Raw genomic sequence first — 936,552 nt, 5'->3', positions numbered from 1 at the left:
TCTCAAACTCTTCCCTCACTCCTGGGGATTTTTTTTTTTTTTTTAAGTTATGTCTTTAAACAAAATAGGGAAAAACAAAAACAGGAGCTTTAACTTCTTTGAGCATGGTACAGATAGTTCACATTTAAAAACCTATAAGTTGAGACAAAACACATATTGCCCCGACATTTTGGGGCAATTAAACAAATAGTGGATTGAAGATTCAATTATTAATATTTAAATCAAACAATTATGAATGCCTACACACACACACACACATCTAATATTAAAAGAGGTGCTGGAGGGAGTTCCCGTTGTGGCGCAGTGGTTAATGAATCTGACTAGGAACCATGAGGTTCCAGGTTGGATCCCTGGCCTTGCTCAGTGGGTTAAGGATCCGGTGTTGCCGTGAGCTGTGGTGTAGATCGCAGACACGGCTCGGATCCCACGTTGCTGTGGCTCTGGCGTAGGCCGGCGGCTACAGCTCTGATTGGACCCCTAGCCTGGGAACCTCCATATGCCGTGGGAGCGGCCCTAGAAAAGGCAAAAAGACAAAAAAAAAAAAAAAGAGAATAAAGTTTTGACTCACACAACCTGCTCTACCTATAGCTCCAACCCCTTCCACCACCATTCTTCCCTCTCACCCATTAAGCTCCCCCTATTCATTCCTCCAGTCATACTGTACTCTTTCCCATCTTAAGACTTTTACAACTCTCTGTTCTTACTCCACCTCTTCACATAGCTAATTCAACCCCATCCTTTAGTCCTCTCTGAAATACTGCTATCACCCTAAGGGGTCTTCTCACCTCTTCTCTCCTTCACTCTGCTTTCCTTCACAGAACTAAATCCAAATCTTTTATTACCTTGTTTACTTTCTAACTTGCTTATTGTATGTTTTTCCCATTAGAATGTCATCTTTTATTTTTTAATTTTTTTAGGGCCATACCTGGGGCATATGGAAGTTCCCAGGCTAGGGGTGGAATCTGAGCTGCAGCTGCAAGCCTACTCCACAGCCACAGTCACGTGGGATCCAAGCCACGTCTGTGACCTGCACCACAGCTCATGGCAACGCTGGTACCCACTGAGTGATGCCAGGAATCAAACCTGCATCCTCATGGATACTGGTCAGGTTCGTAACCCACTGAGCCACAACGGGAACTCCTAGAATGTAATCCTCATGGCAGAGATTTTTTTTTGGCCATCCCGTGGCACATGAAGTTTCTGAGCCAGGGATCAGATCCCAGCCACGGTTGTGATCTGTGCCACAGCTTTGGCAATGCTGGATCCTTTAACCCACTCTGCAAGGCCAGGGATCAAACCTCCTTCCTGGCACTGCAGAAACACTGCTGATCCTGTTGCCCCACAGCAGGAACTCCAGAGATTCTTATTTATGACTATTGCCTCAAAGTTAGATCAATGCCTACCTTATAGTAGCCATTTGGGGAATACTTATTGAATGACTATCCAGAGAGCAAGAAATTCTGTATACCTGATGCTCTGTAACTGGAAGGGGGGGCCTTGATAAGGATTTTGGAACTTACCTTATAGGCCAGACATTTTTCTAATTCAATGTTTAACTATTCATAAATTTTTTTTTTTAGGGCTGCACCCAGGGCATATGGAAGTTTCCAGACTAAGGGTTGAATTGGAGCTGTAGCTGCTGACCTACACCACAGCCACAGCAACCCAGAATACAAGCCATGTCTGTGACCTACATCACAGCTCATGGCAACGCTGGATCCTTAACCCACTGAGCGAGGCCAGGGATCTAACCTGCATCCTCATGGTAACTAGTCAGGTTTGTTACTGCTGAGCCACAACAGGAACTCCATATTCATAATTTTTAATATTTGCAAATGTCTCCTATTTTTATTTGTATTTTTCCTTAGACTGGTGTTTTAAATAAATTTAAATTTTATTTATTTATTTATTCATTTATTGCCACACCTATGGCATACAAAAGTTCCCGGACCAGAGATCCAACCTGCACCACAGAGGTGGATCCTTAACCCGCTAAGCCACAAGGGAACTTCAAATTAACACTAAATTCAAATATCACTGCCATAAGTGGAAAACATTTTTATTACAAATTCATATAAAAACATAACTTATAAAAATGAAACATGTTTGCCCACCTGCCACCTAAAATCATCCCAGGTAATAATACCAAGGGTTCACATATAAAACTTTGGAAAATTCTGCTAAAGGTAAAGATAGCTAAGTGATGGTTTAAGCAAGGGAATGGTGCAGCCACTAATATTTTAGAAGGAAATCTGATACTAATGTGGAGGATGTTAAGAATGAAGGTAGAAGGGGAGTTCCCTGTGACCTAGTGGTTAGGATTCAGTTCTTTCAGCACTGTGGCTAGGTTCATTTCCTGTTCTGGGAAATGAGATCACGTCAAGCCACTTCATGCCAAAAAAAAAAAAAATGGAGTTCCCACTGTGACACATCAGGATCAGTGGTGTCTCTGGAGAGGTGAGATGCAGGTTCAGTCCAGGGTCTGGCACAGTGGATTAAGGATCCAGCATTGTCACAGCTGTGGTGTAGGTTACAACTGTGTCCCAGACATAATCCCAGGCCCAGGAACTCCATATGCTGTGAGGCATCCAAGAAAAAAAAGAATGAAGGTAGAGACTAGATAGGAAGCTGTTGCAGTTGTCCATCCCAGAGATGATAAAGGACTGAACTAGTACAGTGGAAATGGACAAAACAGTTTAGAAAGTTTATATAAGAGGTACACTCAACAGTAAGTGACTGCTTGGATGACGGTGGGAAGAAATTGAGGATGAATCTGAGGTTCTAGCTTAGATGCTGAGTAGATAATTTCAAAACAGATCTAGGGAGTCAAAGAGGAGCATGTATGGAGAAATGGGTTTTATTTTAGTTAATGTAAGTAAAGAGCTTGTGTCATTTAGGTGGTGATGTCCAATATGTGGAAATATACATGTAAAAGCTCAAAACAGGCTGGGGTGGAAGAAATAGGTTTGAGAATCATGTGTTATGATAGAGTTTAAGCCATCATAGTGGGTGAGATTGCCAGCGGAAATGGGTAGAGCTTGAGTAGAAAGGGCCAAGGAGAAAATTAAGGTTCCCTAAATGTCTGGAGAAGGAGAGGCAGAATGCCCTCCCCCAGAAGTACAATTTTACTTCTACCACCCCAAAAAATACTAAGAAAAGCTCTTTTTTAGTATATATGTAAGAGAAAGGATCATTTTATTTATTTAATTTTGGCCCCTGCAGCATGTGGAAGTTCCTGGGCCAAGGACTGAACCCTCACCACAGCAGCAACCTGAGCCACAGCAGTGGCAACACTGGATCCATGCTGAGCCATCAGGGAACTCCAGAAAGGTCATTTTAGAGCTCCTCTGATACACGGGTCTCAAAAAAGAATCACTCTGGCTCACTAGACAAAAATTATTTTTAATTGTATAAAATTATACATATAAAATACAGAGTACTAAAAAGGTAAGTTAAATGTTAACATTGTTGTCAAAAGTGGACAGAGCAGGGAACAATTTTTCTCACGATGTTTGAGATCTTAATGGATAGTATTTGAGAAAAATAATCCAGGAGGTGCAAAGACAAGTTCTTTCTATAACTCATACTCCTTAACACTTCCAAGAGAAAAGAGCACAGGAGAAATGAGGGTTTATGATTGCTGGATTATAAATACCAATAAAAATTGAATAGACGTACCTATTATTTATTGTAGGAGCCTCTGTTGTGACCCTACATGCGCTTCATGGAATATAGAGATGAGGCTTGGAGAATGCAAGGAAATCCCTTTCAAGGACTAATACAATTATTGCTAGATTCCTTACCTCTGATCTCATACATACTGGTCACTAGGATGATTTCAAAAGCAAGAAAGCTGACTTTCATCTTTTTCCTATCTGATGCAAAAGAGCAAATCATAGCCTGTTTCTATTTCTAAAAGAAAAGTGTATAATTGTTAAATGGAAGGTGTAATTGCAGGAACATTAAATTTCCCAAACTCAGCTTAAGAGGTACACTGAGCTGTAATATAGTATAAAGGAGATTATAGAAACAAAGAGAAAATATGTCTTAGATCAACAAAAATTGTCCCAAAAGGGAATGCTTCAGCTGTACTCCAAATCATTCTCTCCTATTTCACCGAGGAAAAAGGTGGGGAAAGAGAACAGTATTAAAAACACATGAAGCTGATCACAGATTCTCTTTACCCTCCTGTAGTCACTCAAGATTCCAATTAGGAAATGCCAAAATGCCAGAGTCTTGTCCAGTTTTCCTGATTAAAACTCATGCTCTAATAATCGATGTGGAGGAAGAGGAAAGAAAAGAGAGAAAATAAATGTGAATCTAAGGTAGTAAACAGCAGCAACTTTGTGGGAGTAGGAGGAGCTTGGCCCTCACCAAATTGGACAGATAGTGTTTCCAAAGAGCAAAATGATGGGAGGAGAAAAAGGACGGGAATATGTATTGCTTTCTGCCAATCTTTGTAAGCAGGAAGATCTGTATACAGGGATTAACTAAGCTAGAAGTGGCGGGGGTGGGGGGAAAGGAGTTAAAAGAGAATACTGAAAGATAAGCAACTTCGACCCTTGACCCCTTCAGCAGACTACATCTGGAAAGCTGGACTACTGGTATGGTATGGTATTTATGCCCCAGAAACAACACAGATGATGAACCCACACAGATTGTGTTTATAATTCCTCTCTTGTTCCTGGGAAGTTTTTCAGTAACGATTTAAAAAAAATAAGAAACCAGATCTCCACTTTCTTCCAAATAATAAAGTAAGGAAGCCTCAAAATGAAGTACCATTTTGAGGCAGAGGAGGCATAAGGTAGGGGAGCAGAGCGGGGAGGTCTAGGTGAGGAAAGATCTAGTTATTAGAAGAACAACTCAGCACCAGGTAGGCCCCGCTCAAGAGAGACCAAAGCCAGAGTCTTCATTTTCATGGCCTGTTGGGTCCAAGAGAAAGCAAGAATGAGGATGAGGGTGGGGCACGCCATCCTTATTCAAGCTCCCTATTATTTTAAAAGAAGGAGACATGAACACTTAGTCAATTGTTTTGTGCTATTGAAATGACTACACAGAGTTATTGGGAATGTAAAAGTCAATGTAGCTCCAAAGACAGTTTGCTCTTCTTATAAAGTAGTGTGGAGAGGTTTCAAAAGCAACTACATCCAAAAACTACAAGTAAGAAAAGGGATCTCTCAGCAAATAAGAATCCAGGTGTAGAATTTATACACACACATATATATATGTATATATATATTTTTTAAGTATAAAATTGAGAAAGTATATACAGAAATCACACTAAGTCTTAGAAAGGATGTATTAAAAAAAGGGCTTGGAGAAGATGGAGAATATGCAGGTGGATGCTTAGCAGTTGGAAGAATGCATATTGCCCAACTGCCCAGCAGCCAGCATGAGAATATCTTTCTTCTCCTTGTGGAAGCGCAGCTCCTTGCCTGCCAGCCGGGCTTCATCCAGTTCCCGCTCAGTAGAAGCCAGCTCTCTAGACAGTGCTCCTGGCACACTCTGTTCCCGGCTCACCCAGTCCAACGCCATTTGGTGGCGAATATCATCATCTAGGGCTCGGTGTGAATAATGAGCCAACACTTCCTAGAAGGGGGAGAAGAAGGTGAAAATCATGGACAAAGTAAAGGTTCATACCACACTGACCTACTGGGATGAGGAATTCTCAGCCCTTGGGTCCTAATGAAAGTCAGTGCTGGAGTCCTCTGAGGAGATTCTTAAAGGAAACTTCCCGGTAGGAGAAGCAAGGCAGGTAAAAGAATCATAGTTAAGATTTAAATAGAAAAGATTATAGGAATGAAGAGGGCAATTTCAATATGCCCAAACGTATAGCCTTGATTATTTCTCTTTTTTTCCTGACTTTTTTTTTTCTACTTTTTTTGTTTTTTGTTTTTTAGGGCCACATCTGTGGCATATGGAAATTCCCAGGCTAGGGGGCTTACTGGAGCTGCAGCTGCCAGCTACAGCCACAGCAAGGCTGGATCCTTAACCCACTGAGCGAGGCCAGGGATCAAACCTGCATCCTCATGGTTACTAGTAGGGTTTGTTACCACTGAGCCACAATGTGAACTCCTACATTTTTTAAAATTAAAGTATAGTTGATTTACAATATTATGCCAATTTCTGCTGTACAGGAAAAAGACACATTCCTTTTCTTATATCATCTTCCATCATGGTCTTTCCCAAGAGATTGGATATAGTTCCCTGTGCTACACAGGACCTCATTGCTTGTCCATTCTAAACATAATAGCTTACATCTATCAACCTCAAACTCCCAGTCCATCCTACTCCCTCCCTCCTCCCCTTTGGCAACCAAAAATCTGTTCTGTATGTCTGAGAGTCTGTTTCTGTTTTTTAAATAGGTTCGTTTGTGCCATATTTTAGATTCCACATATAAGTGATATCATATGGTATTTGTTTTTCTCTTTCTGACTTACTTCACTGAGTGTAATAATCTCTCGTTGTATCCATGTTGCTGCAAATGGCATTACTTTGTTCTTTTTATGGCTGAGTAGTATTCCATTGTGTATATATACCACATCTTCTTAATCCACTAAATATAGAACCACCATATGATTCAGAAATCCCACACTTTTTTTTTTTAATGGCCACACCCATGGCATATACAAGTTCCTGGCCAGGGACTGAATCCAAGCCACAATTGCAGCAATGCTGGACACTTTAATCCACTGTGCTGAGCCAGGGAACAAACCCGAGCTTTCACAGCAACCTGAGCCACTGCAGTTGAACTCTTAACCCACTGTGCCACAGTGGGAACCCCTAGGCCTGCTTATTTCTAACATATCAGGCATCTCAAAATAGTCCTGCCAGATTCCCTTCAGCCATAGGAACTTACCTGCCGAGAGCACTGCCTTTCCCTCATGGCCTTAAGGCTGCCATTCCAGTGCAGCAGTTGAAAAACTGTCATTAGCTCCTGAAGGAAGAAAATATGAAGTGCCAGGACAGTGGTTTTATATTGGGAGGTTGTATCAGAATTAAATGAGGAAATGTTCAAAAATGTATTTGTGGAAGCATCTCATACCAACTCTGATATGTCCTTGGGAGAAGGAAGATATTAATAATTTTTTTTTTTTTTTTTTTTGCTTTTTAGGACCACACCTACGCATATGGAGGTTCCCAGGCTAGGGGTCTAATTGGAGCTACAGCTGCCAGCCTACACCACAGCTCACAGCAACACCAGATCCTTAACCCAATGAGTGAGGCCAGGGAATGAAGCTGCAGCCTCATGGTTCCTAGTTGGATTCGTTTCCACTGCACCACGATGGGAACTCCACTGAAAAATATTCCGATAACCTTCTCTCCCTTCCTTTCCCATTGAGGATCAGTGAGTTAGGGGTTAGTAGGAGGTGTGTGTGTATGTGTGTGTGTGTGTGCGCGAGCACATACTACATATATAGTATAATAAATATAAACAGTATATATACTATGTCTGTGTGTATCTATATAAACAGTATATATACTATGTCCATGTGTAAAATCTAACCCATTTTATTAGAGCCAGGGAAGTAGGTGGAATAGTATAGTACCTGGAACTCCAACATTGACTTGCCCTTGTTGGATTCCAACATGAATCGGAAGGCGCCAATCCCTGTATTTGGATTGTCAGCTTCCTCCCTGTTGCCCTGGTAACAGAGGAAAGGAAAAGACAAATTGATTTTCAATCAGGATTAGTACCTCGAGCAGCACTGTCCAAGAAAAATATAATGCAAACCACATAAATTTAGTTGCCATATCACAGTAAAAATAAATAATAAATATTAATTTTAATAGCATATTTATTTAACCTAACATGTTCAAAATATCACTTCAATTGTAATTAGTATAAAAATTATTAATGAAACATCTTTTTTCTTGTACTGTTTTCAAAATCTGGCATCTCTTTCATGCTTACATGCTTACAGTACATCTCAATTCACACTAGCCATATTTCAAGTGCTTTATAGGTATATGTGGCTAGTGGCTATTCTGCTGGTCAGCACAGTCCTAGAGGGACTCCAAACTCATTTTAACTTGGGTGATAGACAAAGGTCAATTTGATTTTCCCTATTTTACAAAGGGGGAATACCAAGACATAGAGAAGAGTACTGATTCAGCCAAAAGTGTTCAGCATGCAGGACTGAACTAGCCTAGAGGACAACTGGCAAATCCCACAACAGGAACTCCAGTAAATGCATTTTAAAGGGAAACAGTAAAAGTCACAAGAATGGCAAATTCTGGGTGGCAATTTGGCCTCCTGGACATTTTCCTCGTGTGTCTTCTACTGGTAACGTGACTCTGCAGGGGTAGAACTAAGATACACTGTCTAACCTGCAAGCCTGGTGAGTGCAAAAAACAATAGGGTATAGAAGTTAAGAGCATGGACAGGAGCTCTTGCTAGTCTTGTGACCTGATGAAGTCATTTAACCTCTCTGTCCCTCAGTTTCCTTATCTGTAAATGAGAACAATCCTGGATCTATCTTATAGGATTGTTTTAAGAGTTAGAGATTTTTTAAAATATCAGTTTAAAAGGGGGGAGCTCCTGCTGTGGCACAACGGGATTGGTGGCATCTCAGGAGCACTGGGTTGCAGGTTTGATCCCTGGCCCTGGCACAGTGTGTTAAAGATCTGGCATTGCCACACCTAGGTTGTGATTGTGGCTTGGATCTGATCCCTGGCCCCAGAACTCCATATGCCAAGGGGTGGCCAAAAGTGAAAATTAATTAATTAATTTTTAAAAAGGATAAATGTAGTCTGACAACTCCAATCACATAATGTGGGTGCATTATTGTATTGGACCTGGTGTCCATTTACGCAATCTAAATCCATTCTGGTATTGGCTCTGTTTAGGTGCTATTTGGTGGTGGTTTCACATTATTGGAGATACTTTTAGATGCTGGAGCTTTCTGGGGCTTCCAAAATAAGGGCATCTCCCTGTTTACTGGTGACCCTTTTGTCAAACTGATCTAGAATAATAAGGCCAGGAGACTACCTAGAACAGAGGGATCCAGCTTTCTCCTCCTGCTTCCTGAGGGGTTTCTTGCTCTTTCCAGCTAGTTCTATAACCACTCCCCCACCACTTCCCCAAATAAGAATTTATTCTGCTCTCTTTGAGCAAGGGTACACTGGGTAGAGGTCAGAAGCTAATCAAGTTATATTCAAAACCAGTTTACTGTGGGGCACTTTATCATGGGGTTTTAGTGTATATGTATCACATCTGAAATAATGCCAAGCATGTAGTAAGCATACCATAAGTGCTAGTTTATTAATATTAATTTGTTTCCACTGTGTCAGATTAACACAAAGTCAGAACTACTCAGAGTCGGCCCACTTCATTTTGCGGCTCATGAGAAACAATCAAGCCACGTGTAGTTGATTTTTGTGGTGAAGCAAAGATCACAAAATTTGGATTTAGAAGTGAAAAGCTAGAGAGAGGAAGAGAAAAAAGGTGGCAATTTTCATTATTAGGATTTCGGGCTCTGAAGCAAGCAACTGTTTTCATTTTTGTCTTTACTTGTTCAATGTTATACCTTACTCAATAACTCCAAAGTTTTCCATGATACAACACACAGAAAATAATGATCCTATCTGTATAGCCAAGTGGGTTTACAGAGAAAACTGCAGGGCTGAGGAGTCCATCTGCCCCAGGCTTCACTTAGTTCCCGAGAGTTGAGAGGTCAACAACACACACATCTGTAACCTATTTGGAGTACACCAGAGTGGCATGGTCCCCACTGGCAAGTTCCACCCCATAACACTTCCACACCTGAGAAGGTTATAAATGAACTCCATTTATTCAATAAACATTAATCACAGAATACTTGATTAGTGGTAGGAACATGAGGATACAATTGGAAAGGAATTAGAGTTAATTTTAATTTAACCTACTTATTTTACAAATGAGGAAACTCAGACCCACAGAGGCTGGGTGATTTGTCAAAAGACATAGTATGTATAGTGTCAGATTCAGCACTTTTTTTCTTCTTTTTTTGGCCACATTTCCCTCATTTATTAAGTCAATGTGAAGCGAGCTTTTTCTATTACTTGCATCCAAAGGCATCTAAACAGAGAACATGTGCTAAGTGTTGGAATATATTCTCTTTTATCCAATAACAGGTATAATTGTTATCCTATTTTTCAGGTGAGGAAACTGAGACAGTTTAAGTAACTTGTTCAGTCACATGACAAGTAGAACCATAATTTCAAAATAATGAGTTCAGAGCCCATGCTCACAACCACTGCTTTCTATTATCCAAACTAATGTTTTGTTTTATAATACATTAGGTGACTTAAGAGTGAAAAATGTACTTTCTTAACTTTAATTGATTTGATTAATATAAAAATGGTTTTATTCCCTGCAGATACTCTTGACTGGGGCTAAGTAAGAGTAATAGGAGAAAAACAGATGGATCCTAGGCAACAGAACGATTATGATTCAAAATGTTCAACAGTGGAGTTCCCAGTCGTGGCGCAGTGGTTGACGAATTCGACTAGGAACCATAAGGTTGAGGGTTCGATCCATGCCCTTGCTCAGTGGGTTAAGGATCCGGTGTTGCCGTGAGCTGTGGTGTAGGTCGCAGACGCGGCTCAGATCCCGCGTTGCTGCGGCTCTGGCGTAGGCCGGCGACTACAGCTCCGATTCGACCCCTAGCCTGGGAAGCTCCGTGAGCGGCCCGAGAAATGGCAAAAAGACCAAAAAAAAAAAAAAAAAAAAAAAAAAAGTTCAACAGTAACCTACAAACCAGATAATGGAAGTTTAATATATATAATTGTATTTTTTTTTTTTTTTGGTCTTTCTGCCTTTTCTAGGGCCTCTCTCCGCAGAATATGGAGGTTCCCAGGCTAGGGGTCCAATTGGAGCTGTAGCCACTGACCTACACCACAGCCACAGCAACGCCAGATCTGAGCTGCATCTGCGACCTACAACCACAGCTCACGGCAACGCCGGATCCTTAACCCACTGAGCAAGGGCAGGGATTGAACCCGCAACCTCATGGTTCCTAGTCAGATTCATTAACCACTGCACCACCGCGGGAACTCCTGTAATTGTATTTTAAATGCAAAGAAAACAGAAACAGAAAATTGGTCTGACTTTATTTCCCTATCAATGGTCTTGTGCAGAGGAAGGAAGAAGACAGTGCTAAGTCTTAAAATGTACCTCTAAACTAGAAAAATCTATATGTGGACTTGGGTTCCAGTCTTGGCTCAGCCATTTACAAGCTATATTACTTTAGACGAAACTTCACTTCTTTGTTCTTAGTTTCCTTATTGTAAAATAAGGGTAATAACAGTAGTTAGATCCCATAGGATATTTGTGAAGATCAAATGAGTTAAAATACATATAAATCCCCTAGAATAGCCCCTGGCACAAAATAAATACTCAATTAGGATTAGCTTAGGTTATTATCATCATCATTATCATTTGGAAGAACAGATGTTCTTCTTAAAGAGAGTAAATAAATTATGCTCCCAATCCTGGAAATGTAAAAAGACAAGACACTGTATTATACAGTGTTCTTTACTAATAAGATAAATAATGGAGGCAGGAAACAAGTACAAATAAAAACAGTCATATAAAACAAACAAACAAAAAGAGCAGTGAAAAAAGAAGGGAATAAGGTCTTAAACCAAAATTGGGAAAAGTGAAATTCAAACTCAATTTTTATTTTGTGTGTTCCTCTAATGTTCCATAAATCTTTTTTAAAATTTTTTATTGGAATATAGTTGACTAAAGTTCCAAAAATCTTGAAATAAAGGTTTCTAGATACCAAAGAGACACAATGAAAGGGAAAAAATAACAAAAACATAAACACACACGTAGAATCAGAGACTGAGACGTGTGGAGCGTGTAACACAAAAGACTGACAGAAAAAATAAACAGAAAGAACAGACATTTAGGCAGGAAAGAAAACCAAGAATTCATGCTCTGTTTCCTGGTAATATACAAGACTTCCCAACCAGCCAGTTCTCCTATCCCCCACCCTCCTTCCTTCCAACTGCAAGTAACTTACATTGAAAGATGCCAGGGCCTCAGAGACACTCTTCTCAATGAACTCATCGGTGATTCTTCGGGAAGGATGTTCATTAAACACAGAGTTCATTAAAGCAATCTTTGCAGCACTCCTCCGGGCTTCGGCTTTTGTGGGGCAAAACTAGGCAGGGTAGAGAGAGAAAATATGTGTATATGTGCATCTGTGAGAGAGGAAGGAAAAATAGGAGGGAAACACTTGGAATAGAAGACACTGGGATGCTCTTTGGAGAAATCAATTTGTCCAACACACCTCCAAAATTTTTATTGTAAAATGGCCGGGGCATTTGGAAACATACATTTGATGCAACACCCTGAAGTGATTAAGGATCGAGAGACAGCTGTAGCTCATACCAAATTGAATGCCAAATAAAGAAGACTGCTGAAGTCAGCATATAATCACTGGATATGAAAAGTGCCCCATTGTAAACTGTCAACAGAATTATTTACTCAAAAGCCAGATTCTGGCCAGTCTGTTATAAATCTATATCTTGTTCTCTTACTCTGATGACAGGCAAGATTTTTTTCATCCCTCTAGATAACCTAAGATTAAAACAAAGCTATGTCTAGGCTGCTTCTGAGGAGGAAACCTCTAGTCTCTACAAGAAGCACCCATCAGGGAGTCTTGGACTTTCCTCTTAGTTATGTGGAGACAGTTTCCCCAATAATGCAGTGACCTAGGGAGCATCCCTGAGCAGAGTCTAAGGTCTCAGGAAGGATTTTATAGCCTTTTTTTTTTTCTCCCCAGCAGAAGCAAAGAGAAGAGAGGTGGGGAAAGGAAAGCTGACCCTCAGAAAACAAGAAATAAAAAATTACTTCATGTTTTTACATTGTATCCAACATAGGTATCATTCAACAAGCCTGATTTTCCCAGACGTCTTAAATCACTCAACTTCAGATCCCTAACCACCTTTCTAATTCATCTTCACTGGCTGCCTCAAAGGTCTCTGTGCCCTTTGTCATTTATGATTACAATTAGAGAAAAAGAAGAAAGCAATGCGATAGTGTAAAAAGTAGACCTGGATATGCTTGCTACTTAACCATCCTTAATATCAGTAATTCCCAGTTTCCTTTGGCTGACAGGTCTCTCTGAGACAGCACATGGAGTTTGGTACATTAACCCTAAGCCTTCTTCCTTCTTTAGTTTCTTGATACTTCTCTGCTATTTATTAGCCTGCTGCCCGCTCTACTGTACAGTGCTATTTTTTGAAAAGTCATCTGTGAAGAAAACCACCAGGAGAAATTTCACCTGCCAAAATGTATGTAAAAGATATAAGCTAAAAGGGGCCAAGAGAGAAAATTCTACTCTTCCAGGAAATAACAGAAATCAAATTACTAGTCCAATTTGGGGCATCACCATAAGATTATCAAATCCTTGCCCAACAGTATGTTAGGGTGGGAGAAGGAAGGAAAGATATTATTATTATTATTTGGTTTTGAGGGCCACATGCACCGCATATGGAGGTTCCCAGGCTACGAATCTAATCGGAGCTACAGCTGCCAGCCAAAGCCACAGCCACAGCCACAGCCACACCAGATCCCAGCTGCGTCTGCGACATACACCACAGCTCACGGCAATGCCAGATCCTTAACCCACTGAGAGAAGCCAGGGATCGAACCCGCAACCTCACAGTTCCTAGTCAGATTCATTTCCACTGTGCCATGATGGGAAGTGCAAAGGAAAGATGTTGTTTTTTAGAAGAAAAATATAAACATTAACCATCTTGGGCATGTATTTATTTCTTTGAAATGGCTGGGGTTCTAAGGGAAATTTAGTCACTTGGTTTGAAATGAAGCTTCCTTAGGACTGTTTCTGTTTGAGGCAGGAACTGCACTGCAATGGCACTCATTCACGTAATAGATTCATTAAGGGCCTGTTCTGTGCTGGGCACTGAGTTTAGTGGTAGAGATTTAAAACCGAACAGGAAGGAAGACAGACACTATCTCTGCTTCTATGGAACACAGATCACTAGGAGAGATAAACAATCAATTACAGTATGTTCTGATAAGTGATATGATATGGGAATTTCAAGGTGCTATGGAAGCACATAGTAGGGAGCATAACTTTGTCTAAGGATTATAAAAGCCATGTGGAAAACAGAACAAGTGTTTAGTCTCTTCTCTCAATTCCTATTCAGGTTCTAAGTTGATATTTCAGGAGGCTACTTTCCTGAGTGCAGTGTGAAAGATCCACCTTTGATAATATTCACACGGGTCAAATTTCTCATTACTGTATGATAGCATCAGCTCTTTTCATCATCATATATTACAGGTCTTTCATGTAACTCTAGAATGCTAGTACTAGAAATGCTGGTTAGAAATAAATAATCTAATCTATCTCCTTCATGCTATAGATAGGGAAACTGAGGCCCAGAGAAATTTCTCAACTTGCCCTGCTGGCGTAGTCAAGGGAATGAGAATTGGACCTCCTAACTCATAAGTACTATTTCTGCCATGCAGAGTCCCTCTCCTTCGAACTCTGAGAGAACTCATACATTGCTTTCCTTAGTAATAGCCTATGAAAAAGTACTGGGGCAAAGAATACTATTCTCTGTCCTCAGAAAGAGACAGCAGGAAGTGGAAAAGCCAGATCAGAACATGAGTTAGGTGCTAATAGTCTGCTTTTCTTTCAGCCTAGCAAAATTCAAACCCACTCTGAATTTGAGCATGGTTAAAAGAAAAGCATGCTGCTGAGGTTCTTTTCTGGTTAAATAAGCCTCAGATTCTTATCAGAATGATTTGCCCAGAATTGGTCCAAGTCCTCATATATGTGACTTTAGAAATGTAATGGCCAAAGGGATAAAGTCATTACTAGCACCTAAGCATTATCTTTGCTACTGCTGCCTCACAACTCTTACCTGGAAACTCCCAAAGCAACTTCCCCCAGGCAAGGTGACATAGCAGACATAGGGCGGACTGTTGGAGGGAACCATCTCATAAACCACTAGAGCCCCATTCTTCAAGTCAGCCCCACGGGACTGTTTCATCTGCCAGAATTCCTGAAGTGCCTCCACCACATTCACTACAAAAAGAGAAGTAGATAAGTTCAGCAATGAGAACACCTCCAGGTGGTGCTCTGCGTCAATACAATATCTGTAACCAGTACTTACATTAAGAGTCTATCTCACCGAGCTCCCTACCGATCACCGTTTAAAAGCATTTAAATTAATAAGCCTAGGCCATGATTAAGTTCATTTGCATAGGAAGACTGGAGTATGCCTACCCTCCTCCCCCACCTCTCTAATTCACTCTTTTTTAATAGTTGATTTACAATGTTCCGTCCATTTCTGCTATAAAGTACCCAGTTATACATATATATATACATTCTTTTTCTTACATTATCCTCCATCATGTTCCATCACAAATGATTAAATATAGCTCTCTGTGCTATACAGCAGGATCTCATTGCTTACCCACTCCAAAAGCTATAGTTTGTATTTACTAACCCCAAACTCCCAGCAGTTCACATTTTGATTATTCCTAGACACCAAAGGAGAATAACTTAAACATCAGAGGCCAGGGTTTCCAAGGTCAGCCTACCATTATCAGCGCCTGATGACGTGCAAGCAGATTTTTCCACAATTGGTCAGCTGGCCTAGAATAGTAATAACCACCATGCTCATAAGTGCTAACATTTGCTTAACACTTATTGTATGTCACACATTTTCTGTGACTGCTTTACCCATTGAATCACAACAATCTTATGAGGCAGGTACTTTTATTATCCCCATTTTACAGATGAAGGACATGAAGTAAAGAGAGGTTAAATAACTTGCTCAAGGAAATAACAGCTAGAAAGCTGCAGATCAAGAATTCAAACCCAGGAAGTCTTGGTGCCAGAGTCAATGTTCTTAACCTTTATTGGGGAGGAAGTAAGAGAAAGGAGAGCCTTCAGATCATGTTCAAGGTCTGACACCTGTAGCAGCGAGGGAAGGCGGGAAGTTTAGATGAGAATCTCAGACTGCAGCACAGTTCCAAGAAAGGTTTGGCCAGGCCAGTGGGAAGACCTCAAGCCAAAGGAATCTCACATCTCACTAGGATGTGCCTGAGTTAGTACGCTTGCTGTGTTCAGCCATAGACTGGGAGCAGCCCACAGGATCTGTGGCCTCAGTGCAGATGTGGTGATGCACTTAGAGGAAGGCTGCCAGTCAATTCTGCTCCCTGCAGCAGGCAACATGAACAGTCATTGTTATGGCGGCCACACACACATTAAGCAAAAATTTTAGCACTTAATACGTGCATAGCTCTATTCTAGGTGTTAGAGATGCAAAGATAATTAATATCCATTCCCTGCTAAGAAGGTGTTCAAAATCTACTGGCCAATAACAACTTACATTACCTGCTCTGCAACTGAAGCAACAACTCCAGGTACCAGCCAGAGTTTGAAAAGCAGCATAAGCTCTTTACTAATACCCTGTATTTAACTGACTTTTTAAAATGTTCATTCTTCCATTAAAAGGCAGCCTGAAAAGGAAACTCTCTCTTTCCCACCCTTAGTTTTAGCAGGGGCTCTTCAAAGGTCACTGCTGCCCATAAAAGCTTAGCCACCTTTGTTCTTTTCATTGAGGTCTTTTCAGCCCCAGTTCCCTCTTTGAGAAAACTTAGCACAATGTGCTGGGTGACAGCTCTCCTGACAGGCACACAACAGGGAGAATATTGAAATAAAGAGGAAGGGGAGGAGACTGTTATAATGGAGAAGGTCCTATTAAGAAGCATATGTCCTTTCTATACCCAGTTAAATCCCTTTTGACACAGAGTACAGGACTATTTATTTGTTTACTTATTTTTATGGCCGCACCGCACAGCATTTGGAAGTTCCCAGTCCAGGGTTGAATCCATGCCTCCGTAGCCGCCCATGTTGCTGCAGTCAGATTCTTGACCCACAGCACCACAGCAGATACTTCCCAGGACTACTTTTTAATGATTACTCAAAGCCAAATGAAATTGGAAGTCTTATTTCAAATATATGAGCATGGAATGAGCAATGGGCAAAATGATCAGGAAAAAAGCAATTAATTTTGATCTGAACTTGAAAATGCTCATTCATATCTAGAGCTGAAAGGGACTTTTGAGATCATCTAGTCCAACTCAGGCTAAGGAAGGGTGGATGACTTGGTTGAGGTCACACAACTGTGGCAGAATTAGGGCATGACTGTAGATATTCTGATACCAATGTTCTGTCCAATGTGGAATCTTAACCCAGGGTCCAAGGTCCAGTCTATGGCTGAGCTTCACAGAGGTTCACAAGCCCCCTAAAACTCTGAGTAAAATTGTGTGTGTGTGTGCACACACATATGAGTATTTATGTGTGTGTGTGTGTGTGTGTGTGTGGAGGATGCTCATGGTTCTTATCAGGTTTTCAGTGAGGAACCATGGATATCATAAGGATGGTGCAAGGTCAGTGAGGTAAGAGGCTAGCTATTACTGAGACATACACATCTGACAGTGACAATAGGTTTTTGGAAGTCACTGATGGGTACTGGGCTGAAAGGGACAAGAAAGACCAAGATAGGAATATTTAAGTGCTTGTACCATAATGTTGAACAAAAACAAGAAAAAGAAAACTTTTGTTTTTTTCCCTTAGGAGATAAAAGGCAAGAGAGATGGATTCTCTATCCACCAAAATAAAAATGTTAAAACAACACATGAAACTATAATAAAAATTTTACAAAATAAATACAATTTTGTAGTAGAGCAGCACCGATAAATAGATAATAAATAAAAACGAAATTGAGAGGTAAGTGAGAAGGTTCTCCCCGATCACAGAGGATGCTAGGAATAGTTTGGCTTGGCTTAATTCACATTATTATGAAGATAGGGAAGCTGGGTAATGATATTTCAACTGACATTTCCTATTTCAGTTTGTATAAGGCACCCCTGAATAGTCCATAGTGTACAGACTCTGGAAGGGAGAGAAGGATGGTAAAGTGACAATGACTTTGGGAGAGGACTATGGTGGGCTGAATAATGTCCCCTGCCAAGATGTTTATGTCCTAATCCCTGAAACCTATGAATCTTAACCTATGTGGCAAAGACTCTGCAGACGTGATTAGGTTATGGATCTTGAGATGGGGAAAATTATTGTGGATTATCTGGGTGGGCCCTAAATGCAATCACAGGTGTCCTTAGGGAAGGAGACTTGATGAAATACAGAAGAGGGAGTAGGCAGCATAAACATGGAGGCAGAGACTTGAGTGATGCAGTCACAGGCCAAGGAATGCTGGCAGCCACCTAAAGCTGGAAGAGGCAAGGAAACAGTCTCCCTGGGAGCCTCTGGAGGGAGCACAGAGCTGCCGTGATACCTTGACTTCAGCCCAGTGATGGTGATTTTGGACTTCTAGCATCCAGAACTGTGAGAGAACAAATTTCTATTGTTTTAACCACCAAGTTTGTGATAATTTGTTAGAGCACCCACGGGGAACTAACACAGGGTCTAATCCAACATTCCAAAAATTGGAAATATTCAGACCTATCATTTTAACTCTATGGCCACTTACAACAAAGAAGCTATCTGTTATTCCAAGTAAAAGGAACAACTAAACAGAAAATACCACACGATTCATTTGTTCACCCTAGTAGCTGGGCAGAATTCCAATCATGCAACCGTATTATGATATAAAGGGAAAACAATGATTTTTTTAAAAGATAGGTTTGAAGAGGACAACGCAGAAGTTAAAGAGCAAAGAAAGTGACTTGGTCATTCAGGCAATTGTGCCAATTTAGAGATTGCCAACTGTCAACTATTAGAAGAAGGGGTCTACTACTCAACATTCTGTAATAACCTATATGGGAAAAGAATCTGTATATGTATACGTATAACTGAATCGCTTTGCTGCACATCTGTACAACATTGTGTGTAAATCAAGTATACTCCAATATAAAATAAAAATTAAATTAAATGGAAAAAATTATTTTCCATTAAAAAAAGAAAGGGTCCATATGCCATGTGGAAAAAAGGGGGCAAATGAAACGGCAATGCTAACAATACCCATCAAATGTACAGTTTTCAAAGCATTTCCATAAGCATAATAAAAGCATAATAACTATGTACTGCAAGCTTTATATTCATTATCTCTTTGAAGCCATACAAAACTATTAAGATGGGTATTATAAAACCCATTTTACAAAAAGTGACCAAGTTAAGGAAGAGGCCACAGTGGCAGAACCAGGATTTAGAACCAATGTTTGTTTGCCTCCAAAAACCTACCCTCTCTCTGTTGTATCATCTTGTATTATTGCACCATTCATCCCCTCATATGCTCTATCAACTAGACTGTCAACTCCATGAAGATAGGGACTGAGCATTTGTCTTGTTCACCACTGCGTCTGGTGATCAATAAATATTTGTTAAATGAATGAATGGAACAGATGAGGCCTAGAGAGATTAAGCAATTTATCTAAGATCACACAGCCACTATTTGATAGGGCCAGGTTCTCTGATTCCAAATCCTATGCACTATTAACTGATTAAGATCCTCTAGCATACTGAGCTTTGTGTGTATCTTGGACAGGGACTGGGGGGGTGGGGGACAGCTATGGGACAAACAAGTGAAATAACAGAAGAATTAAAAAAAAAAAAAAAAAAAAAAAACCTGTAGGAGTTTCCATAGTGGCACAGCGGAAACAAATCTGACTAGGAACCATGAGGTTGCGGATTTGATCCCTGGCCTCGCTCAGTGAATTAAAGATCTAGCGTTGCCATGAGGTATGGTATAGGTCACAGACACGGCCCGGATCTGGTGTTGCTGTGGCTGTGGTGTAGGCCAGAAGCAATAGCTCTGATTAGACCCCTAGCTTGGGAACCTCCATATGCCGCAGATGCGGCCCTAAAGAGACAAAAAGACAAAACAAACAAACAAACAAAAAAAAAACTCTGCTGATATCCTACATAAGTGAAGGTAAAGCTGAAGACCATGCCTGGAAAAGGTGAATTTGGAGTAGTTAGGAAGAAGATGAAGGACGTGAATTGAAGATGATGTGGTAAAGCATTGCTGGATTGGGGAACAGTGTGGGCAAAGACGAAAGCAAATTATATTCAGGGGACTAAAGCCAGCCCCCAAATACCATGCCATCAGTCCCAAGGGCACAGGCCAATGGCAGCTTTGCCTATTAATTGAAGCAGAATAAGTGATTCCATGTGGTGAAGGACTTCTGAGCCAAATCGGCAGAGATTCTGCTTGCCTGAAGCTGAACTATCTGCCAAACTTTCCCAAAGTACTGGCTGGAGACCCAGACTGGAAATGAGAAACTCAAGAATAATGAGAAAGACTGTGGTGGGAGGTAGGGAGGTTGGAGAAAAGAATTGCTGAAGAGTCTGAATCCTGACTGATTGCTCTTTGTCAGTACGATCCCCTTGTTCCCTTATCCTTTCTAAGGAAATGAAAAAGCTTTTAGAGAATGCCCAGTTTAGACCAGAGCCTACCCAGGTAACACAGACAAGAAAAAGGATACACTCCTCTACAATTTTAATAAACACCTGTAAGTTTCTAAGAAGGGTTCAGATTCAGGGTGAGCATGCCTATGCCCAGAGGCAAAGACCTTCCCTTGGTTTCCATTTAAAAGAGATCTGAAGCAAAAGGACAATAGCTAGTGGCAATTCCATTACATAGCTCTGTTAAATCAGGAATTAAATTAGAAAAACAATTATATTTCCTCGTGATGAATTTCAGGATCATATGCATGTGTATTCCCAGCACCTAGCAGAGAGCCTGCCCCATGGTAGGAGTTCAAAATGTTGAAGAACAAAGAGAAATTGATAGTAAATGTATCATTAGGTATATATAACAAAATGGATCTGTTTTCATAGGAATCACTCTTGAGTTTACACCGTTAGGATTTAACAGTGGGAAGAAACGAGACATATTCTCCCCAAAGAAATATTAATAAATTTGAGAGAATACTTACCATTTTTAAAGTACCCATTATGTGTTAGGTGTTTTAGTCCGCATCATAATCATTGGGGAAGCTGAAGTTTAGTGAGGTTAAGTCACTTACACAGAGACATAGCTGGAAAGTGACAGAGATTTAATCTGGGATCTAATCCAGATTTGCCTGACTTCAAAGCCTGTGTGTGCTCTTTTCACTGCACTTTCTCAGGGGGGAAAAAGTCATTTTTATCTATAAAAAAGCCCCATAACCATCCTCTGCATTATTGTGAAGCCAGAAAGTTAAAGATATAGTCACTTCCAGGTCAGGCAGGACCTGGCCAAGCAAAGAGAAGTGATGTCTTGGAAATTCCAGACCTGAATTCTGTAGCCCATACTCTTTAGTATATATTCCTTGTTACACTATAAGCCTGGAACTCAAACTTAGGAAATTCTGCACCAGTTAAGCAAAAACAACAAAGAACAAAGTCCTCACATTCCCCTTTTCAGAAACTCTGGAAATAAGGCATCTTTAAGATGAAGATTTCTAATGGAAATAAGGTTTCTGCCTGGCTCCTTTCCACTGAATTTAACATTAGAGCGCCAAGGCCTGGGATTTATCCTCAGCTCCTGGGCAAGGGCCAGGGAAACAGAGCCAGACAGACAGAGAGGCCGGAGTTGTAAGGGTCCATATTAAAAAAGACACCAAAGTGAGGTTCTAAGTCACAGGAAGCTGGTGTGGAATCAGTGGGATGGGTCCAGATTTAAATGCACAATTTTAAGTGACTTGCGAAAACACTGCCTAATTCCCCCAGCAAATCTGAAGTTGCACTGGAAATCTCAGAGTGACATTAAGTAAGAAAAGAATTTAAAAGTCAAGGTTAAGGAGATGGAGTAAATTAGCAGGGAACCCAGGAATTGCTCAGACCACAGAAGAAAGACTGAGAGGATACAGATGAGAACTATCTTGGATCTGAGATAAAGGATAGGATCCCACACAAAGGGGACTAGTCACTAAAGGCAGAGAGATAAATGTTAAGGCATTAAGCTACAGGAGGAATTCCATTTCTAAAGGAGAAAAGGTCAGGAAGAAAGAGAGGGTTACATCTGCCAGAAGGGGTCCCTGGAGACTATAGTAGTAACTCAATAAAGGGGGGGGGGGGGGCTTAAACGTGTGTATGAATGTCTACGTCTGTGCGTGTGCGTGTGTGTAGCCCAGAAGGAAACTCCCCAAAAGGAAATGCATGTGAGGGCTCTGCGCCAGGAAAAGCGATCCAGAGGACTGTGGGAGCCAGGCTCCCTTACAGAGGGTGTCCCGCAGGAGGCCAGACCCGCAGACTCACCTCGGCCATAGCCTTGCGTATGCTTGGCGAAGCTCCTCACAACGGCCTCCACGGCCTCCCGCAGCACCGCTGGGCTGCCGGCGGCGCCGGGGGGCATCGGCAGCCCAGCAGCCCCCGACAGGAGCAGAGGCGGCGGAGGCGGCGCGGGGGGCGGCGGGGCCGGCGGGGGGCCTGCTGGGGGTGTGGCGGTGGCAGCTGCGGCCCCAGTCACTCCTGGCCGAAGTGCTCTCAGAGTGCCCCTCCCGCTAGTGCCCACTCCGGGCTGCAGCCGCTGCGCTCGTAAGGTCTCCATCCCCGCCGCCAGTGGAGTAGCGGCCCGGTGCCTGCCAGCCTGGCGAGCTAACGGTCCCAACCACCCCAGCCAGCGAGCGCCCAGGGACTGAAGGAGGTGCCGGAGCCCAGCAGTCAGTCAAGCGGGGGCGGGGACGAGCCAGGTCCTATGCCAATTACCGGAGAGGGGGCGGGAGCTGGCTGGAGGCAGCTTCATCATAGGCAAATTATTGAGGAGGGCGGAGGTTCTGAGGAACCAATTGCAAAGAGAAAAGGCAATATCCTCTATAAGGGAGAAGCTTATCTTGGGCGGGTCTTTCGGGGTCCTGCAGGGAGTACTAGAAAGCAGGCCAGACTCCTGGGGCGAGGCTTGAGAAAAAGAAGAAAAAAAAAAAAAAAAAGGCCTAGATTCAAGGCTGGGAAGAACTGTGGACAGAATGAGAGGATTCTTAGACTTTGTCTGATGTAGATGAGGAAACTGGCTCAGAGAAGTGATGTGAATTGTCTAAGATCACATGCACATGCAATTGGTGGTGGAGCTAAGGCAAGGAAAGATACTGACGTTTAACGAGCACATAATTACTATATGTCAGACACTGTGCAGTGTACTTTGGTGCATTTTCTTAGCTAATAACCACGAAATCACTAACTAGATTTTAATATTTATTTATTTATTTGCTTTTTAGAGCTGCACCCGGGGCATATAGAGGTTCCCATGCGAGGGGAGGTCTAATCAGAGCTGTAACCGCCAGCCTACACCACAGCCACAGCAACGTGGAATCCAAGCCGCATCTGCCGCCTATACCACAGCTCATGGGCAATGTCAGATCCTTAACCCACTGAGCGAGGCCAGGGATCGAACTTGCGACCTCGTGGATGCTACTCAGATTCGTTAACCACTGAGCCAGGACGGGAACTCCCCCAAACTAGATTTTATTATTTTATGGATAAAGGAACTGATAGAGAGGCTAAATTGTCCAAAACTAAATAGGATGGCAAAGGCTGGATTCAGACGTAGGTCTTCTGATCCCCAATATTTTTATCTTTTTGCTATACCACATCATTGGGTAATTTTCTAATTTCACCTATTCTGAGGGAGGGAGTAAGAAAGAGTAGAATGGGTTGTTCCTTCACCTCTCACTAGAGCAAGGAGGAGTTAGAATGTAGGAAGAAAGCCAGCAAGCTCAAAGTTCCAGAAGGCAGATTAAGACAGGTATGTTTGTTCATAGAACCTATCAGGCTGGGTTCCCCCAATTACTCTTACACACACACAAACACACCCTTTGTCAGTTGACTGTTATACCATTTTTACATAGGTGAGGTCTCTCTCTCTCTTACTCGCTCCTCTCCTTTTCCTTCCCCACCCCCATCTCTATCCTACAGTGGCTCACAAATCAAGGATGGGTAAACAAAAGCCAGATATAGAAGAAAATTGATGAAATGCTCCTGGTAAGATGAAAGTTAGACATGCCCCCACCCAAGGAAAAAACTGAGTGGTCAAAAAATAGGAAGCTTGAAAGAGGGATAATCTATTGGGATATATCTGCTGATGGTGGAGGAAGGGGGTTCTTTGTAGGAATCTTGTTTGAATTTTTTTTTTTTTTTTACTTTTTTAACTTTTCAGGGCCACCTCCATGGCATATGGAAGTTCCCAGGCTAGGGGTCGAATTGGAGCTGTAGCTGCTGGCCTACACCACAGCCACAACAACGCTGGATCGAGCCGCATCTGCGACCTTTACCAGAGATCAGGACAACACTGGATCCTTAACCCACTGAGTGATGCCAGGGATCAAACCTGTGTCCTCATGGATACTAGTCAGGTTCATTACGTCTGAGCCACTATGGGAACTCCCCTTTGTAGGAATCTTAAGTTAAAGAATTTGAGGATGGACATGGGGAGAAATGAAATGAAAAAACCTACAGGATGCTTTAAAATCTTCAGGACACAGGACACTTACCTTTATTCTACAACCACAGTTGGTATCCTAGAAAGAAGGTGGCTGGAACCTTGAAGTATCCCCTAGATCATTATAGCTGTGGTTAGTATCACCCTCCCTCCCTATTCCTTATTCCCCGCACCTTCCACTCCAGAAGTGACAAAACAGAGGCTTCTGAACACATTTATTTGAGACGTCAAGTGGAGAGAGGAGTGATTTAGAGTTACTCCCCACTTCTACCTGTGGGGGTGTTCATAAGCTCAGACAGACAAAAGAGCAGCTTAGAGCCCATGACCCACCCCCTGGGAAAATGAGACAACCTGTTGTGTTGGTTGGGGGAACGGGGTGGGAAAAAAAAGCAGGAAGTTGAGAAGTAAAGCTGAGAGCTGGAAGAGCAGCAGCAGAAGTGAGGCTGGGGATTGCTGCAGGAAACCCCCAAGGAGAGTGAAGAAGATATCCTGAAAAGTGGTTAGGGAGGGAAGCAGGGTGTGAACAAGGAGTCAGGCCTGGAGAGAGAAGCAAGACCGGCAGAACGGGGGAGGGATATTCAGGAAGAAGGTAGAGTGTCCAATATCATGAGTGGGGCTGTGTTGCAGGGCATACATGGAAAGCAAGGGTTTTTTTGCAGGAGGGCAGAAAGATTGGAAGCTACTCATATGTAGGGGCTCCCTACTGCTTCTGAACAAATGCAGGTGAGTTTGGGACTCTTTGGAGGGCCTTAGCACAAGTGGCCCTGTGTGTGTCGTGCCTGTGGGTACACAAGTAATTCCCGTGTGCATGTGAAGTGACCAGGGCGTGAATGTATGTGTCTACATGCCCAGTAAATAGAATAGTACTTACCCTTCCCTGCAAATACAAGTACTGTGCTTGTGGACACGTCTACCCATGTGTTCGTGCACCGTGCCCATGAGCACACGCAAGAGACCCCTATGGCCGTGGTGTGTGTGTGAGCTGGTTCTCCCACCCTTCCCATCAAGGTCCTGATCCCCACCCTCCTTGTCTCCTCTCACTCTTCTCAGCGCCCAGGCTCTCCTGGCCCGCCTAGACTCTGGAAGCCCCCTAGCAGGCGGATCTGCTCAGTCTGCATGGAGTGGCGCCTCACCAACTTGCGCTTGGTCCTGGGAGAGCCTGGCGCCCCCGCCTGGGGAGGGGCGGGTAGCGAGGGCGCCCGACCTCCGGCTTGAGGGCGAATGTCGGGGATGGGGGGGTGAGGGCTGACATTGAGCGGGGGCAGGAAACCAGGCCTTGTTTGCGAGATGTGGTCCAGGAGCAACGTCCCCGAGCCCCTCCGCTCCAGCAGCCCCGGACTCCGCCTCCGCCCGCTCAGTGGAGATACGGCCCCTGGCAGACTCTCCTGGGACTGGCGCGGCGAGGAAACCGAGCCGGCTAGAGGGAGGGTCAGCGGGGAGGCGCTGTATCGGCGGCGCTCCAGGGACGGGCGGCTGCACTCGGGCGAGTCGGGACAAAGATTTCCGGAGGTATCGAGCTCCACCGGCTCCATGCGGCTCAGTTTCTGCCTCAGCCCTGAAGGGGGGCCGGACTCGTGAGCTTCTGGCGCAGTGTTTCGGCGAGAGAGAGGACCCCCACCAGTCACTTTCTCCGCCCACGGGGGCGGGTCCTCTGGGCCTTCAGTGCTGTGACGTCTGGAAAGACGCGGTCGACCTGTCAGGGTCAGGCCGTTGAATTCGGCGGTCAGGCGCTCGATCCCCGGCCTCCCCTCGGCTGGCGGGACTGGTTGAGGAGGGGCCACTAGGCCCCAGGGCTCCGAATTGAGCCTTTTGAGTGGTTTTGGAGGATGACGTGGTGGTTTGGGGAGTGGCTCAGAAGGGGAGGGGTCATCGGGGGGCTTAGGGAGAGGGAATTCAAACACGTCCCGCTTCTCCTCTTCTTCCTGGGCACGAGGGGACAACAACCCCCGTGCTCCTCCTCCTGCAGTCTGCAGTTGGATTTCCGAAGGCGACGTGCAGATCCCCGGGCTAGGAGGAGCGGGAGCCGGGTCCTCCACCCCCGGGGACGGTGGGGAATTGAGATACTGTCGGGTCTTCTTGGTGCCTGAAGGCGAGGTGTCGGTGGTGATGATGATGACCTCTGTGCCCTTGGCCTTACAGGCGTCCAGCAGCGTGGCAAGGGTTTCGCGATCCCCGCGGTCCAGGGCATGGACAAGCGCCGAGGCGCCAGCGTGATCTCGAACTGAGGGGTCTGCGCCGTGGGCAAGGAGCAGAGAGGCCACCGCGGCGCCCCCACCGCCGGCACAAGCGTGCATGAGCGCGGTGCGCCCTAGGCGATCTGCGATGTTGGGGTCCGCGCCTTGCTCCAGAAGGTAGCGTACCATGCGCGCCTTGTTCTGGGGGTCGTCGTAGCGGGCCCGACAGGCCGCCATTAGCGCAGTCTCCCCTTGGGCATCACCCTCATTCACATAGGCGCCCCCCTCCAGAAGCAAACGGGCCAATCGTAGCTTACCCTGACCCACGGCCCGAAGAAGAGCGTGGCCCTCGGTATGCAGCATAGCTGCCGCTGGGGCGAAAGCACCGATGGAGCCGGGACTGGGACCTGCCGAGGATAGCTAAGGGCGTGTGGGTGATGGCTGGCAGAGGCCTGAGGGCTCAGTGGCGAAGCCAATCCCTGCAAAAAAGAGAAAGATCTTATTGACTGATTCAGGCAGGGAAACTGAGGCACGGGTTGAAGGACCGGCATGGGGCGGGGGAGAGCTCCACGTCATGGCACACAGTCCTTCTAACTCATGCCTTTGAGCCACCCCCATCCCCCCAGCGCATGCCTGAGGAGGTGGGAAGGGTGCACCCGCATTGAAGGATGAGCGCGCGTGCAAATGCGTACGTGCACGCGCAGGGATATCCGCACCCCCACCCTCACCCCACGGCTTATCAGACCTTTCCAGCATCCCCCTTTTCTTATCCGCACTTGGAATCCCCCTTTCTAGGATGCTGAACGCCACCCACCCACACACATGCACCCATACATTCACACACACAGTCCCATTCCTAACCTCTTTTAGGTTGCCACAGCCCCATAAATTGAATGGGGGGAGGGAGGCAGCTTGCGTTTGGGACCTAAAACGGGTAGGGGGAGAAGTGGGGGGTTCTTTTGCCCCTGCTATGTTCCCCATCACTCCTTGCTCTTTCCCCTCCCAGGCAGTTCACCCAAATAGATACCTGTATGTCCGCAGAATCTCCACCGGGCCAAGACTGAGGCCAGGGCCACGGGGCAGCTGGGGTGGCGGAGCTTGGTTCCAGGGGTCCCACATGGCGTGGTGGTGGTGGGGGGTGGACCCGGATTCCCTTGGTGTCAGTATCTGCGCCCGGGCACAGAAGCCTGGTCCCTCCTCCCAGTGCGCCCCGGGCACAGCGCCGGCTCCGGAGGAGAGAAGCTGGGGGGGGGGGGGGGGCGGAGCTCTGCCTCGCTATTTATATCCCAGTCTCTGCGGGTGGGGGCGTCGGGCACCAAACCGTTACCCCACCCAGGCACATATAAACCCTCAAAAGCTAGAGGCTCCAATCCTGACTTCCCCTGCTTAGATGACCTCCCCTCAGCCACAACAAACCTAAGTGTTCCTTGGGAGTCTCCTCCGCGACCTAGACTGGGGACCATCCCAATTCTTCGTTGAGCTTCAGCAGATCCCTATTCTCGGAGGTTGGTGTATTGATGTGCGCCTGTGCACCAGACCTGATCTGCCACACAAGGCACATGGCACACTGTGCAGAAAGGTAGAGAGAGGCGATGGGGGTCCACAGCCAGAGTCCTTACTGTGCTGAGAGAGGCAAGAGCTCTGGCTGCCTTCTCCTAGTTTAAATGTCAGGGGGAACTGGAGTCAGACACAGAGATAGATCTTCATTCCACCTCCCAAAAATGGAACATGGAGCACAGATAAACTTGGACCTCAGCTCCCTGTACAGACCTTAGATAAGTATGAGGAGGCTGGGTGTTTGGGGTCATTTTTAGATATGGCGAGGGGCATCCTCAGGTGCCTCCTCATATTCTTGGAGGGATTGGGGGAGAAGAGAAATAGAAAAGGGGCAGAGAAGAGTGAACCTTGTAACACATCCTCTCTCATTGCATCTCTTTACTCTCAGTCTTTCTTAGACTCATTATTTTTCCATCTTACTTGAAGGTCTCTGAGTCGCTTCTTAAAGTCTTCTTTCTCCCTGTCTGTAGCAGTCCTTTTCTCACACTGTCTGTCTCTGCCTTCTCCTCACCACCTGCCCTGTCTCCATGGTTACCACAGCTTCCATCTGCATATTTTAGGAATGAGTTTGTGTCCAGCTGGAAGGCATCAGGGGGAGTGGGGAGGGGTTGAAGAAAAAATCCTAAGGGTTTGATTAACTCACATGAAATAATTCAGAGGCTGGAGGCCACTAGATACAAGATACTGAAAACAATGTTCCTGGAGAAGGGGGAAAGAGAGATATTTGCAGGAAAGCTACCCATTTTTACTAGCTACCATTTATTGGACACCAGCTATGTGCCAAGTACTTTATATACATTACCTCCAAACCTCACGACAACACTATAAGGTAGGAATTAACTTCTTGCTATGGATGAAGAAACTGAAACAGCAAATTTAAGCAAATTCAGCAAAGCCTCAGAGCTCTGTTTCGGGTCAATTCCAAAGACCAGGTGCTTGACAGTCCACCTACAGCTTTCCTACTCCACAGGCTTCTCTCCCAGGGCTATTTTCTCTGACATCTAGGTTATTATTCTTGACTAGATTCTATCTCCACTCTGAACTCTCTCTGTTTCTGGGGGTGGGTGTGTGTGTAAGTGGGGCTCCTCCTCCCACTGTGCCCCATTTTACCAGAGGAGCTGGAAGGCAGTGGGAAATGCAGGAAACACTAGGCACCTGCCCAGCTTCCTCAGCTCTGATTATCTGATTCCTAATCCTTTCCTCCCTAAACCCTCTTTGCATCTTCTCACAGACATGGCAGCAACTTAAAGAATTTTTTTTTTTTTTATAAAGAAAAGACGTATTCATTGGTGGTACTGGAGAGAAGCAGTGCAGGACTGAAGGGAAGGCTGGAGTAATGGAGGAGTGGCCAAATGTGAAGACAGAGTCACCGAAGGACTGATCCTAAGGAGCAGGTTTCATAGAAGTTCATTTCTGTGGAAGCTCCCTCAACAGAGTGCTTTGGTGAGATCCGAGTGTCGGGTTCCCTCTGTGCACTCCCGCTAGCCGAGGGGTTCTCCATCTGAAATAAGGTCTGAAATGACTGACCCCAAGGTGATTCTTCCAGCGCGTGGAGAACTCACCCAAGCCTGAGTTCCAGCTAACTCCCTCCCTCCTTCCCCTCCGAGGCTTCAAGTGGGCGGGCCTCCCTCCCCGGCTTCTCCTAGATTGGTCAGGAGAACCCACCAATGGGGAGCTCTGGGAGGCGGACCTAGAACGCCACCAGATTGAGGAAGACAAGCAAATTTCAAGTTGGCTGCGGCGTGGGCTCCGTGGGGGAGGGGCAGCAGGTAAGGCTTCGACTTGGTGGCTCTGACCTGGTTCGGTCTCACACCTCCCAAACGAGTTCACTAGGTCAAGCTGCTAGATAGATAGACAACGTTTTCCGGCAGCCTGTTGGATCAGCCCCCTTCTAGTTCCCTACCCTTTTCCTCTGGGCTCCCATTACTAGGTTGATTGTATACCAGAGAACCATAGTTTTCTTTTGCGCAAAGGGGAGGTATATTAAAGCAGAAAGTGAAAGACTTGCTCTGGCGCCTCTCTTTGCCCTGGTATCAGGCTTTCCCTGAGTCTATGAATATTATTCCCCTAAGAGCCTGACAAACTCCTGTTATCTGTCAAGACTCTGATGAAATATTACTTCCTACCTGTAGCTTTCCTGGACTACCTTTTTTTTGTAGAATTAATTGTTCCCCAGTCTGACGACAGCATTTTATGCACACTTCTACTGGAGTACTTGTGCCCTCTTCGTTTTTAGCATTTTTGTTCTTCTTAGAATCTAAGGTTTCGGAGTTTGCGTCATGGCTTCGCAGTTATGAACCCAACTAGTATCCATGAGGAGGTGGGTACGATCCATGGCTTTGCTCAGTGGGTTAAGGATCAGGCGTTGCTGTGAGCTGTGGTGTAGGTTGCAGATGAGGCTTGTATTCCACAGTGTTGCTGTAGCTTTGGCAATAGGCCGGCAGCTGCAGCTCTGATTCAACCCTTAACCTGGGAACTTCCATATGCTGCAAGTGCAGCCCTAAAAAGCAAAAAAAAAAAAGAATATAAGTTTTTGTAGGGCAGGTTCTATACTTAATCCACAGTGCCAAATAAAACTTAATTGGATGGAACTGATTGGGGAGGAAGCATTTAAAGCCCTGAGATGATTAGGGAACAATTAATAAAAGACAATAAAATACAATACAGTATATAATTATGACCTCTTAAATTAGTGGTTCATAATAATAGCTCCCACAGTCCTGAGAAGGGAGAAAACCAAGAGGACTGGGACTGTGAGGGGAGGCTGTAGGAATCTCAAGGTCTAAAGCCTGGAACAGCCCTTAGAAATCACATTTTCTTTCATTTATTGAGCATCTAATATATGTTAGACACGATACTAGACAATGGGGATCTTAGTGAATCCTCTGCAGTAGCCATTCATCCTTCCTCTGATAAACCATATTTAGTAAATTGTTATTCAGCTTTGATTTATCTACCAAAAGAACTTCTGATCTCACTTTTTTTGGTTTTGTTTTTTTTTTTACCTATTTCTTGGGCCGCTCTCGCCGCATATGGAGGTTCCCAGGCTAGGGGTTGAATCGGAGCTGCAGCCACCGGCCTACGGCCTAGGCCAGAGCCACAGCAATGCGGGATCCGAGCCGGGTCTGCAACCTACACCAGAGCTCACGGTAACGCCGTATCGTTAACCCACTGAGCAAGGGCAGGGACCGAACCCGCAACCTCATGGTTCCTAGTCGGATTCGTTAACCACTGCGCCACGACGGGAACTCCTGATCTCACTTTGTAGTTGGTTCCATTTCTTTGGATATTTGTTCTTCAATCAATATCCAACAAGTAAAACATGAAATAGGAGTTCCCTGGTGGGTTAAGGATCCAACATTGTCACTGCTGTGGTGTGGGTTATTGTCGTGGTGCAGGTTGGATCTCTGGAACGGGAACTTCCACTTGCAGCAAGTGCAGCTGAAAGAAAGGAAAGAAAGAAAGGAAGGAAGGAAGGAAGGAAGGAAAGGAAGGAAGAAAGAAAGAAAGATACGGCTGGAGGCAATGCACTCTGCATTTCCATTACAAAGGAGGGAGGAGTTCCCATTGAGGCTCAGCAGAAACAAGCCAACTAGTATCCATGAGGATGTGGGTTCAATTGGGCATTGCTGTGAGCTGTGGTTTACATTGCAGACCTGGCTCCAATCTGCCTGGCTGTGGCATAGGCCAGCAGCTGCAGCTCTGATTCAGCCCCTAGCCTGGGAACTTCTTTATGATGCGAGTGTGGCCATTAAAAAAAAAAAAAGAGGGAAAGCTGTCTTGGTGGTAACTTTTTTTTTTTTTTTTTTTTGCGTGTGTCTACACCAGTTTCCTGGGTCATGGACTGAACTCATGCCACTCAAACCACAGCAGTGACAACTGATGGATCCTTAACCCACTGAGCCACAGGGGACCTCTATTAGCCATTCAATTTTTTTTGTTGGACCATTTATGTTATTTCAGAATTTGGGCTACCACGTATAGCTCTTTGATGAACATACCTTTACTTATATCTCTAACTATGTATCTGATGATTTCTTTAGATTTTTAAAGTGGGATTACTGGACTAAGTATATGAACTTTTTAAAATGCTATAGATTCAAATGGCCAAATTCCTCCCCCAAAAGTTTGTGTTTATAGTCCTTCCGGTGAGATACGAGTGTCCATCTCAAAAACAAAACAAAACAGAACCTCATGCCAGCCTGATTATTTTTTAAATCTTTGTCTATTTGGTAGGTAAAGAGTGGTTTTATCGGCCATTCTTTTGTTTTGCCTATTCATGTTCTTTGCACATTTATTCTATTGGGATAATTTTTTTCATTTGGATTTCCATGAGTTCTAATGTAATAAGAGTGTTAAGTCCTTGCCTTGTTTATTGCAAATGTAGCAAACTCTAAATATTAGGATGCTCCATGCCTCAGTCCCTGGAGCTCTTCTTTTCTCTGTTCACATCCACTCCTTTAGGGAATCTCACCCAGTCTCATGGTTTGCAACATTTGTATACTGACAACTCTACTAGAATATAAGATCCATTTAAAAAAGAAAAATAAACTTCATTGAGGAAGTCCCCCTGTGGTGCAACAGGATCAGTGACATCTGTGCAGCACTGGGATGCCAGTTCAGTTCCTGCCTGGCACAGTGGTTGGCTTTGCCACAGCTCATTGTAGGTTGCAGCTGTGGCTCGGATCTGATCCCTGGCTTGAGTATGCTTTGAATTAGGGGGAAACAAAAACAAAAACAAAAAACCAACTCCATGGATACAGTAGTTTTTTGGTCCATTTTGCTCACTGCTACATCCCTAGCACTTGGAACAGTACCTGCACTCAGTAAGAACTCAGTAAATATTTGTTGAATGAATTTAGATGGCTTTATTATTACTGTTATTCTCATCTTACAGATGAGAAAACAGATTTAGGGTTATTAAATAAAATCCGTGTTCTTAAGCACTATGTATACTGCCTTTCTTAACTTGGATGTAATTGTTTTTCTGTATGTTTTGTTGAAACCTGCTTTTTTTTTTGTCTTTTTTTTTTTTTTTTTTTTTTTTTTTTTGTCTTTTTGCCATTTCTTGGGCTGCTCCTACGGCATATGGAGGTTCCCAGGCTAGGTGTCCAATCGGAGCTGTAGCCGCCAGCCTATGCCACAGCCACAGCAACGTGGGATCCGAGCTGCGTCTGCAACCTACACCACAACTAACGGCAACGCCGGATCCTCAACCCACTGAGCAAGGCCAGGGATCGAACCTTCAACCTCATGGTTCCTAGTCGGATTTGTTAACCACTGAGCCATGACGGGAACTCTGACACCTGCTTCTTAGTAACTTCTACTGAATTACACTGAGTTATGCATAATTGGTAATGAGATATATAATAAATGTATGTGAGATGTTGTTTGCAGGGAAACAAGAGTGCAGTGATGAACACTAGGATTGATGTTTGTGGAGGAGCAGTTTGGGACCAGATTATGGGAAACCTTAAACATCTTCATGAATTTAGACTTGATCACAATCTTAAATAGAAGACACTCATTGTAGATTCCTGAGCTGAGTGGGATACAGGTTCCCAACCACTAGTTTAGTGCCTTATATTAAGTAAAACTTTATCTTGTTTTTACCTCACATCCTTAGCATCACCTATTTAGTATGTGGAAATGGAGTTAGACGTCTAACCTCAAAGCTCCTGGCCTTTTCTTAACTCCTCATTGCTTTGTGGTCAAAAGAGCTTCTGTCTCTACTGCTAGAACTTTATCTTTTAGGTAGAAAGACACCTAAGCCAGCCAGTTAGAGTGTCTTTTCCTTTGAAAGGGCCTGAAGACATGATGACAAATTCTTATCCCTTCACTACCTTCGCTAGTGTCCATGAGACATCCTCTCTCCCCTAATGTATTCTTTAAATCATATCACAGTTTAATCTTTTAACTAACAGCCATTTTTTTCCTCACATTTTTCATGGCAGTTGGACTTGAAACTTTCCAAATTCCTCACCCTCTCCTTCCTGCTATATACTGTTAATCTCATCTACTAATCTGTTAGTGTATTTTAAAATTTTTTTTTTTGATCTTTTGTCTTTTTTTAGGGCTGCGGTGCAGCATATGGAGGTTCCCAGGCTAGGGCTCTAATCACAGCTATAGATGCCAGCCTATGCCAGAGCCACAGCAATGCCAGATCCAAGCCGCGTCTGCGACCTACACCACAGCTCAGCGTGGGATCCTTAACCCACTGAGCAAGGCCAGGGATCAAACCTGAAACCTCATGGTTCCTAGTCAGATTCATTTCCACTGTGCTACAACAGAAACTCCTAATTTTTTAATGAATATTTTCCTCTTATTACAAAAGCAGTAACTATTCAGTATAGAAGAAAAAAAAAAAAAAAAAAAAACACCAAAAGCTCCCAAAATCTCAATCATCTCAAATTAACCAATGTTAATTGTTGGTGTATACCCTTCAAGAACAATTTTTTTTAATTATTCATATGTGTTGGTGAGTGTGTGCGTTTGACAAAATAGAGTACTTTGTACATATTTTTAAATCTTTTTTTCCCCTAACTAATCTTTTGGGGAGTGTATTTTGTTGAGCCATGTATTTCTTATTTTATTTGTTGTATATTGATTGAAGAACAAATATCCCAAAAAAGGAAAGACCTGCAAAGTGAAATCAGTTATCTTGGTAAAGAAGTTTAAATCAAAGCTGAATTTACTAAGTATGCCTTATCAGAGGAAGGATGAATGTCTAGAGTGGAGAGTTCACTATGATTCCCACTGTGTCTAGCATATAGCAGATGCTTAATAAATATTTGCTGAAATAGGAGTTCCCATGATGGCTCAGCAGAAATGAATCTGAGTTGCATCCATGAGGACGAAGTTTCGATCCCCGGCCTTGCTTAGTGGGTTAAGGATCCAGCATTGCCATGAGCTGTGGTGTAGGTCACAGGCATGATTCAGAGGCCATGTTGCTGTGGCAGTGGTATAGGCAGGCAGCTACAGCTCTGATTCGCCCCCTAGCCTGAGAACCTCCAAATGCCGTGGGTATAGCCCTAAAAAGACTAAATAAATAAATAAATAAATATTTGTTGAAATGATGAATCAGTGAATGGATACATGGATACATGATTTCTAAGGACTGTCCAAACTTTATTTATTTATTTATTTATTTTTGTCTTTTTTAGGGCCACTCCCGCAGCACATGGAAGTTCCCAGGCCAGGGGTCTAATCAGAGCTGTAGCCACCGATCTACACCAGAGCCACAGCAACGTGGGATCCAAGCCGTGTCTGTGACCTACACCACAACTCAGGGCAATGCCAGATCCTTAACCCACTGAGCAAGGCCAGGGATCGAACCTGCAACCTCATGGTTCCTAGTCGGAATCGTTAACCACTGAGCCACAATGGAAACTCCTGTTCCAAACTTTAGACCTTGTGCTTCCTAAAGCCTTTCCTTGCCATCCCGGTTCTCCTAGCTTTCTGTGGGAGTAATTATATTATGAACCACTAATATAAGAGATCATAATACTATGCTGTATTGTCTTTTATTGTTCCCTAACATGTTGTTAGTATATACTCCTAATAAGATGTGATGAAAATGATACTCTTATCTCTGTGATCTTCCTCCCCCAAGCCCACAACCCCAGTCTAATTAAGAGAAAAACAAAAATTCCAACAGACAAATATCCTATAACATTCTTGACCAACATATTCTTTAAAACTATCAGAGTAAGAAAAAACAAGAAGGACTGTGGTTCCCCTTGTGGTGCAGTGGCTTAAGAATCTAACTGCAGCGGCCCAGGTCACTGGGGAGGCTCAGGTTTGATCCCTGGCCCGGGTGCAGTGGGTTAAAGGATCCAGAATTGCTGCTCAGATAAAATCTCCGGGAACTTCTTTATGCTGTGTGTGTCCATAAAAGAAAAAAAACAAACAAGGAAGGTCTGAGAAACTATGAATTTTGCATTGCTACTTGTTTCTTCCCTTTTTTTTTTTTTTTTAGTTAATAGATTTATTTCTTAAAACCAGTTTTTTTTTGTTTTTGTTTTGTTTTTTTGTCTTTTTGCCTTCTCTAGGGCCGCTCCCGCAGCACATGGAGGTTCTCAGGCTAGGGGTTGAACCGGAGCTGCAGCCACCGGCCTACGGCCTAGGCCAGAGCCACAGCAACGCGGGATCCGAGCCGCATCTGCAACCTACACCACAGCTCATGACAATGCTGGATCCTTAACCCACTGAGCAAGGGCAGGGATCGAACCCGCAACCTCATGGTTCCTAGTCAGATTCGTTAACCACCAAGCCACAACAGGAACTCCATAAACAGTTTTAGATATATAGCAAACCTGAGGAGATAGTACCAAAAGTTACCATAGGCTCCGGCATCAGTTTCCCCTGTTATTAACATCATATATTAAAATTGTACATTTGTTACAGTTAATGAACCAATATTAATAACTTGTAACTATTTAAGGTCCATATGTAATTCAGATTTCCTTAGTTTTACCTAATGCTCGTTTTCATTTCCAAAATCCCATCCAGGATACCACATTACATTTAGTCATTATAGCCCTGTTATGTATGTATATGTATGTATACGTACAGAAATGAAATTGAAAGGATACATATGAATATATAAATAATTATTACTACGTCATGGTCATGAAATAATATATATTTTCCTTTTTCCTTTTTTTTTTGGCCATATTCGTGGCATGTAGAAGGAATCAAACCCACACCACAGCAGTGATCCAAGCTACAGCAGTGACAACACTGTATCCTTAACCCACTGGACGACCAGGGAACTCCAATAGGTGTTTTTCTTTATCCATTAATGTCTTTTCAAGTTTTCTAGACTAAATATATACTACTTCTATAATTAGAAAACAAAAGGAATGGTTTTCTTTATTTTTAATAAGGCTGCCACTAGGATAGCTCCTTGTCTTTTACAATGGAAGGGTAAAACTTCCTTATTTTTGATCACTTTGACAGTTTTGAAGATTACTGGTCAGGTATATTATAGGATGTTCATCTGTTGGAATTTGTCTGATATTTTTCTCCTGATTAGACTAGGGTTATCAGTTTGGGGGAGGAGGATCACAGAGATAAATTGCTGTTTTTATCACATTATACTAAGGGTACATAATCTTAACAACGTGATTTAATATTGTTGATGTTGACCTTGGTCATCTGACTGAAGTGATGCTTGTCCAGTTTATACACAATAAAATCACTCCTACCACCTTTCCAAAATTGTATTGGACAATATGCATAGGCTACATTTAAGGAATGGGGAATTACACTTCACCTTTTTAGGGTAGAATCTACATAATTTATTTCGAATTCTGCAAGAGAAATTTGTTTTTTCTCTCCTGTGTGTTAATTTGTTCAAATGTTTATTTATATGAGTATGGTCTCATGGATATTTATTTTATACTTTGACGTTATAATCCATTACTTTATCGCTCGAATTGTTCAGACTTTGGCCACCGAGAGCTCTTTCAGTTGACTCTTATGCCCCTCTGATAAATCCCTATCAAAGTGTGTGTTTTGTTTTTGGAAGACTTCCTTTCTTTCTGTCTAGGACTTCTTATCTCAATCCTAGAATCCAAGCCATTTCTCCAAGAAGCCCTGGTTCCTTTTATTGGAAAATGGTTTTAGAAGCCAAGATCCGAGTGCTAGGTATCTTCCCTGCTATTGGAAATAGTTCCAGTTTGAACTTCACTCGTTTCATTTTCATTTGGTGACTTTATGCCTTATCCTATGTGACAGTCTTCTCAAAAATGATAACAGGGGAGTTCCCATCGTGGCTCAGTGGTTAACAAATCCGACTAGGAACCATGAGGTTGCAGGTTCCATTTCTGGCCTCACTCAGTGGGTTAAGGATCCGGCGTTGCAGTGAGCTATGAGGTAGGCTGCAGATGTGACTCAGATCCCGAGTTGGCTGTGGCGTAGGCCAGTGGCTACAGCTCGGATTAGACCCCTAGCCTGGGAACCACCATCTGCTGCGGGTGCGGCCCTAGAAAAGACAAAAGACAAAAAAAAAAAAAAAAAAGATAACAAGAAGCAGAATTTAGTGACAGTAGCAGGAGGAACTTTCGACTCATCACAGTTGATCACAGTAGGATGGGCTGCCTTGTGGGAAAGTGGACACCCTCTCTCTTTAGGAAAATGCCACCAGAAGTTGAATGACCGACACCTTACAGAGTGGAGTACTGCACTAGGAGGGCATTTGGCCTAGAAGACTCTGTGGTCCTTCCAATTCTAAGATTCTGAATTTCTAAGTGTTGTTTAAAAAGATCAGTTTGGGAGTTGCCACTGGTACAATGGGATCGGTGTCATCGCTGGAACCCTGGGACACAGATTTGATCCCCAACCCAGCATAGTGGACTAAGGATCTGGCATTATGGTATAGGTCGCAATTGCAGCTGGGATCTGATGCCTAGCCTGGCCTGAGGGGCAGAAAAAAAAATTTTTTTTTTTGTAATGGTTCTTCTTAACCCCCATCCCCAACCAAGTGGCAATAAGACAGATGACTCATCCTTGTTCCCTCACAGTGTCTGGCACACTACCTTTTTAATGGTAGAATGCTTAATAAATAGTTTGCTGAAATGTATTGCATTGGATTGAATTGGGACCTGGTTGGGTTTGGAAAGCCAGGGTGAGAAAGAATTCAAAGATTATATCTGGATATACAGACGGTAATGAACATCAAATTAACCTAGGGTCCTGTAGGGTCTAATCACTTTCCTCTTTGTGCTACAGTTACGGCATATTGCGATTGTCTGTCCTACTGGGACCATGTCTCCTCCATGTTTATAGTTTTAGAAATGCCTTGCCTGGCACAATGCCTTCTCAAAATGTGTTGAATTAAACTGGCTTTACAGGTCTCAGGGAGAAAAAATTACGTGTTTTGTACCTCCCTGGTTCCTGTCCGATCTACTATACTTTTTTCTTTGTTTTTGTCTTTATCAGGTTTTCTCACTGGATCTCTGAATCCTCAGGCCTCCTCCACCATGGCCAGCCGGAGTGGGGGCCGGGGTCGTGGCCGGGGCCAGTTGACCTTCAACATGGAGGCTGTGGGCATTGGGAAGGGGGATGCCTTGCCCCCACCCACCCTGCAGCCTTCGCCACTCTTCCCTGTGAGTGTCTGCCCTTCTTTCCCAAGACTCCCACGTCCCTGGCCGACTGTATATGATCCTAGATTCCTCCTGGGCCATCATTAAATCATCCTCATCTTTCCCCCTCCACCCCTCAACCCGTCTCTACACTCTCAGCTTCCGTGGGATGTTCTGCAGACGAGGTAGTGTCCACCCTTATTTCTTACACTCTCAGCTCCCCAGCTTTCAAAATGCTGTGTTGCTCCCCCATTTCCCTTTGGTCCTCTGCTCAGTAGGAGCATTGGCTTGAATTGTGAGGAGAGGAGAGGCCCTCCCAGATTTTCTCCCTGATCTGACCATTGCCTCTGCCTCCTTAGCCCTTGGAGTTCCGCCCAGTGCCTCTGCCCTCAGGAGAGGAAGGGGAATATGTCCTGGCACTGAAGCAGGAGCTACGAGGGGCCATGAGGCAGCTCCCCTACTTCATCCGGCCTGCTGTCCCCAAAAGAGGTCAGTTGGAATGCTGGAATCAGGTTCCAAGTGTCTTCCATGAGTAGTGCCCTGTACATAACACCACTGAGGCCCAGAGAGGCCAGAAGAGGCACAGGAAGCTCATCGCCTAACTAGGGAGCTATAACAATTACCCCTGCGTTTGCAATGCATGGAAGTGTCCATGGTTTGTTTTGAGCCTCACAATAGTCTTGGACAGTAGGAGGTTATTATAAAACTGCCCATTTTACAGGTATAAATGTGAAGATGTATAAAAAATTTTAACACTCTGGGTATTGCAGGCACCAACCAGTCAGAAGGGGTTGAGAAGGGGTCTCTGAGAAGCCCTGCTAATTAAGATTACCCCTCTGGTTTGTGGATCTGGGAGATGTCAGGGCGACCAGGACGGACTGGAGAAGGGGGCACCCTTGGGAGGCTTGGGATAGTGGATATTTACCAGTGGGTGTGGCAGTACAGTATTTCAGTATATTGACAACTCGTGCTTTCCTACTAAAGCCCTAGTAAGTAAAGCTCAGAGTGATAAAAGACTTGCCTAAGTTAGTCCCATTGACAAAGAGTAAAGGGAAGACTGAAACCCTAGTTTCTTGCTCTAGTATGCTTTCAACTGTACCACACTACCAGTCCACATAGCCATGCCTCTGGTTAAGGGAGATAAAAACATTGTAATCTGGTGGCAGAAGGCCGGGTTAGAAGAGTGTTGAATGTCCTCGCTGAAGCTGACCTTCTGGGCTCTGGGTCTGGGGTGAGGGAGCAGACAATGTTTGAGTTATGAGAGGATTGCGCCCTCAGGAACAATCTTATTCTAGGGCTCTGAAAGGATAAAACTTTGACCCTTGACCTCTGATCCCTCAGATGTGGAACGTTACTCAGACAAGTATCAGATGTCAGGGCCAGTTGACAGTGCCATCGACTGGAACCCCGGTAGGTGATGGGGCCTTTCGCCGACTTCCCTTCTTTCAAATGTTTGAAATGCCTCAAGCCTCAAGCCACCACCGTCTTCTCCACCCTCCTCTGCCCCCACCTCCACCCTATTCAGGAGCCTCAGACGTGCTCCCAAACACTCTCAGACTCTACCTAAAACCCATGAAGTAACCCCACTGCTCGGCAGGCATCCAGGCAACTCTGAAGCAAAACTTCTTTCCTCATCCTTACCCTGATCTTATCTCTCCGTTAAAAAGAGTCATCAGGAGTTCCCGTCGTGGCTCAATGGTTAATGAACCTGAGTAGTATCCATGAGGACCCATTTTGATCCCGGCCTTGCTCAATGGGTTAAGGATCTGGTGTTGCCCTGAGTTGTGGTTACAGACGCAGTTCAAGCCCGCGTGGCGCGGCATAGGCCGGCAGCTACACCTCAGATTCGACCCCTAGCCTAGGAACCTCCATATGTCCGGGTGCGGCCCTAAAAGGACCAAAAAAAAAAAAAAAAAAAAAAAAGGAGTCCTCATTCATAGGAGACCCCCAGACAGAGTCTGCCTGACTTTTATGTTCCTGCTCTTCCTAGATTGGCGACGTCTACCCAGGGAGCTAAAGATCCGAGTGCGGAAGATACAGAAGGAACGTGAGTGTATCTGGGAAAAAGGAGGGAGAGGAGAGGTTTCCTTCATCAGGTGGAGGGCCAAGGCTGCTCTCCCAGGGCCTATCCCGTCTACCCAGTATTGTTGCTGGATGCCATGGTGGCCACATGAGGGCAGCAGAGTGACATGGTCTGTGCAAGAGGGTGTGGTAGACCAGTTAACAAGGAAGTTTACTCTCTGAAGGTTCACCTTTTGATCCTCTCACCAGGGACCACCATTCTACTTCCCAAGAGGCCCCTTAAGACCACAGAGGATAAGGAGGAAACAATACAGAAACTAGAGGTAAGGAAGCAATGCGCATTGAGATCACTTGGACCCCAGATTCATTCCTCTCCTTTGGCCCGTGTGTGCCTCGATTTTTTTCTTATGTGGCTGTGTCTGAGTTTCTCTTCCTCTTCATCCTCACACAGACCCTGGAGAAGAAGGAGGAAGAAGTGACTTCAGAGGAAGACGAAGAGAAAGAAGAAGAAGAAGAGAAAGAAGAGGAAGAGGAAGAGGAGTATGACGAAGAAGAGCATGAAGAGGTGATGGGGACCTCCTTTCACTCTCAGGGGACCCCCTCTCTTCTGCTCATGAGCTCTGAGGAATCTCAACCTTGTCCACCAGGGGTGGTCTCTTCAGAGGGCTGGAGGACCAAAGGAGATAGTGCCTCCAAAAGATAGTGCCCTCCACTTTATCTGCCCCTGGGCACTTCTCAAGAGTGAACTACAGCTTGAAGGGCCCTCTCAGCCCCAGAACGGGGATATTGAGAGGAAAGGAGACTGGTGCACAGGGACGAAGTGGAACACTGAAAATATACCTGACCTTCCTTCCTGTTTTTCTATTTCAGGAAACTGATTACATCATGTCATATTTTGACAATGGAGAGGACTTTGGGGGTGACAGTGATGACAATATGGATGAGGCTATATACTGAAGAAGGACCCTGAACAATACCTTGGACCCTCATATCTTTCTTGATTTAGGGTACAGAGAGTAACTCCTCCCTACTATTTGGTTTTGTGAATAATCAAATCATTTGATCAGAATCCAGATAACTTATTTGGTCCCTGGAGATACGAATAGAGAGTGGCAACTGATAGCTCTCTTTTCCACCTTTCCCCTCCCTCTTTCCTCTGAAACTGTATCGCCTGTGATATCTTGGGGGAAGGAAGGGCAAAGCACCAGTGTCTTGACTGTATGAAAAGGGGAAAGGAGGGTCCTTTCCTCCTGGAGTCCTTAGAGCCGAGACAGCTGTGCGCATGCCCCTACCCATTTTTTACAGTTCTTTTTGGAGGTAATTGGGGGTGGGAACAGTTAGGAGCAGTCAGACCAGTTTTATATTTTTAAGTAAAATGTTTTTATCTGTCTCTGTCCAGGGCGAGGCCCAGTGGGAGAGGGCTGGAGGAATGAAGGGGATGCCCAGTGAGCTGTTCTTCTCTCCTTACCTGTGAAGAGTCCTGTGTGACACACTGGGGGTTTCAGCCTTCCTGTTCTTTGTACCTTCTTGCCACCCCCTGTGGTGGGACACCTACTCCCAATCTAGCTCTGCCAGGGAACATTCAGGAACTCATCCTAAGGGCTGTGCAGAGTGAGTTGTAAACAGCCCACCCCCTGCAGAGCAGCTGGCTTTTGAGCTTCTGGTCCTCAAGCAATGGGGACGTGATTATCTCTGTTCACATGTGTTTACAGGGACACGGGCCCTCGCTTTCCCACACTTGACCTTGCTCTTGTCCTTGTTTACAAGGAGCGATTATAGCTATTTTTGTGGGGAGAGTCAAGAAGGCCAGGTGGGAGGAGGGAGTCGGGAGGAGGTGCTGATTCTTCTGCACACCCACTCACCCTCTTCCAGGCCCTGGAGACCCCACTTTGAAAAGTGTTTCTGTGAAGAGGGAGCCCTCTAAATATCCTTCTCTCCACTTCTGGAATCTGCTATGTGGCTGAACTGCAATTTCTCTTTTGGTCAGCCTTTCTCTCCCTTCTTTGGGGGAGGGGTGGGGGAGGGTAGGCAGTGTTGCTTTACAGGAAGTAAGGGGGGGCATGAGGAAGGCAAGGACTTAGGGACACTCAGCTCTGAGAGGTGCTTTCTCACCCACACAGTTCTCCCTTGGGTGAGGTCACTTCCCTAGGCTCTGATTGGCTTCTGAGGAAGCCCTAGATGAACTGATTGGTTCCAGCCACTTGACATGCAACAGTCACGGGCGAGCTGCGTGTCCAGAATAGGGACTGGATAAGGAAGCAGGCATAGATAGCTGAGATGCTGTCATAGCGACCTTACTAAACATGTGAAAGCCATAAAGAGAGGATGTGGGAGAATCATCAAGAAATTCCTCAACCATATTCAGACAGGCAGACTGAATTCCCTACAGCATCAAGTGATAGAGGCTGGCAACCTAATATTAGAGATTTTTGACCCCATTGCAAAGAATGAATAGGGGCTGTGGCTCCATTGAGGGAAAGCACCTTAAAAGCCTGATTTGGGTGTGGTAGTAGGTTTTAAGTTTAAAGCAGCCAAGAGAACAGAGAAGGAAACAGGAATAGAAACAGAACATTCCAGAGTGATTGAGCAATTTGTGATGATTGATGTTTCCTTTTCTAGTTCTCTGTGGTATTGTGTCCGTGGAGGGGCCAGGGGACCTGTCACTGGGGTTTCCCATAGTCACACTATAGCCTCTGATTGTGGCCAGGGAGAAATCTGCAAGAAACAAAAATAAAAGACACTGAAAAATTTCCTTTTGCCTTTCTCCCCTGTATATACACACATACCAGACCTAATCTGGTTAACTGTATCTATAGCTGTGGGGGGTGCACGGCTGGACCTGCTAAATCCCACTTAATGTCAGCATGGGAATTTAAAAGTTGGGAACAAAGAAGATTCTAGACAAGAGACAGTAGAGGAGAACTGCACACATCTTTGCTCCCCCCTCCGCATATACACACATCCTTTTCCCATGAAATAGGGGAAAGAATAAAGGTTAGAGTGGCCACTTGTAATCAGTTGCACTGCCTCAAAGACAAGGTGTCAGAAAGATCAGACCATTCCTGGACTCTTTCCCATCTGGCTTCCCGCTGCTTCTGGCAGGTGACCTTGCTGAACAAAGCCAGAGACAGGGGACCCAGCAGCTTCCCCAGATTCCAGAAGTGTTCCAGGCATGAGCTAGACTGTTTCCATTGACCCTTCCCCTACTTTCCATAGCTTTTAGGTTCTAGTGGGCAGGCTGAGGCTGAAGCCTAAGGCTCAGTAAATAGGATCCTGGCTGCTAATCCTCCAGAGGACCACCTGAGAGATTAGAGATTGAGGCTCTGTTGGCATACATTTAGAGAGGCTCCACGCCATTCTTGCTCAGCCGTGTACTGTGTGCCTGCTGGGACCTGTTATGTTGAACAGACTGCTTCCACTCCCACGGCTGTGGCCCCAGGCAGGCTAAGTTCTCAGGCAAGAATCCTATTCCCTACCCCATGTCCCCTCCAACCTTGGATAGGAAACTTGAGATTGGGGTCTGCAAATTTAAGCACAGGGACTCAAGTGGTTTGAGGAACAGCTGAGTGGAAGACCTAGATGCAACATGAAGCTAAAAGATTGGGAGGGGAGACCAATGAAAATTGGAGGGTCAAATGTTATGTGGATAGGACACCCATTGTTTGGTGAGGAGAAGGCAATTATTCTCCTCAATTCTTTTTTTTTTTTTTTGGCCATGCCTGCAGTATGTGGCCAGGGATCGAACTCACACCACAACAGTGACAACACTGGATCCTTAAACCTTTAGGCCATCAGGGAACTCCTTCCTCAATTCATTTTTATTGCTGTTTGAACTTTGAAAGTAAGGAAGGGTGGCTTATAGGCCTAGGATGGTTTAAGAACTAAGCCAAGGGGAAAAGCTGCCATTTCAACTGGGCGAAGCACTGACTCATGGTCCTGGTTATACCACTCCATAGCTTTGTGCACTTGGGAAAGTTCCGTGTCTAGCCTCCAAGCCTCACATTCCTCGTGTATGAAACAATTTGATTCGATGTCCACTAGGAATCTTTCAAGCTGATGCTGATCCATCTGCAAGAATCCAAATGGTCCTGAGAATAAAGATCAGGATGTGTCCAGCTTTTGCTGAACTCATTCCAGCCACTGGATTTCCCCACCTTGTTTTCAGCTGGGCAGGCTAAAGATACCTCAGGCATCTAGCCAGTCCTTTCCAAGAATCTGCTGCAGCCTGAGTAGCAGGAAGATCAGCAATTCCATTAACTAGCAAGGAAAGAGATACCCTTGCAGCAGAGTTCAAGGTCACAAGCAGCAAGCCAGGACTCAAATCCAGCAGACCATCAAGAAATTTCCGACTGAGGAATGGGCCTGCAGGGCAGATCGTCTCTATCTCCCCTCATGCAGCATGTCTGGCCAGAGGACAGAGAAAAGAAATGAGCTAGACAGAAATAGCTCAGCTAATCTGGCCAAACCAGTGGTAACCTTTTCTCCACTGACCTTTCCCCTACTGAGGCTCATTTTTTCCCCAAGATCATTTGGGACCGGAAAGCTGGAAATAATGAAGCTCTGGTTTCCTAGTATCATCTTAGAAAAGTCTTTGCCTATTCCCAACAGTACTTAATTTGCCCTTTTGTATTCTGAAGGGAAGGGAGGTTCCTCCTGCAACCCTAATGCGAGTCTGAGGGAAGGCAGTGATCCAACCTTAACTGCAGAACCTGAGACGCTAAGTGTGATCTCCTTGATCATCTTAGACTTTGGAGGAAGGAATCCAGGGATTTCTAAGACCCAGTCCTGACCAATGCAGGGAGGGGCTGTGCCCACCTCCCTCCCGACCTCTGACTCTGGGACGGTTCTCCATTCCCAAACCTCCCCTCCTCCTGAGAGCCTCAGCTGTGGGCCAGGGTTCCCAAAACTTGAACCCCTGCCTCTCTCCAAATCTTCCCTATCCTGTAATTCTATTTTCCTTGGTGTAAAATGGACAAGTGGCAATATCCAAATCCTGTCTGGAACATTCTCTATTACACCCAAGGCAGCATTGATAGTACTAGAACAGGAGGGAGGTTGGACCTGTCTTTGACTTACCAATAGGGGTGGGAGGAACAAACTCACCTAAGTCAGGGACACAGACCTGGGGTATATCTTATCTTGGAGAGAACAGATGAAATCCCATGTGGACAGGGAAAGAAGCCCTGGTCCTCTTCCTCCTTATGCTCTGCTATGGCCAAAGATGTAGCCATTGTGGAGCGGCATTCCCTCATCTAAGGAGGTCAAGTTTACTCTTTATCTTTTCTCAGACTAGGGGTGGGGGTGGGGTAAGAGGAAGTGAAAGGAAGATGGGCTTGGAGTTCCCATTATGGCTCTGTGGTAATGAACTCAACTAGCATCCATGAGGATGGGGTTGGATCCCAAGCCTCACTCTGTGGGTTAAGGATCTGGTGTTGCCGTGGCTGTGGTGTAGGCCAGCAGCTGCAGCTCCCATTCGACCCCTAGCCTGGGGACTTCTCTGTGCTATGGGTGTGGCCCTAAAAAGACACATACACAAAAAGATGGGCTCAGTGAGAGAAAGGACAACTGCTGACCAGTGCTTTTCTCAGCCCTCTGCTTCCTGTCTCCAAGCCTCTCTCTTGGCCCCTAGACAGTCTTTCCCCTCTGACCATACTTGGCTGCCCTTGGCCCCTGACCTCTCCCTTACTTGGCCTGCCTTCTCTTTTGAGATTTGCTTTTCATCCTGGTCCACCAGTGTAACACCTGTCCAGAGACATCAGGGATGTCTACAAACTTCCCAGGAGCTGGCTGGGCCAGGTCAGAAGTGGTGGCCAAGAGCCCGAAAGAGTGCTTACTGTTATTGTCTTTGAGATTCCTTTCCTTTTCTGACTCTCTCTCCGCGTCTTTTTTTCCATGTCTCTCTTTGCCTCATGTCTTTAGCATTGTGCTATTTAAATTAGGTTATCAGTGGGTAAAGGGATGAGGAATATTTGGAGCCACAGACTGCACGTGACACATTTTCCAGAGTGTCAGTTTTACTTCTTTTCTTTTTCTTTTTTTTTTTTTTGCATTGTACGGCCACACCCTTGTCAAATGGAAGGGGTCGAATCAGAGCTACAGCTGCCAGCCTATGCTACCGCCACAGCAACTCCAGATTGGAGCCGCATCTGCAACCTACACCACAGCTCAGGGCGATGCCGATGTTTATCTGCTGAACAAAATCAGGGATTGAACCGGCATCCTCGTGGATACTAGTCGGATTCCTTTCTGCTGTTCCATAATGGGCACTCCCAGTTTTACTTTTAATATTTGGTGGTGGGAAGTTCCCTGGTGGCCTAGTGGTTAAGGATCCAGCATTGTCCCTGCTGTGGCTTGGATCACTGCTGTGGGGTGGGTTCTATCCCTGGCCCTCAGACACGGGCAAAAGAAAAAGAAGATTTGGTGTGGGAAGACCAATTATTTTTATACTAAAGCTATATAAATATGTTATGCAGTATAAGTCAAAATTTGCACTTTTTAAACATAATACATATACTACAAAGACATTTCTGGCTTGTGACAGGCTACTTAGCACTCTTCCAGAAGCCCCAGGGGAAAATTAGTTCTCCCTAAAATTAGGGGTCCTTCAGAGGAAATATTTAAGAAGCTCTACTTAGAGCAGAGGTGACAACCTAAGATAAACCTTAACACCAGACAAGAGTCAGGGGTATAAAGGAGTGAAGCAGGTGAAAGTAATGCAGTAAGGATTGGTGAGAGCTGGCAAACATGAGTCTGCCTGACCCCTTACTTAGCTCCTGCAAGAGCCGTGAGGGAATGTGGACTCAGTATTACCACATTCTTAGGGGAAGCCAGAACAATAGATTATGGTGAAATCTGCTTTTTTTAATGTTTGCAACCAATTCAAATATTTAGGAAGAAACTGTACAAGTCTGTAATGTCTGCAAGCTGATTCCACCTGTGGACCTCAGGTTTACTGCCTCTGACCTCTACCAACATTTCTTCTCCTTTCCAAAGTTACATGAGGCCAAATCTGGGCTTCCAAGGTCTCAAACTCTGTTCCCAAGAGTTGGGGACAGTGACGTTCATGAGCATGGGACGCTCCTGTAGGACAGCTTGGAGAGGTAGAACTGAAGAGAAGCTGTGGGGTACTGATGGCAGCTTTACCTTCTCCAGAAGTGCAAAGGAGCCGTTGGTCACTGTCCAACCGCCTTTGCCCTGAACTTCAGGGATATGGAGCTAAAAACATCTTGGGGTCTGGAACAGAAAACAAAAATTCCTCTGAGTTGGAAGGTGAGACAAGCATGAGAGACCAGGAATAGAGAGAAATGGGAGACCAGGGGGCACAGGAAGGAAGCTATGAGCCTGAACAGATGGAAGAAGTCAGAATTGAGACAGGTGAACTAGAGAGGGAGGAGTCTTTAGCCGTAGAACCACATAAGGGAAACACAGTTCTCACGCCCCTGAACCCCCCCACACTCCACCCCACACTGGCCTCATAACTGAAATCCTCTGTCCATCTGTCCAAGAGGTTAAAAATATCCAAGCTAGGTTCCCAGCCAGACATTTCCAAGAACCTGTTTACTGACCATTTGATTGACTTGGAGAGGTGGTCAGCCGCTCCATCGCCCAACAAGGACAGAGGATAAAACTTGCTTGACACCCCAGGACTCAGGCCTATGGGATTCACAATTATGTCCCCGTGTTCTGCCTTCTTCTTTCTCACATCATTCCATTGCCTGGAGATTACCAACCAACTGGTAGTCAGAAACAGCCCAACCTTCCTTGTTTCTTCATTCTTTTCTCCTTACATAACAGGTCCCATAAAGACTACAGCAGGGTGGAGTTCCCGTTGTGGCTCAGTGGTTAACGAACCCGACTAGGAACCATGAGGTTGAAGGTTCGATCCCTGGCCTTGCTCAGTGGATTAAGGATCCAACGTTGCCCTGAGCTGTGGTGTAGGTCACAGATGCAGCTCGGATCTGGCATTGCTGTGGCTCTGGTATAGGTCGGTGGCTACAGCTCCGATTAGACCCCTAGACTGGGAACCTCCATATGCCGTGGGAGCGGCCCAAGAAATGGCAAAAAGACAAAAAAAAAAAAAAAAAAAATACAGCAGAGTCACACCAAAGAAAGTTCAAGACAAAGATGGGAATAGCCTGAATAGATTAAATTGAGCCTAATCAGTATGGCTCACCTCCACTGGCTTTTGTGCTACTCAGTCTAGTCTACCTCATGGAAATAAATCAACCGAGATGCAATACATTTTTTTTTTTTTCTTTTTTGGCAGGCCCATGGCATATGGAGTTTCCGGGCCAGGGATCAGATTCAAGCTGCAGTTGTTACCCATGCCAGATCCTCAGTGCATTGTGCTATGCCAGGAATGGGAATGGAACCTGGGTCCCAGCACTGCGGAGACCTCGATCCAATTGTACCAAGGCGGGAACTCCACCATAACTTTTTTTTTTTTTTTTTTTTGTCTTTTCTAGGGCCGTACCTGTGGCATATGGAGGTTCCCAGGCTAGGGGTCTAATCGGAGCAGTAGCTGCCAGCCTATGCCACAGCCACAGCAACACGGGATCCAAGCCACGTCTGCGACCTACGCCAGATCCTTAACCCACTGTGGGAAGTCAGGGATCGAACCCTCAACCTCGTGGTTCCTAGTGAGCCACTGAGCCACGACAGGAACTCCACCACCATAACTTTGAATAAGAACTCTAATAGTTCCCCAGTGGCTCAGTGGGTTAAGGATCCTTTGGTGTTGCTACTGCATCATGGGTTCCATTACTGGCCCAGAAAATCCCAAATGCCATGGGCATGGTGGAAAAAAAAAAAAAAGAGAGAGAGGGAGAGAGTATGAGGGGGCTCTATACTGTCATGGTATATTTGGCACTCTCGGTTTCTCAGTTTATTATTCCAAATACGGGGAAGATTTCCCCTGGAGTTGTACACTGAAAAGTTAAGGAAGCTCAGTTAATGAATTTCCAGAAAGTGAGACAGTTACTCCAGAGGCCTGTGACACACACTGTGAGTATGAGAGAAAATCCTAGTGCTCCCAGATCTATACCACGGGCGTGTGCAGAGGGCCTGGCCTGACCCCATAGTGGGTCACTTCTCTCCTACTACAAAATTAACTGGAAGTTGAGTCAGCATCTATGCACTGAACTCTTCTCAGACTGTTTTGTTCCCCCAACACAGGAAGGGAATCAAGAGGAGCAAAGAGAGAATGACATTACTTATGATAAGTCAGAGAGGAAGAACAATTTTGAGGACAGGCCTGGGAATGAACTAACAAAGGGTGGTGGTAATTTGCCTCCTCATTTTATTTTATTTTTGGCCATGCCTGGAGCAGATAGAAGTTCCCAGGTCAGGTTTAGAATCTGTGCCACAACAGCAACCCAGTGACAACACCGGATCCTTAACCCGCTGCACCACAAGAGAACTCAGCCTCCTCTTTTATTTTAGCTAATAAGAATGTGTTTGCTTTGTTCTAACACTTCACATATAATCTTCTGAATAGTCACAGCAATCTTCTGAAGCAGGTGCTATTATTATTTCCTATTTTACAGGTAAATAAACTGTAGCACAGAGAGGTTAAACAAGTTGCCCAAGGTCACAAAACTTGTTAAGTGGTGGAAGTGGGATTTGAATTTAGATAGCTAGGCTCCAGGGTACATGTGCTTATTACCACACTACACTATTTCTCCTTAATAGTATAGGAAGGCTGATTGCTGGATTTTTTCTAGGCTATAGACTTCCTTTTATTGGGCCTGCAGCCCTGGATCTGCAGTCATCTCTGAGACGGAGTTTTACAGCTTAGGAAATGAGGTAGATGTAGAGTCAGAAAGAGAGTGGAACAAAAGTTTCTTCTTTTCCAGTCCAGAATTATTGAGGTCAGTATGCTTGGGACAGGGGTTGGGCCATCAGAGGGTCAGTAAAATATTTTCGTTATCCATCTAATACATTTCATCACCTAGAGCTAGTCCAAGGAAAGAATACTAGGGACGGGTCTATATGCTATTGAAAGAACTGGGCAAAAGTGACTTCTTCACCCCACTTCATAACCTTCAACTTGGATGCCATCGCTTTTTGTTGATCAGGTGCTTGGTCAGGTCATGGCCTATGGCATGCAGAAGTTCCCAGGCAAGGGATTCAACCAGAGCCACAGGAGTGACCCGAGCCACACAGTGAAAATGCCGGATCCTTAACCACTAGGCCACTAGGGAACTCCTGATCAGGACTTCTCTTCACACTTTTCGCTCCCAATACCTCAACCCAATTACATCCTTATGTTTCTAGTCTGTTCAGAGTTATCAAGGTTGCCAAGGACCCTGGCTATGGATATACCTGTTCTTTTCTTGTTAATTTTACTTTGTCTAGCTCTTTTCTCTCTCTCTCTTTTCTTTCTTTCTTTTTTTTTTTTTTTTTTTTTTTTTAGGGCCACACCCATGGCATATGGAAGTTCCCAGGCTAGGAGTCCAATTGGAGCTAGAGCTGTTAGCCTACACCACAGCCACAGTAACACGGGATCTAAGCTGTCTCTGCAAACTACACCAAAACTCAGCAATGCCAGATCCTTAACCCACTGAGTGAGGCCAGGGATCGAATCTGTCCCTCATGGATGTTAGTCAGATTTGTAATCCACTGAGCCACAATGGGAACTCCTCTTCTCTCTCTTTAGATAGTTTTCTTGCTGTCTTCCCGCAGATCTTCCTCTCCAAGATTGGACCTAATGAATAAATGATACTAAGAACTGGCTCTCCTCTAATGGCTGAACATGTAAGTTATAGCTCTTTAAAAATTAAAAGGCATATGAGAAAAGTATGGGAAAGGAAGACCCAAAATATCCACCCACTTAAGTGGAGAAGAAGCTGGACCAGGACCCGAGAAAAAGTACTTAAGCAAGCCTATGTGCAGAAAATGCTCTGTGGTGAGGTACAAGTTGTGTACAGAAGGCAAAAAGAAGTCTAGTGGAGACTTTTATGCTCTGAGGGAGGGATGCATTTCCTCTGCTATAGCTGCTTCCTTCCTCAGATTTTGCTGTGCTTTTCAGTATGATAGTCATTAGTCACGTGGAGCTAATTAAATTTAAACAAAAATAAAAACACGCTTCATCAGTAAGAGTAGCCATATTTCAGAGATCACTAGTCACATGAGGAGGGTGGCTATGCTATTAGTGCAAATAGAGAACATTTCCATCATCAGAGAAAGTTCTGTTGGACAGTGCCAGATTTGAGGTATTACGGTATTAGGAGAGGGTGCATATATGATTTGGCCCTTCAAGAACCAAATCTCTATCAGACCTTGGGTGTAAGTTATCTACCCTCTCTCCGTCATCCACTTCTTATATCACATACCAGTAGCCAGGCTGTGTACACAAACAACCAGGCTTTTATGCTCCATAGTCTCTCCATCTCTTTGTCCTGCCCTCTGGCCTGCTCTTGTCCTTGCTCCACCCTTCCAGTCCCTAGAAAACAAGCTCCAGAAAAAACTTTCCATCAACTTTGACCTAGTTTCCTGGTCACAATTCGAAAGAGGAGGTGCTAAATTCTTAAACAGGTAGAAAATGGAAGAGGTAGAGGTAAGAATAAAGGTGATAGTCACCACAGCAACAGAGCTAAAGACTGACACATCAGTAAAGAAAAACAAACAGAGCCAGGAGAGAGCAAAAGTGCTACTGAGAATGAAAGATAGACACAGACAAACGAAGATTGAAATGGAAAAGAAATCTTTTCACCTCACTTTCGACTCCATTTACATTGATTTTAAGAACTTCCAGGAATCTGAGGTTTGGAATTACTATGTGGAGGTTCACAGGAACACCAGCCCCCAAATAAAGGCTAGGACTAGATTTGTCTGCAAAGGTTTAAAAGAGCCAGAAATCATAAAGTATGTTGACCTCTGCCATCTCAGGGTTTCTCATCCTAGTCACTCCTTCAGGAATAATAAAAAGTCATTTCAATTAGGGGTAGAACTGTGGAATCAATCTATTGTTATTACCCTGCAGAGAAGTAACAGGAACTGCAGAGGTATATTCCGAACGGTAAGGGTGGAGTCGAATATTCAGCAAACATTTACTGAGTTATGATCATGTGCTTGCATAGGAACTGTGTGAGGAGCAGCAGAAATAAAAACTGGTAGCAACCTTCAAATAACTTGATATTTATTACTCTAAATCCTTAAGTCCTATGTTACATCTTCTTGCATATAAACCAGGTTTATACTGGGAAGAAACTATGATGAAACCAAATCATAAAGTAGGGAATCATAACCCTTCCCTTTCAAATCCCGTCACAAACTTCATTTCCCTGTATTTCAAGAGCTCATTCAAAAAAGAAAAAAAAAAAAAAAAAAAAAGCCTCATGCACACCCAAACTGAAGGAACTTAGTAGTGACTAGCTATAGATGTAGAAAACTAGCTTAGACCACCAGAAGATCCCACTACAGTTCTTTAGTGAATTGGAAAAAAAGACAATGCAGCTAAAATGGCTTCCCTCTTCACCCCTCCAACCCCTGCCCTGACTGTATTCATTAGGGTCAACAGGAAATGTTCTCTCTACAAGGTTTACAACAATGTGAATTGCGAGTTAGGGAGAGACCTCCTTTAGGCAAATTTTCTTTTCTTTCTTTCTTTCTTTTTTTTTTGTCAAAAGGGCTGCACCCGCCGCATATGGAGGTTCCCAGGCTAGGGGTCGAATCCGAGCTGTCGCTGCCAGCCTACACCAGAGCCACAGAAACTCTGGATCCGAGCTACGTCTGTGACCTATACCACAGCTCACGGCAATGCCAGATCCTTAACCAGTGAGCAAGGCCAAGGATTGAACCCACAACCTCGTGATTCCTAGTCGGAAGGAATCTGCTGCGCCATGATGGGAACTCCCAAATTTTCTTTCTAATAAATTTCTCTAATACCATTTCACAGACAAGAAAACCAACATTTTTTTCCATTAAAAAAACTTTATTTATCTTTTTTACAAAGAATACCCCCACCTGGGGTGAAAAATATATCTGGTTAAGTACAAAATATAGTTTTTGTCATACAAAAAGATATACAATTAAAAAACAACAACAAAAAAAATGACACCACTTTTAGCCCACATACTTTCTCAGGAGAGGGTAGAGCTCAGGGCTCTGACACAGGACAGCGAACAAAGTGCTAAGGCTGAGAATGACTGACCAAGTGCTGGTGGCTGCAGTGAGAGAGGGGCTATCAACATCCCTGTCTCCTAACACTGGGGGAAGGGAGCCCTAGGGGCTTTTGTGAAAACCTGCCCTCTAGTTTCTCATGGCACCATCTGGATGCTCTAATCACAGTGTTGGGGCATTTTGATCGAGTTCTTCCTTGGCTTTGGAGATGTCACAGTAGGCAAGGCTGATAGCAGCAACCCTTCTCATATAATTAGAGTGTCAGAATTGCAGAATTCTGTACACTGGGACAAAGTCTCAAAAGTAGTGAGAAACACTTTTTTTTTTTTTTTTTTTTTTGTCATTGTGCTTACCCCAGAGACACAGTAGACCAATTTTGGCTTACATCTGAGATAGAGGGGAAAAAAATTTGACACAAACTAAAGTGCTAAGACCATCACCTCAGAATCAATTCCAAGGAGTCATGTGAGAAGAAAAACACATTTTCCCACATGAAAATGTTTGCCAACAGAAGAACACAGTGCAATAGGCTCTAAAAATGGCTTTTTAAGACCTTTGGTGGGGCATAGTTACTACTGCTTTACGCCACATTAAAGCACTTTCTAAACAAAGACAACTTTAGAGCTTCTTCCCTTTAATTCACATGGGAAGCTCACTCTAAACCAAATAAGCTCTGGAGGATTTTTCTTTTTTGTTTTCTTTTATCTATAAGTGCACAAACAAAGGGGAACAATGATTTTAAGAACATCTTTTTCCCAAAGTTTTGGCCATGATTTTTTTCCTTTTCATTCTTCTAGTTTGCTAAATTGGCTTTTCTCCACATGGCAGAGGTTCAAGATCTATTGTTATAACAGTCTGAAATCCCCTCCATAAAACCTTGGGAAGACCACACCAGGAGGCCATTTCTACCCCTTATTTAAAATGCCTCAATTCTCAAAAAAGATCTGAGAAAATGGAATAGGCCTAAATTTGTCTGTGTTTTTAAACCCATCCAGCAAAAAAACCCTTGTCACAACATCTCACTGGCTGAGGACGACTGCGCACCCTTTAAGGCCCAAGAGATTGCCTGATGATCACCTCCTACACCGGAGAGTCAGAGGCTGGGGTGGATCTGTACCCCACTGCAGAGACTGTTGAGTCTCCTAAAAAGTCAGTCCAGGAAGAGAGGTGAAAAGAAAGAAGTAGGTATAGCTGCTTCTTTCCTTCCACATGTTCACTGCACGTTGTTGTTGAGGATGCAGGGATCCACCTGGGAGGAAGAAAGAAAAGGATATTTTAGTTTGGGTAAGAACTAAGAGAACAACCCAGTTTAGTAATCCCTCCAAGTCAACTTTCCACTGAAGGCTTAGGACAAATGTAGTGGCAAAATGACAATTCTTACCTCACTGTAAGTAGGTGGTGGCATGAACTTAAACTCAGGAGCATACATAAAGATAGGGCTGTCTTGAGAGCCATCTGTGTCATCTAGCAGAGGAGTGGTGGGGCTCTCCAATCGGTGATCTTCAGGAATGATATCCATATAGCATGGAGGAGCTACAGAGACAAAGTATGGGGATAAGAAGCCTGGCCAAGAAATGCCTGACCATCACAATTTTACAAACCCAAGCAGACCAGAAGGGAAGAAAAGACATTAGGTCTGGCTCACCTTCGGGGGTATCAGGGATGTTTAGATCTACCCAACTCATCTCGGAGCTGGTTCGGCTGGCCATGCTGGACGTCCGGCTGCTGAGGCCTGACCTGCTGCCAATTACCAGCGGCAGGTCAAGAATGACCTTCTTGGAGCCAGGGACACTAACGTAGATCTAGAAAGGAACACGGGAGTTTGTTAGGCTAGAGATCTGGAGAAAACATCACTATTGTTTTGACAGATGAACAATTTCTCTCTCCAACCCTACAAACTCACCAGTAAGAAGTATTCAACTCGAAGGATGTTGCAGCCCAAGATAGAAGGCCTGATCTTCTGCACCCGAAGGCTCTTGCCACGCCATGATGCACAGGTTCCTGAGATAATGTGATTGCCTCTGACCGATGACAACTTCTGCGTCAGTACTTTGGTTTGGCCATTGGCAAGGTAAGTGTGGCGGGCTACAATGGCAGCTTTGGGCACCACAATGCGGGAACATGTATTCTCAAAATCAGCATGGATGTTAATCTCATCACCTAGCAATGGGAAAGATGAAAACTGATGCTCAGTACAATCAACGACTTTTCTTTTGTCCCTTTCTACAGCCCTCATCCCAAACCCACAGTTTCTGTTTTAGCAGTCTCCCATTTTAAGCACAGATTTTTACCTTCACAGAACCCTTTTCTGTCGATTCGAGCAGAGACAGACACCCGGCCATCAGGAATGAACATGCAGGAAACTTTCTTCTCCTTTTTAGCAGACACAGGTGCCTATGTAGAATGGAGGTGTTTTGAGAATTTCTAGAGATCCTTTCCCTGCTTTCCGTTCCTTTCCAGTACTTATTTATAGTAGGTAGCCTTCCCTCCCACCTTGATGATTTAGGACTTGATTCCCCGAGGGGCTTCACTTTTAATGCCCTAGACATTTGACTTAGCACCCCTGAGCCCAAAAAGAACAGAATCTTAGAATGACCTTACCATTAAATCAGGGGTATTGACATCCACTAGATCCATCACTTCGAAGTGTTTTTTTGTCTCTTGAGTTGGCTGGCTTGGGCGATCAAGAAAAGCCTTCACCCAGTAGTCTACACACCCATATTTTCCTTTGAAAGATGTTCCCAGAGGCCTTTATAAAGAAAAAGGAAACAACTAACTTAAAAAAATGCTCTCCAAGAACAGTGAGTGATCAAAGGAGGGGAAGATTTTTAGAGACAGATAAGTCCACAGATGCATTTAGCTGATACCTACCCCTGAGGAAGCTCAAAGCCAAACTTGTATTCATATTTGTTTCCAGGTCTCATGATCACCATCTCATTCTCCCCTGAAAAGAGAGATAAGCAAGTAACCATTAGGTTTCCTGTTACACTTAAAATGCATCTGTGCCGATAAGGAATTCTTAGGCATCACGCAAGAGTATTGCAGAACTCGTATTCTCATCCCTTTTGTTCCTAAATGACAGATTCTGATGTATTTTGTTGGGCAAAAAGTTGCAAAGCCCTGTAGTGTTGACAGGCTCAACCAGGACAGTTAAGCTACAATCATCTCAAACAAGAAGCAAGCAAAGAATAAGCAACTTATGCACAGAAATGTTTCAATAGGTAAGGCAACATCCTTCAACATCTCCAGAACACAGCACCACAAGAAATTGTACAAATCACCCTTTTGGGTGGGCAGGGATTGTAAATTAAAAAGAAACAAAAAGATAAGGAATTGACACAAAATTCAAACCACACCACCGAGCAACTTAGAATATTTAGTGTAGGCTCTATTTATTCGTATCAACTCTCTTCTAAAATCAGCTTTCGCCCTCCAGTCAACAGCTGGGTCACTTACCTGTTGGGTGGTCGTCCAGGAGAAGAGTGTCTTCATAGCGCAGGTAGTCCAAGGTCTGTTTGCACTGCTGGGATCCCTGCATCCACAGGACTTTGGCCACTCCACAAGCCAGGATCCTGACAGCTTTGATTCGAGTGACTTCACACACCTCCACTATCACCCGGCCAGCCACCTTCTCCCCACAGCCGTACACCTTTTCGGGGTCGTTAAAGACCACCTCAAAAGACTTGATCTTCTTGAACATCACCATGTTTGGGCTCGGTTGACTTGAGAGTTAGAAACGGGGCAGGGGGCAGGAGTGAAAAACAAAACCCCGAATCAAAGGGCCCTTTGCAATGAATTAAAATTATTTCACTTTTCAACTCTCTATTAAATGTTCGACAAGATGTTCCCTTGCTGGTTGTGCCAAGGTATTTCAAAAGAAAAATAAGCTCTTTCCTGTCTTTCCTCCAACAGCTGGAGGAGAGCTCCGGATCTCGGCGGGAAAGCTAACAGCGATCTGCCAGAGGAGTGGAAAGGATAGCTTGTGCTGAGAGCTATAAACTGCTCTATATAGTAGCCGGGCAGGCAGAGCCACGCGAGCGCTGGCCCGGAGGCTCGTGCAGCCCTCGTGCACAGCCCGCCCATTGGCTGCCCGCTCCATGTTTACCAGGAGCCCGACCAATCAGCGAAGTCGCAGCGGCGCGTGGACACAGTGTGCTCCTGGCGGGGAAAATGGTTGTTGTGCACTGCTGCGGCCCTGGGAGGAGGGAGCGCAGGGGCCGTGGGCGGCTTCCCGGGAGCCCAAAGGAGCGAAGCATTCGCAGACCCTAAAATTTATCCGAGGCCAGTGGCCTTGGGAGGGCGAATGAGGATGCTTCTGGGCTGGAGCGACATTTCGAGGTAAAAGGAAAATGTGCTTATGAGGGAATTTCGTGCCTAGCCATTGCCAGTGCAGTTAATTTAGAGGCGACCGTTTATTCCCGGCTCACAAATCGCAAGTCGTGTGAAAAACAATCCCCGAGCGCCAAGAATACTTTAGGATTGGGGCGGAGGGCAAGGAGTGCTGCTGTTATTATTCAGGACGAGCCCCTTTGTCTTCTTGCCCCGCATCTCTATTAAAAACACCCCCCCCCCAAAAATAAGCTGATGTGAGAAGGAAATGAGAATTTGTCACAAATTTTTACCCTCTTCTCCGCGCACACAGGGAAGCGCGCGTGTGGGACCTACCAGCCTTTTTCCTCCCTTTCCAGCCCCCAGGGCTCAGGGCTTGATGCTGGGCTGTTCCTCAGCCCCTGCGCCCCCAACTCAGTTCTCTCTGTTCTCTGGACCGGAAACAGTAAGGGCGCGGCCACATCCTGTTGCTAATGCCCTCATCTCTTCAGTCCCTAACCTGCAAAGTTGAGGGACACTTTGTTTCTGTTCTCCCAGTTACCTCATCACTTCTTTAGTAAATTGTGTTCTCTAGGCTCAGGTTACCTCTCCCTCCCTACTTCTCCAGGAAAGGGGGAAAAAAAGGATGCTTCATTCTGCGCTTTTTTTCTGAATAACTTTAACTCTTTCTTGCCTTCGTTCCCTCTCCAATTTACTAAATCAAAGGTACATCCCTAAATCTGCTGCCCACCCTCCTCACAGCCTTCAAGTTAATTAAAAGCAGTAAAGTTCTCTGGTCTGTAACCAAAGTGTCCTGTTTGAAGGAAGCATTTCCTATCTTTGAAAAGTTTTTTTTTTTTTTTCTAAGTTGTTCAGAAATTGCTAAGAAAGCAAAGAGAAGACCGAAGGTTCACTGGCACGCTATATGCTAAAGCTGGAAGAGAACCTGACTCCTCATCCTGTGTTGTCATTTGGCTTGCTGACAGGTGGGTTTTTCCCTAGCTGGCCATGAGATGCCTTAGGAGCTGACTCCCAAGCAATTTCTCAAAAATGCAATAAGAGGAGTTTCCATCGTGGCTCAGTGGTTAACAACCGGACTCGCATCCATGAGGACGTGGGTTCAATCCCTGGCCTCACTCAGTGGGCTAAGGATCTGGCGTTGCTGTGGCTGTGGTGTAGGCCAGAGGCTACAGCTCCGATTTGACCCCTAGCCTGGGAACCTCCACATGCTGTGGGTGCGGCCCTTAAAAAAAAGCCAAAAAAAAAAAAAAAATGCAATAAGAAAAACTTGTGTGTAGAGACACAGGGATTCTTCTCCCTTTTCTTTGATACCTGAGCCCCTCTCATGGTTATGTTGGGGCATCAGGAGATTATTGTTTCATTTCTTGTGCTAGAAAGAGGAAGACAATGTCCTCAAGATTGAGTTGGGTAAGTAAATAAGAAGCATTAGGATATGCAGAAATCCTACCCTCTCAGCAAAAAGAAGACTATTCATTGCTCTTAAGGATCCTTCATCTTTCCTCACACTCTCTAACTGGGTTGACACCCTAAGGCTAACAAGTTACAACTCAACCCCACTATTATTAGCTCAGAACTCAGGTATTACGAATGCTGGAAACACACACACACACACACACACACACACCCCAGGAAGGAAAGGAAACATGTTGATCCTTAGGGTATGTGGATTTGACGAGGCACCCTGTTCAAGAAAGTTAACAAATAAGGCCTGAGTTGTTTTCAATGGTCAGCAATATTGACTGATTTATCTACAGTAGGAAATGTGGGGCTCTCAGTAAAGTAATTTTAAAAATATGAATTGTGGCTTCTGTGAGAATATTTAGTTTGTTGCATGAAAGCCTACACAAATACAAAATATCAAAACCTTTACAAAGAAATACATGAACCAATATTGTTAAATAGTGTGGGATGTGTAACTACACAAATTTTGAGGGAGTGGGAGGGGAGGTGAGTGTAGTAGACCATGGTGCTGTTGACTTGGGACATCTTAGACAAAAGGGAATGCTGATATTTATTTTGGCACACCTATGAAGTACTGACTTTAAATTTAAAAATATATATTAATATCATTCTCTCTTGCTCTAAGTTCCTCTTTTGGGCTCCAGTTTCTTTCGTTCCCTTTTTGCGGAACTCTGTACAGACCACTTGTTTGCTCTGTGCTATGCCTGGGTTCCCTTAAATGCCAAAAAACTATTTCTCTTTGGCAGCAGCAGCTGCCTACAGGGCCTGTAGCCAAGGCATGTTCTGAAACGGAGTCCTCCTGGACAGACTTGTTTATGACCTTTCACCTAATATTTTCATAAAACGTGCCTTCTGATTCTTCTTTCTCAGTTCCTTCGTCAAAGGAAGAAATCTATCTTGTAAACTACTGTCCTGAAAACAGGGTACAAACACTTGTGTGGTTCAAGGAAGAAAAAGGGCAAGTCCAGTAAGGAAAAGCAAAGGACTAAGTCCAGTTTTTCAAATTAGATCATCTCTACCTGCTCCTTCCCCAACCCTCACCAATCCCAACGCCAATCAGAAACCAAGTGGTGGTGTTTGCTTTCAGGGAGGCAAGCGCCCACAGCAATTAGTTGCGGGGGGAGGGGGGGCCGGCGCTGGCTGCATTTCCCTTTTCTTTAACCTCTGGTCTGATAAACATTTAGGACGCTAAAAGACTCAAATTTCCTAATAACCTCTTTCTTTGTCCTTTTAATCACTACCATCATCTCATTCTGTAAACTTCCCTTTTACTCTTATTGTTCACCTGTTCCCTTAGGGGATTTTTGTTTGTTTGTTTGCTTTTTTCCTGCTTTTTCAGGGCCCTACCCACAGCATATGGAAGTTCCCAGACTAGGGGTTGCAGCTGCTGGCCCATGCTGTAGCAAGGCCGGATCCGAGCTTCGTCTTCGACCCACACCACAGCTCACGACAATACTGGATCCTTAACCCACTGATTGAGGCCAGGGATTGAACTCAAATCTTAATGGGTGCTAGTTGGGTTCCTTACCACTCAGCCATGACAGGAACTCTGGAAATGTTATTTCTGGGGCAAATAAAGGTTTGAAAAGGAGTGTGGAATTTGAGACCAATTTTATGTCTGCCTACAAGTTGTAGGTAAATAAGAGCTTAGAATTCAAAATGACTTTTTTGTTATTTATTGAACACCTGTAATGGACTAGGTCCTTTACATAGTTATCTCAGTAATATCTTATTTATAGGTTTCTTCTGTCACCTTGTTCCAAAAAGGATTTAAGCTTAAGTTATTTCATTCAATTCTCATAATAACTCTGTGACTCAGGGAGGATTAAGTCAGGCTCAGAGGGTTAAGTAATTTGCCTGCAGTCATAGATTTTGTAAATAGAGCCAGGTCTTATCCCCAGATTTGTCTGATCTAAAGTATGTTCTCGGGAGTTCCTCAGTGGCTCAGTGGGTTAAGGATCTGGGAGTTGTCATTGCTGTGGTGTGGGTTCGATTCCTAGCCTGAAAACTTCCACATTCGGCAAGAAAAATAAAGTATGTACTCTTTCTTATGTGTTGTCCTGCTTCTCTTAACACATGGTATCTTGTCTGATCGTCACTGCAAAGGGTCTAGAACAGGACTCATAAAATTTTAAAGTAAAAGGGAACTCTAGCAGTCTTTTTAAAAGAAGATATATTCCCTTATTTTAATTAAGTAACTTGTCTTCAGACGTACAGCTACTAGATGGTGGAGCCAAACTCAGGATTCTTAATACTTAATCTAGAGTCTTATCTCTAGTTTGCTTAGCAAGGGTTCTTGTTTTTTTGTTTGTTTGTTTTATTTTGTTTTGTTTTTGTCTTTTTGCTATTTCTTGGGCTGCTCCCGCGGCATATGGAGGTTCCCAGGCTAGGGGTCCAATCGGAGCTGTAGCCGCCGGCCTACGCCAGAGCCACAGCAACGCTGGATCCGAGCTGCATCTGCGACCTACACCACAGTTCACGGCAACCCCGGATCGTTAACCCACTGAGCAAGGCCAGGGATCGAACCTGCAACCTCATGGTTCCTAGTCGGATTCGTTAACCACTGCGCCACGATGGGAACTCCGGGTTCTTGTTTTTCAGTTTAGCTATAATTATTAAATACTTCATCCAAGCAGATTGGTGGTTTCCAGGGGTGGGAGATGGGTAAAAGGGGTGAAGGGAGTCAAAAGGTATAAACTTCCAATAGTAAAATAAATAAGTCATGGGGGTGTAATGCACAGCATGGCAGCTGCAGTTAATAATACTGTATTGCAAGAGTTCCTATCGTGGCTCAGTGGTTAATGAGCCCAACTAGTATCCATGAGGATGCAGGTTCGATCACTGGCCTCGCTCGGTGGGTTAAGGATCTGGCACTGCCATGAACTGTGATGTATACTGCAGACACAGCTCAGATCCGGCATAGGTGTGGCTATGGCGTAGGCCTGTGTCTTCAGCTCCGATTCGACCCCTAGCCTGGGAACATCCATATGCATGGGTGCAGACCTAAAAAGACAAAAAAATAAAATAATATTGTATTGTAGACTTGTGGTTGCTGGTGGTGGGGGAGTGGGTTGGACTGAGAGATTGGAGTTAGTAGATACAAATTATTACATTTAGAATGGATTAGCAATGAGATCCTATTTGTATAGCACAGGGAACTATATCCAGTCTCTTGGGATAGAACATGATGGAAGATAATATGAGAAAAATAATGTGTGTATATATATATATATGACTGGGTCAGTTTGCTGTATGGCAGAAATTGGCACAACATTGTAAATCAACTAATTTAAAAGAAGAAACAAAAATTAATAATACTGTTTTGTATATATGAAAGTTGCTGAGTGGATCTTAAAAGCTCTCATCACAAGAAAAAAATTCTGTGCCTATATACATATTATGATGGATGTTACTAGGTTTATTGTGGTGATCATTTTGCAGTATATTCAAATATCCAATCATTATGTTGACACTTGAAACTAATACAGTGTTGTATGTCAATTACATCTCAATAAACAACCCTCACCTGGAAGCCCACGTTTCATGTTTATTGGGGTCTGTCTTTCTACTATGCTGAGTAAGGAATAGAGATCTAGGAGTTGTACAACTTCAGGGAAAAATGGGGAGAGGAGGTGAAATAATTTGTTCAGAACTATTGCATACTTCTTTAAGATTTTTTTTTTTTTTTTTTTGTCTTTTTGCCTTTTCTTGGGCCGCTCCCTCGGCATATGGAGGTTCCCAGGCTAGGGGTCTAATCAGAGCTTGTAGCTGCTGGCCTACGCCAGAGCCGCAGCAACGCTGGATCCAAGCCGAGTCTGCAACCTACACCACAGCTCACAGCAACGCCGGATCGTTAACCCACTGAGCAAGGGCAGGGATCGAACCTGCAACCTCATGGTTCCTAGTCGGATTCGTTAACCACTGCGCCACAACAGGAACTCCTAAGATATTTTTAAGTTGCCTTATTATATAAACATTTTTTATTTCCCTTCTCATGCTATCACCCCACATGTTTCTTTCCTTTACTATCAAATTTCTTAAGAGAGTAACTAACACCAGCTTTCTCTGTTAATTAAACCTGTCCCCTTTGCAGTCTGCCTTCAGCTATCACTGAAATGATGGTTTTCTTAAAGATTTCCAGAGGAAACCAAGTGATTTTTTTAGGCCTTTTAAACTCCTGTATAATTTGAAAACTGCCATCCTTAAAAAAATGTAAATATTTTCATCTTGACTTTTGGACCTTATCCTTTTCTCCCGTGCTAGCAATTGCTTTTTTCTCTGCCCCCCAAAAGCTTTTCTCAAGGACTTGTCCTTGTCCCTCTCCTTTTCTTTTTTAAGCTTTGTGTTCGTTTGCCCATCTGTACACCACTTGTGGAAACCTCTAGCCTGTCTTCAGAGCTCCAGTTGGCATCTCATATTCAGCCTGTCCAGTATGAAGTTCATAATATTCCCCCTGTGCTCAAACTCAGTTCTTACTCTTGTTTCTTTTAATGGTACCATTATGTATTCCCCTGGTTATCAAGGCATAAAATCCTAGAATTGCCTTTGATTCCTTCCTCTGGCATTCCCCACATTCAATTAACTGCCAAATTCTGAAAAGACCATCTTTCCAGTGTTTCTAGAATCTTGTATTTCTTACTTCACTGCCACCACTCTGGTTCATGTCCTTGTTACTTTTGTCTAGATTATTTTAATAGCTTTTAACTGATATTTTTGCTATAGTCTATAGACCACAACTAGACGAACACAGTTGAGTTCCTGTCTGTTCCTATGATGCTTCAAAACCCATTGCTTGGAGTTCCCATTGTGGTGCAGTGGAAATGAATCCAACTAATATCCGTGAGGATGCACTGGGTCAGGGATCCAGTGTTGCCGTGAACTTTGTGTGGGTTGCAGACGCAGCTCATGATGTAGGCTGGCAGCTGTGTGGCCCTGATTCGACTCCTAGCCTGGGAACTTCCATATGCTGCAGGTTCTGCCCTAAAAAGCAAAAGCAAAAAAAAAAAAAAAAAAAAAAAAAAAAAAAAAAAAAAGTCGTTTACTGAATAAAATTCAAATGCTTCAATCTGGCATTTAAACCCTTCACAAATTGGCCTCAGTCAAACTTTCCAGTCTCATTTCCCACTACTTCCTCATAAATAAATGTATCCTACACCTCAGCCAAACCCGAGTACTCAGTGTTCCCCTAATATATCCTTCTCTGCCTTTGCTTATGCTTTTCTCTCTGCCTGGAATGCCTGACTTTCCTCCCGATCTCTGCTTTTTGAAATCCTACTCACTCTTTAATAGACAGTCAAATGACTCTTCTTCTGTAAAACCTTTCTCGATTCCCAGTCCCTTCATATCTCACCTTATATCCAAATAGGATTTTATTCTCTTGGAATATTCCATTGCACATTGTTAATATTTCTCATTTGGAAGTTACATGTGTATTTCCTGTTCTCTCCTAGGTAATGAATTCCTAGAGAGCAAGAACTATGTCTTTTTTTATTTTTGTATTCTTCATAGCATCTAGCAGAGTACATCGCACAGAGAAAGTATATTATTAAATATAAATTGAATTGGGATATATTTCTGGAATAGAATATGTTACTAATTCAGAACCGAGTATTATTTCTTATCAGCAATAAGAAACCTCAATCTCAGAGTTCCCGTTGTGGCTCAGTGGAAACAAATCTGACTAGTATTCATGAGGACATAGGTTCAATCCATGGTCTTAGTGGGTTAAGGATCTGGCATTGTTGTGAGCTGTGGTGTTGGATCTGTGTGGCTGTGGCTGTGGTGTAGGCTGGCAGCGACAGCTCGGATTCGACCCCTAGCCTGGGAACCTCCACATGCCAAGGTTGCAGCCCTAAAAATGACCAAAAAAAAGGAAAAAGAAACCTCAATCTCAGTTACTTCTGCTGTACTTTAACATAATCAATCCCTTCTCAAAGCCTGTGGCCCAATTATTTATCAGAACAAGGGTGGTGGAGCGGTGAGAGGTAATGGTTTGTTTTTCTATGAGGAAAATTTGGACTGTGTTGATGTTTATAAGCATGTGAGAGATGGGACATTTTGTGCTTAACCCAACTTCCCCTCTTCTAAGAAATTCTTACACAATTCAGTATTCCAGTTGGCTCAGCCCTGCCACCCAGTGGGTAAATTAAAATAACTGTGGAGATCATTAGTCCAAGAATCCTCTCAACCAGAAGTTTTCTTGAGACCTGAAACTTCATCCAGCCCACTCCCCTGAGTGACAAAGATGATTCTTTGATCATGAGAAGAAGGAGCAGAGGAAAGAATATGTTGTTCATGATTGAGAGGAAGAAATTACGTATTAAACAGTTTTCTGTTTTTTATCTAGACTGACATTTAACAATACTTCCTTTGTTAACAGCATTTTATAAGTGTACACAGAGCTAACCATACATGTGAATTACAAAACAATTGCACAGGAGTTCCCGTCGTGGCTCAGTGTTGACGAATCCGACTAGGAACCATGAGGTTGCGGGTTCGGTCCCTGGCCTTGCTCAGTGGGTTAGTGATCCGGCGTTGCCGTGAACTGTGGTGTAGGTTGCAGACACAGCTCGGATCCCGCGTTGCTGTGGCTGTGGCGTAGGCCCCAGGCTACAGCTCCAATAGACCCCTAGCCTGGGAACCTCCATATGCCGCGAGAGCGGCCCAAAAAGAAATAGCAAAAAAGACCAAAAAAAAAAAAAAAAAAAAAGCAATTGCACATTTTATTCTCACTAGGTAGGCAGACAGATATTGTATATAAAGGAACATTATGGTATATGGAGTTTCCACTGTGGTGCAACGAGATGGGCAGTGTCTATACAGTTTTGAGACACAGGTTCGATCCCCAGCTGGCATAGTGACTTGGTGTTGCCACAGCTGCAGCCTAGGTCTCAATTGCAGCTTGGATCTGATCCCTGGCCTGGGAATTCTATATGCCATGGGGTAGCCAAAAAAGAAAAAAAAAAAAAAAGGAATATTACAGTAAGAAAACTCAAGTAACTTGCCTAAGTTCACAAAACCAGGACAAAATTCATCTGATTTATGGTTCAAAGATCTTTCTACTAGAGCATCTCTGATCCTCTGGGGGGAAAAAGTCATCTCCTTATGAAGATTTCTCTGATTTCTACAAGCAGATTTAACTGTCATTTTCTTTGTGTACCTAGCAGCATATTGGATAAATTTCTGTATTTTATGAATATTGAGCATTTATCTATTTTTCTGTCTGTTCCTTCCCACTAAACTGAGTTCCCCAAATGTAGAAATCATGTTGTCTTATGGCCTGGCGTAGTTTAAGTACGTCAAAAATTCTAAAGAAAGGTCAGGTCAATTCATAGGATTGTTTTAGCCTGAGCAGCATGTTTAGCCCATCTCATTGCTGGAGGTTTTGGTTTCTCCTCCAGCACTAATGTATTCTCTTCAGGGTGTAGTCTTGGTCATGGTCGATGCAGGGCGGTGACCTCCACAAAGAGAAAATTAAATCATGGCAGAACACTCTCTGTTTCGGAGGCTACAGTTTCAGTAAAGGACCTTTCAATTCTTTGTTTGGGTGTGGTGGGATGGGAGGGCAGGATGAGGAGACTGATCAGTTTTTTAAAAATCCAACTTAACTAGTTCATCAGAGGTAGAAGTAGAAGAAAGGTGCCTATCAAAGACCAACCGTATCAAAGACCAATTACACAGAATTCTTTTTTTTTTTTTTTTAAGGGCCGCACCTGTGGCATATGGAAGTTCCTAGGCTAAAGGTCGAATGCCAGCTACAACTGCCCGCCTACGCCGCAGTCATAGCAACATGGGATGGGGCCAGATCTGCAACCTGCACCGCAGGTCACAGGGATGCCTGATCTCTACCCACTGAGCAGGGCCAGGGATCAAACTTGTATCCTTATGGATAATAGGTTTGTTACTGCTGAGCCACGACAGGAACTCCAATTACACAGAACTCTTGATATTAAAAATTTTGGTTCTTTGAACCAATAGCAAAAAATGATTCCAAAATATCCCTGCAGTGGAGGCAAAATTCAGTTATCCTTCCTGATTTCTCTTTCACTTTCTCAAAGCCTACCCTTCATTCATGCACAAGTTTTATCTCAGGAAACATATGTAACTTATTTCTTCCTATTAATTGTTAGGAGGATGATGAAAATTATAGTTTGGGAGTAGGCAGAAAAATTGAGGAAGGCCTTTTATTTTCTAATGTTCTGCCTTCTTTGCTTTCCTTAGTGCTGGTGCCATTTCTTGGCACTGATTTTGAGAACTGTAATTACTAGACCAAGGAAATTATGTTTCCTTGAGAAGAAATGTGGGAAGGAACTTGTCATGACGCATAGAAGGTGGGGTGAAGCAGTTAGGGAGGGGTTGGGTGCAGTTGAAAAATGGTTGAGGTGGCCACAAGAATAAGAAGTTAAGGGGAAATGCTTAGGACTGGCCAAGGTGAAACTGCCCTCTTTTAAAAATAAAAATAATGTCAGAATGCCCCAGTGGCTTAGTGGGTTAAAGATCTGGTGGTGTCACTGCTGTGACCCCAGTCACTGCTATGGTGTGGGTTTGATCCCTGGCCTGGGAACTTATGCAAAAAAAATTTAAAAAAAAATAAAAATAAGGTAACATAATGTAGCTTAAAAACGTATAATATTTAACGCTTACACAAAAAGCCAGCAGTCCTCAATTCCCTCTACTGAGGTAGTCTCTTCCAATTACTCCAGCTTTTTCATCTGATATTTACTTCCTATTTCTTTCTCTTTTCCTTTTAGGGCCGCCCCTATGACATATGGAAGTTTCCAGACTATAGGGGTTGAATCCAAGCTGTACTGCTGGCCTATGCCACAGCCACAGCAACGTTGAGTCCTTAATCCACTGAGTGGGGCCAGGGATGGAACCCTCATCCTCATAGCTAGGAGTTGGGTTTATTACCACTGAGCCACAATGGGAACTCCCTTGTTAAATTATGTTTCTTAATTTACAAATATTAGACATATCTACTTTTTTTGTTGTAATAATTGAAATTTTAAGCATCTTGCCTTGCATTATATTCCTACCTTCCCTTTCCTCCTTTCCTCATCCTCATGATGGAGGTATATCACAATTTTAGCCAAATTAGTAGTTAGTGTTTACATTATTATTACTGTATAAATAATATCAATTGTGCAGCCAAATAGTGTATTTTGATTGTTTCATGTCTTAGATCTAACACTTTTTTATTGTGAAGTTGTAATTATTTAAGCAATTTATTTAATTATGTGCCTATCTTTAATTTATTCCTGAAATGCCAATTCTGTCAAATACTTATTATTTTCTCTCAAATGGTTAACTTATCAGATAATCTTAGGAAATTAATTGTTTCCTAGAGATGTGCTGCAGCATCACCGAGCAATTCTTTTTAGTCACCAGCGCCACCTGCTGACTGTTGGTGGTGTGGAAGACAAAACCATGAGGCACAGAGTTAATGTTTTTAAACTTGAAAATGTCCTTTCTATGGTCTCTAACCTTGAGAATGACAATCTGGAGGAAGGAATATGGTCCTTGTGATAGGAGTAGAAGAGAGTGTAGAAAATAGTTAAATGTTCTCTTCCCTTTCCCTGTCATCCTCTTCTTGTCTCTGTTTTCCTAGAAGGAAAGTTTGTTCTAATTGTCCTTGTTATACTGTGGTCATTCTAAGCCTCTTCTGATTCACCAAAGGAAGAGGGAAAGGTGGGCTACCCGTTTGTTTTTTAAATTACATACTTAGCAGGTATACTATATGATTAATAAACTACATGTATTTGAAGTGAAAAATTTCACGCTTTTAACATATGTATTCCCGAGAAATCATTGACGCAATAAAGATAATGAACATATTACTCCCAAAAGCTTCCTCATGCCTCTTTGTAAACCATCCCTCCCTTCCCAAGCAACTACTGATCATTTTTTGTCACAATATATTAGTTTGCACTTTCTATAATTTTATATCAATGGAAACAAACTTCCAAAAAAGGATTCCCAAAATGTTACAAATTTATATTGTACAATTGCACAATTTAAACAGAAATAATAAATGTTTAAATAAGTTAGAAGTGTAAGCAACCAATACAGACATTAGAGTTTTAGGATAATATATATGTCTTGGGGTGTTCCTCCTTGAGTTTATTTTATATGGTACTCGTTGTGCTTCCTGGATTTGAGTGGGTGGTTCCTTCCCCATGTTAGGGAAGTTTTCAGCTATTATCTCTTGGAATATTTTTTCTGTCCTCTTCCCTCTCTCTTCTCCTTCTGGCACCCCTAAAATACGCATGTTGGTACGTTTGACATAGTCCCAGAGTTCTCTGAGACTCTCTTCATTTGTTTTCAGTCTTTTTTCTCTTTTCTGTTCTGCATCCGTAATTTCCACTAATCTGTCCTCCACCTCACTTATTTGTTCTTCTGCCTCCTGTATTCTGCTGTTAGCTGCTTCTAGTGAATTTTTTATTTCAGTTATTGTATTTTGCATCTCTTCTGGCTTAAGTTTTATATCTTGTATCTCTTTGGTCAGTGTTTCCTGTAAGTTATCCATCTTTGCCTCCAGACATTTATTTCCAATGTCTTGCATCATCAGCATCAACAGTCTAAAGTCTTGGAGTTCCTGTGATGGCTCAGTGGTTAACGAATCTGACTAGGAACCATGAGGTTGCGGGTTCAGTCCCTGGCCTAGCTCAGTGGGTTAGGGATCCGGCGTTGCCATGAGCTGTGGTGTAGGTTGCAGACGTGGCTTGGATCTGGCATTGCTGTGGCTGTGGCGTAGGCCAGCAGCCACAGCTCCAATTCAACCCCTAGCCTGGGAACCTCTATATGCTGCAGGATTGGCCCTAGAAAAGGCAAAAGGACAAAAAAGAAAAAAAAAAGGTCTTTTTCCTGGAGGCTGAGAATCTCCTCATGGCTTAGCTGATTTTCTGGGTTTTTTTCTTTCTCCCTCATCTGAGTTATAGTTCTCTGTCTTTTCATTTTTATAGGTTTTTGGTGTGGTGACCTTTTTACAGATAATAGAGTTGTAGCCTCTCTTACTTCTGGTGTCTGCCCCCCTTGTGGCTGAAGTTGGTAAGGGGGCTTGCTGTAGGCTTCCTGATGGGAGGGATTGATGCCTGCCCACTGGTAGGTGGAGCTGATTCCTATCCCTCTGGTGGGTGGGGCTTAGTCTCTGGATGGGATTAGAGGCATTTGTGTGCCTGGAGAGTCTTTAGGCAGCCATTTACTGAGGGGAGGGGCTGTGATCCCACCTGGGTTGTTGTTTGCCCTGGGGTTTCTCAGCGCTGATGGGTGGGGACAGATTTTCCCAAAATGGCCACCTCCAGAGAAAGGCATGCTGCTGAATATTCCTGAGAGCTTTGCTTCCAATGTCCTTCCCCCACAACAAGCCACATTCACCCCTGTTTTCCCAGGAGGTCCTCCAAGAACTGCAGTCAGATTTGACCCAGATTCCTATGGAGATCTTGCTTTGCCCTGGGACCCAGTGCACACAAAAGTCTGTGCGCACCTTTTAAGAACGGGTCTCTGTTTCCCCCAGTCCCATGGAGCTCCTGCACACAAGCCCCACTGGCCTTCAATGCCAGATGCTCCGGGGGTTCTTTCTCCCAGTGCCAGATCCCCACACGTGGGAGTTCGATGTGGGGCTCAGAACTCTCACTCCTGTAGGTGAGTCTCTGTGAACCAGTTAGTTTCCAGTCTGTGGGGCTTCCCACCCAGGAGGTATGAGGTTGCGTATATTAGTCGCCCCTCCTACCTCTTGATGTGTCTTCTGGAGTAGGATATCTTTTTGAAGGTTTCTGGTCCATCTGGTTGAAGATTGCTCAGCATTTAGTTGTAAATTTTGTTATTTTTAGGAGAGAAGTTGAGCTGCAGTCCTTCTATTCCGCTATCTTAATCCCCAAGGTTTAGGAAAATATAAAAACATTTCAGCAAAAGAAAATTTTTTTCATACGACAAAGTCAGTGAAAATAAAAAAGAATCTTTACCTATTTTGATTATGAAATAAAAACTGGAATTGGTTCAAAAAAACAATGTACTCTTTGTTATTTGGTTTCTTTCACTTGTATTCTTATTCTGAGATTAATCATTGTTGTGTGTATCACTAGTTTATTTCATTTTGCTGAGTGGTATTCTATTGTATGGATTTGCCACAATTGGTGTCCATTCACCAGGTGATGGACATTTAGATTGTCCCCAGTTTCCAATTTTTGTTGTTACCAACAAAACTGTTATGAACATTTGCATGAAAATGCAAGTCTGGGAGTTCCCGTCGTGGCGCAGTGGTTAACGAATCCCACTAGGAACCATGAGGTTGAGGGTTCAGTCCCTGCCTTTGCTCAGTGGGTTAACGATCCGGCGTTGCTGTGAGCTGTGGTGTAGGTTGCAGACGCAGCTCGGATCCCGCGTTGCTGTGGCTCTGGCGTAGGCTGGTGGCTACAGCTCCGATTCGACCCCTAGCCTGGGAACCTCCATATGCCGCGGGAGCGGCCCAAGAAATAGCAACAACAACAACAAAAAGACAAAAGACAAAAAAAAAAAAAAAAAAAAAAAAAAAAAAAAAAAAGAAAATGCAAGTCTGTGCAGACACGAATTATCATTTCTCTTGGATCAATACTTAGCCTATGTTTAGATTGTATGGTAAGTGAATGCTTAACTTTTAAAGAAACTGCCAAACCATTTTACAAAGTGGTTGTAGTATTTTGTATTGCCACCAGTAGCATGTGAGAGCTTCACAATTTGTCAAACTTGATATGATCAAGTCTTTTTAATTTCAGCCATTCTGGTGGGTGTAGAGTCTTTTCTCAATGTGGTTTTAATTTGATTTGCATTTCCATAATGAATAATGATGTTGAACATCTTTTCACGTGCTTATTTTGAGCTACCCACCTAAAAATACTCCATTGGTAATAGGGTTAACTTTAAGTTTGTGCAAAAGAAGCAGTGTTACATGGCAGGCGTCCTAAAAGAACCTCACTCACCAAATGGCTATGAAATTCTTCTTAACTTACTTGAAATTCCCACATCTGAGAGATAAAGCTACATACCTTTTTGAGTTAAGAGAACCAAGATGAGGAGCAGTTTCAAAAAAAGATGTTTTGAGTTAAAATGCCTAAATTATCTATAAGTGAGAACAGAAATGGATATATTTTCTCCCATTTTCTTCCATCAAAATAGATTGTTTTCTAGATTAACTATAGGTCATTTAAAAAAGTATAGAGATGTGCTTTGAGGGGATGGCAGAGTAGCTGTGGTCCTTAGAGAAGGTGGAAAGGAGGAAATAGAGGATGAAGAATTGCAAAAGCAATGTGAAATGGCAGACCAGAGAGGACATCCTGTCTGATGGGCTGTGTATGTGTCCTAGGGGAGTATGGTTGGGGGGTGAGACTGAGAGTGAATTATGCAGATTATGTCGGGGAGGGCAAACCCCAAATAATGGAATGCCTGAAGGGGAGACTGAGACCAGAAATGGGAACAACACTGAATGTTAATGTTACTTCCTTCATAGCTCCGTTCAGAATAGCACTGTTACTTTAGAACAGCCTCTATTTTCAGTTTTCTCTTCCACAAATTAGATTCCTTCCATTTTGGGTCTCCCCCGACCCCAGCTCTCCCTTATAGGTTTCATGTGACAGAAGTAAGTAGTTTTTGCAGGGGACAGCCACTGCTTGTAGCTCCCCTTCCCTGCCCAGTTCCACAAGCAAAATCTTTAATGGCTGTTTCCTTGACAGTATAGTGTAGTGGTTAAAAGTTAAGTCTCTGAGGACAACTGCCTGAGTTCAGTTTTTGGCTCTAATATTTATTAGCTGTGTGACTGTGGTCAAATTCCTTAATCTTCCTGTATCTCAGTTTCCTTATATAAAAATAGAGATAAGAATATTACCTTCCTCAAAGAGTTGTGAGGATTAAATGAATTAATACTTTAAAAGTGTTTAGAATATCGCCTGGCAGGTTTTAAGCTCTCAATGAATGTTACCTATTAACTGAATTTAAATTCCTTGGCCCAACTTTCAAGGCACCTCTTAATCTGACCTCTGCCCATCTACCTTTCTATCAAATTACTTCTTGTCTATTTCATTTGAGTTTTGCCGGTTTCCTCACTGAATCGTGAATCTATGCATAGATGGTTTCCATTGCCTGGAAGGTCCTTAATTCAAATCCCACCCAATCTTCAAAGATCACTTCAAATCCCATCTCCTCTATTACTTCTTCTCACTTACTATGTCTTGAGTTCTCATCAACCATCTTCCCACTTGAATTCATAGTCCCATAGAATTTAGTGAATAATTACACACTCCTCACTCTTTCCTGTGAATCAGTTTTGTCTCCCTAATAGCCTATAAACTTCCTGAGGGCAGAAACAATATCTGATACTTCTGAGCCCTGTTTCAGTGGAGTTGGAGTGAACACATTTCCTTTACACCATTTCAAGCATCTGTAGAGATTCAACATAGGCAACAATATGAAGAATTCATAGCTTTAATAACAGGTTAGGAGTGGGGCTGATAGTTTCCTTCCTGTCTGTGCTGTTCACCAAAGATCCAGACAACACCCACTTCATTTCTGAACCAAGAAAGCAGAACACATTTTACCCACATATATTTATTAAATAGACTCTTTTCCCTACTATTTCTTCCTCTTTCCATCTTTCAGGAGAAAATACTGTTCGATTTTGACTTTCTTTTTTTTTTTTTTTTGGTCTTTTTGTCTTTTCTAGGGCCACTTCCACAGCATATGGAGGTTCCCAGGCTAGGGGTCTAATTGGAGCTGTAGTCACCGGCCTACGCCAGAGCCACAGCAACTCAGGATCTGAGCCACATCTGCGACCTACACCACAGCTCACGGCAACGCCAGATCCCTAACCCACTGAGCTGGGCCAGGAATTGAACCCGAAACCTCATGGTTCTTAGATTCGTTAACCACTGAGCCACGACGAGAACTCCCGATTTTGACTTTCTGATGGGCAATGATTATGTCTTCCTCTTTCAGTTCTTCCCTATTAAAAATCTCAGCCCTTAAGTGTTCTACTGATCATCAAGACCCCACAACCGATAAGATTATAGGGCTGATCTCAAGAGTAGATGGACTGGAGCAATTTGCTTGCTATAAACGAGACTGTGAACATTGATGAGGAGCCCCTGCAGACATCCAGAATGCAGAAACCTTGCCTTGAACCCTTATTCTGTGATCATTTCAACCTCAGACTGTAACCTTATTTCACTCTGGATAAATGTGAGTGTTTCATGTGTCTCTTAGTCTCTCCACTGTTTCCTTCAGTAATTCTTTCTGTTCTTCCTTGCCAATCTCTCTTCCCCAAATCATTTCTAAACCAGTCATGGCCTAGTTATTGACTGCAAAGCCACAGAACAAAGAGCCCAGAAAGGAGTGGGGCTGGGAGGGATGCTGAGGAAAGAGGAACCCCGGCATCCGAGGGGAAGAGATGAAGTTTTTCCAAGTCTGGCAGGAAGGCTCGTGCATCCTCCAGAGCTGCCTGAGCTGCCACAGTAAAGTTGGGGTCACCAGAGGTGAAAACATCAAAGACACAGGAATGGAAGTACACGTCTTCAACTGGCAGCCCTTCCTTGCACAGCCGTCTGGCAGTATCAATGGTTATAGCTCCTCGACGACTGCGCTCTGAGCGAGAGAGTCGCTGACTTGGAGGGCATCCCCCAACACAGAGCTGCAGGTCCTGCTCGGCTGAGAAGGCCCTGGCCACATCCTCTGCTACTTTGATGGAGAAAGAGAGCTGCCTAGCTGTCTGCCGAATGATTATAGTTGTGCCAATATAGGCAGCTTGGATCTCCACATGGCTCCCAGGGTTAGCTGTTCGAATGGACAAACTCGAGCCCCCAGGTCGGTCACCTCCATTGATAGAGCCATCTTCAAAGGCTGCAGGAAGATTGTCCACCTCAGCCCGGTAGACCTTCTGATCGATGCATTCCTGCATGTTCTTAAATATAATGGTGAGCTATGAGGGCAAGAGGGAAACAGTTTATTTTAGGCTCAGCACATCCTACCCCCTTCCCCCAATCAGGCCTTACTACATAGTCAAGGATCTGGTCCCAGCAGAGATGCAAGGCTCATCCTGGTCCTCACTCCTGATCCCTTATTTATGTTCCAATATTGCCTCATCCCTGCTCAACCCCTCTCTCTCTCCTTTTTGGTCTCAATCTCAGAAACTCCCACAGGAGAAGGAAAACTTTCCTTTCTGTAACTCCTCAACTCAGGGAGTTACTTTCCTCTCAGCAATATTCTCTTTAGGATTTTCTGCATTAAAGTGAAATTTTGACCAAGGGAATGTGATTTACAGCAGCAAGTGTTTGGTAGGAAGGAGTGAATCAAAATGTGGGAGTAGTTGAGGATGAGAAGGAATAGGGAGCATTGCTGAGAAATAAAGAGATTGGCTTGGGAGAGGTACCCTGGGGTGACCATGGAGGATCTGAAGAAGCAGTTGAGTCCCTGACCTTCTGAGTGGTGGTGGCGTTGGCCCCCAATGCCACGGGGAAGCTGGTGGCCTGGACAAAAAGGAAGTCATTATCCAGCAAAGGCCAAGCTCCTTGGACACGGCAAGTGTGAAAGTGGTGGTGGAAGCTGCGCACGTGAGGGTCCCCAAAGGAGGCGCAATGCAAGAAGCCTGGAGGCTGACCGTGCAGCTGGGAAAACCGGCCTTCATAGTCACAGGGGTCTGGGGCTGGGGCGCCGGAGGAGCGGGCGGGGCCTGCTCCAGGAAGAGCGGGGCCGCGGGGAGGGGGAGGGGCCGTGGGGCCTTGGCGGGAGCAGTTGTGCTGAATCATCAGGTCTTCGATGCCGTGCACAGCAGAATGGAAGGCCAGGTCCCCGCGGCAGGTGCGGGCAGTGCGCCGAGTGCAGAGAGCATAAGAGCGAAGGGCTCTGCAGAGGCCACTGGAGCCCAACCCTCCACCACGGCCTCCTCCTCCACTTCCTCCTCCTCGCAGGGCTCCTGGTGAACCCCCACTTCTAAGGCTCAGGGTGGAAGATACATACTCAGCATTGCAGCGGAGGATCTTGCATTGAGAATGAGCTGAGGACAGAAGGGAGAGAGGACTTTAAGGTGGCCCCCAGATCCTGGCTATACCATAACACTCCCAAATCTCATCAAGGGATTCCAGCGTATCCAAAAACCCAACAGAGAGCCTTACCCACTCCCCAGCCCCCAGGCCCCAGGTTCCTAGTCTTGTTCTCATTCGGATTTGCTAAAAATGTGTAAGCCCTGCTAGATCTCTTCTCCCTCCGGATCAAAAGCTTTCCCAGTGCCCTTTCCCAAGTTGAGTAGAGAATAATACATACCTATCTGAGAGTGGGGCGAGTGACTGGGACTCCTCAGCCCCCATCTCTTCTCACACATGCGCACATGCCCACCCCTACATAGCAGCCTACCCTCTAGATTCCCCAAACCCTTACCTAACCCTTCCTTACCATGTCCACAGAGGAGCAGCAGGAGAGTGAGAATGCTTAGAGTTGGGGGACTGCCATGGGGGGACCAGGGACTAGGGAACTGGCCTGGATCCCCCATACCTATCCAGCCAGGTCCCCCCAGGCTCCGGTTCTTTCCAGTTGATGACCCTCCTACCTAGTGAATTTTGACCAGACGTCCTGTAAGGGGCTGAAAAAAGAAATTTGGCTGTGCAGGGGGAAAGAGAAGAGTTGAAGATTGTTCAGAATGGTGTGAAGAGAATCTGCGGAGATCAAGAAAAGTTTGAGCAGACTGGAGTTTGGGGAGAATGGGGGTCCCTGAACTAAAAATGTGGCTGTTAAGCCTCTGTGACCTGCTTTTGTGGCTACTTTCAGGTCCCTTATGCAATACTCCTAGGTGGGGGTGGAAGAAAGGTTGAATTGACTGGGGGGGGGGGCAGAGTCCACTGTATTGCCCCATTCTGAGCTACCAATCAGCAGAAATGTCAAAAAAAAAAAAAAAAAAAAAAGAGGAATCATGTGGATAGTGGGTTCCCCAATAGAATTAGGATCTGAAAAATACTTCAGAAACATACCTCTTACTTGCCCTTCCCCATCAGGATGGGATACTCTCCAGGGGTCATTCATTTCTTTTTCTCCTTTGTGTCAGAATTCTCAGCAAGAAGTTGTAAAGGTGGTATACACATCCCCTCTCTAGAATACCAGTATTCAAATGAAAAGGGAACCCATCTCTTTCATATACTCTAGAGAGCTAAAATTATATCTCTCTCTCATGGAATAATGGGATGTACACCAAGCATGCAAATCAATGTTTGTTGTGGGTCAACAGTTCTTGTATTTTTCCAAACCTTACTGAAGAATCATTCATTCCATTAATCTTTCCTTTGCAAGTTTAGAAGTTCTCAGTCTTTTGATGTGGATGGGGCTTGAGGAGGGACTAACTCTCTCTTGCCAAACTACCCTCTCCAAGGGTAAGGATATGACTGAGGGAGAGTCATGTAGGAGGGAGAGTAGGATGACTGAGACTAGAGTCATGGGGAGAAATCATTTACAACAAGGAGTAGCCCCACCCTTAGAAGCCCAACGTGAAGGGCACTACTAAGTAGGAGCAGGGTAGAAGGGTAGCAGTGACTAATCATCTGAGGTTAAATTTGGCCTTGGTGAGAAAACCACAGAATAGGAGATATGGGAACCTCCTACTAAAGAAAGAGACTTCACTAGTAGTCTTGAGGCAACCAGATGAGGAGAGAGCCAAGACTCCCAAAGGAGAGACAGAAATTTAAACTTCTAATGGCCAGAGAACAGAAAGAAATAAGACAGAAGGAGAAATGGACACTGGGGCACCTCAGTATGGAAGAGATCCTAGCTTTCAGACCAGAGACATCCAAGAAGGTGTCTTAATTTTATGAAAGTCTAACTTCACTCCAAAAGCTTATTAAAGGAATTGCAATTTCATTTTGACTTACTGTTTCCAGACGTCAAATATTAGTCTGATATCCAGTTCTCCAGCCATGACTGTCTACTGTGTCAGTCAGCTCCAGCCAGGGGATCCCCCGTCTCTTTCTCCATGTCTTCCCCAGGTCCCCAGACCGGTGGCAATCTCACTGAGGTCAGGGAACCAGAGAAGGTCTGATGTGGGGGGAAGGGAGAGTATATGGCTGGCCAGAGTACTGGACAGCTGAGCGGGGGAGGGAGGTGGCTACTGAGTTGACTGTTTTAAAAATAGCTAAGTCCAAAATTCCAGGAACATTGGTGGGGGTAGGGTGTTGGAGTTGGGGGAGTGGGGAGGGTAGGAGGATTGGAAAGAATATGGAGTATAGGGTGCCAAGTGCGGAAGGGGGGCAGAAATATGACAATCAAGTCAGATGTCCAATTTGAGCTTATATAATTCTAGTTAGTGCCTACTTCAGGCAGCCCTGAAGTATTGTTAAAAATGAGCTCTTGACCTTTAAAAATTAGAATGGACAATTGTATACATTTTGTTCATCACCTTCAAGCCTGCTATGTTAAATATGGCATTTAGTTTCTACAGAACACATCTAGGAGGTAGCTGACTTTAAATAAGGTCCATAACAGAGATAGTTCACAGCACCCCCACCCCCCATCTTTGCAGAGTAAATCAGATGGACTAAAACAGCCAGCTGTCTAGAGAAGAAATCTGAGCTCTGAGTTGTTTAGGATGAGGGTTTGTTTCAGTCTACTAGCTCAGATCCTTGCAGCTGTCTACCCTACATCCTCCATTTTCATTCCCTTATTTATACAGCAATTCCTCTTCCCCAAAATACACACAAAAATATAAGCTCCTGAGTTGCTGGGGGGAGAAGGCTAGGAAGGGCAAGAAGAAGGAATGGGGATAGAAAATTTGAAGGTTATTAATCCACAGAGGAGAGGACCTTGGAGAGATAAACTGAGAGAAAAAGAGATTCAGAAAGATATTTTTGTGGAGTAAGATAATCTGGTGACCTCTTATAAGATGTTGCAGTCAAGGAATTTAGCCATGTCATATTTTAGCAGCCATAGGCATCATCACCTCTTAGTATTTGCCAAGTGAAATTAACACAAGGGCCGACCTCAAATAGTGTCACTAATGCATCTGCATTAATTTGCTCTATACTTAATTCAGAATCTAGAGGCCCACGGAACACTCTTCTCTTTATTTTACATGTGTATCTGAAAATTTTAGTTTTTCTCTTGATGCCATGAAGCCATATCACAAGGGTTGTTTTTGGGTTTTGTTTTGGCCGTACCCATGGCATGCAGAAGTTCCCAGGCCAGGCCAGGGATCAAACCCTCACCACAGTGGTGACCTGAGCCACAGCAGTGACAACACTGGATCCTTAACCTACTGAGCCACCAGGGAACTCCACAAGGGTTTATATTACAAAAGTGTAAAATGACTCCAACCAAACTATCCAAGTGACTTTAAAACACAATAATTTGGGAGTTTCCTGGTGGCCTAGTGGTTAAGGATTCAGCATTGTCACTGTAGTCAAATAAATAAATAAATACAATAAGTTGACTATGAAATCCCAAGTGAGATTACTCTAAGGACAAAAAGAAGTGCAAAATATTTTAAAGCAGTCATGTTGGTGGTAGTGTTGGTATTGCTATTCTGAAAGCTTTGTGGGTATATCGTGGGATAAAACAAATGAGTAATTACATTCTTGTGAACCAGGATTTTAGAGGTAGCATAAAGAGGTACAGATTTATGATTGAAGTAAAAACGCTACAATTCTGAATTTAAATTGGAAGTATAACTCATAGCTATACTTTTATGTACAGTATATCCTCACAGTTTTACAGAGTACACAGGCTATATTTTATCCTCAAACATTTCCTAACTTTATCTTGAAAAGGCCTAGAAGCAATAACCCAGTAGCAATGAACACCACTAGTGTCCAAACTGAGCTATCTCAATACTATTTCAAAGACTGTTAGATTTCTATCAAAGAACTCAGAAGAAACTAGAAGAGTTCCCTCTGATCAAAGATGGGACAATTTGAGTGTGAAAAAGGATACCACCTGCAATGGATCTAAACATGTCAGATATGTTTAAATGAGTTCACAATGATACTTAAACATCCAAACTCATTTGTTATTGCTGGAGAATGCTAGGGGAACAACTCATTATTTTGAAACTGGAAAGAATCAAGTATTTATCCTAGTTTTTTCTATGGGAACTCAAGACAGGAAATTTTCTCTTTATAGAAGTTTTCTAATGAGTGAATGAAGAAGGAATGGCATGATTACAATATCAACATTTTGGAACTCCTAATGAATTACTGTATGTAGGCAATGATCAACAGCTGTTATCCATCACAAAAGGAGAGACAAACTTATCTTCCTGATCACAGGTGACTCCATGATACAATTCAATCTATGAAGTAGTCTCTCCCCCCCCAAAAAAAACCTACAAAAAATAAACAAACCTACAAAAACAAATACACACACACAGACAAAACCAAAACAAACAAACAAACAAAAAAACCCTTCAATCTGAATCTGATCAACTGCTGGTCTAGAGCTACTACTTATTTGCAAGGAATGTGACAGACATCAAATGATACCTCAGAGGTACAAATCCAGACTGTGGGGATAGTCTTCAGAACAAGGTTGAGAATCACTAATCTAAAGCAATGGAGAAGAAAAAGAACGTGCAGGCAGACAAGAAATAGTGCAGATGAGAGGAAGAGTTGAGATTGATGTTATCTGGCATTAATTATATGGGAAAATCTGATGTCATGAAGGAATTGGGGACCCATATGGATCTTAAAGCTCCAAGTAAAAGAGAATCCTAAATAATTTGGAGAGGAGATATCATCAGTTCTAATGCTGGCTTTGCTGCTGGTGTGCGGCAGTCATTTCTAAAATTTCTTCCTGGAGTTCCCGTCGTGGCTCAGTGGTTAACGAATCAGACTAGGAACCATGAGGTTGCGGGTTTCTAGCTCAGTGGGTTAAGGATCCAGCTTCGCAGTGAGCTGTGGTGTAGGTTGCCGACGCTGCTCGGATCCCAAGTTGTTGTGGCTGTGGTATAGGCTGGCGGCTACAGTTCCAATTCAACCCCTAGCCTGAGAACCTCCATGTGCTGTGGGTGCGGCCCTAAAAATAAAAATTAAAAAAAAAAAAAGTGAATTGTGGTAAAATACACATAACATAAAGTTTTCTATATTAACCACTTCTTTATATTATTGAAGTATGATTCATTTACAATGTATTAATTTCAGGTGTACAGCAAAGTGGTTCAGTTATGCATACGCATATATCTATTTTTTCAGATTCTTTTCCTTTATAGGTTATTACAAAATACTGAGTATGGTTCCCTGTGCTATACAGTAGGTCCTTTTTGTTATTTATTTTATATACAGCAGTGTTATATATTAATCCCAAACTCCTAATTTATCCCTCTCACCTCTTTTTCTCCTTTGGTTACCATAAGTTTGCAGTCTATGTATGTGTATCTTAACCATTTTTAAGGGTATAGTTCGGTAGTATTAAGCACATTCACACTTTTGTGCAACCAATCTCCAGAACTCTTTTCATCTTGCAAAACTGAGCCTCTATACACATAAATGTAAACTAGACCTTTTGAGATAACTATAGCTTTACATATAGTTGCAAGAAATAATACAACCCAGATACCTATGGTCAATTAATCTTCAACAAAGGAGGCAAGAACATAAAATGAGAAAAAGACATTCTCTCTTCAGCAGGTGGTGCTGGGGCAACTGGACAGCTGCTTGTAAATCAATGAAACTAGAACATACTCTCACACCATGCACAAAAATAAACTCAAAATGGCTTAAAGTCTTAAACATAAGACATGACACCATAAAACTCCTAGAAGAGAACGTAGGCAAAACATTCTCTAACGTAAACTGTACCAATGTTTTCTTAGACCAGTGTCTCAAGGCAATAGAATAAAAACAAAAATAAACCAATGGGACCTAATCAAACTTTGCACAGCAAAGGAAACCATAAAAGAGTGAAAAGACAACCTAAGAGATGGGAGAAAATAGTTGCAAAGGATGTAACCAACAAGTGCTAAATCTCCAAATATACAAACAGCTCATACTTCTCAACAACGAAAAGATAAACAACCAATCAAAAAATGAGCAGAAGACCTGAAGAGACATTTCTCCAAATAAGACATACGGATGGCCAGTAGGCACATGAAAAAATGCTCAACATCATTAATTATTAGAGAAATAAAAATCAAAACTACAATGAGGTACCACCTCCCATGGTCAGAACGGCCATCATTAATAAGTCTACAAATCAAAAATGCTGGAGAGGGTGTGGAGAAAGAGGTAACCCTCCTACAATGTTGGTGAGAATGTAAATTGGTACAACCACTACAGAAAACAGCATGGAGGTGACTCAGAAAACTAAATATAAAACTACCATATGGAGTTTCTCTTGGGGCTAAGCAGAAATGAATCCAACTAGGAACCATGACGTTGTGGGTTCTATCCCTGGCCTCGCTCAGTGGGTTAAGGATTTGGTGTTGCTGTGAGCTGTGGTGTAGGTTGCAGATGCAACTCAGATCCTGTGTTGCTGTGGCTATGGTGCAGGCCAGCAGCTGTAGCTTTAATTGGACCCCTAGCCCGGGAACCTCCATATGCCAAGGGTGCAGCCCTAACTCCTCCCCACAAAAAAAACACAAAAAAAACAAAAAAACCCTATCATATGATCCAGCAATCCCACTCCTGGACTCCTGGACATACTTGGACAAAACTACAATTCAAAAAGATACATGCACCCCCTATGTCCATAGCAACACATATTCACATAGCCAAGACATGGAAACAACCTGAGTGTCCATTGACAGATGAATGGATTAAGAGGATGTGGTGCATATATACAATGGAATACTACTCAGCCATTAAAAAGAACAAAATAATGCCATTTGCAGCCACATGGATGCAACTAGAGATTCTCATTACTAAGTGAAATAAGTCAGAAAGAGAAAGGTAAATGTCATATAATATCACTTATTTGTGGAATCTAAACTATAGCACAAATAAAACTATCTATAAAAGAGAAGCAGACTCATAGACATACAGAAGAGACTTGTGGTTGCCAAGGAGGAGGAGGGAGGGAGTGGGGTTATCTGGGAGTCTGGGGTTAATAGATGTAAACTATTACATTTAGAATGGATAAGCAATGAGATCATACTATATAGCACAGGGAACTATATCCAGAACTATATTAGAACATGATAGAAGATAATATGAGAAAAGATAATACATGTATATAACTGGGTCACTTTGCTGTATGGCAGAAATTGGTACAACATTGTAAATCAACTATACTTTAACAAAATTTTTTTAAAATTAAAAAAATAAGAAGTTCCCATTGTGGCTCAGTGGTTAACAAATCCAACAAGGAACCATGAGGTTGCAGGTTCAATCCCTGGCCTTGCTCAGTGCGTTAAGGATCCAGTGTTGCCACGAGCTGTGGTGTAGGTCGCAGAGGCGGCTCAGATCCCAAGTTGCTGTGGCTGTGGTGTAGGCTGGCAGCTGTAGCTCCGATTAGACCCCTAGTCTGGGAACCTCCATATGCTGCAGGTATGGCTCTAGAAAAAGGCAAAAAGACAAAAAATAAATAAATAAATAAATAAAATAAAATAAAATAAATAAACACAGACAGACCCTGAGTAGCATTTATCCACATTCCTCCAAAGGTAATACCTTGAGAAATTAATACAGTATTACAACAAATATGTTGACATTGATATGGTCAAGATACAGGATGTTTCTGACACAAGGATCCCTCATGCAGCCATACTCACTTCCTTCCCATCTCCATCTCCACTTTAACAACTGGCAACAACTAACCCATTTTTCTTTTCTACAGTTTTGATAAGAATGTTATATAAACAGACTAGAGTATGTAACCTTTGACAATTATCTTTTTTTACTCAGAAATTATTCTCTGGAGATTCATCCAAATTGTGTATGCATCCACAGTTGGTTCTTTTTTTTATTACTGAGTAGTATTCCATGCTATAGATGTACCACAGTTTGTTTAACATCCACCTGTTGAAGAACAACTGCACTGTTTCCAGGTTATGGCTTTCATTAGTAGGTCTGCTATAGACTTTTGTGCATAGCTTTTGTGTGAATACTAGTTTTTATACCTCTGGGGATAAATGTCCAGAAGTGCAAATGCGGGGGCATATGAAATTGCATATTTAAAAAATAAACTGCTTTGCAGAATGGCTGTAGCATTCTACATTCTCACAAGCAATATATGAGTGACCTGGTTTCTCTGCATTATTCTTACTAGCTTTTGAGGTTGTCATTTTTAATTTCAGCCATTCTGATGGATACGTAGTGATATCAAATTGAAGTTTTAATCTGCATTTCCCTAATGGCTAATGATGCCAAACATCTTTTCATGTGCTTATTTGCTATCTGTATATCCTCTTTGGGGAAATGGTCCTTCACGTGTTTGGACCATTTTCTCATTGGATTGTTTTTTATAATTTTGAGTTAGAGAGTCCTTATACATTCTAGATAATGGTCCTTTTTGGGTATGTGCTTCACACATATTTTCTCTGAATTAGCAGCTTGTCTTTTTATCCTCATAACAAGGTGTTTTGCAGAGCAAATATATTTAATTTTGATGAAGTCTACTTTACTGATTTTTCTTTTTATGGGTTATGCTTTTGGTGTCAAGTTTTTGTCTAGCTCTAGATCATGAAGTGTTTATTGTATTTTTTTTAACTAGACATTTTATGCTTCACATTTAAGCTGGTGATCCACTTTGAGTTAGTTTTTCTTTTTCAAAATGTGTTTTTGCTATTCTACTTCCATTGCCTTTCCATATAAGTTGTAGAATAATTTAGCATACATCTACAAAAAAATCTCACTGAATTTCCCCTTTACTAATTTTCCTTTTCTGGGGCTTTCCATTTTTTCATTTATTTCAAGCATGTTCATAATTGCTTGTTGAAATATTTTTATGATGACTGCTTTAAAATCTTTGTCAGATAATTCAACCATCTATGACATCTAGGTGTTATTGGCTTTCATTCAGTTCAAGATCTTCCTCATTCTTGGTATGATGAGTGCTTTTTTAAAATGAAAGTTTGCACATTTGGGACCCTGGATCTTATTTAAACCTTCTGTTTTAGTTGGCTTCTTCTGATGCTAATCAGGTAGAGGAAGAGGGAGCCTGGGTGCCTTGTTAACAGCCAGGCAGGTGTAGGAATCCATGTTCCCCACTGGGTCTCCATTAGCATCTGAGGAGAGGGGCTCCTCATTACTGTTGGGCAGGGGTAGGAGTTCCAGCTCGCTACCTGACCTCCACTGACACTGAGAGTTGGGAGTGGCCTTGTTGTCCACGGATGTTTGTAAAAGTGCTGATTTCTCTACCAAGTTTCTTCTGAGACCAATCCAGCATGAAAGAGGAGGAACACTTCCTTACAAGCCTACCTGGAGTGGAAGTCTAGGTACTTCCTTTGCTGGTGTAGGAAGAGGTGAGCCACAATTCTTTCTGTGGCATTTGTCTGGAGTAGAGCAGTTATTATCTCAAGGTTTTCTGTTTTGCTATGCTACCTCTTTCCTGGTCCTTTGGCCAGAGAAAGCAGGCTTTTGTTGCTGTTGCTGCTGTTTTGGTCTTGTTTGGTTTTATTTGGCTGCATCCATTGACATTTCCGTGTTGCTAGTTTCTTCAGCTCCAATTCTGGGATACACGCGGCAAAAAGGTAACAGAGAAATCGCCTCTGTGTGATTCCTTGGGTTCTGAGGCTCCTAGACGGTCTGGCTCTTTCCATCTTTCAGAGTCTATATGCAGTGTCCAGGGTTTTTAGTTGTACTAGCAGGCGGAATAGGGCAAAATACATCTGCTCAATCTTCTCTGATCCATTCTCTTTTACTCACTTGTTTATTTGATTTTCCTCTAGATTGTGAGCTCTTTAAGTATATTTTTTGTATCTTCAGTAGCTAGCCTGACACATAATCTGTAAATGTTTGAAAAAGGAAAAACAAAACAAAACAAAACAGAATATGGAATGAGGTGAATGAATTGCGCTCTCCCTCATCCATCTTTAGGTGTGTGGTGTCAGGAAGAGAAGGAAGCTTAATCCTATTCTGAATGATGTTTCTCCTGGTGCTTTGATGTTGGAAAAGATGGCTACAAGCTCCAGGAGTTAACACTACTGCCTAGTTTCTCATGTTACAGAAAATTACCGGCAGGTGGCAGAGTGAAAATGGGCTGTTGACCTGTGCATAATGAGGTTGATTTCCTTTGTGACATGGAGAAATAAAATCTGTTACCTTGTACCCACTCTGGATACAGTCCCAACATGTTGCTCTGAGGGTTAGATACTTTTTTCAACCTTAAAGTACAGGTAGCTGCCCTGTGGGGAGGGAGCTGGAGTAAAAGGAGAGGGCTTTGTTAGAATCCTTGCTGACACGTGGCAAGATTACTTGGTTTCTCTGAAAATAAATGTCTAGCGTTTTGTTACTCTTCCCCCTAATATATGACATTTAAACCCATAGGACAGTGGAGATTTGATGATTGGAGGATTAGCACTTTCTTTACACATCATTTTAACATTAAAAATTTAAAAGCAAAACAAACAACAAAAAACTTAAAAAAACACTCCATATCTTATTATTCATTTTTTCTGTCAGGCTCTGCTGATATGTACACATCAGTGATGATTCAATTTTTTAATTCCTTTATTATCAAAGGTGTTTTTTGATGTTAGATCGTGGGGGCTGCTTTTTAAAATTTCTATTTGAACTCATGTGAAGAGAATTAATCACACTGCAGTCAAGTGACCTGCAAAAAGGCCTGAGGGGAGACTTTTGATTGTTCTTTTTTGGTTTTCTTAAATTTTTATTTCGAAAAATTTCAAACCTACAGAAAAGTTGAACGAATAAAATATTGAACGTTCAATTACCTTTCACCTAGCTTCATTGTTAACATTTTGCCATATTGCTTTCTTTTCTGTCTCCAGTAACGTTAATTTGCATACATCGATGGGTATGGTTTTCAGAGTTCCTTCAATCTAGGCATGCACCCCAGTTTTCTTTTCTTTCTTCTCACTCCCTCTTCCTTCTTCATATTTAAAGTTTCTGAAGCTCCAAAACTCTGACTTCCTCTTCCTCTCCCACCATCAGTTATGCTCAGATCCTGCTGACCACCGCGCACCCATAGGCTGAGTCACTTTCACGCGACTGTAATGTTCGTTTTGGCCAACAAAAACTCCCAAGAGATGGGAGATGGGGGCGGGGAAGCTGTTATAGGACCAGGATCTCCTAGAGTTACACGACGGATGACCTTTGTATTCCTTCAGGAAATTTTCCGGGTCAGTTTGGCTAAGCCCAGTTGGAGAGCTTTACTTTTCTGCTGATCCCAATTCAGGAAATCACGGCAACTGCGTGAAGCTGAGGGTTTCCTAACTCAGTTTTTCTCTCCTTTCTCCGGACATCTGTCTCTGGTCTTGGGAACTGCGATCGTGTATACACGATCCTCACTCAGCTTTGGGATCCATGCTGAGGAGTTCTCTCAAGGGTTTCCTACTCCAAAAAACAAGTATGAGGAAGAAATATTTTCGACGAGGTCGAACTAATATGTCCTGTAAGAGGAATAAACACAACACATACTGAAATAGACTCATACATTTTCTATGGTAGGCACTTAGCAGGCGTCCCTGGTGGTCTAGTGGTTAGGATTCGGCGCTCTCACCGCCGCGGCCCGGGTTCGATTCCCGGTCAGGGAACAGCAAAGCTTTTCGTTTATTTCCAACGTAACGTAATTCTTTGGGACTTTGAGTCTGTTCCACATGGGTGACCATAGCTGAAACACAGGAAATATAGAACATAAAGAAAAAGTCAATTACAAGTCTATGATTTGCTGATAGTATTATCAAGTTTCTGAAACAGAAAATATATTACTTCTGTACATACTATTTTATTACCAGCTATTTTAAAAGTTACTAATTTCTAACACTTTCCAATATATACTTCAGCAATATATTTGCTTTCAATTTAAGTATTTAACTTTTGTAAAGATAATATATTTACATGGTTTAGGATTCAAATATGCAAAAGGGCATAACTGATAAATCTAAATTTCACGTCTGCCATCTAGTTTTCTTCAAATAAGGCAGCCAGTGTTGTTTTATAATTATACTTTAAATATAAGTAATTCTATTGCACATGACAAATAAAAATATATTGTAAATGCAAGTACGTGCACATATATGTATATATTTAAGTATGCTCCCCCACCTTACACAAATGATAGCAATCTATGTATGCTTTTCTGAGCTTTGCCTTTCTTGCTTAACATATTTTAGAAACAGTTCCAGATTAGACATGAAGGAAGAGCTTCCTCATTCTTTTTTTTAAGAAACATAGTATTCCATTGTATTGATATTCCATAATTAATTGCTTCCTTTTGATGATGTTTTGGTTATTCTAATCCTTTGCTATTACAAACAGTACTGTCATAAATAATCTACATATGTCATTTTGCACGTGTATGTAATACAAGTTCAGAATTGAAATGTTGGTTCAAAATGTATGGGCATTTCTGGATGGATAGTGCCAATATGCCTTCCTTAGAAGTCATATTAATTTACACTCCCACAAGTAATAGACAATATACATATAATTTTTTAAAAACTCATGTGAGTTTTCATTAAAATGGATTTAATCAATCATATTTCTGGACTTTTAGTTTTTTCCCTCCTAAAATTTTTGTTTTACAGTAACACTTTGATGAACATCTGTGTAAATACATCTTTGTGTATATCCTTTGTGTATATTACTTTAGGATAAATTTATAAAAGTGGAATTATCACCTCCTATCACATATTAAATGGATTAAAGAATTAAATGCAAAAACGGAAAAATTTTAAAAATTAGTGCATAACTGTCTCAGTATTGGGCTGAAGAAGACTTTTTAAAGGTAGAAATAGAGGCAAAAATCATAAAAGATAAAACTGCCGGGTTAGACTACATGAAAACAGAAAACTGCCTATCTGAAAATCCTGTAAGTAATATTAAAGGACAAGCGGCAAACTAGTATAAGTCAGTAATATACATATAATGTAAATACCCAATAGAAAAAAAAAAAATAGACAAAGTATTAGTTGTCTCAAAACTAATACAAATAATTGTAAGTTTATGAAAAATGACCAACCTCAATAATAATAGAATAAATGCAAATTAAAATGAGACTCCAAATTTTTATATTGCACTTTCCTAAAGATAAAAAGAATGATTTTTTAAAAAAGAATGATGATATCCAGCTGACTGATGTAATTTAGCAATACCCACTGAAAAATGAAAATTGGTGATATCTCTCCACACAGCAATTTGGCAATGTATATGTAAAGCTTAAAAATGTATGCATCGTTTCAATTGCAACTTTACCTTTAAGCGTTCGTACTGAGGAAAGCACTCTCAAATGCATAACCATGTGTGTACAGAGATTAACACCAGCATCAAGGCTGAAGTCTTTCCCTGGATTTCAGAGGCCCACCCCAAATGATAACAGATAAACTTGCATTGATTTTCCTTAAATTTCTGAACCAATTGTTTAAAAACTACCACAGAATTTTCAGTATAGTCATAGGAGAAAACTAAGAGAGCTTCTTTTCCTCTTCGTTCCTTTGGCTTTGTGTTGAATATTTCTCTTTAACACCAATCCCCAAGCAGGAAAGTGTCAGACCGAAACTATGAAGTAGTCATAAGAAAATAAACCAGGGTCTCCTCTCGAAAGCGTTGGTGGTATAGTGGTGAGCATAGCTGCCTTCCAAGCAGTTGACCCGGGTTCGATTCCCGGCCAACGCAGGAGTTGTTTACTCTCACTTTTCCAATTTTTTTTCCAGAAATTTTGAGCGGGCCAATAATGGGTAAACAGAGAAGAGCCTTTCATCACCAGTAAAGTCCTCAGACCCTGAGACTTAGGGGAGTCTCTACCGAGAGTGAACATCCACTTTTCTTGTAGCTGCCAAGCCCGTCTTCTGGGTTTGGTTTCTTGCTTCGCACGAGTTTATGATTGCCTTTTTCTTGCAGGGGGGGTGTCTTTAGGGAATGTCTGAAATGGAGGCTGATAGATTTGTTTTTCTGAATACTCGGAGGCGGCTTAGATCTACTAGTCAGAATAAGGAAGTCAGCCCAGGAGCCCGAAGTTACTGAGAGAGCGCAAGCGAAGTTACTTGGAGCGAGAAAAAAAAAAAAAAGGGGGGGGGACCTCAAGCCCTTTCGCAGCTCCCCACTTCGCTGCTCTGCCGGTCCCACTATTCAGAGGACAGAAACCTCAATTCCAGGGTACAAGGTAAAATGTAAGGAGGAAAATCCTCTGGAGTTAGCGGCTTAGGCGGAGCGGCTCCATTTTTTGGAGGGGAAAGAAAAGTGACAAGACGGGGGCGACTGGGAACGCAGTCCACTCTCAGACCTCAAGTCAGGACCTGGGCTTTCGCTGTCCAGCGGATGGGGTGATACTGGCGCCAGCATCACGGGATTCTGAGACCCAGACTCCAGTGTCAGGGCTTCAAGGTTGTTGGGTTGGAAACGCTTGGGCTTTTAACATATGTGGACCAAGATAACCGAGCAAAAAAAAGTCGCCGCCCCAGTTATACAATCCTGCTTCAAATGACATTAAATCTAACGGCTGTCCGCCGCCTGGCGGTTGGCGCGCCGTGATCGTATAGTGGTTAGTACTCTGCGTTGTGGCCGCAGCAACCTCGGTTCGAATCCGAGTCACGGCATGCTTTTGGTGGTGACCCCTTTTCTGTTTTTCCCCCTAAACCTTTTAAAGGTAATCCGTCTTTATTCAAAACCACATCTCAGCAATGCAGTCAACGAATAAGACGAACGATTGTTTCCACTCAGCGCACTCCGCCGCTCGCCAACCCAGACAAATCTAACCCGCCCTGGCAGGGACGCTTCAGCGCGGTATGGAGTTCTTCCGAGCTGCCGCCGAGGCCTGCTCTCACCCGAGCAGAGGAGACAGCTTTTTGCTGATGACTCCGGAACTGTGTCTCTTCCAGAGGCTGGAGAAATGAACCTTTAGGAGAGTGCAGTGAAATCTCCGTCGATCACGCACTCCTGAGGCTCTAAATTTCATCCCATTTAAACTCTCAGTGGGGTTTTTACACGTAATGAACATAGTCTTTTATGCAAGTCACACAAAATGTTAGTATTTAAAAGCAATGCCGTGCCCCAAATGAATAGCGAGTGGGACCTATTTTCCGAGTGACCCACCGCTTGGCCCCAGCCCCACTCCACCCCCTGGTGGTCAAGGTTTCGTGGGGGAAATGGTTTCCGAAGAAGAAGGAAGCAGGAGGCTTGCAGCCCAAAGTCCGGGGCACGAAAGGTCCCGTTCCCCTCCTCCTCCCCGCAGCAGTTTGCTCCTCTCATCCCCGTTCCCTCGAGCTTTTTTACCCTCTCTTCAGGATTCCTGGTCCCAGAAACAGGGTTCTCAAAGAAATTTGCTGTCCAAAAAGTCTCAAAAGGAATTTGCGGAAACGTCGAGGTTTCAGGATTCGCGATTCCCAAATCCTCAGCAAGCTTGCCTGGCACTGCGCAGTCCCATCACTCTGGAAGCCTTGAGTTTCTCTTTAGTAATAGGACTGTTGAGTTTACAAAATCCTAGAGCCGAAGAATTCCTTCAAACCATGCAGTTTATCCCCGGAAAGAAATTGTACCTCCTGTAGAAGCGATGTGTCGCGACCGCCCGGCTAGCTCAGTCGGTAGAGCATGAGACTCTTAATCTCAGGGTCGTGGGTTCGAGCCCCACGTTGGGCGGATTGTTTTGTCACCCCTGCTATTTTAATGATTCTTCTCTTAGTTACCAACTGAACCAGCCGCTTCTAAATATCCCTGTGGCCACCGTTGTTTTTAAACTTCGGTAAATTAGTCCAGAAATCACCTCTATTCGCCCCAGTTTGAGGAAAAGGAGGAATCCGGGCTACAAATTCCAACATCTCAGGTTGAGACCAGGAGGCTCTGATCCACCGCTTGCATGGAGAAGACGCCTTAAGACACAACCAAATGAAAACACTTTCATTCTCTTCTCGTTGGTGGGAAATTTTCGATGAGGTTTTGAATTGCTTTCTTAGCTGGTTAAAATGTTCTCTGTTAGATGCTAAGGAGCATGTCTTTACTTTTTAGGTTTTGAAACGTTCATCGGTCTCAAAGGGCTGTGAAATACAGCTCGTTTCGGAATGTCTCAAAACGAAAAACAGAAGAGGGCTCTGAAAAGGGAGCTCAGAAGGAACGCGGAAGAGCAAAAAGTAAGTAAGGTAGGAAAAAAGTACGAGCACGGGTGAAGGCCGGCAGCAGGCTAGTGGGGAGATTGCAGCGCAGTCTCATGGAACGGATATAGGCGGTCTCAGCTGCGCTGCGTCTAAGCGCTTTTGAGTTACTTATTGATCTACCTAAGAACTTCGTTCTGCCCTGAAAGCACGACGTTATTTGCTTTACATTTATTCCTGCCAAATCTCCCACTCACTCTTAGGATAGGCGGTATGAGTTAAGCTGGTTGTCAAGGTGAATGGAAGCCTTGTTTGGACATCGTATAGCTCAGACCGATCTTCCCCACTTCTCCCTAAGCGTCATTCACCAGCTCTACTTTTTTTAAGTTTATAAATATGCTTTAGTCGCCTTTATATGCCCCACCAACCATCTCCAAGATGATCAATACGCTAGACAATTATTCTCAAGTTGTGGTGCCAAGACAAACAGCATCGGCATCACCTGGAAACTTTTGAGAAGTGCAAATTCTCAAGCACTAGACCGGCAGACTCAGAAGCCCTGGAGGTGGGCCCAATCAACAGTCTGAGACTTAAGCTCTCCAGGTGATTTCGGTAAAAGCTCAAATTCAGGAACCACTGCGCTAGGGCAAATTTCTTTCCCATCAACCAAGGTATACCATGTTCTTGGGTAGGAGACTCAACGTCATAAAAGAGCACCACTCCTTAACTTGGTGTCTAAATTTAATATAGTTTTCATTAGAATATCAAAATGTTTTTTCTTTTTTATTCAAACTGGACAAAGTAATTCTAAAGCTTAAATGGAAATCAACTATAATAAAAAAAAAAGTTTAAATGGAAAAATAACAAGCAGTAATACTGAGGGAAATTCTTTTTTTTTTAGGGAAATTTTTTCTTCTGGCTGTGCCCATGGCATGTGGACGTTCTTGGGCCAGGGATTGGAAACACTTTTTATTTTTTTAAAGAACAAGCAGTAATACTGAGGGAAATTCTTTTTTTTTTTTTTTAAGCACAATAAGGAAAAAAAAGCACAATAAGGAAGGATTAACACTATTAAATATTAAAATGCCATAAATTATAATGATTAAAACAGTAAAATATCATATGAATAGACAACAATCAATGGGACAGCATAGAATCCAGAAATAGATGACAATACATAAAGAAATGTGATAAATTAGAAAGAAGAATTGAATCAATAAGTCTAATGTGCAGTTTTTACTACTGTAGTTGTCTGGGAAAAACTAATGGTCAATGAATGCCATACCCTTTACATAAGGGTAAGTTTCAATATGATCAAAGATTTAAATAATAATGAAAAAGAACATAAATGTACTTGTAGAAACATGAAAAATATTTTATTATCTTGGGTGTGTGTGTGTGTGGAAAAGGCTGTTTTAACTCTGACACAAACTTAGGTCCTGAGAGGAAACATTAATTGTAGAAATCAAATGGAACTTGCATAAGCAAATTCCAAAGACAAATGACAATTTGAGGAAATATTTCCAACTCACATTGTGTTTAAAATTCTCCATTTTCGGTTAATGCTTTGGTGCATCAACATCCTTCTCACAGCCCTAATTGTGAATGCACACTCACAAAGAGCTGAAACCCCTTGATAAGCAACCCCAGCCCTGGACTCTAACTCGCCCCTCCTCCCTCCTCTTCTTTCCCCCTCTCCCTCCTGCTCTCTCCTCCCTTTCCCTTCTCTTCTTTCCCATCTTGGTTTGCTTCCCCTAGACCCCACTCAGGACCCCAGTGAAGCCTTCTGGCCACAGGCTCTGGCTCTCTGCTTCCCACCTGTTCAGCTTAACACCCTTCAGGTTGGGCTCCTGTGCTGCCCTGTGGCTGTGGTGACTCCTTCTCTGGGAACTGCAAGTATAATAAACTTCTCTCTGGTTTTCTTTCCTTCCTATGGCCACACTAACTTCACCATACCATATATGACATCTACATTCTTAGAACGTATATCATGTACAAAAGGCTAATTTCCCCAATATTTACAGAACTATAAGCCAGTAAGAAAGAAACAACCCAGTAAAAACAGCAAACAGGAGTTCCCCTGTGGCACAGCCGGTTAAGGATAGGCCGTCATCACTGCAGTGGTGTGTGTTCAATCGCTGGCCCAGTAACTTCCACATGTCCCAGGTGCGGCAAAAAAAAAAAAAAAAAAAAAATATATATATATATATAAAATATCAAAAGCTATTGTCCATATGAAAAGATACTTAACATTCAACATTGTTCTTAATAAAATAATACAATCTAAAACTAAGTTGAAAAGGAGTTCTGCAACATGGATGAACTGGGAGATTATCATACTAAGTGAAACAAGTCAGAGAAAGACAAATATATGAGATCTCTCATGTGAAATTGAACAAAGATTGATACAGGAAAACTTGTTAACAAAACAGAATCAGACTCAAAGATTTTGAAACCAAACTTATGGTTACCAAAGGGAAAACGTTGTGGGGAGGGATAAAATGGGAGGTTGGAACTGAGGAAGTGACCTGTGCACACTCCTCTATGTGGAATTGATGAGTAACAAGGACCTACTGCATAACACAGAGAAATCTCCTCAATTCCCATATAGTAATGACCGTGTAGCAGTGACCTATGTGGGAAAAGAATCTGAAAAGGAACGCATATATGTGTATGTATAACTGAGTCATGTTACTCTACACCTGAAACTTTACACGATATTTATACAAACCTGAATATTTACACAAAACTGTAAATCAACTATACTCCAATAAAATTTCATTAAAAAAAAAAAAAAAAAAAGAGTTCTCATTCTCCTTCCTATCTACCCTGGCACAGTTTCTTATTGCCTTCCAGGTTCTGATGACATATGAGGCCTTCTGCTCATCTCCTCACCCCTCCCTTGGGACAGCTGCAGACTGTAAAACTATTTAGCTGCAGTCTAGAATTGGCTCCTCGATAACACGGTTTCTCACAACTTGCATGACAATCGCTGATCCCTTTTGTTTCAGTGTTATCCATTTGGATGTGTGAGATGCGGACCCAGGAGGTCCGTACCTTCAACTACCCTTCCTTTTGCTGTCTATGTAAGTAATAAACTGCCTGAATCTAAAAGTGACTTGTTAAGGAATTCTCTTGTGGTGCAGTGGGTTAAGGATGTGGTGTTGTCACTGCAGCAGCTTAGGTCACTGCTATGGTGTGCGTTTGATCCCTGGCCCAGGAATTCCACATGCTGCAGTTGTGGCCAAAAGAAAAAGAGTCACTGGGTAAAAGAGGTTTGTTAAATCTTTATGGGTTTACGGCCTGAATCACTCAGACCTTGGTTTTGCTTGATGTTAAGGGCTTGATTTATTTATGGGTTTTTTATAGCTAAACAAATTCGTAAACTTCTTATATAGTTAAATGTATTAACCTTTTCCCTTATTCTGAGTTTTATGTTATGCCTAGGGAGAATTTTCCCCATAAGATTGTAAACATTTTATTAGGGGTATTTTTGAAGGAGAAAGCTGTAATTATTCTGTTAATGAGCTGAAGAGAGAAGCAATGAGCTTCCAGATAACTCTGTGGCACATTCTCAGAGGCTCTCTGAAGCCCAAACCTGCTGAGGATTGAGAGGGTTTGCTGGCTCTAAGAGTGGAAGGTAGCCACTGAGCAGATAGTGCGGCATCGCAGGGCTAGCAACAGTGGAGATGGAGTACTAGGCCTAATTGGGCAAGGGGAGAGAGCCGTTCCTGGAACCTGGGAAAGTGAGAGGTGTAGGCAAGGCTGTAACTGTAGCAGAGTGGCACCAAACAATAGCTGTGGCCTTGGGAGGGGGGCAGAAACAGAACCTCTGTCAAACTGCAGGAAACAACCACTCTGACCTCATATTACCCCGCCCCTCTCATTCCCAACCAGCGCATCCCACTGGCTGTAGCCAACCGGAAGCCAGTGGGCAGAGGAGCCCTTTTGCACACTTCAAAAAGATTAACTTTCCTGGGCATATAATAGGGTGAATAATGGTGAGAATGTATCTGGAGGGACAAATGCAGAACACCCAGCAAATACAGTCTTTTTATTCTTGAGATTTAAAAAATATATATATAGACTATTTATTAGAGCAGTTATAGGTTTACAGAAAAATTGAACAGAAAGTAATACAGAGAGTTCTCACATATTGTCTTTCTTCCACCCACATTAGTTCCCCTATTATTAATATCTTGCATTGGAGTGGTATATTTGTTGCGATTGATGAACCAATATTAATTCATTAGTATTAATTAAAGTCTACAGATTATAGGAGGTTCGTGTTTTGTTGTACATTTCTATCATTCCTGAGATTTTTAACTGTGAAATTATCTCCTCATTAGCTGCATTTTAGTATGAAATACATTTTCCAAAAAAGTTTTGTATTTCCTGAGTTCTTTCACTTATTTGAGAATATCTCTTTTCTTGAGGTATATGCTCTGTGGACTGGAGATATGTATGTATGTTTGGTTCAATCTTTCTTTTCCTCTGATTGTTATAAACCTGAAGTTAAATTTTCCTCCAAGCATTGTTTGTCAAAACCCTATTTTCTTGTTAGAGCTTTCCAACCTCTTTAAAAGTTCTCTAACTGATATGTTTTTCATACCATAGCTAAATTCTCTTTTCCACAAAAATACTGGTAATGAGACTGGAATTTCAAAATGCAGGGGCTGAGGGTTTTTCCTTGTTTGTTTTTTGGATTAATATCTGTGAACCTCTAGCTCAGATCAGACAAGCAGACAAGGGAAGAAAGAAACAAAGAAAATCCTGTGGAACCCCTGGATCATGATGCTTTCAGAAGTTCCTAGAGGTTTTTACTTGCCCAGGCGCCCGAGGAAAAGCTGTGATTGTTCCTTAATGGCCTGGAGCACTCTTATGGTCAAGTGTGAGTTACATCAGGTAAATACATACAGCCTGGTTTGTCTGAGGTTTTTAATATGTACTTATAAAGTAGGTGACTACTTTGTAATAAAAGTAATAAAGTCATGTTAACTATATTGAAAATAACTTTTTATTTTATTGAAAATAAAATTGTTTCATTTTGTCTTTTTAGGGCCTCGCCCAAGGCATATGGAGGTTCCCAGGCTAGGGGTCCAATCAGAGCTGCAGCTGCTGGCCTACACCACAGCCACAGCAGCGTGGGATCTGGGCCGCGTTTGTGGTCTACATCACAGCTCACCGTCTACGCCAGATCCTTAAGCCACTGAGCGAGGCCAGGGATCGAACCCCATCTTCATGGATCCTAATCGGGTTAGTTAACCACTGAGCCACGAAGGGAACTCCAGAACTGTTTTTCTTTTTTTTAAATAAAATTGATTATTAAAAACAACCAGGTTGGTATATTTTTCACCTTGAGAAACTGGGAGCTCGAGTTGTGGAGTTGAGAATTTTCTCAATTTATCTTTCTACAATCCCTTGCTTTCCTGTGTACACACACGCCCTCCTGTGTACACACACGCCCTCTGGCCCAGGGGTTAAGGAGCCAGGGTTGCCAGAGCCCTGGAGAGCTGGTAGCACCCGATGGGAATCTATCCCTAAGCCCCAGAACTTCCAGATGCTGGGGGGCGCGGGGGGGGGGGGGACACAAAAACACACTGCAGAACAAATTCTCTCCCATCTTCGTGTGACTGTATCGAATGGAGGCAAGGAGGCATTTCAGACACTTGAGGAATGTCTCTTTATGCAACCACCAATTATGCCCTGAATGTGTCCCTCCCAAATTCATCTGTTGAAGCCCTAAGTCCCCAATATAATGGTTTTAGGAGGTGGACTCTTTGGGAGGTAATTAGGTTTAGATGAGTTCATAAAGGGAAATCCCCATGCTGAGATTAGCGTCCTCATAAAAACCGAAGAGATTTCCTTTCTCTACCATGGGAGGATACAGTGAGAAGGCTTTCTGCAAGCTGGGAAGACATTCACCAAGAACTGAATCTGTCAGCGCCTTGATCTCGTACCCTCCAGAACCGCGAGAGCTGGCTAACAGAGAATCTAAGTTTGCAAGCAGCTAGAAAAGACTTCGATAGAGTAAAAGCAAGCCGTCCCTGGGTGGGCTCGAACCACCAACCTTTCGGTTAACAGCCGAACGCGCTAACCGATTGCGCCACAGAGACACGGAAGCTTTAGTCTTTCAATTCATTTCCTGATCTCAGAAATTGCTTTTCAGCCTCTGCCTAGGAATCTCGGATTCTCATACTCCCTAAAGCCAGGGTGCTGGTGGGAGACACTGAAGCCAAGACTTGGTATCGTTGGGCACGTTTGGTCACTGATTGAACGTTTGGGGGTCAGCCGGGGGGACTCTGACAGCCGAACGCCAGATCCACGGCCACCCCACCTGCTTCTCCCAGCCTCAGCAGCCGCTCGGCTCCAGGTGCCCATTACAGCGTCTCCGGCTGAAGCGGTCCGCGTTACCCCTCTTAGCCCTGCTTCACCCGTAGCGCTGACGGTGAGTACCCACAGGACCCGTGGGGCGGGCGTGCGAAGGATACCAACTGGCTGTGCCCCCGCTGCGCCGCCCACGTTCTACGTCTCTAGGTGTGAACTCCAACCGGCAGGACCTGGGAATTGCCCGCGATGCAGCCGGTCCTCCAGGGCAGGGCCTGGTATCTAATAGGCACTCAAGAAATGCCCGGTGAAGGGTGCATTCTGCCACCGGGTCCTAGGACAACCAAGAAGTCTACTGTGCGCTTAAGCTTTTAGGCCTACGAGGAACGCCAGAGAGGGAAGACGGGAGAGGTTTCTCAAAGCCGGGGGTGCTTCTCCCCACCCCCACCCCGGAGCTGGCAGAGAACAGGCAAAGTTCCCGACTTTGGACACGTGCGCACTGGGACGGAACTGAGCATCCTGGGCCGCGACTCAGCCTCGTCTGGTGTCGTCCGTCCTGAGAGGAGGGGAGGGAGAGGCGAAGCTGAAGAGAAGAAAGCGAATGGGAGTCGGGGGCAGCCCAGGGAGGAGAGGGGAGAGAGCGAGCGAGCGCTCAGCACAGTGAGGAAAAAGGCCAAAAGAATACGGGAAATGCCTGTTTTCGTAAAACGACTTTGATAACCCTCTCCTGCCTCCTCTTTGTCGGCCACGTCGCAGGCCGTGACTGTGTCCTGTGGATGAGCTCGAATCCGAATGACTGATGATCTTTGAAATCCTGATTAAAGACCGCAGTGCCTTGAGTTGTCACCGGAGTCAGACCTGGGAGCAGGCGGCAAGGCGCCCGCGGCCCTGCGCAGTAGGGGACGCACAATTCCCTGCTCACCGCAGCGAGGAACCAAAAGCCACAAACCACGTGCTGGGGCAACTCCGACTCCACCCCGGCCCCGCCCGCCTGGGAGTCTGACGCTCGCCAGCCTCCCTGCTTCCCCGCGCCCCTTGGCTGGCAGAGGAATGTTGACGAACGTTACCAACCCTTTATACGGTCAGGTCGATGCGCTGTCAGAGGCACTGCAGGAGACACTGGTAAAAATTCTGACGAACAGGATGTCAGAGTAAGCTTCATATCATTATTGGAGCAGATTGGTGAATGTTGACTGTTTATAAAGTGTAGGATGATGACAACTTTAGCTTTAATTCCACATAAATAGAACTGCAAATACACAACAGCCCTGTGCAGACTATGTGCAAGCATGCACCTTGATTTTTTTCTCTCTCTCAATAATAAACTTAGCTAAATACTCCATGAATATTCGTGTTCCTTTGGGCCTCGATTTCTTATTTCCCCAACAGCCCCCGCAGAAGAGGTGGAGGATGCGCAGGGCTAAGGTACAGAAAGAGCACTTGGCTCTGCGTGAACTCGCTTGTGTCTAAAGACCTTGGAGAAAAGTCCACACGATTATCGAGGAAGTTAGAAAATTCCAGTAACAGAAAAGGAGGTGGATCCTGTAGGTCTCTGTGGGACCTCTTGGGATGAATTGAAAAAGACTTTTTTTTTTTTTTTTTTGTCTTTTTGCCATTTCTTGGGCCGCTCCCGCGGCATATGGAGTTTCCCAGGCTAGGGGTCCAATCGGAGCTGTAGCTGCCAGCCTACGCCAGAGCCACAGCAACGCGGGAAAAAGACTTATCTTGAACGTCCTTTCCATCGAAGTCTGGGGTTCGGTCTGGTGGGAAATGAGCACAAGGAGAGGCTGTTGTAAAAGCCCCAGGGGAGGATGGGGTCGTTCCTTCAGCCTGATCCCATCTCTGCGCAGCAGTTGCTACTCACTACCCCGGTAGGCCTGGTGCGTGACAGTGCCGATCCGATGAGCTCTGGCTGAGAGGAAATCCATCAACTCTCTACAAACCAGCTTCCTCATCAGCAACTCGCCGAGGTTGCCTTCGGTGGTCTTGGCGCAGACATTTTACATTCGGGCAACTGATCCCAAGCCGGTGTGGAGAAGAGAAGCTCGGCTTTTCGTCAGCTTGCTAGCTCAGTTTGTAGCGTACACGACTTCTAATTTCAAGGTCTTCAGAATCGCCCAGCGTCCCCGGCGTTTTGCCATGTTTTCTTTGGGTTGGTACCGAGTTGCCAGACTGTACTGTTCCCCCAGGTGGCCACTAGGGGGCGCAGGGTCCTTCTCCTTGGAACTTGGTCCCAGGAACCACTACTTTTTCCTCATTTTGGATAGTAAAGAATAGTGATGTCCAGTAGTTTTCATTTCCCTGAGACCAGCGGGACCCAAGATAGATCGCTCTCTATTTCTTTTTTATTTTTTATTTATTTTTTTATTTTTTTTTGCAGAGCCCACGGCATGCGGAAGTTTCCGGGCCACAGCAGTGACAACCCTGGATTCATAACCCGCTGCGCCACAACAGAACTCCAAAGTTCTCTTTACACCATCCCAACTCTGGGGTTGTCTTGGGTGGAGGAATGGGAGATTGATTGTGTAGATTCAGCCTTACCGCTCTTTTCTAACAAACTGTGGAAGCCTCACAAAGACAATTGTATTTGAAAGTAATTGATTTCTTTTGTAATTCAAAATGTCTTATTCTACACATTAAAATTCTTTAATCTGAGAAGGGTAGGCAGGTTTCCGCAGATCACCAAAAGAATTCTTGGTAGAAGAAAGGCTAAAAAAGAGAGCACGAGGAGAAAAACATTGGTGGGATCAGGCCCCAGGCTCTGTGTGCAGCCTAAACACTGGTGGGGAAGAAATGGGAAGGAAGATTCAGAGGGAAAAACGATGGGACAGGGAAGAGGAAGAGGAAAGGGGAAGAAAGAGATGGAATGAAAGGAGAAATTTATTCACTGGTTCCCAGTTATATGACAGCTTGTCTTTCTGGGCAACCTTTGTCTTTTAACGCAGCCTCTCACTCTTCTACCCATCTGATTCTGGGAATTTTAGCATTTTCTTCAAGTCTACTAACTCTACACAATCTCCTCTACCAGGACCATTTCTGGCCCCTTACAGATGGCCTCTTACTAATCCTTTCTCTTGTGGTCCTACGAGACTGTAGAGGAGGGAAAATTTCACCTCTACCCTCCTGGGGTTGGTTTCTAGCTGGGCCTGAGAATTAGATTAACATGAGGCAGAGTAACAGGAGGAAAACATTCAGATTTTCACGTGTTCACGGGAGCTTCAATAGGAAAATGAAAACCCAAAGAAGTGGTTAAGCTAAGTGTTTATATACTAGGTTGGTAATGAGAAATGATTGTGAAAAAGTAAACTGTGGGAAGACTAAAGGAAGATACAGGTTATTTTAACAAGGTCTGTTTGTGTGGATTTCTCTTGGCCTTTTCTTCTTGGCCTGTCTCTGGTGACAAGAATAATTGCACTTGCTGTTTTCTAAATGCTTTTAGCTCAAAATAATTCTTATACCAAATTAGCCTACTTTGGGGTGGCATATAGTCAAAGTGTTGAAATAACAAAGAACAAGATACGCAGCGCAGATCTCCTTGTGGTACCGTGGGATCACCATGCTGAAAGTAAACACAGCAGACTTTGTTGTAGCTGTTAATAAAGTAAAAAAAATCCTCACACCAGATCATTTGTAAATGTGGGAAAATGTTCACATCATTTAGAAATCAGTAATCCATGTGATTAGACCTTAATTTTAAAGGCACTGACAAAAATTCGAGACTTCTACCTGCAGCTATAGCATAGTATTGCCACCAGATTAGTCTTCTTGTCTTAACCATAAAAATGGACAAAATATGTGAAGCACCTGTTGTGAACACTGGGCCTGTGTCCAGCACTGTAGAGACAGCGCTGATCCTGTTGTACTACAGACGGAATTCCTGAATATTTATGGCCTTTTTTGCTTTTTAGGGCCACAGGTGCAGCATATGGAAGTTTCCAGGGTAGGGGTCGAATCAGAGCTACAGCTGCCAGCCTTCATCACAGCTCACGGCAATGCCGGATTCTTAACCCACTGAGCGAGGCCAGGGATGGAACCTGCATCCTCATGGATACTAGTCAAATTTGGTACCGCTGAGCCATAAGGGGAACTCCCTAAATTGTATTTTCTTTTTCATTGTAGTAAAGAAGACAGTTATAAATACCAGTGACATTTGCATAAAACAAGGACTGTAAGTTACCAGTATGTATTCCTTATTATGATACAAATAGTTCTATATATAACTAATGTTTTTCTCTTCTCTTTCATAGCACTACTAGCTAACATAAAATGTGCTGATAGTAGTTAACTTTTAATCTCAGTATTTAAGGTACAGAATATCAAAGGCAGAATGTGACTCAGCTAGAGGAATGAAAATCATTCAAGGCAAATATGAGATTTTACCCTCTTTTGTGGAAGAGTTGACATGTTTTCATTGTTTGGGGTAAGCATGACTTTGCTATTTTCTTTATTTGAAAGTTAAGAATGGTTTCAAAAGGAGGGGAAAAGAGGTGAGGTGTATATACATGGGTGTGAAGCCCACAGAGGCTGATTGTGGTGGATCTGTGTCAATTTTGGTTACCTGGAAGCAAATTTCCCAGAATTCCCATCCTGAAGAGTCCTGAGTTATCATGGGAAGATATTAGCTAAAATTTGGAAAGCTGAAGTGGAAGTGGCTGCCATATTCTTTTGGACCCTGGGAAGGGCAGAAGTCACCAGCTTTGTTACTGCTCACACGTGACTTATCTGCTGGTAGCCAGGCTTGCGATAATTTACAGCTCCTGCCAGATCTCTTCCTGCAGCTTCTCTGCCTTTGGGCCAGCTAAGCATCTTGTTGTGTGACAAATAGGAGTGAGGCAACAACATTCATTTTGCTGAGACTGATTCCGAATAAAAGTTTTTTGCTAAAAAAAGAAAAGCAATTGGTGAAAAATCCTACCTTTGATGTTGGGAGTTGGAGGTAGTAAGAGACAGAAGCAGGTTCATGCCTCCCCTATGTCTTCGCCAGGCCTAGTTCAGCGTTTTGCAGAAAAAAAAAATTTTTTTTTTTTTTTTTTACCTTGACCTTGTGAGTGTACCTGTCTTTAGTTGCAGCAGTTTTCCTGGGTTTTTTGTTTGTTTGTTTGTTTGTTTACCTTGATGGGCCTGCTCTCTTCACATGTGACCCCCCAGGTACTGAAACCACAGTCCTGAGCTCCCCCCTACACCCCCGGGCTCTGAGGAGAGGCCTGGGGAAGAGAGAAAACCACAAACAAAGGCCCTTAGGGCCCAAGGGTCCGTCCCGAGGTCCCCGGTGGACCTTTTCCTTGCCCGCTTGTCACCTTGGGGCCACTGTCCTTCTTCCTCCGTGGTCACAGGCAACTGGCTCTGTAAGGCTATGGACGTCTGTGCTGAGAACCTGGGGTGTTTGCAGAGGAGGAGGGTTTCCTGGCTGCCGCTTTTTCAGTTGACACAAGCGGGTAAGAACTCCACGGTCACTGGAAAGCTGGTGTCTGTGCAATGCCAGACCCTGGGCCAGGAAGGAGCGTCAAACCCTGACCCCTTTTCTAGCCTTCTTCAGAAACAAGTTTCAAATGGTGAGACACGAGCCTTTTCTTTGGCTTCACTGACTTTAATTCATCTTTTGTAAGTTCATTTTTCTGCAGAGTATGCCAAATCAAACATCTGCATCACGGTACTGGGAGGATCTTGAAAAGCTCTATTATTGAACTACGTTGCTTGCCCATCCTAACGGCGCTGACACTACAACATACTGACAGTACTCCCCGCATTCTAGACTTAAACAGAGTAGCACCCCCAGAGGAAAAATGGATCTCGCTAGTAAAAAACGTTTCCTATTGAACTTGCTCAAGTCTATGTTGATAAAACTGTATGTTCAAACAACCTACTTCAACATTCTTAAGTACATCTGAAACTTCCGTTGTAAAACAAACTGGTAAACGGGAGAAAAACAGACCAACAAAACTCACTTCTCTTCTTTTTTTGGACAGTATTCACATACTTGGAACCACAGGGTGTGTAGTTGTCATCATTCAGCAGGATGTTTTTGAGATTAATCCGTATTGTTGCCAGGTATCAAGAACTTGTTTCCTTTCATTGCTTCATTTCATCGTATTCCTTGGACTGAATACGTCACAATTATATCTGTTCACCTCTTGTTGGACATTTGAATTGTTTTCACTTGGGGGACTCTTATGAACAAAGCTGCTGTGAAGAAGTCCCTTTGGTGGGTCTATGTTTTGTAAATTCCACTCAAATTTTTTTATTCTTTCATACTGATTTATTTTGTGCATGGATGTTACATTCACAAATACAATTTTTTTTTTTTTTTTTGAATCTTACGAAAGCCTGAAGTACAAGCTTATCTTTGTTTCCTAGCTGGACATGTTTATTATAAGCCGCATACTATGCCAGGTGTATTATTAGGTTATCTCATTCTACACAACACCTTCATGAGGTACTTATCATCACTTTCACATGACACTTGCAAAATTGGCCCAGCACATTGAAGGAGCTGGTCCAAGGTCAAACAGAAGGCAAGTCCACATGGCATCAGGCCTGGAACGGAAGCTCCCCCCAAAGGTTGGCCTCCTAGCCACAGACCCAACCCAAGTCTCGGTAATAAGCTTGGTATGTCTGATGGGCCCAGAAACCAGTATCCAAGCAGGCCCTGGCCACAGTGTTGCTTAGCTTCGTTTGGTCAGAAACTCCTGGATCAGGGATCCAGAGAATACTAGTGTGGGCAATTTTGAGACTAAGGAGATTGGTTAAAGACTCTAAAAACCCGTTTTCTCATCAGTGAAGCACTGAAAGGTAACCTCAGTCTTGGTTCAGATATTCTGTATTTGAGCAAAGAAACCTCCCGCTGCTAGGGCGAGTAGGATGCACTACTATTCTTTCAATGACCCAAACATTCCATTGGCATCCTGTGCTTTTCAGTTGGTTTTCTTTGGACCTAGCCTTAAGTATGGCCCCTCCTCACCCCATTCCCACTGCCAGCACCCCCCCCTTGGATCTCAGAGGCTTGTAGAGCTGAACAGATCTGTAAGTACAGTCCCCAAGGTAGCCATGAGGGAGCGGTAGTCCTTCTGTCCATAGCCCTGCCTTTTCTGAGTGGCCCTGACTTTGGATCAGAAGGGAGAGCAAAGCAAGAAGAGAAGAACGTATCCTGGGGAAACGGGTTGCTCAGCTGCAAAGCCCACGACGGCAAACACTGGTTTCCTTCTAAACTGTAATCCAGTATGCTCAGAGAGGGGAAGAATCAAAAAACCAAAAAACTAAAATTCCTTTTTTTTTCTTCTTCGTCTTTTTGCAATTTCTTGGGCGGCTCCCGCATCATTTGGAGGTTCCCAAGCTAGGGGTCAAATCGGAGCTGTAACCGCCGGCCTACGCCAGAGCCACAACAACGCGGGATCGGAGCCGCGTCTGCAACCTACACCACAGCTCATGGCAACGCCGGATCCTTAACCCACTGAGCAAGGCCAGGGATCGAACCCGAAACCTCATGGTTCCTAGCCGGATTCGTTAAGCAGTGCGCCACGATGGGAACGCCCTAAAAGTCCTTTTGACTGAAGAAAGGGGGAAAAGAAAAAAAAAAGTTTTGTATATTCCGACTGCCATTTAAAAGAGAAGGGATGTTAAAGAAACTTTCTAATTCACCAGTCTACTGAAGCACGTCAGGTGCAAATTGGAGGCTGAAAGAAAGCTAGTTTTCCATGAAGGGAAGTCATAAGAGAAGGCTTGAGAGAAAAGATGGGAGGACAGAGGACTGGAGGCAGATATACGAAGAGACTGCTGGGAGTGGGAAAGACGAGTGGGGTGGCAGATTCTAGGGGATTTTCTAGCAATGGTTGGAAGGAGGTTGACACTCAAGAAACGAAGTCTGAAAAAAGATTAGATGGCCGGAAACCAGTAGGAGAAATGGCTAGCAGCACAGGCAGATGAAAAAGTGGACACTGGTGCCTCTCCATTTTTTGCTGTGGAAATCGCTGGATAATGCGGTTCAGACTCAGGTATCAGAGAAGTAAGCTTTGTAGTTTACGTATACTAGATCTACTGGCGTAGCAAAACAAAATGTACAGCCAGCTTTGCTCAAACGAACCCACGCGCCTACAAACAACTTGCGCGCATGACGACTTGAAAACATGCGCACAACGCGAAAACACAGTTTAAACAGAAACGAAAAAACCCACGTCTCAAGAAACCTACGGTTACTAACAGCATCATCGAAACCCAGAACAGTTTAAAACTTTAGACATCGAAAACCTAGAACAATTTAAAACTTTACAGTAGAAACGAGAAAACAGAGAAAAACTCTGGAAAAAAACTAAGCCCGAAAAGCGCCCTACGTGGTCTTTCCTTAAACAGCGTTAATCAGGGGAAAGCGCGAACGCAGTCCCCCACTACCACAAATTATGCAGTCGAGTTTCCCACATTTGGGGAAATCGCAGGGGTCAGCACATCCGGAGTGCAATGGATAAGCCTCGCCCTGGGAAAACCACCTTCGTGATCATGGTATCTCCCCTGCCAGGTAAGTATGAGTTGCAACTGCCCTCGCCCAACCACAGCCTCACACGCCTTACCCTGTACACACATGCTCACTTTCCCACCCCACCTCCCCGAGCCTTCCTGGCCCCTCCACACAGCTGATACACACAGTTTCAAGCAACAGCCCTGCATTCGCTCCCACGCCACGGGAGCTCTCTTCGTCTTTAAGCAGCAGATGACGAACCAGCAGCCCCTGCGCTGCAACATCTACATAGGACACGCCCTGTCGCGACGGCAACGGGGAATCAGCACGGCCCTCCAGCCCAGGCCCCGCCCGAGCCCGCGCCTCCCTCCTCCCACGGCCGACCAGCCCGCCAACCGGTGGGCCGCAGGCCGCTGGGGGAAGTGACGTCGCCCTCGCTCCTTCCTCCCACCCCCGCCCGCTGGGGCGGTGTCCTCGGCTGCTTCGCCGCTGTCCTGCTCCTTTTGGCAAAGAATGGCTTCCTTTGCGTGGGATAGAACATGTAGGATCACAGGGGAGACCGGTTCCTTTCAAGCCCTCTTCTTTTCGTGACGTAGTGGTGTGTGTGCGTCTACTAAAACGCATGAACCGTCACGACGGGTGGTGAACTGGATACTGACCTCTAGATAACAAAGGAGGCAGCAACATTATATACTTTTTGGCTAGAGAAACCACAAATTTTTCAGTAATTGACGGGACAAAAACCTTAGGTTTTGGGTGCTCAACTAGTGAGGAATCTAAACAGTTTCTTTTCAGGTAGTAAAGTATTATGGTTCATTTATGTAAGCTTCTCATCCTGAATTCCCTGTCTCTGGTAATAAAGGTGTCCTTCTACCACCAGATGCTGGGAGTGCACGTACCCCCCCACCCATTTATTCATTTATTTATTTAGTGTGACTTATGTAAGTTCCTGGTACAGGGGTGGAATGGCATCTGTAGCTGCCCGCCTACCCCACAAGCCACAGCCACCTCAGATCTAAGCTATGTATGCCCCAGCTCAGGGCAACGCTGGATCCTTATCTCATTGAGCAAGGCCAGGATTGAACCTGTATCCTCATGGATACTAGTAGACTTCCTTTCAGCTGAGCCACCAGGGGAACTTCCGGGGTTGGGGGGGGTGCACCTTTTATGTGATAGATATATTTCCTGCTTTTGGGGACACAGGAGGGTTGGTGTCCCTCTTTCGTTGGCCATTTCTGTTTTTTTTTTTTTTTTTTTTTTTGGTCTTTTGCCTTTTCTAGGGCCACTCCCGAGGCATATGGAGGCTCCCAGGCTAGGGGTCTATTCGGAGCTGTTGCCACCAGCCTACGCCAGAGACACAGCAACGCAGGATCCAAGCCACGTCTGCAACCTACACCACAGCTCACGGCAACGCAGGTTCCTTAACCCACTGAGCAAGGCCAGGGATCGAACCCGAAACTTCATGGTTCCTAGTCAGATTTGTTAACCACTGAGCCATGACGGGAACCCCCGTTGGCCATTTCTTAACTGTAATTCAAAGTAATCAATATGCCATTGTGGCATGTTTTGGAGTGACACCCCCCCCAGTCCCAACAATGCCCTTAAAAGACTTACCAGAGAGCTCCTTCTTCCCCTTCCCCTACTCCTGCCCTGTTAAGGGGATCAGAGTATGCCACCTCCAAAATGTGGCTTGTTTTGAGGACTCAGAAGACTCAGGAAAAATAGCCAAGACATGTTAACAACCTAAATGTCCATTGACAGAGGAGTGGATCAAGAAGATGTGCTACATATACACAATGGAATATTACTCAGCCATTAAAAGGAATGAATACCGGCATTTTTAGCAACATGGATGGGCCTAGAAATTATCATGCTAAGTGAAGTCAGCCATACAATGAGACACCAACATCAATTGCTTTCACTGACATGTGGAATCTGAAAAAAGGACAAACTGAACTTCTTTGCAGACCAGATGCTGACTCACAGACATTGAAAAACTTTTAATCTCCCGAGGAGACAGTTTGGGGGTGGGGGGATGTGCTTGGGCTGTGGGATGGAAATCCTGTGAAATTGGATTGTTATGATCACTATACAACTACAGATGTGATAAATTCATTTGAGTAATAAAATTTAAAAAAAAGGAAGACTCAGGAAAAACGTTTTTCTCTCCCTTAACTGCTAAGAGTTTACATAAAGGGTCTGTATTAGAAAAGGAGATACTACCAGAGAAACTTTGTTTTAATGGCCACACCTGGAGCATATGAGCAGTTTCCTGCCCGGGGATTGCATCAGAGATGCATCTCTGGCAAGGGCAATGCCTGATCTTTTAACCCACAGGCCAGGCCAGGGATTGAGCCAGTGTCGCCACAGAGACAAGGTGAGATCATTAATTCATTGAGCCTTATATTTTTATGAGGCCTCTGAATTGATGAAATTTGTCTCATGTTAATCTTTTTTATGCCAAATTAATTATTAGATTAGCGAGAGAACCTAGAAGTAAAAAAGTATTTTTTTCCCTTCCATTACCCTTCCTCTTCCTTTCCTCCTCATTGAAGAGGTCCTGTTACAACCAAGCGAAACCTCCACCCACCCACCCCCAAGTACAAAACTGAGCAGTTATCGATTAGGATGAATGAGTCACAGACTCAGTGTCTGAATTGTTTTACAGATACTATAATTGCCATCAGAGGTGGGGGAAAGCTAAGGGAGGAATTCCTGTTGGGGCCCTGAGGCAACTAATGAGACTAGTAGTATCTATGACAACAGGGGTTCAGTCCACCGCCAGATCACCGCTCAAAGGGTTAAGAATCTGGCTGTTGCCAAGAGCTGAGATGTGTGGAAAGTAACACAATCTCTTTTCTATCAAAGGAAATCTTTGCTACTCCATTTTGCTCTGGTTTCCGCAGAACCTTCTTCCTGCGAACCCCCTTCCCTCTTTTCCCAGTAACAATTTGTTTCAAATTAGCCAACAGAGAATGTGAGCCCTGACCTGACCATTGAAAAGGGGACAGGTACATCACCTGCCTTAGGGATAAATAGGGAAGGTCTTTGCTTCTTTACACAGGCTTTTTGAGCACCATCGCCCTTCTGCAGAAGTAAAGATACTTGTCCACATCTCCCGGTGTTCATGTGTCTCATTTTTCAACACTGACAATCAGAGCCATGTCCCCAACAGATGTAGGTTGTATCTCTACACCGAGGTCATGATTACATCTGCTCAACTCTGACACCCTCTTGTAGGAGTTCAGGGTGGAGGTTCGGAATGAGGCACTTTGTGTTGTGGGGAAAACTGGTCCAACTGGTGCTCAGATATTTTCAGAATTAGATTTTAACCCAATTATTGCGTCGTGACGGTTCATGCGTTTTAGTAGACGCACACACACCACTACGTCACGAAAAGAAGAGGGCTTGAAAGGAACCGGTCTCCCCTGTGATCCTACATGTTCTATCCCACGCAAAGGAAGCCATTCTTTGCCAAAAGGAGCAGGACAGCGGCGAAGCAGCCGAGGACACCGCCCCAGCGGGCGGGGGTGGGAGGAAGGAGCGAGGGCGACGTCACTTCCCCCAGCGGCCTGCGGCCCACCGGTTGGCGGGCTGGTCGGCCGTGGGAGGAGGGAGGCGCGGGCTCGGGCGGGGCCTGGGCTGGAGGGCCGTGCTGATTCCCCGTTGCCGTCGCGACAGGGCGTGTCCTATGTAGATGTTGCAGCGCAGGGGCTGCTGGTTCGTCATCTGCTGCTTAAAGACGAAGAGAGCTCCCGTGGCGTGGGAGCGAATGCAGGGCTGTTGCTTGAAACTGTGTGTATCAGCTGTGTGGAGGGGCCAGGAAGGCTCGGGGAGGTGGGGTGGGAAAGTGAGCATGTGTGTACAGGGTAAGGCGTGTGAGGCTGTGGTTGGGCGAGGGCAGTTGCAACTCATACTTACCTGGCAGGGGAGATACCATGATCACGAAGGTGGTTTTCCCAGGGCGAGGCTTATCCATTGCACTCCGGATGTGCTGACCCCTGCGATTTCCCCAAATGTGGGAAACTCGACTGCATAATTTGTGGTAGTGGGGGACTGCGTTCGCGCTTTCCCCTGATTAACGCTGTTTAAGGAAAGACCACGTAGGGCGCTTTTCGGGCTTAGTTTTTTTCCAGAGTTTTTCTCTGTTTTCTCGTTTCTACTGTAAAGTCTTAAATTGTTCTAGGTTTTCGATGTCTAAAGTTTTAAACTGTTCTGGGTTTCGATGATGCTGTTAGTAACCGTAGGTTTCTTGAGACGTGGGTTTTTTCGTTTCTGTTTAAACTGTGTTTTCGCGTTGTGCGCATGTTTTCAAGTCGTCATGCGCGCAAGTTGTTTGTAGGCGCGTGGGTTCGTTTGAGCAAAGCTGGCTGTACATTTTGTTTTGCTACGCCAGTAGATCTAGTATACGTAAACTACAAAGCTTACTTCTCTGATACCTGAGTCTGAACCGCATTATCCAGCGATTTCCACAGCAAAAAATGGAGAGGCACCAGTGTCCACTTTTTCATCTGCCTGTGCTGCTAGCCATTTCTCCTACTGGTTTCCGGCCATCTAATCTTTTTTCAGACTTCGTTTCTTGAGTGTCAACCTCCTTCCAACCATTGCTAGAAAATCCCCTAGAATCTGCCACCCCACTCGTCTTTCCCACTCCCAGCAGTCTCTTCGTATATCTGCCTCCAGTCCTCTGTCCTCCCATCTTTTCTCTCAAGCCTTCTCTTATGACTTCCCTTCATGGAAAACTAGCTTTCTTTCAGCCTCCAATTTGCACCTGACGTGCTTCAGTAGACTGGTGAATTAGAAAGTTTCTTTAACATCCCTTCTCTTTTAAATGGCAGTCGGAATATACAAAACTTTTTTTTTTCTTTTCCCCCTTTCTTCAGTCAAAAGGACTTTTAGGGCGTTCCCATCGTGGCGCACTGCTTAACGAATCCGGCTAGGAACCATGAGGTTTCGGGTTCGATCCCTGGCCTTGCTCAGTGGGTTAAGGATCCGGCGTTGCCATGAGCTGTGGTGTAGGTTGCAGACGCGGCTCCGATCCCGCGTTGTTGTGGCTCTGGCGTAGGCCGGCGGTTACAGCTCCGATTTGACCCCTAGCTTGGGAACCTCCAAATGATGCGGGAGCCGCCCAAGAAATTGCAAAAAGACGAAGAAGAAAAAAAAAGGAATTTTAGTTTTTTGGTTTTTTGATTCTTCCCCTCTCTGAGCATACTGGATTACAGTTTAGAAGGAAACCAGTGTTTGCCGTCGTGGGCTTTGCAGCTGAGCAACCCGTTTCCCCAGGATACGTTCTTCTCTTCTTGCTTTGCTCTCCCTTCTGATCCAAAGTCAGGGCCACTCAGAAAAGGCAGGGCTATGGACAGAAGGACTACCGCTCCCTCATGGCTACCTTGGGGACTGTACTTACAGATCTGTTCAGCTCTACAAGCCTCTGAGATCCAAGGGGGGGGGTGCTGGCAGTGGGAATGGGGTGAGGAGGGGCCATACTTAAGGCTAGGTCCAAAGAAAACCAACTGAAAAGCACAGGATGCCAATGGAATGTTTGGGTCATTGAAAGAATAGTAGTGCATCCTACTCGCCCTAGCAGCGGGAGGTTTCTTTGCTCAAATACAGAATATCTGAACCAAGACTGAGGTTACCTTTCAGTGCTTCACTGATGAGAAAACGGGTTTTTAGAGTCTTTAACCAATCTCCTTAGTCTCAAAATTGCCCACACTAGTATTCTCTGGATCCCTGATCCAGGAGTTTCTGACCAAACGAAGCTAAGCAACACTGTGGCCAGGGCCTGCTTGGATACTGGTTTCTGGGCCCATCAGACATACCAAGCTTATTACCGAGACTTGGGTTGGGTCTGTGGCTAGGAGGCCAACCTTTGGGGGGAGCTTCCGTTCCAGGCCTGATGCCATGTGGACTTGCCTTCTGTTTGACCTTGGACCAGCTCCTTCAATGTGCTGGGCCAATTTTGCAAGTGTCATGTGAAAGTGATGATAAGTACCTCATGAAGGTGTTGTGTAGAATGAGATAACCTAATAATACACCTGGCATAGTATGCGGCTTATAATAAACATGTCCAGCTAGGAAACAAAGATAAGCTTGTACTTCAGGCTTTCGTAAGATTCAAAAAAAAAAAAAAAATTGTATTTGTGAATGTAACATCCATGCACAAAATAAATCAGTATGAAAGAATAAAAAAATTTGAGTGGAATTTACAAAACATAGACCCACCAAAGGGACTTCTTCACAGCAGCTTTGTTCATAAGAGTCCCCCAAGTGAAAACAATTCAAATGTCCAACAAGAGGTGAACAGATATAATTGTGACGTATTCAGTCCAAGGAATACGATGAAATGAAGCAATGAAAGGAAACAAGTTCTTGATACCTGGCAACAATACGGATTAATCTCAAAAACATCCTGCTGAATGATGACAACTACACACCCTGTGGTTCCAAGTATGTGAATTTCTAGAACAGGCAAAACTAATCCAAAGGGACAGAAACTAGATCACTGAGGACCTGGCTCTGGCCGTGGTGGGGGATGGACAGGCAAAGGGGCACAAGAGGACATTTTTGGAGTAATGGCCATGTTCTTTTTTTCTTAAACAGGGTAATGGGGACATGTGTGTGTATTCATTTGTCAGAAGTCATCAAACTTGAAATAGATGCATTTGATTATTTTCAAATTTTACCTTAAGAAATTTGATTTTTAAAATAATGATCAGGAGTTCCTGCTGTGGCTCAGCAGTAATGAACCCAGCTAGTATCATGAGGATGAGGGTTCGATCCCTGGCCTCAATCAGTGGGTTAAGGATCCGGCATTGCCATGAACTGCACTGTAGGTCGAAGGCACTGCTCAGACCAGGCTACCAGGCGTTGCTGTGGCTGTGGCATAGGCCGGCAGCTGCAGCTCAGATTCGACCCCTAGCCTGGGGACCTCCATGTACCGCCGGTACAGCCCTAAAAAGAAAAAAAGAAAAAAGAATCCTTCCAAAGTTTAAGGCCTTAATTAAATTATCATCATCAACATCATTATTATTATGAGCCTTACAGGATTCTTCTAGAAAAGCATCGCTCTTATAATAAACAATCTCATTGAAAATGCAACACTTCCTTCATTTATTTTTGTATTTTCCCTTCCATTAAATTCATGTACGATTAAACTGAATATTTTAAAAGAAAAATGGCATCTATATGAGCTCAATTTTAGAAAAGCATACTTATGTATGTTCTTCTTTCTGTAGATATAACAAATGATTCTATTAATCTTTACCTAATGTTCACAAAAACTTTTGAATTTCAGATGTTTCAAATTTTTACGTATTTGGATTTTCTGCATCATTTGAATTTTGTATAACAAGCATCTATGCTTTTTGCAAAAATTAGAATAACTTAAAACACATTTGAAGAAAAATATGTGAAGATGTTAACAGTAGCTAAAAAGGCGGTGGTGATATGAATGGCTGCCTTTTTTCTTCTTTATGCATTTTTCAGATATTTAAATTTCAACAATGGATGACCCGGAAGTGAAAGAACAGAAGAGTTTGAAAAGAGTTTGAGAAGAGTTTGAAGAGGTATTGGGTAGGTGAGAGGAAAAGATAAAGGGGAGGAAAACCTGGTTCTGGTAGGAATTGTGTTTAAGTTGGAGATTTAAGGGGGAGCAGCTGTTGGGATAAGAAGGATGTTTGGGAGACAGGAGGGTTATGAGAATATTTAGGACAGTTTTATGCCTGGTATATGACTCCTCCTTGGTGGTTTTTGCCCCAAAGAAATAGAGATGTCAATTTCTCCCCTCCCCACCCCTGCTTTTTGGGGCCTCACCTGCTGCATATGGAAGTTCCCAGGCTAGGAGTCAAATTGGAGCTGCTGCCCTACAACACAGCCGCAACAGCGCCAGATCTGAGCTGCATCCGTGGCCCACACACCGCAGCTCACTGCAATGCTGGATCCTTAACCCACACCAGCAAGGGAAGTGATGGAACCCACAGCCTCATGGATACTAGCCGGTTCTTAACCCGATGAACAACAACAGGAACTCCCAGACTTCAATTTACTGTCAAGCACTTTTACCATGTGCGTTTCTCTTTGATTAGGAGCATATCTTGTGGAGCCAGGCTGGATTTGGTTCAAATTCCTGCTTTCAAATCCCACTCACTGACTGAGTGACTGCACAGGTTATTCAACCTCTCAGTTTTCTCATATGTAAAATGAGGACAGTTATATGACATAGGCCTGTTGACAGGGTTACATGAGTCAACTCACGTAAAACTTGTAGACTCTGAGCCCGGGCACATGGCACTTTGTATATGATCACTGAGCATAAGCTCATGTGTGAGGCCACAACCCTGGGTAAGGACTGCTTACAATGAAAACTGACTTTAAGTTCCTGATACGTTTCAGGGGCTGTGGACTCTCCTAGGGAGAGTAAAGTGATCCTCTCTGATAAGCAGTAATCCCCTGGGCTGGAAGATCTGTGAGCTGATGATCTCATCTGATCAGCTCATCAGAAGGGAAATAATGGTCCAATTCTTTCCTTCAAGAATGTCCCAATACAGAATTTATGGTTTAACAGTGGAAAACATTTCTTCACATGACACAAGAACCAGGATTTTAAGAGTGATAGACGTGAAACATTTAACTTTAAAATGAACTTTTAAATATATTTATATACTATATTATATATATTTATAACATATTTTATAGGAGTTCCCCTCGTGGGTCAGCGGTGATAGACCCAACTAGGCTCCGTGAAGACGTGAACCATCCCTGGCCTTGCTCAGTGGGTTAAGGATCTGGCATTGCCATGAACTGTGGTGTGGGTGGCAGACCTGACTTGGATCTGGCCTTGCTGTGGCTGTGGCCTAGGCCGGCAGCTGTAGCTGTGATTCGACCCCTGGCCTGGGAACCTCCATATGCCCCGTGTGTGGCCCTAAAAAGACAAATTAGTTAGATAGATAGATAGATGGATGCTAGATAGATAGATATAGAGATACCTACCTGTATCTATATCTACATCTATCTATCTATAGCTAATTAAAATATAGCTATTAAGATATAGATATAATCAAAGTTACATGTGACCCGATATGGAAAAGAGGAGTCCCCTGATCCCATCCCACATTCCTTTTTTCCAGGGATAACCACCTTCGACTCATGTAACCAACGGTTTGGCTGTGTATCTCCTTCTCTCTAAATAAATACTGTCACTCTTTCATCTCCCAGTCTCCCACTCCAGGACCTGTAGACCCGCCTGCGAAGGGACCAGAGGAGTTTGTGTGTGTTTCCCCGAGCGCCAGTCATCTCCAAGGCAGAAGCCAAGACTTCCACTCACTTGCAAATCCGCTGGACAACCCACCTCAACGCTCTCAAGCGAACCAGCAGCAAAGGAAACTTGGCAGCAGCAGATGCCAGGCCAGCGGCTTTGGGAGCTGGGGAGGAAGTGGGTTCTGCGGCGGATCAGGAAAGGGTGGGAGCGCTCCCGAAGGATTAGCTGCGGCCGCCCCAACCCAGCGACTGCTCCCGCAGTGTGCTCGCCCCCTTGCCGGCCCTTTCCCCCTTCTTTGTCATTCTCCGTTCTTTCCCTTCTCGGATCCTGTCGCCGGCCTCACACCTTTCTTTTCGCGCCTTCCAACGTGAGACCCTACGTAGACAGCTGTGTCACTGAGTCCGTTGTAACCGCCGAAAGTTCCAAAAGATAGAGAAATCGGAAGGGTGCTCCTTAGCACCTGGAAGGGACCATTTTAATTAGCTATGCAAGTCCACCACTATCCTCATCCGTATTTTTCTACCGAGCAGAAGGGGACGAACGTGTTTCCATCTGGTCACGTCCTGGGGCGTCTCCTCTGCGGAGCAGGACGAAGCGGAGACCCAGGGTCCGGACTCGAGCGGCTCCGGCGCGTCTCACCTTTGGCCCCGGAGGAGCCTGGACGGCGGCAGAGGCTGGGCACCTGGGGGCGGGGGGGAGCGGGGTGGGGGGGTCTCCTCAGATGCTGGAATCTGCTGCCGGTCCTCCTCTTCTGGCTGAGCTTGGGGCGGGGGGAGGACGAGATTTCCTGGAGTCGAGGTGCCAGTCTTAGCCTAACGGCGGCTTTCGGGTCCAGTGGAGACTGAGGAGCGAGAAATTCTGAATAAAATCAGTCCATTGATCCGGAATAGGGTCAATTAAAATTAGGAACAAAACGGGGCACCGGAAGAAAACACAGTACTTCCAATTCAGGCCTCGGAGCACCACCCAACAGTGAAGAGGCCCTCACCCAGGCTGATCGGCGACGTCACAGCCCCTCCCACCACCTTTTACTCACAGGCACAGCCGTGCAGGCGCAAGAGGCGCGGTGTGAAGCCCCCTCGCGGTGCAGGACTCAGTGGGCGCTGCCTGGGCCTTTTACCCCCCGGGACCCAGGGTGACCCGACGAGGTGGGGCCCAGGCTCGGTGGCTTGCGCCCCTTGGCGGCGGGACCCACGCCGCCAATGCCGGCGAGGGGAAGAGCCGCCCGGGCCCCCGGGCTCCATATGGCCCTCTGCCCGCCAAGTACGCGTGGACCGCGCTGCTGAGAGAGAAGCCGGGTTCCAGCACCACGATTCCTTCAAGGGTCGGGGGAACAGCGCGGGGAACGCGGCTGCGAGGCGCCCAGCACGACGGGAGCCGGAGGGACCGGCCCGGGGGAAACGCGTGCCCCGCAGAGCTTCCTTGAGGGCGGGGGAGGCTGTCCAGTCCCAAGAGGAGGACGGAGTGGGGTGCGGGAGCTGGAAGGCAAGTCCCATTTAGGGGGTTAAAAAGTCCCCCCCCGTCGGAATTAAACAGAAAGGTCCCACCGAGATTTGAACTCGGATCGCTGGATTCAGAGTCCAGAGTGCTCACCATTACACCATGGAACCTCCCCGAGAGCGGCGCCCTACGTGCGGCTAGAGACGGGTGAACACCTCTTTACTTACCATCCATCCTCCTCCCTGGTGATCCCGAGACACGTCTTCTACCCATCCGTCAAGGCTGGACTACGGTTGACCTGCGTGGCAGCTCATCCCTCGTGCTTTCTCTCTGCGCCTCTCCTTCCACCGCCTTTTCTCCTTGCACTTGCATCTCAGCAAATGAGGTAGAGTGGAAAGTGAGCTTTGGGCTTCCGGCCAGGGAAGAGCCCCTTCGGTCTCCATCATAAACCACACGTTCTGTCTCTGTTTGCCAGTTTCCTGTGCTCCAAGTACAATTTCTGCAAATAATCGTGTTACCGTCCTTTTCTTCGCCTTCCCACGTTCCCCATTGCCCGGACAGGGCAGACGATTGTCAGGGCAGGATCGTCGGGGGCTCCTGGGTCCCTTGGCCACATAGCACAGGTGGCACTCCAAAGCCACCACCACCTCCTACATGCAATACAGAAAGTGTGTCAGCCGTGGAGTGGGAGTGGGAGGCAGGGGCGCTCTCCTTTTCTCCTTCACACACCTCTGATTTATTTGGGGCCGGGGAGGAGTGGTTTTTCTTAATGAATGTGGATGATAAGATGTACGACACGAAGTGATCAACCATGTCCAACATTTCCATAGAACACTCAGACAAGCCAGACCGTAGCCAAATCTGTCGAGAGAAAGCAGAAGGACCAGAGACACCTGGAGACCCGGGCTCTGACAAGGAGCAGGGAGAGAAGCAAGTGAGGTGGGACCCTCGGTGGTCTGAAAGAATGTCCTTGAGGGAAGAAAGGGCGTTGGGTCTGGGAGCCCGAGGTGAGAGGTGGGGAGGGAGTGGTGGTGGCGTGAAGGGTATGCTCCTGAGCACAGACGAGTGGGGGCTTTCTTCTCAGGTGTGAATACATCCGGATTTTGCATCCGTGGGAATGGGAAGAAGCGCAAGAAGGAGCGGGAAGGCAAGAGAAGGCGCGAGGGAGGGGGCGGAAGCTCAAGTTCCTTTCATCCCTCTCCGCTCCTCCCTCCATCGCGCCCCCTCCCCTCGCCTCCTGCTTTGGCTCCTACTCCAGCTCTTTCCCTCCTTCCGCGCGCTGTGACGGGGCAGAAACAACGCTCCTCTCTCGGGATCCCTGCACGGGCCTCCCGGGAGGTCTCGCTGTGCTCCTCCCAAACCCGCTTTCCCCGAGGGGTTTTCGCTTCCCGCCCTTTCCGCTCCCAGAATCGATCCCCCAGAACACAGCCTGCCTCCCTCCCGGGGGCGCGCAGACGGTGCTCTGCAGGTCTTTCGGTTGCCCGCCCCCACGGGATGCTGAGCAGTCAGTGCACTAGAATGAAAGCTTTTCAGAAAGAATGTCTCACTTGGGTAGCGCTTCCTTATTTCCATTCTCAAAGGTCTTCATGGGACTAAGGGCTAAAGACGACCATGTATGAACCCGACAAGGCCGAAGAGTGTCCTGGTGCGTGCCCGGCCCTGTTTCGGGCGTGGGGACACCAGGGCAACCGTACCCTCGACCTCTGCCCTCGTGGAGGTCGCGTGATGGACACGGGAAACGAAGCGCCAGGCCGGAGGCCTCTCGGAAAGGAGGGCAAACTGTCAGCACGGGGGGGGGGGCGGGGGAGGGTGACGGACGAGGAAATGGGAAGAGCCTCCGTGGGAGCCCAGCGGGTGTTCAGCTCCCGCTGGATCCCAGCGGATTCGTGCCTGGAAGGTCCCGGCCCCGGGTGTCTCCGAGGGCGCAGGAATCTGCTTCTGGGGCGGGTGAGGGGCGAAGTGGAGTGAGACCATTCTGATGCCCTTTGCGTTTCGGGGGCACCGGGCTCCTGTGGCTGCGAAGCCGGGCAGTCGGGAGGGCAGGGGTGCGGGGGAGGCGACACGAGGGTCCTCTGGTAGGGGGAGGCCGAGAGACCTAAACAAGGGCGTCTCGGGAGCCCCGCAGTCTCCTTGACTAAAAGATCGCTGGGGCTCCCAGGGTTATTTCTCACTTTCTCATTAAACAAAAGAAAGGAAGGAAGGGAGAAAGAAAGAAAGAATGGAAGGGAGAAAGAAAGAAAGAATGGAAGGGAGAAAGAAAGAAAGGAAGGAAGGAAGAAAGGAAGAAAGAAAGAAAGAAGGAAGGAAGGAAGGAAGAAAGAAGGAAGGAAAGAGAGAGAGAGAGAGAGAGAAAGTTGGTGGCTGGCATACAGGTGTCAGGATTAACGGTTTTCCTGGATACGGCGTTACATGTTCGCGCATGCAGTGTTTCCGTAGTGTAGTGGTTATCACGTTCGCCTCACACGCGAAAGGTCCCCGGTTCGAAACCGGGCGGAAACAGTCACCTCTTTTCACGAACTTGCCATTCCTCTTGGAAAAAACCGAAAGGGGCGAAAGGGCCGGGGGCGGGGGGGGGGGTTGTCAGGCGGCTGGCACAATGGCATCTGCCAAGGGCAACAGGTTAAGACTTTCCTTGCCGCTTGAACTAGCCGTCCTTTCTCTGCTCTCAGGCACGTTGGAGCTCAGGCCGCGACCAGTTAATCCCAGGGGGCACACAAAGGGCAAGGCTGACTTCGGGGTGTTCTACTTTTAGACATCCCCTCGCCTGCTAATAACCAAGCATCTAAATCTCCTCCACACGCTGGCACATAGTATGTCTCTGAAAAACCAAGAAGTTCATCCCTGTGAAGTGCGCTTGGCTTTTTTGGTGGTGATCTATCTGCCGTGGAGGACTAGGTCCAACTTCATCCAACTCTTGAACCTTGGGCAGCCATGACGATTGTTAGCTCCTGGCAGACAATCCTTGTCTGCACATGCTTCTAGCACGAGCTTTGACTCTCCTCTCTTGGACTCCCCTGAGACGTTACAAGAAAAGTCCAGCTATGTACCAGTGACCTGTCTGTTTGTCCGTGGGGTCGTTTTACGAAATCAAAGGGAGGAAACATAATTTCTCCGGAAGTTGTAGAAGATTTCTCTTTCAGCTGTGATGGAGTGTTTGCAGCAGACCGGCTGTGACCCTGAAAGCAACTAAATAAAGTCTGGATCAAAGGAAGTATGGTTGAAATCTTCGTGGAAATACCAATACAGCGAGGACCCACAGGGTCAGCTCCAGCGAGAGAGGAGCTCGTTGGAATGACACGAACCCTCTGTCTTTCCTCTTTAGGGTGCTTGCCAGCTTTTGGCAATGAACCAGCAGTGGCGAAGCTGCGGAGAGAGCCGCTGCTGAGAGTCAGGGAAGACGGCAGCACTTTCATCTCATGTGTCAGGAGGGAAACCTAGAGAAGGAAGAGGTGGAGGAGGGGGAAGGAGGGGGAGGAAGAAGAGGAAGAGAAGCAGGCGGAGGAGAAAAAGGAAAAAGGGAGCTAGCTGTTCAAGTGCTCCCAAGAGTAGCCAAGATCCTGGAGTGGGTCGATAAGGGAGGTGGAGCCTTTGTACAGGATTTCCCCTAAAGACATTTGCGAATTAAGCCCAAACTCTCAGAAGTGGGGAGGAGAGTAAACGAGGCCAAGGTGTTCCACAGTTCTAGCCTTGTCTAGGAAATGGGAGAAGTTCTAGTTTATATCAGAGTCTTTAGCCCAGATTTTGCACACTACACAAAGGTGAAAAAATATATGTCGAAATACATGTAAAACCAAGATTTAGAACAACAATGCTCTGGCTGTGGCGTATGCCACGGATGGGGCCCTCAAAAGAAAAAAAATACTAATCTATTATATTTTGATGTTAAAAACGTAAATGTAAAAAGTATACAGTAAGACATGCTAACCGATATAAAGGTATCAGCCCTTGTAACTGTCAGCCGGGTGAATGGCTAGACCATTTCCATCAACCCAGGAAGTTTCCATCAAAACATCTCAGGGCCAACCATTCTTCTATGCTGATGCTTCAGGAAAATGAGGTCACACAGGACTATCCAATAGGTATATTAAAATAGATAAAAATTCAAAAATATTTGATGGGCATATTCGGCTGAACCTACTATTTGGGGCTCGGGGGGGCGGGGAGAGGTTGCTGCCCGCATTACTGCCTTATCTATAGATGGTTGTTTTTACCGCGGAGTACTTATTAATCAAGTATGGGGTTCGTATGTCACTACCAGCATAGGGTTTGTAATCTTGTTGATGAACGTGTGGGTTTCATCCAGTTTTTGGCCAGTATGAATGCTGTTGCCACGAACGGGTTTTGGGGAAGTCTTTATAGACTTGGGAAGTTAATAGAAGTGACAGAACCAGGTAACAAGTAGGTTTATTTTAAAATTTGGGAGGAACTGCCAATCATCAGGGAAGTGGGTTGTACTAAATTACGGTACCATCCGTATCCCACAGGGATATACACACTCAGATGGGGTGTATATCTATTTTTATCCTTATTATTACTTCTTTAAGCCTGCACGTGAGGCAATGGAGTTCCCGGGCTAGGGGAGGAATCAGAGCCGCCGCAGCAGGCCTGCACCGCAGCCACAGCAACGCCAGGGCCGAGCTGCACTCCCGACCTACACCGCAGCTGGAGGCAACAGGGGATCCCTAACCCACCGAGCGAGGCCAGGGATTGAACCCGTGTCCTCATGGATGCCGGCTGGGTTCTTAACCCCTGAGCCACAATGGGAACTCCTATTTTATTAGTAGTATTACTATTCTTCTTCTTCTTCTTCTTCTTCCTCTCCGTTTCTGGTGTTTCGTCGTGATTTTGTCCCGAATGGGGCCGAGAGGACGTGGCCACAGGCTTCTGTCAATGTCTTTAAAGCAGCCCGGGCAGGACCTGCCCAAAAGAAAGCCAAGAGACTCCCTTTGGACGAGAGGACCCCGAAGAAGTGCTGTGGCGGGCGAGCGAGAGCGCTTGCAAGGAAGGAGCGCGTGGGTCGGGTGTATCGGAGAAGAGGGGAGGGCTGAGAGCGCGGGTCTGATCCGCCTTGGGTGGATTCCAAGCATCGATCATTTCGGAGACCCCCGCAGCACTGACCGCCGGCTCCAAGAAAAGGGCCACCGACGTCGGCAAAGCCGGGAGGGACGGCGTCCACACCGATGGGCACCAGAGTCGCCTGAGGCTCAGCGCACCTAACCCCTGCCCGCCCCGCCCCGCCCCGCCCCGCTCTGCCTCGCCCCTGTGGCTCTGAAACTGGGGAGTCGGGGGATGGGGGTGCGGGCACGGGGAGCGGCGACCCCGAGGATCTTCTGTTGGAGGGAGGCGACGAGACCTGAGCAAGGGCTCCTCGGGAGCTGCAGTCTCCTTGCCTAAGAGATCACTGGGGCTCCAGGGTTGTTCTCCGCTTGAAATGTTGGCCATTAAAACAGAAATGAGTCGTAAGTTGGTGGTCAGCATACAGGTGCCAGGGCTACGGGTTTTCCTGGCGATGGCGTCAAGGCCCGCGCACGCCCCGTTTCCGTAGTGTAGTGGTTATCACGTTCGCCTCACACGCGAAAGGTCCCCGGTTCGAGACCGGGCGGGAACAGGAGACGTCTTTTTATGGAAATTTACACGCCTCTTGACAAAACCAAAAGGGGCGAAAGGCAGCTGGCACAACTGCATCTTCCGTCCGCAACAAAGCAGGACTTGTGGGACCGCCTGAAAGCCCACTCAGCCCCAGGAAGCACCCCTTCTTTCGCCGCTCCGAGTCGCACTGGAGCTCAGGTCGTAACCGGTTACTCTCAGGGGGCAAACAGAGGGCAAGGCTGACCTCGGGTTACCTTTGTTTTTGGAAAGCCCCTCGCCTCCTAACCAGAGACCTAAATCTCCTCCACACGCTGGCACATACTATGTCTCTGAACACCATGAAGGTCATATCCCTGCGAAGCACACGTGGCTTTCCCTCCCCCCAACACACCTGCCCATCTGCCGAACACGTCGATTTCCAGGACAGAACGAAAGAGACCGAACCCAGCTCTCCACCGGGGACTCGACCCAAACAACTCCACGGCTTGAGCTGGTCGCGGAGGAAAAGGACCCCGTACCTGCGCCTGTTATCAGGAGAGCCCTTGGAGTGGGTCTGGAAGATCTGGCAGGAGAGCAATCGGCTCCCGTCCCCCGCTGAGAGCCAAGTCGGCCGCCCCAGGGTCCGGAGGAGCCCGAGGGTCGGAAAGGGCTCCGCTCTTCTTGGCTCCGCTGCCCAGAAGAGCTCAGGCTAGACCAGGGTGGAGCCCAGCCGGCTGACCTCGTGGCCTGGCCTCGGAGCCCGACGCGAAGCCCAGGCCAGGAGAAGGGAAGGGCGATGCGCAGCCAGGCAAGGGCCGAGCGCCTCGCCACTTGCATTCCGCTCTGGGCCGCTGGGAAACTCCATTTCTGTTCTTGGCAGCTGCGGCACCGAATCGCTACTTTCATGCCTTTCACTGGCATCGGCGAAGAAGAGCCCCGCGCAGTTCCCTGGTGGTCTAGTGGCTAGGATTCGGCGCTTTCACCGCCGCGGCCCGGGTTCGATTCCCGGTCAGGGAAACTTCTGGACCTCGCGCTCCTTTCCGCCCAAGTGGGGGCTTCCCTCTTGCTGCAAGGTCCAGGGGCATGCCGAGCTTCGGCACTCGGTAGTCCGCACACACAGAAAGCTTTTCTTGCTGAGGAAGCCCCTCTCGCCCCTCTTATTACATTGTGTGCACCCAACCAAAGCAGACATGCAATTTACAAAGAAAAGGGAAGCCGAGTGTGTGTTTGGGACCACTGGCATGCCCCCATGCGCCAGTCCATGAGCTGCTTTGGCAGGAAGCAATCCGGAGTCGTGCAGGCAGGTCTTCCCTGGACTTCATTCAAGAGGTCACCATCGAAAACAATTCCAGTTATTGGAAGACGTTCTAAACAACTTGGACGTTTACCTGTTGGACATATGCCATAGGGTGCCTCTGGGAAACGTCCCCATCGTCCTTCTATGGTAGCTCCCACTTTGTTGAGTCAGTAGGACACCACCCCCCTTGTTAGAGCTCAGATAGATGCCTAGAAACTTTGTTGTGGGAGCAAGACTACGAAGAAAAAGGCGCCTTCCTTGAGGTGGAAAAGGGAATTCCCATGGAAACATACAAATTGGCACACCCATCGAAGGAAAACTAAAAACAGGAAGCGACGCCTCTAGCTTCTGGCAAAGGTGGAGGCACAGAAATGCCTAAATCTCACCCTCCCCCTTCTCCCTGCCCCCAAAGAACCAACAGACAAACAGACCCTAGACATGAAAAACGGGGTTTCAAGACACTGGAAATCAGGCAGCAAAGGACAGCAGTCTCTAGACGTGAGCTACGAGCCAGGGGAGCCTTGTCATTGGCCCAGCTTAGTGCTGTCCGAAAGTCTCCCGGCTGGTGTGAGGAGGGCACCTGAGGCCCCCTCCTTGCATTGTGCAGATGAAGCTGAGAGGTGGTGGAGAGCAAGGCAGCTAGAGGTCACTCGACAAAGACCCAGTGAAATGTTATGTGAGAGACAGAGAGACAGAGAGAGAGAGAGAGAGAGCTCAGACTATCCAGGGATAGGAAAGGCTCTCCCTCAAGTACTTAGCAGAGTGATGATCGGGGGTTTGTCTGATGTCAAGGAAAGAACTTTTTGAGAAGATCATGGAACAGTGCCTGGTGCTCACACGGGACAGGCAACTGTACTTGCTCCCCTCGGCCAGACTGGACCACACCTAACTCCTCGGCCTTTGGGAAGAACGCCCAGGAAGCTCTTGTCTCGGCGGTGGGACTGATCAGCCCTAGACGGACCTACCTGAAATATCATAAAGCAAGATCCAAAGAGACCAAACTGCTCACAAGGCGCTTAGCTGTACCCCAAAACAGGACTCAAGAAAATTGGTAGGAAGGCCAAAATAGCCAGTGCCCGAGAAGGGAAACTTTAACACTCCTAAGGAGGCGTGTATTCCACCGATCAAAACCGAGGCAGAACTGACTTCAGTTGTTTAGAGATGGAAACTATAACCTCCACACGATACATTCACCGGATTTAACGACCAGCAGACTAGAATTCGCCGGGGGCGGGGTGGGGGTGGGGATTAGGGACGGTGAAGCCTTGGACAGCTGGCAACACGCACAATGAAACGACAGACAAACGAATGTTTACCATGAGCACAGTGTCACTGAATGCGAGGGCGAGGTTAAAAGACCTGATACGCAGGTGCTTGATGTCCCTGAAAATACCCAAGGAGAAGCAACAAGTTTTGAAGAAACAACGTCAGAAAATTCCTGTCATAATACAGATAGTAAAGACAAAGACTGTAAACCCGTCGATCCAAGGAGACAGATGAACAAAATGAAACTGCTCAGATCCACTGAAAACGAATACAGATCTCCAAAGGGGCCAGAGGAAAAAGACCGGGTACAGACGGAGAGAAAAATTACCCGTGTGAGATTTCTCTTCAGAAGTAGTGGAGGCGAGAAGACACGGGCAAGACAGGGGAGCGACCTCCTGAGAGGACGCAAGGGCGGAAAAGCCAAGGTGGAAATCTATGACTCCTCCCCAGCCGCCCAAGTCTTTCCAAAATGAGGGGGAATGATGACATCCACAGACATACAAATGCTAAAGAAGGCCGCAGCGGCAGGGCAGACCCGTGCTACGAGAAATGTGAAAGGAGTCCTCCAGGAGGAACACCGCTGGCGCCAGATGGAAGTCTGGATGCACACAAAGGGGTGAAGGAAAACAGAGATGGCATCTGCATGCGGAAAATAGGAGATTTGCCTTACGGGACAGATGTTTCGAAAGTCGTGAGGATGGACCGTGGGGCTTGTAAGATGACAGGCGACGTGAAAAATGCACACTAACAGCAGCAATAAAGGCAGGGGAGAAGGGCGGAGACAGTTGTTAGTGGCGCTCTTTCAAGACACTCTGGGCTCCAGCGCGCTGTTCCTCAAAGAGCTTGGCTTAGGCTGCAGACACAGGGGACAGGAGGTCAGGAGGGAAGGAGCCTTTTCCGGCCTTTAGGGGAACGGGTGTGTGTGCCAGGTGGAAAGACGCGCGCGGCGTTCCCCTTTTAAAAGGGTAGGCCGAAGCGTCCCTGGGTGGGCTCGAACCACCAACCTTTCGGTTAACAGCCGAACGCGCTAACCGATTGCGCCACAGAGACTCGCCTGAGCCACCTTCCCGTCAGCCCCTCAGAGAGCAAGGCTTCGTTCGTCGCCAGGCGGAGCCGCTCCCCCTTCGCAGGACAGCGGCCGAGGCTCCAAAGCCTCGGAAAACCGGACAGGTGGAGCGCACGCCGTGCGTTGGTCCCGTGGCGAAGCCGTTTGTTGCGTGATTCCGAAGGCAGAAGGGAAGCCGACCGGCCCCGCCGCGCCCTGCGCCACACCCGCCGCCAACGCCAGCGCCCCGGAGACGTCTGCTCGGATCCCCGCGACGCCCCGGGCCCGAGTTGAGCCAGGACTCGAGGGACCTGAACGCCGGGTTTGGCCCGGTGCTGGCCCCTCGTTTGCCCCGCCTTCACCCGACCGTCTGCGCCGCGCCGCGCCGCGGGCGCGGCCCTCCCTCGGCTCGGCCGCGGTCTGTGGGGCGGGAGCCGGACCCAGGGGGTGGACAGGGTTGGTCAAAGCGAGGAAGAGCGAAGAGGCGAGAAGGAAGCCGGCGAGGCGGGAACGAGGACGAGGAGACGTTCCAGGAGGCCTGTGGAGAGGCACGCGCCCGATTTGGGAGGATGAGAATTGGCTTTTTTTTTTTTTTTTTTTTTTTTCCAGTCATGTATTAAAAAAGACTGAGGCTGAGAGGAAGAGAGGGGAAACTGGTAGGCGGACACGACGAAGTAAAGAATAGAAATCCCTGCATTCTCCAAAGCCGATGAAGCACAGCACGGATGCGCTTGACGCCAAGCACAAAGATCAAGGCCCCGTGCCGACGCAAGGCCCTGTGGCGCGCCGTGATCGTATAGTGGTTAGTACTCTGCGTTGTGGCCGCAGCAACCTCGGTTCGACTCCGAGTCACGGCACTCTGGCCAGGCGTGTTCCGTGCGCCTTCCTTCCGCTCTCGAGAGCAGAAGAAGGGGCCCTTGCCTCCCGTTTTGAGAGCAGAAGAAGGGGCCCTTGCCTCCCGTTTTCTTACACCTGCCTGGGCTGCGCCCCTTACCTGGGGTCCCCAGGGAAGTGCCTGCTCCCTCCTGCCTCCAAGTGCGGTTGGCCCGGGAGAAGAGAGGCCGACGCAATGGTGCACCAAACTCACGAGGAAAACGTGAACGCCCTGCACGTCTCACTCACCAGTACCTAGGGAGGTGCCCATTCTAAGTGAGCCTGGGGTGCAGCTCTAACTAAGGAAATGATCTTGGTCACACGCGTTTTGGTTTGGGCTTTTGCTGAAAGTCATTCCAATGTCACTGAGGCTTCTTCCCCACCCCCGCCTCCCACCTACCCACGCAAAGAGAGACCAGCTTTTAAAGAGTCTGCAATGCACGCCAAACCGATGACGGCCTCCGACGGGTTCTCCCACATCTGACCGTCAATTTTTACCCAAAAAGGACTTGGAAAGAGGTAGTCACAGAACAAAATGCACCAGTCATCAACGGGCAGCTCTTTTGCGTATTCGCATGTGTAATCATCACCAGGATCACGACGTGGACAGCGGTTATCAACCATGTATGCGTGGTACACTTTGATACAGGGATGAAAGAAACCCTTTGATACACTTTCCTCTTGCCCAGGAATGCCCATCCACCCCCTGCTACTTTAAACTATTCTGATGTCTACCCCACAGATGAGGCTTGTCCTCTCTTCCAAGTCTCATGACTGAAGAGACACTCTTACTCCTATCTCGCTATTTCCAACCAGCCGAGGTAACCACGAGGAGGGAAACCGCAGAGGTCAGCACGGCCCCCAGAGCACCTTCAAGAGCACGATCTCTCTCCTGCGGAGGAACTACCAGCACATACCCCGCAGGCCACCGTCTTTCACTCAGGGTTACCATCCTCCCCTCCACCCATACCGCACCACTCTCGGCAAAGGAATTCGACCCAAGGCCTCCCGACGCCCTGCCCCGCCCCGCCCCTCTTCCGCCCGCTCAGGCGAACACGCTCCGCCGGCCCGGCCCGCCAGACTGACCGCCTTTCAGCAGCGACTCCAGAACCACAGACTCACAGCCACTACGCTGTCTCATCTGCTGCTGCCTCTGCAGGCTTGGTCCACACCTCTGCGCTGGCTCCCTCTCCTCCTGCCTTACGGTGAGCAGAACCATTTACCCTAACGGGTCTTGTGAGCGAGTGTCCAAGGCAAAAGGGAAGGCGCGGCCAAGGGCTGGTAGAGACCACGCGCAATCAAAACAACAGCGATTGCAGAAGTAAGCTCATATGCATGGATCACCATCCATCGTTCTGGTGCTGATTTTCACACACCCCCCCTTCTGATTATGGTGCCCAGAGACGCTTTCCACTAGGGTAGTAAGATGAATTGGAAAGTCAAGTTACTCAGGGAAATGGATGCGAATGGATTGACTGAAAGAGAATATTCCATAAGCATCTTCATATTCCGCCCTGGCTCTACTGACCAATGCGTGGATATGGCAAAGGCCTGGGGGGCTGGACAGGTGGGCTGATGCTGTACCTGTCATTGAATCTGCACCTGCCGCTGCTCTGAGTGACACCCCGAGCCTGGGTCTCTGTCTCTGGGAGAGAGGCCTCCGGTCCCAGCTGCACCGCTGGGGCCAACCCTATGACCCTGTTTCCTCCTCCTGGGAAGCCCACCGGGGTCTCCCTGGATCACAAAGCTAGCTATCTGAGTGAAATGAATGAAAGTGATAAGGAAATATTCTTGATGTTTGTACTCATCAGGGAAGGATGCATTAATGCTGTAAGCAGATGTCCCCACACATCCTCCAGTACAAAGCAATGCGCACGCCAAGAACTGACACAAATGTGGAGCACTGGCATCAGTAGCAGTTGGTCTGAAATCATTCTAGAGTCCTGTTGGCAATTTCTAATAAAGCAAATCTTGTAACTACTCCATGGCCCAGCAGTTGCAGTACTTCGATGACAGCACAAGTACGCACGAAGCCTGGTACAAGATGTTGGCCAAGACACCACAAATATTCACAAGACTCCAATCAACACCACAATCAGTCCAATTACACCGTAGTTAGGAGGTGACATGCACAGCACTTTGAAGATGCTTAATGAACAAATGTGGCCCGAAACAAAAGTCAACTACCAAAAAAAAGGACACTCATTCCTTTGACTATTAAGAGCAGGCGACAAGGAACTACTGCAGCAGATGTCAGAATAGCAATTAACTACTCGGGAGAGTGTAGGCATTGCCGGCGGGGGTGGGGTGGGGCCGCAAGTGACATTTCTGGGATGATGGAAATTTTCTATGACTTGACCTTCGGTGGTGAGCACATTCACCAAAATTCGACAAACTGTGCACTTGTAAAGATTTGTGCTTTTTACACGATGTGTGAAGTATGGTCTAGTGATTTGCTGTTCCCGTAAAAATTAGTGTATGGTGAACGGAGACAAGCTGGTGTAGACCGTGACAACGAGGTGGCGTTTTATTGCAAGCCTGTTAAAACCTCTGTCTCCTTTGGCATAAAGAGCCCCACTGATATTTGAAATGTCTTTACCAGAGCAACGGCATTGACCATGCTGTTTCTTTGGGGAAGCTTGATAGAGAAGGCTCCTGGAGAGGCAAGGAACCGCCCTAAGTTTCCTTTCCACCGGCCGCCCCGCAGGTTTGCGCCCTGTGGGCTGTGTACTCCTCTTCTGGCCGCGTGGCGCTGTGAGGCCAGCGCTAAACTCAGCTCTCGGACCACTGCTCAGGGGCATAGCTGGCACTGGCACGGAAAGCAAACGGGCACAGGGAACTGTAGCTTCTCGCGTTTCCTCTTTGGACCCGAGCTCTTTCGCTCTGCAGCCACACCAACCACACCTGCTAAGCCCCTGCCCAGCGGCGCAGAAGGTCGGTGAAGGCCGGGCAAACGGGGAGCCGGCACCGAGTCAGACCTGGCTTTCAGCTTCCCTTGGGCTCCGCCCCGCCTCTGGCGTCTGCGGCGCGGCGCGTGTGGAGCAAGGCGCGGCGGGGACCCTCGGCTGCCCTTCTGCCTTCGGAGTCGCCCAGCGCACGGCTTCCTCACGGAACCAACATGCTGCGTGGACTCCACCTGTCCGGTTTTCCCAGGCTTGGGAGCCGGCGCGGCTGTCCTGCGAAAGGCGAGTGGCTGCGCCTGGCCTGGGTGCGTTTGCTCTCTGTGGGGAACCCGGAGGCGGGGTGGTGCCGGAAGGAAGGGCGGCGTGCCCGTGTCTCTGTGGCGCAATCGGTTAGCGCGTTCGGCTGTTAACCGAAAGGTTGGTGGTTCGAGCCCACCCAGGGACGGAGCCTGGCCTTTTAGAAAGTAAGTGGTTCGCGGAGGAGCTTTCCCCTCCGCACGTCCTACCCGCGCTCCTGTCTTTCTGGCCGCTGCCTCTCTCACACCTGCGCGCACCCTCACTGCTTCATGGAGGAAAGCAGGTCCTTGGGAAACCTACAACTCCCGGGAGGGAGAGTAGCTTCCTTCGACATCTTTACGCGGTCAGCTCCTTTTACCAGTGAAGTTTCTTCCACTGTTCGTTGGTACTAGTCTTTAATCCTTTACGTATACTTTTGAAATTAACTCCGTCCTACGCTTTCCTTATTACACATAGCGCTGCAGTCGTCACTCTCGCACACCAGGCTGTCGGGTAGCATCTTTGAAGAGCACTTGGAAGAAGAGCTATCGTGGCTTATGTAAGGTTTTGCATGTGAGTCCATGTTCTCACCTTTGGTGACTTATTTGATGACTTAGGACTCTCTGGCTATTTCAGCGACCGCTTTAGGCTTTAGAGCACACATGCGTAACTTACCACAGTCTGCCTTCAAGTGAAGTCATACCTGTTCACGTTTCTCCCCTGCCTGCCTTTAGGCTTTTGTTGCCATGCAGTTTACTTAGCATGTAAACCCCACAGTCCGCCCTTAAGACCTTTCTTTAAACTGTCCCATGTTTTTAAAGAGATGTAGTTGATAAGGACAAAACAGCTCATCACTTTTCCCATGCAGAGACCATGTCTCTCTGCCTCCATCCCTTTGTGAACCTCCAGAATTCCAGCTGGTGTGAGTTTCCTTCTTCTTGGAGGACTCCTTTAACATTTCTGGCAGTGTGGGTCTGCCGGCGAGGAAGTCTTTCAGCGTTTGTACGTCTGTAAATATCATCTTTCGCCGTCATTTTTCAAAGAGGTTATTGTGTGTGTGTGTGTGTGTGTGTGTGTGTGTGTGTGTGTGTGTGTGTGTGAGGAGGCATAGAATTCCATCTGGACTTTTTTTTTGCCCCTCAGTCTTCTAAAAGTGTTGCTTCACTGTCTTCTCACTGTCACTGCTTTTGATGAAAAATCTGACATAGCCTTAGTCTTGTTTTCTTAAGTTCTGTGTCTCTTCCCTCGGGCTGCTTTGAAGGTTTTGTGGTCTGGGGTTTTTTGTTTGTTTGTTTGTTTTTTGTTTTTTGTTTTTTTCCCCCACTGGATCTGGGCAGTTTAATTATAACGTGACTAGGTGTGATTTTCTTCATGTTTCTTGGGCTCAGAGCTCATTTGTTTCCTTGACTTGGTGGGTTTATGATTTTCCTGATGATTGGACTATTTCCTGTTGCCTTTCTTCAAAATTTTCTTTCTTCAAAACATTTCCCCTGGAATTTTCAGAGACTCCCAACACTCTTCTCTCGGGCCTTTTAAAGTTGCCCGCCTGCCATTTACTGATGCTGTATTGCTTTTTAAAAAATGAAATGGCGTTACAGTGGTTAACTCCACCGTAACTGATATTTTCAGGGGCTCAAGGCTTCGTGTTCCCTAAACTTTTTTTCCCCCTGCAATATCCAATATGTTTTTAATTCACAGACCTTATAGTTTTCATTCAATGTTTGATTTTGGCCATTTCCTCTATGTTTCGCATTTCTGACGAATTCTTTGGACCTATGTAACACAGTCATGATACCTGCTTAAGGTCCTCGCTGCTGATTTTTCCATCGTTTCCGTCCTGCTTCAGTTTTGTTTGATTGATTATACTCCTCCTTATGCCTCATGTATTCCTGCTTCTTTGCCGGCCTGGCATTTTTTCCTTTGGATGCTGGGCATTGTCAAAATTTCCCTTCTGCGTTCCCCTGTGGCACACAGGAGTAGGGATCCGGTGCTGTCACTGCAGCAGCTCAAATCCCTGCTGTGGCTCGGGTTCCACCCTGGCCAGAGAGCATCCCTTGTAAATGTCCAAAAGAGAGAAAGAAAGAAAGACAGAAAGGAAGGAAGGAAGGAAGGAAGGAAGGAAGGAAGGAAGGAAGGAAGAGAGAGAGAGAAAGAAATAGAAAAAAGAAAAGAAAATCTTCCCTTCTGGTACCAGCTATTTTGGTATTGCTATAAATTTTCTTGAGTTTTGTTTTGGGGTGCAGCTAAGCGAGTTGTAAACCGTTTGATCCCTTTGCAGCTTGCTTTATGAATTTTTTTTTTTTAAAGGTAGTTCCGTCTAGGTGGCTTATTCCCACTGCCGAGACAAGTGCTTCCTGAATGTCCTCCCCAATGGCGCATTACTTGTGAATAGTCCAGTCTGGTCCCGAGAGCGAATACAATTGCCTGTCCTGTCTGAGCACCACGCATTGTTCCATGATCTTTTCAAGCGTTCCTTTCCTTGGTCTCAGGCATTTTTCTCCATAAGCCTGGTCCCATCGGAACTCTGCTGAGTACTCGAAGGAGAGCCTTTCATGCTTCTGGGTTCTCTCTTCAGCTTGCTGCTCACTCTCTCTCTCCTCACTGGATCTTTGCTCTATGTTGCTCTCCACCAACACTCAGCTTCATCTCCACAATACAAGGAGCTGACCGCGGATCCCCCTCCTCAGGCCCAGCCTGGAACCGCTCTGAGAGGACTCACCTGCTTTGCTTCTCGTGTCTAGAGGTTTGCTGTCCTTTGTTGCCTGATTACCTGCATCTAGAAAGCCGGCATGATCTGCCCCTCCCCTCCCCACATTGTGGGAGCTGGCAAGAGAGGGAGGGTGTGATTTCCGGCAAGAGGGCAAGAGGGTAGACCTGATTTTTGCCACTCCGCCTTTGTCAGGAGCTGAAGGCATCTCCTTATGTGTTCCTAGTGTGATTTCGGTTGGAGGTGTGCCACTTTGTCATTCCATTTTTCAAACTCGATGAAGGAGTGTTTTCTTCACGTCCTGGCCATCACCGCAAACTTTGTATGCTTCAGAATGATACTTTAACGAGGGGCGTGGCACCCTCCTGATTCAGTCAAGCCAGAGGTACAACAAAAGTCGACTGTGCACCTTACCGGGAGACACTCTCTGGCACACGTTCAGCAACTGGACTTCCAGGATGCTTAGACAGTCTTCTAATAATTGTAATTGGTTTTGGTGGTGACCCACTCACGAGGGTCCAGACAGTACTGACCAGAGTGACTCCCAGTAGCTTCCTACTAAGCAGTTTATGGGTGCAGGGGAAGGGTGGGGACCCCCGGGGGACCCCCCCACTGGTCTCAGATATTTACTCCTCTTCCCTTTTCCTCATGAATACACGTTTGCCATCTTGGATGCGGCGCCTCATGACCGGTCACCCTCCTCTTCAAGGCCGTGTTAGCATGCTAACAACTGCCTCCATGTGATTCCTTGATGGTGTCTGGGTGTCTCTGCAAAAATTAACCCATCCGAGACAAATCGTCACAACCTACAGAATCCTGTACCTGATAATACATCTCTAGCTCCTCCATAGCACTTTCGGTCCGATCATGCGTACGTCTGTCAATGATTAGAAGTCCCTAGAACCTCGAAACTGTTGGAGATTCACCCTTACCATCCACTGGAATTTTCTTCTTGCACCCACCAGGTACACCCGAATTTACCTCTCTGTGGGTAGACTAGATAGGACTCAACCAACTCTCTCTTCTCCTTGCCCCCGCCCCCAGCCGGGAGAGGAGCCCTCCCTCTGGAACACCTATCACACATCACTGGGGGACGACGAGGGCGTCGCACCTTCCGCCTCCTGCGGGCCTGGGTGAAGATGCTGCGAAAAGAAGCTTCCCTGACCGGGAATCGAACCCGGGCCGCGGCGGTGAAAGCGCCGAATCCTAGCCACTAGACCACCAGGGAACAGGGCGGCTGCGGGGGTGGAGGGGCCTAGCGTCTCCTGGTAAACACGGCGTGATGTCAAAGATCAAATTGCTGAGGTGCGAAGGGCAAGAAAGGAGATGCTTCCCAGCGGGCCGGGACTGAGGGCAGTTGTGCGAGGCACCCGGCCCTTGCGCTCTCTTTCTGAGCCTCCGTTTCCTCAGGAGTCTGGGGCAGACTCGGCTCTCAGCAGGTGATGCTCTGACCCGACTCCAGGGGCTCTCCTGGTAAAGGCACGGGTACGGACTCCTTTTCCTCCGCGACCAGCTCGAACCGTGCAGCCTGAACATCGTCATCGACGCGTCTTTGGGTCGGACCCCCCCCCCCCCCGCCGTCCCTTCGCCGGTCCCCCGGTAGCGATTTGGGTTCGGTCTCTTTTGTTCTGTCACGCAAATGACCGCGTTCCGCATGTGCGCTGGGGGCTGGCAAAGTCCAGTGTGCTTCACGGGGATGACCTCCTTGGTTTTCAGAGACGTAGTAGGAGTCAGCACGTAGAGATTTAGGTGCCAGGTGGGAAGGCGAGGGGATCTGTAAAGATAACCCGAGGTCGGCCTTGTCCCGCGTTCTCCTTGGACTAACTGTCTGTGGCCTGGTCTCCACTGTGACCCAGAGCAGAGTAAGGAGCGCTCCTTCCCAGGTAGTAGTAACAGAATTCCTCCCAAGTGTCTTGGGGAAAGGAAAGTGCAGTTACGCAGGTTGCCGCACTCCTCAGCCCCTTTCACTTTTTTGAATGGAATGTAAATTTCGGGGGAAAGGAGGAAAAGTAAATAGATAATAAGTAAATAAAGAGGGCGTGGGCTGTTTCCGCCCGGCTTCGAACCGGGGACCTTTCGCGTGTGAGGCGAACGTGATAACCACTACACTACGGAAACCGAAACCGCGCCCTTCTCCCTCGCTGTATCTGTGAAAACCGTAGGTCTTGGCCACCGCGGTCCCAACCACCGACTTTTTCAATGCACTGAGGACTAATGCTGGGAGCTCCAGCGATCTCTCGGGGAGGCTCCCGAGAGGCCCTGGTTCTTTAGGTCTCCTCGCCTCCCGTGAAGCGAGGATCCTTCCTTCCGTCATACACCCAACGCAGGGTCTCCAGATCCGCAGCTACGGGCCTGAGTGCAGGGGTCGCCACGGCTGACTCCCCAGCTTCGGGAAGCCGCAGGAGGCGGCCAGGTGGTGGTGGGCGGGAGGTGCTGCGTTTGATCCAGGGCGACCCCGCTCCTGAACAGTGTAGACGCCGCCCCGCCGGGACAGCGGACCCGCGCCTCGGTGGCCCTTTGGGAGAAGCCGGCTGTCAGTGCTCTCCACTCTCGGGAATATGCGGCGCTTGGAATCCAGGAAACCGTAGGATGATCTCTCCCCGCCCCCCGTCCCGCCCTCCGCCGCCCCCTCCACTGCTCCGCGCCCCCTGATCCCAGTGTTCCTCTCTTGAAAGCCCTTTCAGCGCCGTGCTTCTCAGGTGTCCACCCCTGCCAAGTCGTGGGGGTGGGGTCTCCGGGTCCTGCCGCGTGGCTCATTCTATTGGACTTGCAACGTCCGATTCCTTCGCCACACTCTCGCGTTGTAGCAGGTACCAAAGCAAAGGTGATGTTTTAGGACTTTGGCTCCTTGACAATATCGAACATCAAGGCAGGCCCATCCAAGGTTTTTGGTCTGTGTTGAATTCGTAGGAAGATCAGGCCATGAGGCTCTTATGTGACCGCTAAGGTTTCAGGGCCTAGCTACCTGAAGATCCTGAAGATGCAGAACCCAGGAACGATTACAGGACTTCTCCCTCCTTGGTTCTGAGATTCTCCTCCTCCTCCTCCTCCTCCTCCTCCTCCTTTTAAATAAGGGCAGCTTAATTTCACCTATTAGAACAAACACCCTATTCCTCTGCATTTTCGTTACATAGTTTGGGGAGTGTTCAGGCCTTCTTTTTGGTTTTCTTTTTCTCTTAGAAACCTTGGACAAGAAGGAGGGGATGCAAATCTTCGTGGCTGTCTTCTCGGTTACCACGGAGCATCATGGCCAAGGGGAGGGGCTCCGGAGGCAACCTGCCCGGGGCTGAGTGCTGGCTCTCACCATCCCTGGGGTGGGACTCTGAGAAAGGTGAGCCTGGGTTTTCAGTGCCTCACTCAGTGTTCTTCTCTGCAACAAGGGGTGGTGATGTCCTTCACTATCTTACCAGGGCGGTTACATGGACACAGTAAGTTATCACACCGTAAAGCACTCAGGAACAATGCTGGTCACACAGTAGAGCTCCGGGAAAGCGGTAATTATTGTCGGGATTAAGTGTTTTGTTTCCACATCTCACTGTACCCCTGCTGACATTCAATGTTCCACAGAATAAAGTGGGAGTGTTCAGTGGTTTAGTTGATTTCATCTCCCCTCCCCCCATTAGTGACCAGCATTTGGAAAACTGGTGCATTTTGACGGTGATCGCACTGCAGCAGGGGCACTGGGTCCATCTTCATCAGATCCTTGGACCTTGGACAGGCATGAGGATTCTCTAGCTCCTGGTAGACAATCTTTCACACTTGCTTCTCGCAAGAGCTATGCATATACAGCAGACTTGTCTTAGGTGTTACAAGAAAAGTCCAAATACGCACCAGAGGATCCAGCCTTTTTGGCTGCTTTTTTTTTTTCTTTTTTAACTTTGTTTCGTTTGTAAGATCAAAGGAGGGCCATATTCTTTATCTCGAAGTTAGAGAAGATTGCCTCTTTCGGTTATGAGGGAGTGCTTGCGGGCAACCAGCATCCGCCCTGAAAACAGCTACATAAAATCTGGCTTAAAGGAATGCCGTTGGAGGTCTTTGGAGAAATACCGATGCAGCAAGGACCCACAGGGTCAGCTCTAGAGGGAGGAGAAGCTCGTTGGAATGAGCCGGATTCTCTACTTTTCCCCCTTAGGGCAATGTGCCAGTTCTCGGCAAGGCACAGACAACTGAAAAGCTGGGGCTGGGGGCAGAAGAGGCAGCTGCTGAGGGTCAGGGAACACAGCAACCCTTGAGATATTCTGGTAAATCTGGAGAGAAGAGAAGAGAAGGAGGATGAGAAAGAAGAGAAGGAGGAGAAGGAGAAGAAAAGGAAGGAGGAAGAGGAGGGGGAGGAGGAAATGGAGACACAGAAAGGCGGAGCTGTCCAAGGATTCAGACCTGAGGCGCCAAGATCCTGGAGGGGGCTGATGCGGGAGCCGGATGCTTGCTTCGGGATTTCCCCTGAAGACCTTTGCAAATTAAGCCGTGTGCACGTGTAAGAGGCTGTGAAGGCAAGCAGCTTGTGGCTGTGAGAGAGTGGAATTTTCAGCAGTATCGCGGTATCTCCTTAGTAAGGAGATCAAAACTCAAGTTCAGAATTCACCAAGAGGAGGGACCCAAGCAAGGAAACAGCTCAAGGTCTCAGGTCGGAGCCCTCCCTGCCTTCAGCATGGCAATGTGAGCAAACGAGCTCTGGACTGAGACTTCCCCTGAGGGCAAACAAAGCGCAAGTCAGCTTAGTCAAGGACTGGCTCGAGGTCTTCTGCCCCCTCCGCTGCCTGCTGCGGGAGAGGGGGAACGATCTTCAGAGAAAAATAGCGTCAGGAAACTGTCCATCATTTTTCACACAGCAGGTTGGTTCATCATACAGCCACAATAGTCTAGGATTACAAAGGAACAGGAGCCAAGGGGGTGGGATGGGGGAGGAAAACGTAGAAACGGACTCGCTGGTGACTGAGATATTGAGATCATCAGAGAGGAACTTCAAATGATAGGTTCGAGCTCTTCAGAATATGGATGCCATGAGAAATCAGAAGGAAATCAAAAAAAAAAAAAAAAAAAAAAAAAAAGAAGGAAATCAGAAATCTTGTTCACCAAGGAAAGAGAATCCATTTTAAAGAACAAGTGGAAATTCGGGGAGCTGGCGAGTCAGAGGGGGCGACTCCTGCCCTCGGGCGCTTAGTTGTGGAACTGGAAACGGCGGACGGCGGGGTCCCGACGCCTCGCTTGGAAGGAGGCGGGAAGCACTAAGCGAGGGCTTCTCAGGAGCCGCAGTCTCCTTGCTCCAGGGGATTGTTGCTGGTGCTTCCGGGTTCATTCTTCAACTGGAAAGATCGGCGGCCAGGATGGTGGTGGCAGGAGCGACCGACGCTTTTCACGGATGTGCGGGGCGCTTCCCGCGCCCGCCGGGTTTCCGTAGTGTAGTCGTTATCACGTTCGCCTCACACGCGAAAGGTCCCCGGTTCGAAACCGGGCGGAAACAGAGGCCTGCTCACCTTTCTTTTTCCCGTCGTTTCCGCCCCCACCCCCCCACCATCCAGTCCCAGTGACAAAGCTAAAAGAGGGCCGGGGGCTGAGTTGTGGCAGCGTTCGCAGCTGCATGTTCCATCCCCACGATACTGGGGAGGAGTTCCCTTACTGCCTGAAGACCAACTCAGCACTCGCAACCAGCCCTTCTTTCTCTGCTCTGAGTCACTTTGGACACGAGGCCACACGCAGTCCAACCAGGGCACCGGAGGAGGCCGGGTCTTTACATCTGGAAATGCTCTGGCCTTCTCGTCTGGCGCCTATTATCTCCTCTACACGTGGACACGTGCTACTGTCTCCGAAAACCAAGAAGTTCATCCCTGGGAAGCACACGTGGCTTTCCCTCCCCACAGCACACTTTCGGACGGAACACGTTCATGTGCGTGACAGAACAAAAGAGAGCGAGCCCAACTCCCTAAAGACACGTAGAAGAATGATTTCTGGCTCCACGGCTTGAGCTGGTCGCGGAGGAAAAGGACCCCGTACCTGTGCCTGTTATCAGGAGAGCCCTTGGAGTGGGTCTGGAAGATCTGGCAGGAGAGCAATCGGCTCCCGTCCCCCGCTGAGAGCCAAGTCGGCCGCCCCAGGGTCCGGAGGAGCCCGAGGGTCGGAAAGGGCTCCGCTCTTCTTGGCTCCGCTGCCCAGAAGAGCTCAGGCTAGACCAGGGTGGAGCCCAGCCGGCTGACCTCGTGGCCTGGCCTCGGAGCCCGACGCGAAGCCCAGGCCAGGAGAAGGGGAGGAAGATGAGCAACAGGACAAGGGGCTAGGAACCCTGGACAGACGCATGCAGCCTCCGGGTGCTGGGCATCGCCTCCTTTTGTGTTCTGCCCTCCCCAGAAATTCACCCTTTGCTGGGGCAAGGTTCAACTGGAGAGGTCAAATTTGGGGACGCGGGGGGGGGGGGGGCCGGAAGGGCGGGAATTGGGGGGGGGGTCGCAGGTGCTTGCGGCTCCCTGGTGGTCTGGTGGCTAGGATTTCGGGCGCCTTCACTGCCGCGGCCCGGGTGCGGGTGCGATTCCCGGTCAGGAAAGCGGGGGTTTTTTTGCCACCTCAGTTCTCTTCCGCAAATCTTCCTGAACACGGGGAGTTTGGTTTGCCAGGAGGCCCACATGCACAGAACCCTAGGTGACCAGCTCAGTTCGTGTGGGTCCCTATCGCTGGATGGCCTCGGGATTGGGGACATCACCCCTGCGTTGGTGACATGACCCCTGATGCGGAAACGGGGAAACGGAAGGGGGACGAGAGGCGATGCGCCCCCGGGCCACTGTTTTCTTCCTTCATCTCAGAAACCTAACGGCTCAGACTTTTTTTTTCATCCAAAGGCAGCCTGGAACTTGAGCTCCAAAAACCCATTCAGGAAACAAAAACAGAAAGCATTTGAAACGTACAGAACATTTGAGATGCTAGCATCGTCCATTCCCTACCCAATCGCACACCTAACACTTTCCCACCTTTGTTTGCTCACTTTCTCTCCCTGGGTATGAACTGGGACACCACTTGGAGGAACTTGCAGACACCTCACGTCAAGATCACTGCTCGGGCCGCCGTTGCTGCCTCCCTTTGGTGTCTCTATCAGAACCAGCTTCTGCGGGACCCGGCCTCCAAGGCCAGGGGAAGGCTTTGTCCTCACGAGAAGGCCCTTCTCGCCTCTTCGGAAACCTGGAATCCGTTCTCTTCAGGCTGAAGGTGTTGTGTTCGGCTCTCCCCAGAGCAAGGCCAGGCGGCGCCCTGTGCTTGTAGGAACACGACTAGGCTGTCATCCATCCCCCCCAACACCCGCTGCCTACCCCCCCACCCTTCCCCGCCCCCCCCCCCCCGCGCGCGCCGCCTCCCGGGCAACTGCCGGTTGCCTTGGTGGGCAGCGGGGTCTGGGGTCAGCCTGAGGGCTGGAAGCGCCTACCTCGCCTACCTCGGGAGAGAGGCTTCAGGAAACGGCAGGTGCCCCTTGGCTCTTGCTTGTCTCTCTGTGCCCTGCAGGGAGCACCGAGGGCTCCCACCTGACAGAAATGGGAAGGACCTTCCAGTCCGAGTCCAAGCAGACAGAGCATCCTGGTATGCAGTACCTTTTCTGTTATGCTTCTCTCCAAAGTGGGGTAGTCTCTTCGGCTTCTTGTTCCAGCGCCCCAGCGGATGGCATCCACTGTGGGGTTTGTTTGTTTGTTTGTTTGTTTGTTCCGCGAACTTTCTTTCTTGGTGACATGTAACACAGGAGAAGCAAACAAACAGTTTAGCTCTAGATAAATCAGTGGTCGTCAGTGATAACTCAAAGAAGAAATACACTTTTAAAGACTTCAAAAATTCTAATAATTGACACATGATGGCATAATCGTGTCATGCTGTACTTCTGAAGAGGGCCCCTTGTATGCCTCACACAGGTTGGGGAATTTCTACTGGTAGTCCAGCATTCTAGCATGTACACATCTTGGATTTATTTTCTCTTCAAAATGTTCATGACCCTGAACTGCCTAAATTTCCTCTTCTGGTTTTACTGGCCCCACAGCAAACCTTAGTGCTCATATGTAAGTTTAAACATTTTAAAATTATACATTCTAGTAAAATAAATACACTACATCATATCTTTTAACCAAACATTAAGTCTCATAATTCTTAGAATACTTAATGACTTCGCTTACAACTTTGGAGTGAACATTTTTTTAGGTACCATCCAATATATGATTCTAAGGTGCATTTCTCTATTATGATTCAGCTCAAGTTGCAATTTTAGGACCTATTGTTCTCTTTATGTTCATTGACTGATACTAAACTGGGTTAATTAATGTATAATCCTTGCCTGGAGAATTCCTAATTCAGATAGAAAGAGCAGAGCACCATCTTGCTACAAGGCTGCCAGATATTATTATGGCTTGCAGAGTGGCCACCGCTTAGCAGGTTAAGAGGAGGTGTGGGTTCCTCTACGGGATATTGGCGAACGTAGCCATCATGTCACTTGAAGAAGTATAAGATACATGGGAAGCCCCAGGAAGCAAGGAACTGTCACCGGAGACCTGCTGTATTTCTGAGACACCTGTTTATTTTAAAAAGGTATTGACTGGGGGCAGTGTAGAGTAGGAGGGACAAACAGACAGACGCAGGCACATTCTCTCAAATGAGAGAGAGAGGGAGGGAGAGAGGGAGGGAGGGAGGGAATGTCCTACCATATTCAGAACGTAAAAGCTAAAGAGCTCATTTTTGCTAATGAGATTCCACAGAACAACCAAGGGAAGGTGGAGGCAAAACCTCGAAGGATCCAGGTCTGCACAAGATGCATTAGGAGGTGCAGGACTCGGTGGTTCCAACAACAATTTGTCTCAGCTGGTGTAATTTTTGGATAATAGCCCAACACTGTCAAGGAATGATAGACAGACAGTTACAGTCATGTTAATGCACCCTAGTGGTACAGGAGGGAAACCAGTCATTGGGTTGCATGCATCCAAAGAAAACAAAAACACAGTCCAGAGAGATAAGGGAAGAGGAATGAGTGTCTGGGACTGGTGGCTTTTCTCCCCTCAAATAAACAGGCTGCTTGGCAGGATGAAATCCGGAATCATTCTGGCCAGTCTTCGCTGGAGCCAAATGAACCACATGAGCACAAGAGACAGGAAGAAAGCCACAGCTAGTCATCATAATTAAACCGCCCAACTCCACTGAAAAAGAAAACTACCTCCGTACCAGTCAGGGAGGGAAGACATGTACATACAGAAAACAAAAATAAAGATTATGTCAGCTTTCTCAGCAGAAGCAGTGCCAGTGAGAAGACAGTGGAGACAACACCTTTAAAGGACTGAGGGGGCAGGGAGGAGGAGGGAGTCAGTGTAGAATTCCGTACCTCCTCCCCAAGAAATGTCTTTCAAAACTGACATCTATGGACATACAAATGCTGAAAGAATTCATCACCAGCAGGCCCACGCTATAAGAAATGTTAAAAAAAAAAAAAAGGAAGAAAGGAAGGAAGAGAAAGAAAGAAAGAAAGAGAGAAAGAAAGAAAGGGAGAAAGAAAGAAAGAAAGAGAGAGAGAAAGAAAGAAAGAGAGAGAGAAAGAAAGAAAGAGAGAAAGAAAGGAAGAAAGAAAGAGAAAGAAAGGAAGAAAGAAAGAAAGAGAGAAAGAAAGAGAGAAAGAGAGAAAGAGGGAAAGAGAGAAAGAAAGAAAGAAAGAAAGAAAGAAAGAAAGAAAGAAAGAAAGAAAGAAAGAAAGAAAGAGAGAAAGAAAGAAAGAAAGAAAGTCCAGTGACACCAGGTGGAAATCTGGATGTTCCCAAAAGGATGACAGACAACAGAAAAGGTATCTGTATGGGAAAATACATAAGATTTTTCTTACCATTTAAATCTCTTTGGAAACATGGGATAGATCATTATTTTTTAAGTAACAGCGATGGATTGTGGTGTTTATAACATATGCAAGGTAAGATGCACGGCAACAATAGCGTAAAGACCAGCAGGAGAGAACTGTGAAGAGGCATGGCCTCACTTGAAGGCCGGCTGTGGTTACAGGTGTGTGCTCTTGAGCCTAAAACAGTCGCTAAGGGAACAAAAGAAAGGCTTGTCGCCAATAAGCCAACAATGGAGCCGAAGTGGGGTCATATACAAACCACGTAAACATTATGACAGAGCAATTGCTCTTCCAGAACTCTTCACTATAGAAGTACTTGCATAAAGGGCCAAAGATCTGTGTACGAGAAGGATGACTACAGCATGATTTGCAACCGTTACATCATAGAAGCAACTTGAAAAGTATATGGAAAGGGTTAGATAACTACTAGTAGGTGCAAGCAAATGACGGAAGCAACTCCTTTGTTACAAGGAACTCAGGGAGTAACGATGACAGTTGTGCTCTTTCGAGGATTTGCGGGTTTCCCCCGGGAGAGGATGCGCAGGGCGGAAAGAAGGGCAGAGCGTTCACTTTCCTAAAATAGGTGGCCCAAGCGTCCCTGGGTGGGCTCGAACCACCAACCTTTCGGTTAACAGCCGAACGCGCTAACCGATTGCGCCACAGAGACACTCCCCCCTGCACCTCTCCTCCTCTCCCATCCCCCTCGGAGAGCACGCACTCGTTCCACGCTAGGCGGAGCCACGCGCCTTTCGCAGGACCGCGGCCACGGCGCCAAAGCCTGGGAAAACCGGGCAGGTGGAGCCCACGCAGCGTGTTGGTCCTGCGTTGGAAGCCGTGCGTCGGGCGATCCCGAAGCAGAAGGTCAGCCGAGCGTGCCCGCCGCGCCTTGCTCCACACCCGCCGCAGACGCCAGCGCCCCGGAGACGCCCCGGGACTGAGCCGGGCGGGGCCCAGGGGAACTGAACGCCCGGTTTGGTTCGGTGACGCCCCAACCCCCGCCCCCGTTTGCCCCGCCTTCACCCGACCGTCTGCGCCGCTGGCGCCGACCTCCCTCGCCTCGGACCTCCCTCGGCTCGGCCGCGGTCTGTGAGGCGGGAGCCGGACCCAGGGGGTGGACAGGGTTGGTCAAAGCGAGGAAGAGCGAAGAGGCGAGAAGGAAGCCGGCGAGGCGGGAACGAGGACGAGGAGACTTTCCAGGAGGCCTGTGGAGAGGCACGTGCCGGACTTAGGGAGATGAGGGGTGGGCGTTGGGTTGGGTTTGCTTTGGTTTCGTTTGGTGTTATCATCCACCCGAGAGGAAGGGAGTGGAAAACGGAGGGCAGGCATGAAAGGGAGAAGACTACGAACACCTGCAGTTGTCCAGGAAACAGTGCAGTAATTGGAACGGTTTTACCTCAACATCGCTGGAGCCCGGGCGCGCGCCGTTGTAGGCACGGTGGCGCGCCGTGATCGTATAGTGGTTAGTACTCTGCGTTGTGGCCGCAGCAACCTCGGTTCGAATCCGAGTCACGGCACTCTCGTCTCGCTCCCTGTGGCGGTTGCTACCTTTTTACTCCCGCTGGAAATCCTGCACAGCCGCGGGGCGCGGCGGGGCGCGGCGGGGCGCGAGCAGCACTGCTCTCCCTGGGCCCCCCGGGTCCGCCAGGAGGTCTGGAGAAGGGACCAAAGCCCCGCAGGGCACTCCTCTGGCGACGTTCTCCACTCCGTTGTCTGAGCAGAAGGAGACTGAAGCAAGAGGTTTCTCTTCGGGGCTACTCCACAGAGGCAAGTCCCAATACAACGCTTAAATGAAAATGACTGCCATACTTTAAAAATATTCACCCGTGAACCTCCTAGACTCCTCTTAGGTTCCACCAACTGTGCGTCGAAAGTAAAATGGGCCCAACCTGGGGGCTCTACCTGGGAAAGTGCAATTAATTTTAGGGGGGGGGGTGGCAGAAAAAAAGACATTCTCATCCATAGTTGCTTTCCTTACTCTAGCGGTTATCATCTCTGCTTCACACCCGATCGAGCCTTTCCTCAAGTAAGAGCAGTTGGGAAGATTAAAAGATTATTCAGTTAGTTGCGTCCTTGAAGTGCGCGGAAATCGCGGCTAGGGAAGTTCAAGTCTTCCCAAATGCGAACACTAGGGGTTGGTTGCCTACTCACCAGTGCCCCGGACAGACCACGTGCTTGTTGTCTGTTTTGTCTACTTGGCCAGACTAGAGCCAGGACTCCACTGGCCTTGGCCGGTCATGGAGAGGACAGCGGTTCCAGAGGAGGTAACTTCGTGGGACCTATAGATCCTGAAACCTCATAGGACTTTTCTTTGATCTTTCCCTTTGACCTTTCTTCCGCCTACCCAATAAGAGGATCCACGGCCTTTCTTTCTCAGTCAGGACTGCTGCGGTGTCCCTCGTGGCCAGGACAGAAGTGGGGAAGGGGTTTCCTCTAGGTGTCCCTCCTGGCTTGGGCGTCTCGGGAGCTCAAGCTGACGCAGTGGGGAAGTCCCGGGCGGACGGGATCTCCTCTCCAGGAGCCCGCAAGCCTGCGCTAGTGGGGATGGAGGTGCGGCCCCAGGCGTCTGGCGCCACAATCAAGCCCTACTCTTTCCGGTGCACCTCCTCCGCTGGGGTGCCTGGGGAAGCTCGAATAAAGCGGCCCGGAAAGCTTCTCTGCAGGCTGAACCCCAAGAGGCGTGAAGATCCAGAAGGGGCGAGAGGAACCTCACCGAGCAGACCCGGCCTTCTTCCTGGCTGGCCCTCGTGGGCATGCTCAAAAGAGGCTGCTTAGGTAGGAGGACAGATCCAAAGAAGAGGCTTCATGGCAGAACGCCCCCCGCCCCCATCTCAAGATGAAAATCTTAAATTCTAGCGTCCAGTGAAGCAGGGGGGCCGAGTTGAATCCACGCCTGCGCCCTGATCCCGAGAGTCCCCTGCACAAGTTCAGAGACCAGGAATAGGAGCGACTGTGCACATCGCTGGTTCTCATTCGAGGGCAGTTTGGGCCCCCACCCTCACTCCCGGCCCCTTCTGTGACACTAGGCCTTGACTGGAGATATTTTTATTGTCAGGACTGAGGGAAGGGGGAACGGAAGGTTTCCCCCTGGCATCTAGCCAACAGAGGCCGGGAGTATTACCAAACAGGCTTGGATCCTCAGGTAGAGCCCTCCCCCCACAAAGAATGATCCCGACCACAATAGCGATACAGCAGAAAGGGGGCGGGTGTAGGTCAATGTCCACACCACATGCTTGAGAGAGGAGAAAACTGGAATTCCTGACTAATTGGATGTGGGGTGTGTGGAAAACTGGCGTCAGAGAGAACTCCACGTTTCTTGACCTGAGTATGGGGGAGGGTGGAGTCGGTATGGACTAAGGGGAGAAAACAGCAGGTGTAGCAGGTTGGGGGCGGGGGAGAGCTGTTATCCACCCGCACTGGGGTCTGCTGGCCCATGGCGCAGCCAAGCCGATCAATTGACACCAGGTTGTGGTGAAGGAAAGTACAGCGTTTATTCCAGGGTGCCAAGCAAGGAGAAGGGCGGCTAAGGCTCAAAAGACCCGAACTCCTGGATGGCTTTCAGGGAAGTGTCTTTGAAGACACTGTGAGGGAGAGGGTCGTCGGGTGTGTGATCGGCTCCCAGGCAGTTCTCTGACTGGTTGATGGTGAGGTAACATGGTGAAGTTTCAGGAATCCTCATCAGCGGTCTTCTGGCTCTAACCGGGGCCGGGGCCTATAGTGCTCACCTTCTGCAGTTTCCATCTGGTGTGTGTTTTGGGGGGGGGGGGTCTGGTTTCTGCTAAAAACAGTTAAGGAATATGCGTCAAACATCGTTATCTATGTCCTTCAGGGAGGAACCACAGGTCCTGTGATCCAGCTATATGAGTGATTTATTGTTTTTTGTTTTTGTTTTTTCCCAATGCAATTCTTTATTTTCTACTGTACAGCTGATTTATTGTTAAAATTGTTACCGGTTCTCCTGCCAGATTGCTGCTCTTTGTCTCTGCATGTTCTCATTCCTCTAATCATTAATTCTTGAGCCAGACTTTTGGAAGTTTCCGAAGACAGAAGCTTTTTTGTTCTTTGGTTTGTTTTTGTATTTTTGTTTTTTGGTTTTTGTTTTAAGCAGAAATGGGGAACACAAAGGGATCGGTTAACCGAGACAGCCCATCCGGGGATTGCGCGGATTTAGGCCCAGAAGGAATCCAGTTCAGGACACTGGAGCCTTGCTTGAAAGGCCGCGTCTCGGTTCCTGCAGCCCCCTGAGTCCTTTCGGACGACCGAGATGCGGGGTCCCGGTGCTCGGCTCCTTCTCACCCCGGGCGCTTCCCGTCCCGCCTCCTCCGCGCACCTCGTCGGCTCCCCGGCCCCAGCGAGCTTCTCTCCTCACGCGGCCGCCGTGCAAAGGCGCGTCGCCAGGGCAGTTCTGAGGTGCGGCCGGAGAGAGGCAAATCGCCCGGGACTGGCAGACCCGGCGTGCCTCGCGGGCGCTCGGTGCGTCACCTGCGGGCTCCTTTTTTGGAGGGGCAAGGAAGGCATTTCCTTAGGAGAGGGTTTCTGGGACGACGGGTGACACCACCCGCCCCCCCGCCCCCGTCCCCTTGCCCCTCCCGCCGGAAGGGCCAAGGCCTCCCAGAGCGAAGGGAAAAGGTCCCTCTAGATAGAAGCAAGGAGAAAAGCGTATGCCCTCCAAGTCCCTGGTGGTCTAGTGGCTAGGATTCGGCGCTTTCACCGCCGCGGCCCGGGTTCGATTCCCGGTCAGGGAACCATTTTGCGCTGCCTGGTCCTCCCGCGGGAACCTTCCTTTCATCCCCGGATGTGTGCTGTAGTGTTCAGCTCCCGCAGAAGCCGGCAGACAGTAGCGGCCACCTCTCAGGGCCTAACCTTTAGGCACAAAGCTCTCTCTCTCCGTGTCTTCTGGGACCTCCTATCTCCACGCTGTAATGTGCCATGTGCGCCTGCATTATACCTTTGCCAGACCTCTCCAGAGAGGTGGGAATGCCTGCTTGGCTGTAAAGGTCATTCCCCGCTGCCCAGGCCCCCGCCCTAACCCCGCCCCCTTCCTTCTGACACTAGCAGGTGTAACTGCTTAAAAGCTTGGCATTCTTTCCCAACTTTGTAAGGGGTCTCTCTCTGAGTGACTTGCTGCCCGCTTGGTACGGGCTTACCTGGATTATGTGTCCTTGGGGAACTTCATATTACACGTCAGTATGTCACTTTCAGGTACGATCCCTCGTCTCAAAAATGTGTAGGACTGTGCCTTCGCCTCCCAACAGGTGGTACAGTTCTCAGAGCTTCTGAGTCTCTCTCTCCCGGATTATAATCTTCGGTTTCTCTCTCTCTCTCTTCTCCCCTTCTTAACTTGACTGTTAACAGAATTTCCGTCGAAATTTGTAACAAAGCAGATGTGAAAATGCAAATTAGAAAATGTTCTTAATCAAACAAAATGGAAAACACTACATACATGCACAAGGTGCCCGCAAAGCGGTCTTTAGAGGACAATACACAGATTGAATGCAAATTATGAAAATTAGGGTTGATCGCTAGTGAGCTAAATCTCCATTTCAAAAAGTTACAAAAAGAATAACAGCAGCAACAAAAGCAGATGGGAGCAGAAATTATAGAGAAATCTCAGGAATTTGAATGTTAGATATAAATTTACAGGAGAGAAAATGTAAATGGTTGCCTCTTTGAAAAGCCTACTAAAACTGACAAAGCCCTGTTAAGAGGAAAGAAGGAAGTCATTATCACTGTACTCGTAGACATGAGGAAACAATAAATGAGTACCACAAACACATAAGGCCAACCGGTGAAAGCTTTGAGAGGAACTGAACATATTCCAGTAGTGATTTTAGGGGAATGAACCAGACTAGTTCTACAAGGATTACATTTGTTGTTGTTGTTGTTGTTGTTGTTTAATCAGAGTTTTAAAAATATTCCTGCAAAGAAAGCTCCAGGACCAACCAAAAAGTTCACTAGAAGAAATGACTCCAAAACAAACAAATTCTAAAAGAATTAAAAGATGGCACATTTCTCCTACGTATAAATAAGTTTATGTTGAAACCAACCTCCCCCAGCCCCACCCCCGAGGCAATGGAAAAACCAGAAATCACAGGCCTGTCTTATTGCTTCAATTAAAAGAATACTGAAACCAAAGGCAGTACATTTTTTTATCTTTTGCTTTTTGGTAAAGCAAGAGAGATTTATTAAGGCATCGGAGGAGGACAGGCTGAGCTCAAGATGGCACCAGCCTGACTGTGAGGAGATGCTAGGCTCACAAAGGATCTGTGGCTGGAGTTCATGGTGGAAACTTGTGGCAGGAACAATGAAGAAGGAGGAGGGGAAGATCAAGGGATGGGTGGGGGGTCGTGTCCCATGACAGAGGGCAGTTAACCCTTGCAGGCAGTTGTTTTCTGCCAGGGCATTGTTTCTTGCTGCCCAACTTGAGCCTCCACATTCTGGGAAAGGGTGTGGATATTGTGCCAGGCTACACCCATGTCCGCAGCAGGTCTCCAAGGTGAACAGCCACATTCGAGGCGGGGGAGGAGGGTTCTTTCTCCATCCTCCTAGGAACCTAAAAGGCAGTACCTTTTTTAAATTATGAAAAAGTTGGCCTTATCCTGGGAAAACTGTTGGTCATCATTAGAAAAATCAGTTACGCTAATTTACTACATTAACACGAAAGAGGGACATCATAATTACTAAACTAGAAGACGCATTTGAAAAAAGTCGCCATCGTACCTTTAAAAAACAAACCAACAAAAAACCTGTTAGCATACTAAGAGAGAAGAGAACAGCCCTAATCTGCTAAAGGGTAGCTTCCAAAATAAAAACAAAACCAAACACATGAGAACCCTTCAGCAAACCTTATATGGGGTCGATGGTAAAATGCTGACTCTGCCCCACTCTTACCAATCAGGAACCATCAGAAATGCTCCGGCCACGTAGCTTCCTTCACCTTTGTGATGGAGATTTATCCAGTGAGGAAAGGCGAGAAAAAGAAAGAAAACATATAAGAAGTGAAAAACGAATACCAAAATTATGTACATACATGAAAGATGAATTACAGGAATTAGTAAGAGAATTGAGTTTACGTGGTATATACAAACTTTTAAAAATCAGAGAAACCGGACTAAATTGAGGAGTCAAGAAATAAAGGTATTAGAAACATTTTAAGTGCTCAACAATTATGCCATACAGATCAAATCACTTACACCGAAGGCGGGCTGGGGGTGGGTGGGGGGAGGGGAGAAGGGATGAAATACGAGCCGTACGTCCACCAAAACCAGAATCATTTCAATGTGGATTAAGTACCTAAACGCAAAATGAAACCTAAAATGATTTTAGCTGGTAGTATTTACACAGCAGAGTATTTCCATGATCTCAAGCGTAAGCAAGGATTTTTAAAATAAGACAAAAAGACCGATTCTTAAGGAAGAGACGGATGAGTTTGACTACATCCATCAAGCATCTCTGTTCGTTCATCAAACCACAGAATAAAGAGTAAAGACAAGTCACAGCTGGAGCCAGTGTACCTAACAGTCAGCACTGAATCAACTGGTGCTGAAGATATTCAATCAATTCTTACAAAACCAGAAGAAAGAGACAGACCTGCAGGAAAATCGTCAAGGTCTTGGGGGCGGCGGGGGAGGGGGGGAGGTGTCGGGGGGACTCTATAAGAGAAAAATCCAAATGGCTAACCAAAGTGTAAGGGTGTCCAAATTCATTACCGATAAGACATGTTAGAAGTGAGATCCCAATGACGAGACGTTACAGATTGGCGAAAGAGAAAGAGGAGCGGTAGAGGTAGAGAGATTGGGGGGGGGGGGGAGCAAAGAATAAAAGAAAAAAAGAGGAGAAGGACGGTGGGGAGGGGAGAGGGGAACGGAAGATGGGGAGAAGGAGGCTGAGTAGGAGGTGGAGGGCTTTTGCAGGTAGAAAGGCACGAACCGGCGAGCGAGGTGGTCGCTGCAGGGCTCGCCAAATGCTGCTCCACGTAGGCGAGCACCTAACAGCCCCCCAAGGGCTCTGCAAAGTCTCGGCTTAGACGTCTTCTCCAGCTTGTCGTCTGCTCAGAACTACCTTGAGGATTTTAGTTCTCATTTTCGTCCTCCTTGCGGCCAGAACCACGAGGTAATTGGACTTGGAGTGTGCTGCAGGCAAGAAAAGAGCGGAGGAGCTGGAGCGAGAAAGGGGAGGTCGGCACCGTGCATTGGCCGGGAATCGAACCCGGGTCTCCCGCGTGGGAGGCGAGAATTCTACCACTGAACCACCAATGCCTTCCGCCGTGCTGGTCTTTGACGGCTCTCAGGGAAGAGCTCCTAGAGACACTGGAGAACGGTGGCGGGGAAATAGAGAGGTTCCAGAATGGGCCTCCACCATTGCCTTTGGAAGACAGAGCTGATTAGACTTGACAGGTGCTCGAAGCAAAGGCTTGCGAAGGCGACCTACGATCTGGCAACAGCATAAAGTGGGAGCATTCAAATGAAAATGTCAAAATATCCGTTTTGTCAGCTCACACCACAACTCTGAAAAAGGCTCTTTTCCAACCGTAGAACAGACCCCTGCAGGAAAACATCGGAAATTCATCCACATCCCTTGTTTATGACCCGCTATAGCTTCAATCGTCAACCTCACCTTCTTATCTTTGAGAGTCTGAGAAAAATCATCCAACCTGCTAAGTTAAGCATGTAAAATTCTAGTCCAGGAAAGAAGAAAGAAACAGAAGCGGAATCAGACTGGAATTAGAAGAAGGAAAGGGCCAGAATCAAAACAGAGATAATCAAGAAACACACTTTGGTCAATGGAGCCAGTTCTTTGTAACAGTTTGTTTGCTTGCTTTGTTTTGTTTTTAAACAGGAATAGTGAGTGAGTCAGTCTTGTAACCGTTATAGCAATAGTATGTATCCGCTTTATAAGGTGTTCACGGCATTTGGATGGATATGTGGTCTATCATAATTGTTAAAAGATTCATTAATACTAAGTTTGTAATCAATGCTTGATGATATGAGAGAATCTAATCTCCTAAACTGGACTCCGTGTGGTGCTGAGTTGTAGCCTTTGTGACTCTGAGACGCACATGAGGCATAGGCTATGGTATGTTTGGTTGTATAAGGAGCAGACCAATTTTTAGAAAAGTATCGATCGGTGAAGTGTTAACATATTAGTCCTCTCATGAAACTGAAATACAGAAAGATTTCTTCCCCAAGTTTTCCCTGGGAAAACTACACTGAAGAAAGGAACGTGGAGGGGTGGGGGGGAGGGCCTCCCCCACACTTTGGGAGTTAGGAATCATCATGCCGTTTTGAAAGATAGCCGCTGCAGATGTGCAATCGTGCTTCTCTTGCTGAGAAGCCAAGCTGGGTGGAGGCTGAGTCATAAACTTGAGCTCAATGAGGAAAATGGCCATCACCTTGACCTTGGAGAGCTTTGGCTCTATCTGCCCTCTGGCCAACACCCAAGGCACACACACCACGCCTGGCCAACACGCTTTCATTTTTCACGTACATCACCCAGACCTACATTCATTCCCACACCTCTTTCTAAACTAAAAACCAAACGTGCGCTTTCAACTCACAACTCCTAATTCACAAGTCAATGCTTCATACGCATCTCCGAGTCACAAATGCTAAAACCCAACACACCAGGGAGTTCCCTGTCGGTAGTAGGACCATAGAAACTTGTTTTTCCAAAAAAAAAAAAAAAAAAAAAAAAAAAGCTTCCCGACACTCCTCCTGAAGGAACCTGGGCCCAGGGCCGCCAATCGAGGCATTGGTGGTTCAGTGGTAGAATTCTCGCCTCCCACGCGGGAGACCCGGGTTCGATTCCCGGCCAATGCACGGCGTTCCCTTTTCTTCGCCAGACAGCCCTCCCTTTCCATGGTCAACTTCCTCGGGCTGTGAAGGATAATCCGCTGAGATCTATCCTTGTCCTAAGTTTTGCCGAGAAAGACCAGTAAACTAGGACCTACCTCACCGGGAAGATCAGAGGCCCTACCACCTAGCATCTTTCATCTCCACAGGAATTCCTCTCCTCAAATGTCCCCCTCCCTGGGCCGCTGACACCTCCTCCACCGCAGTTTCTGTCCTTCAGTGACTTCATTTCTTGATCCTCACTCCGTAGCGCGAAGTAGTCCAAGGACAGGATAGGAGAAAGGATAATAGTAGCAATGGTTTTAATTTCAAATATGTCAAACCGCAGAGATCCAGCAGACACAAAGGGGGCCTCAAAGACATGCTATCTTCACAGCCTCGAAGGGCTGACCCCCGCCCCAGAAATGAAGAGTGCTATTACACACACATACACACACTCTCTCACTCACACACACACTCACACACACACACACACACACACACACACACACACACATAAAACAATGCAATGACCCCTTGCTACCGTCACTTTATTATGCCTGCAGTCTTCCATTCATCAACTCTTACCTCCATTACACAACCAGATAAAAAGCCAGTCTCCTAGCAGACAGTCTCATCTACAACAATCAATCGTTCTTGATTTCCCCTACTGTCAGCGTCGATATAGGGAGGAAAATGGCAACTCCTCTTGAGTTAATTCCGGAGCAGAAGATTTAATGGTATTGGTCTCAACGGGATGGGGTGGGGTCGGCGAGATGAGGGGGTCAGCCCTTCGAGGCTGTGAAGATAGCATGTCTTTGAGGCCCCCTTTGTGTCTGCTGGATCTCTGCGGTTTGACATATTTGAAATTAAAACCATTGCTACTATTATCCTTTCTCCTATCCTGTCCTTGGACTACTTCGCGCTACGGAGTGAGGATCAAGAAATGAAGTCACTGAAGGACAGAAACTGCGGTGGAGGAGGTGTCAGCGGCCCAGGGAGGGGGACATTTGAGGAGAGGAATTCCTGTGGAGATGAAAGATGCTAGGTGGTAGGGCCTCTGATCTTCCCGGTGAGGTAGGTCCTAGTTTACTGGTCTTTCTCGGCAAAACTTAGGACAAGGATAGATCTCAGCGGATTATCCTTCACAGCCCGAGGAAGTTGACCATGGAAAGGGAGGGCTGTCTGGCGAAGAAAAGGGAACGCCGTGCATTGGCCGGGAATCGAACCCGGGTCTCCCGCGTGGGAGGCGAGAATTCTACCACTGAACCACCAATGCCTCGATTGGCGGCCCTGGGCCCAGGTTCCTTCAGGAGGAGTGTCGGGAAGCTTTTTTTTTTTTTTTTTTTTTTTTTTTGGAAAAACAAGTTTCTATGGTCCTACTACCGACAGGGAACTCCCTGGTGTGTTGGGTTTTAGCATTTGTGACTCGGAGATGCGTATGAAGCATTGACTTGTGAATTAGGAGTTGTGAGTTGAAAGCGCACGTTTGGTTTTTAGTTTAGAAAGAGGTGTGGGAATGAATGTAGGTCTGGGTGATGTACGTGAAAAATGAAAGCGTGTTGGCCAGGCGTGGTGTGTGTGCCTTGGGTGTTGGCCAGAGGGCAGATAGAGCCAAAGCTCTCCAAGGTCAAGGTGATGGCCATTTTCCTCATTGAGCTCAAGTTTATGACTCAGCCTCCACCCAGCTTGGCTTCTCAGCAAGAGAAGCACGATTGCACATCTGCAGCGGCTATCTTTCAAAACGGCATGATGATTCCTAACTCCCAAAGTGTGGGGGAGGCCCTCCCCCCCCACCCCTCCACGTTCCTTTCTTCAGTGTAGTTTTCCCAGGGAAAACTTGGGGAAGAAATCTTTCTGTATTTCAGTTTCATGAGAGGACTAATATGTTAACACTTCACCGATCGATACTTTTCTAAAAATTGGTCTGCTCCTTATACAACCAAACATACCATAGCCTATGCCTCATGTGCGTCTCAGAGTCACAAAGGCTACAACTCAGCACCACACGGAGTCCAGTTTAGGAGATTAGATTCTCTCATATCATCAAGCATTGATTACAAACTTAGTATTAATGAATCTTTTAACAATTATGATAGACCACATATCCATCCAAATGCCGTGAACACCTTATAAAGCGGATACATACTATTGCTATAACGGTTACAAGACTGACTCACTCACTATTCCTGTTTAAAAACAAAACAAAGCAAGCAAACAAACTGTTACAAAGAACTGGCTCCATTGACCAAAGTGTGTTTCTTGATTATCTCTGTTTTGATTCTGGCCCTTTCCTTCTTCTAATTCCAGTCTGATTCCGCTTCTGTTTCTTTCTTCTTTCCTGGACTAGAATTTTACATGCTTAACTTAGCAGGTTGGATGATTTTTCTCAGACTCTCAAAGATAAGAAGGTGAGGTTGACGATTGAAGCTATAGCGGGTCATAAACAAGGGATGTGGATGAATTTCCGATGTTTTCCTGCAGGGGTCTGTTCTACGGTTGGAAAAGAGCCTTTTTCAGAGTTGTGGTGTGAGCTGACAAAACGGATATTTTGACATTTTCATTTGAATGCTCCCACTTTATGCTGTTGCCAGATCGTAGGTCGCCTTCGCAAGCCTTTGCTTCGAGCACCTGTCAAGTCTAATCAGCTCTGTCTTCCAAAGGCAATGGTGGAGGCCCATTCTGGAACCTCTCTATTTCCCCGCCACCGTTCTCCAGTGTCTCTAGGAGCTCTTCCCTGAGAGCCGTCAAAGACCAGCACGGCGGAAGGCATTGGTGGTTCAGTGGTAGAATTCTCGCCTCCCACGCGGGAGACCCGGGTTCGATTCCCGGCCAATGCACGGTGCCGACCTCCCCTTTCTCGCTCCAGCTCCTCCGCTCTTTTCTTGCCTGCAGCACACTCCAAGTCCAATTACCTCGTGGTTCTGGCCGCAAGGAGGACGAAAATGAGAACTAAAATCCTCAAGGTAGTTCTGAGCAGACGACAAGCTGGAGAAGACGTCTAAGCCGAGACTTTGCAGAGCCCTTGGGGGGCTGTTAGGTGCTCGCCTACGTGGAGCAGCATTTGGCGAGCCCTGCAGCGACCACCTCGCTCGCCGGTTCGTGCCTTTCTACCTGCAAAAGCCCTCCACCTCCTACTCAGCCTCCTTCTCCCCATCTTCCGTTCCCCTCTCCCCTCCCCACCGTCCTTCTCCTCTTTTTTTCTTTTATTCTTTGCTCCCCCCCCCCCCAATCTCTCTACCTCTACCGCTCCTCTTTCTCTTTCGCCAATCTGTAACGTCTCGTCATTGGGATCTCACTTCTAACATGTCTTATCGGTAATGAATTTGGACACCCTTACACTTTGGTTAGCCATTTGGATTTTTCTCTTATAGAGTCCCCCCGACACCTCCCCCCCTCCCCCGCCGCCCCCAAGACCTTGACGATTTTCCTGCAGGTCTGTCTCTTTCTTCTGGTTTTGTAAGAATTGATTGAATATCTTCAGCACCAGTTGATTCAGTGCTGACTGTTAGGTACACTGGCTCCAGCTGTGACTTGTCTTTACTCTTTATTCTGTGGTTTGATGAACGAACAGAGATGCTTGATGGATGTAGTCAAACTCATCCGTCTCTTCCTTAAGAATCGGTCTTTTTGTCTTATTTTAAAAATCCTTGCTTACGCTTGAGATCATGGAAATACTCTGCTGTGTAAATACTACCAGCTAAAATCATTTTAGGTTTCATTTTGCGTTTAGGTACTTAATCCACATTGAAATGATTCTGGTTTTGGTGGACGTACGGCTCGTATTTCATCCCTTCTCCCCTCCCCCCACCCACCCCCAGCCCGCCTTCGGTGTAAGTGATTTGATCTGTATGGCATAATTGTTGAGCACTTAAAATGTTTCTAATACCTTTATTTCTTGACTCCTCAATTTAGTCCGGTTTCTCTGATTTTTAAAAGTTTGTATATACCACGTAAACTCAATTCTCTTACTAATTCCTGTAATTCATCTTTCATGTATGTACATAATTTTGGTATTCGTTTTTCACTTCTTATATGTTTTCTTTCTTTTTCTCGCCTTTCCTCACTGGATAAATCTCCATCACAAAGGTGAAGGAAGCTACGTGGCCGGAGCATTTCTGATGGTTCCTGATTGGTAAGAGTGGGGCAGAGTCAGCATTTTACCATCGACCCCATATAAGGTTTGCTGAAGGGTTCTCATGTGTTTGGTTTTGTTTTTATTTTGGAAGCTACCCTTTAGCAGATTAGGGCTGTTCTCTTCTCTCTTAGTATGCTAACAGGTTTTTTGTTGGTTTGTTTTTTAAAGGTACGATGGCGACTTTTTTCAAATGCGTCTTCTAGTTTAGTAATTATGATGTCCCTCTTTCGTGTTAATGTAGTAAATTAGCGTAACTGATTTTTCTAATGATGACCAACAGTTTTCCCAGGATAAGGCCAACTTTTTCATAATTTAAAAAAGGTACTGCCTTTTAGGTTCCTAGGAGGATGGAGAAAGAACCCTCCTCCCCCGCCTCGAATGTGGCTGTTCACCTTGGAGACCTGCTGCGGACATGGGTGTAGCCTGGCACAATATCCACACCCTTTCCCAGAATGTGGAGGCTCAAGTTGGGCAGCAAGAAACAATGCCCTGGCAGAAAACAACTGCCTGCAAGGGTTAACTGCCCTCTGTCATGGGACACGACCCCCCACCCATCCCTTGATCTTCCCCTCCTCCTTCTTCATTGTTCCTGCCACAAGTTTCCACCATGAACTCCAGCCACAGATCCTTTGTGAGCCTAGCATCTCCTCACAGTCAGGCTGGTGCCATCTTGAGCTCAGCCTGTCCTCCTCCGATGCCTTAATAAATCTCTCTTGCTTTACCAAAAAGCAAAAGATAAAAAAATGTACTGCCTTTGGTTTCAGTATTCTTTTAATTGAAGCAATAAGACAGGCCTGTGATTTCTGGTTTTTCCATTGCCTCGGGGGTGGGGCTGGGGGAGGTTGGTTTCAACATAAACTTATTTATACGTAGGAGAAATGTGCCATCTTTTAATTCTTTTAGAATTTGTTTGTTTTGGAGTCATTTCTTCTAGTGAACTTTTTGGTTGGTCCTGGAGCTTTCTTTGCAGGAATATTTTTAAAACTCTGATTAAACAACAACAACAACAACAACAACAAATGTAATCCTTGTAGAACTAGTCTGGTTCATTCCCCTAAAATCACTACTGGAATATGTTCAGTTCCTCTCAAAGCTTTCACCGGTTGGCCTTATGTGTTTGTGGTACTCATTTATTGTTTCCTCATGTCTACGAGTACAGTGATAATGACTTCCTTCTTTCCTCTTAACAGGGCTTTGTCAGTTTTAGTAGGCTTTTCAAAGAGGCAACCATTTACATTTTCTCTCCTGTAAATTTATATCTAACATTCAAATTCCTGAGATTTCTCTATAATTTCTGCTCCCATCTGCTTTTGTTGCTGCTGTTATTCTTTTTGTAACTTTTTGAAATGGAGATTTAGCTCACTAGCGATCAACCCTAATTTTCATAATTTGCATTCAATCTGTGTATTGTCCTCTAAAGACCGCTTTGCGGGCACCTTGTGCATGTATGTAGTGTTTTCCATTTTGTTTGATTAAGAACATTTTCTAATTTGCATTTTCACATCTGCTTTGTTACAAATTTCGACGGAAATTCTGTTAACAGTCAAGTTAAGAAGGGGAGAAGAGAGAGAGAGAGAAACCGAAGATTATAATCCGGGAGAGAGAGACTCAGAAGCTCTGAGAACTGTACCACCTGTTGGGAGGCGAAGGCACAGTCCTACACATTTTTGAGACGAGGGATCGTACCTGAAAGTGACATACTGACGTGTAATATGAAGTTCCCCAAGGACACATAATCCAGGTAAGCCCGTACCAAGCGGGCAGCAAGTCACTCAGAGAGAGACCCCTTACAAAGTTGGGAAAGAATGCCAAGCTTTTAAGCAGTTACACCTGCTAGTGTCAGAAGGAAGGGGGCGGGGTTAGGGCGGGGGCCTGGGCAGCGGGGAATGACCTTTACAGCCAAGCAGGCATTCCCACCTCTCTGGAGAGGTCTGGCAAAGGTATAATGCAGGCGCACATGGCACATTACAGCGTGGAGATAGGAGGTCCCAGAAGACACGGAGAGAGAGAGCTTTGTGCCTAAAGGTTAGGCCCTGAGAGGTGGCCGCTACTGTCTGCCGGCTTCTGCGGGAGCTGAACACTACAGCACACATCCGGGGATGAAAGGAAGGTTCCCGCGGGAGGACCAGGCAGCGCAAAATGGTTCCCTGACCGGGAATCGAACCCGGGCCGCGGCGGTGAAAGCGCCGAATCCTAGCCACTAGACCACCAGGGACTTGGAGGGCATACGCTTTTCTCCTTGCTTCTATCTAGAGGGACCTTTTCCCTTCGCTCTGGGAGGCCTTGGCCCTTCCGGCGGGAGGGGCAAGGGGACGGGGGCGGGGGGGCGGGTGGTGTCACCCGTCGTCCCAGAAACCCTCTCCTAAGGAAATGCCTTCCTTGCCCCTCCAAAAAAGGAGCCCGCAGGTGACGCACCGAGCGCCCGCGAGGCACGCCGGGTCTGCCAGTCCCGGGCGATTTGCCTCTCTCCGGCCGCACCTCAGAACTGCCCTGGCGACGCGCCTTTGCACGGCGGCCGCGTGAGGAGAGAAGCTCGCTGGGGCCGGGGAGCCGACGAGGTGCGCGGAGGAGGCGGGACGGGAAGCGCCCGGGGTGAGAAGGAGCCGAGCACCGGGACCCCGCATCTCGGTCGTCCGAAAGGACTCAGGGGGCTGCAGGAACCGAGACGCGGCCTTTCAAGCAAGGCTCCAGTGTCCTGAACTGGATTCCTTCTGGGCCTAAATCCGCGCAATCCCCGGATGGGCTGTCTCGGTTAACCGATCCCTTTGTGTTCCCCATTTCTGCTTAAAACAAAAACCAAAAAACAAAAATACAAAAACAAACCAAAGAACAAAAAAGCTTCTGTCTTCGGAAACTTCCAAAAGTCTGGCTCAAGAATTAATGATTAGAGGAATGAGAACATGCAGAGACAAAGAGCAGCAATCTGGCAGGAGAACCGGTAACAATTTTAACAATAAATCAGCTGTACAGTAGAAAATAAAGAATTGCATTGGGAAAAAACAAAAACAAAAAACAATAAATCACTCATATAGCTGGATCACAGGACCTGTGGTTCCTCCCTGAAGGACATAGATAACGATGTTTGACGCATATTCCTTAACTGTTTTTAGCAGAAACCAGACCCCCCCCCCCCAAAACACACACCAGATGGAAACTGCAGAAGGTGAGCACTATAGGCCCCGGCCCCGGTTAGAGCCAGAAGACCGCTGATGAGGATTCCTGAAACTTCACCATGTTACCTCACCATCAACCAGTCAGAGAACTGCCTGGGAGCCGATCACACACCCGACGACCCTCTCCCTCACAGTGTCTTCAAAGACACTTCCCTGAAAGCCATCCAGGAGTTCGGGTCTTTTGAGCCTTAGCCGCCCTTCTCCTTGCTTGGCACCCTGGAATAAACGCTGTACTTTCCTTCACCACAACCTGGTGTCAATTGATCGGCTTGGCTGCGCCATGGGCCAGCAGACCCCAGTGCGGGTGGATAACAGCTCTCCCCCGCCCCCAACCTGCTACACCTGCTGTTTTCTCCCCTTAGTCCATACCGACTCCACCCTCCCCCATACTCAGGTCAAGAAACGTGGAGTTCTCTCTGACGCCAGTTTTCCACACACCCCACATCCAATTAGTCAGGAATTCCAGTTTTCTCCTCTCTCAAGCATGTGGTGTGGACATTGACCTACACCCGCCCCCTTTCTGCTGTATCGCTATTGTGGTCGGGATCATTCTTTGTGGGGGGAGGGCTCTACCTGAGGATCCAAGCCTGTTTGGTAATACTCCCGGCCTCTGTTGGCTAGATGCCAGGGGGAAACCTTCCGTTCCCCCTTCCCTCAGTCCTGACAATAAAAATATCTCCAGTCAAGGCCTAGTGTCACAGAAGGGGCCGGGAGTGAGGGTGGGGGCCCAAACTGCCCTCGAATGAGAACCAGCGATGTGCACAGTCGCTCCTATTCCTGGTCTCTGAACTTGTGCAGGGGACTCTCGGGATCAGGGCGCAGGCGTGGATTCAACTCGGCCCCCCTGCTTCACTGGACGCTAGAATTTAAGATTTTCATCTTGAGATGGGGGCGGGGGGCGTTCTGCCATGAAGCCTCTTCTTTGGATCTGTCCTCCTACCTAAGCAGCCTCTTTTGAGCATGCCCACGAGGGCCAGCCAGGAAGAAGGCCGGGTCTGCTCGGTGAGGTTCCTCTCGCCCCTTCTGGATCTTCACGCCTCTTGGGGTTCAGCCTGCAGAGAAGCTTTCCGGGCCGCTTTATTCGAGCTTCCCCAGGCACCCCAGCGGAGGAGGTGCACCGGAAAGAGTAGGGCTTGATTGTGGCGCCAGACGCCTGGGGCCGCACCTCCATCCCCACTAGCGCAGGCTTGCGGGCTCCTGGAGAGGAGATCCCGTCCGCCCGGGACTTCCCCACTGCGTCAGCTTGAGCTCCCGAGACGCCCAAGCCAGGAGGGACACCTAGAGGAAACCCCTTCCCCACTTCTGTCCTGGCCACGAGGGACACCGCAGCAGTCCTGACTGAGAAAGAAAGGCCGTGGATCCTCTTATTGGGTAGGCGGAAGAAAGGTCAAAGGGAAAGATCAAAGAAAAGTCCTATGAGGTTTCAGGATCTATAGGTCCCACGAAGTTACCTCCTCTGGAACCGCTGTCCTCTCCATGACCGGCCAAGGCCAGTGGAGTCCTGGCTCTAGTCTGGCCAAGTAGACAAAACAGACAACAAGCACGTGGTCTGTCCGGGGCACTGGTGAGTAGGCAACCAACCCCTAGTGTTCGCATTTGGGAAGACTTGAACTTCCCTAGCCGCGATTTCCGCGCACTTCAAGGACGCAACTAACTGAATAATCTTTTAATCTTCCCAACTGCTCTTACTTGAGGAAAGGCTCGATCGGGTGTGAAGCAGAGATGATAACCGCTAGAGTAAGGAAAGCAACTATGGATGAGAATGTCTTTTTTTCTGCCACCCCCCCCCCCTAAAATTAATTGCACTTTCCCAGGTAGAGCCCCCAGGTTGGGCCCATTTTACTTTCGACGCACAGTTGGTGGAACCTAAGAGGAGTCTAGGAGGTTCACGGGTGAATATTTTTAAAGTATGGCAGTCATTTTCATTTAAGCGTTGTATTGGGACTTGCCTCTGTGGAGTAGCCCCGAAGAGAAACCTCTTGCTTCAGTCTCCTTCTGCTCAGACAACGGAGTGGAGAACGTCGCCAGAGGAGTGCCCTGCGGGGCTTTGGTCCCTTCTCCAGACCTCCTGGCGGACCCGGGGGGCCCAGGGAGAGCAGTGCTGCTCGCGCCCCGCCGCGCCCCGCCGCGCCCCGCGGCTGTGCAGGATTTCCAGCGGGAGTAAAAAGGTAGCAACCGCCACAGGGAGCGAGACGAGAGTGCCGTGACTCGGATTCGAACCGAGGTTGCTGCGGCCACAACGCAGAGTACTAACCACTATACGATCACGGCGCGCCACCGTGCCTACAACGGCGCGCGCCCGGGCTCCAGCGATGTTGAGGTAAAACCGTTCCAATTACTGCACTGTTTCCTGGACAACTGCAGGTGTTCGTAGTCTTCTCCCTTTCATGCCTGCCCTCCGTTTTCCACTCCCTTCCTCTCGGGTGGATGATAACACCAAACGAAACCAAAGCAAACCCAACCCAACGCCCACCCCTCATCTCCCTAAGTCCGGCACGTGCCTCTCCACAGGCCTCCTGGAAAGTCTCCTCGTCCTCGTTCCCGCCTCGCCGGCTTCCTTCTCGCCTCTTCGCTCTTCCTCGCTTTGACCAACCCTGTCCACCCCCTGGGTCCGGCTCCCGCCTCACAGACCGCGGCCGAGCCGAGGGAGGTCCGAGGCGAGGGAGGTCGGCGCCAGCGGCGCAGACGGTCGGGTGAAGGCGGGGCAAACGGGGGCGGGGGTTGGGGCGTCACCGAACCAAACCGGGCGTTCAGTTCCCCTGGGCCCCGCCCGGCTCAGTCCCGGGGCGTCTCCGGGGCGCTGGCGTCTGCGGCGGGTGTGGAGCAAGGCGCGGCGGGCACGCTCGGCTGACCTTCTGCTTCGGGATCGCCCGACGCACGGCTTCCAACGCAGGACCAACACGCTGCGTGGGCTCCACCTGCCCGGTTTTCCCAGGCTTTGGCGCCGTGGCCGCGGTCCTGCGAAAGGCGCGTGGCTCCGCCTAGCGTGGAACGAGTGCGTGCTCTCCGAGGGGGATGGGAGAGGAGGAGAGGTGCAGGGGGGAGTGTCTCTGTGGCGCAATCGGTTAGCGCGTTCGGCTGTTAACCGAAAGGTTGGTGGTTCGAGCCCACCCAGGGACGCTTGGGCCACCTATTTTAGGAAAGTGAACGCTCTGCCCTTCTTTCCGCCCTGCGCATCCTCTCCCGGGGGAAACCCGCAAATCCTCGAAAGAGCACAACTGTCATCGTTACTCCCTGAGTTCCTTGTAACAAAGGAGTTGCTTCCGTCATTTGCTTGCACCTACTAGTAGTTATCTAACCCTTTCCATATACTTTTCAAGTTGCTTCTATGATGTAACGGTTGCAAATCATGCTGTAGTCATCCTTCTCGTACACAGATCTTTGGCCCTTTATGCAAGTACTTCTATAGTGAAGAGTTCTGGAAGAGCAATTGCTCTGTCATAATGTTTACGTGGTTTGTATATGACCCCACTTCGGCTCCATTGTTGGCTTATTGGCGACAAGCCTTTCTTTTGTTCCCTTAGCGACTGTTTTAGGCTCAAGAGCACACACCTGTAACCACAGCCGGCCTTCAAGTGAGGCCATGCCTCTTCACAGTTCTCTCCTGCTGGTCTTTACGCTATTGTTGCCGTGCATCTTACCTTGCATATGTTATAAACACCACAATCCATCGCTGTTACTTAAAAAATAATGATCTATCCCATGTTTCCAAAGAGATTTAAATGGTAAGAAAAATCTTATGTATTTTCCCATACAGATACCTTTTCTGTTGTCTGTCATCCTTTTGGGAACATCCAGATTTCCACCTGGTGTCACTGGACTTTCTTTCTTTCTTTCTTTCTCTCTTTCTTTCTTTCTTTCTTTCTTTCTTTCTTTCTTTCTTTCTTTCTTTCTCTCTTTCCCTCTTTCTCTCTTTCTCTCTTTCTTTCTCTCTTTCTTTCTTTCTTCCTTTCTTTCTCTTTCTTTCTTCCTTTCTTTCTCTCTTTCTTTCTTTCTCTCTCTCTTTCTTTCTTTCTCTCTCTCTTTCTTTCTTTCTTTCTCCCTTTCTTTCTTTCTCTCTTTCTTTCTTTCTTTCTCTTCCTTCCTTTCTTCCTTTTTTTTTTTTTTAACATTTCTTATAGCGTGGGCCTGCTGGTGATGAATTCTTTCAGCATTTGTATGTCCATAGATGTCAGTTTTGAAAGACATTTCTTGGGGAGGAGGTACGGAATTCTACACTGACTCCCTCCTCCTCCCTGCCCCCTCAGTCCTTTAAAGGTGTTGTCTCCACTGTCTTCTCACTGGCACTGCTTCTGCTGAGAAAGCTGACATAATCTTTATTTTTGTTTTCTGTATGTACATGTCTTCCCTCCCTGACTGGTACGGAGGTAGTTTTCTTTTTCAGTGGAGTTGGGCGGTTTAATTATGATGACTAGCTGTGGCTTTCTTCCTGTCTCTTGTGCTCATGTGGTTCATTTGGCTCCAGCGAAGACTGGCCAGAATGATTCCGGATTTCATCCTGCCAAGCAGCCTGTTTATTTGAGGGGAGAAAAGCCACCAGTCCCAGACACTCATTCCTCTTCCCTTATCTCTCTGGACTGTGTTTTTGTTTTCTTTGGATGCATGCAACCCAATGACTGGTTTCCCTCCTGTACCACTAGGGTGCATTAACATGACTGTAACTGTCTGTCTATCATTCCTTGACAGTGTTGGGCTATTATCCAAAAATTACACCAGCTGAGACAAATTGTTGTTGGAACCACCGAGTCCTGCACCTCCTAATGCATCTTGTGCAGACCTGGATCCTTCGAGGTTTTGCCTCCACCTTCCCTTGGTTGTTCTGTGGAATCTCATTAGCAAAAATGAGCTCTTTAGCTTTTACGTTCTGAATATGGTAGGACATTCCCTCCCTCCCTCCCTCTCTCCCTCCCTCTCTCTCTCATTTGAGAGAATGTGCCTGCGTCTGTCTGTTTGTCCCTCCTACTCTACACTGCCCCCAGTCAATACCTTTTTAAAATAAACAGGTGTCTCAGAAATACAGCAGGTCTCCGGTGACAGTTCCTTGCTTCCTGGGGCTTCCCATGTATCTTATACTTCTTCAAGTGACATGATGGCTACGTTCGCCAATATCCCGTAGAGGAACCCACACCTCCTCTTAACCTGCTAAACGGTGGCCACTCTGCAAGCCATAATAATATCTGGCAGCCTTGTAGCAAGATGGTGCTCTGCTCTTTCTATCTGAATTAGGAATTCTCCAGGCAAGGATTATACATTAATTAACCCAGTTTAGTATCAGTCAATGAACATAAAGAGAACAATAGGTCCTAAAATTGCAACTTGAGCTGAATCATAATAGAGAAATGCACCTTAGAATCATATATTGGATGGTACCTAAAAAAATGTTCACTCCAAAGTTGTAAGCGAAGTCATTAAGTATTCTAAGAATTATGAGACTTAATGTTTGGTTAAAAGATATGATGTAGTGTATTTATTTTACTAGAATGTATAATTTTAAAATGTTTAAACTTACATATGAGCACTAAGGTTTGCTGTGGGGCCAGTAAAACCAGAAGAGGAAATTTAGGCAGTTCAGGGTCATGAACATTTTGAAGAGAAAATAAATCCAAGATGTGTACATGCTAGAATGCTGGACTACCAGTAGAAATTCCCCAACCTGTGTGAGGCATACAAGGGGCCCTCTTCAGAAGTACAGCATGACACGATTATGCCATCATGTGTCAATTATTAGAATTTTTGAAGTCTTTAAAAGTGTATTTCTTCTTTGAGTTATCACTGACGACCACTGATTTATCTAGAGCTAAACTGTTTGTTTGCTTCTCCTGTGTTACATGTCACCAAGAAAGAAAGTTCGCGGAACAAACAAACAAACAAACAAACAAACCCCACAGTGGATGCCATCCGCTGGGGCGCTGGAACAAGAAGCCGAAGAGACTACCCCACTTTGGAGAGAAGCATAACAGAAAAGGTACTGCATACCAGGATGCTCTGTCTGCTTGGACTCGGACTGGAAGGTCCTTCCCATTTCTGTCAGGTGGGAGCCCTCGGTGCTCCCTGCAGGGCACAGAGAGACAAGCAAGAGCCAAGGGGCACCTGCCGTTTCCTGAAGCCTCTCTCCCGAGGTAGGCGAGGTAGGCGCTTCCAGCCCTCAGGCTGACCCCAGACCCCGCTGCCCACCAAGGCAACCGGCAGTTGCCCGGGAGGCGGCGCGCGCGGGGGGGGGGGGGCGGGGAAGGGTGGGGGGGTAGGCAGCGGGTGTTGGGGGGGATGGATGACAGCCTAGTCGTGTTCCTACAAGCACAGGGCGCCGCCTGGCCTTGCTCTGGGGAGAGCCGAACACAACACCTTCAGCCTGAAGAGAACGGATTCCAGGTTTCCGAAGAGGCGAGAAGGGCCTTCTCGTGAGGACAAAGCCTTCCCCTGGCCTTGGAGGCCGGGTCCCGCAGAAGCTGGTTCTGATAGAGACACCAAAGGGAGGCAGCAACGGCGGCCCGAGCAGTGATCTTGACGTGAGGTGTCTGCAAGTTCCTCCAAGTGGTGTCCCAGTTCATACCCAGGGAGAGAAAGTGAGCAAACAAAGGTGGGAAAGTGTTAGGTGTGCGATTGGGTAGGGAATGGACGATGCTAGCATCTCAAATGTTCTGTACGTTTCAAATGCTTTCTGTTTTTGTTTCCTGAATGGGTTTTTGGAGCTCAAGTTCCAGGCTGCCTTTGGATGAAAAAAAAAGTCTGAGCCGTTAGGTTTCTGAGATGAAGGAAGAAAACAGTGGCCCGGGGGCGCATCGCCTCTCGTCCCCCTTCCGTTTCCCCGTTTCCGCATCAGGGGTCATGTCACCAACGCAGGGGTGATGTCCCCAATCCCGAGGCCATCCAGCGATAGGGACCCACACGAACTGAGCTGGTCACCTAGGGTTCTGTGCATGTGGGCCTCCTGGCAAACCAAACTCCCCGTGTTCAGGAAGATTTGCGGAAGAGAACTGAGGTGGCAAAAAAACCCCCGCTTTCCTGACCGGGAATCGCACCCGCACCCGGGCCGCGGCAGTGAAGGCGCCCGAAATCCTAGCCACCAGACCACCAGGGAGCCGCAAGCACCTGCGACCCCCCCCCCAATTCCCGCCCTTCCGGCCCCCCCCCCCCCGCGTCCCCAAATTTGACCTCTCCAGTTGAACCTTGCCCCAGCAAAGGGTGAATTTCTGGGGAGGGCAGAACACAAAAGGAGGCGATGCCCAGCACCCGGAGGCTGCATGCGTCTGTCCAGGGTTCCTAGCCCCTTGTCCTGTTGCTCATCTTCCTCCCCTTCTCCTGGCCTGGGCTTCGCGTCGGGCTCCGAGGCCAGGCCACGAGGTCAGCCGGCTGGGCTCCACCCTGGTCTAGCCTGAGCTCTTCTGGGCAGCGGAGCCAAGAAGAGCGGAGCCCTTTCCGACCCTCGGGCTCCTCCGGACCCTGGGGCGGCCGACTTGGCTCTCAGCGGGGGACGGGAGCCGATTGCTCTCCTGCCAGATCTTCCAGACCCACTCCAAGGGCTCTCCTGATAACAGGCACAGGTACGGGGTCCTTTTCCTCCGCGACCAGCTCAAGCCGTGGAGCCAGAAATCATTCTTCTACGTGTCTTTAGGGAGTTGGGCTCGCTCTCTTTTGTTCTGTCACGCACATGAACGTGTTCCGTCCGAAAGTGTGCTGTGGGGAGGGAAAGCCACGTGTGCTTCCCAGGGATGAACTTCTTGGTTTTCGGAGACAGTAGCACGTGTCCACGTGTAGAGGAGATAATAGGCGCCAGACGAGAAGGCCAGAGCATTTCCAGATGTAAAGACCCGGCCTCCTCCGGTGCCCTGGTTGGACTGCGTGTGGCCTCGTGTCCAAAGTGACTCAGAGCAGAGAAAGAAGGGCTGGTTGCGAGTGCTGAGTTGGTCTTCAGGCAGTAAGGGAACTCCTCCCCAGTATCGTGGGGATGGAACATGCAGCTGCGAACGCTGCCACAACTCAGCCCCCGGCCCTCTTTTAGCTTTGTCACTGGGACTGGATGGTGGGGGGGTGGGGGCGGAAACGACGGGAAAAAGAAAGGTGAGCAGGCCTCTGTTTCCGCCCGGTTTCGAACCGGGGACCTTTCGCGTGTGAGGCGAACGTGATAACCACTACACTACGGAAACCCGGCGGGCGCGGGAAGCGCCCCGCACATCCGTGAAAAGCGTCGGTCGCTCCTGCCACCACCATCCTGGCCGCCGATCTTTCCAGTTGAAGAATGAACCCGGAAGCACCAGCAACAATCCCCTGGAGCAAGGAGACTGCGGCTCCTGAGAAGCCCTCGCTTAGTGCTTCCCGCCTCCTTCCAAGCGAGGCGTCGGGACCCCGCCGTCCGCCGTTTCCAGTTCCACAACTAAGCGCCCGAGGGCAGGAGTCGCCCCCTCTGACTCGCCAGCTCCCCGAATTTCCACTTGTTCTTTAAAATGGATTCTCTTTCCTTGGTGAACAAGATTTCTGATTTCCTTCTTTTTTTTTTTTTTTTTTTTTTTTTTGATTTCCTTCTGATTTCTCATGGCATCCATATTCTGAAGAGCTCGAACCTATCATTTGAAGTTCCTCTCTGATGATCTCAATATCTCAGTCACCAGCGAGTCCGTTTCTACGTTTTCCTCCCCCATCCCACCCCCTTGGCTCCTGTTCCTTTGTAATCCTAGACTATTGTGGCTGTATGATGAACCAACCTGCTGTGTGAAAAATGATGGACAGTTTCCTGACGCTATTTTTCTCTGAAGATCGTTCCCCCTCTCCCGCAGCAGGCAGCGGAGGGGGCAGAAGACCTCGAGCCAGTCCTTGACTAAGCTGACTTGCGCTTTGTTTGCCCTCAGGGGAAGTCTCAGTCCAGAGCTCGTTTGCTCACATTGCCATGCTGAAGGCAGGGAGGGCTCCGACCTGAGACCTTGAGCTGTTTCCTTGCTTGGGTCCCTCCTCTTGGTGAATTCTGAACTTGAGTTTTGATCTCCTTACTAAGGAGATACCGCGATACTGCTGAAAATTCCACTCTCTCACAGCCACAAGCTGCTTGCCTTCACAGCCTCTTACACGTGCACACGGCTTAATTTGCAAAGGTCTTCAGGGGAAATCCCGAAGCAAGCATCCGGCTCCCGCATCAGCCCCCTCCAGGATCTTGGCGCCTCAGGTCTGAATCCTTGGACAGCTCCGCCTTTCTGTGTCTCCATTTCCTCCTCCCCCTCCTCTTCCTCCTTCCTTTTCTTCTCCTTCTCCTCCTTCTCTTCTTTCTCATCCTCCTTCTCTTCTCTTCTCTCCAGATTTACCAGAATATCTCAAGGGTTGCTGTGTTCCCTGACCCTCAGCAGCTGCCTCTTCTGCCCCCAGCCCCAGCTTTTCAGTTGTCTGTGCCTTGCCGAGAACTGGCACATTGCCCTAAGGGGGAAAAGTAGAGAATCCGGCTCATTCCAACGAGCTTCTCCTCCCTCTAGAGCTGACCCTGTGGGTCCTTGCTGCATCGGTATTTCTCCAAAGACCTCCAACGGCATTCCTTTAAGCCAGATTTTATGTAGCTGTTTTCAGGGCGGATGCTGGTTGCCCGCAAGCACTCCCTCATAACCGAAAGAGGCAATCTTCTCTAACTTCGAGATAAAGAATATGGCCCTCCTTTGATCTTACAAACGAAACAAAGTTAAAAAAGAAAAAAAAAAAGCAGCCAAAAAGGCTGGATCCTCTGGTGCGTATTTGGACTTTTCTTGTAACACCTAAGACAAGTCTGCTGTATATGCATAGCTCTTGCGAGAAGCAAGTGTGAAAGATTGTCTACCAGGAGCTAGAGAATCCTCATGCCTGTCCAAGGTCCAAGGATCTGATGAAGATGGACCCAGTGCCCCTGCTGCAGTGCGATCACCGTCAAAATGCACCAGTTTTCCAAATGCTGGTCACTAATGGGGGGAGGGGAGATGAAATCAACTAAACCACTGAACACTCCCACTTTATTCTGTGGAACATTGAATGTCAGCAGGGGTACAGTGAGATGTGGAAACAAAACACTTAATCCCGACAATAATTACCGCTTTCCCGGAGCTCTACTGTGTGACCAGCATTGTTCCTGAGTGCTTTACGGTGTGATAACTTACTGTGTCCATGTAACCGCCCTGGTAAGATAGTGAAGGACATCACCACCCCTTGTTGCAGAGAAGAACACTGAGTGAGGCACTGAAAACCCAGGCTCACCTTTCTCAGAGTCCCACCCCAGGGATGGTGAGAGCCAGCACTCAGCCCCGGGCAGGTTGCCTCCGGAGCCCCTCCCCTTGGCCATGATGCTCCGTGGTAACCGAGAAGACAGCCACGAAGATTTGCATCCCCTCCTTCTTGTCCAAGGTTTCTAAGAGAAAAAGAAAACCAAAAAGAAGGCCTGAACACTCCCCAAACTATGTAACGAAAATGCAGAGGAATAGGGTGTTTGTTCTAATAGGTGAAATTAAGCTGCCCTTATTTAAAAGGAGGAGGAGGAGGAGGAGGAGGAGGAGGAGAATCTCAGAACCAAGGAGGGAGAAGTCCTGTAATCGTTCCTGGGTTCTGCATCTTCAGGATCTTCAGGTAGCTAGGCCCTGAAACCTTAGCGGTCACATAAGAGCCTCATGGCCTGATCTTCCTACGAATTCAACACAGACCAAAAACCTTGGATGGGCCTGCCTTGATGTTCGATATTGTCAAGGAGCCAAAGTCCTAAAACATCACCTTTGCTTTGGTACCTGCTACAACGCGAGAGTGTGGCGAAGGAATCGGACGTTGCAAGTCCAATAGAATGAGCCACGCGGCAGGACCCGGAGACCCCACCCCCACGACTTGGCAGGGGTGGACACCTGAGAAGCACGGCGCTGAAAGGGCTTTCAAGAGAGGAACACTGGGATCAGGGGGCGCGGAGCAGTGGAGGGGGCGGCGGAGGGCGGGACGGGGGGCGGGGAGAGATCATCCTACGGTTTCCTGGATTCCAAGCGCCGCATATTCCCGAGAGTGGAGAGCACTGACAGCCGGCTTCTCCCAAAGGGCCACCGAGGCGCGGGTCCGCTGTCCCGGCGGGGCGGCGTCTACACTGTTCAGGAGCGGGGTCGCCCTGGATCAAACGCAGCACCTCCCGCCCACCACCACCTGGCCGCCTCCTGCGGCTTCCCGAAGCTGGGGAGTCAGCCGTGGCGACCCCTGCACTCAGGCCCGTAGCTGCGGATCTGGAGACCCTGCGTTGGGTGTATGACGGAAGGAAGGATCCTCGCTTCACGGGAGGCGAGGAGACCTAAAGAACCAGGGCCTCTCGGGAGCCTCCCCGAGAGATCGCTGGAGCTCCCAGCATTAGTCCTCAGTGTATTGAAAAAGTCGGTGGTCGGGACCGCGGTGGCCAAGACCTACGGTTTTCACAGATACAGCGAGGGAGAAGGGCGCGGTTTCGGTTTCCGTAGTGTAGTGGTTATCACGTTCGCCTCACACGCGAAAGGTCCCCGGTTCGAAGCCGGGCGGAAACAGCCCACGCCCTCTTTATTTACTTATTATCTATTTACTTTTCCTCCTTTCCCCCGAAATTTACATTCCATTCAAAAAAGTGAAAGGGGCTGAGGAGTGCGGCAACCTGCGTAACTGCACTTTCCTTTCCCCAAGACACTTGGGAGGAATTCTGTTACTACTACCTGGGAAGGAGCGCTCCTTACTCTGCTCTGGGTCACAGTGGAGACCAGGCCACAGACAGTTAGTCCAAGGAGAACGCGGGACAAGGCCGACCTCGGGTTATCTTTACAGATCCCCTCGCCTTCCCACCTGGCACCTAAATCTCTACGTGCTGACTCCTACTACGTCTCTGAAAACCAAGGAGGTCATCCCCGTGAAGCACACTGGACTTTGCCAGCCCCCAGCGCACATGCGGAACGCGGTCATTTGCGTGACAGAACAAAAGAGACCGAACCCAAATCGCTACCGGGGGACCGGCGAAGGGACGGCGGGGGGGGGGGGGGGTCCGACCCAAAGACGCGTCGATGACGATGTTCAGGCTGCACGGTTCGAGCTGGTCGCGGAGGAAAAGGAGTCCGTACCCGTGCCTTTACCAGGAGAGCCCCTGGAGTCGGGTCAGAGCATCACCTGCTGAGAGCCGAGTCTGCCCCAGACTCCTGAGGAAACGGAGGCTCAGAAAGAGAGCGCAAGGGCCGGGTGCCTCGCACAACTGCCCTCAGTCCCGGCCCGCTGGGAAGCATCTCCTTTCTTGCCCTTCGCACCTCAGCAATTTGATCTTTGACATCACGCCGTGTTTACCAGGAGACGCTAGGCCCCTCCACCCCCGCAGCCGCCCTGTTCCCTGGTGGTCTAGTGGCTAGGATTCGGCGCTTTCACCGCCGCGGCCCGGGTTCGATTCCCGGTCAGGGAAGCTTCTTTTCGCAGCATCTTCACCCAGGCCCGCAGGAGGCGGAAGGTGCGACGCCCTCGTCGTCCCCCAGTGATGTGTGATAGGTGTTCCAGAGGGAGGGCTCCTCTCCCGGCTGGGGGCGGGGGCAAGGAGAAGAGAGAGTTGGTTGAGTCCTATCTAGTCTACCCACAGAGAGGTAAATTCGGGTGTACCTGGTGGGTGCAAGAAGAAAATTCCAGTGGATGGTAAGGGTGAATCTCCAACAGTTTCGAGGTTCTAGGGACTTCTAATCATTGACAGACGTACGCATGATCGGACCGAAAGTGCTATGGAGGAGCTAGAGATGTATTATCAGGTACAGGATTCTGTAGGTTGTGACGATTTGTCTCGGATGGGTTAATTTTTGCAGAGACACCCAGACACCATCAAGGAATCACATGGAGGCAGTTGTTAGCATGCTAACACGGCCTTGAAGAGGAGGGTGACCGGTCATGAGGCGCCGCATCCAAGATGGCAAACGTGTATTCATGAGGAAAAGGGAAGAGGAGTAAATATCTGAGACCAGTGGGGGGGTCCCCCGGGGGTCCCCACCCTTCCCCTGCACCCATAAACTGCTTAGTAGGAAGCTACTGGGAGTCATTCTGGTCAGTACTGTCTGGACCCTCGTGAGTGGGTCACCACCAAAACCAATTACAATTATTAGAAGACTGTCTAAGCATCCTGGAAGTCCAGTTGCTGAACGTGTGCCAGAGAGTGTCTCCCGGTAAGGTGCACAGTCGACTTTTGTTGTACCTCTGGCTTGACTGAATCAGGAGGGTGCCACGCCCCTCGTTAAAGTATCATTCTGAAGCATACAAAGTTTGCGGTGATGGCCAGGACGTGAAGAAAACACTCCTTCATCGAGTTTGAAAAATGGAATGACAAAGTGGCACACCTCCAACCGAAATCACACTAGGAACACATAAGGAGATGCCTTCAGCTCCTGACAAAGGCGGAGTGGCAAAAATCAGGTCTACCCTCTTGCCCTCTTGCCGGAAATCACACCCTCCCTCTCTTGCCAGCTCCCACAATGTGGGGAGGGGAGGGGCAGATCATGCCGGCTTTCTAGATGCAGGTAATCAGGCAACAAAGGACAGCAAACCTCTAGACACGAGAAGCAAAGCAGGTGAGTCCTCTCAGAGCGGTTCCAGGCTGGGCCTGAGGAGGGGGATCCGCGGTCAGCTCCTTGTATTGTGGAGATGAAGCTGAGTGTTGGTGGAGAGCAACATAGAGCAAAGATCCAGTGAGGAGAGAGAGAGTGAGCAGCAAGCTGAAGAGAGAACCCAGAAGCATGAAAGGCTCTCCTTCGAGTACTCAGCAGAGTTCCGATGGGACCATGCTTATGGAGAAAAATGCCTGAGACCAAGGAAAGGAACGCTTGAAAAGATCATGGAACAATGCGTGGTGCTCAGACAGGACAGGCAATTGTATTCGCTCTCGGGACCAGACTGGACTATTCACAAGTAATGCGCCGTTGGGGAGGACATTCAGGAAGCACTTGTCTCGGCAGTGGGAATAAGCCACCTAGACGGAACTACCTTTAAAAAAAAAAAATTCATAAAGCAAGCTGCAAAGGGATCAAACGGTTTACAACTCGCTTAGCTGCACCCCAAAACAAAACTCAAGAAAATTTATAGCAATACCAAAATAGCTGGTACCAGAAGGGAAGATTTTCTTTTCTTTTTTCTATTTCTTTCTCTCTCTCTCTTCCTTCCTTCCTTCCTTCCTTCCTTCCTTCCTTCCTTCCTTCCTTCCTTTCTGTCTTTCTTTCTTTCTCTCTTTTGGACATTTACAAGGGATGCTCTCTGGCCAGGGTGGAACCCGAGCCACAGCAGGGATTTGAGCTGCTGCAGTGACAGCACCGGATCCCTACTCCTGTGTGCCACAGGGGAACGCAGAAGGGAAATTTTGACAATGCCCAGCATCCAAAGGAAAAAATGCCAGGCCGGCAAAGAAGCAGGAAAACATGAGGCATAAGGAGGAGTATAATCAATCAAACAAAACTGAAGCAGGACGGAAACGATGGAAAAATCAGCAGCGAGGACCTTAAGCAGGTATCATGACTGTGTTACATAGGTCCAAAGAATTCGTCAGAAATGCGAAACATAGAGGAAATGGCCAAAATCAAACATTGAATGAAAACTATAAGGTCTGTGAATTAAAAACATATTGGATATTGCAGGGGGAAAAAAAGTTTAGGGAACACGAAGCCTTGAGCCCCTGAAAATATCAGTTACGGTGGAGTTAACCACTGTAACGCCATTTCATTTTTTAAAAAGCAATATAGCATCAGTAAATGGCAGGCGGGCAACTTTAAAAGGCCCGAGAGAAGAGTGTTGGGAGTCTCTGAAAATTCCAGGGGAAATGTTTTGAAGAAAGAAAATTTTGAAGAAAGGCAACAGGAAATAGTCCAATCATCAGGAAAATCATAAACCCACCAAGTCAAGGAAACAAATGAGCTCTGAGCCCAAGAAACATGAAGAAAATCACACCTAGTCACGTTATAATTAAACTGCCCAGATCCAGTGGGGGAAAAAAACAAAAAACAAACAAACAAACAAAAAACCCCAGACCACAAAACCTCCAAAGCAGCCCGAGGGAAGAGACACAGAACTTAAGAAAACAAGACTAAGGCTATGTCAGATTTTTCATCAAAAGCAGTGACAGTGAGAAGACAGTGAAGCAACACTTTTAGAAGACTGAGGGGCAAAAAAAAAGTCCAGATGGAATTCTATGCCTCCACACACACACACACACACACACACACAATAACCTCTTTGAAAAATGACGGCGAAAGATGATATTTACAGACGTACAAACGCTGAAAGACTTCCTCGCCGGCAGACCCACACTGCCAGAAATGTTAAAGGAGTCCTCCAAGAAGAAGGAAACTCACACCAGCTGGAATTCTGGAGGTTCACAAAGGGATGGAGGCAGAGAGACATGGTCTCTGCATGGGAAAAGTGATGAGCTGTTTTGTCCTTATCAACTACATCTCTTTAAAAACATGGGACAGTTTAAAGAAAGGTCTTAAGGGCGGACTGTGGGGTTTACATGCTAAGTAAACTGCATGGCAACAAAAGCCTAAAGGCAGGCAGGGGAGAAACGTGAACAGGTATGACTTCACTTGAAGGCAGACTGTGGTAAGTTACGCATGTGTGCTCTAAAGCCTAAAGCGGTCGCTGAAATAGCCAGAGAGTCCTAAGTCATCAAATAAGTCACCAAAGGTGAGAACATGGACTCACATGCAAAACCTTACATAAGCCACGATAGCTCTTCTTCCAAGTGCTCTTCAAAGATGCTACCCGACAGCCTGGTGTGCGAGAGTGACGACTGCAGCGCTATGTGTAATAAGGAAAGCGTAGGACGGAGTTAATTTCAAAAGTATACGTAAAGGATTAAAGACTAGTACCAACGAACAGTGGAAGAAACTTCACTGGTAAAAGGAGCTGACCGCGTAAAGATGTCGAAGGAAGCTACTCTCCCTCCCGGGAGTTGTAGGTTTCCCAAGGACCTGCTTTCCTCCATGAAGCAGTGAGGGTGCGCGCAGGTGTGAGAGAGGCAGCGGCCAGAAAGACAGGAGCGCGGGTAGGACGTGCGGAGGGGAAAGCTCCTCCGCGAACCACTTACTTTCTAAAAGGCCAGGCTCCGTCCCTGGGTGGGCTCGAACCACCAACCTTTCGGTTAACAGCCGAACGCGCTAACCGATTGCGCCACAGAGACACGGGCACGCCGCCCTTCCTTCCGGCACCACCCCGCCTCCGGGTTCCCCACAGAGAGCAAACGCACCCAGGCCAGGCGCAGCCACTCGCCTTTCGCAGGACAGCCGCGCCGGCTCCCAAGCCTGGGAAAACCGGACAGGTGGAGTCCACGCAGCATGTTGGTTCCGTGAGGAAGCCGTGCGCTGGGCGACTCCGAAGGCAGAAGGGCAGCCGAGGGTCCCCGCCGCGCCTTGCTCCACACGCGCCGCGCCGCAGACGCCAGAGGCGGGGCGGAGCCCAAGGGAAGCTGAAAGCCAGGTCTGACTCGGTGCCGGCTCCCCGTTTGCCCGGCCTTCACCGACCTTCTGCGCCGCTGGGCAGGGGCTTAGCAGGTGTGGTTGGTGTGGCTGCAGAGCGAAAGAGCTCGGGTCCAAAGAGGAAACGCGAGAAGCTACAGTTCCCTGTGCCCGTTTGCTTTCCGTGCCAGTGCCAGCTATGCCCCTGAGCAGTGGTCCGAGAGCTGAGTTTAGCGCTGGCCTCACAGCGCCACGCGGCCAGAAGAGGAGTACACAGCCCACAGGGCGCAAACCTGCGGGGCGGCCGGTGGAAAGGAAACTTAGGGCGGTTCCTTGCCTCTCCAGGAGCCTTCTCTATCAAGCTTCCCCAAAGAAACAGCATGGTCAATGCCGTTGCTCTGGTAAAGACATTTCAAATATCAGTGGGGCTCTTTATGCCAAAGGAGACAGAGGTTTTAACAGGCTTGCAATAAAACGCCACCTCGTTGTCACGGTCTACACCAGCTTGTCTCCGTTCACCATACACTAATTTTTACGGGAACAGCAAATCACTAGACCATACTTCACACATCGTGTAAAAAGCACAAATCTTTACAAGTGCACAGTTTGTCGAATTTTGGTGAATGTGCTCACCACCGAAGGTCAAGTCATAGAAAATTTCCATCATCCCAGAAATGTCACTTGCGGCCCCACCCCACCCCCGCCGGCAATGCCTACACTCTCCCGAGTAGTTAATTGCTATTCTGACATCTGCTGCAGTAGTTCCTTGTCGCCTGCTCTTAATAGTCAAAGGAATGAGTGTCCTTTTTTTTGGTAGTTGACTTTTGTTTCGGGCCACATTTGTTCATTAAGCATCTTCAAAGTGCTGTGCATGTCACCTCCTAACTACGGTGTAATTGGACTGATTGTGGTGTTTATTGGAGTCTTGTGAATATTTGTGGTGTCTTGGCCAACATCTTGTACCAGGCTTCGTGCGTACTTGTGCTGTCATCGAAGTACTGCAACTGCTGGGCCATGGAGTAGTTACAAGATTTGCTTTATTAGAAATTGCCAACAGGACTCTAGAATGATTTCAGACCAACTGCTACTGATGCCAGTGCTCCACATTTGTGTCAGTTCTTGGCGTGCGCATTGCTTTGTACTGGAGGATGTGTGGGGACATCTGCTTACAGCATTAATGCATCCTTCCCTGATGAGTACAAACATCAAGAATATTTCCTTATCACTTTCATTCATTTCACTCAGATAGCTAGCTTTGTGATCCAGGGAGACCCCGGTGGGCTTCCCAGGAGGAGGAAACAGGGTCATAGGGTTGGCCCCAGCGGTGCAGCTGGGACCGGAGGCCTCTCTCCCAGAGACAGAGACCCAGGCTCGGGGTGTCACTCAGAGCAGCGGCAGGTGCAGATTCAATGACAGGTACAGCATCAGCCCACCTGTCCAGCCCCCCAGGCCTTTGCCATATCCACGCATTGGTCAGTAGAGCCAGGGCGGAATATGAAGATGCTTATGGAATATTCTCTTTCAGTCAATCCATTCGCATCCATTTCCCTGAGTAACTTGACTTTCCAATTCATCTTACTACCCTAGTGGAAAGCGTCTCTGGGCACCATAATCAGAAGGGGGGGGTGTGTGAAAATCAGCACCAGAACGATGGATGGTGATCCATGCATATGAGCTTACTTCTGCAATCGCTGTTGTTTTGATTGCGCGTGGTCTCTACCAGCCCTTGGCCGCGCCTTCCCTTTTGCCTTGGACACTCGCTCACAAGACCCGTTAGGGTAAATGGTTCTGCTCACCGTAAGGCAGGAGGAGAGGGAGCCAGCGCAGAGGTGTGGACTAAGCCTGCAGAGGCAGCAGCAGATGAGACAGCGTAGTGGCTGTGAGTCTGTGGTTCTGGAGTCGCTGCTGAAAGGCGGTCAGTCTGGCGGGCCGGGCCGGCGGAGCGTGTTCGCCTGAGCGGGCGGAAGAGGGGCGGGGCGGGGCAGGGCGTCGGGAGGCCTTGGGTCGAATTCCTTTGCCGAGAGTGGTGCGGTATGGGTGGAGGGGAGGATGGTAACCCTGAGTGAAAGACGGTGGCCTGCGGGGTATGTGCTGGTAGTTCCTCCGCAGGAGAGAGATCGTGCTCTTGAAGGTGCTCTGGGGGCCGTGCTGACCTCTGCGGTTTCCCTCCTCGTGGTTACCTCGGCTGGTTGGAAATAGCGAGATAGGAGTAAGAGTGTCTCTTCAGTCATGAGACTTGGAAGAGAGGACAAGCCTCATCTGTGGGGTAGACATCAGAATAGTTTAAAGTAGCAGGGGGTGGATGGGCATTCCTGGGCAAGGGGAAAGTGTATCAAAGGGTTTCTTTCATCCCTGTATCAAAGTGTACCACGCATACATGGTTGATAACCGCTGTCCACGTCGTGATCCTGGTGATGATTACACATGCGAATACGCAAAAGAGCTGCCCGTTGATGACTGGTGCATTTTGTTCTGTGACTACCTCTTTCCAAGTCCTTTTTGGGTAAAAATTGACGGTCAGATGTGGGAGAACCCGTCGGAGGCCGTCATCGGTTTGGCGTGCATTGCAGACTCTTTAAAAGCTGGTCTCTCTTTGCGTGGGTAGGTGGGAGGCGGGGGTGGGGAAGAAGCCTCAGTGACATTGGAATGACTTTCAGCAAAAGCCCAAACCAAAACGCGTGTGACCAAGATCATTTCCTTAGTTAGAGCTGCACCCCAGGCTCACTTAGAATGGGCACCTCCCTAGGTACTGGTGAGTGAGACGTGCAGGGCGTTCACGTTTTCCTCGTGAGTTTGGTGCACCATTGCGTCGGCCTCTCTTCTCCCGGGCCAACCGCACTTGGAGGCAGGAGGGAGCAGGCACTTCCCTGGGGACCCCAGGTAAGGGGCGCAGCCCAGGCAGGTGTAAGAAAACGGGAGGCAAGGGCCCCTTCTTCTGCTCTCAAAACGGGAGGCAAGGGCCCCTTCTTCTGCTCTCGAGAGCGGAAGGAAGGCGCACGGAACACGCCTGGCCAGAGTGCCGTGACTCGGAGTCGAACCGAGGTTGCTGCGGCCACAACGCAGAGTACTAACCACTATACGATCACGGCGCGCCACAGGGCCTTGCGTCGGCACGGGGCCTTGATCTTTGTGCTTGGCGTCAAGCGCATCCGTGCTGTGCTTCATCGGCTTTGGAGAATGCAGGGATTTCTATTCTTTACTTCGTCGTGTCCGCCTACCAGTTTCCCCTCTCTTCCTCTCAGCCTCAGTCTTTTTTAATACATGACTGGAAAAAAAAAAAAAAAAAAAAAAAGCCAATTCTCATCCTCCCAAATCGGGCGCGTGCCTCTCCACAGGCCTCCTGGAACGTCTCCTCGTCCTCGTTCCCGCCTCGCCGGCTTCCTTCTCGCCTCTTCGCTCTTCCTCGCTTTGACCAACCCTGTCCACCCCCTGGGTCCGGCTCCCGCCCCACAGACCGCGGCCGAGCCGAGGGAGGGCCGCGCCCGCGGCGCGGCGCGGCGCAGACGGTCGGGTGAAGGCGGGGCAAACGAGGGGCCAGCACCGGGCCAAACCCGGCGTTCAGGTCCCTCGAGTCCTGGCTCAACTCGGGCCCGGGGCGTCGCGGGGATCCGAGCAGACGTCTCCGGGGCGCTGGCGTTGGCGGCGGGTGTGGCGCAGGGCGCGGCGGGGCCGGTCGGCTTCCCTTCTGCCTTCGGAATCACGCAACAAACGGCTTCGCCACGGGACCAACGCACGGCGTGCGCTCCACCTGTCCGGTTTTCCGAGGCTTTGGAGCCTCGGCCGCTGTCCTGCGAAGGGGGAGCGGCTCCGCCTGGCGACGAACGAAGCCTTGCTCTCTGAGGGGCTGACGGGAAGGTGGCTCAGGCGAGTCTCTGTGGCGCAATCGGTTAGCGCGTTCGGCTGTTAACCGAAAGGTTGGTGGTTCGAGCCCACCCAGGGACGCTTCGGCCTACCCTTTTAAAAGGGGAACGCCGCGCGCGTCTTTCCACCTGGCACACACACCCGTTCCCCTAAAGGCCGGAAAAGGCTCCTTCCCTCCTGACCTCCTGTCCCCTGTGTCTGCAGCCTAAGCCAAGCTCTTTGAGGAACAGCGCGCTGGAGCCCAGAGTGTCTTGAAAGAGCGCCACTAACAACTGTCTCCGCCCTTCTCCCCTGCCTTTATTGCTGCTGTTAGTGTGCATTTTTCACGTCGCCTGTCATCTTACAAGCCCCACGGTCCATCCTCACGACTTTCGAAACATCTGTCCCGTAAGGCAAATCTCCTATTTTCCGCATGCAGATGCCATCTCTGTTTTCCTTCACCCCTTTGTGTGCATCCAGACTTCCATCTGGCGCCAGCGGTGTTCCTCCTGGAGGACTCCTTTCACATTTCTCGTAGCACGGGTCTGCCCTGCCGCTGCGGCCTTCTTTAGCATTTGTATGTCTGTGGATGTCATCATTCCCCCTCATTTTGGAAAGACTTGGGCGGCTGGGGAGGAGTCATAGATTTCCACCTTGGCTTTTCCGCCCTTGCGTCCTCTCAGGAGGTCGCTCCCCTGTCTTGCCCGTGTCTTCTCGCCTCCACTACTTCTGAAGAGAAATCTCACACGGGTAATTTTTCTCTCCGTCTGTACCCGGTCTTTTTCCTCTGGCCCCTTTGGAGATCTGTATTCGTTTTCAGTGGATCTGAGCAGTTTCATTTTGTTCATCTGTCTCCTTGGATCGACGGGTTTACAGTCTTTGTCTTTACTATCTGTATTATGACAGGAATTTTCTGACGTTGTTTCTTCAAAACTTGTTGCTTCTCCTTGGGTATTTTCAGGGACATCAAGCACCTGCGTATCAGGTCTTTTAACCTCGCCCTCGCATTCAGTGACACTGTGCTCATGGTAAACATTCGTTTGTCTGTCGTTTCATTGTGCGTGTTGCCAGCTGTCCAAGGCTTCACCGTCCCTAATCCCCACCCCCACCCCGCCCCCGGCGAATTCTAGTCTGCTGGTCGTTAAATCCGGTGAATGTATCGTGTGGAGGTTATAGTTTCCATCTCTAAACAACTGAAGTCAGTTCTGCCTCGGTTTTGATCGGTGGAATACACGCCTCCTTAGGAGTGTTAAAGTTTCCCTTCTCGGGCACTGGCTATTTTGGCCTTCCTACCAATTTTCTTGAGTCCTGTTTTGGGGTACAGCTAAGCGCCTTGTGAGCAGTTTGGTCTCTTTGGATCTTGCTTTATGATATTTCAGGTAGGTCCGTCTAGGGCTGATCAGTCCCACCGCCGAGACAAGAGCTTCCTGGGCGTTCTTCCCAAAGGCCGAGGAGTTAGGTGTGGTCCAGTCTGGCCGAGGGGAGCAAGTACAGTTGCCTGTCCCGTGTGAGCACCAGGCACTGTTCCATGATCTTCTCAAAAAGTTCTTTCCTTGACATCAGACAAACCCCCGATCATCACTCTGCTAAGTACTTGAGGGAGAGCCTTTCCTATCCCTGGATAGTCTGAGCTCTCTCTCTCTCTCTCTCTGTCTCTCTGTCTCTCACATAACATTTCACTGGGTCTTTGTCGAGTGACCTCTAGCTGCCTTGCTCTCCACCACCTCTCAGCTTCATCTGCACAATGCAAGGAGGGGGCCTCAGGTGCCCTCCTCACACCAGCCGGGAGACTTTCGGACAGCACTAAGCTGGGCCAATGACAAGGCTCCCCTGGCTCGTAGCTCACGTCTAGAGACTGCTGTCCTTTGCTGCCTGATTTCCAGTGTCTTGAAACCCCGTTTTTCATGTCTAGGGTCTGTTTGTCTGTTGGTTCTTTGGGGGCAGGGAGAAGGGGGAGGGTGAGATTTAGGCATTTCTGTGCCTCCACCTTTGCCAGAAGCTAGAGGCGTCGCTTCCTGTTTTTAGTTTTCCTTCGATGGGTGTGCCAATTTGTATGTTTCCATGGGAATTCCCTTTTCCACCTCAAGGAAGGCGCCTTTTTCTTCGTAGTCTTGCTCCCACAACAAAGTTTCTAGGCATCTATCTGAGCTCTAACAAGGGGGGTGGTGTCCTACTGACTCAACAAAGTGGGAGCTACCATAGAAGGACGATGGGGACGTTTCCCAGAGGCACCCTATGGCATATGTCCAACAGGTAAACGTCCAAGTTGTTTAGAACGTCTTCCAATAACTGGAATTGTTTTCGATGGTGACCTCTTGAATGAAGTCCAGGGAAGACCTGCCTGCACGACTCCGGATTGCTTCCTGCCAAAGCAGCTCATGGACTGGCGCATGGGGGCATGCCAGTGGTCCCAAACACACACTCGGCTTCCCTTTTCTTTGTAAATTGCATGTCTGCTTTGGTTGGGTGCACACAATGTAATAAGAGGGGCGAGAGGGGCTTCCTCAGCAAGAAAAGCTTTCTGTGTGTGCGGACTACCGAGTGCCGAAGCTCGGCATGCCCCTGGACCTTGCAGCAAGAGGGAAGCCCCCACTTGGGCGGAAAGGAGCGCGAGGTCCAGAAGTTTCCCTGACCGGGAATCGAACCCGGGCCGCGGCGGTGAAAGCGCCGAATCCTAGCCACTAGACCACCAGGGAACTGCGCGGGGCTCTTCTTCGCCGATGCCAGTGAAAGGCATGAAAGTAGCGATTCGGTGCCGCAGCTGCCAAGAACAGAAATGGAGTTTCCCAGCGGCCCAGAGCGGAATGCAAGTGGCGAGGCGCTCGGCCCTTGCCTGGCTGCGCATCGCCCTTCCCTTCTCCTGGCCTGGGCTTCGCGTCGGGCTCCGAGGCCAGGCCACGAGGTCAGCCGGCTGGGCTCCACCCTGGTCTAGCCTGAGCTCTTCTGGGCAGCGGAGCCAAGAAGAGCGGAGCCCTTTCCGACCCTCGGGCTCCTCCGGACCCTGGGGCGGCCGACTTGGCTCTCAGCGGGGGACGGGAGCCGATTGCTCTCCTGCCAGATCTTCCAGACCCACTCCAAGGGCTCTCCTGATAACAGGCGCAGGTACGGGGTCCTTTTCCTCCGCGACCAGCTCAAGCCGTGGAGTTGTTTGGGTCGAGTCCCCGGTGGAGAGCTGGGTTCGGTCTCTTTCGTTCTGTCCTGGAAATCGACGTGTTCGGCAGATGGGCAGGTGTGTTGGGGGGAGGGAAAGCCACGTGTGCTTCGCAGGGATATGACCTTCATGGTGTTCAGAGACATAGTATGTGCCAGCGTGTGGAGGAGATTTAGGTCTCTGGTTAGGAGGCGAGGGGCTTTCCAAAAACAAAGGTAACCCGAGGTCAGCCTTGCCCTCTGTTTGCCCCCTGAGAGTAACCGGTTACGACCTGAGCTCCAGTGCGACTCGGAGCGGCGAAAGAAGGGGTGCTTCCTGGGGCTGAGTGGGCTTTCAGGCGGTCCCACAAGTCCTGCTTTGTTGCGGACGGAAGATGCAGTTGTGCCAGCTGCCTTTCGCCCCTTTTGGTTTTGTCAAGAGGCGTGTAAATTTCCATAAAAAGACGTCTCCTGTTCCCGCCCGGTCTCGAACCGGGGACCTTTCGCGTGTGAGGCGAACGTGATAACCACTACACTACGGAAACGGGGCGTGCGCGGGCCTTGACGCCATCGCCAGGAAAACCCGTAGCCCTGGCACCTGTATGCTGACCACCAACTTACGACTCATTTCTGTTTTAATGGCCAACATTTCAAGCGGAGAACAACCCTGGAGCCCCAGTGATCTCTTAGGCAAGGAGACTGCAGCTCCCGAGGAGCCCTTGCTCAGGTCTCGTCGCCTCCCTCCAACAGAAGATCCTCGGGGTCGCCGCTCCCCGTGCCCGCACCCCCATCCCCCGACTCCCCAGTTTCAGAGCCACAGGGGCGAGGCAGAGCGGGGCGGGGCGGGGCGGGGCGGGCAGGGGTTAGGTGCGCTGAGCCTCAGGCGACTCTGGTGCCCATCGGTGTGGACGCCGTCCCTCCCGGCTTTGCCGACGTCGGTGGCCCTTTTCTTGGAGCCGGCGGTCAGTGCTGCGGGGGTCTCCGAAATGATCGATGCTTGGAATCCACCCAAGGCGGATCAGACCCGCGCTCTCAGCCCTCCCCTCTTCTCCGATACACCCGACCCACGCGCTCCTTCCTTGCAAGCGCTCTCGCTCGCCCGCCACAGCACTTCTTCGGGGTCCTCTCGTCCAAAGGGAGTCTCTTGGCTTTCTTTTGGGCAGGTCCTGCCCGGGCTGCTTTAAAGACATTGACAGAAGCCTGTGGCCACGTCCTCTCGGCCCCATTCGGGACAAAATCACGACGAAACACCAGAAACGGAGAGGAAGAAGAAGAAGAAGAAGAAGAATAGTAATACTACTAATAAAATAGGAGTTCCCATTGTGGCTCAGGGGTTAAGAACCCAGCCGGCATCCATGAGGACACGGGTTCAATCCCTGGCCTCGCTCGGTGGGTTAGGGATCCCCTGTTGCCTCCAGCTGCGGTGTAGGTCGGGAGTGCAGCTCGGCCCTGGCGTTGCTGTGGCTGCGGTGCAGGCCTGCTGCGGCGGCTCTGATTCCTCCCCTAGCCCGGGAACTCCATTGCCTCACGTGCAGGCTTAAAGAAGTAATAATAAGGATAAAAATAGATATACACCCCATCTGAGTGTGTATATCCCTGTGGGATACGGATGGTACCGTAATTTAGTACAACCCACTTCCCTGATGATTGGCAGTTCCTCCCAAATTTTAAAATAAACCTACTTGTTACCTGGTTCTGTCACTTCTATTAACTTCCCAAGTCTATAAAGACTTCCCCAAAACCCGTTCGTGGCAACAGCATTCATACTGGCCAAAAACTGGATGAAACCCACACGTTCATCAACAAGATTACAAACCCTATGCTGGTAGTGACATACGAACCCCATACTTGATTAATAAGTACTCCGCGGTAAAAACAACCATCTATAGATAAGGCAGTAATGCGGGCAGCAACCTCTCCCCGCCCCCCCGAGCCCCAAATAGTAGGTTCAGCCGAATATGCCCATCAAATATTTTTGAATTTTTATCTATTTTAATATACCTATTGGATAGTCCTGTGTGACCTCATTTTCCTGAAGCATCAGCATAGAAGAATGGTTGGCCCTGAGATGTTTTGATGGAAACTTCCTGGGTTGATGGAAATGGTCTAGCCATTCACCCGGCTGACAGTTACAAGGGCTGATACCTTTATATCGGTTAGCATGTCTTACTGTATACTTTTTACATTTACGTTTTTAACATCAAAATATAATAGATTAGTATTTTTTTTCTTTTGAGGGCCCCATCCGTGGCATACGCCACAGCCAGAGCATTGTTGTTCTAAATCTTGGTTTTACATGTATTTCGACATATATTTTTTCACCTTTGTGTAGTGTGCAAAATCTGGGCTAAAGACTCTGATATAAACTAGAACTTCTCCCATTTCCTAGACAAGGCTAGAACTGTGGAACACCTTGGCCTCGTTTACTCTCCTCCCCACTTCTGAGAGTTTGGGCTTAATTCGCAAATGTCTTTAGGGGAAATCCTGTACAAAGGCTCCACCTCCCTTATCGACCCACTCCAGGATCTTGGCTACTCTTGGGAGCACTTGAACAGCTAGCTCCCTTTTTCCTTTTTCTCCTCCGCCTGCTTCTCTTCCTCTTCTTCCTCCCCCTCCTTCCCCCTCCTCCACCTCTTCCTTCTCTAGGTTTCCCTCCTGACACATGAGATGAAAGTGCTGCCGTCTTCCCTGACTCTCAGCAGCGGCTCTCTCCGCAGCTTCGCCACTGCTGGTTCATTGCCAAAAGCTGGCAAGCACCCTAAAGAGGAAAGACAGAGGGTTCGTGTCATTCCAACGAGCTCCTCTCTCGCTGGAGCTGACCCTGTGGGTCCTCGCTGTATTGGTATTTCCACGAAGATTTCAACCATACTTCCTTTGATCCAGACTTTATTTAGTTGCTTTCAGGGTCACAGCCGGTCTGCTGCAAACACTCCATCACAGCTGAAAGAGAAATCTTCTACAACTTCCGGAGAAATTATGTTTCCTCCCTTTGATTTCGTAAAACGACCCCACGGACAAACAGACAGGTCACTGGTACATAGCTGGACTTTTCTTGTAACGTCTCAGGGGAGTCCAAGAGAGGAGAGTCAAAGCTCGTGCTAGAAGCATGTGCAGACAAGGATTGTCTGCCAGGAGCTAACAATCGTCATGGCTGCCCAAGGTTCAAGAGTTGGATGAAGTTGGACCTAGTCCTCCACGGCAGATAGATCACCACCAAAAAAGCCAAGCGCACTTCACAGGGATGAACTTCTTGGTTTTTCAGAGACATACTATGTGCCAGCGTGTGGAGGAGATTTAGATGCTTGGTTATTAGCAGGCGAGGGGATGTCTAAAAGTAGAACACCCCGAAGTCAGCCTTGCCCTTTGTGTGCCCCCTGGGATTAACTGGTCGCGGCCTGAGCTCCAACGTGCCTGAGAGCAGAGAAAGGACGGCTAGTTCAAGCGGCAAGGAAAGTCTTAACCTGTTGCCCTTGGCAGATGCCATTGTGCCAGCCGCCTGACAACCCCCCCCCCCGCCCCCGGCCCTTTCGCCCCTTTCGGTTTTTTCCAAGAGGAATGGCAAGTTCGTGAAAAGAGGTGACTGTTTCCGCCCGGTTTCGAACCGGGGACCTTTCGCGTGTGAGGCGAACGTGATAACCACTACACTACGGAAACACTGCATGCGCGAACATGTAACGCCGTATCCAGGAAAACCGTTAATCCTGACACCTGTATGCCAGCCACCAACTTTCTCTCTCTCTCTCTCTCTCTTTCCTTCCTTCTTTCTTCCTTCCTTCCTTCCTTCTTTCTTTCTTTCTTCCTTTCTTCCTTCCTTCCTTTCTTTCTTTCTCCCTTCCATTCTTTCTTTCTTTCTCCCTTCCATTCTTTCTTTCTTTCTCCCTTCCTTCCTTTCTTTTGTTTAATGAGAAAGTGAGAAATAACCCTGGGAGCCCCAGCGATCTTTTAGTCAAGGAGACTGCGGGGCTCCCGAGACGCCCTTGTTTAGGTCTCTCGGCCTCCCCCTACCAGAGGACCCTCGTGTCGCCTCCCCCGCACCCCTGCCCTCCCGACTGCCCGGCTTCGCAGCCACAGGAGCCCGGTGCCCCCGAAACGCAAAGGGCATCAGAATGGTCTCACTCCACTTCGCCCCTCACCCGCCCCAGAAGCAGATTCCTGCGCCCTCGGAGACACCCGGGGCCGGGACCTTCCAGGCACGAATCCGCTGGGATCCAGCGGGAGCTGAACACCCGCTGGGCTCCCACGGAGGCTCTTCCCATTTCCTCGTCCGTCACCCTCCCCCGCCCCCCCCCCCGTGCTGACAGTTTGCCCTCCTTTCCGAGAGGCCTCCGGCCTGGCGCTTCGTTTCCCGTGTCCATCACGCGACCTCCACGAGGGCAGAGGTCGAGGGTACGGTTGCCCTGGTGTCCCCACGCCCGAAACAGGGCCGGGCACGCACCAGGACACTCTTCGGCCTTGTCGGGTTCATACATGGTCGTCTTTAGCCCTTAGTCCCATGAAGACCTTTGAGAATGGAAATAAGGAAGCGCTACCCAAGTGAGACATTCTTTCTGAAAAGCTTTCATTCTAGTGCACTGACTGCTCAGCATCCCGTGGGGGCGGGCAACCGAAAGACCTGCAGAGCACCGTCTGCGCGCCCCCGGGAGGGAGGCAGGCTGTGTTCTGGGGGATCGATTCTGGGAGCGGAAAGGGCGGGAAGCGAAAACCCCTCGGGGAAAGCGGGTTTGGGAGGAGCACAGCGAGACCTCCCGGGAGGCCCGTGCAGGGATCCCGAGAGAGGAGCGTTGTTTCTGCCCCGTCACAGCGCGCGGAAGGAGGGAAAGAGCTGGAGTAGGAGCCAAAGCAGGAGGCGAGGGGAGGGGGCGCGATGGAGGGAGGAGCGGAGAGGGATGAAAGGAACTTGAGCTTCCGCCCCCTCCCTCGCGCCTTCTCTTGCCTTCCCGCTCCTTCTTGCGCTTCTTCCCATTCCCACGGATGCAAAATCCGGATGTATTCACACCTGAGAAGAAAGCCCCCACTCGTCTGTGCTCAGGAGCATACCCTTCACGCCACCACCACTCCCTCCCCACCTCTCACCTCGGGCTCCCAGACCCAACGCCCTTTCTTCCCTCAAGGACATTCTTTCAGACCACCGAGGGTCCCACCTCACTTGCTTCTCTCCCTGCTCCTTGTCAGAGCCCGGGTCTCCAGGTGTCTCTGGTCCTTCTGCTTTCTCTCGACAGATTTGGCTACGGTCTGGCTTGTCTGAGTGTTCTATGGAAATGTTGGACATGGTTGATCACTTCGTGTCGTACATCTTATCATCCACATTCATTAAGAAAAACCACTCCTCCCCGGCCCCAAATAAATCAGAGGTGTGTGAAGGAGAAAAGGAGAGCGCCCCTGCCTCCCACTCCCACTCCACGGCTGACACACTTTCTGTATTGCATGTAGGAGGTGGTGGTGGCTTTGGAGTGCCACCTGTGCTATGTGGCCAAGGGACCCAGGAGCCCCCGACGATCCTGCCCTGACAATCGTCTGCCCTGTCCGGGCAATGGGGAACGTGGGAAGGCGAAGAAAAGGACGGTAACACGATTATTTGCAGAAATTGTACTTGGAGCACAGGAAACTGGCAAACAGAGACAGAACGTGTGGTTTATGATGGAGACCGAAGGGGCTCTTCCCTGGCCGGAAGCCCAAAGCTCACTTTCCACTCTACCTCATTTGCTGAGATGCAAGTGCAAGGAGAAAAGGCGGTGGAAGGAGAGGCGCAGAGAGAAAGCACGAGGGATGAGCTGCCACGCAGGTCAACCGTAGTCCAGCCTTGACGGATGGGTAGAAGACGTGTCTCGGGATCACCAGGGAGGAGGATGGATGGTAAGTAAAGAGGTGTTCACCCGTCTCTAGCCGCACGTAGGGCGCCGCTCTCGGGGAGGTTCCATGGTGTAATGGTGAGCACTCTGGACTCTGAATCCAGCGATCCGAGTTCAAATCTCGGTGGGACCTTTCTGTTTAATTCCGACGGGGGGGGACTTTTTAACCCCCTAAATGGGACTTGCCTTCCAGCTCCCGCACCCCACTCCGTCCTCCTCTTGGGACTGGACAGCCTCCCCCGCCCTCAAGGAAGCTCTGCGGGGCACGCGTTTCCCCCGGGCCGGTCCCTCCGGCTCCCGTCGTGCTGGGCGCCTCGCAGCCGCGTTCCCCGCGCTGTTCCCCCGACCCTTGAAGGAATCGTGGTGCTGGAACCCGGCTTCTCTCTCAGCAGCGCGGTCCACGCGTACTTGGCGGGCAGAGGGCCATATGGAGCCCGGGGGCCCGGGCGGCTCTTCCCCTCGCCGGCATTGGCGGCGTGGGTCCCGCCGCCAAGGGGCGCAAGCCACCGAGCCTGGGCCCCACCTCGTCGGGTCACCCTGGGTCCCGGGGGGTAAAAGGCCCAGGCAGCGCCCACTGAGTCCTGCACCGCGAGGGGGCTTCACACCGCGCCTCTTGCGCCTGCACGGCTGTGCCTGTGAGTAAAAGGTGGTGGGAGCGGCTGTGACGTCGCCGATCAGCCTGGGTGAGGGCCTCTTCACTGTTGGGTGGTGCTCCGAGGCCTGAATTGGAAGTACTGTGTTTTCTTCCGGTGCCCCGTTTTGTTCCTAATTTTAATTGACCCTATTCCGGATCAATGGACTGATTTTATTCAGAATTTCTCGCTCCTCAGTCTCCACTGGACCCGAAAGCCGCCGTTAGGCTAAGACTGGCACCTCGACTCCAGGAAATCTCGTCCTCCCCCCGCCCCAAGCTCAGCCAGAAGAGGAGGACCGGCAGCAGATTCCAGCATCTGAGGAGACCCCCCCACCCCGCTCCCCCCCGCCCCCAGGTGCCCAGCCTCTGCCGCCGTCCAGGCTCCTCCGGGGCCAAAGGTGAGACGCGCCGGAGCCGCTCGAGTCCGGACCCTGGGTCTCCGCTTCGTCCTGCTCCGCAGAGGAGACGCCCCAGGACGTGACCAGATGGAAACACGTTCGTCCCCTTCTGCTCGGTAGAAAAATACGGATGAGGATAGTGGTGGACTTGCATAGCTAATTAAAATGGTCCCTTCCAGGTGCTAAGGAGCACCCTTCCGATTTCTCTATCTTTTGGAACTTTCGGCGGTTACAACGGACTCAGTGACACAGCTGTCTACGTAGGGTCTCACGTTGGAAGGCGCGAAAAGAAAGGTGTGAGGCCGGCGACAGGATCCGAGAAGGGAAAGAACGGAGAATGACAAAGAAGGGGGAAAGGGCCGGCAAGGGGGCGAGCACACTGCGGGAGCAGTCGCTGGGTTGGGGCGGCCGCAGCTAATCCTTCGGGAGCGCTCCCACCCTTTCCTGATCCGCCGCAGAACCCACTTCCTCCCCAGCTCCCAAAGCCGCTGGCCTGGCATCTGCTGCTGCCAAGTTTCCTTTGCTGCTGGTTCGCTTGAGAGCGTTGAGGTGGGTTGTCCAGCGGATTTGCAAGTGAGTGGAAGTCTTGGCTTCTGCCTTGGAGATGACTGGCGCTCGGGGAAACACACACAAACTCCTCTGGTCCCTTCGCAGGCGGGTCTACAGGTCCTGGAGTGGGAGACTGGGAGATGAAAGAGTGACAGTATTTATTTAGAGAGAAGGAGATACACAGCCAAACCGTTGGTTACATGTGTCGAAGGTGGTTATCCCTGGAAAAAAGGAATGTGGGATGGGATCAGGGGACTCCTCTTTTCCATATCGGGTCACATGTAACTTTGATTATATCTATATCTTAATAGCTATATTTTAATTAGCTATAGATAGATAGATGTAGATATAGATACAGGTAGGTATCTCTATATCTTTCTATCTAGCATCCATCTATCTATCTATCTAACTAATTTGTCTTTTTAGGGCCACACACGGGGCATATGGAGGTTCCCAGGCCAGGGGTCGAATCACAGCTACAGCTGCCGGCCTAGGCCACAGCCACAGCAAGGCCAGATCCAAGTCAGGTCTGCCACCCACACCACAGTTCATGGCAATGCCAGATCCTTAACCCACTGAGCAAGGCCAGGGATGGTTCACGTCTTCACGGAGCCTAGTTGGGTCTATCACCGCTGACCCACGAGGGGAACTCCTATAAAATATGTTATAAATATATATAATATAGTATATAAATATATTTAAAAGTTCATTTTAAAGTTAAATGTTTCACGTCTATCACTCTTAAAATCCTGGTTCTTGTGTCATGTGAAGAAATGTTTTCCACTGTTAAACCATAAATTCTGTATTGGGACATTCTTGAAGGAAAGAATTGGACCATTATTTCCCTTCTGATGAGCTGATCAGATGAGATCATCAGCTCACAGATCTTCCAGCCCAGGGGATTACTGCTTATCAGAGAGGATCACTTTACTCTCCCTAGGAGAGTCCACAGCCCCTGAAACGTATCAGGAACTTAAAGTCAGTTTTCATTGTAAGCAGTCCTTACCCAGGGTTGTGGCCTCACACATGAGCTTATGCTCAGTGATCATATACAAAGTGCCATGTGCCCGGGCTCAGAGTCTACAAGTTTTACGTGAGTTGACTCATGTAACCCTGTCAACAGGCCTATGTCATATAACTGTCCTCATTTTACATATGAGAAAACTGAGAGGTTGAATAACCTGTGCAGTCACTCAGTCAGTGAGTGGGATTTGAAAGCAGGAATTTGAACCAAATCCAGCCTGGCTCCACAAGATATGCTCCTAATCAAAGAGAAACGCACATGGTAAAAGTGCTTGACAGTAAATTGAAGTCTGGGAGTTCCTGTTGTTGTTCATCGGGTTAAGAACCCGGCTAGTATCCATGAGGCTGTGGGTTCCATCACTTCCCTTGCTGGTGTGGGTTAAGGATCCAGCATTGCAGTGAGCTGCGGTGTGTGGGCCACGGATGCAGCTCAGATCTGGCGCTGTTGCGGCTGTGTTGTAGGGCAGCAGCTCCAATTTGACTCCTAGCCTGGGAACTTCCATATGCAGCAGGTGAGGCCCCAAAAAGCAGGGGTGGGGAGGGGAGAAATTGACATCTCTATTTCTTTGGGGCAAAAACCACCAAGGAGGAGTCATATACCAGGCATAAAACTGTCCTAAATATTCTCATAACCCTCCTGTCTCCCAAACATCCTTCTTATCCCAACAGCTGCTCCCCCTTAAATCTCCAACTTAAACACAATTCCTACCAGAACCAGGTTTTCCTCCCCTTTATCTTTTCCTCTCACCTACCCAATACCTCTTCAAACTCTTCTCAAACTCTTTTCAAACTCTTCTGTTCTTTCACTTCCGGGTCATCCATTGTTGAAATTTAAATACCTGAAAAATGCATAAAGAAGAAAAAAGGCAGTCATTCATATCACCACCGCCTTTTTAGCTACTGTTAACATCTTCACATATTTTTCTTCAAATGTGTTTTAAGTTATTCTAATTTTTGCAAAAAGCATAGATGCTTGTTATACAAAATTCAAATGATGCAGAAAATCCAAATACGTAAAAATTTGAAACATCTGAAATTCAAAAGTTTTTGTGAACATTAGGTAAAGATTAATAGAATCATTTGTTATATCTACAGAAAGAAGAACATACATAAGTATGCTTTTCTAAAATTGAGCTCATATAGATGCCATTTTTCTTTTAAAATATTCAGTTTAATCGTACATGAATTTAATGGAAGGGAAAATACAAAAATAAATGAAGGAAGTGTTGCATTTTCAATGAGATTGTTTATTATAAGAGCGATGCTTTTCTAGAAGAATCCTGTAAGGCTCATAATAATAATGATGTTGATGATGATAATTTAATTAAGGCCTTAAACTTTGGAAGGATTCTTTTTTCTTTTTTTCTTTTTAGGGCTGTACCGGCGGCACATGGAGGTCCCCAGGCTAGGGGTCGAATCTGAGCTGCAGCTGCCGGCCTATGCCACAGCCACAGCAACGCCTGGTAGCCTGGTCTGAGCAGTGCCTTCGACCTACAGTGCAGTTCATGGCAATGCCGGATCCTTAACCCACTGATTGAGGCCAGGGATCGAACCCTCATCCTCATGATACTAGCTGGGTTCATTACTGCTGAGCCACAGCAGGAACTCCTGATCATTATTTTAAAAATCAAATTTCTTAAGGTAAAATTTGAAAATAATCAAATGCATCTATTTCAAGTTTGATGACTTCTGACAAATGAATACACACACATGTCCCCATTACCCTGTTTAAGAAAAAAAGAACATGGCCATTACTCCAAAAATGTCCTCTTGTGCCCCTTTGCCTGTCCATCCCCCACCACGGCCAGAGCCAGGTCCTCAGTGATCTAGTTTCTGTCCCTTTGGATTAGTTTTGCCTGTTCTAGAAATTCACATACTTGGAACCACAGGGTGTGTAGTTGTCATCATTCAGCAGGATGTTTTTGAGATTAATCCGTATTGTTGCCAGGTATCAAGAACTTGTTTCCTTTCATTGCTTCATTTCATCGTATTCCTTGGACTGAATACGTCACAATTATATCTGTTCACCTCTTGTTGGACATTTGAATTGTTTTCACTTGGGGGACTCTTATGAACAAAGCTGCTGTGAAGAAGTCCCTTTGGTGGGTCTATGTTTTGTAAATTCTACTCAAATTTTTTTATTCTTTCATACTGATTTATTTTGTGCATGGATGTTACATTCACAAATACAATTTTTTTTTTTTTTTTTTGAATCTTACGAAAGCCTGAAGTACAAGCTTATCTTTGTTTCCTAGCTGGACATGTTTATTATAAGCCGCATACTATGCCAGGTGTATTATTAGGTTATCTCATTCTACACAACACCTTCATGAGGTACTTATCATCACTTTCACATGACACTTGCAAAATTGGCCCAGCACATTGAAGGAGCTGGTCCAAGGTCAAACAGAAGGCAAGTCCACATGGCATCAGGCCTGGAACGGAAGCTCCCCCCAAAGGTTGGCCTCCTAGCCACAGACCCAACCCAAGTCTCGGTAATAAGCTTGGTATGTCTGATGGGCCCAGAAACCAGTATCCAAGCAGGCCCTGGCCACAGTGTTGCTTAGCTTCGTTTGGTCAGAAACTCCTGGATCAGGGATCCAGAGAATACTAGTGTGGGCAATTTTGAGACTAAGGAGATTGGTTAAAGACTCTAAAAACCCGTTTTCTCATCAGTGAAGCACTGAAAGGTAACCTCAGTCTTGGTTCAGATATTCTGTATTTGAGCAAAGAAACCTCCCGCTGCTAGGGCGAGTAGGATGCACTACTATTCTTTCAATGACCCAAACATTCCATTGGCATCCTGTGCTTTTCAGTTGGTTTTCTTTGGACCTAGCCTTAAGTATGGCCCCTCCTCACCCCATTCCCACTGCCAGCACCCCCCCTTGGATCTCAGAGGCTTGTAGAGCTGAGCTGATCTGTGAGTACAGTCCTCAAGGTAGCCATGAGGGAGCAGTAGTCCTTCTGTCCATAGCCCTGCCTTTTCTGAGTGGCCCTGAGTTTGTGGATCAGAAGGGAGAGCGAAGCAAGAAGAGAAGAACGTATCCTGGGGAAACGGGTTGCCCAGCTGCAAAGCCGACAACTATAAACACTGGTTTCCTTCTAAACTGTAATCCAATATGCTCAGAGAGGGGAAAAAAAACTAAAATTACTTTTGACTGGAAAAAAAAAAGTTTTGTAAATTCCGACTGCCATTTAAAAGAGAAGGGATGTTAAAGAAACTTCCTAATTTATCAGCCTACTGAAGCATGTCAAGTGCAAATTGGAGGCTGAAAGAAAGCTAGTTTTATATGAAGGCAAGTAATAAGGGAAGGCCTGAGAGAAAAGAGGGGGAGTGGGAGAGGAGACTGGAGCCAGAAATACGAAGCGGCTGCTGGGAGTGGGAAGAAGGAGTGGGTGGCATCTAGGGAATTTTCTGGCAATGATTGCAAGGCAGCTGACACTCAAGAAATGAAGTCCGAGAAAAGATTAGATGGCAGGAAACCAGTAGAAGGAATGGCTAGTTGCAAACTCTCACAGCACAGGCAGATGAGAAACTGGACTCTGGTGCCTCCCAATATCTTGTGTTCCCTCCTGGAAAGACCACTGGATATTCTGGTTCAGACTCAGGTCTTACCTGAGTGGCCTACGTATGCTGGATTACACAGAGTAAACACAGCAGCTTCAACATGGATGAAACAAAATGCACCAACAGGTGAGTGCAGGCATTATCGCTTCTACGCCAGGAAGGCAGTAATAAGATGCATATCCCAGCAAAGAATGAATCTTCTCAAAAAAAGGTTTTCTCCCAAAAGAATGTGGTCTCTGCTGCAGATAAATGGAAAACCTAGTACAAAGGCGATGAAAGCAACTACTAGCAGGAACTGACAAAAAGAACCACTTAGAGAAAGACCCAACGTCTGTGGGAAGTTGCTAGAAACCAGTACCAGTAGGGAATTTTATGGCTCCTACCCCTAAAAATTCTTTCAAAAATAAAGGTGAAAAACGACATTTACAGGCATCCAAATGCTGAAAGACGTATTCACCAGCTGACCCACACCACAAGAAAAGTTAAAAGAGTCCTCCAGGAAGAAAGAAACTCACACCAGAGAGAAATCTCCATGGGCACAAAGGGATGAGGTACAGATGTGTTGAGTTACAGATCTATGGTCTAAAGCCTCCAGCAGTCGTGGCAATAACAGAAGTTACTTCTAATAAGCCAGTGAAGGTGAGGGAGTGGAACCATATACAAAACCATGTAAACTCTTGTAAAACATTTGCCCTTCCAGAACTCTACAAGTAGGCATGTGGACAAGATGATGACTGCATTTCTTTGGTAACAATAAAAGTACGATTTGCAATAATAAAAGCATAGAAGTAAATTGATTTTAAAGGTACATGTAAAGGGTTTAATAAATAGCAGTACAAATAATGGAGGGCAATTCATTGTTAAAAGGAACCCAGGGGGTAAGGATGAGACGACGACTCCGCTGTTGCCAGGAATGCTGTATTTCAAGAGACCTGGTTTCCTCCAGAGGCCTTCTGTGAGGATAAGCGATGGTGTCGTGTCGGGCAAAACGGAGGAGATAACACCCCAAATTCACGCATAAGTGTTGCGCCAGGGAGAAAGCAGCCCATGCCACTTAGTTACACCTCCAAAGGCCCAAGGAAGCGTCCCTGGGTGGGCTCGAACCACCAACCTTTCGGTTAACAGCCGAACGCGCTAACCCATTGCGCCACAGAGACAGGCAGGAGGCCGCCCCCGCTTCATTCCCGTCAGAGCCACGAGTCTTTTGCCAGCTTGCGGTGCCGGCGCAAAGCATAGGAAAACGTGGGAAAGCCGTGTGTCGGGCGATTCCGAAGGCAGAAAGGCAGCTGACCTCCACACCCGCTGCAGATGCCAGCGCCTGGGAGACGCCCGCGGCCACGGCGTCCCGGGCTTGACCAAATGGGACCCCGGGGAAGCTGAATGCCCGGTGGGCTCAGGAATGGTTCTTCCAGTTCCTCGCCGCGCCTTCCCCCAACCGTCTGGCACAGGCCTCCCTCAGCTTGGCCGTGGAGGGAAAGAGGCAGGGGAGGCAGGAACAAAGCAACATTACTTCCCAGGAGGAGACCGGTGCAGAGACAAGGGCTGGATGCAGGGGAGATGAGAAATGCATCAGAATGGGGAGCGAATAACTCTGTCTTTATGCAGATTTTAACATCTACTATCTTCTCAGTAAAATACATTCTTAAACATGTGTTCATTTGTTGTAACAATGTATGGTGATTTTACCTTTTTCTGAAAATTATTTTTTAGCGCTTTTCTTTGGATGTGTTCATACGTCATGAATTCACATTTTCGGAAGTTTTTTAATGTGTTAATTTTTAAATTTTACACTTATAGCATAAAAGATTTTATATTTTGTTTACCTTTTTATGTGTATGTATAGTATATATATATACAGAACATTGTTTTCCCTGTATCAGGAGTTTCATGAAGATGTTTAAAAAAAAAAAACCCTGTGGAGTTCCCTTGTGGCTCAGCGGGTTAAGAACCCGATTAGTGTCCATGAGGATTCAGGTTCGTCCCTGGCCTCACTCTGTGGGTTAAGGATCCTGTGTTGCTGTGAGCTGCGGTGTAGTTTGCAGACGTTTTTTGGATCCCATGTTACTGTGGCCGTAGGTGGGGGCAGAAAGGAAGGAAGGAAGGAACCTTGTGATTTAGTTTGTCCCATTAGATTTTGATGTCAACCATTCCTTCTTCTTCCTTAAATTTAGCAGATAGCTTTTCTGCTAATGCTTAAATGGAGTCCTGCAGATATCTCTTAGTCCTACCATCTGACAAGAGGTGTCAGTAGAAATGCTTTTGAATTTAATCCAAAATTCATTGTTCGTTTATTAAATAGTGCCGATTCCTCCTCTACTCTTTTATTTTATTCTTTTTTTTTTTTTTTTTTTTTTTTGTCTTTTTAGGGCAGCACCCAAGGCATATGGGAGGTTCCCAGGCTAGGGGTCAAATTGGAGCCATAGCTGCTGTCCTATACCACAGCCACACTGGATCTGAGCCATGTCTGTGACTATACCACAGTTCACAGCAACGTGGGATCTTTCACCAACTGAGTGAGGCCAGGGATCGAACCTGCACCCTCATGGATTCTAGTCATGCACCACAAGGGGAACTCCTATTTTTTAAATTTTTTTATAAAGCAATGCTTCTCCAGCAAGCCTGAGTGCACTGCTGCCTTCCCCACACAAGACTTGTCTCCAGCCACTCTTTGGGTCTTTTTCCTAGAAAGCTCCCATGTACGTGGAAGAATATTGGTACACTTTTCTCCTATTGATCCACCTCATGTCGGTGCCAACCGAAAATTGGCACTTGCCCTCTATCCCTACAAGGAAGTGAAGGTTGCATCTGCTAACCTTTGACATTCTCTGATAGAAGTTCTTCAAGTTTAATGACAAGCCTACATGTTTCCCCAGGGAGGGAAAAGAAGCCACCACAACATTGGTCTTCAGAAAGAAGGTAATTAAGACACAATCTGGCCAATAATCCTTATAAAGTAACTACAATATTATACTCAGGATTTTCGTCCTATAGTATTAAAATGGTGCGGAAACAAAACAAAACAAAACAAAACAAAACTAGGGAGTTCCCATCGTGGCGCAGTGGTTGGCGAATCTGACTAGGAACCATGAGGTTGCGGGTTTGTTCCCTGCCCTTGCTCAGTGGGTTAACGATCCGGCGTTGCCGTGAGCTGTGGTGTAGGTTGCAGACTTGGCTCGGATCCTGGTTGCTGTGGCTCTGGCCTAGGCAGGGGTTATAACTCCGATTCGACCCCTAGCCTTGGAACCTCCATATGTCGCGGGAGCGGCCCAAAGAAATAGCAAAAAGACAAAAAAAAAAAAGCAAACAAACAAACAAAAAAACCACCAAAACCCTAGAGAACCAAGTCTACCTAAAAGTTTTAATTTTTTTTCTTGTGGAAATGTGACTTTCACGACAGTCCTTGTGACAATGTAAGAATCTGGGAAAATCCTTGATGTTTTCTACACTTGCAAGAAAAAAACATTACAGAACAGGCTTAAGTTTTAGAAAGAGTTGTGTCTGTGGTATCTGTACAAGGTACACAGATACTGAGAGTGGCTGCTGAGGGGGTGTCCCCATCAGTGGTTACCTTCAGAGCAGACAAGGCAGCCTTGGGTATCAGCATGGCCTAGGCAGCTGGAAGGCAGGTGCCCCCAAGATTCCATGACACTCCCACGTTCTGGTTCTGTTATTGCAACTCCACATGGTTACCTGGCACGCTGGGTCTTCCCTCTGGCACTCTTGTCAGAGCCTGACCTCTGAGCTTTGGCATCTGGTGCCTTATTTTTGTGGTTAAGGATTCTCAGTGTTGTGGAATGCTGACAAAGTCTGGCCCAAAAGTAAGTAACAAATTATATCTGCATTCTTTACACTTGTTTAAATATACTTTTTCACTGAATGAAATCTTGTTGAGGTATGATTAAATACTATACAACTCACCCAATATAATTGTCTGCTTCAATAATTTTTTTAGTAATTCACCGGGCAGTGCAATCATCGCCATAAGCCATTCACTTGTTTTTAATTCATTATTTGTTTGGGTTTCTTCTCCCCAGGTTCTGGCTCTATTTCCACCACAAGCTTCAGCATGGCTGTATCTTTCACTACTCCCTCTGGTCTGAGAACAGACATGAATATCTTGGAAACCAACAGGTACTTGCGCTCCCAGCTGGAAAAAAGCAAACAGGACTTCAGAGACCTCACAGAGAAATTCCTCGCCTCTCAAGCTACTGCTTACTCCCTGGCCAACCAGCTGCAGAAATACAGTAAGTCCTACAGGGCGGAGATCACCAAAGTGATACATGATTGCCAATCTTCCCTCTGAGAAACTAAACACCCTCCAGACTTTATTCTTCTCTCTCCTTCATCAAGATAAATCTCATCCTTACTATACTCCTAGAAAGATAGAAGTGGGTATTTTACCCTCAATTTGCAGAGGATGGAATCACAGAAGCACTTAAGGAGTATTGTTTGCAGTGATAGTATAGGAGGAATAGAGGCAAAGATCTTGGTTTGGGCACTAAACTTTCTTTGCTCTCTCAGGAACACATGTCAGATTCTACAAACATATAATATCATTGTTGGCTTAAACATCTCAGAAGTCATTTCAGACTTTTATGGAGCACCCATTTGAAAAGCACTGTGCTAGCAGCACTAGGGGAAGAAGTGGTGATAGGATACACTGCCTACCTTAAAGGAGCTTAATGCTGTTTGTACTCAACTGAACCACACATATCTGGAGATGAGAACATCAATAGCAGACACAGAGGGAAGTTCTGATGTCTGGAGAAAGACTCTTTTCCATGTAAGTTCCAAGAAGTCATTCCTCACACTCTGGTGAGACTGAGGGTATTCCCAGGAAAATCAGAGCCTCTGTAACACCTTTGCTCTCTCTCCCTGAATATGAACTTTGCAGACAACAAGCAAGTGGGCTTGGAGACAAATGGCCAAAATGAGAATGAGGCCATGTGGAGGGGACCTTCAGTCCCCATAGCAGGCCATGTTAGTGTAGGCTCTGGCCCTTCCCTCTTCATGGTCAGCTTTCACATTTGGAAATCCGCTCAACCATCCCAAACCTGTTCCCAGTTGAGGGAGTGTTGTGTCGTGAAAGAACAGAGACCACTCCAACTGAGAAGAAACAAATTAGGAGTCTTTAATACTGGCCAGGGCCACACACTGCCTATAAACGGCTTGAGTGTGAAGCCCCAAACAAAGAAACCGCATTTATAAAGGCAAATTTACATCCAGGTTGGGAGGGGTTATGCATGCATAAGTAGGGGTACAAAAGGAAAGCGGCGGTTAAATTACTTTAAACCTTAACTAGTAATAGTGTTTAGGTTAATAATAATGATTTATGGTAAGGGCTGTATTTCCTGACTTCAAGCAGGCAGCTTATGCCTGCGCCAAAGAGGTAATTAGATGGGTAACCTTGTAGCATCTGCAGTCCTCCTTATCAGCTAACTTTGTTCTTCTAAGGAAGGGGGCTGCAGCCTGGAGACTTAGGTGCTGGGTTGGGTTGATTGCTTGACACTGGCACTGTGGAATGCTAACAAGGCCCAGGCTTATGTTCTTCAGGAGGAGTGGAGCTGTAGTGACTGAGGAACATGGGAGCAAGGGTACGAGCGGGTCAGGAGTGTAAGGGAAGGATTCTTAGGGACGCAAGTTATTTGCTTTCAAATATCTGCAATTATTTTTCAATAAATCAATAGGAGATAAAATTTGCTATCCAACTTACTGACATAGACCAAAAAGTAAAAATGAAAGCCTATTTATTAAAGATGTGAAAAGATGAAATTTGGGGTATGGGAATATAAGGTTTTTTGCTTTTGTTTTTTTACATCATTCATTGTGATCATAATACAGCTTTTTTGAAGCTGGAGAAGAAGAAAGATATCACCCAACATCTTCTTGTAAAGGTATTACTGTGTAGTGATTAAGAGCCTGTACCCTGGTGCCAGACTTCCTGAGTTCGCACCCAAGTTGTATATCTTCTCTGTGCCTCAGTTTCCTCATCTGTAATGGCAATAGGAATGGTATCTGCCTCCTCAGGTAGTGGTGGTGATTACATGATAATGATTCTGGACAAACCACTAGAATAGTGCCTTGGCAAACACTATGTGTAAATCCTCCCTCCAACCTAACACAACACCTGTTAGCATTTGAGCATGTCTTTCAGACTTTTTTCATTTCATACCCATTTTTACATGATTGTAGCCAGATAAGCTTTTAAATCTTTGAGCTATTAGGGGATTACTGAAACTTTCCATATGGGGGAGAAGAACCATCAGCCCCACTGTCCTTGGAGCCTTCAGAAACACACAGGAAATTCCTACCCCATGACCCAGGGTAATATATTACTTAAGAGGCTGCAAGCATTGGTAAAGTGGCTCAAGATTTGGAGTCAGAACTCAGGGTAAATAAATTCTGACTTTCCTTTGTTGCAGTTAAGTCATCTTAAACAAGTTGTTTTATTTGCCTTGGAGCCTCTCTTTCCTCAGCTCTAAAATGGGGAGGACCCAAAAGGCCATGCAGTTGGGAGCCTGAGAAATCAGATGTGGAAATCCCTGCATAGAGCCTGGTAACGGGCTTACATCCACCCTTGGGATGTACTCTGCTTCCTCCCTTGAAGGCAGTTACCAAGCAGCATGTCCAGCTTCCCCCTGAGGCAGCATCTCTGTTTTCTCAGAATGTGAAGAGTACAAAGACCTCATTGAATCCGTGCTGGAGGAGGAAGTGCTGTTTCAGGATGGAGAGCTGGCAGAGAAGATGAGCCTGGCTGCAAGGCTTGGGTAAGGAGGTACCTGTGTGGGAAAGTGTGTGAAGTGGGGAAGCCCAAGCTGGAAGAATAAAGAGATAATTTGTACCAGGAGAAGAGCAGAAATGTAGCCGGTAGGCACAGAATTAGACAAAAGACAGCTTGTGGGCCTGTGGGAACTGGATGGGGGCCTAGTTAGCCCTCTAGATTCACCCTTAAATAATGCATGAATAAAAGGGAGACAGACGCCTGGGTTAAAAGACTAGCAACATGGCTTCTAGCTTTGTGACCTGGGGCAAATTTACTTAACTTTCCTCAGTTACCTGAGCCACCTCATTTGTAAGATGAAAATACCAACAGTCTACCTTAGAGGGTTATGAAGATTAAATGTGATTACAAGTAGTTAGAAGCATCTCATACATGCATGAACAAATATTTGCTGTAATTATTATACTTGTTCTTAGTTTTTATAGGTTTGGTAATTATCGCCTTTTAAAAAATGTTAGATCTAATTTTTATTGTATGGCACACATGTGAGGACAGGATGCTGCACATACAACTATAGATCACTTATGGAAAATAGGCTGTTTTTTTAGAAAAAGTGCAACCTTTTTAGTTACACAGTCCCGACTTGGGAAATTCACACTGGCAAGGGAGTCTTGGCCTCTAAGAATGGCTTTTTTTTCTTTTCTTTTTTAGGGTCATACCTGTGGCATATGGAGTATCCCAGGCTAGGGGTTGAATTGGAGCTGCAGCTGCTGGCCTATGCCACAGCCACAGCAACGCCAGACCAGAGCCACATCTGCAACCTATACCACAGCTCACAACAATGCAGGATCCTTAACCCACTAAGCAAGGTCAGGGATCGAACCTGTGTCCTCATGGATATTAGTCAAGTTTGTTAACCGCTGAGCCATGAAGGAAGCTCCCCCTTTTTTTCGGGGGGTGGTGCCCTAGTGCCATATGGAAGTTTCCTGGCCAGGGACTGAATCCGAGCCACAGCTGCAACCTATGCCACAGCTGCAGCATTGGATCCTTAACCCACTGCGCTGAGCCTGGGATTGAACCAGCGCCTGCCCAGAGACAAGCTGTATCATTCACCCACTGTGTCACAGTGGGAACTCCTGAGAGTGGCTTCTTGATGTGGCTGCCCCAAGTTTCCGCTGCCTTAGGCCTGGGCCTCTGTAAGACTAGACCCCTGGGGTGGTGGCATCCTAGGGAACTGGGAGGACCTCTGCTCTTGGCAGGCCTGGGGCCTGGCCTTGGCTGGCAAAGAGACATTCTTAATTTCCAACTTACTCCAAAGTGACTTTTTTTTTTTTTTTCTTTTTAGGGCTGTACCTGAGGCATATAGAAGTTCACAGGCTAGGGGTTGAATGGGAGCTGCAGCTGCTGGCCTATACCACAGCGACAGCAATGCAGGATCTGAGCCCAGTCTGTGATCTATACCATAGCTCACGGCAATGCCGGATCCTTAACCCAATAAGTGAGGCCAGGGATGGAACCCACATCCTTATGGATACTATTTGGGTTCATTACTGCTGAGCCACAATGGGAACTCCCCAAAGTGCCTTTCATAATAAAAATGGTCTTCCTCCCCAAGTTTGATTTTTTTTTCTCTAAGTATCAGACTATTAGCTGATTAAGAGTATTAGCTGGTAGGGCTATCAGGTAGATAGATAATTGAGCTGCTTTTGCCTACAAAATGAATTATTAACTTGCTGAAGATCAGCATTGCCCATCCTTAGAGGGTTTCAAATCCAAGGTAGATTGTGACATTCAAGACATCTTCTAACCCTTGGTTGAAGTGAAATCTGAGAAGCTCAAATGTGGAAAACCCACTAAAGCAGAGATACTGGATTAAAGGAAGTCTGAAGCCACTGTTTCTTCCTAGTCTGTGCCTTCACCTCCTCTGACATGTTATAGGAACTCTAAGGAATAGAGTTTGAAAGATGATCTGTAGGAGATGACTTAGTAAGGAGGAGATTCAGGCAAGAGGTGGGGTAGATGACTGTAAATGTCTAGTCTGGCATTAGAATTATGTGGTTCTAAGTATTAACTGATGGCTTACTTGTGTGTGTACACTCCATTGAGTACTGTCAGCTGGGTAATTCAGCACTGTCTCTAGACTCACAGAGCTCACATTCTAGATTGACTCTATGAGAAATAGTGTACAATAATTTAAAAACTGTGAAATCCCACATAGTGTGATGCATTTGTTACTCAGAACTTTACTTAAGTACCTCTTTACTAATTATGGCTTATCTTTCTGTCATTCAAAAGATTGCTCTTCAACTTGACCCTTTCACTGAATTTTCTTTTGATCCTTTCAATTAATATCGGACTTACCTGTCCAACACTTCTGTATTTGCCCCCCCCTTTTCTACGTAATGCTTGATGATGTGTATGATATTGAAATAGATATAGGCTGGGAGTTTGCATCGTGGCTCAGTGGTTAATGAATCCAACTAGGAACCATGAGGTTGTGGGTTCGATCCCTGGCCTCACTCAGCTGGTTAAGGATCTGGTGTTGCTGTGACCTGCGGTGTAGGTTGCAGGTATGGCTCGGATCCCGTGTTGCTGTGGCCCTGGCGAAGGCCCGTGGCTACAGCTCTGATTAGACCCCCTAGCCTGGGAATCTCCATATGCCACAGGTGTGGACCAAAAAAAAAAAAAAAAAAAAAAAAAAAGATGTAGGCTGAAGTGAGGAACTGAAGGGACTTTTTTAAAAGCAAAGTTAAATAAAAAACAAGAAACAAACCCAATGCCATTTCTTCATTCCTTCTGCCACAGGCAAGGCACACAACCTATGCAAGATTTCAGCATGGGGTCTTTCCCATGAGTAATCCAAGAGAGATCTCCGCTGAAATTCTCATAACATATAATTCATGACATTCACCTTTACATTTTATTTTTCTTTTCCACCTTAGGGAATATGATCCCCTAATTCAAGCTCAGGCCAGAGAACTGACCCACTTACGACAAAAGATACAGGAAGGGGAAAGTGTGTGTTATCTTTTCACACAGCATATAAAGAATACAGCCAAGTCTTTTGAGATTCTCCTCAGGAGCAGTGACCTTACCTACCACCAGGGACAGAAATTCTGTGAGCTACTGGCTCAAGGAAGTCACCTGGCAGAAAGACTTGCCAGCAAACTCACCATTGGTAAGTTGGCTTAAAGGCTTTGAAGACCCTTCGCTTCTCCCAAGGTCTTAGCCTCACATAAGACTCCATGTCTCCATGATTCTAAGAGTGACTTTTTAGCCAGATATCCTGCTGTTTTGTGTCAGTCTAAGCCAAAGGATAGTGATGCTATCAGCTAGAAATACCTGGGCATCCTCACCTGTGCCTGAGATGAACCCCCACAGACATTTCCCTTTTTGGAGCCTATGTTGTGGCTGGACAAACCCTTGTGGTTCTTATTATGATTGCAAGATGTGCCTCAGCAACAATCATCAGGGAACTTTGAAAAACACAAAGTATATTACTCATAGCTCCTGGAGGGTACATGGCATAACCTGGAGCCACACAGCAAGCTCACAGGTAGAGAAAGAGAGAGCACAGGCCTGAGGTTCTGCTTAGTTTGGGTTGAGGGTGGGGTGCCTAAGATTTTGTGGGTTCATTCTTTATCGGTAAACTTAAAATAAGAGTGGGAATTAAAGTGCAGGAAGGAAAAACAAGCGGTCAGACATCGATTATCTAAATCTATCAGGGATCACTAAAAAAAACTTCAGAGATAGGGCACCCTGCCTGTTGATCTACTCCTATAGCTGCCCATGTGATTCTTTGAGATCGTTGTATTTGAAATGGATGCCTCAGGAATCAATAGCTTAATATCAGGCACTAGGGTTACAGTTTTAAAGAAAGCAGACTGTCATGTGCTTATATTACACCTACTTTTCACATCATTCTGGGGACCATGATGATATCAAGACTGGTGAGGAGTGAGTACAATGGAGAATACACAGGGCTGGAGGCCACATTATTGTAACTGCCTCCATCACAGGCTTTTGGGGCAGAAGGCAGAAGCCATCTAATCATTTTTGGATTTTGTGGTTTTGTTTTTTTTGTTTGTTTTCTTTTTGGTTTTTGTTTTTGTTGCTTTTTCCGTTTTTTTGGCTGCATCCGAGGTAGAAGTTGCAGGGTTAGTGATCAAACTCACACCATAGCCGTGACCTGAGCCACAGCAGTGACAATGCCAGACCCTTAACTGGCTAAGCCACCAGGGAACTCCCCATTTTCTTTGGTTCGTTTTTAAGGATAATTGATATACAATAAAATGACCCATTGTAGTATCAGTTCTGTGAGTTTTAAAAAGATGCATACTGTGGTATAAGCACCAACCACCACAATCAAGATATGGAACAGCTCCATCTCCCCTAAAAATTCCCTATGCCTCCTTTGTAGTCAGCCATTTTCCCCAAACCTAGCAACCACTGGAACAATTTTCTGTCCCTTTAGATTATTCATCTTCAGAATGTGAGTAGTTTGCTCCTTTTATATTGCCGAGTACTAGTCCATTATAGGAGTACACCACATTTTTTGGTTTATCCATTCACCCACTGAAGGACATTTGGAATATTTCAGTGTGGAGCGATTATGACTAATAGCTGTTAAAATTCATATTACATATTTTTGTGTGAAAATACATTTTCACTTCACTTGGGTAAACATCTAAGTGTGGAATTGCTGTATCATACAGTAAGTATATGTTTAACTTATAAGAATCTGTGAAACTGTTTTCCATTGTGCCTATGCCATTTCACATTCCTCCCAGCATTGAGTCAGAGTTCTGTTCTCCAGTACCAGCTCTTGATATTTTAAAGTTGCTCATATTTTGCATTTTGTCTTTTTGGCAATTTTAATAGGTGTGTGGTGGCATATCATTGTGGTTTTAATTGGCATTTGCCTAATGACTAACACTTTTAAGGATCTTTTCATATGCCTGTTGACCATCCATATATCTTTGGTAAAGTGAGTGTTAAACTGTTTTGTCCATTTTATTTTTATTTATTTATTTATTTATTTATTCTGGATGCACCCGCAGCATATGGACGTTCTGGGGACAGGGATTAAACCTGCACCACAGTGGGTACCCGAGCCACAGCAGTGACAATGCAGGATCCTTAATCACTATGTCACCAGGAAACTCCTGGAAATTATTTCTTAGCAGGCAATCAACCCCTGCTGAGTTCAGATTGCAAGTTCTGTCCCACTTTCTATGGGCAGTAGTTACAATGCCTGTTTACTAGTGCTCAGTGCCTTTGCTGTGTTGTTTGGGTCAGTCCAGCAAAGATGTCACTTGGGTTTTGTCTGGATTAGCTAGTGGTTTATAAGGTAATTCAGTTCTTTACTCCTCTGCCATGATTCCTTGGGTGTGTTCCATACATGTTCAGTTTGGGAACGAGGGGACTTTTGACAGTTCATAGACACTCTCCAGCCTCTTCCCTCTCTGGTATTTCTTTCCAGTTCCCAAGGGTTCCTTTTCCAAGTCCCTCTCTTTGGAAAGATTGGGTTCTCTCAGTCATGTCTCCTCTACTGCTGTGCTGTAGTTCCACACAACTGGGGCATTTTAGCAGTGCGGAGGCAAGAAAATTGAGAAAAGAAAAAAAGGAGGGGACACTCTTCATACTTTTCAGACAAGAGGTCCCTTTTTGACCACAGAGGTAGATGCTTGTTTGTAGTTCAGATCTCTGTTCAGCTGCCTTGACAATACAGTTCTGCAAGTAGTCTGGTCAGTCTTTGGGTGGAGTCAGGAGAAGGAAAAAAATAAATGGAAAAGAAGGGAAGATTCTTTTCAGACTCACCAGCATGCAGAGGTCCCTTAGTCCAGTCATTTGGTTAGAAATAAGTGGTTTCTCCTGAATATTTTCTCCTAAGAGGCTGCTGCAGGTTCTGTGTGAGAACGGTAATGGGTAATGGATAATTTCACCTTGTGGTAAAAATAAAGGTTACAGCTGAAGTACAGAGGCATCTGGGCAAGTGTCCTGTAGGCTGGGAACAGGGCATTTTAAACCATTTGCCTTGACTCTGTAGCAGATGTCATGGTAATTATTCACCACACCAGCGACAGTTCAGTGCTTGTTGCTCAGCAAAGCTTGCCAGGCTACTTCTCTAAAGACACAACCTGAGCCCTCCTGGAATAATTCTCCCAGAGCGTTCTGAACATATGTGGAGTATTATGTCTCTGGTCATACAGAGATTTTTTTTTTTTTCTTTTTAAGGCTGCACCTGTGGCACATGGAAGTTCCCAGACTAGGGGTCAAATTGGAGCTGCAGCTGCCAGCCTACGCCACAGCCATAGCAACATCATGTCCAAGGTGCACCTGCCACCTTCACTGCACCTTGCGGCAAAGCTGGATCCTTAACCCACTGAGGGAGGCCAGGGCTCGAACCCGCAACCTCTAGGAGACTATGTTGGGTTCTTAAACCACTGAGCCACAATGGGAACTCCAGAGACATATTTGTAATGTATGAAGTGGGACCCGCTTGGTTCACTACTAGCTTTTTCTATTTTTGGTTCACAGAAAATCATGATGATAGGAAGGTTGACCATGGACAGGAGCCACTGGCACCCAGGTAACTCTGAATGAGCAAAGGGCTGATGATGGAATGGTGAAATCTAGAGAGGATTCCAGAAGCGAAAAACCAAGAGGCCAAAGGTCCCAGATCCAGGAAAAACCAGAAACCACTGAGTATACCTATTTCACTTGTTCACCATATAATAATGTATCCTTTTAAACAATGTAATCTGTTCTCTTTGTAGTTCTTGTGTTGGTTACCATTTTCTGGTAATTCCTCTAGTTTAGTTAACTAGAGTCAGTCTGAGCAAAGGTAACCAGCCAGAGATCCCTGTTTTCTAAAAAGCTGTATGGGTAGAAACTAAAGTGAGATGACTACCTTGTTTCTGCACAGTTGTCCTGAGGTATGTGGGCAAATATTTCATAGCCAGAAATATCCTGAAAAATAAAGCCAATGCATATCAAATGTTTAGAGTCAGAGTTCCCGTCGTGGTGCAGTGGTTAACGAATCCGACTAGGAACCATGAGGTTGCGGGTTCCATCCCTGCCCTTGGTCAGTGGGTTAAGGATCTGGCATTGCCGTGAGCTGTGGTGTAGGTTGCAGACGCAGCTCGGATCCTGCATTGCTGTGGCTCTGGCGTAGGCCGGTGGCTACAGCTCCAATTGGACCCCTAGCCTGGGAACCTCCCATATGCCGAGGGAGCGGCCAAAGAAATGGCAAAAAGACAAAAAAAAAAAAAAAAAGTTTAGAGTCAGAGAGAGGTCTAAGCTGCAAGAGCCCTAGGAGGTTACATTGCATCAGGGGCCAGTAATCAATGGACCCCTTCATGTACTAGTGCATAAAATTTGTCCACAGCATTTGAGAGCCAATATTATAGGTCTCTGTGTGTCCTGTGTATCAGAGCATATTTTAGAGAGTAGCTAAGGCCAGTTTCTCACCCACACATTATGAGGTCAGTACACTGAACACCTGCTGCTCTCTCTCCGACATCAACTCTAGGCACACTACACAACTAGTCAGAAGTGCATCGTTATGCTTTCTCTGATAGGATGGCCCCTTTGGTTTCTGGTGCCTCTTCCGTGAGCTTCAGATCAGGACCAGCTGTGAGGCTATGGTTCCTGGTTGCCTTAGTTTGATCTCCTGTCTTGCCTGCCCACCCATCCCCCTCTCCCTGCCTCACAGTATCAGCAGTTGGCTCCAGGAGGAAGAAGTGAATGAAGTCCCGGAGGACTCACTAGATGAAAGGTATCTGACTCGTTCCAGTTGCCATGACTCCCACCAGACCTCCAGCAGCAATGCTTTTGTGTGTGATGTGCAGGAAGCCAGCTCTGCTTTGGATGTGGCCAGTGAGTAAGCCCAATACAAAGAGAACAAAACTCCAACAATCAGAAGACTGAATACTAAAACTCCAGTAGCTTCTACATGCTCACTAACTCTGTCTAGGCTGATTGAGACCATCTCTGCAGTAGGCCTTAAAATTAACCTTGAAAAAGTCACTAGGGAGTTCCTGTTGTGTGGCTCAGTGGGTTAAGAACCTGACGTAGTATCTATGAGGATTCAGTTCTGATCCCTGGCCTCGCTCAGTGAGTTAAGGATCCTATGTTGCCGCAAGCTGCAGTGCAGGTCACAGGTGCAGCTCAGATAAGGCATGCTAAGGTTGTGGTGTAGGCCAGTAACTGCAGCTCCAATTCGACCCCTAGCCCATGAACTTCTATATGCTGCATGTGCGGCTGTAAAAAGAAAAATATTTTAAAAAATAAAAAAAGAAAAGAAAAGAAACAAAGAAGTGATTAGGCTACACACAGTTCTGGGACTAAGTTTTTTTTTTTTGTTTTTTTTTTTTTGTCTTTTGGTCTGTTGTTGTTGTTGTTGCTATTTCTTGGGCCGCTCCCTGGGCATATGGAGGTTCCCAGGCTAGGGGTTGAATCGGAGCTGTAGCCACCGGCCTACGCCAGAGCCACAGCAACCAGAGCCACAGCAACGCTGGATCCGAGCCGCGTCTGCAACCTACACCACAGCTCACAGCAACGCCGGATCGTTAACCCACTGAGCAAGGGCAGGGACCGAACCTGCAACCTCAAGGTTCCTAGTCGGATTCGTTAACCACTGCGCCACGACGGGAACTCCTGGGACTAAGTTTTAGGTGCAGGTCCCTGGTGGGTCAGATCATGTGAGTTGTTCCTGGCCTACACCTCACCTCTGTCTTTCTGGGCCCCTCTGGCATATATGAGCTGAGGAGCTCCGAGAAAACCAGATGCAGAGTGAAGGAATCATGGCAAACTCTCTGCTACCCTTCAACATATACAGAATCGGTCTAGCAAACCTCTCTTTCTAAAATGAAGCATGTGAGCATCCCTGAAATGTTCTTTCTAATTACAGCTCCTTAAAGGTGTCTCTTAAGCTTTTCTACCTGTCCAAGAATATCGGCCATGTTGTCCATATTTAAGGTCCAATTATCATTGTCCCTGAGTGTAAACACCAGTCTCCATCTCCCTCAGGTAGCTTGCCTCCCCATAGGGTTCCATCTTAGCACTAGAATATCAGGTGGTGTCCCTAAAGACAGGGCTCTGATCTTGACAACCTTTAGGCAACTAGCCAAGGTTCCCATTTTTGGGCAACACCAAAGTTGCTTTTGTTGTTGTTTTTCTTGTGGCATGTGGAAGTTCCCAGGCTAGGGGTTGAATCAGAGTTGCAGCTGCCAACCTACACAATGCCAGATCCCAGCAGCATCTGTGACCTACACCATATCTCACTCCAATGCTGGATCCTTAACCCATTGAGCGAGGCCAGGGATCCAAGCTTTGTAACCACTGAGCCAGAGAAGGCAAAAAAAATGGCTCTAAAAAGCAAAGCAAAACAAAACCAAAACACCTCAACTTTCATCTTCTATCTGCTACTTGACTGACTTTCCTCTGGGGACAACAGTTTAGATTGTTAGAGAACCATATGTTTTCTATTCTCTTCTAGAAAAGAGAAAGGGACTATCTTAATTTGCTCACTGTTAACTGAGTTTTTTATAGTGAGAGTAGCCACATTCAGTTTTGTCTTCTTGCCAGTGGTGGGTATAAGTACATGACTTTCCTTACTCAGTCCATTCCCTCACAAAGGCATCGTATTCCTGTTTCCTATTTCATCCTGAGGTGCAGAGGGAGGTGTCTGTCATCTTTTAAAGATGTTCAGCAATAAATCTGGTGGGGGAGGTTTTTAGTAGAGGGGAATACCTTCCTAGTCCCCAAAAGTCATCCCGAAGAGGTGCCCACTCCTTTCCCAGTGCTAGACAAGCCCTACTCAGAGGCCTTCAGTATTTTCCCACCTCATGCAACCTCCCCTAAACTTCCCATATCCCCGTGGAGGAGGTGGCCTTATGGTGTGAAGTTAGCACTGGGCCATGCTCTGTTGGAAAGCCTAAGGGATCTTAAAGGAATTTACCTGGTGTGCCCTGACAAGATGAAGTTGGCAGAAAAATGATGTGAGGCAGAATCTTCCTGAGAGGCCCCAGTCACTTCATTAGTGACAAGGATTCTCTGTCTTCTCCCTCATTCCATGTCCTGGGGGAGTAGCTGCAGTAGATGAGATCCAGGACCTGCACCAGCACTTGATGGAAACCCTTGTCACCAATGCCTGCCTTTGAGAAATAGCTGGAACATCATCTCAGCATTTCTGACCAAGGAAATGGCAGAGGAGGCCCAAGTTTGCCTGTTTCTGGAAATGTGTATTTCTAAGGACCTGTCTCCTGTGCAGGGCTTCATGGAGTTCAAGAACTTTGATATACCTCACTTCCCTTACTTATAAATGGCCCAGCTAGGAAGATAGGGAGCAGGTACTATTATTCCTAGGTGACTAAAGAGGCTCTGATACATTTGCCCCAAGGCTGAGCAATGGCACCGTCTTAGAGCTGTCTGACTTCCAAAGCCATTCTTGTGACTCCTGGCTCACCTAAATCATATTTCCAGAAATAGTTCCACACGGGGTGAGAGTGCTCCCAGATCTCTCTTTTCTTTTGCCACATCCGGCTATCAAAACAAAAGATGACGAGGAGGCCAAGACTATTACACAATCCAGAATTCTGATAGTTTTCCTTCAATCTAGAAAGGTGCTTCCTCTACAGGTTCCCAGACTCCAGGCTCCAGGAATGAGTAGCTCTGAGAAATCCACCATTTAGATACAGACTGCACCCTTTCTTCTTCCTCTTCATTTTTTTTTTTTTTTTTTTCGGCTGTGCCCACAGCATATGGAAATCCCTGGGCCATGGATTAAACCCTCACCATAGCTGTGACCTGAGCCACTGTAGTGACAACACTGGATCCTTGACCCTGCACCACAAAGCAACTCCCTGTACCCTACTCTTGAAGCCTGGATTCCAGCTCCAGATTTTTCAATTTACAGGTCACGTGGCTTTAGTTACTCCTTAACCTCTGGACACTATTTTTTCCTCATGGGCAAAGGAATTGTACTTGAATGGTATATAGGTTCTGGTACCAGTTCCAACATGGTGAGGGAGGTTTCGAATTCCACAGGTTAAGGTTAAGTTTTCGGTCCCACAGGACTGCCTCCTGCCTCTACCCCTGTCCATTTCTGCTTACAGTTGAAACAAGCCCAGGTTGTTATCTATACTACTGACTGACTGGCTAGAAATCAGAGGATCTCATGACCCTCTTTTCAGGTTTAATTAATTTGCTAGAGTAGCCCACAGAACTCAGAGAAGCATTTTATTCACTAGATTACCAGTTTATTATAAAAGGATGTAACTCAGGAAGAGCAGGTGGAAGAGAGGCAGAGGGCAAGGCATGGGGAGAGGATGTGGAGTGTCCATGCCCTCAGAGCAGCCACTCTCCCAGCATCTCTATATGTTCACCAACCCAGAAGCACTCAAAACACTTTTGGGTTTTTATGGAGACTTCATTACATTGCTATGATTGATTAAATCATTATCCATTGGTGCTTGAACTCAATCTCCAGCCCCTCTCCCCTTTCAGGAGGATGTGGGACTGGAATTTCCAACACTCTAATCACAAGGTTGAACTTCCTGGCATCCAGCACCCCTCAACCTCACCACTTTCCAAAAGTTGCCTCATTAACATAACAAAATAACCTTTGTCTCTCCATCACTCAGGACATTCCAAGGGGTTTTAGGAGCTCTATGCCAGAAACAGGCAAGAAGACCAAATATACATTTCTTATTGTAAATCACAATATCACAGAGGGTGTCTGGGTACCCTCCTGGTTTTCACATTCTTGGGCTGTTCCCTTGGACCACCCTCCTATTTAAAAGGAATACAACATGGATTTAGGAGCCAGATTTCCATGAAAATCGTCCTCTCTTTCCTAGGACAGACTGTTTCTGAATGCACATGCTTGAAGCCAGGCATATCTCTCCTGGGAAGTGCGAAAGGCCTTCATTTTTCTGGAAAAGAGTAGACTGGAGAGTAATCCTCCTGATACTGAGGAGGAGATGATGGGCTCTGGCTAGCCCACCTGGAGCAGCTTTGAGCAGGGCTATCGGTATTTTGAATGGTGGGGTCCTATGTTCCACATCACAGGACAGACGCTGTATTTCAGAGGACTTTACCAATAATCTGCTAGGACAGCTTTCTCTTTCTAGACTATAACTTACCTCCATAGTTTATCCATTGAACTGCATTCAGGTGGCACATGTCCTCTTTCCTCTCTTAGCTCTCACTCCAACTTCAGTTAGGTATTAGCAGAACCTCATGGAAGATTCTCAGTTTAGATTTTGTTTTCTGTTTCAGGTAATAACTAATGCTGGGACTTTGAAAAGTTCTTGTCTCATTTCAACAAAGCCCTCAATTGATGAAAAAGAAATGAAAGAAAGAAAAACAACATAACAGGAAAAAGCCCACCTCTGAAAGGAAGAGCAGGACTTCACAGCTACTCCAGATTTTTACTCCAAATGGATAGTTTGATTGCAGAAATCATAGCCCTTAGCCTGCAACTGTGATAATTGCCTAGGTAACCAATATCTGGATTCACGGATAAACTTGAGATGCCATAACCTTTTTCCTCCTTACTCCCATCCTGTGGATAACTGAAGCCAGCAGCAGCTGGAAGAAAATGGCAAGGACTTGGGTCAAGAATAAGTCCAAATAATATTGCTGCAGACCAATCATCAGCTCTTCAATACATGTCCCTTTTCCTTAAACAACGAGGCTTTAAAAATTCCCTGGAATAGAGTTTATTTTACAGACATTCTGTTGGCTATCATTTTTTTTTGTACAACTCAAACTTATAAAGCTTCCTTTCTTCATCTTAAAGCAGGGAACTCAAACATACATTCATGTGTCCACTACATTTATACCCCAGAGTGACAGAAACCAAGTTTGAATGCATCACTTCATTCCAAAATGAAATATTACTGAGCACCTGATATTACATAGAAAAAATCCATTGTGTCTCACCTTCTGGAAACCAAGATACTTAGGCAAAAATTTCTACCCAACAATTGGGCATTTGTAAACAAAGCAGTGGTCTTATACATGGAGTCTACTTAATGAGGGACCCAGGGAAACGAGAGCATCTCTGCCAGAGAATGACTCCGAGAGTTTGCTGTTTACTCTTATACTTTCTGTACAGGTCTAGCAAAAGTTCTATCCAAGAGTTCCCACTGTGGCGCAACAGGAACTGCAGTGTCTCTGCAGTGTCAAGTCGAAAGTTTGATCCCTGGCCACAGTGGATTAAAGGATCCCGTGTTGCCACAGCTGCAGCACAGGATGCAGCTGAGGCTCAGATCTGATCCCTTGCCAAGGAACTCCATGACCAAAAAAGAAAAAAAAAGTTCCATCCTAAGCGTCTCAGTCTAGGGCTCATGGAGAGAGATAATATACCTAGATGGAACTGGTAGCTTTCAAGTAACTCTATACTCATTTGGAAGTTTTCTTCAGAAAATAAATTCCTTCTATTTTTTGTTTTTGTCTTTTGCTATCAAATATAAAACTAGACATCTTTTTTTTTTTTTTTTTGCCTTTCTGCCTCTTCTGGGGCCGCTCCCAGGGCATATGAAGGTTCCCAGGCTAGGGGTCTAATTGGAGCTGTAGCTGCCAGCCTACACCAGAGCCACAGCACCACGGGATTGGAGCCGCATCTATGACCCACACCACATGGCAATGCTGGATTCTTAACCCACTGAGCAAAGGCAGGGATTGAACCAGCAACCTCATGGTTCCTAGTCAGATTCATTGACCACTGAGCCACAACGGGAACTCCCCAAAAAGCAGGATATCTTTTTATTTGGTTTTGGTTGTGGCTGCACCTGAGGCTTGCGGAAGTTCCTGGGCCAGGGATCGACCTGAGCCACAACAGTGACAATGCCAATCCTTAACCCCTAGACCACCAGGGAACTCCAAAAGCAAGGTATCTTATTTAGAAGCTTTGAAACATTTAAAGTAGTCTCCATCTCACCAGATTTCCATGTTAGAAGGCTGATTCATGTAAGGAGCACAAATCCTGGGTGGCAGGAAGGTGTCCTTTAGATGGGTTTGTACAGCACAGTAGTGACTTACATTTTCTTATAGGAGTGGGTGATATTGAGGATGTCACACCCTTCTGTGAGGAAGAGACCCACTGAGAGCCAATTTTTAGCTATTGCTTTTATGTTTTAAATGTCATCGATTTCTACTTTGTATTATTTTCTTCCTTCTGTTTGCTTGGGATTTTTTTTTTTTCCCTTGTTTCTTTGTGCGGGAGCTTAGGTTATTGATTTGAGCCATCTCTTTTGTAATATAACCCTTAGGGCTTTAAATTTCCCTTTCGCCACTGATTAAGCGGTTTCCCACAAGTTTTGATATGTTATATGTTCATTCGACGTTTTAAAGCTGCCAAATGCCCTAAAGCATAGCCTTTAGTACGGTACTGGCTAAAACAAAATGTATTATTAAAATATTGGAGTCGAATTGAAAAAAAAAAAAAAGATTAAGCGATAGAGGTAGAAACTAGAGGAATTTCCTTTCACTCGGAAGACAAGGAGAGATCACCTTTGATTTCCAAGAAGAGCTGAGGCAAAAGAGCTTGAGAGGAAAGAGCAGAAGAGCAGGAAGACCCGAAGCATCTGAGCGGAGAAGAGGGCGGGGAGAGATGCTCCTAAGGTTCCCTGGATTCGAAGCTCCACTTCAGACCAGAGCGCTGATCCCCGGCTCCATGAAAAAGGCCACTGAAGAGCGGGGTCTGCAGCCCACTAGGGGCGGCGTTCGCACTGATCCACGGCAAAGCGGCCTGAGGCTTGGAGACACCTAACGCCTCCACCCCTTCCCCGGTTCCTGCGGTTTCTGGGAGCTGGGAAGTCAGCGTGGGGCGGGGAAACCCTTGCACTCTGGCGCTTAGCTGTGAATCTGGAGCTCCTGCGTTGGATGCGGGATCCCAAAGTCAACCTGGGGCAGGGAGAGGGCATGGTTCTCGCTTAAGAGGAGGGGAGGAAACCTAGGTGAGAGCCTCTCTGAAGCTGTAGTCTCCTGGCTTGAGAGACTGCTGGTGCTCCTAGGTTTCAGCTTAAACGATTGGTGGCCAGAAGAATGGTGGCAGGACCTAAGGTTTTCATGGCTATATCCTTGAGCTCAATCATTTGCCTCGTTTCTGTAGCGTAGCTGTTATCACCTTAGCCTTACAAGCCAAAGGTCCCAGATTTGAAACCTGGAGGAAACAGGTTGATTTTTTCTGAGTTACATTCACATTTTAAAAACAAAAACAAAAAAGGAAGCAGATGCACACGAGGAGTTCCGTTACCACCTTAACCAGCCCTCCTTTGAGTCACATTAGAGACCAGGCCACAAACAGTTACTACTCCAAGGCAGCACAGGAGTACTTGAAGGTTACCTGTGCCTTGAAAGTACAGGTGGCACAGAAGGTGTTTCACATTACCTTTACATCCAGAAATACCCTCACCTTTTCTTCAGGCAGTTGCATCTCTTCTACACACTTACATGTAATAATAGTGTCTCTGAAAATCAAGAAGTACATCCCTTTGAAGCACACCTGTCTTTCCCACACCTCAGCACACCATGGAACACATTGATTTTCACGGCAGAACAAAAGAGACTAAACCCAACTCTGCACCTGAGGCTGGAGCCAAAGATGGGGAGATGAAGAATTCAGGCTCCACGCATTGAGCTGGTTGTGAAGGAAAAGGAACCCGTATCTGTGCCATTATCAGGAGCACCCCTGGGCAGGCTCAGAGATCAGGAAGTAGAGGAATCCCCACTCATCACCTGCTGAGAGCCAGTCAACACCTGACTCACAAGGACAACAGAGGTTCAGAAAGAGAGCATGACCTTGGCTCTGCCTCACACAGTGTATGGAACCCAGCCAGTTACCCTGTGGCCTGGCCTTAGAGCCCAAAGCTCCACTTAGGCAGGGAGTGGTGAAGGGTGATCAGCACCCAAGTGAGGTCTGGGAACCTTACACTTAGCCCTGAGCCTGGGAACCACCTCTTTTTCTGCTCTCACATCTCTGAAATCTAACCTTACTTTCACCATGATCACCTAGAGAGACCAAACTAGATCTTTAGCACACCTCCCTGGGGGTCTAGTGGCTAGGATTTGCACCAGCTGGGTTTGATTCCCTGTCAGGGAAGTTCTTTTCTTAGTATCTCCACTCACAGGTCTTCCCCTTCAATCCCAGAGATGTGTTTTGCCACAAGGTCCAGATGCAGAAGTGCCTCTGCACTGAGTCCCTAAATGCTGCTGAGGTCCTGCTTTGGGATCCATGGCGTCTCCCAGGCTGGAGGAGGTGAAGTGTGATGAACAGTCAGGGCTAGGCAGCTACTCGCCTCCATTCTCCCTTTGTCTCAGAAATTTAATATCTTGCTTTCAGAGTTTTTCATCCAAAGAGAACCTGAGCTCCAAAAACTCAATTAAAACAACAACAACAAATATTTTGAAACATACAGAACATTTGAAATGTTAACATCATATATTCTTTACCTAACTGCACACTTAACACTTTCCCACCTTTGTTTGCTCACTTTCTCTCCCTGGATATGAACTGGGACACCACTTGGAGGAACTTGCAGACACCTCACGTCAAGATCACTGCTTGGGCCGCCGTTGCTCCTTCCCTTTGGTGTCTCTATCAAAACCAGCTTCTGCAGGACGCAGCCTCCAAAGACAGGACAAGGTTTTGGCCTGGAGAGGAGGTCTTTCTTGCCCCTTCAGAAACCTGGAATCCATTCTCTTCAGGCTGTAGTGAAGCTTCAGTCCATGTTGTGTTTGGCTTTCCCCAAAGTGCAGGCCAGGTGCACCCTGTGTTTGTAGGAACATGGCTGGGCTGTGGGGTCTGGGGTCAGCCTGAGTCCTGAACTGCCTACCTCCTGAGAGAGGTCTCAGGAAAGTGCAGGTGCCCCCTTGGCTCTTACTTGTCTCTCTGTGTCCTGCAGGGAGCATCCAAGGTTCGGACCTGGCAGAAATGGGAAGGATCTTTCCTGTGGTGGGAGGATGAGGAGAGCAGGTGGGAAATGCTTCAAAGGGAGGAAGAAATTTTTCAAGAGCTTTCAAGAATTGTCTGTGTTGGCACTGTCTGGTATGTGGCTGCCCTGCGATAGCCATGCTTAGTCTTGCTTGTCCTGGCCTTGACATATTCCTGGGTCCAGAATGAGTCCAAGCAGACAGAGGCGTCCTGGTTTGCAGTATGTATTTCATTATGCTTTTCTTGCAAGTGTGGTAGTTACTGAGCTTCTAGTTCCAGGATCCCAGTGGATGGCTTGAATTTTCTTTCTTGGTGACATGTAACTCCCAGCATGGGGGATGGAGTGGGAAAATAGTTTAGTTCTAGATAAATTAGTGGTCTTTGGTGGCTGGTAAAAGAAAAAATACTTTTAAAGATTTTAAAGAATTCTAATAATTGACATATAATGGCTTGGACAGTGTGTCATGTCATACTTCAAAAGATGTCTCCTTGTATACATCACATTAGTTTAACATTTTTGGTCTAAAAGCTATTTTATGTTATCCTTTGTACTTTCTAAAAATATAGAGAATATTAGTAGCAAACAACTCTAGTTCTATGTTTTTTAAAGTCTCAGATTTATTTTCTCTTCAAAATCCTAATGACACTGAATTTTCCTATACTTTATTAATGGTCCAATAAGCAAACTTTAATTCCATAAATGTTTAAGTTTATAAAATTTAAAAATGTGTGTTGCAGTAAATTAAATATACCACATAATATATTTTAAATGGGGATTAAGTCGAATAATTCTAGAAGTCACTGTGTCAAATATTCCACCTACCATTTTTGGGTAATTTTCCTCATATTTTTATAGATTATAGAGGGGCCATATGGTAACAGGTAAAGTGTCACTATGCTGGTGAGCATGGCCATCTTTGTCACTTTTAAGAAGTGTAAAATACATGCAATTTCTGCCGTAGGAATTAAGGACCTATCAGTGGAGACTTGCTATTTTCCTGAAGCGTTATTTATTTTTTAAAAATTCGTGTGTGGGGGGGTGGGGTGGGGTGTTCTTTGTTACCTGCCTTCTAGAGAATGAATCATCCTTTTCCCATTCTTCTTTAGGTTTTCCATGTTTTTCTCACTGCTAATGTCCTGGGAAGGGGTGTGGGAGGACACAACTGGAAAAGACACAGTGCCAAGAAGTTACCCTCTTACAGTGGCCTTTATTTTTGTTTTTGATGCCTCCAGATGTGGGCTCAGCAGGGCAGGGACTTTGAGTTTGCTCACAATGCAGCATCTTCCAGAATAGGTCCTAGCAGCTAGTAAAACCCTAATATGTGCTCAGTGATTAAAGACACACTAATGAAAGGTCTGGAAAAAACAGAAAAGGAAGAGAGAAAAGTGAGAAAGACTGAGGTCAGTCTAGAGTTTGAGGGACAGATAGACAAAACACAGAGAGAAAGGAAGGGCGAGGGAAATTTTCGAGAACCATATTTAGTGTGTAAAAGCCAAAGAGCTCAATTAAACCCATGGATTCAATTTAAATCTCTTTAAAAGCATGGGGCAGGTTGAAGAAAAGCAACAACGATGGATTGTGGGGTTTATAACATATGCGAAATAAAATGCGTGACAACAACAGCACAAAGGAGAAGGGGAGAAATGTGAAGAGCTATGACTGCACTTGAAGGCAGACAGTGGTAAGTTACTGACGTGAGCTCTAAAGGGCAAAGTGATTGTTGAAATAACAATAGAAAGAGGTATAGATGGCAAGCTAACAAGCGTGAGAGAACAGGTACACATACAAAACCGGGTAAACACTGTGGTGGAGCAGTTGCTCTTCCAGAACTCCATCCCACAGGCTTGTGCCCAAGGATGATGCCTGCAGTATTATTTGTAATAGTAAAGGCATGGAACCAAATCAGTTTCAAAAGTGTATGGAAAAGGTTCAATAACTACTACTGCGAGGGAAGAAACTTCACTGCAAAACAGAGCGCAGAGGATAAGGACGAGAGGACCCTGGTTCCAAGCTACCTGTTTTCCTCCAGAGATCTGTGTGATGTTCTTGGAGCAGGTCCGCCTGCTGTGCACTAAGATTCCAAGGAGAGGACGTAGCGGAAAGTGCAGAGTAGAAACGGAAAGTGCGGGCTAGAAACGACCGCAACCGCAAGCCTCTGACGTGCTAAAACGGAGACCCGTCCCTGGGTGGGCTCGAACCACCAACCTTTCGGTTAACAGCCGAACGCGCTAACCGATTGCGCCACAGAGACGGCCGAGGTTGGTGTTCTCTCCGCCCTCTCAGATTTCATTCCCACGGAGAGCAACTGCACCTCCAGGCTAGGCAGAGCCACCCACCTGCAGCGGGATGCAGCTCTACCGGCTCCAAAGCATTGGAAAACCGGAGCAACCCGTGGGGAACCGCGCGTGAAGCAGTGCGTCGAGCCCTAGGGAAGGCAGAAGGGCACCCGAGCCTCCCCGCCGTGCCTCGATCCACAGCCTCCGCAAACGCCAGCGAGCTGGAGACGCCTCGGGCCGCGACCCTCCCGGCCTGAGCCGAGCGGAACCCACGAGAAGCTGAACGCCTGGTCTGGCTGGGGTTGGGCTCTGTGATGGCTCCCTCTTTGCCCCGCATTCCGCCGACCGTAAGCGAGGCGGGCGCTGCCCTCCCTCTGCTCAGCCGCGGGAGCGGGAAGGAAGGGTTTGGGATGATTGACCAAAAGAGGAAACAAACAGGGGCGGGAATGAAGCAGAGGAGGCAAGGACAAAGCAAAGCAAATTTCCTGGAGCCTGTGCAGCGACAAAGGCTGGATGCAGGGGAGATGAGAAATGCATCAGAATGGGGAGGGAAGACGTGAAGGAAAATCAGAAGTGCGTGCAGTTGTTAAGCGACAAAGCAGCTCAATCATTACACTGGATTTATGGCAAAGGCAGTACAACAACAACAACAACAACAACAAGAGCTGTGGGCTGTCCGTCTGGTGGCGCGCCGTGATCGTATAGTGGTTAGTACTCTGCGTTGTGGCCGCAGCAACCTCGGTTCGAATCCGAGTCACGGCACTCTTTTCTTCTTACCGCGCCGACCGAGCAAAGTCTGGAGAACGCAGGTCAAACAAATACTGCCTTAGGCTGTACCGCTTTGGACTTGCCCTACCAGTCTCCGCTTAAGAGAAAATATCTAAAGATACTAAACTATAAAGACAGAAACGTTCAAGGTCTAAATGAGCATTGTGTATAGTCGCTTTCACGAAGGAAATGGTCCAGTCACACGGGGACTGTTTAATTGGGTTTGGGGTTGTTGGTGGAAATATTTAAAATACCGCTCATGCTTTTCTACACAATGTAAAACAAACTTTAAAGAGTCACAATATATCGCAAACCCGGCATGGTCCAAGCTGTATTTTCTAATATCCAACTGCAAATTTTTATCCAAAAAGAAAATTATTAAGATGTAGTCACAGAACGAAATGCACAAATCATTAATGGGCAGCTATGCGAATACTGAAATGTGTGATCATGACCCAGATCACGGAATAGAATTTTTTTTTTTTTTAATCATCCAAGCAGGCCCCAGGATACACTTTCCAGGTAATGCCTATCCATCGCCTGCTGCTTATAAACCATCCTGACGTGTACCCCCTCAGATTAGGTTTGCCCTTTCTTCAAGTTCTTGCATGTCACTGAATATGCAACTTTCTATCTCTCTATCATCAAACAACAGGATGTTTTGATATATATGTATGCATTTGTGTTTCTCACACCTTAATCTTGGTGTTAACGACAAGCATCACACAGACATAAAACTATGTCACATATGAGGAACACTGGGGTCATTTCAAACTACAGCGTAGGGAAAGGTTCATATGAATACCTTTCTACTATGATTTGCGGATGTGAGAATAAATGTTCATTAAAGGTAAGGGAGCTGTGGGCACACACATCCACACCCACACCCACACATACACACAATTGGCAGGGAAAGCAAGTCCAGTGGCCTTCTATCCTAGAGGTTTTAGTATGGGGGAGTGGAGGGGAGCCCTGAGGCAAGTCCTAGAAAAGTGGAACTTTTACTGTCACCGAAGAGCACTAAAACGGTGATTAGAAACTAGAGTATGGCTGCCAGTCACAGGTGTGTCTAAAACACTCGCGGTTCCATAATTTCCTGTGCCAGCGGCAACAGTTGCAGAAAATTGCCTCTTCTCACTTCTGCGACTTCTCTTGAGTCCATGTAATAGCGGGACATAATGTCTGTGTAGATGCCAAGCGGCAAGGGAATCTCAGACTAATCATTTTGCTGCCTATCTTGCTAAACTTATTTTCTTTCTTTCTTTTTTAGGGGGGTGGAGGTGGGCACTCAATTTATTTCCACATTTGTCAGGTGAGTGTATGTGAGTGTGTGTGTGTGTGTGTGTGTGTGTGTGTGTGTGACAGAGAGAGAAAGAAACTTTCCTTATTTGCTTCTCTCTCTCTCTTTCACTGTTTAACGACCCTAGACTCTGAGCTATGCTAGGCACTGTGCTATCTCTTGAGAACATGTTATTTACACACGCAGCCTTGGTTTCCCAGGAAACACGAATCGTTTTCACCTGAAAATATGCCTTTGGAAGACAGTGTCAAATAAAACGTGCTTTTGTTAGAACACAATTTAAAAAATAAAAGTGGACCCATCACACCTTCAATTCAGACAGGACAGTCTTTCCAGAGGAAGACACTTCTGAACTGAGACGCGAAGGATGAGAATGAATCCGAAAAATGAAGAGGGAGTTTCGGGAGGCCGCCCACCTCACCCCAGCCCTGTAGAGAGAAGCAAGTACCTGAAAGTGAGGGAGTTCCTGACACATGAGGTACTTCACTGTTGCTGGTCCTGAGAACTGGCCAGAGATATTCTGCTGATGAGGAAGGGGGAAGGGGGAAGCAGATTACATGTCATAGATGTAAGAGGACACTTTAGGGAAGGACTTTGGGGACCCTAGGTGGTTTTAGGCAACAGGAGCATCCAGGTCCAGGCATGTCCTGCAGAGGGGTCACCCAGGATGCAGATGGGTGTGGACTAGACTGGCCGTGGGGAGACTGGCTTTCTATCTGGTTGCATTACTGGCGGAAAGTGTTGACGGATGGAACCGGACAAAACTGCCATTCGAAAAGATAATGCACCCCGATGTTCATAGCAGCACTATTCGCAATAGCCAAGACGTGGAAACAAATGAAACGTCCATCGACAGATGAATGGATTAAGAAGATGTGGTATGTACACGCGAGGGAATGCTACTCAGCCATAAAAAGAACGAAATAAGGTCATTCGCAGCAGCACGGATGGACCTAGAGATTATTACACCAAGTGCAGTAAGTCAGAAAGAGAAAGACGAATACCATGCGGTATCACTTCTATGCGGAATCTAAAATATGGCGCCGATGAACCTCTCTACAAGACAGAACCAGACTCACAGACATAGGGAACAGTCCTGTGGTTGCCGAGGGGGAGGTGTGGAGGATGGCTGGACTGGGGGGTTGGGCTTAGCAGATGCAAACTATTCCATTTAGAATGGATAGACAACTAGGTCCTACTGTATAGCACAGGGAACCATAGCCAATCTCTTGGGCTATTCCATGATGGGAGATAATATCAAGAAAGTATACTCAGGAGTTCCCGTTGTGGCACAGTGGTTAACGAATCCGACTAGGAACCATGAGGTTGCGGGCTCAATCCCTGGCCCCGCTCGGCGGGTTAAGGATAACGGCGTTGCCATGAGGTGTGGTGTAGGTCGCAGGTGTGGATCGGATCCCGAGGAGCTGTGGCTCTGGCGTAGGCCGGGCGGCTATAGCTCCCATCGGACCCCTAGCCTGGGAACCTCCATATACCACGGGAGTGGCCCTAGATAAGGCAAAAAGACCAAAAAGAAAGGAAAAAAAACAAAAACAAACAAACAAAAACACCCAACTATAATAGAAAAAATAAGAAAATTTTAAAAAATTCATAGCATATATGTACAATGGAATCACCTTTGCTGTATAGCAGAACTTAGCACAACATTATAAATAAGCTATAGCTTATTCACAATTAAAACAAAGAGTTGATGAATGGAAGCATGCAGGCTTTTAGTGGCAGGAAGCCAGGGTGCATCGGATAAACTTAAGCACTATCTGTGGGTTATACTGGACATAATACACTTCCAGGCAGGGAGGATGAAAGAGTATATCCAAAGAGGGTAGCAAGGTCTGGTTTGGGCCACAGGGTGGTTGGCGGTGAGGGTAAACACCCTAGGTAAGGGTAGAAACAGCTTTGGGTGTTGTCTTGGATTGATGGAACAGACTGATGGAAACGCTTGAGAGACAGGGCACACTACTCTTTGGGAGACCCTGCGCCTGGATCTGGTCATCACGTGTTGAGGAGGAGGGTGGTGTGTGCTGCTGACAGGAACTCTCTGGTGACGCTTAGCATTTATGACTCTGAGGCGCATATGAGGCATTGACTTGCGCATTAGGAGTTGTGAGTTGAAAGTGCAGATCTGTAGTTTAGAAAGAGGTATGGGAATCAGTGTAGATCTGGTCGATGGACATGGTAACTGAAAGCATGCTGGCCAGAGCTACTGCGTGTCTTGGGGGTTGGGCAGAGGCCAGACAGACCCAAAGATCTTCCAGGTCAAGGTGATGGCCGTGCTCCTTGTTGAGACCGAGTTTGTGAGCTCAGAAACAGCTTCTACCTAGCTGGGCTTCTCAGCAAGGGAAGCATGACTGCACTTCTGCAGCTCTTACCTTTCAAAAAGTCATATGGATTCCTAAGTCCCAAGGTGTGGGGGAGCCCCTCAGGTTCCCTCTTCAGTGCAGTTTCCCCAGAGAAGATTTGGAAGAGAAGTCTATGTTTCCATTTCATCGGAGGTCCAGTATGTTAACATTTCACCCATGAATACTTTTCAAAAAATTAGCCTGCTTCTTATACAACCAACACACCAAAGCCCGCACCTCATATGCATCTCAGAGTCACAAATGCTAAAACTCAGCACCGTACAAAGTTCAATTCTGGAAATTAGATTCTCCCATATCATCAAACATTGATTGCAAACTTAATATTATTTAATCTTTTAGTAATCATTACATGTCACATATCCATCCAAATGCTTTGAACACCTTAAAAAGCAGACACAGAGCGGTCTGTTGTCATAGTGGTCACAAGACCAACTCATTTTTCTTGTACGAAAAACAGTTAGAAAGAGCTAACTCCCTTGACCAAGGTGTGTTTCTTTACCATCTCTATTTTGATTCTGGCCCTCTTCTTCTAATTCTAGTGTGATTCTGCTTCTACTGCTTATTTCTCCCTCGGATCAGAATTTTAGACCCAGCAATTCCACTCCTGGGTATATATCCAAAACAACCAACCAACCAACCAACCAAAAAGCCACTAATTCAAAAAATACGTGCAATCCAGTGTTCATCGCAACATTATTTACAGTTGCCAAGGTGTGGAAGCAACCTAAGCATTCATCACACACACACACACCCCCACCCCCACCCCCCCCACACACAGGCAGAGGAATACTACTCAGCCGTGGAAAAAGAACAAAATGTTGCCGTTTGCATCTAGCTCATGGATCCACTCGGAGGGCAATTGTGCGGAGTGAAGTTAGTCAGCAGCGAAAGACAAATACTGTAGGATATCACTTACATGTGGAACCTAAAAAATACCACAAACGAGTGAATATAACCAAAAAAGAAGCAGACGCACAGATATGGAGAACAAACTAGTGGTTACCAGTGAGGGGGAGGGGCAACATAGAGCTGGGGGAGTAGCAGGTACAAACGATTGGGTGCAAGAGGCTTCAGGGTGTTTTGCACAACGCAGGGAACGTAGCCAAGATTTTGCATTAAGTGTAAGGAGAAAATAACCTTTACAAGTGTATATTTAAAAATCTTAAAGTTAAAATCTTTAAAAAAAAAAAAAAAAAAAGAATTTTGCTTACCTAACCAGGTGAGTGGGATTATTTTCTCGGGCTCCCTAAGGTAAGAGGTTGAGGTGACAGTTGAAGGTTTAGGTCTATCTAGGGTGGGAGACAAGCGATCTGGATAAATGTCTGATGTTTTTCTGCGGGGTTGGGGGGGGTTGTTTTACGGTTGGAAAGAGCCTGATTTTATCAGAGTTGTGGTGTGAGCAGACAAAACTGGTACTTTGATATTTTCAGTTGAATGTCCCCGCTTCGTGCTGTTGCCAGATTGCCAGTCTCCTTGGCAAGCCTTTCCTTGGAGTGCCTGGCGGTGTGTCAGACTCTGTCTTCAAAAGACAGCGCTGTAAGCCTATTTTGGAACTTGTAGTTTCGCGGCCGCGGGGCTCTAGGTCAGGGTTCCGGAGATTCTTCCCTGAGATGTGTCAGGGCGCCCAGCCAGGCGGAGCATTGGTGGTTCAATGGTAGAATTCTCGCCTCCCACGCGGGAGACCCGGGTTCGATTCCTGGCCAATGCACGACCGACGCCGGTGTCTTTTTTCCCCTCCTCGACTTACCACGCCTCCTTGTTTTGTCTGGTGCACAGTCAACTCCCAATAGTCTGTGGTTCTGGCCACCAGGAGTAGGAAAATGAGAACTAGAATCCTCAGGGCACCTCAGAGCAGAAGATACAAGGGATCAACCCGAACTGGGGCTTTGCAAGAGCCCTGCGGCGGTGGCCTGTTTGGGGGGGCGGGGGCGCGGTATATGGAGTAGCATTTGCATGGCAGCGCGGCAACCCGTCTCGCCCGCCAGTTCGTACCTTTTAACCTGCGAGGGTTTCTGGTGGGCCTGGCTCTGAGGCCGCCGTCTCTTTGAGTAACACTGTTTGTTCGGGTTTCTGGAGCCATCAGGTCAGATTCGCGCTCTGCCTCTCGGGCTAACGGTTGGGCCACGTCTCACCCGGGAGCGAACGTCAGGAGAGGAAGGTCCCCGGAAAGAGAGCGGCTGCGGGACCCACAGACACCCGAGTGTGGAAGGAGGTGGACCCAAGGAAGAGGAAGGTGTGCAGGGAAGAACCCGCGTGGACAGGAAGGGAGCTTGGAAGAGGGGGCCTGGCGCAGAGGTGACGAGAGCCGTCTGGAGTCGGCACGGGACCCAGGGTCGAAGTGGTAACGTTGCCAGCCCCCAGGGCCTCTGCGTGTTTCGTGGACCCATCGGTGTTCCGGGAAGGATCCCGTGGCCCTGGTAATGCGTGTCCACAGGTGTTATCCTGAAAATTGTGTTTTTTCAAATGGAAAACGAGCTACGGAAGCTGGGAGCCCTTTATCCGTTTTTGTTTTACACCGCTTGAAGGCTCCGAGCGCGACTAACTTTCACCCCCAAATCTGTGGCGGATTCCCCTGTTTAACGGCAGTACAAAATCAAGGATCCATGACATTTTGGAAGTTCCCCCTCGCTTTCTGTTTTATTTATTTTCAAGAGTTTCCATATTCTGAGATCGTCTTTCTACATTTGGAATCTAAAACGATGGCAATTCCTCAATTCCTCCTGTGCTTTAACGGGTAGTAACTTTTTGCCTCATCCCCTGCTCCCATTTTCTTTTTCTTCTTCCTCTTTCTTCCTCCTCTCCTCCTCCTCCTCCTACGCTCTTCTCTTCAACCTCCTCCTCCCCTCTATCGCCTCCTCCTCTTCTTCACCACGTCATCTTCTTCACCAATCTGTAAGGCTATCTCACTGGGGGTTCCCTTTTAATATTCTTTATGGAGGAAGAATTTGAGCACCAATCCATGTGTGTTAGCTACTTGGATTTTTCTCTTACATGGTGTCTCGCCCGCCCCGCCTGCCCCGCCCCAACCCTTGGTGATTTTCCTATAGGTCTGTCGGTGTCTTCTTGTCTTGTCATAATAATGCATTAAATATCCTCAGTGTCAGTTATTGTGCTGAGTGCAAGTACAGTCGCTCAGGTTGTGGCTTGTCTTTTTCACTCATTATTCTGTAGTTCGATGAACAGAGATGCATAACGCGGTCAAACGGCGCAGTCTCTTCATTAAGAACTGGTCTTTTTATCTTACTTTTAAAGTCCTTGAGATCATGGAAATGCCCTGCTACATGGTACCAGTTAAAATCATTTTAAGTTTCATTTCACGTTTAGGTGCTTAATCCACACTGAAATGATTTTGGTGATAGCGGAGGTAGGGGTCAGATTTCCTTCCCCTGTCCTCTCCTCAGTGCATGTGATTGAACTGTACCACTGTTGAATATTTATAATGCTTTTAATACTTTCGTTTCTTGAAACCTCAACTTAGTCCAGTTTCTTTGATTTAAAATTTTTTTTTGTATACCAGATAAACTCAGTTCTCCTCATAATTCTCATAATTCATCTTTCATATATGGGACTAACTGTAGTGTTTATTTTTCATCTCCACTTCTTATACTTTTCCTTTCTTTTTCTTGCCTTTCCTCACTGGGTAAGTTCTCCATCACAGTGGTGAAAAGATGTGGTCAGAGCAAAACCTGTTTTCCTGATTCCTGATAGTTCCTCATTTTTAAGGGTCAAAGAGGGAAAAGCCAGTATTTTATCATCAACTCTAATGTTTGCCGAATGTCTTTTTGGTGTGTGTTTATCTTGTCTTTCTTTGGTTTGGAAAATACCCGTTAGCAGGTTGGGGCCCTGCTCTTCCATCCTGTTTTGCGAATAATTTTTTAAAATGGTAAATCAATGGAGAAGTTTTTTCAAACACTTCTTATGTGCTGAAGTGTTTATGATTTTCCATCTTTACATTGTTACTGTGGTGAATTAGATTAATATATTTTCTAATGGCAATCGACTAACCTCCAGTAGAAGATGAAATTTGTCATGATTATAATTGCTTCATTCAGTATTTTTTAAAAAAATCACCACTGTATTCAGTAGTAAGACAGGTCTACGGTTTCCATCCTTTTTACATTGCCTTTTTAGAGATTTGGTTTCAATCTCAACTCATAAAAATAAGGTGGAGACCATGTACCATCTTTTACTTCTTTTGGAATTTGTTAGCTTAGGAGTCACGTCCTCTAATGAATTTTTTCGGTCCTGGAGCTTTCTTTGTGGAAAGATTTTTAAGTTTTGATTTTAAAAAAATGTAACGCTTGTAGGACTAATTCATTCTCCCCCCAAACCGTTATTGGAAAATACTCAGTTCCTCTAAATGTTTAAATGTGTTAACATGTATGCGTTTATGATATTCGGTTATTGCTCCCTTAGGTCTACGAGTTCAGTAGTGATGACTCCCTTCTTCTCTTTTTAACAGTTTTAGGAGTCTTTTCAAAGAGCCAATCGTTTACTTTTTCTCTTCGGTATATTTATTTCTTTAAAAAATTGTTTTTAAATTTACAGTACATTCGATTTATGATGTCGTGCCGATTTCTGCTGAACAGTGTATATTTATTTCTAATTTCCAAATCCCTGCTTTTCTGTATAGTTTCTGCTCCTATCTGCTTTTGCTGCTGTTGTTATTTCTTCTGTAACTGTATGAGATGAAGATTTAGCTCTTCAGCAGTCGGCCCTAACTTTCATGATCTACACTTAAAGCTGTGTGCTGTCCTCTGAAGACTGGTTTGGCTGCACCTTCTGCACATACATGGCATTTTCAGTTTTGTTTGATTCAGACTAGTTTCCAATTTTCCTTTTCACGTCTGCTTTGACACAATGATTGGGAGAGGTGTTTCTAAAATTTCAAACACAGGAGATTTTGTCCTTCTATTTTTACAGCTGAATTCTAGATGCTAGTTGATTCTCTTTAAATGTTATGTGTGGCTACCTCTGTGACCCTAGGGTGAATATAATTTCCTCTGAATACATTCTCCCCTGCTGGGCTCTTTGGATTTATTACCAGTTGGGGAACACCCACCAAGTTGAGGTCTTGCATTTTTCCCAGACTACCCAAGCCAGGCGTGCTTAAGCTTAAATCCACCAGAGGTCAAGTCTGTGGCCACGATTTCTCACGAACGTTTTACGCTTTCTTTTCCCTTATCCTGCTTGTGGCCCCAAGGCTGCCTTGTCCAAAATCCCAGGCATTTGAAGGGGCGGGACTAGATCAGATCACCCTTACCCCGAGAGCCTACAGCTCTGCGGTCCCAACTTAAAGTAGTGAGGACCTCCTATAAGACTTCACAAGGTAGCCTGGGACTGAAACTTGACTTCCATATTTCTTGTACTCAAGGCCCCTGGCGACAGAATAGGAAATAAGGGTGTTCCACGAGGGAACAGGATAAAACCCCAGAAGAAGAACTGGAGAGTGACGAGGAGACAGGCAGTCTACTCCAGTAAAGGTTAGATTTCGGAGATGCGGAGAGCAGGGAAAAGGTGACTCCAGTGGCCCAGGGCTGAAAGCAGGTGTACAAGCCTCCCTCCCAGTCCGTGCTCCATGGCTCATCACTCTTCACCTCTCCAGGCCTGGCGGGGGCGCTTTGGGCTCTGAGGTCAGGCCAACAAGGTAACTGGCTGGGCTCCAGCCTAGCATAGCTTTAGCGCTGTGTGAGGCAAAGCCAAGGCCCTGCTCTCTTTCTGAACCTCGGTTTCCTTGTGAGTCAGGGGCGGACTTGGCTCTCAGCAGGCCGACGAGCACATTCATCTGTCCTGATCTCTGACCTAACTCCAGGGGCTCTCCTGATGATGGCACCGGTAAGGACTCGTTTTCCTCCACGACTGGCTCTATTCGTGGAGCCTGAAAGTTTTCCCCTTCGTGCCTTTGGCTTGAGCCCCCGTTGCAAAAAGTAACGCGTTCTCTTTTGTGCGGTCACATAAATCAAATCATTCCCCCAGTGTGCCAGGATGAGGGAAAGCCAAGTGCGCCTCCCAGGGATGAGTTTTTCTGGTTTTCAGAGACGTGATGTGTGTCAGCGTGTGGAGGAGGTTTAGGCGCCGGAAGAGGTGAGAGGATTTCTGGATGTAAAGGTGAACCGAAGTGGAGTTTGTCGTTGGCCACCTTGGACTGTCTGTGTGGCCTGGTCTCCATTGTGACTCAGAGAGGAGAAGGGAGGCCTGGTTCCTAGTGAGCAGCAGGCTTTCGGGTAGTAAGGGAACTCCCCTGTGTTTGGGGGAGATAAAAATGCGGCTACACACGTTGTTGCATCCCGCTGGCCACTTTTTGGTTTTTGGAGGTGACTGCAAGTTTCAGGAAAAGAGGGCATAGGTGCCTGTTTCCGCCCGGTTTCGAACCGGGGACCTTTCGCGTGTTAGGCGAACGTGATAACCACTACACTACGGAAACCCTGCCCGTGCAAGGGGTTGGTGAAACAGCCAGGAAAACAGCTGGTCCTGCCACAGCTGGCCACAAACATTTTTGACAGAAGAAGAAAGAAAAAAAAAAAAAAAGACCTGGGAGCACGCGCGATTCCTCAGACAAGAAGGGTACCCTGGCTTAGGGTGCCTCGCTTCTCTCGAAGCGAAGACGTCCCCCGCTTCCCCCACCACACACGCTCTAGCTTCGGGATGCCGGATCCCGCATCCAACGCAGGGTCTCCAGATCCACAGCTAAGCGCCTGAGTCGCCCCCGCTGACTCCCCAGTTCCCGGAAGCCGCGAGGGGCGGGGATTGGGTGCCTCTGAGCCCCGGAGACCCCGCCGCCCAGCAGTGTGTTCGCCGCCCCTCCGTGGCCCTTTTCACGCTGCCAGCGGTCAGTCGGAAATGCGCGGTGCTTCGAATCCACTCGGGAACCCCAGGACCCTCCCTCCCTCTGCCCCCACGCGCCTGACCCGCGCGCTCCTACCTCACCAGCCCTTTCCCCCGCAGCGCTTCTCGGGCGTCGTCCTCGCCTAGTGTGAATCCACTACGTTAGTCACACTTTCACGTGTAGCAGGAACCGTAGCAAAGGCTGACGTCTCGGGTCAGATGGCTGTTCGAAAACAGCGAACGGCAACGCAGGCCGAGACGCGCTTCCCGGCCCGGGATTGGATCCGTTCGAAGCCCAGCCCAGCATAAAGAGGTGGAGGACCCAGGCCGCGGTCCACGCAGACCTCACGATGGCTCATTCCTCCCTCATTGTACTGGAGAGTCTTCCGGAAGGACAGTTTCGTTCTACCATTTACAAGGTGAAACCTCTTTTATTTGCCTGTGCACTTTTCTAGTCCACCAGGTGACGGGGTGCGAATTTTACCCGAGGACGGATAAAGAGGTTCCACGGGAAGCCGGCGTCTGGAGGGGTTTTCGCGTTCACCCCACAGCGCACGGCCAGCAGGCAGAAGGAGTTTCTTTTTGCTGAGACCCTTTAACATAATGTCTGTCTGTCTCTCGGGTTTCCTTTAGAAGTAAAGCGTAAAAAGTTTAGGGGAAGCTTGGGCCATTTTCTCCAGCAGTCGCTTGTCTGCTTTTCCCGGTGCGGCGGTCAGCCCGTTTCCTTCACGCCTCAGGTTCAGGTGCTCGACCCGGGGGCCGGCGCCAGCAGCGTGAGCACTGGCTCCGAATGCCGAACGCTGAGGCTCTGGCCTGATGTGCGTCGCCTCAAACAGCAGTCGAAGGTGCGAGCGGACTGCACCGTCGTCGCCGGCGCTGGCGCGCTGAGTCCCCAAACAGGCGGACTTAAAAACAGCTTTCGATCTGGACATTTCAGGCTCTATCTTTCACCTCCCACGCCCAGCCAGAGGGAAGGATTCACTGTCTTTCCCTCGCGCCCGGCCCGTGGCCGCCCCAGGTGGACAGGACGCGGGGGCAGTGGTCCTTTTCCCGACAGGGACCGAAGGCCGGCGGGCGCCCTAGGAACCACCAATACGCGCCCGCGCCGCCGGGTCCCGCAAACCCGCTAAGGCGGCCCCTGGAGCGTCCCTGCAGCAGCTGCAGGAGGCGCGGGGCTCCAGACCCGGTGAGAGGAGCGCGCTGAGGGGACCCGGCCCTGCCGCTGCCCTCGAGGACCGGCCCGGAAGCCGGACGGAGCCCAGGGGAAAGCGCAACGGCCGCGGGACACACCCCTCCCCCATCCGAGGTTCGGGGTGCGGGAGCCGAGCGTTACACTGAGTCCCCCTCCTTGATCGGGAGAGTCATTTGGCCAAATGCAGAGTCGCGAAAAGGAGGCGTTGTGTAGGCAAAAGCCCGCCTATTAACCGAGAAGCAAACGCGAAGTCCTAACTGGATGTGGGGTCTGAGGAAAACGCCGTGTCGGGAGACGACCCTGGGGCTGAGCGTAAGGCAGGCGGGAGCTGGCGTCCTCTAAGGCGGGAAAAGGCAGGCGCAGCAGGTCGTAGCGGCGAGACCCGGAACCCAGGTCTGGGCGCGGAGGCTTATTTGAAAGCGTCTTCCACCCAGCCGTCCCCGTTCCGGCACCCGCCGCCGTCCTTTGTGAGGCTGGGGGTCCCGGGGGTCTCACCCTGGGCGCCTCCCCACCCGCCTCTACTGTCCCGGCCCCGGCGACCTTCTCTCCTCAGGCGGCCGCCGGGCAAAGAAAAGCTCGTCTGCTAGGGCAGCTGTGAGGTGCGGCCGGGGCGAGGCAACCTGGCTGGCCTCGCAGGCGTGTCCAGTGTCACGCAGAGCTCTCAGCCTTTCGCGTGGGGCTCTGCTTGTGGAGAAGTCAGTGAGGGATCGTTTTTCGGGTACAGCGCCTTGGCAGGGTGTGCGGCCTTCGGAAGTTCACTCATAAACCAACGGCTCGCGGTTCCCTGGTGGTCTAGTGGCTAGGATTCGGCGCTTTCACCGCCGCGGCCCGGGTTCGATTCCCGGTCAGGGAAGGTTGCGTTTTTCTTTCCTTCCTTCTTCCTTTTATAACAGAGTCTCGGCACCCAGCCATCTTCACTTCAACGCCTAACGTGCCCTGTGCCCCAGGGTCCAGATGCAGCCACCTGGGCAGCCATCTGTCTCCACTCCTCCCTTCACCTCAGAAACCTAACATCTCGCTGTCAGTGTCCATCTAAAGAGAACTTGAGATCCGAATACCAATTATTCCTTTAAGAAAATTTGGAAACATACAAAAATTTGCAAGAATAGTGACATCGTATATTCATCACCTAAATGCACCAGTTAACATCACCACCACTCCCCCCCTCCCCCGGCTCTCTAATTCTCTCTCCATATACATGATTTAATACACCATTTGAGAGCAGCTTGCAGACATCCACTCATGATCGCTGGTTGGGACTTTCCTTCGTCGTGTCCCTTCAAGCCAGCTTTGGTGGGACCTGTCCCCCAAGGCCAGCGGAAGGATTCGTCCTGGTTAGGAGGTCCCTCTTACCTGGTTCTCTTCAAGCTACAAGAAGCTTCAGGCGGAGATGTACTCGGTTCTCCCTGATAGTGCAGGCCAGGCACCCCTGTGCTTATAAGAAAACGACCAGTTTGTCATCCACCCAGGACACGCTGCCCTCCGGACTCCACTTGGTTGCCTCCAACAGGCCCATTCCCTTTCAGGCCTAGTCAACTCTATGGTCTTTCTTATGGTGTCCACTTCTCCCTCCTCCTTCTCCACCCTAGCTGTGTTCCTGGGGACAGCAAGCCACCCCTCTCAACCAGCAGCAATGGCCCAACACCTCTCTAGTGCTTGGGGAGGGAGTTGGATCAAAGTTTTCCTACAAGAGGAGCGAGAACTTGCGATGGCAGAAGGCAACCCCTTGCTTTGTTGGGTCTCTTGGCAGACATGAGGGAATCGACACTTCTTGACAGGTTGTGACACATGGCCCATGGACCTGGCCAGCTTGGTCCACGGCTCCCTTACCTTTAATGGACAGTTATTCTCATATTCACAAATTACAGTAGAAAGGTATTATTATGAGCCTTTCCCTATGCTGTAGTTTGAAATGACCCCAGTGTCCCTCACATGTGACATAGTTTTACATTAGTGTAATGCTTATCATTAACACTAAAATTAAGGCGTGAGAAACACAAATGCATGCATATACATCAAAATATATTGTTGCTTGATATTAGCTAGATAGGAAATTGCATATTCACTCACATGACCTTGAAGAAAGGGCAAGCCTAATCCAAGGGGGTAGACTTCGGAATTGGATAGGCATTACCTGGAAAGTGTATCAGGGCCCCGCTTGGATGTTTAAAAAAAAAAAAAAAATTCTATTCTGTGATCTTGGTGATGATCACACATTTCAATATTCAAATAGATGTCCATTGGTGATTTGTGCTTTTTTTGTTTTCTGTGAACATACCTTAATAATTTTCTTCTGGAATAAAACTTGGCAGTTGGATGTCCGAAAATCCGTTGTAGACCATGACCGGTTTGGAGTATATTGTAAACTCTTTAAAGTCTGTTTTATTTTGTGTAAAAAAGCATGAGTGATATTTGAAACATTTCCACCCAAACCCAAAACCCTATAAAACAGTTCCCATATGACTGGACCATTTTCCTTTGTGGAAGCTACACGCAGGGCTCATTTAGAGCTTGAACCTGATCTTTAGATATTTTCTCTTAAGTGGAGACTGATGGGGCACATCCAGAGCGCTACAGCCTAGTGCACTGTTGATGTGAACTCCGTTCTCCTGACCTGACTCTCTTTGGTGTCCAGTGCTGCTCTGGTAGATAGGGTGCAAAAGGAAAAGAGCGCCCTGACTTGGATTCCAACCGAGGTTGCTGCGGCCACAACGCAGAGTACTAACTCACTATATGATCACGGGCGCGCCACCGGGCTAACTAGAGACTGATTTTGTTCTACTACTTTTGACATAAAACCATTCCAATTACTGAGCTGCTTTGTTGGACAACTGCATGTACTTCTGATTTTCCTTCACATCTTCCTTCCGTTATTCGCTCCCCATTCTGATGCATTTCTCATCTCCCCTGCATCCAGCCCTTGTCTCTGCACCGGTCTCCTCCTGGGAAGTAATGTTGCTTTGTTCCTGCCTCCCCTGCCTCTTTCCCTCCACGGCCAAGCTGAGGGAGGCCTGTGCCAGACGGTTGGGGGAAGGCGCGGCGAGGAACTGGAAGAACCATTCCTGAGCCCACCGGGCATTCAGCTTCCCTGGGGTCCCATTTGGTCAAGCCCGGGACGCCGTGGCCGCGGGCGTCTCCCAGGCGCTGGCATCTGCAGCGGGTGTGGAGGTCAGCTGCCTTTCTGCCTTCGGAATCGCCCGACACACGGCTTTCCCACGTTTTCCTATGCTTTGCGCCGGCACCGCAAGCTGGCAAAAGACTCGTGGCTCTGACGGGAATGAAGCGGGGGCGGCCTCCCGCCTGTCTCTGTGGCGCAGTGGGTTAGCGCGTTCGGCTGTTAACCGAAAGGTTGGTGGTTCGAGCCCACCCAGGGACGCTTCCTTGGGCCTTTGGAGGTGTAACTAAGTGGCATGGGCTGCTTTCTCCCTGGCGCAACACTTATGCGTGAATTTGGGGTGTTATCTCCTCCGTTTTGCCCGACACGACACCATCGCTTATCCTCACAGAAGGCCTCTGGAGGAAACCAGGTCTCTTGAAATACAGCATTCCTGGCAACAGCGGAGTCGTCGTCTCATCCTTACCCCCTGGGTTCCTTTTAACAATGAATTGCCCTCCATTATTTGTACTGCTATTTATTAAACCCTTTACATGTACCTTTAAAATCAATTTACTTCTATGCTTTTATTATTGCAAATCGTACTTTTATTGTTACCAAAGAAATGCAGTCATCATCTTGTCCACATGCCTACTTGTAGAGTTCTGGAAGGGCAAATGTTTTACAAGAGTTTACATGGTTTTGTATATGGTTCCACTCCCTCACCTTCACTGGCTTATTAGAAGTAACTTCTGTTATTGCCACGACTGCTGGAGGCTTTAGACCATAGATCTGTAACTCAACACATCTGTACCTCATCCCTTTGTGCCCATGGAGATTTCTCTCTGGTGTGAGTTTCTTTCTTCCTGGAGGACTCTTTTAACTTTTCTTGTGGTGTGGGTCAGCTGGTGAATACGTCTTTCAGCATTTGGATGCCTGTAAATGTCGTTTTTCACCTTTATTTTTGAAAGAATTTTTAGGGGTAGGAGCCATAAAATTCCCTACTGGTACTGGTTTCTAGCAACTTCCCACAGACGTTGGGTCTTTCTCTAAGTGGTTCTTTTTGTCAGTTCCTGCTAGTAGTTGCTTTCATCGCCTTTGTACTAGGTTTTCCATTTATCTGCAGCAGAGACCACATTCTTTTGGGAGAAAACCTTTTTTTGAGAAGATTCATTCTTTGCTGGGATATGCATCTTATTACTGCCTTCCTGGCGTAGAAGCGATAATGCCTGCACTCACCTGTTGGTGCATTTTGTTTCATCCATGTTGAAGCTGCTGTGTTTACTCTGTGTAATCCAGCATACGTAGGCCACTCAGGTAAGACCTGAGTCTGAACCAGAATATCCAGTGGTCTTTCCAGGAGGGAACACAAGAAATTGGGAGGCACCAGAGTCCAGTTTCTCATCTGCCTGTGCTGTGAGAGTTTGCAACTAGCCATTCCTTCTACTGGTTTCCTGCCATCTAATCTTTTCTCGGACTTCATTTCTTGAGTGTCAGCTGCCTTGCAATCATTGCCAGAAAATTCCCTAGATGCCACCCACTCCTTCTTCCCACTCCCAGCAGCCGCTTCGTATTTCTGGCTCCAGTCTCCTCTCCCACTCCCCCTCTTTTCTCTCAGGCCTTCCCTTATTACTTGCCTTCATATAAAACTAGCTTTCTTTCAGCCTCCAATTTGCACTTGACATGCTTCAGTAGGCTGATAAATTAGGAAGTTTCTTTAACATCCCTTCTCTTTTAAATGGCAGTCGGAATTTACAAAACTTTTTTTTTTTCAGTCAAAAGTAGTTTTAGTTTTTTTTCCCCTCTCTGAGCATATTGGATTACAGTTTAGAAGGAAACCAGTGTTTATAGTTGTCAGCTTTGCAGCTGGGCAACCCGTTTCCCCAGGATACGTTCTTCTCTTCTTGCTTTGCTCTCCCTTCTGATTCACAAAGTCAGGGCCACTCAGAAAAGGCAGGGCTATGGACAGAAGGACTACTGCTCCCTCATGGCTACCTTGGGGACTGTACTCACAGATCAGCTCAGTTCTACAAGCCTCTGAGATCCAAGGGGGGGTGCTGGCAGTGGGAATGGGGTGAGGAGGGGCCATACTTAAGGCTAGGTCCAAAGAAAACCAACTGAAAAGCACAGGATGCCAATGGAATGTTTGGGTCATTGAAAGAATAGTAGTGCATCCTACTCGCCCTAGCAGCGGGAGGTTTCTTTGCTCAAATACAGAATATCTGAACCAAGACTGAGGTTACCTTTCAGTGCTTCACTGATGAGAAAATGGGTTTTTAGAGTCTTTAACCAATCTCCTTAGTCTCAAAATTGCCCACACTAGTATTCTCTGGATCCCTGATCCAGGAGTTTCTGACCAAACGAAGCTAAGCAACACTGTGGCCAGGGCCTGCTTGGATACTGGTTTCTGGGCCCATCAGACATACCAAGCTTATTACCGAGACTTGGGTTGGGTCTGTGGCTAGGAGGCCAACCTTTGGGGGGAGCTTCCGTTCCAGGCCTGATGCCACGTGGACTTGCCTTCTGTTTGACCTTGGACCAGCTCCTTCAATGTGCTGGGCCAATTTTGCAAGTGTCATGTGAAAGTGATAATAAGTACCTCATGAAGGTGTTGTGTAGAATGAGATAACCTAATAATACACCTGGCATAGTATGCGGCTTATAATAAACATGTCCAGCTAGGAAACAAAGATAAGCTTGTACTTCAGGCTTTCGTAAGATTCAAAAAAAAAAAAATTGTATTTGTGAATGTAACATCCATGCACAAAATAAATCAGTATGAAAGAATAAAAAAATTTGAGTAGAATTTACAAAACATAGACCCACCAAAGGGACTTCTTCACAGCAGCTTTGTTCATAAGAGTCCCCCAAGTGAAAACAATTCAAATGTCCAACAAGAGGTGAACAGATATAATTGTGATGTATTCAGTCCAAGGAATACGACGAAATGAAGCAATGAAAGGAAACAAGTTCTTGATACCTGGCAACAATACGGATTAATCTCAAAAACATCCTGCTGAATGATGACAACTACACACCCTGTGGTTCCAAGTATGTGAATTTCTAGAACAGGCAAAACTAATCCAAAGGGACAGAAACTAGATCACTGAGGACCTGGCTCTGGCCGTGGTGGGGGATGGACAGGCAAAGGGGCACAAGAGGACATTTTTGGAGTAATGGCCATGTTCTTTTTTTCTTAAACAGGGTAATGGGGACATGTGTGTGTATTCATTTGTCAGAAGTCATCAAACTTGAAATAGATGCATTTGATTATTTTCAAATTTTACCTTAAGAAATTTGATTTTTAAAATAATGATCAGGAGTTCCTGCTGTGGCTCAGCAGTAACGAACCCAGCTAGTATCATGAGGATGAGGGTTCGATCCCTGGCCTCAATCAGTGGGTTAAGGATCCGGCATTGCCATGAACTGCACTGTAGGTCGAAGGCACTGCTCAGACCAGGCTACCAGGCGTTGCTGTGGCTGTGGCATAGGCCGGCAGCTGCAGCTCAGATTCGACCCCTAGCCTGGGGACCTCCATGTGCCGCCGGTACAGCCCTAAAAAGAAAAAAAGAAAAAAGAATCCTTCCAAAGTTTAAGGCCTTAATTAAATTATCATCATCAACATCATTATTATTATGAGCCTTACAGGATTCTTCTAGAAAAGCATCGCTCTTATAATAAACAATCTCATTGAAAATGCAACACTTCCTTCATTTATTTTTGTATTTTCCCTTCCATTAAATTCATGTACGATTAAACTGAATATTTTAAAACAAAAATGGCATCTATATGAGCTCAATTTTAGAAAAGCATACTTATGTATATTCTTCTTTCTGTAGATATAACAAATGATTCTATTAATCTTTTTCTTTACCTAGTGTTCACAAAAACTTTTGAATTTCAGATGTTTCAAATTTTTACATATTTGGATTTTCTGCATCATTTGAATTTTGTATAACAAGCATCTATGCTTTTTGCAAAAATTAGAATAACTTAAAACACATTTGAAGAAAAATATGTGAAGATGTTAACAGTAGCTAAAAAGGCGGTGGTGATATGAATGGCTGCCTTTTTTCTTCTTTATGCATTTTTCAGATATTTAAATTTCAACAATGGATGACCCGGAAGTGAAAGAACAGATGAGTTTGAAAAGAGTTTGAGAAGAGTTTGAAGAGGTGTTGGGTAGGTGAGAGGAAAAGATAAAGGGGAGGAAAACCTGGTTCTGGTAGGAATTGTGTTTAAGTTGGAGATTTAAGGGGGAGCAGCTGTTGGGATAAGAAGGATGTTTGGGAGACAGGAGGGTTATGAGAATATTTAGGACAGTTTTATGCCTGGTATATGACTCCTCCTTGGTGGTTTTTGCCCCAAAGAAATACAGATGTCAATTTCTCCCCTCCCCACCCCTGCTTTTTGGGGCCTCACCTGCTGCATATGGAAGTTCCCAGGCTAGGAGTCAAATTGGAGCTGCTGCCCTACAACACAGCCGCAACAGCGCCAGATCTGAGCTGCATCCGTGGCCCACACACCGCAGCTCACTGCAATGCTGGATCCTTAACCCACACCAGCAAGGGAAGGGATGGAACCCACAGCCTCATGGATACTAGCCGGGTTCTTAACCCGATGAACAACAACAGGAACTCCCAGACTTCAATTTACTGTCAAGCACTTTTACCATGTGCGTTTCTCTTTGATTAGGAGCATATCTTGTGGAGCCAGGCTGGATTTGGTTCAAATTCCTGCTTTCAAATCCCACTCACTGACTGAGTGACTGCACAGGTTATTCAACCTCTCAGTTTTCTCATATGTAAATGAGGACAGTTATATGACATAGGCCTGTTGACAGGGTTACATGAGTCAACTCACGTAAAACTTGTAGACTCTGAGCCCGGGCACATGGCACTTTGTATATGATCACTGAGCATAAGCTCATGTGTGAGGCCACAACCCTGGGTAAGGACTGCTTACAATGAAAACTGACTTTAAGTTCCTGATACGTTTCAGGGGCTGTGGACTCTCCTAGGGAGAGTAAAGTGATCCTCTCTGATAAGCAGTAATCCCCTGGGCTGGAAGATCTGTGAGCTGATGATCTCATCTGATCAGCTCATCAGGAGGGAAATAATGGTCCAATTCTTTCCTTCAAGAATGTCCCAATACAGAATTTATGGTTTAACAGTGGAAAACATTTCTTCACATGACACAAGAACCAGGATTTTAAGAGTGATAGACGTGAAACATTTAACTTTAAAATGAACTTTTAAATATATTTATATACTATATTATATATATTTATAACATATTTTATAGGAGTTCCCCTCGTGGGTCAGCGGTGATAGACCCAACTAGGCTCCGTGAAGACGTGAACCATCCCTGGCCTTGCTCAGTGGGTTAAGGATCTGGCATTGCCATGAACTGTGGTGTGGGTGGCAGACCTGACTTGGATCTGGCCTTGCTGTGGCTGTGGCCTAGGCCAGCAGCTGTAGCTGTGATTCGACCCCTGGCCTGGGAACCTCCATATGCCCCGTGTGTGGCCCTAAAAAGACAAATTAGTTAGATAGATAGATAGATGGATGCTAGATAGATAGATATAGAGATACCTACCTGTATCTATATCTACATCTATCTATCTATAGCTAATTAAAATATAGCTATTAAGATATAGATATAATCAAAGTTACATGTGACCCGATATGGAAAAGAGGAGTCCCCTGATCCCATCCCACATTCCTTTTTTCCAGGGATAACCACCTTCGACTCATGTAACCAACGGTTTGGCTGTGTATCTCCTTCTCTCTAAATAAATACTGTCACTCTTTCATCTCCTAGTCTGCCACTCCAGGACCTGTAGACCCGCCTGCGAAGGGACCAGAGGAGTTTGTGTGTGTTTCCCCGAGCGCCAGTCATCTCCAAGGCAGAAGCCAAGACTTCCACTCACTTGCAAATCCGCTGGACAACCCACCTCAACGCTCTCAAGCGAACCAGCAGCAAAGGAAACTTGGCAGCAGCAGATGCCAGGCCAGCGGCTTTGGGAGCTGGGGAGGAAGTGGGTTCTGCGGCGGATCAGGAAAGGGTGGGAGCGCTCCCGAAGGATTAGCTGCGGCCGCCCCAACCCAGCGACTGCTCCCGCTGTGTGCTCGCCCCCTTGCCGGCCCTTTCCCCCTTCTTTGTCATTCTCCATTCTTTCCCTTCTCGGATCCTGTCGCCGGCCTCACACCTTTCTTTTCGCGCCTTCCAACGTGAGACCCTACATAGACAGCTGTGTCACTGAGTCCGTTGTAACCGCCGAAAGTTCCAAAAGATAGAGAAATCGGAAGGGTGCTCCTTAGCACCTGGAAGGGACCATTTTAACAAGTCCACCACTATCCTCATCCGTATTTTTCTACCGAGCAGAAGGGGACGAACGTGTTTCCATCTGGTCACGTCCTGGGGCGTCTCCTCTGCGGAGCAGGACGAAGCGGAGACCCAGGGTCCGGACTCGAGCGGCTCCGGCGCGTCTCACCTTTGGCCCCGGAGGAGCCTGGACGGCGGCAGATGCTGGGCACCTGGGGACGGGGGGGGAGCGGGGGGGGTCTCCTCAGATGCTGGAATCTGCTGCCGGTCCTCCTCTTCTGGCTGAGCTTGGGGGGGGGGGGGAGGACGAGATTTCCTGGAGTCGAGGTGCCAGTCTTAGCCTAACGGCGGCTTTCGGGTCCAGTGGAGACTGAGGAGCGAGAAATTCTGAATAAAATCAGTCCATTGATCCGGAATAGGGTCAATTAAAATTAGGAACAAAACGGGGCACCGGAAGAAAACACAGTACTTCCAATTCAGGCCTCGGAGCACCACCCAACAGTGAAGAGGCCCTCACCCAGGCTGATCGGCGACGTCACAGCCGCTCCCACCACCTTTTACTCACAGGCACAGCCGTGCAGGCGCAAGAGGCGCGGTGTGAAGCCCCCTCGCGGTGCAGGACTCAGTGGGCGCTGCCTGGGCCTTTTACCCCCCGGGACCCAGGGTGACCCGACGAGGTGGGGCCCAGGCTCGGTGGCTTGCGCCCCTTGGCGGCGGGACCCACGCCGCCAATGCCGGCGAGGGGAAGAGCCGCCCGGGCCCCCGGGCTCCATATGGCCCTCTGCCCGCCAAGTACGCGTGGACCGCGCTGCTGAGAGAGAAGCCGGGTTCCAGCACCACGATTCCTTCAAGAGTCGGGGGAACAGCGCGGGGAACGCGGCTGCGAGGCGCCCAGCACGACGGGAGCCGGAGGGACCGGCCCGGGGGAAACGCGTGCCCCGCAGAGCTTCCTTGAGGGCGGGGGAGGCTGTCCAGTCCCAAGAGGAGGACGGAGTGGGAGGCGGGAGCTGGAAGGCAAGTCCCATTTAGGGGGTTAAAAAGTCTCCCCCCGTCGGAATTAAACAGAAAGGTCCCACCGAGATTTGAACTCGGATCGCTGGATTCAGAGTCCAGAGTGCTCACCATTACACCATGGAACCTCCCCGAGAGCGGCGCCCTACGTGCGGCTAGAGACGGGTGAACACCTCTTTACTTACCATCCATCCTCCTCCCTGGTGATCCCGAGACACGTCTTCTACCCACCCGTCAAGGCTGGACTACGGTTGACCTGCGTGGCAGCTCATCCCTCGTGCTTTCTCTCTGCGCCTCTCCTTCCACCGCCTTTTCTCCTTGCACTTGCATCTCAGCAAATGAGGTAGAGTGGAAAGTGAGCTTTGGGCTTCCGGCCAGGGAAGAGCCCCTTCGGTCTCCATCATAAACCACACGTTCTGTCTCTGTTTGCCAGTTTCCTGTGCTCCAAGTACAATTTCTGCAAATAATCGTGTTATCGTCCTTTTCTTCGCCTTCCCACGTTCCCCATTGCCCGGACAGGGCAGACGATTGTCAGGGCAGGATCGTCGGGGGCTCCTGGGTCCCTTGGCCACATAGCACAGGTGGCACTCCAAAGCCACCACCACCTCCTACATGCAATACAGAAAGTGTGTCAGCCGTGGAGTGGGAGTGGGAGGCAGGGGCGCTCTCCTTTTCTCCTTCACACACCTCTGATTTATTTGGGGCCGGGGAGGAGTGGTTTTTCTTAATGAATGTGGATGATAAGATGTACGACACGAAGTGCTCAACCATGTCCAACATTTCCATAGAACACTCAGACAAGCCAGACCGTAGCCAAATCTGTCGAGAGAAAGCAGAAGGACCAGAGACACCTGGAGACCCGGGCTCTGACAAGGAGCAGGGAGAGAAGCAAGTGAGGTGGGACCCTCGGTGGTCTGAAGGAATGTCCTTGAGGGAAGAAAGGGCGTTGGGTCTGGGAGCCCGAGGTGAGAGGTGGGGAGGGAGTGGTGGTGGCGTGAAGGGTATGCTCCTGAGCACAGACGAGTGGGGGCTTTCTTCTCAGGTGTGAATACATCCGGATTTTGCATCCGTGGGAATGGGAAGAAGCGCAAGAAGGAGCGGGAAGGCAAGAGAAGGCGCGAGGGAGGGGGCGGAAGCTCAAGTTCCTTTCATCCCTCTCCGCTCCTCCCTCCATCGCGCCCCCTCCCCTCGCCTCCTGCTTTGGCTCCTACTCCAGCTCTTTCCCTCCTTCCGCGCGCTGTGACGGGGCAGAAACAACGCTCCTCTCTCGGGATCCCTGCACGGGCCTCCCGGGAGGTCTCGCTGTGCTCCTCCCAAACCCGCTTTCCCCGAGGGGTTTTCGCTTCCCGCCCTTTCCGCTCCCAGAATCGATCCCCCAGAACACAGCCTGCCTCCCTCCCGGGGGCGCGCAGACGGTGCTCTGCAGGTCTTTCGGTTGCCCGCCCCCACGGGATGCTGAGCAGTCAGTGCACTAGAATGAAAGCTTTTCAGAAAGAATGTCTCACTTGGGTAGCGCTTCCTTATTTCCATTCTCAAAGGTCTTCATGGGACTAAGGGCTAAAGACGACCATGTATGAACCCGACAAGGCCGAAGAGTGTCCTGGTGCGTGCCCGGCCCTGTTTCGGGCGTGGGGACACCAGGGCAACCGTACCCTCGACCTCTGCCCTCGTGGAGGTCGCGTGATGGACACGGGAAACGAAGCGCCAGGCCGGAGGCCTCTCGGAAAGGAGGGCAAACTCTCAGCACGGGGCGGGGCGGGGGAGGGTGACAGACGAGGAAATGGGAAGAGCCTCCGTGGGAGCCCAGCGGGTGTTCAGCTCCCGCTGGATCCCAGCGGATTCGTGCCTGGAAGGTCCCGGCCCCGGGTGTCTCCGAGGGCGCAGGAATCTGCTTCTGGGGCGGGTGAGGGGCGAAGTGGAGTGAGACCATTCTGATGCCCTTTGCGTTTCGGGGGCACCGGGCTCCTGTGGCTGCGAAGCCGGGCAGTCGGGAGGGCAGGGGTGCGGGGGAGGCGACACGAGGGTCCTCTGGTAGGGGGAGGCCGAGAGACCTAAACAAGGGCGTCTCGGGAGCCCCGCAGTCTCCTTGACTAAAAGATCGCTGGGGCTCCCAGGGTTATTTCTCACTTTCTCATTAAACAAAAGAAAGGAAGGAAGGGAGAAAGAAAGAAAGAATGGAAGGGAGAAAGAAAGAAAGAATGGAAGGGAGAAAGAAAGAAAGGAAGGAAGGAAGAAAGAAAGAAGGAAGGAAGAAAGAAAGAATGGAAGGGAGAAAGAAAGAAAGAAGGAAGGAAGAAAGGAAGAAAGAAGGAAGGAAAGAGAGAGAGAGAGAGAGAGAGAGAGAGAGAGAGAAAGTTGGTGGCTGGCATACAGGTGTCAGGATTAACGGTTTTCCTGGATACGGCGTTACATGTTCGCGCATGCAGTGTTTCCGTAGTGTAGTGGTTATCACGTTCGCCTCACACGCGAAAGGTCCCCGGTTCGAAACCGGGCGGAAACAGTCACCTCTTTTCACGAACTTGCCATTCCTCTTGGAAAAAACCGAAAGGGCCGGGGGGGGGGGGGGTTGTCAGGCGGCTGGCACAATGGCATCTGCCAAGGGCAACAGGTTAAGACTTTCCTTGCCGCTTGAACTAGCCGTCCTTTCTCTGCTCTCAGGCACGTTGGAGCTCAGGCCGCGACCAGTTAATCCCAGGGGGCACACAAAGGGCAAGGCTGACTTCGGGGTGTTCTACTTTTAGACATCCCCTCGCCTGCTAATAACCAAGCATCTAAATCTCCTCCACACGCTGGCACATAGTATGTCTCTGAAAAACCAAGAAGTTCATCCCTGTGAAGTGCGCTTGGCTTTTTTGGTGGTGATCTATCTGCCGTGGAGGACTAGGTCCAACTTCATCCAACTCTTGAACCTTGGGCAGCCATGACGATTGTTAGCTCCTGGCAGACAATCCTTGTCTGCACATGCTTCTAGCACGAGCTTTGACTCTCCTCTCTTGGACTCCCCTGAGACGTTACAAGAAAAGTCCAGCTATGTACCAGTGACCTGTCTGTTTGTCCGTGGGGTCGTTTTACGAAATCAAAGGGAGGAAACATAATTTCTCCGGAAGTTGTAGAAGATTTCTCTTTCAGCTGTGATGGAGTGTTTGTAGCAGACCGGCTGTGACCCTGAAAGGATCACATTGGTAAAAGGAACCCGGGGGTAAGGATGAGACGACGACTCCGCTGTTGCCAGGAATGCTGTATTTCAAGAGACCTGGTTTCCTCCAGAGGCCTTCTGTGAGGATAAGCGATGGTGTCGTGTCGGGCAAAACGGAGGAGATAACACCCCAAATTCACGCATAAGTGTTGCGCCAGGGAGAAAGCAGCCCATGCCACTTAGTTACACCTCCAAAGGCCCAAGGAAGCGTCCCTGGGTGGGCTCGAACCACCAACCTTTCGGTTAACAGCCGAACGCGCTAACCCACTGCGCCACAGAGACAGGCGGGAGGCCGCCCCCGCTTCATTCCCGTCAGAGCCACGAGTCTTTTGCCAGCTTGCGGTGCCGGCGCAAAGCATAGGAAAACGTGGGAAAGCCGTGTGTCGGGCGATTCCGAAGGCAGAAAGGCAGCTGACCTCCACACCCGCTGCAGATGCCAGCGCCTGGGAGACGCCCGCGGCCACGGCGTCCCGGGCTTGACCAAATGGGACCCCAGGGAAGCTGAATGCCCGGTGGGCTCAGGAATGGTTCTTCCAGTTCCTCGCCGCGCCTTCCCCCAACCGTCTGGCACAGGCCTCCCTCAGCTTGGCCGTGGAGGGAAAGAGGCAGGGGAGGCAGGAACAAAGCAACATTACTTCCCAGGAGGAGACCGGTGCAGAGACAAGGGCTGGATGCAGGGGAGATGAGAAATGCATCAGAATGGGGAGCGAATAACGGAAGGAAGATGTGAAGGAAAATCAGAAGTACATGCAGTTGTCCAACAAAGCAGCTCAGTAATTGGAATGGTTTTATGTCAAAAGTAGTAGAACAAAATCAGTCTCTAGTTAGCCCGGTGGCGCGCCCGTGATCATATAGTGAGTTAGTACTCTGCGTTGTGGCCGCAGCAACCTCGGTTGGAATCCAAGTCAGGGCGCTCTTTTCCTTTTGCACCCTATCTACCAGAGCAGCACTGGACACCAAAGAGAGTCAGGTCAGGAGAACGGAGTTCACATCAACAGTGCACTAGGCTGTAGCGCTCTGGATGTGCCCCATCAGTCTCCACTTAAGAGAAAATATCTAAAGATCAGGTTCAAGCTCTAAATGAGCCCTGCGTGTAGCTTCCACAAAGGAAAATGGTCCAGTCATATGGGAACTGTTTTATAGGGTTTTGGGTTTGGGTGGAAATGTTTCAAATATCACTCATGCTTTTTTACACAAAATAAAACAGACTTTAAAGAGTTTACAATATACTCCAAACCGGTCATGGTCTACAACGGATTTTCGGACATCCAACTGCCAAGTTTTATTCCAGAAGAAAATTATTAAGGTATGTTCACAGAAAACAAAAAAAGCACAAATCACCAATGGACATCTATTTGAATATTGAAATGTGTGATCATCACCAAGATCACAGAATAGAATTTTTTTTTTTTTTTTTAAACATCCAAGCGGGGCCCTGATACACTTTCCAGGTAATGCCTATCCAATTCCGAAGTCTACCCCCTTGGATTAGGCTTGCCCTTTCTTCAAGGTCATGTGAGTGAATATGCAATTTCCTATCTAGCTAATATCAAGCAACAATATATTTTGATGTATATGCATGCATTTGTGTTTCTCACGCCTTAATTTTAGTGTTAATGATAAGCATTACACTAATGTAAAACTATGTCACATGTGAGGGACACTGGGGTCATTTCAAACTACAGCATAGGGAAAGGCTCATAATAATACCTTTCTACTGTAATTTGTGAATATGAGAATAACTGTCCATTAAAGGTAAGGGAGCCGTGGACCAAGCTGGCCAGGTCCATGGGCCATGTGTCACAACCTGTCAAGAAGTGTCGATTCCCTCATGTCTGCCAAGAGACCCAACAAAGCAAGGGGTTGCCTTCTGCCATCGCAAGTTCTCGCTCCTCTTGTAGGAAAACTTTGATCCAACTCCCTCCCCAAGCACTAGAGAGGTGTTGGGCCATTGCTGCTGGTTGAGAGGGGTGGCTTGCTGTCCCCAGGAACACAGCTAGGGTGGAGAAGGAGGAGGGAGAAGTGGACACCATAAGAAAGACCATAGAGTTGACTAGGCCTGAAAGGGAATGGGCCTGTTGGAGGCAACCAAGTGGAGTCCGGAGGGCAGCGTGTCCTGGGTGGATGACAAACTGGTCGTTTTCTTATAAGCACAGGGGTGCCTGGCCTGCACTATCAGGGAGAACCGAGTACATCTCCGCCTGAAGCTTCTTGTAGCTTGAAGAGAACCAGGTAAGAGGGACCTCCTAACCAGGACGAATCCTTCCGCTGGCCTTGGGGGACAGGTCCCACCAAAGCTGGCTTGAAGGGACACGACGAAGGAAAGTCCCAACCAGCGATCATGAGTGGATGTCTGCAAGCTGCTCTCAAATGGTGTATTAAATCATGTATATGGAGAGAGAATTAGAGAGCCGGGGGAGGGGGGGAGTGGTGGTGATGTTAACTGGTGCATTTAGGTGATGAATATACGATGTCACTATTCTTGCAAATTTTTGTATGTTTCCAAATTTTCTTAAAGGAATAATTGGTATTCGGATCTCAAGTTCTCTTTAGATGGACACTGACAGCGAGATGTTAGGTTTCTGAGGTGAAGGGAGGAGTGGAGACAGATGGCTGCCCAGGTGGCTGCATCTGGACCCTGGGGCACAGGGCACGTTAGGCGTTGAAGTGAAGATGGCTGGGTGCCGAGACTCTGTTATAAAAGGAAGAAGGAAGGAAAGAAAAACGCAACCTTCCCTGACCGGGAATCGAACCCGGGCCGCGGCGGTGAAAGCGCCGAATCCTAGCCACTAGACCACCAGGGAACCGCGAGCCGTTGGTTTATGAGTGAACTTCCGAAGGCCGCACACCCTGCCAAGGCGCTGTACCCGAAAAACGATCCCTCACTGACTTCTCCACAAGCAGAGCCCCACGCGAAAGGCTGAGAGCTCTGCGTGACACTGGACACGCCTGCGAGGCCAGCCAGGTTGCCTCGCCCCGGCCGCACCTCACAGCTGCCCTAGCAGACGAGCTTTTCTTTGCCCGGCGGCCGCCTGAGGAGAGAAGGTCGCCGGGGCCGGGACAGTAGAGGCGGGTGGGGAGGCGCCCAGGGTGAGACCCCCGGGACCCCCAGCCTCACAAAGGACGGCGGCGGGTGCCGGAACGGGGACGGCTGGGTGGAAGACGCTTTCAAATAAGCCTCCGCGCCCAGACCTGGGTTCCGGGTCTCGCCGCTACGACCTGCTGCGCCTGCCTTTTCCCGCCTTAGAGGACGCCAGCTCCCGCCTGCCTTACGCTCAGCCCCAGGGTCGTCTCCCGACACGGCGTTTTCCTCAGACCCCACATCCAGTTAGGACTTCGCGTTTGCTTCTCGGTTAATAGGCGGGCTTTTGCCTACACAACGCCTCCTTTTCGCGACTCTGCATTTGGCCAAATGACTCTCCCGATCAAGGAGGGGGACTCAGTGTAACGCTCGGCTCCCGCACCCCGAACCTCGGATGGGGGAGGGGTGTGTCCCGCGGCCGTTGCGCTTTCCCCTGGGCTCCGTCCGGCTTCCGGGCCGGTCCTCGAGGGCAGCGGCAGGGCCGGGTCCCCTCAGCGCGCTCCTCTCACCGGGTCTGGAGCCCCGCGCCTCCTGCAGCTGCTGCAGGGACGCTCCAGGGGCCGCCTTAGCGGGTTTGCGGGACCCGGCGGCGCGGGCGCGTATTGGTGGTTCCTAGGGCGCCCGCCGGCCTTCGGTCCCTGTCGGGAAAAGGACCACTGCCCCCGCGTCCTGTCCACCTGGGGCGGCCACGGGCCGGGCGCGAGGGAAAGACAGTGAATCCTTCCCTCTGGCTGGGCGTGGGAGGTGAAAGATAGAGCCTGAAATGTCCAGATCGAAAGCTGTTTTTAAGTCCGCCTGTTTGGGGACTCAGCGCGCCAGCGCCGGCGACGACGGTGCAGTCCGCTCGCACCTTCGACTGCTGTTTGAGGCGACGCACATCAGGCCAGAGCCTCAGCGTTCGGCATTCGGAGCCAGTGCTCACGCTGCTGGCGCCGGCCCCCGGGTCGAGCACCTGAACCTGAGGCGTGAAGGAAACGGGCTGACCGCCGCACCGGGAAAAGCAGACAAGCGACTGCTGGAGAAAATGGCCCAAGCTTCCCCTAAACTTTTTACGCTTTACTTCTAAAGGAAACCCGAGAGACAGACAGACATTATGTTAAAGGGTCTCAGCAAAAAGAAACTCCTTCTGCCTGCTGGCCGTGCGCTGTGGGGTGAACGCGAAAACCCCTCCAGACGCCGGCTTCCCGTGGAACCTCTTTATCCGTCCTCGGGTAAAATTCGCACCCCGTCACCTGGTGGACTAGAAAAGTGCACAGGCAAATAAAAGAGGTTTCACCTTGTAAATGGTAGAACGAAACTGTCCTTCCGGAAGACTCTCCAGTACAATGAGGGAGGAATGAGCCATCGTGAGGTCTGCGTGGACCGCGGCCTGGGTCCTCCACCTCTTTATGCTGGGCTGGGCTTCGAACGGATCCAATCCCGGGCCGGGAAGCGCGTCTCGGCCTGCGTTGCCGTTCGCTGTTTTCGAACAGCCATCTGACCCGAGACGTCAGCCTTTGCTACGGTTCCTGCTACACGTGAAAGTGTGACTAACGTAGTGGATTCACACTAGGCGAGGACGACGCCCGAGAAGCGCTGCGGGGGAAAGGGCTGGTGAGGTAGGAGCGCGCGGGTCAGGCGCGTGGGGGCAGAGGGAGGGAGGGTCCTGGGGTTCCCGAGTGGATTCGAAGCACCGCGCATTTCCGACTGACCGCTGGCAGCGTGAAAAGGGCCACGGAGGGGCGGCGAACACACTGCTGGGCGGCGGGGTCTCCGGGGCTCAGAGGCACCCAATCCCCGCCCCTCGCGGCTTCCGGGAACTGGGGAGTCAGCGGGGGCGACTCAGGCGCTTAGCTGTGGATCTGGAGACCCTGCGTTGGATGCGGGATCCGGCATCCCGAAGCTAGAGCGTGTGTGGTGGGGGAAGCGGGGGACGTCTTCGCTTCGAGAGAAGCGAGGCACCCTAAGCCAGGGTACCCTTCTTGTCTGAGGAATCGCGCGTGCTCCCAGGTCTTTTTTTTTTTTTTTCTTTCTTCTTCTGTCAAAAATGTTTGTGGCCAGCTGTGGCAGGACCAGCTGTTTTCCTGGCTGTTTCACCAACCCCTTGCACGGGCAGGGTTTCCGTAGTGTAGTGGTTATCACGTTCGCCTAACACGCGAAAGGTCCCCGGTTCGAAACCGGGCGGAAACAGGCACCTATGCCCTCTTTTCCTGAAACTTGCAGTCACCTCCAAAAACCAAAAAGTGGCCAGCGGGATGCAACAACGTGTGTAGCCGCATTTTTATCTCCCCCAAACACAGGGGAGTTCCCTTACTACCCGAAAGCCTGCTGCTCACTAGGAACCAGGCCTCCCTTCTCCTCTCTGAGTCACAATGGAGACCAGGCCACACAGACAGTCCAAGGTGGCCAACGACAAACTCCACTTCGGTTCACCTTTACATCCAGAAATCCTCTCACCTCTTCCGGCGCCTAAACCTCCTCCACACGCTGACACACATCACGTCTCTGAAAACCAGAAAAACTCATCCCTGGGAGGCGCACTTGGCTTTCCCTCATCCTGGCACACTGGGGGAATGATTTGATTTATGTGACCGCACAAAAGAGAACGCGTTACTTTTTGCAACGGGGGCTCAAGCCAAAGGCACGAAGGGGAAAACTTTCAGGCTCCACGAATAGAGCCAGTCGTGGAGGAAAACGAGTCCTTACCGGTGCCATCATCAGGAGAGCCCCTGGAGTTAGGTCAGAGATCAGGACAGATGAATGTGCTCGTCGGCCTGCTGAGAGCCAAGTCCGCCCCTGACTCACAAGGAAACCGAGGTTCAGAAAGAGAGCAGGGCCTTGGCTTTGCCTCACACAGCGCTAAAGCTATGCTAGGCTGGAGCCCAGCCAGTTACCTTGTTGGCCTGACCTCAGAGCCCAAAGCGCCCCCGCCAGGCCTGGAGAGGTGAAGAGTGATGAGCCATGGAGCACGGACTGGGAGGGAGGCTTGTACACCTGCTTTCAGCCCTGGGCCACTGGAGTCACCTTTTCCCTGCTCTCCGCATCTCCGAAATCTAACCTTTACTGGAGTAGACTGCCTGTCTCCTCGTCACTCTCCAGTTCTTCTTCTGGGGTTTTATCCTGTTCCCTCGTGGAACACCCTTATTTCCTATTCTGTCGCCAGGGGCCTTGAGTACAAGAAATATGGAAGTCAAGTTTCAGTCCCAGGCTACCTTGTGAAGTCTTATAGGAGGTCCTCACTACTTTAAGTTGGGACCGCAGAGCTGTAGGCTCTCGGGGTAAGGGTGATCTGATCTAGTCCCGCCCCTTCAAATGCCTGGGATTTTGGACAAGGCAGCCTTGGGGCCACAAGCAGGATAAGGGAAAAGAAAGCGTAAAACGTTCGTGAGAAATCGTGGCCACAGACTTGACCTCTGGTGGATTTAAGCTTAAGCACGCCTGGCTTGGGTAGTCTGGGAAAAATGCAAGACCTCAACTTGGTGGGTGTTCCCCAACTGGTAATAAATCCAAAGAGCCCAGCAGGGGAGAATGTATTCAGAGGAAATTATATTCACCCTAGGGTCACAGAGGTAGCCACACATAACATTTAAAGAGAATCAACTAGCATCTAGAATTCAGCTGTAAAAATAGAAGGACAAAATCTCCTGTGTTTGAAATTTTAGAAACACCTCTCCCAATCATTGTGTCAAAGCAGACGTGAAAAGGAAAATTGGAAACTAGTCTGAATCAAACAAAACTGAAAATGCCATGTATGTGCAGAAGGTGCAGCCAAACCAGTCTTCAGAGGACAGCACACAGCTTTAAGTGTAGATCATGAAAGTTAGGGCCGACTGCTGAAGAGCTAAATCTTCATCTCATACAGTTACAGAAGAAATAACAACAGCAGCAAAAGCAGATAGGAGCAGAAACTATACAGAAAAGCAGGGATTTGGAAATTAGAAATAAATATACACTGTTCAGCAGAAATCGGCACGACATCATAAATCGAATGTACTGTAAATTTAAAAACAATTTTTTAAAGAAATAAATATACCGAAGAGAAAAAGTAAACGATTGGCTCTTTGAAAAGACTCCTAAAACTGTTAAAAAGAGAAGAAGGGAGTCATCACTACTGAACTCGTAGACCTAAGGGAGCAATAACCGAATATCATAAACGCATACATGTTAACACATTTAAACATTTAGAGGAACTGAGTATTTTCCAATAACGGTTTGGGGGGAGAATGAATTAGTCCTACAAGCGTTACATTTTTTTAAAATCAAAACTTAAAAATCTTTCCACAAAGAAAGCTCCAGGACCGAAAAAATTCATTAGAGGACGTGACTCCTAAGCTAACAAATTCCAAAAGAAGTAAAAGATGGTACATGGTCTCCACCTTATTTTTATGAGTTGAGATTGAAACCAAATCTCTAAAAAGGCAATGTAAAAAGGATGGAAACCGTAGACCTGTCTTACTACTGAATACAGTGGTGATTTTTTTAAAAAATACTGAATGAAGCAATTATAATCATGACAAATTTCATCTTCTACTGGAGGTTAGTCGATTGCCATTAGAAAATATATTAATCTAATTCACCACAGTAACAATGTAAAGATGGAAAATCATAAACACTTCAGCACATAAGAAGTGTTTGAAAAAACTTCTCCATTGATTTACCATTTTAAAAAATTATTCGCAAAACAGGATGGAAGAGCAGGGCCCCAACCTGCTAACGGGTATTTTCCAAACCAAAGAAAGACAAGATAAACACACACCAAAAAGACATTCGGCAAACATTAGAGTTGATGATAAAATACTGGCTTTTCCCTCTTTGACCCTTAAAAATGAGGAACTATCAGGAATCAGGAAAACAGGTTTTGCTCTGACCACATCTTTTCACCACTGTGATGGAGAACTTACCCAGTGAGGAAAGGCAAGAAAAAGAAAGGAAAAGTATAAGAAGTGGAGATGAAAAATAAACACTACAGTTAGTCCCATATATGAAAGATGAATTATGAGAATTATGAGGAGAACTGAGTTTATCTGGTATACAAAAAAAAATTTTAAATCAAAGAAACTGGACTAAGTTGAGGTTTCAAGAAACGAAAGTATTAAAAGCATTATAAATATTCAACAGTGGTACAGTTCAATCACATGCACTGAGGAGAGGACAGGGGAAGGAAATCTGACCCCTACCTCCGCTATCACCAAAATCATTTCAGTGTGGATTAAGCACCTAAACGTGAAATGAAACTTAAAATGATTTTAACTGGTACCATGTAGCAGGGCATTTCCATGATCTCAAGGACTTTAAAAGTAAGATAAAAAGACCAGTTCTTAATGAAGAGACTGCGCCGTTTGACCGCGTTATGCATCTCTGTTCATCGAACTACAGAATAATGAGTGAAAAAGACAAGCCACAACCTGAGCGACTGTACTTGCACTCAGCACAATAACTGACACTGAGGATATTTAATGCATTATTATGACAAGACAAGAAGACACCGACAGACCTATAGGAAAATCACCAAGGGTTGGGGCGGGGCAGGCGGGGCGGGCGAGACACCATGTAAGAGAAAAATCCAAGTAGCTAACACACATGGATTGGTGCTCAAATTCTTCCTCCATAAAGAATATTAAAAGGGAACCCCCAGTGAGATAGCCTTACAGATTGGTGAAGAAGATGACGTGGTGAAGAAGAGGAGGAGGCGATAGAGGGGAGGAGGAGGTTGAAGAGAAGAGCGTAGGAGGAGGAGGAGGAGAGGAGGAAGAAAGAGGAAGAAGAAAAAGAAAATGGGAGCAGGGGATGAGGCAAAAAGTTACTACCCGTTAAAGCACAGGAGGAATTGAGGAATTGCCATCGTTTTAGATTCCAAATGTAGAAAGACGATCTCAGAATATGGAAACTCTTGAAAATAAATAAAACAGAAAGCGAGGGGGAACTTCCAAAATGTCATGGATCCTTGATTTTGTACTGCCGTTAAACAGGGGAATCCGCCACAGATTTGGGGGTGAAAGTTAGTCGCGCTCGGAGCCTTCAAGCGGTGTAAAACAAAAACGGATAAAGGGCTCCCAGCTTCCGTAGCTCGTTTTCCATTTGAAAAAACACAATTTTCAGGATAACACCTGTGGACACGCATTACCAGGGCCACGGGATCCTTCCCGGAACACCGATGGGTCCACGAAACACGCAGAGGCCCTGGGGGCTGGCAACGTTACCACTTCGACCCTGGGTCCCGTGCCGACTCCAGACGGCTCTCGTCACCTCTGCGCCAGGCCCCCTCTTCCAAGCTCCCTTCCTGTCCACGCGGGTTCTTCCCTGCACACCTTCCTCTTCCTTGGGTCCACCTCCTTCCACACTCGGGTGTCTGTGGGTCCCGCAGCCGCTCTCTTTCCGGGGACCTTCCTCTCCTGACGTTCGCTCCCGGGTGAGACGTGGCCCAACCGTTAGCCCGAGAGGCAGAGCGCGAATCTGACCTGATGGCTCCAGAAACCCGAACAAACAGTGTTACTCAAAGAGACGGCGGCCTCAGAGCCAGGCCCACCAGAAACCCTCGCAGGTTAAAAGGTACGAACTGGCGGGCGAGACGGGTTGCCGCGCTGCCATGCAAATGCTACTCCATATACCGCGCCCCCGCCCCCCCAAACAGGCCACCGCCGCAGGGCTCTTGCAAAGCCCCAGTTCGGGTTGATCCCTTGTATCTTCTGCTCTGAGGTGCCCTGAGGATTCTAGTTCTCATTTTCCTACTCCTGGTGGCCAGAACCACAGACTATTGGGAGTTGACTGTGCACCAGACAAAACAAGGAGGCGTGGTAAGTCGAGGAGGGGAAAAAAGACACCGGCGTCGGTCGTGCATTGGCCAGGAATCGAACCCGGGTCTCCCGCGTGGGAGGCGAGAATTCTACCATTGAACCACCAATGCTCCGCCTGGCTGGGCGCCCTGACACATCTCAGGGAAGAATCTCCGGAACCCTGACCTAGAGCCCCGCGGCCGCGAAACTACAAGTTCCAAAATAGGCTTACAGCGCTGTCTTTTGAAGACAGAGTCTGACACACCGCCAGGCACTCCAAGGAAAGGCTTGCCAAGGAGACTGGCAATCTGGCAACAGCACGAAGCGGGGACATTCAACTGAAAATATCAAAGTACCAGTTTTGTCTGCTCACACCACAACTCTGATAAAATCAGGCTCTTTCCAACCGTAAAACAACCCCCCCCAACCCCGCAGAAAAACATCAGACATTTATCCAGATCGCTTGTCTCCCACCCTAGATAGACCTAAACCTTCAACTGTCACCTCAACCTCTTACCTTAGGGAGCCCGAGAAAATAATCCCACTCACCTGGTTAGGTAAGCAAAATTCTTTTTTTTTTTTTTTTTTTAAAGATTTTAACTTTAAGATTTTTAAATATACACTTGTAAAGGTTATTTTCTCCTTACACTTAATGCAAAATCTTGGCTACGTTCCCTGCGTTGTGCAAAACACCCTGAAGCCTCTTGCACCCAATCGTTTGTACCTGCTACTCCCCCAGCTCTATGTTGCCCCTCCCCCTCACTGGTAACCACTAGTTTGTTCTCCATATCTGTGCGTCTGCTTCTTTTTTGGTTATATTCACTCGTTTGTGGTATTTTTTAGGTTCCACATGTAAGTGATATCCTACAGTATTTGTCTTTCGCTGCTGACTAACTTCACTCCGCACAATTGCCCTCCGAGTGGATCCATGAGCTAGATGCAAACGGCAACATTTTGTTCTTTTTCCACGGCTGAGTAGTATTCCTCTGCCTGTGTGTGGGGGGGGTGGGGGTGGGGGTGTGTGTGTGTGTGATGAATGCTTAGGTTGCTTCCACACCTTGGCAACTGTAAATAATGTTGCGATGAACACTGGATTGCACGTATTTTTTGAATTAGTGGCTTTTTGGTTGGTTGGTTGGTTGGTTGTTTTGGATATATACCCAGGAGTGGAATTGCTGGGTCTAAAATTCTGATCCGAGGGAGAAATAAGCAGTAGAAGCAGAATCACACTAGAATTAGAAGAAGAGGGCCAGAATCAAAATAGAGATGGTAAAGAAACACACCTTGGTCAAGGGAGTTAGCTCTTTCTAACTGTTTTTCGTACAAGAAAAATGAGTTGGTCTTGTGACCACTATGACAACAGACCGCTCTGTGTCTGCTTTTTAAGGTGTTCAAAGCATTTGGATGGATATGTGACATGTAATGATTACTAAAAGATTAAATAATATTAAGTTTGCAATCAATGTTTGATGATATGGGAGAATCTAATTTCCAGAATTGAACTTTGTACGGTGCTGAGTTTTAGCATTTGTGACTCTGAGATGCATATGAGGTGCGGGCTTTGGTGTGTTGGTTGTATAAGAAGCAGGCTAATTTTTTGAAAAGTATTCATGGGTGAAATGTTAACATACTGGACCTCCGATGAAATGGAAACATAGACTTCTCTTCCAAATCTTCTCTGGGGAAACTGCACTGAAGAGGGAACCTGAGGGGCTCCCCCACACCTTGGGACTTAGGAATCCATATGACTTTTTGAAAGGTAAGAGCTGCAGAAGTGCAGTCATGCTTCCCTTGCTGAGAAGCCCAGCTAGGTAGAAGCTGTTTCTGAGCTCACAAACTCGGTCTCAACAAGGAGCACGGCCATCACCTTGACCTGGAAGATCTTTGGGTCTGTCTGGCCTCTGCCCAACCCCCAAGACACGCAGTAGCTCTGGCCAGCATGCTTTCAGTTACCATGTCCATCGACCAGATCTACACTGATTCCCATACCTCTTTCTAAACTACAGATCTGCACTTTCAACTCACAACTCCTAATGCGCAAGTCAATGCCTCATATGCGCCTCAGAGTCATAAATGCTAAGCGTCACCAGAGAGTTCCTGTCAGCAGCACACACCACCCTCCTCCTCAACACGTGATGACCAGATCCAGGCGCAGGGTCTCCCAAAGAGTAGTGTGCCCTGTCTCTCAAGCGTTTCCATCAGTCTGTTCCATCAATCCAAGACAACACCCAAAGCTGTTTCTACCCTTACCTAGGGTGTTTACCCTCACCGCCAACCACCCTGTGGCCCAAACCAGACCTTGCTACCCTCTTTGGATATACTCTTTCATCCTCCCTGCCTGGAAGTGTATTATGTCCAGTATAACCCACAGATAGTGCTTAAGTTTATCCGATGCACCCTGGCTTCCTGCCACTAAAAGCCTGCATGCTTCCATTCATCAACTCTTTGTTTTAATTGTGAATAAGCTATAGCTTATTTATAATGTTGTGCTAAGTTCTGCTATACAGCAAAGGTGATTCCATTGTACATATATGCTATGAATTTTTTAAAATTTTCTTATTTTTTCTATTATAGTTGGGTGTTTTTGTTTGTTTGTTTTTGTTTTTTTTCCTTTCTTTTTGGTCTTTTTGCCTTATCTAGGGCCACTCCCGTGGTATATGGAGGTTCCCAGGCTAGGGGTCCGATGGGAGCTATAGCCGCCCGGCCTACGCCAGAGCCACAGCTCCTCGGGATCCGATCCACACCTGCGACCTACACCACACCTCATGGCAACGCCGTTATCCTTAACCCGCCGAGCGGGGCCAGGGATTGAGCCCGCAACCTCATGGTTCCTAGTCGGATTCGTTAACCACTGTGCCACAACGGGAACTCCTGAGTATACTTTCTTGATATTATCTCCCATCATGGAATAGCCCAAGAGATTGGCTATGGTTCCCTGTGCTATACAGTAGGACCTAGTTGTCTATCCATTCTAAATGGAATAGTTTGCATCTGCTAAGCCCAACCCCCCAGTCCAGCCATCCTCCACACCTCCCCCTCGGCAACCACAGGACTGTTCCCTATGTCTGTGAGTCTGGTTCTGTCTTGTAGAGAGGTTCATCGGCGCCATATTTTAGATTCCGCATAGAAGTGATACCGCATGGTATTCGTCTTTCTCTTTCTGACTTACTGCACTTGGTGTAATAATCTCTAGGTCCATCCGTGCTGCTGCGAATGACCTTATTTCGTTCTTTTTATGGCTGAGTAGCATTCCCTCGCGTGTACATACCACATCTTCTTAATCCATTCATCTGTCGATGGACGTTTCATTTGTTTCCACGTCTTGGCTATTGCGAATAGTGCTGCTATGAACATCGGGGTGCATTATCTTTTCGAATGGCAGTTTTGTCCGGTTCCATCCGTCAACACTTTCCGCCAGTAATGCAACCAGATAGAAAGCCAGTCTCCCCACGGCCAGTCTAGTCCACACCCATCTGCATCCTGGGTGACCCCTCTGCAGGACATGCCTGGACCTGGATGCTCCTGTTGCCTAAAACCACCTAGGGTCCCCAAAGTCCTTCCCTAAAGTGTCCTCTTACATCTATGACATGTAATCTGCTTCCCCCTTCCCCCTTCCTCATCAGCAGAATATCTCTGGCCAGTTCTCAGGACCAGCAACAGTGAAGTACCTCATGTGTCAGGAACTCCCTCACTTTCAGGTACTTGCTTCTCTCTACAGGGCTGGGGTGAGGTGGGCGGCCTCCCGAAACTCCCTCTTCATTTTTCGGATTCATTCTCATCCTTCGCGTCTCAGTTCAGAAGTGTCTTCCTCTGGAAAGACTGTCCTGTCTGAATTGAAGGTGTGATGGGTCCACTTTTATTTTTTAAATTGTGTTCTAACAAAAGCACGTTTTATTTGACACTGTCTTCCAAAGGCATATTTTCAGGTGAAAACGATTCGTGTTTCCTGGGAAACCAAGGCTGCGTGTGTAAATAACATGTTCTCAAGAGATAGCACAGTGCCTAGCATAGCTCAGAGTCTAGGGTCGTTAAACAGTGAAAGAGAGAGAGAGAAGCAAATAAGGAAAGTTTCTTTCTCTCTCTGTCACACACACACACACACACACACACACACACACACACACTCACATACACTCACCTGACAAATGTGGAAATAAATTGAGTGCCCACCTCCACCCCCCTAAAAAAGAAAGAAAGAAAATAAGTTTAGCAAGATAGGCAGCAAAATGATTAGTCTGAGATTCCCTTGCCGCTTGGCATCTACACAGACATTATGTCCCGCTATTACATGGACTCAAGAGAAGTCGCAGAAGTGAGAAGAGGCAATTTTCTGCAACTGTTGCCGCTGGCACAGGAAATTATGGAACCGCGAGTGTTTTAGACACACCTGTGACTGGCAGCCATACTCTAGTTTCTAATCACCGTTTTAGTGCTCTTCGGTGACAGTAAAAGTTCCACTTTTCTAGGACTTGCCTCAGGGCTCCCCTCCACTCCCCCATACTAAAACCTCTAGGATAGAAGGCCACTGGACTTGCTTTCCCTGCCAATTGTGTGTATGTGTGGGTGTGGGTGTGGATGTGTGTGCCCACAGCTCCCTTACCTTTAATGAACATTTATTCTCACATCCGCAAATCATAGTAGAAAGGTATGCATATGAACCTTTCCCTACGCTGTAGTTTGAAATGACTCCAGTGTTCCTCATATGTGACATAGTTTTATGTCTGTGTGATGCTTGTCGTTAACACCAAGATTAAGGTGTGAGAAACACAAATGCATACATATATATCAAAACATCCTGTTGTTTGATGATAGAGAGATAGAAAGTTGCATATTCAGTGACATGCAAGAACTTGAAGAAAGGGCAAACCTAATCTGAGGGGGTACACGTCAGGATGGTTTATAAGCAGCAGGCGATGGATAGGCATTACCTGGAAAGTGTATCCTGGGGCCTGCTTGGATGATTAAAAAAAAAAAAAATTCTATTCCGTGATCTGGGTCATGATCACACATTTCAGTATTCGCATAGCTGCCCATTAATGATTTGTGCATTTCGTTCTGTGACTACATCTTAATAATTTTCTTTTTGGATAAAAATTTGCAGTTGGATATTAGAAAATACAGCTTGGACCATGCCGGGTTTGCGATATATTGTGACTCTTTAAAGTTTGTTTTACATTGTGTAGAAAAGCATGAGCGGTATTTTAAATATTTCCACCAACAACCCCAAACCCAATTAAACAGTCCCCGTGTGACTGGACCATTTCCTTCGTGAAAGCGACTATACACAATGCTCATTTAGACCTTGAACGTTTCTGTCTTTATAGTTTAGTATCTTTAGATATTTTCTCTTAAGCGGAGACTGGTAGGGCAAGTCCAAAGCGGTACAGCCTAAGGCAGTATTTGTTTGACCTGCGTTCTCCAGACTTTGCTCGGTCGGCGCGGTAAGAAGAAAAGAGTGCCGTGACTCGGATTCGAACCGAGGTTGCTGCGGCCACAACGCAGAGTACTAACCACTATACGATCACGGCGCGCCACCAGACGGACAGCCCACAGCTCTTGTTGTTGTTGTTGTTGTTGTTGTACTGCCTTTGCCATAAATCCAGTGTAATGATTGAGCTGCTTTGTCGCTTAACAACTGCACGCACTTCTGATTTTCCTTCACGTCTTCCCTCCCCATTCTGATGCATTTCTCATCTCCCCTGCATCCAGCCTTTGTCGCTGCACAGGCTCCAGGAAATTTGCTTTGCTTTGTCCTTGCCTCCTCTGCTTCATTCCCGCCCCTGTTTGTTTCCTCTTTTGGTCAATCATCCCAAACCCTTCCTTCCCGCTCCCGCGGCTGAGCAGAGGGAGGGCAGCGCCCGCCTCGCTTACGGTCGGCGGAATGCGGGGCAAAGAGGGAGCCATCACAGAGCCCAACCCCAGCCAGACCAGGCGTTCAGCTTCTCGTGGGTTCCGCTCGGCTCAGGCCGGGAGGGTCGCGGCCCGAGGCGTCTCCAGCTCGCTGGCGTTTGCGGAGGCTGTGGATCGAGGCACGGCGGGGAGGCTCGGGTGCCCTTCTGCCTTCCCTAGGGCTCGACGCACTGCTTCACGCGCGGTTCCCCACGGGTTGCTCCGGTTTTCCAATGCTTTGGAGCCGGTAGAGCTGCATCCCGCTGCAGGTGGGTGGCTCTGCCTAGCCTGGAGGTGCAGTTGCTCTCCGTGGGAATGAAATCTGAGAGGGCGGAGAGAACACCAACCTCGGCCGTCTCTGTGGCGCAATCGGTTAGCGCGTTCGGCTGTTAACCGAAAGGTTGGTGGTTCGAGCCCACCCAGGGACGGGTCTCCGTTTTAGCACGTCAGAGGCTTGCGGTTGCGGTCGTTTCTAGCCCGCACTTTCCGTTTCTACTCTGCACTTTCCGCTACGTCCTCTCCTTGGAATCTTAGTGCACAGCAGGCGGACCTGCTCCAAGAACATCACACAGATCTCTGGAGGAAAACAGGTAGCTTGGAACCAGGGTCCTCTCGTCCTTATCCTCTGCGCTCTGTTTTGCAGTGAAGTTTCTTCCCTCGCAGTAGTAGTTATTGAACCTTTTCCATACACTTTTGAAACTGATTTGGTTCCATGCCTTTACTATTACAAATAATACTGCAGGCATCATCCTTGGGCACAAGCCTGTGGGATGGAGTTCTGGAAGAGCAACTGCTCCACCACAGTGTTTACCCGGTTTTGTATGTGTACCTGTTCTCTCACGCTTGTTAGCTTGCCATCTATACCTCTTTCTATTGTTATTTCAACAATCACTTTGCCCTTTAGAGCTCACGTCAGTAACTTACCACTGTCTGCCTTCAAGTGCAGTCATAGCTCTTCACATTTCTCCCCTTCTCCTTTGTGCTGTTGTTGTCACGCATTTTATTTCGCATATGTTATAAACCCCACAATCCATCGTTGTTGCTTTTCTTCAACCTGCCCCATGCTATTAAAAGACATTTAAGCAATAATGGTAGTAGTTATAAGAAATATTGGGTATTTTCAGAGTTTTTTGGTGGCTCAGTGGGTGAAGGACCTGGCGTTATCACTGCTGTAGTTTGTGTTCAGTTCCTGGCCTGGGAAATTTCCAATGACGCTGTGGAGCCAAAAAATAAAAAAGGGTGTGTGCTTTCCCTGCAGATGCCATTTTTGTTTTCCCTCATCAATTTGTGTACCTCCAGATTTCCACCTGGTGTGAATTTCCTTCTTTCTAGAGATTCCTTTAACATTTCTCGTAACATGGGTCTGCAGGTGAGGAAGTCTTTCAGCATTTTGTATATCTGTAAATGTCATTTTTTGCCTTTATTTTTCAAAGACTTTTCCTTTAGGAGGAGGAGGCATAGCATTTTAAGTACCACCTCACCCCACCCCCACCCCTGCACCCCTCAGTCCTTTAAAGATGTTGCTTCACTATCTTCTTATACGCTTGGCTTCTGATGAGAAGTCTGATATAATCTTAATTTTTGTTTTCTGTATGCAGCATGTCTTTTCCTCTGGCTTCTTTTTTTTAACTATTATTTTTATTTTTTCCATTATAGCTGGTTTATAGTGTTCTGTCAGTTTTCTACTGTACGGCAAGGTTACCTGGTCACACATTCATGTATACATACTTTTTTCTCATATTTTCCTCCATCATGCTCCATCACAAGTGACTAGATATAGTTCCCAGTGCTATACAGCAGGATCTCATTGCTTATCCATTCCAAAGGCAATAGTTTGCATCTAGTAACCCAAATTACTTGTCCATCCCACTCCCTCCCCTTCTCCCTTGGCAATAACAAGTCTGTTCTCCAAGTCCATGAGTTTCTTTTCTGTGGAAAGGTTCATTTGTGCTATATATCAAGTTCCAGATATAAGTGATATCATACAGTAGTTGTAGTTCTCTTTCTGACTTACTTCACTTAATATGAGAGTCTCTAGTTCCATCCATGTTCTGCAAATGGCATTATTTTGTTCTTTTTATGGCTGAGTAGTATTCCATTGTTTATATATACCACATCTTTTTAATCTAATCATCCATCATGGACATTTAGGTTGTTTCCAAGTCTTGACTATTGTGAATAGTGCTGAAATGAACATGCGGGTGCATGTGTCTTTTTCAAGGAAAGTTTTGTTTGGATACATGCCCAATCCTCTGGCTTCTTTTGAGATTCTTTCTTTTTCAATGGATTTCAGCAGTTTAATTATAATGTGGTAGGTGTGTTTTTCTTCATATTCCTTGTACTAGGGTTCATTTGATTCCTTGCATTGGTGGGTTTATAATTTTAATTATGATTGGAATGTTTCCTGTCATTATTTCTTCAAAAAATATTTTCTTCACTAGAATTTCCCCCCCAGTATTTTTAGGGTCTTTAACTATATTAGGCCTTTTAAGGTTGCCCTACCCTTCACTTATGCATACTCATCATACTCATTAAAGTTTTTCTTTGACTATGAGTTTTATTTTGTTTTTTTTTTTTTTTTTTTTTTTTTTTTTTGTCTTTTGTTGTTGTTGTTATTGTTGTTGTTGTTGCTATTTCTTGGGCCGCTCCCTCGGCATATGGAGGTTCCCAGGCTAGGGGTTGAATCGGAGCTGTAGCCACCGGCCTACACCAGAGCCACAGCAACGCGGGAGCCGAGCCGCGTCTGCAACCTACACCACAGCTCACGGCAACGCCGGATCATCAACCCACTGAGCAGGGGCAGGGACCGAACCCGAAACCTCATGGTTCCTAGTCGGATTCGTTAACCACTGCGCCATGACGGGAACTCCCATTTTGGGTATTTTTAAAATTGATTGTGGGTTTATGTTCCATAATCTTATCTCAGATGTTATATTTTTCATCTCTGACTTTTTTTTTTTTTTTTTTTTTTTTTGCTTTTTAAGGCTGCACCTGTGGCATATGGAAGTTCCCAGGCTAAGGGTCTAATTGGAGCTGCAGCTGCTGGCCTATGCCACAGCCACAGCAACATGCGATCCAAGCCACATCTGTGACTTACACCAGAGCTCATGGCATGCCAGATCTCCAACCTACTGACTGAGGTCAGGGATCAAATAGGCATCCTCATGGATTTGTTTCTGATGGGCCACAGTGGGAACTACCTCATCTCTGACATTTGATTCTGGCCTTTGGTGTATGTTCTATGTCTCTACTTAACTGTTTGACATATGTAGCACATAATAACTTTTTTTTACCCTCTCATAATTTTAAATTATATAAGCTCTGGTTCAGTTTTGATTGATGGATTATTCTCTTCCTTATGTGACATCTTCCCTGGTTCTTTGTATACTTGCCATTCTTTGATTGGATGGCAGACATTGTCAAATTTTCCTGTTTGGGAAACTGGCTATTTTGGCATTCTTATGAATCGTCTTGCAATTTATTCTGGGGAACAGTTAAGTGACTTGTAATCAGTTTAATGTCTTTGGATCTTGCCTTTATGATTTTTTTGGTAGGTCAATCTAGGACTGAGTGTTTCAACTATTCAGACAAACTTCCTGAGGGCCCTTGCCAATGGTCAATGTGTGATAAGCAGTCCAGTATGGCTGATGGGAGTAAGATTTTCTGCCCTGTGCAAGCACCAGGCATAGTTCCATGATCTTTTGCAAATTTTCTTTTCTTATACTCATGCAGTTTCTCCGCAAGTATTCCCTGAGCAGATCTTTGCTGACTGTTTGAAGGAGACATTTTCCATATGCCTGGACTCTCTCTTCCATCTCTCCCAACACTGGATCTTTGTTCTATGGACTCCAGCCACCTTTCTCTCCACAGATGCTCAAGTTTATTCACTTTCAAGGATTTGGCCTTAGTCAGAGGATAAGGTAAAATAGCTTTTAGACTGAAAATATTAAAGTAATGTGATGTATACATGGAGACATCTTTTGAAGCATGACATGACACAAATATTGCTCATGCCATTATATGCCCATTATTAGGATTCTTTAAAATCTTTAAAAGTATTTTTTCTCTTATCTACCACCAAAGACCACTAATTTTATCTGGATCTTAACTTTTTTTTTTCTTTCCCCTGGAATTACATGCCACCAAAAAAAAAAATTCAAGCTCTCTGCTGGGATTCTGGAACTAGAAGCTCAGTAACTACCCCACTTTCAAGAGAAGAGTAATGGACTATGTACTGCAAACCAGGATGCCTTTGTCTTCTTGGACTTAGACTGGACCCAGATCAAGGCCAGGACATGTCAAGACTAAATACAGTTATCACAGGGCAGCCACATTCATGACAGTGCTGACGCAGACAATTCCGGAAAGCTCTTGAGTACTTTCTTCCTCAGTTTAAAGCATTTCCCATCTGCTCTCCTCATCCTCCCACCACAGGAAAGATCATTCCCATTTCTGTCAGGTCGAAACCCTCAAGGGCTTGGAAAGACAAGCAAAAACCAATGGGGCAGCTGTACATTCCCGAAGCCTCTCTCCCCAAAGTAGGTGGATCCAGTGTTCGGGCTGACCCCAGATCCCACCTCGCACCAAGGGAAATGGTGGGACAGCTGGTGCTGGGGGGATTACAGCCTAGCTGTGTTCCTACGAGCACAGAGCTCGCCTGGCATACACTTGGGGAGAGCTGAATACAACACTGCCTGAAGCTTTGTTACTGAAGAGAACGGATTCCAGGTTCCTGAAGGGGGCAAGAAGGGCCTCCTAGTGAGGACAAAGCTTTCCCTTGGTTTTGGAGGACAAGGCCACAGAAACTGGTTTGGGGGAGAAGCCAAAGGAAAGGAGTAACAGCGGCCCAAGCAGTGACCTTGGGTTGAGATGCCTGCAAGTTCCTCCAAGTGTTGTCCCAGTTCATATATATGAGGATAAGTGTGAAAACAAGGTGGGAAAAACCACACAGTTAGGTAGAGTCTGAGGACATCCTTGAGGGGGGATGTTGCTGGGTTCTGAGCCACAACCAGAACTCCTGTTTTTTTTTTTTTTTTGTCTTTTGTTGTTGTTGCTATTTCTTGGGCCGCTCCCGCGGCATATGGAGGTTCCCAGGCTAGGGGTTGAATCGGAGCTGTAGCCACCGGCCCACGCCAGAGCCACAGCAACGCGGGATCCGAGCCGCGTCTGCAACCTACACCACAGCTCACGGCAACGCCAGATCGTTAACCCACTGAGCAAGGGCAGGGACCGAAGCCGCAACCTCATGGTTCCTAGTCGGATTCGTTAACCACTGCACCACGACGGGAACTCCAGAACTCCTGTTTTGTTGTTGTTGTTGTTGTTTCCAGGTGGGGGTGGGTGTGGGTGTGGGTGTGAGTGTGGGGGTCCTAGAAAAGGAGCTCCAGCTGCTGGCCTACACTGCAGGTCATAGCAGGATCCGAACTGCTTCGACATAAGTACAGGGTGGGATCCTTCACCCACTGAGCTGGGGGTGGGGGGGGGTGGGGGGAACTAAGGGATGGAACCTGCACCCTCATGGGTACTAGCTGGGTTTGTTACCGCTGAGCCATAGTGGGAACTCCTGTTTTTGTTCATTTAATGAGTTTTTAGAAGTCCAGTCCCAGGTTCTTGTGGATAAATACCACAAATGTGAGACAGTTTGGAGTCTCACAAGAGACTAAGTTTCTAAGATGAAGAAAAAGTGGAAGGTAGAAGCCCCAGAGATTCATCACATCTCCCCTCCCTTACCTGAAGGGCACCTGACAGTAGGAACTGCGCACAGAACATCTTCTGTGGACCTTTCTACCATCTGCCTCCAGTGAGGATTTCCAGCGATGCGATTAGAGCTTTCCCTGACTGGGAATCCAACCCAGGTCACCAAAGTAAAAGGGCAGAAACCTAGCCACTAGATCTATGCACAGCACAGCAGTGCCCCCACTCTCACCAAATTTGTCCTCTCTAGGTGAAAACTTTGACAGTAAGGGTTAGATTTCTAAAGGCAGAGCAGAAAAGGATAGATTCCCAGCAGCCCATGGCTGAGTGAGGCTGTGCAAATCTCCAAGCCCTTGCCCCGCTGCTCATCATCTTTCACCTCCCCCGGCCTGGCCTGGGTGAAGATGTGGTGTCTGAGGCCAGACCACTAGGTAACTGGCCTGGGTTTCATCCTACTCCAGCTTTAGAGCTGTGTGCAGCAGGGCCAAGGTCACGCCCTCTTTCTGAACCTCGATTTCTTTATTAATCAGGAGCAGACTTGGTTCTCAGTGAGAGAAGAGCTGAGTCTATCTACTTCCTGATCTCTAACCCAACTCCAGGGAGTCTCCTGGTAATAGCATGGGAACAGCTCCTTTTCGTCGCGACCAGCTCGACTCAAAGCCTGAAATCCTTCACCTACTCGTCTTTGGCTCCAGCACCCGGTGAAGAGTTGAATTCTGCTGAATTCTTTCTCTTTTGTTGTGTCACGCAAATCAAATCGTTCTGCAAGTGTCTGGGGAGAGGGCAAGTCAAGTGAGGTTTACAGGGAAGAATTTCTTGGTTTTCAGAAATATCATACGTGTCAGCGTGTGGAGGATATTCAGGCGCCCAGAGAAGGTGAAAGGACTTCCCGGATGTAAAGATATCTGAAGTCAGCCCTGTCTTTTGTCCCCTTGAACTGTCCGTGGCCTGATCTCCAATGCAGCTCAGGGCAGAGAAAGGAGGGCCGGTTGTCAATCCTTGAGGGCACAAAAGGAAAAACCAAAGCCCAGCACCTTATCGGTGGGTGCTTATTGTTTCCGCTCGGTTTCGAACCGAGGACCTTTCGCGTGTTAGGCGAACGTGATAACCACTACACCACGGAAACACCACAAATGCTTCTTTCTAACGGCACAGCTGAGAAAACTCTGTGTCCTATCTCAACCAGTACCCAAATATTTTAAGAGGAAAAGGATCCGGAGAGTACCTACGATTTCTCAGACGAAGAGTCTGCAGCTCCGGAGAGGCCTTGGCTTTAGGGTTCCTTGCCTCCCCCAAAGCGAGGACCGTAGGGACCCCTACAGTCTAGACAGCTTAGCTTCCGGATCCCGCATCCAACACAGGGTCAAAGACATAATGCGTGTCAGCGTGTGGAGGAGACTTAAGTTCCTGAAGAGAAGGTGAAGGGTTTTCTGGGTGTAAAAGTAACCGAAGTGGGGGTTGTGGTTTGCCACCTTGGACTGTCTGTGTGGCCTGGTCTCCAGTGTGACTGGGAGAGGAGAAAGGAGGCCTGGTTCCTAGTGAGGAGTAGGCTTTCAGGTAGTAAGGGACCTCCCCTGTGTTTTTTTTTGGGGGGGGGGAATAAAAACGCAGCTACACACGTTGCATCCCGCTGGCCACTTTTTGGTTTTTGGAGGTGATTGTAAATTTCAGGAAAAACAAAAACGCAAACCAAGAAAAGAAAAGGGAAGAAGTCCTGAATGCTGTGTTTCCGCCCGGTTTCGAACCGGGGACCTTTCGCGTGTTAGGCGAATGTGATAACCGCTACACTACGGAAACCCCTCGCGAGAGTAAGTGAGGGCTGATTGGAACATTCATGAAAAACCTTTCGTCCTTCACAACTGACGACAAACATTTTTGAAAGGAAAAGCACCTGAGAGGACAGGCGATCCCTCCGACAAGAAGAGTACCCTGGCTTGGAGTACCTAGCCTCCCTCGAAGCGAAGACCATGGGTTCCCCCCAGGTCTAGCTTCCGGGTCTCGCATCTAACACAGGGTCTCCAGATCCAAAGCTAAGCGCTAGAGTAAAGGGGTCGCCCCAGCCGACTCCTGAGTTCCCGGAAGCCTGGGTGCATCTGAGCTCCAAGAGACCCCGCCGCTCAGTGGTGTGGACGCCGCCCCTCTAAGCGGCGGAGGCAGGACGGAGCCCTGGGAAAAGAGCAACGGCCGCAGCCACCCCCTCCCCGCTCCCCGCCTGCCGCCGAGGTTCGGGGTGCAGGAGCCGAGCGTTACACTGAGTCCCCCTTCTTTATCGGGAGAGTCATTTGGCCAAATGCAGAGTCGCGAAAAGGAGGCGTTGTGTAGGCAAAAGCCCGCCTTTAACCGAGAAGCAAACACGAAGTCCTAACTGGATGTGGGGTCTGAGGAAAACGCCTTGTCGGGAGACGACGCTGGGTCTGAGCGTGAGGAAGGCGGGAAAGAGCAGGAAGAGCAGGTCTTAAGGGGAAGATCTGGCTGGAGCGTAGTCTTGTCTGAAAGCTTTTTCCGCCCAGCGGTCCCCGTTCTGGCACCCGCCGCCGTCCTTGCGACGCTGAGGATCCCAAGGGCATCTCCCCTCCCACCTCTACTGCCCCAGCCTGATGACCCCCTCTCCACAAGCGGCTGCCCTGCAAAGGCGCATGGGCAAGGGCAGCTGTGAGGTGCAGCCAGGACCAGGCAATCTGACTGGCCTCACCGCGCGTCCGCTGTCCCGTAGAGCGCTGGCGCTTTGGAGAAATCAGGGAGGGATAATTTTTTTCGGTACAATCCCTTGAAGGGCTGCGCAGCCCTCAAGGCAAGAGAGGCCATATACTCATTGAACTCTTCCTTCTGCTGCTTCAGAACAGTACGGTCACAATTCCCTGGTGGTCTAGTGGCTAGGATTCGGCGCTTTCACCGCCGCGGCCCGGGTTCGATTCCCGGCCAGGGAATTTTCAGCTTTTGCACCATTTGAGCAAGGTCCAGATGCACATCTCAGGATGATGTGCCCCAAGGTCCAGATGCACGTCTCAGGATGATGTGCCCCCAAAGTCCAGATGCAGAAGTCTTTGCATGGAATCCTTAAGCAGATGAGGTTCTGCCCCAGCATCTGAGGCATCTCCAAGGTTGAGAGATGTGAGATGTGATGCCAGCCTGAGCAGTCCCTCTCCTCCACTCCTTCCTTTATCTCTGAAACCTAATGTCTCACTTTCCCTGCCCAGCGAAAGAGAACTTGGGAAAAACTGAAACAGACATTTGCAAGAATAGTAACAAGGTATATTCTTCACCTAAATGCACCAGTTAACATTTTACATTTGCCTTCTCATTCTCTCTCCATATACACGATTTGCTACACTATTTGAGAATAATTTGCAGACATCAACTAAAATCACTGGTTGAGCTGCTGCTGCTCTTTTCCTTTGGCGTAACTCTCAGAACCAGCTTCTGTGAGACCTGTCCTCTAAGGCCAGGAGCTCCCTCTCATCTGGTTCTCTTCAGGCTCTAAGAAGCTTCAGAAGGAAATCTATTCAACTCTCCCTGATAGCGCCGGCCAGGTGACACCCTGTGCTTGTGGGAACAGGACAAGGTTGTCGTGCCTGCACCACTAGGTACCTTGGTGGCTAGTGACTCTTGAATCAGCCTGAGAGCTGTAACACCCTACCTCAGGAGAGGTCCTTCATGGAAGTGCAGCTGGCCTCTTGGCTCTTGCCTGGCTCTTTGTGCCCTGCTAGGATATCATTTTATTTATTTATTTTGGTTATAATATTACATTTTAATGTGTGCAATATTATGACTTCTGTATACAGTACAGAGTGCTCACCATCAAAGGTTTACTTTCCATCCCTTGCCATTCATTTGACTCCCTTTACTCATTTTTCCCTATCCCCTCCACTTTTCCCCTTTTCTATGAATTTCAGGCCATTCTGGGTTTTATTCTTTCCTGCAAAGATTTTACTTTTTATAGACATTGAAAAAATACATGTAAACAATTTTTAATAATTCTTTATTAATTTGATCCATTCATTTAAGGGTAATGTCTGATGCCTCCAAGTTTATACCCATGAATGCTGTTGGACAGGGCTGGAAAATATGGAGAACATTCCTCTAGACCCTCCTGGTGTCATGTCACAAGATGTCCCAACCAGAGCCAGAAGAGTGACTCTGAGTGTATAAATGACAGGTTGCAAGGGAGACATCTGGAGCTGACTGTGAAGTGCCTAGGGAGGGAGAGATAGAACTGCAATGAAGCCTGGAAGGACAGGAAACTCTTTTCACTGATTGCTCCAAACAGAAATTCTTTCCTCTCTTTATTCACACTCAGTTGGAAGTGGGAAAGGCAGAGAGAAAGACACCAAACTGGTATTCAGTTCACAGCTAGTGACCCTCTGGTTATCTGCAAAGGGACGTATACACATTAAATCTGAATTTTCCAGTGTTATTCACTCCTAAAGCTTGGAGTCTAGGGTCTTATAGATGGGACCTATAAGAAGCAAGCTTATTCAGATTGGGCCATGTGGATCTGGGCAATTTTTGTACTTTCCACCCTCTTTTTTTGATTCTGCAGCTGGGTACTGCTGTGGAAAAGAAGAGTATGAAAGTGACCAAGCTTGGGTTTTGCCCTCTGGAACCCTGAAAACCCCAGCTTGCTTCCCTGAAGGCCCTTTTCTTGTTGTAGAGCTGAGCTATGGATTCTGAGTTCTATCCATGGAAATCAAAGGTGGATACTGTCTTAGGGAATAAAAGTGATCCAGATAAGTCACATATTTGGGTAATAGATGCTTTCAAAGCTATACTTTCCTGCACCCACCAAAGTTTCAGCCCCAGCAAAATAGAAAACCCAGGAACGTCATGCACTGGGACAACACTGTGATGTGGCTGATTCACACCATGTGGGCGACACACTCAAGTGCAATGACAACAGTTGTGGGACAGGGTCTTTCTCCCTAATTGGCTGCTGCTGTGATGTTGTAGGTGCCCTGGTTACCACTTTACTAATCTTGACAAGGGAGAAGGACTATGGAAGTACTGGTCTCTAAGGGAGAGCATCTGGGTGAGTGGGGTGGGAATGTGGGCCGTTCACATAGGGAAGTGGCAGGTGGTGTCCAGCACTTGTAGTAGTAACATGAAGGTGGGATGTGGTCTTCCCTCTGCTGAAGTGGGCACCATGGGAGCCTTGGCTCTGCCACTTGCCAGGTCATAACGCCAGGGGCTGCACTGGCTAGTATAGGGAGTTACAAGAATGGGCATCACATCAGACAGCCTTGAGAATGAGAACTAGCCCTGGTCCTTATTTATAAAGTGGGGAACCGTTCTGATTCCCTCTCTGGGCTGAGTGCGAGGAGGCATGGTGTGGTGCACACCCATGTGCTTCGTAACTGTAAACCCATATGCCCTTTTGAGACTCCCTAGATGGAGACAGAACCAGGAGGTTTTGGTGCCTTTCTTACTTCTTCCTTGGTTAGCACTGCTGAGCACATATTCCAGCCTTTCCCGCAGGCGGTCACTGATAAATACAGATGCCTCCAGGCGTTGGCGCAGGTTCTGGATTTCAACAAGATTCTTTTCCAGCAGGTCAGCCCCTGTTGCATATCACAAAGACATGGGAGAGGTAGGAAATGGGGAAAGCTGATCACTCACAGGCAGGTGGGGCCCCTGCCCAGGGACTTTCTGCAAGACCCCTGCCCAAATCTATATTTCTGCCAAATTCCCCTTCTCATCTAAGTACCTAGGAAGTACCACGTAATTTTGTTTAAAGAGCTCTTGGGCTTTCAAACACAAGACAGCTCTCTGTAAGGAAACTTCACAAAGCCTCCTCCCAGACAGTGGCTGAGTACACCTGGGGGGGATGGACACTGGCCTGAGAACAAGGGTGAGAAACTGCTAAAGTCCTCTAAGTAGGACTGGCCTAACAAGGAGAAAGCATGTCTACCTCCCTTGGCAGCAATCCAGAGGGCCCTCCTCTCTCTACCTCAGACCTCTCGGACTCAATGATCCATGATGGAAAAACCTTTAACCCACAAACAGAAAGAATAAGGTAAATGCATATGAAATTAGATCAGGCTATGAATTATGAGTGATACTGAATGTTTCTCTTTGGTGAACTGACAAGAAAGAGCCTGGGGAGGTGTAATGACCTGAAGAAGGAACAAGAGAGAAGGGAACACCTTCAAGGAAGGAAAAAGATACCTAAAGGGAAGGGGAAAGAGACCAAAAATGGGCATCATCCTTCAGAATATCTTGCTTAGTGTCAGGTTTCTCTCTGAGAATTTCAACTGTTGTATTTTTACATTGTCTGCATCCCAGAAACTGAGATGCTTCAAGCCACTTCTCTCTCTACATGGCTGTATCCCTAGCCACTGGGTGTCAGGATGCCTGGCTCCAAACTCAATGGCAAAGTCTGAGAGGCAGGATTAGCTTACAGTTGTATTCAAAGTGTGTGTGTGTGTGTGTGTGTGTGTGTGTGTGTGTGTGTGCACGCATGCATGTGTACACACGCATGGGCAGAAATAGTCTCCAATCCTGCAAACAGCTCTTGACCTAAGGAAGACCTTCCCCATGGAAGCCTGAGCTTGGAATTCTAGAACAGCCTAAATCTAGGCCTAGGAAGGTTGTAGCACAGAGAAAAGGAAACACAAATATGAGGCAACTCATCCTCCCTAGAGAGTGACTCAGAATGCCCTGACTTCCTTTATTCTCCTGCCCAGGGTGAGTCCCTAGGTAAGGGAAATGAGAGAGGAACATAGAAAGGACCGGCTCTGAGCTGGACCCTCATTCTCTGGTGGACTCACAGGATACTGCTCCTTTATATTCTCACCCACTTCTGTGAGCCAGGGTCTAAGGGAGAAACAAACAAACTTCCAGCCAGGAAAGGAATATATCAATAGGCCCTATTTCACCAACTGCTCCTTTGTATTTTACCAGAGGGCTTGGAGTTGGGCAGGTACAAAGAGGAAGAGGATAGGTTCTCAGATGCATTCCTTCTCTGAAGGTTCATCTTGTCCCATGGGCTACTGCTGCCACGATGCTCAGGGTCTGGTGTCCAGTTCAGCTGTGCGGTGCCACTCCAAGGATAGAAGGGCTGGGCAGACATGGCTTCTGAATGGTTACTGGGCAATGAAGCTGAATCAGCAGGAGTGGCTACAAGGACATCTGTCCAGAAAGGAATATGAGTGAGAAACAAATGGGGAAGTCAGAAATGAAGTGTTTTAAAAATAATTATACTTGTTTGAATAGTGTCCTCCAAAAACTCATGTCTACCTGGAATCTCAGATTATGACCTTATTCGAAAATAGGGTCTTTGTAGATGTAATTAGTTAAGATGAGATGATATTGGATTTGGGTGGACCCTAAATCCAACTTGAATGATGTTCTTATAAGAAAAGGAGAGAAGACAGAGATAAAGAGACACACAGGGGAGAAGACCATGTGACAACAGAGCCAGAAACTGGAGTGAGGCATCTACAAGGCAACGAGTGCTCCCCGCAACCACCAGAAGTCAGGAAGCAGAGTTCCCATAGTGGTGCAGCGGAAACGAATCCAACTAGGAACCATGAGGTTGTGGGTTCGATCCCTGGCCTCACTCAGTGAGTTAAGGATCTGGCATTGCCGTGAGCTGTTGTGTAGGTTGCAGACATGGCTCAGATCTGGCGTTGCTGTGGCTCTGGCGCAGGCCAGAAGCTACAGCTCCAGTTAGACCCCTAGCCTGGGAAACTCCATATGCTGCGGGTGCGGCACAAGGAAAAAAAAAAAAAAAGAAAAAAGAAAATACTTAAAAAAAAAAAAAAAAGGTCAGTAAGAGGCAAAGAAAAGGGGGCATGGCCTGCTGACATCTTGTGAGCCACATGGGAAGGCCCTGCTGACATCCTGATTTCAGACTCCTAGCCTCTAGAACTGTGAAAGAACAAATTTCTGTTGTTTTAAAACATCCAGCTTGTGATACTTTATTTAAGCAGCCTTAGAAAACTAATATAGTAATAATTCATGGAAGGCAGACTAAGGTGGATATCAGCAACCCCCGGCCTATTGCTGAATATCAGCTAAAAACTCATTTCCCAAGGACTATAAATTTCCATCCAAGGTAACTGGTCTTCCTGGCCTATGATATCGAGAAGCAGTCATTAGATGTAGTGTCTGAGGGTCACAGTGCACACACAGCAGGGGTACAGGGGCCCCTCTCGTAGCTCCCTCTATAATCCCCAATGCTGGAATGATCCCAACAGTCTATGCCCCTGCCAGCAACACAGCAGCTAATCCCTCCCGAGATTGTTCTGTATTGGGGTTGTTAGTCAAGGAGGAGGAAGAGAAAGTGGCCTCCACTTCTCGCCCAACAGGCAGAAAACCCAGTCAGGGTGGCTAACTGCTGGTGGCACCCACTCTTCCTGCCTAAGCGGACTCTGGACGTCTTTTGATGCTGAGCAAGTGTCTGAGGAAGGTGAATGGTGATTTGTATTCCACCCAGAATGGCTCATGAGTCTGTAAAAATAATTCTTAAATACAGCTCAGATTGTCTGGCTCCTGTCCAAAGAATGACTGGGATATTTCTGCACAGGAGAATGTAGAATCAAAAAATATACAGTATCTTACAGCTCAATGATGCTATGAAAATATGGTCATGTCCTGTGCTGGTTCCCTTTAAGGAAAAATCCAGCTGGGTGGCAGGGCCATAATTCATAGAAGAGTTTAAGAGTCTGCCCCCTTTCTTTTTTCTTTTCTTTCTTTCTTTTTTTTTTTTTTTTTTTTTTTTTTTTTCATTTCTTGGGCCGCTCCCGTGGCATATGGAGGTTCCCAGGCTAGGGGTCCAATTGGAACTGTAGCTGCCGGCCTACGCCAGAGCCACAGCAACACAGGATCTGTGCCATGTCTGCAACCTACACCACAGCTCTTGGCAACGCTGGATCCTTAACCCACTGAGCAAGTCCAGGGCTCGAACCTGCAACCTCATGGTTCCTACTCGGATTCGTTAACTTCTGTGCCACAATGGGAACTCCTGTCTGCCCCCACAGTACTCAGGTCTCTCCCTGAGCAGGCAGGAGTGAGGTCCCATTTCCCTCAACTAAGCCAAGTTCCTCTAGGGAACTGCCTACTTAAATCAGTATCCAGTAGGTCTCTCCTTCCACAATTTACAGAAAGCCAGATGTGATTAACATCATTGTGAAAGAGAGTAAACTATGTTAAGCCTTTAGTTCAAAGCCTCACTTAAAAGTAGGAACTCAGTCGAAATGTGATTTCCAACTCCTTTCAAAGCTCCTTTATCCCCTCCTCCAGAAAATCAGCTTACTCCTAGCCAAAGGGGCTTTCGGGTCTGTCAGCAACAGCGATTAGCACTTTCTTGTCCCATTCTCCCCTGGCCACACAACACAGGGAACATGCCCCACACCACACATGGACAGGAGCAGAGAACAGTCTCCTAGGAGGGGAAGTTAGCTTCGCAGGAAAGCTGCTACATCTATCACACACCATTTCTTAATGACCCTAGAAATTTTGGCCCCCAAAGAATAGGAAGAGTAGTGATAAGTCATTGCCCCTCTGAGAGAACAATGATTTCAGATGGGAAAAAGAAGGGCTTCAGTCTCCCTCAGAAAAGATAGAGGTAGCAGAAAACAAGGCTGATGCTTTCTGGGAATGCCTCTCCAGAGGCTACATCTCAAGTGTGGCCATTCTTAACAAGTGGTGGCAGGAATTGCAGGTGAGGGGAAGGTGTGTTTGCCCTTCTCCTGCTGTCTCTCAGGGCAGTGTTGAGGTGGAAGCAAGTGCCTCTGGGGAACTGAGTTCAAGGATGCACACAAAATCCTCATCCGTCCTCTTGGAAGATGTCACATACACATCAAGGGCAGCCCATCTGTTTATAAATTCATGGGTGGAAGTGCAGTGTGCATGGGGTCTTGTCTCATTTGTAAAGGCTAGACATTTGTGCTGGGAATAGGGGCAGAAAAACTGGAATGGGGAAAACGCTCCAGAAGCCTAAAGAGAGAGGAGTGTGAAGGGGTGATGCCCTCCCTGCTTGGTCCCTGACTGCTCAGGCTGCAGTGTAGTGAGCAGTCTAAGCTTTAGAGACAACTAGAGGTAAATATTATTTCAAGGTCAGTCGTCTTCAGTAAGTTCCCTGACTTCACTGCACCTGAGTGTCCTTGAGAGGACTGCTGTCCTCATTAAAGGAGGCAACATAAGTGTAGTGGTCAATAATATAAGCATAATAGGTGCTCAATAAATGTGAATTTCCTGTCTTCCCTTGGCTGCTATACTTGTGAGGGAAACATGTTGCTTTGCTTCTCAGGGTAAAATGAGAAACAGGAATAGTACCAAGTCAAAACCCACTATGGCTTACTCATGCCTGAAAGAGTCGACTCAAAAAACGCATATATAAATTTAAAAAATCATCCAAAAAAAAAAAAAAAGAAAGAAAGAAAGCAAAAACCTATGGTATTCCCGCTTTGGCACAGTGGGTTAAGAATCCAACTGCAGCAACTCAGGTCACTGCAAAGGCATGGGTTTACTCCCTGGCCTGGCACAGTGGGTTAAAGGATCCCGTCCCTGCCCAGGGAACTTCCATATGCCACAGGGGTGGCCAGGAAAAAAAAACAAAAACAAACATATATCCAGGGACTAAGGATGGTTTCCTGGTCCCTTGGTTGCTCACACAAGAATTTGATTCATACAGTTGCTTAAAAATTCAAATAACTTTTCTCAGGAGGGAAAATAAAGAGAAAGCTTAGCAGGAGAAATCCTCCTTTTCCACCCTCACCAAGGCTACCCAAGGGCCCTCCTTGGGGAATTCTGGAGACAGGCCTGCTGCTGAGGGATTCAGCCAGTCCCAGATACTGAAGGTTTAGAGGATATTACAGATGAATTATTAGAATGATGGGTTGGATCTGTAAATCCACAAATGATAAAGAATCTTTAGTGGTGAATAGAAAATAGGAACTGTGGCTGTTTACCCAAAGGATTCCAAGATCAGAGGCCCAATGTTAATAACGTTCACATCTGTGGTCTGAAAGATGACATGACTGTGTGTGTTGCAGTGATGAGAGAGCATTTGTCTACTCACTTTCCTCACCTCATGACCCCTCCCCTCAAGTCCAACACCATGTATGTGTAAGAGGGGGTCTGGTGGCTGATGATGTGTGGGATTAGGAATGGAGAAAAGCTACCTGATAACCTTGGAGCCTGTGCTTAGCCCTGAATTCCAGGCTTGTGCTCAACCAGGTACCTCACAGTGGATTAGCCAGGTCTAGACAAATGAGTGAGCACCCAGAAACTGGAGGCTCTCTGGGTACTCACTGGCCACGTCCATTGCAGGGCGCATTTCCTGCTCATCAAGTAGTAAGGAGGTGCTGTTGAGGAAGCAATGGGCAGCAGACTGGGCATAGCTGCTGGAGCAGATCCGGGGGCAGGTCTCTACGACATCTGTCACTTTATCCATTTTGTGCATCTTTCTTAAGATACTGGTGGGTAAGATAGGCAGAAGGAAAAATGAAGGTCAAACACCATAGCTGTATTGATCTGGAGCTCACAGGAGGGGCCCCAGAAGTTAAGGAAAGTGTTTCTTTAGAGAAGAAGCCAAACAATTCCTTTCCTTTTGGCGGTAGAGGGTAGGGGGAAAGGGGAGAACAATAGTATCTAGTACCTTGGCCACCAACACCTTGAGAAAGAGAGAAGACCCATCAAGCTCTTTAAATAACACTTATGGTTCCTTCACAAGACACCTAGGGACCCATAAGAGTTCAAAACATAATCTACTAAATACTATTTACTGTGGCCCATCTGAAACCACTTTCTAAAGCAATGTTGCCTTCTGGAGTCTTGCAGTTTCTACACGTCCTTCCCTAAGTATAGTCATATAGTATAAATTTTCTTTCCAAAGAAAATTTGTAGCCATTTAACATCTCTTAGCACCTGCTGGGTCACCCTTGAAGATATTAATCTCATTCCAGTCTTTAAAGATCTACGGGAAATCAGAGGTGAGCCACAGGAGTAAAGGAGACTCCTAAGACTGGAAAGTTAGGTGAGAGCAGCTCTGTATTCTAAATTAGTGAATTCATATGAGATTGGGAACCAAAAGAATACTAAATTAAAAAATAGGAAATGAGGCCACATTGTCACTAAGGATATACAATGGTTTGATGGTATAAATCAGCTCTTTGTTTTCTTATGGGTTATGAGAGCTCCTGTTCCTTTGATCTTCTGGCCTTCGCTTCTGGATCCTTCACCAGATTATATCTTAAATAGCCCCTGAAAATCTGGAGTTACCTGAGGTTCCGCAGCATCTGTTCTCTTTGATACTTCTTACTTATACAATCATCTGAAAACCAAATTTGAAAAAGGACCAGTTGTAAGTTAGGTAGCTCTCATTTCCTGAAATACAAACAAACACTGGGTTCTCCTTCTGGGATCAGAGACACACAACTGCTTGACACTGGATACTCTGAATTTTCTCAGGAGACGCTGGCTGGGTTGAGTCTTTTTTTTTTTTTTGTCTTTTTGCCATTTCTTGGGCCACTCCCACAGCATATGGAGGCTCCCAGGCTAGGGGTCCAATCGGAGCTGTTAGCCGCCAGCCTATGCCAGGGCCACAGCAACGCGGGATCCGAGCCACGTCTGTAACCTACACCACAGCTCATGACAAGGCTGGATCCTTAACCCACTGAGCAAGACCGGGGATTGAAGCTGCAACCTCATGGTTCCTAGTCGGATTCGCTAACCACTGAGCCACAACAGGAACTCCTGGGTTGAGTCTTTAGAGAGCTTGTCTGGCTGACTTACCTGAACTCACCATGAAGATCATCATCTCTACTTGCTCTGCCCTGAGTCAGAGTAAAAAGCTGAAAATGTCTCTTTTCCCATAGAGCATGGGCTACTTGTCCAGCTGACCTCTGACCACTCCAGCCAGAGCCTCCAAGTTCTGCCACAAGGCTGGCCCCTAGTCCCAAGTCTGTGTGTCCCATCACAGCTTTCATGCAGAACCCACCCCTATTTTTGTAGAGGTGACAGACATCTCTGTCTCACCTCTGCATCTCCCATGAGGAGCTCACTATGGCAGGTCTTACCATGTGTCCTTAGGTCTTTAGGGAATATTCCATGTAACAGTTCCTGAAATAACAAATACTCCCACAAAAGGTACTAGTAAATACAGTGCCTAAACCATTCCCAAATCAGCATGATTCTCTTATCATTTTCTGGAAGTGCACTGATTAAGATTGTTTACTTGATCCTAAGAACAATCATGCACCACTTAGGGGCTGGTATCATTTGACCTAATTTTTTAGGTGAGGAAATGGATATCCAAAGAAATATTAACATGTCAGAGCTAGTAATGAACATATCCAGGCTAGAGGAAGGGTCTTCAGATGCCCAGTTTAGGGCTCTTTTTCACAACAACCAGCTGCCCCTGTTCTAGCTCTCTTTCTGCCAGTTAGTTTCAGAGAAATGCTGTCACCCCTAGTGATGCCTCCTGCTGTAGCAGCTATATTCCATGAGGGATGGAGGAGCTGGTGATCATCATGGCATCCTCAACCCTGTGCGCCTCTCCTTGTTGCTCCTCACCAACCAGTCCCCAAGGCTGGCCATGACAATCTCCATAACTTTGTCATGGCCCCAAGAAGGTGGTTACAAAACAGGACACCAGATTGAAAAGTCACTTGTGGATGGGTGTGGGCCTGTGTGAAACTAGGTCCTGGGGAGGGATTGAAGGCCCTCTCGAGCCCCAAGGCCAGCTCACCCATGCTGAATTTGCTGACGAGGCTCTCTGCTAGCTGGCTGACCTTGGCCAGCTGCTCACAGAAATGCTCCTTCATGTAGTCGTCAAACTTATTCCTGCTGAGGAGTTCCTGGAAGGTCTTCACTGTGTTCATGACATGCTGGATGAGAACGGAAGAGACAGCTCTCCCAATCCTTATCTTTTGCTGCAGATGGGTCAACTCTTGAAGCTGATCCTGGATCAAGGAATATTTCCTAAAGTGGGAAAGAAATCGTAAGGGTGGATAGGGGTGACTGATAGGTTACGGTGCTTTAGCAGAAGATGTGAATTTCACTAAACACTCCCACAGTGAATTCTAGCACATGTTTAGTGACTTGAATATGGTAAAGGGAGTAAAGGGAAGAAAACAAAATTCCTCTATGTAAAAAGATGCCTCCTAAGATCTGCACCATACTTCTGAAAATGGAACCAGGGTTTCTTCTCGAGTTCTACTTTAACATCTGTTCCATGTCCTTCTCTTCAGCTTACAATCCATTTTAACATAGTAAACAAAGTCAGTGTTAACTGAAAAGTTGAAAGGAAAATCATCATGTGAGAGAAAAGAAAACTTGTTCTAGGCAGTGGGATTCTCTTTTTGCTAGGAGGGACCTATCCGAGGCTTTTCTGTAGATAGCCAAGGCTCAACTGGCAAGACATCTTCAAGCCTTTAACCATGTATACTATGACTTCTATATTCTCCATGGTTACTACTATAGTGTTTTGCCCACAAGGGTTCAAAACAATGATCTGAAAAAAGAAGGATCTCTATAAAATGATCTGAACTAATTTAGAACCCCATGATATCCTGCCCAACATTACTATTTGTTGTAGAGAAAAGTAGAAGAGAAGGTTTTAGTTTCTCTTGTTGCTGAGGGAGGCGAAGCAGTTAGATGTAAGAGCAGGACTCAGCATGCCTGGATTCTAGCCCCAGTGCACTCTACCTTCCCACGTGGGAAGTCGATTTACTACTTTGTGCCTCAGTTTTTATGTCTGCAAAGTGAAAGCAGTAAAGCTCCTTTGCCTTTTATAGAAATAGGGTCAGGATTGAAACTTATTTTAAATGTTGGGATAAGTAGAGCAAAGCCTATAAAGCATTTGATTTATAAAAAAAGAAACCAGATTATCATTCATTACTTTGGTAATGATGAATTTATAAGACCAGCTTGACATTCCCTGCTTCTGCAGGTGTGCCAGAGCAGAACCAATGACTTCTGATTTCATCAGTTTCTCTTGGAGACCTTGGCAGTATTGTCCACATTGCGCCAGCAGGGAGCACAGGTGCTATTCGTTTTCTGAGAAGCTGAAATGTGTTTGAGGCCCAGAATTGCTAGTCTGGAACATGTAATCCAGGTGGTGGAAGGGGCCAGAATGGGGATCAGGGCAAGTCATATCCCATGTAGCGTAAAATTCCCTTTGAACTTTTTCAACCACCCTGCACTTTATTCACATTTCTGTCCAACATTTCTCATGTCGTTAGGTAGCTACTGGTTACAATACTAAGAGTTCTTTCAGTGCTGGGAGTGTTTTATTCGTCTTATGCACATAGCCAACACAGAGGAGGCTCCCAGGAAACAGTTCCTCAGTATTGGAAAAGAGAAGTACTTGCAAACCTCCACTCATCTCTCACTGTGTTCTTGTCCTAAGTGTCCTCTCAGGGAGCCTATGGATTCTCCACTGATGCAGAAAACCCTTTCCCTAAGAAGGACCCTGCCCTCACCTCTGGGGAGGTCTGAGAAATGGAAATGTCCTCAGTAATTCATCTCAATGCAAGACATCTTAGGAAGAAATGGCCTTTCCCTACACTTTTTTTTTTTTCATTTGGGCTTCCAAAACAGCCAGAGGTTTGAACAATTAGGCTGTTTCATTGAATCTATTAGTATAATTTTCTTCTCCACCAGTTTGGGTTTCTCCATGGAAGAGACAAGATCTTATGGATTCCAGATGCCTAACATGGTATCTATAGACAATGATACCATACATTCGGTCAACATTTATGAGATACTATGTATATCGCATATGTTTTTCAAAAGTAATGTAAGTACAGAAAAACATTATTATTACTGCTGCCTCAGAAGCATTAGGATTCAAGCACACTGCAAAATCTCAGAAATTCTACTTTGATTCAATATACAGATGACTTACTCCTTTGTTCCACATCTAGAGGGAACTCATGAAGCTAATTCAAAATATCTGTTATAACAACTGGCTTACAAAGGCCATAAAGCCTCTCGAGATAAACTTCAGTTTTCACAAGGAAAGGCACATTAACTAGGTCATGATTTATCTGTAAAAGGAATCTTTCTGTCTTCAGAAAGAATAAGTACCACCACAAAGTAATCCTAGCCTATGATTAGGAAACAATTTAGAAGCTTCCTCAAACATGCAGGATATTGCCAAGGCAGTGTCCCTGACTTTTCCTTGTTAGATTCTCCACTCTATGTATGAACTGATTAAAAATAACACTCAAGGAGTTCCCATCGTGGCTCAGTGGTAACAAATCCAACTAGGAAACATGAGGTTGTAGGTTCGATCCCTGGCCTTGCTCAGTGGGTTAAGGATCCATCGTTGCCATGAGCTGTGGTGTAGGTTGCAGACATGGCTCGGATCTGGTGTTGCTGTGGCTTTGGCGTAGGCCGGTGGCTACAGCTCTGATTAGATCCCTAGCCTGGGAACCTCCATATGCCGCAGGTGCGGCCCTAGAAAAGACAAAACAAAAAACAAACAAACAAAAATAACACTCAAGAAACTCTTCCTTGGGAAACAAAAAATGAGGACGGCTTTAATGAAACTAATAGGCTTTACAAAATTCTCCTGCACTGGGACTCCCCAATCATACTAAACCTTTTATTATTGTTTAGAAATGTAATAAGCTTTGAGAGTACTTATGCAAAAACATGGAGAAAAAAAAATAGACCTAGAATCTATTAACAGTTTGCAAATGGGTCCAGTAGCTAGGGCATAGCCTAATTGTTTAAAGGCAATAGCGGCAGCCTCTAAAAGTATAGCACCTCCTTGAAACTTGTTAAGGTAAGCAAATTAAATTTACAAGTTCCTCATGTTGTAGAAAATTTGCTAAACACTGAGCATACACACCATTTGTTAGCCAGCAAATGTTAAAATCACTTATGAGATTCTACTATCTCCTAATCCGAGCATTCTTCACTGCAATTCTTTAAACCTACTCTTACCTGATGGAGAGAGGCTTATAACTGTGCTGGATTGAGTTCCCCAAGTTTAACTTCTAGATTAGATTTACAACAACCCCTATGAGCCAATCCAGATTTAGTATTCTATGTTGGTGGTTCCTATGCCAAAAATTCTGGAGGGAAATATGGATATGCTCTAGCCACTCAACATGAATTATTAGAAAGAAGAGTCCCTTCTTCAGTTTAATCAGCCAACTTGCAGAACTGATTATATGTGGAATCTAAAAAAAAGATACAGTGAACTTATTTGCATAACAGAAACTGACTCACAGTCTGAAAAACTTATGGTTGCCAAAGGAGACAGGTTCTGGAGGGTAGGGATGGGCTGGAGATTTGGGGTGGAAATGTTGTAAAATGAGATTGTGATGATGGTTATATAACTATAAATATAACAACATTTATTGAATTAAAAAAATGAGGACTTAGTATCCCATACACTAGAACCTAGAGACTTGGTACTCTGGAAAAGACATCAACAAAAACAGCACCTGATCCTCAATGGAAAGGGCCCTAACAGCTTTTTTAAATTTCTCTCACAGTTAAATTATGGTATTGTGACACTTGGGTCCATGCCTCTCAATTCAGAGAGACCCCACCCTCACCCACAGCACCGGACTCTTGGGACTCTTGGACTTTAAGTCAGACTATGGCTGACTTAAAAACGAAAGACTTCCAGGAAAAAAAAAATCTTCCCTCCAAGCAGATTACAGCATAAGGTAGGCAGCTTACACCCAAGACCACAGAACATGATTCTCATTTTGAGTTTGGTGATGACTCTCTAGATATAACACAAAAGGCATGGTCCATAAAAGGAATAATTGGTAATCTGAACTTGATTAAAATTAAAAACTTTCTTTGCAAAAGATATAGTCGAGAATAAGAAGTCAAACCACACACATGGAGGAGTCCCCGTCGTGGCGCAGTGGTTAATGAATCCAACTAGAAACCATGAGGTTGCGGGTTTGGTCCCTGGCCTTGCTCAGTGGGTTAAGGATCTGGCATTTAAGGATCCGGCATTGCTGTGAGCTGTGGTGTAGGTTGCAGACGTGGCTCAGATCCCAAGTTGCTGTGGCTCTGGTGTAGGCCAGTGGCTACAGCTCAAATAGACCCCTAGCCTGGGAAACTCCATACGCCGCAGGAGCGGCCCAAGAAATGGCAAAAAGACAAAAAAAAAAAAAAAAAAAAAAAAAAAAAAAAAATCACACACATGGAGAAAATATTTGCAAAATATACATTAATAGAGGACTCTTTTCCATCTTATCCATCCAAAATACACAGACTTCTCAAAATTCAACAATAAGAAAATGAACAATCTAATTAAACGATAGGCAGAAAGACCTAAACAGACACCAAAGAAGATATACAGAGGGCATATAACATATGAAAAGATGCTTAACATCCATGTCATCATGAAATTGCCAATTAAATATCATACTAAGTGAAGTAAGACAGAGAATGACAAATATCACATGATATTACTTATATGTGGAATCCTAAAAAATGATACAAATGAATTTATTTATGAAACAGAAACAGACTCAGTTTTCAGAAAAAAACCTATGGTTACCAAAGGGGAGAGGGATGGATTGGGAGCTTGGGATGACATGTGCACACTATGGTGCATGGAAGAGATGGTCAACAGGGACCTACAGTATAGCACAGGGAACTCTACCCACTGTGATAACCTATATGGGAATAAATATGTGTATACGTTAACTGAATCACTTTTGCCATACAGCCAAAATTAACACAACATTGTAAATCAACTATACTTCAATAAATTTTTTTTAAAACACCAACAATGAGAAACCACTATGCATCAGTTAGAATGGTAAAAATCCAGAACATTGACGATGCTAAATGCTGGTAACAATGTGGAGCAACAGATACTCTCATTCATTGCTGGTGGGAGTGAAAAAAGCTATAGCCACTTTTGAAGGCAGATTGGCAGTTTCTTACAAAACTAAGCATATTCTTACCATATGAATTAGCAATCCCACTCCTCACTATTTATCCAAATGAGTTGAAAACTTGTATTCACATAAAAATCTGCAAACAATGTGTACAGCAGCTTAATTCATAATTGCCAAAACTTGGAAGCACCCAAGATGCAGCAGGTGAATGGATAAATAAACTGCGGTACATCCAGAAAATGGAATATTATTCAGTTCTTTAAAAAATGAGCGATCAAGCTATTGAAAGACATAGAGGAATCTTAAATGCTTATTACTAAGTGAAAAAAGCCAATTTGAAAAAGCTATGTAGTATGTGTATGACTGCAACTATATGACATTCTGGAAAAAGGCAAAATTATGGCAACAGTAAAAAGATCAGCGGCTGCCAAGGATTAAAAGAGAGAGGATGAATAAGTGGAGCACAGAGTATTTTTTAGGTTTAGAGAGTATTTTGTCTTCTTACTCTTTTGACTGTGTCTTTGCAAAGCAAAAGTTTTCAATTTTAATCAAGTTCAGGAGTTCCCGTCGTGGCGCAGTGGTTAACGAAATCTGGCTAGGAACCATGAGGTTGCGGGTTCCACCCTGGCCTTGCTCAGTGGGTTAAGGATCTGGCGTTTCCGTGAGCTGCGGTGTAGGTTGCAGACTCAGCTCGGATCCTGAGTTGCTATGGCCCTGGTGTAGGTGGTGGCTACAGTTCTGATTAGACCCCTAGCCTGGTAACCTCCATATGCCACAGGAGGGGCCCTAGAACAGACCAAAAAAAAAAAAATTTTTTTTTTAATCAAGTTCAGATTATCAATTATTCCTTTTGCAGATTATGCCTTTTCTGTTGTATCTAGAGAGACATCAACAAATTCAAAATCATCTAGATTGTCTGCTGCGTTATATTCTAGGAGTTTCATAATTTTGTGTTTTAACATTTAGTTTTGCTATCTATTTTGAGTTAATTTTGTGAAGGGTATAAGGCCTGTATCTAGGTTCATTTTTTTTTGAATATGGATGTCCAGTTGTCCAGCACCACTTATTGATAGGGTTGTGAACAGTCATTCTACATGATACTACAATGGGGGATGCATGTCATTACACTTTTGTCAAAAGTCATAGAATATACAACACCAAGAATGAATCCTAATGTAAACTATGGACTTTGAGTGATACTGATGTTCATAGATTATAACAAATATACCACCCTGGTGCAGGATGTTGCTGATTGGGGAGGAGGCTATGCATGTGTGGGGGCAGGGGGTATATGGAAACTCTGTACTTTGCTCTCAGTTTTGCTCTAAACTTAATATTGCTCTAAAAATAAAGTCTATCTTTTTAAAAAATAATGAGAATATATGTTTAAAAAATGTATTTGACAAAGTGGGTGTAGGCTTTGTGGATTGAGAGCCCAGGACTATAATATTATTTCTGCCAAAAGCTGCTGTGCAACTTTGATCAAGCGACTATATCTTTGGGCCTGAGTGTTCTCAATGCTAAGATAACTCTCAAGTTATTTTAGCTCTCACATTATTCTCTGGGTCAGTGAAATTTAGATGGTACATACTGACAGTGACCTAATGGAGCATGAAGCAGAATTTTAATCACCTCTACAGCTGTGCTCCAACCACTAAGCAAGTTAGTGACAAGTCTGTAACTGGTGCTTACAGGTAATTGTGTAATGGATTAACTTCATATTATTTGAATGCCTTTGCAAAGTTATAGGAAAATAGCTGTTAGAGACAGACTGACAAATCTAGCCAATAGGCCATTTTTGGGCAAATTTATAAGCTTATTTTAAAAATTGAGCTTATCATTCTGTAGTGTATACAGAAGCAGAAATATAATAGTGAACACATGAAGCTTATATAATGTTATTAACCAATATTACCTTAATTAAAAATAATTTTTTAAACTTGAGCTTATCAAAATTACCACTGTAGAAGCCATAGGCATGAACTTCAGTAGAGAATTTGGTGGGGATGGAGAAGCCTCTTACAAGTCTATCTCCTCAGGCACTGAGATGGGTCAGTTTTCACGCCTGAGGTAACAGGCAGTTCTTATGTGCTCCCATCAGTGCAGGAAAGAGACACTACTCAAATGACTGGAAGATTTCCATGAAATCTCAAGCACCCATGAAGAGCATATATTTGGTGAATATATACATTGTTAGAATAAAACCAAATAACTCTGAATAATATAAAGTAATAATAATTACTTTAATAAGAAAAATACTATAGACTTTTCTCTAAAAGATTTCCAGGAATGTCTTAAGAGAAAGTCGTACAGTTAAGGTACAGATGCAGCCCCTTAAGCTGCTATGATAGCGAAGACAATTCTAACAGTAGAAGTCTCTGAACAAAAAGTCTCTTACCCCCTGTGGAACACAGAGGAAAATCCTGCTTCCTCAGGCTGTGTCTTCTGCTCATTCACTCCCCTCTCAGCAGATCCCTTCCTCTCTAAGGGCTGATGCATCCCAGTCTTCAACTGGAGCATTTTCTCACGAAGAACCCTCTTCCTACATCCTTTAAAAGGAAAGATAGAAAAGAAATGCACCTGGGTCTCCACAATGGCTAGACTTTCCTCCAAAGCTACCTAGAGGAATCAAAACAAAAGAACGGTTTAAAGAAGTTGGATTACTAAGGATCCCCTAGGAGCATAAAAATCACAGGAGCAGAATTTATGGAGAAGTAAACAATAAAGACTACAAGAGTTCTTCCTCAGCTATCAGGACCTTGGATCACCACTGGGTTGGAGGAAAGATGCAGCAAGTAGGGGGAGATGCTACTAGGAGGAGGAAGAAGAGGGTCCAGGGAAGTTTTAGAAGAAAAAAAACCAAGCAAACAATGAAGTAAACAAATGAAAACAAATAGGATTTATTTAAACTGGGCTAAAGGATGAGTATTTTTAATTCTTACAGTTGAGATAAAGTTCCTTGGTAGTGTCCCTTTAGAAATCAGAAAGGCTTTTTATCATCTCTAAGTTTTGATAGTTACATAGGCAAAACCAAAATCTGAGATGGTAGAGTTCAAATCCCAAGTCACTGGGACATCAACTACAGTGACATGGAAGGACTCAGGGTGTCTGGTCTCAAGCTGTAACCGCAGAATTAGAATGTGGAGGGAGCTACAGAACCTGAGGAAGCCCTGCCTTGTGATGGCCTGCTGTACCCAACACAAGGCTACCTGTTTCTCCCTGCATGTCTCTATCAATAACAATCACCTGCCTTACCAGCCAGTTTTAATATCTTCCCTTTGGAGGGGATTTTGTCAGGGACTAAACTGTAGATTGAAAATTATAGTGTCTTAGTCCTTTAATCATGACTATAATGTGAATTTTTTTTCTTCTCAATGTTCCTATGTTTGTTTGCCTTTGATTTTCAGCTGTTTTACAACCATGTGCCTAGATGTGGTTCTCTTATTTTTGTCCTGTTTGGAGCTGACAGAATTTCTTGTACATTGCTAGCTCGTCAGTTATTTTTTAATTGGCCAGTACATTTTACAAAATTGTTTTCAATCCAATTTCTATCTCCTATGATGTGGGACTTCAAATACATGTATAATAGCCCTTTATAACATGATCTATACTTTCTTTTATTCGCCTCTCTGAAGTGTCCTTCTTTTTAGCTCTTTATATTTCAACTGCATATTTTATACTTATTTACTTTTCAGTGACTAATTCTTTTTCAACCATGTTCATACTGCTATTAAAGCCAATTACTGCTTTTTAAAATTATATAAGTTTATATATTTCAGTTCTAAAATTTCCATTTGATTTTTTTTTTGTTTGTTTTTTAGGGCCGCACCTGCAGCATATGGAGGGTCCCAGGCTAGGGGTCAAATTGGAACCGCAGCTGCAGGCCTACACCAGAGCCACAGCAACCATGACTCATGACCATGAATACAATGTCTGATCTGCAATTTTCTGTTCTTTGTAGGGAGACAGAGTCTCCTGGAGGGCCCCTACCCTAACTTACTAGGCTGAGTGTTGAGTTAGAGTTGCAAATTAGAGGCTAAAGAATTTATTTTTATTGTATATAAAATATGATGGGGAGTTACCGTCGTAGCGCAGTGGTTAACGAATCCGACTAGGAACCATGAGGTTGCGGGTTTGTTCCCTGCCCTTGCTCAGTGGGTTAACGATCCGGCTTTGCTGTGAGCTGTGGTGTAGGTTGCAGACGCGGCTCGGATCCCGCGTTGCTGTGGCTCTGGTGTAGGCCGGTGGCTCCAGCTCCGATTGGACCCCTAGCCTGGGAACCTCCATATGCCGAGGGAGCGGCCCAAGAAATAGCAACAACAACAACAACAACACACACACACACACACACACACACACAAAAGAAAAAAGAAAATATGATGGGGGGGTGATGTTGAGGAAAGCCTCAGGGAAGAGTAAGCCGAAATTAGAAAGTTGCTTTTAGGATCTTGCAATGATGATCAGATTTTTGTAGAATGAAAAAAAAAAGTTGGAAAAATATAATATTGACTTAGGCTTGTCATTTTTTTGTTTTGTTTTGTTTTGTTTTTAGGGCTGCACCCCCCGGGGGGGGGTATGCGGAAGTTCCCCTAGCCTTGGAATCAGAGCTGCAGCTGCAGGCCTATTCCACAGCCACAGCCATGCCAGATCCCAGCCGTGTCTGTGGCCTACACCCCAGTTTACCACAACGCTGGGTCCTTAACCCACTGAGCAAGGCCAGGGATCAAATCCAGGTCCAACACGGGTTCATTACCACTGAGCCGCAGTGGGAACTCCCTGGCCTTATTTATTTATCATCTGTTTTTTTATTATTGTAAAATTGGCATAAAGTGGGCCTCATGTTTGTGACATAACTTTTGGAATGTATATTTCCACTTAAAACTATTAAAATTAAAATATTCATCGTAAACGTCCTAAATTTATCTTAGGTTTCACCAACAGTGTACTTAAAATGGGCCTGGCTAAGGGACAAACCTGCCTGGCTGAAGTGTTGTTCTTGGTTGTGTGTCATTAACCGTAATTGCTTTCCCTAGTGTATTGGTTTTCGTATTTCCCCCACACCTGAAAGTCGTCGTTCAAAACCGATCATAAACCGTTTCCTTTGCTAAAACGTTTCAAAGTACTCTTACTCCCGAGTAAGGGCATTAAAAATAGACCTATCTGTTGTTACCTTGGAATGCATAAAAAGCCAAGAGACATTCAAGTATTACCCTGTTGAGGAGGGAGAAGGGTCTCCCGGCTAAGGTTGTCTGCTTCGGTTTCAACTGTTGATGGGAACTCAACTCACCTTTGCCAGCGCCGGGTGGATGGGGTTCCTGCGGACGCCGATTTCATGGTGCTTTTAGATTTAGAGGAAATCGTGTAGAATTTCTTCTTTTCCCTTAATCTATTTCCACCTCTCCCTGTGTCTCTCTCTTTTTTTTTTTTTTTTTTTTTTTTTGGCTCCTGACTGGACAGGACTTAGAGGAGAGACCACCCTTTTCCTACCAGTCTCTACCTGGACGTTACCGCCCGCCCGGGAGAGCGAGAGGAGCTGGGAAGACAGCGGGTGCCGGGCGACCACGCACGGGCCGCGTGCGCCTGCGCACAGCGCGCACCTGCGCCTGGCGGGCTCCGGCAAATTGACTCGACGCCGCCAGAAGCCTCTCTGCGGGTGCTGTGGGTGGTACGGGGCTTTTGACCCGGCGAGAGGGGCCCAGCCCTGCCTGAGGCCCTCGAGGACAAGCCCAGAACAGGCCGATTTTGACCCGCAGAGCCAAGAAAAGTCTCAAGGGCGGCCCGAACCCACGCTGCCAAGGTTAAAGGTCTCAAACTCTATGAAGTCCTAGCGGACAGAGATTGAGAGTCAAATCAATCTCCACCCCTTTATCCGGAGAGTCGTGAGCCAAAATCAGAGACCAAGGAAAAGATTGTGTGGATCAAAAGTGGAGTTAACTGGAGAGGAAAAACGGTTTCTTGACGGGTAAGGCTGTGGATTGTGAGAGAAAGACCAGCTTTTTTTGGCTTTCCTAAGGATGCAGTTGCCGTCATCTAAGGTAAGAAAACTGCAGGTGCAGAAGTTTGTAGGAGGAGGGCCCAGACTCTAGTTCAGAACCTCCCCCCGCCCCCCAGCTTTAACTTAATGCATTTTCCACCCGTGCTGTCTCTAGTCCTGCATCCGCCCGAGGCCTTCATGACATTGGGGCTCTCTCGCTTCCCACCTCCTGGCACATCGTCCGCTCCCCAACCTTCTCTCCAAAGGCGCCTCACCAGGGCAGTTCTGCGGTGCGGAAAGAGGCAACTCGCTTGGGACTTGCAGACCGGGGAGGCTTCGCGGGCGCTCGGAGGGTCACCTGCGGGCTCCTTTTTTGGAGAAAGCAGGGAGGGAATTTCCTTAGGAGGAGGTTTCTGGAGCAACGGGTGACCCTTCCGAAGGTCTAAAGCTGCCGAGAGTGAAGGGAAAATGTCATTCTAATTAGAAGGAAGAAGAAAGAGACCCGGCTATCAGGTCCCTGGTGGCCTAGTGGCTAGGAGTCGGCGCTTTCACTGCTGCGACCCGGGTTTGATCCCCGACTAAGGAAACAACGGTGTATTTTTTTCCTGTTTTACTGTTAGGTGTGGCATTCTTTAACTGCTGTCGTTCATTTTTTTCCATAACTGGTGGAGAAATGGAGTTAACTTTATAAAGGATACATTCCAGAAAGTGAAACTACTAGGTGAAATGTAGTGTGAATTTAAAACTCCCATATGCACTTCCCACCAATTTATAAGTACCAATTACATGCCCCAAACTATATGAGACTAAATTTTCTCCCCCACATTTAAAACCAACACTAGAAATTATCAGTTTTTTTTAGGTATAATTTTGAGCTTTATTTACCATCAACCGATCTCTTTGTAGTCAATTTCCCCATAGCCTTTTGAGTCCACAAGAGACAAACCAGAAAATGTGCCTAGTATTTCAGTAAACTTGAATTCAAGACTTTCTCTGTTCTCTTCGTTTTGGTGTTCACCTTTTTCTTCCGGGTAAGATAAATTGCACTAAAATTGTAATCCTGCCGTTTTTGCTTTCAGAGGTCACTGGTTCTAAATTTTGTGGTTATGGAGCTGTTGCTTGGATAGTTTCGTGGGTATACTTGATATTTAGGAACTTCAGAAACGTGCTACACAGGAGGATCCTTAAACCTGTCATTGAAAGTGTTGGTAGAAATAAATATATAAGCACCAAAAATAAAAGTAACAGCTTCTCAAGACCAAAGTCTGGTTGGTTTGACCACAGCAGATTTTTTTAAAAATTGAAGTATAGTTGATTTACAGTGTTGTATTAGCTTTTGGGGTACAGTACAGTGATTCAGTTATATGTATGTACACATATATTCTATTTCATACTCTTCTCCATTATGGTTTATCACAGGATATTGAATATAGTTCCCTGTGCTGTACAGTAGGACTTTGTTGTTTATTTTATATATATTAGTTTGAATCCACAGCATATGCATATTTTTTTAAAGCAAAGAGGAGTTATTTTCATAATTTTATTTAGTTTCCATTTTAATGGCCACTTTATGTTTTGATGAGGACATTTAGTGAAGGGAAATTTCTTTACTGGATCATTAATTTTTCTACATTTTTATTGCTCTAAAGGAAACAATAAAGTTATTAATGATAATGATAATAATAATAAAATTTAATAATAAAATTCCACATCTTACATTACTCACATTGATGTAGCTGGCTTATGCTGTCATGTTTTGTCCACTATATAACATTACCTGATGAGTATGTTCAAATATGTAGTCATACTGCCATTTTGTATATATTTTACAGATAGATAGGTGGATGGATACTGCAACTATTTATTTATTTTTTTAAATTTTAAATGATTTTAATTTTTTCCATTATAGTTGGTTTACAGTGTTCTGTCAGTTTTCTTCTGTACAGCAAGGTGATGCAGTAATGCAATGCAACTATTTATAATTCAAGAAAGGAAGTATATTGGGAAGGTGTTGGTAACCCTTAGATAGTGTAGCTCTGAAATTAATTTATGCCATGTTCTCACATACTTTAGAAAACTATTATATTAAAATGGCATTCCTTGCTCAGTTGTGTTGTCCATTTCCTGTCCCAGCATGAAACACAGGAGGAGTGACAATGGGAAGAAAATGGCCTTTGGATGGACTTACTTAATCTCTCTCTCTTATCATTACTTAGAATGACATGAGAAAATCAAAGGGAAATATTTATGCAGCAAAGAGAAATTCTCTGCTTTTCCTCTTCCCTAACTCTTAATACCCAGAGGGGGAGCAAACACTCCCCATTCTTTACAATACAGGACAGATATTGAGCTTTCTTTTCTAATTGCTGAGGACACAGTACATTGAAACATCATACAGAGAGGTGTGGTTATTAGTCTCCTTTCATCAAAAATTCCAACCCAACTGGTGTCAAGGAGAGCTTCCAACCTGACATCTTCATTCCATCTGCCTTCTTTCTGGCCTTCTCCTTTTGCACTATCAGATCCATGTGGAGAAGTTTGGTAAGGGTTGTTTGTGCTTAGACAGAGGAAAAACCTCTAAGACCTTGAACTGAGCCCTATATTCTCATCTAATTTATTGGAATTCACTTTGCTTCTAGTCTCTTTGTGATTAATTTTAAAATTGCAATCTTAATCCTTAATTTATTGAGCATAGTAATAACTATTACCCTGACTGACCCTCATGTTGAACAGTATAAAGGTCTTGGAATACTTTTATTCCATTTTGTCTCACTCTGCATATATGCTGTTATCATTTACTATAAACCCCAGAAAACTAGTTGTATATTTTTATGTGGCTAACGTTATATTTATCCATGTGTTTACTATTACCTTTCTTTTTTTTTTTCTGTCTGTCTTTCCATGTAGAATCATTTTTCTGGAGTTCCCGTCGTGGCGCAGTGGTTAACGAATCCGACTAGGAACAATGAGGTTGAGGGTTTGATCCCTGCCCTTGCTCAGCGGGTTAACGATCCGGCGTTGCCGTGAACTGTGGTGTAGGTTGCAGATGCGGCTCAGATCCCGCATTGCTGTGGCTCTGGCGTAGGCCGGTGGCTACAGCTCCGATGAGACCCCTAGCCTGGGAACCTCCATATACCGTGGGAGCGGCCCCAAAGAAATAGCAAAAAAAAAAAAAAAAAAAAAAAGAATCATTTTTCTTCTGCCTGAAGATGGTTATATTCCACAAGAGACATACTCTGAAGTCATGCTTCTTGCTTTTGTGTTGGTTCCTGATGAAGAACTGTTTCAGCTTTTTTTTTTTCTCCAAAAGAGTATTTTTCTTTAATTATCAAAGACAATTTTTATTAAGTATAGGAGTCTGGAGGCAGTTACTGTGTTTTAGAACATTGGAGATATTTGCTTTTGATTTTTGCTTTTCAGAAGTCAGTCAGTAGTCTAACTGCTACTGATTTTAATGTAACCTCTTTTTTCCTCTGGGCATTTTTTTTTACAATGTTTGTCTTTTTTCTGATTTTCTGCAGTTTTACTGTGATTTCTCTAATATTGATATCCCTTTATTTATCTTTTATGGAATTGGTTAGCCCTCTAGAATCTATTTGTCTTTTATGTTGTCTGGAAAAATCTGAAGCATTTCTTCTTCAAATGTTGTCTTTATCCTATTTTCTCTCTCTTGTGAGATTCTAACTAAAAAGTAAGGTATACCTTCTCAATCTATTTGCTATTTTTTAAATAAATATTTTATTTTATTTTATTTATTTTTTTGTCTTTTTGCCGTTTCTTGGACTGTTGCCATAGCATATGGAGGTGCCCAGGCTAGGGGTCGAATTGGAGCTGTAGCCGCTGGCCTATGCCAGAGCCACGGCAGCATGGGATCTGAGCCTTGATTGTGACCTACACCACAGCTCAGGGCAACGCCGGATCCTTAATCCACTGAGCAAGGCCAGGGCTCAAACCCTCAACCTCATGGTTCCTAGTTGGATTCATTAACCACTGAGCCACGACGGGAACTCCTATTTGCTATTTTTAAAATTGTGTTTAATGTTACTTGTTTTGTCTTTGTTCTACATTTTGAGTTTTTTTCTTCCCAATTTTTTACTTTACTAATTCTCTTTTTAGCTGTGATTGCTTTCCTGTTAAATTTTTCCACTGAGTTTTTTAGTTATTTTTATTTTATTTCAGAATTTCCTTTTTTTTTTTTTCTCCTTTCGAGTGAAGAAAACATTTCCAGCCAGATGGAAGGATCAATTGTTGATAGATTAGATAAATGTTGATAGATATATGAATGAATGTAAGAATCGACCATTTGGCTTAGCAAAATTTGTCATTGATGACATTGACAAGAGCAATTTCAGGGGAGTAATGAGGATAAAAGCATTTTAGTGGGTTCCAGAAGAGAGTCTGAATATGCAAAAAGTCAAAGGCCAGATCACAAATAAAAATAGAATTCTGACCCGCAATGTGCAGCAACCAGCCTAGAAAACTAACCTGTTGTCTACACTAACCATCCCAGGAAGTCAACCATGGTCTCAGCAAACAGTCCATGAAGCCAAACAAAAACACTTGTAATAGTCAGTTCCAAAATGGCTAACACTTGACTGATAACTGACAACTTCTTTAATTTTTGTTCCTGCTTCCAATTTTGGCCCAACCAGAGAAGGCCAAATATGTACCTCTAACCAATCATGTAGAACATCCTGCTTCTAGTTAGCCTGTCTAGAGCTTCCCCATGCCAATAGCCTCCAATCCAGGCATACCTGCAGCATTCCCTTTTTTCCATATGTGTTCCCAGGTTTCTGCCTGCCTTTGAGTCTCTACTAAACCCAAAGGATGATGGCCAACTCCTTTACTGTAGCAAGTTCTGTATAAATAGCCTTTGCTTGTTCTCATTTGGATGGGCTTACCATTTTAGAATTTCTATTTGACTCTCCTGTAAGTCTGTTCTCTCACTTTGTACAGTTTGCATTTAGCAGGAAAGTGTTTACAAATGAGCAAACAAAACTTCCCCTCTTGCATGACAATTTGACCTTTAATTAAACCACTAGCTCTGTTTTCCTGGAATCTTATAAGGGTGAAATATTAACTATATTACTAAAAACATTATATGATTTTAAAAAATTGATAGACTACATCTGGACATGGAAAAATAACAAGTACCTGGTGAGAATCTATACTTTGAGCTTCCTGGAGCGCAGTGACTCTTGTAACTTGCATAAATTTTGCATGCACATTGGACACTATGCTGTTGTTACCCCAAAACCGGTTTCGCCTCTTGTGGCTGTCAAGTCCAAAAGACACAACTAAGCCAAAGATTGGGAGAAAGAAGGATTTATGACTTGCAGTAAGGAGAGCACTGGAGATCTTTCCCTAAGTATCTCCCAGGATAGCAAAATTGAGGAAATTTTACGCAAAGGGTACATGCATATTCATGAAGGGGGTTGGGCAGTTGACAGAATCCAGGCTTTAGCTAATTGAAGTCAAGGGTCAAAAAGACCAATATCATCATTCCTTAGGTTCCTGCTGATTTGCTAGTAGAGCTGAGGTGAGGTGTTGGGGGAGAGGGGTAGTGAAATTCTGCAAAACAGCTCAAGAAAGTGCTCCAGGCTAGTCTTTACCATTGAAACAGAACCAAGTATCTTTACAACTGATTTATTACCTGTGCTGTTGTTACTTCTCTTGCTTGATAACCGCTTGTTCTTTTGTTCCATTAAGAACAGGCTGTTCTTAGGGAAGAACAAGGGCAAGCATTGTGGACAGGCTTAGATCACAAAATGGCTTAGGCCAAAAATGACTTCACTTGTGTCCAGAGAGCCATGCCTGGTTTTTCTTTCTCCAGGGACCCCCTACCCTACCTGCTTAGGCTGTGAAGTTTTTGCAAGCGATATTGGCTCCTGGGATGTGGAGTGTCAAAGACACGGTGGCTCCATGTGTCTTTTTCTCCTGCACCTCACTCATCAGTCTAGGAGTAAAAAGTGAGGGGCGGAGAACCAAGATAATATCTCCTGGGTGATAGTGTAGACTGCTTCAAGGATTACTTCCACAGAAGAATAATGCCTGAGGCTGCCCTGCTAGGGAGCTGTAGTTCTTATCTTTTATCTTTCTGCATAGACTGGAGCCTTGTGTGGTCAGTGAACATCTTGTGATTCTGAATGTTTAGTTGAAACTAAGAAAACTCCCCAACGGACAAAATTCTCCCAAATTTTCAAATAAAACAAAAATTTGGGAGTTCCTATCATGCCTCAGGGGTAACGAACCCAAGTAGTATCTGTGAGGATGCAGGTTCGGATCCCTTGCCCTGCTCAGTGGTTTAGGATTATTGTGGCTCAGATCCCAAGTTGCTGTGGCTATGGCATAGGCCGGCAGCTACAGCTCTGATTCGACCCCTAGCCTGAGAACTTCCTTATGCCACAGGTGCAGCCTTAAAAAAAAAAAGAAAAAAATTGGTTTATTGAGGTATAATTGACATTTAACATTATATTAGTTTCAGGTATTCAATATAATGACTCAATATTTGGCTATATTGCAAAATGATCACCACAATAAGTCTAGTTAATTGATCACGGTACATGGTTACAGATTTTTTTTTCTTGTGATGGGAACTTTTAAGATTTACTTTCTTAGCAATTTTCAAATATGTTAACAGTATAATTGATTATAGGTGCCATGCTGTGTCCCTATGACTTGTTTTATAATTGGAAGTTTGTGCCTTTTGGCTCCCTTTACCTATTTTGCCCATCTCCCCACTTTCCACCTCTGGCAGCCAAATCCTTCTATAAGCTCCTTTTTTTTTTTTTTTTTTTTTTTTCTTTTAAGATTACATATACAAGTGAGATCACAGGGTATTGTCTTTCTCTGTCTAACTTATTTCACCTAGAATAATGTCCTCAAGGTCCATCCATGTTGTTGCAAATGGCAAGATTTCCTTCTTTTTTTTTATGGCTGAATTATATTTTTCTTTATCTATTCATTTGTTGATGGACACTTAGGTTATTACCATGTCTTGGCTATTGTAAATAATGCTAAATAATGCTGCAGTAAACACAGGGGTGCATTGTCTGTTTGAGTTTAGTGTTTTCAAATTTTTCACTTGTTTCATGAACAATGTAGACATCATTACTTAACAGTCTTTATGATAACTCCAATCTTTCTAATATTTTGAAGGTCAGTTTCTGTTGCCTGATGTGTCTGCTGATTCTCATGCATGGATCTAGTTTCTTTGCATTCATTATCTTTGAATATGTGCTACACCTTGTATTTGAAAAAAACAGTTTGGAATGGTTTGAGATTTACAACAAAGATACCTGGGAGTACTACCAGCCTAGAAAAACTTTGAACCAAGTAAAAGGTGTGAAAGAGGCTCTAAAATTAACTGTATTACACAGGGGATGTTTTGTTTCTAGTTCACCTTCATCCTAAATGTATGGTCATTTGGGTCCTAGATTTTTTTTTTTTTTTCTGTCTTTTTGCCTTTTCTAGGGCCGCTCCTGCGGCATATGTAGATTCCCAGGCTAGGGGTCTAATCAGAGCTGTAGCCGCTGGCCTACGCCAGAGCCACAGCAACGTGGGATCCGAGCCTTGTCTGTGACCTACACCATAGCTCACGGCACCGCCAGATCCTTAACCCACTGAGGGGCCAGGGATCAAACCTGCAACCTCATCGTTCCTAGTCGGATTCCTTAACCACTGCGCCATGATGGGAACTCCTGGGTCCTAGCTTTTTGTAGGAATGCTTTTCAGTAGATTTCCCCAACTTGTGCAGAGCTTGGTCTTTTACTTCTTCTCCATTTCTTCATTAGCCATAGGAGGCTGTCATACCAAATTTGTAGAATCAGAAAATGCCCTTAGGGAAAAAAAAAAAAGTGGTTTCTATATTTGTTTGTTTGTTCTATGTCTCTGGGTTCTAGTTTTTTCTTTAGACAGTAAAGAGTCATCAGGTCTAAAATAATCATTACCGTAATTCGTTTAAGAATACAGTTTCTATATTTTATTCAACAGTTACTTGTTTTCAGAAGGGTTAACTTAAATTCTCTAGCCACTATTACCAGAAATGTGTCGTCAATTTTGAAATATACTGAATGCTCAAAAAATAAGGTCATGCTATGGCTCTGGCTTAAACCTAAGTTGCTAAGCCACAAGATGGCATACAAATCACATTTTGACTCTTGTCCCTTTGTCTCTTTTGACTACAAGAAGGCTGTGCTCACTCTCTGAAAAGTCAAAAGAATACAATGTTTACTGTTACTGAACCAAACTTGGGTCTGCTCACCCATGCACAGTAAAGCCAATCTGCTGACACTGGTTTGAGGTAAAGGAAAGTACAGGTTTATTGTAAGCCATCAGACAAGAAGCTGTGGATAAATGATGCTCAAAAAATCTGAACTCAGTGGGCTTCAGGAAGGCATTTTTAAAGGCAAAGTGAACGAGTGGAGTCTCAGGCTGTGTGATCACCTCAGGCACGGTTCTCTGATTGGTTGATGGTAAGGTAACAGAGCAACATCCCAGGGCTTAATATTATCAATCCTCAGGCTCCAGTAGGTCTGGGAGCTACATGCTCATGGTCATCAAGTAGTTAATTTCTTCCATTTGGTGGGGGTTTTACCATCTGTAAAACAACTCAGGAAATGTGCTTCAGATACTTTTATCTAGATACTTGAGAGAGGAAATAAAGCAGAGGAATTGAGAGAGGGTAATGTAGTATTTCTTGATGTAATGATCTATTTCTTGACTCTCACCATATCTCTACTGCAAAGGACTAATTTTTCCCTAAAGAAGACCTAGCTTTGACAGACTTTCAACCCCCTTTCCTTCCACAGGATATAGTTGGTTAATTGAGAAAAGATTTTGAGTTACAGTATAGGAGAAAGCATACCTGCAGCTAATCAATAATAATTATGTTTATGTTAAATTTTATAATTATTATGTTACTACTGCACAAAACCAGACTTGGAGCTAGTTTTTGTCTCACTGCTACATTTATTAACTTTTTGACCACCAGCAAGTTACTTGACCTCTTTTAGCTTTATTTCTCATGCACAGAATTGAGATAATAGTAAGATGTTCTCATCCAAGTAAAATGTTGGAGTGTTCTAGCCTTGTTTAGATAGATTAATCTACTTTAATTTGTTACTCTGCCTTCCCAGTAAGTTGTGGTTTCATTTCCTGCATCAGCCTAGGGGCTATTGGAGAAAGAGAAACTAAGTCGTGGTGACAAGGAACAAGTTAGACTATGAGTTAAGGGTCAGCCTTATCTATGTAGACTGTCTAAAACCCTAAGAAACAAAGTCATTGTACAGACATTTAAGGATTAAGATCACTGTATATGCTTCTTCTGATCTCCAAAAGTACAAGATTTTCATTCAAATAATTTTCTCCCACGACAAAATCTTGCTGAATCCATCAGTCCACACCTACCCATTGCTAGTAGTTCTGTGAGCTGAGAGCAAAACTGGCCTGACTCCCACCAACCTTAACCACAAAATACAGGTAACTTAATTGTCTGGACTGTGTGCTGGAGGAGCTGTAGGCAGAAGCATTAGCCGAGTCTTTAGGGTATAAGCTCCTAGCTGAAATAGTATTGTATTGTAAAATGCTCTTCAAACTGTCAGTTTTACTTTCAGCGAGGTTTCCTTACCACTGTGCCATAGGCTATTGCAAGGGAAATATTACCATCATTATTCATCATTAATCTCTCACAATATTGAGGGACAGAATTGTATCACCAATAGTAAAGGCCTTAGAAATTCTGGGCTATGTTGTCACATTAGGAAGCCAAATCCAGGCAGAGCCTCCGTGCCTGCCCACTTGCCTCTCTCACAAGCCTCTTAATAAATCTATCTTGCCTATCAAAAAAAAAAAAAAAAAAAAGCCAAATCCAGCCGTATCTAAAAATATATAATAAATTGTGATAAAATTAGATTTACTCAGGAATTTGAGTTTCTGACAGTAAAAAATCTACAAACAACAATTTTTCTTTTTCTTTTTTTTGTCTTTTTGCCTTTTCTAGGGCCGCTCCTGCGGCATATGGAGGTTCCCAGGCTAGGGGTCTAATCGGAGCTGTAGCCGCCAGCCTACGCGGGATCCGAGCCACGTCTGCAACCTTCACCACAGCTCAGGGCAACACCGGATCCTTAACCCACTGAGCAAGGCCAGGGATCAAATCCGCAACCCACTGAGCGAGGCCAGAGATCCAATCCGCAACCTCATGGTTCCTAGTCGAATTCGTTAGCCACTGCGCCAGACTGAGTGACTTTGCTAACTTGGGAATGATGGAAACTTACTGCAAAAGCAGACAGATTTATGATTATAACTAAAAAGCTTGGGAAGGAATCTCAAGGGCACACAAGAAAATTAAAGAAAGGGTGAAATGGATTGGAAATTTGGGGTTAATAGAGGCAAACTGTTGCCTTAGAAATGGATAAGCAATGAGATCCTGCTGTATAGCACTGGGAACTATATCTAGTCACTTAGATGGAGCACGATAATGTGAGAAAAGAGAATGTATACTTCTATGTGTAACTGGGTCACCTTGCTACACAGTAGAAAATTGACAGAACACTGTAAACCAGCTATAATGGAAAAAATTAAAATCATTACAATAAAAGGAAAAAAAAGAAAATTAAGGAAAGGGCTTGATGAATACATGCATGATGTCAAAAAAAAAGTGAGGTTTAGAGGAAGAGGAAATGGACAAGTTCATCCCAAATTAAAAAGACCTATAAAAGATAAATTATAACATCATCAGAAACTAACCATAAAAGTTAGATGGTATAAAGTCATAGATAGTTTTTAAGTTGATGAAATCACTTTGAGGATATAGGAACCAGAGAAAGATTTGATAGATAAGTAGAAAGAATGAATAAGAATGAAAAATCAGTTGAATTTATAATGGAAACTTGAAATTAAACCAATGGGGAACTTTTTGCAATGAATGATTGTTTAAAAAAAATCAAGTAAAGTTTATATGAATCATCTGAAAAAACACTTCCAGTGTTAGAAATATGTAAAGGTGGTACATTATAGCTATTCAAGAGATGTTACAACAGCATACAAAACATATTAAGCAAAATTGTGCTGAAGACAATTATATGCAATTATTTACCTAAAATTTAGTTGATAGATTTCAATAGTTCCTAAAACACACGGTCTTTAAAGAAGGAATTGAATAGGGAATAAAGGATTACTGACTGCTTTTTACTCATAAAGAATGCAAAAATAAAATAAATTTTTCATCATTTATCACATTAAAATTATCTTACCTTTTAAAAAATATATCAAATATTCGATCCCTGGCCCAGGAGCTTCCACATGCCACAGTGCAGCAAAAAAAAAAAAAAAAAATATATATATATATATATATATATATAATATAAAATTGTTCACAAATTATTTTGTATGTTAGAGAAGAGAAAAAAATTTTTATTTTCATTTTGTTTTATTTATTTAAAAAATTTTTTATTATAGTTGATTTACTAGAAAAAAATTTAAAGAGACAAATAAGAGTGCTATTCAATATTTAATAATAAAGTATAATGGAAAAGAGTATGAAAAAGAATTATATATATAATAATAACATATTACTATTATTATAACTGAATCACTTTGCTATACAGCTGAAATTAACACAACACTGTAAGTCAACTGTATTTCAATTAAAAAAAGAATTTGAACACTAAAAAAATAAGACTCCATCTACTTTTGAGAAAAGTGTGTTTGTGAAGTGATTTAAAAAGTATGAAGCCTGTGAGTATGATGGCATTATAAAATATCAATATATGGTAATATAAATGTCACATATGTAAATTCTAATGGCTCTTGTGAGCATCATGATATTCATTAATCATTAAATACTGAAGACTACTTTATCTGCCTTAGTTAACAAGTGTGTTCCATTATCCTAGTTCTTTTTTACATAGATCTTTTTTACGTACATCTTTGAATTTTTAAAACTACAGATGCTTATTAGAAAAAAAAAAGGTATTCCCATAGTGGCTCAGTGACAACAAACCTGACTAGTATCCATGAGAACATAGGTCTGTGATGTAGGCAGACACAGCTTGGACCCTATATTGCTGTGGTTGTGGTGTAGCTGCAGCTCTGATTTGAGGGAACTTCCATATGCTGTGGGTGCGGCCCTAAAAAGACAAAAGACAAAAAAAAAAAAAAAAAAAAAAAAAAGAAAGAAAAAAAGAAAAGTATTTCATTCTTCCAGGTCATAGATCTCTTTCCTTCCTCTTCTACAAAAATGCTCATTCCCCCATTTATTCCTGGTTAGTGAAACACATTCACTCTTTTTCAAAGCAGCAGCTCTTTTATTATAAAGCAGGAATTGTGAGAAATGAGGAAAGTACTGTTATAATCTACTGGTGGGAATGTAGAAGAAATCAAACTGTCTGGTTTTGAATCCTTCTTCTTTTTATAACCTTAAGTTACCAGTTTCCTCTTTGATTAGTTTCCTCATTTGTAAAATGGAGATAGCAATAGTGTCTTCTCATGGTTTACTGTGAGGATTAAATGAGAAAATACATACCAGGCATATTTGTCTGGCATATAAGCACTCTACAAATATATGCAATGATGATGATAATAATAGAAGATCAGAATCTATCAAGGGGTGGGGGGCAAAACTACATTTTCTTTGACTGAGCAATGCTGATTCTAGAAATGTGCTCTTTGGAAATAACAAGTTGACTGTTTTAAAGATAATTCTAAGACTTGTCATTGCTGTGCCGGTCCTAACAGTAAAATATTAGAAATAACCTGCATGAAGAGTAGTTGGTGGAATAATGTACGGTACATCCACACAATGGAAAATTTGGAGACAAAATAGTATAATAGTTATGAACACAGACTTTGTAAATTGCAATGAGCTGAGGCTTCTCCATCTCCCTCAGAACATCCTGAGTTCTTCCTAGACCTTTTTTCTTGTTTTTCATTTGTATCAGTCAGCTATTGCTCTATAATAATCTCAAAATCTCAGTGGCATAAAACAGTAGGCGTTAACTTCTCACTCAAAGTTTACAGGGAAGCTCTATTTCAGGGCCAGCTCTACCTTACAACATAGCTGGCTATCCAGAGTATGTTCTTGTGGCAGTCACAGAAGTACAAGACAGTGAGAGATAATATGTGAAGCTTCTTAAGATCTAGGTTCAGAATTAACACAATTCTATTTCTACCTATATTTCATTGGCCACTGAAAGTCACATGGATGAGGCTAAGCTAAGGGTCAGAGAAATACCCTTAGCCTTTCATGAAGCTGTGGAGATAGTGCAGATTCAGGTAAGGGTAAGAAATTGGGGCCAGTAATTCAATCTATAACATTTGACAGTATTTTTAGTCCTCTGTGGATGAGACTACTACCTAAATCTGTTTGTACTCATTAGAAGTCATCCTAGTTTCTGTTTAAGTTTGCTTTCCCTCATAATAGAGGGAAAAGTTTCTTGGTATCTTTACAGCTTTGCCTCAGGAACCATCTCACTGGTGGCGTAAAGCTTCCTATCTGTACTCCAAACTCCCTTCTTAGGGATACTTCCACTCATATATATGAGTTATTTTTCTTCTCTACAGCATTTACATTAAACATTTAATTTCTTTGGATTCAGCCAAGGTAAACATCCCAAATTCCTAATGTATTTCAGGGGATGGCTTTTGTTTTTAAAACAAAATAGAACATTAATTCTCTATGTATTCCCAGAAAAACAGAGGCTGATTTGTATAGATGAGTAACTCTTCTCATGACTCAAACAGGCTGATGTAGATAATCTGGATTCAAATGATCAAGTTTTGGAGGCATTAGCCAGGCTTCGGGCCCATTTTTTTTTTTAATGGAGATTTTTCATATTCTAGTCCCAAGAAACAGAATTGATAGAGGGAAAGTATAATTAGAATAGAACATCAATAAACGTTATCCCTTCCCTTGGATTCTGAGAGTCTCATAAACCCCAAACCCTAGAGCATGCTTTAAGAATTAGGGATGTATTTCCCAGAAAAGGAACATGATGAAAGTGGTGATAAGAGGCAATTTCCAAAGAAAACAAAAAACCAAGAGGCAATTTCCTTCCTCTTTTCTAATCTTGGCTCCAGCACCCCCAGCAGGAAACTCTTCAATGTCTTGTGTGTTACAGACTTCACTGCTCCTGTCAGCTTGTAGATAACATGTGGCTCTTAATAATTCTGCTCCTTTGCGGTAAGTTGGGTTTAGACGAGGGTAATTAGCAAGGTACAGGCTCTGGCTAGGGGGACTCAGGACTTTTTGTCTTCCTTTGGTATTCTAGGTTAGAACTCATGACTATGGATACAACTGTATCTGTGCTTCCATGGTTTCTTGGTGCTTGTGTCAAAAGAATGGGAGGGAGACTCCAAGGTAACATTAAGCCTGGAAGCAGCATGTCAAAAATAAAGCCTTATCAGTAACCCCCTGCAGACTGTTCAGTACCACTAGTGTCTGATTTTGGAAAAGGGATAGAAAGAAATTTGAGACCTAACTGGCCCCTCGGGGTCCACATTAACGCTGTCTCCTTAGTTCTCCCTTCCTTGTCATCTCCCAGTGACCAACTGATGTCTCTATTCTTTGGTCTCTTACAGTTCCAACTGGTGGGCAAATGGGTGAGTGATCTCTAACTCAGCTTCCCTTCCTCTGACACATTCCTTCTTTCAAACAGTCAGTCCCATTATCCCGAAGAAGAGAGGACAGAAAGCAGAAAGATTTATGAATTATGTAAAATCTCCTATATTCAGAGTATGATTTTGATTTTGATCAAATCCTGGTTCTTAAGTTTTATCTCTTCAGATTTTCTGAATGAGCCCTGACCTCTTGATTAAATGCCTAAATAAATGGGTGTATACTAACAGGAAATGACTACAATTGCAAAAACGGCTTTGTCGGTTTTCCCAATATCCACTTCCTCAGAGACAGTATAGTACAGAGAGTAAGAGAACCAGCTCCAGCCAACTTGCCCTAGTTTAAAACCCTGCTTCATGCTCACCAATAATGAGACCTAAATTAGTCAATTATTTCTTGGGTGCCCCAAATCTCCAACAGCCAGATAAGGATTAATAACATGAATAGAACTCTCTGCAGCAGGGCCCGGACACTTAATGGCTAGCTTTTGTAGTTTTCCACTTGCCTATTTTTCAACCTAATCTGAATACTATACATTTCTTCCTTGTGTTAGCCACAAAACTTTCCCAATTACTCAGACTCTCATTTTACTCCACTTGATCTTCTTTGTTTTTCAATCCCCACGCAGACCAGGCAAAGGCAGTGATCACCTTGCAGCCTCCGTGGGTCAGTGTGTTCCAAGAAGAAAACGTAACTTTACAATGTGAGGGACCCCATCTGCCTGGGGACAGCTCTACACAGTGGTTTCTCAATGGCACAGCCATTGAGACCTTGACCCCCAGATACAGAATTGCTGCTGCTGGTATCAATGACAGTGGTGAATACAGGTGCCAGACAGGTCTCTCAGTGCCAAGTGACCCTGTACAGCTGGAAGTCCACAAGGGTAAGTATGGTGTGGAACAGGAGGGCTAGAAATCACAAGGTCTTCCTTTGTAAAGTTTTCTTCTTTCTGAATCCCAGGTATATGTGTGTGTGTTTTGATTGATCTGCATATGGGTCTCAGCTCTATGTCTACCAGGTAAAATTAAGTCAAGGTACTCAAAACATCACATTAGGATCCTTAAATTGTGCCCCAATAACACCTCAACTAGGGCGGCTGTGAGTAGGGTATCTAGATTAAAACTTAGACCTTATGATTTTATTATTCAAAATTATTTAGTTTTGTCGAAAAAAGTTATGCCTGCACATGGTAAACAGTAATTCAGAGAAATGAACAATGAAGTCTCCCTCCTGTCCCAAACCCCAAGTCCTACAGTTACCTTCCACAAAAGTGAAACAATTAGTGTATATGAATTTGCTTTTAAAAATGGATGGGAGAATACTCTATATACTGTCTTACACCTTATTTTATCACTTAAAATACCTTGGAGGTCTCTTTATATCAATAGAGATCTACCTCTAACTTTCAAATGTCTGCTATGTGGCTATGCTGTAATTGATTTAGCCGTTCTATTAGTAAACTGCTACTGTGTTTCCATTCTTTTGCTTTTACAATCTTTATACACATAGTCTGGAGCGCCTTTCATAGTATCTCGGTGAGATAATATTCTGGACATGAAATTACTGTGAACTTTGAGCATTTTAAATTTTGATGAATAGAAGCAGAGGGAAAAAAGAAACCACCATTCACTTAACTCTGTAAGAGATTTCTGTTTATCGAGAGAGTCATACTGTTTAGGGCAAAATGTTTCATTACTCAGGACAAATCATTCAATTGAGTGAGGTAATTATTCAAAAGCAATAGGTTAAAACTTCTTTGCAATTGATTAATCAAAAGTTAATCTATGCTGGAGGCAGAATTAGATTTATGTAGACTAGGTTGCTTTTGGAGGAAATGTGTTTTAGCCAAGGAAAGTTGAAAATGTCAGAAGAGATACTAGGTGTTCTTCATGTGTTTCTTATGACTCTGAAAATCAGTTTCTAGGCTAGAGAGCTGAAGGCAGCTGACAAAACTAGAACTATTTTAACAGGAGACTGTGTAATTCAAGCAGAAGCAGAAGCGTTTCATGTTCAGATAACAAAGTATGAGCTAGGTCTGGGAAGGGGCCATTTTCTTTGCTTTTGCACAGACTTTAGAACCCCAAGCACTGGGAAAGAGAATAATGTTTTTTACACTATTTTTTACATTACATTATAATGTTATATATTTTACATTATGTTTTAATGTGAACTTCTGTTGAGGTATAACATACATATAGCAAACTTCAGTGAATTTTCAGAAAGTAAATAGCACCTGCATCAAGTAGAACATTACCAGAATCTCAGAAACTTCCTCTTGCCCATTTCTTGTCACTACCTCCACTGATTTCTAGCACCATAGGTTTTCACCTGTTTTTAAACTTCCTATGGATATAATATGGTACAGTATTTTTCATAACTTCATATGGATATGATATGGTACAGTACTTTTTTGTGTCTGGCTTCATTGTCTTATGTTGATTATGAGATTCATACATACATGTTGTAAAGTTGCAGTTCACTGGTTGTCATTACTGTATAATATTACATATTTATCCATTCTGTTGATAGACTCTTGGGTTCTTTCCATTTTGGGCCTCTTACAAATAGTACCACTGTGGATATTTTTCGATATGTACTTTGGTGCATGTATATTCGCATGTATGTTGGAATATACGCAGAAGTGGAATTGCTGGGTCACAAAATATGCATGTACTCATCTTTAGGTTTCCAAAGTGATTGTACACATATTACACTCCTGCCAGCAGAGTATAAGTTCTGGTCGCTCCTTGTTCCCATCAATATTTTCTGTATTTTTCATTTTAGCCATTCTGGTACATGTGCAGTAAGTATCACATTATGTTTTTAATTTGCACTTCCCTGATAACTAGTGATATTGAGCATTTTTCACATGTTTTAACATTATCTATTTGGGTATCCTCTTTTGTAAAGTAGCTGTCTAGATTTTTCGGTTTTTTTTTTTTTCGCCAACTAAAAAAAAATTTGTTGTCTGCCTTTCCCTTATTGACTTATAGGAGCTCTTTATATATTCTGGGTATAAGTCCTTTTTCGAGTGTTGCAAGTATTTTCCACTCTGTTGTCTTTTTGCTATCTCATGATGTTGTTTTTTTTTTTTTTCAGTGAACAAAATTCCTAATTTTACTAGAGTAAAATACATCAAGTTCTTGGGTTGGTGCTCTCTCTGTCCTATTTAAGAACATTTTGCCACAGTTAGTTAGCAGTGGAGGATCCAGTTGCAGATACACTAGCTCTCAATCAATTTGTTAAATCTGTGTGTGCTGAAACCAAGAAAAAGCAGCCATTTCCTGGATTCAGGTCCTAATTATATGGTTTGTAATGAGTGTCCCGATCATACTCTAAGGTGATGAAGGTGAGAATAGGTTTTTATTTTTTATTTTATTTTTTTGTCTTTTTAGGGCAGCACCCGTGGCATATGGAGGTTTCCAGGCTAGGGCTCTAATTGGAGCTGTTGCTGCCAGCCTAGGCCATAACCACAGCAATGCCAGATCTGAACCATGTCTGTGACCTACAGCACAGCTCACGGCAACGCCAGACCCTTAACCCACTGAGCAAGGCCAGGGATCGAACCTGCAACCTCACGGTTTCTAGTCGGATTCATTTCTGTTGAGCCACAACAGGAACTCTGAGAATAGGTTTTATGTACAAAATTAATATCTGCTAAAAGCTACGTCACAAGTTTTGAAATGTAATACTCCCATTATCATTTAAGGCTAAATATTTTTAATTTCCATTACATTTTTTCTTTCTTTTACTCATGAATTATTTAAAAGAGATTTTAGAGTGTGGCTTTTTGTTATTGATATCTAATTGGATGGCATTTGGGCAGAATTTGTGTTAAATCTGATATCAGTTCCTTGATATTTGTTGAAAATGCTTTGTCGCCTAGTATGCATTCAATTTTTATCACCATTACATGTGTGTTTGGAAAGTATGTGAATTTTCTTAAGGTACAGCATTCTATAAATCCATGAAGTCAAGTCTACTAATTGTACCATTCAAATATTTTATATCATTACTAGTATTTTTGACAGTTTCTGTGATTGGGTAGTGCAGTCTTTGAGCACTTTTTGGTTGGGAACAGGAATAAGGGAAGGAAGAGTATTCATTCTATTTAGGAGCACTATGGCAGCATCCAAGACTGTAAAAACCATGCAACATATAGCACTGGAATGTCTGCCTTCCATTCTTAGATAAACTCTGGAGGGGTAAAAACTCTACTATCTCTTCTCCTTTTTTGTTCCTTAAGAACCTCATTCTCATTTAGCCAAACCAACTGCCCTAGGAAAAAAAAAATTTAAAAGTCCTTTTTGGGTATGTGTAGAGATAAACATCAAAAGGCAGAGCCCATTTGACTTGGAGGTTGTTTTTACCAGCTACATCACTGATATGTGAGTATTCCTATCAATTTGGAAGCACATACAGACATACATCTGGATATGTCTGCCATTCTGTGTGTGTCTTGTGAGACCCCATTAACAAATTAGTCAGGAGTTGGAGTGTATTAGTTTTTTTTTTTTTTTGTCTTTTTGTCTTTTCAGGCTAGGGGTCTAATCAGAGCCACAGCAACTTGGGATCCGAGCCGCAGCTTCGACCTACACCACAGCTCATGGCAACGCCAGATCCTTAACCCACCGAGCGAGGTCAGGGATCGAATCCACAACCTCATGGTTCCTAGTCAGATTAATTTCTGCTGCACCATGACGAGGAACTCCCTGTATTAGTTTTTTTAATTGCTGCGTAACAAATCACCACAAACTTGGCGTTCCTGTCTTGGCTCAGTGGTAACGAACCCAACTGATATCAATGATTCGATCCCTGGCCCTGCTTAGGGGGTTAAGAATCTGGTGTTGCCATGAGCTGTGATGTAGGTCACAGACATGGCTCGGATCTGGCGTCTGTGGCTGTGGTATAGGCTGGCAGCTGCAGCTTCGATTCAACCCTTAGCCTGGGAACTTCCATATGCTGCAGGTGCAACCCTAAGAAGCAAATAAATAAATAAAACAAATAAAACAAATTACCACAAATTTACTGGCTTAAAACAACATACATTTATTATCTTTCCATGGATACAGCTTAGCTGGGTGCTCTGCTGAGGCTGCAGTCACGGTGTTAACTATCCTGTGTTACTTCCAGCAGCTCTTCCAAGCTCCCATGGTCACTGGCAGAATTCAGTTCCTTGTGGTTGTAGGACTGAGATCTCTGCCTTTTTTGCTGGCTGCGAGCTAAAGGCTAGTCTCATTTCCTGGAGACCCCAGCCATGTTGCCCTCACACAGGCCCTCTCACAACATGTCATCTCACTTCAAGGCCAGCAGGAGTCTCTCCGCAGTCCAGTCAGCCAAAATAGTCTCACATAATGTAATATCATGGGAGTGGCATCTCATAACCTTGTCATGCTCTGTTGGCTACAAGCAAGTCATAGGTTCCAGCCGCAGTCAAGGGGATTATACAAGATGTGACTCCTTGGGGCATCTTAGAATACATAGAGTAAGCTGTTTTTATCCTAGCCAATTTCTGAGATCTGGAAAGGAAATAAAAGAAAGGGCTGTGTACGTGGATCTGGTAAAGATTACTTTTCTTCCCAGCAAAGCTAGAGATATTTGAGGAATAGGAGATAGGTCTCAAATTCACCAGAGCTCTGAAGTTGAAATGCTAAAAAGAGAAAAAGATAAGCCCCCAGGGTCCAGCTTTGGCTTCTTTGTACCTCACCATATATACACATTTTGGGCCCACATTTTGCAGATTGGCTACTACTCCAGGTCTCGAGCAGAGTCTTTACTGAAGGGGAACCTCTGGCCTTGAGGTGTCATGGATGGAGGAATAAACTGATGTACAACATCCTTTTCTACCAAAATGGCAAAACCTTTAAGTTTTCTCCTCGGAATTCTGAATTCACCATTCTGAAAACCAACTTGAGTCACAATGGCATCTATCATTGCTCAGGCATGAGAGTGCATCGATACACATCTGCAGGAGTATCTATCACTATAAAAGGTATGGTATCCAAACAGGCATAGAGCTAGAGTTTTAAGAACCAGAGGAATCATCATAAAGTATCCCTTCAATTTACAAGTGAAGAAATGGAACTGCCTTACTGAAGGCTACACAATGACCAGTGGCTGGGCTGGGATCAGAACTGAGGTCTTCTGGGTCCCTCTCCATTGCTCTTTCCTATGTACCACGTACTCCATCCACAGCCCCAGGAGCTAATGTCAAGGCCAGGGCATAGTGAGGATCCATTTCATCAATCTTATTTTAGTTGCAAGGAATAGAGACTCACTCAAGGTAGGTAGGAGTGTTACTAGAAAATAACTCAGTGGGATCTCATAAACGCACCATAGCCAGGAAGACATTAGGAATGCGGTTCTGCCTTCCTTTTATCTCTCAGAGACCACATGGCCTCTCTGGTTCCACTTCTCTCTGAACAACGGCTAACTAAGCAGTTTCCTCTGTCTCAGTTTGCATGGGCCCTTGTGATTCTTTCAAGGCCTTTTACCCTAATACTCATAACTACTAGCACCTTTTTTGTCTGAAAAATAGTTCATTCCTATGGGAAAGAAATCATTGTCCTAGACTATCTTTTGAGGCAGAAAACACAAGTAATGAGTCACTGAATTGGCTAGTGTGGGGGTCAGTGTCCACACCTGATCAACCATTACCAAAAGGGGCATGGTCATATAATAAACAGCCTGGCTATTCAGGGATGTATGGACTGTGAGAGATGTTCTCCCCAGGAGATAGGGGCAAGCTGGCAACTGTATGTCTGTGAGGAAACCCCAAGAATGCCTCTCTCCTAGAAGTGGGGGAAATTATGTCTCATAGATGCATTCTCCAGGGCCAAGTTTCCCAAAGGGGAGGGGGTATGTCTACTGTTAAAAAACAAAACCAAAACCTTTTGACACTGAAGCAGGCCACCCTACTCCCATCAATGTTTTCTTTAGAGCTATTTCCAGCTCCAGTGCTGAGAGCATCCTTGTCATTCCCCATCCTAGAGGGGAACCTGGTCAACTTGAGCTGTGAAACAAAGTTGCTCCCACAGAGGCCTGGCTTGCAGCTTTACTTCTCCTTCTTCATGGGAAGCAAGACCCTGATGAGCAGGAACACGTCCTCTAGCTACCAGATGCTAACTGCTAAAAAAGAAGACTCTGGGTTATACTGGTGTGAGGCGGCCACAGAAGATGGAAAGGTCATCAAGCGCAGCACTGAGTTGGAGCTTCAGGTGCTTGGTGAGTGAGGACGATGGCAAATGACTGGCACATGAAGAGATGCTCCCTTTCCTCCTGGGGCCTGGGGTTGGGTCAAGGGGATTTCATAGCCAGCCAGGAAAAATCCCTGAATAGGCCCTTCCACTCTTGATTCAAATCTTTACCATTCTCGTCATAAACTTCCTTCATTTTCTTTTTCTTTCTTTTCTCCTTTCTCTGTTTACTTCCTTTTGTCCTTCCTTCTTTTCCTTCTTTATTTTCTTTGGTCTACTCTCTTTTTTTCCCTTTCTTCCTCCTTCCTTCCTGCTCTCTCCCTTTCTCTTTCCCCAATAATCTCATCAAGCACACACTGAGTTCCTCCTATCTATTGTCACAGGTATGGGGACTTTGGGGAGGGGGGCAGCTCTTAACTCAAGGAACTCACATGGTAGACTGGTGACACAGGGATTTGGGGGACTGCACATAAGTACTTGTAAGTCCAAGTGTCTACATATGGCTGAGGTGGAGGGATTGTGAGCTCCAGAACAAAGACGCTTTGGGGAAAAAACTTTGTCTTCAACCTAAATTCACTCTAAGCATTCAGTGGCATAGAAACAGGAATTATCTCTGAAACTAGGGAGTGGGTCCACTGGCAAGGCCCTGGCAGGTAAGCTTTTATGAGGAGACTGCCCCCTGTCCATGCTCCTTTCTGCTCCCCTGCCCCTAAAATTGCCAGTGTCTCCACTGGGTTCAGGCATGTAAGGTCTAGGCAACTTTCTCTTCCAAACGTGACTCAGCTGGATCCCTCTGGCCTGGAAACAGCATCTCTTCTCTGTAATTTTCTTTTGCAGGCCCCCAGCCACCAACTCCTGTCTGGTTTCATGTCGTTTTCTATCTGGCAGTAGGGTCTGTATTTTTGATGGATACTGTTTTCTATGTGATAATACAGAAGCAACTACAAAGAAAGAAAAAGTGGGATTTGGAAATCTCTTTGGACTCTGGTCACGGGAAGAAGGTAACTTCCTACCTTCCAAAGATAAATATTTAGAAGAAGAGCTGAAATGTCAGGAACAAGAAGAAGAGCTGCAAGAAAGGACACACTAAGGAGAAGCCCCAAGGGGGGGCAGCAGCAGTGGCTCTGTGGGTGCCTGTAGATCTCGACAGTCCCCGCCCCTCTTCTCTGTGGAAGAGTGGGGCGCCAGTGTCCAAAAGTTGAGAGACTAGAAGTGGGAATCCCATGGCATGTCATTCTTAAATAAAGCAAATAAATGAGGTGACTTCAATGGAGATAAAGTTGAGAATTTGGCAATCAGGGATGATTTGAAGTGAGACCTACTCTAAAGAAATTTTTTAAAACTTGGAAGTTGAGTCTAGCCTGATCATCCCATTGGGGGTAGTCTGAGCATTAATTTCTGGGGACAGGGTGGAAAGGTAAGTGTGTGCATATGTAAGAGATGAAGACAGAGGAAGGGAGAATAAGAGAGGGAGAGAGAGGATATGAGGGAGACAAGAGGGGATGGTATAGACCAAAACGGAGGAAATATAACCCACAAATGATTCTGAGCAACTGTGAGAGCAAGAGCTCACACCTCCTGGTGCTCAGGACGGTCATTGCACGGCTTCTGTCGTTCAGCACCCTGGCGCCCATACATCTTACAGGGATACAAGGGAGTAACTCATGCTGCGAAATGGGTGCATTCTCTTTGCCCTTGTATTTGAAGTTTTCTCATAACCTCTCTGCGTCCAGAGACACCAGGGGCAGAATGTAATTGCTGCTTTCCTTAAACTAAACTCAGCTCTCCAACTATGGCACTGTGAGTGGAGAGGGACAGTGATCCCATAAAGCCCCAGCTCCCACTTTCAGAGGCTTATTTTACCTTCTCATTTTCTAGATGATTTAAGATACTCTCCCTCTCGGGCTCTAGTTTAGAGACAAAATATTTTACTGCTACTCTGTAACACAGCTGAGAAAAAATTGAAATATGTGAATAAGACTTTGCTAAAGCTTAGGGGGGAAAAAGGTATAAACAAACCTAACAACATAATTCTAGATTATTTGGCTAAAAAAATGCAGCTTATCTGCCAAACAAGGATACATCCCTACCTGGCCTCTGTCCTGGCTCCATATGGCAGGACTCACCTTAATACCCCCACCCAAAGCACCTTCAAGCAACTTGGAACCTGGAGCAGATGGAAGAGCAGTGTAGCCCACGGCTTTAGTCTGTGGACAATGAAAAAGTGCTTCTCCCCTTCATCTTAAGAGAAAAGTGCAATAAGCATCATCTCAATAGAAGTATCACTCCAACATCTATATTAAAAGAAGTGATCACAGATAATAGCAGGGGTTTCACTGATTGCATGTAGTGTTCAGTCTTATAGACTGGGGACTGGAAGTGATTGCAGGGAGTCCAGAGGAAGAAGGCCCAAAGACCCTCCATAGAGGGACCATCTGCAGAAGACTCCAGCCTGAGAAACTGGGAATTGAAGCAGGAAGTGATGTCACACTCAGAGGAGAGGTTCTATTCTACCCCACTGACTGGATAGAATTTTAGAGGAAGGGCTCCCTGGGGACGGAAGGTTGGGGGCGGACATGGATGCAGACAGAGCACTTTGACCTGGATGGGGGCGGAGCTGGATGGAGCCAGTCATTGCTAAACCATCAGGATGTGCTTCCTCCTCCTTTTATGCTTCACCCTCCAGATTCTTCCACAGTTATATCTTTCTATCTTCAGTTTGCTACTTGGAGTCCAGCTTTTAACACCAGGCCACAAACTGATAACAGCCTGCGTGTAAATTTGCAGCCCTTGTTATTGTCCTAAATGTCTTGGTCTTAATTCCTAAGTCTGGAGTTGGAATGTTCTCTGACTCCCCCGCTGGCTAGGCCCTCGAGGTTCCTGAAATTCGGAGACTTAAAACTCTCCATCTAATCTAGTGATTTACAGTGTTTGTTGGTGTGACCCCTGCTGGCCTGTATGTGGTCCAGCAGTTTGGCAGGTAACCAGCCTTAGAGGGTCATTGACCAATTAGAGGCCAAGTGCCACCTCTGAAGCCTGAACAAGACTACATTATTAGTTTCCCCAACACATACCAGCTTTTCCATTTGCAGAGCAAAGAACAGCTGAAAAAAGTCAGAGATGGTTACTCACCCCAGCCTTTGGAACAGGACTCTTGGCATGACCACTGGAAAAGAGCCATTCTGTTTCTTGTGGTTTGTGTGCTGCCATGTCAGTCCCATGCCCCTCTGCATATTCCAGATGTCACCTGCAGGCAGTCCTCCAAAATGCCTTTGCTGTGTGAATTGGCATCCAGGGAAAGCCAGAAGTGCCAGTGAGCTAAAGACCCAGAACAGATCCCCAATCAATGAAGATGGATGTTAGCAGATAAATATCCCCACTTCATCACTCCTCAATGGAACTGTGGTGGGTTCCACAGTCCTCAGAGGCCCCCCTGCAATACGAAACCCCAATTCTCATAGCAGCAGTGCTGCCTTTCCTGACTTTCCTCCCTTGCTTTATTTCTCTACTGTCACTGTGCTTCCTGCAATTACCTCTCAAATAAGCTTCTTGCACCCAAATCTTAATCTCAGGGTCCTCTTTGAGGGGAACTTAAACTAAGACAGCTTGGTTGTTTTAACTAGGCCCACTCAGGGATATCAAAGACTGCTTTTTAAGTCATCTTTTGTCTGATGATTTTATGTAACTTCAGTTTTTTATGCACTAAACTCAGTCTTGTTTGGTAAAATGAGACATATGGGTGGTCATCTTTACCTAGTGAATTCCTGCTCATTCTTTAACTCTCTTCTTTCCAGCTTTTCTGAATCTTCTAGGAAAAGCTGATCTCTCCTCTTTTTTTGTCCCAGTGTCCTTTTGCTCTGCACAGTAGTATAACAACCTTTTAAAGAGATTTTGTAACCTATTATACTATGCTATAGAAGTAGATTTTCTTTTTATTCTTCATTTACTTCTAATAGCTCTTCAATATAAGCTACCACCCCATTAGTTATTTACCTAAACCTAGAACTACTGCCCTCCCCACCTCCTGCCCCAGGTGTTCTGACCTGGAGAGAGAAATAAATGAGTAGATCTTCATCTGTATGCTCCTACAAATACTTCTCCAAAACACTCCCTCAGGAAAAAGGATCAAAAATCACAACAGAAAGCAGTAGCTCAGGAAGAGTTACTTGATGCTTTCCTGGCTCTCTGAGTAGCTGGGAAGGTGGTGGAGGCTGAGTGTCCTTGGGACAGTGAGGATTTTACCAGGAGGAACAGAAATGTGAGACCCAGCAGAAGGCAAACTGGCTGTGTGAGAGCCCCACCGTTTTCCCTGGTATGTGTTCTCCCTCGCTGTGGAGTAATAAACCCAACTTGTTCAACCACAAGTGTGTTCCTGGTGATCTTTGGCTGCAGGTGCAGACAGTAAAAAAAAAAAAAAAAAAAAAAAAGTTTAAAAATGCTGACTGGGAGTTCCCGTTGTGGTGCAGCAGAAATGAACCTGACTAGTATCCATAAGGATTCGGGTTGGATCCCTGGCCTCGATCAGTGGATCAGGGATCCAGGTTGCTATGAGCTGTGATGTAGGTTGCAGATGTGGTTTGGATCCCACACTGCTGTGGCTGTGGTGTAGGCTGGCAGCTGTAGCTCCGATTCGACCCCTAGCCTGGGAACTTCATGTGCTACGGGTGCAGCCCTAAAAAAGGAAGGGGGAAAAAAAAAAGAAAAAGAAAATTCTGACCAGAAACTGTAGGGAATGTAAGAATTATGTTTAATTTTCATAAATATTAGCAGTTTCATGACCTGCCTTCCTGTGATTATGTTTGGCCCTTTTGATTAAATGTGGATGACTTCAAGCTTATATGTACAACAGCTGAGAGTGAGTCTTTTACACAAGACTGGTGTAAACTACTCTTCAATGTTTGGGGTGCAAATATGGCCACATCTCTTTTATTTCTCCAAATTAAAACAATCGGTTCAAGCCCTTAATACAAAAAATTAGCAGGGAGTACAGAATCATCCTTTTGGTCTTCTTCCCTCCCTTTGGATCATCAAAAAATCCTTGGTCATCATGTAGTTCAAGAGCATTTAAAATCCCAGTTTCCATACTGTTGCAGGGAAAGTCCTGGTATTTACCTGACAGCCACAGTTGCTATTGCTCCCTCATGCCCTGTGTGCCAATGCCTCATTCACCCAGATTCTGGCATGGATGGCAGAGTTTCATGGAAGAGACAGATAAAAAGATAACCCCATGCTCGGCCAGGGTGCTGCTCCTAGTGCCCAGTGCTTTCAGTACCTCAGTCAGTCATCCCAAGATGCATGCTGCCCCAAGAGCGCCACGTCAGAGGGGGTTCTCGCCTCAACCACTAGAGGACAGAATTATCCTGCACTCTCCCCAGGAAACTACATAGGGTAGCTGTTGGAACACTTACCTTGTATCAGCTTTTACTTACCGTTGATACAAGAAGTCTGTTTTACCAATTCCCCTTGGGAAATGCACTGAAAACCAAGTTTACGATCCAAATCATGTCCAACATATGCATTTGGGCACCACCTTGTCCACTAATAGTAACTTAATGCATGGCTACCTGTTCAAGATTTATAAACAGATGTACCTCATTAAACAAACCTAATTGGTGGTTTGCCATCCATAAGAACAAAATTGCTAATACTTAAATCTTTTGAAACTTAATATTTAAACAAAAATATCCATCACCTTAGCATCATCAGGACAAATCAAGCTCTTACATGTTTTTGACACAATGCTCTTTTCACAATAGCTGAGAACATTCATTGAACATTTAATATCACATTATTTTTAATGTTTTTGTTTTTGAATATATGGTCAAATTCTAGAAGTACAAATTTTTTTTTTTTTTTTTTTGTCTTTTGTTGTTGTTGTTGTTGCTATTTCTTGGGCCGCTCCCGCGGCATATGGAGGTTCCCAGGCTAGGGGTCGAATTGGAGCTGTAGCCACCGGCCTATGCCAGAGCCACAGCAATGTGGGATCCGAGTCGCGTCTGCAACCTACACCACAGCTCACGGCAACGCCGGATCGTTAACCCACTGAGCAAGGGCAGGGACCGAAGCCGCAACCTCATGGTTCCTAGTCGGATTCGTTAACCACTTCGCCACAACAGGAACTCCTAGAAGTACAAATTTTAACTGTACATATACAGTTAAAAATCTTCCTTCATCTCAGACTCCTAGACCTCTGTCTTAGTCTGGACTACTATAAAAGAATACCATAAGCTGGGTGGCTTGTAAAGAACAGAAATTTATTTCTCACAGATCTGGAGGCTGGAAAGACCAATATCAAGTCACCTACAGATCTGGTGTCTCAGAGGAGATCTATAGACAATTGTCTTCTCTTGGTGTCCTCACATGCAGAGGGGGTGAGAGAACCGTATGGTCTCTTTCATAAGGGCACTAATACCACTCAGGAGGGCTCCACCTTCAACACCCAATTCCCACCCCCCACCCCCACAGCCCACCTCCTAATTCCATCACTTCGGGGACTAGATGTCAGTATATGAATTGGGGGGACACAAATATTCAGTCTGGAGCATCTTCTAATGTCTTTTCTAGAAGATAATAACTGCTTTTTGCTTTCTGTCATCCCAGAGATTTTTGTTTTTATAGGCAAATAAAGAGACATCCTTCCCTCTCTCCCCTCTGTACACAGATGTTAGCATAATATACACACTATTGCGTCTTTTTCAAATCACCTGTGAGGAGCAGTATTTGCTTCAGAGCTCGGCAGGTCCCTCAAGGCTTTGTCAGCTCTTCAGTTTGATCTCTCCTGTCCAACCCTACATCCTCCCTCTTCCTTTCACAAGGGTTCATCCCTAATAACCATCTTGTATCCCAAACTCCGTCTCAGCCTCTGCTTCCAGAAAGTCCAACACGAGCATTTCGTATACCACTGCACCAATTTGTAAAGTCTTTGGGGTCTTAAACAGTGTTTGTTCAAATAACACTTCTAGGGACACATTTATTTTAACAGAAAAAAGCAAGTGGTAGCATTAAAAAATATGCACCACAGCTCCATTTTGCACAGAGGATTAAGCTTCATGTTTCTGTGAATGTTCTTGGCTTAACACCTTATCAACTTGGATTTTTTGAGCTGGTTTATGATGTAAAATGTTCTCTCTCCCTCTAGTTGTAAGGGAAAGGGGACATCTTCATTTGCTTCTGATTATACTCTTATGAATTATAAAGGCTGGCATCTTAAGGTTAGGGTTTGGAATTTCACTAGTTAACATTACAAGCAAAAGGCAAGCCTTCTCATTTTATTTGCAGAAATCAAGAAATGGGTTAATACCCTAAAGACAGCATTTTATTTTAGAGTCACGCCACTCCCTATTGTCAAACTCATGGATCGCTTCACTCAGTGACACAGGTGTCCTCCAGGAGTGTGTGGAATCACAGGCTATATAAAGACATTCTAACAGGTCTTCTGGCAATAAGAGTTTAAGGGAATCAACTCCCAATCATCAACTTCCAAATGCCCTCTCATTACACTGAAAGGCTGAAGAACACACCTGTTTAAAGCTGATTCACCTTTTCCACTTCCTCCTTCCCACTCAGTCTTCTCCCAGTTTACTAAAGAAAGGCAGAGCTCTCACTCATCTTAAATCATGATACATTGTCCCAGAAATAAAGAAAAACAAAAAACTCTGAGTGTACCAAAGAGACAAAGGAACTATAAACCAGAGGAAAGTTTGTGTCCTTCTTTATCTTATGGGTGTTAGGGACAAAGCTAGATATTAGAAATGGATATGCTGGCCCATGATGAGATGTTCTGAATCCTAATACATTATAGAGAGGACTAAATTGTAGAGAGGAGAGACAAATTTCAGGACAATTTTTATTAAAGAACTTGTCTCTTCTTTGTTCCATTATTAAAAAAAAAAAAAAAAAAAGATGCTTGGCTCTCAGGGGAAAATCCTGAGAACAAGGCAGAAAAAGAGAGATTGATAACAACTGCACATTATCTCATCTAGGGTAGCAAACTTATTCACAGCGCTATACCTGATCCATTTATCTATGAGAGGCTGTATAAGAACAGGCTAGGGTATGTTGAAGTTCGAACAATTCCAAAATCCCAACAAAAAAGTTTTGTTGTTCATGTTACCAGGAAATAAATGTTCCAGCACAGAAATGACACACAACACTCCCACAGCCAAGTCCTCCTCAGAATCAGTTACACAGCTCCACCCACAAGGTTATAAACTCTTAAAGTAGGCTAAGGAAAGAAGCTGGAAATGTATTGTGAGAGAACAGTATAAATGCTATCACAAAGAATATTTAAGATATGCAAAAAGCATGCTGGGAAGTATCAACTGACTTCAAAGAGCTGTCTTCCTGCATTTCCATCATCCTCAGTAAGGGAAAAGTGTTGCTTTCATTCACCCATGGCAGTTTCTCAGCTGAACATTCTGCCTGATTTCAAAAAAGAGACGGAAGTCCTTTTACTTCTAACAGATTAACGTTGTCAAGTAAAAGGAATGTGTCAAAGGTAAATCAGTGTTTTACATTTTCTAGAACAATTTAGAAGAGATTGTTTTATTGATTTTTACCAAAAATAGACGAGATACCGTAAATCCACATTCATATTTTTACTTGGTTGCAAATCCGCTTGCTGTCACTCATTATTTCTGTTCCTAACTGGGATGTGGTAGTAGATTGTTGTAAATCAGCTACTTACCAATAGCCATTAATACACTTTTTTAGCTCCATGCTTACCAGGCTCCTGGCTGGACAGACCATGGTGGTGGCTCTTCGACCTGAACCAGCGGAGGCGGTGTGCTCCGAGCGTATCCCGCGGAAGGCCGCTACCGCCACCCCGTGGCCACTTGTGGACATTGCTACCTTAGTTCGCCGCGGAGGCCGCCACTGTCGCCGCCGCAGTGAATCGATTCCCAGCGGCGCAGAGGTCAGGGGTGAAGTGCACGCTTTCCGCAACCTCCCCCCCACAAACCCTGTGAGAAATATTTGCGTCCCCAGAGCCGGCAGCGGCAAGAAATTAGCTCTAGTCCGGTCGGTGGCAACGGCGGCGGGCGGGTAGAGGGGAGCAAGGTGTCGCGTGTGTCCTATTGCCCTTGGTACCCAACAGAGTAGCCAACGCGTGGTCTGCCGCCCCCCATCCCAACATAATTGCTCAGGGCCAGCAGGTGTGAGAACCCGACTCCCGAGTGGGCCCAGTCGGCAGCCGCAGAAAGCAAGCCTCGCGGATTGGCCAGATGCCTCCCGGAACCGCGTAGGTGAAAAACCCCTTTGTTGGCCAGATCCTGCTCGCGGACTTGACGGTGGCGCCACCCCGCGGCCTCCTGTTGCAGTTGCAGCCTTCCTAAACCGCCGTCTGGCGCAGAGGCTGCCGGGATGCGTGGAGCACGCGGAAGTTTGCCTCCGCGGAAACCTGGACCACAGGAAGGGGAGAGGCAGTGGGCGTCCCCGCGACACTTTGGGAAATGGCTGGAGACGGCGGGGAGGGAGATGGTGGAGAATCGCGACGGCCGTCCAGTCAAGCACAGATGACTTTTCTTCTGGTGCCACCACCTTCAGAGCCAGGCAGGGGCCCCGGACGGGCAGAATCAGCAGGCCGATGGGCAGGGAGCCTACAGGCTCTTCAAGGGCTGTTTTGAAATGCACTTGGGAACTACGAGAGCTTCTTCAAGTTTCCAAGGCCTATCCTATTCCCCATGACAAGTTTCCGGAACTGAGAACAAGGCCCGAGGGGATTGATGCAGCTCAAGGAAGAATCCTGAACTAGAGATAAACTTTTGAGAATCATCATATATGTGTGGTGTTCAGAGTCATGGATTAGAGAGACAATTTAAGTGTAAAGTACAAATAAAAAACAAAAAAAAAATCTCATATCTATAATAGTATAATATAAAACTAAAAGACCCTATCTAAGAGAGCTGTATATTAAGGTTGGTAATGGAAAGCAAGATGTCAAAAAGAAAATGCCAGTCAGTTGAAAATCTGGACCTCCATGAGGTCTTATACTAGGTATGGACTTCTTTGTTAAAATGATTTGAATTTTCCTCTGATCTCTTCATATAGATTTTAGTATACAGTGCTCACTTTATTTCTAGAAAGTGTATAATTTTTATTTTGATATCTTGTTTAACCACATGCTTTTCCCCAACACTATAAATCAAGGAGAGTACTTTTAGTTATTTCATTGTATTATGATTAGTGAATATATCTTACATGGTTTCAGCTTTTTCAACTCTTGTTGAGCTTTCACTTGCTGTCCCACAAATGGTCAGTTTTTATCAGCATTGCATGTGAATTTCAATATAATGTACTCTTTCTGTTTGGGATACAAGAAGGTGTAGGTATAACAGTTGCAATTAATCTTATTAACCATGTTCTTCAAATCCTCTACATCTTAAAACATGTTTTAGTCCACTTGATCTATTCCTGAGAAAGGTATGTCTGTTAGCATAATCACCACCTATGATAGTTGACTTATTAAAAAAAAAACAACAAACTTTGGGAGTTCCCACTATGGTGCAATGAAATCAGTGGCATCCCTGTTATCCCTGCAGCATCAGGGTGCAGGTTCTATCCCTGGCCTGGCACAGTGGGTTAAAGGACTGGCCGCAAAAAAAAAAAAAAAAAAAAAAAAAAAAGGAGTTCCCATTGTGGCTCAGTGGTTAACGAATCCAACTAGGAACCATGAGGTTATGGGTTCGATCCCTGGCCTTTCTCAGTGGGTTAGGGATCCGTGTTGCCGTGAGCTGTGGTGTAGTTGCAGACTGTGGCTCTGGTGTAGGCTGGCGGCTACAGCTCCGATTAGACCCCTAGCCTGGGAACCTCCATATGCCGAGGGAGCGGCCCTAGAAAAGGCAAAAAGAAAAAAGAAAAAAAAAAAAAAAAAAAAACAAGACCTGGCCACAGCTGTGGCTCTGATCTAATCTGATCTGATCCCTGGCCCAGGAATTCCATATGCCACTGGATGGCCAAAAAAGAGAAAAAAAAAAAAAACTTTATGCACATTCACATGGGTGTATAAATGTGTGTGGATCTGTGTTAAGTGCAAAGAATTCTTGATCATTCCTTAATGGATTTCTGCTTTTTTGAATATGAAATATTTCTAGTGCTTTATACTCAGCTTTTATACATGTACATTTTGTAGATACATATATTTATAAACATACTTTTCTAACAACTTCTAAAATAATAATATCTATATCCTCTTGAAATAGCATAAATATTATTTGGCTTTTTGTATTTCTTAACATTCTGCCATCCTCTCCCTTACCCCCATGTCAATATCATCTGGAATTTGAAGAATGAAGAAGCCTAGGAAAACAAGGATATGCTCCCTTGCTGATAGTAATCCTATGGTTGATACCTATACAAGTTAATCAGTATGACTTTCTCCTACTCATTATTCTACATGTTGTAGTAGGGGTCTTAAGTAGACACGCCAAACTAGATGAAACATACATCTCCAGAGAGAAATTCAAGTTTAAGCCCCAACCCTAGGATTGGGAATTTATTATGAACACTGAACAACCTTTACCCAGGGTTATATTGATAGTGTCCAAACTCTGTTTCACACTCCCTCTGGCCGAAAGCGTTTTCCTTCAATGCACTTGAAAATGATAATCCCACTAACTAGAAATGAAGACCTACACAAAGCTCAAACATCATTGTCAGTAACAAAAACTAAAACTAATATCTTTAGGTATTTTCTCTTGCCCTGAATGTTGAAAACACCGATATCAAAAGAGTGACATGGATTTTCCTCTGCCGTCTGGTAATTTAAAATTATTGCCTGTGATCATATAAAATAACAAAAATAAACTGCTCCTTATTTCATTTCACAAAATTTCTTGGACTGAGCCCTTTCCCCATGGGCTCTGTGCTAATTCCACACAGTGTCAGAATTGCTTGATGTGGAAAACTCAAAATACTTGGTGGCCAGAAGTATTGAGGGTAGTAGAAATAACAAAAGTTTTCCTTTACCCTCTCAATGCTTCTGAGTTGGTAGGTGAGTATCCTTAAATACCCAGCAACTTACACTGTGAACCTTCTAAAATGATTTGTGGACCATGGTGGTTGCAACTTCACCTAGACCTTCACTTTGTATTGTGCTGTTCCCCATTCAGAGGGCAAAAGATTTTAAAAATCATTTTGTTAAATCCAACTCTTAGAGCTCTGCATCTCATAAATAACAGTCCCACTGCCCTCCCTCTCAAGACTCCTTCCCTCATCAATCCATTCATCCCATCAATATTTACTGAGTGCCTGCTCTATGCCAGAAACAACTCTAGATGATGCAGATAGAACAGTGAACAAAACAAAGTTCCTATCTTTATAGGACTTATTCTGAGAAGGTAGGAGGAGAATCAGACAATGTACTGGTCAGAGAGCAGTTTAAATTATTGTAATGTATTTTTAAAAACAGTGGCTCAGAGGTTCCCATTGTGGCTCAGCTGAAATAAACCTGACTAGTATCCATGAAGACATGGGTTCAATCCCTGGCCTTGATCAGTGGGTTAGGGATGCCGTGAGCTGAGCTGTAGTTAGGTTGCAGATTTGGTTCAGATCCCTTGCTACCTGGGTGTGGCATAGGCTGGCACTTGCAGCTCCATTCAACCCCTAGCCTGAACTTCCATATGCTGAGGGTGTGGCCCTAAAAAGACAAAAACCAACAAACAAAAAACAGTGGCTCAAACTTGATACAATTTCTTAATTTTTCATGTGACAGTCCAGGGCTAGTAGAGCAGTTGGGCCATCTTTATCACATGGCTTCTATTTCTGGGTCAAGAGTGGTTGCCATAGTTTCTGCCATTGCGTCTGCACCCCAGCCAGAAGAGAGGGTAAAAGGGCAAGGGCAAAACATATATACTCCTTTTTAGGGCACAAACTAGTATGTTTCATTTCCGTTCATATCTCATTGGCTCAGAACTTTGTCTTATGGCCAAACTCAGATGCAAGAAAAATTGGTCAATTAGCCTTTAATGGAGAAGCCATGCACCCAGTAAGCAGGGAGTTAAAATAAGCAGGGAAGAATAGTTGTTATGCATAGCCATCTCTGATTCAGTAATAAACAAATAAGTACATTAGTATTCTGATGGTACATGGAAGACAATTTAGCAAGGTATGGAAATAAGGAGTACCAATAAATGGTGGGGGAGAGGGAGATGGGCTTTCTATCTTACATAAGTTGGTCAGAAAAGGCCTCACTGATAAGGGGACTAAGGGAATTTTTGACAGAGCCCAAGAACTGACGAAGTCAGTCATGTAAATATCTGGGGGAAGAGCCTTTCCAGGAGAGGAAGTGGCAAATACAAACACCCTGAGATAGGGGGCCTTGGTGTGTTCAAGGTAGAGCTGGGAGCCTAGTGTGATGAAATGGAACAAACAAAAGGGAGAGTAGTCAGTGAGGAGGTGGGTGTGGGCCACTGTAACTGTGGGACCTTTGCTCTGAAACCACATGGTGGTGGTGGTGGGGTTCAGCTCGGCAGGATGGTGTGAGAGTGACATTTACTCTACCTGGTTTGTGGAAAATAGAGTGAGGGGATGAGGGCAGAAACAAAGGGACCAGTCAGAAGGTCATTGCAAATATATGGGAGAGGTGGTGGCAGCTTGGAGCAGGGAGACAGCAAGGAGGTATTGAGTGTGGTTGGATACAGGACATATTTTAAGCCAATACTATTTTCTGAAAAATTTTATGTGTGATGACTGAGAAGAGGCTTATACACATACCTTACTATAGTCAACCCCCGCTCCCCCAAAGGAAATTAATTTCACAGGGAAAAGAAAATCAAATGTCTCAAGCTAGGGCCGTGGTGAACAAAGCTTCAGCAGGTTTGAGATGCAGTGAGCCAAAATCAATATGACTTAAATTGTGTTTGCAGGTGGGAAGGTAGGACAGCCAGAGCTTTCCAATATAATGACATAAAAAATAGTCTATGTGAAGAAAAATTAAAGAAACATATTAAAGTGAAATGAACATATTACAATCTGGATGAGAAGTACAGAAATAATGACCTTTAGTCACAAAATACAAAGGGAACAATGAAGAATTCCAGCTACCAAAATCAGATGATTAAAAAGTTAAAAGAAGGAGTTCTCTGATGGCCTAGCGGGTTGAGGCTCCTGCGTTCTCACCGCTGTGACTCTGGTTGCTGCTGTGCGGCGTAGGTTCAATCCCTGGCCCAGGAATTCCCACATACTGCCTGTGTGGCAAAAAAGAAAAAAACAAAAACAAAAACGAGAGAACCTGAAATAAACGTTGCAACTGTCATTTAAAAAAAAAAAAAAAGTTAAAAGGTGTTACAGTGAAAATTGGGTAAAACTAAAACCTAAAAAACTCCCATAGGATATTCGATATATTGGTCACAAATAAAATTCCAGCTGAACTTCAGGACTTGGGAAGGAGGCACCTCTATAAGCCCATCACCTGGCACAGGGCCTGGCACATGTTAGTTCTCCTCACAGAGCTTTTCTAAATCTTCCAGCTGGATACAACCTATCACTGTCCTTAATTCACATAACATTTCCTTCCCCCTCTTTTGGAAATAATACATTTTGTCTTAAATTGTAGTTATCATTATACTGCTGTAATCCCCTCTTCTAGATGTGTTTGTCTTTTTATCCCTTCATTGCTTTGCTCAGCAAATATTTGGTAATATATGAAATGAAAGTACAGTGTGATTTGAGTTTTCAAGTTTGTTGATATGGAGCTTTCAGGTTGGCAAAGAGAAATTTCAAATGCATTAAAGGATAGTGAGAACATTTTAGCTAAGCTGGAAGCCTGGGGAAAATGAATAATTAAAGAAGGTCCCGTTTTTGGCCACATGGTAGAAGCCCTTTGGTTTCAGGATAAGGAATGGAAGTTTAATCCTTAAGTAAGGGGATAATTAATGATGGCTTTTGATTAGATAAGCCAATTGATAATGCTTTAACAACTTCAAAAGACCCTAAGAAACACAAGGTCCCTTGTCCTCAGAAGAAGAGACCACCCTGGCAGTCTCAGAGTGATTTTTCCTACCATAAATTGTGTTGTATGATTTCTTTTCTTTCAACTGAAAATTTTAGATTCTCATTTGACTCATTTTCCCCTTGCCTCTTGTCGTCTCCAGGGAAAGATGACTCACTGAGAATCTTAATTTCCCAGTGAAAGAAGAAAGCACATACAGCCCATGTTATGCAACTTTTAATTGGATGTAAATGTGAACTCCTACATTATAAATTAATAAAATTTGCTTTAAGCACAAAGTCATGTAAATGCCCCCCTCCCACTCAGGTTACCAAGAACGGCTTAGTTTCAAAACTTGACTGTCAAGTGAATTGGAAACTAAGATTTTCCCTTTTGCCTCAAAGGTATATCTTATTTGGTAAAATACCTAGCCTTGGTCAGGATTAGTCTTGAGTTATGCAAATTTTGAACAGAGAGGGCCTCGGAAATCCATCCCACATGTTTAATTATGCCCTTTTATGCATTATGCCCCCCCCCCAATCTATTTTTAAAAAATACTCTGGAGAACACTAAAAACCACTTCCCAGCCTCCCACCTCCAACATGACCAGGGAACTTCAGGAGAGGTACCTAGAAGCATGTTTAGGAAGCACATAGGTGGTTCTTATAACCAGGAAACTTTGTTACAGAACCAAGACAAGCTTCATGATAGCCATGGCCCTGGTAATTTTCTTGTGGCGTGTAAACAATCACAGGACCTATGTGCTGCTTAGCTTTCACCAAGAGCAGTAACAGTGGCTGCCTAGGGCTGGGGAAAAGTTTAACCTAAGTGAGGATTAAATCCTCAAAGGAAAAAAAAAAAAAAATCTTGAAGGAAGGGAACTCTGAGCACTGGTCTCTCGACCTTTTTACAAGAGTCAACATTATGGACCAGATAATTCTTGGTTGTGGGGGCTGTCCTGTGCATTACAAGATGTTTAAAGTATCCCCAGCTAGATGCCAGTAGCACCCCTCCCCCTAAGTGGCAACAAAAATGTCTTCAGATATTACCAAATGTTCCATGGGGTGGAGGGGCAAAGTCTATCTGGCTGAGGGTCACTGGGCTAGAAGGAAGTTAGGGAAGGATGGCTATGTTGAGATTTACAGGTAGGCCAACTTGCATACTAAAGCATGTGGCTATATAGGAGAAAGTTTGAAAGGTGTGTATTGAAAACTGAGTAAAACCTTAGTAGCTGGGACTAGTTAATTGAGGACTCTGTGTGATAGGATAAAATAAATCCCAGCTTGTTTACTACTCAACAAAGGACTTGAGACATTTAGGGACAAAGGGATGAAGTGGTAAGAGGAAAGCCCGGCCAGCTCTCTACTTAAAGCTCCCACTGAGGACTAGATAGGGACCACCCTGGTGACTAATCATTTGTTACTAGCAAGGTGATGTCTGCCACTAGGTGGCACCTCGAGCCTCATAGGAAGATCCCAATTTTAAAAGCAAAGACCATCTTCACCTCCCTCTCAACTCCAAATCCCAAAAAATGCACATGCACTCGAGATCACTATCTGACCAACCTTCTAACCAAGTGCTTACAGCCACTTTCTCTGATAAGTTATGTGGCTCTGAAAAGAGCCTTTGGGGTAAGGTAGATGTTCTATTTCGTCCCTTGAGCACCCTTACTTGGAACTGGTGTACTTAGTGACCGCCTTGGTGCCCTCGGACACGGCGTGCTTGGCCAGCTCGCCGGGCAGCAGCAGGCGCACGGCCGTCTGGATCTCCCGGGACGTGATGGTCGAGCGCTTGTTGTAATGAGCCAGGCGGGACGCTTCGCCCGCGATGCGCTCGAAGATGTCGTTGACGAAGGAGTTCATGATGCCCATGGCCTTGGACGAGATGCCGGTGTCTGGATGAACCTGTTTCAGCACTTTGTATACATACACAGAGTAACTTTCCTTGCGGCTTCGCTTGCGCTTTTTGCCATCCTTCTTCTGCACTTTTGTTACAGCCTTTTTAGACCCTTTTTTAGGAGCAGGAGCAGATTTTGCTGGATCCGGCATTTCTGCACGAAGAAAGCCCACGCGCCCACAAAAATGATGCTGACTACATCCAAGCTGGTCGGTTACGCGCTACTTATAGAGCCTGTATGCAAATGAAGACTAACTCAGTACTGCGTGTTTATTGGTTAATATCCAACAGTGCCGTCATAGAAGGGTGGAGTCCATGTAAATAAGGTTCGGTCTCGCTTCCTTAGTGGTCCTTAGAACAAAAGTCTTGTTAACCAATCAAAATGTTCTATTTCACACTAACCAGTAAATATGTAAAGTGTAGTTTCACCTGTTTTGTTGATTTTAACTTTTACTGGTTGACTTGTATACGTAGAGATCTGAAGCGCCAGCTAAGGGAAAGTTAAATTTTATTTTTGCATCGTATTACTCCGCTATACCACTTGTGGAAGTCTGATTTTGATTTTTGCAACCAAACCTCAGCCCACTTAAATATTTATTTTTACCTTTTGCGCCTCCTGTCTTAACGCAGTGAGGAAGACACCTCGGGACTCAGCACTGTCTCTTGCCCTTTTTTATCAGTTGAAACGCCAGGAAACTACCGGGTGTTTGACATCCAGCCTAGACCTAGAACTGCTGTCGATCTGAAAACCCAGATCCCAGATCCCCCCAGTTATAATACCGGCCTTCTACTGTCAATTTCTGTATTCAAACTTGTGCTAACATTTTTAACTAGCAGCTTGAAAGGCGTTCCAAAAAAATAAAGCAAAAACTGCGTAGAGCAGACTATCCTCTTGCAGTTTTCCCACGTAAGCAGCAAGCTTAGCCCTCTGGACTTCAGAAATCACGTCAGCACTTGGCCATGACGACCTAGATTTTGCCTGATGCTCCCTCTGGCGTCTGTCGGCTTTAATTCTGTAACCTCACCAACACATACAAGATTACTTGATCCCCTTTACCCTTAACACCTGTGCATAACGAGCCCACCGACATGGCTGAGAGGTGGTACAACTGCTCCTTTTGAAAAGGTGAGTGGCTCTGAAAAGAGCCTTTAAGATAGTCTACGTAAAAAAAAAATGCTTTAAGCCCGCTCCCCGCGGATGCGGCGGGCCAGCTGGATGTCTTTGGGCATGATGGTCACGCGCTTGGCGTGGATGGCACACAGGTTCGTGTCTTCAAACAGCCCCACCAGGTAGGCCTCGCTCGCCTCCTGCAGCGCCATCACGGCCGAGCTCTGGAAGCGCAGGTCCGTCTTGAAGTCCTGCGCGATCTCGCGCACCAGGCGCTGGAAGGGCAGCTTGCGGATCAGCAGCTCGGTCGACTTCTGGTAGCGCCGGATCTCCCGCAGGGCCACGGTGCCCGGCCGGTAGCGGTGGGGCTTCTTCACGCCGCCGGTGGCCGGCGCGCTCTTGCGGGCCGCCTTGGTGGCCAGCTGCTTCCGCGGGGCCTTGCCCCCGGTCGATTTGCGGGCGGTCTGTTTAGTACGCGCCATAATATCTCACTGGTTTCATTTACCTACCCTGAGGCAGTCCTATTTATAGACATAGCCTCATCTTGATTGGGCCAGAAAAATAAGGAATTTCCGGAATTCTTATCTCATTGGCTAGAATTCAATCCTGGGCAAAGCTTGTTATGCTAATCTCCTTATTACCTCCGTACTTTTCTATAACCTTATCGATCACAGATATTTTCTTTTTTAGGCCATTTCTTGAAATTGCTGTAACTTTTAAAACAGCAACTTATAAAGTGTTTTTGCACATTTGGGATTTATATTTTAATCGATTCCTTTGAAATACACGCATGCCCTAGGTTTCAGCCGCATTTCCATTTCTTCTCCCATAGTTAACATTTATTTAGCTCCTGACACTGAGCTAAGCGCACTAGATGTATTACATTATGACTGCGGTTCGACAAAACAATATTCAATTGAAGAAAACATATTTAACTTTACGTTTACCTGATTCAGAACTTCGCCAAAGTTGTGTGCTGGCCAGTACCAATTTACAGAGTAGAGCTCTCCGCCTTTCTTTTGTCATTTTCCCCTGGAAGGCGGTTTCCTCCTTCTCAATCCATCAATGGCTAATTAGGTCCTATAGAGGAAACGCTTCTAAGTAAGGGAAAGTAAGATCAGAAATATTTATTTATTTATTTGGCCATGAGATCCCCCAGCCACTGCAGTGACACCACCAGATCCTTAACCTGCTGCATTAAAGGGAACACAAGACCAGAAATATTAGTTTCTCCTTTACACTGGTGAATAGTTTTAAAGTCAAGTTGCCTATCAGTCAGATTAAAAGTTCAAATAAAGTGTCAAAACAAATAAATTATTTGTTGATTACTGAGTTGCTAGCATATTTTCTTCTATAAAGTGTTTTCTAATTCTTAACATTTCTTATCTTTTCTATTCTTTATAAGGAAATTGAAGATCTTTTTCCTTTTAGTTATTTCATATGCTTTGAAGAATTGCTTGGGAAAATTGCATGTAATAATACCACAGTTATGTAAGGTTACCAATGCTTAAAATTGTAATAATTAATATAAAGACTTTTAATCGCATGCTTCTTTGATTGAAAAAACACTATTGCATCCAAACCACAGAAAAACTCAAACCTGAGAACAAAGGCCCAAGAGGCTCAAAACTTACCTTGATGGTGTCAATATGAATGACTATTTTCCTGAAGTCAAAATGAAGTAAAAGTGATTTTGAGAGGATTTTCTGCGCATTAAACACAGTAGAAACTTATCTTTATATCTCCAAGTTTCCTTGGGCTGCAGCAATCTCCTGCTCTAGAGAAGAGATCTAAATGCTGGAGTTCCCTGGTAGCTCAGAGAGTTAAAGATCTGGCAGTTTTCAACTGTTGTAGCTTGGGTCACTGCTCTAGTGTGGGTTCAATCCCTGACCCACAGAACTTCTGCCATGGGCCAAAAACAAACAAATATCATGCCTAACTGACGTGAAAAACTATTACCCCCTCCTGTGGAGGTTTTGTAATACTGCCCAACATATACAGAACACTACTCAGTATTTTAAAATCCTCAACCTACACTATCTCATTTATTCCCAACTCTGTGAAGTAGATATTATTTGATTTTCCTTATATTACCGATAAAGAAACTGAGTCTCAGAGAAATTATGGCTAATCCTGGATAAATAATAATGCCTGCATAATATTCTAAAGCAAAAGAATGAATGGATCTCCAGTTTCATCAGGCTTGGGGTGTATTTTAAAGTACTGATGAATTTTCCCAACTTACAATCAAATTACTCAACTGAGCTATTGCCATCAGAACGGGAAACTACCCCTGGGGCAGATGTCTGGATGATAGTCCAAAGCTGCCCACCAAAGCGTCACAATTCTTTGAAATGTTCTATTTTTTCTTTATTTTTAAAAAACATGTATGCACTCTTGGCCATGCTGTAGAGATGTGTACATTTAAACAATAAATATTCTCAAGCTATTTATATAGAATCCAACAGTCATAGGATTTATTTTACTTTTGTAATTTACTTATATAATTTTAAAAAAATTCCAAGAGTCTTCCTCTGACTTAATAAAGAAATTGTATAAGAATTTCTACTTCTCAGAAAATAGCAGTGTCAATTTAAATATTAATTTCAGGGCAACAGTTCAAATAAAATAATAGGACATTTTTAAGGGTTATAAATAATATTTCTCTGAATATAACAATTGGACAATAATGTGATATTCCTATGAGCGGTCTCCATACACCACTCACTACTTTATCAGATTTAAAATGCACATGAGAAGTTCCCGCAGTGGCGCAGTAGAAACAAATCTGACTAGGAACCATGAGGTTTCGGGTTTGATCCATGGCCTTGCACAGTAGGGTAAGGATCTGGCATTGCCATGAGCTGTGGTGTAGGTCACAGACGAGGCTTGGATCTGGTGTTGCTGTGGCTCTGGTGTAGGTTGGCAGCTGGAGCTCCAATTAGACCCCTGGCCTGGGAACCTCCATGTGCCTTGAATGCATCCCTAAAAAATGCAGATGAAACTCTGCTTTGCTGCAGCTGTGAGAAAGAAGGAATATTTTCCTCCTTTAATATTTCTGAAGTTTTTTCCTCAGAAATAATAAGAATTTGCAGTTTAAGATTGAGCACTGAAATTATTTATTACCAAGGGGCAAAAATTAGGCATGAGAAGCTTAAATTTTACCATAGGAAATAAGCAGGAAAAGAAGATGTTAGTAAGTGAATTATTAGACATAATATGTTTTGTAGGGGCGTGTGTTTGTTTTTAATACAAAAGTAATTAACTGAATGAATTTATTTGTATTATTATTATTATTATTTGCTTTTTAGGGCCGCATCTGTGGCATATTCCCATATGCCAGGCTCGAGGTCAAATCGGAGCTGCAGCTGCTGGCCTACCCCTCAGCCACAGCAATGTGGGATCCCAGCCACATTTTCGACCTACACCAAAGCTCCTGGCAACACCAGATCCTTAACTTAACCCACTGAATGAGGCCAGGGATCGAACCCAAATCCTCATGGATACTAGTTGGGTTTGTAACCCACTGAGCCACAGCGGAAACTCCTGAACTTAATTAAAATGTATGTTCCAGGAAGACAGTTTGTGTTTAGCTTTTGACTTGAAGTACCCCCACTTTGAGACTGGATCTTTGGTTTATGGGTTAGTCAGGCCATGTGCCTGCTTCCCTTTCATTCTGAGTCGCCTGCAGCTATGGACCAAATTAAGAAGCCACAGGACTTTGAAGTTGTTTTCTTATCTCATTCTGAGCTAAACTCATTCCTTTCAACATCCTGTTCATTGGATAAAAACTTGCCCCTTAGTACCTGTCCTAATGCTACTGTTTGTACTATACAGTGAAGGGCAGGGGCGAGGAAGAAAATTTTTCCTTGACCCACTTAGGGTCCCTGAGTGGGTCTGAAAATTGAACCAACAAAGGCAGATTAACAGGGGAAAAAGGCATATACATTTATTTAAGTTTTACATGGCACAGGAACATTCATAAGGAAATGAAGATTTGCAGAAACAGGCCTGAGTATATTTATGCTAGATTTGATCAAGGGTGGACAGTTGTATAGAAATATGGTAGGTTAATGAGTCTGAGGTAAGTGTAGTAAACTGGGGAAACAGCAAGACCTGTGTGTTAGGATTCTTCTGTGTGTTCCTTTGTTTTAGAGATAACGATGCTCCTTTCCTCTGGGTATAGGGAGAGCACCTCCCACCAGAAGGTTTTATGACCTGTTTCAGGGGAGAAAGTTGGGGGAAGGTCACAGTGAGCTTCCTGCTTGTGTCACTTTCTCAAAATTTCTTTACTTTAAAATATTCAATATGCGAGGTGTCATATTTTGGGGTGGCAGGTCTTTTATCCTATCAGTGGCAGTGTGTACCACCCCTAAAATATGCCACTTTCATATAAGGATTATTCTGAGCTAAAAGCACTTGGCAAACAGCAGATGCAAGAAAGGCACTCTGACCTTAAAACAGGAGATAAAACCCCTATATGGAAGAAGTCTTCCCTATTCCAGGAGGGTATACCAGGATGGGGAGCCGAAGCCATGAGAAATTCTATAGACACAAAGCTTATTAAACTAACCCATAACTTCCTCGTTACTTTTCTACTTAGTTAACTCCCCTAGTTAATTCCACCTAGTTAACTGCCCTAGCCCAAGCCCCATTGTCTTATCACATCCCCAGAATTTGTTGCTTTTTGTTTAAAAGGTATATGTAAGCTCCAGGACTATCCACCTCTTCATTTTCCTTCTGAAGACCCTCGTATACACACAAAAATACTTAAATTTGTATGCTTTTTTCCTTTTGACTAGACTTATGTCAGTTTAATTCTCAGGCCCAGTCACAGAATCTAAGAGGTAGAAGAAAGTTTTCCATCTGCTACAAGTTTATACAATATCCAGCTTTCCAATGTGATGCATCCCTGTGGACTATAGTAGGTTCAAGTAATATGTTCCACACAGTACACGTTGTTTCATTAACCATCCTCATGGGATTTAAGGTACACATTGTAGAAATTTAAAGGGATGTACACATGTATAATTTTATTTATTTGTAATAGAAACAAATTGGACTTTTTAAAAAATGTTCAGGCCACAGATGTTAGCATGGTACTTAATACTTGTGGTGTATGGAGGAAATTAGAACAGAATGTTCGCAACTCAACTGACATATAGCCTGTCTGCAAAAGAAGTTTTTTTCCAACCATATTTTCTACTTCAACATTCATTTAACTTTTGTAATCAACAGTATACATATATTATACCCTTTAACACACACAGCGGCATGTAAATTGCTCTCTCAATCTGAATTTACTATTAATGTGGAAAGGGAGCGTTTATTTTGGGGAGAATTTTATTTAGGTAATGAGTTATTAGGCCCCTCAGAGAAGGATGAAGTTTTGAAAAAGAAGTTTGTAGGCATTGCTTCTGTCTAGGGTCCTGTTCTCTCTGACACAAAAACCCATCACTTCTCTCGGCCTTGGCTTGTGGTTGTCTTGTTTTGCAATTTGGTTGTGTCTTTCTTACCTACTAGTGTTTAAAAGCAGTCAAATGTAGGCACTGTTCATTCTATAAACAATTTTTGAGCTTATGTTAGACATTGAATATGTCAATTTATGAAGAAAAATAGAAATCACTGCCAAGCAGTCAAGGGTGGGGGGGATATGTAAGATGCCAAAGAGTTATGAAACAATGTGACAGAGTCTGTAAGAGTTGCTAAAAGGTCAGAAAAGTTTGTTTCTCTATCTGGAGGCAGCCAAGGGAGAAGAAGATATCACAGGAAAGGAAAAACAATTTTCCCTCTTTCATCTTGAGTTCTTAGCTGAGACCCCTGTAATAAAAGACAGATTAACAAGAGAAAAACAAACAGAAGTTTATTAACATGTATACACCTGGAGATATCCAGGGAAAAATTAGTAACTCCTCAAAATGGCTTAGACTTAAATACTATCTTAATAGGGAAAAGGGAGGGGTCATGGAGGCCTCCCAGGGAGAGTAAGTGACTTTTAGGAAAGATGAATGGGCTCTTGGAATAGATGGGAGGTATGACAGTTTGTGACAAAATTTGTCTGAGTTTAGTCTCGACTTCTAGTCTCCTCTTCTGAGACAGGAGTCAAACTTCCCTGGTTGATGAAACTCCCTGGGGAGGGGATTTCTGTCAGTTGAGTTCCTTTCTGAGGATCTGTCTTTGGGCAGATAAGGGGAAATCAAGGAACGTTTGTCCCTGAATTTGCTACTTTTCAAGGTACTGTGGCTCAAAATAATCATTATGCCAAACCAGCATATTTTGAGGTGGCATGTCCTGAACTCTTACAAGTCATATTTTGGGGTGGCCTATGCTGTTACCCTTCAACATCTGTTGCGAATTCCAGGGTGTTGACCTTAAGCATGTTATGCACGGTAGCAACATTCGATGAGCAGAGAGAACACGGGAGGGAGAGGAGAATGTATTCCCTCAGACCCCACAAAAGTCCTATCTTGGAGATTTTAAGTTTAAACATTTTGATTTTTGGAGATTTTGAGTTTAAAATGACTAAAGAATGACCAGGTGGATCTACATGTCTGGACCCTATGAGCCTGGATAAAGATAGTGATTTAGCATATAAATATATAAAAATATGAATATAGCATATAGTTATATATAGCATATAGTTTTATAAAGTAGAACTAAAGGAGAGATAAAAAAGGCAGATTTTAAAAAATAATAAGCATTAAAACATAGTTTAATAATAAACGTAAAAAGCATGTTTTTTTCTGATGCAGAAACTACATCTCCTGTAATCTTCTACAGAAGGCTCTGGTAATGAAAATGCTATTAATAAGGACCCCAGTCAATTTCACAAGGCGTTTCTGGTAATGACTCTCAATCTGGAGCAGATGTCCTCTTGTGCAACCCAATTCAGCAAACATGTGGGGCCTCAGTGGGGACCCAACTTGGGCACCGAATTCTGGATGAAAACAAGGGTTGAATTTAGAAGGTCTGTAGAAGCAGAGGTACATAATATTTTGTCTCTGTATGTATTGCTTCCCTCAGCAGAGCTTTGAAAAACAATGAGTGCATTGGATTCACTGACATCCATGAGAAGGCTTGACGGTATAGTGAGACCACTTTACCTAGGATCTGATTTCTCCTGGGTGAAGTGAAATTCCATGTCTCCTACCAACAAAACAGAGATGAGTCTCAGGAATTATGGCGCTCCCCCCCCCCCAAATACACAATCTAGGTGCCCCTGCTCTCGAGATCGCCTCCTGGGTCTGGCAGTCTTACTATGGGAACTGCGTTAGTTGCAGTGTTATGTAACCTTAGTTCTGAAGACTGGGATCCTTGTGTCAGGATTAGACCCCGCGCTGGCGCTCTTTTCTTCCCATTTCTGGGTTTCCTTTGCTTTTCTTACCCTCTTGAGACACTAACGCATTTCTTAGGCTAAATTGAATGCCTTTAGGGAGCCCACAGATGAAGAGAGAGACGGGGCGGGGGTGGGGGGGAGAGGAAAACAGAGGTGGAATCCGGAAGCTTGGATTCTAATTCTCCCGCGGATTCTGGCAAATCGACTTTTTACGAGTCTGAGGGGAGGAGGGGCAAAATAGGGGAAGGCGATTAAGCGGTAAAAACTACTACAACGTATAAAATAAATAAGCTGCAAGGATATATTGTACAGCCCAAGAAATGTATTCATTATTTTATAACTTTAAATGGAATCTAATCTATAAAAATATTGAATCGCTGTTGCACACCTGAAACTCATATGAAACCGTTAATCAACCATATTTCAAAAATGATTAATTAATAAATAAAAGGTGCATGTCTGTTAGCGGGCGCTGTGCAGGGTGGAGAGGGAGAGAGGGAAACAGCAGAAACAACGAAAGGTTGAGCGGGCGGGGACAAATGAGACGCCTTCCCGCCCGCGCGCTTTCGGCTTTCAGCTTTCAATCAGGTCCGCCACTCTTGTATATCAGGCGAAAAGCCATCCTCAGCCGTCCCAAAGTTGTCTGCAGACCACATCAGCCATGTCCGGGAGAGGAAAGGGCGGTAAGGGCTTGGGCAAGGGCGGTGCTAAGCGCCACCGCAAGGTCTTGAGAGACAACATCCAAGGCATCACCAAGCCCGCCATTCGGCGCCTTGCTCGGCGAGGGGGAGTCAAGCGGATTTCCGGCCTCATTTACGAGGAAACCCGAGGTGTGTTGAAGGTGTTCCTAGAGAACGTCATTCGGGACGCAGTGACCTACACGGAGCACGCCAAGCGCAAGACCGTCACCGCCATGGACGTGGTGTACGCCCTCAAGAGGCAGGGACGCACCCTGTATGGCTTCGGGGGCTAAGCTGCTAGTTCTGCTACGTGAGACAATCTCAAAGGCCCTTTTTAGGGCCAACCACACAGTCCTCAGAAGAGCTGAGCGCTTGCCTAAAAAGCATAGGGAGCTTTGCAATTGGGAGCTGGCTAGTCTGGGGTCAGAAATGTGTAGGAGACAGGTGCTAAGAGCTCTGGGAACCCGAGTTATTTATTAACCAGAGCTGTTTTTCACTTGTCTGCCTCAATTTTAATCACTGGGAAAGCCTATCATGCTCCAGACTTAAAAGAAAACTTGTTAGGACCTGTTGTAGCTTAGAATAAGGCCCACAGAAATATACCCAATCATAAAATAGAACAATTTAATTTTAGACAAGCCAAAAGCAAATTCTATGTCAGCGTTGTTTTAGGTTGTTCTCTATACTGCCACTTTTCTTTTTCTTAAAGGCTGCAGCCGTGGTATATGGAAGTTCCTGGGCCAGGGATCAGACCCAGGCATTCAGGTTCTTAACCCATGGCCACAGTGGGAACTCCTATGCTGCCACATCTAAATTTACCTGATTTTGATTGAAACATAGGTGCATACTTGCAGTCCTTAAACCTAGTTATGGTTTTGTAAGTAAAAGATTTTTTTTGAATTGTATTTTTAGTGTTCTAGGCTTATGATTTTACACAGCTACACTTGGCTTGTATGTAGCCAAGGAAAAATTCTAGAGAAGAAATTGTTAGCTTCCAAAAGATAATCCAGCTATTGCTTTACCGGTCTCCGCACTTCCATGTGGAGTGTACCCACCACATTTTCTCTACCCACTTTTCCAGTGATGAATGTTTACTGTTTCCAATGTCCCATCATACTTTTCATGTTCCCTGATAGACCTGTGTGAGAATTTCTTTTGGATTTAAGTGCCCAGAAGCACAGTTGCAGGTTCCTGTGATGTGTAACTTTAATTGACCTAAGTACCAGGCTATTCTGAAGAATGGCTGCCCTAGGCCACATCCCACCAGCCAGGCACCAGCCACGTAAACCACCATTACCACCAACACTTAGCATTATTCAGCTTTCTATGGTTGGCCAGAGTATTCAGTATAAAGTGATATCCCATTATTGTTTTAATTTGCCTTTCTCTGATTGCTAGTATTTATATGCATTTCTACAAATATATGTTCTTTTTCTTCCATGTATATGTGTGTGTGTGTGCACATGTGCGTGCGGGAGCGTTTTTATCTCTAGGGCCACACCCACGGCATATGGAGGTTCGCAGGCTTGGGGTCGAATTGGAGCCGTAGCTGCCAGCCTACACCACAGCCACAGCAATGGGGGATCCAAGCCAAATCTGTGAACTACACCCCAGCCTACGGTAATGCTGGATCCTTAACCCACTGAGCAAGGCCAGAGATGGAACCTGAGTCCTTATGGATACTAGTTGGGTTGGTTAACCACTGAGTCACGAAGGGAACTCTTTTTTTTTTTTTTTTTTTTTTTGGCTTCCTCTTTTATAATCCTTTCCTCTACACTGTTTACAGAGTAAAATCCATCCATCCACTCCCTCCCCAGTTTGGCATTCAAGCCCCTCAATGACCTGGCCTTAAAGTCTCATCACTGAAAAATTATTTCCCATTCCTAGAATTGGTCCAGCCTGTAGACTGTCCACCAGTCACAATTCTCTTTTTCTTTTTTCTGGTTCCCTGCCCCACCCCAAGTTCTCCTACAAGAAGTCCTTTTTGAGTCTCTCAGTTAGAACTGACCTCTTCCTCTGAATTTCCAGCTAACTCATTTGCACCTTTCTCTGCCACCCACCGCAGAATGCCTTCATTATAGAGCATGTCTTCTCACAGAGCCCAAAGACCTGGTTCCCATTTCTGCAAACTCATATACACACCTCCAGCTATGAAGAGTTGCCAGGCTTCTTGTTGAACAAAACAGTAAGACTTTTTTTGGCCACACCTGTGACATACCAAAGTTCCCAGGCCAGAGGAGTTCCCACTGTGGCTCAGTGGTTAACGAATCCGACTAGGAACCATGAGGTTGCAGGTTTGATCCCTGGCCTCACTCAGAGGGTTAAGCATCCGGCATTGCTGTGAGCTGTGGTGTAGGTTGCAGATGAGGCTCGGATCCCGAGTTGCTGTGCCTCTGGTGTAGGCTGGCAGCTATAGCTTGGATTAGACCCCTAGCCTGGGAACCTCCATATGCTACGGGAGCAGCCCTAGAAATGGCAAAAAGACAAAAAACAGAAAAACAAAATGAAAAAGAAGTTCCCAGGCCAAGGACAGAATCCACACCACAGCAGTGACAATGCCAGATCCTTTAACTGCTAGACCACCAGGGAACTCCTGCAAGAATTTTTGAGAGGTGATCTCACTTTTTTTGGTTATGTCTCTATTGCAGTGGTTTTCAGTTGCAGATTGCAGCCCATGAGCAGGTGGTAAAATCAACTTAGAGAATGGGAGCCAGTATCTTTTATTAATGAAACAGAATAGGATTCAAAATAACAAAGTGCGTTCCAAGCAAAAAAAAAAAAAAAGAAAGATCCTTTTGTATAACTTGCTTTAATTTTTAGGTATGTGCGACTGTGCAGCAGATAGTAATATAAAGTTATATCTTACTATATTTTGGAGTGATCAGAAATCAGAGCTACTGTATCTCTAGATGTAATTATTTTTGTGTATTATTTTCTTCTGAAACAATGAATCTAATACAAGAAGAAAAGCAAAACAGGCTCAAGTTCCACATCTGCTGTCTTCTGTGTGACCCACATTCCAAGTTATCTGTCCCTCACCAGCTTTGGTTTCTTCAAATATTCAACAGAAAATTTAAAAGCCCTTCCTCCTGTCCAGGGATATTGTGAGTTTGAATGAGAGGAGGTGACTGAAAGATGAACCAGAAGCCATCTAGGAATCTGGGTATTCTTACTGCCTGGGCCATACAGTCTAGAAGCTGGCTGTGTGTTGAAAATTATTCACTAATGTGTGTGTGTGATTCTTGTTTTCCATGACATGATTGTAATTAAGGCTTACATCAATTCACATTATTGTCACTAATATTTACATCATTAATATTAATGATGCTACTAATGTTGATTTATGACCATATGTAGGGCTCTGTTCTAAGCACTTTGTGTGGGCTATATTATCTCTTTCTATCCTCATGGCATTCCTGGGGTGGGTACAATTATGATCCTGGTTTACACATGAGGAAATGGAGATCCCAGTCTTTTCTCTTTGGAACCTTTTCCTGGATAAGGGTCAGGAGCCTGCCCTACCTGCTAAGGGGTGTCAGGCCTCAGCCCCAGTTCACTGCAGTGAGGCCCATAGATTTCTGCCAACCCCTTTCCTCTACCATCCTTCCTCCCCTTCCTGTCTCTCCTTATATACATTTCACTCTCTGCTCCTGATCACATCCCAGGTCCACACACCAAAAACCAAAAAAATCCTGTCAGGAGGCTTGTCCGAATCTGATATCTTGTGGATATAAAAACAGACACTCCTTCCCAGATCTGCATTCAGGAACAGACTGGGGGTGCTGGTGAGAATGTAGCTCAGTGAACTCTTCTCTCAGTCCCTGTTACCAGAAGCAGATTGTCTGGGACTGTGGCCATTCATGGCTAAGGGGCACCTGGGCTTTCCAAACACCCTGCCCACAGGCAGTGTCCTGCTCCTGTGTTCCAGGACCCCCCCCCCCAAAGACCTTGGAAGGTCTTCTCAGAGGTCCAATCCAGGTCTGCTCTTGATCTATAACTTCAAAGACCCCAGGAATAGGGGGCATCCTGTGCTCAACTCCCTCATATATGGCAAAGAGTAGAAGGTCAGGAGAATTAGATCCCTCATCAAGCATTTCCTGATCACCTATGTTGTGCCAGGCAAAGAACAAAGATAAATCTTCACCCTGAGGAAAGATGCCAGCCTAATGCTGAAGGTAGGGAATAGGAAGAGGTGTGAGGATAGGATGGGAGAGAGGTGGGGGGGGGGCACAAAGATATAAGGGTAAAGAGGAGAAAGGAAAGGGAAGGCCACCACATAAGGCTGAATCTTGAAGAATGAACAGGGATTCTCAAGGCTGCAAAAAAAAAAAAAAAAAAAGGGAGGAGGATCTGAAGACAAGAAATGAAACGTGTGAAGACATCATATCCTTGGGAACTGCTGATGTTCTGAGGAGCCAGAATGTACTTGTTCAGCCAGCAGAGTGCTAGAAACCTGGGGAGGATCTGGGAAGTATCAGGAACTAGTTGCATATTAAGATGATGTTATTAGGCTTTTTAAATTTAATAACTATTAATAGAGTAACTGAAAGTAATTGAATACTTATTCTGGACCAGATACTCTGCTAGGTACTTTATGGGAAGTGTCACTTTTAACATTTCCAACAACACTATTAGCAAGATACTGTCGTCTCCATTTTACAAATGGAAAGAACGAGGCCTACAGAGACTTTCTTGTTGAAGTCAAACCTGTGACTATGGGCAAGACCAGGGTTCCAGTTCAGGTTTGCCTAACTCAAGAGTCCCTACCAGTTATTAACCTCCACTGCTGTGGATGCTATGCAAAGGAAGGTGAACTTTACTATGAAGGGCATGAGAAGGAGGTGGAACATTTTTTGAGAGTGACAGACTCAAAAAAATGCATTGAAAGTGACAGCTCTCACACAGGGTGGACACTTAGTGGCAAGGTAGAGTCAAGGCTGAATATTTAATTCTCTAGAACAGAGCTGGTGAGGGTGTCAGTTAAGAGAGACCATAGATGGATGGAGAGAGGGTGACAGACTTGAAAGTCAGACAGTAAGTTAGAAAACATTGGTGACTTGTGAAATTTGGACACATGATAAGAGAAAGGAACTGTCGGAGTTCCCGTCGTGGCGCAGTGGTTAACGAATCCGACTAGGAACCATGAGGTGGCGGGTTCGGTCCCTGCCCTTGCTCAGTGGGTTAACGATCCGGCGTTGCCGTGAGCTGTGGTGTAGGTTGCAGGCGCGGCTCGGATCCCGCGTTGCTGTGGCTCTCTGGCGTAGGCCAGTGGCTACAGCTCCGATGAGACCCCTAGCCTGGGAACCTCCATATGCCGTGGGAGTGGCCCAAAGAAATAGCAAAAAAAAAAAAAAAAAAAAAAGAGAAAGGAACTGTGGACCTGAACAGATGAGGAAAAAGGGGTGAAGGTGTCTTCCAAGTAAGATGGGGAATATGGAAGGAAAAAAAGAACTTTGGAAGCAAGACAATACAATTGTGGAAATAGTGAACTGAGTTTGAAGTGCCTATTATCCATCCTGAAGGACCTGGCCATCAGAAAGTTAGAGATATTGGTGTAGAGGACAGGATAGTGGTCTCAGCAGGAGATATCAATATGAGAACACTTGGCAGAGAGCAGATACATGGAAAGTAGGAATTCATGATCTCACTTGAGTCTCAAGGAGAAAAAAAAAAAAAAAGCCAAGGCCAGCATGGATGAAACCGAGAACACTGACGGAACCCGGCAGAGGAGAAGAAATGAGACTCCTGAGATGAGGACCTGGAAGGATGATCATGAGAGTGTGTGAACCCAAAGCCCAAGTCTTCTTCCAAGGAACCAAAGGTAGTGTCAACGGGACCAGAATACCAGTTTCTCTCTACACATGCACACACACCTGTCCCCCACTATCCTAACCAAGGCAGAATTAAACCCAAACAAAGACTGTGTTTGTTTTTCCAAGGCTGAACCTGAAGTATAGGGAAGTGCCCCAGTCAGGGGTAAATCAGAGCTGCAGCAGCCGGCCTAGGCCACTGTCACTGCAATACTGTGACCTATACTGCAGCTTACAGCAACGCTGCATTCTTAAGAGACAATGATAGGTCCTTAACCTGCTGAGCCACAACAAGAACCCACAAAGACTGTTTTTCTTTTTTTTTGTTGTTGGTGTTGTTGCTATTTCTTGGGCCGCTCCCGCGGCATATGGAGGTTCCCAGGCTAGGGGTCGAATCAGAGCTGTAGCCACCGGCCTACGCCAGAGCCACAGCAACGCGGGATCCGAGCCGCGCCTGCAACCTACACCACAGCTCACGGCAACGCGGATCGTTAACCCACTGAGCAAGGGCAGGGACCGAACCCGCCACCTCATGGTTCCTAGTCGGATTTGTTAACCACTGCGCCACAAAGGGAACTCCTGTTTTTCTATTCTTAAAAATCCCAGGGGTTTGGAGTAGACTTTCCTTGCAATTATTCTAGCCGTGTAGAAGCTAATGACTAGAGGAAAAGCATTTATTTACCTTGTCCTTATTCTTTAACTCTCTCCTCTGAGAGTAGGGAATGATTTAAGTACAGAAATGATTAAATGATAAAACACTCATTTTAAACTGTACTCTGATATCAATGAACTCAGTTTATACCAGTCTCTCAAACAAATAAAAAGATTTGAAAGGATGCTGTGAGGGTAGGCCTTTCTTTATACTGACAGGAAGACAAAATTTTATTCTACTCCTGACTGGATATCGAAAATGCCACTAAATTAATTTCCCTTGCATGCGATTAATAATGAAAGACTTCCTTGATGTTAAGGGTGTCCTAATTGGTAAAATAAAGCAGTGTGATATCAGAGGCAGGCCGAGGATGTGGAGCACTGACACCTGACACAGACATTGAAGTTTCCAGAGTCTGTTCAACTGTTCCTGGACCTGAGATCATGAACAAGTCACTTACTCACCTGAGAACTTCAAGCTGTACCTCAGAAAGCCCTATGTCTGTATGTCCCCTAAAATTTTACCAGGAAGATGGATGAGATAGCAGGTGTAAATATAATGCCACCCCCCTTAAGTCTCTACTTCTTAACTCAGAAGAGTACAGACCCAGGCTGAATCCATCCTGCAGTGGGGGACTAAGCAGGTAATAACGGTCTGGGCAGAGCCCTGGGAGGCATGCTCTGGAAATTGCTGTGACTGCTGGCTGAAGCAGAAACATGTGGCAAACTGTAGCAGGAGGGCCACAGTCTATATACTGCTCTCCCCATTTCTCGCACATCTCAAAAGAGGCAACAGGAGCTTAAAAAAAAAAAAAAAAAAAAATTGGAGTCCAGTTGTGGCTCAGCAGTTCAGCAGGTTAAGGGCTCCATGTTGCCTCTGTGAAGATGTGGGTTCATTCAGGCCTTGCTCAGTGCATTAAGGATCCCACATTGCTGCAGCTGCCGCTCGAATTCAACTCCTACATGTGGCAGTAAGAAAGAAAAACAAAACTAAGTATCCTTCCTTTTCCCTATGTCCTCTGTGAATTCTCACTCATCAGTTAATGCTTTTCACCTGCCACTGTACCAAGACAAAACAGAAAACAAGTTAGCTTCTTCCAAGTTTAAGAAGGTTAAGAAGAGTTGTCACCTAAGATCTGTACAGCTTTGTATCTGAACTTGTGGAGATGGGCTCTGCAAGACCCTGTCTTCACTCTGAGCCCACTAGAGGCCCTGCACTTCCCAAATGTACAAAAATCATCTCTAAGGCCTCCTTCAGAGGGAAACTTCATCTCCTCAAAAGAGGACCATGTTCTGCCTGTTTGATCTCCCAGAACTCAGAGCCCCACTTTTGTCCTTTCACCGAGTAATCCAAAACCTGAGGACAGACTTCCCACATGACTGAAAAAAACGTATTAACAAGATACTACCAACTATTGACAGAGAACCCAGATACAATTGAAGCGTTTAGAAATTACTTCAGGGAGGTGAGACTCACTCAGTGAAATGGAACAGAAAAACAGCCAGTTTAAGGCCCAGCTCACAAAAATAGACCTAAGGTCTGGACAGCACCCTGCTAGCCACTCCGACTTTTTTTTTTTTTTTTTTTGCCATTTCTTGGGCTGCTCTTGGGGCATATGGAGGTTCCCAGGCTAGGGGTCCAAGCAGAGCTGTAGCCACCAGCCTATGCCAGAGCCACAGCAACGCGGGATCCAAGCCGCGTCTGGGATCTACACTACAGCTCACGGCGAGTCCGCTAACCCATTGAGCAAGGCCAGGGATCGAACCTGTAACCTCATGGTTCCTAGTCGGATTCGTTAACCAAGGAGCCACGACAGGAACTCTGCCATTCCGACTTTTGATGAGAAGCAGAGTGGAGGTTCCCCTCATGGTCCTGTGATAACAAACCGGACTAGTATTCAAGAGGACGAGGGTTGGATCCGAGGCCTTGCTCAGTGGTTTAAGGATTCAGCCTTGCCCTGAGCTGCCGTGTAGGTCTCACAAGAGGCTGTAATCTAGCGTTGCTACAGCTGCGGTATAGGCCAGGAGCTAGAGGTCCGATTTGACATCTAGCCTGGGAACTTCCAGGTGCTGAGGATGCAGGCATAAAGACAAAAGGAGAGGGGGGGAAAGCAGAGGGTGGTAGGGAGGACCCAAATCACAAACCCTTGAAAGGCAGGACTGCCTGGTTTTACCCGACAGAAACGAGGACGGATGGACAGACGGACGGAGGTGGCCATTTCCCTCCCGAGCCAGAGAAACACACCGGGTTAGCGTGGGTGTGGGGGGAGTGATGACGCACCCATACTCGCGCGGCTCCCAGCTGCGTAAAAGGCCAGGCCCCTGCGCGCCCTGGAGCGCGAATCCTGAGCGTCCCCTAGTGACCCCGCCCGGCCTCAACCCGTCCTCCCCCGCCCCTCCCTGGAACAGACTACGGTTCTGGGCCGCCGTGGAGACGCCTTGCCCTTTGCGGAGGACCCATGGCCGCGCCCAAGAAAGCGGAGAAGCCAGCTGACCAAACTCTTGAAGGACTCAAAAGCTTCTAACGCGCCAGGAGGCGGCCAGCAAGCAGGGGGCTAGACCGGACACCTGGCCTCTAACCCACTTGGGTACCCGGAGCCCAGTCAGTGCTTCTGCCGGCTCGAACATCCTCCCTTCCCCGAGCTATGGGAGAGTCCGCCGGACAGAGCGCGGAAAAGTGGCACAGCCTCTTCCAAGTGCGGTTGTGGGTGGCTCTGAAAAGAGCCTTTGGATGTGATGGAACCTCGAGCCGAGTGCGCACTTCTTTCTCTAAGCCCGCTCCCCGCGGATGCGGCGGGCCAGCTGGATGTCTTTGGGCATGATGGTCACGCGCTTGGCGTGGATGGCACACAGGTTCGTGTCTTCAAACAGCCCCACCAGGTAGGCCTCGCTCGCCTCCTGCAGCGCCATCACGGCCGAGCTCTGGAAGCGCAGGTCCGTCTTGAAGTCCTGCGCGATCTCGCGCACCAGGCGCTGGAAGGGCAGCTTGCGGATCAGCAGCTCGGTCGACTTCTGGTAGCGCCGGATCTCCCGCAGGGCCACGGTGCCCGGCCGGTAGCGGTGGGGCTTCTTCACGCCGCCGGTGGCCGGCGCGCTCTTGCGGGCCGCCTTGGTGGCCAGCTGCTTCCGCGGGGCCTTGCCCCCGGTCGATTTGCGGGCAGTCTGCTTAGTACGGGCCATGGCGGCGAGCCAAAACACGAGCTTACCAGCGCAGCGAAGGGAGAGTAACCAGGGGGACGCCCGCCGCAGCAGTCTTTATAGGCACAGGCTTGTCCCGATTGGGCGGGACAATAATTGAAAGTCCCGCGCTGGCTCTCTATTGGCTGTGACCTCACCAGCCCTAGCGCCACTGATTGGCTTGGGCAGAATCCTCCTCCGCCCGCCCCCCACCCTCCCTCCCTCCCTCCCTCCCTTTCTACTTTCCAGTTTGCCAGCAGTTTTCCCGGCCTCGTCTTTCCTTTCTTCCCGGCGAGAGTCATTTTTGAGCGCGACTGTGTCAGAACGTTCCTCTTCAGCCCTTCGCTCCCTTAGAACACGCTACCCCCGATGCCCGCCTCCTTTCCACGCTTTTTACCTCCCGGACCGAACCCCCGCCCCCTGAACGCCTTGTTACCTTGTCAGAACCCCCTAGGTTAGCTGCTAGTCTGGCCGATCTTTCCCCCCCCGCCCCCCGGCCCTTTGGTGCTTTTCGGATCGGAAGGTTATCTGCGCCCTCTCCGGGAGCAAGACTCCACTTCCGAGAGCCTCAGGACCTGTTATCCCCATCCCCGCCGCGAAGGCGCCTCCTCACTCCCCCCCCTCCCCTTCCAAAGACGGTGGGCTCAAGCCAAAACCCACGTCCGCTACGCTCCCGAAAACCGTCTTTATCCCCTAACCGACTGGGGTGTACGGGGCGTGCGCGTGTGCGAGGGAACGTCCCCTTGGTGCTAGACCTCAGGTGTTGGGCAGAGGCTTGGGAAGTAACTGCAGTTGCTCACCGGGCATCCGACTTCGAGATAGAGCGTCGCGGCCGCCTGGTACTGCTTACTTTCAGCAGCCGAGTCGACCCTGGCTCGCCCAAGCAAGGTTTGCTACCTCTACCTGCGTTAATTAGATCCTAGGATTTGCCACACTCCCACCCGCACCCGCTTCCCAGCAAAATAACGGCTAAAGCACCTAGTTCCAGAGGCGAGTGAGGAACGGCAGGGAGTAGAGGGCAAACGGCACTCCCTCCGCCCACCTCCGTGCTTACTACCAAGGGTGGAGTTAAGGAGAAAGCTGGCTAGTGTAACAACTCTTTTTTTTATTTGAAAGAGTGGGTGGCTCTGAAAAGAGCCTTTGATTTCACAGGTGCCCCTTCCGGACGGGGCTGGGTGGGCTTCCGGATGCCGGCCTCACTTGCCCTTTGCCTTGTGGTGGCTCTCCGTCTTCTTGGGGAGCAACACGGCCTGGATGTTGGGCAAGACGCCGCCCTGGGCGATGGTGACTTTGCCCAACAGCTTGTTCAGCTCCTCGTCGTTGCGGATAGCCAGCTGCAAGTGGCGGGGGATGATGCGCGTCTTCTTGTTGTCTCGCGCCGCGTTGCCCGCCAGCTCCAGGATTTCCGCGGTCAGGTACTCCAGCACCGCCGCCATGTAGACGGGCGCGCCGGCCCCCACCCGCTCGGCATAGTTGCCTTTGCGCAGCAAGCGGTGCACCCGCCCTACGGGGAACTGCAGACCTGCGCGGGACGAACGGGACTTGGCCTTTGCGCGGGCCTTGCCTCCCTGTTTGCCACGACCAGACATGACAACGACACTCACTGCAACCGGCTCCCGCTTAGGTGACCGAGAAAGTCGCCCTAAACGGCCCCGCTTCACCTTTTTATAGGCAGAGCGGCGATTGGCTACGGAGCACGTTGATTGGCTAGAGCACATCTGTGTCCCGGTGGCCAATAGGATAGCGCAACCAGAATCCACTCATTTACATAACCTCGTCTCCCCTCGCAGCAGAGCCACTGAAAACTCGCGAATCGCAACGCCGCGGAACCCAAGCCTTCATTTGCGTACGGCCTCTATAAGTACCGAGTCGCTTCCGGTAGCCTCCGTGTTGTTGTTGCCTTTGCGTTCCCGGTTGTCCTTTGCAGCTGGTGTCTGCCGTTATGCCTGAGCCCGCCAAGTCCGCCCCGGCGCCCAAGAAGGGCTCGAAGAAAGCCGTCACCAAAGCCCAGAAGAAGGACGGCAAGAAGCGGAAGCGCAGCCGCAAGGAGAGCTATTCCATCTACGTGTACAAGGTGCTGAAGCAGGTGCACCCGGACACGGGCATCTCGTCCAAGGCCATGGGCATCATGAACTCCTTCGTCAACGACATCTTCGAGCGCATCGCGGGCGAAGCGTCCCGCCTGGCTCATTACAACAAGCGCTCGACCATCACGTCCCGGGAGATCCAGACGGCCGTGCGCCTGCTGCTGCCCGGCGAGCTGGCCAAGCACGCCGTGTCCGAGGGCACCAAGGCGGTCACCAAGTACACCAGCTCCAAGTGAGTCCCTGCCGGGATAGTGGCGCTCGCCCGATCGCCGGGTCGCTTGACTCCAAAAGGCTCTTTTCAGAGCCACCCATCTTCTCAATGGAAGAAGCTGTCTTCTTGTTTTATCCGGGTCCTGTTTTCCTACTTTGCCTTTTGGTTTCTTCTAGTTAATACTGGGAGTTGCCAGTAGTTAGAAACAAATTCTATTTCCATCCAGATATTTGACGGATAGGTATGCTTACCTAGTTGGGTGAAAGAACCTAATGGAGGGTAGGCATGCTATATTTTGTCATAGAACTGCTCTTGAAACTGGTTTGGACTTGATTGAACGCAAGTGCATGTGTCTACATCCAAGTTGTTAAGCAAAATGCCTTTTTTTCTTTTTTTGTAGTATATAAACTTCTGCATGCAGCATAAAATTTCAAAGGTGTAGCCGTCTGGTGTTAAGGAACAAAATGCTGGTGGCAGAATTTTTTTACCCATGTGCTCTATTGTGTACAAAAAAAGATAATTATTAGATTTGGTACTAACAAATTCTATGAGTTTGTGTATACTGCACTTACAAGTATCTGTGTAGCCTGTTTATATGTAGATTCCCCAATTAGGAAAATAGAAGCTTGATTTTGATCCCCAGGAATCAGCCGGTATGCTGGTGCCTTCTCTTTACTTCATCTCATCAGATCACATAAGACCTGCTTAATATTTGGTGATAGTGTCCTCCCTAGAGAATTATCACTCAGAAAACTTGCCCAATTTAAATGATATGTCCATACAATGCGAACGAAATATGCATAATTTCCGAAGGACGAAAAAGTTTGAACTGTTAGAGCAGCAGAAAGCCCCAGTGGCTGGGAGGGCAAAGGAGATTGGCCTCACACTTTTAGTTTTAGTACTTTGGGAACCCTTGGATTGCTTTCAGCAGGAATCTGAATAACATGATCCCCATCTCTTTCTAAAAAAATGCAACTGCTAATCACGAAAACAGACATCTCAAGTTAATGCTTTTAGTGCTTTTAGGTATAGGAAGATGCAAGAGTCTGGGCTTATTGAAACCATTCCTTTGATATGCACCTTAACTCTGCAGGGCCATCATCTTGTTTTTCTCCATCCTGAATCCCCTCAGGGTGCACTGTAGGGGTGGCTGCAGTGGTTGATCGCTTTTTGGCCACAGCATCTATTATTTACTGAAATGGCAGGTGACATTCTTTGTCCATACTCTATAAACACAGTAGTATTCTTCTAGGCTTTATTTCTCCTTCTGTGTTTCCGTAAAGTATTCTTCAAGACTTGATTTCTTATGTTTGTTATGAAGTATAACTTAGTAGTTGATAGCCCTACAATGTATATTATTGACTATGGCATTTTTCTTCTGTTTCTCTAATTGTACGCTGATTTTCATTAAGGAACTCACCCAACCCCTTATGTTTGGGTCTCAAATTTCCCCATTGTACCCTGAGAACTTCTAAAAATACTGGTGCCTGGGTGCCATCCCCAGAAATTCTGATTTAAGTGATTTTGGATACAGCCATCACTTGGAGTTTTAAAAATCTCACTGGGTGGCTTCACGTTTGAGAACAACCGCCACTTGTATTTCCCAGAAAACAGAATTAGCCACATACAAAAACAGACTAAACGGGAGTTCCTGTGGCGGCGAGGTGGAAACGAACCTGACTAGGAACCATGAGGTTGTGGGTTCAATCCCTGGCCTTGCTCAGTGGGTTAAGGATCTGGCATTGCCGTGAGCTGCGGTGTAGGCTCTGGCGTAGGCCAGCAGCTACAACTCCAACTAGACCCCTAGCTTGGCAACCTCCATATGCTGCAGGAGCTGCCCTAGAAAAGGCAAACACACACACACACACACACACACACAACCAAATAAGGTCATATTCTAAGGCTCTGGGAGTTAGACTTCAACATATCTTTTCACAGTTCAGCCCATAACAGTAGTCAACAGCTGTGGTAGGCTGAAAGGGGCTCCCAAATACGTCTACATCTAAATTCCTAGAATCTGTGAATATTACCTTAAAGGATCACCAATGTCCTTATGTAAGGCAAGGGAGGAAGGTTATGGGAACAGAGAGACTTGAAGATGGTAGGATGTGGGCTTTGAGAATGGAGGAAGGGACCATGACTCAAGAAATGTCCCTCTAGAACCTGGAAATTGCATGGAAAAGGATTCTTCCCTAGAACCTTTGGAGAGAGTACAGTTTTGAGATCCACTTGGTGAAACTGATTTCTGTATTTCTGATCTCCAGAATCATAAGAGAATAAGTTTGTGTTTTAAGCCATCAAGTTTATAGTTACTTGTTACAGCAACCATAGGAAATTAATACAACACCTTTATCAGATTTTTTTTTTTTTTTTTTTTTTTTTTTGTCTTTTGCCTTTTTCTAGAGCTGCTCCCACAGCATATGGAGGTTCCCAGGCTAGGGGTCCAATTGGAGCTGTAGCCACCAGCCTATGCCAGAGCCACAGCAATGCGGGATCCCAGCCACGTCTTCGACCTACACCACAGTCCACCACAACGCCAGATCCCCAACCCACCAAGCAAGGCTAGGGATCGAACCCTCAACCTCATGATTCCTAGTCAGATTCGTTAACCACTGAGCCATGACTGGAACTCCACCTTTATCAGATTTTTTTACTGACAACTGGAGAAATTTGAATATGGATTGCATATGTTAATATTGAATCGATATTAAAATATTTTTTGGGTGTAATAATGATATTGTAGTTATATAGAAGAATATCCTTGTTTTTGTAGTTATAAAGGAGAATGTCTATTTTTAAGAGACATGCCAAATAAAGTATTTAGGGAAAAGAACGAGAATTTGCCATTTGTAGCAACATAGATGGACTTGAAGGGCATTACGCTATGTGAAATAAGTCAGACTGAGAAAGGTAAATAGGGTATCATATCACTTATATGTGGAATCTTAAAAAACACAACGAACTAGTGACTATAATATAAAAGAAGCAGACTTACTGATATAGAGAATGAACTAATGCTTACTAGTGGGGAGGGGAGAGGGGCAATGTAGGGTAGGGGAGTGTAGGAGTGGGGGAGTGGGAGGTACAGTCTATTGGATGTAAGATAGGTGCAAGGATGTACTGTACAACACAGAAAATATGGCCAATATTTTGTAATAATTATAAATGGAAACTATCCTTTAAAATTGTATTACAATAAAGAATTTTTTGGAGTTCCTGTCGTGGCTCAGTGGTTAACGAATCCCACTAGGAACCATGAGGTTTCGGGTTCGATCCCTGGCCTTGCTCAGTGGGTTAAGGATCCGGTGTTGCTGTGAGCTGTGGTGTAGGTTGCAGACGCGGCTCAGATCTGGTGTTGCTGTGGCTGTGGTGTAGGCCGGCGGCTACAGCTCCCTACCCTGGGAACCTCCATATGCCACAGGTGCAGCCCCAAAAAGACAAAAATAAATAAATAAAATGAAACATATCTTCAGTACTTCACCATCCCCACAGCTACCACCCATCTTTCTCCTGAGATATTACTGTAGACTCTTTGATATTCTCTCTGCCTCTACTTTTTTCTTTTTTCATTATTGTTTCTTTTTATCGCCATGCCAGTGGTATATGGAAGTTCCTAGGCTAGGGGTCGAATTGGAACTGTGCCCCTAGTCCTGCTCTCCTAAAGGCTGTTTTTCAACACAACATCCTGAATGGGTCAATGTCATCACTCTGATCAGACTCTCCAAAGGCACTCCAGCTTATTTAGAATGAAAATCAAAATCTTTGCAATGGCCTCTGAGGCCTGGCAACAGCCTGCACGATCTGACCCTCAACTACCTTTTTTTTTTCTTTTTGTCTTTCTAGGGCCGCACCCGAGGCATATGGAGGTTGCCGGGCTGGGGGTCTAATTGGAGCTGTTCCCGCCGGCCTAGGCAACTTGGGATCTGAGCCTCGTCTGTGACCTACCACAGCATCGCTGGATCTTTAACCCACCGAGTGAGGCCAGGGATTGAGCCCGCAACCTTATGGTTCCTACTCGGATGCGTTAACCACTGAGCCACGACGGGAACTCCTCAACTACCTTTCGGATGCCATCTCCCTGATGATCTTTCCTTTGTTCACGGTGCTTCAGCCTCAGTGGCCTTGCTTATTCCTTGAACTCCTCAAGCTTGCACCTTTCTCAGGGCCTTTGCACTTGCTGTTTTTGTTCTTAGAATGAGCTTCTCCAAAATATCCTGTGGCTCGCTTTCTTAATTCAAGCTTCTGTTCAAATATTAACTGATCGACCTGTTATTCACTCTACTCAACATCCTGCTTTACATAATAGCACTATCACCTCCTAAATACTATTACATTTCTTTCTTTTGCTTGTTTTCAGCATCCATCAATTACAATGTAGCCTTATGTGGACAGTGACTTTTTCCTATTCTGTTTATTGCTGATCCCGAGCATGCTTTATTTATCTCAGTGTTCCCCTCTCTCTTATTGTGAGACATGATACACAAATACTCATAATGGAACCTAAATAAGGTATCAATTTTGCTTTCACATCTATAAGTATAGTGTTGATTCTAAAGAAACTATTAATTGATGGGTAATATAGCTGCACCGAGTCTCTTTCTCCACCTTTCAGATTAGCTGTTTTCTGCTTTCATATTCATCTTCAGAACCAAATATTGACTATTCCTTCCCCCACATATAATTAGGTTATTTACCCAACATCCTAAATGCCTCTTGAAATGTTTTTTGTTGTATTTTTATCCTATAAACTCAGCATCTCCCATTTTCTTTGCTTCATCCTCATCTCCATGCTTTACCTGAACTTTCAAGCTTCAAGCAATCTGCCTTATCTCTCAGTAAATCTAAGCAAGTCATGTGCAAAAATAGGAGAATGTTTCCTGGGGCCTAAGAAGAGATGGATTTAGTACAACAACCAAGAAATAAATTATCTGTTTTTGATTGGGTAGGACAGAGAGGAGGTAATGAAAATCATGCTGGAAGATAATATTTGAGATTTTATATACACATATAAGGAAAAAAATGAGAAAAATGGGATGAGCTAGCACACTTACGATGTGCTTAGCTTTTTTTTTTAGGAAGCAGTTTTATGCCTCTTAGTACTTTATCTTCTGTTCTCATTTGATCTGTTTAAACTGTATTTTTAGGAAGTTCCTATGTGGCCCAGCAGGTTAAGAAATTGGCATTGCAGCAGCTTTGGAAGTTAGCAACTGATTCGATCCCTGGCCCAGGAACTTTCATATGCCATGGGTGTGGCCACAAAATAATGTGTTTTTAAACCCTAATGAAGGTAGAAAATGTTAAAGTTCTATGCTATATTTGGTGCTCTGAATTAATGAGGGAATAAATGAAAGTAGTTTTGCATGTAGCATTACAAGTAATACGGGGAAAAGACGATTAGGAAAAAAGGAAGAAAATGTCTGGGGTGGTGACCGAAAATGAACAAGTTCTTATCAAGGAATATGGGACGCACGTAACCAATATCAGTGGTTATCAAATATTTGAATCACCCGGTGTGTTCCATTGACTTCTCCTCCTTGCCTTTCAGCTTTTAGGGCCCCAGTGACTTGGGCCCTAGGGCTGAAAGGATTCAGTGGGAAGATGTAGGGTTTTAGGGACAGATAAGTTAAGGATCTGGTGGCCTTTGAATTGTTATAGGAAACACTGCTTTTAAAGAGAAGGAGACTAAACTGTACCAAGGAAAGTACAAATAGTTTTAAGGGAAAGTAGTTTTAATAATAAAAGCTGCCAATGAAGTCTCCGGAGGACATTTTATGATCAGCAGGCCTAAATTCTTGAAATCCCTAAACAGCTATAAACCCTCTTTCCTCTTCCCTTTCTTACGCAGATTACAAAATAGCAAAACTATAACTCTAAGGAATCGTGTATAGGTATCAGCATCTGGGCAAAGAGGATTTACTATAGGTAACAATATCCCTCAAGTATTATCTTATATTGACAGTGTTGACATCTTGAATTTGAGCAAAATATATTCAGTGTACACTCCTGAAAGGAATACCAAAGTAAGTTAAGAAGTGTGTGTAGACTAAAAATTACTTCAACCACCGTGTGGGTGAAAAATGCTGACTGCCATGTCAATAAAACATGTTGTGGCCATCAAGGCCTTAGTCACTGCAGCCACTCAACTGTGCACCCTGAGGGGAATCAGGATGGAGAAAAATAGAATACTGGCCCTAGATAGTTAAGGTGCATACCAAAGGAATAATTTCAATCAGCCTACTCTTGTATATTCCCATACAAAGAAAAGTGCTAAACTCTTGGTTTTTCTTTTTTTAATTATTAGTCTTTTGTTCAACTACCTGGTTTGTTTTTGCAAAACTCCTATATGTCTTGGCTCCCCCTTGAGCAATCTATCTCCCGGCTGTCTACTGAGATTAAGTCCTCAGCAAGGATGCCAAATAAAACATAATTCTCAGCTTTCAAGTTATGGGGTTTTTGTTTATTTTCAGTCAACATACGGAATCAATATAACCAAGTGCACTATAGGTTTTCTGTAAGCGCTGGGGCATGGTCTCTAGCATTGCTTTGTATTTTTACAATAACATTACATCTGGTTTCCTGAACTCAAAAATGCTTTTACAAAGTACTGACCAAATCTAACAGCTACAAGGTAAACACTGGTTAACTATTCTTTCTCAAAATTCATTACCACCCATCTCTCACCTTTTCACTGTGATGAAAAGCAAGTTGCCTGTAAATGAATGAACACTTACTCTAGCTAGATCTCAACCTATCTGTAAAATTTGGACCTATGCTGGTCATTCATGAGAAGGGAAACGCAGATCTTCAATAAGTTATACGTGGCACAAAAAGAACAACTTATGAAAACGAAAACAAGATGACAGCTTCTTCCATTGAGAAGATGGGTGGCTCTGAAAAGAGCCTTTTGGAGTCAAGCGACCCGGCGATCGGGCGAGCGCCACTATCCCGGCAGGGACTCACTTGGAGCTGGTGTACTTGGTGACCGCCTTGGTGCCCTCGGACACGGCGTGCTTGGCCAGCTCGCCGGGCAGCAGCAGGCGCACGGCCGTCTGGATCTCCCGGGACGTGATGGTCGAGCGCTTGTTGTAATGAGCCAGGCGGGACGCTTCGCCCGCGATGCGCTCGAAGATGTCGTTGACGAAGGAGTTCATGATGCCCATGGCCTTGGACGAGATGCCCGTGTCCGGGTGCACCTGCTTCAGCACCTTGTACACGTAGATGGAATAGCTCTCCTTGCGGCTGCGCTTCCGCTTCTTGCCGTCCTTCTTCTGGGCTTTGGTGACGGCTTTCTTCGAGCCCTTCTTGGGCGCCGGGGCGGACTTGGCGGGCTCAGGCATAACGGCAGACACCAGCTGCAAAGGACAACCGGGAACGCAAAGGCAACAACAACACGGAGGCTACCGGAAGCGACTCGGTACTTATAGAGGCCGTACGCAAATGAAGGCTTGGGTTCCGCGGCGTTGCGATTCGCGAGTTTTCAGTGGCTCTGCTGCGAGGGGAGACGAGGTTATGTAAATGAGTGGATTCTGGTTGCGCTATCCTATTGGCCACCGGGACACAGATGTGCTCTAGCCAATCAACGTGCTCCGTAGCCAATCGCCGCTCTGCCTATAAAAAGGTGAAGCGGGGCCGTTTAGGGCGACTTTCTCGGTCACCTAAGCGGGAGCCGGTTGCAGTGAGTGTCGTTGTCATGTCTGGTCGTGGCAAACAGGGAGGCAAGGCCCGCGCAAAGGCCAAGTCCCGTTCGTCCCGCGCAGGTCTGCAGTTCCCCGTAGGGCGGGTGCACCGCTTGCTGCGCAAAGGCAACTATGCCGAGCGGGTGGGGGCCGGCGCGCCCGTCTACATGGCGGCGGTGCTGGAGTACCTGACCGCGGAAATCCTGGAGCTGGCGGGCAACGCGGCGCGAGACAACAAGAAGACGCGCATCATCCCCCGCCACTTGCAGCTGGCTATCCGCAACGACGAGGAGCTGAACAAGCTGTTGGGCAAAGTCACCATCGCCCAGGGCGGCGTCTTGCCCAACATCCAGGCCGTGTTGCTCCCCAAGAAGACGGAGAGCCACCACAAGGCAAAGGGCAAGTGAGGCCGGCATCCGGAAGCCCACCCAGCCCCGTCCGGAAGGGGCACCTGTGAAATCAAAGGCTCTTTTCAGAGCCACCCACTCTTTCAAATAAAAAAAAGAGTTGTTACACTAGCCAGCTTTCTCCTTAACTCCACCCTTGGTAGTAAGCACGGAGGTGGGCGGAGGGAGTGCCGTTTGCCCTCTACTCCCTGCCGTTCCTCACTCGCCTCTGGAACTAGGTGCTTTAGCCGTTATTTTGCTGGGAAGCGGGTGCGGGTGGGAGTGTGGCAAATCCTAGGATCTAATTAACGCAGGTAGAGGTAGCAAACCTTGCTTGGGCGAGCCAGGGTCGACTCGGCTGCTGAAAGTAAGCAGTACCAGGCGGCCGCGACGCTCTATCTCGAAGTCGGATGCCCGGTGAGCAACTGCAGTTACTTCCCAAGCCTCTGCCCAACACCTGAGGTCTAGCACCAAGGGGACGTTCCCTCGCACACGCGCACGCCCCGTACACCCCAGTCGGTTAGGGGATAAAGACGGTTTTCGGGAGCGTAGCGGACGTGGGTTTTGGCTTGAGCCCACCGTCTTTGGAAGGGGAGGGGGGGGAGTGAGGAGGCGCCTTCGCGGCGGGGATGGGGATAACAGGTCCTGAGGCTCTCGGAAGTGGAGTCTTGCTCCCGGAGAGGGCGCAGATAACCTTCCGATCCGAAAAGCACCAAAGGGCCGGGGGGCGGGGGGGGAAAGATCGGCCAGACTAGCAGCTAACCTAGGGGGTTCTGACAAGGTAACAAGGCGTTCAGGGGGCGGGGGTTCGGTCCGGGAGGTAAAAAGCGTGGAAAGGAGGCGGGCATCGGGGGTAGCGTGTTCTAAGGGAGCGAAGGGCTGAAGAGGAACGTTCTGACACAGTCGCGCTCAAAAATGACTCTCGCCGGGAAGAAAGGAAAGACGAGGCCGGGAAAACTGCTGGCAAACTGGAAAGTAGAAAGGGAGGGAGGGAGGGAGGGAGGGTGGGGGGCGGGCGGAGGAGGATTCTGCCCAAGCCAATCAGTGGCGCTAGGGCTGGTGAGGTCACAGCCAATAGAGAGCCAGCGCGGGACTTTCAATTATTGTCCCGCCCAATCGGGACAAGCCTGTGCCTATAAAGACTGCTGCGGCGGGCGTCCCCCTGGTTACTCTCCCTTCGCTGCGCTGGTAAGCTCGTGTTTTGGCTCGCCGCCATGGCCCGTACTAAGCAGACTGCCCGCAAATCGACCGGGGGCAAGGCCCCGCGGAAGCAGCTGGCCACCAAGGCGGCCCGCAAGAGCGCGCCGGCCACCGGCGGCGTGAAGAAGCCCCACCGCTACCGGCCGGGCACCGTGGCCCTGCGGGAGATCCGGCGCTACCAGAAGTCGACCGAGCTGCTGATCCGCAAGCTGCCCTTCCAGCGCCTGGTGCGCGAGATCGCGCAGGACTTCAAGACGGACCTGCGCTTCCAGAGCTCGGCCGTGATGGCGCTGCAGGAGGCGAGCGAGGCCTACCTGGTGGGGCTGTTTGAAGACACGAACCTGTGTGCCATCCACGCCAAGCGCGTGACCATCATGCCCAAAGACATCCAGCTGGCCCGCCGCATCCGCGGGGAGCGGGCTTAGAGAAAGAAGTGCGCACTCGGCTCGAGGTTCCATCACATCCAAAGGCTCTTTTCAGAGCCACCCACAACCGCACTTGGAAGAGGCTGTGCCACTTTTCCGCGCTCTGTCCGGCGGACTCTCCCATAGCTCGGGGAAGGGAGGATGTTCGAGCCGGCAGAAGCACTGACTGGGCTCCGGGTACCCAAGTGGGTTAGAGGCCAGGTGTCCGGTCTAGCCCCCTGCTTGCTGGCCGCCTCCTGGCGCGTTAGAAGCTTTTGAGTCCTTCAAGAGTTTGGTCAGCTGGCTTCTCCGCTTTCTTGGGCGCGGCCATGGGTCCTCCGCAAAGGGCAAGGCGTCTCCACGGCGGCCCAGAACCGTAGTCTGTTCCAGGGAGGGGCGGGGGAGGACGGGTTGAGGCCGGGCGGGGTCACTAGGGGACGCTCAGGATTCGCGCTCCAGGGCGCGCAGGGGCCTGGCCTTTTACGCAGCTGGGAGCCGCGCGAGTATGGGTGCGTCATCACTCCCCCCACACCCACACCCCACCCCCACGCCAACCCGGTGCGTTTCTCTGGCTCGGGAGGGAAATGGCCACCTCCGTCCGTCTGTCCATCCGTCCTCGTTTCTGTCGGGTAAAACCAGGCATTCTTGTTCCCTGCTTGCGGGTTGCTTGTAGTGAATCCCCGGCCTTGCCTTCTCAGAAAACTTTGGTGGATGCCTTTTTTCCCCTTACTCAACCCTCTCAAAATCCCCTTGCAGACCTGAAGCATTTTGCCTGGTCTTTTAAGCCATGAGAGTCACTTTTCTCATCCTTCCTCCTTTTCCTTCAAAAGCACAACCCAGCTCAGCACGTCGTACCGGTAGTTACCTGCAGGTCTCTTACTGTCTTTTGGTAATGAACCTCTTCAGCTGGAGTGGACAGGATCTTGCAGAACCCACACTACACAAGACTCAGATAGAAGCCACCACTTGGGTCTTAAATTACACCTTTTAATTTTGATCATTACTTTTTTGAGGCCAGAGTTCATGATTTTGTTTTCTCAGCACAGTTGATAGGTAAAGCATTACAGAGATTGACAACTCATTGAGGGAAATAGAAACTGAAGCAGAAATACTTTTGAAAACTTTTTTGCCCTTTGCAAGGGGTGGAGAGTGAAGAAGAGCAGCCTGGACTGACTAGCTGCCCCTGATAGTGGGTCCCCAGTTTTCAACCCTAGGCTCACAGATTTTCAGAATAAGCCCTGTTAGGACTGAAAGGTGTCCACCCCACCTCCCCAACCCCATTCATATGTGAAGCCCTAATTCCCAGTATCTAAGAATGTTGACTATTGGGGGTAAGACTTATATAAAGAGGCAATTGAATAAAAAATGCGGTCATTAAGATAGGCCCTAATCCGAGGTGAGTGGTGTCCTTGAAGGAGAGATCAGGACACAGACAACACATAGGGACCACCATGTGAGGACACAGTGAGAAGGCAGTCATCTGCAAGCCAAGGAGACAGGTCTCAGAAGAAACCAAATCTGCTGACATCTTGTTCTCGTGTTTTTAGCCTCTTGATCTATGAAGAAATAAAGCTAGTTGTTTAAGCCACCCAGTCTGTTATTTTGTTATGGCTGCCATAAGAAGCTAATACAGACCCAGGGTCTCATTCCCCACTCAGACCAACAATACAAGATGGAATCCTCAGGATCTGTATTCTGTGAGATACAAGCAGAAGCAGCAATGACTCAGGGCTATGCGGGGATGGTACCTTTGCACAGAGCATCTCATTTACTGAAGTTTGTTTTCAAAGGTTCGGCCTGAAGTTCTCAGAGAGTGAGTGAATTTCTACCATGTCGGAGCCATTGGTGGCTAGGCAGACCCTAAGCATATAGATTTCCACATCAGGGCCCTTCCTCCCCAGGATCACACTCCCTGAAGTGATACTACATCAAATTTAAAAGCAAGATATCCAAGATCTCCCTGTAGCCTTGAAATATGGGGTCAGCCAGGGCATCTTTCATGGCTAAGGCAGTTCAGGGGTCCCTAGCTTAGCAGGAAGGTCTATATCCTGTCTTTACCCTTCTACCACTTTGCGATCCATCTCTTTTCCTCCTGCCACAACAGCAGAGTGCTCATTCACCAAAATCAAAGCTTACAGCGTGTGGAAGGAGACTGGTGAAAGAAAGCAGAGTCACTGGTTTCTTGCTGGTGGGACAGGGAGGCCCTCTCTGGTTGGTCTTTCCTGGTTTCCTGCCGAAGATGAGCCCCTTAAGGGCAGGGCCTTGTCTGCTTCATTGATCTGTCTCACCTGGCTGCTACACAACAGGGCTCAGGGACTCAGCCATGGAAGGGCTCTCAATTCAGCCGACAGACTTCCCTGCTCTCACATAGAGCCAAGAAACAACAGGCAGTACAAACAAGTGTGTGCACACTCACATTCGGAGAAAGTGGGGCTTATCTGACCCAATCCCTCTCACCCAGCTGAGGGGCAAGCCTTGGCAGGACACTGCTGCTTCACCAATCAGTATGGCCATCTTGGGGATTTGCCCCATGAAGTTACAACAGAATCTGATTCTCACCATGATCTTGTTCCAGGAGGAGTAAAGAAATTCTCCAGTGCCTTCAGGGCTTCCACAACTGCCGCAGGCATTTCAGTGACAGCTTTGACACCTTTTGGGTAATAGGACAAAGTTGATATTTCTGCCACTATGTTGTGAAGGCCAAACTTCCTAGGTCTAATAGGAAACTTTTGGAATGTCTTCATTGGTTTGAAAAACTAGGATAAAGTAGTTCCCAAATTTTTTTTTGTCAATATCAAATTTTAAGTGTTTCAGGTGCTTAATTTCCCACTTTCAGATTAGTCCTAAAGAAAAGAAAATCAAGGAGTTCCCGTCATGATGCAGTGGTTAACGAATCTGACTAGGATTGCAGGTTCGATCCCTGGCTTTGCTTAGTGGATTAAGGATCCGGCATTGCCGTGAACTGTGGTGTTGGTCGCAGATGTGGCTCGGATTCCACATTGCTCTGACTCTGGTGTAGGCCGGCAGCTACAGCTCTCATTCGATCCCTAGCCTGGGAACCTCCTCATTTGATCCCTAGCCTGGGAACCTCCATATGCCGCAGGTGTGGCTCAAGAAAAGGCCAAAAAAAAAAAAAAAAAAAAAAAAGAAGAAGAAGAAAATCAAGCAACAAGCAATTCACATTCTCTTAAAAAGTTTCATCATGTCCAGACTGTTTCCAGGAAAAGTCAACCATGGAACTGGATTGTTCATTGGACTTTGGGTCCTTTAATCAGAACTGATGGTGGCCTCAGCTAAGGCAGTGGCTAGGAGTTCCACAGAGATAAATTAATGGATTTGAGGGAATTGCAGAAAGTAAATTTGATAATATTTGGTGATTTAGGCATTTGGAGAATGCAAGAGAGGAAAGAGGCTCTCCTTGGCTTGAGAAGCTAGGAGATGATGGTAGATTTCATGAAAGTGGAGAATTTAGGGAGAAGAAATTGCCTTTGAAACTAAGAAGCTGAATAAAGTCCCTTCCAACACTGAAGCTGAGATTCTTGTTATCTATCTAGGACAAATTCACAGGAGTTAGGAATATTCATCTACTAAGCAAAGGGGCTCAACTGGAGCTACTTTGGGGGAGACCCTTGGCAGATAAATAAGGATAATAAAAGGCAGGAAATTAGATGAGATCGTCCCAGGGGTCAAGGAGAAGAGAAGAGGACTGAGGCAGGCACCCTGGGCGAGCAGGAACAGTGCTGGGGCTGGTAGATGAAGAGAACACCAAGAAACAGCAGGATTGCTGGAGAGAGAAGAGGACCACCAGGAGAGTGTCCCAAAGAGGCAAAGGTGGTCATCAACAGGGACATACTGTGCGCTGAAATTCGGAAAGAACCACCGCTTAAGCTTAAGCTCTGTCATTTCTGACTATGCTTTATAGTTCATATCTCTTTTATTTTTTATTTATTTATTTATTTTTGTCTTTTCTAGGGCCACACCCGTGGAACATAGAGGTTCCCAGGCTAGGAGTCTAATTAGAGCTGTAGCCGCCAGCCTACACCACAGCCACAGCAACGTGGGATCTGAGCCACGTCTGGGACCTACACCACAGCTCACGGCAACGCCGGATCCTTAACCCACTGAGCAAGGCCAGGGATTGAACCCACAACCTCATTGTTCCTAGTCGGATTCGTTAACCACTGAGCCACGATGGGAACGCCTCATATCTCTTTTAATCACCATGACAACTCTGTGAGGAAAGTAGATGTTTTATCATCCTCATTTTACAGACTAGGAAGCTTTGGGTATGTTGCCCATGTTCCCACAGGTAGTGAGTGCCAGGGCCAGAGATTCTGACCAAAGTGCTAGGGCTCCAAAGTTCATATTAAGCAGAAAACATCAAGTAAAGGGCACATACTGAAAGCTGGGAGGGGAAATAACAGGAGGTGCATGACTGAACACAGGGTTGAGGGCCTCACTGTTTCAATGGACTCTACCTACTTACACATTCACCACCTGTCTCCACATCATGTGAAGAAAAACCTTCATCCTATGCCGGAGTTAAGTTTGTCACTCCTGTGCTTTACAGTCTTTCCATGCCCTCCACCCCATTACCTTCAGAATGAAACCCACACTCACTCATCAGTATAGAGAGGCAGAGGCTAAGCGCAAGGCCACAGACTTGAGTTTGAGCCTTGGCTCTGCATTTTTCTACCTCCATGACTTTGGAAGATGCTTAATCTCTCCAGACCCCAGTTCCTCATCTGTAAAATGGGACTGATGGTACCTGCTTGGTAGTGGTATTTAGGGACATTTAAAGAAATAATTCCCATAAAGTGGCAAACAGTGTTTGACCCAAAATAAAAGAAAAAAATTGAAATTGTTATTAGGCATTTAGAAAAATTAAAACAAAATTATGAAAATAAACCTCCTTATACTTCCTAAATGTTATATCTTCCCTGGATTTTAATTAGGTATTCTCTAGTTATTTCTCTAGAGAAAATGAGCAGGACTCTAAGGGCCTTCCCAAGGACAGACCACTGCCTGCAAGTCCCTTGCCTCTTGTTTGTAAAAAAAGCTTTAGCCTCCTAGGCTTTCTCTGAGTTCTGAAGAGTAAATTTAATCAGAGAAATTAGAAAATGCAACAACAAAGGAGAACTGTCAAGCAAGACAAAATAATAGTAGTTTAGCCATAAAACAAGGTCAAGAACCTTTAGTTCCTCCTCAAGGGCCACAGAGAATATCATGAGCCATGTCCTTGAGTTGTTTTGCAGATACTAAAACTCCCACCAGATTGAAAAAGCTAACTCCGTGTTGATCATGAGCACATAGCCCCCAGACTGGCTAGAGCCTGAGGATTAATAATGGTGACCCCGGTGACTTCATGGGGTTATCTCACCACCCACCAATCAGAGAACTGACCATGAGCTGATCACACATCCGTGACCCTCATCACTATTGTTGCCTTTCAAAACTCTTCCCTAAAAGCCAAAGAGGAGTTTGAGTCTTTTGAGCATGAGCTGCCTGTTCTCCTTGCTTGGCCCTGCTTTAAACACTGTACTTTCACCTCATCCTGGTAGATTAGCTTTGCTGTGCATCAGGCAAACAGATACATGTTTGGTTCTGTAACAGGAGTTGCACAAGTTTGTTCTGGCCCTGCCCCACGTCCGAAATTCCCAGCTACTCCCATGACTTAGCAAAACCCTTTCTTCCACCCAGATATGTTCCCCTCCTTTGTAGGCCTACTGTTTAGGTGGTCAAATTCAACCCTCTGAAGCTTTTCTCCTGTAGCCCAATGCCACCCCATCCCCAACCACTGCCACTAATTCTCAGGCTAAAAAGCAGCATTCTCCTTGGGTTCTAACAAGCATACAGACTCCTCTGTTATAGCAGCTCCTCCAGGATTATTTTATCATTCTAGTTTCCCAAAAGATTCTGAATTCCTTTAGGGTGAGCATTTTGTCCTTTTCATCTCTGTAAGTTAGCATCATGACAGTGCCTACATGGTCAAGGAATACTTCACAAGGGACCTAAAAACCCTGGCCTCTGAATCCTCACTCAAGAGGACACAGTATCCAGGCCCCTCCCAGCTCTCTGGGAACTCTCAGGAATTTACAGGCCAACAGCAGATCTAGCCTGGACCCTGCAAGGAATCTCCTTCAGGGAAGGAAAGATGAAGAAGGTAGATGCCCTGGGCTGTAAGCCTGGCCCACAAATGGCTAAAGCCTGCCATTATCTTGCTTCTGTTCTACCTTAGTAGAGGGCAGAGTTCAGCTACCAACTTTATGCAATCAGTGCTTGAGGGAGATGCTTTAGGAAGGGATCCAGATTTGTGGTAGACTGAATAATAGCTTTCCATTAGGATGCCTGCATCTTAATCCCTGGAATGGCTGAATGTATTACCTTATTTGGCAAAAGGAACTTTCTTAATGTGATTAAATTAAGGACCTTGAGGCAGGGAGATTATCTTGAATTATCTGGGTGGGCCCTAAATGTAATTACAACAGACTTTAGAGGGAGGCTAGAGGCTTAGTGGGGAGAAGGTGATGTAAAGACAGAGGCAGAGAGGGAGTGATGAGGCCAGGAGCCAAGAAATGCCAGCAGCGCTAGAAGCTAGAAGAGACAAGGAATGGATTCTCCCCACAGAGTCTCCAGAAGGAATCGGTCTTTCTAACACTTGATTTTAATCCCTTAAGACTCATTTTGGTGAGTTCCCGTTGTGGTTCAGTGAGTTAAGAACCCTACTAGTATTCATGAGGATGTGGGTTCAATCCCTGGCCTTGCCTGATAGGTTAAGGATTCAGCATTGCTGCGAGTTGCAGCATAGGTCTCAGATGTAGCTTGGATCTGGCATTGCTGTGGCATAGGCCGGCAGCTGCAGCTCTGATTTAATTCCTATCCCAGGAAGTTCCATATGCCGCAAGTGCAACCCTAAAAAGAAAAATAAAGACTCATTTTGGGCTTCTGATCTCTAGAAGTATAAGAGAATAAATGTGTGTTGTTTAAATCACTAAATTTGTGGTAATTTGTTAAAGCAGGAATAGGAAACTAACATAACAGCCTGTCACTCATGAGAGACACCAGGTTCTTTTTTTTTTTTTTTTTTTTTTTTTTTTTTTTTTTTTGTAGGAGGGTAATTTGAGTGTGATCAGGAGCAGAATATGAAGTATACTTGGAGGAGTGGGGCGGGGGGAGTGGCAGAGGAGAAAAAAGGGGTCAGGAACGGGAGACTTGATGCTCCACAGTGAACAGACTGGCTCCTTCATGGGCCTGACCAGCCCCTTGACCTGTTTAACCCAGAGATGGGCTTCTCCATCTTCGCAAGTGGCACTGAGTGTCCCTAGATAGTGGTTGACCTCTCCCAGTCCTGGATGACATCTGTAGGGCTCCCTGAGACTCTGCCAGGGCAGGAAGAGCCCAGACTCCACTGTGGCCTGCATCAATGACAAGTTCCTCTCATGCTTGAGGAGAGCTCACACCCAAACTGTTACAAGGATGCTGTATACCTTTCCTAGGGCTGCTAACAGCAAATTACCACAAACTTGGTAGCATAAAACAACAGAAATTTATTCTCTCATAGATGTGGAGACCAGTAGTCCAAAATCAGCTGGGCCACAAGCTCCATAGAGCTTCTAGGGGAGAAGCCTTCCTTGTTTCTTTCAGCTTCCAGTAGCTCCCGGCAAGTGTAACTGAAGTCTCCAGTGAAGTTGACTAATCAAAAAAAGAACTTCAAAAAATACTTCCTTTAAAGTAAATGTTCATAATTTAAAATTATTTTTTTTCACAGGGTTGGGGCTAACATTTAAGTTAGATCATTAAAGTTTTTTTTGCACCTGTATGTGGAAGTTCCCAGGCTAGGGGTTGAATCAAAGCTACAGCTGCCAGCCTACACCACAGCCACAGCAACATCAGATCTGAGCCATGTCTACGACTTACAGCACAGCTCACAGTATCACCAGATCCTTAATCCACTGAGCAGGGCCAGGGATTGAACCCACATCCTCATGAATACTATTCCAGTTTGTTACCACTGAGCTGCGATGGGAACTCCAGATTATTGAAGATTTTTAAAACTATTTTTCAGGGAGTTGTCAGCATGGCACAGCAGAAACGAATCCAACTAGGAACCATGAAGTTGTGGGTTCGATCCCTGGCCTCACTCAGTGGGTTAAGGATCCAGCATTGACATGAGGTGTGGTGTAGGTCACGGACATGACTTGGATCTGGCGTTGCTGCAGCTGTGTTGTAGTGCGGCGGCTACAGCTTCGATTTGACCCCTAGCCTGGGAGCCTCCATGTGCTGCGGGTGCGGCCCTAAAAAGAAAAAACAAAAAACCTGTTTTTCAGAATGAACTAAACTGAGTTAAGGGTCTACTATGTGCCAGGCACGATATATTCACCAAGAATATTCTCACATCACTGGGGCTTTATTTTTTTCTTTCTTTCCTTTATGGCCACACCCATAGCATATGGGAGGCCCTGGGCCAGGGACTGAATTCCAGCCAGAGCTGCAACCTTCACTGCAGCTGCAGCAATGCCAGATCCTTAACCCACTGCGCCAGGCCTGGGAACCCCAGACCCTCCACAGAGACAAACCGGATCATTAACTTACGGCGCCACAGCGGGAACTCCACTAGGACTTTTAATGGCCAATAATCCCACATTTGCCCAAATAAGTTCTGCTGACAATGTTTTTAAGTGTACATTGATCAAAATCTCAAATGAGGTAGTTCCCGTGGTGGCGCAGCGGAAACGAATCTGACCAGAAACCAAGAGGTTGTAGGTTCGATCCCTGTCCCTGCTCAGTGGGTTAAGGATCCGGCATTGCCGGGAGCTGTGGTGTAGGTCGCAGACGCGGCTCAGATCTGGCGTGGCTGTGGCTGTGGCGTGAGCCGGCAGCTACAGTTCCAATTGGACCCCTAGCCTGGGAAACTCCATATGCCGTGGGTGCGGCCCTAAGAAGACAAAAAAAAAAACCTCAAATGATATTGAAAAATACAAAGGAAATAGTAAAAGCCTTCTTCTGGCCTAACCAAATTCTTCTCCTAATGAGTAGTCACTACAATTAGTTTTATTATCTGAAATTCCGGAAAAAATGTTTTACTTATATACCAGTGCAGACACATCAATTCACACATATCCTTTTTTTTTTTTACCTATACCAAAAGGGATCCTACCACTTTCTTATCATTTGCTATTAGATATTTAAGTAGTTTCTGCATGTTTACTTTTAAAAATAATAGTGTCTTCTCTTAATTCCAGGTAATAAATTAAGGAGGAGTGCTCGAATATAAGTTTGCAGCCCCTAATGATTTAAAGGATCTAAGCATAAACGTCAATAGGTGTTGTTAGCACAAAAAGAGAAGCAATTAGCCATTATGTCTTCTGATGGGGGGAAAGAAAGAAAAAGCACTATCTATGAAATAGACTTGCCAGGGAGTGAAAAAGTGACTCTAAATCTAATCAAGCCCTGATCCAACCAATAATTTAGAGGAAATTCAAGGGACAGAGGTTCATGATAAAGTACAACACCAGGAAGCAATCAGCAAAAACTGGATTGGGAAACTCTACAAGAAAAACAACACAGTTTCTTCAACAAAGAAATTATGAGGGGAAAAAAAAAGAAATAGGTGGGAAATTTATATTAGAATTAAAAGACATGTCAACCAACCACTTTATGTAAATTTATTTGGATTCAGGTTCAAATAAAGTACTTATAAAAGATATGACATGTAGATTAAAATTAAAAATGTGAACAATAACTTGATATTTGATGAATTAAGGAAATATGAATTATTTTAAATGTGATTTGGTATTACAGTCCTCTTTTTTTTTTTTTTTTTGCCTTTTAGGGCTGCACTCGCAGCATATGGAGGTTCCTAGGCTAGGGATCCAAACGGAGCTATAGCCACTGGCCTATGCCTCAGCCACAGCAACTCGGGATCTGAGCCGCATCTGTGACCTACACCACTGCTCATGGCAACGACAGATCCTTGACCCACTGAGCAAGACCAGGGATTGAACCCACAATCTCATGGTTCCTGGTCAGATTTATTTCCACTGAGCCATGATGAGAACTCCAACAGTCCTTATCTTTTAGAGACACATAATGAAATATTTATGGATTAAGTACTATAGTGTCTGGGATCTACTTCAAGATGATGCAGGATGGATTGCCTTGAGTTGACAATTGGTTTGAGCTGATAATTTACATTGAATGGATAATTTGTTGAAGTTGGATAATGTTGGCTGTCTGTGTAGATGTTTTCATTCCTCAATTATCAAGAATTATAAATACATTTTTAGGAGTTCCCATTGTGGCTCCCATTGTTGTCTCTGTGGGGATGCAGACTAGATCCCTGGCCTCCCTCAGTGGGTTAAGGATACTGAGTTGCCACAGCTGTAGTTTGTGGATGCAGCTCAGATCCAGTGTTGCCATGGCTGTGGCATAGGCCTGCAGCTGCAGCTCTGATTTAACCCCCTAGCCCGGGAACTTCCATATTCCATGGGTGAGGCCATTAAAAATAAATAAATAAATGCATTTTTAGAAGTTCTTGCTGTGGTGCAGTGGGTTAAGATCCAGCATTGTCAGTGCTGTGGCTCAGGTCACTGCCGTGGAGCAGATTCAGTCCCTGGGCCCTGAACTTCCACACTCAAAAAAATTAAAAATGCTGCACCCAAGACATATGGAAGTTCCTGGACCAGGGACTGCATCCAAGCTGCAGCTTTTGCAACACTGGCTCTTAACCCACCAGGGATTGAACCCATGCCTTCACAGCAACCCCAGCTGCTACAGTCAGATTCTTAACCCACCTTGCCACAGCAGGAACTTCAAAAACATATTCTTTAAAACTGCTATTTACCATCCCTATACAAATTTCTTAACATGTTTTGCTAGGGTGTTTTGTTTTGTATTTGTACATGCAAAAAGAATTTTGACAGTTATTGTGAAATCACCCACTAAAAAGTTTGCATCAAATTCTTCTGTCACTATATTGCATAAGAATACCTCATTTCTCTGGCCCAACCAGCACTGGGTATTGGCAAACCTTTGCATGTGGCCAATAATGAATTTCACAGTCCCCGTCAGAACTACATGGCCCCCACAGAGCACTATGGTGGCTAGTGTCAGCATGGATGGTCTGACGCAGCCTTTTCCACCTTAAGGGAAGCTACTGAAATCAGTGGACACTTTTCCACAGGTCAGGGCCTCATCTGCAACAGAGGTTGCTTGAAGGGACACGGACCTGTTCCTCCAGTCAACGTTAGCCCAGAAGCTAATCGGGTTCTTTAAACTCCATTTCCATTTGTCTGAGCTAATCCCGAAAAGTTCTGGCTCGGCCTACCAGTGTGCCTTCCTGTTTTTGTACCTTACCTCCTCATCCTCTAAATGCTAACTATACTAGACTTCTTGCAGTTCTTCCCATCTCCCTGAGCTTACTATCTTTCACTCTCCTCCAAGCCTCTGCCATACCACTGCCTGGAACACTCCTCCTTCCCAGCCTTTTCAGGTCTTATCCTAAAAATCCTTTTTCGGAGAGGCCTTCCTTAGCTTCCCTCCATTACACTCTCTATATCTGTACTTCTCTCATCTTAACACTTGGCACACTTTATTATAGTCACTAGTATAATATCTATCTTCCCTTCTAGCCACTAAAAGTCCAGGAAGGCAGAAGCCACTCTATTCTGTTTAAGCTTATATCCTCCTTGCCCAGGAAGTTGCCTGGTATCTAATAGATAACAGATCATTGAATGAAAGAATGAATGAATTATATCATACCTAACAAAACTTAGGAGTCAGAGAAGAGTGGTCCTAGAGAGACTTTCTTACAGAAATTAATAATATTAATAGATACTTAATAGAATTCTTATTTCTGTTAGAATAAACAGAATACAATTAGTAAATACAGATTTTTAATTACCCAAATTAAATGAACGATTATACCTAGTTTCCCTAGTCACAGGGACAGACTTTCAGGTAAGAGGCAGTTTCTGAAGCCTGAACAGAGCTGCCCCTCAGGCTTACTCCTGTGCCACAGTTACTGAATAGTCATATTATATTGTGAGCTATGTTAGCCTCCCTCTTAAAGGAGCAGGGCTCCCCAGACTATGAAACCAAATATGGTATAAGAATTGTTGATAAAATTTTATATTTTTTACTTTTGTTTTTTTCTTTTGAGGGTCAAACTGAGGCAGTAAGGCAGGTCCCTGGAGGTTTGTGAGCAGGTGGCTGATGAGATCTGATCTGTGCTTTGGAAGACTACTCTGGCTACAGGACATAGAATGAATTAGAGAGGTTTTAAAGCCTAGGAGGACAGAGGCGAAACCCTAATACTTTCTCCCACTTGAAAAGAATAAATATTTGTATATATGCCTCATCTCCATCTGCATTCTTTTCCAATTGAAGGCAGAAAGTTTACTGTGTTCATCTGTGGAACCACCATGATACAAAGCTGGATTGCATTCAAAAGTAGAGGAAAGGGAGTTCCCATTGTGGCTCAGAGGGTAATAAACCCAACCAGTATCCATGAGGATGTGGGTTCAATCCCTGGCCTCGCTCAGCAGGTTAAGGATCCACTGTTGTCTCTGTGGCAGTGTGGGTTCAATCCCTGGCCTAATGCACTGGGTTAAGAATCTGGCATTGCCACAGCTGTTATAACTGCAGCTTAGATTTGATGCCTGGCCTGGAAACTTCCATTTGCCCACAGGTGTGACCATTATAAAAAGGGCGGGGGGGAAGGAAGTACTGCAAACTGCCCAACCATACATCAACAAGTGACAGAACTAACAATTTTAGCGATACAATGGAATACTATTCAGCAACACAAAAAAATGAACTACTCATACATGCACCTAAATTTGAATCTCAAAATAATTATGCTGAGTGAAAGAACTCAGACACAGATAATACACAATATGTGATACAAACTATCTATAACGTCAAAAAGCAAACCAGCAGTTGTCTGAGGGCAGGGATGAGGGTAAAGAAGGACATTGGCAAAGGGGGCCGGAAGGAAGAATTATAAAGGGGCACTAGGACACTCTTGGGCTGGGTGGCATGGATATGTCTGTTATTTTGATTGTAGTGATGTTTTCTTAGGCATATATGTATGTCTAAACTTAGACAATTTTACTTTAAATATGTCCAGTTTATAGTATGCCAATTATACCTCAGTAAAGTTTTGGGGTTTTGTTTTTGTTCTTTTTAAACAGAGGTGAGAATAGTAGAGAAATTAGGTGACAGGTGTCCTTTGAAGTGGAAGATTATGGTCTTGGCTTTAAAGAAAGCTCTGGCCAAGCCAGAAAGAACAGGCAGTCTCGTCTAGCCCTGAGAAAGAGCAAATGGGTTTAGAGGAAAGTGACTAGACTGTTTTAACTAGAGCAGAAAACCTGTATAGTAGTTGGAGTTAGAGCCATGAAAGAAGGAAGAGGCAGATTATGCAGGGCATGGAATATCAAGCTTTTCTTTTTTTGTCTTTTTAGGGCGGCACCCACGGCATATGGAGGTTCCCAGGCTACGGGTCCAATCCAAGCTATAGCCACCTGCTTACGCCACAGCCACAGCAACGCCAGATCCGAGCCACATCTGCAACCTACACCTCAGCTCACGGCAACGCCAGATCATTGACCCAATGAGCAAGGCCAGGGACTGAACATGAAACCTCATGATTCCTAGTTGGATTTGTTTCCACTGCACCATGACGGGGAATATCAAGCTTTTTAAAAGTGTGCATTGGGTTGCAGTTCCACCACATACTTCCTAAACAACCCTGGATGAGTTATTTAACTTTTCTGAGATTCAGTTTCCTTTGCCTATAAAATAAGCACGGAACTTATCTTAAATAGTGGCTGTGAAGATTCAGTGAGGCAATGTGTGTAAACCACATAGCAGAGGACAAGGTCAATAGTCAAGTGACTGATAAGTAGAAGCAATTATTATTATAACAATTATGTTTCTCTTTCTTTTTTTTAGGGCTGCACCCATGGCTGGGTTTCCAGCCTAGAGATCAAATTAGAGCTGTAGCCACCAGCCTATACCACAGCCACAGCAATGCCAGATCCGAGCCGAGTCTGCGATCTACACCACAGTTCACTCATGGCAACACTGGATCCTTAACCCACTAAGCAAGGCCAAGGATCAAACCTGCATCCTCAAGGATACTAGTCAGATTCGTTTCCACTGAGCCACTCTGGGAACTCCTATAACAATTATTGTTATTAACTCCAACTTAAGCAATGCACATAGATGTTAGAGAAGGAGAAAAAAGAGATCAAAGAGGTTCTTCGGGAAGATAAATCTCACCATCACTAATTACCTCCCCTTCACAGTTAAAATATCAAACTCTAAGACCTCTTCCCCTTCCTCACTCTGTAACTTCCTTCCTAGTAAGCACTATGCTGACGAGGAGCCCACAACCGGTAACCAAAGTAAACTGAGATGAGCTATGGCCTCTGGAATGGAGAATGAGAGCTGCTTCCTCCTTCAACCAAGGATTTCAGCCACCACCACCACACCATAAATTTATACCCAAGGTGCATCCCAAAAATAAAATAGGTGATATTTCTTTTAACTTTTTTTTTCTTTTTTTAATGGCCACACCCTCGGCACATGGAAGTTCCCAGGCCAGGGACTGAATCTCAGCCACAGCTGTGACCTTTAGCCCACTGCACTGGCCAGGGATGGAACCCATACCTCCGCAGCAACCCAAGTCACTGCAGACAGATTCTTAATCCACTGCACCACAGTAGGAACTCCCCTTTTAATCTTAAATTTTTTTCTTTTTAGGGCTCCACCTGTGGCATATGTAAGTTCCCAGGCTAGAAGTTGAATTGCCAATGCCACACAGTAATGCCAGATCCAAGCCACACCTGTGACCTGTGCTGCACCTGCAATCCATGCCACACCTTGCAGCAACACCCCATCCTTAACCCACTGAGCGAGGCCAGGGATTGAACCTGAATCCTCATGGATACTAGTTGGGTTTTTAACCCACTGAATCACAATGGGAACTCCCTTAATTTTACCGTCTTTTCTTTTTTTTCCCCAAACTCCCTTAATTTTAATTTTAAAGCACAGATATTCCTCCACAACCCCAAATCCAGCTTTTTAAAGAAGGAACTTACTTTCTCAAGTCCCTTAATCACCGAACTAAGAGTTTATTCTCTGTAGAGTTTCTGAGGAGAAGCCTCTCTGAGTCTCAGTTTCTTCACCTGTAAAATGGGAAATAATAACTGTAACTAATTCATGAGGTTCTTGTGAGGATTAAATGAGTCAATATGTATAAAGGGCCTAGAACATTGTCTGGCACATAGTAAGTACTCCACAGGTGTTAGTTTAACTTTATTAAGGACTTTGTTTTTTCTGTCTTGTTCATAATGCTTCTTGTTTGCGGTCATGTTTATTTGCTGCCATTTGTTTGTTTTTGTGGTCATGCATTTTTCAATTACTAAGCGTTGACAGTATCCTCAGAACAGGCTCTTTCAGCTCCAGCGTTACCTCTGAAGTAGAAGTTTGGTTTATGGTTTATAAATATTCATCTTCCAAGTCAGAGGCACGCAGCTTCTCCACAGACCCAGTAGTCATTGTATCTGTTCATTTTGTTAGAAAATATATTGCAGGCAAAAGAATCCAGCCAAACCTTTAAATTAATTGGTAACTTTATTAATAACAACAGCATCTACACACATCTGAAAAGACACATCCAGGAAGCATAAGATCTATTCAGTCTCTGATAATGTCTGGAGTCCGTTTGAATTCATGAAACCCCTGCAATCACCTCCAGGACCCCTTATTCAAAAGCAGAGCTGAATAACCGATCAGATCATCAGTGTCTGTATCAACAAAATCAATGCGTGGACTGAGAGACTGAGCATTCTGTAATTACAGGAAATAAAACTAAAATGCAATTGTCCTCGAATCTGAGGATACAAAAGAGGAAAATGTTAGCTGCATGACCAGTGGTCCACTTTGCTCCTCTCAACCCCATTTTTAAAGGGATATTAACCTTGTCTATTTTATGGGGTCTCCTAAAAAGCAAATGAGACGGTGAGTGTAAATTAAAAGCCATCTCAGTGGGGAACAAAGGGTCAGGATGGAAGGAAAAGTGCCATAAAGAAAAAGGAAAAGGATCTTTCCAGTGGCCAATGCTCTGAATTTAATGAAAATTCAAGCAATTAGGCCAAACTGAGAAGCAAAATTGATTTAAAATTGCCACTCCCCGTTGCGCACACACACACACAAATTTTAACACAGGCTTCCTCCCAGCTGTTGCTCTGAGGTGACCAGACAGACTTTGGGAAGGAGCTCCAAAAACATTCCCATCTTCATCATGTCTTCACAGACATCTAACCATACTCATCCACCTATGGAAGCAATTACAGAGGTGAGACAGAAAAAGTGATACAATATTAAGGTTTTAAGTGTTCACCAAGCACTGGTTGGCATTGACCATATAGAGGAAAACCAGACCAGCAAAGTTTCTGTTAAGGGCTTGAGAAGACAGACCGTAAATAAAAAAATACAATTTCTGACAGCTGCTAGGAGGAAGATAAAACAGTGAGGGACCAGTACAGGCAGGAACAAGAGACGCAAATTCCTGAGTGGATGACTTGGGAAGGTCTCCAAGAGGTGACTTTTGAGCCCAGACTAAAACGACCAGCGCCTTGCAGTGACCCGAGGCCGGAGCGTTCCAAGAAGAGAGAACTGAATGCAAAAATGATCCACAAACAGAAATAGGGATTTCAAAGGGCCCAAGTGAGCGCCGGCGGGAGATTTTGAATATTCATGTCGTCCAATCAGGAAAAGGCTGAGACCAGGCAGCGCGGGCTCCGCAAGAAGTACCCTAGCAGCGGGTATCCACAGGAGGCTACATCTCAGGGCATAACTGGCGACCGGGCACTCAAGCAGCTGCCAGTTTCTCTGGACAATTCTTCAGGGCTGTGACGCAGTGTTCGCAGGACCTGGGCTTAGTTATGTTCTGGGGTCCTTTCTTAAATGAGAATAGCCCGAAATCAGTTTTGGAACACCAACGAGACGTATCCAACAGAGCCACCAGGATACAACAGTCTAGGATCAGACGATTGGGAGGAGCAGTCTCAATATCCTAATTTAGAACTGACTCATAGTAAAGCTAAGCAGCCCAGAAAGGGAGTTAAGACGCGCCCTACATTCAAAAGCAAAGCCAATCACGCACCAGAAACCTCAAGTCGGAAGAGCTTAAAAAGGTACGAATGCCTTCTTACAAGACCTTTTTAACCAACTAGAACTTACTTTGTGAGAAGGAACTAAGAGGGAAAACAAGTGAACAAAGCTCTTTTCTGGTGACTAGGTGGGTGGCTCTGAAAAGAGCCTTTTGGAGTCAAGCGGCACGGCGACTCGAGCGAGCGCCACGTCCCGGCAGGGACTCACTTGGAGCTGGTGTACTTGGTGACTGCCTTGGTGCCCTCGGATACGGCGTGCTTGGCCAGCTCGCCGGGCAGCAGCAGGCGCACGGCCGTCTGGATCTCCCGGGACGTGATGGTCGAGCGCTTGTTGTAATGAGCCAGGCGGGACGCTTCGCCCGCGATGCGCTCGAAGATGTCGTTGACGAAGGAGTTCATGATGCCCATGGCCTTGGACGAGATGCCCGTGTCCGGGTGCACCTGCTTCAGCACCTTGTACACGTAGATGGAATAGCTCTCCTTGCGGCTGCGCTTCCGCTTCTTGCCGTCCTTCTTCTGGGCTTTGGTGACGGCTTTCTTCGAGCCCTTCTTGGGCGCGGGAGCAGATTTTGCTGGCTCAGGCATTGTGGAACACAACACCGTTTAGCAAAGAAAAGAAGTATGAGAATGGGCGGGCCTGATCCTTTTATAACCACCGTATGCAAATTAAGGCTCCAAAAGTCTTCGGTTTCCATTGGACCGTGTAGAGACCTTGCGTTATCAGTAATGTCTACGCAACAACACCGACGCTTGACCTTATTGGCCACTTCTGGAGCCAATTTAGGACCAATGAAAAACTCGTTCCTGACCCCACCCCTAGGAAAGCTTATAAAGGCTTTCCAGTTGCTGATCTTTCAATCTTGTTTATTGCGAGAATCTGCGTTTAGGCTTCTAAATCTTCTTTTCAGTCATGTCCGGTCGTGGCAAGCAGGGAGGTAAGGCTCGCGCAAAAGCCAAGTCACGCTCGTCCCGCGCAGGCCTACAGTTCCCGGTGGGGCGAGTACACCGCCTGCTGCGCAAAGGCAACTACGCCGAGCGGGTGGGGGCCGGCGCGCCCGTCTACATGGCGGCGGTCCTCGAGTACCTGACCGCGGAAATTCTGGAGCTGGCGGGCAACGCGGCGCGAGACAACAAGAAGACGCGTATCATCCCTCGTCACTTGCAGCTGGCCATCCGAAACGACGAAGAACTGAACAAGCTGTTGGGCAAAGTCACCATCGCCCAGGGCGGCGTCTTGCCCAACATCCAAGCTGTCCTATTACCAAAGAAAACCGAAAGCCACAAAGCCAAAAGCAAATAAATCCTGACACAGTAAACCAAAGACCAAAGGCTCTTTTTAGAGCCACCCAAGTTTTCAAAAAAAGAGCTAACGCGCTATTCTGTGATCAGCCCTTCATTTGACACTTTGGTGGCTCTTAAAAGAGCCTTTGGGGTGAAAGGGGATGGTGTCAGGCCTGATTACTTATTCTTGCCAGGCTTGTGACTCTCCGTTTTCTTGGGCAACAAGACTGCCTGGATATTAGGCAAGACGCCGCCCTGGGCAATAGTGACACCCCCCAGTAACTTGTTGAGCTCTTCGTCATTTCTCACGGCTAGTTGCAAATGGCGAGGGATGATACGGGTCTTCTTGTTGTCTCGCGCCGCGTTGCCCGCCAGCTCCAGGATTTCCGCGGTCAGGTACTCCAGCACTGCCGCCAGGTACACCGGCGCGCCGGCCCCCACCCGCTCGGCGTAGTTGCCTTTGCGCAGCAGGCGGTGTACTCGCCCCACCGGGAACTGCAGGCCTGCCCGGGACGAGCGCGACTTGGCCTTGGCCCGAGCTTTGCCTCCCTGCTTTCCGCGTCCTGACATTACGGCTAAAAATGCAGTTACAGCTTCTTTTTCAAGGAGAAGGATGTGGAGAGGATAACCAATTTGATGTAATTTATAAGAGCTACCGGGAGGGGTGAAGGGAGGTGGTTTGATTGGCTAAAAGCGGAGTATGATCAAATAGCCAATAGGAAAGCGGAAAACAGACTCTTCGTTTGCATCTCTCACTGTGAGGAAATGACGGATCTTGTACGTACCTACCAATCGCTGTGAGCCACATTAAAGCCCCATATTTGCATGCCAGGATTTTTAAAGAGGAGGCTTTCAAGCAGGACACTGTTTCTGTTTTGTTTTTTTCAGTAGCAGTTTTTTGTTTTGTTTTGTTTTTTCCCCCCAGCGTACCGTGGTAGGATTTCTTTCCACTTTACGGCAAGGGAAATCAAAAGGACTGCAGAGAGCCTCCAGGAGATACGGTTTACTTCCATTCACGGGTACCGGACTCTGCAGCTTATTAGCCCCTTCTGCCCTAAATTACCCTTCAAGTCCCTCCCCTTCGGTCTCGTCAAAGCCAAGTTCCCTTGAAGAATATAGTACCGCGAAGGCCGCCTCCTTTCTTTCAATTTAGTCGTTGACTGCGGTGTGGCTTCGCGGGATCCCCACCTGCCTGGGCTCCAGCTGCACGAAGGGCTAAAATAGATTTTTGTCATCCTTTTGACCTCTAGGAGGCGTCCAATACCGCCTGGAAACTTGCTCCCTTGGCCTTCAAAATGTCGCCCTCCTTCTTTCCTCATTTTGCTTCTATTCCTCTGCCCTCAATAAATCCCGTTGTCCAGCTGGGCTCTGCCTTCCTACTCGCCCCTCCCCCACACTCCCATTCTTACTCTCCCCGACGTCTTACTCCTTGCATGCTTTCAACCAACATCCACATTTGTTTCAGAAGCTCAGACTCATACCTAACTGCTTATTGGATACTTTAGCCTGTTTGTCCCAACAATTCTATCCAAAATCGAACTCATCCAAACAACTCCCACTCGTCTGTCTTTGCTCTCTTTCCCTGAATTTCACCAACAGTCCTCCAGGTACCTAGGCCAGAATCTACTGTTCCCTGAATATCCAGTGTCACTTCTTTAACTTCAGCCTTTTCCTCCATGATCCTCTTGTATGCTTCATCATTGCTCTCTTAAACTTCAGTAGCAGCCCCTAGAAACTCCCGTGTATAATCCTGCACACTTTCCATAGCAATCCTTCCTGAAAGTTCTATTTCTTCCTCCACAGCTTCCCATCCCTGGGAGTTCTACATCCCCACACTATTGTCACACTTTCCTGAGTATCCCATAATGACCTAAGTATCCTATAATAATAGAAGGTAGAATGCTACAGAGAAAACAGACTTAAATTCTATTCCTTGAGCCTTTTTCTAGTGCTCCTCATATATCCTCACCTCCGTCCAACTGACATTTGTGGAGTAATGCTACCTATCAGGCAATGGGTATACAGATAATTGAGACTAGTACAAAGTGATCTGTAATAAGATGCCTCTAGAAAATGGAGAAAATCTACTGAACTGTGGAAGTTAAAATGGTTAATATCGGAAGTTGAGTGGAAACAAATCTGACTAGCATCCATGAGGGTGCAGGTTCTATCCCTGGTCTCACTCAGTGGGTTAAGGATCCAGCATTGCCAGTGAGCTGTGGTGTAGGTCGCAGAGACAGCTTGGCTCTGACTTTGTTAAGGCTGTGGCTTAGGCCCTGATTTGACCCCTAGCCTGAGAACCTCAATATGCCGTGGGTGCGGTCCTAAAAAGATAAATAAAATAAAACAAAATAAAATAATAAAATGGTTAATATCAGCTATCTCTAGAGATTACCGCTAGCAAGAATGCTGGTATAGATTTGTGAAACACCCAAGTACAAAATAATAAGAGTGTTTCCTCAACAGTAGGATATAACTGAAGATAATTCCAATCCAACTGATTATAGCATTTCAGAAGATGAACATGTTAATAGAAAGATACGGTCCACATACTGTCTAAATGGGACAATTACAGTAGGAATGTGTTATGTTTAACACTAAGAGTGTTTGCTATACAGAAAGGTTTAGACTATTATAGAAGGTTCCTTGGTTGTAAAAGTATCAATTTGTTCTCATAGCCTGGGTGAAATATTTCTGAAGACTATCCGACTCTCTTAGCTCAGATTCTGTGCTCAATTAACAACTTTCCAATTCTATTTCAAGATAAAAGTATGAGACTGAGAAGGGGAGAACTGGGATGGGAAGACATAGCTATCACTAGAAGTTAATGAAATTTCATTTTGAACTATTCATCAACCTCTTCTGCTAGTGCGACTCTCCCAAAGATTCGAATCAACTCTGGAAGTTCCAATAGTGTCAACTTTTCAGCCCTACAGGACATAGAACAAAATACAGATAGTGGTGACCCCATGACAACTCTGGTACCTTCAAGGCCCTACTCATCTCTCAGTCTCTCTGACCTCTGATCTTTTTTTTACTTCTATCACAGTGACCCTGTGCTGTTAGGGAGGGTGAAGGGAAAAGAGAGTATATTGAACCCTTATTATGAGATAAGCCCTATGCTAGGTGAGCTCCCAAAGTAGATACACAGTTGTACCTTAGTACCAATGAGGACCCCCAGTCGATACTAAAATTGGAGGATGTTCAAGTCCTGTATATAAAATGGTATAGTGTTTGCATGTAACATAAGCAAACCCTCCCAGATAAATTACCTCTAATACCTAATACAATGTAAATGTTGTGTCAAGAGTTATAAATACAATGTAAATACTATGTAAATATTATGCCAGTGAAGGCAAATTCAAGTTTTGCTTTTTGGAACTTTCTGGATTTTTTTTCTTAATATTTTCCATCCATGGTTGATTGACTCCTCAAATACAGAACCAGTGGATACAGAAGGCCAACTGTAATTGTTTGTATCACAGATAAGGAAACCGAGACTCAGAGGAGTTAAAGCACTTGCTGAAGGTCACAGAGCCACTTATAAGGACATGAGTAGAACCAAGGTTTTCCTGACTCAGTCTGTTCTTCATCACTCTCCCATTGCTTAGCTAACGAGCCTATGGACTTCATGAAGTCACTTAGCTTACCCAGCCAAGGTTTCTCCCTCTGTTACAGAGAGGGAGAGGGAGAGATCGTGAGAGAGGGACAGAATTAGATTTAATAGTTTAGACTCCATCCAGCTATAAAATCTTCTTAGATAAGTCCAGATAGGCCAATATCCTATACAGGTTATATCAGGCTCAATTACTATCTATTGCTCCCCAGAGCTCCTTTCCCAGCATTCTTACTAGAGCTATTAAAACATAAAACGGAGCCAGCCATTTGTAAAAGTAGTACACCATCACAGACAAACAGGCTGGATCTTAGCTCCTTTAACACCTCTGGGGTTTTTAACCAAAGGCAACTGAGTTCCTTGCTAGGTCCTTCCTGCCTAGTTAATCAAACATTTAGTTTGCATTCTAGTTCCATTCTATATTCCAACCATACTCCTCTCCCTTCCCCTTTTCTTCCCATCTCTCCTCAACTCCACCCCCAGTCGCCTCTGTACTGAGCTGCTCATCATTCATGAGATGAGCAAGGCCTTTACAGAGCTCCCTGCCATTGCACATACAGCTAGAATGCTTCAGCCTCCTCTTGACCTGCAGAATCCTCTGCATCCTTCCAGCTTCCAGCCAGTTATTACTTCTTCTTTCATGAAGCTTCCCTATTCCCACACACAGCCTCAGTGCACCTACATCTCTTTGTTCATATCCTGGAGATAGCATTTAAGTACTCCGTCCTTTACTTTGACCTTGGTCTCATATCCTTTCTGTGAACACTTCAAAGGAGAGACCATGTCATCTTTACCTTTATCCCTTCTACCTGGCTCCTGATAGGGTAATTAAGTGGTTTTTGCATAAATAAATAAAACTGTACCTTTTTTTCACCTGCAGCATATGGAAGTTACCAGGGTCAGGGTCGAATCAGAGCTGCAGCCGCTGGCCTTTGCCACAGCCATAGCAACGCTGAGTCCAAGCCACATCTGCAATCTACTGAGTGAGTCCAGGAATCGAACCTGCAGCCTCACAGATGCTAAGTTGGGTTCTTAACCCACTAAGCCACAATGGGAACTCCAAAACTATATTTATAGAATTAGGATCTTTTTTCTAAAATATTTCTCTTTAGTCAACAAACCACTCTCTAAATGCCAGCTATAAACAGTAGACTGTGGTCTTTTATATTATAAAAGCTATAACAGGCATTCCCACTATAGCAGAGAGGGTTGAGAATCTGACTGCAGTGGCTCTGGTTGCTGTGGAGGTTCTGGTTCCATCCCTGGCCTGGTGCAGTGGATTAAAGGATCCGGCACTGCCACAGCTGCGGCATAGGTCACAGCTGCCCCTCAAACTCAATCCCTGGCCTGGGAACTTCCACATGCCATGGTGGCCATTTAAAAAAAAAAAATAGAAGTTTGACAATTAAATAAAAATACACGCTACCATAATAGAGTTGTGACAACAAATGAGAATAAATGTACAGAGCCTGGAAACTGAGAGGTCCAAATCCTGGATTAGGAGGCAGAATAGCTTAACAGTTAAGAGTCCAAATTCTGCAGCCTGACTCTATGGGTTTTTTTGTTGTTGTTTGTTTGGTTTTTTTTTTTTTTTTACCAGATCTGTGACCATGAGCAAACTGCCTAACCTCTAAGGGTCTCTGCTTCCTCAATGATAAATCAAGAGTAATAACAACAGCTACTTCCTGGACTTGTTGCAAGAATTTTAAAAGTTTAGACATGTAAACCCTTTAGAATAGTACCTGGCACCAACAAAGCAGGGATATCTCAAAAATTCTTCAAATGAATTTGCCATTTCAGAAATAAACACTGTGTTTACCCTATGACCTAGCAATTCCACTCCTGGATAAACACCAGACAAAATGTTTACATCCAAAAAGCATGTACAAGAATGTAGTATATTCCTATACTGCAATACCCCACAGCAATAAAAATTAACAAATTACTGCCACACACATGGATGAATCTCATAGACAATGTTGAGCAAAGAGAAACACAAATGTATTCATACTATGTGATTCTATTTATAAGAAGTTCAAAAAACAGGTAACACTAATCTATGGTGCTAAATAAAGGTTAGAATGATCACCTGCAGCAGGCTGGTAATGACTCCTCTGGGTGCTAGAAATTTTCTGTGTCTTGATATGGGTGTACTCGCATGTAAATGTAAGCTGTACATTTAAGAATTGTATATTTCTTGTGTGTAAAGTATACATCAATAAGCACAAATTAATTTTTTAATGAATAAATACTGAGGTAATCATCATAGGAAAAAGGATGAATACTTTTTTGGGCATTCTTTTTTTGTTTTTGTTTTTTTGACCATGCCCACAGCATACAGAAGTTCCCAGGCCAGAGGTCAAACCCACACCACAGCAGCGACCCCAGCCATTTCGGTGACTGTGCCAGATCCCTAACCTGATGCACCACAAGAGGACACTTTGTTGGGTATCTTAATCCTCACATTACAGATTAGTGTTTATTGTTTTTTAATTACACTATAATCTCTAAGTGCTTAAAGCCTCTAAGAGTCTCAATCTGTCCATGAGAAACCTTCACTAAATAGTAGCTATTGTTATGACAATGTTTTTTTTAGAAACAAAGACACTGAGTTTGCCCTATGGAACTTGCGATTTACAAAGCTTTCATTTATTTTTGCAACAGCAATAATAATAGTGGGAATAATAATGATGTTGGCCCTCTCTATTCATACTCTAGTTCACTTATCCATCCAATACTTTTTTTTTTTTTTAGGGACACACCCACGGCACAAGGAGGTTCCCAGGCTAGGGTTCCAATCGGAGCTGCAGTTTACAGCTGCTGGCCTACACCACAGCTGCAGCAATATCATATTGGAGCTGCGTCTGTGACCTACACCACAGCTCATGGCAACTCCAGATCCTTGACCCACTGAGTGAGGCCAGGGATCGAACCTGAAACCTCATGGTTCCTAGTCAGATTCATTTCTGCTGCAGCACGACGGGAACTCCATCCCATACATTTTTATTGAACACCCAAGTACGCCAACAATGGGCTTGGCATAACACATCTGGAATGTAGCGAACACATTCCCACTGGCCACATCTCTCTTTCCATATGGTTAGTTCTCGCTAGTCATTCATATCTCAGTTTAAATGTCGCCTCGACAGCAAGACCTTCTCTACTACAGCCTCCTAACATCACCACCACTGTCACTGGATTAGCAAATTACAAGGCCCTAACCAAAAACAAGTCCTATAGATTCCATCTCCTTAACAGCATGCTAATCCATTTACTTCTCTCTAGCCCATCTCCTGCCTTCACTCAGACTACCGGTCACCAGACTACTGACAAAGGCTTTTCTACTCTTCTCCTTACTTCCATTCTCCCCACTCCCCTGATATATTCTTCACACACTAGCCAGTGATTTTCTAATAGAAAATCTGATTCTTTTTTCACTATATACCTTTTCCCAGATGATTTCACTCCCCTCACCCACTTCCCCATATATCCCCTCCTCATTTCATCTTCAGTAACTCTTGCTTCAGATATACTTCTCAGATGCTAAAATTAGTAGACAAAAGCTTAAGGAGAAACAGAACATTACAAAGACTAAAAGTATCTCCTAAACCACAAATGGAAAAAGAATAATCTTACAATGGAGGAACCTGCGAGACACCACCTTAATCAATTTTTCAGAATTATCACTAACAATAGGATAAATCTAAGTACATGCCACTATATGGTTCAGTGAGAAGGACTCAATATCACTTCTGCAGTATTCCTGCCAAAAAATGTATATCCTAAATCTGAATCAGAGGGAAACATTAAATAAACCCAAATTGAGGGATAGTCAACAAATTAAATGGTCTGTACTCCTCAAATATGTCAAAGTCATGAAAGACAAAGAGTAAGAAAGGATTTCAAATTAATGAAAACCAAAAATACATAACAATTGAATATAGCATATGAACCTAGATTTGATACTGACCCAGAATTTTTTTTCATTTTATACAAAGGACATTTACTGGGACAATTCACAAGTTTTGAGTAAGATCTGTAGATTATAGTACTGTATTGGTGTTAATTCCCAGAATTTGACAATTATGTTGTGGTTATGTGACAGAATGTCCTTTTTTGTTTTGGGGTTTTTTTTATTATTAATATATGTTAGCAAATATATGTTTACTAAATATATGTTAGAGTTCTTCAGAGAAACAGATATATATGGAGAGAGGATATATATGGAGAGAGCAAGAAAGAGCAAACGAGAGAGAGGGAGAAAGAATAAGGAATTGGCTCACCATGATAATGGAGGCTGACAGGTCCTGAGATCTGCAGATTGAGTCTGCAAGCTGGAGAGCTGATGGTCGTTTCAGTTCAAGTTTGAAGGCTTGAGAACCAAGAGAATGAAGGCTGTAGTTCCAGCCAAAGGCTGGCAGGCTGGAGACCCAGGAAGAGCCAGTGTTTCAGTTCGATCCTGAAGGCAGGAAAAAAAGCCAATGTCCCAGTTAAAGTCAGGCAAGAAAGAACTCCCTCTTTCAGGGAGGGTTAGCCTTTTTGTTCTATTCAGGTCTTAAATTGATTGGATGAGACCCTGCCACAATAGGGAAGGCAATCTGCTTTGCTCAGTTTATGTATTTATTTATTTATTTTTATGGCTGCACATGGGACATAGGACAGTTCCTTCATCAGGGAAGTGAATCCAAGCCGCACCTGAGATCTACACTGCTGCCGCTGCAGGTCCTTTAATGCAGTGCACCAGGCAGAAGATCTAACCACAGCAACCCGAGCCACTGCAGTTGGATTCTTCACCCACTGTGCCATAGCACAAACTCCAGTCTATCCAAAAACACCATCACAGAATCACCCAGAATAATGTTTGACCAGATATCTGGGCACACTGTGGCCCAGTCACACTGACAAATAAAATTAACCATCATAGGTAGTTAGAGGTAAATGGGCTTTATCTCTGAAACTTAAACAGTTCAAGAAAAAATTACATATATAGATATATAAAAAGAAATAAAGCCAACATGATAAAATGTTAATATTTGGATAATCTGGTTGTCAAGGTGAGGGATACACAAGATTCATTTGTGCTATTTTTTTAATTTCTGTAACTCTGAAAGCACTTAAGATAAAGTTAAAAACTAAAAACACACACACATAGACTCATGTATCCAACATGCCGTCTCTTCTTGGATGTCAGAAAGACACTTCCAACTCAAGTCCAAAACAGAAGTGGGCACCTAATCTTCCCCTTCCCACCCTTCCAAACCTGATCTTCTTTCAAAATTCTATATCTTAGAGAACAAATGCCATCCAACCAGCTGCACAAACCTGAGTTATCGTTCACAGTTTCCCTCCATATCTAACTTGTTACCACATCCTGTAGGTTTTACCCTCCTAATATATATTTGTAGCCACAATTTCTTTCCATCTCCACCACTGCCACCACCACCTGGGTCCAAGTCATCATCATCTCCCACCTAGACTGCTACACTAACCTCCCAATTGTCTCCCTGCTTGCACTCTTATCTCCTCTACAATTCTCCACACTGCAGCCAGAGATTGTTGCAAAGAACATATTTATTTTATTTTTGTCTTTTTAGGGCCACACCCGCAGCATATGGAAGTTCCCAAGCTAGGAGTTGAATCAGAGTTGTAGCTGCCAGCCTACACCACAGCCACAGCAACGCTGGATCCAAGTCACGTCTGCAACCCACACCACAGCTCATGGCAACGCTGGATCCTTAACCCACTGAGCAAGGTCATGGATCGAACCTGTGTCCTCATGGATACTAGTCAGGTTCATTACTGCTGAGCCATAACAGGAACTCCCAAAATACATATTTAAAGATGACTAAGTGCAATGCATGATCCTTGATTGGCTTTTGAAAAAATAGTTACAAAATACACTAATGAGACAACTGGGGATATTTGTATATTAGATAATTAGATAATAGATAATAAAATAATTAGATAATAATTAGATAATAAAACTGTATTATTAGATAATTGTATATTAGATAATAAAATTGTATAAATAGTAAATGTTTTAGGTGTGGTAATGGTATTGTGGGTATGTAGGAAAATATCCTTGTCTTAGGCAATATATGCTAAAGTATATAGCAATGAAATGTAAAGAGTTTTGCAACTCTCAAATGGTTCAGCAAAAATGATAACAATTTTTATTTTTATTATATACACACAAAGAGAGATTAAAAAGCAAGTCTGGCAAAACATTGTCAGTAAATCTAAGCAAAGGATAAATGGGGTGCATATTGTACAACCTTGCAGTTGACATTATGTTAAAATTTTTAAGTGCGATAAGGGTATTGTGTTTATATTGATATACAGAAGAATATCCTTGTTCTTAGGAGATATGTATTGGAGTACCTGGGGGTGAAATGTCATGCCATCTGCAACTTATTTTCAAATAAAGTATATAAACACATTTTTAAGTATATAGATACACATAAACAACTTAGGAGTTCTCTTATGGTACAGCAGGTTAAGGATCTGGCATCATTGCAGCCACCATTCGAGTGGCTACTGTGGCATGGATTGGATAACTGGCCCAGGAACTTCCAGGTGCCAAGGGTGTAGCAAAAAACAAAAACAAAACAAAACAAAAAAACCCTTAAATATAAATGTATATATGTACAAGCATATAATAATATACACATGTAAAAAATGGTGAAAGGTAGATGATATTTCTTTATACTATTCAACTTTTCTGCAGGTTTGAAATTTTTCAAAATTAGAAGTTGGAGGAATTCCCTAGCGGCACAGTGGGTTAAGGATCCAGCATTGTCGCTACTGTGGCTCTGGTAGCTGCTGTGGGGCAGGTTCCATCTCTAGTCTGGGAATTTCTGATGCAGTCAAAAAAAAAAAAGTATGGAGAAATCTAAAATATAGACTGAATTGACAAATTACATGTCATCTGGGAAAAATCTTATCCTGTTAGTATCCCTGTTTTTATTGTATTTATTTATTTATTGTTTGTCTTTTGTCTTTTTAGGGCTGCACCTGCGGCATATGGAGGTTCCCAGTCTAGGGATCTAATCGGAGCTGTAGCCGCCGGCCTACACCACAGCCACAGCAACGCCAGATCTTTAACCCACTGAGTGAGGCTAAGAATCGAACCCGAAACCTCATGGTTCCTAGTCGGTTAGTTTCCGCTGCGCCACGTCGGGAGCTTCCCTGTTTAAAGCCTTCCCTGGCTTCCACAGCTCCTAGGATAAAGGCAAAACTACCTCAGGAAGCCTACAAGGCTCAGCATGATTTCCTGCCTCTTCCCCCCACAGGCCTACACACTCCCTCAGCTTCCCATCACCATCATCTTGGCCCCGTGGGGTCCAACCATACCTAACTACACCGAAAGGAACACCTCCACCCCCACCCTCACCCCCATCCCACCAAAGTTCTTTCTCCTCTAGGCCTTTGCGCATGCAGCTACCCCCCTATGAAGAATTGAGAATGGGGTTTTGTGTCTCTTCTAAACTCTTCCTCTAAGTTTCCTCTGCTCCCCCAAGCCTCGACAATATGCCGCTCTAGCATCCTGTTCTTGGCCTTATTACAGCCCTTGGCACATGGCATTACAACTGTCCGCTAACTTGTCCATCTTCTCCAGTGTTCCATCAACTGCCCGAGGACAGACAGGGCCTGTCTTACCTCTCCACCCTCCGGGACTGGTCCGATGCAAAATAATTATGTATTCAATAAATGAAATAGATTTCCACAATATATGGAAAATAAAGATGTTGGGCTAGCTGATCTACAAGACCTATTGGAAATAAAATGAATTGAAAAATCTCAATCCCAATTGCTCAGGAATTTCCGTTTTCTTTGCAATTCCTCGGGTTCACAACCTCTGACGACCTCACAAATCGGGCGAAGTAGAGACTACAGTTCCCAGAAGCCCTCGGGGCATCGAATAGCACCTGCCGGGTATCGCGTAGCGGAGACTGCATTTCCCAGCGTGCCTCAGGACGCGAGATTTGCTTTTGGCTCTGACCCTCAGCCGTTCCTTCCGGGAGTCGGAACTGCGGTATTCAAGCCTGAGTGCAAGGTAGAAGGGGCCCAGCCTGGGGTTCAGAGGGGACACAGAGACACTGCTCAACCAAAAGCCCAGAGTTGCACATACCCTACTCTTGCAACCTCCATCTTATTTTTTGCGAATCACCTTAGTAAAGAACATGCCTCACTTCTGGCCCTGTGTACTCTACAGTCGCCCATTCGCTGCCCAAGGCGGGAGGCCAGATTTCCCCCACGTCACACTGAGGAAAGGGGCGGTGGCTCCCGTTTCACTGTCCCGCGGGGCGGCGGGCTCCCAGCTGGAGCCGAGGCCGGGGCTGGGATAGTTGAGAGACTGATCTCTCACCAAGCGAGAGGCCCTGACCCCTCACTGCTCCTGTCCTTGTCTCTGCTTTAGCCGATGCTGAGTGGGCAGCTGGTCGGACGCCTGTTCTCCATGGCCGGGCGCGTCTGTCTGTCCCGGAGCAGCACGGGAGCAGGGACCATCGGTCCCGTCGAGGCCGCCATTCGCATGAAGCTGGAACAGGCCCTGAACCCCGAGGTGCTGGAGCTGCGTAATGAGAGCGGTGGCCACGCAGTCCCACCAGGCAGTGAGACGCATTTCCGCGTGGCTGTGGTGAGCTCTCGCTTCGAGGGATTGAGCCCCCTACAACGGCATCGGCTGGTCCACACGGCGCTGTCCGAAGAACTGGCTGGGCCGGTCCATGCCCTGGCCATACAGGCGCGCACCCCTGCCCAGTGGAGAGAGAACCCTCAACTGGACACGAGCCCCCCTTGCCTGGGCGGGAGCAAGAAAACTCGAGGAACTCCCTGAGTCTTGAGAGAGGGAGGACGAGGAGCCAAATGGGTTGGGTGAGAATAAACTACTGGGGCCTTCTTCCCTTCAATATCTGTAAGAGATGAGGACCCTGGGCCCCATTCAACTGGCATATACTTATTCTCTGGAGACAGCAATTCATTTCACATCAAGGCTAACCCAAGGAAAGAGTAGAATCTCTCTCTACAGCTCTTGGCCTGGACCATTCAGGAAAATGTTTTGTGTTAAATTGTGACTAAGGAACCACCAGACCTTATGAGTTGCAGATAATTCTGTACATTAAAAGAGAAATTATCGTATGAAGTGAATTGCTGTGTTATTAATGGCCTTTTGAGTCAGTGCTACAGATGTTCTTGGGAGGAGAAAGATACTTGAGGCCTAGGATAGTCAGGAAGGGATTCATTAAACCAGAAAGGAGAGGACAGTTGTTGCAGGTAGGGGGAAGAGCCCAAGCAAAAGCATAGAAGCTGGACTGGACAGAGAGTGACAAGACAGCAGCTATAGATGCATTTGAACTTCAGACTTGGGGAATGTTTGGCTTTCTAACAACCTATTCTTTTCCAAAAGGATTACATTTCTTTGTGGAAAAATTTTTTTTTTTTTAACTATCACTAAAGCAGTGAAAAGATGATAACCTAGGAAATGAGTATAGAAGATGGAAAAAACTTTATGTGGCCTTTTTTCATATGAGCCTTCCAAATGTCTTATTTCTGAAGAGAACTCAAGTAGTGTCTAGATATGCAACTTTGTAATGATCTCATGTGGAGATGGAAAGTACTAGAGAAAAAGCTTGATTAAGGTGTATGGACTGTTTCTGGCTGGAATTTAGGATGCATCTGGTTGAACAGTAGGAAGTCATTGCAGAGTTTTAGGGAAAGGCATGCTAAACAGCATTTGGGAGCAGATTGATCTGACAGTGATATATAAGTGAGTTGGCATAGGAGATTGGAGGCACAGAAATCAACCAGTGGTGAAGATGGAACCCTGACCTAGTGGTCAGCTGTGGAAGTGGAAAGGAAGGAGTTAATTTGAGAGTTCCCATTAACAAAAGAAAAGAAAAAAATGGAAAATAGATTTCCCACTGTGGCTCAGCACATTAAGGACCTGATGAAGTCTCTCAGGATGCGGGTTCGATCCCTGGCCTCACTCAGTGGGTTAAGGATCCAGTGTTGCAGCAAGCTACAGCATAGGTCAAAGATGTAGCTTGAATTTGGCATTGCTGTGGCTGTGGAGAAGGCCAGCAGCTGCAGCTCCAATTTGGCCCCTGGCCTGGGAACTTCCATATGCCACAGGAAAAGAAAAATAAGCAAAAGACTTGATTAGACTAGAAATGGACTAGAGCGAGAGGAGAGCCAGTTGTATCCCCCCAGGCAGTGGTTTTCAGGTTTCCTCACAGATGTGAATTCCCAAGGGAGCTTGTTTAAAATGTGGATTCTAGGTCGTCTCTCTTCCAAAAAAGGATTCAGATTCCACCAAGTTGAGAATGGAATCTAGAATTTGTATTTTTAAATGACACAAGATAATTTGAGGAAAGTTGGTTCTATTCTCAAAAATATTATTCTAAGTTTTTGTTCTCATATCTGGAGTTTTTAGATTTCTTAAAATTTATTTTTAAAAATATTTGGAGTTCCCATTGTGGCTCACTGGGTTAAGAACCTGACATAGTATCCAAGAGGATGAGGGTTTGATTCCTAGCCTGGCTCAGTTAAGGGTCTGGCGTTGCTGAAAGCTGTGGCATAGGTCACAGGTCATAGATGCGGCTTGGATCTGGTATTGCTGTGGCATAGACCAGCAGCTGCAGCTCCAATTCAACCCCTAGCCCAGGAATATCCATATGCCTTGGGTGTGGACCTTATAAAAAAACCATTATTGTGGCAAAAACTCTTAATGTTAAATCCACCTTCCTAACAAAACTGTAAGTGTACAATGATATTATCATTGACTATAAGAACGAGGTCATATAGCAATCTCTAGAGCTTACTTATCTTGCTTAATTGAAATTTCCTGTCTTTGACTGGTAATTCTCTATTTTCTTCTCCCCCTACCCCTGGCAACCAACATTCTACTCTGATTCTATGAATTTGACTATTTTAGATAACTCATATGAGAGGAGTCATGCAGCAGTTATTTGTCTTTCTGTGACCGGCTTATTTCACTTTAGTAAAATATTGTCATGGCTTATCCATGTTGTCAGATATTGGAGAATTTCCTTCTTTTTCAAGGCTGACCAGTATTTCTTCGTATGTATATACTATATTTTCTTTATCTATTCATCTGTCACTGGACATTTAGGGTATTTCCACATCCTGGCTACTGTGAATAATGCTGTAGTGAACACGACAGTGCTAATACCTCTCCAAGATCCTGATTTCAATTATTTTGGATAAATCCCCAGAAGTAGGATTGTTAAATCATGGTAGTTTTAGTTTGGGGGGTTTGTTTTTTGGGAGGGGGGGTTGGCGGAGGTTTTTTTGGTTGTTTTTTTTTTTTTTTTTTTTTTTCTGGCTGCACCTGAGGCACACAAAATTTCCTGGGCCAGGGATCAAACTCACGCCACAGCAGCAACCCAAGCTGCTGCAGTGACAATGCTAGATCCTTAACCTACTGTGCCACAAGGGAACTTCTCTAGTTTTAATTTTTTGAGGAAACTTCACATTCTTTACCAGGGTGGCTGCACCATTTTGCATTCCCAGCATCAGTGTACAAGGGTTACAATTTCTCCGTATCTTTACCAACACTTTTTGTTCATTTTTGTTTCTTTGATAATAGCTATCCTGACAGGCGTGAAGGGATATCTCACTGTGATTTTCATTTGCACTTCCCTGATGATTAGTAACATTGAGCATTTTTTCATAAGTACCTATCGGCCACTGTATGTCTTCTTTGGAAAAAAAGTCTGTACAAGTCCTTAGCCCATCTTTTAATCAGGTTATTAGTTTTGGGTATTTTTTTTCTTTTTGCTTTTGAGTTATAGGTTATTACCACAAGTTTTCAATTCTGGGAAACTAAGAGGACACCCAATCTGTAGAAGCAGAAAGGTCAGAATAGAAAGACCAACCTAGGAAGTAAATATGATGCATCATGTTATTCTGGCCTTCAGTTTGGAGGGAGAGGAGTTGTTTTTCCATCTCACCGTCTTCCCCTCCCAGGACCATCTCATGATGCAGAACAGAGTTGGATAGAGATGGAGGCAAAGAAGCACACATAGACATTTTGGATTTTAAGGATTTGTTTCCTTTTTATTTTTCATCAATATTTTCATTTCGTTTTTCACATCAACAGAGTTGGGTGTAGGGTTCCCCAGGAGGGTAAGGGAGATGGGTGGGCCCCTCCAGGGGGGTGCAGGTGAGAGAGCTGCGTCCAGTAAGTGAAGGGTGAGGAAAGAGGGCACACACTCGTACACTGGGCACTGGAGGAGAAGGCAGTCCTTTGAGCACAGACACCAAAGAGTTAAACAGTCACCACCTGGTTCAGTGTTACAAAATGGGAGTGACCACAGGGTGGGGACACCAGACGCAGCATGAGGAGGGGGAATTTGGATTTTCTTTTGTAGTTGTTGTTTTCACTTTTTTCCTTTTAACTTTTTTTTTAAACATTTACAAACAGCTAAAAACTACAACACATCACAGCTACAGTGGGGGGAAAGGGGCACCAAAGAAAGCAGCCACATGGAGTAGGGTGGGGCAGGGGCAGCTTAACCCTCAGGGGCTTATCCTGTGGAAAGGGTGAAATGGGGAAACTGAGGCTTCTGGTCCCTGCATTAGGGGTCCCTGGCTTACTGCCTAACCTCTTCCCACTTTAGAGGAATTGCTGGGAAGGCCCCCGTTTCCTGCCCCTGCCCCAGCTCCTTGTGCTTTTTGATCTGCTGGTTTGACCATATGCCTGGTCCCTTTCCCTCCCCTGCTTCCCCACCTGTGAGGGACAGGTTGGGGGTGGGAGGGCTGCTATGCTGATCCTGCCTGTGCTATAGTGGATAGAGCCTCTCACTCAAGAGGAGGCCTGTGCTTCTTGAGAGAAGGGGAAGAGGTGGACCTCGTCAGGTGACCTCCATCTCCCTAGACTGTGGGACTCTCATCCCAGCCCGGCCTAGGGCTCCTCCCATCCAGGCCTGGCACAGAAACAAGATTAGGGGAGGTACTATGGGAGGCAGGGTTGCGTGTGAGTCCACTGAAATGACTCGTGGCTTGTATTTTGGGACAGTATTTTAGGTTTGTATATAATGACACCCCTACCCCACGGCACATACACACGCACACCTAAGTGTACACACATTCGCACACACACTCCTGCTGAGCTGCCTCAGAATATATAAATAAATAAGAATTAGAAAGCTAATATCATAGTATTCAGGCTTCTTACTTGTACCCCAGACTGAAGGGGAAGTGGAGGCCAGGGGGCTGAGGTTTATTGCTACTCCCCCAGCATCCAACAGGTGTGAGAGGGCACCAAAGGCCCTTCCAACTGTAAGAAATTCTTTTGGTCCATGGTCTACACCAAGCCCCAGCTCCCAACATAACCACGTGCCTATAGTTTCACTAGGACCCAGGCAGAAGGAATGAGGGGGGAGGCAGGAAGCCTGTTCTAGAGCCCCAGAAGCCGGGAAGAGCCAGGGCCGCTCACTAACACTGGAGGAGAAGGTGGGGCCAAGCCTTCTCTTGTGCAAAGTCGAGGGAAGTAGGAGGAGGGGAGTAGAGCTGGACCCCAAAACTAGAATGGAGGAGACTTCCCTGTAGTCCCTGCCCATGGGGCACACATATGCATACACACACATACACACGTGCGTGCGCGCGCGCACACACACACACACACACACACACATGGCTGAGACACCAGACATGGGGGGTGGGGGCAGGAGGGGTGAGAGCTTTGGGGGCCAGGATGGCAGGGCAGGGAAGGGGAGGAAGGGGTTGTCGGTATCACAGTGTGCCTGCCACCCCTGAAGCCCCAGAGACTCCCTCACTGCAGCACCTGCCCCCGGGTCTCAGGCAGCTTCAAGGCCAGAGAACTACCAAGGGCAAGGGCAGCTGAGGCAAAGAGGATGGGGGCAGCCTTGGTGATTCCCACAAAGGATGTGAAGATGCTGATCCCCAGCACAGCTGCCAGCTTACACAGGGCATTCAGGAAGCCGAAGGCGGTGGTCCTGCTCAGGAGTTCCCCAGCACAGCATGCAGCACAGAGGGGCCCAGCCCAGGAGGGAGACAAAGAAGAGGCAGGGGAGGGTTTAAAGGGGAAGAGTGGGGAGGTGGGAAAGTGGAGAGACAGCAGGCAGTGTCCATGAGGGAGAGGAAGGACGGAAAGATCAGAGAGATGAGGGGTGCACATCAGGGAATGTGGACAAGTTGGGAGGCGAGGGGGAAAAGATACCAAAGCATTAGGTTCGCAGTTAAGACTTCAAGGGGTAAATACATAAGCTACCAGCTTCTAGAGGAGAAACTTATGGGGAATGTGTACCCTCTTACCCCTGAAGATGCCGTTCCCAATCAGCCCCCTTCCTCCCCCTTTTTTTGCCCTGCCCCCACCACACGCCAACTACCTCTTATCGGAGGGGTAGAGTTCAACAGTCAACACGTCCAGCGCGTTCCAGGATGCAATGCTGACCCCCCCAAAAAGGCAGAGCAGAGCAATCATGGCTGACTCGCTGTTTCCAAAAGACAGGAAGAAGCAGGAGACGCAGGACATCACACTGGAGCCAGCTGGAGCAAGGGAAGGAGAAAGCAGTGTGGGCCTGGCCACGACAAAAACCACCAGCACTGAGGGGAGCCCAGGATGACTCTTTTGCCAAGGTACCCCAAAGGAAAGCTTTTCACTCATCCCCAACCTCCCTCATGATTGTCTTTTTATTAACATCAGTACCAACCACTTCTTCAGTAGCAGCCGTGGACCAAGCAACTTGATGGTTTAAGCTCACTGCTAATCTGTCAGCCTCATGAGACAGGTGCTAGCATCACCCTCATGTTGCAGACAGCTGGGCTCAGAGAGGTACAGTAACTTGCCTAAGGTAGGTGGTAGAGCTGAGATTCCAAACCCATGACCTCAAAGCCTGTGCCCCTAACTTGCTATTCTGCCTCCTTCCGGCCCCCAGAGGAACTTCCCTGCCAGGCGCCACCCCATCCTGCAGCCACCCCTAAGCTGAAGACATGAGAGACAGAACCTTCTCTGGCTAAAAGCTCTTCCACAGGCTGCGGTGAGAAGCCAGTTGGCAGCCTTCCCCTCCCTGCCACCCCCAATCAGTTCTTACACATCACCCCCCAGCCTCTCCCTCTTACCAAGCATTCGGAGCCTGCCAATCTTGTCCATGAGCAGGGCAGACACGATGTTCCCAGGAAGCACAGCCAGCGTCCCCAAGAAGCTGACGAAATAGACCATGTAGGCACCTTCACCTGTCCCGGTCACGTCCAGTGGGCAGCCCTCCTTGTTGTGCAGGAATGTGCTGTTCACCAGACGGCTGTTCACAAACTTGTACTCAAACAGGTCTGGGGGGAAGGCCAAGGTGACAGTCATGGCAGATGTGAGAGGGAGGCTGCCGCTGCTTATGCTCAGGTCTCTGCCTTTGTGGGCTTTAGCAGGGACGGCTCAAAGCCATTCAGGGCACTCATGGCAAAGCATCAAATAACATCACAATAGGAACCAGGACTCTTTACAGCACAGAGTGACCATAGGACTGTGGTCAAGTGAAACACTGTGACAGGCTGTTCCTAAGTTTTCTCAATAACAGTGTCTGCTTCTTTCTTGTTCATTCCTTTTGTCTGCTCTAGCTGCCTGCCTATAAGCAGTAACAGTGCCACGAGTTTAGGAAAAATTACTGAGCAAAATATTAAAAACCATTAAAGTCCTATCCATTATTTTTTTCTGAAGGGTGGGAAAGCTCACCCACTACTCCACTGAGAAGTGGGGAACCTCAGTCTAGCTCACAAAACCAGCATCTCATGTGCATATAGTTTGAGAATCACTGTTGAAAAAATGGATTAAGGCACTGGCTCCCTTTTTCTCCACAAAATATCCCTTTTATTGTTTTTCTTTTTCCCAAGGGCTCTGTTTTGAATGATTTCTGCTCTCCTCAAAAGCGCATTATTACCACACTGCGTTGTTTCAATTCCAGCCAAAGGCAAAGAAACTTGATGTTTTTGTCAGATGTTTTGTCAGATGTCAGGTGGTAGCTAAGAGGACCCATATCACCTCCAAGGCCCCAGAGAGCTCAGCTTGAGACCCTGAACTAGGGAATGAAGAAGGTTCCTTCTCCCTTCAGACCAAGGCCCACCCAACCCTTTGGTCTGATAGCCACTGGCCGCTCTGGTGTTATAGAACGCTTACCAGTGTTATAAAACACGGTGTTGATGAAGGTGCAGTTGCGGAAGAAAGTGTTGCTGGATGTGACGTCCTCGAAATAACACTCCTCAAACAGGGAGTCCTCAAAGGACACTGACTTCAGACGCAGCCCGATGAACCTGTGAGGCCAGGATGCTGCGAGCACTTCCCCCTCATCCCTATGCCCTCCTCCACACCCACTCCCTTAGGGAAGTAATGGGAAGCTGCAGCAGTGTGGAGAACCACCAGACTTTGCCCCCAGACACCTTATCTCAGAACCCCCAGACCCACAAAAGAGGCAAGGGCTAGAAGGGACAGAAAGAGTGAAGTGTAAAGGTCCTACTTGTCATTGAAGTACTGTCCCCCTCGGTGGATCTGGTTCTCCAGGGTGAAGTTAAAAGTCACATGCTCTACACGCTCCCCAGGGAACACTTTAGTGCGGGCTGCGTAGTCTACCGCTTGGAGATGGCGGATCATGTCGGGAAACCAGACAGTCAGGCCATAGTAGCTGACGAGTCAAGGGCAAGGGAATCAGACAGAGTTCAAGGATTAGAACCACACAAGCCAGAAGCGGAGGGGAATAGAGGAGTCAGCCCATGAACCAGGCTCGCCTCCCCAGCCTCATCTCTCACCTCATCTCATCTTTCACCAACTGCTATGGTTCTGGGGGACTTTAGCTTCTTCCAACCCTCTCACTACACTCTTTTTTTTTTTTTAATTTATTTTATTTTTTGTCTTTTTAGGGCCACACCCGCGGCATTTGGAGGTTCCCAGGCTAGGGGTCTAATTGGAGCTGTTGCCGCCAGCCGGCGCCACAGCCACAGCAATGCCAGATCCGAGCCTTGTCTGCAACCTACGCCACAGCTCAGGGCAATGCCAGATCCCTAACCCACTGAGCGAGGCCAGGGATTGAACCCACAACCTCATGGTTCCTAGTCAGATTCGTTTCTGCTGCGCCACGACGGGAACTCCTCACCACACTCTTTATTGCCTGCCAGGCATTTGCTCTTCCCTCTGTTTAAAATAGTCTCCCCATCCCACCCACAGCCTGTCTAATACCTGTTCATCCTTCAGCACTTAGATCTGGGCTGGAAAGCCCACTCACGGGCTCCTGGAGCACTTCCCCCACCGTGGCACTCATCACACAGCTTTATAGCTAGTTTTGTCTCTAGCTCTCTGACCAAAATGTAAACTCTGTGAAGCCTGGGACCACATCTGTTGCATCCCGGCCAAGTATCCAGCACAGAATAGAAACTTAATACTGTTCAGCCTGTAATATAAGTTTGTTGGATTGATCAGTGAAGCAGAGGAGCCAGGTGGAGGGTCAGGGATCTAGACAGCATCTTCCCTCATTATTCAGTCCCTTCATTTCCACTTTCTTCATCTCTCTCTCAACCCACAAACCATCACATCCAGCACAGACCACCTGCCCCCACACCTCCTCACCTGAACGACATGGTGAACCACACACCCATCATCATCAGAGTAATACGTCGATATTCTGGACCAAAACAGGAGAGAAAATTCCCCCAAACCTAGGTGGGAGAGAGCAAAGTCAGACAGTGGCTGCTAGCAGTAGTTTTAGCATCTACAGATCCCTGTTTTCTGCCCTATCACCTCCCTTCAGTTCATGCATCACACCCACACCCAGGCTCAAGCCCCACTTTCTTCTCCATCTCTCCCATTCCCTTCTCTCTCTCCACCATCCCCCATTACCTGCCCTCCCAGGCTCAAGGCCCGGACCCCCCATCGCTGATACCAGGTCCCTGTGTCTGATTGGATCTCAATCAACTCATCTTCTTGATGAATTGTCTTAATGTGGGTTACCTGGGATCAAGAGAAGGAATGAGCAGTCACACAGCCTGTATTTTCCACCCCTTTCAGGTACCTCAGTTTCTCCTACAGTAGCCAGATAGGAGGCAGGGGCACATATGATACCCCAAGAGATCTCACTGAGGGAGAATGTGGCTGGAGTTGCCTAGGAAGGTGGAGGATTGGCCGGGGGGGAGGAGTGTCCAGAGAGGGGCTACGTGGGGGCTTGGGCTGCAGGGGCTTGGAGGGTCAAGGGGGAGGACTGTGACTTACCGAGAAGACTCGCTCAGGATGCCCCTTGGCTCGCATGTTGGTATCATGAACCTGCTTCAGCACCATCCAGGCTTCATCATGCTTCCCATTCTAGAGCCACAGACAAAACCCCCACATCCAGGTTAGCCCCTCCCGACCCAAGGTTAGAGACCCCCTCCCTCCAAGGTGCCTTCTGGAATCATAGGACACAAAAAGGCTCCTACCACCAACCCCTGACCTATGGGCACATCCATCATCCACTCTGAAAGAGCCAGAGCAGGAGTATAGCAAGATATCATCAGATATGGGCAGGAATGTGGGGCGGGGAGGGGGTTCAGGGTCCTAACACAGGTCCTAGGGATCCCCTGGTACAATGGAAGAGAAAACAGAAAACAAGGGAAATGATGATGGAATGGGGGGAGTCAAGAGTGTAGTCACAGAAGGGGCAGCATCCTAACCCTGCTGGACCAAGATAGAGTTGGAAGCGGGAGGAGGAGGCAGCAGGATCTTCTCTTGAACTGTAAAATCAGGGCCAGGGCCAAGACCGCTGCCTACAAAACGGTAAGCCACCTGTGGTTGAGCAGGTCCCCTGGTTTCTCCACCCACAGAAATCCTCTGAAGAGACATTCCAAGACAAAGGAAGCAAGATAGAGTCCCCCAGAGCCTGGACCCTGAGAGTAAGGAAGGCAGCCACATGGGACCAAACCAATCTCAGCGGGTGTCTGAACACAGGAGCCCCTGCTGCCCTACCCCCAGCCCAGTCGCAGCCCAACCCTAACCCCATTCACCTCCAGGAAGAAACGGGGGCTCTCAGGCTGTGTGGTCAGAGCCCCAATGGCAAAGACAGAAGGAAAGGCGCAGACGAGGACAAAGACCCTCCAGCTGTGGAACTGGTAAGCGGACCCCATCTGAAAGCTCCACCCTGGCAGGGACAGAGTCACAGAATCAGTAGAGAGGCCAGAGGCTGGAGGGTCCCACCACAGGGAGCACAGGAGAGGGGGGAGAGTGTGGGTTGCACTCCCTGGGGGCTGCTCACCATAGTGGGGGATGATGGCCCAGGCCATAGCAGCTGCGTACACGCCACCAATCATCCAAAACATGCAGAGCCAGCTCAAATGCTCCCCGCGTTTCTCCTGCGCCAGAAACTCCGAGAAATAGGAGAAGACGATAGGGATGGAGCCTCCAATCCTGGAGGGCAGTGCAAGAATTCGGCATCGGAAAATGGCCATATTCCCCATCCCCTGCCCCAGTGCTCTAGATCCCCACGTCCCTCTCATCTTTCGGACTTTTTAAGGAGACTCCCTCACCACCAGCCATCAAGCACCCATCCTTGGAATTCAGGGAAACAGGCAGGCAGCGCTTAGGGAATGGGAAGGAAAAAACACTGAACCTTGAAAATGACTACAGAGTTGGAAGGGAGGGAAGATAATTATGGAAAAGAGGGGAAATCCCCAAAAGAAAAAAGCAAAGAGGAGTCTGAGGGCACATATATGGGAGCAGGCCTGAAAAGAGCTTGGAGTTGAGGCAGAGAGTGCATGCAAGTAGCTGAGGAAGTGGAGGAGTTGGGCGGGTCCAGGCTTTAGCGTTCTGGCATATGTGGGTATTAGCAAAGTCTGTTGTTGAATGCAGGAAATCTGTAAACTCTAGGAAGGGGGTAACTCAAGGGTCTACAGGTGCCCAGGGATGAGGCTGAGACCCACTAGGCCTCTTTCACGGAGACAGGCTCAGAATGGAATTAGGGGATAGGGTAGAGTACTCAGGAGTGAACCAGACGGACTGGCATGCTGGACAGGCAGTAGACAGGAATTCATTCATTCAACTCACACATATGTGACGTGCATCTGATGTGCCTGGCACTATGCTGGGCCCTAGAGATATAATAGTGACCGAGGCACAATCCTGCCCTCCAGGGGCTTAGGAGGTGGACACTCACCCAACCCCAGAGAGGAGGCGGCAGAAGAGGAAAGTGCCATAACCCTGGACGAAAGATGAGAAAAAGGCGAAGACGCTGTTGACTGAGAGTGAGATGAGCAGACACTGTCTTCGTCCCAGACGATCAGCCAGACCTCCCCAGAGGAAGGCTCCCACCATCATGCCCAGGTAGACAATGAGGCCTGGAAGGAGGGAAACAGAGGCAGAAGGGGTATTAGCAGACACTTCAGTCCTACTACTTGCTGAGCATTAAATGACCTGAAACTGCTGCAGAACGTCTGGAGGATCCAAAGGACTTTTGGAGATGAGAGCAAGTGAGAGAAGATGAATTGAGTGAGCAAAGACAGAAGGCCATCTCTGCAGGCCAGGGGTTCAAAGGCAGGGCTGCAGGCATGGGAGAGCCATGGAATTCTCCCTTCTTTCCCTCCCATTCCTTCTTGCTCACTCTCACTTCTGTCTTACTCTCACAAAAACGACACCCCCGTCTCTGGCTTGCTTGCAATGAGGAATGGATCTGCCTAGATTCCCAGATCCTCCCAAGGGTCCCCTCTATCCTCTCTGTCTTGACACCTTCAAAGCAGCAGGATGTGTCATTTATGTTCCCTGAGAAAGAGGCTCTATTCCTTTAATCTTCCCAGGAAATCCCACACACCAAATCCATCCTTTAGGCCTTCCAGCTCCTTCTGGTCCTAAAACTACCTTGTTTCTTAGTTCCTTCATAAAATCAGAGTTGAAATTGATCTTAAAAGTCATCTACTCCAAACCCTGTGTTTTACCCATGCCCAGACCAAGCCACAGGGAGAAGGGAACTGCCCAAGATCTCACGGCAACTTGGTGGCAGAGCAAGATCTGATCATTTCTGAATGAATCCAATGGATTTCCTCCCTCTGGGTCCCCATCAGGAAGGACCATTAGAGACCACTCACTAGCCCCTGAATACCCCCAAGGTTAACCAAGAGCAAGTGTGACCAGCTTTTCTGGCTGAAGGCCCAGGATTCTTTCCCTCTCCCCACCACCCCACACTGACTCTCCTCATTTAAACTAAGGAGTTTGGATCCTGACTTCTTATTTCCCTCTAAAGGGAAAAGGATCAGGATAACAAGAGGGAAGCCTCTGAAAAAACATTAAATGGGGACCCATCCCACCATGGCCGCCACCTGCAGAACTAAGCAGACCACCACCCAACCACTTGCCCAAGCCCCTCTTGCACAAGCACCCTCATCATGACCAACCCCCAGAGGAGGGTGTGTTTGGGGAGACAGTGTATAGAGGAACCCTGAGCCCTCTGGGGGCATCTTGGGAGCAGGGTCCTCAGGAGTCCAGTGGTGAGGACAGGAACAATTCTTGGGAATGGGAACATCTCCAGAATTTCGGGCAGGATGGGGCTGGAGTGCCCCTCAATGTGTCTTACCCAGCATGCCTTTGTTGGAGTCAGACAGGCACATGTCCTTCTCAGCACTGGGCAGCACGAAACCCACCACAAAGACCTCGACACCATCAGCCATCAGCGCCAGACCAAGCACGAAATAGAGTGTCCACTGGAAGCGGCCATGGCCACACTCCCGTAGGATAGTTTCATACTGCTGAGCTAGTTCTTCCCGTTCTTTCCGCCGCTGTGCCTCTCCCCGCCCCCCAGGGGGGCCCTCTCCATCACCCAAGCCTCCCCTCACTCCAGCCAGGGGTGCCCCATCTGCCATTCGCTCGCCTTTGCCCCCAGACTCTGCTCGGGGGATGCCCTGATATTCCCCCTCATAGATCTCATCATCCTCATCATGGCCCTCAGTGGCATCGCTAGAAGCGCCACCTTCCTCCTCGTCCTGGGCCCCTTCCCCTCGGTAATAGCCATCAGCAGGGGCAGGGAAGTCATCATCATCCTCCTCCTCCTCAAAGCGGGAGTAGGATCTCCGGGAATATTCATCCTGGACTCTGTCCAGGCCCTTCACCACCTTCTTGGCTGCATGCTTCTTAACTTCCTTGGCAATGTCCTTGGCCCCACGGATGAAAGCTGCCCGGTCTCTGAAGCCCTCTTCCATGATGGGGCTTTGGGGATGTTTCACCGGATCTCCTCCACTCCTTATTCAGATTTTGCTCAGTGACTCGTGGAGTTGGAAAGACCCCCTTCCCCAAGTTACTTAGATGAAATGTGTTCAAGTATCTTTGTGCACAGAATAGGGGAAAATAGGACCTGGCCAGTGAGTGTTTAGGAGGGGAAGGGAGGGAGAGGAGCTCTGGCCCACACCCAGTTCAGTTGGGTGCATTGGGAAGGGAGAGGGAGAGCAGGGGCACAGGAAGGGGAGGGGGAGCCAGGTGCAGGGGAGGGGGAGGCAAGCTGGGGATCCAGAATAACTCAGAAGAGGCTGCTACTTCTCTTCCAGGAGCCTCTGGAGATCTAGAAAAAATAAGGAAAAAAGGTTGTGAGGTCTAAGACATTGAAGAAGATCAATATAGAGCTCCTGCCAACCCAGAGCCCCACCTGGGCCATGTGGTGCAGAGGTGGTCTCCTGGCCTCAAGCCCCACTCAGGAAAAAGGGATGATTATCTGGGCCTACTGTGGTCCATTCAGTAAAAGCCCCCTGACTTTGACCTTGGAGACTAGACCCATGGGCTTCGTTCCAAAGTCACAGTCACCTACCCAGAGCCCTTCTCCTGATCCCTTGCCCCACCTCAAGATCAGATCAGATTTCCCACCAATCTGCCAAGTACAAAGAGGAAATGGAGAAACCAGAACTCCCTACTCTAGTCTTGTCTGGCTTTCTTACTGGGGGCAGAGCTTGGATAGAATGTGCAAAAGGAACACTGAGTCCTCCAACCTGTTGTGTTTAGCCCACTGATGGCATCTGAAGATGGGGCTTCCACAGCGCTGCCCTCAGGTTCCATGTTTATAGGCCTCACAAGGAGGGGCCTTCTCCTGACATAGCTCCGTGGGTGAAAGCCCAGCTTCCAGAGTCAGTCTTGGATTTGACTTCCTTCTTTAGCACTTACTTGCTAAGTGGCCATGGGCATGTCTCTGAGCCTCCAAGCCTTAGCTTCTTCTTATTTAAGAAGGGGAAAGTAAGGATTAAATGATATAATTTGTATAAGCTTTTTACCCTAGTATCTGGCACATAAAAATGGATGAATAAATATTAGTTATTACTCTTTGTGGTGATAATATTGTAGTGAGATGCCCTCTACTCCCTCACAAGACCCCAGAACAAAAGCCACCTGTGGATGCTCTTTAGGGTAAGCAGCAGCAAGGGACACTGGCAAGGAGAAAGCTGGTTTGATTCAGAACGCATGATGGTTGGAGTTCCTGTCGTGACGCAGCAGAAACAAATCTGACTAGGAACCATGAGTTCGTGGGTTCGATCCCTGGCCTCATTCAGTGGGTTAAGGATCAGGTGTTGCTGTGAGCTGTGGCGTAGGCCGGCAGCTATAGCTCCGATTAGACCCCTAGCCTGGGAACCTCCATATGCCGTGGGTGCGGCCCTAAAAAAGACAAAAAACAAACAAACAAACAAACAAGACACCTGATGTTTATATGACCTAAATTGAAATCCCAGCTCTGCCATTTATTTACTAACTGATCTCGGGCAGGTTACTTAAATTCTCTAAGCTTCAGGATCTTTATAAGTATTTATTTATTATTTTATTTCATTTTATTTTATTTTTATTTATTTATTTATTTTTGCTTTTAAGGGCCGCACCTGCAGCATATGGAGGTTCCCAGGCTAGGGGTCCAATCGGAGCTGCAGCCACTGGCCTATTCCACAGCCACAGCGATATGGGATCTAAGCCACGTCTGAAACATACACCAGAACTCACAGCAATACCATATACTTAACCCACTGAGCAAGGCCAGGGATTGAACCCACATCATGGATCCTAGTTGGGTTCATTACTGCTGAGCCACAATGGGAATTCCAGAGTCCTCATATTTAAATTGAGGATAGTAATCTCTATTTCTCTGAGTTGATGTGAGAATTTTAATCTCACAATAGATATTCTATTAGTTGCCTTCCTTCCTATTAAATTGAAAAATGAAAGAAGTGGCAAGGGCAAAGCAAGGAGTTACACTTGGATGCAGTTTTACCCTCCCAAAACAGAGTCCCAAGACCCCTCTGTCTGTGTTCAAGCTGATTCTAGCAGCTGGGCCCAGAGTGTCCTCCAAACAAATGGTGGAAGACTCATAAAAAGGGACACCCAGAACCCGAGGTTATGGAGAAAAGGGCAGATCAAAATCTAAGAAAGAGGTCAACTGGCTGTTGCCACCTTCCTTCAGGATGTCATACATGGTCTCCTTTTCACTGGTGGGGGTGGGAATGGAAATGACTGGCCAAACATATACCTTTCCAACATGGGGGTCTAAGGTCTATAGTTGCACCTCATTCCTCCATGGCCTCCCTTCCTAATTCCCCTTAATCCTTTCTGCTCCTCCTCCAGGAGTCAAAGAAAAGGGAGTCCATAAATACTGCATTGCGTAGGAGGCTGATGTAGAATGAAGGGGCCTTGGGCTTCCCCTCCACAAAAGACATCCTCCAGAGGGAGGCCTATGAGAACCCCCTCTTCCTTCATAGAAGCAGAGGAAGCAGGACTAGATTCTGATCAGAGATTATTCCCCTAAAAATATCCTGCCTCCTTCTGCTCCCACCCATCCAGGGCCTTCATTAAAGGCCACACACACACACACACACACTCACACACACAGTATCCCTGGCAGAAGGGGGTAAGTAAATGCTATGTAGTTCAGAAAGAAGCATTGGCAAGCAGAGCCCTATCCCCTTAGGTCAGATGTGAGCAGTGGACCAGGATGACCAGAACCAGTGACCCTTACATCACCTTCTTTTCTTTGTGGTTCAGGGCCCAAACCACCCCCTGTGAAAGAGAGGGAACTGTGGAAGTCCCTTACTGCATGCAATTTGCTTTTCTCTCCTGTCTTTCCCAACTAAGATCTCCCCCCAAACCTCGAAGGAGGCAGATGGACCCACCAGGAGTCCTGCCCTGTGTCAGTTAACACTATTCACCCCTGAGAGTCTGGGAAGGGTAGAGAAGGCCCCCAGAGCCACAGCAGGTTATGATGGCTCAACAGCCAGCTTCCCCAGGGCCAACAAGCCCAGGAGGTCAGGAGGGAGAGAAAGAAGACAAATTCTTTGGGCTGGTGAGGAAGTGGTGCTATTTTTAGCCCCCAAAGCAGCACAGGGTGGCTAAGCCTGTGGGAGGGAGTCAGGACTTGAAGAGGTAGAGGTTAAAGAAGACAAGATTCAGGGTTACAGGGCCCTTTAAGGTTGGCTGGCTTCACCTGACAGAGAAAACATGCCCAGGAGAGTTTCTGCAGAGGATGAGGGGAGGGGGGGAGACTCTGAGCAAATGCTTACCTTCAGGACAATTCACTCAGCCCTGGATAAGGGGGGATGGGGGGTAGTTCCCGAAGCACCCCATCAAAGCCCCTGATTTTGAGGGCCACCCAGATTCCCCAACCCGCCCTAGCCTAGGTGACAAGGTCGTTAAGAAGCAGTCACTCATAAAAACATCCAGGAGGGGGAGGCGCTGGAGCACCCCTCCCCATTACAGCTGGGTGATTGAGCCTCAGACCTCGCCCCAGGCCAGCCAAGGCTGTACCTCCCCTCCCTATATGCTACCCTAGGTTAGGAAGATGGAGCATCCACAGTTTTGAGGAGAAAAGATCAAGGTGCCAGCTGAGAAGAGAGGCAGGGACGCAGGGAGAGACCTCCACACGCACAGGAATAGAGACCGCCCCTGTCAGCATTTGCGGCGACCCTCCCCATCCCGCCCCACTCTGGTGTAAGAGACCCTAGAACTGCCTGAACCGATTCTCTGCGCGCCTCTCCTCACCCTGGATTCTGCTGCTGGACAAGTGCCCACCATCACTCAACACCCCTTCCCCCCACCCCGGCGCAACTGCCAGCAGCACCCCGCCATCCATGCCCCCGAGCCTGGTCGTTTACCACCTCTATCCACTTGGCATTTCCGTCCTTCATTCCCTTCCTTCCCTCCTTCACCTGCCCTTCCTCCACTGCCAGCTCCCCCACCCAACACAGCCCAAGTCCAGGCGCACAGACCGAGGCAGCATCCTTTCTCTGGCCCCAACCAAGGTCATTTATCATTCATGGGGCGCGGTGGGGGGGGGGGGCTGGTGTTGTTTGAGTTGGGGACTGGAGTTTGAGGAAACCCTATCCCACCTTGCAACCCCCCACCCCGTTAACATCTGAGGAGGATAGGAGGGACTTGGTTAAGGTAGAGAAAAACACCCCTCCTCCATATATAGGTGTATATATATGTATATACATATATATGCACATAAACATTTAATGTTTACACAATGCACACATAAACATAATAAACATATATGTAATGTTTATGAGGGAATATATATATATATATATATATATATTTTTTTTTTTTTTCCCCTGATCAGCACAGCAAATGAAAGAAATGTTCATTCAAACCAGCACCAATCCCCTCACCCCTAAAGAGGGGACGGTCACCCTCCCCATAAGCAAAGCATCGGAGCATAAAATGGCTGCAGGGCAAGGCAAGGATGCTTCTGCCTGGGGTGGGGTGGAGCTGAGAGCCAGAGAGAGGGGGGTCTCACCTGGGCTGGGTCCCCGGGGCAGGGGAGTCCCGAACGAGGGCGGGGGTCCCCGGCCGTGAGGTTGGTGGCAGCGGCGACTGCTCCGGGTACCAGAACAAGCGGCAATGCAGACCTGCCCCCCCCTCCACGCTCGGGCCCCGCCTCCGCCCTCCCCCCACCCCCCCCCCATCGCCACTGAGCAACGGGAGAGACCATTGTTGGGGGGGGGGGTCGGCAGAAGAAAAGAGGATGGGGAGGGACTCAGGGCTGCAGGGAGAAGTGGGGAAGGGACTAGGAGGTTGTCACAGTGACAGCTGGAGATGACACACAGCCCCTTCCCAGCCCCTTCTAGTTAAAAATGAAAGGCTCTAAGGAAGAAATATTGATATCAAGAAAGCAAGTGGGAAGACAAAAAGGGGGTGGTGAATGAAGCAGCCCCTTCCTCAGCACCCCAGTCCCAGAATGGCAGGACAGATGAATTACAAATCACCTCCCTTCCCCTTCCTCACTGTTCCCAGGCAAACTCCTTTGCACAACCCTCTCCCACATCAGGGATGCTCACACTCCAACTTTACCTGGTTATTTTAAAGGAAGCGAAAATAACAAGGTGTGGTTTCTATCCTGAACTGACAGAGGCAGAAACTCCTGGGTCCCTGTCATCTCTTTCCAGAAACAGTCCAGATTATTTATTTCCATGGCAGACCTCCTCATCCTCCATTATGTTTGCCACAGCAGACGTTGGAGAAGCTGAGGGATTTAATAGGCCTGACCAAGTGGATGTATCTCCTTCCACTCATTTGCTCCAGTGACTCAAAAAAAGGACTCCCTTAGTACTCTTCCCCACTGTCCTTACCACACACACACACACACACACACACACACTTCTGCTTCCGGAAGGAATGAATTGGTTTCAGTTCTTCACTTTATCTTCTCTTTGCCCCTATGCCAATAACCTGGGTTTAGAGGTCCAAGACATACCATTTGGTGAAAACATTTCTGCTTCAGAGATGAGGGGAGCAAGATGCTTTGGGGATGTTCATACTGTGTCTACCTATTCTGGGTAAGGCCTTAGGATATCTGGATAGAGCACTGACCAGGGGCTCTGACTTGGGTTCTCACTTTCAACAAGCTGTAAGCTCTTGGACAAGTTCTCTGAATCTCTGAACCTCAGTTTTCTCATCTGGAAAATGGGGGCTTGGACTAGATGCTGTATTGGATCCCTTTTAGATCTAATGGTGTGATTCTGTTCTCCTAAACATGGAGGTTTCAAAATGCTGGGGTATGTTACATGGGGAGGGCTGGCGGGCTGTGTCCCAAGCAACCTCACAGGTAGCATTTGCAGAGTTGAATTTACTACTGACATGGATGTGGGCCTGAGTTTCACAGACTCCAAAGCTACATCTTGGAAATACTCTTGTGCCAACAAAGTTTGCAGTTTACTGAAATATAAAGCCATAGCATGTAAGCATTAATTTATAGTGAGAAATTTAATTGTCACTCAGATTGAAGGAAAACTCAAGTCTGCATGTCCAGCACATTCTCTCCCTTAAACCAAAGCAGAATAATCATGTCAACATGTAAATGCACAATGACGTAACTGAACAGGAGGAGTAGTTGTATCTTTAATGGCATCTGGCCATCCCCAGTAAGGAGTCGTGCCAGTAGGTTCAGAAAACTCTTCTTGGCCACAATTCTCCACCCCCATCTCCACACTATGGGCAGCCTTGCCAATGCTCCTGGACTACTCCAACTCTGATGGTTAGAGCACTCTTTCCAGGATGGCTCTTGGAAAGGCTGCACCCATGTGGTCCTCAGAGACTCTCCCTTTACTAGGCTTTCTTTGCTGACCTCTCTTCAAGTTGGCATATTCTTTATTTAAATATGTTAATATTTTCAGTTAGGTTATAGCCAAGTCCTGCTGGTAGGGAGCCATTTCTTCTGTTTAAGGTGAATTTGCATACTCTCTACATATCCATTACGTGCTAAAATAGAAGTTTTGTACTCTTGGAGAGAAAGGTTGTATATATTTTTCACCTTCTGAGGAAAGACTTCATCATTTTTCCCAGGAACCAAGGACCCATGCACCTCACCAGCCATTTCTTCACAGGCCCCTTTTCTGGGTCCATTAACATTAGAGTTCCTAGGGGCTCAGTCCTGGGCCCTTTCCTGCTTCCACCTACTCTCTTCCCCTTGGTCACCTCAGGTAATCCCATGACCTTAATGCTGTCCATATGCTATTGATTTCAACAATTACATCTCCAGTCCAGAACTTTCCACCAAGCCCCAAATCAAAACCACCATCTGTCAATTCATCATCACATAAGTATCTCAAACTGAACAGATCTGTAAACAAACTTCTGAACTACTTCTTCCTCATCTCTTCACCCAGGTGTTCAGGCCAAAAAACTCACAATTATCCTTGTTTCCTTTCTTTCTTTTATTCCTATATCAGCAAGTCTTGTCAGCCCTACCTTCAAAATTCTGAATCTAGCACCTCTCCCTCACTGCCCCCTGGTCTGAGCTACCATCATCTCTTTCCTTGGCTACTGCAAAGGCCTCCTAATTGGTTTCTCTACTTCTAATCTTGAGTCCTTAAAACCCATTGTTGTCAGCAGTAAGGGTGATCCTTTAAAAACAAAACAAATATGATCAGATACTCTCCCAAGAGAAATGAATGTATATGTCCCACACACACACAAAGAAAGAGGATTACACTACAGTTCCCTGGTGGCTCAGGGGATTAAGGAACCTGAGTTGTCACTGCTGTGGCTGGGGTTTGATCCCTGGCCCCCAGAACTTCCACATGCCATGGGCGTGGCCCCAAAAAAGGCAAATACAAGTATTTTCATTGCAGCTCTATTCATAATAGTCAAAAACTTCAAATATCTATTAGCCAAAGAATGGTTAAACTTGGATAAACAAATTTCAGTATATTCATATAGAGAATAGTATGCAATAAAATTTGAAAAGAATGAACTACTATAAAACAACTACATGAAATGATCTCACAAACAAAATATTGAACAAAAGAAGCCAGACCAAAAAAAAGAGTACATATAGGATTATAATATAAAGTTATACATAAAGTTCAAGAAGAAGCAAATTAAGACTTCCTGTCGTGGTGGAGCAGAAATGAATCCGACTAGGAACCATGAGGGTGAGGGTTGGATCCCTGGCCTCGCTCAGTGGGTTAAGGATCCAGCATTGCCATGAACTGTGGTGTAGGCTGCAGATGTGGCTCAGATCCCACATTGCCGTGGCTGTTTCGTAGGCCAGCAGCCATAGCTCTGATTAGACCCCTAGCAAGAAAAACTCCATGTGTGGTGGGTGCAGCCCTAAAAAGCAAAAAAAAAAAAAAAAAAAAAAATCTACAGTGAGAGAAAATAGTGATTACCTGATGAGAATATGCTACATTTTTATCTAAATGGTAACTAAAACTGTACATACATATATAAAAATACACTTAAGATCTGTGTGTTTTTCTGAATGTATTTTATATCACAATTAAATAAAAAGGTTGTTTTTTGTCTTTGTCTTTTTTATTTATTTATTTTTTAGGGCCACACCTGTGGCATATGGAGGTTCCAAGGCTAGAGGCCCAATCGGAGCCTAATAGCTGCCACAGCAATGCCGACCCACACCACAGCTCACTGCAATGCCAGAACCTCAACCTGAGCAAGGTCAGGGATCCAGCCTGCAACCTCATGGTTCCTAGTTGGAGTCGTTTTCTCTGCGCCAGGACAGAAACTCCTTTTTTATTTTTTAATTGAAGTATATTTGATTTACAATATTGTATTCATTTCTGGTGTATAGCAAAGTGATTCAGTTATGTGTATATTCTTTTTCATACTCTTTTCCATTATAGTTTATCACAGAATATTGAATATAGTTTCCTGTGCTATACAGTAGGACTTTGTTGTTTATCTACATATATTTATAATAGTTTGTATCTGCTAATCCCATACTTCTAATTTATCCACCCACCCCCACTTTGGTAACCGTAGGTTTGTTTTTGAAGTCTGTGAAGCTTATAAATAAGGCTGTTTGTATATTTTAGATTCTACATAAGGCTGTTTGTATATTTTAGATTCTACATACAAGTGATATCACATGATAATTGCATTTCTCTTTCTGACTTACTTCACTTAGTATGATAATCTGTAGGTCCATCCATGTTGCTGCAAATGGCATTATTTCATTATTTTTATGGCTGAGTAACATTCCATTGTATATGTACTATATCTTCTTTATCCATTTGTCTGTTGATGGACATTTAGGTTGTTTTCATGTATTGGCTATTGTAACGCTGCTATGAATATTGGGGTGCACATATCTTTTTGAATTAGAGTTTTCTCCAGATATTTGCCCAGGTGGGACTGCTAGATCATATGGTAACTCTATTTTTAGTTTTTTTAAGGAACTTCCGTACTGTTTTCCATAGATACTGCACCAATTTACAGTCCCACCAACAGTGTAGGAGGGTTCCCTTTTCTCCACGTAGGATCCACTGTTTTTATCGTATTCTCAAGGGACTGTCTATGGCCTACAAAACATTAAGGACTCATGATCTGGAGCATGCATTCTCAATGGGAGTGGTATTGCGACCCCACCCGCCCCACCCCAGAGGTCAGAAATTGGTTTGGGGATGGGAATCTTAGATATTACAATGTTTATGCCTTTCCAAAGGGCCACAGTACATATACAGATACACAACGTTTTGGTGATATTGAATTTTCATGCATGATGAGAGGGCAATGAGGAAAAACTATCAAGGGGTGAGCAAAAACTTTAAAAGTTGAGAAGCCCTAGCTTAGTGAATAACAAACAGCTATGTGAACTGAAGTACAAGTATGAACTTTTACCTAAGTAGTACAAGCAATGCTAGCTCTGTTCAGAGAATTGCTGAGGACCAGAGTCTGAAAGAACTAGAGGGTGGAGAGAGAAAGGAAAGTTTGAGAGTCAAACTTAATAACTAGAGGAGGCACTCAAAAGTTGTTGACTGAGGAGTTCCCATAGTGGCTCAGGGGAAACAAACCCTACTTGTATCCATGAGGACAAGGGGGAGTTCCTGTCGTGGCTCAGTGGTTAACGAATCCGACTAGGAACCATGAGGTTGAAGGTTCAATCCCTGGCCTTGCTCAGTGGGTTAAGGATCCAGTGTTTCCATGAGCTGTGGTGTAGGTTGCAGTCGCGGCTCGGATCCCGCATTGCAGTGGCTCTGGCATAGGCCAGTGGCTACAGCTCCAATTAGACCCCTAGCCTGGGAACCTCCATATGCCATGGGAGTGGCCCAAGAAATGGCAAAAAAAAAAAAAAAAAAGACAAGAGGACAAGGGTTCAATCCCTGCCCTTGATCAGTGAGTAAAAGATGCGGCATTGCCATGAGCTCTGGTGTAGCTCACAGTCGCAGCTTGGATCCCACATTGCTCTGGTTGTTGGCATAAGTGGCAGCTACAGCTCCAATTCGACCCCGAGCCCAGGAACTTCCACATGCCACAGGTGCAGCCCTAAAAAAGAGATTCCCCCCCGCCAAAAAAAAAAAAAAAATTGATTGAATAAAAGCTCAGAGATTCTGAGAATAATGCCTAAGAATATAGTGGTTCTAAAGAGAGAAGTAGGGAATTCAGCAAAGGCATCATTTTACTCTATGATATCAGAAAACAGCCAAAAATACCACACAGGAGCTCATGTGAAAAAACAAGCTAGAAATTTGAGAATCATCAGCATAAGGGTAAGAATCATTGACATCCTCATCAAGGCTCAGTTAGAAGAATCAATTCATTTGATAGACGACCTAGAGGCAGAAAGGATAGAGACTGGGACAAAGCTTCCCATTGCATGGGACTGCTCCAGTGCTGGCCCTCAGGGCCAGGATCCAGCTGCTATCTGTGTCAGGTTCCAAGTGCTCCTGGGACCTCAGCTTATGATCACATCAAAGCAAATTTATAGCAGAACTCTGTTTGAAATCAAGAAGTTAGTTCATCCCATTATGACTTAAAAGCCTGACGTCCCTAGCCATTCATGATGTGAACCATTATGTCTGATCTTCCCGCAAGCGTTTGGCATATATAACCAGACATCCACTCGATGACCCAACCTGCACATCTCACAACTCACCGTAAAGTCAACATATCCAAAACTAGCCATCATTTTTATCCTACCCCCCCAATTCTTCCTGTTGCATACTCTCATCCTTGATTCCACCTTTCCCTTCATTCACTGTATCCAATCTAATACCATGTCCTAATTTGCTTTTTAAATATCTCCCCACTGCACTTCTCTACCTTCTTCCTTGCTTCCATCACAGCCCTCATTTAGGACTTCTATCACCTGAACTGTTGCCAGAAGCATAGCTTGTTACCTTGCCCCTCATCTTCATCTTCCTTAGATCTCCTCTCTATAGTGCAACCATGGTTCTAAAACACCAATTTGTCACTCCCTTGCTTAAATCCTTACTGTGGCTTCCCATTATGGATAGCAGCTTCCCAACTAATATGCCTTTGACAATGGCCCTTGGCACTTTGTACTACTAGGCAGAGCCTGGGACATGTAGAATTCTTAAGCCAATAGCCTCGAGCTTGATTCATCCTCCTCTCTTTACCTCAGTGTGCTGTTTCAAATGGTTCTGTGCCATGATGTGAAAAGGCACTGAGAAGCACCTATCTGTGGGAGCTCCCTAACTGGCTCTGACCTCATCCTGCCTCCAACTCTGAACAGTTTTAGCTTTAGCAATTATATAATCATGATATTTATCAATCTATGCTTCTGCTCAGAAACATCCCATACACCTGAAATGAGCTTCTCTTCTTTGTCTGAGAAGCTTCTAACCTTCAAGATTATATTCAAGTATCACTTTTTTCCAAGAAGTTTTCTTGAACTTTTATGCCAGGTTAGATACACTTCCTCGTGTTCTCAAAACATTTTTTCATAATCTCTTATGTGTCAGTCTACCACCTTGGTAATGATCAGACAGCAGAACTACCTTCTCTTTCTGTCTTCAGCTGCTGCCTGCACAGAGCCCCTGTACATACCATATTACATGAATGAGAATAATGCAAGAGAAGAAGAGGGACGTTCCCATCATGGGTCAGTAGTAACAAACCCAACTAGTATCTATGAGGACAGGGTTCAAGCCCTGACCTCACTCAGTGGGTTAAGGATCTGACATTGCTGTGAGCTTTGGTGTAGGCAGGCAGCTGTGGCTCCATTTTGCCCCCTAGCCTGGGAACTCCATATGCCATGGATGCAGCCCTAAAAAAAGACCAAAAAAAAAGAAAGAAAAGAAAAGGAGGGCTAGGCTCTCTTTTTCTTGCCTAGAGTTTAGGAAAGTTTGTGGCTACATAAGCTTTAAAAGAGCTTTAGAAAAGGGGGTGATATAACAGGATTAAATGTGGCAAAAAAAAAAAAAAGAGACAGAGAGAATAGGCCATTGGATTTGGTCTAGTTAGTGCTCTAGTTACTGAAGTCTTGAGCACAGATTTAAATATGATGGAAATTAAATTTGGAAGGACTGAGAATGAGAAGAAAAAAGAAAAAAAAAACAAAACAATAAGATACAAATCTTACTTAAGATTTCTGTTGGTAAAGAATGAAAGAAAATGGGTGCAATTCTCTGAGCTCGCCTGTGTACTCTTCCACACATACACACATACTTTGTTTCTAATAAACGCTTTTAATAAATACACACAAATGAAAGAAAATGTTAACTGAGTTCCTGTCCCAATTTTAACTCCTTTGCAATCATTTATATGGTTCCAAAGAAAACCACATTAACACAGCATGCTCAGTGAAGTCCAGGTTCCCTCTATATCTCTTCTCTCCCCTCACCATTAGTTTTTGGCCTATCCTTCCATTTTAAAAATACAGACAAAAGAGTTCCTGTTGTGGCTCAACGGTAACGAATCCGACTACCATCCATGAGGATGCGGGTTCCATTCCTGGCCATGCTCAGGGGGTTAAGCATACAGGGTTGTCATGGGCTGCGGCATAGGTCGCAGATTTGGCTCGGATCCTGCATTGTGACTGTGGCGTAGGCTGGCAGCTACAGCTCCAATTCGACCCTAGACTGGGAGCTTTCACATGGGGCAGGTTCAGCCCTAAAATGTAAAGAAAATAGAATAAAAATATAGACAAGCGTGTATATTACATGCCAACCCTTAGATAAGGAAGCACACTATACATTCTGTTCTGCATGTTACTTTCTTCATTTACTATATCCTGGAGATCTCTCCAAAACAGCTAAGTAGAATTTCCCTCATTTCTATTAACTGCTTCTCAGTACTCCATTGTATAGATTTACCGATTTATTCAACCAGATCCTTACTGATGGATAAGTGGGTTGTTTTCAAGCTACTATTACAAAGAGTGCTGCAATGAATAGCTTTGTGCATGTTACTTCATATTTTTGCCAGCATTACCTCAGGAACTTTAATTCTGTCCTCACTTAATAGTCACAATAATCACAATAATCCTTTATCACAGATATTGGGTCTTTATCTTATGGGTAAGTTTAATGTAAAGAAATAACTGCTGTAGTACACAGCAGTCCAGCAACCACCACAGCACATTACAGAATAAGTCTGTATTTATTTACTTATTTAATTTTATTTTTACAGCTATACCTGCGGCATGCTTAAGTTCCCAGGCCAGGGGTCGAATTAGAGCTGCAGCTGGGGTTTATGTCACAGCCATGACACCACCAGAGCTGAGCCACCTCTGTGACCTTCGCCACAGCTTAGTAATGCTGGATCCTTAACCCACTGAGTGAGGCCAAGAATAGACCCCACACCCTCACAGAGACAATGTCAGATCCTTAACCTGCTGAGCCACAATGGGAACTCCCAGAATAAGCCTTTAAACCATGGAGTAAACACCCTTATTCTGACCTTACCAGTCTTTCCCTATTATACTGACACCTCTTATTAGAGAAAAAGAAGTTGTTTTGCCAAGGAAAACACCACAAAGAATAAACAAGGAGTTAAGTTTTATTTTCTCTGTGCATTTGCAAAGCACTTCGGACCAACATAGAGGGGGAAAAAAAACCTCCTGTGAAAAAAAAATTACACTTACAAAAAAGGCCTGAGAGGGATTAGTGCCCTAGCCCCTGCGAGCTACAGCAACTCTGATTGGTCCAAGGAAGTGAAAAGATATTGGGAGGACATAACAGGAGCAAAGACAGTGAGAAATCACTGAGGAAGAGGGCCTCGAAGTGGGCCTCGAGGGGGAACTGGAGGCCGGGGAGTGGGTCTGGGTGGAGGGAGGGGTCCTCGCTGGTAGCCATATGGTGGAGGTCGTGGAGGGCCAGTGTATCCATGAGGGGGCATCAGTGGGGGAGGTCCGCGCATACCATGTGGTGGCATAGGACCAGGGTGACCTGCAGGAAAAAAACGAACTTAGTAAAAACAATTAGGAGATAATTGGGACAAATAGGACAAAACATTGGGACAGTGAAGGAAGAGGAGAGACAAGCAAACAGTGAAAAGAAATACAAGAATGAAAAGAAAGAACACACAGGGGATAAGAGGTGTGACTAAAGAAGCTGCAAGAATATGACACATGAGGACAAGAGAGGTGGCCAGAACCTACTCACCCATGGGCGATCCAAATGGAGGCCCTCGAGGGGGCATGCCCATTGGAGGAGGTCCAGGATGAGGCATTCCAGGTGGTGGTCGAGGTGGTGGCTGCCCTCCAGAGCCAGGGGGCCCAGCATGGGGGTGTCCTAAGCCATGAGGGCCATGGTGGGCCAGCTGCATCTGAGACATCCCTATGAGAACAAAACAGACACAAACACAAAGGAGACAAAAGAAAATCAGACAAGGGGGCAAAGAAAATGAGAAAGAAAAGAGTAAGGAAAATAAGGCTGGTAAAAAGTGCCCTTATCCTTGACTCCAAGCAAGAGAACCAACCAACCTATGATCCAATCAATTCCCAACCACCCAGCTTGCTCCTTCCATAATTTAGGCACTGTACAAGTGCTGCAGAAGTATGTAACAAATGGAACGATTATGCTATTGAATAGGATTTGAGAAGGTAACAGAGATACTGCCTGAACCAAGATCCAATTCTGAAGGATAAAGAGGAATTTTTCAGGGGGACAACAAGTGGGAACAGAACATTCTAGGCAAAATGATTAGCACGTGCAAAGCACAAGTACGTCCAAAAGCACAGTATGTTATAGGAAAACCAGTAAGTCGGTAATCAGGAGAATGCAGTTGTGGGAACAATGAGGAGCCAGATCATGACAAACCTAGAACTGCTATGCTAACAAGTTTGGCCTTTACTCGATAGGTAAAAGGGAGCAAAAGAATTTTGAGCAAGGGTGTGTGAACATCTATATTTTAGAAAAATTACTCACTGAAAGTCGATCGAAGGTAGAGATAATTAGAGTCAAAGTGTCAGAAAATTACTACAATAAATTAGGTGTGGAATAATGAGGATATGAGAGCCTGAACTAGGGCACTGACAGTGAGGGCTGATGGCAGAGGTATTAATAAGACTTGGTATTAAGAGTGGGGTGGAGTTCCTGTCATGGTGCGTAAGGTTGTGCGTTCGATCCTTGGCCTTGCTCAGTGGGTTAAGGATCCGGTGGTGCCATGAGCTGTGGTGTAGGTCACAGATGCGGCTCAGATCTGGTGTTGGTGCAGCTGTGGCGTACGTAGGCTGGCAGCTACAACTCCAATTAGACCCCTAGCCTGGGAACTTCCATATGCCGCAGGTGCGGCCCTAAAAAGACAAAAGACAAAAAAAAAAAAGAGTGGGGTAACAGGGAAGAGTCAAACATAGCTCCCAGATTTCTGAATCAAGCACCTGAAAACTAAGACTACTAGAGAAAGAATAAGGTTGAAGGGCAGGGGTATAAAAGTAGTCATCCATTAAACAGTAAGATTAAGGGTATGGAATGTTAATACCCATGGAACAGCCACCCATCTAGGTGGCATCAGTGTACAAACAATGGGACTGTGCAAAAAAGAGAGCCAGACACAAAAACCTCAGCTGAGAAAAAGGAGCCTATTAAGGTGGCTGAGATTGAGGATTCAGAGAGAAAGAGAATCCATAAAAACCAAAAAAGAAGATTTTCAAACAGGAGGACACGGCCAGTTTCAAGAATAGCAAAGATCAAACAAGATAAGGAGCAGCCTAGACTTGGCATGTAGGTGACTGCTTTGGGGTGGAAGTCAGAGGAAAGAATGGAAGTAAAGGTTAAGAAAACAAAACCCAGCAAGTATAGTTATACTCTTCGGTAAAACTTTAAGAAATGAAAACAGGCTGATAGTTGTTAAAGTAAACAGGCTAAAGTATTTTGTGTTTGTTTCTATAAAAGAATGTCTGGGAGTTCCCGTCGTGGTGCAGTGGTTAATGAATCCGACTAGGAACCATGAGGTTGCGGGTTCGGTCCCTGCCCTTGCTCAGTGGGTTAAGGATCCGGCGTTGCCGTGAGCTGTGGTGTAGGTCGCAGACGCGGCTCGGATCCCGCGTTGCTGTGGCTCTGGCGTAGGCTGATGGCTACAGCTCCGATTCGACCCCTAGCCTGGGAACCTCCATATGCCGCGGGAGCGGCCCAAGAAATAGCAAAAAGACAAAAAAAAAAAAAAAAAAAAGAATGTCTGGAAGAAAGGAATGTCTAAAGAAAGGGACTCTCTATTATTGTTGAAGGACAGAGAGCAGCAGCATAACTGGTGAAAGAATCCCTCTCCTTCCCAGCAAAGAAAACCCACCTGGATGGGGCATCCCACCCGGTGGGAATGGGTGAGGATGTGAGTGTCCATGTGCAGGATGTCCAGCCCCTGGGGTTCCTGCTGATGGAGGGCCATGTCCTCCAGCCCCAGGAGGCATAGGTGGTGGGGGCATGGCTGGGGGTATCCCAGGTGGAAGGGCTCCAGGAGGCGGTACTGGGGGTGGGAAAGAGCCAGGAGGAGGCATGCCTGTAGAGAAAATAGAAAAAGAGTTCATGATAGTGAGAAGAGAGTACCTTTAGGGGGCCTGTTCCAATCTGGCCTCTAGGCAAGATGAGTTCTTTTCCCCTCCTTCCAGCTCTCTAAAGTCAGAAGCAACTTAGACAACTTCAAAATTCTAGAACAGGAGTTCCTGTCATGGTGCAGTGGTTAACAAATCTGACTAGGAACCATGAGCTTTCGGGTTCGGTCCCTGCCCTTGCTCAGTGGGTTAAGGATCCGGCATTGCCATGAGCTGTGGTGTAGGTCGAAGATGTGGCTCAGATCCTACATTGCTGTGGCTCTGGTGTAGGCCGGTGGCTACAGCTCCGATTAGACCCCTAGCCTGGGAACCACCACATGCCATGGGAGTGGCTCTAGAAAAGGCAAAAAGACAAAAACAAAAAAAAAAATGCTAGAACAATTCAACAATGTTCTTCTCACTGCATCCATTACCTCTCAACCCCTTTCTCATCACCTACTGACTCAATGTCCCCTCCTTTCCAGGTTCTTTTTCCTTCTTCCTGCCCCCCCCCCCCCAATTTAAGACAAACATATTCTGAATAGAAAGCTCTACCTGGTGGAGGAAGCCCAGACCCCAGTGATGATACCACAGGATTTGGAGCAGACGGTGGAGGGGGGGCATCTGCAAAGAGCTGATGAGGGCGGTCAGCCTGGGAGAGTGGGTTCTGTGCTGCCAGAAGTCGTTCAGCTGCTGAGCCATGGCGCTCACCCTTGGAGTCCTTCTTGAAGGCATAGGACACAGTGATTGGGCGGTTACAGAGGTACTGCCCATTCATGGCCTCAATTGCTGCATCCGAAGCATCAAATGAAGCAAAATTAATAAAGGCATAACCTTTGGAGTTGCCTGTGTCAGGGTCCCGCATTATCTTGGGGGTTTGTAAGATGACCCCAAAGGCGCTAAAAGTATCATAAAGCAACTTCTCATCAATTTCTGGGTCCAGGTTTCCAATGAAAATGTTGGCTCCCACATCCAGGTTTTTGTTGTGAGCTGATGCCTTGTTCACCCGTATCGGCTTCCCATAGAGTTTGATCATGTTCATGATCTTAATGGCATAGTCAGCATCTTCCTCACTTAAGAACTCCACGAAACCATAGCCTAGGGAAATGGAAAAGAAGAGTTAACTTAAGTGAAGCGATTCAAAATGAGGTATAACTCACCTTCTAAAGTACAAAGAACAAGAAAAAATAATCCTACTTCAACTGAGAATGGTTTCAGAAACAAACTGAGTTTAAGAGAAAGAAAACTTTAGCTTGCTTATTCCAAACAGTTGTGAATACTGCCGGGACCTTCCAGGAGCAGTTTGTTTCCTCAAAACATAACTGCACTTCTTGGGAGTTCCTGTCGTGGCTCAGTGGTTAGCGAATCCGACTAGGAACCATGAGGTTGTGGGTTCGATCCCTGCCCTTGCTCAGTGGGTTAAGGATCCGGCGTTGCCAGTGAGCTGTGGTGTAGGTTGCAGACGCCGCTCGGATCCCGCCTTGCTGTGGCTCTGGCATAGGCCAGTGGCTACAGCTCCAATTCAACCCCTAACCTGGGAACCTCCATATGCCACGGGAGCGGCCCTAAAAATGACAAAAAGACCAAAAAATAAATTAAATGAAAAATAACTGCACTTCTTGCCATGTACTCACCTTGATGCTGACCAGTGACTCTATCCTTTGGCATGTGGGTGTTGACTACTGGCCCTGCCTGGAGAAACAGTTCCCACAGCAGTGGTTCGCTAACTTTCTCATCGAGGCCCCCCACGTACACAGTGGCATCTGGAGGACAGGGTTAGGAGGTTAGGACAGAGATGAGAGGAAATAAGGAGGTGACGGGAACATGAAGTCGGAACCCAGGCGGTGGAGTTGGGGGTGGAGATGGGGTATTGGAGCAAAGAGAAAAAGAAACGGAAAAAAAAAAAAAAAAAAAAAAAGACGTTAGCTTATACCCCTACACCGCCCTCCATTCCAGGTAATACAAAATCTTCTTAAATATAATTTAAAGTTCTGGCGCACATTCTCTTTGTAATTTTTTGTGTGCGTGAGTGGGAAGGCAGCAGGGGATGGGACATAGACAACATCACACCTACAGGCCTCAGCCTCTGGGCACCCGTCCATCCCGCCCCAGCAGGCATCAGGCCGGTCTAGCGCCTTTTGGGATGCTCCAATCTCCCGCCCTGGCGGAAACACTGCTGGCTGTAACCCGAGATCCCCCAAACTCCCCTGGGCCCATCCCGGACTTGTCCCCTCCACTCACCCTGATTCCGCTCGGAGATCGGCCCAGCAGCCATGGCGAAAGACCTCCCGCCGTCTCCAGGCAGCGATACCGCCTCCTGACCGCAGTACTACTTCCACTTCCGGGGCGAAGGCGGACGTAGATGCGGTGGGCGGGGCCTATGCAGGGGAGGGGCCGGAAGCGGCCGCGGCCATTTTAGGAGCGGCTGAGACTTGAAGTGATTGGTGTTACCGTGTTCCGCGGTCTTTGGTCTTGTGTTGAAGTGCCGCTCTGACAGGTTAGGGCGGGGAACGCGGATCGGAATCTCTCAAACGCCCTAAGGCAGTGCTTGAAGTTAAAGGATCACGCTGCTCCCAAAAATGTCAATTCAGGAGCTAAGAGAACAATATTTTTCGTATATTTTGTGGCTTCCTTTGATTCCCAGAGAAGGGTCTGCTGCCCAAGGCGTGGAGGCAGCTGTCCACCCCAGCCCGCAGCCTTTGGACAGATGGGGCCCCATAGTCCTGGCCTGGGCTTTCATTTTTCCTCAGGGAAGGGATTGCGGAATGTCTGAGCTGGAGTGACGTTGAGCTTGCCTAGTCAGTGTTGCATTGGGGGTGACGGGAACTAGAGGCTCAGAGATGGGAGTGTGTGTGACCAGCGCTGAAGAGTGGTTAACACTGAAGCCCAGAGGCTTTGGTCTCAACCCCCAGAGCACACCCCAGCCCCAACAACAACGTCTGGGTCTGTTTTTGCCACATCAGCACCACAGGGAGAACCCAAACTATGAATTCTGCAGAGCTTCACCTGAACCATCCCCTTATTTCCTTAGCAGTAATTCGGTCTGTATCTTCCTCTCTTGAGTCACACCATCACTATCTTACCTAGGTTCCTTTATTCAGACACAAGAAACAATGCCAGCGTGTGTATAAATACTGTGATTTAATGAACTCCTTAAATAGAAATGCTGTTACAAAAATATACAATTGGAAAAGACTGGGTGTCTCCCATAGCCACACCACACCCAGAGAAAACTTTAAGGGAAGAAATAGAAATTGGAATCAAAGGAGCAGCAGGGGGAGGTGAGAAGGAGGTCTGTAGGCCATCTTGTTGGCACTGACAAATGATTTCTCTGACCTCACAATTTACCAGCTCAGTATCCAAAATTTCCATCCAAAAGGGTTGGAATGCATGAAAAAAGGGCAATCATATTCCGGATTGGTTTTGTTGGTTTTGTTTCTTTAATTCTTCAGGTCACAAGAAACTATTTAAACCAAGAAGGATAGGGTTAGAGTTGGATAAGGTTAGCCACCTATCAGCTATGGAAACTCAAGTCAGTGAGCTTGTTTAAAGGCTGGCATATGAAAGCTGAGGGAGTAAAACCATATAAGATTTGAAGGATTAGACAGAATTCTCCCTCACCCCAGACCACTCTCTGCCCCGCCCATGAGAGAGCCAGCAATTTCAGTGGGATTGGGAGAGAATGGTATTTGGATCTCTTTTCTTGGAGTGATCCTCAGGAGATATTCTTGGTGTCCATTTCCTTAATAACTCCTGAAGATGGGATAGCTCATCCTGGAGGCCAGCGATTGTGGGAGCTGAGAGGCCCATCTGGGGAGGGGGTAAGTGAGGCAGAGAGGACTATTATTGCAGCTCTAGCTCTGCTTCTAAGTTCTGTCTGCTACTTCTGGCATCCTTAATTCTTTCCTACTCCAACTATGCCTTAGGTTCCACTTGATATAAGCCACAAGCATGTCCCCCACACTCCCATACCTCTCCACTTTGATCCCAACAGGAATGGTACCTCACTTCCCAATCCCCAGCCCACTGCCTTTCCAACTTCTGGAAACATCTGGTTTCTTCTAGGACATTTGGGTCAGCAGTCAAGCCCCTTCTCCCACTCCCAGTCACTGTCTTGCCTTCTTACCTGGACCTCAGGCCTTCCCCTCAGGTAGCAGCGTCTCCAGAGCCTGATCTGGGGTCCCAGATATCCAGGCAGCAGTAGTCCTGAGGGTAAAGGGCAAGCTCCCCAATGTGAGGGGAGTCCCCACTCCTGATCAGCCAGGCTTTCAGAGGAGCTAGCCGGTCGAGGGAGCCAGCGGGAAGAGACTGCCAGCAGAGAGGGACTGTCCCGCCAAGGACACAGCTGATTCAGGGGGGTCAAAGCCCCTCTAGAGAAGAGCCACACAGAAGTAGGGGGTCCAGGAACCATGAAGCTTGGCTAAGGAGGAAAGGAAAATCAACTGGCAACCTAGAAACTTGATGACCCCAGTTTCCCCAAACTGGGTCAGGAAGGAATGTCCATCTGCCATCTACTCAACACTGCATGAGTGAGCAAACCATAAGCCTCCCCCGAGAACTCTTTATCCAGTCTCATTAGGCTACAAACTAGGCCTCAGGATTGATGAAAGCTGATTTAGGGAGACATAAAAATGTATGTGTGAGATAGGAAGAGTAATGAAGATGAGAAGGATAGAAAAGATGCCTTTCGTGAAGGATTTCTGTCTTCCTAAGGACAGTCAGGGACTGTATGTGACAGTTACAGAAAAAGAGTGAGGAACTCACTGTCTTTCCACTTCTCCCCGTTAGTAGGATGAGCCTGTGAGAAAGTCGAAGGAATTTAGGAACTTTAGACACTTTACCTGCTGTCTAGGGAGCCAAGAATCTGGGCAGTGTTCCGGGTCATAGCCAGGATTATGGAATTGTAGTATCTGTTCATTGCTATAGCGTAAATCCCAGTCCCAGACAGACAGCTGTGGGTTTATAGAGTTCCCAGCGGGGGGCTGGGAGTAGCCTGCAGTATAGACTTGTGTATAGGTGTTGATCTAGATAGAGGAAACAAGAAAAAGGATGGTTAAACAAACAAAATATATCATTTTTCTCCCAGGTGTAGAGAGAAATCATGAAACTCTCATCTCTTCTCTAAGAATCAGGGTGAAAGTCTAGGCCTGGAAATGAGCAACAGCCTCCCCACTTTCCCCACCACAGACTGCACTTTGCATAATAAACACTAAACTTCAGAGAGTATGTGTTAATGGGGAAAAAGAAACAGGTCAAAAAAGGATGTCACTGACCTGTCCGCTTTGCTTTCCACGTTCCCAGGGACTGTCTCTCAAGAATGTTAGGGTGTCAGGAACCCTGACACTGTCATGAAGAGCAAGCAGGAAGAACTCAGAGAATTCAAACTCAGCTGGAAATTGCTGGAGGAGCTGCCAGACGCAATCAAGGAAGAGGAGAAACACTGGGGCCTGAGAAGAGGGAAATTAAGAGGTTGGAAGGAATTATGGGGACCTAAAGGGGGAAGATGGCAAAATAACAGGGCAACAAGGGGACACTAAGGAGGTCGGAGAATGAAAATCTCAGTTCAGATAAGGGGGTTGTGGTCCCTCACTCATCTGGGTCTCTCTTCAAGCTCAGCCCAGCCTTAGAACCCTTTGGACCTAATTCACCTCCAACGAGCTACACTATAGAATTTTCTCATCTCCTTACTTCTTCTTCTTTTTTTTTTTTTTTGTTTTTTTCCATCTCCTTACTTCTTTAGTATACTCTCCCCAAATGTTCTCACCTCTTCACTGGCCCCAGTTCCCCCAAGTCGGGTCAGGAAGGGATGTCCAGCCGCCACCCACTCTCGCTGCACTAGTGATTGGAAGCCAAGCAGTGTTCGGGCTTCAGGGGATGAAAGCAGCTGGACGAGTGAAGAGAGGAGGCCATTGAAATCACGATCACCGCGCTCTGGGTGATAGAGGGAGAGGGACAAAGAAGGAAGGGCCAAGAAACTAGGGCAGAAGAGAGTGAGAAAAGGAAACATGGCAAGAAGAAGTGAGAGGCACAGAGGGGAAAAGTTTGGTGTAGGTAGGATTGAGAGGGCACACAGAAGTGAAGAGAAAACAAAGACCTTGAATGATTCACTTCATACACTCTGCCTGGATAGAAATACCCAGCTCCACAACTAGGAAGCAGAACCATAAATGTCAAACCAGCTTCCACAATATCCTTCCCACCCCAACCTCAAGCCCCATCCACTGGTGGAAGGATGGGAACAGAGGGCTGAGAACCCTCCTGTTAGGGATGACAAGCTTAGTGGGGAAGCAGAGGTAGCACTGAAGGATGAGCTAGAGTGGATGGGTAGTTCAAAAGGAGGCGGATGCTAGCATTGGAAGGGGACAAGGAAGCTTTACAAGTCTCCCTGAGCAGAATCCAGTCAGGTGGGAAAAGAAAACAGCAAGGAAAGGAGTGGGCTGGCCCAAGAAACTCACCTTGAAGTACTACAGAGCGAACCCTGGATGTCACTAAGACTGAGATATCACTGGCTTTTCGAAGACAAGACCTGGGGGCCAGATGAGGAGGGAAAAACAATAAGCCTGGGGGGAATGATGGGTCATGGGATGCAATAGAAGCAGACTCCCAAATCCTGCCCCTTCTCCGTATAAGAGCAACAAAGAACAGTCTGAGAAACCAAGGAAAAAAGTTAATGGAAGAACATTTAGGCATCCAAGTTAACAGAAGAAGGTTGGGGAGGGTTAAATTATAAATCATGGCTAGAAAAAAAGGAGTACCTGACATAGTCCAACCATCGTGTTCCTTCCAGAGCTGAAAGCCATTTATCCTCAGCTACAGATGAATCTGAGAGAGAGAGTAAAGGAGTCAGAAGGGCAAAGAGATCAGGAGAACTGGGGATTCAGGATCAGGGATTAAGGAGGGTCAATAGTAAGTTGGGTGGTGTTTGCTTAAGTCTGGGGATAGGAATGAGAACCTAAATGGCTAAATACAATAAAATGTATTGACTCATACCCTTAAGATGGGTGAAGGGCAAATTTTATGGTATGTAAATTATATTTCAGTAAAGCTGTTAAAGAATTCATTGGGGTCAGGAATACAGGAAATCAGTGAGTCTGTGGGAGATGGGAGTTGAGTATAAAACTAAGAATCATTGGGCTGAAGGGGTATTCATCTATAATAGGCAAAAGGGTAAACCAGGTTAGGGTCAGCAGACCTAGGGGTGAGAACAAGAGGTCAAAGTTTATCTCACCAGGCAGACAGAGGGCTCTCAGCCTCAGATGGGCAAGTTGGACATCTGCAAGACTAGGCAGCTCATCCAGAGTGTCTACAAGGACAACGTCTGAATGCCCGGCCTGGAGCATCGTTTCCACTGCCCTGGAAGTGGGGTGTCAGAAAGTAAGGGGAGGTGTCTGCCCTGAACATCTGACCCTTGATTCTTCTCATCAGACCTTCCCTCACCTGATATCCTCCTTGTTAGGGTCACTGGCTGTATAGAAGCCACCGCAGCGGAGAAGATCACTGCCTCCAGGGTGATGCCAGGTCAGGCGCTTCACATGGATGAGAGAAGGATCACTGAGGGAGAAACACCTATCTCCACTCTACCCTTCCCCCTACACTGACCTCGCAGACATCCCCTCCCTCCACAATGACCTCTGGCCCCCCATGACCTTCTAATCCCCAACCATTACCCTGACCCTCACACTGACCGGTCCACGGCCCTGATGGAAGTGGCCAAATGCTCTCCTGACCTCACTGTCCAGAGTTCGGTTAGGGACCCAGAAGTAACGGGGGAGGCTGTGAAGTTGAGAGTTATGTCACTGAGCCAAGCAATTATAATGCAAAGCTATTACAAGGAAGCTGCTTAGGAGGGGATCATTCCAAGGGATCTCAACCTTTGAGATCTAGGAGGTAAGGGAGAGATGGCTTTGCGGATGTGCTAGAAGGCTGGGGTTTGTGTAAACTCCAATAATAAAGGTAAGTCCTAGCTTTCGAGGATCAGAGAACTGTGGGAAAATGGGGAGGGCAGCAGGGGTTTGGGGGAGTGGGAATCACCTGGTGGCTATGTCGAACCTCTCATTGACAGTGCTGACCCTCCAGCCTCTGGCCCTCTGCTTTCTCCTCTCAGTCTCCCAGTCTTCTGATATCTCCAAGAGGGGAATAGGTGGTTTTCTAGAGCCAGCACTCTGGCCTAGGGCAGGAGGGAAGCACAGAGGTGGAAGAAGAGGAACCAGAGACAGCTTCTTAGCTCTTTTGTCTTTAGTCACCTTCTGCGTTGTCAGACCCTACCCTTTCCCTACCCTAAAACACCCTCACTCACCAGCCTTGCTCAGGGTTAGCCCTGCATACTTTTGGCCTTGACTGCTCTGAGCTCTGGCTTGGACAATGGCCATGGTCACCTGCAGAAGAAAGGACATCCCATCCTTTGGCTCAGACTGAAGAAGTGAAAGGAAGGAAATAGGGCCCATGTGTTGCTCCACTGTCTCTGCCATCAATAGAGAAGAACACCGAAGACAGTCCCTAATGAGGGAAGTTTCCAAAGGTCGTGGGGACTAGGGTCAGGAGGACACATCTCGAACCACAGAATCGCAAAATGATAATTCTGGGAATCCTAGGAATAATCTTATCCAAAATACCGTTTTTCAAAGGAAGACACTTGCCCGCATTTAAGCTGCTGATAATTGGTTGGCAGAGCTGGGCTAGAGTTCAGGCCCTTACTCTCATTAATACTCTCTCTGGCCATGCCCTCAGCATGCAGAAGTTCCCTGGGCAGGGATCAAACCCATGCCTCAGCTGTAACCAGAGCCATAGAAGTGACAATGCCAGATCCTTAATCCACTAGGCTGCCAGGGAACTTGTCATTATACTAACATTTTAGCCTCTCCTTGAGGAGAGAAGCAGAGAGAATGGTGAGAGGGGCTATTGGGAATTGCCAAGGAAGGATCTCAAGGCTCTAAGGGGAAGTGGGGTCCTTGGGTTGTAGGCCTCTTACCTGAAAGGCCTGAGGCTCTAGTCCTCCAGCCTCAAAACCAATTCTGAGGAGCCGGAAGTCTCGGCCATGAATCAGAATCTCCTCAGGGACAAATTTAAGCAGGGACCCTGGACGGAGGAGCTGGACTCGGGACAGGCCATTCACTGAAGTCAAGAGTTAGAGAGTGGAGTAGCCCTGGATCAGAGTCCCTCTAGGAGGAACTTCCAGTGCATCCCACTCCATCCACTCAGGCTGTCCTCTGAGAACAGAGGAAGGATGAGGAGGGGTCCCAATACCCCAGTGAGCCCCTTCACCAAACCCCCACACTTACCAGCCTCTAATCGTCCAATGTTGGCCAGGGAAAAATCATACTCACTGCTCAGGGGAGTCTCCTAGAGGAAGCACATGACTGATGCTGAAGTGGTCTGGAGTCTCGTTCATATCCTACCTTGGCAGCTCTAGCCTCCCTGGAGAGCGTCCCCATGGACTATCCCTGATACTCTCAGAAGACAGCCCTTAAGCATAACTTATTATCACACTTCCTGTAATGTTTGTCGAAATCTTCTAGACTTCCTTACCCACTTCCTGCAAGTTGTCCTTTCTACTGCCCTAACCATCTCACCTGACTCCGCTGCCATCCACAGGGCTGGAAGGTGACCCTCAAGTTGCTGCAAATCAGGGTTCCTGGCAATTCAGGTTCCAGCCCCTTCCTCACCCCTGGGGCCCATGCTAGGATCTGCTCCCCTGCAGGGCAAGAATGGAAGCGAGGTTATGACTGTTCCCTGCGTTGTCCACACTTGCATACACCCACTCCTCTCAGACTGGAGAATCTAAAGAGGGAAGATTAAGATCCTCCCCTCACCCCATGAGAATGAAAGCTTAGGAGGAGAGAATTTACATTCATTTACTCTAGAGTCTAGACAGTGCCTCACACATAGTAGTCACTCCAATATTTACGGAATAAGTAAATGAGAAAAGGACTAACAGGGTCAAGAAAACAAGACGAGCCATCAAGGTTCAAGCTCGTAGCCGGCCCTGGACAGAGAGGAGAGCAAGCCTCAGGCAGAAGCACTTTGAGCCAGGAGAGGAATGCAGAGGTATCTTGGTGGTGAGATTTGAAACAAGGTTTGAGGAGGACGAAATATGGAGGAGTCTTTGGAGATCAGAAGTATTGGAAGGGCATTATTACCTGGGAGACATCCAGAGGCCAGGCAACTGCCAAGCTGACGACTTCTGGGCTCTGGCATTGCACGCCCCTGGACAGACTTTGGTCCCGAGAGCTGGGAAGAGTGTAGGGTTAATCCCCAGGCCTCTCCAATCCTGGGGTCTAGGGTTACTTCAGCAGCCACCTTTGGCGGCCTACACTCAGTCTCAGGGGAAACTGAGCTCAGGACTGGGGTTGGTAGATAGTAAAGGGAGGGGCTGGTTAATGGATAATGAGACAATGAACTTGAGACTGAAAAATACCAAGCTCCATCAACCGAGGTTGATATGAGACACACCCTCCTCCTCCTCAAGATCCTTTTCCTCCCTCCTTCTCCACATCACCCCTATTTACACCCTCTTGCCAATGCCCCCCTTCCCCAAGTCCAAGTTTCCACTCCTTACCCCCATCTCTGGCTCCTCCTTCTGGGGGGCGATGTTGAAACTCTGGCCCCGGCCCCCCCACCACATTTCTCTGGCTCCATCCGGGGATGGAGCACTCGAGGGGCGAGGATGCTCAAGCCCTTTGGGGAGAGGCTGAATCTGATAGTTGAGAGAAGGGAAGCTGAGAGGGGCAGGGGGAGGATTCAAGGGAAAGGAGCATCTGTGGTGCACGGAGCACGATTTGGGGTCTTTGAAAGGTGTGTCCAGTGCAGCCAGAGAAGGCTCCTCGGAAACTTCGGTGTCGACTCTAAAGAGGGCGGGAGAGATGCCCAGCCCCTTAAAGGGGAATACACACAATTTTGGAAGGGTGGAGAGGAAGTGGAGGAGCCTAAGAAAGGTGCGGAAAAAATGAGGAACTGAGAAAATACCCAGATTCCCTTCTTTACCCTAATCCCAGATCCTATTAGCTTCCTGTTAATGAGCTTGGAGACTGAGGGGAGCAGTAATTCCAGTATTAAACTGAAATCATGTGGGCCACTTCCTGGGACTCACAGTGATGGCTTCCCTGGGAAACTGGTTTTCTTATGCTTTCTTAAAAGGGGGGAGGGGGAGGGGTGGGAGGGAAATAAAAGTAGTTAAGTTCTCCTTACTGCCTCCCCTGACAGACCTAACAAAAGCTGTTGAGAAGAAATAAATGGAAATTGGCCTTCAGGAGATTGTTGCCTAGGGAGGCCCAAGAATTGGGGAGGAAAGTGAGTTAAAGTGTTTTTGTATATCCTCCAGAGAGCATGAAGCATACTTCATAAGGGTACAATGGAAAAGTAGGGAGAGAAATTGAAATATCTGCAGGATGCAGACATAAGTACAGGTATGTTTACTTGCAAGTTTTGGGGGTGGGGATGGGCGGCCCAAGGAAAAGATCTTACCACTTAACCCATCAAACACACACACACACAAACACACACACACACACACACACACACACACACACACACCCTATTGGAAACTAGAGCCGCTTCAGGTACAAGAGCCCTCCCTTCAGCCCAGACACCAGATCTCCAAATTAAAGATTCATGTAAGGACTTTGAAAGCTGAGGGCTGGAAACTGTTCAGTGCAACAATCCCATCCCTGCAACTCAAGAAGCAAAGATGGGTGGGGAGGGCACTGGAAGGAAAGTAAAGGAACCGAACCGTAGCTGACAGTGACTGGGAGTAGGACTGCAAAAATCTACATCTAGATTTGAAAAAGGAAATAAAATACAAAGTAAGAGTTAATGAGCTGCTGTTTTATTGATTTAGAGACCATACAGAGGCAGCAAATCTTAGGTGGGGGCCCAAGATTTCCGAAGTTTCTGAACTCTCTCCTCCTCCCAGCACACACACCCTTCCGGCTTTAAAAGTTCCCTGTCTTGGCTGGAGCTGTGGAAATAGTGAATCTACTGTGTGAAAAGGAGTTGATCTGAAACAGAGAGGCCTACACCTGCTAGAAAGGTGACCCAGAAGCCTGATTCTAGAAGTCCTAAATGCTACCAAGCACCTCCTCCCCCACCTGCATTCCATGGGCCTTTCTTGGAAGAAGAAAATACTTCTCAAGGTCTGTGGCAATAGGAAGAGGTGTGTACCACAAATTAAAATCCATTATTCACTTTCCTTCTCCTACCACCCTTCATTCAAGAGCCTTGTTCTATTCTTCAATACTTGGGGTATAGGAGCAGCAGAGTAATACAGAAAAAAACCATCAAGGGAGGGAGTTCTCTTGTGATGCAGTGGGTTAAGGATCTGGTGTTGTCACTGCAGTAACTCGGGTCACTGCTGTGTGCAGGTTCAATCCCTGGCCTGGGAACTTCCACATGCTGCAAGTGTAGCAAAAAATAAAATAAAATGAAATCAGGGCAATGAGGGAAAAGTTAGAGGCAGAAAAGAAGATGGGTGACTCAGGAGTTCCCGTCGTGGCGCAGTGGTTAGCAAATCCGACTAGGAACCATGAGGTTGCATGTTCGATCCCTGGCCTTGCTCAGTGGGTTAAGGATCCGGCGTTGCCGTGAGCTGTGGTGTAGGTTGCAGATGCGGCTCGGATCCTGCATTGCTGCGGCTCTGGCGTAGGCCAGCGGCTACAGCTTCAATTTGACCCCTAGCCTGGGAACCTCCATATGTTACGAAAGCAGCCCTAGAAAAGGCAAAAAGACAAAAAAAAAAAAAAAGAAAGAAAATGGGTGACTTGGATCAGTACCTCATCAGGGATGCAAGGGGGACAACGGCTGAGGGTTAAGTAACAGGAGGACCACTTCTTATCACCCCACTCACACCCAGTGGAAGTTTAGGGGATGAAAGGAAGGGTGGAGAGGCAAGGGGCTGTATCAGGTTTTTCCATTTTCAGAATCCTGGTATGGTTACAGTTTTCTGCCGGGAGTTAAGGCTGCTGGGAGGGGCAGCCAGAGGAAGGAGGTGGAGCTGACTGACTCACAGGATGAGTCACAGATCCAGTTTTAAGCACAGAAAGAGGCCAAGATCCTCCCCACCCCCGCACCTCTCTGCACAACCATCAGCCAGCTTTCTTGCCTCTTTTCCATGGCCCCTTACCCATGTGGCCAGTGAAGGGAGGTGACATGAAGAATGTCTCTGGGGGAAGTCATAATAAATATTTTGTTAATCAACTTAGATGCGGGGGACATAACACCCTTTGATTTGCAGACCAACTATCTAAAGTGAAAGAACAGACTGCTTGTATGAGTCACTGAATCTGTAGTTGAAGAGCCTGGAGGGAAAAGGAATTTAGAAAAATCTGGGGTGCAGGTGATTCCCAGCCGGGAAGGGGCTTCTTATCCTGTCTTCTCACCTGTGGTTGTTGTGTCTGGGGCACTGACTCCTTGGAAAAACAAAAGGACACAGAGTCCAGAGGTGTCTGAGTAACTCAGGGACAATCGTTGAACGTCTTTATTGGGAAAGACAAAATGTGACTGGAACCTTGGACATGTGGCTGTTTAGAAAGTAGTAAAAATAGCAAAAGCTAGGTTCTCAAAAGTCATTCAGAACCAGCTCCATTCTTTCCAGCTCAGTACCACTCCCAAGTATACAGTGTGAAGTCAGTGCTAATTTTTGTTTTACTGATCTGTGAGCTTTAGCTTCACTTGAGAAAGAACTGAGCCAATGGGAGAGGGAGGGGTATCTTCCAGGACCTGTACAGCCCTGACTTTAACACCATGAAGAGATTAAATCTTTTTTAAAAAGCCTTTTAATATAATTTTATTTTGTTGATAGAATCCAGTATGAGGGAAAAACGTTTGGTTAAATCTGATAGCTCTCAGTAAAACCAATATAGATCAAGGGAGGAACTTGGATGCCTATTCTATAGTATACTTGCCCCATCAGGGCTGGGGTGGAGAATGTAGGGTGGGGGGGTAGCACTGTCTTAAATCAAAAAGGGAAAAATAAGAGCCCTGAAAAATCTCCCCTCGCCAATGAAAAGTAGGTACCCTGATACTCTGGATTAAAGGAACTAAGTGCACTTATTAAAGCCTGAGAGATGATACCATCCCTCAACTAGGGTTACGGGGTCTGCTTACCCCCGTCACCCACATTCTCTTTAATTTAGTCTTGCCTCATTTTGAGTGCATGTCACATACCTATCTCCTCCCTTCTCCCCAACAAGGAATTGCTTGAGCTTACCTCTTCCACCCCCTCATCCTCCCCAAATACCACAAACTAACCCGAGTCTTTTCATTTCCCAGGCATTATTTTTTTCACCACCCTCCCATCCTACAACCCTCTCAAAGAATAAAGTAAAACAAACTTTATTCATCCCTTTGGAAAAACATCCGTTGATTCAGGGTCACTTGTCTTTAGAATGAAGAGGTTTTTTAAATGCTTCAATAAGGTTACCTTTCCAAATTAAAAAATTTCTTAATAAAAAAGCTATAGGGCCTAAATAAAGTCCTATTTTCCCACAGTCACTCCTAGGCCATCCCCCGGAATTTCCACCTTTATTTGAAAAGGCAGAAGGAATTGAGATTGGTTAATTTATAAGTCATGACAAAAACAAAAACAAACACGACACAGGTTTCTGTTTTTTGTTCATTTGTCCTCAGTTTTTAAAAACAAAAGTATTAACTAGAATCTAGTAACAGATCAAATCCAAACACAGCAGTCCAGTGGAGAATCAAAACTTTCCTGGTTTTATTCCCTGGGAGTACCCCTGGTCAATTTCCATTCCTATTGGTCCAGGCCAAAATCCTATGGTATAGATGGATGCCTATAGGAAAGCTAGGTGAGCTGTGCAAATTCTAGGTGTGAGTTTGAGCCACCTGTTGTTTGGGTGCATATTAGGGGACGGAAGTTCATAAGGTGGTGGTCCCACCAGTGTTGTTCTAACCCTAGAAACAGGATGAGGAGGGCAAGGCACTCACTTTGGGCACAAAATTTAAGGGATGCCCCCAAACCCAGTAAGCAAGATGCTATTTTAATGCAGTATTTTTTGAAAATCAAAACTAATCCACAATGAACAAAGCATCAAAATTTTAAATAAAGACAGGATTCAATCCTGTACTTATTCAATTCAGATTTTCTCTCCTCACCCTAATCCCAGTCCTGTTGGAGCCTATCTTTTTAAGATTGTGATATTTTGCTTGTCATGGATTTTTTGCATTAATTTTAAAAAATACGTTAAAACAGTATCTTTTTTTTTTTTTTTTTTTTGAGGGCCGCACCCAAGTCATATGGAAGTTCCCAGGCTAGGGGTTGAATCTGAGCTATAGCCGCCAGCCTACCCCATAGCCACAGCAACTCAGGATCCGAACTGCGTCTGTGACCTACACCACAGCTCAGGGCAGGGCCAGATCCTTAACCCACTGAGCGAGGCCAGGGATCAAACCTGCATCCTCATGGATACTAGTTGGGTTCATTACCACTGAGCCATGATGGGAACTCCAAAACAGTACTTATCTTGATTACTGTTTTTCGTCATCTCCTTAAATTTTGAACCTGAGAGGAGTGCTCAACTCATACTAGCCCTGGCCCTGCCCAGAAATATATACATACATACTCTCCTTTGGAACCTGTCTCCTTTGACCTCATTGCTTCCTTAACACCAGTCTATTTTCAAATAAAAGTCTAAGAATTAATAGCCATAGGAAATTATTAAGTCATCAGATAATCAGATTTAGAAAATAAGTGACTTTCAAGTTTGTTGAGGACAAAGCAAATTTTCTAAACTGTGGGCAGTTCCAATGAAGAGGACAATCTTGGCTGGCTTTGTTACCAAGGGGGTGATGGGATGACAACGTTCCTGATTAGGCAGAAGCAACATATGGCAAACATGAGTTCCCCCAACACACACATTCAGCCCATGTCTGCCCTGGATCAAATGTGGGGATTATATTCCACAGGATGGTTTATGAGTACATACCTCAAAAGAGAAATCCAAATACAGAAACATAGCCCCAGTTAACACTCTGGACACTTAAGTACACTTATTCCCCTTCTTCATATGCACCCAGTAGTGTATACAATTGCATAGTTGATTTTTCCCCCCCAGGGAAAAAAAAAAAAAAAAAAAAACTGAAAGAAAAGGGAAAACTGGCCCAGGATAGGTCCTCCAGTTTAAAGCTCTTAGAAATGGTGCTGGCCAGAGTACAGACTGTCCAGACTTGTGCTTTGTGCAAAATGCAAAGGAGCTTCCCTGTACTGTGTCCACAGGCCCACTCCCACCCCCTGGGGAAAAAGGATGGGTCAGGGAAAAGGGGAAATCCAAAGACAGATCAGCTCATTGGAGTAATCTGTGATCTGTGGTTATAGTTCACTAAAATATATTTCTCTAACTACCTTTTTATAAATTGCCCCAACCCCTACCCCAAGTTTCAACATCAGTCCTATTATCAAAAATATCTCTTCTTACAAAGTATTTTTTATTATTTTAATAAACTAACCACAGATTAAGGTCAGCTATGGCTTAACAAAAGAAGCCAGGATGTTAAGTTCATTCTCCAAAAGTAGGAAGGAGAAAGAATCACTTAAACAGGAGGGAAAAAAATCATTTTTTAAAATGTTTTTTGCTTATTACTGGAGTCTTTTTGTTTCATTTCTTTAAAAAAAAAAATCTAAAAAATAAGTGGCTTTCTACAGAAACACAGCAGCAGAAGATGGTAGTGCTCTATTTAGGTTTTTGGTTTTGTTTGAAACAGTCTGGCCAAAAGTCTGTCCTCCTTCCACCCATCCCAAGGTGCACTCAAACCCCAATGTGTGGTTATTGCTAAGCAGTTAAAAAAAGATCACCTCTGCACCAATTCACGTGGAGAAAATTCAATACACACAGCTGCTCTTCTCATCACTCTCTTCCCTTCCCCAGAGGGAACTTTTTTTTTTTTTAATAAAATTAGTCTTAAAAAAAAAAAAAATCACAACATTCTTAACTTAGCTGAGCTCAGCCCTCAAAAAGGATGGGAAAAGATAGGGGCAATCAGCAATCTCCTCTCAAACTAGAAGGATGACAGATGGCTATTTAGAAGGAAATAAAACTCAAGAGGAAAAAAGATTCCCCTTTTAAGTTCTTCCCTTTTCCATCTCACTAAACTGATTTAAGCAATCCCCCTCCTTCCTAATAAGCACCCATGAGCACATATTATTGCCTTGTCTTTCCAGATCCTTCAGGAGGAAGAATTTATCCAACCCTAAATTTTTACTTCAGTTCATGTCAACAGCAAATCCCTCCACACTCCCAACTCTACCATCATGTGCTTTTTCCAACCTAAAAAAACTTTGGTCTGTTTTTTTTCATTTATTGACTGAGAACCTCCTTTGCCTGTTCCTCCCCCAGACTTCTGCCCATCTCCCCACCCTACACACCAAATCTTCCCTTACTACTTCCCCTCAGGTCCCGGGCTGGACCCAAGGGGTCATGACACAGAATTACCATCTTTCCCCCTTGTACCCTTTCAGTCCCGTCAGGTCAAGATCGGCAAAGGACCGGTACAGCCCTCAAGGCACCATCCAGCCCTGACCTGCTCTTGCCAGCCTGGCAGCTCTCCAGAGCACACGCACATTTAAAAGTTTTTAGCCCGGCTCCCACAAACATTACTGCATTTGCCCCAACAACGTGGGGGCTGGGTCTTAAAAGCCAATTAGTTGAGCTTAACTTTGTTTAGCCCCCTTGCCACTGAGGTTTCCCCATTCAGAACCTGTGCACCAGCAGCTCCCCACCCGGTTCACGTTCCCTTCTCCTCAGTTCTTCCCTGTAACAGCAGGAGCAGAAGTTGTTTGTCTCAGGGTGTCCATAGAAGCTGCAGTTTGGCTGTTTGCATTTGGTCTGGGTTGAAGGAAGGCCCCGGGGACCTCCAGCCCATCCATCTGGCTCAGGGGGCTCTCTGTAGCCGTTGCTATAGGAATCAGCCACGCGGAAGTGAGGGGGTAGCAATGCAGCCCTGTGAACTCCATCCTTGGAGTGACTGCCTGGCTCCAGAGAAGGGATGTTGTCCTGATGGGAGTAGGGTCGCCCAGGCGGGCATTGTCTGGGGAAGGTGGCATACGGTGGTAGGCCCCCCACACACGGCCCCCCTGCCAACTGCCTCCGGGGTTCCTGGCAGTGGACTCCACCCACAGAAGGCCGAGGGATGGTAAAGCCACCAGGGTAGCCAGTAGAGAATGCCATTGCCTTGGATTCTGCTGGAGGGGCAGTCAGCAGCTCCTCCCCGCCATCTGGCTCTGGCTTCTTGGCTGGAGGAGGCCCACTCCCTACCCCTCCATTCATGATCTTCCTCTCTGCCTCCTTCTGCTTCTGCTCTGCCAGGAATCTCTCCTCGGCATCAGAAAGGTAGCGCTGGATCATCTCCTCCTGATATTGGTGACGGTGACCCATCTTCAGAGTTCCAACAAAAATAAACTTCCCCTCCCCTTGCATTGCAATCCGCATAATGCTCAGGCTGTGCATCACCTCCTGGCTATACTTGCTCCCTCCATTACCAGCGGACTCAGATGTGGGCTTCTCAGATACAGGCCCATCCCCAGCTGCCTCCTCCTTGCCACCCTTCCAGCTCTTCAATGAGTTTTTCTTCTTCTTCTCCAGTGTCTCAGTGCCGCTGCTTCCCCCTGACCCCGTTCCTGTCCCTCCAGGCTTAGAGCCCTTGCTGTGCATCAGGCCTCCCATGTTCTTCTTGAGTTTGCTACCCAAGGTTTTGCCAAAACTGCCCAGTTTATTAGCCACAGAATCTGCTCTCTTCTTGTCCTTGTCCCGATCTCGCTTTGACTTCTCTTTCCGCTTGCTGCCCTCATTGCTGGCAGAACTGCTGCCAACTGACTCTTTGTCTGATTCCCCAGACTCGGGGGTAGACCGGGGCTCATCTCCAGCTGAGGCTGTGGGGGACTCAGGCTGGGCCAGGGGAGCCTGGAAGAGACAAGAACATGGTGGACAGTAATCCCATTGGTCTGGTTGAGGGAAACCCCCAGGAACCTCTGGCCCATCCATCCGGCTCACGGGGCTCTCTGCAGCCGATGCTATAGGAATTACCATGTGGGAGAGGGGTGGTAACATCTCTATGAACTCCTTCCTCGGAGTAACTGCCTAGTTCCAGAGAAGGGCTGCCGTCATGATGAGGGAAGGGTCACCCAGGAGGGCAGTGTCCTTCCCCAGCTCGTCAGCCCTCCCATGAACTGGGGGAAGATGCATCTAATATCTAACTTTTATCTCCCCCACACTCTGCAGTTTGACTCCCTTCTGTAATAAGGAAACATCAAAATGAAGCCTGATTGCTCTTTTAGAACAATGAGCAGCTGTACAAGTACATGGCCTTTGGGTGAGAAAAGAGAATATTCTATAGATGCTATAAATATCCTTTATTATAAGTTTTTCTATGCTAAATTCTGCCCAAAATTAAACTCAAGGAAGTCTTGAATAACCATCCCAAGTCTAACCATTCTATATCCCCTCGACTTTTAGACATTCAGCACTGGAGTCCATCAATTTTCCTTTGCTTCTTTGTTCTATTCTATGGAAAATAATGGTATCCTCAGAACCTACTGGATCAGGAGCTATTCTGTCTCCCCTAGTGCCCAACACAAGGCTCTATGTATGGAGGGCTTGGAACAAATAACAATCTCAAGTTCGCCAAAAAGTCAAGAAAACATCTTTTCTTGTGGCTTAGTATCAGAAAGCAGAGGTTGGTGGGTGAGAAGCTGTAGAAGACAAAGCTCACTAATAGGTAGAAAGGCAGGAAAATGTCTTTTGGAATTTATTTGATATTTTCCAGTTATTCCAAACCTTCAATCTAAGCCATCACTTAAGAGACTCAGAAGGAGGCCCCCACCAGATGCCCTTGTTGTCCCTGACACCGAAAATGAGGACATGTAAGGGTGGGGTGGGAAGCCCTCACCTGCGCATCAGAGGACACTGGGATCCACTTCACATTCATGTAGCCATGCAGCAGATGCAATTTGACCTCCAGGGACAGGATTACACTGTGGAAAGGAGGAAAAAAATTAAAACCATACTGTGACCTTTAAAAGGCAAAGCAATGTGATCCAGTTGGGTGGGAGGTAGGCTGGAAGAGGGCTACACATGGCTGGGAACTCAGACAGAGCTGGGTCTGAATTATAGCTCCACCAATTACTAAGCTTTATGGCCTTGGGCAAGTCACTTCAACCTTCCCGAAACTCAGTTGGGGTTGATAATGGGTAGAGATTATAACATCTATCCCTTAGGGTTGTTATGAAGATTTAAATAGCATTTGGGAAGGGCCCTGCACAGTATCTGGAAAATAGGAAATACTAACTAAAAGGTAGCCATTATATTATTAGTGGTGTAAATTATTACTTAGAAGGCGCTTTTGACAATTAGGCGAGAACTTATTTAAAAAGCCACAAACTCTGGCTTTTTAAAGCAGACCCTTTTAGTTGGGTCCAGTTTCAGGAGCGCAAAGAAAAAGCACTGGGTAACAGGTAAGGGAGGAGCTTTAACATGCACAAGCTCCTCCTAGGAAGCTGTGGAGACAGGAAGAGGAAACCAACTTCTGGGGTGGGGGTGGAGAGAACGTATTTTTCTTGCTGTTTTGATTCCAGAAAAGCAAAAGTCCACAGCAAACTATTTTGGTCAACTATTTAAAATCCTCTCATTTGGGCTGGGAGAAGAAGTGTAATTTGATTATCTTGATCTTCTGATCGCTGTTTTGTGGATTCTGCAAGAACATTCCTCAGACTGTAAGGAAACCTAAGGATTTCCTTCTCTTTCACAGGGAAAGAGAGCAGCTGCACGCTGCAAAGAGTCCTGGTGTCTGATATGTCTCCCACCTTTCCATCTTCTCAAAGACACCAGAACTAGGATGTAACTGTCTTTGCCTCTGAGCTGAGGAAAAGTCCCTGGGAGATGGATGCTGCAGGTGGAAGAGATCACAGCCTCACTGCAGGCGGAAAGGCTAGGCCTGCCTCACCTGGCCAGTCGGACATTGTCACTGTCATCTTTGCCCCACTCCCAGCCCTTTCCAGGGTCCACGGCAAAGTGCAAGGGCAGCAGCTTATGCTCTGAATCTGTAAGTGGGATCACAGCTGGGGAGGCAAAAGACATATGATCAAGGAGTCTCCATGAGGAGAGAGGAAGGCAAATGAACACAGACTGACTTCAGTAAAAAGGCTGAATCATACCAAAAGTCCCTCCCTAACTGGAGTCACTTCTCAGTTTACATGTGAATTACCTTAGCATTAAAAACTAACAGGCAGATTTTCCCTAAATATCCAGCATACAATTTAGGCCATTAATTGCCACAGCTTCCCACCAGTTGGTCAGCTAGCACCCATGATGTTCTTGCTAGTTAACGAGGATTCAAGGAATTCAAAGTCACTATTAAGACAAATAGAGCAAAGCATCATTTGGAAGCTTCCATGACCTTAATATATCAGAACAGGGAATATAGGCTGTGTTTTTCCCCAAACCTTTTTTTTTTTTTCCTTTAAATTTTAAAACCCCAGTATATCTCATAGCTTAGTAAAAAATTATCAGTGTGCTCTGTCTGGGCTCTTTCCTCATACATTCTCTCTCATTTCAGTTTTTTCAAGTGAAAAAGCAGACCAAAAGACACCGGAGACACAGACATTGCATTCCACACCTTGTTCCTTGCCATTCTCCTTCTGCTCCACGGACACGAGTGCAGAAAAGTGGGCCTGATCATAGGCGAGCACCAGAGGGGAGCGGTGACACTGGCTGGCTGGAACCTCCAAGGGCAGATAGATTCCCCCAAAGGGAATAGGGGCGAACGCTGCAGAATACCATGAAGATTATTATGAAGGCTATATTCCTGCCTAGTGGGAAATGCCTCCCCACCACTCTGCCAATTGAGCCCCTCTTTCATTCCAACTCATGTTTAATAATTCTTTCCTAAGAAGCCTCAGCAATTTACTCTGAATCTTCTGAGAATCCTGCATTGTTCTAATTTATACCTTGTTTTTCCCAAAGGGTCTACATAGCCCTTTTCCTGTCCTCCTCGCAGTGCTCAGCCTGAGGCTCTGCAAATAGGGCTGCTCAGGGTAGAGTGAGGATCCACTGACTCACCTTCCCCACCAGAGTCCCTCAGCATGGTGTCCGCCACCACGACTATGGGCCTCCTAAGCACGTGGGCAAGGACGAAGACGTGGAATTCTTCCAGGCTCTCATACACAGGCTCTTCTGAACTCTCCACCCTAGAGTCGCAGGAGGGGAGAGAGTGGAAGGGGTGCAGTGGAAGGGAGAGGGAAGAAAACAAAACAAGAGACCCCTGAAGACCAGTTCTGCAAAGAGGAAAAGGAGAAAGGTCCTTTCCTGGTTTTCCACTCTTAAGGATACCATAGACATAGCTGATTGCTTCATGCTACCTACCATGGCTGTTTCTACTTTTGTTTCACAGATGGGGGAATGCAAGAAAAGAAATGTGGAGGTTCAAGGGTTAAAGCAGTGTTAGAAATCAGAAGGCAGGCCCTCTCTTAATACTCATCTTATTCAACGACCTACCCCAATTCTCTATATCCAGTAGCTCAATACACAATTGTGTAGCCTCACCCTGCTTATATTACCCACCACAACAACCCACACATCACACTCACCATGTCCTACCAAAACAAAAACCCAAACAAAAATCCCTCCTTCCATGTTCCCATACTTGAAGAACAGCCTCACCCATGTTCTTAGTAGCCAATCAGAAATCTATGAAATATTGACTGTTCTTTATATCTAATTTTCAATTAATCACCTGGCTTGACTGGTTCCTTACCTTATGTGTCTCTTGGATCTGTCTCCTGTGGCCTACTGCAACCCACCACCCTTGCTCACACTCACAGCCCCCTCTTTCCTGGATTACTACTACTCTTCTCCACTTTATCATCTGTTCTGCTGTCAGTGTGTTCAAATTCATGAATTTGCTCCCGTCACTTGCATACTCACAATTCAGCAGTTTCCTGCCCCTCAAAGCAATGTTATTTAACAAGGGGTGGTTACTACATATGCAGATTTCTGGGCCTTACCTCAGTCCAACTTGATTGGACTTCCCTTGGGTGAAATTCCAAAAATCTGCATTTTAAACAATCTTTCCAGATTCTTATTATTCTCATATATAATAAAGTTTGGGGAGGTTATAATTTTTAACTTTTTACTACAGAAAATTTTTAAATTTAAACATATTCAAAACTAGAAAGAATATCATAATAAATTCTCGTGTATCCATCAGCCAGCCTCAACAATTAAAAACTCATGGTCAGTTTTGTTTTACCTAGACCTTGATATATTTCTGTAAGAATTGGCCCCTACCTCCAACCTACCCAACAGATTATTCTGAAGCAAATCCTAGACATCATATCATTTCATCCAAGCATATTTCAGTTTCTATCTCTAAAAAATGATTTCTTTTAATGATGACAATATTATCAATATGACAGTTTAAAAACTACCACAATACCATCAATATTACACCTTAAAAACTCAATAATGTACACATTATTCACATTTCCCCAACTGTCTTATAACATCTATACATTCCAACTGGTTGATGTGCCTCTTAAGCATCTTTAAATTTAGGTTCCTTCTCCCTTTTATTTCTTTGCCTTTATTTTTTGAGGAAAGCAGGTCATTTGTCCCGCAGTTTCCCAAAGTCTGGATAGAATAGACAAAAATCTAGACTGCTTGGAGTTCCCGTCGTGGCGCAGTGGTTAACGAATCCGACTAGCAACCATGAGGTTGCGGGTTCGGTCCCTGCACTTGCTCAGTGGGTTAATGATCCGGCATTGCCGTGAGCTGTGGTGTAGGTTGCAGACGCGGCTCGGATCCCGCGTTGCTGTGGCTCTGGCATAGGCCGGTGGCTACAGCTCCGATTCGACCCCTAGCCTGGGAACCTCCATATCCAATAAATAGCAAAAAGACAAAAAAAAAAAAAAAATCTAGACTGCCTAGCTTCATCTATCATTCCGCACTATGTACTCTATATGCTGGTAACAGTGAACCACCCATAGGACCTAGAATGTACCATGCCGTTACACCCTCTGTGCCCTTGCCATGGCTTCTCCCCTCTCTTTCTTTCTAACATCCTCTTAGCACAGAGCTCTTTGGACACTGAGGACTCAGCAGAGATTACTTCCTGCTCCCCTACTTAGACATACTTACCCACCACAGTTGGCTCCATTGGTACCTAGATGCATGCGGGGTTCACTTGAGGCAAGCTTGATCAGCTCATTCCATTCCTTTTGCCATTCATCCTCTGTGTACACCAGTCCTGACTATGAAAGACAGGCAGGGATATCAAGCAATGAGAGGTCAGGTTCAAGAGGCAGCAGCCATTCCAACTCACTTGTGTTATTCTACTCCCTATTCTATTAGCACTTGGCTTGTACAACAATAGTACAATAATTTGTACTACAAATACTCAAGATTCATGAAGGAATAGTGTGTGCCACTCTCAGACTTCTTCCATTCTTTTCTGACCCATTACAGTCTAGCTTCTGCTTCTGCCCTCTAGCCTATGCCCTTTACCCCCTACTTTACCTGACTCTAGCAAAAGACTGTAGCCTTCTATTTTTTTGGCCACGCCCATGGCATGTGGAAGTTCCCAGGCCAGGGAATGAACCTATGCCACAGCAGTGACAATGCCAGATTAAGGTTCCTTAACACACTGAGCCACCAGGGAACTCTGACAATGACCACCTAATTGCCAAATTCAGTGGACTCTTCACTTCTCATCTTTCTTAGCCTTTGTGTACCATCTGATCACCTCCTTAAACTTCCTTTTCCTTTAGCTCGCACGACACTACTTTCTCCCACCTCTCTGAACTATCTACCTCAGAAATACTGATGTTGTCTCAATGATTGAGTCCTTCTGGGTTGTCTCTTCTACTACTATAATCTCATCTACTGCTATCTATATGCTCGGGACTCTAAAAATCTTCCCCTCTAGCCCAGACCTGCCATGACCCCCTCAAACTCTATTCAGTTAAAACTGAACTTCTACATTTTCTAAAACCCACTTTTCCTATATACCTACCTTTGTGAACAACACTATCACTCAAATACCCAACTAGAAGCCAAGGAGTTATTTAAGACTCCTCTCCTTTCACCCACCCTTCACTTGGATCACTTAGTCAACAATTATTAAGCATGAACTACTGCAATGAATCCTTTACTGGTTTTACTCCTTCCAGTCATACATTCTTAAGATCCATTTTCTACAATGCTACCAGAAATATTTTTCTAGGAAACAACCCAAATGTCCATTGACAGATGACTGAATTAAGAAGGTGTGGTATATATACACAATGGAATACTACTCAGCCATAAAAAAGAATGAAATAATGCCATTTGCAGCAACATGGATGGAACTAAGTGAAGTAAGTCAGAAAGAGAGAGACAAATACCACATGGTATCACTTATATCTTGAATCTAATATACGGCACAAATGAACCTTTCCACAGAAAAGAATATCATGGACTTAGAGAACAGACTTGTTCTAAGCCAAGGGGGAGGGGGGAAGGAGTGGGATGGATTGGGAACTTGGGGTTAATAGATGCAAACTATTGCCTTTGGAATGGATTAGCAATGAGATCCTGCTGTGTAGCACTGGGAACTATGTCTAGCACTTATGATGGAGCATGATAATGTGAGAAAAAAGAATGTATACATGTATGTGTAACTGGGTCACCATGCTGTACATTAGAAAAAAAAATTGTATTGGGGAAATAAATCAAATAAATAAAAGAAAGATTTTTCTAAAATTAAAATTTGATACTGTTTTCTTCCTGTAACAAATCCTTTTAAGAATTGGCATTACCTATTAGATACAGTTCAGACTCCTTAAGCATAGCCTACATTGTCCACTTCCTGGCTCCCCAAACCCACCTCTCTAATATTTATCATTTAATTAGCTGCAGCTCCTTGAATGCATGTTATTTTATATTTCTGAGCTTTTGTCTAGGTTTTTCCTCCTGCCTGGACCAGCAAACTACATATCCACCTGGTGAATAATTTCTCAACTGTCAGGAAAAAAACTAAAGCGTCACTCCTCTATGAAGCCTTTCCTCAGTCTCTGCAGTATATCAACCACACTGTCCTTGCTTTGTGCCCTCCCTCCTCAACCAGCTATACAGACTCCTATCATAGGAGTCATAACCTGTGACTTTGTTGCATTTATGTATTTACATGTCCATCTCCTGCTACTATTCTTAAAAGAGCCAGGACCATGTTTTATACAATATGCCTAGTGCCTACTATGTAATTATAGTTTAAACACAAATGGACAGAGTAGAAAGAATCACACTGGAAACATGAGAGGTATTAGGAACAAATTTAACAGGAACTAGGCTATTGTGAGCACATTTTACTTTAAAAATTTAAACAATGACAAAGTTATTTTCTTTCTTTTTTTTTTTTTTTTTGCTTTTTAAGGCCGCACCCACAGTACATGGAGGTTCCCAGGCTCAGGGTCCAATCTCAGCTACAGCTGCTGGCCTACACCACAGCCATAGCAACACAGGATCTGAGCCACCTCTGCAACCTACACCACAGCTCATGGCAACGCCAGATCCTTAACCCACTGAGCAAGGCTGGGGATCAAACCCACAACCTCATAGTTCCTAATTGGATTCATTTCCACTGCACCACAACAGGAACTCTGATGAAGATAGTTTCAGATTGTAAAATGCTCCCACAAAGTTTTCAACTAAATATAAAAAGAACACACAGGTTATATATTAGGTGCTCTGGTCACTCAGATAAATGGTCACTGATACATTTGTGAGGATCTGTCTCACTCTTTCACTCTCCTGATTTTTCTTCCTGTTTTTATACACACGGCCACTAGGTGGTGCACTGTTCTAGGCTGAAAATGTTCTTACTGCGTTTTACCACCATTTCCAACAACAAAACAAGGAGGCAGAGGTTGTTTGGTGTTCTGTACTGGCTAAAAAAGTAGCTCCCCAGCCCACCACCCCCACAGGGATATATGCTATGCATGTTCTGAGCTAAAACAATTATCTAGTTTCCATACATAACTTTCATTGTGCTGAGCAAAAGAAGTAAAAAGATTGCTCCTCCATTAGCTACTATTCTTTATGCATGTATTTCCATTTGGGAACTTTGAGAGTTCTGGGTCTCCTGGCTAAATATCATCATAATCTAACCCAACCTTTAAAATAATAACTATAATAGCTTAATCGCTGGAGTTGGGCCCACCTATTCTCTGACTATTGCTGTCACATTTACTTAATAGCTGGCATGATCTGGTTTGGCCTTTTCCTGTGTCTGAAGTGGTCAAATCTAAGGATCAGCTATAGTGTGAATTCAGCAGTTGAAGAGGGAAAGCTCTAGACTGGCTCAAGCTCAGTCAAAAAAAGCTCTCTACACAGTCCAGCTCAGCTCACCAAGAAGCCAGGGGGTTGGTGTCAATAAAGAATGCTATTTACTTGGCCTTGCTGCTGTGCATTTATTTCCCTCAGGAATCTTCTGGGGCAGACTGGCTGATCAAAGACAGGATTCTGATTTAATATCATCCTATTTTAACAACTGAGCTCTTTGTTTCTGAGAAAGAAACAACACATTCTATTTCCATATTTTAAATCTTCAGAACATAAAATTCTAATAACTAAAACAAACAAAAAACTCTTACTTCTATATTATGGCCTGTTATGATGGGGGGGATAAAAGGGAAAGTTTCTTAAGAGATATTCCCATACTAATGCCAGAAACACCCAGCTATATACATGGCAAACAAACAAACAAACAAACAAAAAAAGATATACACAAAGAGCAGGCAACAAACACAAAAGACAGAGAACCAGGGCAAAAGGAAATAGGGAGACTCATTATCTTTATGTAACTGTATAATGTCATTACTAAAGGGAAAGGAATCGGCAAACTTTATTCTATAAAAGGCCAGACAGTAACTCTTTTAGGCTTTGCAGGCCACATACAACTTCTCTATTCTGCTGCTGTAGCAGTAGAAGGAAAGCACTTACATAAATATACACAAATAAATGAATGGGGGAAGGAGAGGCTATTCCAATACATTTTTTTTTTTTTTTACAAAAAATATTTGGTTGCAAAGTTCCCACTGTGGTGCAGTGGGTTAAGAATCTGACTGCTGCAGCTTGGGTTGCCGCAGAGGTGTGTGTTTGATCCCCAGGCCGGCACAGTGAGTTAAAGATCTGGCGTTGTCACAGCTGCAGCTCAGTTCGCAGCTGTGGCTGGGATTTAATCCCTGGCCCGGGAACTTCCATTTGCCTTGGGTGCAGCCATTAAAAAAAAAAAAAAAAAGGGTTGGTGGGATTTGACCCATAGGCCATATTTTGCCCAGGCCCTGTTATAGGGATAGAAAGTAAAAACAGTCCATTGTCACTTTCTTTTACAAAAGCAGCCTCAACATTTGCTAAACCCCCATTTAAACTCATGCTCTCAAAATTTTTTAACAAACTGAACATATGGAAAAAAAATGGTATATATGGCCAAAACCTGTTTTACACATTTACATTTCTATAGGATTTCTATTGCAATCCTAATAAGTCTTTAAAAATTGGTCTAGTCTAATTACAAGCACAAAAACCAAAACAATACAAAAATCCTATGAGCTTGTCTTGTTTCATTTTGCAAAAGGTTGCCACTAAAGGCTTCCTGGTGGAGAAGCACGATGTTAGGTAGCTCCTCCACACATCTCAGCTTCCCCACACCAGTTCTCATAACTGCATCAGAAAGCATGTCCCCCATGGTGTTATCTGTATTTTCAACAATATCCAGGATTACAAGAGGAGTAATACTGACCTAAGTACCTGAGAAGATGTTTCCTACTAGCAGGCACTGGGCATTTCCCTGAGGTGACTTTGGGGAAACAAGATGCTCCTACCCAAGCCCCCTCACCTCTTTATTCTGCTGAGTTTGCTGCCACCTCCAGCGTCGTTTTAATGCTTCCTTCTCAGCTCCCTTCTCCATCAGTGCATACAAAGCTTTCCTCAGCATCAAGTCCCTATCATGGAAACCCCACATCCCTGTGGCAAGAAAACATAATGGTAAGACACCTTACCTTGACTCAACTCTACTTATTAATTATGACACACAGACTCTGGCATGAAAGAAATCAGGCTGAAGCTCAAGTTCAAAGAAACCCCTACTGTGACTTGGGGGAAAGGTAATCAAGCAAGAAAAGATGTTCCTGCTCTGGAGGTTCAGAAACTTTGAGAGCTTGAAAGTGAGGGATTTATATACATACACATCCCACAAACTCCTGACAGGAAGCCCTTACTCCTGATGCCAAGTCTAACGAACTAAAATACAGAGTCACAGCAAGTAAAATGGGTCTGGCACATAGCAATCAGCATCAAAAGTTGAAGGGTGGGGAGTTCAATTGTGGTAACAAACCCAACTAGTGTCCATGAGGACATGGGTTCAATCCCTGGCCTCGCTCAGTGGGTTAAGGACCCAGCATTGCTGTGAGCCGTGGTATAGGCCACAGATGTGGCTTGGATCCCGCATTGCTGTGGCTATGGTGTAGGTCAGCAACTGCAGCTCCGATTCGACCCCTGGCCTGGGAACTTCCATATGCCATGGGTACAGCCCTAAAAAGAAAAAAAAAAAAATCCTTGAAGGATGGTTGGAGAGTGGGGGCTTTTCTTAATCCTAAGGCAAATAATATACTGAATTGTAAATAGGTGTAACAACTTAAAGTAAACAAGTCCATAATTATGTAATTTCTTTGTAGAGTGACAGAGGGTAACTGGACTTTTCACGGTGGTCATTTTGAAATTCAGAAAAATACTGGATCACCATGGTGTGTACCAGGAACTAAAATATAGTGTCGTAGGTCATTTATACTTCAACAACAAACTCATAGAAAAAGAGATGAGATTTGTGGTTACCAGAGACGGGGAGTGGGAGCAGGGGAACTCCATGAAGGTAGTTAAAAGGCTCAAAGCTCCAGTTATAAGATAATTGAGTACCAGAGATGTAATGTACAACATGAAAAATATAATTAACACTGCTGCACATTATATATGAAAGTTAAGAGAGTAAATCCTAAGAGTTCTTACCACAAGGAAAACAATTTTTTTCTGTTTTTCTAATTTTGTATCTATATGAGATGATGGATGGATGTTCACTAAATTTACTGTAATCATCTCATAATATATGCAAGTCAAATCATTTTGCTGTACACCTTAAACTTATATAGTGTTGAAAGTCAATATAGCTCAATAAAACTGGAAGAAAAAAAAGAAGAAAAATACATCATTCCAGATTAAACATACATTAAAAAAATAAGTAAGTCTCAAAAAGGAACTGACAAAATTACAGCTTTTTTATATATCACAAGAATAAATACTAGGTAGAATTATATACATATACATCCAAATGTACGCTACTTGTGTACTGCTGCTCATCACTTCTGGGAGGGTCAGTTCTCAGAATGGGACCTGTGCCAAATCCTGTGTTTTCCATGTGATTTCTAAACAAGACTGAAAAACCAGAGCAGGGCTCTCTCCCATCTCCTGTGCGTGTACATATACCCATATGCACACATCTTGCTCTGAACTATCACTTCTGCCTAAGATGAAGGTTGGTTGGATCAAGTCCTGCACATGAGATTTAACTACTGCTTCCCTCCTACGAGGGATGAAGGGCCACTTTCAAGACTCACCAAGAGAGGCTGCGTGCAGGAGGCAATTTCCATCTCCAGTAGTTGCCAAAGGAAGGAGCCTCTGACAGGTGGGGTCTACACTCACCCACCAGTTCAAACGCCCTACAGAAACAGGAGGAAAAGGAGAGGAGCGGATTATCCGTAGAGCTTTTCCCACGTCCCTATTTTTTATTTATTTATTTATTTATTTATTTACTTATTTGGGTCTTTTTGCTATTTCTTCGGCCGCTCCCACGGCATATGGAGGTTCCCAGGCTAGGGATAGAATTGGAGCTGTAGCCGCCAGCCTACGCCAGAGCCACAGCAACACGGGATCCGAGCCGCATCTGCAACCTACACCACAGCTCACGGCAACGCCAGATCGTTAACCCACTGAGCAAGGGCAGGGACCAAACCCGCAACCTCATGGTTCCTAGTCGGATTCGTTAACCACTGCGCCACGACGGGAACTCTGTCCCTATTTTTTAAACAGATTCCAAGTTTGCTTCCTCTAGGAAGCCTACCCAGAGTAAAACCATCACTCTATTACTCTGTGTACCCTCTTCACTTATATCTGGTTCATCAGAATATGGTGAGCACAGTTGGTTAGACAGTGGTTCTTAAGTGGGGACAATTTTGTCCACAAAGGGACATTTGGCAATGTCTGGAAATATGTTAGGTTGTCACTGGTGGGGGGATGCTACTGGCATCTGGTGGGTGGAGGCCAGGCAGGCCGCTGAACACAACATAAGGCATAGGGCACTTCACACAACAAAGAATGATCTGGTCTTAGGTGTCAATAATGCTAAGATTGAACACCTGGGTTGAATGATGAGGCCAAGTTCATAGGTTGAAATCTGTGTTGGCTCCTTGGTCTGTTTCTGATTCCTTCACTCGGTCAGGAGATCAGCAAATATTGTAGCAACAAAGATCAGCACAAATCCATCATGAGTAAAAGAATAACAACCCAGGAGTTCCTGTCATGGCTCAGCAGAAATGAATCTGACTAGTATCCATGAGGATGCAGGTTCGATCTTTTCTCTGGCCTCGCTCAGTGGGTCAGGGATCTGGCGTTGCCGTGAGCTGTGATGTACATGGCAGACACAGCTCAGATTCTGCATTGCTGTGGTTGTCGGTCTAGGCCAGCAGCTACAGCTCCAATTCGACCCCCAGTCTGGGAACTTCCACATGCCTCGGGTGTGGCCCTAAAAAGACAAAAACAAAACAAAAAAAACAAAACAAAAACAAAACCAAAGCATACATTCAAAGTGTCATGTAAGTATCTGCATATATGACATGTCAGCATGTATGTTATGTAACTTTAAAGACATAAGCAATGAGACAAAGTACTTAAAACACCCTAGAAAGTGAGTCTCAATTCTACAGTCATCCCACAATTGTTAACCTATTATTTATATAAGGAAAATATTTTATGAATGATGCTTAAAGTTTTTCTGAATTACTGAAAAGTCCATAGAAAGAAAAACTGGCCTATAATCATACCAGCCAGATAAACTGCTAAATACTTAAAGCATTATAAATAGATGCATACGGTTAATATAAAAGGGTACAAAATGAAATACAAAAGCTTCCTTTCCGCACCCCAACCTCCCACCCCCGAGTCCTTCTTCCATGGGAATCTTTAAATAACTAGTCTTCCCAGAAATCCCAGCTGCCTCACTCCATCATACTTACTAACTTTCACAATAATTTAAGACAAACATAATTGTAAAAGTAAATAAAATCTTTTGGGAAAGATTCATATACATAAATATGACTTAGATTAATCACCACTGTGCATCATCTATAGCATCGGTTCTTTCTGTTCATAAGGGTGGCCCAGAGCCAATTACAATTCAATTGTATTTTTTTCTCATGTATTGATTCCTAGGCCCTTCACATGTATGTTTGGTTTCTCTTCCATCAAACAGGAAATTTCCAGAAAGTGTCTTATTTGCGTCCTTCAACTTGAAGACGTGCCTAGCTTGGTACGTGTCTATCTGACTCACGGATGAGTTCGACTGCAATCAGATCACATGCTTAGACTGGAAGCCTCCGGTCGAGCCCATCCCCTCCACACGGCTGCCCAGCAATGGAGAACAGAGACCAGAGAGAAGAACATGGGCAAGAAAGCACTCACTGACCTGCCTGTTCCAAGGCAACCAGCATGGACTGCTCAATGAGGTCTCTCTCTATGAAGCTGCGAAAGTCTTCATTGTACACAGTGAGATCTGGAAGCTGGAAGGCACAGATGGGCATTTCCAGGGGGTGCTCACTGCTCCCCCCACCCCCACCATTGGAGGAGACATGGGACCGGGCCAGGGAAACAATGCTGGAGCTGGCGTGGGAGATGCCCCTAGACAGGCGCTTTTCTGCAATGAGAAATGGAGTCACCTTAGAACATACACAACCCACTCAGAGAACTTTCCACTCATGTGGTGATGGTTACCTCTTGACAAGGTTTCTAGCCAGGGAAAAGCTGTGAGTTCTAACTGGCTACCAAATTTCATGACTCTTTCTCAAGCCAAATACAACTGGAGAAAAACAGAGAGTGGTATTTTCGCAGGCACTCACATTAGCACCAAATATATATTCTTCTTTCTAGCCTCTCTGGAATTTGCCTGAACTTCTCTCCAAGACATTGTTTTCCTCCACTTCCATTTCCCAACAAAACAGGAATGACTACCCATTCATTTGGCAATCTGGTCATGGTTTGGTGGAGGGAAGAAGGAATAAGGGAAATGGGATTTCATTTGTCTAGACTGAGTCAAATAATTTCTCTGATAATTATCAGGGTCTTGGAGAATGTAGAAAAGGAATTCCATTATAGAAAATTAATGACAAATCTTACACATTTCAGGAACCTTCTTACTTATCATCAATAACATTTATTTACATTATTTACCACAACTTTTCCTGATACTCCTATTTATCAAAAAGTTATAGGTACAGTCAATTCTTACCTAACATACTACAAAGGAAGACTAACAGAGATGGTGTTCCAAATTATTTCGTTTGTTTTGAATACACAGCACTTAAAATTGTGTAGCACGGAGTTCCTGTTGTGGCTCAGCAGTCATGAACCCAACTAGTATCCATGAGGATGTGGGTTCGATCCCTGGCCCCAATCAGTGAGTTAAGGGTCTGGCGTTGCCATGAGTTGTAGTGTAGGTCACAGATATGGCTTGGATCTGGCACTGCTGTGGCTGTGGTGTAGCCTGGCAGGTGTAGCCCCAATTCAACCCCTAGCCTATGTATGTCCATATGCTGCAGATGTGGCCCTAAAAAACAAAACAAAACAAAACAAAAATTCTGCAGCAGATATTCCACTTTGATCATAATTTGCTCAGTACAGTATTACAATTCATTTGCATGGCATGAGTTACATAAAGACTACCAAAAGAGCTAAAAATCATATTGGGTAGCATGTCTTAATCCAATATTTGCCAGAGATGATGTACAAAGTATGCAAAGAGTTTGTCTAAAGTTATTTTATAGTTACATTGTTTTTGAAACTCTTTTTAAAAGTATTTTAAACATACCACATGCCCATGATAAAAAAATCAAAATACTATCAAAAGGTTTAAAGTGTTACAAAGACATTTCCCTCTCATTCAAACTTCCTTCCCCAGAGATAAGCCTTTATATTCTTCTAAAATTTTTTATGCACATAGAAGCACATATAGCTTTTATAATAATTTTTTAAAGCATAAACAGGAACATACTATATAAACTGTATTGCATCTTACCTTTCTCAATAGATTTTAGTGGTTTTTCCAAAACAGAGTATCAAGTTCTACTTAATTCTAAGGGCTGCAAAGTATTCCCCCATATGAATGATTACAATTTATTTAACCAACTCCTCTACTACTGGACATTAAAAGTTGTTTGTTTTTTTTTTTTACTTTTCCATCTCTCTAATTTCTTTTTTTTTTTTCTCTTTTTAAAAGTTGTTTTTAAGCTTTAACTTTCAAGCTTTATACTACATATATGTACGTGTCTGTTTATGAATGTATGTATATATGTATTTAAAGGGATAGATATACACACACGTGTAGATAATACATGAAACAAAACTGCAGAGACAGAGTCTATATGCATTTTAAAAGTTTTGATAGATACTGATAAATATTAACAAAGTGCCTCTGAAGGGGTAGATGAAGTGATCCTTTGGATTCTCTCTTGATGTGTACCTTATCTCAACAGTTAGCTTGCTATCCTCCTTCCTCTACCTCTTTCACAGCATCTGAAGAAGGCCACTATACAGGATAGCACTCAGAATGCAAACAGTGAGGGCTTCCAACACCTGGACAGACTGAGGTCATCTCTGATCAGTTTGGCTGGGAAGGCGGGAGAGGAAAGGAATCACCTCCAAAGAATCACTCAACTCCCTCCCTCCTTTCCTCTCCAAAGAAAGAGTCCTCAGTACCCCAGTACCTTGAACGATGTCATCCTGCCGCTGTAGGGTGGGGCGGGGAGGACGAGCAGACTCTCTATCAGAAAGCCCTTTGTCAGGGGTCCTGGAGCCACCAGTCCCTTCACCAAAGGGTGGGGGTAGGTTCCCAGCATGGACCTGACGTAGCTGTTCAAAATCACTGAGGGCGGCGCTCACATCCCAATTCTTTCCTGTCAGGAGACAAAGCAAAAAGTGAATTGGGTGCTCAGAGTATGGGAAAACTGGGGGAAGATACGGAACCATCACTCTAAGCATCCCATCAAAACCAGCAAGCATGTACTCATGCGCACTTCAGTCATCCTCCTTTCCCTCCCCTACTTAAAGTGTTCCTTCATAACACTTCAATCTGGAATACCACAATTTCTTTGTTTACTTATTGGCTATTTCCTAAGTAAGCCCCATGGGCATAGAAAATTCTGTCCCTTTTAAGTGAAAAGGTCCTTGGAGACCTAATAACCTCATTTTACAGATAAAGGAAATAAGTCTACAGAAGTAGAGTTATTTGCCCAAAGTCACAGCTAGTTCGCATCAAGTCCTCAGCTGCGCTTAAGCCTGGGTCTCCTGATCCTGAGATCGGAGAATTCTTAGCCTAGTTGTACTCTAGTGTTCTAAACCACCTGAAATTGTATACAAAGTTAGAGGTATGTGTATTTTTCTAAAGAAAGAGCTGATAGCTGCCATTTAGGTTATCAAAGGGAATTGCTAATTCCCCTCAAATTTAAGAATCAATGCTCTGCTGAAGAAAAGACCCAAATGATAGATTTGTCACAAGGGATTTTTCAGTTGCTTTCTCCAGTTAAATTAGCCAATAAATAACATACTGCATAATTGTTCACACTTCTTTCTGTTCTATTCCATTTGTCACCACTTTAACTCAATTCCTGTATCACCAAGTATCCCACCTCCAATCCGTTCTAAAGGATCCCGAGATTAATCTTTCTAAAGTACAATTCTGATCATTTCAGTTCTGTAATGAAATTTTTTAGTGGCTTATACTGCCTATAGAATAAAGCTTAGGTTCCTCTGCCTGACATTCAAGGCTTTTTCTATGATCCGGCCTACTTTTCTAACCTTTCATTTGTGCTTCAATTTCCCCGGCTAGGAAACTGGAGATGATACCACATAGGGTCACTATGAATATTAAATGAACTGAAAGCACTTAAAACAGTGCTTGGTATACAGAAAGCATTACGTATATATTTAATGCCACTGCTGTCATGCTTCTTGTTACAATTCTCCAGTTAAGCTGTATCAATCATCCATACCAGAGGAATTTATTCCTGAATCATGACAGTCACCATTTGTTTGGACTCCCTCTGCTCACTCTGCAGCAGTCATACTCTTTGCTGTTCCTAGAAACATGCTAAGACTGCTCCCACATACAGCCCTTCCACCAACTATTCCCACTGCCTACAGCAAACAACTCATCTGCTTCAGGTGCTCAAATGCCACATTCTTAATAAGGACTCCCCTACCTACTCATTATTCCCTTACCATTTTCCATAGCACCTAACACCCTATTATGTAGTACTTTATGATTTACTTCATTATCAGGTTTATGGTTTACTGACTATCTCTCATGCTAGAATGTAAGGGCATTGTTTTGTTTTGTTCAAGCATCTAGAACCTGGTACACAGTAGGTACTGAGTAAGTATTTGCTGAGAATGGAGGACTTTTGTCCTGAACTAATGAATGAATGACATCTGTCTTGAACACTGGATCGGTATTTCCAATTGTCTGCTAAACTCCTTAAAATAGGTCCTCCTAACAGTTGACATGTTCAAAACTGAATGTCCATCACCTTCCATCCAAAGCTTGATTTTCTCCTTCCTCCATACTCCCTAAATCAGTAATGGCATCACAACTCTGCCAGGCCAGAAACTACCATCATCTCAGCACTTCACCACTCCTCAGATCCCCATTCCTCTTCTTCCCTCATATCTAGTCAATTCTCAGGGTTGTTTACACTCCTGACATATCTCTCAAATCCAATCTTTTTTTTTTTTCTTTTTCTTTTTTGTCTTTTTAGGGCCACACCTGCAGCATATGGAAGTTCCCAGGCTAGGGATTGAATTGGAGCTACAGCTGCTATCCTACGCCACACCATAGCAATGCAGGACCCAACCTACACCATAGCTCATGGCAATGCCAGATCCTTAACCCGCTGAGCGAGGCCAGGGATTGAACCCAAGCCCTCATGGATACTAGACGGGTTCGTAAACCGCTGAGCCATGCACGACAGGAACTCCATAGGCTGGCAATCTAAATGATTATCTATGTATGCTAAGAACTTGCCCCTTCCTCTACAGGCGTACCTATTTGGGTCATGATATATTTTCACCAAGAGCATCTGCTACTTCGAAAACATACTTATCAAAGGGGACAGGTGGGGAGAAGGGATGGATTGGGGGTTTGGGATTGGCATAGGCACACTACTGTATGTGGACTGGATGATCAACAAGGACCTGTTATATAGCACAGGGAACTCTACTCAACATGCTGTGATAACCTACAGAGGAAAAGAATCTGAAAAAGAATGGATATATGTATATATATAACTGAATCACTATGCTGTACAGCAGAAATTAAAACAACATTGTAAATCAACCACACGGCAATAAAATTTTTTTAAATGAAAAAAATTTAAAAATTAAAAAAAAACCCAAAAAGCATCTCTCAACCATGACTCTATGCAAAGAATCCTACTGACATGATGCCAAGCCTAAAGGACATGAAAATCTAGAACATTCGGAGTTCTGTCGTGGTGCAGTGGAAACAAATCCAACTAGGAACCATGAGGTTATGGGTTTAATCCCTGGCCTTGCTCAGTGGGTTAAGGATCTGGTGTTGCCATGAGCTGTGGTGTCAGTTGCAGACTTGGCTCAGATCCTGCATTGCTGATGCTGTGGTGTAAGCCAGCAGCTGTAGCTCCAATTTGACCCCTAGGCAGGTGCGGCCCTAAAAAGCAAAAAAAAAAAAAAAAAATCTGGAACGTTCACACTTATGTGTATATACAGACATGAGTAAACAAAGGTGGCAAAATGAAAACCTTGAATTGATTCATTCTACATAGAATGACCAATATAAGTTAGGGAAGTAAAGAAAAAAAAAAAAAAAACCCATGGATGATCCAAAATATGAAAACCCATATATACAGAAAAAGCCTCATAGATCTAAACTTATGCTTTTAGTGGACTACTATAAATCTGAACTGCATGGAGTTCCTGCCATGGCTCAGTGGTTAACGAATCCCACTAGGAACCATGAGGTTGTGGGTTCGATCCCTGGCCTTCCTCAGTGGATTAAGGATCTGGTGTTGCCATGAGCTGTGGTGTGGGTTGCAGACTCGGCTCGGATCCCACGTTGCTGTGGCTCTGGCATAGGCTTGGCAGCTACAGCTCCGATTTGACCCCTAGCCTGGGAACCTCCACATGCCTTGGGAGCGGCCCTAGAAATGGCAAAAAAAAAAAAAATCTGAACTGCATTACCTGAGCATAAATTGACAGTGGAGAAAGCTGCCAGAAATTCAAGGTGAAAAGGAAATTTTGCATTTTAAAATTATGATAGGTCATACACAAAGTGCATTATTAGAAATAACTTAAATGTAAGGCCTAACATACACAAAGCATCTTTCTGATCACCTTAAATGTTCCAAGTCATCCTAAAAATAAATATCACATTTTACTTTCTCTCTCCTCATTCTCCCCCAAAGACTCTTACCTTCCAGGAGATCTCGGGCCAACCCTGGCTCTGCTCCTGTGGAACGGACAAAATCCGATAGGACAGCATCCATGTCCAGGGTCATGTGATCATTAAGTACTTTCAGGCAGCTAATGTAGGGAGGACACAGATCAAAATTCAGGCCTCCACCTGTGGAGGAAATAAACACATAAGGCCCAAATTACACTGGAACGGGATGATCATAGCCTAACTTTGGAAGCTTCCTAACCAAATCAGGAACTACCCTAGCTCATTCACTTCAGTTGAATTTATTATAAAGTGTAACATTTTGTTTGCTAATTCCTCATTAACATTTTCCCCTTTTATGATATGTTTCAGGTGTCTAACATTATTGTCCAGCGTCGATATGCACTACAGTGATCACCACCACAAGTCTAGTTACCATAGTTCACCCATTTACCTATATTAATTTCTTAATACGTTAGCCACAAAACCATAATACCACTCTGAGTAATGCTTTTCCTCTACCCGTTTAGAGTATTATATTTTTACCCATCAGTTTGCTTATCCAAACTAATGGAAAGAACCAGCAGACGACCACCCTGAATAATTCCCAACCTGCATTATCCTCTAACATAGCATCTTGTTAATTTCCTTCCTGGCACTTGATATATCCTGAAATTATTTTAATAAGTTGTTATCTAGCCTCCTCTTCCAAATGCAAGTTTCTTGAAAGTAAAGAGCTTGTGTGTCCTGTTCACTGACATATCCCCAGCATGGATCCCTTCACACTTGGCACAGTGCTTGGCACACAGCCCTCGGTAAATATTTGCTCTCAGTAAACATTTGTTGAATGAATGAATGAATGAATACTATACACTGAGTAACTATAGAGTTGGCTAGTATTCTGATGCTAGTATTCTGAGGAAATAGGAAGAACAAAGCTACTCAAAACAATCTACGATTATGCAAAGCAGAGTAGAGATCCCAAAGGTTCATAACAAAGGTTAGTCTTTGTCCATTAACTTCATGAACCCAGGAAACATGCCTTTTTCCACTCAGGACAAATGACTGCCAAAAAGGTTAACCTGAAAAAGATCGCCTCTTTCAGACTTGACTTTGGCAGGAGCTACATCCCTGACCTGTCAGACTGGCACCAACCCACATTCCTCTGAAGTTAGCAGTCTCAGCTGAGGAAGCAATAACCAAGTGAAGAACAACTTCTCACCGAAATCTGCCACTTCAGACACGTTTCCAGTTCTCTGTAGACGAGGACTTATTCGTAAAGTCACCAGGCACATACCTGCCCCACCACACCCACAATCCCCCGCTTTCAGGGAATGCCAAAGGCAGAGTTCTCAAAGGTAACAGGCTGCCTCAGGTGACTGTCTCTTTAGAAACATCTCCTTCTAAACAACTTAAATTCTAAGGGTGACACTCTGGTACTTCTCTATCACACTTCCCCTGACCTCAACACATAGCTTGTTTAGTGGTGTGATCAGATCCTGATTTTCTACATTCCTTAGAAATAGTAAGGCAAATAAACTGCAGTGATTTGTGGGTTATAAAACCAGTAGGTCACTAACAACTTCACATAGAATTGTTTTGAGAGAGGGAGATGGCAAAACAAAGTATTCTTTCTTGTACTGTTCCAGGAGTACAAGAGGTCCAGGAGCACAGGGACATGTTTTATTCATATTTGTAGCCCCAAGATCCAGCATAGCATCTACAATATTGTAGACAGTCAATAAATGCCTGATGAATAAATGATTAAATGACTAACTGAACCTCCACATGAGCCACCACCAAACCAATCAATTTAAGGCTTAACTCAGCAGATCAGAAAATTGAGAATACTTCCTATTTCACATCACCCCTCTATTTCTAATGGTCAGTCCCAGTCCCAATCCATCTCTTACAGTTTTAGAAATTCTCTTTTCTAAAGAGACATCAATCATACTGTCATTACTTCCACCACCTTCATATCATGTGATGTTTACCTACACCTGTATATATTAGCTGGGTGACTTTGGTCAAATTACTTACAGGATCTCAGTTGCCTCTTGTACATCCTAGACTTGGATCCAAAGATTTCTAAGATCCTTCTCAGGTTTAAAAAAATGAACTTCTTCAGTTCACTATGGCTTCTTAAACTATGATCCTAACATTTTCTTTTGGTCTGCCTATTATCAATGTCCAATTTACTTCCATTTCAATATCACAATTTCAGAAAAGACTACCGATACATAAAGAATTTTTGGCCCAAGATACCTCAAATTCAAAATATTATTAAATAATTTAGTTCCCTAGATAAAATACTTAAAAATTAAATTCCCCCCCAAAAGAATTAAATCCCTTCAAAATTCAGCGATGAATGGTTTCTCCCTCCTCTAACACAGGGTTCCTTCTTCAAGCCCAGTTTAGACATCATCTTAAGTCACAGGGGATGGTAGCAGCCCAAGTAACTTAAACACACGAATAATCCAAAACTAAGAGCACAGCTGCAAAATGAATTCCAACCTTCTCACTTAAAAAAAAAAAAAAAAAAAGGCAAAGGAGCCTCATACAGCCACTTTAATAACTTTCTGATAGGATGTGGGAAATATATAATAAGCACACAAATAACACCCAACAAAAAAAGGGCTCAGCAGAAAAGAGAAGAGTTGAGTAAGCTACAGGCATAGAGGCAATCTCCCAGCCAGACAGAGGCTTTTTTCTTTCCCTAGACAGAGGCTTTTGAGTGAGAAGCCAATGAAAACCATCAACATCATGGCATCACAGACTTCACAGACCAACATAGTAGATCACTCTTTTCAAAAAATATTTTTAAAAAATAATTTCAAGGTCCAACATTATCTAGAATGACTTGCTCAGAAATTCAAAGCACTAAACCACACTTCTTGGCAGCACAGTCTTATATTTGATATCTGCAGGTGCAGGCCATGGACTCCATCCTAACCCCACCCAACAGGTGAGGGCAGCAGCTCCTGTTACTCACTTCGCACCCCTGGCTTGAGCTTCTTAAATTCCTAATCTGAATATCCATAGCAATGACTAAGACTCACAGTCCTTGGCTCTCAGCAAACAAGGAAGGAAAAAAGAAAACACTAGATTTCAAGCTTTCAAATGAAACAGAAGAGGCACTCAAATACATGTTGATTGAATGGTGTTTAGACAAATTCTCCAGTCTTCCAAGTGGAGGGACTTTGCGATTATTTAATCCTATATCTGCCCCCATGCAAGAATCCTTCTATCACATCTCTGACAGATAAATCATCCAGTCTCCACATGAATACAAGCTCTGATGGAGACTCATTTCTTTGCTACAATGTCCATTTTATTGTTGGACAGCTCTAATTGTTCAAAAATGCTTTTCCACACACAAACACTATAAATTAAATATACTCTAACACTATAAATTAAATATACTCTAAACACTATAAATTAAATATACTTTAAGTCTTTTTTAAAAAAAAAAAAAAAGACTTAAAGGTAAACAGATGAAAAAAAAAAAAATGCTCTTCTAAACTAAATCACCAGCCTCCCCTCTCTCTATAACATTCACATAATGGTCCTTGATCTCTTCCCCAGGACAATAAAAGCTACTCCCAGGAATGATGGAATTTTCATGGAAAACGATTAGATAAAGCATTTCTTTACATAAAAAAAAAAAATTATTGCAGGACAACACTGCAATGTTATCAGAAGGCAGCCAGTGGCTTTTTTTTTTTTTAAACAAAATTCTTCCTTATATCATTAGTACTTGCTTTTACTCGTATTTACTCGTATTTATGCTGACCCTCCGTATTAATCAACAAGTAGAATACATGGAAGTCATGTATCTTGTTCAAAATCCACTTCTTTCTTTGCCTCTCAACCCTACTTCCACTTCCATGCCCTCTTGAAGTAATGACAGCAATCAAGAATAAAAACTAACAAATTAATACTAATTAAGCACTTTCAAAAACACTCTCTTATTCATTAATGACAAAACCCCTGCAGCAGGCTTTTATTCCCAGTTTACAGATAAAGAAAGGAATAAGCCTTGAAAAGGCAGATGGATCATCCAAAGTCTTAACCCAGCTATTTTGAACACATGCTCTTTCTATTGTACCATGTACTGCTGCTTCCCTAGGGACTAAGTCATTACTATTCCCAAAACTGTACCAATTCTTATCCATTGAATTCCTTCACTATAGGAAAGGGCTGTGTCTCTCTATCATATTTATTAAAGACTTAGACCCTTGCCTTATATTTTCCCTCACTTCAAATCCTACCACCTTCCTGAGCAATTTCAATTCCCACCTGCACAATCTATCCAACATTTCTGCATTAGAGTTTCATAATCTCATCAAACACAAAGACCTCCATCTCCACTCCGACACCTCAGTCCTGCCATCCCCCAAAGCCTTTCCACCTCTAAATCTCTAGCTCCCAACATCTTACTCTGGCTACGACCTCATCTCCCTCGAGCTTTTTCCTTTCTACTACCAAACCTGCTCTCTCAGGACATCCTCATCTCAGACTAAGATATCCAATTCCTTAGCCACCTTAATCATTAATTCAACAAAAATTGATGGAGCGCTTATATCTGTTAGGCACTATGGTCAGGATTAGGAACACAACCATGAATTAGACACAATCTCTATCCTCACAAAGCTTCCGATATGGAGGAAAAAACACAAAGTTTCACAATTATAATAAAGAAAAATAGGAGTTCCCGTCGTGGCACAGAGGTTAACGAATCCAACTAGGAACCATGAGGTTGTGGGTTCGATTCCCGGCCTTGCTCAGTGGGTTAAGGATCCAGTATTGCCATGAGCTGTGGTGTGGGTTGCAGACACGGCTCGGATCCCTCGTTGCTGTGGCTCTGGTGTAGGCCAGCGGCGATTGGACCCCTAGCCTGGCAATCTCCATATGCCGCAGAAGCCGCCCTAGAAATGGCAAAAAGACAAAAAAATTTAAAATAAAAAATAAAGAAAAATATGGGGGGGGGGTGTTATATCCTATAGAGAGTCAGGAAAAACTTTCCCAAGGGAATGATATTACATCTAAGAACCAAAGAATGAGTAGGAACTGAGACAACCGGGGAAAGGCAGAATGCTCTAAATAGAGGAAACATATATCAATGTTCTGTGGCAGGGAGCAAAACAGAGGTGAAAATGGTGCAAAATGAGGATGAAGAGAGGGCCTAGTGGACCCTATTGAAGACTGAAATTTTATCCTAAAAGTAATGAGAAGCCACTGAAGGGTTACAGGCAAGGATAGGACACGATCATATTTAAATCATTAAAAGTTCACTCTGGGTGCAGTGAGAAGAATGGTTTGTAGGGAGCACAAGCGGATTTAGGGAGAACTGTTTAGAAAACCACTGCAGGGAGTTCCCGTCGTGGCGCAGTGGTTAACGAATCCGACTAGGAACCATGAAGTTGCGGGTTCGATCCCTGCCCTTGCTCAGTGGGTTAAGGATCCAGCGTTGCCGTGAGCTGTGGTGTAGGTCGCAGACGCGGCTCAGATCCCGTGCTGCTGTGGCTCTGGCATAGGCTGGTGTCTACAGCTCCGATTAGACCCCTAGCCTGGGAACTTCCCATATGTCACGGGAGCGGCCCAAAAAATGGCAAAAAGACAAAAAAAAAGAAAAAGAAAGAAAGAAAGAAAGAAAACCACTGCAAAAGAGATAAAGGTGAGCTGGACTAGGATAAAAGCAGGGAAGACAGAGAAAAAGGACAAGTTCCACTTTGTCCCTTTTTGCCTACCTGAAGAGATATGCAGCATGTGATCACTTTTTTTCCCTATAAAAACCAAGTTCCCTTAGCCACTCATTTGATCTGCCCTACCTGGATGGATCCCACATTCAACTTCTTTGCTACTAAATGGCGCTACTGAGCAAGACAAGATCACAGATACTGCAGAGCAATACAACTATAGATATACAGTACTCTGTCTCATTCCTTTCAATGAAACACTCCTGTCTTTTGCTTGACTTTGGTACCCGTTTTCTCAGCTACTATCCCACACTTTCATCATTCTCCTTGAGCCTCCTACCAAATCTTTATCATTGCTCTTACTCCTAGTAGATGACCTTGCCTCCGACTTCACAGAAAAAATTATGAAACAAAGCAAAAGGAGTTCCTTCAAGTTTCCTCCCCTGCCCTACCTGCTGGCTACTATTCTCTTCTGCCCTGCAAAACTCTTTAAAATAGACTGCATTCACTGATGCTACTTTCTCACCTTATGTTCAATCCTCGGCCTACTAAAACGGGCTTCTACTGAAAGACAATAGCACCAACTTATAGATAAGATCACCATCCTCCTTACTGTTGATCTAATGTATCTTTCTGTAGTATTTGAAACATCTGACCACTCTTCCTGCCTCTCTGGCTCTGTGTCCTGGTCACCTTGTGGACTCCTTTTTCTGGGCCTGCACCAAAGGTTAGTTCAGCCACATTTCTAACCTCAGGCCTTCCGTCGTCTCAGTTTATATGGTCCCCATGAGGAATTTCATTCATGCCCCTGAGCACCCAAATGCTGCTGACTCCAAATGCATCTGCAGCTCCCAACTGCTTCCAACTTACCCAGGAATCCCACAGGCAGTTCAAATACAGCGCATAAAAATATGAGCCCATTCTGCATCTCTGTCCTCCCACCCTTTCAAGCTATTCTTCTTCCAGTATTGCCTATGCTAGCAAGTGGTACCATCACCCCACCCCCCAACCCTACCCATCACTTAAGTCATAAGCCTAGAGCCACCTGGGACTTCTCTCTTGCCTTACCCTCATTCACAAATAGTCCTTTACTAACGTTTACTAATTTTACCTTTAAAAATTCCCAAATCCATCCAACACCTTCCACAGGCTACATCTTTTTTATCCTCTCTCAGGTGTTCATAACCTGGACCCTAGGAAACGGCTTCCTAATTTCTCCCTCTTCCTCTCTCCAGCTATTTTTCACAGTGGTCACTTGTAGAGGCTGATCAATCTAAATACAAAGAGGAGTTCCTGTCATGACTCAGCAGAAACAAATATATATGACTAGGATCCGTGAGGATGCAGGTTTGCTCCCTGGCCTCACTCAGGGGGCAGAGCATCCGACGTCTCGGTGAGCTGTGGTGTAGGTTGCAGACTTGGCTCAGATTCTGAGTTGCTGTGGCTGCAGTGTAGGCCGGCAGCTACAGCTCTAATTCGACCCCTAGCCTGGGAACCTCCATATGCTGCAGGTGCAGCCCCCCCCCCCAAAAAAAATCTAAATACAAAGATAATAATATTATATCCCACTGCTTTAAATTCTTCAATGGATCCTTAATATTCAAATTCCTATACATGACAAACGAGGCCCTTCGTGATCTAGCTCTACCTAACCTTTTGGCCTTTATACCTCCCAGCATTCTCCTCCTGGCACTGGGAGTTTCCCAAGTACACTACAACCCAGAAATAATAAGATGGGTCTAAAACGAAGAAAAGAAGGGAAAGGAAGTAGTATGTGTTAAAGTTTTAGACACTACTTCATTCAAACTTTCAAATTCCAAGAGGTTTGTTTGATGAAGACATTAAATCTCACAAAGGTTAGATAATCTATTCAAAATTACACAGGTAAAAAGTGGTAGAACCGGGATTTTGATGAGTCCAGCCTGACTCCCAAGACCAGACACTTGCACTATACCACACTTAGTCCTGGGAGGACGGCGGAAACCCGGGCAATCCACTCATGTGGAAGCCCACACTTATTGTTTCAACTCCTTTCAACTTCACCTGGAAAGAGAAAAGAGGCTCACTTCAAATTTCAGTTCCTTTGTGCATGTTGTTCCCTTTTCCTGGAATGGGTCCTGGTCTAGCAGGTAAATTCTTATTTCTTTTTTAAGACTAATTTAAGAACTACCTCATGTGCAAAATCTTCTCTGGCTTCCCAAGTTAAGCTGTCCATTTTCTGCTTCACCTTTACTCCATCTGTCATATCATTTAGTACACTACACAGTATTTGTCTTTATTTACGTGCTTGTCTCTTCACTAACCATTAGCCATTTGAGGCTGGAATCTTATCTTGTTCATCCTGTACTCCTAGCATCCAAGCACCTGGTAGGCACTCATTTTCTGTTCAGATGAACTGAATTGTATTTGTACAGTATCCTATTAGACACACACACACACACCAGTACTGCTGATAGTCAGAGAATCAGTGTAGTAAACAGGCAAGTCATCTCAGAGTTTACAGTGTTGTAAAGCAGTAGTCGTCTCGAATACATTTGCTTAAGATTATTATATGATCTTATTTGTAACAGATTTCTCTTTCTAAATGTAGTTTAGCTCAGACCAATATTAAAATCAGTCTGCATGATTTGAGTGCCCAACTATGTAGTAAGAGAAAAGTGACTCAAAGCTAAATACTGCTAATAGATAATGCAGCTATGTTAAAATGCATGAGAAACTACTGCCCCTACATTTTCTCATCTACGACATCCCCCAGAGTGTCCACATTCTCACACTATACCCTCTCCTGGTCCCACTGATGCATTACAGCTGTGTCTGAGTACTCTCCAACTCCTCCCAAAACCCACTGGAAAACCACAACATGCAAGACTGTCAAGAATTTTCAAAGGTCAGGGACTCCTCCACGTCTATGATGTCAGTCCCAAGGAATCCAGACAGGGAGAAAGAGAAGGGACAGAAACCCTTAGAATTTCACACAATTCTTGATTAGGTGGGCAGGAAAGATCAAAGACTGTCTTGGCAGATTGTTCTTAGTTAACATGCATCCTTCCAAGTGAAAGAAACAAAATATAACCTTCTTAGAAAAAAGAGAATTGACCAAACTCCATCCTAAAGAGACTTAAGTTATCAGTAAACGTTACAACCCAGAAATAATAAGATGGGTCTAAAACGAAGAAAAGAAGGGAAAGGGAGTAGTATGTGTTAAAGTTTTAGACACTACTTCATTTAAACTTTCAAATTCCAAGAGGTTTGTTTGATGAAGACATTAAATCTCACAAAGGTTAGATAATCTATTCAAAATTACACAGGTAAAAAGTGGTAGAACCGGGATTTTGATGAGTCCAGCCTGACTCCCAAGACCAGACACTTGCACTATACCACACTTAGTCCTGGGAGGACGGCGGAAACCCGGGCAATCCACTCATGTGGAAGCCCACACTTATTGTTTCAACTCCTTTTCATCTTCACCTGGAGAGAGAAAAGAGGCTCTGGATTCAGACAGATCTAGGTTCAAATCCCTGATTTACTAATGCAGTCATGAGTAATTTAACTATTTTGTGCCTTTGTTCCTTCATGTGCAAAATGAGGGAAATATCCACATTTTGGATCTCTCTCTCTTTTTTTTAAGGCCCCATCTACGGCATATAGAAGTTCCCAGGTCGAATCAGAGCTGCAGCTGCAGCCTACAGCACAGCCATGGCAACACCAGATCTGAGCTGCATCCATGACCGATGCCACAGCTTGTGGACACCAGATCCTTAACCCACTGAGAAAGGCCAAGGATCAAACCTGCATCCTCATGGATACTAGGTGGATTCTTAACTCACTGAGCCACAACGGGAACTCCTCAGACCTCTTGTTAGAATTAAACAACTTAAGATATGAAAAGCCTTTAGGGCAGTGTCTAGCACACAGTAAGTCCTCAAAAAATGTCAGGTGCGTTCTTTGTGCCTTATTCCCTCTCACATGCTCTGCCTCTTTCACAGGTGCCCAACATGGCCTCTGAATCTCTCCTTCAAAAGTTCCCCCTACTCCTCCCAAACCAACCCTCCAGTCCTCAACTACGTCCATGGCACAGTCTCAACACATATCCTCAGTACCTGCTCTGTCGTTCCCATTCCAGTGTCTTTCAAACTCTCAGCCCTCAAGAAAACACCGTAAAGGGACTCTCTCAGTTGTATCTGCTACTAGATGGTTCCTCAAAAACAACAGCAACGGAAAAATGTCTGCCCTCTCCTAAATGTACATACACAGCTAGGTAGCTCATTCATCCCCAAATCTCCAGGAACAGCAATTTCACACAAATCTATCAAAATTCTAATGCTTTAATCTACCACCCTACTTTCCCATCCTTACTTCTACTACTACTCTACTCATTCCAGATTCAAAGATTTTATAATATTCACTTAATCTTGTGCATAATGTCTATTTTTTGGATTTTTGGAAGGAAACTTTCATATCTCTCCTACTCACCCCACACAATTCTGAGAGGGTTTTTTTTTTACCTCCATTACAATGTATACTCAAGGAATGTCTATTTTCTCCCCTGAAAACAAAACTGAGGAAAAAAAAAAAAAAAAACTCAACAATCATGTAATTTACCACTCCCAAAGTAATTTATTAGTATGCCATATGCTATTATGGGTCTACACCAGCAAGAACTCAATAATTGGCCCCTTGACCCCATCACTATCACTGGTATAAGCATGTGTCAGAACAATATTTAACTATTTTTTCAAGAGTTTCTAGTTTTTTGTTGTTTGTTTTTGGCTGCGCCCACAGCATGCAGAAGTTCTCAGGCCAGGGACTGAACCAATACCACAGCAGTGACCTTAGTCACAGCAGTAACACCAGCAGATCCTTAACCCTCTGATCCACCAGGGAACTAGTTTTTTATCAGGCCTATAAGAAGCAAAACAAATTTCTAAGAGACAAATCCCATTAACAGCCAAATGCTAATATACAAATGAGAGAGAAGTTCACAGAGAACTCCTTATGAACTGGCATTTATCTTTTCAGTGCTACTGATAAAAGACTTCCTGGATTACAGTTATTTGGGAAATTTAATAATTTGGAAGGCTTGTACAATGGAAGTGACCTTTGGAAAAATAAGGGCAGAGAAAGTCTATTATTATAATATTGGCACAACAAGAATAACTTCAATAGAAACAGGAATCATGTTAATGTTTATTTTTTTTTAGATCCAGACCAGTATGTCTATTTGCCACACAATGAATTTTTTTCTCCTTCCTTCAGCTAAGGTCAAAGATAGCCCAAGGTTTGATTCTCAATAAATTCAACTTTTAAAAGAACAGCCCCTGTAAAAACAAAAGTTCTACTTGAGCCCTTAAAAATATTTTGATTACTAAACTTTTGACACGAGGGGAAAATAAATATTACAAACCAATAGAGGCTAGTCTAACAGCGAAATACACTATTTCTCTAGAATCAACCCTCAAACATTCAGTAGCTGACAACCTTCTCTCCACTTGTTGACTCCTAACTGTTGGTCATTTCACTATCAATGACAGAACTTCCATTCAAGAGAAGAAATAGCAAAAAGGAAGAAAATCCCTATTACACTATCTGCAATTAGCTATCCACAGGAAATTCACTTGGTCAATTTCTTCAGCATACATATACTAATTTTTATAAAAGCTGCAAATGATTAGAAGAATTTGCCTGTTATAAAATGATATAATTCAGGAGTTCCCGTCGTGACACAGTGGTTAACGAATCCGACTAGGAACCATGAGGTTGCGGGTTCGGTCCCTGCCCTTGCTCAGTGGGTTAATGATCCGGCGTTGCCGTGAGCTGTGGTGTAGGTTGCAGAGGCGGCTCGGATTCTGCGTTGCTGTGACTCTGGCGTAGGCCGGTGGCTACAGCTCCGATTCAACCCCTAGTCTGGGAACCTCCATATGCCACGGGAGCGGCCCAAGAAATAGCAACAACAACAACAACAACAACAAAAACAAACAAACAAAAAAAATGATATAATTCAGTTCAAAGAAAGACACTTTTTATTACTACTATCATTATTTTTTAATTCTTCACCCGTAAGTTTCACTGTTTCATCTTTCCTGGCTACATCTAAACCTCATTTGAACTCCCTCAGGACGTGAAATACTTGCTGGCACTCGCTGCTATCACATATTGCCTTGTCATATTAGTTGGCCTTCCTGATACTTACCTAGTCAATTTGACTATCAGTCATTCACTCAAAATTTACCAAGCTGGGTCAAGCACCTCCAAGGCACTCCAGTCAGATGTGAGAAATCTAAACAAGTTTTTAGTGCCAGTGGCATAGGAAGAGGTATGAGCACTCAGTTTACATGAATGGGTTAGGGAAGTTTCTCAAACTGAGTCTTTAAGATTTGTAAGATCTCATCAGGCTTGAGGACAAAATACATTCTAGACAGAATTACGGTCCTTGAGATTGGCACCTTTCTTTTGTACTTTTAAAAATTCTAAACAAGCCTAAAAAACTGCTTGGCACATAGGAGATGCCTAACAAATATTTATGGCTCTAAATTATTCATGGTAGCCCATGCCTGTGGATAACTGAGAGTTAATCTGTACCTAAAATAGGCTTGTGAATTATTTAGGGGTTTCCAGTGTCTCCATTCACCCCATAGATATGTATAATCAAGATTTTTATGAACAAATATACATGTACAGCTGACTGTTCACTAGTAGCTTCTCTTTTGTTGTCTTTTTTTTGTTTTTAAAGCACTTTCACAAATACGGCCTCATTTAATAAAAATTTTTTAAATTAAACACTCTGAGATTTCTAATCTCCTCTTTTTTCAGTGGAAAACATATACAGAGAGAAATTTACAAAACTGCTAAGTGATACCCAGATAGCAAGGAACAGGAACCTATATACTCTGAATCCAAGTACAAGGTTCATATCGGTTCTTCAGGATTTATAGCAAAATCAAATCCATCTAGCTATGCAAAGTGCTCAGGCTGGAGAACTCTTTAATACTTTGTTTTTAAAAAACACTACCCACACGCACAGTTTGCTAGCCACCACCACCCTCCCCAATCCCCACCAACCCTACTAACACACACATAATTCTATTTCCAGGTTAGCATTAAGAAGGAGAAACTCCAACCCAGGGTATCCTGAGCATTATCTGGATCTCTTTCATTTGTACAGGTTGTGCCTTTTGTGGTAATAATTTCTCTTTTAAAAGTAACCAAGCCTTTTATATTTATGCACATAAAACTAGTTATGAACATATACTACAATCTGACAAGTCTAGTCTACCTAGGAATATAGGCTATACAATTCCATTATTTACATAAATAGAAGGTCTTATGCGGAACAAGGCTGGTGATAAGGAACAGAAAGTCGGTCTATTTTCCTTGTTTGGCACTTCAGAATTAATTGTGGACTTTAGAACTAGGACATCAGAGATCATTTTATTCCATACCCTCAAGTTACAGATGAGAACACTGAGAACCAGGTGAATGAGATTAACTGACTTGCTCAAAGCCACACAGCTGACTAGTGAGAAAAATTGCGTGTACAACATGAATCTGTTAACTCCCGTTCCAGTAATCTTTACTTGACTTCACATATATGATAACTTTCAATTATACATGTAATCCCCTTTGTGGATTTACCTATGAAAACCTCCTTTCCTCCTGCCACCCAGCTAAATCTTTTATGTCTACAGATGGTATCAAAGAAAAATAAGTGTACTTAGGAAATTTAATCTCTTAAGCAACCATATTAAAGAAGGGAAATCATCTATAAAGAAAATCATGAAGACATGCTCAAACCAAATCATCATTTTTGTTTTGCCTATCACCACTAACAACAGGAGTTGGATTAGAAAATACTGTATTCTAAAGTTTGTAAAATTTAAGTTTTATAAAATTATGTGTGACATAGAGGTTTTTCTTTTTCTTTCCTATTGACAGTCTGAAGTTATACTTCTCATGTTATTAAGAAATCATAGCAGTAACTAAATTTTGAACAGAATAAAATACAAATAAAAATCAAGAGAAATAAAGCACCAACTTTTAATATATTACTTCTCCTTGTCCAAAAGTGTAAAATGCCTGGAAAGCATCAAAGCAATCACTTTCCTCATACCCACATTTATTCATGTTTATTTGTGGGGAAGCTACATTTCTTCTTCCTCTTAGGAAGGGCTATATCATCAGCACAGCTGCACTGAGGTCAAACAATTCTCCTCTAACGAAAACCTTAACTTTCTGACTTAATCATTCAAAAAGTACTTATTAAATAAGGACCCATTCAGTGCCAGACAGTCTCCTAAGTGAAGGAGAAACATCATGAGTCAACTAATAAGGCATCATTCCTGCTTTCTCTAAGTTCATCTATTGGGTTGATTCCAGAGAAAACTCCAAGATGGGTATTAACGAACTTCCTTTATTCAACAACAATTTACTGAGTGCCAGTCACTAGAGACACAAAAAGATGGCAAGGGAATTTTTTTTTTTTTTTTTTTTTTTTGGTCTTTTTCCCATTTCTTAGGCTGCTCCTGCGGCAGATGGAGGTTCCCAGGCTAGGGGTCTAATCGGAGCTGTAGCCACCAGCCTACGCCAGAGCCACAGCAACATGGGATCCAAGCCGCGTTTGCAACCTACACCACAGCTCATGGCAACGCCGGATCCTTAACACACTGAGCAAGGCCAGGGACCAAACACGAAATCTCGTGGTTCCTAGTCGGATTCGTTAGCCACTGCGCCAAGACGGGAACTCCGGGAATTTTTTAAAGTAAGAAGTCTTTTCAAAATTTACTAAACAGGGGAGTTCCCATCATGGCGCAGTGGTTAAGGAATCCGACTAGGAACCATGAGGTTGCGGGTTCAGTCCCTGCCCTTGCTCAGTGGGTTGACGATCTGGCGTTGCCGTGAGCTGTGGTGTAGGTCACAGACACGGCTCGGATTCTGCGTTGCTGTGGCTCTGGCGTAGGCCGGTGGCTACAGCTCCGATTGGACCCCTAGCCTGGGAACCTCCATATGCCGCAAGAGCGGCCCAAGAAATAGCAAAAAAAAAAAAAAAAATTTACTAAACAACTTGCTCTTTTAGATTATTAAAGCCACACATTCTTCCCCAAGAACACCAATCATCAGAAGCTGAATTTAAAGGCTTTTGATGATGACACTTAACCAAATATTTTGTTTAAAGGCATTGTTTTCTCAATCTTCTTACTTCGGGAGGCCAGACAGATACTATCCTGGACCAATTTTTGTTATTTATTATAAGATCCACAATACAGGAATGTGCTTGATCTTACCAACAAATTGGAATGAGTTGTTTCCTATGCAGACCGACGCTTCCAGTAAAAGGTACTACAAGCCTCTAAGGTCAAACAGATGACAAATCTTGTTAAACTTTCTTGCCACTACAGAGTACATCAAAGTAGCACAGGCAACCCTTCACAGTGACATAGCACCAGACCAGGATTTCAGGGTGACGTGTCTCTGCTTTTCCTTCTCCCTTTCACAAAAAGTACAAAAGGTATCAATCGGTACACAAGTCATCTGACAAATATCCCACTATCCTCTGGGTTTTTCTCCTTGAAATTAATCCAGGAAACTAACCATTGTAAGAATGCAACCTATCCGATTAATATTTTTAACAGTATTATTGATAGTGGTGGTAATGGTGATAACAACTGCTAGCTTTGCAGTTCACGAAACACTTCCAAATATATCATCTTATATGTTATATAAGATATATTATTAAATATACTATTTACTGAAAAAAAATGGAGAGACGATAAAAGGAAATACCATAAGCAACTATCTCAAAAATCAAAAGTCAAACCAAGTTTAACTGGAAATGAAAAGCAAGCATGTTTAATTCTACCAAAGGGTCAAGAAGTTATTTCTATCACAAAAGCATAGGAATGACTCTAGCAAAACAACATGACACATTTCTCCTTAAATTCTAGGCTTAATTGATTCAATTTATAAATGCTAAAACCATAGTCTCAGCAAGAATCTGATATTATAAATTTCTGTTACCCCAATCCCGCTTCCAAATGCTTTACCCATAGTTAAAGGCTCAACAAATATTCTTGTAAAGAAGGAATGCTAATGATGAGGAAGCTGCCGTAGAAAAAACAAACTGACACCACTCAGCCTTCAGGAATCTTTTTTTTTTTTTTTTTTTTTTTTTTTTGGTGTTTTTGTCTTTGCTGCTATTTCTTGGGCCGCTCCCGAGGCATATGGAGGTTCCCAGGCCAGGGGGCGAATCGGAGCCGTAGCCACCGGCCTACGCCAGAGCCACAGCAACGCGGGATCCGAGCCACGTCTGCAACCTACACCACAGCTCACGGCAACGCCGGATCATTAACCCACTGAGCAAGGGCAGGGACCGAACCCGCAACCTCATGGTTCCCAGTCGGATTCGTTAACCACTGCGCCACAACAGGAACTCCCTTTTTTTTTTTTTTTTTTTTTTTGGAGGAATCTTTTTAAGATTTAACTAACATTTACGTGCACCAATTGAGTACCAGGCTAGCCACATTCACATAACCTCATGGGCCATGCCCAGATCCTCCTGGAATCCAAATACTAAACTGACTGGATCCCTAATACGAAAGAGTTCTAACACTTATAACCTTGATCCCATCTGATTAATCCCTAGAATTTAATTCCTACTGGAATTCAGCTCCTCACTCTCACAGACTTAAGCATCTTTTAATGCTTTCTACTAAATAATGCTCATGAAAAAAAAAATCCTTGTGTCTGTTTTTAAGCTTGTAACTCCAGAACACCACTCATTCCAGATAGGGCACATTGTGATAATGGCCATAACCTAAAATAAGTACTCTCTTGAATCACGCTTGCTAAAAAATAAACCTAGAATGCTAACAAAACTGAATTTCAGCTGCGCAGGAGATACTGAATTTGAATAGTCTTCCCAACCTCGAGAATATTTAGTCCTCCAAATATAGAAAGTATTCTCTATTTGAATGAACTGTGGAAAGCAAGTATGACCCAAGAGTCATATAACTCATCAGAAAGAACCAGGGGAAAAAGACAAAAATTGTTCCAACTGGCATGACCACATTACAATGTTAACAACACATTACTCATCATTGTGCTACATGAAAGAACTTGCAAGTGGGCAAGGAAGTCAAGGAAACAAACAAAACTCTCCCAGTCCTCAAAGCACAAACACCTCCAAATGCCAAAGCAGGTCACACTGTCCAGTTGATACACAGATATGAATGGGATCAGAGGGAATGGGAAGGGGAGAGAGGAAAAGAGGAAAAGCACTACTGCAAATGTGCCTGCCAGCACTAAGGCAGATTTTTTTCTTGAATTCATCAAGAACCTTTTTAAGGAGTTCCCATAGTGGCTCAGTGGAAACCAATGACTAGGAATCATGAGGTTGTGGGTTCAATCCCTGGCCTTGCTCAGTGGGTTAAGGATCTGGAGTTGCCGTGAGCTGTGGTGTAGGTCGCAGATGTGGCTCAGATCTGGCATTGCTGTGGCTCTGGTGTAGGCTGGCGGCTACAGCTCCGATTAGACCCCTAGCCTGGGAACCTCCATATGCCACAGGTGCGGCTCTCAAAAAGCCAAAAAAAAAAAAAAAAAAAAACCCCAACATTTTTAAAAAGAGGAGTTCCTGTCATGGCTCAGTGGTTAGCGAATCTGACTAGGAACCATGAGGTTTCAGGTTCGATCCCTAGCCTTGCTCAGTGGGTTAAGGATCTGGCGTTGCCGTGAGCTGTGGTGTAGGTTGCAGACGTGGCTCGGATTTGGCGTTGCTGTGGCTCTGGCGTAGGCTGGCGGCTACAGCTCCGATTAGACCCCTAGCCTGGGAACCTCCATATGCCGCAGATGCGGCCCTAGAAAGAAAAAAAGAAAAGAAAAGCAATACTAAGGGAACCCACTTATTTATATAACTTGATTTACTTAATTACATGAGAACATATATATGAATAGCAACACAGTATAATAATGGTTGGAGACATTCCTTTGGAATCCATCAGATCTCCATCTAAATCGTAGCTCTGTCACTTTCTTGCTATGTGACCTTGGGCAAGTTGTTTAACTTCTCTATGCCTTAGCAGGGACCTCATCTGATATTTATTATGATATCCCTCAGCATCTTAAACATACCTAAATATTCTGACAAATTAATAGTTTAATAACATAGTGATAAGTATTTTGGATAAATTATCTGCAAGCAGGTATAAGAGAATCTAACTTGGGAACTGTTATCATTAAATGCAGTGCTATATAAAGCACTTAGTACAATTCAAGGTAGAGTCTCACTATTAAATAGTAAGGTTTTCTTCCCTTTATTCTCTAGCCAGGTCAGAAGAGTCACGGCAAGGATTAAGATTAGATAAAAATTGTAGAAGCCAAGCATTGGAATGTGTTTACTACTAGAGACCTAGTATAAAATCTAAGAATATTTTATTTTGGCTTATGAAATTATTTAAACAGTGCCAGACCCATATAGTAGATATATAATAAGTGCTGGTTGATCCATAAAATGCTACTTTGAGTCTGCAGGTATCTGTTACCAGATAGATAAAAGCCTGGTAAAAGGAAAAAAGGGGGTATGAGTCACATCTTAAATATACCTGACTACATATTTAAAAACCAAATATAAACAATTTTTAGAAAGCTAGACAATTCTCTAAAAAACATACCATTAGCAAAAATACTCCATTGATTCACAATATTTACTGCCCTTCTTAGGTAATAAGATCTATATAAATAAACTGTTCTTAATTGCTGACAGGGTAAACAGGCTGGAAAGATTTGTGTCCAAAATTCCCCTCCTCCCTTTACTCCAAAAACACTAATGGGGCCTTTGAGGCTGCTTCACCTACAGTGTGTCGCCAAAGCAACCTATCTACATGCAGGGAGAAGGACTATTTTATCTTCAAAATTGGGGTCAGAGAGTATATGCAATTAAGTCCAAAAATCTGCAGGAATCTTCTTCCTCGACTATAAAGAACTGAAACTCAGAAGACGACAGTTCTAAGAAACCCAAGTCACTGTTATACTATGAGCCTGATAGAAGTATACACATTTAGTGCCTAAATATAAGAAAAACCTATGCAGAACTGAAACAGCTTGTGGTTAAACCTCATCATAATGTGGTCATCAACTTCCCATTTCACTTCCAGGCATTTGCTCTGTGTTTTTAACCACTAGACCCACCTCCTCTTAAGCAGTATGATATAGAAGAAGGAGCACCGAACAACACTCAAAAGAATGGGCTCGACACCAAGTTCCACTACCTACAAGGGAGGTAAATAAGGCATTAAAACTCTCTGTATTCAGTATTACCTGAATGTCGGATTAGACTCAGTGCTCATTTCCACCAGGGCATCCCTTTGGAGTACATGAATCGGAAACCAATCGAACCCAGCTCCCTAATGCTATAACCCAGATTGAAAACATGTGCATTGTTCTTATCTATCCCTTTCCCAAAAAAGCAGTTACCAAATTCTGTTTAATTTTCTTCAAATCACTTGAATTTCTCCCCTTTCTCCATTACCAGCATCCTTGTAGAGATTTTTCTGAGACTATTATAATGGTCCCCTAACTGCTCTCTCTGCCTCCATGTCACATCACACAGCCAAATCAATTTTCCTAAAATACTAATTTATATACACAATTCCCCTGTTCAGGGATTTTTTACTGGAGGATAAACCAAACTCCTCTGCCTGAGATTTAAGGCCCTCTTCAATTTATCTAACTCTCCAACTTTACTAATCTCATTGCTCTCCTAGGTGAAACACTATGAGAGAATCTACATGTGCTGCCTCCTCAAACAAGATGGGCTCAGCTCACTGATCTCATGCCTTGAACGTTTCCCCTCTATACGTATCAAATCTTCTCTCTTTTCTAAGGCCTAGATTATTCAAAGGGTAAAAAACTTTCCCTATGTACACCCTCTAAATTTCTGTATAACTCCATATAACTGTACCCCTCACTTGACACTTAATACCCATGACTTTGTATTAGTATTTATCTTTTTATGCAAACATTCAGTCTTCATAACTAATTATTATGTTCTTGATAATGTTAACTCTCTATACCTGAGGCCTAACTTTTCAGAGGGCAGATATCCAATAAAATGCTGTTGCCAATGGTAACCACTGCTGTGAACAAGTCATTTAAATATTCTGGGACTCATTTTCCTCACCCCAAAAATGACAATATGTAAATTCCCTTTCCATTCTAAAATGCTATGTGACAGTATACACAATACTACCTACCCTGTATTGTTTCTTGTATTTCTTTTTTTCTAAATATGTGTGTGTGTGTGTGTGTGTGTGTATATATATATATATATATATATATAAAACCATGTCCTATTTTAACCCAGAATATAAATTCCCAAGGGGTCCATTCTCCTACTATTTGTTTAGTTTATTCACTGGGTAACACTTTCTTGGCATCTCCTTAGAGCATCTTGTCCAAATTCCAATACACAGCAGGTGTTCAGTAGAAAGGAATTTATAGTCTCAGCCAAGCAGCAAACATCAAGGGAAATTTCTGTAGATGAATTTTTTTGATCTTAATTTCCATAATGAACTAGCATATTAAAAAAATTTACAAAGATGATGTGAGAGAAAAGGAACTTAATGTTAAAATGAGAGGCCACCTTGTGCCAAATAGCTAGGCATTTATTTTAGGCAACCAAAGAAGTTAGGATGCATGCAGCAAAATCTTAAGTCTAACTTTCAAATTCTATTTTCAGAATTCTGAAGAGTATGGGACGTCTCTATCCCTGGTCGGTAAACAGGGACCAGTGTTCTTCATATCATATAATCTTGTCCTTATTACTGATGGAAAATTTCAGAAAACAGAGTCTAAACACTCAGCCAGGTAGGCTCCCAGTTCAAAGACAAAAGCAAATACTAACAAGGGAACTTATTATAAGAGCAGGAAAGTTTGTAAAACAGATTAAGCACTTGTTGTCTAAAATATTTTTGTTAGTAACATTATATTTTCTCATTGTCTTGCCTCCGTTCCACAACATGGGACTATCTTCATGTAAATATCAAGACTTACTTATTCTAAAGCCTCAGAATTCTTTTCTTTTCCTTTGAAGTCAGTTATTAGTGATTCTAAAAGCACAGTAGAACTCATTTAAAATGACTCTGACGTTTCAAAGAGTTTGATTTTAGAACACAAAGCTAACACTTTCAAAGCTGGCATCTATATATAATGTCCTCCAGGTAGGTATGTGGCCTGGATACAACTTTGATCTAGTTAAGGTACAAGGTTTATAAAGAACTTTAAGCCAGGTTTTGAACGATGAGAGGAAACAGACTCTTTAAATTTTTATACCTATCCTTTTTTTTTCCACTCCTGCTCCTTAATCCTACTCTGTAACATCTGCTAACTCCTGCTAGCTATTCTGTTTCTTTGCTCTTTCCCCTGACTTCTGCATTCCTCTTCCCTCTTACCCTAAGAACTCTTTGGGGAGCCACAAGGTAAGAATCTGGTGCCAGGACCTAGGGCTCTTACCCTCTTTGCTGTTAGGTCTCCAAATAAAATCAAGGGCCACAAGGAATTTTCTCTTTCATGGTTTTTCCTATCATCAGACCTCCTTTATCAAGACTAGAGAAGAGACATGAGGCTGGCAGGAAAAGATAGTGCAGGAGTCATTTATTCAAAGGAACTATAAGCTCATTAAAGCCAACTTTGATCAATTATATGTAGCTACTGACAGCAAAAGTTTTCATCTCAGGCTTATTTCCCAGTACTCTGGCCTACAACCCCCCCACATTTCCCCCATTACCTTACCAAATATATCAATGTGTGCTGAGAAATAGGAACATGTTATCAAAAATTTGAGCTAAAAGATAGTCACAAAAGAAAACTGACTGCAAATTAAAGTTCAGAAATGCATTTTAGAATTATAAATAAATTTGGGATACTCCACTTCAAAAAGGTCCATGATAATGTTCCTCAGAACCCCAGTAAGAAATCAAAATCTGACATATTAAGTTTAACCACGGTTTAAGTTTAAGCAATAACCATTAAACATAAGTTTAAGCAAGAACCATTGAACATAATAACATTAAACATAATAACTGTTTAACATAAACATAGGTTTAAGCAATAACCATTGCTGATATCTAACTTATTTTACCTATAAAACTGCAGTTTCATTATAGTTCAACTTAATGTTTAATTTCTTCCTGGTGGGGGAGGGAAGAGCTTCTGAGTGTCCCAAACAATGTTATATTGGTACTACACACTGCAGAATTAAAAGCTTGAAATATTCTGCTGAGATACAATTTGGTCTCATCAATAAAAAGGAAGATGCTGTCAATATGTACCTATATGTGAACAAATGTGTACATTAATTAGGTTTTTTTTTTTTAGAGGCCAAAGAATTCCTGGTTCTCATCAGCACTTATTAAGTAAACAGACAGGCTGCTTTTTCTCAACCCAATATAAATCTCCAGTGGCGGTGTCAAGACCTTGATGACAATAGCAGAATTTGATAGCTAGTGAAATGAGTCTGGCCACTGGAGCACACTGCCTCAAATGCCATCAGGATCAATTCCCAGGAGTTTCCTCATTGGGATGATATCACCGATCAATTTCCATTGCATTTGTCAGGGAATGTTTGCTCTCATCTCCTACAGGAAGTTCATCCTGACTGCTCTCAGCATTTATGTGCATTTTTATATAATTTTCAGTGCTGAATGTTTGTTCCTTTATAAGCTTTATTATTCATAAGGGCCACTATATTGCTTACAATTAAACTAACAATTCACCAACTCAAAGAACTGTCTTTATTTTCTTATTCATTAATTAACCATTTAGTCATTAGTAGTTACTAAATGCTTACTATCTTTAAGTTACTGTGGCATGCCCATGAAGAATACAAAGATAAAAGAATCCACTTATCTGCTTTCAAGGAGCTCACGGTATAGCAGAAAAGGCATGCCAAAGGCATAAATAAACTAAAATACAAGAATATACAACCACCACCAGACCAGTACCAATAAAATGATAGGTGGATTCGGAAGTGGGAAAGATCATACCCTGTTAGAGAAAAAAAAAATCAGTAAAGATTTTGTGGAAGAGAGGGTTTAAACTGGGACTTTGATGGGTAGGATTATTTCACAAGGCAATAAGGGAGGAAAGCAGAGGAAACAGACTTAAAGATTAGGTGATTAAAATGAACTAGATCTACAGGAGACAAATCTGAAAAACAATGTTGAGAAAATGTTGCAAAAAAACACAGGCAGTATGACTCTACTTATGATTTCAAAACAAAATTATACCTTTTTGTGTATATATTACATACTTTTTAAAAAGTATAAAACATGAAATGGAATGATACATACCAATTCAAGCCAGTAGTCATTTCCCAAGAATGAGGAAGGGGATAAAGATGCAGAGTAAGACTTTGGCTATATCTAATAACCTAACAGTTTATATCTTAAAGAGATATATCTTTTAAAAAAGTGACAAAATGTTAATATCCATTAAATCTGTGTTGTGGTCCCAAAACTGTGTTAAGAGTTTTTCCCCTGAACTTTTCTCAGTATTTAAAATATCTTATTATTTAAAATTTTTAAATTAAGAAAGGGCCAGCTGACTGGAAAAATAGGGGAGTCATTCACACAAAAATAATCAGGAGTTTAGGTTCCCCTACACTTTAAGGGAAAACTTGATTAGCTCAGTCTTAGATTGAAGAGGATCCCTCATATCCCTCACACAGTGTGCACAAATCCACTTAGAACAGAGTGGGGTAGGGGCTGACAAATATGGACAAGAAAGAAGTTTTTATTGTCACCCCAAATCAGATACCTGAGGGGATTGAGAACCACCTTCCCACATAACACACGCCAGTGCAACCAAGTCATCTCCCCCAAAACAATGCCAAGGAAACTTCTAGCTACATAGGAATTCAGATAAAGACTCACTGTGATAGCTTGTCTGTGCCTCTTCTCGCCCCACCCTTCCCCCAAACACTCACAACAAACAAAAACAAAATGTACCCTTGCCCACTTGAGAAAGAATTAAGAATTGGCAGCTCTGCTAAAGTGGACAGTTTCCAATCCAAGGCCCTTTGCTGGAGAAGATGTTGATACAGCCCAGAGAAAGGAGTAAAGAAATCACAGTTCAGTTCAGTTTTGATGAAGGCTTATCAACAGAAGGTATCCACCCTTCTACATCTTCTATCCACCCCTCCTGTCCCAACTTCCCCAGGGGAATCTAAGGACCTCTTCTCCAGCAAAAAAGACTTAGGACACAAATTCCAAACTCTTACTTCACACTTTAAACCCAAACAATTTACTTCCACAAAAATCCAATGAAATTAAAAACATGGGGGAGATGGGAGTTTGGGGTTAGCAGACATAGGATGGATAAACAACAAGGTCCTACTGTATAACAGGGAACTATGTTCAATACCCTGTGATAAATCTTAATGGAAAAGAATATGAGAAATATACATATGTATAACTGAATCACTTTACTGTACAGCGGAAATTAACATGACACTGTAAATCAACCAAAGAAATTTTTTTTAAAAAACACGGGGGATAAAGATTTAGAATCCAAGTATAATAACAAATCTTGCTTTTTTAGATACACTTTTTGCAGGTGCCCAATTTATCCTAGCCTATTTCTTTGACCAAAGTTTCACTGGTACAATTTAAAACTAAGATTAAAAGCAAACAACTTGAAGGGAACTTAGCAGAAGCAATACACACATCTGCACACACAATACAACAAGTACCTTGACATTCTTCTAGAGCTGAATCATTATTGCTGAAGAATCCTAACATCCTATTCATTCCAGTCCAGGGCATCCACTGCCCCAGGTCAAAGTCTCTATTCCCCATGGTACTCTCAGGGCAGATCTTCCTCAAATCAGACCTGAGAAAATACCACTACTCACTCTGGACTAGTAAAAAAGACAATGGAATGTAATGACAGAAGTCCCCATCTTCGAGCATGATACAGTGCGGCAGAATGAAACAAACACTGCAATAGGACCTGTGAGGGAATTCGAGAGGTAAGTTAACATTTATTAATCACCTATGACATTACAGCCACTGAAGACTGAAATCTAGAGCAAGCTTTACTTCTGTGATCCTGAGTAAATCTCACGTATTCCACTCGGAAATCAATGAGGGAGACTAACAAAGCGTAACAGTCTTTCAAGTTCTCTGATTCCATGATTCTACAAACATGATCACTCAACAACAGCAAAGGGGTCATCGCTAAGCATAATAAAGTTATTTTAAAAGTCTTCTGCTTTGTCCCTCTCCAATCCACCCTCTATACACCATTGACAAAATAATCTTTCTAAAACACGAAACTTACTTTATCACCCAATGCTCAGAAACCCTTAAATGGCTCATCACTCAGTGCAACCCAAGATAAAGCTGTCCATGGTTGGCCTTACCTACTTCTCCAGCTTCATCCCTGCCTCCAACCCTCTCCTCCAGCCATAATAACTACTTAAAAGTTACCTGAAAAAGTCTGGCTGTTTTGTTCCTTTAAGCCTTTGTTCATGCTCTTTTCTCAGCCTGGAGTGTACTTCTCCTTCACATCTGTAGGGTATATCCTTAACTCATCTTTCAAGACTCAGCAAAAAATGTCATCTCCTCTGGGAGGCACTTTCCAATCTCTGAATTCATGCCCAAGTCAGAACTGAGCTTTAGGCCCCCACTTTGCCCGCTACATACCCCTATCACAACATCTATCACACTTCATCTATCTGCCCACACAACTGCCCCCTCCCAATAGACCCATAAGCCCCTTATAGGCTGAGACCCTTTCTGACTCCTCTGCTTCCTCAGTGCCTAGGATGGTGCTTAGAAGGCAAGAGACACTCAATGGCTATTTGATGGAGCAGGGAGTAGAGGAATGAAAAACAGAAAAGGAGAAGGAAGAACTCAAGATGGCCTTAAGAGGGGAGAACAGTTAGTGTTTATCAGTACCACTAGCTCTGGCCTTCTGCTCTTTCCCTAAACTCTAGCCTTCAGAGAGCTTATTCATTCTCTTGGCTACAGCTACCACATCCATGCTGATGAAGTGCAAAACCACACTTTCAAGCATCATTAACCCCTACCTCTCCACCAGCTGGAGGCTCACCTCTAATAACTGGATCAGCTTTCACCTGGATATTCCACTGCCATTTTAAATCCAAAACAACTCAAACTGAATTCATCATATTTCCCTAGGAAATGAGGAAACCTCCCTAACTTCTTTTTCTTCTCTCTCTCTCTTTTTTTTGGGGGGAGGGGGCACACGCATGGTATACAAAAGTTCCCAGGCCAGGGATTGGACCCATGCCAGAGCAGTAACCCAAGCCATTGTAGTGACAACGCCAGATCCTAACTGACTACACCACAGGAGAACTCCCCTCCCTAACTTCTTTATCTCACTCAGTGTCCCAGGAATTTAGGCTTAAAATGCCATAGTTACGTCTGATTGATCACTTTCCTTCATCTTCCACATCCAGTCCTCAGTGATCTCAATTTTTCCTTCACAATCTCTTTTTCACTCTTTCCTCTACTTATCCCACCCTCTACAACTCTAGCTCATGCCTCATCACCTCACACACCCCAGGTGCCAATCTCCCTTCCCTCCAAGCCAACCTATTTCCTACTATCATCATATTACAATCCTAATAAAAATTTCTCGGTGGTTCACTATTTTCCATCATTTAAAATCTAAACTTATAAGCCTGGCTTTTAAGACCCTCCCTATAAACACAGCTCCTAACCAACCTAACCACCTTTGTTTTATCTATTCACTGCTTCTCAGGTCAGTCTCCTCACTGCCCCGAGAACAGTCCTAGTACACTGTTGTTTCCACAGTCTTGCTGGATCCCTCTCAGCTCCAAAATAAAATGATTTTGTTGTTGTTGTTGTTATTTGCTTCATCTTTTTTTTTTTTTTTTTTGTCTTTTTGCTATGTCTTGGGCCGCTCCCGCGGCATATGGAGGTTCCCAGGCTAGGGGTCGAATCGGAGCTGTAGCCACCAGCCTATGCCAGAGCCACAGCAACGCAGGATCCGAGCCGCGTCTGCAACCTACACCACAGCTCACAGCAACGCCGGATCGTTAACCCACTGAGCAAGGGCAGGGACCGAACCCGCAACCTCATGGTTCCTAGTTGGATTCGTTAACCACTGCGCCACGACGGGAACTCCCATCTTCATTTCTTGTACCTAATACAATTTTTTTTTTTTCTAAAGATCTGGAGTAAGTTACAATTCCTCTGTGACATCATTCATAACTACCTGGGTACTCTCCTCCCAAAATAACTATGGTATGAGGTCTACACTCTGCAACTGATATACTTTTGCATTTAAAATTTTTCTCTGGCATAAAAGAGGCTCAACAGATATTCATTCCTTCCTGCACCCCCTTACTCCCAACTGGACTGTAAATTCTTCCAGGGCACAAAACTCATTTTTCCTAATCCTCCACACTATCTAGCATACAACTAAAATCATGGCAGGTCACTAGAAAGAAGTTTAGTAGACTCTCCTATCCCAAACTGTTTCTTATAGTATAAGGTATGAGATACAATCCTAAAAAAAAAAAAAAAAAAAAAAAAAAAAAAGTCTAAAATAATCCAGAACTAAACTGTATACTAGATTCCTAATTTTTTCCACCTCAAATTTTAGCTCAGGAATACCACAGTCTCCTGACTTAGGTGGTAAATAATGATCCTGTGCCCATGACATCACAAGCACATAGTTTGGTAATGATTATGAGAAGGTAGGGGGTAGACAAGGATGAAGGAAAGCAAGTCAACTGAAAGAATAAGGCTGGGAGAACAGCTGTGTGTTTTTTGTTTGTTTACTTCTGAAATATGGACTCTTCTCCCCATTCCTTTTTAATTTTTTTTCCCCTTAAATTGGCCATATTTTCAAACAAGTTTACTTCAGGAGGAAAAATCTAATCGATTTTCAAAGGAGATAACATCTGAAGAGGCTTGACAAAACCCAAGTCCTTTGAAAACGCCAGCTTAATCTTCAACAACGCAGTATCACGCACTAGGATTCTTCCAGATACTGTGAGTAAAGACTTATTCAAGCTGCAACATAGGCATCTTCTACCAACTGCTCTTAGGAATAGGGCAGAAAGCCTGAAAGGCCACACTGGAACACACAGATTTTGAAAAGAAATTGGTCTTCATTAACACACTCAGCACAGCCCAGTCTTAATTACCTCGCATATGGAGTGTTCATCTTATGGATTTCTAAGGTAAAATCTTTAATTCAAGACTGACCGTTCTTTACCAACAGTGTATTTTCCTCACTATCAGGTAATTCAGGCTTAGAAATGGAAAGTCATCAGTATGACCCCCTAAACACTAAAACCAGTCTGGTTTTAAAAATAATGCATTTTTGGAGTTCCTATCGTGGCTCAGTGGTTAACGAATCCAACTAGGAACCATGAGGTTGTGGGTTCGATCCCTGGCCTTGCTCAGCAGGTTAAGGATCTGGCGTTGCCATGAGCTGTGGTGTAGGTCACAGACGCAGCTTGGGTTGGACACTGCTGTGGCTGTGATGTAGGCCAGCAGCTACAGCTCTGATTCAACCCCTAGCCTGGGAGCCTCCATATGCCACAGGTGCAGCCCTAGAAAATGCAAAAAGACAAAAAAAAATAAAAATAATGCATTTTCAAACCAAGAAATTTCTTAAGTCCTGAATCACCTAAACTAGTGCTCCCTACAATAGCAGAGATAACTGAAAGTTAAGTGCACTTGAAACATGACACTGTCCTTACCAAAAGCTCTTAAAGAGAATCCTGCCATAGTCTTGTGACATCCCCACAGGTTGGTACAATGTGAGACAGGCACAAGCAGAGCTCAGCATAGTCAGTAAGGTGTGTGAATACAAAAACTTCTACAGGGAATCATATGTCTCCTGGCTGATCCCTTTAGGCCAGGATGGCCTAGAAGAAAAACAGGACAGTCACAATGTACTGGTGCCTGCATGACTCCTTGTCCCTGAGTTCCTGGACCAGAGGGCTCAATACTTCTTATTAAATCTATTCTTTGTTTAAGGACCTACAATGACTCTATTGACCCGTTCATCAACACCCAACAGAGTCTGGCGTCTGATTTCCCTCCACCCTTTTGCCTGCTCTACCCATGACTTGATCAACCCACATTCTCTCCAGTCATTCCCATTTATTCTCCCCACAAACACAACTTAGTCATTCATACCATCATTTCACACTGTACATTCTATATTCCCAGAAGATCTTTTATTTCCTTTTACTCCTAACACAGAATAACTATTTCATTTACTTGAATGTTCACACATATTATATAGATAAAGATGGAGAAGTAAATTGTCCAAGGTCACTTTAGTAAAAAACAGAACCACAACTTGAACTAAGGTCCATCTAACTCCATAGCCCATGTCTCATAATGAATCTAATCCATAGCCTCCTAAATCCATTTCATATCTGACTGACTCAGAAATTTTACCTAATTTACCTCATTCTTACTTTGTTACTTCAAGGTTTCTAGTCTTTATACTTCATCTGTAGCAGGTTAAACTTGGTTTTGTTTATGTTTTTCCCTAAATGTTAAAGCTTATAATAATAGCCTGCCTTCCCAGTTACATACTGCCTTCCCCAACACCACCTTTGTCCCAAGGGCAAGAACACCTGTTTTTAGATCATTTATATCTCCCCAAAGCCTGTTACCAGAGCTTGGAGACTGCCTTATCCAGAGGAGTGTTCAATCATTATTTGGTAAGGATTTATTAATATTAATAGATGATTTATCATATTTAAAAAACCCCAATTCAGGCATTCATAATAAAATTGTCCTGCATCTACATTCCAGTTATATAGATTTTAATTATCTGCTTTATCAGGGGCTGTTAAGAAGATTCCACAGTCTGCCATTCCACAACTCCTAAGTATGCATAGGAAAGATACTGCTGAAGTCACACTTCAAAGCATTGTTTCACGATTTTTCCCTTGATGGGATCAACGTCTGGGGTAAGGAGAAGGGGTGCTCCCTTATAATGTCCTCTGTCAGCATACTTAGCATGCTTGAGACATTCAGCTCTAAAACTTTAACAAGTGGCACTTAGTGTCCCCATAATAACCAGAAAACTTATTTTTAATACAGAGTTCTTCCATCATAATTCACTTGGTTACATATGTTGAATCTCAAAATCCCAAACTAAGCTTTCTGAGAACTGGAACTAGTGGTGGGTTATTGGGCTGCCCTACACTTATTCTTAGATTTTATTCACTCCTTCAATTCCCATACCCACCCCCAACCCCTGGAATAACATACGTAGTTCAACTAGGGAAAGTTGCTAAATACAAATATAAACAGAATTTGCTAGATATCATCACTAATATTGGCACCAACCAACTCACAAATTAAAATAATTATCGACAGTCAACAGACTCTGGGATCCCAAAAGAAAAAGATTAAGGAAATAAAGCTTCAGGAGAATTTCCAAGCTGCTGGCAACATAACTACACCAAAGTCCAACTAACATTTAACATTCATTACTGGTCAGCCTGCCTTATACAAGTCAGTAGACAGTCCTTTCTTTGGCAAAGGTTTACTTTTTTTTTTCCCCACAAGGGAGTCTTTGGCATTAAATGAAAGGGATAAGTCAAAGCAAGCATCAACAACAACAAAAATAGTAGGAGTTTGGAAACTATCTTCCTTCCATCTTTCCTTCCTGCTTGAATACGTAATGTCCAAAGTGTGTATCTGTTCAGTTCTAAATTATTCATGTTAACGGATGATTATCGGTAGAAAGGTGCTGATAATCCAAATGGAAAAAAAAAATCAAAAAATAGTCTATTTCAGTTTTGGAATATCTTTTCAGCATATTTATCTTCTCAATTATTCCTAGTATGAGCTAATATTTGTATTCATTTGTAATCTCTAAGTACATAGTAACTGGCCACTAACTCAGGGAGGTGCTCCAAAGCATGCTGGGTAGCTAGTGGAAATTAGAACAGACTGGCATTCGGCTTCCAGATGAGCAACACCATTTCATTTATTTTACAGTACTGTTCAGCTTTCAAAATATCAACAGACTAGCACAGCAGGTTGATTACTAAACTTGAAAAGAAAGGCTCAAAGAACAATGAGGACAAAGAGTATAATTGTTTGCCTATAATGTATTCATTTGTAAATTATGCAAAGCAAATGTTTAATTACTAGTCTCATTCTCCCTAACCACCCAGCGTACGTCCTGTTGTCTTCTCCATCCCATCAGGAATACAATCCCATTTACTGGGAAGGAAATTTTCTGGTTTTTAGATTAGCTACCTTTTTGGACTAGCCTTACCACTACCTCTTCTCTCTACTTTGTCCTTTCTCACTTTAGAAATAGGTTGAAAGACAAAGGGCGCCAGCGTCCTCCAAGATCTAAATACAAAGTATGAGAAGCCAAAGACTGAACAATTACCAGCTTCTATATTTTCTAAAAAGTATTTTATGCATATATGTACTAAAACGAAAAGTCCTGCTAATTTTTGTTTTTGCATTCATGAAAACTCCCTGAAGAGCTCGGGAGAATCTCAACATAAAATTTCACCAGTTTCTTTTAACTTAATTTTTATATCTGTACTCTGCCCAGAGAAGCAACCGAAGTTCTAGAGACAGACTACCAAGGCATAGACGGAAAGAGGGGGTTAGAAAAAAAGAGAGAGGGAAAGAAAGAGGGAAAGAGAGAGACTCAGAGCGCTGTTCCTTGTGAGCCGACAAGCTAAAAATACGCCGGCCCAGTAAACAAATCCCATTCCATCCCGACCAGAGCCACACCGTTAACCTAGTAATTATGAGAAGAGGAGTGAGATCACGCAGCCCCCGGCTTACTCATCATCAGCTTCTAAAGTTTCCATCGGGCTCACAGCAACTTTTCTTTTTTCTAAAGTTCATAAGCCTACCGTAGAATCAGTCATTCTCCCTCCCTCCCTCTCACACTCACACACACACACACACACACACACACACACACTTCTTTTTCGCTCCCTTCCTCCATTACTGGACGCACCTCAGTTTGGCTATCCTTAAGGGAGAACAAGCTTGTTTTCATTCTACTTTTATATTGAGACTTTAAAATGAACTTTATCCTACTATGAGAGTAGTAGCCTGCACTCCTAACCACCTTAAAAGTCCACCATCCCTCTCCGAAAGTCTAGCTGATAAGGGAGGACCGTCCGAACTGCCCAGCAGTTGAGGAAGGGAGGCCAAGAATGGGGAAGGAGGGCTGGATCGCGGGACGCAGGTGAAAGGGAGGAGTAACGAGGGAAAGGTTGGGACGAAGCAAGGCACAGTAAGGGCGAGGAGGGGGTGCCGAGAGGAGAAGGCTCTGGGTGAAATATAATCAGAAAGGAGAAGAGGGACCGTGGCGATCAGAGGGTCAGAGTTTGGGAGTCTGAAGAGGCGGGAGGGGCGGGGGCAGACGGGGGAGGGTGACAGGGAGGGGGGCTCCGTTACCCTCGCGACTCCCGGGGCAAGGCCCTAGGCCGGGGCGGAGCGCGGGGCCCGGCTGCCTCTCCTCATTCCACGGCAGTGACCCCGGGGTCCGGCCGGCCCCTCCCCCGACGACGATGGAGTCGGAGGCGGCGGCGGAGAATGCGACCGCGGTTGTTGCTCCGCACAGGATCAGGAGCTGGAGCCAGACGGGACTGATCCGGACTGGCCTCCCCCAGTGGCTTTTTGCCTGCTCCACACTCGGTCGCCACTCTGACTCCGGCGGCTGGTTCAGGATCGTTGGTTTTCGGCCGTCCGGCCGGAAACAAACGCCGGTTTCCGGCCGGAGCGGGTTGGTGGTGACACCCAAGCGGCCCCGGGCCTCCTGCGCCCCGCCTCGCCCCGCCCGGCCCCGCCCCTTGGGAGCCCCGCCCTTAGCGCCGCTCCCTCGGCCTAGGCCAGTTTGGCGCTTGCCCGGAGCGTGACCCCGTGTTTTCCTGGCGCGTGTTCCCAAAGCCCCTGGTCTGCAGAGTTCTTGAACCAGAGCTGGAGAGGTACAGGGTATACCCTCGAGACTTTGAGGTGGAGTCGTTTGGACACAGCCCTTTGGGAAGCAGAGAGAGGAGGGGTAGTTCTAGGAAGGTGAGAGGGATGAGAATACTTTAGAAAGAGAAGACTGAAATTCTAGTTACTCTACGCAATCACTCTGGACTGACCAGAGGGAAATGAACAACGCTTCTTCCAGACCCGTCTCCACCCAGTTATGCACGCTTCATCCACTCATGAACTGAACATACCTTTCCCTATAAACACTCAATATTTATTTACTTGCCTAACGAGGATACCCTATTGACATTTCTGCCTTAGACTCTTAGCCCAATCAAAACAAGTTATGTAGTGCTTTTTTTGGTAATGCCTTTTAACAGCCTTGCAGCATAGTTCAATTCTCAAATACTAATTGAGTCCCTACTATGTGCAAGGCACTGTGCTCATTGATATTGGGAACACAAAAATGATTGACAAAATCCCAGGCATCAAGGATCTTAACACTTTAGTAAAATGCATCAAACTATTACATAAGGCGGAACTCTTATCAGTGCTGTGTGGGTTATAAAGACCTATGACTGTGAGAACATAACCTTTGCCTGACACACAGCAAACCTCCCATATTTGTTGAATGAATAAAGATTTGAAGAATGTGGACAGTTTCAAGTAAGAAGAGCCATTTCGTTAATACCTCTTTATGACAAACACAAAATGGGACCAGTCCCTGCTATAATCTGACCAAATAAATCCAAAATTTTAATTCATATTCCTAACATTGTGACAACTGGCTTGCATGTTCAAAATGTTTATTATCTAAATTGTGCTCCTTAGGCCTATTTAAAAGCAAATATTATAGTCAACTTTTCTGTCCCCTCATTAGATTCTGAAGTCCTCAGTTTCTAAAGGGAAGCCGTTTAGAATTACCCAGCTCAAGATAGAAAATTGACATCTGAAACAGGAAACTTCCTAGACAGCTATGTCTCTTGGGAATATCCTGAGTTTAGAGGTAAGGATTTAGGGCTGGGCCTAGGGTCATACCAAGGCCCAGCAGGAAAGAGTGCCTTGCATGAAGCATGCCCAGGAAGCATGCTCTGGGTTGGCAGGCAGAGCCATTTGGTCTGGGCTTCAAGTATATGGGAACTACAAATTTTAGGTATTGTTCAGTGGCAAATTTGAGGAGGAGTAGAATGAGGCTTGATCACCTAAATTAATTGTCACCAAACTCTGTTGATCACTTCCACCCCTTGCCAGCTAAGTCTGAGGTGAGAGGAAAAGCCCACAGGTAAGGAGCCTCAAAAATCCAAAGCTGGAGTTCCTGCTGTGGCGCAGTGGATTAAGAACCTGACTGCAATGGTTCAGATCGGCGTAGAAGTATGGGTTTGATCCCTGGCCCTGTGCAGTGCGTTAAAGGATCCAGCTCAAATTCAGTCCCTGGCCCGGGAACTCCCATATGCCACAGGTGTGGACATTGAAGAAAAAAAAAGAAATCTAAAACTGTCTTGTTTCACCAAGGCTGTCCCAGGACCAGGTTATGCCCATCCATTAACTATGTCTTTTTAGTTTTAACTCCACTACTGCAGGCTGATTAGGACCAGGTATGGAGTTCAAAGGCACTCTCCATCCTCAGTACAAGGCAGACTTTTACTTTTGGCAGTGACTACAAAAAGTTTCCAAATTTGAAAGCTGGGCCAAGTTGCCGGTCAAACCCATTTAAGTGACCACACTTTACAGGCTTGCCTGGAAATTTAGGGGCCAGGAAGTGATGGGGTTGCAGTTGCTTTGTGCCTGTTTCTTGCTCTGCCCATCCATCACTCATTGTTGTTTGTGCAGTTGCTCAATGGGCTGCTTGTTTTGGGTCAGCGCAGGCTGTGTGGGTAGCAGTGTGGTCAGCTGGGCTGGGAGCCAGGCCACCTGGGTTCTGGTCCCAGCTCAGCCAGCTCCTAATCCATTAAGTGACTCCCTATTCCTCTGTGTCAGTTTCTCTGCCTAGAAACCGGGAAACTCTTCTGTAGTGATGTGCAGCCAGTCAGGCTGTCACTATTCCAAATGCTCAGAAGTAGCTGTCCAGTGTCATTGTCAGAAGGCAGAACACAGCTGGTTATTTTTTGCCCACAGGTAGAAGAATGGTAAGGAAGGAAAGTAAAAGTAGCAGAGAAAACCCTACCGGTGTACCCAGGGCCACACACCCTCATCTGTCATTCAGTACAAAGTTCTTCTCCACCCTAAAGGCCTGTTTCTGTTTACTCATTTTTAGCAATTCTAAGGGCTGCTCCAAGGAGCTCCCAGAGCTTTCACTTTGCTTTGGGCAAGATCAGGAAAAAAAAAAAAAGAGCTTTGCCTTTCGGCAGAGAAACTAGAAGAAGAGATAATTTCAACACTGGGACTAATGGATAGAGTAGGGGGAAACGTTCAGAGAAAGCTATTTTGCAGCTAACCAGGAAAAAAAAAAAAAAAAAACAGCAAATTGTTTGCATTTATATGCTTTTGTGGTAGAAAAGAAAACCAAACCAAAATAACTTCCGTTCCACTATCACCACTATAATTTAGACCAGTGGTTCTGTGGAGTTTTAAAAACTATATGCTGTATGTGCCTAGAAACCTCAGACAACTAACTCAGAAGTCTTGGGACTGAGGACCATGAATCTATTCTTTAAAAACATTTTTTAGGAGTTCCCGTCATGGCGTAGTGGTTAACGAATCCGACTAGGAACCATGAGGTTATGGGTTCGGTCCCTGCCCTTGCTCAGCGGGTTGACGATCTGGCGTTGCCATGAGCTGTGGTGTAGGTCGCAGACAGGGCTCGGATCCAGCGTTGCTGTGGCTCTGGCGTAGGCCAATGGCTACAGCTCCGATTGGACCCCTAGCCTGGGAATCTCCATATGCCGCAGGAGCGGCCCAAGAAATAGCAAAAAAAATAAAATAAAAAAAAAATAAATATATATATATATATATATATATATATATATATATATATATATATATATTTTAGACTCTCCAAGTTCTTATAAAGTGAAACACTTTCCTATCCTATGACCCACCAATTCTACTCCTAGGTATTTACTCAATAGAAAGAAAAATGGATGTCCACAAAAAGCTTTTATGAATGTTCCTAACAGGATTATTCATAATAGGCCCAAACTGGAAATATCTCAAATATCTGACAGAAAAATGACAAATACATTAATTAAACAAAGGAATGTAATTTTCTTTTGCTTTTGCTTTTTAGAGCCACACCTGCGGCATATGGAAGTTCCCAGGCTAGGGGTCAAATCGGAGCTGCAGCTGCCAGCCTGCACCACAGCCACAGCAACGCTGGATCTGAGCCACATCTGCGACACACTGCAGCTCCCGACAACGCCAGAGCCACAGCAAACTCGGGATCCGAGCGAGTCTGCGACCTACACCACAGCTCACAGCAACGCCAGATCCTTAACCCACTGAGCAAGGCCAGAGATTGAACCCGCAACCTCATGGTTCCTAGTCGGATTCGTTAACCACTGTGCCACGACGGGAACTCCCGGCAACGCCAGATTCTCAACCCACTGAGCGAGGCCAAGGATCAAACCTGTGTCCTCATGGATGCTAGTCAGATTCGTTAACCACTGAGCCGAGATTGGAACTCCAGGAATGTATTTTTAAAAGCAAACTCCCAGAGTTCCCAGTGGCTCAGTGAGTTAAGAACCCAATGTAATCTCCACAAGGATGCAGGTTCAATCCCTGGCTTCACTCAGTGGATTAAGAATCTGGTGTTACCACAAGCTTCAGTGTAGGCCTGCAGCTGCAGCTCTGATTCGACCCCTAGCCTGGGAACTCCGCGAGTGTGGCTGTAAAAGAGAAATGAACTCCCTTTTAAGCACAACACCATGGAGAAAACTCAAAATCATTTATTCAGAAAAAGAACCATTTACATGAAATTTGAGAACAGGCAAAAGTAAACAACGATAGAAATTAGAACTATGGTTGCATATTGAGGGGAGGTGGGGACTGAATAGAAAGTGGACACAAGGGAACATTTCAATGTGAGGGAAAAGTATCTTCTTTTTTTTTTTTTTTTTTTTTGTCTTTTTGCCTTTTCTAGAGCCACTCACGCAGCATATGGAGGTTCCCAGGCTAGGGGTCCAATCGGAGTTGTAGCTGCCAGCCACAGCAATTCGGGATCCCCAACCCACTGAGCAAGGCCAGGGATTGAACCCGCAACCTCGTGGTTCCTAGTCGGATTGGTGAACCACTGAACCATGATGGGAACTCTAGAGGGAAAAGTATCTTGACAGGTGTAGCTGTTACACCTGTACATCAAATTGTCTACTTAAGGTCTGCACATTTCATCGAGTGAATTTACCTCAATCTAAAAAATAGAAAACAAACATCTTGGGTTCCTTCTAGTAAGTGAATAAATGAATGAGTGAATTGGCAGTTGAGAACAATTGCTTTGGTATCACATATCAGACTTTTTTTTTTTTTTTTTTTTTTTTTTTTGAGGGAGGGCACCTGCAACACGCAGAAGTTCCCAGGCCAGGGATCAAATCTGCACCACAGCAGTGGCAATACAGGACCCTTAAACTGAGCCACCAGAGAACTCCCAGACTCTATTTTATAGTAGAGTCGTATCTAGACTTACTGTAACAAGGTCTACTTCCAGACCTTCTATATGCTTGCTTACCATTGCTAGATTATGCTTCCTAAAAGGTTTCATTGATATTTTCTCTCTTTTCAAAAGCTGTAGCAGTATGTTTGCTGCTTCACCAGTATCCATCCCCATTCCCCTCCTTGCTTATAGAATCCTGATCACGTTTGAGCAGCCATCCTTCTCTTGTGGCCGTGGGCTTCAAGGGAGATTGGCTTCAGTGGAGAGAATGGGGGCCGAGTGGGAGGGAGATGGGTGAAACACTAATAGATCTAAACCAATCACATGGTTCCATTCTGCTTGCCAATACTTGGTTTAGGAATATGATAAAAGTTCTGTCCAATGTGAGGTTTGAGGATTTCCCTGCTCTTACAAAGAGACAAAGAGAAATGAGAAATGACCTCTTCTGCTTCTGGATGTTGCTAGATTTGGAACCGCTGTTCTGTTTGGAGGACAAGGTGAAATACTAAAGACGGCAGTGCAAAAAGCTGAAAAGAATCTGGGTCTTGGGTGAACTGCTGAATTAGCCAACCTGAATTGTCCTCCTTGAAATCCTTATTATATAAGATAAGATAATACACCTTCCTTATTCTTTAAGCCATTTGGATTTAGTTTTTCTATTGCTTGTAACCAAAAGCTTCTTTGTGGTAATGTAAAGCCATCAACAACTTCTTGAAATCTATAGAATAAAGCCAAAATTCTTCAGTCTGCCGTGTAAGATCCCTAGTCTAGTCCTAACTCCATCTCTCCAATTGTGTTCTATTTTCTTTACCAACAGTGGTGTGCTGGTAAATATTAGCAATCAGCTCTCCAGATGGAAAATGCCCTGATTTAGAGCATTTACCAATTTCCATGGTGTAAATATTTCTACTCATGTTAATTTCATGCTATTAATGTGATGTCATTCAACACAGAATGGGGAAGAGATGTGCAATCGGCACTAACAAACCAGTAAGAACACTCTACCATGCTGCCACCTAACTTTCTCTCCTCTATCGATTTTCTCCCTAGAGTTCAAGGCCCAACTTGAACTTTTAAGGAGTTTCATCTCCTTAAAAGACTTCCTATGAGGCCCGAAACTATAAAGGTCTTTACCAATCAACCGGAATCTAACAATGGCTTTGAACTGTTAGTCTTCACAAGTATTTGCTCATCGGTCAACTATTTATCTGTTTATTTATTTATTTATTTATTGTCTTTTTGCCTTTCTAGGGCCGCTTCCCATGGCACATGGAGGTTCCCAGGCTAAGGGTCTAATCAGAGCTGTAGCCACCGGCCTACCCCAGAGCCACAGCAACACTGGATTGGAGCCACGTCTGCGATCTACACCACAGCTCACAGCAACGCCAGATCCTTAACTCACGGAGCAAGGCCAGGGATCTCACCCGCAACCTCATGGTTCCTAGTCGGATTCGTTAACCACTGTGACACGCCAGAACTCCTCGGTCAACTATTTAATCAATTAATTTAGGAACCTAGGAATAATAAAAGAGCAAGAAAGAAGAGTTCAGTGACACCATTTACACTCCTGCATCTCCTAAAGAGTTCTTGAGATTAGGCATTGGGGAACTTCTGAAGGGAACACCCTGCCTCCAGGCCCTAGGAGCAGTAAAGTTCTCTGAAGCTACTTTGTTCTGAGTAGAACTTATCAGCTCTCAATGATTGCAAATGCTGGTCCCCAAGAGAGCTATGTTAGGACATTAACTAAAGGGCTGTTGGCAAGATTTGGGCTTGTTCCTATTCTGGTCCTGACAAATCCCCTGAGGATATAAGAATGGGCTTCTAAGGCCATCAAAGGCCTAGCAGCAGGTAGGTAAAGAAGAAAAGCCAGTTCCTAGGGCTTTGAAGAGACAAGTGCTACCTTACCTGATTGGAATGCCAGCCAGGTGGGTCAGCTTCATCACCACCTCACAGGCGACACACCCTCAGGGTTGAAGGAAAAGCAAATAATTAGACTGCCAACACACTGGCTGAGGCCATGAGGAGAGGGCAGGGAATGGAGTGACTAAGTCACTCTGTCCCCTGACTAGGTCAGCACTGGGAGGCAGGCCAAATTCAAGCTACGGGAAACTGACAGAGCATTCAGGGGATAGGAGATGTGAGACCACACCAAACTCTCCTTTTTGAATGTGACAAACGGCCCACACTGAGCTCTGTGAGTAATGCACACTCAGAATGTTTTCTAAATTAGAAATATGTGTTTCTTTCCTGCCTTGGAAAGCCATCATCCAATTATAAGTGGTATAATTGAGTGACTATACCTCACTGGTATCTACTAGAATCTCTCTTGTGATGTGCCCTTTGACTGTTGCTTTCCAGGTTATTGAACCGATCAGTATTAGCATTGTTCCCATGTTGCTTATGGCCTGTAGACAAGCTAGCAGATCATAGCAACTCCTCACAGAGAAGTACACGGATGATTGTTTGTTTTTCCCCCAAGCTGGAAAAAAAATCTGGAATTGAAAAGCATCAAAAGCTTACCTTAGGTTACACTCATGCCCTAGCATGTTAGGTAAACTTCCTAGTTTAAAAAGAGATGAAATCCTGAGGTCAGAAGAAATAAGACCAAGAAGTAAGGAGATGCAGGGATAAGTATTCTATCTTCAGATATAAGACCTGAAGTTCCCTGGTGGCTCAGCGTGCTGGGATCCAGCATTGTCACTGCTGTGGCGCTGATTGCTGCTGAGGCGTGTGTTCAGTCCCTGGCCTGGGAACTTCTGCATGCCAGAGGCACAGCCACAAAAAGAAGTGGAAGACCTGAGGGACATTGACTATAAGAAAGCATTGACTTTGGGGAAAGGAAGGAAAACTGAGGGGCTAAAAATTGAGACCTGAAATAAGAAAGTCCCCATTGCTAATCAGGGGTGCTGCCCCCCTGCAATTGTTTTGAAGTGGGCCAGTTCCTCCAAGAGATGCCCTTTTGCTCCTCCCCTGAGCCAGAGACCACACGCAAGTGGCACCTCTGCTCTGACTTGCCAGTAAATATGTACTGGCAATACTGAATATAGCGCCAGAATGCTTGCCTCCCTGTTTAGATCCTCTACCGAAGCAACAAAATTAATACAATTCGGCGAATTCTGTTGATATTTTTAGGCACGCAGCATGTGTAAGGCATGCAGAGATACAATCACAGCCCTTAAGGAGATTTCGTGAGCAAGACTAGGCATTAGAAGTCCAAATCCTTCTTTGTTTGACCTATATCCTTCACCTTCTCCAGATATAAAATAAAAGGGGGGAGAAGGTGATGTAGGCTATAAAAGGACAGTGTAGTCTTTGACTACAACCTTCATCCTTAAAAGAAGCTGAAAGAGGAGATCCTGTCATGGCTCAGTGGTTAACGAATCCGACTAGGAACCATGAGGTTTCAGATTCGATCCCTGGCCTTGCTCACTGAGTTAAGGATCTGACGTTGCCCTGGGCTGTGGTGTGGTTTGCAGACGCAGCTCGGATCCTGGGTTGCTGTGGCTCTGCTGTAGGCGGGCGGCTACAGCTCCGGTTAAACCCCTAGCGTGGGAACCTCCATATGCCTCGGAAGCGGCCCTAGGAAAGGCAAAAAAAATTCTTTCTGCCCATACAGTACATTCTGTCGTTGATTTCCTGCTTCCTAAGACTTTCCTTTTGATCTTTAGATTCCACCTCCCCTCCTTCTCTAGGTGAATAGTATTTACAGACCCTTATGCAGCAAACACCTTCTAACACTCAGAGAGCATGATGGTTACTTCTCAACTCTGAAGCACAGCCCAGGACTCGGTGTGGCTCTGGCCCGTTCTGTAGGATACCCCTCGCACTGGACATACATCTACCGTTAGGATCTACAGACTTGGTCTGTTACTGGTACTCCCGCTCAAACCCAGGTTATTATTCTTTTTTTAAATGTCTGAATCTGTTGTCAATACCTCTACATTGAATCATTACCTGTATTCCCTTTTCCCAATTCTCACTGCCATAATCCTAGCTCATTACCTCTGACCTAAAACTACTGTAAAATAACTCCACAACGGGTCTCTTGCCTTTAATCACTCTCTTCTTCTACTATCCTTCACATCCTGCCTAAAACTAAGGCCTGGTCCCATCATCCCCCTGTTCAAAAACCTTCACTTGCCCTTAAAGAGAAATGTATCTACTGCCAATAAGAATGATGATGATGATAATAATTATTATAGGTATAGTATAAAAGTAAAATATAATTATATTACATATATTATTACAATAATAAGTATTTTTTCTGTCAGTGTGATTGGCACTATACATCCCTGAAGAACTAAAAGAATTGAGAGAGGTAGAGCTCCTTGGTGGCTGAGCAAATTAAGGATATAGTGTTGTCACTGCAGAGGCTGGGGTCACTGCTGTGGCTCAGGTTCCATCCCTGGCCCGGGAACTTTTGAATGTCATGGGCACAGCCAAAAAAAAAAGAATTCGGAGAGTTCATAGGTTGATTTGGGATCATTGTAAACTAAGAGAGAAAATATTCATGTCATTTAAAACCAAATTGAGGAGTTTTGGTTTGGCTCAGCGGTAATGAACCCAAGCAGTATCCATGAAGATGCGGGTCGGATCCTTGGCCTTGCTCGGTGAGTTAAGTATCCGATGTTGCTGTGGCTGTGGTGTAGGTCTGCGGCTATAACTCCAATTGGACCCCTAGCCTGGGAACTTCCATATGCCACAGGTGGGACCCTTAAAAGACAATAAATAAATAAATAAATTCAAATTTTACTACAGGTGCTGCCCTTTTAAGGCAATGATGTAATTCATATAGCAAAGAAAAATTTCATCACACTGCCTTCTTACCCTCACAAAATTGGCAGAAGGGAGTGGTGGCCTTTGCAAGCCTTGTTCAGTTGGTCCTTCTGAGTCTCAGGATAGGGACTGGAACGGATGATCCATAAATTCGCACGACACAGTACTGAATCCTTGGCTATAACAAAATAAGGAAAATTAAATGATTTAATGTTATCATTAAATTAAATGATAAAAATGACCTCTGTGGAAGGGAGTCGGGAAAATAAGGAGTCTTTAAAGGAAGAGAAAGGGCCAAGCAGTGTGGCAGTATAACCTTCTTCATCACCTCCAAATTTTCAGCAAAGCCTAACACACACACACACACACACACACACGCGCGCGCGCGCGCGCGCACGCACACACGCACACACACAAATATCTTATGTGAAGAGTATTTTCTGGGGAAAACGAAAGAGGTCATTTCACATCTTGGGGCAATGTGGTACAAAACAGCAGCAGTGCACTAGAGATGGGGAAATGACCCATCCATCGAACCATTCAGAAACAAAGAAAGTCGTAAGACACACCCCCCACCTCCAGAAGTGCAGGAGAGACTCGGGGGCTCTCACCATACAGGAGAATCAACTTAAGGCAGTTTCACTGGAATCTCACTGGTACCTTCACAAAAGCCCTGGATCCTTCACTTTGTTACAATTTGATGAGAGGTATGTATTCCCCTTTTTGTTCCTTTTCCCTCTGAGTATTCAAAGCCCACCATACGAGTACTAAATAAATACTTCTCTGATGATGGTGTCAACATTGATTTTTCATTTTGCTTTAATTAAAATGCTCTGCGAAAAGGCCTGGTCCATCATGTGTTTTCTGCTTCTCCAGCTGTGGCCAGCAAGTAAGGTTCCCTCCCTCCCAGTGTGAGTGCTACAGGGGCCACTGCCCTTCTACACAGGAGTGGAAGCTGCCACCAACTCGGAGAACAGCAGTATCCTGAAGGCCTGCCTTCTCCTCAGTGAAAAGACAACCCCATGTCTCTTCCCCAGACTTATTGCCACCCATGCTCTTTCTTCCTTGAGAGGCTTCCCATGGGTAAACTTTGCTAATAAGAAAGGTCCCAGATAATTAGTAGAGGGAATTGGAATCAAGGAGAAAAATAATGAAAATGGCATTTTTATGGCCTATTTAGTAAAACTAGCATCTGAAGAATAGGCAGCCTCTGTCTGTTTGTAGGGAAGACAGTAGACAAAAAAAAAAAAAAGCAAAAGATTAATAGTAGAGTAGGAATTATAAAAGGTGGCTCCCAGGTGACAAATCATGCCACCCATTGGGTCCAGCCAGGGGCCTCTTGCTCTGAGCCCTGAACCTGAAAAGTTACCATTCCAACCTTCCTCTGGCCATTGGACAAGGAGTCTGTAGAACCGGGAGGTATACACATCTGGAGCCTGGGACCCACTTCTAGAGCACCTTCTGGGTGCCTCAGAATCTGGAATTCTTGGCCCAAATGTCCTGAACCTACTTCCCTGGGTGGGCTTCTTTCCTGGGTCCATATTCCTGAGGGTGTTCCTCACCCCCCCATGAGCCAGCTCGCCCCACCCTGCCACGTTCCAGGCCGCAGCCCCAGGAGTCCATTAATTCCAAGTTTGAACCTGGCCTTCCAAGTTGTTATGAAAATATATTTCCTTCTTTCTTTCTTTCTTTTTTTTTTTTTTTTTTTTTTGTCTTTTTGCCTTTTCTTGAGCCGCTCCCACAACATATGGAGGTTCCCAAGCTAGGGGTCTAATCGGAGCTGTAGCCACTGGCCTACACCAGAGCCACAGCAACGCCAGATCTGAGCCACATCTGCAACCTACACCACAGCTCACAGCAATGCCGGATTGTTAACCCACTGAGCAAGGCCAGGGATCGAACCCCCAACCTCATGGTTCCTAGTCGGATTCATTAACCACTGTGCCACGATGGGAACTCCAAAAATATATTTCTTAAAGTAGGAAGCTAAAACATATTTTATCTAACAAGTTGTTAGCTCTCTGCAAAACTTTTAAATATTTAAACATGTGGTGTATGGGCCTCTATTTGTACTCTTGCTCCAGACCCCACAAATGCAAGGGGTGGCCCTATTTACAATAAAGCGTTTCGGACTAGAAAACTACATGTTTTAGAGAAAATATGCTTCCCTGTTATTGATTAAAAGCTTGACTACAAACATAGATTTTTATTTACAGTTACTGATTTATCTGGAAATTTTTCTCTAAGGTGAAGTAGACCTTTATCAAATAATTACCTGTAGCTAAAAATTACACTTTCCCCCCAAATGTTTGGTGTAACAAAATAATTAGGGGCACTTGTTGGTGTCTCAGTTTCCAAACAAGGGATTGGATCCAGGCTTCTAGTCAGCCTTACCTGACCCTGCCCTGGTCTGTGCTGGGGCTGCCCCCCCCCAACTCCTCTCCTCTGCTTGGCCTCAGTCCCCCTCTTTCACTTCTGTTAGCCAGCCTCCTAATAAAAAGAAAGTCATACATTTTTTTAAGTGCATGGTTTAAAGGATTTTCTTTCCAATAGCAAATGAATTGACCCTTTTGTGTGCCTTTCTCTCAAAAGAAAAAACATCTAACAATTTTTTAAATGACTTGGATTTTTTTGCCCCTGAGTCATATACTTTTAGTAGAAAATGCTCTGTTTTCCTCTAATAGTATATTAAGCCTTTTGATGTCTGATTTTTTTTTCCAATGAGGGTGAGGAGGAAGGCAGGCCAGCCTTGGGCAGGGTCCCAAAGGCTGGGAGGACAAGAAGAAGGTCTTTACTCACAGCAATTGGGAGGGGATAAAGCCAGAGGGTGTGTGTAAAACTCTACTGGGGAGGTGTGGCAGGGGTTAATTATTAATCTGGAGAAGCAAAATCTTGTCATCAAGTCCAAGGGGCAAATTCAGAGCCAAAAACAGAAGATGAAGTCAGAGATCAGGAACTCAGTAAACTCAAGTACATTGATTAAGGAAGGTATGAGATGAAAGAGTCCAGCACAGAATGAAATAGACTGAGCCCCAGAGTCCCCCCGTTATGAGCTAAGCCTGGGTCAGGTTTAGTCAAGACATGACAGCAGCAGCCCAATGGGATCCAGTCTCTAGTGCTCAATGAATACTTTTCAGGCAAGAATGATTTATTGATTAATCAACAATACATGTGAAGAATATATAAGAGTTAGTAGAATATGCATACAGCCAGCATTTAACAGCTTTCTTGAAGAGAGGCAGAAGGGGGAACAAAGTACGAATGTGGACATTTAATATTCACTAACACTTCAGACACAGTGGTTACTCTAGACTTTCTCTTGCCACCAAAGACAGCATCTAACCTAGTCATTTCAGAGTTTCAACTGTTGTTTAGAAATAAGAGGTTCTTATTCCAAAATGAAGAAAAATCTAGTATCTCTCTCTCTTTTTTTTTTTTTTTTTTTTGTAACAATTATTATTCTTCCTGCTTCCGAGCCCCCGAGTTTAGAACTCAGAAGGGAATGAGTCAGGGTTAGTTCCACAGTCCTCATCTGTAGCAAGGGCTATAAAATCTTATGCCTGGGTCTGAATCAGCTGATCTGGCTGAGGGAGCATCTTCAGCCCTTGGTAACTGAGGTTGTGTAGAAGAGCCACATCCTCACATGTTCACGTGAACAGAGCACGCCCTTCATGTGGTACTTGGACCAGCCACAGTGCATCACCTGAGAGTTCACTGGAAAGTAGACTGGCAGGCATGGGGAGACACCACAGGCCATCTGAATGACATCTCATTACCATGGCTCTGAAACAGGCTCCGCAAACCACAAACAATAGATGGGAGACTCTCTTCCGAGCAAGTCAGTCAGGAGTCGCTCTGCGTTTACCCACAGTTTTATTCAGCTCTCCCATATCTCATCTTATAGCCAATCACATATATTTTTTAAGAACCCAAGAGAAAAAAGAAACATCTCAAAGTGCCCTATTACTAAAAGGTCTGAGGAATTTCTTTCCTAAATGGCCACAACTTTATCATCAGGAGCAGTAGCCTCAGCTAAGGAACATTAGTATCCATCCAGATTTTTGGCCATCGTTGTGGCAAGAAGTTTATCACAATTAAACAACAGCTGGCTGGAGTTTCCTGGTGGTTCGGTGGCTTAAGAATCCAGTTTCGCCATGGCTCTGGCTCAGGTTGCAGCTGTGACATGAGTTTGATTCCTGGCCCAGGAACCTCCCCATGCCAAGGGCCCAGGCAAGAAAGAAAGAAAGAGAGAGAGAGAGAGAGAGAGAGAGAAGGAAGGAAGGAAGGAAGGAAGGAAGGAAGGAAGGAAGGAAGGAAGGAAGGAAGGAAGGGAAGAAAGAAAGAAAGAAAGAAAGAAAGAAAGAAAGAAAGGAAGGAAGGAAGGAAGGAAGGAAGGAAGGAAGGAAGGAAGGAAGAAAGAAAGAAAGAAAGAAAGAAAGAAAGAAAGAAAGAAAGAAAGAAAGAAAGAAAGGGAGAGAGATTATAGTTGGCAGTGGGGAAATAGGCACCAGGGAAAACAGGGAAACTCTCTTATCTGGTTCATAGTCTGAAAGCAGAGGCAGGAAGTTCTACTGACTTTAAACACAGAAAGATACAGTAACCTGACCTAGTGACATTCATATTTCCTGCTTCCTCCTACACGTGTTAGTGAATTATGACAATTTAACTCCTTTAGATGAGAACTATTTCCTTCCTCGTTGTGCCACATCACTTCATGGTCAGTTTTAGGGACAGGAAAGGCAATGATTTCTCAATGGAGCACCACTACTTCGCATATTAACAAAAAATATTTTTCAAGCACCTGTCTGCACAAGGCAATGGAATAAAGATTCCATTCCACAAGTTAAATCTCTTCCCTGTGCAGCTTTTCTAAGCACCTACGATCTATTTCAGACCACAAATTATACGTCCCTTCAAACAGAGCCATTTTCATTTTTGTCATCAAGGATGAGACCACAGCAAACAATAGTGTCTGAGGTAACAGTTTTTCTGGCAGGAGCTTGTCCCTGATTATTACCTCTGCACTCTGGGGAATAAAGGATCTCACAGGCTTAGGAGGGGACATTAGCTTAAACAGGAGGAGAGCAATAAAGAGGATGAGGGATTTGAGCACAAGGTGATAAAGCCTAGGAACAGATGGCTCGATAAAAACGCTAAAGAGGGTTTAAGATATTGATCTGTATGCTGCTTTCCACGTTCTTCACCAAAGCTAGAAAAATTATTACCGTACTTTTAGGAGTTTAGCCTGAATGTCATTATATGGCAGGAATTGTAAAGACATAAATATAACTGTTTGAGAACAAATATCTCAATAAGTGGCCATAACTGCAGCTTTCGTTTTAGAGTGGACTGTATTCCAGGCACAGAAAACTAAAGGATTGATGGTGATTTTCTCACTTAATCCTCTCACCCTCTCTTCTTTTAACCCTAGGTTTCAGTGACGTTTAATAAAACACCGTGCCTGAGCTGAGTTGCAGAAAGTCCAGCATATGATCGACCTCAGGAAGGACTGACTAGAACCAAGGACTCACATGTCTCCAGGATTCTCTACAGCCCTTGTCACAAATGAGTTCTTTCTACATTTGAGCCTCATTTGCTTCCAGCACAGACTGGCTTCTTTCACACAAGAGGGAATAACAACTCCAGAGCCTCACAGCTCACAGTGCTCACCACCAGAGAAGACGTGAGACCAGCTTTCTCTGTGCAAGTTTTCAAAATCTGGAAGAAGGTCTCTGATTGGACCACAGTGGGTCAGGTGCCCATTGTCAGACCAACCACTTATGTCTATTGTGGATGGTGAAATATTGGGTCAAGTGTCCAGCCCTAGACAGATGTTTGTGGCCAACGACTTGGAGTCGTATAAGGATGTGGAAGCCTCCATAAGAATTACCTGATTGGAGAAGGAGATGTGGTCATAGGCTGTGCTCATACTTGGAACAAAACAGTAATGGGGAAGCAGAGCGAGGAGAGACTTAGAGGGATGCAAAGGACTCTGGAGAGCTCTGGAGCAAGAGTGGCCTTGAGTGAGGCCTCGAGTGAGAGCCTTCCAGTGCTCCCCAAGGAAGAAGCACATGTCCCCTTCTTTAGAACATTTCCTAGACTTTGCACACAACATTTCTGCTTATATCATTGGCTAAAACGTGGTCACATGACCACATCCAGCTGCCAAGAAAAGTAATAAAGGTATTTTTATTCTGGGTGGCCATTTGCCAAGTTAAAAGGAGAGATTCTGGGAGTTCCTGTTGTGACTCAGTGGTAACAAACCCAACTAGTATTCACGAGGACACGGGTTCGATCCCTGGCCTTGCTCAGTGGGTTAAGGATCCAGCATTGCCGTGAGCTGTGGTGTAGAGCGAAGATGCAGCTCGGATCTGGCATTGCTGTGGCTGTGGCGTAGGCCAGCAGCTACAGCTCTGATTTGACCCCTAGCCTGGGAACTTCCATACGCCACAGATGCAGCCCTAAAAAGACAAAAAAAAATTTTTTTAATAAAAAAGAAAATAAAAGGAGAGATTCTTTTTTTTCTTTCTTTCTTTTTTTTTTTTTTTTTTGTTGTTGTTGTCTTTTTGCCTTTTCTAGGGCTGCTCCCGTGGCATATGGAGGTTCCCAGGCTGAGGGTCTAATCAGAGTTGTTGCCGCCGGCCTACACCAGAGCCACAGCAACTCAGGATCCAAGCCTCATCTGCAACCTACACCACAGCTCACAGCAACTTTGGACCCTTAACCCACCGAGCAAGGCCAGGGGGATCGAACTCACAACCTCATGGTTCCTAGTCGAATTTGTTAACCATTGCGCCATGACGGGAACTCCAAGAGATTTTTTTTACTAAGGAAGATCACCAAGAATATCTGAAGGAAACCAGCAATATATGTCAAAGGCCATGAAATGAACATTTACTATTTTGTCTGACTATCCCAGTACTTATCTTTTTGGGAAATATTTCCTCTCCAACTGCAACCATGCAATTTTGGAGGGACTTGCCCACAACAGTATTCCACTTCCCTGGCCACAGAGATGACCTCATGATACAGGTTTTTTCAAACATAACATCCCCATCCACCTTGACCTCAATAATGAACACAAGGATGACACATAACCCAAATTTCCCCTATCAGAGCCCCTCCCTGGGATTTTCTAGCTGGATTTTTCTTAGGTTGTGAGGTCATAAGGATAGAGGCTCAGGGCTACTTAAGGCTATGTTTGAAATATTGTGACGGCAACTTAAAAGATTAAAGCCAACACACACAGAGAAGCAGAGGTGAAAAGTGAAGAGAAAGAAACAAGGAGCCCCTGGATGACATCCGAGCTCTTGGAGCCAGTTAGTTATGAGAACAACTTGACTCCTGCTCTTTCTTCAGTTTGGCAATCCAAGCCAATACCTCCCTCTTTCTTGCTTAAGTTCATCCCATTTGGGTTTTTTTAAATTCGTGATCAAAGGTGTATTTATATTTGGATCAAAGGTGTTTATCAAAGGTATTTATATTTGGATCAAAGGTGTATTTATATTTGGAGTTCCTGTCGTGGCTCAGCAGTAACGTACCATGAAGATGTGGGTTCGACCTCTGGTGGGTTAAGGATCCAGGGTTGCCATGAGCTGTGGTGTAGGGCGCAGACAAGACTCGGATCCCACATTGCTGTGGCTGTGGTGTAGGCCAGCAGCTGCAGATCTGATTCTACCTCTAGCCTGGGAACTTCATATGCTGCGGATGTTGTCCTAAAAAAATTTTAAAAATAAAAAATAAATTTAAAAAAGGATATTTATATTTAAATTTTATTTAAATTTAAAATATTTTAAAATTTGCAATTTCTAGACAAAGGTATATTGTACAGCTCCCTGGAAAGGAGCTTGGCAGTACCGTACTCACTGCTACAGGTGTTTGCTCTCTCTCAAAGAGCTCACTGCAAAATAATTTTTCATAAAAGTGAAAATCCTCTTCAGAATTCTTTTGATTAGTGAGAACAGGTATTAACGTAGGTCTTTTGTAAAAGCAAAACGGTGTATTACACTTTTCAAAAGCGAGGGACACTTGTAATCCATACTCCTAATCTTGGATCAGTCAATTCTAAAAGCTGATGCCAACGCCAAATTTAAAATGTAAAATTAACTTTTAGAAACTTCTTCTCTAATTCCTTCCATCACTATGCCAAACTTTCGCCACCATATTCCCTTTATAATCACTATCTTGCTCCTTCTCAAAAGATGATCTAGACCCTGCTTCACAGAGAAATTTGAAACCTGGGTGTAAGTGGGAAGGCATTTCCTTAACCCCCAGGCCCTACATTTATAGACCTACTGACTGAAGTGGAAACATCCTTATCTTACACAAGTTTCGGATAAAAGCCTGTAGAGGAAATGCTGCTTCTAGTCAACATTAATCCCCCAATCTCTGCTCCAGTTACTATGAGTAGTCCCACCCCCCGCCCCCTCAGGGAATTTATGCCATTAATATTCCATTTCTTTTCCACCTGGATATTTTTCATTTCGTTTTCTCTCTTGGATCCCTCCATACAGCCCATATCACTCTTAGCTTTAAACAACAAAGCAAAAAACAGTCCCATAAAACATTAGCTAGATCCAACATTTCCCTCACAGCCAAGCTTTTTTTTTCCCCCCTTTGGCCACCCTAGAGGCATACAGAAGTTCCCAGGCCAGGGATGGAACCCTCCCACCCCACCGTACCAGTGGCCCAAGCTGCTGCAGTGACAATGCCAGATCCTTAACAACTGTACCACCGGAGAACTCCACAACAAAGCTTCTTGAAGTGTATACCACACCTCCTGTCTTACTTCAACTCCCCGTAGCTTTTCAACCCACTTAAGTTTGGCTTACCTTCCTACAAGTTCATCGAAAGTGCTTTTTTTTTTTTTTTTGTCTTTTTGCTATTTCTTTGGGCCGCTCCCGCGGCATGGAGGTTCCCAGGCTAGGGGTCGAATCGAAGCTGTAGCCACCGGCCTACGCCAGAGCCACAGCAACGCGGGATCCGAGCCGCGTCTGCGACCTACACCACTGAGCAAGGGCAGGGACCGAACCCGCAACCTCATGATTCCTAGTCGGATTCGTTAACCACTGCGCCACGATGGGAACTCCGAAAGTGCTTTATAAAAAGGTCACCAGTATCTGCAGCCTCTGTAATTGTCACATTTTAATTTGATCCCTGGCCCAGGAACCTCCACATGCCAAGGGCCCAGGCAAGAAAGAAAGAAAGAGAGAGAGAGAGAGAGAGAAAGAGAGAGAAGGAAGGAAGGGAAGAAAGAAAGAAAGAAAGGAAGGAAGGAAGGAAGGAAGGAGGGAAGAAAGAAAGAAAGAAAGAAAGAAAGAAAGAAAGAAAGAAAGAAAGAAAGAAAGAAAGAAAGAAAGAAAGGAAGGGAGATTATAGTTGGCAGTGGGGAAATAGGCACCAGGGAAAACAGGGAAACTCTCTTATCTGGTTCATAGTCTGAAAGCAGAGGCAGGAAGTTCTACTGACTTTAAACACAGAAAGATACAGTAACCTGACCTAGTGACATTCATATTTCCTGCTTCCTCCTACACGTGTTAGTGAATTTTAATGCTTACTGTTATTTATTTATGCATTCCTTTTCTTCATTGACTATAGTGGTTACTGCACATTTATAATTATTACATTATATAGATTTAGTTCATTTGATTAGATTATTATTTTAAATATTTCATTTCTGGAGTGAAAGGATTTTTATTTCATTTTTGAAGTGGTTGCTACTTGTTTAGAGAAACTATTATATTTGTATGCTGATCTTTTCAGGCTGCTCTGATTGGTTTCAACAGTTTGCCCATTTATTTTCTTGTCTATGTAGATCATCATGCCATCTTCAGATAAAAACAATTTTCTTTTTACAGTCTGTATACTTCTTATTGTTCTCACATGAGCATATTGATTTGCCTTCTGATAAATGTTGAATAGTAGTGATGAATTCCCTGGTCTGGAGATTCATCCAGGGTTGCACTATTAAGTATAATGTCTGCATATACATTAAGAACTCCTTATAGTAGTTACTGTGTGGCTCAGTGAATTAAGGATCCAGTGCTGTCAGTGCAGTGGCTTAGGTCATTGCTGTGGCACAGGTTGGATCCCCTGGCCCCAGAACTTCCACATGCTGCTGGCATGGCCAAGAAAAGAATTTTTCTCTCTATTCCGTTTTTTTTTTTTTTTTTTGCTAGGAATTTTTATTCTTTATTCAGGAATGGATGTTGAATTTATCAAATCCCTTTTATCCACCTACTGAAGTGATGTTTCCCCCTTCTGTATATTAATCTAATGTACTGTATTTAAAGACTTTCTTTTTTTTTTTTGGTCTTTTTTGCCATTTTTGGGGCCGCTCCCTCGGCATATGGAGTTTCCCAGGCTAGGGGTTGAATTGGAGCTGCAGCCGCAGGCCTACACCAGAGCCACAGCAACGTGGGATCTGAGCCGCGTCTGTGACCCACACCACAGCTCACGGCAACACCGGAACCTTGACCCACTGAGCAAGGGCAGGGATCGAACCCGCAACCTCATGGTTCCTAGTCGGATTCGTTAACCACTGCACCACAACGGGAACTCCTTACAGACTTTCTAATATTGAACCATTCTCTGAACCTGGAATAAATCCTACTTGGTCATGATGGAGTATTCTTTTACTACACTATTGATTTTGTTTGCTAAGTTTTAAGATTTTGCACCTGTATTAATAAGTAAAAATGGCCTGTATAGTATTTTCTGGTGCTTATTTGTATATTTTTGATATCCTGATTTGGCCAGGTTATAAAGTAAGGGGAAGCATTTTCTTTCTTTTTCTGTGCTTTTAACCTAGGCTAAGTTATAATTATTTCTCTTTCTTCAGTTTTGGAATGTAAGCTCAATGAGAGCAAGAGCTGGGCTTGTCTCATCGTTTGCAGTATTCTCAGTACCTAGAATAATGCTTAACGCCTGGCAGGGGCTCAAAAATAATTGGGTAAATGAAGCTCTCCCTGCAAAGCTAATGTATAGCATGGTGACTATAGCTAACAATACTATATCATGTGCTTGAAAATTGCTGAGAGAATAGACCTTATGTGTTCTCTTCTCACACACACATAAATGGTAATTATGTGACATGCTGGAGTTGTTAACAAACATTTTACAAAATACAAGTGTACCAAATCATCACCCTATACTCCTTAAACTTACATAATGTTATATGTCAATTATATCCCAACAAAGCTGGAAAAATGTAATAAAGCTCCTTTCCACTTCGATCTCTCAAGAGACATAGCATCTTTTGACTGTACTGATCATTTTCTGGTACCTCCTAATCTCCCTAAGTTGTAAACTTCTTACATGATTTTTAATAGTATGCTTGATTGTGCCTTGAAAGGGGAGATCTAATGAATATTTTTTTAAATAACATTGATGAACACTTAAGTGATATGGAAGGGCACTGCAACACTGCTTTTTGTTTTGTTTTGTTTTTTGTTTTGTTTTTTGTGTTTTAGGCCCACAGGTGCAGCACATGGAAGTTCCCAGGCTAGGGGTCAAATCAGAGCTACAGCTGCCGGCCTACGCCACAGCCACAACAGTGTCAGATCCAAGCCACGTCTGTGACCTACATCACAGCTCGTGGCAATGCTGGATCCCTGACCCACTGAGTGAAGCCGTGGATCAAATCTGCGTCCTCATGTATACTAGTTGTATTCGTTTCCACTGCCCCACAACGGGAACTCCCAACACTGAATTTAGATGAGGTATATGGGCAGGCCCAAACAAAACTTTTCTTCAGTGACAGCTACTCACATTGCATTCCTCACTAACCTGGTCTTGCTCTTTCTTGCTCAATGTTCCTCTGCTGTCCCGCAGAGCCTGTTACTGACGTGCTTTCCCTTCCACCACCATAAAATATACCTGTCCTATTTTTTATTTCCTCAGGGCCTATGGTTTCAGCCAGCAAATCAAACTAATTTTCATTAATAGAGAACAGTAATTGAAGAAGCCAAAAGGAGCACAGGCTTAGGCAATAAAGATGCACTCTTAATAAAACATCGTGCTTTTTCTGATTATAAAATACATATTTATCAGGGAAGAAATTCACCAAAATAAAATAAAATAAAAATCACACCAAAAAATCCCCGAGAAGTCATGAGTTTTTTTTTGTGTTAATGTAGCACAGCAGTTAAGAGCCCAGACTCTACTGCCTAAGCTTGAATCCCACCTCTACAACTTTCTAGCTGTGTGACCTTGAGCAGATTACCTAACCTCTCTGTGCTTCAACATTATCATCTGTAAAATGGGAATGGTGACAGAATCTATTTTTGCTCTGAAGATTAAATGAATTAACATACAGAAGGTGTTCAAAACAATCCCTGGCACATAGTAAGGTCTCCGTAAGTGTCTGCTATTATTGTTTTGGCAAATATCCTTCCAGACAGATAAGGCAAGGATATGTCTATAAAAACACATACTTTTAAAAATATTGGGGGAGTTCCCGTCGTGGCGCAGTGGTTAACGAATCCGACTAGGAACCATGAGGTTGCGGGTTCGGTCCCTGCCCTTGTTCAGTGGGTTGACGATCCGGCGTTGCCGTGAGCTGTGGTATAGGTTGCAGACGCGGCTCGGATCTGGCGTTGCTGTGGCTCTGGTGTAGGCCGGTGGCTACAGCTCCGATTCGACCCCTAGCCTGGGAACCTCCATATGCCGCGGGAGCGGCCCAAGAAATAGCAACAACAACAACAACAAAAGACAAAAGACAAAAAAAAAAAAAAATATTGGGGATTTCCCGTCGTGGCACAGCAGAAATGAATCTGACTAGGAACCACGAGGTTGAGGGTTCAATCCCTGGCCTCACCCAGTGGGTTAAGGACCTGGCATTGCCATCAGCTGTGGTGTAGGTTGCAGATGTGGCTCAGATCTGATGCTGTTGTGGCTGTGGTGTAGGCTGGAGCTGTAGCTCTGATTGGACTCCTAGCCTGAGAACCTCCATATGCTGCAGGTGAGGCCCTAAAAAGCAAAAAAATAAAATAAGTAAATAAATAATAGTTCCCATTGTGGCTCAGCGGGTTAAGAACCCAACATAGTGCCTGTGAGGACACGGAATCAATCCCTGGCCTTGCTCGGTGGGTTAAGGATCTGCCATTGCCACAAGCTATGGCACAGGTCCTTGATGCAGCTTGGATCCAGTCCAAGGCTGTGGCATAGGCCTTAGCTGTAGCTCTGATTCGCCTCCTAGCCTGGTAACTTCCATATGCCTTGGGTGCAGCCCTGAGAAGCAAAAGAAAAGTATACCATGAATATTTTTCCACATTTTAATATTCTTCACCAGTGGTTGTCTCAAACTGGTAAACCTAGGGGCAGAATTGAAACTTCACCTTTTGTTAGCTGGATATAATAGTGTTATTTCATAATTTGAACTTTAATGCTTCAGGTGATGCATGAATTCTCCAATTTATCACAGTCCTTACCACATGCTAGTGTGTTATACTCAGAGGGTTTGCACTTTTTTTTTTAGGGCCGCATCTGTGGCATATGGAAGTTCCTAGGCTAGGGGTCAAATTGGAGCTATGCCACCACACAGCAAGTCCAGATCCGAGTTGCATCTTCAACCTACACCAGAGCTCACAGCAATGCTGGATCCTTAACCCACTGAGCAAGGCCAGGGATCAAACCCACATCTTCTTGGATACTAGTCGGGTACTTAACCTGCTGAGCCACAACAGGAACTCCCAAGGCTTTGCACTTTTAGTTTACTAGCTAAGCTTTTTACACCCAGCATGATTTTTAATAGTTGCCTATTCTTTTACGCTATGACTAGGCCATTCTTAAGTAGTTTCTACTGTTAAACATATAACTTGTTTCTCACTACTATAAACAATGCTGTGAAGAACATCCATAAATACAAATCTTTTTTATACATTCTTGTCTCTTTTCCTGAGAAAAATCTCCTAAAAAATAGAGATGCTGGGTTAAAGATTGAATATTTTCAAGATTTTTAATACATATTGCTAAATTGCCTGACCAAAAAAATCGTACCACTTTACATTTCCACTGGCTTATTTCCTTGTACAGTTACTGATACTGCCCAGAAAAGGCCTACTAAACAATTATAAGCCTCTTTTAAATATGGCCTTTTGAGGAAAAAAAATTTTTTTCCTCCAGGCATCTAATCTCATTCTTTTCCTTGCTGTCCAGACCACCAAGTGAAATGGTCAGGAGAAGATAAGGATCTTAGCTATGTCCTTAAATGATATCAACATTACCCAACTGTCTCTCTGTGCCTCCAAGAACTTGCCAGTGGTAAATAATAGGAGTAAGGTATGGGATATCGTTAGTCTCTCCTAACCTCCATCATTAGGGTATAAAATTAACATCAGTTTAATTTTTACTGTAATTGTTAATAGCAGCTATCATCTACTGCACACTTTATTATGTTTGGGTGCCATAATAAGCTCTTTACTTTCATTAATCCTCACAGTAGCCCAGGAGATAAGTATTATTATAAGTATTAAAACAGATAAAACCAAGGGTCACATAGGTTAAATAAACCCATTTCAAGTTACATAATCATTAGTGGCAAAGCCAGAATTCAAGCCTTGACTAGCCTAACTTCAAAACCACAATACTAAAATGTCTCTAAAGCATACGGCATATTGTTATTAACAGTAAATCTCTTTCGTTGAACACTTTTAATTTCTCAAAAGAAATTCTTTTTTTCTTTCCTTTTTCTTTTCCTTTTTTTGCCTGCACCTGCAGCATGTGGAAGTCCCTGGGTCAAGGCTCAAATTGACCCAAGCCGGGAGTTCCCGTCATGGCTCAGTGGTTAACGAATGCAACTAGGAACCATGAGGTTGCAGGTTCGATCCCTGGCCTTGCTCAGTGGGTTAAGGATCCGGCGTTGCCGTGAGCTGTGGCGTAGGTCGCAGACGTGGCTTGGATCTGGCTGTGGCTGTGGCTGTGGTATAGGCCAGCAGCTACAACTCCAATTAGACCCCTAGCCTGTGAACCTCCATACGCTGTAGGTGCAGCACTAGAAAAGACAAAAAAAAAAAAAAAAAAAAAAAAAAAGTCAAATTGACCCAAGCCACCACAGTGACAACATCAAATCCTTCCTTAACCCACTGCATCAGAAAAGAACTCCTCATTCATGGCATTCCCATCATGGCTCAGTGGAAATTAATCTGACTAGCATCCATGAGGACACAGGTTCTATCCCTGGCCTTGCTCAGTGGGTTAAGGATCCGGCATTGCCATGAGCTGTGGTGTAGGTCACAGACATGGCTCAGATCCCGTGTTGCTGTGCCTGGTGGTGTAGGCTGGCAGCTGCAGCTCCGATTTGACCCCTAGCCTGGGAACCTCCGTATGCCTCAGGTGCGGCCCTAAAATGACCAATAAATAAATAAATGAAAAGATTTTACATACATATTTTGGTGCTGATGATTTTAAATCTGTGGAACATAATGAAGAGGCATTCTGATCAATTCACAGATTAGGTAACTGAGGCCGTTACAAGAAACACATCTCACATGGCCACTGCTCTCCATTAAGATCATAACCAGTACTGTACTTGCATTAGAACTTAAAAATTAAGCATGAGCACTTTGAGTTAGGTGTACATGACAGCACCAACATCTCCCACACACTTAGGCTTCTCCTAGCTGCAGGAGGAATGCCAATTACAGAATTATGACAGCAGTTCTGGCCTACTCCAAACCATCCTCATTCAGCAAGTTTGTTCTTTTTCTGTTCTCCGCTGACAGAGCTACTTTAAAAAAAGAAATAATTTTTGCAAACATTTGAGGCAGCTCAGCCCTCTGGCATTTAGCATAATAGGACTCTGCCAGAATAATCTAGAAATCTGTTTTCCAATGCTTGTATAAAAGTTCTGGAGTTTTTTATGATTAAGTTTTGGGGGTTGTTATGGCATAAGATTAGGCCAAAAATGTAAATATAAACGTAGGCTCTGACTTGCCCAAAATAGTATATTTTGAATACCACAGTTTTATTTTATATTTATTTAGGGGCTTAAAAAAAAAAGTCAATATGGGAGTTCCTACTGTGGCACAGTGGGTTAAGAACTCGACTGCAGAGACTCAGGTCACTGCAGAGGTGCAGGTTTGATCCCTGGCCTGGCACAGGTTGAAGGATCCAACACTGCCACAGCTGTGGTTTGGAGTCAGTCCCTGGCCCTGGAACTTCCATATGCCAAGGGTGCGGCCATTAAAAAAAAAAGTCAATATGGGAGTTCCTGGTGGCCTAGCAATTAAGGACTCAGCATTTTGACTACTGTGGCTCAGGTTACTACAATGACTTGGGTTTGATCCCTGGCCCCAGGAACTTCCACGTGCTACGGGCATGGCAAAAGATAAAAATCTATACGATTTAGAGTACTAACCAAGTTCACTGCATACTTAATTTTAGCAGCTTTCTTCATAAGATCGATGCACAATAAAATGTCATATTAAGCCTCTGTTTCAATGTTCTCGATCTTTTCAATCTCAGGAACCCCCCCCCCTTTTTTTTTTGTTTTGTCTTTTTGCCTTTTCTAGGGCCGCTTCCTGCGGAACATAGAGGTTCCCAGGCTAGGGGACTAATCAGAGCTATAGCCACCGGCCTACACCACAGCTCATGGCAATGCCGGATCCTCAAACCACTGAGCAAGGCCAGGGATCAAACCTGCAACCTCATAGTTCTTAGTCGCATTCGTTAACCACTGCGCCACAACGGGAACTCCAGGAACCCCTTATACTGAAAAATTATTGAGGACCCCAAGATTTTTTTAATAATGTGGGTTATAGCTATTGACTTTTACCATATTAAAAATTAAAACCCAGATATTTTTAAACCATTTATTAATTCATTTTAATATAAACCCATTATATGTTAATAAAATAAACCCATTATATGTTAACATAGGCAAACATGTTTTAAGAAAAACAACTACATTTTCCAAAATAAAAAAATTAGTAAGAGGATGGCATTATTTTATATTTTTGCAAATCTCTTTAATATGTGATTTAAGGCATCTGGATTCTCCCTCATATCTGTTTCTGCATTCAATTTGTAGTGATATGTTATTTTAAAAGGTTGAAATATTTGAAGAAAATTCAACCTTACACAGACACATAGTTAGAAAAAGAGGGAATATTTCAGGGGCTTCTTCAAATGATTGTGGATATCCTTCTTTGACACTACACCAACACAACAAATAGTGTTTTCGAAAGGTTAGTTGCTATATGGAATATGAAAGCATATCAATGAACTTTTCTACATGAAAACCTATTACTCTATCATGCACTTTGAAGAGGTAGTTTACCCACGCTTATTTTGTAACATCATGCATTGGTCATGGACTTCCTGTGTGGCTCTCAACATCATGCATTGGTCATTTGAAAAATATTGGGCCACTGAATTACCCAGGTCTTCCAAATGTTATCAAACTTCATTGTATAATATGAAAATATTACATTTGTGAATATGATCTCATTGGAAAACGTTTAAGTTCTGGGAAGCAGTTAAGTTCACAGTGGCAGATTCAACCTTCCCAAAATTCCTATATTTGTTTGAAAGCCCAGATTTTATTATTGGCACAAATCTGATCAATTGTTTTTCTTGAAGTGATAGGCTCACTTTGCTCATTTTTGAGAAAACACCTGCCATTTGCCCATCTCTCAATATCCATAGATTGTCAGTCATTATTTCAAGTAAAAATGGTATGCCATGACCAAAAAAGTGGCTAGTTCAAGCCACAATTCAAACAATCGCACAAATACTTTCCCACAAAACAACCTTCATAACTTGGTATACAGCAAGAGTGCTTATGTGCACTTATTTCATTACCTAGCACATCAAAAACACATTTAATGAAAATAGTTTTTCCTGCTTCATCAAGAACAGTCTTAAGTGAAACTGGCCTTTCTTGTTTGCTTGCTTGCTTTCTCTCTTCCTTCTTCCCTCCTTTCTCTCCCTACCTCATTCCTTTCCTTCTTTCCTTCCACCCTTCTTTTTTTCCTCTTTCTTTCCTTCTCCCTTCCTTCCTTTCTTCCTTTTTCACTCTTCTTTTCTTCTTTCTTTCCTCCTCTCCTTCCCTCCCCACTCTTTCTTTCTGTAAGTTCCAGGCAGTGAAGTATACAATGACTACTAGCATACAGTTTGGTGCCACTGTTTAATTTGTGCTAAGGGACAAGCAGTTTTATCAACCATTGCTTTTACAATATCAATGCAATATCAACAGGGTGGAGGGGGAGGCATATTACATCAAAAATTTTTCTGACAGTTGCTTAACCCTGCAACTACTATAGCCACTAATATACTGTACCACTACAGTAATCACCAACTACTATACTCAGCAATATTCTTTCTATCTTAAGGTCAGCTGATTAGCAACCTTAATTCTGTCTGCATTCTTAATGCCCCATAGACCATCTAACATGATATATTATTCATAGATTCCAAGGATTCTGATCCTAATGTGAACATCTTTTGAGAGGGGGGCATTTTTCAGCTTACCATTGTTAGTTCCACCCACACTTGAATTAACATCTCATAGACGGGCAGGCACCATAGCACAACACCACTATTATATGACCCTTATGTGCTTTGTAATTTCCCAGTGTTCGCTCTTTGTGACTCCCTAAAGTGGTTCATAATAAAAATTTTTAAGTGAAAAAGACCTAGGGGGAGAGATTAATTGGGTATACAGTATTCGAGTCCAGAGCTAGGCTTGGAAAAGATTGAGCCCAATGGTGTTACATCCGGGAAGAAAAGGGCAACCCGAGTCCCCAAGACCAGCCTCAAAGAACAGAACACAGCCTAGAGGTGTGGATGTTAGGGGTGCCCTCACTTACAAAACACAGTGATGTTTTGGAGTTCCCGTCATGGCTCAGTGGTTAACGAATCCGACTAGGAACCATGAGGATTCGGGTTCGATCCCTGCCCTTGCTCAGTGGGTTAAGGATCCAGCGTTGCCGTGAGCTGTGGTGTACGTCGCAGACTCGGCTCGGATCCCGAGTTGCTGTGGCTGTGGTGTAGGCCGGCGGCTACAGCTCTGATTAGACCCCTAGCCTGGGAACCTCCATATGCATTGGGAGCAGCCCAAGAAATGGCAAAAAGACAAAAAAAAAAAAAAAAATACGGTGACATTTAGAACATCTAATGTCCTCTTACATAGAACTGCCAACTGCCTGGATTCTGGTTTCTAGAAAAGAGAAAAGCAACATGCCAACCATATCCCTAGCATAAGAGTTACCGTATATGTGTTTCTACTATCTCCCTTAGGTTTAAGTCTTTTTTTAGGGTTGCAATAGTAGTAGGCACTCAATTAATATTACTACCGTGTGCCAAGGACAGTACTGGGTAGGAGTTTAATTCTCCTCTTCACAATGAACTTGCAGCGTAGCTAACAATATCTTCATTGGACAGGTGGGGACACTTGTCCAGGGAGTCAAGCCACACAACTGGTGAAGCTTAGATTGAAATGCTGGTTGCTTTGGGGTCAAAGTCAGTTTCTTTTCATGACATCACACTGCCTTCTTCATTAAATATCTTTACCTGCTCCTTGATCACAAATTGTTCTCTTGTGAGAATTTGCCATGGTATTATGTTCTTTATCATAACTTCTGATTTGTGTGTTTGTTTATCTTTTCTTTTCTTTTTTTTTTTTTTTTTTTTTTTTGGCTTTTTAGGACCGTACTTGTGGCATATGGAGGCTCCCAGGCTAGGGGTCAAATTGGAGCTACAGCTGTCAGCCTACACCACAGCCACAGCAACGCAGGATCTGAGCCACATCTGTGACCTACACCACAGCTCACAGCAACGTCAGATCCTTAAACCACTGAGCAAGGCCAGGGATCAAAACTGCAACCTCATGGTTCCTAGTCGTATTCTTTTCCCTGTACCACAATGAGAACTCCCTTATTATTTATTTATTTATTTATTTATTTATTTATTTATTTAGGGCCACTCCTGTGGCATATGGAAGTTCCTAGGCTAGGGGTTGAATTGGAGCTGCAGTTGCCAGACTACATCATAGCCACAGCAACATCGGATCCAGGCTACATCTTTCGACCTATACCACAGCTTGTGGCAACACAGGATCCTGAACCCGCTGAGCAAGGCCAGGGATCAAATCTGCATCCTCATGGATACTAGTCATATTCTTAATCTACTGAGCCACAACAGAAACTCCTCATCATGACTTTTATGAGTGTTCCGTAATCCAAGAAGTTAAGCCATATTATGTAACCAATCATTTTTCCATTGTTGAAAATTTTGTGATAATAAATAAAGTTATGGTGAATGTAAGTAAAACTTATTTTAATGGAATGATCCACAAGGGAATGAATCCAGAAAGATATATTATGAAATTAAGATACACTTTAAAGTTGATTTTCATATAGATTAAAATCATTAATCTTACTTAACAAAAAGAAATATTTGCCCCACACAATTAAAAAACACCTAGAAAACTGAATCATTTGAGCTCATGTATGTCTTTAATTCATTTCTAGAATTAAATTATTCATCAAGGAAGATTTAAACTGAATCTAGGAGTTCTCGTCGCGGCGCAGTGGTTAACGAATCCGACTAGGAACCATGAGGATGCGGGTTCGATCCCTGCCCTTGCTCAGTGGGTTAAGGGTCCGGCGTTGCCGTGAGCTGTGATGTAGGCCGCAGACGCGGCTCGGATCCTGCGTTGCTGTGGCTCTGGCATAGGCTGGCGGCTACAGCTCCGATTCGACCTCTAGCCTGGGTCGAGAGCGGCCCACGAAATAGCAAAAAGACAAAAAAATAAATAAAATAAAATAAACTGAATCTACATAAATACTCTGTTGTCCAAGCCTTTAAAAGTAATGGCTAACTGCTCTTCTACTGTTCATATTTATCCTAGAGACACAAAATAATTTTTAAATTAGGTATTTTCTTTATTTGGGGATATTTTCAAGCACACATGAGAAAATAAGAGCTAGCAAAAATTAGATCAATTGCAAAAGAACAAAGGGTGGGGGAAAAATATATACATGTAAGAATAACTTGATCCCCATGCTGTACAGTGGGAGAAAATAAAATAAAAAAAATACAAAAAAAATACAAACATACATGCAAACATAAAAAAAAAAAATAGATCAGATATGGTCCAGTCAACTCAATATTTTATTTCATGAAAGTGATACTAGAGATCATTTCCTAAGAATGTATGCTCGCTGTCCTTAATAGGTCTCAAAATGTTCAATAAGTAACACAAAATATCACACCCACTCATTTTTAAAACAAAAGCGGTTTATCTCACTGCTTATTTTTTAATAGGAAGCATAAAAGGACTGTCTATAGATGGTGGATTCAACACAAGTGTTTACCTTGTATAAATCCCACTAAAATGGCAATAAAGACATATGTCTTTAGGAACAAATAGAATGAGAGAAAAGATAACAGCAATAAAATCTTGAAAGTTTAAGCTTGTGGTCCTTTACCTAAGAATTCTCCTAAATCGGATATTACTATTTCTGTGATTATGTCCCCTTTTCTTTCCCAATGTGTTTTTTGTATTTCTCTCCTTCTCCACCTTTTATCAGACTTGCCAAAGGCTTGTTGGTCTTTCAAAGAATCAGTTTTTGGAATACAATCAAGCATATTGTTTGTTATTTGTTTTCAACCTCATTATCCCTTTAATTCCATCCTTCTGCTTTTTTTAAGGGTTGTTGTTCATGAGCTCAGTAAGAATTACAATCATTATAACACTTCCGGATGATAGTGAAAGCCTGTTTCTTCATCATCAGGCATTCAAATACATTTGATGATTTAATACAACGTACACAAAAATTGCTCGGAGTAAGTAAATCACACAGTTATATTTTTTTCAGATTTAAGAGTTGTTAAAGGTTTAGCTTAGATCATATTTCTGCATATATATATGATGGCTAAGCCTATCCTAAGAGCTAAAAACACAAAACTCTTAACAAAATCGGATGTGTAATGACCAGATAAACTCACTCATTGCTTACCTGGAAGTCAAGGAAATGTGGCAAAGAAAACTATTTGTAACAATTCAGTGTTACAATCTATCTATTAAAAAACTCATCTACTCCTTCCATCTTTATAAAGGTGAAAAATAAGAATTTAAAATGTAAAGCAGAGGCAAGACGTATTAACCTGTGAAGATATATCTTCAATTATGTGTCTTTAGGAGCCCCCACCATGGTGCAATGGGTTACGAAAGTGTCTCTGCAGTGACAGGAACACAGTTTCCATCCCCGGCCAGTGCAGTGGGTTAAGGATCTGGTGTTGATGCAGCTGTGGCATCAGTCTCTGCCTGGGAACTCCATATGCTGCAGGTCCGCCAAAAAAGAAGAAAAAAAAAATGTGACTTTAAATTGATAGAAAAAAGGAAACAGCATTAAAATAGATGTTATACATCACTATATTTATGCAGTAGCTGTAGCCCTAAACATAAAATTATCCAGCAGTGCCAAGGGCATGAGTATTAGTATCAAGAATTATTATATCCAGATTCAAGTTCTAGTTGAAAATAAGATAACATTTGTTATTGAACTAAGCCTTTAAAATCAGAAATATTATTCAATAGCCACATGCAAGAGTTGAGGGAAATTTGGGGGGAAGCGGGACCAAAAAAAGCACTGAGAAAGAATTTATTTTCTAGAGAACTCCGCCAATATTACAATTAAATGTTTTAATTAGATAGCAATTTACTTGCTTTCTTGTAACATGTCATCTTCTCTTGTTTGTGTTTTTACAGTTTTGCATATATCAAACAACAAAAACAAGCCAATTTTATATTTTATATGATCAGTATATTATAGCATTAGGATCAGACCAAAAGGAGTACCTGCTATGGTGCAGTGGGTTAAAGGATCCAGCGTTGCTGCAGCTGCATCCCAGATTCAATCCCTGGCCCAGGAACTTCCATATGCCATGAGTGCAGCCATTAAAAAAAAAAAAAATCAGATTAATAATACAAACCCAAATACTTATTCTTCAAGTAAGTATTTGGGTATGCTGATTTTTTAAACTCCCTACAATATTACAGCGAGTTCTAGAGAATATTAAAATGTGAACAAAAGCCTTTATCTTACAGTAGGTATAAACATCAATTATAAAGAAGAGATACAAATCTTTTTTAGTTAAAATATAATTAACGTGATTACAAAAACATTTCCAATAAAGCAGAGGCAATAATTATATTGCTTGTAGTTCTATTTAGAGTTCATTGAACAATTAAAAACAACTTCAAAAAGAAATACAAAGACAAATCCCTATTATAGAAATGAAATAAATACAAGCTATGTTTAACCCTTGGATATTGATGCAGTATTTGCTTTTCCCCAATCTAAGCTTAATTCCTATGGCATATACAGGGTGGATTGGAAAAGTAAGAAGCTAAAAATTGGCTATTGCAGAGTTCCTGGTGTGTGGCATATGAATCATATAGTAACAATAGAGTTGAAAGGGAAAGGCATTTTGTTTTTTGTTTGTTTGTTTCTTTGTTTGTTTTGCATTTCAGGGCTACACTTGCGGCACATGGAGGTTCCCAGGTTAGGGGTCCAATAGGAGCTGCAGCCGCCGGCCTATTCCACAGCCACAGCAAGGCAGGATATGAGCCAAGCCTGCAATTTACACCACAGCTCACGGCAGTGCCAGATCCTTAACCCACTGAGTGAGGCCAGGAATTGGACCCGAAACCTCATGGTTCCTAGTCAGATTCGTTTCCACTGCACCATTACAGGAACTGCAGGGAAAGGAAGTTTTCCACGACAAAACTGGCTTTTCCTCCAGTCTTCTCCATCTCAGTTAACGACAGCTTCACCCTGCTGTTCATTCAGGCTACAAAACCTGCTATCTTTCCCTGTCTTATATATCCTTCATCCAAACCACCTAATAATGTCAGTCTCCAGAATCCAACCACTTCCCCACCATCTCCATCTCCCTAACTAAGACCTCCCACCTCTCACCTGGATTATTATAAATGCTCCTATCTAGTCTCCCTGCTTTTTGCCTTTGCTCTCTGCAGTTTATTCTCAACTCAGCAGCCAGATCAACCCCCTCCTTAAAGCTCTCCAGTGACTTCTCATCTCATCCAAAATAAAAGTCAATGCCCTCCCAATAGGGTCGAGCTTTTCCCAAATTTCTGTCTTTCCCCCTCATTGCCTCAAAGTACAGCTACTTTGCTCTTTTATGAACAGATGACTCCCACCACAGGGGTTTTGCAAAACTGCTCTTCCTTTGACCTGAAAGGTTTTTTACTTGGGTACCACATGGCTTATTCCTTCCACTTCGTTGAGGCTTGTGCTCGATGTCCACTTCTCAGTGAATGATTCCCTGACCACCCTATTTATAACTACGAACTTTATACGCTACAATACACCTCTATCCCCCTTCTTTAAACCTGTTTTGTTTTTCTCTATAGAATTTATCACCATTTAATTACCATAAATTTTACTTATTTTGTTTATCCAATTATCCTCTCTAGACTGTAAACTCCTTGAGATGAGGAATTTCTATCTGCTTTGTTCAATGCTATATTTCCATAGCTAGCACATAGTAGGTATTCAAAAAATGCTTGTTGAAAGATAGAATACACTCTCCATATACTCCAGTAACCAGTGTTGAGAATTAGATGCTTATTATATAGGTGACTCAGACAATTTCTGCTAAGAACCACACAGAAAAATGACTTTATGGAAGTTAAATGTTATTAAATTTAGATGTTTTAACTCAATTAAAAATGCTAGCAGCATTAAACATCCACATAAAAATTAGACCACCATTCCTTTTACCTCTTCCCTATATTAAGTCTTAATGCCATTACTTTACTTCCAGAAAAGAATTATTCCTAAATATCCTGCAGGAGCTGGCAAAAGAATTTTAATAGAGATACTCTGCCTCTACATTTATTCGGTCTTCCCTCAAAAAGTTGATGCAATCCACGCCCCCTCCAACAAGAGTTTAAGAGAGATATACCCTTTTTCTTGCCCCACTTAAGGAAATGCTTTAACCAAAATTTAAGAAAACAAGAATAAATTATCTCCAGAAACCTATGTAAAGAGAGAAAATGTTCTAAGAATGTTAAAAACAGCAACTAGAGATTCTCATACTAAGTGAAGTAAGTCAGAAAGAGAAAGACAAATACCATGCTCTATCACTTAGATGTGGAAACTAAAATATGGCACGTTATGATGGAGCATGATGGAGGATACCGTGACAGAAAGAAAGTATATGTGTGTGTATGTGTGTCTGGGTCACTTTGCTGTATAGTAGAAAATTGACAGAACATTGTAAACCAGCTATAATGGAAAAAATAAAAATCATTTAAAAAATAAAAATAAAATATGGCACAAATGAACCTATCTACAAAATAGAAACAGACTCAGAGACTTGTGGTTGACAAGTAGGAGGTGGGGGAGGGAGAGGGACGGACTGGGAGTTTGAGTTTAGTAGAGGCAAACTACTACATTTAGAATGGATAAGCAATTGAGGTCCTACTGTATAGCACAGGGAACTATATCCAGTCTCTTGGTACAGACCAAGAGATGGATAATAACATATAAAAGGGATGTATATATATATATATATATATGTAGGACTGGGTTACTTTGCTGTATAGCAGAAATTCACAATTATAAATCAACTACACTTTTTAAAAAAAGTATTTGCAAAAAACATCAGACAAATGACTCTATTTCCATGGCTAGTACATAGTAGGTGTTCAATAAATGGTTGTTGATAGAACTAATACCCTCCACAAGTCCTCTAGTAACCAGTGTTGAGAACTAGATGCCTTATGCCATTTTGGGGCCTCCATACCAGTGCTAAAGCATGACGCCATTAGATTTGTATTAATATTTCGCTCCCAGCAATTGAAGAAGACATACAATATGAAGATATAAAACAATGATTTCCATACGCAAAAGATTTATGAACTGAGGTTTTCTAGTCCATTTCCTTCATTTGAAAGACAAAGGCCTGGTGAGCTTAAATCATCTCTGAAACTCATCTAGACATTAGAAATGAAACATATTGTAAATCAGATCACCTGGCTCCAATTCAGTATTCTTTTCATTCTATCATAGTACTCTCTAAACTTGAGTGTTCCTCTGACCAGGAATTCTATAGCATTTGAGTTTAAATTACTACATCACAACTAAAAAGTCTAATTTCCCAATATTATGCCCAAATTAAGTTGTGGTGTATATAGTTGTTGCTATATTCTTTCAATAATATCTAGAAATTAAAAGAAAAAAAAAACAATTTCACTATTCATTGCACATTTCATGCCATGAACAGAGGAAACTGTCACTTGCAGTATAGTATTCTGGTATAAACCTGGATTCCGCTGTTCACATCTCCACATTCAAATCCCAATTTTGTCACTTAGCAGAAACCTTAGTCTCTCTAAGCTTCAGTTTTCTCATTTTTAAAAAGAGGGTAGGCATTTCCTCGTGGCTCAGCAGGTTCAGGATCTGGTGTTATCACTGCCGTGGCATGGGTTAGATCCCTGGCCCAGGAACTTCCGCATACTGTGAGCATGGTCAAAAATAAACAAAATATAAAAAGAGAGTAACATCACCACTTATGCCATTGAGTTGTGAGAATGATGCATGGAAAGTATTCAGCACATGGCCTAAAACATACATATTCATATTGACATATCAAAGGTCACTTGCAATCTAGATATGAATAGAACTTATAATCAGATTCCCATCTTTCAGATATTAGACTTTATATTTATTAAACTAATCTCCCAAATTGAACGCTTGATTGATTTGAAACTTATTAGCAATTAGTTTTACCTAGTGCCTTAAGAAATTAAAAAATTTATACAGTGGTTAATTCATGCAACAATTCAGTAAGATTTAAAGCCAAAACAGATTAAACTGAACATTAAAGCATTTTGTAGTCTATTTTGGCCCAAAACAATGCATTTTCCCTCATTTGTGTAACCAATACTCAGTGTACCATCACCCAACATTACAAAAAGCCTGTGTTACTCATACCTTCTTGGTGGTTCAAGGGCGCCCTCTGGCTGAGTGCTAAAAAAAATTCAAAGCTAATTTTTTTTAAGCCCATGATTTTAAGTAAAATTCTTCATCAACAATTCTGTGAAGGTAATTCTTTCATTAATCACTGCTAGTAGATTGTCAGAGAAGACAAATGTCATTTGTTAGTGCCAGAATGCTCAGGTCTTATATCCCTGCAATTTACCAAGCAATTGGAAAGATAACTCATGCTATTTTCCCCAGAATTCATTTCACATCATTCAAAAAAACTGTTGGCATGAATTACCTAGATAAGTATATTGATCTCTTTGTTTGTTCTGTCCATGCAAAACTCTATACTTTATTTAACATGCCATTGTAGCACTTTGCCTAGTAATGAGTATCACCAACATTAAATATTTATTGGGTATCTCTTTGTACTGCATTAGGTGAAAAGGATAGAGAAAAAAAAATTCTCTATCTTCAAAGAAACGACAACTTATTTTCTTAAAAAAGGATGTGAACAAAGAAATATAGGGTAAGATGCCCACTGGAAAAGAATATGCTTCTCTCAATTTGCTCCTTTCTGTATTACCTCAGGAAAGTTATTTAACTTGTCTTAACCTCAGTTTATCTGTAATAGGGAGACGACACTCACCTCAAAGAAAAGCTGCAAAAGTCAACTGAGATATTTGTAAAATATTCAATATATAGTAAAAGCTCAGTAAAAGGTGGTTGTTTTTATTTGTTGATATTAAGAGAAGTCATATATAACAGCATCCTACATTAAATTTCATTTGCTTCAAATGGAAAGTTGTATAAATGAAATATTTTGTATCACTTTTTTCTTTATAGTGAAGAAAAATAAGTGCTCCTGATCAAATGCTTGGTCAAGACAATATCAAGTCATTTCTAAAGGAATTATTTCATTATTAAAAAAATAAGGAGTTCCCATTGTGGCTCAGCAGTAACAAATAACTCCTAAATAAAAAATTAAGGAGTTCCTGTTGTGGCTCAGCAGTAACAAATCTGACTAGTCTCCATGAGGACAAGGGTTCGATCCCTAGCCTCACTCAGTGGGTTAAGGATCCAGCATTGCTGTGAGCTGTGGTGTAGGACGGCAGCTGCAGCTCCGATTGGACCCCTAACTTGGGAATTTCCATATGCCGAGGGTATGGCCTTAAAAAGCAAAAAAAAAAAAAAAAAAAAAAAAATACAATTAAGACTCCCTTACTACTAATGAAATTTAGGAAAATGTATTTTCTGGTACTTACTTCATATGGCTTGTCTATTCTTTTGAAATATCTAAATTGTTAAAAAAAAATTGCGTTGCATTTTATAGTAATCGACAATGCTCACACAAAAGCAGCCCATGAACAGAATCATGATTATAAAAGTGATCTTAGTAATTTCTAGTTCAATCTTTTTTGTTCTTTTTAGAAATAAGAACTTATTATGAATCTCCTTAACATCACAAAGCACTTTTTTATTTTTATTTATTTATATTTATATTTTTTAGGGCCACACCCACAGCATATGGAAGTTCCCAGGTCAAATTGGAGCTGTAGCTGCAGGCCTACCTATGCCACAGCCACAGCAACTCAGGATCTGAGCTGTATCTGCAACCTACACCACAGCTCATGGCAATGCCAGATCCTTAATCTACTGAACCCGAGTCCTCAGGGATACTAGAAAGGTTTGTTGCTGCTGAGCCACAACAGTAATTCCTTTTTATTTTTTTAAATAAATTTTATTGGAGTATAGTTGACTTAGAAAGTTGTGTTAGGGAGTTCCCACTGTGGTACAATTGGTTAAGGATCTGGCATTGCCACAGCTCAGATTCAATCTCAGGCCCAGGAACTTCCATATGCTTTCGGGTGTAGCCGAAATAGAGAAAAAAAGAAAATAGAAAGTTGTGTTAGTTTCAGGTGTACAGCAAGGTAAATCAGTTATACAAATAAAAGAATCCTCTTCAGATTCTTTTCCCATATAGGTTATTACACAGAATTGAGTAGATTACCTTGTGCTATATCGTAGGTCATTGTTACCTATCTATTTTATACATTGTAGTGTGTATATGTCAATCCCAACCACCTAATTTATCCCTTCTGCCCCCTCATTTCCCTCTTGGTAACCATAAATTCAGTTTCAAAAATCTTCGAGTCTGTTTCTGTTTTGTAAATTCTTTTGCATCATTTTTGGTTAGAGTCTGCATATTGGTGATCTCAGATGATATTTCATTTCTCTTCACTTACTTTACTTAGGATGATAATTTCTAGGTCCATCTATGTTGCTGAAAATGGCATTATTTCATTCTTTTATGGCTGAATAATATTCCATTGTATATGTGTACCACATCTTTATCCAGTCCTCTGTTAGTGGACATTTATGTTGCTTACATGTCTTGGTTATTGTAAATAGCTCTGCAGTGAACATTGGGGTGCATGTATCTTTTCAAATTATGGTTTTCTCCAGATATATGCCAAGGATTGGGACTGCTGGATCATATGGTAGTTCTATATTTAGTTTTTGAAGGACCCTCCAAATTGTTCTCCATAGTGGTTGCACCAGCTTACATTCCCAACATTGTGGAAGGATTCCCTTTTCTCCACACCCTCTCCAGCATTTGTTGTTTGTAGACTTAATAATGATGGCCATTCTGACTGACTGATGTGAGCTGGTACCTCATTGTAGTTTTGATCTGCATTTCTCTATTAGCAATGTTGAACATCTTTCATGTGTTTTTTTGGCCACCTGTATGTCTTTAAAAATCACTTTTAATTCATCCCATGACTTTTAAGGAGAACAAGCACAAAAAAATTTTTTATTCAGTTTCTACGTGGGGCAACATAAATAGTAGAACTAAACACAGTAAAAAATATTCACTAAGAAAAAAAAAAAAAAAAAAACGAGCTGGAGTTCCCATCGTGGCTCAGTGGTTAGCAAACCTGACTAGCATCCATAAGGACACAGGTTCAATCCCTGGCCTCGCTGAGTGGGTTAAGGATCCAGCATTGCCATGAGCTGTGGTGTAGGTCGAAGATGTGGCTCGGATATGGCATTGCTGTGGCTCTGGCTTAGGCCAGCGGCTACAGTGCCAATTGGACCTCTAGCCTGGGAACCTCCATATGCCGCAGGTGCAGCCCTGAAAAGACAAAAAGACCAAAAAAAGAAAAAAGAAAAAAAGAAAACAATAGCTAAAGCTAGCTAGGCTAATGACTACATGTACTGTCTCACTTAATTCTCACACTAACCTGATCTAGGCGCTATTTTCTCCATTTACAAGTGGGAAAACCAAGTCACTAATTGGTTATGTAACTTAGCAGAGTCCTGCAGTTAGTACAACTAGCAGAATCAAATTCAGGCCGCCTGATTTGAAAACCTGCAATCTCAATCTCTATATATATTTCTATTATTTTAAAGTAATTTTCTTAACTACCCATGAGTCTGACGTAAATAAATGAATGTATAAATAAACGGGGCGGGGGGAGAGGATAGTTCTTTTTTTTAATAGAAGAATTCCAAATAATAACTATAGAAGGAATGAGGAAAATAATTACTATTAGGTAAATACCAATTGTTGCAGGCAAGAACCATCAGTGGATTCTAGTCAAAATTAAGACTGGTATGGTAAGAAATAGGATATTTGAAACTCATTGGGGCATCTCTTCATATGATATTTATTAATTACAAAGAGAAAAGTTGTACATTTACAGTGGAGAAACCCAGCAGATACACCTAAACAAAGCAACCAAAGTTAACATCACAGCCAGAAAGGTAGAATCCCTGTAATTACCGAATGTGCAGACAAAACCCTCTATGCAAATATTTTTTTACTTAATGATTTAAAGCTCTTCAATGCTTTCACTATCGTAAAGTTTGGTACCAAACTATCAACTCTGACAAAAACAACAAAATTCTGTTTGATTCGTGGTGGGTAGACACTAAGTCTCTGAAATCACTTGATGCATTTTTCCTAAGTTTTGTCTTCGTAAAAACTTTATGCTTTAAAAAATTATGATGGAGAAGGCCAGATATTCCCATTAACAATTCTTAATATTGTCTAATAATGCAAGATAAAGTTATTATGGAAATTATATTTGAAAGCTATAGTTTACAAATTCTGAAATTCTATTTTAAAATATTATTGTCAAAGGGGACTAAAATATGCCACATGTTAAAAAAAAAAGTTGAAAGGTATGTGTACCTTTAGATTTCAAATACTTAAAGCTGATTTTTATTTTATTTATTTATTTTTTTTGTCTTTTTGCCACTTCTTGGGCCACTCCCGCGGCATATGGAGGTTCCCAGGCTAGGGGGTCTAATCCGAGCCGTAGCCACCGGCCTATGCCAGAGCCACAGCAACTCGGGATCCGAGCCGTGTCTGCAACCTACACCACAGCTCACGGCAATGCCAGATCGTTAACCCACTGAGCAAGGGCAGGGATTGAATTGAACCTGCAACCTCATGGTTCCTAGTCGGATTCGTTAACCACTGTGTCACGATGGGAACTCCTCAATCTTATTTTTAGATGTATGGGAACACAGAAGAAGTTCTTAATCTTGAGACATTTTAATTGTTTTTTTTGTTTTGTTTTGTTTTCTTGCTGCACCATGGCATATGGAAATTCCCAGGCCAAGGATGAAACCTGAGCATCAGCAGTGACCCAAGCAGGCTGCAGGGGCAACACTGGATTCTTAATCTACTCTGCCACAGCAGGAACTCCTAAAACGGCTTCTTTTCATTTTCTTCAGAAACAAAATAGGCTGCCAAACTTCAGGACCATCACAGCATCCATTAAATATATACCAAATATTTGGTACAAAATGCTTACATTCCATTAAACATTGTATCTTATCCACATATAAAATAACACTGCCACTGACATCAGTGGAATTTCATGGGCAATGGAATGAGTTAGTAAGTCTTTTCAAAATAGGTATTTTCCTCCTCCTCTAAAATGTTATAATTGTCCAAATATAAATAAAGGCTGCAGTTTCCATGAATTACTAACAGACTGACTAATGTCTTAAAAAATCACAAAGTCCATGGACAAGACTTTCTCACCTTGTTCTTTCTAAAAAAATGCTTAAAATGGAAAACAATCTGAAGTCCAAATTATATGTAAGAAAAAATAAAAACCAAGTAACATATAAGGATAAAAATGAATTTTCAAACTTTGGTAACTTACAGGACTTGCAGTTACTTCGTTTTTCATTAGCATTGGTTTGCTGTATTCTATAGTGTAAATTAATATATTTAAAATAAAATATTTCATATATTTAAATTTTCAAATAACATTTTAAATTAATAATAGAGTTTTCAGATGACATTAGATTTTTCTCAATTGTTTACATTTAAAGATTCACATTTGCTTTTTTTTTTTTTGTCTTTTTGTCATTTCTTGGGCTGCTCCTGTGGCACATGGAGGTTCCCAGGCTAGGGGTCTAATCGGAGCTCTAGTCACTGGCCTACACCAGAGCCACAGCAACGCCAGATCCGAGTGGTGTCTGCGACGTACACCACAGCTCACGGCAACACCAGATCCTTAACCCGATGAGCAAGGCCAGGGATTGAACCCACAACCTCATGGTTCCTAGTCGGATTCGTTAACCACTGAGCCACGATGGGAACTCCACACATTTGCATTTTAATATAATTTTCCTTCCAAAAATGTATCTCAAAAATAGAAGGAAAAAAAAAAGCCCAAAGGGAAGTCTTATTTAGGTGTTAGAAAAATTGAAAAGGAAAGAAAATAAGCACATTTTCACAATTTCAGAGGTGACAAAAATCTATGGTATTTCAAATGATTTTCCATCACTCTTAAAGTATTTGAAAATTGTATACAAAGTTTTATAAAGTACTCACATTTGCTTTTTTTAACAGCCAGATTCATGTTACTGTGTTCTGTGCCTAGTTTTAATTGTATATACTTCATATGCTATAATGAAAGAATATTGATTTGGTGGAGTTCTTTTGTGGTGCAGCAGGTTAAGGATCTAGCTGTGGCCCGGTTGTATACCTGGCCCAGAAACTTTAATATGCCCGGGGCACAGCCAAAAATAAATAAAAGTCAGTAAATAAATTTATTCACCAATGATTTTTTTTAAAGAATATTGATTTGTTAATGTTGAACCTATTAATTAAAACTATGACCCCCCAACAAATACTGGTCACTTTGTGTGTGTGCGTGTGCTTTTATGATAAAGACAAAACTCCTTATATTTACTGGCAACTATAGTCTGATTCCTTGCAATTGTTTCTTGTTCCTGATTTTATAATTCCCCAAGGAAATGGTGAGGAACATTAACTTTTACCCTCCTTTTCGAGAAATAGTATGATGAGAAAACCTGAGGGGTATAAACACAAATGCAAACATTCGGAAGTTGATGGCTTTAAGATTCATCTTGTTGCTACGTTTTTGTCGTTTCTTAAATCAAAATCTTGAGTTTTTTCTTAAAATCCCCACGCTAGTTTACTTTAGCCACACCAAATACATGCCCCCTACCCATTTTTGACCCTGTTAACTCCGCTCCTGCCCGCAGTTTCAGCGTCGCAGGTCCACAGCACCCCGCGCGAGCTGAAAACCCCGGAGTCCAATCGTCCAAGGGGCCGAAAACTGGGTGGCTTTGGGCTCCGGGGGATCCACGGCCTGCGAATTCCGGCCACAGACCTCAGCTCCGGGCCCTTCTGGGCGAACCGAGGCGGCTCCCAGAACATCCCTAAAGGGCGTTCCCTTTGTTCATTTCCTCAACAACATCAACTCAATTTCCGATGCCCCTCAGCCTTTGGAAAACCGGTTCAGGTCTCACTTATCAGGGCTGTGTCCTCACCTTGTTAAGGACCCAAAGAAGTCGGGAAATGTTAACCTCGGCCACTATTTGGCAAACGCGGCGTGCGATTTACCAAATGCCTTCCCTCCGAGTCCCGAGCATCCGCCTGGAGCCTAAGGCCACCTCCCTTCTTTCCATCCTTCACTGCCACCCAAGAAAGCGTTAATGGCAAATAGCGACCTCGGCCACGTTCTGCTATTCTTGCCTCCGAGCCAGCCCTATGCCAAGTTCCTCTACACCGCGAGGCGCCACCCTCTCCCCAAGCAGGCAGGAGGGGCGTCAGGCCACCGCCGGGGCACCCCGGGCCCAGGGCCGGGAGAGGCCTGAGAGCCCGGGCTTTAAACACCTCCGGGCGGGAGGTGTGTCGAGAATCACGTCCGGGCCGGGCGGCTCAGGGTGTCTCAGGCAAATTCTTCCATCCAGCGAGGAGGCTGGGTCCTTGGGACCGCGTAGCGGAACTACAACTCCCAGGACCTCTGCTGCCCGGACTTCCGGAAGCCAAAGCCGGACTGGGAGGAAGCCGCAGAGACCCGGCCAAGAGGCGGGGGGTTAATCTAGCAAGAAAAAAGGGGGGCGGGAAGGGCTATAGGGCTAACCTGTCAATTCGCCACCATGAACGTAGTTTTTGCTGTGAAGCAGTACATTTCCAAAATGATAGAGGACAGCGGACCGGGTATGAAAGTACTTCTCATGGATAAGGAGACGGTGAGTTTGCTTTTGCTCAGTATTTGTGAAAGAAGCCTCCCTCCTTTTTAATAGCTGGTCCCATTCCACTGTAGGATTTAGTATTTAATTAAAGATTTGTAAGTCAGGGTCAGTTCAGTGTGGAACTGAAAGGTTGCATAAACCTTGCTTAGAAGGTTTTCGGTCTGAATGGCTCTAACCACTGCCAGAGATTCTTCTTATACTCAGAACAATTTATTGGAATCAGAAATCCTTTCCTAAATGCCTCTGCCAAGAAATAATATATGAGAGAGAGCACTTGGAAGACTTTGGAATGATCCTGTTATTTCCACTCACTGTTGTGTTTTTAGAGGAAAGCTGTTAGTACTCAAACTTAGATGACAGGTTATTATTTGTTGGTCACAGATTTTTTTAAACTCTTTAGGGTGATGGGAAATTTTTTATTTGGAAATTTATGGGTCGTCCGTGTTCAGAGAGAGCACTTCATTTTGGTACATTACTTATGATTTTAGATGCTCTGTAAATGTTATTACATATGTTAGTATTTAAGTTATCCAAGTAAGTATTAAATGAAAAAAAAATTTAAGTCTTAGGTATTGCTGCTTGTTTTTATTATCCTGGACTAGCAAAATATTAGTTAATTCTTTTTCTTTACAGACTGGCATCGTGAGTATGGTATACACACAATCGGAAATTCTCCAGAAGGAAGTGTACCTTTTTGAACGCATTGATTCTCAAAATCGAGAGATCATGAAACACCTCAAGGCAATTTGTTTTCTTCGACCTACGAAGGTACTACATAAACTGAGCTGCCATCTGGCTAGGCAAATACCAGCACACTATCATCTGAAAGTATTATGAAGGCAAAATAAATTTGTATTATCATCATTTGTGGCATCATAATTATCCTGGTTTATCAGAATTATAACCATGACTCTCTCCTTTCCACATTCCTTACAGCCAGATGTCTTTTAGGTTCTCAGCTACTTCCAAAGTCACTAACTACCTTAACAGAGACCCAGATCACTTTATTTCTGGATTAACCACCATACATATGCCACTAAACAAAAATGCTGTTGAATCTTACATACTTAGTGGCTGCAGTCTTTATCATTTTATTCACATCTATACTCAGGAAGCTCTAATGGCTCAATTTTACTTCCATGATTAAATCTATATTTAGTATCTTCCTTTAGCTGGTCTGTTCTGCCCTTATGTATCCAACTTCCTGTATCTTACCTCTGCTCTCCTCCACTGCAGCCAGGTAGGCCTTTTATCATCCTTCTACATGTTCATTCCTGTCCTCTATTTATTTTCATCCCCTAATTAAAAGTTCTTTAGCCATCAGTCAGTTTTCGTCCATCATCTTCTAAATCTCACTTGAGTCCTCCTTTTAAAATGTTTTACTGTTTCAGTCTTATTTTGTATATTCTCTTGCTTTATATTCATTTTCTTCAACTCCAGTGTATTCTTTTACCATGCTTGTACATTATGCACTTTCCAAAATACAAATCTAACAATGTCACCACACTTGAAATCCTCAAATGATTTCTCATTGCTTTTATGATAAAGACAAAACTCCTTAAGTGTGGCCTGCAAGGCCTAGTGTGGTATAGTTCCTACCATTTCTACAGCGTCATTTCAAATCATTCCCCCTTTTGCTCTTAGCCACACACTAATCCTTCAGTGTACTATATTCCATCATGCCACAGCGTCTCTGCACTTGCTTTTCTCTTTGCCTGGAACTTCTTCACTTCCTCAAGCAATCTTTCCTGGTGTTGCTGACCAGGTCAAACCCTCCTCTTATAAGCACTTACAGCTCCATCTTCCCCTCCCTGTCACTTGTTATGATTGAAGTCTCATATGCTTTGTATGATTAATTAATACGTCTCACCTACCAGCAGTAAGCTCCAGGAGGGCAGAGATGGTGTTCATTTTTTCACACTGTTATGTCCCCACTGCCTGCCACATAGTGGATACTCAGTAAATAGTTCTTGGAGTTCCCGTCATGGCATAGCAGAAACGAATCCAACTAGGAACCATGAAGTTGTGGGTTCAACCCCTGGCCTTGCTCAGTGGGTTAAGGATCTGGTGTTGCCGTGAGCTGTGGTTGCAGATGAGCCTCGGGTCTGGCGTTGCTGTGGCATAGGCCCACAGCTACAGCTCAGGTTCGACCCCTAGCCTTGGAATTTCCCTATGCTGAGGGTGCAGCCCTAAAAAAGAAAAAAATACATAACTTTTTTTTTTTTTGTCTTTTTAAGGGCCGCACCCGTGGCATATGGAGGTCCCCAGGCCAGGGGTCCAATCGGAGCTACAGCTTACAGCTGCCAGCCTACACCAGTGCCAGATCTGGGCCACACAGACCTATACCATAACTTATGGCAACGCCGGATCCTTAACCCACTGAGCGGGGCCAGGGATTGAACCCACAACCTCATGTTTCCTAGTCGTATTCGTTTCTGCTGCGCCACAACGGGAACTCCAAAAAAAAAATTGTTCTCGAATTAACGAATACATTAATTAATTCTGTTACAGTAGTTTCCGATTGTTTCAAATTAGTCATGGGAAATTTTGGTTCTGAGAGGGATCTTAGAGATTGTCTCATCCATAATTTTCCAACATTTTTAATCAGAGAACCTCTTTCACAGATATATATATATGTGTATATATATATACTCTTGTACTCAATATGTTCTTAAAAACAATTTTTCTTTATATTATGAAGTTAATTTCTAATGTATTTTTTAATCTATATTACAGTTTTTAAAGCCTTTTTCCCATTTAATGAGCAATGTACAATGCTTATATTACATTGCTTTTAATTCTGTAAGGAAATGTATGATTTTTTAACATTCAAAAATGATATTTTATTTATAGTTTGGGGACCAACTTTATACTGAAATGTAACCATATGTTATAGTGTCACAAATAGATAAAACTTGCATTATGACATTATTTAATTGGAATTCTTATGTTTTGACCATATGAAAATCAACTGGTTTTTAGTTTTTGATTTTGTATTTTATTAAACTAATGTACTTATACAAATACTTTACAAACATTACAGTTGTGCAGTCTTACTAAGCTAAAAGCTCAAGTGAATATAATTAACTTCTTTTGAATGTTGGTTTTTATTTTTTATTATTTATTTATTTATTTACTTAGTGGTCTTTTTGTCTTTTTAGGGCCGCACTACGGCATATAGAGGTTCCCAGGCTAAGGGTCAGATGCGAGCACAAAAACACGGGATCTGTGTTTGTGACCTACACCACAGCTCACAGGAACACTGTGTTCTTAGCCCACTGAGCGAGGCCAGGGATTGAACATGTGTCCTCATGGATGCTAATTGGGTTCGTTAACCACCGAGCCACGACAGGAACTCCTGAATGTTGGTTTTTAAAGGAGTAGACACACTTTGATATTCTATATAAGAATTTTAATCAGATGAATACAATTTATAGACAAACAGCTTGAGGCAAAAATTGCAGAATTATTATCAATTTTGTGTTGCACTACAACATCTGTGTCCTCTCTCTCTCTCTCTCTCTCTCTCTCTCTCTCTCTCTCTATATATATATATATATATATATATATATGTATGTATGTATTTTTTTTCTTTTGTAGCCATCCCATGGCATGTGGAGTGCTCAGGGCAGGGATCAGATCCGAGCCACAGTTGCAACCTACACTGCAGTGGCAACACTGGATCCTTAACCCACTGCGCCAGTCTGGGATCGAACCTGCATCCCAGCGCTCCAGAGATGCCGCCAATCCCATTGTGCCACAGTGGGAACTCCTCTGTCCTCTCTATTTTTTAATCTTAATTTGGTCAAGGCAGTTCAGCTAGTTAATATTATAGGTATATGCTTTCTGATCATTATATTTAATGTATCTCTTTATCCCCAGCCCTCACCCTTCCCAACATGCACACACATAATCTAGACCTCAGCACACAGGAGACTCTCAGTAAATACTTAAATATATCAATGGATTATTTATTACTTTTTCACCTAAGCAATTCTCCTCATATTTTGTTTGTTTGTTTTTTCTTTTTTTCTAGGAGAATGTGGATTATTTGATTCAGGAGCTCCGAAGACCCAAATACAGTATATATTTTATTTGTAAGTATGTTATTTCGCCTAATCAATCATGAAACTATATCCTAACTAATGTGTTTTATTGGATACTTCATATCTTAAATAATTGCATTGCATCTATCACTATAAGAATCTTTCTTTTTTTTTTGGTCCTTTCAAAATGTTAAAAGTGTTGGACCAACATTCTATTTCAGAGAGCTAAATGTGATTTCCATTCGTCATTGATTGCTTAGGTTAAAAAAATAAAAAAAGATTTTTTTTTTTCTTTTTAGGGCTGCACCTGCAGCATATGGGAGTTCCTAAGCTAGGGGTCAAATGCAAGCTGAAGCTGCAGGCCTACACCACAACCACAGCAACACCAAATCTGAATCACATCTGCAACCTATGCTGCAGCTTATGGCAATGCTGGATCCTTAACCCACTGAGAGAGGCCAGGGATCAAACCCACATCCTCATGAATACTAGCTGGGTTCTTAAGCTGCTGAGCCAAAATAAGAACTTCAAAAAATTTTGAGGTTTTACTTTGCCTTTCAAGATTCTTTGTAATTCAGAAGTTGTAAGTAGGGAGTTCCCTGGTGGCCTAGAAGGTTGAGGATCTAGTGTTATCACTGCTGTGGCTTAGGTCACTACAATGGGTTTAATCCCTGGCCCAGGAACTTCTGCATGTCATGGGTGCAGCTGAAAACAAAAAAAGTAAATAAAAACACAGTTGTAAGTAGCCAAATTTTACATCCTACCTTTCAGAAAAAAATATATATATACTTACTCCTATTTTATACTTTTATGAACTGAGGCACAGAAGCTGATTTATTTGGAAGAAGGATACACTTGAGTTTGTTGGAAAAGCAGAGATTTACCTTACATACCAGATGAAAACATTCTACTTCTCTTTGCTCCTTTATGTAATACTTGAAAGTACAAGTCACCAGGTAGATAACTTGTGTATAATTTTGGGGGCAAGGGGAGGAGGAGTGGAAGCCTAGGATAAACTAGGTTTGTGAATACTATACAATTGATAGATTTTTTTGATGTGATAGATTCTGCTTTGGAAGTTACATCTGTTCTCCTCTAGATGTCACTATTTATCTTTTTAGCATTAGTATAGTTTATTTGGTACAATTTTCAAAACCAAGGATAAAACTCAATAATCAGCATGTAGGGCATTTGAGAAGTTTTAAAGCTTACTCGAAGGCTTTGGAGTTTCAGAGTTTAGACTGTAGTCTAAGACATGCATACTTTCTTCAGCATATACAATTTAATAATGGTACCAAAAGTTAACATTTGTCATAAGACATTGTATTATAAAAACTCTCCCATATATATTTTTAAATTTTTTTTTCTTTTTTAGGGCTGCAGGTGTGGCATATGGAAGTTCCCAGGTTAGGGGTTGAATTGGAGCTGCATCTGCCAGGCACAGGCACAACCACAGCAATGAGGGATCCAAGCCATGTCTGTGACCTACACCACAGCTCAGGGCAGCGCTAGATCCTTAACTCACTGAGCAAGGCCAGAGGTTGAGCCCAAATCCTCATGGATACTAGTTGGGTTGGTTACCACTGAGCCACGATGGGAACTCCCTCATATATTATTTTATTTGCCCTTAAAACAACCCCAAGAGGGAGTTCCCATTGTGGCTCAGCAGTAACAAACTCAATTAGTATCCATGAGGATGCTGGTTTGATCCCTGGTCTCACTCAGTGGGTTAAGGATCCAGTGTTGCCATGAGCTGTGGTGTAGGTCGCAGATGGCGGCTTGGATCTGGTGTTGCCATGGCTGTGGCTAGGCCAACAGGTGCAGCTCCAATAGCCCCCCTAGCCTGGGAACTTCCATATGCCACGGGTGCAGCCCTAAAAAGACAAAAAGGAAAAAAGGAAAAAAAAAAAAAACCCAAGAGGTAAAAGAAAATTTTATTAGTTTTTGTGATGCCACGTTTGTTTTTATTTTATTTTTGGCTAATAATCACACGTTTTCTTTTTTAATTAAACTTTTTCTTTTGAGATAATTTTAGCTTCACATATAGGAAATAATGCATAGATCCTGTATATCATTTACCCAGTTTCCCCCAGTATAATGTCTTACATAACTGTAGTACAATATCACATCCAGGACACTGATGTTGATACAGTCAGGGTACAGAACATTTCCTTCTCCATAAGGATCCCTCAGCCTTTTACAGTCACATCTACTTCCCTCCCACCCCAGCCTCCTTAGTAACCCCTGCCAAACACTAATAAGTTATCCATTTCTATAATTTTGTTATTTCAGGAATGTTATAAATGGAATCATATGGTATATAACCTTTTGGGATTGGCTTTTTTCGATTAGCATAGTTCTCTAGAGATTCATCCAGGTTGTTGTGTATATCAAATAGTTCATTCCTTTTTATTACTGAGTAGTATTCCATTGTCTGGATATACCACAGTTTGTTTAACCATTCGCCTGTTGAAGAACATCTGAGTTGTTTCTAGTTTGGGCTAATACAAAAAAGTTGTTGTAAATATTCATGTACAGGTTTGTGTGAACATAAATCTTCACTTCTCTGTAGTAAATAATTCCCAGGGAGCAGTTTCTGGGTCACATGGTCATGGCATGTTTAATGTTTTAAGAAACTGCTAAGTGTTTTCTGGCATGACTATGCCATTTTACATTTCTGCTAGCAATGTACAGGTGATCCAATTTCTTTATAGCCTCACAAGCATTTGGCATTGTCCCTGTTTTTTATTTTGGCCATTCTAATCTATGTCTAGTCATTCCAGTATTTTTTAGTCTGGTTGTAAGCTAGATACTTAGGATAAGAAAGTACAGAAACTTTGTATTCAGTGACACACACAGCACAATGGGATAAGAACCCAACGAGTATCCATGAGGATGCGGGTTCAATCCCTGGCCTCACTCAGTGGGTTAAGGGCCCGGCATTGCCGCAAGTTGCAAGCTGTGGTATAAGTCCCAGATGAAGCTCAAATCTTGTATTGCTGTGCTGTGGTGTAGGCTGGCAGCTGCAGCTCCAATTATACCCCTAGACTGGGAACCTCCATATGCTATAGGTGCAGCCCTAAAAAGAAAAAATGTATGTGTGTGTGCGTGTGTGTGTGTGTGTATACACATACATACACACACACACACACACAGACATAAAATACATATGTATATGTATATATGCACACACAAATGTATATGTATACACACATATGTAAATGTATATATACCACACACACATATACACACAGAGATTGATTCCCCATGGTGGACATCTAACAGAATCACTCTTGCTGAGTCTTTCAGCTAAAAATTGAGTAGATGATGAGATGAAAGACTCCTTTTTCCTCTGAAGAGAGTTCTTTGATGCAGTGGTTGAGATTAATAATGAAAATAAATTGAATACTTACTCTCTGATTCTAAAGATTTTTTTTTTTTTTGTCTTTTTGCTATTTTTTTGGGCCACTCCCGTGGCATATGGAGGTTCCCAGGCTAGGGGTCTAATCGGAGCTGTAGCCTCCAGCCTACGCCAGAGCCACAGCAACACAGGATCCGCGTCTGCAACCTACACCACAGCTCACGGCAACGCCGGATCTGTTAACCCACTGAGCAAGGGCAGGGACCGAACCCGCAACCTCATGGTTACTAGTCGGATTCATTAACCGCTGCGCCACGACGGGAACTCCTGATTCTAAAGATTTTTGATTTGGGTTGTAAGTCTGTGAAGTTGAAGAAAAAAATTGTGTATGTTAAAATAGTTAGCACTCAAGCCTAGGAAAAATATACTTAAAATTTCTTAGGTGGAGCAATTAATTTCACAATTTTATTTGATTGAAATAAACTAAAATGAGTTTAAGGTATAGTGATTTTATTCATTACAGACTTTTGGCACAATTTGTATTGGCACTAAACTGGCCTTCCACTCATATAATTTTTAAATAGTTTTATTTTTGTATAGTCTTAAGTCTAGTAAATATCTTGTATAACTGGCTCTTCCGTCCCTTTTTTTTTTTTTAAAAAAAACTTTTTATCATGCAATTTTTTAAATAGGTACAAAAGTAGACTGAATAGTATAATAAATCCCAACATATCCATCCTCCAATTTCTACAATTACTGTACACGGTCAATCTTGTTTTAGCTATACTGCAATCTACTCCCCCAGCAATATTATATTGAAGAAAATCTAACTCATCATATGATTTCATCCATAAATATTTCCATGTGCATCTCTGAAAGATAAGGACTCATTTTTTTAAAATGCCATTATTATGTCCAAATAATGAAAAATAATTCCTATTTATTCAAATATTCATGAGTTCCCATTGTGGCTCCTCATGTTGAGAACCTGACACCATGTCTATGAGGATGCGAGTTTGATTCCTGGCCTCACTCAGTGGGTTAAGGATCCAACATTGCAACAAGCTGCACATAGGTCACAGATGCAACTTGTATCCAGCGTTGTTATGGCTGTGGTATAGGCCTGCAGCTGCAGCTCTGATTTGACCCCTGACCCAGGAACTTCCTTCCCTGCCTCCTGGCAGGTACAGAGGTAAAAAGAAAAACATAATGATTCACTGTTCAAATTTCAAATTCTTTCATGCATTTTCCCCTCCTACTGTTTGTTTGAATCAGAATCATAGTAAGGTCCACACATTGCTATTTGTTGATAGTTTTTTAAGTTTTTTTAATCTTCTATAGATCCTCTTTTCCCTCACTTCCATGCAGTCTGTTTATTGAAGAAACTACATTGTTCTGTTAAAGTTTCCCACAGCCTGGATCTTACTGATTGCATCCGCATGGGATAGTTTCACATATTCTTTGCAATTTAAAATGTTCCTCTGGGAGTTGACATCGAGGCTTAGTGGTTAATGAATCTGACTAGGAACGATGAGGTTGTGGGTTCGATCCCTGGCCTCCCTCCATGGGTTAAGGATCTGACATTGCCGTGAGCTGTGGTGTAGGTTGCAGACGTGGCTTGGATCTGGTGTTGCTGTGGCTGTGCTGCAGGCCAGCGGCTACAGCTCCAATTCGACCCCTAGCCTGGGAACCTCCATATGCTGCGAGTGCAGCCCTGGAAAAGACAAAAAAATAAAAATAAATAAATAAATAAAATGTTCCTCTGTCTTCTAGTTCCTGTAAATTGGTACTTGGATATAGAGGCTTAATTAGATTCAGATTTGATTTCTTTTTGGCAAGAATATTTCACAGGTAGTGTTGTGCTTCAGTCCATCCATTGACTCATCAGGGGTTGAAAAAAAATGATGATGTTTTAACTCTATCATTATCATTCCTTTATTTTTTAGCTGGAATATTTACATAAAGAGGAATTTCTCCTTATCTACTATTTGGTTGTCTGGTGGTACAGTATGCATGTAAAAGAATAAAAGCTTACTTCTTTCTCAATATTTGCTGTTTTCAATATAATGATTTGGTTCCCTAGCATCTTCCAATGCTTACAAGCTTACAATGGTGGTTCCTTTTTTTTTTTTTTTAAGTATTATTAATTTACAAATTTAAACATATTTGTGCCATTCATTTCAATTTGAAGGTGTTCAACTTTGACATATACCCCAATGTATGCTAAACTTCACTTAGTCATTAGACATTAACTCTCAGGCCCAATTATGCCTAACTGCAGCAGAGATGATCTCCTTTGAGTCAACCACAACTTATATGTCTGTTTCAGATTTCAGTAACGTGATCAGCAAGAGTGATGTGAAGTCATTAGCTGAAGCTGATGAACAGGAAGTTGTGGCTGAGGTTCAGGTAAACATATTGGTCCTCTAACAGCTCTTACACTGGCTCTTTCTTAAGATTTGGGTCTAAAAGTGAGGAAGGTGCTGTCTCATAAGAAGGAAGGCTATTGATCAGACATGATAAATATGCATTGCACCAGACTCTACTCATATTTAAAAGTTTGGAGGAGATATCAAATTGGATGGAAACAGAATTAAAGGAATCAGTGCGAATAAGGAGACTAGAATGGTACTGGATTGGTAGGGAGGGCTTCACAGGGTTGGGGACCGAGTCAGATATGTCTTAAGCTAGTTTTATGAGTTATACTGTAAGAATGTTCATCTTCACAGTCATAGTCTCTGTCTGATTGGGAGAGAACAGGAAGTAAAGGATGTGAATGAGGTTTGTTTAAATTCAATTTGTGATTACATTGCTTTGGGAAGTAATAAGCAGATTTGTCATTAGGTTAAAACTTAGAAACTCCTAAATATTTATTCTGCATGCCATGTAATATATCACATGAGAACATTCCATGCTACCTTTTCCTTCTTAAAACACTTTAGTGTTCTCAAATACATTTATCACAAGTGTTTGAATACATTTACCGCCTAAGTGAAGAATATTGTCTTCAGGGAAGCAAATAAATAAGCTTTGGATTTTGCAGAAGGATGTGCTAGGTGATAAATGAATAAAAAAGAATGACCTTTTAAAATTGCATTCTTCCTCATGAGAATGCACTGGACAACAAAGCTCTTATTTATCTGAGTGCAACATTGTATATCCTATAACAATGTTTTATTTTTACTAATAGATAATTGTGCATAGACATCTCCTTAAATATAATATGTATATTTTTATACATACTTACCAACTTTCAATTTTGGGGTTGTTGTTTTGTTGGGGGTTTTTTGAATTTTTTATTTAATTAATTAATTTATTTATTTATTGCCACACTTGCAGCATATGGAAGTTCTGGGCCAGGGATCCAATCTAAGCCTCAGCTGTGATCTAACACAGCTACAGCAACTCTGGATTCTTAGCCCATTGCATTGTGCCAGGGATCAAAGCTATGCCACCACAGAGACAACATAGGAGCCTTAACCTGCTTCACCACAGCGGGAACTCTTCGTTTTGGGTTTTTTTTAAAAAAAGATTATTACTGCTGCTATTTTATAATTATCTTATTAATTCCCTCACATTGACTATTGTTACTCAGTTGTTGGTCAGTTTTTCTATTTCTTTCACACCTGAATTTTCTCAAAATTGATTGTATCACATAGTGTTATATATGAAAAATATTGCACAATACAGTTGGGAGTTTATAGAATGACTGACTGATCTTGGTGCTTTATTTGCAGGAATTTTATGGTGATTATATTGCTGTGAATCCTCATTTGTTTTCCCTCAATATTTTGGGTTGCTGCCAGGTAGGGAAAGAAAGGGTTTTATTTATGTATGTATGTATGTATCAGGTGGGAGTTAATTAAGCAAATAATTGAACTTGTAAGAAAAAATTCAAATACTTTCTCTACATGTTTTTAACAAAAAGGGTCGAAATTGGGATCCAGCCCAGCTATCCAGAACAACTCAAGGACTGACAGCTCTCCTTTTATCTCTAAAGAAATGTCCCATGATTCGTTACCAGCTTTCATCTGAGGCAGCAAAGAGACTTGCAGAATGTGTTAAGGTATGGCATTCTCTATCCCAGTTCGAAAACATCAAGATCATTCATCTCCTTATCACATCTCAGAAACTAAAGAAATATTTTTTTCTATATCCAAGGAGAGGATGTGTCAGGGTTACTGGCAAAGAGGTAGGTATTTGTAGTTCAAGACCAAAGGCAACAAATTAGAGATAAGATGCTTAGGTTTAACCCAAGAAACATTTGCAAGCTACTTAACTTCTTTTAATCCAATTAAACCACTTATAAAATAGAGTTTCAAAATCTAACCTATTAATAGAATGCTGCTAAATTTGTCAAGCTTTTGAACACTTTTATGGAAGGCCTATGAAAGTGCAAAAAACTTGTTACATGTGGTTTTTATTTTTAAATTATTTTTATTTATTTATTTATTTTGTCTTTTTGTCTTTTTAGGACCACACCCGTGGCATATGGAGGTTTCCAGGCTAGAGGTCTAATCAGAGCTGTAGCTGCCGACTTACACCACAGCCACAGCAATGCCAGATCCAAGCCTCATCTGTGACCTACACCACCGCTCATGGCAATGCCAGATCCTTAACCCACTGAAGGAGGCCAGGGATGGAACCCGCAACCTCATGGTTCCCAGTCGGATTTGTTTCCGCTGCGCCACACAAGAACTCCCTAAATGTGGTTTTTAATGTATTAATTTCCTATTTATAGCCTCTCTTTCTGCTACTAATTGGTTGACCAAACCATCTTTCTCTTACCCACAGCAAGTGATAACTAAAGAATATGAACTGTTTGAATTCCGGCGGACTGAGGTTCCTCCATTGCTACTGATTTTAGATCGCTGCGATGATGCCATCACCCCATTGCTAAACCAGGTGCAGAACCCCTTGTTAGCATAATAGAAGGATGATTTCAAGTGGTATTCATCAAGATGCAGATGTGGAAATGAACAGTATAGTCCATTTATTTGCCTGCTTATTTTCAGCTATTCTTTTTTTTTTTTTTTTTTTTTTTGCCTGTATTTCCTAGTGTTTTGGTATCTATGTTCTTCCAGCCACAGTTGTCTTCAGCTCTTTCTTCTGCCTCATCCTTCCTGTCCTTTTCTGCCACCACTCCTAATTAAGACAACTTCTGGGTTTTGTATATTCTACTTTTCTGGTGTCTGTCTGTTCTTTTCCATTTATATTGCTGTTACTTTGGTGTGCCTAATCTCTTATAGGAATCCTTAAATAGTCATTTGCTTGATTCCACACTTTTAATTTTTTCCCACTCTTATGTATCTCATGGACACAATGTTGTTAACTTACTTTTACCAAAGCACAGCTCTGATCCTCTTGCTTCTGGCTTAAAAATCTTAATTGGTTCCCATTTGCCTACTGGATTAAATACAGACATCCTGAACTTGACATCCATGAGCCTTCACAGTATGGGCCCAACCTTATATAAAACCTACAGCTTACTACTGAGGCAGATATGCCCTGTGACTTCCTGCCATCATTTAGTTATGTTATAACCTCTGTCTGAACTCTGGAATGTTTGGAATACCTTCTCTTCCCATCTTCACCTCTCAAAATTCTTAGCCTTTAAAGCCACTTGAAACATCTCCTTGGAGCTTTTATTCTTTTGTCAAACATGTTCTTTTTTCCCTAAAATTACTGTAGAACTCTGTGTCCCTCTTATGTCTCATGCTGAATTTTCTAAAACCATTGTTTTCACACTCTCCTAGGTTATACATTCCTTTGAGGCAGATTGTCTTACTAGTGTTTGTTCTTCAAATACAAGCACAGTGCCTTACACTTTCTAGATACTTTTTTAATAGTGACTTTGGCTTTGTAGGGAAGCACAATCTATATTTCAATTCTTTCCCAGCTTATAATAATGTTAATGCTAGGGGAAATCTGTGGCTATGGAATACAAATTCTCTATGATATAGCTTTCTATTCGTAAAATGCAAAGTAACATAACTTTACATGTTTTATATGTTACATATATATATATTACACATTTATATATACTTTACTAATATAACTAAAGACACTTTGATAATATAAAGAGTAGAAAGAAAAATAATTGCCTATAATTCTGTTTCCCAAAGAAAATAGTCATTTATTCAGCAAATTTTACTGAGGACCTATTACATGCCAGGTACTTTTTTAAGTGCTGGAGATGAAAGATTAAAAGATAGAGCCTCAGCTCCCAAAGAGCTCATGATCCAATGAGGAGGGAATAGACAGATAATTTTAATTACAAAGTATGTGCTAATGGCAAAAGCATGCACAGGGTGCTGTGTGTGGAAGCATAAAACATTTCGTCGTACTTAATTTTAAGTGCTTTAATGAAATTTGCTTTGGATTCATTTGGCAAATATTTTAGGAAATAAAGCACCTTCTTTTATAATCTCCTAAGTTATTTTAATAAATCTAGATTGCTTAAGTATACATAAATAAATATTTCTAGCATTTAGACTTAGATTTAGAGGGTCATTTGCTGGAAAAATTCACTTAGTATGGTCTAATGGGCCTATAACTAAAAGTAACCCATTCTCCATAAAAGGTGAGAAGGCAATATTTGAGGTTTCTCCTTCCCAGTTTTACCAAATAAGTTCACATTTTTTAAGCCTGTGAACCAGTCCTTCTTGCAGTGCATACTAAACAAAAATATAAAATAAGAAGGATTCAGAGGCAAGCTTCTGAATATGTGTGTTTTGATCAACTCACAAGGTTTTTTCAGATAATATTAGTGTTCCCAGGATAAATATAGCACCACTCAGATCTGCAAGAATATACTTCTCATGCTGCAGAAAACCACAGAAGCGTACAGGAAATGGTACAGCTTGTAACTGCAGTACCAATATAGCCCTATCTGTGAAGCCAAAAATATACTCTTAATTCACAGGCAAAAAGTGGAGCTAATGATAGATCTAATTTGTTTTCTATCAGGAATATTAATCTTGCTGCCCTCCTTCCAGAAGTGTGAAATCTGAAAGTATTTTCTCTTTTGGATGTTTAACCAATTAAAATGACAATCTTATCGCTTAGCATAGCACAAAGTATTAATAAAATTTGAACTAAATAGAGAGCCTCCATGTAAAGAAGACTATCGGTTTGTTTGTTTTCCTGAATTTTTACTATTTCCATGTTTTGTCAGTTCCCAATTTTTTTTTGTCATAACTCTTTATTTAGTGGACATATCAGGCCATGGTCCATGAACTACTGGGCATAAACAACAATCGGATTGATCTTTCCAGAGTGCCAGGGATCAGTAAAGACTTGAGAGAGGTGGTCCTATCTGCAGAAAACGATGAATTCTATGCTAACGTAAGTGGTTAAAATTTTTTTTTGTTCCTTTTAGTTGTTTTTACGTAAGGAAGTTAATATTGATTTGTTAGAATGAGAGCAGGTATGGGATTTCATGTGGAAGGATGATAGAGGCATCCTATCAAATGCATCTCAGGGGAAGGCAGAAGATGTTTTTCTGACCCTTTAACAATCATTTTTTCATAAAAACCACAAACTTTGTTTTGTGCTTTTAAAATTAGAACCCAACTTATTTACTTCCCTCCTATCCATAGCCCTTTGTGAGAATAGTAATGGTGTTCATCCCCAGTGTCCTGACCAGTATCCAGATTTGGTAATTATAATGGAATTTTCTTGCCCTTTACTTCTGACTGTATTCAAGATTCTTTTTCACTTCTCCTTTTAAATTGTCTGAAAGTCAGACAAGGTGATAGAACTGTTGCCAACTTCCTTTTTCACAGAATATGTACCTGAACTTTGCTGAGATTGGTAGCAACATAAAGAATCTCATGGAAGACTTTCAGAAGAAGAAACCAAAAGAACAGCAAAAACTAGAATCAATAGCAGACATGAAGGTAAATTGAACATGTACGTGGATGACTAACATACAAGACTTTGGAACTATTCATGTAAGCAACATTTCTGGAATTTTCTGGGTCTGATTTCTGCCTTGATTCATTTTGTTTTGTTTGAGATTATTTTCTATAATATTTCTCTTTAGGAAACAATATAGTGAAGACTTCATAATAAGCTATGTACATCTTTCCATTCTTCAGTTATATTTGGACAATTAAAAGACTCAGTCTACTGACATATACCAGTTCCTCTCTTCTTAAGCATAACAAAGTGCCACGTGATTGAAAGTTTTAGATGCCTTAGTCTGGGCAGAAGAACAATTCCTGCTCCCCCCGCCCCTTCTTCATACATGCCTGTCCTCAGCCAAGAAATAACAGAAACCCCAATGATGTTTCTCCCTTGGCAGGCCTTTGTGGAGAACTACCCACAGTTCAAGAAGATGTCTGGGACTGTATCAAAGCACGTAACGGTGGTTGGAGAGCTGTCTCGGTTGGTCAGTGAGCGGAATCTGCTGGAGGTTTCGGAGGTTGAGCAAGAATTGGCCTGTCAAAATGACCATTCTAGTGCTCTCCAGGTATCTATTCAGTCCAATTTGATGAGCACCTACTATGTGTAAGGCACTGTACCAGGCAGAGCAAGAGATACAAAGGCAAGTAATCCTTCTTCACCAACATGGAATTTACAGTCCCTAACAAGGAGTTGAGACAAGGACACAAATTAGTATCAAGATAGATATGTGATAAGAGGCACAGGAGTAGAGAAATATGCAGTCCCAAAGGATTCAGGCAGTAAATCCAGTATTTGGGAAGGCAGTCTAGTCCACTAGAAAGAATAGTAGACTAAAATCAGAAGATCTGGATTTTAGTGTTTGGTTTGCCACTACTGACTTTGTGACCAGGAGCTGTTGGCTTAATCTCTGAGCCAGTTTCCCTGTTTGTAAAATAGGTATAATGATACTTATCTTACAGAGTTATTAGGAAGCTTTTAAAGATATATATTAACTTTTCAAGATATATATTAAAATACATTATCTAGGTGTTTTGTTATTGAGCAAACATGTTTATTCCACAAACATGTGAATGCCCTCTACATATACATAGTACTATGAGGATCTAGAAGTACAAAGATGAGCACAATACCATCCTTTTCCTCAAAGAATTGATGTTACAGTAGAGGAGAAAGAAATTGAAATCAGAAATTATAATACATGCAGTAAGTGCTATACTAGAGGTATTACAAAGTGATATAGAAATATAGAGGAAGGACAGCTGTTTTCCCTAAGGATGACGCTTCTTAGAGAAGATGACATTAGATGCATCAGCTAGAGAAAAGGAAGGAAATTCTCAGCAAGGAGAATGCGGGGTGTGGAGATATGAGGAAAAAAAATGAAGGAGACAGGAGTTCCCGTGGTGGCGCAGTGGTTAACGAATCCGACTAGGAACCATGAGGTTGCGGGTTCTATCCCTGCCCTTGCTCAGCGGGTTAACGATCCGGCGTTGCCGTGAGCTGTGGTGTAGGTTGCAGACACGGCTGGGATCCTGTGTTGCTGTGGCTCTGGCGTAGGCCGGTGGCTACAGCTCCGATTCGACCCCTAGCCTGGGAATCTCCATATGCCATGGGAGCGACCCAAAAAATAGCTAAAAAGACAAAAAAAAAAAAAATGAAGGAGACAGAGAATAATTCAGTGTAGCCAGTGTGGAATACAGGATGAGGTATGGACTTTGATAAACCAGAAAGATAGATCGAGGCCTGGCTATCACCATTGAAAGGAGAATGGGCTTTAATCTTAAAATGATGGGAGCTACCAGAGAATTTTAGAAAAAGTGACATAATCAGACCCTGCCCTCATGAAGTATTGTTGAAGAGATAAAACTAAAGCTTGAGTAATAGTTAGGCAGTGTCTCAAGATCATTTAAGCTACATCAAAATTGTGGTACTGACTGTAAGACTTGAAGTTATTAGGACAGTTTCTTAGAGAAGGTGATATTAAGATGGACCATAAATAATGAATAGAATCTGGAGGAGGATTTCAGCAAAGCAAAGATACAGAAGTATGCAGAAAATAATAAATAGTATGACCAGTTGAGAGTGGCTGTGGAAGAGAACTTGGAGATAAAACTGAATTGGTAAATGGAACCAGTTTGTGTAGAAGTTTGTAAAAGCAATTTGTACTTACTGAGATAGAGAGATCCAGTGTAGGTGTAGGGTCTCATAGAGAAAGAAAGTTGATATGGTGAAAGCAGTATTTTAGGAAATTTAATGTAGTAAAGATGCTTTGGAAGTGAAAAATCTAAAGACATAGAAGCTAGGAGACTCAGTGATAGTAATAAAAATGTACAGTAAGGACAAATATGAGAGACATTTCTAAGAGAAAATAACATTTTTTTGGTGCTGTGGGTTTGGGTTTTTTGGTCTTTTTTTGTCTTTTTAGGGCTACACCCGTGGCATATGGAGGTTCCCAGGCCAGGGGTTGAATCAGAGCTGTAGCTGCTGGCCTATGCCACAGCCACAGCAATGCCAGAGTCAAGCTGAGTCTACGACCTATACCACAGCTCCTGGCAACACCGGATCCTTAACCCACTGAGCAAGGCCAGGGATCGAACCCTAATCCTCATGGATCCTAGTCAGGCTCTTTAACCACTGAGCCATGACAGAAACTCCAAGAACATAACAATTTAGTGACATATTGGATATGAGAATAATAAGACAGAACAAATCAGAGATAATTCCAAAGAAATGACAAAATGTGGTTCCACTGACAATAAACACCTTGGGAATGAGAGTCCTTTGGGAAGTAGCTGTTTCTAAGCTACTTATTTTAAGAGGTATATTTTCTTATTAATAGGACCCCACATTTTAAAACTTAGTTTCTTTCTTTCCTTGTAGAATTTCAACAAATTAAAGTAGAATTTCAACAAATTCTACTTTATAAAACAAAGTCAGCATGTTATAGTGGAAACAACACAGGTTTTGGAGCCAGACTGCCCCAGCGTATAGTCTGTCTCTGTATTTTAAAGTTTCTTTGTGAGAACTACTTATTTTGCCCAAGCCTCAGGAATAATGATTTCAAACTTTTAAATTGTTATCGGGATTTAATGATATATAAAATGCTTCGCATGTCATATGTGCTTTATTGGTTTCCTTCCTCCAAGCATAATTTTTTAAAGATAAGGTGTAATCAAAAGAAGAAAAGTATTTCTGTCAACATTTTATTCCTTTTGGCTGCGCCTTCAAGCATGTGGAAGTCCCAAGCCAGGGACTGAACCTGCACCACTGCAGTGACAATGTTAACCTGGTACACCCCAAGGAACTCCTTGTCAACATTTTTTATCTCTGTTCTTAAATCTCCACGAAGAACTTCTAGGCTGACTCTTTTTTTTTTTTTTTTTTTGTCTTTTGTCTGTTTAGGGCCGCACCCGTGGCATGTGGAAGTTCCCAGGCTAGGGGTCCAATCCGAGCTACAGCTGCCAGCCTACACCACAGCCACAGCAACACCAGATCCGAGCCACATCTGCGACCTACACCACAGCTCACGGCAACACCGGGTCCACTGAGCGAGGCTAGGGATGGAACCCGCAACCTCATGGTTCCTAGTCGGATTCGTTTCCACTACGCCACGGCAGGAACTCCAGTTAATTGTATTAAATTCTAATTCTTAAATAGATAAGTATTTGCTGAAAAAGGTATATAGTAAAAACTGAGCCTGTTAGTAGTTTCACTTGCATCCTTACAGTTAGTCTGTGTGTATGCAAGCCTGTATGAGTGTGTACATCTCTCTTTTTTAAAATTCAGATGATACCATACTATACACATAGTTCTGCATTTTGCTTTTTCGGTTAACTAGGTATCTCAAAGACTTCCAGCCAGAACCTAGACATCATTCTATTAAATCACAAAATGGTATTCCTTTCTAAAGATACATCACAATCTATTTAACTTGGCCAACTTAACTTTATGAGAGCTCTGAATCCTAATCACTAGATCACCAGGGATTGGCCAACTTATTTTATTTTATTTTTTATTTTTTAAATTTTATTTTTTTAAATTTTTTTTACAAAATAAAATACATATATTTAAACACAATTACATCCACACAGATTATTATATCATGGATCTTAAGAAACAGATTAAGTGACTCCCTCTGGAGAAGTGGAATGGAAAATATGCTGAGACAAATAGGAAATTTATTCTATACTTTATCCCATTTTGTATGGCTTTCATCTTTACGATTTAGTATTATCTATAACATTTCAATTTTTCTTTAAAAATTAGCATTTTATTAAAATTGTGTATATTATGCAACTAAAATTTATAAAGAAGAAAGCCTTATATACCATTAAATATTTTATATAGCATAATAAAAAGCATAACCTAACTGGTAAGAATAACAAAAATAATACACCCCCTGAAAATAAGTAAAATATAAAATGCATAAATTGGTTAAAAAACAGTGTAACTATATAAATATGTCCTCACAATTTGTTACATCCTATTGATTCTTCAATAAAGGCATTATACCATTCTAGGTGATGTGATAAACAAGACATTATAGACTTTACATTGTACCATGGAGAGAAATGGTTATTAATAATACAATTGTAGAACTATATAATTGTTCAGTTGCATTATTTAATTATAATTATCATAAATTCTTTGATGGAGAGGAAATCAGAATCAGTTCTAAGAAGACTTCAACATTCCAAGAATGATGTCAAATGACCCCCTTCATGGTGGATTATGCACTTATTTACTATGAGATATATTTCTTCTTCAGAGATTCCTTGTTTGTGTATCAACTGTAGATTTTTGGTTTGCAGTTATTCTGAAGTTTTGATATGAGTCTATGTGTATATGTGATTGTCTTAAGTTGTTCTCTTAATTGCAAGTTCATCTCCAGTGTCCTGCATTTGTACCCACCTCTTCTCATGATTTCTGATTTTGGTGGTATAATTGTGCATGGGTGATTTCGTATCTTTACTGTATATATTATACCTTTACTGGTGAGCCTTGTCATTTGTGGAATTTTTGTTTCCTGTTGCTGTCTTTTCTTTTCTGCCGAGAGAAGTTCCTTTAGTATTTGTTGTAAGGCTGGTTTAGTGTTGCTGAATTCTCTCAACTCTCGCCTATCTGTGAAGGTTTTGATTTCTCCTTCAAATCTGAATGAGAGCCTTTCTGGGTAAAGTAATCTTGGTTGGAGGTTTTTTCCTTTCATCATGTGAAGTATATCATGCCACTCCCTTCTGGCCTGCAGAGTTTCTGCTGAAAAATCTGCTGATAACCTTATTGGGGTTCCCTTGTACGTTATTTGTTTTTTTTTCTCTAGCTGCTTTCAAGATTTTCTCTTTGTCTTTAATTTTGGTTAGTTTGATTAATATGTCTCAGTGTATTCCTCCTTGGGTTTATTTTATATGATACTCGTTGTGCTTCCTGGATTTGAGTGGGTGGTTCCTTTCCCATGTTAGGGAAGTTTTTGGCTATTATCTCTTGGAATATTTTTTCTGTCCGCTTCTCTCTCTCTTCTCCTTCTGGCACCCCTATAATACGGATGTTGCATTTCACATTGTCCCAGAGTTCTCTGAGACTCTTCATTTGTTTTCAATCTTTTTTCTCTTTTCTGTTCTGCATCCGTAATTTCCACTAATCTGTCCTCCACCTTGCTTATTCATTCTTCTACCTCCTGTATTCTGCTTTTAGCTGCCTCTGGTGAATTTTTTATTTCAGTTATTGTATTTTGCATCTCTTCTTGTTGAAGTTTTATATCTTGTATCTCTTTGGTCAGTGTTTCCTGGAAGTTATCCATCTTTGCCTCCAGTTTCTTTCCAATGTCTTGCATCTTCTTCAGCATCAACAGTCTAAAGTCTTTTTCCTGGAGGCTGAGAATCTCCTCCTCGCTTAGCTGATTTTCTGGGGTTTTTCCTTTCTCCCTCATCTGAGTTATAGTTCTCTGTCTTTTCATTTTTATAGGTTTTTGGTGTGGTGACCTTTTTACAGATAATAGAGTTGTAGCCTCTCTTACTTCTGGTGTCTACCCCCCTTGTGGCTGAAGTCTGTATGGGGGCTTGCTGTAGGCTTTCTGTTGGGAGGGGCTGATGCCTGCCCACTGGTATGTGGAGCTGATTCTAATCCCTCTGGTGGGTGGGGCTTAGTCTCTGGATGGGATTAGAGGCAGCTGTGTGCCTGAGGGGTCTTTAGGTAGCCTGTTTACTGAGGGGCGCTGTGATCCCACCTGGATTGTTGTTTGCCCTGGGGCTTCCCAGCACTGACTGATGGGTGGGGCCAGATTTTCCCAAAATGGCCACCTCCAGAGAAAGGCAGCTGCTGAATATTCCCTAGAGCTTTGCCTTCAATGTCCCGCCCTCACAACAAGCCACGTTTGCCCCTGTTTTCCCAGGATGTCCTCCAAGAACTGCAGTCAGGTTTGACCCAGATTCCTATGGAGACCTCGCTCTGCCCTGGGATCCAGTGCACGTGAAAGTCCATGTGCACCTTTTAAGAATGGGGTCTCCGTTTCCCCCAGTCCTGTGGAGCTCTTGCGCACAAGCCCCACTGGCATTCAATGCCAGATGCTCCAGGGGCTCTTTCTCCCAGTGCCAGATCCCCGCACATGAGAGTTTGATGTGGGGCTCAGAACTCTCACTCCTGTAGGTGAGTCTATCTCTCTGAACCAGTTAGTTTGCAGTCTGTGGAGCTTCCCACCTGGGAGGTATGGGGTTGTTTATACCAGGAAATTGCCCCTCCTACCTCTTGATGTGGCCTCCTCTTTTTCTTCTGGAGTAGGGTATCTTTTTTAAGGTTTCCGGTCCATTTGGGTGGGGATTGCTCAGCTTTTAGTTGTGAATTTTGTTGTTTTTAGGAGAGAAGTTGAGCTCCAGTCCTTCTATTCCCCGTCTTAATCCTCTCTCCTGGCCAACTGATTTTAAACAACACTACTAACAGCTTAAAGTTGGCTTGTGGGCCTAACATAGTATTCCTTTGAAAACTTTTTATTTTTCTCAATAAAATTAATTTTCTTCTCTTTAAATAAAAACAGAATTGTATCCTGTGACTCAATTTAAATTTCCTTTTGTTTCTTTATCATTTTATTTTTCCCTTTGAAACAATAGAACCAAACAATCACTAGCCAATTTTAGTATCTTTATTTGTATCTCTCTACCATCTGGAAAGCAGTTAGAAAAGGTTACTGTAATTCCTTGCCTGAAGTCTTATTTTTTTGTTTACTTTTAAAGAAAAATAGATACTTTAAAATATGAATCCCATTTGTGATCCACTTTTATATTTTTAAAAATTATCTTTTGAAAGTTTTCTTGCTTGTGATGTCAGGGTGGTTACAATGAACAGTTGATTTGGACTCTCCCACCATAAAGGGTTTCTTTGGCAACATGATTTAAATAGTCTATAAAGAGAACTTTTGTTTAATAATGAGTAGATGCCAGGGGCCTGACCCCTAGATGGGTTATAGCATTCCTTGGCTTGACCTTAGATGATAATACGTCATGAAGCAATGAATTGGTTTTTGAGTAAAGATGAGGTTTCCTTTACTGAATATTAACTGTATCATGGTGAGAGAAAAAAAGCTCACATATTGCTAAAAAGAAACCAATAAATTGCTGCCACTTCCAACCAGTTATTCTACAGGCTAACAAAAATTTGACTTAGAAGGATTTCACTAAACCCAAACTGTAGTGAAACTGTCATTGAAATATGTGCATAGCGCTGGAAAAAAACTCTTTTGATTAGTAAGATATTTTTCCTGTGCCATAAAGAGAAAAATCTTTAGAAAGTAAACAGTTTCTCCCCCTTTTATTGTCATATCATAGCTCTTCATTTGAAAGGAAGATATAGTCTATTTTATATCTCTCTTTCCTGACCTTGGGTAAAAGATCTCAAATCATCCCACTAATAACACATAGTAAGGACAATAAATACTTGTTAGAAAAATGAAGATAAAGAGGTCTGTTTGAAGCAGTATAAGACAGTGGCTAAGAGCTTGAATCTTGGCTGGCTTGGCTTTGAAAAGGATTCTTAACTACTCCAAGTCTTACTTAGTCTTTTGTCTGAAAAAATGGGGGGAAATATCAGTACTTGCCACAAAGATATTTGTGACGGTGCAATGAGCTTATACATGTAAAGCACTTAATATGGTAAATGGTACTTGTTAATATTTAACTATCATTATTTTTTCATTTTTTAAAGTTTTATTGAAGTATAGTTCATTTACAATGTTGTGATAATTTCTGATGTGCACAATGTGATTCAGTTATATGTATACATATATCTGTTCTTTTTCAGGTTCTTTCCCCATACAGGTTATCATAGAATATTGAGTAAAATTCTCTGCACTATACATCAGGTCCCTGTTGACCATCCATCCATTCTGATACAATAGTGTGCATATGTGCCAGTCCCAGACCCCCAATCCATCCCTTTCTCCCACCTTTCCTCTTTGGTAACCTTAAGTTTGTTTTTGAAGTCTGTAAGCCTTTTTCTGTTTTGTAAGTAAGTTCATTTGTATCATTTTTTTTAGTTTCCACATATAAGTGACATCATGTAATATTTTTCTTTCTCTGTCTGACTTCATTTAATATGATAATCTCTAGGTCCATTCATGTTGCTGAAAATGGCATTATTTCATGCTTTTTTATGGTTGAGTTATATTCCATTGTATATTTGTACCACATCTTTTTTTTTTTTTTTTTTTTTGTACCACATCTTCTTTATCCATTAATATTTTAGGCTGCTTCCATGTCTTGGTTATTGTAAATCATTCTGCAGTGAACACTGAGGTTCATGTCTCTTTTCAGCCTTTGGTTTTCTCCAGATATATGCCCAGGAATGGGATTGCTGGGTTTTTTTTTGAAGAAACTCCATCCTGTTTTCCATAGTAGTTGTACCAATTTACATTCCCACCAATAGTGTAGGAGGGTTGACTCTTTTTAATATTATTATTTGATAGTACATTCCTTCTCTCTCTCTCTCTCTCTCTCTCTCTCTCTTTTTTTTTTTTTTTTTTTTTTTGCCACACCTGAGGCATGTGGAAGTTCCCAGGCCAGGGTTTAACCTGCTATGCCACCAGGGAACTCCTAGGACTTTTTTTTTTTTTGCTTTTTAGGGCTGCACCCCGCGGCACGTGGAGGTGCCCAGGCTCAGAGTCGAATCAGAGCTACAGCCACAGCAACTCAGGAACTGAGCCGAGTCTGCAAACTACACCACAGCTCACAGCAACGCCAGATCCAGACACTTAACCCACTGAGTGAGGCCAGGGATCAAACCTGCAGCCTCATGGTTCCTAGTCAGATTTGTTTCCATTGCGCCACAATGGGAACTCCCACAGACAGTAATTCTTAAAGCTACAAAACCAGCTACTTCTTACAGGAAACATTTCTGTAGGATTTTCATCTTTTTTTCTTAACATGTTGGTAAAATTTCCTCTTTAAAGAGGAAATTTGCCCCCAATCTCTTCTAAATATTAACTTGCTAGAAAAATTACATATCAACCAATATGCCTTCTATATTGTTCCCATATTTACAAATCTCATAGAGCTAAAATGTGTTAAGGAAACATACTTTATAGCAGAAAGGGCGTACTTGTTTTATCCTTCTTTGCCCCAATGGCTATGAAGGCACTGGGGACAGGAACTCTCTAAATCATCTCTCTAACTTCCCCAGTGCCTGGCATAGTGCCCTCTGCTTAGAGAGTGATCAAAAAGTATTTGCTAGCTCTAATTAATTTGTTCTGCTGCATAATAAATATATATCTATGCTATAGGGAAGTCCCTTAATGTGAGGATTGACAAAACCTAAACATGATGTTGTCTAGCTTTGCCATCAGTACCTGCCCTCCTAAAATCATAAATATTCAATTTAGAGATTATATTATTCATATCTCTGTAAGCCATGTGGAAACGTTGTTACATAGATGCTTCTTAGAGATTAAGCCCAATCTTCCTATGTCAAATTTTACCAACTTGCCTCCATTTCACTGGTCAATCACTAACACTGAAAGAAGGCAGTAGTTTTACAAGTCAGCTGGTAGTTCTCTTGTGTCCTATATTGATTGAAGTGGTGGAAATAGTATGTGTTCCTTATTTCAGCAAGGAAATTGCAGCCTTTCCTCCATGAGACCCTGGACCATCTCAATCAAAGGAAAGAAAAGAGTAAATATCCATGGTTAAATTCATTTTTGTCCTAAAGCAATTACAGTGAGAATTTATTTTCTTTTTTTATCATTTATTTATGTATATTTTTTCTACTCTACAGCATGGTGACCCAGTTACACATGCATGTATACATTCTTTTTTCTCCCATTAAGTGTTCCATCACAAGTGACTAGACAGAGTTCCCAGTGCTACACAGCAGGATCCTATTGCTAATCCATCCTGAAGGCAACATTCTGCATCTATTTACCCCAAGCTCCCAGTCCCTCCCATTCCCTCTCCTCCCCCCTTGGCAACCACAAGTCTATTCTCCACGTTCATGATTTTCTTTTCTGTGGAAAGTTTCCTTTGTGCCATATATTAGATTCCAGATATAAGTGATATTGTATGGTATTAGTCTTTCTGTTTCTGACTTACTTCACTCAGGATGAGAGTCTCTAGTTCCATCCATGTTGCTGCAAATGGCATTAGTTCATTCTTTTTTATGGCTGAGTAGTATTCCATTGTGTATGTATACCACATCTTCCTAATCCAATCATCTATCAGTGGACATTTGGGTTGATTCCATATCTTGGCTATTGTGAATAGTGCTGCAATGAACATGAGGGTGCATGTGTCTTTTTTAAGTAGAGTTTTGTCCGGATAGATGCCCAAGAGTGGGATTGCTGGGTCTTATGGTAGTTCTATGTATAGATTTCTAAGATACCTCCATACTGTTCTCCATAGTGGTTGTACCAACTTACATTCCCACCACCAGTGCAGGAGGGTTCCCTTTTCTCCACACCCCTTCCAGCATTTGTTATTTGTGGACTTATTAATGATGGCCATTCTGACTGTTGTGAGGTGGTATCTCATGGTAATTTTGATTTGCATTTCTCTAATAATCAGTGATGTTGAGCATTGTTTCAACTGCTTGTTGGCCATCTGTATATCTTCTTTGGAGAAATGTCTATTCAGGTCCTTTGCCCATTTTTCCACTGGGTTGTTAGCTTTTTTGCTGTTGAGTTGTATAAGTTGTTTGTATATTTTAGAGATTAAGCCCTTGTCAGTGGCATCATTTGAAACTATTTTCTCCCATTCTGTAAGTTGTCTTTGTTTTCTTTTTGGTTTCCTTTGCTGTGCAAAAGCTTGTCAGTTTGATTAGGTCCCTTCTTATCTTAAGCAAGAGGCATTTAATTTTTGTTATTGAAACAGTTGCTAAACCTATGACCTGTACATTGCCATAGTAGTAATCTTAGTCATATGTATCTTAGGTGTATCACTGCCATTCAGTAATGGTTATAGCCAAGATATTACACATCAACCACGTGAAGAGAGGATAAATATCAGTTCTGTTTTTCTTCAGAATGTAAAGAGGCTCCTGCAGAACCCCAAAGTGACAGAGTTTGATGCTGCCCGCCTGGTAATGCTTTATGCTCTACATTATGAGCGACACAGCAGCAATAGCCTACCAGGATTAATGATGGACCTCAGGAATAAAGGTGTTTCTGAGAAGTATCGAAAGGTAACCAGATATGTATATTAATCCCATCAAATGGGAACCAACACTGTTCTTACATACTTAGCTCTGACAAATGATGTCATACTATCTTTATTCACAGAAATATATAATTCTGTATTCTCATGTCTTCATTTATTTAATAAAGTTATTTTCTTCCTGTCATCCAAGCACTAAGAGTTTGTTTCTCTCTCTTTTTTAAAGCTTGTGTCTGCAGTTGTTGAATATGGTGGTAAACGGGTCAGAGGAAGCGACCTCTTCAGCCCCAAAGATGCTGTGGCTATTACCAAACAGTTCCTCAAAGGATTGAAGGTATGACATCTCTATGCTTTCCTAAAGGAAAGACAGTCGAAGCCCCTAAGGCTGAGAGTGAATGAATATGATCTTCAGAGTAACTTCAGGATCGCTGCTGGTTTAGTACTATGTCAATTAAATGAAATTAAAGCGGACATCCTCTGGAAAGTTTTTTCTTTAAATACTTCCTGTATTAGAGCAGCATCAGCATCAGCCCACATATCTGAGAAGGGAATTACGAGATATTTCCAGAAAATAATCAAGAGTAAAATGGCAGACAGTTCTGTTAGTTGTAGCTATTTTACTCCATTTGTTTACAATTTAAAATTTGTAAGGTGGTTTTTCTTTGAAGGAAATTAAAGATGAAGCAAACAATTGTAGATCTTTTTAAAACACTCACCTGTTGTCTTAAAATGGTCAAAAATTAGTTTTAATCTGCTAGCCTTTCTTACATTTCCTAAAAATTTTCCATTTTCCTGAGTGTTTTTAGTCTCCTTTTCTGTGTGCTCCTTCCTTTTATTTGCTCTACCTATCATACAGTATTTTCACAAAAGGATGAGAGCCAGTGAAGATATGATAAAGGATTTAAGCAATTCCTTTTTTTTTTTTTTTTTTTGTCTTTTTGCTATTTCTTGGGCCGCTCCCATGGCATATGGAGGTTCCCAGGCTAGGGGTCGAATCGGAGCTGTAGCCACTGGCCTACGCCAGAGCCACAGCAACACGGGATCCAAGCTGTGTCTGCAACCTACACCACAGCTCACGGCAACGCCGGATCCTTTAACCCACTGAGCAAGAGCAGGGACCGAACCTGCAACCTCATGGTTCCTAGTCAGATTCGTTAACCACTGCGCCACGACGGGAACTCCGAGCAATTCCATTTTTAAAATTCTTTTATAACAGCTAGCCTTAAAATACAGAGTATTTTAATGAGATTGGTGCATTTCTAATTGATGAAAATAATTAATTCTAAAATTCTCCTAAAATTCCTGCTTGACTCTATCCCATGAAGTCTCTGTTGAGTGCATGTCCTTTTCTGATATGAGTATCATTAACTATTACATGTCAAGTTTCCAAAAAATGACATAAGAACCATTTCCCTCTGTCTTAGGGAGTAGAAAATGTATATACTCAGCATCAACCTTTCTTACATGAGACCTTGGACCATCTCATCAAAGGAAAGCTTAAGGAAAACCTATATCCTTATCTAGGCCCCAGCACACTCAGAGACAGGTAAGATAACAAAGATATTAATAATAAAAACCAGAAAAACTAAGAAAATGGGAAACTTAGGGTAATATAAGGGACTACAACTAAGGTTATATCATTCTATTTGTCCTTCCACGGTTGTTTCAGTTCTAAGATTCTTTCGGTGTTTCATGTGTCAGAGTTAGATTTAAATTTACCTGTTAACCTTGAAGCATCATTTCTTTTGGAATAAAGAAACCGTTGTTTTGAAGCTCCCCTACCCCCCCCCCCAACTTGTGTTCTGTCCTTTAATATCAGACCAGTTTCCTTATGCCATTTAAGGTTCAGTTCCATGGAATCTAGCATTTGGACTTTCAAACATTAAGGCCAAAAATAGATTTGCTGCTTGATTGCCATCCAGAGCAGGTTGTTACTATTTTTGGTGAGGACTGGACTTTGCGAAATGTGGCCAGCATAAAAACTGAGACCTAATTAACAAAGGCCATTCGTTACATGGGAGAAAAGGATGGCTTTCTTTTTAAGTATAAACTAAAGAAAACAATTAATTGTCACTATAGTCCAGTGGTTTGTTAGTGTTAATAAAAACAAAATTTGTCCAGAGCAATTGTGTAGGCCAGGCTTACTGTTTTGTTTTTTGGTTTTTTTGGCCTCACCTGCAGCATATGAACATTTTATATACACACAAATTCTACCCAGTTATAAATTATATTCTTGTGTATTTTTTATTGGGACACATTATAAAGAGCCTAATATATATGGCTGAATCCTGTTGGATAGATTGATATGAGCATTGTTATGGGTAGTGAAATTCTTCTATTTTTTTCAGCTAATCATAATCTAAGAGCCTTGGAAGACTAGTGTTATATAAATATAAGGAATTTTCTGAGAAAAATGTTTTTTGAGGTACATAAATAACTCTTTTACAATAAAAATATTTTTTTCACTTTTTTCCTTTTTTAAAAAAAACCTGGAAATTTGGTAACAGAACAGAAAAAAATATTTTTAAAAACCCAAGATTGAGAGGTATCCAAGCTGCATCTGCGACCTACACCACAGCTCACAGCAATGCCGGACCCTTAACCCACTGAGCAAGGCCAGAGATCAAACCCGCATCCTCATGGATACTAGTTGGGCCCATTATCACTGAGCTACAATGGGAACTCCTCTTATGAACTTCATATAAGAATTATTGAACAAGAAATTAGCCACTTATTGCTAAAGGGGCATAATAGAAGAGTATATTGTGGATGATTAGTTCATGACAGGAAACCTTTCTAATTTGGGTAATTCATTTCTAAACAAAGCTCAAAATGATGCTTTTCCAGCAAAATGAACATTCATCAGTTTTGGCATCTGTTAGCTTTGGGCACTATTATCTAAATATACATATAGTTAATAATTCAGTTGCTTCATCCTACTATATAAAAAAATTTTATTGAGTGCCTTTAATATGTCAAGAACTGCTGTAAATCCTGGGGAAACAGAAATGACAGGAAAGACAGGTACCTGCCCTTGAGGGACTTACATGAAGGAGACAGACAGTAAGCTAGTAGACAAATAAAGAATATAATTTGAATGAGGTAAGTGCTACTGAGGAAATAAGTAGAGTAATAAGCTATGAAGTAACTTTGTAGAGGTAGGGAGGGGTACTTTAGGTAGAGAGAACCTCTCTAAAGAAGTGATATTTAAGATGAGATTTGAATTACAAGAAAGAACCAATCACATAATGATTAGAGGAAAAGCATCACAAGAAGAGGGAACACCAGAACAGAGTTCTCGAAGAAAGAGAACTTGGCAAGTTCTTGGAACAGAAAGAAGTCCAGTATGGCTGGAGTATGGAGAGTAAGGAGGAAATAAGAAGTTGAGAAGATAAGTAGGTCTGGATCCCATAGAGTCTTATAGGCCCTGGTAAAGAGGTTTTTAAAAGTTTTTAAATATCATAGGAAGCCATTAAAGAGCTTTAAGCATGTAAATGACATGAACTGAATTATGTATTAAAAGTCGCTTTGTTGGGAGAATGGATTATTGAAGGCAAAATTAGAAGCAGAAAGTCTACCTAGCAGGTGACTGCAGTAGTCCAGGTAAGAATGAAAGTGGTTTGGATAAGGAGGCTGGGAGAGAAGGCAGAATCAATAGACTTATTTAATGAAGTATATTGAAGAAGAGAGAAGGTAAGAGAGAAGTCAAGAATAACTCTCAGGTTTGTGGGGGAGATCAAGAGTTCTGTTGTTAAGTTACAGATGCCTATTAGATAAGCAAGTGGAAATGTTAGATACCAAATTGGGAGTCAATAAGATTTTGGTGATTTAAAGCTATGGGAATTTTAAATCTCTAGGGAGAGAGCATAGAAAGAGAAAAGGAGAGCCCAGGACCAAGCACTGAATAGAGGATGTGGAGTCAGCAATGGAGATTGAGAAAGAGATAGCAAAGATAAGAAGAAAACCAGAAAAGCATGGTGTCCTAAGGACCAGGGAGCTAGTGGTACCCTGAGACCAATCTTCTAAGAGATTTATAAAAAAAAAAAAAAAAGAAAAGAAAAGAAAAAAAAGAAAAGGTGAAAACAGTGAGGAATCCATCAGATTTGACAACATGGAGGTCTTTGATGACCTTATTCCCATTCCACTGAGTTTGGAAGCCAAATTAGAGAGGGTTGCAGATACAAGATAAAAAGCGTCATGTATATGACACTTTTTTAGAAGTTTTTCAAGAAGGGTTAGAGAAATGGGGTGGTGGCTAGAAGAGACTGTGAGCTCAGGGGAAAGAGAGATTCTAGAGCATATCTGTAATCTGATGAGAATTATCTTAGAGAAGGAGAAATAGATAATGCAGAAGAGAAGGAGGAAGAGCTGCAGAAGTGAAGTCTTTAGGGGACCCAGAGCACAAGCAGAGGAGACTGATAGGAGCAGAGGTACTTCTTTCACTATGACAGTTTGACGGTGAGAACACAGGGGCTGTCTTGTCTGATTGCCTCCATATTCTCAGTAAAATATGGTGTCAGGTTATCAGCTAAGGTAGGGGGTAAAAAGAGAAAACATTGTGAAATTGTTGACTTGTAGGCGAGGAATACAATTTTCTAGGGAAATGTAAGTAGGACTTCTAGGATCGAGTGCCCATTGGAGTTTTGTGGTCATTAATTTAAAATACAGCCCATGAACCTACCTGTGTGGTTTTTCTCTAGCAACTTTTAGCTGCATTATCTTAAATGAGGAAAAGGCGAATAGCAGGTGCAACTGGGATTTGGGGAAATTAAAAAGGGAGGAGGATATTGGATAGTGAAAAAAGTACTGTTGAGTGAACTGGAAGTATTGATAAGTTCAGAGAATTATTACAGTAGAGATATTAGCATTAGTGAATTAAAAATTGAGGTGGTTGGAGTTCCCGTCGTGGCGCAGTGGTTAACGAATCCGACTAGGAACCATGAGGTTGCGGGTTCGATCCCTGCCCTATGCTCAGTGGGTTAACGATCCGGCGTTGCCGTGAGCTGTGGTGTAGGTTGCAGACGCGGCTCGGATCCCGCGTTGCTGTGGCTCTGGCGTAGGCCGGTGGCTACAGCTCCGATTCAACCCCTAGCCTGGGAACCTCCATATGCGGCGGGAGCGGCCCAAGAAATAGCAACAACAACAACAAAAAAGACAAAAGACAAAAAAAAAAAAAAAATTGAGGTGGTTATTAAAGAAAGGGGTCTTGAATTCAAGATTTCGTATTGTAGACACTTGTAATGAAAAAGTGTATGTTATAATCGTGGATGTTGGTGATTGTGAGGGATGGAAGAACAGATCACTGTGGGTGTGGAGAGAGGATGTGAGATGAGTAATCCACATGGATGTTAAAGTTAACTGAAAATCTTGAAAAGAGCAGGAGTGAAAAGGAGGACAGTAAACCAGAGCTAACATCTTCAGGGAATAAGAGAGTGACCAGGAAAGGAGGTCAGGAAAAAACAGTGCAACTATATCATGAGCTTCAAAGATAGTGGAAAGTTTGAAGAAGGCAGAGAAGTGGTTGTGAAACTATAGTAGGGGGCACAGAAGATACCTACGCCACATCCTGACCCTGCTTAACAGAAAAAAGACTGCAGGGGACTTGAAAAGACCTACTAAACAATTCACTTCTTAGAGTTTTCCATGTAGATACACTTGCACAAGTACACAGAGACATGTAAAAAACGATATTTACAAAAATATTATTTGTAATGGTGAAAAAAATGGAAACAAGCTAAATATTTATCAGTAGAGAACTGGTTACCTCAATTACAGTACAGTACTATGCATTCTTCTTAAGAAATGGCATAACTATTCATGAGGCAATATCAAAACTTTCTAAGATACATTAGATAGAAAATCAAAATGCTATAATATCCCTTTTGTGTAAAAAAAAAACTATATAAGCGTAAATGTGGTTGTGTACATATGTGTATATAAATAAGTCTATGCTTGATTATACAAATATACATAATATTATATATATGCAAGCACATATGTTTATGTATACAGGAAATATTTCTGAAAGAATAAACAAGAAATTATTAATAATAGTTGTCTCTGGATATTGAGACAGTAGTTAGTTGTATACATATCTATCCTTCGCACTAGGTGTTGAATTAAGTATTATAATCTGAAATTAAGAAATTTTGTTAATATTTGGGTTTTTCACAGTATTTAACACAGTGCTTTACAAATAAGTGTATTTGTCAGATTTCTTATGTAGGCGTCTGTAGTAGTTAATATGACAAAATTTACAGTTGGAAACTAGAGAACAAATTTGGTTAATGTTACCAAAAAATTTAGATTTTTTGCAGTTTGCCTATACATTTTGGCTCTGTATCCACTTGGCCCCACCCTCAGCTCTAAGTCAATGTCTTCACCCTGGATCATTATCTTGTCTTTTTGCCTTTTCTAGGGCTGCTCCCGTGGCATATGAGGATGCCAGGCTATGGGTCTAATCGGAGCTGTAGCCGCCGGCCTGTGCCAGAGCCACAGCAACACAGGATCTGAGCCATGTCTGCAAACTACACCACAGCTCACGGCAACACCGGATCCTTAACCCACTGAGCAAGGGCAGGGACCAAACCCACAACCTCATGGTTCCTAGTCGGATTCATTAACCACTGAGCCACAACAGGAACTCCTGGGTCATTATCTTGAAGAGTCACTGATTTTAGTCATTTTTGTGGTAGCTTAAGTCTCATCACAATAGAACTTCTTGGTTTTGTTGTTATTGTAATATGAAAAAATATTAAAGGAGATCTGACAAAAGCACAACTTTGCAAAACCATGAACAATTGTAGAAATGTTTTAGTCTTGGGAGTTCCCGTCGTGGCGCAGTGGTTAACGAATCCGACTAGGAACCATGAGGTTGCGGGTTCGATCCCTGGCCTTGCTCAGTGGGTTAAGGATCCAGCGTTGCTGTGAGCTGTGGTGTAGGTCGCAGACGTGGCTCGGATCCCGCGTTGCTGTGGCTCTGGCGTAGGCCAGAGACTACAGCTCCAATTGGACCCCTAGCCTGGGAACCTCCATATGCCGCGGGAGTGGCCCAAGAAATAGCAAAAAAAAAAAGAAATGTTTTAGTCTTTAGCTTTAAACTAGTGGTTAACCTGTTTGACCATATAGCTATCTCCTCAAATTGGGTTTGATCTTTCTCCACAGATGGGACTCCCACATATCCTATTTATCAGGCTAATTTTTTGTTGTTGTTGTTCTTGCTCCAGAATTGCTTCTTATCCCTGATAAAAACAAGCAGCTTAAACATGTGGTGAAAAAATGGAGCTATCTGGTCATACATTCCAGAATTAGTTCAAAAAGGAAGTACTCTTTCTTTCACATTTACACAAATTTAGTAGAATCCTGTTATTTTTATTTCTTTAAAAGCAGCAGCCCTGGAGTTCCTGTTGTGGCTCAGTGGGTTAAGAACCTGATACAGTGTCCATGAGGATGTGGGTCCAATCCCTAGCTTCACTCAGTGGATGAAGGATCTGGCATTGCCACAGGCTTCAGTGTGTAGGTTGCACATACAGCTTGGATCTGGTGTTGCCCTGGCTGAGGGGTAGGCCAGCAGCTCAGCTCTGATTCAGCCCCTAACCTGGGAATTTCCATATGTTGTGGGTGCAGCCATAAAAAGATTAAAAACAAAAAACAAACAAACAGCAGCAGTCTTTTCTCATTGGCCTTTTTCCCTGTAGTCAATGCTCATATGATCTATCATATGAGCATTGACTGTAAGTACTACATTCAAAAATTTGAATTTCACCCATAAGTGTAACAATCCACAAAGTAGATAAAATACTGTCTCTTAAAAGTTTGTTTTCTGCTTAATTTAATGATTAGTGATTAAAGTAATAATTTCCAGAAATACTGTATGTGAAAAAAATTTTGTTTATTTTTCTAATAAGATATAAATTGGGTTGGGTTCTCAAGGTGTCCTTGTATATCTATATACAGCATGAACAGGCTGCTGTTTTTTAATACTTGCTATCTTCATTAATTAATGCTTTTGGTTGCTATGGTAAATTACAGAGCACAGGAAGATGTATACAAGGAGTTGAACTTGTATATTCCACTTAGCTTCAACCATCACATAACAATGATTTGCTGTGTGTTTTACTGTTGGCCTCACCAGAACATCTGCTTTAAAAATTCACCAGGGAAAGGAATGAAAAGGAAAAATGTCAGGGATTTTTTTTTTTTTCATTGATGTTCCTCCTTAAGCCATCCTGACTAAGTAGTAGGATGCTCAGAAAAACATTTATTAATGTTTTCAAAACCAAATGTGACATAGTCATTCTTGGTTACACAATTATTTCAAGCTCTAAGAGCTTATCCTTATATGTAAGCTTTGTCCTCACATTAATATAACCTACACCCACAGTTACCACCCATGACATTTTCTTCCCTCTCCAGCAATACGAAAACACTCTGGCACCCTGAAATTATCATACTAAAGGACAGTGTTCTCTGGCTATGCTGAAACCTGCTTGAATTTATTCCTTCCCAGTTCTTGCCTTTCTTTTCCATAAGAGACAGATGTATTCTCAAGGTAGGTGATAGGCAGAGGGCAGCTATAGAAAAGCAACATCATTTTCTAGGATGAGCCTCAGTGTTCTGCTCAGCTGCTTTTTAAATTGACTTATCAGATCAGGAGTTCAAAAAAAACATGTTACTGTTTAGTTCCTCTAAGCAGTCACTGTTCCCCTGATCAGGGAAAAACCACCTTCCCTTCTTCTCAATAATCTGTGTAATTCCTAAGTATTTACTAAAGATAAACTACATAATGGGGCTCAGGCTAGATTTATCCCCCAACATAAAGAGCACTGCATATGGAAACTTAATGTAAAAAATACTCATTTTCTGGCAAATACTCACTTCGGTTTTGAGGATTTTATTATTTATGAATACTATCAGAGCCTTCTTTTCCTGCTGTTTTCCACCTGGGTTGGCCCTAGATAGTTACAATTCCACATTTAATCACTGACCAAATACTGAAGAGTCTACATTTTTTGTGTCTTCTATATCCAGTCCCTCCCCTCCCCTCCCCTCCTGGTTTTTCTTTAGTTCTAACTTTCATATCTTCCCAGAAGTCTTACAGTAGCCTTTTGTTCTCCAGATTTTCCTACCAGCAACCTTCGGTTCATTCTTAAATAGCTGCCAAAATTGTCCTTCAAAAAAGCAAATTTGATCATGGTAACATGTTACTGTTTAGTTCCTCTAAGCAGTCACTGTTCCCCTTATCAGGAAGAAACCGCCTTCCCTTCTTCTCAATAATCTGGCATGAATAAAACCCTTCAGTGATTTCCCCCCATGGTCTATAAGGTCCAAGATTCTCCCATTCTTTCTCTCACTATATCTGCAACTTATATGCTTAACTCCAGCCATAAAAGAGGAGTTAGGATGGCTCCAAAGTTTTTGTCCTAAGCAAATGAAAGGATAGATTGGCCATCGCTTAAGATGGGGAAAGCTATATGTGGAACAAGCTTTGGGGAGATGATTAGGGATTTGAACATGTTGAATTCAGCAATAAACTAAACAGCCAAGAAGAAGTGTCAAATAGACATTTAAATCCAGCATTTAGGAGAGAAGTCTGGGCTGGAGATAGAGATTTGGGAGTCATCAGCAGAAAAATGTATTTAAAACCACAAAACTGGGTGAGGTCTTCTAGGGAAGTGCAGTTCAATAGAAATTTCTACCATGATGAAAACTGTATATATTCATGCTACCTATTAAGGTAGTTACCACCTACATGTGACTGTTCAATACTTAAAATATGGCTGGTTGCACTATAGAACTGAATTTTTTATTTTTTTTTAATTAATGTAAATTTAAATAGCCATATGTGGCTAGTGGCTACTACATCAGACAGAGCAGATCTAGGGAGTAAGTGTAGAGAAAGACCGATGACTGGGTTCTGGACACTCCACCATTAAGAGATCAGGGAGATAAGGTGAGACCATCAAGGGACACTTGTCCATCACTTAAGATGGGGAAAGCTCTATGTGAAAAAGTGTCAACTAATGAGGTAGGAAGAAAAGCAAAAGAATATGATATCCTGAAAACCAAATGAAGGAAATGTATTGAGGAGGAGCAAATGATCAACTTAGTCTAGAAGGACCCCAAAAACCTTGATAATTCGTACATTGTATTGACAGGAGAAATAGGCACTTTCCTGAATTGCTGGTGGAATGACATCTGTGGAGCAACTTGGCGATACTACCAAAGTTTAAAATGCACAATATGCCCATACAACTACGTATAAAGTGCTTCCATTTGTGTGTATATATATACATGTAATATGTATATTATATATTAAATATATATAATATGCATGTATCTTACAATATAAATATGTATGTAAATACTACTATAAACATAGGTAGTATCTCTGAAATGCTATGCCTAAGAGATTAATAGTGTTTGCCTTTTTTGGTTTTTTTACAATATGCCCTTTTGTATTTTATACCATGTGCAAACATTTATCTAGTCAAAAATAGTATATTTTGGGGGTACCTGTCGTGCCTCAGTGGGGACGAATCTGACTGGCATCCATGAGGACGCAGGTTTGATCCCTGGCCTTGCTTAGTGGGTTGGAGATCTGGCGTTGCCACGGGCTGTGGTGTAGGTCACAGACGTGGCTCGGATCCTGCATTGCTGTGGCTGTGGTGTAGGCCGGCAGCCACAGCTCCAACTCGACCCCTAGCCTGGGAACCTCCATGTGCCACGGGTGTGGCCCTAAGAAGACAAAGGAAAAAGAAAAAAAAAAGCGTATTTTAAAATAGCAGAAAATGATCGTAGGAATTCCCATCATGGCTCAGCAGAAACAAATCTGACTAGCATCCGTGAGGACGCAGGTTCCATCCCTGGCCTTGCTCAGTGGGTTAAAGATCTGGTGTTGCCGTGAACTGTGGTATAGGTCAGATCTGGCGTTGCTGTGGCTATGATGTAGTCCAGAAGCTACAGCTCCAACTCAACCCCTAGTCTGGGACCCTCTATATGCTGCAGGTGTGGCCCTAAAAATACAAAAAAAAAAAAAAAAAAAAAAAAAGAATGTAGAATATATAACAGTATGTAACACTTAGCGCATTGTAGTGCTAAAATACATTGTTTCAGGCGGGTAGTCTTTGATGAAGCTCATTTTGTCTTAAAAGGAACTTTAGCATTTCAAAACCATAATTTTAAGTCCCAAGTTCATATAAAAATGTCATGATTGACTCTACCAAATCAATTGCAGTATAACCACCCCATCATCATTGGGAGCCTTTATTCTCCGTCTCTGCAATTCGTATTATTCAAACATTTTTAAATAGCCACAAAATATATGATTCTGTTTTTGTGAAGTCCAACAAGAACAAATACTTTCTCAATCAGTGATTCCTTTAAGGTGTTTTAGGAAGATGGCAAGACAAAGGAAAAGTGGGGTTTTTTTTCCCTCATGATTTATATATAAGCATTACATCATTTGATTTAAAATGTTTCTACTTAGTTTTGTGCTGTGATCTCCAAAATGGATGCTTCTGCTTGATGTCATTTTAAATAATGTTCAGTAAGTGATTTAACAAAATTATTTGCCTGCTAAGATTAAGTAATTTTTATCATCTCTTGATTGCATGAGAAACTAACAGTTTTGAAATAACATGACCTTCCTTTTGTTGATATCCACAGAAGGATCTAAGAGGAGGGCCACTCACTTTCGTTATGAAGCCATTTTGATAAAGACTGAAACACAGTAAAACTATGCAGTGTGACTTAAATGATGCTAGTGACTGAGCTGATGTGTCAGCATGTCCAGTATCAAAACTACACCCACGGGTTTTTTGTTTTGTTTCCATGGTTTCTTTTTCTTAGTTTATCAAAGGATTGAGGAACAAAGATTTTAAGAGGAGGTGGAGTTCCTAGAAATGCCATTAATTTTTGTGTCCCATTCTTTTTTTGCACTCCAAATATTAAATGTTTCTAGTTCCGGTGTTGCGGGGACATCCAAATATACCAGTATTTTCTGAAATATTTTGAGGTCCTTGGACAGAGGCTATTGTAATGACACTGTACTAAGTATTTGACAAAGGGCTTATACATGAAAGGAGATGTGTAGTACAAGCATAAATTACTGCTATATTGGTATCATGTCACAGTGAAGTACTCTTCAGCCTCTTGAATATAAAAGAATATTTCTACATTTGGTTCCAGCAAACACTATTGTGCTATTCTGAAATCCACAGCACAGAAATTATAAGACATCCGCTCATAAACAGAAAGCAAATCACTATTCAGCATTTCCTGCTCTGTTTCCTGCCAATTTCAGATAATTAAAACTTTTTTTAAATCTTTTATTCTATTCTGCTTTAATTCTGCTTCCTTTACCAAAAAAGAAAGATTCAGAAATTAAAACTGTATGTATAATAGTAACAACAAATCTTTGCCTTTTCCCCCCTCATCCTATGATATTAACTATCTTCATTATTGTAGACCTCAGGATATCATTGTGTTTATAATTGGAGGAGCCACCTATGAAGAGGCTCTAACAGTTTATAACTTGAACCGTACCACTCCTGGAGTGAGGATTGTCCTGGGAGGAACTACAGTGCACAACACAAAAAGGTAAGGGAGAACATTCAGCCCCATAACTCTGTCCCGCTTTCCCAGAGAGGAAGGCTTAAATTCCCTTTATGTGGGAAAAGTAAGGTCAATACTACTGCTGTAGACCAAAATGCATCAGTTCTGGAGTTCCCACTGTGGCTCAGCAGTGATGAACCCAACTAGTATTCATGAGGATGTGGGTTCGATCCCTGGCCTTGCTTATTGGGTTAAGGATCCTGCACTGCTGTGGCTATGGTGTAGGCCAGTAGCTGCAGCTCCAATTTGACCCTTAGCCTGGGAACTTCTATATGCCGTGGCTGTGACCCTGAAAAGCAAACAAAAAACAAAATGTGTCAGTTGATGGAATAATTTAGAGTTTGTTTGAGATGAAGGAGCATAAATTACCTTAAAGACCTGGAGGGTGAGGACCAACCTGCACTATTAACAATTTTGTTTCCTGTGTACCAGACTGGCACTTTAAAGGTACCTAAACATAATAGTATTGAATTCTGTGAGTTCTTGTTTTGTCAGTTAATTACAGTCATTAAATAAATATTTAGTAATAGGAATAGAAAAATGAATAAGATAAAGATCCTACCTCAAGTAAGTCATTGTCTATTAGGAAAGATAGAACATAAAAAATAAGAAAACAAGTGCCTGAAAAGGGGGATAAAAGAGCCATGGATTCTCAGAATGACTAAGAGAAATTAGCAGATGTTTTGTGGAGAAGATAGTGTATAAGCTGAGACTTGAGGAGAAAATGGACATGTGGCGGGAAAGCACATTCTAGGCAGATTTAACCACATGAATAATTTATGGAAAACTATAGGCAACATAACATAGAAAAAAAATAGCAAGTAGTCAATTAGCTAGAATGTATGTAATAAGTGAGAAGGTTGGTTGAATGCTGTAGAAGGCCTTGAATTCCATGCCGAAGAATTTCTTTCTACTTTCTTGTGTAGTAAATAAGGAATCATTGAAAGTTTTTAAGCAATAAAATTATAAGAAGGCCACAGTATTTTAGGAATATTAATTTGGAAGCTAAGGGTAGGAAAGACAGAGGAAGAGGGAACTAGAGACCCATTGCATAATAGTTGAATTTAATGATCAGGGGATCCTGAGAGATCCATGCTAAGCCATGTATCCATGGATACATGGAGGGTATTAGAGGTGTTTGTGTACTTTTTCACTTTGTATTGTTATCTGCCTCATAGTACATTCTGTTTTATAACCTGCATTTGCAATCTATTTCTTTTATGAATTGCCAGTTCATATTCTGAACAAGAATTTTATCTGTATAATTAAGGATGTTGACTGCTTATCTGTTACATATTTTGCAAATAAAATTTTCCTCTATTTGATTTTTTTAATAGTTATTTCCCCAATACAATTTTTTTTTGCTACTGTACAGCATGGTGACCCAGTTACACATACATGTACACATTCTATTTTCTCACATTATCATCCCCCATCATAAGTGACTAGACATAGTTCCCAGTGCTACACAGCAGAATCTCATTGCTAATATTTGATATTTTTATTTTATATTATTCACAGTGTTTTGTTGCAGAAAACTTTACTTTTATGTAGTCAAACCTACCAGTGATTTCTGCCTTTGATGTCATGCCTAGAAAGTTCTTTCCCAGCCAAGATTATATAAATACTAACCTGTATTTTTTTCCATTATTTTTAGGACTTGTATTTAAAATTATATATTTATAATCTGTCAAAATTTTATTTTGGTGTAAACTATGCAGTAGAATTTCCTTTTATGCAGAAATGTTACATATATATACATACTTCCTTACATGCAGAAAAGAATACAAATGGTAAGCAGACAGCTCAATGAAATAGTGCAAAGCGAGTGCATCTGTGTAACCACAACACAGATCAAATAATAGCACCTCTAGAAGCCTACCTTATGCCTCATGTCCCCTCTTTCACACAGCCCCACACTAAATAATAGCTATTATGACGTCCATTGTTTTATATATATTTTGTTCTGTTGGTTTTTGTTTGTTTGTTTTGCTTTTTAGGGCCCCATCTACAGCATATGGATGTTCCCAGGCTGGGGGTCAAATTGGAGCTGCAGTTACCAGCCTACAGCACAGCCGCAGCCACAGCAACGTGGGATTCAAGCCATGTCTGTGACTTACACCACAGCTCACGGCAACACTGTATCCTTAACCCACTAAGCAAGGCAAGGGATAGAACCTGCATCCTCGTGGATACTAGTTAGGTTCATTACTGCTGAGCCACAACAGGAACTCCATGACTTCCACTATTATAGACTAGTTTTACTTGTTTGTAAAAGATACTTGTTGAATGAAGAAGCAGAGTTTAAAATTAATCCAGTTCTGCCTTTCTCACAAATAGATGCTTAGAAGGATCTCTAAGCACCTTCCTCCCAATTTACAGGCCATCATTGTGCGGCATTTTGGTACCACTTTGTTTTTATGATCCCCAAATTAATCATTATTATTTTCAATAGTCAGTATTTGTTTATATTTGCTCACATATTTGCCTCCCCCTTACCCTTTTATCCTGGTCCTTCTTTCTTTTTTTCTTTTTTTAAATTTTATTGGCGTATAGTTGATTTACAATGTTGTATTAAGTTTCAGGTGTACTGCAAAGTAAAAACAGTTATACATATATCATATACCCATTCTTTTTCAAATTCTTTTCCCATATAGGTTATTACAGAGTACTGAGTAGATTTCCCTGTGCTATACAGTAGGTCCTTGTTACTTATTTATTTTATATGTAGTAGTGTGTATATGTTAATCCCAACTTCCTAATTTATCTCTCCTCCCAACGTTTCCCCCTCTGGTAACCATAAATTTGTTTTTAAAATCTTGGAGTCTGTTTCTGTTTTGTAAATAAGTTCTTTTGTATCTTTTTTTTTTTTTTTTGGCCTCAAGTTTCTTCAGCTAGTGCTATTTTAAAAAAATTTTATTGTGGTATAGTTGATTTATAATGTTGTATTAGCTTTAGGTTTATAGCAAAGTGAATCAGTTATCCATGTAGATATATCTATTCTTTTTCCCCTTATAGATGATTACAAAACATTGAGTAGGACCTCCCCCCCCCCCCCGTCCCATACAGTAGGTTCCTGTTAGTTATCTACCCCTATATAGTAGCGTGCAGGTGCCAACCCCATCCTCCCAATTCATCCCTTCCCACCTCAGTTTCCCCTTTGTAACCCTAGGTTTGACCTCAAAATATTTGAATCTGTTTCTGTCCTATAAACAAGTTCTTTTGTATTATTTTTATTAGATTCTACATATAAGAGATATTATATGATATTTGTCTTTCTCTTCCTGGCTTACTTCACTTAATACGGTAATCTGTAGGTCTATCTATGTTGCTGCAAATGGCATTATTTCATTTTTATGGCTGAGTAATATTCCATTGTGTATATATGTGCCATATCTTTCTATCCAATCCTCTGTCAGTGGACATTTAGGTTGTTTCCATGTTTTGGCTATTTTAAATTATCATTTTCATTAGAGTCCACCTATAAGTGATATCACATGACATTTCTCTTTCCGTCTGACTTGCTTCACTTAACAGGATAATCTCTAGGCACACCCATGTTGCTACAAATGCTATTATTTCATTCTTTTTTATGGCTAATATTCCATTGTATAGATGTACCACATCTTTATCCATTCTTCTGTTGATGGACATTTAGGTTGCTTCCATGTCTCGGCTAATGTAAATAGTAGTATAGTGAACACTGGGGTTCTTTTGAAATTATGGGGTTCTTTTAAAATTATGGTTTTCTCCAGATATATGCCCATGAGTGGGATTGCTGGATCATATGGTAGTTCTGTATTTAGTTTTTTAAGGAACCTGGCCCTTCTTTCTCATCCAGTTTTCTTCTTACTAAATAACATCTTTTAGTAGTTCTTTCAGATGCTGGTCAACCTGATGTTTTTATCTAAAAAAAAATCTCTTAGTTTAGCTAACTTTAGAATTTCAGGCTGAGAGGGTTTTTTTTTAGCAATTAGAAACCAGAAGACAGTGGAATACTATTTTCAATCGTTGCTATTAAGTCTACTCTCAATATAATTGGTTTTTGTTTGTAGGCAATATTTTCTTCTCTGGCTCTTTTTAAGATTATCTTTTTGTCTTTGGTGTTCCTATTTCAGTATTATGTATCTACATATAGATTTATTTTGTTTGTGTTACTTTGTATGAAAGTACATATTTGGCATAATTTCTGGAAATTTTCTAGTTCCTGTTTCCTTGAATATTGCACCTTTCCCACTTCTTTTTTCTTATTCCGGAACTCCTATGGGCTGTGTGTTAGTCATTCATCTATTTTTAATGTCTCTTAACCTCTTATCCACCTGTTATTTCTCTGTGCTACCTTCTGTGTAATTTCTTTCATGTTAGTATTTCAGTTAAGTAATTCTCTCTTCAGCTATGTCTTATCTGTGTTTAATTTGCCCATTCAGTTTTTAACTTTAAAGATAATATTTTCATGCCTATAACTTCTATTTGCTTCTTTTTCAAATTTGCTTGATTTTTTTTGTTGTTGTTAATTTCTTTTCTTCTTGTGTTTTCAAATTGTTCTTTAACCACATTAATTCTATAATCTGAAGTGCTTGGAGGTCTAATTCTGCTGTTGTGTCTGCTGACATTAGCTCATTATGGCTCATTTCTGCATGTGTTCTATAATTTTGGACTACAAGTTATCTTAAAGAAGGTTTTACCTATGGGACTCATGAGAGGCCTAAGTTGAAGAAATATCTCTTCTGCATAATTTTCTTTCATTTAGGCCAGGTACCCAAAGAGATTATCAGTTCAGAACTTTTTTTTTTTTTTTTTTTTTTTTTTTTGTCTTTTTGCCTTTTCTAGGGCTTCTCCCACAGCATGTGGAGGTTCCCAGGTTAGGGGTCGAATCGGAGCTGTAGCTGCCGGCCTCTTCCAGAGCCACAGCAACTCGGGATCCGAGCTGCATCTGCAACCCACACCACAGCTCACGGCAACGCTGGATCCTTAACCCACTGAGCAAGGCCAGGGACCGAACCCGCAACTTCATGGTTCCTAGTCGGATTCGTTAACCACTGCACCACGACGGGAACTCCAGAACTTTTTTTAAATGTTAATTTCTATACTAAAGGGTTCCTGAACCAAGCCTATACTGGTTTATTTCAGGTTTCCTTGTGATCTCCCTGTGCAGATAGATTTTTGTTTTTCTAGTCCCTATTTTCAGTGAGGGCCTCTGAATTATGAAAGAGTCTTCATTCTAATTCCTTTTCTTACTGAGGCCTAAGCCCTGGCTCCTGACCGTCTTTGGCTATTAGAATACAGTTTAAAACTAAACATCTCTGTTTTAATGTTTTCAATAATTTAGATATAAAGATTAGAAAATATTTTTATATATTTCTTTTCTTTGCAATTTAGTCATATTGCATACAAACAAAACTGCATATATTTTCAGATATGCTTGGCTAATTAATAGTACTGTGAATAAAACTGCATTTTACTATTAAAGGGGGGGAAATCTAAACATCTAGATTTTTCCTCAAATTGGTGCCCAGATCCTGAGAAAATAAGCTTTAATGCAAAATTAAGAAAAGAAGGCAGCTTTTGCGAAAGTTTTAGACTAGACTCTTCCAACTAGTCAGCTCAGTATTTCTTTGTCTGACCTAATAATATGTTAAGTGTTACTCCAAATTGCATTTGAGCCGATATCTTTAGCAATAGAAGGTTCAATAAAATCTTGACCAGGGAATTCCCATTGTGACTGAGCAGTTAACGAAACCAACTAGTAGCCATGAGGATGTGGGTTCAATCCCTGGCCTCATTCAGTGGGTTAAGGATCCAGCATTGCCGTGAGCTGTGGTGTAGGTTGTAGATGCGGCTTGGATCTGGAGTTGCTGTGGCTGAGGCATAGGTGAGCAGCAGCAGCTCCAATTTGACCCCAGCCTGGAAACTTCTGTTTGCCACATGTGCAGCCCTAAAAAGACAAAAAAAAAACAAAAAACAAAACTTGACTGGGATTGTTTACTAGCCCCTGAACAGTGAAACTTTTAGGAAGAGGGAGTTGCTATGGTAATTGTCAACCTAGAAAAAATATGTTTGCAATATATAAATGTTCTAAGATCTGTTTTATAATTTACTTTCATAAATATATAGCCTGCAGCAATAAGTAAATAGTGAGATTTATCATTGTCAGTAAGAAGATAGTGGAATTTGTATTTCAGAGACAATTATTATAAAGGCTTAAGTAATTGAAAGCAACAGTTTCAGCTTTTAGAGAAAAGGCTCAATTTTCATGATGAGTGTGGACTACCTTGGGTATTACTAGACTATTGAGTAATTAAGAGTTCACAGCTCTTAAAAAAAAAAGAGTTCACAGCTCTTAATACATATTGAAATTCTAGATTATCAGTAAATAAAAAGGTTAATACTTTTCTAAAAAATCAGTTTTAGGGGTTCCTATCATGGCACAGCAGAAACGAATCTAACTGGGAACCATGAGGTTGCGGGTTCAATCCCTGGCCTTGCTCAGTGGGTTAAGGATCCAACATTGGGGTGGGCTGTGGTGTAGGCCAGCAGCTGTAGCTCCAATTGGACCCCTAGCCTGGGACCCTCCATATGCTGCAGGTGTGGCCCTAAAAAGCAAAAAAAAAAATCCATTTTATACCTAGATACAGTAGGGCTGCTATGAGCTAGCAGTAAAAACCTTGATATGGGGGAAGAAGTTGAGCAGTTTGTTTCTGTGAACTGTTAGGGTTTAATTTAATTTTTGTGGGAGTCTGCTTATGCAATTTCCTTTTAATACACAGATTATTTCTTAAGGAAAAGTTGAAAGGAATAAGTGACGAAGACACAGCCTTAACCTCAAAGCTCTAAGCATGGACGTATTATTTTGTGACTATGGCCACCAGGAAACAGTGTATGTCTTTAGATGTGCTATGATGAGTGGCTTCCTCTTCTTATATCTTGTAGTTGGGATATTACTTGCTGATACAGAAGCTGCTATCTTTCCAGAGTGGGAAATGCCTGTTACAGGATATTTCTGGAATACAGGACATTTAATTTCCCTGATCTATTCAAGAAAATTTTAGATTACTACAGATTTATTTTGCAGTCATATTCCAGCACTACCACTTATTAGTTTATGATTTGGAGCAAGCTACTTAATGTAATAGGTAGATGTGTCAAAACTGATCTCTTACATCTTAGAATATTACACATAGCTCTCATGTAGCTGTTTTAACAACCTTCATCCTTGGATACATTATGTTTCTAAATACATTGAGATTGCCTTTACTGTAAATTGAAACAAAATCTTAGTTTTAAACATAACCAAAAAATAACAAATAACAAAAAGAAGAAGAAGAAAAGGGGGAGTTCCCTGGTAGCCTAGCAAGTTGAGGATACAGCATTGTCACCACTATGGCTCGGGTTGCTGCTGTTCTGCAAGTTCCATTCCTGGCCTGGAAACATCTGCATGCCCCAGGTGCAGCCAAAAACTAATAAAATAAAATAAAAAACAATTCTTTTCTCCCCTCCCTGGAGTATTTCCAGAAATGAACGTAACTTTTGGTGAGAGGATAGGGCCTGTGCATAAGTAAGGTAAGTTTTAAGCCAGAAGGTACATGAAGATATATGTCCTTTAGATTTTTTTTTTTCTTTTTACGGCCACATCTGTGGCATATGGAAGTTTCCCGGACCAGGGGTCAAATTGGAGCTGCAGCTGCAGCCTACACCACAGCCACAGCAAAACCAGATTTGAGCCTCATCTGTGACCTACATGGCAGCTTGTGGCAATGCCAGATCCTTAACCCACTGAGCGAGGCCAGGGACTGAACCTGCATCCTCACGGAGACAGGTGCTTTAACTGTCAGGTTTAATTCAGGTCCTTAACCTGCTAAGCCACAACAGAAACTCCTGTCCTTAGATTTTAAAAGAAATATACATAAGTTGAATCTGAAATTCAACTTGCCATTCCAAGTTCGAATTTAAGAACTTACGTACCTCTCTAAGGATCTTATTTCCTTAAAACAATTCTTTTGTGACAATATTTTTTAGTGATTAAAGCACTGCTCACAATGAAGCAGAATTCTACAGGCCTTTCATAGTTACATGATTTGTTTCTATAGGACCTTCTCTGATTAGGCGTAATCATAATTATCTTTGTTTAGATTCAAACACTATTTAAAATAGAAGGTGTGTGCTTGCTGCTAAGACACCAAGGAACTTTGCAGAAGCTAATTATCTCCTTAGCAACATTCTTAATAAAACTGCCTTCTGAACAAAGAGAGTCAATATTTTCTTCTCTCTCCATAGACATATAAAGTTTACTACGAATTCCATATCACCTTCCCCTCTTTTATACATAATGAAATACAAAGAAATAAAGATAGTAACTGATCACAAGAACCTCTTTAAAGGCATAATTTTCAGCCCTTTTTGAAATCAGAGAAGCTTCCCTGAAAAAGGATCTAGGTAATGGATTCAGCAGTGATCTAAACACATGCATGTGTTTGGCCTAAGCAATTAGTCCGTATGTTTCTAGGGTCCATGCAGGTTTGCAGTATGCAGACTGTCTCAGTATTTGCCCTTATGGAAGTACTTCCCCCAGACCTTACTACTTCCCTCTTCATTTGTCTGTTATAATGGCCCAATAGACCTCAACTGGGGGCGGAGAATAAATCAAATTTCAATTTCTAGAATTATATATGACATGAATCGCTCTATATCACCACGAGCATTTTTACCAAAATCTATGTGAAAGTCAGAAGTCATATTGCCCTAGTTATGTGTTCTAGAATAGATATACATTTATTGAACAAATGAGAACAGCAAAAGTTCAATGGTTCACTCATTCAGGAAATATTTACTGAATATTGGGATACCTCTGTGAATAAAAGCAAAGATCCTAATCCTCATGAAGCTTACATTTTAATGTAGAAGGAGACAGAAATAAACAATAACACATATATTTTATAGTCATCAGGAGATGATAACTTCTATGGGGGGACAAAAAGGCAGAGCAAGGTAAAGGGAAATCGGTCGTGCATGGAGGCAGTAGGGGTAAGTCACACTGCTCAGTATGGTGTCAGAAAAGACCTCATTAAGAAAATGAGATTTGCGCAGACTTGGAGGAGGTGAGGGAATGAGCCAAACAGATGCCAGGAAGAACATCTCAGTTACAGCAGGGCAGTGTCCTAAGGCAGGATCATGCAGTGTATTCAAGGAGACTGGAGATACTGGATAGCAGTCAGAGGGGTATCAGGTACCTGGTGGTGGAAGGCCTTACAGACTGTTTTGAGGACTGATTTTCACGATGAGTTAGAGAGCACTGCAGGACTTTAGGAGTTTAACAGTTTTATTGAGATAAAATTCACATACCATATAATTCACCCGTTAAAGTGTACAATTCAGTGTTTTTTGGTATGTTCACATTTATGTGCAACCACCACCACAGTAAACTTTGTAACATATTCATCACTTCCAAAAGAATCCCCCCAGGCCATAGAAAAAAGACCAAAAACAAAAAACAAACAAACAAAAAACAAGAATCCCCCCAGCCCTAAGCAACCCCTAGTTCACTTTCTGTCTCTATAGATTTTCCTGTTCTAGACATTTCATATAAATGGAATCATATATAGTTTTTTGTGAGTGGCTTCTTAATGTAATATTTTCAAAGTTCATCCATGTTGTAGCTTCTATCAATACTTCTTTCCTTTTTACAGATGAATGATATTTCATTATATGCATATACAATATTTTGTTTGTCCACTTGTCAGTGAGAGACATTTGAATTGTTTCCATCTTTTGGCTATTATGAATAATGCTACTATAAGCATTTACATACAAGTTTTTATGTGTATTATAGAGTTGGGACAGAACCATGACATCTGACTTCTTATATTTTAGCAGGATCACCCTGGCTATGAAAGCTAATGTGAATTATGAGAAGTATTAATTATCTTAAGTGTTCAGAATGAACATGGGTTATTATAAAAATGAAAATTCCTAGACATATATGAATGAGCTATACACATTATTTATTCTCATATAGAAGACCCAGTCATTATTCTAGCTGTATTTCTGATTACATGTTCATGATCCTACCTCGCAAATAAATGATTTGTGTTTGTGTTTTGAGCTGGCTTGCCTTATCAGTTCATAACTCAGTTGAGATTAAAGAGTTCTGGTCCTTGCTGGCAGCAGTTGACATGTTGGGTTAGCTGTGTGAGCTGTGAGGCCAAGAACTAGATCCATATGGATGGAATTGTTATCCCGATAGAAGAAATCCCTCTGTCTTCTCAGAATATAGGACGGAAGTGGAAGAGAAGAGGCAGCTGAGGTGAATGTATTAGTCAGTAGTGCTGCCAACATTGCCTGAGCCCCGCCTCAACTGTGGGTGAAGTGAGCACTTTGGTCTTTCCCAGTACTGTCAGTTCAGTACTTTCTTAAGACTTTTGATAAGGAGGAAAGTGACCCTCCATCAACAATCCTCTTATTGCCAGATTCACTTTCAAATCAGTAATAAGGGATCCAGCTTAGTCACTGCTGTGGCTCAGGTCACTGCTGTGGCACAGGTTCAATCCCTTCAGCATGCCAAGGGTACGGCAAAAACAAAAACAAATCAGTAATAAGGACTACACATAGTAGGTTCTCTATAATACTACTGGATTCAGTTAAACCCTCCTTAACTATAAACCTGCACAATAATTAATGGTCTCCTTTTTCAATTATTTTCTAACTAGCAAAGACAGATGAAGAAAAATAGGCTTCCCTCCCCGAAGTAATTCATGCTCATTGTACTAAAAAAATGAAATATTAAAGTCAAAATCATTCACCATACCACACAATTCAGAGCTAACCACTGTTAATATTTTGGTGTATTTTCTCCTAATTTTTTTTCTTTACCTGGAGGTTTTTGAGTTTTGTGTGTGTTATGTTTTATTTTTGACATAATTAGAATCATGTTACACTGTCTATAAAGTTTTGTACTTGTTTTACTCACTTTTAATTATATTGAGAACATTTTACTATGTTATTAAATTATTTAAAATAATTCTAATGGCTCAATAATTTCAATTTTAAGGATGTCTCTGTTTAACCATTACTATTCAACATTTAGATTGTTTATAATTTTTTCCTTGATATAATTACTGCAGTGGGGCATTCCCTTTGTGGCTCAGAGGTTAACAAACCCAACTAGTATCCATGAGGTTGCGGGTTCGATCTGGATCCGCCGTTGTCGTGAGCTGTGGTGTAGGTCGAAGAGGTGGCCTGGGATCACAGAGTATTGCTGTGGCTGTGGCACAGGCTGGCAGCTGTAGCTCTGATTCAGCTCCTGGCCTAGGAGCCTCCATATGCCATGCGTGCAGCCCTAAAAAGCAAAAATAAATGAATAAATAAATACTGCAGTAACCATCTTGTGTATTGATAAACGCTTGTCCTATCTCTAAATTCAGTGAAGCAGTCTCAAATATTTCTAGTAGAAGCATAAATCCTTAACTTTTCTGGAAAGCAATTTGACATTATGTTCTCAAAGGTATGGGGTTGACTTCATGGCTCCTGTTGAGGTTTTTTTAGTTTCTTGATTTTTAAGAAGCCCTGATTCAGGTGGTGGAAATGTTCCATATTTTGATTGAGGAAATGGTTACATGATGATATATGTTTGCCAAAATCATCAGGTGATATCCTTGAAATTGGTACATTTTACTGCCTATGAATTATGTCTCAATTTTTAAAGTTAAAATTTAAAAAACCCCAAAGCACTGTGGTACCAAACTGACACTTTTTCCTTTATATAATCAGAAAGATAAAAAGATAATTTAAAAAGGAGTAATTTTCTCACTACGTATTTCAGTGTTATTTAGTGCCATGCCCTAGAACTGCCAGGTGTTATGAGCACATGATTTGAGAAACACTGATCCATAGCAACTCCGAAGAGGGGATTATGACAATACTAAGTAAAATTTAGGAATTCCCATTGTGGCTCAGTGGGTTAAGGATCCGGTGTTGCTGCAAGCTGCAGTCTAGGCTACAGATGTTACTTAGATCCAGTGTTCCTGTGGCTGTGCATAGGCCTGCAGCTGCATCTCCGATTCAGCCCCTAGTCCAGGAACTTCCATATGCTGCAGGTATGGACATAAAAAGAAAAAAAAGAAGTAAAATTTATTTAGCACAAACTATGTGTTAGATACTTTTTAAATCTTTATTGCTGTCCAGAAAGGTAGCCACTAGCCTCTGTAACTATTGAGCACTTGAAGTGTGGCTAGTCTAGTTTGAGGTTTCCTACTCAAATGTATTTTAAGTATAAAATACACATTGTATTTTAAAGACTTAGTACACAAAAAATGTAAAATATTTCAGTGATAATTTTTAAGGTGATAATTTTATATATATATATGGGTTAAATTAATTTTACCTATTTCTTTTTACCTTTTTAATGTGGTTACAAGAAGATATAAAAGTACATAACCACTCACATTTGTGACTTGCTGTTACATTTCTATTGATAGTGCTGCTTTATTCATTAAATTTTTCCTTAATTCTCATGATAACCCAATGAGGTAGTTATTTTCAATATTATCATCAACCTTAATTTTCAGATGAGGAAATCGAAAACTTAGAGCGTTTAAGCACTTTGTCCAAAGTCATAGAGCTAGTAAGTGGCAAAGCTGGAATTGAACTTAGTTTGTCTCCATTCTGGGTACCTAAGCACTCAGTTAATCTCTTGCTTATAAATATCACATATGAGATAGGCAAAATATGTTTTTACTAAATGGACAAATGTGAAGCTTTCTGCCTACTAAAAATATTATAAACCAAAGCAGGGAAAAAATAGTACAAAAGTAAGGAATAACTTAGTTATTTAGTTTTAAGATTTTTGTCATTCAAAGATAATTAAGAATGAGATTTAAGACAGTGTTGCGCTTTGGATTAAAAATGACTAACTTAATTAACTGGTAGCAGCTGTTAGTTTCATTACTACCTGATATGATGCCTAAGCGTTGGTAATAACATAATTCTAACAAAATTGGGACATTAATGTTTTGTAGAGAGTACAGTGTGAGGCTTAGAAAACAGTTGGCATTTTGAATTTCTGCAAATAGATTTGGAGCTGGGAGGGGGCTGATTCATACTATCAGAGGCACTCTATAGATTTCTACCTAAACAAGTAACACTAGAAACTTGGACCTTCTCCTGTAACCACTAGTTGGTTCAATCTCTGAATTATTTACTGAAAAATTAGGATCCTGTGACAGAATTTGCATTTTAAAGGAGGAATCCAGAGGACACTTATTCATTTGTGGACATTTCAGAATCAGTTTTGACAACTGTTATAGCCATCACCATCTTTGTAGAGATTTTTGGGAGAGTTTACTTTTCTCATGTAACCAAGGTGTTAAGACACCATTGCCAAGAGCTGTGGTGGAGTGTATCACCTATCACTGAGTGCTATCATTTATTGAGTGCTGTTATGTGTAAGGTTCTGTGCAAGGTGTTAGAAAGATGAAGACATATTCTATATCATTTCTCAATGTCTAAATGAAAAAATAGACATATAAATGAATAACTCTGATAAGATGCTTTAAAAAAAAGTAAATTTAACCCAAGATTCAAATCTAGGTGTGTCCCCCAATTCCAGTTGAAACATATTTTTTAATTAAAAATATCTCTTTTTTTTTTTTTGGTCTTTTTGGGGCCACACTTATGGCATATGGAGGTTCCCAGGCTAGGGGTCTAATCGGAGCTGTAGCTGCCAGCCTACACCACAGCCACAGCAACACAGGATCCGAGCCTCATCTGTGACCCATACTACAGCTCACGGCAACGCCAGATCCTTAACCCACTGAGCAAGGCCAGGGATTGAACCTGCATCCTCATGGATACTAGTCAGATTTGTTTCCACTGAGCCACAACAGGAACTTCTAAAAATACCTTTTTGTTACAAAATCAGTACATAATACTCGTTGGAAAAAAATTTAACACAGCTAAGCAAAAAGAAAATAATAAAAAAATACCCACACTGCCATCATCACACCATTGGAAATGTCCCCATCTTGATATATAGCCTCTTAGATCTTTTTCTATTAATATATACACATATATGTTTAGTTAAAGTGGAATATACTATACATGTACTTTTAATGAAAATACTTACAGATTCATTTCAATGACTGAGTAGCATTCTATCATCTTATTGTGCCACAGCTTGTTTAACCAATGCTCAGTTTTTTGTTCACTCGACAAATATTTACTGAGCACTTATACTTTCCAAGAGCTATCTTGAGACTCGATATATAGTGGTGAACAAAACAAACGTTATTTGATATTCACTGCTTATAATTTTTCACTCTTAAACAGTGTATAACAAACACCATTTTATCTACACCTTTACACACCTGTCCATTTGTTCACTTGGAATAATAGTAATTGGGCATATACTATATGCCAGACAATCTGCTGACTTGATTACACATGTTATCTCATTCAATCTTCATAATCCACAAGGGAATGCTGTAGTCCCAGTTTTCAAGTGAAGAAACTAGAACATGGAGGAATTAAGTAGTTTGCCTTGGGGCATATAGCAAGGGGGTGCAAAGCTGGAATTCAGATTCAGATATGTGTGATCCTAAATTCCATGCACTGCTAGCAATATTGAGATGAAATTACTGCATCAGATTGTATAGACACTTTTAAGATGCTTACATTAGTAATTTGACAGGTAGAGAAGTTTTATATTTATACCTGCACACCATGCCCTTCCAACCTTGAGTTCACTGCTCCTGAATCTTAAAAATAAACAAATTTAAAAATCATCAAATTTTTTTTTTTTGGTCTTTTTAGGGCCTCACCCACGGCATATAGAAGTTCCCAGGCTGGGGGTTGAATGGAGCTGTAGCTGCTGGCCTCCACCACAGCCACAGCAATGTGGGATCTAAGCTGCATCTGTGACCTACAGCACAGCTCACAGCAATGCCGGCTCCTTAATCTACTGAGCGAGGCCAGGGGTTGAACCTGCATCCTCCTGGTTACTAGTCAGATATTTTCCACTGAGCCATGACAAGAACTCCTAGAAGTCATCAATTTGTATGGAGAAAGTTGGTTAAAAAACAGTCAACTTCAACCCAAGTGCAGAGAAAGAAAAAAGAAACAGATAAACAGTGTGAAGCTAAAAGAAGAGATCAGCAAATGAGAGTCAGAAACAGAAACAGAGTCAAAGAGGTAGATGCTGTCTGGTTTCAAAGCAGCCTCCAGTTCCAGATTCCACCCGTTATGAGGCACTGATCTCCTTACAGTAGTTCAGTGATAGACTCCACCCCACCCCCATGTCACTGAGTACACTTTTTTCTTTTGCTTAAGCTAATTTGAGTGGGTTTCTGTTTCTTACAGGCAGAAGGTTGCATTTTAGGAAAATATTATCTTACACAAGTTTATAGTATATGCCTTTTTGTATAGCATGTAAGACCCTATCCAGTATTTGCATACTTGTTTCAATATTTGTTGGTTTAGACAATAATAACATTTTAAATAGAAGGAAAAGCTCAAAAAATAATAACTCTGTGTAGTGACACACAAGTAACTCATTTACTTCTTTATTCCCTGTATTGTCTACATTTTAATATTTTTTAATAATGAGAAAAAAATATTAAGATGTTCTACACATTTTTAAAAGTCAATTTGATGCCACTTGGGATTATTAGTAATGAAGTATCTGGTCTATTATCCTCTGCACAGCCCTGCAAAACTGTGTTGCCTCCCCCAACTGAATGATGCATCCTTCCAGACATAAGTTCTTTCACCAGAATTATCATTAGGACTTCTGGCTTGAATGAGACCTGTTATTTATAAATCACCTTTTGGTACTCTTTGGTCTTTTAAGAGGCAGTGTAGCATAGCAATTAAGAGCCAGGGCTCTAATGCCAGAGTACTTTTTTTTTTTCTTTCTTTGTCTTTTCTAGGGCTGCTCCCACGGCATATGGAGGTTCCCAGGCTAGGGGTCTAATTGGAGCTGTAGCCGCCAGCCTGCACCACAGCCACAGCCACAGCAACTCAGGATCCTTAACCCAATGAGCAAGGCCAGGGATTGAACCCACAATCTCATGGTTCCTAGTCAGATTCGTTAACCACTGAGCCACGATGGGAACTCCCCAGGCTACTTTTTTAAATCCCGGTTTTGCCATATGTCCACTTGTCTGCCTTAGACAAATTATTTAACTTTTTGTGCCTCAGTTTTCTCAATTATAAAATGGAGGTAATAATAGCTCCTTATATCATTATTATGACTATTAGATGATATATATATAAAATTATTAGAATAGAAACTGGCATAGGGTAAGCACTTAATATGTGTCATTGCTGCTGGTGTTATTACTATTATGTTTGTGGGAAATAAAGTCTAAAAGACTTTTGATATTCATCATCACCTCTGTCATCACCCATACTTCCAAATCACTTCTTTTGAAAACCCTTATTTTAACATAATTCAAGTACAGAATTATAGGGGGTTTCTGTCGTGGCTCATTGGTAATGAATCTAACTAGTACCCATGAGGACGTGGGTTCATTCCCTGGCCTCACTCAGTGGGTTAAGGATCTGGCATTGCCATGAGCTGTGGCGTAGGTCACAGACAAAGCTTGGATCCTGCATTGCTGTGGCTGTGGTGTAGGCCAGCAGCTACAGCTCAGATTTGACCCCTAGCCTGGGAAATTCCATATGCTGTGGGTGTGGCCCTAAAAAGCCAAAAAAAGAGAGAGAGAGCAGAATTATATTATTATCCCAAGGAGGAATATACTGAGGCAGTGATAAAATGACTATGAAGGTAGTTCAATTGCTAGATGACTTGTGATCTGTAGAGAAAAAGCTTTAGTAGCTTGATCTCCATTTGTGCTCACACAGAGTTCCCCTTTGAAACCTCCAGACTCAGTATCTCTGCAATTAATAGACTTGCATATAGTCTTCAACATCCATGCTTGCTGCAGTTAGATTATTTGGAGCTTTGTTTCTTGTTGGGTTTGGGGGATGGAGGGACTTTTTTGTTGTTTTGGGCTTAGGGGTTTGTTGTTGTTTTTGGTTTTGGTATGGAGGTCACCATCCTACTCCTATAGTTGCGCTTGCTCTGAAAAATTGCAGTCTTGAATGTTCCCAGTGGTAAGAAAGTACATCCATAGCTCTCTTTATTCTCAGATGATAACCTCCTTTCATACCCCTATGTAACTGATACTATAGGCAGTTCAGTCTTTGAGGAGTCCATCTTTTGCCCTGTGACTAATGAATCCTTTCTCCTCACATGATACTCTGATGAATGATACATGCACAGTGCTGGATACATGCAGAATCCTATTGGTTGCTTTTTTGTCCTATTTCTTCATGGGGCAGAGGAAGCAAGGCCAAAGGCTCCTATTTATTTGCTTTGTTTTGCTTTGCTTTTTGTTTTTTTCATAAATCAGATGTCTTGTACTAAGGTGAGAACTGGGAAGGAGTAGCTACATTCCTCTTTTTTTGTTTTTTTTGGCCGCACTCATGGCATGCAGAATCGAGATCAAACCCACGCCACAGCAGTGGTACCAGATCCTTAACCCACTGAGCCACCAGGGAACTCCAGTATTTTAATAGGCAATTATATTGTTTGTAAGAAAGTGTCATAGAGTAAAGTAACCTCAATGGAATTATATATATTAAATTAAATATATATATATATATATATATTTGGCTTTTTAGGGCCACACCCACAGCATATTGGAAATTCCCAGGCTGAGGGTCAAATAGGAGCTGTAGCCACTGGCCTATGCCACAGCCACTGCAATGCCAGATCCAAGCCACATTTGCGACCTACACCACAGCTCAAGGCAATGCCAGATCCTTAACCCACTAGTAACCCCATGGATACTAGTCAGACTTTTGGCCACTGAACCACAATGGGAACTCCTATTCTTAATTCAGTGTTTCCTAAGGTCTGTTCTATAGAAAATTTGTTTCGGGAGATATTGATAATCCATTTAAAAAGGGTTCTTAGGAGTTCCCATTGTGGCTCAGCAGAAACAAATTGGACTAGTATCCATGAGGACGCAGATTCTATCCCTGGCCTCGCTCAGTGGGTTAAGGATCTGGCATTGCCGTGAGCTGTGGTATAGATCACAGATGCAGCTCAGATCTGGCGTTGCTGTGGCTGTGGCATAGGCCCCCTAGCCTGGGAACTTCCATATGCCATGGATGTGGCCCTAAAAAGACAAAAGGGGGGGGGGGGTGTTTCTTAGCCAGCTAAGTTTGGAAAATCACAATATTGTTCTCCCAGAAAGGAGAATTTCTCATGTTTATGTTAAAGGTTGTGAGAAACCTCAGAGTATAGAAATTTTTTAGAGTATAGAAGCTTTTTTTTAAATTATATCTTACTAGGGTTTTATTAAAGAATATATGTAGCAGAGTTCCCATCGTGGTGCAGCGGAAACGAATCCAACTAGGAACCATGGTTGCAGGTTCGATCCCTGGCCTCACTCAGTGGGCTAAGGATCTGGCATGTCTGTGAGCTGTGGCGTAGGCCGGTAGCTATAGCTCTGGTTAGACCTCTAGTCTGGGAACCTCCATGTGCCGCGGGTGCGGCCCTAAAAAACAAAAACAAAAATATAATAATGTATGTAGCATATAAGTTAGAAAACATAATAACATAATGAGCACCTTCACCTAAAAACTAGAAAATTGACAATAACATGAATCTATCTGTGTGTTCCACTCCAGTTATACTCCGTCTCCCTACAAGTGAGCTCTGTCTTAAATTTTGTGTTAAATTCTCTTGCTTTGATGAGTTGTATTTTTATCACAAATCTATATATTTCTAAACAATGCATTGCTTACTTTTGCTTATTTTTGAGCTTAATAAAAAAATTGTATCATACTTTTTTCACTCAACATGCTTCGAAGATTCATCTGCATTGTTGCACATTACCTTGTTCATTCGTTTTTTCATTGCTATTACCATTGTGTGAACACACCAGAGCTTGCCTTTCCATTCACCTGTCCATAGACATTCAAGTTGGGTTTTTGTCTTGTTTTGCTTACCATTACTATTACTTCTGTCAAAGAGCAACAAGAAAAAATGTGAGCCAAGAATATCGACAGAATGTTATGATTATATTGTTTGGGAGAAAGAGGATATTTAGTACGTAGCTGCTTTATTTACATAAGGTTCTCTTCCAAAGCAGAGCCATTAAAATACAAAGAAAATAATGTGCCCCCATATTTGATGATCTTACAGTCCAGATGGGGGACTCAAACAAGTCTGTATTTCTCAAATTAGGATATGATTAGTCCCAGAGACACACAAAGGCACAAAATAAACATGACACATCTTTCGGAGTGTCTGTTTTCTTAGAATTGTGGGGGATGTTCAGGGATAGACTTAGATAATTAACTGGTAAATGCCTTGTCAAAAATATGTTTATGTTAAAATTTGAAAGGTCCTTTTATGAAGAATAACAAAGTTGTTATGTATTTTTAAAACAAAATCCCATTTCTCAAAAAAAGATATAAGCTAGTAAACCAATTTGGACTATACTCTCAGGACTCATAAATTCATTCTCTTCTGTAGTTAGGGGTTCTTAGGTACAAGAATTTGAGAAGTGTTAATATATGTAAGTTAAATAAAATGTGTCCAAAATAGAAATAACTAATTCTGGCAGAGTAATCAGGAAATGCTTCACAGTAGAGATAGCATTTGGGCTAGACCTTAAAGGATAAGTTAGATTTCAGAATTCTCCTGTGGTGCATCGGGTTAAGGATGCAGTGTTGTCACTGCAACAGCCTGGGTTGCTGCTCTAGCTCCAGTTTGATCCCTAACCCAGAAACTTTCACATGCCGCAGGTGTGGCAAAAAAAAAAAAAAAGTTGGATTTCCATAGGAAGAAAGTGCAGTCAGGGCTGAGGAGACAGCGTAATTGAGGACAGGAAGTGGTGGGGAAAAGTACAGTGCATTTGAGAAAGAATGAGTTCTTGGAGTTCCCATTGCAGCTCAGCCCATAAGGAAACCAAATAGTGTCCATAAGGATGCAGGTTTTTTGTTTTTTGTCTTTTTGCTATTTCTTGGCCGCTCCCATGGCATATGGAGATTCCCAGGCTAGGGGTCGAATCGGAGCTGTAGCCACCGGCCTACACCAGAGCCACAGCAATGCAGGATCCGAGCCGTGTCTGCAACCTACACCACAGCTCACGGCAACGCCGGATCGTTAACCCACTGAGCAAGGGCAGGGACCGAACCCGCAACCTCATGGTTCCTAGTCGGATTCGTTAACCACTGCGCCACGACGGGAACTCCAGGATGCAGGTTTGATCCCTGACCTCACTCAGTGAGTTAAGGATCTGGCATTGCCGTCAACTATGGTTATAGGTTGCAGATGCAGCTGGGATCCTGTGTTGCTGTGGTTGTGGCTTAGGCTGGCAACTGCAATTCAATCCTAACCTGGGAACTTCCATATGCTGTAGGTGTGGCCCTAAAAAGCAAAAAAAGAAAAAGAATGAATGAGTTATTTATAGATAAAGTATACATCCAGTGAGGAGCAGGATGATCTCCGTATATGAGATTCCTAGCATTTTCAGACATAGACGTTGAATGCCAACCGTTTTCCTTACTCCTGATAAAATTGCTGTTGGATATTTAGGAAAAGTTTAGCATGGTAAACTAACATTTTCCTGAGGTCTTAACTTCTTTAAAAAATATGAATCAGATTAATATATTCATTCAGCAAATACTTAATTCAACATCTACTTTAGACTAAGGATGCACAGATCAAGAAACTGTTACTCGAGATGTACATTAACTACTAAGAGAAGTCATTGGAAGAGAACTTCGGCAGCACCCACTACCACTGCTACCCTCTGCCATCTGTTCCAGCACAGTGGTGAATGGTCCTGGCTGAGCCCAGCCCTCCCTCTTGGGCACTAGATGCCATCCCCTCACCTACTCCGGGACACCACTCCTGGAGGTATGGTGTCCTCTCAATCCTGAATCAGTTTTTCCCACCCTATTGGATCATTCGTAGAAACATGCTAGGTTTTTTCCCCCATCTTTTTTTTTAATAATGATTTTTTTCCCATTTTAGCTGGTTTACAGTGTTCTGTCAATTTTCTACTGTACAGCAAGGTGACCCTGTCACACATACGTATATGCATTCTTTTTTCTCACATTATCATGCTCCATCATAAGTGACTAGATATATTTCCCAGTGCTATACAGCAGGATCTCATTGCTTATCCATTCCAAAGGCAATAGTTTGCCTCTAATAACCCCAAATTCCCAGTCTATCCTCCTCCCCCCACCCCGCCTTGGCAACTACAAGTCTGTTCTCCAAGTCCATGAGTTTCTTTTCTGTGGAAAGGTTTATTTGTGCTGTATATTAGATTCCAAATAAAAGTGATATCATATGGTATTTGTCTTTCTCTTTCTGGCTTCACTTAGCATGAGTCTCTGGTTCCATCCATGCTGCTGCAAATGGCATTATTTTGTTCTTTTTTATGGCTGAGTAGTATTCCATTGTGTATATATTACCACATCTTCTTAATACATTCATTTGTTGATGGACATTTAGGTTGTTTCCATGTCTTGGCTGTTGTGAATAGTGCTGCAATGAACATACAGGTACATGTGTCTTTTTCAAGGAAAGATTTGTCCAGATATATGCCTGAGAGTGGGATTTCTGGGTCATATGGTAGTTCTATATTTAGTTTTCTGAGATGCCTCCATACTGTTTTCCATAGTGGTTGTACCAATTTACATTCCCAACAACAGTGTAGAAGTTTCCCTTTTCTCCATACCCTCTCCAGCATTTGTTATTTGTGGACTTATTAATTTTTTTTTCCCACTGTACAGCAAGGGGATCAAGTTATCCTTACATGTATACATTACAATTACATTTTTTCCCCACCCTTTGTTCTGTTGCAACATGAGTATCTAGACAAAGTTCTCAATGCTATTCAGCAGGATCTCCTTGTAAGTCTATCTAAGTTGTGTCTGATAAGCCCAAGCTCCCGATCCCTCCCACTCCCTCCCCCTCCCATCAGGCAGCCACAAGTCTTTTCTCCAAGTCCATGATTTTCTTTTCTGAGGAGATGTTCATTTGTGCTGGATATTAGATTCCAGTTATAAGTGATATCATATGGTATTTGTCTTTGTCTTTCTGGCTCATTTCACTCAGTATGAGATTCTCTAGTTCCATCCATGTTGCTGCAAATGGCATTATGTCATCCTTTTTTATGGCTGAGTAGTATTCCATTGTGTATATATACCACATCTTCCGAAACCAATCATCTGTCAATGGACATTTGGGTTGTTTCCATGTCCTGGCTATTGTGAATAGTGCTGCAATGAACATGAGGGTGCATGTGTCTCTTTTAAGTAGAGTTTTTGTCCGGATAGATGCCCAAGAGTGGGATTGTGGGGTCATATGGAAGTTCTATGTATAGATTTCTAAGGTATCTCCAGACTGTTCTCCATAGTGGCTGTACCAGTTTACATTCCCACCAGCAGTGCAGGAGGGTTCCCTTTTCTCCACAGCCCTTCCAGCACTTGTTATTTGTGGATTTATTAATGATGGCCATTCTGACTGGTGTGAGGTGGTACCTCATGGTAGTTTTGATGTGCATTTCTCTAATAAGCAGGGATGTTGAGCATTTTTTCATGTGCTTGTTGGCCATCTGTATATCTTCTTTGGAGAAATATCTGTTCAGGACTTTTGCCCATTTTTCCACTGGGTTGTTAGCTTTTTTGCTGTTGAGTTGTATAAGTTGTTTGTATATTTTAGAGATTAAGCCCTTGTCGCTAGCATCATTTGAAACTATTTTCTCCCATTCTGTAAGGTTTTTTTTTTTTTTTTTTTTTTGTCTTTTGTCTATTTCTTTGAGCCGCTCCCGTGGCATATGGAGGTTCCCAGGCTAGGGGTCGAATCGGAGCTGTAGCCACCAGCCTACGCCAGAGCCACAGCAACGCAAGATCCGAGCCGTGTCTGCAACCTACACCACAGCTCACGGCAGTGCCGGATAATTAACCCACTGAGCAAGGGCAGGGACTGAACCCGCAACCTCATGGTTCCTAGTCAGATTCGTTAACCACTGTGCCACGACAGGAACTCCCCATTCTGTAAGTTTTTTTTTTATGGTTTCCTTTGCTGTGCAAAAGCTTATCAGTTTGATTAGAGTCCATTGGTTTTATTTTTTCTTTTGTAAGTCTGTTGCCTTGGGAGACTGACCTGAGAAAACATTCATAAGGTTGATGTCAGAGAATATTTTGCCTATGTTCTTTTCTAGGTGTTTGATGGTGTCTCGCCTTATGTTTAAGTCTTTAAGCCATTTTGAGTTTATTTTTGTGCATGGCATGAGGGAGTGTTCCAGTTTCACTGATTTAAATGCAGCTGTCCAGTTTTCTCAGCACCACTTGCTGAAAAGACTGTCTTTTTCCCATTTTATACTCTTGCCTCCTTTGTCGCAGATTAATTGTCTGTAGGTGTCTGGGTTTATTTCTGGGTTCTCTATTCTCTTCCATTGGTCTGTCTGTCTGTTTTGGTACCAGTACCACACTGTCTTGATTACTGTGACTTTGTAATATTGCCTGAAGTCTGGAAGAGTTATGCCTCCTGCTTGGTTTTTGTTCCTCAGGATTGCTTTGGCAATTCTGGGTCTTTTGTGGTTCCACATAAATTTTTGGTTCCCCATCTTTAAAAATTTTCTATTAGGCTCAGTGTGGCTCAGTAGGCTAAGGATCCAGAATTGTCACTGCAGTGCCTGGGGTCGCTGTGGCAAGGGTTCGATCCCTGGCCCAGGAACTTCCGCAAGACACAGGTACAGCCAAAAAAAAAAAAAAAAAACAAACCCCTATTAATCTCCTCTCTCTTTCCATGTTCTATACTATTTCTCTGTTCTCTTTAATAGCAAAATTGTTTGACAGTTGTTTATACTCACTATCTCTTCTCCTTACATTGTTCTCCTAAACCCCTATCTTCTTTTAAACCTTACCTCTTCTCTTAAGCCACTCCATTTGGGCTTTCATACCTGTCACTCCCCAAAATTGCTTTTATTGTGGTTCCTGGGACCGTCACATTGCTAAACTCAGTCAGCTTTTAATACTCACTTTACTTACATATCAGCAGCATTTGACACAGTTGATCAGTTCCTTCCCTTTGAAAGACTTTTATCACTTAGCTTCCAGAAACCATACTCTCCTGGTCCTCCTATCTCGCCTGCCATTCCTTCTCTGTCTCTTTTGTTCATTTCTCCTATTTTTGGAATCCTGGGAACTTTGTCCTTGGACTACCTCTCTTCTTCTCTGTCTACACCTCACACCTATCCAATCTCATGGGTTTAAATTTTATCTTAATGACTCCCAGATTTATACCTCTAGTCCAGAGTTTTTCAACCTCAGTACTATTGATATTTGGGGACAGATAATTCTTTGTTGTGGGGAACTTGCCTGCCCATTGTAGGATGTTCAGTAACATGCCTAGCCTCTACACACTAGATGCCAGTAGCACTCCAGAAGTTATGGCACCCAAAAACGTTTCCAAACATTGCCAGATGTCCCCTGGGGATAAAATCACAACTCTTCCCATTGAAAACCACTATTTTTAGTCTGAGCTTCTCTCCCAAACTCCAGATTTATATATCCAGCTGTCTAGTTGACACTTCTACTTGAATGTCTAATAAACATCCATGTCTAACAGTGATCAAACCAAGCTTCTGATATTTCTTCCTAAGCATAATCCTTCCTCAGGGATTTCCTGTTGTAGCTCAGCAGAAATGAATGTGATTAGTATCCATAAGGATGTGAGTTCGATCCCTGGCCTCGCTCAGTGGGTCAGAGATCTGGCGTTGCCATGAGCTGTGATGTATGTGGCAGACACAGCTCAGATCCTGCATTGCTGTGGCTGTGGTGTAGGCCAGCAGCTGTGTTTCGATTTGACCCCCAGCCTGGGAACTTCCATATGCCATGGGTATAGCTCTAAAGAATAGCACAAACAAACAAAAAACAACATAATCTTCCCTCAGACTTCCCATCTCAGTTAATGGTATATCCATTCTTCTAGTTGCTTAGAGCAAAAACCTTGTTGTCATCCTGATTCCCCTCTTTTTCTCACCTACATCGTGACTCATTAGAAAATCTTGTGATCCTTCCCTTCAAAATATGTCCAGAATCTGATGCCTTCTCACCATTACTGCCCTGGTCTATGCTACCACCACTTCCCATCTGGATTATTATGACTGCCTTACCCTTAGCCACTATATAGTCTGTCCTCAACATAGCAGTAGAACAGTCTTATGAAAATACATAATTCAGGGCATGTCACATCTCTGCACAAAACCCTCCAGGTGTTTCTCATCTTGCTCAAAATAAAAAGTCAAATCCAGAGTTCTCTTGTGGTGCAGCAAGTTAAGGATCCAGCGTTGTCACAACAACAGCTTGGGTCATTGCTGTGACACAGATTCGATCCCTGGCCCAGGAACATCTGCATGCCACAGGCAGGTCTCGCCCCCACCACCCCTCTGCCCCCCACCGCCAAAAAAAAAAATCAAAATCCTTGCAATAACCTATCAGACCTTACATGATCTCATCTTCACACACCCCCATCCCCTTCCTTATCCTCTCTAATCTCATCTCATACTACCCAACACCTTATTAGTCGGGTAGTAAGGCCTTGGACCCCTCGCTCTTACTCCTTCCCCAGATATATCTTTTATTGCCTTATTCATGTCTTGGTTCAAATGTCACTTTCTCAGTGAGGCTTTCCATGACCACTAGATTGAAAATCTCATGCCACCATCATCATCTTTAACTGTCCTTCAAACATGTCTTATTTTTCTCCATAGCATTTTCTTCACCTAACACTCTACAGAGAGGCAATGTAGCATCACGGTGAAGAAGACAAACTCCGAAGCCATATTGTCTGGGTTTGCATCCCAGATCTGTTGCTTTCAGGATGTAAGACCTTGACTTCCCTGTACCTCAATTTCTTTGTAAAGTAGAATAGTTTCTATCTCATTGGAATGGTACTTCACATGTAGCAAGTGATAGGTGTTCACCATTATTATTGTTGTTATTACTATCAATTATTAATATCGATATTATACTTATCAATTTTTCTCATCTTCCCGCCTCCCCCAGTGGAATATAAATTCCATGAGAGTAGAATTCTTTTACTTTGCTTATTGCTATATTCACAGCTTCTGAAACAGTACCTGGTACACAGTAGATACTTAATAAATATTTGATTAAATTGTTATCTCTAGAAAGTCTGATGAGGAGAAGAGGCAAGGAAGACTAAGCTTCATGTGTACTATTTAAAACTTTTACAAAAAGAATGTATTCATATATTATTTGTGCCATCAAAAAACTCATAGGCTTACATGGAAAATAGACATGTAAACAAAAAAATTCCTAGACCAGTGACAGTGTGAGAGAGTTTTTATATATATATATATTTGTCCTTTTAGGGCCGCACCAGCAGCATATGGAGGTTCCAGGCTAGGGGTCTAATCGGAGCTGCATCCACCAGCCTACACCACAGCCACAGCAATGCCAGACCCAAGCCACCTCTGTGGCCTACACCACAGCTCAGGGCAACGCCAGATCCGTAACCCACTGAGCGAGGCCAGGAATCAAACCCGGTTCCTAGTCAGATTCCTTTCTGCTGCGCCACGACAGGAACTCCAGTTATATTTTTAAAGATGCATCATCCCACTAGATAAAATGTGAGAGGGATGGGACAGCTTTTTGGCAGAGGAAGGGGGGGCAAAGACGTATGAAACATAGTATCTCTGTAAACTGTAATCAGTATTTTCAACTATTAATAGTTTCATCCCATCCTTCTTTCTCACCCACTCCTGTATTCCAGCATCTCCAGCTATAATTTGGCTATAATTAGAAGCTTATTACTCCATTAAGGCAAATATGTTGGGGGTTTTCTCATTATTTTCCTGAAAATCTTTTTCTATTTTCCTGCTCCCCAGAAATTCCATTCACTTTTTTCATTGTACTGCTCTTCAAATTTGATTCTAAATTCCTTTGGTTTCTTTGGTATAACAAACTCACACATAATTTCTATCTGTGGAGTATAGTGAAAAAAGAGGAAGAGATGAATGAAAGAAAGAAAGGAAGGGAGAGAGGGAGGGAAGGAAGGAAAAGGAAGAAAGAAAGGTAGATAAATGTTTAGTCATATAGCTTTGTTTAGGAACCCAGTTGTTCAGCTCAATTTTTATTTATTTATTTATTTTTTTTTTGCTTTTTAGGGCCACTCTCAGGGCATCTGGAAGTTCCCAGGCTGGGGGTCGAATCAAAGCTGCAGCTGCTGGCCATCGCCACAACCACAGCAATGCAAGACCTGAGCTGCATCTGTGACCTACACCACTGCTCACAGCAACACTTGATCTTAACCCACTGAGCAAGGTCAGGGATTGAACCCACATCCTAATAGATACTAGTCAGGTTCATTACCTCTGAGCCACAACGGGAACTCCTCAAATATTTCAGTCATTAAAATTTAAAATCTTGTCTCCAGTCCCTTACCAGAACTTAAAAGTGAAGAAACTTGCTTTTTAATGTGAGATGCAACTTTTTGAGGTTGACTTTTTGAAATCAAGGTTTTTTTCTGCCCACTTTCCTTCTCTTCATAGAGCTGGGAAATCACCCTGGATGACAGCACAAACCAAGACAAGCAATAGCGTTAACCCACTAGGTTGGCTCCTGGTACCGTCTCTGTTTACACCATGTTGACACTGCATTGTGATTGTGAATCTCTCTAACTGAGAGCCCCTTAAAGTTAGGAGTCATAGCAAGTGTTTACTTGTACACATGATTCAGTGCCTACCACATAATGGGTGCTCAGTAAACACTGTTAAACTGAACTGAACTGAACTGAATTATAGTACCATAGGGGAAGGGAGTTTTTGAGTTTGCTTTTTAAGTAAGACTGATTTAAAACAAATCTAGAAAAGAAAAATCATTTTTTGTTGTTTTTAAAGGTCTAAATTTGGGGTGCAGATACCAATATGTTAATCACCCATAATTTTTAAAGCATTCTGCAGTGACTCATCCAAGTCCCCAAATAGATACTTTTTAAAAAGCCACAATGGCCCTAGGAAACAAAATTAGGTCTGGCAAATATAAATAGTGTTTTCTCTTTGCAGTCAAGAATGTGGGGTCTTGTTGATACACAGAGGAGGATTTTTAAATATAATTTCAATAAAGTTACTCCTTTCCTTTGTACACGTAGCAGACTCTCACGTGAAGCAAACATCATCTGATAAATTCCTATAGGGTTTCTCAGCATATTTGTTTCACATTCTTACTAAAAGTCACGAATCAAAGACTTCTTGTGTCATTGTTCAAAAAAAAGCAAAGCTGCCTCATGTCCTGACACTGGTTTTGTGACCTCTGAGTGTCTCCAGTGCAACTGGCCAAAGAGCCAGTCTAGACAGAGGTGCCGGCATGAACAGAGGTGTTCAGTAGAGGACCAGATGAATTTAGCTTCTACTCTTTTACCTTTTCTTCTTTTGCAAAAGAGTTTGGAATTTAGATTTTCTAAGCCCAGAATCTTTCAGGTCTTAAACTGCAAAACAGAGGTAATAAGAAGGTACCTGGTCATTTCTCCAACCCTTTGTCTGCTATAGATCTGTATCCTGAGAGTGAGTCCTGTCTACCTAGAAGTACTGCTCCCCAAACTCCTATGTTATAGAGAAGGCTCTCTTGCCACTGGGTAGCTATTTTCATTAATTCGCTTATTCAATACACCTTTATTGGGGACCCACTAGGTGTCAGCTCTGTGCTAAACCCCGGAAGTCCAAGACGAATGTCTTAGTCCCACCCTAAGGACTCACAGCCTATTTTGGCAACAATAACATAGAGAGTACCTAGTTAATAATAATATGGTGCTAAAATTGCACTAGAGCAAAGTGATAATAATGATGGGGGTGATTAGTTCAGCAGGGAGCAGTTTGGGAAGGCTTCACAGAAAAGGTGGCTTTTAATCCTCAGCTTTAGAGGATAAAAAGGATTTCATCAGACAAAGAAGGACTAGTCTATCATTTCAGACAAAGGACATAATAAGAGCAAAAGCATAAAGGTACGAAAGCTCAGGACACATTTAGGGAACAGTGAATGTTTGGGCACGGAAGGCACATGGGCTACCTGGTTGATGGGAGATGGAACCAGACAAGTGAGAGTATTGTCTTGTGCTGAAAGGCATGGGTTCTAGAGCTGGTTTTGTATCCCAGTTAAGCCACTCACTAGCGGGTGTAACCTTAGCAAGTCACTTAACCTCTCTACTGCTTGGTTTCTTCATTTTTTCTTTGACTGCACTCACAGCATTCAGGAATTCTGGGGCCAGGCATCAAACCCAAACCACAGTAGTAACGATGCCAGATCGTTAAGCCACTGCACCACCAAGGGAACTCTTTTTAATGGAAGAAAACATATATATATTTACTACATATATGTGTACACATACTCACACCCGGTTTAAAACAGTTCTCAGAACAAAATAAATCTGAGTCTTAGTTATTATTAGGCCACATTATGAAAGGTCTTGAATTTTAATCTGTAGATTATTCTGTAAGCAAAAGAAAGGTTTTAAAGCAGAAGAAAGTAGGCAATAGGATATAATCTGTATTTTTAGAAAATTGGTACCCCTTTGGAGAGTAGATTGGATGAAGAGGAGATTAGAGGCACAAGTTCTGAGTCAGTTTCAAGAGTATAGATGAGAGGTGCAGATACAATACGGTTCTGAGTTAATGTAGGAGCCTTGCCCTTAAAAATTCTGGTTTCCTGGAGTTCCTGTAGTTGCTCAGCAGGTTAGGAACACAACAGTACCTCTGTGAGGATGGGGGTTCAAACCCTGGCCTGGCTCATTGGGTTAAGGATCTGGTGTTGCCACAAGCTGTGGCATAGGTCGCAGATGTCGCTCAGTTATTATTCCTGTGGCTGTGGCATAGGCCGGTAGCTGCAGTTCCAACTGGACCCCTAACCTGGGGACTTCCATAAGCCGCAGGTGTGGGGCCGTAAAAAGAAAAAAAAAAAAATCTGAGTTCCTGACTAGAAATTTAAAATTTGAACTATTATGTTAACAGCTCTTACAAATTTAATACTAAAAAACACAATGAGAACTCTGGGGAGGAGCACAAAGGGGCTCTCCTTCTAGTCTGGATGTTTTAGTGCTCAACTAGTGCTTCTATTCTGTACCCAGATATCAGACCAGTGTTTCTTGCATCTCATTCTTTTTTTTTTTTTTTTTTTTTTGGTCTTTTTGCCTTTTCTAAGGCCGCTTCCGTGGCATATAGAGGTTCCCAGGCTAGGGGTCTAATCGGAGCCATAGCCACCAGCCTACGCCAGAGCCACAGCAACACGGGATCCGAGCCGCGTCTGCAACCTACACCACAGCTCACGGCAATGCCGGATCCTTAACCCACTGAGCAAGGCCAGGGATCGAAACCCGCAACCTCATGATTCCTAGTCGTATTTGTTACCACTGTGCCAGGACAGGAACTCCTTGCATCTCATTCTTAATATCCCTTCATCTAGTTAGATGTCCTGAGCAAGATATTCTATTTTAGAGATGCCTTTTCCTCTTTTTTTTTCCTTGGATTAACCTCAAATCTACTGCTCAGTTTCTTAGAGGAAGTTCTGGCTTCTGGACTGCACAGCCGAAGCAAGGAGAGCTCTCAAGTCACATCAAGGTCAGCAAGCAGAAGATGAAATGGTGATGGAGAGGTGAGCAGAATGGCGCAACTTCCTCTCTTGAGGGGCCGCAGGCTTTCTCCACTGACCAGAGCTGTTGGAAAAGAGCCTTGGGTTTTGTGCTTATTGATATAACCCATCTCCAGGTAGTCTGCTGATTCCTGAACTGTTGTCACAGACATCAAGACTCCAGAGGGATGAGCTGAGAATAAGTCCGAGCCCATCCCAACCCACTTTTCTCATAGTTTCTTTATCAAATAAGTATTCCTTGTATTTGATAGCACAATCACTTTAGTTTCTGATGAATTTTGTTGGGATCTTACTTGAGAAAAGGGTCATCAGAGCTTAGAGGAGTTTTAAAAAGTAAAAATTAAATGTACATGCTATAAACTCTCTCTTCTCTTGACCCCTTTTACTTTTCACTAACCACATTCCCATGCAACTCATTTCTGAAAACTTATCATATTTCTGTAAGAAACACCTAAAAATTGTTTGTCCCTAAACTGCAATTCTCTGTGGTACTGAGAAACTATGTATAGCTACAATAAAAATCCACTTTGTGAAAAGATACAGGTGATTTGTTTTTGTTTCTTTGTAGTTAATAATTATTTATGGAAATTCATGAGATGAGGCATGAGCTGGCTTTACACCAAACATAAAGAAGGCATTGCCACTACTCAAAGGATAAAGTATGTCAAGGCAAATAATAAATTCTGGTGTCAACTTCACTTCTCTTGAAAGTGATAATGTCATTAATTCCAGGAAATTATGGCATCCTCAAATCACAGCACAATTCCTCCCTTGTGCTCTGTGATATATTATTTATTTATTTATTTATTTTTTGTCTTTTGTCTTTTTAGGGCTGCACCCTCAGCATATGGAGGTTCCTAGGCTAGGGGTCCAATTGGAGCTGTAGCTGCCAGCCTATGCCACAGCCACAGCAACGCCAGATCTGAGCTGTGTCTGTGAACTACATCACAGCTTACAGCAACACCGGATCCTTAACCCACAGTTGGAGGCCAGGGATCGAACCCGCAACCTCATGGTTCCTATTTGGATTTGTTTCTGCTGCACCACAACGGGAACTCCTCTGTGATATATTTTTTAAACTTTTATGTTGATAAACATTCTCTGGCATCAGATAGCCTGGGCTCAAATTTATGTTACAGTTATGTGGCTCAGTTTCCTCATCTATAAAGTAAAAAGCTACCTTCCTCATAGGATTGTTAAGGACTAAATGAGATTAGAGAATACATTCTAAGCACTTAGAACACTGTCTGGTATATAGTAAATACTCAATGAAATTTAACTATTAATAGTAGATAATACTGATTCCTGTCTCCAAGTTGGGGATATTAAAATCACTACATAAAATGATTGGATTCCTCTCAACCTCCCACTACATTAATCAGCAGTTCAAGAAGAATGAAAGGTCATCAAATCCATCTCCTTTTCCTCCATTCCTCTCATCTCTCAGCCATTGTTTTCTTTACCTTAGCTCATGTGAAAGAAGCCCTGAGGCTAAGAGCTAAGGTCTAATTTCATTTTTTTTTTCTTTTTTGGGTCCTTTAGGTACATTTTTTTTTTTTATGATAATAAGACAGCCTTCACCTAGGAAGATAAGTTCTAAAATGCATTATTTTACAAACTACATAGTCTTTTCAGATGAACAGGAACCTCCTTTCTCCAAGCAGGATTACCTGTGCCTCCCTTTCTCTTTTTTTTTTTTTTTCAGGGCTGTACTCGCAGCATATGGAGGTTCCCAGGCTAGGGGTCTAATCAGAGCTGTAGCCGCCAGCCTATGACAGAGCCACAGCAACACTGGATCCGAGCCGCATCTGTGACCCACACCGCAGCTCACGGCAACTCCAGATCCTTAAGCCACTGAGCAAGGCCAGGGATTGAACCTGCAACCTCATGGTTCCTAGTCGGATTTGTTTCCAATGCGCCACGAAGGGAAATCCTTTCTTGGCAAGATAACTCTTTGCAATAAGAAGAATAGAAGCAGACTTTTCTTATATCATTCTCCTCCTTATTCACCTGTTTCCATTGTGCCTACTCAGCTGACAATATCAAAAACTCTAAGAAGTGAGCCTTACCTTTAGATGTTTGATGCCAGAGGTGGCACTTCTCTATTAAGGATCAAAGATTCACATTTTTATTTAAGATTTACAGAGCTGATTATATTATTACTAGCCCTTTAATTTTCCCTTTAAAAACATCATTTTAATTAAGGTCTCATATGCTTTTTTTTTTTAATGGCCTCATTCATGTTATATATAAGTTCCCAGGGATTGAATCTGAGCCACAGCTGTGGCAACACTGGATCCTTTAACCCCTTGCGCCAAGCTGGGGATCAAACCTGAGCCTCCACAGTGAACTGAGCCACTGTGCCAATGCAGCAACTCCCTCATATGCTTTTTTTTTTTTTTTTTTTTTTTTTTTGTCTTTTTGCTTTTTCTAGGGCCACTCCCACGGCATATGGAGGTTCCCAGGCTAGGGGTCTAATCGGAGCTGTAGCCACTGGCCTATACCAGAGCCACAGCAATGCAGGATCCGAGCAGCATCTGTGACCTACACCACAGCTCACGGCAATGCCAGATCCTTAACCCGCTGAGCAAGGGCAGGGATCGAACCCGAAACCTCATGGTTCCTAGTCGGGTTCGTTAACCACTGCGCCATGACAGGAACTCCCTCATATGCTTTTTCTTAGGATTCCATAGATTGAAATGCCCTAGTCAAAATTTCTATGTCCCATTTACTCTACAAAAGCCAAGGTAGCTTGTTTTTAGCTAAATAGCTGTTTGGATAACAGTTTCTGCCCATTAAATGTACAGGCAGAAATTCACAAGTCCTTACCTATGATGGCTCCCTTCTTCCTCCCTTAAGTGGAGCTAGTTATAAAATAGTCAATTTAAGAATAAAGCTACTGGAGTTCCTATTGTGGCACAGCAGAAGCAAATCCAACTAGTAGTATCCATGAGGATTCGGATTCGATCCCTGGCCTCACTCAGTGGATTGGGGATTCGGCATTGCCATGAGCTGTGGTAGAGGTTGCAGATGAGGCTCGGATCCCAAGTTGCTGTGGCTCTGGTGTAGGCCAGCAGCTGTGGCTGTGATTTGACCCCTAGCCTGGGAACCTTCATATGCCACAAGTGTGGCCCTAAAAAGCAAAAAAAGAATAAAGCTACTAAAAGTGTGTCTTATCCATGGTGATGCAGTTAGGGAGGTAACCCCATCTTGAGTACCCTCAATATCTTATCTCCACCAAAGAATGAAACTGGCTTGAGTTATTTTTGTGGTTTTTGTGTGTAGTCATGTCAAGCTTACTGAGGAGACAGTGCCATGAAAATATGCAAGGAACTCATAAGTTCTTACTCTGAGATATTTCACTTAAAAATTGGTGTTTGGAAGTAGTCCCAGTTCAAGTGCCATGAGGTTCACCTGGTGGAGAGAAGTCACCCCGAAGAACAGGCCAGGGATGAGTATGGTTTATGGAAAGAGGTGAGTAACAGGACAAAGAGGGACAAAAGGAGAGAAGGTAGGGGCAGGGTGATAAGATGAGGCAGTGCAGTAATGCAGGTCAATGAGGGAAAAACCAGAAATTTATGTAATAGCTTCAGGAGCAAATAGGCAGGGAAGGTTCTCCAGCCTACATGCATCTGTTCTGGAATCTGAAAATTACTTTGGAGGGTTTTGATTTTTTAGCAGTCTCTCTGCCTGATGTTCCACAGAGCTCCAGCCCCTGCCTAATGCAGCACATATGACCTCAGAACCTTGCATACAGGACGTACTCAAATATTTAACTAAAAGAAGGAAGATGGGACTAGTCATAAATTACTTTTTCCGCCACAAACCAGAACCTATTTAAACTATAAGTCTAAACCACTCCTATCTGCCTGGCCAACAAACCCGCAAAAGATAAAACAAGCTAGTTTCCTCACCAGTACACTAGAACATGTCACTTCCTCATCTATGAAGATCCCCTAGATTTTCTCATTCTTTTTAAATCACTTTTTAAATAGGGCAGGAAATAAGAGATGGTGTGGGAAGGAGAGAGGATGGTAGGAAGGGAAGAGGAGTGTGTGTGTGTATGTGTGTACACATGAGGCCTAAACAGTAGAGTCTGGAAACCTGCATATTAATCTAGTTAGCCAGTAACTTGCTGTGTAAGCTTGGGCAAGTTGGTTGATTTGTCATGCCCTGTTTCCTCATTTTCCAAGTGGGAATAATATTTATTCTACACACCTCACAAGGTGGCACTAAAGATTTAAAGAAATGATACATAAGCATTTTGGAAGGATACATTTCTATTGCAGTCTAAAATAGAGGAATTAATTAGTATGGTAAATGAAAAGAGGAATATTATTGGATTAGGGGAAAAGGGAGGCTGGGAAAAAAGAAGCCCCCTCCTTCATTCGATATATACCAGTAAAAGCCAAGACCACTCCACTGCTCAAACCACAAATTTGGCCAACACTTTATCTTGAGATCTCTCCGCCAAAGGGGTTCTTCCTTTTTCCTCTGTGCCTCTGTGCCAGGGATTTTTATTCATTTTGTAGTTACTGTGTGCCTACCATATGCCAGGCAATGTGCTTGTTAGTTTATTATTATTTAGTAATTAGCCCTAGAGGGCAATACTTATATCCTCAAAAGACTTTCACCGGTCATCTCATATACTCCCCTATCTTTCCTTGTTGATGGAATTGGCAGTTCATCTGTAATTACTTAATATGTAGAGGAACTGAGGCCCAAAGAAATTCGGTGACTTGACCAAAGGCCATGATGCAGTGATGAAACCAGTGTTCAAACCTAGGCTCCCTGATTCTCCTCTTCCCATTAAATATGTATGGGGGGGTGACGTTACCAAGATGTTGGGGTGTGGGCTTTGAGGGAGATCTGGTGTAGGAGTGATCAGCCAAGCCCCCCCCTCCCCCCCTGCCGTCACAGCATCCTCTGGGCATTGCAGTGGGCAGGATGGGATTTTTACATGTCAGTGCAGCAGGGAGAGATACGCAGGGAGTAGGAATTTTAAGCCTCACCTGAAATTTATATTTAAAGCCACTTGGTCCAACAGATTAGTGCTTTGCAGACAGAGAATTCTATTCCTGCCAGCACTTGAGAGTGTGTCTGCAAATCCCTCAGCCATTCTGAATCTCACTTTTCTGTCTCTGCAATGGAGATCCTATCTACCTCATACTTAGAGCTATTCTCCTGAGGCTCAAATAAGGCCCAAAGAAATGTGTATTAATATTAACTTCTCTCCCACGGAGTCCCCTACACGTCGGTACTCTCCGAAGCATAAAACTTTTCCCCAACAGTTGACCTGCCCAGACCACTACCTCTACCACCCAGGTGTGTGAATTCCAGATGCCAGTCCTGGGTAACGCTCCCTCCCAGCGGACGCTCTCGTTTTTTGTTTTGGGTTCGGGAGGGAGATGATCTCAATCTGGGTTATCTCCGGTCTTCAGACACCTCCCGATTTCTCTAGCATCCACTCCATCCGCCCCTGCCATCTCTCAGCTCTGCTCTGGTCGGCCAGGCTGTCTTTTCTGGCTCCACCTCTCGCTCCGGCCGTCGGTGCGAGTCTGGGTCTCTCTGCCCCTCCAGACGCCGTTCTCCGGCGGGGTTTAGGTCTGTCTTCTTCACCCTCAGTGAGTCAGAAACAAAGGAGGGGGGTGGGGGGAGCGCACTCTCTCCGGCTCGGCGATTCGCCCTTTATTCTGAACTCGCAACGTCAGCGGGCGGGTGGATGGAGCGGCGGGGCGCGGGCTGGGCCGCCCACAGCGTGCCGGGCCGGGGGAGCGGCCGGGCCGGACCGGGCGGGCGAGCGGCGGGGGCGCGCTCGGGGGCCCGGGCCGCGTGGGCGCCGGGATGGAGGGCGCCGAGGGGCGGGGAGCGGGCGTGCGTGTGTGTGCGAGCGCGAGGGAGGCCGGCCTTTAGTGTAACCGGAGCTACAAAGAAGGGGAGAGTCCGGGAGAGGGAGGGAGGAGCGGCGGCGGCGCCGGGGGCCTCTCCGCACCCTCCCCCTGGGCAGGAGCCCCCTCGAAGCGGCCTCGGCCCCCGACGCGGGGCCGCCCCTCGGCGCCCGCGCCCGCCCGACCGCCCGGAATGATGAAGAAGAACAATTCCACCAAGAGGGTGAGTGCGCCCGCCCGCTGCTGACTTTGTGCCCCGAGGACCCCGGCCCCGTCGGGGCCGCGGGCAGCCGGGTTGCGAGCTGGGGACGCCCCGTGCCAGCCCCCCGCCCAGCTCGGCCCGGCCTCCGGTCCCCTGGGCCTCGGCCTCGGCGCGCCTGGCCCCACGACGAGGCACCGGCGGGGGCTTTTGTTTGTTTACTTGGGCTGGGGGTTAACTTGGCTGAGTTTCTGCCCGACCCCCGGCCTCCCCCTCCCCGGGCAGCCGGCGGCTGCTGGCGTCGCGCTCTGCAGCGGCGAGAAGACAATGAGAAATAAAATAAAATGCCGTTAATCCTGGCGCCGCGAGGAGGGAGGCCGGGGGAGGGGGCGGGGGGCCCGGCGGAGACCCGAAAACCACCCCTTGGCTCCAGCCCGGCCGTCGCCCCTTCCCCCGGCAGTTCCAGTCGTTTATTTGGGCGAAGGAGGAGGGGAGCGATGGGGGAGAGAGTTCCTCGGAGTGAGAGGCTTTGAAGTGGGGAGCGATCGCGGGGCTCCCTGACTCCAGCTGCGGCAGGGCGGCCGCGGGAAGGAGGGGACGGGGACTGGGGAGGGCGCGGGCAACAGCACAGGAGGAGGAAAAAGCTGTAATCACCTAATCGTGCGGTTCTCATTTGACCCGGGGGGCAGGGGCCTCAGGATGGAAACCATCAGTCTGCACCGCCTGAGAAGGTCGGCTGGGTCCGGAAATTCTGCGGGAAAGGGATTTTCAGGGAGATTTGGAAAAACCGCTATGTGGTGCTGAAAGGGGACCAGCTCTACATCTCTGAAAAGGAGGTAGGTGCCCTTTGCCGCTAACTGTCCCAATTTTCTCATAGTCCCCACTTTGTCTCTCCGCAGGGGGCTTACCTACTCCTCACCTCCCCCTTACTTCACCCGGTATTTTGTTCCAAAAGTGAGTTCAGCTGCCCGGTTTGTCTCTATCCCATCTTATCTGCAGAGAAAGGTCATCCTTTAGTGAGAAGACCTGAGTTAGAATTAGCAGTTGAGTTTGCCTCTTAAAGATTTTTTCTTTGCAGACACTTTTCTGACAACCACTTATAACTCCCTCCCAAGATGTCCCAAAAGTTCCAAGTGTCCCTGCTGCCCCCTACCCTGCCCTGGTCTCTAGCTGAACTTAGGAATCTTTTTTCTTTGCTGTGTTTGCTGAAACACTCTGTTCAGCTTATTCTCCACTCCTTCCTGTCCCCCCACGCCAACCTAGCTGGCCTCCCCTTTCCTGTCTCTCTCGCAGGGACGTATGCAACTCACATCAGCAGTAAAGTTGCCCTGAATCACAGAAAACACACATAGAACCCAGAGTCAGTCTCAGATGACCTCAAGTAGAGTATTTGTGAGTAGCAGACATTCTGTTGAAGCCAATGTCCCTAACCAGCATGTTCTCTCTTCCTCACCACTAGTCCACTTAAAAAGAGAAGCAAAGAACTCATTCTCCATTCCTTCCCACCCAGCACCACCCCCACCCTCGTTTATATCAGAAGGGGGAATGGAGTTGTGAACCCCTGCATGTCTTTCTGTCTTTGGTTCTCTGAGAACCAAGTCCACCTTGGGTCAGAACCTGAGCCCACATATTGAATCCCAGACTCTTCTCCCTTTTAGCTCTAGTTCTTAGGCTCAGTAACCCATAGGAATATTGAGAAACTGAAATTGCCCCTTTGTGGGTTAGAAGTCAGTCTGCGACTATGACAGCCTCACCTAGGAGACTGTCTCGAGTTCCCCTGGTAGGATGGCCTCCTCCCCTTTCTGTGTTCCCTCACCCAGGGCTAACTGGGAAGTCCTCCCTGAGTTCTAACCTCTTCTGCTTTCTGCATAGACTATATTTAGGTAAATAAATCCTTTTATGGTATTGAAACAGACACACTCTCAGTCCTAGAGAAAGTATTCATCTGAACAAAACATCTACCGAGGCAGCTAGGGAAGAACTAAGCTTCTAAGCTTTGTGCCAGGGCCAAAGAGATCCATCTTAAGGGTATTTAAACCTTGCTGTTTATACCTAGCTTGACAGGAGGGTTTATTTTTAAGGGTCACCGCTACCCAACCCCCAATCCTACACAGAGTTTTTCCACAATTTGCTGACTCTCGGGTTTTTTGTTTTTTGTTTTTTTTAAAAAAGGCAAGTGTCAAAGTGTATCTCCTGTCTTCCCCGAACTTCATAATGGCAGGAAACTCTAGCGAGCAATCCGGGAGAACTTCCCACACGTCAGTGGGGAACCATGAGAACAGGGCCAGGGTAGAAGGAGCAAGACATTTTTTTTCTTGTTTGTATTTGTCCAAAGAACAGAGTCTGGGGGCCAAAGAGCATGGTGGATACTTGTTTGTGGAGGAAGGGGTACTGAGACAGGGGAAAGGATGGAATGACCTCAGCCTAGGATGTCTGGTGTCCTGTGAGTCAGGAGCATCTGACTCGTCATGGGGCCAGCTGCCCCCTGCTGAGGAAGGCATAGGAAAAGAGGGAACAAGCCTATTGGAATGGCTCTTTTTTGGAGCCAGTTTCCATGCTACAGTGGCGTGGGTTAAAGGCGGAACTGAATGAGGAGCATAGGCTTTATTCTGTCCACTTCCCAAAAGCTCCAGAGCCAATGGATTCAAGATTTTTTTTTCAGTGTAGTATAATGTTTGTAATTTACATGTTAATGCTACAAAATTCCTCACCCTCTCCCCCAGAATTTACACCCGGCTTCTTGTGTTATTTCCCCTCAAAGGCAGGGTCTCCTATAACTGCTGCCCCAAAGAAGGCCTTCTCTGTTTGTTGGTAATAAGCATTTTCCTCATTCGCAGTCAAAGGACTGATGTATATGAACAGAAACCAGACCTCAGGGAGACCTTATGGTAAAAGAAATGGGGTTCAGGTCATCTTTTTTGGCAGGCATGGGAAAAATTCCTTTCTGTGGGCCAAGGACAAAGAATCAGGGGAAAAGAAGGACTGACTTTGGTGGGTGGTAATTATAAATGAAACTGGGAATTGGATGGGCAAAAACAATACAGTGGGAGTTCCCGTCGTGGCTCAGGGGTTAACGAGTCCGACTAGGAACCATGAGGTTGTGGGTTCAATCCCTGGCCTCGCTCATTGGGTTAAGAGTCCTTGCTCAGTGAGCTATAGTGTAGGTTGCAGACGCGGCTCGGATCCCGCGTCGATGTAGCTGTGGTGTAGGCCAGTGGCTACAGCTCTAATTAGACCCCTAGCCTGGGAACCTCCATATGCCGTAGGATTGGCCCTAGAAAAGGCAAAAAGACAAAAAAAAAAAAAAAAAAAAAAAAAAGATACAGTGAAGAACCAGGTCCTTGGAGTTGTCCATCTTCCCTGTGCACTAGAATATGCTTGTCCCGCTGCTTGTCTCGGCCCCTCTCCTTCCTTCCATGCCTTGTCAAGGGCTAAGCTCTGTCAGTGTCTCCTGCTCCTCAGAGCTCCTTATCAGTCGTGTGCAAGCCAGAATACCTCCCTTCCCTTCCCTCCCCTCCCCTAAGGAAAACAGAATAAGTAACTCTCTTCCCCTGGCTCTGTACACACACCCAACACTTTCCTCTCCAAGATTTCTGGCCTCTGCTGATAGTCTCAACCCTGAGGAAGGAGGGGGAGAGGAATGATGTATCACCCTGCATCCCTGCCCCATGTTTCTGGGAATTGTTCTGGAACATCCTTTGCCAGCATCTTGTCCACTTCCACCCACAATCCTTCAAGGCCTCTGGTCACTTCCTACCCCAAAGCCAGAGAGCCTGGGAGAGGGGAGAGCCCTGGAGGAGCCACACTGTGTGGAAACAAACAGAGGTGGGTGTATGAGCGGCCATTTACCGGAATGGGTCTGTGTCAACCCCCTAGGTTCAGCAGCAATTTGGAAGGATGGGCAGATACAAGAGCAGAGGTGAGCTGAGATGGAAGAGAGAACCACGTCCCCACTTTAAGGCTGATGAGAACCAGGCAGATAGATGAAGTCACCTCCACACACACACACAATTCCTATTTCAGAGCTTGGGAAGTGGGGGCCCCTGTGAAATAACTCCAGTCAGGGAGGGTAGATGTCTTCCAGGGAATATATGAGGCTACCTTTGTCTGTTTGTTTAGTTCTGACAAGACAAGAACTGGTGGTTTTCATCTCTCATCCCAGGAAAACCTGAGCAGCTCATTCCCCAGCATCTTCCAGTCCCAGGCTCAACTAGCAGCGGGTGAAAGGGTTTGCTAATCACCCACTGCTCCATCCAGGCCAGTGACAAATGCTTCTCTCCTCTGGCAAGCCAGGTCATGGCTTCAGAGGACAGGGCTATGGGAACGCCTTAGGGGAGAGGAGAAAAAACCCTGAGAGGTTTAAAGCGGACCTTGGCAGAAATCTTAGTGGAATTTGCTTTGTGGTGCCCAGAAAAAGCAGGTTGGGGTTGGAGGATGTAGACAGAATTGTAGTCTCTAATTAAACATTCAGCAAGAGACTTAAAAGAGCCAAATGCTGGATAGAGCTGCTAAGGGTAGAATGGGGTGCAGGATCAATTCAAGCAGGAAAGACTCAGTTTAGACACAAGAAGGGACTTCTGGCAGTAAGGGGGCTTCAGCTCTCAAACTAAAATCATAGAAAGAGGTAGCAGAACACTTTTTTCCAAGTCTGAAATGTAGTCCTGCAGGGAGAATATAACTGTATCTTTGCCTAGAGAGGTGGATGATTTAAGTAGCTTCTCAAGCCCCGGGAGCTAGGTTGAGTTGTCACTTCGGAAGGAGGAAGGAGGGGTAGGAACTGCAGGTGTATTTTTCACTCTGTCTCAACAAACTCAACAAACTCAACACAGGGGCTGCTCTTTCTATGGTGCTGAAGCTCCTGAAATGAAGGCGCTAGATGAGTCTCTTCCCAGTAGTATATATTAGAGGAAGGTGCCAGGTGGGATAAGAAAGCAACAACGTAAACATTAGATGGCAAGGAGCACAGAGGCCGCCCTTCATTCCCTCCAGACATCGCTGATACCGGCCCTGCCTTTACCTCCTTCCTCTGGACACTCAAGGGCCATCCGGGTCTTGCTTACTTCAGGATGATAGGATTAAACTATTAGCCCCCGTATCTGTGTCCTTTGAAGGACAAAGTGGGGGTCATAGTGAAGAGAGACCTCCTGGAACTCCAGACACGGTCGCTTGGCTGAGGGGAGTGGGGACCGGGGGTTTCCGTGGAAACCTGCCTGAGGGGTCAGGCCTCTGTGGGCCTCCGATAGAACAGCCTTTTCCCACCCCCTTCTCAGCCTTCTTCGGGTTCTCAAAACTGGTCTAAATTAACAACTTAGGGGAAGGGACTAAGAAGTTTTATCCTTATCACCTTACCTCCAACCCTCCCCTAGGTAAAAGATGAGAAAAATATTCAAGAAGTGTTTGACCTGAGTGACTATGAGAAGTGTGAAGAGCTCCGGAAATCCAAGAGCAGGAGCAAGAAGAACCATAGCAAGTTCACTCTTGCCCACTCCAAACAGCCCGGGAACACGGTCCGTTCCCCCTACCACCTTGGCAACTGGATCATTGACGGGGCCCGGGGTGGGGGGGGCTGGGGGGGGCTTGGGAGAACACCTTCCCCTTTGGGATCTCTCAGCTCTCTTGGCGGAGATGCTGAATGATTGCTCTCCTGCCATGGCTTTTATCATTTAACCTGAGAATATTGTGGCCATTTCCTTCCATCCAGGCAAGCCAGCCTTTAAACCGTCCTTCCACAAAGATCCTCTCTCTCTCCCTCTCTCTGTCTGTCTGCCTCTCTTTCTCTCTGTCTCTCTCTCTGTCTTTCTGTCTCTCTCGCTCTCTCACACACACACACCTCTCTTGGGTGACAGTCCCTTTTCCCTGTACCCTGGTTGAAATTTTTAATCTAATTTCCCTTGTCTGTGGGAACCCAGGGACATTCTGTTTCTTCAAACATTTAAAGATTTTGGAGTGGAAAAATAAAAAAAAAAAAAAAAAAAAAAAAGATTTTGGAGTTCCCGTCATAGCTCAATGGAAACGAATCTGACTAGTATTCATGAGGATGCAGCTTCGATCCCTGGCCTTGCTCGGCAGGTTAAGGATCTGGCATGGCTGTGGTGTAGGCCGGCAGCTACAGCTCCAATGTGACCCCTAGCCTGGGAACCTCCATGTGCCACAAGTGCGGCCCTAAAAAAACAAACAAAAAAACATTTGCGGAGCTTTATTTTAGTATCTGTCCTTTACCTCCTCTGATTATCTCCAGGGCTGTATCAATATCCAGTACCCTTCTGAGATCCTCCTTGGTCATTTCTAAAACAACCTCCAAGCTCTGACATTTTGCAGGAATAGAGGTTGGTTTCCTTAAGTTACAGATGACTCCAGAAGTAGAATCTCTCTCCTGCCAGGAGCTTGGTTTAAGGGAATGAGATTATAATTTCTTATTTCTTCACTGTCAAGGTGAGGCCAACTCTAAAACCCTGGCTGAAACAAGAATCTTCTCCTCACAGGCACCCAACCTGATATTCCTGGCAGTCAGTCCAGAAGAGAAGGAATCATGGATCAATGCCCTCAACTCTGCCATCACCCGAGCCAAGAACCGCATCCTGGATGAGGTCAGGGGGCTAAACTGTGGGGAGGGGGACCCTGAGGCAGAAGGAGCAGCTGTGACTCCTAAAGAGGGAAGAGGATGGTGTGGGCCCCCTTTACCAGCTCCCCACCAGCTCTGCTCCTTTTTTGGGGGTTTTATGGCTGCACCCACAGCATGTGGAAGTTCCCAGGCTAAGGGTCTAATCAGGTGCACCTGCCAGCCTATGTCACAGCAACGCCAGATCCTTAACCCACTGTGGGAGGCCAGGGATCAAACCTGCATCCTCATGGATCCTAGTTGGGTTCATTACTGCTGAGCCACAACAGGAACTCCAGCTATGTTTCTTTATCTCCCATTTTCCTTCTGGCTTCTCTCTGAGTCTTTTCTGCCAGTTCCTCTTTTCTTGCTTCATGATGCCTGGGACAGCCCTGGTCCAACCTAAGGAGCCCCTTCATGTCCAGTAAATCCCTTGCCCTTGGATTTGCTCAGAAGTAGTCCATGGGGTGGGATCACTTCCCAGACCAGGCATGTTCAGGCCTCAAGGGAAGCCGGCTTGGGACAGAGAGTCTCTGAAGAGCACCCATGACTCTGTGTATATCTTCAGGTCACCGTTGAAGAGGACAGCTATCTCGCCCACCCCACTCGAGACAGGGCAAAAATCCAGCACTCCCGCCGCCCCCCAACCCGGGGACACCTGATGGCCGTGGTATGTAAGCCTGTGAGAAAGTAACAGTTGCTAAAGGGGACAGCCACCAGAGCTTTTTGTGATACCAAGGTCAAAGGCTAGGGAAGCCTGATCCCTCCAAACCAAAAATATTTATTCTGGGAGTTCCCGTCATGGTGCAGTGGTTAACGAATCCAACTAGGAACCGTGAGGTTGCGGGTTTGGTCCCTGCCCTTGCTCAGTGGGTTAACGATCCGGCGTTGCCGTGAGCTGTGGTGTAGGTTGCAGACGTGGCTCGGATCCCGAGTTGCTGTGGCTTTGGAGTAGGCCAGCGGCTACAGCTCCGATTAGACCCCTAGCCTGGGAACCTCCATATGCCGTGGGAGTGGCCCTAGAAATGGCAAAAAGACAAAAAAAAGAAAAAAATTTATTCAGCACCTACGATGAATTCAAAAGCCCTGCCCTCAGTAAATGTGTCATCCTTTGAGGAGAATGAGATATACTCACAAGGAAAATGAAAAATAGAAGAGCTGAATACAGCAAAGGCAATACAAGCTCCTGTCTGGTGGCTAGCTCTCCTGACCGGTAACAGTGTTACGCTTAGAGGAGCAAGGATTGGCTTTCACTTGTCTGAGCGCTAAGTGTCTAGGGGAAGAGGCAGATCAGGTGTGGTCGAAAGAATGTGGGCTCTGGAATCAGACTGCTGGGTTGGAACTCACTTTGCAATGTACTCTCCGTGATTCCCCGAGCTGCTGTCTCCAGCTGGGCATGGGGAGTAACCACACCCACTTGACGGGCTGCTGTGAGGACTGATCGAAAACAGCGTGTGTATCAGTACATACGAGGTGCTGAATACCCTTATCACTTTTTTTTTTAGTTATAGTATTCTGGAAATAAAATACGTTTTTTCCTTTTCTTTTTTTCTTTCTTTCTTTTTGTTGTTGTTGTTGTCCACATTTGAGGTATGTGGAAGTTCCTCGGTCGAACCTGTGCCACAGCAGTGGCAACAGCAGATCCTTAACCTGCTGCACTGTATGGGAATTTCCAGAATAAGTTTTCTTTGAAGGCAAGGGGTTCTGAGGTCCAAATAGCAGAGGGGTTGAAGTGTGTGGCTCAGAGGATAGAGATGGCAAAGGGCAGTTACCCTGCTGTGCCCGGCATCCTGTGTGTGCCAGGCCCGCCTGATGCCGAGTCCACCCGACAGAAGAAAAAGATGCTCTTGAGCAAGCTCGCAGTAAAGTGAAAAATATGGGAAACCGAGCAGGATTTAATAAAAAGAAACAAATTCAAATCACTACCAAAGGAATACAAGATAGCACATAAAGTCAAGGGCTGTGTCAGGAGTCCGGGCGGGGGGGGGGTCTCCCTGAGCAGAGAAGCGAAATGCCTAGTGATGACCGTCTACCCCCTTCACTCCCGCCCTCTCCCTCCCTAGGCTTCGACGTCTACCTCGGATGGAATGCTGACCTTGGACCTGATCCAGGAGGAGGACCCTTCCCCTGAGGAATCAACCTCCTGTGCTGAGAGCTTTCGAGTCGACCTGGACAAGTCTGTGGCCCAGCTGGCAGGCAGCCGGCGGAGAGCAGACTCGGACCGCATCCAGCCCTCCGCGGACCGGGCAGGTGGCCTTCCCCGACGTTGGGAAAAGCCAGACAAAGGGGCCACTTATACCCCCCAGGCACCCAAGAAGTTGACTCCCACAGAAAAAGGCCGCTGTGCCTCCCTGGAGGAGATCCTGTCTCAGCGGGACGCTGCCCCGGCCCGTGCCCTCCAACTGCAGGCCGAGGACCCCCCAACCCCCATCCCACCCCACCCGGGGCAGCTGTCCCGGATCCAGGACCTGGTAGCAAGGAAACTGGAGAAGACTCAGGAGCTGCTGGCAGAGGTTCAGGGACTGGGAGATGGGAAGCGAAAAGCCAAGGACCCCCCTCGGTCTCCTCCTGATTCGGAATCAGAGCAGCTGCTGCTGGAGACGGAGCGGCTGCTGGGAGAGGCATCATCAAATTGGAGCCAGGCAAAGAGGGTGCTGCAGGAAGTCAGGGAGCTGAGGGACCTGTACAGACAGATGGACCTGCAGACCCCAGACTCCCACCTCAGACAGACTACCCAGCACAGTCAGTACCGGAAGAGCCTGATGTGAAGAAAGGTGACAAGAGTCTGGAACTTGTGGGGCGGACAGATTTTTATCTCCAAGGGTTGCAGGATAAAGCTTTTTTATTTACCTCAGTCAAAAAAAACATAAACACAATCAAACTTGTTGCTCTTGCTGCTGCCCAGCTCCCCCTACAGCCCTCATTTCCAACATCCTTTCCTTCCGTCTCCCATTCCATCTCTCTGAGACCTAAATTGCCTGAGTTTGGGGAGGAGGTGACCCCTAAGTTAGTATTGAGAAGCTTTCACCTGGATGAAGAAAGAGAGGGTAACGAAGGCACAGTCTGAGCATTTTACACCCACTCCCCTCTGAGGCGCGGTGAGGAACACACTGCTGCTCCCAAGGACATATGTGGGCTCCTGAGTTTAGAGGGGGAGGGAAAGGGGCTTCTCCTGTGTCCCACTCCAAGTTTTCAATCTGAGGATGAAATTTCAGCTGCTCAGCTCTAGCTGTAGGGATGTGGGGGCCAGTGCCACCTGTCCACACACACAGAAGTGAAATTTATCCCAGCCCCAAGGAGGATTTGTGCAATTAAAATCCCCCATCAGACCCTGGCTTCTCACGCTTCTGATTGAGATCAAGCTGCGTGGCTTTCTTATTTGAGGTGTTCCTTCCCTTCATCTCTCTCACCCTCCCCAACACTGATGCAAAGATACAATCCTGGATGGATGGAATTGGTTTGGTCATTTGGCTGGGAGTGCCTAGCACAGGGGAACCAGCAACAGCCCACCCCACAGAAGAACCAAACTAAGAAGGAAACTGATTTGTGATGCAAGCTGGGCAGGATGAAGGGGAAAACCAAATATGTGCCCAGGTTCCTCTTTCGGCTAAGCGAGGATTTCCTGTAGCCTCTCGCTCTTTCTCAGACCTTGCTCCAACACGAATTAAGCCCCAGCTTTAGAAAAACATCATTATGCTCATACCACCACCTTCCTGACCACTTGTGGAGCTGCCAGGCTCCCCTGCTTTCTTGTCTGTGGTAGATATGGTAGGTACAACTCATTCTGTTTGCTTCTTTCCTCAGAAGTCTCTAAGAGCAACTTTAATAACAGTACAGTGTCCAGAGAAGAGTTGTGAAGGCAGGCTATGAATGCCTTTTGGAAAGAAGGTGACAGCCTGATGAATCAAGTATATGGGGATTAAAAAAAAACCCACTTTGAAATATAGTTGACCCTAGAATGACACTAGGGTTAATCCACCTGTAACTTACAGTCAGCTCTCCATATCCAAGGTTCCTCTGCATTTGAAGTCAATCAACTGTAGACTGTGTTGTATTTATTGAAAAAATATCCACCAATAAGTGGACCCGTGCAATTCAAACCTGTTGTTCACATGTCAACTGTAGACCCCTTGCTAGCTTCTTGCCCTCCTCCTTAGATCACTCACCTCCAATACCCCAAACCTGGAGCTCCCCTAAAGCTGAGAGGGGAGAAGAGGAGAAGATGTAGACAAACTACATGTAGATTCTGGCCACGAGGTTGCCCTCATCGTGACATTCAGGAAGGTGGGGCAGGAGGGAGACACGGAAGATCCTTCGGACAAAACACAGACCCTCAATTGCCATTCTTCTGCTCTGACATAACTCCACAACCCACATAAGATGAGGGAATCTCTCCGAGTTGAATGTCATAGGGAAGAGAGATTCTCATGCTCTTTCAGTCCCCACCACGCGCAATCATGAAGATTTTCCCTAGATCTAGCCTGTAGTTAACTAAATTATATGGATCCTTGAGTGAGGAGGGTGCCCTAGAGGGCCACCCAGTTGTCATTCCCAGAGTCTCCTGGGGAGGGAGGGGAGGGAGCCTGGGTCTCCAGGCTTCTTGTCCTCCAAACAGGTTTCATTCACCTAAACTCTTAAGCAGAGCTACCCATTGTTACCAATATTGAGTCTAGGTTAAAATGATACTTTTTTTTTTATATAAGTCTGCACCTTTGCATTCATTTTACCAGCATTTTCCCTTTTCTTTCTTCTCTTTGTCACTCCCACATAATGAAGAAAAAAGCAAGAATGACATGTATATCCCGACATGCCAATTATCTGTGGCTCCCAGGGGAGCTAGAGGATGGAGGGAGACAGAAAAATAGGTGAGGGAAGCAGAAAAGAAAGCTCAGGGACCGTGGGAGACTGAGTTGGGTTCTGGGCTCCAGGCCACAAAGTGATAAAATGAGCTTTGGAACCAGATTTGGGTTCAAATGCTGACTTTTTAGGAGTTCCCGTCGTGGTGCAACAGAAGCAAATCCAACTAGGAGCCATGAGGTTGGGGGTTCAATCCCTGGCCTCACTCAGTGGGTTAAGGATCCAGCATTGCCATGAGTTCTGGTGTAGGTCACAGACATGGCTCAGATCTGATATTGCTGTGGTTGTGGCATAGGCCTGCAGCTGTAGCTCCAACTGGACCCCCAGCCTGGGAACCTCCATACACTGTGGGTGCAGCCCTAAAAAGCCAAAAAAAAAAAAAAATCTGACTTTTTAGTTATGAAGCCCTAAGCAAGGCGCAAGGTTTTCCAAGTGTCAGTTTTCTCATCTGCAAAATGGAAGCGTAAAGATAGTGTATGGAAAATGCCTGCCAGTTGGTAAATAGCTGTTATGGCAGCTGCTACTATTATTAGTTTGACTCATGGGCTATTAACAGTAGCCAGGTGGTGGGAGTACAGTTTGAATGAGGCCCAGGGCATGGTGTTATTTATTCACTGTCACTGTGTTCTGGTACGCAAGCTGATCCGGTCCCTGGGTGTGCTCATCCCAGGCATTGTGCTAAAGGCTAGAGACAGAAAGGAGGGAAAAGCTTGTTCTCCTGTCTTCAGAGCTTAGCACTAGAAGAACAGCTGAGAGTGCATCCTGGTGGTGGGCTGCCAGTGTGATCTCTGTCAAGGAAGCCTGAGCACAGGCACCATGGCTGGAAGCTGATAAGGCTGGAACTCTAGGTTTCCCCTCCTCCCAGACTGCTCTCCCTCACTCCCTCACTCCCATTTATTTACCTGCAGTGTTTCCCTTACTTCCTCCCAGTCACATGCTTTGGGGCAGATGGGTACTTTGGGTGGGGGATGTGGGGCAACATGCTTCCTATACAGTTGCCAATAGACATTTTTCAGGAGATGTATTTTTCTTCTTTTCCCCTCTTCCAATATCTCTGCTATATTCTTCTCTTACACAAATGAACTGGAAAAGGGAGAATCTTGGGAGGCCCTGAGCCAAGGAGATGAGGAAATCCAGGACACAGAGTTGAAATGGGGTGAGAGGTAAAGAACCAAATGCCATTTCATATTTCAATGACATCTTCCTCAAACTTTTCCTGTTTTTCCCCCATTAAGTTGTTAAGTAGAGGTTTGGGAAACAGGTTGAGGTACGGTCCTGATCTGCCTCCATTAGGAAGATGTCTGAGGTGCTGACCTGGAAAGCTGATGAGTTAATTTGCATGCTATTTCCACAGCACAGCTCTAGGTAGATTTTTAGAGTGAAAAGGAAAGGGGGGGGGGAATCCACAAATTTCTCTAACTCCTGCTCCAGCCTTTACAACCCATGCCATGCTGACCCTATGGACACAGCGTTACCCCTTCCCTGTCCTCTCTCCCAGCCCCTCTGCCAACAGGAAACTCTACCTCATTCCCCCTCAAAAACAGTCCCAAAGACTCTCTCCCCCTTCTAAACCTCATTGTTGAGGGGACCTAGCCCCGTTCTGCCACCCTCAGGCTCGGCTACAGCCCCCACCCCTCCCCACATCCTTCCTTTGCTGGGTTCGTTCCTTTTTCTGCTTTCTTCCTATCTCCCAGTCTCCCAACAACAGCAGCCAATCCCCAGCCTGCTCTAGAGCCACACCATATATGGAGAGGTTGGAAAGAAACCCGAGTAAATGCGGGAGCGAACGCAACACACACACACACACACACACACACACACGACTTTGAGCGCCTCTCTGCACGTGACCCTGTGTCTGTCTGTCTGTGTGTATAACACAAGTCCCACCTGCCCCTGGCTCACCCCACCCACAGAACAGGAACCTGTTTGCTATTCCCCACCTTTATTCATGCCCCTGAGACCATCAATCCAACCAGTTGCCTCTGACCTAGATTCTCTGCACTAATTACAATCCTAACGAGATCTAACAAACACCCAACTTCGCACAGCTGAGACCCTCGAGGTCAATTAGTGCAGCCCGACTCAGCTCAGGAAATGAGAGGTGGAGCCAGAATCTCCTGTGCTTGCCTCACCCCAACCCCAGCCCCAACCCCAACCCCAATCCCAACCCCAGGCTGGGCTTGAAGTAGGCTTGAGGAGAATGCAAAATTAGCAAAAACCAGTTTAAAAATAGAATCTTGGAGAGTTACGAAGTGCAGGGAGAACTGTGTTAAGGTTGGGGAGCAATTGGAGAATACGGATTCCCAGCTCCTCCGAAGTTATCAGGAGGGAGAGGCTGACACAACTACAGAAACATAAGGCAGTTTTCATTTTTGTAAAGACACATGGAGAAGAGTCACTCAGAGAAGAGCAGGTAGCATAGAACTCTCGATCTGCATCAGAGTTGCCAACTCTTACTCCTTCCTCCTCTTTGCTTCCTCCTTTGGACCAGTTGGGTTTATCTCCCCTGTCTTTCCTGCTGATTTGGAACAGCTCTGAAATCACCCCTTCTTTCAGAAATACTGGACTCTCATCATGGCTCACCGGTAACAAAACTGACCAGTATCCATGAGGACGTGGGTTTGATCCCTGGCCTCGCTCAGTGGGTTAAGGATCTGGCATTGCTGTGTCTATGGTGTAGGCCAGCAGCTGCAGCTCCAATTCGGCCCCTAGCCTGGGAACTTCCATATGCCGTGGGTGCAGCCCTAAAAAGACAGACACAAACAAACAAAGACAAAAAAAGAAAAAAAGAAAGAAAATACTAGTCTCAACCTCATTCTTGCTTTTCCTCTTCCAGATAGTAAAACCATGACAGCAAACAGCCCCTTCCTCCTGAGAAAGAAAAAAAAAATCTAAAATAAAGGTTATCAGCTTAGGGTTAGCAAAGTGTTGTCAGACACTTGGGATGATGCCTAAATTGCTAGATTAAGAAAGGGAAGTGGTAACAATGGAAATATAGTTGCTTTTGCAAAATTTTCCTACCTGGCAGCAAAATGCAACACAACAAAATGAAGATTGAGCAGGGCAATATGGCTTTGTCCCCAATTTGCTGGGTTCCTTTCTTTAGGTGACAAAACAAGGCAATAGCATGGTTTCCTGTCCTATTCTCTGCATGTAGGCCAGCTGTCCTAACCTCATCCTTAAGGCCTAAGGCTCTTAGAGGTGGGAGGGGAACAGGGAGGTAGTGGAATACTCTACACCTGAGTGGGGAGATAGACTTGGAGCCACAGCAAGAGCAGAATGTTCCACTTCCCCCAGCCTCGTGCAGAGGGCTGCACGCTGCTAGCACCCTGCCTCCTCCACGGTCCACAGGAACATGGAGGGCAGAACGATTCACGTAAGCATCATGTTTGTGTGTTGATGATTCCCAATTTGTTTTCCTGGCCTAACTCCCCACTCTGGGATCAAGGCACTTAGAGCTCAGTACCTATTTGACATCTTTTCTTGGGTGTCTAAAAGGCATCCTTTTCTTTCTTGTGATGAGAACTCTTAGGACCTATTAATGACTTTTAAAATATAATTTTTAAGGTTATTATACTCCATTTACAGTTATTACAAAATACTGGTTATATTCCCCATGTTGTACAATACATCTTTATACCTTATCTTACACCCAATAATTTGTACTGCCCACTCCCCCACCTCTCCACACTGGTAACCACTAGTTTGTTCTTTATGAGTTTGCTTCTTCTTTGTTACATTCCCTAGTTTGTTGTATTTTTTTAGATTTCACACATAAGTGATATTATACAGTATTTGTCTATCTGACTTATTTCAATTAGCAGGATGCCCTCCATGTCCATCCACGTTGTTGTAAATGGCAAATTTTTCATTCTTTTTTATGGCTGAGTAGTATTCCATTTTAATGGGCACCTTAAACTTATTGTGGTAGATTCTTAAATAATGGTACTCAGTGAATCAACCTCCCTCCATACTCTTGCTTTGTGAGTTTACTGCCGGTCCCACTCAAGTGTCACTGCTGTTTCTCCAACTGCCATTCGAATCTGAGTTTGCTTGTAACTTGCTTTGGCCAATAGAACATGCTGTTGTGTAAGTTCCAAAGTTTAGGCCCTAAGAGGTCTTGCAGTTTCCTCTCTGGCCCTCTTAAAATTTAGCTTAACATATAAGAAAGTTGGCAGAGCATCTTTGGGATGTGAGACCTCATGGAGAATGAGGCACTGAACCCACACAGAATCATCCCAACACCCAGACCTCTGGGCAAACACAAGCTAAAAATGCAGCACCTTAGGCAAGACCAAAGACTGGCCTTCCAATCAGTTCACAGAATTGTGAGAAATTAATAAAGCATTGTTGTCTTAGGCCACTAAGTTTTGGAGTGGTTTGTTATTCAGTACAAACTGAAACAGAAATTGGTACATGGAAGTGGGAACACTGCCATAACTAAAACCTAAAACTTGGGGCATTGGCACTGGGACCAGGGTGCAAACAGAGTCTAGAAGGGCAGCCAGGAGGCTATTAGTAGAGGCTGAATGAGCAGGGAGGAAATTGCTACTGGATGCTGGGAAAAGTGTCACCTGGGTTAAATAGTGGTGGAATCATTTATGAAACTGTCACCTACAGTACTTGGAAGAGAGAAGATGTACCTAATGAACTTATTGGAGGTAGCTAAGGAGATTTCCAGGCAGAATGTTGAAAGTACCAGTAAGTTTCTCTTATCTATAAATGATAAGGTATTACAAGAGAAAGGAACTGTAAGAAGGAACCATTCAGTTTGCAAGGAAAAACTGAAGGAAAAATAAGAGACAGGAAGAGTCTCCATCCAGAAAAACTGTCACCAATATTAACTTAGGAGAATGATCTGAAGGGACCATCCTGGCTAGTGAAATGAACCAGGTATTTGAAAATTATAGGAAAATGACTTATACAAGGACATGAAATTGGCTGATTGTGGCTAAACTGCTTTGGCATCTTACAGGGAAATAAGGAAAAGCAATTACCAAACAATTAAAACTAAGTATGAAAGCCTGAGGCTTTGGTAGCTTGCAAAGAGGTTTTTATCTCCTGTCAGAGGAGAGCAGTAAAGGATGAAGACCCAACAGAAACTAGTAGAGATGCAAAGAAGTTTCAAAGAACTTTCACCTGAGGCAGGTAGCTAGTACCTTCACAAAAGGTAAGCCTGTTATCCCAAGGTCAGGACCCTGGCTTGAGAAAACCTACATTGGAGCATGGAATAGGAACATCTGGTACCCCTGGATGGTGGATGTCCCTGAAGATTTTGGTTTCCCATACAAAGGTGGCCCACCCTTCCCTTTTAAGAGCTAGCACCACCTATCCCCAGGAAAGACAATAGAAAGGCTCCTCCCTAAAAGGTGACAGGGGTCAGGATCTGCCCCATCTTGTTTTCTGGCTGTGAGGATGATAACGAGGGCTAAGTCAGAGCACAATTCAGCTGAGAACATGCTGGATCTCATAAGGGAGGAAAGGAGCAAATACTAACACTTGGCATGTAACAGCATAAGCAAGAGAGGATGCCATGGATTCGAGTTTGAGCGTACTAGATCAAGGTCACTAGAATATAATACTGGATGAGAAATAGTTTATTAATTTAGGGGTTAGGGTACTCTCTTGGGATACAGGGGTTACATTCCAGCAGGGACCCCAGAGATGTTCCAATGTGTTATCAGAGGGCTCCTAAAAGCCTGGAAAAATGTGATGTCCCACACTGAGCAAAGTGGAAATGCCTGAATTACCACATCAGACAGTGGAGAAAAGGATTAAAAAGCTTAGGGAGAGGGCATACTGGGATGGATCTATTATTTGAGGCCTGAAGACCCACCATCGGATTGTATTTCACAGAAAATCCAGCAGACACAGCATTCATCACAGCCATTAGGAGTGTGCTAGTGAGCGGGGCATCAGCATCACTAAGTTCAGTGGTGACTCATGTCGGCAGACCAGGGATGAAGGTAGGAGAGGCAACCACAGAGCTGGGATCGTTGATAGACACAGAGATAATCAACCCCCACCCCACTGCCATCAACAGAGGCCAAGTGGCAACAGTAGAAGCCAGGGGCTCACAATTATCTTAATGACTAGCAAGACTAATGGGCCAACCAAGAGGATTTGACCCACAGAGATCTGAGCTGGTAATAGAACATAATATCCCTAGGGACAAAAAAGATGGACACTGTTTAATATAGAAAAAGAATGCAACACTAGATGAGCAGGAAGCTGAGCACTGTTGTCCCAATTTTTAAAAAATCATGATCCTTGATGAGGAGAAACTGGAACCCTTGTGCACTGTTGGTAGGAATGTAAAGTGGCAAAGCTGCTATGGAAAACAATATAGCAGTTCCTCAAAGAAATCAAAATAGAATTACCATATGATCCATTGATCTCACTCCTGGTATATAGCAAAAAAAAAAAATGAAAGAAGGATGGAGTTCCCACCGTGGCACAGTATGTCAAGACTCCGACTGCTGGAGTTCCTGTTATGGCACAGTAGAAATGAATCCGATTAGAATCCATGAAGATGCAGGTTTGATCCCTAGCCTCACTCGAGGGGTCAGGGGATCCGGCATGGCTGTGGCTGTGGCGTAGGCTGGCAGCTCTAGCTCCTATTGGACCCCTAGCCTGGGAACTTCCATATGCTGCAGGTGCCCCAAAAAACAAAAAAACAGAATCCGACTGCAGCAGTTTGGATCCCCCACCTGGTACGGTGGGTTAAAGGACCCAGAGTTACTGCAGCTTTGGCTCCAGTTACAGCTGCAGCTCAGATTCAGTCCCTGGCCTGGGAACTTCCAAATGCTGCAGGTATGAACATAAAAAGAAAGGGAAAAAAAAGAATGAAAGCAGGGAGTTCCTGTTATGGCTCAGTGGAAAGGAACTCAACTAGGAGGATGCAGGTTCCATCCCTTGCCTTGCACAGTGGCTTAAGGATCCAGCATTGCCATAAGCTGTGATGTAGGTCCAGATGCAGCTCGGATCTGGTGTTGCTGTGGCTGTGGTGTAGGCCGGCAGCTGTAGCTCCAATTTGACTCCTAGTCTGGGAACTTCCATAAGCCCCACCTGTGGCCCTAAAAAAAAAAAAAAAAAAAAAAAAAAAATGAAAAGCAGGGTCTTGTAAGGATATTTGCACACCCATGTTCATAGCAGCATTATTACCGATGGCCCAGAGGTGAAAGTAACTCAAATGTCCACGAATGGATGAATGGATAAGTAAAATATGGTATATTTATACAATGAAATATTAATCAGCCTTCAAAAAGGAAGCAAATCCTGTCAAATACCACAACATGGATGAACCTTGAGGACAGTATGCTAAGAAAGCTAGTCACAGAAAGACAAATGCTATATGCTCCCACTTATATGAAGTATCTAAAGTAGTCAAAGTCATAGAAACAGAAAGTAGAAGAGCAGTTACCAGGGACTCAAGGGAGGGGGAAATGGGTTGTCGTTTAATACATACACAGTTTCAATATTGCAAAATGTAAAATTTCTGGGTTGCACAACACTGTGAATGTGCTTAATGCTACTAAACTGTACTGTTTAAAATTTTTACGATGATTTTACGTTTTCTACCGCAGCTAAAAATAAAAATAGTTTTTAAACACTTTTTTTTTAATTTTTTTGCTTTTTAGTGCCTATGGAGGTTCCCAGGCTAGGGGTCGAATCAGAGCTACAGCTGCCAGCCTACACCACAGCCACAGCAACACTGGATCTGAGCCGTGTCTGCGAACTACACCACAGCTCACAGCAATGCCAGATCCTCAACCCACTGAGCGAGGCCACAGACTGAACCTGCAACCTCATGGTTCCTAGTTGGATTCATTTCCTCTGCACTACGACGGAATTCCTAAACACTTTTTTAATGTCATGATCCCCTGCCCAGCTCCTAGACTTGAAAGTGTTTTCAGAGCTGAAATCTCTTGTATGAAAACTGAGTCCCCAGGAGAAAGCAGCTTTCAATGTCACCGCAAGTATACACTGTAATTCCACCAGTCCTTCTCCCATAGGGACTTACAGACATTCACTTGGGAGGTTGGGGGGAGGCAGATATATGGCAGGACACAGCGTTGGTATTCAGAGACCTGAAATGTCACTGTGGACCCCCACGGGAGTGATGGGACACGGGCCAGGTCCAAATGGTATCCTGGCTCAAGGCATCTTAAAGTGGGTTCACTAGGTCCATGGCCCAAGCTGGTGGTCATTTCTCCAGTCCCTGAATGTGTAACTGGGATTGATATATTTGGCAGTTGGAGAAGCCCCCACATTGGGTCATTGATTTATGTGATAAGAGCTTTCACAGTGGAGAAGGGTGAATGGAAGCCTCTGAAACTGTACTCCTCTCCCACCCCTCCATTCCCCAGACAAGACAGTAAACAAAACACAATATTTTTGTTTTGGAGGGAAGACAGAGATCAGCACCACGCTTAAGGACCTCAAGGATGCAGAGGTAGAGGTCCCTACTGTATCTCTGTTTAATTCACCACTCTGGCCCTTGCAGAAAACATACAGATCTTAAAGAATGATGCAGACTACTGCCAGTTCAGCTCAAGTCCTAATTGCAGCCACCATGCTAGATGTGGTCTCATTGCTAGAGCATACAAATATGGCTTCAAGTGGCCACTGATATAGCAAATACATTCCTCTTTACCCCAATCAGGAAAGAAGATCAGAAATAGCATTCAGGTGAACCGAACGCCATTCATTTAGTTTTTCCCCCAGGCTGTGGTAACTCTCCCTGTCTATGTCATGGTATATCCAGAAAAGAGCTAGACCATTGGGACATCCCGCAGAACATCACACTGATCCACTGCATCAGTGACATTATGTTGATTGGAGTAAATGAGTAAAAGGTGGCTACGACCTGGAACTCTTGGTAAGACAAGTGATCAAGAGGGTGGGATATAAACTCTATGAAGATTCAGGGACCTCTCCTTTCGGTAAAGTCATTTGAGGTCCAGTGGCAGTAGTGTGCTAGGACATCTGTTTAGACAAAAGATAAACTGCTGCATCTTACATCCACAAAAAAGGAAACAATCCCTGGTAGGCCTCTTTGTTCTGGTAACAATATGTCAATCTTGAAGAATATTGCTCCAGCCCATATATTGGGGCACATAACAAAGTGTCAGCTTTTTTTTTTTTTTTTTTTTTTAGAAGAGCTTACTCTTTTATTTATCCTAAACTTGACTCTTGTCTAACTTTAGAAAGGAATTATTCTCTCATTGATCCAGCTATATTTTTGGAGTACCTACTATGTACTCCAAGCAATTTTAGAAGCTTGGAACACATAAGGACACAAAAGAAACAGCTCCAAGCCTTCCTGGAGTTTGTAGTCTAACAAGTAGAAGTATTTCCATGACCACCTCCTTGGCCCAAACCACCATCTCTCACCTGGACAAAAAGGAACTCCTACTATCCTCTCTGCTTCCACTCTGACTCCCTTTCCATCCAGGTTCCACACAGCAGCCAGAATGACATTTTTTTAAAATGTAAGTTAGGGAGTTCCCGTTGTGGTGCAGAGGAAACAAATCTGATTATCAACCATGAGAGTTTGGGTTCCATCCCTGGCCTCAATCAGTGGGTTAAGGACCAGGTGTAGGTCACAGACTCAGCTCAGATCCTAAGTTGCTATGGCTGTGGTGTAGGCCAGCAGCTGTAGCTCCAATTAGACCCCTAGCTTGGGAACCTCCGTATGTCACAACTGCAGCCCTAAAAGGCCACAAATTTAAAAATAAAAATAAAATGTAAGTTACATCATGCACGTTGCTCCCCAAGGCTGCAGCTTTGACGGGGCCTGAGGCAGGGATATTGAGTCTGATCAGCAAAAGGAAGTGGAACTGCTATGATGCTGGGCAAGACTATGCATGGAACTCGGGTATCCACTGGGCACTTCTTGGCACTCTGTGGCCTAAATGTGACATGAATGGCAAGCCCAGCCCAGCCCAGCCCAGCCAGTGAAGGGGGAGGGTATCAGGGCTCAGACCTCCTCAAGAAAAAGAGAGTGAGTTATACAACCAGGTGAGCCAACAGGACCAGCAGAGATGATAGTGGACTCATCGCCCGCAGAGAGGAAGAGCGGAATTTAGAGTAGATAACCGAGCAAGGAGACGACAAGTTACGGGTTGTAGCCCCAAGACCAACCGCAGCAACAGCCTGTGGTTATCCCACGAACCTCCCTTCTTGATGTCCCTTTATGAAAAGAACTCACTGGAACCCTGGTGAGCTACCCCAGCTTCTCCTCTCCCACCCCCAGTAGTGGATTTTTAAAGCAATTCATGTCACTTGCCTACGTAAACCACCCAAGCTTCACATCACTCTCAACATAAAAATCCCACCTCTTCTCCTTTATTATCTGACCCAGGCCCGACCCCCACATTACACCGTCTCAGTGCAGCCACATAGACCTCCTTTCTATTCTTCAAACACACTAACCTCTTTCCCATCTCAAGACATTTGCCCTGGAGTTCCCGTCGTGGCTCAGTGGTTAATGAATCAACTAGCATCCATGAGGACATGGGTTCGATCCCTGGCCTCGATCAGTGGGTTAAGGATCCGGCGTTGCCATAAGCTGTGGTGTAGGTCGCAGAAGTGGCTCGCATCCTGTGTTGCTGTGGCTGTGGTGTAGGCTGGCGGCTACAGCTCCAATTAGACCCCTAGCCTGGGAACCTCCATGTGCTGAGGGTGAGGCCCTAAAAACACACACACACACCAAAAAAAAAAAAAAGACCACCTTTGCCCTTCCTAGTCCTCCTGCCTGAAAAACATTCTAGTTCTCTTCCTTACAATCTTTTTTCAAATGTCAGCTCCTCTGAGAGCTCTTTATTGGCCACTCTGCCTCAAGAAGCAGCCCTTCTGATGGAACTGCTCCCTATCTTGTCCCTCCATTCGCTTCTCCCACAACAGTTCATGCAGTCTCATTATTTACTTCATGTTATTATCTCTCTCCCTGAGTATAATATTAGCCCCACAAGGGCATAGCCTTGATTTCTTCACTGTTATCTGCCCAGAGCTCTGCACACAACATAAACACAAAAATTGTTTGTGTAATAAATGAATAAAATGGTGCTGAACCCACCCACACCTCTGCCGTATTCATCCTCACCATTTAGTTCCACTGAAATAATATTAATATAGTTTGATGGCCTACGATAGTTTTTAAATAGCACATTCTTATTTGCTGTTAATATCTTTTGTACGCATTATTTATTTATTTTGATCTTAAAGAATTAACCCTGTGAGGAAAATAGGGCAGAGATGACCCCTCAATTAAGGATTAAAAACAAAAAAGCTGAAGCTGAGAGAACTAACCTGAGCTAGAAAGTGCCAAAATCTAAATCTAAAATCAGGTTTTGGGAAATGCAGTGATGTCTGACACCAACTTCCAATGTTAGGCCAGCGTTAGGCCAAACTTCACAGGTTATAGGCCTAGTCCTCCACAAAGCTGCCCTCACTTGAGAAACCAGTCACAAGTTCAGGAATCCTACTACTCCCTCAAGTTTGAGACTTTGCTAGAAATACTTACAGAACTCAGGAGAACACTATACTTACAATTAAAGTTTTATTACCACAAAAGGATATAAATCAGAACCAACCAAAAGAAGAGACAGATGGGGTGAAATATGGGAGAGGCCCAAACATGAAGCTTCTGGTCATCTCCTGTGGCGTCCTGGATGGCATTACCTCCTCCTGGCTACAATGTATGCCAGCACTCAAGAGTGTTGCCAAGCAGAGATGCTTACCTGGGTCTCTGGCGTCCAGAGTTTATACTGAGGCTCAGTCACACACTGCCCACATGGCACACAGGCCCTCTGGAGGTCACATCTGACACGGCATGTCCCAAAGCTCCCACCACAAAATTGCCAGACTAGCCAGTGCCCAAACGCCCTAGGCCGACAAAAACTCTCCTATCAGGTAGGACATTTTAGGGGGTCCAGGGATTGCCTCCCAGTAGCTAAAAGCAAAGACCAGACCTCTCTTTGGATAAAGTTAATTCTTCAATATGTAGGGGAGTCTTAGACTTCCTTTTTAAAAAAAAGAATTCTAAGTCTAGTGCTCTAAACACACTGTTCTGTTTCATCTTGAATCTCTAAGTCTGACTTATGCTTCCTCTTTTAGAGTCTGCTTCAGGTCACATGTTGCCCTGGAAAACCAAGAGGGACAAGCAGACTAACAACCAATTATGGCCCCGAGGAAGCAAGAGGACAAGAAGTAAGCAAAGTCTTTATTATCAAACAAGAAATATGCTGTTTACAAAGGAAATTATTACAAATTCTCTCCCTCTCTTTTTTTTACATGATGTTGTTGAAATAAGATCTAGCTAATGTATCTGTTAATAAGAAAAAGCCCAAAATAATGCTGGGCAATGACATCAAAGTAACATAATACTGTAATCTAGTTGACATTCTTTGATGATATACTACTACACTGCAGCCTGTAATTTCCTACAGATTAACATGCCAAGAAAATGCCAATTACTTATTGGAATGTAAAATTCAGATGGTTTTTACTAATGTCGGGGGGTGGGGGGCACTTACACACATGGGTATGTGTGGCTTCTCTCTCCCACTCTTCACAAAACTCAATTGTGACCATTAACTTTTGAGGAAAATTGTCATCATGCTGTCATTAAAAACCACTTATTGTCTCCAAACTGCAAATTATATTTTGTCTTTGATTGTAACCATTTGTTTATTTAACTTTCCCTCAACTAGATAGGGAGCAGTTTACAAAGGTACTCAATAAATGTTTTTTAATGAAAGTCTACACAAGGTTATCTAGTTTGAATTTTTAAAAAAGAAAATTACACAGCCCAATAAAAGTAATAACAATAATGAAAGTATAAAAAGGCATTGAAGTTGCTGACCGGAAAGCCAAGTTCCCGTTCTGGCTCTGCTTCTTATTTCTAGTTTGACCTAGGGCAGGTCTCAATTCCTAAGTCTATTTCCTCATCTGCAAAATGGAATTACTTAAAAATTTGCTGTACTCACCTCATAGCGTTATTGTCAAAATCAAATGAGTCCGTGGATTTTAAAGAATTTTGCGAACTGTAGGAGTTCCCACTGTGGCTTAGAGGGTTATGAACCCAACTAGCATCCATGAGGATGCGGGTTCGATCCCTGGCCTTGCTCATTGGTTTAAGGATCCGGCATTGCCGAGAGCTGTGATGTAGGTCTCAGACACAGCTCAGATCTGACGCTGCTGTGCTGTGGCGTAGGCCAGCAATAGTAACTCCGATTCAACTGCTAGCCTGAGAACTTCCATATGCCGAAGGTATGGCCCTGAAAAGGGGGGGGGAGTATTTTGCAAACTGTAAAATATCTTACTAATACTACTTTTTTTTTTCAATGAGAAATTATTTTTTAAAGTGACATGTGTTTTACTGGGATGTAAAATATGATTGGGGAAACAGACTCAAGAATTCCAAGCCCTAGATAGATGGAGAGTAGGGAAGCTACCTCTCACCTCATCAGTCCTGTAGTAGTCCAGAGGGCCCTCTTCCTGCTCTCTATTTATTATCTATGTGTCTTCTCTCAGTTTCTTTATATCAATCTCTCTAAGCCTCAGTTACACCATCTGTTACATGGGAATAAAACATGCCCCACTTACCCCAGATGGTTTGCTGGGAATTTCAAATTAAATCATTGTTGCTAAGGTCTCTTTGCCAGCCATAAAGTGCTATACAAATGTAAAGAAATCTAGAAGTATTTTCCTAAAGGTGATGAACCTTCTGGAATAATTTCAATTAAGCACAGAGCCTGAGGGTATGGGATGCTTACACTGGCAGGCACATCCCAGGAAAGAATGGAATGTGCTTCACTGTCTTGGGTTGGATTACATATTGCTTTGCAAACTCCATCCTGGCAAGGCCTTGCAAAAAAAAATAAAATGAAGCATTGGCCCTTTCACACCCGCTGGCTTATTAAATCTTCCCAACACCGCGCCAACCAGGAGTTATTATGCCCACTTTACTGATGGGAGAACTGAAGCTTGGAGAGGCTGAGACTTTCCCAAGATCATGCAACTGGGAAATGGCTGCGTCTGAAACTAACTCTTCCAACATCAAGAGGAGGAGAACAAAGTGTGCTTAAATAAAAAGAGGGAACTAGGAACTAGTGAGAGGTGGCTTTACAAAATGGCCCGATTCGCATTCCTCCCTAACACAACTTTCTATTCAAGCCATCAAACCTATTTTCTCTTTCACAAATACTTTATGTTTCTCACTATGGCTAGGAGGCCCAGAGAAACAACTGTGACAACAGGTAGACTTAGGATACATTAGGATGACAGCCATGGATGGGCAAGAGGGTGTTTCTACTGGAGAAGAGTATGGTTAGTGTTCACACCTGTGACAGCCTCCTCCCCTAAAAGATCTTTAAACAGTGAAGAAGTGACTAAGCCATTTTCAATTCATCCTTGTTAGAAATTCTTAAGTCACAGAGACTCAAAAGTCTCCATAAACACAACTCTCCCACCTCCATCCTTATATCTACGTTCACGCTAAGGCTTAGACAAGTCAAGAGTAGTTCCTCAGTCACAAAAATGCCAGGGGTCCATGTTTATGTATGACCCTTTTTTTACCATCTAGAATTATTTCTTCATTAATTCATGTCTCTTCTCCTATGTGAAATCTAATTCAAACACCAAAAATTAGAGACAGCCCCAATGCTCATCAGTTTGGACACCAATTTAAACACATTATAACACATTCATTCAATGGACTATTAAACAATCATTAAAAAAAAAAAAAAAATGAAGCTGGAAGTTCCCATGTGGTGCAGTGGGTTAAGGATCCAGCATTGCCATAGCTATGGCACAGGTTGCAACTGCAGCACAGGTTAGATCTCTGGCCCAGGAACTTCCACATGGCAAAAGAAAAAAAAAAAAAAAAAAAAGAATCAAGCAGATATGGCGAAACTGCCACAATGTAAAGTTAAGTGAATCAGTAAAGGGAGGAGCAGGGTTTATGGCATGCTCCCATTTTTATAAAAAGAACAATATTAAATATTTTAATAAAAAGAATTATTTTTTTTAGGTAAAAATATTAAAGGAGTTCTCTGGTGGCCTAGCAGTTAAGGATCCGGCATTGTCACTGCTATGGCATGGGTTCTGGCCCTGGAAATATTTTATGCCTCGGGTGCAGCCAAAAAAAAAAAATGTGTGTGTGTATATATATTTAATTTAAACTTACAGTGGTACCAAAAAACATCTAAAAGAATACTCAAGAACTGTTGGAGTTCCCGTCGTGGCGCAGTGGTTAACGAATCCGACTAGGAACCATGAGGTTGCGGGTTCGGTCCCTGCCCTTGCTCAGTGGGTTAACGATCCGGCCTTGCCGTGAGCTGCGGTGTAGGTTGCAGACGCGGCTCGGATCCCACGTTGCTGTGGCTCTGGCGTAGGCCGGCGGCTACAGCTCCGATTCAACCCCTAGCCTGGGAACCTCCATATGCCTCGGGAGCGGCCCAAGAAATAGCAACAACAACAAAAAGACAAAAAAAAAAAAAAAAAAAAAAAGAACTGTTAACTGTGGTTGGCTCTGGTTAAGGAGACATACTTTTCATTGTATATCTTCAGTACTGTTTGAATTTTGCCATGGCATGTATTACCCTTTCGAATAAAACGACTTTAAAAATGAACTCAAAATCTTTTTCCTTCAAAAGCTTTGTCCATCCTACTTCTGAACTAGCTCCTAAATCTGATCACCTCCCTCCCTCCCCCACCCTCCCACCCGGGCCCCCTCCTCTGCCCCAGACTAACTGCTAGGTTGCTTTGCACCTGCAGACAAAAATGTAAAGGAGGAAGGGGTTTTTTATTTTTTGTTTTTTTTTTTTTACATAATTATCTTAAAAGAATAGCACCTGGTTATGCAGAATATCTAGTTGAATTGAAAGCTATTGAAAGGCACATTACAGTCACACCCACTTGCAAGCCATATCTTGAATCACAGAGTTGTTTGAAGGTCAATTTTTAGCTGTTTGCCTTAACCGCCAAAATTGCTATTCACAGTTCTGCCCCTACAGGTTCAGGCCATCAACCCTTCTCTCTTCAACTAGTGCAACATTCTTCTAATTAGCCTCACTAATTCCACTGTTTCTTATTCTCCCTCTCCTATAATCCAACTTCACACAGCAATCAGAGTGATCTAAAATTTAAATCTGATAGTCATATTCCCATTGCCCTTGAGTTAAAGTCTATTTTAACAGTTTACAAGTCCCTCTAGCTCTGGGTTCTTCAGCCTCATCCTCACCCTCCCCACTCCCCTTACTAGATGCCTCAGGGCCTGGCTCCCTGCTCTAAACCTCAGCCATGTTGCATGTGCACTGAACTTGCTGTTCCCTGAACCAGCAGCACTCTCTCTGGCTTCCAACTCTCAAATCTGCTGCCTGCTCTTTGGGGAGCCTCCCCTCCCCATAACTTGACTGCAGAGCAGTGACTGAAATGTCTGTGCTGCTACAGGCTTTCCTCTCTGATGTATATGCTTCTCCTGTTGGAACAAGTATCCTTTCCATTGAAAGTAATAAATCTCCTGTGGAAGTAGCAGATGGTTAAGGTTGTTACTTTTGCTTTCAGCAACCCTCTTAAATGGGAAAGGAAACCTAGACTGTGAGAAAAGTTCAAATATTAAGGCCAAGAACTAATTCCTAGCAGCCTGGCAGAAGTTCCAGGGAGTGACTCAAGTTCTTTACATCAAAACCTCCACACGGGCCCCTTCTGCCATGGACTCAAAGTTCTAGCAATATAGATTCATCCTCCAACATGTGATGACTAAGCTTAACTCAGAAATCTATGATTCACTTGGACTCCACTTCCCACCCCCCAACCTTCCAACCCTGATCAGCCTTCATTTTGATGTTTACCAAGTGAACTTCCTGTGTGTCCCGGCTCTAACAGAGAGCACATTTAAAGGCTTCATACCTGGTCCGAAAAATGTAAACTTCTTGTATGTCTCCCAACAATGCAGAACAGACACCATATTTTTCTGGTTCTTTTGTAATGTCCACACCATACCTATTCTTCAAAATCTGTCACACTTTGAGACCATACCAGTTAACAGTGAGCTCTCCCCATGTGTGATGGCAATGGATTATTCAATTTACACTTAATTATATCTTGTCTTCAGTTGCTCTCTAACAACTACAGGCACTTTCAACAATAGTTGAATGGAAAAAATTCCAAACTGGGGATAAAAATATCTAGCTTCCAATCAAGAGTCTGCCACCAACTCTGTGTAATCTTGAGCAAGGCACCTTTCTGGGCCTCAGTGCTCCCTGCAGAATAAGGGTGCACTGCTGATCTCTAAGGATCTTCCACAGTTTATGGGTCAATGACTCTGAGCACCTCAAAGTTCAAGACCACAGGCCACATCCTTTCTCAAGGCCAGACACATAATAGGAGCTCTATTAATACTTGAATGAAAACCATTGATGAAGAAGTCGCCCGGCCCCAGCCCTTCTATACAAAGCAACACGCTGCAGATCATTGTGTCTTCCCTGAAACACTCTCTTGACGTCTACAAGTGAGTTTACAAGTTCAGTGATACAAATCTAGTAACTTTTAATATCTTGTTCCACTGGAAAGTTATTCCTTAGCATAAACTTAAATTTCTCCAGATCAACCTTTAAGAAAACTGAGAACCATCAGCTTCAAATTTGCCTTATTTCCCCCACCCAAGGACTCCCTTTTTGCTGCAACACTTAGGTTCTCATTCAGAAAACAAATGCTAATGCTGGATCACTAATGGGTTAGGGTCTGCCCAGGCCCTACTGCCCAGACCCCCAGTGTTCCCAACGAAGCCAGCCAAGAGATTATGTGAATCACTGACTGACACCCAAAGGCAAAAGATAAATAAAACAAACTCCATTTCAGGAATTTCACTTAGAAAACCAAGTATGAAGGCTGGGGACCACAACAACCAAAAAACAAAAACAAAAACAACCTCTAATTTTTTTTACACTTTGGGGGATGTTGGGAGTGTAGAGTTCTTGAGAGCTGGTTTCCGAAGGGCACTGCATACCAGACAATGCAGTACAAGAGCCTCCCGGCTGTCGTGTCAATGAAGCCTTTCAGGCCCTCCACACTACTTCACTTGTTCCCCTAAAGTAGCGCTTTCTGGAAGCTAAACTCTCAGCTGGCGAGAACAGTGAACCCTGTGCCATTTGTCTATCAACTCCTTTAAAAAGAAAAACCTCCTGTACAGCTGTCTTGTTTTGCATTTTCTATTCTGTACTTCAATACACGTAATGACAAACAGAGGAGGCAAGGGGTTCTTTTAAAACTGTGAAGAAAGAAGAAATTTTTAAAAATGCCCAAAGGTCTCTGCTATGGGCAAAAGTTTGCAGCCCATGGAAACCAGCACCAATATAAATTAAAAAAAAAGAAAAGAAAAAGAAAAAAAAAGAAAGAAAGTCAGTCCTGAGCCCTAGGAATCAACAAAAGGCATACTTCAGGTTTGGGGGTACAAAAAAAGGTACACAACCCATCCACCCTTTCAAAATCAAACAATATAGCTTTCCAGAATTTGAAGGCAAAAATCCTTTCACACATGAATTTTATCCCAAAAAATACACTCTTAAAAAATCTTTTCATATATCATCTACTCTACTGGCACTATTGTAGGAAAAGAGTTGGTGCAAACAATTCAGAGCAGTAAATATTCCCCAAAACAATTTTTACCACACTTACTATATCCTATACATTTCACAGAAAATATATCTTTGAAATTTTCGTTTTCTTTTTCTTTTTTTATGGCTGCACCCTTGTCATATGGAAGGTCCTGGGCCAGGGATTCCAAGCCATAGCCCATGCCATAGCTGTAACAACACTGTATCTTTTAACCCCCTGCTCCAGGGACTGAACTTGTGCCTCAGGCTGCTGTAGTTGGATTCTTAATCCACTGCACCACAGCAGGAACCTATTCTTCTTAAAATAATTTCTTAGTAGAAAGAGTTTACACCATTTAACCCCATACCCACTGACAGCATAAGCAAACAGTTTAAAAGAGGTAACGAACCCAACTAGTATCCATGAGGATGCAGGTTCAATCCCTGGCCTCACTCAGTGGGTTAAGGATCCGGCACTGCTGTGAGCTGTGGTGTAGCTATACCTCTGATTCTACCCCTAGCCTGGGAACCTCCATATGCCTTGGGTATGACCCTAAAAAGACAAAAAAAAATTAAAAAGTTAAAAAGAAAGAAACCTAATATTGTCTTAACATATCAAGAACTCAAATGAACTGATAAGAAAAATCTGAGAAAGTAAATAATAATATAAATAGGAAATAAATATAAACATGAGGAATTATTAATACTTAATAGTCATCATCAAAGAATTGATATTAAAACAATAAAATAATATTTTTGTCTCCCAACTCAGCAATTAAAAAAAAATGAGACTTCTTCAGTTGCGCTGACTGCTGTGAAGTGGGTCTCTCACATACTGATGGGGACAGCCCTTCCAGTAAGCAATGTGTCAAAATACATCAGGAACCTAAAAAATGGTACACTCTTTAGCTTGACAGGAGTTGGACCTAAGGAAAATTATTCTGAATACAAAAAAAGAGTTTGTTTACAAAGATGGTCACTGAAGCATCAATTGTGAAAAAAATGGAATAAATGTCTAATTTTAGGGCATAGCTGAACAAATTATGACACATCTCACTATTGTTAAGTAGGTATTTTAAATGAACATTTTTAAATGTTTATGATATAATTTTAAGAAAAAATATAAACAATTCTATTTCATGATCACAAGTATTTTTAACATATTTAAAAGATTTAGAAGGAAATATACATAAGTTGCTGTCTTTAGAATTATGGATTAATGTTTTTCTTTTTTTCATGTTTTCCAAATTTCCAAAGGGTCCTTTACAAAATGAGACAAAAGAAACTTAACCTTAAAACTTACTGTCTCTATTGATGCCAGTGTGACTTCTAGGATGAATATGAAGCTACTTTTGAAAGAACTAGATATTTTAACTCAGAATCTATGAGGATCTCTCTCTCTCTCTCACTCTTGCTGCATTTCTGGAACCATGAATTTAGTACTTTGAGAGTTTAGCACTTCAGGACCATAGTTTAAAGTTTATACTAAATCTCTGTAGTAATATTACTTTCCCACGAGATTTGAAGCTTAATGAACATACCTCCCCACTCCTCAGCTCTTCTGCACATAAACAGAACTTCCTGATGATGACTATTTGTTTCTCTAATTGGTAAAGAGCTAGTAACTAGAGTGCGGCTAACAAAATAATCAAATAAAATTAAGACCAGTTACTATAACTGACATGTAGTTACTACACACAATAAATTACTACTCTTGCCTATTAGGCAGACAAATAATTGTCAGATGACTAATTGAACCTCAATTCAAAATGTGTACAAAAAACTTCTTGGCCATTAAAATTAGTCCATTTGAGACCTGCTTTGCCGCTCTAGAGGACTTCATACTACCTCTATATTTCTAAGGGCTTGCCCTGGTCTCATTGCTCCCACTACCTCCAAAATCATAAAATTTTTATTAATACCTCAGAGTTCCTGTCGTGGCACAGTGGTTAGCGAATCCAACTTGGAACCATGAGGCTGTGGGTTCGATCACTGGCCTCACCCAGTGGGTTAAGGATCCAGCGTTGCCCTGAGCTGTGGTGTAGGTTGCAGATGTGGCTCGGATCCTACATTGCTGAGGCTCTGGCATAGACCTGGCAGCAACAGCTCCAATTCAACCTCTAGCCTGGGAACCTCCATATGCCGCAGGTACAGCCCTAGAAAAGAAAAAAAAAATACCAAAAAAAGGATTTTTACCAATACCTGTGCGTCACTGCATGACTTTGCTTTCTTTTACTTTTTTTTTTTTTTTTTTTTTTTTTTTTTTGGCTTCTTAGTGCCACACGTGCAGCATATGGAAGTTCCCAGGCTAGGGATAGAATGGAACTCCAGCTGCCAGCCTATGCCACAGCCACAGCAACATGGGATCCAAGCCACGTCTGCGACCTACATCACAGCTCACAGCAACACCAGATCCTTAACCCACTGAGCAAGGCCAGGGATCAAACCCACATCCTCATGGATCATAGTAGGGTTCGTTAACTGCGGAGCCAAGAAGAAAACTCCCTGCTCTTTTTTTTTAAGATTTTTATTTCTCTTATAGTTGATTTACAGTTTTCTGTCAATTTCTGCTGAACAGCAAAGTGACACAGTCACTTCTTTTTCTTGCGTGACTTTGCTTTCAAGGTTTAGATTCCCTCTTCCATTACTTAGAACTACACTGTCCAGGAGTTCCCATTGTGGCTCAGCAGTAAGGAACCCAACTAGTATCCATGAGGATGCAGGTTCGATCCCTGGCTTCGCTCAGTGGATTAAGGATTCGGCATTGCTGTGAGCTGTGGTGTAGATTGCAGATTTGGTTGGGATCTGGCATTGCTGTGGCTGTGGCATAGGCCTGAAGCTGCAGCTCCAATTTGATCCCTAGCCTGGAAACTTCCATGTGCCACAAAACAAACAAAAATTTTTTTAAAAAGTAGCTACTAGGTAGATGTGTCTATTGAGCACTTGAAACCTGCCTCCTGCAAACTCAGATATGCTATAAGTATAAAGTACATACTACATTTTAAAGACTTGGTATGAAAAAATAATGTAAGATATCTTGTTAATTTTTATATTAATTATATCTTGTTAATTAGGTTAAATAAAATATATTGCTAAAATTAATTTCACCAATTTTTAAAGTTTTTTTTAGGAGTCCCCGTCATGGAGCAGCGGAAACAAATCCAACTAGGAACCATGAGGTTGCCTCACTCAGTGGATTAAGGATCTGTTGGCCTCACTCAGTGGATTAAGGATCTGTTGTTACCATGGCTATGGCATAATCCTTAGCTGCAGCTCCAATTCGATCCCTAGCCCCGGAACTTCCCTATGTCTCAGGTGCAGTTGTAAAAAGAAAAAAAAAAATGTTTTTAAACCTAGATGAAGAGTTCCCTTGTGGTGCATCAGGTTAAGGATCCCACACTGTCACTATAGCAGCTCACTTGGCTGCTATGGCACAGGTTTGATCCCTGGCCCAGGAACTTCCACATGCTGCGGGTGCAGCCAAAAAATAAAAACCTAGATGAAAACAGGGGATATCTTGCATAATTCCAAATAGTCTTGTTTATTAAGTGTAGTTCCAAGTAATTCAATGAATTTCAAGCTTTAATTCAGATGGAGGGTGCTCTGTATATCCATTCATTTAACTACTAAATATTCTTTAAACATCTACTATGTGCTAGGCATTTTTACAAAGATAAACCAAAATAGACAAAAACTGCTGTCTTCATGCAGTTAACATTCTTATGGAGGGTAGTAAAACCAGTGATCAATACAATCAATATGAACTACTTGGGGATTTTTAGATCACATATTATTGGATATTTAAAAGAGATCTTAAAAGTAAGCTCAAAAACTCTGGCCCATTACTTTCCTAGCCTTTTCCCCCATTCCTAGCACCCTCTCAAAAGAATGATAAAACTAATTAGTATTCTGTACCACTGTACCAATTAGTACCCACTCGGAGCTAGAGGGAAGGAAGCTATACAACAAAGATGTGTTTAAGCTCATTACTTAAACCAAATGAAAGCGTAAGATTCAGTGAATTATTTTCATATTTGTTTCACAGTTTAGAAAATATACAACCCAATGCAACAGATTATAGGATTTTGCATTCTTTAACTTAGATTTAATTGATAAGACAGCAAAAAATGAGTATGTGCAACCTAGTAATTCCATTCTTACATGTATACACTAGAACAGAAATCAGCAAGCTTTTTCTATAAAGGGTCAGGTAGCAAGTATTTCATTCGTTGTGGCCATCCAATCTGTTGAAACTATTCACTGGACCTGAAAACAGCCATAGGCGATATATAAACAAATGAGTATGGCTCATAATAAAATTTTATTTACGGACACTAAAATTTGAGTTTTCATTAATTTGCACATGTCATAAAATATCTGTATTTTTTGTTTTTTAAAAAAACCATTCTTAGCTTCTGGATCATATAAACACAGGTGGAAAGACCTATGGACCAGGCCAAGTTTGCTGACTCCTGTCCTACAGAACTCACATACATACACAAAAGCAGCTACATAAGAACACACAGAATATCACTACTTGGAATAGCACATCATTGGAAATAACCTAAATGTCTACAATAGGAGGGTGATAAATAAATATGGGTATAACTGGAGATATTTGTATCAACATGGATAAATCTTATGAACATAATGTTACAGGGAAAACACAAATTACAGAACACTTACGTGCCATTTATAGAAGGTGCTTAAATATGTAAAAATTATATGTTACTGTGCATATTTAACATATGCAATAAAAGCATTAAGAAATAGGTAGGGAAGTTCCCATTTCCCACTGTGGCTCAGTGGGTTAAGGACCTGACATAGTTTCCATGGGGATACAGGTTCGTTCCCTGGCCTCACACAGTAGGTTAAGGATCTGTTGTTGCCACAAGCTATGGCACAGGCCCCTCATGCAGCTCAGATCCAGTGTCACCATGGCTGTGGTGTAGGCCTCAGCTGCAGCTCTGATTTGACCCCTAGCCCAGGAACTTCCATATGCCACTGGTGTTGCAGTTTATTTTTTTTATTTTTATTTATTTATTTTTTTGTCTTTCCGTCTTTTTAGGGCTGCATCCATGGCACATGGAGGTTCCCAGGTTGGAGGTCTAATCGGAGCTGTAGCTGCCAGCCTATGCCACAGCCACAGCAATGCCAGATCCAAGCCACAGCTATGACCTACCCCACAGCTCACGGCAATGCCGGATCCTTAACCCACTGAGCAAGGCCAGGGATCGAACTCTCAACCTCATGGTTCCTAGTCGGGTTTGTTTCCATTGTGTCACAATGGGAACTCCATGTTGTTGCAGTTTAAAATAAAAGAAAGAGGAGTTCTCATTGTAGCGCAGCTGAAACAAATCCAACTAGGACCCACAAGGTTTCGGGTTCAATCCCTGGCCTCACTCAGTGGGTTAAGGATTTGGCATTGCCATGAACTGTGGTGGAGGTTGCAGACAGGGCTCAGATCTGACATTGCTGTGGCTGTGGTGTAGGCCAGCAGCTGTAGCTCCGATTCAACCCCTAGCTGGGAACCTCCATATGCCATGGGTGCGGCCCTAAAAAGCAAAAAAATGAAAATAAAAAATAATTTTTAAAAAGAAAGAAAAGAGAAATAGATGGAAATGTTAAACATCAAAAACTGGCACCTATGCATGATGGCAGGGCAGGATGCAGGGAGAGAAGGATGCAACTGGAGAAGTGTGCACTGAGGGTTTCAACTGGATTGGTTCATAAACAGCCTTTTTTTTTTTGGCCACACTCACAGCATGCAGACACTCTGCAGCCAGGGATTGAACCGACACCACTGGAGTAACCAGAGCCACTATAGTGACAAGTCCAGACTCTTAACCTGCTAAGCCACAAGGGAGCTCCCAAATGTCCATTCTTCATACTATGTTGTGTACCTTGAATATTTAATAATAAATAAAAAGAAATTCTAGGTTTAATGTGATTTTAGCAAATGGTTTGTCCTGTTTGGGGGAGGGAGGTTTAATTTTATTAAAATACCCCAAAACATTGGAGTTCCCATTGTGGCTCAGCAGGTTAAGCATCCAACATAGTGTCTGTGAGGATTCGATTTAGATCTCTGGCCTCACTCAGTGGGTTAAAGATCCAGTGTTGCCACAGGTTGTGGTGTAAATTGCAGATACAGCTCAGATCTGGTGTTGCCGTGGCTGTGGCGTAGGCTTCAGCTGCAGCTCTGATTTGCCCCCTAGCCCAGGAACTTCCATATGCTGCAGATGGGGCCATAAAAAGAAAAGAAAAATAAAATAAAATACCCCCAAATTTAGGCTTCGGCCTGGATGTCTCACACTGAAGAGAGAAAATATTGTTTCATTTTTTTAAACTGGATTGATCCTTAGGAGAAAAAAGCAAATTGTATTGCATTCTTACATAGTTAACTAATAGAAAAAGCTTCAAGCAACAAACTGGTTATTATTTATCTGTTTCATAGACTCAAAGAGCTGAGTCAGATTCTTTCTGCCTTGTCTAATGGGTTCAATCAGCTTTTCCTGTCTGCTCTTAGTCCCCCGTTCCAGACACAGCTTCTGCAGCATTACAATGATCAACATGCCCTAGGAATAGTGACTTTCCATCACCTGCTTCGACAGAGCAAATAGAAGTGTAGGTGGCAATGACGTTAGTGTTTCTGTGTGTGAAAACCTAGCGTGAATTTTCCCCTTTCTCGGGCAGAAGTTCACAAGGTATCATTTATAAAAAGAAGAAAAAAAAAAAAAAAAAACTGCTTGGTGTGCTTCAACTGATTTCAGAAATAGTAATAATTAAAACTGCCTTTTGATCTAGAATGACTTAAATAGTTCTATAAGGGTTTTCTAGAGTCACTTACCTCCAAGTTACCTAAATCACGAGCTCCTTTTTTCTTTCAAAGACCCTCAAAGTGAAGCAGTATCAGTCACAACTGTTGGGCAGGTACTGCCCTCTAGTGCTTACACTTTTATAATAAAATTTTTAAAGTTTGACATCATACCAAAGAAAGTCTGTCAAAAATTCAACATCCTCTTGACCAAAGATTTTTCAGCTTCACGCTATTGGCTATTGACATTTGAGGCCGATAAGTCTTTGCTGTGGGGGCTGCCCTGTGCTTTGTTGGGTATTTAACAGTATCCCTGGCCTCCCCACACCCAAGATGCAGTAGCGCCCCTCACCCTGGTTGTGATAAACAAAAATGTCTCCAGACATTGTTAAATGTCCTTTGAGGAGCAAAATCACCGCTGGTTGAGAACTACTGAATTAGTCTAAAAGTTGTCCAAAATAAATAAATAAATAAAAGTTGTCAAAAACATTCGTATTAGTGCTGAAAATTATAAGCAAAAAAAAGTCTTCCCTAGACTAATTATTTGAGTGAAAAAACAGATAATATCATTTCTGCATGAAAAAAAAATTGAGAATTAAGATTTTCAGTTATTCTCCCCACCCCCAAAGTCTTGGCTGGTAGGAAATTCTTTACACTTTTAACTTTCTGTTCCAACTTTACTTCTTAGATCTATTCACTTCCCTTCAAAATGCTTAGAAAACAAAAGCTTGCACTTGTAGCCAAATGTAGAGAATATGATTGGGAAAGGGTGGGGGGAGGTTTGAGTGTACTGTGTTCTAGCAAAACTTAGAGGGTCAGCATGAACAATAGCAACTGAAAATCTGTACTAATTGTAAATATGATATGAAAATTATTATAAAATATCAAAAGAGGAGTTCCCGTCATGGCTCAGCGGAAACGGATCTGATTAGCATCCATGAGGATGCAGATTCAAACCCCAGCCTCACTCAGTGGGTTAAGAATCCTGCACTGCCATAAGCTGTGGTATGTAGGTCACAGACACAGATTGGATCCCCTGTTGCTGTGACTGTGGCGTAAGCCGGTGGCTGCAGCTCCGGTTCGACCCCTAGCCTGGGAATGTCCATATGCCACAGGTCCAGCCCTAAAAAAAAAGAAAGAAAAGAAAAAGAAAAGAGAGAAAAAATAAAATAAATAAAATAACAAAAGAAGTTTCAAATCTGGATTTTAGAAAGTTACATTAGAAATGTTTATTCAGTTCTGCCATGAACCATTTTTCCACTTTATGCATGTAAGTCATGATTCTGTGAATTTTAAAGCCTACAACAACTATATTTATTTATTTGTTTATCTTAATGGTGGAACCTACAGCACATAGAAGTTCTCGGGCCAGAGGCTGAATCTGAGCCACAGCTGCAGCAACACCTGATCCTTTAACCCACTGCCCTGGGCCAGGCGTTGAACCCCTGCCTCTACAGCTACCCAGGCCACTGCAGTCAGATTCTTAAGCCACCCTGTTCCAAGTGGGAACTCCAGAACTAGATATTTTTAAAATAAAAAGTAGCTTGGACTGACACTGAATGGAACTTCCTCCACTGATCAAATTTCTCACTGACTTAATGGGTTTTACTGAAGAAATAAGAAACAAGAATCAATAAACAATTTTAATTCACTTATATAATTGAAAACATATCACTTTTTATTAACAGATTTAATATTTTATTTATTGCTTAGTGAAACTGAAAGTATTAACTTTGTATAATTGTCAAGTTCTTACCAGCAGAATTTTGGAATGGAAATTATTTTAGCTGCACAGAGAAGTTTGCGATTCCTCCCACTTCTTGGAGGGCTATTACTTTGCTAACTGTTTGTATTGGTTTCATTCTATCCTCTATAATTAAATGCAATTAGAAAGTTTTCTAATCATATAAAAAAGCCAGGAACAAATAGGTTTTTAAGCTTTGATCTTTTAAAGGACAACTAAATGACTTAGAACATATATTTAAAACTATAGCAGAAAAGTCACATGACTTGGATCAAAATAAAAGACTAAAGGAAAACACAAAATCTGGAAAGCTATCACTCTGATCAGAGAGAGAGGAGTGATACATATCACCCAGTATATTATTTAAGAGTTAGTTTGTATAAATTTTTTCAGTTATATAAAAAGTCCTAGTTATTCTGTAACATAAGCTATTTTAAGGCATCCAGAAGCTTTTTTAAAAAAGAAAATTATTCTAGGGAGTTCCCATTGTGGAGCAGTGGAAATAAATCCAACTAGGAATCATGACGTTGCAAGTTCGATCTTGGCCTTGTTCAGTGGGTTAAGGATCTGGCCTTGCCATAAGCTGTGGTGTAGGTCACAGATGCAGCTCAGATCCTGTGTTGCTGTGGCTGTGGTATAGGCTGTAGCTCCGATTCGACCCTTAGCCTGGGAACCTCCATATGCCACAAGTGTGGCCCTAAAAAGCAAAAAAAAAGAAAAAAGAAAAAAGAAAAGAAAAAGCAAATTATTCTAGAAATTAGCTTACTTCTTCATTGCTAATTGCACGGCACTTTAAACTTCTCAACGAAGGAAAATATTTACTTAGGTTTTGATTTAAAGGAACTCTGGCAGGCAAAATAATTGCCCTATCTCTCCTCAGAAGTCCACATCTTATTCCCCAGAACCTGTGAATATGTTACCTTACACAGCAAAAGGGATTTTGCTGGTGTGATTACATTTTTTTTTTTTTTTTTTTTTTAGGGCCACACCTGTGGCATGTGGATGTTCCCAGGCTAGGGGTAGAATCAGAACTGCAGCTGAAACCTACACCACAGCCACAGCAACACTGGATCTGAGCCGCGTCTGCAACATACCGCCACAACTTGTGGCAACACTGGATCGTTAACCCATTGAGAAGGCCAGGGATTGAACCCAGGTCCTCGCAGACACTGTGTCAGGTTTTTTTTTTTTTTTTTTAATTTTATTTTAATTTTTTTTTGCCTTTTTTAGCTATTTCTTGGGCCGCTCCCGCAGCATATGGAGGTTCCCAGGCTAGGAATCCGAGCCGCGTCTGCAACCTACACCACAGCTCACGGCAACGCCAGATTGTTAACCCACTAAGCAAGGGCAGGGACCGAACCTGCAACCTCATGGTTCCTAGTCGGATTCTTTAACCACTGCGCCACGACGGGAACTCCTGTGTCAGGTTTTTAACCCACTAAGCCACAGTGGGAACCCCACACATTAACAATTTTGAGATGGTAAGCATATCCTAGATCATCTGGCTGGACTCAATGCAATCACAAGGGTCCTTATAAGTGAAAAGGGAAGATAGGAAAGTCAGAGAAGATACAATGATGGAAGCAGAGGTCTGAGTGACACAACAGCTGGCTTTGAAGAGGAAGGCTACACACTGAAGAATGCTGGCCATGTCTAGAAGCTGGAAAAGGAAAGAAATGGATTCTCCACTAAAGCCTCCACTAAGAACACATCCCTGCCGACACCCTGATTTTACCCTCATAAGACCCATTTCAGGCTTCTGACCTCCAGAACTACAGGAAAATTAGTTTTGTTTAAAGTGACTAAGTTTGTGGTAATTTGTTATATCAGCAAAAGGAAACTAATACGGGGACATACCCGTATTATTACTACTCTTTTAGTAGTTTTAATATCCTGTTAATTCAAAATTTCAGTTTTTGAGTAATTACGTCTCATATTATTACCATGTTTGAGTTTTTAGAAGATATGCATGCTGTCTTTCTCTGGTTGCTAATAACTATCATGTTTTACTCAAATGTACTTGCTATTTAACTTTAAGAACATATCTCAATGGAGTTTCCATTGTGGCTCATCAGTAATGAACACAACTAGTTTGCCTGAGGATTCTGGTTCGATCCCTGGCCTTGCTCAGTGGGTTCAGGATCTGTGGTGTAGGTCACAAACGAGGTTCAGATCTGGTGTTGCTGTCGCTGTGGTGTAGGCCAGTAGCTGCAACTCTGATTCGATCCCTAGTCTGGGAACTTCCATGTGCCTCGGGTACAGCCCTAAAAATACAAACAAAAAAACCAAAAAACTCAAGACTAAAACCTGGAGGCTGATATATACAATGAGGAGAATTCACTCTAGCATTGCAAGACAAATTTAGTGGACATGACAGATGCATTTTAAAATGTGACAATAGCTACCTATGAAATCACAGGAGATTAAAAAAAAAAAGAAAAAGTCCAGTAGCCCAACTATACTGACTGTTGAACAAGTTGCAATTTGATTCAGAAAATAGAATCTGACTTCAAAAGACAAAAATGGCAAAGTTAACAATGCTACTTTTAATCTGTTAAAAACAAGTTAAGTTATTGTAGAAGAGAGCCAGGCTTGATAAATTATGAAAAACATGCCTATCCCCTTAACATAGATAGAGATAATTGGCTGACAATTTATTCTCATCTCATTTTGCTAATATTTTAACAGTGAAAGCTACCACCGTGAAGGCTCACTACAAAGCGCCTGTGGTGCCTCATTCTGATACAGCAACTCCCAGTGATGGCAAGCAATCACATACGCTTCCTTTTCATGAGAAGTAGCATTCAGACACTATTCAAGGAATTATAATTAACATCTTTAAGGTTTACAATACCTTCAAATAATGAAAACAATGGCATATACTCCCAGAAGAAAACAACTTTCCTTCCTTTGCCAAGCCACTGCCATTTGAAAAAGATATAATTCCAAACATAATATTCATTACTTCTTATGATTTTTTTATTTATTTTTCATTGGTATTTCCCCCAACACACTTTTTTTCCCACTGTACAGCATGGGGACCCAGTTACACATACATGTATACATAATTTTTTGTCCCATTGTCATGCTGTGTTGTATCTAGACATGGTTCTCAGTGCTACACAGCAGGATTTCATTGCTAATTCATTCCAAGAGCAATAGTTTGCCTCCATTAACCCCAAGCTCCCAACCCTTCCCACTCCCTCCCCCTCCCCCAAGGCAACCACAAGTTTGTTCTCCAAGTCCATGATTTTCTTTTCTGTGGAAAGGTTCATTTGTGCCATATATTAGATTCCAGGTATAAGTGATATCATGTGGTGTTTGTCTTTCTCTTTCTGACTTATTTTACTCAGTATGAGAGTCTCTAGTTCCATCCATGTTGCTGCAAATGGCATTATTTCATTCTTTTTTATGGCTGAGTAGTATGCCATTGTGTATACATACCACATCTTCCTAATCCAGTTATCTGCTAATGGACATTTGGGTTGTTTCCATGTCTTGGCTATTATGAATAGAGCTGCAATGAACATATGGGTGCATGTGTCTTTTTTAAGGAAAGTTTTGTCTGATATATGCCCAAGAGTGGGGTTGCTGGATCATATTTCTTATGATTTTGACTCTTGAAACTTTTTTTTTTTTTTTTGTCTTTTGTCTTTTTTGTTGTTGTTGTTGTTGCTATTTCTTGGGCCGCTCCCGAGGCATATGGAGGTTCCCAGGCTAGGGGTTGAATCGGAGCTGTAGCCACCAGCCTATGCCAGAGTCACAGCAACGTGGGATCCGAGCCGCGTCTGCAACCTACACCACAGCTCACGGCAACGCCGGATCGTTAACCCACTGAGCTAGGGCAGGGACCGAACCCGCAACCTCATGGTTCCTAGTCAGATTCGTTAACCACTGCGCCACGACGGGAACTCCTGACTCTTGAAACTTTATGAAGGAAACCGTATACACAGACTACTTTCTCTTCTTTTCCATAGTGCTTATGAAAAATGAGAATTTTAAATCCAGATGCTGTTTCCTAAATTGGCCAAAATGTGCTATTCCTTGATTTGAAATGTAAGAAATTATTTTAGCTTAGCATTTGTAGTTTAAGAAAGTAAGCTTCAGAAATTATCTTGCTTCATATCTTCCTATCAGGTTCCTATATCATCTGGCCTTCCAACTAGATCACGAGTTCATTTCTTCTTAGCCTCACTTAGTATATTGACTTTTAAAATAGTGTTCACAGGGAGTTCCCATTGTGGTTCAGCAGGTTACAAATCTGACTGGTATCCATGAGGATGTGGGTTTGATCTCTGGCCTCTATCAATTGGTTAAGGATCTGGCATTGCCTCAAGCTATGGAATAGGTCACAGATGTGGTTCGGATCTGGAGTTGCTATGGCTGTGGTGTAGGCTAGCAGCTGCAGCTCCGACTGGACCCCTAGCCTGGGAACTTCCATGTGCCGCAGGTGTGGCCCTAAAACACACACACAAAAAAAAAAAGGAAGAAGAAAGAAATAGTGTCTACAGAGTAAATTAAATCATTACAGATGGTTTTCTTTATTTTCAAAAATCTGGCATCAATTTGGGCTCCAAGGTGTCCTTTGCACTAAGCAGTTTATCTGAATTGGCAATATATGGATTACATATATATAGTAATTTGGAGATTTTTAATGTATTTATGCTATAGAATGCTTTACATCATTTTTTCTCCTTTCTTGATATGGCGAAATGCCTCTAGAGAAGTTTACGCTTTATGTCTGAACAACAACTGCAGTGTGAGTTTAAAGGAAAATACTTCAAGAAAAATAAACTCCAGCCATTTTTAACCTAGACATGAAATTTTTCCCTTCTTGCACTTCTAAAATGGCAACTGATAACTAAGGGGATTATAAAAACATTAAAATAAGGCACTGCTGCAAAAGGTGGAAGATACAAAGATAATTTCTGCCCTCCAGGAGTATTCTCTTCAATGGAAACAGGAAGAATGATATAAGAGGCTGAATGATAGCCATATCACAAGGGCATTCTAGACAAGAAACTCAAGGATATCAGAGAAAGACTTATCCAGAGGGACCCATAAAAGAAACTGCCTTGAGGATGCATAGGACCTTAGTGAATAGAGATGGGGGACATTCCAGGCTAATTGGAAAGTGTGAGCAAAATCAGAGAAATATGATATATTAGTTTCCACGGGTCACTATTACAAAGTACCACAAATTTGGTGGGTTAACATAGTAGAAAACTAGTCTCTTATAGTTCTGAAAGATAAATGTAAAAAATCATGCTATGTTCTCTCTAAAGGCTTTGGAGGAGGATTTTCCTTGTCTCTTCCTACCTTCTGATGGTTGCCTAAAATCTTTGGTGTTCCTTGGCTTATAGACACATCAGTCCAATCTGTGCCTCCATCATCACATTCTCCTATGTGTGTCACTCATCACATGACTGTCTTCCATATGAGTCTCCCACTCTTCGCCTATTCTTTTTTTTTTTTTTTTTTTTTTTTTTTTTTGCTTTTTAGGGCCACTCCTGAGGCATATGGAAGTTCCCAGGCTAGGGGTCCAATCAGAGCTACAGCTGCCAGCCCACATACGCTACAGCCACAGCAACATGGGATCTGAGCCTCATCTGCAACCTACACCACACCTCATGGCAACACCAGATCCCTGACTCACTGAGCGAAGTCAGGGGTCAAACCCTCATCCTCATGGATACTAGCTGGATTCATTTCCGCTGTGCCACAACAGTGGAACTCTCACTTCTCCTATTCTTATAAGGATATAAATTACATTAGATTAGGGCCCACTCTAATCCAGTATGATCGCATCTTAACTTGATTACATCTATAAGGACTCTATTTCCAAATAATATCAAACTCACAGGTACTGGGGGTTAAGACTTGAACTTGGTTTTGGAGGGACACAATTCAACCAACAACATATGGTAATGAGAAGTCCAATGTGGCTAGAAAGTAGACTACATCTTGGGGAAGAATGAAAATAACACAGGAAAGAGTACTTGGGTTGTAGAAGACCTTGATGAATAAACCATGGGGGTGCCACAGAATATTTTTAAGTAGAATGAAATTATCCAATTGGGAAAAATAATGTTATTATTGTTTAAAATTCATTATCATAGGAGTTCCCGTCATAGCTCAGGGGTTAACGAATCTGACTAGGAACCATGAGGTTGGGGGTTCAATCCCTGGCCTTGCTCAATGGGTTAAGGATCCGGCATTGCTGTGAGCTGTGGTGTAGGTCGAAGATGTGGCTCGGATCCCAAGCTGCTGAGGCTCTGGAGTAGGCCAGTGGCTACAGCTCCGATTCGACCCCTAGCCTGGGAACCTCCATATGCTGAGCGAGCAGCCCAAGAAATTGCAAAAAGACCAAAAAATAATAATAATAAAATAAAATAAATAAAAATAAAAGAATCTGGCTTTGCCACGAGCTGTGGTGTATGTGGCACGGTTCTGATTTGGCATTGCTATGGCTCTGGCGTAGGCCGGCAGCTGTAGCTCTGATTAGACCCCTAGCCTGGGAACCTCCATATGCCGCAGGAGCGGCCCAAAGAAATAGAAAAAAAAAAAAAAAAGACAAATAAATAAATAAATAAATAAAATTCATTATCGTAGAAAAAAGAACAGGCAAAGTCAGGGAACTACTTTAGGAATAGAGCACGTTTGTGATGCCTCAAACAAAAGGGTCTCATAAAGTTTATAAGGAATGAGACAGACAAGAGAGACTGGTTATAAGAGATGAGGTAAGACTGAAATTTAAGGACTAGGAGAAGAGTGGTACAATTATTATCACTGTTATGCTGGTCATATTGCATTCTAACACCAATTCTCTGACACCACCTGGGTGTCCTACAATTCAACTGAGACCATCTACTGAGAGTTAGTACAGACCCCACAAATTAAGGCCAAAGTCCTTCACAAGACTGCCCCCACTTCAGGCATCAGCTACAAGTGTTGGGTGTCCCCACGCCACCTGTGCATCTGCTCTGCTCACTATAAATTCGGGTTTCTCAGGTTTAATAATTTGCTAGAACAACTCACAGTATTCACTGAAAGCACTATAGTTACAATGTTACTATAAAAAAATGCAATTCAGGGAGTTCCCGTCGTGGCACAGTGGTTAACGAATCCGACTAGGAACCATGAGGTTGCAGGTTCGGTCCCTGCCGTTGCTCAGTGGGTTAAGGATCCGGCGTTGCCGTGAGCTGTGGTGTAGGTTGCAGACGCGGTTCGGATCCCGTGTTGCTGTGGCTCTGGCGTAGGCCAATGGCTACAGCTCCGATTCAACCCCTAGCCTGGGAACCTCCATATGCCGCGGAGCGGCCCAAAGAAATAGCAAAAAAGACAAAAAAAAAAAAAAATGCAATTCAAGACTAGCTAAATGGGAAGTTCCCATGTGGTCCAGCAGGTTCAGAATCCAGCGTTGCCACAGCTGTGGCACAGACTTCAATTGTGACATGGCTTTGATCCCTGGCCCAGGAGCTTCCACATGCCAAAGGAAAAAAAAAAAAAAGTTAAATGGAAGAGAAACATAGGGCAAGATCTGGGGTGGGAGGGGAGGAGGGGACAAAGACTATTCTTGCCTTTTCCTTATGGAATCTAGTGCATCACCATCCTGGTGCATTAATGTGCTTTTGAACCAGGAAGCTCCCCTGAGCCTCAGGTCCAGAATATTTGCTGGGGCTTCATTGTGTACATATGATTGCTTAAATCATTGGCCACATGTCTTAATCCAATTTCTAGTCCCTCTCCCCTCCCAGGAGGTCCAGGGGCGGGGAGCAGGGGAGACAGGCTGAAAATTCCAATCCTCTAATCATATGCTAGGTCTTTCTGGTGTGGCCAGTCCCTCACTTGGAACTATCTAAGGGCCCATCAACAGTCCCTTCATTACCATAAATTCAGTTATAGTAGAAAAGGGCTTATAATGTATAACAAAACACACTCCTATCAGAAAATTCCAAGTTTTTGGAGTTCCCATCATGGCTCAGTGGAAACAAATCTAACTAGCATCCATGAGGACACAGGTTCGAACCCTGGCCTTGCTCAGTGGGTTAAGGATCCGGTGTTTCCATGAGCTGTGGTGTAGGTCGCAGACAAAGCTCGGATTTGGCCTTGCTGTGGCTCTGGTGTAAGCCAGCAGCTACAGCTCCAATTTGACCCCTAGCGTGGAAACCTCTATATGCCACAGGTGTAGCCCTAAAAAGACAAAAAAAAAAAGAGAGAGAGAGAGAAAATTGCAAGTTTTTGAAGTTTGTGTCAGGAACTGGAGACAAAGATTAGATGTATTCTTTATTATATTACATGCATGTTAATAACTAATATTTATTAAGGGCTTGATAGGCAACAAGTACATTTAAAACTTGCACAAAGCCTTATTATTACCATCTCCATTTTATAAATGAGGTAATTAAGTCTCTGGGAATCATATGAGCCCCAACTTCATAGTACTAGTAAATGGTAAAGATCTGAAGCCAGGTCAGTTTACTCAAGAGCCCATGCTTGTAATCATAATGCATACTTCCTTCCTGTGTGTCCTTGGGCAAGTCACTTAACCTCTCCAGACTCTCTACTAAAATTAAAATGCTGTGATTACCAATGTTTCTTTCAACTCCAATGTTTCCCTTTTTCATTTAAGTTGCTTGAAAACACCATAATATCCTACTTATGAGTAAAAGATAACTATTATTACCCTGCTGTTGGACATTTATGCTGCTTCCAGTTTTTCCTTGATATAATTAACCTTCAGTGAACATCCTAGTGCACTCACCATCTGCTTTACAGATTGTTTCCTTTTTAATTTTTATTTATTTATTTATTCATTGTTTGTTTTTTTAGGGCCGCACCCAAGGCATAGGAAGATTCCCAGACTAGGGGTTAAATTGGAGCCGAAGCCACTGACCTATACCACAACCACAGCAATGCCAGATTCGAGCCATGTCTGCAAACCTACACCACAGCTCATGGCAACGCCGGATCCTTAATCCACTGAGCAAGGCCAGGGATCGAACCTGTGTCCTCATGAGTACTAGTCAGATTCCTTTCTGCTGAGCCATGATGGGAACCCTAGGGTGTTTCTATTAAAGGATGTTTCCAATACTTTTTCTCTCTGGTAATAATTGATAGTTTGGATTATATAGATCAAACACATTCCTCATTAAAAACATGCTTATGAATTTTATAGATAAAACAAATAAAAAGATCTTTTTCATTACATTTTCTACTAGAAATAATAGTGGGTTTTTTTCTACTAGAAATAATAGAGTGGGTTTTTTTCCTGAATTACTTTATTAATTCAAATGTTTAGTTTAACATTAAAATTCCATCATCTCCTTTTCCCCTAGGATTTAAACCACTTATCTGTTTATTGCATTAATCAGAAATTTCAAAACAGTTTTAGTGACTGAGAGACTATGCAAATGGACAGCAGCCAGACCATATAGAAAATAGAAACTTGACCCACAAGCTGCAGCTACCTGCCCAAGAAATCAACTCCTTGTCTCCAACACACAACCCTGGAAGCCAGCCTGCTATGTCAGATTTGCAGGAAGCCAGGTTGCTATCTGTAGTGATAACCCAAAAAGCTAAACAATAATTCCTATAACGACTGGCTCAAAATGGCCAGGATTTGATTAATAACTGGCAGCTTCCCTAATTTTGGTACCCACTTCCAATGTGGGACCAACCATATGAAGCCAAATATGCACCCATAACCAATCACATGGGACGCCCCATTTCTAGTTAGCCCATCTACAAGCTTCTCCATGCCAAAAGCCTCCAGTCAGGGCACAATTGAAGCCTTCCCTTTTTTTCACTATAAATCTTTTCATTCCTGCACCTGACTTTGAGTCACTGACAAAACTCAAGTGAGAGTGTTCCCATTGTGGTGCAGCAGATACGAATCCAGCCAAAAATTATCCATGAGGATGCAAGTTCAATCCCTGGCCTCACTCAGTGAGTTAAGGATACAGCATTGCCATGGGCTGTGCTGTAGGTCTCCGATGTGGCTCAGATCTGGTGTTGCTGTGGCTGCAGCATAGGCCAGTGGCTACAGCTCTGATTCAACCTCTAGCCTGGGAACTTCCATATACTGCAGGTTCGGCCCTAAAATGCAAAAAAAAAAAAAAAAAAAAACACTCAGCAAGCTCAGAATAAATAGCTTTTGTTTTTCTCATTTGGTTGGTCTTCATTTATTTGCACAGGCAATAGCAGGCTTCCTTAATTTCATTCCTCATCTTGATGGAAACATCCTTAAATTTTTTTGCCATCGAGAATAATACTGTTGGGAGTTCCCATTGTGGGGCAGTGGAAACGAATCTGACTAGTATCCATGAGGATGCAGGTTTGATCCCTAGCCTTGCTCAGTGGGTCACAGATCCGGTGTAGGCTGAAGATGTGGCTTGGATCCTGCATTGCTGGGGCTGTGTTGTAGGCCAGTAGCTGTAACTCTGATTTGACCCCTAGCCTGGGAACTTTCATATGCCACTGGTGTGGCCCTCCCCCCCCCAAAAAAAAAGGCAAAAAAACAACAACAACAAAAAAAGAATGATACTGTTGGGAGTGCCCTGGTGTTCTAGTGGTTAGGACCTGGCATTTTCGCCACTGTGGCCCAGGTTCAATCCCTGGTCTGGGAACTGAGATCCCACATCAAGCCGCTGCATGCTGCAGCCAAAAAAAACCCTGTTATTTTGAAAAAGATTTTCATTGTGTTGAGGTATCTTTCTATTCCATTCCTAATAAGTATTTAAAATAGAATGTTTCCTTTTTTTTTTTTTTTTTTTTTTCTTTTCCAGGGCCGCACCCACGGCATATGGAGGTTCCCAGGCTAGGGGTCTAATCAGAGCTGTTGCTACTGGCCTACACCAGAGCCACAAATACCAGATCCGAGCTGCATCTTCGACCTACACCAGAGCTCACAGTAACGCCAGATCCCCAACCCACTGAGCGAGGCCGGGGATCGAACCCGCAACCTCACAGTTCCTAGTTGGATTCGTTAGCCACCGAGCCATGATGGGTACTCCAGAATATTTACTTTTTATCAGATATTTTTTCAGCATCTGTAAAGACTATATATATATATATATATATATATATATATATATATAATTTTTTTTTTTCTTTTTAGGGCTGCACTCGCAGCATATGGAAGTTCCCAGGCTAGGGGTCGAATTGGAGCTGCAGCTGACAGCCTATACCACAGCCACAGCAAGGCAGGATCCGAGCCACATCTGTCACCTACATCACAGTTCACAGCAACACTGGATCTTTAATCCACTGAGTGAGGCCAGGGATCAAACCCGCGTCCTCATGGATGCTAGTTGGATTTGTTTCTGCTGCACCACAATGGGAACTCCCAACTTGTTTGTCTTTTTACTCAAGATTTTTTTTTTTTTTTGTCTTTTCTAGGGCCACTCCCGTGGCATATGGAGGTTCCCAGGCTAGGGGTCTAATCGGAGCTGTAGCCACCAGCCTACGCCAGAGCCACAGCAACACAGGATCCAAGCCACGTCTGCGACCTACACCACAGCTCACGGCAACGCTGGATCCTTAACCCACCAAGCAAGGCCAGAGATCGAACCTGCAACTTCATGGTTCCTAGTCAGATTCATTAACCACTGCGCCACGACAGGAACTCCTTTCTTTTCTTTTCTTTTCTTTTTTTGTTTACTCAAGATTTGAAATCTATATTTATAAGCAAGATGCATTTTTAGTATTCAGATTAATCTTACTAGTTTTACTTTCCAATGGATAATTCTATTTTCAGACTGAAGGGTATCTTTAGGTATTTTAAAAAAATGAACCAGAATATTAGCAGTCACCTATAATTATAAAGAAATAATAAACAAATGCCTCACCTTCAAGAGTATAACAATTAAAATGTATAACAATTTATACATTGAGTATAACAATTCAAATGTGAACTGAAAATAAACTTACTTGCAAGTATCTGCTTTAATTAAATGGAAAATCATTATTTTAAGCATTGCCTTTATTTGAAAATTCTCTACTGTAGAGAACCACAGCACTCAAGCTAGAGAGAAAATTGTATTGATATTAGAACTTAAGATTTCTCAGAAATATGCATAAATACACATAATAGTGCTTTTTTTTTTTTTTTTGTCTTTTTGTCTTTTTGCCACTTCTAGGGCCTCACCCACGGCACACGGAGGTTCCCAGGCGAGGGGTCTAATTGGAGCTGTAGCTGCCAGCCTACACCAGAGCCACAGCAACGCCAGATCTGAGCTGCGTCTGCAACCTACACCACAACTCATGGCAACGCCGGATCCTTAACCCACTGAGCAAGGTCAGGGATCAAACCTGCAACCTCATGGTTAACCACTGAGCCACGACAGGAAATCCAATAATGCTTTCTTTTAGCACTAACCTGTTCTTGTATTAAATGATAGTATACATTGTAAATATCAAATTAATATATGTTTAAAATTTTGCTTCATGAAGTTAATATCCTAATATTAATGATATTTTTAAACAAGTGGACATAAGTAAAATATAACACATAAGAATTTAATATATGCTAAAAAAGAGCTATCACAAATAATTGGCAGCTGCACAGCAAAGGAAACCCTAAACAAAACAAGAGATAACCCAAAGAATGGGAGAAAATATTTGCAAATGAATCGACTGACAAGGGATTAATCTCCAAAATTTATAAACACCTCCTACCACTCAACACCAAAATGGGAAGAAGATCTAAACAGACAATTCTCCAAAGAAGACATACAGATGGCCGAGAAACACATGAAAAGATATTCAACATCACTCATCATTAGAGAAATGCAAATCAAAACCACTATGAGGTACCACCTTACACCAGCCAGAATAGCCATCATCAAAAAGTCTATAAACAATAAGTGCTGGAGAGAGTGTGGAGAAAAAGGAACCCTATTACACTGTTGGTGGGATTGTAAATTGGTACAACCACTGTGCAAAACAGTATGGAGATCCCTCGGAAAACTACAAACAGAACTACCGTTTGATCCAGCAATCCCACTCCAGGGCATCTATACAGAGAAAACACATGTATCCCAATGTTCACTGCAGCACTATTTTCAATAGCCAAGTCATGGAAACAACCTAAATGCCATTGACAGAGGGGTGGATCAAGAAGATGTGGTACATATACACAATGGAATATTACTCAGCCATTAAAAGGAACGAAATACTGGCATTTTTAGCAACATGGATGGATCTAGAAATTACCATGCTAAGTGAGGTCAGTCAGACAAAGAGACACCAACATCAATGCTATCACTGACATGTGGAATCTGAAGAAAAGGACACAATGAACTTCTTTGCAGAACAGATACTGACTCCAAGACTTTGAAAAACTTATGGTTTCCAAAGGAGACAGTATGGGGGGTGGGGGGATGCACTGGTGGTGAAGGATGGAAATCCTATAAAATTGTACTGTGATGATCACTGTACAACTGTAAATGTAATAAATTCATTGAGTAATAAAAAAAATTTTTTTAAATCATTGGCAGGAGTTCCCATCATGGCTCAGTGGTTAACGAACCCAACTAGCATCCATGAGGAACCAGGTTTGATTCCTAGCCTTGCTCAGTGGGTTAAGGATTTGGCATTGCTGTGAGCTGTGGTGTAGGTTGCTGACACAGCTCAGAGCCTGCGATGCTGTGACTGTGGCATAGGCTGGCAACTACACCTCCGATTCAACCCCTAGCCTGGGAACCTCCATATGCTGAGGGTGCAGCCCTGAAAAGACAAAAGACAAAAAAAAAAATCATTGGCCAAGGACAGGGTTATTGAATAATGAATACTACTGGAAAAACTAACAATTTAGGTGTATGGAAAGACCAAAAATATTGTCCATAGAATGAGGCAAGGGGCTCTCCCAGAGTTACCTGACAATGAGCTGGCTGGTATCTGGAGGTGCCTGATCTCACTTTCCCCCAAAGTCTCCAAGAGTGTTTGCAGCACCTCTCTAAAGAGCTGCTCCCAAGCTCAGGCTATTTGACACCCAAATCCAGCTCCACTCTCAGGCCATTCCCATGTTTGACCACAACGCACCTGGTACTCAAGCAAGTATACCACTCTCCCGGATGGTGAGCACAAGGCCCCATGTACCCCGATCACCTTTCTAACTATGAATTCCTGTGTGAACTAAATAATATTTGCTGCTGATTGACTTAGTCCTCTGCTTGAGGAAATGGGTTTAAACCCTGACCTCACATTATGCACTAGAACTAATTCTAGGTCAATAAAATAAGATCAAAAACAACAAAAAAAGATCAATAAAAATAAATCAAGACAATGAAAAGCTAGAATAAAGTAGAGTTAAATGATCTTCAGATCTCAAGAGGATGAGACAAATTTCCAGGCTTCCCAAGAAGAAGATAAATCACAAATAAAAATGCTAATCAAGGGAGTTCCTGCTGTGGCTCAGCAGGCTGTGAACCCAACTAGTATCCACGAGGTTTCAAATTCAATCCTTGGCCTCACTCAGTGGGTTAAGGATCCAGTGTTGCCCTGAGCTGCAACTCAGATCTGGCATTGCCGTGGCTGTGGCATAGGCTGGCAGCTGCAGCTCCAATTGGACTCCTAGCCTGGGAACTTCCATGTGCCACAGGTGCAGCTTTAAAATCAAAAAAAAAAACAAAACAAAACAAAACAAAAAAACTAATCAATTTACTATTTATCACATAAATATTTTAAACAGTCATAGACAAAAAAAGACAAAAAACAGAAGGAATATTTTCGTATAGTATGACAAAGGGTTAAAAAGCCATATTATATTTAAAAAATTAATACAATGGATTTTTAAAATCAGATCAAAAAAGCCCTATTGATAACGGTTATAAAAAATCTACAAAGGAATGTACAACAATAATGAAAGAAGTGCAAATGAAAGCAATAACAGGCAGAGCCCCCTTGCCTGCCCGCTTGCATCTCTCACAAGCGTCCTATCTTCATAAATCTATTTCTTGCCTATGGAAAAAAAAAAAGAGAGAGAGAGAGAGAACAATAACAAGGTACCATTTTAACCCACTTTCCCTCCTATTTTCTGACTGCTTCTTAGTCTCTTTTGCTTATCATCTCCACACCTCTGTATGTTGAAGTATGCTAAGAATTCAAGTACTTAGACTTATCCATTTAATATGCTTTAAATAGCATCTGTTTATCAATGATTCCCAAAATTTGTATCTGCAATTCAGACTGGAATACCTATTTACCATCTCTACTTGGATTTTCAACAACAGACTCAAACTTAATGCAAATACATCTCATTCTATACTACTGATACAACCTCTCTTTCCCAGACCAGCTCCTCTTGCTGCCTTCTCCTTCTCAGTCGATGGCAACTCCATTCTTCCTGTTACTCAGGCCAAAAATCTTGGTACCATCCTGACTCCTCTCTCTCATATTCCCATCTCCTCAGTCTGCAATTTCTGGCAGCCCCACACCCAAAATACATCCAAAATTCAATTCACGGGAATTCCTGTTGTGACTCAGCGGGTTAAGAACCCAGCTAGCATCCATGAAGATATAGGTCTGATCCCTGGCCTTGCTTAGTGGGTTAAGTATCCAGTGTTGCCGTGAACTGTGGTGTAAGTCACAGACGTGGCTTAGATCTGGCATTACTGCAGCAAGTGCAGCCCTAAAAAGAAGGGGGAAAAAAAAAAAAGTCAATTCACTTCCCTACAACCACCAGGATCCAAGCCACCATCACCTTTCAACTGCACTATTGCAATAATATCCTAACTGTTGTCCTGGCTTCTGTTCTTGTCCCGCATCCTCTGTTCTCAGAACAGTAGCCAAAGTAAACCTGTTAAAACCTAAGGCAGATGCTCTCACTCCTTTGCTCAGCTAATAGTTGTCCATTTTCATTAAGAGTAAAATCCAAAGACCTTACCAAGCCCTTCATAATCTATCCCCTTCTGACCCTACCTCACCCCTTATCTCCATGCATCATCTAATATTGCTGCCCCTCTTGCTTACGTTGTTCTAGCCACATGGCTCTGATGTCCCTCCACCACGCCAGCCATGCTCCTACCACAGAGTCTTTGCACTTGTGATTCCTTATCTCAACACTCTTACCAAGATATCAAATAGCTTTCTAATTTCTTTTGAATCTTTACTAAAAATTTGTCTTTATTTTTCCTCCTCCTCATTCCTTCCTTTCCTGACAATTCAGTCTTAAAGACATTCAGTGGGGCTGAACAAAGTACACTGGCCCAGAGTGGTGTGTCAGAGCCAAGCAGGACAAGGAAGGCACCCATGCAGAGGGATGGCCTGGCAAGGGATGTCAGACCTGAGCAGGGTGAAGATGTGCTTACATGGAGTGGTGGAGGTCAGATTTGGTCAGAAGGGCATCAAGGCAGCAAAAGGGGAGGTGGCAGAGGATGAGATTAATTACACACAGGGTTTGATCAAATAAGTGAAACCACTGAGGATAAAAACAGCTAGCTTCTCATTGTCGGAGTATACAGGTACAAAGATGGAAAGGGACAAAACGAGAATCAAACTGAGGTGTTGGGCTCAAATTGGATTGAACTCATGGTTTTCAATATAATTATAGATATAAATAAATATATGCGTATGTTGTTTTCATACATATATGTGTAAATATGTACATACACATACACAAATATTCTCTGTCCATTGAGAGTGCCTGGAAGGAGCAACATATCAATAGCAATGAGCATACCTAGCACAGGGCTCCTTGGAGAAATGCCTGATTTCAGGGTTGAGATAAGAAAGTACAAGATAAGCCTGGAACATCTTGGTATGCCAGAAAAGCAAGAAAGTGTTCAAAGAATGATAGGGGCATGTCAAAAAGACACAGAAGCTTAGTTTGAAAGTGTTCCAATGGGAAAATCAGAGAAGAATTTGAACACCAAAATAATGGTACTAACTTGCTGACTAAAATGGGAAACCATGGGAGTTCCTGTCATGCCTCAGTGGTTAAGGAATCCAACTAGGAACCATGAGGTTGCAGGTTCGATCCCAGGCCTCGATCAGTGGGTTAAGGATCTGGTGTTGCTGTGAGCTGTGGTGTAGGTCGAAGACACCACTCGGATCCCGAGTTGCTGTGGCTGTGGCATAGGCCAGCAGCTGCTGTAGCGCCTATTCAAACAACCCATAGCCTGGGAACCTCCATATGCCACAGGTGCAGCCCCCCAAGAAAAAAAAGATATAAACAGATAAACTGGAAGTTTGATGAGAAATGTGATCAGGTATCTCCCCACAAAATACAAAGAGAAGAAGACTAACTTTAAAGTGGAGAAGCTTGGAAGATACCATCTAAATCAGGTCATCAAAGTAAACATTATCAGTAATGGGCCAAACAGGAATTATGTGCCATCTGATAAAATGCAACAAGAATACATCATCGCTTCTGTGATACTGCTGCCAAAAAATGCATAACCTTAAGTCTAATCATAAGGAAACAGCAGACAAATCTAAATTAAGGGATATTCTACAGAATAAATGGCCTGGAATTTTCAACAATGTCAAGGTCATAAAAGGTGAAACACTGAAAAACTGTTTCAAACTGAAGGAGACTAAAGAGACAAGATAACAAAATGCAACAACACATGATGCAGAGTTGAATCTTTTTGCTATGAAGGACATTATTGAGACAACTGACAATATTGTCTGGGGTATGAAGATAAGACAGTATTAATGCATCAATATTAATAACCTTATTTTGATGGTTACATTTTGGTTATGTAAAAGAATGTCTTTATTTATAGGAAAGACACCCTAAAGTATTTGGGGTGGTGGGACAGTATATGGGTAAGTAACAGAATCTCAAATAGTTCAGGGAAAAAAGATTTTACTACTATGGTTGCAAGTTTTCTGTAGGTTTGTTATTTAAATTTAAAACATTTTTCAAAATTTTGATATTTATTCAATGAGACCTTTACTAGCCATTCTAAAATGCTTATCCCAATGACACTTCATATTCCTCTTCCTGCTTTATTTTTTTGTTTAGCACATCCATTTTATTTATTTATCTAGTTGATTGTTTCACCCAGGAGGATCTATGAAGGCAGAAATTTTTGTCTGTTTTATTCACTGCTATGTCATGAGTGCTTAGAACACTGCCTGAAACAGAGTAAGTGTTCGATAAATATTTAAGGAATAAATGAATAGATAAGCCTATTAAGTAAATGTTTTAAGAAAGATAATAACCATTACAAGGACAGACGAAGTGAAACTGTTATCATCATCATCAATGATAGTTTGGTAAAATTCTTTTGGAAAACAATTTGGCTATTGAGAGTCATAAAAATATTAATATCCTTTAACCTAGAAATTCCACTTTTGGGGATTTATTCTAAGGAACAATCCTAACATATGGGGACACAATCATAATGTCAAGCTGTTCACTAGAATGTTATTTATACCAAAGAGAGAGAGAGAGAAAGACAGAAATAAACATCAAAAACATTGGATCTGGAGTTCCCTTCGTGGCTCAGTGGTTAACGAACCTGACTAGGAGCCACAAGGATGAGGGTTTGATCCCTGACCCTGCTCAGTGGGTTAAGGATCTGGCATTACCACAAGCTGTGGTGTGGGTCGCAGACATGGCTCGGATCCCAAGTTGCTGGGGCTGTGGTGTAAGCCAGCAGCTGTAGTTCTGATTAGACTCCTAGCCTGGGAACGTCCATGTGCCGCAAGTGCGGCCCTAAAAAGAAAAAAAATAATAAAAAAGATCTATTATGTTCTACCCATAGATTAAAATTTTATTTCATTGCTTTGAAATATCATTTTGGAGTTCCCTTCATGGCTCAGTGATTAACAAACCTGACTAGTATCCAAGAGGACTCGGGTTTGATCCCTGGCCTCTCTCAGTGAGTTAAGGACCTGGCGTTGCCATGAGCTGTGGTGTAGGTCACAGAGTAAGCTCAGATCCCGAGTTGCTGTGGTCGACTGGGAACCTCCATATGCCGCAGGTGTGGCCCCAAAAAAAGACAAAAAAAAAGAAATATCATTTCATTTGAAATTTTAATAATGTGGGAAAATATTTTTATATATTATTACATGAAGGAAAAAAACAAACAGAATATAAGTTTATAGTCTATGAGTTCAACTAAATAAAAATATGTGGAGTTCCCGTCATGGCGCAGTGGTTAACGAATCCGACTAGGAATCATAAGGTTGCGGGTTCAGCCCCTGCCCTTGCTCAGTGGGTTAACGATCCGGCGTTGCCGTGAGCTGTGGTGTAGGTTGCAGACGGATCCCACGTTGCTGTGGCTCTGGCGTAGGCCAGAGACTACAGCTCCGATTGGACCCCTAGCCTGGGAACCTCCATATGCCACGGGAGCGGCCCAAGAAATAGCAACAACAACAACAAAAGACAAAAAAAGACAAAAAATAAAAAATAAAAATAAATAAATAAAATAAATAAATAAATAAAAATATGCACTGTATGGGGTAATGAATCTGACTAGCATCCATGAGGATGCAGGTTCAATCCCTGACCTCCCTCAGTGGGTTAAAGATCCAGTGCTGCCATGAGCTGTAATGTCCACAGATGCAGCTTGGATCCAGTGTTGCTGTGACTGTGGCTATGGCCAGCAGCTACAGCTCTGATTCGACCCCCTAGCATGGCAACTTCCATGTGCAGCACATGCGGCCCTAAAAAGCAAAAAAAAAAAAAAAAAAAAAGGCACTATAATAAGTAATTATTGTATTGTAGCAAATACTATGTTTTTTTTCTATTTTCCAAATTGTTGGTAATATGGTTGTAATTTACATTCTTAAAATACATTTATAATAAATATATATTTATTTGTAAAAAATGCATCATGGATGAAATTAGCCAGATGTAGAAAATATTAACCCTATGAAAGAAAGTAACTGCTTGGGTGAAGACATTAGGAACACACAAATCAAATACTGATTATATATCACCAATCTGCATTCAAACATGACTAAATACAAAAAAATTTTTTTAATTAAATCTGTTTGAATAAAATATGGGGTTTTTCTTTTTTTGTTTTTTGGGGTTTTTTTCATTTTTGTTCTTTGAATAAAATACGTTAGTAGAAAAAGAGTGGTCTATATAGAATCAAAAGAACATGGCAGGAGTTCCCATCAAGGTGCAGTGGTTAACGAATCTGTCTAGGAACTGTGAGGTTTCAGGTTCAATCCCTGGCACCGCTCAGTGGGTTAAGGATTCAGCGTTGCTGTGGCTCTGGCGTAGGCTGGTGGCTACAGCTCCGATTAGACCCCTAGCCTGGGAACCTCCACATGCTGCGGATGTGGCCCTAGAAGAGGCAAAAAAAAAAAAAAAAAGAAAAGAAAAGAAAAAGAAGAATATGGCAGTATCAGTCTATTATTGCTAACACAAGACATGCTAAATACAATGAATACTGGATCAGGGTAGGTTCTGATTCCATGCTCACCAGAGTCTTCTGATTGTTAACTTGGCCTCCCAGGTGACTTCTTCTAGGAAAGGCATATCCTAGACCTTCACCTAGCCACACAAGTACGTGAAATGTAGCTACTCCAAACTGATATGTGCTGTAAGTATAAAATCCACTCCAGATTTTGAACACTCTGCATGGAAAAAAAAAAGGTAAAACACCTCGGTAACAATTTTATATTGCTTACCTGTTGAAATTATAACATTTTGGATATATTGAATTAAATGAAATATGCTGTTAAAATTAGTTTTTCCTGTTTCTTTTTATTTTTTTTAATATGGCCATAAAAATTTTACATCTGTGGCTCACATTGTAGATAGTACTACATTTTTCTATTGAACGAGAATACTGCAATCAGTGTAATTACGCAATCTCCTTACATAGCAATGGTTTAGACATTAGCCTCTTGTGAGTTTTCATGGCACAAGTCTGTCCCTCACAAACTGATCGAATTTGCATTGACAAAATTAAGCCCTGCTAAGTGGAAGATGAGACCTTCACTGAAGTGAACAAATCAAAGTTCTGGCATCCTCTGAACTTCCTGGGCACAAGCTGTCAGCTCAGCCACTTCTCCACATTCCATCGTTTCTTTCTTGGTTCACAATCGTGGGTTTAGACTGGGTTCTTCAAGGGACAGGGTTATATATTATTCAGCTTTGTTCTCCTAGCACTTAGCTGCCTTAAACAAGGATATTTAAAATTTTGTTAAATGAACATTCTTCTATGTCTTATGCCCCCTTGCCTTAAAAAGGATTTGTACAGAACCTCTTCACTTCTTTATCTGTTAGTTGTAGCTTATAGACATTGAACACATAAAAACCTGAAAGAAAGTAAATTTACATATGGTCATGTGAACTAAAAATAATAATATCTAATATAGAGTGAATGCTTCATAACCAACACAGCACACTATATTTTATCAGGGACAGAGCCTTAGAGACAGACTACAGAATTCATATTACATCATTATGCAATGACCTATATTATATGACCTCTTATTTGTCCCCGAACTCCAAAAGCAACCTGAAGCCTGATATAAAACAGTGGTGGAAGGGAAAACAGATGACACAAAAAGAAAAAAGTGTATTACAGAATCAGTGTAATGATTTGGACTCATAACATAGACCAGATGGCAATAACCCCTTTCCCAGCGGGTAGCTTCTTAATGTCCTACGGGTTGTAAAAAACAAACTATCAACCTCCTCTGTTAATAATTATTTTTGAGTACTGTGACAAAACAATGCTGAAAATACACACAATCCCTCAGCATAAGGAGAAAAAAAATTAAAAAAAACTTTAAGCCTAAATATTTACTTCTGACAAAAGGAAAATCCCTTTCTGAGGAATGCTGTTACCTGACAACACAAAATCTTGGCTTCTAAAAACTCGAGTATGTGCTCATTCTTATTTTAAACAAAGATGGCCTTTGTTTTACCCAATTTTGTGGCTGTTTTGTAAAAGCCATTTAAAATGTCTCAAAATCCATTGGTATTAGTTTTACTGAAGTTGAAGATTTATAGTTGCTAATTCTATAGAAACATGAACCCACTCTTTAACAGTTTTATAAAAATTGTGTACACAAGAATTCAATTGCCTTCACCTTCCACAGCTCCAAAGAAACCATTCTGGTGTACAAGACAAACTGAAGCAAATAGTCTCTGAAAGGTGACTTACTGATTCCAATAAAAAGTATATATATATATATATATATATATATATATATATATATATTTTTTTTTTTTTTTTTTTTTGTCTTTTGTCCTTTTAGGGCCGCACCCGCGGCATATGGAAGTTCCAAGCCTAGGGGACTAATCAGAGCTGTAGCCACAGCCTACCCAGAGCCACAGCAACACGGGATCCGAGCCACGTCTGCAACCTACACCACAGCTCATGGCAACGCCAGATCCTTAACCCACTGAGCAAGGCCAGGGGTCCAACCCGCAACTTCATGGTTCCTAGTCAGATTCGTTAACCACTGAGCCACGACGGGAACTCCCTCTGGTTAGTTGGGTGCTCTAATATTTTGCAGATCTGATTGTCTTTAGGTACCGACTTGACTGAACTATTAAGGCTCAGATCAATCCAGATTTCCTGCTTTAAGATAGGAAAAACTGGAATAGAACAGCAGACCAGGCTAGTTCCTAGGGACAAGAAGCAGAGGTTACCTAACAAAGGTCACCAAAGTGCACACTTGGGTCAGAATGGCACAAACAAGAGAGAGGGAAAGTGGCCTCCAATCGCATTTCCGCCTTAAGAGATGTTGAAAATGTACATAACACACCTCAGTTTATAGTCGTTAAATAGGGCGATACTCGTAAATGTGGGGCTAAAAATCATTCAATATTTGAAAATTAGAAGCTCCGTAAACCGTAAAGCGAAGACTGTAAAACGTAAGTAACTGAAGAAAAGTAAGGTCCCAAGGGACAGACCCGCGAGTTTCAGTCCATATCCGCGAGCAGACGCAGGAGGAGGAAAAGGAAACCGTTCACTGAGACCTTTGGCGCCACACCCCGCGCATGCGCAGCTCGCTAACTTGAAGCTGAGAGCGCGCACGGGCTCGGGTTTATCTAGAGGCGAGGAGGGGCCACGTGATCTGGATGCGGCATTTCTGGCCCAATCCGAGGCGTTCGGGAAAGCGCCCTTGCCGAGCTGTTCGGGTAGCCCCGGTTCCTCCCGTGTTCTGACCTCTTTTCAATTTCCCGGCTTTTCGGCTCCGCTCTTGAACCTGAGAATCTGGTGTAATCAGAACTTTCTGCGGTGTGTTCCGCTAATCAGATTAAGGGCACGCTCCGTAACTAGAGTGTTATTTCTGTAATTTCAAGTCCAGTTGCGCTGTCCCCAACACGCTCAGGTACAATTGCTACTGCTTGAGATTCCAGAAGTCGCTGGAGGGCGCCTTGTTGTAAAAACAGTCCCGTAGAAAGAGTGGTTGAGGATGAGGGAAATTAAGGTAAAAATTTAAAGAAGCAAGTGTCGCATAGGACTAAGACAGATACCTCAAAGACTTATTCTAAAAGAGGACTTTATTTCATTTTAAGTATTTAAGTAAAATCTCCCGCTGTATTTATTCAAGGCTGCTGTCAAGAGTTTTAAGTACAGGAGTTCCCATCGTGGCTCAGCGGTTAACGCATCCAGTTAAGGAACGCAACTTGGATCCATGAGGAGCCCAGTTGTATCCCTGCCCTCACTCAGTGGGCTAAGGATCCTGCCTTGCTGTGAACTGTGGTGCAGGTCGCAAATGGGGCCTGGATCTGGAGTGGCTGTGGCGTAGGCCTGCCACTACAACTCTGATTCGACCCCTAGCCTTGGAAACCTCCATATGCCGCGGTGCGGCCCTTAAAAAAAAAAAAATCTGAAGTACAGATAAGATTTGGTTGATTCACCTCAGAAGAGCATGACGGGAAACAAGGCCTTAGAGACACTCAGCCTTAAAGCTGGAATCCTTGAAATGAGAAAAGGATGGAGTAAAGGCAAGATGGATGGGGCTGAGTTTCACGGTTCTGATCCATCATGAACTGACTCCTACAGCCCAGGAAGCTTGGCATTGGGGAATCAAGCAGTACTGCATAGGGATAAAATGCCAAATACGTAAAAGGCAACTTAAAAAGGAAATTTCCCTCCTCATATCCCATAGATAGCTTAGGTTAAAATAAGACCCCTCACCTGGAATTTTTTTTTTTTTTTAATTTTATGGCCACATCCACAGCATACAGAAGTTCCTGGGCCAAGGATTGAATCCAAGCCACAGGTACAACCTATACCTTGCAACTTGGAATCCTTTAATCCACTGCATAGGGCTGGGGAAACCAATCCTGAGCTCTGCAGCAACCTGGGCTTCTGCTGCTGTTGGATTCTTAACCCACTGCACCACGGTGGGAATGTCTCACCTAGAATTCTACTCAGGAAGATATCACTCGTTTCCTGCAATAATAAATCTTTAGTGCAGAAATGAATTTGTTCTTAACTCTGAATTATTCCCAGAAAACTGGAGTGTGCACAAAACTGAAAGCTCTGAACCTGCACGAGCTTCTCTGCTAGAGTTGCAGTGTGATGGTAATTGCTGCTTCTCTTGCAGACGCTAGCTTTTCTCTGCTGCTGCTGTCATTGGTTCTTAAGAAATATAGCTGTTCCAACTGCAGTTCCTCCCACAACACTTGCAGATTCTTCTACAAACCAGTGTTTCTCAGACACAGCTGTCTATAAAAATGACACTGAGCTCTCCACTGAGCACTGTTAGTGGCTTCTTGATGCCGAGAAGAGGACTCTGGGAGAAAATGCCTGAGTGGAGAAAGCAGATAGCCTCTCTGAGTTAATTCTGGGGCTTTGGAGTGAGTCTATCCAGAAAAGTTACAGCTAAAGTGGAGGGCACAGGTCATGGCCTTCTTCATCTACAAGATGGTGCAGTCTGAGAATGATGCTTTAATAAATATTTAAATTATTTGTAAATATTCAAAAAATTGAGTCATACTTGCCTCTGGCACTTTCTTACAGAATCTGCTGTTACAGAATAACGTGCTTCAGGGTCTTACCACCACCCCCCAAACTAGATTTGTATAAGAGTATGTTACCAGTATATAAAGCCATTTTAAAGATTCTCCTGGAAATCACTTTCTAATTTCCATTTTGTTGTAAAACCTGTTCTCCTTCAAGTTAGGGCTATTCTGTAGACTAGTAGTTAACACAAGTAGTTGCCTCAGGCCAAATTTCGCAATCCAGGTTCTCAAATCTTAGGCTGATTAGTACATGAAAAAGGAATGCAGTAGTAGAATGCTATTATTAAGCAACAGCTGCAAAATATCATTGCATCCACGACTAGGAACAGCAGAAGAGAAGTTTTCAGCAATGAGAAGACTAAACGTCACATGTTCCAAAGCCTCGCTTTAAAATATACACCAAAGGGAATCCCCATTGTGGCACAGAGGAAACGAATCCGACTAGGAACCATGAGGTTTCAGGTTCGATCCCTGGCTTCGTTCAGCGGATTAAGGATCCAGCGTGAACCCTGGTGTAGATCACAGACACAGCTTGGATCATGCATTGCTGTGGCTCTGGTGTAGGCCCACAGCTGTAGCTCCAATTCGACCTCTAGCCTAGGAACCTCCATATGCCTTGGGTACAGCCCTAAAAAGAAAAAAAGAAAAAAAAAAATACCCTTTCAATATTTTTGTTTTGTTTCTTTTGTTTTTTAGGGCTGCACCTGCAGCATATGGAGGTTCCCAGGCTAGGGGTTGAATTGGAGCTACAGCTGTCAGCCTACACCAGAGCCACAGCAACACCAGATTCAAGCCACATCTGCGACCTACACCACAGCTCATAGCAACATCAGAGTGAGGCCAGGGATCGAACCCAAAACCTCATGGCTCCTAGTCAGATTCATTTGTGCTGTGCCATGATGGGCACTCGCCCTTTCAATATTAAACTATGAAGCAATCATGAAAACATTATTTAACATTATATACTTACACCTTAACTTTATAGATTCCAGAATTATCTACAAATGAAACATTTTGACAATCACTTATCATAATTCCCATGGTGACACAGCAGAAACAAATCAGACTAGGAACCGTGAGTTTGTGAGTTTGATCCCTGGCCTCCCTCAGTGGGCTAGGGATCCTGCGTTGCTGTGCATGTGGTGTAGGCTGGCAGCTGTAGCTCCAATTTGGCCCCTAGCCTAGGAAACTCCATATGCCTTGGGTGCAGCCCTAAAAAGAAGAAAAAAAAGGAAAATTAATTTTTTTCTGCTCCTTGGGAAAAGCTAATAAGGGAGATTAGTCACACTATTACATTGTAATACCTCATATCATATCCAAGTGTTTGAATGTTAACTTTCAGGCTGATTCTCAGTTTTTAAAAAACCCTTCAAAGCCCCCAATGGTGATGTTCAAAAAATGAATGTCATACAGTGAAACTAAGCATTAACAACAAATCTTCAATTTATTTGAAGCAATTCGGTTTCAAAACTTTAAGTTAACAGCAGTCACAGAAAAAAAAAAAAAAACAGTACAGTCAGAAACAAAAGAATAATCAGAAGTACTGCATTTTTTTGTTTGTTTTTAACACTGTCATGGCTTTATTCAAAACACAGTTGCACAAAAGTATTAACTTCAAAGTTTTTAAGGAGAGCTTTGAGGAATTTAGCACACTATATACATACTGCCATACAAAGAGCATTAAAATAGGACCAAAAACTTCTATAAGATATAAAACCCACCCTTACTTATTCACATGAAAATACCACCCACAAAGCTAAACAAATCTTAAAGTTATTTGGAGGCTCTAAGTGTTGTTTTCAAATCAAAGAACTCTAATTTTGATTGCACAACAAGATGATTGATAAGGAAGTCAACATATAGATTTAATTTTTAAAATAAGAATTTTATAAGCTGGCATACTCTGCAATGAGAATTTTTAGGGACTAAAACAGGGCATTATAATTGTTTTGAAAGAGTAAAATGTTAGCCTTTTGGAGATTCTAACCCCCACATTAAACGTATACCAACAGTTTTCAGTTATGCAACCTTTTTATCCACAAATAACTTTGTCATTTTTCACTTTAAAACTCCAAGTCATACATTTCGAACTAAAAAAGAGAAGCAATACCATACTCAGTAATATAAACACATCCAAGTCTGGAAGTGCAATTTCAATTAATTTGATACTAACTTTTTAAAAAACTTACAAATATTCAAAATGAAGGCAGAAAAAATTTGATAGCCAAGATGTAAAAAGTAACTGCCTTGAACATGGAGCCTCCACAACAACAAAAAAAGGGAGAGGTACTTGTCTACTCATACAATATTATATTTAGTAGCCATGTAAGAAAACACACACTCACACTTAATCCCAGATATTTTTCTATTTTTAATGGACATCCACTTGAAAACAAATTGAAATTTTAATATTTAGTTTCAAACATCTTTCCAAATATCCAGTAAATTCCAATTAAATGCTATACCTGGTAATGCTTTAAAACTATAGAGAGAATAATTAAAGGGTCTACTCAGAAAGATTAGAAACAGAGTGGTATCTAAATCATTTGGGAAGCTACTCTGATTTGAATGTCTCATTCATTATCAACAGGCAATTGTTCTGACTTTTGAGGAACACTAATGCTGCTTCCAAGAGGCTCTTCTGTTTCTTTTCTTTCTTCATCCTTCTAATACAGTCTATACATCTTGCCAACCAAGATTTATAGTAAGCAGTCCATTGCATAAAACTGTACTTATAATATTTGTATCTGAGAAAATACTCAATTTCTTTCACTTAGCTTGTTTAAAACTGAGACAGGTTGGAAAGGTGGCTGAGGTATAAGACAAAGTTGTCCTGGGTATCTCTAAGTTTCCCAACTCTTTTTTAGGAAGGACGTAAAACAAGGAAGGGAGGTGATCACTGAGAGGAAAACAAAGAATGCACACTTAAAACAAGATACACAACAGTTGGCATGTCATGATCTTCAGCTTCAGGAGAGGTCTTACATCTACATGTCTCCGACCTCAGTATAAGCAATTTTTTCTTCAAAACTAAAATCTTATTAGTCACCTGGCTTTAAAAGGTTTCAGAAACCTCCATAAAAGCCATGAACTATATTCTTGAATAGAACCTTTACTATTCTGCTCCTACTTTCCAAACCATTCATGTGAGAAAAAGCAACCCCAAACACCCTCAGCCAAAAGTCATTGCCTTCAAACTACAAGATCTCTGGGTCACCTCTAATAAAATAACCAAGCTATCATTCAAGAGACTATTTTCATTCCAGATTCCAGCCAACTGTGATTTCGGTTAATTTATAAATAACTTTAAAACCTTATGAATGAAATGCACCATACTACACTGTGTAAAAGCGATCGTTTTAATTATGCTAAAATTGGCTAATACAGTGAGCTTTAATTAGAAAAGTTAAGATTCTAAATAAATTGCTAGGGAATTTCACAATGGGGTCAATGAAGATTTCTCTACTTACAATATGATCATTAACAGACTAGTTAATCTTATTTGGAATGATAAGGCAAAAATAGTAAAACCACACTTTTCCTATAAAAAGTTACACATTATCTTCTGTAAGGATAGCTATCGTACATGAAGAAACAAAGAAGATGTGATCACTCTTTTGCACACCCAGGAACGTTAGGGAATCTTGTCTTAGGATGATCTAGTCATCTTCTTCCTCTCCATCATCTTCAGCATCTCGTTTCCTCTTTTCCCCTCGAAGACCTTCTTCTTCTGAAAGAGTAAAAGGAAATTGTAAAATACTTAATTTTAACAAATAAATATTTGTTAAGCTCCAAAGTATTGAATTTTAGTGAAAAGTTAATGGCATAAGAAAATTATAGGTGAAGTTTCCTCTCTGCATTACTTTTAATGTCAGTATTGAAACAGCCTTATCAGACTTAGATATCTATAAATAATGACAGCTTGCTATGCACCCTTGTGGCCAAATCATGAAGTACAGAACAAGAAATTAAGGGCTTGACATTAACAGAATTAAAAGGAAATTTTTTTTTTTTTTGAAAGACCTAGGTAAAGAGAACCAGAGAGCAAATCTAAAAAGAGGATTAAAAAAATTAAAAAAAAAAAAAAAAAAGGAGGAGTTCCCATCGTGGCTCAGCAGAAAGGAATCTGACTAGTATCCATGAGGACGTGGGTTCAATCTCTGGCCTCGATCAGTGGGTCGGTGATTTGGCATTGTCCTGAGCTCTCATATAGGTCGCAGACGCAGCTCGGATCCTGTGTTGCTATGGCTGTGGTGTAGGCCAGCAGCTACAGCTCCAGATTTGACCCCTAGCCTGGGAACCTCTACATGCTGCAGGTGTGGCCCTAAAAAGCAAAAAAATAAAAAAATTTTAAAAAAAGACATCAACCTCTCCAAAATGGAAGGCCCTTAAAAAATAATAAATTGAGTTCATTTTTTCATTATCTCTTTATTCCTGTTTTGAAAATAAATATTATAAGCTGTTTTTTTCTTTGAAAATGGAATTAATAAATGCCCTTAGAAAATTCCTCTTTAAGTTTTAGGAGTTCCTGTCATGGCTCAGTGGTTAACAAATCCGACTAAGAACCATGAGGTTGCGGGTTTGATCCCTGGCCTTGCTCAGTGGGTTAAGGATCTGGCGTTGCCATGAGCTGTGGTGTAGGTCGCAGACGCGGCTCGGATCCCACGTTGCTGTGGCTCTGGCATAGGCTGGTGGTTACAGCTCCGATTGGACCCCTAGCCTGGGAACCTCCATATGCCGTGGGAGCGGCCCTAGAAATGGCAAAAAGACAAAAAAAAAAAAAAAAAGAAAGAAAAGATTTATAGGAGGTTCCTGCTGTGGCTCAGTGTGTTAAGAACCTGACTAGTATCCATGACAATGCGTGTTTCCTCTCTGGCCTTGCTCAGTGGGTTAAGAATCCGGTAGAAGATTTCCCATCATGGCACAGCAGAAACGAATACAACTAGGAAACCATGAGGTTGCAGGTTCAAACCCTGGCCTCGCTCAATGAGTTGAGGATCTGGCCTTGCAGTGAGCTACTGTCTAGGCCAGATGCAGCTTCGCTGTAGCTCCGATTCGACCCCAGCCTGAGAACCTCCATATGCCACAAGTGCGGCCCTAAAAAGCAAAAAAAAAAAAAAAAGAATCAGGCATTGCCACAAGCTGCGGTATAGGTCACAGATGTGGCTCTTGTATCTGGTGTTGCTGTGGCTGTGGCATAGGCTGACAGCTACAGCTCTGGTTCAATTCAACCCCTAGCCTGGGCACCTCCATATGCCACAAGTGCAGGCCTAAAAACGAAGGGAAAAAAAAAAGCTTTCTAGGATTTCCCTGGTGGTCTAGTGGTCAAGGATCTGGCGTTGTCACCGCTGTGGCACAGGTTCGATCCCTTGCCTGGAAGCTTCCACAAGCCAAGGGTGTTACCAAAAAAATATGAAACAAAAAAGTTTTTACCTTTCACGCAGTTTATGATATGTTACCAAAATCAATAATCAGTAATAATTTAAATTATAGATTCATTCTTTTAAAATCCATGAATAATAGTTTTAATTTTAGGATTTTTGAATGGCTAATGTAACTTACCCTCCTCTTCTTCTTCTTCTTCAACGTAGTCATCATCATCTTCTTCATCCTTGAAAGTCAAATGTTCAGTTTGAATATGACACAAATGAATTTACTGATGAAACAGAAACAGACTCAGACACAGAAAAACTTACGGTTATCAAAGGGGAAAGGAGGTGGGGGAGGGATAAATTAGGAATTTGGGATTAGTAGATACAAACATATATAAAACCGATAAACAACAAAGTCCTAACGCATAGCACAGAGAACTATATTTAATATTCTGTACTTAACCATAATGGAAAAGGACATGTATATATATGAATAACTGAATCACTGTGCTGCACACCAGAAACTAACACAACATGGTAATCAACTATACTTCAATTTAAATATTTTTCAGTTTGAAAATAAATAAGCCATGACATGGACTTTTCACTGTTTGATAATAATACATTCCAACAAAAGCAAAAACAACCATGGTCATTCTGTGTTGTGACAACCTCTGCCTAACTTAAACAGGTCTTTTTTAAAAACCCAACTAAATCTAGTTTCTTACGAAAATAAATTATGTTTGAGAGAGTTAGCTTTGTTCAAAAGAACTTGCTGCAACAATAGAAACGTTCTCTATCTGTGCTGTCCAATGCAATAACCACTAGCCACACGATGTGCCTGCTGGCTAATGGTCAGAGTAACTTTTGACTACTTCAAAGACAGAGTCTTCTGCTTTATAGATCGAGGAACGAATTACCTGAATCTAAGCCACTACACAGTTATATGTGTTGAATAAGTCAGTTAATCTCTCTGGACCTCAGTTTTCCAATCAATGAAAGAAAAGTATTCATATAGAAAGATCTCTAAGTTCCTTCTACACCTAAAAATCTACTCATCTAAAATAGCAGATGTCTGGAGTTCCTGTCGTGGCGCAGTGGTTAACGAATCCGACTAGGAACCATGACGTTGTGGGTTCGGTCCCTGCCCTTGCTCAGTGGGTTAAGGATCCGGCGTTGCCATGGGCTGTGGTGTAGGTTGCAGACGCGGCTCGGATCCCGCGTTGCTGTGGCTCTGGCGTAGACCGGTGGCTACAGCTTCAATTTGACCCCTAGCCTGGGAACCTCCATATGCCGCGGGAGCGGCCCAAAGAAATGGCAAAAAGACAAAAAAAATAAAATAAAATAAAATAGCAGATGTCAATAAAAATCACAATAAAACTTGATTTACAACTCTTATTCTGGATAGCTAAGATTTAAAGTCACCACTGTGACCATTAGTATACTAATATCAGTACGTGCCAATTCTCTCAAAGCCTTATAATGTAAGGTGGTTTTCTCCCTTTTTGGGGGGGTCCTACACATAGGCATGTGCAAGTTCCCGGGTAAGGGACTGAACCTGCACCACAGCAGTGATCTGAGCCACAGCAGTGACAACACCATCTCCTTAAACCATAGGCCACCAGAGAACTTAGTTTTCTCCTTTTTAAAATGACCCTGGCCTCTGCTTTGAGTAGTATCTTTTCCTAGTTTTTATGCCTTCTTTTTTATAATTAGTTACTATTTTAATTTTCATCTGCTATGGACTCAGGAAAAAAAATAGATCAATAAGCTACCAGAAAGTTGAATATAAAAGAGAAAATAGATTTAAAATAACAGCTTGAATACTCTCCTACAAAGAAAATGCCTTTTGTTATTTAGACCTTTTATACTTTTATTTCCTTGAGTTTCGTTGTGTTCCAAACTGTTAACTTCTAGCATATGTTTGAAAAAATGGAACCAATCCAGGGCCCCCACTTCAACCCAAAAATAGTTTATTCTTCCTTAAAAAGAGTTTAATTGGCAAATGTCAAGAACTGCTGGGTAGGAGTTCCCGTCGTGGCTCAGTGTTAACGAATCCAACTAGTATCCATGAAGACATGGGTTTGATCCCTGGCCTCGCTCAGTGGGTTAAGGATCCGGCACTGCCGTGAGCTGTGTTGTATGTCACTAATGAGGCTCAGATACAGTGTGGCTATAGCTGTGGCTGGCAGCTACAGCTCCAATTCAACCTTCAACCCCTAGCATGGAACTTCCATATGATGCAGGTGTGGCCCTAAAGAAAACGAGAGAACTGCTAGGTAGTTAGGAAAAACTGGGACAACCCACCCTTTACAAAGCATCCACAGCTCTGTTTGTGTCTAGAAATACTAAGCAGAACCTATTTTTCCAGCATTTAGCTTGAAGCCCCTGAGTAAATAAACTACATGATAAATACATCAGAAATAATTCTTACATAAGTGCAAACAATTAAACATTCCATACCAGGGCATCCACGCCATAGGGCGCATAAGCAATAGATGGAATAGCAAATAAGCTAAAAAACTACAGTAAAAATCAGGAGAATGTGCAGGCTTACACTAAAGAAGGAAAAAAAGAAAGAGAAAAGGGGTAGAGAAGAGAGCAGAGAGAGGAGGGAAGAGTGGGGGAAGGAAAAGAAGGAGAAAGAAAAGGCCATTTTAAACATCCAATCTGCAAGGAGGAGTTCCTGTTGTGCACTGGATTAAGAATCTGACTGCAGTGGCTCACAGGTCACAGCCACAGCTTGGATTCAACTCCTGGCCTGGGAACTTCCATATGCCAGGTGTGGCCTTAAAAAAAAAAAAAAGTTGAAATACTGATCACATTTATTTCATAATAATTTAGAAAAGTCCAAGTCAAAAAAGCATATTAGGAGTTCCTGTTGTGGCTCAGTGGTAGCAAACCTGACTAGTATCCATGAGGAGGCAGGTTTAAGCCCTGACCTTGCTCAGTGGGTTAGGGATCCAACATTGCCATGAGCTGTGGTGTAGGTCACAGACACACCTCAGATTCCAAGTTGCTGTGGCTGTGACACAGGCCGGCGGATACAGCTCCAAGTCAACCCCTACCTAGCCTGGGAACTTCCATATGGCTTGGGTGTGGCCCTAAAAAGACGAAAAAAAAAAAAAAAAAAAGCAAATTACTTCTCTGGATTTTGTTTTAAACAAAACGTGATTAATCAACTCAGGTTTTCATGCCTTTTAAAAATATATATGACTTCCTGTTGTGGCTCAGTGGGTTAAGAACCTGGCTAGTATCCATGAGGATGCGGGTTTGATCCCTGGACTCACTCAGTGGGTTAAGGATCCTGTATTGCTGTGGCTGTGAAGTAGGCCAGCAGCTCTGATTCGACCCCTAGCCTGGGAACTTCCATATGCCAAAGGTGTGGCCCTTAAAAAAGGAAAAAAAAAGGGGAATATGCTGAAGTTCCTGTTGCAGCTCAGCAGGTTAAGTACCCGTGTCATGAGGATATGGGTTTAATCCCTGGCCTCACTCAGTGGGTTAAGGATCCAACAGTGCCTCCAGCTGCAGCATAGGTCGCGCAGATGCCCTCAGATCCCATGTTGCTGTGGCTGTGGTGCAGGCCAGCAGCTGTAGCTCTGATTTGATCCCTAGCCTGGGAACTTCCATATGCGACAAGTGTGACCCTTAAAAAAAATAAAGAGGAGTTCCCGTAGTGGCGCAGTGGTTAACAAATCTGACTAGGAACCACGAGGTTGCGGGTTTGGTCCCTGCCCTTGTTCAGTGGGTTAACGATCCGGCGTTGCCATGAGCTGTGGTGTAGGTTGCAGGCTCAGCTCGGATCCCGTGTTGCTGTGGCTCTGGTGTAGGCCGGTGGCTACAGCTCTGATTAGTCCCCTAGGCTTGGAACTTCCATATGCCGTGGGTGCAGCCCTAAAAGGACAAAAGACAAAAAAAAAAAAAAAATATATATATATATATATATATATATACTTTTTATTGGAATCAGTAAGTCACCTTTCAGAGACTATTTGCTTCAGTTTGTCTTGTACACCAGAATGGTTTCTTTGGAACTGATGAGAATTATTAGAAAATGTTTTATGGGGAGTTCCCGTGGTGGCGCAGTGGTTAACAAATCCGACTAGGAACCATGAGGTTGCGGGTTCAGTCCCTGCCCTTGCTCAGTGGGTTAATGATCCGGCGTTGCCGTGAGCTGTGGTGTAGGTTGCAGACACAGCTCGGATCCTGCGTTGCTGTGGCTCTGGCGTAGGCCAGCAGCTACAGCTCCGATTGGACCCCTAGCCTGGGAACCTCCATATGCCGTGGGAGCGGCCCAAGAAATAGCAAAAAAGACACACACAAAAAAAATAAATAAATAAAAAAATAAAATGTAGTGACCATGTAGTGATCAAACAGTTCTCAGAAAAAAAAAGAAAAAAAAAGAAAAAAAAAAAGAAAATGTTTTATGGGAGTTCCCTTTGTGGCGCAGTGGAAACGAATCCGACCAGGAACCATGAGGTTGTGGGTTCAATCCCTGCCCTAGCTCAGTGGGTTAAGGATCTGGCATTGCCATGAGCTGTGGTGTAGATCGAGGGCTACAGCTCTGATTCGACCCCTCGCCTGGAACCTCCATATGCCGCGGGAGCGGCCCAAGAAATAGCAAAAAGACCAAAAAAAAAAAAAAAAATTAATTAAAAAATAAAATAAAGACAAAAAAATTTTTTAAATATATATACATATCATCTATAAGACTAGCAGAGACTCAGTCCATTAAGATCATGGTCTATTCCCAATTAGTGGGAAATAACATGAAATATTCCTCTAGTATGAATAATATGAGGACACCATAATTTCCAGCTCCTCCAAAGTCCTCATCTCCATTATTTATTTATCTATTTATTTTATTTATTTATGTTTTTGGCTACAGCCATGCCATATGGACATTCCTGCGCCGCACAGTGACCCAAGCTTTTACAGCGACAGCCACAGATCCTTAACTCACTGCACCACAAGAGAACTCCACTCATCCCCACTTTTAATGGAATATACCACACATAAAGTCCTTTATACATATTAATTCCTTACCTCTAAAGAGCGGTGGAAATAGAAATAAGACTCAACCTGCTCTATAGCACAGGGAACTATATCCAATCACTTGTAATGGAACATAATGGAACATAATATGAAAAAAAGAAGGTATATATTATGTACAACTGGGTGACTCTGCTGTACAGCAGAAATCGACAGAACAATGTAAAACAATTATAACAGAAAAAATAAAAACATTAAATAAATTTTTTAATTAAAAAAAGAAAAAGGAATAAGACTTGAAAAAATAGCTAACCAAATACTATTTCTATTTCCTTCTAATTTATTTTTAAAATCTTACTGTCTCTGAAGCTTCTCTGGACCTTAGCTCCTGAAAACAAGACTTATTTTTTAAAAATCATCCAAATTATCTCATGATTGAAAACTTCTGGTCCCAGGGTACCACACTGACTTAATGTTGTATGTATTATCTTAAGAGATGTTTGCTCTATACTTGACCATGTCATTTTTAATTACTATTTCCCAATTTTCAATGGAATAATAAATATAAACATTTGTAGTTAGCTAAAGATCATTTTTAAATTACTCAATATTATTTAGACTTTAAGAGGACTTATTGGCAAAGAAAATAAAAAGTCAAAGTATTACAAAATAAGGAGTCCATTATTTAACTATGTAAATTAAAACAATGGAGAGTTCCCTTCGTGGCTCAGCGGTTAACGACTAGTATCCAGACTAGTATCCATGAGGACACGATTTGATCCTGGCCTTGCTCAGTGGATTAAGGATCTGGCATGGCCGTGAGCTGTGGTGTAGGTCACAGACACAGCTCGGATGCCATGTTGCGGTGGCTGTGGTGTAGGCCGGCCACTATAGCTCCGATTCGACCCCTAGCCTGAGAACCCCCATGTGCCTGAGTGTAGCCCTAAAAAGACAAAAAAAAAAAAAAAAAAAACACCTTAGGGGAAAAATACTCAAGTTGTATGCTGATATAAACTGAATAGGTTGCCTTCCTCCATGAATACTTTAAATACTCAAAATTTTTAAAGCTGCTAACTCGCTAAGGCCCCAAACAAGTTTAAGTCCCATTTTTTCTGCAGGAGTTTCATAATTTTTTTGTTGTTGTTGTCTTTTTGGGCCACTCTTACAGCATATGGAGGTTCCCAGGCTAGGGGTCGAATCGGAGCTATAGCCACCGGCCTACACCAGAGCCACAGCAACTCGGGATCGGAGCCACGTCTGCAACCTACACCACAGCTCACAGCAACACCAGATCCTTAACCCACTGAGCAAGGCCAGGGATTGAACCCGCAACCTCATGGTTCCTAGTCAGATTCGTTAACCACTGCGCCACAACGGGAACTCCAGGAGTTTCATATTTTATTTATTTATTTATTTATTTATTTGTCTTTTTGCTATTTCTTGGGCCGCTCCTGCGGCATATGGAGGTTCCCAGGCTAGGGGTCTAATCGGAGCTGTAGCCACAAGCCTACGCCAGAGCCACAGCAACGCGGGATCTGAGCCCCATCTGCAACCTACACCACAGCTCACGGCAACGCCGGATCATTAACCCACTGAGCAAGGGCAGGGACCGAACCCGCAACCTCATGGTTCCTAGTCGGATTCGTTAACCACTGCACCACGACGGGAACTCCAGGAGTTTCATATTTTAAACAGTATCAGAGAGAAGTCATCATTATTCTGTGATAGTCTTATCTAACCAATGTAAAATTCATTAGGAGAACAAATAAGAATACTAAAAATTTCTAGTCTAAATAAGAGATTTTTTTAATAATAAATATTACTTTAAATTATGAAGTATGAAAACAAAATTCAATAATTTAACATGAGGAGAAAATAATTTAAACTCCCAGGGGCTAAAGATCATTTGTTCAAGTCAATTGATATTTCCTGTGAACCTACTACGTCCCAGTCAATGTAGTAGATGCTGAGAGATATGAAGATGAATGGCCCTTCCCTGAAGGAGCGATCTAGCAGAACGTGGCCAAATAAACAAGTTTTTACAGCATCTACAGAATCTAACCAAAGTTCAAAGGTAACAGAGTATGGAATGATTACCTATTAAAAAGTATAGGTGGGAGTTCCCTTCATGCTCAGTGGTTAATGAACCCAACTAGGATCCATAAGGATGTGGGTTCGATCCCTGGCCTCACTCAGTGGGTTAAGGATCTGGAGTTGCCATGAGCTGTGGCCTAGGCCCCCAACCTGGGAACTTCCATATGCCACAGGTCCAGCCCTAAAAAAAAAAAAAAAAAAAAAAAAAAAAAAATGTATAGAAAACTTCAGTAATAAGGCAACTCCAGAGTTGAGGTTTTTTTTTTTTGTCTTTTGTTGTTGTTGTTGTTGCTATTTCTTAGGCTGCTCCCGCGGCATATGGAGGTTCCCAGGCTAGGGGTCCAATCGGAGCTGCAGCCACCGGCCTACGCCAGAGCCACAGCAACGCGGGATCCGAGCCGCGTCTGCAACCTACACCACAGCTCACGGCAATGCCGGATCATTAACCCACTGAGCAAGGGCAGGGACCGAACCCGCAACCTCATGGTTCCTAGTCGGATTTGTTAACCACTGCGCCATGACGGGAACTCCCAGAGTTGAGTTTTTAAAGAATCACAAGGCATAATATGAGTGGTAGTTACATGTGTACATATATAACATTTCATGGAGTTATACATAAAATCAGTACACTTTACGGTATTTATCTTTGCCTGAAAAAAAAAAAAAAAAAGAAAGTTCATCAGAAGGCATGAACCCCATTTTAGATAAACAATGTGTGAATAGACAGAAGGGCAATGAGAGCTTCATGTATGATTTGATTTGGTATTGAGGGAGATGAAGCTAGAGAAGGAAGCAGAGGCTAGATAATGAAAGGCCTTGTAAGTCTGGTGGCAACAGAGAGACATTAAAGGGTTTCAAGTAGGCTAGTGATGGGCTCACATTTGCATGCAGACTAGGCAGGCAAACACTGTGGAGGGTACACCTAAGTGGCAACCGCTGTTCTCAGAGAGACCATTTAGAAAAGTACTAGAAGAGTAAAGGCAAGAAATAATTAGGGGAAAAGCAAGTCTTCATGAGTGCCCACAACATGCCAGCAACTAGATTCTTTACATATATTATTTCATTAAATCCTTAAATTGACCCTAGGAGATTGGTATAATCTCGTTTTTATAAATGTAGAAACAGGCGTGGAAACATTGTAAAATGTGTACACTACACCATGGTGCTGAGGGCAGAATGAATCTGAAAGATAACTGGGAGGTAAAATCACAGGGTTCATGATTATCTGGATGTCGTATGAACTGGGAGGCAGTGGAAAAAAGACAGGCAGACACACACACACACACACAAATTAGAAACAACTCTGATTTCTACACAACTTACTTTTTATATTACATAACCCTATGCCTAAATAATTTTCAATGCACATAAGAAGGTCTATTCACCTGAATTTCTTCTTTCATTAAGTAGGAGAGGCCCACTTCCTCTTCTCCCTCTCCCAGTTCTGAGCCTGCTTCATCTTCATCCTCATCATCATCCTCGTCCTCCTCTTCTTCTTCCTCTTCCTCATATCCTTCAGGTGGACCAGCTTCATCTTCCTCTTCATCTTCATCATCTTCATCTCCATCTTTAAAATATTTTAAGAGATAAGCAAATGTCTGGACAAATGTCTTTGGCTAGTATGTTGATCTTTTTTGCCCTGGCCCTTAAAACTCTTAAGCCAGTGGGTGGAAAGTATCTCAGTGTGATTATTTTGGAGATTTCTCTTTTACAACATCCATATTTACTGTCTGAAATATATGGTGTCTAAATATTGAAATTTCCCCAACATATAGATTTTCATCAAAACATTACATGTACTAAAGTTTGTTTTACTTCAAAAATACTTCAAAAACCTGCCTGTCCATCATTTTATAACATAGCTTATCCATCAAATTTCTTCTTATAAGAACTTTTCAACCAATGATAACAGTGTCCCATTACTAACAATAGCTATTCTACCATCTGATCTATTAGTCACTCATATATCCAAAAACGTATTCACCTCTCTAGAACATTTCCATGACCCCCTCAAAAAAACCCCTATCCATTAGCAGTCACTCACCATCCTCCTCTCCCCCAGCCCTGGCAACCATTAATCTACTTTGTCTCTATGAATTTGTCTCTATGGGACATTTCATATAAATGGTGTCATTAATGTGGCTTTTGAGTATGGCTTCTTCCACTTAGCAGAATTGTTTTTAAGGTTCACTCACATTGTAACATGTATCAGCACTTCATTTTTAGGGCTGATATATTCAACATTCCATTGTATGGATACATTACATTTTGTTTATCCATTCATCAGTCACTGACATCTGAGTTGTTTCTACTTTGTGACTTTTATGGATAATTCTGTGATGAATGTTTTTTTTTTCCCCCCAAGTCTATTTTAAAAGTTGCCACATTTACTGGGTGGTGGTTACACAAATATAATAACTTCATGGAGCATAATATTATAATAATCATCAAATTCCCCAAAGCTATAAGAAATATGAATGAACACAGGACTTGGTCTATGATTGGGTTTTTAAATTTTCCTTGTTGTACTAACATCTTTTTTTCCCCTACACCTAAATATCCAGATATAATCTAATTTGCTAGCTAGGGTGGAGGCTAAAATTATGACACATTTATGATGTTAACAAGGATTGGGAGCTCCCTGGTGGTCTAGTGGTTAGGATTCAGTGCTTTCACCACTAAGGCCCAGGGTTCAATCCTAGGGTCAGAGAACTGAGATCCCACATCCAGCTGCTATATGCTGAGGCAAAAAAAAAAAAAATTACCCTCATCATCCTCTTCTTCTGAGTCTGGAGCTTCGTTATCCTCCTGGTCAAATCCATCTAAGTATGTGATTTGCTGCAGCAGCTCAAAGATACTTTCTCTATAATCTTCCAGGTTTGTGATCTCACAGTTAAACAAGTCAAGACTTTTCAACTTTTTAAGATTTTGCTGGCAAAGTAAAAAGTTAAAAATTACATTCAAGATTTTAAATGTCATGTTATTTCTTTTTTTTTAATTTTTTTTTATTTTTTTATTTTCCCACTGTACAGCAAGGGGGTCAGGTTATCCTTACATGTATACATTACAATTACATTTTTCCCCCAATGTTATTTCTTTTTAATTCATGAACCAGAAAATCAATATAACTTGAAATCAAGAGAATGATTTCGGATTTTTGTGAAGGGTTATATCACATCAAGCACAGCCAGTTCTCTCAATGAGGCCCTGGCATGTAAACTCCACAAAAGTAGGAACTTTGTTTTGTTCACTGCTGTATTTCTAGCACTTGGCTTAATGTCTTACTTACAGTATGCACTCAGTATACTTCGTTGACTGGATCTGTACATAAACAGGCAACAACAACATTCAGGCAAGCTTATTTTTAACAATTTCAACCTTCTCCCAAGCTTTAAAAAAAAAACAGTAAATTTTCAGAGTTTCACGTCATCTCTTTTTCCTTCCCTCACACCAGGAACAAAGAAGCAAATAATGACATAACTCAAAAAACAATCAAGAAAGGAGTTGGGGAGTTCCCGTCGTGGCGCAGTGGTTAACGAATCCGACTAGTAACCATGAGGTTTCGGGTTCGGTCCCTGCCCTTGCTCAGTGGGTTAACGATCCGGCGTTGCCGTGAGCTGTGGTGTAGGTTGCAGATGGGGCTCGGATCCCAAGTTGCTGTGGCTCTGGCGTAGGCTGGTGGCTACAGCTCCGATTCAACCCCTAGCCTGGGAACCTCCATATGCCACGGGAGCGGCCCAAGAAATAGCAACAACAACAACGACAAAAAAAAAAAAAAAAAAAAAAAAGAAAGGAGTTGCCTTGTGGCACAGCAGGTTAAGGACCCAGCATCACTACAGTGACTCTGGTCGCTACTGTAGTTCAGGTTCAATCCCTGGCCCAAGAACTTCCAAGTGCACCAGGCATGGCCAATAGTAATAATAATTATCAGGAAGGGGAGTTCCCATCATGGTGCAGTGGAAAGGAATCCAACTAGGTTTCGGGTTTGATCTCTGGCCTTGCTCAGTGGGTTAAGGATCCAGCGTTGCCATGAGCTGTGGTGTAGATTGCAGACGCAGCTCAGAACTGGCCTTGCATGGCTGTGGTGTAGGCCGGCGGCTACAGCTCCGATTAGACCCCTAGTCTGAGACTCTCCATATGCCACAGATGTGCCTCTAAAAAGACAAAAAAAATAAATAAATCAGGAAGGAAAAAAATGGAATAGAATTTATCAAAATGCTGGAAATTTCAAAACAAGATAGTCAACTCTTGAAGATAAAATAAATTTCTCATTGATTTAAAAATGTATCTGGGGAGGGGAAGGGAGTAGGATGGATGGGTGCTTGGGGTTAACAGATGCAGACTATTACCTCTGGAATGGATTAGCAATGAGATCCTGCTGTGTAGCACTGGAAACTATGTCTGGTCACTTATGATGGAGCATGATAATGTGAGAAAAAAGAATGTATACATGTAGGTATATCTGGGTCACCTTGATGTACAGTAGAAAACTGACAGAACAATATAAACCATCTTTAATGGAAAAAAATAAAAATCACTATACAAAAAAATAAAAAAATAAATTTAAAAAATGTATCTGAAAGTTTTACTCCAAAGAAAAACAAAGTAGTAACAATCTAAATCATAATACAGAAGAAATTCAAAAGTTTCAAAAGAGTGAAATATACGAATCAGTAAACACAAGCAAATCTCAGAAAATTCAACCAAAAAAAAGCAAGTCCAGAGACAAACCGTTCCACTTACCAGAGCTTCTACTGTACTGAGATCTTTGATTTTATTTCCACTCAAATTGAGGTAGGTAAGATTTGGACATTTCTCTGCCAGGACTTCCAAGCCTCCAGAAATTATATTGTCACTAAGTTCCAACTACATATCCAACATGGGGAGAAAACAAATAATGTTTAGGCCTCATCAAAGATTTTTTATTTATTTTTTTATTTTTTTGTCTTTTTGCCATTTCTTGCGCTGCTCCCACGGCATATGGGGTTCCCAAGCTAGGGGTCTAATCGGAGCTGTAGCCACCGGCCTACACCAGAGCCACAGCAACACAGGATCCGAGCCGCGTCTGCGACCTACACACCACAGCTCCCAGCAACGCCGGATCTTTTAACCCACTGAGCAAGGCCAGGGATTGAACCCGTAACCTCATGGTTCCTAGTCGGATTTATTAACCACTGTGCCACGACGGGAACTCCAAAACATTCTAATTAAAAGGCAGAATAGTCATTTCATTTGGCCAAAAAATATATACACCCTTGGCATCAAAATCATGATGCTTTCATGCCTAATGCCAACTTACCTTTCGAAGTTTATTTAAGCTGGGCAGCCGGGCCAGTGAACTTAGTTCCACATTAGCCATACTCAGAAACTCCAGTTTTTTAAAAGTATCATTCAGGCCCTCAATTTCCCCATTGACACACAGGCAATTATCAAGGACCAACTCTGTCACCTGTAAGAGAGAATGAGTGATTCTTTAGTTTGCAGTCTGTTTAGCAAAAGACATGGGTCCTAACACTCTGGAAATGAGAATGTTAAAACTACCAGTCTCCTTACATAGATCCTTTTCATTCTCCCCCCACACTGAAATACAGTCTAGTCATCATTGTAAGTTAAACTTTTAAATTGAAACCTGGACTAAGAAATTCAATGCCCAGTGTTCCCATTGTGGCGCAGTGGAAACAAATCCAACTAGGAACCATGAAGCTGCGGGTTTGATCCCTGGGCTCGCTCAATGGGTTAAGGATCAGGCATTGCTGTGAGCTGTGGTGTAGGTCACAGATGCAGCTTGCATCTGGCATGCCTGTGGCATAGGCTGGCAGCTGTGCCTCCAATTCGACCCCTAGCCTGGGAACTTCCATATGCCCTGAGAGCAGCTCTAAAAAGCGGGGGGGGGGGCCAAAAGAAATCAATGCCTGCTTCAAATCACTAATAAAAAATCTTAAATTGAATAAAAAATAAAACTTTGAAAAAGGTCCCATGTGAAACCTGTTTCTAACCCTTGTGAAAAGGACTCTCAACACCAGGGCATATACTTAAGCAGTGAGGTGGTATCCAGGCTACCGAAAAAGGACTTAAGTGAGTCCTAAAACAGCAGAGAGAAGAAAGATAAACACCCTTATCTTTGGTTGATAAACGTCACAACTCAAAAATACCTTGTTACCCTTCATGAAGAAAGGTTGGAGGAAAGCTCCTTCCGAGACAGCCCAGCTTCCGGATGCTATTTGTTCTAATATCGAGGCCAAACAGTATCACCCAGAACACATCCTTGACAAAAATGTTATTTTTCCCTGCCACCCTGGTAGCATTTCTGTGACTTCTCCCCAGTCTTGGGAGGAGGCTGCTGGAGCCTCTACTAGGTCAGAGTTGTAGAACAAAACTTTCTGGTGTGGCCTAAATGGAATGAATCTTAAGAGAGAGGCAGGAAATCCTGGCTCTCCATCCTCAATGCAAAAATATGTCTGAGGTATTTTGAGACCTAAAAATTAATGACAATTTAACGAGAAAGAATACCACTTTCTCTAAACATGATGTAATTATTTCAGTAAACAAAGAAGGCATCAAAATCTATTTAAAGATGAGGAAGCCAAGGCCCAGGGGGTAAGAATGATTGTCGAGGGTCAGTCACAGAGTATGTGCTGGGGCTGAGTGGAGGAGAGAGGGCCACTGGATTAGGTGTCAAAAAAACCAGTTCTTCCACTGGAGTAAGTAACTTCACTGCCCTGGGACTCCGTTTGCTACTTTGGATTCTAGAACAATACCACGCACCTCACAAGTCTGTAGGAGGGAGGAAAGTAAATAAACATGAAGAGTGCTTTGCAAACTGTAAAGGGCCATACAAACAGAAGAGACCGTTATTACACCACAGGGGAAGAAGGAGAGGCTGCAAAATGTCAACATTCAGCACGCCCCAAAACAGGCAAGGAAATTACTTACTTACGGATAGGACAGGTAAAAGAGTGGGGGAAGAGAGATAAATTCACTGTTCCAACCCAAGACATAAAGGAGCATGTGAAATGTGTGTTCCTGCAGCACAGCTTTTTAAACTTTGATTTTGTCTTTTCCTGAATCTCCTGAAGAGTAGGCCCTAAAAAACCTCAAGGGAATCTCTAGGATGATAGCAGTGACTCTTTCCTCTTCCCTGCCCCCTACCAAATTTCAGAGAAACAGAGACTTTTTAAAAAATTCATAACGATCTTGGATTCCCCCTGCTCACGCTGCCATAGCCCACCCAACAGACCCAACGCATCCTCCATGCTGCTGTGCACAGGCTCCACCTTCACTCATGCTGAAAAAAATCATACCCCTCTTATCGCAATTCTAGGGTTTTATTTCAGAGGCCGCAATTAGGAAGGCTTTAGACGTTTTCCTCCGCAACCAGAAGTGCGAGTTACTCGCTGGCCGCCGGCCCCGCTCTCGCCGACCTGCCGCTCCGACCGATGGGAAACCCCACAAGGGGCGGGGACTCCCCAAAGAAAAAAGGGGTCGCCTCGCAGCCCGCGTTCCCCTAGTGCCTCCGCCCCTGGCGGGGAGGGCTGGGTGAAGCCGATCCCGCGCCCTCGGAAAGGAGGCGGAAACGCCTCCCGCCCGACCCCGAAAAGTTGACCACGACCCCGCCTCACGTGGCCCCTCCCAACCCCGTCTCTTTAACTAAAGCGACAGCTGCAAGAGCGCATCATTTAGTTTCGCCGAACCCATCTTTAAAACACGAAACTCCTACGACCCATTTGTTGAGTTCTCTGAAACCGTCTCCAGGGATCAAAGTCGGAGTCGCCGCCAGCACGACACGACACGCCGAATTTCGTTACACCGCGGGGGGGAAGAAGAGGATAAAGCCTCGTGTCCCCTCCCCACCTCCAGTCACTACGACGAGTCCCAAAACTTGCCCGCGGCCGGAGAAACTGGCCGCTGACCCAGATTCCGCCTGGCGGCGGTCGGCGCGCGGTGCTTCCCGGGGGAGTGGGCGCCGCCGGCAGCCGGCAGTCTACGGACCCGGCGAGCGACCCCAGCCCCGCGTCCGGCGGGACGTCGGACGGCCAGGGGCCTCGAGGCCGGGGGCACCCCTCTCCAAAAAAAAAAAGAGTTGGAAGTACTGCAGAAAAGTTGAACTAACTTCTCAGACAACGATGGCTGCGACAGAAGCGAGTGGGACTGGGGGGTCGCGCCCACGCAGCCGGCCCCAAGAAGGAGGAACCCGGGGAGCGAAGAGGCGGAGCGGCCCCCAAGACTCCGCTTCCCGCCCCCACGAGGCCAAAACGCCGGACTCGAAGAGAGGAGAAAGGGGCTAAGCCCCCAAGCACGCACAAAAACGCCCCTAGAAACTTAAACCCTTCGCCATTTTAAGTAAAAGATTTTAATGATTTAAAAGTTAAAATCAAACCTTTCCCCCCAGCTCTAACCCAAGATGGGGGTTAATTCATTACTGCTCCCCACATACCCACCCGGACCCCCCGAAACCCCATCCTCCGAATACAGGGCTGGTGGGGAAGGGGAGGGGGCTGAGTCATCTCACCTCCTCCGGGGCTCTGTCCCTTAACTCCAGGTTAATCCTCTTCTTCATCTCCATGACCTACTCCTGCTTTTCTGCTATTACTCTCCTCCCTTACCCTTTCCTGCCTCTCACTACCCCCCAACCCTAAAATTTTAAAAGATTTCAAAATGAATGAAAATAAAAGCAAATTTAAACGCCCACCACCACCAGATAGGTGTGTGGGAGAAAAAAGAGAATAGCAAATGGAGTCCAAGGAGTTAGGACTCTTAACTCGGCTGCCCCCACCTCCTTGTCCACACACTCGCGCGCGCACTCACACGCGCACACACACATACACACACCCGCAGTTCCTTCCCCTTCAATGGCTGCTCGGAGACTGAGCCTCCATGACACGGCACCGCCAACCCCCTGGCCTATACTCCACCCACCTTCCGAATGTATTGGTTGATTCTTCAGCATCTCACTATGCCACTGGGCTACATAAATGTCTATCAGTCTTCAGGGCGGACCTGAACCAGAAACGCTGTGTCTATTGGCTACGACCAAGCGCGCAGTTAACTCCGATAGGCCCAGAAAGATGTTCATCCCGGGGAGATGATTTTGAATCCCAGTAGCCCCCCTCCTTTTCTTTGTGTGATTGGCGCGCTTTCCCTAGGCGATCGGACGGTTTTGAAGCCTGTTGGATTTCTTTTTGTTTTTGTTTTTGTTTTGTTTGTTCTTAGCGTTAAAGGAAGGAAGAAAGCATCCGTCTTACGTGCGGAAGTTGCAAGACATAATTCAGCACATGGCACCCACTGGCTCTTGGCGGTTTTAAAGCACACTCCTGTTTTGTAGCCAAGGTACACAGCAACGTGCACGTCACATAAAAAGCATGCCTTCGTGGCACTGTCCTGCTGAAGATAAGCTTCTGGTGCAGAACCAAAGCAGCGTAGAGATGGTCGTTTAACTTCCACCATGAAGGACTAAATGATTTTGAAAACAGTTGGGTGAATAAGTTAGGCACCTTTAAATAAATCTGCCCTGGAGGAATGGTTGCTGAGGTAATTGTTACTGTAATAAACACTAAGACCTTGGAGGGAAAACAATGCTGGCCCAATGAAAATCAGACATCAGTGTGCATAGAAATGGTGCAGCAATGCCTCTCCTTTCTAAAATCCCTCTGGTTGGTTTCCATGGAAATCTGTAGTTTAAATGTGCTTTTAAAAGTCTGTCAATGTAGAATATAAAACCGGGATAAGAGTGATTTTTTTTCTTTTCTTGAAAGTCTAGCTTTTCTTAGTTCTTGCTTACATTCTGTCTTTTCCATTCCCTTACACCTTTCTCAGGATAAATACCCAAAGGTATTCCAGAAGATTTGGGGAAGGAAGTGGGTGAATTATTATTCCTACCTTGCCCAGCGCTGAGTGTGTGCTATTTTCCCACTTTCTTATGTTAGAGACCTTAGGGTTTCTGAACACACTTCTAACCACTCCACTGTCACCCCTCCTCCCACACAGACACACAGCTCCTCAAAGGGGCTTACATTTAAAATGTAAATATTTTGTATTTGGCATGCTAAATACTTTAAAGGAAAACGAAATAGTGATTGCCTTTTCCTTGCCAAGTGTTTCCTTTGAATTCCCTGAAAAGGAAATTTTGTGAGGATGAAAACAAAGGGGGAAAGGGAGAGTTTTTGGTATAAAATGGGGTATTTTACTTTTGGTATAAGTGGGGGTGGGGGGAGAGTGAGTATTTGGAGTTGGTCTATTTTGTTTGTTTGCTTGCTTGAATACAGGCCAGAGGAAGCCAGGATGATATAAAACTGAACCAAAATGAACTGAGGAAAAGTTCAAGGAAGAGTCAAAAACGAAAAAACAAGAGAAGGAGAAAAGGGGCTACAAAGAAATCTGGAAGCATATTTTAGTACCAGTTTAGGAAGAAGTCCTATGTTCTGATCCCACTAGCCGCTCTGGAATGGAATCCCAAAGAGAGTTTGGGGAAAGAGATTCAGATCCGGGAGTCATCCACATAAGAGTGATAGTTGAAGGCAAGAAAATAAAATAAAATGTACACAGAGAATATATATCAGATTATCAGGGCACAACATTATAAATCAACTACACTTTAATAAAAATTTAAAAAAAAAACACAAAGACTATCAGGCAAAGGAGAACAAAACATGGTTGAAGGCAAAGAGGTTGGAGAGGGGGCGTCTACCAAAGTTGTCAAAGAAATTGAGGAATGGGTAGAAAGAAAAGAGGAGGTGAATTTGTGGGGGGGGGAATGTATGGAAGCCAAAGAGTTTCAAGGGAGAGAGGATTATTGGGATGAAATAGTGGGCTTTTGTATCAGAACTCAGTAGACAGAACGGGTGAGTGGGCTGAAAATAATGAATGTGAAGAAAGGCCATGAGGGAGTTCCCATCGTCGTGGCTCAGTGGTTAACGAATCTGACTAGGAACCATGAGGTTGCAGGTTCAATCCCTGGCCTTGCTCAGTGGGTTAAGGATCCAGCATTGCTGTGAACTGTGGTGTGGGTTGCAGACGGGGCTCGGATCCCGCGTTGCTGTGGCTCTGGTGCAGGTTGGCAGCTACAGCTCTGATTGGACCCCTAGCCTGGGAACTTCCATATGTTGAGAGAGTGGCCCTAGAAAAGGCAAAAAGACAGAAATAAATAAATAAATAAATAAAGGCCATGAATTCAGGGATCCACCGCAGTGGGCCTTACCTCCATACCCATTGTCCCACCCTCATATCATCTCTTATCTCCATTACCTCAGTACCTTGAAACTTTCCAGTCGTCATCAAAAAGCCAAGATAAATATGATGCTGGCACAGAGAAAGAAAAGTTCCTGGGAAGGGGCTGGATGAAGAACACTACCAGGCTAATGGATGGGTGTATGGGGCTAAATAAATAATGAAAGAATGAAACATAGGGAAAAAACCAAACTCGTGAACCAAAACATGTTTTAAGCCAAAGTAATGAGGTAGGATTTAAATGGGAGCATAAGAAAAAATTTTTAAAGAAACAAAAAAATGGTAGAATGAAGAGTGAGGTTGAAAACTCAGGAGGCGGGGAGTTCCCGTGGTGGTGCAACGGAAATGAATCCAGCTAGGAACCAGGAGGTTTCGGGTTCAATCCCTGGCCTTGCTCAGTGGGTCAAGGATCCGGTGTTGCCATGACCTGTGGTGTAGGCCGGCAGCTACAACTCCGATTAGACCCCTAGCCCGGGAACCTCCATATGCTGCGGGTGCAGCCCTGAAAAGACAAAAAAAAAAAAAGACTTAGGAGGCAGATGAAGGCAAATGAGCAAGGAGTGGAATGAATCAGAGCCTGGTTCAGAAGACTCCTTTAATACACCAATAAAAAGCATACACTGGGATATCATTTAATTCAACATGTCTTTAAAGTTCAAAACCTCAACTCAGCTTCTGCTGCTGAATATCTTCTGTTGCCCCTCTAGATCCACTCTTCACCCTTCTCCATTCTGCTCTGTGACCCCCAAAGCACATGAACACTGCATCAAGTCCTGTGACTCCCCTGCATTTGGTCCATGGGGGAGGGGCACTGGCAGGACATGGGAAGTCTGGAGGAGAGTGAGGTTGGAGTATTTTTTCCCCAACTTCCTCTGTGTCAGGTCGTTACAAGAGTGCAGAGTCCTACTGAAACCACAGGTCTGTTTGGAGTTGGAGTGACACTGTGATGCGCCACCCAGACTTATTCCTTAGTGCTGGGAGCGCTGCTGGAAGAAGATCTTCAGCTTCAGTACTTGTAGGAGATTGCCTCAACTGAAGAAATTTGCCTTGCCCAAGGTTATACCTCCTGGAGATCTCCCACATCAAGTGAGTGATCAGTACAGAGGTATTAAGGCCCAGCCCTCAAGAGACCTGGTATTTTCTGGTTTTGCTCTCTTGAAGACTAATTCTTATATAAAGAAGTCTGACTACACTGCTGGAGAGAGTGACCGTATAGCGAGAGAGGCCCTAGAAGATGAGAGACTATGAAGAGAGAGATCCCAGACATGCCGCAGCTGTCCCAGCCACCCCGATGGAGGCCCCAGCCACGTGAGTGACACCATCTTGAATCCTCCGGCTCCCCGAGCCAACACCATGTAGGGCAGAGACAAACCATTCTACCATCCCCTGCCCAAATTTCAGAATCTTGAGTAAATAAAGCATTGCCTTAAACTACTCAGTTTTGTCTTGCTTCGTTTGCTTCTTATGGCCACACCTGCAGCATATGGAAGTTCCCAGGCTAGGGGTGGAATCAGAGCTGCAGCTGCCTACACCACAGCTCGCTAAAACGCTAGATCCTTAACCCACTAAGCGAGGCCAGGCATTGAATCTGCATCCTCATGGATACTAGTCAGATTCGTTCCCATTGCACCATAGTGGGAACTCCTTAAACTACTCATTTTTGAGGTGATTTACTAGCAATGGATAACTAAACAATTGCAAGATAGCTAAAACAAGAGATATACCCAAGGTCCTATGATTAGTGACTTGTGTAGATAAATCTCCAACTCATTTCCCCTGATTAAAGTTCAAATCTTTTCCCAAAAGTGTCTATCATAATCCTGTTTAATTCATGTACCCAAAGTGTTCTGCTCCCTAAAACACCCCCTATTATACTCCCTACTGATGCCCCAAATGCCACACACAGATATTTAATATTATGACTCCTGCTGAGATGCAAAACTTCAGGATAACAAGTAAGTAAACTTAATTATTCCGTTGAAACTTTTTGTTTTGTTTGTTTGTTTGTTTTGAGAAAAGATTTTGATTGGTGCCAAGAATACTGTAAAATAAGGAGTTCCCATTGTGGCTCAGTGGTAATGGCGACTAGTATCCATGAGATTGCAAGTTCAATCCCTGGCCTTGCTCAATGGGTTAAGGATTTGACATTGCCGTGAGCTGTTGTGTACGCCAGATGCAGCTCGGATCTGGCGTTGCTGTGGCTGTGGCATAGGCCGGCACCTACAGCTCTGATTTGACCCCTACCCTGGAAATTTCAGGATACTGCAGGCGCAGCCCTTAAAAAAAAGACAAAAATTAAAAACCTATAAAATGACTGAACTACCATACATTTTCCAGGTTTTCTTCCAACCCCGTTCTGTCTTTAATTTGGGATCTTTTCTCCGCAGATTGTCAGTGAGTGGTGAAGAAGGAAGCATACATATCATCAAATAAACTCTCGATTATTGCTATGTGAATACCAAATTCTGTGAAATATCTGCAAAAGTTTAAAATTATAAGTTGAGGTTTCCCAGTTTGAGTCATTTCTTTATATGCTAAGGGAGTACAAACCAGTTTTAACATTAGCCAAAGTCAAACAAAATTAGAAGAGTAAGTTTCTGGAATGCCCATTGTGGCTCAGCAGTTAGCGAACTGGACTAGCATCCATGAGGACTTGGGTTCAATCCCTGGCCTCCCTCATTGGGTCAAGGATCTGGCGTTGCTGTGAGCTGTGGTGTAGGTCGCAGACATGGCTCGGATCCCGAGTTGCTGAAGCTCTGGCATAGGCCAGTGTCTACAGCTCTGATTGGACCCCTAGCCTGGGAACCTCCAAATGCTGCAGGTGCAATCCTAAAAAAGACATAGAGAGAGAGAGAGAGACAGACAGACAGACAGAGAGAGAGATAGTAAGTCTCCTAGAAATAAACCCATATTGCAATATCAGGTAGAAATGATTTAGAGGGAGTTCCCTGGTAGCCTAGTAGGTTAAGGATCCAGTGTTGTCACTTCTGTGGTGTGGGTTCGAGGTGAACTTCCCAATGCTGCAGGGATGGGGGGGATAAGAGAGAATGTTGAGGAAATCTCCCTGAAAGTAGAACAAAGGGCAGAGATGGAAAATATAAGAACAAAATTAAGGGTATTAGAAATCAGTCTGGAGGATTCAACATACAATTAACAGGTATTTTGGGGAAAGAGAAAATATAAAAAAAAAATATTACAGAAATAATATGAGAAAATGTCCCAGAGCTGAAGGATCTAAGCTTTTAGACAAACAAGCCTACTGAGTACCCTTCCAAGAAATAAAGAACACCTAGGGAGTTCCTGTAATGGAGCAGCAGAAACGAATCCAACTAGGAACTATGAGGTTGCAGGTTCGATCCCTGGCCTCACTCAGTGGGTTAAGGCTCTGGCGTTGCTGTGAGCTGTGGTGTAGGTCGCAGACGCAGCTCAATCCCGAGTTGCTGTGGCTCTGGCATAGGCTGGGCAACAACAGCTCTGATTCGACCCCTAGCCTGGGAACCTCCATATGCCACAGGTGCAGCCCTAAAAAGATGAAAGAAAGAAAGAAAGAAAGAAAGAAAGAAAGAAAGAAAGAAAGAAAGAAAGAAAGAAAGAAAGAAAGAAAGGAAGGAAGGAAGGAAGGAAGGAAGGAAGGAAGGAAGGAAGGAAGGAAGAAAGAAAGAAAGGAAAGAAAGAAACACCTACACCAATACACATCATCATGAAGTTATAGAGCTCCTGGGATAAAGGAAAGATATGAAAAAGCTCCCAGGAAGAAAGAAGCCAGTCTTATTTAGAACTAAAGGATGGAAAACTCAAAGAGGACAATTCCTGGAGTTCCCTTTTGTGGCTCATTGGTAAGGAATCCAATCCAGTGGATTAAGGATGCGGTTTTGCAGTGAGCTGTGGTGTAGGCCATGGACAAGGCTCAGATATGGCTTTGCTGTGGCTGTGGCCTAGGCCAGCAGCTAAAACTCCGATTTGACCCCTAGCCTGGGAACTTCCATATGCTGCAAGTGCTGCCATAAAAAGACAAGGAAAAAAAAAAAGTAATATTCCTCTTTAAAATACTATAACATAAAATTTTTAAAAAGTGTGATGACACATTACCTTATACATTTGAACATAATGAGAGAGGACTTACATTTTCAACAGTAACTTTAGAGATGAATAAGCAATTGGAAAACTAAAGAGAAGGGAAAAAAAACATCAATTCAAGGGAAGATTAAAAGTTGTACAAAAAAGGAAATATAATACATTCCTTGGCTCATCTGTAAGTATTGATGATAATTTAAATGCTGAATGGAGTTCCCATTTTGGTGCAGTGGAGGCAAATCCAACTGGGAACCATGAGGTTGTGGGTTCGATCCCTGGCCTCGCTCAGTGGGTTGAGGATCCGGTGTTGTCAGGAGCTGTGGTATAGGTCGCAGACTTGGCTCGGATCCCGAAGTGCTGTGGCTCTGGCGTAGGTGGCCACAGCTCTGACTGGACCCCTAGCCTGGGAACCTCCATATGCCACAGGTGCGGCCCTAAAAACACAAAAGACAAACAATAAAAATAAATAAAAATAAAAATAATTTAATAAAAATTTAAATGCTGAATGCTAATTTAACTAAAACTGGTATAATAACTATACAGGAGGATAGGGTAAAAAAATGTGTTGGGGAGGGAGTGTTTGCATAAAAGAAGTAAATTCTCATCTTTCATAGTGGAACTTTAATAGATAATAATATCTACAACTGAAAAATAAAGAAATAGCAGTATAGGAGTTCCCGTCATGGCTCAGTGGTTAACAAATTGGACTAGGAACCATGAGGTTTCGGGTTTGGTCCCTGGCCTTGCTCAGTGGGTTAACGATCCAATGTTGCCCTGAGCTGTGGTATAATTTGCAGACTCAGCTTGGATCCCACATTGCTGTTGTTCTGGCTCAGGCTGGTGGCTACAGCTCCGATTAGACCCCTAGCCTGGGAATCTCCATATGCCATGGTAGTGGACCTAGAAAAGGCAAAAAGAAAAAAAGAAATAGCAGTATAAACATGTTTTTGGAAATTTAGAGTTATAGGCTTGAAGAAATAGTTTAAAAGTCTCTAAGAAGTAGAACTTGGAAGTGGGGGAAGTGTTTGATGATGACTTTGATCTATTTGACTTCTGGAACTTCTAGAAACACAACGAACACATTGAGCAAATCAGCTATCTTCAAACTGATATCTGCTTTTCTTATTCTGTGTTAGAAGATAAGAACAGAGGTATATCTAGCTGTATGAAAGTTTAGGATGCCAAATCTAAACTTAGAGTTACATGATAGAGAACTTTTTCAATGTGCAATGCCTACTGACAGGATATTGGTAATACTGTTCTTCTACGTGTTTTAAAAAACTATGTACCTTCGTTTATTTGTTTTAAATGCAGTTCAGATTTTTACCAAGACTATATTTGTATTTCTAGATAATTTCAGTTCAGTCGAGCCAGTGGCTTCCATAAAATACCAAAAACAAAGTCTTGGTAATTAATCAAAGAGTTGAATGCAATTGCTGCTGAAACTCAGCCTCTGTCTGCTCTGGCTAAATAGAAACACAGTGACAGAGTTGTGGGTGAAGGAGAAAAAGCTAGTTTTATTCCTTTGCCAGGTAAATGTAGCAAGACTTAAAGACTGTGCCCCCCTTGGGAGAGATTAGGAGGTGGTTTTATAGTTTGGGGAGTGGAAAACAGGGTCTTAGATAAGGCCCAGGGTAGAGGCAAGCTTGCATTGCCTGTCTTTCTTTCTTTCTTTCTTTTTTAAGGGCAGCACTTGTGGCATATGGAGGTTCCCAGGCTAGGGGTCGAATGGGAGCTGCAGCTGCACCACAGCCACAGCAACACCAGATCAGAGCCGTGCCTTTGACCTACACCAGAGCTCATGGCAACGCTGGATCCTTAACCCACTGAGTGAGGCCAAGGATCGAATCTGCATCCTCATGGGCGTTTCTGCTGAGCCCTGACAGGAACGCCTGCATTGTCTTTCAAAGCTGGTGTTTAGTGGCCCCAGGACTGCGTTCTCCCTTTTGTTGTGGGTTTTAGTTCTGTAGACAGGCCCAAAGTTATATTCCTTGAGGAGGAACCTGGACCCTGCCCCAAGGCTGCACTATTGTCTCCTGACTACTCCTCCCTGGTTTTTGCATCCCCTCCCTTCCCTAATTAGCAATTGCCCTTTGGAACTCAGAGAAGGTCATGGAGGCTGAAGCTTATTCCCTGAAAATAAGAAATGGAGGATACAGAAGCCAGGTGTGCCCAGGAGCCCTACAGGGCCCTACTCGGTTACATTATCCTACTGAAATATATTGAAATTTGATAGAAGCTGAGTGAATGGTGCAATGTGGTACATTTAATTAAGGTCTTCTGCTTGATTATTTAAGCTATTTTGACAAGTGGTATTTTGCATTTGTATATTATTTTAATATTATGGTTCCTTATAAAATGATGAATACTTTCAATATGTGTATTTGAAAACCTTGTCATACTCACTAATATAGACTTTACTCATCTTTAAGCCAAACTTTCCTCCAGATGAACATCTCTCACTTTATACTGAAAGTCCATGAGACGATAGAATTCATTGCACAGAAATTTAACCATGCTACAAGTGAACCTGATATCTGTGTGACAGCTAAAAGGTCACAGGGGAGAGAAAAACACTGAATTTTTGCCTGGTTGTAAAACAATTGTAGGGCTTTTTGTTTGTTTGCTCGTTTGTTTGTTTTGAAAGTTGAGAGCTAAAATTTATTTGGGGTGATATTAAGACTTAAGCCCGGGAGACAGCATCTCAGCATCTCAAACCCTTCCCAGGAGGAGAGGAAGGAAGCTAGGATATATGAGGTTTTGCAACAAATGGAAGGTAGTAGGAACAAAAGATTTACAGATAACCAGATTCACAGAAAAAGATTTATAGCAAACCAGTTTCTATGAGAAGATGTAAAGTTCTGGGCTTACTGGAATCACTCCTTTGATAATGCACCTCAGCTGTGGGCCAGTCTTGTTTCTTGCCTGAGTTCTCTCAGGGCTCACGGGCCCACCCTTGGGAGTGGCTCTTCACACAGACAACCATGACATCTTTGGTTTTGTCCACTTAAGTACAGCCCAGGAGGCAGTATTTCCGAGCTATTTCAGGTGTAAGAGGAAAGGGGGAATATCAAGATATAAGTCATGGGAGTTCCCTTCGTGGCTCAGCGGTTAACAAACCCAACTAGGATCCAAAAGGATTCGAATTCCATCTCTGGCCTCGCTCAGTGGGTTAAAGATCTGGTGCTGCAGTGAGCTGTGGTGAGGTCGCAGATGTAGCTCAGATCCTGTGCTGCTGTGTCTGTGGCTGTGGTGTAGGCTGGAATCCTACAGCCCCCATTCGACCTCTAGCCTGGGAACTTCCATATGCTGAGGGTGAGGCCCTAAATAGGAAAAAAAAAAAAAAAAAAAAAAGATATAAGTGATAAAGGTGAAGGGGGAGGTGCGTGCAGCCATGCATACATTTTACTGAAATTTGCTGGTGGTTTCGTGAAGGTTACTACTAGTCATGGACATCAGTCATCATTGAAGGATTTTAGTGTTTTTTTAGATATGAAAAGATGCAAGAATCGGGCTCATAAAAGCTCCTAAAAAATCTAACTATCTGAAGACCTGTTCTTCCAGTTTTCCCAGGGCATAGAGTGCCTCACTCGTAGTCTCCACCCTGAGCTCTGCTTAGGGGGTGTTGTGCGTCAGCATGAAACCGCTGGGGCACAGGATTTAATTCATGTAGAGGTAGAGCAGGGTCCTTTGTTTATCCTTCCAAAGAAAGAAGACAGTGACATTATTTTTATTCCACTAGAGTTGAATATACCAACTTTAAAGAAAGCAATATGGGAATTCTCATCGTGGCTCAGCCGAAAAAAATCTGACTAGCATCCATGAGGACAGAGGTTCAATCCCTGGCCTCACTCAGTGGGTTAAGGATATGGCATTGCCGTGACCTGTGCTGTAGGCTGCAGATGTGACTTGGATCTGGCGTTGCTATGGCTGTGGTATAGGCCAGCAGCTACAATTCTGATTGGACCCCTAGCTTGGGAACCTCCATATGCCTCGGGTAAGGTCCTAGAAAGACAAAAAAAAAAAAAAAAAAAAAAGAAAGAAAGAAAGAAAGTAATATGATAATAAATATAACAAAAACCCTTAAAAGTGTAGCCCCAAAATTAAAACCAAAATGAAATATCACTACCCATGTATTAGAATGGCTACCTTTTTTTTTTTTTTTTTTCTTTTCAGGGCCGTGTTCCTGGCATATGGAAGTTCCCAGGCTAGGGGTCAAATGGAGCTACAGCTGCCAACCAACGCCACAGGCACGCAGGATCCAGCCAAGTCTGCGACCTACACCACAGCTCACAGCAATGCCAGATCCTTGACCCACTGAGCGAGGCCAGAGATGGAACCTGTGTCCTCATGAATACTAGTCAGGTTCATTTCCACTGCACCACCACTGGAACTCCCTACCTTTTTTTTTTTTTTTTTAATGACTATATCAAGTGCTGAAGCAACTGGAGCTCTCATACACTGCCAATGGGAGTGAAAAAAGTACAACCGCTACAAAGAACATTTTGGCACTTTTTACAAAGTTAAACGTACACTTACCACACAATCCAGCAGTGGACATTTACTCAAGAACAATAAAAATATATGTCCACTCAAGAACCTGCACTTGAATGTTTATAGTTGCTGAAAACTAAAAACAACACACATGAAAAAATAAAAACAAATAAATAAAAATAAAAACAACTCACACGATTTTCAGCTGGTGAATGGATAAACAGTGTACATCTAAAGGAAAACTCAACAATAAAATGAAGCAAATTCTTGATACACAACATGAACGAATGCTAAGTGAAAGAAGGCAGATTCAAAAGTCTACATGCTAGGAGTTCCCGCTGTGGCTAATGATCCTGATTAGACCCCTAGCCTGGGAACCCCCATACGTGGGTACGGTCCTAGAAGGACAAAAAAAAAAAAAAAAAAAGAATCTGACTAGTATCCAAGAGAATGTGGGGTGGGTTGGACCAGTGGCCTCAATCAGTGGATTGATGACCCCACGTTGCTGTGAGCTGTGTGTAGGTCTCAGACACAGCTTGGATCCCACATTGCTGTGGCTGTTGCCTAAGCCGGCAACTGTAGCTCTGATTTGAATCTTAGCTTTGTAATTTAAATATGCCACTGGTATGGCCCTAAATTGAAAGCAAACAAACAATAAAAACTCATAGAACTATACATTAAAAAGTGTGAATTTACTGTATGTAAATTATGCCTCCCTCCATAAACCTGACTTTAATAAAAAGAATCAGTTTGAAGTTTTTCATGAAAACTAGGTTTTTTAAAAATCATACACTTTCTTACACATGTACTCCAATGTTCATTGCAGCACTATTTACAATAGCCAAGACGTGGAAACAACCTAAATGTCCATCGACAGAGGAGTGGATCCAGAAGATGTGGTACATATAGATACACAATGGAATATTACTCAGCCTTTAAAAAGAACAAAATACCAGCATTTTTTGCAACATGGATGGACCTAGAAACTATCATGCTAAGTGAAGTCAGCCATACAATGAGACACCAATATCAAATGCTTTCACTGACATGTGGAATCTGAAAAAAGGACAGATGGAACTTCCTTGCAGAACAGATGCAGACTCACAGACATTGAAACACTTATGATCTCTGGAGGAGACAGTTTGGAGGGTGGGGGGATGTGCCTGTGCTGTGGGATGGAAATCCTGTGAAATCAGATTGTTATGATCATTATACAACTACAGATGTGATAAATTCATTTGAGTAATAAAAAAATGAAAAAAAATCATACACTTTCTTGAAATTCCACTTCTAGGAAACATTTGGATACATGTTTTTTTGTTTTTTGTTTTGTTTTGTTTTGTTTTTGTATTTTTGCCTTTTGTAGGGCAACTCCCATGGCATATGGAGGTTCCCAGGCTAGGGGTCTAATTGGAGCTATAGCCACAGGCCTATGCCAGAGCCACAGCAACGCAGGATCCGAGCCACATCTTCGACCTACACCACAGCTCGCGGCAATGCCGGATCCTTAACCCACTGAGCAAGGCCAGGGATCGAACCCACAACCTCCTGGTTCCTAGTCGGGTTGGTTAACCACTGTGCCATGATGGGGACTCCGGGATACATGTGTAAATATATATGAACAAGAATATTCTTGGAGTTCCCGTCGTGGTTCAGTGGTTAACAAATCCGACTAGAAACCATGAGGTTGTGGGTTCGATCCCTGCCCTTGCTCAGTGGGTTAAGGATCTGGCGTTGCCGTGAGCTGTGTTGTAGGTCGAAGATGTGGCTCGGATCCCACGTTGCTGTGGTTCTGGTGTAGCCTGGAAGCTGCAGCTCCGATTGGACCCCTAGCCTGGGAACCTCCATATGCCGCAGGAGTGGCCCAAGAAATAGCAAAAAGATGAAAAAAGCAAAAAAAAAAAAGAGAATATTCTTATTGAAGTATTGTTTGTCAAAGGTAAAAATTGAAACAACAACTACAAAGGGGCAGAGAATTGGTTAAATACAGTACATTTCTTCTCTCTCTCTCTTTTTTTTTTTTTTTTTTTTGGCCACACTCAGCACAAAGAAGTTCTCAGGCGAGGGACTGAACCTAAACAGCAGAAGTGACCCAAGCACAGAGGCGACCCCAGCCGCAGCAGTGACAAGGCCAGATCCTTAACTCTCTAGACCACTTGGGAACTCTACATTAGATTTCTTCAATACAATACTATGCAGTTTAAATTGCTGACGGGAGTATATATTTATTGACAGAAGAATGTACATGAAATTGTGTCAAGAAGAAAAAATTAGGAGTTCCAATTGCGGCACAGCAGAAACAAATCCGACTAGGAAACAGGAGTTTGCTGGTTCGATCCCCGGCCTCACATAGTAGGTTAAGGATCTGGCATTGCTGTGAACTGTGATATAGGTTGCAGGTGCCGCTCAGCTCCTGTGTCGCTGTGGCTGTGGTGTAGGCCAGCAGCTGTCACTCTGATACAACTCTTAGCCTGAGAACCTCCATATACTGTGGGTGCAGTCCTAAAAAGCAAAAAAAAAAAAAAAAGAAAGAAAGAAAGAAAGAAAAGAAAAGATTATAGGCCAATTATGTTTGGCCCTATTTTGTAAAAAATACAATGACTATACACACAAAATAGATGCATTTAGATGTAAGTTCATAAAAAAAGTTTGTAAGATACCAAAACTGTAACAGTGGTTATCTCTAATTGGGAGGATTTTGAGTAATGTTATTTTCATTTCTTTTTGCTTTTTTGAATTTTCTATTTTCCCTAATTAGGTGTTACTTGTATAGTTAAGAAATAATATTAAGAAGTTCACATTTACACAGCAGGTTAAGGACCTGACATTGTCTCTACAAGGAAGGGGGTTCAATCCCTGGCCTCACTCAGTGGGTTAAGGATCCAGAGTTGCTGCAAGCTGGCTTTATTACTGCTGTTGTTCTGGTCACCTCTGCGGCTCAGGGTTGAATTGGAGCTGCAGCTGCCAGCCCATGCCACATCCATGACAACACCAGATCTGAGCTGCATCTGGGAACTTGGTGGTATGGTATAGGGCAGCAGCTGCAGCTCCAATTCAACCCCTAGCCTGGGAACTTCCATATGCTGCAGGTGCAGCTGTAAAAGGAAAATAATAATAATTATAAAGAGGAAAAATGACAAGCCATTAAGATCTGATGTTCTCTAATATTCTGGAGCCAACTCTGGTATTTCCTTTTTATGTTTTAAAAAAGGAGCAAAAAAGTAAATTCTCCCCAACATATATATGGATTTATAATCAGGCTATGAGAGTGCTATTTATATAAAATATATGTAATACATGAAATAATAAGCATGTTTAATAGTAGAAAGCTGGGGAGAATGCAGGATCTATGAGCTCATTAATAACTGTGTAACTGCATTTCACTTTTGTAGGTATTCCCTTAGAAATGACTTAAACCTTTCAAAAAAAAAGGTGGTTGGTTTTGTGTTTGTATTTCCTCCTCAAAGCAATGCCGCCCCACCTGCTACAGAAAGTTAACTGAGGCAGCAGCAGCCAGAGCCAAAAGTGTCCTCTGTTTTTTTTTAAAGGTTTTTGGTTTTTTCTTTCTTTCTTTTTTTTTTTTTTTTTGGTCTTTTGCCATTTCTTGGGCCGCTCTTGCGGCATATGGAGGTTCCCAGGCTAGGGGTCGAATAGGAGCTGTAGCTGCCAGCCTACGCCAGAGCCACAGCAACACGGGATCTGAGCCATGTCTGCAACCTACACCACAGCTCACGGCAACACCAGATCTTTTAACCCACTGAGCAAGGGCAGGGACCGAACCTGCAACCTCATGGTTCCTAGTCGAATTCGTTAACCACTGAGCCACGACGGGAACTCCTGGTTTTGTTTTTTTAAGCATCTTAACATGTTTTGATCAATGGGTCTGTCAGAGCCTTATTTTTTGTCCTAGTAATACTTCTATATGACCCCAGTAAAGTTACTTGACCCTTTAAAAATAGATAGATGGATATTTTGATGCAAATAACATGTCAGTGAAAGCACAGTAAGATCTTTCACCGTAAGGTTTCAAAGAAATCCAAATTATTTGTCACAATCTGATCTGAGAGTAGACTTCTTATTTGAGGGATGATTAAACAAGTAATAAGGAGTCCCCATTGTGGCGCAGTGGTTAACGAATCCGACTAGGAACCATGAGGTTGCGGGTTCGATCCCTGCCCTTGCTCAGTGGGTTAACGATCCGGTGTTGCCGTGAGCTGTGGTGTAGGTCACAGACGCGGCTCGGATCCTGCGTTGCTGTGGCTCTGGCGTAGGCTGGCGGCTACAGCTCCGATTAGACCCCTAGCCCGGGAACCTCCATATGCCGCAGGAGCGGTTCAAGAAATGGCAAAAAGACAAAAACAAAAAAACCAAAAAAAAAAAAAAAACAAGTAATAAGCTACCCATCATCACAAAATGTTGCTGTATTATCCTCTGATTCCTATTCCTATAGCAACTGAGACCTACCAATTCTTCAAAAAAAAAAAAGAAAGAAAAGAAAAAATTGTCTTTAACTAGAATCTTCTCACTCTTGAAGGGAAGTAGCCTAAGTGTTAATGTCTGTGGCTTGGGTTGAAACACAGCCTTCATTTGAGTTAGATGAATGGTAGAGAATTTAAAAAAAGGAGAAGTCAGGCAGAACGAGGCTGCCACCAGAGCAGATGGAACAAATTATTACAATTCCAGGGCACTGTGATATCCTTCCTTGCAGAGGAAGCAGTCCATTAAACATAGGAAGGAGAATCCTGCTTTGACATAACCTATCCTTTGGTGTCACTCCCGGAGACAGTGAAGCATGGGTCTGCATGCTGTAGAGTGGCCCTTTTTGTGTTCTTATGTATAACTATAGGACCTGGTTATACACCCATCTTGGGGAAAGGTTGCTGATTTTCGGTTAAAGAAAATCTCACTGCTAATTACGTATCCCCCTTGGTTCCCATAACACTTTGTTCTACCACTGTTTAGAACTTCTCACTGCTGTACTCTATTAATTGGATAGGTATCTGCATCCCCTAAGACACTGTGAGGTTCATGAGGGCTGGGATTATGTCTTTTTTGTTGTTATTTTTGGGGTTTTTTGCTTTTTAGGGCTGCACCCTTGGCATAGGGAAGTTCCCAGGCTAGGGGTCTAATCAGAGCTGTAGCCACTGGTCTATGACACAGCCACAGCAACACCAGGTCTGAGCTGAATCTGCTACTCCAGAGCTCATGGCAATGCCAGATCCTTAACCCACTGAGTGAGGCCAGGGATCAAACTGGCAACATCATGATTCCTAGTCAGATTCATTTCTGCTGCGTCAGGATGAGAACTCCTGGAATTATGTCTTATTAATTTTTTATTTCTAGGGCCTGCCATGTTGCCTAGCACCTAGAAGTATTCAATATATGTTTAGAAACCAGTGAAGGTATTGTTGCCAACCTAGCAAAAATAACTGCAGAGAACAGTTCTAGATGGCTGGAATCTCTACAAAGAATGGCAAACTCCTTACTATTCCTGCTCCGCTGGTTGGTGTAGAGCATTGATTCTCAAGTGTGGTTCCTCAGATCAGCACCATCTAAAAGCTCACCTGGGAACCTGTTAGAAATGCAAATGTCTAAGAGTTCCCTGGTGGCTCAGTAGGTTAAGGATGTTATGTTGTCACTCCAGTGGCTCTGGTCACTGCTGTGGCTCGGGTCCTATCCCTGGCCTGGGAACTTCTGCATGCTGAGGGTACCCCGCCAAAAAAAAACAAAGAAAGAAAAGAAATGTGGAGTTCCCACTGTGGCACAGCAGAAATGATCCAACTAGTATCCATGAGGACTCGGGTTCAGTCCCTGGCCTCACTCAGTGGGCCAGGGATCCAGTGTTGCCCCGAGCTGCGGCGTAGGTCGTAGGTCGCAGACGCTGCTTGGATCCTCTGTTGCTTGGCTCTGATGTAGGCTAGCAGCTGTAGGTCTGATTTGACACCTAGCCTGGGAAGTTCTATATGCTGTGGGTGCAGCTCTAAAAAGCAGAAAGAAAGGGAGAAAGAGAGAAAGAGGGAAAGAAGGAAGGAAGGAAGGAAGGAAGGAAGGAAGGAAGGAAGGGAGGGAGGGAGGGAGGAAAGGAAGAAAGGAAGGAAGGGAGGGAGGGAGGGAAAAAGGAAGGAAGGAAAGAAAGGGAAAAGGAAAGAAAGGCAAATTTCTGGACATATCCCAGACCTATGGAATCCAAAACTTTGGGGCAAAGCCACAGAAATTTGTGTTTGAACAAGCTTTCCATGTGATTCTGATGCACAATGACATTTGAGAACCAAAAGGAGGAGAAAGTTCAATGGTTTGAACAACTGTCCTTGCTCTGGTTTAGCTTAGCAGCTGTATAACCACAGGAAAATCCCTAAATCCCTCAAAATTCAGCCTTTACAGGAGTTCCCATCGTGGCGCAGTGGAAACAGATCTGACTAGGAACCATGAGGTTGTGGGTTCAATCCCTGGCCTTGCTCAGTGGGTTAAGGGTCCGGCATTGCCGTGAGCTGTGGTGTAAGTCACAGACGCGGCTCAGTCTGGCGTGGCTATGACTGTGGTGTAGGCCAGTGGCGATAGCTCCGATTAGACCCCCTTAGAACTTCCATACGCCGTGTGGTGCAGCCATAAAAAAAGACGAAAAGACCAAAAAAAAAAAAAAATCAGTCTTTACAGTGTAGAAGAAGGGTATTGGAATGATGTCTGAGGACTCTTCGGGTCTAAAAATCTGTGAAATACCTGGAGTTCCTGCTGTGGCTCAGACAGTTAAGAACCTGACTAGAATCCATAAGGATGCGGGATCGATCCCTGGCCTTGTTCAGTGGGTTGAGGATCCAATGTTGCCACAAGTTGTGGCAGCTGCAGCTCCAATTCAACCCCTAGCCAGGGAACTTATAGTACAGATAGTATAGATGTGGCCCTGGGGGGGAAAAAAAAATCTGTGAAGGCAGAAAGAAAGTAAACATTCCAATGACTAGATTCATTCATTCAATCAGCAAATATTTATGTATCAGGCAGTGTTCTGAGCACTTTAATTAAATTACATTTAATTAAATTACATTTCAGACCACAGACTCTTACCTGTCTTCTGTTTACAACATTCTCATGCTGCATCTGTACTACATTGTGAACTGGAAAACTGAGAAAATTTTGATCCAAAGAGTTCTGACCACTCCCTCACCCAAATTACTTTGATTTTAATTCTTGAAAGCTTCTGTGTTTGCTTAAGGGCCTTCAGTACCAGTGTTTTAGAAGACAAGCATGTGATATTAAATGTGATTATCAAAGGAGACTCTCTCTGGGTCTGCATTATTCATGGCAGAAAGTGGCTTGCCGTCTTAGGAAACTGATTCCACCTAATTCTTTCTTCTTGGCAATTAGTCACCAACTGTACTGTTTGGGTAAGTTCCTGTGTTGACCATTCCTCTTCTTTGATCTGCCTCCCTCTCTCCCTCAGTGAACTCTCAAATTCCCCACCACACAAACTCAGAACACCCACTGGGTCCCTGTGAGGCATTTTAGACTATTTACAATATTTAGTGAGTTTTAAAAATGACCTTTTTTTTTTTTTTTTTTGGAGTTCCCATTGTGGCTCAGTGGTTAACGAACCCAACTAGTATCCATGAGGACGCGGGTTTGATCCCTGGCCTCGCTCAGTGGGTTAAGGATCTGGTGTTGCTGTGGCGGGTGGCTACAGCTCCAATTCAGCCCCTAGCCTGGGAACATCTGTGTGCCTCGGGTGCAGCCCTAAAAAGACAAAACAAAACAAAACCAAAAACCTTTTTTAAAAAGGACCTTTTAAGGAAAAACAAACCAAAAAGTCAACCCACTTGGACACCTTTGATTCTCTGACTTGTTCATGTTTAACTGCATCTGAAAAGTCGGGAGATGGCGCCAGAAGGCAGCAGAACGCGTTGGCTTTAGGAGTGTTTTAGCCAATCCCAGAGTAAGGAATGGGCTGGAGCAGGAGAAGTAAGAATTGAAACAAAGGCGCCAGAGTTTGTGTAGCAACTACCAAGGTGGGGGTGGGGGGTGGTCTCTCTCTCTCTTTTTTTTTTTAACCTATAAGAGTCCTCTTGACACTACTCCAAATCAGCCTGGTGACAACAGAAATATCCACAGTAGAACCAAAGATATAAATAAAGGCGAGTCCCTGGAGTTTGCCTCCTCTCCTAGATACCAGGGCCTTTGTCCACTTGGGAAGCACAAGGGCCTGGAGGAGCCGCTAACTCAGAACTGAGAAGGTGCTGATTTGGGGCTAAGACACCTTTGTGAAACATTTTTCAGCTGTGTAGCAAAATCCTAAAGCCCACCAGCAGAGAAACACTTCCCAGAAGAAATCAATCACACGTGAATACTTGGAACGAAAACATTAAAAATGAAAGAAATTTTAAAGACAACCAGGAGGTGGCGCCTGGCAAGACACACTACCTGCCTTGGGAGGCTGCGCTGCAGCTGGCCGCTCTGACAACTTTGTCCTGGCAGAGGTCACTCTGTCCGGGCCCTGGGCCTCTCCTTTTCTATTTTGTGAAAGTTGTCTCTGCTTTCTTTCTTTTTCTATTCCTCTGTGTTTACTCTCCTGATCCCCAGGAAGTCTAATTTACACTTTAAGCCTTTTATTCTTCTTAGATGGGATGAGTGGCACTTTGGGAGAACTTCAAAACATAAAATTTATCCATAAGGGAAAATTAATTTGGAGGGTAATGAGAGAATTAAAAAGGAATGACATCTGCAAAATGGCTTTGCTTTGCAGATCAACCACAATGGACAGAAAAGCATGGCGGGCTCCTGCCTCCGCAAGGGCTGATGACCTCGCATATGCGTTATTCTGTTCACGTGTCTTTTATCCCGCTTCCTAGTTTAGCTTCTGCTCCTCTTGTTTTGGCTAGGGATTACTACTTGGCAGGAGCAAGGAGGGCAGAGGGAGCTCAAAAGGGTGCATTCTCCTGGCTGTGACTCCGGTGAAGGGGTTTCAGTGTCTGGCCAGGAGTTATCTGTGGGCTTCACATTCCATAATGAGGGATTTAGGATGTGCATTCCAGTCGGGATTTCCAGTCCTGTGGGGGAACAAGCACCAGCCCACATTCCTGAGACTCGGCAGCCTCTATGCTCCACTCACCCAGCTTTTTGGTGGCAGGTTTCACCCAGTCCCCAAAGTCCTGCCTCAGCCCTTTGTTGGGCAGGAGGAAAGACCCTGGGCCCCTCTCCCTCTTCCACTCCAACTGGATCACATGATCACATGGTCTCTCTCTGCTCCCTCCCCTCTTTTTCTCTGGAGTCCGCCTTTTTTTTTTTTTTTTTTTTTTTTTTTTGATGGTGGTTGTGATTGTTTCTAAGGTCTCCCTGCCTCTCCTCCTGTCCTGGCCACCCTGCCAGGGGTCAGTGTCCTCTTCAGTGACAAAAGCCGCCCTAGATCTGGGCTCCCTGGGGAGGGAGGTGGTTGGGTCTGGCAGTTGGAGCCGCTGTCTCTCCATGGTGCTGCTGCAGCCCTTCCCCCCGCTGGGCACACAAATGGGCTTTATCCAGCAAACAAAACCACCCCCCACCCAGGCCGCACAGGCACGTGGACCCAGGCCTCACCGTGGGAAGGGGGTGGTGACAGGCGCAGAAGAAAGAGATCTCTCCAAACAAGTTCTCTTCGCCTCACTTCTCTTCCTTATTTTCCACAATCCAGATTTCAGTCCTTGACTTCTTCCCCTCCACCCGCACCCTGAGTCTCCCAACTCCTTCTGGTTACCTCGGTCCTGACTCTGGACTCTTCCTGGGCAGCTCACATTCTGCAGCGGATTGGAAGCAGATCCTCCCAGGGAAAAAGCCAGATGGAGAATGAGAACCCAGGGTCCCCCAAGGGGGCTGGATGAGACCCCCAGGGACTGGACCCCCGAGCCCTCCTTTCCTGCCTCCACCCACTCCAGGGGACACCCTTCTGAACAGTGTCTGTGTGAATAGCAAAGGAAGGAAGAGCTCACCCCAGCTGGGCTCCTGAGCCAGGGCCAGGGCTCCTGTGAAACCCGCCGCGTGCGCTCCGCTCTGAGCTGGGCCATCCTGCATGCTTAATGGGCTATTTAAGGAGTTGTTCGCCAGCAACCCAGTCAACCCCCCCTCCCCACGTACACCCGTCCAGAGCCACCTTAAAAGCAGGAGGCAGTTGTGAAGTTGCTGGCCAGCAAGTGGAGTGAAGACTGCAGAAGGAGATAAAAAAGAAAGAGGGCAGCAAAAGATTTGTCCTGGACACCCAGAAACTCACGGTCCCCCACTGAAAACCAAATCCCCTGGAAGCCTGCAGAGACACAAAGACAGCACGAGAAACAGAGATAAATACACTCAGCCTCAGGAAACTCCTCTTCTCTCTCTCTCTCTTTCCCTCTCTCTCTCACCTCCCAGCCCTCTCCCTACCCTAGTCCTCTGGTCTCCAAACTCCTAGTACCTTGTGCTCCCTCCGGAAATACCATGTTGGTCTTCATCCTCCTGCTAAAGGTGATGTGGATCCTGGCTGCAGAAGACGGTAGGTACATCTGGATGTGTGTCTGTCTGTGCTGATGCACACATGTTGCCATTGCATGCTTAATGGAGAAGGAGGAGTGTACAAGGTAGCCTGGGGGCTAGATTAATAGGCTCAGACTTGGAGGGAGAAAAAAGAGGAGTGGGCTGAGGACCACTTTCCTTCTTTTCCCTTCACCTTTCCAGCCTTGCCGTTTGTGGGGCCAGAGGAGAGCTGGCCGGGGGACAGGATGTGTACACGTGCTGGAGAATGGCTTTACGGGCTACGGTCTCTCCAGAGCTCTTTCCCCCACTGCCCTACTCTCAGGCAACCCTCCTGGCCTTCTTTATTTACAAACTCATCCAATTAGGGAGCCAAAGAGGCCCGGAGGGAAAGGATAGAGGACTGCGGTGGGCGGCAGGGGAGTGGGGAATACGCCTGTACCTCCCGCCTGACTCACACCCTGATCCCTGACTCTGAACCTCATGGCACAAGTCCCCTCTTGATTCTATAGGATGACAATTTTCGCATTTTTCTCGAAAGCAGTAACAGTCAGTAGTGCGGGGCCCTTTCCAATTTACAAAGAACTTTCAGGCGCTCCCAGAAGAGGAGGGGGAACTCTTGGGGGCATAAGCTGAAGGGCTCCAGGAGCATCCCCAGGACCCTCACCCCTCATCTTTGTGATCCCCCGGCCTATCACAGTATCCGGCACATAGCAGATGTGTCATTAAGATCTGTTGGAAGAATAGGGTGAGGGGGTGTCTAGAAGGCAGAAGGGGAATGCAAAGAGGATGGTGGAGGGGGGCACCTAGCCAAGGAGAGTTGTGAAGTGCATTTGGGGTGCGGAGGTGGGGATTGGGCAGTTAGGGGAAGAGGTATAGAGCTAGTGTGTTGAGGATTTGGTGGGAGGGGATGGGCAACGCTGTCAGCCTGCCCAGAACCAGGGAACTTAAGTTGTTGAGGTGTCCCACTGAGTGAGTGAGAGTCTGCCTCCAGCCCTCCCTTGGGCTGCTTTTCAGAACTGTCTGAACCAAGGGATGGGCCAGCAGAAGAGCCCAACGATGAGATCAAGGATATCTTAGAAGGCTGAGGAATTTAAAGGAATAAGAGAGAGAGGAGGGGAGTTTATAATTTTTCTCCAAAGTTTCTAGCAATTTGAATCATGCAGAGACAGCCTGCAGGAAAGCCTTGTTCTCCCCTTGAAGCAGCTTGGCCCTGGGTGAGGGCTGGACCAGCAGACCCCCAACCTTTGAGCTAGAGACAGGACCGCATAAGAGCCTGGCATGTGACCCAGCTGGCAGCTCTCCTTTCCACAGACAATGCTTCACTTTCATCCTGTCCCTGCCAGCCTGGCTGCCTGTGTCCACCCACCACCCTCAATGTAGAGTGGACCCTGCCTGACTCCCACCTTCCCTAGCTATCTGGGACTCTAAGGAGCAGAGGCTCCTGGTGATGGGGAAAGTTTCCTTTAGAGTTACTGGGACCGGAAAGACAAACTTAAATGTGAATTTACAGCTTAGTGCCTTGGTACGTGCAATGCTTCAAAGCACAGGGATAACCGCCCTCTCCCCCCAATTCTGAACCTCTTGCTCCTTCTCTTATTCGAGTCCCTTTCCTCCAAACCCTCTGCCTAGACCCTCACCTCAGCCCAGTCTTCTAAGGGCTGGATTGGCCTGGCACAGGCTGGAGAAAAGGGACATTGGTCATTCTGCACATTTGGATCCAGGTTAATTTTAGTCTCCTGGCTTTATCTCTTTTCACTTCTCCTCCCCCCTTTACTCGGCGAGCACAAGCACAGCCTGGCTGGTGATTTTAAATAGGCCCCCAGACCTTTCCACCGAGGTGTCCAGTTTCAGGGCTTCCTTTGGGAAGTGCTGGAGCAGAGGGAGGAGAAAGAACACAGAGGGAGGGCAGGAGTGGAGGAGGGCCTTGCCCCAGGCTGTGCTGGCTGTAACTCAAATTACTCTGCCTTGCAGGTCAACACTGGACATATGAGGGTGAGAGCAGAACTCAAGGCCTACCGACACCCCTTCCGCCCCGGGACCTCTTCACCTGGTGGGAAGACTTACGCCATGTGGGTGGGGAGGCTTCCTTTAGCTTCTCCCTCTAGCTCCTCCTTTCCCCATCTCCCTGTGCCCTCACTTTTGCATATGTGATTCCTAGCCCCTGTTCTAATCATCAAATCCCACACCTACTGATTCAGCAGAAAGGCCAGCTATGTCCTCAGTCAGCCTGTTCGGGGAGTGAGGGAGGTGGAGTGGAGAGGGAAGTGGGTGGGGAAAGGCACCCTGAGCTTAGCTGCCAATTCTCCTCCTGGCCCTCTTTCTACCCTGATCGATCCTACCCCCACCTGCATCTGGAATTGGGACAGAGCTTGAGGTCAGGAGTGACAAAGAGGCCAGCAGGACAGGACAGTTTGTGATTCTGGCAGAGACGGAACTCGATTCCTTTGAGCTTCTGATTAATAACTTAACTAGATTCCAGAGTCAATGCATGGTCCAGTAGGAGAGCAAGAAGTGAATGATGGAAAGTCAGATCTGAATCTTTTTTTTTTTTTTTTTGCTTTTGCTTTTTAGGGCCATATACTAGCAGCAAATGGAGGTTCCCAGGCTAAGGGTCTAATCGGAGCTACAGCTGCCAGCCTACGCCACAGCCATAGCATCCCGATCAGAGCCGAGTCTGCAAGCTACACCACAGCTCATGGCAATGCCAGATCCTTAACCCACTGAGCAAGGCCAGGGATCAAGCCCACAACCTCATGGTTCCTAGTCAGATTCGTTTCCGCTGCACCACGACGAGAGCTCCAGATCTGAATCTTAAAGTCACTTGATAGGGACCCCAAGGAGAGCCTACCTCTCTAGGGTCATTTCACTTCTCAAGTTTTCTGCTCCTACTCGAATCCCACCTTCCGGGTATGTGGGCTTTCTCTCCATCCACTCTTCCTCTCATTTAACTTTCTTGTCCTCCAACAAGAGGACAGGTAAGTAAGTAAAAGCCACTGAGCCCCATTCATCAGAAGAGCTGGGAATCATCACTGCCTCTGGGTTGGTGAAGGGAAGGAACTGCAGGAGCAACTGGGGACTTCATCTGGGGTGGATGGAAGTGTATTTCTTTCTTTCTTTCTTTTTCTTTTTTAGGGCTGCACCTGCAGCATATGTAAGTTCCCAGGCTAAGGGTTGAATCAGAGCTACAGCTGCCAGCCTACGCCACAGCCACAGCAACACCAGATCCTTAACCCACTAAGCGAGGCCAGGGATCAAACCCACATCCTTATGGACACTAAGTCAGGTTCTTAACCCGCTGAGCCACAACAGGAATTCCCATGTATTTCTGCCTCCACACAGGGTATAGCTTGGTGGGAGGTTGCTGAGAGATGGGTGAGGCTGGAAGCAGGACAAATGTCTGTGGTAACCCCCACCAGGCCCACACGGTCAAGACCATTGGCCAGCCTCTTACCCTGAATGTGGAAGCAATGCCCAGTCCCCCATCAATATCCAGACAGACAGTGTGACTTTTGACCCTGAGTTGCTACCTCTGCAACCCCATGGATATGAACAGCCTGGCACCGAGCCTTTGGACCTGCACAATAATGGCCACACAGGTAAAAAGCCCAGGCTCCAAGGAGGTGTAAGCTCTAGTTCCAATCTCAGGAGTCTGGGGGTGGGGGGAGGAAGCATTCTCTTAACTTCTAAATTCTCAGAAGACTTCATCTATAAATTCAGAGAAGGGAGAATGAGGATGAGGCTCCTGTAGCCAAAGGTGGGAACAGCATGTGTATGATCAAGCACTGTGGGTGGGTTTGGATGCTCTGTGTGGAGGGAGACAGAAAAGGCTGGTCAGGTCTCCCAAGGAAGGGCGGGCAGCCAAGGGGCCAGAATGGAGCCACACTCCTCCACTAAGCCTAACTCGCTTTCTTTTCCCCACAGTGCAACTCTCACTGCCTCCTACCCTACATCTGGAAGGACTGCCCCGAAAATATGTAGCTGCCCAGCTCCACCTGCACTGGGGTCAGAAAGGATCCCCAGGGGGCTCAGAGCACAAGATCAACGGCGAAGCTACCGCTGCAGAGGTACCAGGGAGCAAAACCTGAACTAGGACCCACTTTCTAGATCCTGGTCCGTGCCAGGCACGAAAGGATCTGGATGCTGGGAAGTCATACTTGGGGGAAAAGGCCAAGCTTTGTGGGGCAGATTTAGAGCATGCTGGAGGTGGTGGTGGTGGCTAGGATAAAAGTCTTTGGGAGGGAGTAGTAGAGAAACACTAAATGATTCAATTCCTTCTCCCCTCCCTCAGCTCCACATCGTACATTATGATTCTGAGTCCTACGCTAGCTTGAGTGAAGCTGCTCAGCAGCCCCAAGGCCTGGCTGTCTTGGGCATCCTCGTTGAGGTCAGTGGCCCCCAACCCTCCTAGGTCTGTCTCCACTCCCTCTGCGGCCCTCAGTCTGCCCAAGTCTCTTGCTGGCGGCCCTCCCAAGACAAGTCAGCAACCCACTCTGCTCATTTGTTCTATACTTGAATGTCTTACTCCCAACATGGACTCAGGCCAAAACTTCCCCCCCCTTCCACCCCTTCCAGGTGGGCGAGACTGAAAACCCAGCTTATGAACACATTCTGAGTCACCTGCATGAAATTAGGCACAAAGGTGAGCCCTACAAATCTATCTTAAGATCAAGTAACATTAGACTTCAGGGAAACTTCTCAGAAAAGGCCTCAGAGGCCTGGAATGAGGCAGAGTTAGGGACCAGGGGGGTTCACTTCTGGGAGCCCTGTCTAGTGAGCTCGGGTGCAGGGAGGGCGAGACGAGTCCTAGTCTGTTCTCACCCAGATCAGAGGACCTCAGTGCCCCCCTTCAATGTGAGAGGGCTGCTCCCGCCCCTGCTGGCGCAGTTCTTCCGTTACAATGGCTCACTCACTACACCGCCCTGCTACCAGAGTGTGCTCTGGACAGTCTTCAATCGAAGGGCCCAGATTTCAATGGGACAGGTGAGTGGTGGAGAGGTGAGACTGCACAGACATAGCTGTCACCGCAAACTCTCTCCCACTCCCCCAAGCAAGTACCACTTGTCCCTTAACCCCACTCTTTCTCTCCTCAGCTGGAAAAGCTTCAGGAGGCATTGTTCTCCACCGAAGAGGAGCCGTCTCAGCTCCTGGTACAGAACTACCGAGCCCCCCAGCCTCTCAACCAGCGAATAGTCTTGGCTTCTTTCATCCAAGGTGATTGCACAGGGCTTGGAAAAGGAGACAGGAAACTTGGGGGACTCGATGGCAGGAACTAGGAAGCTCCTGGGAAGGGAAGGAAAAGAAGGCTAAGAGAGGAAGGGGCTTCCAGGACTTGCTTGGACTGGGAACCACCCCTCAGCCCCAAGTGCTGGCACAGTGCGCTGCGGGGTGGCAGGGGGATCTGGTCTCCCTGATGCAAATTTTCTTCCCTTACAGTGGGATCCTTGTACACCACAGGTGAGACAGCCCTACCCAGGTACTGGGGGGTGGAGCACCCGTCACGAGTTAGGGACAGGGTCAATATCTGTTAGTTCTAAACGGACACCTTCCATCTTCCACTCTCCCAGGGGAAATGCTGAGTCTGGGAGTGGGAATCTTGGTTGGCTGCCTCTGCCTTCTGCTGGCTGTTTATTTCATCGCTAGAAAGATTCGGTGAGGTGTCACTCTCCATTTCTCCAGCCCTTTCTTTCCTACTGAAAAGCATTCTCCTAGCCCCCCTCTACTGGATCTCGCCTAGGACACTGGTCACTTCCATGAGCCATTTCCCTGTCCAGGAAGAAGAGACTGGGAAACCGGAAAAGTGTGGTGTTCACCTCAGCACGGGCCGCCGAGGCATAGGCTCCCTCTCGGACACCAGAGATGCCTTCCCCTCACCTATCAGGGAGCTTCTCAAGTGGGTGCAGGGACTGGCCCAAAAGCCCTGTAATGGGCCAGCACTCCTCCTTCCTCCAGACAGCCCCTGCACGGAGGTACGGACAGGCTCTCCGAGGAAGAACAACAGAGCTTCCAGCCTCACAAAACATGTAGATAAGGAGAGCCCCATGCTGACAGTGCAGAGGGCAAACTGTGTTTAGATGTAGCGGAAGCTGGGCATGTGGCCCAGGGTCCTCACCCCCTCTTCTTTATCCCTCTGTCCCTAGAAACAGTGCAGGATCTCCCCCTAGGAAAAAGGGATGCTGCTATCATGCTGTGGTTTTTTGCTCAATGTATTTGGAATTAAAGTTTCTGACCCCACTTCTGGTCTTACCTTTCGGGCTCTTGCGAGCAGAGAGTTGCATGATGGCTCAGATGGCAGAGGTGGGCAGAGGTTAGGGAAAGGAAGCCTGGGTGAAACTCCTTTTACCCCAATCCTGGAAGGGGGGATCCACTTCTGGCAAATGCTTAACCCAGAGTTTCTAACATGAGACCACCAGCCCTGATTTCTGCCCTTGCACCAAAGTGATGCTCCGAGGGGACCAGAGGTTGCCAGTTAGAAAGGAGGTTGGACAAGAGACATGAGAGGGCAAAAACCTCAAGTAACATGTTACCCCCTCCCTTTAAAGCCAAGTGCCCCCACAATTATAAAGTCCTTTTTATTAGTCAAAATCACAATCACCTTGATTAAAAGGATGGGACATGCCATCCTCAGCAGAAAATGATACAGTTTATAGAAAACTTCCCCACCCCCCAAACACCCCAATTAAAAACTAGAAAAAATCTGCCCTCCTTCCCTGTGATGTCACGGTAGGCTGACTCCTCCAGTGGCACTGCAGCTCTGGAGTGGGCCAGCTCCCCGCAGCACCCTCCACTTCACCTTGGGGAGAGGAGGGATGCTGGTGGTCAAGGAGGTTAAAACATTTTTTAGTTCCAGTAATACCAGTTCCCAAACATGCACTTCCTTCCCTTCCCCCAAAGCCTGGGACCAAGGGGAAAGCTGGATAGATATGAGCCCAGACATAAGGAGCAATTTGAGGAGGGAAATTACAGTCCACAGAGGTTAGGAGAAGAATTCCAATATACCTCCTCCCTCCCCCAGTCAAAAAAAAAAAAAAAAAAGGCAATTTGGGGTCTTTATCACACCAAATATGGTTCCCCTCAGACCTGAGAAAAAGACCAAGATGCCCAGTCTGGGGAAGGGGTACTGGGAAACTCAGAGCTCATCTACCCTTGAACCTCCATTGACTTCATCTCCATGGCAATGGCTACACTAGGTCCCTTTTCTTGGCAACCTGCACTGTCCAGAACTGGAGATGGAGAAATACAGGGCGAGGAGATCAGGAGGGCACCCCAGGCCCAGGGGTCCCCCCCAAGGTTCCCTCAGTCCTCGGGTGGGATGCGCAGGGCAGAATACACCATCACCCGACTGTCCTCCTGCCGTCGGCCTGCAGAGGGGAAGGGGGGTGAGTCTTGGGCAGGGTGAGAGCAGAGCACTGACACATGGGGAGTCCTGGACAACAAAGGGGGTCCCCAGATGGTGGGGATAAGGGCAGATTCAAACCCACCAGTCACTGACTGGCTGAACCCAGACTGCTCCTGGTAAAGCCTAAAGACTAAAGGTCACGAGTGGACAAAGCAAAACCCTGAAGGTGGTGGAAAAGACCGACGAGGAGACAGAGAATGATGGGCAATGGACCCGGGTGGGGCTGGGCTCAGTCATGGGCAGTGGGCAGGCAGGTGGGATCTGTCAGGCGATCAGTCCAGGTAGTCAGTCCTTACACGAGAGACTGCGCTGGATACTTCGGAAGGACCCTCCAGCTGTGATGAAGGCCCAGAGCCCCATGGAAACAGTGACTGCATAGATGGGCAGCAGGCTTGCCTCGTACCAAGGGTTCAGGAATGTCTGGGGATGGGAGAAGAGTAGATAAGAGGTTAGATTCTCCCACTGCCTAATCCCCATATTCTCTTGGTGCCTCTGACCCAAACCACCCCCAGATATCTACTCAAATCCCCCAGTCCTTCCCTTCAGAGCACCAACATCTTGTGGTTAAGGAGACTTGTGATTTTTTAGCTCCCTCAGAAGTTTCTGCTCACCTCAGGCCATCTGCATTACAGTTTGACTAATCCATTCAAACTTCTCCTGCCCCCCCCCACCCTCGGCATCCCCAGAGCAGGTTATACAACTGATGCTGAGATGAGAGACACCTGAAGACTCACCTTTCTGCCTCTTCCCTAGGTAAGTTTTGAAATGTCAAGGAGTGAGGATATAGTTCCCCTCCATCCCACTCACCATGAAGTTCTTTTCTAATTCAGACCCCTGTTCCCAACTCACCAGTCCTGATGTCAGTAGGTGACTCCCAACCACCAGGCCCAAAGCCCAGTACCGTCTCCTCTCACAGGCATCAAAGAACACGACTCCCCAAAAGGTATGGAGCAGGATAATGGCTGCTGTCAGAAAGGCTGCAAGGAGGGAGATGGGTATGAGATACATTCCTCGTTTCCGCCCAGCCTCCTGAGATGATGAGTCAAAGAAGTCTCCCGGGGAGGGCAAAATAAATCAGATCGGGGCCAGGGATGGATGGGGCATGAAGGCAAGAAAGAAACTGGATCTTACCTGAAGTCAAGAAGTAATAGGGTGAGTCTCCATGGATCCCAACCACACCTGGCCCAAGTGCATCAGCCAAAATATTGATAACAGAGAAGACACCACTGATGATACCGAAGGAAAGACCAGAAACTGGGGGGGTGGGGGTGGGGGGAAGGAGTGTCTCATCAATGTCAGAAATCACTATAGCCTGATTACCAGTGATCCCTCCCCATTCCCAGCCACAATTCCCCAACACCTACTCTCCCTCCAGACCACCTCTCCTTGGAAGTCAAGTATGGAGAAAAACAAGAAGTCACTTAGGACATGTGGATGTGTAGAGACTTCCCTCGGAGAGAAGGGTATCCACTCCCTCCTCCAATCCCTCTCCCTTGGCTCACCATAGGCCATCTGCCGGATGGAGATGGGTGATCTTCCGTCCTCACTCAGCGATGCTAACCCCTCATCTGCCTTCCTGGGGTGGGGTGGGTGGGGTAGGGGAAACATGAGGGAGGGCAGGAATCTCCTTTCCCTCTAAATGTCTTCCCTTGGTGCCTCCTCATCCAAACCACCACCCAGGGCTGCCCCACTTAGAGTTCAATCCTCTGCCCTTCTCCCCTCCATACCATCCCATCTTCTTACTTAAGCAGCTTGTAGTAGGCAAAGCGGAACACCTCCTGTAGAAGGACAGAAACTGCAGCACCAAAAATCAGGAGGCCATACTGGAGCCGGGCATCTGACCGGTCGGTCACATGGACCAAGATGAACCAGACTACAGAGGCCAAGAGCAAGGAGACCAGCCAGAAAAATGCCCTGAGGAAAGACAAGGGCAATCAGGCAGGCAAGGGCAGGGGGCACCCAGACAAATCAAAGAGGGGAGCCAACCAAGGCTGTAGTATAAAAAGTGGAAGTTACACTTCCGGATGGTCAGGGAGACAGTGAGGAGACTGGATAGGTGTCTCCACCAAGGGAGTTTGTAGGGATCTAGCGCAGGGAAGGGGTAGAAATCTCATTAAAGAGTCTTCAAAACGTTGAGAGCCAAGGTGTAGGCACACAGAAGGGCGAGGTATCCATTCCTGGATACTCCCTTAGGGCCGGCCGAAGTCAGCACAGCCCCCTCACGAGTCCTGGCCTTGGGCCTCCTCTGACGTCGCCGGGAGGAGTATAGGAGGAATCTCTGCGATCCCTGGAAGGCGGAAACCAACTGCGGGAAAGGGCAAATCACCAAGGCCCCTGACTCGACCCTCTTCAATCTTCACCTCCGACTTGTCTTCCCCCAACTCAGGCTCCCAGCCTCGCCCCAGTTCCTCAAGCCCCTTTCGGATCTCTCTCTCCGGCGTCCTCCCGCGTCTCCCCAGCCCCCTAACTCACCCAGCGACTAGGATGATGACACGAAGCGGGTCTCCGGCCACAGTGATCAAGAAAAGCGCAAAGGCTGGACCGAAAGCGACGAAAGTGCATCCAAAAAACACTGCGGCCCCCATGGCTGGGCAGCTGGGGGCGGGGTGGAGGCCTGGCTAAGAGAGGCGAAGGGGAGGAGCACGCCAACTAGAGTGTCCGCGTTCGTTGGCGACGCGACCCCGTAAGGGGCGCGGTGCAATGTCACCCCCGGACCCCCGGGAAGGGGGGGGCACCGAAACCCCAGATGCAGGTCCCCGCGACTTCCTCTACGGAAGCCGAAAAGGGGACAAACCCCATCCGCAGCCCCATGGCCACCTCCCATCTAATCCCCACCCCCTGGAGGCCAATGGAGAATCCGCGGAGGCGGAGCTGCGGGGGTGGACGCGTGGCCGCACTACCTGCCGGGACTTGTAGTCCTGCCCTCCTAGCCCTGGACCTCGGCCCTGGGAGTGGTTCCGGCGGGTTAAACCAGTGGGCTGGACCTGGGGGTTCCTCGGTTCAGCTCGGTCCTGGTCGCTTTCGTGATTTCGTTATTTTGTGGGGAAGGGTGGTAGCAATCCTACCTCTCTTTGAAGAGCTGCAGAGGGGGGAAGATCCTGTTGGAAGCTAAAGGACAGATGTAAAGAAAGCACAGGATAGAGGGTGCAGGGAGATAGGGACGGGTATTGTTCTTACTTGAATGAGAGGAAATGGGCTAGAGCTACTGCCTAAGAGATGAAGGTTAGACTTAAAAGTAGGAGCTCTTTGAACGGGCTAGTATAGGAACATGTAATTCAGTGTATCGCTAATGAATCTTTCATCTGTAATGACAAGAAAATCAGAAGCAAAAGAAGCCTGGAGAGCAATGATAAGAAAGGGGATTTTTAGTTAAAATTGGGAGTTAAAATTGTTTGTAAAAAACAATTAGAGGGATGGAGTTGAAGGAAAATGACACCACCACCACACTTTGCCAGTTACTCAGTTCCTTTTATGTCATACTTCCTCTATTTATTTTTCTGAAAATGAACCTCAGTGGTGTCTTTTCCTCAGGCTGGGGGAAGGGAAGGGGCAGGAGATGCATATTAGAATGAAAGAAAGTAGGGGAAGAGGTATTATAAGATCATTTGAAGTGGGGATGGGGTTAATCCTTAGGAGGAAGTTTAGGCAAAAGTGCTAGGATGGGAAAGTGAAATATTGTTGAGACAGTAATAAAAAACTATAGAAATTGTTCAAAGAGAGCCAGGCTTCCTTTCCTTCCTGGAAATGATTTATGGCAACGCATATATGTACATCCACATAAGAGTTTTACATTTTTCTGGGAAATTCTGGAAAGGAGCTAAAGGAATAGATTATATAGATATACATGGGATGTCATCATGCAAATCCTCTCTCAATAAGGTTGAGAGGGTGGGAGCATCCTGGCTAGTGCTCAAGACTCTTTTGTCTTGCTTCTGGGCCTAGCAGGCCAGAAGAAATAGGGATAAGACAACTCTTATCTCTCCTTTGAGCTGTTCCCGCAGCATCTTCTGACTTAAAAACAGGTGTCAAACCTATCTTATTTATGGGTGGTTCCACAGAGGCTTGCATGGTACCTGGCTCATACTAGACATTGAATTGATATTAACTCCCTTTAAAAAAATTACCTGCATTCTTGGAGTTCCCTTCGTGGCTCAGCAGTTAATGAACCCGACTAGGATCCATGAGGATGCAGGTTCCATCCTTGGCCTCACCCAGAGGGTTGAGGATCTGGCGTTGCCTTGAGCTGCGGTGTAGGTCACAGACTCAGCTTGGATCCCGTGTTGCTATGGCTGTGGCTGTGGCATAGGCCGGAAGTTATACCTCCAATTCAACCCCTAGCCTGGGAATTTCCATATGCTAAGGGTGCAGCCCCAAAAACCAAAAAAAGAAGAAAAAAATTACCTGCATTCTTTTCTTATTCCCTTGCCTATGAACACTGAATTGCCTCTGAGACTAAGCCTGATGCTGTGCCTAAGCACATATGTTACTAAATGTTCCTAAAGTGAATTGAATCAAAATGGGGAATACAAAAGCAGAGAGACATAAAATGAACTCACCCTGTGGGTTGGATTGAAGGGAACACACCAAGTGACAAAGTGGGAGAAAGGGTATGGCATATAGAACAGGGAAAGAGACTACCTGCTTCCCCCCTTCTCCCATCCTGTGTGCAGAAAGTTGAGAAAGAGGTGAGGTGAGGTCAGTCCTTAGCTGAGGGGAAGTAACTGGCCTTGACTGAAGGTTTTGTTTTTTTTTTTTTTTTTCTTTTTTTCAGAAGCATTGCAGCAGGTGCTTTGAGAGTTAGACGATGGTGTTGATATTGCTCTCATACTTCATAGTCTAAAGCAGAGGAGAGAGAGAATTTTCTCTCTTTTTTAATTTTTTCTTAAAAAAATGCTCATCCTCTCCTCAGAATATTTTGACTGTGAAGAAATAGATTGTGATGAAGTCTCAGTGAGAAGGGCAGCTCTGGGTGATGACAGTTAGGGACAGTAAGAGCTAAGTTGAGCTTTTTGTGAGGACTGGGAGCAAGAAAGGAAAGGAGAGGAGTTGGGGGGGCGGGATTCCTTGATAGGCTGGGTTTTGGGGTTTGAGGTTTTTGTTTGTTTGTTTGTTTGTTTTGTTTTGTTTTGTTTTGCCATACTATACCTGCAGCATGCAGAAGTTCCTGGGCCAGGGAATCCCCACCATAGCAGCCACCCCAGCTGCTGCAGTGAAACACTTAACAAGGATCTTTAACCTACTGAGTCATAAGAGAATTCTGTTTGGGTTGGGGTTTTTTGGTTTGTTTGTTTGTTTTCTGGAAATGGCAGCAGGAGTCCTGAATGAATCTAGTCTATGTAGGGCTGGGGGAGCTCGATGAACACGTTTCCATCAAAATTCACTTTGCCTCTTGGGAGTTCCCTGTGTGGCTGAGTGGTTAACGAACCCGACTAGTATCCATGAGGACTTAGATTCCACCCCTGGTCTTGCTCAGTGGTTTAAGGATCCAGCATTGCCTTGAGCTGTGGTGTAAGTGGAAGACAGGCTAGGATCCCGAGTTGCTGTGGCTGTGGCGTAGGCTGGCAGCCACAGCTCCAATTTGACCCCTACCCTGGAAACCTCCATGTGAGGAGGGTGGGGCCCTAAAAAGACAAAACACAGAAAAAAATAATAATAATTCACTTTGCCTCTCTTGATCTGTGGAGCTCTGGCTCAGAACCCTGGCGGTAGTAACTGAAGTTCTAGTCAGTCAGCAAGTGGGCAGGGAATGCCCCAGCCCCCTGGGAGAAGAGTTGCTGCAGCTCCCTCCTTGCCTTGGGGGAGGGCCGGAGGCGGGGAATGTTTGGTGGGAAACGCTGTAACTTCCTTTTTTACTTGCAAGGCAATAGTGAAGAATCCAGAATGGATGTCCTCTTTGTAGCCATCCTTGCCGTGCCACTCATCCTGGGTAAGTTCACATCTCTCTCTGAGCTTTTGGGCCAGGTCTTCTACAATAAGCAGGATGGGAGAAAAGAAAATGAGGGGAGGGTGGGAGGTAAGAAGTTAATAAGGAGTGATTAACGTGCTCTCGAGTGTGTTAGATATTTGGGGCAGAGGGGGGAACTGGAAATTAGAGCCAGGCATGGGAGAGGAAAGCAGAGCCTTGTCAAAGAAGAGGCAGCTGATGGGGATGGAGCCCAGCCATGGGGAAGTCCTAATAAGAGTGAGCTCAACTCACCATCACCACGGAATTGAACGAGATGAGAAAGACCAAAGTGAGAGTGGAGAGAGGTAGACTCTTTGAAGGTGGGGCAGTCTGAAACTAGAGAGGGAAGCCAGGGTATCTTCTTTCACATCAAGTTGGAGGAAAAAAAAAAAAAATTCCTTGTATTAGTAAAGACACAGAAGGAGTGGCCTTAAGGATAACGAGTACTGGCTGCCTTCAGGGACGGGGTCCCCAAAGTAGCTTGGCTCCTTCCCTCTTTTGTTCCCCGTCTGCCAGGTGCTCTCATTGTTTGCCTTTCCTCCAGATTCCTGTGTCATTGCTTGGGGTAAGAGAGAGCTTTCAAGGAGCTTAGGGAAATGTTTAGCAGGAGGCCTAGAGTTCATGACCAAACCATACCAAAGATGCATATTTTTAGTCCTAGAAAGGAAAAGCTAATGCAGCCAGATCATTTAGTCCAGCTGACTCATTTTAAGAAAAGGGATGTTAGACGGCTTGTTCAGAGATATTCCAGAGTTAGAGGTAAAATTGGAACAAAAACCCGAGTTCAGAAACCAGAAAAAAACCCACAATAAAACCTAAATTTTGGGGACTTCCCTTTGTGGCTCAGCAGTTAACGATCCTGACAAGGATCCATGAGGATTTGGGTTCGATCTCTGGCCTCACTCAGTGGGTTAAGGATCCGGCGTTGCCATGAGCTGTGGTGTAGGCAGGCAGCTGTAGCTCCAATTCAGCCCCTAGCCTGGGAACTTCCATATGCTTCAGGTACGGCCCTAAAATGACAAAAGACAAATAAACAAAACACAAATTTCACCGTGGAGTTCTCTTGTGGCACAGTGGGGTTAAGGACCCGGCGTTGTCATTGCAGCCGTGTGCAATGACACTGCTGTGGTGTGGGTTTGATCCTTGTCCTGGGAACCTCCATATACTGCAGGCACAGCCAGAAAAAAACCACAGTAAAACATAAGCCTAAGGCTGTGTGTGTGTGTGTGTGTGTGTGTGTGTGTGTGTGTGTGTGAGAGAGAGAGAGAGAGAGAGAGAGAGAGAGAGAGAGGGAGAGGGAGAGGGAGAGGGAGAGGGGGGAGAGAGAGAGAATTAGTTGTGGAAGACACTGATAAGAGAAAGTCTTTCACAAATATAATAGGCCTGGAGTATACTGAGGAGTACATTTGGAGTTCTTTCTTAATTTCTGGTCTCTGATTCCTTCCTTTTTTAGGATTAGTTTGGGTTACAGTATGTGGAGGGACCCGTTTTCTATTCTGGGGGTTCCCAAATGGAAAGAGCACTGAGTAACAGGCCTTGACACAGATATGGAGCCCAGAAGACTGATAAGGGTTTAGAGGTGCAGAGGCAGGGAGATAGTAGAGGGGAGGCAGAAATAAAGGAAACTGACTCAGCTGATGTAAACTTCAGGCATCATTCTGTTGCTAAGGGGTTCCAGATGCCCCTTGACCTCTAGTTCTTGTTCCCCTAGGACAAGAGTATGAGGATGAAGAAGGACTGGAAGAAGATGACTATTATCAGGTGGTCTATTATTACACAGTCACACCCAACTATGGTGAGTATGTATAAGGTTCTGACCCTTTGAAGGATGGAGAGAGACTTGGGAGATGATTAGTTCTGAGACTCTGCCTTTCCTTTTGGTGTGAAACAATTGCATCAGAAGGAAATTTGGCTCTGAGCAAAGACTATCAAGGCTCATGAGGTTATTTTTTTATTTTTTTAATGATTTTTATTTTTTCCATTATAGCTGGTTTACAGTTTTCTATCAATTTTCCACTGTACAGCAAAGAGACCCAGTCACACATACATATATACATTCTTTTTCTCACATTATCCTCCATCATGCTCCATCATGCGTGACTAGATATATTTCCCAGTGCTATACAGCAGGATCTCATTGCTTATCCATTCCAAAGGCAATAGTTTACATCTATTAACCCCAAATTCCCAGTCCATCCTCCTCCCTCCCCCTCTGCCTTGGCAACTACAAGTCTGTTCTCCAAGTACATGAGTTTCTTTTCTGTGGAAAAGTTCATTCGTGCCATATATTAGATTCCAGATATAAGTGATATCATATGGTATTTGTCTTTCTCTTTCTTTCTTTCTTTCTTTTTTTTTTTTTTTTTTTTTTTGCTTTTTAGGGTCACCTCCCACAGCATATGGAGGTTCCCAGGCTAGGGGTCGAATCAGAGCTATAGCTGCCGGCCTACACCACGGCCACAGCAATGCTGGATCCTCAACCCACTGATCGAGGCCAGGGATCAAACACGAAACCTCATGGTTCCCAGTCAGATTCGTTTCGGCTGAGCCATGACGGGAGTTCCATTTTTTGGTCTTTTCTAAGGCCATACCCACAGCATATGGAGGCTCCCAGGCTAGGAGTCTAATCAGAGCTGTAGCCACCAGCCTATGCCACAGCCACAGCAATTCGGGATCCGAGCCACGTCTGCAACCTACACCACAGCTCATGGCAATGCCGGATCCTAAACCCACTGTGTGAGGCCAGGTATTGAACCTGCAACCTCATGGTTCCTAGTTGGATTCGTTAACCACTGAGCCATGATGGGAACTCGCTTTCTCTTTCTGACTTCACTTAGTATGAGAGTCTCTAGTTCCATCCATGTTGCTGCAAATGGCATTATTTTGTTCTTTTTTATGGCTGAGTAGTATTCCATTGTGTATATATATCATCTTAATCCAGCATGCGTCTTTTTTTTTTTTTTTTGTCTTTTTGCTATTTCTTGGGCCGCTCCCGCGGCATATGGAGATTCGCAGGCTAGGGGTCCAATCGGAGCTGTAGCCACCGGCCTACACCAGAGCCACAGCAACACGGGATCCGAGCTGTGTCTGCAATCTACACCACAGCTCATGGCAACGCCGGATCCTTAACCCACTGAGCAAGGGCAGGGACTGAACCCGCAACCTCATGGTTCCTAGTCGGATTCGTTAACCACTGCGCCATGACGGGAACTCCCAGCATGTGTCTTTTTCAAGGAAAGTTTTGTCCAGATATATGCCCAAGAGTGGGATTGCTGGGTCATATAGTAGTTCTGTATTTAGTTTTCTGAGGTACCTCCATAGTCTTTTCCATAGTGGTTATACCAGTTTACATTCCTGCCAACAGTGTAGGAGGGTTCCCTTTTCTCCACCCCCTCTCCAGCATTTGTTATTTGTGGACTTGTTAGTGATAGCCATTCTGACTGGTGTGAGGTGCTACCTCATGGTAGTTTTGATTTGCATTTCTCTAATAATCAGTGATGTTGAGCATTTTTTCATGTACTCATTGGCCATCTGTATATTTTCTTTGGAGAAATGTCTATTCTGGTCTTTTGCCCATTTTTCCATTGGGTTGTTGGCTTTTTTGCTGTTGAGTTGTATAAGTTGGTTGTGTATTTTAGAGATTAAGCCCTTGTCAGTTGAATCATTTGAAACTATTTTCTCCCATTCTGTAAGTTGTCTTTTTTTTTTTTTTATGGTTTCCTTTGCTGTGCAAAAGCTTGTCAGCTTGACTAGGTCCCATTGGTTTATTTTTGCTTTTATTTCTATTGCCTTGGGAGACCAACCTGAGAAAACATTCGTAAGGTTGATGTCAGAGAGTGTTTTGCCTATGTTCTTTCCTAAGTGTTTGATAGTGTCTCGTCTTATGTTTAAGTCTTTAAGACATTTTGAGTTTATTTTTATGCATTGTGTGAGGGTATGTTCCAACTTCATTGATTTACATGCAGATGTCCAGTTTCCCCTGCACCACTTACTGAAAAGGCTGTCTTTTTCCCATTTTACATTCTTGCCTACTTTTTTGCAGATTAATTGACCGTAGGTGTCTAGGTTTATTTCTGGGTTCTCTATTTTTATATATCTGTGTTGGTACCAGTACCACACTGTCTTGATTACTGTGGCTCTGTAATTCATGAGGTTATTTTTCCAACAGTGATTTTCAATCCTTCAGAAATCAGTTGAAACAATTTGAAATTTTTCAAATTTGTACATGATTTTAGATGCCAGATTGAAAATATAAATGCATACACATTCACAAATGTTTTTAACATTAGAGTTCATTAGAATTAATTATACCAGTAAATTTTACAACTTGAGCGAGTTAAGGTATTCTGAGCAATTTCTTCCTCTTCTCATTTCTGAATCTAGTGCTACCTTTATGCTTTCTGTTACTACTGATTTTTCTCCACTCCCCAGATGACTTTGGTGCAAACTTCACTCTTGATTACTCCGTGTTTGACTCAGAGGACATGCTGGTGAGTGACATCTACACATGACCCTCTAGGTAGATTAGGATATAATAGTTAAAAAGAAACTGGGCAATGTTGAAGTGTAAGTGATGAACAGGAATAAAAATTATCAGGGTGAAGTGAAACCAGGTAGTGAGCCCAAAACAAATTTGTCAGCCACAGCTGGGGATGAAGTCAGAATGCAGTAGATTTGTTAAGACACTGAAAAGAAGGAACAGTCCTTGAGTCAAGGGAGTTGGTGAATGGGATGCGTACATAATCCAGGCAAACATGAACTAGGGAAGAACTCTGAGTTTAAGTTTGGGGGTGGCAGGGAGTGAGGAGAGAAGAGCTCTAAAGAGAGAATCTAGGATGAGGATGCTGGATGGAGACAATGATAACTGTGTTTCCTAATCCTACTGAGGGCAGAACAGGCTGGATAAGGAGGAAATGGAAGCAGTAGAGACTACCATCAGTCATGCAACAGACGGTGCAGACCATCAGAAGCCTGTCACAATGAAACCAATGACAACAGAACCAGTGAGTGGACTGGGGATTAGGGGAGAGGGAGACGGGATTTTCTTTACCTTAGGTAGATCCCAGGGCTGGTGGCATGGAGCAGAGGGAGGCTTTGGTGGATGGGGAACCACATAACTACAATGCAGGTGTTCATCTCATCTTGGCCATCATGTCTTTCACAGATATTTTATACTAACCCTGTACACAGAACACTGGGAAGATTTGGTGCAGTTAAATTTGTTGAGGCATTCCCTTGTGGTGCAGCAGGTTAAGGATCCTGCATTGTCAGTGCAGTGGCTCAGGTTGCTGCTATGACACAGCCTCTATCCCTGGCCCAGGAACTTCCACGTGCCTCAGGTGTGGCCAAAAAACAGGTTTTGGATGCTGCTGTTGAAAAAGAAATAGTTTTACAGTTTACATTTATGAAGCCTTTAGAACAAAATGAAAAAATTTTTTAAATGTTAAAGTACATAAAAATTTAACAGCCTATTGCAGACAAGCCCTTTAGGGATTGGAAGGAGAGAGATTAGTATAGGCTGGAGGTGTCTGGAAGTCTTTAGGAGGTTCTTGAGATACACTTCAAAGAATAGGTGAGCTTTTGATTGGTGCTAAGTTATGAAAGGATGTAAGCAATTAGGAGGCAAATAGTTATTCCAAGAGTGAAGGAGCTGCAGAGATGACGGGGATATAACAAGCAGCGTATATTTAGTGAGTATGATTAAAGGAGAGGATACATGAAAAGGAACAGCTCCAATTCGACTCCTAGCCTGGGAACCTCCTTATGCCTCAGGTTTGGCCCTAAAAAAACAAAAAAGACAAAAAAAAAATTTACAATGCTCCAAATATTTGCTTGGTAATTTCACCTATGGGAAGACAGGGCCAAATCATAGAGTCTGAAGTGTTAGGCTGAAGTGAGATTCATAAGCAATAGGGAGCCTAGTAAGTTCTTCAGTGTGGTAAACACACAATGAAAATGATATTTTTGAAAAATACACACATACAACCTGACTTATCTGGTTGTATAAAGGATGCAATAAAGTAGAGAGACATTCATGCGATTTGCATCCTTCTTGAAACAATGCATTAAAGGCCTCAACTAGGGAAGTAGGATTTTAAATGGAGAGGAGAAAAACGAGAAACATTTTGAAGAAAATGCCTTGTTCCAGTGATAATTTCATATGGGCAATAAATGAGAGAGTTAAAATAACATAAGTTTTAAGCATGGATGTCTAGGAAAATGGTTGACCAAAATGGGAACTCGGAGAGCGCAGGGTGATGTAGGAGTGAAGTTATGAATTTGGTATTGGCCAAGCTGAATTAATGGTGACAGCCCTATGAGGGTGTCCTAAAGGTAGCTGAACTAGGTCGGTGCTATAGTTCTGAAGTGCAAAGTCACAATTACAAAAGTAGATGAGCTCAACAAAAAGCCAGTCCACACAGAAGATCAAAAGGCCAGTGATTGTGCATGCAGTAGTAGAAGAGGAATCAACCAAGGAAATGGAGATGGGCTGATTGGAGAGGTAAGCAGACAGCCAAATTTGTCTTACAGTTGAGAAAAAGAAAGTTCAATATAATGAATCAAAAGACACCAAAATGTTGTAGCTGTGGCATAGGTCACAGCTGTGGCTAGGAGTTGCTCCATCTCCCACAGGTGTGGCCGTGGTTGTAGCAAAAGCTGGATTTTTGTGGCTTTAGAGAGTGAGTACATTGCGAGGAAGTGGAGGATGGATACAGACCAATCACTTGAGAAATCTGGTAATGAAAAAAGAGAAGCAACAGCTGAAAAGGGCAACGGGACCAAAGTGCAATCTGCATATGATTCAACACAGATGGGAGGAGTCAGTAGAAATGGAAAGCTGATAATTGGCAAGGACAGATAAATATTTTAAAGTATATCATAGGCTCCCTTTATATTGTAAATTCTGTAAGGACAAGATCAATGTCTTAATCATATTTATATCTCCCCCTTTGGCATCTAGCATGCCCATAGGTTTAAAAAATAAATAAAAAGGACCATGTTATTCAATCCAATCAGGCCTCCCTGGAATGGCTGAAAGGCCCAAAGAAAAGGACTCCTTATAGTGATGGGGAGGAGGGCTGAGTCTTTCTCTAAGCTCAGAAGAAAGGAAGACAAAGGATGTAAAGAGATGGCTGTCCTTCCAGAGAGGGAGGTGGGTGGTAGGAAGGGTGACACTAGCCTACTATGGGGGATGTCTGTATTTTAGCAGAGTCCAGATCTGAACGAAGCTGTATCCAGTCTGCAGAGTCCTGTTCCCCTCCTCCTGTCCTGGGCCCTCGTTCAGGGGGGGATGTATTTCATGTAGAAGGTGAGAGTGCAGCCACTGGCCTTGGGGGCGTCTGTGAAGCAATTTTACCAGTTATCTCTGACTGGTGTTTCCAGTCTGGTCAATTCTCCGCTGGTTAAAGGAAGGTGGATCACTGAAAAATCTTACCTAACTTTAAGGAGGTTTAGGAGATGTTGAGGTAAAGGCTTTTTACTCAAAAGTAAGAAGTAAAAAGTAAAAAGGCTTTTACTTTTTCTAAACTGGGAGGATTTCAGGACCTCCTATAGCAGAAGCAGCTGGAATGGAAAAGAAACTTCAGGTTCCCAGTCTGCCTCAAGGACTCAAAGCTGGTTCCAGCCTGGCCTAGTTTAAGGCTCAACAGGTGCCAGAGGGCAAAATGGGAGGGGCCCTACAATATGGCAGAGTAAAGAGGCAAAGTTCAGAGGCAGAAGGGGTGGTGGTTCCCTAAGGTAGGGGAGAGATGGGGTGGGCAGAAGGAGGAGAGAAGAGAAACCTGTATTATAGGGAGGGAACTTGAGTTGGTAATCTAAGTAACTATGGGGCCTCAAGAGATTTAGCAGAAGGAAGGAGTGAAGAGGGGAGGGAACACATCTTCTAGTAGATATCATGGGGAAATCTAGCTCAAAATATGAAATCTGGGGAGTTTCCATAGAGGGGGGAGACCTGAAGAGGCTTCCTGAGTACCCTGACCCTGTTTCCCCCACCCCTTGTGTGTGTGTGTGTGTGTGTGTTTGTTTTTTTCAGGAGCGGGAAGGCTGCTGTGACTCGTTGGATGGAGATTTGGGAACAGGAAATTGGAAAATCAATAAATGAAATAATCTCATTACTCTCTACTCCTTTATGAGAGTCTAAAGCCACAGCACTAAAGAGAGCACCAGAATATGGATTTGGGAAGGGTAGATTAGAAAGGGAGTTAGGTGACAACAGAATTAAAGGGAATTACTTGAACTGTGGGAAAAAAAACTGAAATTTTGGGAATGGAGAAAATGATCCACAAACAACAGGTTTATTCACAGCCTATGTAATTCCCTCTTATTCTACTGCTTTATCATATATGGTGTTGAGACCGTGTGTTTGGAGAAAGAGTTTAAATTTACGTAGAACCCTTTTTTTCTTTTTATGAAATAAGCACATTGTTAAACATATGTAAAATATCAAAAACTACTTAGAATAGATTTTTTAAATTCACACCCTCCTCCACTTCCCACCTCCCACCTCCCACCCTAACTATGTACCTTTTTCAATTAGTAATTAGGGCACACAGGGACAAACAAAAAAAAATTTCCATCCCTTCTGTGCTCGCGACCCTAATCAGAACTGGGCTGCCCCCTTGCGGTCTCTTCGATGTTGTAGCTACAATCAGCCCACAGCTCCTGAGTCCTATCGCCTTTCTCTGTGCTCTCAGTGTTGCAACGGGCAGTGAATAGTAAATTCCAGACCTGCCACCCTCCCTTCTTCACTTCTTCAGCGAACAAATGAAGAAACTGAAGCTGGACAAAGGCATAACCTAGGAGATCAGGGGCCTACCCCGCTCCCTGCTTTGTGCAAAGAAATACAGAATTAAAGGCGCAGGGCCCGAACAGCCCAGGTAGAAACGTCAGGAACAACCGAGTTGGTTTTTGACCTCTAGAGTCTTGGCGGGCTGGCATCTGAGCTGGTAACGTGCGTGGCGGGTTATGTAAGGAAAGGGCCGGAGGAGCCGCCCCAGCGGGAGCCGGGGAGAGGACGCGGTGTTCTCGGCAGCAGTCCCCACCCTCCAGCAGGGCAGGAGGCACCCAACTTGTAGGAGAAGGAGGAGGAGGGGAGGGTGAAACGGAGACCGGGGAGTCACGAGGGCTGGGCTGCCGAGGAGAGAGGATACACAGTGGCACACATCCATTCTCTTATACACGTTGCAGAAGCAAGTCACTGATGGTTTCCACGTGCTACACTCGTGAGCTGGGGCCCTGAAATAGGGAGCAGAGGGGTCGGATCCCAAGGAACAGCCAGAGTGCCACACCTCGACGCTCCCACTTCAGGTCACACAACCAGTCCGCTCACCAGCTGCGCAGTTCCGGTTCACCACCATCCTATTTAAAGCTACGGGCTCCGCCCTTTTCTCCCCCTCCCTTCTTTTCCACTCCTTTTCCATCCTCCTCCTTTTCTCATCACCGGGTCCTCCTCACTAGCCGCATGTAGGGGTGGAGCACCGAATGCTCACCTTCCAACCAATCGTCATTTGACTGCCTCTCTATTGGCCGAGCCCCTGTAGGCTTTAGCAAATAGGATATGAACTTCAGTAACTAGGGTCACGTGCCACTGACTAGACAACCAATGAGGGTGGGAGGTCTGTGTACGCAGAGGGAAGGCACGTGCAGAGCTGCACGTGTCTGGGAGGGGGAAGGGGCGGGACCCAGTGGGAGAGAGGCGGAGGTGGGGAGCGGAGAGGCTAGAGTCTGAGAAAGAGCTGGAGACCGCTGGGGCTGAGCCGCCCAGATGCAAGTGAGGAGACTCAGAGGACAGGTAGCGATCCACGCGGGAGGATCAGACCCGGAGGGAGTGGGCTTAGGAATTCAACGCAAATCTTGGTATTACGAGGGATCGCATCACGTGGCTGGCGCTACTGAAGAGGGTCCGACGCAGGGATCCTGATCAGAAATATTGGGAAGAGGCGGGAGGTCTCTGTAAGGTGCGGGTCCTTCGGGGTCCCTAGGTGAGTATGGGTTCCAGATTTCCGGCCCGTTTGTGGCATGGGCCTCAGGTAGAGAGGTTTGCCGCGAGGTCAGGATGGGACCAGAGCAGGTGAATCAGGGGAAGGTGTCAAATGATGTAATTTACTCTGCACTGAAGGAAGTCTGTGTGTCAGGCTAGGAGCTGCTCTGCGGAGGCCAGGGAGGCAATCCAGGTTCTTAACCTGGGGAGGGGGATGAGTTTTTCTATTGTCCCCGAGACAGGTAATTTTGGGGAGGGAGAGAAGAGCTACTATTATAGCACACAGTACACCCCAGTCTCCCCGTCCATTTCCCAATCCTTAGATTCTGGTTTCAAACTCCCTCGCTTTGCTCTTCAGTTGCAGGTCCCGATCTTTGGGTACTCCGGGAGCTGCTCTCCAGCCTCTGCTTCTGAACCTATGGATTCTCCATCTAGCGTTTCTTCCTATTCTTCCTATTCTCTTTCTTCCTCTTTTTCCACCTCCCCAGTGAACAGTGACTTTGGCTTCCCCTCCGATAGTGAGGGGGAGGACAAGTGGGCCCATGGCCCCAGGCCAGACACTGTTGAGTCGAGGGGAGGTTCTCGGCCCAGTCCGGGTCCTATCCGCTGCAGGCAACGACCCAAGGTTTCCAGTAACCAACATACAGCATCTCACTTGGAACAGCGGGGCTTGGCTTCTTCTATGGCAGGATCTGGGGTCAAAAGATCGAGAGATGGTGAAGTGGAGCCAAGTCTAAATATCCACGGTTGTACCACCGAAGGAGATCTGCTCTTTGCTCAGAAGGTACTAGAAAGCTGGGGAAGGGGACACTACCTAGAGTGGCTTGTACCCAGCTGCTTGGTAAGAACCCCATGCGGATAGTACTGGCTCTCAGATTTGGAGGTCAGTACTGGTGTGGGCAATTCTTGGTCTTTTCATACCCTTTGTCCTGTTTTCCTACAGTGTAAAGAGCTCCAAGGATTCATTCGACCTCTGACAGACCTACTGAATGGGTTGAAGATGGGTCGATTTGAAAGAGGTAATAATCTGATTACTTGCACTCATTTGAATTAGGTTCCTGTCTTTCCTTCTCTCTCTCTCAAAATATGTTTTAAATGTGTATTTGTATTAATTAAGTCTTCGTTCGGGGCCTGGATGATTCCCTTTTTCTTCTGTAACAGTTTTTTTTTTTGGGGGGGTGAATCAATTTTAACCCCCTCCTGTGCTTCCTTTACCTGACTAAATTCTTGAATCTCAATGCTTGATCTCTCTTTCTCTCTCCCTGATCCCAGGATTGAGCAGTTTCCAGCAGAGTGTAGCAATGGATAGGATCCAGCGTATCGTGGGTGTTTTGCAGAAGCCACAGATGGGGTAAGTCCCCTTGGTACTTTCCTCATTACTTCATAAAAAGGGAGATATCTCCAATCCTATCCTGTTGCTTTTTTTCACAGCTAATGGCTTTCTCTCTTTTTTTAATGTATTTTTCACAGAGAGCGTTATCTAGCAACCCTGCTACAGGTAGAAGGAATGTTAAAGATTTGGTTTCCTCATATAGCTGCCCAGAAGTCATCATTGGGTAGTAGCAGGCACCAGCTGACCAAGGTGAGAACTTTTAAATCTAAGGAAGAGGTGGGAAAATAACCAAAGAAATTAAGTATACATGCCATTTTCTTCTGGGTCTTTTCATCTTTTCAACATATTTCTTTTCAGGGAAGGGAGTACTTAAACTTCCTTTATTGTCTTGATTTCTAGGTTTTTGTTGTTGTTCTGTTTTGTTTGAATCATTTCAAAGAACTCCATGGAGTTTAATCTTATCCCTCCTGTTGCAGCTTATCCACTTTCTACATAGACACTAAGTCTTTTTACCTGGCCAAATGAGTCATGCAGGAAGATTCCTCAGCTTCACTCTGCAAATCTTTTCTCCTCTGCTGCCCTTAAAATCCTTTCCCTTTCCTTCTTTTTACACCTGACCAAGTATCCTTGTATCTTTTTGGAAGCATGGGTTTTGAGGACTGGTCATAGGAGATACATCACGAGGAAGGAATGAAGGCACTCATGGGGCACCCGTAAGGGAGTGTTGGAAAGATTCTTAGATCTAGTGTGGAATGACTTATTTTCTTTGCTTTCAAGTAATAGAGTATTTAGGGGGTACTCAAATGATAGGGAAGGGAAAGTCTCCTATAAATAATAGACAGTCCTTCTTGTTTTCAATTGCTTTGGGAATAACTGATTTAAAAATAAGCAGGAGGATCTTGGCTGTATATTAATCTATACTTCTTGGAGGGGGGCACTGTGCCTGTGCAACTTCCCATGCCAGGGATCAGACCTGCACCACAGCAGTGACAATGCCAGATCCTTAACCTACTAGGCCACCAGGGAACTCCTAATCTACACTTCTTAAGGAACATAGGAAATTAGAGCTTAAAATACAGAAATTAAAAGTACGTATATATGTATGTGTAACTTGGTCCCCATGCTGTAAAGTGGAAAAATAAAAAAATACGGAAATTGAGAAATGATTATTCCAATTAAAAATAGGCTTTTTTTTTTTTCTGCCCACACCTGTGGCATGTGGAAGTTCCCAGGCCAGGGACTGAATCTGCACTGCAATTTCAGCCTGCACCACAACTGTGGCAATGTCAGATCCTTAACCCACTGCACTACAAAAGAACCTCCAAAAAACCAGACTTTTTAGAAGGAAGTTCTAAAGTGGATTAATTTATAAATAGTGAAAAACCATGGGACTCTTTTGTTTTGTGTATGTCTAGGGCCTATACAGTGTGTTGTACGTAATAGGCCCTCAAAATTTGTTAAACAAATGAAAGTACAGTTTGGTTACTAAAACTTAAACATAGCCTGGAGGAAATTATATATTGCATAAGACAAGGTATGTTAGCATTGTAGAGTTCCCAAGCAAAGCAAAGGTTTCAGAACCATGTGGAGTTAATCTGAAAACTTTCTCATATTTTTTATCTTTTTTCCCTCTCCCTAGCATTTTCCAAGCCACCACAGTTATCCAGCTGCTTCCTCTCCTTCACCTCCCATGGAAAGGATGGACCATACACAGCTAAGACAGCTAGTACTGAAACCAAAGCAGCCCTGGCACCTCACTGAATTGCCAGCTATGAACCTCACTTGGATCCACACCACTCCAATTTGCAATCCCCCTCTCAGTTCCCCAGGTGCCATCTCCTTTAGCCATGGTCCTTTAGGCACTGGAACCAGCATCGGTGTCATCCTGTTCCTCCAGCATGGAGTACAGCCCTTCGCCCATTCAGCCCTAGCCACTCCAGTTCCATCTACTACAGCATCTCCTGTCACCCCTGGCGATCCTAAGAAACTATCTGGAGAGGGGCCTTGTTGCCACAGTTTGCCAGTAACTCTGCCATCAGACTGGAACTGTAACCCATCCCCTCCTGGTCTACCCGTTGTGACCAGAGAGATGACCATAGGACACCTAGAGCAGATGAGAAGCCATCCTCCAGTTGCTCCTGATGTCCATCCTCTCAACCCCTAATCCAGGACTTGAGACTGAGAACTGTAGTTTCTAATTTGTGTAAATATATGTCTCTCTCTCTATTTTTTTACTTTTAATGTGTGCATTTGTGTTGAGGGAAGATAAATCCTTTCTGATTAAATAAATTTTATATCTTAGTTTGCTGGCTGGGGGAAATTAAAACCTTATGCCTCGAACATCAATATATAGCCTCTGAGCTGCAGAAAAGAAGGGATGGGAATGTCTGTGAACCTGAGCTCCACCAAATTAGAAGTCTGGATGGGGCAATACACATCCTGTAGGAGAGGAAAAGGGGCTCTCTGCTGCTTTCTTCCTAGGAAACACCCTTGGGATAGTTATAGGGGTCAGAGTTGGGTCTGTTTCTTCTTTCAGGCTCAGAGACTAGTACCTTTCCCTTTCTCTCACTCGTAATCTTCCAGCTGGCCCAGTCTAGCAAGTTCTACTCCTCTGGGATAGCTCTTTGCTTTGCTGGGAGCTGTTGACGCCTGTGGACAAGCACATATGTAATCTATTGCTGCCACAGGAGGGACACAAAAGCCAGAACCACCACTGTGGTTGCCACCACTGTGGTTTGGAGAGGAAGGGGTGCCCCAGAACTGTCAGAATGGGAAGTCTCCTCAGACACTATGCCTCATCCTTATTCAAAAAGCCACAGCTGCTAAGTGTATGCTCTCCGGTGGCATCTGAAGGCAAAATGAAGTCTGCGAATTTACCTACATCTGCCCTTCTCCATGTATTAGTCTTTCTTATTTGTCCCAGTATCCACCAAAACCATGTCTTCCTCCATCCTAAGCTTTGGCAATGTCTCAGACTACTTAGCCATTTTAATTATTGCTTAAAAATGGCTATTTAGCATATTTCTCAAAGCACGTTATACATTTTCCTGTTTCCCAAAATCTTCTGTTCTAATGGAATTAGTCTCTCCTTTTATTTCAGATGACATGCCCTCCATTCTAAGGCAAACTTCTCCAACGGTGCTTTTGATTACCTTTCACCTCTGGAGCTTTTCCTGTATCATTTATCTCCTCTTTACTTTGTAACGTCCATTTGTTATTGAGTTATTCTTTCTTTCTCCTACAAGTAATAATTACCCCTCCTGCAGGTGTGATCAGGACCCCCTTAGTGAAAATCTCTCTTGAGTCTGATTGCCCTCTTTCTCATCTTTTCTCTATAATTCTTTTTAGCCCTGTCCCCATGGCTTGTGGAAGTTCCTGGGGGGCAGAGACCAAACCTGTGCCACAGCAGCAACCTGATCTGCAGCAGTGACAATGCTGGGTCCTTAACCTGCTGAGCCACAGAGTTACTCCAAAGAAATGGGGGCTTATTATTATTATTATTATTTTGGCTGCACCTATGACACACGGAGGTTCTCAGGTCAGGGATCCCCAAGCTGCTGCAGTGACAACGGCAGATCCTTAACCCACAGCACCACAAGAGAACCCTCCCCCTTTTTTTACAGCCACACCTGCAGCATATGGAAGTTCCCAGGTCAAATTGGAGCTGCAATTGAGCCTACGCCACAGCCACAGCCACACCATATCTGAGCTGAATCTTTGACCACAGCTTGGGATAATGCTGGATCCTTAACCCAATGAGCGAGGCCAGGGATCCAACCTGCATCCTCACAGAGACTATGTAGGGTTCTTAACCCACTGAGCTACAATGGGAACTCCAAGAACTCCTCTATAATTCTTTTCTTTTTCTTTTTTTGTCTTTTATCTTTATAGGGCTGCACCCACAGCATATGGAGGTTCCCAGGCTGAGGGTCTAATCAGAGCTACAGCAATACCAGATCTAAGATGCAGCTCACGGCAACACCAGATCCTTAACCTACTGAGCGAGGCGAGAGATAGAACCCGAAACCTCATGGTTCCTAGTTGGATTCATTTCTACTGCACCTTGACAGGAACTCTATAATTCTTGACAGACTAGTCTAGTCATACTCTGACTCCTTTCTACCACTCAATTCTTAAACTCTTGTAGCCTACTTCCACCGCTATCACTCTATCCTATCGCACCTTCTTAAGTCCCTAATGATCTTACAGAATCAGAGTATTATAATATAGCTTCTACCCAATCAACAGCTAGATTCAAGGGCCTTTAAGAAGACTACACACTTCATGCTCTCTGTATCATTTGACACTCCTGGTAATGCCTACTGAAACTCTCCTCCATGGATCCCATGACAGCACACTATCCTAATTCTCCTCTTACCTCTCTGGCAACAACTTCAGTATCTCTTAATAGCCTCACTTCTGCTCACTCCACAGTGTGGGTGTTCCCCTAGGCTCAGTCCTTGGCTTTTTTCTCTGACTACATTCTTTTATTTCATCTTCTTTCATGGTTCTAATTATTGTCTCAACTTAGAAGACTGCTGAAGCTTCATCTCCAGTCCCAATATTTCCCCTGAGATGGCATACTAAATGTCTACATTTCTGCTGGACATTTCCATTTACATATTACCAACCCTTAAAACTTATTGAAAATGTCAGCATTTTAGAGCCAAGAGGGTACCATTTGTATCTAATTCAACCCCTTCATTATATAGATGAGGAAACTTATGTAGCTTGTGTAAGACAATGCAATGTGTCATACAGAACTCTTGGTTCCCAGGCTGGTGCCTTTCCTGGTGTTAATAAATCAAAATATTATTTTTCCTTTAGAGATGTCCTATTCTGCCTTTTTATTTTATTTATTTATTTATTTATTTATTGGTCTTTTTGTTGTTGTTGTTGTTGTTGTTGCTATTTCTTGGGCCGCTCCCGAGACATATGGAGGCTCTCAGGCTAGGGGTTGAATCGGAGCTGTAGCCACCGGCCTAACGCCAGAGCCGCGTCTGCAACCTACACCACAGCTCATGGCAACGCCGGATCGTTAACCCACTGAGCAAGGGCAGGGACCAAACCCGCAACCTCATGGTTCCTAGTCGGATTCGTTAACCACTGCGCCACGACGGGAACTCCTATTCTGCCTTTTTAAAAAGTCTCTTTTACTTCTGTTGATGCTATTTCTGGTATCATCATTTTTCTGGATACCTAGTCTTGAAACTTGGTGCTATACTTTTTGTTGTGTGTGTGTCTCTCTCTTTTTTCTTTCTTTTTTTTTTTTTTTTTTTTCTTTTTAGGGCTGCACCTGAGGCATATGGAGGTTCCCAGGCTAGGGGTAGAATCAGAGCTATAGCTGCCGGCATACACCACAGCCACAGCAATGCTGGATCCTTACCCACTGAGCAAGGCCAAGGATCAAAACTGCATCCTCATGGATGCTAGTCAGATTTGTTAACTGCTGAGCCATGATGGGAATTCCTGTTATGTCTCTCTCTCTCTCTTTTTTTTTTTTTTTTTTTTTTTGTCTTTTTGCCTTTTCTAGGGTCATTACCGTGGCATATGGAGGTTCCCAGGCTAGGGATCTAATCAGAGCTGTAGCCACCAGCCTACACCAGAGCCACAGCAACGGAGGATCCGAGCCTGCAACCTATACCACAGCTCACGACAACACCAGATCCTTAAGCCAGGGGTCAAACCCGAAACCTCATGGTTCCTAGTCGGATTCGTTAACCACTGCGCCACAATGGGAACTCCCCTGTTATGTCTCTTAAGATCCATTTCTTCCTACCCATTTCATTGCCAGGTCACCTCAACTATAGCAATAGCCTCTCTTACCTGTGTTTTCCTGGAACAACTGCATGTCATTTCCTATTCAGTAGTTCCCCAGTACTTTGAGAAGAAAGTCCAAAACTTTTAGTTAAGGTTTTATGTTTCTTACTCTGCTCCCATGCGCAATCCTTCTGTTCCAGTTTTGTTTGTTTGTTTGATTTGCCCCTCAAGACTCTAAACATTTTTGGCCTCTACACTCTTGTTCATGCTGCTCACCTTGCCCAACTTTTCCTGCTTCTGTTAACTAAACCCTACCCTGCTTTTAATGACTAACTCAAGTCCTTCTCCCAAATATTCTTTCCATTAAACATGATAATATATGCTTAGTTTTTGGCCCTTTATGCCATCAAATAAAATGAAGTACATAAAATGCTTAGTATAAGGCTTGGTATATAGCAAGCTCTCAAAAAACGCACTTTTCTCCTTTCTGTCTTTTTTTTTTCTTTTTCTTTCTTTTTTTTTTTTTTTTGTCATTTTTGGCTGCCCTGTGGCATATGGAGCTCCTGGGCCAGGGATCAGATCCAAGCTTCAGTCGTGACCTAAACTGAAGCTGCACTGTGCCAGGCCAGGGCACAACCCATGTCCCAGCGCTCCCAAGATGCCATCAATCCCATTTTGCCACAGTGGGAGCTCCCTCACTTTCTTTCAAAATATTTTTATTTTATCCAATTTGATTCCTGTGACAAATTTTGTGTAACTGAAGTCAGATATTAGTTCCATTTTATAAATGAGTAAATAGACTGAGAGTTTAAATCAAGGGGTCAGCAAGAATCATATACCATATATACTTTGTGGGCCATACACCTCTGCTACAACTATACAACTCTGCCAATGTAGCCCAAAGCAGCTATACCTAATATATAAACAAACAGTAGAGCTGTGTTCCAATGAAGTTTGTTTGTTTTCTTGTTTTTTTTTTTTTTTTTTTTTTTGCCTTCTCTAGGGCTGCTCCCGCAGCATATAGAGGTTCCCAGGCTAGGGGTCGAATCGGAGCTGTATCCATCAGCCTACGCCAGAGCCACAGCAATGGGGGATCCGAGCCGCGTCTGCAACCTACACCACAGCTCATGGCAACACCGGATCCTTAACCCATTGAGCAAGGCCAGGGATAGAACCCACAACCTCATGGTTCCTAGTCGGATTCATTAACCACTGTGCCACCAAGGGAACTCCCCAATGAAGTTTTATTTACAAAAACAAAAGCGGAGTTGGACTTGACCTGTAGGCAGTACTGTGCAGACCTCTGGTTTAAGAGACTTGTTCAAAGTCAAATGCCTGATGAGTATCGGATTTTGGATAGAATCCAGATCTCCTGACTTCCAATCCAGTGCTTTTTCACCATATTATGTTGTCGCCTATATAATGTGTTTTGCATTTACCATATTCTACCTTGTTTTACTATTTATCTTTTACACCTACTTACTGTGCTTTGTTAGTCTGAGACACACTGAAATATTATCAACAGTTCCTGATACAAACTAGGCTTTCAATAAAAGCTTGCTGATGAGCATAGTCATGTCCTAACCTAGCTCTATTTTGGTACTTTGAACCTGGCTTATTCTAAAGCAGGCTTCAGTTTCTGTGTGAATTCTATTAGCATAATTGACGAGAATACATCTGTGTGTGTATGTGCCTGTGTTTTAGGGGAGGTACTCAAAGAACCTTATTACGCAAGTACCTGGTTGAGAACCTGCTTTCTTCTTTTGAGACTTTCCCTACTGTTTTCCAGTAGCCACTTCCGGTAGATTCGAATTTATGTGAATAACCATTAATGGATGGACATATGTGTAGAAGTAACATACGAATAAAATAAAAGGAAAGCTTTTTCCACAGTGACGAGGAAGTTAAAAAAGAGATATTTCTAAGTTTCACTTGGAGACAAATGGGATAGAAGCTGACATAAAATAGTCTTTGATTCTAAATCCTGCAGATGTTTCCCAATTCTTCCTTCAGTGATTTCACTTTATTTAGTGAAATGGCTGGGAAGGTGCTATTATAGGAAACTCAGAGTATGTTCATTTCCTTTCTGTTCCTAAGTTTTCAGGCAGATAAGGGGTGTAAAGCTGTTTTTCATCCGGAGGACAGACCTCAATGAATTTGTGTCCTTTGCGAAGAGAAAACAGGAAGCATGCTCAGGAAGCTTCGCCTGTTTCTCTCATTTTCCTTCCAGAAAAAGAAAAGGATTAGATATCTATTTAAGATTTAATAGGATTAAGGGGTACGGAAATCAGGCTGACCTCAGAGGCCGAAGGACGGCGACTCCAAGAGAAGACGGAAGAAGCTGTTTGAGGGGAATTTAAGGCAAGTATTTTGCTTTGCCAGGTGTTGAGTTCAAGCCCGGGGGTTGACGATGAGCCGGGGGAGTGAAGAAACCTTCGATCCAGGCCAAAAGGAATGTTGCCACGGTTTCCACAGTTTCCACTTAGCTCCTCTCTCGGGTGGGTCCTCTTGTCTGCGCGCGGCGCTGGGGATTACGTAACTTCCGCTTCCGCTTGAGGCGGGCTTCGCGTCGGCGGGGCGCTGAGGAGCGAGGGCTTCGTCCTGGGTTTGGGGGAAGTGAGGAGATTGGGGCGGGAGGGCGCAGTTGGCCTCGTTCCTAAACACCAAGAAGGACTCCCTTCCCAACTCCTACCCCAAACCGTCCTGTGACCGTGAGCGGTAATTAGGGGGGAGGGGAACGCCTGCAAAGTGTCCCAGTTGGCCCTTGTCTAGGCAAGTAAATTTCTGTGAGGACGGCCAGCTACCGTCTCTTTTCATCGCTATGGTAGGGTTTGTATTGGCAAGGAGAATGAGGGAGTCGCGTGTACTTTCTAGAATATGAGGACTTGACCCTGTCTCGCATATTCCAGAGCCCGATGCATTTCCAGACCCATAAATAAGCCACGTGGTTTTGTATTCTGTTGTGTTTCTCTTTCTTACCTGATCTCTATAGTTTACTTCTTTCGCCATCATACTTTAGGTCCTGCAGAGTAACGACTTAAATCCAAGGTCATGGCAAATCATCTGAAGTTCATTGCCAGGACTGTGATGGTACAGGAAGGGAACGTGGAAGGTGCATACAGGACCCTAAACAGGTAACTGCCAAGGGACCAGAATCATGGCTAGACCAACTCTCTTGAGAAGGGTGGTTGTTTTGTCTCTTCCCCTGGCATAGGTTGTCTCAAACTAGTGCCAGTTGAGGTGTTCACAGACTTGAAACTTCTCAGCCCCTCATTTTTCTATCTTAAAAATGAAGTTATTCCCCAAATTTAACTGTATGAAGGTTATTCATCAGCAGTCATATCTTTGATGACGAACCTGCATTCTATCCAAGATTTTAAAAAAACCCAAAGGGAAAATCAAGTTAGAAAGTTGCTAGTAAGGGGGAAGGTAGTACATGACATATTAAAAGCTGATCGAGGGATTGGTGTGGGACAAGGCCAATGGGAAACATGAACTCAGATTTGGGATCTTAGAGAAGCAAGCAAGAGATGGAAAAGTGTTAGAGGTTCAGAGAAAGATTACGGCAAAAGCAAAAAACATGCTGATGGAAATGAAGTGGCCGGAGTGGAGGAGCTGTGTTGAAAGGTTTTGAATGCTAGGCTAAGAAATTTGGAATGACTCTAATAAAGAAGGCCTCAAGCAAAGAGCTCCTTAACCTTCCCTTGTCTCTAGTTGTAAAGATTTTGACTTTCTGTCCTGCTTCATCATTTTCTCTTCTCAGTGAGGCAGAGTTTGGAGAAACAAATGCCTGTTGAGTTGAATAATCAAATAACTATATATGAAGGAGTTCCTGTTGTGGAGCAGCGGAAATGAATCCAACTAGTAATCATGAGGTTGTGGGTTCAATTCCTGGCCTTGCTCAGTGGGTTAAGGATTCAGTGTAGGTCAGCACCTGTAACACTGATTTGAGTCCTAGCCTGGGAACCTCCATATGCCTCAAGTGCGGCCCTAAAAAGGAAAATAACAATAATAATAATTATTATTATATGAAAGAGATCTTAGCATATGAGCTGGCCCTCTTCCTTAAGGCCACTAAGGTGGTTAGTTTTGTTTCAGAAGTAAGAGATGCCTATATTTATATTAAATTATATTTATTGGGTCACAATTATTGACAGGAGCATAAGACACACATTTTTTCCTAGTCAGTGTTCTTTGGTCTATGTTACTAGATTATTTATTAATTTCTGTGGAAAAGGAAAGACCTGTGGCAATCATTTTCCAGTTAAAAATCCTTGTTTGGTTAGATTTAAACATAGATGAGGTTTTTGGGGACTGAGAAAGTAAATGAAAGAGAACCAAGTTCTTAACAAAGCAAAGAGTTCTAATTGTAGAGGGCTGGATGGCAGAAGACTTACAGTAAATGGGAGCAAAGATGCTGTCAGTAGCTGTGTAATCGAGAAGCAATCGCAGGATAATCTGTTGTCTTTGAAGAGAATCTGATCTTGGGTCAACCTTATCACCTCTTTTGATGTCTGTGTATAGCAGTCATATCCTTGGACAAAAGCTGTTCCTTCTGCATTTTCCCTTACATTGAAAGTAAAGATAATCAGTTAAGCACAGGGTGGTAAAATATTCCTATTTCATTTTTTTTCCTATTGCTGCTCATTCCCAACCCTCCTGTTTCTTTTAGTGGCATGTTTGTGGGACGGTTGTGACGTCTAATGATCTTTCTCTGCCCCAGTACTGGAAGCACCAAATGAATGTCTTTACAGACACTAGGGAATTCGCTAGTGAGATGAAATGCTGAATTTGTGGAAAGGAAGTCTTGCAGACTACTTCACCCTTTTTCTTTCTTTTTTTCTTTTATGAAAACAAATTTAATTTAGTCTTATTTATTTATTGCCTTTTTTTGTCTTTTCTAGGGCTGCTCCCGCAGCATATGGAGGTTCCAAGGCTAGGGGTCCAATCAGAGCTGTAGCCACCAGCCTATGCCAGAGCCACAGCAACGCAACACAAGATCCGAGCCATGTCTGCAACCTACACCACAGTTTACGGCAACACCGGATCCTTAACCCACTGAGTGAGGCCAGGGATCGAACCCGAAACTCGTGGTTCCCAGTCAGATTTGTTAACCACTGAGCCACAATGGGAACTCCTCACTCTTTTTCTGACCTCTCCCTGTAAGTCTTTTTCTGTATGATTTATTGTATTTAGATGGGTCTTCTAATTTTCAGGTGATTTTGATGTTTATATTGTTGAAGCTGTTACTTGATGGTATGACAGATTTCTAAAGGCTCAGCTTTAGCTCCCCTCACTTCTCCTGCACCTAAAGTGCAGATAACACAAAAGCACACATTTTGTTCTTAGGAAATTAGCAACTTTGACATAGAACTAAAAAACAATTTGTGCTGCAGCATGATGTATTGAACCATTTTTTTATAATTATCAAGAAAGTAGCTATAACTTTAATATTTTTGAACAAAGCCAGGCCTTAAAATAGTTTTCTCATATATATGTGACAGCATAACTTAGTGGTTTAGAGCACAGATTCTGAAGCAGACTGACTGGTTAAGATCCCTTCTATGCCAGTTATTAGCATCATAATTTTTGATTAGCTGCTTAATGTATCTGCCTCAGTTTCTTCATCTGTTAACTAGAAATAATAATAGTGCCTGCCTTATAAGGTTGATGTAAGTTAGTAATATAGGAATTCCCATTATGGCTCAGCAGTAATGAACCTGACTAGGATCCATTACGACTCTGGTTGGATCCCTGGCCCCACTCAGTGACTTAAGGATCCGGCATTGCCATGAGCTGTGGTGTAGATGCAGACACAGCTCAGATCTGATGTTGCTGTGGCTGTGGTGTAGGCTGGCAGCTACAGCTCCAATTTGACTCCTAGCCTGGGAACTTCCTTAAGACAAAAAAAAAGTTAGTATTATAAATAAATCGCTTAGAACACTGCTTGGCATTGTATATTAGCTATTATAATTTGGAAGTGATTGTAAGGAAGTTTTTACCCTTTTGCTTTTATTTCGTGGGTGATTTATTTATTCATTTGTCTTGAGAGATTCACAGTTAGTTTTAACTTTTTTCTCTTCCTTGATCATCAAGTTATGTTCAAGGTGGCCTAGAGGTGAAAAAAATGAGAAAATAATTAAGCTTTATTTGTCATGAGAATCTAGTTTGTTACTGGTATTAGAATGACTTTTCTTATAGACAGCGATCCTTTCAACTCCTATATAGCTCCTCTGTAGCCTAATGCTAATCTCATTTTGAAATAAAGCATTTATTCTCTCAGTATGCACTGCTTCTGCATCCCCTATTTCCACTTACAAAAATTTAAGACCTGAAAAACAGATTATTTCCAATTTCCTGCCTGAAGGAGTTGATCATCTCTCTGTTGGTGCGAGGTGTGCAAGAAGGATAAGGCCAACTCTACCTTCTGAGAGAAGATTCTTCCTATTTCTTTGCCTGGGATTGTTCTAATTAACTTAGAAACAAGTCTCTATATCTCCATCTCTTACAAAATCTTTATTTAGTAAATATCTTTTATTCAATCAAAATTAGAGTTTGTTTGGAGTTCCTGTTGTGACTCAGTGGTTAAAGAATCCAACTAGGAACCGTGAGGTTGCAAGTTCGATCCCTGGCCTCGCTCACTGGGTTAAGGATCTGGTGTTGCCGTGACCTGTGTTGGAGGTCACAGACATGGCTCGGATCCTGCATTGCTGTGGCTGTGGTGTAGGCTGGTGGCTATAGCTCTCATTAGACCCCTAGCCTGGGAACCACCATATGCCTCGGGAGCAGCCCTAGAGGGAAAAAAAAAAATTAGAGTTTGTCCTGTTTTTTCTCTTCAAAAATTCTTCCTGATCCCAGGTATGGAGTGGGTGTAGGTGAGGGAAGAAGAAATAAATTTCAGAAGGTGAGGTGTGTTTGGGTACCTTCTGCCATTTGGCCTGGCCTAGTGCTGTCTCATTTTCCTATTCTTAAGAATCTGTTTTCAAATATCTCAAAATTAATTTCTTCCTTTTTTCTTTCCTTTCTTCTTCACATCCCCTTCCTCTTTTGTTAAACAATAGCCCTGTACTTTTGGATTCTCTTTTAAGGAGTTCCTTGGTGGCTCAGCAGGTCAAAGATCTGGCATTGTCACTGCAGCAGCTTGGGTCACTGCTGTGGCTTGGGTTTAATCCCTGGCTCAGGAACTTTTGTATCCCTTGAGCGTGGCCCATAAAAGTAAGATTCTCATTTTATAGGTGAATAGCAATTTATACACACTTTTTCCCTGGGTAAACATGCTCGTTTTATTTATTTATTTATTTTGTCTTTTCTAGAGCCGCTTCCATGGCATATGGAGGTTCCCAGGCTAGGGGTCTAATCAGCTGTAGCCGCCAGCCTACAGCACAGCCATAGCAATTCAGGATCCGAGCCATGTCTGCGGCCTACACCACAGGTCACGGCAACACCAGATCCTTGACCCAGTGAGCGAGGCCAGGGATTGAAGCTGCAACTTCATGGTTCCTAGTTGGATTCGTTAACCACTGAGCCACGACGGGAACTCCCCAACATGCTCATTTTAATCAGATGCAGCAGGAAACTGGTCAGTGTGACACTATGTGGTTTTTGGCCCTGGGCTGCCAGTCATCTGGGGATTACTTTAAAAAACAAAACAAGGAGTTCTCTTGTGGCTCAGTGGGTTAGGGATCCTGCATTGTCACTGCAGGGGCTTTGGTTGCTCCTGTGGCACAGGTTGGATCCCTGGCCCAGGAACTTCCACAAGCTGTGGGCATGGCCAAAACAAAAAACAAAAAAACTTTTGATGCCAAGGCCCAACCCGAGACTAAATCAGAATCTCTCAGCAGTGGCGTGTGACTAGCAGCATTTTTAAAAATGTCCCATGAGATTTTAATATTCAGCCAAAATTTTAATAGGCTTCTTAAGGCAGAGACCTGTGCTTTTCATTTGTGTATCCCTTGCTTTACTAAAGTGTTTGGCTCATAGAAAGCTCTCAATAAATGTCTACTTAATGAATGTAAATGTTTCTTTATCTTCCATCACTTCCTAAATTTAGTGTTTATCAAACCTTTCCACGGAAGTCTCCTTAACAGCAGAGGAGAATGAAGGAACTATTAAGGGATTCTTACATTCCAAGCAAACATGGGATTTCTTTGAGGTCTCTCTTTTTTTTCTTTTAAATTAAAATTTTAGGATTTTTTTTTTTTCTTTTTTCTTTTGCCTTTACATCTGTCTTAGGGCTAGCACCTCAACCTCTACTCTAGTTAAAGTTGATCCTCCAGGAGTTCCTGTTGTGGCTCAGCAGAAATGAATCTGACTAGCATCTATGAGGATGAAGGCTCATCCCTGGCCTCGCTCAGTGGGTTAGGGATCTGGCATTGCTATGTTTTGTGGTGAAGGTCACAGATGTGGCTCGGATCTGGTGTTGCTATGGCTGTGGTATAGGCCAGTGGCTACAGCTCTGATTCAACCCCTAGCCTGGGAACCTCCATATGTCAAGGGTGCAGCCCTAAAAAGACCAAAAAAAAAAAAAAAAAAAAAAGTTGATCCTCCATGCAGAAACATTAAGTTTATCCAGAGTTTTTTGTTTTATTTTTGTTTTTGTTTTTGGCTGTGCCCATGGCATACAAAGGTTCCCAGACCAGGGATCAAACCCAAGTCACAGCAGTTGACAATGCCAAACCTTTAATCACTAGGCCACCAGGGAACTCCTTATCCAGAGATTTTTGTCATTGGATAGTATCCTTGGCATTCTGTCAGGAACCTAGTTAAGAAACGTCGTGTTACTTTTTCTTTACTTTAGGGATTAAATCAACAACATAGGAATGGGTTTGGGGGAAAAACAGTTTAAAGAATTTAATCAGAAAGGAGTGGTGGCAGAAAAATAAAGGATTCTGGTTCCAGAGACTCAGGGCCTGAGGTGTGGTAATCTCTCTTGGGTTTCCTTATGAATTTGGAAAATTCAAACTTTGAGATGGGATTGTATAGAAAGGCAGTGCAAGAAGTGCATGGTTAGAAGCAGCCAGCATGGAGCAAGTGTTATGTCAGTGATTTTTAAAATCTTTGGGATGGATATGTATTTTGTCAATTTAGATTTATTCTTTAGCAAGCTGCATTTCTGTTCCTTTTTATCTCAGCGTGTTAGATATATGTCCTTAAATTGTACTTTAGCCTCAGGGGAAAAAAGCGAACAAATGTTTTTTTTTTGTTTGTTTGTTTTGTTTTGTCTTTTTGCCATTTCTTGGGCCGCTCCTGCGGCATATGGAGGTTCCCAGGCTAGGGGTCTAATCGGAGCTGCAGTCGCCGGCCTACGCCAGAGCCACAGCAACACGGGATCCGAGCTGCGTCTGCGACCTACAGCACAGCTTTCAGCAACGCCGGATCGTTAACCCACTGAAGAAGGCCAGGGACCGAACCTGCAACCTCGTGGTCCCTAGTCGGATTCGTTAACCACTGCGCCATGACGGGAACTCCACGAACAAATGTTTTGCTCACATTTGCTTTTTTTTTTTTTTTTTTTTTTGCTATTTATTGGGCCGCTCCCACGGCATATGGAGGTTCCCAGGCTAGGGGTCCAATCAGAGCTGTAGCTGCCGGCCTACACCAGAGCCACAGCAACGGGGGATCCGAGCCGTGTCTGCAACCTACACCACAGCTCAGGCAATGCCGGATCCTTAACCCACTGAGCAAGGCCAGGGATCGAACCCACAACCTCATGGTTCCTAGTTGGATTTGTTAACCACTGCACCACCACGGGAACTCCACATTTGCATGTTTAAACAAGCTAGGGGTCTAATTGGAGCTGTAGCTGCCGGCCTATGCCAGAGCCACAGCAATGCTGGTGTCCATGCCTCGTCTGCAACCTCCACCACATCTCACGGCAACCCCTGATCCTTAACCTGCTGAGCGAGGCCAGGATCGAACCCACAACCTCATGGTTCGTAGTCAGATTTGTTAACCACTGAGCCACAGTGGGAACTCCGGTTTTGTTGTATTTTTTAGGTTCCTTGTATAAGTGATATCATACAGTATTTGTCTTTCTTTGTCTGACTTACTTCACTTAGCATAATGCCTTCCACGTCCATCCAAACAGTATTTTCTGACACACTTTACTTCTTTTCCTCTGCTTTTCCATTATGTTCCCTGGACACTTTTTCTGTATATCTCTCATATAGCCAGGCTTCTCCTTATCTCTCTCAGCTTTCCAATAGTTGGTAGTTTAAAAACAAGTTGCTTGTTCTGCAGTCTAATTAAGCAATAAGTATGAGAGCAACTGAGAGGAGAGGAAGGCAATTAAAGCTTCAGCATGTTTGGAGCACAGAGGTAGTCTTACAAAAGAAGCAGCCTATATGTCGGCCCAGTGAGACCTCCATTAATGCTTGTTATATAACCAAGGGACCTCCTTGGTGCCCTGGAGTGAAGAAATGGAGAGTAGGGGTTGCTAGGAAGCCCTACATGATTGGCTGGTCCCCAAATTAGGAAAGGCAAGCACACTGAAAGTGTGCCCAGTTGACCCCTTTTATTCCTGGTAGGCAAGCTCCTGGGCCCATTGAATTCTTCTGTGTACATATTGGTCCTGACGTAGGCTGGCTGTGAGTCTGCCACCCCTAAACTACCCTGGCCCAGGCAGCTCAGCTCCTTTTACATAATCTGTTGAATTTCACTAAAACTGGCAGCTGAGTTCTCCTTCAGTGTTAGGTTGCCAGGCACCCAAATCCAGGCTGATCTGTTTACTCTAAACCTCTTGGTCTGCTAGTCCTTGAACTACCTTTGAAAGCAGAAACATCATTAGTGACACCATCTCTATTTACTTCATGAGTTTTACAAAGCTCTTCCTACAACCTTTTTTGTTAGAAATGAGTTGAGCAGATGCTTCTACTGTAGGAATTCTGGAATATTTGAAGATAATCTGTGGTTTTTGAGGATAACTAAAAATTCTGGGTAAAGCAAGAAGTCATGGCGTTCCCGTCATGGCGCAGCGAAAATGAATCCAACCAGGAACCATGAGGTTTCGGGTTTGATCCCTGGCCTCTCTCAGTGGGTTAAGGATCTGGGTTGCTGTGATGTAGGTCACAGATACAGCTCTGATCCCACATTGCTGTGACTGTGGCCAGCAGCTGTAACTCTGATTAGACACCTAACCTGGGAACTTCCATATGCCTCGGGTGCTGCCCTGAAAGGACCAAAAAAAAAAAAAAAAAAAAAAAAAGGCAAGAAATCCTCACCTGGCACCTTGGAATTTATTTGGTATGTGTTTTGGAAATAGAACAGTGCAGGGACATCATTTAGCAACCCCATCATTATGTTGGGGGGGCACCAATCTTCATTTTTTTTTCCCCCTCCTCTACTCTTATATTCCTTTGTTGCATTTTTCTTGTCTTGCTTTTTGGCCTGACCACATGGGCATTTACTTGGTAAGATGATCGCTTCTGTTTTAGAACCCTTTTGAAACTCCAGTAGGATACCTGAGTACCTGTCTAAACTCCCTTCTCCTTTTGCAGTTTTCTTTCATCCTGTTTTAAACTGTCTTGGGGAGTTCCCGTCATGACTAGTATCCATGAGGATGTGGGTTCTATCCCTGGCCTCAATCACTGGGTTAAGGATTAGGCGTTGCCCTGAGTTGCAGTGTAGGTCTCAGACACAGCTCAGACTCTCGTTGCTGTGGTTGTGGCGTAGGCTAGCAGTTGTGGCTCTAATTCAACCCCTAGCCTGGGAACTTTGATATGCTTGAGGTGTGGCCCTAAAAAGCAAAAAAAAATTTTTTTTTAATTTAAAAAATAAATAAACTGTCTTGGTCATTCCAGTCAGATCTTCTTCCTAGATGAAGTCATATCTAGGGTCTCTATTCCCTTCATGATCTCTCCTCAAATCTACTCTCCTTGCCGTTTTTATATTATATATCCAATCTTTTCCTCCCAGGCCCTTTTTGGGTTTTTTTCTGTCTTTTTCTCTAGCTTACTAGTCTCTAGTTCAAAAAGTGGCCTTCATTAAATAGGAGTAAACAAAGTCTAGACAGAAATAAAGGCTTAGATATTTGGATCAGTTCCTTTCCCTTGGCGTGCCATGTCTTTTTGGCTTGCATCTTTTTACGCTAATTAGGGAGCCTGGCCAAGCTCTTTCCTTCTTCATTGTCTCTTTGCCTGTGGGCACTACAATAATTTGTCTTTGTGTGTGTGTGGTTTTATTTGAAAAGCAGAGTGCTGTTATAGAGCACAGCACTAAAGACCTGAATTCTACTTCTAGCCCCATATTGTGATCTTGGGAGGTCAACCTCTTTGAACTTCAGTTTTCTGATCTGCAAAAAGATGACATTACCTGCTTAATCAGTTTTATAGGATTATGATTAGGATCATGGATGTGAAAATGTGCCATTTTAGTAAAAGTAATTCTGAGGCTTTCTGAGCTAATATTTCCAAGGATTGTGTCTATTATAACTTAATCCGTTGAGCTATGGACATTTTTCAGTCACTTAGAAGATTCATTTTTTATATTCATTTACTGATAATTTGCTCTTTGCCCAGTATTAAGTGCAAAAATGAAAGACCTAATTTCTAACCTTAGAAAGCTTACAACCCAGTAAGGGGGATTTAAAAAATTAAAAAACAAAACATGGCTAAATATAGTAATGTCTGATAGGTGCTTTAAAAGAGTCGTTAACTGTGCTGTGCCGTTGGTTCTCCCTGGATCATCAGCAGCCAAGTCACTTGGGAACTTGTTAGAAATAGAGATTCTTGGAGTTCCCGTCGTGGCGCAGTGGTTAATGAATCCGACTAGGAACCATGAGGTTGCGGGTTCGGTCCCTGCCCTTGCTCAGTGGGTTAATGATCCGGCGTTGCCATGAGCTGTGGTGGAGGTCGCAGATGCGGCTCAGATCCCGTGTTGCTGTGGCTCTGGCGTAGGCCGGGGGCTACAGCTCCGATTGGACCCCTAGCCTGGGAACCTCCATATGCCGCGGGAGTGGCCCAAAGAAATAGCAAAATGACAAAAAAAAAAAAAAAAAGAAAAGAAATAGAGATTCTTGGGCCCCACCCTAGACCTGTGGAATCAGAAACTGGAGGTGGCAAGCCATCTGTGTTTTAGCAAGTTTTCCAGGTGACTGTTGCATGCTAAAGTTTGAGAACCACTGTGCTTTGGGGAAAAGAGGGGAAGGAGTGATTAATTTCTCCTGGACTAGTTGATAAACACGGTAACTACTGATTTAGACTTTTGAAGAATAAATAGGATTTCATAAAAAAGAAAAAGAAACCGTGTTCTAAGAGAACATCATGCGCAAAGGTAAAAAATAGATATGTAGTATGTTTGGAGAACTGCACCTAGTTCAGTGTGACTAGACAGGCTTTTTAGGGCAGGTTATTAAAGATAAATTGGGGGGGGGTGAAACTCAGTTGTTTACGAATTTGAACTTAGTCTAGTGGTCCCCAAGTTTATCTGCATGATAATTATGCCAGGAACTTAACAGACCCTGCCCATGTCCCTCCCTACTTGTGATCTTTTTTTTTTTTTTTTTTTTTTTTTTGCTTTTCGGGGCTACACCCATGGCATATGGAGGTTTCCAAGCTAGGTGCTGAATCAGAGCTGTAGCTGCTGGCCTACACCACAGCCACAGCAACAGAGGATCCAAGTCATGTCTTTGACCTAAACCACAGCTCACCGCAATGCCCGATCCTTGACCCACTGAGCAAAGCCAGGGATCGAACCAGCATCCACATGAACACTAGTTGGATTCTTTTACACTGTGCCATGGTAGGTACTCCCCCTACTTGTGATTTAATTGGTCTAAAGTATGGCCTAGGGTTTGGAATGTTTTTTGTTTTTGTCTTTTTAGGGCTGTACCCGCAGCATATGGAGGTTCCCAGGCTAGGGGTGGAATTGGAGCTACATTGCTGGCCTACGCCACAGCCACAGCAACATGGGATCCCAGCCACATCTGCAGCCTACACCACAGCTCACAGGATCCGTAACCCACTGAGCAAGGCCAGGGATCGAACCTGCATTGTCGTGGATGCTGGTCAGATTTATTTCCACTGAGCCATAATGAGAACTTTTTTTTTTTTATAATGAGTACTTTTTAAAAGCTCTTTAAGGAGGAGTTCCCATTGTGGCACAGCAGAAATGAATCCAACTAGGAACCATGAGGTTTCGGATTCAATCCCTGGCCTCGCTCAGTGGGTTAAGGATCTGGCGTTGCTGTGGCTCTGGAGTAGGTCAGTGGCTACAGCTCCAATTAGATCCCTAGCTCCAATTAGATCCCTAGCCTGGGAACCTCCATATGCCGTGGATGCAGCCCTAAAAAGGACAAAAGACAAAAAAAAAAAAAAAACCAAAAAACAAAAAACTCTTTAAGGAGTTCCTGCTGTGGCATCTTGGGAGCGCTGGGACACAAGTTCAATCCCCGGCCGGACACAGTGGGTTGAGGATCCAGCATTGCCATAGCTGTGGCATAGGACACGACTTCAGCTTCCCATCTGATCCCTGGCCAGGGAACTCCATACGCCAAAATGGGGTGGCAGGGGAGCGCTTGTAAGAGATGATTCCGTTGTATATCAGGGTTGGAGCCCACAGGTAAAGGTTAAGGGAATCATATAGAACCAAAAAGGAGGTTTACAATAAAAATCTGGGAGGTTACCAACATTTAAAGGTAAACTGACGAAGAAAGCCAGCAGTGGAGATCCTTTGTGGGCCAGGATAGTGAATCTTTGGTCTTTGGTGCCCTACTTTCCTATTGTAAGAGACTCTAGTGTTACAACAGGGTCCGCATGACTTCTGGGCATGACTGTGTTTTCAACAGAACCCCAATTGTCTATTCCTCCCACTTCTGGGAGTTTGTAGCAGTTCCCTTGCCTCCCATCTCCCTACCACCAAAACCTAGACAAACTGATCTTATTAATCAGCAGGAGCCTAGGAGAGAACCCCAGAGGGCAGTGGTTCCTGTGTCTGTTCACGCTTGTAATATACCTAAAGAAGCTCAAATCTTTTCAAGTTCATATTCAAACTATTATTGTTATCTTGGACTTTTAATATAAAATAGCATCGATAAATAGGAGTTTCCTACTGAGCTGAAGTAGCTGGTAGTTGCTCTTATTTTTATTTCTTTCTTCTTCTGTCCCCCTTCCAGCAATAATAGCATGTCTCAACTTCCCTGTCTCCAGTTGTATTTTTGACTTACTTTGTACATGTAATGAGAGGACATGGTCGGCAGGAATGAGATCTTGGAAACAATGCCAGGATAGAGGGTAGCTCCACCTGGTGCCTCTGGACAACCTCAGGACCAATTGATGATGGGTTAAGAGAGAGAAACAAGTTGCAGGTTGCAGCCAGAGCTGTCGGGAGCTTAAGGTTATAGAATAAGCCCTCCATTTTCTTGGCTTAGTGAGAACAAAAAGGTGAGTTTGAGTTAAGCATTTATGGATTCAACAAGAGAAGCTGCATTACACTGGATTGGGTAGGCAGGAAAAAAATTGAGTGCAATTTTATGGACACTTTAAAATTAATAAAATTTTGGTTTCTGCCTTCAGGGATTTTCAGTCTAATAGGGAGACATTTTTATAAATAACTAACGACATGGCAAAATGAAATAATTTCTAAATAGGTATAGATCAAAAACTGTTTTCTCTAAGAAGCTGAAAAAACTTTATGGAGAGTAGCATCTGGGTTTGGTATCAAAAAGATGAGGAAGGAGTTCCTGTCGTGGCACAGCATAAATGAATCCAACTAGGAACCATGAGGTTGCAGGTTCGATCCCTGGCCTCACTCAGTGGGTTAAGGATCCGGTGTTGCTGTGAGCTATGATGTAGGTTGCAGATGGGGCATGGATCCCACGTTGCTGTGGCTCTGGTGTAGGCTGGCAGCTGTAGCTCCAGTTCTACCCCCAGCCTAGGAACCTCCATATACCGAGGGTGTGGCCCTAAAAAGCCAAAAAAAAGATGAGGAAAATCTCAGAAGGTTGGCAAGTAGAGAGTGTCATTCTAGGCTGTGGAAACAGTGTGAGTAAAGACCTGGTATTAACATGTGTTCAGGGAGTACTCAGTAAAGTAGTATGGTTGGAGTGTGTGGTACATGGGAAAAACATGGTTGAGGCTGTTATTTTAATGGTCACATTTGTCACTGGTGTGATAAGGGCTTCTTTTTTTCCCTGTATTAAGCAAGCCAGAGATTTCTCAGGCTTATAGATTTCAGCTGCGTCTTAAACACAGTGGGAATGAAACTGCAATCTCAACTTGAGACCAAGTAGGAATCACCCATAATTATTTTTTCCTACTGCAAATGACTTACCCATTTGAAGATTCTGAAATGTCCCCTTGGTTGAGACTCACTGCCATAGGGAGCCACTGTTCTTTTGGAACCATGTCATATCCCTCAGGTGTGTTGTGGTAGGAAAAATGGTTGAGAATATGACCAGGACTCTAAACTTCCCAGGAGCAAGGACTGAATAACTAATTGCTTTTTGGTTTTGTTTTTTGGGGCCATGGCATGTGGAAGTTCCCAGGTGAAAGACTGAGCTCATGCCACAGCAGTGGCCCAAGCCACTGTAGTGACAATGCTAGATCATTAACCTGCTGCACCATAAGAGAACCTGGTAATTGCCTTTTTTATTGCCCTGTACATTATTATTTGGGGACCAGCCTCAGGCAGGTAATGCTATATTGTCACCATTTCACACCCTAACTTTTACAGACACCAATTGTTTGGTCAGGTGTCTTCTGACCGGTATGAAACTGAAAAAGAATAATGAGCCCACACCTCTAACTTCATTGCCTGTCTTTGTACAGAATCCTCACCATGGATGGGCTGATTGAGGACATAAAGCGGCGGCGGTACTATGAGAAGCCTTGCCGTCGGCGACAGAGGGAAAGCTATGAAACCTGCCGGCGAATCTACAACATGGAAATGGCTCGCAAGATCAATTTCTTGATGCGAAAGAATCGGGCAGATCCATGGCAGGGCTGCTGAGGCCTGTGATGAGGAGGCCCAATATAAAAACCCTTATTCATTTGTCTCCACCTCTTTTCTTTCTACAACCCCATTTTCTCTCACCTTTATTACATTAAACCCAATCATGTATATACAAGAACGCCTGCGTATGTAGGACCAATACCACTAGTCAGGAGTGGACCCTCTCTTTTATTAAATCAAAGAGGAACTGAGTCAAAAAGAGTATAATGATGGTTGCCAAAAAAGCTAGTGTTGGGAGTAGGGGAATGAGAAATTATTGTTTAATGAATATTGAGTTTCAATTTGGGAAGATGAAAAGGTTCTGAAGGTGGATGATAGTGATAGTTGCACAACAATGTGAGTTACTTAATGCCACTGAACTGTACATTTAAATGATTTAAATGGTAAATTCTCTGTTTTGCATATTTTCCTGTAACTTTTTAAAAGTAGTCTAAGAGAGGTGGGCAATTTTTCTAAAATGTATTGGTGTGTATCTGCCATTTCCCAACCAATCTTTATGAAACCCAAAGCAAGATCTTATTATTGGAAAAAGCATCTATTGCTCTTTACTGAACTGCCTTCCAACTATTAGATGAAAGGAAGGAGAGGAAGACTATATGTATTTGGAGTAAATTCTACTTCTGAAACACATACCAACCAGAGTAGAGAGCTGAAACCCTTGCTTAGAGTAATCCTTAAGATAGTCTAAAATTCACCCCTGTTTTGTCTTTCCTATGGTTTTCCTAAAGGAAGCTAATGGAAAGTTAGAGAAGAAAGCAATAGACAGATGGTAGGAAAGAGGGAATGGGGGAATGGTAACAAGAACAAAGTAAAAAAAAAGAAAAGAGGGAGTGCCCATTGTGGCACAGTGGACATGAATCCAACTAGGAACCATGAGGTTGCAGGTTCAATCCCTGGCCTCGCTCAGTGGGTTAAGGATCCGGTGTTGCCATGAACTGTGGTATAGATCGCAGATGTGGCACGGGTCTCATGTCGTGGCTGTGGTGTAAGTCGGCAGCTATAGCTCCAATTGGACCCCTAACCTGGGAACCTCCATATGCCACAGGTGCGGCCCTAAAAAGCAAAAGTATAAATAAATAAAAACATACTGCCTGCAGTTAAAAAAAAAAAAAAAAACTTACCTGGTGGCTCAGAGGGTTAAGGTTGTTGTCACTGCAGTGGCAAAGTTTTGATCCATTGCCATGGGCATGTCCCCAAAAAAAGGCAGAAGGGCACAGAGCCAGAAATACTTATAACAGTGGTTCACAAAGTGTGCTCTTTAGATCAGCAGCATCAACATCACCTGAGAAATTTCTTGAAGTGCAAATTTTAGAATCCTATTATAAGGCTGGAGCCCAGTAATCTGGTTTAACAAGCTCTGCTGCTAAAATTTGAGAACCAACCATTGCCCTATAGTACTCAAAAGAGATTCCAGGTGGAGGTCCCCACTACCACCCCTACCTCTCCTCAGCAGGCACTCCTGAGCATGTGACTCTTGACAGCTGGGGCACTGTGGGAAGACCAGCTGCTCTGCTTCCTCTTCTGCTGTGTTTCCTCTGGCCTTGGTCTCCTGATAGCCTTACTGCTAGTATAAGAAGAGTTGGTGCCAACCCCTGTGAGAGAAGGTGAAGTAGCTACCCTACCTCCCCATACCCTGACTGCAGCCCTCTCAAACAGTGTCAAAGTAGTAGGTCCTGGTGGCCTAGTGGTTAAGGTTTGGCTTTGTCAGTGCTGTGGCTTGGGTTCCATCCCTGGCCTGGCCTGGGAACTTCTTTTTTTTTTTTTTTTTTAGGGCCACACTTGGGGCATATGGAGGTTCTGAGGCTAGGGGTCCAATCAGAGCTGGACCAATTCTACACCACAGCCATAGCAACGCCAGATCCAAGCCGCTTCTGTGACCTACACCACAGCTCACACCAATGCCAGATCCTTAACCCACTGAGTGAGGCCAGGGATCAAACATGCATCCTCATGGATGCTAGTTGGGTTCAACAACTGCTGAGCCACGATGGGAACTCCAGGAACTTCTGGATGTAAGAAAACAAAAGTATGTCTGATTTGGGAGTTCCCTTTGTGGCTCAGGGGATTACGAACCTGACTAGTATCCATGAGGATGTGGGTTCAATCCGTGGCCTCCCTCAGTGGGTTAAGGATCCAGCATTGCTGTGAGCTGTGGTGTAGACTGCAGACAGCTCATATCCCAAGTTCCTCTGGCTGTAGTGTAGCCCATGGCTGCAGCTCCAGTCCAACTCCTGGCCTGGGAACTTACATATGCTGCAGGTGCGGCCTCCCAAAAAAAAGCAAAAAGAAAAAAAAGTATGTCTGATTTAAGCTACATTATACTGTGTTATAAATAAAATTTGCATTAAAAAGGTAATCAGCAGACTGCCAAACCTACCTGTCCAGATTACAAGTGTTCACATATTGCCCCCTTGTGGTATAGTGATGTAGCTTCATATTTCTTCTGGCCTTAATTCTGTTTTCAGTATCTTTCCTCCCTTTCACAATAATCATACTTAATTGATTAAACAGAAGATATGATGGATTGTTTCTCAGGGCTTGATATTTCTTCCACTCATCAGGAATAAGGCGCATGGTGAATAAAGCATTTTGTTGGGCACTGAATAGAAATAGCTTAAAAATAGAAGATCTGGTTCTTGCCCTCTATTTTTTTTTCTTCAGGGCCGCACCCTCTTCATATGGAGATTCCCAGGCTAGGGGTCGAATCGGAGCTGTAGCTGCTGGCCTACACCACAGCTCACAGCTAAGCCAGATCCTTAACCCACTGAGCAAGGCCAGGCATCGAACCCAGGTCCTCATGGACCCTAGTTGGGTTCATTACCACTGAGCCATGGTGGGAAGTTCTGGTTTTTGCCCTCTAGAAACTTATCTTAGGGTTGGAGAAGTTCTGTATACTGTCTTCAGCTTGGTTACTTTTGTACAACTTCATTTTAACGAGTTAACAACTTAGACCCTGATACTTCTGAATCACCCTTCAATCTCTGAATTTGGTTTTCAGTGCATCATTTTTGAATGATTTTGAGCCATGGCATGGAATCACCCCCTGCCAATTGCTTTTGTTAAAGAATAAAGTCATGGCTTCTGCCAAAATGGTAGGTTATGTTTGTGATAGCAAAACTAAACCTGTTACTTAGCAACATTTTTCCGTTACTTGACAACTTTTCTCTTGAGTCTAGTTGCTTCTGACCTCCCTCCAAAGGAGTGGCAAAGTTCTGGAATTTGTATCTAAGATGATCCCCTTCCTGTCCTAATCTCTAGTCCTGACCATTGTGTTCCTTGGAACAGTGAAGAGTGATGGGTTGTGGCAGGTAGCCAGTTGAGAAGAGGGTAACTGGCTGGCTGAAGTCACAGCCAGCTTGTACTGTCATGAAAGGGAGAGAGAACTTCTGCTCTGCTCTGGGAAGCTAGAAGATTTCTTATGGTCATTTCATGAGTTGGGATTGCCCTAATCTTCCTGCATTGGGTTTAGGAGGGTGGTGTTTTAGTACTTACAGTTACAAAGTAATAGATATACTATCTCCTACCTTGATCTTAGGCACCTATTACATCTCTTAGATGTCCACTAGATTACCTCTGGCAGCCTATTCCAATCATATTTTTTTTTGGTCTTTTTAGGGCCACATCTGCAGCATATGGAAATTCCCAGGCTGGGGTTCGAATTGGAGCTGTAGCTTCAGGCCTACACCACCACAGCAATGCCAGAAGCAAACCATGTCTGCGACCTACAGCACAGCTCACAGCAACGCCAAATCCTTAACCCATTTTTGAGGCCAGGGGTGGAAACCAAATCCTCATGGATACTAGTCAGGTTCATTACCACTGAGCGACAATGGGAACTCCCCAATCATAATTTAATGATTTCATAATGTTTAGTACTCTGGAAACAGGTACCCCTTTAAAAGTGGGACTCTTGAGTAACTGTGGCATTGTACTTTAAAATTTTCAGAAGTGTGCTAAGTGCAAAGAAAGAGTTTGTCTTTATGTTAATTGGAAATACTAAGGAATAATAACTCACTGTATACTAACAAGGTAAAGTAATAATGGAATGTAGGTAATTGAAGGGAAAGGCAAATATTGGAGCTTCTAGTCTGTGCCAGCTACCTTACATACATAGTTATTTATTTATTTTATTTATTTTTTTGTTTGTTTTTGCTCTGCCCAAGGCATGTGGAAGTTCCTGAGCCAAGGATAAAACCCACATCACAACAGTAACCAGAACCATAGCAGTGACAATGCCAGGTCCTTAACCTGCTGAGCCACCAGGGAACTCTATAGTCAGAAAGATCTAGATTCACTCATCATCTTGGCAAGTTTATATAACATAAATTCTATTCTTCCCTGTAAAATGAGGATAATTGTACCTACTTTACAGGTTTGTGGTAAGGATTAAATGAGATAAACACCTCAAATACTTAGCACAGTGTTTGGCACATAGAACTTAATAAATGTTAGCAGTTAATAATCCCCCATTTGTGCCAGAAACCTGATCATTGTTACCTCCTGCTCACTCAGTCGTCACAATCCATTTAATCCCTTCTGGTTGTCTCGATGACTAAATGCCACAACTCTAGTCCCAGCTATCATTATAACTCTTCTATTACTATAACTCTTCTATTACTTCTATTACTACAATAGCCATAGAACAATCTCCTTGCATCCCTGTTGACTGGCCTTCACACCTCAGCCTGAGTGATTGTTCTAAAATGCAACTTTGATCCCTTTTCACTTCGCTGCTTAAGTTAGTGATTAGTTCCCACTACTTTCAAGATAAAGTCTAAACCACTTAACATGGCATTTAAGGCCGTTCCTGACTGAACCTTGCTTTTCTCTCTAGCTACTTGTCTCTTCAGATGTACTTCAGGATCACAGAACATGCTGTTTTCTCCTCTCCTCAGCTGTACACCAGGATCTCGGTTTGGATGTTCTCCAAGATTCCTTCTCTGACTCCTTTTGCAAGAGAGTTCCCTTCCTTTCTCATATTCTCTTTTTCTTCTCTTGAGTTTAACTTTCTAAGTTTCTTTCTTTCTTTTTTTATTTAATGGCTGTACCCTTGGCATATTGGAAATTCTTGAGCCAGGGATCGAATCCGAGCTGTAGCTGTGGCAACACTGGATCCTTTTTTTTTTTTTTTTTTTTTTTTTTTTGGGCTGCTTCCGCAGCATGTGGAGCTTCCCAGTCTAGGGGTCTAATCAGAGCTGTAGCCGCTGGCCTATGCCAGAGCCACAGCAGTTCGGGATCCGAGCCGCGTCTGCGACCTACACCACAGCTCACGGCAACACTGGATCCTTAACCCACTGAGCAAGGGCAGGGACCGAACCCGCAACCTCATGGTTCCTAGTCGGATTCGTTAACCACTGCGCCACGATGGGAACTCCGCAACACTGGATCCTTTAACCCACTGTGCTGGGCCCAGGATCAAACCTACACCTTCACAGCGATCCAAGCTGCCGCAGTTGGATTCTTAATCCACTGTGCCACAGCAGAATTCCATAGTAGTTTATTTCTCTGTAAGTTGTGATTTATTACTATTGTGTCTTTCTCCCTCCATTAGATTTTTAATTACCTGGAGGTTGGGACTTTTTTGTCTATTCTACTTTCTATTTGTCTATTTTAGACACCTCATATAAATGGAATCATACAATATTTGCCTTTTTGTGTCTGGCTTACTTAACCTAGCTTTTTTTTTTTTTGTCTTTTTAGGGCCACACCCATAGCGTGTGGAAGATCCCAGGCTAGGGGTAGAATTGGAACTGTAGCTGCCGGCTTATACCACAGCCACAACAATGCCAAATCCAAGCCACGTCCGCGACCTACACCACAACTTACAGCAACACCGGATCCTTACCCCACTGAGCAAGGCCAGGGATCGAACCCCAGTCCTCACAGATACTAGTTGGGTTTTTTAACCACTGAGCCACAATAAGAACTCCAAACCTAGCATATTTTTAAGGTTTATTCGTGTACCATGTATCAGAAATTTATTCCTTTTTTATGAATGAATAATATTCCATTGTATGTGTATACTGCATTTTGGTTATTCATCTGTCAGTGAACACATAGGTTGCTTCAATCTTTTCACTACTCTGAATAATGCTGCTATGAACATGGGTGTACAAATCTTTGAGACTCTGCTTTGGTTTTGGAGGTATATACTGAGAGGAGAATTGCTGGGCCATAGAGTCATTCTACTTTTAATTGTTTGATAAACCACCATGCTGTTTTCTACAGTGGTTGTACCATTTTACATTCCCACTAACAGTGCACAGAGTTCCAGTTTCTCCAGATCCTTGCCAATACTTGTTATTCTCTGGGCTTTTTTTTGTTTGTTTGTTTGTTTTGTTTTTTAGGGCTGCACCTTTGGCATATGTAAGTTCCCAGGCTAGGGGCTGAATCAGAACTGCAGCTGCTGGTCTATACCACAGCCACAGCAATGCCAGATCTGAGCCACATCTGTGATCCACACCACAGCTCATGGCAACACCAGATCCTTGGCCCACTGAGTGAGGCCAGGGATCAAACCTGCAGTTGGCAGATGCAGCTCAGATCTGGTGTTGCTGTGGCTGTGGTGTAGGCCAGCAGCAGCAGATGCAGCAAGGGGTTGAATCAGAGCTGTAGCTGCCAGCCTATGCTACAGCCACAGCAATGCCAGATCTAAGCTGTGTCTGTGACCTACACAGCTCATGGCAGTGCCAGATTCTTAACCCACTGAGTGAGGCCAGGGGTTGAAACTGCATCCTCAGTAGTTGGGTTCATTACCACTGAGCCACCACGGGAACTCCAAAGATGTGGTTCTTTAATTCAACAAATATTTAACTGTGCTAGGTGCTACTGCAGACATTTAAGATCTATCAGTGAACAGTAATTCCTGCCTTTATGGAGCTGACATTCTAGTAGAGAGAGTCAGATGATAAGCAATAAATATAATAAGTAAATTATCTAGGACTAATACTGTGATAAGTATTATGGAAAAAGAAAAAAAGAGAAAAAATTGGTCTGATTAACTATGACAAGCAGCCTTCAAAATTAAGTAGAGAGGTTGGGAAAGGCTTCTCTAAGATTTTGAATAAAAATCCAAAGGAGTGAGGGAACCAACCATGCAGCTATTTGAATGATAAGTAATTCAGGCAGAAAGCAACAAGTGCAAAGGCCTTGTATACTTGGCATGTTCAAGGAACAACAAGGGGTCAGGATTCTGTAGCTGTGGAGCTGAATGAGTAAAGGAAAGAGCAGTAGATGAGATTACAGGAGTTCCCTCGTGGCCTAGTGGTTAAGGATCCGGTATTGTCACTGCTGTGCTGTGAGTTCAATCCCTGACCCAGGAACTTCTACATGCCTCGGGTACAACAACAACAACAAAAAACAAGTGAGATCACAGAAGTAATGGAGTGTAGGGCATTTTTCACTAAGTAATATGGAAAGCCATGGAGTTCCTGGGCCAACTGCAGCCTAACACCAGGTCCTTAACCCACTGTGCCAGGCCAGGGATCAAACTTGCATCCCAACACTGCAGAGATGCTGTGATCCTGTTGGGCCACAGTGGGAACTTCATGAGTTTAGCTTTATATAAGTTCTTTACTGAGGGAGACACAGGTTTAAGAAGCACTTGAATCGTGTTCTGCTGGACTACAAAATTGGGGAGGCTTACAAGCTTACAGGTAGTTAAATAAGTTGTTTATTAAAAATTATAATTGGAGGAATTATAATTGGGGTTAAGAACTAGTATCCACGAGGATGTGGGTTTGATCCCACATCAAACTGGCCTTGCTCAGTGGGTTAAGGATCCAGTGTTGCAGCAAGCTGCAGTGTAGAACACAGGTGCGGCTCAGATCCAGTGTGGCTGTGGCTGTGGCACAGACCAGCAGGTGCAGCTCCGATTCAACCTCTAGACCAGCAACTTCTGTATTCTGCAAGTTAGGCCGTAAAAAGGAAGAAAAAAAAAGAAAAGAATTATAATTGGAGCTGGCAAGAAGTAAAGGTGCTTGTTAGGTAAGGATTAGTTGAGGACCAAAATGGTTGATTAGGAATTCCTGTCCTGGCTCAGCGAGTAAAGAACCCCACTAGTATCCATGAGAACACAGGTTCCATCCCTGGCCTTGCCCAGTGGATTAAGGAGCCAGTGTTGCCCTGAGCTGTGGTGTAGGTCACAGTCCTAGCTCTGATTCTGCGTGGCTGTGGCATAGGCCAGAAGCTGCAGCTCTGATTCAACCCCTAACCCGAATTTATATATGCTGCAGGTGGGGCCTAAAAAGTACTAGACTGCCAGCAATTATTTGTTTTGCGAATGAATGGAAGAAAGAAACAAAGGTGTGTGAGAGGGTACTATCTTCAGACTCCTCCCACACTAGTCGGTTTTCTGGGTCTCTTGGCACCACTGTTAAGGACAAAGGCTAAGGAGAGAGTGGTTAATACTAACGATCACTACTCTGAAGTTTACTTCCTACCAGAAAGTCCAGGTTTAGCCCAAACGCAGAAGCTCTGCTTTTAGTTCTAGCCATAGCCTTAGCGCACTTATTCTCCACGGGAATACTACAAGCAGCTCAATTTATGCTTCAGGTAACATTAATTTTGCGCTAATGTAGTTAACAGGTTTAGCACGGGGAACCGAAGGAGCCAAGTAGCTTGCCGGGGGAAATCGTTACGGCTCCGCCACGCATGCGCTCCGCCGCGGAAAAGTAGCTACTACGGCTGCGCGAACCGGGGCCCCGCCCTCTTTCGTCACAAGTTGTGGGACCGTGGCGAGGCAGCAGCCGTGGCGGTAGCGACGGCAGGCCGTAGGGCGGTCGGAGGGTTTCCGGTTCCGGTGTAACGTTCGGGCTCCGTCTCAGGGGCTGAAGTTTGTGAGGTGAGTAGTGGCCCCGGGCCCAGAGAGGGTATGCTCGGGTCCTAGCGGCTGGGGCTAAGTTTCAGTCCAAAGGGAGGACCGAGGCGGGAGGTTCAACAGAAAGGAGGCTGAGGAAAGAACCAGGTTCTGTGCGAGAACGGGTTGGAATGAGATTGTTGAGAGGAAAAGGGCGGGGGCGGGAAAGGGACAGGGTGAGGAGACTACCTCTGAGATGAGTTTGGGTAGAACAAGGTGGGGAAAGGGTCCGGTCAGAGAGATGGAGAGAGCAAAAAGCAAAGGATAGGGTTTAAGGGAGGAAATTCGACTTGTAGCAAAGAAGAGCACGAAGTAAGGAATTCCTTCAGAAGATTAGATTCTGCTACCTGCTCATTGAGATCATTCTGCCTTCCTCTCTCTCCCTCCACACCGTAACCACCCCCACCCCGCCCCACGCAGTTATTGTTGAACGTCTGATTAATGACAAAGCTAGTTACTATTTGGAAGTTTGATTTTTGCCCACTGACTGTTTAGTCTGCACGTTATATTATGGAGGGAATGGGTTGAAATTGAGTACATAAGTATAGTGCTTGGGCATACGGTTCGTTTATAGAGTGGTACCCCGTTTATTGCTTTGGATTTTCAAACGGCTTAAACTTTCTAATCTATGATTCAGTTCTAGTGGAATATAAGCCCTCTAAGGTGAGGATTCTTGTCTCTTTTGTTCACTGTTGTATGTATCCTTGGCAGTATCCCACTACATTAACACTTAGTTGTTGTGCAGTAAATACTTACTGAATGAATTAAGTGCCAGATAGCTATGGCAGTTGTCCTCCTTTTGTAAGATGAATGAACTGAGGCTCAGAGGAATTGCTTGACAGAAGGTTAGTAAATGGAAGAGCTCTTTCTTCACTCCCTATGTTGTCTGAATACCCTTCTTTTGAGCATTGAACAGTTAGCATGTTGAAATTGATAAGCTATAGTGCTGTCTCATGATGGGTAAATAGAGCCATCATAGATTTATTATATAACATGTCAGTAAGACACAAAATCTTTTACTCCTAGTTTCATGACTTCACTAGCTTCATATGGTTATACCAAAATTAAATACACTGTTTAGCAACAGGTCTTATAGAGGATAAACCTACCAAGAATGCAGAAGTTAATTAGACTGTACCGGAGTTCTTGTCGTGGCTCAGTGGTTAACGAATCCGACTAGGAACCATGAGGTTGTGGGTTCGATCCCTGGCCTTGCTCAGTGGGTTGAGGATCCGGCGTTGCCGTGAGCTGTGGTGTAGGTCGCAGACTCGGCTCGGATCCCACGTTGCTGTGGCTCTAGCGTAGGCCGGCGGGTACAGCTCCGATTAGATCCCTAGCCTGGGAACCTCCATATGCCGTGGGAGCGGCCCAAGGGGGGCAAAAAAAGTTTTAAGATATCTTTTCTCCTAAAAGGTACAGTGTAATTTTTTTTTCTTCTTTCTGGATATCTTTTCTCCTAAAAGGTACAGTGTAATTTTTTTTTCTTCTTTCTGCCATTTCTTGGGCTGCATATGGAGGTTCCCAGGCTAGGGGTCTAATCGGAGCTGTACCCGCCGGCCTACGCCAGAGCCACAGCAACGTCGGATCCTCAACCCACTGAGCATGGCCAGGGATCGAACCCACAACCTCATGGTTCCTAGTCGGATTCGTTAACCACTATCCTATGACAGGAACTCCATCTTAAAACATCTTGAAGCGTTCTTTTGTAGCTCAGTGGGTTAAGAATCCAGTGTTGTCACTGCAGCAGCTTGAGATGCTTCTGTGTCGTCCACGTTCCATCCCTGGCCCCAGAACGTACAGTAGCAAAAAAAAAAAAAAAAAAGGAAGAAGAAGAATCGTATTAATTTGCATTTAAAGATTGTTCTAGAGAGTCTTTTATGATGGTGTTTTCTCTGTTAAGCTAAACAGGAGAAAAATAGAAGTGGAAAGAGAGTACATCCAAAATGAAAGTAATCTTTTCTGAACTGAGAGAATATTTATGACAGAGGCCCTGTAGAACATAAGAGAAAAATATCTGAGTACAGAATTCCCACTAGGATGAATGTGACTACAGAGAATTGTGAGAGCGAGTTCCTATTGTGGTTCAGTGGTAACAAACCTGACTAGTCACCATGAGGATTCGGGTTTGATCCTTGGTCCCCTCAGTGGGTTAAAGGATCCGGCTTTGCTGTGAGCTGTGATATAGCTCATGGACAAGGCTCAGATCCTCTGTGGCTGTGGCTGTGGCCAGCAGCCACAGCTCGTTTGGACCCCTAGCCTGAGAACTTCTGAAGATGTAGCCCTAAAAAGACAAAAAAAAAAAAAAAAAAAAAAAAATTGACAAAAACAGCCTTAAGGATTATGAGCTTTAGTATAGGATGACTGATGTGGATAAAGCCTCCCTTATTTGCATGCCTTAAAGAAGGCCTGGGTTGGAGTTCACAATGTGGTGCAATGGGTTAAGGATCTGGCCATGCCACAGCTTTGGCTCGGCTTCGTTCCCTGGCCCGGGAACTTCCATATGCCATGGGTGCTGCCAAAAAAAAAAAAAAAAAGAAGAACGGCTGGGTTGAGGAATACCTGCCTGGAAATAAGAATAGAAAAGCTGACCTCTAAGTGGACTTTATATAAATATTTGCAATCCTTGAATATGACAGAATCAAAAAAGAAGCTGGAACTCATTTCTTAGACTAGGTTAAATTCAGGGTTTGTTTATTCCACAGATTTCATTGATCCACTGATACTTTCTGAGTTAGGTTTAAAAATCAAACAGAATGGGAATTCCTGTTGTGGCTCAGTAGGTTAAGGACCTGACATCTCTGTGAGGATGTGCGTTTGACCACTGGCCTCACTCAGTGGGTTAAGGATCCCATGGTGCCACAAGCTGCAGCACAGGTCACAGATGCATCGCAGATCCATGATGCCATGGCTATGGCCTAGGCCTGTGGCTGCAGCTCCAGTTCAGCCCCTAACTTGGGAACTTCCATATGCTGTATGTGCGGTTGTTAAAAAAAAACAAATGGAATGTGTTCTTTCTGTTTTGAAGTATGGGTTGTAGGAAGAGTATTTGGCTTGAAATGAAGTAGAAGAATTTACCTAAGGATTAAGAATAGGGCTGGGGAAAGCATTCCTGATGTGCTCACCATTGCCTGGAATCATTTTGGTCTTTTCCTATCCTCTAACTTAACTCTTTACTGGTTTCTTTTTAGGTCCAGTATTGAATCCTTTTTGAGCCAACCTCCTTTTCCTGAAGAATGGCACTGTCTAAGAGGGAGCTGGATGAATTGAAACCATGGATAGAGAAGACAGTGAAGAGGGTGCTGGGTTTCTCAGAGCCCACAGTGGTCACAGCAGCACTGAACTGTGTGGGGAAGGGCATGGACAAGAAGAAGGCAGCTGGTATGTACCTTTCTGAATCTTTTGGCTTACATATAGGATGACCCCAAACATTGTTTTGAATTTCGCCAAAATCCTCTGTTGGGAGCATCTAAAAAAAGTCAGGTCAGAGTTCCCTGGTGGCTCTGCCAGTTAAGAATCAAGTGTTGTCATTGGTGTGACTCAGGTTGCTGCTGTGGTGCAGGTTCATCCCTTGCCCTGGAACTTTCACATGATGTAGGAGTGACCAGGAAAAATAAATATAATAAAGACCAGACCAATCAACTGTACTTTAATTAAAAATAGTAATAATAAAATAAAAATAGAAAAGGTTAGGACATATTTTATTTTCTCTCTTGTTATGGAAATAGCCTAAATAACTAATTTTGCTTTTTCTCTTATTTTTTCTCTATTCGTGACATTTTTGTTTTGCTTTTTGTTTCAGCCACACCTATGGCATATGGAAGTTTTCAGGCCAGGGACTGAATCTGAGCTGCAGGTGCAGCTTATATCACAGTTGTGACAATGCTGGATCCTTAACCCACCACTCCACAGTGGGAATTCCTATTTGTGACATATTTTGAATCTCAGACTGACTTCCTTTGACCACTGCTCTGAGTTATCTAAATTATTTTTACTTAGGAAATATGCTAAAGTCAAATGGGTATATTCAGATTGACATCTAAACATATAAAATCTCTATAAAATAAATGAAAAAAGTTGAAGGAAGTAGATTTTGTTAATGGTAGTCTCCTACAACTTGCTGTTTGGAAAGTTAGGGTGATTGTTCATCCTAAACTTTATTTAATTTAATTTATTTATTTGTTTTTGCTTTTTTAGGGCCATACCCTTGGCACATGCAAGTTCCCAGATTAGGGGTTGAATCAGAGCTGCAGCTGCTGACCTGTACCACGGCCACAGCAGCTTAGGATCTTAGCTGGTCTGCAACCTACACCCCAGCTCATGGCAACACCAGATCCTTAACCCACTGAGTGAGGCCAGGGATCAAACCCACATCCTCATGGATACTAGTTGGTTTCATTTCTACTGAGCCAGGACTGGAACTTTCATTATTTATCCTAAAGTTTGATGCTCACCCTAAACAAGGTGCTTTAGCTATGCTACTTCCTACTTCAAATTTTTAAATTTTTAATTTTTAATTTTTTTTTTTTCTTTTTTGCTTTTTAGGGCCACACCCATGGCATATGGAGGTTCCCAGGCCAGGGGTCGAATCAGAGCTGTAGCGCCCAGCTACATCACAGCCACAGCAACGCCAGATCCAAGGTGTCTGTGACCTACACCACAGCTCATGGCAACGCTGGATCCCTAAACCACTGAGCAAGGCCTGGGATTGGACCTGCATCCTCATGGATAGTAGTCAGATTCGTTTCCGCTGAGCCACGACGGGAATTCCAACTTTTTTTTTGACTGCACCTGTGGCCTGTGGGAGTTCCCAAGCCAGGAATCAAACCCACACCACAGCAGTGACCCAAGCTGCTGCAGTGATAGTGCTGGATTCTTAACCCACTATGTCACAAGGGAATGCCAAAAAATTTTAACTATTTTTGTCTCATGGGGCAAAGTCATTCAATATAAAAGAATTTATGAGAATCCTAAAAAGAAACTAAGAAAGCATTTCCCTACCATCTAGGAATAAAATTCCAGTGTTAGTATCTATTGTATGCCTAGTATTGCACTAAGTACTCTTCCCTTTTCAATCCTACCACCTCTTATTTTCCTGTCAGACCATCTGAAACCTTTTCTTGATGATTCCACTCTCCGATTTGTGGACAAACTATTTGAGGCTGTGGAGGAAGGCCGAAGCTCTAGGCATTCCAAGTCCAGCAGTGACAGGAGCAGAAAACGAGAGCTAAAGGTAGGTTACAGTTAACTATCTGATGAGTTTGGAGTGTTTGAATGGTAACAGAGTTGCTGAGCTTACCTGGTTTAATGTCTGTCATTAGAATACCTAAATTAGACCTTGAAGTAGAGGGGGTAAACTCACTCATCTTATGGTGAACTGCCCAAGTTCATGAGTTGAAACATTCCAAGGAAACAGTTGGGAGCTTTGTCCTTTTTCATATACAGTTAGGAGTTTTGTTTCTTATGTTTGTCTATGTCTTTTTTTTTAGTATATAGATTGCTCTAACATCTTATGCTTTACGTGAGACCTAATAGATTCAGAATCTGACTTAACTTTTACCTGAGCTCATTGTTGCTCCTTTACAGATATCTCTCTGCAGTGGACTTATAGATGGGACAACTAAAAACAGTTATTATTTACTATATGTCTTGAGACTGTATTGTTCACTATATAGCATATTGCCAGTCATCTGGCTCCATGAGTGGAATACTTAAAGGAACCATCATTACTCTCTTGCCTACTTCACTTTATCCTGCAGTTGCTGACTGGTCATGGCCTCTTTCAGTATTAGCAGTATTAAGTAGCTGATCTATCTCCATCTCTTGTTCTCTCTTTTAAAAAAAACCTTTTCTGTGACTCCTGTCAAACCTTCTGAAGTGCTTTTGATACCTCGGCTATCCTATTGCTTTGCCTGGAGCACAGGAGTGCATAAGCAATGACGGCTTGGTCCCTGGCCAGGCTGTGGAACCAAGAGAAATAAAGATTCGTGTGCCCTTTCTGTTTAGGGTGCTGTAGAGTGATCAGAGAAATGAAAGATAGTCCTTGCCTTGAAGTTTACAGCTTAAAGGTTGGGGGACAGGAGGGTACAATAAAATACAGTCACAAACTAGAAAATCTGAGTAGCAATTTCATGTAAATTTTAGGGTTGACTATAGAAGTTCAGACTTATGTTGAATTCTGTTATGTTTAAGTGGGAATGCCTAATCTAGAGTATACACAGATTTATAAAGATTATGTTATGATAGGGCATGCTACTTTATACATGCTGAGGGCCTGCTTTGAATAAAGTTACTACATTGGGTGGGATTAATAAATATGGTTTCTTAAAGGAGGTATCTAGATAGCCTTGGGATTCGGGTCCCATTTTGGTCCATTCAGATCCCCACCCCACACAATATATTATGGGAGAGTCCTTTTTCTTGAACTGTAGGAGTTCCAGGAAGCGCTCGCCCCTGGCCGAGGATATGTCCTTGCAAAACACGAGCCCTCCTAGTGAAGAGGGGATGTCACCCAAAGCCTACCACCGGTGTGTACATTTGCTTTTTCCCATTGTCCCTTCCAGTTGGCCACTCTTGGTCCTGTTAAATTCACCTTGCAAATTAGTCAGCATATTTGAGTTCCCATTGTGTGATGAGAACAAAGTGTTATTGGGGAATACAGAAGAAGAGAGAAAACCCCTGTCCTGGAAGAGCTTAGAGTCTAGTTGGGAGAAAGTTCTTACTAACATTGAAAGATTTAACACTTGGCAAGTCAGAATATCAGCAATGTAATTTTAGGTAGTGTGAACCAAGTTGTTAAGTGCCAAAAGGATGTGAAACAACAGTTTGATCAGAGTGGGATGAGATTATTAATGAGGAAAACTTCCTGGAGGAGGTGAGTTTTAGGCAGGATTTGGACTGGGGGGAAAGTTGAGGGAGGCCATTGCAAATGTGGGCAGTAGGATTTGCAAAGACCTTGAGATAGGAACATTTGTAAGAACATGGGGGTGAGATTTGCTTGACTGATGTAGGAGAATAATGAAGTTGGGTGAGATGGTCCATTTGGTGGAGGGTCTAGAAGACTCTGGGAAAAGTCACAAAATGCTGACAGGGAGTAGGATTATTCTTCTCTTCTCCCATGGGCAGGGATACAACTCCTCTTTCATCTTGGGTTCCCTTAGGAAGTGTTTGGTGATGACTCTGAGATCTCCAAGGAATCATCAGGAGTAAAGAAGCGACGGATACCCCGTTTTGAGGAAGTGGAAGAGGAGCCAGAAGTGATTCCGGGGCCTCCCTCAGAGAGTCCTGGCATGCTGACTAAGCTCCAGGTTAGTAATTAAGAACTGGAAGCAGTAGTTTTGTGAGTTGAAGAAGCAAGAGATGCATGTTTCCAGATTTATTGTGGACTTGATTTGAACTAATGTTTAGCATTGGGGAAATTTTATTCCCTGCTTTATGTTTCATCATTTCTTGGTTTAACTAGGAGTATTCCAGTTAAAGTTTATTGAAATAGCATTTACTGAGCACTATTACTTGGTGAGGAGGGTGTGTTACCTATATCACTTGACCAAATATCAAATTCACTGTCATTAAGAAAATTATTGGGGAGTTCCTGTTGTGGCTCAGCAGTAATGAACCCAACTCGTAGCTATGAGGACACAAGTTTGATCCCTGGCCTCTCTCAGTGGGTTAAGAATCCAGCATTGCCCTGAGCTTTGGCATAGGTCGCAGATGCAGATCTGGAGTTGCTATGGCTGTGGTGTGGGCCAGCAGCTGCAGTTATGATTCAACCCCTAGCCTGGGAACTTTCATATGCCTCAGGTGCAGCCCTAAAAAGATACCCCCCCAAAAAAATTACTGGGAGTTCCCTGGTGGCCTTATGGTTTAGGACTCAGCATTATCACTGCTGTGGCTTAGGTGACTGCTGTGGTGACATAATTAGAACTCAGCCTGATGGCAGAGGAGAATTTCCAAAACCTATAATGCAGAAAAGATAAAATTCACTTGAGTAAATTTTTTTTCTTTGAGGGTTGGGGGGGCTGCTACTATGGCATGTGAAACCTCCCAAGCCAGGGATCAAACTTGCACCCCATCAGCAGCCTGAGTCACTGCAGTGACAACACTGGATTCCCAACCTGCTGTGCCACAGGAGAACTCCTTCACTTAAGTAATTTTGAGTTGACTTTTTTTTGTCCTATTTTTGGCTGCACCTATGGCTTGTGGAAGTTCCCAGGCCAGGGATCAAACCTGCACCATAGCAGCAACCCAAGCTGCAGTAGTGACCACACTGGATCCCTAACCCCCTGAGTGATAAGGGAACTCATGCCTTTTTTTTTTTTTTTTTTAGTAGGAATTATCTGTGTATTTACAATGGAGTTTCTGTTGTAGCCTAGCAGAAACAAATCCGACTAGTATCCATGAGGATGCAGGTTCAATCCCTAGCCTCGCTCAGTGGACCAGCAATCTGGCGTTACCATGAGCTGTGGTGTAGGGTAGCAGCTATAGCTCTGATTTGATTCCTAGCTTGGGAACTTCCATTTGCTGCAGGTGTGGCTCTAAAAAGCAAAAAAAACCTTCTAAAAAAAAATTTTTTTAAGGGCATTGTTACAAAAATCTGTGGTTTTTTTTCATTTGTTTGTTTGTTTGTTTTAGGGCTGCATTCTCAGCATATGGAAGTTCTCAGACTAAGGGTCTAATTGGAGCTACAGCTACCAGCATACACCACAGCCACAGCAACGCAGGATCTGAGCCACGTCTGCGACCTACACTGCAGCTCATGGCAATACCAGATTCTTAACCCACTGAACGAGGATTGGACCCGTGTCCTTATGGATACTAGTCAGGTTCATTACCACTGAGCCTCGACAGTAACTCCCAAGAGAATTTGATACTATATAAGCAATAAATATTTCTTATAACTCGTAAAATTTGTTAGGGGGAAATAGAATATATACATATATATGGATAGATGGGTGGATGGATCTGTGTATTAAATATGATATTTCTGAAAGGAAAGAAGCTGATGGTGTTTTTTTTATGGAAAATGGGGTGGAAGAGTTCACAATATACCCTTTTGTGCTTTTGTGCATTTTGAACTATGTAAATATATCACCTACTCAAAAAAAAATGTTAAATTTTAAAGCTACATCTTAATTCCAGAAAGAAGACCACCAGACCACTGAACACCAGCTTTGAAAACAATGCAAGCTTGCCTCTACCCTGATCCTTATCTTCGACCCTATATTTCACTCACAAAACTATAAAACCACCTCCCAGTCTCTCCTAAGTGGGTACAGTCTTTGAGGCATTAGCCTGGTGTGATCCCTCTTTGCCTAGCAAAGCAATAAACTATTTTTTCTCCAAAAAAAAATATATACGTAATATCTTGAGGAGTTCCCATTGTGGCTCAGCAGATTAAGAACGTGACATAGGGAGTTCCCGTCGTGGCGCAGTGGTTAACGAATCCGACTAGGAACCATGAGGTTGCGGGTTCGGTCCCTGCCCTTGCTCAGTGGGTTAACGATCCGGCATTGCCGTGAGCTGTGGTGTAGGTTGCAGACGTGGCTCGGATCCTGCGTTGCTGTGGCTCTGGCGTAGGCCGGCAGCTACAGCTCCGATTAGACCCCTAGCCTGGGAACCTCCATATGCCGCAGGAGCGGCCCAAGAAATAGCAAAAAGACCAAAAAAAAAAAAAAAAAAGAACCTGACATAGTATCCATGAGGATGCAGGTTTGATCCCTGGCCTCAGTCAGTGGGTTAAGGATCTGGCATTGCCACAAGCTGTGGCATAGGTCGCAGATTCTGCTTGGTTCTGGCATTGCCGTTGCCGTGGCTATGGCCCAGACCGGCAGCTGCAGCTCCAATTCAGCTCCTAGCATGGTAATTTCCGTATGCTGCAAGTGCGTCCTTAAAAAGAAAAATTAATTAATAATTAATTAAAAAGGAAAAAAAATATGTTGAAGCACCTTGATAGCAGGAATCCTTTGGAAAATTCAAGAATTATTTGATCATGTTCTCGAAGCTTATTATTCTCAACTTCTTTAGGACTGAAGAAGGGGTTTACAGAGACGAGGACACAAGTCTTTGTATTGTTGGCTCCCGTTATCCAAACTAGAAACTCAGGGACCAATGGATGACTTTTTAAAATATAAATATATGATAATGTTTATGGATTCTGTTGGTTTTGCATGCATTATTTAAATGTTCACAATTGCTTGTGATGTAGGTACTATTTTTACCCCATTTAGACACTTGGAGCTTTAGAGATTAAATACCATGTTCAAGGTCACACAGGCATTAAATGGCAGAGTTAACATTCAAACTTAGGTTGAAGGTAGGTTGAAAAATTACAGTGTTCAGCTGTGTGGGCTTATTTTTACTAAATTTTCTAGTCCATGGTAAAGGCAGAATATGATAGGGTCATTCAAAATTTTTAGTTCTCTAGACCTGAAAGCCCTTTGGGTTTAGTAACCTATATGAGAGAAAGAAAAAGATAAGTTAACATTTTTTTCAATTTTTTCCCACACCGAGAACAGATCAAACAGATGATGGAGGCAGCAACACGGCAAATCGAAGAAAGGAAAAAACAACTGAGCTTCATTAGCCCCCCTACACCTCAGGTATTATGCTCAGATTACTCTGAAAAGAAGAATCTTTAACATGGAATTTCTTGTCGTCCAATCAACTGAGGGTACAGAAGATGACTGCATGTTCCATCCCCACTCTACCACTGTCTGCCACTGTGTGTGTGTGTGTGTGTGTGTGTGTGTGTGTGTGTGTGTGTGTGAAAGAGATCTGTCTGCTGGTCTAATCTTTGTGATTCTGATTTCTTGTACTCTCTCTCACAGCCAAAGACTCCTTCTTCCTCCCAACCAGAGCGACTTCCAATTGGTAACACTATTCAGCCTTCCCAGGCTGCCACTTTCATGAATGATGCCATTGAGAAAGCAAGGAAAGCAGCCGAACTACAAGCCCGCATCCAAGCCCAGCTGGCACTGAAGCCAGGACTCATTGGCAATGCCAACATGGTGGGCCTGGCCAATCTCCATGCCATGGGCATTGCTCCCCCGTGAGTATCTGTTTCATGGAACTCATTGCTTCTGAAGCTTGAGAAGCAATAAATGTCTTTAAACATTATTGATCTTCTTTTCCCAAGAATCTAAATTATTTCTTACACAGTTTCACATTTTATTTATACATATATGTGTATGCACACACACTCACTCAATAAATACCAATTGTATTTATTCTCTTAACTTCCTTGTTGCAGAATTATCTTCTTTTTTACAATTGGTAGAACTGAAGTTAAGATTATTCCTCTAGTACAGGAGCTGGGAATAGAACCAGGTATCCTGGTTGCTAACTCAGAGCTATAACCATTAAATCACATTGAATGAGACCAGATCTGAGAGTTCTCTATCTACAACTGGGTAAAGATGATATAGGCATTAGGAGTTCCTATTGCGGCGCAGGAGAAACCAGTCCAACTAGAAACCCTGAGATTGCGGGTTCAATCCCTGGCCTCACTCAGTAGGTTGAGGATCCAGCGTTGCCGTGAGCTGTGGTATAGATCTAAGACAGGGCTCGGATCCCGAATTGCTGTGGCTGTGGTTCCAGCTGCCAGCTACACCTCTGATTCGCCCCCAAGCCTAGGAACCCCCTAAAAAAAAATAATAAAGATGATAGGCATTATTTTTACTACTTAAAATTGGTTTTGTATCCCTGGTCTGGCTCAAGAATTCAGGTGTAAAGAAAGATAAGGTTTCAGCTTCTAAGTTCATTTCATCTGATTATGTGCTATACTCAACTATTCAGTTTGATATTTTCAAGTAGTGTTGTTATTCACTAAAGGGTTTTTCCCCCCTGGAATTGTGTAACCTAGTGGTCTTTGTCAGGTTTTGATTTTATTTTCTGTTTGTTTTTTTGTTTGCCTTATTGTTCCATATGGAATTTATTCCTTTGTGGGCTGTTTTTCAGGAAGGTGGAGCTAAAAGATCAAACTAAACCTACACCACTGATTCTTGATGAACAAGGTCGAACTGTAGATGCAACAGGCAAAGAAATTGAGCTGACACACCGTATGCCTACTCTGAAGGCCAATATTCGGGCTGTGAAGAGGGAACAATTCAAGCAACAGTTAAAAGAAAAGCCATCAGAAGACATGGAGTCTAATACCTTTTTTGACCCCCGAGTCTCAATTGCCCCTTCCCAGCGCCAGAGACGTACTTTTAAATTCCATGACAAGGGCAAATTTGAAAAGATTGCCCAACGATTACGGACAAAGGTATCCAACTTAAAATGTAATCTAGAATTTTTAAGATGTTAGGAAGGTGACAAAGGAAATTGAATACAGTCCTAAAATACTGTTTACTCAATTCTCTGATTTGGCAATTAGATAAACAAGTAGTGGAGTTCCTGTCATGGCTCAGTGGTCAACTAGTATCCATGAGGTTCAATTCCTGGCCTCACTCAGTGGGTTAAGGATCCGGCATTGCCATGAGCTGTGGTGTAGGCCGGCACCTGTAGCTCCTATTCGACCCCTAGCATGGGACCCTCCATATGCTGAGGGTGTAGCCCTAAATAGACAAAAGACCCCCAAAAAAGTAGTAAAGCAATGAGTAATTTTTAAAATACTACTTTTATTCCTGGAATACTTAATTTTTATTCCTGGAATACTGACTTTTCTTCTCAACTATTTATATTCTCCTTTAGATGGAAATAAAATTGAGTTTGAAAACTTTCCATATACAGTAGACAGTGGAGGGAAACAATTCAGGACCCTCTGGGCAACTGAAAAAAATTTACTGCAGAAAACCTACACACTTGGATAGTTTAATTGACTATATATTCAATGACTTTTACATTCTTGTTTCATCCATTCAGAAGGAGGTTTTCCATAAAACTCCATTTCTGCATATTTGCTGTGGGCACACACTGGGGGCGGGGGAGGGATAGTAATGAGGGTGAAATGTATATAAATCAGCAAAGTAAGGGATAAAGTAAAGCAGAGCTGCTCTTTTTTCTAAACTTTCAGGGAAAAAAATGAATTTTTTGGATTGAGTATAAAGAGTTCAAGAAGGGAGTGTTTTAAGATTTGGGATTCTGGAGTTCTCTGGTGGCCTAGTGGTTAAGGATTTGGTGTTTTCATGCTGTGTCTCAGGTCTGTTGGATCCATAGCCTAGGAACTTCCACATGCCTTGGGCATGGCCAAAAAAAAAAAAAAAAAATGGAGAGTTCACATTGTGACTCAGCAGGTTACAAATCCAGCTAGCATCCATGGGATGTGGGTTTGATCCCTGGCCTCACTCAGTGGGTTAAGGATCTGGAATTGCCGCATACTGCAGTGTAGGTCACAACGTGCGGCTCAGATCTGGCATTGCTGTGACCGTGGTGTAGGCCGGCAGCTGCAGCTCTGATGCAGCCCCTAGCTTGGGAACTTCCGTATTTCCTGAGTGCAGCCACAAAAAAAAAATGGGATTCTACTACTTCCCTGTTTTCTTTGACTCCAATTTATCTTCTTCTTCTTTTTTTTTTTTTTTTTTATCTTTAGGCCCAACTGGAGAAGCTACAGGCAGAGATCTCACAGGCAGCTCGAAAAACAGGCATTCATACTTCGACTAGGCTGGCCCTCATTGCTCCTAAAAAGGAGTTGAAGGAAGGAGATATCCCTGAAATTGAGTGGTGGGACTCTTACATCATCCCCAATGGCTTTGACCTGTGAGTTTGTTAGTTAATACCTTTTAGTAAGGCTAGAGTTTTAATGGGCAGGACAATACTTGTGCTTTAAATTAGATCTAAGGAGAATAGGTAACCACACACAAGCTCATATATTTGTTAAGAGTATGTTGTATGGGTTATTTTTAGGTTTTTTGGGGTTATTGGAGGAGGATTGGTCACAAATAGTCTAAATAACTTGTGGAGGAGTTCTCGTTGTGGTGCAGCAGAAATCTAACTAGCAGCTATGACGTTGTGGGTTTGATCTCTGACCTTGCTCAGCGTTGCTGTGAGCTGTGGTATAGATTGCAGATGTGGCTCAAATACTGTGTTGCTGTGGCTGTGGCATAGGCCGGCAGCTGTAGCTCCAATTGGACCCCTAGCCTGGGAACCTCCATATGCTACAGGTGCGGCCCTAAACAAACAAGCAAACAAATAAATAAATATGCAAATAATTATAAATTTTCTATTTGCTTTTTTTTTTTTTTTTTGGCCACACCCCTGATGTGCAAAAGTTCCTGGGCCAGGAATCCCACGCCACAGCAGTGACCTGAGCCATTGTAGTGACAGTGCTGGATACGTAACCCACTGTGCCACATAGGAACTCCAGAATATTTGTTTTCTTCTCTTTTCTTTTTATGGCCGTACCCACAGCATATGAAAGTTCCCTGGTTAGGGGTCGAATCTGAGCCACAGCCACACAAAATCTGAGCTGCATCTGTGACCTAAACTGCAGCTTGCAGCAACCCACTGAACGAGGCCAGGGATTGAACCTGTATCCATATGGATACTAGTTGAGGTCTTAACCTGCTGAGCCACAACAAGAACTTCAGAATATTTGTTTTCTTTCTTTCTTTTTTTTTTTTTTTTTTTTTAACACTGCACCTGCAGCTTATGGAGGTTCCCAGGCTAGGGATTGAATTGGAATGGCAGCTGCCAGCCAACACCACAGCCACAGTGACACTGGATCCGAGCTGCATCTGCCATCTCTACCACAGGTCATGGCAATGCTGGATCTTTAACCCACTGAGTGAGGTCAGATTTGAACCTGCGTTCTCATGGATGCTAGTCTAATTCGTTTTCACGGAGCTATGAGGGGAACTCCAGAATATTTTCTTAATTTCATTCTTGTAGTTCCTGCTGTGGCACAGTTGGTTAAGGATCCAGTGTTGCCAAAGCTATAGCATGGGTGGCATCTGCTCCTTGGGTTTGATCCCTGGCCTGGGAATTTCCAGCAGAAAATGAAATACATTATTTTGCTCCTTTTAATAGGTGTTTATATTTCTTAAAGATCCAGACCTAGAGTAGAGCAAGGATTCTTAGTTGTTGAGGGAGAGAATAATAAATAAAGCATATAAGAAACATTTGGAGAGCTTTTATCATATCTTCTTCATCATTTTGATACATGGCTTTAGGAGACTGTCTCAGCCTTTCCTTACCCTTCCTTGGCCAACCACTGCCCCGGGGAGTTATTGTTACTAATGAGAGTCCATGGTATCCATCAAAGGTGTTGAGGTAGAAAAAAGGTTGAGAATGGTATAAAGAGTGCATCCAAATGGAACCATTTTCTCATCTTGAAAATTATGTGTAATATAATTACATATTATAGATATGCAAATACTTATAAAAGTGCTAGAATTCATTATGGAGAGTGGATTTTTTCATTGTTTCTGAGACTCCCTCTCTTGGAATCATCTCTACCCACATATCCTGTTTTCCCTTCTTCCTCCAATTTTAGTACAGAGGAAAATCCCAAGAGAGAAGATTATTTTGGAATCACAAATCTTGTTGAACATCCAGCCCAGCTTAACCCTCCAGGTAATAGATTACTCAATCAAAGCTCTAGAGAACTATTATACAATAGAAATTTATGTGGTAGTGGACGTGTTCTCTATGTGAGCTGTCTGTACAGTAGCCGCTATCCACATATGACTATTAAGACTTAAAAACTGGAGTTCCCCTTGTGGCTTAGCAGTAACGAACCTGACTAGTATACATGGGGACTCAGGTTTGATCCCTGGCCTCACTCAGTGGGTTAAGGATCTGGCATTGCTGTGAGGTGTGGTGTAGGTTGCAGATCTGATGTTGCTGTGGCTGTGACCTAGGCCAGCAGCTACACCTCCAATTCAGCCCCTAGCCTGGGAACGTCCATATGGTGTGGCCCTAGCAAGACACACACACACACACACACACACACACACACACACACACACAAAACAAAGAACTTAAAACCTGAGTTGTAATAATATATAACTCAGGGACTGAATTTTTAATTTTATTCAATTTTAATTTTAAATTTAAGTAGAAAATGTGGTTAGTGGCTACAGTATTGGACAGTGCAGCTGTAGAGCACTGAGGCCTAATCTAGAAATGGCTTCACTGATGTATATTACAAATTGGCCTTTTGTTAGTGTTGACTCCCAACTCTAGTCTTAGACACCACCACTAAAGTCCTGGCCTTTTTCAGTCTTTGTCTTCAGCCTTTCTATCATTTTTGTAGCAAAAGTGTATTGACTCAGTTGAAAAAGATGGGTTTTAATCGTGTCTGTGTTTTTTAAGTAGCTGAATCCCTTGTGTAAATCACTTAGAATACAAAATTTCCTCATATGTAGGAATAATATTAAGTTATATTCCTTCTTCAAGCGATCATAAAAGATTTTAACACTTTGATCAGTTTTGGAATAAACAAAGGAAGTTAGTTTTTTACTCAGTTACCAAGTTTACTCAATCAATAAATCTGCTCACCATCACAGGGAATTATATCCAGTCACTGCGATGTGTGACTGGGTCACTTTGCTGTACAGTAGAAATTGGCAAAACACTGTAAATCAACTATAATCACAAAAATAAAAATCAGAAAATAAAAAATTTGCTTACCAGTATCTCCAATAAGTTCAGGAAAATAGATTGAGAGCTTGAAATAATGCAAAGTGTAATTGTTGAGTTGTATTTAATAAGAATCTACTTAACTGTCATTAGTATGAATCATCAAAAGAATGCAGAGGGTTTTATATGTTTTATCAAGTCGAGTAAACCTTCTTTAGGAGTCCAGAAGATTTTTTCCAATTCCAGTAATTCTCAAATTATAAATTTCATCATCTTGGCCAGTGGTTTTCAAGTTGTATTCCATAGACACATTGAGGTTCAATAGGTAGGATCCAAATGAGATTCTGCATATCTTCTACCTAACCCAAATCCTCACACAGGGCAGCCAGAGCAGCTGTAATATTATATTTTCCATTAGCCACGTTTCAGTTGGTTAAAAGGTTAAAAGAAAAACAAGTAGAATACAACTCCTGAAATATAAGAATGCTTTTTAAAGACATATCCAAAATAGCATGGATTATTATTATTATTATAAAAAAAAACCCAAACCAAAAGTCCTTTTAATGTGATTGATATTTACCTATATCTCTCTAATATGCTATTTGTTTTTGTACATTCATTTTCCTGCCTGACAGTTGACAATGACACACCAGTTACTCTTGGGGTATATCTGACCAAGAAGGAACAGAAGAAACTTCGAAGGCAAACAAGGAGGGAAGCACAGAAGGAACTACAAGAGAAAGTCAGGCTGGGCCTGATGCCTCCTCCAGAACCCAAAGGTACATATCGTAGAGGCAAGAAAGAAAGGGTGGCAAGTTTATCTCTGTCACTCTAGAAGAACTTGAGCATCTCCCTACATTTTTTTTGTTTTTTGTTTCTCAGAATCATTCATTGATTCTTTTTTTCCTTTCCTAAATTTTCTACTGTCTTATTAAGACAGGTCAACATAGTCATTGTAGAGGTCATTTAAGGCTTTTTTAAAAAGTAGTATTGACCATGTAACACTCTGGAAGAATAATAGCTTTGAAATTCATCAAGATAGTAGTTGGAGTATCTGCATAGAGTAGTTACGTTCATAATTCTAATGTTCAAAAAATGAAAATCTAGTTAAACCTCACTCCTATAGTCTCCGTTATCATTTAGTAATACTTTGAGTTTATGTATAGGACCTTTCACTAAATGCTGTGATCAGAGTGAAAAATGCCAAAGAATTAAATTCTCTGTCTTTTGTAAATTTTCAAGCAATGTGAATAAATGCATACCAGCTATTTAGACTAATAGATGTTCCACAAATGCTGAGTTAATTGGATGGTCTTTCAGGGTAGGAGTATCTGGAGAAAGTGAGTTTTGAGCAGAGATTTGAAATAGGCGAATAATATGAATTGGTAGAGAAGAGATTGACGGGTTATCCTAGTTAGAGTAGTGACTTAGGAGATTGATGTCTGTCCTCTCTTCACTACAGTGAGAATTTCAAATTTGATGCGAGTATTAGGAACAGAAGCTGTTCAAGACCCCACGAAGGTAGAAGCCCATGTCAGAGCTCAGATGGCAAAAAGACAGAAGTAAGTGCCATGGGATTGGGTGGAAACCCAGGGCAAGTACCTTTCCCAAACTCTTCTGGGGGAATCCATATTTGGAGGGAGGGGAGAGTCCTCCGTTGCTCTCTCTTTCCCTCAGCCCTGCCTCTGATCTTCAATGCCTTTCTCACTTGTGGATGTCCTTCCTGTCACGACAGAGCGCATGAAGAGGCCAACGCTGCCCGAAAACTTACAGCAGAACAGAGAAAGGTCAAGAAAATTAAAAAGCTTAAAGAAGACATTTCACAGGGGGTACACATATCTGTATATAGGTAGGTGTCCAAACTGGGCCAGCCTTTCCCTTAGAGATATCAAAATATTTTCCAAGTGCTTAAGACAGAATCACTGTGGTCTAAAGCATACCTAACATCAGCCTCAACTCTCTTGTAATGACCTAGTGTAAATCAAGAGCTAGTCAATCTTTTACAATGGCAAGGGTTAAAAAACCTACTCAGAAGAGTAGTTCGCTCTTGAATATTAGTGGTTCTCTCATGAATTTAGTTCTCTGAGGTCTTAGTGAACTAGTACTGGTTCTGAAGAATGAGTGAATGAATATGCTTGTTCAGGCTAAAATGTAAACTAAGTATCATTTATCTTCTATGAAGTATATTATTTCTCTAGGAAGCATTAAAAGTTTTTTCCTCAGTTAATTATATCTTTATTCTAATGTGTTAAACCTTTTATTCCCACTCCAAAATAGGCTTTATACACTGTAAATATTTTCTTCCTTTTGTGTTGTTTTCATTTTATTCTTTTATGTCAAGTACATGTGTATCTTTTATTTGAGTTCATGTTTAGTAAATAGTTCTTTATTATAAAAATGGCACATTATGGAAATTCCCATGTGGCATAGCAGGTTAAGTATCTGGTGTTGCTGCAACTGCGGTGTGGGTTTCATCCCTGGCCTGGGAATTTCCATGAGCCACAGTTGCAGCTAGGAAAAAAAAACAAAGGTAGTGAATCCTTACTAAGATAATGAACATTTGAACAACACAAAGGACACTTACTGAAAAAGTCCTTTTCCTATTCTCTGATCTCTTAGGACCACTCACTCTAGGTAGTTGCCACTTACAGTTTTTCATGTGTCCTAGAAATTTTTCATGCATAGTATTGTCACTACATTATAAGCATCTGAAGGGCAAAGAATTTGTTGCTCTTTGTACTCAAGAACAACTGCCATATAAATATTTTTGGATGATGGTAAATATCTTTTCTTCATTCTTAAAGTTTGATCAGGGAAATTGCTATTTGTTTTAGGGTATACACTGCAAACTCTGAAGAAGCTTACAACAGTAGAAATAATTCTAGGAGTTCCTGCCATGGCTCAGTGGTTAACGAACCCGACTAGGAACTATGGGGTTGCGGGTTCAATCCCTGGCCTTGCTCAGTGGATTGGGGATCTGGCGTTGCCGTGAGCTGTGGTATAGGTCGCAGACGCGGCTCAGATCCCGCGTTGCTGTGGCTCTGGTGTAGGCTGGTGGCTACAGCTCCGATTAGACCCCTAGCCTGGGAATCTCCATATGCCGTGGGAAGCAGCCCTAGAAAAGACAAAAAAGACAAAAAAAAAAAAAAAAAGAATTCTAGACTCATCAGTTCTACATTTTAAGCATTTGTATATTTGCTTACTCCACATGCCTTCGTTTTTAGAGAGAAAACTATTTTGGATCCATCTTTATTTGCCATTCCATGCAGGCAGCTACTGATGCTAAAATGAAAGCCATAACTAAACTCTCCCTTCTCCAGAGTTCGAAATTTGAGCAACCCAGCCAAGAAGTTCAAGATTGAGGCCAATGCTGGGCAACTGTACCTGACAGGGGTGGTGGTACTGCACAAGGATGTCAACGTGGTAGTAGTGGAAGGGGGTGAGTCTAAAAAAAATTGAGGGAGAACGTCCCCAGGCAACCCTAGACCTTGAAGTGATTAGCATGGTGGGAAGAAAAGAAAAAAAGATAGTCATTTTAGAGCCGTACCTGAGTATAATATCTTGGGCCTTTGTTTCTGTTTATTGGAGTAGAAGGACCTAAGATGTGGTTCCTGGGACTGCTCTAGCACTTAATGTCTGAGCATTGAATGAGCTCGGAGGTTCTTTCTACCCCATGGTCTTCTGCAACTCTCGCAAAATTCTCCTTCTCTGTTTATAGGCCCCAAGGCCCAGAAGAAATTTAAGCGTCTTATGCTGCATCGGATAAAGTGGGATGAACAGACATCTAACACAAAGGGAGATGGTGAATGGGGGTTAGAGGGGAGTATGTGGGAGGTGGGATGGTACTCTGTCCCTTTATCTGTTTGCTTCCTCTGACACTCTTGCAAATACTAGGTAATGTTTAAGAATTTCAGAAAGACCCATTTAGACTTTAAGCATGCAGGACATTCATACATTGTTTATTATATGATCAAATGCATGAGTATAAGTTATTCTACTGCCTGTCCCTTAAGGCCTCTCCACCAGCTGGTTTCCCTGTCAGCCTGGAATCTGGATACTGGCTACTTGAGTGCATTTAGTGTGTGATAGTTCAGCAGGCTCTGCACTCAAATGTGCATTTATATGATGTAACTTTTTCTTTCTTTCTTTCTTTTTGGAAGGCTGCACCTGATGCATGTGAAGTTCCCAGGCTAGGGGTCGAATCTGAGCTGTAGCTTCCAGCCTACTCCACAGCCACAGCAACGCAGTATCCAAGCCGCCTCTGCAACCTACCTCACAGCTCGCAGTAACTGCCTAATCCTTAACCCACTGAGCAGGGCCAAGGATTGAACCTGTATCCTCATGGATACTAGTCGGATTTGTTTCTGCTGCATCACAACAGGAACTCCCTGATAGAACTTTTTGATAAAAAGGCTTTTAAAGATTGAAGACAAAACCAATTTTTTTTAGATCAAAAAAGCTCTCTGCTTCATTTAAGAAAATATATTTTTCATTCTTTTGCCCAACTTTATCTTATATATATATTTGATATCATCTTGGCCATCATTCTTCCCTCAGTATTCATTCTTATTTTCTTTAAAAAGAAAGATTAGCATTAATGTGTGCAGAGAACCTTACTTTTCTTAATGTTATATGACTTTGGTCTTTGTGTACTTTTTGTATACTTGATACATTTTTGTACCTTACTTAAAGTACACTTTTTACTGCAATTGACCTATATTTTGTTTGGCAAACCTCCTTATTCCCAGTACCTGGCAGAGCTCTTGACACATGGTGCTGAATACATGCTTGTTAAAATAATTAATGTCCCAGAGTTTCCATTGTGGCACAGTGGAAACCATGAGGTTGCAGGTTTGATCCCTGACTAGGAACCATGAGGTTGCAGGTTCAATCCCTGGCCTTGCTCAGCGGGTTAAGGGTCTGGCATTGCCATGAGCTATGTTGTAGGTTGCAGATGTGGCTCAGATCCTGTGTTGCTGTGGCTATGGCGTAGGCTGACAGCTGTAGCTCCGATTGGACCCCTAGCTTGGGAACCTCCATATGCTGCAAGTGTGGCCTTAAAAAGGAACAAAATAACAATAATAATAATTAACGTCCCTGTCTATTTGGAGATTCCAGTCTAGTTTGGGCGAAATAAGGAATAACATTTGCTCCCAATATGTAAGAAAGGCTTATGATATTTAAACGAATTTGGTAGACTTGAATACTATTGGTTTGGAACCTAAATCTTAATGTCTAGTCTAAATCTAGAGCAAGATTTAGCTATATTGTCTTTTCCAGATGATGAGGAATCTGATGAGGAAGCTGTGAAGAAAACCAACAAATGTGTACTTGTCTGGGAGGTAGGTGATCTTTTGTTAAACACTGAGGCAGAAGCTAATTCTTGATTGTTCATACTATTCAAGTGGAGCAGTGGAAAGGTAAAATCGAACAATGACTAATCCTTTAAGTAATTTGTATTTTTTTTGGAATTCATTGTTGAATGTTTGGCAGCAAATCCTTCCTGATTATATTTTAGTTAAATTGATGGCTATATAGTGTATGACAACTGGGGAAAAGGATGGAAAACTAGTTGCAAGGATATAAATTCTCAAGTTCTTGCTGTGGCTCAGCTGATTAAGAACCCATCATAGTGTCTGTGAGGAGGTGGGTTTGATCCCTTGCCTCACCCAGTGGGTTAAGAATCCAGCATTGCCACAAACTGTGGCTAGGATCTGGGCATTGCTGTGGCTGCGCTATAGCCCAGCAAGCTGCAGCTCTGATTCTGATTCAGCATCTAGCCTGGGAACTTACACATGCCACAGGTGCAGGCTTAAAAAGAAAAAAGAAGTACAGGAGTTCCCGTCGTGGCGCAGTGGTTAACGAATCCGACTAGGAACCCTGAGGTTGCGGGTTCGGTCCCTGCCCTTGCTCAGTGGGTTAACGATCCGGCGTTGCCGTGAGCTGTGGTGTAGGTTGCAGACGCGGCTCGGATCCCGCGTTGCTGTGGCTCTGGCGTAGGCCAATGGCTACAGCTCCGATTCGACCCCTAGCCTGGGAATCTCCATGTGCCTCGGGAGCGGCCCAAGAAATAGCAACAACAACAACAACAACAAAAAGACAAAAAGACAAAAAAAAAAAAAAGAAAAAAGAAGTACAGATTCTCAAATTATTTATTTCATAGTCATGGATATGAGACTTGAAAAGAGGGAAATGAGTTATGGGATTTTCTTTGGATACAGTGAAAGAACTACTAGACTTAAGAACATAAAGTTGGAAGTCTGGGCAGTATCACTTATTAACTATGTAACTAGGCAAGACACTATCAAATACTATTGCTTTGTCTTTAAAATGTAGATATTATTCCCCCACCATTTTCTGTCTTTTTTGAGAACCTAACTAGATTATTATGTAATGGGCTTTGTTGAATGTGATTAAAATCACTCTTTAAATGAAACTTTTGTTTTTTTTTTTTTTTTTTTTTTTTGCTTTTCAGGGCTGCACTTGTGGCATATGGAAGTTCCCAGGCTAGAGTTCGAATTGGAGCTGTAGCTGCTGGCCTACTCTACAGCCACAGCAACGTGGGATCTGAGCAGCATCTGCAACCCACACAACAGCTCACAGCAACGCCAGATCGTTAACCCACTGAGCAAAGGCAGGGATCGAACCCGCAACCTCATGGTTCTCAGTCGGATTCGTTAACCACTGCACCAAGACGGGAACTGTTTAATGTTTTCATTTTATTCTGTTATGTTGAGTACATGTATATCTTCTATTTTATCTTCTATTTTAAAAATGTGCTCCCTGGTGGCTCGGTGGGTTAAGGAGGCAGCATTGTCACTGCTGTGGTGCAGGTTTGTTCCCTGGCTTGGGAACTTCCAAATGCCATGGGCATGGCCAAAAAAAAAAGTTTTGGAAGTTCTTGTTGTGGCTCAGTGGGTTAAGAACCTGACTAGTATCCATGGGGATGTAGGTTTGATCTCTGGCCTCGTTTATTGGCCTAAGGATCTGGTGTAGCCTTAAACCTGCCAGCAGCTTGTGTCTCTGTAGAGGCCTGGGTTTGATCCCTGGCTCTGCACAGTGGATTAAAGGATCCAGCATTGCCACAGCTGTGCCATAAGTTGTAGCTGCACCTTAGATTCGATCCCTGCCCCAGGAACTTCTATGTGTTTCTTGTGAGGCCATAAAAAGGCAGGAGAGGGGGCGGGGAGACAGTTCCCATTGTGGTTCAGCTGGTTAAGAACCTGACATTGTATCTGTGAGAATGCAGATTCAATCCCTGACCTCAGTGAGATAAGGATCTGGCATTGCCGCAAGCTGCATTATAGGTCACAGATGCAGCTCGGTCTGGTGTTGCTGTGGGTATGGCCCAAGCTGGCAGCTGCAGCTCCAGTTCGACCCCTAGCCTGTGAACTTCGATATGCTGTAGGTGTGGCTCTAAAAAGAAGAAAGAAAAATTTTTTAAATATGCTCAGGAGTTCTCTGCAGCATAGCAGGTTAAGGACTTGGCATCATCCCTGCAGCAGCTCGGGTTGCTGCTGTGACACGGGTTCGATCTCTGGTCTGGGAATTTTCATGTGCCGTGGGCTCAGCCCTCACCCCACCAAATGTGCTCATGTTTAGTCATAAGTTCTTTATTGTAAAAGTAGTATTTTGGAGTTCCTGTCATGGCTTAGTAGTAACAAACCCGACTAGTATCCATGAGGATGTAGGTTTGATCCCTGGCCTCACTCGGTGGGTTAACCTGGCTTCGCCATACCCTGTCATGTAAGATCATGTGCTGTGGTATAGTTCACAGATGCACCTCGGATCCCAGAGCATTGTTGTGGCTGTGGCATAGGCCAGCAGCTGCAGCCCCAATTGGACCCCTAGCCCGGAAACTTCCATATGCCACAGGTGCAGCCCTAAAAAGAAAAATAAATAGAGTTCCCGTCGTGGCGCAGTGGTTAACAAATCCGACTAGGAACCATAAGGTTGCGGGTTCGATCCCTGCCCTTGCTCAGTGGGTTAACGATCTGGCGTTGCTGTGAGCTGTGGTGTAGGTCGCAGATGCGGCTCGTATCCCGCGTTGCTGTGGCTCTGACATAGGCAGGCAGCTACAGCTCCGATTCGATCCCTAGCCTGGGAACCTCCATATGCCGCGGGAACGGCCCAAGAAACGGCAAAAAGACCAAAAAAAAAAAAAAGAAAAGAAAAGAAAGAAAAATAAATAAATAAATAGTAGTGTTTTCCTACAGAAATAGTGAGTGGTCATTAAAATAAATTTTAACAACACAGAAGAGCACTTACTCAGATATTCCCTTCCAATTCTCTGATTCTTTAAGACCACTCTTTATAGGTAATTGTTACTGTTTTTCATGTAACTCTTATCACAGATTCCTCCAATTTATGCATACTAAGTAGGTAATAATAACCATAATAACTGTTTCTATGTCTCACAAGTCCCCACCTGCATGTTTAGTATTCCAGCCCCTTTGTCTCTTTAAAATTCTCTTCCATTTATCTCTGAGAATCCTCAGGAATTATTTCTCAGGGTCAGAAACAGGCCAGGTTTTACTCTAGCCTTCTTTTGGGAATCTGATCCCTGAAAACTTCTTGAGGTAGTACTTTGGGTTTTGGTGGGTTTTTTTCTTTTGTTTTGTTTTGTTTTGTTTTGGTCTTTTTGCCATTTCTGAGGTAGTCTTTGTGACTACTATTGCTGCTGGTACCTTTGGTGAGAATGTGGTTCCACCTAGTACTGTATCTTTCTGGTGTAGTTCTCTGCAGGTAGCCCCACTGGCTTCCATTCCCCTCTCCTCCTCACCCCTGTATTGTTCTTTGTCACTGGGCCAAAAGCCTTCTGCTTGTATAAAGGGTCTCACTAAATCTTTTTTTTTTTTTTTTTTTTTTTGGTCTTTTTGCCATTTCTTGGGCCGCACCCACGGCATATGGAAGTTCCCAGGCTAGGGGTCTAATCGGAGCTGAAGCTGCTGGCCTACACCAGGGCCACAGCAATGCTGGATCGTTAACCCACTGAGCAAGGGCAGGGATCGAACCCGCATCCTCATGGTTCCTAGTCGGATTCGTTAACCACTGCGCCACAACGGGAACACCCGGGTCTCACTAAATCTTATGAAAAGAGTCTCTAACTCCTTTCTCCCTAAATGCCCAAATCTAATCCTGGAGGCCAGGTGGGAGACAAGTTCATCCTATTTTACCCTCCATAGTCCTTGCTGACTTGCTCTTCCACCCAGGCACTAGAGCATAGAACTCCTCATCTGCCATTTAGTCACAAAAAACTGAAACCCATATAAATTCATAAAAACTCAGTAAATATCCAGGGGGATGGAGGTTAGAATTGTTTTTACTACAAATCACATTTAGTTAATAAGCACGTTGCTACATAAATGTTACTAGGTTTTGTAGAGGAATATTATATCTGATGTAACTTAGGAATTGTAGTGTTTTTATTACAGATTTTGTCTCTTTCCCAGGGTACAGCCAAAGACCGGAGCTTTGGAGAGATGAAGTTCAAACAGTGCCCTACAGAGAACATGGCTCGGGAGCATTTCAAAAAGCATGGGGCTGAGCACTACTGGGACCTTGCACTGAGTGAATCTGTGTTGGAGTCCACCGACTGAGACTACTGCAAGCCCTTGCCCCTCCCCTCTTGCCTTTGTCTCTTCAGTCCTCTTCCTTATTCTCCTTCCTAGCCCGGCCCCACTTGTATGTGATCTCAGAACTGTGCCAAGCTGACATTGGAACTGAGGGAGAACACCTTGCTTCCTTCCCTAGTCAGCCTGGTGCTGCCCATTATTCCCCTTATGTGAATATGATTAAAGAGTTATTTTTAAAGTCTGTATGATATTTTTCACACACTCTTAGGTATTGAAGTTTGGGTCTTCAGGTGATCTTTTATCCAGACTTTTGCAATGCAAAAAGAAAATTTTGTCCTTGCTATTTATGTATATGCAAATGGATGAACTAACGAATGGATGGATGATTGGGTAATAGAAATTCCTGACCTCATCCTAGAGCAAGAGTGATACGTACCATCTTCCTGGAGCAGAATGAAGCAGGAAGAGGTGTTAAGCGGATAGGGGAAGGAAGAACAAACCAATGTCCCGTCTCTTAACCTAACTAAGCTGTCTTAATAGGAAGTCAACTCCTCAGATGGGCGCATAAATATGAGATGTATGTTTTGAGTGAAATGGACATGGAGAATCCAAGGAGGATGGTGTGCGTCATTTTGTAAGGTGGAATAGGATTTAGGAATTTCACCTATTTCTTCTCTTTTCTAATTAAAAAAAAAAAGTCGCTAAGACAATGGGTAGAAGTTCCCATCATGACTCAGCGGAAAAGAATCCAGCTAGGAACCATGAGGACATGGGTTCGATTCCTGGCTTTGCCCAGTGGGTTGAAGATCCAGCGTTGCCATGGCTATGGTGTGAGTCGCAGATGTGGCTCAGATCCCAGTTGCTGGGACTGTGGTATAGGCGAGCAGCTGTAGCTCCGATTAGACCCCTAGCCTGGGAATCTCCATACACCACAGGTGTGGCCCTAAAAAGCAAAAAAAAAACGATGTGTAGCTCCCCCGCCCCAAGAATCTGACAATTTGCAGTTCTATTTAAGTATTTACTTAATCTTTTAATGTTTCCGGTTTGGTTTTAGGAGTGTTTGGGTCAGAATAAGTGTCCATTGAGTTCCAAAATTCCTACCATGAATGTCCTTTCATTTCATGTTGTCTGTTGAAGACATATCGAACACAGGAACCATTAGAACTCCTTCCTGCTAACTGAAGCTTACCAGGAAGTAATGTTGAAGTGAATACTTGACCAGAAGTTAAAACATTCTGGGTGGCGTTCCCGTCGTGGCTCAGTGGTTAACAAATCCGACTAGGAACCATAAGGTTGCGGGTTCGATCCCTGCCCTTGCTCAGTGGGTTAAGGATCCGGTGTTGTCGTGAGCTGTGGTGTAGGTCGCAGATGCAGCTCGGATCCCTCGTTGCTGTGGCTGTGGTGTAGGCTGGCAGCTACAGCTCCGACTCGACCCCTAGCCTGGGAACCTCCATATGCCGTGGAATCGGCCCTAGAAAAGACAAAAAAAAATAATAATAATAATAATAAAGCCCTTTTTAAAAAGTTGTTTCAGGTCCTAGTTAAAGTTCTAATTTTAATGCAGTATTAGGGAGTACTAGGATAAAAAGGTGAAAAGAGACAAGAGACTACAAAAGGCCTTAAGGAAAAACTAGTAAAAAAAAAAAAAAAAAAAACCCTAAAAACTCCCTTTTTTACAGATAAGCAAACTATAACCCAGACAAATGACATTGCCAGTTCCTAGAGCAGAAAGAAATCTTTAGAAAGCTTTTATCTCTGAAACTTGGAAGCAGAAAACTGAACTCATTTTCCTTTTTCTGCTGTTGCATTATAGGGCAATACCTGTGGCATGTGGAAGTTCCCAGGCTAGGGAACCATTGGAACTACAGCTGCCAGCCTACATACACCACAGCCATAGCAAGCGGGGATCCAAGGCGAGTCTGCAACCTACACTGCAGCTCATGGCAACGCTGGATCCTTAACCCGCTGACCAGGGCCAGGGATTAAAGCTTCCTCCTCATGGATATCAGTCGTGCTTATTACCACTGAGCCACAACAGGAACTTCCTGAACTCTTTTTTTTTTTTTTTTTTTTTTTTTTTCCTGTCTTTTTAGGGCTGCACTCGCAGCATATGGAAGTTCCCAGGCCAGCGGGTGAATCGGAGCTGTAGCTGCTGGCCTGTACTACAGCCACACCAGATCCAAGCTGTGTCTTTGAAGCTCATGGCAGCACTGGATCCTTAACCCACTGACCAAGGCCAGAGATCAAACATGCCTTCTCATGGACGCTAGTCGGTTTTGCTACCACTGAGCCAGGGGAGGAACTCCCTGAACTCATTCTCTTGATTAAACAAATGTAGGAAAAAACTTCGTTGTCAGAAATAAGTGCTTTTGGGAGTTCCTGTTTTGGCTCAGCTGTAATGAACCTGACTAGTATCCATGAGGATGAGGGATCAATCCCTGGCCTCACTCAGTGGGTTAAGGATTCAGCATTGCTGTGAGCCATGTAGTTTGCAGACACAGTTCAAATCTGGTGTTTCTGCAGCTGTGGTGTAGGCTGGCAGCTGCAGCTCTAATTTGACCCCTTGCCTGGGAACTTCCACGTTTCATGGGTGTGGCCCTAAAAAGACAGAAAAAAAGAAGTGTTTTTGCTTATATGAAAGGATTTATTACAAACGTGTATAAATAATTTATACACAACTTCAAAAATGTATTGTTTGAATAAGACCTAAAAGGAGTATATATATATATTATTGTTCACTATAAGGTACTCATAATGAGGAGTTTCCATCATGGCTCAATAGTTAATGAACTTGACTAGTATTCATGAGGACGTGGGTTTGATCCCTGGCCTAGCTCTTTGGCTTAAAGATACAGCGTTGCCATGATCTGTGGTGTAGGTTGCAGACATGGCTCAGATCCTGAATTGCCCGTCACTGTGGCTGTGGCATAGGCTGGCAGTTACAGCTCTGACTTGTCCCCTAGCCTGGGAACCTCCACATGCCAAGGATGCTGCCCTAAAAGACAAAAGACAAAAAAAAAAAGTACTCATAACGAGACTTAATCCTTGTTATCTTGAATAAGTTTTTTTGTTTGTTTTTGTTGTTGTTTTGGTTTTTTGTCTTTTTGCCTTTTCTAGGGCCACTCCTTCGGCATATAGAGGTTCCCAGGCTAGGGGTCTAATCGGAGCTATAGCCACCAGCCTATGCCAGAGCCACAGCAATGCAGGATCGGAGCCTCGTCTGCAATCTACACCACAGCTCACGGCAATGCATATCCTTAATCCACTGAGCAAGGCTGGGGATGGAACCCGCAACCTCATGGTTCCTAGTTGGATTCGTTAACCACTGAGCCACGACGGGAACTCCTGTTTTTGTTTTTGTTTTTGTTTTGACTGGGTAACTTTTTTTTAATTACTCTATGAATTTTATTACATTTATAGTTGTACAACAATCATAACAATCCAATTTTATAGCATCTCCATCCCAAACCCCCAGCGCATCCCCCCACTCCCCAGGTTTTTTATTTATTAATAAGCCTTTTGTTTTTGGCCACACCTGTGGCATTTGAAGTTCCCATTGTGGCTCAGCAGAAACAAATCTGACTAGCATCCATGAGGACGAAGTTTTGATCCGTGGCCTCACTCAGTGGGTTAAATAATTGGTGTTGCCATGAGCTGTGGTGTAGGTCACAAACTCTGCTTGGCTCCCGCATTGCTGTGGTTGTAGTGTAGGCCAGGGCTCTAGCTCTGATTTGAACCCTAGTCTGAGAACCTCCATATGCCAAGGGTGCTGCCTTAAAAAAAAAAAAAAAATCCTGATTTTGTGTGGTAGCACAAAAGACCTCAAATGGCCAAAGCAATATTGAGAAAGAAAAACAGAGCTGGAGGAAACAGGCTTCCTGACTTAGGACTTTACTATAAAGCTACAGTCACCAAAAAAGTATGGTACTGGCACAAAAACAGAAATAAAGATCAGTGGAACGGCATAGAAAGCCCAGAAAACCTGCCCACCTATGGTAAATCTGTGACAAAGGAGGCAAGAATATACAATGAAGACAAGACAGCCTCTTCAAAAAATGGTACTGGGAAAACTGGACCTCTACATGTAAAAGAATGAAATTAGAACACTAATACCATGCACAAAAATAAATCAAAATGGATTAAAGATCTAAACATAAAACTGGATACTATAAAACTCTTAGAGGAAAACATAGGGGCAGAATATTCTTTGACATAAATTGCAGCAATATTTTTTTTTTCTGTCTTTCTAGGGCCTCACCTGTGATATATGAAAGTTCCCAGGCTAGGAGTTGAATCAGAGCTGCAACTGCCTGCCCATGTCACAGCCACAGCAACAAGAATCTGAACCGTCTGTGGTCTACACCACAGCTCATGGCAATACCGGATCCTCAGCTTACTGAACAAGGCTAGGGGTGGAACCTGCACCTTCATGGATGCTACTCAGATTCATTACCAATGAGCCCCAACAGGAACTCCAGCAATATCTTTCTTGATCCACCTCCTAGGGTAACTTAAATTTTCCTGATCCTATACAGTATTGACCATCATGTTCAATAAGCATTGCCTCCTTTATCAGAACAAGTTTATAAGTGGATTTTATTTTATTTATTTATTTATTTATTTTGTCTTTTTGCCTTTTCTAGGGCTGCTCCCGTGGAACATGGAGGTTCCCAGGCTAGGGGTCCAATCGGAGCTGTAGCCACCAGCCTACACCAGAGCCACAGCAACTTGGGATCCGAGTAGCGTCTTCGACCTACACCACAGCTCACAGGAACACTGGATCCTTAACCCATTGAGCAAGGCCAGGGATCAACCCCGAAACCTCATGGTTCCTAGTCGGATTCATTAACCTCCGCCACAACGGGAACTCCAGGAAAGTAGACTTTAGAAATGAGGAATATGAGGCTTAGAGTAAGTAATTTGCCCCAAGGTTGTGGCTAGTAAGTGGTAGGGTTTAATTTTAACCCAGCTTTGTTTGACTGGAGCCCAAACTTACTTGAAACATATGCTGCTTCATTTGTGAAATAGGTGGTAGGGAAAAGTGTGTTCTTTCAAATGACGGTTGGTCTCAGAATAGTTCCTATTTGGGATACTGTTATCACTTAAGATATCTTGTGAACTTTAGTAATTTCTTTCATAATCTGTTTCAAGTTATGTATATATTTAGTTAATGGCAGTTACTTATCCTCTATAGAGTTCTGGAATTTTAAAAGTCACTTGGAATTTGTGATAGGGAATAAAGTGAGATAATCAAGGTAGAGAATAGCTTTATTTGTTGAAAAATGTGAATATAGGAGTTTCCCATTGTGGCCCAGTGGGTTAAGAACCCAATTAGCATCCATGAGGAGGCAGGTTCATTCCCAGGCCACAGTGGGTTGAGGATCCAAGGATTCAGCATTGCCAAAAGCTGTGGCATAGCCCATATCTGCAACTCTGATTCAGTTCCTGGCCCAGGAACTTACATGCAGATGCAGGCTCAAAAAGAAAAAAGAAAAGAAAAATGTGAATACAAAGTAATTGGAGGAGTTCCCGTAGTGGCACAGTGGAAACGAATCTGACTAGGAACCATGAGGTTGTGTGTTTGATCCCTGGCCTCACTCAGTGGGTTAAGGATCTGGTGTGGCCATGAGCTGTGGTGTAGGTTGCAAACGCGACTCTGATCTGGTGTTGCTGTGGCTGTGGCGTAGGCTGGCGGCTACAGCTCCAATTAGGCCCCTAGCCTGGGAACCTCCATATGCTGCTGGTACAGCCCTCAAAAAGACAAAAAAAAAAAAAAGTAATTGGACTGATTTTTCCTCCCTATATGTGTCTTAACTTGATAAATTTCAGGAAATGATGGCAGTATCATTAGAACATAGGCACTAAATAATTATTTTTGGTTACAACAATTATAGTTAACACTGTTTTGCAATCAGGGTGATTATGCATGTTATTCATCACAATACTAGTAGGTTAGATAATACAAATAATTTTATTCAGGGCAGAAAATTCTACTGTACAAAAGAGAAATTTCATCCAGTTGAAATGATCAGGGAAATTTGTATGCAAGAGGCAATTTAAGACAGCTCTGAAAGATGGGTAGAATTTTGGTAAGAGAAGACATTTTAGGCAGAATTAACTACAAATAGAAAATTACAAAATGTATTTAAGGAAAAGTAACAGTTTGGAGACCATGGACCAATGGAGGAAAGGCACTGGAGATAATAATGGTAAGTTAGGAGTTTCCGTCATGGCGCAGTGGTTAAAGAATCTGACTAGGAACCATGAGTTGCAGGTTCGATCCCTGGCCTTGCTTTGCTCATTGGGTTGAGGATCCAGCATTGCTGTGAGCTGTGGTGTAGGTCACAGATGCAGCTTGGATCTGGCGTTGCTGTGGCTGTGGCATAGGCCAGTGGCTACAGCTCCGATAGATTCCTAGCCTGGGAACCTCCAGATGCCACGGGAGTGGCCCTAGAAAAGGCAGAAAGACCAAAAAAAAAAAAAAAAAAAAAAAGTAAAGAAAAATAATGGGAAGTTAGATTGGAACAGTTGTGGAGGGTCTTAAAAGGTAGTGCTTTTACTTTGTTGATAACAAGGAACAAGTTTTTTGGTTTTATTTATTTATTTATTTAGTCTTTTTTTGCTATTTCTTGAGCCGCTCCCGAAGCATATGGAGGTTCCCAGGCTAGGGGTCCAATTGGAGCTGTAGCTGCCGGCCTACGCCAGAGCCACAGCGACGCGGGATCCGAGCCATGTCTGCAACCTACACCACAGCTCACGGCAACGCCGGATCCTTAACCCACTGAGCGAGGCCAGGGATCGAACCCACAACCTCATGGTTCCTAGTTGGATTCGTTAACCACTGCGCCACGACGGGAATTCCTTATTTTGTTTTTTGAGTAGAGGATTACTAGAAGATTAGTCTGATTATGTATATAAGCTGAGAAGACAGACCAAGAAGCTGACTGTGATGCTGTTGATACATAATTTATTAACATGGTGATGATAACCTTTAAGAGAGGGCAAGGGGAATGGAAGGAAGGGAATTCATGCAAGAATTTCTAGGTAGAAGTCTACAGAATTTTATAACTAGATGGAAGGGGTCAAATCAAAGATAACCAGGATATCCAACTTGAGTAAATCTAGATGCAGGTGATAAATTTAATCTTTGGGCAATAATGAGCAGAAAAAGGAGTTCCCGACGTGGCTCAGTGGTTAAGGAATCCAACTAGGAACCATGAGGTTGTGGGTTCGATCCCTGGCTTTGCTCAGTAGGTTAAGGATCCGGCATTGCCATGAGCTGTGGTGTAGGTTGCAGACGCGGCTCGGATCCCGAGTTGCTGTGTCTGTGGCATAGGCCGGTGGCTACAGCTCCAATTGGACCCCTAGCCTGGGAACCTCCACATGCTGTGGGAGCAGCCCAAGAAATGGCAAAAAGACAAAAAAAAAAGGGGGGGGGGGCAGAAAGATGAGAGACGGGCTAAAAACGGAAATTTGGCTAACACAAGGAGGTAAGAAAACTAGCAATGGGCAAAGAAACAAGCCATTAATTTAGTAGGATCTGATTAAGTATTATTCTTTTTAGGGTTGCACCTATGGCATATAGAAGTTCCCAGGTCAGGGATTGAATCAGAGCTATAGCTGCAGCCTATTCCACAGCTATGGCAACACAAGATCTGAGCTGCATTTTTTGTTTTTGTTTTTGTTTTTTTCTTTTTAGGGCTATGCCTGTGGCATACAGAAGTTCCTGGGCCAGGGGTCAAATTGGAGCTGCAGCTGCCAGACTATGCCACAGCCACAACAACTCAGGACCCAAACTTGGTCTGCGATCTACACCACAGCTCACTGTGACGCCAGATCCTTAACCCACTGAGTGAAGCCAGGGATGGAACTCACATCCTCATGGATACTAGTCAGGTTTGTAACCTGCTGAGCCCCAGTGGGAGCTCACCATTGGTGTTTTGTTTTTTTGTTTTTTTTTTTTTTTTTTTTTGAGTGTGCTTCCTTAGCACCTACTTCAGTGCCAAGCTATTTCAATGAGAAAAGAGAACCAATTGAAGTGAATTTCTGCACATTCTCACCAACAAATCTATCAACCTACCTGGATCGCTATCTAGATTCTCTACCTTCTTGCTCCAAGAAAAGAACTGTCTGTGGACCTATTACTTGATCCTAGCCTCTCTCAACTATTCAAGGAAATCAATCCAGCAATTGTCCCTTTTCTATCCTGTATCAGTTTTAGCATCAGCTACATTATTTCCCACCATGGAAAAAAGAAATGACCCTTTTATCCCACATTTCTCTTCAGCTTCAGCTCCATTTCTCCTCTCCTTTTTTTTTTAGCCACATCCATGGCATGTGGAAGTTCCCTGGCTAGTGGCCAGTGATCAAATCCAAACCACAGCAGTGACCTGAGGTGTACAGTGACAATGCCAGATCTTTACCTGCTGTACCACAAGGGAACTCCCCATTTTGTTTCTTGATTTCTGGAGTGATCTATACATGATAATTCCACATCTCCCATTCTTTCTAGAACCCTCTCCAATCACTTAACTTCCTGGAAACAGCCCTTGTCAAGATCACTAATGACTACTATGTTTGCCAGATCCAGTGGTTATCTCAGTCCTCATTTTATCCAATCTACACAGCAACACCTGACACAATTACTCTCTCCTTTTTTGTCTTTTTAGGGCTGCACTCATAGGTCATGGAGGTTCACAAGCTAGAGGCAGAATTGGAGCTGTAGCTGCTGGCCTATGCCACAGCCACAGCAACTCCAGATCCAAGCTGCATCTTTGACCTACACCATAGCTCATGGCAATGCCGGATCCTTAACCCACTAATCGAGGCCAGGGATCAAAATTGCATGGATGCTCGTCAGATTTGTTTCTGCTAAGCCATGGTGGGAACTCCACTCTCTCCTTCTTGACAAAATTTCATTATATGGCTTTCAGAACATTACTTCCTGGGTTTTCCTTCACTGGTCATTCCTTTTCAATCTCCTTTGAAAGTTACTCCTTATGGCTCAGTCCTTGGACCTCTGTTCTATATGAGCTCACTCACTTCCTGGGCACCCTCATCCATTTCATGGCTTTAAGGTCATCTATATACTAAAAATTCTTTTTTTTAGGGCCACACCCCTGGCATATAGAAGTTCCCAGGCAGGGGTTGAATCGGAGCTGTAGCTACTGGCCTACACCACAGCCACAGCAATGCCAGATTCCAGCTGGGTCTGTGATATACACCACAGCTCATGGAATGCCCGGTCCTTAACCCACTGAGTAAGGGCAGGGATCAGACCTGTAGCCTCACAAATACTAGTCAGGTTCCTTACCACTGACCAACAACAGGAACTTCCAAAGTCTATTTTCTTTTTTTGTCTTTTTGCCTTTTTTCTAGGGCCGCTTCCTGCAGTACATGGAGGTTCCTAGGCTAGGGGTCCAATCGGAGCTGTAGTTACCCGCCTACACCAGAGCCACAGCAACAAGGGATCCAAGCCTCGACTGGGACCTACACCACAGCTCATGGCAATGCTGGATCCTTAACCCACTGTGCAAGGCCAGGGACCGAACCCTCAGCCTCACGGCTCCTAGTCAGATTCGTTAACCACTGTGCCAGGACGGGAACTCTCCAAAGTCTACTTCCTTTTTTTTTTATTTTCAGGGCCACACCCGAGGCATATGGAGGTTCCCAGGCTGGGGGTCTAATAAGAGCTACAGTTGCTGGCCTACACCACAGCCACAGCAACACCAGATCCGAGCCACGTCTGCCACATACACCACAGCTCATGGCAAAGCCAGATTCTTTTATTTTTATTTATTTTATTTTATCTTTTTGTCATTTCTTGGGCCGCTTCCGCAGCATATGGAGGTTCCCAGGCTAGGGGTCTAATCGTAGCTGTAGCAGTGGCTACAGCAACGCGGGATCTGAGCCAAGTCTGTAGCCTACACCACAGCTCATGGCATCGCCGGATCCTTAACCCACTGAGCAAGGCCAGGGATCGAACCCACAACCTCATGGTTCCTAGTCGGATTCACTAACCATTGAGCCACGATGGGAACTCCCAAAGCCAGATTCTTAACCCACTAAGCCAGGCCAGGGAAGGAACACAACAACCTCGTGGTTCCTAGTCAGATTCATTTCTGCTGCTCCGGGGAACTCCCCAAAATCTATTTTCCACACAACAACCAACATGATCTTTTAAAAAGAATGCGATGTAACTTTTCTTCTTAAAAACACTCTGCTTAAAATTGCTCCCCAACTCAACGTTAAAAGCCAAAGTCCTTCCAGTGGCCTTCCAGGGTCTATGTGAACTCTTTTCCTTCATCTCTGAGATCTCATATTCTACCACTTGACGCCTCTCTTACTCTTCTCTAGCCACAGTGGCCTCCTTGTTTTCCCTCTAAGGTATCAAAACATTCCTGTATTAGGTCCTTTACACTTGCTGTTCTGTCTGCCACCATGTTTTCTTCCCCCTTTCCCATATTTGCTTGGTTGCCTTGTTCTCAACATTCACATCAAGTATCACTTACTACCAGAAGCCATCCTTGATCACCAAACTCTCACTCCCATTCTCTTACAGTGTTATATGTGCAGTGCCCTTCCTCTCCCTTACCCTGCTTCATGCTTCTTGAGAGAAATTATTACTTCCTGATATATGTATTTTTTATGGTCTCCTGCCACTAAGCCCTGGAGGGAAGGGACTTTGTCATTTTGCTGTATTCCCCCACGTCTAAAACTGTACTTGACATAAGACGTTCGACAACTTTTTGTTGAATTAACAAATACTAGATTTGAGCTTGACAAAACAGGTTCCTCGCCTCAAGAAACCTGAGTCTACTAGGGAGAGTGAAAGAGTTAAAATACAATAATTACACGTGTTTAGTGGAACACAGGAGCCTCCAAATCTGTCCAGATGATTTACATAGGAAAATGGGATGGCATGGTTAATCTAGGTTGTGCTAATCAATACAATAGATATCTAAGTCTTTTGGAAACTATGTTTCATGCAGTTATGAAACTGTACCATAATTGGTGAAGGTGCGATTACTTCGCCTTTTATTCTTTTCTCGTCTCAAATTCTACAGGGAAATTTTCCGTTTCACTTCATTTACTTCCTTTCCCTATAATCCAACGTCAAGTGGCTGTAAATGGTATTGTCCAAGGAGAGTGTAAAATATTGCTCGGTCTGGGAGTCTGCGTAGTGAATGGCGCAAGGGAGCTGGCGCATGCGCATCGTCTGAGACACGGCAAAATGGCTGCCAGGTACTTTGTCGCGTTCCATGCCCCAAGGAGTTGCCAGCAGCGGCGGCGGCGGTAGCTGCAGGTGCCAGAACGTAACAGTGGCTGCTAAGCGGTGGGAGTTTCTCGGCCCTGTTGTGTGAGCTGGACTGCTCCGAGAGAGACCTCGCTAGGAAGCAAAACGCCGGGTGGAGCGGTGAAGCCCCTCCCCCAACCTCTCCTTAGTTTGACCAACTCCCTCACCCTCCCCTCCAGGTTTCTCCTCCCAACCCGCTACACGCTGGCTTATTGCGCAGGCGCACAAATAATCGGAGTGTCTCCTTAGCCCTTGGGGCTTGTGGGCTTCTGCGCGCGCTTCTCGTTCCTCTCCCTTGATTGGCCAGGTTGCCCCGCCATCACGCCTCCCTCCGCTTTCTAGGTTGAGAAGGAAGCGGGGGGGCGGAGCCAAGCAGCGCGTGCGCGATACTGTTGCTGTCCCTTTGCTGCTATTGCGTTGCAAAAAAAATCCTGACTAGGTAGCCTTGGGCCTTTCCTGTGTTAGAGGACCTAAAGGGGAGAGAGATTTCTGCAGCTGAAGGGGCAGTCGGGTAGTATTAACTGTAAGATATTAACGCCCGTTCTTAGAGGAGTGTGGGGAAGGGGCTTAAGCATTGAGAGCCGAAGAGTATAAAACCATTAATTTCTGGGCCAGGCGTTTAGAAAAGGCTTTGCAGGACGTGTTTTCTGCGTTTCTTCCGAGATTACTGACTGGTTTAAACACAATCCTTTGAACAATTTTGATAAACCTTCGAAACCCGCAGCCCCTCCTTGCAACGTGTAGGAGCCACCAGCGTGCCCAGCAGCTGGTCCTCCCGTCCTACCTCCAGAAGAGCCTAGCGCGTGCACCATCTCCACCCCCTGGCCTCCCTCCCCACCTGCGGCTTTCACGCACTCGCAGTGATTGTTTTGCCGGCTCCCGCCGCCGCCGCCGCCGCCGCCGCGGCCGCCAGAGGAGCAGCAGCGCTTGTGCAAACTGGGAAGATGGCGGCCGGCGGCGGCGGAGGCAGCAGTAAGGCCTCCTCCTCGTCGGCCTCTTCAGCAGGGGCTCTGGAGTCCTCGTTGGATCGAAAATTCCAGTCGGTAACTAACACCATGGAATCTATTCAAGGCTTGTCGTCTTGGTGTATAGAGAACAAGAAACACCACACTACCATCGTCTACCATTGGATGAAGTGGCTCCGGAGATGTGAGTGTTGGGGGTGACTAGGGAAGGGAAGACTGGGGAATGGAAAGAAATACTGCCCAAAACGCTTCGGGCTTCCCGGTGGAGCCGCTGCATTCGGTTAGGGTTGTTCACCTTAAAGCTTCGACTCGAGTGTTCCCATATCCAGACTCCATTCCTAGTCAGGATTGTCCTGAACTGCAGGAAACTCATTATTTCATGGGTTTTATAGCCACTGGTGTGACCTTGGGCCGTTGGGCCCAAATCTGTATAGATCCATACATTATTTCATTTCAGAGCCTTGTAAGGTGGTGGTGTTTTCACTGAACCTTCAAGGAAATTGTCGCGTCCGTTTATTTCTTATAGGCCTTGACGTATTAATGATTTCTTGGTTTCCTGGTGATAGACAGGCAATGGTTGAAGCAGTAATAGTAAATGCACCTACTTCACCGGCATATGTTGGACCATTCTCTTTTCTGCTGACCTATAACTTGTGATGTGTAGTAAGAAAGGCCTCACTTAGGTGAATGTTAAGAAGTGGTAACGTGAGCTCCACGTAGAGCTGAGGCGACCACCTGGGAGGTTTCCCTGTACCTGTGTATTCGCTGCAATAAAATCCAGACAGAGTTCTTGATACCAGAAACAACCGTAGTCAGTATCGCCACTAATACTTTAAATTGTAAAATATATCTGGCTACTTTTTAATCAGTTCAAATACCTTTTAAAAATAGGGATTGATTTCATAGGTAATCAAAACAAGGAATCAAGAAGTGTGTTTGCTGAATATATACTATCTCCCCCCACCCCCCAGTTATTGCTTTTTTGGTCTTCTTAGTGGAATTTTTTTTTTTTTTTTCCACTTACTGCTTTACTGCAGAAGTCTATTTAACTGTCAGGAAACATAGATTGTTTGCAGAAGATTTCAAATCTTTTAGGAAGAAATGTTTGGAGAAGTCATTGTTGTCTCCTGGTGAGAAGAAAGGGTTGACCCTAAATCCGTATATATCTATTTGAATTTTAGGTCTGTTGTTGTGTCCTGTCTATGACATGTCACCCGTGAAAGTCATCATCCACTTATTCTTCTTTTCCACTTTTGCTATTGCTACCACTATAGTGTTTTAATTTGTGTTTACCTTTTAGGGAGCATATGGGTAAAACTTGTAAAATCATAGGCCCCAAGCTTCAAACCATTTGTATATAAAGTTATTGTTGGGAGAGATGTTTTGTGGCTCTTTGAATAATATATAAAGAAAGGATTGTATAAGCAAGGCAGGATTACCTGTATTTACCAATAGCAGATCAGAGTTTCTTTCTTTCCAAGCAGTAAAATTAGACCATACAATATCAGATATAATAATAGTCATTATCAAGGATGCACATAATAAGTATCTACTATGTGCCCAGCCATTTGCCATTTATAATATATCTAGTATCTCATTATGCCTTAAGATAACCCTTAGAAGTAGATTTTTTTAATCCTTGATTTACAGATGGGGAAACTAAGACTCAGAAATGTTAAGTTGCTTAAGTTATTTGACTCCACCATATCAGATGACAATGGCCAGGCCACATTTAACTTTGTAATGTTTTCATGATTATTCATTAATGGAATTGGTATGCCTGTGGTAGCAAGCAGTGCTCAAATAAGCCAGAGGACATAGTCTCCTTAAACATATTTTTCTTCCTATTTTAAAACATTTTTATTTTTCCTACCTTTGGGCTCTAGTGCTTTAACTATATGGTTACATCATTTGCAAGGATAAGTTGGTTCCCATCCCTACCTGTGGGATTACAAATGACAATTACAATGTATTTTTTCTAGTCAGGGATAATAATGTATACTGGAGCTAGAATTTTTCTGCCTCTACTTTTGATATTGTGTCTGAGCTTATTTCCCTTGTTGATATTTTAAGAGGGGAAAAAATGCTCTAGGAAGACAGTACTTCATTTGAAGTGAATTATATATAGTTTGTGTGGTTAAAATGCTTTTGACTTTCTATAAACCTCTTTTTTTTTTTTTTTTTTTCCCCTGGTGGAATGGACCTTACCTTTCTAAGGGTAATTTGTAGTTGTTTTGTGTTTACATTGAATGAGTATCATCTATTTTATTGTAAATAAAGCCTTTTGAGAGAAATATTCAGGAGAGTGGTAGAATTTTTTTAGTTTGAGTTTGGTTTCTAAGTCAGCTTTAGGTAAATTTGTGAAATAGGTGTCTTTGGCATTCAAGCCTTTCTATTTTCCTGATGCCACTTTTACTTCTCTCTTTTTTTTTTTAATTTGGTATCGGTTATTTAGGAATCTATATTTAGACCTCAGTATGAATTTAAGTAACTATGTAACTTCCTGAGACATTTTCATTTTATCCTTTATTTGAGAAACTTTTTGTTCACTGTAAAGGAAATAATTTAGAGAAGGCAAGTATACTTCCTGAAGACATTCCTTGGTGGGTTCTACTGATTTTATTCAGGCTTGTTTTTATTTTTGTTTTTTTTTTTTTGGTCTTTTTTGTCTTTTTGCCTTTTCTAGGGCTGCTCCCGTGGCATATAGAGGTTCCCAGGCTAGGGGTCCAATTGGAGCTACAGCTGCCGGCCTATACAACGACCACAGCCACAGCAACGCGGGATCCGAGCTGCATCTGCGACATACACCACAGCTCACAGCAACACCAGATCCTTAACCCACTGAGCAAGGCCAGGGATTGAACCCGCAACCTCATGGTTCCTAGTCGGATTCATTAACCACTGTGCCACGACGGGAACTCCAGTATTCAGGCTTGTTTTAATTTGCCTGATACTTCCAGTGCTATCATTTTTTAAAGTGATCTTTCTGTAGCATAAGCAGATATCATTTCAGTGCTTTAAAATCATCCAGTGATATTCCATTGCAACAGGCCTAAGAGCTAAACTTCTTTTACTGCAGGTAAAAGGACTACAAGCTCCTACACCGTCTGCCCTACCTACTATCTCTCAGGCTTCTCCCAGTCCTATCTTCTCATCATTTAGATCCAAACTCAAGTATTACCTTCTCAGAAAGGCCTTCCCTAATGATCTTATTTCAAGTGTTTCCTTCAGTTACTTTCTATCATATCGTTTTATTTTCAGTGTATGAAATTATCTTATTTATTTGTTTGTTATTTATCTTCTTGCACCAGATGACAGGGCTGTGTCTTTGCTACTGTGTCCCCAAGCAACTAGAACAGTGTTTGTCACACAATAAGCAATTGATAAATATTTTTAAAATATAATTTTGTGAAATAGTTAATCAAGAACTTGAATTGTTTTAATTTCTGTTTATCAGAAGGCAACATTTATAATTGAAAGAAATTATAGGTATGGGTCGTCGGCAGTTGCAAAACATGGCTTTTATGTAGACTTGATATGTAATTTGACTAGATTGTCATTTCTGTATTTTGTTCCATTTTTAATATAAAATGGAAATCAATGTATTAAAGTAGAAAAATACAGACTTTAGAATCAGACCTAGGTTGGCATTCCCGTCGTAGCACAGTGGTTAACGAATCTGACTAGGAACCATGAGGTTGTGGGTTCGATCCCTGGCCTTGCTCAGTGGGTTAAGGATCTGGTGTTGCCATGAGCTGTGGTGTAGGTTGAAGACGCGGCGTAGGCCGGCGGCTACAACTCCAATTGGACCCCTAGCCTCGGAACCTCCATATGCCGCGGGAGCAGCCTAAGAAAGAAATGGCAAAAAAAAAGACACACAAAAAAGAATTAGACCTAGGTTCAAATATTAATTCCGTGTCTTTAATGCCTGGGTAATTCTATGCACAATATAAATTGTGAATCTCATTTCTGATCTGTAAGTAGAGATAATTATCTCTCATAGGATTTAAAGAGATAACATTGTATTTTAGTATAGGTCCTAGCATATAGAAATATGTTCAGTTTAGTTACTGTGATGACAGTGATGATGTAGATAGTCTTAAGGTCCTGAGTATTCAAAATAATTACTTTGTTTTGGGAACAGTGCTGGAAATTACATGCCCAGTCAGGGGCAGATGATTTGGACCAGCCTTCTTTAGTGAACTAGCAAGTTCTCTGAGGGAAAATATTGTGTTTATGATATCTCTATATTGTTTGTAATTATTGAATGGGTTGGTTGAAGGTGATATGAGAATTGGTGAGTTTTTGAAGAAAAGAGGGATATAGAAAAGTAGAATCATTTGTGAAGCAGAAAATCTGTTAAGATTTCCCTTCAGCTATCTTTGGTTCAAACTTTAAATATGTATAAGATTAGAAAAGTAATGACACCCTGCCCCTTCTACTGACCACGCCACTTCAGTAGTTATCTTTTTAAGAGCCAATCTTTTTTCTTTTACCCCGTTTACTTTCCCTCCTCCCCTTCATTTGAAGCAAATCTCAGAAAATCTGGTATTTTTTTCCACAAGAGAAACTGTTGTTATATAAACATGGACTAGCAAAAAAAAAAATAAAAAATAAAAAATCTGTTATACAGGATTAATTTGTTGTAGAGAATTTGCAAAATAATATTTACCATTTTTGATGAATGACAATGGTTTCTCAGTTTGGGTCTTAGGGTCCTTGGGTGGACCATGAAGACGGTAATAGTTTTATAGCTAACTTTTTTTTGCTTTAAATTACTTTTATTATTTCCATAGACAGTAATCTTCAATCTATAGCTAACTATTAGCTTTTTTTTTTTTTTTTTTTTTGGTCTTTTTAGGGCTGCACCCTTGGCATATGGAAGTTCCCAGGCTAGGGGTTGAATTGGAGCTGCAGCTGCTCGCCACAGCAACACCAGATCCGAGCCACGTCTGTGACCTATGCTGCAGCTCATGGCAACACAGGATCCTTAACCCACTGAGCAAGACCAGGGATTGAACCCACATCCTCTTGAATCCTAGTGGGGTTTGTTACCACTGAGCCATGATGGGGAACTCCGAAAGATCATTCTTAGTTGCTGCAGAAATAGGTATGCCAGTAGGTAGCTATTGTAGTATTCTTAGGATAAAATATTGGTAGTTAGGACCAGGTTTTGGAAATGATAATTTGATTCTGGATCTGTTTTGAGGGTAGATCCAAATGGAATTTTATTTTATTTTATTTCTTTTGTACTTTTTAGGGCCAAACCGGCAGCATATGGAGATTCCCATGCTAGGGATAGAATCAGAGCTATAGCTACTGCCCTGTGCCACAGCCACAGCAACACAGGATCCAAGCCGCATCTGTGACCTACACCACAGCTCACAGCAATGCCGGATCCTTAACCCACAGTTGGAGGCCAGGGATTGAACCCTGCAGCTTCATGGTTCCTAGTTGGATTCATTTCCACTGCACCACGACGGGAACTCCCCCAGGTGGAATTTTATTTATTTATTTATTTTTGTTTGTTTGTTTGTCTTTTGTCTTTTTGTTGTTGTTGTTGCTATTTCTTGGGCCGCTCCTGCGGCATATGGAGGTTCCCAGGCTAGGGGTCGAATCGGAGCTGTAGCCGCCGGCCTATGTCAGAGCCACAGCAACGCGCGATACGAGCCGAGTCTGCAACCTACACCGCAGCTCACGGCAACGCCAGATCGTCAACCCACTGAGCAAGGGCAGGGACCGAACCCGCAACCTCATGGTTCCTAGTCGGATTCGTTAACCACTGCGCCACGACGGGAACTCCCCCAGGTGGAATTTTAGATGGATTAAATGTAGGGTAAGAGAGGAGAGTAATTAAGAATGAGAGTTCCCACCGTGGTGGAAGGGTATCAGCCGTGTCTTTAGAGCACTGGGACGCAGGTTCCATCCCTGGCCCAACATAGCAAGTTAAAAGGATCCTCTGTTGCCAGCAGCTGTGGCATAGGTACTCCGTATGTTCTGGGGCAGCCACAAAAAAAAAAAAGAAGAGGGAAAAAACAAAAAGGAAAAACGGGAATGTCTTTTTGCCTGAGTGACTAGAAAGAGTTGACATTTGTTGAAATTGGGAAGGCTGGAAGTGGAGCAGGTTTGGGGAGAAAGATCAGAAATTTAGTTGTGAATATGTTAGGTTGGATTGGGTTGTCATAACATTAAAAAAATATAATTCAGAAATACAGACTTCACTCATGTAAAGTAAACAGTTCACTTGTTTTAGCGTCTTCATAGAGTTGTGCGTCAGTCCCAAAGGGGGTCTTATTTAGTGTGTAAATTGTCTTTAGAGCAACCAGATTGAAAGAGATAATATACTAGGAAGTAAATGTAGGTAGAATAGTAAGTGTATTAGGATATATTAAGTGTACATAGAGAAGAGTGTCCAGAGAGAAGGCTCTGGGGCATTCCAGTATTTTAGATTCCTCTCTCTACTTGATAATGTGTTACTGGTTTAGGTACTTTTCCAGGTTTAAGGTAAACTTCATTTCAGCTCCCCAAAGAAGTAATAAATCTGTTTTGCTCTCTTGCGTGTCTCTCAAGTCTTGGTTTAGGCTTAATGGCACTCTGGATTAGTTAGGCATTTGGTTTGGATGCCTAGGTCACCTCTTCTTCCATTGCCCTAGGTTCATAGAGATGTAGTTAATTTCCTTACTTCCGGACAGTGTTTCAAACCATGAACTGTCTTAACTAGAACAAGATTATTGTAATGGTATATACTAAATGAGCCTTTTTACATGTATCAGCTTTTTTACAAGCAGTTATATTCTTCATTTAGCTGCTTTGTCTCTCAAGTACAAAAGGGTAGTGTTGTATGCATGGCTCTAGGTGGATTTGAAGCAATATATTTTTTTCTCTTTTTTGGGACCTTGCCCACAGCATGTGGAAGTTCCTGACCAGGGATCCAACCCACACCACTGCAGTGACCTGAGCTGCTGCAGTGACAGTGCCAGATCCTTAACACACTGTGCCACGAGGGAACTCCTGAAGCAATATGTAAAACATAATTTCGCTATATATCCCATAGTAACTTAAATGTTAACTTAGGTAGCAAATAAACATTCCCATAACTCAAAGTGTGAAACAGTATTGAAAAACTTCAGATGATTTTATGGTATGGAAATATCTTGAAAGGAAAATTCCATTGACAATGGAAAACTACTGATATTAAAATTTTCTTAAACAGGCCAACCCAAAATTACAGGTTTGTTGGTTGAGAAGGGGTGAGTGTAGGTATGTGTGTAATTTCTTAGGGAGTGGAGACTTACTGGTTTTTTTTCCTTAGTGATTTGGCTTCTTGCCTTTCATAATTTCATTATTTATTTATTAAATAATCGATGCATCTAAACTTGTTTTCTCCTCGGCTTTTGTCATTCTCTCTCTCTCTTTTTTTTTACTTTGCTAAGTGTTTAGAGTTTCATAGAATAGTACTTTAAAAAGTCCAAAGGTGGGGGTTCCCGTTGTGGCTCAGTGGTTAACGAATCTGACTAGGAACCATGAGGTTGTGGGTTTGATCCCTGGCCTTGCTCAGTGGGTTAAGGATCCGGTGTTGCCATGATCTGTGGTGTAGGTCGAAGATGCAGCTTGGATCCCAAGATGCCGTGGCTCTGGTGTAGGCCAGCAGCTACGGCTCCGATTTGACCCGTAGCCTGGGAACCTCCATGTATGTGGCCCTAGAAAAGACAAAAAGACTAAATAAATAAAAATAATAATAAAAGGTCCAAAGGCAAATTTTTTTTTTTTTTTTTTTGGTCTTTTTAGGGCTGCACTGGCAGCATGTGGAGGTTTCCAGGCTATGGGTTGAATCATAGCTGTAGCCACCAGCCTCTGCCACAACCACAGCAACGCCAGATCCTTAACCCACTGATCGAGGCCAGGGATTAAACCTGCGTCTTCTTGGATACTAGTCAGATTCGTTTCTGCTGAGCCATGACAAGAACTCCCCAAAGCAGATATTTTGGATTAGTTGTTTCGTCTGTCTGTCGTCTGTCTCTCTATTTATCTTTTTAGGGCCGCACCTGTGGCATATGGAGGTTCCCAGCCTAGGGGTCGAATCAGAACTGAGCTGTCAGCCATAGCCACAGCAACGCCAGATCGGTGAGTTAGTTGTTTTAAATTTTCAACTATCTGAGAAGGTTACATGAGGTTTTTTAAGGTGCAGGAGGAGCTCAGAGACCCTAGTGAAAATTACTCAAAAATTTAACACTCTTGCACAAGCCACCTTGACATGAATTTCTCATCCGTTTGTCAGGGAAACAAAAAGGAGTTAGTGCCTAGTGTTGCTTTCAGATTCCACAGCATTGACAGATTTTAATTATAGGACACTGGAGGAATGCATATTTTGTGGAGAAAGTAGAACTTTGTTACTCCTTTTTGGAAAAAGGCAACAATTCCATCTGTGCTTTAGAATATTAAAGTCTTCCTGGCTAAGATAAAGATAGTTTTAAAAAATACCTCATTGTTTTTCTTATTCTCATAGAAACATTGAAATAGAGGCTGTTCAGTTAAAGAAATGTTTAGTATGCTGGTAAATTTTGGTTGGATCCTTTATTTTTCCCTCATCTCTCTCCCTTCACTTCACACTCGAGTGATTAGTTTCACTTGCTTTCACCCTCTGGTTCTTTGGTACCCATCAGAAGGAGGGGGAGAGAGACAGAGGGAGGGAGGGAGAGAAATTGATTATTTATTACCTTTTAGTAAAACTTTCACTGTTAGAGGGGAAAACATGTTTTAATGTTAGGCATTATAATTTACCTTTTTTTTTTTTTTTTTTTTTGTCTTTTTAGGGCTGCACCCACGACATATGGAGATTCCCAGGCTAGGGTCGAATCAGAGCTACAGCTGCCGGCCTACACCACAGCCACAGCAACGCAGGTTCCGAGCTGCCTCTGTGACCTATACCACAGCTCTTGGCAACACTGGACGCTTAACCAGAAAGTGAATTTAGAAATATTGGGTGCAGGGGAGTTCCTGTCGTGGCTCAGTGGAAATGAATCTGACTAGTATCCATGAGGATGCAGGCTTGATCCCTGGCCTTGCTCAGTGGGTTAAGGATCTGGCATTGCCACGAGCTGTGGTGTAGGTCAAAGACACTGCTCAGATCCCGAGTTGCTGTTGCTGTGGCATAGGCCTGCGGCTACAGCTCTGTTTTGACCCCTAGCCTGGGAACCTCCATATGCTGCAGGAGCTGCCCTAAAAAGGAAAAAAAGAAAAAGAAAAAAAAAATACTGGATACAGAGTTCCATTGTGGCTCAGTGGTAATGAGCCCGACTAGTATCTGTGAGGATGAGGGTTCAATCCCTGGCCTCACTCATCGGGTTATGGCTCCTATGGTGTAGGTCACAGACGCAGCTTGTATCACTGTGGTGTAGGCTGGCAGCTGTAGCTCCAATTTGACCCCTTACCAGGGAAACTCCATATGTCACACTTATGGCCCTAAAAAAAAAGAAAGAAATACTGGGTGCTTACTCTGTGTAAAATTTTGTTAGGTTGCTGAAAGAGATGGGATTATAAGGAACTTATGTTTAGTGACTAAGATAAGAACTGAACAAAAGTAACTGGTTCTGAGAGGTCTGAAATGAGTTTTTTTTTTTTTTTTTTTCCCCTTGCAATTTCTTGGGCTGCTCTCATGGCATATGGAGGTTCCCAGGCTGGGGGTCCAGTCGGAGCTGTAGCCACCGGCCTACACCAGAGCCACAGCAAGGCGGGATTCGAGCCAAGTCTGCGACCTACACCACAGCTCATGGCAACACCGGATCGTTAACCCACTGAGCAAGGCCAGGAATCAAACCCACAACCTCATGGTTCCTAGTTGGATTCGTTAACCACTGCGCCACGACGGGAACTCCTGGTAGTATGAGTTTTTATAAGCTGTCCAGTTTAGAAGAGATAACACTTTTTGTTTGGAGTGCAGGTATCATTTACTGAGCACCCTTACTAGATACTATACGTATATATATATGTTACCTATAATCCTGACATCAACTCTGCAAGATAAGAGTTATCTCCACCTAAAAATCTTTTTTTTTTTTTTTTGTTTTGTTTGTTTGTCTTTTTGCCATTTCTTGGACTGCTCCTGCGGCATATGGGAGGTTCCCAGGTTAGGGGTCTAATTGGAGCTGTAGCCACCAGCCTACGCCAGAGCCACAGCAAGGCGGGATCCAAGCCACGTCTGCAACCTACACCACAGCTCACAGCAACGCCGGATCATTAACCCACTGAGCAAGGGCAGGGATTGAACCCGCAACCTCATGGTTCCTAGTCGGATTCGTTAACCACTGTGCCATGACGGGAACTCCCCCCACTTAAAAATCTTATAAACTGAGGCTTGGAGCTTTCACTGTGGTGCAACAGGATCAGTGACATCTCTGCAGTGCCGGGAGGCAGGTTTAATCCCAGCACAGTGGGTTAAAGGATCAGGCGTTGCTATAGCTGCAGCGTAGGTCAAAACTGATTTGATCCCTGGCCTGGGAACTCCATATGCCATAAGGTGGTCAAAAAAGGAAAACAAACAAACAGACTGAGGCTCAGGGAAGTGACTTATTTTGAGGAAATTGTCAGAACATTTATAGCCTAGGAAAGGGAAATTTCTTGGTTTCAGAGTGGCTAAGCATAAGCTTAATTTTTTCTTTTTTCATTCTTTAATAAGATAATAAATAAGTAATCCACTGATTTATTTTCTTTTTAGGGCTGCACCTGCAGCATATGGAAGTTCTCAGGCTGTTGGTGGAATCAGGGCTGCAGCTGCCAGACTATATCACAGCTGTAGCAACCCCAGATCAGAGCCACATCTGCGACCAACACTGCAGCTTGTGACAACACTGGATCCTTAACCCACTTGAGGGAGGCCAGGGATTGAACCTGCATCCTCATACATAGTAGTGGAGTTTATTTCCACTGAACCACCACAGGAACTCCCATCACTCTTTCAAAAAAGTTTTTTTTTTTTTTTTTGGTCCTGAGAACATTTAAGAGGTACTCTGTTAGCAGCTTTCAGACATATGGTACCACATTGTTAACTACAATCAGTGTGTTAGGTTGTACATTAGATCCCCAGAACTTACTCATCTTATAACTGAAAGTTTGTATCTTTTGACCAGCATTTCCCCACTCTCCCACTTGCCAGCCTCTGGCAACCATCATTCTACTCTTTTTCTATGAGTGCCTGTCTGTTTAGATGATTTCACTGAGCTGCCAAGTTGGAAAAAAAGTTCATTAATTCATATATAGCAGTAAATTTAATATAAAAGCAGAAATGGCTATTTTATATTAAGCAAAACATTAGATTTGTAATAAAAGTATACAATTTATTAACTGACTAGTTTTATTATTGTTTTTGATGAATTAATAGCTATTTTGAAATTCTTAGTTTTAATTTCTAGTGTAGTAAATAGCATATTACCCACATAAACACAAGCTCTTTGGGGTCTTCAATAATTTTTGAGTGTAAAGGGATCCTGAAACTAAAAGGTTTCTGAATCCACCGATTTATTTTATAGAATGACCTTTATCAAGTTTTTACAGCATACATATCCATTGTCACTCATCTTAATGTTGTGTATTGCCATGGCTTTCCAGATGTTATCAACCATTTAATTTTTTTTTTTTTTTTTTCTGTTTTGGCCGCATGCTTGGCACATGGACGTTCCAGGCCAGGGATCAAGTCTGAGCCACAGCTGCAATTTACACCACAGCTGTGGCAACACAGGATCCTTAACCCAGTGCACTGGGCTGTGGATTAAATCCACGTTGCCCCAGAGCCAACGCCAGATTCTCAACCTGCTGTGCCACAGCAAGAACTCCTAATTTGTGAGATTATAAATTGCTAACTTTTTATTTTGCCAAATAAGGACATAAAATACACTATTATTTGTATATCATTACCATTTTATAAATTACCACTTAACGTGAAAAATTTGCCTTGATATCCTATCTTTCAGGTTTTAGCTCAAATGTCACCTCCTTAGAGGTTGACTCCTGTCATCCTAGCCAGAGTCTATCCCTTTTTGCTCCTGCCTATCATTTTCTTATTTTATCACTGTAGTTTTTTTAATACCTTTTCTCATTATAAGGTACTACCTTATTTATTTGCTTGTTTATTGAGATGCATGTCCCCTCTCACCCCTAATTAGAATATAAACTTATGACAGCAGGGAATTTGTTTTGTCCATCACTATATTCTCAGCACATTGAAGGAGGTGTAGAATGTAGAAAGTGCTTGTTAATTAATGACTTTCTTATATCTGACCTCAGATCACACTGAGAATTGTTGCTATAGAGGTTTTACATGCTTTTGTTTACGTAGATTTATATATGCAGGGGGATGTACAATATTGTATAGCAGTTAATTGGTGAGGAACACAGGCTTTGGACTTCAGTAGGGATTGTAGTTGTTATTTAACCTCTTAAAGCCTAAAAATAGGGATAATAATAATACAACTCACCTTATGTGATTAATGGTGGTATTAAAGAAGATAATTCAGGAGCTTCTGTAGCACAGGGGGTTAGGGATCTGGCATTGTCACTTCACTAGCTCAGGTCTCTGCTGTGGCGTTGTTTTGATACCTGGCCCAGGAACTTTGAGATACTATGGACACAGCCAAAAGAAAAAGGTAATACATATCAAGTGCTTTGCAAACTACTTGACATTTAAAATTTCAGCAAGTGGTACCTAGTGTCATTTTTAAATGCAGTTGTGGTATGTATACATTTTATTATACCATGTATCATGCAGACCTGTCTGCTTAAGTTTTAAATTTCTTCCAGTTAATCCTACATACCATAGGTGAAAATTTAAGGTTAACAATGCGAAGGAGGAGTTCCCATCATGGCTCAGCAGTTAATGAACCCAACTAGTATCCATGAGGACACGGATTGGATCCCTGACCCCACATAGTGGGTTGGGGATCTGGCGTTACCGTGAGCTGTGGTGTAGATTACAGAAATGGCTCCGATCCTGAGTTGCTGTGGCGCAGGCCAATGGCTACAGCTCTGATTCGACTCCTAGCTTGTGACCCTCCATATGCCATGGGTGTGGCCCTAAAAAGATAAAAAGAAAAGAATAATAATCCAAAGGAATGAACATGGATTTTTTTTTTTAAAGTCCTTTTTATTAATGCTAGTGAATGCCCAAAGAACACACTGTTTAGAAACTGTTGGAGTTCCTGTTGTGGCGCAGTGGTTAACGAATCCGACTAAGAACCATGAGGTTGCGGGTTCGGTCCCTGCCCTTGCTCAGTGGGTTAACTATCTGGCGTTGCCGTGAGCTGTGGTGTAGATTGCAGACGTGGCTCAGATCCAGAGTTGCTGTGGCTCTGGCGTAGGCTGGCAGCTACAGCTCCGATTGGACCCCTAGCCTGGGAACCTCCATATGCCGCAGGAGTGGCTCAAGTAAAGGCAAAAAGACAAAAAAAAAAAAAAAAAAGAAACTGTTTACCTGTTTTGGGTATTTCAAGTACCCATTCATATAACATCATCTTTCCGTTCTAGAAATTCAAGAATTTAAGAAACTTTCAGGAGTTCCTGTCTTGGCACAGTGGAAACGAATCCAACTAGGAACCATGAGGTTGTGGGTTTGATCTTGGCCTTGCTCAGTGGGTTAAGGATCCGGCGTTGCCCATGAGCTGTGGCATAGGTCACAGACTCCGCTCGGATCTGGTGTTGCTGTGGCTGTGGTGTAGACCAGCAGCTGTAGCTCCAATTGAACCCCTAGCCTGGAACCTCCATATGCCACAGGTTCAGCCCTAAAAAGCAAAAAAAAAAAAAAAAAAAACTTTCATATGCTTTTATAGCTGTTGTGCTAATATAAAAATGCATATCAGGAGTTCCCGTAGTGGAGCAGTGGTTAACGAATCCGACTAGGAACCATGAGGTTGCGGGTTCGGTCCCTGCCCTTGCTCAGTGGGTTAACAGATCCGACGTTGCTGTGAGCTGTGGTGTAGGTTGCAGACGCGGCTCGGATCCTGCATTGCTGTGGCTCTGGCGTAGGCCAGTGGCTACAGCTCCGATTCAACCCCTAGCCTGGGAACCTCCATATGCCGCGGAAGCGGCCCAAAGAAATAGCAAAAAGACAAATAAATAAATAAATAAATAAATAATAAATAAAATAAAATAAAAAAATGCATATCAAAGGGATTTCACAGGGACAGCAATGTGTCTTTAACATTGCTTGATATTTAGAAATAACTTATAGAAAATGAGGGGTTTCTGAAAATAGAAGTTGGAATAATAAAGACCAAATATTGATCATATTTTCATTAAAATTATTGTTATTATTTAAAAATATATCTTTGGCCACACCTGCAGCATGCAGAAGTTCCCAGGCCAGGAATTGAATGCATGCCACAGCAGTATCCAGAATCACAGCAGTGACAAAACTGGATCCTTAACCCACTGAGCCAGCAGGGAACTCCCTAAATTTTTAAATCTTAAATTAATGATTCTTTTAAAAAAGACAAGTTCAGGGAGTTCTCTATGTAGCCCAGTGGATTAAAGACCTGACATCTCCTTGAGGATGCATGTTCAATCCCTGGCCTTGCTCAGTGGGTTAAGGATCCAGCGTTGCTGCAAGCTCTGGCGAATGCTGCAGAGGTGGCATGGATCCATGTTGCTGTGGCTGTGGTGTAGGCTGGCAGCTGCAGCTCCGATTTGACCCCTAGCCCATGAACTTTCATATGCTGCCAGTGCAGCGGTAAAAAACAAAAAAAGAGAAAATTTCCTGTCAAGACACATTTTAACACTTTGGAAGGTAAATTTCACTTTGTTTTAAAAGTTTAAAAACCTGGTAATAGAAAAGTGAAGAGCTTTTGAAATCCATTTATAGGCCATCTGTATACATATATACTGTGTTTATTATAAACTAGGTTAAGAATTCATTTCTAACCTCTCATTCTTATACTTGATTGCCATGTGTAGTACATATGTATAAACTTATAAATGTGGATAAGGTACAGAGACAATAAAACATAGCAGTGAACAAAAGTTATAGTATGAATTCGACTTTGTATAGCAGCATTTCCTAGCAAGTACATGTCACTGTCAAAGCTTAGAAACTACGAAATTAAAATTAAACTGTGTTTCATGCTGTTATACTTTAGTACCTTTAATAAAATGCTTGAGTTTCCAGGAGGGGTGGAGGATAGGATATTCAGTATTTTCCAAACTTATTTGACCATGGAATTCCTTTCTTTTCTAGCCATCTCATGTGATTAGTGTTTCATGGAACACACTTTGGGAAGTTTTTCTAGGAAACACCCAATTAAAGAGCAGAGAGAACCAGCTTATATTTGTGTTAGCAAGAAAGACTTGATGGAGGTAACAGTTGTTCAAAAAAAGATGTGAAGCTGAAAGAAGACATCCCAAATATAAACAAAGGTGTGAAAGAATCAGAAGCAGGGAGTAACAGCCAGAGGTACACATAGACAAGTAAGGATGGAAAAGACAAAGAGAAGCAATAAAAGCCATGATTTTTAAGATGTAAGTGGGAGGGTACAAAGGGAACGGAGGTTGAAAACAAAGTAACTATGTGCATGCACAAAAGCTGCAGTAGATAGTGATTGTAACATGGGACCCAAATTAATTATTATTATTTTTTTTTCACCTGCACTTGCAGCATGTGGAAGTTCCTGGGCTAGTGGTCACATTGGAGCTGCAGCTGCTGGCCTGTGTTGCGGCTGCAGCCATGCCAGATACGAGCTACATCTGCCACCTACACTGAATCTTTTGGCAGTGCTGGATCCTTAACCTGCTGAGTGAGGCCAGGGATTGAACCCACATCCTCAAGGACACTGTCATGTCCTTAACCTGTTGAGCCACAATGGGAACTTCTGGATCAAAATTATTTTTTTTTGTAATACTGGTATTAGTATAAATTTGGGGATTTATTCAGAGCTTTTAGTATATTTCATATTTTAAATTTTATATTTTGGAGTTCCTGTCGTGGCTCAGTGATTAATGAATCTGACTAGGAACCATGGGGTTGCGGGTTCGATCCCTGGCCTTGCTCAGTGGGTTAAGGATCTTGCATTGCTATGAGCTGTGGTGTAGGTCAAAGACTTGGCTCAGATCTGGCATTGCTGTGGCTGTAGTATAGGCCGGCAGCTACAGCTCCAATTGGACCCCTGGTCTGGGAACCTCCATGTGCCGAGGGAGCGGGCCCAGAAAAGGCAAAATAAAATAAAATAAATAATAAATTTTATATTTTAAGATGTCAAGTAAAAATGTAAATTTATAAAAACAAATATTAAACATAGGTTATTGTAATATAAATCATTACCTGCTTCTGGCTTTGCTGCTTTCTTTGACATTTTTCTTTTGGCTGAGGCACCTTTATAATTGCTCAGTGTGATATAGCTGGTTGGGTTGGACTTAAGTATCTTCTTGCCATATTTAACTGTCCTGTATAGTACTTTCAGAACCTTTTGTCTGTATTCAGTAGTTCAGAATTGGTGAAGTTTTGACATTTTTCTTGGCCAACTTGGGAAAGATTGCCCTAATGGAATCTAAGTTCTTTCTTTTCTCTAGGAGAGCTCCTTTATTAGGAGGGTTCTTTCCTTCAGGTGCAGACTCATCCTATAAGTGGGCTGTGACAAGGGTAGTGGGGGGTGGTCAGGGGAGTTTCCTGAGCTCCATAGTAAATAGTAGTAAATAGGGTTTGTGATGAAAGTGAGAGGAGAATGGGGGTGGATGAGTAGGTGGGAAAGAGATAAAGATAACCAAGAATGATGAATGAACTGCTTTTGTATTATGCCAACAGAAATATTGTATTTTGGTCTTTAAAATATCAATTACAGTTTCTAAAAATGAATGATGTGTTTGGGGAAATGTTCAGAAGCCATTATAATAATCTAACCAAGTGACAAAGATTTGAATTAGTATAACGGTAGTAGAGAGGACAGATATGACCTAAGAGGTATTTAGAAAGTAGAATTTGACACAACTTGCTGACCAGTTGAATATTGGGGAATAAGTTAGAGGAAAAGCTTAGAAGGTGGAGTCTGTCTTGGGTGACAGAAAATTTGGGAGGAATTACGCTTTGAACACATGGATTTGGAGTCTCTGGAGGCCATCTGAGAAGAGTTGTTTAATAGATTATTAGCCATTTAGATAGTGCTTATAGTCCTAATATTGGCTAATATTTATTGACAGTTAATGTACTTGATGCTGTCCTAGGGTTTTTCTCTTTTTTTCCATTTTTGGCCACCCAGTGGCACATGGAGTTTCCAGGCCAGGGATCAGATCCAAGTCACGGTTTCAACCTAATCTGCACCTGCAACTACACCAGATCCTTTACCCACTGTGCTGGGCTAGGGAATGAACCTGCGTCCCAGCACTCCCAAGATGCCGCCTATCCCGTTGCTTCACAGCAGGAACTCCTGTCCTAGGAATTTTTTATTATTATTTTCCTTTTTGGCCACACTGGGGCATGTGGACGTTCCTGAGCCAGGGATCAAATCCGAGCTGCAGTTGTGACTTAAGCCACAGCTGCAGCAATGCTGGATCCTTATCCCACTGTGCTAGGCCGGAGATCAAACCCATGCCACCCAGAGACAATACCAGATCCCTAACCTGCTGTTCCACAGCTGCAACTCCAGATGCTTTTCTAGGAATTTGAGCATATTATGTTGTGTAATCTTGAGAAAAACCTTTGAAAAGGTAGGTACTATTTTTATCTCATTGTATAAATGACAGAAGCGGTTTGAAAGGCTCATGAAGTTGAAAATAGGGGCTGGGCTTTGAAACTAAGGCTGAATGATTTAAGGAATAAGTTCATAACCACTATATTAGGGAGCTTTGGAATAGAGATGTAGACTTGGGAATTATTAGCATACTGGTAGTAGTTAATGAATGAGCACTTCAAGGGACGCAGCATTCTTTTTGAGAAGAGAATACGACCAGAGAAAGAACCTGGGAAACACCAGAGTTTCAGGGGTTAGCAGAAGAAAAGGGGTCCTAGGTAGAGGACAGGATCAGAGCAAAGTAATTTCTCAGAAATTAGGGAAGAGAAAGTTTACCAGAGCAGTTTCTGAGAAGGGTGAATAGGACATTTTCTGTTCCTAATGATAGGACAGACTAGATATTTTACAGGATGCTTCTACTAAAAACATAACTAAATCCTTCAGAAGTTGCCACAAACATGACTTAAAAATAAACTTTAGGGAATTCCCATTGTGGTGCAGTGAAAACAAATCTAACTAGGATCCATGAGGATGTGGGTTTGATCCCTGGCCTCGCTCAGTGGGTTAAGGATCCAGTGTTTCCATGAGCTGTGGTCTATGTTGCAGACTTGGCTTGGTTCTGGCGTTGCTGTGACTGTGGCATAGGCTGGAAGCTATAACTCTAATTTGACCCCTAGCCTGGGATCTTCCATATGCCACAGGTGCGACCCTAAAAAAATAGAAAAATAAAGCACAGTCTAGGAGTTCCCTCGTGGCTCAGTGGGTTAAGGATCTGGCATTGTCACTGCTGTGGCTCTGGTTATAGCTGTGGCGTGGGTTCCATCCCCAGCCCAGGAACTTTCCCATGCTGTGGGAGAGGTCAAAAAACAAGTGAATAAATAGGAGTTCATGTTGTGGCGCAGCGGAAATGAATTTGACTAGTAACCATGAGGTTGTGGATTCGATCCCTGACCTCTCTTGGTGGGTTAAGGATCCGGTTTTTTTCTTGAGCTGTGGTGTAGGTCACAGATGCAACTTGGATCCTGTGTGGCTGTGGTGTAGGCCAGCAGCTGTAGCTCCAATTAGACCCCTAGCCTGAGAACTTCTATATGCTGCCAGTGCGGCCCCAGAAAGCCCCCCCCCCCAAAAAAAAAGTGAATAAATAAACTTTAGTCTGGAATAGTTTTAGGTTTACAGAAATATTGCAAAGGTAGTATAGTTTTCCTCTTGTTAACATCTTACATTAGTATATGTTACATTTGTTACAGCTAATGCACCAATACTGATACATAATTATTAACTAGAGTCCATATTTTATTTGCGGGTTTTCTTAATTTTTTTTTTTTTACCTCTTATTTTTTTTTTCAACTGTGCAGCATGGTGACCCAGTTACACATACATGTAAGCATTCTTTTTTCTCACATTATCGTGTTCCATCATAAGTGCCTGGATAGGTTTTCTTAATTTTTGTCTAATGTCTTTTTCTGTCCCAAGATCCCATCCAGAATTGTATGTTACATCTAGTCACCATGTCTCTCTTTTTTTTTTTTAAAGATTTTTATGGCCGTACTTGTGCCATATGGACATTCTCACCCAGGGATTGAGTTTAAGACAGTATTTGTAGATTTCTTCATTGTAAAGTTACCCCCCCCCCCATCAGTTAAGCTTTGGAAAGAACTCACACTTAAGGCATGCAGAATTTATGTACTGTCTGCTTGAGAGTGCAGTATCTCTGTAAATTACTTGGAATTCTTTTGTATGGGAGGTTACAAGCATAGCTTTTTTTTTTTTTTTTGGCCATGTCTACACCATGTGAAATTTCTCAGGCCAGGGATCAGACCTGAGCCATAGCAGTGACCCGAGCTGCTGCAGATCCTTAATGCCGGGTCCTTAACTTGCTGTACCACAAGGGAACTCCTTATAAGCATAATTTTTAATGCATTACTGGTATGTTAAAAAAAGTAAAGAAGTTCTCTAAGGGTCTGTTCTCATAAAAGTGAAGAGTCAGGAGTTCCTGCTGTGGTGCAGCAGCTCAGATTGCTGTGAAGGCACAGGTTTGATCACTGGTTTGTTTGGTGCAGTGGGTTAAAGGATCTAGCATTGCCACAGTTTTGGCATAGGTCACAGCTATAGTTTGGATTCAGTCCCTAGCCCAGGAACTTTCATATGCTACAGGTGTGCCCATAAAAAAATAAAAGAAAGAAAAAAAGTTGAAGAGTCAGCTTAAACAGGGGCAGTGGGTTGTGAACAAACAGAAAACGCAAGGTTGCTCTAAGGGCAAATGCCTATATTAACACTAATGAGAAACTAAGCCTTTGGCCTGCAGTAAAGTGGAAGAACCCTCTGAGAAAGATGCAAAATTGGACCAAGGTCAGTACTACCCCTGATTCTGCCAGAGCAGTTGCAAATACACTTTGAGAGAAAACTTTTTCTGATTAGGCCCTCTGAATTCCTACAGATAAAATTTAGCAAAAAAAGAATTACCAAACATAGGAGTTGCTGTTGTGGCTCAGTGGTAACAAACCTGGCTAGTAACCATGAGGATGCAGGTTTGATCCCTGTCCTCGCTCAGTGGGTTAAGGACCTGGCATTGCTGCAAGCTGTGATAGGTCGCTGATTTGGCTTGGATCTGGTGTTGCTGTAGCTGTGGTATAGCCTGCAGCTGCAGCTCTGAGTCAAACCCTAGCCTGGGAACTTGCCTATGCTGCAGGTGCAGCCATAAAAAGAATGAATGAATGAATGATTGTAGCATTTAATTATTGGTAGTTTTAGCAGACAAAAATTTTGCACAAATGTAGAGAATTGATGCTACACTGTATCTGATTTTATTGACTAACATGTAGAGAATCCTGGCCTCTAAAATTAGAAAATAACACATTATTTTTGAACAAATAAGGAACGTTTAAACCAATTAATGATGTGTGCTGGCCCCTAATGCAAGGTTGATATAATTCCATGTGCTCTCTATCATAGATTCATGTTCTTTAGCCATATAGTACTATTAACATAGAAGTTAATAACCAGAACAAAAATCTCCCCTTTGTTTGGAAATTAAAAAGTGCATTTCTGAATAACTCATTGATCAAAGAATAAATCATAGTGAAAATTTAAAAATACAGGTCACCGAACAGTAATAATACTACATCAGAAGTTTCTTGTTAGCCTAGTGGGTTTGAGGGTCTGGTGTTGTCACTGCTGTGGTGAGGGTTTCATCCCTGGCCTGGGAATTTTCATCTGCTGCAGGAGCAGCCAGGAAAAAAAAAAAAAAAACTTACATCAAAACTAATGACTCTTTGGCTCATTTTTAGTGCTTACTTTGTGTTTATTTGGAATCCATTGGTGAATAAATAAAGATTTCTGACCTTGTAGAGCATAAAATATAATGAAAAAGTAAATTATTTAGTATGATAGAAAATGATAGTCTTATGGGGAACAAGTAAAAATAGAACAAGGTAAACGGCTTTGGAATTAATGCTGGAGATTGGGGGACAGATTGCAGTATTAAAGGAAGCACTTAAAATAGGCTTGAGAGGGTGAAAATTGAATAAAGGCCTGAAGACACTGAGTTAGCCAGGTGGATATCTGGAGGAAGAGGATTTCAGGTAAAGGGAATAGTTAGAAGTAAGACCTTAAAGTATGAGTATATCTGGTTTGTTCAAGGAAAGGTGTTCCAGAACACTATGGCTGAGTGAAAGTAGATAAGGTCACAGAGATAAGGGGGATTGCAGATCACCAAGGGCAAAGTCTTTGGCTTTTACTCATAGTGGAAGGGGTAACCATTGGATGGTATTGAGCAAAGAATACATGCTCTGACTTATCTTTTAAAAGAATCCTCCACTGCCATGGTAAGAATAGACTATAAGGAGGAGTGGACAGAGCAGAGAGACCTATTGTAAGAGTAATATAGTCCAGGTGAGAGATGATGCTGGTATAGACTGCAGTGACAAGGATAAAGATGATAAGAAGTAAATGATTTCTGGAGTACCTGTGGGGGTTCAGCAGACACAAACCTGACTAGTATCCATGAGGATGCAGGTTTAATCTCTGGCCTTGTTCTGTGGGTTAAGGATCTGGCGTTGCTGTGAGCTGTGGTGTAGGTCGCAGACTCAGCTCAGATCTGGCATTGCTGTGGCTGTGGCTCTGATTTGACCCCTAGCCAGGAATTTCCATATGCTGCAGGTTCGGCAGCCCTAAAAAGAAGAAAAAAAGAAGTAAATGATTTCTGGATGCCTTTTTTTGTGTGTGTGTGTGTGTCTTTTTGTCTTTTTGCCTTTTCTATGGCTGCTCCTGCAGCATATGGAGCTTCCCAGGCTAGGGCTCAAATTAGAGCTGTAACCGCTGGCCTATGCCAGAGTCACAGCAACTTGGGATCTGAGCCGCGTCTGCGACCTACACCACAGCTCACAGCAACTCTGGATCCTTAACCCACTGAGTGAGGCCGGGATCGAACCCGCAACTTCATGGTTCCTACTCAGATTCGTTAACCACTGAGCCACGATGGGAACTCCTGGATACGTTTTGAAGATAGAACAAATTGCTGACAGTATGAGGAAAAGAGAGGAATTAAAGAAATTCCAGGGTTTGTGTCCTGAGTGATGGAAGGATAGAGTTATTAAGTGATGAAAGCTTTGAGTGAACAAAATTTGGGAGAAATCAAGAGTTTAATTTTGAACATGTTGAATTTAAGATATCTTTTAGATACTTCAATGGAGATGTCTTTAGACCAGTAGGTATACAGATTCTGAGTTAAGGGAAGGGGGTCTGTGCTTGGATGTAGTCTATACTAAGGAAAATTTATAACCTAAAATTCAAGAGGTTGAAAATTAATAAGCTAAGCATCTTTTTCTTTTTTTTTTTTAAGCATTTTAGGGCTGCACTTGGGGCATATAGAAGTTCTCAGGCTGGAGTTCCCGTCGTGGTTCAGCAGAAATGAGCATATAGAAGTTCTCAGGCTGGAGTTCCCGTCGTGGTTCAGCAGAAATGAGGACACAGATTCCATCCCTGGCCTTGCTCAATGGGTTAAGGATCTGGCATTGCCAAGAGCTGTGGTATAGGTTGCATATGCAGCTCGGATCCCAGGTTGCTTTGGCTGTGGTGCAGACTGGCAGCTACAATTCTGATTCAACCCCTAGCCTGGGAACCTCCATTTGCTGTGGGTGCAATGCTAAAAAGCAAAAAAAGCAAAAAAAAAATCCCTGTGTCCATAGTTATATTCATTGAAAGAAAAGTGAGAATAAGGGAGGAGTAAATAAAAAAAAAAAAAAAGAAAAACTGTAGAAGATTGTTAGCTAATAAGTTGTATATTTTAAAAAATATGTTTAATATCAAATAACTTATATATCTTTTCTTAAAATAAATAATCATAGCTGAGGACATGGAGAGACATCTGGCCATTGTAGTAGACAGTTCCAAATATTTGAATGAGGAAGGAAGGTGAGACGGTAGCTATGATGGATTATGCAGTTGAGGGAAGAGTATTTTTATTTATTTATTTAATTTTATTTTTTTGTCTTTTTGTCTTTTCTAAGGCCGCTTCCGTGGCATACGGAGGTTCCCAGGCTAGGGGTCTAATTGGAAATGTAGCCTTCAGCCTACGCCATAGCCACAGCAATGCCACGTCCAAGCCGCGTCTGCGACCTACACCACAGCTCATAGAAACGCTGGATCCTTAACCCACTGAGCGAGGCTGGAGATTGAACCCTCGACCTCATGGTTCCTGGTTGGATTCATTAATCACTGAGCCACGATGGGAACTCCGGGAAGGGTATTTTTAAACGAGTCATTTCACTATATGAGGTAGCCATTAACTAGGTTTTTTTTGTTTTTTGGGTTTTTTGGTCTTTTTAGGGGCTGCACCAGCCACATATGGAGGTTCCCAGGTTAGGGGTCAAATTGGAGCTGTAGCTGCCAGTCTATACCACAGCCACAGCAACGCTCAATCTGTGCCGTCTCCCCGACCTACACCACAGTTCACGGCAACGCTGGATCCTTAACCCACTGAGCAAGGCCAGGGATCAAACCCTTATTCTCATGGATGCTAGTTGGGTTCACTAACCACTGAGCCATGATGGAAATTCCAACTAGTTTGTTTTTTAAACTACTATATTATAAAAGTACATGGTAAAGGAAGTTCCTTTGCAGTGCAGCTGGTGAAGGATCTGGCATTGCTGCAGGTGTGGCACAGGCCAAAACTGTGGCTTGGGTTCAGTCCCTGGCCAGGTATTTTCCACATACCTCAAGCTGGCCAAGAAAAAGAAAAAGTCCATGGTAAATAAAATTCAAACTATGCATGTGTTATAAAATGAAAAATGAGTTATCCATTCTTTACATTCCTCTATATGTCCAATTCCACTGTTAACAAATTATTTTCTTTCTTTCCTTTTTTTTTTTAGGGCTGCAGGTGTGGCATGTGCAAGTTCCTAAACTAGGGGTCAAATTGGAGCTACAGCTGCCAGCCTGTACCACAGGTTCATGGCAAAGCTGGATCCTTGAACCACTGAGCGAGGCCAGGGATAGAAACTACATCCTCATGGATACTAGTCGGATTCATTTCCGCTGTGGCACAACAGGGATTCCCTTATTTATTTCTTAAATACATTAACATTGTTGTGCAACCATCCCACCATCCATTTCCATAACTTTTCATTTTCCCAAACTGAAACTACTCATTAAACAATAACTCCCCATCCTTCAGCCCCTAGCAACCACCATTCTGCTTTCTGTTTCTATGAATTTGTCTACTCTAGGTACTTCATATATAAGAGAAATTATATACTATTTGTCCTTTTGTGACTGGCTTATTTTACTTAGCATAATGTCTCTTCAAGTTTTATGTATATTATGGCATGTGTCAAGAGTTTCTGTCCTTTTAAAGACTGAATAATATTCCATTGTGTATATGAGTTTATATGTATATGTATATCACATTCTGCTTACCCAGTTTGTTCATAAAAGAGGACTAACTATAAAGAAATTTTTAAAAATTACAAATACACATTCAACTTTACATTAATAGTTTTAAAGCCTAAAGGAAATGGAGAAAATATCTATTGAAATATTAACCCTTATTGGCTTAAGAACTAGAAAACCTGAAAAGGCCTCAGACCCAAGCTGGTTTAGCAGCCACACATGTGTGACCATGTATGTGTGTTTGCCCTTTTTTTTTGGCTACACTTGCAGCATGTGGAAGTTCCCCCAGCCTATGGATTGAGCCACAGCAACACCTTAAGTTCCAGGCCTTCAGGGAGTCCTTAAGTGCTTGGCAGTCAGGGAACTTCTGTGTGTTGGCTTTTATTAACGTGTGTTTTGTGATTATTAGTTTGCAATAGTTTTTTATCTTTAAAATTTTAGGCAAGGCTGTTTTTCATATCCAAGTGATGTCTTTGCCAGGCTGCATTAGATCTCAATATATTAAAAAATAATCTCTGATTTACATTCGAGAGATCCTAACTATTCAGGATTCAGCCTGTATTACAGTTATTTTTCTGTGATGCATAATGTTGCCTTGGATAGTTTTGGACCTATATCCTACAGCAGATGTGTAAGAGAGGAATTGCTGGATTGAAGGGATGCAGCTGCATGACTTCACAGTATGTGCTGCTGATTTGTTTCCTATTTAAAACTCCATCAGAAGTACTTTGAAATAGGAGTTCTTGGAGTTCCCGTTGTGGCTCAGTGGTTATGAATCCAACTGGAAGCCATGAGCTTGTGGGTTTGATCCCTGGCCTTGCTCAGTGGGTTAAGGATCCGGTGTTGCTGTGGGCTGTGGGGTAGGTCAGAGACGCGGCTTGGATCTGGCATTGCTGTGGCTGTGGTGTAGGCTGGCAGCTACAGTTCTGATTTGACCCCTAGCCTGGGACCTTCACATGCTGCTGGTACAGCCCTAAAAAGACCCAAAAAAAAAAAAAGGACTTTGTTATAATCAATAAAACTGACAGCTCTTTAGCCAAACTAAGGGAACAAAAAAGCAGATGCAGTTACTAACAGCAGGAATTAAAAAGGACAGCAATACAGATCCTGTAGACATTGAACTTCTAGAAGTTTTGTAGTTAGGTTTTACATTTAGGTCTATAATGTCTTTTTCTTTTTTCTCTTTTAGGGCCACAACTGCACCATATGGAAGTTCCCAGACTCCAGTCAAATTGGAGCTATGCCAGAGCCACAGCAACATGGGATCCGAGCTGCGTCTATGACCTACACCACAGCTCATGGCAATGCTGGATCTTTGACCCACTGAGTGAGGCCAGGGATCAAACCTGAATCCTCATGAACACTAGTCAGGTTCATTTCTGCTGCGCCACAATAGGAACCCCTATGATGCATCTTGACCTAACTCTTACAAATGGTATGAGGTGAGATCCAGTTTTTTTGTATTGTTTTGTTTTGTTTTGTTGTTTTTTTTTAATGAATGTCCAACTGGTTTAGTACCATTTGTTGAAAAGATTGTGCTTCTGGAGTTCTCACTGTGAGGTTAAGAGTCCAGCATTGTCTTTGTGGTGGCACAATCCTCAGCCTGGCCCAGTGGGTTATGGATCCAGTGTTGCCGCAACTGTGACTTGGGTTAGATCCCTGGCCTGGGAACTTCCATTTGCTGAGGGTATGGTCTGGAAAGAAAAAAAAAAAGAAAAAACAATTGTCTTTTCTTCATTGAATTGTCTATTTTTGTCAAAAATCAGTTAACCATGTGAGTCTGTATCTCAACTCTGTTTTGTCCTATTGTCTGTCCTTTTGCTAATACCTCATTGCCTTGATTTCTGTATCTTATTTTGAAATCAGGTAGTGTAAATCCTGCAACAGAATTTTCACATTGTTTTGCCTATTCTAGGTCTTTTGTCTTTCCATTTAAATTTTAGAATCAGCTTGAGTTTTTCCAAAAATCATTCAAGGGTTTTGATTAGGACTATGGTGAATCTATACATTAATGTGGGGGAGAATTAACATCTTAACAATATTGAGGAGTTCCCGTCGTGGCGCAGTGGTTAACGAATCCGACTAGGAACCATGAGGTTGCGGGTTCGGTCCCTGCCCTTGCTCAGTGGGTTGACGATCTGGCGTTGCTGTGAGCTGTAGTGTAGGTTGCAGACTCGGCTCGGATCCCGCGTTGCTGTGGCTCTGGTGTAGGCCGGTGGCTACAGCTCCGATTGGACCCCTAGCCCGGGAACCTCCATATGCCGCGGGAGCGGCCCAAGAAATAGCAAAAAGACAAAAAACAAAACAAAAAAAACAATATTGAGTCTTCCATAAGTATGATCTATTTCCCCACTTATTTAGGTTTTCTTTGATCATTTTTTATATTTTTTTCCCTGCATGCAGATCTTGCACATATTTTGCTAAATTCTACCTAAGTTTTTCATGCTCTTATAAGTGGTACTGCTTAAAAAAATTTTTTTCTAGCTATTATGTATCCTGCAATCTGCTAAACTCACTCACAAATTATGTTGTCTGCAACTGAGGACAGTTTAATTGCTTCCTTTCCATTTTTTATGCCTTTTATTTCTTTCTCTTGCCTTTTTGCACTAGCTAGAATGCCTAGTTGTAGAAGGGTGAGAGTAAAACATCCTTATTCTTCCTGTCCTTAGGATGACAGTTTTAAGTCTTTCACTTTTTTTTTTTGTTTGTTTTTGTCTTTTTCCAGGGCCGCACCTGCGGCATATGGAAGTTCCCAGGCTAGGGGTCTAATTGGAGCTGTAGCTGCTGGCCTACACCAGAGCCACAGAAATGCAGGATCTGAGCCGCATCTGCGACCTACACCACCGCTTACGGCAACGCCAGACCCTTAACCCAGTGAGCAAGGCCAGGGATTGAACCCACAACCTCATGGTTCCTAGTCTGATTCATTAACCGCTGAGCCACGACAGGAACTCCAAGTCTTTCGCTTTTATGTATGAGAAAGTCTTTATGACCTTGAGATAGGCAAAGATTTCTTAGATAGGACCCTAACATCACAATACATTAAAGTATTTTTTGTAAGCTGGACTTCATCAAAATTATGATGTTTTGCTATTTTAAAGATGCTATTAAAAGATGTTTATAATGGCTTTATTCATAATTACCAAAACCAAAGAAATCCCAAATACCCTTCAACAAATAAACTCTGGAAATCCCTGAAATGGAACACTATTTTACAGTAAAAAGAAATGTTATATGTTATATATTTTACTACAATTTTTTTTTCTGGCTGTTTCTGCGGCATGTAGAAATTCCTGGGCCAGGGAGCAAACCCTGACCTCAGCAGCTACCCAAGCCAAGTTACTGCAGTAACAACTTCAGATCCTTAACCCACTATGCCACAGGGGCACTTTTGGGATGTGTCTTTGTACTCTCTTTATGGTGTTTTTTTGATGAAGGGGTGGTCTTAATTTTTTTTTTAAGGTTTAAGCTTAACATTTATTGCGCACTCACTGCCAGTTCTCCAAACACAATGTTTAGCGACATACAACTTCACTTTCAAGGGCTTCAGAGATATACCCACTGTGTTTTGTGGAAACATGTAGGAGGGAAGAGTAATTTGGGTGAAGTTAATTTTAATAATAAATATATATATGTATTGTGTTTACGCACTTTATTGTGGTTAGCACACCATATCTGGTTTAATAATTCTTTCCCTACTTTGTGGTCATAAAAGTGTTCTCCTGTATTTTTTGCTAAAGCCTTTTATTAGCCTATTGTATTTGTCTTTATTCCATTCAGAATTGATTTTTATATATGACATGATAGAGTTCATTTTCATTTTTCTCCTATACAAAAATACGGTTGTCCTTGTCTAGTTTAATGAATAGCTTTTCCTTTTTCCCAGTGATCTGCAATGTCATAAATGTCAGTTAACAGATCTGTTTGTGGCCTCTCCGTTTGGGTCTAATGACCAATTTGGCTATACCTGCATGAATTCCATAGTCTGTTGTATGATGTCCTGATATCTGGGAGGCTGCATTGTTTCATTTTTATTCTTAGGCCTTTGCACTTCCATATCAAATGAAATCAGCTTGTCAAATTCCTTAATATATTTTCTTAGGATTTTGACTGGAATTGTATCGAACCCTAGTGATCAGTGTGAAAGAACTGACCTGATGTGTACGATAGTCTTCCTCCTATGATACCTCACTCTTTGCATTTAAGACTTCTTTATCAGGTTATGTGATGCCTTTTTAATAAGGAAATTGTTGTTTGCTAATAATATCCACTTCAGTGGATACAAGTTTTTTTGTTTTTGCTTTTTAGGGTTGCACTCACAGCACATGGAGATTCCCAGGCTAGGGGTCAAATCGGAGCCACAGCTGCACCATAGCCACAGCAACGCAGGATCCGAGCCACATCTGCAACCCACACCACAGCTCACTGCAACGCCAGATTCTTAACCCACTAAGTGAGGCCAGGGATTGAACCCACAACCTTATGGTTCCTAGTTGGATTCCTTTCTGCTGCGCCACAATGGGAACTCCTAGACACAGAATTTTATCAAGACTTTTTCTGTAAATATAGTGTGATATTGATAAATTTTCTAAGGTAGAGCCACCCCTGAGTTCTTGGGGTAAATAAAATACTGTCTTTATACATTAATGCTGCTTCTTGCATTTTTATAATCCACAGATCATAGGTCCATATAACCTTAAGAAAGTAATTCTGGAGTTCCTGTCTTGGCGCAGTGGTTAACGAATCCGACTAGGAACCATGAAGTTGCGGGTTCAATCCCTGCCCTTGCTCAGTGGGTTAAGGACCTGGCATTGCTGTGAGCTGTGGTATAGGTTGCAGACGCAGCTTGGATCCCACGTTGCTGTGGCTGTGGTGTAGGCTGGCGGCTATAGCTCCGATTCGACCCCTAGCCTGGGAACCTCCATATGCTGTGGGAGCGGCCCAAGAAATAGCAAAAAAGACAAAATAAATAAATAAATAAATAAAGTCAATAAGAAAAAAAAAGAAAGTAATTCTCCCCACACAAACATGTCTGATTATTGATTGTAAAAAGCAAAGTAAGCAGATGAAGTATTTAAGCACTCATTTGTTTTGGTAGTTCACAGTGAGTCACGATCATAGAAGATCTGTTGGACTAGTGGTTTCTGGACATGGACCAATCAATTTAAGAAAATAAAAACTAAAGGTGCTGAAATGGGATTGCTCATATTGCCAATTGAAGACATTAAATTGTTACCATTATTTCATAAAGAAGAAGATAATGAACAATCCATTAACTTGGATATGTTTCACTTTCATAGAATAAGTTGCTTATTTTTTCTCATTTCTCTGCAAACCAATGGAATTTTCACCAGGGGCAGCAGAGAGCATTTGGGAACTACCGCCCCAGGCCATATTATACTGCTTCTTGGAAATTTTTTCTGTACTTATTAGATCACAGCTGATTGACATTATTTTATGAAAGCTTTTTTTTTTTTTTTTTTGGTCTTTTTGCCTTTTATAGGGCCGCTCCTGCGGCATATGGAGGTTCCCAGGCTAGGGGTCGAATCGGAGCTATAGCCGCCAGCCTACACCACAGCCACAGCAACGTGGGATCCAAGCCGCGTCTGCAACCTATACCACAGCTCACAGCAATGCCAGGTCCTTAACCCACTGAGCAAGGCCAGGGATAGAACCCGCAACCTCATGGTTCCTAGTCGGATTCGTTAACCACTGCGCCACGACGGGAACTCCTATTTTATGAAAGTTTAATGGAAATTAGTTCTTCTAAATTTTTGGTAAATATGTACTTTTCCAATTCCTGGTTTTACATACGCTTTGTTGGTGGTGGTGGCCTTGATGTGGAAATATCAACTGACATTCTGATTAATACATTGTTTTCTCACAAGTTACCCTTTCCCAATCTTTGTAGCATCGCTTTCATACCTGTTCGAGAACTACAAGGTGTGGAGAGTTAGAAAGATTATTGTGTTATAAACCTAAGTACATAATTAACAAGGTAAATTTGTTAAAAGAATTGATAAGATATACTCTAAATACACAGTGGAAATGTTTTGGGAATTAATTTGTTTGGATCAGTCACAATAGTATTTCCTTTCATTAATGTAAGTAATAAGTAGTTGTGGGAGTTCCTGTCGTGGCTCAGTGGATAAGGAATCCGACTAAGAAGCATGAGGTTGCGGATTCAATCCCTGGCCTTGCTCAGTGGGTTAAGGATCCAGCGTTGCCATGAGCTGTGGTGTAGGTCACAGATGCAGCTCAGATCCCGAGTTGCTGTGGCTGTGGTGCAGGCCAGTGGCTACAGCTCCAATTCGACCCCTAGCTTGGGAACCTCCATATGCCGCAGGAGCGGCCCAAGAAATGGCAAAAAGACGAAAAAGTAGTTGTGCTCTTCCTCTTGAATGTATAAAAGAATAATCTTTCTTTCTTTTTTTTTTTTTTTTTTTTTTTTTTTGTGGCCACACCCAATGCACATGGAAGTTCCCAGGCCAGGAGTTGAATATGATCCTCAGCTGAAACCTGTGCTGCAACTGTGGCAACACCAGATCCTTAACCTGCTGAGTAAAGCCAGGATCAAACCCACATTCTCACAGAGACAGTGTTGGGTCCTTAACCCACTGAGCCACAGCAGGAACTCCTGATGTTCCTTTTTTCACCAGCATTTTCATTTTAGTGAAATTAGGGCTAACTTGAATGAGTAAATGTTATGAAAGAGCAGTGGCGGTGGGTCGTTAAATGTTTAAGACTGTATTATAGGTTTATAGAAGATGGATTTGATAAATAAGGGACAGGAGTAAAAGGTTCATTCTCCTTCACATCCTAAATTATTGCTTAGTGTCATCTAGGGGTCCCCAAAACATTTGGGGATAATTGATAAGAGAGAGAAACAGATAATTTGGAGCAGGGGGAGGATGAGGCCTGGATGAGAATGATTTTAGAAGGGAGGCTTTGGTTAGTATTCATTTATCCAGTAGAAGATCTTACTTGTTTACCTGCCATAATGGTTGGCATTGAGGTTCAAAGCCACTGTGCTCAAGGGATTCATGGTCTGGTGGGGAGATATTTATCAGTGGATATTTTAAATCCAAGTGAAAAGTATAGGTGTTTCAGCAGTATTGAGGAAGAGTATAAAATGTAGTAGCACAGGGGTGTTTTCTTTCTTTTTCTAAGATTTTTATTTTTTCTATTATAGTTGATTTACAGTGTTCTGTTTTCTTTTTAAATTTTAAAAATATAAAAAATTTTTGGAGTTCCCGTCGTGGTGCAGTGGTTAACGAATCCGACTAGGAACCATGAGGTTGCAGGTTCGATCCCTGGCCTCGCTCAGTGAGTTGAGGATCCAGCATTGCCGTGAGGTGTGGCTCAGATCCCGAGTTGCTGTGGCTGTGGTGTGGGCCAGCGGCTACAGCTCCAATTAGAACCTCAGCCTGGGAACCTCCATATGCCGTGAGTGCAGCCCTAGAAAAGACTAAAAGTCACACACACACAAAACTTTTTTAAAAAATGTGATTTTTGTCTTTTTAGGGCTGCACCTGTGGCATATAGAAGTTCCCAGGCTAGGTGTTGAATTGGAGCTATAGTTGCCGGCCTGTGCCACAGCCACAGTGACGCCAGATCCGAGCTGCATCTGTAACTTACACATTGCAGCTCATGGCGATGCTGGATCCTTAACCCAACTGAGTGAGGCCAGGGATCAAACCTGTATCCTCATGAATACTAGTTGGGTTTGTTACTGCTGAGCCACAAAGGGAACACCTGTGATGCCCTATTAATACTTCACTGTCCATTTCCTAAAAATAGTTATTTTCTTTATATAGTTGTATTAATAAGCTTGAGCTTTCATAACAAAATATCATCAACTGTGTGGCTTAAACAGTAGAAATTTTTTTTCTCACAGTTCTGGAGGATGGAAAGACCAAGATCAATGTCTGATAGGGTTTAGTTTCTGGTGAAAGTTCTCCTCCTGGCTTGTAGATGGCCACCATCTTACTGTGTCCTCATGTGGTGGAGGAAGGTGTAGGGGAAGGGTGAGTTCTCTCATGTCTCTTAATAAGGGTATTCATGTCATCTTATCAGGTCGTCACCTTTTTGTCTTTTAACCTTAATTACCTCCTTATAGACCTTATCTCCAGAAACAGCCATATTGGAGATTAGGGCTTCAATTTATGAATTTGTGGGAGATACAATTCTATACATTTTAACAGTTGTTGAGTAACATTTGTACAATTACCAAATCAGGAAATGAACATTGATACAATACTGCTCTCAAATTCACAGATCCTGGTTGAATTTTGCCAGTTATCTCGATAATGGTCTTTAAAGGTCCAGGGTCATGTGTTAGTTAGTTGTCATGTACTTTTGTTTTTCCTTGGTCTGAAACAGTTCTTTAGTCTTTCTTTATCATTCATGACCTTGAAATTTTTGAAGAATGTAGACCAGTAACTTGTAAAAAATATCTATAAATTTGCAATCTATACCACAGCTCACGGCAACGCTGGATCCTTAACCCACTGAGCAAGGCCGGGGATTGAACCCGCAACCTCATGGTTCCTAGTGGGATTTGTTAACCACTGAACCACGACAGGAACTCCTAAGCTCTTCTACTTTCTTTCCTGGTCTGGAATCAGCCGTTTTTCCAAGAAGCCCTGGTTCCTCTTAGAAACAAAGTCTAGGAGTTCCCATTGTGGCTCAGTGGTTTAAGAATCTGTCTATTATCCATGAGGATGCAGGTTCAATCCCTGGTCTCTTTCAGTGGGTTAAGATCCAGCCAATGGTGCAAGCTGCAGTGTAGGTCACAAATGCAACTCGGATCCCACATTGCTGTGGCACAGGCCAGCAGCTGCAGCTTCGATTCCACCCTCACCCCTGACCCCCAGCCTGGGAACTTCCGTTTGCCACAGGTGTGACCCTTAAAAAAAAAAAAAGGTCTTAGATGTCTGGGATATTAGTACTTCTAGGCCTTTTCAGTGGGGAGATTTAGGAAAGAGATGTTATGTACACACATTTATTCACTGTATGTTTCCTATATGTAACTATGAATTCATACCAAGACTTCCAGTTATAGTCCAACACTACAGGGTTTATTCTAACCTTCTTCCTTTGCACATTTGTAACTTCCTATATCTGTATATTTCAAAGGTAGCATTAATGAGATCTGCATTGTGAGTTTGGGTATAGAGTGGGAAAGATAGGATAGTCAAGTATGACTCAAGATATTTGGCTGAAAAAAGCCATCAGAAGGAATGCCATTTATTGAGATGGAGGAGTCACTTAAGAACAGATCTGGGAGTTTCCATCGTGGCATAGTGGAAGCAAATCCAACTGGGTACCACGAGGTTGCGGGTTTGATCCCTGGCTTTGCTCAGTGGGTTAAGGATCCAGCATTGCGGTGAGCTGTGGTGTAGGTCGCAGACGTGGCTCGGATCTGGCGTTGCTGTGGCTGTGGCATAGGCTGGCAGCAACAGCTCTGTTTAGACCCCTAGCCTGGGAACCACCATATGCCGCGGGTGCGGCCCGAGAAAGTACAAAAGACAAAAAAGGAAAAAAGGAGAAGTGATCTGAATGTCATATGTTGGATCTGAGCTGTGTATTAGACTTCCAAGAGAGATGGTGGGTAGGCAGTTGGGTATTTGAGTCTGCAGTTCAAAGAACAGGCTGAAAAATAAATTACTTCAAGACAGCTGCTTGTACAAAAATGATTAAATTTCTTTAATAACCTGTTATTACAGAAGCAGCAAATATGTATCAGAAAATTAGAATACAGAAAAACAAAAGGGAAAAAACAGGAGATCAGAACTGTTAAAACTTAATTCCATATCACTTCTTTTTTGGGGGAGGTCTTTTTAGGGCTGCATCTGCAGCATATGGAAGTTCCTAGCCTAGGGTCAAATTAGAGCTATACTTGCTGGCCTACACCACAGCCACAGCAATGCCAGATCCAAGCCGCATCCTTGACCTACACTGCAGCTCATGGCAATACTGGATCCTTAACCCACTAAGCAAGGCCAGAAATCAAACGTGCATCCTCAGGGATACCAGTCAGGTTCATTACCACTGAACCACAGTGGGAACTCCCCCATATCATTTCTTATTTCTTTAACAGATTTTTTTTTTCTAACGTGAGATCATTCTATAATTAGGTTTTTTTTTCCAGTTACTAATTTCTTTATTTCCATTTCAGTATATTTTCATCTTATCGAATCCCAGACCACATTCACATTTCTTCAGTTGATTCAAAAATGTCATTTATGGGAATTTCCACTATGATGCAGTAGGTTAAGAATCTGACTGCAGGAGTTCCCATTGTGGCTCGGTGGAAACAAATCTGACTAATATCCATGAGGATGCAGGTCCAATCCTTGGACTCGCTCAGTGGGTGAAGGATCTGGCATTGCCATGAGCTGTGGTGTAGATCAACGGCTACAGCTCTAATTCAACCCTTAGCCTGAGAGCCTCCATATGCCGCAGGTGGTGTGGCCCTAAAAAGAATCTGACTGCAACTGCTCAGGTTGCTGCAGAGGTATGGTTTCGATCCCTGGCCTGGGGCAGTGGGTTAAAGGATCTGGCTGCCACAGTGGAGGCTTGGGTGGCCTGGAAACTTCCATTTGCTATGGGTGTGGCCATAAAATTAAAAAAAAAAAGTCATTTATAGCTGGTTAGTCCAATCATATCCATTTCAGGAACACAGATTAATTAGATTGCTCTGTCTCTTGAGTCTCTTAATCTCTAGTACATTTTATGCCACTGATTTTTTTTTTTTGTCTTTTTCAGGGCCACACTTGCAGTATATGGAGGTTCCCAGGCTAGGGGTCCAATCGAAGTTGCAGCCGCTGGCCTATACCACAGCTCACAGCAACACTGGATCCTTAACCCACTGAGCAAGGCCAGGGATCAGACCTGCAGCCCCATGGTTCCTAGTTGGATTCATTTCCGCTGCACCACGATGGGAACTCCTATGCCATTGATTTGTTGATGAGACTTAGGCCAGTTGTTCTGCAGAATACCTTACCTTGATTTGTTTGGTTGTTCCTTGCAATTTATTAGCTCTTTATTATTTCTTTTTTTTTTTTTTTTTTTGTCTTTTGTTGTTGTTGTTGCTATCTCTTGGGCCGCTTCCGCGGCATATGGAGGTTCCCAGGCTAGGGGTCTAATCGGAGCTGGAGCCACCGGCCTACGCCAGAGCCACAGCAACGCAGGATCCGAGCCGCGTCTGCAACCTACACCACAGCTCACGGCAACGCCGGATCGTTAACCCACTGAGCAAGGGCAGAGATCGAACCTGCAACCTCATGGTTCCTGGTTGGATTCATTAACCACTGAGCCACGACGGGAACTCCACAGATGCTTTTCATGGCTTCTTATTAGCCACAAAATAAAGACTAAAACATTTTAGCTCCTTATTGTAATTATTATGTCCTCACTGATTAATTTTTTGGCCATACCATGCAGTCGCTTGATGTGGGATCTCAGTTCCCAGACCAGAAATTGAACCCTGGCTACAGGAATGAATGTGTCGAATCTTAACTACTAGACCACCAGGGAACTCCTTTTAGCTCTTTATTTAATAAGTATCACTAGAATTTGTCATCTTTGCCTCTTCTCCCTCTGTTCGTCCTCTCAAACCTTCCTGGTCAAATAGAAATAGAAGTGAGTAGTATTTAAGAACATATACTCTGGGAGCTCCCATTGTGGCTCAGTGGTTAACGAATCCAACCAGGAACCATGAGGTTGCAGGTTCGATGCCTGGCCTTGCTCAGTGGATTAAGGATCCGGTGTTGCCGTGAGCCATGGTGTAGGTTGCAGACTCGCTGGGATCCCGCGTTGCTGTGGCTCTGGTGTAGGCCGGCGGCTACAGCTCCGATTCGGCCCCTAGCCTGGGAACCTCCATATGTGGTGGAAGCAGTCTAAGAAATGGCAAAAAAAAAAGAGCATATACTCTGGAGCCAAGCTGTCTGTATTTAAACCCCAGCTTTACCACTTACCAGCTGTGAGTTTGGATAGTTTACTTCATCTCTTAAATGAAGATAACAGTACCAACCTCATAAGGTTGTTACAAGAATATCATTTAACATTTGTATCATCTTTAGAAGAGTGCCTAGCAAATAAAAGTGTGATGGGTTTAAATATGAGTACATTTTTTTGAGAGAACATAATTCTGATCTAATGATTTCTGCTTTCTATGTGAAATACCATATTAAGCTTATCTCCTGAGAGTAAGAAAGCTTGACGAAAGTGGTTAAAGTTTGAAAAAACTCTTAAAAGCAAATGAGAGAGGCTGCTGATTAAGGACATGTGCAAGAACTGTAGTAAACGAGGGCTCACTGAAGGAGGAGACCTGATTAATATTGTTTCAGTCCACTTGGTGGTATGATTTTTCTTCAGCTGAACCTGGGGGCAGACGTAAAGGTGCAAAAAAAGCATTCAGTTAGATTGATCCAGTTTGAGGATTTTGTTTATGCCTGTGATAGAAGGGCTAAATGGTGGGGAGGATGAAAAGCAAATGATGGTTTTGATACAAGAGTGGTTTAAATAATGTTTTAAATAATGCATCTGGAATTGGTAGTGAAAGAATTGAGTACTGGAAGAGGCTGTTATGTGAATTTGAGAAAGTAAAAACTGAGATCTTGATATTGAAGGACAGATGTAGTGGGAGTGGGAGGTTGTGATCAGAAGGGTGATTTTAAAACAGAAAGAAGTGGTTCTTGGAGATCACTGAATTTGAGATTAAGAAATTGAGACTAGAAAGTGTGTTAGTCTTCCATATGGACATTAAAGTTGCCCAAGATAATAAAATTGGAGTGGCTTTGCTCAAGGTTCCAGATAGTGAATTGATTGGGCCTTTTCCCAAACCTTTAAAAAAGGATGAGGTAGGTGGATTTATGGGATCAAATTACTTATTTCCCAGGACATTCATCTGGTGATGAAAGTAGCAGCAGAGCCTCTCTTCCAGTACATGGGAGGACGTGGTGTGTCTGAGTGGTATCTGGACCGGTTGATGTAGAGTCTGTCTATAGTAATGTAGAAGAGGTTAAGCAATTTGCTTGCCTGAAGTCACGTTCTGGTTGGATTCTAAAGCCCATATTTCTTTCACTAACTCTGGTGTTTTTGCAGCAAATTGAACTGCTTCAACTCAATTTTTTATCTTCCCATGTGTTTGGGAGAACAATTTTGTTTTATTTTTGCTTCTCCAGAGTTAGTCCCCCCCATTTTTTTATTTGGTGTTACCATCGTTTCTTTTCATTTTTAGAAGTTCTATTGAAGTGTAGTTGATTTACAGCATTGTGATGACTTCTGCTTTAGCACAGAGTGATTCAGTTATACGTGTACGCACATCCATTCTTTTCAGTTAATGTGCCAAACACGTACAAGGTGAGTAGAAATCTACTCAAGGAATACCTTGAACAGAAACTTAACCTGAAGCAGTACAAGGTGAGTAGAAATCTACTCAAGGAATACCTTGAACAGAAACTTAACCTGAAGCAGTCAAGGTTTTTAAGCATTAGGTACAATAATTGATCCATTAGTTCATTTGTCTATTTATTCATCATCCATCCATGTAATAGCAGTTACACAGTTTGAGAACACTGTATTTGGAATGAGTTGCGCTAAGTATAAATTCACTTATTTGGTTTTATTTATTGTCTTTTGTTGTCTCCAGCTGCCTATCCTCACCGTTTGAATCTCTTTTACCTTGCCAATGATGTCATACAGAACTGTAAAAGGAAAAATGCAATTATATTCCGTGAATCATTTGCTGATGTACTTCCTGAAGCAGCTGCTCTAGTGAAGTAAGTAAATTCTTGTTGCCCTTTGGGATCTAAGCTTAAGAAATTTGGAATTTTAGTTTATCTTTTTACCTATTAGTAAGAACTGTAGGAATTCCTTGGTGGCCTGATGGGTTAGGGATCTGGCATTATTGCTGCTGTGGCTCCTGTCGCTGCTGTGGCATGGGTTGATCCCTGGCCCAGGAACTTCCACACCCCACAGGTGCGCCAAAAAAAAAGAAGAGAAAGAACTGTTACAGTTGCACATGCTTGAATAGCCAAAGATATTTTGTCCAAATTGTTCATTGTAATTTTCCTGGTAATAGGTTTTTCTTTTAAAAACTTTCTTCCCTTTTTTAAAACTTGTCTTTTATTTTCACTCTGCCTCTTCCGTCCTAAGTTGACATGGAGAGTATTTCTCCTGGTTATACCCTTTGGCTGTGTTTCATTCTGTTTCTGTGTTTTTTTACACATTTCCATTCTTTTTGGGGGCTGTGCCTGCGGCATACAGAAGTTCCTGGGCCAGGGATTGAACCTGAGCCATAGCTATGACAACACTGAATCCCTAACCACTAGGCCACCAAGAAACTCCTACACTTTCCCGCTCTTTCATTATCTTTCTGAAATCTTGCCTCCTCCATGGAATGTGTGTAATTATGGAGAAATGAAAATACTTATTCTTAACTCCATATTGATTTACTCCATTCTTAGCAAAATTGTATACAGCATTTCCCAAAGTGTTAGAACACTTGTGTTTGATTTTATTTTTGCCCTGTATTAACAGTGTTTTCCTCATGTTTCATCATATTCGTGAGTTGTTTGGTGCAAGAAAACATGAACGTACACACAGTTAGAAGATAAACAATTATATGGAAAAATCAATAGCTAGGAGTTCCCGTTGTGGCTCATTGTTTTAAGAACCTGACATGGTGTCCTTGGGGATGTGGATTCAATCCCTGACCTCACTCAGTGGGTTAAGGATCCACCATTGCTGCAAGCTGCAGTGTAGGTTGCAGATGAGGCTTGTATCAGGTGTTGCCGTGGCTGTGGTATAGGCCAGCAGCTGCATCTCCAATTCGACCCTAACCCAGGAATTTCTGTATGCTGCAGGTATGGCTGTGGGAAAAAAAAAAAAAGTCAGAATAGCTAAATATTTCCTCAAACTATATACTTATTAGTATAATATGTATTTGTACAACTATTCTGTATTATTGACCCACTTGTTAGTATCAACCCAGTTAGAACAGAATGATCTTAGTTTCTTCCTTTGGATTGTTAACTTGAGATGTCTGCTTTGGTACTATAAAAGATTAAAATGTCCTACTTGCATGTACTAAGTAATGAAGATTTACATACATGTCAGAAGCATATAAAATAATAGCAATAATAGCACCTACATTTATTGAACACTTGTAATTGACCAGATGTTATACAAAGTGCTTTGTGTGCTTCAGGTCATTTAATCCTGAGAACAGTACTTAAAGTGGCTACTACTATTGTCCTTATTTTAAGGAGGAGGAAACTGGTTTAGATAGACCAGGTAGTTTGCCTAAACTCTCACAGATTTGGGGGCTGGTAGGGAGGGGGAGGTGATAGCATTTGGCAGAATTCCTACTCAAGCTTGTCTAGAGCCCCAAGCTTATGTTCTTTGCCACCTACACACTAGTCTATGCTGCCTCTTTGCATATATAAATCCAGCGTAATTTTCAGCAAGAAAAGCAGTGTGCTGGATGGTCTCCAGAGTTTCTAGTGTAAATGTCATTATCATCTTAAAAACTTAACCTAGTGTTTCCTGGTCTTCGATTTCATGACTTAATTCATGGATTAATATAGGATTGCCAATTTTTATTTTACTGTGTAAAGATTTTTTCACACTGTGTCTGTGTTATGCTGAAGTTCCTGGGCCAGAAATCGAACGTGTGGCCCTACTGTAACCAGAACCACAGCACAAGGGAACTTGAGCCACAAGGGAACTCCTATGTAAAGATATTTTCTTTCTTTTTTTTTTTTTTTTCTCTTTTTGCCATTTCTTGGGCCGCTCCCGCGGCATATGGAGGTTCCCGGGCTACGGGTCAAATCGGAGCTGTAGCTGCCAGCCAACGCCAGAGCCACAGCAATGCAGGATCCGAGCCGTGTCTGCAACCTATACCACAGCTCATGGCAATGCTGGGTCCTCAACCCACTGAGCAAGGGCAGGGATCAAACCCACAACCTCATGGTTCCTGGTCGGATTTGTTAACCACTACGCCATGACAGGAACTCCTATAAAGATATTTTCAAAAACAACTACTTTAGTGGGATTGGCGGTGTCTTGGGAGTGCTGGGATGTGGATTCGAACCCTGGCCTCACACAGTGGGTTAAGGATCTGGGGTTACTGCAGCTGCAGCTTAGGTTGTAACAGTGGCTTGAATCTGATCCTTGGCTGGGGACTCCATATGCCATGAGGCTGTCAAAAAAGAAAAAGGAAAAAAAAAAAAAAAGATAAAAACAATTACTTTGGGGGAGTTCTCTTGTGGCATAGCGGGTTAAAGATCCATTGTTGTCATTGCAGCAGCTTGGGTCACTACTATGGCACAGGATTTAATCCCTGGCCTGGGAACTTTCACATGCTGCAGGCATGACCAAAAAAGAAATAAAAACAAAAGGACATTTAGGTTAGAGTTCCCCTGTCAGTGATCCATCTGTCTGTCTATCTATATTTTAACTTAAAACAATAATAGAATCAGAAGTAGAAGACTCTGTCATTGAAACAGAATTATTCTTTCTTATGAAGAAATTAATAATAGAGTATATGATAAATGAGAGAATATTAAGATACGAACTTTAGTATTCCATAATTAGCCCCATCCCAACCAACACTTCCACCTTATAAATTTCTGTATATACTGTGACTCATTTGTACCCTTTTGTGAATTCATTTCTCCTAATTTAAGGCTATTATTTTAATCCCTTTAATTTTTAATCCCTTTAATTCAGGAGTGGCAAATGTCTAGAAGTTCCAAACAGGTAACATAGGTGAGTAAAGTGGGCTTAATGTAAGGAAAACCGATCTAAGAGGGGCAGCAGCCACTTAGCCCTGGCCGGTGGCCATAAGGAAATACGGAGTTCGGTGATAACATATGCTGTCAGACCTTCCAAAGACTTTCTCGTTTCTTAAGTTAGGTCAAAAACTGGATTCTTAGGTGAAGTCTCCCAATTTTTAAATGAGGCTAGATCACTCTTTTTTTTTTTTTCCTTCTGTTCATGGAATGCAGTGGCTTGATGTGAGAATCTCAGTTCCCAGACTAGGGACTAAACCTGGGATGCATACACGTAAGCTCCAAGTCCTAACCACTGGACCTTCAGGAAACTCCGTAACTCACATTCTAAAAAATTTGTTGCTAGCCAAACAGAGCACATCTGATGACTAAATTTTGGAGCTAAAAAATAAATTTTAGCAAGAGGGTGAATTTGCAAATACTGAATTTGCAGCGAGTGAGGATCAACTGTATATAAAAATAAGTCTTGGAATTCCCTTGTTGCTCAATGGGTTAAGGGTCTGGCATAGTCGCTGCTGTGGCTCTGGTTATTGCTTTGGTGTGGGTTTGATCCCTGGCCTGGGAACTTGCATATGCTATGGCTGCAGCCAAAAAAAATAAATAAATATTAACAAAAGATGTGTAAGGTCTCTGTGGACCCTATAAAACATAATTGAGAAACAGTAAAGAAAATGTAAATAAATAATTTGTGGATAGGGAAAACTCATTATTTAATGATTTCAGTTCTTCCCAAATTGATTTATAAATCCAGTGCAATCTTAAGATCTCAGTAGTGTTTCCCCCTCAATTTTACAAACTGATTCTGAATTTTATGTGAAAGTGCCGAGTTCCCTCCTCTCCTTCCCCCAGAAAGAGAAAGCCAAGAAACTCTTGAAGAATAATAAGGTGGGAAGGGAGTTCCCTTTGTGGCGCAGTAGAAATGAATCTGACTGGTATCCATGAGGATGAGGGTTTGATCCCTGGCCTTGCTCAGTGCGTGGGGGATCCAGCATTGCCATAAGCTGTGGTGTAGGTCGCACACATGGCTCAGATCCCACATTGCTGTGGCTGTGGCATAGGCCAGCAGCTGTAGCTTCGATTTGACCCCTATCTTGGGAACTTCCATATGCCACACCTGAGGCCCTAAAGTAAAATCCAAAAAAAAAAAAAGATGGGAAGACTGGCTCTACTGGTTTCAAGACTTATTATAAAGCTATGGTAAATAAAGCAGTATGAAATTTGCCCAGAGATAGCCAAAGAAACCAGTAGAGCATGATACAGAGTCTAGAAACAAGTATATGTATACTTGGTCTCTGTATGAAACTCTTAGGTAAGGGTAAAAGAAGAATTTCTCATAAATATTGCTGGGACAATTGGCTACTTAATACAGAAAAAATTAGGTCCTACTCACATCATATACAAAACTTAATTGCACATTAAAGACCTAAAATGAAAGAACTGCAGATCTTTTGAAGACAGTGTGGGAGACTATCTCATGACCTTACCTCATAAGATTGATAAATTCAGCTGCATTAAAATGAAGACCTTCCTTTTTTTTTTTTTTTTTTTTTTTTTGTCTTTTTGCTATTTCTTGGGCCACTCCCGTGGCATATGGAGATTCCCAGGCTAGGGGTTGAATCAGAACTGTAGCTGCCAGCCTATGCCAGAGCCACAGCAACTCAGGACCCGAGCCGTGTCTGCAACCTATACCACAGCTCACGGCAACGCCAGATCGTTAATCCACTGAGCAAGGGCAGGGACCGAACCCACAACCTCATGGTTCCTAGTCGGATTCGTTAACCACTGCGCCAAGACGGGAACTCCAAGACCTTCCATTTAATTAAAAAACACCATAAAGTGTGAAAAGACAAGCCACAGAGTGAGAGAAAAAGTATTTTCAATGTAGTCAATGAAGGGTTTAATACCCCAAACATACAAAGATTTACCAAATAATAAGAAAAAGATAGGAGTTACCTTGTAGTGCAGTGCGTTAAAAGGATCTGGCATTGTCAACTGCAGCAGCTCTGGTTGCTACTGTGGTGCACGTTTGATCCCTGGCCTGGGAACTTACACATGTCACAGGTGTGGCCAGAAAAAAAAAAGAAACTATTTAAATTTTAGTGAGAAGAGTGGTGATTTGCATTTTCACAAATCTCTTTAATGTCTGGCTTAATAGCAGACAGCTAAATTTTCTTACCCATTTTTGCATTTAGTCTGTAGTGATATCACATGTCATATAGCCCTGGAACTATTGAGATACATCATTCATTACATATCTTATAAGTTAAGTTCCAGTCAGGAAAGAGAAACCACGTGCCAGTAATTTAAACAGAAAATTAATATAGAGAATCGTTAAGTAGGTAAAAGGTAGCTAACTGCTAGAAATAGTGAAATAACTCTTGAGAGGTGATAGTATCTATGAAACCTGAGTGAAAAGTAAGAACCCCTGCCTCCCCCACTTCCCACCGGCTGAGATTCAGCCGAAATTCAGACCTGAGTGGATTGCTACCAAACATGCTACCTGTCGTTGTGGCAGCTAAGAAACAGCCTGGAGAGCACTTACCACTGAACTGCTAGAGCTATGCTAAGACCCTACCAGGATGTTCCTATGCTGCTACACTTGAAAACAGACACCAAAAGAAGTTCCCGTTGTGGCTCAGCAGTAAGGAACCCGACTAGTATCCATGAGGGTGCGGGTTCGATCCCTGGCCCCTCTCAGTGCGTTAAGGATCCAGCGTTGCTGTGGCTGTGGTATGGGCTGGCAGCTGTAGCTCCAATTCATCCCCTAGCCTGGGAACTTCAATATGCTGCAGGTGCCCTAAAAAAAAAGAATCCTAACTACCTTTTCCAGACTCTCAGTGTCACTGTAGGGCCCTCTATTAGCCGAGTTTAACAGTGAGCCAAGGAGAAATGGAGTTTGCAGAGTCTGGCTCCCGTATAGGAAAGGACATATGTAGATCTAAGAGACAGTAAATTAAAAATTGGCACACATACCTACCAGATAAGTCATAGATCTTAAAGTCCACCATACCAACATTAGCAAGATAATGGCACAGTGGAAGCTCTCATATACTGTTGGTTTAAAAGTTGATTGGGAAGTTCCCATCGTGGCTTAGCGAGTTAAGAATCTGACTAGTATCCATGAGGATGCCAGTTTGATCTCCAGGTTAAAGGATCTGGAATTGCCGTGAGCTGTGGTGTAGATCTTAGACAAGGCTTGGATCTGGTGTGGCTGTAGTGTTGACTGGCAGCTGCAGCTCCGATTAGACTTCTAGCCTGAGAACTGCTGTATGCCACAGGTTTGGCCCTAAAAAGGAAAAAAAAAAGACAGTTAATTGGTATAAAATAACCTCAGTTTTAAAATATACCCTATGATCTTATGATTCCACCCCTAAGGTTTTACTCCTGAGAAACTTTTCTATGTGTGCAGCAAGATCAGTGGAAGGGAATTTTTATAGCAACGTTGTTTGTGGTAATAAAAATTTAGAAACATACTGCTCTACAGTAAAATGAATGAATTGTGGCATGTTAGAATACCTGACCAAAAATAGATGAATTTCAGTTACATGCAACAACATAGATAAATCTCATTAAATATTGGAAGTAGAAAGTAGTATTTATGTATGTATAGTATGAATCCATTTAAATTTGGCAAAAAATAAACTATTGTCTATGCATACTTAGTATGCATAAGTACTTAACAAAGTAAGGTACGGAAACGATTTCACAGAAGTCTACCATCTCAGGGAGATGGAAGGGATTGTGATCTTGAAGGGATCTGCTCACATCCTCTGGGGAGCTAGCAATGTTTTATTTCTTGACCTGGGTTGTGATTGCATGGGTATTCACTCTTTAATTATTTGTTTATATATTATATGTAATTATATATCATTGGCAACTTTTCTGTCATGTAAGACTTATTTGGACTAAACTTAATTTTCAAATTATAGTATTAAGTTAAATGAGAAGTTAGTTCCTTTTGAAAATTGAATTGGCTGCCTAGTAGAACAAATTGTATAATAAACCATGTAGCAGTACACTGTTCCCAGTTAGGATAAGCTCTGTAGAGTTTTGTTCACACCATCTTTTCACCTTCCTTAAAGATTTAGTATCCTCAAGAAATTTTTTCCTTCTTGACTTCTGCTTCCCAGTCTGGATTAAACAACTCTTTGCTGCCATTATACTTGTCTCTTCTTCTGTCACAGCACCTAACACACTACCTTGTAACTGATAAACGTGCTTTTGTCATCATTCTGTCTCCCAGACTTTGAGCTTCTGCTCCCAGCATAGTGCCTGTCACTTCATAGGTGATTACCTTGGTGCATGGGTGGAAAAATACCTTGAAGTGCTGTAAAGCTGTGTTTCTTAAGTACAGGCCACGTTATTCCTCAGTGGGTCCATGGATGTAGTTTAAAGGGTCTGTAGATTGTACAGGCGTATTTCGGTATCATCTATGATTACCTTACTAACAGTTCTTCAGATCATTCTGTGGCTGTGTTATCATGTGGTTGTGATTACATTTTGGGATAAGACAATATTTTATCAAAGACTAATGAGGAAAGATTAAAGATGGCTTTAATATATAAGAAATTATATCAGGAGTTCCCATAGTGGCACAGTGGAAACAGATCCAACTAAGAGCCATGAGGTTGTGGGTTTGATCCCTGGCCTCGCTCAGTGGGTTAAGGATCTGGCGTTGCCATGAGCTGTGGTGTAGGTTGCAGATGCGGCTCGGATCCTGCGTTGCTGTGGCTGTGGTGTAGGCCAGCGGCTTCAGCTCCGATTAGACCCCTAGCCTGGGAACCTCCATATGCCGCGGGTGCGGCCCTAAAAAGACAAAAAAAAAAAAAAAAAAAGAATTATATGAGTTGAAGGCACTAGTGATTTCACCATATACTAAAAAAAGTTCATAGTAGTTCACATGGAGGAAAATGGTGAAATAATTGAATGATAATGATATTATAGGCTTGATATATTAAAAACAATGTGTATATTCAGTGTATATATTCAGGATCATGTTTGTATTGCAATTTGTACTTGGTTTCAACAAATATCATTTATCACTTTAATGTTAATATGAATGATATTTGCTTCATTTTTAATTACAAATTCTGATTTATAGTTGTTGAACTATAAAATGTAAGTAGTGGAATCATATAGGGTAAAAAGATATATAGAGACTTTGTGATCTTTTCATAGGAAATCCAAGAAAATTTACAGATTAAAATGGGTTTAGCAAGGTTGCTGGATACAACTCAACATATAGAAATCAGTAGCATTTCTGTATATCAGAAATAACTAATTAAAAATATAATAGTTGTTGCCGCTGTTGTGCAGAGGGTTAAGAATCCGACTACAGCAGCTCACTTTGCTGCTGAGACGTGGGTTGTATCCCTGGCCTGGTACAGTGGGTTAAAGGATCTAGTGTTGCTATAGCTACAGCATAAGTTCAAGCTGTGGCTCGGATTCAATCCCTGGCCTGGGAACTTCCATACGCCATGGGTGTGGCCAAAAGATAGATAGATAGATAGATAGATAGATAGAGAGATAGATAGATAGATAGATAGATAGATAGACAGACAATAGAAAAAGGAGTGTTATTAATAGTAACAACAATAACAAAAAAAACCTACTGTAATAGTGACAACAAAAGCTGTAGGTACCTAGAATAAAAGTGTGTTGTAAACTTTATGGGGAAAATTGTAAACTATAACAAAAAGACATAAAATCAGCATGTAAATAAATACATTATACTTTAATCAAGATCCCAAAAGGACATTTTAAGAAATTTGTTATGATTGGAGTTCCCATTGTGGCACAGCGGAAATGAATCCTCTAGTAACCATGAGGTTGCGGGTTTGATCCCTGGCTTTGCTCAGTGGGTTGAGGATCTGGTGTTGCCGTGAGCTGTGGTGTAGGTCTCAGATGCAGCTTGGATCTGGCGTGGCTATGGCTGTCGTGTGGGCCAGCGGCTACAGCTCCGATTAGACCCCTAGCCTGGCAACCTCCATATGTGGCAGGTACGGCCTTAAAAAAAAAAAAAAAAAAAGACAAAAAAATTGTCATGATTCTAAAATTCATATAGAAGAGTCAGTGTTTAGGAGTAACCAAAACTATTAAAAAAAGCAAGTAGGGGAGTTCCTGTCGTGGCCCAGGGGGAGTTAACAAATTTGACTAGCACCCATGAGGACACAGGTTCAATCCCTGGCCTTGCTCAGTGGGTTAAGGATCCAGCATTGCTGTGAACTGTGGTATAGGTCACAGACGTGGCTTGGAGCCTGCATTTCTGTGGCTGTGGCATAGGCCAGCAGCTACAGCTTCGGTTTGACCCTTAGGCTGGGAACCTCCATATGCCATGGGTGCAGCCCTAAAAAGCAAAAAAAAAAAAAAAAATCAGTAGGAATTATCCTATGAAATATCAAGAATTATTATTTGGCCATAGTAATTAAAAGAGTATTATATTAGTATACAGATAAATAAATTTAAGTAACAAAACAGCCCACAAGTAGACCAATACATATATGGGACCTCTGTAAATGATAGAAGTTGAATTAGAAATCACTGGGGAAAAGGTGAACTCTTGATTCTGGGACATAGGCTTTCCATGTGAAAAAATAAAATTAGATGTTAAATGTTTCCCAACACCATAGACAAAAAATAAATTCCAAATGAATTACCTTGATGTATAAAAACAAAACTTTAAAATATTAGAAGAAAATAAGAATATTTTCATGACTATAAGGGCTAAAAAGCTCTTAAGACACCAAGAAAAGATAGTAAAAGTATTTATAAATTTTATTGCTTCAAAATTAAACTTCTACATTATAGAAGACATAAAATTAAAGACAAGGGACACACCGAGAAAGACATTTGTTTTAAGTGAGTAAAAAAGATGTGTTTTATAAATGGGTGTTATTTTAGGAGATACGGAATAGCAAATTTTTAGAGATAAAAATCTGTCTCCATCCAGTTTCTGAGCTCCAAGTATTGACTGGCTCCTCTTTGAGTTGACCCATAGTTTGGTCTTCCATTCATTCAGTTGGCAAATATTTACTAAAAACTTGCAAGATGTAGCACATTATTCTGATGTATCAGAAATAAGATATTGCTAAAGAAAAGATATCCCCTTGAGTGAGGCACAGGATTATGTTGTTTAGTTCTGTTTATTTTAACCATGATACCTGAGCACCTCTTCTTGTGCTTTTCATCACTTTATGCTTTGAAATAATTTGCTAACACCTTGCTGTTTTACAAGTGGGCTGGGGGCGGCGGTCGCTAATATAAAGAATACCTATTGAACATCCTAACAATTCTCCAAGTCAGCCAACGTTTTGTTACTTATAAGTCAAACAGCAAAGTTTATAATTAATTGTTTTATGTTGTGTGTGGTACTAATTGTATGTGCTGTAGAAATTAAGGTTGTGATCAGTACACTAAAAAAGAGATCTAGAATTATAGGGTAAGCAAAACTGCTATTGTAGATTTTGTTTGGGTTTTTAAACAGAAGAGATGGTTGGATTGTAGAAGTTTGAGAGTTCTGTGTTGATGTAAATAGAGAGCAAATCTAGCTAAGAATTTTAGAGCTAACAAATTACCTAGTAAAAATCATTTTACAAATGAGGAACTCTGGAGTTCCCGTCGTGGTGCAGTGGTTAACGAATCCGACTAGGAACCATGAGGTTGCGGGTTCGGTCCCTGCCCTTGCTCAGTGGGTTAATGATCCGGCATTGCCGTGAGCTGTGGTGTAGGTTGCAGACTCGGCTCGGATCCTGCGTTGCTGTGGCTCTGGCGTAGGCCGGCGGCTACAGCTCCGATTAGACCCCTAGCCTAGGAACCTCCATATGCCGCGGAAGCGGCCCAAAGAAATAGCAAAAAAAAAAAAAAAACCCAAATGAGGAACCCTACTTCCCCAACTAGTGCTATTTTCACTATATTATACCCCAGTCTTATTTATATGACTTCTTAGCAATTTTATTTTTCCACGTATTTTACTTGAGGACTTTGGTGAATAGATATTGTGACCTGATAATGAATAGTTGGGTTTCAAAATGGCAAAACCCAGTTTTCTTTCATTTGTTTATTTACTGTGTAGTGCATACTTTGTAGATGCCAAAGAAACAACAACAAATAAGTTACAATCTGCTGTGGAAGAAGCTCTGTAGTATAGTTGAAAAAAACAGACATTTACACATTATCATGACTTGCCTTCTGGCTGAATGGGTTCCAAAGGGTTCTTTTTTGTAAAACAACTACATTTTTGACAAAAATAAACTGAATCAGGAACCATGGTTGTATTAGAATAGCTGACGTTAATCAGTATACCTGTATCAGTGGTACCATGTGATCTGGCTATGGAGAGGGGATAATGTGGCCTCCTGGCTTCCAGTATAGATTTTTCTCTCAAGGAACACACTTCCTACTTAGACTACCAGGAATCCCATATCATATGGATATGTGCTTACAATCAGAGGTCACTGAATGTATTGGAAAACAAATCACCACAAAGGCGAATCAACAGATTTAGATCACAAAGAGTTTCAGATATTAAGATTATCAGATAGAGTATATAAGACAATTATTTAAAAAGTTAAAGATTATGTGGAATAAAATAAACAATGGAAAATATATTTGGACAGGTTTGAGAAAGAATCACTAGTAATTCTAGAAAGGAAAAAGAGATTAAGCTAGAAAATAGTTCTGAAGAAATTAGAATGCAGCAGTAGAGGGAAGGAGGTGAAAAATGAAGATTAGAATGAGAGACTTAATTGACATCAATTTAGAATTCAGGAGGAGAGAGCTTTTGTGTTCTAAACAAAACTATGAATCTTGAAACATAAGCACAGAATATAGCAAGCAGGATGAGTAGAAAAAGGAATTTACATCTAGTCATTTGTAATGAAAATGAAAAACAAAAAGATTTTAAAAGCAGCCAAAGAGTTTAGACCTACTAGGATAACTGTACTTTAAAAACGAAACAGGAGTTCCCGTCGTGGCGCAGTGGTTAACGAATCCGACTAGGAACCATGAGGTTGCGGATTCGGTCCCTGCCCTTGCTCAGTGGGTTGACCATCCGGCATTGCAGTGAGCTGTGGTGTAGGTTGCAGACATTGCTCGGATCTCACGTTGCCGTAGCTCTGGCGTAGGCCGGAGGCTATAGCTCCCATCTGACCCCTAGCCTGGGAATCTCCATATGCCGCGGGAGCGGCCCAAGAAATAGCAAAAAGACAAAAACAAACAAACAAACAAACAAACAAAACAAACAAACAAAAAAAAAAACAAAACAAAACCAGAAAGTACCAGGGATTAGAAAGAATGGGAAAAAACTTCTAAATTTCTGATAGGAATATAAAATGATGTGGCTGATAAGGAAAACAGATTGATACTTCTTCAAAAAGTTAAACATAGGGAGTTCCCATCATGGCTCAGTGGTTAATGAATCCGACTAGGAACCATGAGGTTGCGGGTTCAATCCCTGGCCTCGCTAGTGGGTTAAGGATCTGGTGTTGCCATGAGCTGTGGTATAGGTCGCAGACACGGCTCGTATCCCGAGTTGCTGTGACTGTGGTGTAGGCTGGCAGCTACAGCTATGATTAGACCCCTATCCTTCGAGTGCGGCCCTAGAAAAGGCAAAAAGACACACAAAAAAAAGGGGCAAAAAGTTTAACATAGAATTAGTATATGAACCAGCAGTTCTATTCCTGGATATATATATTAAAAAAAATGAAAGCAGGAACTTGGATGTTTGTACACCTATGTTCAGAGCACCATTATTTACAATAGTCAAAAGAAGGAACCAGCCCAATTTTCAGATGAACAGATAAAACAATGTGGCATATATTAAAAAATGGAGTATCACTCAACCCCTTTAAAAAAGAATTCTGACACTTGATACAACACGATGAACCTTAAAGACATTATGCTAAGTGAAATAAACCATCACAAAAGCATAACTGTTGTGTGATTCCACTTATATGAAATAACAACAGTAATCAAACTCATAAAAATAGAAGGTGGAATTGTGGGGGAAATAGGATGTTGTTTAATGGATATAGAGTTTCAATTGCAGAATGAAGAGTTCTGGAGATTGATATCACTACAGTGTGACTATACATAACATTACTAAGCTGTTCACTGAAAAATGGTTAAGATGGTAAATTTTATGTATATTTTACCACAATTTTTAAGATAGGAATGAAGTTCTGGTACATGTTACAAATGGATGAACCTTGAAAATATGCTGACATAAGCTAGACACAAAAGGACAAATATTGTTTGACTTTATTTATGTAAAATACCTAGAACAGGCAAATCTATAGAGACAGAAAGTAGATTAGAAGTTGTCAGGAGCTGAGGGGAAGGAGTAATAGGGAGTTGTTCAGTGGGTACAGCGTTTCAATTTAGGGTAAGGAAAAATTTTGGAAATAGTAGGAGGTGGTGATTGTATAACATTGTGAATATAATTAGTGCCACTAAGTTGTACATTTGAAATTTTTTTTTTTTTTGGGGGGGGGTTCTCTTTTAAGGCTGCACCCGTGGCATATGGAGGTTCCCAGGCTAGGGGTCGAATTGGAGCTACAGCCACTGGCTTACACCAGAGCCACAAAAACTCAGGATCCCAGCTGCGTCTGCGACCTACACTACAGCTCACGGCAACACTGGATCCTTAACCCACTGAGCAAGGCCAGGGATCGAACCCGCAACCTCATGGTTACTAGTTGGGTTTGTTAACCACTGAGCCATGATGGGAACTCCAAAAAATGATTAAAATGGCAAATTTATGTTATTTTACCACAGTTAAAAAGTAGACAACAAAGCAAAAAAAGAAAAAAGGCAGAAAATCAGATCACATATCCAAGGACTGCATTTAGCCTGACAACAGACTTCTCAACTGCACTAGTGGAACCCAGAAGGCATATATGAAAATTATTTTTCTGGCGTTAATAGAAAATACCTGTCAACATGAATTTGCATACAAAGCAAAACTATTTTCAAGAGACAGATACACTATATAAAGATAGCTCCAGAGAAACAAGGACTGAGAATAATTAACCATCAACAAACTTCTGAATCACTTTTACTCTGAGAAGTTAGTATGAATCTATAGGATGGAGTCATGCTAGCAATAAAATACATGAAATTATCTAAGAATAGCCTTAATAGGATATATATGAGACCTTAATGAATAAACTCTATTTGGGAGTGTTGACTATAAACTCATTCATACTTTGCAATAGAGAATAATACATCTTTTTGGAATTCCTATTGTGGCTCAGCAGTAATGAATCTGACTGGTATCCATGAGGATGCAGTTTCGATCCCTGGCACAGTTAGGTTAAGGATCTGGCTATGGTCTGTATATGCAGTGGAGTATTACTCAGCCATGAAAACAAATGAAATAATGCCATTTGTAGCAACATGGATAGACCTAGAGATTATCATACCAAGTGAAGTAAGAGAAACACAATTATCATGAGATCACTTATATGTAGAATCTTAAAAAATGATACAAATGAGCTTATTTACAAAACAGACTCCCAGACATAGAAAACAAGCTTATGGGAACGGGGGAAGGATAAATTAGGAGCTTGAGATTAACAGATACACACTATATAAAATAGATAAACAGGAGTTCTTGTCATGGTGCAATGGAAATGAATCCAACTAGAAACCATGGGGTTGCAGGTTCGATCCCTGGCCTCGTTCAGTGGGTTAAGGATCCGGTGTTGCCGTGAGCTTTGGTGTAGTTTGCAGACAGGGCTTGGATCCTGTGTTGCTGTGGCTGTGGTACAGGCTGGCAGCTGTAGCTCCGATTCGACCCCTAGCCTGGGAACCTCCATATGCTGCGGGTGTGGCCCTCCAAAGCAAAAAAATTAATTAAATATTTTAAAAAATAGATAAACAACAAGGTCCTACTATACAGTACAGAAAACAATATTGTACTAACATAATGGAAAAGATTCAAGAAAAATATATATACATGTATATAACTGAATTGCTTTGCTGTTCATCAGAAACTAAAATAATATTGTAAATCAACTATACTTCAGTTGAAAAAAACAAGAAACAATAGCAGTCCAAATAATAAAAGGATTATCATACACCATGATCCAGTGTGATTTATGCCAAGGATGCAAGAGTGGTTCAACATGTGATCCTCTTGATAGATGCAGAAAAAGCATTTGACAAGGTTCAATACCCAGTTAATGATAAAAACTTTCAATAAGGTGGCTATCAAAGGGACATACCTCAACATAATAAAGGCAATGTATGATAAACCCATGCATCATGCTCAGTGTTGAAAAAAATGAAAGCTATTCCTTTTAAGACTAGGGACAAGACAGTGTTCTCTGGTATAGTTTCATTTTACAAAATAAATATACAAAAAATCAGTTGTGTTTCCATATACTAACAGTGAGCTAGCAGAAAGAGAAATTAAGAACGCAATCCTATTTACAATTAAAAAAAACCCCTAGGAATAAATTTATACAAGGAGATGAAAGACCTGTACACCGAAAACTATAAGATACTGTTGAAAGAAATTGAAGAAGACACAAATAAATTGAAATATATCCTGTGCTCATGGATTGGAAGAATTAACATTGTCAAAATGTCTATATTGCCTAAAGCAGCTACAGATTCAGTGCAAGCCCTATCAAAATCCAAAGGTCATTCTTCACAGAAATGGAACATAAATTCTGAAATTTATATAGAACCACAAAAGGCCCTCCCTGAATAGCCAAAGTAATCGTGAGAAAAAAATAACAAACAGTAGGTATCACACATCCTGATTTTGAGTGATATTACAAAGCCATAGTAATCCAAACAGCGTAATGTTGGCAGAAAAAAGATGCATAGGTCAGTAGAACAAAATTGAAAGCTCAGATATAAAGCCACACATTTATGGAAAATTATTACAAAGGAATAAAGAACATGCATTGGAGAAAGGATGGTTTCTTCAATAAATGGTGGTGGGAAAACCAGACAGCCACATACGAAAAAAAAAAAAAAAGAAAGAAGGAAAGAAACTAGATTACTATCTCATACCATACATAAAAATTAACTCAAAGTGAATTCAAGGAGTTCCCGTCGTGGTGCAGTGGTTAACGAATCTGACTGGGAACCATGAGGTTGCGGGTTTGATCTCTGCCCTTGCTCAGTGGGTTAAGGATCTGGCGTTGCCGTGAGCTGTGGTGTAGGTTGCAGACGCAACTCGGATCCCGAGTTGCTGTGGCTCTGGCATAGGCCGGTGGCTGCAGCTCCGATTTGACCCCTAGCCTGGGAACCTCCATATGCCGTGGGAGCAGCCCTAGAAAAGGCAAAAAAAGACAAAAAAAAAAAAAAAAGAATTCAAGACTTGATTGATGTAAGACCTGAAACCAAAAAACTCCTAGAAGAAAACATATGCTCTCTATATATATGCTCTTTGACATCAGTCTTAGCAATATCTTTCTGGGTATGTTTCCTCAGGCAAAGAAAACCAAAGGAAAAATAAACAAATGGGACTACATCAAACTAAAAAGTTTCTGCACAGCAAAGAAAACTGTCAGTAAAATAAAAAGCCTATGGAATGTGCGAAGATATTTCCAAATGATATATCCCATAAGGTGGTTTTTTTGTTTGTTTTTTACTTTTTGTACTTTTAGAGCCATACTCATGGCATGTGGAGGTTCCCAGGCTAAGGGTCAAATTGGAGCAACAGCTGCCAGCCTATACCACAGCCACAGCAACGCAGGATCTGAGCCACATCTGCAACCTACACCACAGCTCACAGCAGTGTTGGATCCTTAACTGGGGATCAAACCCACACCCTCATGGTTCCTAGTCAGATTCGTTTCTGCTGTGCCACGACAGGAACTCCACAAAGATCTGTTTTCTCTCTCTCTCTCTCTCCCTCTCCCTCTCCCTCTCTCTCTCTCCTCTCTCTCTCTCTCTCTCTCTCTCTCTCTCTCTCTCTCTCTCTCTCTCTCACTCACTCTCAATGGAATACCACCCAGCCATTAAAAAAAGATGAAATCTTGCTATGTTTAGCAATATGGATGGACCTTTAGGGTACTATGCTAAGTGGAATAAGTCAGGTAACAAAAGACCTTATGATTTCACTCATGTGGAATATGTTTTTTAAATTAAAATTTAAAGTTGGTGTTCATGGAGTTCCTGTTGTAGCTCAGCAGGTTATGAACCTGACTAGTATCTATGAGGATGTGGTTCCATGAGGACGTCAGTTCAATCCCTGGCCTTGCTCAGTGAGTTAAACATCTGGCATTTCCATGAGCTTGGATCCCGAGTTGCTGTGGCTGCGGCATAGGCTGGCAGCTGCAGCTCTGATTCAACCTCTAGCCCAGGAATTTCTGTGTGCCACAGGTGTGGCCATAAAAACCAAATAAAAAAATAAAAATAAATTAAAAATTGGTGTTCTCCTGTGGTTTAATAGGTTAAGGATCTGGCCTCATCACTGCAGCAACTTGGGTCACTGCTGTGGCACGGATTTGATCCTTAGCAGGGGGACGTCCACATGCTATGGATGCAGCCAAGAAAAAGAAAAAAGAAAAAAAAATTTAAATGAACAGGGAGATCCTGTCATGGCTAGGTGGAAACGAATCTGACTAGTATCCATGAGTTTGCAGGTTTGATCCCTGGCCTTGCTCAGTGGGTTAAGGATCTGGTGTTGCCATGAGCTATGATGTAGGTCACAGATGTGGCTGGGATCTGGTACTGCTGTGGCTGTGGTGTAGGCCAGTGGCTACAGCTCTGATTTGACCCATAGCCTAAAAAGACAAATAAGTAAACAAATAAAATTATTTGAACAGAAGTTCCCTGGTGGCTCAGGAGGTTAAGGGTCCAGCATCGTCATTGCTGTAGCTTGTATTGATCCCTGGCCCCTAAACTTCTTTAAAAGATTAAGAAAATGAACAAACCAAACCAAACACATACATGGGTACAGAGAACAGAATAGTGGTTACCAGAGTGGGAGGATGTTGGAGGAAGGGTGAAGTGGGTAAAGGTAATCAGCTGTATGGTGGTGGATGGAAACTTAAAATTTTGTCCATGAGCATTCTGTAATGAGTACAGAAGTAGAAATATAATGTACTCACAAAACATATAATATCATAAACCAATGTTACCTCACTAAATTTTTTAAAAAGTTCGTTATGTCATCCACAGCCTCATCTTTGTCATTGATAAAAAGTAAAAAGCGGGAGTTCCCGTCATGGCACATGGTTAACGAATCTGACTAGGAACTGTGAGGTTGCGGGTTCGATCCCTGGCCTTGCTCAGTGGGTTAAGGATCCGGCGTTGCCGTGAGCTGTGGTGTGGTTCGCAGATGCTGCTCGGATCTGGTGTGGGCCGGTGGCTACAGCTCCGATTAGACCCCTAGCCTGGGAACTCCATGTGCCAAGGGAACGGCCCTAGGAAAAGGCAAAAAGACAAAAAAAAAAAAAAAGTAAAAAGCGTTGAATAAGAATTTTTAAGCTTTTAGTTGTAGACACTAGAAAAAATGTTTTAAAATAAACATCAGAAGTTCTCTTTTGGCAGTGACTGTTAAGAGTCCACATTGTTACTGCAGTGGCTCAGGTTGCTGCCGTGGCACAGGTTCGGTCCCTGGCCCGGGAACTTTCACATGCTGTGGGTGCAGCCAAGAAAAAAAATCAGAAGACATTTAATTTAGAAAATTATTTTATGTCTATCTCACTTTTTCTTTCTTCTCAGGGATCCTTCTGTCTCTAAGTCTATAGAACGAATCTTTAAAATCTGGGAAGATAGAAATGTATACCCAGAAGAAATGATTATGGCATTAAGAGAAGCTTTGAGTAAGTGTCTTTTCTTTCCTAAAAGAAAAATTGAGTCCATTGTTCAGTCTTTATATGTTTTATAGATCTGGTCCTTTTGCTTAAGAGTGAAAAATAAAATTTTGGCTCTGGCCTTCTTTGTTTGAAGTTAAATACTTATAAAAATCTGTTTGCATTAAAATTTAAGTGGAGTTAGTTTGGGGAAGGTTGAATCTTTTTTTTTTTTTTTTTGACTAAAGAAAGTCAAGCATATTAAGTGATGATGGTCATTAACTTATTTTCCTGCATTTGCTTTACTTAGAGTGCTTTAAATGGTTCATCTTTTGAGCTTAATAATTATTGCCCGGTACTCTTAGGAGAATTTTTGGACAGGGTTTCAGTTTGCAGTAAGCTAATTGATCCTAAGCATATTGGTATTCTTCAGTTTCTGTTTTGGTTTAGATTTTTAATTGTGTACTTTTTGTTTGTTTTTTGTGTTACTTATTTCTTATGTACTAGATATGCATGTAATTAAGTCACTGAGTAGATGTTGGTGATATCCGATACCATGACCATAATTTGACTAGAAATTTGCTATAAAAACAGCATCTTCTAAGAAGCTGTTAAATTATTTGTTTGAATGTGTCATCTGGTATTTTTACGCTTCCTACCCTGATTTTCTTAAAATTAGTAATTTCATTCATGTAGAAAACATGTTTGTTTGACAGTTTCTTAGATCTGGTGAGTGTTTTTATCTTTTTATAAAAATGAAAGAAAAGGAAAGAAAGAAACAACACCCAGTCTCGGATTGCCTTTTTTCATGCTACAACTTTGACACTGAAGTGGACAGACAGAACAGCTTCCCATAACGCCAGATTGCAAAAACTGAAATGTTTTCCAGGTACCACTTTCAAAACTCAGAAGCAGCTGAAAGAAAATCTGAACAAACAACCGAATAAGCAGTGGAAGAAATCACAAAGTAAGGAATCAAAATCTCAACTAATATAAAATTAACTCCTCTTTTTGGAGCAGAAGAAAATGTAGACCATTTGACATCGTACCTGGCATAAACCATGGGCAAGCCTGTGTTTTCTAGGCTTGGGAGGCTCCCAGTGACTTAAACTAAGCAAGCCATCATGGAGTTACTTCTTTAAAAAAATTAAAATTAAACAAAGGAAAGGGGTTTAAATGAGTGAAGATTCAAGAGTAGTTGGGGGATTGAAAGAAGAAAAAGGTATTTGATAGGGTAACTCTCAGGTTCAAAGATATATGAAGTTAGAGGCAGCTGGCATTAAACAACAAAGCTGAAGAAGAGACTAGGCATTAAGAAGCATTTCTGAGGGAGCCATGAAATCCTTCAGATTTGGGGATCTAATCTACCAGATTAGACATGGGCCTCAAATCCTGGCCAGAAGTTCATTCTCTAACAGGAGCTCCTGCTGTGTTTATCATATTTATTCAGCATGAGATCAAGGGAGTGGAATACTGCATGTGATAGACTGCTGTGGGCCAAACTGAGGAATGTTGAGAAAGACTTGAAGGTGTGGAGGGAACAAGGTAAAAGACAGTGAGAACTGGGAGGTAAAACAAGACACTTGGGATGGTTTTGCTCCAGCAAGCATGTGATATTCATCATGATTAAGGGAGTCCTCTCACATCATTTGATCATAACTTGCATGCTTAGGAACAACAGGAGTCATCATTTCAGCCAAAGTTCAACCACAGTGATATTGTACTTAGAACTTTCTCTGCCTATTTTTGGTGAGAATTGAGTCAGCAGAAAAAGAAATCCAAGACTAATTTCATAGGAACAGAGTTGATGTTTATAAGTAAATATTCTTCAGCCAGTGCTCAGGATTAATTGGATGCCCTGCTCCTGAACACTTTTAGTTTGAGGTGTTAAGATCCTCTTACTCTCAATCAGACCAGGCAAAAAGGTACTTTATGTATCTCAGTATCTCCAAATCAATAATTCTAGGACTCTAGACTTACGGAGTATGTTGGAGGTAAGTAGGTTAGACCTTTTTAAATAGTAGTATATTTTTATATTGACCATGCTTGGGAGTGTTCAGATTTGGTATTCCACTGTTTATTTTAAGAATAACATTATGATGTAAATGTGCATGTTTGACATATATTCAAAGAGTACACCCTTAACTATAAAGCTGGAAATTTTCCTAAATATTAGTCAACATTTTTTGTCTATATTCTTAAATGACCTTTTGTTTAATTCCAACAGCATCCACAAATCCAAAAGCTGCTCTCAAGTCTAAGATAGTTGCTGAATTTCGAGTAAGTTACAGAATGTGTTTATGCCAAAGTATTTTCCACCCCCTTTGTGTTAAAGTTTTTTGTATAGTCTGGTTAGATTTAGTTTTATTCAATTGTACATCAGTTTTTTTTGTTTTGTTTTTTGTTTTTTGTCTTTTTGCCATTTCTTGGGCCGCTCCCTCGGCATATGGAGGTTCCCAGGCTAGGGGTCGAATCGGAGCTGTAGCTGCCGGCCTACGCCAGAGCCACAGCAACATGGGATCCAAGTTGCGTCTGCAACCTACACCACAGCTCACTGCAATGCCAGATCGTTAACCCTGAACCCACAACCTCATGGTTCCTAGTCGGATTCATTAACCACTGTACCACGACAGGAACTCCCATCATCAGTTGTATTTTTAACATGTTTGAATGGATCCATGCTCCAAATGGATCCACCTTAGGATCAAATTACTTAAAGGTTTTATCTGTTCCCCAAAGGAAAAAGTAACCTTCTTCTAAAATATCTATTACCAGAGTTCCTGCTGTGGTGCAACGGGATCAGTGGCATCTCTGCAGTGCCAGGACACGGGTCTAGTCCCCGGCCTGGCACAGTAGGGTTAAAGGATTTGGAGTTGCCACAGCTGCAGTATAGGTTGCAACTGTGGCTCGAATCCGACCCCAGGCCCAGGAACTTCATGTGCCACAGGGCAGCTGAAAGATAAATAAACAAGTAAATAAATAAATAAAATATCCACTACCAGCTGAATTCTATATTGAACCCCCGCAACAAGGGATTCATCTTTCTATGAACTATTAAAATTTGCTTAGAGTTAAAGTAATAAGACTTTATCTAATTAAAATTTAAAGAAGGAGTTAATACTACTCAGCCATAAAAAAGAATGACATGATGCCATTTGCAGCAACATGGATGGAACTAGAGACACTCATACTGAGTGAAATAAGTCAGAAAGAGAAAGACAAATACCATATGATATCACTCATATCTGGTATGTAGTATACAGCACAAATGAACTTTTCCACAGAAAAGAAAATCATGGACTTTGAGAACAGACTTGTAGTTGCTCTGGGGGAGGGGGAGGGAGTGAGAGGGATTGGGAGCTTGGAGTTAACGGATGCAAACTTGCTCTTGAAATGGATTTACAATGAGATCCTGCTGTATAGCACTGAGAACTATGTCTAGATACTTTGCAGCACGACAATGGGAGAAAAAATTATGTATACATGTATGTATAACTGGGTCCCTATGCTGTACAGTGGAAAAAAAAGACAATAAAAAATAAAAACAAAAAATAAAGAAAGAAGGAGTTCCTAATGTGGCTCATGGAGTAAAGGACCCAACATACTGTCCGTGAGGATGCGGGTTCGTCCCTGGCCTCGCTTAGTGGGTTAGGAAGCTGACACGGCTGCAACCTGGGGTGAAGGTTGCAGATGCAGTTCGGATTTGCTATTGCCGTGGCTGTGGGGTGAGCCTGAAGCTGCAGTTCAGATTTGACCCCTAGCCCAGGAACTTCCATATGCCATAGGTTCAACCGTTAAAAGAAAAAGAAAATTTGGGAGTTCCCATTGTGGCACAGTGGTTAACTAATCTGACTAGGAACCATGAGGTTTCGGGTTTGATCCCTGCCTAGCTCAGTGGGTTAAGGATCTGGCGTTGCCGTGACCTGTGGTGTAGGTTGCAGACACAGCTTGGCTCGGATCTGACATTGCTGTGTCTGTGGTGTAGGCCAGTGGCTACAGCTCTGATTAGACCCCTAGCCCGGGAACCTCCATATGCCGGGAAGCGGCCCTAGAAAAGGCAAAAAAAAAAGACAAAAAAAAAAGAAAAAAAGAAAATTTAAGGATGTTATAAGTGGACTTTTGTTTCAATCTTAATAACTATCCATAAATTAGCTTTAAATGACTAAAGAAAAGTATCTTTTTAAGTCTATAACTGAATATGGTTTTGATATGAGACTTGTTATTTATAGCCCTGATTATGAGGAAATATGAAGGGTTTTTTCCCTCTTGTGGTTTTTATTGAGTTTTAGACATGTTTTACTTTAGTGGGAAAAGATGGAATAAGTAAATGAAATATGACCCTGGTCTGTGTTCAGTCTCAGGCCCTCATTGAAGAGCTGTTGCTGTACAAGCGCTCAGAAGATCAGATAGAATTGAAAGAAAAACAGCTGTCAACGATGAGGGTGGATGTGTGCAGCACAGAAACTCTCAAATGCTTAAAAGGTAATACTTACATCCTTTTAAATAGAATAACTCAGATTTTCCTTCTCGATATGTCATTAAGTGATCAGACTGACTTGTTCCATAAAGAGAACCTTAGGTTGTAGAGAGCAGTTGTGTCACCTCTGTTTCCCAGCTATTGATTTCATGAATGTCAGTTTCATAAATAAATTCCTGTCCTTCAGATTGTACATCTTAAACAATGTTACATGCCAGTTATACCTCAGGAAAGCTGGCGAAAAAAATAAAAATTTTTAATAAGTAAATTCTGTCCCTTCCCCTGCTTCTATTCCTTTTTTTAATGAAGGGTTTTTGATGTTGGGTTATAAATAGAGATATTTCATATGTGCGATTAACTGGTTTGGGTGTGCTCTTTAATAAGGTCACAGTAATGCCTCATAAAATCTAGCTACTTGCTCTCTTTTTCTTACATTGTAAATTGTAAGTAATAATCATCAATTTATTAGAATGTAAAGCTCATGAAGATAGAAATTATCCTTATTTGTTCTTGCTGTATCCTAGTGCCTAGAACCATACCTGGTACTTAATAGGCATTTGATAAATATTTTTGAAATAATGAGTAAATGGCTACCAGCTATTTATTTTGGCACCTATTTTGTTCTTGTACCATGCTTTAAATTTAACATATGTTATCTAATCCTCATAAAACTTAGAAGCATATTAAAAACATCCATTTTGTACATGAGAAATCTGGGGCTTCATAAGGAGATAAGAAACTTGCCCAAGTTATACAGCTGGTAAAAGGCAGAGCCTAGGAGTTCCCACTGTGGCACAGTGGGTTAATGAGCTGGCTTGTGTCTGTGGTGTTGTACAATCCCTGGCCCATCACAGTGGGTTAAGGATCCAGCATTGCCGCAGCTGTAGTGTTGGTTGCAGATGGCGGCTTGGATTTTATCCCTGGCCCAAGAACTTCCATACTGTTGCACGTACAGCTGGGGGGGAGAAAAAGGCAGAGCCTAAATTTGTATTCACACCTGGGACCATATATCCAACATCACTGGAAAAAAAGTACTTAGGAGAGTAAGAGTTTGTAATGTCATTATTGTTGAAAAATAATTCATGGTACTTTTCTAATACCAAATTCCCAGAAATCTTCAGATAGGAAAAGAGAATTTTTAGTGTGATAGACATAGAGATCACTCTATCTTTACTTTTTCTGCACCTCTGTTTTCTCATCTAAGAGATAGATCTTATTACATTGTAGAGTGTAAAAGTTAATGTTATAACTATATAGACTTGAGCCTCATTCAGTTATTCTTAAGTAGCAGTGTGGCATCAAATTTATGAATAAAAGCAATTAGGAAACATTGATTTAGTTGAATTTTCTTTTCTTTACCTTAATTACAGGTGCCTTCATGATGCATTCTTGCTTCCCTCTTGCAGGACGAAATGAATCATTTAAACCATCTGTCTTGTGATTTTTGTGATTAAGAGAACCTTCTTTAGGGTGAAACTGTGAGACTTAAGAATATTATGCACATGAATTAGCAATGGGATCCTGCTGTGTACACTGGGAACTCTGTCTAGTCAATTATGATGGAACACGTAATGTGAGAAAAAAGAATGTATACATGTATGTGTAACTGGGTCACCATGCTGTGCAGTAGAAAAAATTACATACGTAAAGAAATTTTTAAAAAAAACAATATTATGCACTAAGGCAGCAAGAACAGGTTCATAGATTATCTAGAAAGGAGTTCCCGCTGTGGCAACAATGGGATTGGCGGTGTCTTGGAAGCACTGCGATGTGGTTCAACCTCCCTGGCACAGTGGGTTAAAGGATCCGGTGTTGCGGCAGCTGTGGCTTAGGTCCAGACTGTGGCTTGGATCTGATTCCTGGCCCAGGAACCCCATATGCCACTGGACGGCCAAAAATGGGGGGGCGGCGGGGGGGGATAAAAGATTATCTAGAGAAGGGTTTTCTTCAAAAGATTAAGTTTTTACTTTTTCTGTTTTATCCTAAAATGAGTACTTCCTCTTATTTTAGATAAGACAGGTGGGAAGAAGTTCTCCAAAGAATTCGAAGAGGCAAGTGCCAAGCTGGAGGAGTTTGTGAATGGACTAGATAAGCAGGTTAAAAATGGGCCCTCACTAACAGAAGCACTGGAAAATGCTGGAATTTTCTATGAAGCACAGTACAAAGAAGTAAAAGTGGTGGCCAATGTAAGTAGTGATTAAAGCTGTCTTACATCAATTGCTTATTGCGTATCTGTGATTGTGTTATCTAACTCTGTAAGGATAAGCATTATTATCAGGTTCACAGATAGAAAAGTTAGGTTTGAAGTTACTTGTGCAAGATAATAATATAGTAGCATGTGGAGGCGTCTAAATTAAGGCCTAGGTGGAGTTCCTTTGTGGTGTAGCAAGTTCAGGATCCAGCATTGTCATTGCAGCAGCTTGCGTTGCTGCTGTGGCACTAATTCGATCCCTGGCCTGGAAACTTCTACATGCCTTGGGCTCAGCCAAAAAATAAAAAAATTAAATTAAGCCCTAGTGCTTTCTCATGCTAAAGCTCATGAATACCCTGACCATTAAGCTTTCCTAAAGCCTTTTGTCTTAGTGGTTCAGAGGGAGTGTGCCAGGTTACAGCTACAGAATATAAAATTGGTCAATATGTATACTTTTTATAAATACCCAGAAAACTAGAATGGAAACATTGCTACTGAATTTCATCATCTGAATTAAGAACCCTGATTTTCCCTGCCTTCACTGGAAGAGGGATTGATAATTGGACATTTGCCTCATGGCCTCTGAAAAAAACTGTTTTGTCCTTTATTATTTATTTATTTATTTATTTTTGTCTTTTTAGGGCCACACCTGAGGCATATGGAGGTTCCCAGGCTAGAGGTCAAATTGAAACTGTAGCCCTTGGCCTACGCTACAGCCACAGCAACAAGGGATCCAAGTTCCATCTGCAACCTACATACATCACAGCTCATGGCAACACCAGATCCTTAACCCAGTGAGCCAGGCCAAGGATCGGACCTGCATCCTCATGGATACTAGTCAGATTCCTACATATGATTATAAAAGTATATATAGTGTTTTAGATCCCACCAGTCAGTCCCACTTCTCATTTAGCTTTTTTTTTTTTTTTTTTTTTTTGGCATTTGCCTTCTTATTTATGAATAATGTTCTCATTCTTTTAAAATTTATTCTATTTAAGAAATATCTATTGACTTCTTGGTGTGACAGATGAGGATTTAGCTTACCTGCCTTCCCCTTCTCCCAATTTCAATATATAACTTTAAAATCTGTTGATTACCTTTGTAAATTGGAGTAGTAAATTTACTGTTTTTTGAACACTAACTCTGGACGCCCTACTTAGTAAAATCAAAATATTAACATCCTTATTCTTTCCCTTTTCTTTCTTTCTTTCTTTCTTTCTTTCTTTCTTTCTTTCTTTCTTTTTAGGTTTTAAAACTTTTCATTTGCATATTAAAAAATTGTGCATTCTAGGATTTCCTGTTGTAGCTCAGCGGTAATGAACCTGACTATTATCCATTAGAACACAGGTTCAATCCTTGGTCCCGCTCAGTGGATTAAGGATCTGGCGTTGCTGTGAGCTGCAGCATAGATCGCAGACACGGCTTGCATCTTTCATTGCTGTAGCTGTGGTGTAGACTAGCAGCTGTGGCTCTTGATTTGACGCCTGTACTGCAGGTGTGGCCCTATGAAAAAAAAATCGTTCATTCCATACTTAAAAAATCATTTTAACTAAAAGAAAATGGCACTCTGATTAAAACTGCATTTTATAGCCCTCAGGACACCTTGGACCAGCTTGCTTTCTCTCTAGATTTCACTGTCTTCCCACCCAGCTTCTTCCTTCACCAACATGAAAGTTCTTTTCCTTCCCTGCCAGCCAGACAGACAGGTGAGAGAGGCAGGTGAGGCCTTCGTGTCAACAGTTCTCCATTCCTTGATGTGAAAAGGGTATAACACAATCATGTAAACTTGATCCAGTCTCTTTGCATTTCCCATTAGTTTTCACCTGTCTCGTCAATATACCAACTTTAGTAAACTATAATTTTACATTGTCAGGATTGATATTTACATTCCATTCTGCAATTGTCTTCCTTGCTCTAAAGGCTGAAAAGTAATATGCAAAGCTTACATTATAACTTTGTGAATGTTGTTCACTGCAAGGTCTTATCATAACCGTGGTTATATTAGAGGGGTTTTTTTGGTTTGTTTTCTTTCTGGCAGCTTAAACAAAACAAGGCAAACAGCCTTCTAGCCTTTGTTTTTGTTCTATCTCTAGATTCTCTATCACATCAGATATTCTGAATCCACTTTTTCCTCCAGAGACCCCTCTACCTGCTCTAGTTTTAGGTTTCTAGATCTCATGCTAAGACTATTCTTTTTTTTTTTTGTCTTTTTGCCTTTTCTAGGGCCGCTCTCGTGGCATATGGAGGTTCCCAGGCTACGGGTTGAATCGGAGCTGTAGCCGCCGGCCTACACCACAGCCACAGCAGCGCGGGATCCGAGCCGCATCTGCAACCTACACCACAGCTCACGGCAATGCCAGATCCTTAACCCACTGAGAGAGGCCAAGGATCAAATCCACAACCTCATGGTTCCTAGTCGGATTTGTTTCCACTGCGCCAAGACAGGAGCTCCGAGTCCTTATATTTTAAAGTGTCTTTATTCCTTTTTCACATTTGTGCTATATGGCTGGTTGGAAGTCATTTTCCCTTACAGCTTAGAAGCGTCACTCCATTGTCATTAGTAAGGTTAATATGAAGTCTTTGCAAGATCTTCGTAGGTGACTATTTTTTCCCATCTGGAAACATTTAGAGACATTTTATGTGATATTCTGAAATTTTTACAATGATGTAGGTACATGTGAATATGCCATGTGTTTTGCATTCATTATGGGTTTACCTGGAGGGCTTTTTCAGTCTAAAGATTGGTAGTCTTTCATTCTGGAATAATTTTTTTTTGTTTGTTTTTGTCTTTTTGTTTTTTAAGGGTCTCACCTGCCGCATATGGAGGTTCCCAGGCTAGAGGTCCAGTGGAGCTACAGCTGCTGGCCTACGCCAGAGCCACAGCAACGCAGGATCCAAGCTGCATCTGTGACCTACAGCACAACTCACAGCAACGCCAGATCCTTAACCACCAAAAGTCAGATAATATTTCTTTGTCCATTCGTATTTAAGAATGAGCTATGAAAAAAATGGATCAAGTGGCTCTCTGTACATAGATAGGGATTATATACCTTTGAGTTTAACCCAAGAATGGATAATAGTAAAATCTATATAGGTAAGGAGCTAGTTGTTAAATTGGGGCTGCAGGAACCCTAGATGTCAGAAGGCCATCTGTAGGTCTTTTTGCCAGATGTTATAACTCTTTAGAGAATAACTCATATTTTTTTGCCTGGGACATAGTCAGGTGTGAAGATTGCAGAGGAGATGATATTGAGTGTTTGGTATTTGCCCTTTTAATTTCTGATTTCAACCCCACTTCACTTTTTTCTTTTCTTTTTTTTTTAGGGACACACTAGTGGCATATGAAAGTTCCCAGAGTAGGAGTCAAATCAAAGCTACAGCTGCCATCCTACACCACCGCCACAGCATGTGAGATCCGAGCCATGACTGCAGCCTACACCACAGCTCACAGCAAGGCCAGATCCCCGACCCACTGAGCAAGGCCACGGATCATACCCATATCCTCATGGATACTAGTCGGATTCATTTCCACTTTTCCACATGGGAACTCCTCACTTCATTTTTTATACTTATCATTTCCTACATCAAAACTTCTTAGGGAGTTGCCGTGGTGGCGCAGTGGTTAACGAATCCGACTAGGAACCATGAGGTTGCGGGTTCGATCCCTGCCCTTGCTCAGTGGGTTAACGATCCGGCGTTGCCGTGAGCTGTGGTGTAGGTTGCAGAAGCGGCTCGGATCCCGCGTTGCTGTGGCTCTGGCGTAGGCCGGTGGCTACAGCTCCGATTAGACCCCTAGCCTGGGAATCTCCATATGCCACAGAAGCGGCCCAAAGAAATAGGAAAAAGACAAAAATAAAAAATAAAAAAAACTTCTTAGGAGTCAAGAATACAAAATGGGAAAAAAACAGTCTCTTCAGCAAGTACTGCTGGGAAAATTGGACAGCTCCATGTAAATCGGTGAAATTAGAAGACACCTTCACACCATGCACAAAAATAAACTCAAAATGCCTTAAAGACTTAAACATAAGACATGACACTGTAAAACTAGAAGAGAACATAGGCAAAAGCATTCTCTGACATAAATCATACAAATGTTTTCTTAGGTCATTCTCTCAAGGCAATAGAAATGAAAATAAAAATAAACTGGGAGTTCTCTTGTGGCACAGTGGATTAAGGATCCAGCGTTGTCACTGCAGTGGCTTGAGTCACTGCTTTGACACAGGTTCGATCCCTGGCCCAGGAACTTCCACATGCTGAGGGAAATCCAACAAAAACAAAACCAAAAATAAACAAATGGGACATAATTAAACGTATAAGCTTTTGCACAGCAAAGGAAACCATTAAAAACAGACAACCTACAGAATAGGAGAAAATATTAGCAAAAGATATTACCTATTTGGGCTTAATCTCCAAAATACATAAACAACTCGTGCAGTTCACCAATTAAAAAAAAACCCAACAATCCGATTGAAAAATGGGCAGAAGACCTAGACATATCCTCAAGAAAAGACATATAGAAAGCTAGTAGGCATGTAAGATGCTTAGCATGGCTAAGTAATTAGACCCAAATCAAAACTCCAATGAGGGATTTCCCATTGTGGCACAGCAAAAACTAATCTGACTAGTAACCATGAGGTTGTGGGTTTGATTCCTGGCCTTGCTCAGTGGGTTAAGGATCTGGCATTGCCATGAACAATGGTATAGGTTGCAGACTCGGCTTGGATCTGGTGTTGCTGTGGCTGCAATTCAACTAATAGCCTGGCAACTTCCATATGCTGCGGGTACAGCCCTAAAAAGCAACAGCAGGTGTTCCTGTCATGGAGCAGCAGAAATGAATCCAACTAGGAACATGAGGTTGCAGGTTCAATCCCTGGCCTTGCTCAGTGGGGTGAGGATCCAGAATTGCTGTGAGCTGAGGTGTAGGTTGCAGACGTGGCTCGGATCCTGTGTTGCTGTGGCTCTGGTGTAGGCCAGCAGCAACAGCTCTGATTAGACCCCTAGCCTGGGAACCTCTATATGCCACTGGTATGGCCCTATAAAGACAAAAAGACCAAAAAAAAAAAGACAACAACAACAACAACAAAAAATAATGAGGTACCACCTCACACCTGTCAAAATGGCCATCATTACAAAGTTAACAAATACTGGAGAGGATGTAGAGAAAAGGGAATCCTCCTACACTGTTGGTGGGAATGTAAATTGTTAGAACCACTGTGGAAAACAGTATGGCAGTTCCTCAGAAAACTAAAAATAGAATTACCAGGAGTTCCCATTGTGGCTCAGCGGAAACGAATCTGACTAGCATCTCCATGAGGACGCAGGTTCGGTCCCTGGCCTTGCTCTGTGGGTTAAGGATCTGGCGTTGCCATGAGCTGTGGTGTAGGTCGCAGATTCAGCTCGAATCTGGTGTTGCTGTGGCTGTGGCATAGGCCAGCGGCTACAGCTCTATGATTTGACCCCTAGCCTGGGAATCTCCATATGTTGCGGTGGGGCCCTAAAAAGACCAAAAAAAAAAAAAAAAAACCAATTACCATATGATCCAGCAGTTTCTCTCCTTGGCATATGTCTGGACAGAAGTACAATTCAAAAAGTCACATGCATCACTATGTCCATTACAGCACTATTCACAATAGCTAAGACATGGAAACAACCTCAGCACCCATTGACATATGAATGGATGAAGAAAATGTGGTACCTATATGCAGTGGAATATTACTCAGCCATAGAAGAGAATGAAATAGTGTTGTTTTGCAGCAACATGAATACAACTAGAGATTCTCAGTACTAAGTGAAGTAAGTCAGAAAGAGAAAGATAAATACCAAATGATGTCACTTATATGTGGAGTCTAAAATGAACTTGTCTACAAAACAGAAACAGACTCACAGGCATAGAGAACAGACTTGTGGTTGCCAAGGGGGAGGAGGGGGGGTGGGATGACTGGGATTTGGGGGTTAATAGATGCAAACTATTATGTTTAGAATGCATAAACAACAAGGCCCTACTGTATAGCACAGGAAACTTTATCTAGTCTCTTGGAATATACATGTATAACTGAGTCACTTTGCTTTATAGCAGAAATTGGCACAACATTGTAAATCAATTATAGTTAAAAAAAAAAAAACTTCTCAGGAATTCTGCAAGACAGATCAATTCCTTTTCTGAGTATAACTCCCTTGGTGCATATTCATAACCTTGTTTTTCTCTGCCTTGCCTCATCACTTCTACTCTTACATCTATGCTCTGTCATCTAAAATTTTATAAAAACCTTTTTCTCCAGTATGTTTCTTATTATTGGTTTATACCTTTGTGTTCCTTTACTGTTCATTTTATAGGAGGCTCAGGAGGGAAAGACACTGAACAGGAGTAGTCAGTTTGTCATTTTGACCCAAAAGACCATTTTATAATTTTTGAGTGGTGAGCCATCAGTCATCTTATATTATTTATGAAATTATGTAAAATAATTTAGTCTGCTTTGAAGGATGCTTGGCAAATGGCTGGGAGAAGTTTGTTCAGGAAGCATTTATTGAGCACACATAGTTGCACTGAACTCTAGGGTGCTAGGAGAACAGATCGAATAAGTGCTTTAGTCAGTTTAGGAGTGGAGATGGAAAATACGGAGAAAATTTTTCTCAAAGGAGCTAAACTCTGAAGTTGCAGTAATTTGCTAAATGAAAGTCCATGTTCTTTGAAGAGCATTTTCAAAGGCATTCAGACATGAGAGAGCATGGCAAAACTGATAGACCTGAAAGTAGTTTCTTATAGCTGGGCATGTATGAGGAAGTGATAAATAAAACGGGAGAGTGGAAGTTCCCTTGTGGCACAGCAGGTTAAAGATCTGGAGTCATTGTAGCTGTGGTGCAGCCTGCAGCCATGGCTCGGGTTTGATCCCTGGCCCAGGAACTTCTGCCTGCCTTGGGTGTGGCCAAAAACAGACAACAAAAACAAGAATAAAAACTGGTGATGGGAGTTCCCGTCGTGGCTCAGTGGTTAACGAATCCGACAGGGAACCATAAGGTTGCGGGTTCGATCCCTGGCTTTTCTCAGTGGGCTAAGGATCCGGCATTGCCGTGAGCTGTGGTGTAGGTTGCAGACGTGGCTCGGATCCATCGTTGCTGTGGCCCTGGCATAAGCTGGTGGTTACAGCTCCGATTCAACCCCTAGCCTGGGAACCTCCATATGCCGCGGGAGCGGCCCAAGAAATGGCAAAACAAAAAACAAAAAACTGGTGATGGAGTCAGGAATATGGTCCTAAAAGGCCTGTATTTATTTAAGGTCTTTGAATTTTACCCTGAAAACAGTGGGAAGCAGTTGTAGGATTTTAATTTTGCTAATGATGTAATCAGGTTTACATTTCTAATCAAGATGGCAGAATGGGAGTTCCCTGGTGGCTCAGCAGGTTAAGGACCCGGCATTGTCCCTGATGTGGCTCAGGTTTGATCCCTGGCCTCAGTACTTACACATGCCAGGGGTGTGGCCAAAAAAAAGGGGGTAGCAGAATGGAGAATAGAAGAATATTAGGCAGGGAGATAAGCTAAGAGATTATTGAAATAATCCAGGTTGACTTATGTGAAAACACTTAAATCTTTAAGCAATATTTTCAAAAAGATTCTGTTCACAGGAATTCCCTGGTGGCTCGGAGGGTAAGGATTCTGTGTTGTCAGTGCTGTGGCTTGGGTCACAGCACAGTGACTGCTGTGACTTGGGTCAGTCCCTGGCCCAGGAACTTCTGCATGCCACAGGCCAGGCCAAAAGAAAAAGATTTTGACCACAATCCACATGAAAGAAAGATTTTATGTGGAAACTGAGAACTACATACACATGTGTGTGCACATAGAGCAAAAAATTTTCAAAACACACCTTACTCTTATGTGCGATATACTGGGAGATGTTCTTTCTTCTGTGTTATTTTTTTACCTAATTTCTTTTTTTTAAATCATAGTTAATTAACTTATTTTATTTTAGGGGTACACCTATGGCCATGGGAGTTCCAAGGCTAGGGGTTGAATCAAAGCTGCAGCTGCTGGCCTAGCCATGGCCATAGCAATGCCAGATCTAAGCCACGTCTGCTCCCTACACTACAGTTTATGTTAATGCTGTATCCTTAATCTACTGAGTGAGGCCAGGGATTGAACCGGCATCCTCATGGATACTAGTCGGATTTGGGACCTCCAGTCTTTACCTTTTAATTGGAATGTTTATTCCATTTATTGATATGCCTTAAGTCTAGCTTTTTTTTTTCTTGGCCATACTTGCTGCGTACGGAAATTCCAAGGCCACAGATCGAACCTGTGCCATAGTAGTGACCCAAGCCACAGCTGTGACAACGGCAGGTCCTTAATTGCTAGGCCACCATGGAACTTTCTAAGTCTACCATCTCGATACTTGTTTTCTGTTTGTCCTGCGTCCTTTGTTTCTTTGTTACTCCTTTTCTGCCCCGCCTTTTTAATTAGTTAATTAATTTTTAGCTTCCATTTTATCTTATATATAATGTGAGAACCTTAACAGTAATAGGATTCCCTTTCCCCAGGTCTTTATGCTATTGTTAACTATTTGACTTATGTATATTTTATATAGTATAATCTTTATTTATTTATTTTAGAACAGTCAATAAACTTTAAAGATATTAAGTGGAGGAGTTCCCGTCGTGGCGCAGTGGTTAACGAATCCTACTAGGAACCATGAGGTTGCGGGTTCGGTCCCTGCCCCTGCTCAGTGGGTTAACGATCCAGCGTTGCCGTGAGCTGTGGTGTAGGTTGCAGACGTGGCTCGGATCCCGCGTTGCTGTGGCTCTGGCATAGGCCGGTGGCGGCTCTGGCATAGGCTGGTGGCTATAGCTCCGATTCGACCCCTAGCCTGGGAACCTCCATATGCCGCGGGAGCGGCCCAAGAAATAGCAACAACAGCAACAAAAGACAAAAAGACAAAAGACAAAAAAAAAAAAAAAAAAAAGGTATTAAGTGGAAAAACTGAATTTTTTTTTTCTTTCATTACCTAAGAATGCTTCTATACCTGTCTTTCCTTTCTGTAATGAGAAGGCAACTGTGCCTAGATTTCTTCTTTGTAGTTATCCTACTTAGGGTTCACTGAGCCTTTTGGATCTCCAGTTTTATATTGTTCATCAATTTTGGAACTGGTTCAACTATTATCTTTTAAAATATTTCTTCTCTTTCATTCTTTATTTTCTTCTGGGGTTCCAGGTGTATGTCCCATGTGTTCTTAGATTTCTGCTATTTTGTTCTTTTTTTTTTTTTTTTCCCCTCTCTGGCCTAATTTTGGGATACTTTATATTTATCTGCCTTCAAATTCAAGTATTCATTGTTCTAGTGAGCCCAATCTGTATTTTTCAGTTCTAGAATTTTCTTTTTTTTTTTTTTGTCTTTTTTTTAGGGCCTCACCCACAGCACATGGAGGTTCCCAGGCTAGGGGTCTAATTGGAACTGTTGCTGCCAACCTACACCAGAGCTTCAGCAACACCACATCCAAGCCGTGTCTGCAACCTACACCACAGCTCATGGCAACACTGGATCCTCGACCCACTGAGCGAGGTCAGGGATCAAACCCGCAACCCCGTGGTTCCTAGTTGAATTCGTTTTCGCTGTACCAAGATGGGAACTCCTAGAATTTTCATTTGATTTTTTCTTAGGGCACCTCTCTTCTGTTGATATTTCCCATCTATTCATCCATTCTTATAATTTCCTAAAAATTCTCTAACATTTGTAATCACTGTTTTAACGACCTTGTATGTTAATTTCAGTATTTGGGTCATCTCTAGGTATGCTTCTTTTTTTTTTTTGTCTTTTTAAGGCTGCACCTTCAACATTTGAAGGTTCCCAGGTTCAGAGCTGTAGCCACTAGCACACACCACAGCCACAGCAAGTGGGATCTGAGCCATATCTGCGACCTGCACCACAGCTCACGTGATGCTGGATCCTTAATCCACTGAGCAAGGCCAGGGATCAAACCCAAGTCCTCATGGATGCTAGTCATGTTTGTTAATCATTGAGCCACGATGGGAACTCTGGTATACTTCTGTCTTTTTGATGATTTGTGTGTGAATGTATATACTTTAATTATGTCTAAATATTCTGCCTCATAGTTCCCCTGTGGCACAGTGAGTTAAGGATCTGGCATCACTGCAGCGGCTTGGGTGCTATTGTGGTGCAAGTTGAATCCCTAGCCCAGGAATTTCAACATGCCACAGACTTGGCCCAAAAAAAGGAAAAGAAAATAAATATATATAAATAAATATTCTGGCTCTTTGCATATCTAAGAATTTATTTTATAGAAGATATTTTGGCTGATACTTGTGGAAACAGAATTGTATCATTTTCCTTTAAAAAGTGTTGAGTATTAGGAGTTTGTTCCCACTGTGCTACAGTGGGTTAATGATCTAACTTGTCACTGTGGCATTGCTGGTTAGATTCCAGTCCCAGGACTGAGGTTTAAGGATCCAGCATTGCCACAGCTGTGGCGTAGATTGCAGATGTAGCTCAGATACGATCCCTGGCCCAGAAACTTCCATAGGCCATGGGTGCGACTGAAAAAGGAAAAAAAAATATTGAGTTTTTCTTTCTGGCCGTCAGTTAAATTATCAGGGGATTGCTGTGGTGTGAAGGCTTGGTTTTAGGCTTTGTTAGGGTGAATTTGTTTGGACATAGCCCTTAGTCCTGGGACATGTTCCTTACTCCTTATCCATGGACTTTATAGAGTTTTAATAGAAAGTAAAAGTGTCTACTAAGCCCCTCAAACTTGGCAGTATGGAAACTCTAAATTCTCTGCCTGGTACTGGGCAGTTGCTGAAATCTCTGCTCATATCTTTTTGTCTTTTTAGGGCCACACCTGCAGCATATGGAGGTTCCCAGGCTAGGGATCTAATTGTAGCTTCAGCTGCTGGCCTGTGCCAGAGCCACAGCAATGCGGGATCCAAGCCGTATCTTCGACCTACACCACAGCCCATGGCAACGCTGGATCCTCAGCCCACTGAGTGAGGCCAGGGATCCAACCCACAACCTCATGGTTCCTAGTTGGGTTTGTTTTTGCTGCACTGTGACAGGAACTTCTCTGCTCAGATCTTTAGCTTCATAGTTACTGTTACTTTGGATTCCTTGGAGATAGCATCAGGGGAACTATATCTACCGTCTGGATTAATATGTTTTTATTGTTACATATTTTAATTATACACACACATATCCTACAGTTTTATAAAGTCAGTATCCATTTAGTGTTTATTATTTTTATTGCACTGATTTTGGCTGCTGTTAATATATTCTGTTTTCTTTGGTTTTCAGTAACTATACAATAATCTGCTTAGGTGTGGTCTTCTTCATATTCATCTGGTTTAGGGTTTGCAGAACTTTCTCTTTGTTTTTTTCTGTTTTAAGGCTGTGCCTGTGGCATATAGGAGTTCCCAGGCTAGGGGTCAAGCTGGGAGGACATCACAGAACTCAGTCCTGGTAGCCATTCTGTTGCCAGAGTTCTTAATGAGGAAGGTGGGTTCTATCCAGACAGCAACATAACTTTTTTCCCCAATCCCTGGCACAGAGGATTTATTTTGTTCTGTCACTGGCAAATCCTTGCTGAATCGTTCATCTGTTTTTTTTCTCTCTTCTTTTTTAGGGCTGTACCCACGGCATATGGAAGTTCCCAGGCTAGAGATCTAATCAGAGCTGTAGCTGCCAGCCTACGCCACAGCCACAGCAATGCCAGATCCGAGCCACGTCTACAACCTACACCACACCTCACGGCAGCATAGGATCCTTAACCACTGAATGAGGCCAGGAATTGAACCCACAATCTTGCGGTTCCTAGTTGGATGCATTTCTGGTGCGCCACAAACCTCCAAAATTTATTTTTTAAAAAATCAATAGTAGTTGATCTCAAGCTGTATTTTATTTATGGATTTGATTTATGTCTTAGGCATTTCTGTATCTCTGGTACCTAGAAGAGTGGCCAGCACATTTAGGCTTTCAGTAAATATTGGTTGGTTGAAGAGATAAAAGATCACATGGGAGGATGAATTACAGATAACCTCTAAGTTTCTAACTTGGTCAACTGTGTGGATGGTGATACTCACTTAGGGAGTATAAAAAGCAGAGACTGGGAGTTCCCGTCCGTGGCTCAGGAGTTAGCGACCTGACTGGCAACCATGAGGATGCATGTTCGATCCCTGGCCTCACTCAGTAGGTTAAGGATCTGGCGTTGCCATGAGCTGTGGTGTAGGCTGCAGATGCGGCTTGGATCCTGCGATGCTGTGGCCCTGTCATAGACTGGCAGCTACAGCTCTAATTGGACCCCTAGCCTTGGAACCTCTTTATACCACAGGTGTGGCCCTAAAAAGACAGAAAGACCAAAAAAGCAGAGATTGGAAACTACTCCATGCCTGATGGATAATATTTTCTTGTTTTATACCAGTGATATAATTAATAACGAGGAAATCCGATCAAAGTCAAAATTGTATTTTCTTGAATACTTCTCAGAGGAGTAAATTTTTCTTCTTCTCTTTAGGCATATAAAACTTTTGCTAATCGAGTGAACAATTTAAAGAAAAAGCTGGATCAATTGAAGTCAACCCTTCCTGATCCTGAGGAATCGCCAGTCCCTTCTCCAAGCATGGATGCTCCCTCCCCAACTGGTTCTGAGTCTCCTTTTCAAGGAATGGGAGGTGAGGAATCTCAGTCACCAACTGTGGAGAGTGAGAAATCTGCCACACCTGAGCCTGCGACAGATAATCGTGATGTGGAAGACATGGAACTCTCAGATGTGGAAGATGATGGGTCAAAAATCATTGGTATGTCCTGTGTATTTAGTAGGCAACTTGCTCTTATCTGTTTTGCTTTCTTACCAATGAATCTATCACAGGAATGTATTAAAAGATAGTTCAGGAGTTCCCATCGTGGTTCAGTGGAAACAAATCTGACTAGCATCCATGAGGACGCAGGTTCGATCCTTGACCTCGCTTAGTGGGCTAAGGGTCGGGCGTTGCCGTGAGCTGTAGTGGAGATTGCAGATGTGGTTCAGATCCCGTGTTGCTGTGGCTGTGGTATAGACCAGCTGCTACAACTCTGATTTGACCCCTAACCTGGGAACCTCCCTATGCCATGGGTGTGGCCCTAAAAAGACAAAAAACAAAGATAGTTCAGGAGTTCTTGTTGTGGCTTAGTGGGTTAAGAACCCAACCTGTATCCATGAGGATGCAGGTTCGGTCCCTGGCCTTGCTCAGTGGCGTAAGGATCCAGTGTTGCCACAAGCAGTAGCGTAGGTCGAAGATATAGCTCGGATCCTGTGTTGCTGTGGCTGTGGTGTAGGTCAGCAGCTGCAGCTCCCATTTGACCCCAGCCTGTGAACTTCCATATGCCACAGGTGTTGCTCTAAACAGAAAAAAAAGAAAGATAAAAGATACATTTAGGAAATTCAGGAGTTCTCATTGTGGCTCGGCTGGTTAAGAACCCAACTAGTATCCATGAGAATGTGGGTTTGATCCCTGGCCTCGCTTAGTGCGTTGAAGGATCTGGCATTGCCGCAAGCTGGTTGCCACAAGCTGTGGTGTACATCGCGGATGTGGCTCAGATCTGGCATTATGGCTGTGGAATAGGCCAGCAGCTGCAACTCCAGTGTAACCTCTAGCCTGGAAACTACCATATGCCACAGGTGCGGCCCTAAAAAGAAAAGAAAAAACAAAAAACATTTGGGAAATTCATTTTAAGCAGATATTATAAAGATAAAAAGAATCATAAATCATAAAGACTATGGCTTTTTAAAAAATCATGAAGTAAATGATTTTTCTCTAAAGCATAGTACTTTTTACCCCCAAATTAGGAAATATTGGGATATGTTATTTTATATTGGAAGCAGAGTCTGGAAAGTATTAGGATGCAATAACATCTCTTTTCTTTTTTTAAACAGTAGAAGACAGGAAGGAAAAACCTGTGGAGAAGTCAGCTGTATCTACTTCCATACCTACAAAGCCAACAGAAAGTATCTCAAAGGCCTCTTCATGTACTCCAGTGCCTGTGACCATGACAGTAACCCCACCTCTTCCAAAGCCTGCGAATACTTCTCTTCTCTCCCCTACTCCTGCATTGGCTTTGCCAAACCTGGCTAATGTGGATCTGGCAAAAATCAGTTCCATCCTTAGCAGCCTGACATCAGTCATGAAAAATACTGGTGAGTAAGCCTAGTCAAGAAGATAAAAACTTATTTCCATCTTTTTAATTGGGCCATCAGTCTGGGTTTTATTTTTATTTTTGTTCTTTAGTTAAAAGTAATTTTTTAAATTAAAAAATAAAACTAGTACATGGTCATTATAGACAAGTTAGAAAATCAAAGAATAAAACACCCATAATTCTGCCACCCAAAAGGAAACCTCTTGTTTAACCTTGTAAGTGTTCCATACATATATTAATGTGTTTGGGGAGATTAAATGTTTGTAATAATTTTTCTTTCAACAGTTAAAGCATTGGAGTTCCCATCATAGCTCAGTGGTTAACGAATCTGACTAGGAAGCATGACCATGAGGTTGTGGGTTCAATCCCTGGCCTTGCTTAGTGGGTTAAGGATCTGGCATTGCCATGAGCTGCTGTGTAGGTCACAGACGCGGCTCGAATCCCGCATTGCTGTGGCTGTGGTGTAGGCCGGCGGCTACAGCTCAGATAGACCTCTAGCCTGGCAACCTCCATATGCCTCGGATGTGACCCTTGAAAAGACCAAAAAAAAAAAAAAAAAAAATTAAAGTATGTTGCATATATAATTGGTCTTCCATATTCGCAGGTTCTGCATCTGCATATTCCACATCTGTGGATTCATCCAAACATGGATTGAAAATATTTGAGGGAAAAAAAATTTCAGAAAGTTCCAGAAAGCAAAACTGGGATTTGCCATGCCCTGGCGACTATTTATATAGCATTTACATTATATTTATAACTTTACTTAAAATACCTAATGCAAGGTAATCTAGAGATGATTTAAAATATATGGAAGAATATGCATAGGTTATATGCAAACATGACACCATTTTATAAAGGACTTGAGCATCTACAGATTTTGGTATATTCGGCTGCCCTGAAACCAACCCCCTATGGGTACTGAGGGACAACTGTACATTTGAAATCAGCTATTTAGGAGTTCCCTGGTGGCCTAGCAGGTTAAGGATCCAGTGTTGTCACTGCTGTGGCAAGGGTAGAGTTCCTGGCTCAAGATTCCACATACCATGAGCATAGCCAAAAAACTAATTAATTAATTAATTTAAAAAATGAAATCAGCTACTTAAAATTTTTTAACTACATATCATGAATGTTTTTATAAGTCATTAAATAAAAATATTCATCTATATCATTTAATAGCATTTAGCAGTTAATGATGTAGCATTTAATAATTTATCCAAGCTTTTATCATTAAACATCTAGTGTGTTTCCAGTTTTTCACTGTTAGAAAGAATACTGTGGAGTTCCCGTCGTGGCGCAGTGGTTAACGAATCCGACTAGGAACCTTGAGGTGGCGGGTTCGGTCCCTGCCCTTGCTCAGTGGGTTAACGATCCAGCGTTGCTGTGAGCTGTGGTGTAGGTTGCAGACGCGGCTCGGATCCAGCGTTGCTGTGGCTCTGGCGTAGGCCGGTGGCTGCAGCTCCGATTGGACCCCTAGCCTGGGAACCTCCATATGAATGAATGAATGAATAAATAAATAAATAAATAAATAAATAAATAAAATTAAACTGAAAGTCTTAAAAAAAAAGAATACTGTAATGAAAAACCTTGATGCTAGAATTTTACGCACAACCCTTAAAAGGATTAAGTATAAAATGTGTTTTTAAATGGAAATTTTAATGAAAATATATAAAAGTTGGAGTTCTTTTTGTGGCTCAACAGAAACAAACCTGACTAATATCCCTGAGGATGCAGATTTGATCCTGGGCCTTGCTCAGTGGGTTAAGGATCTGGTGTTGCCACAAGCTGCGGTGTAGGTTATAGCTGTGACTCAGATCTGGTGTTGCTGTGGTGTAGGCCGGCACCTTTAGCTTGGATTTGACCCCTAGCCTGGGAACTTTGTAAGCCGAGGGTGCAGACCTAAAAAGAAAAGAAAGTGTGCAAAAGTAGACCCCCTTTTCATTCTCATCACTGGTTTTCAATAGTACAAACACATGGCCAATCTTGTTTCTGCTGTGACTTATCCAATCTTGATTATTTTGAAGAAAGTCATAATTATTTAATTTTTTTCATAAATAATTATTTCTAAAAGGTGAAGACAAAAAAACAGCATGTAGGTTTTTACTTTTTTTCATATTATAACTAAAATTATCTCCAACAAAGGTACTATTTTATTTGCCAAAGTTCCCATTGGGCCTCAACCTCTTCAACACTATTTTATTTTAATCTTTTTCAAATTCAATCTTAAAAAAATTGTTTTAACCTGCATTCCTTTGATTAAGACACACTTAAATTTATTTTATTTGCTTATCAATTATTTTATCTTTGTGAAATTCTGATTATATTTTTGATCATTAAAAATGAAAAATTATTTTCTCTTTAGATATATACCCTTTTTCCTATGTTAAAAACCTACCTGGGAGTTCCCATCATGGTGTGATGGAAATGAATCTGACTAGGAACCACAAGGTTGCGGGTTCGATCCCTGGCCTTGCTCAGTGGGTTAAGGGTCTGGCATTGCCGTGAGCTGTGGTGTAGGTCGCAGATGAGGCTCAGATCTGGCATGGCTGTGGCTGTGGCATAGCCCGGCATCTACAGCTCTGATTAGACCCCTAGCCTAGGAACCTCCATATGCCGAGGATGTGCCCCTAAAAAAACAAAAAGACAAAAAAACCCAAAAACCCACCCAGTATTTTAAAATGTGAAAATGTAGAGTTCCCCTTGTGGCTCAGTGCTTAACGAATCCAACTAGGAACCATGAGGTTGCAGGTTTGATCCCTGTCCTTGCTCAGTGGGTTAAGGATCCATCATTGCTGTGACCTGTGGTGTAGGTCACAGACACGGCTTGGACTCCATGTTGCTGTTGTTCTGGCGTAGACCGATGGCTATAGCTCCGATTTGACCCCTGGCCTGGGAACCTCCATATGCCGCGGGTGCGGCCCTAGAAAAAAAAAATACCAAAAAAAAAAAATAATAAAATAAAATAAAATGTAAAAATGTGAAGGTTGCTATATAACTCCATTTTAAAGTCCATTTCAAAAAGAAATAAATTGGGAGTTCCCATTGTAGCTCAGTGGTTTAACAAATCTGACCAGCATACAGGAGGATGCAGGTTCAATCCCTGGCCTCACTTGGTGGGTTAAAGATCCGGTGTTGCTGTGAGCTATGGTATAGATCGCAGATATGGTTCGGATCCTGTGCGGCTGTGGCTGTGGTACAGGCCAGCAGCTACAGCTCTGATTTGACCCTTAGCCTGGGAACCTCCATATGCCATGGCTGCAGCCTTAAAACACAAAAAACAAAAAACAGAACAACCCCCCCCCTCCCAAAAAAGGAAATAAATTGGAGTTCCCATCGTGGTGCAAGTGGACACAAATCTGACTAGGAACCATGAGGTGGCGGGTTCTATTCCTGGCCTTGCTCCATGGGTTAAGGAATCTGGTGTTGCTGTGAGCTGTGGTGTAGGTGAAAGGTGTGGTATAGGTTGAAGTCATATGGCTCGGATCCCATGTGGCTATGGCTGTGGCGTAGGCCGGCAGCAACGGTCTGATTGGACCCCCTAGCCTGGGAACCTACATATGCTGTGCGTGCGGCCCTAAAGAGACAAAAAAGATTAAAAAAAAAAAAAAAAAAGGAAATAACTTATTTATTACATAGAAGTATGCATTGGCCAAGTTATACAGCACAGTGGCTCTGATCGTAATTAGCCATCAGTGTTTGTTGAACACCAACAGAACTCTGATATGTATCTTCCATTTAAGAGAAAAAAATAGGTTCTCTAATCTTTATTGGGGCTCTGAAAACAAAAGAATACATATGAAAAAAATTAATATATTTAATTAAGGGTGTTCCAGTTAGATGGGAGCATGTCTTAATCTGATTTTCAGATTTTTTTTTATTTGTACAAGATGGAACAGTCATAAAATTTCTGTTAAACATACCAGACCGATTAAGTGACAGGGAAGTGTCATGAATGATCATTTTGAATTGCATTTTGTTGAGTTAATCTTTCTGCCACCAGGTGTCAGTCCTGCATCAAGACCGTCTCCAGGAACTCCTACAAGTCCCAGCAACCTCACCAGTGGCCTGAAAACACCTGTACCTGCCACGACAACATCTCACAACCCTCTGGCAAATATCCTCTCGAAGGTGGAGATCACCCCAGAGAGCATTCTGTCTGCTCTTTCCAAAACCCAGACACAGTCAGCCCCTGCACTGCAAGGTAAACTGACACATGCCAGAGAGACTTGAATTGTGAATGTTTGTCTCTGGCTTAATCCTGGATTCCATTTCTGAGGACTCCAAAGCCATGCAATGTGTATTATAGTTAATTCATTATTCTCTTTACCGTGTACGAGCTGGCATTTATAGAATTATGGAATGTCAAAGCTGAAAGAGACTTTGAATATTATCTAGTCTTATCCTTTCCTTTTCAGGTGAACAAATTAAGGCTTAGAGAGGTGATGTGACCTGCTTAAGATCACACATCTAGGAGTGCCCATTGTGGCTCAGGTTAAGAACTCAACTAGCATCCATGAGGATGTGGTTCAGTCCCTGGCCTTGCTCAGTGGGTTAGTGATCTGGCGTTGCTGTGAGCTGTGGTGTAGGCCACAGACAAGGCTCGGATCCCATGTTGCTGTGGCTGTGGTGTAGGCCGGCAGCAGCAGCTCCAATCAACCCTTAACCTGGGAACTTCCGCATGCCACATGTGCAGCCCTAAAAAGCAAAAAAAAAAAAAAAGAAGGGGGAGGGTCATACATCTGTCTGTTCAATGATGAGCTGAGACTAAAAGGTTTCCCTACGGGAGTCCAGTATTCTTTCACTTAGACCATTTACCCCAACCTCGCCTCTTAGTACAGGTTAGTTTATATTGAGGTTTACATATTTTAATGTTAACTGAAACAAAAGGCAGTGAGAAAGATCGGTCTATCAGAACTCTTATGAACCATGGTTATCTCTTCTATGTCCTGATGTTTTGTAGAGGCCTCTATAGATAACGTAATTTTTTTGTTTTCTTTCTACCTATTATCTCTACCTTTTTTGAACCTCTCCATTCTGCTTTGCTAATTATCTGTTTTGTGCCTAAAATTGTCTGCTTCTAACATTTTTTTCGTAAGATTTACCTTGTTCTCTGTTCTCAGACCCTCCAGATAGCAACCTCGGTATAATTATGCAATAAATTACAAACTGCTTCAATGGTGATTTACTCTATATCAGTAGTTCTCAGCTAGGAGCCACCAGGGGATATTTGCCTTGTCTGAACACGTTTTTGTTTGTCACAACTGGGGTTAGGGGTGCTACTACATCTAATGGGTAGAAGCCAGGAAAGCTATTTAATCCTACAATGCACAGGACAACCTCAACAACAAAGAAGTATCCAGCCCAAAATGTCAGTGGTGCTGAGGTTGAGAAGTCCTGCTTTATGTGAATAGAGAGCAGCAGTACAGGTATCTTAATTTTCTTACTTCCTAAACTGTTCTGTAACTGGATTCACCAAGCACTGTATCATAGTGAGCTTTGTCTTGCAATGTAAGAGAATTTTGTTACACAGCTAAATGCTGTTAAATAATAATCCACATCCCTACATATTGGTGTCAGCAGTAAAGAATTAATGGTAATACTACAGTACATCTTTTACCATTTATTTCAGGGATAATTAGTTTGAGAGATTGGCATGTTTATGATTTCTCCCTTTAGTTCCTCTTCTGTCACCTTCCTGTAGTTACAGTAAAAGTCTTAAACTCATTTGTATTTTAGCTTCACATATATAGATATGATATTACATTTTAAAGAAGCTTTTCTTCAGCAGATTGTTAATGACAGTATCAAGTGGACCTTCTCATCAGACAAAATTTGAACCGAACTAGGTGTGTTGTGATGAAATGAGAAGTAGAAATCTCAGGAAACAAGCTTTGTGGAATAACAGGGCAGTTCATCATCTTTCAGTTCCTTATGGAAAGTGGAATTCTCTTTGATTTTTGAAAGAGTTGTGTCCAACAACTTACATAGCTACCTTTCTTCAAACACTGTAAGGGAAATCACTTAGAACTTTGCTCTGCATGTGTTACCCATAGCCCTTATTGATGGATTTTCAACACAAAAGAATGACTTCAGTGGGCAAAGAGCTATAGTGTGGTTTAAGATTGAAGAAAAGTAATTCTTAGTGGTAGGAGACTCTTTCACCTATTGCCAGAAATCTGAGTAGTATCTACGATAATAAAATGGTCTTTTGAGGAATTTATTTCACATCTGAAAGATACGTTAAAATGTCTTTTGGGGGAGGGGGGATCAGTCTGTTTTATTGAGGGGCTTTGTGGGAGAGTCAAAGAGCTGGGAGAACAATGAGATCCAGTGTCCCCTGGCTGGTTTCTCACAGCTTCACAGTTGCTGCTAAAATATCTTTTTTTAAATCATATGGTATTATCACATACCACTTTTTGGTACTTGAAGACATCTGGTTTTGGTAAAAGCAGTGACTACTAAAAATTAAATCAAACTATTGGGGGGAGGATTAAATAACCATAGCACTTTCTGGCAATGAAATGTGGGTTGTTTTTTTTCAGGAGGATAATAACTAAAATCAACAGTATTTTGATTATTTGGATGTTATCAAATTTTGGAAATTATAAAAACCATGCATCATTTAGAAGTTGATGGCATTTGAAAATGTTTCAGGGATGGTGTGACCTTAAAATTCTTTAGTCCTTAAATCTCCTAGCGATTATGAATGAAAATTAAAGTTTTGAAGAAACATTTATTGAAGTATATGAAATATTTTCTTTCATCATATCATTATGAAGGGAAAGTTTTAGTATATGACTGAAAGCCATAAACTCAGGTGAAATATACATTAAAAGTTTTCATTTGTGATCAGAAATTGTGTTTTCTTGGAGTTCCCATCATGGCGCAGTGGTTAACAAATCCGACTAGGAACCATGAGGTTGCGGGTTCGGTCCCTGGCCTTGCTCAGTGGGTTGATGATCTGGCGTTGCCGTGAGCTGTGGTGTAGGTTGCAGACGTGGCTCGGATCCAGCGTTGCTGTGGCTCTGGCGTAGGCTGGTGGCTGCAGCTCCGATTCGACCCCTAGCCTGGGAACCTCCATATGCCGCGGGAGCGGCCCAAGAAATAACAAAAAGACACACACACACACATACACACAAAAATTGTATTTTCTAAAGTATGATTGGATTTAAAGGATCTGTTATTTCTTTGTTATTTTCATAACAAAATAATATTTCAGTTATTTTCATAAGAAATTTTCTACAGGAGTAATTTGCTTGAATGGATTTCAGCCTTCCTTTGCTCCAAAGAAGTATTTCTCAGTCCTTCTGAGAGGGTTTTGTCTATCAGTGAGTAGGGTTGAATCTCATCAGTGGCAACCCAGGTAGACCAGTTGTCCTTGGAAGTTTTCAACCTACATGATGGGATTGTATGTTTTCTTATGAAAAGATCAGTGTCCCCATGGTCTAGCTTTCTAAGTCTTTGTGGTGTATGTTTATATATTTATTATTGCTACATTTTGCATCTAAAAATTTTACAGTCAAAGCTTTGTCTCCCCATAGGTAACACCAGTCTAGCAAGAGATGCTCCTTGAAAAAAAATCCCTGTTCAAATAAATTCCTACAATTTGCATATTGCTGTCTCTCTCCTGAGAATAGCAGTATACGTTAACTTATTAAAGACAATTATGGAGGATGAAAAGGAAGCGTAGGGCAGAATATCTATTTGTATTTAGAGAAACAGTTCTACAGACCAGACTTTTAGAAATATTGGCTTAAAGTGTTATTTTAAGAATAATTTTGCCCCCTTTCTTTTCCTGCTTTGTCTTGTTTCAACTGTGAATGATTCTGACACTAAAATCTCCCCCTTCCTGTTGCCTTTTATTGTGCCATGTTGGACCTGTTTCATGACTACTAGAAACATTTCAGTAATTTGCTCTCATATATTAATAAATAGATCCAGTGTTTTCTATTACATTTAGCCATTGCTTATTTGGTCTGGATTCCCTTTGATCTAGTATTTTAGTGTCTATCTGGTTCCCACTGGAATGAATGAGAATATCCAATTAATCTACATTGTTTTCATTGTAAGCTACAGAGTTGTTCTTTTTAATTCCTCTAATCTTTGTTTCTATAGGCCTGTCATCTTTACTTCAGAGTGTTACTGGGAACCCAGTTCCATCCAGTGAAGCTGCATCCCAGAGCACTTCAGCGTCCCCCGCCAACACCACAGTCTCTAACATAAAAGGAAGAAATTTGCCCTCCAATACCCAATCCTTTATTTCCAAAGGCTTCAGCTATTCTCCTAATTCATCAACTTCTGAAGTCTCTTCAACTTCAGCCAGCAAGGCCTCGATTGGGCAAAGCCCAGGGCTCCCAAGCACTACTTTCAAGCTCCCATCCAACACTCTGGGGTTTACAAGTACCCACAATACTAGCCCTGCTGCCCCACCTACTGAAGTTGCCATGTGCCAATCTTCAGAGATCTCCAAGCCAAAGCTGGAGTCCGAGTCCACCTCCCCAAGCCTGGAAATGAAGATTCACAACTTCTTAAAAGGTAATCCTGGTTTCAGTGGCTTAAACCTAAACATCCCAATCCTGAGCAGTTTGGGGTCCAGTGCCCCAACTGAAAGCCATCCGTCAGACTTCCAGCGTGGCCCTACTAGCACGTCAATTGACAACATTGATGGAACCCCTGTGCGGGATGAACGGAGTGGGACGCCCACCCAAGATGAGATGATGGACAAGCCCACATCCAGCAGTGTAGATACCATGTCCCTGCTTTCCAAGATCATTAGCCCTGGTTCCTCAACGCCCAGCAGTACAAGATCACCACCCCCTGGGAGAGAGGAAAGCTACCCTCGAGAGCTCTCCAATTCTCTATCTACATATCGGCCCTTTGGTTTGGGCAGTGAATCACCCTATAAGCAGCCGTCTGATGGGATGGAGAGACCGTCTTCCCTGATGGACTCTTCACAGGAGAAATTCTATCCAGATACTTCTTTCCAGGAAGATGAAGATTACCGAGATTTTGAGTATTCAGGGCCTCCACCCTCTGCCATGATGAACCTAGAGAAGAAACCGGCCAAATCTATCCTGAAATCAAGCAAGCTTTCTGATACCACTGAGTACCAGCCAATCCTGTCCAGTTACAGCCACAGGGCCCAAGAATTTGGGGTCAAATCTGCCTTCCCTCCATCTGTAAGGGCCCTTCTGGACTCTAGTGAGAACTGTGACCGTCTGTCATCTTCCCCTGGGCTATTTGGTGCCTTCAGCATAAGAGGGAATGAACCTGGGTCTGACCGGTCACCTTCACCGAGTAAGAATGATTCATTTTTCACCCCTGACTCCAACCACAATAGCTTGTCTCAGTCTACCACTGGGCATCTCAGTTTGCCACAGAAGCAGTACCCAGACTCTCCTCACCCAGTCCCACATCGTTCCCTTTTCTCTCCGCAGAATACCCTTGCCGCTCCCACGGGCCACCCACCCACGTCAGGTGTGGAGAAAGTCCTGGCCTCCACCATTTCCACCACATCGACGATTGAGTTTAAGAATATGCTTAAAAACGCCTCACGAAAGCCCTCAGATGATAAGCATTTTGGCCAGGCCCCCAGCAAGGGCACTGCAAGTGATGCTGTCAGTCTCTCAAACCTCACCCAGCCCAGCTTGGCAGCCACTGATCAGCAACAAGAAGAGCACTACCGTATAGAAACCCGAGTCTCCTCCTCCTGCTTAGACTTGCCTGATAGTACCGAAGAGAAGGGGGCCCCTATAGAAACCTTGGGTTATCATAATGCATCCAATAGGAGGATGTCAGGGGAGCCAATACAGACTGTAGAGTCCATCCGAGTTCCTGGGAAGGGAAATAGAGGACATGGGCGTGAGGCTTCAAGGGTGGGTTGGTTTGATTTGAGCACCTCAGGCGGCTCGTTTGACAATGGTCCCTCAAGTGCCTCTGAGTTGGCATCCCTTGGGGGTGGGGGCAGCGGAGGCCTCACTGGCTTTAAAACAGCACCGTACAAGGAACGGGCACCCCAATTTCAGGAAAGTGTCGGCAGCTTTCGTTCCAACAGTTTCAACTCAACATTTGAGCATCATCTCCCCCCGTCCCCCTTGGAACATGGGACACCCTTCCAGAGAGAGCCAGTGGGGCCATCATCTGCCCCACCTGCCCCTTCTAAGGATCATGGTGGTATCTTCTCTCGAGATGCACCCACTCATCTACCCTCTGTGGATCTTTCGAACCCCTTCACAAAGGAGGCGGCGCTGGCCCATGCTGCCCCACCTCCTGGAGAGCACAGCGGAGTTCCTTTCCCCACCCCACCCCCTCCTCCACCCCCTGGGGAACATAGCAGCAGTGCTGGGAGTGGTGTCCCTTTTTCTACTCCACCTCCTCCTCCACCTACCGTTGACCATTCTGGGGTTGTACCCTTCCCAACCCCACCACTGGCAGAGCACGGAGTGGCAGGGGCTGTGGCAGTATTTCCCAAGGACCATAGTTCCCTCCTTCAAGGGACCTTGGCTGATCATTTTGGGGTGCTCCCAGGACCCAGGGACCATGGGGGCCCTACCCAGCGGGACCTCAACGGCCCCGGCCTTAGCCGTGTACGCGAGAGCCTCAGCCTACCTTCCCATTCTCTGGAGCACTTGGGCCCAGCCCATGGAGGAGGAGGTGGGGGAGGCAGCAACAGCAGCAGTGGGCCTCCCTTGGGTCCCTCACACAGAGACGCCATCAGCCGGAGTGGGATGATCTTGCGGAGTCCCCGGCCAGACTTTCGGCCTAGGGAACCTTTTCTCAGCAGAGACCCTTTCCACAGCTTAAAGAGACCCAGGCCACCTTTCGCTAGGGGCCCTCCGTTCTTTGCACCAAAACGCCCATTCTTCCCTCCCAGGTACTGATGGAAACTAAGGGAAAGGCATTTTGAACAGTCTAGAGAGCATTGGAAGTAGGAATTTGGTTTATTATTGTTGTTCCTTGTTTGTTTTTCCTCCTTTGATTTTTTTTCTTTTTTTATTATGACAAAGGGCCTCCCAAATTAAAAAGTCATATATGCTTACATTTCACTATTCCATCCAGTTCTCCCTCTCACTGCTCTTATACCTACCTTCTCCAAGTTATTTGTATTTTAAGGGTGGGGGGCAAAGAAATACAAGCAAAACTACTTCATTGGGCTGGGGGGTTGAGGGGTGGGGAGGAAAACAAATCTTATTTTATCCCACCTATTGAAGAGTATTATTACATTTGAAATAAAACTTCCATCAGTACAGTTAATAACATGTGCAATGTTGGGATGTTATTTTGGACTTGGCTTATCAAGTAGTCAATGGAAGGATCCCCGTCCCTTTCTCTTTCCAGTTCAGTTATTGCTGTAACCAGTGTGGCTCTCCTCCCTCTATGCTCAGCATATGCCGGCTGACAGTCAAGAGGTGCTGCAGGGGAGGAAATATGGGAGACCTTGGACCTTTCAAGTTTCTCATTTTGTTTTTAAAGGCATTTTGAAGTTGAGTTCTTTACGTTTCTCCTAAAATCTAGAGTGTTTTTGTTATTTTTAAAGTCAGCTTCTTAAGTGCTATTAGGCAGTAACTTTGAGGACGGATTGTATCCTAGTAAAAAATCATATCCTAGTAAAAAAGGATTTTTTTTATTTCAAGGTCAAAATAAGAAGTAACTACAATATAGAGAAAGGAACCCATTAATGGTATGCTGTGACCTGCCTATCTGTCATAAACAAGGAAACATTTCTGAGGTAGTTTCACACATCTTGCACCAAGCTCTAGCTTCCTGCTTTTCTTTCTTGACTCTTTCTCCCTCAGTTTTCACTTCTGTTTTAGCCAGAAAGAAAATCACTACAGTTGACAATTGATACAAATGTACAACTGAAATATTATCCCTGTGTTTGTTTGTTTTTAAATAAGTAGACATTTTTACCATGGTGCCTCCCTAACATAAGTGACATTTGTTGGTGGTTTTCAACAGAGGTTAACCACAAGGGAAAGGTAAATATTTGTCTTTTTCTTTTCCCCTTGACCTAGTCCTGTATTCTCCCCTGTTCTTGGTATGTCAAAGGAAGAGGGTCAGTAGCATGATTCTTTATATTTTACCTCTTCAGACCTGTCTTAGTGACAAGTGGGTATTATACATATCTTTTCAGAGAAACAGGAGGACCTCATTAAGTCCAAAATTACCCTGCTCTACAGATAGCAGCCTGTCACATTTCAAGGCCCAAGCCCTATCCTCACCTCCCACTCTCAATAGGAAATGAAGAATGTTTCTGCCCTTAGTCATTTTACAGGAGAAGGAAATACTTTTCTTTTCCCTGAACTGAAAGGCTTCTTATTTCTATTTCTACAACTAGTAATGGGAAAAAGACAATCACTGCACTTTGAGTGTTTTTATCTTTGTATCCAGGGACACTGAAAAGAAAATGTTGCTTTACAAGTATTTTATTATTGAGTATCTTACCCCAAGGTACACACTGGTAATCTCTAGCCAGATAAGTGGAAGAATATGAGTAAAAGAAAATCCTAGCAATTTTCATATTTTCTTTCAAGTTAGTATAGGAGTAAGTATAAGAATTACAAAGATTGCTTTGGATTCCTCCAGTAAAATATTAAAGATGGGAGAGAGTAGACAGTGTAGTGACAGTTGATTCTTCCTCTCAGAATAAACTTGCTTTCCAGATAAAGAACAGCTTAAACCAGGTGTGCATCAAAGTTTGGGAGTTTTTGTGTAATCCATGTTATTTATTTGGGTTCGCCGTCTGTTTTGTGGTTAGGATACTGCAAGTCATTCATCTTCCTAATGCGTTTTCTGGTCTTAAGCCAACTGTTTGTTCTTTCTTTGACCTCCAGCCTCTCTGCCCTATAGCTCTTCCTACAAAATTGCATGATACATAACCTTGTAAGTGGGATAGGGTATATATAGTGTAGCAAAGCAAAGAAATGGTAAAGTTATATTGAGTCCTAAGACATTTGTTTAGAGAAAAAGGATAAGAGAGGGTGGGGTGGGGAAGGGAGAGTTATTTGACTCAGAACTGAAATAGGTTTTGTTTTGTTTTGTTTTGTTTTGTTTTGTTTCCAAAAATTAAGTAGGATGTTTTTCACTCCAGAATAAAAGAATGTGAATTCCTTCTGCTGCTCTCGTTTAAGATAAAAGTAGTGTTTACTTGAAAAGGCTCTCTGACCATTTGATTTTATCAGAAAATGTGGGGTTGTCAGGAAAGTGGCTTCCTGAAAGTTGGGGCAGGGCAGTTGTCCTCAAAAACATGATGGCTAATACATGAAAGGAAGATCTTGTTGTATAATTTAAAAGATGGACTTTTAAAGGGTGGTTTTCTGTGGAGTGTTTTTTTTTTTTTTTTTTTTTTTTTTTTAAACGCCACAAAATCCTCAGTGCATTTCTTTGAGGATGGGAGTGAGGGTTTATTTGTGACTGTCAGTTGTTAACTTTAAGGAAATCTGTCAACAGCAGTAAATGAAGATGACAATGTATATATGTGATATAGTGAAACAAAAAAGACAATTCTGGTATTCATAACATGAAACAAAGGGGTTTTATTCTTTCTGTCTGTGATTTAAAATTCCGTGCCCATGCTCTGACTTTTGTATTTCAACCTGAATTTTAAAAAATAAACAAGTTTTTTTTTTTTTTTTTTTTTTTTAAAGAAAGCATAGCATAGTGTGTTTTGGCAAGGACGTGATTCATATGAAAGCAGAATATGTGAAGTTGTTACTAAGGTCCTTGGTGCTCACTGTAAAATCACAGACAGAGAATTGGTGGGTGGGGGTCATGAATACACGGGTACTACTTAAAACTCAGTGATACAGTATGAGAAATTGAGTACTTAAGTATTTTGTAAGAGTTTACTTCTTAGTCAGCTTAGATGAGACCTCTCCCTGCTCCCCTCCCAAAAGTTGAGAGTAAATAGAATTTGGTTTGTTTCCAGGGAGGGTAAAATGATCAGAGACTAGAATTTTCATCCTTTCCGATCCCAGGAATACAATGTTTGTGATATATATGGTACAGCAGACCTATCTAGATAATGTGAATATGCTAAACTTCCTAATTGCAGAATATTCACTATCAATCCTGAAGTTACTGGTTCATGCAGAATTAAGCTTCAGCTGTTAATGTTTTGAAGCCGCTGTAAATTACTGCTTTTCCCTTTTTTTTTCCTTCTCCTCTCTGCCCCCCTTTTTTGAATGGGCTGGGGTGCCTGTTAAGATTAAAATTAGATATGTTGGATTGATATTCTCACGTGTTCAGTGTGGAAAACAAAATGAGTATATGCTTTAGAGGCAACAACAATGAAATCTTTTTTGAAATGTGTATTAATATCATTTAATAAAATAACTAGTTCTAAAGGTTTGACATTTTTCTTTGAGATTTGGGGCTTTGACCAAGGGCCCCTGGCTTCTCTGGTGAGTGCAAATAGGAGAGAACTTCTCCAGGAGCTGAAACTTCTGCTTTGTGGAACAGGCCTGTGGTTGGAAAAACTTAAATTTTCTCCAGCAAAGACCCTACGTGACTGTCCAGGGCTGAAGGTGAAACCAGCTACAGAAAGCAGAAAGAAAAGCCTGGATATACCTCTGAAGATAACAGTTGTGTTGGCTTTTGGTCTGAGAGTGCGTGAGGGGTAGAGGGGGTGGTGTGTGTGCCTGCACAGTTCTGAGGCAAACAGACCACCCATCTCGTCCCTTCCTTGTGACCTCTTGCACTTTCTTCTCTTCCAGCCATTCCTTTTTTTTTTTTTTTAATCTCTTTGTCCCCAATATTATGTTTTTGTTTTCCTGTTTAATAAAGTATGGTTTCCTTTGTTGTGTGGTTGACTTTTCCCCTTTCACTTATCTTGTCCAGCTGTCCCCTTTGACTTCTGCCCTCAAAGTCACTGAAGGCAATCTGAGCCTCTTAAGATCTTCATGGCCTTGTGGGTTTTCTGTTTGATCCTTTATGTAATTCAGCTTTGGAAAGAGATGATGGGTGGGTGAGATCGAGGTGTTCAGGGAGTGGTTGGTAATGAAGTGAGTATACTGGTGGATGATAATTTGTGTATATCCTCAAAAAGTCGTATAGTTATGAGCAAAGAAGCAACTTGGGGTGGTGTTGGTAGGGATCCTTCTGGCCAATTCTTTGCCCACATCTACCCTTCTTGCATGTTGATAGTCTATCATACAGAAGCCACACTCAACCCTCCTCTCTTGCCCCATCCCTTTTTCATGACCCAGTGAGGCTTAGTGAATGGAATGTTGGCTTAAAGGGTAAAGAGAGTCACTGCATCTAGACCAGGCCCGGGTCACTGGCAGGGTAGAAGACTCTAAATAGCAGCCTTGAATGCGAAGCTACACGTGTCACCAGATACTTCAGAAATAGCAGCAGCCTAGGAACACACCCAGTAGGTAGGGTGTACCACTGTACTGGCTGCTTCTGGAATCTGGCTCACCCTTTCTTCCTTTCTTGAGACCTTGACTTGCCCACCTGATACCTGTCTCCAGCCCCAAGGAAGCCATAGCTTTTGGAATTTCTCATCAGCCTTTCTGGGCATGTTGAAAATATGTTAACTTCCCTGAAATTGTTTTTATTTAAGTCAGTCTAGTATAGGAGGGACGAGTTAGTCCCTCATGTGTGTAGACAGAATAACAAACACCATCTTAGTGGGTTTTAGGGTATTGAGGTGTTTCTCATACTTGTTTATGAGTAACTATGGACAGGTCCAGTCAGCTGCTATTCACAATTGCTGAGTAGTTAAATCATTGAGGCTGCAAGACGGACACCTGTAAGTGAGATACTAGCTCTTAAGTAAACATCCTGTTCTGCCTTCCCTCATGTAGAAGTAAAGAGAGGCACATGTAAAATGAAATATCAAGTTATTTCTGAGTTAACTGCTGGCAGGAGGACAGGAGAAACCTTCAAGGCTTAGTTACAAGGTTGAGGAGAGGGTGGTAACGTTGAGAACCACAGTTGCCTTATGGTTCCTTTTTTTCCCCCTGTCCTGTGGCAAGAGTCAAAAATTGATAACATAGATGTGGTTGGAGGGGCTAGTGAGCAGTCTCAACAGGAAGAACACAAATACAGGCTGTAGTTTTTTTGTGTTTGACTTAAAAAGGTGTGGGCTAAACCAGTCCATCTCTTGGGGTTCCTCGCAAATTGGAAGTTCCAGCAAAATTACTTCCTTTCCCTTCCCCATTGTATGCCCTTCTTGTTGAGAATTAAGTCCTGTACTGCATAATTTGTGCAAAGAAGGAGATAAGAAGACTTGAAACTTACTACATTTTTCTTGGGGTATTGAAGAAAGTATTCTTCCCATATTTTCTAGGAAGCTGATCATTGTGAAGGGCAGTACAGATTGGTATTCATTTCAAATCTTGGTTATTGAGTAGTGGAAAATAGTTGTATGTAGCCTTCTATAATCCTAGATACAGGACTGCTTTCAGAGTACTTTGCTATTTGCTTTTTTTTTTTTTTTTTTGGACTTCAGCAGTCAAACTTGACACATCCCTGCCCTGGCTCTTGTGTTTCAGAGACTTTATATATTTTTCCTTTGGTCTGGACCTGACAAACCAGGGTCATTTAAAAGGTAGGGTTGGAGGAAGCTGTTTCCTTGTCTCTCTTCTACAGACTCAACAGATGTCTCGGAAAAGGGACATCTTCTAGGTAACCCAAAGGCTTTGTTATCGAAGTTCAGTTTATCCCCATGCCCCTGGTAGGACGTTTTCCCCTCTTGATTTATTCTGAAGATTTGGCTGAACTTTCCCTTTGTGGCATCCTAAAGCGAAGTTAAAATTTGGCCCCATCCTAGATCTTCATTACTAAGGGCAAGAAAAAAATGTTTAACCTAACCTCCCCATAGCACTTAACTATAGCTTTAGCTACTTGGCTAGTTCTTTGCACCTCGAAAGCTTTTGGTGGCAATAATAAAAATCTTTTTATATATTTTACCTTCTTACATTTCTCTTTTTTTACCTCCACTATCTTTTCTACCTCTTTGGTACTTGGAAATTTTTCTTCTAAGAATTGAGATTTGGAGTTATGTGTTGATCCTGATGACAAGTGGGAAATGTAATTTACCTTCAGTGGAAAGAGTTCTTACATATAGGTAGAATACTTACATACGGATTAGAAAAACAATGCCTCCTCAGCCAAAGCATTAGCTAACAAGATGTCTATTTTAAAAGTGGAATAAAACTGAGAATTCCCCAAAATTGATTAAAGGTCTAGGATACCCTTTCCTGAGGATTCCCCTTTCCCTAGACTTCTGTGAAATCTGGCATTATTTCATAAACTCATCTTAGTGTGGTAGGGAATATTTGATGAGATGCCTCTTCTTGGCTTTTTATTGGATCTCTCTCCCCCTTATATTAAAGGCCTCTTAGGCCCCAAAGGCTCCAAGCAGTATGCCTTGGAGAGAAAAAGGGAGATGTGCTACCAAATAAGAGGCATCATCATTATCCTGGTCCCAGAGAGACAACATAGCATGGCATAAAACAGGCCTTGGATTCAGACGGACTGGGGCTTGACTTCTCTGAGGGTCATTTGCAATATTTTAAAGGGAGTTTTAAGAAGAGCTACTGCTTGTTGGAGTTCTAGGAGTTAAATGAGATAGTGAAGCACGAGTCTTGGCACACAGTAGTTGTTCAGTGATATTCTGGTGGAAGGTAAGAGTAGTTTTAGGAATAGATACTTCCCAGGAAGGCTAATGGGTTAAAATTCTGAGGCTGAGACATGCTATTCACAAATCAGAAGTTGTGAAGAACCAGTGATTAATTAATGAGTTGGCCTTAGCTAGCTTGCTCTTGCCTGCTTGCTTGCTGGCTTGCTTGCCACACAGAGAGGAATGGAATAACATTCCTTCTCTCCACTGCAAAATAGGTTACATAGGTGATGATGCAGTGGTTGATTGATTGGCATCCCCTGATCACCCAGGGGATTGCACACAGTAAGCAGTCACTACATGTTTAAGGGATGAGTGCAGGGAGCTCCCATAACAGTGTAATCTACTTATTCCACCATACCTCTACTATCCTTACAAAGTAGAATGATTAAAAGCATGTATGTCAGTATATGTATCCTTTGGAGTTTCAAGTCAATACAGTGATTGGTACATTTTTAATTTAATAACTTTATTGAGCATCTACCATTTTGTTGCCTGCAGTGTAACAGCTCCCCTGTCCCTTTTGGTGCAGAGCCATGGGAAAAGTTCTGCCTGTTGTCACATTTTCTGAATGCCATTTAAAAATTCTACCTACCTTCTCCCAAACACACACACACAGGTAAACTTCCTCCTCCACACTCTTGTCTATTTCTTTTTGTATTTCAGGGTGTCTAACATGCCAGAATATGGAGCCAAGATGCAGAGTGGTGCCTGTGACTAAGATCAACAGCTGCCTCCCGCAGAACAGAACCTCTGGAAACTTAGATTAAACATCTTTCTCTGAAAGCTCTTCCTCCACAATCCTTGATTCCATCACCATTGGAAACATGAGAACCAACCATCCCCACCCCCAGGTGAGGGGACTAATGGGAATTACCAAGAACCTCACAGCTGTCCCCAAGTGCATTTCCCTCAAACTTTACTACAAATCTGGTCATTTTTCTTTTCTTTTTCTTTCTTTCTTTCCTTCTCCTTTAATTTATGGCCACATTCATGGCATATGGAAGTTCCCAGGCTAGGGATTGAATCCCAGCCACAGCTGTGACTTATGCCACGTCAGTGGCAATGGCGGATCCTTAATCCACTGCTCTGGCAGGGGATGGAACCCGAGTCTTTGCAGCCACCTGAGGTGGCTACAGTTGGATTCCTACCTCGCTGTGCCACAGCAGGAACTCCTGTGTTTCATTTTTCACTGTGTAAAACAAATCAAATATATCTAGTCTTATGTTCTAGATATAGGGAGAGGGGAGAGAAGGGATAAAGGAAGTTGAGAGCTTGGATGGGAATGAGAGGCAAAGGTCCTGTGTAGAAAGCAGAGAGCTAAGATTCTAGGGTCAGGAACTTTTTTTCTTAAGTGGTGGGGGAATTATATTGGGGATAAAATTCTTACTAGAGAGAGTCTGGTGTGGTAGAAGAATAGAAGACTTGGATTGAGAATCCAGCGTCAGTGCTTACTGTTTGATCTTAAATCACTTACCTTCTCTGATCTTAAATTCCTCATGTGTACGGTCTAAGAGGTCTCAGAGGTCCTTCTTTAAGCACCGAGTATGAAGGGACTCCAAGGAGTGCCCTCTGCTTTTGTTTTGCTCCAGCCTTAAAGTCTTTGTTTTGCTCCAGCCTCAAAGCTGTTATATGTTGTATTCATTTTTTCTCATGGATTGTTGCTATTGTTGCCGATTACTGTGGACCATGCAGTATATTAGACGATTTACATAAAATTAACCTCAACAGTTAAGGGTTTTTTGTTTGTTTGTTTTGTTTGTTTTGGCTGCACACGGAGGCATGTGGAAGTTACCAGACCAGGGATCCAACCCGGGCCACTGCCGGATCCTTAACTCGTTAAGCCACATGAGAACTACCAGAATGATATTATTATTCTCATTTTACAGATGAGAAAATTGAAGTTTAAAAGGAATTAATTTACCCCAAATTACGCAGTGATCCAGGATTTATACCAGGTCTGTCTCATTCCAGATTTATGCTCTTACCTGTTTCCTTCACTTCACATCCCGGTGAAGCCTGTGTAAAAGAAAACTTAGAGTTAAAAGGAAATAACAACCCCTTCTGGTCCGTTTTTCTCCCACTCTCTAAGTTTCCCTGCTTCTGTCCTTAAAGCCGCAGCATATCTTACTGCTACTTTGGTCTGAAACTCTGCAGGTACTGGAATTCCCTGTGTGCATCAGCTTAGGTCTTCCGGTCACCCGGAACCACCCACACCGCTGCTTGTGCTGTGTGGGGTATACCGCTTCGGAGTTCCTGGAGGTGGGGCCAGACTGGAGTGACAGCTATAACAACCAATAGGCATGGGTATTGTTGGGCCAGCAGCCAATGAAGAATCCGACAAAAGAGAAGGAGCGATCATTTATTTGAGGCTGTGTGACGGGTCTGAAGGAACATGGGGCTGTATCGGAGGTGGCGGCGACTTCGGCTCCCAGGGTTACAAGCCTGCGGGCTGCACACGGTGCGTGAGGTACCCAAAAGTTCCGAAACACATCGGACCTAGCGCAGCTGAAGCCCAAAGTATAGGCTCTCAACCCCATCTGACACCCCCTACTCCCGCCCTACGTTCGGGACCCGGCTACCGTAGCCCTTAGGTACGCCATCTTTTTCCTAGGGTAGCCGTCTGGGGAATGTAGCACTCCCAGCCTAGGGCCTTATACCTCCCATTCTTTTTTTAAAGACTGGGATTTAAGATCATGGCCACTTAAATGTTCTCACTTCCCACTACCCCCAAGCTCAATAAGGAATTTTGGGACCTGTGTTACCTCCTAACATCTTTTCCTCCAGGCAGCTGTGCCCACTCCTCCACACTGGTTGGTAGAGCGGCTTGGCTTTTTTGAGGAGCTATGGACCGCCCAGGTAAAGAAGTTAGCAAGCATGGCGCAGAAGGAACACCGGGCTATTAAGGTATCGCTTCCTGGAGGCAGGAAAGTGGATGCTGTGGCATGGAACACAACCCCTTACCAACTAGCTCAGCAGATCAGGTACCAGGCCTTCTATACCTACCGGGTAAACCTACCTCTGTACTTTGTTTACTTGAGCAGGGAAAGAACTCTGCATGTTTATTCCATCCCCATCAAGATAGCCTTTCCTGCATATTCCTTTTTATCTGCATTAGTTTTATGGTCTCTGACCTTTCTCTATTATGCATTGAGGGGAAAAAAAAAGAAAAGATTCCAGTGTTCTGGTAATACATTTCCCCTTCGCAAGTTTAGAGTTGCTAAGGATTAGTTCCTGTCTTCCTCTGTAGCTTGTAACCTTGTCTTTTTTTATCCTCACCCCCACTGTTGAAGTTCAAAACTGGCAGATACTGCAGTAGCTGCTGTAGTGAATGGAGAACCTTATGATCTGGAACGGCCCTTGGAAAAAGATTCTGACCTCAGATTTCTGACATTCGATTCTGCAGAGGGGAAAGCAGTACGTTTCTTCCTTATTGGGATATAGGGGCTGCTAAGAGATGTTTAAGTGGGAATTTCTAGCATTTTTTTTTTTTTGCCTCAGTTTCTCCATTTTCAGTTGAGAGGGAGGCCTACCATGGACTGCTTATCTTTTTTGATTTTTTTTTTTTTTTTTTTTTTTTGTCTTTTTAGGGCTGCGCTGGAGGCATATGGTGGTTCCCAGGCTAGGGGTCAAATCGGAGCTGTAGCAGCCAGCCTACGCCACAGCCACAGCAACACTGGATCTGAGCTGCACCTGCGACCTACATCACAGCTCATGGCAAACCAGATCCTTAACCCGCTGAGCAAGGCCAAGGATTGAACCCGTGTCCTCATGGATACTAGTTGGGTTTGTTAACCACTGAGCCATGACGGGAACTCCATATTGCTTGTCTTGACTCCTGGCTAAGCTGGAAACCTAGGATGAAAGTTTTTAGTTAGCCTGGGTCTGTTAAGCAGTGATTATTTGTGTTAGTGAAAGGGAGAGGTGTTATGTTGAATACAGAATGATAATATGCCAATTTAGCCCAACTCTTGAGACAAGCATTGTAAGTTGTCATCTTGTAGCATATATTGAGTTCTTTTTTAAATTTTTGTTTTATACTGGAGCAGGGTTGATTTAAAGTGTTGTGTTTCAGGTATACAGTAGAGTGATTCAGTTATGCATGTACAAATATCAATTCTTTTTCAGATTCTTTTCCCATATAGGTTATTACAGAATATTGAGTTCCCTGTGCTATACAGTAGGTCCTTGTTATGCATATATTTAGTTTTAATGTGGCTTCCACAAATGAGCACACTACCTGGCCTCCTTTCCTTGTTCATGTCAGCTTGGAGGGCATGAAGACTGACACTAGCCTCCCACTATGCTCTGGAACCAGGAAGCACCGAGGAGTGGGGCTTACTCTCTTCTGTGCACTGCTTCTTCTGGCTGCCTTCTTTTCTGGTCAGGTTGTTTGTTGTTTACTTTTTATATTTACTGGTTACCCTCAAGGTCACGTTCCCCATATTGTGGTAGTTATTCATGCTGGTTTCACACCAGCTTCTCTGAGGAGAGGATCAGAGAGCTAGGGGCTAAAGGAGAAGGTTATGAAATTATGAACTTCTTACTTGTGAACCCAGGTATTCTGGCACTCCAGCACCCATGTCCTGGGGGCAGCAGCTGAACAATTCCTAGGTGCTGTCCTCTGCCAAGGTCCAAGTACGGAATGTGGCTTCTACCATGATTTCTTCCTGGGCAAGGAACGGTGAGTAGTGCAAGGAAGGAGAATGATTTCTTTTTTAGAGATTTCACCATATTTTATTTTCTGGGTTTTTTTTTTTTTTTTGAGATATAATTGACAAAATTATATATTTAAAGTGTTCACTGTAAACTAGCTATAATGAAAAGAATAAAAATCATTATATAAAAAGTTAAAAAAAAAAAAAAGCGTTCATGTGAGGATTTGATCTGTGTACACATTGTGAAAGGATTCCCACAATCGAGTTAATTATCACATGCTTTTTTTTTTTTTTTTTTTTTGGTCTTTTCCAGGGCCGCATCCACGCCATATGGAGGTTCCCAGGCTAGGGTTCTAATCGGACCTGTAGCCGCTAGCCACAGCCACAGCCACAGCAACACGGGATCTGAGCTGCATCTGCAACCTACAGCACAGCTCATGGCAACGCCGCAAGCTTAACCCACTGAGCAAGGCCAAGGATCGAACCCGCAACCTCACGGTTTAGTCAGATTTGTTAACCACTGAGCCACGATGGGAACTCCTATCACATGCTTTTCTGTGTGTGTGACAGTGCTGACAATCTACTCTTAGCCAGTTTCAGTTGTACAATACAAAATTTATCAACCATAGTCACCATGCTATACATTAGTTCCTCAGACCTTATTCATCTTATAGCTACAAGTTTGTACCATTCACTGAGGTCCTTTTCTGGGTGGTTTCTGAGGCCCTTTTTTGGGTGCTCAGGCATGTTTAATTTGGAGGAGAAAGAAAGTTGAGGGGAGGGTCCCTCCATGCCTCAACTCTGACCTTGGTACCACCTTCACCTTTAGTTCACGTCCTTCCTTTTCTAAATCTGCTTGGAACTACCTTCTCTAACCTTTGTGAAGTATTCAACTTTTACTTTGTCCTTCAATACTATTCTTCTAATTTTGTTTGTCCAGATTGCCTGCACTCAGCGTATAATTTCATAGAGGTTTCACTCTAGTTGTAAATTTGTACCTGACTTCTTGTTTATGTTTTCCCTAGTTTTTTGGTCTTTGCCAATAATTTTAGATGTTTCTGGAGGGCAAGATTTCACCCAGGTGATGCTCCTTCGAGGATAGAAGCCAACTAACTCTTACCTTTCTAGGACAGTCCGGGGCTCAGAGCTGCCTGTTTTGGAGCAGATTTGCCAGGAACTTGCAGCTGCTGCTCAACCTTTCCGGAGACTAGAGGCTTCCCGGGATCAGCTTCGCCAGCTCTTCAAGGTGGGAAGGAGATACACAGGTTTAGGAGGATCATCTAGAAGCGTGAGAAGGAGCGGCTCTCTCCCAGGACATCTTTATGGACATAAAGACCTGTCTTCACTCTTCCTTTCTCCTAGGATAACCCTTTTAAGCTTCGCCTGATTGACGAGAAAATAACAGGTCCAAAGGCAACAGTTTATGGGTGAGAGTTGTCAGGATTGAGGGAAACAGGGAGAGGTGGGAATGCACTAAAGAAGGCCAGAAGTGGGATAAGGGAAAAAGGATAGAAGATAATCTGTTCCTCCCAAAAAAGAAATGGGAATTGATTCTTATCTCCCAGTGCTCTCTCTTGGAATAATTCTTCACTTCCTCTTTCTGTCCGCTAAACCCCCTGAGAAATAGAAAACTAGAAGCTCGAGAATTTGGAAATCATTAACTAGACCCTTCTTTTTCCTAGATGCGGAATGTTGGTTGATCTTTGCAGGGGCCCCCACCTGCGGCATACCGGACAGATTGGAGGCCTTAAGCTGCTAACGGTCAGTTGTGAGGGCTGAGTTAGGTTGAGATTCCCGTTTTCCCTAGAGTGAGCCAGGGAATGGGAAGGTGATCCTCTGTCTTGGCCCCCTCTCTGCTCTGATAGCTATGGCGGAATCTAGAAGGAGAAGGAAACTTAGTTCCTGCCTTCTAGAAACTCCCCATTTTATGACAGATGCTGGACACCCTGCCAGGGCCCAGAAGTCAATTCTAATTCTCTGGTTGGACCTCAGCAGTAAAGGAGGAGTTCCTGTCAAGGCTCAACAGAAACAAATCCGACTAGGAACCATGAGGTTGCTGGTTCCATCCCTGGCCTGCTTCAGTGGGTTAAGGATCTGGCGTTGCCATGAGCTGTGGTGTAGATCATAGATGTGGCTTGGATCTGGTGTTGCTGTGACTGTGGCGTAGGCCAGCAGCTATAGCTCCGATTAGACCTCCCCCCCTCCCCAATCCTGGGAACCTCCATATGCCATGGGTGCAGCCTTAAAAAGCAAAAAAAAAAAAAAACCCAGTAAGGGAGGTGGTGAGGGAGGGTATGAACAGGGTCATGTGGGAATGGCTCCTGTGGTGAGATGGGGTGTGGAACACCGTTTGACAGGCACAGAGACAATACTCAAGTGCATGCCCTTTATGAAAATACTGCTCCTGGGCAAGGTCAATTATTGGACTCAGAGCAGGAAATGAAGGGAGAGGCAGATACATAGAGCAGAAAGCCCTGGCTTGAAAACCTAACAGTCTGCCCTTGGTCCTGTCTCTGCCGCTAATGAAGCATAAGGCTTGGGTAAATCCCCTTACCCATTTTCCACATCTATAAAATGAGCCTGTTAACTCTTGTTCTACTAGTAAATCCACATTATAGAGACAAAACCAACTAACACAAGAGAAAGTGTTTGAGGAAAAGTTGAAAGTGCTGGAAAATGCAGGCTGTTTCCTATTAGTACTGTTGTTTAAGGAAGGAGTAAGCAGAGGCGTTTGAATTTCATGGAGCCAGGAATAGGGCCTAGAGTGGGAGATTGGGTTTTCTAGCAACTGTATGGGCGGTTGATGAGGGATGGAAAGTGATCTTTGCCTGGTGCATAGGGTTATTTCTGAGCAGTTGTGATTAGAAGGGGAAGGAATGAAGTGCAGGGGTGCTGCTTGAGCAGTGATAGAATGGGGAGAAAAAAAGGTGGCAGGATAAGGTTAGAATTAACCAGGACACATGTAGACGTCAAGGCTCAGGCACACCCCAGGATGGTAAAGATGTCAGGGGGTGTCTAGAGGATAGCGGTGGTGATGCTGGGAAAAGTCGTGAGAGAGGTGAGATGAGATCGCTGTCCAGTGGCATACCTGTGATGCTTACACTCTGAGTGTCTTGTGAGGATTAAAAGAGAGGTTAGGTGGTTTCGGTCCTCCCCATCTTCCCTTTGACTCTCCGTGTCCTCCCACAGAATTCATCATCCTTATGGAAGTTTTCAGGCACCCCAGAGACACTGCAGAGAGTGTCAGGAATTTCCTTCCCCACAGCAGAGGAGCTGAGGGCCTGGGAAGAATGGAGGGAAGAAGCAGAGTTACGGGACCACCGGCGCATTGGGAAGGTACAGAGACTAAGAAATGGGGGTGGGTGGGGAGTGATGCCAAAAGTTGGAGAGAAATGAAGGAACCTGATCGTGAAGCTGGGAGCAGATTCAGAATCCCACAGGCCGAGCAGCTTTGTCAGTTATGTCTTTTGGATTCACAAGCCCCACTCTTCCCCCTTGAGGTGACCATTGCCATTCCTGGCCTAGGAACAGGAGCTCTTCTTCTTCCATGAACTGAGCCCTGGGAGCTGTTTCTTCCTTCCTCGAGGGACAAGGGTGTATAATGCATTGGTGGCTTTTATCAGGGTAAGGAGGACCTAGGTTCATGGGAAGGAAGACTTGGGGAGGGCCTGAGGGCCTGGAAGAAACCAGGTGTTAAGAGGGAATAGAGGGAGTTCCCGTCGTGGCGCAGTGGAAGCGAATCTGACTAGGAACCATGAGGTTTCGGGTTCGATCCCTTGCCTCACTCAGTGGGTTAAGGATCCAGCGTTGCCATGAGCTGTGGTGTAGGTCACAGACGCAGCTCGGATCTGGCATGGCTGTAGCTGTGGCATAGGCCAGTGGCTACAGCTCTGATTCGACCCCTAGCTGGAAACCTTCACATGCTGCGGGTGCAGCCCTAAAAAAGACAAAAGACCGAAAGAAAAAAAAAAAAAAAAAAAAAGGAGGTATTAGAGTTCCTTCTGTGGCACAGTGGGTTAAGGATCTAGCGTTGCTGCAGCTGTGACTCGGATTCCATCCCTGGCCCAGGAACTTCCATGTGTCATGGGTACAGCTGCAAAAGAAAAGGAAAGGAAAAATAGAGGTATTAGAACCATGAATGTGAAGTATTAGTGTCTTTTATCGAGGTACTAGAAATGTGTGGCCTACAGTAGGGGAGCAGAGAGAGGGAACATAGTGCTTTCAAGGTAGTAGCTGTGATCAGCATGACCTGAGGGCCCAAAGGAATCTCACAGCTGCCACCCTGCCCCCTCCTCCCAGTCACTTTGGCCTTCCATGTCTATATCTTCCTGTCCAGGCCGAGTATACTCGCCGCGGTTTCTTAGAAGTGAAAACCCCCACGCTGTTTTCTACGAAACTCTGGGAACTGTCAGGGCACTGGGAGCATTATCGGGAAGACATGTTTGCCCTGCAGCCCTCAGGCACTGATGGGCCTGCCAGCTCCCAGAGTGATCACTCTACCAGCCATCCCACAGATACACTCGCCCTCAAGCCAATGAACTGCCCTGCACACTGGTGAGCTGGGAGCCAGGAGGACTGGGTCTTCCCAGGCTAGGGCTAGGAAGCTGGGTTGCTAAATATTAAGTAATAGAAAGCTCTTTGGAATAGTATTGGAACACCAGATTTGAATCTTGGATCTGCCCTCTAGCTAACCACATGGATTTGGGAAAAATCATTGCACCTCCCTAAGCTTCAATCTTCTCAGGTGTAATATCAAGGCTTTGCAGTTGCTGTCTAAGGTTCCTTTTTCACCTTAGTGCCTATCACAGACGGGCACAGTAAATGATGTCTAGTATTGTTGTTACTGAGAAATTCAGTTTTGAACCAGGCAGAGCCCGGATTGTGACAAGTGGGATTGACAGGACTCAGTGAGAAGGCATGCCAAGGCTGGATGTTAGCTGATGGTGCAGAGGAGGGCAGCAAGCCGACTGAGCTGAGGAGCAGTCTTCAGGGGCTAGTTTTCCCTGTTGCCCTGACCCCTCCCCACCCCAATTTCAGCCTGATGTTTGCCCACCGGCCTAGATCCTGGCGAGAGCTTCCCCTCCGACTGGCAGACTTCGGGGCCCTGCACCGGGCTGAGGCCTCTGGTAGTCTCGGGGGACTGACTCGGCTGCGGTGCTTCCAGCAGGATGATGCTCACATCTTCTGTGCACCGGATCAGGTGGCCCTTCCCCTGCTCCACCAGAGCATTTCTAAGCCACCTTTCATTCTCCTTGTGACCCACCAACATTCCTGATCCTCATTCGCCCTCATTATGTATTATAATTCCGCTGCATTCTATCCCCAACTTTCCTTTATGTTTGCCCTTTTTCCCCCAAACTACCACCACCCCAGAGCTCCAGCTAGCACCCAGCTCACCTCCCTTATTCCCTGCCTCCAGCTGGAAGCAGAAATCCGAGGCTGTCTTGATTTCCTCCGCTCCGTCTACACTGTGCTTGGCTTCTCTTTCCGCCTGGCACTGTCTACCCGGCCATCTGGCTTCCTGGGAGAGCCTTGCCTTTGGGACCAGGCTGAGCAGGTAAGTAGGTGGTAGGGAAGCAGAGGCAGATAAACCAGTCTCTGATGGGAGGGGAGGGGAGGGTAGATGGGAATCGGGGTCCCTGGTGGAGGCATATGCTGAGGGTCATTTGTTGGGAGCTAGTGGGTATGTTGCTCATAGTCTAAGGTGACATATTCTTCTCTTGTCTTCTTCCCCCTAAAGGTCCTTCAACAGGCTCTGGAAGAATTTGGAGAACCCTGGGACCTCAATCCTGGAGATGGTGCCTTCTATGGACCTAAGGTTAGCTGGGGACTCTGGTAGAGTCTTATATAGTCATTTTTTGTGTTACTTTATTAAATATTTAATAGATACAAAGGAATATCTTTAAACTTGTATAGGATATACAGAAGAGCAATACAGAAGTTCCCTGGTGGCTCAGCGGATTGAGGATCCAGTGTTGTTGCTGTCACTGCAGTGGCTCAGATCACTGCTATGCCACAGGTTCCATCCCTGGCCCAGGAACTTCCCATGCTGCAGATGCAGCCAAAAAAACAAACAACAAAAGGAAGAACAATACATTTCCTGCCCCCTTGGAACTTATGTCTGGTGAGGGCTATAGGAGGTAAATAGGGCTTTTCAGCACAGCAGGATCAGTGTTGTGTAGGTACCAAGGGAGCACGTTACTCAGAAGGGTTAGGGAGGGCTTCCTGTAGGAATCTCTTTCCAATCTGAAAGGTAATTGTTGGCCAGGTATGTCAAAAGTGACCGTCATAGGCAGGGACTAACATGAGGGGTGAAAAGTCACATGGCAAGTTGGAAGAGGTGAAAGAAGTCAGGGGAAAAAAGGACTGAAAAGTGTCTGCTGGATTTAGTGAAAAGGCTGGAAGGTTTTGAGGGGCCATTTTTCAGTAAAGTGGGACCTGGGAGTGGAGTCAGAAGTGAATGAGTGAACATAACTCTTTCAAGAACATTGGCTCTTATAAAGACAAAGAATAGCTGATAGATCAAAAGAGATGTTGATAAAGGGAGAGAGGAATGTTTTAAGTGCTGTGATGAGAAGGAATCTGATTGGGTCAGGGACAAGTTGAAGTTGTAGAAGGGGTTTCAGTAGAGGGAAATTTGTAGGGGGTCATGTGGCGTGGGATTAAGATCCCCCCACAGGAAGAACCACCTATGTCATTGGAGGACAGAGGGAAAGGGTAGGAGTAGATAGAAGGAAATTTACAGGTATGGTGACAGAAATTGAGGCATTTTCCCATCTCATGATATCAATCAGAATTCTCCATGAGATAAGAGGCAAGAGCACTTGCTGAAATGGCAGAGAGTTGTCAGTGAGGAGGTTGAAGATAGGAGAAAACTTGAAAATCCTTGAGAACAGGATGCAGAGCTGATTAGAGCAGCCAGAGGATTGCTGGCAGCAGCAAGGGTTCAGTTGAGGTTCAGAACAGAAACCTCTTTGGGCACAGCGGGTTAAGGATCTGGTGTTGTCAGTGCAGCAGCTTGGATCACTGCTGTGGCTCGTGTTTGATCCCCGGCCTGAGAACCTCTACATGCCACAAGCGTGGCCAAAAAAAAAAACACCCCACAGCAACTTGCATCAGTCCCTGTTTTTGCATCTGTGTGATATGTGACATGTTGGACAGCACTGAGCAGTTCTGTTATAGGGCCAAAGAGGTGGGAGGCGAAGATGCCATCAGGATAGTGTTTTGTCATGTGGATGTGACAGAACAATGATACCAGGGAACCAGGGAGAGTGGTTACAGCTGCGTGGGGAAAGAAACACAAGTGGGAGAGGCTGAGAGGCCTATGAATGGCAAGAAAAAAGAGCAGTTAAAGAACCGAGAGATTGAAGAGCCATTAATAGGAATAATTGTCAGAGCTGGAAGGACAAGAGACAGTAATCAGAGCAGGTGAACTCTCCTCTGATGGACTGTTTCAGAGGTGCAGCCATTCTGGATGATGACAGGATGAAGGATGTAGCCATTGTGTGGGTACGGGTGAAGGTCTCTGAGATGGGAAACTCAAGGAATTGAGAGGCCAGGGCATGGATGGGCCATTCCTGTAAATGCTGATGTCCCTTAATATTACACTGTTACTAAGTGGAGAGAGCCACTGCCAGAGTCTCCAGTGAGCACAGTGGAGTATGAGTCAGCTGGCTGGCATGCCTCACCATACTGTCTGGGACATGGGTAGGTAGAAGAGGGGTGGCATGCATAATGATTCTGGTTTCTCTCTTGTCCTCCCTTCTGTCTCCCCAGATTGACGTGCATGTCCGCGATGCCCTGGGCCGGCCCCATCAGTGTGGGACAATCCAGCTTGACTTCCAGCTGCCTCTGAGATTTGACCTCCAGTACAAGGGGTACAGAACCTGGCCCTGTCCCCTTTTCCCTTGGCCTACGGAATAGGGGGAGAACAACTTTCCTTTCTACCACCTTGGACCGTAAACACTAAACCAAATCCTCCACACCCTCCCTTGCCAGGGCTGAAGATTTCTTGGAAACTGGAAGGTGATCTTGGGTGCACATTTTGTGACATTTCTCCATTCCATCTTCTTTCCCTCCAAGGCAGGCGGAGGCCCTGGAGCGTCCAGTCCTCATTCATCGAGCAGTGCTAGGTTCTGTGGAGAGGATGTTGGGCGTGCTGGCAGAAAGCTGTGGGGGGAAATGGTGAGACCTCTGACCCCATATTTCTGTTCTGCTCCTCAAACCAGTTAGTGCATGCTCCAGAGCTTGGCCCCCTTCAGACTCCATCTTCTGTTTCCTTCTAGAATCTGCTCCCTGCAGCCACACTTGTGGTCAGAGCCAGGATAAATAATTTGTCTTCCTTTTTTCTCTCAATCAGGCCCCTGTGGCTGTCCCCATTCCAGGTGGTGGTCATCCCTGTGGGGAGTGAGCAAGAGGAATACGCCAGGGAGGTGAGGAGTTGGGTGTAATGACAGGGGCTGAAGCAGGCCTAGTAGGGAGGCTGGGGCCGAGCAGTGGGTAGCAGAGGCCACATGGGATAGTGAAAGGGGCAAAGCACTTGGAGTCACAAGACTGGGCCTGAATGGCCGCCGGCCTATATGCTGGGAATTCCACGTCCCACAAGTGAGCTAATCCCTGTCTTGTGGAGACATGTGGAAATTAAACAAATTAATAAATGTTAAATGCTGACAACAGAGCACTTGGCACAAAAGAGGGCTTGGATAAATACTCGTTTTATTTTTTCTTTTTCGAGAGAAGTAAGGATATGGATGTTACTAGAGCCAAGGAGCTGGTTGGGTAGAGTGGTGTCTAGAAACAGGCAGAATCCAGGGAGCTCTTGGTGGGTTCGTTCCAGCAGGAGGCAGATGAGGAAGCTGTGGGGGCTGGGGAGGGGCCTCGGCGTAGAGTGCGGAGGGATTGACTGTAAGAACAAGAGAGCCTTGAGGCAGAGGAAGGACGAGCAGATGGGGGACCTTGAGGAAAATTGGCATAGACTGTTCCAGCTCCTCAGCCTTCCGTTAGAGCAAGTTCCTGTCACTAATCCTTTGCCCAGGCACAGCAGAGCCTTCGAGCTGCAGGACTGGTCGGAGACCTGGACGCCGACTCTGGACTGACTCTCAGTCGGAGAGTCCGACGGGCTCAGCTTGCCCACTACAATTTTCAGTTTGGTAAGTGACTGGGTCCGCCCAGGCCCCCAGAGCCCTACACTCTTCCACCAGGCCTCTGTGTTGTTCTTTCTTATCTATTCAACTGCGTGTTTGGGTTGATGGGGGCTCATTACCTGAGCTGGGCAGGAGTCAGGACTCAGAACACCAGAGCTATTTGGGCCTTAGGTTACTTCACCCCTGACCCTCAGAACAGTTTTCTTCTGACCCCCACCCCAGCTCTTGGTGTTTGTTAGGTTAATTAACTGAGGAAGCATCAGAGAGAAAGGGACAGGAAGGGTTAATAAGGCATTAATTAGTAAGCTTTGTTTATTTTAGACCTAGAAAGAGTCAGGCCTAAAGGATGAGGAGAAAGGCCTTAAGGGAAAAAAAGTCTAGGCCTTCCTTACTCCTCTTTACCCTTTCCCAAGGTTCAGAGCTCTGTCCTGAAGGCAAGTAGATCCCGGGGACTTGTACAAGTCACACACACACACACACACACACACACTTTCTCTGGCTCTGCACACACACACACACACTTTCTCTGGCTCTGCGCACGCGCACACACACACACACACACACACACACACACTTTCTCTGGCTCTGCTTCTTGATCTGTTTTTCTTTCTTTGGCTGACCCTACTATCTCTGACCCCTGGGCTTCTGAATGGAAGTGATAAGGCATGTAGGAGAATGTCTGCAACATTTCCTTATCTCCTCAGGATGAAGACGGAACTAGAGAGCAAGAGGCAGCTAAATATACCCTTTTTCAGAGCCATGTCTGAGCTATGCTAAATCCTAAAGATTTAGGTTTCTTACATTTCTGCATAACAAAAGGAGATTATCTTCTGGATAAATGTGTCTGAGATTCTCACACCTCCCCTCTCCTGCAGTTGTTGGCCAGAAAGAGCAGAGTAAGAGAACAGTGAACATTCGGACTCGAGATAATCATCGACTTGGGGAGCGGGACTTGGCTGAGGCTGTACAGCGGCTGCTGGAGCTGCAGAACACCAGAGTCCCAAATGCTGAAGAAATTTTTTAAGTTTCTCTATGTAGATGTGTCAAAGATCTGCAGGGGCCGCCAGCCCTCCTTAACACAGGAGAGCCCAACCTGACTGACAGAATCCAGAGTTCCCCCAGGGCCCTCAGAACTCATGTGGAGGCGTGAATCTGCTCTCCTGAAGAGAGATTTGGTCCAGGGGAACCTGTTGCTATTTGGATGTGAGGAGAATGAAACTAAAAGTAATAAACTCGAGGAGTTCCCTGGTGGCCTAGAAGTTAAGGATCCAGCATTGTCACTGCTGTGGCTTTGAACCCTGGCCCAGGAACTTTGGTGAGACCAAATAAATAAAGATAAAAATAATAAATCTGGAGTTCCTGTTGTGACTCAGTTGGTTAAGAACTCGACTGGTATCCATGAGGCTGCGGGTTTGCTCACTGGCCTCACTCAGTGGGTTAAAGGATCCAGCATGCGAGCTGTGGTATAGTTTGCAGATGCAGCTCAGATCTGGTGTTGCTGTGTCTGTGGTGTAGGCTGGCAGCCACAGCTCCAATTGTACCCCTAGTCTGGGAACTTCATATGCTGCACGTGTGGCCCTAAAAAATAAAAATAATAAAACTGAAGCTACTGGACGTGTGTCTTTCATCTCTTGACTTCTGATGGGGACATAAAGACAAATTTGTCTCCTCTTTTGTCCTGAGGGGTTGGGGAAATTGAAGAGGGGCACCCTTGGCTTCTCACTGGTCAGGGAGCAGCCCAGGATAGCTGTCTGTTCCTTTCTCAACTCCTTAGTGCCCTTTTCCCCCAACCCTAATTCAGCAGGGTGTCAGATCCATTCTCCACAGAAGGCAGCATGCAGCATGGAGAAACTGAGGCACAAAATGGAGAGATTGAGTTCTCAGACCTCTTGCTCCATGATTCTCAGAATCAGTTTCTCTTGGAGTTGGGTTCACCTCCATTCTTCTCAATCCTCTCAGGAGGCTTCAGGGTGAGTTTTGGAGGAGTGGCTGCAGAGGAGGAGCAGCTGGGACTGAGTCATGGCAGGAAGCTGAGGAGGGCGGTAGCTATCCCCAGATAGCTATATAAAAGGAGAAGCAGTCGGCCCTGAAGTTCACAACGGCAGTGACAGCAACTGGACAAGCAGGCTCCCAGCTGTCCAGCCCTTCAGATCTGCCTGAGAGGACCTACCTGGGTTGCCACCGACCAGCCCTTGCCCCAGGATGGGGACCACGTCCAGAGCAGCCTTGGTCTTGGCCTATTTGGCTGTTGCTTCTGTAGTCCCAGAGGGAGGTGAGTTGGGGTTGGAGCCAGCACTTGGAAAGTGGGCCTGGCCAGCCATGCTAGATGGCTCACCACTAGCAAGAGGATTTCCCGTTTGGCTGTTTCTCAGCAGGCCCCGGGGTGGGCCTGGGTTCTGGAGCCTTTAACTAGGAAGAGGGAGCAGGAGCACAGAAGGAAAGGGGTTCCTAGAGCTTTCCACCAAGAAAAGTAATTGCAGTCAAATCGGCAACTCCTGAAGGGGCAGATGGATTCAGAGTAAGGGGCCTCTGCCTGAGGAAGATGTATATGTGGGACCTGTGAGACAGAGGAGAGAAGAATGGCCCCCAGGCTGCTCAAAACCAGTTTGCCCACTCAGAAAGCCTCGACTGACTCCCTGGCTGGTTAAGAGACCAGTTGAGAGGGTGTCATCCATGCACAGACTACCAGATACAGGCACTGTCTGTAGCCAGCACACACGCAGTATGTGCATGGATGTACACAAAACACTCCTGCGGGAAACTGTTGAAAGAGCATCATAGATAGAGTCTTCTCTCTGGAAGGCCCCATCCTGTCTCTCCCAGGTCCTAGTCTTGTGATTGCAGGTCAGCTACAAGCAACTCCTTTCCTTGTGGCTGTGGGGTGATTTGCCTCAGGAGTTATGAACCTGTCAGGTTCTCAGTTCCTAAATTGACAACTAAACTGAGGGGGATCTGAGACTAGTTGGAGGGGAGGCACCTCATCTTCTATGTCGGCCACTTCCCAGAAGGCCCAAAGAGGAGTCACCGTTGGGGCTCTGTGGGTTAAGGACCTGACAGTGTCCCGGCAGGCCCAAAGATGTTTAAAGGGCCTGGAGTAAGCAGGAGGGTGGAGGAGGGGGCCAGGTGAGCCTCCAGCCTGTTCAAGGTCTGGACTGGGGAGAGTCCAGAAGCCCTAAGGGAAGGACACTGACAGGAGGAGGTTAAGGCCTTCCTACCCAGCCCCAAATGTCACATTCCCTTTAGGCCTGGTAGAGGTGAGGCTGTCAGGTTTTCACAGCTCTCTCAGAACCTAGTCGCAATGGGGTATGTTTGGAGGGTGGCCTAGGGGACATGGGGCAGAAGCAGTACAGTGAGGCTTCTGGTGTCCTGGCCATCTTTTCTAAGCTCTTTACCTCTACTGCCTCCTCTTCCCGTGCTCAGAGCCAGAGAAGGGCCTCTCAAAACCACCCCTGACTCACCCTTCCTCTTGCAGTTTCCAAGGCTCCAGGGCAAAGGGAGCTGGGGGCAGAGCACCTCCTTCAAGAAGGTAAGCGTCTGGGGAGGAGTGGCTTGGGATTGGGGGTCCAGGAAGAGATGCGGGTTTTGATCATCTCCCTTCTTGCCTCTAGCTGGCTATGCTGCACCCCCTTCCCCACCCCTGAGCCACACTCTCCCCAGGGATCCCCCTGACACTTCTCAGCAGAGCCCTCACTTTGAGGGACAGAGTGAAGGTAAGTCTCAGTTTGACCTCCAGGCTTCTGGCCTACTTCCTGCTGTTCTGTTGCAGAGGGGCCAAGGGGAGGGCTGCTCACACACTCCTCCTTCTGTAGTGCAGCCCTCTTCCTCTCAGGAAGCCATCCCATTCCAGCAGGAGGAGCTGACCCCTGCCCAACTCCCTGCGGAAAAGAAAGGTGAGTGCTTGCCTGTTCCCTCGCCTCCAGCCCACTGTGTCTTGCTGACATTGGTCTGATCCTTGCTCCTTTATGCCCTCACCCCTGTCTTACAGGGGATCCTCCTCTCCTTCAAGAAACTGTGCCCCTCCAAAAAGAGCAGTCCCCTCCCAAGCTCCCTACAGAACAGAAGGAAAGTAAGTGACACCTTCCCGTCTTTTTACCCTTCTGCCTGCCCGTGCCTGGCAGGCTGACAAGCACAGGCTCTTGGGGCTCTGCCACTTACTAGCTCTGTAATAATCTCGGTAAGTTCTCTCTCCAAGCCTTATTAGTTTCTTCATGTGTAAAATGGGAAACTAATACCTATTTTATAAAGTTAAGAGAAGAAATGACACAAAAGTAGCATTTGCCTTCACTTGCCTCTCTACTGAGTTCTTTCTTATGAGTGGGAACTGGCCAGGCCCCCGTCTTCTAGAGATGCCCATCCCAACGTGATTTATGCCATCTCCCTCTATCCTGCTAGACCCATCTTTCCTACATCAAGAGGAGATGACCTTCCAATCTAAGCACAGAGAGAGTGAGTGACAGCTTTTGTCTGTCCCTCCCCCTTCTGTAGAGCTCAGACCCTGCTGGGGATTGGGATGGGGCAGGGATCTGAGCCTTGGGAAGCAGCACACGGAGCAGGCATAATTTGGGGTGGGGGCTAGAACGGTGACACCTTGCTTAACTCAGGTCTCTTTTCCTTTCAGACAGTCATTCTGAAGGTGTGAGCCATGAATTCATTTCGTTTTCTTTTCCTCTGTATCCTCCCAACCCCTTCTCCTCAACCCCAAGTTCTTTCAATGCTCCCAACTCAATCCAGCCTTTCTCTATGCCTCCACATAGTCCTCTTCCCACTCTATTTTCCCCATTCTAGAAAAGCCATCTTCCTTCATGGAGCACAGACCCCCAGAGCCTGGGTCTTGGAATGCAGCCCAGCACTGCCAACCGGGCCGACCCCGTGGGGGCTGGGGCCACCGGCTGGATGGCTTCCCCCCCGGACGACCTTCTCTGGATAATATGGACCAGATTTGCCTTCCTAATCGTCAGCATGTGGTGTATGGCCCTTGGAACCTGCCGCAGACTGGCTTTTCCCACCTTAGTCGCCAGGGTGAGGCCCTCAATTTGCTGGAGACCGGATATTCTCGATGCTGCCGCTGTCACAACTACATACACCGCTTGGACTGTGCAAAACTCGTGGTAAGGGTTGGGTTCTTGATCCTGGGGGTGTCCTTTAACCCCCATTCAGTATGTGTGTATTTCAAGAACTAGAGGCCTAGGCCTGGGAATGCAGGAACCTCAGGTCCCTTTCATTGGCCCTACCTTGGCCCCTTCAGTGTGCCAGAAGAGCAGAGGACAGCCTCTGCTTATTTGCCTGCCCAGGGTCCTTTTCTGGAGCCTGGGAGGAAGACAGGAGTGTGAACAGTGGGCTGCCAGGCTGATCCATCCCTCTTGCTCTAGTGGGAGGACGCGATGACCCGGTTCTGTGAGGCCGAGTTCTCGGTCAAGACCCGACCCCACGGGTGCTGCAAACGGCAGGGGGAGGCTCGATTCTCCTGCTTCCAGGAGGAAGCTCCCCGGCCACACTACCAGCTCCGGGCCTGCCCCAGCCACCAGCCCGGTATTTCCTCGGGCCCCGAGCTGCCTTTTCCCCCTGGGCCACCCACACTGGACAATATCAAGAACATCTGCCACCTAAGACGCTTCCGCTCCGTGCCACGCAACCTCCCAGCTACTGACCCCATCCAAAGGCAGCTGCATGCTCTGACCCAGCTGGAGGGGGAGTTCCAGCGCTGTTGCCAGCAGGGGAACAACCACACCTGTACATGGAAGGCCGTAAGTGGGCATCCCAGCATCCCAAGAGCCTGCCTGCCTGCCCGCCCACCCATCTCCGACCTCTGATCCCACCGGCCTAGTCATCCGTGTACCCACCCACTGTGAGCGCATCTTCCCGTTCACCTGCTTGTGAATGTTCGTCCATCCACTGTGTTCTTCATTTGAGTCTGTTCGTCTTGCACCTTCATCCTGCACTCCTGGCCTCATCCACCCAAGATCCCACACATGCACCTGTCTGCCATCCATCCGTCCAGCTCTGGCCTCACCTGACTCTCTCCATCTGCCGTTCCAGCTCATCTCCTGTGGCCAGCTAGGAACCACATCTGCGCTTCTCCCTTCCACCTTCCCAACCCCATACAGCCACAGCTGCCTCCTTGCCCTTTGGTTCTTTGCCCTTCCCTTTTGGCACCTGGGGCTGGGCATCCCTCATTTCATAGCGTGGGATGGTAAGGGAAGCAGAGGGTCAGGAGAGGAGGGACCAAGTGTCCAGGCTTCTGACTCTCCTCTCTCTGGCCCACAGTGGGAGGATGCCCTTGATGGATACTGTAATCAGGAACAGGCTACAAAGACCCACCGCCACTTGTGTTGCCACCACCCTCCTAGCCCTGCCCGCGATGAGTGCTTTGCCCGTCAGGCTCCCTATCCCAACTACGACCGGGACATCTTGGCTCTTGACCTCAGCCGAGTCACCCCCAACCTCATGAGTCATCTCTGTGGCAATCGAAGAGTTCTCACCAAACAGTGAGTCTTGCCCAGTTCTTCCCCAAATAGGGCACCCTCTGGGGCACTCTTGGGAAGAACAAAATTATGGCCTCCAGGCACCATTTTGATGCCTGGGGACACCCCAGAGACCCTGACTTCTGCCCTTTTCCTACCAACATAGTAAGCAGATTCCTGGGCTGATCCAGAACATGACAGTCCGATGCTGTGATGTGCCGTTTCCAGAGCAAGCCTGCTGTGCTGAGGAGGAGGTGAGTATGAGGGCAGGGGGTCATAGCCTCCAAAAGAATGCAGAGGAGGGGAGTGAGAGGGCTGGGACTGCAGGCTACCCCTTCTTTTAGTTCCTCAAACCAGTCCACAGAAAGAAAGAAGACTAGTGGAAAGATCTTCTTTCTTGGTTTCAGAAGTCTTCATTCCTGACCTGACCTACTCCCCCGCCTCTAAGTTCCCAATATCCCTCCTCTGAGCCTCTAGCTTCTGGCATTTCCAGATGTTCCCATCTGTCCATCACAAGGAATCTAGTTCTGGAAGGCAGCCTTGCACGCTGTCTGGGCCCCAAGAAGGGATCCAAGGAGAGAGCATTAGAAGCTGAGAGAAGGAGTTCCCATTGTGGTGCAACAGAAACGAATCCGACTTGTATCCATGAGGTTGCGGGTTCAATCCCTGGCTTTGCCTCAGTAGGTTACGGATCCAGCCTTACCATGAGCTGTGGTGTAGGTCGCAGATGCGACTCGGATCGTGTGTGGCTGTGGCTGTGGCTGTGGTGTAGGCTGGCAGCTGTAGCTCTGATTCGACCTCTGGCCTGGGAACCTCCATATGCTGCTGGTGTGGCCCAAAAAAGCAAAAAAAAAAAAAAAAAAAAAAAGGAAGCTGAGGAAGGGGGACTTTGGGCACCCAAGTAACCATGCCTGCCCTCTGACAATGCTCCCCTCTATCATCTCTGCTTTACTCCTTCACCAGAAAGCAGCCTTTATCGACAACCTGTGTGGCCCCCGAAGAAAGTTCTGGCGAGACTCTGCCCATTGCTGTAAACTGAGTCCTGGGGATGAACAGGTCAACTGCTTCAACGTTAATTATCTGAGGAATGTGGCTGTAGTGGCTGGAGACACTAGGGATGCCAAGGGCCAGGGGGAGCAGGGCCCAACTCAGGGAACAAATATCAGCCCCACCCTTGAGCCCAAGGAAGAGTGAGTCACCCCAGAGCCTTGGAGGATCAGATTGGGGGAACCCCACCCCACCCCACCCTCCTGGAATATTCATTACAGTAAACACCTCTTGGATTTGGCCTCATTATTGTCTGTAACATCACACACAAACACACCCTCCTAAGCCTGCCCAAATTTTCTTTAGTGACTGGCCCCTGAGGCCCACTGCCCCACCCCCACTAACTGAGCAGAAGTTGTTCCACAGGCTATTGGGACCATAACTAAACAGCTTAACTTTAGTATTTGTCGTCTTGAATTTATTCACATATTTAAAAGGAATGTCACTTTGTTATCTGGCTATCAGAATTCAGATGTGAAAAGGATATGATTCATGTCTTTGGTGAGACCCCAAAATGCCACAGCCCTGCCTGACATTTTAAAATCTTCACTTTTGATCCTGGTGTCTATGTGTTTATTCATTGAGTATATACATTGGTTTAACTCCTATCCATGCACACTGTGCTAGACTGCAGGGGGAAAAACATTCAAGAAACACACAGTTCTGGAGTTCCCGTCTTGGCTCAGTGGTTAATGAATCCGACTAGGAACCATGAGGTTGCGGGTTTGATCCTTGGCCTCACTCAGTGGGTTAAGGATCCGGCTTTGCTGTGAGCTATGGTGTAGGTTGCCGACTCGGCTTGGATCCTACGTTGTGTGGCTCTGGCGTAGGCTGGCGTCTACAGCTCCGATTAGACCCCTAGCCTGGGAACCTCCATATGCCGTGGGAGCGGCCCCAGAAAAGGCAAAAAGACAAAAAAAAAAAAAAAAAGAGAGAGAAAAGAAACACACAGTTCCTACCATCAGGTTCATCAGGGCTGTCAGAGTGCCGGAAGGCTCCGGAGCACCTGATAACCAAACCCGGGCTGGGGGCAGAACCAGTGCATCAGGGAAGGCCTCTGCCCTGGGAAGGTTGGAGCTTCTCCAGGAGGAAAGTAGAGGTACAAGGTGAAGTACAGCCCAGGTGAAGGGGCAACTCTTGCAGGAGCACAAAGGCTGAAAGGACCTGACTCTAGGGGTCATTTCTCCCAGATGTGGCCGGAAAGTTCAGCAGGAGCCCATGACCTTGGGCTCATCTGACTCATCCGGCGGTTTCAAGCAGAGGATGTGTTCAGATTTGCGTTTTACAATGTCTAGTAGGCAGACTGCCAGGCAGGAACCTGGGAGGCCAGTTCTCACAGTATCATGCCAGTGCCTGAGGGGAGGGCGCAGTAGCCAGACCAGAGCGACACCACAGGACGGTGGGACCCTTCGGCCCTTCAAGGCTGCCCTTCAGGAAACCGGAGACTCCAGCCTGGAGCTAAAAGACCTTGAATGAAGACGCAGGTCCTGCGGGGACGAGTCTTCTCTGATTCTGCTGTCTGGACAACTTTCCAGAAAGCTGGACTCCTCGGGCCAGGTTACAGAGAAAGAGGGTGAAATCAGGACTGCTGTCCCGCCCCAGCTAAGACCGACACCCGCGGTTCCCTCCCTGGCTGCTCCACCCCCTTTTATTTATTTGCTTATTTACATTTGCCTGCACAGCGGTTTCTAACCAGGCAGAGTTTTAGCAGCCCTTCCGCCTCTCCGTCAGCAAAGGGGACAACGAGCGAGACCGGCGCCGCGCCCCGGCCCCTGCGCTAGCAACTCCTCTGGGCTCTCTCGAAGAGCGTC

The 936,552-nt window shown here is 44.0% G+C and overlaps 38 protein-coding genes, 11 long non-coding RNA genes, 55 other non-coding genes and 1 pseudogene across 206 annotated transcripts; 53 read left to right on the top strand and 52 right to left on the bottom strand.

Annotated features, from left to right (window-relative positions):
- Window positions 1-3,382: 3,382 nt before the first annotated feature.
- Window positions 3,383-22,616, bottom strand: LIX1L (limb and CNS expressed 1 like). 3 transcript variants are annotated; one of them, XM_001927823.8, is made up of 6 exons: window positions 22,236-22,616; window positions 14,887-15,050; window positions 12,012-12,152; window positions 7,551-7,646; window positions 6,860-6,937; window positions 3,383-5,589 (listed from the first exon to the last, which is right to left on the bottom strand). In XM_001927823.8, the coding sequence occupies exons 1-6, from the start codon at window positions 22,525-22,527 to the stop codon at window positions 5,347-5,349; spliced, it is 1,014 nt and encodes a 337-aa protein (XP_001927858.5). In that variant the 5' UTR covers window positions 22,528-22,616; the 3' UTR covers window positions 3,383-5,346. The 3 variants fall into 3 exon arrangements, 2 of the variants coding, with proteins under 2 accessions (XP_001927858.5, XP_084879208.1); XM_085023082.1 differs by lacking the exons at window positions 3,383-5,589; window positions 6,860-6,937; window positions 7,551-7,646 and adding an exon at window positions 7,786-9,425; XR_014844227.1 differs by lacking the exons at window positions 3,383-5,589; window positions 6,860-6,937; window positions 7,551-7,646 and adding an exon at window positions 9,974-10,562 and having other exon boundaries at window positions 11,206-12,152.
- A 1,995-nt stretch (window positions 22,617-24,611) lies between these two features.
- On the bottom strand, window positions 24,612-27,803 carry ANKRD34A (ankyrin repeat domain 34A). Of its 2 annotated transcripts, XM_021089935.2 has the most exons (3): window positions 27,613-27,803; window positions 27,447-27,510; window positions 24,612-27,064 (listed from the first exon to the last, which is right to left on the bottom strand). In XM_021089935.2, the coding sequence occupies exon 3, from the start codon at window positions 26,946-26,948 to the stop codon at window positions 25,458-25,460; it is 1,491 nt and encodes a 496-aa protein (XP_020945594.1). In that variant the 5' UTR covers window positions 26,949-27,064; window positions 27,447-27,510; window positions 27,613-27,803; the 3' UTR covers window positions 24,612-25,457. The 2 variants fall into 2 exon arrangements, with proteins under 2 accessions (XP_020945594.1, XP_020945595.1); XM_021089936.2 differs by lacking the exon at window positions 27,447-27,510.
- Window positions 26,318-44,003, top strand: POLR3GL (RNA polymerase III subunit GL). 6 transcript variants are annotated; one of them, XR_002343450.2, is made up of 10 exons: window positions 26,318-26,762; window positions 29,415-29,585; window positions 39,087-39,253; window positions 39,589-39,718; window positions 40,571-40,639; window positions 41,220-41,276; window positions 41,501-41,574; window positions 41,703-41,816; window positions 42,122-42,258; window positions 42,651-44,003. XR_002343450.2 is itself a non-coding variant. In XM_085023103.1 (10 exons), the coding sequence occupies exons 4-10, from the start codon at window positions 39,128-39,130 to the stop codon at window positions 42,206-42,208; spliced, it is 657 nt and encodes a 218-aa protein (XP_084879229.1). In that variant the 5' UTR covers window positions 26,318-26,458; window positions 26,551-26,762; window positions 29,415-29,585; window positions 39,087-39,127; the 3' UTR covers window positions 42,209-44,003. The 6 variants fall into 6 exon arrangements, 3 of the variants coding, with proteins under 3 accessions (XP_084879229.1, XP_013852664.1, XP_084879230.1); XM_085023103.1 differs by having other exon boundaries at window positions 26,318-26,458; window positions 26,551-26,762; window positions 42,122-44,003; XR_014844233.1 differs by lacking the exons at window positions 26,318-26,762; window positions 29,415-29,585 and adding an exon at window positions 29,835-29,911.
- An 11,167-nt stretch (window positions 44,004-55,170) lies between these two features.
- Window positions 55,171-58,341, bottom strand: TXNIP (thioredoxin interacting protein). The gene is given in 8 exon segments (NM_001044614.2): window positions 55,171-55,622; window positions 55,755-55,906; window positions 56,019-56,175; window positions 56,277-56,533; window positions 56,665-56,767; window positions 56,975-57,122; window positions 57,245-57,317; window positions 57,830-58,341. Coding segments are annotated over 8 exon segments (1,176 nt in total). The 5' UTR covers window positions 58,080-58,341; the 3' UTR covers window positions 55,171-55,586.
- Window positions 58,342-58,525: 184 nt separating this feature from the next.
- Window positions 58,526-93,337, top strand: LOC106510173 (uncharacterized). Of its 2 annotated transcripts, none has more exons than XR_014844242.1 (3): window positions 58,526-58,711; window positions 59,550-61,525; window positions 63,898-65,196. It is a non-coding gene; the product is annotated as an uncharacterized LOC106510173 (long non-coding RNA). The 2 variants fall into 2 exon arrangements; XR_002343449.2 differs by lacking the exon at window positions 63,898-65,196 and adding an exon at window positions 93,211-93,337 and having other exon boundaries at window positions 58,572-58,711; window positions 59,550-59,667.
- Window positions 74,599-79,170, bottom strand: HJV (hemojuvelin BMP co-receptor). Of its 3 annotated transcripts, none has more exons than XM_013997208.3 (4): window positions 79,036-79,170; window positions 77,573-77,777; window positions 76,600-77,177; window positions 74,599-76,103 (listed from the first exon to the last, which is right to left on the bottom strand). In XM_013997208.3, exons 2-4 carry the CDS (start codon window positions 77,667-77,669, stop codon window positions 75,480-75,482), a joined length of 1,299 nt encoding a protein of 432 aa, XP_013852662.2. In that variant the 5' UTR covers window positions 77,670-77,777; window positions 79,036-79,170; the 3' UTR covers window positions 74,599-75,479. The 3 variants fall into 3 exon arrangements, with proteins under 3 accessions (XP_013852662.2, XP_005663576.2, XP_003355258.1); XM_005663519.4 differs by having other exon boundaries at window positions 77,573-77,759; XM_003355210.5 differs by lacking the exon at window positions 77,573-77,777.
- TRNAE-CUC (transfer RNA glutamic acid (anticodon CUC)) lies at window positions 88,734-88,805 on the top strand. Its single transcript has one exon. It is a non-coding gene; the product is annotated as a tRNA-Glu (tRNA).
- Window positions 90,814-90,885, top strand: TRNAG-UCC (transfer RNA glycine (anticodon UCC)). The gene has a single exon. It is a non-coding gene; the product is annotated as a tRNA-Gly (tRNA).
- On the top strand, window positions 91,734-91,805 carry TRNAH-GUG (transfer RNA histidin (anticodon GUG)). The gene has a single exon. It is a non-coding gene; the product is annotated as a tRNA-His (tRNA).
- Window positions 92,772-92,844, top strand: TRNAK-CUU (transfer RNA lysine (anticodon CUU)). The gene has a single exon. It is a non-coding gene; the product is annotated as a tRNA-Lys (tRNA).
- A 5,998-nt stretch (window positions 93,338-99,335) lies between the features above and the next one.
- On the bottom strand, window positions 99,336-99,409 carry TRNAN-GUU (transfer RNA asparagine (anticodon GUU)). Its single transcript has one exon. It is a non-coding gene; the product is annotated as a tRNA-Asn (tRNA).
- An 8,561-nt stretch (window positions 99,410-107,970) lies between these two features.
- Window positions 107,971-108,134, bottom strand: LOC146404123 (U1 spliceosomal RNA). Its single transcript, XR_014845059.1, has one exon. It is a non-coding gene; the product is annotated as a U1 spliceosomal RNA (small nuclear RNA).
- A 3,632-nt stretch (window positions 108,135-111,766) lies between these two features.
- On the top strand, window positions 111,767-117,999 carry LOC146404121 (uncharacterized). Its single transcript, XR_014843139.1, has 3 exons — window positions 111,767-111,861; window positions 115,555-115,641; window positions 117,283-117,999. It is a non-coding gene; the product is annotated as an uncharacterized LOC146404121 (long non-coding RNA).
- On the top strand, window positions 111,980-112,143 carry LOC146404122 (U1 spliceosomal RNA). The gene has a single exon (XR_014845046.1). It is a non-coding gene; the product is annotated as a U1 spliceosomal RNA (small nuclear RNA).
- An 864-nt stretch (window positions 118,000-118,863) lies between the features above and the next one.
- Window positions 118,864-118,935, bottom strand: TRNAQ-CUG (transfer RNA glutamine (anticodon CUG)). Its single transcript has one exon. It is a non-coding gene; the product is annotated as a tRNA-Gln (tRNA).
- Window positions 118,936-121,191: 2,256 nt separating this feature from the next.
- On the top strand, window positions 121,192-121,264 carry TRNAV-CAC (transfer RNA valine (anticodon CAC)). The gene has a single exon. It is a non-coding gene; the product is annotated as a tRNA-Val (tRNA).
- A 3,036-nt stretch (window positions 121,265-124,300) lies between these two features.
- On the top strand, window positions 124,301-124,373 carry TRNAV-CAC (transfer RNA valine (anticodon CAC)). Its single transcript has one exon. It is a non-coding gene; the product is annotated as a tRNA-Val (tRNA).
- Window positions 124,374-125,278: 905 nt separating this feature from the next.
- On the top strand, window positions 125,279-125,350 carry TRNAE-UUC (transfer RNA glutamic acid (anticodon UUC)). Its single transcript has one exon. It is a non-coding gene; the product is annotated as a tRNA-Glu (tRNA).
- Window positions 125,351-127,872: 2,522 nt separating this feature from the next.
- Window positions 127,873-127,946, bottom strand: TRNAN-GUU (transfer RNA asparagine (anticodon GUU)). Its single transcript has one exon. It is a non-coding gene; the product is annotated as a tRNA-Asn (tRNA).
- Window positions 127,947-128,726: 780 nt separating this feature from the next.
- On the top strand, window positions 128,727-128,798 carry TRNAH-GUG (transfer RNA histidin (anticodon GUG)). The gene has a single exon. It is a non-coding gene; the product is annotated as a tRNA-His (tRNA).
- Window positions 128,799-132,088: 3,290 nt separating this feature from the next.
- TRNAN-GUU (transfer RNA asparagine (anticodon GUU)) lies at window positions 132,089-132,162 on the top strand. The gene has a single exon. It is a non-coding gene; the product is annotated as a tRNA-Asn (tRNA).
- Window positions 132,163-135,856: 3,694 nt separating this feature from the next.
- TRNAE-UUC (transfer RNA glutamic acid (anticodon UUC)) lies at window positions 135,857-135,928 on the bottom strand. The gene has a single exon. It is a non-coding gene; the product is annotated as a tRNA-Glu (tRNA).
- An 817-nt stretch (window positions 135,929-136,745) lies between these two features.
- On the bottom strand, window positions 136,746-136,818 carry TRNAV-CAC (transfer RNA valine (anticodon CAC)). Its single transcript has one exon. It is a non-coding gene; the product is annotated as a tRNA-Val (tRNA).
- A 3,270-nt stretch (window positions 136,819-140,088) lies between these two features.
- Window positions 140,089-140,161, top strand: TRNAV-CAC (transfer RNA valine (anticodon CAC)). Its single transcript has one exon. It is a non-coding gene; the product is annotated as a tRNA-Val (tRNA).
- A 4,964-nt stretch (window positions 140,162-145,125) lies between these two features.
- TRNAN-GUU (transfer RNA asparagine (anticodon GUU)) lies at window positions 145,126-145,199 on the bottom strand. The gene has a single exon. It is a non-coding gene; the product is annotated as a tRNA-Asn (tRNA).
- A 775-nt stretch (window positions 145,200-145,974) lies between these two features.
- TRNAH-GUG (transfer RNA histidin (anticodon GUG)) lies at window positions 145,975-146,046 on the top strand. The gene has a single exon. It is a non-coding gene; the product is annotated as a tRNA-His (tRNA).
- Window positions 146,047-149,202: 3,156 nt separating this feature from the next.
- Window positions 149,203-149,274, top strand: TRNAE-UUC (transfer RNA glutamic acid (anticodon UUC)). Its single transcript has one exon. It is a non-coding gene; the product is annotated as a tRNA-Glu (tRNA).
- A 3,442-nt stretch (window positions 149,275-152,716) lies between these two features.
- TRNAG-CCC (transfer RNA glycine (anticodon CCC)) lies at window positions 152,717-152,787 on the bottom strand. Its single transcript has one exon. It is a non-coding gene; the product is annotated as a tRNA-Gly (tRNA).
- A 1,489-nt stretch (window positions 152,788-154,276) lies between these two features.
- On the top strand, window positions 154,277-154,347 carry TRNAG-CCC (transfer RNA glycine (anticodon CCC)). The gene has a single exon. It is a non-coding gene; the product is annotated as a tRNA-Gly (tRNA).
- Window positions 154,348-155,567: 1,220 nt separating this feature from the next.
- TRNAG-CCC (transfer RNA glycine (anticodon CCC)) lies at window positions 155,568-155,638 on the bottom strand. Its single transcript has one exon. It is a non-coding gene; the product is annotated as a tRNA-Gly (tRNA).
- Window positions 155,639-157,128: 1,490 nt separating this feature from the next.
- On the top strand, window positions 157,129-157,199 carry TRNAG-CCC (transfer RNA glycine (anticodon CCC)). Its single transcript has one exon. It is a non-coding gene; the product is annotated as a tRNA-Gly (tRNA).
- Window positions 157,200-160,640: 3,441 nt separating this feature from the next.
- Window positions 160,641-160,712, bottom strand: TRNAE-UUC (transfer RNA glutamic acid (anticodon UUC)). The gene has a single exon. It is a non-coding gene; the product is annotated as a tRNA-Glu (tRNA).
- Window positions 160,713-163,869: 3,157 nt separating this feature from the next.
- TRNAH-GUG (transfer RNA histidin (anticodon GUG)) lies at window positions 163,870-163,941 on the bottom strand. The gene has a single exon. It is a non-coding gene; the product is annotated as a tRNA-His (tRNA).
- Window positions 163,942-164,716: 775 nt separating this feature from the next.
- TRNAN-GUU (transfer RNA asparagine (anticodon GUU)) lies at window positions 164,717-164,790 on the top strand. The gene has a single exon. It is a non-coding gene; the product is annotated as a tRNA-Asn (tRNA).
- A 4,951-nt stretch (window positions 164,791-169,741) lies between these two features.
- On the bottom strand, window positions 169,742-169,814 carry TRNAV-CAC (transfer RNA valine (anticodon CAC)). Its single transcript has one exon. It is a non-coding gene; the product is annotated as a tRNA-Val (tRNA).
- Window positions 169,815-173,083: 3,269 nt separating this feature from the next.
- On the top strand, window positions 173,084-173,156 carry TRNAV-CAC (transfer RNA valine (anticodon CAC)). The gene has a single exon. It is a non-coding gene; the product is annotated as a tRNA-Val (tRNA).
- An 818-nt stretch (window positions 173,157-173,974) lies between these two features.
- TRNAE-UUC (transfer RNA glutamic acid (anticodon UUC)) lies at window positions 173,975-174,046 on the top strand. The gene has a single exon. It is a non-coding gene; the product is annotated as a tRNA-Glu (tRNA).
- Window positions 174,047-177,713: 3,667 nt separating this feature from the next.
- Window positions 177,714-177,787, bottom strand: TRNAN-GUU (transfer RNA asparagine (anticodon GUU)). The gene has a single exon. It is a non-coding gene; the product is annotated as a tRNA-Asn (tRNA).
- Window positions 177,788-181,078: 3,291 nt separating this feature from the next.
- TRNAH-GUG (transfer RNA histidin (anticodon GUG)) lies at window positions 181,079-181,150 on the bottom strand. Its single transcript has one exon. It is a non-coding gene; the product is annotated as a tRNA-His (tRNA).
- Window positions 181,151-181,929: 779 nt separating this feature from the next.
- On the top strand, window positions 181,930-182,003 carry TRNAN-GUU (transfer RNA asparagine (anticodon GUU)). Its single transcript has one exon. It is a non-coding gene; the product is annotated as a tRNA-Asn (tRNA).
- Window positions 182,004-184,525: 2,522 nt separating this feature from the next.
- Window positions 184,526-184,597, bottom strand: TRNAE-UUC (transfer RNA glutamic acid (anticodon UUC)). Its single transcript has one exon. It is a non-coding gene; the product is annotated as a tRNA-Glu (tRNA).
- A 905-nt stretch (window positions 184,598-185,502) lies between these two features.
- Window positions 185,503-185,575, bottom strand: TRNAV-CAC (transfer RNA valine (anticodon CAC)). Its single transcript has one exon. It is a non-coding gene; the product is annotated as a tRNA-Val (tRNA).
- A 3,036-nt stretch (window positions 185,576-188,611) lies between these two features.
- TRNAV-CAC (transfer RNA valine (anticodon CAC)) lies at window positions 188,612-188,684 on the bottom strand. Its single transcript has one exon. It is a non-coding gene; the product is annotated as a tRNA-Val (tRNA).
- Window positions 188,685-189,567: 883 nt separating this feature from the next.
- LOC146404100 (uncharacterized) lies at window positions 189,568-235,507 on the bottom strand. Of its 3 annotated transcripts, XR_014844247.1 has the most exons (7): window positions 234,363-235,507; window positions 221,781-221,880; window positions 220,264-221,105; window positions 216,169-216,369; window positions 200,970-201,198; window positions 194,236-194,322; window positions 190,602-192,593 (listed from the first exon to the last, which is right to left on the bottom strand). It is a non-coding gene; the product is annotated as an uncharacterized LOC146404100 (long non-coding RNA). The 3 variants fall into 3 exon arrangements; XR_014844248.1 differs by lacking the exons at window positions 216,169-216,369; window positions 220,264-221,105; window positions 221,781-221,880 and adding exons at window positions 189,568-190,026; window positions 200,620-200,858 and having other exon boundaries at window positions 190,172-192,593; window positions 234,363-234,545; XR_014844249.1 differs by lacking the exons at window positions 216,169-216,369; window positions 220,264-221,105; window positions 221,781-221,880 and having other exon boundaries at window positions 191,664-192,593; window positions 234,363-235,067.
- Window positions 190,941-191,012, top strand: TRNAQ-CUG (transfer RNA glutamine (anticodon CUG)). The gene has a single exon. It is a non-coding gene; the product is annotated as a tRNA-Gln (tRNA).
- LOC100627720 (NBPF family member NBPF6-like protein) lies at window positions 192,162-216,514 on the top strand. Of its 4 annotated transcripts, none has more exons than XM_085023099.1 (7): window positions 192,162-192,460; window positions 201,086-201,295; window positions 203,716-203,818; window positions 206,715-206,950; window positions 210,313-210,364; window positions 211,490-211,653; window positions 216,058-216,514. In XM_085023099.1, the coding sequence occupies exons 2-7, from the start codon at window positions 201,118-201,120 to the stop codon at window positions 216,066-216,068; spliced, it is 744 nt and encodes a 247-aa protein (XP_084879225.1). In that variant the 5' UTR covers window positions 192,162-192,460; window positions 201,086-201,117; the 3' UTR covers window positions 216,069-216,514. The 4 variants fall into 4 exon arrangements, with proteins under 4 accessions (XP_084879225.1, XP_084879227.1, XP_084879224.1 ...); XM_085023101.1 differs by having other exon boundaries at window positions 192,187-192,460; window positions 211,490-211,657; XM_085023098.1 differs by lacking the exon at window positions 192,162-192,460 and adding an exon at window positions 200,721-200,869.
- On the bottom strand, window positions 198,135-198,208 carry TRNAN-GUU (transfer RNA asparagine (anticodon GUU)). Its single transcript has one exon. It is a non-coding gene; the product is annotated as a tRNA-Asn (tRNA).
- TRNAN-GUU (transfer RNA asparagine (anticodon GUU)) lies at window positions 222,896-222,969 on the bottom strand. Its single transcript has one exon. It is a non-coding gene; the product is annotated as a tRNA-Asn (tRNA).
- TRNAH-GUG (transfer RNA histidin (anticodon GUG)) lies at window positions 223,685-223,756 on the top strand. Its single transcript has one exon. It is a non-coding gene; the product is annotated as a tRNA-His (tRNA).
- Window positions 229,078-229,148, top strand: TRNAG-CCC (transfer RNA glycine (anticodon CCC)). Its single transcript has one exon. It is a non-coding gene; the product is annotated as a tRNA-Gly (tRNA).
- On the bottom strand, window positions 233,792-233,864 carry TRNAV-AAC (transfer RNA valine (anticodon AAC)). Its single transcript has one exon. It is a non-coding gene; the product is annotated as a tRNA-Val (tRNA).
- Window positions 235,508-236,238: 731 nt separating the features above from the next.
- Window positions 236,239-236,310, top strand: TRNAE-UUC (transfer RNA glutamic acid (anticodon UUC)). The gene has a single exon. It is a non-coding gene; the product is annotated as a tRNA-Glu (tRNA).
- Window positions 236,311-238,759: 2,449 nt separating this feature from the next.
- On the top strand, window positions 238,760-238,833 carry TRNAN-GUU (transfer RNA asparagine (anticodon GUU)). The gene has a single exon. It is a non-coding gene; the product is annotated as a tRNA-Asn (tRNA).
- A 7,112-nt stretch (window positions 238,834-245,945) lies between these two features.
- Window positions 245,946-246,017, bottom strand: TRNAQ-CUG (transfer RNA glutamine (anticodon CUG)). The gene has a single exon. It is a non-coding gene; the product is annotated as a tRNA-Gln (tRNA).
- A 641-nt stretch (window positions 246,018-246,658) lies between these two features.
- Window positions 246,659-249,565, top strand: LOC146404095 (uncharacterized; annotated as a pseudogene).
- TRNAV-CAC (transfer RNA valine (anticodon CAC)) lies at window positions 248,317-248,389 on the top strand. Its single transcript has one exon. It is a non-coding gene; the product is annotated as a tRNA-Val (tRNA).
- On the bottom strand, window positions 249,294-249,367 carry TRNAN-GUU (transfer RNA asparagine (anticodon GUU)). Its single transcript has one exon. It is a non-coding gene; the product is annotated as a tRNA-Asn (tRNA).
- Window positions 249,566-251,817: 2,252 nt separating the features above from the next.
- TRNAE-UUC (transfer RNA glutamic acid (anticodon UUC)) lies at window positions 251,818-251,889 on the bottom strand. Its single transcript has one exon. It is a non-coding gene; the product is annotated as a tRNA-Glu (tRNA).
- A 2,374-nt stretch (window positions 251,890-254,263) lies between these two features.
- TRNAV-AAC (transfer RNA valine (anticodon AAC)) lies at window positions 254,264-254,336 on the top strand. The gene has a single exon. It is a non-coding gene; the product is annotated as a tRNA-Val (tRNA).
- Window positions 254,337-258,979: 4,643 nt separating this feature from the next.
- On the bottom strand, window positions 258,980-259,050 carry TRNAG-CCC (transfer RNA glycine (anticodon CCC)). The gene has a single exon. It is a non-coding gene; the product is annotated as a tRNA-Gly (tRNA).
- A 5,325-nt stretch (window positions 259,051-264,375) lies between these two features.
- TRNAH-GUG (transfer RNA histidin (anticodon GUG)) lies at window positions 264,376-264,447 on the bottom strand. Its single transcript has one exon. It is a non-coding gene; the product is annotated as a tRNA-His (tRNA).
- Window positions 264,448-265,162: 715 nt separating this feature from the next.
- On the top strand, window positions 265,163-265,236 carry TRNAN-GUU (transfer RNA asparagine (anticodon GUU)). The gene has a single exon. It is a non-coding gene; the product is annotated as a tRNA-Asn (tRNA).
- Window positions 265,237-271,555: 6,319 nt separating this feature from the next.
- Window positions 271,556-271,628, bottom strand: TRNAV-AAC (transfer RNA valine (anticodon AAC)). Its single transcript has one exon. It is a non-coding gene; the product is annotated as a tRNA-Val (tRNA).
- Window positions 271,629-272,226: 598 nt separating this feature from the next.
- On the bottom strand, window positions 272,227-272,299 carry TRNAV-AAC (transfer RNA valine (anticodon AAC)). Its single transcript has one exon. It is a non-coding gene; the product is annotated as a tRNA-Val (tRNA).
- Window positions 272,300-273,357: 1,058 nt separating this feature from the next.
- Window positions 273,358-273,429, top strand: TRNAE-UUC (transfer RNA glutamic acid (anticodon UUC)). Its single transcript has one exon. It is a non-coding gene; the product is annotated as a tRNA-Glu (tRNA).
- A 1,035-nt stretch (window positions 273,430-274,464) lies between these two features.
- LOC100156977 (myomegalin) lies at window positions 274,465-294,864 on the bottom strand. The gene is made up of 8 exons (XM_001927313.5): window positions 294,617-294,864; window positions 291,728-291,878; window positions 284,193-284,425; window positions 282,725-282,776; window positions 281,756-281,919; window positions 277,397-277,627; window positions 275,926-276,057; window positions 274,465-274,695 (listed from the first exon to the last, which is right to left on the bottom strand). Exons 2-8 carry the CDS (start codon window positions 291,847-291,849, stop codon window positions 274,604-274,606), a joined length of 1,026 nt encoding a protein of 341 aa, XP_001927348.1. The 5' UTR covers window positions 291,850-291,878; window positions 294,617-294,864; the 3' UTR covers window positions 274,465-274,603.
- Window positions 294,865-294,952: 88 nt separating this feature from the next.
- FCGR1A (Fc gamma receptor Ia) lies at window positions 294,953-318,386 on the top strand. 3 transcript variants are annotated; one of them, XM_085020944.1, is made up of 7 exons: window positions 294,953-295,364; window positions 309,421-309,482; window positions 309,881-309,901; window positions 310,546-310,800; window positions 315,658-315,909; window positions 316,908-317,141; window positions 317,951-318,386. In XM_085020944.1, exons 2-7 carry the CDS (start codon window positions 309,452-309,454, stop codon window positions 318,145-318,147), a joined length of 990 nt encoding a protein of 329 aa, XP_084877070.1. In that variant the 5' UTR covers window positions 294,953-295,364; window positions 309,421-309,451; the 3' UTR covers window positions 318,148-318,386.
- LOC100155404 (uncharacterized) lies at window positions 314,942-327,382 on the bottom strand. Its single transcript, XM_085020974.1, has 5 exons — window positions 327,360-327,382; window positions 325,838-326,759; window positions 325,440-325,534; window positions 320,246-322,677; window positions 314,942-315,436 (listed from the first exon to the last, which is right to left on the bottom strand). Exons 1-4 carry the CDS (start codon window positions 327,380-327,382, stop codon window positions 322,674-322,676), a joined length of 1,044 nt encoding a protein of 347 aa, XP_084877100.1. The 3' UTR covers window positions 314,942-315,436; window positions 320,246-322,673.
- Window positions 324,407-334,134, bottom strand: LOC146404092 (H2B clustered histone 18). Of its 3 annotated transcripts, none has more exons than XM_085023108.1 (2): window positions 333,711-334,134; window positions 324,407-327,413 (listed from the first exon to the last, which is right to left on the bottom strand). In XM_085023108.1, the coding sequence occupies exons 1-2, from the start codon at window positions 334,085-334,087 to the stop codon at window positions 327,395-327,397; spliced, it is 396 nt and encodes a 131-aa protein (XP_084879234.1). In that variant the 5' UTR covers window positions 334,088-334,134; the 3' UTR covers window positions 324,407-327,394. The 3 variants fall into 3 exon arrangements, with proteins under 3 accessions (XP_084879234.1, XP_084879233.1, XP_084879235.1); XM_085023107.1 differs by lacking the exon at window positions 324,407-327,413 and adding an exon at window positions 330,058-331,296; XM_085023109.1 differs by lacking the exon at window positions 324,407-327,413 and having other exon boundaries at window positions 332,262-334,134.
- On the bottom strand, window positions 332,262-335,542 carry H2BC18 (H2B clustered histone 18). The gene has a single exon (XM_021089927.2). It carries the CDS (start codon window positions 335,523-335,525, stop codon window positions 335,115-335,117), a length of 411 nt encoding a protein of 136 aa, XP_020945586.2. The 5' UTR covers window positions 335,526-335,542; the 3' UTR covers window positions 332,262-335,114.
- A 445-nt stretch (window positions 335,543-335,987) lies between these two features.
- Window positions 335,988-391,157, bottom strand: LOC110260327 (uncharacterized). The gene is made up of 3 exons (XR_014844243.1): window positions 391,022-391,157; window positions 379,766-379,852; window positions 335,988-336,123 (listed from the first exon to the last, which is right to left on the bottom strand). It is a non-coding gene; the product is annotated as an uncharacterized LOC110260327 (long non-coding RNA).
- Window positions 343,015-343,406, top strand: H4C14 (H4 clustered histone 14). Its single transcript, XM_021089930.2, has one exon. It carries the CDS (start codon window positions 343,041-343,043, stop codon window positions 343,350-343,352), a length of 312 nt encoding a protein of 103 aa, XP_020945589.1. The 5' UTR covers window positions 343,015-343,040; the 3' UTR covers window positions 343,353-343,406.
- On the bottom strand, window positions 352,290-352,700 carry H3C14 (H3 clustered histone 14). The gene has a single exon (NM_001244642.1). The coding sequence runs from the start codon at window positions 352,698-352,700 to the stop codon at window positions 352,290-352,292; it is 411 nt and encodes a 136-aa protein (NP_001231571.1).
- H2AC18 (H2A clustered histone 18) lies at window positions 353,783-354,336 on the bottom strand. Its single transcript, XM_005663506.4, has one exon. It carries the CDS (start codon window positions 354,284-354,286, stop codon window positions 353,894-353,896), a length of 393 nt encoding a protein of 130 aa, XP_005663563.2. The 5' UTR covers window positions 354,287-354,336; the 3' UTR covers window positions 353,783-353,893.
- H2BC19 (H2B clustered histone 19) lies at window positions 354,585-358,207 on the top strand. Its single transcript, XM_021089929.2, has one exon. It carries the CDS (start codon window positions 354,640-354,642, stop codon window positions 355,018-355,020), a length of 381 nt encoding a protein of 126 aa, XP_020945588.1. The 5' UTR covers window positions 354,585-354,639; the 3' UTR covers window positions 355,021-358,207.
- H2BC20 (H2B clustered histone 20) lies at window positions 360,707-362,387 on the bottom strand. Its single transcript, XM_013997205.3, has one exon. It carries the CDS (start codon window positions 362,330-362,332, stop codon window positions 361,952-361,954), a length of 381 nt encoding a protein of 126 aa, XP_013852659.1. The 5' UTR covers window positions 362,333-362,387; the 3' UTR covers window positions 360,707-361,951.
- On the top strand, window positions 362,636-363,189 carry H2AC19 (H2A clustered histone 19). Its single transcript, XM_003355215.6, has one exon. It carries the CDS (start codon window positions 362,686-362,688, stop codon window positions 363,076-363,078), a length of 393 nt encoding a protein of 130 aa, XP_003355263.4. The 5' UTR covers window positions 362,636-362,685; the 3' UTR covers window positions 363,079-363,189.
- H3C15 (H3 clustered histone 15) lies at window positions 364,222-366,249 on the top strand. The gene has a single exon (XM_085023110.1). The coding sequence runs from the start codon at window positions 364,272-364,274 to the stop codon at window positions 364,680-364,682; it is 411 nt and encodes a 136-aa protein (XP_084879236.1). The 5' UTR covers window positions 364,222-364,271; the 3' UTR covers window positions 364,683-366,249.
- On the bottom strand, window positions 380,282-382,462 carry H2BC21 (H2B clustered histone 21). The gene has a single exon (XM_003355214.6). The coding sequence runs from the start codon at window positions 382,424-382,426 to the stop codon at window positions 382,046-382,048; it is 381 nt and encodes a 126-aa protein (XP_003355262.2). The 5' UTR covers window positions 382,427-382,462; the 3' UTR covers window positions 380,282-382,045.
- H2AC20 (H2A clustered histone 20) lies at window positions 382,698-383,191 on the top strand. Its single transcript, XM_013997204.3, has one exon. It carries the CDS (start codon window positions 382,752-382,754, stop codon window positions 383,139-383,141), a length of 390 nt encoding a protein of 129 aa, XP_013852658.1. The 5' UTR covers window positions 382,698-382,751; the 3' UTR covers window positions 383,142-383,191.
- Window positions 383,246-383,740, bottom strand: H2AC21 (H2A clustered histone 21). The gene has a single exon (XM_021089925.2). It carries the CDS (start codon window positions 383,690-383,692, stop codon window positions 383,300-383,302), a length of 393 nt encoding a protein of 130 aa, XP_020945584.1. The 5' UTR covers window positions 383,693-383,740; the 3' UTR covers window positions 383,246-383,299.
- A 3,547-nt stretch (window positions 391,158-394,704) lies between the features above and the next one.
- On the top strand, window positions 394,705-395,883 carry BOLA1 (bolA family member 1). The gene is made up of 2 exons (NM_001243396.1): window positions 394,705-394,794; window positions 395,158-395,883. Exon 2 carries the CDS (start codon window positions 395,161-395,163, stop codon window positions 395,572-395,574), a length of 414 nt encoding a protein of 137 aa, NP_001230325.1. The 5' UTR covers window positions 394,705-394,794; window positions 395,158-395,160; the 3' UTR covers window positions 395,575-395,883.
- A 2,905-nt stretch (window positions 395,884-398,788) lies between these two features.
- Window positions 398,789-413,578, bottom strand: SV2A (synaptic vesicle glycoprotein 2A). Its single transcript, XM_001926762.5, has 13 exons — window positions 413,471-413,578; window positions 408,290-409,267; window positions 406,880-407,060; window positions 405,983-406,134; window positions 405,735-405,868; window positions 404,968-405,057; window positions 404,599-404,709; window positions 404,329-404,417; window positions 403,226-403,390; window positions 402,889-403,022; window positions 401,844-402,050; window positions 401,111-401,270; window positions 398,789-400,717 (listed from the first exon to the last, which is right to left on the bottom strand). Exons 2-13 carry the CDS (start codon window positions 408,909-408,911, stop codon window positions 400,534-400,536), a joined length of 2,229 nt encoding a protein of 742 aa, XP_001926797.1. The 5' UTR covers window positions 408,912-409,267; window positions 413,471-413,578; the 3' UTR covers window positions 398,789-400,533.
- Window positions 401,238-425,923, top strand: LOC146404091 (uncharacterized). Its single transcript, XR_014844250.1, has 2 exons — window positions 401,238-401,360; window positions 425,887-425,923. It is a non-coding gene; the product is annotated as an uncharacterized LOC146404091 (long non-coding RNA).
- Window positions 422,416-427,700, bottom strand: SF3B4 (splicing factor 3b subunit 4). Of its 2 annotated transcripts, XM_001926489.6 has the most exons (6): window positions 427,643-427,700; window positions 427,036-427,164; window positions 425,957-426,499; window positions 425,164-425,370; window positions 423,039-423,212; window positions 422,416-422,822 (listed from the first exon to the last, which is right to left on the bottom strand). In XM_001926489.6, the coding sequence occupies exons 1-6, from the start codon at window positions 427,674-427,676 to the stop codon at window positions 422,635-422,637; spliced, it is 1,275 nt and encodes a 424-aa protein (XP_001926524.1). In that variant the 5' UTR covers window positions 427,677-427,700; the 3' UTR covers window positions 422,416-422,634. The 2 variants fall into 2 exon arrangements, 1 of the variants encoding a protein (XP_001926524.1); XR_014844224.1 differs by lacking the exon at window positions 425,164-425,370 and having other exon boundaries at window positions 423,039-424,976; window positions 425,726-426,499.
- Window positions 427,701-428,523: 823 nt separating this feature from the next.
- Window positions 428,524-436,178, bottom strand: MTMR11 (myotubularin related protein 11). Its single transcript, NM_001243446.1, is given in 17 exon segments — window positions 428,524-429,211; window positions 429,528-429,821; window positions 430,243-430,425; window positions 430,675-430,848; window positions 431,166-431,332; window positions 431,857-431,927; window positions 432,157-432,223; window positions 432,630-432,754; window positions 432,839-432,927; window positions 433,087-433,174; window positions 433,433-433,568; window positions 433,698-433,776; window positions 434,370-434,512; window positions 434,680-434,740; window positions 434,971-435,092; window positions 435,538-435,628; window positions 435,957-436,178. Coding segments are annotated over 17 exon segments (2,103 nt in total). The 5' UTR covers window positions 436,023-436,178; the 3' UTR covers window positions 428,524-429,064.
- A 3,814-nt stretch (window positions 436,179-439,992) lies between these two features.
- OTUD7B (OTU deubiquitinase 7B) lies at window positions 439,993-496,594 on the bottom strand. Of its 4 annotated transcripts, none has more exons than XM_085023036.1 (13): window positions 496,320-496,594; window positions 464,198-464,347; window positions 460,458-460,646; window positions 458,165-458,392; window positions 456,042-456,143; window positions 454,271-454,398; window positions 449,536-449,648; window positions 447,460-447,587; window positions 447,017-447,166; window positions 446,345-446,459; window positions 445,292-445,376; window positions 443,298-444,306; window positions 439,993-443,075 (listed from the first exon to the last, which is right to left on the bottom strand). In XM_085023036.1, exons 2-13 carry the CDS (start codon window positions 464,280-464,282, stop codon window positions 443,068-443,070), a joined length of 2,340 nt encoding a protein of 779 aa, XP_084879162.1. In that variant the 5' UTR covers window positions 464,283-464,347; window positions 496,320-496,594; the 3' UTR covers window positions 439,993-443,067. The 4 variants fall into 4 exon arrangements, with proteins under 4 accessions (XP_084879162.1, XP_084879163.1, XP_001925704.5 ...); XM_085023037.1 differs by having other exon boundaries at window positions 458,165-458,258; XM_001925669.8 differs by having other exon boundaries at window positions 441,998-444,306.
- A 43,906-nt stretch (window positions 496,595-540,500) lies between these two features.
- On the top strand, window positions 540,501-611,478 carry VPS45 (vacuolar protein sorting 45 homolog). 2 transcript variants are annotated; one of them, XM_085020648.1, is made up of 15 exons: window positions 540,501-540,692; window positions 541,329-541,463; window positions 544,732-544,792; window positions 550,432-550,511; window positions 551,840-551,908; window positions 552,031-552,168; window positions 552,897-553,007; window positions 555,315-555,449; window positions 555,890-556,003; window positions 556,411-556,578; window positions 567,504-567,662; window positions 567,861-567,968; window positions 569,059-569,180; window positions 580,103-580,234; window positions 610,818-611,460. In XM_085020648.1, exons 1-15 carry the CDS (start codon window positions 540,600-540,602, stop codon window positions 610,933-610,935), a joined length of 1,743 nt encoding a protein of 580 aa, XP_084876774.1. In that variant the 5' UTR covers window positions 540,501-540,599; the 3' UTR covers window positions 610,936-611,460.
- A 5,372-nt stretch (window positions 611,479-616,850) lies between these two features.
- PLEKHO1 (pleckstrin homology domain containing O1) lies at window positions 616,851-626,500 on the top strand. Its single transcript, XM_005655399.4, has 6 exons — window positions 616,851-617,050; window positions 617,716-617,862; window positions 622,393-622,533; window positions 623,509-623,613; window positions 624,193-624,294; window positions 625,688-626,500. Exons 1-6 carry the CDS (start codon window positions 617,021-617,023, stop codon window positions 626,390-626,392), a joined length of 1,230 nt encoding a protein of 409 aa, XP_005655456.1. The 5' UTR covers window positions 616,851-617,020; the 3' UTR covers window positions 626,393-626,500.
- A 41,106-nt stretch (window positions 626,501-667,606) lies between these two features.
- Window positions 667,607-678,587, bottom strand: LOC146404090 (uncharacterized). Its single transcript, XR_014844246.1, has 3 exons — window positions 678,334-678,587; window positions 676,032-676,185; window positions 667,607-671,272 (listed from the first exon to the last, which is right to left on the bottom strand). It is a non-coding gene; the product is annotated as an uncharacterized LOC146404090 (long non-coding RNA).
- Window positions 678,588-681,970: 3,383 nt separating this feature from the next.
- Window positions 681,971-701,869, bottom strand: ANP32E (acidic nuclear phosphoprotein 32 family member E). Of its 4 annotated transcripts, none has more exons than XM_085023093.1 (7): window positions 701,513-701,869; window positions 698,303-698,452; window positions 696,977-697,869; window positions 695,769-696,548; window positions 694,389-694,570; window positions 686,108-686,156; window positions 681,971-684,275 (listed from the first exon to the last, which is right to left on the bottom strand). In XM_085023093.1, exons 4-7 carry the CDS (start codon window positions 695,980-695,982, stop codon window positions 684,205-684,207), a joined length of 516 nt encoding a protein of 171 aa, XP_084879219.1. In that variant the 5' UTR covers window positions 695,983-696,548; window positions 696,977-697,869; window positions 698,303-698,452; window positions 701,513-701,869; the 3' UTR covers window positions 681,971-684,204. The 4 variants fall into 4 exon arrangements, 3 of the variants coding, with proteins under 3 accessions (XP_084879219.1, XP_020945578.1, XP_020945579.1); XM_021089919.2 differs by having other exon boundaries at window positions 695,769-695,934; window positions 697,747-697,869; XM_021089920.2 differs by lacking the exon at window positions 701,513-701,869 and adding an exon at window positions 700,305-700,458 and having other exon boundaries at window positions 695,769-695,934; window positions 697,747-697,869.
- Window positions 701,870-722,376: 20,507 nt separating this feature from the next.
- On the top strand, window positions 722,377-729,489 carry CA14 (carbonic anhydrase 14). Of its 6 annotated transcripts, none has more exons than XM_021089917.2 (11): window positions 722,377-723,277; window positions 725,230-725,308; window positions 726,675-726,854; window positions 727,180-727,322; window positions 727,547-727,642; window positions 727,831-727,897; window positions 728,081-728,238; window positions 728,349-728,469; window positions 728,692-728,712; window positions 728,823-728,907; window positions 729,030-729,489. In XM_021089917.2, exons 2-11 carry the CDS (start codon window positions 725,245-725,247, stop codon window positions 729,091-729,093), a joined length of 999 nt encoding a protein of 332 aa, XP_020945576.1. In that variant the 5' UTR covers window positions 722,377-723,277; window positions 725,230-725,244; the 3' UTR covers window positions 729,094-729,489. The 6 variants fall into 6 exon arrangements, with proteins under 6 accessions (XP_020945576.1, XP_020945574.1, XP_020945577.1 ...); XM_021089915.2 differs by having other exon boundaries at window positions 725,230-725,331; XM_021089916.2 differs by having other exon boundaries at window positions 722,919-723,277; window positions 725,230-725,250.
- A 322-nt stretch (window positions 729,490-729,811) lies between these two features.
- APH1A (aph-1 homolog A, gamma-secretase subunit) lies at window positions 729,812-733,480 on the bottom strand. Of its 2 annotated transcripts, XM_021088563.2 has the most exons (7): window positions 733,127-733,420; window positions 732,398-732,568; window positions 732,157-732,230; window positions 731,786-731,908; window positions 731,504-731,631; window positions 730,951-731,074; window positions 729,814-730,616 (listed from the first exon to the last, which is right to left on the bottom strand). In XM_021088563.2, the coding sequence occupies exons 1-7, from the start codon at window positions 733,237-733,239 to the stop codon at window positions 730,552-730,554; spliced, it is 798 nt and encodes a 265-aa protein (XP_020944222.1). In that variant the 5' UTR covers window positions 733,240-733,420; the 3' UTR covers window positions 729,814-730,551. The 2 variants fall into 2 exon arrangements, with proteins under 2 accessions (NP_001231416.1, XP_020944222.1); NM_001244487.1 differs by having other exon boundaries at window positions 729,812-731,074; window positions 733,127-733,480.
- A 3,018-nt stretch (window positions 733,481-736,498) lies between these two features.
- On the top strand, window positions 736,499-745,481 carry C4H1orf54 (chromosome 4 C1orf54 homolog). 5 transcript variants are annotated; one of them, XM_085020437.1, is made up of 6 exons: window positions 736,499-736,580; window positions 738,310-738,393; window positions 741,030-741,088; window positions 741,491-741,601; window positions 744,133-744,247; window positions 744,631-744,709. In XM_085020437.1, the coding sequence occupies exons 1-5, from the start codon at window positions 736,535-736,537 to the stop codon at window positions 744,235-744,237; spliced, it is 405 nt and encodes a 134-aa protein (XP_084876563.1). In that variant the 5' UTR covers window positions 736,499-736,534; the 3' UTR covers window positions 744,238-744,247; window positions 744,631-744,709.
- Window positions 744,874-756,184, bottom strand: LOC146404089 (uncharacterized). Its single transcript, XR_014844238.1, has 2 exons — window positions 755,968-756,184; window positions 744,874-747,269 (listed from the first exon to the last, which is right to left on the bottom strand). It is a non-coding gene; the product is annotated as an uncharacterized LOC146404089 (long non-coding RNA).
- CIART (circadian associated repressor of transcription) lies at window positions 746,317-750,212 on the top strand. 6 transcript variants are annotated; one of them, XM_085020442.1, is made up of 6 exons: window positions 746,317-746,388; window positions 747,267-747,361; window positions 747,521-747,596; window positions 747,850-747,928; window positions 748,048-748,159; window positions 749,550-750,211. In XM_085020442.1, the coding sequence occupies exons 3-6, from the start codon at window positions 747,578-747,580 to the stop codon at window positions 750,072-750,074; spliced, it is 735 nt and encodes a 244-aa protein (XP_084876568.1). In that variant the 5' UTR covers window positions 746,317-746,388; window positions 747,267-747,361; window positions 747,521-747,577; the 3' UTR covers window positions 750,075-750,211. The 6 variants fall into 6 exon arrangements, with proteins under 6 accessions (XP_084876568.1, XP_084876567.1, XP_084876569.1 ...); XM_085020441.1 differs by having other exon boundaries at window positions 746,317-746,578; NM_001445046.1 differs by having other exon boundaries at window positions 746,325-746,388; window positions 746,936-747,361; window positions 749,550-750,212.
- MRPS21 (mitochondrial ribosomal protein S21) lies at window positions 755,953-770,735 on the top strand. Of its 6 annotated transcripts, none has more exons than XM_013988092.3 (3): window positions 755,953-756,031; window positions 756,690-756,804; window positions 770,434-770,735. In XM_013988092.3, the coding sequence occupies exons 2-3, from the start codon at window positions 756,722-756,724 to the stop codon at window positions 770,612-770,614; spliced, it is 264 nt and encodes an 87-aa protein (XP_013843546.1). In that variant the 5' UTR covers window positions 755,953-756,031; window positions 756,690-756,721; the 3' UTR covers window positions 770,615-770,735. The 6 variants fall into 6 exon arrangements, 5 of the variants coding, with proteins under 5 accessions (XP_013843546.1, XP_084879239.1, XP_003355249.1 ...); XR_014844237.1 differs by lacking the exons at window positions 755,953-756,031; window positions 770,434-770,735 and adding exons at window positions 756,225-756,388; window positions 761,175-762,206 and having other exon boundaries at window positions 756,690-760,227; XM_085023113.1 differs by lacking the exon at window positions 755,953-756,031 and adding an exon at window positions 756,225-756,283 and having other exon boundaries at window positions 756,691-756,804.
- A 7,536-nt stretch (window positions 770,736-778,271) lies between these two features.
- LOC110260326 (uncharacterized) lies at window positions 778,272-779,271 on the bottom strand. The gene is made up of 2 exons (XR_002343444.2): window positions 779,059-779,271; window positions 778,272-778,521 (listed from the first exon to the last, which is right to left on the bottom strand). It is a non-coding gene; the product is annotated as an uncharacterized LOC110260326 (long non-coding RNA).
- A 145-nt stretch (window positions 779,272-779,416) lies between these two features.
- On the top strand, window positions 779,417-805,802 carry PRPF3 (pre-mRNA processing factor 3). Of its 25 annotated transcripts, none has more exons than XR_014842802.1 (17): window positions 779,417-779,459; window positions 782,663-782,852; window positions 784,574-784,704; window positions 785,903-785,998; window positions 786,632-786,778; window positions 789,986-790,069; window positions 790,298-790,518; window positions 791,427-791,733; window positions 793,000-793,166; window positions 794,902-794,981; window positions 796,625-796,768; window positions 797,452-797,551; window positions 797,725-797,838; window positions 799,310-799,428; window positions 799,708-800,161; window positions 801,015-801,331; window positions 805,442-805,802. XR_014842802.1 is itself a non-coding variant. In XM_005655388.4 (17 exons), exons 5-17 carry the CDS (start codon window positions 786,761-786,763, stop codon window positions 805,586-805,588), a joined length of 1,647 nt encoding a protein of 548 aa, XP_005655445.1. In that variant the 5' UTR covers window positions 779,417-779,459; window positions 782,663-782,852; window positions 784,574-784,704; window positions 785,903-785,998; window positions 786,632-786,760; the 3' UTR covers window positions 805,589-805,802.
- On the top strand, window positions 800,716-801,062 carry LOC146404088 (uncharacterized). Its single transcript, XR_014844244.1, has 2 exons — window positions 800,716-800,840; window positions 800,875-801,062. It is a non-coding gene; the product is annotated as an uncharacterized LOC146404088 (long non-coding RNA).
- An 11,469-nt stretch (window positions 805,803-817,271) lies between the features above and the next one.
- RPRD2 (regulation of nuclear pre-mRNA domain containing 2) lies at window positions 817,272-914,218 on the top strand. 19 transcript variants are annotated; one of them, XM_085022931.1, is made up of 13 exons: window positions 817,272-818,009; window positions 856,073-856,202; window positions 872,664-872,800; window positions 874,905-875,005; window positions 875,865-875,942; window positions 877,203-877,255; window positions 879,331-879,457; window positions 881,463-881,638; window positions 894,149-894,431; window positions 895,547-895,807; window positions 899,804-900,004; window positions 903,919-905,100; window positions 914,099-914,218. In XM_085022931.1, the coding sequence occupies exons 3-13, from the start codon at window positions 872,784-872,786 to the stop codon at window positions 914,200-914,202; spliced, it is 2,583 nt and encodes an 860-aa protein (XP_084879057.1). In that variant the 5' UTR covers window positions 817,272-818,009; window positions 856,073-856,202; window positions 872,664-872,783; the 3' UTR covers window positions 914,203-914,218. The 19 variants fall into 19 exon arrangements, with proteins under 19 accessions (XP_084879057.1, XP_084879058.1, XP_084879052.1 ...); XM_085022932.1 differs by lacking the exon at window positions 914,099-914,218 and adding an exon at window positions 905,241-907,056; XM_085022926.1 differs by lacking the exon at window positions 872,664-872,800 and having other exon boundaries at window positions 895,550-895,807.
- LOC146404087 (uncharacterized) lies at window positions 832,236-839,453 on the top strand. The gene is made up of 2 exons (XR_014844252.1): window positions 832,236-832,392; window positions 836,288-839,453. It is a non-coding gene; the product is annotated as an uncharacterized LOC146404087 (long non-coding RNA).
- LOC146404086 (uncharacterized) lies at window positions 881,639-893,314 on the bottom strand. The gene is made up of 3 exons (XR_014844251.1): window positions 891,662-893,314; window positions 886,654-886,878; window positions 881,639-883,862 (listed from the first exon to the last, which is right to left on the bottom strand). It is a non-coding gene; the product is annotated as an uncharacterized LOC146404086 (long non-coding RNA).
- Window positions 914,219-915,788: 1,570 nt separating the features above from the next.
- TARS2 (threonyl-tRNA synthetase 2, mitochondrial) lies at window positions 915,789-928,582 on the top strand. Of its 11 annotated transcripts, none has more exons than XR_014844202.1 (19): window positions 915,789-915,893; window positions 916,220-916,416; window positions 916,726-916,849; window positions 917,992-918,116; window positions 919,219-919,336; window positions 919,453-919,517; window positions 919,773-919,851; window positions 921,280-921,426; window positions 921,616-921,714; window positions 922,427-922,644; window positions 923,152-923,290; window positions 923,510-923,647; window positions 923,831-923,908; window positions 924,007-924,214; window positions 925,867-925,967; window positions 926,173-926,274; window positions 926,450-926,522; window positions 927,125-927,239; window positions 928,109-928,582. XR_014844202.1 is itself a non-coding variant. In XM_021089904.2 (19 exons), the coding sequence occupies exons 4-19, from the start codon at window positions 917,710-917,712 to the stop codon at window positions 928,255-928,257; spliced, it is 1,881 nt and encodes a 626-aa protein (XP_020945563.1). In that variant the 5' UTR covers window positions 915,789-915,893; window positions 916,220-916,416; window positions 916,726-916,849; window positions 917,700-917,709; the 3' UTR covers window positions 928,258-928,582. The 11 variants fall into 11 exon arrangements, 5 of the variants coding, with proteins under 5 accessions (XP_020945563.1, XP_084879170.1, XP_003355245.1 ...); XR_014844197.1 differs by having other exon boundaries at window positions 923,128-923,290; XR_014844198.1 differs by having other exon boundaries at window positions 923,128-923,290; window positions 927,938-928,582.
- A 746-nt stretch (window positions 928,583-929,328) lies between these two features.
- Window positions 929,329-935,297, top strand: ECM1 (extracellular matrix protein 1). 3 transcript variants are annotated; one of them, XM_021089907.2, is made up of 11 exons: window positions 929,329-929,505; window positions 930,706-930,759; window positions 930,842-930,943; window positions 931,043-931,123; window positions 931,219-931,299; window positions 931,626-931,679; window positions 932,019-932,341; window positions 932,603-932,977; window positions 933,498-933,718; window positions 933,861-933,948; window positions 934,658-935,297. In XM_021089907.2, the coding sequence occupies exons 1-11, from the start codon at window positions 929,436-929,438 to the stop codon at window positions 934,886-934,888; spliced, it is 1,680 nt and encodes a 559-aa protein (XP_020945566.1). In that variant the 5' UTR covers window positions 929,329-929,435; the 3' UTR covers window positions 934,889-935,297. The 3 variants fall into 3 exon arrangements, with proteins under 3 accessions (XP_020945566.1, XP_084879185.1, XP_020945564.1); XM_085023059.1 differs by lacking the exon at window positions 931,626-931,679; XM_021089905.2 differs by lacking the exon at window positions 931,626-931,679 and having other exon boundaries at window positions 930,842-931,123.
- The last annotated feature ends 1,255 nt before the right edge of the window (window positions 935,298-936,552 follow it).

The sequence above is a fragment of the Sus scrofa genome, chromosome 4 (assembly GCF_054392235.1).
Source record: "Sus scrofa isolate SSC_HxYL_T2T_F1_AM1 chromosome 4, Sscrofa_HxYL_maternal_Yorkshire_Landrace_v2.0, whole genome shotgun sequence".
NCBI classification, from domain to species: Eukaryota; Metazoa; Chordata; class Mammalia; order Artiodactyla; family Suidae; genus Sus; species Sus scrofa.
Note: the sequence above shows the minus strand (reverse complement) of the source record. Positions and strands in the feature narration are given on the sequence as shown.

Bases quoted from the DNA above. Each gene is read 5' to 3' on its own strand.
- LIX1L (XM_001927823.8), bottom strand. From the start codon at position 22,527: ATGGAGACCTTACGAGCGCAGCGGCTGCAGCCCGGAGTGGGCACTAGC. The intron at 15,051-22,235 runs GTGAGTCTGCGG...CTCTTTTTGTAG, and splicing joins TACGCAAGGCTATGGCCGAG to TGAATGTGGTGGAGGCACTT. The intron at 7,647-12,011 runs GTAAGTTACTTG...CTCTGTTACCAG, and splicing joins AGGCCCTGGCATCTTTCAAT to GGCAACAGGGAGGAAGCTGA.
- ANKRD34A (XM_021089935.2), bottom strand. From the start codon at position 26,948: ATGCTGCATACCGAGGGCCACGCTCTTCTTCGGGCCGTGGGTCAGGGT.
- POLR3GL (XM_085023103.1), top strand. From the start codon at position 39,128: ATGGCCAGCCGGAGTGGGGGCCGGGGTCGTGGCCGGGGCCAGTTGACC. The intron at 39,719-40,570 runs GTCAGTTGGAAT...CTGATCCCTCAG, and splicing joins GCCTGCTGTCCCCAAAAGAG to ATGTGGAACGTTACTCAGAC. The intron at 41,575-41,702 runs GTAAGGAAGCAA...ATCCTCACACAG, and splicing joins AAACAATACAGAAACTAGAG to ACCCTGGAGAAGAAGGAGGA.
- HJV (XM_013997208.3), bottom strand. From the start codon at position 77,669: ATGGGGGATCCAGGCCAGTTCCCTAGTCCCTGGTCCCCCCATGGCAGT. The intron at 77,178-77,572 runs GTAAGGAAGGGT...TTCTGTCCTCAG, and splicing joins GCTGCTCCTCTGTGGACATG to CTCATTCTCAATGCAAGATC. The intron at 76,104-76,599 runs GTCAGGGACTCA...TTGCCCTCATAG, and splicing joins ACGCCACCACCACTCAGAAG to CTCACCATTATATTTAAGAA.
- LOC100627720 (XM_085023099.1), top strand. From the start codon at position 201,118: ATGGCTGTATCTTTCACTACTCCCTCTGGTCTGAGAACAGACATGAAT. The intron at 203,819-206,714 runs GTAAGGAGGTAC...TTTCCACCTTAG, and splicing joins AGCCTGGCTGCAAGGCTTGG to GGAATATGATCCCCTAATTC. The intron at 206,951-210,312 runs GTAAGTTGGCTT...TTTGGTTCACAG, and splicing joins TGCCAGCAAACTCACCATTG to AAAATCATGATGATAGGAAG.
- LOC100156977 (XM_001927313.5), bottom strand. From the start codon at position 291,849: ATGCTCCAGTTGAAGACTGGGATGCATCAGCCCTTAGAGAGGAAGGGA. The intron at 284,426-291,727 runs GTAAGAGACTTT...TTCCCACTTTAG, and splicing joins TCCTCTGTGTTCCACAGGGG to GAAATATTCCTTGATCCAGG. The intron at 274,696-275,925 runs GTAAGAAAGGCA...CTCCCTCCCTAG, and splicing joins CAGTGCTAACCAAGGAAGAA to GCACTTCACAGTCAGCTCCA.
- FCGR1A (XM_085020943.1), top strand. From the start codon at position 309,452: ATGTGGCTCTTAATAATTCTGCTCCTTTGCG. The intron at 310,801-315,657 runs GTAAGTATGGTG...CACATTTTGCAG, and splicing joins ACAGCTGGAAGTCCACAAGG to ATTGGCTACTACTCCAGGTC. The intron at 317,142-317,950 runs GTGAGTGAGGAC...TTTCTTTTGCAG, and splicing joins GTTGGAGCTTCAGGTGCTTG to GCCCCCAGCCACCAACTCCT.
- LOC100155404 (XM_085020974.1), bottom strand. From the start codon at position 327,382: ATGCTGATAAAAACTGACCATTT. The intron at 326,760-327,359 runs GTGGGACAGCAA...AACTTGAAGAAG, and splicing joins CTGATAAAAACTGACCATTT to CTCTCGTAGTTCCCAAGTGC. The intron at 325,535-325,837 runs GTAAGCATGGAG...TTTTGAAATCAG, and splicing joins TCTGTCCAGCCAGGAGCCTG to GCAGAATGTTCAGCTGAGAA.
- LOC146404092 (XM_085023107.1), bottom strand. From the start codon at position 334,087: ATGCCGGATCCAGCAAAATCTGCTCCTGCTCCTAAAAAAGGGTCTAAA. The intron at 331,297-333,710 runs GTAAGGGTGCTC...TTTGCCACACAG, and splicing joins ACTAAGTACACCAGTTCCAA to GCAGTATGTGGGAATTCCTG.
- H2BC18 (XM_021089927.2), bottom strand. From the start codon at position 335,525: ATGGCGCGTACTAAACAGACCGCCCGCAAATCGACCGGGGGCAAGGCC.
- H4C14 (XM_021089930.2), top strand. From the start codon at position 343,041: ATGTCCGGGAGAGGAAAGGGCGGTAAGGGCTTGGGCAAGGGCGGTGCT.
- H3C14 (NM_001244642.1), bottom strand. From the start codon at position 352,700: ATGGCCCGTACTAAGCAGACTGCCCGCAAATCGACCGGGGGCAAGGCC.
- H2AC18 (XM_005663506.4), bottom strand. From the start codon at position 354,286: ATGTCTGGTCGTGGCAAACAGGGAGGCAAGGCCCGCGCAAAGGCCAAG.
- H2BC19 (XM_021089929.2), top strand. From the start codon at position 354,640: ATGCCTGAGCCCGCCAAGTCCGCCCCGGCGCCCAAGAAGGGCTCGAAG.
- H2BC20 (XM_013997205.3), bottom strand. From the start codon at position 362,332: ATGCCTGAGCCCGCCAAGTCCGCCCCGGCGCCCAAGAAGGGCTCGAAG.
- H2AC19 (XM_003355215.6), top strand. From the start codon at position 362,686: ATGTCTGGTCGTGGCAAACAGGGAGGCAAGGCCCGCGCAAAGGCCAAG.
- H3C15 (XM_085023110.1), top strand. From the start codon at position 364,272: ATGGCCCGTACTAAGCAGACTGCCCGCAAATCGACCGGGGGCAAGGCC.
- H2BC21 (XM_003355214.6), bottom strand. From the start codon at position 382,426: ATGCCTGAGCCAGCAAAATCTGCTCCCGCGCCCAAGAAGGGCTCGAAG.
- H2AC20 (XM_013997204.3), top strand. From the start codon at position 382,752: ATGTCCGGTCGTGGCAAGCAGGGAGGTAAGGCTCGCGCAAAAGCCAAG.
- H2AC21 (XM_021089925.2), bottom strand. From the start codon at position 383,692: ATGTCAGGACGCGGAAAGCAGGGAGGCAAAGCTCGGGCCAAGGCCAAG.
- BOLA1 (NM_001243396.1), top strand. From the start codon at position 395,161: ATGCTGAGTGGGCAGCTGGTCGGACGCCTGTTCTCCATGGCCGGGCGC.
- SV2A (XM_001926762.5), bottom strand. From the start codon at position 408,911: ATGGAAGAGGGCTTCAGAGACCGGGCAGCTTTCATCCGTGGGGCCAAG. The intron at 403,391-404,328 runs GTGAGGAGGTGT...TTGACTCGTCAG, and splicing joins TGGTTCACCATGTCGTTCAG to CTACTATGGCCTGACTGTCT. The intron at 402,051-402,888 runs GTAAGCGTTCTA...CCTTCCCCCCAG, and splicing joins CACCGTGTTTTATAACACTG to ACCTGTTTGAGTACAAGTTT.
- SF3B4 (XM_001926489.6), bottom strand. From the start codon at position 427,676: ATGGCTGCTGGGCCGATCTCCGAGCGGAATCAGG. The intron at 423,213-425,163 runs GTGGGTTTTCTT...TTGTTCTCATAG, and splicing joins GGGTGGGATGCCCCATCCAG to GGATGTCTCAGATGCAGCTG. The intron at 422,823-423,038 runs GTGAGTAGGTTC...TTTTTCCTGCAG, and splicing joins TCCATTTGGATCGCCCATGG to GTCACCCTGGTCCTATGCCA.
- OTUD7B (XM_001925669.8), bottom strand. From the start codon at position 464,282: ATGACCCTGGACATGGATGCTGTCCTATCGGATTTTGTCCGTTCCACA. The intron at 458,393-460,457 runs GTACTGGGGTAC...TTCTCATTGCAG, and splicing joins GCAGGATGACATCGTTCAAG to AAAAGCGCCTGTCTAGGGGC. The intron at 447,588-449,535 runs GTAAGTATGTCT...CTGCGACTCTAG, and splicing joins AATGGAGCCAACTGTGGTGG to GGTGGAGAGTTCAGAAGAGC.
- VPS45 (XM_085020648.1), top strand. From the start codon at position 540,600: ATGAACGTAGTTTTTGCTGTGAAGCAGTACATTTCCAAAATGATAGAG. The intron at 551,909-552,030 runs GTAGGGAAAGAA...TTTAACAAAAAG, and splicing joins ATATTTTGGGTTGCTGCCAG to GGTCGAAATTGGGATCCAGC. The intron at 556,579-567,503 runs GTATCTATTCAG...GTTTTTCTTCAG, and splicing joins ACCATTCTAGTGCTCTCCAG to AATGTAAAGAGGCTCCTGCA.
- PLEKHO1 (XM_005655399.4), top strand. From the start codon at position 617,021: ATGATGAAGAAGAACAATTCCACCAAGAGG. The intron at 617,863-622,392 runs GTAGGTGCCCTT...ACCCTCCCCTAG, and splicing joins TCTACATCTCTGAAAAGGAG to GTAAAAGATGAGAAAAATAT. The intron at 624,295-625,687 runs GTATGTAAGCCT...CTCCCTCCCTAG, and splicing joins GGGGACACCTGATGGCCGTG to GCTTCGACGTCTACCTCGGA.
- ANP32E (XM_021089919.2), bottom strand. From the start codon at position 701,566: ATGGAGATGAAGAAGAGGATTAACCTGGAGTTAAGGGACAGAGCCCCG. The intron at 695,935-697,746 runs GTAAGTGGAACG...TTACTTTGCCAG, and splicing joins TCAGTACAGTAGAAGCTCTG to CAAAATCTTAAAAAGTTGAA. The intron at 694,571-695,768 runs GTAATTTTTTTT...AATATTTTAAAG, and splicing joins AGAAGAAGAGGATGATGAGG to ATGGAGATGAAGATGATGAA.
- CA14 (XM_021089915.2), top strand. From the start codon at position 723,223: ATGTTGGTCTTCATCCTCCTGCTAAAGGTGATGTGGATCCTGGCTGCA. The intron at 728,239-728,348 runs GTGAGTGGTGGA...TTCTCTCCTCAG, and splicing joins CCCAGATTTCAATGGGACAG to CTGGAAAAGCTTCAGGAGGC. The intron at 728,470-728,691 runs GTGATTGCACAG...CTTCCCTTACAG, and splicing joins CTTGGCTTCTTTCATCCAAG to TGGGATCCTTGTACACCACA.
- APH1A (XM_021088563.2), bottom strand. From the start codon at position 733,239: ATGGGGGCCGCAGTGTTTTTTGGATGCACTTTCGTCGCTTTCGGTCCA. The intron at 732,231-732,397 runs GTAAGAAGATGG...ACCCCACCCCAG, and splicing joins GCCTACTACAAGCTGCTTAA to GAAGGCAGATGAGGGGTTAG. The intron at 731,632-731,785 runs GTAAGATCCAGT...CCCTCCTTGCAG, and splicing joins CTATTACTTCTTGACTTCAG to CCTTTCTGACAGCAGCCATT.
- C4H1orf54 (XM_085020436.1), top strand. From the start codon at position 736,535: ATGGATGTCCTCTTTGTAGCCATCCTTGCCGTGCCACTCATCCTGG. The intron at 736,581-738,309 runs GTAAGTTCACAT...TTGTTCCCCTAG, and splicing joins TGCCGTGCCACTCATCCTGG to GACAAGAGTATGAGGATGAA. The intron at 738,394-741,029 runs GTGAGTATGTAT...TCCACTCCCCAG, and splicing joins CACAGTCACACCCAACTATG to ATGACTTTGGTGCAAACTTC.
- CIART (XM_085020440.1), top strand. From the start codon at position 746,792: ATGAGTTTTTCTATTGTCCCCGAGACAGGTAATTTTGGGGAGGGAGAG. The intron at 747,597-747,849 runs GTAATAATCTGA...CCCTGATCCCAG, and splicing joins GATGGGTCGATTTGAAAGAG to GATTGAGCAGTTTCCAGCAG. The intron at 748,160-749,549 runs GTGAGAACTTTT...CCCTCTCCCTAG, and splicing joins GCAGGCACCAGCTGACCAAG to CATTTTCCAAGCCACCACAG.
- MRPS21 (XM_013988092.3), top strand. From the start codon at position 756,722: ATGGCAAATCATCTGAAGTTCATTGCCAGGACTGTGATGGTACAGGAA. The intron at 756,805-770,433 runs GTAACTGCCAAG...GTCTTTGTACAG, and splicing joins GCATACAGGACCCTAAACAG to AATCCTCACCATGGATGGGC.
- PRPF3 (XM_085020597.1), top strand. From the start codon at position 782,708: ATGGCACTGTCTAAGAGGGAGCTGGATGAATTGAAACCATGGATAGAG. The intron at 790,070-790,297 runs GTATTATGCTCA...TCTCTCTCACAG, and splicing joins TTAGCCCCCCTACACCTCAG to CCAAAGACTCCTTCTTCCTC. The intron at 796,769-797,451 runs GTACATATCGTA...TCTTCACTACAG, and splicing joins GCCTCCTCCAGAACCCAAAG to TGAGAATTTCAAATTTGATG.
- RPRD2 (XM_003355198.5), top strand. From the start codon at position 817,805: ATGGCGGCCGGCGGCGGCGGAGGCAGCAGTAAGGCCTCCTCCTCGTCG. The intron at 894,432-895,546 runs GTATGTCCTGTG...TTTTTTAAACAG, and splicing joins TGATGGGTCAAAAATCATTG to TAGAAGACAGGAAGGAAAAA. The intron at 900,005-903,918 runs GTAAACTGACAC...TTGTTTCTATAG, and splicing joins GTCAGCCCCTGCACTGCAAG to GCCTGTCATCTTTACTTCAG.
- TARS2 (XM_003355197.5), top strand. From the start codon at position 915,828: ATGGGGCTGTATCGGAGGTGGCGGCGACTTCGGCTCCCAGGGTTACAA. The intron at 919,518-919,772 runs GTGAGAGTTGTC...TCTTTTTCCTAG, and splicing joins CCAAAGGCAACAGTTTATGG to ATGCGGAATGTTGGTTGATC. The intron at 921,427-921,615 runs GTACAGAGACTA...TTCCTGGCCTAG, and splicing joins ACCACCGGCGCATTGGGAAG to GAACAGGAGCTCTTCTTCTT.
- ECM1 (XM_021089905.2), top strand. From the start codon at position 929,436: ATGGGGACCACGTCCAGAGCAGCCTTGGTCTTGGCCTATTTGGCTGTT. The intron at 929,506-930,705 runs GTGAGTTGGGGT...TTCCTCTTGCAG, and splicing joins TTCTGTAGTCCCAGAGGGAG to TTTCCAAGGCTCCAGGGCAA. The intron at 931,300-932,018 runs GTAAGTGACACC...TCCCCATTCTAG, and splicing joins CCCTACAGAACAGAAGGAAA to AAAAGCCATCTTCCTTCATG.